Source organism: Eschrichtius robustus, chromosome 4, assembly GCF_028021215.1.
Source record: "Eschrichtius robustus isolate mEscRob2 chromosome 4, mEscRob2.pri, whole genome shotgun sequence".
In the NCBI taxonomy this organism is placed as follows: domain Eukaryota; kingdom Metazoa; phylum Chordata; class Mammalia; order Artiodactyla; family Eschrichtiidae; genus Eschrichtius; species Eschrichtius robustus.
The window spans coordinates 17,886,888-19,040,320 of NC_090827.1; the positions used below are offsets into that span (position 1 = coordinate 17,886,888).

Here is a 1,153,433-nt window from a genome sequence, read left to right on the forward strand (position 1 = left end):
TCTGCTGTTTTTGGATGGAATGTCCTGTAAATATCAATTAACTCTATCTGGTCTATTGTGTCATTTAAAGCTTCTGTTTCCTTATTTATTTTCATTGTGGATGATCTGTCCATTGGTGTAAGTGAGGTGTTAAAGTCCCCCACTATTTTTGTGTTACTGTCAATTTCCTCTTTTATAGCTGTTAGCAGTTGCCTTATGTATTGAGGTGCTCCTATGTTGGGTGCATAGATATTTATAATTGTTATCTCTTCTTCTTGGATTGATCCCTTGATCATTATGTAGTGTCCTTCCTTGTCTCTTGTAACATTCTTTATTTTAAAGTCTATTTTATCTGATATGAGTATAGCTACTCCAGCTTTCTTTTGATTTCCATTTGCATGCAATATCTTTTTCCATCCCCTCACTTTCAGTCTGTATGTGTCCCTAGGTCTGAAGTGGGTCTCTTGTAGACAGCATACATATGGATCTTGTTTTTGTATCCATTCAGCAAGCCTGTGTCTTTTGGTTGGAGCATTTAATCCACTCACATTTAAGGTAATTATCGATATGTATGTTCCTATGACCATTTTCTTAATTGTTTTGGATTTGTTTTTGTAGGTCCTTTTTTTTCGCTTGTGTTTCCCACTTAGAGAAGTTCCTTTAGCATTTGTTGTAGAGCTGGTTTGGTGGTGCTGAATTCTCTTAGCTTTTGCTTGTCTGTAAAGCTTTTGATATCTCCAGCGAATCTGAATGGGATCCTTGCCGGGTAGAGTAATCTTGGTTGTAGGTTCTTCCCTTTCATCACTTTAAGTATATCATGCCACTCCCTTCTGGCTTGTAGAGTTTCTTCTGAGAAATCAGCTGTTAACCTTATGGGAGTTCCCTTGTATGTTATTTTTCGTTTTTCCCTTGTTGCTTTCAATAATTTTTCTTTGTCTTTGATTTTTGCCAGTTTGATTACTATGTGTCTCGGTGTGTTTCCCCTTGGGTTTATCCTGTATGGGACTCGCTGTGCTTCCTGGACTTGGGTGGCTATTTCCTTTCCCATGTTAAGGAAGTTTTCGACTATAATCTCTTCAAATATTTTCTCTGGTCCTTTCTATCTCTCTTCTCCTTCTGGGACCCCTATAAGGCGAATGTTGTTGTGTTTAATGTTGTCCCAGAGGTCTCTTAGGCCGTCTTCATTTCTTTTCATTCTTTTTTCTTTATTCTTTTCTGCAGCAGTGAATTCCACCATTCTGTCTTCCTGGTCACTTATCCATTCTTCTGCCTCAGTTATTCTGCAATTGATTCCTTGTAGTGAAGTTTTCATTTCAGTTATTGTATTGTTCATCTCTCTTTGTTTGTTCTTTAATTCTTCTAGATCTTTGTTAAACATTTCTTGAATCTTCTCAATCTTTGCCTCCATTTGTTTTCCGAGGTCCTGGATCATCTTCACTATCATTATTCTGAATTCTTTTTCTGGAAGGTTGCCTATCTCCAGTTCATTTAGTTGTTTTTCTGGGGTTTTATCTTGTTCCTTCATCTGGTACATAGCCCTCTGCCTTTTCATCTTGTCTATCTTTCTGTGAATGTGGTTTTTGTTCCACAGGCTGCAGGATTGTAGTTCTTCTTGCTTCTGCTGTCTGCCCTCTGGTGGATGGGGCTATCTAAGAGGCTTGATGGGAGGGACTGGTGGTGGTTAGAGCTGACTGTTGCTCTGGTGGGCAGAGCCCAGTAAAACTTTAATCTGCTTGACTGTTGATGGGTGAGGCTGGGTTCCCTCCCTGTTGGTTGTTTGGCCTGAGGCAAGCCAACACTGGAGCCTGCCTGGGCTCTTTGGTGGGGCTACTGACAGACTCTGGGAGGGCTCACGCCAAGGAGTACTTCCCAGAACTCCTGCTGCCAGTGTCCTTGTCCCCACGGTGAGCCACAGCACCCCCCCCCCACCTCTGCAGGAGATCCTCCAACAGTAGCAGGTAGGTCTGGTTCAGTCTCCCCTGGCATCACTGCTCCTTCCCCTTGGGTCCCGATGCTCACACTACTTTGTGTGTGCCCTCCAAGAGTGGAGTCTCTGTTTCCCCCAGTCCTGTCAAAGTCCTGCAATCAATTCCCACTAGGCTTCAAAGTCTGATTCTCTAGGAATTCCTACTCCTGTTGCCAGACCCCCAGGTTGGGAAGCCTGACGTGGGGCTCAGAACCTTCACTCCAGTGGGTGGACTTCTGTGGTATAAGTGTTCTCCAGTCTGTGTGTCACCCACCCACCAGTTATGGGATTTGATTTTACTGTGATTGCACCCCTCCTACCGTCTCACTGTGGCTTCTCCTTTGTCTTTGGATGTGGGGTATCTTTTTCGGTGAGTTCCAGTGTCTTCCTGTCGATGATTGTCCAGCAGCTAGTTGTGATTCTGGTGTTCTCGCAAGAGGGAGTGAGAGCACATCCTTCTACTCCGCCATCTTGGTTCCTCTCCGAGACTTTTCTCCATTGTATGTTCTTGCTTCCTTTGTTGAAGATTAATTGACCGTAGGTGTGTGGGTTTATTTCTGGGCTCTTTATTATGTTCCATTGATCCATATGTCTGTTTTTGTGCCAGTACCACGCTGTTTTGATTACTGAGGTTTGTAGTATTGTCTGAAGTCTGGGAAGATTATACCTCCAGGTTTGTTCTTTTCTTCAGGATTGCTTTGGCAATTCTGGGTCCTTTGTGGTTCCATATAACTGTTATGATTACTTGTTCTAGTTTTGGGGAAAATGTCGTGGTAATTTGATAGGGGTCACATTAAATCTGTAGATTGCTTTGGGTAGTATGGCCATTTTAACAATATTAATTCTTCCAATCCAACAGCATGTGATATCTTTCCATTTCTTGACTCATCTTCTGTTTCCTTTTTCAATGTCTTATAGTTCTTAGCATATAAGTCTTACACCTCCTTGGTTAGGTTTATTCCTAAGTATTTTATTGTTTTTTTGATTTGATTTTAAAAGTGATTTTACTTTCTCTTTCTGATATTTCATTGTTAGTGTAAACAAATCCAACAGATTTCTGTATGTGAATCTTGTATCCTGCTACTTCGCTAAATTCATTTATCAGTTCTAGTAGATTTTCTGTGGAGTCTTTCAGGTTTAGTGAATGTTCTTGAGAGAAAAGATGCAACACTCTTCTAATCTGGCCCACATACTCAGAAGTTCAGAGGTTAGAATAATCTCAAATAAGTCATGAATATACTGCCTGAGGAATCAGCATCCTTCAAGGGATCAATCTGGGTAACCAAGTGCAGTAAGTGTCACTTTGTATTAGCTAAACAGTGGCTTTAGGCAGACAGAAATCAGTGATCAGTAAACCATATTAGTTAAACTAAACAGCCTGCACTGTTTATATATGAATAAAAGAAAGAAGGGGAAGAGCCATGAACAGAAGCCAGCAGAAGATTGGGAGTCAAAGACCCTGACTAGAGATCAGGGGGAAAACAAAACAAAACAAACAAACAAAAAAAAACGCCATTATTTTTTTTCAGGGTGGTGATTTTTATTTTTTTAGAAAATGCTTTTTTTAATTTTTAATTTTTCAATTTTTTTAACTTTTTATTTTATATTGGAGTATAGCCAATTAACAATGTTGTAATAGTTTCAGGTGCACAAGCAAAGAAACTCAGCCATACATATACATGTAACCATTCTCCCCCAAACTCTCTTCCCGTCCAGGCTGCCACATAACATTGAGCAGAGTTCCCTGTGCTATACAGTAGGTCCTTGTTGGTTATCCATTTAAAATATAGCAGTGTGTACATGTCAATCCCAAACTCCCTAACTATTCCTTCCCCCCCATTCTTCCCGCTTGGTAACCATAAGTTCGTTCTCCAAGTCTGTGCATCTGTTTCTGTTTTGTAAATAAGTTCATTTGTATCATTTCTTTTTAGATTCTGCATATGAGGGATATCATACAATATTTCTATTTCTCTGACTTACTTCATTCAGTATGACAATCTCTAGGTCCATGCATCTTGCTGCAAATGGCATTATTTCATTCTTTTTAATGGCTAATATTCCACTGTATATATGTACCACATCTCCTTCATCCATTCCCTGTCAGTGGACTTTTAGGTTGCCTCTATGTCTTGGCTATTGTAAACAGTGCTACAATGAACATTGGGGTGCCTGTATCCTTTCAGACTATGTTTTTCTACAGATACATGCCCAGGAGTGGGATTGCTGGATCATATGGTAGCTCTATTTATAGTTTTAACTTCCATACTGTTCTACATAGTGCTTATAGCAATTTACATTCCCAACAGTGTAGGAGGTTTCCCTTTTCTCCACACCTTCTCCAGCATGTATTATTTATAGACATTTTGATGATGGTCATTCTGACTGGTGTGAGGTGATACATCATTGTAGTTTTGATTTGCATTTCTCTAATAATTAGCAGTGTTGAACATCTTTTCATGATCTTTTTGGCCATCTGTTTGTCTCCTTGGAGGAATGTCTATTTAGGTCTTCTGCCCATTTTTTGATTGGGTTGTTTGTTTTGATGATATTAAGCCTCATGAGCTGGTTGTAAATTTTGGAGACTAATCCCTTTTTGGTCACATCATTTGCAAATATTTTCTCCTAATCTGTGGGTTGTGTTTTTGTTTTGTTTATGGTTTACTTTGCTGTGCAAAAGCTTTTCAGTTTAATTAGGTCCCATTTGTTTATTTTTGTTTTTATTTCCATTATTCTGGGAGACAGATTGAAAAAGATATTGCTGAGATTTTTGTCAGAGAGTGTTCGGCCTATATTTTCCTCTAGGACTTTTACAGTGCCCGGTCTCACCTTTAGGTCTTTAATCCATTTTGAACTTATTTTGTGTATGGTATTAAATAATGCTCTATTTTTTTTTAACATGTAGCTGTCCAGTTTTCCCAGCACCACTTATTGAAGAGACTGTCTTTCCACCATTGTGTAGTCTTGCCTCTTTTGTCACAGATTAATTGACCATAGGTGCATGGGTTTATTTCTGCACTTTCTATCCTGTTCCATTGATCTATATTTCTATTTTTGTGCCAGTACCATACTGATTTGATGACTACAGCTTTGTAGTATAGTCTGAAGCCTGGGAGCCTGATTCCCCCAGCTCCATTTTCCTTTCTCAAGATTGCTGCGGTTATTCGGGGTCTTTTGTGTCTCCATACAAATTTTAAGATTTTTTGTTCTAGTTCTGTGAAAAATGTCGTTGGTTATTTGATAGGGATTGCATTGAATCTGTAGGTTGCCTTGGGTAGTATAGTCATTTTGACAATATTGATTCTTCCAATTCAAGAACATGGTATATCTTTCCATCTCTTTGTGTCATCTTCGATTTCTTTCATCAGTGTCTTACAGTTTTCTGAGTACAGGTCTTTTGCCTCCTTAGGTAGGTTTATTCCTAGGTATTTTATTATTTTTGGTGCTAGTGGTAAATGGGATCGTTTCTTGAATTTCTCTTTCTGATCGTTCGTTGTTAGTGTATAGAAATGAAACAGATTTCTGTGTATTAATTTTGTATCCTGCAACTTTACCAAATTCATTGAGCTCTAGTAGCTTTCTGATAGCGTCTTTAAGATTTTCTATGTATAGTATCATGCCATCTGCAGACAGTGACAGTTTAACTTCTCCTTTTCCAATTTGGATTCCTTTTATTTCTTCTCAGATGCCATAGCTAGGACTTCCAAAACTATGTTGAATCCAAGTGGCAAGAGTGGACATCCTTGTCTTGTTCCTGATCTTAGAGGAAATGCTTTCAGCTTTTCACCATTGAGTATGATGTTAGCTGTAGGTTTGCCATATATGGCCTTTATTATGTTGAGGTATATTCCCTCTATGCCCACTTTCTGGACATTTTTTATCATAAATGGATGTTAAATTTTGTCAGAAGATTTTTCTGCATCTATTGAGATGAGCATATGGTTTTTATTCTTCAATTTGTTGATGTGATGTATCACACTGCTTTGCAGATATTGAAAAATCCTTGCATCCCTGGGATAAATCCCACTCGATCATGGTGTATGATCCTTTTAATGTATTGTTGGATTCAGATTGCTAGTGTTTTGTTGATGTTTGCATCTATGTTCATCAGTGATATTGGCCTGTAATTTTCTTTTTTTTTTTTTTTTTTTTTTGTGGTATCTTTGTCTGGTTTTGGTATCAGGGTGATGGTGGCCTCATAGAATGTATTTGGGAGTTTTCCTCCCTCTGCAATTTTTTGGAACAGTTTCAGAAGGACAGGTGTTAGCTCTTCTCTAAATGTTTGATAGAATTTTCCTGAGAAGCCATCAGTTCCTGGACTTCTATTTGTTGGGAGTTTTTTTAAATCACAGTTTCAATTTCAGTACTTGTGATTGGTCTGTTCGTATTTTCTACTTCTTCCTGGTTCATTCTTGGGAGACTGTACCTTTCTAAGAATTTGTCCATTTCTTCCAGGTTGTCCATTTTATTGGCATGTAGTTGCTTGTAGTAGTCTCTTATGGTCCTTTGTATTTCTTGGGTGTCAGTTGTAACTTCTTTTTCATTTCTAATTTTATTGACTTGAGTCCTCTCCTTTTTTTTCTTGATGAGTCTGGCTTAAGGTTTGTCAATTTTGTTTTTCTTTTCAAAGAACCAGCTTTTAGTTTCATTGGTATCTGCTGTTGTTTTCTTTGTCCCTATTTCATTTATTTCTGCTCTGATATTAATTATTTCTTTCCTTCTACTAACTTCAGGTTTTGTTTGTTCCTCTTTCTGTAGTTGCTTTAGGAGTAATGTTAAGTTGTTTATTTGAGATTTTTCTTGTTTCCTGAGGTAAAATTGTATTGCTATAAACTTCCCTCTTAGAACTGTTTTTGTTGCATCCCATAGGTTTTGGATCATTCTGCTTTCATTTTCATTTGTCTCTAGGTATCTTTTTGATTTCCTCTTTGATTTCTTCAGTGATCCATTGGTTGTTTAGTAGCATACTGTTCAACCTCCACGTGTTTTTGTTTTTTATATATATATTTTTTCTTGTAGTTGATTTCGAATCTCATAGCACTGTGATTGGAAAAGATGCTTGATATGATTTCAATTTTCTTAAGTTTACTGAGCCTATCCTTGTGGCCCAGCATGTGGTCAGTTCTGGAGAATGTTCTGTGTGCACTTGAGAAGAATGTGTATTCTGGTTTTGGATGGAATACTCTATAAATAGCAATTAAGTCCATCTGGTCTAATGTGTCATTAAAGGCCTGTTTTTCCTTATTCATTTTCTGTCTGGATGATCTACCCATTGATGAAAGTGGGGTGTTAAAATCTCCCACTATTATTGTGTTACTGTTGATTTCTCCCTTTATGGCTGTTAGTATTTGCCTTATGTATTGAGGTGCTCCTATGTTGGGTGCATATGTATTTACAATTGTTATATCTTCTTCTTGGATTGATCCCTTGATCATTATATATTGTCCTTCTTTGTCTCTTATAAATGTTTAAAGTCTGTTGTGTCTGATATGAATACTGCTACTCCAGCTTTCTTTTGATTTCCATTTGCATGGAATACCTTCTTCCATCCCCAACCCAGCCATTATTGATGTACTAAGTACATGAACAAGGTGCTGAGTCAATGATAATTGTTTCCCCCTTCTAAAACAACTGTGAAAAAACACTGAGAACTCTATTACTGACTTCCTGGAAGAGCGTATAACTAGTTAAGCTGGATGTCCTACTGAGTATTTGGAATCAACACATTCTTTGGTCTTTCTAGTAGTCATTTTTCAGAGAAATAAATGTCTTGCAGAAAATGGCCTGTTTCTCTCCATTAATGACTTCTACCTTTAAATGAAGATATTTTGACTTGTGAAATAAAAATAAATTTTTTAGTTCTGGCTCCAGGTAAATACCTGTTTAGTTTCTGAGACATTGCATAAGAGCCATCCAGAACATATTTATTGAAATTTACTCTTTCAGGGAGAATACTGAGTTGCCACAAACTCTTCAGATGTCTACACTCACAATGTTTGCATCTGAAAACACAAGAAGGCCAAGCAACCAATTCTCCTATCTGAAATTTATTTGATTCCCTTTCTAATATGCATGTTGAAATTTTAAAAAGTAGCTTTATACTGATAATCCCTAGCAATCTGAGCAATAAACTTAGAAACTAGCTGTTGCATTCTATCATCAAATCCTGTCCATAATGTCTCTGAAATAGCACATATATCCATTCTATTTGTCATATTTACAATTTTCTGTGCCATTATTTATTCTATTCTAAACTAAAGCAATTATCTCATAAATGACTCTCTTGCTTCTGTTTTTATTCAAATATTTGATCCTAAAATCTTTTGTAAGCTACCATTTGCTGAGCACTTACTACATGTAAGCCATCATGGTGAAGGCTTCACAAACAAGCTCATCTAATCCTCATAGTCACCCTGAGAGTTAAGAGGTGATAATGTGGACTGGCTCCTTCAACATTTAATCTTAACTTTTTCCCAGTGTACCTTCCTGGGCTGGAAAGTGGGAAAGCTAAATGCCACATTCCCCAGACTCATTTCCAACCAAGTGCATCATTCATATGCATTCATGCAAAACTTGAATCAGAACTGAGTGAAGTCTAGAGAGATGCAGAACTGGAGGTGTATGTTTTCTATTACAAACTGTAGCAAAGATGTCGTGACTCTGGACTTGAGAGATGCCATGGTGACTTCTTGATACAGCAGTGGCTTCCTGATTATGGCAGGAGCAGCTGTATATCCATGTTGGTCCAGTTCTTCATTGGCTTTGGGCATCATTTTTTAAAACTCAGCAAATGCTTCCAAAGGCCATTTGCCATTCTGTAGTAACTTTCTCCATGCTTAAACCAGGCAGAGTAGATTATAGTAACACAAATAAGCACTAAACTCTGTAGGTAAATTATATTCCCACTGTCTATTTGAGATATAGTAGTTAAAAGTATTTTAAATTTATACAGATAGTAATGATTTAGGATTTAAATCCAGGCAACACTGAGACATTGTTTTAAACCACTATGGCATGATGTGTGTGCACTGTTTTAATTCTCTCTTTATAAATTCGTCACTGCTGAAAAGATGAAGTCCAAATACATTTGATTATCACCAAAAGCCATTTTTAGCTTATCCCAAGTTCCTTTCTTGTTTCTCCTTTTTTTTCCCCCCAAAGCATTCTATGCTCTAGTCATGCTGAAATTACTCCTGGCCTTGCCCTTCCATCTTGTTTTTCACCCTAATTCTTTTATCTGGAATTCTTTCCACTCACTTAACTTAGCCCAATTCTACCCATACTTTGGAGAATATATTTCAATCTATTCCTCTGAGAAAACTGTAGTGCTTAATTATCCTTTCTTTTAAATTTCATATCACTTATTATATTTCATTGCTTTGATAATTAAACATAATGCCTTATATCTCACCATTATCTTATATAGTGACTCTTTAAATTCCTTATGGCTAAATCAGGAAGATTTTGGTAAATGTGCTTCCTCTGATAGTTCACTGAATCCTCCTCAGCAGTATAGATATCCTGGTGACTTGCTTCTTTTATTTGTATAATAATTTTAAGGTGATGATTTTCAAGCTATAGCTCTCACAAGGATTTCCTAGAGAGTTTCTTAAAACATGAATTCCTGAGTCCCATCCTCAAAAATTCTTATTCAGTAGAGCTGGGATCTGAAAATTTGAATTTTTAACAAGCTCCCAGGTGATGCAAATGCTGCTAGTATTGGAACTGTATGTCAGCCTTGTGGTAAGAATTATGATCATTTCTATAAAATTTCTAAAAATTATTTTTAAATTAGTTTTATTGGAGTATAGTTGCTTTACAATGTTCTGTTAGTTTCTACTGTACAGCAAAGTGAATCAGCTATATGTACACATATATCCCCTCTTTAAAAAATTCTTTTCACAAGTACCATTTTATTTGATCCCCATAATAGCTCTCTTAGAATTCTAGTATTATACCATTTTAAAAATTAAGAAAGGATATTGTGAAGTTAAATGATTCTCCCTGGTCACAACGGTAGTAAGTAGCAGAACAAGATTTCTAATTCAGATCCATTAATTTCAAATACTTTTCTTTCCCTTGCCATCATAATGCCACTCCCTTCTCTTGAAACTTGAAAATAATTTATAGTAAATTATTTGTTACCGTAGTTTTCATTCCTTGCAATCTTGGAGCTCAGAAGTAAAATTTCCTTGTCATAGGGTATATTTATTTTATAATCCTTCGTCATACTAATTTGATGTCAAGTGAGCAAATAAAACAGTTTTATACAACTCTGATCAAATGAAAACCTTTACTGAAGAAAAAGGAAAATGTAAGGGAAACAGAAAGAAAGCATATATTCATTCACATTTCAGAAGATTCTAGAAAGTTGCATATGAGTCAAGACTATTTTAGTTGCAAATGACAGAAACCCAACTCAAACCACTTTAAGCAAAAAAAGGAAATGTATTGATTCACAAATCCAGGGAGTAAAGCTTCAGTTAAGGTTGTATCTAGGTGTTTAAACAATACTACTAATATTTTCTTTTTCTCTTCAATTGTCAAATTCTTTTCTCTGGTCTGGATAATTCAGAGAAGCTATACTCTCATGGTGGCCAGAGAGTTACCAGTAGTTCCAGGTATGGGTTCCAGGTAGTACCTCATAAACCCCATACAAAAAATAGAAGGTGTTTCCCCATAGTCTGGCTCACACCTATTGGCTCTGTTTAGTTCAGCCTGATTCATATATCTACTCAAGTGACCCTTGTTAACAACCAAAATTCAACTGAGTAAATTTGAAGACCTAAGTTTGCAGAAGCTTTAAATGATTCATGAATCAGACAGTATCTCATCTGGCAAGCAGAGAGATATTCTGAGGGGTTATACAAAATAGAAGGCTTTTAAAGAAAGTGGGATAAGGAAGTCATCAGCAAGAGAAAAATGAAAGTTCATTGAAGGAAAATAAGAGCTCAGGTGATGATAGCTTCTCATTGACTGAGCTGTGGCAAATCCATTGACTGGGCTTGTTGCTGGGCAGGAAGATCTTCCTTCCCCCTGCTGGCTAGGAAAGTAGTTACACTTCCTGTTTGGGAGTGCAATGTAGTCTCTTTCAGTTGGGGTCTGCAGTTGACCAAGATTGGTACTGTGTTTGAGTTCCCTGTACAGTCCTTCCTGACTCCAATTTTAGTTGAGGTTTTCTTTTATTAATTTTCACACACTTTAAAGCACAGAATATCCAACTGAGACAGGGGTTTGAAAATGGTTAAAGGGTGATTTTTTTTTAAAATTGGAGTATTATTACCAGAAAAGGCTGGAATGTTATCTAAAGCAGGCAGAAACAAAAGATGTCTAACAGGCCACTAAATATTTGGGTATAAATTTTGGGAAAAGTAATATGAACCTGCATATAAAGAAACCTTGTGTTGATTTGGGGGGTTTGAAGAGATTAATCATGCATGTGGATAAAAGTAATCTGATTAAGTGTTTTTCAAAAGGCCTTCTATGAGGGCGATCAATATTAGTCATTTCAAGATTAGAATTATGTTTTTCCAGATGAGAAACAATAACAACAACAGAAAGAACAGAGGTGACTGTAAAGGGGTACATCCATGAAGAGAAAAATACCAATATTGGGGTTTTTTAGGTATCAGAACTATGATTGGTCTTTGTAATAGATTGTATTCTGTTCCAAATTATTTTCTTCCTCCTTCCTTGTTAGAAGATTACATTTCTACATTTTATTATGTGACTTGCAGTGCCTTTCTATTGAAGAAGTATACTTCCCAACGTCGTGGCACCATGCTGGCCCAAATGATCTGCATTTGAGTAGAAGTGAGAATATGCCAGCTGTGAGCAGAGCTTTAAGAGCCATTGAGTACTTTGGTTTGGACTCCTTTCCTCTGTTACAAGAATAGCATGTTCTAGATAGGGTCTTCAGGCTCTATTTTTAGCCTGCATTCTGGAATGAGGGAGAAATGTGGGGCAGGAGCAGAACTAGTGTGACAAGTAGATAAAACAAAACAGAAACAAGAAAAAAAGCAAAAACAAAACTACAAAAAAAGTTTGTTCTTATAAACTACTTGAGATTTGAGGGGGGGTCATTTGTTACAGCAAACTAACCTAGAAGAAAATTAACACAGCCTTGTGTAAATTTTGTTGAGTGACCTGGAGAAAGGCCTGCATTGTTTGCTCTTCAATTTGTAGATAACACTAAGCCATTTTGAATAATAAAATGAAAACAAGTAAATTACCTGAACATTTATTAAATCTCAAGCTTTATGCTAACAGCTTTACCAACTTTATTTTCAGTATCCTGTTCAGTCTTCTCTGAATCCCTATTACAAATATCATGAATCCCTTTACCAGTAAGGAAACTCACTCATAGGTCATAGACTATGACTCGCCTAAGGTCATAGATCTACTACCAGGCAGACTCAAATTAAAATTCCAGCTTAGGTGCCAGGCTTTGAAGCATTTATGAATTTTGGAGTGAACAAGTGATACGTAACACATGTATGCAGTGATAATCCAAACAATGGTAATGGAATTGCAGACCCTAAGAATGTAGAAATTACCCTAGAAAGAGTAAGAAAGAACACTGTAAGACACCTGCATGAAAGCAATTGGAACACCATAGACACTGAAAATAAAAGCTGGAAAAGTAGGTGACAAATCTAATAGCCATGAAGAGTGTTAAAAAAAAAAAAAATGAATATGGCTTCAAATATCAATTTTAGACTATAATGAGTTATTATTTCATGTTGCTTGAATAAACTTAACTTAGATTAAATAAAATTGTGTTATGGGTTGAATTATGTGCACCCGACTGCCAAATTCGTATATTAAATTTCTAACCCCTAGTATCTCAGAATGTGACCTTATTTGGAAATAGTTGTTGCAGATGTAATTAGTTAAATTAAGATGAGGTCATATTGGAGTAAGATGGGCCCCTAATTCACTATGACAGGCATCTTTATGAAAAGGGGAAATTTGGACATAGACATGCACACAGAGACTGCCACATGAAGATGAAGGCAGAGATCAAGGTGATGCAGCAGAAGCTAATGAAGGATAAAGATTGCTACCAAACCACTAGAGGCTAGGAGAGAGGAATGAACAGATTTCTCTCTCCCAGCCCTCAGAAGGAACTGATCTGGCTGACAACTTGATCTCCATTTTCTAGCCTCCAGACCAAGAGACAAAGCCACCCACTTTGAGGCACTTTATTGTTGCTTAAGCCACCCAGTTTGTGGTACTTTGTTACAGCAGCCCTAGAAAACTATTAGAAATTGATTATTATTAACTTAGAAAATAAGTTGTAAACTTAATACACACCACTACGAAGTGATAATCAGCTTATCAATAGGATAAAACAAAGTCTGTATAAATTCATAAAGCTAAAAGGAGCTGTGAAGGACAATTGTGATATGTTCGTGCTTCTAGTCTGAGGCTGACTTAGAGGAAGAACCTAACAGCTTGAAAAATTTTCAGTTTATTATATCAAAGGGATAAACATTCGAGGTTACTTCAATAATTGTGTATAAGACTGGGATGATTTTCCAGATTTAATTTTTGGTATTTCCCAAGAGTGTCTAATATCTCCTTGTAAATTTTTAGTTGCTTTAAAAATGTAGGCATAGTGGGAAGGGCAGAAGTACTTTGGCTTCTCATGGAAATAGTGTATTCTTTAATGCCCTATAGCACTCAGCTGAAAATGGTGCCTTGATGGATGTGAGAGAGTTAATTCACATCCCAGATACCTAACTTACTCCCTGGGAGTAAATTACTCATTGGCGGGACAAGGTCATTCTTCATTTTAACCATCACCATAACATTTTATATCGTCAAGTGCTACGTGGTTTCTCAATCCTTAAAATCCCCTGGTGAAGTAAAGGGGATGACAAACAAATTATGTCTGATTTACAGACTAGGGAACTGGGACTCAGGCAAGAGACAAGGCCGTCATTGGTAAGGACCATCCCAGAAGGCAGGAACTGTGGCTTGGGTCTCTGTTTATCATGTAGAGTGCAGGAATAAACCTAGGGGATATTAGCTATGTATGCAATTCTTATATTTCTTGGAACTTTAGCTCCCCACCCAAGCTGATTCCTGGCAGCAGCCATCTGTCAAAGAAACAAAAGGTACAAAGAAAATTAAGTACAAATTATGTACAGTGTGTTAGAATCTAAGCTGCAAAATCAAAATGAAACACACTGTAACTTAAAGTCAACTCCCCAAAACAGCATCCACAAAACTAAGGACACTCTACTATGTGCCACTAGTTTGACAGGTGAATCCGATTAAAACTATCAGTGGAGGCATGGAGAGGGGGCCAGGAGAGACAAAGCTTAGAAAAAAGTACAAAGAACAAACATTCCATTACTTAGTATAATTTCATCTAAAAGTTTACATTAATTTGAACAAAATCACTGTTTCTACTTTGTCATTTTATTATGAGGTCAAGCCACGACTTGGCATTTATTCAAACAAGCATGTTTTACTGACTCTTGCAGCTATACACTTAGCGTTTGTCAAATTATCGCCTGTAAAACAATGCTGGGCTTTGTGTTGTGAGTCTTCTGAGAATGCTCAGATTCTACCAGCCTACCAACCTAGGATCCCAGTTCTTGAAAAGTGATAAAAATTTCAAAATGAGATATCATAAAGAGCCCTTAAGGGTAAGTCCACATTTGAGTCTCAACTGGAATGTTGGGCAATGGGACACAAAGTTGGGGTGGCTGGCTGATTTTCAAGTTTCTGAAGTTGAATGTTGGACATTTCATGTCTGCTTCAAGCTAAATCCTAAAATGCAAGCAGCCAGAGCATATGTGATTTCGTGAAGTTTAATGTTTATTTTGCCTTTATTTTAAAAAGTTTGAAATGTTCTAACCCATTTTCCTGCTGCCAATCAGAGATCCAGTGTTGCCCTGATGTCGCATTGATTCTAAAATCAATGGCTGTGCTACCAGTGCTTAGAGAGCATGATTGCTCTTTGAAAGCAAGCTGCTGGGTAAAGATGACCCTTCTGAGTTTGATCAATTTTTACCACAATGAGGCAGAAGAGTTAAGAATCAGTGTGATGATCTATTTATATTGATGTCACTCAGTTCTAGAGCTCTTCTGGCACAAAGACTTACAGATGGAAATTACAAATTGGGGGTGACATGTGTGGAAACAGCTGCCACAAATCTATGACACAGAGTATACTAAAACTTATTTCAGTGTTTTTACAATTCAATAAAATGAACACATAATTATTAGACTTAATTTTATGATCCAAATCGCACTCTTTAATACAATTATAGAATTTCTTCTTTGGTGGTAAGGTCATAGTATCTACTGAGCTAAATTACTTTCTAACAGACCAAGCAAATTAATTACCATTATATGCTCTCACACTTAATAAATAAGGGAAAGTTCTCAGATACTCTTTCACCTGGATCTCAAGATAAAATTCCACCCATTACAAGTATTTGGAAAAAAGTTTATCCTTTAATGAGAAATTAAACTTCAAAAGAATGTACACGATCCATTGGTGGAGCATTTTTTTTTATAAATTGTTTTTTATTGTATTAAAATTCACATAGCATAAAATTCACCATTTTAACTACTTTAAATTATACAGTTCAATGGCATTTATACTAATGAACATGTGCAACAAATAAATAAGTATACTATTCACAATATTGTGAAACCATCACCATTGTCTTGTTCCAGAGCACTTTCATTACCCCAAACGGAAACTCCATACTCATTAATGAGTCACTACCCATTCCTCCCTGCCCACAATCCCTGGCAGACCACTAATCTGTTTTTTGTCTCTACCAATTTGTCTATTCTGAATATTTCATATAAACAGAATTATACTGTATATGGTCTTTTGTGTCTGGCTTAAACTTTCACTTAGCATAATGCTTCTAAGGATATTCATGTTATTGCATACATCAGTGCTTCATTCCTTTTTATGGCTGGGTAATATTCTATTGTCTAGATATACCACACTTTGTTTATCCATTCATCAGTTGATCAACTTCTGGGTTGTTTATTTCTTTTTGACTATTCTGAATAGTACTCTTATGAATATTCATGTATAAGTTTTTGTTTGAACATCTGTTTTTAATTCTTTGGAGTGTTTACCTAGGAATGGAATAGTTAAGTCACGTGGTAATTCTATGTTTAACTTACTGGAGGACTGCCAAACTGTTTTCCACAGTCACAGCACTATTTTACATACCCACCAGCAATATATGGGTGTTCCAATTTCTCCATGTCCGTGCAATATTTGTTATTGACTACCTTTATTGTTATTATAGTCATCTTACTGGATATTAAGTGGTATCTTATTGTGTTTCGATTTGCATCTCTCAAATGAAAAATGATGTTGAGTATCTTTCATGTGCTTGTTGACCATTTGTGTATCTTCTTTGGACAAATCTCTATTTAAGTACTTCACCCAATTTTTAATTGGGTTGGCTTTTGTTGTTGACTAGTAAGGTTTCTTTATATACTCTGGATACTACACTCTCTCTATATATATATGATTTACAAATATTTTCTCCCATTATGTGGGCTGCCTTTTCACTTTCTTGATAGTGCCCTTTGCACAAATGTTTTTAATTTTGATGAAGTCTAATTCATCTGTTTTGCTTTAATTTGTTTCTTGTGTTTTGGATATCATATCTAAGAAACCATTGCCAAATCCAAGGTCATGAAGATTTACTTATGTTTTCTTCTACGAGTTTTTAGTTTTAGCTCTGGCACTTAGTTCTTTGCTCCATTTTGACTTAATTTTTATATACTGTATGAGGTAAGGATCTAATTTTATTCTTTTGCATGTAGATATTCAATTGTCCTAGCATCATTTATTAAAGACACTATTCTTTCCCACTGAATGGTTTTGGTACCTTCGTCAAAATAAATTGGTCATAGATGTATTGGTTTATTTCTAGATTCTCAATTCTATTCCATTAATCTATTTGTCTACCCTTATGTTAGCATCACACTTTTTTGATTATTGTAGCTTTGTAGTAAGTTTTGGAATTAAGAAGTTTGAGTGTTCCAACTTTGTTCTTCTTTTCTAAGATTGGTTTGGGTATTTGTGCTCTCTTGCAATTCCGTATGAATTTTAGGATCAGCTCTTCCACTTCTTAAAAATAATGGCCATTTAGATTTTGATAGAGATTGCATTAATCTAATGGGGAATAATTCCATTTTAACAATATTATGTCTTCTAACCCGTGAACATGCAATGTCTTTCTATTTATTTAAGTCTTCTTTAATATTTTTTAGCAATGTTTTATAGTTTTCAATGTACTAGTCTTGTACCTCCTTGGTGAAATTTACTCCTAAATATTTCATTCTTTACTATGCTATTATAAATGGAATTGTTTTCTTAATTTCCTTTTTGGATTGTTCATTGCTAGTATATATAAATACAACTGATTTTTGCATATTGGTCATGTATCCTCCAACTTTGATGAATTCATTTCATAAAACTATGTTCTGTTATAGTTACTAGTCAAAAACAGACTAGAGAATGCCTGAATAACTTGGTACAATGAGTTACTTCAGAAAAACCATTACATTAAAAAAAAAAAAAGGAATGTTTTCTTATCACATTTCTATTTTAATTGATATTATGGCTATTATTATATACCTCTTCCACAAAATAATGGTGAATTTAAAATAAACCTTTCTGCATATGACCAGAACAATTGCAATGTACTCTTGCTTTCAGAAAGACTATTATTTTTGTTAACAAAACATTGTTTGTCTGGTAGGTAAATAATAAACCTGTCAGGCCAAGACCTATGAACCACTGAAGAAAGCAAAGAAGAATTAGGAGCTAAGCAAAATCGATTTTTAAAGAAATAGTCAGGAGATATAAAAATGTATTTTAACACTTTAGACTCAGATATATTTCTTGTGCAAGTTTATCTTAAATAGCACATAGGACCTGTCTATCTATTGGTAAAAACTTCACAGTATTTGCAGACAAGTTTAAACCAGAGCACCAGAAAGTCTGCCACTACAAAGAAAATAAACACACAAAATTTATGTCATAAAGCGTTGAGCGAATTTAAAGCAGAAAGGATTCATAAAAAATTTAAAAGCTTAACAATGATTAGGGAGAAGAGACTAAGTGCCACCGAAAAAATCTAGCTCAGAGATAATTACGTGATTAAAAGGGTGGGAATAAGAACTTAATTCTCTAGCAATAAAGAAAAAGAGCTGAAGCAGAAATAGGTTGGCTCAGGAATGAGATTGATCACAAAGGAAAATTGAAGGAACTAGATGATTCATGGCCAGGGGACAAAAACCTGGGGAAGGATCAGATTCCACATTAAGAGCTTAATGAACAAAGTAAGCAACGTGCAGAGAGCTTAAGCAGCAGAATTATCAACCCATAACATCCCTATCTGCAGTACTCGTAGAACCCGAGCTCGCTAGGCAGAGGTGTGAAGTAACTGGCTGAAAATATTTTAAAGCAAGTACAAAGGATAAATTTTATGGCATCAAGGACATGACATTTTAAATAATTTTGTTTTAAAGTCCCAGCTTAAATTCCCTTGAGTGGTAGCAGGAAGAGGTGATCAGTGACAAAAAAGGGAGTTGCTCTTTAGAGTTTGCTCTAAGTCTGCTTTATCATGCTGATCTAATAGTGTTTGAAAGTTCAGGTCAGCATCCGTCAGTGTTGGAAATCATTTAGCATTCAAAATTTCACAGGGTGTTCATAGAGGTGAACCCTGCCTCCAGCAAGGTCAACATGTGAATATATTAGTTATCTTAAAGCTAAAAATCTAAACTAGTGGGTGATTTTTTCCTTTATGAATTAAAGCATCCTTCATTTACAAAAGTTTTAAATATGACATCTCTTGTCTCATAATTAAAATGGTTCCAGTTTAAAAAAAAATCAAGCCCTGTATAGTATTGGGAGAGCATCTTTTACAAGGTAAACTTGTGGGGATATTCATTCTTCCCTGTAATGGGCACTGTAATGCACCACCCACGTTCCTTTCAGTGAAGGACTTGCTGCCTCAGCTATGGGAAGTGCTGGTGACAGACAGCTTTGAACTGTCAGCACCTTCAAGGGATTCACTCAGCTGCAGAGAGCCACCTTGCACAAGGTCACACTCTTTGTGGGGTGGCCCACTCCAATGACTGATCTATGCAGGAGTACAAAGGCCAGCTGTTTTAGCCCAAGTTAGAACAATTCTGAAAGCCCATTCTCTCTCCAGAGCACCCTGCTGGGTTGACTAGGGCTGCTGTTGAGCTATGATTGCAGCTCAACTTCTCCCTCTGCTAGGTCCTGCTTCCACACCCTCCCTCCCATAAGTGTTGATCCCAAGGATCCTTAAAAGACATTCTGCACATTAAACTGCATACCAGAGACTGTTTTCCAAGGAGCCCCACTTCTAAATATGTAAAGAAAATGTATCCAGATGGTAAAAATGTACAGATTACAGAAAATATGTAAAGAAAAATTTATCCAGATTATTGAATTATATACATATTTTCAGAGATAATAGAGGATTGAAAGAAAATGATAAAAAATGGAAGGACTTAGATAATATCAAGTGGAGAATTAAGGTTCGAGCTAATACAGACATAGTGGTCAAAGGGAGTGTGTGTAAGTATACTGTCAAGGATATGCCTTTCCTTTTTTTTTCAAATGAATATTACCAGAATTAAAAAACAGGTGGTGTTGTTCTTCTCCTCCCGTCCATAAGAAAATAGAATTCACCTACACTTTACTGTTGGTGGACAAAATGAGGATTATTAATAAAATTGAAAAAGGGCAAAAAGAATAGAAAGTTGGAACAGGGAAAGGAAAATTTCTATAATAATTTTACAGTATTAGTTCATCTATGGTTCTCTTTTCTATTTTCACTTCCAACACTGGTTTGTACACAGACTTTTTTTTAATTTCCTTAAATCAAAATCTGATATTGTATATAGATTTCTGTTGACTTTGCATCACAAACATTTGTTTTTGCCTGCAAAAGCACATTTTAACTAGTAACAGAAAGGTTAAACACAAAGTTCATTCTTATATAACCTAAGTATTTAAATCTAAATTTTAAGTTGTTTGTGATTCATGCATATTCTGTTAGTTTGCTAGGGCTGTCAGAACAAAGCACCACAAACTAGGTGGCCTAAACAATAGAAATTTATTGTCTCACAGTTCTGGCCGCTGAAACTTTGAGATCAAGGTGTTGGCAGGGTTGGCTGTTTCTGTGGGCTATGAGGGAGATTCTGTTCCATGCCTCTCCCCTAGCTTCTGGTAGTTTTCTGGTGATTTCAGCATTCCTTAGCTTCTGCTGCATCACCCTGATTTCTGTTTCATCTTCACATGGAGTTCTCTCTATGTGCATTCACACAGAGAGAAAATTCTCCCTGTTATAAGGGCAGAGTCATATTGGATTAGGGTCTACCCTGATCTGTCTTAACATAAAGTTCTGCAAACATCCTATTTCCAAATAAGATCACATTTACAGGTACTGGGAATCAGGACATCAACATCTTTTTTGAGGACACAATTCAACCATATACATATGAAATTTTTTTCACACACAAGTAAGTTACAACAAGTTCTAGTAAGATACGTACGTTGAAGGTGGCCTAATACTTTCGATAACATTTAACCCGAGCAAAAGAAAAAGAAAAACCTTACTTTGTTTTGCTGTATCTCTTATTTTATCATAAATTCTGCTCATGCCAGATTGATCTCAGTAAATTTACATGTATTAACTGACTATTACATGCAAAACATTTTGCTGTGCGCTTTGGGTGATACGAAGATATACAAGTTGAGGACTTTGCTTTTTAAGAGTTTGTAATATTGTATTTATAAAAATATCAAGGGTACAAAGACATTTAGATCTACTCCCTGCAATTTAAGAAAAATATTATGGAGTTCCTCAGTTTTGTATACATTTCTTCATTGCAGAATTTGGTTTATACTCTGAGAGCTGGAAGTTGTGAAAAGTCCTTGAATGTTGTAATTCTATGAATTTATACCACCAGTTACATTGAGAATGACTATAATATAGCAAGACCTTTTCAATTGATAAAGGAAATTTAAAGCATTTTTATTGCTGAATAAAACAATGACCTATTGCACAAAAGATCAACTGGTAGTTAACTTCTTGTTATAGGATCAGCAGTTTACATTTATTTGACATTCATGAAAAATTATCCTTGGGTATTAATTGCATGACTTTAATTGAGAGTGAACAGCTTTAGGCACAGGATCTGGGACAGTAACCCTTCCTTTGCTTAAAAATTTGCTCTGTGACCCCTTAGCAAACAGCATACAATATATTATTATTTTTACATAAAATTCTGATTAATGCTATATTCAATTTCCCTGTTTCACTATTGTTTAAAAAAGAACAAAAATTTAGGCAAGTAAGAACCACTCTCTAAGAAGATGGGTTTAAGTGTCATGTTCCATATAATCCTATAGATTACGTAGATCTCTATTCACCCTCAAAGCAGTTTACAAGATTAAATTCAAAATGAGATAATTTGTATTTTTGGAATAATGTCTCTTTTTACAAATCATTTTACAAGATTTAAGGCATATTTAGCCATGGGAAGAGAAGATAATCTTCAGTAAAGAATTTATGCCTACCCTATGATATCATCTGCTAAGAATAATGTTAAATCCAACTTCAGATCTTTGATTGTAAAGAAAACTATATGCATAGGCACCAAGGTAAACTGAAGACAATTCATCAATAAGATCTACCTCACATAAAGATAAAATCATAATGCACAGGTATATATCATTCTGGATATCTGAATTATCTTGATAGCTGAGCTATAACATTTTAAATACTATCAATTTAAAAATTTAATTATTTTTAATAGCCACATTTCTTCAACCTACTCTGTACTTCACTGTCATGTTAAGTAGATGTGTAATGAAACTTTCTTGACAACTTAGCCATTATTTTTAATATTTGTTACTTAATATAGCAAAATATGATTTTAGACACAGATGTATTACAAAGAGATTTAGTCCTGAGGGGGCCCTGACCAAGACATGGGCCCTGAATTTTCTTTCTTGATGTCAGTTTGCTTTTTAATTATCTGTTGCATCTTTATGAGAAACTGCCTTGTGAAAAATTAATTGGTACCTCATGATTTGATGTTACCTTCTTTTATGTGGATTTCTTATTGTTCAGAAAATTATATTCTTCATTATGTTAATCCCCATAACTCAAAGGTTTTTTTTGTTTGTTTTTTTTAAATTAATTAATTAATTTATTTATTTTCGGCTGTGTTGGGTCTTCGTTTCTGTGCGAGGGCTTTCTCTAGTTGTGGCAAGCGGGGGCCACTCCTCATCACGGTGCGCGGGCCTCTCACCATCGCGGCCTCTCTTGTTGCAGAGCACAGGCTCCAGACGCGCAGGCTCAGTAGTTGTGGCTCACGGACCTAGTTGCTCCACGGCATGTGGGATCTTCCCAGACCAGGGCTCAAACCCGTGTCCCCTGCATTGGCAGGCAGATTCTCAACCACTGCACCACCAGGGAAGCCCCGCTCAAAAGTTTTATCTCCAACTGAACATCATTGGCTCAAAAACCATCCCCAAAATCTTTGTATCCTTTCTTCTATAGTATCTTACTTTCAAAAGAGCATAAAGAAAACATACGCCATATCTTTTTAAGAATTAGGTAAAAAAATTGAGAGATAGCTTACTATAAATTCAATAAATACATATAAGAGATAGTTCTGTAGACAAGACTAAGATTTTCTTAGTGCTTGACATTTATTAGAATTCTAGGTATAAGTAATATTAAGAATACCACTTAACCTACATAAATAAATATTCAGTATTTATGAGCACAAGATTACAAATCAAAGAACCTTTTTTATCTTGCATTTTATAGGTAAAACTCAGCTTTTAAAATATATGTATATAGTGCTTTGAACGATGCAGGGGTTAGGGCCCTCAATGCGTGCGCACTGGAAAATCTGCATATAACTTTTCCATAGGCTTTCCAAACCTGTGGTTCTGCATCTGTGGATTTAACCAACTGCAGATCTCCTTTAGTACCATAGTAATTATTGGGAATAATCATTGGGGAGGTCTGATTTAAAATAATGGAAAACTTAAAATAAGGCACATAAAATACATTTTCAGCAACCTTGGAGGTAAAGAGTTAGATAATAATTTTCCAGAACTGCTAAAACTGAGGTACAAAACTAGTTTTTAAATAGCTACTGATTGGGAGAAATAAGCTATATTAATTAAAATGCCAGAGAGCAAGAAAACAAATGTCTTTAAAATTGGACGTAGAATTAGAAGTCACAAGGGAAGATTATTCAAGTCATAGCATAATTTAGCTGCTTCCCACATGGGGAACTTTAGGCAACATACCCTGGTGTGAGTAAGAGCAGGAATTTGTTTATGTTACCACGGCTAATGACAACCCTGGGCAACACAGGAAAAAAGTGACAGTGTAAGAGTAACGGTATAAATTTTGAGAGCGCCCACATGATGGATTGTCCTGCTTGTGAAATCCCTTTTGTAATAGCATTTAATATCTTGAACATTAACATATTAAGCAAAGATTAAATTGGTGAGTAACATTAAAGGACTAAAACATTAAAGGACTAAAACATTAAAGAAGATGATTAAAAAATATTCCTAAACAAAAAAACTGCCTCCCTGAAATGAGCTCTATAATCATCAAATAAGAATAAGTTTCCTCAAGAAAACCTAATGTTTTAAGTGATAGTGATAGTTCAGTTGAAAGCGATGAAAACTAACTAAAAGCAAATAAGAGACTTACTGGATGAAATTGCTGGAGAGGATTAGTTGGTGGGTAGGGAGGAAGTTCTTCCAACTTATGTTTTTCCAATTCTGGTCTAGAAAATTTTTAAACAATTCAAGATTACAGATGTAAGAACTGTATTGTCTTAAGAGCTGTGACTGGCAACTGTCTCCCGCATTCTAAATTTTCATTTTTCTTTCATGAACAGATTTTCATATCATGTAATATAGAAGAATAGAATTAAGTCAAAGACAATAAAAATTATTCTATAAAGTTTTATCATAAAAGAATACATGCAAGCGTGTTGCAATATATGTAATACAATTCAAATGTTCCTGGTCATCTGAATTTTCTGTGACCAGAATTCTATTTTACATGGTCACATGACATAAAAAAGTAACTGCTGAAAAAAATACTATATGGATAATAGAAACCTTGGGGGCTATGTAGCTACAGTTTAACTTCATCACATTAACACCTAGAGGACAATACAGGTTCCAGGGCTCCAACCAAGGATACAGACCACAGTAGTTGGGGAGTTGTTAGATGGGGAAGTCGTATTGTTTTATCAACTCATTTGGTAATTATGAAGCAGTGTCTGTGTTTGAAAACTACTAACCTAGCACACCAACTGTTTATTCTACAGCCATAGAACAAAGAACGAGGTGATTAAGTAATTCACTTAGCGTTTCCTAGCCAAGACACGAGCTCAAGGTTTCCATCAACCCTCAGTTCTGTGCTGTTTTTCCAATTCAATTCAATTTAATTCACGAATCCAATGGAAGAGCAAGTATTCATTGACCATTTATTCTGGGTTTTATTGTTCCAGTCTTACATGAGTAATTCTAGGTGCGCTAGTGGAAATATTTTAGATAAAGTTTTCTTAAACCAGAATATATTGAAAGATTTCAGGACTTGAATCCTTTGAAATTATGCTAAATTTTAGGTTCTAAAGTTTAGATAAAATTTAGGTTCTAAAATTTATGCCATTCTAAAAATAGCATAAGTCCATTTTTATTAATTAAATTTCCATAAGTTTTATCAAAATTTCAAAGGGGAAATAATTATGTTCCCCCCCAAAATTAAGATCTATTGATCCAAATCCTTATCTCTAACTGATTTGCTTTTCAAGACCATGTTAGAAGTAGAACATTAACCCCAAGTCTTGGAATTTCATATTTATCTATCTTCCCCAAATATATTGGCTACTGGAATTAAATTGTGTTACCACAATTCAATCACTTTTTCCTTGCTCTCTTATTTGCACATAAAACTCACAAAAAGTAAAACATACTGACCATTCCTTTTATGATTTTTATTCTCCACTTTTATAATTTCAGAGAAAGAGTAAGAAAATAAGTCAAGTGGATAACACATATACATAATAACATCATTTGCTTTGTTTCAGCATGCCTGGTATTTGGAAAGTAATTGCATTCTCTGGACACAGAATGAGAGTCTAAAGTGAAAAAGACTTTTCATCAGATGTCTTTATTCAGCATTATATTTTGTATGAAAGCACTAGTAATATATATTGAGAAAGAATGCAACAAATACACATACTGTTTTTGTAATAGGAAAATTTTTGAGGAAAAAATAATTAAATGTCTTGCAAGAACAGATTTTTCTATCTCTTGAGGTTAGAAGAGCAATTATGTTTCTTTGAGCAACTGATGGAGGACATCATCAAAATGGAATTACTTCTTTGTGAGAGAACTGTCAGCTTACCTTTATATTAATAGATAATAACTTTGGAATATATCTGTGGGGAAAGAAAGCCTCTTTCAGTAAGTGGTATCTTTATTGTACTACTCAACCTAAGGCAAAATATTCTCTCAGATTGCTCCTCTAGTTACATCACCTCAAATTTAAAAATATACAAAAATTTCACAAAATACCTTTTTTCCCCTAACCAAATTGACTAAGTATCGCTGATATCAAGTATTTCATATTATGCCAAAATCCTAGCTTTTGGATTGTCCTAATGACTCTTCTAGAGATTCAGGGTACTTGAAAGTATATATTAAAATACATATTATACCTGCAATTGTTTGGATGTTACATCGTAATAATAGTGAATTTAGTAAGATGAAGTATCAACTGACAGAAGTCACAACTAAATAAACTGATAAAACTTTCAAAATATAATTTGATATACTGATTTATTCATTGATGAATATTTGAGGAATGAAGATCCTTTATAATATAATTGGTTTTAAAATGTACTTGTAGCACATAAAAGGCTGTACTAGATTTCATCTTAGGAGAAATCAATTTTTTCACGAAGTTTCATGTATGTGACACTATACATGCCAAAAATATTTTATGTTTATTTCCATTATGACCAGGAACAGTTGAGCAAAATGTGGTTATTTGATCCAGGCTAAACCTGTGAAGTCCAGAGAATTTGTTTTGGTGACATCATCCTTGCTATTTGACATTCAATTGGTGATTCTTTCCCAATTTTCAATCATCCAACACTCCTCTGTTATCTAGCTTGCTCCCCCTTCACCCAAACATGAGTGGAGCTGATAGCAGCCACTTGAACATGTTAACTCACTCATTTTTCTTTAGAGTTAATGTAGTAGCTCAGCCAAGCATTAGACTCCTCTCTAATTGTGAAATAAAATTGTTTTTCCTGAAAGTTAATTAAAGGAGGGAGCCTCTAAATGACACTATATTTACTGAAATGCAGAATAATTCTGAATCCAAATCTGATGTCCTTTTTTTAAGGTTCTCTAGTGGTAATGATAGGAGAGTATATAAAGAGAAAAGATGGAATCAGTCTTTTTGTTCATCTGTAATGGAAATGTTAAACAAGGAGCTAGTCTGCTTTGTCTTCTGAAGGTTTATTGCACAGAGGGTTTGGGATGCGGGTGGGCACATCTGGGACATGAAAACATTTTTGAAGGACTTATTTTGTGGCACCATGTAAAAATAAATAATTAAACATATAATCTTAACATGTTCTTTTAGTTTATAATGTGACAATAATAATCCTCAGAGAAATAAATATGCAAGTAAGTTAATAAATATAGTTTCTTAAAAATACTGTATACTTTTAGTTGGGTGATGAGCATATAGTTACATGTCTAGGAAAGATTAGTTATAAATGTTCATCAAAGACATATGATTTCAAGAATTGAGTGGTAAAAGGCAAAGAGCTTGGCAAACTATAGTAAAGGAAGAATTTCAGATATGGCAGAGTAACTTGTTGCAGACCAAGTCTCTGAGAAAAATTAGGGAATTTATTGTTGTTTATATCTAGTCAGGAGAATGGAGAGCTACACAGACAACCATGTCTTGTAAGGGCCAGGAACCTGGTGAGAAGGATGGGGAGGGCACAACTTTGAGCGTAACATTGCCTTGGAGGACTGTTGTAGTTCCTAAGGCTAAGAAGACAGCCATGAAGTAGATAGGAATCCAAGCTGAGATTCTGGCCTTCTTAGGGTCTATAGAAACAAACCTTATAGTTCAGGTCCAAGATAGCAGGACTTGAGGGGACAAAAGTTCCAAAGAAAAGAGAACACTGATGAAAGTCTAGCAATGTGTCATTTTTTTTTGGCCCCTCAAGCCATTGCTAAATTTTATTTGATGTTGGGTCAAGAGTCTAAGAAGTCGAGTCAGAAGTGGAAGGTAAAGATCTGGGCATCTGCACAGAGTGTTTGGCAGTGTCACAGGATGGAGGAAAAAATGTTAGGGGAGGAACTCTAGTGATTACCACTGACTTCCTGTTAGGATCATAGAAATGTTATACCCTAGGAACATGGATGATGAGAATTAGATCAATTCTCACAAAAATGGGAAGGTCAGTCCTAAACAAGCAAAATCCCACACTGGAAAAAATTGGTTTTCTCCATATTTAAGATGCCTGAGAGAAAGCAGAAGAATATTCTGTCTGGAGGAAGATAGTATGAGACAAAACATCAAATTATCTCTATAATTTTTCATAAGCTAAAACCAACATTTAATCAAATTTATTAGGCATGCCAGGAGATAGAATTAAAAGACAGAAACTAAGAAAATAAACAATATGAGCAGATCCAAAGGTGAATCAAAGTTGGAGTTATGTATTAAGGCCTTTAAAATACTGAAGAGTAAGAAGCTTAACAAAATTGTTGATGAGATGGAGAATCTCACCATATAACTGGAATTTATAAACAATAATCAAATGGAAATTATAGAATTAAAAATATAATAATTGACATTAAGAATGCAACAGTGTGTTTAACTGCAGATTAGACTATTGAAGAGAGGATTAGTGATCTAGAAGAGGGATTGTTTGCAAATATACAGACCGAAGTACAGAGAGAAAAGAGAGTCTGTAATATAGAAAAAGAAATCCAGGGTATATGACATACAATAAAAAGATTTAATATCTGTAATTATATTTTCAAAATAAGAAGAGAGAGAATGTTATAAAATGTTATAAAAGCAATATTTTAACAGATAATGTGAAAATTTTCCACAATTGATAAAAGGACATCAATCCACACAATCCAGAACTTTAGCAAATACCAAGGAGAATTGTGGCAGAGAGAAAGAAAACCTAGGCATATTAGAGTAAAATTAACTTTTTTAAATGCATAAAGAAAATTTGAAAAAGCAGCCAGATAAGACACATTATATTCAAAGAAAAAACATTTCATAAAAGAAACATGCAGAAGATAATGAAGTGACGTCTTTAAAATGCTGAACAAAAATATGTGTGAACCAGGAATTCTTTATCCAGGAAAAATATTCCTCAAAAATGAAAAAGAAATAAAAATGTTTCCAAACAAAAACTGAGAGGACTCCTCAACAGCAAATCTACATGAACCTACACATTAAAAGGAGTTCATTAGATAGAAGAATAATGATCCCAAATAGAAGCATAGAAATGAAAGACAGAATGAAGAGCAATGGAACAGATAAACACGTGGGTAAGTCTAAATGAATATAACTCAAGAAATGATAATAACCCCTTTGGGGCCAAAAATAGATATAGAATTGAAAATTATGACAATTATACCATAAATGGTAAGGCAGTGGTTTTAAATGAAATGAAATTGCTTTTAAATCTTTGCATTTTAAAGGAAATACTGCATATTAATAACTAATAATGATTATGAGTAAAGTTAATGGGCTATTGCTCCCTGTCATAACAAAACATATAACAGAAGCAAAAGTATAATGTGTGAAATGGAATTGAAAATGAGACATTATTGTAGACATTCTTTCTCAGCATAATTTACTGATGAATTCACTATTCCTAAACATGGATGTTCTAGATCCTCACTGTTCAATAGAAATATAATATGACCTATGACCATATTAAACAAGTAAAAATAAGCAGATGAAAATAAGCATAATGGTATATTTTAACACAATATATCTTAAATACCACCATTTCAACAAATAATATAAAATATTATTAATCAGATATTTTATACTCTTTTTGTCAAATTAAGTTTTCAAAATCTGGTGTGCATTTCAGACTTACAGCTCATTTCAAACTGAAATAGCCACATTTCAGGTGCTCAATAGTCACATGTGGTTAGTGGCTACCATAATGGACAGCAGAGGTCTAGACTGTAAGCAGGAATAAACTCAGATGACATCTATATGAATTTGATCTACTGACCAGTAAGTAGTCTAATGATATATCAGATATTAAAGTTTATATTTTATTGTAATACTTTAATAAATAATTTTCTGTTTAGAGTCTAGTTCCCTAGCAATTAATATAATCTCAGTTAGTTCCTGAAATATAATGCCACTTGGTGGTATGGATACCAAAATGAAAAGGAATTTTTGTCTGGAATACAATAACATCAAATTATTTAAATCCAGCCCCCTCCCCACCCCCCAAATCAAAGTCGAAACCACTGTCACAGTCATTATTATATAGTCAGTGTTTAACCCATAATTCAATAACAGCTATTTATCTATCTTAGTGCAATCTTGCTTGATTGTACAATTTGGTCAAAAAAGCCTAAATATCAATGAAATGTAATCTCACGATAACTGACTTAAGGATTGCCTTAATTTTCAATTACTTTGTATTGAAAAACATGTTAATTAAAAGAAAGTCTGTCACCTTTACCTCATTAAGGTAACTATTCTATCTTGGCAACAAAGGTAAATGAAAAGCAGGCTTTATAAAAATGAAAATGTAATAGCTCTTCTTGACCAGATTGGTACTCATTTCTAGAAGCATGCAGATTGTCCTCTACTATAATCCCTTAATTACTCCTTGGGGCCATAAATATAACCAATCTTTAGAATAGGGATGCAAATATATTGCTTTGAAAACAGAAAAACTTTATGTCACCCAGAGATTCTGTATGACAGTTAAATTATGGATTGTAAAAATGTAGCAGCCATGTGATTCAATGAGGACAAGCAAGCACACTTACCATTTAGAAGATTCTACTTTGCTTCCCGGTGTTTTTGTTTGTTCTTTTGTTCTATAATTGAAACATTTTCTCTTTTAATTGGGAAAAGATTTGATAGAGTGACATTAAATGTTCTTTTCAGAACAGAATGTCTTAAAAACGGACTGAGCTATGGATATTGAAACAAAAGAATAACATCTTAATTACATCATTCATAAACTTTAAAAAATTATTTTACATAAATCAATAATGGATTCATTAATGTAAATAACTTCTGTAACATACTAACACTATTCATTAATATCTTACACATTTAGATTCTTAGGGTTAATATATATAAATGTACTTTAAACTGTAAAAAAGTTACTAGTCATGAGGTTAACTAAAGTATGTTTAATAGTTTTCCCAAAAAGCATACATATTTGAGAGAGACCAAAATCTTTGGTGAAACCTTAACCATTTTTTGAAAAAAATACATAGTGTTTTGCATATATTAATATCAAATAATTTTATTCTCAAAACAAATTTTACTTCTAATGAAAGTAGATATTCGTTTCCCAGATGTGTCTTCTCTCAACATTTATCCTTTCAACAAATATTGATTAAATGCTTACCATCTGTCCAAAACTATCTTTAGTATAGTGAACATGCAGTAACAAAAGTTCATTTGCATTCAGCATTCACATACCAATGAAAATATTGAGAAAGACAAAATTTGAAACTACTCTAAAAACTAGAAAACAAACAAAAACAAACAAAACCCCAGTGCCTAATTTACAACTGCTGTGAGGAATGCCCATTGAGTCTCTTGCTAGAAGGAGATGACTGATGGACAAAATTATGGAATTTCATTCAACCAATATGGATTGAGTGTCTCCTATATGACTGGTATCAGTCCAAACATAGCCCTATCAACACATACCCTTTTTTTCATGCCCCCACCAAGAACACTGTGTAACAGGATATACAAAGAAGTTGGGTATTGAGATGCACAGCCGATAAGTACATATTTTTGAGAATACTGCATTCATAGATGTATATTGTTTCATTGTCTACATGTGATAGGATGAGAATTACAGATTTAGAACCAGTTTCATGAAAAAGGATACTTAATAGATCTCAGTGAAATTTTAGACTTGTACACTTATAATATCTGTGATGTTTGGAAGGTTATCTCCCCTTTATGAACCTCAGTTGCCTAATTTTTCAAATAGAGACAATGTTATCCACCCTATACAAACTTTCTTGGTATATTAATTGAATTAAATATAGAAAGTAGTCTTTGTTCTTGAGAAGCAATATAGCTTAGTGATTAAAAGCATGGACTTTCTATGACCACACCCTTGCTATGTGCTTTCTTTGTGTCCTTAAGCAACTTACTTACTTACTCTCTGTGCTTTGTTTTTCACATTTGGAAAATGAGGATGATAAAATAATACCTATTTTGTAGTATTGTATTGAGGACTAAATGAATTAATATATTTAAAGCATATCAAGCCTGGCATATCAACACCATTATTTAAGTATCAAGTATTGTCATTATTATTATTATTACTTGTATAGTGTCCTCCCAGAAAGTAAATATTTGCATCAAGTTACTTAAAAATAAATTTCTGATGCAAAGAGACAGAAAGATATCCTGTTAAGTGGATTGGAAGAATTACTATTGTTAAAATGTCCATATGACCTAAAGCAATCTACATATTTAATGCAATCTCTGTCAAAATACCCATGACATTTTTCACAGAACTAGAAAAAATAATCCAAAAATTGATATAGAACCACAAAAGACCCTGAATAGCCAAAGCAATTTTGAGAAAAAAGAACAAAGCTGGAGTTATCACACTCCCTGACTTCAGGCTATACTACAAAGCTACAGTAATCAAAACAGTATGGTACTGGCACAAAAAGAGACACATAGATCAATGGAACAGAATAGAGACCCCCAAAAATAAACCCACGCACTATGGTCAATCTATGACAAAGGAGGAAGGAATAGACAATGGGGAAAAGTCAGTCTCTTCAATAAGTGGTGCTGGGAAAACAGGACAGCTACATGTAAAAGAATGAAATTAGAACACTCTCTAACACTATATATAAAAATAAACTCAAAATGGATTAAAGGCCTAAATGTAAAATGGGATAGTATAAAACTACTAGAAGAAAACGTAGGCAGAACACTGTGACATAAATCATAGCAATATTTTTTTTGGATCTGTCTCTTAAGGCAAAGGAAACAAAAGTAAAAAGGAACAAATGGGATCTTAATGAACCTTAAAAGAAATGGGAAAATATGAAACTTAAAAGCTTTTGCACAACAAAGGAAACCATCAACAAAATGAACAGACAACCTATGGAATGGGAGAAAATATTTGCAAGTGATGTGACCAACAAGGGGTTAATATCCCAAATATAAAAACAGCTCACACAACTCAATATCAAAAAAAAAAACAAAACTCAATCAAAAAATGGACAGAAGACCTGAGCAAACATTTCTCCAAAGAAGATAAACATATGGCTAACAGAAACATGAAAATGTGCTCAATATTGCTAATTATTAGAGAAATGCAAATCAAAACAACGAGATATTACCTCATGCCTGTCAGAATGGCTATCATCAAAAAGTCTACAAATAACAAATGTTGGCCAGGATGTGGAGAAAGGGGAACCCCAGAAAACCATAGGTGGGAATGTAAATTGGAGCAGCCACTAAGGAAAACAGTATGAAGGTTCCTCAAAAAACTAAAATTAGAACTACTGTATGATCCAGCAATTCCACTCCTGGGTATATATCCAAATAAAATGAAAACACTAATTTGAAAAGATGCATGCACCCCAGTGTTCATAGCAACATTATTTACAATATCCAAGATATGGAAGCAGCCTAAGTGTCCATCAACAGATGAATGGATAAAGAAGATGTGGTATATATATACAATGTAATACTACTCAGCCATAAAAAAAGAATGAAATAATGCCATTTGCAGCAACATGGATGGACCTAGAGATTATAATACTAAGTGGAATAAGTCAGACAAAGACAAATATCATATGATATCACTTATATGTGGAATCTAAAAAAAAGACACAAATGAACTTATTTACAAAACAGAACAATGAACCAATGTTCACAGAATTACTCCCAAAAATATAGTCGTAATCCAAAATTTTCATGGTGTAAAAAAGGAAAACTGGGTAAATTCCATTTATTCCGCCTTTCTCTCATTTATCCCACAAGTGGATATCAAGTGCTTACAACATACCAGGCACTGTACTCGGGTCTAATGTTAAAATTGTCAAGAAATAAGATAAAATTTCAGGCCTTGTGAAATCCACTACCAATAATCAGATAATCATAAAATAAACATAAAATCAAACAGTGATAAGAACTCTTAAGAAGAGGTACATAAGACAAATTGGAAGATTTGACCAAGGAAGGGCAATAATTGGCTTCATTAAGGAAGTGATGTTTGAACTGAAGTCTGAAGGAAGGATAGAGCTTAGCTAGGCAATGGTGATGGGGGGATGGAGGGAGGTACTCCAGCCTCAGAGATCAATATAAGCAAAGACTCTGTAGAGTGTTCTAGTAACTGAAAGAAGACCAGTGGGCCTGGAGTGGAATAAAGAAACAGAGGCATCACGAGGTATGATGCTTTGGAGGTAAATAAGCCAAGTTAAGGAGTCTTTATGATGAACGTGATTAGAGACCACTGAGGTTTATTAAAAACAGGGTGAGAGATGATTTTCTGATATACTTTTCAGAAAGATCATTCATTACTATATTTTGCATTAATGCTTTTATTATAAAAACATTGAATAGCATGTGTGTATTATCTAATTACTGAAATAATTGTGTATCACCAATTTCAATGGGAATTATTTATTTTTATTTATTTTCTTAAATGAGAATTACTCAGCAAGAGGTTTTTCAGGTTACAATTATCTTCTGGAAGCAGGGAAGACTATAGTCTGAAGCTCAGAGGAGAAGAATGGGTTAAAGATGAAAATTTGCAGGTTGTCTGCAAATAGACTATAGAGAGATTATAGTACAAGATAAGGACCCAGGGTCAAATTTACGAAACCAAATTCATGGCCATATATGGGAAAGGAGGCTATAAAAGACAAAAATGGAGCAGGCAGAGAGGCAGGAGGAAAAGCAGAGTAGTATGTCAGCAAAGCCAAGAGAAGAGAGTGTACCAACATTTCAACACTGCTGAGAAGTTTAATAATAAGTGGACTGAAAAACATTCTTCATTTTGAAACAAAAGGAGTACACTAATTAACTTAGTTGAGGTAAGCTAAAGTGAATATAAGCCAGACTGGAGGAAATTGAGAAGAGGAGAAGAAAGTACAGCATTAATGAGAAACTTTTTCAAGAACTTAGCTTCAAGGATAGAAAAGAGAAAGACAAAACCAGAGGTAAATGAAGCATCTGGAAATACTGGTTTATAATTTTAGTTTTATTTTTTTAACAGAGGAGATTTAAAACTATTTAAAGATGAGAAATTACCCTGTTGATGAGAATAAGAGGGCATAACCGATAGTAAAATGTCCCAGAAAGTATAGAAAGAGGATAAAATCCATAGCATAAGATATTTGGAGTTACTAGTATTAGAAAAAATGAATGAGTTTCTATTGTAGCAGTTGGAAGGATTATGAGATAAAGCCAGATGTATATAAATTTATGAATTAAATAAAATGTAAATGAGAGACTTTCCATCTGATGTCTTTTTGTTGGTTTGTCTTTATAGCTGGCATCAAGTGTTCCTCCTACTCAAATTCCCACAGATATGGCCAAGGAAACATATGATTAGGGAAAACTCTATTAATGAAAAACAGGGATGGAACATCTATCTGCTGAAATTTTCAAACAATTACAGGTAGATATAATAGTGATGGGAATGGACTGAAGGAGATTTAGAGAGCTGATTCAGGCTTCCTATCCCCCATCCTCAACCTACTTCCAAGTAGAAATATTCACTTCAGGAAGCTGAAATTTTGTCATTCTCAATCTAGAGATAATTAAGTAGTGTAATATTGAGATTAAAATACTGGAGTCAGTAGAGGGTTTTTTTGAATTTTTTAATTTTTATTGAAATATAGTTGATTTACAATGTGTTTCAGATGTACAGCAAAGTGATTCATATGTATATATTCTTTTTTTATATTCTCTTCCATTATATGTTATTACAAGATATTAAATATAGTTCCCTGTGCTATACAGTAGGTCCTTGTTGGTTATCTATATTATATAGAGTAGTGTGTATATTTTAATTCCAAACTCCTAATTTATCCCTCCCCCCTCCCCTTTGGTAACCATAAGTTTGTTTTTCACGTCTGTGAGTCTATTTCTGTTTTGTAAATAAGTTCATTTGTATCACTTTTTTTAGATTCCACATGTAAATGATATCATATGATATTTGTCTTTCTCTGTCTGGCTTACTTAGCTTAGTATGATAATCTCTAGGTCTATCCATGTTGCTGTAAATGGCATTATTTCATTCTTTTTTAAGGCTAATATTCCATTATATATTTAATAATATTATATATAATAGTCATATATATGTGTGTGTGTGTGTATATATATACACACACATACCACATCTTCTTTATCCATTCATATGTTGATGGACATTTAGGTTGCTTCCATGTCTTGGCTATTGTAAATAGTGCTGCAATGAACATTGGGTGCATGTATCTTTTCGAATTACGTTTTTTTCTAGATATATGCCCAGGAGTCGGATTGCAGGATCATATGGAAGCTCTATATTTAGTTTTTTAAGGAAACTTCATATTGTTCTTTATAGTGGCTGTACAAATGTACATTCCCACCCACAGTTCCTTTTTCTCCACACCCTCTCCAGCATTTATTATTTGTAGACTTTTTGATGTTGGTCCTTCTGATCCCTGTGAGGTGATAACTCATTGTAATTTTGATTTGCATTTCTCTAATAAATAAGTGTTGAGCATCTTTTCATGTGCCTGTTGCCCATCTATATGTCTTCTTTGGAGGAATGACTTTTTAGATCATCTTCCAGTTTTTGATTAGGTTGTTTGCTTTTTTAATATTGAGCTATATGAGCTATTTGTATATTTTGGAGATTAATTCCTGGTCAGTTGCATCATTTGCAAATATTTTTTTCCATGATATAGGTTGTCTTTTTTTCTGTTTATGGTTTCCTCTGCTATGCAAAAGCTTTTAAGTTTAATTAGATCCCATTTGTTTATTTTTGTTTTTATTTTCATTACTCTAGGAGGTAGATCCAAAAAGATATTGCTGCAATTAATGTCAAGGAGTGTTCAGCCTGTGTTTTCCTCTAGGAGTTTTATAGTATCTGGTCTTATATTTAGGTCTTTAATCCATTTTCAGTTTATTTTTGTGTATGGTATTAGAGAATGTTCTAATTCCATTCTTTTACATGTATCTGCCCAGTTGGCCCAGCAACATTTATGGAAGAGACTGTCTTTTCTCCATTGTATATTCTTGCTTCCTTTGTTGCAGATTAATTGACCATATGTGCATAGGTTTAATTATGGGCTTTCTATCCTGTTCCATGGATCAATATTTTTGTTTTTGTGCCAGCACCAAACTGTTTTGATTACTGTAACTTTGTAGTATAGTCTGCAGTCAGGCAGCCTGATTCCTCCATCTTTATTTTTCTTAAGTTTGCTATTGCCTATTCAGGGTCTTTAGTGTTTCCATACAAATTTAAAAATTTTTTGTTCTAGATCTGTGAACAATGCCATTGGTAATTTGATAGGAATTGCACTGAATCTGTAGATTATCGTGGGTCGTATGGTCATTTTTAACAGTATTGAGTCTTCCAATCCAAGAACATGGTATATCTTTCCATTTGTTTGTGTCATCTTCAATTTCTTTCATCAGCATCTTACAATTTTTGAAGTACAGGTCTTTTGCCTCCTTAAGTAGGTATTTTCCTAGGTATTTTATTATTTTCATGCAATGGTAAATGTGATTGTTTCCTTAGTTTCTCTTTCTGATCTTCCATTGTTACTGTATAGAAATGCAACAGATTCTGTGTATTAATTTTGTATCCTGCAACTTTACTGAATTCACTGATGAGCTCTAGTAGTTTTCTGGTAGCATCTTTAGTATTTTCTGTGTATAATATCATGCCATCTACAAACAGTGACAGTTTTACTTCTTCTTTTCCAATTTGGATTCTTTACTTTCTTTTTCTTCTCTGATTGCTGTGGCTAGGACTTGCAAAACTATGTTGAATAAAACTGGCGAGAGCATATATCCTTGTCTTCTTCTTGATCTCAGAGGAAATGCCTTCAGCTTTTCACTGTTAAGTATGATGTTAGCTGCTTGTCTGTCAAAAATGGCCTTTATTATGTTGAGGTAAGTTCCCTCTGTGCCCACTTTCTGGAGAGTTTTTATCATAAATGGATGTTGAATTTTATCCAAAGCTTTTTATGCATGAATTGAGATGATCATATGGTTTTTATTCTTCAATTTGTTAATGTGGTGTATCATAATGATTGATTTGCAGATATTGAAAAATATTTGCATCCCTAGGATTAATCTCACTTGATCATGGTGTATGAACCTTTGAATGTATTGTTGGATTTGGTTTGCTACTATTTTGTTGAAGATTTTTTCATCTATGTTCGTCAGTGATATTGGCCTGTAATTTCCTTTTTTGTGATATTTTTGTTTGGTTTTTGTATCACAGTGATGGTGGCCTCATAGAATGAGTTTGGAAGTGTTCCTTCCCTTGCAATGTTTTGGAATAGTTTCAGAAGTATAGATGTTAGCTCTTCTCTAAATGTTTGATAGAATGATAGAATTCACCTGTGAAGCCATCTGGTCCTGGACTTTTGTTTGTTGGAAGCTTTTTAATCACAGTTTCAATTTCATTACTTGTGATTGGCCTGTTCATATTTTCTGTTTCTTCTTGGTTACATCTTGGAGATTGTATCTTTCTAAGAAATGGACAAATTCTTCTAGGATGTCCATTTTATTTGTCATATAGTTGTTTGTAGTAGTCTTTTATGATTGTTTGTATTTTTGTGGTATCCCTTGTAACTTCTCCTTTTTCATTTCTAATTGTATTGATTTGGACCCTCTCCCCTTTTTTCTTGATTAGTCTAGCTGAAGGTTTATCAATTTTGTTTATCTTTTCAAAGAACCAGGTTTTAGTTTCATTGATTTTTTTCTATTGTTTTTTTAGTCTCTATTTCATTTATTTCTGCTCTGATCTTTATGATTCCTTTCCTTCTAATTTTGGGTTTTGTTTGTTCTTCTTTCTCTAGTTGCTTTAGGTGTAATGTTAGGTTGTTTATATGAGATGTTCCTTGTTTCTGGAGGTAAGTTTATATTGCTATAAACTTCCCTCTTAGAACTGCTTTTGTTCCATCCCATAGGTTTTGGATCATTGTGTCTTCATTTTCATTGGTCTCTGGGTATTTTTTGATTTCCTCTTTGATTTCTTCAGTGATCCATTGGTTGTTTAGCAGCATATTATTTAGTCTCCACGTGTTTGTGCTTTTTGCACTTTTTTCTTGTAGTTGATTTCTAATCTCATTGTGATCAGAAAAGATGCTCTATATGATTTCAATTTTCTTAGATTTACCGAGGCTTGCTTTGTGGCCCAGCATGTGATCTATCTTGGAGAATGTTCCATGGGCACCTGAAAAGAATGTGTATTCTGCTGCTTTCAGATGGAATGCTCTATAAACATCAATTAAATAGCAATTAAGTCAATCTGGTCTAATGTGTCATTTAAGGCCTGTGTTTCCTTCTTGATTTTCTGTCTGGATGATCTTTCCATTGATGAAAGTGTGGTGTTAATGTCCCCCACTATTATTGTGTTACTGTCAACTTCTCCTTTTATGTCTCTTAACATTTACCTTGTATATCAAGGTGCTCCTATGTTGGGTGCATATATATTTATGATTGTTATATATTCTTGGGTTGATCCCTTGGTTATTATGTAGTATCCTTCTTTATCTCTTGTAACAGTCTTTATTTTAAAGTCTATTTTGTCTGATTTTTCCATCCCCTCAATTTATGTCTGTATGTGTCTCTAGATCTGAAGTGGGTCTCTTGTAGAGAGCACATATACGAGTCTTGTTTTTGTATCCATTAAGCCAGTCTATGTCTTTTGGTTGGAGCATTTAATCCCTTTACATTTAAGGTAATTATCGGTATGTATGTTCTTATTTCCACTTTGTTAATTGTTTTGGATTTGTTTTTGTAGGTCTTTTTCCCTACTTTCTCTTTTCTTCTCTTCTCTCATGATTTAATGACTTTCTTTAGTGTTGTGTTTGGATTTCATTTTTTATTTGTGTGTATATCTATTGTAGATTTCTGGTTTGTGGTTACCATGAGGTTTTGTTATAGCAGTCTATATGTATATATATACATGATTGTTTTAAGTTGCTGATTGCTTTATTTCAAATGCATTTCAAATACCCTGCATTTGTACTCTTCTCCTCTCACAATTATTGGTTTAGATATCATATTTGTGTGTGGATGATTTCCTGCCTTTACTGTATGTTTGCCTTTACTGACTGGTGAGCTTTCCCATTCATAATTTTCTTGTTTCTAATTGTGCCCTTTCCTTTTCTGCATAGAGAAGTTCCTTTAGCATTTGTTGTAAAGCTGATTTGGTGGTGCTAAATTCTCTGAGCTTTTGCTTATCTGTAAAGCTTTTGATTTCTCCATCAAATCAGAATGAGAGCTTGCTGGGTAGAGTATTCTTGGTTGTACATTTTTCCCTTTCATCACTTTAAATATATCCTGTGACTGCCTTCTTACTGGCAGATCTTCTGCTGAAAAATCAGCTGATAACCTTATGGGGGTTCCTTTGTGTATTATTTGTTGCTTTTCCCTCATTGCTTTTAATATTTTCTCTTTATCTATAATTTTTGTCAGTCTGATTACTGTGTCTTGGTGTGTTCCTTCTTGGGTTTATCCTGTATGGTAATCTCTCTGCTTCCTGGACTTGGGTGACTGCTTCCTTTCCCATGTTAGGGAGGTTTTCAGCTATTATGTCTTCAAACATTACCTCAGGCTCTTTCTCTCTCTCTTGTCCTTCTGAGACCCCTATAATGTGAATGTTGGTGCATTTGACATTGTCTGAGAGGTCTTTTAAACTGTCCTTGTTTCTTTTCATTCTTTTTTCTTTACTCTGTTCCATAGTGATTTCCGCCACTCTGTCTTGCAGCTCACTTATCTGTTCTTCTGCCTCACTTACTCTGCTACTTATTCCTTCTAGTGCATTTTTCATTTCAATTATTGTGTTCTTCAACTGTTCAGTTGTTCTTTGTTTTTTTCTAATTCTTTGTTAAAAACTTCTTGTAACTTCTCACTCTGTGCATCCATTCTTTTCCTGAGTTCTTGGATCATCTTTACAATCATTACTCTGAACTCTTTCTTGGGTAGATAGCCTATCTCCATGCCTCTTCATTATTCTTCTGGGGTTTTATCCTGTCTCTTCATCTGGAACATGTTCCTCTGCCGTCTCATTTTGTCTAAACTTCTATTTGTATTTTTATGTATGTGGAAGGTTAGTTATGTTTCTTTACCTTGGAGAAGTTGCCCTCTGTAGGGGATGTCCTATGTGTCCCAGCAGTACACTCCCCTCTTGTCATCCAATGGCCAGGGACCAGCTGGTCCAAGGGTAGGTTCTGACCTATGTTTGTGGACTCAGTTCCACAGGATGTGGGACTTTATATTTTTTGCTTCTGGTCCCTGCCACTGATGGGTGGAGTTGAGACTTGGCCCTAAGGTGGGCAGGGCCATGTGAAGGGGCATGTCTAGAGGTTGCTGTGGGCTCCAGAAGTTTTTAGGCAGCCTCTCTGTCTGGGTGGGACTGTTTTCCTGCCCTGCTGGTTGTTTGGCCTGGGGCAACCCAGCACTGGAACCTAAGGCTGTTGGTTGGACCACGCCTTGGTGCTAATGTCCCAAGCAAGATGTCAGCCTTCAGATGAGTACTCCCCGATATATTTACTACCAGCTTTTATATCCCAAGAGAGGGTCACAGCTGCCCCCCACCTCCCCATGAGACCCTCCAAGACCAGCAGGTAGGTCTGGCCCAGCCTCCTATAAAGTCACTGCTTTTGCCCTGGGTCCCAGTGCACATGGAGATCTTGTGTGTGTCCTCCAAGAGTGGTGTCTCTTTTTCCCCCAGTCCTGTGGAGCTGCTGTGATCAGGACCCACTGGCCTTCAAAGCCAAATGCTCTTGGGGCTATCCTCCTGACGCCAGACCCCCAGGCTGGAGAGCCTGACGTGGAGCTCAGAATCCTCACTCCTATGGGCGAACTTCTGCAATATAATTATTCTCCAGTTTGTGGGTTGCCCACCCAGTGATTATGGGATTTGATTATATCATGAGTGTGCCCCTCCTACCATCTTGTTGTGATTTCTTCTTTGTCTTTGGATGTAGAATATCTTTTTTGGTAAGTTCCAGTCTTTATTGTTATTCAGCAGTTAGTTATGATTTTGGTGTTCTCATGGGAGGAGGTGAGCACAAGGCTTCTACTCTGCCATCTGGTCTTCTCTCCTCTGGAGTCAGTATAGTTTTGTGAGGACCCTAGTTTCAATCATGGCACAGCACACGAAATGAACTTAGACATTATCATGGTCAACTTTGTTTCTGACAATAGGAGCCAGACAAAGCTGAGACACTAGCATGTCTGAATTTGGGCAGTGGAGACATAGAAGTGGAGTGGAGGTATGTCAGGCTTTATCTAGAGCAGAGGAAAGAAATGAAACTCTTCTAGTGGCTATTCATTGCACCAGTTCTCTCTCTATACCTTTCCCCAAAGGCTTCTGGAACTGAAAGGGTCTGAAATTGAAGGTCCATCTGAGAAAGATTTGGAGAGGTGTGGGAGATAGTACCAGACATTATAAAATAATATAAATCTATAATACTTAAAACAGTATGGCTCAAGCCCCAAGACAGGTGGTAAATTCAGTGGAAAAGTAACCTGCTAGGCTTAAAATAAACATATTCATTTAGCATATGGTAAAATTGGCATTTCAAGTCAACAGGAAAAGGATGTACTCAAAGGTCATAGGTACTGGAATAATGAGATTTGTAAATGAGTATAAATAGTATCTTCACATTGTGGGCTCATGCAAATATAAATGTTTAAATTTTTAAAAAATGGAACAGTAGAATAAATAGAAGAAAACACAAATGTATATCAGGTCTAGGATTTTATTTTAGGAAATCATCCTGATTATTCACAAACTGGTAATATGAGACGATATTTATTGTATTGTTTTATATAATAAGTATGCTGATAGTCTTTTAAATTTTCTAGAAAGAACTTCTGATAATGTTTTATAAATTAGTCCCAATATAGCAAAAATAGAATTGTCATTTTATAAAATTAGTTATATGATTCTAAAATGGCTTCTGTTCTTTATTTTTAAAATATCCAACTTCAAGACTTACTATACATTACATTTGACAAAGTAATCAAGATATTGTGGTACTGGTGAAAGAACAGACAAAAATAAATGGAACAGAATAAAAAGCCCAGAAAAAGATCCACACAAGTATAGTCAACTGATCTTTGACAGAGGAACAAAGACAATACAACAGAGCAAAGACTGTCTTTTCAACAAACAGTGCTGGAACAACTTGACATCCATATGCACACAAAAAGGAACTAAACACAGACCTTACACCCTTCACAAAAATTATCCAAATTGACCTAAATGTAAAATGCAAAACTATAAAGCTCCTAGAGGATAACATAGTAGAAAAACGAGATGAACTTGTGTTTGGCGATGACTTTTTAGGTACAACATCAAAGGCATAACCCATAAAAGAAATGATTAATTGGCCTTCATTAAAATTGAAAACTTCTGTTCTGCCAACAATACTGTCAAGAAAATGAAAAGGCAAACCTCAGACTAGGAGAAAATATTTGCAAAAGACATATCTGATAAAGAACCATTATCTAAAACATACAAAGAACTCTTAAAACTGAGCAATCTGATTTTAAAATGGGCAAAAGATCTAAACAGACATCTCAGTAAAGAAGATATACACATAACAAATAAGCATATGAAAAGATGCTCAGCACCATATGTCACTAGAGAATTACAAATTAAACCAACAAGATACCACTACACATCTATCAGAATGGCCAAAAGCCCAAACACCGACAACACCAAATACTGATGAGGATGTAGAACAAGAACTCATTCATTGCTGATCAGAATGTAATATGGTACGTCTACTTTGGAATAGTTTGGTGGCTTCTTACGAAACTAAACTTATTCTTACTATACAGTCCACATGAATTGTACTTACCCAAATGAGTTAAAAACTTTTGTCTACAAAACACCTCCACACAGATGTTTATAGCAGTTTTATTCATAATTGCCAAAACATGGAAGCAACAAAGATAAGCTTCAGTACATGAGTGGATAAATACACTGTGGTACACCCAGACAATGAGATTTGATTCAGGTCTAAAAAGAAATGGGTTATCAAGCCATAAAACCTATCGAGGAAACTTAAATGCATATTACTAAGTGAAAGAAGACAAAAGACTTCATACTGTATGGTTCCAACTATGACATTCTGAAAAGGCAAAACTATGGAAACAGTAAAAAGATGAGAGGTTACCCAGGGTTAGCGGTGTGGGAAGGATGAATAGTTGGAACACAAAGGATTTTTAGAATAGGAAAACTATTCTGTATGATACTAGAATGCTGGATACATTTTTTTTAAATTGAAGTAGAGTTGATATACAATGTGTTAATTTCTGCTGTATAGCAGAGTGATTCACATATGTATATACATATATATACTTTTCCATTATGGTTTATCACAGGATGCTGAATATACTTTGCTGTGCTATGCAGTAGGACCTTGTTGTTTATCCATTCTATATATAATAATTTGCATCTGCTAACCCCAAACTCTGACTCCATCCCTCCCCTACCCCCACCTTGCAAACCACAAGTCTGTTCTCTATGTCTGTGAGTCTGTTTCTGTTTCATTTGTATCATATTTTAGATTCCACATATAAGTGATATCATATGGTATTTGTCTTTCTCTCTCTGGCTTACTTCACTTAATATGATGAGTTCCATCCATGTTGCTGCAAATGGCATTGTTTCATTCTTTTTTACAGCTGAATAGTGTTCCATGTATATATGTACCATAGCTTCTTTATCCATTCCTCTGTCGATGGACATTTATGTTGCTTCCACGTCTTGGCTATTGTGAATAGTGCTGCTATGAACATAGGGGTGCGTGTATCTTTTTGAATTATAGTTTTGTTGGGATATAGGCTCAGGAGTGGGATTGCTGGACCATATGGCAACTCTGTATTTAGTTTTGTGTGGAACCTCCATACTGTTTTCCAGAGTGGCTGCACCAACTTACATCCTCACCAACAGTGTAAGAGGGTTCCCTTTTCTCCACACCCTGTCTAGCATTTGTTATTTTTAGACTTTTTAATAATGGCCATTCTGACCAGTTTGAGATGGTAGCTCATTGTAGTTTGGATTTGCATTTCTCTGATAATTAGTGATGCTGAGCATCTTTTCATGTGCCTGTTTGCCATCTGTATGTCTTCTTTGGAGAAATGTCTATTTAGGTCTTCTGCCCATTTTTTGAATGGGCTTTTTATTTTTTTGATGTTGAGTTGTATGAGCTGTTTATATATTTTGGAAATTAAGCCCTTGTCAGTCGCATCATTTGCAAATATTTTCTCCCATTCCATAGGCTGTCTTTTCACTTTGTTTATGGTTTCTTTTGCTGTACAAAAGCTTGTAAGTTTGATTAGGTTCCATTTGTTTATTTTTGCTTTTATTTCTATTGCCTTGGGAGACTAAGAAAACACTGGTATGATTTATGTCAGAGAATGTTCTGCCTATGTTCTCTTCTAGGAGTTTTATGGTATCATGTCTAATGTTTAAGTCTTTAAGCCATTTTGAGTTTATTTTTGTGTACGGTGTGAGGCTGTTTTCTAACTTCACTGATTTACATGTGGCTATCCAACTTCCCAACACCCCTTGCTGAAGAGACTGTCTTTTTCCCATTGTGTATTCTTGCCTCCTTTGCCAAAGAGTAATTGACTGTAGGGGTGTGGGTTTATTTCTGGGCCCTCTATTCTGTTCCATTGATCCATATGTCTGTTTTTGTGCCAATACCATGCCATTTTGATGACTGTAGCTTTGTTGTATTGTCTGAAGTCTGGGAGGGTTATGTCTCCTGCTTTGTTCTTTTTCTTCAGGAGTGCTTTGACACTTCCGGGTCTTTTACAGTTCCATATAAATTTTAAGATTATTTGTTCTAGTTCTGTGAAAATTGCCCTTGGTGATTTGACAGGGATTGCATTAAATCTGTAGATTGTTTTGGGTAGTATAGCCACTATAACAATATTAATTCTTCCCATCCAAGAGCATGGGATATCTGTCCATTTCTTTGAATCATCATTATTTTCCTTTTTTAATGTTTTATAGTTTATAGTTCTCTCCATATAAATGTTTCATTTCCTTGGTCAGGTTTATTCCTAAGTATTTTATTTTTTTGGCACAATTTTAAAAGGTATTTTTTTTTTTTTTACATTCTCTTTCTGATATTTCATTCTTAGTGTAAAGAAATGCAACCAATTTCTGTATGTTAATCTTGTATCCTGCTATCCTGCTGAATTCAGTTATCAGTCCTAGCAGTTTTTATGTGGAGTCTTTAGGGTTTTCTAAATATAGTATCATGTCATCTGCATATAGTGACAATTTTACCTCTCCCCTTCCAAACTGGATAACTTTTATTTCTTTTTCTTGCTGTGGCTAGGACTTCCAATACTATGTTGAATTGAAGTGGTGAGAGTGGGCATCCTTATCTTGTTCCATATTTTAGTGGGAAGGCTTTCAGCTTTACACCATTATTATATAGGCTGTGGGTTTGTCATAAATAGCTTTTATTATGTTGAGATATGTTCTGTCTATACCCACTTTTTTAAGATTTTTTTATCATGAATGAATGTTGAAATTTGTCATATACTTTCTCTGCATCTATTGAGATGATCATGTGGTTTTTCTCCTTTTTTTGGTTGATGTGTTGTTCCACATTGATTTATGTATGTTGGACCATCCTTGTGAATTTGGGATGAATTCAACTTGGTTGTGGTGTTTGACCTTTTTTATGTGCTGTTGGATTCAGTTTACTAATATTTTACTGAGAATTTTTGCATCTATAACCATCAAAGATATTGGCCTGTAATTTTCTTTTTGGTGGTATCTTTGTCTGGTTTTGGTATCATACAATGTCTTTGTGAGTGTTCCCTCCTCTTCAATCTTTTGGAAGAGTTTGAGAAGGATCAGTATGAGTTATTCTTTGTATGTTTAGTAGAATTCACCTGTGAAGCCCTCTGGTCCTAGACTTTTGTTTGTAGGGTTTTAGGCAGGTTTTTGTTTGTTTGTTTTTTTATATATATAGTACAGATTCTATTTCACTTCTAGTGATTGGCGTTTTCAAGTTATCTATTTCTTCTTGATTCAGTTTTGGTAGGCTGTATGTTTCTAGAAACTTGTCCATTTCTTCTAGATTGTTGAATTTGTTGGCATATAATTGTTCATAATATTCTCTCTTTTTTAAATATATTTCTGCATTATTGGTTATTATTTCTCCTTTTTCCTATCTTATTCTGTTTGAGTTCTCTCTCTTTTCTTCTCGGTGAGCCTGGCCAGAGGCTTGTCAATTTTGTTTACCCTTTCAAAAAACCAGCTCTTGGTTTTATTGATTTTTTCTATTGTTTTTTAAATCCCTATTTTATTTATTTCCTCTCTTTATTATTTCCTTCTGCTGACTTAGATTTTGTTTGTTCTTCTTTTTCTAATTCTTTTAGGTTGTAGGGTAGGTTGTTTATTTGAGACTTTTCTTGTTTTTTTTGAGGAAGGCCTGTATTGCCATGAACTTCCCTCTAAGAACTACTTTTTTGCTATATATAACTCATAGATATTGCATGGTTGTGTTTTCATTGTCATTTGTCTCAAGGCATTTTAAAATTTCCTCTTGGATTTCATCATTGACCCATTGGTTTTTTAGTAGCATGTTGTTTAGTCTCCATGTAATCATTTTTTTCACTTCTTTTTCTGTGGTCAATTTCTAGTTTCATGCCACTGTGGTCAGAAAAGATGCTTGAAATATTTTCTATACTCATAAATTTGTTGAGGCTTGTTTTGTGCCCTAGTGTGTGGTCAGTCCTAGAGAATGTTCCATGTGCACTTTAAAGAATGTGTATTCAGTTTTTGGGGATGTAATGTCCTGAAAATATTAAGTCTAACTGTTCTATTGTATTATTTGGGATGTCTGTTTCCTTACTGATTTTCTGTCTAGAAGATCTGTCCATTGATGTGAGTGGGGTGTTAAAGTCTCCTACTATTATTGTATTCCTGTCAATTTCTCCCTTTATGTTTGTTAGTATTTTTTTAATGTATTTGGGTGCTCCTATATTAGGTGCATGTATGTTGATGAGAGTAATATCCTCTTCTTGTATTGATACTTTTATCATTATATTGTGTCTTTCTTTATCTTTCTTTATGGACTTTGTTTTAAAGTCTATTTTGTCCAGTATGAGTACTGCAACCCTCCTCTTTCTTGTCATTTCCATTTGCATGAAATATCTTTTTCCATCCCCTTACTTTCTATCTATGTGTGTCCTTTGCTGTAAGTGGTCTCTTAAAGGCAGCATATTGTAGGCTCTTGTTTTGTCTTTATCCAACTTGCCACTCCATATCTTTTGATTGGAGCATTTAGTCCATTGATATTTAATGTAATTATTGATAAATAAGTATTTATTGCCATTTTAAACCTTGTTTTGTAATTGATTCTTTGTTTCTTCTTTGTACCTTTCTTTTTCTTTTTGTTATTCCTTTTGTGGTTTGATGATTTCCTTTTATTTTATGCTTGTGTTCTCTTCTTTTTGGTTTCTGTGAATCTATTGTATGTTTTTCACTTGTGGTTACTCTGTTTTTCAAGTATGTAACCCCCTCCTATATCTACTTGTTTTAGACTGATAGTCATATAGGCTTACACACATTCTAAAAAAAAGAATCTTCTCATTTTCTTACTCTCCTCCCCCTACATTTTATGATTTTGATGTCTTTTTTCACATCTTCATGGTTATCCTTTTGCTGTTCATTCTGGTTATCATCACTTTCACAAAATTTTTTTAATTAAAAAATATTTAATCTGTATACTGGTTTATTTAAGTGATTTATTTTCCAATTGTGATTTTCTCTTTCCTATAAGATTCTCACTTCTTTTCTATTTAGAGAAGACTTTTCAGTGTTTCTTTTAGGATAAGTTTAGTATTGCTGTATTCTTTTAGTTTTTGCTTGTCTGAGAAATTCTTTCTCTCTCCTATTCTAAATGATAATTTTGCTGGGTAGACTATTCTAGGTTACAGATTTTTCTCTTTCATGACTTTGAATATATTTTGCCACTCCCTTCTGGTCTGCAGCGTTTCTTTAGAGAAATCAGCTGATAGCCTTAGGGGGGTTCCCTTGTAATTAACTCTTTCTTTTTCTCTTGCTGCCTTTAAGATCCTCTCTTTATCTTTAACATTTTCCATTTTAATTATGATATGTCTTGGTGTAGGTATGTTTGGGTTCATTTTGTTTGGAACCCTCTGTGCTTCCTGTACCTGGACATCTGTTTCCTTCTTTAGGCTTGGGGAGTTTTTATCCATAATTTCTTCAAATACATTTTCGATCTTCTTTTCTCTTTATTCTCCTTCTGGAACCCCTATTATGCATAGATTGGCATGCTTTGTATTATCCCATAGGTCTCTTATAGTGCTTTTTTTTTTTAAATTGGGCTTTCTGTCTGCTATTCTAATGGGGTAATTTCCATTATTCTATCTTCCAAATCACTTGTTCATTCTTCTACATTATTCATTCTGCTATTCATTGCCTTTAGCTCAGCTTTCATCTCAGCAAATGAATTTTCTAATTTTTCTTGGCTCCTCCTTATAGTTTCTAGTTCCTTTTTACAGTAATATGCATTTCTGTTGATAGCCTATTTTAATTCCTTCAGTATTTTCCTTTTCTCCTTTTTGAACTTAATATCTGTTAGACTGAAGAGGTCTGTTTCATTCTTTCAGGGGAATTCTCTTGGTCTTTTAACTAGGAGTGTTCCCTCTGCTTCTTCATTTTACTTATATTTCTCTTACTCTGTGAGTTTAAGAGAAACAATTATCTATTGTTGTCTTGGAGGGCTATTTTTATGTGAGAGTGTCCCTGTATAGCTTGTGTGGGTTTAATATTTTTGGTGTGAGAGTTGTTTTTAGTGTGGATGCATGCCACCTCTTTCCTCAGCATGTGCTGGCTGTTATCCCCTAAATAGGGGGTGTGCACATGCAGCAGCTGGTGCCCACATCTATGGCAGTCCCAGGCTCCCTCCACATATACCCTCGGTTGCACCTGCAACACACTCCAGCCCCTTCAAACTGTCTCTGCGTAGCCAACCCCAGACCTTTCCCTAGGCCTGACCTCCGAAGCCTGAGCTTTAGCACCCAGCCCCTGCCTGTACCAGTGGACATGTGTCTCAGTCTGGGGAATGCAGGATGGTGGCAGGGATTGTCTGTGCATGTCTCTCTCCATTCTGCAAACTGGCTGCTGCACTACCCTCCGAGGCTCCGAAGCTCCCCCTCCATCCTGGCTGATCTCCCCACTGGCTGCGGGGCTCCGCAGGGCGCAAAGCTCCTCTCCTCTTTCACATTCCCCTCCAAGGGGCACAGGTCCCATCCTGATTCTCTCTCTCTCTTTTTTTCTTTTATCCTACCCGTTTACGTGGGGATTCTTCTTGCCCTTTCATAAGTCCAAGGTCTTCTGCCAGTGTTCAGTAGGTATTCTTTGAGAATTGTTCCACAGATGTATTTTTAGGTATAGATGTATTTTTGATGTATTTGTGGGAGGAGGTGAGCGCTGCATCCTTCTACTCCACTATCTTGATCATTCCCCTCTGGATACATGTTATTACACATCTGTCCAAACCCACAGAATGTATAACACCAAGAGTGAACACTAATGTAAACCATGGACTTCAAGTGATAATGATGTGTTGCTGTTGTTTCACCAGTTGTAATAAATGTACCATTGTGGTGTGGGATGTTGATAGTGAGGGAGGCTGGGTGGGGAAAGGAGTATGTGGGAACGTTCTGTATTTGTCACTCAATTTTACCATGAACATAAAACTGCCCTAAAAATAGTCTGTTAAAAACGTGGAGTAATTCTGACATTCATCTGAAAGAATAGACAAGAAAGAATAGATTGGTAATTTTTTATAAAGAATACTAAGGAGAAAAAACTTGCCCTGTTATAAATTTTAGTATATGTGCTGCCAAAGTGAGCATGCCTTGTTATAAATTAAATGATTTAAATAGCCATGATGATTAAAATAGAAATGTACTGGTTTGCTATTGACACATTTTTGTGTGGAAACAACTTTTATCAAACTCAAATGTTACCATGTCCTACATTTTCCATCCTAACTTCTTACTTGCCAGACAACATTAATTCATCCTCTTGCACTATTTTTAATGTAATTTCATATCATATTCTTTAATATAAGTTAAATAAGACATTCATGTAAATTTTTCAAGAATACATCTATTTATTATCATTGAAAATACAAACTCAGAAGCTGAGGATGGTATGCAACATAAAATAAAGGGTTAAAAGTCATTAATACTGCAAATAAATTGCAGAACAACAGTAAACAAGTATATGAAGAGACAGCTTAGGTTTGGAAAAGACTAAATTACATGATGAGAGGCGACAATATCCAAAGAACGAAACTTTAACACTTATTATACTGTTAGGCAAAAAAATGAAGTTATATGTATGAAAGCACATAATTATGAGTTCTTAACTATGCAAAAACATCATCTAATTAACAATTTGCTTTTTCTTCAAGCCTATGCAAGTAGGAGAAGTAAAAAGACTGCTATCCTTGCTATATGGAGATAAAAATATTTATTTTGTATTCCAAGCGTTTTCCATCTGGAGTTAGAATGAATACGAGATGGCTTTTAAGTATATTTGATCTGCATTGAAACCATGTTCAGATTGTAGCTTTCAGAATACAAAAATATCTGCAACTATTTGTCTGCAGCAAGTCGCCTAATGTCCACTTAGACTTTTTATATTCTGTGCTCTATGGTTTGCAAAACTGATTTAAGATTAATCTGAACTAAAGAACAATTTATATATGCCATTCCATTGAAATTATGATAAGTGCTTTGAAATTTGAATTACAATTGAAGTAAAATCAATTCAGTGTTCAGAGCTATATGTTTTCTTTCTCAAACTCATAATGAAATAAAAGCTAAAATGACTATATTCTAATTCGCCATGTTTATAGTTTTCACTGAAATTATAAATGATATGGTATCTATTTGTTATGTGAAATAAATCACACTGCCTAAGATATTTTAGTCACAATGAATCATTGGGGTATTTTTGTTTGGTAGGATAACAACTATTATATTTTTCCTGGCATGATGAATGTCTTTTCATGTCACTGTGGGATATTAAAATAAAAAAATGCATTACATTGTTCCCTGTCAGAGAAGGATGAAAGGAATTACCTGATAACTTTTGTACTACTGATTAGAAGTATGCATTTAGAAGAGACAATAAACAAATATTGAAACTAATTTTACTAAACAGCTTCAAAAAGGTCCATGTCCTGAAAGATAAGAAAGACTGAGGAACAGTTATAGATTAAAAGAAAGTAAAGGAGCATGATGATTAAAGGCATTAGATGATCCTGGATATAGAATATTGTTAGGTCAATTAGAAAAATTAGAATAAGGACTGTAACAATGTAAAATTTCCAGGATTTCATCATTGTTTTGTTGTCATGTAAGAGAACATCTTCATTGTCAGAAGACACAGGCTGAAATATTTAAAGGTGAAAGACTGTGACATTTGGTATATTCAAATGGTTATACAATATATAGTTTCACAATAATAATAATAAAGTGAAATATATGTGTATACATGTGTGAGAGTGTGTAAGAGATACAGACGGAAAGATAAAAAGACAGATCAGAGAAAGTGCAAATGATACAAAATGCTAACAATTGGTGTATTGAAGTTTGAATTTTTTCAAAATAAATGTTGAAACAAAATTTAAACTCAAAACATGCTCTCTTCAGGACTTAAACTATTCAGTTGCTCTTTAGCTAATATTCTGGTTGCAATTCCTCTTTCCCTGGAATCAGAAATCCTCTGCCCGCTACTCAGTCTCATACCATGCGGTTCAAAGGATGCCTCTTTTAAACAATATCAGTTTTGATGTTAGACAGTCCCAGATTTTTCTGCTAGAAATTTGTAAAATCTGTATTATTGAGCTGGTTGGGTCCTCCTAATCATCAAGTCTATTTGCATGAACACCATCCAACACCCTTACAAGTACTAAAGAGAAGTGTGTTTTTCCTGTTGTCTTTTTGTCATTCTTAAATAGTATGATCCTTTGACCTCTTCCTCTTTCAGACAGTTAGAGAATGATAGTGAAAGCAACATTATGCTTCATTTACTAAGTGTATGGGGTAGAAGGGGCACAGAGAGGGAGAGGGAGATGCAAATGATACAGTACGTTAACGATTGACATATAAAATCATTCCACAGGGTCCTTAGATAACACCGTGGAATATCCCTCACAATCAGGTAATAGGTAACTGAATTATGATTTCACTACAGAGAATTAACTACAGTATTTGTAGAAGGATATCTTACTTCACCCTCTTCTATCAACCCCCACAACCACATCTACCCGCCTGCCTATATTTGTATACTTTATATCTCTCTACATTCAGTAAGGCTCTCCCTAGAAGCTCGACTTAAGATTTCCACATTGCCTCCCAAACCCAATATTTCATAGACTCTTTCTCTGCTTTATGTTTTCTACTTACTACTCAGTTACATATTATAGATTTTATTTTGCATCTTGCTTTATTTCTTATCTAGCTTACTAGAAGTAGTTTTTGTCTTTTGTTCTGTAACAGAGACCTGAGAGGTTTTATGTGTGTTTGTTTGTTTTAGAATTCTGAGGACTTCAGGTCTTCATTCATTTCTGGAAAATTCTCAACTAAGAGTATGTGTGTATCTCTTCTCCATTTTCTTTATTTCCTCTTTCTGGAACTGCTATTAGACACTGTTTAATCTTCTTAAACATTCTCCATGTATTTATTTAAGTAAGTGTTTACTAAGGCATAACATACATAGAAGAAAATGTAGAAATAAGTATAATATAATGAATCTTCAAAAAGTGAACATGCTGTGTAAAAAGACCCAGGTCAAGAAATAAAACATTACCAGTCCTCCAGAAGGTTCCTATGTGCCCCCAGGCAGTCACAACTCCCCAGATCCACTTCAGAGCCTGCAAAAGTCACAAGTATTCTGACTTCTAAGAACATTATTAGATCAGTTTTGCCTGAATTTGAATTTTACATAAATGGAATCACACAGAGAATCTACTTTTGTATCTGGCTTCATTCATTCAACAATATGCTTGTGATATGGATTCAAGTAGTTGTGTATAACATTCTCCATTCTTTTGCATTCTATTATATAAACAATGTATTTAATCCATTCTACTTCTAAAGACCATTTATAGGTTGTTTCCAGATTTTAGCTACTATAAATAGTGCTGCTATCCATCATTATGCATGTCTTTTGGTGCACATATGTACACATTTCTGTTGGTTATATACCTAAAAGAGTAACTGTTGGGTCATAAAGTATCTGTACTTTCAGTTTTAGTAGTCATGTCTTTGTGTGACTTCATGGCTCATTCCTTTTTTCACTAAATTTTATTTCACTGTGTAGATGTATCACAGTTTGTTTTTCCATTCACCTATTGAATGACATCTTGGTTTCTCTTAGTCTTTGGAATTATGTATAAAGCTTCTATAAACATTTATGTCCAGGTTTTTGTGTGGCATTAGTTTCAAATCAGTTGGGTAAACACCTAGAAACATGATTGCTGGATCGTATGGTAAGACTGTATAGCTTTGTAAGAAACTGTCAAATTATCTTCCAAAGTAGCAGTACTATTTTGCATTCCCACCAAGAATGAACTTTGTTCCTGTCCCTATAGTTCCACATCCTCACCAGCAATTTGTATTCTCCGTTGTTTGGATTTTAGTAATTTTAATAGGTTTATGGTAGGATCTTATGGCTCTTTCAGTTTGCATTTCCTAATGATAAATAATGTTGAGCATATTTTTTTATATGCTTATTTGCCCTGTCACTATGCCTGGTATGTGTCACTATATAATAGTAATGATAAATAGTGGGTGAACTGAATTATTTCACAGAATATTTGCAAGGAATGTAAGTGCATTATCATGTAGGCATATATCAATAGCCAAAAAGCTCACATTTATGTCCACTCCAATAATTATAGCCCTCTTAAAATATGCACTCTTTAAAAAAAAAAAAGTCACCTATTTTTTCTGTGCCTCAGTTTTCTTCAGCTGGTATAAACTTTCAGAATTACCTCAGGAAAAGTCCTTCCCCCTGGAGAGTAGACCTTTTATTATGGAGAAGGCTCTGGGCTTGTTTCACAGTGGTAGTTATGCTGCTTGATGGGTTTCTAAGGGGATCTTTCTAGTCCTCACCAGAAGAACCTAGTGGTGAAGCAATTGGAGAGGGGATCCCCTTAAGCCTGCAGCCCCCATGAGTTTCTCATTCTTAGACTCGTCCACACTCAGCCTCTAGCCATCTGTCGAATTTTTCTTGTAAGTATCCCTACCAGTTTATGGCTCAAGCAGCTTCTGCTCCAGGTCAGTAGACCTCAGTCTCTGTATCTCTCAGGATGTGCCTCTCTCTTCAGATTTCAGAGCAGTAGTTGTCCCAGCAACTTCAGTTTTCAGGCGGGTCTAAGAAAAGTCATTGATTTTCACTTTTGTCCAGATTTTTCTTGTTGTGAAGACAAGAGTGATGATTTCCATGCTCTACATATGTTAGAGCTGAAATCAGAAGTCTGTATTTTAGAAATCTTTAAAATCTTTGTGTTTCTGTTTCCCAGATTTTTCATTATGGTTTCTATTAAATCTTTTGTTTAGTCTTATGTATTTTATAGTCTCATCATATGTATTTTTAAAGTCTCATCACATTGTTTTATTATAAATTGTTTTTGAGTGTGCTAATTCTCCTTTTATTTACATATGCTTATTCTTCCTGATAGTGGTTTGTAATGTTTCATCGTTAGCTCATTTTTAGAAGTTAGGAAAGAAAAATCTGTTCAGTACTGAAAATGATCCTACAAAGAAGTGTTGTATTTGCTTTTACAAGATTCTGGAGTTTTTAAATAATTCTTTATATCTATTTATTATCATACCAAAAGGTAATAAAAAGTAGACCCACACCTATGATTAATGGGAGGCCTATGGCTTAGATTTCTCCTACTCAATACCCAGCCACACCCAACATCCAGCACCAAGGTCGGAGAGCCTGTAAACTTTCAGGAGTTTATACAACCATTCTGAAACGTAATTGACAGAAGTTGGGATTCATCTTCTACATCAGTTTAGTTTTAAAATATCTAGATGTTTTCTAATCATTGTTCTACGTATTCCTTTATGGGATTCATTATTGTTGCCTCTTGCTGCTTGCTTGTTTTTGTGTTAAGTAGCAGTGGTTACACTATTTATACAATATCAGGATTTCCCCTAGGCTATTCAAACTTTTCAAAAACATATTTTAGGGCTGCATATGCATAATATGCCACTGTGTTGTTGTGTCATATTTTACTTCTACACTTACTTAATATATACAATTTGTACTGTTTTCAGTTTTTCACTTTTAAGATAAATGATTAGACATAGAATTACTTAGCCAGAGGGAATCATATTTTGAATTTTTTAAGAGGCCTGATTCATACTGTCGTCTTTTTCATCAGATTTTTATTGTCATTGTGTATCTTTTTGAAGAAAAAGTTTTTGATAACTTGATTGGCATGTATTGTCATCTAGTTCTTTTAATGATTTTTCTTTGGTTACTAGTACAGGGGAGTCTAAATTCTACCTTTACCCAACTACAGTTCTTTTAAACTGGGCCTTAGAATTAAATTGGCTTAAGACAGATCAACAGGAAAGAATCATGCAAATTTATTTAATACAATTTTACATGACATGGGAGCCTTCATAAGAAGTGAAAAAAGAAAATGGCAAAATCTACAGGCTTTTATATTAGGTTGAAAAAAGAGAGGCAATTGTGGAAAAGTAACTAACCTATGTGGAAAGGCTAAAGGGAGATAAGAATTATTTTAACAAGGTCTACTTGTACAGAATTCTCTTAGTCCCAGCTTCTCATCCTTAATGATAAGAACGTTACTTTTCTTCTGATATAGGGAGGACATATTTCACATGGAAATTTCACCTCCTGCTTCGAAAGTTGGAGTGTTATTTTATTTTCTTTTTTGTATTTGCCATTTTTCAAGTGCCTTTAACTCAGAATAGTCAGTACACCAGAGTGGCTTATTTTAGGGTGCCATGTTCTGAATTCCTTCACTCATGATGGAAATAATTTTATATTTTTTTTAACTCTTAGTGGAGAGGTTAAGGGCATGTTCTCTCAAGCTATACTTTTCTAGATTTAGAACCAACCACTGCCTCTTAATAGTTTTGTGAGTTGGGAATAGGTGATTGGTTTCATTTTCCACTGAGAGGAATGAGTCATTCTTAGAAGAGAAGTGGGCACATAGTAAATGATCCACATCTGTTAGCTATCTGTAGTATTTGATAATAATAATATTTTTTATTTCTTTCTGAAGATTTTAAATATGTTTATTTTTCATACAAAAGTTTTTACTTTTTGATGGATAAGTCTATCACATTTGTCTTTTGTGGGGTTCTTCCATTTTATGGTTACATTATTCACACCCTCCTAGAGTTTAACAAAATCATCCAAAAAGTATATGAACAACATAGTAAAAATGTTAAGAGTAAAAAATGAGTTACTTTAAACAAATAAAAATGAATAAAAAAGGAAACCGGAGATGTTTTTCCATGTCCTTTCAGAAGACTAGATCATAGATTATTCAATGCCATAAATCATGCATTGAAGTGTGAAACAGGATTATCTATAAGTTGAGAAATACAGAGTTTGTTAAAGATATTTGCAATAGACTTTTTCACACCCATGTTAGTATAGTCAAAATCCACAAATGTGTGAAGAAAAAAAAATAGTTAACATTTTAGTGACATTTTTTAAAAGTTCACAATATTCAAAAGAAATATTATAGCTGAGAAATGGAAAATGACTAAGTTATCTCCAGTATCTGAAAAAGGTCATGAGAATTGCATAGCCACTGAATTTAACCCCATCTTATGGGGGAGTTTTAACCAGACAGTGCTTTGACATTATTACAGACGGAAGTTAGAAGCCAGATTCCCTGAATATATTTAAAATCTTCCAAAATACCCATTTTTGGTTTTCATGGCACCTCTAAAAAGAATTTTTTTAACTAAAATGTTAAAAAAGTATAGGATTAAAAGAACACTAAATATTTTAAATTGGATAAAAGCAAATTCTTAATTATATATTATTATAATTAATCTACTTCTTCTATTTATACAGAAAAAGATTCCAAAAGTATCACTGTTAATTTACTATTGACAAAAGTAGAACAGAATCACCAGATGATGATTCACCAAAAGAAATTTTCAACTTTAAAATAAATTACATGTATAACATGTTCAAGAATTCATTTTACAGTCATACAGTATTTAGGTAATATGAATCACAAAGCATATTAATAATAATTTTTAAAACCTACTGAAAGGAGACTAGTCTGTTAACAAATTACATTAAAAATGGAGAGAAAAAAAGTGAAAGCTGGTAAATAGGTTAAAAAATTTAGACCGTTTTGGTGACTGGGTTCAGGAGATAAATGCAAACTCACAGAAGACAAATGCAAAATAGTTAGATTGTGGTCAAGGAACACTGCCAGGAACTGGACACTAAATAAAAGTCATCCTATGATTTAAATAAGAATGTGGCTGATGGAGTTATTAAAACTGCTTTGCCTTTTTTTTTTAAAGATAGAACTCTGTATACTACAGTAAGAATGGATTGTTTACTTGGTAAGGCATCTATATGGAAAACTGTAGACTGTAGAGTATAAGCATTATATTACCTCTAAAAGAAGAAAGTAAGGTGATAGGAAAAAGACACACTAGCATATTTAAATGATTTTACTATATATCCTCTTAAAGCTAAATCCTGTGATTAAGTTATACTTTAACAGCCTATCATCAATGTCTTGTATAAACAATGAAAGCTAAAAGAAATAAATGTTTATGATTCTAATGAATTAGTGCATAAAATATTGCTGTTGAACTTTTTTCCTCATTTAATGATTTCTTTAAAAATCTGTGATAGTGAAAAACTTGTGTATTCAGTCTGATTAATATTTGAAAGCAATAGTAAAAAGTGATTGCTTTGGATTTTAAAATTCATATTCATGTCCAACTAAGTTTGTTTTGTTTTGTTTTAATTAATGAAGGGTGAGCACTATCTTTTCTTTTCCGATGGACCATCAGGAAAAAAGAAAACCTCCAGTGACCTCTGTGCTCTCTGGAAATGAGAACTTAATTGGATAGGTTGCTATCATTGATGTCATGTAGAATCGGAGTCCCTCGTCAGTCTCCTCTCCTTCCATGCTTTACACCATTTTCTTTCTCAAATTCCTAAATATATAATGTGCACTTCTACGTAAAGTTCTGTCTGGAGGCTTTGAGCTTTTTAGAAGAACAGATACTTAAAAGTGGTAACAAAAAAAAAAAAAAATAGTTCAAAGTTTCTCTGGAGGTGGTCATTATAAACCTGATCTCTAAACTACTAAATTTCTTCCTCTGCCCTATAAACACTGTAGAGTAGCAAATCAACTCCCTCCTGGTTCACTTGAATCCCATTTCCTTCCCCTTAGGCAGAGAAAGTTCTTTCATGTGTCAAATAGCCTTGTGGTAGTCTGGCCTATGCAGTGGAATTGGAAAATGAGGAAAAAGATATTTGAGAAATGTATTTTATTTAGTCAAGCTCCTTTCAGATTTCTCACATAACTAAAAAATTGTAAACTCCCTTCTCTCTACCATCTAACTTCTCTTTCCACTCAAAAACAAAATCTACAGCAGAACTCAAACAAAAAACACATACAACCAGTTTAGTACATTCAAAACTTTGTGGTATTTTGGTCAGACCATTAAACGAGCTGCCACTTTTCTAGAAAACATGGGTCAGAAAAACAAAGATTGGAAATACTCCCACATGGCAAGAAGCATCTTTTAAAAATCAGGCAAAAATACATAATCATGATATTCAGGTAGTACTATTAAAAATCCACCTTTTTTTTTGGCTTCACAGAGTGCTCAGTTTTCTATAATAATGCAATAATGTTTATAATTTTTTAAATGCATGTTAATACGTTATAGTCAAAACTGAGTTCATTCTGAATTTTGATTTGGAATTACTATGGTCATTTTTGTCTTCTTTTTGAATAAAGATGAAATAAAACCTGAAATGACATAGTATTGAATCAAGCTACTCTATAATAACATCTAGAAGAGAAAGTTGGGGATTCATTGGAAACAGTGGATGGGTTGTCCAATTAGATACAGCAGTGATATAGAGGAAAGACTCAAAAATAACTGGTAGGATGTTGCTATAACTCACCATTAGAGAGGGTACAGTGGGAGAGCAGAATCAGGCAGAAAGATATTAGGTTTAGTTCTGGACATCTGGAGTCTGATATGTCTGAGGGAGAGCTGAGACAATGAAGGTAGTAGGCAGCTGCACATTTGAGTCTAGCACTCACAGTATGGGAGGGATAAAATTAGTTGTTTCTGATCCATGACTATAAAGACAAAAAAAAAAAAAGAGAGAGAGACACAGGCCAAACCAAATAGAAAGACCAAGCTTAAAGAGTCAAAAAGGAAGACTGAAGAAATGCCACATAAAGACACAGATACAGAAGTACACAAGCTAAAATACTGAGACAGAAATCTCTTTGTGAGGAAGTCAGGAAGGCAAGAAGGAGTGCCAGTGCCCAGAAAAGGTTTTGTTATTCCTTGCTTACTTTTTATGTGCTGGTCGGGGCATTGTGAGGGAATGATCAGACAGAATTTAAAGGACCAGTAACCAAACCAACAGACAATTAATGAGGCATGCTCAAAATAGTCTCCTTTCTAGGAGCTATGAGTACATAAAGAAACAGAAATTAACATGTAGTAAAACCTACCCTACTAGAATACTGGATTCTATTAGAACCACTATATTTAATAAGCTATGATTATGGGAGCTTTCAGCTTATAAAATACATGTTTTCATTTTATAAAATAAAATGAAAGTAATTGAGACAACTATTTTGTGATTTGGATTCAAGTCTTCTCCCTCAGAAATAGATAATTAACAATAAAATAAAATATGGAGGCAATGAGATTAGGGAAACATTGTGGATGAACTCTCTTAATGGGAGCTATGTGATTCTAAAACAGCTGATTGAGATCTGAGGCACATTTGCTTTGCTGACATGTGCTGTTAGTTTTTCACTAAATATTCTGTGATTTATAATGTGGAAAAATTTCATTATTTTGCAAAGGAGAATTTGATATGTTTTATATATGTATATGATAGTATTTTTCAGTGTACATTATGAAATGTAATTCTTAAAATACATGCTTTATGATACAAAATGCATCTTTATAGAATTTTATACACTATTGTATCATGTAGAATATATTGATTATCACATAGTTTAAACTTTAGTCTCCTTTGTCTGAGTGTTTCCTGACCACAGGTGTCTCCTGACCACAGTCTCCAGTTGGAACAATAAAAGAAAACAGTAATATTCATATTATTAAAATAATATGCTATTCCTATTATTTCAATGTTTCTCAAATATTCTTCAGAATTATAGAAGTCGTTGAAGTGATTCCTTCATATGGCATACATTTCATCCATAGTAAAATACTAAAATACTGCCCAGGAGACCCATAGAGATTTTGAGAAAGTGCCTCTCTTGGACTCTCTTGGATGTGGGCTTTAGGGAGAAAAGGAGTAGCAGGTCAGGGTAGCCACCCAACCATTCCCCATGACAACTGCAACTGTATCTGTTTATCCTATTTGGCTTCTTATTTAAAAAGCCATTTTAAGGCAGTGTTTCACTGCTGGGGAAAAAATGAAAACTAGTATTCCAAGAAGAGGTTCATAACAGTTAAGGTTTAATATTGTAAAGAGAATACCACTCGAATTTGAAGAAAACATTTTCTGAGTGTTTATTGATTTATCTAAGCACTATTAGTTCTTCAGTTTCACATATAATGCAAAGCCAACGTTTATAAGGCAAGCAGATCTAAATGGTAAATAAAAGGATTTCTTTCTTCCTTTGAACTCTCAAATTAGATATGCATAAAATATACATCATACAAAATTTCAAAATGGTGTATTTGAGAATATTTATGTTTATATTGAGTGCATATAGTACTTTATAAAACTCAAGCTATTTGGAATACATATGAAGTCAAGTTACATAACTTGATAAATAGCACAACACAGGATAATGCATATTTAAGAACATTTAGAAAACCCTGTAACTGAATTTTGAAATGGTTGAATTTGTTTATGTTTAGTCTAAAAAGATCAGAAGGAACAAATATTTGCTTATGGAATGATACACCCCAAGAGGTTGACATTGGTCGTCCTTTGGAGATAGAATTGGAGATTCTATTAACCCTCTTGAGGATATTTCCTTTTTTGTGAATATATATTTCTATTGTGATGAAAGTAGATTTAACTAAAGAAAAATGTTGTTCATAATAGTTACTAAATGCCACCCCCAAAATATGTATATACACACAAATATACATACATATATATATACATATATATATATATATATATATGTATATATATATATACACACACATACACAAAAACCATTCAATATGTACATTCAAAAACACACAAACACACACAGGTGCACACACACACACACACACACACACATTCTTTGTTAATAGCAAAGGATTAAGTAGAGAAAAGTTTTCTAAAATTGAGATATGATAGATGCTACATATTAGTAAATTAGTTACCCAGACAAACATTTCTTTTTCTATTGAGATATAACTGCCATGTAACATTATATTAGTTTAGTTTCTTAACTAAAGGTGGAACATGGAAAAATGGTTGTTGGCGGTGGGGGTGATAGTGGACCCTCTGGCAGGGAGAGGCAATATCACTGATATTGTTTAGAATTGCCAGCTCATAATGATAATAAAAATCTAACTGACTTTTAGTGGGTTTGCTTACTGTTTTAAAATTTTCTTCAATATACTTTCATATTGATTGCATGTAGGACAAACTTTTCCTACTACCCCACCCTTTGGTACACCAGAAACATGGAAGATGTTTAAAGAAGAGGAGAAAGCCTCACCAGTGGACCAGAAGACTTTTTGACTTTCAAAGAAAAGCCTCAATTAATATCATTATGTTCCTTTTTATTTTACTGAATTCTTTGAATAAGTTGTATTTTTTAAAGGTAATAAACAACTAACCCTCAACCAACAGGTAACAACCTTTTCATATGGATCCATCCATACTCTTCTCTTTGCTGAAAGAAATGATGCATATATAGATTTATCTCATATAAATATATGGCATTATATAACAATTCTTTAATTGCTTATTTACTTAATAATGTATTATGGATATCTCTACAAGTCAATTAATACAGCATTAATTCACTATTCATTTTCTCTTTTAGCATATTCTTAGTATAGATATACTACTATCATTTATTCAAATATTGCTGTAGATAGGCATGAGGATTGTTTTGAGTGTGCTGCCTACAAAAATATTGAATAACCATCTTTAGAAATAAATCCTTATATAGAATTTTTTTTTTAGGATATTTTCTAAAACTAGATTTTGGTGGGGCAAATAAATACTGTTTTTCCAAAAATGTTGTAACACTAGATGTTTTTATTGTTTCTTACTTATGCCAAATATTTTGTGAAAATACTAGCCCATTGTTTTGATTCATATTTCTCTGTTAAAGAATTTGAATATCTTATTATGTTTATTGGTCATTTGCCCTTCCTCCACAGTGAATCTCATATATTTTTTCCTTTTATATTATGGTTTTTTATTGAAGTATTGTTGATTTATAATGTTGTGTTAGTTTCAGGTATACAGCAAAGTGATTCAGATATTTAAATATATTCTTTTTCAGATTCTTTTCCATTATAGGTTATAACAAGATATTGAATATAGTTCCCTGTGCCATACAGGAGGCCCTTGTTTACCTATTTTATATATAGCAGTGTGTATCTGTTAATCCCAAACTCCTAATTTACCCCTCTTCTCCCTTCCCCCATTGGCAACCATAAGTTGATTTTCTATATTAGTGAGTCTATTTCTCTTTTTAAAATAAGTTATTTTGTATCATTTTTTCTTTTTTAGATTTCACATAGAAGTGATCTCATATGGTTTTGTCTTTCTCTGTCTGACTTACTTCACTTAGTATAATAATCTCTAGTTCCATCATGTAGGTGCAAATGGCATTATTTCATTCTTTTTTTATGGCTGAGTAATATTCCATTGTATGTGTACCACTTATTCTTTATCCATTCATCTGTCAGTGGACACTTAGGTTGCTTCCATGTCTTGGCTATTGTAAATAGTGCTGCTATGAATACTGGGGTGCATGTATCTTTTCGAATTAGAGTTTTCATCTTTTCTGGATACATGCCCAGGAGTGGGATTGCTGGATCATATGGTAACTCTATTTTTAGTTTTTAAAGTAACTTCCATACTGTTCTCCATAATGGCTTCACCAATTTCTATTCCCACCAACACTGTAGAAGATTTCCCTTTTCTCTACATCCTCTGCAGAATTTACTATCTGTAGACTTTTTGATGATGGACATTGAACCGGTGTGAGGTACTACCTCATTGTAGTTTTTTTTTTTTTTTAAAGGAATTCCTTTATTTTTTTTTTTTTTATGATTTATTTATTTTTAGCTGTGTTGGGTCTTCGTTTCTATGCAAGGGCTTTCTCTAGTTGCGGCAAGCAGGGGCCGCTCTTCATCGCGGTGCGCGGGCCTCTCTCTATCGCGGCCTCTGTTGTTGCGGAGCACAGGCTCCAGACGCGCAGAGCTCAGTAGTTGTGGCTCACGGATCTAGTTGCTCCGCGGCATGTGGGATCTTCCCAGAGCAGGGCTCGAACCCGCATGCCCTGCATTGGCAAGCTGATGCTCAACCACTGCGCCACCAGGGAAGCCCTCTCATTGTAGTTTTTATTTACCGTTCTCTAATAATTAGCAATGTGGAGCATCTTTTCATATGCTTTTTGGTCATCTGTATGTCTTCTTTGGAGAAATGTCTATTTAGGTTATCTGCCCATTTTTTGATTGGGTTGTTTGTTTTTTGGTATTGAGCTATATGAGATGTTTGTATATTTTGGAAATTAAGCCCTTGTCAGTTTCATTGTTTGCAAATGTTTTCTACCGTTCTGTACGTTGTCATTTCATTTTGTTGATCGTTTCCTTTGCTGTGCAAAAGCTTTTCACTTTAATTAGGTCCCATTTGTTTATTTTTGCTTTTATTTCCATTACTTTAGGAGGTGGATTCCCACAAAATATTGCTGTGATTTATGTCAGACTGCAGAGTGTTCTTCCTACGTTTTCATTTAGGAGTTTTATAGTATCTGGTCTTACATTTAGGTCTTTAATACATTTTGAATTTATTTTTGTATATGCTCTTAGAGAATGTTCTAATTTCATTCTTTTACATATGGCTGTCCAGTTTTCCGAGCACCACATATTAAAGAAACTGTATTTTCCCCATTGTATATTCTTGCCTCTTTTGACATAGATTAATTGACCATAAGTGTGTGGGTTTATTTCTGGGCTTTCTATCCTGTTCCATTGATCTATGTGTCTGTTTTTATGCCAGTACCATACCATTTTTATTAGTGTAGCTTTCTAGTGTAGTATAGAGTCAGGGAGCCTGATTCCTTCAGCTCTGTTCTTCTTTCACAAAATTGTTTTGGCTGTTCAGAGTCTTTTGTGTTTTCACACAAATTAAATTTTTTTTTGTTCTAGTTCTGTGAACAATGCCATTGGTAATTTCATAGGAATTGTATTGAATCTATAGATTGCCTTGGGTAGTATGGTAATTTTGACAATATTGATTCTTCCAATCCAAGAACACAGTATATCTTTCCATCTGTTTGTGTCATCTTTACTATCTTTCATCAGCGTCTTACAGTTTTCAGAGTGAAGGACTTTTGCTTCCTTAGGTAGGTTTATTCCTAGGTATTTTATTCTTTTTGATTCAATGGTAAATGGGATTGTTTCCTTAATTTCTCTTTCTCATCTTTTGTAGTTAGTGTATAGAAATGCAAGAGATTTCTGTATATTAATTTAGTATCCTGCAACTTTACTAAATTCATTGATGAGCTTTAGTAGTTTTCTGGTAGCATCTTTAGGATTTTCTATGTATAATACCATGTCATCTGAAAAACTGACAGTTTTACTACTTCTTTTCCAATTTGGATTCCTTTTATTTCTCTTTCCTCTCTTATTGCTGTGACTTGGACATCCAAAAATATGTTGAATAAAAGTGGCAAGAGTAGGCAACCTTGTCTTGGTTCTTGATCTTAGAGGGAATGCTTTCAGCTTTTCACTGTTGAGTGTGATGTTAGCTGTGGGTTTGTCATATATGGCCTTTATTTTATGTTGAGGTATGGTCCTTCTATGCCCACTGTCTGGAGAGTTTTTATCTGGAATGGATGTTGAATTTTATCAAAAGGTTTTTCTGAATCTATTGAGATGAACGTATATTTTTTATTCTTCAATTTGTTAATGTGGTGTATCACACTGATTTATTTGCAGATATTGAAAAATCCTAGCATCCCTGGGATACATCCCACTTGATCATGATGTATGATACTTTTAATGTATTGTTGGATTCAGTTTGCTAGTATTTTGTTGAGGATTTTTATATCTATGTTCATCAGTGATACTGACCTGTAATATTCTTTGTTTTTGGTATCTTTGTCTGCTTTTGGTATCAGGGTGATGGTGGCCTCATATAATGAGTTAGGAAGTGCTCCTTCCTGTGCAAATTTTTGGAATATTTTCAGGAGTATAGGTGTTAACTCTTCACTAAATGTTTGATAGTATTCACCTGTGAAGCCATCTGGTCCTGGACTTTTGTTTGTTGGGAGTTTTTTTAAATCACAGATTCAATTTCAGTACTTGTAATTGTTTTTTTCATATTTTCTATATTTTCTTGGTTCAGTCTTGAGAGATTTTACCTTTCTAAGAATTTGTCCATTTCTTCCAGGTTGTCCATTTTATTGGCATATAGTAGCTTTTAGTAGTCTCTTATGATCCTTTGTATTTCTGTGGTGTCAGTTGTAAGTTCTTTTTCATTTCTGATTCTATTTGGACCCTCTCCTTTTTTTCTTGATCAGTCTGGCTAATGGTTTATCAATTTTATGGTTTCAAAGAACCAGCTTTTAGTTTCATCGATCATCTCTATTTTTTCAGTTTCTATTTCATTTATTTCTGCTCTGATCTTTCTAATTTCTTTTCTTCTACTAACTGTGGGTTTTGTTTGTTCTTTTTATCGATGTGTTAGGTGAAAAGTTAGGTTGTTAATTTGAGATTTTTCTTGTTTTCCTGAGGTAAGCTTGTATTGCTATAAACTTCCCTCTTAGAACTGTTTTTTTTCTGTGTCCCATAGGTTTTGGATCATCATGTTTTCATTTTCATTTGTCTCTAGATATTTTTTGAGTTCCTGTTTGATTTCTTCAGTGATCCATTGGTCGTTTAATAGCATATTACTTAGCCTACATGTGTTTATGTTTTTGCAGTTTTTTTCCTTGTAGTTAACTTCTAGTCTCATAGCATCATGGTCAGAAAAGGTGCTTGATATGATTTCAGTTTTCTTAAGCATGCTGAGGCTTGTATTGTGGCCTAGCATGTAATCTGTCCTGGAGAATGCTCCATGTGCACTTGTAAAGTATGTGTATTCTGTGTCTTTCACATGGAATGCTTTATATATATATCAATTAAGTCCATTTGATCTAATGTGTTATTGAAGGCCTGTGTTTCCTTATTGATTTTCTGTCTGGATGATCTGTCCATTGATGTAAGTGGGGTGTTAAAGTCCCCTACTATTACTGTGTTACTGTTGATTTCTCCTCTTATGTCTGCTAACATTTGCCTTATATATTGAGGTACTCCTTTGTTGGTTGCATATATATTTACAATTGTTAAATCTTCTTCTTGGATGATCCCTTGACTATTATGTAGTGTCCTTCTTTGTTCCTTGCAACAGTTTTCATGTTACAGTCTATTTTATCTGATACGAGTTTTGCTACCCTGGCTTTCTTTTGATTCAATTTGGATGGAATACCTTGTTTTCTGTTCCCTCACTTTATGTCTATATATGTCTCTAGATCTGAAGTGAGTTGCTTGTAGGCAGCATATATATGGGTCTTGTTTTTGCATCCATTCAGCCTCTGTTTCTTTTGTTTGGAGCATTTAGTCCATATACACTTAAGGTAATTATTGATATGTAGGTTCTTACTGCCATTTTGTTTATTGTTTTGGATAGTTTTGTAGGTCTTTTTTTCCCCTTTGTTCTTTTGTTCTACTCTCTTGTGATTTGATGGCTGTTTTTAGTGTTGTTTGGATTTCTTTTTCTTTTTTGTGTGTATATCTATTATAGATTTTTGGTTTGTGGATACCATGACATTTTTGTATAGCATTCTCTATGTATATGTGATTGTTCTAAGTTGCTGATCGCTTAATTTCAAATGTGTTTTAACTACCCTGCATTTGTGCTCTCCTCCCCTCAGGATTAGTGTTTTTGATGTCATATTTTACATCTAACTGTTTTGTATATCCCTTAACTCCTTGTGGATACAGATGATTTTTAATAATTTTGTCTTTTAACCTCCCTACTAGCTTTCTGTGTAGATGATTTCCTACCTTTACTATATGTTTGCCTTGATGGGTGAGCTTTTTCATTTCATAATTTTCTTATTTCTTATTGTGACCTTTTCTTTTTCACCTAGAGAAGTTCCTTTAACATTTGTTGTAAAGCTGGTTTGGTGGTGCTGAATTCTTTTAGCTTTTGCTTGTCTGTAAATCTTTTGATTTCTCCATCTAATCTGAATGAGAGCCTTGTTGGGTAGAGTATTCTTGGTTGTAGGTTTTTCCCTTTCATCAGTATAAATATATTGTGCCACTCTATTCTTGCCTGCAGAGTTTCTGCTGACAAATACCAGTGGATAGCCTTATGGAAGTTCCCTTGTATGTTATTTGTTGCTTTTCCCTTGCTGCTTTTATTATTCTCTCTTAATCTTTAATTTTTGTCATTTTGATTATGATGTATCTTGGTGTATTCCTATTTGGGTTAATCCTATTGGGATTCTCTGCACTTCCTGGACTTGAGTGACTGTTTCCTTTACCAAGTTAGGGAGTTTTTCAGCTATTATCTCTTCAAATATTTTCTGAGGTCCTTTCTTTCTCTCTTCTCTTTCTGGGACCTCTATATGCAAATATTAGTGTGCTTGTGGTTGTCCCAGAAGTCTCTTAAACTGTCCTCATTTCTTTACATTTTTTTTTTCTTTTTTCTTTTCAGGAACAGTGGTTTCCACTACTCTGTCTTCCAGCTCACTGATAGGTTCTAATGTATCACTTAGTCTAATATTGATTCCTTCAATATTGATTTTTCACTTTAGTTATTGTATTCTTCATCTGTTAACTTGTTCCTTTATGTTTTCTAATTCTTTGTTTAAAAAAAATTCTAACTTCTTCCTCTGTGCATCCATTCTCCTCCCAAGTTCTTTGATCATCTTTATGATCACTACTCTGAATTCTTTATCAGATAGATGGCCTATCTCCACTTAATTTAGTTCTTAAGGGGTTTTATGTTGTTCCTTCATCTGGAACATATTCCTCTGCCACCTCATTTTGTCTAAGTTGCTATTGGTATTTTTATGTATGTGGTAGGTTATTTACATTTCTCAACCTTGGAGAAGTGGCCTTCTGTAGGAGATGTCCTATGCAACCCAGCAGTACACTCCCCTCTCATCACCCAAGCTATATGCTCTAGGGGTTCCCTCTAAGAAGGCTGCATGGGTCCTTCTGTTGTGGTGGGCTGACTACATAGGGTGGTCTGGTAGGCTTATTTGGCCCCTAGTCTTGTTGGTTGCCAGGACCTGCCTTGTGTGTATGTTGCTCACTACTGTTTAGCCTGGTCACCAGGTGGCTGGTTGCAGAACCCTAGGGGGCCCCATGGCTAGAGCTGGCTCACTGATGGGTGCAGTCAGGGTTCCAGAGGCTCTGGAGCTGTTGCCCACCCACTGGCAGGTGAAACCAGATCCTGGGGTTAGTGCCGGACCACTGGCAGGCAGAGCTGTTTCCTGAAGTCTGGCTGAAGGGCCCAGGGATCCCAGAGCTAGTTTCAGATCCTTGGGAGGGGGCGTTTCCTGACAGTTGGTATGGGGTCAGGGGTGTCCCAAAGGTTCTGTTGACCTGCTAGTGGGCATGGCCGGGGCCCAGCTGTTCCCTGAATAGGGTCTGGCCAGCTGTTGGCAGACTCTGTCTGCAGGCCATGGGATTGTAGTTTTCTTACTTCTGGTGTCTACCCCATCATAGGTGAGGCTGGCCTAGAGGCTAGTGCAGGCTTCCTGGCAGAAAGGGCCGGTGCCTGCCCACTGATTGGTAAAGCTGGATCTTCATCCTCTGGTGGGCAGGGCTGTGTCTAAAGACATGTCTAGAGGTCACTGTGGGCTCAGGAAGTCTTTAGGCAGCCTGTCTGCTGATGGGTTGGGCTGTGTCCCTGCCTAGTTAGTTGTTTGGCCTGAGGCATTCCAGCACTGCGGTCTAGAGTCTGTAGGGTGGGGCCAGGTCTTGGCACTAATGGGCCAAGATGGCAGCCTTCAGCAGCAGAGTTCACATGGTTGAATGTTTGCAAATATGTCTGACACTATTGTCTGTGTCCCCAGGGTGAGCCACAGCCACCCCCCCCCCCACCTCCCTAGGAGACACTCCAAGACCTGCAGGTAGGTCTGGCCCAGGCTGCTATTACATTACTGCTTTTGCCCTGGGTCCCAGTGTGCATGAGATTCTGTGTGCTCCCTTTAAGAGTGAAGTCTCTATTTCCTACAGTCCTGTGGGTCCCCTGCAATCAAGCCCTGCTGGCCTTCAAAGCCAAATGCTCTGGATGTTTGTCTTCCTGGTGCCTGACTGCTGGGCTGGGGAGCCTGATGTGGGGCTCAGAACTTTCACTCATGTAGTTATATTACATGCAATATAACTATTCTCCAGTTTGTGGGTCACCCACCTGGGGTATATGGGATTTGATTATATTGGGAGTCCATCCCTCCTACCCATGTTGTTGTGGTTCATTCTTTATGTGTTTAGTTTTAGAAAATCTTTTCTGGTAGGTTCCAGTCTTTTTCACCAATGGTTGTTCTGCAGATAGTTGTGATTTTGGTCTGCTCATGAGAGGAGATGAGCACAGGGTTTTTGTATTCCAACATCTTTGCTGCTCTGGTACATTATGTATTTTAAGAACTTTGTTTTTGCCTACTAAGTATTCACCTTTTAAATACAATGTATTAAAAAATATATTGAAATGCTTAAATATAATACAATGCAGATATAATATACATGGGTATGTGTGTATGGGTCCTACAGTAGTCTCTTCTTTTTTTAACTACTCATCCAAATTCATCTTCTACCACATTCCCCTTCTGCTCCAGACACTGTTAATTGTTTTGCTCTTCCCAAACGTACCAAAATCACTCTGGCCTCAGGGCTTTTGCACTTGTTGATGCCTCTGAGTAGAAGATGTTTCTCTCATATTGTTCCTGTAATGACCCCTCACTGTTCAGATGTCTCTCCTGAAATGTCCCCTTCACAGAGACTGTCCCTGACCACCTATCTTTTAAAGACCAATGCCACCACCACCATCAGGCTCATGCCTATGCCCTTACTTTATTTTTGTTTGTACCATTTATAATTACCTTAAAAAATATTTATTTGTTTATACATCTATTTGTCTCTACCATTTGAATGTAAGCTGTAGGAGGCTGAATCATAGCCATCTTGCTCATCCCTGTATTCCTAGTGTCAGGGACATAGTGGGTATTAAATTCAATAAACACTTGTTGAATCAATGAATGTATAAATAAATATATTGCATTAACTATATAATCTTTTAAATATTTTCATTATGTTCAGTTTTCCTATACAGGTCTGTAGCATGTTTTCTCGTATATGTGCAGGTTTTGGTTTGTATCATGCAGCAAAATTTTACAGTTTTATTCCCTGATATACTTCTTTTTATTTCAGATACTATAGTGTCTTTGTGTGTGTGTGTGTGTGTAATAAAAATTTCCTAATTTGTTATTTTAACTTGAAAGAATTTTTTTCAATATATACTTGTTCTAGTCACTTTGCAATAGTCTCCAAATAATTTTAATACTGTTTCTTGTTTTCATTTTGCTGTACATTCATGTCATCTGCATCTCTTTTTAATATTTGATTTTATTTCTTTTTTTTTTATATTGCATTATTTAGAGCATCTGGAACAAAGTTGAATGATGGTTGGTATCACTGTCTTCATCCCAGTTTTAATGGGAATAAGACTAATATTTTAATATATAATATTATGCTTACTATCAGGATTTTCTACATAGTTTTAAAATTATTTTAATGTAGTATCAAATCCTATTTTAATTCAGTTTTTTTATTGGAAAAGCTTCCTGAATTTTGAAAAAAAATTTGCAGCATATTTTAAAATAGTTATATTGCTTTTATTCTTTAATTTGTTGATGCATTTAATTACATTAAAATATTTTCTAATGTTGAGCCATTCTTTCATTCCAGGAGTAAACTCTACTTGGTTGTAAGTATCATTCTTTTAATTTCTTGATTTGGTAAATATTTATTGGTCACCTAGTAGACACCTGGCACTATTTCAAGTGACATCTCCAAATGAAGATATCAAATAGGCAGTTGGGTAAATATTGTGGAGTTTTGGGAAGAGAACTAGAGCCAGGTTAGAGATATAATTTGGGAAATATCAGCAGATAGGTGGTATAGATTTGTAGTGTAGTTTAGTGAGAAAAGGGAAAAGGTCCAGCAAATGTATCACTGGCACTCCAATATATGAAATCAGGTTGATGAGAGGAATTAGTATAGGAGATCTAAAAGAAGCAGCCAGTAAGATAGGAGTAAACCAAAGAAAGTATGATATCCCAGTAGTCATGATCTAGTCTGTTAAATTTGACTAGAAAGTTAGGTAAAATGAAGGCTCAATACCACTATGACAGTTAACCAGTTTATTTTGTTTTATTTTCAGTATATGTCATAGTGATGTCCATGATTTATTGCTTTCTTAAATCAAAGCAGCACATAAGCCTATATCATCAGGAAACAATTTATAACAATTAAGATCCCTGTTCCTGGGCTATGAACAGTAACTAGAGTCTTCCATAGTTCATTGGCTGTATCTCTGAATGTGACTGTGAGTCTACATGTGTGTGTTAGCCCTCAATAATTATTAACCATTGTTGTTTTATCTGTTATTATTTAATTTTTATATAAATTATCTATTTTCCATTTACTTATATGAGTCATATTTGTTCTCTGACACATGGGTCATTTATACTGACAACTTATTTTGTACAACAGTTTACCACGTACAGCTCTGAATTACTAATTGCTTGGGTAGATACCATCAGTTCTAGGGATTTACCTACCATTATCTTCCTAGAAAAATCTATAACAAAATTTTTGTAGTATTTTAATCTATCCTCAAACATCAAATGCTCTTTATGATTCTGTTTGTTTGTCTTCTCTTTTTTAGTGTTCACAACCTCCTCCTTAACTTATTGTCATTATTTATTATTCTTTCTCTATATCCTTTTAACAAATCTGTAGTTTACATTAATCCAACAGAATGTAAATCATGTACTATATGATAAGAACAGACACTTTGAGTAAATAAAGGTGAACCAGAGACAGGTATGGCTTATAAGAATAGACAGTCTATTAAAAGAGATGGAGCTATCACATAACTAATAATAATATGAGATAGAAATTAATTTGTTTATGTTATAGAGGGTAAAGATAAACACATATTCAAAGGAAGAGGTCACTGTGCTTTGGAGTGACAGGTAAGTCAACATTCATTCTGGGCATTGAAACAAATTGATTCTATAAATGTAGAAATGAATAAGTTATACTCAAAGAAGAGTAAACATAATAAGTAAATAAACGCAGTGGGATATTGGATCAAGTAGTGTGGTGAATGTAGGAAGAGGTTTCCTTAAGCTAAAATTTATGAATATGAAATGAGCTAATAGGAAATAATGTTTGAAAAAAAAGTATATTAGGATTATGAAATGGAACTTTGGAGTAGGTGAAAATTTTACTTTTTACAGTGATCTAGTTGAGTTTTGCTACAGGTAGATTAAAATGACATGAAGATGAAACATGAATTGGAAAATTTATAGTAGAAGATTACTATAATTTTCTCATGATAATCTCACTGACTGTCAATTAGCAACAGAGGATTTGTTTTTATCTTGCATCCCACTTTGGCCTGAGTCCTACTAAAGTCTTTTAACATAGTCTCCAAATTAACAAACTAATGTTTGTAAAAAATGTCACTTTTCATTATTTTTGTACTTATTTTGTATAGTTTAATTTTAGTATAATTTAATAACTTTAAGATTAGGTTTACTCTTCTACTAAGATATTCAATATAAGTATGCTATTGTTATTATTACCTAATAACTCACAGATATGATAACAACCAAGATAACTGCAACAAAATATGTAAGGTATAATTTGCCATACTAGATCTCTATACTAATTAAATTCACTAATTTATTGGATTGACTGACAAGGATACTAATGGTAAGCACAAAATGGAGCCCAGAAACCAAGTCAGAAATGTATGGAACTTGGTATATGAAAGACAAGGCACTATAAAAAATTGGAGGATGAATAATAAAAAATTATTTATCTACATTAAAAGTATTTAAATTCCTACAACAACATAAAAATATACTCACACAAATATTAGATTGCTTAAATAACTAAATATAAAAGCAAGTACTTTGAAACTATTAATAGGATATATATCGAAGGATGTGTTGTGTGTGGGTTAGAAAATGATTATTTAAACAAGAATCAAACAGGAGGGGGAGCTTCAAGATGGCAGAAGAGTAAGACACGGAGAGCACCTTCCTCCCCACAAATACATCAGAAATACATCTACATGTGGAACAACTCCTACAGATCACCTACTGAATGCTGGCAGAAGACCTCAGACTTCCCAAAAGGCAAGAAACTCCCCTCGTACCTGGGTAGGGCAAAAAAAAAAAAAAAAAAAGAAACAACAGAGACAAAAGAATAGGGACGGGCCCTGCGCCAGTGGGACGGAGCTGTGAAGGAAGAAAGGTTTCCACACACTAGAAGCCCCTTTGCGGGCGGAAACTGCAGGTGGTGGAGGGGGCAGCTTCGGAGCCATGGAGGAGAGCGCAGCAACAGGGGTGCGGAGAGCAAAGCAGAGAGATGCCCGCACGGAGGAGCGGTGCCGACCAGCACTCACCAGCGCGAGAGGCTTGTCTGCTCACCCGCTGGGGCAGGTGGGGGCAGGGAGCTGAGGCTCTGGCTTCGGAGGTCGGATCCCAGGGAGAGGACTGGGGTTGGCAGCGTGAACACAGCCTGAAGGGCGCTAGTGCACCACAGCTAGCCGGGAGGGAGTCCTGGAAAATGTCTGGAGCTGCCAAAGAGACAAGAGACTTTTTCTTGCTTGTCTGTTTCCTGGTGCGTGAGGAGAGGGGATTAAGAGCATCGCTTAAAGGAGCTCCAGAGACGGGCGCGAGCTGCAGCTATCAGCGCAGACCCCAGAGACGGGCATGAGATGCTAAGGCTGCTGCTGCAGCCACCAAGAAGCCTGTGTACAAGCACAGGCCACTATCCACACCTCCCCTCCTGGGAGCCTGTGCAGCCCGCCACTGCCAGGCTCCCGTGATCCAGGGACAACTTCCCAGGGAGAACGCATGACACACCTCAGGCTGGGGCAACATCATGTGAGCCTCTGCCACTGCAGGCTTGCCCCGCATCCATACCCCTCCCTCCCCCTGGCCTGAGTGAACCATGGCCCCCAAATCAGCTACTCCTTTAACCCCGTCCTGTCTGAGCAAAGAATAGATGCCCTCAGGCGACCTACAGGCAGAGGAGGCTCCAAATCCAAAGCTGAACCCTGGGAGCTGTGCGAGAAAAAATAGAAAGGGAAATTTCTCCCAGCAGCCTCAGGAGCAGCAGATTACATCTCCACAGTCACCTTGATGTAGCCTGAATCTGTGGAATACCTGAATAGACAACGAATCATCCCAAATTGAGGAGGGGGACTTTGAGAGCAAAGATATATGTTTTATTCCCTTTTTCTCTTTTTGTGAGTATGTATGTGTATGCTTCTGTGTGTGGTTTTGTCTGTATAGCTTTGCTTTTACCATTTGTCCTAGGGTTCTGTGTGACCGGTTTTTTGTTTGTTTTTTTGTTTTTAATTATTACTTAAAATTTTTTTTTCTTAATTATTTTTTATTTTAATAACTTTATTTTATTTTATCTTTTTCTTTCTTCCTTTCTTTTTTCTCTCCCTTTTATTCTGAGCCGTGTAGAGGACAGGCTCTTCGTACTCCAGCCAGGCATCAGGGCTGTGCCACTGAGGTGGGAGAGCCAAGTTCAGGACACTGGTCCACAAGAGACCTCCCAGCTCCACGTAATACCAAATGGTAAAAATCTCTCAGAGATCTCCATCTCAACATCAAGACCCAGCATCACTCAATGACCAGCAAGCTACAGTGCTGAACACCCTATGCCAAACAACTAGCAAGACAGGAACACAGCCCCATCCATTAGCAGAGAGGCTGCCTAAAATCATAATAAGGCCACAGACACCCCAAAATACACCACCAGACGTGGACGTGCACACCAGAAAGACAAGATCCAGCCTCATCCACCAGAACTCAGGCACTAGTTCCCTCCACCAGGAAGCCTACACAACCCACTGAACCAACCTTAGCCACTGGGGACAGATACCAAAAACAACGGGAACTACGAACCTGCAGCCTATGAAAAGGAGACCCCAAACACAGTAAGATAAGCAAAATGAGAAGACAGAGAAACACACAACAGATGAAGGAGCAAGGCAAAAACCCACCAGACCTAACAAATGTAGAGGAAATAGGCAGTCTACCTGAAGAAGAATTCAGAATAATGATAGTAAAGATGATCCAAAATCTTGGAAATAGAATGGAGAAAATACAAGAAACGTTTAACAAGGACCTAGAAGAACTAAAGAGCAAACAAACAGAGATGAACAACACAATAAATGAAACTAAAAATTCTCTAGAAGGGATCATTAGCAGAATAACTGAGGCAGAAAAACGGATAAGTGACCTGAAAGATAAAATAGTGGAAATAAGCACTGCAGAGCAGAATAAATAAAAAAGAATGAAAAGAATTAAGGACAGTCTCAGAGACCTCTGGGACAACATTAAACGCACCAACATTCGAATTATAGGGGTCCCAGAAGAAGAAGAGAAAAAGAAACGGACTGAGAAAATATTTGAAGAGATTATAGTTGAAAACTTCCCTAAAATGGGAAAGGAAATAGTTAATCAAGTCCTGGAAGCACAGAGGAGAGTCCCATACAGGATAAACCCAAGGAGAAACACGCCAAGACACATATTAATCAAACTGTCAAAAATTAAATACAAAGAAAAAATATTAAGAGCAGCAATGGAAAAACAACAGATAACATACAAGGGAATCCGCATAAGGTTAACAGCTGATGTTTCAGCAGAAACTCTGCAAGCCAGAGGGAATGGCAGGACACATTTAAAGTGATAAAAGAGGAACACCTACAACCAAGATTACTCTACCCAGCAAGGATCTCATTCAGATTTGACGGAGAAATTAAAAACTTTACAGACAAGCAAAAGCTAAGAGAATTCAGCGCCACCAAACCAGCTTTACAACAGATGCTAAAGGAACTTCTCTAGGCAGGAAACACAAGAGAAGGAAAAGACCTACAATAACAAACCCAAAATAATTAAGAAAATGGTAATAGGAACATACATATTGATAATTACCTTAAATGTAAATGGATTAAATGCTCCCACCAAAAGACACAGACTGGCTGAATGGATAAGAAAACAAGACCCGTATCTATGCTGTCTACAAGAGACCCACTTCAGAACTAGGGACACATACAGACTGAAAGTGAGGGGATGGAAAAAGATATTCCATGCAAATGGAAATCAAGAGAAAGCTGGAGTAGCAATTCTCATATCAGAGAAAACACACTTTAAAATAAAGACTATTACAGGAGACAAAGAAGGACCCTACATAATGATCAATGGATCAATCCAAGAAGAAGATATAACAATTGTAAATATTTATGCACCCAACATAGGAGCACCACAATACATAAGGCAAATACTAACAGCCATAAAAGGGGAAATCGACAGTAACACAGTCATAGTAGGGGACTTTAACACCCCACTTTCACCAATGGACAGATCATCCAAAATGAAAATAAATAAGGAAACACAAGCTTTAAATGATACATTAAACAATATGGACTTAATTGATATTTATAGGACATTCCATCCAAAAACAACAAAGTACACATTCTTCTCAAGTGCTCATGGAACATTCTCCAGGATACATCATATCTTGGGTCACAAATCAAGCCTTGGTAAATTTAAGAAAATGGAAATCATATCAAGTATCTTTTCCCACCACAACGCTATGAGACTAGATATCAATTACAGGAAAAAAAATCTGTAAGCAATACAAACGCATGGAGGCTAAACAACACACTACTTAATAACCAAGAGATCACTGAAGAAATCAAAGAGGAAATCAAGAAATACCTAGAAACAAATGACATTGAAAACACAATGACCCAAAACCTATGGGATGCAGCAAAACCAGTTCAAAGAGGGAAGTTTATAGCTATACAGGCCTACCTTAAGAAACAAGAAACTTCTCAAATAAACAACCTAACCTTGCACCTAAAGCAATTAGAGAAAGAAGAACAAAAAAACCCCAAAGCCAGCAGAAGGAAAGAAATCATAAAGATTAGGTCAGAAATAAATGAAAAAGAAATGAAGGAAACAATAGCAAAAATCAATGAAACTAAAAGCTGGTTCTTTGAGAAGATAAACAAAATTGATAAACCATTAGCCAGACTCATCAAGAGAAAAAGGGAGAAGACTCAAATCAATAGAATTAGAAATGAAAAAGGAGAAGTAACCAATGACACTGCAGAAATACAAAAGATCATGAGAGATTACTCCAAGCAACTCTATGCCAATAAAATGGACAACCTGGAAGAAATGGACAGATTCTTAGAAATGCACAAACTGCCGAGATGGAACCAGGAATAAATAGAAAATATGAACAGACCAATCACAAGCACTGAAATTGAAACTGTGATTAAAAACCTTCCAACAAACAAAAGCCCAGGACCAGATGGCTTCACAGGCGAATTCTATCAAACATTTAGAGAAGAGCTAACACCTATCCTTCTCAAACTCTTCCAAAATATAGCAGAGGAACATTCCCAAACTCATTCTACGAGGCCACCATCACTCTCATGCCAAAAGCAGACAAAGATGTCACAAAGAAAGAAAACTACAGGCCAATATCACTGATGAACATAGATGCAAAAATCCTCAACAAAATACTAGCAAACAGAATCCAACAGCACATTAAGAGGATCATATACCATTATCAAGTGGGGTTTATCCCAGGAATGCAAGGATTCTTCAATATATGCAAACCAATCAATGTGATACACCCTATTAACAAATTGAAGGAGAAAAACCATATGATCATCTCAATAGATGCAGAGAAAGCTTTTGACAAAATTAAACACCGTTTATGATAAAAAAAAAAAAAAACCCCAGAAAGTAGGTATAGAGGGAACTTTCCTCAACATAAAGGCCATACATGGCAAACCCAGAGCCAACATCATCCTCAATGGTGAAAAACTGAAACCATTTCCACTAAGATCAGGAACAAGACAAGGTTGCCCACTCTCACCACTATTATTTAACATAGTTTTGGAAGTTTTAGCCACAGCAATCAGAGAAGAAAAAGAAGTAAAAGGAACCCAAATTGGAAAAGAAGAGGTAAAGCTGTCAGTGTTTGCAGATGACATGATACTATAGAAAGAGAATCATAAAGATACTACCAGAAAACTACTAGAGCTAGTCAATGAATTTGGTAAAGTAGCAGGATACAAAATTAATGCACAGAAATCTCTTGCATTCCTATACACTAATGATGAAAAATCTGAAAGTGAAATTAAGAAAACACTCCCATTTACCATTGCAACAAAAAGAATAAAAAACCTAGGAATAAACCTACGTAAGGCGACAAAACAGCTGTATGCAGAAAATTATAAGTCATTGATGAAAGAAATTAAAGATGATACAAATAGATGGAGAGATATACCATGTTCTTGGATTGGAAGAATCAACATTGTGAAAATGACTCTACTACCCAAAGCAATCTACAGATTCAATGCAACCCCTATCAAACTACCACAGGCATTTTTCACAGAACTAGAACAAAAAATTTCACAATTTGTATAGAAACACAAAAGACCCTGAATAGTCAAAGCAATCTTGAGAAAGAAAAATTGAGCTGGAGGAATCAGGCTCCCTGACTTCAGACTATACTACAAAGCTACAGGCATCAAGAAGTATGGTACTGGCACAAAAACAGGAACATAGATCAATGGAACAGGATAGAAAGCCCAGAGATAAACCCATGCACATATGGTCACCTTATCTTTGACAAAGGAGGCAAGAATATACAGTGGAGAAAAGACAGCCACTTCAATAAGTGGTGCTGAGAAAACTGGACAGGTACATGTAAAACAATGAAATTAGAACACTCCCTTACACCATACAGAAAAATAAACTCAAAATGGATTAAAGACCTAAATGTAAGGCCTGACACCATCAAACTCTTAGAGGAAAACATAGGCAGAACACTCTAGGACATACATCACAGCAAGATTCTTTTTGACCCAGCTCCCAGAGAAATGGAAATAAGAACACAAATAAACAAATGGGACCTAATGAAACTTAAAAGCTTTTGCACAGCAAAGGAAACCATAAACAAGACCAAAAGACAACCCTCAGAATGGGAGAAAATATTTGCAAATGAAGCAACTGACAAAGGATTAATCTCCAAGATTTACAAGCAGCTCATGCAGCTCAATAACAAAAAAACAAACAACCCAATCCAAAAATGGGCAGAAGACCTAAATAGACATTTCTCCAAAGAAGATATACAGATGGCCTACAGACACATGAAAGAATGCTCAACATCATTAATCATTAGAGAAATGCAAATCAAAACTGCAATGAGATATCATCTCACACCGGTCAGAATGGCCATCATCAAAAAATCTACAAACAGTAAGTGCTGGAGAGGGTGTGGAGAAAAGGGAACCCTCTTGCACTGTTGGTGGGAATGTACATTGGATACAGCCACTATGGAGAACAGTATGGAGGTTCCTTAAAAAACTAAAAATAGAACCACCATATGACCCAGCAATCCCATTACTGGGCATATAGCCTGAGAAAACCATACTTCAAAAAGAGTCATGTACCAAAATGTTCATTGCAGCTCTATTTACAATAACCAGGACATGGAAGCAACCTAAGTGTCCATCAACAGATGAATGGTTAAATAAGATGTGGCACATATATACAATGGAATATTACTCAGCCATAAAAAGGAATGAAACTGATTTATTTGTAGTGAGGTGGATGGACCTAGAGACTGGTATACAGAGTGAAGTAAGTCAGAAAGAGAAAAACAAATATTGTATGCTAACACATATATATGGAATCTAAAAAAAAAAAAAAAAGGTCAGAAGAACCTAGGGGCAGGACGGGAATAAAGATGCAGACCTACTTGAGAATGGACTTGAGGATACAGGGAGGGGGAAGGGTAAGCTGGGACAAAGTGAGAGTGGAATGGACATATATACACTACCAAACGTAAAATAGCTAGTGGGAAGCAGCCGCATAGCACAGAGAGATCAGCTCAGTGCTTTGTGACCACCTAGAGGGGTGGGATAGGGAGGATGTGAGGGAAGGAGATGTAAGAGGGAAGAGATATGGGGACATATGTATATGTATAAATGATTCACTTTGTTATAAGCAGAAACTGAAACACCACTGTAAAGCAATTATACTCTAATAAAGGTGTTTTAAAAAAAAATCAAAAAGGAAAATGAATAAAAATAATGCTATTTTGCTAAAGTCCTGATGGTATGCATTGTAGGTTCAGAGATTTTATCAACCATATAATTAAGAGACAAAGCTATTATTCTGAATGTACATCAGAGTACACTTAGCATGACCACCTTACCATCATCAAAATACAGCAGACTATAAATGGTACAAATTGCAAAATGTTATGTACTATAGAAATGCCATAAGAAGTTCTCAAAAATCTACCCCACAGTCCATGATTAAATTGAAACTATATAAGGAACCGGCACAAGGTGGAAGCCATATTGCATCTTGTGGATTATTAACAGGGATGATATGAGTGTTACAGGGAATGCTACAAGCTCAGGAGGTGGAGAAAAGATGGTGGAGTAGAAGGCCCTGCCCCTCAGTGGGTCAAGATACAGCTCCACCTGCAAGGAAGCCTGCACAAGCCTCTTAGAATGGCCTCATCCAACAGGGGGGGAGACAGCAGAAGCAAAAAGAACTAAACCCTGTGGCCTGCAGAACAGAAACTGCAATGACAGAAAGTTAGACAAAATGAAATGGCAGAGGAATATGTCCCAGACTAAAGAACAAGATAAAACCCCAGAAGAATAACTATGTGAAGTTAAGTTCAGAGAGATAGGCAATCTACCAGAAAAAGAATTCACAGCAATGATAGTAAAGACAATCCAAGATCATGGAAAAAGAAGGAGGCACAGACCGAGAGATACAAGAAATGTTTAATAAATAGTTAGAAGATCTAAAGAACAAACAGAGATGAACAATATAATAAATGAAAAATATACTAGAAGGAATAAATAGCAGAATAAATGAAGCAGAAGAACGAATAAGTGAGCTAGAAGACAGAATGGTGGAAATCACTACCACAGAACAGAATAAAGAAAAAATAATGAAAAGAAATGAGTAGAGTCTAAGAGACTTCTAGGACAACATTAAATGCACCAGCATGAACATTATAGGGGTCCCAGAAGGAGAAGAAGAGAGAAAGCACCTGAGAAAAGATTTGAAGAGATAATAGCTGAAAACTAACCTAACACAGGAAAGGAAACAGTCACCCAAGTCCAGGAAGTGCAGAGTCCCAGGTAGAATAAACCCAAGGAGGAACACACCGAGTCACATAGTAATGACTTTGACAAAAATTAAAGACAAACAGAAATTATTAAAAGTAACAGATGACATACATAGGTACTGCCATAAAGTTATCAACTGATTTCTCAGCAGAAATGCTGCAGACAAGAAAGGAATGGAATGATATATTTGCAGTGATGAAAGGGATAAACCTACAACCAAGAATACTCTACCCAGCAAGGATCTCATTCAGAGATCCTTGACAGAGGATCCTTTGACAGAGAAACCAAAAGCTTTACAGACAAACAAAAGTTAAAAGAATTCAGCACCACCACAGCAGCTTTACAACAAATGCTAAAGTAACTTCTCTAGGCAGAAAAAAAGGCCACAATTAGAAACTAGAAAATTACAAATGGAAAAGCTCACCTGTAATGGCAAACATAAAGTAAAGGTAGGAAATCATCTGCACACAAATATGATATCAAAACCAGAAATCATGAGAAACACTTCTGAAAAAATTCAACAGACATTTATGATAAAAACTCTCCAGAAAGTCAGCATGGAGGGAACGTACCTCAACATAATTAAGGCATATATGAAAAACCCACAGCTAACATCATCCTCAACAGTAAGAAGCTGAAAACATTTCCTCTAAGATCTGGAACAAGGCAAGGGTGTCCACTTTCACCACTTTTTTCAACATAGTTTTGGAAGTCCTAGCCACCAGCAATAAGAAAAGAAGAAGGAATAAAAGGAATCCAAATTGGAAAAGAAGAAGTAAAACTGTCACTGTTTGCAGATGACATGATATATCCTATACATAGAAAATCCTAAAGAAGCTACCGGAAAACAACAGCTCATCAATGAATTTGGTAAAGGTGCAGGATACAAAATTAACACACAGAAATCAGTTGCATTTCTATACACTAACAAGGAATGATCAGAAACAAAAATTAAGGAAACGACCCAATTTGCCATCACATCAAAAAGAATAAAATACCTAGGTATAAACCTACCTATGGAGGCAAAAGACCTGTACTCCAAAAACTATAAGATGCTGATGAAAGAAATCAAAGAGGGCAGAAACTGATGGAAAGATATACCATGTCCTTGGATTGGAAGAATCAATATTGTCAAAATGACTATACTACCCAAGGCAATCAACAGATTCAGTGCAACCCCTATCAAATTACCAATGGTGTTTTCCTTCCAACTAAAACTAAAACATTTTAAATTTGTATGGAGACACAAAAGACCTCAAACAGCTAAAGCAATCTTGAGAAAGTAAAGTGGAGATGGAGGAATCAGGCTCCCTGACTTCAGACTATACTACAAAGCTACAGTGATCAAAACAGTATGGTACTGGCACAAAAATAGAGATATAGATCAATGGTAGAGGATAGAAAGCCCAGAGATAAACCCATGCACATATGGTCACCTTATTTTTGATAAAGGAGGCAAGAATATACAATGGAGAAAAGACAGCCTCTTCAATAAGTGGTGCTGAGAAAACTGGACAGGTACATGTAAAACAATGAAATTAGAACACCATACACAAAAATAAACTCAAAATGGATTAAAGACCTAAATGTAAGGCCAGACACTATGAAACTCTTAGAGGAAAACATAGGCAGAACACTCTATGACATAAGTCACAGCAAGATCCTTTTTGACCCACCTCCTAGAGAAATGGAAATAAAAACAAAAATAAACAAATGGGACCTAATGAAACTTAAAAGCTTTTGCACAGCAAAGGAAACCATACACAAGACGAAAAGACAACTCTCAGAATGGGAGAAAATATTTGTAAATGAAGCAACTGACAAAGGATTAATCTCCAGAATTTACAAGTAGCTCATGCAGCTCGATATCAAAAAAACAAACAACCCAATCCAAAAGTGGGCAGAAGACCTAGATAGACATTTCTCCAAAGAAGATATACAGGTTGCCAACGAACACATGAAAGGATGCACAACAGCACTAATCATTAGAGAAATGCAAATCCAAACTAGTGATATATCACCTCACACCAGTCAGAATGGCCATCATCAAAATGTCTATGAACAATAAATGCTGCAGAGGGTGTGGAGAAAAGGGAACCCTCCTACACTATTCGTGGGAATGTAAATTGGTACAGCTGCTGTGGGGAACAGTATGGAAGTTTCTTTAAAAACTGAAAAAATGAGCTATCATATGATCCAACAATCTCACTCCTGGGCATATACCCATAGAAAACCATAATTCTAAAATGTATGTTCACCCCAATGTTCATTGCCCCACTATTTACAAGAGCCAAGACATGGAAGCAACCTAAATGTTCTACAGAGGAATGGATAAAGAAGATGTGGTACATATATACAATGGAATATTACTCAGCCATAGAGAAGAATGAAATAATGCCATTTGCAGCAACATGTTTGGACATGGAGATTATCATAGTTAGTCAGACAAAGACTAATATCATATGATATTGGTTATAGGCAGAATCTAAAAAAGAAAGATACAAATGAAATTGTTTACAAAATAGAAACAGACTCACAGACTTCGAGAATGAACTTATGGTTAACAAAGGGGGAAGGTGGTGGGGAGGGATAAATTGGGAGTATAGGATTGACATATACACATTACAATATTTAAAATAGATAATCAACAAGGACCTAGTGTACAGCACAGGGAACAATACTTATTATTGTGTAATAACCTAAATGGGAAAAGAATTTTAAAAAGAATATATGTATAACTGAATCACTTTACCGTACACCTAAAACTAATACAACGGTGTAAATCAACTATACTCCAATATAAAATAAAAATTAAAAAAATAAATAAAACAGCCCTTGACAAAAAAAATAACCTATATAAGGTACTATATAAAGACAAATAATTTAGTGGACTATGAATGTTCTTTAAAATCTGGCATTCTGGTACTTTGATATTAAGTGCTAGATCTACATTGCAATTAAATAATAGAAATAGCTACAGAACTGAGTAGCATCAATATTTCTCAGTTGAAGTCCTAAAAATATCCCATCAATTTATCATATCATTTATCATATCAATTTATCTAATATCATATAAATTAGAATTGGATATCCATGGTTAATATAAACAGATAAAGATATCCATTATGGGTGTGGTCAAGATGGTGGAGTAGGAAGTCTCTGAGCTGACCTCCACCCATGGGCACACCAAAATTACAAGTATTTACAGAGCAAGTATCTATGAGAAAGACCTGAAGAGTAGCAGAAAAGATCTACGTTAACTAAAGATATAAAGAATCATAAAGTAGGAGAGGTAGAGAATGGGGTATAGTCAAAACCACTACCCCTAGACAGGTGACCCACAAATGAGAGAATAATCACAATTGCAGAGGTTCTTTCCAAGGAGCAAGGAGTCCAAGTCACACATTGGGCTCCTACACTTAAAGTGTTTATAGTCCCAGAAGACATAAATAAATAAACACCAAAAAAATAAAAAAGGTTAGGGAATATTGCAAGTAAAATGAATATAAGATCTCCTGGGCCTTGCAGACATCTATTGGGTGGGCCAAAAAGTGCCTTCGGTTTTTTAAGAAAAAATAAAAGACACATTTTTCATTTTCACCAAGAACTTTACTGAACAACGTATTCACCCTTTTGTTCCACTACCTTCTGCCATTTTTCAGGCAATTTCATAATTCCATCTTCCCAAAACTTTTGATCTTTTTGAGCAAAGAACTGTTCCAGGTGCCTTTTACAGTTTTCCAGGGAATTGAAATTTTTTCCATTAAGAGAATTTTGTAAAGACCAAAATAAATGGAAATCCAAAGGTGCAGTGTCTGGTGAATATGGTGGATGAATCAGAACTTCCCAGCCAAGCTGTAACAGTTTTTGCCTAGTCATCAAAGAAACATGCAGTCTTGCGTTATCCTGATGGAAGGTTATAGGTTTTCTGTTGACTAATTCTGGATGCTTTTCCTTGAGTGCCACTTTCAGTTGGTCTAATTGGGAGCAGTACTTGTTGGAATTAATCATTTGGTTTTCCGGAAGGAACTCATAATAGAGGGTTCCCTTCCAATTCTACCATATATACAACATAACCTTCTTTGGATGAAGACTGGCCTTTGGTGTGGTTGGTGGTGGTTCATTTCGCTTGCCCCACGATCTCTTCCAGTCCACATTGTCGTACAGCATCCAGTTTTCATCGCCCATCACAATTTGTTTTAAAAACAGAACTTTTTTATTACATTTCAGAACAGAATCACTTGTGGAAATATGGTCAAGATTTTTTTTTTTTTGCTTAACTTATGTGGAACCCAAACATCCAAGTAATGAACATAACCAAGCTGGTACAAATGATTTTCAATGCTTGATTTGGACATTTTGAATATGTCAGCTATCTCCTGTGTGGTATAACGTTGATTGTTCTGTTATAGTTTTGATTTGATCACTATCAACTTCAACTGGTCTTCCCGACCGTGGAGCATCGTCCAGCGAGAAATCTCCAGCACGAAACTTCGCAAACCACTTTTGACACGTTCAGTCAGTCACAGCACCTTCTCCATACACTGCACAAATCTTTTCGTGTTTCAGTTATGTTTTTACCCTTCTTGAAGTAATAAAGCATAATATGCTGAAAATGTTGTTTTCTTCCATCTTCAGTAGTAAAATGGCTATACAAAAATTCACCAATTTTGATAAGTCTTTTTTTAAATGCATGCTGATATGACAGCTGTCACATACAATCTAACAAAACAGTTTCAAATGAAGTTAGAGACAACTAAGTGCTACTAGAGCCATTTTACGGAAAAAACCAAATGAACATTTTGGCCCACCCAATAAATAGGAACACAGCCCTTTCCTCCAACAGGCTGGTACTACATGCTTCCCCAGGTACACACAGACAGGCACATGGGTGCCCAGCCCCAACCAAGAGTGGGCCACCAGCAACCTCATGCACCCTCCAGGCTCTGCAGCCAAACACACAGGAAGCCTGCCCTGCCCTCCAGCAGGCACACAGCTACTGCACACAACACAGCATCACAGCCAACTGGGACAGGGGCCAGGCCCATCTGCCAGTGTACCTACAGTAGTGGGCCTTGCAGCAACAGAGGGGCAAATGCAGCCCACATAGGGGATACCCCCACAGTGTATAGCTCTGGTGAACAGAGAGAGGAGTGTGCTGCTAGCCCCCCATAGGGCATCTCCTACATAATGCCATTTCTCCAAGATCAGGAAACATACCTAAAACATAGAAATAAACACAGAGAATTGGGCAAAATGAAGAGTCACAGGAATATGCTCAAACAAAGGACCAAGACATAACCTCAGAAAAAGGACTAAGCGACATAGACAGAAACAATCTACCCAATAAAGTGTTTGAGGTAATGACCATAAAGATGCTCACCAAACTCAGGGGAAGAATGGATGAGCACAGTGAGAATTTCAAAAAGAGTTAGAAAATGCAAAGAAGAACCAAACAGCTGAAGCATATAATAAATGAACTTTAAAAATACATTAAAAGGAACAACAGCATATTAGATAATGCAAAGGAATGGATCCACAATGTGGAAGACAGAGCAGTGGAAAACACCCAAGTTGAAAAGAAAAAAGAATAAAGAATTTTAAAAAATGAGAATAGTTTAAGAGACCTATGAGACAACATCAAGCATACTAATATTTGCATTATAGGGGTCTGAGAAGGAGAAGAGAGAAAGGGGCAGAGGACATCTTTGAAGTCATAATAGCTAAAAACTGCTATAACCTAGGAAAGGAAACAGACATCTAGGTCCAGTAAGTAAAGAAAATTCCAAACAGGATCATCCCAAAGAGGATCACACCAAGACACATTATAATTAAAATGGCAAAAGTTAAAAATAAAGAATCTTAAAAGCAGGAAGAAAAAAGCAACTAGTTATGTGCAAGGGAACTCTTGTAAGACTATTAGCTGACTTCTTCAGCAGAAACGTTGCAGGCCAGAATGGAGTGCCACAATATATTTAAAATGATGAAAGGAAAAAGCCTACCGGGTTTTATACCAGGAAAATAATCTAACAGGTAAGGCTATCATTCCGATATGAAGGAGAGATAAAGAGTTTTACAGACAAGCAAAAGCTAAAAGTGTTCAGCACCACTAAACGGGCTTTAAAAGAAAGGTTAAAGGGACTATGAACGTTACAAAAGGAAAAATCTCATTGGTAAAGGGAAACATACACTAGGGGTAGTAGATCAATGAATTATAAAAGAAGTAGAAAGGTTAAAAGACAAAAGTAGTAAAATCAATATCCACGATAAGTAGTTAAGGGATATGCAAAACAAAAAGATGTAAAATATGATGTAAAAAACATTAAACGTGGTGGGGGAAGTAAAAGTGCAGGGCTCTTAAAATGTAGTTGTATATGAACTTCATGGTAATAAGAAACCAAAAATCTATAATACCTACACAGAGAAAAAAAGAGGAAACCAAACCTAACAATAAAGAAAATCAACAAATCACAAGAAAGGAGAGCAAAAGAAGATGAAAGAGCCAAAAAACCTACAAAAACCACCCTAAAACATTTAACAAATTGGCAATAAATACATTCCTATCAATAATTACTTTAAATGTAAATGGATTAAATGCCCAAATCAAAGACACAGAATAACTGAATGGAGAGAAAAACAAGACCCATATATATGCTGCCTACAAGAGACTAACTTCAGATCTAAGGACATGCACAATGAAAGTGAGAGAATAAAAAAAGGTAAATAAAAAGAAAGCTAGGATAGCAATACTTTTTGTCAGATAAAGTAGGCTTTAAAACAAAGACTGTAACAACAGAAAAAGAAGGACATTACATAATGAAAAAGGGATCAATCCAAGAATCTGTTAACAATTGTAAATATATATGCACCCAACATAGGAGCACCTAAATACATAAAGCAAATATTAACATACACAAAGGGAAAAATAGTAACCTATATTAGTTGTGGTTTTTAACATCACACTTACATCAGTGGGACAGATCATCCAGATAGAAAATCAATACAAAAACACTGGCCTTAAATGACATATTAGACCAGGTGTACTTAATATACACACCGACAGATGAATGGATAAAGAAGATGTGGCACATATAAACAATGGAATATTACTCAGCCATAAAAAGAAACAAAACTGAATTATTTGTAGTGAGGTGGATGGACCTAGAGTCTGTCATAGAGAGTGAAGTAAGTCAGAAAGAGAAAAACAAATACTGTATGCTAACACATATATATGGAATCTAAAGAAAAAAAAGTTCTGATGAACCTAGGGGCAGGACAGGAATAAAGTTGTAGACACAGAGAATGCACTTGAGGACATGGGGTGGGAGGGGGAAGCTGGGGCGAAGTGAGAGTAGCATCAACATATATACACTACCAAACGTAAAATAGTTGGCTGGTGGGAAGCAGCAGCACAACACAGGGAGATCAGCTCAGTGCTTTGCAATGACTTAGAGGGGTGGGATAGGGAGGATGGGAGGGAGGCTCAAGAGGGAAGGGATATGGGGACATGTGTATGCATATGGCTGATTCGCTTTGTTGTGCAACAGAAACTAACACAGAATTGTGAAGCAATTATACTCCAATAAAGATCTATTTTTTAAAAAAAAGATATACAGAGAACATTGTTCCAACAGCAGCAGACAACACATTCTTTTCAAGTGCACGTGGAACATTCTCCAGAATAGGTTACAGATTAGGCCACAAACAACTCAATAAATTTAAAAAATGGACCCAGAAATAAAGCAATGCACTTATGGTCAATCGATATACAAAAAATGAGGCCATAATATACAATGGAGAAAAGACAGTCTCTTCAACAAGTGGTGCTGGGAAAACTGGACAGCTACATGTAAAAGAATGAAATTAGAACATTCTCTAATACCATATATAAAAATAAACTCAAAATGGATTAAAGACCTAAATGTAAGACTGGATACTATAGAGATCCTAGAGGAAAACTTGGGCAGAGCACTCTTTGACATAAATTGCAGCAATATTTTTTTTTTGATCTGTCTGCTAAAGTAAAGGAAATAAAAGCAAAAATAAACAAATAGGACCTAATTAAACTTAAAAACTTTTGCACAGCAAAAGAAAACATCAACAAAACACATATTCAGAAAACTGTATAGACATTTTTCCAAAGAGGAAATGCAGATGGCCAACAGGCACATGAAAAGATGCTCAATGTCACTAATCATCAGATAAATGCAAATCAAAACCACAGTGAGATACCACCTCACACCAATCAGATGATTATCATCAAAAAGAACACAAATAACAAATGCTGGACAGGGTGTGGAGAAAAAAGGAACACTTGTACACTGTTGGTGGGAATGTAAATTGGTGAAGCCATTGTTGAAAACAGTAGGGAAGTTTCCAAAAAACTAAAAATAGAACTACTATATGAGCCGGCAATTCCATTCCTGGTTTATATGTATATAAACCACTAATGAGAAAAGATGTGAAAATTTGCCTTTTGCAGCAACATGTTTGGACTTGGAGGGCATTATGCTAAGTTAGTGAAATCAGTCAGAGAAATAAAAATACTGTATGATATCACTTTTATGTGGAATCTAAAAAAATACAACAAACTAGTGAATAAAACAAAAAGGAAGCAGACTCACGTATATGCAGACTCACGTATATAGAGAACAAACTCTATAATGGTTAAGAGTGGTTGGGGGGTAGGGGCAATATAGGAGTGGGAGATATAAACTATTGGGTGTAAGAGAGGCTACAAGGATATATTATACAATACAGGGAATATAACCAGTATTTTTAATAACTGTATATGGATTGTAACCTTTAAAAATTGTATAAAAAAACAAGAAATTAAAAAGAAATAATATTGAGCATCTGTTCCAACCACAAAGGCATGAGACTAGAAATCAATTACAAGTAAAAAAAAAACTGCAAAAAACACAAACACATGGAGGCTATACAATATGCTAATAATAACCAATGGGTCACTGAAGAAATCAAAGAAGAAACTAAAAAATATACCTGGAGACAAATGAAAATGGACACACAATGATCCAAATTTCATGGGTTGCAACAAACTCAGTACTAAGAGGGAAGTTTATAGCAATACAGGCATACCTCAGGAAACAAGGAAAATCTCAAACAGTCTAACCTTGCACCTGAAGGAACTAGAAAACGAAGAACAAACAAAACCGAGTTAGTAGAAGGAAAGAAAGCATAAAGATCACAGCAGAATTAAATGAAATAGAGACTAAGCAATCAATAGAAAATATCAGTGAAACTAAGAGCTGCTTCTTTGAAAAGATAAAAGTGATAAACTTCAATCCAAGCTGATCAAAAATAAAGAAAAAATAATGTGAAAAATAAAAGAACAGCAATAGAAATCCTATAGCTAGTAAGTGAGTAATAAGGGAATGTTACAAGTAGCTAATATATTTGACAATTTATATAATACAGATGAATTCCATGGAAGATAAACAAGTAAAACCCACACAAGATGACACAGACAATGCTAAGGACCTTATATCTATGAAAGAAATTAAATATCTGTTTATTCTTTCCCATAAAGAAAACTGTAGGTATAGATTGTGTGGCTTCAGTGATGAATTCTATCAGTCATGATATGAGAAAATAATGTAAATTCTACTCAATTTCTTCCAGAAAAATAAAAGAGATGGAACTCTTCTCAACTCATTTTTTGAAGCCAGCAGTACCTCAATACAAAAATCAGATAAAAACATTACAATAAATGGAAACTACAGACCAATATCTTTTATTAACATAGATGCAAAACCCCATTCAAAAATTGTTTAATCAAGGGCCGTCTGAGCTGATTATCTGTGGGCTCAGTGGATGCAGCTCACGTGGGTTTATGCACCAGCAGTTTTGTGAATATGCACGCATGCCTAAGGGACCTCCAAGCTGATTACTAGAGCCCACAAGCAGAGGCAACCACCAAGTGCAGTGCCAGCAACAGTGATCTTTGTGGGCACACACACCAGGTGGCAAGTGGAGTCACAGAATCGCATGTTCTAGAGGACAGCTCCTGGGAAGAACATGCAGCAGCTCCTTTCCCAGAGGGAGTGTTCCCATCCTGCCTACTTCCCACTGCAGATTAGAACCTCTGGGGGCTTCAACTCCAGCAACTGGGGAACAGACCCTGCTTGCAACAGGGCAACCACAGAGCAAACAGGAGGCCTTGTTCAACATCCAGTGTAGGCTCTGGTCACCACAACACCAAACACAACCCCCTATCAAGGGGTCAAGTGCCAGAACACCCTAAGGAAAGATGTGGTAAGCATTCAGAGCAAAAACAGCCCTTGCACCAAAAATACTGTACTCAAGCAGGCTATACAGGTATACTCCCACATAAAAACAACCCTTCAAAATCACAGTACATAACTGTTTCTCCTAAATTCATAGTCAGAAATATAAGAAGAATGAAGAAGCAGAGGAATTACTCCCAATGAAAGAACAAGAGAAATCTCCTGACAGAACAAACAAGGAAATAGACCTCTTCACTCTACTAGACCCTGAGTTAAAAAAGGAGGTAATAAAAATACTGAAAGAATTAAGAAAGGCTATCAATAGAAATACAGATCACTGTAACAAAGAACTAGACATTATAAAGAGTAGCCAATCAAAATTAGACAACTCAATTGCTGAGATGAAAACCAAGCTAAAGGCAATAAATAGCAAACTAAATAATGTAGAAGAATGAATAAGTGATATGGAAGATAGAATAATGGAAACCACCCAATCAGAACAGCAGACAGAAATACGAGTGAAAAAAAAAAAAAAAAAACGAAAGCAACATACTAGATCTATGGGATAATATAAAGTGTGCCAATCTACTCATAATAGAAACCCCAGAAAGAGAAAAGGGAATCAAAAATGTTGAAGAAATTATAGCTAAAAAATTCCCAAACCTAAGGAAGGAAAAAGATATGCAGGTATAGGAATCACAAGGATCCCAAAAGAGATGAACCCAAACAGACCTACTCCAAGACATATCATAATTAAAATGGCAAAAAAAAAAATAAATAAATAAAATAAAGAGAGGATTCTAAAGGCAGCAAGAGAAAAACAAAAAGTCAGTTCCAAGGGAGTCCCCATGAAGCTATCAGCTGATTTCTCTACAGAAAATTGCAGGCCAGAAGGGAGTGGCAAGGTATATTCAAAGTCCTGAAAGGGAAAAACCTGTAACCTAGGATACTCTACCAAGCAATATTATCATTTAGAATAGAAGGTGAGAGAATTTCTCAGACAAGAAGAAATTAAAGAATACAGCAATACTAAACTAAACCTAAAAGAAATATTCAAAGGTCTTCTCTAAACAGAAAAGAAACAAAAATCTATAGGAAAGGGGAAATCGATAGGAAAAAATAAATACATAAAAGGGCTGAAGTTCATGTAAATAAGCCAGTACCTATATTAAAAAATAATCAAAAAATTTCTGTGAAAGCAATTATGAACAGCAAAAGGATAAACACGAAGAAGTAAAGTAGGCCATAAAAATCACAAAATGTGGGCGAGGAGAGTAAGGAAATGTAGATCTTTTAGAATGTGTTTGAGCTTATACGACTACCAGTCTAAAGCAAGTAGATATAGTTACAGGTTAAAATACTTGAAAACCAGGGTAACCACAAATCAAAAACATATAATAGATTCACAAAAATCAAAAAGAAAGGAACTCAAGCATAATGTACAAGAAAACCATCAAACTACAAAAGGAAAAACAAAAAGAAGCAGAAAGGAACAAAGAATAAATACAAAATCAACTGGAAAATAAGGTTTAAAATGGCAATAAATACATACTTAACAATAATTACTCTAAATGGCAATGGATTAAATGCTCCAATTGAAAGACATTGAGTGGCAGATTGGATAATAAAACAAGAACCTACAGTATGCTGCCTATAGGAGACATACTGTAGGGTGACATAATTATAGATTGAAAGTGAGGGTATGAAGAAGAGATTTCTTGAAACAGGAAATGATAAGAAAGCAGGGATAGCAATACTCATATCAGACAAAATAGACTTTAAAACAAAGGCCATAAAGAAAGACAAAGAAGGACATTATAATCATGATGAAAGGGGGGATCAGTACAAGAAGAGGATATCACACTTGTTAACATATCTGCACCTAAAATAAGAGCACCTAAATATATAAAGCAAATATTAATAGACATAAAGAGAAAAATTGATGGGAATACAATAACAGTAGGAGACTTTAACACCCACTGACATCAATGGACGGATATTGCAGACAGAAAATCAATAAGGCAAAAGAGATCATGAATCACACAATAGAATAGAATAATTAGAATAGTAAGTCATATCTACAGGACACAACATCCAAAAACACCAGAATACATATTCTTTTCAAGTGCACATGGAACATTCTCCAGGCTAGGCCACATACTAGGACACAAAGCAAGCCTTAACAAATTTAATAGGATAGAAAATTATTTCAAGCATCTTTTCTGATCACCATGGCATGAAACTAGAAATCAATCACAGAAAGAGAAATGAGAAAAAATGATTACGTGGAGACTAAACAACATGCTATTAAAAAAACCAGTGGGTCAATGATGAATTCAAAGAGGAAATAAAAACATACCTCGAGACAAATGACAATGAAAACAACCATACAAAATCTATGGGATGCAGCAAGGGCAGTTCTAAGAAGGAAGTTCATAGCGATAGAGGCCTTCCTCAAAAAAAACAAGAAAAATCCCCAAAAAACAACCAAACCTACCACCCAAAAGAATTAGAAAAAGAACAAACAAAACTTAAATCAGCAGAAGGAAGGAAATAATAAAGATCAGAGAGGATATAAATAAAATTGAGATTAAAAAACAACAGAAAAAATCATTAAGACTAAGAGCTGGTTTTTTGAAAGGATAAACAAAATCCACAAACCTCTGGCCAGGCACACAAAGAAGAAAAGAGAGGACCCAAATAAACAAAAAAAAAGAAATGAAAGAGGAAAAATAACAACCGATACCACAGAAATTTAAAAGAAAACCCATAAGACAATTCTATGAACAGTTATATGCCAACAAATTAGACAACCTAGAAGAAATGGGCAGCTCTCTAGAAACATACAGTGCACCAAACCTGGATCAAGAAGAAATAGATAATTTGAACAGACTGATTACTAGAAGTGAAATAGAATCTGTAATTCAAAACAAAAATCCAGGACCAGATGCCTTCACTAGGGAATTCTACCAAACATACAAAGAACTTATACCTCTCCTTCTCAAACTCCTCCAAAAGACTGAAGAGGAGGGAACACTCCCAAAGTCATTCTATGAAGCCACCATCACCCTGATACCAAAACCAGCCAAAGACACTACCTAAAACGAAAATTACAGACCAATATCTTTGAGATATCTTTGAGAATATAGATGCAAAAATCCCCAACAAAATTTTACCAAATCCAAAACATATGAAAAGGATCATACACCATGATCAAGTTATATTCATTCCAGGATCACAGGCTGGTTCAACATACGCAAATCAATCAATGTGATATACATCAGCAAAAGAAAAGACAAAAACCACATGGTCATCTCAATAGATATAGAAGAAGCTTTTGATAAAATTCAACATAGATTCATGATAAAAACTCTTGACAAAGTGGGTATAGAGGGAACATATCTCAAAATAATAAAAGCCATTTATGGCAAACCCACAGCCAACATAATACTAAATGGTGAAAAGCTGAAGCCTTCCCGTGAAAATTTGGAACAAGACAAGGATGCCCATTCTCAGCACTTGTATTCAAAGTACTATTGGAAGTCCTCACCACAGCAATCAGACAAGAAAAAGAAATAAAAGGTATCCAAATCAGAAGGGAAGAAGTAAAATTGTCACTATATGCAGAGGACATGCTACTATATATAGAAAATCCAAAAGACTCCACACAAAAACTACTAGAACTGATAAATTCAGCAAGGTACCAGAATACAAGATTAACATACAGAAATCTGTTGTATTTCTTTACACTAATGAAATTTCAGAAAGGGGCAGTAAAAAAACAATTCCATTTAAAATTGCATCAAAAAAATAAAATACTTAGGAATAAACCTAACCAAGGAGGTGAAAGAATTATATGCTGAGAACTAAAAAACATTGATAAATGAAATTGATGATGATTCAAGGAAATGGAAAAATATCCCATGGTCTTGGAGACCAATAATTAATATAGTTAAAATGGCCATACTACCCGAAGCAATCTACAGATTTAATGCAATTTCTATCAAATTACCAATGACAATTTTCACAGAACTAGAACAAATAATCCTAAAATTTGCATGGAATCACAAAAGACCCAGAATTGCTAAAGCAATCCTGAGGACAAGAAGCTAGAAGCATAACCCTTCCATATTTCAGACAATACTACAAAACTACAGTAATAAAAACAGCATGGTATTGGCACAAAAACAGACATATAGATCAATAGAACAGAATAGAGTGCTCAGAAATAAGCCCACACACCTATGGTCAATTAATCCTTGACAAAGGAAGAAGAACATACAATGGAGAAACAACAGTCTCTTCAGCAGGTGGTATGGGAAACCTGGAAAGCCACATGTAAATCAATGATGTTAGAACACACCATTACACCATACACAAAAATAAACTCAAAATGGCTTAAAGACTTAAACATTAGACATGGCACCATAAAGCTTCTAGAAGAGAGCATAGGCAAAACATTCTATGACATAAATTGTACCAATGTTTTCTTAGGTCAGTGTCCCAATGCAATAGAAATAAAAATAAAGAAATGAGACCTAATCAAAGTTACAAGCTTTTACACAGCAAAGGAAATCATAAAAAAAAAAAAACATGAAAAGAAAACCTACAGAATGGGAGAAAATATTTGCAAATGGTGCTACCGACAAGGGCTTAATCTCCAAAATATACAAATAGCTCATACAACTCTACAACAAAAAACAAACAACCCAACTGAAAAATGGGCAGAAGACCTTAAAAGACATTTCTCCAAAGAAGGCATACAGATGGCCAGTAGGCATGTGAAAAGATGCTCAACATCACTAATTATTAGAGAAATGCAAATCAAAACTATAATGAGTTACCACCACACACCTGTCAGAATGGCCATCATTAAAAAGTCTACAAATAACAAATGCTGGCAAGAGTGTGGAGAAAAGGGAACCCTCCTTCACTGTTGGTCAGAATGTAAGTTGGTGAAGCCATTATGGAAAACAGTATGGAACGTCTTCAGAAAACTAAAAATAGAATTACCAGCAATAGGATCCAGCAATCCCACTCCTGGGTATATACCTGGACAAAACTACAACTCAAAAAGATACATGCGTCCCTATGTTCATAGCAGCACTATTCACAATAGCCAAAACATGGAAACAACCTAAATGCCCATCAACAGATGAATGGATAAAGAAGATGTGGTACATATATATAATGGAATACTACTCAGCCATAAAACAGAATAAAATAATGTCATTGGCAGCAACATGGATGCAACTAGAGATTATCATACTAAGTAGAGTAAGTCAGAAACAGAAAGACAAATGCCATATGATATCACTCATATGTGGAATCTAAAATATGGCATAAATGAACCTATCTACAAAACAGAAACAGACTCAGAGACATAGAGATCAGACTTGTGGTTGCCAATGGGGATGGGAGGAGGGAGAGGGATGGACTGGGACTTGGGGGTTGGTAGGTGAAAACGATTACATTTAGAATGGATAAACAACAAGGACCTATTGTATAGCACAGGGAACTATACCCAATCTCCTGGGATACACCATAATGGAAAAGAATATTAAAAAAAGAATGTTTCTATGTGTATACCTGAGTCACTTTACTGTACAGCAGAGATTGGCACAACATTGTAAATCAACTAAACTTCAATGAAAAAAATAAAATAAAAATAAAGAATTACAATTATAAATAATGAAAGATTAAAAAAAATGGGACCTAATCAAACTTATAAGTTTTTGCATAGCAAAGGAAACCATAAACAAAACGAAAAGACAACTTACGGGATGAGAGAAGATATTTGCAAATGATGCAACCGACAAGGGCTTAATCTCCAAAATATACAAACAGCTCATACCACTCACTAACAAAAAAACATAGAACCCAATCAAAAAACGGGCAGAACACCTAACTAGACATTTCTCCAAAGAAGACATCCAGATGGCCAAGAGGTACATGAAAAGATGCTCAACATCACTAATTATTAGAGAAATGCAAATCAAAACTACAATGAGGTATCAGCTCACAACAGTCAAATGGCCATCATCAAAATGTCTACAAGTAATAAATGCTGGAGAGGGTATGGAGAAAAAGGACCCTCCTACCCTGTTGGTGGGAATGTAAATTTGTGCAGCCCCTATGGAGAACAGTATGGAGGTTCCTTAAAAAAAACAAAAATAGAGTTACCACAGGATCCAGCAATCCTACTCCTGGGCATATATCCAGAAAAGACGAAAGTTCTAATTCGAAAAGATACATGCACCCCAATGTTCATTGTGGCACTATTTACAATGACCAAGTCATGGAAGCAACCTAAGTGGCCATCAACAGATAAATGGATAAAGAAAATGTGGTGTATATCTACAATGGAATATTACTCAGCCATAAAAAAGAATGAAGTAATGCCATTTGCAGCAATATGGATGGACCTAGAGATTATCATACTAAGTGAAGTAAGTCAGACAGAGAAAGACAAATATTATATGATACTACTTATATGTGGAGTCTAAAAAATAGTATAAATTAACTTATTTACAAAACAGAAACAGACTTACAGACATAGAAAACAAACTTATGGTCACCAAAGGGGCATGTGGGGGGAAGGATAAATTGGGAGTATGAAACTGACAGATGCATGCTACCATATATAAAATAGATAAACAACAAGATTTTACTGTGTAGCACAGTGAACTATATTCAATATCTTGTAATAAACTATAGTGGAAAAGAATTGAAGAAAAAGGTATGTGTGTGCATGTATATATATATATATATACATATACATGTGTATTACTGAATCACTTTGCTGTACACCTGAAACTAACACAATATTGTAAATCAACTGTTGATTTACCACAACAATCAATTGCCACAACTATTTTACATTCAATGCCAAAAAAAATTTTTTTCTCTTTGTCATGACATATCCAAAAATTAAACTCAAAATGGCTCTTACATATAAATATAATTAATAAAGCTACAAAAATTCTTGGAATAAAAAACCTAGTAGAAAATAGTTGTGTCCTTAAGTGAAGGAAAAATTTCTTAGCATGCAAAATTATGTACCATACAATAAAAAGCTGATAATTTGGAATCCATCAATTTTTTTAAAATATGCTTTTCAAAATAAGTTACAAAGAATATTAAGTCAAGTCACAGCCTGGGAAAAAATATTTGAAAAACATATATCTCATTAAGAGTTGTAAGAAGAATATGAAAAAATACCTACAGCTAAATAATGAGAAGACAAAAACCAATTAAAGTAGTGACAAAGTTTCTCTCCTTGACCAAACTCTATCCAGGCTGTTTGAACCCTTTCTCTACTAGGCCTCAACCTTGGCCTATAAAGAATTGAACAGGGACTTCCCTGGCAGTCAAGCAGTTAAGACTCCAGGCTTCTGCTGCATGGGGTGTGGTTTGATCCCGGGTCGGGGAACTGAGATCCTACATGCCATGTGGAGTGGCCAAAAAAAAAAAAAAAAAAGACTTGAACAAAACACTAACATGGTTTCTAACAGCTCAAGGTCACATCCTTAACATGACCATAGACCCCCTTAAAGTGCCTGTTGAGAAAACTAATAAAAGTTTGCTGGTTTGAGGGCTAGGCTGCCAAAAGAATTTTCTGTTTGTTCCAGTCAGCACCTGCAGGTAGAGTCCCTGTCTCCCAGCCTCTGGGGGAGGATAGAAGTCTAACTTCCATAAGTACCAGTTAACAAACCAATATGGGTTTCACATGGATCAACCCCCTTCTGATTTTTGTAATTTTCACTTCCCTGGCTCTACTGATCCCCTGCTCACCTCCTTCCCTATTCCCTCATTGTCCCTTCAGAACACCTAATTACCCCTGTAAAAATAGAAGTTGAGTTCAGTTCAGACTGGACTCTTTCCTCTATTGTAATAGTATATTACTGATTAAAATCTGTCCTTACCACTTGGACTAGTGTCTGGCTTTGTTTATCTTTGACAGTGGGCAAAATATTTGAATAAGCATTTCACAGAAGATTATAAACAACAAATAAGCATATGGAAAGTTGCTCAACATTGTTAGTCACAAGGGAAATGCAATTTAAATTATAAACCAAATACAATGGCTGAAATTAAAAAGACAATATCAAATGCTGATGATAACAAGTAGCAGTTGAGGTTGGAGACAAGACAGCAGAGTAGAAGGACTTGAGCTCACTTCCTCTCATGACAACATGAAAAACACAACTAACTGCTGAACAACCATGGACAAAAAAGACTGGAACCTACCAAAAGAGATATTCTTCTTCCAAAGACAAAGAAGAAGCCACAACGAGACAGTGGGAGGGGAGCATTTGTGATACTATCAAATTCCATACCCACTGGGTGAGTGACTCAGAAACTGGAAAATAATTATATCATAGAGGTTCTCCCATAGGAGAGAGAGTTCTGAGCCCCATGTCAGCCTTCCCAGGTTGGGAGACTGTCATGAGGAGGAGGATTCCCCCAGAGCATTTGACTTTGGAGGCCAGCAGGCTTGATTGCAGGAACTCCACTCTTGGAGGGTGCACACAAAGTCTCATGTGCACCAGGACCCAGGGAAAAAGCAGTGACTTCATAGAGGCCTGTGCCAGACCTACCTACTGGTCTTGGAGGGTCTCCTGGGGAGGCAGGGTTGGGTATGGTTCACTGTGGGGATAGGGGCACTGGTGGTGGAGGTACCAGGGAATAGTCATTGGTGTGAGCTCTCCCAGAGGCTGCCATTTTGACACAAAGACCTGCCCCCACCAAACAGCCTGTAGGCTCCAGTACTGGGATGCCTCAGGCCAAACAACTAACAGGGAAGGAACACAGCTCCACGCATCAGCAGACAGGCTGCCAAAAGTCTTCCTGAGCCCATAACAGCCTCTAGATGCACCCATTGATATGGTCCTTCTCACTAGAGGGCCAAGACCTGGCTCCACCCACAAGTAGGCAGAAACCAGCCCTTCCCACCAGGAAGCCTGAACAAGCCTCTTAGACCAGCCTCACCCACCAGGGGGCAGAAACCAGAAGCAAGAGGAAGTACAATCCTGTAGCCTGCAGAAAAGAGATCACAAACACAGAGTTAGACAAAATGAGACAGCTCCAACCAAAAGACAGACTGGCTGAATGGATACAAAAACAAGACCCATATATATGCTGTCTATAAGAGACCCACTTCAGATATAGGGACACATACAGACTGAAAGTGAGGGGATGGAAAAAGATATTCCATGCAAATGGAAATCAAAAGAAAGCTGGAGTAGCAATACTCACATCAGACAAAATAGATTTTAAAATAAAGACTGTTAAAAGAGACAAAGAAGGACACTACATAATGATCAAGGGATCTACCCAAGAAGAAGATATAACAATTGAAATATATACGCACCCAACATAGGAACACCTCAGTGTATAATGCAAATGTTAACAGACACAGAAGGCAAAATTGACAGTAACACAATAATAGTTGGGGACTTTATTTAACACCCCACTTACATCAGTGGAAAGATCACCCAGATAGAAAATCAAGAAGGAAACACAGGCCTTAAATGACGCATAGACCAGATAGACTTAATTGATATTTGTAGAGCATTCCATCCCAAAGCAGCAGAATACACATTCTTTTCAAGTGCACATGGAACATTCTCCAGGGTAGATCACATGCTAGGCCATAAACCAAGCTTTGGTAAGTTTAAGAAAACTGAAATAATATCGAGCATCTTTTCTGACCAAAAGGCTATGAGATTAGAAATCAACTACAAGAAAAAAAAAAAACACAAACATGTGGAGGCTAAACAATATGCTACTAAACAACAAATGGATCACTGAAGCAATCAAAGAGGAAATCAAAAAATACCTAGAGACAAATGAAAATGAAAACACGATGATCCAAAACCTATGGGATGCAGCAAAAGCAGTTCTAAGATGGATGTTTATAGAAATACAATCTTACCACAGGAAACAAGAAAAATCTCAAACAACCTAAGCTTACACCTAAAGCAATGAGAAAAAGAACAAACAAAACCCATAATTAGTAGAAGAAAAGAAATCATAAAGTTCAGAGCAGAAATAAATGAAATAGAGATGAAGAAAACAGTAGAAAAGATCAATGAAACTAAAAACTTGTTCTTTGAAAACATAAACAAAATTGATAAGCCTTTAGCCAGACTCATCAAGAAAAAAGAGGAGAGGGTGCAAATCAATAAATTTAGAAATAAAAAAGGAGAAGTTACAACAGACACCACAGAAATACAAGGGATCATGAGACTACTACAGACAACTATATGCCAATAAAATGGGTTACCTAGAAGAATTTGTCCATTTTGTAGAAAGGTACAATCTCCAAGATGGAACCAGGAAGAAATAGAAAATATGAACAGACCAGTCACGAGTACTGAAATTGAAACTGTGATTTAAAAACTTCCAACAAACAAAAGTCCAGGACCAGATAGCTTCACAGGCAAATTCTATCAAATATTTAGAGAAGAGTTAACACCTATCCTTCTGCAACTATTTCAAAAAATTGCAGAGGAAGGAACATTCCCCAACTCATTCTATGAGGCCACCATCACCCTGATACCAAAATCATACAAAGATACCATAAACAAAGAAAATTATAGGCCAATATCATTGATGAACACAGATGCAAAAATCCTCAACAAAATACTAGCAAACCAAATCCAACAACAATACATTAAAAGGTCATACACCATGATCACGTGGGATTTAACCCAGGAATGCAAGTATTGTTCAATATACACAAATCAATCAGTGTGATACACCACATTAACAAACTTAAGAATAAAAACCATATGATCATTTCAATAGATGCAGAAAAAGATTTTGACAAAATTCAACACCCATTTATGATAAAATCTCTCCAGAAAGTGGGCGTGGAGGGAACATACCTCAACATAATTAAGGCCAAATAAGAAAAACCCACAGCTAACATCATACTCAACAGTGAAAAGCTGAAAACATTTCCTTTAAGATCAGGAACAAGGCAAGGATGTCCACTCTCACCACTTCTATTCAACATAGTTTTGGAAGCCTTAGCCACAAGCAATAAGAGAAGAAGAAGAAATAAAAAGAATCCAAATTGGAAAAGAAGTAGTAAAACTGTCACTGTTTGCAGATGACATGATGCTGTACATAGAAAATCCTAAAGACACTACCAGAGAACTACTGGAGCTCATCAGTGAATTCAGTAAAGCTGCAGGATACAAAATTAATACATAGAAATCTATTGCTTTTCTATACACTAAAAAGGAATGATCAGAAAGAGAAATTAAGGAAACAATCCAATTTACCATCACATCAAGAAGAATAAAATACCTAGGAATAAATCTACCTAAGGAGGCAAAAAGCCTGTACTCAGAAAATTGTAAGACCCTGATGAAAGAAATTGAGGATGACACAAACTAATGGAAAGATATACCATGTTCTTGGAATGGAAGAATCAATATTGTCAAAATAACTATACTACCCAAGGCAATCTACAGATTCAGTGTAATCTCTACCAATGGCATTTTTTTTGCAGATCTAGAACAAAAATCTTAAAATTTATATGGAAACAGAGAAGAGAGCAAATAGCCAAGCAATCTTGAGAAAGAAAAACAGAGCTCGAGGAATCAGGCTGCCTGACTTCAGACTATACTATATAGCTACAGTAATCAAAATAGTATGGTACTGGCACAAAGACAGACATATAGATCAATGGAACAGGAGAGAAAACCCAGAACTAAATCCACTCACCTATGGTCAACTAATCTATGACAAAGGAGGCAAGAATATACAATGGAGAAAAGACAGTCTCTTCAATAAGTGGTGCTTGGAAAACTGGACAGCCACATGTAAAAGAATGAAAGTAGAACATTCTCTAACACCGTACACAAAAATACACTCAAAATGGAATAAAGACCTAAATGTAAGACTGGATACTATAAAACTCTTAGAGGAAAACATATGCAGAACACTCTTTGACATAAATCACAGTGAGATCTTTTTCGATCCACCTCCTAGAGTAATGAAAATAAATACAAAAATAAACAAATGGGACCTAATTAAACTTAAAGCTTTTGCACAGCAAAGGAAGCCATAAACAAAATGAAAAGACAGCCCACAGAATGGGAGAAAATATTTGTAAACGAAGCAACCAACAAGGGATTCATCTCCAAAATATACAAACAGCTCATGTGGCTCAATATCATAAAAATAAAACAACCCAGTCAAAAAATGGGCAGAAGACCTAAATAGACATTTCTCTAAAGTAGACATACAGATGGCCAAAAAGCACATGAAAAGATGTTCAATACCACTAATTATTAGAGAAATGCAAATCAAAATTACAATGAGGTATTACCTCACACCAGTTAGAATGGCCATCATCAAAAAGTCTACAAACAAAAAATGCTGCAGTGGGTGTGGAGAAAAGGGAACCCTCCTATACTATCGGTGGGAATGTAAATAGGTACAACTACTATGGAGAACAGTATAGAGGTTCTTTAAAACACTATACATAGAGCTCCCATATGATCCAGCAATCACACTACTGGGCATATAACCAGAGAAAAACATGTTTGAAAAGGATACATGCACCCCAATGTTCATTGCCCCACTATTTACAATAGCCAAGACAGGAAAGCAAGCTAAATGTCCATCCTCAGATGAACAGATAAAGAAGATGTGGTGTGTGTGTGTGTATATATATATATATATATATATATATACACATACATATATATATATATACACACACACATACATATACAGCTAGAATATTACTCAGCCATAAAAGAATGAAATAATGCCATTTGCAGCAACATGGATGGACATAGTGACTACCATATAAGTGAAGTAAGTCAGACAGAGAAAGACAAATATCTTACAATATCTCTCATTTGTGGAATCTAAAAAAAAGTGATACCAATGAACTTATTTAAAAAACAGAAACAGACTCACAGACTTAGTAAACAAACTTATGGTTACCAAAGGGGAAAGGTGGTGGGAGGGATAAATTAGGAGTTTTGGATTAACATATACACACTACTATATATAAAATAGATAATCAACATGGACCTACTGCATAGCACAGGGAAATCTACTCAATTCTGTAATAACCTATATTGGAAAAGAATCTGAAATAGATATACATGTATGTATAACTGAATCACTTTGTTGTACACCTGAAACTAACATAATTTTAAACCAACCATACTCCCATATAAAATTAAAAAAAATAGTGATGGAAACTCCTTAGCATTTTTTTACTATAGCACTTTTAAGAAGAATAATGCAAGTTATTTGAATAAGCTTTCAATACTGGGAATTTGGTACTACCAAATACTGGGTTGGCCAAAAATTTCGTTTGGGTTTTCCGTAACATTGTATGGAAAAAGATGAATGAACTTTTTGGCCAGTCCAATAAATTATTAAAAAAAACCAAGTAGCAGTTGATACCCTCATAAGTCTTAGTGGGATGTATGATTTTTTCAACTACTGTGGAAAATTCTTGGGCAGTCTTTTGTGAAATTAAATATACACTAACCAATCTTACTCCTACTTATTTACTCAAGAGAAATGAAAACATATGTTCATGTAATGAATTCTACTCAAATTTTCATAACTTCTTCAGTCATAATAGTCAAAAACTGAAAGCAACTATAATTTCTCATCAACTGTTGAATAGATAAACAAAATATTATATAGGTTTATAATGAAACAACTGAACATATAGAGAACAAACTGTTAACTCATTGAACAACATGGATGGGTCCAAAAACTATTATAATAAGTGGAAGAAACCAGATACAAAAGACTACATATGGTATGATTCCAGTTATATGAATTTCTAAAAAAGAAAAAAAAAATCATAGAAAGCAGAAGAGTGAACAGGGTTACTACATGTTTCAGGGCAATTGCATACCCTGAGGTATATTCGAAACTGCACTATTCCATTAATGGTACATAAAAACACCAGTCTTATAAATGTTTTTAACTCTTTAGACAAAAAGCTATATATAAGCAAAGTGCACTGATTAATAGGAAAGTTGATTATTTATCAGTGTATGTAACTATATATAGATATAAAATATCAGAAAACCTAATTTGTATTTTAATTATATATTTCAAAATTAGAGAAAACACAGAGTACAGTATGTAATATAATAGAAACCTATATTTACCATCCATAATGGTCAAAATTGCATTTTAAAGAAAAAGCATATAATTCCATCCCTACTTTCTTTCCTTCTGTTTCTAGAGAAATAACTATAATCCTGAAGTTGTTACATGTTCTTCACACCTATATTCTTACACTTTGTATTCATAGTAAGAAATAACCAAGTTATAGGTCTTAACACAAGAGACTACTATTAAACAGTCAAAATAAATTAACTAAATCTACATTTTTCAACAGAGATCATCTTTAGAACTTAAATTAGAAGAAAAATCAAGTAATGAATGTATAATAATAACAATTCCAATGTATTTTAGGCTTTTTCCTATGTACTAGGCACTGTTCTAAGCACTTTACATATATTAACTCATTTAATCCCAAGAACAGCCTGGTTTACATATGAGGAAACTGAGGCATAGAGAGATGAAATGTTTTACTGAAGATCAAAGAGCTAGTGATTTAGTTATACACACTCTGTCTGTCCCCAAATTCTGAGCTCTTACCCACTCTATTATGTGTAAATATAGTTTTGACCTAAACTGCTGTAACAAATAGACAAATGGACACAATAGAAATTGTATCTTATTTGGATAAGCGTGAAGAACTAATGTTGCAGGTTAGCCTGGTGAATGAGGTGAGGGGAGTAGGTAGGTATTCAGTGTTTCAGGAACTTAGACTTACGGCAAATCAGCCATCTTCAAAAACTGGCTTCCAAGATGACTCTGGCAATCACAGTTGAACAGAAAGAGAAAGAACACAGAGGACAACACAGTGAATAAGAGCCAGGCCTAGGAGTGGCAGGCATCATTTCCACCCACATCCCAATGACTAGAGTTCAGTCATTTGGCCAAAGTACCTATATGAAAACTCCTTTGAAGAGCTCTGATTTTTAACCTCTCAGTTTTCTCTTTTCTGATGTTAACTATCCCATTTCCTGAACACTAGTCACTGGCAAAAAGCACACAAATAAATGCACTAAAAGGCAAGTAATATATTTAACTAAATCCCACTTAGAGAATAGAGAAATTAGTTAATATAACCTCAGTCGGCTTGGCAAATGCATTTTGGATTCTCTTTCTGATTCACTAACTTAAATTTTTTGTATTTTCTTTTTCCTAATTTTGACAGTTGAAATTGTTGTCTTTGTTAACTCATTCTAAATCTATAGTGGGATGTTAACCTCATCTTGGCTGAGCCCTAAATCCACTATCTCAAGTTTTGGCAGAAAATTATCTTTCACAAATCACTCTAAACTTACTTCCTTCATATATTCTTCCTACAGAAAATCCTTCATATAAGCAATCTTGGGTTTTTGTCCCCACTCCACCCCTGCCCATGAGAAAAAAAATATTGTTCTCAGTCTTTTCATTTCTCTCTGTAAAAACTGAATACTCTTAAATAAGTTCTTAAATAAATTTCCAGCTTCTTCTTACCTCAGTCTCTAACAGCATCAGAGATTTATTTGGTAAAATCTGTGCACCAAAGGCTTTGTGCTTGGTGCCAGAGTTACGGAGGTGTAGAAGACATAGTAAAGAGCATAGAAGACGGTCTCTGAACAGCAACTACAGATGTAAAAGAGAATTCACTCTCTCTGTTTAACTGTCTTTGAGCTGGAACATCAGTCTTCTCCTGCCTTCGTATTCAGACTGGAACCTACAGCAGGCCTTTTTGGTTCTCAGGCCTTTGGACTTGGATTGGAACTATACCATTCACTCTCCTGGGGCTCCAGCTTGCCAACTGCCGATCTTGGGACTTGCCAGCCTCTGTATAACATGAGCCAACTCCTTATAATAACTCTCTTCATTATTGTGTGTATGTGTGTGTGTACATATGTATATAATCCTATTGGTTCTCTGGAGAACCTTGACCAGTACAATACAGTATCCAATAATGGTACAATTTACAATGCCATAGCAATCTTTTCTTTATTTGTATTCATTGCATGCCTAGATGGTCATCTGGTAAGAATAGTGTAGAATGTAGAGGTAAATAAAAAGTTTTTTAAATAACATTAAAAAATTTCCCTGTTGCCAAAAGGAAAATTTTGAATGCTTTCTTTGTCTCCTTGTATCTGCCTAGCTCTATAAAAAAGTTACATTCTTTTTTCTTTGTAATTTCTTTAGGGATTGCCTGTGATGTGTGTCATACATTAAAGTTTATTCAACGGTAAAACTGTTTTCTTTGTTTCCTATATTTTGTGGCGAGGAATCTTTGGTTTGGTAGATTTTATTGTTTATTATATTTCCCCAAAAAGAAGGGAATCCTTCTTGTATAGAACAATATATTGGAGAGCTTATGAGACACCATTCAGTTATAATATCTGATACCACAAAGTTCAAAAGATCTATGCTAATGTATAATATTACACAACATATTTTTAAAGGTGTATTTCCAAGACGGCCATAATAAAATTTCCTGTTCCTAATTTTTTCCTGCTAAGAAGATTTTCATACAAAATGTTCAGAGTGTCAATTGTCTTATTTTAGCTGCCCATAACAAACTGCATGAAAAGCAAGATGAACTAAAGGAGGAACTGTTCCATTTTCAAGTAGAATTTAGTGAAAAACATAAAAGAGCCAGTGTTTTTTGGAAATAAACATGAAATTGTTCTCATCTGCAGTCTCCTCCAACAAGCAACTATCAAAGTGAAAAAAGTTTCCAGTGCAAAGATTAAATCCATAGTGCTCCAAGGGTAATGATCAAACCAAAGGTCTGCAAGATCCTTTGTTAAGATGCCAGAAAGATTTAAGGAGGTGCCTTCTAGAACCCTTTTGCTAGGCAAATGGGCTTCTAAGAGTCTTGGTGGAATATCTCAATTGCTCACCTAGGCAAAAACCTTTTAAGAAAATTGTCCCACAACACCCTGAATCAAAGCAGAGAGATTATCTCCAAGAGATTTGTAGGTATGGGTTTGCCAAATGGAGTGAGTTTGTAATTTGATACATACGAAATCCACAAAGTTTTAAAAGAACTTATATACTTATGGGCTGAAAGATATAGGCATTTTGAAACACGTGAAAGCCTTTCTTACATAAACGGAAGTGGGCAGAGTCAAAAGTAATAAAGGATTCCCAGGGAATAGCACCCCCCTAATCAAGAAACCCACAAAATTTGCCAAGCTGGATTTTAGAATTGCCATGGACCAATGATTTCTATGTGACTCTGTCTTTCTCTCTTCCCCTTATGTGCGTTTTTTGAGGTCATCCTGTCTTGTTCTCCCCCATTATATGTTGGATGAAGGAAGGGCAAATTGTTTTTTCAGTCTGTAAGTCTTTGGATTAAGAGAAGCTACATCCAGGGAGCTACACCTTAGGTACCAGCCCTGAGAAGCATCATCCACAAATTTACGTGATTAGCTGATGAGATGATAGAATTCAAGCCAGTGCTGTGATGGGATGAGACTTTTGGGGGAGAAGTGAGAATTTTTCGCATGGGAAGGATTTAAATATTATGGCCAAGAGAGCAGAGAGTGCTAAACTACGATTTCAAAGATAGCTACAACAATATCTCTCATTCCACAAGATTTTCTGCAATGTGATATTACCATTTTTCCATCATAATAATTAAATGTATAGATTGATACAAAATTAAGAAAATATATATGCCACATACTTACACTGGTATCCTAAATCCTAAATTAAACTATATCCATTGTTGATAATATAAATGAGAAAAAAAAGATATCAAAGAAATATCAAAACAGATGTTTCTGATATAGTTAATGATTGATAGTGTTTCACTTAATCTCTACAACATATATCTTTAGCACTCGTATTTTTAGTGTTTCTTTCTGAGAATAGCTGGATACCCATAGATATATAATAATGGATATATGATAAACATTTTAAAAGGCAAAGAAATTGTGACAAACTACATACTGTTTCTAGTTGAGTACTTTTTATTTTGTACATAAGAATATTTCTTATTCTGTTTTAATTTCTCCCTTTTATTTCTTCTTATTTCTAGTTGTTTATTCCTATTTCCTTTTTAAAATCACCAAATTTTATTTATGCATTTCTATTTTTCCTAGCTTTTTATCTCCATGTTTTCCACTATGCTTACTATGCTAAAATATGGCATAAAATCTGATACACAAACACAAAACATGAGTTTCTAATGCTAACATTTCAAATTACATTAAAAAATCAGGAATGAAATATTATCCTTAGAACAATCCATAAAATTTTTTTTTGTTAATTATTCTCTGATATTAGACAAGCTACGCTTTCTGGAGCTTCTTTCTAGTGTGGTAGTTCATGTTTAAATTCCATGAGGCAAAATCCTATCTCATTCTTTGGGAGTGACAGAAATGCAGTCAGTTTCAAGAAAATAATTTAGATTTCAAAAACTATGTAAATGCAGGTAAAACTATATTAATTTTTTATATTTACAATATTCAAAAGGAACTCAGCCTTTCAGTAGTAAAGCAACTTATTTTGCCAAATATTATACATTAAATGTTTGAGAAAAGGGTGTTTCGGACAAAAAAATAACCAAGGGAACCATATGGTAAGCAAAATTTCAAATTTCCATTGAATTCTATCTAAGAAGTTTGGTTGAAAAAACAGATGAAGTAATTTACTTTCTTTAGCTTATTAACATCTGTATATATCAACAAGTAGCTATTGTCCACATGAACCTAAATACTTGCAGGCTTTTTTACTTAAGTTTCACCCTTATAAGAGGAGAGAACTATTTTGTATGCTCTCTGTAGATTGCATGGACACATTAAATAAATACTCGAAAATGATTTACATATACACATACACACATATATATGTTGAAAAATCAGAGATAGACCAAATGTGTTTTATAAATTATACATGACTAATATTAGTAAAGGAAAATTTCTTCAGTACTGTCATTTTCTACTTTTATTACCCTAAACATGAAAACATCTTCAAAGAACCAATTTATATGCCCAAAAAGGAAGAAAGTGTTTCAACCAGAATATATTGTAAAGGGAAAGCAAAAAATAATTTGCAATTTTTCACTTGATTTTAACAATTGTAAGTTCTTGCCTACACAAATATAGAGTTTTAACAGTTGAACAGAATGTCTTTTGTACCTCCAGGCAGACAAAATAGAACAGTCTCAGGAAAAAAAAAAAAATTAAACATGCCCCCCAAGACACATGCTGAACTCAGAATTACACAGCATGCATCTAGTCTCAAAAGACTGTGATTTGCTTTTCAGTCAACTGTTTCCTGCTGCTAGAAAAAAAAATGTAAGCTTTGTTTCATAAAAAAGCTTTAACTGGAGAATTACTGCACTGCCATGGTTACCCAGTGAAATATATTGCATAATCTAGAAGGGACCAAGAAAACATTAGGTTTGGAAAATAAAATGATCTTTCTGTTGAAGAGTCGTACACACGCCCTCTATGCTTGTATAGATATCTATACAGTTTAACGCATTCCCTTAGAAACATCCTAACTCTGAAGGAAGTTCCCACAGAGCAGTATGTGTATCCCAGCAGTATGCAAATCATTTCTTTTATCTAATAATCTTTTACAAATATACCTTGGTTGTTCTTTGACTTTCCTCAAAGGTGAGACTCACCATGGGCATTCATTTTGTCTGCCAAATATTTTCTTAGAAGTAGTTTATTTTTCTGCTGCTATACTTTAGCTAGAAGTTCATGACTCCATGAGAGCAAAGAAAGCAACATTTATATTAAAATACTAAGAAAAATAAATTTCTCATGTTTAAGTCCATCTTTTTAAAAAAAGCTTGTGACTGTTTTACATAGGATAAAGGAAGCATTATTTAGGATGAGTTATACAGGAAAAATAAGTATTATTTAAAATAAAAATGATTAACTAGTTTTGAAGTATTACTTATTTCAGGGGTCCCCAACCCCCAGGCCGCGGACTAGTACCAGCCTGCAGCCTGTTAGGAACGGGAACGCACAGCAGGAGGTGAGCGGGGGCGAGCGAGCGAAGCTTCATTTGCGGCTCCCCATTGCTCCCCACCGCTCGCATTACCGCCTGAACCATCCCCATAGCTCGCATTACCGCCTGAACCATTGCTCACATCACCACCTGAACCGTGGCTTGTATTACTGCCTGAACCATCCCCCACCTCCATCCGTGGAAAAACTGTCTTCCACGAAACTGGTCCCTAGTGCCAAAGAGGTGCAGGACCGCTGACTTATTTCCATTACTTCCCAAGAATTATGGATAATCCAAACAGAAAACAGCATATGCAGGCAGCGTACACAATTCTGACTACTTGCCAATTTGACCTAAATAAAGATAGAAACTAATGATACAGAATTGTTGATAAACACAGCCTTTAACTACACGTCCAATTACAATCATTTCACTACAGTACCTAACTAGTAATTTAATAAATGTGAATTATTTAGCGTTATTGATCAGGTAACATAAACAAAATATGTAACATTGATATAAATGCTCCAGTTAAGTACTAATATAACAGGAAAAAGCAATACTTTCCTACCCTATGTTTTCCAAATCATTTTTCAAATTTTGAGTAATCATTTACCACAAAAATCATCTAATTAATAAAGGTATACTTCTTCTATCTAAAGTCTTCAATTTAAACAAACATACATTTCTGCTAATCTCTTTGTTAGTTAATTAATTTGAATTATGTTACACTCATTACTTAGAAACTATAATTAAAAGATTGTCATGCTGAGTTAAAACTTTAAAAAATGTTAGCAGTATAAACAGTAATACTCCAAGAATCCATGGCACATTACTTTGTCTTCTTTTTGCAACCTCTTAGAGAGCTAAGGTATGGTATGTCTGTCAGGGAAGTGCATATGATTGCAAAATATTGATAAGGAAAACACAAATTAGCAAGCTATCACTATGAATTTTTCCATTCTTATCATATTCATGTACATATTTTTCTGATTCCTGTATTTTTCATTATCCCTATGTTTTCTGTTATTTATTCCATTTCTCTTGTTGCCTCAGTGTAATTTATCAATGCTGAGATTTAATAAATTTTAATGGTGAACAGCCTGGGAACCAGTTCTCCGGACCATGTGCAGGAAGGGGAACAGGAAGAAGCAATTACAGACAGCGCTTACTAAATGCACCCTGGAGAAAAATCAGAATCCCACAGAACTTTTTTCTTTCCTGAAAATGTGGGTATAGAATTAGGGCATGTGTTTATTAAATAAAGGAATTTTAACAAAGAAATACTCAGTTTAGTCTTTGTGGGTCCTTCGTGGGTTAGGCACTCTCCAACAATGACTTCATTTTCATTTCTGAAGCAAACCATGCTGTCCACCTTTAACTGGTGGACTTTTTAATTTGCAGAGAATGTGTTCATGAGGAGTAATGTTGCTTAAGTGGGTGAAGTATTTTTGAAGGTATGTGTAATTTCCATGTAAGGTATTAAAAGGTTTTTAACAAAAAGTCCATTTGCAGAACTTCCCTCGCGGTCCAGTGGTTAAGACTCTGTGCTTCCACTGCAGGGGGCATGGATTCAATCCCTGGTTGGGGAACTAAGATCCCGCATGCCATGTGGTGTGGCCAAAAAAAAAAAAAAAAGTCCATTTGCTTCAATTTTTACGTTATGCAGTTTAAGATTAAGAAAAATCTCATAAAGATCTGATTTAGCATTTGAGAAGACTTTTTTGTTCCTGATTATAAGTACTACTGCTGAATGCTGCCGTTATTTAATTATAAAGACTTCTTATAAATCACAAACCAAGTGCGTTCATGTATAAAGAAAAATGCATAACCATATAGTTTAGGAAAATATTACTTAGAAACTCTCACAGTAAAATCTACAGCTGGAAAAATAAAAAAGCAGGCTGAACAAAAATATAATGGTCTTGGAACTTACAACAAATAACTGCACATTTTAACTAAAATAAGAAACAATGAAACAAAAACATGCCAATAGCACAGATTGCTGATTTGTCTTTAAATATTGCTTCATTTTTAAAAATAATACAAAATACACAGACTTCCTGTAAAGATAGAGGATTGAAACAGTACTGAAAATAATCTCACTCCTTCGGTATTTAACAAAATCAAGAAAAGTAGTAAAAAAATTACAACGAAATTCATCAGCAAGACCTAAACTGTGAAAGGGAAGAATGAGATGCCCAACCTAAAAAAGTAGTAGCCAACAAAAGAATACAGATGGTCTCAGTTAAGAAAAAAAAACAACATCATTCCTTGCCCCATCTCTGTCCAAGAAAGTAATACTTAGGAAATGAGGAATCAAGAAAATCCTGTGAATTTTCATTTATACTTTCTAATTTTGAGCAAAGCTGATTGGAGTGATTCATCAGTCCTGGGAAAATGAGGATAAACCCAAGAAAGTACAAATAACTGCTATGATGCAGGAAAACAGTAGCAGAGTGAGAAAGTATCAACAGGAATTTCCATATTCCAGGATATTATACTCAGTTAAGTAAAAGATCTAAAAACTATGGGAGTTCCACACCTTTAGCTGGGATGAGTGGGCCCTGACATGGCAATTAATAAACAATAAGAAAAAGAACCCAGGTTACACAGCATGAATTACTGTGAGCTGCAGCTAAGACCTAGCCCTTCCACAGTTCATTTGTTCATTCTTTTATTCATTCATTTAACCACTCTTTATTGAGAATCTATTATGCATATGGCACTGTTCCAGGTACTGAAGAAATGGCAGTAAACGAATCAGGCAAAAATATCTAGTTTTATGAAGTTTACATTATAATATTTAGAAAGTTATTAAAAACAAAACAAATACGTCGACAACTTATTAAAATGTGATTAAACATTAAAGAAGAGAAGAGAGATAGAGAAGTCCTTGGGGGAGAACGGTGCCAATTGTTAATAGAGTGGTCAGGGAAGTCCTCTGTGAGAAGGTGACAAGTGAGCAAAGACCGGAAGGAAGTGAGAGAGTGAACCACGTGGACAGGTGAAGGTGAGATCCTAGGCATCAGAAACAGCAGGTACAAAGGTAGGTGTGAGGGACAGCCAGCTAAACAGTGCCACTTACATGGAGTGAGCTGGGTGGAGGTTAGTAGGGGATGAGATAAAAGAGTAACTGTGTTGGAGCTTGCGGCAGGTGTATTGCATAGGGCCTTATACCATTGTAAGCATTTTTGCTTTTACGTAGAATGAGAAGTAAAGCCATGGAGTGTTTTGAACAGAGCGGAGATTTAATCTAATTTATATTTTAATTAGCACATTCTGACTATGGTCTTGGTCTTGAGAATAGAGGCTAAGAGGAGCAAGCATAAAAGGAAGGAGACCCATTAGGAAGTTACATCTATAATTCAGAGAAAAGTTGATGACAGTGGTAGCAGCAGAGGTTATAGAAACAGGTGGAAATTTGTATATATTTTGAAAGTAGGGCCAGTAGGATTTTCTGACCAATTGGATGAGGGTGTGAAAGAGATGAATCAGGCCAGAAGTTTGGCTTTGGATATGTAAATTTTGAAATGCCCACTAGACATCCAAGTGGAGGTTTGACATTTGAAGTTTAGAGAAGAGACCCTGACTGGAGGTAAAACATGGGACCTCCATGGACAATGGACCTTTACCTCCATGAACCATGAAGATAGCATTTAAAGCTGTCAAACCAAGGTTGTGAGATAAAAAAGAAATTGAAAAGCAGAGCCTAAGAGCAATCCAACTTTAAAAAAATTAGGGAGATCAAAAGGAACTGGAAAAGAAAATTGAAAATGGGTAGTCAGTGAGATAGGATGTTGTCCTGGATGTCGAGCATACAAGTTTCAAGGAGGAAGGAGTATCAAGTGCCATGTCATATGCTGCTAATAGGTAAGATGAAGACTGAGAATCCACACTGGATTTAACCACATGGCAGTTACTGCTGGACATAAGAGTGGTTTCTGTGCAGTGTAGCGGGTAAAAACCTACTAGGTGCAAAGAAGAATAAAAGGAGAAGAGTTGGGGAAAGTGAGCCCAGAAAATATTTTAAGGAAGTTTACAGTAAATGGAAACAGAAACATGCAGCAATGACTGGAGGGGAAGAGGGATCAACCAAGCACTTAAAAAATGTGATATACAAGAATCTGTTTATCTGATGTTGAGATGATCTAGAAGAGAAAAAAACCTGATGATGAAAAGGGAGAGGAGAATTGCTGAAGAGATGTCTTTGAGTGAAGGAGGACCTGACCTAGTACCTGGTGGAGAGAGGAGGATTTAGGTGCAGGAAAGGTTCATAAATACCACCAAATATGCGAATAGAGACGGTGTGTAGATGAGAGTATTTAGCCTTTAGATATAGTAAAATAGAGAAAATACTCTTTAAAATGTAGAAAAGTGTCAAGGATAATTCAATCACATAAAGCCAAAGCAAATACAAGATCTGAACAATGCTGCCCATTTTAAGATTTCTAAAAAATGAAAGGAAGAGCATATGTAAACTGTACAAACATACTATAATAGGAAAAAAAGAAAAGAAAGAAAAGGTTAGAGGGGGGAGAGAAACAAAATTTTAAAAAAAGAATGAAACATCACATGAAAAATAAAACCAAATAATTTGAAACATAATCCAAGGACTAAAAGCATATTCTTAAGAACCATTTGAGATATAGAAGAATTTAATAGAAGAAATTAGGAGTCAATGAGGTGGATCACAGAGATAAGATGAAAGACAACAAAATGAGTTGAAACATAAGATTTTACAGCTAAGGAAATTAATTGAGAGCCAAAATATTCAACTTGAATGTACAGATTAGAAACAGTAAGAATCAGAATAAATACAATAAAAGTCAAATCAATGACATAAGAGAATATTTGAGGCAGTTATAGAAAATCAAGAGAAAATAGAAACATATTAAAGATTCTCATTGAGAGATGTTGATAAGCAGACACACTAAGATGATCAAATATATGGGTAATTACTTATTAGAAATCTTGTAACTGGAATAAAAAAATTGAAGACATGTAATGCAATCACATTTCTCTGAAGAAATGAAGGAAGAACTGAATCTAAAGATGTTACAATATATACCAGAAAGAACTTTAACAGAACATTCAGAAATGACACAAACTCTGGTTAAACTACTTTGTGCCCATGATAAAGAGTTCCTTAGGCAAACAGGCAGAAAACCCAAGTCAACTTCAAGGAGAAATAAATTCAAGTGGCCTCAAATTTCATCACCACAACATTTAATTCCAGAATTCAGTCAAACATTGTCTTCAAATTTCTGATGAGGAAAAAAATGTATGAGTGAATATTATTATTCCCCAACGAGTTGCTTTTTGGACATAAAGGCAAATGACAAACATTCACATATGTGAGACAACACGTAAGAGTATCCATGAATTCATGGATATTTAAAAATTAACTATTCAGTACTGAAGTCCAGACAACCAAAAGATGATTCAAAAATCAAGAATTAAAAAAAAATTTAAATGATATAGCTATGGTTATTTACGGATGATAGTAAATGTTGAATTCACTTAGGGTACTTGGACATACCTTCTAGAAAAATTAGGCTTGTAGGGGAGTCTATAATATAAACCCTGATGAAGAAAAATAGTATCAGCAACATAATTAGCAAGTGGGAGGAATGGTAAAAAGTAGAACTTTAATTTGTAGGGCAGGGAGTCGGTACATGCAGATTAAGTTGAAACATGTAGTTAAAAACATTTCCTTAACTGCTGTTTTTCTCCTCCATTATACAGTCAGTAGCAGGGACCATGCCTATTTCACTTTCCGTGTAGATTGTCTCTCTCCCTCACTCTCTCTCTCTCTCTCTCTCTCTCTCTCTCTCTCTCCCATTGATGCTGAAATTCTACCATGAGTTCATTGAAAACAGAAAAATTGTGATAGTTAATTCTACTATTTTGTATTCATTTATAACTGAAATAATTATTTATGAAGAGATCCTACTTTATATTATTTGGTTACCAAGGGGATAATTCAATCGTAAAGAATTGTAAATATTTGATTCTTTCCTTTTATGTACTTAGTTTTCAGGATGATTAACTAGATCCCTGAAATGCTAGGATGACTCATACCAGATCACAGAACAATTTCTAAATTTTTAGAATTTTTACACACTAGTTTAAAATAGGTCATGGTGGAAATAGTCAAATACTATCAGCAGGACTTACAAGTAATATATTTATTGATAATTTAGATTTGTTTCCAATGATAAGACACCATATTTTTCAATACCTTAAAAAATACTCATTTGAAAACAATTAGAACAGCAAGGAAAAAAATATATTTCAAAATGTATCATTTATTCATAACTGCCACCAATGTACTTGTGTATTTCCTTAAGTTTTTAGTATGTATGTTTTTAAAATTAAAATGCAGCTTATAATTTTGTTTTCATACTTTTAAGTATCCAATAAGCAACATCTGAATAAACTAATACGCTAAATGGAAATAACATTGTGTGCAATTGTTCTGAATTTGTTGGGTATTTAAATATTTTAAAAATATTTACAATTATACAATATTATCTGAAGAATATTTTTGTGTACTTTTTTCCTCCTATTTTCTGGTTATTTCCATAAAATGTATCCTAGAATTGAATTATATAGGAAAAGGATATTAACTTCTTTAAGATTATTACATATAGCTAAAACTGGTCTATAGCTTATATTCAACAGATTCGGGTTTTGATATCAAAATTACAACTCTGCATTTAAATAAGATTTATAGATCTTGTGGCGGGGGGAGTGGGGAAACAAAGAACATCATTGAAAAATGAGAAAAATTGAAAAAGTACCCATGTGAAATAATGTGAGAAAATAATTATCTCTGAAAGTTTTAAAATTTTAAGCTATGTTCCATATAACCAATTATTATATTCAATAGAAAAAAATTAATTTTTTTATTAAACTTTCTATTCTCTAGGATCTTAAAGTCTGAATGTTCTCTTTTATCAATCTATATTGTCGTTTGAAAAATAGGAAAACAACAGTCAAAATCAGATATAATGCAGCAGATTAGTAATGAAAGTGCTTATATGGAATTTCCTATGGGATTGTTAAAATGTATACAAAATAAAACAAACAAACAAAAATGTGCTTGAGGTTTTAGTTAAAGAGAAATCATTTTGCTTTCAACTAATAGTTGAATGCCAAAAGAAAAACCTGTTATGTCCCAGGAACTATTCAATAGCAATTGTAATGTAATATGTTTTTGCTTTTTACAATCCTGTAAGGAAGTTATTGTTGTCACCATGTTAAAGATAAAGCAAGGCCAACATTCATAGGAACTAGGCTTGCTCAAAGTAGCAAAGCCAAAAAATGGAAGTCTGAAGCCCGTACACAAAAGGACAGTCACAAATGGTGATATATTCCAGAGGTGTTTCTTCATTTAGATAATCTGAGTTGGATCTTTAGCCTACAAGCTGCTAATAAAACAAGTCTGCCCTCAAGTACTCATCCAACCAGAGGTCAAAGCATTTTCTCAGGATGAACCCAAAAGTATGCAAATGGCCCCCTCTCCCCAAGCAACATTCCTCCCATTTTCACAATGATTACCTTCCAGTGCTCTTTGCTCACTATCACTCCTACAATGAACAGCATCAGCAAATATGTAATGTTGAAGACACTTAACTTATCTAACCCAGAAGATGAAAATAGAAGTTGACAGTCCTTGACATAAGATTTCTGGGCATAATGGTTACTGAAAGGATAATAGTCGAAAAGAAAGGAAAACTACAACAAAAAAGCAAAGAGTGACTCAGGTACAGAGGGCTTAGGGTGAGAAAGGCAGATTTAATTGGTTACATGCTGGCAAATGCAAAAGTCCTGAGTTCTTGATGGCATTGTTTCAACCAGTGTGCACTGAAACTGTGCACTGATTTTGTTCTAATGATGAATTATCTATTGTGAATATGTAATTTCAGCACCTTGTCTATAATAATTGCACATATTTTGAATAATCCACTTTGCATTTCTTGTTCCTCATCTCAAAATGCAAAAATCAGCTAACCATAGGTCAGTACTACTGTATTGTGTACCTCCAGGTAGCACATTGCATTCTAACTAAAGGCGACCCTGGAGTTGTGCAATAAGCAAATCCTACCTTAGATATTCACGTTCATTTTGAGGAGGTTTTTATATAAAATTGACTAGCTACTATTTTTACAGATATTTTCTCCTCGTTATCATTGTTAGCAATTATGTATTTTTTAAAGGCAATGTGTTCAGTGCAGCAAATAAAATATTTCCTAGCATCTGGAATATATATGTTCTTCTGTATAGAGTGTTCATTCATTCAGCAGACTTTTAAAAAAATCTCTAACATGTTCCACACAATCAGGATACAAAAAATGAATAAGACACTCTCATGGTCCTCGAGAAGCATCTTAACTTGAGCATCAAACTTCAAGTCACATAACTAATTTGCCTTTTTCTGATTAGATACTCACCAAACTACCTTTCAATTATAATAGTTGCTCACATGGCACCTAGGGAGAAAATGTGCTTGCTAGAAGACTGAAGTGTCTGGTTCCCTGGATAGTTGTATTTCTTGCCGTGAATTTATAGACTGGCACCTTGATTATAATTAGGCTTTGCAGGTAGCTTTCCTTATTTGGTACCTTTAGAAATTACAGTTCTTATTGTAAGTTGATATTTGGGTTTTATATGTCATTCTCCTAAGCTTGGTTAACATAAGTTTGCCTATGAATTTAACGTGTTTTTGGTGTACTGGAAAATAAAATTTCTTAAAGAGAATAGCTGAGACTCAGGCCCTGGGTGATGGTAAATTTACTAGGGTAGTGCCACATTTAAAAACTTCTTGGAAATTACCCACCTAAGCTTCCCTAATTAACCCACCTCTTCCTTTAGATTAGTTGAACCAATTACATATTTGATAGTAAACAAGTTAAAATATTAGCTTAAATATTAAGGTTTCCGAACCAATTAACAATTTATGCATATAAAATTATAGTTCTAAACAACTTGACTTTTTTCTCTTAAATATTTATATATTTCCTTTGAATAAGTATCTACTAAGAGCATATTTAGCTGACTGCTTCTCCTTACCTTACTACCTGTAATCCAGAGAAGTAGAAACTATAAAAATAAGCAACATATTTTCAAATAATTCATGGGTCAAAAAAAATCAGAATGCAAATTAGATAACATTTTGAATTGGATGATAATGAAAATGCAACATATCAACAAAAAATCAACTCAGTATTATTGTGCTACTCAAAATAGTTTGCTGTTTTCCATTTCATTAACTAGTTTTTTCATTTGACGAGCATTTATATTTTATATATTTAGAAATTTAAAACCATATTTTATAGGCTATTAACAAATCATTTACTTCAAAGGAAGATAATATTGGAATAAAAAGAAAGTAGGAAGCTTTATAGAAAGTCCTTCAAACCTGACTTCTGATATATTTGTATTATCACATTATCACTCACTCACTAATCCCTTATGATTTGTTTTCTTTCCTAAATAACTAGTGAGAAATGTTGTTATTTAAATTAACACAAGGGTTTTAGTAGAAAAAAGTTTAGTAAGTATAATTTGACTACATGAGGGATATGAAGCTAAAAAAGTATTCACCAAATAACTCAATTCATGAGAAAATTTTAAGAAGCCTCAGATGCAGAGTTACATAATACAGAAAAAGTTTCCATTTAAGTTTTTAAGATGAAACTTTATTCCTCCTTATAAGCTTAGACATCCAATCTATGAAATTAGAATTGATGCACTAAATTTTAATTAGGTTCAGAAAAATCTGACAAGAAATTGTAATAGTGTTTTGTCTTAAAATAAACCATAAAGAACAGTGCAGTTTCATTAGCACATTGTTCAGGGAACCATAGAGAATTTCCAAATGAGAAAGAAAGTGTGAAAAAGAAAACTTAGTTAGGATTCGTGTCATTACAATATGAAAAAAAACTGAAAACAAAGCCTTATTTACGTGTTAACATTAGAAAGTTACTCAGAGTATTTGATTTTAAATCAAGAAAAATCTGCACTTTTAGCATTATGTAATATAAGGGCAAAAATATATATAAAACACTGTTGTCATTTTCTCCACTTTTGCCACATGGTAAAGAGATGAAAAAAGGCATCACTCTGAAGAGGGGAAACAGGAGTTTGTGCTACAGAATTACAAATGACATCATAATAGTGTACTCCAGGTAATAATGTTATACAATTGGTCATTAGAATTAAGTCCTGAGAATTTAAGAACATTGAAACCTTAGCAATAGCTTTATATGTAAACATTAAGTGTCTACTAAGAGCAGAGCACTCTGCTGAACCCTGTGAAAGATACAAAGAAGAGGAAGTGCTATAGTTAACCAGGGTAAACTGATAAACTCTTGTCAGGGCCAAAATTACATCTTTGGCACTAGATTATACATCAGTATGGAGATACTGTGGACACTGGAAACATTTACAACAAGCTATTTTAAATATTTCAGGCAACAGTAGAGTCCAAACTTCTAATAATCTGTGTCCTAGGATGAGGATAACTGCCTATCACTGATTTGTTCCATGTGTAATCTTCACCTTCCATCCATCACAGACACAATGCTGGGGACAATGACTCTAGAAGCCCTACAGTCTAGAGGCAGAGACAGATAAACACAACCAGCAAACACAAGCAATATTCCCTAGCCCCTGCATACACACATACATACAGACACAGAAAGGATCATTATTATCAAATGAGAAAAGTATTACGACAAAGATAAACACAGAGCATTACAGTGTTATAAGACCCCTAGGAAAGAACAAACAGCTTCAGATAAGGGTAGGGAACCTCCATTTCTGCACAGGATCTAATAAGTTGCAGTTACCAATGCTCACACTGCAACAACTAGCAAAATGAGTAAAACAGATAATTTGAAAAAGTCACTTTTTTTTACAATATTAGAGTGCTGAGGAAACAATAAATAGTAGATAAACTAAAATACCTAAGTGATGAGTCTTTTCTCGACAGATAATCACCATCTGTTTTCCTCTCTAGGGGCATCTGATTCTGGGGGTGGTCTGAGGATCCAAGTAGGATCACACAAAGTGACTTTACTGGAGTCAGGAGAAACCAGTAGACGATTCGATGGTCATGTGGAGTCAGTGTGATTGTTTAGAAACCAGAGAAGTCACAGGTTAAGTGTCCAGTTTTCCACATCAGGGGTAAATGGACAAGGATGGGGCTGGGCCTGAAGGGAAGAGTGAAATCTTTACCATCTGGCTGTGTTTGGGAGGCAAATACTAAGAAGTGACAGTCCCATCACATATGCACATCTGAAATATTTTGAAGCTTTCTGGGGCAAAACATGAAAGCTAACTCTCCCACAATCTTTCACAGCTAAGGAAACAAAAATCTACCAGGCTTTCAGTAAAAAGCTCATCAGGGCCGTGTTCAAGGAGCAGGGATGAACCAATGGTGAACTGAGTGATAACTCAGATTACAACCCAAGCCTGATCCTGCTCTGTCCTGGATGGGATTGAAGTGATTAATCTCATGGGTAAACCCTCCCTGTTGGCAAATAAATTATACAGCTAAAGATTTTACAGTTGTTTTATATACAAGGCCTGACATACAATAAAAAATAACTTGTTGTGCAAAGAGGCAGGAGATCGTGACCATCAGTCAGGACAAAAAGTAAACAATAGAAGTATATGAATACTTGATTCAGATACTGGAGTGATCAAAGAAGAATATTAAAATATCAGTATGTTATTAATCATTAAGGAAAAGATTGAAAAATTTCATAGAAAGATGAAAATTTTCTCTAGGGAATTGGAATCTATAAAATAAGCATCAAGTAGGCATTTAAAAATTGTACAACCACAGTATCTGAAATTTCAAGTTCACTGAATGAGGTTAACAGTAGATTGGAAGGAGAAGAAGACAGAATTAGTGAACTAAAAACAGGTCAATAAAAAAAATTGTAAACTGTAACATAGAAGGAGAAAAGCATGGAAAGAACAAAATAGAGTGCAAGAGACATAAGGGACAACATACAAAGGTCTAACATACTTGTAATTAGGCTACCCACAGGAAATGACAGGGAAGTTGTGGCAAAAGCAATCTTTGAACAGATAATGACCAAGAATTTTCTAAAACTGATCAACGGTATCAACCCACATATTTAAGAAGATCATGGAACCATAAGCAGGGTAAATAGCATGAAGACCATAAGTAGCCACATCAAGGTCAAGCTGATGAAATCCAAGGATTAAAATAAATTCTAAAAGGAGTAACAATAAGACCGATAGCCAACTTATCAATCGAAATATGGAAGTCAGTAGACAATGTGCTGAAATCTGAAAGATTGAAAAAAATTTCCAACCCAGATTTTAACCCAGTGAAAATACCCTTTAAAGATAAGGGTACAATCAAAATATTTTCAGACAAAGAAAAGATAAGAGAATTAGTCACCAGCTGAGATAATTGGTTGCAATATAAAAAATACACAGGAAGTTTCTCAGGCTGAAAGAAAAATGACCCCACATGGAAAGATGAAACCGAAGGAAGGAATGAAGAGCCCTAGAAAAGGTGATTTTGTTGATGTATAGAAAAAATACTGACTTCTAAGAAGAACAATATTATTTGTGTCTTGTGGATGTACATCATAGAAAGAAAAATGTCTGACAACAATAGTACAAAAGGTAAGAAGAGACTAAATGAAGCTAAAATAAGGTGTGGTTTCAGCATTTTTAGGAAGTGCTAAATAGCACTAGCTTAGGGAGACTAATAAATCATGGATATATATTAAAATCTAGAGCATAAGCACTAAAAATGAACACAAAAAGAACCAGAAGAAACAATCAAATAAATTAATTAGATAATATAATTAAATACAATGGCTATAAATATAATTAAAGTTTTTTATAAGAAAGAGGGAAGAGAGAAATAACAGCAAAACTACATGAAAGAAATAGAAAATATATAGCAAGATGGTAGGTTTAAATGCAAATATATTAGTAACTGCATAAAATCTAAAAGTACTGAAACTACAATTAAAAGACAGAGATGCTCAGAATAGGTTTAAAAACTAAGATAAAACACATGTGGTTTACAATAAATATGTTTAAAATATGAGAACACAGAAAAATGCACCATAAAAGAATGGAAAAAATATGCCACAAAATATTTATTAAAAGAAATAGGTGTGGCTATATTAATATCTGACTAAGAAGACTTGAAGGTAAAAATAATCACTAGAGATAAAAAAGGGATAATTCATAATGATAAAATAACTTCAAGAAGAAAATAAAACAGTCCTTAGTTTCTGTTTAATGATAACGAGATACAAAGTATATAAAGACAATTTTAACAGAGTAATAAGGAGAAATACATATATCTACAATCATAGTAGGAGATTTTAACGCACCTCTCTCAATAACTAGTACAATAAACAGACAAAAAAAACCAAATAAACCCAGTAACACAACTGAAAATTTGAACTACATGATTAATCAGTTTGACCTAATTGGCATATATAGAACATTATGCACAGTATCTGCAGAAGAGAAATTATTTTCAACTGCACATAGAACATTGACAAAAATGTGCCATTAAAGGATCATTTGCCATAAATAGAGAGTAATCGTCAAAATAGAAATACAAAGAAAACAAAGCAGTTATGCCATTAATGTGCATACCTTGTTAAGAAGTTTTTTTTAACCTGAGATTGTATAAGGAACAACTTAAAAATTAACAAGTCATATAAGAAAATCAGATTTGCACTTTGCAAGTTGTAAACTGGCAATGGTTTGAATATTGGATGAGAAATATGCAAGACCAAAGATAGTGAGCCCATATAGCAGACCATTGTAGTAATCTAGATGGATAATAATAAGATTATGAACTGGGAAAGGAAGAGCAGGCATGGAAAAGACGATACAGATTTAGGGGATAGTGAAATTAAAGAACTTCCAGGACTAAGTGACTGACATCAATCACTAAGATAGGAATGAAGCAGATGTAAGGTTAGTGGTGAGACAGGTTCACTTGAGCTTGGAACATGCCGTCTTTGAGGTGCCAAGGAAATCCCCAGCTGGAAATGTTTAGTGTGAAATTCAATATGAAGCTGAAGCACTTGAGAAAAATGTGAAATGGATAAGCAGATTGGGATTTATCGGTAGCAATAGCCATGGCAGTGATTGGAGCATCTGAGAGGACTAAAGAAAGAGACTCAGAGGAAGGGAGGAGGAAGGGAGGAGGATGGGAGGACAGAGGAAGTAAAAAGAGGAAAAGGAAGAGAGGGAAAGAAAAAGAGGAAGGATAGAGGAGCGGATATAGAGGGGGAAGAGTAAGGAAGGGAGAGGGAAGAGTGTCCTCATGGTTTAAAAATATTGATAATAGCTATCACTTATTGAGGACTCAGCATGCACCAGACATCATAATAGGCTCTTTAATGATTTTAAAAATAATTGATCCTTACAACCCTATGAGGTAGATATGATTACTATCTTTACTTCAAAGAAAACAAAACTGAGTTTAGAGAGATTAGGTAATGTGCCCAAAGTAATCCAGACATTAAATAGCAAAATAGGGACAATAAATCCAGATATTTCTGACAAGTTTCATGAAATCAAACACTACGCTACAGTGCCTACCCAGTCTATGTCACAAAGCTAAGTCAAAATAGCAAAAGTACCAACACAGAAGAAGTGGTCACAGTGGCCAATACTGCAAAAACAAAATCAATCAACCAAACAAATCTAAAGTTAAGAAACTATACTTCAAAACCTGTTCTTTGGATTCTGCATTCAAGAGTTCACTGCTGCTCTTGACAAAAACATTTGCCACTGGGTGGTAGAAGATAGACTACAATAGGTGTAGCATCATAAAAGGTAAGAAGATGAAGGCAATACATTTGGACCCTTCTTTAGGGCCTGGCCATGAAGAAAAGGAGACTGAGAGTAGTTAATGTGTCATGGAAGGAGGTCTTGTTTTTGGTCCAAATATCCTAGAGTCACGAATACACTGGATGCTGAAGGGAGTGTAAGCAGCTGGAAAGGTTAAAGAAATAGGAGGAAGAAGACGACTGTATGAGGGAGTGTTCTGAAGAAACAGGACAGAGGAGATTGATGTAAGTGCGAGAGCCGTGGGAGACATGAAAGCTGTCCTCAAATCCAAGGAAAGATTTTCTTTTCACTGTGAAAGTGGAGTCCTAAAGTGTCTATAAAAACAGGCATTGAAGAAATTCTTCCTGAGACTTCTATTTTCTTATGGAAGAGAAAAAAGTGAGTTGCATTTTATTGGCAATAAAAATATTTTTCATACAGTATGTGACTTAGTATTACTTAAACTAATAGTAAACAAAACTGAATCACTTATATTTATCCTTATAATTTCTTAGCTTCAAGAATACAGGCTTTTATATACTTGAAGATACCTGTAGATATCTGTAGATACATGTAGATATTTAAATAAAGGTTAAAGTTCCAGTTCTTCATGCCAGTTGGCTCAAATTTTTTTCCCAGCCCTCAATTACCTTGTACTTTTTATCGTCTTTATTACTACCAAAAATTATATACACAGTCAAGTCTACATTTCTTTGCAGAGAAGTTGTAGCTTCTCTATCCCAAACATATTACCCTGTAAAGTCTTGTTTAAGAGATATTATGTATGTGTATACATATGTGTGTGTATGTGTGTATGTATATTACACATATTCATCTTAATCAATGTATTCTCTTTCATTAGGATGACTGAGGATGGAGCAAGGCTGGGGAAAATAGTCACTAACTGGAACGTCTTATCTGAAAGTTTATAAAATGTTATGAATAGGAACACTGAAACATTGTTTTTTTAAAACATTCATGGATCTTTAAGTCCAAGGTCTCAGTGAAATCAACCTAAGTGCCAAATAATCAGACCTTTGGACAAAACCAAAAATGTATGTGGAACGTGATCTGCTTAAGGCGAGTGTGAGGCATGACTAATAAGTGCTATGAAGATATACAGTCATAATTAAGTGAACTACAAATCTGTTTTGTTGTGCTATGGAACGCTTTCGGAGATGAAAACCTTACTTATGGGAATTTACACGACTGTAAATCATGACCTTAGTAAATCTATAAGGTTGCATTGTTATAAGTAGTTATGGATATTACAAGCAAGCCATTTTCCCTTCTGGCTTTTCAGATTTAGGGTCTTGTATTCAGAAATGTATACCCATTTGGGACACAGCATACTGGAATTTTTAACAAGATATAAAATTTCATTTTCACAGAAAGATGGCCTCATTGTAAAGGCCACATATCAAGTAAATGAGAAAAGACATGTACATGTGTTTGTGGGTGCTTAGAGGGGAAAAGCAGAAAAGGGAATTGAAAGAAGAAACAACTGGAAAATAATCACCCCATAAAAAGTCAACCACTGTCTCCAGAGTAGTAAATTATAAGTTGAGGGAGCAATTTGAAACAGGAAGTTAGGAAAGAATGCACAGTTTGTAAAGTTAAAACATTGTAAAGTTGGAGTAAGGAATTTTAAAGTAATTTTAATGTATGGAAAAGTTTTGGAACTATGCCATATTGTTTTTCGTCACTTCAAAAAAAAAGTACTGTAATACTGAGTATAAAATTCCCTATGAATTCAGCCTGTAATTATATGTTAGAAAAATATTCTTATTTCCTTTATAAATGAAAACTTTATATATATATATACACACATAATTTTTATTGAAATCTAACTTTAAAATTTTATATTGATTATTTCTTATATTTTGTTCTGATACTGCGATACTGTATTTCCAGTCTGATTAAAGAAATTGTATCAAAAATCACTATATTTTCAACTATTTAATGAAAACCAGGAAAAAGCATGAAAATGGAATGAAGAGTGGAGGAAAGAAATAAAAAATAAATGAATCTAGTCATCTCTTTTTCCCAAAACTGTTCTCAAACGCACCCTGGGAAATTTCAAAGCTCTTTAGAGTCTTCCTGAAATTCCTCCTTCCTTGTCACTTGCAATGGAATAAAACCCATGAGCTATGAGGCTGCCTGTTACTTAGCTCAGCTCATTCTCCACTGAAAAAGTACTTCTAGATTCATTCAAAATAGCAATTTATTTGCAGTCACTTTTATATGGTTTAGCCATGAATCTCAACCAGACTTACAAATTTTAGGGTTAAACAGAAACTTTCAAATATTCTAAAGGAACTCATTTGTTTTATGTGCAAATCTGAATGTCAGTTCCAGTGAAATGTACTATAGTACACTGTTTTTCCTTTCAACAACTATCCATATGGAGCAAGTTTTAGGATCTGAGACATATGTTCTTCTTACTCGAATTATCCTTTGTGCCATTCTTGTGACACTTATAAAAAAAGCTGCCTTATATTAAAATGATATGGTTTGGCCCTTGAGGGAGCACACATTCTTTTATATAAAAGTACTAAGTGGGCTCCCAGTTTGTGCTATACATTGGGCTTAGTCCTGGAAGCCAGAATGATAAGCATGATGGGGATGGCCCCTGTTCTAAGGGAGCCCCCTAAAAGAGACAGACTCAGCCCAAACAACAATAGAGTGTTATAAGGATCTCTGACTGATGTATAGAAAAACAATACAAGTACATTTTAATCTAAAATGCAACATAAAGTGTATTAAGTCATACAGTACATTAGGTTTGGAACTTTGTATACCCTTAGTTTTAAAATATACTTTTTCAGTTTTAAAAACCAACACATAACTACATTTATATTGATTACATTATTCCTCATAAATTTATATTTATGAAGTTTGTTTCACATTTCAAATATTTTTCTCTTCAATCTCTTCTAGGTGTCAAAAAGCTATTAGTTTGACAAACTACTTTACCACATCCATTTCTATTAACCACAAAACAGTAACTTATGAGATTTGACCTGTGATTAAATTGCAGTTTAAATGTTAACAACTGGATTAATTTTAACACGCTGCTACCTTGTTAGTTTTGCTCTTTGAAATTTTCTATCGCTACTTTAACATAAAGCACATCAACTATATTGTCTTTATAGATTGTTCTGTTATTCAAAGAGCTATTACTCATTTACTAAAAATAAGGTGAATAATAGAACAAGGCTTTCTGAACTATATATCAAGGAGAAAGTTTTATAGCCCTAGTATTGCTTACAAATCAATTCCTTAGAGTTGGCCTGCCATTAGCAGCTTTTAAGACTGCCTAGAGCTGTGTCATTCACTGCTATTTTGACACATTAATGCACTAATGGTATGTGCAGGCTGACATAACTTCTCTCAAGTTCTATTACAATAATTATCAAGACCCTTCTATGAGACATGCAAAGTTAAGCAAGGTGACAAAGAGTATGTAAATACTCAAGTATTCCTGGAGCATTCATTTTAAAATGACAGTGAATAATTAAGAAACTATAAAAACACAGAGATAAGAACTGTCTGCTGAGAACCTTGTCAGAGGAAACAAACCATGAATAAAAGAGACAGTCACTTAGAAATGACGGCAGGTACACTTACGTATTCATTTTCCTTTTACAAAATAAGGTTAAAAGTTATGACATGATAACACAAATCACATATTAAAACCCTATGAGTTATTGGTAGTTTAATTAAATGAATATACACTTAAGGAGCACATAATATAGTAAAAATGGAATTGTCAAAAATTATTTCACATTTCACGGGAAGGTGGACACCATTCTTCCATGAAAAAACAAAAGCATTAATATAAACTAGTAAATATAACACACTCAGGAGGAAAAACATTGACTATAAAGTACTTAATAATCTGCCTTCTGTTGTCTTGCTCTTTCACTTTATCATATCACAGGCTAAAAGAACAAAATTCCTCCATATAACCTCCCTGTTAGTTACTTCTGTCAAAAATATTAAATGCTTTCCTATTCCTTATCTTATCACGTTAAGACAAAATTTTCATCATCCTGGCTCCCTACAAGCTCATTCTCATCAACATTATTTTTTACCTCCAATCTGATGCCAATGTGAGGGAATGACATCAAAATCTTTTAATAGAATTGCTTTTCATCCTCCCCTTTGTCTTGTCCTGAATGGCCCAGCTATTTGTAGAAACTTGGTGCCCTAAGGGACAGTGGAACCAAAAATAGAGACATCAAATCCCTGATTTTCAAAACATTAAAACCAGCAAACAAATAAAAATGGTGGTTTAGCCTTAAGACAGCAGAATTAAAAATAATAAGAACTGCAGAGTTATTGGTACAGAGATAAGAAATTAAAAGGTAGAAGAGATGGAGAAGTGAGAGGCTTAGAACCAGGACTAGAATAAAGGATGTAGTCGCTCTCTTCCCTTGCTTGCCCTGGGAGGTATCAAGGTCCGGAAAGTTCCCCAGAATTCCATGCCAAAAGAAAACAGAATTGAGGTAACTATGAAAGGAGATTGGTATAGAAAAGCCCACTGAGACTCTCATAATGCCACCGAGGTATAGAAGGGCAGCCAAATGTCCCGTATTGTGAAAGGATTTTAAAAAAAAAGAAAGAAAGAAACATAGAGCCAGCAGACACTGAGGAGCATTTGTTGTCATAATGCAGGATGTTGCAGAGAAAAGTGGGATCAAAAGTAGATGCAGACACCTTTGCAAATGCCAGCACAGAGGGAAGATCCCAGGCAGGAATGTACTAACTCAGGAAGGAGATCATCACTCAGAAAAGAAGATGACATTAAAGCAAATATCACCTTGTATCTCTAGCGAGGACACTACACAACTAGGAATTTATATTATTCCTGAAAGAATGAGAGAAGAAAAAAAGGGAGAAGGGGAGAGAAGGAAAGAGAATAAGAAGTGGAGAAAGGATGAAAGAGAAGAAAGGAGAAGGGATGTGTAGATCTCAAAATAAACTAGTTGAGAGATCAGATTTTTGAGTCAGAATGTCAGAGTTTAATTCCCACTTCTATCTTATTAGCTGTGTAACCTTGAGCAAGTTACCTCATCTTTCTGTGCCTCAGTGTCCTTACCTTCAAAACTCAGATATCAGTAGTACCTAACTCACAGAGATGCTATAAAATGAAATGAATCAATACATATGCAGAGCTTAAAAAGAATAAAAGTAAAGCTTTTAAACAAGTGGAGAGGATATTCTGATAAAAAGCAATAGAAGAATTATGGCAAGTCCAGGGAAAAAGTAAAAGACAGTTGGCTAAAGTGGAATAACTGTACAGAGAAAAAAGGAGCTGAGTATGGAGCACTAGATGTGAACTAAGTATAAAAAGGCAGGACAAGGACCTGGGCCTAGCTCTTGTGTTCTACATGCACAGGGTCTAGTATAAGTAGGTATGTGATCGATGCATGAAAAAATAGACAGTGGGGAGTCAATGAAGGCCTTTAAATTGGAGGATATATGTATAAAGCACTAGATTTTAGAAGAGCAATCTTGCAAATTTAGATTGAGAATAAGAGATGAACTAGAAAGAGGTAAATATGACAGAAGATAAACATATTTTCATAATAATGCACTAAGAACATTGACATGGATAGTGACAGTGAAAATCAAATGGAACTTATTATTAGAAATCTAAATCAGAAAAAAATATATAACAAAATGATAATGCTATGAAAATCATAATCCCCAAATACTGTGGCTTCCATAGATTAAAAATGCCAGCTGTCTTTTACTTGTTTCCTGGACATGCCATAATGCCAATGCTCCTCTGTTACACCACTCAGGATCGTTATCCAGAACTGACAAATCTGTAAGTCAGCATTCAGAAGTGCATTTTGGATACCATGAAATAAACATGACAGTGAAACTGGAATTAACAACAAAATCAAAGACCCATTATTTTACATTACTTAATTATCTTTGGAAGAGTTTTTGAAAAATTAAACTAGAATTTCATCTTCAACACACATATGCTCTAATTTGTTCAGAAAGAATTTACAACAAAGATTATATTTAAAATTTGAACAAATATTAGCATGCATGCATAAGTGGGCTAGAATAGAATCCTGAAGTTAAACAGGATGAATTGAAATCAACTTTAAAGAAAAGTATTTTACATAGTCAAATTTAATTTGTCATTAAAAATGTCAAAAACAATCTAGTCCAAGTATATTTTATTAAAAATATTTGTTGTAATGGAATATCTACCAGTACTAGTAAACACCAGAGTTAGTTACCTTTTCAATCTAAAACCTGAACTTTGCTGTCTCCTATAATCAGAGGATACAATTTTTTTTAAACCTACATCTATGAGAGGAAAAATAGTAAAACCTAATAACCACAGATATCTAATTAATTGAATAATGTTCACACAAATGTTTAGCTTGATTCATTGGACTGTTTTTTAATAATCTGATGCTACAACTAAAATAGGAAAAGAGTATTAGTATTAAAACACATACTTATAGAATTGCTAGTACTAAATATTTTTCAAGCTTTTTCTTCTATTGAGGAATAAAAATAAAAGCTGCTACTTTTGCATAAACTTTACTAGGCTTCTTGTAGTATATAATTTAGGAGATTTTTAATAGGTTTTCAAGCTTTTATAATTTCAAGTAGTTAAAAATTTCTCAACTTCCAGTTTTACAATGGAATCTGGTGGAAAATCAAACAATTGTATAGTAAAATTTGTTGGACTTAATTTTTCCACTCTGCAATTAATATTCATTTAGCTATTTAAATTCAATATGTTACCATAAAAGCTATTAATATATACTTAATTTAGGGGTCACTAGTGAGACTTAAATCATTTATAATGACAAAATTTTACTAGAGAAACTTGACAAACATCCTGTAGGTGATGTTCAGTCTTTGTATAATCTTAAGTAATATTCTTAGAGAAAAGAGATGATTTAAACACACACACAAACACACACACACACAGATTCTAGTGAGTTGTCCTACAGATGGACAATGGAAAGCTTTAAATTAGACTGCCAGAAGTTTTGGTTGGACAGTTGAAGAATAAATAAAATATTGGTATGGCCTGGAGGAGTTTTAATTTTAAAAACAATTGTTGACCATCTATACTGAATAATTTAAACAATCTTATGACTGAAGACAGATGTGTGGAATAATCATTTATAAGTCCTTTCAGCTATGATATTACAATTTTAATTTCTTGAAATACCATATACTGTTGTACCACCTAGATGTTTGTCACATGTGAATGGAAGAGTTTCCTCCACTACAGTGAAGTAGCTCCTTAAAGAAGCCAGCTAGTCAAACAATTTAAAATGTCACACTGCGTTAAAGTTACAAGTTTAATGTAATGCAAAGCATTTTTATCCACTGTATAAATAGCGCATGGTATTTGACATTTTCCTACTATTTTATGGCTTTAGATATGTAACATGAAATTTTCAGAAAAAAATTTGGTTCAATATTCTTAGAAAAGTGGAAAGAGTACACAGAAGTTTTGGTAAAAAGTAGATTTGGGTTGTAATATAACCTCTGTTACCTACTGGCTGGCTACGGGTTTTAAACACTTAGTCTCATTTTCAACACCTATGAAAAGAGAGGCCATAACTACACTTCCTAGGGTAGTTATAAAGATTAAGTAAAATAATATATAAAGGCCTAGAAAGCACATGATAGATGGTCAATAAATACGAGTTATGAGTTCTCTTATTTTAATACATACCTCCCAAATCACTTCAAGATGGGGATATATAAGTTGTAATTTCTGTTTATAAGTAAATTCATAATAGTAAAGGGTGAATGGACAGTCAAAAATTGTTTATTAGGATAGTTTCAAGATGGAGAGGAGTAAGACGTGGAGATCACCTTCCTCCCCCCAAATACATCAAAAATACATCTACATGTGGAACAGCTCCTACAGAACACCTACTGAATGCTGCCAGAAGACCCCAGACTTCCTAAAAGGCAAGAAACTCTCCACGTACCTGGGTAGGGCAAAAGAAAAAAGAAAAAGCAGAGACAAAAGAATAGGGACAGACCTGCACCAGTGGGAGGGAGCTGTGAAGGAGGAAAGGTTTCCACACACTAGGAAGCCCCTTCACTAGGGAGACGGGGGGTGGTGGGGGGGAGCTTCGGAGCCACAGAGGAAAGCACAGCAACAGGGGTGCAGAGGGCAAAGCAGAGAGATTCCCGCACAGAAGATCAGTGCCGACCAGCACTCACCAGCCCGAGAGGCTTGTCTGCTCACCCGCCAGGGCGGGTGGAGGCTGGGAGCTGAGGCTCGGGCTTTGGAGGTCATATCCCAGGGAGAGGACTGAGGTTGGCTGTGTGAACACAGCCTGAAGGGGGCTAGTGCACCACAGCTAGCAGGGAGGGAATCTGGGAAAAAGTCTGGAACTGCCTAAGAGGCAAGAGACCATTGTTTCAGGGTGCACGAAGAGAGGGGATTCAGAGCACCGCCTAAAGGAGCTTCAGAGATGGGTGCGAGCCGCGGCTATCAGCACGGACCCCAGAGACAGGCATGAGACGATAAGGCTGCTACTGCAGCCACCAAGAAGCCTATGTGCAAGTACAGGTCACTATCCACACCTCCCCTCCCAGGAGCCTGTGCAGGCTGCCACTGCCAGGGTCCCGTGCTCCAGGGACAACTTTCCCGGGAGAACACACATCATGCCTCAGGCTGTTGCAACGTTACGCCAGCCTCTGCCACCGCAGGCTCACCCTGCATTCTGTACCTCTCCCTCCCCCTGGCCTGAGTGAGAGAGAGCCCCCTAATCAGCTGCTACTTTACCCCATCCTGTCTGGGCAGAGAACAGACGCTCTCAGGCGACCTACATGCAGAGGCGGGGCCAAATCCAAAGCTGAACCCCAGGAGCTGAGCGAACAAAGAAGAGAAAGGGAAACTTCTCCCAGCAGCCTCAGGAGCAGCACATTAAAACTCCACAATCAACTTGATGTACCCTGCATCTCTGGAATATTTGAATAGACAACGAATCATCCCAAATTGAGGTGGTGGACTTTGGGAGCAACTGTAGACTTAGGGTTTGCTGTATGCAGCTGACTGGCTTCTGGTTCTAAGTTTATCTTAGTTTAGTATTTAGAGTTTATTATCATTGGTAGATTTGTTTATTGATTTCGTTGCTCTCTTCCTTCCTTATATATATATATATTTTTTTTCCTTTTTCTCTTTCTGTGAGTGTGTATGTGTATGTTTCTTTGTGTGATTTTGTCTGTATAGCTTTGCTTTTACCATTTGTCTGAGGTTTCTGTCTGTCCGTATTTTTGTTTTATTTTGTTTTGTTTTGTGTTTTTTGGTATAGTTTTTAGTGCCTTTTTTCATTGGTGGATTTGTTTTTTGGTCTGGTTACTCTCTTCTTTATTTTTAATTTTTTATTACTTTGAAATTTTTTTATTTTTAATAATTTTTAAATTTTTTATTTCAAAAACATTATTTCTTTTTATTTTATTTTTTCCTTCCTTTCTTTCTTATTTCTCCCTTTTCTTCTGAGCTGTGTGGCTGACAGGGTCTTGGAGTTCTGGAAGGGTGTCAGGCCTCTGCCTCTGAGGTGGGAGAGCCAAGTTCAGGACACTGGTCCACCAGATACCTCCCAGATACACGTGATATAAAATGGTGAAAGCTCTCCCAGAGATCTGCATCTCAATGCTAAGACCCAGCTCCACTCAACAACCAGCAAGCTACAGTGCTAGACACCCTATGCCAAACAACTAGCAAGACAGGAACACAACCCCACCCATTAGCATAGAGGCTGCCTAAAATCATAATAAGTTCACAGACACCCCAAAACACACCACCGAACGTGGTCCTGCCCACCAGAAAGACAAGACCCAGCCTCATTCACCAGGACACAGGCAAAAGTCCCCTCCACCAGGAAGCCTACACAACCCACTGAACCAACCTTAGCCACTGGGGGCAGACAGCAAAACAACGGGAACTACAAACCTGCAGTCTGCCAAAAGGAGACCACAAACACAGTAAGTTAAGGAAAATGAGAAGACAGAGAAACACACAGATGAAGGAGCAAGGCAAAAAACCACCAGACCAAACAAATGAAGAGGAAATAGGCAATCTCCCTGAAAAAGAATTCAGGGTAATTATAGTAAAGATGATCCAAAATCTTGGAAATAGAATGGAGAAAATACAAAAAACGTTTAACAAGGACCCAGAAGAACTAACGAGCAAACAAACCATGATGAACAACACAATAAATGAAATAAAAAATTCTCTAGAAAAAATCAATAGCAGAATAACTGAGGCAGAAGAACGGATAAGTGACCTGGAAGATAAAATAGTGGAAATAACTGTGGCAGAGCAGAATAAAGAAAAAAGAAAGAAAAGTATGGAGGACAGTCACAGAGAACTCTGTGACAACATTAAATGCACCAACATTCGAATTATAGGGGTCCCAGAAGAAAAAGAGAAAAAGAAAGGGACTGAGAAAATATTTGAAGAGATTATAGTTGAAAACTTCCCTAATATGGGAAAGGAAATAGTCAATCAAGTCCAGGAATCATACAGAATCCCATACAGGATAAATCCACGGAGAAACATGCCAAGACACGTATTAAACAAACTATCAAAAATTAAATACCAAGAAAAAATATTAAAAGCAGCAAGGGAAAAACAACAAATAACATGCAAGGGAATCCCCATAAGGTTAACAGCTGATCTGTCAGCAGAAACTCTGCAAGCCAGAAGGGAGTGGCAGGACATATTTAAAGTTATGAAAGGGAAAAACTTACAACCAATATTACTCTACCCAGCAAGGAGCTCATTCAGATTTGATGGAGAAATTAAAACGTTTACATACAAGCAAAAGTTAAGGAATTCAGCACCACAAACCCAGCTTTACAACAAATGCTAAGGAACTTCTCTAGGCAGGAAACACAAGAGAAGAAAAAGACCTACAATAACAAACCCAAAACAATTAAGAAAATGGTAATAGGAACATACATATCAATAATTACCTTAAATGTAAATGGATTAAATCCTCCCACCAAAAGACATAGACTGGCTGAATGGATACAAAAACAAGACCAGTATATATGCTGTCTACAAGAGACCCACTTCAGAACTAGGGATACATACAGACTGAAAGTGAGGGGATTGAAAAAAATATTCCACGGAAATGGAAATCAAAAGAAAGCTGGAGTAGCAATTCTCATAACAGACAAAATAGACTTTAAAATAAAGACTAGATTAACCAAGATGGCGGAGTAGAAGGACGTGCTCTCACTCCCTCTTGCGAGAGCACCAGAATCACAACTGGCTGCTGGACAATCATTGACAGGAAGACCCTGGACTTCACCAAGGAGGATACCCCACGTCCAAGGACAGAGGAGAAGCCACAGTGAGACGGTAGGAGGGGCGCAATCAGAGTAAAATCAAATCCCATAACTGCTGGGTGGGTGGCTCACAGACTGGCGAACACTTATACCACAGAAGTCCACCCACTGGAGTGAAGGTTCTGAGCCCCACGTCAGGCTTCCCAACCAGGGGGTCCGGCTACGGGAGGAGGAATTCCTAGAGAATCAGACTTTGAAGCCTAGTGGGAATTGATTGCAGGACTTTGACAGGACTGGGGGAAACAGAGACCCCACTCTTGCCGGGCACACACAAAGTAATGTGTGCATCGGGACCCAGGGGAAGGAGCAGTGACCCTGGGGGAGACTGAACCAGACCTACCTGCTGGTGTTGGGGGGTCTCCTGCAGAGGCGAGTGGTGGCTCTGTTTCACCGTGGGGATAAGGACACTGGCAGCAGAGGTTCTGGGAAGTTCTCCTTGGCGTGAGCCCTCCCAGAGTCTGCCATTAACCCCACCAAAGAGCACGGGTAGGCTCCAGTGTTGGGTTGCCTCAGGCAAAACAACCAACAGGGAGGGAACCCAGCCCCACCCATCAACAGTCAAGTGGATTAAGGTTTTACTGAGCTCTGACCGCCACAGCAACAAGGAGGGAACCCAGCCCCACCCATCAACAGTCAAGTGGATTAAGGTTTTACTGAGCTCTGACCGCCACAGCAACAGTCAGCTCTACCCACCACCAGAGCCTCCCATCAAGCCTCTTAGATAGCCTCAACCACCAGAGGGCAGACAACAGAAGCAAGAAAAACTACAATCCTGCAGCCTGTGGACCAAAAACCACAGTTACAGAAAGATAGAGAAGATGAAAAGGCAGAGGGCTATGTACCAGATGAAGGAACAAGAAAAAACCCCAGAAAAACAACTAAATGAAGTGGAGGTAGGCAACCTTCCAGAAAAAGAATTCAGAATAATGATAGTGAAGATGATCCAGGACCTCGGAATAAGAATGGAGGCAAAGATTGAGAAGATGCAAGAAATGATTAACAAAGACCTAGAAGAATTAAAGAACAAACAAACAGAGATGGCCAATACAATAACTGAAATGAAAACTACACTAGAAGGAATCAATAGCAGAATAACTGAGGCAGAAGAACGGATAAGTGACCTGGAAGACAGAATGGTGGAATTCACTGCTGCGGAACAGACTAAAGAAAAAAGAATGAAAAGAAATGAAGACAGCCTAAGAGACATCTGGGACAACATTAAACGCAACAACATTCGCATTATAGGGGTCCCAGAAGGAGAAGAGAGAGAGAAAGGACCAGAGAAAATATTTGAAGAGATTATAGTCGAAAACTTCCCTAACATGGGAAAGGAAATGGCCACCCAAGTCCAGGAAGCGCAGAGAGTCCCATACAGAATAAACCCAAGGAGAAACACGCCGAGACACATAGTAATCAAAGTGGCAAAAATTAAAGACAAAGAAAAATTATTGAAAGCAGCAAGGGAAAAACGACAAATAACATACAAGGGAACTCCCATAAGGTTAACAGCTGATTTCTCAGCAGAAACTCTGCAAGCCAGAAGGGAGTGGCATGATATACTTAAAGTGATGAAAGGGAAGAACCTACAACCAAGATTACTCTACCCGGCAAGGATCTCATTTAGATTTGATGGAGAAATCAAAAGCTTTACAGACAAGCAAAAGCTACGAGAATTCAGCACCACCAAACCAGCTCTACAACAAATGCTAAAGGAACTTCTCTAAGTGGGAAACACAAGAGAAGAAAAGGACCTACAAAAACAAACCCAAAACAACTAAGAAAATGGTCATAGGAACATACATATCGATAATTACCTTAAACGTGAATGGATTAAATGCCCCAACCAAAAGACATAGACTGGCTGAATGGATACAAAAACAAGACCCATATATATGCTGTCTACAAGAGACCCACTTTAGACCTAGGGACACATACAGACTGAAAGTGAGGGGATGGAAAAAGATATTGCATGCAAATGGAAATCAAAAGAAAGCTGGAGTAGCTATACTCATATCCGATAAAATAGACTTTAAAATAAAGAATGTTACAAGAGACAAGGAAGGACACTACATAATGATCCAGGGATCAATCCAAGAAGAAGATATAACAATTATAAATATATATGCACCCAACATAGGAGCACCTCAATACATAAGGCAACTGCTAACAGCTATAAAAGAGGAAATCGACAGTAACACAATAATAGTGGGGGACTTTAACACTTCACTTACACCAATGGACAGATCATCCAAAATGAAAATAAATAAGGAAACAGAAGCTTTAAATGACACAATAGACCAGATAGATTTAATTGATATATATAGGACATTCCATCCAAAAACAGCAGATTACACGTTCTTCTCAAGTGCGCACGGAACATTCTCCAGGATAGATCACATCTTGGGTCACAAATCAAACCTCAGTAAATTTAAGAAAATTGAAATCATATCAAGCATCTTTTCTGACCACAACGCTATGAGATTAGAAATGAATTACAGGGAAAAAAACGTAAAAAAGACAAACACATGGAGGCTAAACAATACGTTACTAAATAACCAAGAGATCACTGAAGAAATCAAAGAGGAAATAAAAAAATACCTAGAGACAAATGACAATGAAAACACGACGACCCAAAACCTATGGGATGCAGCAAAAGCGGTTCTAAGAGGGAAGTTTATAGCTATACAAGCCTACCTAAAGAAACAAGAAAAATCTCAAGTAAACAATCTAACCTTACACCTAAAGAAACTAGAGAAAGAAGAACAAACAAAACCCAAAGTTAGCAGAAGGAAAGAAATCATAAAGATCAGAGCAGAAATAAATGAAATAGAAACAAAGAAAACAATAGCAAAGATCAATAAAACTAAAAGTTGGTTCTTTGAGAAGATAAACAAAATTGATAAGCCATTAGCCAGACTCATCAAGAAAAAGAGGGAGAGGACTCAAATCAATAAAATCAGAAATGAAAAAGGAGAAATTACAACAGACACCGCAGAAATACAAAGCATCCTAAGAGACTACTACAAGCAACTTTATGCCAATAAAATGGACAACCTGGAAGAAATGGACAAATTCTTAGAAAGGTATAACCTTCCAAGACTGAATCAGGAAGAAATAGAAAATATGAACAGACCAATCACAAGTAATGAAATTGAAACTGTGATTAAAAATCTTCCAACAAACAAAAGTCCAGGACCAGATGGCTTCACAGGTGAATTCTATCAAACATTTAGAGAAGAGCTAACACCCATCCTTCTCAAACTCTTCCAAAAAATTGCAGAGGAAGGAACACTCCCAAACTCATTCTATGAGGCCACCATCACCCTGATACCAAAACCAGACAAAGACACTACAAAAAAAGAAAATTACAGACCAATATCACTGATGAATATAGATGCAAAAATCCTCAACAAAATACTAGCAAACAGAATCCAACAACACATTAAAAGGATCATACACCACGATCAAGTGGGATTTATCCCAGGGATGCAAGGATTCTTCAATATACGCAAATCAATCAATGTGATACACCATATTAACAAATTGAAGAATAAAAACCATATGATCATCTCAATAGATGCAGAAAAAGCTTTTGACAAAATTCAACACCCATTTATGATAAAAACTCTCCAGAAAGTGGGCATAGAGGGAACCTACCTCAACATAATAAAGGCCATATATGACAAACCCACAGCAAACATCATTCTCAATGGTGAAAAACTGAAAGCATTTCCTCTAAGATCAGGAACGAGACAAGGATGTCCACTCTCACCACTATTATTCAACATAGTTCTGGAAGTCCTAGCCACGGCAATCAGAGAAGAAAAAGAAATAAAAGGAATACAAATTGGAAAAGAAGAAGTAAAACTGTCACTGTTTGCGGATGACATGATACTATACATAGAGAATCCTAAAACTGCCACCAGAAAACTGCTAGAGCTAATTAATGAATATGGTAAAGTTGCAGGATACAAAATTAATGCACAGAAATCTCTTGCATTCCTATACACTAATGATGAAAAATCTGAAAGAGAAATTATGGAAACACTCCCATTTACCATTGCAACAAAAAGAATAAAATACTTAGGAATAAACCTACCTAGGGGGACAAAAGACCTGTATGCAGAAAACTATAAGACACTGATGAAAGAAATTAAAGATGATACCAACAGATGGAGAGATATACCATGTTCTTGGATTGGAAGAATCAACATTGTGAAAATGAGTATACTACCCAAAGCAATCTACAGATTCAATGCAATCCCTATCAAATTACCAATGGCATTTTTTACGGAGCTAGAACAAATCATCTTAAAATTTGTATGGAGACACAAAAGACCCCGAATAGCCAAAGCAGTCTTGAGGCAAAAAAATGGAGCTGGAGGAATCAGACTCCCTGACTTCAGACTCTACTACAAAGCTACAGTAATCAAGACAATATGGTACTGGCACAAAAACAGAAACATAGATCAATGGAACAAGATAGAAAGCCCAGAGATTAACCCACGCACCTATGGTCAACTAATCTATGACAAAGGAGGCAAAGATATACAATGGAGAAAAGACAGTCTCTTCAATAAGTGGTGCTGGGAAAACTGGACAGCTACATGTAAAAGAATGAAATTAGAATACTCCCTAACACCATACACAAAAATAAACTCAAAATGGATTAGAGACCTAAATATAAGACTGGACACTATAAAACTCTTAGAGGAAAACATAGGAAGAACACTCTTTGACATAAATCACAGCAAGATCTTTTTTGATCCACCTCCTAGAGTAATGGAAATAAAAACAAAAATAAACAAGTGGGACCTAATGAAACTTCAAAGCTTTTGCACAGCAAAGGAAACCATAAACAAGACGAAAAGACAACCCTCAGAATGGGAGAAAATATTTGCAAATGAATCAACGGACAAAGGATTAATCTCCAAAATATATAAACAGCTCATTCAGCTCAATATCAAAGAAACAAACACCCCAATCCAAAAATGGGCAGAAGACCTAAATAGACATTTCTCCAAAGAAGACATACAGACGGCCACGAAGCACATGAAAAGATGCTCAACATCACTAATTATTAGAGAAATGCAAATCAAAACTACAATGAGGTATCACCTCACTCCTGTTAGAATGGGCATCATCAGAAAATCTACAAACAACAAATGCTGGAGAGGGTGTGGAGAAAAGGGAACCCTCCTGCACTGTTGGTGGGAATGTAAATTGATACAGCCACTATGGAGAACAATATGGAGGTTCCTTAAAAAACTAAAAATAGAATTACCATATGACCCAGCAATCCCACTACTGGGCATATACCCAGAGAAAACCATAATTCAAAAAGACACATGCACCCGAATGTTCATTGCAGCACTATTTACAATAGCCAGGTCATGGAAGCAACCTAAATGCCCATCAGCAGACGAATGGATAAAGAAGATGTGGTACATATATACAATGGAATATTACTCAGCCATAAAAAGGAACGAAATTGAGTCATTTGTTGAGACGTGGATGGATTTAGAGACTGTCATACAGAGTGAAGTAAGTCAGAAAGAGAAAAACAAATATCGTATATTAATGCATGTATGTGGAACCTAGAAAAATGGTACAGATGAGCCAGTTTGCAGGGCAGAAGTTGAGACACAGATGTAGAGAATGGACATATGGACACCAAGGGGGAAAACTGCGGTGAGGTGGGGATGGTGGTGTGCTGAATTGGGCGATTGGGATTGACATGTATATACACTGATGTGTATAAAATTGATGCCTAATAAGAACCTGCAGTATAAAAAAAAAAACAAACAAAACAACTAATACTAAACTTTCATTGGGTTATTTGTATGGAAATATGTTAATATAAATGTTTCAGACATTACATGAAATTTCTAAAAATCTTATATTTGTATTTGTATGGAAATATGTATGGAAATATGTTAATATAAATGTTTCAGACATTACATGAAATTTCTAAAAATCTTATATGTTCTGGTATAATGTTATAAGTCATAATCCTAGTTATTACTTTAAAATGTATATCTCAGAAATAACTAATTTTCTTGTCAACTGCATTATTATGAACTTTCATCAAATCTTTAACCGTGGTCATTTTTAAGTCTTTTGTCATTTACAGACAGTTCTGGGTGTACTCTGATGATTTTGCAAATATGTTCCTATAAAAGGGTTTCATCTTCAAGAAATTCATGGAAAAGACTCTGACAAGTACAGGTTTCTGGTAACTGACTGTACTGCTGAACTGAATGAATAAGCATTTTCAGAACTCTAATGAAAAACTGATGAACTCATAAAAGTGCTAACAAAAGATCAAGATGAAAAAGAAAATTAATTACATGGGACTGAGTGAACTGAGGAGGATGAGTATAATTTTTGTGACTTTCTGACTGAATTTAAAAAAAAAAAAAAATCCCACAAGGACTCAGAGGCAAAGAATATACAAATCAATTTTCACTGCAAAGTAAAGGAGCTGTTACAGTGGAGGATTACTGGACTGAATGTCAATATTATGACATAGTATGAGTGTGTTTCATGTTTGGTAATTGCAATCATTGTTGCTTTTGTTGTGGTCATCCATGTACAATGCTTGGTGTCAGTCTATTTATCTCTTGTAAAAATAAAATACAGTGTGTGTGTGTGAAAAATAAAATAAATAAATAAATAAATAAATAAATAAAAAAAAAAAAAAAAAAAAAAAATAAAATAAAATAAAGACTATTACAAGAGACAAAGAAGGGCACTATTTAATGATCAAGGGATCAATCCAAGAAGAAGATATAACAATTGTAAATATTTATGTACCCAATATAGGAGCACCTCAATACATAAGGCAAATGTTAACTGCCATAAAAGGGGAAATAGACAGTAACACAATAATAGTGGGGGACTTTAACACTCCACTTTCAACAATGGACAGATCATCCAAAATGAAAATAAATAAAGAAACAGAAGCTTTAAATGACACACTAGACCAGATAGATTTAATTTATATTTATAGGACATTCCATCCAGAAACAGCAGATTACACTTCTTCTCAAGTGCTCATGGAACATGCTCCAGGAGAGATCCTATCTTGGGTCACAAAATAAGCCTTGGTAAATTAAAAAAAACTGAAATCGTATCAAGTATCTTCTCCAACCACAACGCTATGAGACTAGATATCAATTACAGGAAAAATATCTGTAAAAAATACAAACACATGGAGGCTAAACAATACACTAATAAATAACCAAGATATCACTGAGGAAAACAAAGAGGAAATCAAAAAATACCCAGAAACAAATGACAATGAAAACACATGGCCCAAAACTTATGGGTGCAGCAAAAACATTTCTAAGAGGGAAATTTATAGCAATAAAATCCTACTTCAAGAAACAAGAAAAATCTCAAATAAACAACGTAACCTTACACCTAAAGCAATTACAGAAAGAAGAATAAAAAATCCCCAAAGTTAGCAGAGGGAAAGAAATCATAAATATCAGAACAGAAATAAATGAAAAAGAAATGAAGGAAACAATAGCAAAAATCAATAAACCTAAAACCTGGTTCTTTGAGAAGATAAACAAAATTGATAAACCACTAGCCAGACTCATCAAGAAGAAAAGGGAGAAGGCTCAAATCAATAGAATTAGAAATGAAAAAGAGGAAGTAACAACTCACACTGCAGAAATACAAAAGAATCATGAGAGATTACTACAAGAAACTATATGCCAATAAAATGGACAACCTGGAAGAAATTGACAAACACTTAGAAAAGCACAATCTTCTGACACTGAACCTGGAATAAATAGAAAATATGAACAGACTAATCACAAGCACTGAAATTGACACTGTTATTAAAAATCTTCCAACAAACAAAAACCCAGGACCAGATGGCTTCACATGTGAATTCTATCAAACATTTAGAGAAGAGCTAACACCTATCTTTCTCAAATTCTTCCAAAACATAGCAGAGGGAGGAACACTCCCAAACTCATTCTATGAGGCCAACACCATCCTGATACAAAAACCAGATAAAGATGTCACAAAAAAAGAAAACTACAGGCCAATATCACTGATGAACACAGATGCAAATATCCTCAACAAAACAGTAGCAAACAGAATCCAACAGCACATTAAAAGGATCATACACCATGATCAAGTGGGGTTTATCCCAGGAATGCAAGCATTCTTCAATATATGCAAATCAATCAATGTGATACACACCATACTAACAAACTGGAGGATAAAAACGATATGATCATCACAATAAAGGCAAAAAAAGCTTTTGACAAAATTCAACACCCATTTATGATAAAAAGTCTCCAGAAACTAGGCATAGAGGGAACTTACCTCAGCATAATAAAAGCCATATATGACAAACACACAGCCAACATTGTTCTCAATGGTGAAAAACTGAAACCCTTTCCACTAAGATCAAGAGCAAGACAAGATTGCCCACTTTCACCACTATTATTCAACATAGTTTTTGAAGTTTTAGCCACAGCAATCAGAGAAGAAAAAGAAATAAAAGGAAATCCAATCGGAAAAGAAGAAATAAAACTGTCACTGTTTGCAGTTGACATGATAGTATACATACAGAATCCCAAAGATGCTACCAGGAAACTACTAGAGCTAATCAATAAATATGGTAAAGTAGCAAGATATAAAAGTAATGCACAATACTTAAAGTGATGAAAGGGAATAACCTACAACCAAGATTACTCTACCCGGCAAGGATCTCATTGAGATTCGATGGAGAAATCAAAAGCTTTACAGACAAGCAAAAGCTAAGAGAATTCAGCACCACCAAACCAGCACTAGAGCTAATGCTAAAGGAACTTCTCTAAGTGGGAAACACAAGAGAAGAAAAGGACCTACAAAAAAAAAAAACCCAAAACAATTAAGAAAACGGTCACAGGAACATACATATCGATAATTACCTTAAATGTGAATGGATTAAATGCTCCAACCAAAAGACACAGGCTTACTGAATGGATACAAAAACAAGACCCATATATATGCTGTCTACAAGAGATGCACTTCAGACCTAGGGACACATACAGACTGAAAGTGAGGGGATGGAAAAAGATACTCCATGCAAATGGAAATCAAAAGAAAGCTGGAGTAGCTGTACTCATATCAGAAAAAATAGACTTTAAAATAAAGAATGTTATAAGAGACAAGGAAGGACACTACATAATGATCCAGGGATCAATCCAAGAAGAAGAGATAAAAATTATAAATATATATGCACCCAACATAGGAGCACCGCAATACATAAGAGAACTGCTAACAGCTATAAAAGAGGAAATCGACAGTAACACAAAAATAGTGGGGGACTTTAACACCTCACTTACACCAATGGACAGATCATCCAAAATGAAAATAAATAAGGAAACAGAAGCTTTAAATGACACACTAGACCAGATAGATTTAATTGATATTTATAGGACATTCCATCCAAAAACAGCAGATTACACTTTCTTCTCAAGTGCACACGGAACATTCTCCAGGATAGATCACATCTTGGGTCACAAATCAAGCCTCAGTAAATTTAAGAAAATTGAAATCATATCAAGCATCTTTTCTGGGCACAACACTAAGAGATTAGAAATGAATTACAGGGGAAAAACCGTAAAAAACACAAACACATGGAGGCCAAAAAGTACGTTACTAAATAACCAAGAGATCACTGAAGAAATCAAAGAGGAAATCAAAAAATACCTAGAGACAAATGGCAATGAAAACACGACAATTGAAAACCTGTGGGATGCAGCAAAAGCAGTTCTAAGAGGGAAGTTTATAGCTATACAAGCCTACCTCAAGAAACAAGAAAAATCTCAAGTAAACAATCTAACCTCACACCTAAAGGAACTAGAGAAAGAAGAACAAACAGAACCCAAAGTTAGCAGAAGGAAAGAAATCATAAAGATCAGAGCAGAAATAAATGAAATAGAAACAAAGAAAACAATAGCAAAGATCAATAAAACTAAAAGCTGGTTCTTTGAGAAGATAAACAAAATTGATAAACCATTAGCCAGACTCATCAAGAAAAAGAGGGAGAGGACTCAAATCAATAAAATTAGAAATGAAAAAGGAGAAGTTACAACAGGCACCACAGAAATACAAAGCATCTTAAGAGACTACTACAAGCAACTCTGTGGCAATAAAATGGACAACCTGGAAGAAATAGACAAATTCTTACAAAGGTATAACCTTCCAAGACTGAACCAGAAAGAAACAAAAAATATGAACAATCACGAGAAATGAAATTGAAACTGTGATTAAAAATCCTCCAACAAACAAAAGTCCAGGACCAGAGAGCTTCACAGGTGAATTCTATCAAACATTTAGAGAAGAGCTAACACCCGTCCTTCTCAAACTCTTCCGAAAATTGCAGAGGAAGCAACATTCCCAAACTCATTCTATGAGCCACCATCAGCCTGATACCAAAACCAGACAAAGATACTACAAAAAAAGAAAATTACAGACCAATATCACTGATGAATATAGATGCAAAAAACCTCAACAAAATACTAGCAAACAGAATCCAACAACACAGTAAAAGGATCATACACCATGATCAAGTGGTATTTATCCCAGGGATGCAAGGATTCTTCAATATATGCAAGTCAATCAATGTGATACACCATATTAACAAATTGAAAAAGAACAACCATATGATAACCTCGATAGATGCAGAAAAAGCTTCTGACAAATTTCAACACTCATTTATGATAAAAAATCTCCAGAAAGTGGGCACAGAGGGAATGTAACTCAACATGATAAAGGCCATATATGACAAACCCACAGCAAACATCATTCTCAATGGTGAAAAACTGAAAGCATTTCCTCTAAGATCAGGAATGAGACAAGGATGTCCACTCTCACCACTATTATTCAACATAGTTTTGGAAGTCCTAGCCATGGCAATCAGAGAAGAAAAGGAAATAAAAGGAATACAAATTGGAAAAGAAGTAAAACTATCACTGTTTGCAAATGACATGATACTATACATAGAGAATCCTAAAGATGCCACCAGAAAACTACTAGAGCTAATCAATGAATTTGGTAAAGTTGTAAGATACAAAATTAATGCACAGAAAGCTCTTGCATTCCTATACACTAATGATGAAAAATCTGAAAGAGAAATTATGGAAACACTCCCACTTACCATTGCAAGAAGAAGAATAAAATACCTAGGAATAAACCTACCTAGGGAGACAAAAGACCTGTATGCAGAAAACTATAAGACACTGATGAAAGGAATTAAACATGATACCAATAGAGGGAGAGATATACCATGTTCTTGGATTGGAAGAATCAATAATGTGAAAATGACTATACTACCCAAAGCAATCTACAGATTCAATGCAGTCCTTACCAATTACCAATGGCAGGTTTTACGGAACTAGAACAAATCATCCTAAAATTTGTATGGAGACACAAAAGACCCCGAAAGCCAAAGCAGTCTTGAGGGAAAAAAACCGAGCTGAAGGAATCATACTCCCTGACTTCAGACTATTCTACAAAGCTACAGTAATCCGGACAATATGGTGCTGGCACAAAAACAGAAACATAGATCAATGGAACAAGATAGAAAGTCCAGAGATAAACCTACACACCTATGTTCAACTAATCTATGACAAAGGAGGCAAAGATATACAATGGAGAAAAGACAGTCTCTTCAATAAGTGGTGCTGGGAAAACTGGACAGCTACATGTAAAAGAATGAAATTAGAACACTCCCTAACACCATACACAAAAATAAACTCAAAATGGATTAGAGACCTAAAGGTAAGACCGGACACTATAAAACCCTTAGATGAAAACATAGGAAGAACACTCTTTGATATAAACCACAGCAAGATCTTTTTTGATCCACCTCCTACAGTAATGGAAAAAAAAACAAAAAGAAACAAATGGGACCTAATGAAACTTCAAAGCTTTTGCACAGCAAAGGAAACCATAAACAAGACGAAAAGACAACCCTCAGAATGGGAGAAAATATTTGCAAACGAATCAACGGACAAAGGATTAATCTCCAAAATATATGAACAGCTCATTCAGCTCAATATTAAAGAAACAAAGAACCCAATCCAAAAATGGGCAGAAGACCTAAATAGACATTTCTCCAAAGAAGACATACACCTGGACAAGAAGCACATGAAAAGCTGCTCAACATCACTAATCAGTAGAGAAATGCAAATCAAAACTACAATGAGGTATCACCTCACACCAGTTAGAATGGGCATCATCAGAAAATCTACAAACAACAAATGCTGGAGAGGGTGTGGAGAAAAGGGAACCCTCTTGCACTGTTGGTGGGAATGTAAATTGATACAGCCACTATGGAGAACAGTATGGAGGGTCCTTAAAAAACTAAAAATAGAATTACCATATGATCCAGCATTCCCACTACTGGGCATATAGCCAGAGAAAACCATAATTCAAAAAGACACATGCACCCCAATGTTCACTGCAGCACTATTTATAATAGCCAGGTCATGGAAGCAACCTAAATGCCCATCGACAGAGGAATGGATAAAGAAGAAGTGGTACATATATACAATGGAATATTACCCAGCCATAAAAAGGAACGAAATTGAGTCATTTGTTGAGACATGGAGGGATCTAGAGACTGTCATACAGAGTGATGTAAGTCAGAAAGAGAACGTCATATATTAATGCATGTATGTGGAACTTAGGAAAATGGTACAGATGAACCGGTTTGCAGGGCACAAGTTGAGACACAGATGTAGAGAACAGACGTATGGACACCAAGGAGGGAAAACAGTGGTGGGGTGGGGGTGGGGGGTGTGCTGAACTGGGCGATTGGGATTGACATGTATACACTGATGTGTATAAAAGTGATGACTAATAAGAACCTGCAGTATAAAAAAACAAACAAAAAAATAACTAACACTAAACTTTCTTTGGGTTATTTGTATGGAATTATGTTAATATAAATGTTTCAGACATTATATGAAATTTCTAAAAATCTTATATGTTCTGGTATAATGTTATAAGTCATAATTCTAGTTATTACTTTAAAATGTATTTCTCTGAAATAACTAAATTTCCTTGTCAATTGCATTATTATGAACTTTCATCAGATCTTTAACCATGGTCATTTTTAAGTCTTTTGTCATTTATAGACAGTTCTGGGTGTACTCTGATGCTTTTGCAAAAATGTTCCTATAAAAGGGTTTCATCTTCAAGGAATTCATGGAAAAGACTCTGACAAGTACAGGTTTCTGGTAACAGACTATACTGCTGAACTGAATGAATAAGCATTTTCAGAACTCTAATGGAAAACTGATGAATTCATAAAAATGCTAACAAAAGATCAAGATGAAAAAAAAATTAATTACATGGGACTGAGTGAACTGATGAGAATGATTATAATTTTTGTGACTTTCTGTTTGAATAAAAAAAAAAATTCTCACAAGGACTCAGAGGCAAAAAATATCCAAATCAATTTTCACTGCAAAGTAAAGGAGCTGTTACAATGGAGGATTACTGGACTGAGTGTCAATATTATGACATAGTACGAGTGTGTTTCGTGTTTGGTAATTGCAATCATTGTTGCTTTTGTTGTGGTCATCCACTTACAATGCTTGGTGTCAGTTTATTTATCTCTTGTAAAAATAAAATACAGTGTGTGTGTGTGAAAAAAAAAAAGATTGAGTGAGAATGTACAGATTAAAGACATATAAGAGACATACAATAAACTGTAAAAATCATTTTAAAAACCCCACAACATTACAGATATAAATCCTCTCCAAAAAAAAAAAAAAAAGGTGTCTGATTACAGATCTCTGAGTTTTAAATATAACAGTGATGGATATTAAGTAATTAAGTGGTACTCATATTTCAAATCTCCTTTTTGTTAATCTACATATTTAGGTAAACAAATTTTCTCAGCTCTTAAATCTATTAAAAGAATAAGGACAGAAAAAAAAAAATAAAATTATATTAATGCACAGAAATCTCTTGCGTTCCTATACACCAATGATAAAAAATCTGAAAGAGAAATTAAGGAAACACTCCCATTTACCACTGCAACAAAAAGAATAAAATACCTAGGAGTAAACCTACCTAAGGAGACAAAAGACCTGTATGCAGAAAACTATAAGACACTGATGAAAGAAATTAAAGGTGATACCAACAGATGGAGAGATATACCATGTTCTTGGATTGGAAGAATCAACATTGTGAAAATGACTATACTACACAAAGCAATCTACAGAGTCAATGTAATCCCTATCAAACTACCAATGGCATTTTTCACAGAATTAGAACAAAAATTTTCAGTTTGTATGGAAACACAAAAGACCTGGAATAGCCAAAGCAAAGTTGAGAAGGAAAAACGGAGCTGGAGGAATCAGGCTCCCGGACTTCAGACTATACTACAAAGCTACAGTAATCAAGACAGTATGGTGCTGTCACAAAAACAGAAATATAGATCAATGCAACAGGATAGAAAGCCCAGAGATAAACCCACACACATATGGTCACCTTATCTTTGATAAAGGAGCAAGAATATACAATGGAGAAAAGACAGCCTCTTCAGTAAGTGGTGCTGGGGAAACTGGACAGCTACATGTAAAAGAATGAAATTAGAACACTCCCTAACACCATACACAAAAATAAACTCAAAATGGATTAAACACCTAAATGTAAGGCCAGACACTATGAAACTCTTAGAGGAAAACATAGGCGGAACACCCCATGACATAAATCACAGCAAGATCCTTTTCGACCCACCTCCTAGAGAAATGGAAATAAAATGAAAAATATACAATTGGGACCTAATGAAACTTAAAAGCTTTTGCACAATAAAGGAAACTATAAACAAGACGAAAAGACAACAAAATGAAAAATATACAATTGGGACCTAATGAAACTTAAAAGCTTTTGCACAATAAAGGAAACTATAAACAAGACGAAAAGACAACCCTCAGAATGGGAGAAAATATTTGCAAAAGAAGCAACTGACAAAGGATTCATCTCCAAAATATACAAGCAGCTTATGCAGCTCAATATCAAAAAAAACAAACAACCCAATCCAAAAGTGGGAGAAGAATTAAATAGACATTTCTCCAAAGAAGATATACAGATTACCAACAAACATATGAAAGGATGCTCAACATCACTAATCATTAGAGAAATGCAAATCAAAACTACGAGGTAGCACCTCACACTGGTCAGAATGGCCATCATCAGAAAATCTACAAACAATAAATGCTGGAGAGGGTGTGGAGAAAAGGGAACCCTCTTGCACTGTTTGTGGGAATGTAAATTGATACAGCCACTACACAGAACAGTATGGAGGTTCCTTAAAAAACCAAAAATAGAACTACCATACTACCCAGCAATCCCACTACTGGGCATATACCCTGAGAAAATCATAATTCAAAAAGAGTCATGTAGCACAATGTTCATTGCAGCTCTATTTACAATAGCCAGGACATTGAAGCACCCTAAGTGTCCATCAACAGATGAATGGATAAAGAAGATGTGGCACATGTAACAATGGAATATTACTCAGTCATAAAAAGAAACGAAATTCCATTATTTGTAGTGAGGTGGATGGACCTAGAGTCTCTCATACAGAGTGAAGTAAGTCAGAAAGAGAAAAACAAATACCGTATGCTAACACATATATATGGAATCTAAAAAAAAAAAAAAAAAAAAAGGTTCTGAAGAACCTAGGGGCAGGGCAGGACAGGAATAAAGACACAGACATTTAGAATGGACTTGAGGACACGGGGAGGGGCAAGGGTAAGTTCGGATGAAGTGAGAGAGTGGTATGCACATATATACACTACGAAATGTAAAATAGCTAGTGGGAAGCAGCCACATAGAACAGGGAGATCAGCTCGGTGCTTTGTGTCCACCTAGAAGGGTGGGATAGAGAGGGTGGGAGGGAGATGCAAGAGGGAGGAGATGTGGGGATATATGTTTATGTATAGCTGATTCACTTTGTTATACAGCAGAAACTAACACACCATTGTAAAGCAATTGTACTCCAATAAAGATGTTAAAAATACTGTTTATGAATCTTGACAATCTTCAAAGGTATGATTATTTATCAGAAAAAAATGTGTATTATTACGTAACAATACAGTTACTATGTAATTATTTGACTTTCTACCAGATTCCATTGTAGAACTGGAGAGGTTGGGAAAATATTGTCTAACATCACGGAAAAAAAATTCATGGTTCATAAGTATATCTTCTCTAGCCTGAGGTAATTCTCCTATATCACCCAACAGCAAGTTATGGTCATTCATTCAGCATCTAGCCACTGAACTAGATATTGGCAATTCAATTATAAACAGAGATGCAGATCCAGAGAGCATAAGACTTACAGTAAAGTGAGGGAGACACATAAGATTAAAATAATCACAGTACTGAGTATATAATTAAAACTTACATAAGACATCTTGGCCTCTAAAGGAGGAATCATACTTGGGTTCAGGGGACTGGGAAGACCTCCCGAATGAAGAGGCCTTTGCTGATTAGGTACAGCAGTAATAATACAATAATACAGTAATACAGTTTTGGTGACAGGAGTAGACCATGCAGACTCCAGGTAAACAGCACAGCATGGTTCAACTATGATTTAATATGCCGATTATACCATTATCTTTTCTCTAGTCAAATTACTTCAACAAATCCCTAAACTTACCACTACAATTGTGCCAGACAGCTGTTTCTTTTTGGTTGGTGCTCTCAACTGTACAGCACACAGAGTAAACACATCTACAGATATTTGTAGTGCTATTCTGATTTTCTTGAGTCGAAATTTCAAAATTTCTTTGATGAGCAAGACCCGTTTGGTGTTATATTGGTATGATTCTTCTTCTCAACTTACAGGAAGCTCCCTGTTTTATCTTCTTTAACTGATTATTGCCTTCTGTTCATATTAATGATGCCTTGAGTCTCACTGTTTCGTTGAAACTCAGAAGATCAGCAATGCTCTTTTCCTAAGCATCTTATTCTAATGGGATTCAAAGAAGCTAGTCCATTATTATTTTTTTTAATGGAAGGACTAACATGACTTTCATCCTATAGCAACTCTGTCTTTTGGAGCATTATCTTCTGAGATCTTTCTAGTAAGGATCATCTTGTTTCCATCTCTGAGTTTCAATCTGGACAAATGTTGTACAACTAATCACTGGATTCCTGAGCTGAAGCAAGCTAACATTCCAGAATCACAGACTGATTCTTCACACTGGTAATTTTGTTTTGGTCTTCTTCAGTAAAGGCCTGTATTCACGTTTTTCCTTTGCAAGAGTTCAACTTCAGGAGGTCAAAAACTGAGTGAAGCAGCAAGTTGACTTTCAAATTGAAGACTTGTCTTTATATAGGACGTATACTTTATATAAAAATTATTTAACAATTAAGAACAAGCTATAATTCATCAGAGATCTTTCTGTATTTAAACATGTAGAATATTTTATATGTAAAATCCAAGCTGATGGACGGAGAGAGTGAGCTCATTGAACTATATATTATAAATTATAATAATACATAATACCTATACATGTATGATATATAATACATATATATTATATACACCTGTTCTCATAAATTTTAAGTACTAGTGGAGGGAAAAAGAAAAAGTTTAAAAAAAATAAACATTAATTATTACAGAGAGTAATCAATGCCATGAATAAAATATTATAGGGTGACACAATAGAAGCTATCTTAAGTTGAATTCAAAGGAAAAGTTTCTCTGAGGAATTCATAGTTGAGCAGAGACACTAAAGACGTGAAAGAAGGCCGTCTTTAAAAATGGTGCGACAGGAGGCTCCTGAACTTCCCTCCTCCCATGGACACACCAAATGAATAGCTACACATGGAGCAATTCCCTCTTAAAGAAATCCAGAAATTAGCTGAGCAACTCCTACAAACTGGGAGAATGAGAAAATATCCACAATGAAACGGGTCGGAAAGGCTGAGATGCTCTCTCATTATAAACCTTATCCCCAGCACGGCATCGTAAAATAAGGAGAAAAACTCCCAAGTCCCAGCTTCTTCCTGAAAAGTGAAGTGTTTGTACCCTACATATAGCACCCCAACTTTAAAGACTCCCAACTGAGGGACAAGCCCCCAGAACATTTACCTGGGAAAGCCAATGGGGCTTGATCCCATGAGACCCACAAGACCACAGCAAATAAAGAAGTAATTAACAGGAGCAAGCATTCTCTGCAGCTACCACCCCAAGACTCAGTGCAGAGAGAGTAGCAAAAATTGCCCATCTCCCAGTCTTTACCTGAATGGAGTCTATTTGTATACATTCAGGCTTCTAATTCAGCACATATTACTAGGCTGGCTGTGATCCTCACCTGAGAACAGGGAAGCCAGTGGACACCTTCCTCACCCTCTCTTTCCTGCCTGCTCCAATTCACCAGCACCTCCCTTGGAAAGAGCTTGTACACAGTTCTGCACCCCAGCTTTAGCACCTGCTACCCAAGGGACAGGTTGCCAGATCATCTGACTCTAAATGGATTCCCACAGGACTGTAGCAAACAAAGAAGTCCTTAATGGGCTCAGGAGTAACCCCCCACCCCACATCCCCGCCACACAGTTATACACCTGGTCCCAGTACAGTGTGAGATGGCAAAAATACTCATCTTTTAGTTTACCCCAGGAGTGCCTTAACTATATACTTTCCTAGCTGTTGCCAGGGATCCAGCTTCTAATCAACCTGCATATAGGTGCTGACTGTGATCCACCCTTTTAGGACACTGATGGAGCTTGGCACACCCTCAAACTACTGGAAGCCACTAAGAACAAAGAAGGAGGTCTGGACAGTCATAAAGGTTTGAGAGACAATCAGGAGCATGGGCTGGGCTAGTTGATGTAGTTCATCTCCTACATGAGACCACTCTGTCAGGACCAGGAGAGGTGGCTGTTTTACGTAACGCACATAAACCAACACAAAGAGTCAAGGAAAATGAAGAAACAGAGGAATATGTTCCAAACAAAAGAACAAGATAAAACTACAGAAATAGAGCAAAATGAAATGGAGACTCATAGAAGAGTCAAAATAATGGTCATAAAGATGCTCACTGAGGTCAGAAGAACATGCATGAACGAAGGGAGAATTTTAACAAAGAGAAAATATTAAAAAGTACTAAACAGAAATCACAGAGCTGAAGAGTATAAAAACTGAACTTACAAATTCCATAGAGAGACTGAACAGCCAACTAGATGAAGTAGAAGAAAAGATCAGCAAATTCAAGGACAGAGAAGTGGAATTAATTCAATCAAAGGAATGAAAAAAAAGAATGAAAAAATTGATGATAGCCTAACAGGATTTATGGAACACCAACATTATATTCACTATAGGGGTCCAAGAAAAGAAAAGAGAGAAAAGGGGGCAGAAGACTAAAAGAAATAATGACAGAAAACTTCCTCAACCTGAAGAAAGAAACAAATATCCAGATCCTTTTGTATGGAACAACGAAAGACCCCGAATAGCCAAAACAATCTTGAAAAAGAACAACAAAGCTGGAGGCATCACCCTTTTTTGATTTCAAACCATATTACAAAGCTATTGTAATCAGAACAGTATGGTATTGGCATAAAAGGCATATAGACCCATGAAACACAATGGAGAGCCCAGAAATAAAGGGATGTTTCCTAGAGCTTAAAGTATACACAATGCCCCATCTCTAGGAACCCTGCCTCCCATACCTGAGCATTAAGCTAAAATACCTTTCTTTAGCTCATAGGAAACACCTTGACCAGGCCCACCTTGTCAGCTCCAGGAAAGAAGAAATTAACACATCCCCTCCAGAGTCTGGCCAGAACCAGAAAATATTTGCAACAACTTATTGCCTTTTTTAGTTTACCCCCTCACTTCCCCCTCTTTGTTCTATAAAAGAAACTCGCATCCAAACCGGGGCAAGATGGTTCTTTGGGACACTTGATCACCATCGTCTTGGTCTGCTGGCTTTCTGAATAAAGTCACTATTCCTTGCCCCAACAACTTGTCTCTTGATTTATTGGCCTGTTGTGTGGCAAGCAGTATGAGCTTGGACTTGGTAACAATAACAATTATATGTGGAATCTAAAGAAGCTGGACTCATAGAAACAGAGACTAGAATGGGACTGGGGTGGGGTGGGGTGGGAACAACGGGGAGATGTTGGAAGAGTACACTCTTCCAGTTATAAGCTGAATGGGTTCTAGTGATCTAATATACCAGGGGTCCCCAACCCGGGCCTGCAGACCAGTACCAGTCCGCAGCCTGTTAGGAACCAGGCCACACAGCAGGAGATGAGCAGCAGGAGAGCAAGCGAAGCTTCATCTGCCGCTCCCCATCGCTCGCGTTACCGCCTGAACCCCCACCCCCGTGGAAAAATTGTCTTCCACGAAACCGGTCCCTGGTGCCAAAGAGGTTGGGGACTGCTGTAATATACAGTAGGGTGATTACAGTTAATAATTATGTATTATATACTTGAAAGTTGCTAAGAAAGTAGATCTTAAATATTCTCACCACAAAAAGAAATGGTAATTATGTGGTGTGATGGAGGTGTTAGCTTATGTTCTGGTGGTAATAATTTTGCAATATATAAAGGTATCAAATCAACACGTTGTACACCTTATACTTACACAGTATTTTATGTCAATTATAGCTCTGTAACTGGGGGAGGGGGAGAAAAGGGTGGAAGTTAAAAAAAAAAGACATGAAGGAACCAGCCTGCAAAGCTTCTGGGATGAGCCTATGGTGAGCAATAACAGCTAAAGGAAAATCATCCAAAATTCACTGTGGCTGAAACACAGTAAGTGAGGAAGAGAATAGTTCAAAACTAGGTAGGAGCCAGATTTTGTGGAGTCTGGAAAGACATGTTGAGAAGACTGAATATTATTCTAATTTATAGCTTCCCATTTTAGGAGGAACACAGAGAACATGGGATGGCATAGCCCTGTGGCTAAATCAAAAGACACACCCAACAGCCTCTCTCCCTGCTGATAATCCAAGACTCTTCCCATCATGGCACCCAAATATCTTAAATGTCTCCAAGCTTAATATAAATTGTGTGTTCACTCATAACACCCCTGAAAAGAATAGAGGGTGTCCTTTTTCACCTTCTCTTTTGAGGGCATGAGTTCTAGTGTTTCATACATAGTCATAAGTTCCTTTCCTTGCTTTTCCTAGGAAGCCCATTGAATTCTCATGTAAGTATATTTCCTCGAAGTTCACTCTGGAAAACAAGTTATCAGGTTAAGACTCTTCATTAATAGATAATAATAAACCCCACATCAATGGTCTAGGGCTTTCTTATACTGTACTGCTTGGGGCATGGTTGTCTGGAAAAGAAATTTAGTGTGTAAAGAAGAAACTCCTTTTGGGAGAAATATGTGGAAATAAATCAATTTTTCTGACTTTATAAAGAGAAGGACTAATTAATTGCTTATAGCTTAGAAATGCACTTGTGTAAAGAAAAAGGCATGTAAGTCTATGTAGTCAATTTTCTTACCTAAGGTACCTTCTGTGCCAACTCTGAAAATACAGTTTTAATGTAGTAAAAAATGTAAAGCTTAAAGGATTTTTAGAAATCATATAATCTTAATTATTAATAAATGTATAATTTATTAATGCCAGATAATTATACAGGCCTTCATTTTGCCTTATAGTCTTGCCTTTTTTATTTAGGTTACTATATTAGGTGGCAAAATTCCAATGAAAGAAAATGTCCTGCTTAGATTTAGGTGATAATCAAAATTATACATTATTTACTAAAGCCACCATTTATTTTATGGTTCCAAATACACAAAATTTATATAATTTTATTTTGTAACAATAAATTGAGTATATGACTCATATTCTTGATTCAATCTTCTTGAGATCATAAGTAAAACCTTTTAAATGTTATCAAATTTTAGTAAATATCACTTGGGGAATTTATTAAACACACAGATGGCTGATATCAATAGGTCCTGGTAGGACGCAAATATTCGCATAATTAGCAGTGCCCTTGATACATGAGATCTACTGTCCACACATTAGTATACTACAATGAAAAGCACATCCAAAAGAGAAAAACTGAAAAGGCTTTTTTTCCCAATCATAACATAACTTGATTTATCTAAAAGGAAACTCTGCAAAGAGGTCATGGAAAGTTTAACTTAAAATTAAATGTATTTATTAAATAGCTTCCTAACAAATTTAACTAAGAAAATATACTTCATCGAAAAATAAGTTAAAAAACAGAGCTCTATGCATACAAAATTATAAAGATACAATTCCAGTTAATTACATTATAAGTCAGTATTTTCAGAATGTGTGATCTCAAAGTTCATGGAATCTACAGAGATATCCATAAAAGCATACAGTTCAGCTTTGGATAACAGTACCACTCAGTAGTAGAGCTTTTCAGATGATATCTATAAACTACTGTGCTTTACTGTAAGGATTCACATGTTGAAAGTCAGCATAAATGGATTAACTATTTTTAGAAAGAACAATGGGAATAGTAGAGCTGTCTTCAAATATTCAAATGACATTCATAAAGGAAACCCAGCAGCCACATAGCTGTTGTAGAGAACTAGAAAAAGTGAAGAAAGTTGTGAGAAGGGAATTGTGCAATATAAACAGCCTGCAGCGGTTAGAGCTGTCCAATGAAATATCAGAAATTAAATGAAGGGTGGAGTACAAGCTGTCTGGAGAGGGGTTCCTGACCTTGGCAAGATGTTATACTTGATGACCCTCATTTTCCCTTTCAAATCTCTGATTTCATGATGATTTTCAGTGAACAAAATGAAAGAATAGATATAGCAAAAATAGAGTAGTATACTTTGCAAAGTAGCAATACAAAAATAATAGGCACACCCTTTAGATTAAAGGAGAATTGAATTTTATAGCCATATTTTTAAAACCTGATATGAGCACAAACTCACATAAGCTTATGGAAGGAAGAATATCTAAGGAAGGCCTATATCCACACAAATACATATCTTGAAACGGAACTCAACACTTCCTCATATCTCCAGAATACAAATCTTCTCTACAAAGCATCAAGAGGCAGCAATATAGTTTTCAATGACTATTTTGGTAAAGTTACAAGAGAAGGTATATCACCTAGTACAGAGCAAACAATTTAATGATAACTAATGATACTTCTCTTTTATCCAAAAAAAAATTCCTTCTTTACTCCCAGCTTCCATGCCTCCTTCTTTCCACCCTTCCCAATAGCTTCTAAAAATTTCTCAGGCTTGAGTCTCTCCCTCTACGTACTTATACCTCTCTATATTTTGGGCTTTCAGTGCTAAACTATTTAGGTAAATTCCAATTCCCTCGATGTTGCATCCTCCACGTTATTGCTTAGAACCATTCTGATGTGTATGAAAGGCCATTGAATGACTCTGTACTCTCAGAAATCCTCAGGGTGACTTGTAAATAACAAATACCTTCTCCTGCTTCACTTTATCCTTTTTATTTTATTTACAAGCATAATTATGGTATGTATTAAATGTAAGTTCACTTTTTAAAAATATTTAAGTGTTTTATAAATAACTCAATTTTCTTATCAGTACAACTCTATTAAATGTATAGGCTTCCACTTAAGCTTTTGGTTTTAAGTCAAGATCCACATATTCATTTGGACTGGTACTTTTGAGGTAGACAATAAACTTTAAAATATAAGTGGGAACAGTTTATGAATTTACTACCTAAAATGCTTAGTATATGATTAAAAACACATGCTTGCTTATATTTACACAGGGGCAAAGTGTTATATATTGTGGAATCACAATCTCAACTTAAGAATTGTTAATTATAAAGGTAACACTTTTTTATCTGAGTTGTTTTTTCTTTTACAATACAGGTTAAAACTCAGCTGTTCTAAAAAATATTTGTAAAAAAATAAAGTTCAGGCAATTTCCAAGAAGCCAGAATATTACGAAAGTGGAAAATTAACATAGCTTTTTAAATTCCCCAACATATGGAAGACAATAAAACATATCTGTAACACCTGAAAAGACTCTTTCCCTGACCAAACTTGAGTTGGCTCATCTGAATCCTCTTTTTGACAAGGTCCCAAACTTGGGCTCTGTCTTTGGCCCACTTAGTTCAGTTTTAGCAAGAAGCCTACTGAATCAGTTTTTGTTAGATCTCTCACTCTAGATATATTATCACATTGGATACCTCATCAAATTCCTCATCCACCACCCTCAATATCTCATCCCCCTAGCCTGCCTTCTGCAGGAATCCTGTTGAGGTGGTTTAGGAAAAATCCCCCTAGCCTTGATGTTTCATTCTAGTAATTTTCCATCCACTGACCCCTATCCAGTTCCTTGGCTATAAATCTCCACATATCCTTGTTGTATTTGGAATTGAGCCCAATCTCTCTCCCCTACTGTAAAAACCCCACTGTATTCATCCGTCTTGAATAAAGTCTTCTTTCATCTCTAACAAGAGTAATGATCATTTTTTTCTTTAACACACCAGGATAAAGGAGACATAATGCCTAATCTATACTTAAATCTTTCTAAAAATTATAATGGGAAGTTAAACATAATGTTCTAGACAGCAAGTTCTATCAGGCAAGAGTCATTTTCGTACAGCATATAGTTTAGTACCCCGTAAAAAAAACCCAGACAAACCATAGATACGGCGAGGCCTAGATCTAGATAAACGGGTAAAAGCTAGAGGAGAGAAGGGGGTTAAGGAGGAAATGAAATCTAGAGCTGGTACTAAAAATGACATGTGATTGTTTTCTTACACTGCAGTGTTTCTCAAAGTATGGTCTACAGAGTGCTTCTCAAATTTTAATGGGCAAACAACATCTAAGAATACTGTTAAGAATTTAAATTCTGATTCAGTGCCTGGGAAGAGGTCTGAGATTCTGCATTTCTAATCATCTGATGATGCTGATTCTTCTAATTCTTGGACAAGACTTTGAGAAGAAAAGCATAGGCACCTAGTATTCATCTAGGTTGTTTCTTAAAAGGGTAAAATGAATCAACCAATCCATGCCAGATTCTGATTCAATAGATCCAAGGGGAGACAAAGGAATCCACAATTTTAACATCCTCTCCCAGGTTATCCTCTATGAAATCTAAACTTTGAGAAGCACTGACTCATAAAGAAAGCTGGAAGAGGATCTGGGAATGGGTTTGCTACCTAAAAGCAATAGTCTTCTTTATACACAGCTCCCAGGGGCTTCACACTTTTAAGAATGTCCTTGATGTTAACTTTCACAGTATTTCATATGAATAAAAATGTTAAGCAATAAGAATGCAAAATGATCTGCTCAGGGCCCTCTACCTCACCCTGGGGATGGCCTTAAGCCATTAAAAACAAGTTAAGTGGTAGAAATTGAGTGGAAATAAGTTCCAAATCCTCAGGAAGCAAAGAGGTTAATTAGCAGGGTTAGTCTAGGATCCATAATTGTGTCTCCTATTCAATACTTTTGTTAATGATCTGGAAAAGAAGGTGAAGTTTTAAAATTTGCAGAAAAAACTAATTTTAATTTTCTTGAGATTAGGGAAATTGGTTGAATTCCAAAAGACCTAACAATATAAGGTAATTAAGAAGCACAAAGGTTGATAAAATCCACTTAAAATATGTAAAGGCAAAGCACAGTTGAAAAATAAATTCAAATTACTCATACACATCGATGAGCTCTGAACTAAATGCAATTTTCTCAGGAATAAGATTTATGTATCTCTTTGTGCAATTCAACGAAGACATTTGTTCACTACCCAGAGGCAATAAAAATGGAATGAGGTATTAAACCATATTAAAAGAGGCCAGAAATAGGACACACATATTATAATACCTCAATTTACAAATCAATAATATCTCTTTATCTTAACTATAGTACCCTAGTAGTCATCTTAGTCATATCATCTTTAGGTGGTTATGTGAAAAAAACAGAGAACCAGAAAGCAATGAGGACTATTGCACTTACAAGGAAAATGAGGTGCTCTTTACGATAAAAGATTAAAGGATACATTTAGTTGAGAGAGGGAAAATTAAAAGGATATGTAATAGTATATAAAATAATGAATACTAATGGCAAAACCAATTGGGCACTCTAGTTTACCTATATATCTAAAGACCATTTGCTAGTAATAGAAAAAATATAATCCAATTATATTAGGAGGTAGATGAATATTACAAGTAAAGGGTATATTCGTTCTTAACAATGTCTTTCTATGAAAAATTCATTGTAAAGTGTATTGTATTATCTAGGTAAATAAAACGACAACAATATTAGCAAGTGTGGTTTAAAAATAATGGCTTGTAGTTTATCTGAAGATGATATGCAGTATTTTAAATAATATGATCAGTTAGAATTAGGTAATTTTTTCTTTGTTCCTATACTGTGCAGTATAGAGAAAGAAAAGAAAATGGAAAGAAAAAAGGTTGCTATTTCACCCTGGCAAGCAAGGTAGGTCTAATAATTTCCATCTACTGTTTCTGAAAAACACAACTTTAAAAATTCATGTATCAATTCCTATAAAGAAATAGAAATAAAATTAAGTGTATGCCATTAAAAAGTCTATATCAAGAGATTATAATCACTCATTCATTAAATAATACCTAGTACGTGCCAGTCATTGTGCTAGATGCTGGAAAAAGACTGATGAACAGGAAAGACACTGTCCCTGACTTCATCAAGTCAACCCCACAGGCAATGATACTCTAGTGTGAGAAATGCCAAGACAGAGGAAGTACATGCGTATATGATAATATAGGAACATATAAAAGAGACATATAATCCAAATTTAGGATATCGGGTAAAGTTTTCTGGAATACCTGATTCCTAATATGGGGAACTAAAAAATATTCAAGTGAAAAGCAGCGGGGTCAGCTTGTTCAACAGAATCGATTACATGGTATATTCTTGCAAATGAAAGTTCAGTATATTCAAACTAAAAATGAGAATCGAAAAGAGGCTAGGGAGATAAACTAAGATTTGGTCATGCATGCCACGATAAGGGTTTGAATTTATCCTGAAAGATATGAGAAACTCTTGAGGGGTAGAAATACATAATTAAATTTTCACTTTAGAAAGTGATCTGTCTGCACGTGAAGCGCAGACTGGGAGTGGAGGATGAGGAAGAGACTGGGAGTTTATGCAGTTCCTATGGAATAGACGATTATGGGGAAGGTACTGATATCGAGAAGGAGTAGAAGCAGACAAATGAGAGAAATGTTTAACATGTAAAAACGACAAGTTTCTAATGGACTAAATGGGGGGTCCACAGTGGGGAAAACCAACAAACAATTCCCAGGTTCAAGTCTGCTACTATTTGCTCAAATAGGAAAGCCAACGCAGAGGACAAATTTGGGGTAGGAGAAGGTACAGATATATATTAAGTTGGAGTCACCTATGAGTACTTCAAGTGGGATGTCAGTAGGCAGTTCAATACGTTGTATTAGGAGTCAAGGCAGAGAGCTCCTTGAATATGAATATTCAGCTGTCTAATGAAGGGTGGCAGCATATGCCACCTCAAAATGTACCACTTTGGTATAAGGATTATTTTGAGCTGAAGGCAACTGAGAAGAAGCAGATACAAAAAAAGCTCCCTGCCTTTTCCCTATTTACCTAAAAGCAGGACATAAATTTCCAAAGGTGTCTCTCCTCCCCTCTGTACCAGGAAGGACAAAATCACTCACCAGAGACAACTTTAGATCCCACCAACCTGAAGATAGCACCCGAGGAATTTACATGACAAATTTACTAACTAGCCTTTATCTACTACAGTAGATATTCGTTTCCTCCCATATATTTATTTTCCCACATCTTGCGGCCCTTGGAAGCTTAAAACTGCTTTCCTTTGTCCTGCTATTTCTCCACAAATTTATCATTATTTGTTGATGAAGCTATACCTCAGTTATTAAGCCACTGCTTTGAGTTACTCATTCTTCCCTGGTTATCTCCCATGTATACATGAGGTACACATGTTAATAAACTTCTATTTGTTTTTCTCTTGTTAACTGGTCTTCTGTTATAGAAATTCCAGCTGAAAACTTAGAAGGGTAGAGAGAAAAATGTTTTTTCCTCCCCTATTAGTGAGTCTGAATAGACTATCCATGGGAAAATGTGTGGAAGGAGAAAAGAATGTAAAAAAGAGCTCTGAGAAATATGTGGAGAAAAAGAAGACTGATAAAAAAAATAGGCAGATAGATAGAAGGAAAATTAGCAAAGCATGATGTTGATGTCATTCAGGCAGGGACGAAAAAAGAGGGAGGAGGGACCATCAACACTGCCAAAGTTACAGAGAGAGAATTTAAGTCTTTCCACTAGAATGCCAGCTCCATTGGGCAGCTATCTATTCTGTTTTGTCCATCACTATATCCCCAATGCCTAGAACTGAGACAAAGAGAATAAGCATTTACTTATGATTAAAGAATAAACTCTTCATCATTGTTTAATGGTCTTTAACTCATTTGGAGTCCATAATTTATTTTACATTATTGATTTATGCCTTGAATCCTTACTATGATAGGAGTGAAAATTTTACAAAGAAAAATGGTGTATACATTTGTATAGAATTTGAAGACACTTTTTGTTTCTAAAGAGAAAAAAATCTTCAAAAATCTGATGATATTAAAAGAAAGATATGTTGGATATAATTTCATAAATGCTTAAAATTTATAATATTTAAGATTGTGTTGTACTCAGTGTTGACAATTTTTATTGAGAAATAATCATATATGAAAAGTTCCCTACTATTCCAGATTATAAAAAGTATTTCAATTTAAAACTTGTTTCTTTGATTTTGAGATTTTATTATAGTTGTACTGTAACCACCGCTGCAATGTTGAATGAGGTACAAGTATGATACCCCACTTCTCTTACCAGTTTCTGAGAAAACTCTGCTTTTGTTAGAAATAGCATACAAAAGAGAGTCAGTTTGATAAATAAGGATGTGAAAAGGGCCTGTGGGAAGAGGGAACATGATATGTTTAAAGAAACTGAAAGGGAGCTTGTGTGGATGGAGGGAAGGTAAGTTAGGAACCATTAGAAGACATTGAGTTGCTTTAAAGAGAATTGTTACTCTGGACAAATTGACTCTGAGAGCTAATGAGACATCTGACATATGACTATACTCAAGATATGAAGTGCAATAAATGAGTTCAGCTATGGTATTATGAATGATTTATGTAGTGAACAGATCAGGGTACCAATTTCATCACTCTGTTTACCAACTTGTGGCCTTGGCATATTAGTTGGCCTAGCTAAGTAATGTCTCTATCTATAAAGGTAGGATAAGGTACATATTGGGTTGGCCATAAAGTTAGTTTGGGTTTTTCTGTTGTGAGAATTAAATAAAATACTATATTTATTATATAAATTCAGTTCACTAGCACATGCTTAGATGTAGTAAAAACTAAATGAGAATGAGAATGGCAATGTAATTTTTCTCTGAGCTGCCCAAATATAATTTCACTATAATTAAAGTGAATGAAAGTCATTTTAAAATATTCTGATTTATCTTGCCATGAATAGATTTTGAAGCCTGGAAATAAAGACATAGCATTGGATCTGGAGTGTGAATACATAGGTTCAAGTCCTAGCATGTTTCTTATTAATATATGAGGATGTCATTGGTTGAATTGTGCCCTTATCCCCAAAAATGTCATTACACATTTATCCAGACCTGTAGAACATATAACACCAAGAGCAAATTCTAATGTAAACTATAGACTTTGGGAGATAATGATGCATCAATGGAGGTTCATCCTTGGTATGAAATGTACCACCCTAGTGTGGGATGTTGGTAATTCGAAAGGCTGTGCATCTGTGGGAGCAGGAGAGCACATGAGAAATCTGTTATCTTCTGCTCAATATTGCTGTGAACCTGAAACTGCTTTAAAAAATAAAATGTATGAAAAACACAACAAAAAAGCTAATGAAATAATTACAAAAAAAAATTAAAAGGGGGAAATGGTTATAGAGGAGAGAAGGGAGTGGCTTATACTATGCAGCAGCCTAGTTTAGGAGAATTTAGGCTAGTTCTATATTTATTTACCACCATGTATGGAATGTTATAACACTAATAGTTATAATTACCTATGTTGCTAATGCTATCCACTACAACAAATATATAGAAGAATAATGTATCCCTTATGATTTCTTAAAGGTAAGTCAGTTCACTTTAGATTAATAAAACTCCAAATGTTCTATGATTACAGAATCAAAGTGATAAATGAAGCTATTTTTAAACAGAGTCACTTGTGCTAAGTTCTATCTTCGTGTAATAGAGCTTTTAATTTGCTTAGAATGTCCACACAACTAAATACAACATTACCATTTCTGAGAGTTTTTCACTTATAATTTTGTCTTAGAATGTGACTTTAAATCACTTTTCATCAACATCTGTTGTTGATTTTTTTCAGTTTGCATTAGAACAAAACAAATTTTAATCTCTACTGAACAACTCCACGGGACACCTGAGTTCTAGTCTCTGCTCTCTCATTAATAGCTGTGTGACTATAGTTATTGTTATGTAAATTATCATTTTAAAATGAGGAGCTCCTACTCGTGTTCCTGGACAAAATAACACTTATTATTACGACAAAAATTCTTTTTCGAGCTGTCTTTGACAGTTGCCAAGTATGCAGATAATAGATTCAGGGAAGTATTCAAGCTGGTACCTAGGCTTGGTGGGTTCCTTATATCATAGTTACTTGCTTATGGGCACTTTCACTACCAGTTAGAGCTGAGGTACCTCTTATTATGACTATTAAAGAATAACTAAAATCTTAAAATCTAATCAATTTGCATGATATTATCTAGATTCTCAATACCTAAGTAAACTAGAATACAAACAATGTGAAATTCAATGCAGATAACTAACTAAAAAGATGTATTTTTAAAGAATACAAATAGAACATAATAAATATCTAGATTAGTTTGTGTCAAAAAGATTTGGGGATTGTCTACGAGCCCTACTAGTGCCAAGAAGGTAATGGGGCTGGCAAGAAAGGGAATCTAACCTTAGTCCACATAAATAGGAGAAATGTATTATATAGCCAGTATTCAAATCAAGACTGATATGTATTCCATTCTATTTGTATCACTCAGAACATATCAGGGTGAATTTGGGCAACTACTTCACCTCTTTTGGTCTTAGTTAAATATGTAAAATATGTATAATAAAAGCAGTTACCAATATAGTTGTTATGATAAGTGGACAAATATATGAGAGACACATAGAATAGTTCTTGTATAGAATGAGCACTAAAAAATTATTTATAAGATAAAGAAATATAATAGCAATTAAAGTCATGATGGGTCTAGAAATTGATGGGATAGTGAGTAATTTTCCTAGCCAATCGGTGCTCACTTCTGTCTCTGCCTTGTTACATTTTGGACAGCTCTGATTCTGATTTCCAAGTAATCCTGCCTTTCTGTGACTGGATACTATATTAAAGGAAAGACCAGTTTTAAAGTTTCAAAATATGATTTTTCTGCTACTGAGGTTTTTTAGAAGGAATCCTATACAATGAACTTAAGATATAGACTAGAGGAAACAAAATATGTCTGTAATATTTGGAATATTTTTAGAATTTAGATTTTTAAAATCCATGAAAAGAATATAGAGAAACACTATACTTTTGGAAACAAACTCTAATGTAAAGAAGAAAAATGAAATTATATTGAGTTTTCAGATATTAATACTAATATTGGAGCAAATATGAGAACATACTTTTTCAAGTTCTCAAAAGTATGCTAGCAGTTGCTTTTCATGATATTCACTATGATTTTATTCACTGCTACTAATAGCTAGACCCTGAGTCTTGAGAAAGGTCAAGCTATCTATGAGTTATGTTTTAAAGCAAATCAAACCAGACTGATACTCTTAACTCTTAATCACTTCCATTAGAGTAATAACTTGCAATCATAAGGCTCTTTTCCATGGATCCTTTTTCTGAATAATCTACCTCCATTATAGAAGTAGATGGCAATGCTCCTTTTCACAGTTCTCAAGTACATCTCTAATTTTCTCCATTGTGGAAGCAGTTAATGGCTTATCTTCTCTTTCTTTATGACATGAATGTTAATAGCAAGGGTCTGAGAGATAAGTGACTAAATCCTAGATGAAAGGCTTTGCTGGAAACATTTCAAATCATGGCAGAAAATAAAATTGTTTTTGTTTTTTTCTAATTTCTATCATATTGGTGTGTCATGGCCATTTCATTTTTGTTACAGAATAACATTTTGCCACACATGCTTAGGAAAACATCCACCTGACTAAGGCAGATGCAGTGAGGATAAGCCATCTCTTTTTCATCATTTTCAAATACTGCTAAATTTCTTCATGTGACATTGAGATATAGGCCATATGGCTTTATGAATATAGGCTCTAAACTATTCAAACTGTCAATATTCTAGGACCTCTTTTATTTAAGAATCATTACTATGTTTCCTTTTCCATTAAAAATCCTCAATATTTACTTACGTTTTTGGAATAAAGGATTCTGAGTATATTTAAAAGAATGTTGGACTGGGTGTCAGATAATTGGTTTCAAATTTACTCTGCTACACAAGATCTATGATAAGTTTGGAAAGTCCCTCCATCTCTCTTAAATCTCTCAATTCTATAGGACCATTTTGTCTCAGCCCCAAGTCTTCCTGCTCAGTAGCAGGCAGCTCTGATCAACTATGGGCATAGCCTCCTTCTCTTGGGTCTGGCCTATTTTATCTTTGGGATAGTCAATTCAACAGCATTTGTAAACCATACCTCATGAGAATGACAATAATATGCCGTTTTTATCAGTGCTGGCTCAATCTCATTCTCCCAACTTTAAGGCTTAGGTTATTGAAAACCTTGTAATAGAAGAAAGTTCACACATACAAGTTCAGCCTCAACGCCCCACTTCCTAAAATTTCTAAGGTCTGTACTTAATTTCTTATCATTATTTTTTATCTCTCCTAAAATGTCATTATAAATAACTTCTATGTTTCCAACTGCTTTAGTTTCATTTTTCTATTCCCTAAATCTAAACTTTTTCTCTGTCTTAATTTCTAATTATATCTCGACAAAATGGAATGAGTACAGAAATTTTTGAGCTGAGGACAATATTCAGATGTAAATCTCTGTGTCCTAGAATTTCAGGAATGGAAAACAGGAAGAGTTTTAGACTCTTGTGAAAATACTATCATAAGATATGCTTATATGATTATGCTAGATATGCTATCTCAACTTGAGCACTCAAAGAGCATCTATTTTTAAAGATGTATCAGTTTTCTTTAAATTGGCTTGGTTGCAAACTGTTTTTCATCTCATTTTGTCTCAATAGAAGACATTGGCTAGGTAATATGATGCAATAGATAGAATCTCCCTGAACCTCAGTCTGCCTTAAGGGACTGAAATTCCTATAAGATTGATTATGCTGTTAGGTTTTCTTCCCTGTAAAAGTACTGTGGAAAGAATGATGGTGAAAGGGAAATAGATAACATAGTATCCGCCATTAATACATTAGTGCTATTTGTTTAAACCTAAAAAGTAACTCAGAACAATTATTTATGGTTATGCATGCTATCATAAGAATAAGGAGAAATGATAGCTCCAGAGATCAATTAATCTGTAAAGTCAACATTTATTAATCTAATGTTCACTATATGCCAAGCACTCGATACATACCAGATTCTGAACAAGTAGAAGCCCCAAAGCAGGTGGTACAGGATAGATTGGGAGCAGCATGAAAAAACAGTCTGCTAGAAATAGGGGGTTATGATAAAAACCTAACATTAAAGATGGGAGACAACAAACTCTCGCTCTGGGTAAATCATTTTTACCTGCCTGTATCACTTCATCAGTTACATCTATTTATCATTCCACAAACGTCATTATCATTCTGTATATATTTCTTAACATAATACACATCTTTTTCCTGAGCATTATGAGGCATGAGAGAGTCTTATGTTGCTTCAGATTCCAGCATGATTTGTTAAACCTCTAAAATGAGAAGTCATTATTAGGTGTCTCAAAAATAGCTACTTTGAGTGATAAAAATATCTTTATGGAAACCGGTAACATCTCCTACATGCATTTGCAGAAATAAAGAGATTTTATTGCAGAACTCTGGGACAAAGCACTCTTCATCTACTAAAGAAAGTGGTCATTAGAGTAAATGGTGAAGCTACTTAGGTTTATATCAGTAATGCATGGAATTAACCATATTTAATGTTATTAGAGAGGAATAAGCCATCTTCCTAATCATAATCATCTTGATCCAACTCTACCCTTCAGAAATTTTAATTTATCTAACTTATAAGAAAATATGTTAAACAAAGGCACTTCACAATATTAGTGCAATTTGCATCAAATGCACTAGAGAAAATTACCTAATACAATTTTCTAAGCCATTTAGTATCATGAAATTGGCACTAAAAGGAGAAAATTGCATTTTATGATTTGTAGGCTGTTGAAAACATCACACACCTGAATTCACACAATCTACATATTTTTATGCAGTTTCCTCAACAAAAAAGCCCAATCTTTAATAAGCCAGAACACTAACTTGAAGATTTTACTGTATTAAACTAAAACAGAAAGATAAGACATCTAGCTCTATTTGAGAAATCAACAGTAACTATAAAAGCACTATAATCATTTCTCTCCCTCTTTTGGAATAAAATTATGAGTCTCTTCTTATCTCTATAGCTATTTTTTTGTAGGACAGAAGGAATAAAAAAATTAAAAGGGGTACTAAAAAATATGCGTATATACTTCATTAATGTTTATACTCTATTGAATAAAAGGTTACCAAATAAAAGGACCAAAGAGATAAGACATATATATTAATAGAGTACATTAATTTCCCTTTAAAAAATACTTATATTTTATTAGAAGGTTTGTGTCTATATAAAATTAATTATATAAACTAGATTGAGTTATTCATTTAGAATAACTTGTAAGGAAGGCCTTCTGATTTGAAATTCCCTAGTCAGCTATCAGAGAGAGAGGGAGTCAAAATAAATGTAGCACTTTATATTTGGAATTATGATAACAATACAAGTTTTTCAGAATTTGTCAAATGAATTCAACAGAGTAGCTATCATTTCTATCTTATCATCATAGTCATGTGGCACATAAAATAGTGGCAATAAAATGCTGTAAAGAGAATTATTCCTGAGATTCTTCTGTAGTCTCAGTACTGCAAACATGGCAGGGTTACATTTCAACTTAGACATCCAAAAACTGACTCATCTTGCCAAAAGCAATAGAATATAAAACATCACCTTAACCTCAGCATCAGAAAGAGAAATGAGATGGCAGAAAAGACACAAGGGCAGACACAGATTTCTCAGGCAAGAGAAGGAGCCGCAGGGCCAAGCAAATGGACAAAAGTCATTCCTGAGGTTAACAACTAATACAGGCAGCAAGCATTTTGCAGGACATATTCAAGCAAAGGAAGCAAAGACTGTAGAAATCAATTTATAAAGACTGTACTTAAAGTGACCTTTGAGCAATTGCATTAGCAGGAACTGAGAATTTCTTGCAAATAGAATAAGGATCCTAAAATAAGAGATATCAACACCTGGGAAGAAAGGCACAGAAACAAGAGCTAAGTGACATACACAAAAGAGGAATCTAGATTAAAGGGGAATAGAGACTACTTCCTAAGCTAAACTAAGCCTCTCTTACATTTCCTTAGCAATAAGTAATTGTCACTGTACATTAGAACCCTATAGCGTACTTTTGGAGTGGCTGCATATATCTGTGCCAGAGGTAGCTGTATGATAAAAGCCACACAGTGTCATATACACTGTCATTCCCTGGTATGAGTTCTATTATATACACATATTATATATATACATATATATATATATATGTATATATATATATATATATCTGGTTTATTAATTAATGAAGTTGAGAACTAACATGCCAATCTGGAAAATGTAACTTACAGATTTGTGGGTCATGTAAAGCCTACCTAATAATTAGTCAAAATCCCAGAATGTGGTGACAAAACAGTAGGTGGCCTTCTAAAATGGCCCTAATGATCCCCACGTACCTGTATTCACAATCTTCTGTGGCTCCCTTTACCTGAGGGTTGGCTGGACGTGGAAAAGGAGTATCACTATTGAAGATACGTTACAAGATTCCGTGACTCCCATCTTGCTCAATACTGTACTTCCGGCTCTGCATGCTCACTCCCCTGAGGGAAGCCAGCTGCCTTTGTGTGTGCTGCTCTATAGAGAGACCCACTTGGCGAGGACCTGAGGCCAGCCTCCAGCCAACAGCCAAGGAGAAACTGAGGCCTCAGTCCAACAGCCTCTGAGAAAGTGAATTGCACCAGCAGGATCTTTTCCCAATCAAGATACCTGGATGAAGCCTTGCCAAAGACCCTGAGCCAGGGGACCCAGTCAAGCCTCACTCAGATGCCTGAACCAAAGAAACTGTGAGATGATAAATATTGCTCTAAGCCATTAAATGTTGGAGTAATCTGTTAAGAAACAATAGATAACTAATACAATATCACTCTTTAAAGAAATTTTTCTTAACAAGATTTATATCTTTGTGATTTTGTCACATAGTTACTAAAGTTTACACAAATGCCTGAAGAAATAAAAAAAATCTTCATTACATCTAAATTTGAAATAAACTATATTCAAGTTACTGAGCAATGAGCAACTGACCTCCATTAAAGGCTATCTTTTTTTTTGCTATAAATTTGTGTCACATTATCTGTAGTCATTTTACCAAATCTTTATTTTTTTCTCTCAAGATATCTACTTAATAAGAATGAGAAAAGAGAGAAAATTATCTACTTTAAAGAAAAAGTAATCTAGAAATGGAAATTAATACCTCACTATTATTTAAGCATTACCAAAGAATAACAATTCTTATAAAATTAGGAGTTAAATATATTAAATGAAATAATATGTTTAAAACAATAAAGCCTGTTTCTTCAAAATTTAATTAAATGTTTGAGAATATAATAAATAATCAAAAATATATTTTACATCTAAATCCAGTACTTTAATTTTTACTTCAGGAGGAGTCTTGTAGTACACTTATTTACTTGCAATAACTTATTGCATAGGCCCACACATGTAGCAGAGAGCATAAAATGCATGGAGGTCAGGCATTCCTACCCTAGTAGAATAAGGTTTATTTGGTGTTTCTATTCAGTGATGAAACTGTTTCAAGACCCCCTGCCCTTCTATCCTTGTTTTTTATTTGGCCTCTGAAATCTGCAAGAGCTATTCAGCTTCAAGGGACTTCTCTACTGGCTTTAGAGTTTGCCTACTCTCAAATGTGACCTCAATGACCTCTGTCCTAACTTTTGACTTCCAGAACTTTAGTCTTCCTGTGCTGATTACTGTAGAGTATTTAACCTGCAATGCTCTGTTTCTAGTCTGGAGTTTTGACTGATTCAATTTCAGCTCCAGTCTGAGTTACCTTACTTGTTCGTATCCTATGCCACCTGCAGTACCTGTTGATCTTTTGATAAAAAGAGCAAATATTTTAATTAGCATTTCATTGCTCAACAACCAACACTTAATAAGTATATAGTAAGGGCCTACCTTATGCAAAGGATTTTCAATTCCTATTCTAATTTCCTTGCCTCTTCCTTCTGCAATAACCTTTGATTGATCCAAGTGATCTGGATTTCTCAGTCCTTCCTACTCACCAGACAAATCTGAATGATAGGAAGATAATATTTAAACAGTGTCAGCTTCCATCGACTAGGCCTTAACATCTGACATCCTCCCAGACTATAGAGTCCAGTGCTGACCCTTAGGTAACATATTCTGCAAAGCAGTATGATACAGTGGAAATTGTTTGGTCTTTGAGGCAAATGAGCCCAAGTTAAAATTCTAACTCCAACACTTGGAAATGTAAGATCTTGGAAAAGTTACTCAGTTTCCTAAATTATGACAGAAAACCTCTCTCTGCTGAGATATTACTAAGAAAAATGGGTCTAAATACAAAGTCTAATGTGCTGACTTATCAACCACACTGTAAAACTTTGTGTATAGTCAGAAAGACATCTCTCCTTTCCTTCTTGGAGTACAAAAGTGTTTAGACAAGAAAAGTAAATCTTTTGTGACAAAGGATATGATTTGTTGAGGAGTGAGACTCCATGCCCTTTGAGAGAGAGGGAAAGAATTAAGTACACTTTAGAGATGTAAGGGAATATTTAAGAGAAGATGGTCTGAAAGACACTAGAGTCATGGAAAGTATGTCCCCCTTTAATGTAGCACTGGATGAGTGTATATTGCTGGAGCCACAGCTCTAAACTCCCCTTTTGTCCATCTATAAGAGAAGAGGCCAACTGCCATAGGCCAAAAACAAAGCAAAACTAAACAAAATGAGAAATCATGAATCCAAAAAATAACATCTGGTAGTCTGGAACACCCGTTTTAAACCAGCCCCCATCAGATAGGAAAGAAGATCAGAGACGCTTATCCAAGACTGGGACTCATAGAAGGTGACAATCTGAGTGAGTAAAATCAATGAAATTATTTGCCTACAAAGGGTGGATGTTGCTAAATGGTGTGAAGAAGATTAGAGAGCAGTGATAATTCTCTGCATATATATTGTTGCATAGTTTTGACTTTTAGAAGCATATTAATGTTCTACATATCAAAAACTATTGTTTGCAAACAGAAACAAATGAACCTAACTCTAAAATGAATAACATAACCACACTAAAAGAGGAAAACAGCTAATTCACAGTGTTTAAACACAGTACAAAGAAAATTTAGTACAAAGAAGAAGAAAACTACAAACAAATCTTGAGCCCTTTTTAGTCCGTTTGTTTAGTAGGTATGAGTATAGCAATTCTGAAACTCTTTATATGCATGGTACAATTGAACAAATGAGTAAACGTGCAGATGTTGCCTCTCAGAATGGAAGAAGTAAGTGATGAATGTGGAATGAAGAAAAGCAAGGAAAAACTCTGTGGCAGGTGATTGAAATTAGAGGCAAGTATGAACTTATACAACTAATTACCTGTCTGTCTCCATGTCTCTCTCTCTCTCTCTGTCTCTCTCCTGAAACAGCAAGAAACAACCACACCTTAGTAGCAATGAGAACACCTAGTACCCAGATCTTGTTTTCTAAATACCACTCATTACCTAGTAAAGGAAACTGGCTCCTTGGAAAAATCGTTGAGTCCAGGACTTGATCTGGGAAGGTACTAGATGGTTCTGTAATATTTTCTTATTCCTGAAATGAAGTGCCCCCAAAGTGCTAAAATAATTGATGGGGAGAGGCATGTCAAAATGTCCTAGGAAGAGTGTGAAGGGGCTAGCACTGGCCAGATCTGTATAAGCATCAGAAATATTTTTTGCAGTAATGTGTTAGAATCAACTGAATATAATAGAGATCTATTATTAATACTGACCATAAATATATAGGTAGATATATTAACAAATAAAGGTGAATGGGGGGCTCTTCTTTACAATAAATAGCTAACTGATAAATCTGGACTGAGAGGCAGAGTTAGAAAAATCCCTGTATGGTCACCATTATATTTAGTAAAAATTGGTTTGGGCAAGAATCATCAAATGATGCTAAATAGAGGTAGAGAAAGGATGATGAGAAACAGTATTTACATTATCTCAAAGTATCTCCCTATAAATTACCTATTACTTACAAAAAAGAAATATAGTATTTATACAGTAGGTAAAATAGACAAAATCTTAACCAAATGACCTTACTAATAAGGGACAAATAGTCACTCTGTGCCTCTAAATGTGATACCCTGAAAAATACACATATGACATATGTAGCATTTCAGCCATAAATACATATTCTGATCCTAGTCATGAGGAAACACCAGAAAAGCCAAAATTGAGGAAAGTTCCTCAATTTCTTTAAAAAATCACCATCATGAAAGACAAAGCCTATGCCAGTTTAAAGAAGACTAAAGACACATGACAGCTAAATGCCAAACATGATCCTGGATTGGATTCTGTATCTCCCAGAAATGATATAAAGGACATTATTGAGATAACTGACAAATATAAGATGTGCATTATTAAAGTTATTATATCAACGTTAAATTTGCTAAACTTGATAGCTGTCCTGGGTTCTATAAATAATATCCTTATTCTTTGGAAATGCACATTAAAATTTTAAGGCCTAAATGGTGGCACAGTGTATGCACCTATTCTCAAATGGTTCAGAAAACTTTGTACTATTGTTGCAATTTTAGTCTAAGAATAAACATATTTCAAAACAAGAGGTTAAAAAAATTCAATATAACATTGAAGTTGAAGTTAAAGCTGAGGCCAGAATCACATATAAACAACATAAAATGAAGTTCTGGGATGACAGAATATGTTTGAAATGTAATTAAAATACTTTAAATTATTTCTATAATTTTGTTACCAAAAATATTAGTATAATATATTGAAAGTTTGACATAATAGTGCAGGGGCCATAATTTCTTACTAATACTAGCTGTGAGTTAGTTTTGTTTCTGTACATATGTGAAATTTAATAAATGGTAGCTCTGAACTGAAGCTGGTGGAAGAGAAAGTATATTTTGGCTCCTTGTGCAAGTGTATGTATGATGTTGTCCCCAAGTTACTACTTGATTTTAACTGACCAACGTATACACCTATGTTCTTTTCCATTCCTGGACTTGACCATTTGCTCCACAATAGTGAGACAAATTAAGAGAAATAATGCCTCAAACTGAAGTCTGTGCATTGCTTGAATAAAATGCTTCCTGAACAATTTCAAGGCTATCGTCAGACTGTTACCCTTAATTATATATTTTATTTCTAATCCTTTTTCATGTGCTTTATTTTTTACACAATCACTTGTCATCATTTTACTTTTCATTGAATGCACATTTTCAGTATGGCCCTGGAGTCTAATGGCGGGAGGGTTTCTAGAGGGTTTATCATGTAACAAATACCTGCATTTCCAGGGCACAGCCATTTTGTTACTTCTTCCGTGGTTTCCATCAAACTATTTTCTCTGCTAGTAACCATTGCTTGTTAGTCATTACTATTATCCTGGATTTTATAAGTTTTTTTTTCAAGCACTAGCTTGAAAATGTTATTTTTTTTCTTACATGAAATAGCTGTTACTATATCTTGGTTGAACACCTCATATAAAAACAGTTTCCAAATTTTTTAAGTCATAACAGAATTTCAAAATATGAAGCATATTATAAATTAAATTTTATATGTTACCTCTATTTTGAAATGAATCTTTGTATATCAACATAAAGGCAAATGCCATGCCTCGTTTGTGCTAGTAATAGTATGCCTTACAAAACTGCATGATCCTATGACTACTAGTCACTGGTAGGTTCAAGGATGTCAGAAATGATTCTGAAGTGAGCATTTATTAGCCCATTCTGTCTTCCAAAGTTTGAGACCTGAAGTTAAAGCTGAATTGCATATTTTGGCTAAATAATAAAACAGAATCCAAGCTTCCATTCATTTCTAGTTTATATGAATGTTTATATGAAAGCTTTGAGAAACACACTTTGAATAAATGTGGGAAATAAGAATACATGGTTAGTGTTAAAGATAGTAATTGTTTATAAATTTTAACTACTATTAATCAAATTCATATGTAAATAAATTTTAAATAAATTCAATGAGATTTTAACAAGTTTTACCCTTATTAGAGTTAGGTATTTGATCCTTAACATTATAAAAATCCTCAGGGTAATTTGTAGCTGTTAAGACAGAAGTCTAGTTTGTTATCTCCCCTCTGCAGTGATTTAATAAAAATGCCTCAGACACTTGCTAAGCCTAAATACAATGTGAAATCAATACAATGTGAAATCTCAGGCATGAATGTGGATAATTTTAAAAATTTTCTTTACTTTGAGTTTCTGAATTTTTTATATTTCTATAATTCTTCCTAATTTCTATAGCAAATTGCTTTTATAATTGGAACAAATCTACACATATTATATAAAATATTTTGATAAAATACAAAGTATTCTAAATATTTTGAAATAAAAACAGTAGCTAATATAATTTTTTAAAGATGCTCTAGAACTCAATAGCATATTCACTCACCCAAATACACCCAAGTAATCATCAGACCAGTATCGGTAATTGCATCAGATACCTGAAGTCAAATAAAACATGAGGTAGCTTTAAATAAGGATATGGGGAATCTGAAGAGGAAAGGAGGAAAAGGTCAGAGTGCTGGTTGTGAAAACTACATGGCAGAAACCAGGCTTTACCATGTATTTATTAATACAATCATAATTATTTTTATATTATAATTTAAAGAAAAAGATTTAAAGATAAAACTAAATGTTCTGAACTTTCAATTAATTGAAGATTTTCTATATTCTAATACGAGGAGAAAAAGGCAATTGAAAACATTAATTCTCAAAACTTAGATAAATATATAAATAATTTTTTAAAGTGTCCTCAATATCTCCTGTGTCCATTCATATTCATTGTTTTCTTCATCTACCAGAAGCACGGCTTAAGTAGAAATTGTATGGCATTATAAGCCAAGTCAACTATGTTTTAGTTTTAACACTAACAAGTGAAGGATTGCAGAATATGCCACCCCAAAATATGCCACTTTGGCATAAGGATTAGTTTGGGCAAAAGTGACTTGGAAAACAACAGACTCAAGAAGGACACCCTGATCGCCTCTATTCTTCCTAAAAGCAGAGCTAAAACTCCCATGGTAAAGATGCCCTCCCTAAACCAGGAAGAAAAGAACATTCTTACCACTTTAGATGGGGAGTTAAGACCAAGAGAAAGATGTACAAACAAGTTTTGTTAAAATAACCCTTCTTTAGTCTTCCCTATATATTATAGTTACTTTTCCACAATTACTACTCTTTGTTCAACATAGTATATAAGCACTTAGGCCTAACTGTTTTGGAGTCTTCATTTTCATGTGAGGATTACCATGTACATGTAAAAATATTAAGTAAAATTTGTATGCTTTCCACCTGTTAATCTGTCATATGTCAACTTAATTCTCAGGCCTAGCCAGAGAAGTTAAGAGAATAAATGAAAAGTTTTGCCTCCCTTACAAAAGTAAATTTTTTGAGCTTGTCAAACATCTTTAACATCACTAGGCCTCATTTTTCTTATCAATAAAAGAAGTTAGAATTAAACCAGCATTTCCCAAATTACTACAAAATTAGAGGCTGACAACACAATTTATCTCACAGTTCTATAGGTCCAAAGTCCAACATAGATCTCACTGGGCAAAATTCAAGGTGTCAGCAGACACATGTCAGCATTCCTTGTGTCTTCCAGCTTCTGGAAGCTGCCTGTATCCCTTGGCTCATGGCCCGCTTCCTTCACCTTCAAAGCCATCAGTGGGAAAGGCTTTCTGCTTTCTTCAGTCATATGATTATTCTGGGTCCACCCAGATAATACAGAATAATCACCCCACCTCAAGGCCTTTAACCTTAATTATGTTGCCATATAAGGTAAAATACTTACAATTTCTGGGGATTAGGAAATGGACATTTATGAGGGGGCCACTGTTCGGCCCACCACATAGTATTTCATGTGACTGCAGTTTAGGACCATGATTATTGATCTCTGAGAACAAAAAATTATGTGGTCAAATAAGATTGTGAAATTCTCTATTAAAGATATTACTTTTGGAGAGTCAAAGTATATATTACTATTTTAGGGACTCTAAAAGTCTACAAAGTATTTACAAAATTTTGTTTAATAATTATTTTATATATTTTCACACCTATTACCTGAAAGATTTTCTCTTAACACTAATTGTAAAGTGCATAAATAAAATATCTTAATTGTTTATTTCAGCAAAAATAGTCTATATACATTAACTTAATAATAATCATGAATATTCAAAAATCACGATCTGAAGGATGTTAAAAGTCCTCAAAAACAAAATAAAGGTCATAACATGTACAATGACAGGTATGTGTCCATTATGCAAGAATTCATTAGAATTACAGATTGGCAAGAAGACCATGGATTAACTAGATTAACCCCTCAAGTAGTTTGTCAAAAAAAAGGGAATTTAAAGCAATGTAATCTGACTATATAGGGGAAGTAGATCCCATGTACCTTGGTAAAGCATTTCCTTAGTTTCTATTCTCTCAATAAGCTCAAATTTGCTTAGTAAGTTTGTCTACCAAGATAGGAACCTGAAAGGCAAGAGACTAGCCTAAATCCCACTCCCTCAAAAACCTTTTCTACAAGCAAAACCTCAAACTCGTCTGGGATGTGAATCGAACGCATCATCAGAAAAGCCATATCTTCATCTGTGCACCCATATCTCAATCTTCAGTTTTCCTATAATCAAAGAAAGCCAATTTCTCTGCAATTTTCAACAAAGTTTAAAGCAAAAAAGAGTTTCTGGTAAATATTTACTTAATCAGAAACTCTAATAATGAAAATAGCCCTTCTTCCTATAGCAATACAAAATTGAACATATCTATATTAAGCAGTAACTACTTAGGTACTTCTGTTCCTAACTATGGCATAGCCATAGACTTCACTGGCTAGAAACTAAAAACTAAACACCTGGGGAGACAGAAATTGTTAAAATTTAGAATTTAGAAGTTTTCCTATTCACTTATCATCAAATAAACAGTATCTGTGTAATCAAAGAAATAAAACACCCATCTGTTTTAGCCAAGAGCTCAGGACTAAGTGAGAAAGAGAATATCTACAATAAATAATCACTATGTAATCTTTAAACCACATCTGTTTTCTAGGCAAAAAAAAAAAATTATCTACTTCGGCAAAGAACTTTCATGCATTTTTAATAAGTTGATAGTAAAGATCATTAGTTATGGCTATTAAATGATATTTGAATGTGTCCAACATTGATTTCTTATTAATAGAGAAGTACATATCATATATACTCAAGAGTGTCATATTAACATAAACATACACACTCGGAAAATACAAAACATTGCCTATGGGAGTTAAAATATTAATTATTTTTGCTAACTATCCTAATCAGGAAAACAGAATTTAAAAAATCAACTAATACGTTTTTCCTTTTAGGTACTAATATATGGCTCTTGAAATTTCAAAGTAAAATGTTATAATTGGGGTAAAAAAAAGTTTAAGTCCTCACCCCTTAGAAAAGACTTTTTTCATTTTTAACACCTTTATTGGTATAATTGCTTTACAATGGTTTCTGAGTTTCTGCTGTGAAACTAAATTAAAAACAGAATCAGCTATATGTATACATATATCCGCATATCCCCTCCCTCTCGCGTCTCCCTTCCACCCTCCTTATCCAACCCCTCTAGGTGGTCACAAAGCACCAAACTGATCTCCCTGTGCAATGCAGTTGCTTCCCACTAGCTATCTATTTTACATTTGGTAGTGTATATATGTTAGTGCTATGCTCTCACTTCGCCCAAGCTTATCCTTCCCCCTCCCCGTGTCGTCAAGTCCATTCTCTATGACTGCATTTTTATTCCTGTCCTGCCGCAAAGTTGGTCAGAATCATTTTTCTTTTTTTTTTAGATTCCATATATATATGTGTGTGTTAGCATACGGTATTTGTTTTTCTCCTTCTGACTTACTTCGCTCTGTATGACCGACTCTAGGTCCATCACCTCACTACAAATAACGCAATTTCGTTTCTTTTTATGGCTGAGTAATATTCCATTGTATATATGTGCTACATCTTCTTTACCCATTCATCTGTTGATGAACACTTAGGTTGCTTCCATGTCCTGGCTATGGTAAATAGTGCTGCAATGAACATTGTGGTACATGACTCTTTTTGAATTATGGTTTTCTCAGGGTATATACCCAGGAGTGGGATTTCTGGGTCATATAGTAGTTCTATTTTTAGTTTTTAAAGGAACCTCCATACTGTTCTCCACAGTGGCTGTATCAATTTACATTCCCACCAACAGTGCAAGAGGGTTCCCTTTTCTCCACACTCTCTCCAGCATTTATTGTTTGTAGATTTTTTGATGATGGCCATTCTGACTGGTGTGAGGTGATACCTCATTGTAGTTTTGACTTGCATTTCTCTAATAATTAGTAATGTTGAGCATCCTTTCATGTGTTTGTTGGCAATCTGTATATCTTCTTTGGAGAAATGTCTATTTAGGTCTTCTGCCCATTTTTGGATTGGGTTCTTTGTTTTTTTAATACTGAGCTGCATGAGATGTTTATAAATTTTGAAGATTAATCCTTTGTCTGTTGATTCATTTGCAAATATTTTCTCCCATTCTGAGGGTTGTCTTTTCGTCTTGTTTATGGTTTCCTTTGCTGTGAAAAGCGTTTAAGTTTCATTAGGTCCCATTTGTTTATTTTTGTTTTTATTTCCATTTCTCTGGGAGGTGAGTCAAAAAGGATCTTGCTGTGATTGATGTCACAGAGCGTTCTGCCTATGTTTTCCTCTAAGAGTTTTATAGTGCCTGGCCTTACATTTAGGACTTTAATCCATTTTGAGTTTATTTTTGTATACAGTGTTAGGAAGTGTTCTAATTTCATTCTTTGACATGTAGCTGTCCAGTTTTCCCAGCACCACTTATTGAAGAGGCTGTCTTTTCTCCATTTTACATTCTTCCCTCCTTTATCAAAGATAAGGTGACCATATGTGTGTGGGTTTATCTCTGGGCTTTCTATCCTGTTCCATTGATCTCTATTTCTGTTTTTGTGCCAGTACACTACTGTTTTGATTACTGTAGCTTTGTAGTATAGTCTGAAGTCCAGGAGCCTGATTCCTCCAGCTCTGTTTTTCTTTCTCAAGTTTGCTTTGGCTATTCGGGGACTTTAGTGTTTCTATACAAATTGTGAAATTTTTTGTTCTAGTTCTGTGAAAAACGCCATTAGTAGTTTGATAGGGATTGCACTGAATCTGTAGATTGCTTTGGGTAGTAGAGTCATTTTCACAATGTTGATTCTTCCAATCCAAGAACATGGTATATCATTCCATCTGTTGGTATCATCTTTAATTTCTTTCATCAGTGTCCTATAGTTTTCTGCATACAGGTCTTTTGTCTCCTTAGGTAGGTTTATTCTGAGGTATTTTATTCTTTTTGTTGCAATGGTAAATGGGAGTGTTTCCTTAAGTTCTCTTTCGGATTTTTCATCATTAGTGTATAGGAATGCAAGAGATTTCTGTGCATTAATTTTGTATCCTGCTCCTTTACCAAATTCATTGATTAGCTCTAGTTATTTTCTGGTGGTATCTTTGGGATTCTCTATGTATAGTATCATGTCATCTGCAAACAGTGACAGTTTTACTTCTTCTTTATGGATTTGGATATCTTTTATTTCTTTTTCTTCTCGGATTACTGTGGCTACAACTTCCAAAACTATGTTGAATAACAGCAGTGAGAGTGGGCAACCTTGTCTTGTTCCTGATCTTAGAGGAAATGGTTTCAGTTTTTCACCATTGAGAATGATGTTGCCTGTGGCTTTGTCATATATGGCCTTTATTATGTTGAGTTAGGTTCCTTCTATGTCTACTTTCTGGAGAGCTTTTAACATAAATGGTGTTGAATATTGTCAAAAGCTTTTTCTGCATCTATTGAGATGATCATATGGTTTTTATCCTTCAATTGGTTAATATGGTATATCACATTGATTGATTTGTGTATATTGAAGAATCCTTGCATGCCTGGAATAAACCCCACTTGATCATGGTGTATGATCCTTTCAATGTGGTGTTGGATTCTGTTTGCTAGTATTTTGTTGAGGATTTTGGCATCTATGTTCATAAGTGATATTGGCCTATAGTTTTCCTTTTTTGTGCCATCTTTGTCTGGTTTTGCTTTTAGACTGATGGTGGCCTCATAGAATGAGTTTGGGAGTTTTCCTCCCTCCGCTATATTTTGGAAGATTTGAGAAGGATAGGTGTTAGCTCTTCTCTAAATGTTTGATAGAATTCGCCTGTGAAGCCATCTTGTCTTGGGCTTTTGTTTGTTGGCAGATTTTTAATCACAGTCTCAATTTCAGTGCTTGTCATTGGTCTGTTTATATTTTCTATTTCTTCCTGGTTCATTCTTGGAAGCTTGGGCTTTACTAAGAATTTGCCTATTTCTTCCAGGTTGTCCCTTTTATTGGCATAGAGTTGCCTGTTTTAATCTCTCATGATCCTTTGTATTTCTGCAGTATCAGGTGTTACTTCTCCTTTTTCATTTCTAATTCTGTTGATTTGAGTCTTCTCCCTTTTTTTCTTGATGAGTCTGGCTAATGGTTTATCAATTTTGTTTATCTTCTCAAAGAACCAGCTTTTACTTTTATTGATCTTTGCTATTGTATCCTTCATTTCTTTTTCATTTATTTCTGATCTGATCTTTATGATTTCTTTCCTTGTGCTAAATTTGGGTCTTTTTTTTTTTTGGTCTTCTTTCTCTGCTTTAGGTGTAACGTTAGGTTGTTTATTTGAGATTTTTCTTATTTCTTGAGGTAGGATTTTATTGCTATAAATTTCCCTCTTAGAACTGCTTTGGCTTCATCTCATAGGTTTTGGGCCATCGTGTTTTCATTGTCATTTGTTTCTAGGTATTTTTTGATGTCCTTTTTGATTTCTTCAGTGATCTCTTGGTTATTTAGTAGTGTACTGTGTAGCCTCCATGTGTTTGTATTTTTTCCTGTCGATATCTAGTCTCATAGCGTTGTGATCAGAAAGGATACTTGATACGATTTCAATTTTCTTAAATTTACCAAGGCTTGATTTGTGACCCAAGATATGATCTATCCTGAAGAACGTTCCAGGAGCACTTGATAAGAAAGTGTATTCTGTTGTTTTTGGATGGAATGTCCTATAAATATCAATTAAGTCCATCTTGTTTAATGTGTCATTTAAAGCCTGTGTTTCCTTATTTATTTTCATTTTGGATGATCTGTCCACTGGTGATGGTGGGGTGTTAAAGTCCCCTACTATGATTGTGTTACTATCGATTTCCTCTTTTATGGCTGTTAGCATTTGCCTTATGTATTGAGGTGCTCCTATGGTGGGTGCATAAATATTTACAGTTGTTATCTCTTCTTCTTGGATTGATCCCTTGATCATTATGTAGTGTCCTTCTTTATCTCTTGTAATACTCTTTATTTTAAAGTCTATTTTATCTGATATGAGTATTACTACTCCAGGTTTCTTTTGTTTTCCATTTGCATGGAATATCCTTTTCCATCCCCTCACTTTCAGTCTGTATGTGTCCCTAGGTCTGAAGTAGGTCTGTTGTAGACAGCATTCATATGGGTGTTGTTTTTGTATCCAGTCAGCCAGTCTATGTCTTTTGGTTGAAGCATTTAATCCATTTACATTTAATGTAGTTATCAATATGTGTGTTCCTATTACCACATGTAGACTTATTTTTGATGTATTTGTGCAGAGAAGGTGATTTCCATGTCTTACTCCTCTGCCATCTTGAAGGTCACTCCCTTAGAAAAGATTTAATCCTAGGATTTGAAATATGTCTAAATGGGAGTTTGGGAGTAAATACAATGTATACTTTCTCTTTTCTTTGAAAGTTTTTGTGCTGCTAAATTTATTACTTTATTTTATAAGCTCCAGTTTTATTTTAATTCTATTTTAAAGCAATTACAAGTTTAAGAAGGGATTAAAATTGAATATTTTGGGGAAAACTTCGAAATTATGTCTTTTCATTTCCTAAGAAGGAAGCTGAGACTTAACTGTTGCCACCGTTATAAGAGAAAGAAACTTTTAATTTACTTTAACTCATCTATTTACTTGTGCAGATCACTTTTTGACTGTGCTTTCAAGAGTACTACAATAAGGAAATCTATAGCCATTAAGCTCATGCTTTGGTCTTCAATAATGGATCTTGATTTTTCTCTCATTTAATCAGATTTACACAATTTTGCAGACTAATTGGGGTAAACTGCTTAAATAAAAAAACAATTATATTTTATAATTAACCAAATCTTTTACTGAAACCACTATTCCCCATAAGTCATTGTAGATTTATACATACTCAATCATCTAAATTGAGTATTATATATGAATACCTAACTTTATCCATCATCAATTATAAATGTACAGTCACTTGTATTGGGCAAGAAGATACTGTGAAAGAAAGTTTGTATTGACTGTATGTTTACAATCTTTAACACTATAGTGTTAACACTATAACCCTATAACACTATAACAACACTATAACACTGTAACACTAACACTACAGTGTTAACACTATAGTGTTTTTCAATGGGTATTCAGTATACTAATAAACTACATGAATAACTAAAATCAAAATAATACTGTTCCACATAGCAAATCATTATCTCATAAAATGATAGATGAATTATGTAACTGTTCTCCAGCAGGCAAGTAAAGATACTCATTACCTGTATCTAGTCTGCAGTAAAGTCACAAGACAGTATTCACTCAATCATTTCAGAGGCCATCCTATTAGAATCCTCAGGTGACACACACATCTAATTTATAAATTTATATAGTACAAGCTATGATTATCTAATATAATATGGCTGGATCTGGAGAATATCATACTAAGTGAAGTAAGTCAGACAGAGAAAGACAAATATCATATGATGTCACTTATATGCAGAATCTAAAAAAAATGATACAAATAAACTTATTTACAAAATAGGAACAGACTCACAGACTTAAAAGAATGAATTTATGATTACCTGGGGAGAGGGTATGGGGGAAGTATAGACTGGGAGTTTGGGATTGACATGTACACACTGCTATTTTTAAAATAGATAACTAACAAGGACCTACTGTAAAATTAATTACATTTTAATAAGTTATGATTATATAATATAATCACTGAGATATCATTAATGTAATAAGCAGTACAGAACAAGCTATAAAGATTATCTGATAGACCAGTACTTAGAATAGATATTATGTGCCTATATCTAAATGAAATTTGCAAAATTCTTCTACTTATTTACTTGACAGTTTAAGAAGGACCAACCACCGATGGTTATTTCAAATAAGCATCAAAAATCTTTTCCATGCCTACATTGTAAAGATTCACTTTTCTTAGCATTGTTCTATGAGTAAATATCATTTCTATTTTTATTTTTTGTGTGTGTTTGCTGTTTTTTTGCATTTTTTGCTTTATTGCGATATAATTGACATATAAATTGGGTAACAACTGTACAGTGTGTCAATTTGATAACATTTATATATTTCAAAATGATTACCACCAGAGTGTTTGCTAACACCTCCATCAAGTCATAATTACCATTTCTTCTTTGTAGTGAGAACATTTAAGATCTACTCTCTTAGCAACTTTCAAATTTATAATAGAGTATTATTAACTATAATCACCATGCTATACATTAGATCTCTATGACATATTTGTTTTATTACTAGCAGTTGTACCCTTTGATGGATAATTCACCCATTTCCACCACCCCCAGGTCCTAGCAAAGAGTAAAACCTGTCAACTTTCACCATTGAGTATGATGTTAACTGTCAGCTTGTCATATATGGCCTTTATTATGTGGAGGTATGTTCCTTCCATACTGAATTTGTTGGGTCTTTTTGTCATGACTGGATGTTGTATTTTGTCAAATGCTATTTTTTCAAATCAGAAGAAATAAAATTATAAACTGTTTTGATTAAAAGCTGCTAATGATTAAAAGTTAAGAATTTATCATTCTTCTTTTTATTTAATTATTTTGGATATGATTGTAATGGTGGTTAATATTTTATTTTACACTCTAGAACTGTGATATCCAGCAGAATAGACACTAGCCATGGGTAGATATTTAAATATAAATTAATTAAAATTAAATAAAATTAAAATTCATTTCCACAGTGTTCACACTAGCTACACTTTAATTGCTCAATTGACAGATATTATGGAACATCTGCATTACCTCAGAGAGTTCTTTTGAGCAGAGCTACTCTGGAAGTACCACAAAGACTGAAAAGATCATGTGGTTAGGGAATCAGCACTCTTAAGTGTTTTAGCCAACATTTAAACCCAGGCCTACCTCCAGAGTCTCTGCATTTCCCATTGCACCAGGTATTTGGCAACCAATATTACCAATTAGCCAAAGATACACTAGTCAACAATACAGTTTCAGCAAAACTTATAAATGTATAACAGTGACAAACAGTTATATAAAAATTGTATTTGGCCCAATTCACTAGTTACAGAGAACATTGCAGAAATATTTTTAAAGACAACCAGGAAATAGAAACATAGATTAATTTATACTTAACTAATAAAGATAATAGTTTCATGTAAGTCTGGTCTCAGCCTACTTTCAAAAATAATTTGGAATTAATTATACTGTAAAATCTAAATATCTAGCACCTTATCAGAACATTGGAACTTAACTCATCAATTGTTTTTTTAATTTAATTTTGTTTTAGTTCACCACGTGAAAAATGATTATTGTAATATTATGGTCAAAGAAATGGGGAATACCTTAGTCAGTTTCAGCTGCTATAACAAAAATACCACTGATTGGGTGGCTTAAACAACAAATGTTTATTTCTCCTGGTTTTGGAGGCTAGGAAGTCTAAGATCACAGTGCTGGCCTCTTGGTTCCAGGTGAGAGTCCTTTTCCTGGTTTACAGAGGGACAACTTCTTGCTATATCGTCACATTGTCTTCTTAAAAGGGCATTAATCCCACTCATAAAGGTTCTACCCTCATGACCTAATTACCTCCCAAAGGCCCCATCTCCAAATACCATCAATTAGGGATTAGGGCTTCAACATATGAATTTTATAAGGATACAAACATTTTTCATATCAGGAAAGGACAATCGTATGCCCTGAAACCAGATCCTTATAATTCTTTTAAAAATAGCCCTGATGTGCTTTTAAAAAAATATTAAGAAAAGGGGATTGTTTTCTTAAAAATGGGAATATTTTGAAGGAGCCAGAGTTTTAAAAAATTGTAATTGTATTGTAGTAGAGCTGATCTGAAATTCTTCACATTATCTTTCCAGCCCAGCCATGAGTCCCTGTTCCCTAGATCTAGTTGCTCTAGGAATCTTTTGTTGACCTAAAACAAATAGACTTCCAGATATTTCTTGAGCAAAGACGGGTTTATTTGGGATTATCAGAGAATTAAAATTCATGATCTGCCATGATGGTGAGATACACACAGGTTCCCACACAGCAAGAGAAAGAGAACACTTTTATAGAAAGGAAAAGGAAGTTGAGAAGGCTACAGTAAACAAAGAATCCATGGCTTTCCATTGGCTGAGTCCTTGCCAGGAAAGAAGAGTCTTCCTTCTTCCTGTTAGGCTCTGCTATGTTGCTATGTTGTGAGAGCTACCCCTTCTAGTCTCCCAACTCTGTTTAACTGAGGTTTCTGTTTATTATTTTTTTTTACATTTCCCCATTTGGATCAAGATCTTTCTCTGAGAGCACCACTGATGAAGAGTCAGGTTTTCTAGTTTCAGTGGCTTTTGTCCCTCAATGTCAGGAAAGATCTTTCCTGGGTGTAGCATCTCACATCAGAGGGAAAGTGCACAGATTGAAAACCTATTAAGGTCACATTTGAGAAACAAGGAGAGGTAGGGGGGAGAATTCTCAGGCACTTTTTTTTTTTTAACATCTTTATTGGAGTATAATTGCTTTACATTGTTGTGTTACTTTCTGCTGTATAACAAAGTGAATCAGCTATATGCATACGTATATCCCCATATCCCCTCCCTCTTGCATCTCCCTCCCACCCTCCTTATCCAACCCCTCTAGGTGGTCACAAAGCACCGAGCTGATCTCCCTGTGCCATACAGCTGCTTCCCACTAGCTATCTATTTTACATTTGGTAGTGTATATATGTCAATACTACTCTCTTACTTCATCCCAGCTTACCCTTCCCCCTCCCCGTGTCCTCCAGTCCATTCTCTACGTCTGTGTATTTATTCCTGTCCTGCCCCTAGGTTCATCAGAACCTTTTTTTTTAGATTCCATATATATGTGTTAGCATACAGTATTTGTTTTTCTCTTTCTGACTTACTTCACTCTGTATGACAGACTCTAGGTCCATCCACCTCACTACAAATAACTCAATTTCGTTTCTTTTTACAGCTGAGTAATGTTCCATTGCATATATGTGCCACATCTTCCTTATCCATTTATCTGTCAATGGACACTTAGGTTGCTTCCGTGTCCTGGCTATTGTAAATAGAGCTGCGATGAACATTTTGGTACATGGCTGTTTTTGAATTATGGTTTTCTCAGGGTATATGTCCAGTAGTGGGATTGCGGGGTCGTATGGTAATTCTATTTTTAGTTTTTTAAGGAACCTCCATACTGTTCTCCATAGTGGCTGTATCAATTTACATTCCCACCAACAGTGCAAGAGGGTTCCCTTTTCTCTACACCCTCTCTAGCATTTGTTGTTTGTAGATATTTGATTATGGCCATTCTGACTGGTGTGAGGTGATAACCTCATTGTAGATTTGATTTGCATTTCTCTAATGATTAGTGATGTTGAGCATCCTTTCATGTGTTTGTTGGCAATCTGTATATCTTCTTTGGAGAAATGTCTATTTAGGTCTTCTGCCCAGTTTTGGATTGGGTTGTTTGTTTTTTCGATATTGAGCTTCATGAGCTGCTTGTACATTTTGGAGATTAATCCTTTGTCAGTTGCTTCATTTGCAATCAGGCACTTTTTATATAAAGTCCATATATTATCAAGATCATAGTCATTAGAGATCATCTGAAGCATTATGTCATCATCTAAGGATTGGTGACAAACTGCCAACAGGACAGGTCCAGATATCTTGGGAAATCTGTCTCATTAGATGTCATCTGCTTCAGTTCTGGGAAATCTTTACTTTCATATCACCAGATGATGTGCAGTTCCAGTCAGGGTTTGGTGCTTTCTATAGGTGGGTCATATAAATCCAACAGTCTACTTCTTGAAATTTGGCAGCCAAAGGGATGGTTAGTGGTACCAGATAAGGACCTTTCCAATGAGGTTGAAAACAATTCTGGAGGTGTCTTTTCCAATAGACAAAAATCTCCAGATTTTAATGTGTGATGCTTTTTCTCCCAAGGGTGCACTATGAAAAGATTGCTTTACCAAAGCATGGTTATTTTTAATAGAAGTCATTAGGCCTTTGCAATATTGGAATATCTCTCCTTTTTTTTCACTTGTAGGTCAGAAGAAACAGAAGCTAAGTACATTGAACGTCCTGTGACTATTTCAAAGAGTGAGAGTTTATGAGTTCCAAAAAGGATTGGTCTGAGAGTTCCTTTTCTGAGGTCAACTGTTGGGCTTCTCTAGTCAGCTTTTCTAAATTATCATCTGGGAGAAATATCCCTTTGTATCATGACAGAGGTTTGGCTGCTGTTGGTCCCTTTACAGCATTCTTTATTGAAGTATCAGCAAGATGATTTCCCCTAGCTTCCAGAGAGTCAAATTTAGAATGCCCCAGAATCTTAATAATAGCAAAAGATCAGGCAAAAAAGTACTGCATCCAATAATTCTTGCACATAGGGACCATTTAAAATTTTTATTTCCACTGGATGTGAGGAAGCCATGTTGCTTCCACAACATTCCAAAATCATGAACCACTCTGACAGAATATCTACTCTCAGTATAAATAACGGCAGTTTTGTCCTTGGCTAAAGTACAGACCCATGTTAAAGAGTAAAATTCAGCCTGTTGGGCCGAAGTAGCCATAAGTAAAGATGCTGCCTCAATGACATCAAAAGGAGTTATAATAGCATACCCAGCACAATATTTGCCATTGTCACCTTTTAAATAAGACCCATCAGTGAACTATGAAAAGTTAATGTTAACCAGTGGAATTTCCTGTAGATCATCATGAGGAGTCAGGAGGTGGTCTGTCAGTGTTAAGCAGTAATGAGGGACTTCATTGATGATGGATGGGAGAAGAGTAGCTGGGTTAAGGCTATTATAATATAAGAGTTATGTGAGGAGCAGTTAACAAAAGGACTTATAAGAGGTAAGGCAGCTGTCTGAGAAATGTTGATGTGATGAGAATTCAGGAGAGCTTCTACTCTATGAGGTACAAAAATTGTTAAAGGGCATCCCACAGTGATTTTTTTGGTGGCTTTAACTATAAGGGCAGTGGCCATAATGGCTCTAAGGAAAGAGGTGTAGCCACCAACTGGACCCATGCCACAGGGTCCAGTTGCTGGTTACAATACTCTATGGGTGGATGGTGGTCTCTTGTTTTTGAGTTAGTAGCCCAAGGGCTACTTTTCATATACAAAAAAGGAAAAGGGAATCTGATAATTGGGATGCCCAAGGGCAGGTGGGTTCATCAAACATTCCTTTAAGGTTTCAAAGGCTATGTTGTCTGGTTTTCCCCATAAAATTAGGTTGGAGTTCTTATTTTTGAGTAAAACATATAGAGGTATGGTATCAGAGAGAAATTTGGAATCCAATTTTGGCAATAATCAACTAGCCTGAGAAAACCTTGCGAGTTGGTACTTAGCTTTGGGAAACTTGGGACACCATGAAGTCTATCTGAATCTAGGTGTAGCCTTTGTTCTGATATCAGATGCCGTAAATATCAAACCTGGGTTTGGGAAAACTGCAATTTTTCTTTGGCAACCTTATTCCCTTTGAAGCTAAAATCTTTAGCAAGTGGATGCTATCTTCCTGTGAGACTTGAGAAGGAGAGTAAAGAAGCAACTCATCTACATATTGCAACAAAGTAGAACCTCTAGGGAACTTTATATCATCCAGATCAGCCTTCAGGATTTGTGAGAAATTAGAAAGACTCTCAGTAAAACCCTGAGGCATTACTGTCCAGGCGAATTGTTTTTCTTCCCAAGTGAAGGCAAAAAGGTATTGGCTGGTTTCATCAATTAGAATAATGAATTCACTGCATAAATCAATTACAGTAAAGAATTTACTTCCAGTGGTGAAACCAAGCAGGACCCTGTGGACCTCCTGGGCACAAAAGCCTTTCTGTCTCCTGTTTCTTGACTCCATGACCTTCCCTGAGTTCCAAAGGGCAGATTCCAACTGTTGCTATCAAGGAAGGGAAGGGATGCAAAGACAAGGGAGGGGCAGCCAGGAAACAATAGTGTAGCCTTGGGGCAGGGTCCTGGTTCCACCTGAAGGGACACCTTTAAGCTCTTTAAGATATAGGCATTCTTCATACCAGAGAAAGACCACCTGAGGCTACATTAAAGGAACCAGAGAACCTCATCAAGACGATTACCTGAGACCAGATTAGAGGAATGAAGGCCCTGCATACACCTTAATCTCATCAGCAACCCCACCCTTGAACCACTGTTATAAAACTCCTCATCTGATCCTTCTTGGCTGGGACACATAGTCTTCAAGGGTAGGATTCCTCTGTGTCCCCCTTTGCCTGGCAAAGCAATGAAGCTATTCTTTTCTACTTCACCCAAAACCCTGTCTCCGAGATTCGATTCGGCACCGGTGTACAGAGGCTGAGCTTTCGGCATCGGTGGGAGTGGATGTTAGTAACGTATGAGGGTTAGGAACAACACAGTGTTGAGGGATAACAATGTTGTTTATTGCTCAGAGGTCCTGCACAAATCTCTATCCTTGGCCCTTGGGTTTTGTCGCTGATAAAAAAGGAGTGTTACAGAGGCTAGTACATGGGATGATGAGAGCTTGAGCCTTGTAATCTTCTATGATGGGCCTTATGCCTTGAAATACTTCATTACTTATAGAGTATTGATTAATTGGGGGAAGAGGTTCTGAAGGATCTATTTGAATGCTGATGGGAGGTGTGCTGTGAATTTTGCTAACATCATTTGGAGATTTTGCCCATAAGGAAATGGTAGCTGATTCAATAGGAACAAATGATCAGTGTTTCCAGAATCTGCTCTAGTACCATCAGAGACCAAACAAATAAAGGGTCATTTAATTCACCTAGTGTGTTACTTTGATGACTACTGTCAGATTCTAGAATTATTTCCCCCTTTTGGGAGAAAGAAATTCTAGCATACTTGTCTAAGAAGTCTCAGCATAATAAATGGGTAGGGGTGGATGAACTAAAGAGAACAGAGTAAGTATCTCCCAAAGGGCCTAAACAAAAGCGAACAGGTTCAGAGACAGGAACCTCTTGAGGTTCATTAGAGATCCCCCCTATTCTAGCTGTTTTAGTACTAAAAGGCAGTGGCTGTTTTATAGTAGTAAGGTTGAGCACTGAAAGTTTGGCTCAAGTGTCAACTAGAACTGGAAGAGATTCATCCCTAATCCGGAGAAAAGTTTTACCAAGCTGATTAACAGGGAGGATCGGGAAGAGTCCCTGTAGTTCCTCACAGTCCCATCACTGAGAATTGGGAGGAAGGTGGAAAGGCTGGTTAGAGGTCTGAAGGCACCCAAAGTGCTTAAATTTGTAACAATCTCTTTTCCAATGTCCTGGCTCTTTTCAATAATAGCAGAAACTGGAAAGGTTTTGTTTTTGTTTTGGGGCCTTCATTCATTGGAGGTGAAGATTAAGAATTTTGGCGCTCTTGCTTTTACAGTGCAAGAGAGCTGGTTTGCCAGATTAACAAAATCTGGAGTGGACATAGTTTCCCATTCCACTCTGGATCTTTTCACTAGAAGGGAAAGGTCCTGATTCAGCCCATTAATAAACATAGGGTTAAAAGCTACCTGAGTGAAACGAATATCTGAAGGAGGACTAAAATTTTCTTTAAAAATAATCTGAGTTGATTATAATAATCAGGAACAGGTCCATCAGATTTTTGTGTGCAAGCCTGAATTTTGTTCTAATCAACGGCGTTGAAAAGCCTTAGGAATTGCTCAGTGAAGTTTGCCTAATGATTGATCTAGCCCAATCATATAAGTTAGTGGGCTAGTCTCCTGGTTGTAATTCTAGAGACCTTTCAGGATTTTCCCGATTAGCAGTTTTCATCCACTGCTTGGTCTGGTCTTTGCCTAAAGGCATATGAATTAGCTGATATAAGTCTGAGAGATGAGGTTGATAAGTTTAAATGACTATACTAAATTCCTTAGCAAATCTGTGAGGATCTTCAATTACTTTGGGAAAATCTTTGACTATCACTTGCAATTCAGCTTTAGTTCAGAGAGTATGAGAAATTAAGGGTTTAGCTCCTGAATCCTCAGAAAGCTTAATTTTAAAGGGATGGGTTCTGACTGACAAGTTGAGAGGAAAAGGAAGTGGGGAGAGTTTCAGAGAAAAGGGAAAGATTGGTGAGAGATTACTGTGGGGAAATTGAGGCTATAGAGGAGGCATAAAGTGGCTTAGAAGAAAAGGAGGAAGATGGTGCTGGAGGTGGGGTCTGACCAAGGAAGAGAAGAAGCAGCCTGAGGCCTCAGGATCCATGTTATCTTTCTTTAATCCTTTGTTTGTCTCAGTTAATCTTAAAATCTTACTTTGCAGAGAGTCAATTTTAGACTCCTGATAACACTGGGTAACCTCAAAATACCTATCAAAATAAGCACTCCACTCAGTTCTGAAATTTTTGAGCTATTGTAGTCCAATTCAGTTTTAAGGAAATTAAGTTTGGGGAATTCAAAAGTTCCCCATAATGGCCACTGATGTTCCAAATTGCCTTTGGTCAGATTAGTCCATTTAGTTAGAAATGCACATGAGGAAGGACCATGTTTTTTAAACATAAAATCAGCTGAAACACCTGTAAGGGGGAGGGGGGTAGCTTCAAAATACTTCAAAAACCAGGATCCCATTGGTCAGAGGTTTTCCCTCTAATGTAAACAATTTACAAATAGCTCAAACATTTTACAGCACAAAAGGCTCAATTCAAGCAACTTGCAAACTAACCCCAACAGTACTAAGGAGACAGCTTGGTCCCAGAGGAGCCAGGCTGAAGGCTTTTTTAGCCAGTCTCCAGAGGATGGGCCCTTCCAAAACAACAGGCCAAAATTAAATTGACCTCTAACAAAATTTAAATTTCTTATGATTTCTCAGAAAAGAATGTATTTGATATATTACAGGGAAAAAAAGCCCAAATCAAAACATAGTATTTGTAACTAAGTAAAAGATACAGTCTAGAATGATAAATTGATTGGTGGTACAATTATTCCTTTAACTGTTGTATTTACTGAATGTATACAAATGCCAGTAATAATCCTAAAAGTTATATGAATATAAATGTTAGGTTACCTGGATCACTAGCAAGCTCTGTATTATTTATACTGCAGCATGGAGATAAATGAGGTCGGTGCTATGTGAACTGCTGTCATAAACTTAGAGAAAAGAAGGTCCACAAAGTGACAAATATTATCAAGAATGTGACAATCTCCTGATGTTTCTGAGACATTATAGTATGCTTAACAATGAAACAGCCCTGGGCATATATTTTTGGCATAAATATACAATTCTTGAGAGTACTGATGAAAATTCCCTTACATTATTACTGTAATGTTACTTTTTAAGTCTTCACCATTTGCCAACTTATAAACAAATACAGATTTGATGATCTAGGCTGTCATGGTTTCTTGCCAAGGCTACAAACAGACTTACATGGAATTTCTCCCACTAGAAGAACAGATTCAGTGTCCTGAATGCCAGTTTCACAGTGGCCAGCTACCAGCCCTATTACCCTATTACTAGCTACAAAAACTTTTAAAACAGCAATAGAAAGAGGCCTATCTAGGGTCACTCAGAGCAAGCTGAAGGAATAGTAACTGTGTACTACTGGTCACTTGGCAGGTCCTTTACAATGCTGAGTAAAGTGCAGAACTACTCTAGTCATAAAGCAGGTATTAACAGAGATTAAGTTGCCAGAACCTCTTTTTAAAAACAACAACATTGAGGGACTTACCTGGTGGTCCAGTGGCTAAGACTCCATGCTCCCAATGCAGGGTACTTGGGTTTGATCCCTGGTCAGGGAACTAGATCCCACATGCATGCTGCAACTAAGAGTTCCCATGCCACAACTAAGAGTTTGCATGCTGCAACTAAAGATCCCGCATGTTGCCATGAAGATCTCACATGCCCCAACTAAGACCGGGTGCACCCAAAATAAATAAATAAATTAATTAAAAAAAAAAAAACAACATTGAGCCTTCATTTTACAAATTTGCAGAACGTTTTACTTAAGTGAAACAAACAAGCCAATTCAAAAAAATGGGCAAAATTTTTGCTTCAGAAATATTTTTGCTTAACTAAGAGTTCCTGCTGTTTTCATGTGAACTGATAGGGAACCATTCTAGGAGAATCACTGGCCCTTATAACCAACTTTAGAGTGTGGGAAGAATTATCCCCAGCTTAAAAAAAAAACTGTTATAAAGCATAAACTAACAACAACAACAAAAAAGAATTATCCCCAGTGCCATAAGCCATTTAGGACTATTTGGTTGGGGGAGAAGAAACAAAATGATGTATTCTAGACAGAGGGATTAGAGAAAACCCAAAACACAGTCTCTTAATATCACACAAAAAAATCTGCTCTTGGGACTTCCCTGGTGGTCCAGTGGTTAAGAATCCACCTTCCAATGCAGGGGACATGGGTTTGATCCCTGGTCAGGGAACTAAGATCCCACATGCCATGGGACAACTAAGCCAGTGCGTTGCAACTAGAGAGAAGCCCGCACACCACAATGAAAGACCCCACATGCCGCAACGAAGATCCCACATGCTGCAACTAAGACCTAATGCAGCCAAATAAATAAATAAATATTTAAAAAGAAAAAAACAGAAGGAGATCATGCTGAAAACCCTCCACTGGCTCCCCCCAACCCTCAGAATCAAACCCAGACTCCTTACCCTAGGTTTAAAAAAAAAAATCTGCTCTCACCTCTTCTATTTAACATTTTACTGGAAGTTCTACTCAGTGCAATAAGGTCGGAGAAACGAATAAGCAGTCTCCATAATGGAAAGGAAGAAGTAAAACTTTCTTAATGCACAGAAGGCATTATCATGTATATAGAAAATCTGGTGATATTTATAAGAAAAGCTACTGGAACTAATAAGTGAGTTTTGTAGAATTGCAGGATACAAGATCAATATACAAAAAATCAATTGCCTTTCTAATTATGAGCAATAAACAATCAGAAATTAAAGTTTTAAAAATACCATTTACAATAGCATCAAAAATATGAAATATAGGGAGACCTATGACAGAAGATGTGAAATACCTGTAGACATAAGTGTGCTGTAAAACATTATTGAGAGAAATGAACAAAAACCTAAATAGTACGGAGGCATATCATGTTCACTGATTGAAAGAGTCAATATTGTTAAGGTGGAAATTCTTCTCAAATAGAACTACAGATTCAACACAATCACAATTTTTTTAAAAAGCAGGTTTTTAAAAATCAATTGAGAAACTGATTTTAAAATTTACATGGGATGCAAAGGATTTGATATAGCTAAAACAACTTTGTGAAAGAAAAAATTTGGAGGATGACTAATTTCACAACTTACTATAAAGCTACGTTATTTAGAACAGTGTAGCATTGGTTACACGTAGTCAAATAGATCAAAAGAATGGAATGGAAAGAATAGCTACAGTGAGTGCAGAAATAGATTCACAACTGATTTTATCAAAGGTGAAAAGGCAGTTCAGCAGAGAAAGGACAGTCTTTCAACACATGATGCTGGAACAATTGGATATTCATATGCAATAAAATAAACTTCAGTTCAAAGTGTCCAACAATAATAGCAAAGACAAAAACAAGAGCTAACACTTTCTACCCACTCTTCTTAGCACTTAATATGTATAATTTTACCTAAATCACACAAAATATTGGGATATTATGCCTATTTTAAAGATGGAAGACACAAGCACGAGGAGTTCTTGCCCAAGGTTCCATAGAAAGCAGCAGAAGTGGGATATAAATCCGTGCTGATTACAGACTGGCTGATCTTAAGGAATATCATACAGTTAAGAATAGAAGGTAGTTATAAATGTGTTAATATGAAAAAATCTCCAAGAGAAAAAAGGTGTAAAATAGATGAAAGTGTGCTCTCATGTGTGTTAGTGTACGTGTGTGTAATCACTATGGATTTTATTTTCTGGAAAGAATCACAAAATAATTTAATAATTACCTAGTTAACTTTGGATATGTATGTGTATTGTTTTTATTTAGAAACATCAATAGCCATTATATAGGCAAGAAAATTATGACCTATTTTTATTAACCTCTTTGTAGTTTTTTATATTAAAAACACACAATGTCATATTTTAAAGTAATAAAAGCAATGTTAGTAATAATAATCCATGAATCAGTAATTTTAACCTAACAATCATTAAATTCATCCATTCATATATTAATTTAATAATTCATTCATTCATTAAACAAATATTTATTAAGCACTTAACAACCATATAAACAATTTTCTAGGTCAGGCGTTGGCAAACATTTTCTGGAAAGGCTAGATAGAAAATGTGTTAGGCTTTGTGGATCATAAAGTCTTGGTCACAACTACTCAACTCTACCTTTGTATTGCAAATGTACAATAGACAATATATATACAAAATGACTATGGTTGTGTTTCAATAAAACTTTATTTACAAAAACAGGAATCAGACCAGTTTGGTCCATAGACTATAGTGTGCCAATTTCTGTTCTAGGTGATTATTTTTAATCCGTCTAGGTGTTTTTAGCTTACAAATACATAAACATGTATAGTTATAAAAAATACACATCCATATAATTTATATATGCCTATTGATATTGCATGTGCACACAGACACACAGAGTAAAAGAAACAACTAAGAGGTTACACCTGACTTAAGTATAAGATGCAGATGTAATACTATGGAATTATGTAAAAATAATATTAGTGATTATATACTTAACTGATAACAAATAAGTTACTCAAAGTAAAGAATTTAGAGGAGAAAACATGATGCAGCATTATTCTCAGATTTTACATAAAGAAAGCAGGGGATGAACTGAAGAGAAAATTAATTGTGAACTGGATGTGGATGTACATTAAAATGTGTCAAGAAAATAGGCCATTCCTATTTTGGGATAAGTAAAAGACATCACATATTTAAACTAGGAGGTGAAATCCTTCACTACACAATTATATTGAGTCTGCATCTGGAATACTCATTTTAGGTGCATATCTCAGTACCAGAAACACACAGAATAACCTGCAAGCTGTTCAAGAAACAGCATTAAAAATAGTTCAAAGACAGAAGAAAGTGATTTTAGTTGATGAAATGATAAATACACAACTAAGGAATAATTATATGACAATAAAGAAACTTATAAGTAGAGAGACAGGAGGTCCATTTATCAAAATATTTTAAAAGAATTTAAATGAAATTGTAACATTTATATTTTATAAATCAACTTCCACTAACAAACCCTGGAATTTGGAATTAGACCAGAAAAAATCAGTTGAATACATAAGAGAAGGGGTATAACTGTGGGCGCAAAAGATGAATTTTTGCTGCTCCATGTTCTCTCTATATATATAATAATGAAGACCCAAGTTATATAACATCATCCCTATGGGAGTCAGCCCATAACTTGACTTGCTCAATTTTTGAAACATAAGGTTAGAAAGTTTTAGCAGCTGGGAAAATATTGTAGTTCTAAATAAATGGTACACTTTTGGATAACCCGATTCTTCCACAGATCATCACACTTGAAGATGAAAAATGATGTGAAACAGAGATAAGGGAGATAAAATTCTGAACAATGTACCTTTTATTTCTTTCAAGCACATGTTGTACCCTAGTCTGCCATGGTTCACTGCAACCAAATTGATTTTCTCTTCTTGTATCAATATCCAAATCATGGTTCTCTCAGAAGGCATAAACTAACTTTCCCATTACTCTTGTGAATGTCATCAGTCAGGATGTTGGTAGCTAATCCATGTTGCTTTCTTGTAGGATGTACCTTGAGATTTCCAGAATATTATTTGTTGCAAGTAATAAGAAAAGCTTTAAAACATGCTTTTAGCTAGGTGATATATACCTGTACTTTTTAATAATTCCCTAAGCATACTATTCTTTCGATGAAAAATACAGAGAAATACCTGAGTGTCTTTAAAACATTTTTTGTGATTAAATAAAATGTTTAAATTCAAATGTGAATTGTATAAAAAAGAAATATATTAAAATATATTCCTCTAATGAGTAAATTGCATTGAATAAAACTTCAGAAGAAATAGTAATTAGAAAGAGCAGTAGAAAAGCAATAATCATTCTGATAAGTATAATTAACCTTTAAATGAAAACATAAAAAATAATAAAATTTTTAAGTTACCATATTGAGACTTGAGAACCCAAATTAGTGTCAGCAGTTCTTTTTGATATTTATTAACTTAGCGAATATATTTATCCACTTTAAAAATCTAAGAAATAAAAACCAAAACGTTAGAATATTTATTTAGAGGGTTTGCTTCATTAGAGCTAATTACTTACCAGGATTAAGAAATTATTATACACATATCTTTTTTATACATAGGTCCATGCCAATATATTTTATGAGGTTTCAATTCATCAAGCTCAAATAATTAATTCACACATAAAAAGTTTACTTTTACTGTGGACATAATTTGGAATTTTTAATCAAACCTTTCTCTCCTTTTAATATTAAAAGTATATGCTAACTGAAGAAAGTTAAGAATTGAATTTAATACAGCAAATATTTATCAAATGCACCCTATGTGCAAGGAACAGGCTAGGTGCGAGAATATAAACATGTGTAAAATAAAGCCCTTTCTTCAAAGGGCTTAAAATCAAATACTGTAAGACCAGCATACAAATAGTTATAAAGTAAAAAAAGGGCAAATATTTTGAAAGTGTTCAAGTAAATATGGGTCTCCAACGAGATAAATGCCTATTTCACATTTGTGGAGAGCTCAAAAAAGGACTCATAAAGGAGGAAACTTTGATTGGGTTATGAAGGCTAGATGGGACTTCTACAGAAGAAGGTGCACAGAGAGACACTCTATATGGATGGCACAGCATCCATAGAAAACTAGAAGTGATAATGAGGCAGTGACTAGAAGATATAGTCACATGTACACCTCCCCCATAAAACAGCTTTCTTATATACATAAGTTTATTTTGAGGTAATCTGTTCTGCTCTACTGTTGTTGATCCCTATACCAATATCACACTGATTTAATTACTATTGCACCATGCAATCTTATATGGTATAGGAATTTCCCTGCAATGTTCTTCCTTAAGAGTGTTTTATATACTCTTTACTATTTCAAATAAACTTTAAATAATCTTGTGAAGTTCCTTGAGAAATCTTTTTTATAAAGCCACTAAATTTTCAGATCAAGTAGGGAAAATTCAAACTTTAGAAACTTTCTATGCATGAATATGGTACATTTCTCCATTTATTTAGGTAATTGTAATGTCTTTCCATACAGTTTTATTTATACTTCTTTTGTTGGATTTATTTCTCTGTACCTCACATTTTATTGCTATTTACATATGAACTTTTATATAATTTTACATTTTCTAATCACTGCTGGTATATAGAAATGCAATCACTTTTTGTACAATCAGAGATTCTCAAAATCTCGTATGAATCTTATTATTTGTCTATAGATTCTTTTATTATTTCTGTTAATATAATCTTCAAGTAACGCCAGTTTTTGACACTTTCTCATTTTATTATCTATGTATCTATCACTAATGTTTCCCACATGCTCCATCAAATCCAATGCCTATTGATTTAATTTTTCAAATTCTAAAATGCATCTGACAGCCTTATCTGTCAAGGTTTTTGCTCTTTAAAACTCCATCCATTCTCCTCCTCCAATCTTTATGAATCCATCCCATGCCAATCTTTATCCACATTTTTTCCCTTTTCCTATTATTCAAGATACTTCCTCCAACTTAAAGAAAAAAAAAAAGATAGTGCCTCCATTATTCTCTCAAATAGGAGTGGAAATCATAAGACATCCTTGTCCTTTTCTTGAATGTGAAAAAAATGTTTTTAGGGTAAGCTGGGACGAAGTGAGAGAGTGGCATGGACATATATATACTACCAAATGTAAAACAGATAGCTAGTGGGAAGCAGCCAAATAGCACAGGGAGATCAGCTCGGTGTTTTGTGTCCACCTAGAGGGGTGGGATAGGAAGGGTGGGAGGGAGATGCAAGAGGGAGGAGATATGGGGCTATATGTATATGTGTACTGATTCACTTTTTTATAAAGCAGAAACTAACTGCTTTAGTATAATTGTAAAGCAATTATACTCCAATAAAGATGTTAAAAAAAGAAAAAGATTATAACATTGAATACAATCTTTGTCCTATGTTTTGGGTAAATATTCAATTAGAATAAAGAAGTTTCCATCTATTATTAGTTTCCTAAGAGGATTTTTTTTTGAACAGGGGTAAGACTCTGCATCCAATTCTAACGTGTGGGTATTTTCTCCACATATTCAAGCAGTTTTCTGGCACCAGCTATGTATCCTACAATTCTACTCAATTCTGACACTATCTACCTAGAAATAGCATCAGACCGCACAGGTTAAGTGTTCAGTCCTACAAGACTGCCTCCCCCACATACTTCAGATGCCAATTACAAGTCTAGGTTGTCACCTATGCTTCTGACTGACTGGCTACAGATTAGAAGTTCCAATGAACCCCACCTTGGGTTGAATAAGAATAGTGACTCATTTCATCCTAACCAACAATTAATGATGACTGATACGTTATTATATCACCACTAGATAGAATGGAATTACAATTTTACACTGGGTTATCTATAACCTATCAAACTTACCATCTTTTCAAAAGGAGTCAACTCTTAACTCTGAAACGGCAAATATTTCTTCTGTTACATATAGTAACTAGAAGGAACTGGCTTCCGGGAATGCTTAACAAACTGCAAATATCTTAGCAATGACTTTGAAATTCCATAAGTTATATGAACATAAGAATGAAAATAGTGTAAAATAACAGAAAATGATATTTTGGTACATTTTCAATTATATTTTGGTCAATTACATTTTGGTCAGTGTCAAAAAAAACTAGAAAAAAAATTACAGATCACTTTCCTAAAAGTATTATGGCCAAAGAAAATCTGAAAAGAAAGACAAAGTCAATGGTAGCACAGGCAATGGTTCCTGAGAGAAAAGCTTATGTTTGGGGTTGATAAAATAATCATGTTCAGTCAATTCTTAAGAAAGGAGGTTTATTATGTTTCATTGATCAAAGCAAGACCAAAGTTCTTCTACACGTGAAAAATATGAAACCAGCTATTAAGTTTGCTCTAATCTTTAAAAAGACCTAAAGAGAAGGGATACCTCTTGACTATTTAAGACCAGATAAGTTCTAACTTAAGGACATTAGAGTGACTTGAATATCAAAACTTGAATACCAAAACAATCTTCTGTCTTCGATATATGAAATATTAGAGCAGCTTCCCTATTATTAAAATGTGACCACAGTATTCATAAATCTCTTTATAGGAGTCCTAGTTATATGTACTACATAAAAAGTTCTTGTGTAGAAGATAAATTGGATATCAAGACTTGATATTTTTGCTTTATAACAGACAATACTACGCATGAGGGACAAAGGAAAAAAATTGACACATAAATTGACAAGCAAAGGACAAATGGGGAAAAAAGCAAGAGGGCTTCAATATAGTCATATCATTGTTTGTTTGTTTGTTTTTTGAATTTCCAAAAAGACTCTTGCTTCATGTTCACTGAGGTATATCAAAATAGAATGACATGTATTTATGTTTTTTACAGTTGTTTTCCTGTAATTGATTTCCAAACTCATAGCATTGTGGTCAGAAAAGATGCTTGATACAATTTCAATTTTCTTAAATTTTCCGAGGCTTGATTTGTGACCCAAGATGTGATCTATCCTGGAGAATGTTCCATCTGCACTTGAGAAAAAAGTATATTCTGCCACTTTTGGTGGAATGTTCTATAAATACCAATTAAATCTATCTGGTCTATTGTGTCAATTAAAGCTTTTGTTTCCTTATTTATTTTCTGTTTGGATGATCTGTCCATTGCTATAAGTGGGGTGTTAAAGTCCCCTACTATTATGGTGTTACTGTCGATTTCCCCTGTCACGGTTGTTAGCATTTGCCTTATGTATCGAGGTGCTCCTATGTTGGGTGCACAAACATTTATAATTGTTACATCTTCTTCTTGGATTGATCCCTTGATCATTACGTAGTGTCCTTCCTTATCTCTTGTGACAGTCTTTATTTTAAAGACTGTTTTATCTGACACGAGTATTGCTACTCCAGCTTTCTTTTAATTTCCATTTGCATGGAATATCTTTTTCCATCCCTTCACTTTCAGTCTGTATGTGTCCCTAGGTCTGAAGTGGGTCTCTTGTAGACAGCATATATATGGGTCTTGTTTTTGTATCCATTCAGCCAGTCTGTGTCTTTTGGTTGGGGCATTTAATCCATTTACATTCAAGGTTATTATCACTACGTATATTCCTATTATCATTTTCTTAATTGTTTTCAGTTTGTTTTTGCGGGTCTTTTTCTCCCTTGTGTTTCCCACTTAGAGAAGTTTCTTTAGCATTTGTTTTAAAGCTGGTTTGGTGGTGCTGAATTCTCTTGGCTTTTGCTTATCTGAAAAGCTTTTGATTTTTCTGTCGAATCTGAATGAGACCCTTGCTGGGTAGAGTAATCCTGGTTGTAGGTTTTTCCCTTTCATCACTTTAAGTATATCCTGCCACTCTCTTCTGGCCTGCAGAGTTTCTACTGAAAAGTCAGCTGATAACCTTATGGGGTTTCACTTGTATGTCATGGAGGTTAAACAGTGTGCTACTAAATAACCAAGAGATCACTGAAGAAATCAAAGAAGAAATAAAAAAATACATAGAAAACAATGACAATGAGAACACGATGACCCAAAACCTATGGGACGCAGCAAAAGCATTTCGAACAGGGAAGTTTATAGCAATTCAATATCACCTCAAGTAACAAGAAATATCTCAAATAAACAACCTAACATTACACCTAAAGCAACTAGAGAAAGAAAAACAAAGAAAACCTAAAGTCAGTAGAAGGAAAGAAATCATAAAGATCAGAGCAGAAATAAATGAAATAGAAATGAAGAAAACAATAGCAAAGATCAGTAAAACTAAAAGCTGGTTCTTTGAGAAGATAAACAAAATTGATAAACCCTTAGCCAGACTCATCAAGAAGAAAAGGGAAAGGATGCAAATCAGTAAAATTGGAAATGAAAAAGGAGAAATCACAACTGACACTGCAGAAATACAAACGATTATAAGAGACTACCACAAACAACTATATGCCAATAAAATGGACAACCACGAAGAAATGGACAAATTCTAGGAAAGGTACAATATTCCAAGACTGAACCAGGAAGAATTAGAAAATATAAACAGACCTATCACAAGTAAGGAAATTGAAACCACAATTAAAAATCTTCCAACAAACAAAAGTCCAGGACCAGATTGCTTCACAGGTAAATTCTATCAAACATTTAGAGAAGAGCTAACACCGATCCTTCTCAAACTCTTCCAAAAAATTGCAGAGGGAGAAACATTCCCAAATTCATTCTACAAAACCACCATCTCTCTGATACCAAAACCAGAAAAAGATATCACACAAAAAAGAAAACTACAGGCTAATATCACTGATGAACAAAGATGCAAAAATCCTGAACAAAATACTAGCAAACAGAATCCAACAAAGGATCATACAACATGATCAAGTGGGATTTATACCAGGGATGCAAGGATTCTTCAATATACTGAAATCAATCAATGTGATACACCATATTAACAAACTGAAGGAGAAAAACCATATGATCATCGCAATAGGTGTAGAAAAAGCTTTCAACAAAATTCAACACCCATTTATGATAAAAACTCTCCAGAAAATGGGCATAGAGGGAACCTACCTCAACAGAATAAAGGCTACATGTGAAAAGCCCACAGCAAACATCATACTCAATGGTGAAAAACTGAAAGCATTTCCACTAAGATCAGGAAAAAGACCAGGATGTCCACTCTTGCCACTCTTATTCAGCATAGTTTTGGAAATCCTAGCCATGGCAATCAGAGAAGAAAAAGAAATAAAAGGAATACAAATTGGAAAAGAAGGAGTAAAACTGTCACCGTTTGCAGATGACATGATACTATACACACAAAATCCTAAAGATGCCACCAGAAAACTACTAGAACTAATCAATGAATTTGGTAAGGTAGCAGTATACAACATTAATGCACAGAAACCTCTGGCATTCCTATACACTAACAATGAAAAATCAGAAAGAGAAACTAAGGAAACAATCCCATTTAACATCACAACAAAAAGAATAAAATACCTAGGAACAAAGCTACCTAAGGAGGTGAAAGACTTATACTCAGAAAACTATAAAACACTGATGAAAGAAATCAAAGATGACATAAACAGATGGAGAAATATACCATGTTCTGGGACTGGAAGAATCAATATTGTGAAAATGACTATACTACACAAAGCAATCTACAGATTCAATGCAATCCCTAACAAATTACCACCAATGGCATTCCTCACAGAATTAGAAAAAAAATTTTACAATTCATATGGAAACACCAAACACCCTGAATAGCCAAAGCGATCTTGATAAAGAAAAACAGAGTTGGAGGAATCAGGCTCCCTGACTTCAAACAATACTACAAAGCTACAGTAATCAAGACAGTATGGTACTGGCACAGAAACAGAAATATAGATCAATGGTACAGGATAGAAAGCCCAGAGAAAAACCCATGCACATATGGCCACCTAATTTATGACAAAGCAGGCAAGGACATACAATGGAGAAAAGACAGTCTCTTCAATAAGTGGTGCTGGGAAAACTGGACATCTACATGTGAAAGAATGAAATTAGAATACTACCTAACATCATACACAAAAATAAACTCCAAATGGATTAAAGACCTAAATGTAAGACCAGATACTATGAAACTCTTAGAGGAAAACATAGGAAAAACACTCTTTGACATAAACCACAGCAAGATCTTTTTTGACCCACCTCCTAGAGAAATGGAAATGAAAACAAAAATAAACAAGTGGGACCTAATGAAACTTAAAAGCTTTTGCATATGAAAGGAAACCATAAACAAGATGAAAAGACAACCCTCAGAATGAGAGAAAATATTTGCAAATGAAACAACAAAGGATTAATCTCCAAAATATACAAACAGCTCATGGAGTTCAATATCAAAAAAAAAAAAAATCCAATTAAAAAATGGGGGGAAGACCTAAATACACATTTCACCAAAGAAGACATACAGATAGCCAAGAGGCACATGAAAAGATGCTCAACATCACTAATTATTAGAGAAATGCAAATCAAAACTACAATGAGGTATCACCTCACACCAGTTAGAATGGCCATTATCAAAAAATCTAGAAACAATAAATGCTGGAAACGGTGTGGTGAAAAGGGAACCCTCCTGCACTGTTGGTGGGAATATAAATTGATACAACTACTATGGAGAACAGTATGGAGGTTCCTTAAAAAACTAAAAACTGAACTATCGTATGACCCAGGGCATATACCCTGAGGAAACCATAAATCAAAAGAGACATGTACCACAGTGTTCATTACAGCACTACTTACAATAGTCAGGACATGGAACCAACTTAAATGTCCACTGACAGATGAATGGATAAAGAAGATGTGGCATACAATGGAATATTACTCAGCCATAAAAAGAAACAAAATTGAGTTATTTGTAGTGAGGTGGATGGACCTAGAGTCTGTCATACAGAGTGAAGTAAGACAGAAAGAGAAATACAAATACTGTATGCTAATGCATACCTATGGAATCAAAAAAAAAAAAAAAAGGTACTGATGAACCTAGTGGCAGAGCAGGAATAAAGACATAGACATAGAGAATGGACTTGATGACATGGTGGGGGAGGGGGTAGCTGGGGCCAAGTGAGAGTATCATGGACATATATACACCACCAAATGTAAAATAGATAGCCAGTGGGAAGCAGCTGCATAGCACAATGAGATTAGCTCGGTGCTTTGCAACGACCTAGAGGGGTGGGATAGGGAGGATGGAAGGGAGGCTCAAGAGGGAGCGGATATGGGGATGTATGTGTGCATGTGGCTGATTCACTTTTTTGTGCAACAGAGGTTAGCGCAGTATTGTGAAGCAGTTATACTCCAATAAAGATGTATTAAAAAATAATAGAATGACATATGTCCACTCCTCTTATTACTTGAATACACTACAAAATCTGAAAAACCAAGGGATAAGGTAGGGAAGATAAGCTGAAATATTCCTCTTTTCTCTCTCTCTCTCTTTCTCCCCTCATTCCTCCTTCCATCCCTCTTTTAACAATTTGGATAAGAGAAGTCTTTAATTATATTCTGTTTCTCCATAGCACATTCTTAGGAAAAAAAAAAAAATACTTGAGTAAGTAGAGGAGTAGACTGAGTATACTTTGACATAGAAATAGAAAATAACTCAGTGACAAAAGATAGGTTCCAGAAATGGATTAAAATATAATAATCATATAATATGAAAAAAATGTGGGGAAAATGACTGTTTAATAATGTTCTTGGCATAATTGCCTATATATACCAAAGAAAAACTATTTTTACCTCAAGCTAGACACAAAAAAATTATCTTCTTATAAAGCAAAGGAATAACAACTATCAATTAACTATTTAAGAATTAGGAAAATATGTTTATACCTTTGGAATGAAAGAAGCCCTCTTAAAGAAAGAAGACCCAGAAACTATGAAGTAACAGATATCTACATTTAAATATATCTAATTTAAATATTTCTGAATCCAAAGATACCACACACAAACAAAAAAGAGTCAGTCAAAATGCAGTCATAAGAATAAGTATTATATCTCTACTATATGATGACCTCTATAATTTTTCTAGTCAAAAGCAATTAAAGAAATTAAAAAATGGGCAAACATATTCCTACTCATGTAGAAGAAGACATACATATAGGTGACATATTAAAAAAGATATAAAACTTCAGAAAAAATGTAAATTAAAAACAAGTTTGCTCTTTTTACTTGACTGGACAAAATTTTTAAATTGATATCTAATGCTGCTCTTATTGTGGGGAAATGGGTACTTTCATACATTTTTGGTGGATATGTAATTCATACCACTTATTTGAAAAGTAATGTAGCCATTTCTATTGAAATCTAAAATGTGCATTAACTTTGACTCAATAGCCCCACTTTAAGAAGCTAATCCATTAAGATTAAACTCCAGCATGTAAGTTGGATGCTCTTTGAACATCCAAAGTTTTTGTTATCTTTATTAATATCAAACATATGGAGACAATCTGAAAGATCCAAAATAAGGAAATGACTGAATGAATCTGTAATGTCTATTCTATGAATACATATATGTTACTAGTATACAATTATTTAAAAATAAGTTATTAATGTTATGGGAAAATGTTTATGATATATTGTTAAGTGAAAAAATGCAAGTGGTTTTGATATTTTAGGAAATGTAAACCATAGAAAAAGGAAAAAAAGAAAATAGAAATACATAGCCTCATCCAGACATAACCAATATTATATTTTGTTATATTTCTAATTAGTGTTTCTGTCAAGTCCAAAAGTTTGCCTAAATCAATCTTAAAGGATGCATCAAAGTACACAATCAACAGAGTGAAAAAGCAACCTATGTGGAATAGAATAGACAGCCCAGAATTAGACCTCTGTATATATAGTCAATGGAACTTTGGCAAGCAAAGACAATATTATGGAGTAAAGACAGTCTCTTCAACAAATGGTGCTGTAACAACTGGATATCCACATGCAAAAAAAAATTAATTTAGATACAGACATTATATCCTTCACAAAAATTAACTTAAAATGGATCACAGATCTAAAGTAAAACTCAAAACTATAAAACTCCTAGAAGATAACATAGGAGAAAACCTTGATGACTTTTGATATGGTGAAGGCTTTTTAGATACACCACCAAAGACACATCCATGAAAGAAAGAATTGATTAGCTGGACTTCATTAAGATTAAAAACAACTGCTCTGTGAAAGACAACATCAAGAGAATTAGAAGACAAGCCACAGACTGGGAGGAAATAAAAGACTCCTATGATAAAGGACTTTTTTCAAAATACACAAGGAACTTATAATACTCGACAATAAGAAAATACACAACTCAGTTAAAAAATGGGCCCAATATTTAACAAACACCTCACTGAAGAAGATATACAGACGGCAAATAATGATATGGAAAAGATGTTCCACATAACATATCATCAGGGAAGTTCAAATTAAAACAACAATGAGTTGCCACTACACAACCATTAGAATGGCCCAAAACTGACAACACCAAATACTGGCAAGGATGTAGAGCCACAAAAACTTTTATTCATTTCTGGTGGGAATGTAAAATGGTACAGTTACATTGAAAGACAGTTTGGAAGTGTCCAATAATACACGTTCTTACCATATGATCTAGCAATCACACTCCTTGATATTTACCCAAAGGAGTTGAAAACTTGTCCACACAAAAACCTGTTTTTTTTTAAACCACAAAGATGTCTATAGCAGTTTTCTTCATAATTGCCCAAACTTGGAAGCAACCAAGATATCTGTGAGTAGATGAATGGATAAAAAAACAGTGGTAGGGAACTCCCTGGTGGCGCAGTGGATAAGAATCCGCCTGCCAATGCAGGGGACATGGGTTCGATCCCTGGTCCAGGAAGATCTCACATGCCGTGGAGCAACTAAGCCTGCGCACCACAACTACTAAAGCCTGCGCGCCTACAGCCCATGCTCCGCAACAAGAGAAGCCACCCCAATGAGAAGCCCGTGCACTGCAACAAAGAGTAGTCCCAGCTACCCGCAACTAGAGAAAGCCCGCGTGCAGCAATGAAGACCCACCGCAGCCAAAACACACACACACACACACACACACACACACACACACAACAGTGGTATACAGACAATGGAATATTACTCAGTATTAAAAAGAAATGAGCTATAAAGTCATGAAAAGGCATGAGGAATCAGAAATTCATATTGCCAAGTGAAAGAAGCCAATCTGAAAAGGCTATATACTGTGGGAAATTTTGGAAAATGCAAAACTATCAGACAATCAGTAATCACAAAGGGTGATGGGAGAGGGAAGGATGAATAGGCAGAGCAGAGAGGATTCTTAGGGCACTGAAAATACTCTCTGTATGATATTAAAATGACAGATATATGCCATTATTCATTTGTCCAAACCCATAGAATGTACAACACCAAGGGGGAGCCCTAAGGTTAAGTATGGGCTTTGAGTGACTATGATCTTGATATGTCAACAGAGGCTCATCCTTGGTCACAAACGTACTGTTCTGGTCGGGGATGCTGATAATGGGAGAGGCTATGCAAGGTTGGGGGCAGGGGATGTATGGGAAATCTTTATATCTTCTACTCAATATTGCTGTGAACCTAAAAGTGATCTAAAAAATAAATTTTTCAAAATATAAGCAACCTGTGGAATGGGAGAAAATATTTGCAAATCATATATCTGATAAGAGATTAGCATTCAGAATATATAAAGAACTCCTATAACTCAACAACAAACAATCCTATTAAAACATAGGCAAAGAACGTGAATAGACATTTCTCCAAAGAAGATATTCAAATGACCATCAAGCACATGAAATGATGTTCAACATCACTAATCACTGGAGAAATGCACATCAAAACCACAGTGAGATACTGTCTCACACCCAAGAGGATGGTTATTATTAAAAATCAAAAAATAACAAGTGTTGACAAAGATGTGGAGAAATTGGAATACCACTGTTGGTAGGAATATAGAATGGTATAATCACTATGGAAAACAGTATGGAGATTCCTGAAAAAATTAACAATAGAATTACTACATGATCCAGCAATTCTACTACTGGGTATACACCCCAAAGCAGAGTCTTGAAGAAACTCATATTCATAGCATTATTCACAATAGCCAAAAGGTGGAAGCAACCCAAGAGTCACTGATAGATGAATGGATAAACAAAATGTGTTATACGTATACAATGGAATATTATTCAGCCTTAAAAAGGAAGGAAATTGTGACACATGCTACAATATGGATGAACCTTGAGAATACTATGTTAAGTGAATATGCCAGTCACAAAAAGACAGGTACTGTGCGATTCCACTTATATGAGGTACCTTGAGTGGTCAAATTCATTGAGACAGAAAGTACATTGGTGACTGACAGGCATTGCAGAGAGGTGAAATAGTGAGTTGTTGTTTAATGGGTATAGAATTTCAGTTTTGAAAGATGAAAAGAGTTTTGAATATTGCACAATGTGAGTGTACTTAACACTATAAAATTGTACACAAAAATAGTTAAGATGATAAATTTTATGTTATGTATATATCCACAATTAAAAATTTTTTTAAATTAATCTTAAAAGATACTAGCCATTTCTGAATACTTTACTTGGGAAAATCTTTGTCATAGTAGAGAAAATTCAGTCCTAAAGCCGAGAATCCGAGTATGTTCTTATATTGATCTTTGGTCTCAATTTTACTTGAGGGTAGTTCCATTCTAAATGGTAATGTAATAATCCATATTCTGAAAGGATAGCCCCATATCTTGCAAGTCCTCTGAGTCTGTGGGAGAAATTTGGCCAGAAGAAAATGACATAAAAATCTTTTATAACATAGCCACAGTGGACTGAATTGAGGACTTAACAATTTAAAACAGAACATATGTCTAAATAGACATTTAAATATGATATGAAAGGCAAAGAAGAAAAAAAGATATGGCGGCACTGAAATTTTAGTTTCCTAGTTTCCAACCCCTAGATCTAAGGCATAGTCTGAGCATCCTTTCTGAGGATGAATGTATTGAATGATGTCCCTCTTGAAGCATGACTCAACTGAGAGCCAAAATATCACCTGAATGAGACTCCTCCTTCCCTTCTGCTATCCCAAGAAAAAAGCCCAATCTTCACCGGTTCTTTCCAAAGGTAGATGCTCATGCGTAGTTGGCCTAAGACCCATTCAAAAGAATAAGCCTTTAGCATTCTAAAGGAGACAAATTTATTAATACTTGAGAACTAAAATATTTTAACAGCCAGTTCTGGCTGCCAAGTAAAGATTACTTCTGATTTATATTATATTCTATACCCAAACATACTAAATATCTGAGCATAACCATATTTAATATGCCTTTCCCTTTCCCATTTCAAAGCCAAGATAATCAGTATAATATTCTTTAAGAACTGCCCCAGGCAGCAAACATCCTGTCCTTTTCCCTTCTCTTCTTAAAGGAAGATAAACAAAATAGAACTTTAGAATATGTTGCCGCTTTTCAAAACATAAACCAAAGCTGCTCCAGTTGACCTAAGATCCTATATTAATATTTTAACTGCCTAGAGTTTTAACTGAAAATAACCTACTCTAGAGCTATATCTTCAGTGTTCTCAACTCTATGATGTATTCATTTGCAGTTTACTTAGTTCAACAATTACACCCATTTGCTTCCTCTCTTTCTTGATACACAAAGATATAAATCATCCAGCTCTGAACGTAGTATTTCATTACCTTTTTAGGTTTTACTACTAATAGAGGCACAGGGATATGAACTTCTATATCAGATGAATTTTTTTCAAAATAAAGAATTTCCAAAAGCATAAAAAATTTCTAACACAGTGAAAAATCTACATACAATACTTCGATACGCAAATATCTGGTAGTGCTGAAAGTGTTTAGATTGGAACTTAGAATATGCTTGCATGCATTTAATATATACACTATCTCATTCAATTTAAATACCTCCATGAAATATTTTAAGAAGTATATATCTTAAAGAAGTATATATCAGAGACCTAAAGAGCTTATGTTATGCTAGTTTGTTCAAAGTTGCAAAAATATTAATAGGTAGACCTGGACTAAGACCCAGTTCATGATTCCAAGACCTGCACCTTTTTGTTTGAATGAAATATGTTGCCACTTATTGTTAACACTTAAATTAATATTTTGGAAATGAGCAAAGATTCAGACATGTTGTGTAGAAATATTTTTTCACAGTAAATTACTGATAATATGAAAATTAAATAAACACAATATGTGTAAATTTAATAGAATCATCATGATCCCTACACTGTAATCAGGTATTGTATTTATAAACTTAGAGAGCTTCAGTACCTATCAGCTAATTCAGACATTTATCAGAGGCAAATCAGGGATTTCAATTTTATTTGTATTATTACCAAAAAAGAAAAAAAAATGAATTCTACGTGAAAGAAAGAAAGAAAGAAAGAAAAACCAGCACAAGTTCCTCAATCTCATCTTAAAACATTCCACAAAGAATCATGTGAAAAACGAATTCAAAGCCATGGAAATTTCATTGTGGAAGTTTTATACGTGTCATAAAGTCTCCTGCTATGGAATTTTTAGATCTAATTTTCATTCCTAGATAAGAACTGAAAGGCAAATTACTTTCAAGCAGCAGCTCAGCTCTATTCACCTTGTTCAGAATTATTTGAAATGGTCTGGGACCTTCCAGAATACAGGATGTTGATGATGTCTATTTTTAAATGTTGGTTCTTATCATATGAGGCCTTATAGTATCCTGAGTTTGTGATTTTAGTGCATGACTTGTGACTGCACCATGGTATGTGTTCTTAAGAGTAGCAATGCTTTCAAGATGGACACTAGTCTCTAAAATGACTGTTAAATCTCCTTCTTTTTGAGCAAGTTTTGTTTATTTTATTTTACTTCTTAACTGATATGCTTACTGAATACGAATATAACCACTGAGCACTTAGAAGCCTGGCTCTCTAGGGCTGCACATTTTCTATAAATCTCATAAGTGGAACTCTCTGTCAAGGAGCTTCACTGTGCCCAAAATAGAGACAGTATAAAAATATTTTATTGGGAGAAGGCAGCAAAACATAACATATAGGTCAAGTTCAGAGATACATACAAACTCTGTGGTTATTTTCTTTTATAGATGCACTTCAACAAGAAGACTGATTAAATATACTACATGTTTGATTCATCCACTGACTAATTTTATTTCTAGCATTGCAATTTTTGAAAAATTATTTTTTTTAATTACAACTTACTATTGTATTATTTATAATACAATACTGCATCCAAATGAATGATTAAATAAATACTGTGACAATTTATCTTTAAAAGTCTTTATATTTTATCTTTCACCTTTGAAAATGTTTCAAGTACTTGCATTCTATTAGATGTTTCATCCTTTCTGTTATGCCTATAATTCCAGAAGCATAGTTTACAAAGATAGTCCTAAGAAAATTAAGAAACTGCTGTGCAACTTCTAAAATTAAATTTCAAGAATACTGTCATTTATGGGCTAAAATTAATATCACAAATAATGATACAGAACGACATTATCTCCCTTCTACAAGACAATAATAATAATAACAAAATAAAGCAGTTTTTAATAGCAAAAAAAAAAAGGTTATGGATATTTCTGGCTTTGTTTCCAACAGAAAGGAATCTTCACTGAGTAACTTCATGGAGAATTTCAAGGTACTGATTTTGCCCACAATTTGATACACATATTGTTAAAATGTATATCAGTTACTGCAATAGTAGCAGCAGCAGTAACAGCAGCAAAGGTAAGATCTGCTGCTGCTACAGAATCCAGTACCTCGAAACATTTTATCATAGCATGTTCTTTCTCTCTCTCTCTCTCTATATATATATATATATAGAGAGAGAGCAGCCCACTTTATACAGGGGAAGGGGGCTCTTCCTGGCACTATATTGTAGATACGAAGAATTTGCAAAAGCAATGATGAAGAACTTTTCCCATGACTCTTGGATTCAGCAGAAGAATCTAAATCTTGTGCTGAATCTAAATCAAGGATACTAGAAGGCATCACAGAGGGGAGAAAGAAAATTAGTGGAAAGAGCTGTCACTATGCTGTGAATCCCCACCCCACTCATCTGTGGAGGATGAGGAGGGTGCATCCTTTTAACAGGTCTAGAAAGGGGGCATTAAAAAAAACCACTCAGAGATTTTTGAAATGCATTCACTGCATTAATTAGACTCCTGCCTAGGATAATGGGATTGGCTTATACTGCCAGACTTTGAAGGGCCTAGAAATGCTAGAGCTTTTATCAAAATTGAGTGTGTGTTAGAAGAGAGAGAGAACTAGATTGCAGTTGTGTTGAGTCCTGTGTAACAGAGCCACCTAGAATGGCAAGAGGACATCGGGCAGAAAGTTTAGAGGTTACCCAGTGACTACAGAAGGAGAATCAGTGGGCCACCCAAAATAGATAAGTGTCTGCCTGGATGAAGAAAATAAAGAGAGAGATCCAAGAGAGAACTCCTGGATCCCATAAAAGTATACATGAGGCTCAGCTTTATACATCTGTCATCCCAGAGGGCTTGAAGTCAGCTTACTATCCAGTTCAGATAAGAACTGTTCAATTCAATGTCTTCTCCTTCTCCATATTCCCCATCCCTGTGAAGTCCAAAACCACAGCTAAAATGTGGGGGCAGGAGAAGGAAAAAGAAGACTTAAATCAAAGGAAAAAAGATATTGACCAAGCTATACCCTCATTTACACTGCAGGTTCAAGCTGGAGAAAGGAGGGAAAAACAATTGCAGCTGACTGAATTTCACAGCTTGGGGAAAATAAATGAGACTGGGATATTTTAATTTCTTATTTGAGACTTCTTTCAGGATAAAGTGTCTATATTAGAGCATTGTGTCTATATTTTAAAGGTAGGCAGAAAAATCATGAGCCTGCTTGAGTTTTTAAACCAGAGGTAAGGAAATATTACCCCTGCTTAAAGTTTAAAGGAAAATCCTAATAGACAAAAATCCATACAATGTGCTCAGTAAGCATATTAGTTACATGTATATTTTATAAACTTTACCTACTAGCCAGTGAAAATAGGCAGTATTCCTTGATATCTTAGGAAATTCCCAGGGTAGTGTCTGATAGGCCCTTCTGAGTCATTTGGTCATCCTCGAATCAACAGCTCTGTGCAAGGGACAGTAGTTCTCTGACTAGGCATGCATCAGTTTCCCATTTATTCAGGAAAAGGGGGCTCTGTTACCATGAGAAAGGTCGAAGAAGACAGACAAAAACAGCAAATGTCCACTAGGATAAGTATCAATATCCTAAGTGTATCGGTTAAGTAACTAAGTTAGCATGTGAAAGAAAGAACATTATTATACCCTGTTCCTATGGTCTTTCTTCTACATGGCAGCTATCTAGTGAAATGTTTGTGATGACTTAGACAAAGTGAATTTGATAGAATTACTTATAATTTCATTATTTTCCTAAATTAAAATTAAATTTTCTCTTCTATCAAGGGACCTCTACAAATTTAGGAGATCAGAAGTATAATTCCGATTATATCATGTTCGAATTTACATTTGAATTAACTTTATGTATATCTTGAATTCATTTCATAATCAATGTTTGTCCTGTGTGCCTAAGTGGATTTATACTAAAGATCACAAATAATTTTTGCCACTTGATTTATTATCACTAAAAATGTACATGCAAAACATATATATTTATTATTGATGTCATATAAGTATATACATATATAATAGGACTACTTACAGATCACCAAGAAAATCTCCTTCAGTTGAAACGAAATAATTTCCTGATGAGAGTTAGTTAAAATATTGGCAAACTAGGAAGTCCTAATTTTTCTTCTTCAATTTTTCCACAGAAAGATATTAAAAACTAAGAAAGAAAACAAAGCCACCAAAGCAATGAAAATCAGGATAAATGGTCAGGCATCTGCTTGACTCCAGAGGGGATTTCTAATAACTAAAGGTTAGATGAAGCCATTAAGCAGAATCATTTAGGAGAAGGTAATAAATTATGTCCATTAAAACTTAATGCATATTCTTACCTTAGAGACATGGTATCATCACTGGATGAAGCAAAATAAGTCATCGTTTTAAGGAGTAGGAACAGTTTTCTAAGTAACTCAAAGCCATTCTCTGTTGCCCTCCATTACTACCGCTGGGACTACAAATCCAATAATCAACAAATTCCATGACAGAATTGGACTGGAATTAACAAATTACTCCCCAGAAAGAAGTTAGTAGCAAAGGGAGATGAAGGCAAGAATAACCATGAGAAGAGTGTATACTCTCTGGGCTACAGTTTTCACAACTGTTTCAAATTATCCTAAAATTAATTCTTATCTACACACTGACATAGCTGAGTAGGCAGTGAAAGCAAAAGTGCCAGTCCATTAGATTAATGACTAAATAGCAAAGAACCTTTTAATTTCAGAGCTGGCAGAAAGATTCTAATAGCAACCAGGTATTACTGAAGTAGAACAAGAAGAATCAATGTATCTGATGACTGGCAAGTATGACCTTTTCATTAAATTATGAACACAAAAACAATAACATGTCAATTATGGTACAAAAGAAGAGGACAATGAATCTGGGTGGTACAAATAAATATATTCTTCTTGAATAATATGAACGATAGTAAAAAAAAAAAAAAAAAGGTAAATTTTAGAAATCAAATAGGTGAAATATTTCTACATTTATAAGATAATACTATTTACAAATCTATACTAATACATTTAAAAACCTGAATTAAATAGAATATTTTCTGGGGAAAATAATCAAATTGTTAGATAAAAATTAGAAACCCAGGAAGGAATTTTTAAAAATTGTCATAGTATTTCCACCTTTAAAGGACTCCGAGCTGAAGAATTTTAACCATGAATTTTTAAGTCTTTTAAGTAACAGATAAACTACAAGCTCAGTAAATGTAAGCATCCAGTGATACCTATCATGTGTTGATAGGCTGCTACGCACGAGGAATAAAATGGTGGGCAAAAAAAATCATGGTCCCTGTCCCCATGGAGCTTACAATCTAGTGTTCAGAGAGACCACAGATCCAGAGCACAGGAAAAAAAAGATAGGGTATTTCAAATTTCTTCATTTGTATAACCATGATATACAAACCTGATGATACTAACACACACACACACACATTAAAATAGATAAAATGCATCCATAAACAAAGGGCTAAATTAAGAAAGCAAATGTTAATAAATAAATAGGCTTTCAAAATAAAAAGACTATACTGTGAGCAAGTTTGGTTTATCTCAATATAAAGTTTTGACATAATATTAGAAAATATATTAAATAATTAGGTAAAAATGGAAAACCATGTTCTCAGTTAAATAAATTGCAAAATGTAACACTTCAAAAAATTAAATACACAAAGACAATGACTAGAATGAAGTAGGATTTTCAGAAAATAAGAGGTCAAAAAGTAATAATGTAAAAACTGAGATTTCAAAAAATAGAATAAATAGATTAACATAATATACAGTAAAGTTGACATTTTAAATCAGAGGAAAGAATTAGTCAATAATTGGTTATGAGACTGTTATTTATTATCAAAAAGAAAGTTAAATCTTTACAATAGAAAAGAGAGCAAATTTCAGATGGATTAAATGTAAAAAATGAATAATATTAAAAACAAAAGAAAACATAAAAGAATATGTATTGAATTTCAGGTTATATTCTTTGTAAGAAAGAAAGCAGAGGAAGCACTTACAAAACGAGAGTGAATCTCTGAAATTACGTACATCACATACTACAAATCAATGTAATATGCAAATAACAAGTTATGATCAAATATTTTCAAAATATACGACAGGAAATGGTATAGCATGCTTAATATATCTGAAGGTCTTTAAAATCAAGAAAAGAATAACCATAAGATACCAATTGAAAAATGGCATTAATGCATGACTAGACACTTCACACACAAAAAAGTAAACTGGTTAAGAACAGCATCATTATTTATCAAATCAGATAGACTAAAACAAGACACATTTTCTTTGCCCCTCAAAATGACAAAGAAAAAACAAAAAGGAAAACAGAATTTTCAGCAACAATGAAGATTTTGTGAAACAGAACAATTCATTTACTGCTGACCAGAGTTTAACTGATATAACCATTCTAGAAAATAATTTGGCAACAGGCACAAATTCCTTCATAAATACTCAGGCCATTGGCACTATAATTCTCAAATTAAGCTGTACTAAGGAAGCAAAACAGTTCTGAACCTTTGGCGCCCTCTCTCTTCAGACAGTTTACGGGGAGTGATGAGCATGTGGGGAAGTTTTTATGGTGTTGGTCCGAAAGTAGTGTTCCATCACCTCCTACCACACTGCACTGGCCAGAAATCAGGAACGTGGCCACCACTAACTACAAGGGAGGCTGGGGAATATGACCCGGCTGTGCGCAGAACAAAAATATTACAAATTTTAATTAACGCAAATGAAAATCTGCCACACCATCTTTCCCAAATAGGACTACTCAAGAAGAGAGGCACATAGGTTTAAGGGAGTAGGAGGGCAAAACAGGTGAAAGGGATTAAGAGGTACAACACACCCAGTTATATAAAACAGTCATGGGGGACTCAATACACAGCATAAGGAATATGGCCAATAATACTGTAATAACTTTGTATGGGGACAGAGGGTTACTAGACTTATTGTGGTGATCATTTCATAATGTATGCAAATGTCAAATCATTATGTAGTACACCTGAAACTAACAATATTGTACGTCAACATATTTAAATTTAAAAAAGAATAGCTGCAAATAGATCCAAATAGACATGGAAACAAAAAATAATGGGGGGAGGGAATAAAAACTCTGAATGCCCTTCTTATCACACCATATCAGAAAGCACATGATATTAATAAGATTTACCACTAGGGACACTAACTTGATCACTTGGTTAAGGTAGTATTTGTCAGATTTCTGCACTATAAAGTTACTATTTCTTCCCTTTCTATACTTTATTCTATGGAAGTGAGTCACTAAGTCCAGCCAACACAAATAAGCATTGGGGGTGGGGGAGAAAAGGATTAGATTACACTTCACCTCTTGGAGTGGGAAGTACCCACATAAATTATTTAAAATTTTTCTCTAAGGAAGATTTGTCCCTTCTTCCTCATTTATTTAATCACTAATTTGTGTCAGTCTGGACTCATGCTTATTAATTTTATACTTTGGGTTATAATCCAATACTTATTTTATTTTATTGATCAAACTGCTCCAGCTTTGGCATTTAGGATACCTCTACCCTTTTGATTTTATTTAGCGCTTTCTTACTTTTTTACTTTCTGGCATTATAAGATGTTCTAGACTCATGTTGTATTTTCTTTGCCCCAGTACTAGAATCAATCATTTTTCCAAGGAGCTCTGGTTATTTTATTGAAAAATGGTATTTAGAAAACAAGATCTGGGTCCTGGCCTGGCTGCATTTACAGCTGCAATTAATAAATGCTTGTTGCCAATGATTATGGTGACATAAAATGAAACATCAAGGATTGTGAATTAGTGTGAAATGAATGTGGGTTGTGTGTGTGTGTTGTGTATATTTATATATAAATAACTGATCCTTATTTGACAGTATATTAGTAAATTATTTGGGTATAAAAAATTGTCTCATTTACTACTCTTTCTTGTTCACTATTCTAATCATAATATCTTTAAAATCCCTAACCTTACCATGTACACCATGTGGTAAATAAAATATATATTTTTATAGATACCTCAATTGTTTATGGCTAGGTATTAAGGAAATGGAATAGCCAGTGAGTTATACAATAACATTCTTTGTATTATTAAGCTGGCAAAAAATAAGATATTTAACACCCTTCAATAGTAAGATAAAATCAACCCGTCTTACGCTCAGGTTTAACAGAGGATAAAATAAAGATGAGAGCTTTTGGAAAATCATAGAGAAATATGAAGGTGCCTTAAAAAGTCATGATGATTAAAATACCCATTCAATGTTTTGTTTCTGGTAGAACTGAATACTATTTCCTATATCCTTTTAGTGAGGTCAGAAAGAAAAAGAAATATTAAGTAATGTAACTTACTTAGCAAGGAAAGGAATGAGGTTAATACTATCCTAACTTTTTATTTTCTCTTTTACTAAGGTTCTGATTTTTGTAGCCCTATTTTCACAGGTAAAGTAGCACTAGAATACTAACTATCCATAACAAATTTTGAGAAACAACATGATTTTCCACCTATCTAGCAAAAAAAAAAAAAAAAAAAAAAAGGCTTTACAGCCATACTTTGAGGTTTCCTCTCCATTACTTGTAACATTCTATTGGAGACTAGGAAATCATTTTTATTTTATTATTGCTATTGTCTTTTTCTATCTGGCATTATTGATTTGTTTCTACTCCATTTATTCATTCCTGAGCACAGACTGCATGAGGACTGATTTATTTAATTTGTTTTTTGTCAAAAACATCACTAGTGGTGATACAAGTACAGCTTGGGGAATAGAATTTGCTAACCTAGGCTTAACTATGTGTTACAACTAAATTCTCTCTCTCTCTCTCTCAAAAAAAAAAAACGACTTTAAGTTTGTATAATAACAGAAGTTACTTTTTAGAGAATTATTTCTTAGCAAAAGTTTGACCAGCTTACGCCAATTCAAATGTGTATCCTCTGAAGACTTATTAAATTATAAAAAGAGCAAAAGGTAAGAGTGATCTTGTTTTCAGGAAAAGAAGGGGCATACTACTTTAAATGTCTGAAGCTTGAAAACATTATAAATACAATTAATAAATTCTATCAAATTTCCTCAGATTAAAAAAATTTTTAATACTATATTGTTTTAACATATTGGTTTATAGACCTTACTAGACAAATTAACTCATGTTCACATTGTAACAGAAAGCGAAGGGCAGGACTATTTAGATAAAATGTACACACTATCTTAATTATTTATATTTAACTTAAATATGTATATAAACTTAAATATATATATTAACTTGTTTAATCCTTCTTTTAGAATGTAAGGCTCACGAAGGCAAGAATTTTTGTCTATTTTGTTCAAAGCTGTATCGCCAATACCTGGCATTAATTAGGTGCACAAATGAATAAGTAAAATGCAGGAAAAAGTATCATTATCACCATTTCAGGGATAAGAAAAACAAAGTATATATTTATTAATTGATTTATAATTCTGATTTAATTTTCTGACTTCTGATCTCATATGAAAAACCCTAGATCTCTGTCTGGCAATGATTTGTTCTTGTGGCCAATTTAAGTTTAGGAATTAGAATCAGTGATATTTCTATAATACATAAAAGGGACTAGTATTTCTCAGGAATTGCAAGGGTACTTTTCTGGAAGATTCATTTGCATTGCAGACTTTTTGTTTTACTTAAATTATATGGCTTTAGTAGGCTTGACGGAGATTATTTAGGGGTAAAGGAGAGATAATCCCCCCCACCAAAATCTCTTTTTCACTCATTCTCTTTTTCTGTCACTAACTGGAGAACCAGAGTAAGGATATGCCATATCAGTATTAATAACAAGATACACAGACTATTCCCTTCCATTGTCTCAGCCATGTAAGTCCATTTAAGTGTTATAGAAAGTGATATACTAGCAAGTCAGCCTAGGAAAGGAGAAATGTGAGTTTGATACCAGCAGTGGCTATAGTCAAGGTAGTATTAAGAAGGAGTACCAGGGTAATAGAGGGAGACATGCAAGCTAGAAATTGTGGAAATCTATATTAAATTATGCTGATACAACATCATAGTTTATAAGAATGATGGTTAGATAAGTCTCTATTATCATTCAATTTTGTCTAATTAGTATTGCTAGCAAGTAATCTTTAGTATAAAAATCCAGACTTGCTTACTAAGGTAAGTAAGCAGCCCAAAGGAACTGTAGCAGAAAATATATTTTCCAAAGAACATCGAACTTGCTCTTCTGCGATGTGACCTTGCTGTTCCTCCATCAAGAGTTGCTCTTCTGCGATGTGACCTTGCTGTTCCTCCATCAAGAGTTGGAGTCTATTTCCCCTGCTCTTGAACCTCAGCTGCCTTTTGTGACTTGCCTCATAGATAGGATGTGGCAGAGGGATAATTTGGGACTTCCAAGGCTAGGTCATGAGAAGCCTGCAGCCCTCTGCCTGGGTCTCTTATAATGCTTCTTTTCGGGAAACCCCGTCTGGGAATTCAATTGCTATGCTGTGAGAAGCCAGCATCAGCCTCCAGTCATGAGAGTGATCCTTCCTGGACATCCAGCTCAGTCAAGCCTTTAGACGATGCCAGCTCCAGCTCACATCTTATTGCAGCAAATGGGAGACTCCAATGGAGAACTGCCCAGCTGAACCCAGTCAACCCACAGAACCATGAGAGATAAAAGAATTTTCTTTTAAGCCATTAAACATTTGGGTATTTTGATACATAGTAAAGGGTAATACAAATAGGAACAAAGCTTTTTTAACTCATTAGGAATGTAAAATATTTCAGGGTAGGAGAAACCTTGGGTAAATGAGTTCTTTCAGGGTACCAGTTCATTCAGAGAACAACTCAGGCATAAAATCTTAATATCATCCAAATGGGTGACCTGACTACAAGCACATGATTACAGGATGCACTGTTTTTCAACAAAATGCTGTTTTCTTGTTAATCAAGTGGTTTGCATTCACAATAAGGAAATTTCTTGCTAGAATCAATTTGAGGACTCATGCTGTAGTGGCTGTTTTACTTGTATTTTATTTTCTCGTTGTTAGGTAAGTGGAATAGCAGCAATGGCACTCATTACTAGTAAGCCTTTTATCATTATGAGTTGTTACTTCACATCCATCAGCAGAGTGGTGTTAGATGTAAGTGGTGTCTAAATTTCTATCTTCATGCATACAAGAGATATAGAACATAGCTTAACGATCCATTCCTAAGTTATTTACAATAATCAGTTCAAAAGTGACATTAACTTGACACAGGACCTAACTAAGGAGCCATCTGTTTTCATTTTCTTATTTCTTCTCCTGGTCACAGACGCTCCTTCTCACCTGCCCTAAAAGTGCACATATCTCTTCTATTGGGGATGACAAAGTAAGGACTGAAGACTGGCTAAAAATCCATTTTTGCATAAAGAACAGCAAAACCTCACTGCTGTATCTATTCAAATAGTGGTCAATGGATGGGAGAAGGAAAAAACTGAAAGTGTGTGTGTGTGTGTTTGTTTACAGGTGTATTTGATATTTATAGCATCTGGTTATCTCAGAACTCAGATACAAAACCCTCTCATTTTGTTCATGAGGAAATACAGAGAAGCAGACCCTGGACACCATGTTAAAATTCTATCTAGAGGCTTTAACATTATGATAACCTGCCAAACTTCATAAAGCTATCCAACCTTAAACACAAGAAGGCTTACTCATTTGCACATGCCAGTATATATAAAAGGATAACACAAGAAGATATTAGGTAATTAGGAACAGAAAAGTGTGAAAGGGAATTTTGTTAGTTATTGTAGAGCATAGATCAAGACATTTTTGCTCCAGGCTTAAAAAAAGCTTCTTCTAAATAGCTTCAGATAAATATTTTCCCAAAGAATTTATTCTTTGTTTACCATTATCCCTAAAAATGTAATAGCTAAAAGCTATTAATCCCAAAGGCACTAATTATCTGAAAAGTTTTTGTTAAGTAGCATCTATGTATGACATTATAAAAGATACTGTGAAATATTAAAAAAAAAAAGAAAGAAAGAGAAAGTAGGACATGTTCTCTGGCCTCACTAAGATTACAGAGCAAATCAAAAAGACAAAATTAGGTTGAACTAAACAATACTAAAGATACAAAAGTTATAGTGTCATATCCAAGTACAGTCTTTCAGATGGGAATTAAGGCTGGTTTAAGTTGTAGGATTCAGAATGCTGGAGACAGTCTGCCATGGGCCCTGAGGATCCCTGCACATTCCGTGTGGCAAAGAATGCAAGGTTCTGATGACTCTTTACCTGATCCATTCCATTTTCCAGGCTTGTTTTGTTGTTGTTGTTGTTGTTTTCCAGTGAGCAACATGGAGGGATGAAGTAACACCTCTTCCCAAAGAACAGCTTTATTTCCACTCACTACAAAAGCAGTGAATCTCCCAAGTGGTGGTTCTCTCTCCTCTAACCTGAAACATAGCCCACAGTATGTGCAGGCACCCATCATGGGTCCTCTATAGCCCCCATGTATAGCTGTCAGGCAAAATACAGGATGTCTAGTTAAATCTGTATTTTGGATAAACAATGGACTTTTTTGATTTGTGTCTCAAATATTGATGGTACATATGTAAAATGATAAAATACTTAATTAAAATTCAAATTTAACTAAGTATTTTTTTGTTTGCTAAATTCAACAAGCCTATCTCCATGGTACATGGTAAGCATGGGAACCAACAAAAGCAAACATGAAGCTCTGGCTACTGCTTTTGCTTTTGCTGTGAGTAATGAAGTCCTTTGTCGCTGACCCATGAGTCTCATGTCTTCCAAGCAGTCATGATACAGTAACAGGCTAACATGTTACCCTGCAAGTATGGAAAAATCTCAGATTCTGCATAGCTCCTGATACAGAGAAGGGGAGTTTGTTTGGACCTGTCCCATTTTAGTAGTTTACAGCTAAGCAGAGGAAAGGCTGGGGGTTTTCTAGACGGGGAAACTGAGCCAAAATGGAACACTCTTTGGAGAATAAAAAGAAAGTAAAACTGCATATTCAGAAAAAACAAAGTTATAGAGGGCCTTAAAATTGTTGAGAAACAATTCTCTATGGGTCCCTTGCGTTTCTTGTAAGCAGAAGTACTGATTGTTTTTGTTTTAACTAACTTTTAAAATATGTTTATACAGTGAACAGCCTTGAAAGACAGTACATCCTTCCAGAGCTAAGGGTAAGTTTGTCTACTGTTCAGTGTAATAAAGATAATGTCTCCTTGTGCAAAGTTCAGGCAGGCTTACAACGCCTTCTAAGATATTCTAATGTCCTAAATTTGATATTCCTCTCATGTAACGCAGCACGCTGTATGTTTAGGCATCGCCTGGCCTTCATACTGCCCTAAACAAACTGGGTCTCAGGGAAATGGTGCAAATGCTGATACTCTTGCTGCTGCTATTGCGTCAAGTAAGAAAAGGTCTATGTCCCTGTTCCAGGTGTCTCATACCTTCTGCCAGCATCTATGAACGGTGGCAAGCTAACTTGTTAGCTTGCAGATAGAATAAAATACCAAACTCTACACAGTTCTTAAGACTATAGAGGGTTTTGTAATTTTGAAGAATTTACACATGTGATCGTCACTAGAGGGCTACTATATATTTTGACTTGAAGGTTGACAGGAAGAAGACGAGATTTTGACATGATTCTCATGCTCTTTCTCACCTCCAGGACCTTCCTATATACTGATTCACTGGCTGGAAGAATGTTACCCTGTCCCCTTCCTCTTAGTATACAAAATGCAACCCCCCTACACATGCATACATAATTTCCAGGCTAAGTCCTTCTGTATGAGCTGTCAACCATTCCAAGAAGACTTCCCTGGCCCCTCCCAGTTCTGCTCTTTTGTTTTTTCTAAGTACTCCCTAAAATGTCTTGTACTTTTAAGAGTCTGCATCACATTATTGTAATTTCCTGTTCATACACCATTTCACCCACTAGACTTTGAGATCTCTAAAGACAAGTTTAAAGTCGTATTCTCAATGCTTAGGATGATAGTTGGCATATTTAAAAAGTCTTGATAAATATTTGTTGAAAGAAGAGTTGTAGAAGTTGCAGGAAATTCCCTTCTTTGTGATATGTTTGGCTGAATTTTCAAAGAAATTATTTTTGAGCACTAATCTATGATTATGGAGTGCCATGAAAACTTAATGAGTGAGAAAAGACAAGGGCCCAATATTTTAGTTTCTCATTCTATTTCCAGAAAGCTTTTCCCTATTTAGTTGGCTCACTGCAAGACTTGAAAGATGTCCTTTCTAGTCTCAAGAATTTCTTATACTGGCTATTTTTTTTTTATAGTGGCTAGTTTAAGGGTAGATTTTTTTTCCCACTAAAGATGGAATTTAGGGACTTCCCTGGTGGTCCAGTGGTTAAGACTCTGCTCTTCCACAGCAGGGAGTGTGGGTTCCATCCCTGATCAGGGAACTAGGATCCTGCATGCCAGCGTGGTGTGGCCAAGAAAAAAAAAAAAGATATAATTTAAAATATCATTATTAGAGTAATTACGGGGAAAGAAGGGAAGAAGCCCATTCCAGACGGATAAAGACAATAAAATATAGATTCTATGGACTGAATTGTGTCCTCCTCAAATTCATATTTTAAAGCCCTAATCCCAAATATGATTATATTTGGAGATAGAGTCATTAGGAGTTAGTTAAGATTAAATGAAGTCATAAGGGCGGGGCCATAGATACCATAGGACTGGTATCTTTATAAGAAAAGGAAGAGAGAGAGAGAGAGATCACTCCCTTTATCTCCACATGCACACAATATGTCAATATTGTAGGGGTTAAAGTTTTATCCCCTAGAGATTCATTGCACAGGCCTGTTCAATATGGAATTCTAAAAACATGGAAAATATTCATTTTACTAAGGCATCTAGTGTACCAAAATTGTTATAAAAAATGAAATTAGAAGGTAATTTTTCTATGCTAACACATTTATTTAAAATAGGGCATTAACCTACTTTAGCTAAATTAGAAAGAAAAGTATTGATCTGAGGAGAGTTGTGCATTTTTGAAACTCTTATGTAGGATAGAGAATAGAACATAATATAAAGTATCTTGAAGGTTTTTCTTGCACATATATACTGACAGACATTCTGTAATTAGCCAAATATTTTAAAATATGGGTTTCCTCTCTTTTTTATGTTTCATAGTAAAATGTTTAAAGGACAGAATTATTTACACATACATCAATTTTGTTTTCTACACCGTCTATAGTATACCCACAGAAACACTATTCTTTCACTACTTGGTATTAAGAGATATTGCCCTTGACTTTGGCAGGATTATCAGTAAGATACTGAACCTGGTGAGGTTTAATAAGACATTTTAAAATCTACTTTTTAAGCTGGATGACAAATCGCATGCATGGGTTTATTTTCCACCAACCATTTTAGCTACTCAAAAATAAAGCTGTGCCAGAGTGAATAACTTAAACTACATAGTTCTTGTTGACAAGCCTAGATTTTCACACACATTCTTAGCAAATATTACCCAACTAAATTTAAAGTTTACAGTGAGGGAAATCAAATATACATCCAACTCATGTTTTTTATTTTTCAATAATAATACTCTAGTATTTTATTAAATGTTTGGGTCAGGCACTGTGCTTAGTACTTCACATGCATTACTATATTTTATCACTTCTAAGAAACTTATTTTTCACATTTTAATATCTCTGCAATATGGATTTATCTTAAAATAACTGTTAGACAGATATCAGAATTCAGTTGTTACTGTGTGCACATATATGAACTTGGCTGTTATCCCTAGGATCATGACTAGATAACTGAAGTCCCTCAGTCAACAAATCATTTAAGGACCATAGTTAAGCTGGTAGTATATTTTTTTGTTAAATAATGGTGTATTTTACAACATTTTTACTCATGCTCAAATTGCCTCTAGAATAATTTTTTTTTTTTTTGCTGAAAAATAGAAATTGTATTGCATTTTGATGGGCAACAACCCCAATTGTTCATCATTTCTTAAGGGAAAAGTCTCATACCAAGCTTTCCAAAGCAAAGACTAGAAATATTTTGTCTCTGACTAGACATGTATATCTTTAAATGTCCAATGTTATCTGACTTTGATCTCCCACATTTACATGTAAACTTTAATTGAGTACACTAACCATCTTAATATGTATAGGATAGGATGCAAAAGGATTAGAAAAGTAAATTTAGAGTCAGAAGGTCATAATGGTAATAATAATAATAATAATAAAAAACTTGAAAAGCCATCAATAACAGTGCTATTGAAAGAGCAAAATAATTATTTTAAACTGTAAATTTTGTATAAGAAAGCAAACTACTTTATAAAGGTAGTGTTAGTAATAAATCTGAGCAAATGGCCCATACAATCCATGACTCTCATTAATAATGCAAAAAAGAAATTTTTTGTTGTTTTTACCACTTTTGCTACTTGAACATATCATTGGTAACTGTTGAGATAAAAAACTAGATTAAAAAAATGCTATAGAAAATTCAACAGAGAGGCGTGGAGTCCTCGGGAAGCAAAATAAGATAAAGATAACAGGAGCCAATAGGCTTGGTTCCAATACTTATTTAGTTGTGCATATTGAACATACATTTCAAGAATGTCAATGAAAAAATTGAAAATTCAAAAGTGATTTAAGCCAATACAGTGAATTCATAAGCACATTAATTTGCATGAAGTAGGTGTTCGGTGAATATAGGTTGAATGAGTATCTGAAACAGTGGAAGGGTTACAAGGAACAGTAGTCTTGAAAAGAATACAAACACATTTGGCTACAAAATAATTTCACCTGTAAGATCTGAGAGTAGCAACAACATTTGAAATATGACAGGAGTAATGGAATTAAAGAAATTACGATAGCCAAATAAACAAGATGGGAATAATCATTAACATGACCAAAACAAAAGGATATTTTGTAAGTGAAATATAATTTGTGAAAGCACACAAACTTTGGAAAGCTCTATGTGAAGTTGATGTGCCCATTAATCCGTAGACAATATCAAACGGTTAATCAGACAATGAATCAATCTTCCCTGACATTAATTGAGTTGGTGAAATAAATTAATAATTATCTACATATTAAGCACCAGCTGTTGGTCTATAATCCATATAAATATGTGAACAGTTTCCAGACAAAACTAATTCAACTTATCAATGCAAAGTAATAACAGAAATCATTGGCTAATTCCAAAAGCACAACATGATGATGCAGTAGATATGCAAATTTTGCTGCAAAACTACAAAATAATGCCTAGATTCACCAAAAGTAGAAAAAGCCAAGGAGTCTATTTGAATTGACTTACTTATCTCTTAGTGTTACTATAAATCTTGAAATAAAATAATTGTGGTTGTTTTACTATAAAACAATCAAACTCGAGACTATTTGAAGCAAATTTAGCTACTGTCATACAACGTCCATTATGTTCAAGTACTATTAGCTACAATTCAGTTAAGACAACAGCAGTTCAATTTTTTTTAACAACATAAATTACTATAAAATATGTTGAAAACTGACTCTATCTCTTGGCCCGATGTTATATTCTTCTGATTCTTCCTTGTTAGTTACAGGAAATAACTTAACTAGTATCTCTTATTATTTATGTATACAATTAAATTACAATTACATCTTGCTCATGCATTTCATCAGAAATTAATCTGAAATTCAGATTAGATATAAATAAAACATATTTGTTCTTCAGCAAAAATAAACATTAACTTTCTGTATAAAACTATTGGATTGAAAGCATAAATATCAAAATAATTAAGTATATTGTAAAATATTAGTTATGAAAGAGTGCTCTATTAGAGGATGTCTTATTCAAACTCGAAGGTGGCTAATCATTTTTGTTTTATTAATCCTAAAAAATCTTACAAAATACAAGAAAAAGTAACATTATAAAATTGATTTTAAAAATTCAGTGTCTCCAGAGTTAATAGACTACATGGCCAGTATGAAAAATTAAATATGAAATGTTCATAAAATTGACTATATAAAAATAAAGAATGCATAATATAGAATGTTTATGGTTATATTATTACCAGGCAAGAGGCAAAGACTTTTTGGACTACATTCTTAATTTATTTTAAAAAATATAAGAACTACTCTGAAAAATGACAGCAATATACACACACACATATTCATGTATATATTGTTCCTAAAACCAAAACATTGCTTGCCTTTTTTTAATTGATTTTCTATTACAGTGAGAAAATATATCTTATTAAATTTGAGCAATCAAAAATAGAGAAGGAAAGTATTACAGAGTCACTCTTTTAATATGATTATTTTCTAGACAGAGAAGGCAAGATATTATTCAATATCAAAAGCAGAACAAAGAAATGACTTTAGAAATATTCAGGTGTCATAACTTGTTTAAATTTCCATCAACACAGTGAGAAATATTCCTCAAAGATACTCAGACTCATTTACCAAGTGACCTGGGCAATGCTTCCGAGACCTCATATCAATCTTGATGTTAAATTTAGTTTTTCAGCACTAAAAAATAACTAAGTTTATGCAATCAAAAAGTTAGGAAATTAAAAATATATTCTATAAATTTTTACAGCTTTTGAATGATAAAAATGTTAAAGATCTCTATGGTTTTTAGATAACCTTCAGGTTAGTTGAAAGTAAAAGAGTACTCTGTATATTTATATTTGATAAATAATTTTTTAATTCTAAAAAACTCTTGTCCTTGATTAAATACTGAAGAAACCTAAAGCACAAAGTTTCTGTACAAAGTTATTGCACGCTAAATGCTCTCACAGCCACCATATTAAAGGAACAAAGGCCGAAAATGTCACCTGGTCTAGGAAGAATGTTTTTGCTAGATTGTGCTAGGTTGGTTGAGTTGTCAGAATAAGATAAATGGAGCTGAGTTGTACCATTAACCTGTGACATTTCTGACAGTGCAAGGCTATGGCAATGAGAAAAGTAGACTTTTTTTCTTTGCTATTCCTCAATTTATAATAGAAAAGATAGATGAAATGTTTTAATGAAAGACAGAAACAGATCAGAAGTCTATCTTGAATAATAGATGCTTTCCATTATATGTAAAAGCATATTCCCAAATCAGAATGTATTGATAAATATATCACATAATTTTTGTCTACATTTAAAGGAGATAAACGTTAAAATAGTCCTTACTTTTATCTAGCCATTTAAGAACAACAAAAGTTGCTTTTCCTTATTGACACCTTGACTTGTACTTCCATCAAAAAAGGTTAATTAAAACTAAGTCATTTTTATGACAATAAATCTCATACCATTCTTAAAATCACTATTAAGTTTAAAATGCAGAAGCAGTAGTAGCACTTTCTGTTTTTAGGTTTACTAAAATTACATAGAAACTTTAATATGCTTATAGTATTTTTATTACTGAGTTTCCCACTGACATGGAAAAAGTAAAATAGATAGATGATGGTGGTATTTTTGGAAAGATGAACTAACAAGATACCACGAAGACTAAATACCAGTTCATGTTCATAATAAGAGTAAAATATCTAATAAAATCATGAATTAGTACTGATATTACGATTTGATGATAAAATCTAATTGCCTAATATGACTCTATGCCTTACTTATATTTGTCAACAAAATGACTTTTTATGATCCTGCGTCCTTCATATGCATATACCAAAACTTCAGTTTTAAAGGACAAGAATGTTACACATTTACTGACTCGTAGGAACCAATATCTTTTATAAAATCATATAACTAATACAGGCCAACAAAAAATTCTGTACTGGTCACTGTGCTGAAGAAGAACAATATGAAGATGCAGAGAGATATAGAGCTTGTATTCAATGTGCCCAACACTAGAAAGGAATGCAGAAATAGGATCAATGCCTATATCGATAATACAGTGCTAAAATGCAACACTGCTCAGAACAAGTTATCAATTATTCATTCTACAACACTTTATTGGATTATTACTATATGCCAGATACTGTTCTAATTATATTTAAAAGGGAACGGAGAGATAGATAATTAAACAGGTAGGTAGGTAGATAGGCACACAGGTACATAGATATGGCTATTTCTCCCAAATATTTAAGAAAATATTATTAATAATGCTGTATTATATATATAGTATATATACATATATATCACAACCTTCAAATCATGTTGTACACATATGGATTTGTCAGGTGAATTGATGATTTTTTTAAAATAAGTACAGATTTAATAGTACTCCTATCCAGCATTAAGTAATATCTGTGATCTCTCAATTCTTGATCAAATGTTACATTTTTTAATTGCAACTTTGAAATTTCATTGAGAATCTGAAGTGGCAAATTCACCTCCTTAGTCTTCCTATTTTATGAACTATTCAGTTACCTCAACCTTTTATACTTCAAGGTTGGTGCTAATATCACTTTTCAAGATTTACCTGGTCATCACATTGAGAATTTTAATTATGGAAAATCAATGCATAATTTTAAGAACAATCATCAGTATTAAAATATAGAGACTGCTTACACTCCAACACAGCTATTTATCTTTCTGTTTTATATCTCAGGAAAACAATGCTGCTTATTCCCTATAGGTCCCTAACAACACATAATGATGTTTATCTCTTAAAACTTTCTTTTTCATCCCCCAGCCCCATCCCCACACAGCTTTACTAAGGTATAACTGACAAATAAAAATTGTACATATTTAAAGTGTGCAGGGAGTTCCCTGGTGGCCTAGTGGTTAGAATTCCAGGCTTTCACTGCTGTGGCCCGGGTTCAGCCCCTAGTCAGAGAACTGACATCCCACAAGCCGAATGGTGCAGCCAAAAAAAAAAGGGTGCAATGTGATGATTCGATACACCTGTACACTGTGAAATGATGACCACAATGTGTTAATTAACACATCCATTCCCTCACATAGTTCAACTCTGTGTGTGTGGTGAGAACACAAAATCAACTCTCAGAAAATCTCAAGTATTCAAAACAGTATTATTAACTGTAGTCACCATGCTGTATATTAGATCCCCAGAACTTACTCATCTTACAAATGAAAGTTAGTGCCCTGTGACCAACCTCTCCCTTTTTTCCCCACTTCCCACCCCTGGCAACCACCATTCTGCTCTTTTTCTGTGAACTTGACTTTTTTATATTCCACACATAAGTGAGATCATACAGTGTGTGTCATTTTGTGTCTGACTTATTTTGCATAATGTCTTCCAGGCTCACTCATGTTGTTGCAAATAGGATTTATTTTAAAGGCTGAAAATATTCTATTTTGTGTGTTTTTACATTTTCATATTTTCTTTTTCCATTCTTTTGTTGACAGTCATTTAGATTGTTGTCATATATTGGATACTGTAAATGATGCTGCAATGAACATGGGTGTGCAGATATCTTTTCAAGATCCTGATTTCATTTCCTTTCAATATACCCCCAAAGGTGGGATTGCTGGATCATATGGTAGTTCTATTTTATTATTACACAATGGCTATACCAATCTACATTCCCACCAACAGTGTATAAGTGCTTCCTTTTTTCCACATTCTCACCAGCACTTGTTATCTCTTGCCTTTCGATAAATGCTATTCTAAGGGGGTGTGAGGTGATATCTCATTATGGTTTTGATTTGCATTTCCCTGATGATTAGTGATGCTGAACATCTTTTCATATATCTGCTGGCTATTTGTATGTCTTCTTTGGAAAAATGTCTAATCAGATCTTTTGCCCATTTTTAAATTGGGTGTTTGGTTTTTCACTGTTGAATTGTAGGAGTTTCTTATATATTTTGCATACTAACCCCTTATTAGATATATGGTTTGCAAATATTTCTTCCATTCCATAAGTTGCCTTTTCTTTTTGTTGATTATTTCCTTTGCTGTGCAGATACTTTTTAGTTTGATGTAGTCCCACTCATTTATTTTTTTACTATTGTTGCCTGTGCTTTGGGTGTCACATCCAAAAATTCATTGCTAAGACCAATGTCAAGGAGATTTTCCCCTATGTTTTCTTCTAGGAGTTTTACAGTTTCAGGTGTTACATTTAAATCTTTAATCCATTCGGAGTTAATTATTATTTGTAGTGTAACGAGTCCAATTTCATTTTTTTGCATGTGAATTTTGAATTTTCCCAACATCATTTATTCAAGAGACTATCCTTTCCCTATTATGTATTCTTGGCCACCTAGTCAAAGATTAGTTGACCTATGCAGGGGTTTATTTCTGGGCTATAAATTCTGTTCCATTGGTTTATGTATCTGTTTTTATGCAAGTACCACATTGTTTTGATTACTATAGATTTGTAGTATATTTTGAATTCAGGTAACGTGATATCTGCAGATATTTTCCTCTTTCTCAAGATGGCTTTGGCTATTTGGGGTCTTTTGTGGCTCCAGAAGAATTTTAGGATTGTTTTCTCTATTAACATAAAAAAATGCCATTGGAATTTTGATAGTAGTTGCATTGAAACTGTAGATCACTTTGGGTACATTCTAACAAATATTAATTTTTCTGATACATGAACACAGGATATCTGTCCATTATTTGTGTCTTCTTCAGTTTCTTTCATCAATGTCTTATATTTTTCTCCATACAGATCTTTCACCTCCTTGGTTAAATTTATTCCAAAGTGTTTTATTTATTTATTTATTTTTGCTGCTATTGTAAATGGCATCAGAGAGTTCATTGGTAGTGTATAGAAACACAACTGATTTTTGTATGTTGATTTTGTACCCTGAAACTTTACTGAATTCATTTATTAGTTTTTTGTGTAGTCTTTCAGGTTATCTATCTATCTATCTATCTAAAAGCACGTTCTCTTCAAACAGAGACATAAAGAAAAAATATTTAATTTTTCACCATTGAGCATGATGTTAGCTGTGGGCTTGTCAGATATGGCCTTTATTATGTCAAGGTATATTCCTTTTATATCTAATTTGTTGAGTTTTTATGATGAAAATTTGTTGAATTTTGTCAAATGCTTTTTCTGCATCCTTTGAGATAATCATATGTAAATCAAATAACAGGGAGACTAAATAGTAGCAGTTGGGCAAAAATATAGTCAAAAAATAGTTTAAGAACAAAGTTAAGGGTAAATATCAGACTAAGTAGCATGTAATCCAACAAGCATTATGAGGGATGAAGGAGCCCAATTTTGTAAAAGAGGGAATCTTATAATGAATATGTAACATATATGTGGAACCTATATCTATGAAAACCAACATCATAAATAAAGTGAAATCCTGGCATCTTTCCCTCTAAAATTAGGGAAAAGTCAAGGATGTTAGCTCTCACCATTTCTGTTTAATATTGTACTGGAGGTGATAGCTAGTGCAATGAAGGAAGAAAAAAGAAATTAAATAATATATTCAAAGCAAGAAGTAATCCTTCTTTCTAGCAAACAACATTACTACCAATGTATAAAAATCGAAGGATTATACAAGGCAATTGCTAGAACTAGTAAGTTAACTTAGTAAGATTGTAAGATTCAAAATAAACATATATTATCAGAACAGAATGAAAAATAAAATTATTCCACTTATGATTGATATTAATTATATGCATCAATCTTTCAGAAATCATGATGCATCATAGTACACGAGTGTTTGTATGCACACACACATACTCACACAGATATATATGCATATTCATGTGTGTTGATTATCTGTCAGTTCTATTTTAGTATTTCTGTTTTATATCTAGAACAGGACATTTTGGAACTAATGTAAAGGAAAGACATGGGGAAATAATTTTAGCTAATTTTCTAGTTCATTATAACTTTTACTATTATTCATTTCACCTTATCATAGACCATGACAGCAGAGCAGTTATATGAAGAGACTTTGTTTTAAAGCTAAAATTCACTGCTTTTTACCTTTATATCCAAATGAGCAAAATGAAAAAATCTTTGAACACCCATACAAATATTATATAGTACTACAATAACAAAGAAAATTCATTCAAGTCTTCTATAATGCTTTATTTCTTATTTTTCTCCTAACTAAGCAATGTTTGTTAAAAGATGAAATGATTCCTGCTAAACATCTTTCCCTAAATTATAATTATAAATCTTTATTTATAATTCACTTTCATCAGTATGTAGGAGTTAATAGAACATAGGAAAGTTATAGGCATAGTCATTTTGAACAAAGTGTGATTATGTTCATAAAATAACACCTATTCTTCTTTCTCCTTGATTTTATTTGGTGTTTAACTTACTTGTGCTCTAAACAATAAACCAAAACCCTGTTTTCTCTCCAAATTATTTTATTGTCAATAATGACAAATTAAAGTGACTTGCCTATGACTTTTACTGCTCAACATAAATAGATCCACAGATATTTAATTGGTACCTACTTGTAGAGTATTTTTAGGGCAATATAAACTGCACTTCAGTATAAAAATAAGAATAGGATGCTGTAATGTAATAATAATTAATTCCTGAAATTCATATACTTAATATCTGGGATATACCATCAAAAATGCTTATAAAAATGGAGTATATTAATATCTTTAATATCACATGTGATAAGTATGTTTAATATTTAGGAAAATCATTAATAGCATTTATAAAAATAGCATTTGGCAAAAATATAAAAATATAAAATATACTTTTGATATTATTTTGATATTTTGATATAATTATGATAATTTTTATCTATAGATAGTACATATAACAAAATGAATAGAAAGATTAAATTATTGTATCAATTTCTCAGAATCAAAGAAGTGAAAATATTTGATGCCCATTTTAATGCTAAGATATGTTTTTACAAAAATCAAAGCAATATATAACTGATTTTCATGGAAATCATTGTAAAAGTTAAAGTGGTCTACTCAATGTAACAAAATCATTTTACTTGGGGTCAGTTATTAACAAGGAATTAGACATAATCTTAATTCTCTATTTCTCTACTGTCAAACTTGAAAATATCACACAATAATTAAAGTGTAAGAAAATTCATGTTATGTATGTATCTTTCTTCTTATGGTATATATTTATATCTTAGGTCACACTGGAATATATCAATAGATATTTTAGAAAATAACAAAATAATCAAAACAAGTAAGAGAAAATTAAACCTCAGAGAATAATTGCCAAATAAATTCAAAAGGGCTGAACAAAAGCAGAGCTTTCCAGAATAAGGGCAATATTTATAATCACTTTGAAAAGTGCTTGGACCAGTTTAGTAATGATTATTTGATGAATGAATCAATCAAATCATGCAATCGCATCTTTTTCATTAGAACTGATAAAAATCACTCTTCATTCATTGTTCAACAGACACTTACTGAATGCCTGTTATGTACTAGAGATACTAGAATGCAATCTCATGGAACTTAGAGTCTAGTAAAAATTTTAATGACACAATTTTAAAAGAGGAAGTTGTTTGGTTTGAATACATAAGCTTTTAAAGACATTGCCAAAATTATTTCAATTCTCTACTCAGGCTATTTAAATTATTAATGGAGAATTTCTTTGGTTCTGCTCTCATGTTTCATGAAACAGTTTTGTTAAAACTCTTTACATGTATTTTAGACATTAAGAGCCTTCTCACTGTATAGTCACATATTTAGTCACCTAAGTTTCCTGGTGCATATTATTCTCACTTCCATCTACATAATTTAAAATACAACAATTTTTGAAGCAAATTTTGATACTATCAAGCAAATTACATTCTAGGCCACATGTGCTTTATCTGTATATCACAGTACCACAGTACTGCTTTTTTGTTAATTCTGCACTTATATGTAAGTATGTAATCTCAACATTTAACCATTTAACTGTTTAGTCCTTTAAGTTACTTTAAATGGCTTCTTTGCAACAACATTAAACATACAGTTGTGAGACCATACACCCAGATAGATATATTTATTAAGTTAATGTGAAATTTCTTTGCCTCTTTCTTTATGGACTCATTTAGTTGACTTCTATAAGCATATCTATCTAGCAGTGATTAAAGTTGTATTAGATTAATGTGTCTTTTCCAAACGGGACATTGTTTCAAGAGGGTCTGATATAAGAGAATTTGAGATGACTCCCTCTATTCCAAAGATAATTTTGGTAAAATTCACATTATTTTCACCCGTATTAACTATTCTAACAAAACTTGTAGGCTGAAAACTGGGCTGCACAAAACGGCATCACCAGAAAGTGAGATATACTGAAATTACCTCAAATGTTGTAGATGAATATCTTTAAAAAGTCTTTCAGTATTTCCAATCTCAAGGATTTTAAAATCTGAAAACCTAGACTTGAACTGGTATACCAAAATTCACGTCCTTCTATCTTATGATTTAAGAGAATGAAATTTAAAGAGAATGTGATGTTTATTTGATATGACCTTTGATCTGATTTTTCAGAAACCTTTGAAATACAACTTTAGTAAAATCTTTCATTTTAATATGGCATGCGTAGACATTATTTGAGAGAAGTACCTGCCTCACATATTTGTTTTGACAATAAAATTAGAAAAAAAATTTAAAGCATCTAGAACAAATAAGGCATCAGAATACATTAGTTCCTTTCCCTTTCAAAGAAAATAAAACACAGATTGTCACAAGAACTCATGAAGAAAAAAAGCATTCTATCTGTCTTGTGTCACTGTTCTAGACAAAAGAATTATTTTTCACTAGTCCCCAGCCAATCAAATAAGCACCTTAAAAGAAACAAATAAACATTCCACAAATGGATTATCTTCTCTGACAAAATGGATGTTGTGCCGGAGAAATGTGTGTTATTTGACCCACAAATTGTTGCTATGTCCTACCTTTTAATACCAAATTGAAAGATTCAGAGGGAAGCAAACATCACATGGCTCTAATCACTTGTGAGACTGTCTGGGTTAAATTTGACACTTAAGAGGCTGGAAACCCTGCACATAATATAACCTATTTTCAATTAAGCAGATCTCACTCGGGAGGAGTGCAATGTTCAATACTCTCACTTGAAAGGCACAATGAACAAATCAGTAATATATTTTTTTGTATTCTAGTCTTCTGAAGACTCTTTATTTTGAAACTTTGGTCAAGATAGGTAAATTTACTTTGCTTCCCTCCCTTCAAGAGCAGGTTTAGATGTATTAAAGCTTTTTGTCAGTGACAACACTAGATTTGGGGTGAAATGCTGTCATCTTTTGTTCCCCACAATGTCATGTTCAAAACTGGGTAAAGTGTACAAGCAAATTGCATGGCAATTGCAATAGCAGGGTAGCATAGCAGGGTCAAGAAAGTTACAGGCAACTGCAGTGTACTTTCCTCATATCCTAAAAGTACAATTATGTAATTTCTCTGATAACCTTAAAAACTAGCCTTCATCAAATATTATTTAGAGTATAATGTGAAGGTTATAAATAAACTGTTGCCTCTTTAAGCAATCCAGAGGGACATAAAAGACAGATAGAGAACTGAATGTGGCCTATTGTTTTATATAGCTATCGTTTCTTTAAAAATCCCCAATCACAAGAAAAAGCTTTTGCTACATGGCAGCTGTTGAATAGAGTGGGATGAAAGCATCTTGCTAGAAAAACAGTGAAACCAGCAGCACAACAATGTGAGCTCAGTACTACAGTCTTCTTTTTTTTTTTTTTTAATAGATCTTTATTGGAGTAAAATTGCTTCACAATACTGTGTTAGTTTCTGTTGCACAACAAAGTGAATCAGCCATATGCATACACGTCCCCATATCCCTTCCCTCTTGAGCCTCCCTCCCAACCTCCTTAACCCACCTCTCTAGGTCATCGCAAAGCACCAAGCCGATCTCCCTGCGCTATGCTGCTGCTTCCCACCAGCCAACTATTTTACATTTGGTGGTGTATACATGTCGATGCTACTCTCACTTCGCCTCAGCTTCGCCCTCCCACCCCATGTCCTCAAGTCCATTCTCTAACTCTTTATTCCTGCCCTGCAACTAGGTTCATCAGTACCATTTTTTTTTTTTTTTTTTTTAGATTCCATGTATATATGTTAGCATACGGTATTAGTGTTTCTCTTTCTGACTTACTCCACTCTGTATGACAGACTCTAGGTTCATCCACCTCATTACAAATAACTCAAATTTGTTTCTTTTATGGCTGAATAATATTCCATTGTATATATGTGCCACATCTTCTTTATTCTTCTTTATTGTAAATAGTGCTGCAATGAACATTGCAGTACATGTCTCTTTTGATTTATGGTTTTCTCAGGGTATATGCCCAGTAGTGGGATTTCTGGGTCATATGATAGTTCTATTTTTAATTGTTTAGGGAACCTCCACACTGTTTTCCATAGTGGTTGTATCAATTTACATTCCCACCGACAGTGTAGGAGGGTTCCCTTTTCACCACACCCTTTCCAGCATTTATTGTTTCTAGATTTTTGATAATGGCCATTCTGACCGGTGTGAGGTGACACCTCATTGATACTTTTGATTTGCATTTCTCTAATAATTAGTGATGTTGAGCATCTTTTCATGTGCCTCTTGGCCATCTGTATGTCTTCCTTGGTGAAATGTCTATTTAGGTCTTCCATCCAATTTTTAACTGGATTGTTTGTTTTTTTGATATTGAGCTCCATGAGCTGTTTGTATATTTTGGAGATTAATCCTTTGCTGTTGTTACATTTGCAAATATTTTCTCCTATTCTGAGGGTTGCCTTTTTGTCTTGTTTATGGTTTCACTTGCTGTGCAAAAGCTTTTAAGTTTAATTAACTCCCATTTGTTTATTTTTGTTTTACTTTCTGTTACTCTAGGAGGTGGGTCAAAAAAGATCTTGCAGTGGTTTATGTCAAAGAGTGTTTTTCCTATGTTTTCCTCTAAGAGTTTTAGTGTCTGGTCTTACATTTAAGTCTTTAATCCATTTGTTGTTTATTTTTGTGTATGGTGTTAGGAAGTGTTCTAATTTCATTCTTTTACATGTAGCTGTCCAGTTTTCCCAGCACCACTTATTGAAGAGACTGTCTTTTCTCCATTGTATGTTCTTGCCTCCTTTGTCATAAATTAGGTGGCCATATGTTCGTGGGTTTATCTCTGGGCATTCTATCCTGTACCATTGATATATACTTCTGTTTTTGTGCCAGTACCACACTGTCTTGATTACTGTAGCTTTGTGGTATAGTTAGAAGTCAAGGAGCCTGATTCCTCCAACTCTGTTTTTCTTTCTCAAGATTGATTTGGCTATTCGTGGTCTTTTGTGTTTCCATATGAATTGTAAAATTTTTTATTCTAATTCTGTGAAGAATGCCACTGGGAGTTTGACAGGGATTGCATTGAATCTGTAGATTGCTTTGGGTAGTCATTGTCACAATATTGATTCTTCCAATCCAAGAACATGGTATTTTTCTCCATCTGTTTATGTCATCTTTGCTTTCTTTCATCAGTGTTTTATAGTTTTCTGAGTACAAGTCTTTCACCTCCTTAGGCAGGTTTATTCATAGGTATTTTATTTTTTTGGTTGCAATGGTAAATGAGAGTGTTTCCTTAATTTCTCTTTCTGATTTTTCATTGGCGGTGTATAGGAATGCCAGAGATGTCTGTGCATTAATTTTGTATCCTGAAACCTTACCAAATTCATTGATGAGTTCTAGTAGTTTTCTCTGGCATCTTTAGGATTGCCTGTGTATAGTATCATGTTATCGGCAGTGACAGTTTTACTTCTTCTTTTCCAATTTATTTTCCTTTCATTTCTTTTTCTTCTCTTATTGCTGTGACTAGGACTCTCAAAACTATGTTGGATAAGAGTGGCAAGAGTGGACATCCTTATTTTGTTCCTGATCCTCATGGAATGTTTTTAGTTTTTCACCATTGAGAGTGATGCTTGCTGTGGGTTTCTCATATATGGCCTTTATTATGTTGAGGTAGGTTCCCTCTGTGCCCATTTGCTGGAGAGTTTTTAACATAAGTGGGTGGTGAATTTTGTCAAAAGCTTTTTCTGCATCTATTGAGATGATCATATGGTCTTTACTCCTTAATTTGCTAATGTGGTGTACACATTGATTGATTTTCATATATTGAAGAATCTTTGCATCCCTGGGATAAATCCCACTTGATCATGGTGTATGATCCTTTTAATGTGCTGTATCACATTAATTGATTTGCATATATTGAAGAATCTTTGCATCCTGGGATAAATCCCACTTGATCATGATGTATGATCCTTTTAATGTGCTGTGGGATTCTGTTTGCTAGTATTTTGTTCAGGATTTTTGCATCTATGCTCATCAGTGATACTGGTCTATAATTTTCTTTTTTTGTGATAGCTTTTTCTGGTTTTGGTATCAGGGTGATGGTGCCTTCATAGAATGAATTTGGGAGTGTTTCTCCCTCTGCAATTTTTTGGAGGAGTTTGAGAAGGATCAGTGTTAGCTCTTCTCTAAATGTCTGATAGAATTCACCTGTGAAGCCATCTGGTCCTGGATTTTTGTTTGTTGGAAGATTTTTAATTATGGTTTCAATTTCATTACTTGTGATAAGTCTGTTTATATTTTCTGTCTCTTCCTGGTTCAGTCTTGGGAAATTGCACCTTTCTAAGAATTTGTCCATTTCTTTGTGCTTGTCCATTTTATTGGCATATAGTTGTTTGTAGTAGTCTCTTATAATCGTTTGTATTTCTGCAGTGTCAGTTGTGATTTCTCCTTTTTTCATTTCTAATTTTACTGATTTGCATCCTCTCTCTTTTTCTCTTGATGAGTCTGGCTAAGGGTTTATTAATTTTGTTTATCTTCTCAGAGAAGCAGCTTTTAGTTTTATTGATCTTTGCTATTGTTTTCTTCATTTCTATTTCATTTATTTCTGCTCTGATCTTTATGATTTCTTTCCTTCTACTGACTTTGGGTTTTATTTGTTCTTCTTTCTCTAGCTGTTTTAATAGTAGGGTTAGATTGTGTATTTGAGATTTTTCTTGTTTCTTGAGGTGAGACTGAATTGCTATAACTTCCCTCTTAGAACTGCTTTTGCTGCATCCCATAGGTTTTGGGTAGTTGTGTTTTCATTGTCATTTGTTTCTATTTATTTTTTTATTTCTTCTTTGATTTCTTCAGTGATCTCTTGGTTATTTAGTAGTGCACTGTTTAGCCTCCATGTATTTGTGTTTTTTACACTTTTTTTCCTGTAATTGATTTCCAATCTCATAGCGTTGTGGTCATAAAAGATGTTTGATATGATTTCAATTTTCTTAAATTTTCCAAGGCTTGACTTGTGACCCAAGATGTGATCTATCCTGGAGAATGTTCCATGTACACTTAAGTAGAAAGCGTATTCTGCCACTTTTGGGTGGAATATTTTATAAATATCAATTAAATCTATCTGGTCTATTGTGTCATTTAAAGCTTGTGTTTCCTTATTTATTTTCTGTTTGGATGATCTGTCCATTGGTGTAAGTGGGGTGTTAAAGTCCCCTACTATTATTGTGTTACTGTCAATTTCCCCTTTCATGGTTGTTAGCATTTGCCTTATGTATTGAGGTGCTCCTATGGTGGATGCATAGACATTTATAACTTTTATATCTTCTTCTTGGATTGATCCTTTGATCATTATGTAGTGTCCCTCCTTATCTCTTGTAACAGTCTTTATTTTAAAGTCTATTTTATCTAATATGAGTTTTGCTACTCCAGCTTTATTTTGATTTCCATTTGCATGGAATATCTTTTTCCGTCCCTTCACTTTCCGTCTGTATGTGTCCCTAGGTCTGAAGTGGATCTCTTGTAGACAGCATATATATGGGTCTTTTTTTTGTTTCCATTCAGCCAGTCTGTGTCTTTTGGTTGGGGCATTTAATCCATTTACATTCAAGGTTATTATTGATATGTGTGTTCCTATTACCATTTTATTAATTGTTTTGGGTTTGTTTTCGTAGGTCTTCTTCTTCTCTTGAGTTTCCAGCTTAGAGAAGTTTCTTTAGCATTTGTTGTAAAGCTGGTTTGGTGGTGCTGAATTCTCTTAGCTTTTGCTTGTCTGAAAAGCTTTTGACTTTTCCATCGAATCTGAATGAGATCCTTGCTGGGTAGAGTAATCTTGGTTGTAGCTTTTTCTCTTTCATCACTTTAAGTATATCCTGCCACTCCCTTCTGGGTTGCAGAGTTTCTGCTGAAAAATCTGCTGATAACCTTCCGGGGATTCCTTTTTATTTTATTTTTTGTTTTTCCCTTGCTGCTTTTAATATTTTTTCTTTGAATTTAATTTTTGTTAGTTTGATTAATATGTGCCTTGGTGTGTTTTTCCTAGGGTTTGTCCTGTATGGCACTCTCTGTGCTTCCTGGACTTGGGTGACTATTTCCTTTCCCATGTTAGGGAAGTTTTTGACTATAATCTCTTCAAATATTTCTCAGACCCTTTCTCTTTTTCTTCTTCTGGGACCCCTATAATTTGAATGTTGGTGCTTTACTGTTTCCCAGAGGTCTCTGAGATTGTCCTCAATTCTTTTCATTCTTTTTCCTTTATTCTGCTGCTCAGCAGTTATTTCCACCACTTTGTCTTCCAGCTCACTTATTCGTTCTTCTGCCTCAGTTATTCTGTTATTGATTCCTTCCAGTGTATGTTTCATTTCAGTTATTGTGTTGTTCATCTCTGTTTGTTTGTTCTTTACTTTTTCTAGATCTTTGTTAAACATTTCTTGTATTTTCTCAATCTGTGCCTCCATTCTATTTCTGAGATTCTGGATCATCTTTACTATCAAGACTCTGAATTCTTTTTCAAGTAGATTGCCTATTTCCTCTTCATTTATTTGGTCTTGTAGGTTTTTATCTTGCTCCTTCATCTGTGACATATTTTTTTTCCATCTCTTTTTTTTTTTATGAGTGGGTTTGTGTTCCTGTCTTACTGGTTGTTTGGCCTGAGGTTTCCAACACTGGAGTGTGTATGCTGTTGGGTAGAGCTGAGTGTTGGTGCTGAGATGAGGAACTCCGTTTGACCTCACTCTGATGAATATTCCCTGGAGTCTAAGGTTCTCTTTTCATCCAGTGGTTCGGACTTGGAGCTCCCACCTCAGGAGTTTCAGTCCAACCCAGGCTTGTGAACCAAGATCCCACAAGCCGTGTGGAGCAGCAAAAAAAAACCAAAAGAGAACAATAACAAAGTAAAAAATAAAATTAGACTAGGAAACTAATAGATATGTTAGAAAGAATATAAAAATAAAAATGTAGATGAATCAACAACCGGAAGGTACATAAGTACCACAATAGTAAAAAAGAGGAGGAGGGAAAAGAAAAAAAAGAGGGGGGGAAGGCCTTGGCTGTGGAGGGCAGGCCCTAAGCAAGGGCGAGATTTGGGTGGTGGGTGGGGCCTATGCTTAGGACCCACAGGGCTGGAAAAGGCCCTGGGGGCTGTGGTGGGGTGGGGCTTAGGCTCAAGGAACAGAAGGGGCCCAGGTGTGCCCCCCACCCCTGGTCTCAGAGGACAGGGGACCTCACCTGGGAGCCCAGCAGGCTTCCTGGGCTCGAGTGGGTGGGGCAAACCCTCTGGTTTCTCTTCAGATGTATAGTCTTCTTAAGATGATAGACTTGAAATTTCGGTTTTAAAAATATAGTTCATAAAATAATATCAAGAAGCCTTTTTATTTTCCTATTCATTTCCAAGTAGGCTGCAGCTATCAGAGTTTCAAATACTCTAGCATCCTTAGGCTTCACTAGCTGCATTTTAACCTCTGCCATGTGGCATGTGAATGTGGCTTGTTTAGGTAGTTTTATGACATAATTAATAGGCATTGTCAGAGACTCATTTTTGATCAAGGGGGAGTTGGCAGCCCTTTGTTGCTTTCATTCTAGGCTTTGAGAAAGGTGCCAGATGGTATGTCCTACTACAAACTGCAATGTGGAAGACATCGTTTTCAGGACACTTTCAAATCCTTTTGGGCCAACTTCATTGACTCCTGCAGAAGGTCAGTTAGTTACAGTTTTACTAAACTTGGTATAGGTACATAGATTGCTTCTGGACTCCCTCTAAAACTTTATTGATGTAAAATTAATTTGATTTTTTTCTCATCTATTTGGCTTAGACAGGAGGTAACGTGAGATACTGGAAAAAAAGTGTTTCCACTATACATAAATTCCAGTCCAAGCCCTGCCAGAAACAGACTCTTTCCAGGTTTCAGTTGCTTCATCTTTGTAGTGAGGCACTGGGCTGAATGATCTGATCTCTTCTCACTGGAAAAAACCATGGTCCTGTGGGTCTTCCTAAGTGTAATCAATCACAAACTTTATGCTGCTTGAAGTAGACACTTGCTTGGCTTTCACAAATTAAAATGTGTGGTTTTGAAGATTTGTGAGAATCCTTGAAGTTCCATGACAGGTAGCAATTTCTAATTTTGCTGAGGAACAAATTTTATTTGCACACAGTGCAAGGCTATATGCAGGAGTCATATTTATTATAACAAAATCCAGCCCTCCACCCACCATTTGTATCTCAATGTTGAAGTCTTATGTTATCTTCTTGTTATCAGTAGATTCCAAAGGGATTGCTTCTTTTTTTTCTTTTTCTTTTCTTTCTTTTTTTTTGGTATATCTTCTTTCATTTTATGGTGGAAGCTTATAATGTAATATATTCTATTACTTTAAAAATTAGTCTTTTATATAAAACTTGAATTATACATCAAAATTAACTAAACATAGCTGTAGAATGGAAACCAGAAGCATAAGGACCCATGGAAAAGTCTCATATGCCTCCATACTTTCATATCAGAATCATCTAACTTCTCCATCTTAAGTATTCACAGATTCCAAAAGCTTTGATTCTTTATGTAAATCAATATATGTATATACTGTTTAAAATACATTCATGTTTATTCTCTAAATTAGCAGAATTATATATGTATATATGATAAAACCTTAATAAGTGATATAAATTATGGTGCAAATTACCCTAATAATTTCAAAATCAATTCTTGACTTTTAGAAATGCTTGGTATAATCTTTTGTTTGGTATGCATATCACTAAGTATTGCCTCAGTACAATCCATGATTTGACACAGAGAACGACATTAAAGTTTTCTAAAAATTTCTCCCATTTAATTGATAGTAATTAAATGTCTCAATAAGCAGAGAATTTCTCTTCAGATCTTATTGTTTATAGTCCTAACTTCTCCTTCAGCTTCTGTTAAATTAATAGCAAATGCATTTAAGTATTTTCTAGCCCATGTCTGAGATCCTTATAGATTCAATTTTCTTTTATAACTAAAACATGACAACAATAAATCTGAATCTCATATTTAATAGAATTAAAGTAATCCTTCAGGTCATGTGAGAGGTGGCACAAAGTCATGGTTAAAAACATGGGCATGTTGCCAGGCTATCTGAGTTAGAATCCTGGTTCTGCTGTTTAAGTTTGAAATAATCTATAAGTGCCTCAGTTTCCTTGCCTACTGAATGAGGAAGACTCAGATGTGTTGGAATGGTGTCTGGACCTTAATTTATTTTTAATATTGATGGCAGTAATGCCTGTGACTAGCTGTCATGCAGTGAATTAAATAGAGGTAGTATTTAACTGAGAAGTTTGAAAACAGAGATTTGCACTCCAGGCATCTCCTAGCCCCATGTTATTCCCACAGGCTCCTTCCATCTTCTTCCCCTTTTGCAAAAATTCCCACCCTGCTAGAAGAATCAGCAATCCCTGGTCTTTGCCTGAGGTGTCCCATTTACCCTCTATCTACTAGCTGTCGCCATCTCTGTCTGCTTTCGCAAAGTCCTATGGAGGCTACAGTCTACCCATGAACTATTTGACAGTAGCCGAGGTAGGACCATTGGTGGGGCTACAACCTTATGGGGGGAGATGAATACTAAGCATTTGTCTTCCAAGATGCTAACACTGCCTCTAGAGATGCCACCTTCCCATCTTTCCTTCTGGCACGTGGGCCTGGCTTTGGGCAGAGGGAAACAGGAGTGGATGGAGCAGTTCAAGAGCTGCAGTGAGTGCAGTGAGCCATCTGGCAGTTGAGCAGACTGGCTAGGGCCAGTGTGGCTCTAAATCATGACTACTCTGATGTCTCTGTAACATGAGACATAGGATGGACATGAGATAAGGGGAAGACCCCTGGGCGTTACTAGGTGAGGAGCCCATGTTGTTGCTTAAGGGCTGATCTGTTAGTTTGGTCAGCGATGGCACTACACAAGATAATAGCTGCCAACTTCAGAGAAGAAGCAGAATTCTAAAAGCCCTCATTAAAACAGACATTAGTCCTTTAGGTGCTAGGGAGGTATAAAGTGGTCCCAGGAGAGGGTTGGGGCTATTTATCAACAGATATAGACATCGTTCAACAACAGGTAAAGCCATCCCAATGTGTGTTGACTAAATATCAGTTCTATCCATACTAACACTGGAATCTCCATATTCTCCCATCCCTCAGGCAGGGACTAGTATTCTGCTGCAATATGGGAACCTCAAAGGTATCTACCTGTCTTCAGGTAGGTGCACAGAAGGTACTCAATAGGTATTTACTGAATGACTGACTGGATGAATGAATGTACCAATAGAAAGAATTTTTTTCTGTCTTATCTTGTCAAAAAGTTTGGACCACTTACTAGCACTGATTATTTGAATAGATCTTACGTTTGAGGTGTGCTGAAAACTCTCTTAACAACAGTGAAATAGAGGACTACTGAAATGAGCAGAGGCTTTGAAGTCAGATACATCATAATTCAAATCCCAGTTTTGTTCCTACCATCTTTAGTGATCACAAACAAATAATTTCTGCTCTCTGAGACTATGATACAATAATACCCATTATTAAAGATAAAAATGTTTTCTTTACAAACGTGTTAGGAAAGTAAGGAAACATACATAAAGTGTATGTAACCTAGTGCCTGGAAAAAATTAATAATAAGTAGTACCTGTTATTGTTGTATATTGGTATTGTTATCAACACACTGCATTAGACTATCAGGCTTCCCTTGACTGGGAAGGAAAGTCTTAATATTCAGGTCAATCTCCCATGACTTCAATTAGCTAAATTCCTGTTTCTTTTCCATCCTACATACCCAGGTTATAAGTTCGCTGCATACTTAAAACCCAGGCCTCTTTGTCTAACAATAATTCAGAACACAGTCCTTGACATCTTTTTTCACTAAAATCTATATGTAATTAACGAATTCTCCACTAATCGTCAGAAAACGCTTTGAGGAGAGAATAGAAACACAGGAAAAACACACTTTCTGATGTATACCCTAACAATCTGCCAAGCATCCTGATTCTTACTACTACTGAGTATTAACACTTATTATCTTAATTACGTGTAACACTTCTCTAGAAGTCAGATAATTATTTCACTCTGTGGACTTGCGAACCCAGAACCCAAGTTAAAAGCTTCAGGTAAAGGTTATTTTGTTCTCATAATCGTATTAACACTTACTGGGAAAAACAGGTATTCTAACCCTCTGCTTTGTAGCGCATTTCTCTATCTCTAGATCTTGAACTGGTTTTAATTTGAAATGGTCTTAATTATCACAGGCTACTTAATGTAAAATGTATGTAAAAAGGACAAATTATCAAAGTTGGAAGATTAGTCTCTAGCCAGTAGGAGCTGGAAGTAGCAGAGGGGGTCACAGCACTTTGCCTGCAGATGGATGGGTCACCAATGTAGGGTGAAAAATCTTAATGTGACTTTTCAGTACATAATTTGGAGCAGACATTCAGATCTTTATTATGAGATAGTAACTTAACCAAGATAACCATCTGAAATAAAAATGGTTTTAACATCCCAGGTCAGTTGTATTTCAGTGTCATTTGTTCCTACTAGAGAACCATGGTTTATAAAATAAACCATGTGTGGTGTGTGTATGTAGAAGACACAAGAAAAGCACAAGATGCTCCCTCCCATCATTTCTTCCTAAAAATAAAAGTAATGTCACAGAACCCTTAAAACCATCCCAATTTTTAAATCCTGCATATGTCAATAACTTTCTTGTATACATGTGATTCCTGTTGGGTAAATATAGTTTCCCAATACAGAGCAGAACTTACTGTTTATATCTCCTTATTTATAAAAGATTCCTAAATCTAAAAATATGAAGAGAACTCATCAATGAAAGAGAATGCATTTTCATAAATGCTCAGCATCAGAGTATTAACAGGTTAAATCACTAGTATGAAAATCAATCTAAGGTACAAAATAGCTCCAAACAGTATCACGAGGAAAATCTTTCATAAATTATGTTGCTATAATTTATGCCTTTAGGCTAACTGGGACATTTAAAATTAAAATCATCAAGGTAGAATCTGAACTGAATATACATTCCTAAATGATGTAGATAAACATTTGAAAAAGAAAATTTAAATATCAGAATGATAATACACTTTGGTCAGATAAACTTATATTTTAGACTTTGTTGTAAGTTCTTTATTTTCTAACTAGCAAAATAAGCACCTTATTCTTTTATTATTTTATAGGTAATGCTTGAAAGCAAAGAAGATAGGTGATAGAACACTGAAAGATGATTGATAATTAGAGGAAAACTGATGAAGTCTGTATGAACTAGAAAAAAGTAGTTTGAATCTGAAAAGTAAATAAAGAAGAAATGAAAAACGGGTTCACATTATTTAAAAGTATTTCCACATTTTTAAAAAAACATTGACTATTACATAATGTGAAATACATTTGAAGTTTCTTTACTAACTCTTAGTAAATTCATAGGAAATTACTTTTGCCATATGAAAGGACTCACATTTTATGATTATAGTTATGCTAAAAATATCTCAAGTGAATGTTTTGGAAATGCTTATTAATATGAATTGCATTGCCTGACATATAATAAAAACAAGTATACAATCTTGAACAGATAAATGGATACTCTGATGGTAATATTACTATCACAACTTTGCACAAGCTCAAATGAGTTTTTATCTAAAGGCCTTGAGATATCATTTATAATAAAAGTTTTATGGGGTTTATGACAAATATTTCCATTTACACATTGTAATGAAGAAAGTGAAGCATATAAAGGACTGTTAAATTGCTAGCATGTCTACTGTGTCCTACAAACACACTGATTTATCAGTCTTTTACTTATAGAATTACAATTCAATGGAAAAAAAAAAAAAAACACCAAGAAGTAGAGTTTTCTTATCATTCCATTTTATAACTATTCTCTAACTTGTAAGGAGAAAAATCAAAACTTGATGAAACTATAAACAAAACCAAGCACATCTTTTTCTGTATAGAGTGAACCTTTGGCATCAACCTTTTTTGTCTCTGACCCAGGATTAAAAAAATAAAGAGAAAGGTACTGTAAATTAATAGTCCATGTTCTTATAGGAAAAAAAATGCTACCGTTTCACAGTTATCTATAAGTTAAATATATGAGAATGTATGATATATTGTTAGATGAAACATATGCTTTTAAATCTTTTAAATTTATGTATTTTATCCAAAAATTATAATTTCCCTACCTAATTCTCAGCTCTGTACATTGGGGAGATAATCAGAAATAAAGTTAAGTCTATGCCATAAAGGATATGCATGAAGAGATAATGCATATATGTACAAAACAATAAAATATAACAGTAGAAATTATCCTATCATTAAAATTTTAATGAATGATCTAGACAATAAATGAAGTTTCATAAGAGCATGCAAACATTAAAAGCCAAGAAAATTATTAAAGATGAGATAAACTAAGTAGACTATTCAACAATTCATTTTACCAATGTTACTAAGGTTCTCCTTAAACCAAGATGTACTAAAATGATCATCATTTGCTATGATTTACTGGTGCTAAGAGAGGACTTTTTGTCCAAATGTAATGCTTTGTCCCTGGACTTTTTGTCCAATGATGCCTCACATACCTTTAGTAGATGACCAAAACTTTTTCACAGTAGAGTTAAATTTAAATATGTAAAACAAAGGTGGTGACCTTGGTAATATGGTAACTTAAATTCACAATGTGGTATATATATGTTTAGTACCAGATTCACTCCTCAGTGCCCATTTTGACTCAGGTATTAGGGAACCACATAGCAGCACAGAATGGGGAAAGAAAGGAAAGTGATTTGATGGTCTAATTTTGTTACTTAACAACATGGCCAAAGGTAAGTTTTGATTTCAGATAATATAACAATGTCTCAATGAACAGTATTGGGAAAAATATTTACACAATGTCTCAATGAACAGTATTGGGAAAATATTTACCGATATGAAAACAAAAAAGTAATGTTGAATCTGCACCTTTCTCATCTTCCACCAAAATTTCAAATGAAAAGTAAAAAAGAAAAAAAAACAAAAAACCTGAGTACTAACAAAGCATTGAGAGTTTTTTCATTTTGTTTGTTTGTTTTTTAACATTTTACAGTGGGGTTAAAAAAAAAAAAAGTAAATATGACTCTAAAGCCAGAAATTATAAAGGAAACAATTGGATACATTTCACCTAACAGAAATGCAAAATTTCTCTCTGAGAAAATACTATAAAAAACCACAAACTAGAAAAATATCTGTGAACTATGTAACTGACAAATGTTTCTGTTATTGATAATTTAAAAGCTTGTAGCAGTTAAGAAGTAGAACAACTCTTGTTGTGTGAAGTGTCCCCAAGCTGATCCTAAGAATTCACATGTGAATAATTTATGTGGGAGGTGCTAGAAGCAATGGCAGGAGAGGGGGAAAGCAAGACAAGAGAAGCAAAGACACCTAATAAAGGGAGCATTATTACAGCAGCTACCACTGTGGGTGACAATAGCTTAATCCTACAGGGAAACTTGAGGAAATGGTGTAGAACACAGGCCTCAAGACACATAAATACAGGGGTGAGGGAGGGGGTATTTACCACCAACTCCTGCTGGCCTTTGGTGCAAAGCTGCCCTAAAGAGTGTTACTTCTCTAGCATTGTGGTCTGCTCTGTTAGAGAACTCTCTTAAAGAAAACAGATACAGATACTGGCAGCTGGAAGTTGGCTGGCACTCAATGGAATGGTTAATCTCAAGAGAAATGGCAGAGTTTCTATAGTCTCTGCTATTAGGAGCAAATGATAGTAATTCTACTGGTAAAATGAACTGGTAGTTTACCTTAAAAATACACAAATGTTCCACAGTCATGAAAAATAAACTTCATTAATAACCATGTGATGCAAAATTCAAATATTCAAATTTTGCATATTAAAATTATGTTTATGTAAGTCAATTCATTATGCCATACATCTAAAACTTATACAGTGCTCTATGTCAATTATATCTTAATAAAACTAGAAAAGTATAATAAAATAATATTTTTAAAATTTGATTTTTTTATAATGTGAGAAATTCTCTCATACATTGGTAGGAATATACTGATAAAAGGTTTATGGAAAAAAGCCCAAATGTTTACAGTGTTTGATATACATTGACCCAACAGTTTTATTTTCAGACCATCCTATTTACAGTTGCAACTCCATTTTTGACACTTCGATCACCCTCCCACACTTTCTTTTTCTCCATAGTATATATCACCATATATTTATTAAATATCATTATTTATTTCTATAGTTTGTTACCTTCACTAAACTATATGCCACATGAGGTTAAGGATTTTTGTCTGCCTTATTCCTTGGCACCTAGACTTGAGAAGACTAGCTCACACATAATAGATAGTCAATAAAGTTTGTTGAATGGATGATTTTTCTATGAATACATCATTAGACAACAATAGAAAAACTGATCACAAATATATTTAAATAAATTTTATCTTAATTTTGTTTATAATAGTAAAAATCAGAAAAAACATAATGACCAAAAAAATGTGCTGTTTGCATAATATACACATATATTACACAGATTAAAAATGATAATCTTCATATATGCTTTTGACATGGAAAACTGGGCATGATATATCATTAAGTCAACAATGCAGTTTACCAAACGGCACATCCAGTATGACTCAGTTTTGAATAAATATATATTTTTAGTATAAATCTAAATCTAGGACAGTATAAAGAGAAATATTAACTCTGGTTAATTCACTATTCACAGGTAATTTTTAATTTTTTCTACTCTAAATTTTATATAGTATGTGCCTTATAACCATAATGAATTATAAGTCTGTTTTTATTGTGAAAACATGTTGAATCTAATATAGAAAGCCTATAGTGGCTAAAAGGCTACATCTTTAATTTTTACAATGCAGGAAATTGACCAAACATCAAACAGATAAACACTTGAAAACGACCAAAATATTTGTATTTATTATGATACTAACTTGTAAATTGTTTATGTAACCTAGACTTTACAATAGAGTTGCGTTACTGATGGCATGAGGACTAAACTAGTTTTACTAAACAAAGCTCATTAATGGTATATATTTATGTGTATTTTGTAGGAAAAATACCACTAAAATTAAAGTTGTTCTTTTACCATTTCCGGGATCTGATAGTATTATTAAACCAAACCATAACTTTTCACTTCGGTTAGTTCTTATTCAGACCAATATCAATTTCTTAGATTAATGCTGGAGGCAATAAAAATCCCAAGAGAAGAAGACATTTCCATTTTTTTGTTTATCAAGATCAAAAATGTATAAAACTCACTATAATTATACTTTAATAATGCCTAGAGCACCAAATAAGAGACTTTAGGTGTTCACTTGAAACAACTGGCAGAATTATTTGTTTTATTTCTTACTTCAGTTTTAACAGCATATCCATCACTGATGTTGCTACAATATCGCATACTAGTTTTTATAAGAGCAGAAATTATGCTATTCTTCATGTCAATACAGTCTCATAATCCCTTGTCATATTTTAATAGAATAAGTCAAAAGAAATACACTTTAAGATCAAGTAGTTGATGCAAAGCTAGAATAATTTAGGGTACACATTTTTCTCTAGTTATTAAGTAACATTTGTCATTATTTCATATTTTTAAGATGACTCATTTAGAGGCAATCGCAAGAGCTATGTAGATGTATATCTTAAAATATAAGATCAGTTGTGGTTACTGTCGGTGGTAGTTGCAGTAACCACATACTACAACCCTCAGGACTGCTCACAGAACCAGCAAGATGGGCCTCTGCCTGATGCCCTGTGCTTAGAGACCCTGCACTTAACAAACTCACAAAGATAAATGTGTTAAAGGATGCATGACGACCCTGGTCATTGGGATGCAGTGCTCAGTACTGGCACAGCATAACCCATAACATTATAAATCCACTTCTATGACTCACACTGTTTACACCGTGGGAAAATTTCACATTTTTTCCCTATGTCCTCAAAAATAAAAGGTGACTCCATCCAAATGCCATGAAGGTTTCTGGTATGTGTTCCTGTCAACACTGGACACAGACATATTTCAAAGAAAGGAGATGATTTGAGTAGTGGAAGTACTTAAGTAAGAGAGGAGACAAAGTAACTGTCAGATCCTTCCTCTCAGGACAAATGCAATAGCCTTTTTTTTTTTTTTTTCAGTTTTATTGAGGTATAATTGACAAATGCAATTTTTACATTTAGGATATAAAAGTGATGTTCTGATATATATATACATTGTGAAGTGAACACGACAAGCTAATTAACATATCCATTATCTCACATGGTTAACACTTTCTGTGTGTGTGTGTGTGTGTGTGTGTGTGTGTGTTCAGAATGCTTAGGATTTACCCTCCTAGCAAATTTCAAGTATAAAATACAGTATTGTTACCAACAGCCACCAAGCTGCACATTAGATCTATAGAACATATTCATCTTGCGTAACTGAAACTGTGTACACTTTACCAAGATTTCCCCATTTCCCCTACCTCCCAACCCATGACAGCTACTATTCTATTCTCTTCTTCTCTGAGTTTGACTATTTTAGATTCTACCCGTAAGTGAGATCATGCAGTATATGTTTCTTTGTGCCAGGCTTATTTCGCTTAGTATAATGTCCTTCAGGTTGACCCACGTTGTCAAAAATGGCAGAATTTTTTTCTTCTTTAAGCCTGAATAATATTCCATTGTGTGTGTGCATCACAGTTTCTTTATCCATTCATCTTTTTATGACCATTTAGGTTGTTTCCATATCTTAGCTATTGTGAATATTGCTGCAGTGAACATGGGAGTCCAGTATCTTTGAGATACTGACTTCATTTTTTTTGGATATATATACCCAGAAGTTGGATTGCTGGATCATATTGTATTTCTATTTTTAATTTTTTGAGGAATTTCCATACTGCTTTCCACAATGGCTGTACCAATTTATATTCCCATAAACAGTGTACAAGGGCTCCCTTTTCTCCGCATCATTGCCAGCATCTGTTATCTCCTGTCTTTTAAATAAGAGCCATTCTAACAGTTGTGAGGTGATAGCTCATTGCGGTTTTGATTTGCGTTCCCTGATGATTAGTGACATTGAGCACCTTTTCATGTACCTGTTGCCCATTTGTATGTCTTCTTTTGAGAATTGTCTATTCAGGTCTTTTGCTCATTTTTTATTTAGGTTTTTTTCATTTTTTGCTATTGAGTTGTAGGAATTGTTTACATATTTTGGATATTAACCTCTTATCATATACATGGTTTGCAAATATTTTTTTCCCATTCTGTAGGTTGTCTGTTCACTCTGTTAATTGTCCCTTTGTTGTGCAGAAGCTTTGGTTTGATGTAGCCCCACTTGTTTATTTTTATTTTTGTTGCCTATGCTTTTGGTGTCATTTCCAAAAACTTATTGCCAAGACCAATATCAAGAAGCATTTCCTCTATATTTTCTTCTATTAGTTTTATGTTTACATCTTTAATCCATTTTTAGTTGATTTTTGTATATGGTGAGAGATAAGAGTCCAATTTCATTCTTCAGCATGTGGCTGTCCAGTTTTCCCAACACTGTTTACTAAAGAGACTATCATTTCCTCATTGTCAAAGACACAGTAAAAAACTAAAACTACTGGCCAATATTCCTGATGAACATAGATGCAAAAATAGTCAACAAAATACAAGTAAATTGAATTCAACAGCACATTAAAAGGATTATAGACCATGACCAGGTGGGATTATTTACCCCTGGGATGCAAGGATGATTCAATATACTACATTAACAGAATGAAAGATAAAAACCACATGATCATCTCAATAATGTAAAAAAAGACTTTGATAATTCAACATCCATTTATGATAAAAACTCTCAACAATATAGGTATACAAGAAACTTCCTCAAAACAATAAAGGCCATATAAGGAAATTCCACAGTTAATATCACACTCAGTGAGGAAAAACTGAAAGCTTTTCCTGAAGATTTGCTACAAGGCAAGGACACTCATTCTCAGCACTCTTTTCAACATAGTACTGGAAGTCCTAACTAGAGCATTTAGCCAAGAAAGAGAAATAAAAGCATCCAAATCAGAAAGAAAGAGGAAAAATTATCTCTGTTTGCAGATGACATGATCATATATATAGAAAAGCCTAAAGAAATAACAAAAAGCTGTTAGAACTAATAAAAACTCAGTAAAGTTGCAGGATACAAATCAACATACAAAAATCAGTGGTATTTCTATATGCTAACAACAAACTATCTGGAAAGGAAACTGAGAAAACAATCCCATTCACAATAATGAATACAAATACTTAGGAATAAACTTAACCAAAGAGGTGAAATACTTATACGCTGAAAAGTACAAAACATGGATGAAGGAAATTAAGAAAAACAGATAAATGGAAAGACATCCCATGTTCATGGGTTAGAAGAATTAATTGTTAAAATGTCCATACTACCCAGAGTGATCTACAGATGCAATACAATCTCTATCAAAATCCCAAAGAAATTCCTCACAGAAATATTAAAAAAATCCTAAAATTCATATGAAACCACAACAGACTCTGAATAGCCAAAGCAATCTTGAGCAAGAGAAACGAAGCTGGAGGCATCACACGTCCTGGTTTCAAAAATATATTACAAAGCTACAGTAATCAAAACAGTATGGTATTAGCATAAAAATACACACATAGACCCTTTATGTACCATAACTTGGCATTGTTTTTACAACAGTTTAAGGTTGCATGGTGGCACAGAACATTTTAGAGTATTAATAACTCATATTACTCTTAAGTATGTACATATGTGTCACAACATGTATGCAGCATGAAACTATTTTTTTATACTGGCAACAAGATAAACACTGAATCCTAGAATTGTGTACAGTTTCCTTTTTATAAAAATATTTAATAAGATTTAATTGGATTTTTATAATATTAAATAAAAATTACAGTTCTATATGTTAAATTTAAATTTTGATATTCACTAGTCATGATGTATTTGTCCTTTAATTTTAATAATTTAAAATTTTAGAAGAAATACAACTAATTACTTATTAATTTTAATAATTTTATATTTTTAGAAAACATTTGAAAATACACAAGAAAAACAATTTTAATCATTTTATACTTATTTTAAAATTCTGAATATATAGCCATATTTCATATGCTTTTTAATGCAATTACTATGTACTTTATAATCCTAATTTAAATCATTATTGTCAAGAGAACAAAATTATTTGAAAGATCTTGATTATGACAACACAATTAGTGATTTTACTGAAATGAAAACAAGAAAAATAAATTTAATGGAATAAAGGTGTGATGATTTTGAATTATGTATGTCTTTATTACTCATGAAAACTCTGCTGGCCAATCATCAGTTCACTCAGGTAGGCACAGTAATTAAATTCAATCATCTTTGATATTGCCAATTCCAAAATATGAAAGCTATAGCTTTATACATACTTTTCTTAATTTTGAGTTATAAAGGTATATCTTTTAAGACAGGATGATAGAACATATTGAATTTAAAAGTTTATTAGCTTGATGTATAACTTTAAGATATTTGGACATAAGGAGTCTAGGCTTCCATTTGTAGTGTTACCCTAGACCAACCTTGAGGTGGGCCGGCAGATTCTGGTCCCAGGTGGTAAACTCCTTTCTGCTTCATCTTATTTTGTGGTTGCTCAAGAGTCAACCTACACCTAATCCCTGACTAATAGATCACTACAGTGGTTTACCTGCAGATTTCAGCTTCACCACATTTTTGATGTGAACTTCAGCTAATCCAGTTTACTGTCACTTATTTTCATGGTATTCCATGAAAGCTGAATTGTACCTAAAATTTGTCAACTAGGTCACTTGTAAGGGTATTGTTATTTAAAGGAACAAATTCAAAAGCAAACTAACTAGAATAAAAACCCAACTATGAACATGCTATGAACATCTATTACTTTTTGGTTTGTGTTTGCATAGCAAAGCAAGGAGGCACCATGTAAACTGCTCCATATTGTGGGTGAAAAGTGGTCAAAACTGCTTCTTCAAAAGATGTGACTTGCACAAAATGAGATTCTACAGGAAGAACATACATGATCTGTTTTTTTTTTTTCTTTCCAAGATGGATAATTTCATGATGATGGATTATTCTAAAAACGTCCAGATTTTATCACATTTTATAGATAAGGTTTCCAATAATTAGAATGCCAATATTTTAAAATAATAACAGAATATATCTGCTATAATGTGCTTTGATGGTTGGGTCAACACTAAATATGTTATATGCCTGCAATATTTAAATTTGGAATTTTGTTTTTAAGGTACAATAAATTTCACCCATTGTCTTCAAGTATATGACTCATTAATAACTTTACAACACTATCTCCAAATATATTAAGTTGAATTGAAAACTACTGAGAGAAGCAAGATCAAGCAGAATCATCCATGCTTGTGCCAATATACAGAAAATATTATGTCATATGCTAGTGAAAAACAGCATGGCCTGGTAAACTGCAGGGAAATGGGGCATAGGTGGAAGGACAAGTACCAGGGAATAGACCCCTGAACCTCTTTCATGGCAGAGTAAGTCGTAAAGTAATTGTACCAGCTGTTTTACTGGAAGAAAGTCTAGCCTTTTCATAGAATATGAAATAGTAAAGGGCATCTCAGCAGTACTTGTATGTTCTGGATGAGGAGAAAGATGCTTCTGGGGACAGAGTACCAGGCTTAACTAAGAAAATACGGACATTAATGGGACACTTTGTATTGCAAGGAGTACTTGACCAGTAGACTGTGTAGAGAGTTGCTTTTTCTAAGAAATTAAATTTTCTTTAAAAAATCACTAGACCAGTTATTATTGCATACACATACATATGTATGTAAATATGTACTTACTAGATTTAAACTTTAAAATAGCAGAGACTGTTGTAGCCAGTGGGTGTATTAAGGAAATATACACAAACATTCTCAAATAAATACATATGCTTCAGAAATAACATTTAAAAAATATAAATCCTAGAGTTTTCTGTCCCTATTATCCACATACCCTTCCCCTACTCATTTGACTAGGCATTCTATGTACCTTGGGGGAGGAATAACCCAGCAGAAAAACAATGAATTGATAAATACTGAAAGAAATTATCTGTTTTAATTTCTGCATTAAATATTGATATAACCCATATAAAGAAAAGCTCTCTGAAGTCCTCAATAGCTTTTAAGACTGTAAAGTGTTTGATGACCAAAACGTTTGGGAATCACAGCTAGGAACCAAGGTGGTTCCACATCCCTACTTATATGGAACTGAAGGGGACCCGTTAGAGAACTCTCATCAAAAAATATATTCATTAACCATTTATATACGTATAACAAACAACAAAATAACTTCAGTATTTGAGTGACATTTTAATTGTTATTTAGTTTGGATAGAACATATGCAGGCTCTGGACTAACTACTACAAACCATTTAAAGACAGAATTATAGTTTAATCCAAGGGTCTTCTTACTTCATTTATAAAAGTTGACTTTAGATCTCTACAGAACTGGAGAGGGATCTACTTCATAAAAAGAAGTAAACTTATCTTTTTAGGATGTCTCTCACATGGCACTGCGTTCTTATATACTCTCAGATTTCATGTCAGCTCATGAAGCTTGTTGGGAAGCCACGGAATGCATTACCTTTCTACTTTTGAGGTAGCTAGTTCAGCTAAAGCTTTATTTACACAACAAGGAGAGAAAAAGAAAAGTGTTTTGGCCCACTGCAAATATCCTATAAGTATCAAAGCCAGTTCAGTGATATAATAATGATTATTTTTGGCTTCAGAGCAGTTTACCTGCAGTACTGGACATGACCCCCTTCGTATTACATGAAAAATAGTAAACAGGGGGGAAATGTTGCCCAGGCTTAACTGACCTAGTGGACACACATTTAAAAGAATTGGAAGAGTAAAGCTATGGCACACTAGTGCATGTTCTCTTAACTTGAGATAGAACACATCTATCATATCCCAACAACAATTCATCGTAATATGGTTTCTTTCAGCCTTTGACCAGTAATTTGGACATGATCCTCCTAAGGGAGCAGAGCATTTATAGATGAGGCTTCATATTATATTGATGGATCTGTTAAATTAGATTTTTCCTAGTAGCTATTGAGCAATTAACCTACTAAAATTCCACCTCCTCACCCACCTTGGCAAGAGCTTTTATGTACTTCATCACATACAATCACCAGAACTAGAATACTGCCTGCAACAACCCTATTGGAACTAAAGAGGAACGTGACACACGGTATTAGGGACTTCTTAAATACCTCCCAGCATGGATGAAAAAGGGTGTCCTTTATTCATATTCTTTCATGAAATACATCTACTAAAAAATGGCAACATTCCCAGATCAGGGCATATCACTATAATTGTTCAACCCACAGACAGGACAAGTAAGATCTGCTTAAAAGATTTATTGAGCACTTTCTGGGTCAGGCATGGTGCCAAGTATTTTATATCCATTTTCTCACGTGATCCCCAGAAAAACCTTATAAGGGGTTTACTGCCATCATCCCAATTTTATAGGTGAGGAAATGGAGGTTCAAAAAGGTTAAATAAATTGCCCTAAATCACGAAGTTAGTAAATGGAAGAGGCTAGGATGATAATTTTTTGAATTACAACTATTTCATAGATTAACCAATGTAGTTATTAATTCATTAGCTATATTCTGACAAGTGAGATTTGTTTGGATTAGGGATTCACATTCCAGGTAAAAACCACAAAGCACACTTGGCCAAACTACTTAAAATAACAAAATACACATTTGAATGGAAAGGTTATTTTCTGAAAATGATTTCATGAATTATTTCTATGAAGCCAAAAATGACTTAAATCCCAATCTATTGTTAAAATGATGAACAAAATCCTAGATATAATCTATTCATAACTAGCATAAATACAGCAATGATTCCTTGGTTAAACTGTCATTCTTGACAGTTTGGGAAAACAATTAATAATAATATAGGGAGCTTAGTGTAGTGAAAGCAAAACAAAACAAACACAAATGTAGGCTTTAGACTAGATATACCTGGCTTTGCTGCTTATGAGCAGCAAATTTGGGCAAGTTATTTAACCCTTCTGAGCCAGTTTCCTCATCAATAAAATGAGGATCCCAGTTCCTGAATGGCATGACTGTTGTTAGGATTAGTGGATTAGTGGTACCAAGGCCATTGTGGCACGGTGTGTCTTCCACAGTCCTTACCCATCATATCGTTCTCTAGAGTGAATTATATCGAAATAATACCTTCTACTGTCTGAGGCTGAGATTTTGTATGCCAGGATAAGAAAATGCCAGAATTTCAATAAATTTGGGAACACTGAATTAGAAGACACAGGGTATCTCCTATCAAATGTTCTTTAAAATAAAGATGAAAGGGGTAAAGTCTAAGTTCTCTGTACTTCTTGCAATTTTAATACCTAAAAGAGGAATGCTATTCACAATATGTACTTTTAGTGAAAAGAAGTTATATTAACGGGGAAAAAAAGACCGTGAATAAGAAAGGAAAAAAAAACGAAGCTCTCAATTCTAGGCTACGCTGCAGACATTACTTTTCCCAATCCGCCACTACTTTTTCTAGGTCTGATATACCAAGAAAGAGTTGTGGAAGCAGTGGCCCAGAGTACTGAACTAAGAAAGCTTGAATTCAAGGAGGTTTCGGCTCTGAGTAGCTCTGTAACCCTAGACAAGTCATGGATTCTGAGATGATTCCTCTGTAAAATGAATGTTTGGACTATTTGCACTCATCTCTACCAGCTATGAAATCCAATAACTATATACTTCTAATTTTAGTAACTGCCAGCAAACAGATTTCAGCAGGAGATAGTGAAAGGTGGCTATTAAAACATTTGGAGGAGATTCCAAAATATGCCCCATAAACAAGTACATTATTTGACACAGAAAAATCAAATCTTGTACATAACAATTTTTGGGTAGTTTCAAAATAAAATACAATAAACTATACTAGATTAAAAATATAAGACAAAATGATGTATTGTTGGAGCACCTATGCAAGTATAAGGTGTGGTAAACCAATGAAATCGGAATTTGAATTTATGTTATAGCTTGTGGAATCAGCTTTGTCAGTTTATGTTCATATACTTAATGTACTTTGGTATAGGAAAACTAGGTTTCATTAATTTATTTCAAAAATTCTACAAATATTTGCTGAGTACCTAAATATGCTGGGCCCTATGCTAGCTACAAGAATGATACCAGTGATGAAATATTTCACATTTTAATGGGGATAGATGCTAATCACATAAACTATGATAAGTACTGCAAAGGAAGAATTAAAACTGCAATGTGAAAAATTAACATAGAGTATGATATAGATTGTGGATTTAGGAAGACTTTTTTGAGGAAAGGACTTCATATTTAGATTGAGAACTATGAATGAGAAGTTGCAAAAAATAAAAGTAGAGGGAATCTGAAAAGGCTACATACTGTAGGATTCCAACTATTTGACATTCTGGAAAAGGCAAAATTCTAGAGACAGTAAAAAGATCAGTGTTTGACAGGAGTTAGGAGAGGGAAGGATGAATAGGCAGAGCACAGAGGATTTTTAGGACAGTGAAACTACTCTGTATAATACTATAATGATGGGTATATGTGATTATAAATTTGTCCAAACCCATATAGGTGTACAACACCAAGAGTAAACTCTGTTATAGATTATGGACTCTGGGTGGTAGTGATGTCAATGTAAGCACATCATTTACAAAAAATGTACCACTCTGCTGGGCGGATATTGATAATAGGGGAGGCTGTGCATGTGTTGGGGCAAGAACTCTATGGAAAATACCTAAACTTTCTGCTCAAATTTTGCTGTGACCCTAAAAGTGCTGCAAAAAATAAAGTCTATTAAAAAGTACAGAGAAGAAGATTCAAGATGTGCAGGACTTGAAGCAAGAAAATTTTAAGGATTTGAAATAGAAGGTATGGGTTTCTTGTCATTCTAAGACAGTCTTATCCATCTAAGATATTTCTCAAGATAAATATGAGCTGTGAATGAATCTTAAACTAAAAATACATAAATAAAACCAAACTCTAAGGCCTTAAGTGCTCACGTAAAAGAATTCTAAAATGCTCTCTAAACAACCATACAAATTTATTCCATAGTACCCATTACCTGATAGTTTTAAATTATATATATATGTTTTATATACACACACGTGCACGCATATATATATATAAAACAAGTAGTGTCTCTAAAACTTCTTATAACTTTAGCTCAAAAATTAGACACAATGTAAATTAACATCTGTTCCAGTTTCTAATACTACATAACAAATTAACCCAAAACTTAGTGACTTAAAAACATTTATTAAAGCCCTGGGTTCTATGGATCCAAAGCACAGGCAGGAGGTGATTTGTCCCTATTATACCTCAAGTAGGAAAATTTGAAACTGGGGCTCATTTGTCAGCTGGGGGCTGGAATCAGCCAAAGCCTCCTTCACTCACATATCTGGTGCCTGGGAGGAAATAACTCACAGACTAGGACTGCTGACTGGAGCTCCTATATGTGACCCCTCCATGTGGCTTTGCTTCCTCCCAGAATGTTGACTTCAAGGTAGTCAGACTTCTTATATGGAATTTTGGACTCCAAACACAAATATTCCAGAAAATAAAGTAAAAGCTGCATCACCATTGAGGACTTGACCTCTGAACTCATGCACTGTTGTTTCTGCTATATTCTGTTGGCCGTAAACAATTTGGAAGCCCACTTAAATTTGAAAGAGTATATAGATCCCACCTACAAACTGAAGGAAGTGTGAAAGAATGTGTAGCAATTCTTCTTCATTTCTATAACATCTAAAGCACTACTATAATCATGAAAATAGTAGCCTCTACGTCCAGATGTGCTGGTTAAGTCTACTCCTTCTCAGGAAATTATTATTCCTCCTGAAGGATTCTCAACCCCATTTTTCTGTGATCTTTGTATATTCTCTATCTTGATTGGCCATAGTGCCTCTTGTAATTTCTACTACATTCTAACCCAGGGACCTAAATTGATTACTTTGATCACTATCCCATCATGTTAGAAATTACTTCTCAGCATTCCATTAATACATATTAATGTAATGATATTTAATTAATACCTTAGTTATAACTAATAAATATTATTTAAATAATGCTTTAATAATTCTACTAAATTCCTAAGTTTCCCAGCTGACCTTCTAATTTCCCCCATCTATATTCTAATGGACTTGATAAGACTTGCAAGCTAAGACTGAACTCTCAGCTCTCCTTTCCTTCTCTCATGTTCCCATTCATTCTCAGAGCACCAACTACCTCTTCCATGTTACAAGTCTCTCTACTTCTCATAAAATGCTTCATAGTGGTTAATGCTTATATACATATATGTAATAAGAAAAGAGAATAAATCTTTTCCCCATCAAAATACTTGTATTTTAGCAGTATCCTAAATTTGCCCAGCAAAGCGCTGCACTAATTCAAAATACCTCTTATATGTGGGAAAATATAAAACATCATTCCCAGTTTCATAAAGTTGAAAACTTAAAATTCTGGAAGAAAAGTATGATTTTTCTTCTAGTATTCTGTTAATTACTGTAACAGGACAAATGAAGCTGTGAGCTTGAGCCAAGAAGTCTATACCACTGTTTCTCAAATTTTCTGTGGTTGAAGAGCCATGTTTTAAAATTTACAGTTCATGCTGCAGACCAGAATTCTTACAAAATAACAGTAAAGTGAGTTAACAGAAAAATAATCATGCCCTTGGATTTCAAAGTAATGTCAAATTGCTATTAAAGTTTCTAAATAATTGCTCGCAATTTCGTCCCCATCTAGTCATGGACTTGTAGCAAAGAGTTCACCTACCAGTGTGGATCCTCACATCACGCTTTGAAGAGCAGTGTTCTCCACAGTCCTGCTCTAAGGACTTCTCTAACTGTTGAGCATTCCTTAGCAAGTAGGTCTTAACACTTGGTTTCCAGACTTCCACAGTCTAGTTTTATTAGAAAGTAACCATTTTAAAAATGATGTATTTGCAGCCAATTAAGCCGACTGTGCTCTTTTCCCCGTGGGGGCCCGGTGCGCAATGGCTGCAAACAGCAGCCTCCTCGGTAGTGTATGCAGCCTGTTGCCTGTATAGGTTGCCCTAAGGGACCTTGGAGACAGCCCTTTCCAGTGAACATTAACGGCTGGCATGCTGTCCCTAAGCTAGGCTCCAGACAAGCATGTGCGGTGCCTTTAGAAAGCCCCAGAGCAAAGTGGCCAGGGTCCACATTGGCCAAGTCATAAAGTCCATCCGCACCAAGCTGCAGAACAAGGAGCATGTGATTGAGGCCCTCTGCAGGGCCAAGTTCAAGTTCCCTGGTCACCAGAAGATCCACATCTCCAAGAAGTGGGGATTTACTAAGTTTAATGCCTATGAATTTGAAAACATGGTGGCAGGAAAGCGACTCATCCCAGATGGCTGTGGGGGCAAACACATCCCTAGTCGTGGCCCCTGGAAACACGGCGGGCCCTGCACTGGCGAGAGCCTTGGCGCTGTCCCCTCCTTACTCATGCCCACCGATAAATCCTACTTTCTTGTCAAAAAAAAAAAAAAAATGAAGGAAATAATTTGCCAAGAATAAAGAAATAGCTATCCCACATTCCAAGTTCTAAATATAAACTGAGAAGTCAATATATCATAGGAGAAAGTAAATTAAATAATGAAGAATAATAGAAAAAACAGATTTTAAATTATCACAACATTGAAAGTGAATGAAAATCGACTTATAGGACAAGCAATAATAAGAACAAACTGACAAAATAATAATATTGAACATGATGGATTTTCTTCATTTTAATTTTACAAAATATCTACTCTGGGGAACATACGTTTACTGATTAATGTCATTTAACAATTTTGAGCTCAGAGGTTTGTGTTTTAAAGCCTGATGAAAGCTAAATACAAATTCAAACATATAATATTTCACATTTAATTTCATGGACTTTTAAAAATTCACAGATCACCGATTAAGAATCCCTGATGAAGTTACAAGTAAAATATTTTTATAAGTTCAAAAATGTAGTAACTTTCAAAATTGTGAATTGCTACTTTGTTTTTAGTGGAATGGAATTTAGATTTTAAAATACGAGAAGAACTAATGTGCAAATCTTTGGGAAAGTGAACTTATAATAGTTTACTAACTCTTCACATGGTCATTTTTTATATAAAGCTATTACATAATATATTCCCTGTGTTGTACAAGGATAAGATCCTTGTATCTTATCTATTTTATACATAGTGGCTGTACCACTTAATCCCCCTCACGCATTTTGCCCCTTTTCCTCTTCCCTCTGACAACCAACAGTCTGTTCTCTGAATCTGTGAGTCTGTTTATGTTTTATTATATTTTTTCATTTGTTTTATCTTTTAGACTCCACATAGAAGTGAAAACATACAGTATTCCCCCTGTGAGGTACTCCGGAGTTCTCAAGAGTATGCATGCGTGTGTTTCTGATGAGAAGCTTCCTAGTTTTTTACTTCAGTATCTCCTTTGAGAGAATGAGATATTCATAGATTGGCACACACACACAAAAAAGTGAAATTTAGACTCCAGAACATGCACTATTAACATGAAACCCTTTTACTGATTCGCATTCAGGACAAAGAATAGATACTTAGATAATACTTCCTTCAGAAGTGCCTTTTAAGTTTTCTGATGTTAAAGTATCACTAAGTAATATTTACAGAAATGAGGAAAATGGGATACCTGAATACTCTCTGGCTTTGATTTATGAAACTCAAGGATCTAGAGTTTTAAATATATTTCTATTCTTCCATAGAAAATCCACCCACAAAATGTTGTTTACAAAATCAGAAAAGAAACAAAGCCACTTCAGGCATATATAATACTTGGCATTTATTATGTATTTACTACAGGCCAGGTATTGTGCTAAACCTTATGAATTAGGGAAATCATTATCATCGTTTTATACATGAGGAACCTGAGGATTAGAGAGGTTAACTAATCTGACCAAGATATTAAAGATAGTAAGTATTAGAGCTGGGATTCAAATTCAAGACAACGTGATTCCAAAGGCCTGAATTATGCCAGCTCCATCCCATCACCACCACCACAACCACCACCTCCGACATCACTGCCACCATCACCACAGTCATCCCCATGATCACCAGCACCCCATCTTTTGCCTCAACTGATGTTTCTGAAGAAGTCAGGTTCCAGAGCAAAATGAGGTGGTGGTAGTTGTGTGTGGTAAGGACATGAAGTTAATATTCAAAATATACACCTGAGACAGAATCTTCCATAGTAGAAACCAAAAGTACATACTTTACCACACTCCCCAGGCAATTCTTACACAAAGTAATATGAAAGGACCACTGCAATATGCAATAGTGCTTCAATTTATATGGAAGTATTTCAATTATTAAAATACTTCAAGAAACATTTTTAAGGCTACAAAAATATAAATAGAAGGGTAAATGGGATAATATTTTAAGTATAGATGCAGTTGCTTACTCTTTTGTGTTTTGTGGCATTTGAAACAGTATGACCTAATGCAATTAGCAAGCAAGTATACAGTAAGAATTCAGTATAAAACACAATAGGTTTATTAGGAATAAATGACTCCTCAAGCACTAATCTGTTTCCAAAATTTAAGACAAAGAAAGTAATGCAATATAGATTAACTTTTAGATTAAAATTTTGTATTTGCACTTGCATTTTAGGCATGTTAATGAGAGAGCCTTATTAGGTAAAATGGTATCACACTTTGCAATGGCACAGAAAAACTTAGATTAATAGATTCTTTTCAAACTTTCCATTCCTCACATTTATTTGCATCATATAACTACATGCCAAACCAAGCATAACATGGGAATTGTGACGCTATCATACTTTATACAAGGACATTTCAAGTAAAGAAAATTTGGAAAGTGATGACAGGTGTCTACGTTTCACCATCCTCTCATTACTCTCCACAGGTCCCCAGATTAGCCATTCGAAACTAATTCATTAATTACTTAATGAATTGTGCACATATGTTCAAAGATACCATGGCAAGATTATTCTCTGTAGCATTTTTATGCAAAGCGGAAAAAAATAAACACAACCTATTTGTCCTCACTAAAAGAATGAAAAACAGTGAATTATTCATATAACAGAATATTATCAACAACTAAAAGTAATAAACAAAATCTACTTTGACACGGATATATCTTAAAATATTAAGTCAAAAGATCCAGCTTCAAAAGTTTACATGTAGTATGAGTCAATTTATGTAAAAAATTAAGAATAAGGAAAAGGGTGTCAGGAGGAAAAACTGGGTAAGGCATTCAAGGCAGCAGTCCAAATCAAAGTAAAGGAAGAAATACACAGAGGTATATGCCATATTCTGGGAATAGGCAGCAGTCCTCCATATGAAATTGTCAGGAAAAGATGCTAGAAAGATAGACAGTGGCCAGACTGTGAAACATTCTGATGGCTGTGCTAAGGAATTTGGACTTTACTATATTGGAAATGGAGAGCCAGAAAAGTGATTTAATAGGAGGGTGAAATGAGCAGATCTATGCCTTAGGAAGATACCTGGAACTATCAGATGGAGAGGTCAGTAACAGAATTAGAAGCCTGTTAAAATAATCCAGGTAAAAGACAATAACTGACTCCCTCTGAGAACAGTTTGCATTATCAGCAGGTATTTCAGGAGCAGATCTCAGTAGAAGACTAGGAACATATACCCAATCCTCATAAGAAAAGGGGGATTATAAAAAGTTAGATTAAGTGGTATAAAAATGAGAATAAACTTATGATACCTGAGAAGAAAATAGGATAAGACAGAACTCTGGCAAACATCTGTAGACTGACATTAAAGCAGCAGGCAAAGAAGGAAACATCATGGAAGACAGAAAGCATGATCAAAGAGGTGAAAGAAAACAAGGAGGAAGTATTGTTTCAGAAACAAAAGGAAGAAAATGTGTATTTAGCAAATAAAGAAGAGAGCAGATAAATGTATTTTAAGGATCTGTCCAGGCATTTTGATAGCTATCTAATGGATTTTTAGTTAAGAAAATACTTCACAAACTCTGACCTAACTAGTCAACAAAAATATATATATTCTCATGTACACTGGTTCATGAACACTTAAAGGTCACCAGGATGCATACGTTATTGTCTCATGTAGAGTGTATTCAAAGTTAGGTATAGGTCTGAAGGAGGTGACTAATAATGCTTCAGTTAAAGACATAATCTTATAAAATCAGATATGGGAGTATAGTTTGAAGAACAGCAAGGAAATCAGAAATATACTGACAGAATGTAGTTTTGACTTGTATCATCACGGATGCTCTATTTAATTGTCATTGTAATTTTTCCTTTGGAAGCTTGTCAGTATAATGCTAATGAGGTTATACATACTAAAATAGCTACAGTAAAGCTACTCTACATGTGAGTAGCCAAATTTAATATACAAAAATTCAATTTATTCCCAACTTGTGGAAGGCTTCTCATTATAGATAACTGCTATAAAAAGTATACTTTTTATTACCTCTATATTACTAAAAACTTAAAGGGAAAAAGATATCCTTTATAACATTAAAAAAAACAAACCCTATCCAAGAAAACAAACTTCACTGAATTGTTGATAACTTTTTTGATGAGTAATAAAGTTCTGATCTTAAGAATTCATTTTAAAAAATTTAACATGTTTTTATTATAATGTTACATATGTTTCACCCCTGTGGTTTCTTCCAGTAATTTTCTCAAAAAATTCCCATATGGACAATATTAATTAATGGATAAGTAATTATAAAATAAGCCTAAATATAGAATTAAAGTAAAACAAATTTTCCAGCAGTTCCTGAAAGATTCAATAATTTTCAAACAATTATTAAAAAGGAATCAAAGTGTTTAGTCATGATTTGCTCATTCAGTTATTTTGCTCAAGTATTTAAATAATTGTTCAGATGATTGTCGTGGTCCAAAGGCAGGTTGGAAAAGAACTTCCAGACACAAGGCAGAATGCAAAGAAGATAGAATTTATTAGAGGGAAGGGTCGCTGCCAGAACAGTGGGCCAACTTCCTAGTAGTCTGGGAGAGTCGAGCCCAAACATGTGCTATTGATCAGTTTTTATAGCCAGAAAACAAAGGAATGGTCCGAGGTGAAAATTTCGTTTACTGATTGGTTGAGGCACATGTACCTTCCTTCTATAGGGTGGGAATGGGACAGGGCAGATGCCTTTCCTTATTTGGGACAGGTCTCATCGCCCAGGTGGGCTCAGCAATTTCGTAACCATGGGAACATCGTGGTGAGGGTGATTAAGAGTCTGGTAGGGGGTGTAATGCTGAAAGCTTTTCAGGCAGGGTTGTCTTTTGTCCTTGAAGCACCATTGTCCTTTGAGCACCACAATGATCTATATAATGTCGTAGTTCTTGAAACAGAACTTTGAAACTCAATCTAAATAGTGCAACTAGAGAAAGCATATAAGTAAAACAATGAGCTGTAGACTACAAAGCATACTTCTGCAGCAGATTGAGAGCTCACATTATGCTCTTTTCTCTTACTCTGATAAATTTATTCTTGACCTTGCCTATTATTACGTAAGAAACCACTGCTGAGAACTGCAGTCAATACAGCAATGAAACTTTAATATCATCTTCCCTTGTTACAAGTGGTGTGATTTTCTGTCATTACCAAGATAGCTTAGACTGAGATATGAAGGCAGATGCACTGACACATTAAATAACCATATACTATTTAAGGGACACAGGAGTAGTTTCAAAGGGGGGCACAGAAGCCTCACAACAGGTCCCATGTCATGTCATCAATTACGGACCTGTCACACTAATGACTAACGAAATGCAGGCTGCAGTGACAATGAGAACATTCATCTTGCTCTTCTCTGGAAAAGGTGCACCTCTATCCCACTGCACTCTGTCTTCTGCTACCTCCCACCTCCCTGATTTTTGTTCGCGGTGACAGGGAATGTGATCCTGAGAATGCGATCTATCTATCATCCTTTCTTCCTGAAAGGCACCTTGACTGTGGTTAATGGCTGTAATGAGACCAAACAATAGATAACATACCCCGAGTTCTTCTATTCAGCCTCTCTGAAAAGGGCTCAATTGAGACAAAAAAAGGATCGAAGGATTGCACTAGAAAGGCAAGTATTTTATAACATCTCACTTAATTTGCTCCTCTAGTTCACATCATATTCAGATAGGAAGCGTAACCAAAAAGTAATGGGACTGAATTTCTTGTGTGGATCATACAAACAACAGCAATAGATGGTAAGTATACATTCTACATACTTATAAACTGAGATACACAAGCCTTGTACATAGTTATCAATAACAATTTTATTTTGAGCTGCATGTTACCAGCACACCCCAACATGAAAGCAAGAATGTTTTTAAACAAAAAAAAAAATGTGAGAGATATTTTTATAACATTAAAAAAGATAAACTCTATCCAGCAGCTATTGCCGCTGCTGGTACTACTACTGTAAAGCAGCTCTTTGCAAAAAACCACCCTCAGCAGGAGACCCCTTTTGTCTTGTCACTTTCGTAAAGCTATATTGTAACTAACTTTTAAACCAGCCGCCCACATGCTCTACTCACCTCTGGCCCAAGCACATCTTTCAAATCTTTTGATCACACAGTACCTTGCCTAACCTGTTGATTCTTTGCATAGATCAAAGAAGTAGAAATGAAGGATAAGTATTTAACGGATGACTAGATCTTTTCCTCAGTTTCCCTTTCAGTAATCTCGTGAACAGACTGTGTGAACAAGATAGCATCTAAAGAAGGATCACAAGGAGCTGACAAATCTGCACGCAATGGGAGATCACGAGGAATCGGATTCCCTACCTCAATGATTAATTGAGATTATTTCCCCTTTATCCCTTTAAAAACTTTCATGGCCGAGAAAAATCTTTGGAGCTGGTTTTGGGACAAGAAGCCACCTTCTCCCCAGATTGCCGGCCTTCTGATTAAAGCAACTTTTCCATTCCTACTAGCACTTGCCTCTCAAGTATTGATTTTTGAGCAGTGAGCACCCAGACCTGAGTTTGGTAATGCCACTACTACTATCATCATCGTTACTACTTCTGTTTCTGCTGTTGCTGCTATAGCTACATACCAGGCACTGTAAGGCATTTTCAAGATACACAGAGTCAAAGGGAAGGAATTTTAGGGGTGGATCTCAGGAGAACATAACTGGGTTTATCTGAAAGAGGTCAGTATGCATTTGAACTGACTGGAGCAAGAAGAGTTACCTTTTCTAGTTACAGGAAGGTATGTCATAATGGTGTGTGTCAGACACTAAAAGACTGTAAAATTCATGTTAAAATCCATTGCTGGGGGTGAGGGAGGCATCTTGTTACTGGGTTCTCTATAACAGTGTTTAAATCCAGGAAATCAGTGTCTTTTTTAACTTTCCCAGTTACCTCTATATTTGCAGCAGTTTCTGAACCTGAACCTAAGCAAAAATCTGTACTGTGTACAACACATCTTAATGTCTGAAAAAAACTTGTACATGTGATGCTTTTCAGAAATGAGTGAATTAGAGTCACTAGGTTTATTGTAAGCAAGCCTGTAGGGGAAAAAAACCCTGATGCATTCTATCTAACAAGCAAACTGAAGCCACTTATATAGGAAAGTTATAGGAAAAGATATCAGCTCTTTCATAGCTGATATTACAAGTATGGTAGGTAAAATCAGCTTCCAGTGAACAATTGAATTTACAATTTTAAATGAAAAGGCAGGTATTTCACACAAACATTTTAACATGTAGTCTTCTATAATGAATATTTAATAATTTCACAGTCACAATTCAACAGCCCTTGGGACTTTAAAAATAAATGATTCAATATTACAGGAAAGATCTTTGGCTTTTGTAGCCAATAGATTTAAAGAAAAATTCAAATTTATGATAATTAGATAAAAATAAACATATATTTAACTTAAATATTTTGGTAACTGATACATAAATATTCACTAATCTTTTTTTTTTTTTTTTTTTTTTCTATCTAAACAGATGTAATGACTTGCTCAGGGCTTGTCTTAAAGCACCTAGACTCTCCTATTCTTTCAAGAGTCTTCATTAAACTGTCAGCTGATGCTTGTAGCCTCTGGCTTCAGCTATATTTTCTACCAAGATTAAGTTAAAGAATATGAAGCTTTATATTGTTTTTCTTTCCACATTGGCAGGGTCCCATAACTAAGTATGAAAAGAATTAAAGTGCAGAAACAGACGTGATTTTTCTATCACATTCTATCTCTTTACTATAGTGTATAAAACACTTCTGGTATTTTGTAATATATATACACACATATTTTAAGTGTATATTTTTGTAATCAGTTTATATCATCTGAATGAACTTTCTCATTTTGTGTTTTAAATTTAAATTTGCTTGAAAGGGTGATTTAGTTCATCATAAATTAAGAATGTCAAGTAGTTGATCACAAATGTACTCAAAATGTCCTTCAGGATATCTAACACTGACCCAAAGGGTTTACCACAATTTATGCATATTATAATATACTCTGATTAAATCCTTCAAGTCTAGTCTCTAATAGATATTTCTCTCTGAAGTTTCTATCAATAGACTTAATCACTCACTAGTGATCTCGCCCTTCTCTGATCTTCTCTAATGCTTATTATTCATACCAGTTTTTAAATGTTAACCAGTCTTTGCTAGGACAGGTTCTGTCCCTCTACCCAGACTGGAAGTTCTCTGAGGGCAAGAGTGCCTTACTTTTTCATAACCCCATTTGTAGATAGTAATAGGTCATTCATGTAACAAAGGTTCATCAATTTTTTTTACAAATTGATGATAATGAAAAAAGAGAAGAGGAGAAAGAGAAGAAGGGAAGGGGAAGAAGTAGAAATTTAGGAACTGTATTATTATAAGGAGATTGAAAAGTTAAAGTACAATTCGTAAAATTCAGAACATAGGAAAGTAAGACTCTCGTTGATTATTTGGGGAAGCTGATAAAATATAGCAGCAAATCGGTCACAATAGCTCAAATTGCTAAAGCAATAGTCATAGTTTACTTGGCTGTGTTTATTTCACATGTAATTTTCTGGACCCCAGACTGAGTTTTTCACAATCAAAACAGAATAGCATAATGAAAGGGATGGTACTGAATACTCTGCAATCAATCCTTTAAACAGGTCTTGAGCTGTGGAATGAGTGAACACTCAACTTTCCCTAACTTCAAATGGTCAGTTCTGTCCTTTTAACACAGTCTGCCTTAAACAGCAAAGCACTGTATTACTATTGATGTCATTATTGCCAGTTTTAAAGAGATTAACCAAAGCAGGTATTTATTCATTCTCACATGTGAAACATTTATTAACAATACATTTCCAATAATTTTGATCTAAACCCTGAAATTCAAATGTTACATAAAACAAAATTCTCGATATAATAGTGATGATAATACATTCAGTGGAAACAGGGTACATTAGATTAGAGCAAAGAAATCTTTAGTTTTACCCTCAGTACTGCCACTAACTAACCACTATGACCTGATTTCCTTTTCACATATGAACCTGGTATGATACACAAATATTTTAATTCTATTATAATATAGGAAGCAGAGGAAGGAAGGAGGGTAAAGGGAGGGAACGGGAGATAGAATGCACTAGATTAAAAGGCAGTAAAACCTTAGTCCTGGTTTCAGCATTGCCACTAACTCATTAATGTGACCTTGCCAAGTCACTTAAACTTTCCAGACCATAATGCCTCAACATAAAATGATGGCATTGGAGGATGTATTCTCAAAGGTTACCACAAATTTTAAAATTCTATGCCTTGCTAAATTAATCAAAGTTAAATCATTAGCTGTACTGCCACAAGATTCTTACATCCTAGGGCAAATGACTTGTTTCCCTTATAACCAGAACAGACAAAAACCTGAATTTTAAAATTTTCTCATATCTAAGTAGTTTCATCAGAAGACAAGAATAAGCAGTGCTACTCTGAATAAAGAGAATTACTCATATGACGAACTTTCTGAATTAGATAGCTATTTTGATTTCAATCTTTAACAAATTTATATTGGTAGTTTTCCATGATTTTTTTTTCAAAATTAAAAGTATGAGGTAAAAATTTTTTCTTGAAAGTCAATTACTGAAGCATTTTAATAAATATGAATATTGTCCTAAAGCAATACTCCTAATGGATAGTTAGTTACTAACAGTTCATAAACCATCAAAGGCTCTTTGCAGCTGAAGATTGTTACCTACCTAGTAAAAATGCTTTAAAGGAACTCTAAAATGGTTTAATGTATTGAAAAGTTGAGTAGTGTGACATGGCATTTACTGTTTTTTAATAACTCTACCATTTTCTTTTCTTTTTTTTTTTAAAGTTGTAAGATATTTACATGTATTTTTACTTTTCCACATCACCAATCATGGATATGAGTGGCTTGTATCTCCATCCGGAAAACATAGCACTATCAAGTTACTATTACATCCAGTGGAGAACTCAATCTTTGGTCACAGCGTAAAGAGCTCCTGGATTTGGTCCCATCAGCCCTCTTTGAAATGACCTACTCTACCATTTTCTTAGCAGATGATGCAGAACCAATCATAGCTATTATAACAACTTAATCATGAAAAAAAAAATGATGACTAAGTTGTAATATAGCCTGACCAATTGTCTACAGTTTACAAAACCAGATTTAATAGTAGTTTTTTGTTGTTGTTGTTTTTAAACACTTTTGAGGGCATACCTATATTCTTCAAAAGATAGTGTGGTGGAGACTGCTAATTGGTTTTAAGATCCTAATTTTTAGCTGGGCCCCTTATAGTTGAATATAGCCATGTATCTATAAGCACTGGCATAATAAAGAGAATTGTTACCTGATTACAAAAGCAACTTTCTATAGCAAATTTGGGGGGTATTTCCTTCAGAAGAAGAGGGGATACCCTTTCCTCTCCACCCTCACCCCTGCGATCTGGTACATGGAAATGAATGTGATGTCTGGAATAGCCCTCTTGAACTAGGGGGGTAAGGACGACGTGACCAGGATTGCTAGATGCTAAGCTGGTTGAAGCCCATGTTCCTGGTGACTTCATGGGTCCTCTGTAAGAGCCCTAGACTGCCTATCTCTTTTATGTGAGAGAGGAAGAAATTTCTGTAATCTATTTTGAGTTTTCTTTTATAGGCAGCTGAGCCTACTCGTAATCAACAGAGGCATTTCCAAGATTAGGAGGTTGTTTTAGTTCTCATTAAAATTCTACATAAAAAATAATATCTTAAAGAATCATGAAAAATCAATATATACACCATTAGATAATGCCCTTTGGGAAAAAACTATATAACTTAAAAAAATTTTTTTGTAGATGTTATGATTTATGTGTGAATATACTGGGAGAAAAAAAATCGTAAGTGGAAATGCTAGATATTGTAGGAAGTGTATGCCTCAATAAAAATATCCAAAGTTCATTTTAATCCTACATATTTAGCACATAATTTAGAAATAATACTTAGAGTGAATTTTTTTTCAGTTTTCTAATTGGAACCACTATGAAAATACACCAGCAATGAACATATAGAACTAATTAATAACTGTACACTAAATTAAAGATTATGTAATAGGACCCCGAAAACTAAAACTGTTTGATGAATGATTTTGTTTTTCCGTCTTCTCCCTCCGTTGCTGGGGACTGAAACTTAAATTCTTTGTTACTACGCATTCTTTGTTACTGATTAATGTGTGCAGGCATTCTCACTGTTTCTGCTTGTTCCTCTTGTCTTAACCACAGAAACCCAAGGCCATGAAGTCAACAAAGAAAGAATTATCAAAAGAAGGAACATTCTGACTGGGACCCGAGGGCCGAGAAAACCAGAGGACCGAAACAGTCAGAGATAATGTCATGGAAAGAACTAGCCTCAACAAAACAATCAACTATATGTGACAATGGTCACACTGAAACCCCAAAACTTTTCTTTAAATACACCTGCTTTCTCTTAGAAGGCAGGACCGGTAGTTCTTAAGACGTTAGTCTGCTACCCTCCTCATTTTCTGGCAAATCAATAAAATTTCTCTTTCCTTTATTCCCAAACCCTTGCCCTTGTTATTCTTATTCAGCATCGAGGACATGGACCAAATTTTCAGTAACAATTTCTCTGCTACCATATAGAAAAGAAACTAAAGAAAGATCCACTTAAGAGGAATAAAATCAACACACAAACATTTTGAAATAATTTATATGCAAATACAATAGAATTCAAATTAAGTATTTACTAATAGATTAGATTATACATATAAAAATTTCTTATTTTTAAAATGGTGCCTACTAATGATAAAAAATTAAAACCCAAGTACAATATAAATAATGTAATCAGCACTTACTATGAACCAGCCAGCATACCTACCTTTTTTATAACACTTAAAATGTCCTATCAAATAGATCCTATTAACAGCCCCATTTTAAAATATGAGGAATCTGGGGTTCATTTCTCAAATTCTCTGGATATGAGTGAAGTGGGAGAGAGTGGAAAAGCTAGTGGAGTGCCTATGTCTGTCTTATCAAAAAAGGTTAACTCTTAATGATTAGATTGTGCTACCTATAAGGGCCTCAATAATAACAAAACTCAATATATATAGTTTTCCCCACCTCCAAGATCATCTTGCACTTGGCTAATACATAGAGAGTAACTATAATCACAACTATATAGAAATGTGCCTTTAATGAATTTAAATTGAATTGAAACCACAAAATGTTTCAGTTACTTTAAGAATTTCTAAAAATCTATGATTTGTGATTTTCCTCAAGCATATATTGCATTACCCATTGTTAAGATGTTGGTATCTGCATTTCAATTCAAACTGGCTATTTTCTATTTGCCTCTCATATGCAGTAACACAGTAACTATTACAACTGTATTTCCTGAACAAATATAAACCCAAAGAGAAACCCATTAGTGTAGATGGAAGTAAAAAGTGAAAGGTCTAAGAAAATGATCATTTTTAACTAGAAAATATAAGTTTTAGATAATGTGTAGAATGTTGAATTGAGCAGGGGTTCTGACCTCTGATGTGAATAGGCTCATTTTATGTTCTACACAGAAACAAGAAAAGGAAATTTATTAAAATGTTTCAGGACATGTTCTAGCCAGTGCAAAAAAATAACATTTATGGGAGAAATTAGATGTTATGGTAGGGATCAGTGAAGCTTGATTTTATACCATTTTAGGTGCCCAGAATATAGTAAATTTTGTTTTCTTAAACTTTAAGTGTGACTGATATCACTAGGTTCTTAAGATATTCATTAACTGGTATTCTAAGTTTAGGATTTAATTTTTAAAGTCACTATTTTTATGGACTATGATAGCACACATCTCTTAACTAAGTTTCTAGTGAATTAGAACTGACTGAGCAATTCAGCACTTTACAAAAGGCATGACTTTAAAAAAAATCAAATCAGAAGCCAGATCTTTACTAGTTATCATCTTCATTTTAAAAAATCAACCTATGTGTTGAAATAGCCTTATATGAAAATTATTTAAAAGAGATTTCTAGGTGTGACAGAGTTACTCTAATATTGTTTAATGTATTTGTTCTTTTTACACCCCTGTTTAATATCTTCTGTGATATAACAATAGAATCCCATAGTGACCTGCAGCACCATTACCAATTTAGCATTTGTAGGCAGTGTTGGTTGTACTGATAATATCAATGTTCTCACTTAAATTTAGCAACAACTGAATTAAGAACCATTTGAGTAAAATGCTATTTTTCTAAATGACCACTAATAATAAAACACTTGTTCATAACAATATTACAGAAAACATTCAGGATCAAATTCCCAATATCTTTATAATGTAGATATTTGTATACTTTACTGATTTTCTCCTACTGGTTATTGTTAAATGCAGAAAGTTCATTTTACCACATTTCACAAATTATATAGGTCATAGTACGCTCTCTACCAGGCATTCAAAAGAGCTGTAACTTCAAAAAATACGTCATTTTATAAAAGAATGTGGCCAAGAGAGTCAAGATTACAACCTCAAAAACTGAATGATTAATCTACATTTATCATCATCATAAACTGACAGATGGAAAATATCTTGAGCATCTTTTATTCATGAAGAAACATCAAATCATATTTAGCTTTTCTGTTTTTAAAATCTGAATTGAATAAATTGAGCACTGGTACTATTCCTACTATCATTTAACTATTGATGTTCTGATAATATTTGTAGGTACTCTTTTATACTGTGAAAGCTTAGAATGTTCTATAAGATGCTCCTCTATCATTGTTGAGATTATACCTAACTTTCTGTTACTTTAAGTTTCTGCCGAAATTTAAATTTCTAATGCAAACCTCCATAAAACCTAAAAATAATTACAAAAATTATATCATAAAGATAACCATGAATGTTATATTTCCAGCTTGCTATAACTACCTGGAATACTACTAAATTAATACTTCAATACAAATACACTTTGCATAAACACACAGAAAACTTCACAAATAATATTCTTAATTTTTAAACTAAATCTTCCTCCTTTACTTTCTCACTTTTAATAGGGACATGGTTTTTAATAGTAATAACTAACATTTACTAGCTGGTCAGCACAATTCTAAGTACTTTAAGCATATTAACTCAGTGAACTAAGTTAGCAGAATTTAGTTAGTAACTAAGTCAGTGAATCTTCACAATAAACACAAAGAAAGTATTATTATTTTCTACCTCATCATTATCAGATGGGGAAACAGAGACACAGAAAACTTAAATAGCTTGCCTAAAGGCATACAGGTTTACTTAGTGAAATTTAAATTTGAATACGGGGATCATAGTTTGAGTCTTCAGTGCTAATCACTATTCTACAATGCCTCTTAATTTTACAATAAGAAAATAAAAACTCATTTATAAAAAGAGGCAACTGACAGTGAGCCACAGTAGTGGGGACCATGAAAACTGGAGAAAATATGATTCACTGAAAGCGGCAGCTGCTAAGTAGCTCCAGCCAACTGTAGCCAGTAGAAATGTATTGGGTTGGGATTTTATTTTACTCACTTACAAACTAATTAGTTAGCCAGTTACTATTTCATGATGCTGGCAAGAACAATGAGATTCCTGCGTCAGAGACAAAGAACTTTGTAACTCAAGGCATGGCAAACAGCCCTATCATCAGCATATTTCTGTCAGTTCCCTTTCCTTGTCATGTGATGGGTCCTGGCCGAGACAAACACGTGCAGTTTCAAAATGATGCATGCATACAAAAGGAAGCTATTGTATCATTAAAGAGCCCTATTTTATACTCCCATAATTACACAGATTAAGTGACATTTTTCAGAGTTGTGCCTTATAAATCAATAAATTTCAGACTTATTTAGAATTAGCAGCCTTGACAGACCAGGTACATACTGCTATAAAAGCATTTCATGGGTAAGGGCCCTGTCTGGTAAATACCACTAATGTGATTGCAAGGATGTCTGCTTTTAACATGTTTACAAGGAGATCTGACCAGAAGAAAAATCATATGATCACATTAACAGATGCAGAAAAAGCATTTGACAAAATCCAACACCTAATCATGATAAAAACTCGCAGCAGACTAGGAATAAACAAGAAATCGCCAAACTTCATAAACATTTACAAAATCCCCTATAGCTAACATTGTACTTAATGGTGGGAAACTATATGCTTCTTCTTGTGATCAGGAACAAGAGATGGATGTTCCTGCTCACTATTCTTATTCAATAGTGTATTGGAAGTGCTAGTTAATGCAATAAAAGAAAAGAAAACTAAGTAAAGGTATACTGATTGAAAAAGAAGAAACAAAATGGTCTTTTTTGGAACATAACTGTCTATGTAGAAAATCCCAAAGAATCAACTAATAGCAAGGCTACAAGATACAAAATTTATATACAAAAGTTGGTTGCTTACCTATATCCAAGGAATGAACTATTGGAATTAGAAATTAAAAACACAATGCTATTTGCATTAGCACTCAAAAATATGAAATACTTAGGTATAATTCTAACAAATATATACAAGAGCTATACAAGGAAAACTACAAAATTCTGATGAAAGAAATTAAAGCTGATATAAATAAATGGAGAAACATTCCAAGTTAACTGATAGTAAGACAATATTATTAAGATGTCAATTCTTCCAAAAAGGGCTATAGATTCAATGCATTCCCAATCAAAATCCTGGAAATCTATTTTGTGGATATAGAAAAACTGATCCTAAGGTTTATATGGAAAAGCAAAAAGACCTATAATAACCTAGACAATACTGAAGAAGAACAAAGTTGGAGTACTAACACTACCAGACTTTAAGACTAACTATAATGCTAGTTATCAAGACAATGTGATATTGGCAAAAGAATAAATAGATCAATGGAACACAATAAATAGCCCAAAAATGCTCCCACGCAAATATAACCTAATGATCTTTGGCAAAGGAGCAAAGGTAATTCAGTGGAGAGAGGATACTCCTTTCAACAAATGATTCTGGAACAAATAGACATCCATATTCAAAACAATGTAATCTAGACAGAGACTTTATACCTTTTACAAAAACTAATTAAAAATGGAACATAGACATCAATGTAAAACACGAAACTATACAATCTCTAGAAGATAACATAGGAGAAAAATCTAGGCAAACTTGCATTTGGCAATGATTTTAGGTATAATACCAACAGCACAATCCATGAGAAAAAAATTGATAAGTTGGACTTCATTAGAAACTAAAAATGTCTACTCTGTGAAAGATACTGGGAGGATGAAAAGACATGACAGACTCAGAGAAAATATTTGCAAAACACATATCTAATAGAGAAAGGACTTGTATCCAAAACATACAAAGAAACTCAACAATTTTAAAAAACTACAAAATGGGCAAAAGATCTGAATAGACACCTCACCAGAGAAGAGATACAGATGGAAAATAAGCATATGAAAAGATGCCCAAAATTATGTCATTAGGGAACTGCAAATTAAAACAACAATGGGATACCACTGCATACCTACTAGTATGGCTAAAATACAGAACACTGGCAACACCAAATGCTGGTAAGAATGTGGAGCAACAGACATTTATTCATTGCTGGTGGGAATGAAAAATGGTAAAGTCACTTTAGAAGTCATCTTGACTTCTAAATATATTTACTACAAAGTAAATATATTCTTGTCTTATGATCCAGCAATCTCACATCTATTTATCCAAATAAGCTGAAGACTTTCATCCACACAAAGACCTATACACAAATGTTTATAGCAACTTGATTCATATTTGCCAAAAGAAGTCAAAACATGTAACCAAGATGTGATTCAGTGAGTGAATGGATAAACTATGGAAAATCCATACAATGGAGATGGAATATTATTCAGCAATAAAAAGAAATGTGCTATCAAGCTATGAAAAGAAATGGAGGAATCTCACATGCATCTTACACGGTGAAAGAAGTCAGTCTGAAAAGCTACACACTGTGTGACTCAAACTATATGTCATTCTTGAAAAGACAAAACTATAAAGACAGTAAAAAGATCAATGAGTGCCAGGGGCTCAAAGAGGGAAGGATAAATATGTGGAGCAGAGGGCTTTTTTAAGGCAGTGAAAGTATTCTGTATGATACTGAATTTGTAAAAACCCACAGAATTGTACAACACAGAAAAATGAATATTGATGTAAACTGTGGACTTTAGTTAAAGTATTAATATTGGTTCATCAGTTATAACAAATTTACACATATGTAAGATGTTAAGAATGGCTGAAACTGTGTATGGGCAGGGGGAGAGTACATGGGAACTCTACTTTCAGCACAATTTTTCTGTAAACCTAAACCTGTTCTAAAAAATATAATCTGTTTTTTTTTTAAAAAAAGGCAAGGAAAATGGTCTGGCTGATAGAGTGTATAACATACACAAGGAAGAATAGTAAGTACTAGGTCAAGCCATATGAAATTGCCAATATTTAACCTTTGTTGACCTAAAAAATTTGTAATTTTATATGGTTCAGCCTGAATTGGAGATGAGGTCAGAGAGTGATGATTGTCCGGAAGAAAGAACAGAAGAAAAAGCATGTTATTTATTTTAGATAACAGCACTCAGTCCTTATAAGCACTCCTTACAAAATAAAAGTCCACTGAGTGCTCTCATGTTTCAGATAGAGTGTGTTGTCTGAAAACCATTAATACTGGGTTACTTAAAGTTTTCTTCTCCTTGGAAGATCTGTGTGTCCTCAAAGATTCTCTCTTCCTTTTTTTTTCCCCCCCTTTATCTTATCAAAGACTTTGGACTCAAATGTCGTTGATTTTTGTTGTCCATTCATTTTTTTGCCCCACTCCTTAGGGCATTAAAGGTTGTTTAGAAGTTCTCTGGGCGTAGTTGGGGCTTGCCAACCTAATCTTGTGTCCAGGATGATGTGGCTCAGCCACTTCATTAGCAAAACTTTGAAGTCAGTACCTTTAAGTTCCTTTTGTTTTTGCTTTTTTGTTAGGATTGTTCTATTCCTCAGAGAAGACTCTTCTATTTTCCTGCCTGGAAGTTAGAATCCTGGATGCCAACCTTCTAGAAATAAGCTGGGAGAAGAAGGCTGGTAGTCTCAAGGTTCAGTGAATATTTATTCACTTACTCCCCTCACCCTCTTTTCATGGTACATGACTCCTCCCCTTTTAATTTTGATGTTAAATTCACTGGTTGGCAAATAATAGTCTTATTTCCTTGATGATTTTTAAATCATAATTTTAAATTATGTTTTAGTTAGCTGAGGATCTTTTTTACCCCATTAGATGAAATAAACCAGAGTGGTAAATGCATTGCACTTAGGTTTATAAATTGATATTTACTTTTTCTCTAAAATTATTTTATATGTCTAATTTCCCAAGTGGAAATTTTCATTTTCTCTCAAATTACATATTTAACATTTTAATATGGTTTCTAATTTAAGTCCAGAATAAAGGGAACAAATGAAAGTATATGCATGAAATCTTAAGATTCCCGGTCTTTCCTTCCATCAGCCTATGCAGAATGGGAGAGGGGTTTGGGGATGAGTCTACTTCTTAAAAAATTAGCAGTGACAAGGTGAGAATTAAAAAGGGATCTTCTGACTATATTATAACATGTATACCACATGCAAAGAAAAAATTGATGTATTTTCTGAAATTACTTTGTACTAAGCCACTATCTTTTTAATAATACACTTGTCTTTTTTATCTCTCAATTCAATTGTGAACACCTTAGAGGCTAATCTACTCATGTATCCTCACAATATGTAGCTTAATTCTTTGCATGCTATAGATGCTCATTAAAGAATAAAATTAGAGAGCATATTAAAGAGTTAAATTAGGTAATTTTCTACTATCCTTCAAGTCCGAAATTTATAATCTAAAAGCAATCTTCATATGACATATACGTAAACATTAAGTTGTTCAAGTTAGCAATCTAATACTTTTGGGTTTAATTTGTACCCATTATGCAAATATTAGAGAATAATATGAGCAAATATTCATTTACAATTCAAATGAAGAAAATATTTAATAAATTTCTAAAACTTAGTTTAGCCAAATTATGATAATTAAAAATTTTGAAAATCTGCTACTTGTACCAAGTTAAGTAGATTATACAAAATATAATTGGAATTATAAATATGCATCAAAAATCTTAAATATAATTAAGTTCAATTAGGGCAAGTGGACTAATTGAGAAAATAAATGTATAAATAGAAAAATGCTAGATTTCTAATAAAATAGACCAATTCGGAGTTTTTGAAATGACAATGGTGCTCACGTTTTTAATACGATAATATAAGAACTTATTTATGTCTAATAGGTATCAGATTATTTTAAAATACAGGAGATATATATATGTGTATAGACACAGACACACACACACACACACACACACACACAATGGAATACTACTAACCATAAAAAAAGAATGAAATTTTGCCATTTGCAACAACATGGATGGACGTGGAGGATATTATGCTAAGTGAAATAAGTCATACAGAGAAAGACAAATACTGTATGATACCACTTATATGTGAAATCAAAAAAACCCACAAAAACTATAGACTATAACAAAAAAGAAACAGACTCACAGATAAAAGAAACAAACTAGTAGTTGCCAGTGGGGAGAGGGAAGGGGGGAGGGGCAAAATAGGGGTCAGGGATAAGAGGTACAAACTATTATGTATAAAATAAGCTAGAAGGAGAGGAACCAAGATGGTGGAGTAGAAGGACGTGCTCTCACTCCCTCTTGCGAGAACACCAGAATCACAACTAGCTGCTGGACAATCAACGACAGGAAGACACTGGAACTCACCAAAAAAGATACCCCATATCCAAAGACAAAGGAGAAGCCAAAATGAGATGGTAGGAGGGGCGCAATCACAGTAAAATCAAATCCCATAACTGCTGGGTGAGTGACTCACAGACTGGAGAACACTTAGACCACAGAAGTCCACCCACTGGAGTGAAGGTTCTGAGCCCCACGTCAGGCTTCCCAACCTGGGGGTTTGGCAATGGGAGGAGGAATTCCTAGAGAATCAGACTTTGAAGCCTAGTGGGAATTGACTGCAGGACTTTGACAGGACTGGTGGAAACAGAGACTCCACTCATGGAGGGCACACACAATGTACTGTGCGCATCGGGACCCAGGGGAAGGAGCGGTGACCTCAGGGGAGACTGAACCAGACCTACATGCTAGTGTTGCAGGGTCTCGTGCAGAGGTGGGGGGGTGGGGGCGGGGGCTGTGGCTCACCATGGGGACAAGTACACTGGCAGCAGAAGTTCTGGGAAGTATTCCTTGGCTTGAGCCCTCCCAGAGTCTGTCATTAGCCCCACCAAAGAGCCCAGGTAGGCTCCAGTGTTCGGTTGCCTCAGGCCAAACAACCAACAGGGAGGGAACACAGCCCCACCTATCAACAGTCAAGTGGATTAAAGTTTTACTGAGCTCTGCCCACCAGAGAAACAGTCAGCTCTACCCACCACCAGTCCCGCCCATCAAGCCTCTTAGATAGCCTCATCCACCAGAGGGCAGAGAGAAGAAGCAAGAAGAACTACAACCCTGCAGTCTGTGGAATGAAAACCACATCCAAAGAAAGATAGACAAGGTGAAAAGGCAGAGGGCTATGTACCAGATGAAGGAACAAGATAAAACCCCAGAAAAACAACTAAATGAAGTGGATATAGGCAACCTTCCAGAAAAAGAATTCAGAATAATGATAGTGAAAATGATCCAGGACCTCGGAAAAACAATGGAGGCAAAGATTGAGAGGATGCAAGAAATGTTTAACAAAGACCTAGAAGAATTAAAGAACAAACAAAGAGATGAACAATACAATAACTGAAATGAAAACTACACTAGAAGGAATCAATAGCAGAATAACTGAGGCAGAAGAATGGATAAGTGACCTGGAAGACAATATGGTGGAATTCACTGCTGTGGAACAGAATAAAGAAAAAAGAATGAAAAGAAATGAAGACAGCCTAAGAGACTTCTGGGACAACATTAAATGGAACAACATTCGCATTATAGGTCCCAGAAGGAGAAGAGAGATAGAAAGGACCCGAGGAAATATTTGAAGAGATTATAGTCGAAAACTTCCCTAACATGGGAAAGGAAATAGCCACCCAAGTCCAGGAAGCGCAGCGAGTCCCATACAGGATAAACCCAAGGAGAAACACGCCGAGACACATAGTAATCAAAATGGCAAAAATTAAAGACAAAGAAAAATTATTGAAAGCAGCAAGGGAAAAATGAAAAATAACATACAAGGGAACTCCCATAAGGTTAACAGCTGATTTCTCAGCAGAAACTCTACAAGCCAGAAGGGAGTGGCATGATATACTTAAAGTGATGAAAGGGAAGAACCTACAAGCAAGATTCCTCTACCTGGCAAGGATCTCATTCAGGTTCAATGGAGAAATCAAAAGCTTTACAGACAAGCAAAGGATAAGAGAATTCAGCACCACCAAACCAGCTCTATAACAAATGCTAAAGGAATTTCTCTAAGTGGGAAACACAAGAGAAGAAAAGGATCTACAAAAACAAACCAAAAACAATTAAGGAAATGGTAATAGGAACATACATATCAATAATTATCTTAAACGTTAAAACGTTAATGGATTAAATGCTCCAACCAAAAGACACAGGCTTGCTGAATGGATACAAAAACAAGACCCATATATATGCTGTCTACAAAAGACCCACTTCAGACCTAGGGACACATACAGACTGAAAGTGGGGGGATAGAAAAAGACATTCCATGCAAATGGAAATCAAAAGAAAGCTGGAGTGGCTATACTCATATCAGATAAAACAGACTTTAAAATAAAGAATGTTACAAGAGACAAGGAAGGAGACAAGGAAGGACACTACATAATGATCAAGGGATCAATCCAAGAAGAAGATATAACAATTATAAATATATATGCACCCAACATAGGAGCACCTCAATACATAAGGCAACTGCTAACAGCTATAAAAGAGGAAACCGACAGTAAGACGATAATAGTGGGGGACTTTAACACCTCACTTACACCAATGGACGGATCATCCACAATGAAAATAAATAAGGAAACAGAAGATTTAAATGACACAATAGACCAGATAGAATTAATTGATATTTACAGGACATTCCATCCAAAAACAGCAGATTACACTTTCTTCTCAAGTGCACACGGAATATTCTCCAGGATAGATCACATCTTGGGTCACAAATCAAGCCTCAGTAAATTTAAGAAAATTGAAATCATATCAAGCATCTTTTCTGACCACAACGCTGTAAGATTAGAAATGAATTGCAGGGGAAAAAACGTAAAAAACACAAACATATGGAGGCTAAACAATACGTTACTAAATAACTGAGAGATCACTGAAGAACTCAAAGAGGAAATCAAAAAATACCTAGAGACAAATGACAATAAAAACACGACGATCCAAAACCTATGGGATGCAGCAAAAGCAGTTCTAAGAGGGAAGTTTAGAGCTATACAAGGGTACCTCAGGAAACAAGAAAAATCTCAAGTAAACAATCTAACTTTACACCTAAAGGAACTACAGAAAGTAGAACAAACAAAACCCAAAGTTAGCAGAAGGACAGAAATCATAAAGATCAGAGCAGAAATAAATGAAATAGAAACAAAGAAAACAATAGCAAAGATCAATAAAACTAAAAGCTGGTTCTATGAGAAGATAAACAAAATTGATAAACCATTAGCCAGACTCATCAAGAAAAAGAGGGAGAGAAGTCAAATCAATAAAATTAGAAATGAAAAAGGAGAACTTACAACAGACAACACAGAAATACAAAGCATCCTAAGAGAATACTACAAGCAACTCTATGCCAATAAAATGGACAACCTGGAAGAAAGGAAAAATTCTTAGAAAGGTATAACCTACCAAGACTGAACCAGGAAGAAACAGAAAATATGAACACACTGATCACAAGTAATGATTGAAACTGTGATTAAAAATCTTCCAACAAACAGAAGTCCAGGACCAGATGGCTTCACAGGTGAATTCTATCAAACATTTAGAGAAGAGCTAACACCCATCCTTCTCAAACTCTTCCAAAAAATTGCAGAGGAAGGAACACATCCAAACTCATTCTATGAGGCCACCATCACCCTGATACCAAAACCAGACAGAGATACTACAAAAAAAGAAAATTACAGACCAATATCACTGATGAATATAGATGCAAAAATCCTCAACAAAATACTCGCAAACAGAATCCAAAAACACATTAAAAGGATCATACACCACGATCAAATGGGATTTATCCCAGGGATGCAAGGATTCTTCAATATATGCAAATCAATCAATGTGATACACCATATTAACAAATTGAAGAATGAAAACCATATAATCATCTCGATAGATGCAGAAAAAGCGTTTGACAAAATTCAACACCGATTTATGATAAGAACTCTCCAGAAAGTGGGCATAGAGTGAACTACCTCAACATAATAAAGGCCATATATGACAAACCGACAACAAACATCATTCTCAATGGTTAAAAACTGAAAGCATTTCCTCTAAGATCAGGAACGAAACAAGGATGTCCACTCTCACCACTATTATTCAACATACTTTTGGAAGTCCTGGCCATGGCAATCAGAGAAGAAAAAGAAATAAAAGGAATACAAATTGGAAAAGAAGAAATAAACTGTCACTGTTTGCAGATGACATGATACTATACATAGAGAATCCTAAAAATGCCACCAGAAAACTACTAGAGCTAATCAATGAATCTGGTAAAGTTGCAGGACACAAAATTAATGCACAGCAATCTCTTGCATTCCTATACACTAATGATGAAAAATCTGAAAGAGAAATTAAGGAAACACTCCCATTTACCACTGCAACAAAAAGAATAAAATACCTAGGAATAAACCTACCTAGGGAAACAAAAGACCTGTATGCAGAAAACTATAAGACACTGATGAAAGAAATTAAAGATGATACCAACAGATGGAGAGATATACCATGTTCTTGAATTGGTAGAATCAATATTGTAAAAATGACTATACTACCCAAAGCAATCTACAGATTCACTGCAATCCTTATCAAATTACCAATGGCATTTTTTACAGAACTAGAACAAAAAATCTTAAAATTTGTATGGAGGCACAAAAGACCCCAAATAGCCAAAGCCGTCTTGAGGGAAAAAAACGGAGCTGGAGGAATCAGACTCCCTGACTTCAGACTATACTACAAAGCTACAGTAATCATGACAATATGGTACTGGCACAAAAACAGAAACATAGATCAATGGAACAAGATAGAAAGCCCAGAGATAAACCCACGCACCTATGGTCAACTAATCTATGACAAAGGAGGCAAGGATATACAATGGAGAAAAGACAGCCTCTTCAATAAGTGGTGCTGGGAAAACTGGACAGCTACATGTAAAAGAATGAAATTAGAACACTCCCTAACACCATACACAAAAATAAACTCAAAATGGATTCAAGACCTAAATGTAAGACCGGACACTGTAAAACTCTTAGAGGAAAACATAGGAAGAACACTTTTTGACATAAATCACAGCAAGATCTTCTTTGATCCATCTCCTACAGTAATGGAAGTAAAAAGAAAAATTAAGAAATGGGACCTAATGAAACTTCAAAGCTTTTGCACAGCAAAGGAAACCATAAAGAAGACGAAAAGACAACCCTCAGAATGGGAGAAAATATTTGCAAACGAATCAACAGACAAAGGATTAATCTTCAAAATTTATAAACATCTCATGCAGCTCAATATGAAAGAAACAAACAACCCAATCCAAAAATGGGCAGAAGACCTAAATAGACATTTCTCCAAAGATGACATACAGATGGCCAAGAAGCACATGAAAAGCTGCTCAACATCACTAATTATTAGAGAAATGCAAATCAAAACTGCAATGAGGTATCACCTCATACCAGTTAGAATGGGCATCATCAGAAAATCTACAAACAAATGCTGGAGAGGGTGTGGAGAAAAGGGAACCCTCTTGCACTCTTGGTGGGAATGTAAATTGATACAGCCACTATGGAGAACAGTATGGAGGTTCCTTAAAAAACTACAAATAGAACTACCATACGACCCAGCAATCCCACTACTGGGCATATACCCAGAGTAAACCATAATTCAAAAATGGTTTATGCACCCCAATGTTCACTGCAGCACTATTTACAATAGCCAGGTCATGGAAGCAACCTAAATGCCCATCGACAGACGAATGGATAAAGAAGTTGTGGTACATATATACAATGGAATATTACTCAGCCATAAAAAGGAACGAAATTGAGTCATTTGTTGAGAAGTGGATGGATCTAGAGATTGTCATACAGAGTGAAGAAAGCGAGAAAGAGAAAAACAAATAATGTATATTAACACATGTATGTGGAACCTAGAAAAATGGTACAGATGAACCGGTTTGCAGGGCAGAAGTTGAGACACAGATGTAGAGAACAAACGTATGGACACCAAGGGGGGAAAACCGTGGTGGGGTGGGGATGGTGGCGTGCTGAATTGGGCGATTGGGATTGACATGTATACACTGATGTGTATAAAATTGATGACTAATAAGAACCTGCAGTATAAAAAAACAAACAACAACAACAAAAAAAAACAACTAATACTAAACTTTCTTTGGATTATTTGTGTGGAAATATGTTAATATAAATGTTTCAGACATTACATGAAATTTCTAAAAATCTTATATGTTCTGGTATAATGTTATAAGTCATAATTCTAGTTATTACTTTAAAATGTATATCTCAGAAATAACTAAATTTCCTTGTCAATTGCATTATTATGAATTTTCATCTAATCTTTAACCGTGGTCATTTTTAAGTCTTTTGTCATTTACAGACAGTTCTGGGTATTCTCTGATGCTTTCGCAATAAATGTTCCTATAAAAGGGTTTCATCTTCAAGGAATTCATGGAAAAGACTCTGACAAGTACAGGTTTCTGGTAACTGACTATACTGCGAATTCATAAAAGCGCTAACCAAAATCAAGATAAAAAAAATTAATTACATGGGACTGAGTGAACTGAAGAGGATGATTATAATTTTTGTGACTTTCTGTTTGAATAAAAGAGATAATAATAAATAAATAAATAAATAAAATAAGCTACAAGGATATATTGTACAACACATGGAATACAGCCAATATTTTACAATAACTAAAAATGGGGAGCGAGGGAGACACAAGAGGGAAGAGATATGGGGACATATGTATATGTATAACTGATTCACTTTGTTATAAAGCAGAAACTAATACACCATTGTAAAGCAATTATACTCCAATAAAGATGTTAAAAGAAAAATGGAGTATAACCTTTAAAAATTGTGAATCACTACATTGTATACCTGTAACTTATATAATATTGTATATCAACTATATTTCAATAAAATAAATACAGGCCACATATGCCTCTTATCTCTCAGCGGTCAACTAAAATTACTGAATATACAGAAATGAAGGTAATAATAGTCTTACAGAATATTGAAGAAAATAAGAATTTTATACTACAGGATAAATTGGCAGCACATTTACTAATTCAACAAATAATCATTAACTATTTATTACACCAGGAAATCTAATCGAACATCTTTCACTCAGAACAGAGATCAGGAAGATATATATATAAATATATCTTTATCAATGTGTCTATTTTCTGCTATAGAAATAAAACAAAATTTTAAAGCTTGACTACTTATTTATCTAGCACTGAGCACTACACTTTACTCACCAAAAAAGCTAAATAAACAAATTTTACATGCATCTGAATATGGTGTCTGGTGTTAGTTTTACTGTCTTAGTTAACCTTATGTCCACCAAAAGGAAATAATACAAGATTGAGAGAAAAGCATTTGATGATTTAAAATAAATGACATGAAACTCTTTGCATTTGTAAGAAACTATATATCCCCATCTTCCTTCTTATCATCAAAAAACTGATAAGTATTTTGATCAAATATAAAGCGATATGTGCCATACATAGAAAAAGGTAGTGTTTAAAACTGTCATTTAGATGTGAAAAGTACATTTAGGAGATTTACTTTTCTGTCTTCTTCTCTCTTTCAAGTGTAAATGCTTATTTACTCTTGCCAGGGGAAAATATTGCAGTAATTGATGGTGGTTGTGATACTTGCTATTTTATATACAAAAACAAGTAACTTTCAAATAGGGAAGTAGATAGATAGTTTATATGAATATTAAACGGTTTATTTGCTAGAAAAGTTTAGGAAGACTTCTCTCCTTTTTGTAATAAAAAAATGAAAACATAATAATAATAATACAAAACAGTAATAGACATTACATGATAGTATAATTTAATTGTAGAGATGTTTGGAAGTGATAATATTAAAGAAAATAACCCTTAAGAACTCTATTTAGTTTTTAACCATTTAATTCCATTTAAGACACAAGTCTCTCAAGGGGAGTCTTACTTGGGAATTCTTCAGTTTTCATGAAAATAAGTTAAAAAGAGAATTCCAATCGTCAACTTTGACACCTTAAAATTTCATAAGGAGAAAAAATGCCAAAACCATATATATCTTCTCTCTCTATAATTTTATTTATTTTGCACAAAATAATACCCATTAAAATTCTTCAGTTTTTCTTTTGTCTTAAAATTGGAAATATTTTCTCTAAAATTCTAATATTTCAGGGTTTGAGAGTGCTTAAAACTAATTTTACACTTCAAGGATATTTCAATTAATAAAGCAGTTACTGAAGCAATAGTACTTTTTCTAGGCCAGCACTTTTTAAATATAGCTTCCAATAATTAGGAATATAAAAGTAATACTTTACTTTTACAGGGTGAATACTACCATCGCCTTTTTTCCCAGTAAATTATAGTAATTTTTTTTTTTACATTTTACTGACAACAGCTACTCAGAATGACTTATATATTTCAGATTAATGCTAATTAAATTCAAGCTACCATATGAGAGTCAATTCTGAAGAAATTAATGTTTTCCAGGGGACAAAATAGACTATATTACAAGATTTTAAGACCACTGCTACAGGAGGTAGCCAGAAGGTGGCCTATTCTAGTTCTTAGGGGAAAAATATGAATCTGGACAAGTCAGGACTAATCTAAGACCATCAACAGTAGTCAGTAGGTGGTCCTCTTTATATAAAAATCAAGGACTATTCCTGATGTATAATGATTACAAAAACTGATATGGATATACAAGGTCTAACATTCTTAACCAATATTGAAGAAACTAATAATTTAATAGATCCCTCTGTAAAATATCTGGTGAGCAGAGAGCTCACTCTGAAGGAAGAGAGAGGTTAGGGTACCCTAGCTTTTTTAAGCGTTTTTAATCCTGGCTGAACATAGTTGGCATTAGTTTATACACGTGGCTATTAATTTACAGGATCCATTAATATTTCTATCTTCCAAACTCTAGAGCTAAGAAAGAAAGGTGCTAAGGCAGAAAAAGAAAGATCAAAGCAAATAACATAACTTGGGACTCTGAAAAACTTTGAGTGAAAGGATATATTATTTTGTAGACATACCCCCTTTTCTTTAAGAGAAGAACTATTGAACATGAACATAAACAGGTCAATATCAATTGCTCCAGGAATGACTAGGTCAACATCAATGACAAAATCAGTGAAGATGAAACATTACTGCACTAGGTGCCAATATCCAGTCAGAATATAATAAGTGTAGTAAAGGCTAAGGGGAGAAGCACACTGAACCTTGAGGGGTATCATCCTTGGAACAAGGTAATATCAGGAGAAAGAAAGGGACAGAGGGCATACGTTTTAGCACTTGTCAGTAAATAATTGTTTTAACTGTCAAAGAGGACACGAAACTAATCTCTGACTTTCTTGGAGAAGAAAATACTTGGTATTTCTAATGATTTTACTGTTTAGAATTCAAAGCAAAGCCTATTTTCCTTACTACCTTTATTATTACTGATTCTCCTCTAACAACGATTCTAATCCACAAACCTCGACTTAAAAACAAGATGCTATGGCCTGGTAAAATAAAGTTTACATTTTAGGAAATTATGAAAATGAAAATATGAGTTATTATGATAACCAGGGATAAGAATTTGGTAACTGCTTACAAATATCTTTTCCTTGGCTACAATCATGGTTACTTATCAAGAAGTTAAAGTTGAAATACCACTTTGAACAAATAATGAAACTTCTACATTTCAATCAGAACAAGAGCGTAGAAAAGCACATAATTTTCATTCGCGTAAGATTTTTTCTGCCTTCATAGATCCTTAAATTATACCTTAGGCAAAAGCACTTTTTGGTAATAAAATTAGTGATGGCTTACATGTCTGTAGCATGCTGAAACACACAAAAAAGAATATATTTAAATGTAATCCATTAAAATAACACTGACTGAAATAAAAATAGGTTAAATAGATAGGGACCTGGTTCCTTTACACTTTCCGTATTTTTGATATTGTTACATTTAAACTATCATTCAGTGCCATTGCAAAAATCATATGTTTCACCCACATTTTTGACCACAGTATTCCACTGTCTATGCAAAATATAACGTGTAACTTTCCCAGTTTTAATAATATTTTAGATAGATAATTCCATTAATGAGTTCTGTGGTAAATCAAGAATACATATATAGGAAAGAGGTTTGCAGTTATGGCAATTAGTATGGCCAGAGCTTCATTCTTTTCGTGACAGCATTGCCTCGTGTAGGGTAGAAATTGTGATTCTCTGCTCTTTCTCTGAACTATGAGGAGATAAAGGTATTTTTTGGTAAAAAGCAATGATTCTTAAACTTTGTATTTTTAGTTTAGGGGTGGGAGTTACAGTTCCCTTTGAGGATATTATGAAAACTATCCCCAGAAGAATATCCAAATGTATGAGCATGCAATATTTTGCTTTTTTTTTAAAGGGCTTATGGATTTCATGAGAATGATCCATAATATATTATCACCCAGACAATCTTTCTAGGTTGAAACTAGTCCTTAAGGATCTTTGGAGATCCACTTCTATTTCAATATGATAACTAGTAACATGATTAACCTGGGATCCTTTCAGGACATAATTCAGCAGATTATACCTCTGATAGGCATGTCAAGACCTAATACAATAGGTTGAAAATAGATTTTCTGGGACAGATCTTAACAAGTCTCCCATAACTTAGTAACTTAGGAAGTTCAGAGGAATATCAAGAGTTCTGTGAGCAGAAATGAAGGGGGAGAATTAAACTGAAATTGTAGTCCATGGAGAGTCAAAGACCTTTTTGGGGGAATGGCAAATGACAGTTACCTTTTAACCATTCACTTTGGGGTTTTAAGTAATGTTCTATGACCTTTACAATTGAAGTACAAAACTGATTTCTAAAACCAAAGTTTAAATCACATTTCCAAAGGATATGAAATACTATCCCACAAACTTTAAAATTATGGTATAAATCTGGGTTTTTAAAAACAGAAGTTTAAATCACATTTTAAAATAAAGACATTTTACAGCTACAACAAAATATTTTCTACAAAGATAATATGGGTATTTGGAAATAAACAAGAACGAACCTTCACCCAAAAACTGTAAAATTTAAATCAACTTTATCATTCTTTATTAGCAATTTATCAAGGGAAAATAAGGCAAAATAATATTTTAAAATATTAAGAAGTTAAAACTGGGTTTTGCTTATTTATATTAATATATAACAGTATACCTCTACTCAGAAATCATGAGTGTCTACCTATAGTTAAGGGGGAAAAAGTCAAACATGCATATTGTTTAATATACTTTATCTAATATTGTTTACATGTTTAATGTCATGCCATCCATCTTATATTTTAGCAATACTGACAATAAAAGCTTGCCAAAGGTATTTTATTCTCTAGTGTCTCTTTGGGTTTGCATATATCATTTATTTTGCCTAGAACATGCTCCCTTAGCTTGTATGAATAGAAAACTCCCATTAATCTCATATTTCATATAAAATGCTTTCTGAAGATTTCCTGACTCCATCTGATTAACTTACATCTTGGTACCTTTCACCTATTCCAATATAATAATTATTTTATTATAATTAAAATATTTATATAATTTTTTATCCACACCAGATTGCTACATATTTGAGAGTAAAGATTTTTCATTTTTAGATTGTCAGAGCCTGGGCCAGACTGGGTTCATATTTATAAACTAGAAATAAATGAATATGGCCATGAAATACTAGTAATAGTAACAATAACTACAATTTATAGATCAACTATTTGTCAAGTACTGCAATAAATGCTTTTTTGTACATATTTTGTACTACATTTTTAGTAGTTTTTGATCCTTATATCTCAGTTATTAAATAACTGAAGTGAGATTGAGACTAAGTTTTCTCTTAATCCAGTGAACCTACCTTTTCTCTATAACTGTGGCTTTAAATTTTTCTTTTTAAATTTAAGCAGTGGAACTATTTCTCAAACGTAATTTTATAAAAATGTATAATATACTAAGGATGGAAAATGTAGCCACACATGGTAATGAAATTATCAGTGGTTGCCAATGGATAACCACTGATAATGGATAGGGAGATGAATAAGCAGAGTACAGAAGATTTTTAAGGCAGTGAAAATACTCTGTATGATATTATAATGATGGTATATATAATTACGCATTTGTCCAAACCCACAGAACATACAACACTTAGAGTGAACCCTAAGGTAAACTATGGGCTTTGGGTGGTTATAATGTGTCAATGTAGGTTCATCCTTGGTTAAACAAAAACAAACAAACAAACAAAAATACTATTCTGGTGAGTAATGTACATAATGGGGGAGCTATGCATGTACAGGACAGGGAGTACATAAGAAATAGCTATATTTCGCTCACAAGTTTGCTGTAAAACTAAAACTGCTCTTTAAAAAATAAAGTCTTAAAAAAATGCAAGAGTAGAATTAAAAATGTTGTAGATGGTACTAAAGATCAGAATTAAGTTTATAAAATATCTAACTAGTAACATGGCATGGAAAAAAATTTAAAATCATTCAAAAATTGAACAAATATTTATTGAGTCCCTATCATATGCAAGCACTGTTCTTAAGCAAAAGAGGAAACAAGAAAAAAGGAAACTACAAAACAGCCAGGAAACAATAAGTTGGAATTAGTAAGTCCTTACCATATACAGTTAAGTTAAATGTAAATGAATTAAATTATCCAATCTAAAGTCATAGAGCAGCTGGATGGATAAAAATAATAAGACCCAACTATATGTTTCCTACAAAAGACTCACTTCACTTTTAAGGACACATATAGGCTCAAAGTGAAGGGATGGAAAAAAGATATTCCATGCAAATGGAAACAAAAAGACAGCAGGAATAGCTATATTCATATCAGATACAATTGACTCTAAGTCAAAAACTGTAAAAAGAGACAAAGGTCATTACATAATGATAAAGGGGTCAATTCATCCAGAGGATATAATAAGTGTAAATATATACGCACCTACCATCAGAGCACCTGAATGTATTAAGAAAAATTTAACACATCTGAAGGGAGAAATAGACAACAATACAAATATAGTAGGGGACTTCAATACTGTACTTTAAAAAAATGGATAGAAAATCAATGAAGAAACAATGGACTTAAAATACAACTTAGACAAGTGAACTTAACAGACGTACAAAGAACATTCCATCTATCAGCAGTAGAACATGTTCTTCTCAAGGGAACACTGAACAGTCTACAGGAGAAATCATGTCAGGTCACAAAACAAACCTTCGCAAATATAAGAAGACTGAAATCATACAAAATATCCTTTCTGACCACAATGGTATGAAACTAGAAATCAATAATGGGGTAAAACTGGAAAATTCACAAATATGTGGAAACTGAACAACATATTCCTAAATAACCAATGGGTCAAAAAAGAAATCAAAAGGGAAGTCAAAAAATATCTTGAGGGAATTCCCTGGCAGTCCAGTGGTTAGGACTCCATGCTTCCACTGCACGGGGCATGGGTTCAATCCCTGGTCACGGAACTAAGATCCTGCAAGTAGTGCAGTATGGAAAAAAAAATCTTGAAACAAAACAAAACAAAACAAAAAAATGGAAACACAACATACCAAAACTTATGGGATGTACTGAAAGTAGTTTATAGGGACAAATGCCAACATTAAGAGATAAAGAAAAGTCATAAATAAACTAAATTTACATCTTATAGAACTAGAAAAAGAAGAACAAACTAAGTCCAAAGTTAGTAAAAGGAAGGAGGTAACAAATTTCGGAGCAGAAATGAAATAGAGACCAAGAAAACAATAGAAATGATTAATAAAACAAAGAGCTGGTGTTCTGAGAAGATAAAGAAAATTGACCACCTTTAGTTAGACAAAGGAAAAAAGAGAGAAGACTCAAATAAATGAGATCATAAATGAAAGAGGAGATAATACAACTCACACTATAGGAATTCAAAGGACCATAAGAGACTACTATGAACAACTGTACACCTCCAAACTGGATAATCTAGAAAAAATAAATAATTTCTAGAAACATACAACCTACCAAGACTGAATCATAAGAAAATAAAAAATCTGCATAAAACTTAATGACTGAGATTGAAGCAGTAATTAAAAGCCTTCCAATACACAAAAGAATAGGACCAGATGGTTTCAGTGGTGAATTCTACCAAACACTTAAAGAATTAACACCAATCCTTCTCAAACTCTTCCAAATAATTGAAGAAGACAGAATACTCCCAAACTCATTTTATGAGGCCAGCCTTACCCTGGCAACAAAGCTAGAGAAGAAGGCTACAAAAAGAAAAAGCTACAGGCTAATATCCCTGATGAACATACAAGCAAAATGTCTCAACATAATACTAGCAAACCAAATTCAGCAGCACCTTAAAAGGGTCATATACCATGAGCAAATGGGATTTATCCCTTAGACGCAAGTATGGTTCAACATAAACAAATCAATAAATGTGATGTACCACATTAACACAATAAAAAATAAAAATCATATGATATCTCAATGCAGAAAAAGTATCTGACAAAATTCCACATTCTTTCATTGAAAAAACTCTCAACAAATTGGGTATAGAATGAATGTACCTTGACATAATAAAGATGACAAACTGACATCTAAAATCATATTCAAAAGTGAAAAGTTGAAAGCTTTTCTGCTAAGATCAGGAAAAAGACAATGATGACCACTCTAACCTCTCCTATTTAACATAGCACTGGAAGTCCTAGCCAGAACAATTGGACAAAAAAAGAAATAACAGTCATCCAAATTGTAAAGGAAAAAGTAAAACTATTTCTGTTTGCAAAAACTTACAGAAAATTCCAAAGATGCCACAAAAAACTGTTAGAAATAATAAATGAATTCAGTAAAGTTGCAGAATAAAAACATGAACATATAAAAGTCAATTATCTTTCTATAAACTGACAAAAAACTATCTAAAAAACAAATAAAGGAAACAATCCCATTTATAAGAGCATAAGAACTAATAAAATACTTAGGAATAAATGTAACAAGGAGATAAAATAACTGTACACTGAAAATTATGACATCAATGAAAGAAATTGAAGAAGACACAAATAAATGTTAAGATATCCCATGTTCGTGGATTGAAAGAATCAGTAATATTAAAATAACCACTCTACTTAAGTCATCTGTTGAATCAATACAATCTCTACCAAAATTTCAATGGCATTTTCACAGAAACAGAAAAAAAGATCCAAAAATCTGTATGGATCCATATAAGACCCTGAGTGGCCAAGGTACTCTTGAGGAAGAACAACAGAGCTAGAGACATCACACTTCTTGTGATTTCAAACTACATCACACAGCTATAGTAATAAAAAACTAGCATAAAAACAGGCACATAACAAATGGAAAAAACTGAGAACCCAGAAATGACCTGTTTCATATATGGTCAAATAATCTTTGACAAGGATACCAGGAATACACAAGGGGGAAAGGATATTATCTTCAATAAATGATGGTTGGAAAACTGCATACACACTTGAAAAACAATGAAACTAGAACTCCTATCTTACACCATTCACAAAAATTAACTCAACAATGGATTAAAGACTTAAATAGAACACCGGAAACCATAAAACTCCTAGAAGGAACATAGGGAAAAGCTTCCCAGCATTGGTCTTGACAAAGATTTTTTGGATATGACATCAAAAGTATAAGCAAAAATAAACAAGTGGGACTATATCAAACTAAAAAGCTTCTGCATAGATGCAAAAATCCTCAACAAAATACCAGCAAACCAAGTCCAACAATCCATTAAAAGGATCATACATCATGGTCAAGTGGGATTTTCCCAGGGATGCAAGGATTCTTCAATATCCACAAATCAATCAGTATGATATACCACATTAACAAATTAGAGAATAAAAACTATATGATCATCTCAATATTTGCAGAAAAATATTTTGACAAAATTCAACACCCATTTTTGAAAAAAACTCTCCAGAAAGTGGACATAGAGGGAAGATACCTCAGCATAATAAAAGCCATATATGACAAACCCACAGTTAATATCATACTCAACAGTGAAAAGTTGAAAACATTTCCTCTAAGATCAGGAACAGGACAAGAATGTCCACTCTCGCCAATTTTATTCAATACCGTTTTGGAAGTCCTAGTCATGGCAGAGAAGGAAAAGAAATAAAAGGAATCAAAATTGGAAAGGAAGTAAAACTGTCACTGTTTGCAGATGACATGATACTATACATAGAAAATCCTAAAGATGCTGTTAGAAAACTACTGGAGCTCATTAATGAATTTGTTAAAGTTGCGGGATACAAAATTAATACACAGAAATATTGTGCATTTCTATACACCAATAATGAAAGATCAGAAAGAGAAATTAAGGAAACAATCCCATTTACCATCACATCAGAAAGAATAAAATACCTAGCAATAAACCTACGCAAGGAGGCAAAAGACCTGTATTCCAAAAACTAAGACACTTATATAAGAAATAAAAGATGAGAGAAACATCCCCTACGATTATTTTGTTACTATCGATTTCCCCTTTTATGGCTGTTAGCATTTGCCTTATGTATTGAGGTGCTCCTGTATTCGGTGCATAAATATTTACAATTGTTATACCTTCTTCTTGGATTGATCTCTTGATCATTATGTAGTGTTCTTCTTTGTCTCTGGTAATATTTATTTGAAAGTCTATTTTGTGTGATATGAGAATTGCTACTCCAGCTTTCTTTTGACTTCCACTTGCATGGAATATCTTTTTCCACCCCCTCACTTTCAGTCTGTATGTGTCCCTAGGTCTGAAGTGGGTCTCTTGTAGACAGCATATATACAGGTCTTGTTTTTGTATCCATTCAGCCAGTCTATGTCTTTTGCTTGGAGCATTTAATCCATTTACATTTAAGGTAGTTATCGATATGTTATGTTCCTATTACCATTTTCTTAATTGTTTTGGATTTGTTATTGTAGGTCTTTTCCTTCTCTTGTGTTTCCTGCCTAGAGAAGTTCCTTTAGCATTTGTTGTAAAGCGGTTTGGTGGTGCTGAATTCTCTTAAATTTGCTTGTCTGTAAAGGTTTTAATTTCTCCATCAAATCTGAATGAGATCCTTGCTGCGTAGAGTAATCTTGGTAGTAGGTTTTTCCCTTTCATCACTTTAAATATGTCCTGCCACTCCCTTCTGGCTTGCAGAGTTTCTACTGAAAGATCAGCTGTTAACCTTGTCAGGATTCCCTTGTATGTTATTTGCTCCTTTCCCTTGCTGCTTTTAATATTTTTTCTTTGTATTTAATTTTTGATAGTTTGATTAATATGTGTTTGGCGTGTTTCTCCTTGGATTTATGGCATATGGGACTCTGCACTTCCTGGACTTGATTGACTATTTCCTTTCCCATATCAGGGAAGTTTTCAACTATAATCTCTTCAAATATTTTTTCAGTCCCTTTCTTTTTCTCTTTTTCTTATGTGACCCATATAATTTGAATGTTGGTGCTTTAAATGTTGTCCCAGAGGTCTCTGACACTGTCCTCTATTCTTTTCATTCTTTTTTCTTTATTCTGTTCTGTGCCAGTTATTTCCACTATTTTATCTTTCAGGACACTTACCCGTTCTTCTGCCTCAGTTACTCTGCTACTGATTCCTTCTAGAGAATTTTCAATTAACAAAATAATAGTAGGGGACTTTAACACCCCACTTTCACCTATGGACAGATCAAAGAAAATGAAAATAAATAAGGAAACACAAGCTTTAAATGATACATTAAACAAGATGGACTTAATAGACATTTATAGGACTTTCCATCCAAAAACAACAGAATACACTTTCTTCTCAAGTGCTTATGGAAAGTTCTCCAGGATAGATCACATCTTGGGTCACAAATCAGTCCTTGGTAAATTTAAGAAAACTGAAATCATATCAAGTATCTTTTCTGACCAAAACGCTATGAGAATAGATAATAATTACAGGAAAGAAATCTGTAAAAAAAACAAACACATGGAGGCTAAACAATGCATTACTAAATAGCCAAGAGATCACTGAAGAAATCAAAGAGGAAATAAAAAAATACCTAGAAACAAATGCCGATGAAATCACGACAGCTCAAAACCTATGGGACGCAGCAAAAGCAGTTCTAAGAGGGAAGATTATAGCAATACAATCCGACCTCAAGAAACAAGAAAAATCTCAAATAAACCACCTAACCTTACACTTAAAGCAATTAGAGAAAGAAGAACAAAAAAACCCCAAAGTTATCAGAAGGAAAGAAATCATAAAGATCAGATTAGAAATCAATGAAAAAGAAATGAAGGAAAAAATAGCAAAGATCAATAAAACTAAAATCTGGTTCTTTGAGAAGATAAACAAAATGATAAACCATTATCCAGATTCATCAAGGAAAAAAAAGAAAGAAAACTCAAATCAACAGAATTAGAAATGAAAAAGGACAAGTAACAACTGACACTGCAGAAATACAAAGGATCATTAGAGATTACTACAAGCAACTCTATGCCAATAAAATGGACAACCTGGAAGAAATGGACAAATTCTTAGAAAAGCACAACCTTCCAAGACTGAACCAGGAAGAAATAGAAAATATAAACAGACCAATCACAAGCACTGAAATTGAGACTGTGATTAAAAATCTTCCAACAAACAAAAGCCCAGGACCAGCTGGCTTCACAGGCGAATTCTATCAAACATTTAGAGAAGAGCTAACACCTATCCTTCTCAAACTCTTCCAAAATATAGCAGAGGGAGGAACACTCCCAAACTCATTCTATAAGGCCAAAATCACCCTGATACCAAAACCAGACAAAGATGTTACAAAAAGAAACTATAGGCCAAAATCACTGATGAAAATGGATGCAAAAATCCTCAACAAAATACTAGCAAACATAATCCAACAGCACATTAAAAGGATTATACACCATGATCAAGTGGGGTTTATCCCAGGAATGCAAGGATTCTTCAATATACGCAAATCAATCAATGTGATACACCATATTAACAAATTGAAGGAGAAAAACCATATGATCACCTCAATAGATGCAGAGAAAGCTTTCGACAAAATTCAACACCCATTTATGATAAAAGCCCTGCAGAAAGTAGGCCTAGAGGGAACTTTCCTCAACATAATAAAGGCCATATATGACAAACCCACAGCCAACATTGTCCTCAATGGTGAAAAACTGAAACCATTTCCACTAAGATCAGGAACAAGACAAGGTTGCCCACTCTCACCACTATTATTCAACATAGTTTTGGAAGTGTTAGCCACAGCAATCAGAGAAGAAAAAGAAATAAAAGGAATCCAAATTGGAAAGAAGAAGTAAAGCTGTCACTGTTTGCACATGACATGATACTATACATATAGAATCCTAAAGATGCTACCAGAGAACTCCTAGAGCTAATCAATGAATTTAGTAAAGTAGCAGGATACAAAATTAATGCACAGAAATCTCTTGCATTTCTATACACTAATAACGAAAAATCTGAAAGTGAAATTAAGGAAACACTCCCATTTACCATTGCAAGAAAAAGAATAAAATAACTAGGATTAAACTACTTAAGAAGACGAAAGACCTGTATGCAGAAAAATATAAGACACTGGTGAAAGAAATTAAAGATGATACAAACAAATGGAGAGATATACTGTATTCTTGGATTGGAAGAATGAACATCGTGAAAATGACTATACAACCCAAAGCAATCTACAGATTCAATGCAATCCCTATCAAACTACCAATGGCATTTTTAACAGAACTAGAACAAAAATTTTCACAATCTGTATGGAAACACAGAAGACCCCGAATAGCCAAAGCAATCTTGAGAAAGAAAAACAGAGCTGGAGGAATCAGGTTCCCTGACTTCAGACTATACTACAAAGCTACAGTAATCAAGACTGTATGGTACTGGCAGAAAAACAGAAATATAGATCAATTGAACAGGATAGAAATCCCAGAGATAAATCCACACACATATGGTCACCTTATCTTTGACAAAGAAGGCAAGAATATACAATGGAGAAAAGACAGCCTCTTCAGTAAGTGGTGCTGGGAATACTGGACAACTAGAACACTCCCTAACACCATACACAAAAATAAACTCCAAATGGATTAGAGACCTAAATGTAAGGCCAGGCACTATAAAACTCTTAGTGGAAAACATAGTCTGAACACTCTATGACATAAATCACAGCAAGACCCTTTTAGACCCACCAACTGGAGAAATGGAAATAAAAACAAAAATGAATAAATTGGACCTAATGAAACTTAAACACTTGTGCACAGCAAAGGAACCCATAAATAAGACGGAAAGACAACCCTCAGAATGGGAGAAAATATTTGCAAATAAATCAACTGACAAAGGATTAATCTCCAAAATATACAAGCAGCTCATGCAGCTCAATATCAAAAAAACAAACAACCCAAATCAAAAATGGGCAGAAGACCTAAATAGACATTTCTCCAAAGAAGATATACAGATTGATAACAAACACATGAAAGGATGCTCAACATCACTAATCATTACAGAAATGCAAATCAAAACTAACGAGGTATCACCTCACACTGGTCAGAATGGCCATCATCAAAAAATCTACAAACAATAAATGCTGGAGAGGGTGTAGAGAAAATTGAACCCTCTTGCACTGTCAGTGGGAATGTCAATTGATACAGCCACTATGGAGAACAGTATGGAGGTTCCTTAAAAAACTAAAAATAGAACTACCATACAACCCAGCAATCCCACTACTGGGCATATATCCTGAGAAAACCGTAATTTAAAAGAGTCATGTACCACACTCTTCATTGCAGCTGTATGTACAATAGCCAGGACATGGAAGCAACCTAAGTGTCCATTGATAGATGAATGGATAAAGAAGATGTGGCACATATATACAATGGAATATTACTCAGCCATAAAAATAAACGGAATTGAATTATTTGTAGTGAAGTGGATGGATCTAGAGACTGTCAGAGAGAGTGAAGTAAGTCAGAAAGAGAAAAATAAATACCGTATGCTAACACATATATATGGAATCTAAAAAAAAAAAAAAAAACGGTTCTTAAGAACCTAGGGGCAGGACAGGAATAAAGACACAGACGTAGAGAATGGACTTGAGGTGGGAGGGGGAAGTGTAAGCTGGGATGAAGTGAGAGAATGGTATGGACTGATATATACTACCAAATGTAAAATAGATAGCTAGTGGGAAGCAGCCACATAGCACAGGGAGATCAGCTCGGTGCTTTGTGTCCACCTAGAGGCGTGGGATCGGGAGGGTGGTAGGGTGAAAGAAGAGGGAGGAGATATGGGGATATATGTATATGTATAGCTGATTCACTTTGTTATAAAGCGGAAACAAACACACCACTGTAAAGCAATTATCCTCCATTAAAGATGTTAAAAAAAGAAAGACACAACTTTTCCTTTCAAGAAGAAAAATTATGAAAGAAAATTATTTGTTCAAAAAATGTTTTTAATTATTAACAGAAACAAGTGGTGTTGGAAAGACAAAAAATTACAGATAGTCCTCAACAGAAAATTAACCTTCTACTGCAGTATTATATCTAATATATAATATATGAATATATTAGTTTGACATTTTAGGCATTACCTTAATTAAACCTCATTATTAAATCCATAAATGTTTTTTTCTGACATGGAAAATAATATTCCACAATAAATGACTAAGGAAATATAAATATAAATCATAAAATCGTAGTGAAAGAAAAAGCAGTAACATCTTTAAATACTAGGAATACTAGTGGGTACATCTTCTATGACAAATGTAGCACAAAATGAATAAGTATAACATCATATTTACTGGCATTTATCATTTGCGGACACCATTAAAACCAGTTTTAAAAAGGAGTGGGGAAGCAATCAGTTAAAGATTTTCTATGATTTAATATGATCAAATGAACATCTATAATATCTAACTTATTAAGACTAATAGTTTACTGATCAATACTTGCTTAAAGACCTTTCCTCATTGTACCCAACAATCAAGAGTAAATATGTCATAAACTTTGCCAAATCTCTATCAGTTCCCAATTTGCAAGACTTGCCTTACATTACACAGCCAAGGCCCTAAAACACTGTATATATATATATATATATATATATATATATATATATATATATATATATATATATATATATATAATGTATCCTCCCTTGACTTTCACCTTCTGAACTACTACTAAGACTCTGTCTAGCAGATTTTCCTTTTGTGAGGTAAGTCTTATAAAATTAGATTTGCTTATCAGTAGAAAGTAATAGTGATATTTTGGGGGAATCAACAGCCAACAAGTAAAATAACAAGTCTTTCATTATTCATTTGATTTTCTTTCTCTTCCTTTTCTGATATTATATTATAAATGTACTTTTGACAGGATGCTGAAAAATTCTTTGGATTACGACACTTTGAATAAGTAGAAAAACATACATTCAATAAAAATAAATTTGTCATTAACTAACCCAAATAAGAACATTCATTATGGTTTGCACTCTTAAATTAATTGCTATAAGCCAACAGGAAAACCTTTTCACACCAAATGGGGAATAAAAGCCTAGAGTGAACACAATTTCTAAAACGCTGCAGTTTATTTAAACCTCCTCCTTACAATCAGAAGACCCACAGCATAATGAGACATTTATTTATTACGAATCTAAACCACCTGCATTTATTAAAAGAAAATAAAAGATCAATACCTGGTTTTACTGGATCCACAGGGCTTTCTTCTTCTGAGCACTCTAATAAATTCTTGATTTCAATAAACATTTGGAAATTTCTTTTTCAATTTGTGTATGTAAACAAGTAAATATTTAGAGTTGCAGGGATATAGAAATTATATATATTTGTGCTGTAGAGGCTATTTATAGATAAATTGTTAAATAATTCTTTCAGAAATGTCAGAATTTATCTTTAAAAAAGCCTTTCTTAGCCAAAAGATTTTGGTTAGTAATAAGAATAGAACATATGGAAAGGACTTTAATGAAGACATTTCCAGTACCTTCTGGAAATTTTTCCATTCTTGTGTTATTATTAAAAGAGAAATATCATTGACAAACCTCATATGTCGCTGGACCAGGAGTAATCTCTTCGGAATCTTTAAAACGATTTGATGCTTTAACAAATAAGGGTATGGAGCAAGATTTCTTTAAAACAGGATTGTATGTTGCAGGCCCTAAGAGGAAACAAATGTAAAAATAATAAAGCATGTTTTAAATTATTGATTTTGGTCACATGGATATTATTCTTAGATTTGTTATCTTAACATTTAAATTTAGCATCACTCTTGAACCCATCCTTTTGAATGCTTAAAGTCATTCAGTTCAGGGATTTGAAATATGATAAGCATAAAATACAAGCATACTTCATTTTATTGCACTTCACTTTATTACACTTTTCAGATACTGTGTTTTTTACAAATTCAAGGTTTGTAGCAACCCTGCTTCTAGCAAGCCTATCAGCACCATTTTTCTAATAGCATTTGTTCACGTAACTCTCACAATATTTCTAACTTTTTCATTATTAAAATTATATGTGTTATGGTAATACATAATCAGGGATCTTTGATATTACTATTGTAATTGTTTTGGGGTAGCACAAACCGTGCCCATGTAAGATAGCAAACTTAATTCATAAGTGTTGTGTGTGTTCTGCTTGCTTCCCCATCTCTCTCTCTCTCCTTGGGTCTCTCTATTCCCTGAGACACAACAATATTGAAATTAGGCCATGGGGCACTAGAAATCAAATGCTAGAAATGACTAAACTTAGTGAGGAAGACATGCCAAAACCTGAGACAGGTCAAAAGCTAGGCCTCTTGCACTAAATATTAGTCAGCTAAGTTGTAAATGCAAAGGAAAAGTCCTTGAAGGAAATTAAAAGTGCTCTTCCAGTGAACACATGAATAATAAGAAAGCAAAAGAGCCTTAATTCTGATATGGAGAAAGTTTTAGTGGTCTGGGTAGAGATCAAACCCGGCACAACATTCCCTTAAGCCAAAGGCTAATCCAGAGCAAGGCCTTAACTCTCTTCAATTTTGTGAAGGCTGAGAGAGGTAAGGAAGCTACAGATGAAAAGTCTGAAGCTAGCAGATGTTGGTTTAAGTAAAGATGCCATCTCCATAACATAAAAGTGCAAGGTGAAGCAGCAAGTGCTGATATAGAAGCTGCAGCAAGTTATCCAGAAGATCTAGCTATGATAATTAATGAAGGTGGCTACACTAAACAACAGAGTTTCACTGTAGACAAAACAGCCCTCTTTTGGAAGAGGATGCCATCGAGGACTTTCATATTGGGATGGCCAAAAGTTTCATTCGGTTTTTTTTTCCGTAAGATGGCTCTAGTAGCACTTAGTTGTCTTTAACTTCATTCAAAACAATTTTGTTAGATTGTATGTGACAGCTGTCATTATCAGCGTGCATTTAAAAAAGGCTTATCAAAATTGGTGAATTTTTCTGTAGCAATTTTAGTATTGAAGATGGAAGGAAAAAAGCAACATTTTTGGCATATTATGCTTTATTATTTCAAGAAAGGTAAAAAAGCAACTGAAACGCAAAAAAAAGATTTGTGCAGTGTATGGAAAAGGTGCTGTGACTGACTGAACGTGTCAAAAGTGGTTTCTGGGGCTTCCCTGGTGGCGCAGTGGTTGAGAGTCCGCCTGCCAATGCGGGGGACACGGGTTCGAGCCCCGGTCTGGGAGGACCCCACGTGCCGCGGAGCGACTGGGCCCGTGAGCCACAATTGCTGAGCCTGCGCACCTGGAGCCCGTGCTCCGCGGCGGGAGAGGCCGCGATGGTGGGAGGCCCGCGCACCGCGATGAAGAGTGGCCCCCGCTTGCCGCGGCTGGAGAGAGCCCTCGCACAGAAACGAAGACCCAACACAGCCATAAATAAATAAATAAATAAATAAATAAATAAATAAATAAGTATTAAAAAAAAAAAAAAGTGGTTTGTGAAGCTTTGTGCTGGAGATTTCTCACTGGATGATGCTCCACAGTCGGGTAGACCAGTTGAAGTTGACAGCGATCAAATCGAGACCTTAATTGAGAACAATCAATGTTATACCACATGGAAGACAGCCAACAAACTCAAAATATCCAAATCAAGCGTTGAAAACCATTTGCACCAGCTTGGTTACATTAATCACTTATGATGTTTGGGTTCCACGTAAGTTAAGTGACAAAAACCTTCTTGACCATATTTCCGCATGCGATTCTCTACTTCAACGTAATGAAAATGTTCCGTTCTTAAAACAAATTGTGACGGGCGATGAAAAGTGGATACTGTACAATAATGTGGAACAGAAGAGATCGTGGGGCAAACAAAATGAACCACCACCAACGACACCAAAGGCCGGTCTTCATCTAAAGAAGGTGATATTGTGTATATGGTGGGATTGGAAGGGAGTCCTCTATTATGAGCTCCTTCGGGAAAACTAAATGATTCATTCCAACAAGTGCTGCTCCCAGTTAGACCAACGGAAAGCAGCACTCGACAAAAAGCGTCCAGAATTAGTCAACAGAAAACGCATAATCTTCCATCAGGATAACACAAGATCACATGTTTCTTTGATGACCAGGCAAAAACTGTTACAGCTTGGCTGGGAAGTCCTGATTCATCCGCCGTATTCACCAGACATTTCACCTTTGGATTTCCACTTATTTCGGTCTTTACAAACTTCTCTTAATGGAAAAAATTTCAATTCCCTGGAAGACTGTAAAAGGCACCTGGAACAGTTCTTTGCTCAAAAAGATAAAATTTTGGGGAAGATGGAATTATGAAGTTGCCTGAAAAATGGCAGAAGGTAGGAAGGTAGTGGAACAAAAGGGCAGATATGTTGGTCAGTAAAGTTCTTGGTGAAAATGAAAAATGTGTCTTTTATTTTTACTTAAAAACTGAAGGCACTTTTTGCCCAACTCAATAGCTAGAGAGGAGAAGTCAATGCCTGGCTTCAAAGCTTCAAGGACAGGCTGACTCTCTTTGTAGGGGCTAATTAGCTGGTGACTTTAAGTTGACCCCAATACTCATTTACCATTCCAAAAATCCTAGGGCCTTTAAGAATTATGCTATATCTATTCTGCCTGTGTTCTATAAACAGAATAACAAAGCCTGGATGATGGCTCATCTGTCAACAACATGGTTTGCTGAATATTTTAAGCCCACTGCTGAGAACTTACTGTTCAGAAAAAAAGATTCCTTTCAAAATATTACTGCACATTGACAATGTACCTAGTCACCCAAGAGCTCTGATGGAGATGTGTGATGAGATTAATGATGTTTTTATGGCTGCTAACACAACATCCATTCTTCAGCCCATGGATCACGGAGTCAGTCTGACTTTCAAGTCTTATTATTTAATAAATATATTTTGGGAGTTTTCTGGCAGTCCAGTTGTTAGGACTTTATGCTTCCACTGCAGAGGGGCCCAAGTTTGACCCCTGGTCTCCTGGTTAGGGAACTAAGATCCTGCAAGACACGTGGTGCAGTCAAAATACAAATATATACTTCAAAAGGATCTAGCTGCCATAGAGAGTGATTCCTCTGACAGATGTGGGGAAGCTCAATTAAAAACCTTCTGGAAAGTGTTCATCATTCTAGATGCCATTAAGAATATTTGTAATTCATGGGAAGAGGTGAAAATATCAACCTTAACAGGAGTTTGGAAGAAGTTGAATGACTGAGGGATTCAAGACTCAGTGAAGGAAGAAACCGCAGATGTGGAAATATTAAGAGGACTAAAATTAGAAATGGAGTCTGAAGATGACTGAATTGTTGCAGTCTCATGGTAAACCTTTAATGGATGAGGAGTCGCTTCTTATGGTTGAGCAAAGAAAGTGGTTTCTTGAGATGGAATCTACTCCTGGTGAAGATGTTATGAAGACTGTTGAAATTTTGATAACAAAGGATTTAGAATATTACATAAAGTTAGTTGATAAAGCAGCAGCAGGGTTTGAAAGGAATGACTCCAATTTTGAAAGAAGTTCTACGGTGGGTAAAATGCTACCAAACAGCATGCATGCTATAGAAGAACCATTCATGAAAGGAAGAGTCAATTGATGCAACAAATTTCATTGTCGTCTTATTTGAAGAAATTGCCATGGCCACGTAGCTCTTCAGCAACCACCACCCTGATCAGTCAGCAGGCAACATCAAGGTAAGACACTATACCAACTACCAACAAAAAGAGTCTGACTTGCTGAAGGCTCAAAAGATGTTTAGCATCTTTTAACAATAAAGTATTTTTAAATTAAGGTATGTGCATTTTTTAGACATAACGTTATTGCACATTTAATAGACTACAGTACAGTGTAAACATAACTTTTACATGCACTGGGAAACCAAAAAATTTCTGTGACTCCTGTTATTGGGATATTTGCTTTATTGCAGTGGTCTGGAATCAAACCTGCAATATCTCCAAGATACGCCTGCACGGACCTCTGTGTATGTAATAATTAAATGCAAATCAGAAGTAATTTCCAAAAAAAGAAAACAGTACTCCCTCAAAATTATCTACATAGTGAAAAAAGATACCTAACTCTTTTATTCCTACATATTCATTCACATGTACAGTGAAGAGGTGATGACTGAACTGCACTGGGGATACGAATAAGGTTTAAAGAAGCAGAAAGGTGGTTTAACGGCATTCTGGGCACTAAACATGACAGAAGACAAGGCACAAATTTACATGGAAAAAGTTTTATGTAGCAAACAGATTGGTTAAATGGAACAGGGCCTAAATCCTAAATAAAGATTTTGTACTAGAGACCATAGGTTTCAAATTGTATCCTAAAATGTACCAGAAATGCTAAAGAACTGCCCAGGGGACAATGTGTAGGTAAAGCCCAAATACAAGAGGCCTTAAATATTTTCAGCCAAAACAACTACAGATTTACTGTTTTATTTGTTTGGGTCCCATACAAGATTTTATTTAACTGAAGTTGTTTAGTCATTTTTTTAAAAAAGGGCTTTTGAAAACCACTTCCATAGTCTAGCTCTTGAAGGTTTTTGACTAAAGGAGATTCGTGAAGAAAGATAGTTTAAGAAATAAATTCTGGCAGTAGTGTACAGGATGAAATGACTGGAAGATGGTCTGTTTCAGGGTCACTAACAAGGAGTACACTAACATTGATAATGGAAAGGAAGAACAACTCAGAATATTTTCTAAGAAATGCAATAAACATTTAGTATGTACAGTGACTAGAAGAAGATAAAAATGAAAAGTGGCTATGAAAAAGGTAATACTATGATGGAAATAAAGAAATACAGAAAGAAGGAGGAGAGGAATATCTTGTGCTTGATTTTGAATCAATTATGTTTGAAAAGATGCAGGATGTCCAAATAGAAGTGTCTAGAGGAAAATCATAGATATATAACTGAAGCTCATGAGGAAGCTTGCCTGGAGAAAAAGAATGGAGTTATTCATGTAGAGGCAATAGTTGAGGTTTCTCTAAGTGAAAGATCACAGGGAGAGAAAACCTAAATAACTAAGGACTGGACCTTGGGGGACTGCACATAGAGAGGGAGGAGAAGAGTCAAAGAAGGAAACAGTCTAGTTAATAAATTTAGCTACTACAACATTATAGACAGTAAATAGGGAGAGGTTATTTTTTTCTCCATTTGCATGTTAACCAATACTTATTTTGAGTGTCTATCACATGCCATGCCTTGCATATGAACAGTGTTAGAGGTCTACTATATCAAGTATTTCAAGAGGAGACTTATAGGGAGGTGACTGTACAGTATATAGGATGTAACTTTAGAAGAGTGGTGATGAATGAAACTAAATTAGAGGGCATTTAAAAGACACTGTGGGAGAGGAAATAAAAACTTGGAGCATAGAATATTGACAATGAACATAAACAGTGAAATAGCAGAGTAGATATAAAGATATTAATAGGGAGGAGACCTTCAAGATGGCAGAAGAGTAAGACATGGAGATGACCTTCCTCCCCACAAATACATCAGAAATATATCTATATGTGGAGCAACGCCTACAGAACACCTACTGAATGCTTGCAGAAGACCTCAGACACCCCAAAAGGCAAGAAACTCCCCACGTAACTGGGTAGGGGAAAAGTAAGAGAACAGAGACAAAAGAATAGGGATAGGGCCTGCACCTATGGGAGGGAGCTGTAAAGATGGAAAGGTTTCCACACACTAGGAAGCCCCTTCACTGATGGAGACAGGGGGTGGGCAGGGGGCAAGGTTCGGAGCCATGGAGGAGAGCACAGCAATGGGTGCAGAGGGAAAAGCAGAGAGATTCCCGCACAGAGGATTGGTGCCAACCAGCACTCACCAGCCCAAGAGGCTTGTCTGCTCATCCGCTGGGGAGGGTGCAGGCTGGGAGCTGAGGCTCAGGCTTCAGAGGTCAGATCCCAGGGAGAGGACAGGGGTTGGATGCGTGAACATAGCCTGAAGGGGTCTAGTGCACCACTGCTAGCCAGGAGAGAGTCCGGGAAAAAGTCTGGACCCACCTAAGAGGCAAGAGACCATTGTTTCGGGGTGCACGAAGAGAGGGAATTCAGAGCACCACCTAAACAAGCTCCACAGATGGGCGCAAGCCGTGGCTATCAGCGCGGACCCCAGAGATGGGCGTGAAATGCTAAGGCTGCTGCTACAGCCACCAAGAAGCCTGTGTGCAAGCACAGGTCACTATCTACAACTCCCCTCCCGGGAGCCTGTGCAGCCCGCCACTGCCAGGGTCCCATGACCCAGGGAAACTTCCCCAGGAGAACACACGGCGCACCTCAGGCTGGTGCAACGTCACCCTGACCTCTGCCGCCGCAGGCTCGCCCCGCAGCTGTACCCCTCCCTCCCCCTGGCCTGAGTGAGCCAGAGCGCCCGAATCAGCTGCTCCTTTAACCCCGTCCTGTCTGAGCAAAGAAGAGACGCCCTCAGGCGACCTACACACAGAGGTGGGGCCAATCCAAAGCTGAACCCCAGGAGCTGTGCGAACAAAGAAAGGGAAATTTCTCTGAGCAGCCTCAGGAGCAGCAGATTAAATCTCCACAATCAATTTGATGTACCCTGCATCTCTGGAATACCTGAATAGACAACAACTCATCTCAAATTGAGAGGGTGGACTTTGGGAGCAACGATATATATATATGTTTTTTCCCTTTTCCCTTTTGGTGAGTGTGTATATGTATGCTTCTGTTTGTGATTTTGTCTGCAGAGCTTTGCTTTTACCATTTCTCTTCCAGTTCTGTCTGTCCGATTTTTTGTTTCTTTTTTTCTTTTTTTTTACTATAGTTTTTAGGACTTATTGTCATTGGTGGATTTGTTTTTTGGTTTGGTTGCTCTTTCTTTATTTCTTACTTCCTTTGTTTTTATTACTTTTTAATTTTTTATCACTTTTAATAATTATTCTTAATTTTTTATTTTCATAACTTTATTTTATTTTTTTCTTTCTTTCTTTCTTTTTATCTCCCTTTTATTCTGAGCCATGTAGATAACAGGGTCTTGGTGCTCCAGCCAGGTGTCAGGCTTGTTCCTCTAAGGTGGAAAAGCCGAGTTCAGGACATTGGTCCACCAGAGACCTCCCAGCCTCACGTATTACCAAAAGGCAAAAATCTCCCAGAGATCTCCATGTCAACGCCAAGAAACAGCTCCACTCAATGACCAGCAAGCTACAGTGCTGGAGAGCCTCTGCCAAACAACTAGCAAGACAGGAACACAACCCACCCAACTAGCAGAAAGGCTGCCTAAAATCATAATAAGGTCACAGACACCGTAAAACACACCACCAGACATGGTCCTGCCCACCAGAAAGACAAGATCCAGCCTCATTCACCAGAACACAGGCACCACTCCCCTCCACCAGAAAGCCTACACAACCCACTGAACCAGCCATAGCCACTGGGGGCAGACACCAAAAACAATGGGAACTACGAACATGCAGTCTGCAAAAAGGAGACCACAAACACAGTTAAGTTAAGCAAAATGAGAGGACAGACAAACACACAGCAGACGAAGGAGCAAGGTAAAAACCTACCAGACCAAACAAATGAAGAGAAAATAGGCAGTCTACCTGAAAAAGGATTCAGAGTAATGATAGTAAAGATGATACAAAATCTTGGAAATAGAATGGAGAAAATACAAGAAATGTTTAACAAGGACCTAGAAGAACTAAAGAGCAAACAAACAATGATGAACAACACAATAAATGAAATTAAAAATTCTCTAGAAGGAATCAATAGCAGAATAACTGAGGTAGAAGAACGGATAACTGACCTGGAAAATAAAATAGTGGAAATAAATACTGCACAGCAGAATAGAGAAAAAAGAATGAAAAGAATTGAGGACAGTCTCAGAGACCTCTGGGACAACATTAAACGCACCAACATTCGAATTATAGGGGTCCCAGAAGAAGAAGAGAAAAAGAAAGGGACTGAAAAAATATTTGAAGAGATTATATTGAAAACTTCCCTAATATGGGAAAGGAAATAGCCAATCAAGTCCAGGAAGCGCAGAGAGTCCCATACAGCATAAATTCAAGGAGAAACACAACAAGACACATATTAATCAAACTATCAGAAATTAAATACAAAGAAAAAGTATTAAAAGCAGCAAGGGAAAAACAACAAATAACATAAAAGAGAATCCCCATAAGGTTAACAGCTGATCTTTCAGCAGAAACTCAGCAAGCCAGAAGGGAGTGGCAGACATATTTAAAGTGATAAAAGGGAACAACTTACAGCCAAGATTACTCTACTCAGCAAGGATCTCATTCAGATTTGACGGAGAAATTAAAACCTTTACAGACAATCAAAAGCTAAGACATTTCAGCACCACCAAACCACCTATACAACAAATGCTAAAGGAACTTCTCTAGGCAGGAAACACAAGAGAAAGAAAAGACCTAAAATAACAAACCCAAAACAATTAAGAAAATGGTAATAGGAACATACATCTCGATAATTACCTTAAATGTGAATGGATTAAATGCTCCAACCAAAAGACACTGACTGGCTGAATGGATACAAAAACAAGACCCGTATATATGCTGTCTACGAGAGACCCACTTCAGACCTAGAGACACATAGAGACTGAAAGTGAGGGGATGGAAAAAGATATACCATGCAAATGGAAATCAAAAGAAAGCTAGAGTAGCAATTCTCATATCAGACAAAATAGACTTTAAAACAAAGACTATTACAAGAGAGAAAGAAGAACACTGCATAATGATCAAGAGATCAATCCAAGAAAAAGATATAACAATTGTAAATATTTACGCACCCAACATAGGAACACCTCAATACATAAGGCAAACGCTAACAGCCATAAAAAGGGAAATCGACAGTAACACAATCATAGTAAGGGACTTTAACACCCCGATTTCACCAATGGACAGATCATCCAAAATGAAAATAATTAAGGAAACACAAGCTTTAAATGATACATTAAACAAGATGGACTTAATTGACATTTATAGGACATTCCATCCAAAAACATGTGAATACACTTTCTTCTCAAGTGCTCATGGAAGATTCTCCAGGATAGATCATATCTTGGGTCACAAATCGAGCCTTGGTAAATTTACAAAAATTGAAATCATATCAAGTATCATTTCTGATCACAACACTATGAGACTAGATACCAATTACAGGAAAAAACATGTAAAAAATAGAAAGACATGGAGGCTGAACAATACATTACTTAATAACCATGAGATCACTGAAGAAATCAAAGAGGAAATCAAAAAATACCTAGAAACAAATGACAATCAAAACACAATGAACCAAAATCTATGTGATGCAGCAAAAGCAGTTCTAAGAGGGAAGTTTATAGCAATACAATCTTACCTCAAGAAACAAGAAAAATCTCAAATAAACAACCTAACCTTACACCTAAAGCAATTAGAGAAAGAAACACAAAAAAATCCTGAAGTTAGCAGAAGGAAAGAAATCATAAAGATCATATCAGAAATAAATGAAAAAGAAATGAAGGAAAAGATAGCAAAGATAAATAAAACTAAAAGCTGGTTCTTTGAAAAGACAAGCAAAATGGAAAAACCATTAGCCAGACTCATTAAGAAAAAAAGGGAGAAGACTCAAATAAATAGAATGAGAAATGAAAAAGGAGAAGTAACAACTGACACCGCAGAAATACAAAGGATCATGAGAGACTACTACAAGCAACTATATGCCAATAAAATGGACAACCTGGAAGAAATGGACAAATTCTTAGAAAAGCACAACCTTCCAAGACTGAACCAGGAAGAAATAGAAAATATAAACAGACCAATCACAAGCACTGAAATTGAAACTGTGATTAAAAATCTTCCAACAAACAAAAGCCCAGCACCAGATGGCTTCACAGGTGAATTCTGTCAAACATTTAGAGAAGAGCTAACACCTATCCTTCTCAAACTCTTCCAAAATATTGCAGAGGGAGGAACACTCCCAAACTCATTCTACAAGGCCAAAATCACCCTAATACCAAAACCAGACAAAGATGTTACAAAAAAAGAAAACTACAGGCCAATATCACTGAGGAAAATGGATGCAAAAATCCTCAACAAAATACTAGCAAAAAGAAACCAACAGCACATTAGAAGGATCATACACAATGACCAAGTGGTGTTTATCCCAGGAATTGCAAGGATTCTTCAATATACACAAATCAATCAATGTGATACACCATATTAACAAAATGAAGGAGAAAAACCATACGATCATCTTAATGCATGCAGAAAAAGCTTTTGACAAAATTCAACACCCATTTACGATAAAAAACCCTCCAGAAAGTAGGCATAGAGGGAACTTACCTCAACATAATAAAGGCCGTATATGACAAACCCACAGCCAACATCATTCTCAATGGAGAACAACTGAAACCATTTCCACTAAGATCAGGAACAAGACAAGGTTGCCCATTCCTTCCACTATTATTCAACATTGTTTTGAAAGTTTTAGTGACAGCAATCAGAGAAGAAAAAGAAATAAAAAGAATCCAAATCGGAAAAGAAGAAGTAAAGCTGTCACTCTTTGCAGATGACATGATACTATACATAGAGAATCCTTAAGATGCTAGCAGAAAACTACTAGAGCTAATCAATGAATTTGGTAAAGTAGCAGGACACAAAATTAAGGCACAGAAATCTCTTGCATTCCTATACACTAATGATGAAAAATCTGAAAGAGAAATTAAGGAAACACTCCCATTTACCACTGCAACAAAAAGAATAAAATACCTAGGAATAAACCTACCTAAGGAGAAAAAGACCTGTATGCAGAAAACTATAAGACACTGTTGAAAGAAATTAAAGATGATACAAACAGATGGAGAGATATACCATGTTCTTGGATTGGAAGAATCAATATTGTGAAAATGACTATACTACCCAAAGCAATCTACAGATTCGATGCAATCCCTATCAAACTACCAATGGCATTTTTCACAGAACTAGAATAAAAAATTTCACAATTTGTATGGAAACACAAAAGACCCTGAATAGCCAAAGCAATGTTGAGAAAGAAAAATGGAGCTGGAGGAATCAGGCTCCCTGACTTCAGACTATACTACAAAGCTACAGTAATCAAGACAGTATGGTACTGCCAGAAAAACAGAAATAGAGATCAATGGAACAGGATAGAAAGCCCAGAGATAAACCCACACACATATGATCACCTTATTTTTGATAAAGGAGCCAAGAATATACAATGGAGAAAAGATAGCCACTTCAATAAGTGGTGCTGAGAAAACTGGACAGCTACATGTAAAAGAATGAAATTAGAACACTCTCTAACACCATACACAAAAATATACTCAAAATAGGTTTAAGACCTAAATGTAAGGCCAGACACTATAAAACTCTTAGAGGAAAAACACAGGCAGAACACTCCATGACATAAATCACAGCAAGATCCTTTTGGACTCACCTCCTAGAGAAATGGAAATAAAAACAAAAATAAACAAATGGGACCTAATGAAACTTCAAAGCTTTTGCACAGCAAAGGAAACCATAAACAGGATGAAAAGACAACCCTCAGAATGGGAGAAAATATTTGCAAATGAAGCAACTGATAAAGGATTAATCTCCAAAATTTACAAGCAGCTCATGAAGCTCAATATCAAAAAAACAAAAAACTCAATCCAAAAATGGGCAGAAGATCTAAATAGACATTTCTCCAAAGAAGATATACAGATTGTCCACAAACACATGAAAGGATGCTCAACATCACTAATCATTAGAGAAATGCAAATCAAAACTACAATGTGGTATCACCTCAAACCAGTCAGAATGGCCATCATCAAAAAATCTACAAACAATAAATGCTGGGGAGGGTTTGGAGAAAAGGGAACCCTCTTGCACTGTTGGTGGGAATGTAAATTGATACAGCCACTATGGAGATCAGTATGGAGGTTCCTTAAAAAACTAAAAATAGAACTACCATATGACCCAGCAATCCCACTACTGGGCATATACCCTGAGAAAACCATAATTCAAAAAGAGTCATGGATCACAATGTTCATTTCAGTTCTATTTACAATAGCCAGGACATGGAATTAACCTAAGTGTCCATTGACAGATGAATGGATAAAGAAGATGTGGCACATATATACAATGGAATATTACTCAGCCATAAAAAGACATGAAATTGCATTATTTGTAGTGAGGTGGATGGACCTAGAGTCTGTCATACAGAGTGAAGTAAGTCAGAAAGAGAAAAACAAATTCCGTATGCTAACACATATATATGGAATCTAAAAAAAAAAAAAAAATGGTCATGAGGAACCTAGGGGCAGGACGGGAATAAAGATGCAGACCTACTAGAGAATGGAGTTGAGGACACGGGGAGAGGGAAGGGTAAGATGGGACAAAGTGAGAGAGTGGCATGGACATATATACACTACCCAATGTAAAATGGATGGCTAGTGGGAAACAGCTGCATAGCACAGGGAGATCATCTCAGTGCTTTGTGTCCACCTAGAGGGGTGGGATAGGGAGGTCCCTGGGAAGGAGACACAAGAGGGAGGAGATATGGGGATATATGTATATGTGTAGCTGATTCACTTTGTTATAAAGCAGAAACTAACACACCGTTGTAAAGCAATTATACTCCAATAAAGATGTTTTTAAAAAAAGATATTAATAGGATACAAAATTAAAAGCCTCTGTCTCAGTAGACAGGCAATTCAAAACCAGTTACTTTGAAGAATAGATTCTTGTTGATATTTTAAAATCTAAAATATTTTAGAATTGATGGGTTCATATGAAACATTGTTAATGCTTTAGCTTCTTAACATTTGGCTCTAGATCAATAATTCTAATATCAAGTCAATTAATAGGATAGATGTCCAAATTTATAAAGCCTTTTTGGAACGCTGCTATGGACTGAATGTTTGTGTCCCTCCACAATTCATATGCTGAAACCCTAATCCCCAGTGTGATGGTATTTGGAGATGGGGCCTTTGAGAGGCAGTTGGGTCATAAGGGTGGAGCCCTCACGAGGGGTTTAGTGTCCTTATGAGGAGCATATTCTCTCTCTCCCTCTCTCCCTCCTGTGTGAAAACACAGCAAGATGTCTATCTGCAAACCAGGAACAGGGCCTTCACTAGGAATAGAATTGGCCAGCACCTTGGGCACCTTGATCTTGAACTTCTCAGATTCCAGAACCGTGAGAAATAAATTTCTATTGTTTAACCACACAGTCTATTGTACTTTTGTTATAGTAGCCCACATTTACTAAGACAGAAGCTAATGTGTTTTGATCTACCAAGTGACAAGTGAAGTGTTGTAGCGAATGCCATCTTACTATAAAAACAGCATGCATGACTTTGAAATAATATAATTTATATTTATAGTACAGAGAAATAATGCACATACATAAACATAGTATCTTAACGGAGAGTCTTATATACACAAACTGTACCATGCATGGGAGAATGTACCAGTTGCTGTAGCATCCAGAAAAAACCCCACAAAATACCATCAGGAAATGGGTATATAATTCCACAGTCAATTAATTGAAAATTGCAACTTTAGCCATAAAGATTTATAAAGGCTAATGCAATAGGTAAGGTTATTATCCAAACACTATTGTAACTAAGTTTCATTTTCAGTTATAAAGTATAGCCTATCCCCTACTTTTACCAAAATGCTAAAGCAACTGATAAATATTTGCATTCATGGTTATAACTCATTAAAAGAAAAGAAAATATTCAAAAGTAGTTGTAGTAGATTTCCTTTTACTGGAATTCCTTTGAGGAGTATTAAGTGAAGCGAAACTTTTCTTAATACACATCTTGCTGCATTTTAGCACTTAGTCTGCTTTAAGCTACAGAGCATTAAAAAAATAAGTTTACTGCACTCAATCTTAAAATATATTTACAATTACGTACGCTATTGCTTATATGATACAGGTCAAAGATTTACATTGCTTCACCAGCTCTGATTCACAACTGGATTATGCAGAAACTATCTTCTATTTATTTACCAAAATACCATATTTTAATCACAGGTCAAGGAAGAAGAAAACTTCTCATTCCAAATCAAACACCTATGAAAAGTCTACCTGAATCATGACTACTATATAATGGGAAATTCAAGAGCAAGTGATTCTTATAATTACATATTTTCCAGCCCTATGCCAACTCACTCTGTCTGAAATGTCAACCAGTGCTACAGGGCAAAAATGGGGCAGAAGAGGAACAATGAGTAATTTAAAATAAAAATCATTTTGGTGTATTAGAGCCAACTCAGAAATAACTATCACTTCTATGAATAAAGCTGCAAAACCTCATATTAAAAAAATGGCTGTCTTCATAATGAGCCAAAATTTATAAATCATGTAGTCAATTTTGTTTATGAATACTGAGTCCTTTTTTCATCTGAAGGTGACAGAAAATTACTGGAAAGTAAATATCCCATATGTGAGCATATCTTTAGAAATTAAAAAAGCATCTAGAAAATCGTTCATTAAAATGGACTGCATGGCTTTAAAATGTCATTGAGTTTAGATTTTTATGGAACACATTGTCTCACAGATTTTATTCTTCAGCTCTACAAATGAAATAATAGGAAAGACAAAAGATTAGTACACAAGGAAGTATTATTGTCAATGTCAAAACCACATTTAGGTTTAATGCTCCTCTCCTGCTTCTAACACTCGATTTGATTAAATGGCACTTCAGATTATGACCACAGAACTGTACAGTCTATTAAATTCAGCCTATAGATGATGAGAAAAAATGATAGAGTCCCGATAATGTGTAAACTTTTAACCAAAATTTCCATGTATGTTTTACCATATTGTTGACTTCCTTACTAAAAACAAAATAGGTATTACATATTTTAAGAAATAAAATCTTAAATACTTAAGGATGATACCTTAAAATTACTATAGAGTATCTAGGAATTATTGCCAACACAGGCCCTACGGAATGGACTATTACAATGCACTTCAATCTAAGTAGACTGAGAACTGCCTCTACTGGAGTCTACCTAAATTAATCACCTGTTAAAATGTGTGTTCCTAGCATTGATTAAGCAGTAGGGCTGCACTCTTATGACATATAAACACAAAATCACATAGATTTGACTTGACCGAAATATATCTTCAAACGGCAGTGTTCTGTTTATCTGTGTACCTCCAAGTACCTGCTTATCAAAATGTGTATCCAAAACCCTATCAGCTGAAGTCTTTGAACTGCTGACAATTTTGCTCTCTGATAAGTACATTGTACAAATCTGAATGACTTTCACCAGTCTTGCAAATGTAGGTATAACATACTTTCTGTATGAATTATAGGAACCAAATGGAAGGAAGGATGATCACTTTCACCTAACACCATTTTGAGTAGGTAGTATATATATATATATGTAACACATGACATTTAGTGATGAATGAACAAACGTATCAAGTAATCAATAAAATATGATATTATCTTTAAGGTAAATAAAATACCTCACGACTAGCCTGACGTATTAGTAGCAAAGTTTCCTTTCATAACTGAATTTGGGCTTTATATTCTACTGTTCATTTTTAAGGGTTTGGATTCAGAATGTCAAGAACATTATCTAAGCAAAAAGTTGAAAAGTCTCAGCATATATTCTAAGTCCTCTTACTAAGTCCTCTTAGATCATCGTCATTATGTTAACACTCAGGGCTAAAATAGTAAGGTATTCCTTCTTAAAACTGGAACTTATCTCTGTGAATACTGTATGTAAAGATCAGGGTAATGCTATGTGTCTTTGTAAAACATGTCATGTCATAGATCAAGTTAAAAAGTGTTCTTTAAATATAAATACCAACCTTATTTTAAAATAATTAAAACATTTGATTAGTACTAATCAAACTGAATTATTTAAGAAAGCTATAGTAAATGAACTATGATTTAAAGCAAAACTTTTTAAGTGGCTAATTTTTACCATTTTAATTGTGACTATTGCCACTTTTTTAACTTGCTAAAAATTGTTAAGCCCCTAGGTGCATTTGGATTTGAGTTTTTCTTTGAATATGTCTGCTACAATTTATTCAATACTACAATAAAGCTACACTGAGTTTAGAATTTTCTGAAAGAAGAGCCTACATCATTTATTTAATGACAGGTCAATTAAAAATGATTAACATTTTTATTTGCAACTTAATTGAACACATTCTGCATCTTAAAAATATATATTTTATAGATTAAATGAATTAAAGAATGGGGTTTTCATGCTTTCATGCACAAATGTTTTGTTTATATTCATTAGAGATCAAACAAAAACTATTAGGTTAACCATTGAATATCTCAGAAAGCTTCTTGCTCATTTTCAGTAAATTTAAATCTACACATAGATATAAATCTAAATAAGATTTTTTTTCTTCACCTTAACAGTGTTGTCTGTTCATTCTGTTCTTGTGGTCATATAATGTAAATATTTTCCAACCCTGTTGCCATACCTTCATGAAATAATAGCAGGATTCTTCCCTTGGAAGCCTTCTCATTAACTACCACTAATTAATTTAACCATGACAAATAACAGTGGGATTTGTTTATATTAATAATGTTTATTTCCAAATAGTTGATGTTTCCTCATCTGTCTTCAATACCCATGACCCACAGGGCCTATTCACAAGCCCTTCCATAGCTTTGGACATGTTTCTCCACTGGCCTCTGGCTGAATTTGTGCTATGGCTTGAAATATCAAGACTAAAAAACAAAGAGGATCATATTTAGCACCACACATTTTAAACTAATTTTTCTCAAAGTGTAGTTCATGGACCATAGGCATCAGAATCACCCATATTAGTGTTAGAATGCAGATTCCTTGGATTCATGACAAAATAATAAACCATATTATCTGAAAGTGGAATGAAGAAAACATAAATTTAACAAAAGTCATTGTTTAGACCTCTAAACTACAACAACTTAATATGTAGCTGTTCTCAAATATATTTAAACACTGAATCGCTTTTCCCAAAATCTCAAGAACTATTGATCAAAGAATAAATCTTAAGAAATTATGGATGAGACTATCATTGCCTCTAGAATATATCTGAATCTCTTACGTCCCTTTGCCTGCCTATGGTAGAGCCACAATCAGTACTTGTTGAGCTGAACTGAGCCAAACCAAGGAAGAGTCGATTTATGAGTCCACTAGAGTCTACTCCCATGACTTTTAAGCATCTTAACCATTCTTTTTCATTTTACTTTCTCAGTAATTGTCTATGGAAAAATGGATACCCTGAATTCATATTTCTACTTATAATGTGAAAATGTTATTTAGATGATATATCACATAAATGTTTGCAAACAAGTTTAACAATTGCTGCCTGAGAGGATATTTATAGGAGACTGGCATCATTAAGAAGGTAAAGAGACGTACTTTTCAGTGTATATCCTTCAGCACGTTATGAATTCTGTTGTAGGCATGTCACGTTATTTCAATATGGAGCCAAATGTGTAAAACTTATTTCATGATCATGGAAGATACAATTCTTTGAAATGTAAGTATATTTTCATCTCGATTTTATTTTAGTCTATTATTTTCCACAATAAATCTTAAAGCTAAAAAATTCAACCTTTCTATGTACTAGCCATATACACTTCATAAATTCTGTAGATCTTATAAAGTTTTAGTTTCTTTCTTTATAAAAGGGGAATAAAATGGTGCAGAAAAGTTAAGCAACTTCTACAAAGTCACAAAAGGAGTAAGAACCAAATCATTCAACGACTTTTAATCCTTAGAACATCCCTGAGAGGAAAGAAAGGAAAATAAAATTATTTAAATTTTACAGGAAATTGAGTTAATAGCTGAGTTGTGACTTGCTCTGTTTTTAACAACTCTTTTCAATATTTCACACTACTTTCTTAATCTTCTTTTGCTGTCTCTAGCACCTTACAAAAACATCAAATTTTCCAAAAAAGATAATGTTAATTAAATGAGAATATTATGCTTTTATCTCAACATTACATTTCCCTAACAGGTGAATTGGGTCTAAGAGATGGAATAAATTAAGGTCTATATGATAAATTCAGGAAACTTGTTCCTGGATTATTAATCCATACCATACCAAAGTAGATATAATTTTGGTTTTATGTCTATACTTTTCAATTTATAATAAATGCATACACATTTAAGGAAAACAAAAATGTCACAATTCTGAAAACCAAGTTGTCTTCCAGTCTCCATATTGTCACACTCCCAGTTGTCCAGGCTGCCACACACTGCTACTTTCTAAACCTGTTATAAACATTTTTTTTAAATCTAGAGTTAAATGTTATTTTCCAAAAACCAAATAACCCTAAGTCCCATCTTCTGGTGAAGGCTGCCTCTCTGTGGCAGAATGCAATGTGTCATGTTTTCGGAGGGACAATTTTCTTTCTCACTTTTTTTTAACTGGTAGAAAAGATCCATATGATGTTTTAAAATACATAGATTTAAACACAGTGTTTTCATCACTCTTTCAGGATATTTTTGGCCCCATGTTTGGAAAGGGCTTTGGACCCCCAGGAATCACCTCACTCACCTGGGAAAGAGTATGTAACAAGAGATGAAAATAGTATTTATGCAAGTAACAAAAATCAAGTAAAATAGAATTGCTCAAATAGAATGGTCAGGTTTCCTGTCTTTTTTGAAAGCTGAAGTCATTTTTCACTCTCCTCTGAGTGACTCTGCTGGTCAGAAGGACACTTATTAATAGACACTGTACCTACCAGAAAGCAGCTGTTGTCTTAATTTCCTGAAGAAATTACTTTAAAATAAATACTAAGTGTGCCACAAGATAATGCCTCCTATTCACTTAAAGAGAGATGACAGAGGAACATATCTTATTCAAATACTGAAAGCAAACATCAAATGGATATCTTTAAAAAAATATATTGAGTTAATCTTTCTTTCTCTACTAGTGACCTTTGTTAGTTGAAATGAAGTAGGCTCAGAAGACCTTATTATAAAACATATTTAGGAAGGCAGACATATTTAGGAAGGACATATGTTCTAATAATAACATTTTTTAAGATTTGATACTTTTGACCACATGATAACTGAAAGATTAACATTTGCACATTTTAACTAAAAGGAACAAAATCTCTATCATAAGCAGGTGACTCGTTATATCTCAAAAGTAAATGATTTATTTAATTAAGCAATATAGTCACAAAAATGACATTTACCGTCTCTAAAACAGAACATGCTAACTAATCAGTGAAAACGGTAAAAACTAATTAGGAGAAGATACCCAGAGGGTCATAGTAAACGTTTCAGTAACCAATATCAAGCTGCTTTGTTGTTTTTGTTTGAAGCATAAGTATATCAAAAAACATCACTCAGAAAACTGTGCAGATTCTTTTTTAAAAAATGATTTTAATAGAGGTCAAAACCTTTGACATGAAACAAATGAATAAAAACACCAAAGAAAGTTACCTGCAAAAATTTCTGATCAAGAAAATTATTACAAATACTGATTGCTAATGCTAATTATTGCAATATTGCCTTCCCCTCTTTTTTTTTTTTTTGTTTAACAATGCCTGGGGGCCAGGGGAGAAACATGTTTTGTGTCTGCTTCAGCAAATACTGAAATCTATTTATATGCAAATAAGCTATCCATTATTAGTATGAGAAGAGACTTGTGCATAAAGGGAGAAATAAATTATCACTAGAAGCCATTAATGAAATCTATTTCAAAACATAACATTTTACAAGAGCTCTCACTCATGTAATATTTGTTTAAGGCTTGAGGGGAAATGGTGAGTTCTACACTTAGATGAAACCCAATACTACATTATTTCTCATGCCAATTTGTTTTGTAAAATGCATTTATCCTCTCCTTAGAAATGACTTGATAATTGCAACTCCAATGAGTCTCTTTAGAGAACCTTATCATTGAAGTCAGGGTCCTATGTGTTTGTCACATAACTGTCAGACTTTTTAGGGTAGTCTATTTTTGTTGTTACAATAAATGTTATTCCCTGAGGTTTAAAAACATTAACATTCATTTTTATACTCTAATAGTTGTAACGCAAAAATAAATGAGCTTTAAGAAGAAGGAATATGAGTCTTTCTGGAATCAGTTGAACTTCTATGGAGAAGACTAAAATAAGCAATAACCAATAGAGACTATAAAATAATTTCATATGCCTTGCCGATTTTCTCTTTGGGTTTCTTGTTTTGTTCTTCTTGAGCTCATAAATTCCTTGTTTAGTCCATATTTGAATCTCTGTCAGTTTTAAACATTGCAGATACATTCTTCTCTCTGTCATCTACTTAACTTTGCCTAGGGTGCCCAATGTTGAACTGAAATACTTAGTTTTTGATATATTCAAGCTTATACCATTCTTCGCCTTATGGTTCTACTTTTGAAGTTTTTAAGAAGTCTTTCTCCACTTTTTAGGTTGCAATGGTATTCCCAGTATTTGCTTCTACTAACTTTGTAGATTTACCTTTTTATTTGTCTTTAATTCATCTGGATTCCATCATTGTATGTGATATTTTGTAAGGATCTAATCTTATTTTTCTTTAGTTATTGTGTCCGTTTCCCCAGTGGGCCCTACTAAATTTTTCCTTTATCCATTGATTTGTGGTGCCAACTTTATAAGAAATTTTCTTCGTATATGCATAGATCTATGGCTGAGATTTTTTCTTTGCTTCCTTATTCATTTATCTTATTTTTTGCCAGAACCACATTTTTATTAATATAGTTCTGCAATGCATCTTAATAAATGATATGGAAATTCCTCCCCTTTCTTTACTCTTCTTTTTTAAAATTATTCATGTACCTTTATTTTTTATATACATTTTAGTGTGTTTATCAATTTCTTCAAAAAGTCCAACTGGACTTTACATTTATAAATTAAAGTGGGGTTACATTTATAAATTAAAACAGGGGAAATTAATATCTTCATTATATAAAGTCATCCCATTCAAGAGCCTAGAATTAGCTCTTCATTTATTCAGACCATTATCTCTGTCCATTATTAGAATTTTCAAATTCTATTTATGGAAAACTTTGGCCTTAGTTAATTCCTAGGAAATTTATTCCATTTAGGAGTTATATTTACTCTTTCATACATGATCACTGCTGGTATAGAGAAATGTTATTCATTGTTGGGTCATTCTTATATCTAGCAAGTGTGCTTAATTTTATTAGTTCTAGCAGTTTTTAGATTTTTAGAAATTGTTTTGCAATGATGCTATAATCTGAAACTAAAGATAGTTTTATCTCTTTTCTTTCAATCCTTCCATTTCTTCTGTGTTCTTAGGTATTCTCTCCTTAGGTAATAGTGTGAACTACCTACTTTGTTAAGAAGGTATGGTAATAGTGGATCTCCCTGTCTTCCTGCCTTTATGAATAATATTTAGTGTAAGTTTTAGATTTATAAGCTTTATCATGTTAAGGAACTTACTTGTATTGACAGTTTTCTGAGTTTTTGTTTTTTTAAACACAAATAGGTAAATTTAATTAAGATCTTGTTTCTGCAGCTCTTTATTAAGTACTTTTTAAACAGTATGGTAAAGAAAACTGAAAACACCTTGGAATGCACTGCTACAAAAACTCCTCTTATCTCTGTTCTTGTTGATTTATCTTTGCTCTTAGATACTAAGAAGTTTAACACTCAATGTTCTTCTGCCCATCACCCTCTACAATCCTTCATGCTGGCATTTCAGAGAAAAGAGCATATGAAAGTGGGATGAGGTAGTAGAGTAGGAAGGAAGTTGGCTGGTCTACTTGTTTATTCTAAAGCAAAGCTCACTACTCAACATATCCCCTGCCTCTGCCAAAGAAGACAGAGTTGTGAATCAGAACGTAAAAAGAGAGAAAAAGAGAATAATACCTCTTGTACTGGTGTACTCAAAGAGCACCGAAATAGACAGATAATCTGTATTTAAGTATATGAACAGACACCAAAGATCACTTGGCATGTGTGAAGAGCTAGCAGCATGAAAGACAAAGACCAAAATAAATAAAAATCTGATCCTAGAGGAAAACTAGATTGTTTAGGGAAAAATAGAACTTTAAAAAGTTAAATAAATAATATGCTAAAATACATTTACAATAATATTGCATCTATAAAACAAAGAGCAATCAGTAAGAATGTATTCTAAGAGCACAGAACTGTTGGTATAGAAAATTCAATGAGACAAAAATAGCTAAAGAAAAAAATCCTTGCTTAATAAAGAGCAAAAGGACAAAAAAAGAGAAAGAGAATATGATAGAAAGGTAAAGACATATTTTTTGAAAAACCATCCTGTAGGTCCAAAATCCAGAGTTTCCAGAAGGAGAAAATTTTTAAAATGCTGAGAGGAAGTTATGGAATAAATTCTTTTTAACTTTATTTTTTTTAATTGGAGTACAGTTGATTTACAATGTTGTGTTAGTTTCAGGTGTACAGCAAAGTGAATCAGTTATACATATACATATATCCACTCTTTTTTTTTTTGGTTATTTTCCCATGTAGGCCATTAGAGAGTGTTGAGTAGAGTTCCCTGTGCTATACAACAGGTTCTTATTAGTTATCTATTTTATATATAGTAGTGTGTATATGTCAATCCCAATCTCCCAATTTATCCCTCCCTTCCCCCTTTATCCCCTGGTAACCATAAGTTTGTTTTCTACATCCATGACTCTACCTCTGTTTTGTAAATAAGTTCATTTTGTACCCCCTTTTTTTTAGATTCCACATATAAGTGATATCATATATTTGTCTTTCTGCGTCTGACTTACTTCACTCAGTATGACGATCTCTAGATCCATCCATGTTGCTGCAAATGACATTATTTTGTTCTTTTTTATGGCTGAGTAATATTCCACTGTATACATGTAACACATCTTCTTTATCCATTCCTTTGTTGATGGACATTTAGGTTGCTTCCATGTCCTGGCTATTGTAAATAGTGCTGCAATGAACATTGGGGTGCACGTATATTTTCAAATTATAGTTTTCTTTGGATATATGCCCCAGAGTAGGATTGCTGGATCATATGGTAGCTCTATTTTTATTTTTTTAAGGAACCTCCATACTGTTCTCCATAGTGGCCGTACCAATTTACATTCCCACCAACAGTGTAGGAGGGTTCCCTTTTTTCCACACCCTCTCAAGCATTTATTGTTTGTAGATTTTTGATGTATTGAATAAATTCTAAATTTCTGGAAAAGGACAGAATTCTTCAAATGTAAAAGGACTCTAGAAAACATAAAGGGCCTGAGTAAAAATTGATAAAGATACTCAACCATAGATACATCATTGTGAAATTGTAGAATATTGAGGATAAAAAGAAAATCCTAAATGTTTCCACAGAAAGGAATACAAGTCACCTACAAAGGAAAAAACACTCAAAATGCCACGTGACTGTATTTGCATCAGTAAAACTGGATATTAGAAGACGATGGAGCAAAAAAAGACAATGTAAGAGAAAAATAAAGACACTTTGAAATATAAAGTCCTGCCACCACTTCCATAAAATGATAGCCCAGGGCTAATATACATCAGTCCTAGAGGAAAACCAATGTAAAAAAAAAAAAAAAAAAAAAAAAGGTGATCAACAGAGCTCCCAGAAAGAGGTCTCCAGGTTAAAAAAAGAAAAAAAGTGTGATGGACACTTTAGATAAAATAGCCAACTCAAGAAAAAAGAAAGATAATTTGTATGATTTCACTTATATAAGGTACCTAGAGTAGACAAATTAATAGAGACAGAAAGTAGAATTGTGGTTGCCAGGGGAGATAGTATTTAATGGGTAGAGTTTCAAGTTTTGCAAGATGAAAGGAATTCTATGGATGGATGGTGGTGATGATAGCACAATAATGTAAATGTACTTAATACCACTGAACTGTACACTTAAAATGCTTAAAATGGTAAATTTTTGGTTATATGTATTTTACCACATTTTTTTTTAAAAAGATAACTTAAAGTTCCAGATAACTATAAAGACAGTTATGTTCTAAATATGAAACTAATCAAAATGTGGCAAAATTTAAGCAACTAATGGAATGTAGAAGAGAAAATCTTATGTGATTTTTATAACAAGAATATTCTACTTTGAGAAGCCTAAAGATCATGGCATTGGAGCCACAGAAAGAAGCCATCTTTACATTCTACTTGCTTCAACACTGAGTAATTTTAAAAAGTTTGCCCCCGGTAACATGAAAGAATGAGGAGGCAAAATTCTATTGCTTTTCTCTAGGCTCTTCTATACAATTTGGTTTGTTATCATGTACATGTATTACACACACACACACACACATATACACACATCTCTGTGGCTTCTGTTTCTAAAATTATATGTTCTGCAGAGATAGAAACAGAATTTTGAAAAGAAAGGAATTGTGCTTCAGGTTGAAATATCTGAGTCTTTAAATGTATGTGAAATTGACAAAGTCATCAGAAGAAATAGGTAAAAATTATCTACAGCTTGGTTTCTACAGTAAAATATCATTAAAAATGTAAAATTGTGTAAATAAATCTATTAGGCATGTACTGTGTATGTATATATATATTTATATATTAATGATATATCCATCTCATGGTTCCAAATTAGTTTTACATTTACCTTTATAAATATTCATGTTCTTTAACAAATCATTTTGAAATTTAAATAAAATGTCTTTTATGTGAGTTGTGATTGTCTATAACAAATTTTCCAGCATGGGTTTTGTTGTGTTTTGGTGAAAAGGTGGTATGTTTCTAAATGAATAGTCTAAAGTTGGGCAAAGATGACAATGTCTACTTTGTCTTTTATCAGACATTCCAAAAACTGAAACTTTGAAACTTGCTGTTCTAAAGCATTGAAGCAATATTCCCTCAGTTTTTTTTTTTCTGCAGAATTCAAATTTTCACAGAATGTTAGTTGATGTGACACATATAAAGTGTTCTCTGGTCAAATAAATTTGAGGAAAGTTGGATTAAACAAGGTTCAAACAGGTTTCTTTACTGCAGGTCATGGCAGGGTCTGTGATATTCTAATCCACATGTAACAAAGGATCAATACAATGTGTGCATTTCCCATCACATGTTTCATCACAGACTCCCCTTTTGTCCCACAGTCTTCTCATAGAGTTAATGTTTATGGAACATATTTTGGCAAATTTTAATTTCCAGGATAGCCAACTTAGTTCCCCAATTTCCAGTGTCATTTTCCAGTGTCGTACTAATTCTGAAATTATAATTTAAATCTTAGCTATGGTGCTGGTTAAAAAGCATAAACGATAGCAGAGACAAAATTACAATAAATACATTTTTCCACTGACTTTAAAAAATTCAAAGTAAATTATAGTCGAATAGTTCACTTTAAAAAGCCATTTACATCATCTTTGGTTTGGGATGTTATGGAACTGTCCTCCTCATTTTGCATAATCAGTCATCTTTAGCAATGCATGTTATTATCTAATAGACAATAGCTTTGTCAGCTTCAGCATGTAGTATCTTGAGATAACCATAAAGCATGAACCAAAGAATTACATCAACAGTGAATGGTATTCTCTATAATTGGCCACAGCTGCAAGAAACTTATTCATTTGTATTCTCTTCAACCTCTCTATCCTTCAATTAAAAAGAAAATCTTAGAAGCATAGTGGTTATAGTCTGTCTGAAACTTGTACAACAGAATTATTACACAGCACAGTAAAAGCAAACATGGGTAATCAGAGAAATGAGATACTTTAAGGCCAAGAAGTTTATTTATTTATATAAAAATATTGGTTTAAAAAGAGCCTTCCATTCTACTGATGACATTTTTACTTTTATTAGTATTTTTAAAAGTTCATAGGAGGCAAAAAAAAGTCACCTAACTAGGTGGAAATTGTTTGGTTTTAGGTTAAAGAAATTTATATGTAGAAGTATTTTCCAAGTTGTTATTATCCTGCCAAAGTATTTACTTCCTCTCTTATATGGCCAGTAATTTATTCATGATACAGAGCAAATTTCTGGATCTAATCTTAGTGAATGGCTTAACTCACCCAGGAAACAGAATCACTTTAAAATCTGAGCACACCTGTTAAAGCAGCTGCCCAGAGCTGAGAAAAAAAGTTGATGAAGTAAAATCTCAGTTGAAATCATGGAAGCTGTTTGACCAAACTGAACAAACCACTCAGCAGACCCTCTGGAAAGGCTCAGCAGTGTTAGACTTCAGAAAATATCATTCAAAATACAAACAAGCAAAGAAAAAATACTTTATCCCTAGAAATATCTTCTGGAGAACTTTTCATCAAGAAATCTGTGTGTGTGTGTGTGTGTGTGTGTGTGTGTGTGCGTGCGTGCGTGCGTGTGTGTATGTGTGTGTGTGTGTGTGAGACATTGAAAGAGAGACAGAGACAGAGAAAGAATTTGGGGAATAATGAAAAAAAGAGAAAATAGTGCATAACTTTAGATCCTAAAATCCTCATCTCATTTCTGGGACTTGTGACCTTAGCTAATTTCTGGAAAGAAAGCACCTGTTATCAAGACTCAGAGGAAACTTTGGTGGACACTGGTAGACTATGGGGAAGAATATATGACTTTTGCTATCTTTCAGAACTGGAGAATGGAATATAACTTGTTGTCACCATAGTTCCTTTTATTTTTAAGAAGCCACCCTGAATGGGTGATCTAGTTGGAACTTCAGAATTAGATTAATTTTGTCAGTCATTATTGAAAGAGAAATGTGAATTATTTAAATTATAAATCAACTATTGATTGAATTCATTACTGAATTAGAAACATATTAGATATTTTCTGTGTGAGAATGCTGTGCCTCTGCAGACTGGCTTTTTGGGGAGGAGTTCTTTCTTCTCCTACACCATCAGGGGTTTGCAACACTGACCAAGGTGGATGAGGTGTACTAGAACTAGCCCACAGATGGAAGACTCAAAACCAGGACGCCTCCAACGTCTTAAACCCTTCTAAGAGGCATCGCAGAGAAGGAATGTAGGTAAAAGATCACAAGAAAAATAACTAAAGAAACCAGACAACACTGATAAAATTTATCACAAGCATCTAGAAACACAATCTTCATAAAGCCAAGTCATTTTGAAGTAGCTTTTGTTTCAGGCATGGATTGAAAGAGAGGTAGTAAGGAAAGCTACCCTATTTAAAAAAAAAAAAAATTGTTTGTTGTGCTGTGTTTCCTTTTAAGGTATGCATTCCAGAGTAGCAAGAGCTAAGAACTACATTTTGGCTGCACTATGAACAACAGTCATTTTTTAGATTGATGTTGCCCAAAAGGTTGGTTTATTATCCTCCACAACAAGTACCATGCATTTGTACAGAGTGGTTGCTTTTAAATACTATCAGAGCAAACAAAGGGATGAGATCAGATTAAGTACACTCAGTTCCAAGCTTTGGAAAAATGTTTACATCTTGACCATTGTCTCATTTGCATTGACTTCCTCTTATTTACACAACCAAAGAAATCTAAATTTTAAATCAATATTCTGGAAGACTACGATAAACCAAAGGTGATCATTCATTTCCAAATTACTCAGAGCTTGAAGAACCTATTAATAGTTGATCTCTCATTTTAAATTCCGGAGGGCTAATCTGTAGAAACTCAAGTTAAGGAAGATTCTCATATCTTATATCTTCTGCTCAATAAGGTGTTAATTCATTTAGTATTTTGGTGCACAGGGGATACAGAGAAGAAAAATAATCAAGTTCTACCTCGAGGAAATTCCAGTATAGTGCAAAGGGAAATAGGACAAATGCACAAATGTCTATATTGCAAGGAAGAATTAAGATTCATATCATTAATTCTATGGGGCTCTAAAAGAGTGAGAGATTTCATCTGGTTGGCAGGATCAGAAAGGGCTTCACAAAAGGAGACATTTGAGATAGGTCTAGAAAATGAGCAGGATTTTGTTAAACAGGTATGAACTATTCCTAGGTGAAAGAAACAGCATAAACAAAATGTTTACACAGCAAAGCATAAGGCATGATTTGGGAATTGAATAGTGTAATTTTATTAGATGATACAGTAGAGAACAGAATAAAGGGAGGGATGAAGAATAGAGAAGATATGATTAGAATTGAAAGTTTGGGTCATAATACATAAGTTGAAACCTTTGCACTTATATAATAGTCAATAGTAAGGCATGAAATGTTGGTGAGCTTGGGAATGATATGACCAGAACCGTGTTCTAGGAGACCCTTGAATTACTCATCTTTCCACATGTATTGAAAAAATAAAAATGGCTTCTGAGATGATGGTATATTTTTCACTCGTTCTGTCACATTATTTCCTACAGAGTAAATCTGACAATTTACCCATATTACTAAGAATATGTAATACGTACTATTCTGAGAAATGTAGAATACTTGGTGACAAGAGTAAGTCCCTAGATAAATTATTGTATGACCTTATCTTAATATCAAATGACTCTTTAATTGTTGGAGGTGAGGGATAGAAAATAGAAGAGGAATAATAGTATCCCCTTATTTGTGTATATTAAATTTCAAAAATATTGCTCTAATTTTATTTAAGTTTACCAAAGTCATTCATTTTTTGTATTAACAGTGGTTTTGTGGGTTTGAGCTGATTATTAATATATTCAGAAAATTAAATTAAATTGAATAAGGCTCAAATAGAAGACTCCAGTAAATTCCTTTTTCTTTTTTTACCATCTGTTCTTCACATAAAACAGCAATTCAATGCTTTTAAAAGTGTTACTCCAATTACCAGTGAGATTTCTATTCTTCTTAGTTATGCTGAGTTGGTACTTCCAGAAATAGTTCCTTATAAAATTGCCTATTCAGTCAACCTAAAAACAAGCTACCAATGGTTTAAGAAGACATTAAAGAAACGTGCCTGCAATATGGTATAATTTATGAACTAGTATTGACACTTCGAAACTGGGGACTAAGCCAGAACTGCTTTCAGTCAAATTTAAGTCATCCATACCTTCTCTTTGAGAGCTCACTGCACAAAAAAAATAAAATTGTACAGAAAAGTGTCCTTAATTGGTCCAATAAATCAAATTCACATCAGTAAAAAGCAATTATGGCATATTTAATTTTATTCCTTTTTAAATCAAGGGATAAAATTATGTGTTAATCTCTGTACAAAAGATATTTCTTTTAAAGTAAAGGTATTTTTTTCTTCTTCATTTTTCCCCTTAGTCTATTGATTTCATGAAATCATCTCAAATATTCACAAGGTCATTAAAGTATGTTACAATTATAAAATATCATAGCTTGATAGATCTCATTAAACATTTTTACCATGAAAGATCTTCAGTAAAATTAATACTGTCATAAATAAAATGTCAAAATGCTGTTATCTTAATATCTACGGGAAAACACAATGTGTTCTATTAGAATTCAGGAAAACCTTGAATGAGTAAAAGAGCCTTATACTGATTTATATGGGACTACAAATTGTTCAATGAACCTAGATAAAAATCAGTTAAGAAAATTCGAGGAAAGCTCATATCATATGTGTATATGATTTCATCTTTACAAAATCCTTCTTGGAGTCAAACAGCAGTTAAGGGTAACAAAATGAAGCTTCTCAAAATTATGCTGCAATTCAATACTTGTTTGAAAAATAAAGAGTTAATCTTAACATCTGGATTTCTAATCTTCTATATAAGACGTAGTATGAGAAGATGAGAGTCATTTGAACTAATTTATCTTTTGGGCTTAAGTACCTCATCTTTTTTCTCTAAAAGTTCTTGGATATTCCAATTGCCCATTTCTATGTAATGTTATAACCTTTACATCAGGTTTACTTTTCTTTATACAGATGGTCATTTGATACTGATGGATAAAATGTGGCTGAATGAAAGTTATGAAACAGACATACGCATGAGAATTATGGACAGTACCATTACTTTATAGTTAAACCTTCAATATATTTTGGTACATTGTACACACATAAAACCATAACAATTTGTATCTCTAGCTTACTAAATTAAAGGAATCCATTTTAAAAAGTTTAAAAACAAAGCAATATATAATAACTTGGCTGAAATGATATTCATACTTAAGTCCATAGATTTCAAAGCTAAAAGTACACTAAAAAATTATTTGTTCAGGCTTTACCCAATGGGATTCCCTCTCAATATACTTGCAATGATTATCTAATTTAACAGTTGAACTTCTCCAGTAAGTTCTATTATTGGCAGAAACGGAAGGAACAAAACTTCATCCACAAAGAAAAATACTGAGAAGTAGCTGTATTTCAGCCATATCACACATACAAAAGACCAAAGTCCTGGGTCATGGTTATGCCAGGATTTAATAGACAGTGGATGATATTTAATAGACAGTGAGATAAGATCATATCCAAAATCTAGTCAGCTAAATCATAAAGCCATCAATTACTAGTAGTAGGATTTTTTAAAAGGGGTTGTAAAGGGCTTAAACAAATTATACTGACATCATTGTTGCCATCTTTTTAAACTTTTGTTTACCTAGTATGGCAAAGGGCATAGCAGGTTCAACTCTCTGTGTACCTCTTAACATATCACAAATTATCACAGTAATGGAAAACTCATAAGCTCCTAAAATACCCTATTTCTATTTCTACACTATTTCCTAAATCTTCTGATTACTGATTACTGTCTATTGTAACTCTTACTGTTGTTATGTTTAAAGGCCTGTTAGCCTCTAACTATACTGGACTGCCTGATCTTGAAACGCACATATAACTATTTGCCAACATGCTTTGAGCAATTGCATATACCAGCCACCAAACTAAGCACGTTAGTCAGGTATAATTTTGTCAACAATAACAGAAAACAGAAAACCCACCTACTGGCTTAAACAAATGGGTAATTATTTCTCTCACATAGCAAGAAGTCTTGAGTTAGGTGGCTTCTAGTGATGGGTCAACTGCCCAACAATGTCAGAGTAGGTGTGTATGTGATTCCATCCATTGTTCCCTTATGTTGGCAAGATAGCTGCCACAGCTTAGTCCTCACATCTGTCTCTGATTTCATCCCTCCCTTCTCTTCCCCTCACTCATTTCAGTTCTACTGACCTCTGTTCCACTGCCAAAACAGAACTACATAATCAACCCTAGATGGAAGAAAGGATGTAAAAGAGAGCATTTAGCTTTTCCAGCCTCTATTAGTGGACAGAGAAAGGGATAAGGGGATGGGGCGGGGAATAGGTGGGATGTTAGCTAACTAGGAGAAATCTCCCATGCATTGTAATATACCATTTTGGCTAAAACCTCATAGTAGGTACTTTTATTATATTCTTTGATTGAATGAGTAAATCAAAAGTTAAGATTATCAAGCAACTTGCCCAAGGCCCCACAACTGTTAAGAGTGGCAATGCTAGAGTTTTAATCTGTGCTGTCATATTATTTCCTGACCATATAGATCAAGGTCAAAAGGGCTAGATAATAAATATGTGGTCTCTGCTGCAACTACTCAACTCAGCCATTGTAGCACGAAAGCAGCGTAGACAATCTGTAAACAAATGAGCATGACTGTGTTCCAATAAGACTTTTATTTACAGACACAGAGACTGAGTTTCATATACTTTGGCACAAAACAGTGTTCTTATTTTGATTTTTTTCTTTTTCAAACATCTAAAAATGCAAAATGATTTTAAGCTCATGGCCCATACAAGACTAGATAGATTTAAGTTTGTAGGCCATAGTTTGCCAAACCCTGGAGTAAGAAAAAGAATTCTAGCAGTCCAATTTGTTTCTAACTACTTCCTTACTACCATAGAAAGAAGTTTAATTCCATATAACCCCAAGGCTTTAGGAAAGTCTGTTTTGGGTATCTATTCTCTTCTCAGGGAAGGCTCTTATATAAAGAAGCAGTTCCCAATCAGCTGCCAAAGGATTCATTACAAGGGATTTCAAATCAATGTGTGCATCAAACAATGTCTATGAACAGAATAAATAAAATGATTCACAAAATCATTGAATGATAAATGAAACAAAAAGTCAAGGGTCTTCCATACTTCTTACTACTAATAATTTTATCGTGCTTTATTTAAACCTAAAAATTTGGAAGCTTTGGGCCATAAGAAAGCTGAAGAGGATGCACCTTTACCCTTTATATCTATTTGATTATACTAGTTATATAGTACACACTCCCACTGCTTTTTCTTAATGAATATCACTACATGAGTGACTTCTACTCATTCATTATTCACCATTTTATTCTCTTTTTGCTAACTAATCATATTAGGAAAATATCTATGCTGAAGTAGTAACAGCAATAGTATAAGAACTTACCAACTTAAGAAATAGCTCAGTCTGAATTAATGAAAATTATAAAGGAACTAGAATAATTTAAATAAACTTTATTTTATTGTTTTATTGACATATAGATAAATCCAAGTAAAAGACTTTGGGAAGATTTATTTTAGATAGGGTGTCCATACACCTCAGTTAGCGTAGGACAGTGCCTAGTTAGTACCTTTGTACTGTAATTATTTAAAGTGGCCCATTTCATTCTGAAAAGCATATCCATGTGAGAAAATAGATTATATGGTTGCCATAACTCTAGGAAACATATGAGACTATTTTGTAGTCTATATCTACTAATTCTACTTTCTAAAGTTCTTGAAAAAGATTTAATTCTGATGTTTGTTCTTTCTGCAGATATGATATATTACTTGTGCAACTTTTAATTGTGGATTGTGAACTTATGTTCAGCAGAGTTTATTTCTGAGAATCTTGTGAGGACTGGGTAGAGGTAGTTCCCTGGGTAGAGGTAGTTTCGCTTGTGTCAAGCACCCTAGAGATGGTACCACCATAAACTACTTTATATGTCGTCTTCCCAGGTTGAAGTCTTCCAAAATCATGAAAATCATAATGCAAACATGAAACTTGAGTGAATACAGATTTCTGACTATGAATTCTCAGAGAATTTCTTTTATTCAGGCCAAACCAAAATGCTTTCTTATAGCTTTTCTTTGATGGCATATTAGATATTTTTTCCCAGCCCATCCTTTAACTGACAATGTAGTCCTTAGAAAATCCTAGTTTTGTGTATAAGTATCAGTTTCTGCTTACTTTATGTGGTTATCAAAATGTCAACCCCCCTACCTTCCACAAGGCAGTCAAAGCATTAAGAAGCACTTATTACTCAAGAGATGGTACCGCTTGAAAGCTAAGCTCTGAATTTCAAAGGATGTTTGTCTTATTTTATCCAGCGTTTCTTCATAGTGTAAGGATTTTCAAAATAGCTAATCTTCCATATTTCCAAAAGACCAAATGGAATGGAGAGTGGAGAAAGAAAGAGTAAAACTAACAAAGGATAGGTTGAAGAGGTAGGAAGAAAACCTAAAGAGTGGACAAAATTGATGTTAAGTGGAGAAAGATTTTCAAGAAAGACCTGATCAAAAAATTGATATAGCAACAACCAGAAAGATGAAATATGAGAAGAAGAACTTTAGCTTTATATAAAAGACTGCTAGGAACTTAAGAAAGTCACTTCAGAACTATATTTCAGGTGGTAACACCTAAAAAATATTAACTTCATTTATTTGAAGAAATTAGCTGAAAATAGAGACACAGAGTAGTCTCTTAAGGTAGAGGACACTTTATTAATAAGATTATTGCACAGACTAAATAAAACAATTCATGTAAATCTTAAGCACAGTGCTCTGTAGACACAATATTCGTAGTTACTTTGTCTAGACCCTTCCTTTCTTCCGTGAAATAATAATACAAATATTGTACGATGCTGTAAGGCAAGAACTTCAGAAAATAGAGTTCTCAGATATAAACTATTATTATGCAGGCAAGGGTCAGCAGGCCTGGGTTGCTTAAACCCTACACATTTCAAAGAAGGCCTGTCTTATGTGACTGACCCCAAATAAAAACTCTGGACACCAGGCTCAAGTAAGCCTCCTTTTTGACAACATTTTTCACATGTTGTCACACATGATTGCTGGAAAATTAGGTGCATCCTTATGTGACTCCACTGGGTTAGGACACCTGGGAGCTTGTGCCTAGTTTCTCCTGGACTCCATCTCATGTACCTTTTCCCTTTGTTGATTTTAATGTGTATCACTTCATTGTAATAAACAGTAATTGTGAGTATAACAGTTTTTCTGATTCCTGGGAGTTGTTCTAGTGAGTCATCAACTCTGGGAGTGGTCTTGGGGACCCCCAACACAACTACAAAATAGTTTCATATGTTTCCTAAAGTTATGATGACCATGCAACTTATTTTCCAAATGGATATGCTTTTTAGAGGAAAATGAGACACTATTAATAGTTACCCACAACACGAGATGAAGGATAAGGGTCAAATTGAGGGCATTTCTATTAAGAAATTTCTATCACAAGTGAAAAAAAAAAAAAAAAGAATTCGATAGGGAATTTTAAGGGAAGAGCCAAAAATTTGGAACAGCTAATGTGAAAAGTATTCACTGAGTCAAATAGATAAATATAACTGAATTGCCAAATAGCAGTTAAGGCCTAATTGTATTTATGAGCATTGATTTGGCATGGGTCAGGGTATGCCTAATAAATGAAATTTATTTGTGGTCCTCTCCAGTAAAGGAACTGAAAGAAAATAAAGTAGATCATGAGAATGACTTCAAATTCTCACCCAATTACTAAACCCTGCCAATTGTCTTCAGATTTTCCCTCAGATCTCTTTCTATGCATACATATTGGCTATCTTTCCATTTTAGGTCCCTAACACCTTACCAATAACACTACAGTATTCTAGAATCCCAAGTTCTAATCTAGAACCAAAAACTCTTATTTGTTTTTAATTGAAGTAGTACATGCTCATTATATTTACAAAGTATAAAAATATTAAAATTATGAATAAATCACTTCTAATACAAAACCCCTTATGATTTTGCTAGATTTACTTCCATTTCTTTTAACGTGAATAATATTCATTATTAAAACACATAATTTTGTTTTAATTTTTTAATGGAATCATATTCTATAGAAATTTTTATATACTTTTTCTTCAATTAATATTTTACTAAAGCATCTTATCAGCAGACCATATGTATGTTTTAGAACTATGTCCTTTACATGACTTTATTATATTCCATCATAATGAAAAATTCAATCCCTTCATTTTACAGATGAGAAATCTGAAGCTTAGAGAAGCTAAGTGAGTCCCCCAAAGTCACAGAGCTGGTCACATTAGATTTAGGAAGAGAAAACTAATTTTTCTAGATTTCTTGTTTAATATTTTGTAACTTCACTTTAATCCACCCAACATAGTGTTGTTCATTTAATATTCCTAAAATATTGATTATATCATATCACCTCTATGCTGTACAACACTGGCTCCCAGTTCCATAGAAAAAAAAAATCCAAATTCTTCATCCTAGGTTTAAAGACCATTTAAAGTTTAGTTTTACACTACCTTCCATGTCTTTATCCCATACATCCCAAGTGTCTATTCCACATCTTTACGTTAATCATCTGCTCAAACTTAGCCTGTATCATTACCCTAGAATATACTATGCTAATTACAGAATCCAAGACTAATGTACCTTGTTTTCCTTACCAAGATTTAATTTCCCCTTCTTTCATAAATCCAAATACTAAAGTCCTTCAGGGCTCTATTCAAATCCTGTATCCTTCACAAAGCCTTTTCAACCAGTCTAACTTATTCTAATTTCTTAGTTCTCTGAATTCCTAACGCTTCTTTTGATATGAATAGTAGAATGTTTTCCTATAAGATGTAAATTTTCTCAATTATTCATTGGCATGTCAATCATTCCTGCAATGCTAAAGAAAAATACTCAGCCATACTAACTGGACTCTCTCGAAATTCATGAATGCAAACTTCAGATGGGTTCCTTCTTAAAAAAATTTTATTATGGTAAAATATAGACAGCACAATATTAATAACCTTAGCAATTTAAAAGAGCACAATTTGTTATCATTAAATACATTCACAATGTTGTGTAACCATCACCACTATCTATCCCCAAAATGTTTTCATCATCCTCAACAAAATTCTGTACCCATTAAATAATAATTGCCCCTTCTGCCCTCTCCTCAACACCTGGTAATCTCTATTCTACTTTCTATGTATTTGCCTATTCTAGGTACCTCATATAAGTGGAATTACACAATATTTGTCCTTCTATGTCTGGCTTATTTCACAAAGCATGATCATCTCAAAGTCCATATATCAAAATTTCATTCCCTTTTATGGCTGAATAATATTCCATTGTATGTGTATAACACATTTTGTTTATCTATTCATTGTTATAGACACTTGGGTTGTTGCCACCTTTTTGGCTATGAACATGGCGGTACAAATATCTGTCAAGTCTCTGCATTCAATTCTTTTCGATATATATCTAAGCAGTGGAATTGCTGGGTCATATGGTAGTCCTGTGTTTAACCACTGCAAAACCACTGAACTGTTTTTCACAGCAGATGTGCCATTTTATATTCCCATCATCAACGCACATGGTTCCAATTTCTCCACGTCCTTGCCAACACTTGTTATTTGCTGGGTTTTTGTGATCCTAGCCATCCTAGTAGTTATGAAGTGGTATTTTATTTTGCTTTTGCTTTTCATTTTCCTAATGACTACTGATATTGAACACTTTTCATGTGCTTTTTGGCTATTTGTATATCTATACTGGACAAATGTCATTTTAAGAACTTTGTCCATTTTTTAAATTGGCTTGTTTGGTTTTTTGTTATTGAGTTGTAGGATATATAGATATAGATATAGACATAGATATAGATATACATATAACTTCATTCTTTTGCATGTGGATATCCAGTTTTCCCAGCACTATGTGTTGAAAAGACTATCTTTGCCCCATTGGATGGTCTTGGCACTCCTGTGGAAAATTAATTGATCATATATGTAAGGGTTTATTTCTAGGCTCTCTATTTCACTGGTCTAAATGTCCACATGCAAGTATCATACTATTTAAATTACTATAGGTTGAAGTTTTGAAGTCAAGAAATGTGAGTCCTCCAACTTTATTCTTCTTTTTCAAGGTTGTTTTGGCTGTCCAAGGCCCCTTGAAATTCCTTATAAATTTGAGGATTGGCTTTTTTCTTTTCAGAGAAAATGTATGTTAGAATTTTGATACAGATTGTGTTGAGTCTGTAGATCACTTTGAATGGTACTGACATCTTAACGAGGTTAAGCCTTCCTATTCCTGAACAAGGCCTCAGGTCTTTTCTAAGCCTCAGTCTTTCCCTGGCATGCCCAGTTGCCTTACAAATCCCCTGTGTGCATGGCTGTTTCTGAATGCCAAAAAAAATACCCAGGTTCTGTCTTTTTAAGTCTCCTGGAAGCTGCTTTAGCCAGTAGGGATTAAAACAATGGTGACTTGCCTTTATGCACTAAATCAGAACACATAGCCTCAATAATTGAAATACAAGTTCCTTATTGCCCATCCTGGCTCCAGCAACCCAATCTAGAAACACGGGTTGCCATCTCCACAGCTGCCTGCCATGGGGCAGAGTGAGGGCTGGCTAGTCTCTACTGCACTGAAAGCTGAAATGGACAGATAGTAACAGCAATTTACCAGCCAAGCTTTCCTCTGGATGTTGCAGTGTTCAAAGAGACTCCAGAGTTCCAAAACAGACACTTCAGTTTCTGCCAGTACAATTGTTTTCTAGTGAAGAGACAGATTCCTGGCGCTTCCTACTCCATCACCTTCCCTGACTTCACTTCTCATCAGATGGGTTCTTAATTCCCAAATATATACATCTAGCCCAGACTTCTCTTCCAGTCCCCAAACTCAGATATCTAACTCCCACCTCTAAGGACTCTTAACACTGCCATTCAATCATACTATTTCTGTCTGGTCTATGTAGTCTCCCACTCCTACATGACTATTTCACACCTTCTTCTCAATCACCCAATAAATCTTCGCTCTCAACCAATTACAGTACTTTCTACCTCACTGAGAAAATTAATCGGAGGAGACTTCCACAGATGCCCGTTACCATCTGCCTGACTACCAGCATCTGCACATGCATCCTTTTCTCCCTTGTCTGTTGTCATAGATCCAAACTCAAGGCCACAAATGCCAGGAAGTGAGAATCACTGAGGCCACCCTAGAAATCCACTCACCACATTCATGACACAGGAATATCCTGTGGCTGGTTTTGCTTACCATATTTTTGGAAACACCACTCTGGGTGAATGGGTGACTGAGGTTAGTGAGGTCAAATTAAACAAACGACCAAAAGGGTTAACTCAAGGTTTCTGCTTACCTTCAAACTTCAAAAAAATCTTTTTGTGTTTTTTTGTGGCAAGTTTTTGGAGAAATGGGTATACTTTTTCACTCATTATTTTCATTTATCTAATAAATACCTAATAAAAATGAGTCTTTACCTATAGCTTCTCAAGCATAAAATATTTTTTAAATCTTGCAGAGAATGGTACACCATGTCTATTAGTGACTAAAGCATGTCCTCTAACAATATACTTATAACTGCAATCAGAGTGTAATGTATAAAACCCTGAAAACATTCTACTTAATTACTGGTTCATGGAAAGCAACATAATAGTTCAAAGGGGGAAAATGTGTCATACTGCATGCTCTAGTATTTTTTTCTATTGTAAGGATTTATCAGTATCTGCTCTACAACTGAGTTATCTTTATTTACTCTGACATAAGCCTATTTTCCACAGACATACTGCATTTTCTTTTCCCTAGTAGTATGAATTGTCCATTTCCTTAAGAAAAAAATAAACTTTATATTCCCTTTATTTCTCTTCATCTTTGTATGATATGTTTATAAAGCATTTGGCTCTCAAGAATAGACTGGCACTGTATATATATCTAAATTTGCCCAATACTTTCTTAAACAAAGAAATAGTCTAAACCTTTATATTAATTTATATTTACTGGGCTCCCTGAATATGCTGCAGACTAGTCAAAAGCTCTCTCTAAGCTTGAATTCTTACAAAATGATCCTCTGTGAAAGACGTATTAAATCCATCCTATTTTTATGTATTCCTATCTTTATTCCATGCTATGTTCTTTGGTTTTAAATGTAAAAAGTCCTTGGATGACAGTCTTAGGAAGCAGAGTCTGGTGAGAGATGCTTTAAAGACGTAAAGTAAATACTCATGACGCCTGGCAGAAGATTCGCATCAACAGTGAAAAACTTTGACCATGACATGGATTAGCCCTTCAAATGCATGACTTCTATTGGGCCAACCAACATTGCCTGAGTACGTTTCTGACTTGTTTCTTATCAGAATTTTTTCTCTCTCTTCTGCATTCTCTTTTCTCTGTCTCCATTTATAAATTTTTTTCTTTCTCTCCTTCCTCTCTCCCCACAAGAGTTATTACAAATCCTCCCACCTTTTGAAAAATCATAGACATTTTCTCTATTTACACTGACTACGTATCACATGCAGCATCCACGAAGATGAAAACTTGGTACAGGACTGTTAATTGATAATTCATGTCCATCTCTTCATTATCTCGTCCTTTCATCTTTTCTTCATGACAAAAACCCTTTGAAAACTTCTCCCTGACCACCCCCCCCAATAAAGTTAATTATGTCACAAGCAGCTCTTCTCCTAATTAAGCTCGCTCCAACCACAGATGCCTTTTCTTATTTTATTATCTCTCACACTAGGCGGCAATTAGGTGCATGCTCTGCTCTGTGAGACTGACCCTCAAGCGCCATATGGGATTAACTCAGGTTTGTGGTTACAAGAAAGTAGACACTTTGCAAAGTAAGTCCTTCTTGAGATATTCTTTATGACATTCAACACCTTCCAGAATTCAACGAGTTTTAACGTTTTCTATTTTTACTTCTAAACAAACACATATATATACGCATATATGCATATATATATCCCTAACACAAAACAATAGATCTCTTTCTGATTAATATATACAACACTTTATGTACAATGGGACTAAAACCTCTGCTCATTCAAACACATCAAGCTTCCAAACACATGTATTCATGCATGATTAGTGGTCAGGGACTTCAGCCTGTTTCTGTGTAATGTGTGTTTTCCTTGTCATTTTCTTATACATATTTAATAGAGGTGTAGATAGGTTGACTAGGTTGTGAGTTTAGCATCTGTGACTATATCATTGGTCTTATATTAGCCCCAATTTACTCTATAAAATTAAGAGCAAGACACTGAATTTCTCTGACACTCAGTCACCTTCAATGAAGAAAAGAAAATCTACATTACAAAGTTGTTAGTAAACACTGCTAAATGAAATATATTGTAAAAAATTAATTTTAATTACAACTATTATAGTTATTATTTTCATACATTATTTGAAGTTGTCAGTCTAGGCTTTAGGGGTTCTGAATTATTGGCCTTTAGTCTTTTAAATGAGATATAAAATGGTATATTAAGAAGTGGTTTTCAGGAAAGAATGACCTTAGTTTTTCAAAGCATTTTAGAAGGCTATTTGTGTGAGAATAGAGAGGTCCTACAGGGTGATCTGCAAAGAAAGTGTAAAAAATAAAATAAAATTAAAAAAATAATAAAAGACTCTGTTAGAAAATAAAAGATATTTGATTTTAGTTTGCTCTGGCATTCTAGACAGGAAAGGGATGAAGAACCCAATAAATTCAAGAGATAAGAAATTTTAGATGGAAAAACAGAAAAAGGCTTTAGCAGGATGGTAGAAAGCTGGGGATAACATACCTGCTAGGGAGGGGCAGTGCAAAAGACTTAGGAAAAACGTATACATGATACTTACATTTAAATTGTTAGCTGATGAGAAAGACAAAATACATTGAGCAATTAAGGACACAGTTATTCAGGCTATTGCAAAGAAGATGTCATTAATGAGAAACTTCTCAAAGAAAGCGAAAGGGTCTTCAAGTTTTAGAGAGAAAGGTAAATGAGAGCCACCTATGAGTCTTTTGGGTGTCATGAGAAAGAATGGCTGTTGGTCATATATCAGAGGATGTCAGGGTAGGATGGTCCTTTGCCATTAGCCTTTACACAGAACACAAAATGTAGGGGAATTCTTAATCTTCACTGCTTTCCGGGCACTGTACAGGGCTCAGAAAAAAGGTCAGCATTGTCACTATTCTCTGAAATAATCCCTCTTTCTTACTACCTACCTTTAGCAAAGTCTGCTGTGTATTGTACTTTGGGGGAAGGAACAAAGAGTTCAATTCTGTGTTTCAGATTAATGGAGTGGAGGGAGGAAAAAAGAATACAGGTAGTGAGACATAAAGCAGCGATCAAGGACTGAGTGGAAAGAGGAAATTAAAAGGTAGTCAGAAGAAACGTAGGTCATCAAGAATCTTCAGCAATATTACATGGTCAGGGAGTAAAGAGCTGAATTTTTCAATGTATGTGGAAAGGAAGGTTGGAGGATTTAGTGATTCCCAGGTAGTTAACATTTGTGCAATTCAGACAAAACAAGAAGAATCAGGTGTCCATAAGGAAATATAAAAATATTTAAGGGACCAGCAAAATACTTGCTTGCTGAAGTTTCAGGAACTTGTTTCCTGGAGTTTCAGATGGAGTCTAAAGATGAACCACAAGAAAGGATACTATATATCTTTATCTAGGTAATAAATCAGAGAGTTTTAGAGATGCCAGAGATTCTAAGAAATATAGACACCTGAACTATTGCAAGAGCCTCCTAACTAGTCAATCTGCTCCTCTTTCCAGTCCATTCTCAACATTAGCACAAGTTTTCTTTTTTTTTTTTTTTTTTAAACTTTGAGTTTATTTATTTATTTATTTATTTATTTATGTCTGTGTTGGGCCTTCGTTTCTGTGCGAGGGCTTTCTCTAGTTGCGGCAAGTGGGGGCCACTCTTCATCGCGGTGCGCGGGCCTCGCATTATTGCGGCCTCTCTAGCACAAGTTTTCTTACGTAGGAATCTGATGTGTCACTCCTTTACTTAATAGCTTCTGATGGCACACCAAGATTGTTTATGATTTATCTTATCATGCTTATCTTCTGCCACTCTCACCACCACATTCACGTTATATAACTTGCTGTCCCTCAAACATGCCAATTATTTCATACTTCCGTGTTCATCTATTGGTCTTCAAACATCTAAACAGAATTGATTATTCCTATGTCTTTGTTCCCAGTGTATGCTATTAGAGAACTCATTGCAATAAGGTCCTTGCTACTGAAGTTCGAATTCCCCCACCAAGTTAAGAGATCAAGGACAGGAACTAAGGTTTGGGTTTTATGTACCCATCTCATACAATATACCCTGCCAAGAACCTAGCTCTAGATGTGTGGTCAATATACGGATTTAAATGAATGAACACAGGTGCTAAAAGTATCTCTTCCCTGGTAAGTAATTGAGCCAAAGCAAGACCCTATCTGGATACGTGTATTCCTCAGGAGGTGGTAAATCTCATTTTACATGGTACACATGTCAAAATATGATAACCACTCAAGAATGATGTAGAGAGGCCATAAGCTTGAAACAGTGGGTTGAACCATAGGGTCCTCAAAGTTTCTTCCAAATTTATGAGTCAACAATTCTATGGTTAATATGTTAGGAATGGAAACAAAAGAGGATCTGAAAGAAAATATAATGCTAAGCATCTAAAGATAGTCATATTGAAAGAGAAGTTACTCAAACCCAAGTCTTTACCGTCTCTGTATATACCTCATTAGCTAGGGTCAGTGTGTTTGTTTCCTATTGCTGCTATAACAAACTACTACAAACATAGTGGCTTAAAATAATGCAAATTTACCATCTTATAGCTCTGGAGGTAAGAAATTTTAAAATTGGTCTCACTGCAGGGCTGCATTCCTTTCTGAAAGCTCTAGGAGAAAGTCCATTTTCTTACTTTTTTCTAGCTTCTAAAGGTTACCCACATTCCTTGGCTCATGATTCCTTCAAACTTCAAAGCCAGAAATGGCAGGTTCAGTCTCTCTCTCAGTGTTTCCTGTTTCCCTCTTTCACTTATAAGGACCCTTGTGATTACACTGGACCCCCTTGAAAAATCCAGGATAATCTCCCCATCTCAAAGTCAGCTGATTAGCAACCTGTAACCTTAATTATTCCTGCCATGTATTATGGGTTGAATTGTGTCACCCAAAAAATATGTTGAAGTTCTAACTCTCAGTACCTCAGAATGTGACCTTATTTGGAAATAGGGTTGTTGTAGATTGGTTAAAATGAGTTCATATTGGAGTAGTGTGGGCTCTTAATCCAATATGACTTGTGCTCTTATAATAAGAGGAGACAGACACAACACACAGAGAAAGATGGCCATGTGACCATGTAGGCAGAGACTGGAGAGATGCACCTACCAGCCAAGGAACATCAAGGACTTCCAGCAAACACCAAAGCGGGAAGAGGCAATAATGGATTCCCCTCTACAGGTTTCAAAGGGAGCATGCACCCTGCTGACACCTTTATGGGAATTTCTTGCCTCCAGAGCAATGAGACAATAAATTTCTGTTGTTTTAACAGTTTGTGGTATTTTGTTATGGCAGCTTTAGCAAATGAATACACCATGTAACAAAACATATTCACAGGTTCTGAAGATTAGAATACAGACATCTTTGGAGAGGCCGTTATTCTGCTACCCCATTCAGTGGAGAAATGACAAAAATAGAAGACATTTGCCCTCTAATTAAGAAGAACAAGATAAATCTTTTTGAAGAAATGGAAATGATGGTCTTTTCTTCCTTCTAATTTACATAGCATCCTGAGGCTTTTATCTTCCTGGAACTTCTAGTAAGAATTCCGGATCACTTAGCAACAATTTTTAACCACCGCTTTTTTGCTGATTTTACCATTAAGTGAATTAAATGCTTAACTAACATATGTGGCTACAATTTAGGAAAACATAAGTGAAATTTTAAAAATGCATAGCTGAAGAATAGATTAGTAGACTGGGAAAAAACATCTGCTCCAGCAGATTTAAACTCAGTGTCCTTGAGTTTTAAAAAATGGGAAAAAAAAGTTTCCACTTTCAATTTTTCAAGGTTATTTTAAAAATTTCATCTACTGTGGTAAGAACACAACATAAGATCTACTCTATTATTTTTTGAGTGTACATTATTGTTTACTATAGGTACAATGTTGTATAGCAGATCTCTAGAGTTTATTCATCTTGCTTAACTGAAACTTTATGCCAGTGATTAGTAACTCCCCATTTCCCCTCCTCCTAGTCCCTGGGAACCACGCTGCACTCTGATTTTATGAATTTGACTATTTTAGATACCTCATATAAGTGAGAACATACAGTATTTGTCATTCTGTGACTGACTTATTTCACTTTGTATAATGCGCTCAGGGTTCATCCACATTGTCCCGCATTGCAGAATTTCCTTCTTCTTTAAGGCTAAATAGTATTCCAGTGTATGTATACACCACATTTTTTTTATCCATCCATCCGTCAATAGACATTTAGGTTGTTTCCACACCTTGGCTATTGTTAATAGTTCTGTGTGCCCGTGGGAGTACTAAAATCCCTTCAGGATTCTTATTTTAATTTTGGCAGATTAGAGAAAGTGAAGTAGGATTGCTGGGTCATATAGTAGTTCTATTTTTAATTTTTTGAGGAACCTCCATATTGTTTTCCAGGGCAGCTGCACCACTTTGCATTCCTACCAACAGTTTGCAAGTGTTCTCCACATCCATGCCAACGTTTGTTGTCTTTTGCTTTTTTTGAGAAAAGCCATCCTGATGGATGTGAGATGATATCTCATTGTGGTTTTGATTTGCATTTCCTTGATGATTAGTAAGCCCAAGTCCACAGCCCATTTTTAATAGGTTATTATTTTTTTGTGCTATTGAGTTGTAGGAGTTCCTTACATATTTTGGAGATTAATCGCTTATCAGATACATGGTTTGAAAATATTTTCTCCCATTCCTTAGGTTATCTTTTCACTTTGCTTCCTTTGCTATAAAGAAGTTGTAGGGTTTTTAAGGACATATTTAAATCTGTATTCAGTGCACCTAGTGTCTAACAACACTTTTAGATGTGGCAGGATTTTTTTCCTTTTTCTTATTTTGAAAGAAAAATATAATTCTGAAGATCTTTTAACCCTACATAAACAAAATGGCTCATTTAGCATTTTTTCATTCTGTCAGATTTATCTTTCTCCTTCTTAGTAGAGTAGGATTAACACATTTGTCTTCTGAGATAAAGCACATTCTGTGCTGTCCCCTGGTGACCAATCTTTATAGGAACATTAGGTTCAGACCTGTTTTGCCCATACAACTAGTAGCTGATAACAGAAGGGACATGAGAATGTGAACAGGGACAGCTAAAAAAAAATGAGAGCTTTTGGCCTAATAGGAAGCTTTCTCCCTATGAAAAGGATCTCATTTGCCATATAGATGTGCAAACCATTAACAAATGTGCACACTTCAGTTATGAAGGGCATGTAGCTAAAATGCCCCAGGAAAATAAAAGTATAGAAAGAAAATCTTATTTTACAACAGCAATGGAAAAGAAAATCAAAGCTATTGCCTTGCTCCTATTTGAAACATATTTTACATTAAATCCAAACTAAATACAGACTTAAAGTATCCCAAACTGAAAACAAAAAACTGTCTCAAGACAAAAAGAAAACAGAATAAGCCATTCAAAAACCCTCAATTTCTTGTGAAATATTTTCATTTCCTTAGCTATCATGATCAGATTATGAAAAGATATTATTCTTAAAATCATATGGCTAAAAAAGAACAATGAATTATAGTTTTGCATAAATGTTAATATATCTCCTTTCTCTCACATTCAAAACTTCTTGATGAAATCTTGCTAATATTTTCTCGATCTTGACTCTCAGAGCACCTAACTGTAAATATAATAATCTATGCTATATTTTCAAAAAGAAAAATTGGACACAAATATTAATACTAGAAAATAATCAGAGCCTTCTACCTCAAGAATGAAATAAAGACCAACATACAGTTTCCTATGTAGTGTTAGTTACTTGTATAGCATATAGGTGATAAGTGGTAAATTTAAACATGCTACCCTAACTCCTGGTCCTTGGATTTTAAAAAACAAGAGACTCGTCATTTCACAAACAAAGACAGGCTAAAATTCTAGAAAAGCAAGAGAAGATTTAAATCCGATGGCAAGGATTTTAAAATAAAGCTTTTGTATATATTTAAATGTCAATTAATGCTACACATTTCTATTACATAGTTTACTGAATTTCAGGCCAAAGCTTCATGAGATGCATGTAACTAAGGACAAATATAGGACCTAAAAGTAGGGTACCCAAATGTCCCAGTTTGACTAGGACAGTCTTATTTTATGCCTTTTGTCTGAATATTATTATAGAGCCCCTTTCACTCTCAAAGGCCTCTTAGACGACAAACATTATATGGTCACCCTATACAAAAGAACAAAATCAGGAAGGCTAACCCTCCCAAATGAATTGTACCTTCTAAAAATGTTTCAAGTTATGTTTGTAATTTAAGAAATAAAAAATATATAGGCATAAGACAGACATTATTTACATCTAGTGATTTATTCATAGTACAGTACCACTTACTGGTAGCAGAGGTCTCTGCTCTAAGTTGGTTCCAACTCTAAGTTGATTTTCTTATCTCAACTCAGTATATTTTAGGTAATTAAAAAGGGCAGGGAAAGGTTGATAATGAGGGGAATAGAAATCCAAATGGTGAATGAACCTATCTGCTCAGAAATCCAAATTTAAGAAATTCAAGTCTACCACTTTGGTTATATTATAGCCCAGGAAAGTGAAGCAAAATGAAATTTAGATTATGGGAGCATTACAGTTATCTAGGAGGAAGTCTAAAGAATGCAAGAGGTGTGAGGAAGCAGAAATGGATTAAAGTAATTCCAACTGTTTTTTCTAATTGGAACAGAGTAGATTCTACAAACAATAGATCAATGCTCCTCAGTTTGCTAGTCTGTGGAATACAGTCTATCCAGACTTTATTAAGGCGTTTAATAATATCTTTCACTATATCAATACACAAAAGGTATACAATTTTTTATCTGGATATGTACTTCACATTTGGCTACTCTATATAACACATTGTAATTCTTATAAGATCAACCCAGACAAAAGCGCATCTACTTTAGACAATTACTTAGACAAAGCCAGGTTACACTCAACCTTCAGCTTTCACTCTTTGACCTCAGTTGTTATTTTTTTAATACCTATAAGAATTAATATTTCTTTAGACTCATTTGATCTTTGCTTTTACAGTTTATTAAACTCAGCTTCAAAATTCATTTCACAGTCATTTGCAGCATTCTAGAGAGAGGCACTAACCTCTTCTACCTCCAGTCCTATGGAGTGAACCTGGTAGGGCCAGGAAAGGGAATTCACTCTGTATGGTATTATGGAAATTGCTGATTAATTATCAGCATTAGTCAGTATGGATATTTCTTTTGATTTTCTTGACATCATTGTGTTCAACGTTTTTTATCTTTATCTTAAATGATGATTCTGAAGTCACATTTTTCAATGCATAAAGATTAAGGTTAAACATGCCTTTGCACAACAAAGGAAACCATAGACAAAACCAAAAGACAACCCTCAGAATGGGAGAAAATATTTGCAAACTAAGCAACTGACAAGGGATTAATCTCCAAAATACACAAATGGCTCATGCAGCTCAATATCAAAAAAACAAATAATGCAATCAAAAAATGGGCGGAAGACCTAAATAGACAGTTCACCAAAGACATACAGATGGCCAACAAACACATGAAAAGATGCTCAACATCACTAATTATTAGAGGAACACAAATCAAAACTACAGTGAGGTATCGCTTCACACCAGTCAGAATGGCCATCAACAAAAAATCTACAAACAATAAATGCTGGAGAGGGTGTGGAGGAAAGGGAACCCTCCTACATTATTTGTGAGAATGTAAATTGGTACAGCCACTATGGAGAACAGTATGGAGCTTCCTTAAAAACTAAAAATAGAACTACCATATGACCCAGCAATCCCACTCCTGAGCATATACCCGGAGAAAACCAGAATTTGAAAGGATGTATGCACCCGCTGTTCATTGCAGCACTATTTACAATAGCCAGGACATGGAAGCAACCTAAATGTCCATTGACAGAGGAATGGATAAAAAAGATGTGGTATATATATAAACAATGGAATATTACTCAGGCATAAAGAGGAATGAAATAGTGCCATTTGCAGAGATGTGGATAGACCCAGAGACTGTCATATGGAGTGAAGTAAGTCAGAAAGAGAAAAAAAAAATCATATAATATTACTTATATATGGAATCTAGAAAACTGGTACAGATGAACTTAATGGCAAAGCAGAAATAGAGTCACAGATGTAGAGAACAAACTTATGGTTACCAAGTGGGGAAGGAAGTGGTGGGACGAACTGGGAGATTGGGACTGACATATACACACCACTATGTATAAAATAGATAACTAATGAGAACCTACTGTTTAGCACAGGGAACTCTACTCAGTGATCTGTGATGACCTAAATGGGAAGGAAATCTAAAGAAGAGTGGGTATATGTATACATATAACTGATTCACTTTACTATACAGCAGAAACTAACACAACATTGTAAAGCAACTCTACTCCAATAAAAAATGTTTTTAAAAATCCAAAAAGAAACCCCCCAAATCAAAACAAAACAAAAAAAAGATTAAGGTTAAACATTTTAAACATGGTCTGCAAGGCCTACATGATTTGGCCCGAGCCCACTTCTTCACCCTTGTCTTGTACCACCCTTCCTTACTCTCCATTTTAGCCATACTTCCCTTTTTTCACTACTTTGAATGTACTGTGTTCGGAGTTATAAGACATAGTGGTGCCTCTGCCGGGATCACTCTTCAGACCCAACCTCCACAGCACACATACACACAGAGTGAACTTTTACAGACCTCAGATCAGCTGAATATTAGAGACAATCTTCTAACTTGCAGAGGTGGTAAAAAATGAAATTGGCAGTTTTAGCGTGCATGGAAAGTTTCTAGATATTGGGAGGGTCACATAGCTCAATATATTTAGTTGGGGATATTTTAAAAGGATTTAAATATTGGTTGGGTTGATGGATTATATGGCCTCTTTTTAAAAACAAAATGCAAAATGCAAAAAAATTTTGGTTAACTCCCAGCCAAAATCCAGATGACTCAAACCCACCTTTCTCAAAGACTCACTGTCCATTGTATGTTGGTTTTCTTCTCATTCTGTTATTATTCACTCATTATGAGCAGTTATTGGTAAAGAGAGGAAAGATTTATTTTAAATCAATCATATGCTTCCAAAATTAACAATCTAAGACTGGGTGTAGAAGTCAAATACAAGAAAATAACACCATTCACAAAGATTTAGATTAAAATATTTAAAACAAAGTAATTGAATTTTAAATTAAAATAGGGAATTACAAATACAAAATTGCTTCTGTTCCTAAATATTCAAAAAATAAAACACTCTTACTAATGAGTACACAGATTTATAAAATGAACCTTCATTGTATGCAGAATATGATTTCTACTTCATTTATGTGTACAGTGTATGTATAGGCGTTAACATGACAACTAATAGGATATTCAATGATTTTAATTTTTCTATCCAATATAGAATTTGTTAAGGAATTTTAATATCAAAATGAACCAACTTTTCAATTTAAAATTAATGAGTTACGTCTTCAGAAGAACGTTAATTCTTGCTTTTATAAGAAAAATAACTATCAAATAAGTTTTCTTTTGGTACTTGTTTTTGTCAAACAGATAAATTCAATGTATATATAAAATGTTAAATAATTAACATGTTAATTGTGGCTGCCAATATCTGTTTCTTCTATCTCTTCTAATTAATTTTTTAATATTTAATTTTAACCATAATATGTTCAATTTTATCATACACTGTATTTTTTTTCAAGTCATTTATCCTCAATGACTCCCATTTCGTTTGGAAATGGAAAAAAATTTAGAAGATCCTGAGTATCTCTGACAATTAAACATGGCAGCATGGTTTAATAATAAACTATAGCTGCTACTAGAATTTAAATTTTATACTATTTGCTATGCTTAATTACAAAAGGAAGTAAGGAAATAAATCCTCCATAATTTATGTTTCCATGTAGTTTGTTATTCACGTTTAACATTTATAAAATTGCAATTTTGTAAGCAATGTTCCCTAAAATAAGTTATCTTTTTGTCTTCAAAATTAGGAGATAGCTTTACATAATGAGCATCTAGATAATGTGTTAATCAGTTTTTCCATGTTATAACAGGTCCACAAAAGAGTTAACTTATTTGGTCTTCACCTAGAAATTTGGCATTTTAGAGGAAAAAAAAAAAGTGATTGAAACTCAAAGGTTAAGAAAGTATCAAGTGATGGGAAGAGAAAATCAGAAATACTGTAACGAAGGTAAAACATAGAGGAAACCCCTTGATTCCAGGCTCATACAAGTGACCTGCTATGCCAATGAAAATTTTAAAGACACAATGCAAACAGAAGCTTGAAATGGGTGGGTGTGCACAGTGAGGCTTGCTCTTTTTCAACTTTGCCAATAACAGAATATGCCTGGATTAACCTGCTGGAGAATGAGAGCCACATGGAGCACATCTAAACTGCTCCAGTTGCCCCAACAATGGCTAGTTTAGATCAGCCAATAGTCAGCTAACTCCCAGTCAAGATCAGTTGAGCCTCCTTCACAACCTCTAGCTGTTGCTAGAGTGATAAACAGTTGCTATCCAATTTTAGGATAGTTTGTTACATAGTAAAAGTAAAAAAAAAAATACCAGATGGTTTGTAATTATTAGGTGCAAATTTTGGATATTCTAAGTACAACTGGTACTCTAACTAGAATAAAATACACCTAATATAACACTTAAACACGAAAGGAACCTACCCTTACAAAATAAGTGGCAAAGAAAATATTCTTAGTTTCAAATATACTTTAAAATATATATATTCTTATATTGTCATACATTTGATTACATCTATTTATATATGTGTTAGAAATTCTGAGACTTCTCAGAATTTATCATATTCATTATATGATAAATACAAATTTAAATATAAGAGAATACAACAAGTTATTTGAACCTGAATGCAGAGAATAAATACTTTATTAACTGATTACAGTTGAAAGTCACAAGCAAAAAAGGGGTATATTAAGGCAGAGCCATACATACACACACACACACACACACACACACACACACATATGTATGTAGATATATATATATAGAGAGAGAGAGAAAAATCCAAAGACTGTTACCTCTTTACATTTTAACAACCTCTGATTATTCTTTCACACATTTAGGCAGTGTGCTTTCTTTTCTTCTCAGTTAAAGAAACAAATCTTGACCAATATCTCTAAATCATATTTTGATGACAACTTACAGGATCATGGATTGAGACAATGACTAGTGTATGAAATGCTATCTGATAGTTTTCTCAGCATATTCCATGTGTGGTGGTGTATTTACGTTGGTGTGGAAAATCTGACAACTGATCATCTTTTCCAGCAAAACACGTAATTTTTTAAATGATTTTTTAATAGTCTGAACTAAAATAAGCTTGGACTTCCTTCCAAGCCAGTCGAATGCCCAAAGCATATTATTTTCTGCCCTTCTCAAACCCTCCTATATGTTTTAAGTAGCCTTTAGAATATGATTGCATGGCTGTATTTCAGATCTATAAATTTTAGTTTTTCAAAATCCAAAATTACTTCCTTATGCAAAGTGGCAATGCAAATAGCAATCCTACATAGTGTAGAATAATTTTTCTTCTGTATGGTACCCTTTTATAAAAATGGGCAACCACATACACAAAAAAGACATGAATTTAGTCCATCTGAAAAAGCACTCCAGCTCCCTAATTCCATTTTTGAAGGAGAAGGCAGAGGCAAGTTTACATTATCCCAGAAAATTGATATTCAGTTGAAGGTCATGCACGGGCTTGGGTTACAGATAGGCTTGAATTCAAATCCTGTCTCTGCCATTTATTACTATTATTTATTATTAATAGCTGTTTATTTATTATTGCCATGGAAAAATAATGAAAACTTTCTGTGCTCCAGTTTTCTCTCTCTGTAAATTGGCATTTGATATTATTCCATAAGATCAATACTTGAATAAAATATTATAGGCAACCAATTTATTCATTAATTCATTCATTCAACAAATATTTATTGAGCATTTACCACACGCCAGGCACCATTTTAGATGCTGAGGATATGGCAGTGAACTAACTAGACAAGGTGTTGCCCTTATGAGGTTGACATTCCAGGAACAGCAGACAGATCGTAAAAAAATGAACACATAAATACTAAATAAGCAACATGAAAAAATACCACATATAAAATAAAATGCGGTAAAGGGGACTATGAATTTGAAGCAGGTGAAGAAGTGAGCCATGGGGATGTTTGGAGGAAGAACATTACAGGAAGGAGCTCACTTGGCAAGTTCAAGGAACTGTCTGCCTAGAGCACAGTGAGCAAGGGAGAGAGAAGGAGGTAAGTTCAGAGAGGCAGAGGAGGGCCAGATCTACCAGGTCCTTGTAGGTCATGAAAATGTCTTTGCTTTTTACTCTAAAACCAGAAACTATTAGAGGTTTTAAACAGAGGAGTAATGTGAGAGTCGACTATAGGCAAGAGAAGAAGCAAGAAGATTGGTTAGGAAATGCTTGCAAAGATGCAGCTAAGACGGTAGCTTGGACCAAAGTGTTAGCATTAGAGATGAAAAGTTGTTGAAAACTGGATATATTTTGAAGATAGAGCCTACAGGATTAGCTCACGGACTGGATCTGGGATTGAGAGTACCAGAAGAATCAAGGATGAAGGTTCTAGTCTAAGAAACACGCAAAATGAAACTGCTATTATTGAGATGGAGAGGACAGTTAAAGACCAAGATGTAGGATAGAATAGGGTAGGATAGATTAGGCATTTGGTTTGGGACAAGTTTTTTTTTTTTTTTCTTTTCACTTGTTTTGTTTTTGAGGGGGTCTGTCAACCATCCAAGCACTTGGATATACAAGTTGGAGTTCAGGAGAGAAATGTAGGCTGATGTGTACATTTGAAAGTTGCACACCAATAGTAGGAGTAGCCTAAAGTTCAGCTTTAGGTTTGGTTTTGAGGTAAATACTGTTATTCAGTTTTGGAAAAGTAAACATAATGAATGTTGTCATTATTTCTGGTACGTGTGATCATGGATGTTACCATCAGATCCTGTCAGCATCACAACTATTGTAAAAAATAAAGCATGCTGTATGAATGTCAGGCCAATCAGGAGTGATTGAAAGCACACAGTAGTTTAAACAGGGAAAGTTTAATATAAATAATTATTAACTATGATAAAAGAGTGATTCTAGGATATAAGAAAACTCTGTATCTTGCCTAGGGCTAAGAGAGAGTACCCAAGGAAGGACAAACATGGAAAGGCGGCCCTCCTTCCAAAGGTTGGGTTTCAAACCTTTTGGGGGAAGGTGTAATCCAGCTTACTGGATGACAAGGCAGTTTGGTGATTTTCCCAGTCCAGAGCTGGTCTGGAGTTGGTGGGCAAGAAGGAAGCATCCCGCTGGAGTGCAGTAAGGGGCCAGGGGAGGTACAGGTGGAACACAGGTGAGCACAGTCAGGTGTGTGAGCATGTAGAGGGAATGGGGGTTCCGATGCAGCAGAGGGCTTGGAGCACAGTGTCTGTGAGGTGAGCCACTGCCAACAGCCAGCATGCACGCTTGTGGAGGGAGTGGAGGCAGGGGTGCAGACACCGCAGCCGGGGGACTGGGCACACAGATATGCAGAGGGAACAGGAGCCCTGGTGTGGTCAGGAGGGCCATGGCATAAGGACCATAGGAGACAAACCTGGGGTAGCTTACATGCAAACAGGAACAGGGGTGCCAATATGGACAGCAGGGCTTGGGAGTGTGGTATCCATGTTGAGAGGGCCATGGAAAGGGATCACCAGGACAGACAAGGGCTGCAAGGTTGCATTCTGGGTGGATGGCCACTGCAGCGTACCACCAGATGTCTTTCCACCCACACTGCTGACCCACCACCCAGCAGCCAGAAACAGCAGGAAGCCCCTTCCTCCTGCAATGTCCCTTGAGTGCCCTCTACTGAGAAAGTTCAACATCACACTCATTGTAAAGGAGAGAGGCTTAGAGGAATGCCATTCCATCCATTTGCCCAGAACGTGTTAAAGGGTAAATCTGGAGCTGAGAGGTAATAAACTGATAACTGGCATACATGTCATTAAGATTTATTATTAATATCTGAATAGTCATTCTCAAATATAGGTAAGCATTCTAGAAATAACTTTAAGTAAAACTCCCTGTGTGCATTATATGCTGAAATACTATCTTTCAAAGTGTAATTGCATGTTTATTGTTGCAAGAGGAAATAAGGATGATTGTGGAATTTGTAATGTTATACACAGAACAATTATTAATAACTCTCAATTATTTAAATGAATAGTGAAGAGATTGACAGTGAGTATCCCTCTTACCAGAGAGTTTGCCAGCTAGATAACTTTAGGAAATATATGTCCCCTTTTAAGAGTAAATGCCTATAGAAATTTAAATAACAAATCAAAAAGAAGTATTTGAATATTAGCTTACACCATAATTATAGTTTTTGTAAAAAACTTTAGGAAATATATATCCCCTTTTAAGAGTAAATGCCTATAGAAATTTAAATAACAAATCAAAAAGAAGTATTTGAATATTAGCTTACACCATAATTATAGTTTTTGTAAAAAACTTTAGGAAATATATGTCCCCTTTTAAGAGTAAATGCCTATAGAAATTTAAATAACAAATCAAAAAGAAGTATTTGAATATTAGCTTACACCATAATTATAGTTTTTGTAAAATGTTTGGTATATTAGCTCCAAACATTAAATAAAATTACCCTTTCAGCATATATTTATTTTGTAGTCATTTAATTTTTTTAGGCCATAAGTCTATTTTAAGAATTCTTCTCAAAATTGTAAGCATGAAATAAAAACAGAATATCAACTTTGCTATTTCACAATTTAACCAAAAAGAAAACCTCCAAAAATAAATACAGCATCCATTTTGAATTGTCTTCTACTATACATAAAAAGGAACATAAAAATATAACGACAATTTTAAAATGTTAGAGATACAAGTGAAAATTCAGAGATAATTTGTTTTGAAAATCTATTACTCTGCTCCACTGCTGCATTTTTAGGTCCAAGAGTTAATAGATTAAAGACAATTTTTCCCTAAGTTATTATGTGAAGTATCAGATGTTTGCACTAAGAGGAACAATTTTAAGTTGGCTTTAAGAAATGTTCAGAAAAGATCTATGTTTTGTACGTTAATGAAGCTGTATCATCATCACTGCTTTGATAAAGTCAACAAACATATTTCTTTCATATGCCTTTTTTTATGATGTCTTAGTTTCAGTCTCACTTTTAATTTCTTTTCAGAAGCAACCCTTTTCACTTTCCTTTTTACAAAACAGTACAAAAATCCATGACTGAAGGAAGTAAGACTATACTTTCGATCATACATTTATATGATTCAACAGTAAGGTTGTAGTTGATGTTATTTCTAACACTGACATTGAAATAACTGTATCATTTTTTAAGCATACATTGCAGCACTTAAAGTCAATTTCATAAAGAAAAATGTTCACATACTTTAGGAATGTAGAACTTGAAAGATATATCATTCAGTGATAAGCACAGTTTTTAGTATTCATGCCATTCCATTCACATTGATCAAAAAGCAGCAAAGCGAATTTCATTATTTTACCACTTAACGTTGTTTAATTCAGAAAGTAAAATATCATTTATAGGTATGTCATTCCAATTGCAACACTCAAAAAAGTTTTTAAGGTATATACTTTATTAGCAGAATTGTTAAATTTATGACTTTTGTAACATCTATAAATGTTAAATGTGAAAAATTCATATTTCATGGGATAATTACTTTTAAAGTATTATCTTCTTTTAAGGAAATTAGAAGTATGTTAGCAAAAACAGTCACATTGTACTATAAAATTAATATATTCATACTGTTCTTTGAAAAGTTCAAAGAAAGAACCAAAAAAAAAAAATACTTTACTTTTATAAACATGTGTTAAATACTAACCACTGAAAGTTGATGCAGGAAATGCAAGAAAGAATAATATAGCACAATAACCCACCCTCAAATTTCTCACAACCAGTTGGGGAAAGAAAGGCACAAACAATACTAAAAATAATGCCAGAAAGACTACAATAAATGCCACAATGGAACTTCAGTGATCATATCCCTCCTCTTTTAAGCAATTTAGTCTTTTATTTATACAATTTTCTATCAAAATGTGCTTTTACTTTTGCAGCACTTTTCGGCAGTCCTCAAAGATTTTTGCTTCATTACAAATGAAACAGTATTTGTAACCTACTCTTGTAGTAATTTCTGTTATCTTTATACCATCTTGTGGTCTTCTTACCCTTTTGAGTTTTAAAGTAAATTTAGGATAAAACCATACTTTACAACCTTTGGGGTATAGGACCTTCTACCATCTCTGTAAATTCTAAGACTTATTTCCTTATGACTCTCTCTTTCTGTTTTTATGGCCCAGTGAACCATTTAATTTTCCTCACACTCACTACTCCTCATCTTCAAACCAAACCAACAAATACACATTTTCAATACAACTCAATTCTACCATTTGCTGTCTTCCAAAAGAAACTCACTTACACCAATCACATCATGGTTGTATTTTTGCTGAAAATGATTAGGTTCACAGTGAGGGTAGGATCTAAATCAGGATTTCTACTGTTGTCCATTATCTTACTGGTCCCCTCAACTCTCTCTTGGGGTTACTTTGCTCACTCTAACAGTTAGGATGAAATTCAAGTGCACATAACCGAAAACCCAAAAGAGAAGTGATTTTTACCTCTTTTTCACATACAAAAAATAGAAATCAGCAGTCTCTAATGAGAGTGTTGGCTTAGCGCTAGTGAGGAAACAAGTTCCCTTCCAAATTCCTCTCCCAGCATACATGGAACATATCTTTTAACCGCAAAGTCACATGGAGCCCCAAGGAGAAAAATGGCTGCTAGATCTCCAGAGAGCTGGAGGGTAGGGCTGGGGGTGGGAGGAAGAAGATGAAGTGGAAGGGCAAAGAGCATCTTTTGCCTGTCTCCACTTTAAGCAGTCTTCTCACATGTCCCACACACTGATGTCCAAACTTAGACAATGGTTACATGTCAGCTAGGAAGGACTACTAGGCTTGCAGTCTTTTATCTGGATATATTACTGCTCTGAATAAAATTAGATTCTAAGGAATATTGAAATGTAACTAGTCCATCCTATCTATCATCTTCTTATAATAGAAAGGGTTAGTAAATAGAAAAGGACAGAAAGCATATGACAGAGATAGAATGGAAGAATTTTTGTGACCAACAGAAAAAGATTAAGTAAAGTAAATATGATCCTTGGAGAATAGCACTTCAGTGTAAAAAGAATTGACCAAGGGATAAAGATGAAGAGAGCAGGATAAAAACAAAAGGCAATCGTTTATTTATTTGCCTAGTACACATCAAGAACTACACTAGGTTACAGAGTATATAATGGCCAACAAGAGAGATACAATTCCTGCCTTCATGGAATTCATATTCTAGTGGATACTCTGAAAACACTACAATCACAATGACTCTAAATAGTTGACTGGAAGACCAGACAGAGAATAAAATGGCCCTTGACACATGTATTATCTAAAACAAAGCAAAATGAATTCTCAAAGTCTCACTAAAACTTCAGGGAAGGAAAAGTCTTTTTTTTTTTTTGAATTATTGAATTTTTTTTTTATTTATTTTTTTATACAGCAGGTTCTTATTAGTCATCCATTTTATACACATCAGTGTATACATGTCAATCCCAATCGCCCAATTCATCACACCATCATCCCCACCGCCCAGCGGCTTTCCCCCCTTGGTGTCCATACGTTTGTTCTCTACATCTGTGTCTCAACATCTGCCCTGCAAACCAGTTCATCTGTACCATTTTTCTAGGTTCCATATACATGCATCAGTATACAATATTTGTTTTTCTCTTTCTGACTTACTTCACTCTGTATGACAGTCTTTAGATCCATCCACGTCTCAACAAATGACCCAATTTCGTTTCTTTTTATGGCTGAGTAATGTTCCATTGTATATATGTACCACATCTTCTTTATCCATTCATCTGTCAATGGGCATTTAGGTTGCTTCCATGACCTGGCTATTGTAAACAGTGTTGCAATGAACATTGGGGTGCATTTGTCTTTTTGAATTATGGTTTTCTCTGGGTATATGCCCAGTAGTGGGATTGCTGGATCATATGGTAATTCTATTTTTAGTTTTTAAAGGAACCTCCATACTGTTCTCCATAGTGGCTGTATCAATTTACATTCCCATAAACAATGCAAGAGGGTTCCCTTTTCTCCACACCCTCTCCAGCACTTGCTGTTTATGGATTTTCTGATGATGCCCATTCTAACTGGTGTGAGGTGATACCTCATTGTAGTTTTGATTTGTATTTCTCTAATAATTAGTGATGTTGAGCACCTTTTCATGTGCTTCTTGGCCACCTGTATGTCTTCTTTGGAGATATGTCTATTTAGGTCTTCTGCCCATTTTTGGATTGGGTTGTTTATTTCTTTAATATTGAGCTGAATGAGCTGTTTATATATTTTGGAGATTAATCCTTTGTCTGTTGATTCATTTGCAAATATTTTCTCCCATTCTGAGGGTTGTCTTTTCGTCTTGTTTATGGTTTCCTTTGCTGTGCAAAAGCTTTGAAGTTTCATTAGGTCCCATTTGTTTATTTTTGTTTTTATTTCCATTACTCTAGGAGGTGGATCAAAAAAGATCTTGCTGTGATTTATGTCAAAGAGTGTTCTTCCTATGTTTTCCTCGAAGAGTTTTATAGTGTCCGGGCTTACACTTAGGTCTCGAATCCATTTTGAGTTTATTTTTGTGTATGGTGTTAGGGAGTGTTGTAATTTCATTCTTTTACAGGTAGCTGTCCAGTTTTCCCAGGACCACTTAATGAAGAGACTGTCTTTTCTCCATTGTATATCCCTCCCTCCTTTGTCATAAATTAGTTGACCATAGGTGTGTGGGTTTACCTCTGGGCTTTCTATCTTGTTCCATTGATCTATGTTTCTGTTTTTGTGCCAGTACCATATTGCCTTGATTACTGTAGCTTTGTAGTATAGTCTGAAGTCAGGGAGTCTGATTCCTCCAGCTCCGTTTTTCTCCCTCAAGAATGCTTTGGCTATTTGGGGTCTTTTGTGTCTCCATACAAATTTTAAGATTTTTTGTTCTAGTTCCATAAAAAATGCCATTGGTAATTTGATAGGGATTGCATTGAATCTGTAGATTGCTTTGGGTAGTATAGTCATTTTCACAATATTGATTCTTCCAATCCGAGAACATGGTATATCTCTCCATCTGTTTGTATCATCTTTCATTTCTTTCATCAGTGTCTTATAGTTTTCTGCATACAGGTCTTTTGTTTCCCTAGGTAGGTTTATTCCTAGGTATTTTATTCTTTTTGTTGCAATGGTAAATGGGATTCTTTCCTTAATTTCTCTTTCAGAGTTTTCATCATTAGTGTATAGGAATGCAAGAGATTTCTGTGCATAATTTTGTATCCTGCAACTTTACCAAATTCATTGATTAGCTCTAGTAGTTTTCTGGTGACATTTTTAGGATTCTCTAATGTATAGTATCATGTCATCTGCAAACAGTGACAGTTTTACTTCTTCTTTTCCAATTTGTATTCCTTTTATTTCTTTTTCTTCTCTTATTGCTGTGGCCAGGACTTCCAAAACTATGTTGAATAATAGTGGTGAGAGTGGACATCCTTGTCTCGTTCCTGATCTTAGAGGAAATGCTTTCAGTTTTTCACCATTGAGAATGATGTTTGCTGTGGGTTTGTCATATAAGGCCTTTATTATGTTGAGGTAGGTTCCCTCTATGCCCACTTTCTGGAGAGTTTTTATCATAAATCGGTGTTGAATTTAGTCAATAGCTTTTTCTGCATCTACTGAGATGATCATATGGTTTTTATTCTTCAATTTGTTAATATGGTGTATCACATTGATTAATTTGTGTATATTGAAGAATCCTTGCATCCCTAGGATAAATCCCACTTGATCATGGTGTATGATCCTTTTAATGTGTTGTTGGATTCTGTTGGCTAGTATTTTGTTGAGGATTTTTGCATCTATATTCATCAGTGATATTGGTCTGTAATTTCCTTTTTTTGTAGTATCTTTGTCTGGTTTTGGTATCAGAGTGATGGTGGCCTCATAGAATGAGTTTGGGAGTGTTCCTTCCTCTGCAATTTTTTGGAAGAGTTTGAGAAGGATGGGTGTTAGCCCTTCTCTAAATGTTTGATAGAATTCACCTGTGAAGCCATCTGGTCCTGGACTTTTGTTTGTTGGAAGATTTTTAATCACACTTTCAGTTTCATTTCTTGTGATTGGTCTGTTCATATTTTCTGTTTCTTCCTGGTTCAGTCTTGGAAGGTTAAACCTTTCTAAGAATTTGCCCATTTCTTCCAGGTTGTCCATTTTATTGGCATAGAGTTGCTTGTAGTAGATCTTAGGATGCTTTGTATTTCTGTGGTGTCTGTTGTAACTTTTCCTTTTTCATTTCTAGTTTTATTGATTTGAGTCCTCTCCCTCTTTTCCTTGATGAGTCTGGCTAATGGTTTATCAATTTTGTTTATCTTCTCAAAGAACCAGCTTTTAGTTTTATTGATATTTGCTATTATTTTCTTTGTTTCTATTTCATTTATTTCTGCTCTGATCTTTATGATTTCTTTCCTTCTGCTAACTTCGGGTTTTCTTTGTTTTTCTTTCTCTAGTTTCTTTAGGTGTAAGGTTAGATTGTTTATTTGAGATGTTTCTTGTTTCTTGAAGTAGGCTTGTATAGCTATAAACTTCCTTCTTAGAAATGCTTTTGCTGCATCCCATAGGTTTTGGATCATCGTGTTTTCATTGCCATTTGTCTCTAGGTATTTTTTGATTTCCTCTTTGATTTCTTCAGTGATCTCTTGGTTATTTAGTAACGTATTGTTTAGCCTCCATGTGTTTGTGTTTTTTACATTTTTCCCCCTGTAATTCATTTCTAATCTCATAGTGTTGTGGTCAGAAAAGATGCTTGATATGATTTCAATTTTCTTAAATTTACTGAGGCGTGATTTGTGACCCAAGATGTGATGTATCCTGGAGAATGTTCCGTGCGCACTTGAGAAGAACGTGTAATCTGCTGTTTTTGGATGGAATGTCCTATAAATATCAATTAAATCTATCTGGTCTATTGTGTCATTTAAAGGTTCTGTTTCCTTATTAATTTTCTATTTGGATGATCTGTCCATTGGTGTAAGTGAGGTGTTAAAGTCCCCCACTATGATTGTGTTACTCTCGATTTCCTCTTTTATAGCTGTTAGCAGTTGCCTTATGTATTGAGGTCCTCCTATGTTGGGTGCATATATATTTATAATTGTTATATCTTTTTCTTGGATTGATCTCTTGATCATTATGTAGTGTCCTTCTTTGTCTCTTGTAACATTCTTTATTTTAAAGTCTATTTTATCTGATATGAGTATTGCTACTCCAGCTTTCTTTTGATTTCCATTTGCATGGAATATCTTTTTCCATCCCCTCACTTTCAGTCTGTATGTGTCCCTAGGTCTGAAGTGGGTCTCTTGTAGACAGCATATATATGGGTCTTGTTTTTGTATCCATTCAGCAAGCTTGTGTCTTTTGGTTGGAGCATTTAATCCATTCACGTTTAAGGTAATTATCAATATGTATTATACTATGACCATTTTCTTAATTGTTTTGGGTTTGTTTTTGTAGGTCCTTTTCTTCTCTTGTGTTTCCCACTTAGAGAAGTTCCTTTAGCATTTGTTGTAGAGCCGCTTGGGTGGTACTGAATTCTCTTAGCTTTTGCTTGTCTGTAAAGCTTTTGATTTCTCCATCGAATCTGAATGAGATCCTTGCTGGGTAGAGTAATCTTGGTTGTAGGTTCTTCCCTTTCATCACTTTAAGTATATCTTGTCACTTCCTTCTGGCTTGTAGAGTTTCTGCTGAGAAATCAGCTGTTAACCTTATGGGAGTTCCCTTGTATGTTACTTGTCGTTTTTCCCTTGCTGCTTTCAATAATTTTTCTTTGTCTTTAATTTTTGCCAATTTGATTACTATGTGTCTCGGCGTGTTTCTCTTTGGGTTTATCCTGTATGGGAGTCAATGTGCTTCCTGGACTTGGGTGGCTATTTCCTTTCCCATGTTAGGGAAGTTTTCGACTATAATCTCTTCAATTATTTTCTCGGGTCCTTTCTCTCTCTCTTCTCCTTCTGGGACCCCTATAATGCGAATGTTGTTGCGTTAAATGTTGTCCCAGAGATCTCTTAGGCTGTCTTCATTTCTTTTCATTCTTTTTTCTTTATTCTGTTCCGCAGCAGTGAATTCCACCATATTGTCTTCCAGGTCACTTATCCGTTCTTCTGCCTCAGTTATTCTGCTACTGATTCTTTCTAGTGTAGTTTTCATTTAAGTTACTGTATTGTTCATCTCTGTTTGTTTGTTCTTTAATTCTTCTAGGTCTTCATTAAACATTTCTTGTATCTTCTCGATCTTTGCCTCAATTCTTTTTCCGAGGTCCTGGATTATTTTCACTTCCGTTATTATGAATTCTTTTTCTGGAAGTTTGCCTATCTCCACTTCACTTAGTTTGTTTTTCTGGGGTTTTTATCTTGTTCCTTCATCTGGTACATAGCCCTCTGCCTTTTCGTCTTGTCTATCTTTCTGTGAATGTGGTTTTTGTTCCATAGGCTGCAGGACTGTCAAGCAAAAGTCTTTAAAACTGCTAGTTAGCACAGTTTAGTAATCAGTATTAATCATTAGTATTTTAAGATATGCAAAATTTCACTTCTTTTCTACTCCTACTTAATTTTGTTACTATTAAGTTTTCTTTAACCCCAGAAATTGTAAAGGGGCTGATGGCTAAACAATATATTATAGGGAGATGAATGTATTAGAGAGAGGAGTAAGGAGAAAAAAGTTGATATCCGCAAAGGGTGTGGAGGAAGTGGTACTTAATACATTACTGGAATGATGGGTGGAATTTCAATAGAAATGTGGACAGAAGAACATTCCTTATAGGGAAAAAGAGCATTTTTAAAAGCATTAAAGCCATTAATATCTACTGTATTAATAAAATTTAAGTAGATCCAGCAAACATAGAAAGATTGTCTCTGAAATATCTCCAAAAGCAAAAAAAAAGTTCTTTATTATTGTTGTAATTTTCAGTGTAGATGGTTTGGAGAGGCAACACTGTGAGACTAAAAAAGCGCTCAAGTACATGCAAAAATGCCTAGAATTTTGTGCTGGTTCTTCCACTGATTCAGTTTAGGAATAGTAGAATAATAATGACAATCTATATTGCCTACAACACTAGTTTATTCTACGAATTAAAACGGTTTTCAGAGCTTTGAAACCTATTAAATACTATACAAAAATAAGGTTAAGTCATTATGCTTAGTCACCATCACTATACATGAGCTCAGGAAATGAAGGATAGAGGATGATCATAGTGCACTTTACACTGGAAAACTGATCCAGGAATAACTCCACAAAAATGCAGAAATAGATATTCCCATTTAGTCATAGAGGAAATGCTGTTGACCCTGTTGATTTTACAGTTTATAGTTAAGTTGTAACAACAGCTACCTTTATAGGTTTGTCAGTTTTTGTCAATTTTTAGCCAAAATTATACCACAACATAGTCCCTTCTTTCAGATCAAACTGAAAGGTCCTATTCAGATCTTACTTAAAAACAGGGCCAAGGGGCAATTTAATCATGTCTCCCAAGCAGCAAAAACTGAGTCAAAAATTCCTATCAGGGATCTCCGTTATGGACTCTGTTCTGTGAATAAAAGTAGTTTCCTGGTCCCGCACAAGATTTTTCCAGCCACGCTGCTAAACCAGGTGCTATTAGCTCTAGGGAACCAGAAAAAGTTGCAAAATCAATGATAAGTTTTCAGTTTCTTACTTTCTTTCTGCCGTAGAGCTACTCATTGGTTGGTTTTAGAGTCAAATGTAAAAAGTATTGTAAACCCCTATCTTTCTGTTGATTAAAAAAATGTAATCAGTTAACTTCTCTACCTTTCATTGTTTTAGATTAAATACTATTTGCCGTAATACCTGCTTTAACTAGGATAGAAATTATCTTTCTTCAGTCATTATTCACAGTGAATTAACCATTCTCCTTTATTTCTCATATTATACCTCTGATAAATTATCATCCTAAGATATCAAATTACTATATACCAATTTTCTGCTTTTAGAATCTATCAAAGATGAGGATTATATGCTCTACCTATGGCTTATTCCTTATTTGTAAAATTAAAATTTAACTGTATCAAATTACAAGTAACATGATAGAATAGCCCCATAATTTGGGTAATTTTCTATGTGTCAGAAATTCTCTTTTTTCCTAAAGGACTGTCTGCTACTTTTTTTGAACCAAATTTTCTTGATTCACTTTTAAATTGCCTCAGTCAATTATATATGATAATAACATTTCATTATTAATGATTTAAGTATGATGTTCATTTTGCTATAGTGATATTGTGATACTGAATATGGGGGGAAATCACTAGAGAAATTAAGACACTGAGCTACATTGCCAATAAAATTTTCGTTTATCATCTCTGAGTATGAATCATCCCTGAAACAATTAAAACAACTATAGATGGTTTAAGTGTTGTTCTATATTGAATCAGTAGAAACATAGCAGAATCTTGACTCTGGAATTTCTTCTTGCCTTATTATTCAATGATTCATGTTGTTTAATATTATTATATTATAAAGAAAAACACTGAAAAATAACATATGAAATAATATTTTTTCTAGTTCAAATAATTTGGACTTATATAATCAATTGGCAATGATTAAAGAGAACTATACAATGAGTTAACAAAAAATCTATGAATGAATCCTTGTTATTTGCTTTATGGATATACTTAACTATATTTCCTTAAAGTAAAAAATCAAATGATTATATATCTTGTTATACTGTTTATATCTATATTTATATCTATATCTATAATGTAGCTGCTGAGAAAGAGGAGGGAATCTATCTACCCATCTATCTATCTATCTAGATAAAAAATTTTCCCCTGTAAAGTCTATAGCCAGGGATAAAGGCCATGAGACTAAACATAGGAAAATGGAGATTCTAGTCTTGGCTCTTTTTCTCACATACTATGTATGGTTTGAACATCCCTTAACACTTGGACTCTCACATTCCTGATTTGTAAGCAGAGATTGGATCAAATGATATATACAATCCTGCCTACCTTTGGGATTCTACAATTTCATGACATATAATTTAAAGATGTGCTCAAAGCCTTTATCCTGCACAGATAAAATTCACAAGAGTCATCTCTCTTTTTCTTTCACTTTGATCAAAGATGACTAAAACTGATAAAAGCAACTTGTTAAATTCTTCATGATGACAAGGCATTGCATCAGTTCTGACCTAGGTGTCTATCAAATACAACTTTTGATTTAACAGTTTGCCAGTTACATTCTTAACTACCATAAAGTGCTCATGAATGAATGAAAATTTTCTAATAGTTCACTCCACCCCGTCCCTGTTTGTAACTTTAATCCCAATAATATATATGGGCCTTAGCAAGATTGTCCCATAACATGAACTAATTTTATAAATATTTTGAATAATGCATTTAAAGGAATGCACACAGTCAACTTTTCATCAGTAGTTCATTAGAAGACTATTTTCCAAATATGAATGAATAATTTTCTTCCCCTAGATGCTTACAGTTGAACTTTACTCTGTATCACAGAAAACAATTGAGAGCTCAATGATGATATTTACTATATTAATCTTAATAGATAGCAGAGAGAGAAAACAATTGAGAGCTCAATGATGATATTTACTATATTAATCTTAATAGATAGCAGAGAGAGATACACAAGATAGGGAAATTGTACTGTTTATAATGTCATTTCATGCAATCAGAAAAACTACTAAAATGTAAGATAACATTATGAGAGAGAATATGTTATTTTTCAAAACCATAAATAGCATTGCTAAACAACAAAGGGGAAATGGATGAAGTCTTATGTTAATTACATCTATAAATCCTGACAAAACTTATTCTAATTTAATCTTTCTGTATTGCTTCAAAAGGACAATCATCTATAAAAATGGTTTTTAATGAACTCTGCCTGAGATGCTTTTGAACTTTCTGACTAAAGATAAAAGTATTTTGCATGTGAAAAACCAGAGACACAACAAAGTTCTTGTTTGCTAAAACTTGCCAAGAGAACAAAAATATATATCTTTTAAAGTACAGGCGGCATAATTTTACTAATATTTAAAGTAGATTATAATTATTGTGCTAAATCATGTAATATTTTTCTGATGTTTTTTAATTAATGGAAATTAGTTGAAAACAAAGCTTGGAATACATTTAAAATTATTCATCTAGAAATACATAGTACCCTAAACATAAAGTACTGTGAAAGGAAATTCCAAGCCACTTGGTTGTTATAATATAAAAATACATCAGAGCATCATGTGATAAACAGTCTATTTCTACAAGAGAGTTTCTCCTTAAAGTGTACTACCACAGATTGCTCTTACTACTATGAAAAGAATGATTCTAAGTCACTGTTTAAGTTTTTCCAAGAATTTTCCATTTCAAGTTATACTGTAATTGGTAATAAATATAAATTTATATAGATTTGTGTTCATACAAATGAAGAAGTTGATGACTAGAGAGAATGGATCTCTTTTTTAAAAGTTTGTGTTCAGATATTATGGTGGTTATTACAGAAAGATAAATGTGAAGGAGAAAATGGCAGGAAAGTTAAAGCAAAATAAGTGTATCAGGGTTAAAAACACACACATGCACACACAAACAAAACAAAAACAACAACAACAAAAAATCTTTTCCCCATCTGGCACCAGAATTCTCTTAGGAAGAGAACTGCTATTGATTAGAAAAATACCTTATTAGTGGCTTAGAGCTGGGAAGAGAAAATTCAACAGGCATAATCATTATAAACACAGTAAAACAAACACACAGCAAAGTTCAATCTGATAATATTTTGTTAAGGAATTTTGTGTCTGTGTTCTTGAGGGAACCAATTTGTAGTTTTCTTATAATGGGATATAACTGCATGGCTTTGTTATCCAGGATATGCTGGATATCATTAAAAAATAAATAATATTCCCATCTTTTCCATTTTCTAGAAAAGTTTCTATAGGATCACTATTTTTTATTCCTTAAATGTTTATGCCTGATATTTTTTTCTCAGAAGATTTTTTTCTTTTTCAATTTCTTTAGTAAATATACAACTGAACTAATCATATTATCTGTTTCTTCTCAAGACAGTTTTGTTAATGTATATCTTTCAAAAAATTTGTCCATTTTATCTAAGCTGTCAAATTCTTTTGCATAAAGTTTTTCCCAATAATTAAATTACTATCCTTTTAATGTGTGGAGAATATGGAAGGTGTGAACTTTTAAATTTCTGATGTTACATAGTATTTTTTTGTTAATTCAGATTAAAAAATTTTTATTGCTACTATATAAATATATGGTTAGGTTTTGTTATGCACATCCTTTGTATCTTTTCAATGTGTGTTGTCTCTTTATCTTGATGAGTCTACCTAAAGGTTTATCAGTCTGAGTAACTTTTTAAAATAACTAGTTTTTTGTTTCATTGTTCATTGTCTGTGTTTTGTTCCATTGAGTTTAAATTTTTTCCTTTCTAGTGTAAACATTCAAAACGGCTGATTAAGGCTCCTGGACTTCAGACTATACTACAAAGCTACAGTAATAAGGACAGTACAGTACTGGCACAAAAACAGAAATATAGATCAATGGAACAGGATAGAAAGCCCAGAGATGAACCCACGCACATATGGTCACCTTATTTTTGATAAAGGAGGCAAGAATATACAGTGGGGAAAAGACAGCCTCTTCAATAAGTGGTGCTGGGAAAACTGGACAGCTACATGTAAAAGAATGAAATTAGAACACTCCCTAACACCATACACAAAAATAAACTCCAAATGGATTAAAGACCTAAATGTAAGGCCAGACACTATAAAACTCTTAGAGGAAAACATAGGCAGAACACTCTGTGACATAAATCACAGCAAGATCCTTTTTGACCCACCTCCTAGAGAAATGGAAATAAAAATAAACAAATGGGACCTAATGAAACTTCAAAGCTTTTGCACAGCAAAGGAAACCATAAACAAGACGAAAAGAAAACCCTCAGAATGGGAGGAAATATTTTCAAATGAAGCAACTGACAAGGGATTAATCTCCAACATTTACAAGCAGCTCATGCAGCTCAATATCAAAACAACAAACAACCCAATCCAAAAATGGGCAGAAGACCTAAATAGACATTTCTCCAAAGAAGATATACAGATTGCCAACAAACACATGAAAGGATGCTCAACATCACTAATCATTAGAGAAATGCAAATAAAAACTACAATGAGATATCACCTCACACCAGTCAGAATGGCCATCATCAAAAAATCTACAAACAATAAATGCTGGAGAGGGTGTGGAGAAAAGGGAACCCTCTTGCACTGTCGGTGGGAATGTAAATTGATACAGCCACTATGGAGAACAGTATGGAGGTTCCTTAAAAAACTAAAAATACAACTACCATATGACCCAGCAATCCAACTACTGGTCATGTGCCCTGAGAAAACCATAATTCAAAAAGTCATGTACCACAATGTTCATTGCAGCTCTATTTACAATAGCCAGGACATGGAAGCAACCTAAGTGTCCATCGACAGATGAATGGATAAAGAAGATGTGGCACATATATACAATGGAATATTAGCCAAAAAAGAAATGAAATTGAGTTATTTGTAGTGAGGTGGATGGACCTAGAGTCTGTCATACAGAGTGAAGTAAGTCAGAAAGAGAAAAGTAAATACCATATGCTAACACATATATATGGAATCTAAAAAAAAAAAAAAAAAAAAAATTGGTTCTGAAGAACCTAGGGGCAGGACAGGAATAAAGTCGCAGATGTTGAGAATGGACTTGAGGACACGAGGAGGGGGAAGGGTAAGCTGGGACGAGTGAGAGAGTGGCATGGACTTATATACACTACCAAACGTAAAATAGATAGCTAGTGGGAAGCAGCCGCATAGCACAGGGAGATCAGCTCGGTGCTTTGTGACCACCTAGAGGCGTGGGAGGGAGAGGCAAGAGGAAGAAGATATGGGGATATATGTATATGTATAGCTGATTCACTTTGTTATAAAGCAGAAACTAACACACCACTGTAAAGCAATTATACTCCAATAAAGATGTTAAAAAAACCCAGCTGATTAAAGTATGGTATACAGGGGAAAAAATCACTGATTTTGTAATCAAGATACTTCTTGGGAAACCATAAACAAAACAAAAAAATCACCCACAGAATGTGAGAAAATATTTGCAAACGATGAGACTGACAAGGGCTTAATTTCCAAAATATACAAACAGCTCATACAACTCAATATTAAAAAAACAAACAACCCAATCAAAAAATGGGCAGAAGACTTAAATAGACATTTCTCCAAAGAAGACATACAGATGGCCAACAGGTACATGAAAAAATGCTCAACATTGCTAATTATTAGAGAAATGCAAATCAAAAGTACAATGAGGTGCCATATCACACCAGTCAGAATGGCCATCATCAAAAAGTCTACAAATAATAAATGCTGGAGAGGGTATAGAGAAAAAGGAGCCCTCCCACAGTGTTGATGGGGATGTAATCTGGTGCAGCCACTATGGAGAACACTATGGAGCTTCCTTCAAAAACTAAAAATAGAGCTACCATATGAGACAGCAATCCCACTCCTGGGCATATATCTGGAGAAAACCATAATTCGAAAAGATACATGTACCTCAATGTTCATAGTAGCAATATTTACAATAGCCAGGACATGGAAGCAACCTAACTGTCCAATGACAGAGGAATGGATAAAGAAGATGTGGTACATACAAACAATGGAATATTACTCAGCCATAAAAAAGAATGAAATAATGCCATTTACAGCAACATGGGTGGACCTAGAGATTATAAGTTAAGTAAGTCAGACAGAGAAAGACAAAAATCATATGATATTGCTTATATGTGGAATCTAAAAAAATTCTACAAATGAAATATTATAAAACAGAAATACACTCACAGACAAAGGAAACAATCTTTTGGTTACCAAAGGGAAAAGGGGTGGGAGGCATAAGTTAGGAGCTTTGAATTAACATATACACACTATAATATATAGAATAGATAGCCAACAAGAACCTACTGTATAGCACAGGGAAGTATAATCAGTATCTTATAATAACCTATAATGAAAAATAATCTGAAAAAGAATAGATATATATACGTGTATGACTGAATCACTTTGCTGTATACCTGAAACTAACACAACATGGTAAATCAACTATACTTCAGTAAAAAAATAAATAAATAAAATAAAAACCTGAAAAAATAAAATGTGTCACATCTAAAAGTAAAACATTCATATATCAATTATCTTAATTCCTATGCTAATTAAAATATAATGAAAAAGATATAACTCACTCATCATTCACAATATACAGTTGTTTCATCAACTAATACATACAAATTTCCAAAGCCGAACAACAAAAAATTATCTCAAGACCACTTGGTTTCCATTAACTAGGGAAAATCAGTTAATAATTGTTATACTCTTTTATTTAATCCACATTCTGCACCATCACTACATCTGTCAGTGATCAACTGTTAGCATCATATATTCACAATATTCAAATTTTATTAATTTTCAAATTCTCAAAATATGGATGATTATATAAGAACTATTATATAAAACCAAAATGAAGTCTCACAATTTTCTGGTAAATGGATGGCAATTTTTACAGTTTTTTAAACGAGTTTTAACTGTCATAATTCTTTAATGGGCTTTTCTTTTAAACCCCTATGAATAAAGATTAATGTGCAAAATGTTAGCCAATCCATGACTCCCTGTACAAAACAGGCTAGGTCTCTGCCCATTACACTAAGATAGTGGACTGCAAGGACAGCAGCTTATTTTTTTTCTAACTCCTTCCTTCCAAATTTCCCTTCTTGTTAGTCTTCTCTTACCTCTAAATATGTAAAAACTTAACATCACTAGAGAAATGATTGCCCATTTGGCTTCTATAACTCCCACTACAGTGTCAACCCCATGTACACAGGGGTCTTGTCTACTTTTGCTCATCATTATTGTCCAGCATCTAACAGGGCACATCAGGAATAAACTGTTCAATGAATTTGTGGGATAAATAAATGAATTAATTGATTAACTAACTAAAAATAATGAGTCAGTCTCTCTCTCTCTCTCTCCCCCCATCTCTTTCTCTCTCTCTGTTTTTCTCCCAAATAAAAGCAGTTACCGGGGGAAAAAATAAAATTTCCCTTTAAATTCCCTTTTCTCTTGGAAAACTGAAAATTCTCTCCAAAAACATACCAAAAATAAAACAAAACAAAATAAAAATTTATCATCCAGGTAGTTTGGTTAAAGAAGCTATTCTGCAGACTTTGAGAAAATGTCTAGTTTATACAAGATTCTTAAGATGCAAGCCAAAGAATGAAGAGATCCATTTTTGTTTTCTCATCTCTAACTCCTACAGTTTTCTGACTAAGTGTGTAAAATGTTCCACAGAAGTGGGTTTGGGACAGATAATTACAGAAATACACAAAAAGGATTCATTACTGGAGGCCCTCAGAGATGCAGCTCTCATTTGGATGCAGGCTGATTGTAAATAGCTTTCAGATTAAATAAACTTCTCCCTCTGAAACTCCTGACAGATAGTAGGAAGTGACTGGGATTACAGAGGACGTTTTCAACCTAAACTTTGGAGAATATGACTGCAATTTTTATCTCTACAGCATGGAAATTAAAGTGACAATGTAAACCAAGACATTAGGGAATTGAGATTCTTAATGAATGAAAGCTTCTAAGTTTGCTTTTTGTTTTAACATATACTTCTAAATACATTCTATACTGCTATGTGTTGCTCTACATTGCTTGACCCTATTATGTTTCACTTGGATACAAATATCACTAACTCATCCACGGTATGATATATTTTTTGCTGGATTTCAAAAAGTGATGACTTATATTGCATTTCCCAGACTCCAGCCCGGTCTCCCTTGTGACTCAATTGTTTGTACCTGGAGAAAGCTTAGTGAAAGCAAAAAAGTAAGATCTATTGTGTTCAAGGAACTGAATTTTCATCTATGTAAAGGAGCTGAACTTCAAAGGAATTTAGCTGGTGATGTGGGGCTTATTAACACCAGACTTTTAAAATGTGCTAGATTTCCTAAGCAGTTAGATTTCCCTAGGCCCACTGCTGCAGAAATTGTATTATCTAATTTTTTTTTGCTTCATTGAAGTATAATTAACAAATTAAAATTATATATATATTTAAGGTATACAACATGATAGTTTGATATATGTATACATTGTGAAATGATTACCACAATCAAGCTAATTAATACATTCATAGTTACTTTTTTGTGAGAACATTTAAGATTTACTCTCAGCAAATTTCAAGTATATAATACAGATTATTAAATATAGGCACCATGTTGTCAACACATTAGATCCTCTGAACTTATTCACCTTATAACTGAAAGTTTGTATCCTTTGACCATCCTCTCCCCTTTTTGCTCAACCCCATCCTCTGACAACCAACATTCTACAGTTTGGTTCTATGAGTTCAACTTTTTTAGATTCCACATATAAGTGACATCATACAGTACTTGCCTTTCACTGTCTGGCTTATTTGACTTAGCATAACGTCCTCAAGTTCCATCCATGTTGTGAAAATGTCAGAATTTCCTTCTTTTCTATGGCTGAATAATATTCTATTGTGTATATGTATACAACATTTTCTTTATCCATTCATCTGTCAATGGACACTTAGGTTGTTTCAACATCTGGCTATTGCAAATAATGCTGCAATGAACATGGAAGTATAGATATCTCTTTGAGACACTGATTTCATTTCCTTTGGATATGTACCCTGTAGTGGGATTACTGGATAGTATTATAGTTCTATTTTTAGGTTTTTGAGAAACCTCCATAATGCCTATACCAATCTACATTCCCACCAACAGTGCACAAAGGTTCCCATTTTTCCACACCATACCCAACATTTGTTATCACTTGTCCTTTTGATAATGGCCATTCTAATAGGCATGAGGTGATATCTCACTGTGGTTTTGATTTGCATTTCCCTGATGATGACTGATGTTCAGCATCTTTTCATGTACCCATTGGCCATTTCTAGATCTTCTTTTGAGAAATGTCTATCCAGGTCCTTTTCCCATTTTTAAATTGGGTTGTTAGGTTTTTTTTTTTTTTACTATTGAGCTATGGGAACTCCTTACACATTTTGAATACTAACCCCTTAACAGATATATGGTTTGAAAATATTTTCTCCCATTCCATAGGTTGTCTTTTCATTTTGTTGACTGTTTCTTTTGCTGTGCAGGGCATTTTAGTTTTATATAATTCCACTTATTTATTTTTCCTTTTATTGTCTGTGCTTTTGGTGTCATATTCAAAAAGTCATTGCCAAGACCAATGTAATAAAACTTTTTCTCCATGTTTTCCTCTAGGATTTTAGGGTTTCAGGTATTTTTTTGAAGTCTTTAATCCATTTTTAATTTTGTGTATGGTGTGAGATATTGGTCCAGTTTCATTCTTTTGCATGCGAATATCCAGTTTGCTAATTCCATTTATTGAAAAGATGATCCTTTCCCCATTGTGTATTGTTGGCACCCTTATCACAGATTATTTATCAAGATATGTGTGGGTTTATTTCTGGGCTCTCTATTCTGTTCCATTGGTCTATGCATCTGTTTTTATGCCAGTACCATACTATTTTTTTTATTACTATAGCTTTGTAATGTAGTTTAAAACCAGGAAGTATGATACCTACAGTTTTGTTCTTCTTTCTCAAGATTGCTTTGGCTGTTCAGGGTTGCCAGGGGCTGCATAAAAACCTTAGAATTGTTTTCTCTATTTCCCTAAAAATGACATTGAAATGTTGATAGGGATTGCAATGATAGAATGTTTTGGGTAGTATGGACATTTTCATAATAGCAACTCTTCTGATCCAAGAACACATGATATCTTTGCACATATTTGTGTCTTTTTCAACTTCTGTCATCAATGTCTTACAGTCTTCGGCATACAGTTTCTTCACCTCAATGGTTAAATTAATTCTTAAGTATTCTATTTTTTTTTTAACTCTTTCATCAGTATTTTTTTTTAATTTTTATTTATTTATTTATTTCTGGCTGTGTTTGGTCTTCGTTTCTGTGCAAGGGCTTTCTCTAGTTGTGGCAAGTGGGGGCCACTCTTCATCGCGGTGCGCAGGCCTCTCATTATCGCGGCCTCTCTTGTTGCGGAGCACAGGCTCCAGACACGCAGGCTCAGTAATTGTGGCTCACGGGCCTAGTTGCTCTGCAGCATGTGGGATCTTCCCAGACCAGGGCTCGAACCCATGTCCACTGCATTGGCAGGCAGATTCTCAACCACTGCGCCACCAGGGAAGCCCTCTATTATTTTTAATGTTATTATAAGTGAGATTTTTCTCTCAATTTCTTTTTTAAATAGTTAGTTTAATTTTTTAAGTAGTTTTTCAGGGCTTACAGGTTCACCACACATCCTAGACTGTGTACTTTCTTCCACCATACTCATTGTTTTAAGAAAGAAAGGAAAAGTTACAAATATAATGAATGTAAAGAGATAGAAATGGATGCAGGGATAAAATTCAGAAAGAACAAGTAAGGTATTTCTCCATATCTTTTTGGTTTATTTTATATGATGAGATTTCAGCCCTTTTCAGAGGTCTCATTTCAGAATAAAAAAATACTGCCGGGCTTCCCTGGTGGCGCAGTGGTTGAAAGTCTGCCTGCCGATGCAGGGGACATGGGTTCAAGCCCTGGTCTGGGAGGATCTCACATGCCGTGGAGCAACTGGGCCTGTGCGCCACAACTACTGAGCCTGCGCGTCTGGAGTTGTGCTCCGCAATGAGAGGCCATGACAGTGAGAGGCCTGCGCACCGTGATTAAGAGTGGCCCCCACTCACCGCAACTGAGGAAAGCCCTCGCACAGAAACAAAGACCCAACACAGCCAAAAATAAATAAATAAATAAATAAATAAATAAATAAATATGTTAAAAAAAAAAATACTGCCAATTGTATTAGTTTTCTGTTGCTGAAGTAACAAATTACCACAAATTTGGTGGCTTAAAATAACACAAACTTATTATCCCAAAGTTCTTTAGGTCAGAAGTCTGGTGAGGTTGGCTTCTTTCTCTGCCTCTGTCTCACAAGGCCAAAATAAAAGTGTCCGCAGGGCTGTGGCCCTTTCTGAAGGCTCTAGGGGAGAATATGTTTTAAGAAACATTCAGATTTCTGCCAAAATTCAGTTGTATACAGATGTAGGAGTCTCCATTTCCTTGCTGGCTCATGCCTAGGGGTCATTCTCAACTCCTTGAGGCTGCTTGATTTGATCAAGGCCCCTCTCCTCCATCTTCAATGTCAGCAAGGGACAGTGGGATTCATCTCAGATTTTAACTCTCTCCTCTTCCTACTAAACCTCTCACTGATTCTTCTGCCTTCCTCTTCTAATTTTAAGGGCCCCTGTGATTAGACTGAACTCACTTGAATAATATAAGATAATCTCACTAATTTAAAGTCACCTGATTAGCAACCTTTAATTACCTCTGTAAAATTTCTTTCCCATGTAAAATTAACATATAGTTGCAGGCACTAACCAAATAATACATTGAGACAAAAGAAAACAAAAATACAACAATCCAGAATCTATGGGATGCAGCAAAAGCAGTTCTAACAGGGAAGGTTATAATGATACAAACTTACCTCAGGAAACCAAAAACAGTCTCGAATAAACAACCTAACCCTACACCTAAAGGAGCAGGAAAAAGAACAACGAACAAAACCCAAAGTTAGTAGAAGGAAAAAAATCATAATGATCAGAGCAGAAATAAATGAAATAGAAGCTAAAAATCAATACAAGAGATCAATAAAACTAAGACCTGGTTCTTTGAAAAGATAAACAATATCAATAAAACTTTCATCAGACTCATCAAGAAAAAAAAGATAGGCCCAAATCAATAAAATCAGAAATGAAAAAGGAGAATTTACAACAGACACCATGGGAATACAAGGGATCATAAGAGACTACTAAAATCAACGATGTGCCAATAAAATGGACAACCTAGAAGAAATGGACAAACTCCCAGAAATGAACAATCTTCCAAGACTAAACCAGGGAGAAATAGAAAATACGAACAGACCAATTACCAGCAGTGAAATTGAATCAGTAACAAAAAAAATTCCCCAAAAAACAAAAGTCCAGGACCGGATGGCTTCACAGGTAAATTCTACCATTTAGAGAAGAGTTCTTCTCCAACTATTCCAAAAAAAATTGCAGAGGAAGGAAGACTTCCAAATTCATTCTATGAGGCCAGCATCACCCTGACACCAACACCAAAGAAATCACAAAAGATAATTATAGGACAATATCACTGATGAACATAGATGTAAAAATCCTCAACAAAATACTAGCAAACTGAATCCAACAATACATTAAAAAGGTCAAACACCATGATCAAGTGAGATTTAACACAGGGATGCAAGGATTTCTCAATATCCACAAATCAATGTGATACACCACATTAACAAATTGAAGAATAAAAACCATATGATCATCTCAATAGATGCAAAAAAGGCTTTTGATAAAAGTCAACATGCATTTATGATAAAAACTCTCCAGAAAGTGGGCACAGGGGTAACGTACCTCAACATAATAAAGGCAATATATGACAAACCACAGCTAACATCATACTCAACAGTGAAAAGCTGAAAGCATTTCCTCTAAGATCAGGAACAAGATAAGCATGCCCACTCTTGACACTTATTCAACATGGTATTAGAAGTCCTAGTGACAGTAATCAGACAAGAAAAAGAAATAAAAGGAATCCAAATTGAAAAGGAAGAAATAAAGCTGTCACTGTTTGTAGATGACATGATATTCTACAAAGAAAATCCTAAAGACACCACCAAAAAACTACTAAAGCTCATCAATAAATTCAGTAAAGTTACAGGATGCAAGATTAATATACAGAAATCTGTTGCATTTCTATACACAAAAACCAAACTGTCAGAAAGAGAAATTAAGGAAACGATCCCATTTACAATCGCATGAAAAAGAATAAAATAACTAGAAATAACCTTACCTAAGGAGGTAAAAGACCTCTACACGGAAAACAATTAGACACTCATGAAAGAAACTGAAGATGACACAAACAGATGGGAAGATAGATCATGTTCATGGATTGAAAGAATTAATACTATTAAAATGACCATACTACCCAAGGCAATCTACAGATTCAGTGCAATCCCTATCAAAATACCAATGGCATTTTTCACAGAACTAGAAAAAATAATTTTAAAATTTGTATGGAGGGGACTTCCCTGGTGTTTCAGTGATGAAGACTCTGCCTCCACTTCAGGAGGCAGAGGTTCCATCCCTGCTTGGGGAACTAGGATCCCGCATGCCACACGGTGCAGCCAAAAAAAAAAAAAATTTGTATAGACACACAAAAGATCCTGAATGCTCAAAACATTCTTGAGAAAGAAGAACAAAGCTGGAGGAATCATGCTCCCTGATGTCAGACTACACTACAAAGCTATAGTAATCAAAGCAGTATGGTACTGGCATCAAAAAAGACACATAGGTCAATGGAAGAGAATAGAGAGCCCAGAAATAAACCCATGCACTTATGGTCAATTAATCTACAACAAAGGAGGCAAGAATATACAATGGAGAAAAGACAGTCTCTTCAATAAGTGGTGCTGGGAAACCTGGACAGCTACGTGTAAAAGAATGAAACTAGAACACTTTCTAACACCATACACAAAATAAACTCAAAATGGATTAAAGACCTAAATGTAAGACCTGAAATCATAAAACTCCTAGAAGAAAACATAGGCAGAACACTCTTTGACATAAATCACAGCAATATTTCTTTGGATCTGTCTCCTAAAACAAAGGGAACAAAAACAAAAATAAACAAATGGGACCTAATTAAACTTAAAAGCTTTTGCACAGCAAAGGAAACCATCAACAAAACAAAAAGACAACCTGCTGAATAGGGGAAAATATTTGTAAATGATATGATTGATAAGGGGTTAATATCCAAAATATATAAACAGCACATACAACTCAACATCAAAAAATAAAACAACCTGATTAAAAAATGTGCAGAAGAACTGAATAGACATTTCTCCAAAGAAGACATACAGATGGCCAATAGGCACATTAAAAGATACTAAACATCATTAATCATCAGAAAAATGCAAATCAAAATAACGAGATATTACCTCACACCTGTCAGAACAACTATCCTCAAAAGTCCACAAATAAATGCTGGTGAGGATGTGGCAAAAAGGAAACCCTTGTGCACTGTTGGTGGGGATGTAAGTTGGTGCAGCCACTATGGAGAACAGTATGGAGGGTCCTCACAAAACTAAAAATAGAACTTCTATATGATCCAGCAATCCCATTCCTGGGTATACACACAAAGGAAACAAAAACATTAGAAAAGATACATGCACCTCAATGTTCATAGCAGCATTACTTATAATAGCCAAAATATAGAAGCGACCTAAATGTCCATTAACAGAGGAATGGATTAGATGTGGTATACACACACACGTGCACAATGGAATACTACTCAGTCATAAGAAAGAAAGAAATTTTGCCATTTGCAACAACATAGATGGATTTGGAGGGTATTATGCTAAGTGAAATAAGTCATGGAATCTAAAAAATAAAACAAACTAGTGAATATAACAAAGAAACAGACTCACAGATACAGAGAACAAACTAGTCGTTACCAGTGGGGAGAAAAAAAGGGGGAGGGGTGAGATGAGGAAGGGGATTAAGACATACAAACTGCTATATATTAAATAAATAACCTACATGGATATATTGTACAGCACAGGAAATAGAGCCAATATTTTGTAATAACTATAAATGGAGAACAACCTTTAAAAATTGTGAATCACTGTGTTGTACACCTGAAACATATAATATAGTAAATCGAATATACCACAATAAAAAAAAAAAAAGAAAAGTAAAAGACGATCTGATAAAAAAAATATTCACAGGCTCTTAGGTTAAGGGATAGGTATCTTGGAGGGGTGAGGCTGAGGGATAGGAAGGCATTATTCCATCTACAAAACCTAAGATTTATATTATTAGTTATTCTTCAGCATTCATAATATTCAAAACATAGCAGCTACTCAAATTCTACCAAACTTTGCATACTCTCTAAGTAATTTTGAATTACAGTTTATGCTCCTAATCTAAAAAAAAAAACAAAGCAGTTCTCTGAAGGTTTGTTTTCATTATTTCTTACTGACATAAGTTCACTTCAATTTGTATTTAATAAAACCTTGTGGTTGAGGTATGAGAACTGTTCTGAAAAGGTGCACTGAGATGGAAAACCGTCTTTCTGAACTTTTTCCCACACTAAAAACAATTCACAGGATAGTTCCAACAGATAGGAATTGTTACAATCTCTGAAAGCATGTACGCTGCAACGAATTTAATGTAATCTTTACAAAATAACTTGACTGGAAAACACAGTTCAGTAGGCCATGCTGAACAATGAATTTCATTTACAGAGAAATAAAATGGTTAACAGTAAAACTATGATCTCTACTTCATACACTACACTGATGTTATGATTTTACGTGACACCATTTTTCTGCCTAGTACTGAATGCAATTTTAAAGTTGTCAAAGTCAAAAATACTTTAGAATACAAATAATTTCTATGAAATATAGTTTATATCACACTGAAGCCTCAAGCAGATAGTTTTCCTTTCAAATTTTTACTAATATAGTTATCTTTTTTAGCTTATTATATTCAATTAAGAAAGATTAGGCACGCAATACCTTTACTATTATCACATAAATAGAATAATTGTGAAATTATCAAGATAGTAATCATATAAAAAACTATTCCTGCAAGGTGACCTCAATATACATGAGCCTGTTTTTTCCTGCAAATATACATATTATGATGTACTCTATAAATAATTGTGTGAATTTTGAAAATAAATAGACCTGTATATCAAATCTACAACTCTGTTTACCAATACTAACCTTTAAAAATAAAACTATATTCATATTGCACATCACATTTCTAGAAAGATTACTTCGCTAACTGTGTGAAATGTATATATCATAAAATTTGACTAGTCTAGATACATTATAGTAGTAATGAATAGCTTGCAATACTACTATAATGATATCAACTCTAAAACTGACAGTTACTAAACAGTTGGAAATATCTCCTAAACAATGTACCAATGAATTTAGTAACTGTCAGGTTTAAGATGCAAACTCTAGAAATGAAAAGCATATATATATTACATTTTTTAAAATGGGCATGAAAAATTCCTGAGAGACTGAAAGTAGATAAGGTTGAAGAAAACCTCAGTCTAGAGTATACACTGGAGGAGCAAGAAACATGCAGGACAGAACTCATGGAGAACTGGCAAGGTTGTTATCTGAGCAAGAACAATTAGGTGCTACCACTTCTCTCTCCCAAGAAGCCACATAAGTCTCTGCCCTGTGTTGGGGCAGAAGTGGGGGTAGGGAGGTGACAAGAACAGAGAGAACGAGGGGAAAACCTTGGACAAAGACACAGGGGAGTGTTTCAGATGGCTAGTGAAACACAGTATGTGAAGACCAAATGTCAAAGTATCCCATTTATTGGCACATATTAACTATCTTTCCTTCTTAGTGGAAACAGTTCAGAGAGCAAGGCCTAACAGCAGCAGCTCCTTCCCCTGGCCCAGGTGGGCTATACCGGCACATACACTCCAGAATGTAACAACTGTGTGACCATGTATCCTGGTTTTGCCAGCATTTCAGTCTGTATCTGTAGTTCTGGTGTCCCATCCAATTTAGCATTTATTTTGAAAATAGCAGCCAAGTTTGAAAGATATATCATATAAATGCTCTATCTAGCAAGAAATCCCAATTACAAAAATGAGCACAAAATCAAGTACTGACAAACATTTGAAGACAATTCAATTAAAAGGATACTTTAAAAAAATGCATAACCAAAGAAATAAAATAAAAACATCATTCAGAATCATAGTTTAAAATGAGGATATTTAATGTCCTAAGAGAGATAAGCTAACACCTATGAAATACTAGAAAATGTAGGATAAATAAAAACAGACATTTATGAAAAATACTAATAGAGGTAGAAATAACTTCTCAGACTGTAGAACAAAAATATAAATACATGGTTTGAATAGTAGAATGAAAGTTTTTGCATGACTAGGCTGGAAAAGGGCCAAATTATGGTCAGAGAATTACAACAAAGACATAAAGAGTTAGAAGATACTAAAAGAAAAAGTGATCTAGAGGCTTGACATTCCAACATTAGCTAGCAAAAAATAAAATAAAATAAAATAATAAAATAAAATAAAATAATAAAATAAAATAAGAAGGCTGGGGAGGCAATATGAGAAGAAATAATTGCTGGGAATTTCTGAGACTGAGAGACAAGCATATAATCAAATTGAGAGGGCTCAGCTAGATCCAAACAGAATAAAACAAAACCTTCATATCTATTCAAATTAATGAAAACTGAGGACAAAGAAAAATTCCTGAATGATTACAACAAAAGGAAAAAATTACATTAACAGAGAAATTCTGAATACTGGCATGAGAAGACCACCAAGCAATGTGAAAGATAAAGAGATCTCAAAAACAGGTAGAGAAGACAGATTACGTATAAAATGATGACAATTAATTTGAAGACTGAATTGTCAGCAGTGGCAATGGAAGTTTGAAGTTAGTAGAAGGACACCTTAAAGTGCTAAGAGAAATTAAATATCAAATAAAATGATACAACCAGCAAAACTATATTGCCACTATAAGGATGGAATTAAGATTTTTTTTATATGTTTTTTAAAGTTAATTTGTTCAAAATTAAGCTCCTAATAATCTTTCCGAAATCATCATCTCTTACATTTGTTTTCTTCTCAGTTAATGGTAAATCTCCCCTGACAGTTGTTTGGACCTAAAATCTCTGTCATCCTTAGCTTCTCCCTTGTCTCCCATCCTACATCGGAACCAATGGCATATCCTATCAGCTAGCTTTACCTTCAAAAAATGCCTAGACTGTGACACTTCTCACCACCCTCTCTGCCAATACTCTGCTCCAAGCTACCATCATCTTTCACTGATATGTCAATAACCTATTTTTTTCTACTTTTGCTCCTCTCCAGTCTATAATGTACAAAGTGAACCTGCTAAAACAGATCATATCAACTGTCATTTCAAAACCCTCTAACAGCCTTCCATCTCACTGTGAAGCATGACCTTCTGAGCCATGTGTCACCAAGATGTACATTAATCTCTGGGCACATGCACTAATCTCCAAATCATTCTTTCTGCTATAGCCTTACTGGTTTCCTTGCTGTATCTTGAACTTGCCAGGCCCTCTTATAGAATCTGTTCCCTTTGTCTGCAATGTTTTTTCATTACATACCTTCATATTCCCTCAGTTCTTTTGGTCTTGATTCAAAAGTCACCTTCCCAGTAAGGCGTTCCTTGACCCCCCCCCTAAATAAAATTCCATATTCATTTTTCTGCTTTATTTTTTCTACTACACAATGTAAAATACTACATACAGTTGTATTTTATGTTTTATCTTGCTTATTGCCTGTCTCCCTTCCTAGAGTTTTAGCTCCATGAGCGCAGAGATTTTGCATATATTATTTTATGCCCAGCACATAATATGTACCAGTCTGAATGAACAAATGAGTGTTTATCGCTAAAAGTCTATCACTAAAGGGACTGCTAAAAGATATACTTCAAGAAAAAGGAAAAGGACCCTAGAAGTAATGTCTGAGATGGAAAAAAAACTAAAGAAAATAATAAATATTGGTGAATCTAAACAGCAACTTATTGCATAAGACGATGTGTAAGGTTAAAGCAAAGTAAACAAAGCTGAAGCACTGTTTGGGAGAGCAAAGATCTTGATGAAATATAAACTTTATTAAGTAAATGTGCATGTAGCAACACCGAGGGTATTTTCTAAAAACTCAAGAATAGAGTATATAAGATCCAAATCAGTAAAGCAAACAGATGAACTAGGGGTGGAGGTAGAAGAGAATATGAAGACCCTGAATCATTTCAAAAACAAACAAAAAAAAAAGCAAGCAAGAAAGAAAACAAAAAAAATACAGAAAAGTGGAAAACAACATAAAATAGCAATTTTACAACCTGGTTATCAAAATAAAATCCACCTAGTTCCTGAATATGTTAGTAACAAAAGGGAACCACTAAAAACATATGGTCAGAGAATAGTTGAAAGTAAAAGAATTAAGAATGATATACCAGACAAATCCTAATAACAACAAAAAAACCCAGTTTGGTATAGCTAAAATGCATGAGTAGAGATCAAGAGGTTCACTATAACATGATAAAAGGTTCAGTTTAACAGAAAGCTATAATTTGTAGTCACCTAATAGTACTGATTCAAAAATTATTATGTAAAATTTAAACAGACCATGAGGAGTAATTGTAAAATATATCCCTACAGTGGGAATTTTTGGCACACCACTCAAAGTAATTAATACATTAATCAAGATATGAAAATTTTCATTAATAAGCTTGATCTAGCTGATATCAGTAGTGCATTATATCCAACTACTGGCAAATGCATATTATTTTTAAATGTATATGGAATATTTACAAAAATAGTAAGTATTCAGCTATAAATCAAGCCTTAGGAGACTTCAAAAAATAATCAGCAGATAGATCAAGTTTCCTTTTTTTTTAACATCTTTATTGGAGTATAATTGCTTTACAATGGTGTGTTACTTTCTGCTATATAGCAAAGTGAATCAGCTATACATATACATATATCCCCATATCTCCTCGCTCTTGCATCTACCAGATCAAATTTCTTGACTACAAAATTTAAAATTCAGTTAATAATCAATTACAAAAAAACTGTATGATTATTCAATAAGGCTACAAACATTTGGAAAATTTAGACACAATCTTAAAAAACTTATAGGTCAAAGAAGATATCATAATGTAAATTAGGATATATTTAGAACTGAATGATATTGAAAACACTATAAACAAAGAAGCATAAATAAGTAAATAAATAAATACTATGTTTAAGCCACTGAGATTTTGAAACTGTTTGTTTATACATAGAGCAATAACTGGTTAAAAACTTCCCAAATCTTTTTTCTTGAAGCCAGAAAGGAACAAACAAATGTTAACAAAGACTGATAAGAAAAATTCAAGAAAATTACAGGGTAACCTCTCTCATAAATATATGTGTAACATCCACTGAGATAAGATCATAGATCTAATTGTGAAAAGCCAAACAATAAAACTTCTATAAAAATTATTTAAGAACTATGATAAGGAAAGAATTCTTAAACAGGATGCTAAAAGCAATAACTGTAAGGAAAGGATGAATAAATTTGTGTTAAAATTAAGAAGTTACGTTCATAAATAGAAATCATTAAGAAAGTGGAAGTCCAATCACAGAGGAGACATATTTACAGTACATATAACTATAAAATATATCCATAATATATCAAGAACTACTAAAAATCAATAATAAAATAATCTAAAACATAAATAGGCAAGAGACATTAAAAGGCAGTTTACAACAGGCTATCCAGATAGCAAAAAAATATATGCAAAAGTATTAAACTTCATTAGCCATCAGGAAAATGCATATTAAAGACTCAGTGAAATACTCCTAAAGCAGAATGTCTAAAATGAAAAAAAAAAATGACCACACCATGTGTTGATGAGATTGTAGAGCAATTGCAACCCTAGGTATATAATTTAGAGAAATGTGTATTTATGTGCACTAAAAAGTATCTACAAGAATGTCTACTGTAACAGTATTCATAAAAGCACTAAGCTGGAAACAACCCAAATTTCCATCAGTAGTAAAATGGATAAAGAAATTGTGATATGTTTTATACTGCGAATGAACTAATTATTGCTACCTGCAGCAACATGGATTACACCCTACAAATTACAAGGTTGAGTGAAAGAAGCCAGACACAAAACAGTACCCACCATATTCAGTTTATACATAAGTTGAAACACAGTGAAAATAAACCAATGGTGTCAAAAGCCAGAATAGCGGTTACTTTGGGGCGGTGGTAGTGATTAAGAGAGAGCAAGTGGAGGAGTTAAGGATGCCTGTAATGTTCTATTTCTTCATTTGGTAATGGTTACATGGGTATTTCACTTTATAAAAACACAGTGAGATGGGAACTAATAATTTTGTACTTTTATATAATATTTTTAATGTAATAAATGTTTTTATTATAAACACTGCATGGTATGGAGGTTATTGATTATAATTAGTAGGTAAAGGCTTCATTGTCTCCTGAAATTATATATTTAGTATTTCTGTTATTGCTTTTAATATATTTATAATAAAAATTACATCCACGATTCCCAAAATGCTAAGAGATAGATACATTGGAACTATGCTAGCATAATTTAGCTTTACATGTAAAAAGAAGGTTTTTAAAATATGTTTTCAATATCCTAACATTTCTTAGAATTCCACATTACATTTCCTCAAAATGCAAATAACTCTGTAGTGAAGAATAACGTGCACATATAATCTCAAGTTCAGACAATGAAACCTTCTAACAACATCAAATAATGTTTTAAGAGAACTGTAATGTATTCAGGTAACCAATGCTGACTCTACAAAGTACACTACAAAAAATCAATTTTCATCACTTGAAATCTATTGCAATTAGAGAGCAATGCCAAGTCACTGACACACTAATGGGTTTCAAAATATTTCAAAAAGAACAAGGAAATTGCTAAGTGTTTTAATTGAAATGCAGTTCCAATAATTATAACAAATTGGATAATATGAGCTTTCTGTAAAGCTACTGTATAAAACTATCATACCATACAGTATTGAGTTTTAATAAATTTGCAGAATCGTCTAGATGCACTTTATATAACAATTATCCTACATTGAACTATTTAAAATCTTTTATTATATCTTCTAATATAAAATGAGTTTATTTCTGTGTTTCAAGTGTTTGAATTTTAATTTAACTTTAGAACAATAGTGCGGCATTTCCAAAGAGGATCTGCTCCACAAAATTCAACATGGCTTGCTTGAAAAGAATATTATATCTGACTAAAACGTATTTTTCATGTATCCAACTGCAACACTATCCTACATGGACATGTTTAAACTTAAATTAGAAACAGAGTTTTCTAATTCCTGGAGTGTTAAATTAACATTTGTAAAATCATAATTTCTGACCAAAAAGTTGTAATAATTAGACATAAAAAGTAGAACCACTTCAAGAATATCGTAATCTTCAGTTTTCATGTCTCCCCTTATTCCCTTAACTTTGTTTTCTTGTTAGTCAATGGCCGTTCATCCTTTGATCCTTCTAATTTCTATGATTATATCTCCTGGTCTTAGAAGGAAAATTCCATCCCACTCCCCCACAAACACATACATTTCTACACTTTGCTATCACTCAATCAGGTCAAGAAAATCTATCTTCCTCCTTCCCTTCCCACCTTTCCTTCCTTCCTTCCTACACCTCTCCCCCAACCCTAATGTTTATAACACATTATTCTCAACAAATCCGTTTCATTTTGGAATAGTCCTTCAAGGACTAGTACAACTTGTGCCTGGTGCATTCAGATTACTTGCAACCAGCGAGACAGAAGCTATGGTGAATATGTAAGCCAGACAGGAATCTAGGATAGTAGTTTGGGCAGTGATACAGCTGGGTACTATTCAGAATTAAAATTACAACAGATGGAGCTCATATTAATCTCCCCCCAAGTTTATTTTTTTCTTTCTCCTTTAAGATTCACTTCATAGTATATGCTGGGGAAGGCATCCACTTCCCCTCCATCCACTCTCAGGTTTGTAGATGCTAAGAGATGGGGCAATGGGAGTAATTTAATGAGTACAGAGTTTCAGTTTTACAAGATGAACAGAGTTCTGAAGATGGATGGTGGTAATGGTTGAAGAACATTATGAATGTACTTAATACCACTAAACTATACACTTAAAAATGGTTGGGGCTTCCCTGGTGGTGCAGTGATTGAGAATCTGCCTGTTAATGCAGGGGACACGGGTTTGAGCCCTGGTCTGGGAAGATCCCACATGCCGCGGAGCAACTAGGCCCGTGAGCCACAACTACTGGGCCTGCGCGTCTGGAGCCTGTGCTGCGCAACAAGAGAGGCCACGATAATGAGAGGCCCGCCCACCGTGATGAAGAGTGGTCCCTGCTTGCCGCAACTGGAGTAAGCCCTCGCACAGAAACGAAGACTCAACACAGCCAAAAATAAATAAATAAATAAATAAATAAATAAATAAACTTGAAAAAAGGCCACAAGCAAAATTATTTTAAAAAAAAATTAAGATGATCAATTTTATATCATATGTATATTACCACAATAAACAAAAAAAAGAAAGCCAAACCAAAGAACTTAGTAACCAGTGCACTAATGGGCACTGTTCCAACCCATTAAAAACAGTACAGTTGGGGCTTCCCTGGTGGCGCAGTGGTTGAGAATCTGCCTGCCAATGCAGGGGACATGGGTTCGAGCCCTGGTCTGGGAAGATCCCACATGCCGCGGAGCAGCTGGGCCCATGAGCCACAACTACTGAGCCTGCGCGTCTGCAGCCTGTGCTCTGCAACAAGAGAGGCTGCAACAGTGAGAGGCCCGCGCAGCGATGAAGAGTGGCCCCCACTTGCCACAACTAGAGAAAGCCCTCGCACAGAAACGAAGACCCAACACAGCCATAAATAAATAAATAAATTAATTAATTAATTAAAAAACAAACAAACAAAAAAACAGTACAGTTAAATTTCCGCTTGGCATCAGTATCATCCCATCCTTTGTAGCCTTTAACTCTAGAGATTATGCTTCTCTCTTTCTCAAAGACCAAGTCCTTGAGGACATTTACTCCTAATAAAAACTAGTTCCATCAGTAATTTAAAAAGTGGTAAAGACGTCATGAATCAAGGTTTGCTTGTTTAGGGGGGTGGTTTGGCTTTTTAGTACAAAGAGAAATGTCTTTGCAACATCTTTATCTGTTCCCTTAGCTTCCTTAAAATCTTACCATGGTGAAAAGTGTAACAGGGCAATGACCACAAGCACCAAGAAGGCACAACTGTGCAATCTTCATATTGCTAAGTCTTTATCATTAGTCATAAGAAAGCTTGCTAATGGTTGCCTCAAAACATATGCATATGAACCAAGGCAACTTCTGAGTTTTACTGACTTCTTGGCCCTATTCTTTAATAGCATATGAGTTAATTCACTTTAAAGAAACATGCACTGCAAAAGAATTAACTGTATGATTTTTCATCCTCAAATAATGCTCCATTGACTCGATTCTCTGTATTACGTCAAATATTCTATTATCTTCGAATAGTTTCCAATGTCTTTCTATGATATAGATAATACTGTACTTAACTTTTATTTTCTTCTATTGATTTAATTTAAGAAAAATAATGTAATTTGGATTTTCATCTGATACTGGATTTCATTCTCAAATAACATTGATTTGTTTAATACATCAATATTTATCAGCTCATTTAAAAATAATATGTAAATTTGTTTATACATTTTTAATATTTCTTTCTGCCTATTTTCCATTTCTGCCTTTAAACTCCTGGGAACAAAAAATATGTACGTTTGTTTTACTTCCTTTATATACCACAACCCTATCTGAAAAACAATTCTTAAATCCTTCGGTCATGATAATCATTATGAGTAGTCAATAGACTCCCAATTAAATGGACTGCCCCAAAATGTTATCATTTAGAGATATACTGCAAATTGCAGAAATAAAAATATAATAACGAAAATTAAGAATTTATTAAATTGTCCAAACAGCAAATTATACACAAAAGAAAGAATTAGTGAACTGGAAGAGAAGGCTAAATAAAATACCTGCATGATACATGGGGAAACAAAAGGATAAAAAATGAAGAGATTGTAAAAGAAAACAAAAAAGGATACATTTAATTGGAGTTGGAAAAGAAGGAGTAGGAGAAGGAGGAGTACAAGTAAAAGGAGAGGAAGGAAAGAAAGAAGAGTAAAAAAGATGCAGTATTTGAAGATATAATGACAGAACTTTCCGAAACTGGGAGAAAAAAAGACATCGAGGCATAAACTCAAGAAGTAGTATATAAATATGTCAGGATAAATATACAGAAAAGCATACCTAGGTGCATCATACTAAAATTGTTGAAAATCAAAGACAAAGAAAACATATTAAAAGCATCTTTTTTTGCATACAAATACTGTTTGATTCCACTTATACGAGGTACCTAGAATAATCAAATTCATAGAGTCAGGAAGTACATTGGTAGATGCCAGGGGCTGGGGGATTTCAGGGGGTGGGAAGGGGGAATGGGGAGTTAGTGTTTAATGGGGACAGAGTTTCAGTTTAGGAAGGTGAAAAATTCTGGAGACAGATGATGGTGAGGGTTGCACAACAATGTGAATGTACTTAGTGCCACTAAACTGTACAGTTAAATATGGTTAAAATAGTATGTTTTATATTATGTGACTTTTGCCACAATAAAAAACATTTTTAAAAAAGCATCCTTTTTTAACTTTTTATTTTATATTGGAGTATAGCTGATTAACAATGCTGTGATAGTTTCAGGTGCACAGTAAAGCGACTCAGCCATACATATACGTATATGTATCCATTCTCCCCCAAACTCCCCTCCCATCCAGGCTGCCACATAGCATTGAGCAGAGTTCCCTGTGCTGTACAGTAGGTCCTTGTTGGTTATCCATTTTAAATATGGCAGTGTGTACACGTCAATCTCAAACTCCCTAACTATCCCTTCCCCCAACCTTTCCCCCCTGGTAACCATAAGTTCTTTCTCTAAGTCTGTGAATCTGTTTCTGTTTTGTAGATAAGTTCATTTGTATCATTCCTTTTTAGATTTTGCATATAAGCGATTTCATACGATATTTCTCTTTCTTCTGTCTCACTTTCTTCACTCAGTATGACAATCTCTAGGTCCATCCATGTTGCTGCAAATGGCATTATTTCATCCTTTTTAATGGATGAGTAATATTCCATTGTATATATGTACCACATCTTCTTTATCTATTTGTCTGTTGATGGACATTTAGGTTGCTTTCATGTCTTGGCTATTGTAAACAGTGCTGCAATGAACACTGGGGTGCATGTATCCTTTCAGACCATATTCTTCTCCAGATATATGCCCATGAGTGGGTTTGCTGGGTCATATGGTAGCTCTATGCTTAGTTTTTTAAGGAACCTCAATACTGTTCTCCATGGTTGCTGCACCAATTTACATTCCCACCAACAGTGCAGGAGGGTTCCCTTCTGTCCACACCCTCTCCAGCATTTATTGTCTGTGGATTTTTTGATGATAGCCATTTTGACTGGTGTCAGGTGATATCTCATTGTAGTTTTGATTTGCATTTCTCTAATAATTAGCAATGTGGAAGATCTTTTCATGTGCTTGTTGGCCATCTGTATGTCTTCTTTGGAGAAATGTCTATTTAGGTCTTCTGCCCATTTTTTGATTGGGTTGTTTGTTTTGATGATATTAAGTCACATGAGCTGCTTGTAAATTTTGGAGACTAATCCCTGTCAGACACATCATTTGCAAATACTACCTCCCAGAACTGTGGGTTGTCTTTTCATTTTTTTTATGGTTTCCTTTGTTGTGCAAAAGCTTTTGAGTTTAATTAGGTCCCATTTGTTTATTTTTATTTCCATTACTCTGGGAGACAGATTGAAAAAGATATTGCTGCAATTTATGTCAGAGAGTGTTCTACCTATGTTTTCCTCTAGTTTTATAGTGTCCGGTCTCACAGTTAGGTCTTTAATCCATTTTGAGCTTATTTTTGTGTATGATGTTAAGGAATGATCTAATTTCATTTTGTTACATGTAGCTGTCCAGTTTTCCCAGCACCATGTGTTGAAGAGACTGTCTTTCCACTACTGAATAGTCTTGCCTCCTTTGTCATAGATTAATTGACCATAGGTGCGTGGGTTTATTTCTGGGCTTTCTATCCTGTTCCATTGATCTATATTTCTATTTTTCTGCCAGTACCATACTGCTTTGATGACTGTAGCTTTGTTTTATAGTCTGAAGCCAGGAAGCCTGATTCCTCCAGCTCCATTTTTCTTTCTCAAGATTGCTTTGGCTATTTGGAGTATTTTTTGTCTCCATACAAATTTTAAGATTTTTTGTTCTAGTTCTATGAAAAATGTCATTGGTAATTTGATAGGGATTAAATTGAATCTGTAGATTGCCTTGGGTAGTATAGTCATTTTGACAATATTCATTCTTCCAATTCAAGAACATGGTATATTTTTCCATCTGTTTGTGTCAGCGTCTATTTCTTTTAATCAGGGTCTAATAGTTTTCAGAGTACAGGTATGTTGCCTCCTTAGATATGTTTATTCCTAGGTATTTTATTCTTTTTGATGTGATGGTAAATGGGATTGTTTCTTGAATTCCTCTTTCTGATCTTTTGTTGTTACTGTATAGAAATGCAACAGATTTCTTTGTATTAATTTTGTATCCTGCAACTTTACCAGGTTCATTGATGAATCTAGTAGTTTTCTGGTAGCATCTTTAGGATTTTCGATGTATAGTATCATGTAATCTGCAAAGAGTGACAGTTTAACTTCTTCTTTTCCAATTTGGATTCCTTTATTTCTTTGTCTTCTCTGATTGCCACAGCTAGGACTTCCAAAACTATGTTGAATAAAAGTGGTGAGAGTGGACATCCTTGTCTTGTTCCTGATCTTAGAGAAAATGCGTTCAGCTTTTCACTGTTCAGTATGATGTTAGCTGTAGGTGTGTCATATATGGCCTTTATTAGGTTGATGTATGGTCCCTCTATGCCCACTTTCTGGAGAGTTTTATCATAAATAGGTGTTGAATTTTGTTGAAATCTTTTTCTGCATCTATTGAGAAGATCATATGGTTTTTATTTTTCAATTTGTTGATGTGGTGTATCATGCTGATTGATTTGAAGATACTGAAAAATCCTTGCATCCCTGGGATAAATCCCACTTGATCATGGTGTATAATCTTGAGAACAAATACATATTATCTTCAAAGAAGCAATATTTAGATGGACAATATTTAGATGTTTCTGAATTCTACACTGAAATAATGGAAGCTAAAATATAATTAAATGATAATTTTAAAGTGTTGAACAGTGACTGTCAGCATAAAAAAAATTTTTTTAAACATCTTTGTTGGAGTATAATTGCTTTACAATGGTATGTTAGTTTCTGCTTTATAACAAAGTGGATCAGCTATACATATACATATATCCCCATATCTCCTCCCTCCTCAACATAAAATTTTAATCCAAAAATATATTTTAAAATATTTTCAACATATAAAAAAAGAACAAAGATAATTATCCACTAGTGGATCCACTCTAAAAGAATTACTTCAGACAGAAGGGTACATTTCAGGCAGAAGGTAACTGATCATAGATGGCATCGTGAATGAAAAGAAAATAGAGCAGTGAAATCACAGATGTGTAAATGGATAAATCTGTAAGACAATTGATCACCTGTATAAAACAATAATGACCTCTTTGGAGTTTAAGACATTAATGAATCAAAATACATGAAAATAATAGCAGAAAATGAGGAAAAGGGTAACTGGAATTGAAATGGTCTAGTGTTCTTGCATTGTCTAGGAATAAGGTAAAAATATCAATTGTACTTGACTTTGATAAATCAAGGATGATTTATCAAGAATTTTACTCAATTATATCAGTAAAATTCTTAAGTGTAAATTTACTAAAAAGTTCTAATAATAGATAAAATTTGTAAACTGGATTTAAAAAGACAAAAATTATTTACACAGAAAAAACAAAAACATAAGGCTGCATAAAGGTTGAAAGTAAAAGGTAAAAAGATGATATATCTTAAAAGCACTAAACCAAAGAAAGTTTATATAGTTTCATTAATATCAGAATGTGCACATGCATATACACATACTGTCAAGCAAAAAAAGAAAAGAAAAAAAGCAAACACTACATATAGAGATACTTAAAACTTCCTTTCCCAGGAAGTTAAAACATTTAAAAACATAGCCTCAAAATACATAAAGCAAAAAATGACTGAACTACTAGAAAATCCAATATCTTAATGGCAGATTTTAAAATACTTTCTCAGTAACAGGGAAAACAACAAAACAAATGCTTTTCAATGGTATATTAGACAGCATAATTGGAAAATAAAAAGTATCTAAAACTGACCATTTAAAATTTAAAACCAAAGTGAAATATGGAAGAAAACAAACACAAAATTTAATGTCTTAACCAGCACTGAGATGGAGATATCTCAAGTCCTATATACATAGAAACTAAAGATATAATGAGATTGAAAGAAGGAAAAATTATAGGAATGTGTTCACTGTAATTGAGTAAACTAATTGTGATAAGCAGAATTTTAAAGACACCATTCCAAGATTCCCATCCCCTGGTTACCCAAACAACCACTAATCTATCTACTACTATGAAGGGATTTTTGTCGATGTTATTGAAGTACCAGTCAACTGATCTTAAAATATGGAGATTATCTGGATGAACCTGACCCAATCAGGTGACTCCTTTAAAAGTAGAGAGTTTTCTCTGGCTAGTGGCAGATGAGGAAGTCAGAGATTTGAAGCATAAGATTTTGATGTGCCTCTACTAGCTTGAGGATAGAGAAAGCCATGATCCAAGGAATGCAGGCAGCCTTTCGGAGCTCCGTGTCCTACTGGCTGACTGCCAGCAAAGAAACAGGGACCCCAATCCTAAAACCACAAATAACTTAATTCCGCCAATGACCTGAATGAACGTGGGAACAGATTTTTCCCTGGAACTCCCAGATAAGAGTTCAGTTTCACCAACACTTTGATTTCAACCTTTTGAGAAGCTAAGCATATAACCTCACAGAGCTGTCCAGACTTCTGACCTACAGAACTGTGAGCTAATAAATGAGTGTTGGTTTAAGCCACTGAGTTTGTGGCTTAAAAAACCTATGAATCACCAGCAAATTTTTAAAATTTTATTAAAGGCTGGTATAAAACCCTTATTTTTTCCTAAGAACAAGAATTATGATGGCAAATATGTTTATATATTCATTTGTTCTCTTCTTAAAATAACATAACTTTTTTAGGGACAAGAAGTATAAATATAAGTTAATAAACTGGAAAATTAATCAAAGGTTGAAAAATTACAATGCCAAGAAATATCACATTCCTAAATAGTTAAATGCAGGGTCAAATATAAAAATAAATACTAATAATACTAACCATAAGAAGTGGCAATTATTAAGAATGCAAAGATGAATCAAATTTTATATATATATATGTATATTTATATCTTACTTCCTCATGTATTACCAGCTCTTTACTTGTAATGGCCTAAAATTCAAAGAAGTACTTGTAGCCTGTTATATTCTGAGATCTGATTTTCAAGTCTTTTATTCCTACTTGAATATTTTATACTAGTTTATAGATAGACTTCAAACTATTCTCTAAATATTTCCTTCAAATTTATAGAAATGTTGATAAGTTAAATCATATTTATAGTCTGTTCTACATTTATTTCTAAAATTGGAAATTATAAAAGTAATTTTAATCCAGTGTATCTAAGTGGTTGCTCATAATTATTTTGTACAATGGATTGGAATAAATAATTTGAACATTGGATTAGGTTATATGGGTTTTCCAGTTCACTAAAATATTCATTGATTTGATTCTAATAGTTTTAAAAACTATTTTAAAGCTTTTAAAAAACTGTACAACAAAATATACATCTAGTCTTTATTTGTTCTTCCTCCTCATATCAACCTCTGAAATTTGTAATGCTCAGAAGCTCAGATCTATGCCCTCTTTTCCTCCTGATTTCCCTAGAAGATCTCCTGCAGTCTCATGGACTTAATGTCATCTATGATTAATCATCTATGATGATTCCCTATTTTTCATTGTCAGTCCCGATCTTATCCCTGAAGTTTCTAATTCATATACCCAAATTGCAATTTAAAGTTCAAATAGACTCTTAAATGTAACATGTCCAAAACAGAGCATATTTCCCACTCCACATTACCCCTAAAAAATCCTCCCCGCCAGTTATCCCGGCAAAACCAGTTGATCAAGTCAAAAACTGTGTAGTCATCTTTCCTTCATCTCCATATATAATGTTAACAAATTCTGTTTTACATATCTATCTATCTATCTATCTATCTATCTATCTATCTATCTATCTATCTATATCTTAACCCTGTCACCACTACCACCTTTTTCCAAGCTACTGTACTATCTTTGTTGCACTACCTTGCTCTTTGTCTTCCTGCTTCTACTTAAGCCCCCTGAATCTTATTACCAGCATCTTTTCTTAAATAACATTCTATAATGATGCAGGATCAAACTAAAAACAGTACAGAAGAATTGAAGAGAAATAAATTGACATTACTGAGCACTTACTATGTTATAAGTACTATGCTAGGAGCTTTAAATCCATTTTTTTTTTTTTTTTACTGAAGTATATTTGATTTACAGTGTTATTTAAGTTTCAGGTGTACAACATAGTGATCCACAATTTTTAAAGGTTATACTCCATTTACAGTTATTATAAAATATTGGGTATATTACCTATGCTGTACATTACACCCTTGTATCTTATTTATTTTATACCAAGTAGTTCTTACCTTTTAATCTTCTACCCCTATCTTGCCCATCCCCCTTTCCCTCTTCACATTATTTGTTCTCTATATCCATGAGTCTGTTTCTTTTTTGTTATATTCACTAGTTTGTTTTACTTTTTAGATTCCACATATAAGCGAATTTAAGCTTTACAACAACTTTATGAAATAGATATCAATTGTTTCCTTTTATGGGTTGAGAAACTATGGCTCTGAAAAGTGAGTTACTTGCTTAGGGTCATTCACCTCATAAATAAGCCCCAATTAGAAGGCATTCTGTTAGAATCTAGAGTCCATTTTTATCCCAGTACATCAAGTTGTTTCCAATAGAATGTGCTCAAGAAAGAACAATATATACTCACACCATTAAACTATTACAACATACAAATACTAGTTCACAAAGAATAAAAATAGTAACAGGATACAGTAGCCTCTCTGGACACACAAAACATTATTGATATTTAGAACCAATATATTTTGTTTTTTATGGTGAGTACAACTGTGTGTTTATATTAAACATTAAAATACTGTCAGAAAATATTTTTACTTGTGTTCTAATGAATAGAAAAAAAATGTATCCCAAGTATTTAAAAACTGATGATAAACAGAATTTAAAATTATAGGGGCTTCCCTGGTGGCGCAGCAGTTGGGAGTCCGCCTGCCAATGCAGGGCACACGGGTTCGAGCCCTGGTCTGGGAGGATCCCACATGCCGCGGAGCAACTTAAGCCCGTGAGCCACAGCTACTGAGCCTGCGCTCCGCAACGGGAGAGGCCGCGACAGTGATAGGCCCGCGCACCGCGATGAAGAGTGGCCCCCGCTCGCCGCAACTGGAGAAAGCCCTCACACAGAAACGAAGACCCAACACAGCCAAAAATAAATAAATAAATAAATTTATAAAATTATAAAACTATAAAATATAGACAAATTATAATTGCATGTTACCCTTAAAAGGCTTGTATTTTAAACTCCATTAATGCAAGAAATATCTTTTTTTCTAATTACTTTCAGAAATTTAGGTACTGCCTGGTACAAATTAGCTGCTCATTACATTTATTGAAAGAATGAATACATTAATGAAAGAATGAAAGAATCACATCAAATAACTGACACCATAAAAGGCAAGTCTGTCCAGTTATAATTCCTCACTTTTGTTGAGATATAATTTATTTGTTTTACTTTATTAACTTACATTATTATGATAAAATGAAATAACAAAAAATACTTTGAGTATGTTTATCTTAAATGTCAAACAATGGATTATTCTAGCAGTCATCATGCTTAGATTATTAATTTTGGACTTTCCAAGGTATATTTTGTTAAATTCCTTTCAAGGTCCAGTCCTTGGGGAAAAAAAACCCAAAAAACCCTTAAAAAGAGAAATTGTTGATTAACTCATCTTACAAACATTTGATTAAACTGAATTTCCTTTTGCATTTCCAAAAACATTGTATCCAACACAGTGAATGGCCAGAGTACGACCTTATAATATTTGTTGACTATTAAATTTCAGGTAAGTTGATAATGTCAGTGCTCCATCCAGATTTCTCAGATTCCTTTCAGTACATTTTACACACCTCCAGCTATTGTGTGCTTTTCCTTCCAGCAGCCAGCACCTATGGCTCTTTTTCAGAAGAATGCTGTCAGGAGCCCAGTTTGTCCATAAGCATAGAGATCCAGACCTGCATGGGAATTTACGTGGCCCCAGGGCAGCCCTTTATCAATGATTGATAGATATAAGAGTATGAAAGCTTCAGCGCTTTTGCTTCTGGGTAGGACAACTTTCAGGTATAGCTTACACTGCAAGTATCCCCTTTGAGATCAAGCTAAAGCTAAGTTACCCTCTGCAGGACTTTGACTCAGACTGTACGCTTGCTGGGCTTCCAACCCTTCCAATTCCTGTTTCTCCCAATCCTTTACCAGTTGCCAAGGGAGGCGGGGGTTGGGGGAGGAAAGGACTGGGAGTTTGGGATTAGCAGATGCAAACTATTACATACAGGATGGATAAAGAACAAGGTACTTTATATACTTAAAGTACCTTGTATATCACAGGGAACTATATTCAATATCCTGTGATAAACCATAATGGAAAAGAATATGAGAAAGAATATATAACTGAATCACTTTGCTGTACAGTAGAAATTAACACAACATTGTAAATCAACTGTACTTCAAGAAAAATTTTTTAAAAAGAACTTATACTGCAGTCTTGTTTTGCCCGCCAGTCCAATTATTCCATATTTTTACTTTCAACTAACTACGTCTGCTTTCACTTGCCTTTTTTCTCTGTTTAGAATTTGTTCTGGTTATCTATTGCTGCATAAAGAACTAGTCTCCAAAACTAATGGCTTAAAATGACAACAGTCATTTATTTTGTTCATAAATTTGCACTTTGGACATGGCTCAGGGAGAAAGTCTCATCTTGGCCATACAGGTTGTCAGCTGGGGCACTTGACTGAAGGCTGGAGGCTCCACTCCCACTGCTGCTCACTTCCATGGTTGGCAAGTCTGTGCTGGCTGCTGGCTGCTGGCCGGAGCTCTCCCAGCAAGAGGACTGGGGCTCTCTCTTCCTCTTCATGGGCGTCTCCCTGGCTGATTGGCTTTTGCACAGCATGGTGGCTACATTCAAGAGGGGGCATTCCAAGAGGACCATCCAGAAGTGCAAGAAATTTTTATGATTTAGCCTCAGAAGTCACAGAGCAACTGTTCTGCCATACTCTATTGGTTAAGGTAGTACCAAAAGTCCACTAGGAAACCGGAAATAAACTCCAATACCCAATGAGAGCAGTGTCAACACTGCGCTGTGTGAAGAACACAGAGGATGAAATATTCAGTGGCAAATATCTTTGGAAAACACATTCTGCTACAGTCCACTCTGCAGCCACAATATTTCACATCTCCCACATGCAAAACTCAAGCAACCCTGCTCTGAAGACTCCCAGATTTCATCCCATTATGGCATTAACTCAAGGTCCAGGGTCTTGTCATCTAATTCTGGTTCAGATGTGAATGAGACTCCCCTGTTGTAGTTCTTCTGGTGCAGCCTTTTGAATACTGTTCCTTTCAATCTAAGGACCTTCAACTAAAGAGACAAATTATCAGGCTAATGGTATAACAGTCAAAAAATAAATGCTAAAACACACCTGTTCAAAGGGGAAGAAACAGGAGAGGCATAGCACTTACAGTTGCATAGCATTTCAAATCCAGCTGGGCACAAGTTGCCAGTTCATAGATGAGGGTTCAGTCCTACTTTCAAGGAGTTGTTCAGTATAGTATGTTCAACAACTCCATTCTGTGGGTTCTTGGTTCTGTCCTCTAAGTTATCCTTCCTTTTCCATAAAAAGTAGCCCATGTTTGCAACTAGGTTTTTCAGCCAACTTCCTACCTATAGAAATTCAAGAGTCCAAGTCTTTTTATTTTATATATTGTGTCCATTCCTCTTAGTTCAAGTTGACATAATAATGTTTAAAACCATGTGGACTTTTTGTTTTATCAATTTATAATTCATTCCATTATATAATGCCAAATTTACAAGATGTTTGCGATGAGCTCTCCTCTACATACAAGCATACCTCAGAGATATTGTGGGTTTAGCTCCAGACCACTGCAATAAAGAGAATATCTTGATAAAGTGAGTCACACAAATTGTTTGGTTTCCCAGTGCATATAAAGTTATGCTTACGTTACACTGTAGTCTGTTAAGAGTGCAGTAGCATTATGTCTAAAAAAATGCACATATTTTAACTAAAAAATTCTTTATCACTAAAAACTGCTAAACCATCACCTGAGCCTTCAGCAAGTTGTAATCTTTCTGCTGGTAGAGGGTCTTGCCTCAATGTTGATGCTGCTGACTGATCGGGGTGGTGGGTGCTAAAGACTGGGGTGGCTGCAGCAACTTCTTAACATAAGACAACAATGAGGTTTGGCACATAGATTGATTCTACCTTTCATGAATGATTTCTCTACACCATGCAAGGCTGTTTGACAGCATTTTACCCACAGCAGAACCTCTTTCAAAACTGGAGTCAGTCCTCTCAAACCTTGCTGCTACTTTATCAAATAAATGTATGTAATGTTCAAAATCCTTTCAATAATTTTCACAGCATCTTCGCCAGGAGTAGATTCCATCTTTTAAGAAAAACACTTTCTGTGTTCATCCATATGAAGCAACTCCTCATCTGTTAAAGATTTATCCTGAGATTGCAGCAATTCAGTCACATCTTCAGGCTCCATTTCTAATTCTAGTTCTTTTACTATTGCTACCATGACTGCGGTTCCTTCCTCCACTGAAGTCTTGAACCCCTCAAAGTCATCCTGAGGGTTGAAATCAAGGTCTTACAAACTCCTGTTAAGGTTGATGTTTTCACCTCTTCCCATGAATCACAAATGTTCTTACTGGTATTTAGGATGATGAATCCTTTCCAGAAGGTTTTTTAATTGACTTTGTTCAGATCCATCAGAAGAATCACTAGCTAGGTCCTTATGAAATGTATTTCTTAAATAATAAGACTTGAAACTCAAAATTACTCCTTGATCCATGGGCTGTAGAATTAATGTTGTATTAGCAGGCTTAAAAACATCATTAATCTCTTTGAACATCTCCATCAGAGCTCTTGGGTGACCAGGTACATTGTCAATGAGCAGTAATATTTTGAAAGGAATCTTTTTTTTCTGAGCAGTAGGTCTCAGCAGTGGGCTTCAAATATTTAGCAAGCCACCTTGTTAACAGATGTGTGGTCATCCAGGCTTTGTTATTCCATTTATAGAGCACAGGCAGAATAGATATAGCATAATTCCTAAGGGCCCTAGGGTTTTTGGAAAGGTAAATGAGTATTGGGTACAACTTAGTCACCAGCTGCATTAGCCCCTACCAAGAGAGTCAGCCTGCTCTTTAAGTTTTGGGGCCAGGCAATGACTTCTCCTCTCTACCTATGAAAGTCCTAGATGGCATCTTCTTTCAATAGAGCACTGTTTTGTCTACATTGAAAACCTGTTGTTCTGTGTAGGCACCTTCACTAATTATCTTAGCTAGATTTTCTGGATAACTTGCTGAAACTTCTACTTGCTGTTTCACCTTGAACTTTTATGTTATAGAGATGCCTTCTTTCCTTAAACCACATCGACAAACCTCTGCTAGCTTCAAACTTTTCTTCTGCAGCTTCCTTACCTCTCTCAGCCTTCAGAGGATTAAAGAGAGTAAGGGCCTTGTTCTGGATTAGGTTTAGGCTTAATGCAATGTTGTAGCTGGTTTGATTTTTCTATCCAGACCACCAAAACTTTCTCCATATCAGCAGTAAGGATGTTTAGCCTTCTTAACATTGGTGTGCTCACTGGAGTAGCACTTTTAATCTCCTTCAAGAACCTTTCCTTTGCATTCACGACTTGGCTAACTTGTGGAAGAGGCCTAGCTTTCAGCCTGTCTCAGCTTTCAAACATGCCTCTCTCAGTAAACTTGATCATTTCTAGCTTTTGATTTAAAGTGAGAGATGCAATACTTCCTTTTACTTGAACACTTACAGGCCATCGTAGGGTTATTAATTGGCCTCGTTTCAATATTGTTGTGTATCTGGGAATAGGGAGGCCTGAAAGAGGGAGAGAGACAGGGAACTGCAAGTCGGAGGATCAGTCAGAACACGTAATTTACCAGTTAAGTTTGCCATCTTGTATGGGTGCAGTTGATGGTGCCTCCAAACAACTACAATAATAACATCAAAGATCACTGACTACAAATCACCATAACAAACATAATAATAATGCAAAATCTTGAAATATTGCAAGAATTACCAAAATGTGACACAGAGACAGGAAGTGAGCAAATGCTGTTGGGAAAATGGTATGGATAGTCTTGCTCGACGCAGGGTTGCCACAAACCTTCAATTTGTGAAAAATGCAGTTTCTGCCAAGTGCAATAATGCAAAGTACAGAAAAAAGAAGTGTATACCTGTATTCTCTCTCTCTATAAGATCTATATATTTTCAGTTATTCTTTACAACTTACCTCCCCCCTCAATAAACAAAGTCCATTTTCTGTTTTAAGGCTACCACTCTACTTCAGACTTTGATTCTGTTATCCTTTATATTCTAAAATATTTTGCATCAGTTCTTTCCTGCCCCCCACCCCACCCAACATAGTTGATCTCTCCTCAGATTAAGCTTTTCCCATAGTCTTCAAAGATTCTTTACTACACAAAAAGTGAATAACTCAGAAAACTAGTATTCTGTATACTACATATAGGGTAATTTTACCTACTAGACATACTTATTAATAAATTGATCTTTCTCAAATTATGCATAAATAAGAAGAATTTACTTTAAATATATATGAAGTGCCCAAAGAAACAAAAATAACTTGAGATTGAAAACTAATAAAGTTAGCTCATTTTCAATGATAAAATTTCCACCATTTTTAATAATGATATAAAATCAACCAGTCTCCAAAATTGATCTGATCAATTTTTGCCTATACTCAGAATTATCTTGCATTTTAACAGCCCAAAAGCATTTCTAGAAGCTAAAGGAAAACAACCAAAAAATTACATATTTATTGCAATAGGTTAACAGCACTCGGCAAGTGGGATGAACTGCATTTTCATAAACTCCATAGTATTTCTGAACCTATAATATTACAAGCCACTGAGAAAACAGAATAAATAATTAGTTTTCACACTACACTGATTTTTATATCAAAGGTATTGCTTATGTTTATTGAAAAAGTGAACAAAAATATCTTCATGGGATATGTTCAATTAACTTCTAAGATGAATTATATTTGTTTCCTAAAATAATTTCCTGTGGGAATGTGATGCAGCAATCACAATGTTATTTTCATTAGAAATGACCTATACTTTCTACATAAAATAAGTCTCAGTACCTGTTATGTTCAGCCTACAAATGTTGCATTATATGCTATGTATTGCTTAATCATTCACTTAAATATTTGATTTTAATTAAAATTATGCTTTAAACTTCAACTGTTTTTTATTTAAAAATCTTAAAATCATTTTTACTTACTATAAAGCAGTGTATGTTCATATAGAGAAAACAATTAAAAATTGAAAAGCAAAACACAATCTTTTACAAGCCTAAGGCTGTTTAATCACAGATCATTTTCTAAGTGAGGTCTTCACCGATAACATTTTTGAAATTGATGCAGAACCCACAATGAACTCCCAATCCTCGTTTTCTCTTATTTTTCTCCATAGCATTTATAGCCACCTAGTATTCATTCTTTTTCTTTCTCTTCCTTCCCTCATCTATCAATCTATTGATCTACTTCTTCATTCATTTATTAAATGTCTCCATCCTAAAACTTTGCTCTATGAAACAACGTTTATATTTTGTTCACTGCTCTATCACAAGTCCCTGGAACACTGCTAATACATAAGAGGCTCTAAGTGCATATTTGTTAAATGATTGGTCAAATGAATCCTATCTTGTTATCAGGTTTAAGCAATATATACCATTTTAAAATTTTTCATAGGACTCTATTCAGTTTTTACATCAGAGTTAACTAAACCCCATTTTTCTTTCATTTAGGACATTAAAAACTTCATTATTAGTATTCTTGGATGAATATATTTGATGCTTAAAACTTTGGACATAGTATTAATTATTTTTTAGGGTAATCCCAGAAGGAGAATTTTAGGGTTAAATGGCATGTATATTTGAAACATTCTGCCAGCCTGCCCTTGACAATCACTGATATCAACTTATACTTCCACCACGATGTAGGAGAGTGCCCAATTTTCCACACTCTCAAAGTTTTCATTCATTTTCCTTTTAAATTTGCTGAGTATTTTTCTCCTCTAAATGTCCAAAAACAGATCACTATGAGAGATAAAGTAATGTTTAATTCTTTTCCACTTAACAATTTTACTTTACCTGAGCTAGATGAATCACAAAGTCATTTACATGTCCATGAATTAAAACTTGGTGCATACAGTGTTCACTGCAGCTCTATTTACAATAGCCAGGACATGGAAGCAACCTAAGTGTCCATTGACAGATGAATGGATAAAGAAAATGTGGCACATATATACAATGGGATATTACTCTGCCATAAAAAGAAACAAAATTGAGTTATTTGTAGTGAGGTGGATGGACCTAGAGTCTGTCAAACAGAGTAAAGTAAGTCAGAAAGAGAAAAACAAATACTGTATGTTAACACATATATATGGAATCTAAAAAAAAAAAAAAAAATGGTTATGAAGAACCTAGGGGTAAGATGGGAATAAAGATGCAGACCTACTAGAGAATGGACTTGAGGACACGGGGAGGGGGAAGGGTAAGCTGGGACAAAGTGAGAGAGTGGCATGTACATATATACACTACCAAATGTAAAACAGATAGCTAGTGTGAAGCAGCCGCATAGCACAGGGAGATCAGCTCGGTGCTTTGTGACCACCTAGAGGGGTGGGATAGGGAGGGTGGGAGGGAGGGAGACGCAAGTGGGAAGAGATATGGGGATATATGTATATGTATAACTGATTCACTTTGTTATAAAGCAGAAACTAACACACCATTGTAAAGCAATTATACTCCAATAAAGATGTTTAAAAAAAAAAACTTGGTGCATAAGAGTAGATTGCTTAAAATGTGACAGACCTCATTTAATAATGTCTTCATTAAATGATTCAAATGTGTTTTTATTGGTTACACAACATTTAACGGTATATGGTATACTGATTGCAAATATACTACTTCCCTCTTTAATTTAGACTAATGAAAATGAGTTTTACACTTCTTAAATATCTGCAGACTTCATTTGAATAAAATAAAATCACCTCAATACTGTTAATAAAAGTTCTAAGACAATTTGAAATAAATACAGAGCTATAAAATGTTGAGTGATTGAATGTCCTATTAAGTATATGAGTCCCATGAGAAGAATACTATTCGTATATCAACCAAACTCATAACTTGGGTCATTTATCAACCTCCGTTCTTGACACTGTTACCTACAAATATACGACAGTCAGTAACCAATTTTAACTTGCTTATTATTCTATTCTAGGTAGAAAGATAACAATATACATGCTCTTTAAGTTCTGCAAGGCAAAGCACTCAATTCTTCTTAGTTATGTCATGACTCAAGGAACAAATAAGCATATCAGGCTCTACAAATTAATTCAAACAATCTTATAGCTTCGTACATATACATGCACGCACACATAATAACAGAAAATAATTTTATCTGGCTTGTAAATAATTTGACATAAAACCCAAAAAGGCTCTTCTCACTGGTATTAAGGTTTAACAAAATTACCAATATTTAAATGACAAAATAGGGTTAAAAAAACACTTTTTTCTTATTTTATTTCTAAGAAGATATGATAATAAAGGAGATCATTCATAGGATAAACATTGACACAAAGCATATAACCAATAGAACTATTATCACTGTACCTTTTGATTATATAACAATGATTTTTTTAAAAAAATCAAAAGACTTAACATACTAGTTGTACCCAGCAAAAGTTAAATGGTATTAAGAACTGTAAATATAAATGGGCTGTTCTCATTTTTTATTTATTTATTTATTTATTTATTTATTTATTTATTTATTTATTTATTTATTTATTTATGGCTGCGTTGGGTCTTCATTGCTGCGCACGGGCTTCCTCTAGCTGTGGTGAGTGGGGGCTACTCTTCTTTGCGGTGCACGGGCTTCTCATTGCAGTGGCTTGTCTCGTTGTGGAGTACGGGCTCTAGGTGCACAGGCTTCAGTAGTTGTGACACATGGGCTCAGTGGTTGTGGCTCGTGGGCTCTAGAGCACAGGCTCAGTAGTTGTAGCACACCAGCTTAGTTGCTTGCCAGCATGTGGGATCTTCCCAGACCAGGGCTCAAGCCCATGTTCCCTGGATTGGCAGGTGGATTTTTAACCACTGTGCCACCAGGGAAGCCCTATTCTCATTTTAGAATCAAGAATTGTTTGTCATATTGATCAATAAAAAACCTAACCTAAATGAAAATTAACAAAAAAAGAGGAATCTATTTAGAGAGTTGATAATATCACACCTGACTTCTTTGCCTTGATTGGATCAATGTAACAGGACAAATAGAAGTTAATCTTCAATTACCAAAACAAAGCATGGATATTAATTAAATTGGCCCTGGTCACCTATTAAATCTATGTTAGAGACATATTTTGGACTGTATACCTTAAGATAGCAGATTAAGTTCAAAAGAATGAATTCTATAATTATCACAGTATCTACATATGTCAGAGGAAATCAGATTTCATAATCATCGCATCAGGTAATAGCTTCAGAAGTCCATACGTTTTTCTCTAATGCGTTGATTATAGAGGCATGTGGGATTTCTGCTATCATTTATCTGAATTATAGGCTACTTTAAGATGCAGGATGGCAAACTTAATGAAGTATTGGCTTATTGTGATAAACTCTTTTCATTTAGCAAGCTGGCTAATTTACAGTTGTATAGTGACTTTGACAGTGCATATGTCTTTGACTTCCAAATAATATCTGTCTTCATAATGGAGATATTTCCCTGTCCCAAATTCTTTCAGAAGCTAGCGTTGGCTTGGCATTAAGAAGAAACATGTTTCATATTATAATAAGATTTTATACTTCTAAGGAGCTTCAGTGGTTCTGAAAATGACTTTGAAATATAGTCTTATTAATCTTTAGTATTCTCATGAGAGCCAAGTAGGTGGCAAATATCTCAATTTTGTAAAATAGAAACTAATGAAACAATTAGTGAATTTACTTGCCCTAGGCTAAATACTGAAGCAATGAAAAGTCAGAGTGCCAATTCTGGAACTTAACTGAAGCTCTTACTATGCATTGCATCTATAATAATTTTTATGGAGACGAGAGTAAAGGCAAAGAGAAAAAAAATCTTCAGAAAATATGAAGACCAATCTAATCTACTTTAAGAGACTCTGGAATAGATATTGTTACTTGATTGATTGTGCTTGGTCACGGTGACAGTGATAGTACCTGAACTTCAAAGAACTAATTTCCCTGCACCACTTCTGAGTGACCACATAATGAGTGTGGTCAGAGACACAGTAAAGGAATTTGAATTCTACTTCAAAACAAAGCTAAAACCTGACAAAATCAACAATGGTACAATAACTCAAGAGAAGAAAAAGAAAATAAGAAAAGCTAAATTTGGACTTAAAATGGACCTTTAAGTTGGTAATATACTTGATTCCTGATAGACAGTGAAAAATAAAGCAAGTCTCTATGGATCTCAGGGTCTCCCAAGTATTCTTATTTGCTTGACCCATCGTATTCTTCCGCTTTGATTTTTCATTTAAAAACTCCATTGTTTCATTTTTTCTCTTCATAGTCTCATAAAGATTCATTACAGCGCTTCCCTGGTGGCGCAGTGGTTGAAAATCCGCCTGCCGGTGCAGGGCACACGGGTTCGAGCCCTGGTCTGGGAAGGTCCCACATGCCGCGGAGCAACTAGGCCCGTGCGCCACAACTACTGAGCCTGCGTGTCTCGAGCCTGTGCTCCGCAACAAGAGAGGCCGCGATAGTGAGAGGCCCGCGCACCGCGATGAGGAGTGGCCCCCGCTCGCTGCAACTAGAGAAAGCCCTCGCACAGAAACGAAGACCCAACACAGCCATAAATAAATAAATAAATAAATAAATAAATAAATAAATAAATAAATAAACCCAAAGTTAAAAAAAAAGGATACGAGGTAACTTTAAAAAAAAAAAAAAAGATTCATTACAACAGTTTGGTTATTTAGTGGCAATACATTTGGAAACTGCTGTTGGAAACTCTTGTTCCTATTCTTTATCTAATTCTCTTGTGTGAAATAATCTACTTACCGGTTCATTTTCATTATCAGGGAAAGTTATTTCATTCTATTTTAGTACAAAAATGCCATTACTAGTAGCTGAACTAATCCCAATTTTAAAAATCAAAATTATTTTTGGAATTTCAACCCCTCAAATAAATGTTTACCTTTTATATAGCTGCTTTCTTAATACTTGAGGAAAATTAAAATAATTCCATGAGACTGGCATGATATATATCTTGTATACAACTGATCTTCCACATCAGTAGTTATTTCTCCTCTAACAACTATAGCATATTAAGAGTTTGGTTTTTTTCTCTAATAGGATATGACATTAGCTCTAGTAAAATTAGTAAAATTGTCTTTGGTAACATTGAAAGACATAAAACTCCAAACAAATCTTCTTACAGTTGAAAAAACATCTAAAACCTTTCACTAAATAAGCGGTTATTTTTTTGTCCTGCACACTTAAAAGAGACATGATAAATGTAAATGTATGTTTACAATTGTCTATTTTAATAAGGAAACCTTAGATTTTGTTCCCATTTCTTTAAAAAGACAGTCTACACTTACCTGGCCCATCATTCATTTTGTCCAGGCACCGAGGAGTTGTGCTAAGAAACGAGGCATGTTTTATTCTAGCCACCAAACTACGAGGTGGCATGTACTTATGCTGAACTTGAGACATCTCATATGATTTTTGAACATCATAGGTGCCTGGTGCTGGAACATCCTGAAACAAATTTCAATGGACTAGCATAAACATATAAAAAATTTCCAAAAACATATAGCATATGTCACACTAAGCAATGGTAATAGAAAATATGAAAATTTTCTTTAATTAGCCATTAAAAATAGAAATTTAAAAGAGTATCTCTAAATCTATGCCCTCCTTAAATTCACTTGTCAAAAATTTAAGATAAAATAAACAGAATTATGAAGTATAGGTTCACATTCTTAAAAAAAATGGCCTTCATAATATAGATCAAACTCTAATTTTCAAATTTCATAATGAAAATCAAATTTTATACAGAAATGAGAGCAGTGGTTATTTGTTTTCTTAAGCAGCAAAACTATTCCTGCTTAACTGTCCTATGTGAGCACACCTTACTTATTCTACAAATGAGACTGCTTATTTCATTTTAATAGATTTCAATTAAGTTAAAAGGCTTCCCCTTTCATCACTTATGGCTCTTTATGTGCTCTACAGTTATATTAACATTTTTAATCAACATAAACCACACGGATATTAATAACCACAATAATAATTCTAAACTAAATTAAATCAAAAATATCATATATTTGTTGCACAATTAATGCCTGGAAACCATTAGCTAATTACCTCAATGGAAACTTATAAAACTCATTTTCTTCAAATTATTTTAAAACATAACATATTATATATATAACAAATCTGTTCATCTGTATTATGTATAAAGACCAAACTTTTTAAGTTTTAATGATTTTCTGGCAGGCAGGAGACCTGTATTGTGGCTAAGGGTAGAGACTCTAGCACTAGACTGCTTTGGGTCCACATATCTGCTCCTTACTTGCTGTGGGACCCTAAGAGAGCTACTTAACCTCTGTGATCCTCTGTGTCCTCATCTGTAAGTGGGGAAACTATAAAATTTATATCGTATGTCATTGGGTTGCTGTGAGGATTAAATGAGTTAAAACAAGTAAAATACTTAGATTAGTTCCTGATTCTACAAAAGGGTTAGCTAATCTTACTATTCTACAAAAGCTAATTTCAACGTAAAAAACAAGACTGAACAATCAGGGTCTAGACCAACAGAGAAGAATTTTAATGTTTCAAATAATTCAAACAAATTTGGATACTGAGAAAGCAAACTTTTGAAGTCCATCTAGGAGCCATACTTTATAAAACATACGTTCTCTTGTTCCTTATATCCCTATTATCACCCTCAAGCACAAGCCAACAACATTATCTCCCACTTCCAAAGAATCACTAAATACGGTAAAAGTACTGATCATGACTAGCGGAGGAGATTCTTACATGAAACCCCACGTTTCTGGTTTAAGTACTGTGTCAAACACAAATGCCACAATCTATAAGTCAACTAAGAAATGTCAACAGCTGTTTGCTTCTTGTCTGCATTAGGAGTACATTTAGTAAAGGTAGGCGGAGGATAAGCCACAGAAGCAATAGCTCCAAAGATGACTTTTGGACCTTTCGGGGCTGCTTCTGAGGTATGTGAAGGGAAAGTAGAAGAGAGCACAAAAGCACAAAGAAATCATGAGTACACAATGTACTCCGAGTATTTAGGAAAGCTTTACAAAGATCTTGATTATCCCTACTACGCATTTTCATTTTCTTATCAGAAGCTGTTATTGTTCTTGCTTCCCTTAGCACCCTGCCTGGAGTCAACACCTAGTCCCTCTTCCAGTGCCTAGCCTAGATATGACTGACGGGTTTCGCTGCTGCCACACAGGAACCTTTTCTTTTTTTTTTTTCTTTTTTAATGGCTTGAAGAAAAAGTAAGTAACTGCACAAGCGATCAGTTTTCTTCAACAATAGTGTGTTCCACTCTAGAAAACTTCGTCAAACTAGCTACCCTATATTTCATTAGATTCACTGGCTCCTCTACCAAGTGAAAATATACTACCCTCATCATGACCACATCTTTTTATAGCATTTTCATGCTTCTCTGAAAACTTATTCCCTACCTGTGTCCTTTACTGATGTTTCTAGGCTCTTCTTACTCATCTTCAACTCTCATTTTATCTGACCAAGAGGTTAATATGTCAAATAAATTTTCTAGGCATTAATTAATTCCTAGGATTAGTAAGACAAATCTGAAACCCTGTTTAAAAGCAATAACTTAAACAATACCTATATATAGTACTTTACATACCATTTCAGGGAAAAATAGTATGTATAGATAAGATCATCAAATTTCTGTTGGTGATCCTTTGTACATCACAGAAAACAGAGAATGCACATGATGAGTGGATATAATAGACATTTCTCACACCTTTTTTTTTTAACACAGTACTTGAATCCTGTTCCTGTGTTTGGGAAATTCCACATGCTTTGCAGCAGAATCTGAGTCCCAGCATAAAAGCCAAAATCACCTGACTCTCATCTTCCTGGTCTAATTTTAAAAAGCTAGGACGTGACTCTAGGTCACAGGCTCAAATGCCAGCCTTTCAACTGGCAGCCAGTTATTCAAAAAGACACAGAACATTAAAAATTCCATTTTAGATTTATTTTATTTTATTTATTTTTTAGTTTAAAGAAGCTGAATTTTTAAAAAAATTCTATTCTAGTGGTGGCACTGATAGAGCTAGCAGTTATGTTCCCAGAGGCAACAGTGGGAGGACAAACTGAAAGAGCAATTAGAGACTGAGGGAAAATGCCATAAAATGATGAAATAAAAGCTATGTCTCAATGTAAATTAAAGTTAAGTCTAAGGTGTCTTGACCTCTTCATCTGGAAAACCAGGACCCTACCTAAAAATGACATGAATAATCATAGAATTAAAATAATTGATGTATGCAAAATTCTTAGAATGGTATCTGTAAAAAAATTAATAAACAAAAATCTCAATTAAATATAGTCAGAAGATCAGGAGGGAGAGCTCTCAAACCATGGGACAACAGCAGAGCCCAAGAGGAAGAAGAAAGACCCTCTTCTTTCCTGGCAAGTACTCAGCCAATGAAATGCCATGGACTCTGTTTTCTATAGCCCTCCTAACCTCCCTTTTCCTTTCTGTAAAAGTGTTCTCCTTCCCTTGCCCTGCAGGGACTTGCACGTGGTTCACCATGGTTGCAGACACCAAACTGCAATTCTCTGCTGATCTCAGATAAACTCATCTTAGCTGGAGAAATATCTGGCAGTCTATTTGTTCAGATCAACATACCTGATACATGCACTAGTATTTGCTTTCAATGCCATCATCATCATTATTAGCATTATTATTTCTATTAGTTGTGGGACTACATGAAACCCTCAGTGATAACTCCCTTTCCTGCAGAAAGATACCAACAGGATATTTGAAAGGAAAGCTCTGAGTATTTTAAGCCCCAAACAAACAAACAACAACAACAAAATCCAAAGTAGTTAAGTTGCTGGGAATCACATGAAGACAGTGAATCAGGCAGTAAAAAAAAAAAAAAAATCACTGGTGGCAACCAACTTCAAAGGAAGGCAGGTCATCCTGTTTGTATTATGGAAAAACCTTTTCCCATACTCTGTGGTTTTATTCAACCATGTTGAGTTGAAGCCCATGCACAATTCCCCATGCCCAGAACCCTTATATTAACCACTTAAAATGGAAGCCTAACTGACCTGGAGCCCCAAAGACCAGCTCCTCATTTCAAAAAATTCAGTATTTTTCCCATCCCTGTTCCCTGCCATTTTGACATGTGAAATTTCATATACTCTCTAACCTTGGACATATTAAACTGCATGTATGCTCTTATCTTCCAAAACTCTAATTACCAAACACCAACAATTAAACCCCCCAGGCCCAGCAAGAAATGGAGCATTTGATCACTGAGTTGTCTCCCAAGATGTATGCACAATGCAAATAAAGACTGAACTCAAGTTTTAGCCTCAAAATAAATTTTCCTTTTACCATGCTACAGTAAAGGACTTAGGGATGTCTTTACTTCACATTTCATTTTTTAATGATACTTTCACTGGATACAGAATTCTTGGTTGACTTGCTTTTCTCTCAGCATTATGAATATGTCATTTCACTGATTTTTGGCCTCCATTACATTCTTTTTTTTTTTAAGAGTTTTTTTTTTTTTGGTTGCGTCAGGTCTTAGCTGCTGCATGCGGGATCTTCGTTGAGGCAAGCGGGCTCTTTGTTGCAGTGTGTGGGCTTCTCTCTAGTTGTGGCGTGCAGGTTTTCTCTTCTCTAGTTGTGGCATGCGGGCTGCAGGGCGCCTGGGCTCAATAGTTGTGGCGTGCGGGTTCCAGAGTGCGTGGGCTCTGTAGTTTGCAGCACACAGGCTCTCAAGTTGAGGCACGTGAGCTCAGTAGTTGTGGCATGCAGGCTTAGTTGCCCTGTGGCATGTGGGATCTTAGTTCCCCAGCTGGGGATCGAACCCATGTCCCCCACACTGTAAGGCAGATTCTTTATTACTGGACCACCAGGGAAGTCCCAGCCTCCATTATTTCTGATGAGAAGTTCATGATCATATTATTTCCACTGTATGTAATAAATTGTTTTTCACTTTCAAGATGTTCTCTTTGTTTTGGTTTTCAGCAGTTTGACTATGATATGTCTAAGAGTGTGTTCTCTTTATAGTTATCTTACTTAGCAGTTCACTGAACTTCCTGGATTTATATATTCATGTTTTTCATTAATTTTGGAAAGTTTTCAGCTATCTTTTCTTCAAATGTTTTTTCTGCCCCTTTCTTTCTCACCTTCCCTTCTGAGACTATCATTACATATATGTTGGAATATGTGACATTGACCCAAAGGTCTCTGAAACTGTTCATTTTGTTCAATCTTTTTTTCTTTTTTCTTCAGATTTAATGGTTTCTATCGAGCTATTATTTAGTTCACTGATTCTGTCTTCTGTCATCTCAAATCTGCTATTGAGTCCAGCTGGTGAATTTTTCATGTGCATTATTGTACTTTATAATTTTGGAATTCTTTTTTGTTTCTTTTGCTTGCTTGCCTGCTTGTTTCTATTTCTTTTTTGAGATTTCCTATCATCTAACTCAGTATATTTTACTTCAGTTATTTAAACATAAGTTCCCTTGATTCTTTGAATGTATTTACGGTGGCTGCTTTGAAATCTTCATCCATTTGATACAATGTCTAATCTTACCAGAGTAGGTTTCTTATACTCCCCCTGAGTATGAAATGTACTTACTGATATTTGCATATCTAATAAGTTTTGGTTGAAAAATAGACATTTTAGATAATATATTAACTCTGGATTATATTTTTCTTTAGTAAGGACTGTTGTCCATGTTGTCTTGAGTTTTCAAATTTATTAAGAAAAAAAAATTATCTGTTCATTGCTTCAAGAATCTGCAGAAATGTCCTTCTTTACATTTTTGATATTTGTTATTTTTGCCATTTCTCATTTTTTTCTTGATCAGTAACATCACAAGGTGGTCAACTCTATTCTGTCTTTTAAAGATAGATCTATACAGATAAATAAAATAGAATAGGTTTATTTTTATTTTTGAATTTGTCTGTTTCTCACTGTAGTTTTGTCAATATTTGCTGTATATATTTGTGGAGCTGTGCATAAAAATTTTTAATTATCGTATTATTATGGTAAATTAAATTTTTAAAAATGTTAAGTGAGAGTGACTGTTTATTTCTAAATTGCATTTTGTCTTAACATGTTTTATTTGTAATTAAAGTAGCTATTCCAGCATTTCCACCAATGAGTAGGTTTTGATAAATCATTGTTACTTTTCAAAAATGGTAAAATGTTAAAATCATAATTTTAAAGATATAAGAGATCTGTGAAAGCAAAGAGGATTTTATGTATTAAATTCAAAAATGGGGAAAGCCCTTCTAATGTGAGTTTACCCTGCAAACTGCTCTCTTCTAAATGGGCACTTAGCAAGTCAGGGCAAGAGCTAAAGATTAGGTTTTTCATAGGCAGACAGATTATTCTAAGGAAAAGAAGAACTATCAAAGGTCACACAGTCTATCATAGGTCACACAGTCTATCATAAGGGATTGAAGACTAGGGGAGACCAAATTCAAAGGTCACACAGTCTATCATAAGGGACTGAAGACTAGGGGAGACCAAATTCATTACTGGTTCTTTATGATGGACTATTTGCTGTGTGCTAGAACAGGCAAAAGAACAGAAGTCTGGGTTGAAGAGACAGAATAAAATTTGCAGTCTTCTGATGCTTAGGAGCCAAAGTCACACTAGAACAAGGGCTGGCAACAGAGTACAAGCCTCTTTCTCAAGATATTTGCCAAGTCTTGAACCCGAATGCCATAGGAAGCTAAAGAGTAAGCTGAAAATTTGTAAAGGGTGGGACTTCCTGGGAGAAAAAAAGAGACCCTCAGGCACTCAACCAAAAACTCAGAAGGCCAACATGAAGAGGATGCAGAGCCACAAAGGCAGAGTGGAATCTCAGTCTTCCTGTGCTTAGTAGACAAACTCTCACCAGCAGGACGAGTCCACAGCGATATAGCAGGTCTAATAATAATAGCTATGTGAGAGAAATTCATATACTTTACGAGAGTTAACATCCTAGGCAACTAAACCAGAACTACTTCTTACAAGAAATAACTGTTCTTCCATTTCTGCTTCCAGTAAGGTATATATGTATACACACATAACACACACACACACAATGCTAGGTAGCATGATTTAGTAAATCATTAACTATGATTTGGGCTAAAATTTATTTATTTGGGGGGTAACTCGTTCTAGCTGTTATTTCATAGCTAAGTATATTCTGGTCTAAAATTTTAGTTTAAAATCCCAAATATATAATTATTAAAAAGTCACTTAGAGCTTCTTTTATGATGAAACTTGTCAACTTAATGAAGTAACTTAAGAAGACTTGAAGGATACTTTCAATCAAAGCTTCAAATCAAAATCTTTAATCAAATATATATGGTGAAAAAAATTATAGGCCATAAATGTAGTGAAGTTTGCCTGAATATGCAGAAAACTTTGATTAAAGCAATTTACCAATATGTTTATCCAAGTTGTTTAATTTTGGATTTACAGAGAAGAAAGGCATCTCAGATGATAATCAAATTATCTTTGTTCTGCATATTGCAAATTATAATTACAAACATGTTACCCTTGCCATTTTTCAGCATTCCTAATATTCATCATTCTAAACATATCTCTTTAAATATATGACTTAGAAAAGAATGTTATTTTAGAAATAAAAATATTTTAATATAGATGTGACATAATGTTAATTGTAAGTGATAGTCAAAAATAGGACGTATGGATTTCATTTTCTGTATTCTCCCAGCACAGTGAAAAAGACCCTTTATCCTAATGCTGATTTACGAAAGAAACTACAATTGTCAGCTATACCATGATACTTCAAGGCCCAGTAAAGAATAACAAAAACTGCTGATGGACAAAATCATGTAGGCAATAAAACCATTAATTTCACCTGATTTCTCCAACATAACATTATACAATTCACATTTAAATCACAAATTTCTAGTTGTTTGCTGTACATTTCCACATCATTATTCTCACGTAGTCTTAAGATAAAACTCATTATCTTCCCTTCCCCAACTACCTAACCATCTATCCTTTCTCACCTGCCTACAATAATTCCTCATCTAGCAAGGACTGAAAATAGAAAGCTGGCTCTCACGTTTCTTCACCCTTCTCCCCCATATCTAAAAATCAATGCTCTCTTTCCTTTACTACTAAAAAGATCCTGGTAAGTGCTCTAAAATACTACTTGACAACTGTATTAACTGCCTCTTTAACCTTTACGTCTTTCAGTCTCAAATCACTGGCATCCCAGTAGCAAATAAGTTATTGTACTGAAACATGACAGACATCTGCTGGAAGCATTCATTGGCTCCTGAGTGTCTATGGGAAAAAATTCAGGAGATTCTCCTTGGTATGCAAAGCCTTTTTAAATTGTGAAGGCAGTTTTACAATTTTAAAGCTCAGTTAAAATGGAACATGGTCCATGAAGCATTCTTGATCACTCTAGCTAGAATTGATATCCTCTATTTTTTAATTCTTCTATTACTTATAGTTTATATAGACACATGAACATATAAAAAACATTATACATTATACATTAAACAAATACACCATATCTACTTGAATATTTCTTTCTTTGTCAATATAAGAGCAGAATGAGAATAAAGCCACCTGATGAGAAGGAAGGCAAGGTTTCCGCAGATAGGATTCTATGTACCCTACGTATTTGCAGATTAATTTTTCTTTTATTCTCTCAAATTAAAGAAAACTGACAGTAGGAATACAGGAGCCTAGGGGATCCCCAATAACACTGGGAATCTAGGCCATTTCATGCTTTCTGTTTTACCATACTTAGATTGTGACCCTCATCCTAACGTTCTCAAGATTTTAGCCATAGCATTCTCATTTCGGAAATGAAGAGAAAGGACAAAAGGCAAAAATTGTGTATAACAGCTGAAACACTTTCCAAGAGGAACTTTCCTAGAAGCCAAACCAGTAACTTTTGCTTTCTTCCCATTGTTTAAAACTGTGTCAAATAACCATTCTATAGCTATAAGGGAACTTTAAGTAGTTGTTTTACCTGGGAATGTTGTTCTTCTAAATAAAATTGGGTTCTGTTAGAAAGAAAGAAAAAGAATAAAGACGGGGTAGGCAGCTAGTAATCTCAGTCATAATAGCTGCCTTTGAGGGCACTAGAACCATAAAAAATTAACTCATTTCTAGAATACTATCGGGATATTAGACTATATAAAAAGCTATTTTGACCCATGGCTTATTAACTTTGTTGTCTAATTCTTGCTCATCCTTTGGGTCTCAAATCTTCCCTGAATCCATTTGCTCTTGCAATAGGCTTTCAGAACACACAGCTCTTAACTTTGTAGCCATTGTTACATTTGCAATTAAACAAGTCTTTAATTATTTTTTTAATATCATTCATTCCCATAGAAAGGTAAGCTTCTTGAAGGTTCAGGAAGCATCTGTTTTGTTCATCATTGTATCCTCAATGATGGCAAGTGCCTGGCACACAGTAAGTGATCAATGAACATTTTTTTAATCAATGAGTAGATATATGGGCTAATGAATGAGTGAATGAATCTATGAGTATCTGTCTACCTCGAAGCTTTCCCTCTCATGTGTGGCCTTATCACTGAGTTTCCCCATAAAAGTAGGGCTGACACTATGCCACGAAAGTATTTTCAACCCCTACAGTGCTTAAATTTGCCTCACATATAAGCAGTTCTTTATAAAATGTCTGTTGTGTAAAACTGTTCAAGTATACTGCTTTCCCTAAAGATGCTCCAGTTTCTGGCAAAGACAAATGTAATTTATAATCTCAGCAATGATGCAGAAGTATGGATATTTCCATTCAAACTGATCAAGGACTAACTTTCACAAAATCATTACAGTGTGTCTCCAGGTAGTTAAATTTGATTAATATTTTATGTGAGATATATTTCTTTCTCTTTGCTATCAAAAAAGTAGACTTTTACTTTTGATGCTTGAGCTTTTCATGATTACCTTTGACACTGGTTTTACAGAAAAAAATGTATATCTCATCAGATTAAAGTAAAACATGTGAGTAGAAATGGCCTTTCTCTTCCTGTAAATGCTAATGCTACTGAGTTATGGAAAAAGCATAGATTATTACTAGTTATACTAGCTCTGATTGACAAGATACCATTTCTTCAGTTTTATCAATTCAACAAAAATCCAAAAGTAAATTATTTTATAACTTGAATGTGAAAGGGAAGAAAGTTAATGTAAATGATTCTTTAAAAAGAACATAATTGCTCCCAGAGCCAGTTGAACAGATTTGGATAAGACACTAAAAATCATCTTGATAAACTTAGAAAACTTACAAGAGGTAAAATCTGAATGTGATTTGTGAGGGAAGTGTAATTTGAATAACAGAGTTGTGAAAATTGTTCATTAACCCTAGAGAAATATCTAAAAGAAAGAGTCCTGGGACTTCCCTGGCAGTCCAGTGGTTAAGACTCCAAGCTCCCAATGCAGGGGGCATGGGTTTGATCCCTGGTCGGGGAACTAAGATCCCACATGCCGCAGGGAACGGCCAAAAAAAGAAAGAAAGAATCCAATCAATTTGTTATGTTTAAACTTTGTGAAATCATATAACCCTTATTATCATCTACTTATGCTCAGTATGGCAAGAATTACCCAATGCATAAAAAGAGGAATCATTTCAAGGTAGTGCTACTGAAATACCTTAGAACTTGAAGTCAGAATTGCTGGGTTGTATTCATAACCTTATTATTAGCTTCAAGAAGGCCCTCAAAGATCTCACCCACTCATCCAAACCCCTCCCACCATAATGCATGCTGAAGGTCATGTTCAGAAATATTTAGCGGGTCACTGTGCAGGAAACATGTCTTTTTCTCTTCTCTTCTTATGAGATTGGCAGTAGACGAGTCATAGAACTATTCATGTTTGGAAGTTGCCTCCACCATCCATAGCAAGCTAAGAGTGGGCAGAATGATCCAGGCTGACTTCCGGTAAGCTATAAATATCTTAGCATCCCATTACCTACTCCAAAAATAATTACGGTTATATCTAGACAGAGAAGAGTAAAGATGATGAGAGAGGGGAATAAACTAAGAAAAAGATGAAAAGAGAGAAGAGAAAGCAAGGTGACTAAGAAAAAGAAGGTACAGAATAGGAAATAAAGATTGCCTAGACAGAGAGAGAGAGGGTGAGATAAGGAGCTCTGGTAATGTTAACCATACACAAAAATAACATTTTATGACACATCAGTTGTCGATCTCAATGTCAAAAGACAAATTATACATGTGAAATTCTGGAAGCCCAATTATTCTCCCCTAACGTTCCTATAAATATCTTTCCTGATTAATGAAATATATTTTAAATATCCTGTCTTCTTCCAGATCTATGGTGCTATGTGACACTAAACAATTGTTCAGGTTATCTTATATTTGGTGACACATTTAGTAGCACATTTCTTAGCAACACTAAATGTTTGTTGATTGAGTAGATAAAGAAACAAAACAAGCAAAATTAAAATTAGATGAAAGGGCCTCAAGGGTGCTATTGCTATTTTCCAGAGTCGTGCATATAAAGATTACAGTCATATAAATACATCCAAAATATTATTTAATTTCATGAGGAGTCAAGAAAATGATCATCTAAAATAAAAATGTTAATATCCTTATTTCTTCCTTTCCCTTCTTTTAAAGAATTTGATACACTGTTTCCTCTATAAAGAAAATGCTACTTAAGTGATACTATTTTTAAATTCTACCCTAACACACAATTGTAAAGTAATTATACTCCAATAAAGATGTTAAATCAATCAATCAATCAATCAATAAATGCTACCCTATCTTATAGGCTACAAACAAAAATTTACTGAGTCTTTACTAAGCACTGGCCTTAGTATACACCAGTAGTAAAGATTATGGACTCTGAAGCTGTGTTGTCTGAGGTCAAGCCCTGGCTTGGTATTTTTGCTAACCATATGACTATGGGTAAATCATGTGTCAAAATTTCCTCATCCATAAAATAGGTATAAGAATGATAGTTCCCACCTGTTAGTGCTCTTATAAGGATAAATGAGTTAATATATGTGCAATACAGAGTGCCAGGCACATAGGTGAGCACTACTTGAACAACATTTAGTAATTATTATATTTCATTATAAATTTTAAGTTCCTAATATCTCATGTATTTAGGTAGCACTTGATTTTTTCCCAAATAACTACTACAAATACTATTTGAAAGTAATATATTCTTCAATGTCATAAATAAATTTAATTTTAGAACATGCAGTTGAAAAAAATCAGTATATCTATTTCACGTGACAAAATGTACAAACACTGACATGGTATTGTAATTTGCTTATGGGTCAAATTTAACAAGTATCTATATTAGACACAAAAAAATAAAACAGCAAAAAAGCCTCTATCATTTATTAACATTACTGAGGAAGTGTCATGCTAAAATAATATTATTTTAAGCTTTCCCATGCATTTTAGGGTGTCACTTATTGAACAATTTTAAGTGTCTTTGTTATAGTTATTGGGAACCTACATTTTAATATATTAAAGAAAATGTAAATTTTCTAGTCCCAGGTTCTAGTTTTGTGAAACACAAATATTTTCAATACCTTAAAGATATGACTACCTTGAGAAGCCTAAATTTCTGATTTATAAAATCCATAGTCCATATTAATACCTGTACAATAAAAGAGGAGGTCAACTAAGCACATACAAAAGCATGTGAAAAAGAAGACAAGTGTAAGAGAAATAAAAGTTTGTGATTTCAGTTTGGAAAAGCATCTGATTATCATCTCTCATGAAGTCACTCCAAATTTTCCAGGGAACTTATGGCATACATAGAAAAGAAAGAAAAATATAATAAAATAAAAGCAAAATGAATTTAAAAAGTCAATAAACCAGAAGAGAAGAGGAATATCTAATAACTTAAATCATATGGTCCTGAATAGCAAACAAAAATTGGTAGACAATACTTACTTTGTTTACTTGAAATAAATAATACCAATTCTCATAAACAGAGAAGAGATACTGTATCCTGCCTCCACTGTCTGTTCCTGGCTCAGAGACCTGAAACCTATATCACACAAACTGTTTGATAATGTATGGCTCATCCTTGATGCAATCTTTGATACAATCAGGTATTGTTTTATTTTCCCTTCCCAATCACTACATTCCTGAATTTTAAATAACGTTCTCACTGTAAAAGTTTGAAATATAAAGTAAAAAAGAAAGTCCCGCTCCCACTAACCTGCACAGTCCCACTTGCCAAAGATCACTCCCATATTATTCTACTGTAGTACTTTAGCCAGTCTTTATTGATGATCACTTAACTCATGTCCACTTTTGCATTGTTACAGACAGTGACATAATAAATGAAAACATGTATATTTTATGTACTTCTATGCAAATGTCTGTAAAATAAATTCCAGAAAAACTGAATTGTTAAGGCAAGGGATATGCATAATTTAACCTTTGGTTGAAATTATCAAGTAGCTTCAGAAAGGTTTTATCAATTTAAGCTCTCCGAATAGTGTATGTTTCCCCTACCCTTGACAACACTATTATCTTTTTTAAAATCTCCCAAATGAGAAAATATATTTCCTTTTTAAAAAACTGTATTTCTTAATTTCAAGTGAATTTGAGCAGCTTTTCAAGGATCTATTAGATATTTATACCTCATTTTGTAATTGAGTTCTTCATCCTTTTGCTTTGTTTTATAAACTCTTGCATATAAAAAAAAAAGACGCTTTGTCTTCCATAAGTGTTTAAAATATTATTCCTAGCTTATAATTTGCCCTTTGTATTTATAGCATCTGTTATATGGTTTGGAAATTTTCAGAGCTTTCTTTATTTCCAATAAGGTGTTTTGGAGTACTTTTTATTTAGTTTTGCTATAGTAAAGTGTTCAACTTCTTGAAGTTGCATTTACCTGATGTTTCTCTTTTATAGTTCCTATTTCATGCTTTGTTCAAAAAGCCCTTTGGAATCAAGGATTATTTTTTAATCCAAATTTTTCTTCAATTTAACACTTAAATCTTTAATAAAAATTTTGCTTTATAAGAAAAGTAACCAACTTATGTTCCTATAACTATTTGAAACTTGTCCCTCTCAAGTTATACAAGTAACCAATAGACAATAGGGAAACCAGCCACTGGACATGGCATTTGTAGGAACAACCATCATAAAAGCAAAACATTATAGTCAGGGATAGAGAGAAAATATTCTGTTAGTAGTGCTTAGCACTGTAGTTTTCCAGGAACTCCACAGGTTCAAAGTACTTAAAAAAATAGGCTGGGGAGGTGAAGGGATGGTAGGAATTTAATCTGGCAGAGTTGCTCTAGAAAAATGCCTACTAGTCATTGAAAGTTGATCAATATAAATATAAATCAACTTGAATGACAGCGGTAGCTTAGATGATCAACCATAACTCAATTCCATAGTAAGCAGGGTTAAAAGAAAGCCACAAACCCTAAATGCTGATGTATAGTGGGTTTAGATTGTTTTTTCCTTATTTGAGATGTTTAAAATGTATGGCAGCATGTGAGATTGATAGGACAGGATGGTAAGTGTGAAAGTCTTATTCTGTTATTCTCTGTTTCCAGAGGTTTGAAATATTTCCTAAACCAAAGATTTAAAATGGTGTGTGGAGAGACCTTCAAGATGGCGGAGGAGTAAGACGTGGAGATTACCTTCTTCCTCACAGATACATCAGAAATACATCTACATGTGGAACAACTCCTACAGAACGCCTCCTGAACTCTGGCAGAAGACCTCAGACTTCCCAAAAGGCAAGAAACTCCCCACGTACCTGGGTAGGGCAAAAGAAAAAAGGAAAAACAGAGACAAAAGAATAGGGATGGGACCTGCACCTCTGGGAGGGAGCTGTGAATGAGGAAAAGTTTCCACACACTAGGAGGCTCCTTCACTGGCAGAGACGGGGGTGGAGGGGGGGGGGGAAGCTTCAGAGACACAGAGGAGAGCTCAGCAACAGGGGTGCAGAGGGCAAAGTAGAGAGATTCCCACACAGAGGATCGGTGCCGACCAGCACTCAGCAGCCTGAGAGGCTTGTCTGCTCACCCACTGGGGCGTGCGGGGGCTGGGAGATGAGGCTCGGGATTCGGAGTTCAGATCCCAGGGAGAGGACTGGGGTTGGCTGTGTGAACACAGCCTGAAGGGGGCTAGTGCACCACAGCTAGCCGAGAGGGAGTCCGGGAAAAAGTCTGGACTTGCCTAAAAGGCAAGAGGCCATTGTTTCAGGGTGTGCAAGGAGAGGGGATTCAGAGAACTGCCTAAATGAGCTCCAGAAATGGGTGCGAGTCGCAGCTATCAGCATGGACCCCAGAGACAGGCATGAAATGCTAACGTTGCTGCTGCCGTCATCAAGAAGCCTGTGTGCAAGCACAGGTCACTATCCACACCTCCCCTCCCAGAAGCCTGTGCAGCCCACCACTGCCAGGGTCCCGTGATCCAGGGACAACTTCCCTGGGAGAACACACAGCACACCTCACGCTGGTACAACGTCATGCAGGCCTCTGCCACCACAGGCTCGCCCTGCATTCCATACCCCTCCCTCGCCCCGGCCTGAGTGAGCCAGAGCCCCTAATCAGCTGCTACTTTAACCCCGTCCTGTCTGAGTGGGGAACAGAGGCCCTCAGGCGACCTACATGCAGAGGCGGGGCCAAATCCAAAGCTGAACCCCAGGAGCTGTGCGAACAAAGAAGAGAAAGGGAAATCTCTCCCAGCAGCCTCAGGGGCAGCGGATTAAATCTCCACAATCAACATGATGTAGCCTGCATCTCTGGAATAACTGAATAGACAACGAATCACCCCAAAATTGAGGCAGTGGACATTGGGAGCAGCTGTAGACTTGGGGGTTGCTTTCTGCATCTAATTTGTTTCTGGTTTTATGTTTATCTTAGTTTTTAGAGTTTAGAGTTTACTAGTATTTAGTATTCAGTATTTATCTTAGTATTTAGAGTTTATTATTATTGGTAGATTTGTTTAGTGATTTGATTACTCTCTTTTTTTTTTATACATAGATTTTTTTTTTCCTTTTTCTCTTTTTGTGAGTGTATATGTGTATGCTTCTTTGTGTGATTTTGTCTGTATAGCTTTGTTTTTACCATTGGTCCTAGGGTGCTGTCTGTATTTTTTTTTTTTTTAGTAGAGTTTTTAGCACTTGTTATCATTGGTGGATGTGTTTTTTGGTTTGGTTGCTCACTTCTTTCTTTCTTTTTAATTTTTTATATTTTTATAATTTCTTTAAATTTTTTATTTTAATAATTTTTTTTTATTTATTTTTCTTTCTTTCTTTCCTTTTTTCCCCCTTTCCTTCTGAGCCATGTGGCTGACAGGGTCTTGGTGCTCTGGCCGGGTGTCAGGCCTGTGCCTCTGAGGTGGGAGAGCCAAGTTCAGGACACTGGTCCACCAGAGACCTCTTGCTCCACGTAATATCAAACGGCGAAGCTCTCCCAGAGACCTCCATCTCAACACTAAGACCCAGCTCCACTCAATGACCAGCAAGCTACAGTGCTGGACACCCTATGCCAAACAACTAGCAAGATAGGAATACAACCCCACCCATTATCACAGAGGGTGCCTAAAATCATACTAAGTTCACAGACACCCCAAAACACATCACCGGATGTGGTCCTGCCCACGAGAAAGACAAGATCCAGCATCATCCACCAGAACACAGGCACCAGTCCCCTCCACGAGGAAGCCTACACAACCCATCGAACCAACCTTACCCACTGGTCACAGACACTAAAAACAACAGGAACTGCGAACCTGCAGCCTGCAAAAAGGAGACCCCAAACACAGTAAGAGAAGCAAAATGAGAAGACAGAGAAGCACACAGCAGATGAAGGAGCAAGGTAAAAACCCACCAGACCAAACAAATGAAGAGGAAATAGGCAGCCTATCTGAAAAAGAACTCAGAGTAATGATAGTAAAAATGATCCAAAATCCTGGAAATAGAGTGGAGAAAATACAAGAAACGTTTAACAAGGACCTAGAAGAACTAAAGAGCAAACAAACAATGACGAACAACACAATAAATGAAATTAGAAGGAATCAATAGCAGAATGACTGTGGCAGAAGAACAGATAAATGACCTGGAAGATAAAATGGTTCAAATAACTACCACAGAGCAGAATAAAGAAAAAAGAATGAAAAGAATTGAAGACAGTCTCAGAGAACACTAGGACAATATTAAACGCACCAACATTTGAATTACAGGGATACCAGAAAAAGAAGAGAAAAAGAAAGGGACTGAGAAAAAATTTCAAGAGATTATATTTGAAAACTTCCCTAATATGGGAAAGGAAATAGTCAATCAACTCCAGGAAGTGCAGAGAGTCCCATACAGGATAAATCCAAGGAGAAACACGGCAAGACACATATTAATCAAAGTACCAAAAATTAAATACAAACAAAAAATATTAAAAGCAGCAAGGGAAAAGCAACAAATAACATACAAGGGAATCCCCATAAGGTTAACAGCTGATCTTTCAGCAGAAACTCTGCAAGCCAGAAGGGAGTGGCAGGACATATTTAAAATGATGAAAGGGAAAAACCTACAACCAAGATTACTCTAACCAGCAAGGATCTCATTCAGATTCAACAGAGAAATTAAAACCTTTACAGACAAGCAAACGCAAAGAGAATTCAGCACCAGCAAACCAGCTTTACAACAAATGCTAAAGGAACTTCTCTAGGCAGGAAACATAAGAGAAGGAAGAGACCTACAACAACAAACCCAAAACAATTAAGAAAATGGTCATAGGAACATACATATCCATAACTACCTTAAATGTAAATGGATTAAATGCTCCAACCAAAAGACACAGACTGGCTGAATGGATACAAAAACAAGACCCGTTTATATGCTGCCTACAAGAGAGCAGGGGATGGAAAAAGATATTCCTAACAAATGGAAATCAAAAGAAATCTGGAGTAGCAATTCTCATATCCAACAAAATAGACTTAAAAATAAAGACTATTACAAGAGACAAAGAAGAACACTACATAGTGATCAAGGGATCAATCCAAGAAGAAGATATCATTAATTCTACTTTTGGATGAAGTTCTTCCAGAGGAAAGATAATAGTTATCTTTATATCCCAAATACTATCACAGTGATTGGAACACATCAAGGTCATAATAGTGTTAATCATGAACTTAGATGAGCTAATAAAGGAGACAAATGGACAGAAATTATAATATGTATAAAATATTAAGAACTTACAAGATAAAATGTTTTATACCACAATTGGGCTCTAATATATCATTTGTCTTACTTCTATCTCCTAGCATTAAGTCTTCAGACCAAAACTGTTTTGTCTTTCTTTAACTTCAGTCTTGTAAGTATACAACAAAATTTTATTAAAATATTTGATATGACACATTAGAAAGAGAATGACAACTGAAAAAAAATAAATAAAAGACACTTTGAGAAACAACCTTATATAGAAGATAAAGAAAGAAATTACATAAGAATGAAAGTAAAAAGTTAACTTCATTAAAAATTTAGCTGATACACAGTTCATCTATTTCACTGTGGTAAGCCATCAAAATAATTATGATTCCATGAATGCAATCTAATCTCAGGCGAATGCGAAAAAGTCTGTCTTCCAATTAGCATGTTAGTGGGACTTGCCTAATTAAATCAGTTGAATACAAGTAGAAGAAAAGCCCCCTAAGTGTGCACTATGAGACTCATATGAAGAAACAGATGTAATCATGAATTTACAATGCACATTAGGAAATTGTTGGCAAGTGTTTAATATGTGATCTTTTGTTCTTTGTATAGAGCAAATCAAAGGTATAGGAAACGTCTTAAACCCTAGGGAAATGCTGAAATGTGCAAATTCAGATTTTAAAAATCTACTCTGTTAAAGCTTCTTTTATAATTAAGCAATGATGTCTTAAAAGCATACTTCTAGAATTGGCTGTGGGACCATAAAAATGGGTAAATTAATTTTCTAAATATAAACACCATATTAGAAGGTAATTAGAAAGTCCTCAGAGATATTTATCATTAAGTTACATGCTGCTTCCTTTGTCTTCCACTGTGTAGGGAACTGCTTTACTTGTCTTTAACTATCTTTTCCACACTAATCCTTACATACATGTAAAAGTTAAGGATATCTTACTGTATGGAAGTTTTAAAGTATTTCTTTTAAAAAAGTCTTGTAAGTTTTTAAAGAGAAGATAAAATAATTAGTAGAATGCATAAAATCTCATTTTTCCTTTCAATTATTATATTTAATATTTCAAAAAAGTTTGCATTTTATATAGATGAGAATTAGGGATGTACTTACTTTCTTCAAAGAGACTCCTGTATTCTCTTAATATGGTAAAAAGTAAGAAAACAAAAATTTTGGACTAGGACACAGCGGCATTTGAATAAAACGATTTCATAAAAGATCTTTTGCATTTTGTATCAATGGCATCAGATTCACTGAGAGCTTCTGTTTCTATAGGTACACTTAAAAAGAGAAGAGAAGAGAAAAAAAAAAAAAGCAGAGATGGCAAAAGAACTGGTAAAGATACTGAAAGTATGTCCAAACAAATAGGAAATAGCACAGATGTAAGAAGATTATCATCGTACATCAGCAAAAATAACAAGATATATTTCACTAGGAAGCAGCAATAAAAACCTGAGAAGAGAATCAGGATTCCTGATTTCTAGTTCAGGGTCTGTTACAATGTAACTGGAACACTAGGGGAGCCCCAGAGTCAAATACTCCTACAGCAAAAATGACCTTGGTGGCTAAGAAGGTATGTCTCTTAAGAACTGATCATATATGAGGTAGGTAAGAAGTTGACATTACTAGCTATAGAGTTAATAAGAAATGCAAATTAGCCACTTGAGCTAAAGTACAATACTGTTCTTTTCTCGATGTTCCGGCATTTTTTGCACACTGGGAAGAGAAGTCTTCAGGGAGAAGGGAATATGCTCAAGTTAAGAAGCAGGGATGAATCTACAACACATTTAAGAACAAATGTGGAATAAGTTCACAAACACTTCTGTTACCGGTTCAGAAGGATGCCAGTGATTTTTGTTAACATAATTTTAATATTTAACAGCTTAAAATGTCCTTTTTTATTGTTATCTTCAATCTGTTATCCTATAAGGGTTATATACTTAAAAGGAAATGGTCTATTTAGTAATTTGGAAGAAAAAAAGAAAAGCAAAACTGAAGAGTACACCTGGACTCAGCCACAAAGAAGACCCAGGAAATAAGGAAAGCATATAAATAAGTTAAAAAAAAAATCTGAGGTCCAGTGCTCTGGGTCTGCTTAAAACCAGAAAAGAGAGCAAAACAGGTAGAGCAAGTTTGAGAAGAGGGCTTTAGTCTTAAAAATTAAAAGACAAACACAAAGCTTTTCCTCTGACAGATGTCATCTAAGACAACTCTCTACTTTTTTCAAGAAACCTCTTTGCAATATTTTCTATGTCACTTAACATTTTGCTTCTTAATTTTCTCATCTCTTAAAGGTAAAAATGTTACTTTAAAAGTTTCCTGAAATCCCTTCCATCTCTAAAATGCTATTATTTAAGTAGTGATTCTTCCCTCAAATTCTCATTAAAAGGACTTTGTGAATGCATTTTCTATACTTTTGTATAATATTCTTGAAATAGGTAACCATACTCATAAATGAGCAAGCAAGAAAATACCCTAGAGCTTTAAATATTCCTATAGTTATAAATCAAGTGACTTAAGAGAGTCTTTGAAAAATGACATAAAGGGAAAAATATTCTGGCTCATTTAGTATGAAAAATGACATTCAAAAATAAATGGTATGGTTTAAAAGAGTGACTTTATCAGAGAGGCTTCAGACAAAAATATTTCCTCAAGTACACCTCATAATTCTATATCCTGAAAACCTTTGACTTTTATACTTCTCCCATTACTGGCTTCAGCTATCACTATCTAACACACAGATTACCGAAATAGTGTCCTAATAGTACTCCATCATAATCTCCAAATCTGTTCTCCTTTAGTTAGTCAGACAATGTTTTTAATGTCAAAACTGACTTTCAGCATCTATTTAGGATGTAGAAAGCTGGAATGAGTGTCATTTCCACCCTAACAATAACAAAAAGCCAATTTATATGACTATAACATTTCTTAACCCATTAAAGAGACACAGTTACATGGTATAAAAAAGTTAACCAAAAATTTAAAGAAAGACAGCTGTCCCCAAGAAAAAACATGTTACAGCACTGATTTATCCGGGGTGGAGCATGGAGGGAAGATGGGAAATAAAAGCTGATATGAAAAAATTTTAATGAATTGCTTAAGGCTAAGTGTGGGCTGGCATGAGAGTATCGAATACAGGGACTTACAGACACAAGGGGAGTTAGCACCCACTTGCGGGCTCTACACTATGGACCATGTGCTCACAAGAAATACTGGGGACAGGGAGGGAAACTAAAGAAAGCATCTCTCATGGTACAGACCTGGGGGAAGAAAGTATCAATAGTAGTAGTTGTCATTGTAGAACAGGCCAAAGCTCTACCCAAAACGTTCTTTCATATGAGACAAAAGCCTTAAGCTGCTAGAAGAAGGGCAGGTAAACCCTGCTCTTCTAGGGCACAGGTGAAGAACTATTATGGCTGGAGGAATGGAACAGGAAAAAATAAATCCTCTCCTCTGGGATAGGCAGGGGCAGAAAATCACAGGATTGCTGCAGAAACTCAAAATGACTGTGAGAGATCCACCCTGATACTGGTACCTGAGTCTGTCTAAGGCTGAGGCTGATTCAGGACACTATAGAACATCCATCCCATGCCCCGCAACACCACTAGCAAGACCTCAGTAACAAGCAACATGAGGCATAGCCTAAAAGGAGGGTAGAACAGAAATAATGAGGAAAAATCTTCTGGAAGCCAATATTCACCCAAAACAAAACGTAACAATGGAGTAACATGAAGCTAGCAATGCACTAAGGTAAATCCTAGCAACACAAAACCTCAAACCAACACAATTCCTGACAAGACTAGCACAACCCTCTGCACTAAGGCCTATAAGAAGAAAAGGTATGGCAATCTAGGGAAAGTTTACTTTATTCTCTCCTCTTCTACATCATGTCCAGCCTTGAACCAAAATTTATGCAACACAAATGGAAAAAAAAAAAAACACAACACAGTCAAAACACATACACACACACCCACACACACACAACTGTCAAGAGAGAAAGCGAGAAAGCAATCAACAGAACCAGACACAGATATGATTCAGATGTTAGAACTTCCAGAAAGGGAATATAAAATAACTATGATTAATGATAAAGGCTTTAGTGGAAAAGGGGATAACAGAATAACATGCACAGACTCATGGGCAGTATCAGCAGAGAGATGAAAGTTATAAGAAAAAAATCAAATAGAAGTGTTAGAAATGAAAAACACAGAAAGAGAGATGAAGAATGCTTTCTATTAATTCATCAGTAGATTTGACACAGGCAAGGAAAGAATTAATGCATTGAAAATAGGCCAATGGAAATTATTCCAAGTGAATTACAAGAAGAAAACAAAAGGTTGAAAAAGAAAACAGAATCCAAGAGCTGTACAATATCAAATGATCTAATATATATGTAACTGAAATCTTAGAAGGAGGAGAGAGAGAAGAAGAAGGGGCAGAAGAAATATTGAGGAGACAATGACAAAGAATCTTTAAAAAGATAATGATCAAAGAACCTAGAGAACACCAGTCAGGATAAATAAGAGAGAAAGATGGAGAGGGGGGAGGGGTGGAGAAAGGGGAGAGGGAGGTTCTTTTCATACTCACAGGTATTTCAAGGAGTCCACAGTAAGTGCTTGAAGAGACTGAACCAGTTTGGGACCAATAAACTCTTTCAAAACTAACCAGCCTATCATGGTCAGAATTGTGTTCCTTCAAAATTCATATGTTGAAGGCCTAATTGTAGTACCATAGAATGTGGCTTTATTTAGAAATAGGGCCTTTAAGGAGGTAATTAAGTTATAAATGGGATCAACAGGGTAGGCCCTAATCTAATATGACTGATGTCCTTGTAAGAAAAAATTAGGACACAGACTACAACATAACAGGTATCATGCGAAGAAACCAGAAGGTCATTTACAAGTCAAAGAGAGAGGTCTAAGAAGAAACCAACCATGTCAACACCTTGATCTCAGACTTCTAGCCTCCAGAATTGTGAGAAAATTAATTTCTGTTGTTAAGCCACCCAGTGTGTAGTATTTGTTACAATAGCCCTAGCAAACTAATACACATTCAAAGCTTCCTTTTGGGACTCAGTTCTACACTGAGTAGGGAAAGAACAATAGAAGGAAAGAAAAGAGAAGGTACCAAAAAAAAAAAGGAGGGGGTTCAGAAAAAGAAAAAGGAGGGTTATGAGAGCCAAGAGATCATAGAAAAGACAAGGCCATAGTTCTGAACATTTCACAAAAACAACTAAAGAGGAAGCTTTAGTTATAAATTAGCTCTCCTGACCCACCTCTCCCTTTTATAAGTTCAAGAAAATAACTTGATTGTGATAGAAACCAACACAAAGATATTATAAAAGAAAACAAGATGCAGCAAATCTTCCCTACAGACAAAGGCAGCACACTCAGAAAGACATGTGTACAAAACAATTTAAAAACCTAACCAAGTATATCTTTCTGGGTTTGGTCAAGAAAATAAGAACTACAAAAATTACTACAGAAATGCAAAGTTTAATAAGGGAATTAGGGCTTACATCAACGTGGGGGAGTCTAGAGACTCCCCCACAAGACTTCAACTCTCTAGTCAGAGAATTGAAAAAACAGTCACCAACAATTTTAGCCTGGAACACTAGAGTTGGTGAAGAAGCCAGAACTCACAGAAAAATCTGAGAAATTTTGAACTTTGTGATCCTGCTTAACTTAATTAGCCTTCTGCCTTATGATCTTGTTATGTTCTAATCATGATCAGCAAAATAAGTGTGTTTTTGCTAGTTGAGTTTTGTCACTAAAGCAAAATTATAAGCATGCCACAAGAAGAGGAACACACTATATACAATCTGAACTTTTTGAAATGAGAAATTTGGAGACTGAATTTATTTTTCACTTTTATCTGATGTTCTGTCATGTTATTTAAATAGGATACTATACCAATAATAGTAATCGTGATAATAATAATAAATATTGTGAAATTCAGAACATTCATGCTAAGATATGTGAAAAGTAATGAAGCATTAAAAAAAGTGCTGTGCTGTTACTGTTGTTATTTCTGTTATTACTATTATTACCAGCAACTTGTATTGAACCTTCTTGAGTTAACGTATTGCTTTCAACAGCACATGATCACGGTTGCTACCACTCCTTTCACTGGCTGCCTCCAGTGGCCTTAGGTCTTTTGAAGTGTGTTGATTACATCAGTTAGATGTATGCAGTATTAAATAGGTGGAAAACTGTTGGTTTTAAATATTGTCTCCAAAAGGGACCACCACTATCCTCACCTGGCATTACAGCTTTATTTGCCTTTTTTTAAACTAAGCTTCCAAGTCTGCTTCATGTACTACAGGGTTCTGAGTAGATGCCAACCTCTCTCAAGGTAATGTCACAAAGGTTGCAAGGAATCCTCAGTGTCTGTAGTTCTGATTCCCAAGAGGAACACTTGACCTCCTCCTGGCTGTAGTTCTAGAAGTAGGATATCTTTAGAGATCAAAAAAACTGACTTTGTATGGGAAAGGATATCTTTCCTCATAATGCTAGGTTGGTTTGACAATATAGGGTAAGTCTATGTTGAAACCAAAATCAATTGAGATAACTTTGAATGTCATTGATGTACCTGGGAAACCACTCATATATAAACCATAAACATCTATTATCTCCTGTTCAGAGAAAATACAGCCCAAGAATTCCAAACAGAATCTCAAAATACCTTTACCATCTTTGACTTGGACCCAGAGCCAGTGCTGCAGCTGGAGATTAAGGACTAGCTTGAGTCAGAGATAGTGTAAAGTCAAACTGGGACAGCATATTATGAATTTACCCATGAAACCTCTTAGGCTAGAAGTCCAGGAAAGATGCTGTCATATGTACTTGATGTGAATTAAAATGCTTTCCAGGCCAAGTGGCTTCATCATATACTTAAATTGGCCAAGACTTTATTTAGATGACTGTCTTCTATTTATTACCTTCCTGGTAGAGGCTAACATTGCAAGTACTACAGGTATAATTTTTTAAAGTGTCAACTAAATAATTTAGATTATAAAATACAGTTTTCTCCTTTTGAGCTTGTGTTGTCCATATTATGTGTCAATTTTTTCTTTTATCAGACCCACTGTGGATATCAGGTGACTTATCTCCACATTCATTTAGAAAATCTGTTAGGGCTATTCATAAAAAACTGAAGTATCTCACAGTTTGAAAGATGGATAATATTTTTAACAGATGTCAACTTGTATCTGCATTAAGTTTAACAGCACTAATATAGTATTTGTTCAAGTAGTTTTTAAGTTTAACTGTCTTACTTTAGTCTCCTGAGTCCCCTCAACCAATTCAACATCTGTAAACTTAACACAGTGCTCTTTATAAATTAGAAAGTGTTGGGAATTTGGAAAGATTTGGGGATCTATTGTATAATACAGATTAAGAAATTTGACTTCTATAGACTATTATTATTTTTGAGTTGTCAAATAATATACTCTTTTGTTTATGTGATTAATGTACTTTAAAATTGTTTATATTTATATTTGTAAGACTATAATTTTCTATTTTATATAATGCATTAATCTAAAGTTCAAGGTTTTTTATTAAAGAACGTTTTTCTCAAGGCATGAACATTTGAAAAGAAGTATTTTGTAGCTGACTTTAATTATCTAGACTTCAGTGAGTGCCAGTATTAAAAAATTAAAATCAAACATAATGGCTATAAATAGAAGAAGCTTTTTAATCATATGGTCTGAAAGTAGTTTAATATTTCCATGCTGGGCACCCTTTTGCCAAATTTAATGAAAATCAGCATGATGTTGTAGCAGTTAGTGTTTGAATTCTGCTGTTATCTTCATGAGTATCGAAATAAGAGAGATTCACTTAGCAACTAATAAGCTAGTATTATTTTTATCACATTCCCCTCTGAATCAGAAACTGGCATGGGCCTTCAGTAAGTTCTTTCTCTTTTGATGGTACCCTTGTTTTCTCTGAGAGTGTACTGGATCAGAATTGCTAACTAACAGTTTAGAAGCTTTATTCCCAATTCAGTGAATATTCAATTCAATGAATATTAGTGTCTAGTTGCTCTGAGAGACGAAAAGCAGAACTCAGTGATTTGACCTGCATTCTGTGATGAATCCATGAAAAAGATATCCTTATGTCAATGTTTTTATTCCTTTGTCTCCATTACTGCAATGAAGACAGAGTGATATTATTTTTTTAAAGATAGATTCTTTAATGTTGGACAACAGTAGTTTTCATTGAGAATAACTGAACTCACAAAAGATCCAAAATTCCTGGATGAGGTTTCTAATTGACCTACCTTTCAGCACTTTCACCCTTGGGGCTGTCAACTGTGACCAGAGGTGGAGTGACATTGTATTAACAAAATAGCTTCCACTGGATGAACAGGGGAATATGGATAACTCTTGGAGCCAGGATGCTGATAGACAGTTCCTTAAGCATCCACTATAGATGCTCCTGCCATCCTTGGTTGGCACCAAATTCAGAGATTGCTCCTGTTGACCTTGGAACCTCCAGCTCCCATGGTCTTTATGGAGTCATGATTCTGCATCGACCACACATTGGTTAAACACAGAAGTGGGTGTCTTCTGAATGTTTATGAGACACCACTCCTACCAGGGAAGGCTGGATGCAGGGTCATACACAGCCAGGAGTCCACACATCACCTCCTAACTGACCCAACCCTGGCATACCCACACTCCTCCAGGAGTCCATGGAATACCATACAGGAACACTTGGACACATTGCCCTCTATGTAGGTATAGAATTCCTTTAGCTGAGGAGAAATGTTCCCCCCCACTCCTCAAAACACACACACAAACACAGTACCATTACCACACATGTGAAGGGTCTGCCTTCCTGAGACTGTAGCTTATGGTTGGCTAATGGCTCAACTGCTCAGCCCTCAGCCAGCAGGCCCTGTCAGCCTACCGAACCTGGAGCTGCCTAGCTAGCTCCAACTAACATTGCATATTCTACCATCCAGGCAGTTAGGTAATATATCATCTCCATATAAAAGGCCCATGTCAACAGGGTATTATTAAATTTTCTTAGCTTTATGTAAAATATTATTTTCCTCTTAAGCTAATTTTATCATTCCTATTTTGGATATCTTTTTTAAGATTAATTTTATTTTTTTATTGAAGTATAATTGATTTTCAATGTTTTGTTAGTCTCAGGCATACAATAAAGTATATCAGTTATACATACATATACATACATAACACTTTTTAAAAATTTTTTTCCCATTATAGGCCATTACAGAGTATTGAGTAGAGTTCCCTGTGCTATACAGCAGGTTCTTATTAGTTATCTATCTTATATATAGTAGTGTGTATATGTCAATCCCAATCTCCCAATTTATCCCTCTCTCCCTTATCCCCTGGTAACCATAAGTTTGCTTTCTACATCCATGATTCTACTTCTGTTTTGTAAGTAAGTTCATTCGTACACTTTTTTTTAGATTCCACATATAAGTGATATCATATGATATTTGTCTTTCTATGTCTGACTGACTTCACTCAGTATGACAACTTCTAGGTCCATCCATGTTGCTGCAAATGGCATTACTTCATTCTATTTTATGGCTGAGTAATATTCCATTGTATATATGTACCACATCTTCTTTATCCATTCCTCTGTTGATAGACATTTAGGTTGCTTCTGTGTCTTGGCTATTGTAAATAGTGCTGCAGTGAACACTGGGGTGCATGTATCTTTTTGAATTATGGTTTTCTCCAGGCATATGCCCAGGAGTGGGATTGCTGGGTCATATGGTAGTTCTATTTTTAGTTTTTTAAGGAACCTCCATAGTGGTTGTACCAATTTACATTCCCACCAACAGTTTAGGAGGGTTTCCTTTTCTCCACATCCTCTCCAAATCTACAAACAATTAAGGTCCCTAACTTTAATTAAGTCTACAAAGTCTGTTGTGCTATGTAATGTAGCATATTCATAAATTCCAGGGATTAGGGCATGGATATCTTTGGGGAACCATTCTGCTTACCATAGGAGGTCATTGCTCTAATCTAAGAAAAAGACGATTGTGACCTAAACTAAATTAGGGCAGTGGAGGAGGAGAAAAGTAATTAGACCCAAGAATCAGATCAATAAGGCTTATTAAGTCGCTGGATGTGAAGAATAAAGGAGGATGTGTAGTCTTTCCCCTAAAATTATCCTTTACTCTTAGTTCTTTCAGGAATATATATTTACAAATCCCTATCTGTCCATATGCCAATGTTTCCCCATTCGTTTTGGCTTTTTGAGGCTTTGTCATTGAGCTATACTTACTATTTTCTTGCCTGTTCCTGTGGATTAACAAAATATAAGAGTCTCCAAGGATCCTTTGGATCCTTATACTAAGTAACTAAAGCTGTTACAAATGTAATTGTCTTACATTACGACTATCTGAAAAGACAATTCTTTGGAAGCACTACTTCTATGCTAATCTGTTAATGTAAAAGATCTCTGCTTCTTTTTATATTGCCAGCCGAAAGAAAAGAAATTACTAATCAGGATAACAAGAGCTCAGTTTGGACTACTTTCAAACTTCAAATGAAAACAGCATCAGTAACAGTAAAAAAAAAAAAAAAAAAAGAATCTAAGTTAACATTCAATCTTATGAGCACCTGCAGCATAGAATAGCAGTATCATATTGTTATATGTATATAAAACAATAGAAGAATCTAAAAATGTAGTTTTATACTGTACAGAGAATTATGCAGTATAACTAAATTTGAGTAGAGAATTTTTCCAAAATATCTTTTATTTCAGTTGTATTATATATCACACAACTATTTATTGCAACTTCTTTCAGCTGTAAAATTACCACTTTTGCATATTTTTTTCTTTCCAACATGAAAAGAACAACAATTATGAATTATTACAAATTAAAACTTCACATTCACTATTAGACAAAGAGTTTGTGTTTGGGAAATTTATTTAATGTAATAGAACTGCCATCACAAGTTTTGCTTAATTAGACAGACAGACAGACAGATGGATGGACAGACTGGTAAGCAGGCATGCTATTAACACTGTATTTTAAGGAAACTGGGTCAGATCTTTATAAAAATTCTGATCAAGAGCTTTAGCTGCTTAAAATTAATTTAATAATAATTCAGCAAGCACTTTTAAGCTCAGGATATCCTTTAACCAAATATATTATAGAAAAAGCACAGAAGCATAAAATAAAATATGTACTCTGGTAGAGGAACTTAGAAAAAGATTACTCAACAGAAGTGAGTAAGCAGGAATCTTGGGTCCAGGAATTGAATAAATTCACTGGGAATGTATTACATCATAGAATAAAAAGAAATGGAGTCTCAAAAATAGAACAGGGGTTGTCAAGGTACTGAGACATCCTAGTAACTAGTCCTTGACCAAATACATAGACTGCTTTCCTCAAAAACAACAATGTAGGCACAAATGAAGAGTCATCATTAAAATGGAGAAACATCAGCTTGACTTTGGTAGCTGCAACATGAGCAACTTGACAGCAAACAGGCTGTTTCAGCTCCTTGCTGGGATGTAGGGAATATGCGATCAGAGTAACAATATCCTACAAATAGGTGGAGTAGCACTAATAGCAACAATTCATGAATTTTAAGAAAGGCCAGTGCATGCGATCTTTAGGATATTCTAAGGAGCACTGAGAGAGTCACAGCAGCAATTTGGAAAAAGGATGACAGCCCAGGAGTGGGATTGCTGGATCATATGGCAACTCTATTTTTAGTTTTTTAAGGAACCTCCATACTGTTTTCCACAGTGGCTGCACCAATTTACATTCCCACTTATGGGGTACTATGGTTCCCTTTTCTCCACACCCTCTCCAGCATTTATTATTCGTAGACTTTTTGATGATGGCCATTCTAATTAGTGTAAGGTGATACCTCACTGTAGTTTTGATTTGCATTTCTCTAATAATTAGCAATGTTGAACATCTTTTCATGTTCCTGTTGGCCATCTGAATGTCTTTGTGGAGAAATGTCTATTTAGGTCTTCTGCCCATTCTTGGACTGGGTTTTTTTTGTGTGTGTATTTTTTTTTGTTTGGTTGGTTTTTGTTTTGTTTGTTTGTTTTGTTTATGTTATTGAGCTGTATGAGCTGTTTTCATATTTTGGAAATTAAGTCCTTGTTGGTTGCATCATTTGCAAATATTTTCTCCCAATCTGTAGGTTGCCTGTTCGTTTTGGTTATGGTTTCCTTTGCTGTGCAAAACCACTCAAGTTTGATTAGGTCCCATTTGTTTATTTTTGTTTTTATTTCTTTTACCTTGGGAGACTGACCTAAGAAAACATTGCTATGATTTATGTCAGAGAATGTTTTGCCTATGTTCTCTTCTAGAAGTTTTATGGTGTCACGTCTTATATTTAGGTCTTTAATCCATTTTGAGCTTATTTTTGTGTATGGTGTGAGGGTGTGTTCTAACTTCATTGACTTACATGAGGCTGTCCAACTTTCCCAATACCACTTGCCAAGAGATTGTCTTTTCCCCACTGTATATTCTTGCCTCCTCTGTTGAAGATTAATTGACTGTAGGTGTGTGGGTTTATTTCTGGGCTCTCTATTCTGTTCCATCGATCTATATATCTGTTTTTGTGCCAATACACCATGCTGTTTTGACACTTATAGCTTTGTAGTATTGTCTGAGGTCTGGAAGAGCTATGCCTCCAACTTTGTTCTCTTTCCTCAGGATTGTTTTGGCAATTCTGGGTCTTTAGTTGTTCCATATAAATTTTACGATTATTTGTTCTAGTTCTGTGAAAAATGGCATGGGTAATTTGATAAGGGTCGCATTAAATCTGTAGATTGCTTTGGGTAGTATGGCCACTTTAACTATATTAATTCTTCCAATCCAAGAGCATGGGATATCTTTCCAGTTCCCTGAACCATCTTCAATTTCCTTTATCAATGTCTTACAGTTCTTAGCCTATAAGTCTTTCACTTCCTTGGTTAGGTTTATTCCTAGGCAGATATTTTTGACATGATTTTAAATGGGATTGTTTTTTTTTTGTTTGTTTGTTTTTTTACTTTCTCTTTATGATAGTTCATTGTTAAAGAAATGCAGCAGATTTCTATATATTAATCTTGTATCCTGCTATCTTGCTGAATTCATTTATTAGTTCTAATAGTTTTTATGTGGAGTCCTTAGGGTTTTCTAGAGTATCATGTCATAATATTTTTAACTTTAGTCAACCTAATAGGTGTGTAGTGGTATCTCACTGTGATTTCTCTAGTCCCCCGGTGATTTTTTGACACTTAATATACCTGATAATAAATCCCTTTTTGCTTAAAGTAACTAACATAGTTTCTATTGTCAGCAACTGAACTCTACCCAGTACATCTTGGATATCAAAAGCACTGCTGGTTTGAAGGATAACAATAAGAAGCTAAAGATAGTGGTAACAGTAACTTGGAGAGAGTAATGGTTTCTTTTCTAATGCTAAAAAAAAAAAAAAAAGAGCAAAGATATGAAAGTAAGAGTAATCCCAAAGTCTCAGGAGTATCATGACTGTGAAAGGGAAGATTAGGAAAAGTGAGATAGCCAATGAAAATTTTATTGGAAAATATGCCATCTCTGTAGAACCAAAGAAGGAAGAATATGAGTTTATCTCCAACAGAACAGAAATATCTGAAGATATAACTGAACAAGATCCCAGTGTAAGGCCAAAACAGCAGGATGGCGGTGAGAATGGGAAAATATAAAATAGAAATGACTGACAAAATTGGACAAAATATGGGCAATCTAACACACATAAGAGTAAAATATATCAGGGAAGACAACTCTGAGCATTAAAAACTCCAGGGGAAGCCAGTCATATAGGGGCACCCACACGTTGTGAGATTTAACTCCAGGAGCTCTAGCAAGTCCTACAGTAAATAGAAGAGAAAAAAAATCCCCTTGGTCTTCTTGCAAGCGCAGGGGAATAGGAACCATTTTGAAATACCTCAGAGCACTCTATTCTTCTTAAAAAGACCTGGCCTCAGGGAAAACTAGTTAACCACAGCGTAGCCTTCTGGGGGTATTTTCTGAGCCTAACTAACCTAGGGAAGGAAAATACCCAACTCTAGCCCACTCAAGCCATCCTGTCACACCTAAAGGAAGAGAAAAAATGAGAAACACCTGTGAAGTTCACAGCCCAGAGGCTTAGGCTTACTAACAGAATGGGACCTAATCACAGGACTATAGAATGCCTCCCCACACACACTCATCTCACAACCACATTACTAAAAGCCTATTCACAGCAGTTCCTTCACCCTGCACATAATGTCCACTATAAAGAAAAAATTATAAGGCATACCAAAAGGCAAAAAAAACCAATTTGAAAAGACAGAGCAAGAATCAGAACCAGACATGGCAGGAATGTGATCAACTATCAGATCAGGAATTCTGAACAATGATCAATATGCTAAGGGCTCTAATGGATAAAATAAACATCACAGAACAGATAGGCAACATAAGAAGAAATGGAAATCCTAAGAAAGAACCAAAAAGAAATGACAGAGATAAAAACAGAAATAAAGAATGCATTGGATAGGCTTATTAGTAGACTGGACATGGCAGAGGAAAGAATCTCTGAGCTAGAAAGTATATAATAGAATCTTCAAAAACTGAAAGTAAGGAAAATAGACTGACATTAAAGAAGCCAAAGAAGAGATCAAAAACTAAGATACAAATGAGAAAAACAGTACTACATACCGAAATCTCTGGGATGCGGCAAAAGAAGAGAGTTCATAGCAGTACAGGCCTACCTCAAGAAACAAGACAAATGCCAAATAATCCAACTTTACACCTAAAGAAACTAGGAGAAGAAGAACAAATGAAGCCCAAAGTTAGCAGAAGGAAGAATATAATAAAGATCAGAGGGGAAATAAATGAAATAGAGATTTAAAAAAATAAATAGAAAAGGTCAATGAAATTAAGGGCTGGTTCTTTAAAAAGATAAACAAAATCAACAAGCCATCAGCTAGACTAACCAAGAAAAAAACAGAAAAGGCTCAACTAAATAAAATCAGAAATGAAAGAGAAGTTACAACTGAAATCACAGAAATACAAAGGATCATAAGAAATTACTACAAACAATTCCATGCCAAAAAATTGAACAATCTAGAAGAAATGGATAAATTTCTAAAACCACACAATCTTCTAACACTGAATCCTGAAGAAATAGAAAATCTGAATAGAACAATTTATAAGGAGATTGAAATAGTAATCAAAAAGCTCCTAACAAACAAAAGCCCAGGACCAGATGGCTTCACTGGCAAATTCTACAGAGCATTCAAAGAATTCATACCTATCCTTCTCAAGCTCTTTCAAAAAATAAAGAGGAGGGAAAACCCTTTCAAACACATTTTACAAAGTCAGCCTTACCCTGATACAAAAAACGAGATAAGGACATAACAAAAAAAATAAAATTACAGGCCAATATTCTTAACGAACATAGACACAAAAATCCTCAACAAAATAATTGCAAACCAAATCTAGCAAACCATTAATAGAACCATATGCCACAATCAAGTAGTATTTATTCCATGGATGAAAAAGGATGGTTAAACATCCACAAATCAATCAAAGTGATACATCACATTAACAAAATGAAGGATAAAAATCACATGATAAACATATATAAAGAAAACATATAACTCAATAACAACAACAACAAAAACCCTACTAAAAAACAGGCAGAGGCTCTGAATAGAGATTTTCCCAAAGAAGATATACAGGCGGCCAACAGTCACATGAAAAGAAGTTCAACATCACTATCAGGGAAGTGCAAATCAAAATCACAATGAGATATCACCTCATACCTGTTAGAATGGCTATTACTGAAAAGATAAGAAATAAATGTTGGAGAGGATGTAGAGAAAAGGGAATCCTCATACACTGTTTGTGGGACTGTAAACTAGTACAGCCACTATGGAAAACAATATGGAAATTCCCTAAAAAAATTCAGAACAACCATAGGACCCAGCTCTTCCACCTGTGGGTATTTACCTGAAAAACATAAAAATATGAATTCAAAAAGATATATGCTCCCCTCTGTTCACTGCAGCACTTTTACAATAGCCAAGATATGGAAACAATCTAAGTGTCCATCAATGAATGAATGGATAAAGATTTTATATATATACATAGCAATAAAGTGAGTCATGTGAATTCTTTTGGTTTTCCAGTGCATATAAACGATATATTTATACCACACTATAGTCAATTAAGTGTGCAATAGCATTATGTTTAAAATAACAAAGTACATACCTTAATTTGAAAATACTTTATTGCTAAAATCTGCTAATAATCACTGGGCCTTCAGCAAGTCATAAATTTTTGGTGATGGAAGGTTTGGAGTACTGCGAGAATTACCAAAATGTGACACAGACATAAAGTGAGCAAATGCTGTTGGAAAAATGGCACTGATAGATGCTCGACACAGGGTTGCCACAAACCTTTGATCTGTACAAAGGTCAGAGTCAGCGAAGGGCAATAAACCAAGGTATGGCTGTATGATTATGTATATCATATATACATATATATGTCATATATATATATACGTCACATATGTATATGCTTATGTATGCTTAAATATAACTGAAATAAATGACAGCAATGACATAATACACAGGAGGAATAAATTACACAATGGACAGTAAGAGTAATTTGGAATTTGCTTTTGACATTAAAAATAAATCCTTGATCTGAAAAAATTTAAGTCTTCCCTCTCTAGACGCTAAAAAATTTCAAATGTCAAATGTTTGGCAAACTATTTAGAAATAAAGGAGAAAAAATGAATTGGATTAATAACAATCTGACACAACTCAAGAAAACCTCTTTTAACAACTCACTCACACAATAAATTTAACTAGTCCAGGAGATGGTGGAGGAGCAAGACGTGGAGATCACCTTCCTCCCCACAAATACATCAAAAATACATCTACATGTGGAACAACTCCTACAGAACACCTACTGAATGATGGCAGAAGACCTCAGACTTCCCAAAAGGCAAGAAGCTCCCCATGTACCAGGGTAGGGCAAAAGAAAAAACAGAGACAAAAGAATAGGGATGGGACCTGCACCTCTGGGAGGCAGCTGTGAAGGAGGAAAAGTTTCCACACACTAGAAAGCCCCATCACTGGTGAAGATGGTGGGTGGGTGTGGGGGAAGCTTCAGAGACACAGAGGAGAGCGCAGCAACAGGGGTGCAGAGGGCAAAGCGGAGAGATTTCCGCACAGAGGATTGGTGCCGACCACCATTCACCTGCCTGAGAGGCTTGTCTGCTCACCTGCCGGGGCAGGTGGGGGCTGGGAGCTGAGGCTCAGGCTTCGGAGGTCAGATCCCAGGGAGAGGACTGGGGTTGGCTGCGTGAACACAGCCTGAAGGGGGCTAGTGTGCCACAGCTAGCCGGGAGAGAGTCCGGGAAAAAGTTTGGACCTGCCTAAGAGGCAAAAGACCATTGTTTCAGGATGCACGAGGAGAGGGGATTCCTTCTGTCTGGCCACAGAAGGCAGAGCCACCACCTAAACAAGCTCCAGAGACAGGCACGAGCCACGGCGATCAGCTCAGACCACAGAGACAGGCATGAAATGCTAACACTGCTGCTGCAGCCACCAAGAATCCTCTGTGCAAGCACAGGTCACTATCCACACTCTCCCCTTCCCCGGGAGCCTGAGCAGCATGCCACTGCCAGGGTCCCGTGATCCAGGGACAAATTCCCTGGGAGAACACAGGGCACGCCTCAGGCTGTGGCAATGTCAGGCCAGCCTTTGCCACCGCAGGCTCGCCCCACATTCCAGTTATAACTACCGTACCCCTCCCTCCCCTCCCCCAACAGCAAGAGTGAGAGGGAGCCACCTAATCACCCACAGCTTTAACTCCGTCCTGTCTGGGGGGGGAACTGATGCCCTCGGGTGACCTACAAGCAGAGGCTGGGCCAAAACCAAAGCTGAATCCCAGGAGCTGTGCAAACAAAAAAGACAAAGGGAAATTTCTCGGTGCAGCCTCAGGACCAGCATATTAAATGCCAAAATCAACTTGATGTACCCTGCATCTGTGGAATACCTGAATACACAACAAATCAACTCAAAATTGAGTGGCGGATGTAGGGAGCAACTGTAGACTTGGGGTTTGCTTTCTGCAACTGACTTCTTTCTGATTTTTATGTTTATCTTAGTACAGTTTTTAGCACTTGTTATCAGTGGTGGATTTGTTTATTGGTTTGCTCGCTCTATTCTTTTTGTTAATAACTTTTTTATTTTAATAATTTTTTTAATTTTTTTAATTTAATTACTTTATTTAATTTATTTTTTTATTTTTTTCTCCCTTTTCTTCTAAGCCATGAGGCCCACAGGGTCTTGTTGATCTGACTGTTGTCAGGCCTGAGCCTCTGAGGTGGGAGAGCCAAGTTCAGGACATTGGACAACCAGAGACCTCCCAGCCCCACATAATATCAATTGGCGAGAGGTCTCCCAGAGATCTCCATCTCAACGCTAAGACCCAGATACACCAAACAGGCAGCAAGCTCCAGTGCAGCACGACCCATACCAAATGACTAGCAAGACAGAAACAACCCCACCCGGTAGCAGAGAGGCTGCCTAAAATCATATTAAGGTCACAGACACCCCAAAACACACCACCAGACGTGGTCCTGCCCACCAGAAAGACAAGATCCAGCTCCACCCACCAGAACACAGGCACCAGTCCCCTCCACGAGGAAGCCTACACAACCCACCGAACCAACCTTACCCACAGGGCGCAGACACCAAAAACAACGGGAAGTATGAACTTGCAGCCTGCGAAAAGAAGACCCCAAACACAGTAAGTGAAGCAAAATGAGAAGACAGAGAAGCACACAGCAGATGAAGGAGCAAGGTAAAAACCCACCAGACTTAACAAATGAAGAGGAAATAGGCAGTCTACCTGAAAAAGAATTCAGAGTAATGATAGTAAAGATGATCCAAAATCTTGGAAATAGAATGGAGAAATACAAGAAACATTTAACAAGGACCTAGAAGAACTAAAGAGCAAAGCAAAACATGATGAACAACACAATAAATGAAATTAAAAACTCTCTAGATGGAATCAATACCAGAATAACGAGGCAGAAGAACGGATAAGTGACCTGAAAGATAAAATAGTTCAAATAACTACCATAGAGCAGAATAAAGAAAAAAGAATGAAAAGAATTGAGAACAGTCTTAGAGACCTCTTGGACAACATTAAACCCACCAACATTCGAATTACAGGGGTCCCAGAAGAAACAGAGAAAAATAAAGGGACTGAGAAAATATTTGAAGAGTTGAAAACTTCCCTAACATGGGAAAGGAAAGAGTCATTCAAGTCCAGGAAGCTCAGACAGTCCCATACAGAAGAAATCCAAGGAGAAACATGCCAAGACACATATTAGTCAAACTATCAAAATTAAACACAAAGTTGTTTGGCCTCAGGTGACCCACCACTGGCGCCTACAGCCTTTTTGCTGAGGATAAGAGTGGACTCTGGGAGGGCTTACGCTGAGGAGTACTTCCCAGAACTTCTGCTGCCAGTGTCCTTGTTCCCGCGGTGAGCCACAGCCACACCCTTCTTCTGCAGGAGACCCTCCAACACTAGCAGATAAAAACAAACTGAGAAGTCTGAGAGCCTCTTTCTCAGAGGAGACAGATTATAAACCTATGAAACTGAGAAGCAAGAAGAACTACAATCCTGCAGCCTGTGGAACAAAAACCACGTTCACAGAAAGACAGACAAGATGAAAAGGCAGAGGGCTATGTACCAGATGAAGGAACAAGATGAAAACCCAGAAAAACAACTAAACGAAATGGAGATAGGCAATATTCCAGAAAAACAATTCAGAATAATGATAGTGAAGATGATCCAGGACCTCGGAAAAAGAATGGAGGCAAAGATTCAGAAGATGCAAGAAATGTTTAACAAAGATCTAGAAGAATTAAAGAACAAACAAACAGAGATGAACAATACAATAACTGAAATGAAAACTACACTAGAAGGAATCAATAGCAGAATAACTGAGGCAGAAGAACGGATAAGTGACCTGGAAGACAGAATGATGGAATTCACTGCTGAGGAACAGTATAAAGAAAAAAGAATGAAAAGAAATGAGAACAGCTTAAGAGACCTCTGGGACAACATCAAACGCAAAAACATTCGCATTATAGGGGTGCCAGAAGGAGAAGAGAGAGAGAAAGGACTCGAGAAAATATTTGAAGAGATTATAGTCGAAAACTTCCCTAACATGGGAAAGGAAATAACCACCCAAGTCCAGGAAGCACACTGAGTCCCATACAGGATAAACCAAAGGAAAAACATGCCGAGACACATAGTAATCAAATTGGCAAAAATTAAAGACAAAGAAAAATTATTGAAAGCAGCAAGGGAAAAATGACAAATAATATACAAGGGAACTCCAATAAGGTTAACAGCTGATTTCTCAGCAGAAACTCTACAAGCCAGAAGGGAGTGGCATGATATATTTAAAGTGATGAAAGGGAAGAACCTACAACCAAGATTACTCTACCTATCAAGAATTTCATTCAGATTCGATGGAGAAATCAAAAGCTTTACACACAAGCAAAAGCTAAGAGAATTCAACAACACCAAACCAGCTCTACAACAAATGCTAAAGGAACTTCTCTAGGTGGGAAACACAGGAGAAGAAAAGGACCTACAAAAACGAACCCCCCCAAAATAAGAAAATGGTAATAGGAACATACATATCGATAATCACCTTATATGTGAATGGATTAAATGCTCCAATCAAAAGACACAGGCTTGCTGAATGGATACAAAACGAAGATCCATATATATACAGTCTAAAAGAGACCCACTTCGGACCTCGGGACACATACAGACTGAAAGTGAGGGGATGGAAAAAGATAGTCCATGCAGATGGAAATCAAAAGAAAGCTGGAGTAGCAATACTCATATCAGATAAAATAGACTTTAAAATAAAGAATGCTACAAGAGACTAGGAAGGACACTACATAATGATCAAGGGATCAATCCAAGAAGATATAAGAATTATAAATATATATGCACCCAACATAGGAGCACCTCACTACATAAGGCAACTGCTAACAACTATAAAAGAGGAAAACGACAGTAATGCAATAATAGTAGAGGACTTTAATACCTCACTTACACCAATGGACAGAACATCCAGACAGAAAATTAATAAGGAAACACAAGCTTTAAATGATACAATAGACCAGATAGATTTAATTGATATTTATAGGATATTCCATCCAAAAACAGCAGATTACACTTTCTTCTCAAGTGTGCACAGAACATTCTCCATGATAGATCACATCTTGGGTCATAAATCAAGCCTCAGTAAATTTAAAAATATTGAAATCATATCAAACATCTTTTCTGACCACAACGCTATGAGATTAGAAATCATTTACATGGAAAAACACGGAAAATATCACAAACACATGGAGACTAAACAATACGTTACTAAATAACCAAGAGATCACTGAAGAAATCAAAGAGGAAATCAAAAAATACCCACAGACAAATGACAATGAAATCACGATGATCCAAAACCTGTGGGATGCAACAAAAGCAGTTCTAAGAGGGAAGTTTCTAGCTATACAAGCCTACCTCAGGAAACAACAAACATCTCAAATAAACAACATAACCTTATACCTAAAGCAATTAGAGAAAGAACAAAAAAACCCCAACGTTAGCAGAAGGAAAGAGATCATAAAGATCAGAGCAGAAATAAATGAAATAGAAACAAAGAAAACAATAGCAAAGATCAATAAAACTAAAAGCTGGTTCTTTGAGCAGATAAACAAAACTGATACACCATTAGCCAGACTCATCAAGAAAAAGAGGGAGAGGACTCAAATCAATAAAATTCAAAATGGAAAAGGAGAAGTTACAACAGACACCACAGAAATACAAAGCATCCTAAAGACTACTACAAGCAACACTTTGCCAATAAAATGGACAACCTGGAAGAAATGGACAAATTCTTAGGAAAGCACAACCTTCTGAGACTGAACCAGGAAGAAATAGAAAATATAAGCAGAGCAATCACAAGCACTGAAATTGAGACTGTGATTAAAAATCTTCCAACAAACAAAAGCCCAGGACCAGATGGATTCACAGGCAAATTCTATCCAACATTTACAGAAGAGATAACACCTATCCTTCTCAAACTCTTCTAAAATATAGCAGAGGGAGAACACTCCCAAACTTATTCTATGAGGCCACCATCACTCTAAAACGAAAACCAGACAAAGATGTCACAAAAGAAGAAAACTACCGACCAGTATCACTGATGAACATAGGTGGAAAAATCCTCAACAAAATACTAGCAAATAGGATCCAACAGCACATTAAAAGGATCATACACCATGATCACGTGGGGTTTATCCCACTTGATAATGTGCAAGGATTCTTCAATATATGCAAATCAATCAATGTGATAAACCATATTAACATATTGAAGGACAAAAACCATATGATCATTTCAATAGATGCAGAAAAAGCTTTCAACAAAATTCAACACCCATTTATGATAAAAACTCTCCAGAAAGTAGGCATAGAGGGAACTTACCTCAACAATAATAAAGGCCACATACGACAAACCCACAGAAAACATCGTTCTCAATGATTAAAAACTGAAACCATTTCCACTGAAATCAGGAACAAGACAAGGTTGCCCACTCTCACCACTATTATTCAACATTGTTTTGGAACTTTTAGCCACAGCAACCAGAGAAGAAAAAGAAATAAAAGGAATCCAAATTGGAAAAGAAGTAGTAAAACTGTCACTGTTTGCAGATGACATGATACTATACATAGAGAATCCTAAAGATGCTGCCAGAAAGCTACTAGAGCTAATCAAAGAATCTGGTAAAGTAGTAGGATACAAAATTAATGAACAGAAACCTCTTGCATTCCTATGCACTAATGATGAAAAATTTGAAAGAGAAATTAAAGAAACACTCCCATTACCATTGCAACAAAAAAATAAAATACCTAGGAATAAACTTTCCTAAGGAAACAAAAGACCTGTATGCAGAAAACCAAAAGGCACTGATGAAAGAAATTAAAGAAAATACAAACAGATGGAGAGATATACCATGTTCTTGGATTGGAAGAATCAACATTGTAAAACTGACTCTACTACCCAAAGCAATCTACAGATTCAATGCAATCCCTATCAAGCTACCAATGGCATTTTTCACGGAACTAGAATACAAAATTTCACAATTTGTATGGAAACACAAAAGACCCCAAATATCCAAAGCAATCTTGAGAAAGAAAAACGGAGCTGGAGGAATCAGGCTCCCAGACTTCAGACTATACTACAAAGCTACAGTAATCACGACAGTATGATACTGGCAGAAAAAAATAAATATAGATCAATGGAACAGGATAGAAAGCTCAGAGATAAACCCACGCACGTATGGTGACCTTATCTTTGATAAAGGAGGCAAGAATATATAAAGAAGGAAAGACACCCTCTTCAATAAGTGGTTCTGGGAAAACTGGACAGCTACATGTAAAAGAATGAAATTAGAACACTCCCTAACACCATACACAAAAATAAACTCAAAATGGATTATAGAGCTAAATGTAAGGCCAGACACTATAAAACTCTTAGAGGAAAACATAGGCAGAACACTCCATGACATAAATCACAGCAAGATCCTTTTTGACCCACGTCCTAGAGCAATGGAAATAAAAACAAAAATATACAAATGGGACCTAACGAAACTTAAAGTTTTTGCACAGCAAAGGAAACCATAAACAAGATGAAAAGACAACCCTCAGAATGGGAGAACATATTTGCAAAAGAAGCAACTGACAAAGGCTTAATCTCGAATAGTCGAGAAGATGGCGGAAGAGTAAGACGCGGAGATCACCTTCCTTCCCACAGATACAGTAGAAATACATCTACACGTGGAACTGCTCCTACAGAACACCCACTGAACGCTGCCAGAAAACGTCCGACCTCCAAAAAGGCAAGAAGCTCCCCCCGTACTTGGGTAGGGCAAAAGAAAAAAGAAATAACAGAGACAAAAGAATAGGGATGGCACCTGCACCAGTGGGAGGGAGCTGTGAAGGAGGAAAGATTTCCACGCACTAGGAAGCCCCTTCGCGGGCAGAGACTGCGGGTGGCAGAGGGGGGAAGCTTCGGAGCCACGGAGTAGAGCGCAGCCACAGGGGTGCGGAGGGCAAAGCGGAGAGGTTCCCGCACGGAGGAGCGGTGCCGACCAGCACTCACCAGCCCGAGAGGCTTGTCTGCTCACCCGCCGGGGCGGGCGGGACTGGGAGCTGAGGCTCGGGCTTCGGTCAGATCGCAGGGAGAGGACTGGGGTTGGCAGCGTGAACACAGCCTGAAGGGGTTAGTGCACCACAGCTAGCCGGGAGGGAGTCCGGGAAAAAGTCTGCAGCTGCCGAAGAGGCAAGAGACTTTTTCTTGCTGCTTTGTTTCGCGGCGAGCAAGGAGAGGGGATTCAGAGCGCCGCCTAAACGAACTCCAGAGACTGGCGCGAGCCGCGGCTATCAGCGCGGACCCCAGAGACGGGCGTGAGACGCTGGGGCTGCTGCTGCCGCCTCCAAAAATCCTGTGTGCGAGCACAGGTCACTCTCCACACCGCCCCTCCCGGGAGCCTGTGCAGCCCGCCACTGCCAGGGTCCCGTGATCCAGGGACAACTTCCCCGGAAGAACACACTGCGCGCCTCAGGCTGGTGCAACGTCACGCCAGCCTCTGACGACGCAGGCTCGCCCCGCCTCCTCCGTACCCCTCCCTCCCCACGGCCTGGGTGAGCCAGAGCCCCCGAAGCAGCTGCTCCTTTAACCCCGTCCTGTCTGGGCGGGGAACAGACGCCCTCAGGCGACCTACACACAGAGGTGGGGCCAAATCCAAAGCTGATCTCAAGGAGCTGTGCGAACAGAGAAGAGAAGGGGAAATCTCTCCCAGCAGCCTCAGAGGCAGCGGATTAAAACTCCACAAACAACCTGATGTGCCTGCATCTGTTGAATACCTGAATAGACAACGAATCATCCCAAATTCAGGAGGTGGACTTTGGGAGCAGGATATATTAATTTTTCCCCTTTTCCTTTTTTTGTGAGTGTATATGTATATGCTTCTGGGTGAGATTTTGTCTGTATAGCTTTGCTTTACAATAGCTTTATTTTACTTCACTATATTATAGCCTCTTTCTTTCTTTCTTTCTATTTTTTCTCCCTTTTACTCTGAGCCGTGTGGACGAAAGGCTCTTGGTGCTCCAGCCAGGCATCAGGGCCGTACCTCTGAGGTGGGAGAGCCAACTTCAGGACACTGGTCCACAAGAGACCTCCCAGCTCCACGTAATACCAAACGGCAAAAATCTCTCAGAGATCTCCATCTCAACATCAAGACCCAGCATCACTCACTGACCAGCAAGCTACAGTGCTGAACACCCTATTTGCCAAACAACTAGCAAGACAGGAACACAGCCCCATCCATTAGCAGAGAGGCTGCCTAAAATCATAATAAGGCCACAGACACCCCAAAATACACCACCAGACGTGGACGTGCCCACCAGAAAGACAAGATCCAGCCTCATCCACCAGAACTCAGGCACTAGTTCCCTCCACCAGGAAGCCTACACAACCCACTGAACCAACCTTAGCCACTGGGGACAGATACCAAAAACAACGGGAACTACGAACCTGCAGCCTGTGAAAAGGAGACCCCAAACACAGTAAGATAAGCAAAATGAGATGACAGAAAAACACACAGCAGATGAAGGAGCAGGGTCAAAACACACCAGACTTAACAAATGAAGAGGAAATAGGTAGTCTACCTGAAAAAGAATTCAGAATAATGATAGTAAGGATGATCCAAAATCTTGGAAATAAAATAGACAAAATGCAAGAAACATTTCACAAGGACGTAGAAGAACTAAAGAGGAACCAAGCAATGATGAAAAACACAATAAATGAAATTAAAAATACTCTAGATGGGATCAATAGCAGAATAACTGAGGCAGAAGAAAGGATAAGTGACCTGGAAGATAACATGGTGGAAATAACTACTGCAGAGCAGGATAAAGAAAAAAGAATGAAAAGAACTGAGGACAGTCTCAGAGACCTCTGGGACAACATTAAACGCACCAACATTCGAATTATAGGGGTCCCAGAAGAAGAAGAGAAAAAGAAAGGGACTGAGAAAATATTTGAAGAGATTATAGTTGAAAACTTCCCTAATATGGGAAAGGAAATAGTTAATCAAGTCCTGGAAGCACAGAGAGTCCCATACAGGATAAACCCAAGGAGAAACACGCCAAGACACATATTAATCAAACTGTCAAAAATTAAATATAAGGAAAACATATTAAAGGCAGCAAGGGAAAAACAACAAATAACACACAAGGGAATCCCCATAAGGTTAACATCTGATCTTTCAGCAGAAACTCTGCAAGCCAGAAGGCAGTGGCAGGATATACTTAAAGTGATGAAGGAGAAAAACCTACAACCAAGATGACTCTACCCAGCAAGGATCTCATTCAGATTCGATGGAGAAATTAAAACCTTTACAGACAAGCAAAAGCTGAGAGAGTTCAGCACCACCAAACCAGCTTTACAACAAATGCTAAAGGAACTTCTCTAGGCAAGAAACACAAGAGAAGGAAAACACCTACAATAACAAACCCAAAACATTTAAGAAAATGGGAATAGGAACATACATATCGATAATTACCTTAAATGTAAATGGATTAAATGCTCCCACCAAAAGACACAGGCTGGCTGAATGGATACAAAAACAAGACCCATATATATGCTGTCTACAAGAGACCCACTTCAGACCTAGAGACACATACAGACTGAAAGTGAGGGGATGGAAAAAGATATTCCATGCAAATGGAAATCAAAAGAAAGCTGGAGTAGCAATTCTCATATCAGACAAAAAAGACTTTAAAATAAAGACTATTACAAGAGACAAAGAAGGACACTATATAATGACCAAGGGATCGATCCAAGAGGAAGATATAACAATTGTAAATATTTATGCACCCAACATAGGAGCACCTCAATACATAAGGCAAATACTAACAGCCATAAAAGGGGAAATCGACAGTAACACAGTCATAGTAGGGGACTTTAACACCCCACTTTCACCAATGGACAGATCATCCAAAATGAAAATAAATAAGGAAACACAAGGTTTAAATGATACATTACACAAGATGGACTTAATTGATATTTATAGGACATTCCACCCAAAAACAACAGAATACACATTTTTCTCAAGAGCTCATGGAACATTCTCCAGGATAGATCATATCTTGGGTCACAAATCAAGCCTTGGTAAATTTAAGAAAATTGAAATCGTATCAAGTATCTTTTCCGACCACAACGCTATGAGACTAGATATCAATTACAGGAAAAGATCTGTAAAAAATACAAACACATGGAGGCTACACAATACACTACTTAATAACGAAGGGATCATTGAAGAAATCAAAGAGGAAATCAAAAAATACCTAGAAACAAATGACAATGGAGACATGACGACCCAAAACCTATGGGATGCAGCAAAAGCAGTTCTAAGAGGGAAGTTTACAGCAATACAAGCCTACATCAAGAAACAGGAAACATCTCGAATAAACAACCTAACCTTGCACCTAAAGCAATTAGAGAAAGAAGAACAAAAAAACCCCAAAGCTAGCAGAAGGAAAGAAATCATAAAGATCAGATCAGAAATAAATGAAAAAGAAATGAAGGAAACAATAGCAAAAATCAATGAAACTAAAAGCTGGTTCTTCGAGAAGATAAACAAAATTGACAAACCATTAGCCAGACTCATCAAGAGAAAAAGGGAAAAGACTCAAATCAATAGAATTAGAAATGAAAAAGGAGAAGTAACCACTGACACTGCAGAAATACAAACGATCATGAGAGACTACTACAAGCAACTCTATGCCAATAAAATGGACAACCTGGAAGAAATGGACAGATTCTTAGAAATGCACAACCTGCCGTGACTGAACCAGGAAGAAATAGAAAATATCAACAGACCAATCACAAGCACTGAAATTGAAACTGTGATTAAAAATCTTCCAACAGACAAAAGCCCAGGACCAGATGGCTTCACAGGCGAATTCTATCAAATATTTAGAGAAGAGCTAACACCTATCCTTCTCAAACTCTTCCAAAATATTGCAGAGGGAGGAACACTCCCCAACTCATTCTACGAGGCCAAAATCACCCTGATACCAAAACCAGACAAAGATGTCACAAAGAAAGAAAACTACAGGCCAATATCACTGATGAACATAGATGCAAAAATCCTCAACAAAATACTAGCAAACAGAATCCAACAGCACATTAAAAGGATCATACACCATGATCAAGTGGGGTTTATCCCAGGAATACAAGGATTCTTCAATATATGCAAATCAATCAATGGGATACACCATATTAACAAATTGAAGGAGAAAAACCCTATGATCATCTCAATAGATGCAGAGAAAGCTTTCGACAAAATTCAACACCCATTTATGATAAAAGCCCTGCAGAAAGTAGGCATAGAGGGAACTTTCCTCAACATAATAAAGGCCATATATGACAAACCCACAGCCAACATTGTCCTCAATGGTGAAAAACTGAAACCATTTCCACTAAGATCAGGAACAAGACAAGGTTGCCCACTCTCACCACTATTATTCAACATAGTTTTGGAAGTGTTAGCCACAGCAATCAGAGAAGACAAAGAAATAAAAGGAATCCAAATCGGAAAAGAAGAAGTAAAGCTGTCACTGTTTGCAGATGACATGATACTATACACAGAGAATCCTAAAACTGCTACCAGAAAACTCCTAGAGCTAATCAATGAATTTGGTAAAGTAGCAGGATACAAAATTAATGCACAGAAATCTCTTGCATTTCTATACACTAATGACGAAAAATCTGAAAGTGAAGTTAAGAAAACACTCCCATTTACCATTGCAACAAAAAGAATAAAATACCTAGGAATAAACCTACCTAAGGAGACAAAAGACCTGTATGCAGAAAATTATAAGACACTGATGAAAGAAATTAAAGATGATACAAATAGATGGAGAGATATACCATGTTCCTGGATTGGAAGAATCAACATTGTGAAAATGACTCTACTACCCAAAGCAATCTACAGATTCAATGCAATCCCTATCAAACTACCACTGGCATTTTTCACAGAACTAGAACAAAAAATTTCACAATTTGTATGGAAACACAAAAGACCCCGAATAGCCAAAGCAATCTTGAGAACGAACAATGGAGCTGGGGGAATCAGGCTCCCTGACTTCAGACTACATTACAAAGCTTCAGTAGTCAAGACAGTTTGGTACTGGCACAAAAACAGAAATATAGATCAATGGAACAGGATAGAAAGCCCAGAGATAAACCCACACACATATGGTCACCTTATCTTTGATAAAGGAGGCAAGCATATACAGTGGAGAAAAGACAGCCTCTTCAATAAGTGGTGCTGGGAAAATTGGACAGGTACATGTAAAAGTATGAAATTAGAACACTCCCTGACACCATGCACAAAAATAAACTCAAAATGGATTAAAGACCTAAGTGTAAGGGCAGACACTATCAAACTCTTAGAGGAAAACATAGGCAGAACACTCTATGACATACATCACAGCAAGATTCTTTTTGACCCAGCTCCCAGAGAAATGGAAATAAGAACACAAATAAACAAATGGGACCTAATGAAACTTAAAAGCTTTTGCACAGCAAAGGAAACCATAAACAAGACCAAAAGACAACCATCAGAATGGGAGAAAATATTTGCAAATGAAGCAACTGACAAAGGATTAATCTCCAAGATTTACAAGCAGCTCATGCAGCTCAATAACAAAAAAACCAACAACCCAATCCAAAAATGGGCAGAAGACCTAAATAGACATTTCTCCAAAGAAGATATACAGATGGCCTACAGACACATGAAAGAATGCTCAACATCATTAATCATTAGAGAAATGCAAATCAAAACTACAATGAGATATCATCTCACACCGGTCAGAATGGCCATCATCAAAAAATCTAGAAACAATAAATGCTGGAGAGGGTGTGGAGGAAAGGGAACACTCTTGCACTGTTGGTGGGAATGTAAATTGATACAGCCACTATGGGGAACAGTATGGAGGTTCCTTAAAAAACTACAAATAGAACTACCATACGACCCAGCAATCCCACTACTGGGCATATACCCTGAGAAAACCATAGTTCAAAAAGAGTCACGTACCAAAATGTTCATTGCAGCTCTATTTACAATAGCCAGGACATGGAAGCAACCTAAATGTCCATCGACAGATGAATGGATAAAGAAGATGTGGCACATATATACAATGGAATATTACTCAGCCATAAAAAGAAATGAAATGGAGGTATTTGTAATGAGGTGGATGGAGTTAGAGTCTGTCATACAGAGTGAAGTAAGTCAGAAAGAGAAAAACAAATACAGTATGCTAACACATATATACGGAATCTAAGGGGAAAAAAAGGCCATGAAGAACCTAGTGGCAAGACGGGAATAAAGACACAGACCTACTAGAGAATGGACTTGAGGATATGGGGAGGGGGTGGGGTGAGATGTGACAGGGTAAGAGAGTGTCATGGACATATATACACTACCAAATGTAAAATAGATAACTAGTGGGAAGCAGCCACATGGCACAGGGAGATCAGCTCGGTGCTTTGTGACCACCTAGAGGGGTGGGATGGGGAGGGTGGGAGGGAGGGAGATGCAAGAGGGAAGAGAAATGGGAACATATTGTATATGTATAACTGATTCACTTTGTTATAAAGCAGAAGCTAACACACCATTGTAAGGCAATTATACTTCAATAAAGATGTTTAAAAAAAAAAAAAAAAAGGCTTAATCTCTAAAATTTACAAGTAGTTCATGCAGCTCAATATCAAAAAAACAAACAACCCAATCCAAAAATGGGCAGAAGATCTAAATAGACATTTCTCGAAAGAAGATACACAGACTGTCATCAAACACATGAAAGGATGCTCAGCATCACTAATCATTAGAGAAATGCAAATCAAAATTACAATGAGGTATCGCCTCAAACCAGTCAGAATGTCCGTCATCAAAAATTCTACAAACAATAAATCCTGGAGAGGGTGTGGAGAAAAGAAACGCTCTTGCACTGTCGGTGGGAATGTAAAGTGATTCAGCCATTATGGAGAACAGTATGGAGGTTCCTTAAAAAACTAAAAATAGGGCTTCCCTGGTGGCGCAGTGGTTGGGAGTCTGCCTGCCAACGCAGGGGACACGGGTTCAAGCCCTGGTCTGGGAAGATCCCACATGCCGCGGAGCAACTGGGCCCGTGAGCCACAATTACTGAGCCTGCGTGTCTGGAGCCTGTGATCGGCAACAAGAGAGGCCGTGATAGTGAGAGGCCCGCGCACCGCGATGAGGAGTGGCCCCCACCTGCCACAACTAGAGAAAGCCCTTGCACAGAAACGAAGACCTAACAAAGCCATAAATAAATAAATGAATAAATAAATAAATAAATAAAATTTAAAAAAAAACAAACCTAAAAATAGAACTACATGCGACCCAGCAATCCCACTACTGGGCATATACCCTGAGCAAACCATAATTCAAAAAGGGTCATGTACCACAATGTTAATTGCAGCTCTCTTTACAATCGCCAGGATATGGAAGCAACCTAAGTGTCCATCAGCAGACGAATGGATAAAGAAGATGTTGCACATATATACAATGGGATATTACTCAGCCATAAAAGGAAACGAAATTGAGTTATTTGTAGTGAGGTGGATGGACCTAGAGTCTGTCAAACAGAGTGAAGTAAGTCAGAAAGAGAAAAACAAATACTGTATGCTAACACATATATATGGAATCTAAAAAAAAAAAGGTTCTGAAGAACCTAGGGGCAGGACAGGAATAAAGACGCTGACGCAGCAAATGGACTTGAGGTCACGGGGAGGGGGAAGGGTAAGCTGGGACAAAGTGAGAGAGTGGCACGGACATATACACACTACCAAATGTAAAATCGATAGCTAGTGGGAAGCAGCCGCATAGCACAGGGAGATCAGCTCGGTACTTTTTGACCACCTAGAGGGGTAGGATAGGGAGGGTGGGAGGGAAACCCAAGAGGAAGGGGATATGGGGATATATGTATACATATAGCTGATTCACTTTGTTATACAGCAGAAACTAACACACCACTGTAAAGCAAGTATACTCCAAAAATGGTGTTTAAAAAAAAAGAAACATTTAAGGAAAGACACCAATCTTACCCAATTTTTCCAGAAAATAGGAAAAGAGGCAACACTTAGACCAACATATTTTACGAGGTAACCATAACCATGATATCAAAGGCTGACACTGAAATTACTAAAAAGAAAATTAAAGACCTATCTATCCCATGAACAGAGAAACAGATGTCCTAAATAAAATATTAGCAAGTAAATTGCTGTAACATATAAGAAGGATACTACATCATGAACAGATGTGGTTATTCAATATATGCAAAAATGAAATCATATTCAAAAAGTAATCAATGTAATATACTACATGAAGAGAATAAAGAAGAAAAATCATGAATATCCCAATAGAAGTTAAAAAAAAGAAAAAATTAGTACTGTCTAATATATATTCCCAACATAATTTCTTATTAGCAAGCCAGACACAGAAGAGAACTTCCTTAAATGAAAAAGTTTATCTTCTAATTACTGTTAATATTATACAATATAGTAAAATGTTGAAATGTTTTCCCAGAAACAAAATAAAGGTTTTCATTCTCACCAGTTTTACTCAACATTCTACTGGTGTCAGAATCCTTATACTGAAACATGATAATCATCATCATCAACATCATTATAAAATGCATAGGGATTGTGAAGTTATTTTCCTCAGATTATATGGTTTTGTATACAGACAATCTGAAGTAAACTACATATAAACTATTAGAATGAATAAGTGAATTTGATATAAGTATATTAGATATAAGACCAATATGCATAATCCATTGTTAAATTGTAGAACAAACAATTCAAAAACAAATTTAAGAAAGATACTTATAGCTTAGCACTAAAAAAATAATCAAATATAGGAGTCTTAGCTCCAGTTAAGATGTAGTAAATACTATCCCCCTTGCTCTCCCACTGAATTCATCTAAGAACCCTAGGCAGAATACATGAAACAGCTATCTAAAAACTGTGAACACTAAGTAGGAGACATTCGGTTCCAGACAAAAATGGAATAAGCACTTTCTACCCTAATCCTGCAAATTAAAACTAAAACCCTAGATCAAATACAGCTCTTAGAAAACCTTGAAAAGTGGAGAAAATAAAGTGGACTCTCTAAGAACCTCAGGACTCAAAGGAAGACCTGGCAGTTAATTCCCTGTTTTTGGTTTTTTTTTTCCTCCTCTACATCCTAGCCTAGACACAGTGCAGCTCATACCCTGGAAATGCGAACTGACACAGGGGGGATTAAAAAAAAAAAAAAAAAAAAACAGCCTCAAGAAAATCCTGTTTTATCTAGCCAAAGAATGAGAAAGAAGAAATCCCTGTAGGACTTTTGGCTATACTCACTCTACTTCACAGAAACACCACAAAAGAATCTGCACCCCACCTCTTCCTCATCAGATGTTGTGCAGACTGTCAGGCAGAGCCCTGTGGAGCATCTATGCACTGCCCTGAAGAATGATACCTCTCCCGGTCCCCACCTGGTGCTGTAGAAACTACAGGGCAGAGCCTTGACACCCAACTCCACTCTATACAAAGCAAAAGACAAAAAGGAAGCACCTCACCTCCTCCAAGGCAGAGAGTGGCAGGAGGTGGGTAGATTACAGAAAAGAGGTAGCTGAAGAAAGGAATTGTTTAAACCTGTGCATGGAGTCCTGGGTACACCCCCAATTGGCTCATGGATGAAACTATCATGTGAACAATTGTCCAGGCTTCAAATTGGCCACTGGGTAGCATACAAACAGGATGGAACAGAATACCCTACAAAGATTTTAAATACTAAATTGACATTTGAACGACGACCTAAAAACGTGGCCCAGGATGTGTGCCCTAAACCCAAATAAATTGACTGTGCTAAAATAGAAGATTTAAGTAGGAACCAGAATTTATAACATAATACTGAAAATATCCAAACACAATCCAAAATTACTCATCATATCAAGAGACAGGAATATCTCAACTCAACCGAGAAATGATAATCACTGGATGACAACACCAAAATGGAACAGATGCTGGAATTATCTGACAAGCAGATACCATACAAAAGTACAAACAAGCAATAACATCATTCTTGAAACAAATGGAAAATTAGAAACTCTTGGCAAGACTCTAGAATATACAAAAGAACTAAATGACAATTTTAGAATGGAAATACAACAAATCTTAAAAAACTCAGTGGATGAGGTAAATGAAAGAACGGAGATGACAAAAGAAAGAATCAATGAACTTAGATCAATAGAAATTATCCAAACAGAACAACAGAGAGAAAATGATTTTAAAAGAATTAACAGAGCCTTAGGGATCTGCAGGTACCAAAAGGTCTAAACTTTTTGTCAGAGCCTCTAAAGGAGAAAAGAAAGAGTGTAAGGATAATATATATATTTGAAGGAACAATGGCTAAAGTTTCCAAAATTTGACAAAAGATAAAAACCAACAGATTCAAGAACCTCAAACAAGACAAACCCATGTAAATCTAAACCCAGATAATCATAATCAAATTGCTAAAAACTAAAGACAAAAAAATCTTCAAATAGATCAGAGAGAAATGATACATTACTACTGAAGGAACACCAGTTCAAATAAGAACTGATTTTTCTCATCTGAAAGCCATTCATCTGGTTTCCTTTCTGTTCCTCAAATGTATCAAGTCTTTTGCTCCTCAGTAGTCTGATACTATATGCTCCTTCTGTCTAGTTCAATCTTCCTCAGCCTCTTCTCACCATTGGATTCTTCTCATTCTTTAGATCTTAATTCAAATGTCATTTCATGTTTCTCCCAGAGAAATATTCTGGGAGTATCAACCCACCCCATATTTCTGACACTCCTCTCTTTCACAGCATTCTATTTGTTCTCTTCCTGACTCATAACACCAACAAAAATATCACGTCATGTAACTTTTTTACTTATGGCCGTTATCCCCTCTGCACTAAATATTAGTTCCATGAGGGCAAAAATCTTCTATGCCTTGTCTAAGCACCTAGAATTACTCATGATAGACCCTTAATAAGTAAATGTTGAATGTTTGAATTAATGAATGAACAAATGAACTAGTGAATAAGTGCTTGGAATTAAACTAATTAGAAAGTAAGGGAGGGCGAACATTGAGTAAAATTTAGTGTAAATCATAGGATATTCCAACTAAGTTTTCAACTTGCACTTGTCTTAACATTGTATGAGAGCTTTAAAAAACATGGATACTTGGGCTCCACCCCACAACAATTAATTCATAATATCTAGGGGATGGGGACTTGGCATTGGCATTTTTAAAGCTCTCTAGCTTATTCTAAAAAGCTTTTTAAGCCAGGGCCAAGAAACACTGGCCTAACCAGTTATATAATTTGGATCTACTAGCAAATAGAGAAATCTAGCTGTAATAATGATCCAATAATACAATTGTAAAGAGGAAAGGGGCAAACTTTATGATAAAGCTTGAAGCAATAATAGCTTCTAATAAATAACTCTTACCAAAACAAATTCACACTGGTATGTACCGTCTAAGAATACTGACAACACAACAGATATTTTACAATGATGTTAAAAATAAGCTTCACCCTGAAGGAAATTTGTGCAATTTAGGCTTCAAGGAAAATCCAGATAGTCATGACACAAACAGGAATCGGAAATGAAAGAGAATAAACAGCTGTCCTGGGAAGTTAACAAATGCATCTTTTTCTTCATCTCTCTCAATCCACTAAACTAACTTTAAGACTCAGCTCAAAGCTTAATTCCTTCAAAAACTTTCTCTGCCTAATTTCCTTGCTTGAGTTATATTTTAGGATACTTTTATGCTCTTTGTCTGGAATTAGAGCAAATGAAGACATTACAATAATTAATTGGATTTGGATCATTAAAATGAAAAATACTAATTAGAAATCCAAGTGCAGCTATCAGATAGGCAACTGGACATATGTCTGAGGTCAAGTGAGAGGATGGACTGTACACATAAAAGATCTACTGTGTCCTTGAACTACAGAACAACTTCTACTCCTTGATGGCGTAATGACAGCAGTATAGTTTTAAACTCTCAATTAAGATTTTAGTGCATGATAATAAGTAATTCTAAGTATTTAATATTCCCAAAGGTCATTAATAGTGGGCCATACACCTACACATTATGGATGAAATAATAAAAATCCTCATTCAATATGGGGGCATCATCTTGTTTTTAAATGAAACAAATATCAGACAGAATCAATGGGTTACAAATTTTAAAGCTTCTTGTACATATTTACATAAAATCCAAATTTTTCTATACAATCTTACGCTAAATTTGAAATTTAAGTGTGAATATTTTAAATGTAATAAGCAAATTTAAATGAGCAAGTTGAAGACAAATTTTAACATTTACAATACTTTTTTAGGTTGCTTCCTGATTTTGAGTTTTTATTTTAATCAAAAATAACATGAAATTATAATTGCAAATCTAGAGAATGTTCTAGCTCAAACCAAAACTGTACTTTTAGGCGGCTCACCAGCACTATAAAAAAAAAAAAGAATTAGCACATCGAACTAACCTAAAGAAAGTATAGAGAGGATAAGTCACCACGAAAATAAAGCACTAGATCAGGAAGGGATTTTGGAAATAGAAGAACAAATTGAGAAAATCTGAACACATATTCAACACTGGCAAACAATTAATGACTTTCACATTTTGCTCCATTTTTATCTTACCTGGCTAAGAAAAATTCAAAACATAATGTTGGAAAATTAAAACAGTATAAACGGTATTTTATATAAATACAATAAATTTAAGATTTAAAAAGTATATTCATAGGGGGTTAGGGGAGGAATGGATTGGGAATTTTGGATTAGCAGATGCAAACTCTTATAAAGAGGAAGGATAAACAACAAGGTCCTACTTTGTAGCACAGGAAACTATACCCAATATCCTGTGATAAACCATAATGGAAAGGAATACGAAAAATAATATACATATATGTATAAATGAATCACTTTGCTGTACAGAAGAAATTAACACATTATAAATCAACTATATTTCAGTAGGGGTACCTTCAGGATGGCAGAGGAATAAGACGTGGAGATCACCTTCCTCCCCAAAAATAAATCAAAACTACATCTACATGTGGAACAGCTCCTACAGAACACCTACTGAACACTGGCAGAAGGCCTCAGACTTCCCAAAAGATGCCCTCAGGGGACCAGCACGCAGAGGCAGGGCCAAATCCAAAGCTGAACCCCAGAAGCTGTGCGAACAAAGAAGAGAAAGGGAAATCTCTCCCAGCAGCCTCAGGAGCAAGACAACGAATCATCTCAAGATTGAGGCGGTGGACTTCAGGAGCAACTGTAGACTTGGGGTTTGCCTTCTGCATCTAATTTGTTTCTGGTTTTATGTTTACCACAGTTTAGTATTTAGAGCTTATTATCAATGGTAGATTTCTTTAATGATATGGTTGCTCTCTTCCTTTATTTATTTTATACATATATAATTTTTCTTCCTTTTTCACCTCTTGTGTGTATGTGTATGCTTCTTGTGATTTTGTCTGTATAGCTTTGCTTTTGCCATTTCTCCTACGGTTCTGCCTGGTTTTTGTTTGTTTGTAGCATATTTTTAGCACTTCATAACACTGGTGGATTTGTTTTTTGGTTTGGTTGCTCTCTTCTCTCTTTCTCTTTTTTTATTACTTTAAAAAATTTTTTTTATTTTTAATAATTTTTTTCTATTTTAAAAACTTTATTTTATTTTATTCTTTCTTTCTTTCTTTCTGTCTTTCTTTCCTTCCTTCTTTCTTGCTTTCTTTCTTTCTTCCTTTCTTTCCCTTCCTTCCTTCCTTCCTTCAGTCCTTTCCTTTTCTCCTGAGCCGTGTGGCTGACAGGGTCTTGGTGCTCTGGCCAGGTGTCAGGCCTGAGCATCTGAGGTGGGAGAGCTGTGTTCAGGACATTGGTCCATGAAGACATCCCAGCCCCGCATAATATCAAATGGCGAAAGCTCTCCCAGAGATCTCCATCTCAACGCTAAGATCCAGCTCCACTCAATGACCAGCAAGCTACAGTGCTGGACACCCTATGCCAAAAAAACTAGCAAGACAGGAACACAGACCCGCCCATTAGCAGACAGCCTGCCTATAATCATAATAAGCTCACAGACACGCCAAAACACACCACCAGACATGGTCCTGCTGACCAGAAAGACAAGAGCCAGCCTCATCCACCAGAACACAGGCACCAGTCGCCTCCACCAGGAAGCCTAAACAACACACTGCACCAACCTTACCACTGGGAGAAGACACCAAAAACAACAGGAACTACGAACCTACAGCCTGCAAAATGGAGACCCCAAACAGAGCAAGTTAAGCAAAATGAGAAGACAGAGAAATACACAGCAGACGTAGGAGCAAGGTAAAAACTCACCAGCCCAACCCAATGAAGAGGAAATAGGCAGTTTACCTGAAAAAGAATTCAGAGAACTGATACTAAAGATGGGCCAAAATCTTGGAAATACAATGGAGAAAATAGAAGAAACGTTTAACAAGGACCTAGGAGAACTAAAGAGCAAACAAACAATGATGAACAACACAATAAATGAAATGAAAAATTCTCTAGAAGGAAGCAATAGCAGAATAACTGAGGCAGAAGAACGGATAAGTGACCTGGAAGATAAAATATTGGAAATAACTACTGCAGAGAAGAAAAAAGAAAAAAGAATGAAAACAATTGAGGACAGTCTCAGAGACCTCTTGGACAACATTAAATGCACCAACATTCAAATTATAGGGGTCCCGGAAGACGAAGCGAAAAAGAAAGGGACTGAGAAAATATTTGAAGAGATTATAGTTGAAACTTCCCTAATATGGGAAAGGTAATATTCAATCAAGTCAAGGAAACGAAGACAGTCCCATACAGGAGAAATCCAAGGAGAAACATGCCAAGACACATATTAATCAAACTATCAAAAATTAAATACAAAGAAAAAATATTAAAAGCAGCAAGGGAAAAGCCACAATTAACATACAAGGGAATCCCCATAAGGTTAACAGCTGATCTTTCAGCAGAAACTCCAAGCCAGAAGGGTGTGGCAGGACATATTTAAAGTGATGAAAGGGAAAAACCTACAACCAACATTACTCTACCAAGCAAGGATCGCATTCCGATTCAATGGAGAAATTAAAACCTTTACAGACAATCAAAAGCTAAGAGAATTCAGCACCACCAAACCAGCTTTACAACAAATGCTAAAGGAACCTCTCTAGGCAGGAAACATAAGAGAAGGAAAAGACTTACAATAACAAATCGAAAACATTAAGAAAATGGTAATAGGAACATACATATTGATAACTACCTTAAATGTAAGTGGATTATATGCTCCAACTAAAAGACACAGACTGGCTGAATGGATACAAAAACAAGACCCGTATATGTGCTGTCTACACGAGACCCAGTTCAAACCTAGGGACACATACAAACTGAAAGTGAGGGGATGGAAAAAGATATACCATGCAAATGGAAATCAAAAGAAAGCTGGAGTAGCAATTCTCATATCAGACAAAATAGACTTTAAAATAAAGACTATTACAAGAGACAAAGAAGGACACTACATAATGATCAAGGGATCAATCCAAGAAGAAGATATAACAATTATAAATATTTATGCACCTAACATAGGAGCACCTCAATACATAAGGCAAATGTTTACAGACATAAAAGGGGAAAATGACAGTAACCACTAATAGGGGACTTTAACACCCCACTTTCACCTATGGACAGGTCATCCAAAATGAAAACAAATAAGGAAACACAAGCTTTAAATGACACACGAAATAAGATGGACTTAATTGATATTTATAGGGCATTCCATCCAAAAACAGGAGAATACACTTTCATCTCAAGTGCTCATGGAAGATTCTCCAGGATAGATCACATCTTGGGTCACAAATCAAGCCTTGGTAAATGTAAGAAAACAAAAATCATATCAAGTATCTTTTCTGACCACATCACTATGAGACTAGATATCAATTACAGGAAAAAAATCTATAAAAAATACAAACACATGGAGGCTAAACAATACACTAATAAATAACCAAGAGGTCACTGAAGAAATAAAAGAGGAAATCAAAAAATACCTGGAGACAAATGACAATGAAAACACAACAACTGAAAGCCTATGAGATGCCTCAAAAACAGTTCTAAGAGGGAAGTTTATAGCAATACAATCTTACCTCAAGAAACAAGAAAAATCTCAAATAAACAACCTAACCTTACACCTAAAGCAATTAGAGGAAGAAGAACAAAAACACCCCGAAGATAGCAGAAGGAAAGAAATCATAAAGATCAGATAAGAACTAAATGAAAAAGAAATGAAGGAGACGATAGCAAAGATCAATGAAACTAAAAGCTGGTTCTTTGAGAAGATAAACAAAATTGATAAACCATTAGCCAGACTCCTCAAGAAAAAAAGGCAGAAGACTCAAATCAATAGAATTAGAAATGAAAAAGGAGAAGCAACAACTAACACTGCAGAAATACAAAGGATCATGAGCGATAACTACAAGCAACTCTATGCCAATAAAATGGACAACCTGGAAGAAATGGACAAATTCTTAGAAAAGCACAACCTTCTGAGACTGAACCAGGAAGAAATCGAAAATATAAACAGAACAATCACAAGCACTGAAATTGAAACTGTGATTAAAAATCTTCCAACAAACAAAAGCCCAGGACCAGATGGCTTCACAGGCAAATTCTATCAAACATTTAGAGAACAGCTAACACTTATCCTTCTCAAACTTTTCCAAAATATAGCAGAGGGAGGAACACTCCCAAACTCATTCTACGAGGCCACCATCACCCTGATACCAAAACCAGAAAAAATGAGGCAAAAAAAACCACTACAGGCCAATATCACTGATAAACAAGGATGCCAAAATCCTCAACAAAATACTAGCAAACAGAATCCTAGCACATTAAAAGGATCATACACTATGATCAAGTGGGGTTTATCCCAGGAATGCAAGGATTCTTCAATATATTCAAATCAATGTGATACACCATATTAACAAATTGAAGGATCAAAACCATATGATCATCTCAATAGATGCAGAAAAAGCTTTCGACAAAATTCAACACCCATTTATGATAAAAACCCTCCAGAAAGTAGGCATAGAGGGAACTTACCTCAACATAATAAAGGCCATATATGACAAACCCACAGCCAACATCGTCCTCAATGGTGAAAAACTGAAACCATTTCCACTAAGATCAGGAACAAGACAAGGTTGCCCACTCTCACCACTATTATTCAACATAGTTTTGGAAGTGTTAGCCACAGCAATCAGAGAAGACAAAGAAATAAAAGGAATCCAAATCGGAAAAGAAGAAGTAAAGCTGTCACTCTTTGCAGATGACATGATACTATACACAGAGAATCCTAAAACTGCTACCAGAAAACTCCTAGAGCTAATCAATGAGTTTGCTAAAGTAGCAGGATACAAAATTAATGTATAGAAATCTCGACAGTTACAGAAAGATAGAGAAGATGAAAAGGCAGAGGGCTATGTACCAGATGAAGGAACAAGAAAAAACCCCAGAAAAACAACTAAATGAAGTGGAGATAGGCAACCTTCCAGAAAAAGAATTCAGAATAATGATAGTGAAGATGATCCAGGACCTCGGAATAAGAATGGAGGCAAAGATTGAGAGGATGCAAGAAATGATTAACAAAGACCTAGAAGAATTAAAGAACAAACAAACAGAGATGACCAATAACTGAAATGAAAACTACACTAGAAGGAATCAATAGCAGAAAAACTGAGGCAGAAGAACGGATAAGTGACCTGGAAGACAGAATGGTGGAATTCACTGCTGCGGAACAGACTAAAGAAAAAAGAATGAAAAGAAATGAAGACAGCCTAAGAGACCTCTGGGACAACATTAAACGCAACAACATTCGCATTATAGGGGTCCCAGAAGGAGAAGAGAGAGAGAAAGGACCAGAGAAAATATTTGAAGAGATTATAGTCGAAAACTTCCCCAACATGGGAAAGGAAATAGCCACCCAAGTCCAGGAAGCGCAGAGAGTCCCATACAGGATAAACCCAAGGAGAAACACGCCGAGACACATAGTAATCAAAGTGGCAAAAATCAAAGACAAAGAAAAATTATTGAAAGCAGCAAGGGAAAAACGACAAATAACATACAAGGGAACTCCCATAAGGTTAACAGCTGATTTCTCAGCAGAAACTCTGCAAGCCAGAAGGGAGTGGCATGATATACTTAAAGTGATGAAAGGGAAGAACCTACAACCAAGATTACTCTACCCGGCAAGGATCTCATTTAGATTTGATGGAGAAATCAAAAGCTTTACAGACAAGCAAAAGCTAAGAGAATTCAGCACCACCAAACCAGCTCTACAACAAATGCTAAAGGAACTTCTCTAAGTGGGAAACACAAGAGAAGAAAAGGACCTACAAAAACAAACCCAAAACAATTAAGAAAATGGTCATAGGAACATACATATGGATAATTACCTTAAACGTGAATGGATTAAATGCCCCAACCAAAAGACATAGACTGGCTGAATGGATACAAAAACAAGACCCATATATATGCTGTCTACAAGAGACCCACTTTAGACCTAGGGACACATACAGACTGAAAGTGAGGGGTTGGAAAAAGATATTCCATGCAAATGGAAATCAAAAGAAAGCTGGAGTAGCTATACTCATATCAGATAAAATAGACTTTAAAATAAAGAATGTTACAAGAGACAAGGAAGGACACTACATAATGATCCAGGGATCAATCCAAGAAGAAGATATAACAATTATAAATATATATGCACCCAACATAGGAGCACCTCAATACAGAAGGCAACTGTTAACAGCTATAAAAGAGGAAATCGACAGTAACACAATAATAGTGGGGGACTTTAACACTTCACTTACACCAATGGACAGATCATCCAAAATGAAAATAAATAAGGAAACAGGAGCTTTAAATGACACAATAGACCAGATAGAGTTAATTGATATATATAGGACATTCCATCCAAAAACAGCAGATTCCACGTTCTTCTCAAGTGCGCACGGAACATTCTCCAGGATAGATCACATCTTGGGTCACAAATCAAGCCTCAGTAAATTTAAGAAAATTGAAATCATATCAAGCATCTTTTCTGACCACAACGCTATGAGATTAGAAATGAATTACAGGGGAAAAAAACGTAAAAAAGACAAACACATGGAGGCTAAACAATACGTTACTAAATAACCAAGAGATCACTGAAGAAATCAAAGAGGAAATAAAAAAATACCTAGAGACAAATGACAATGAAAACACGACGACCCAAAACCTATGGGATGCAGCAAAAGCGGTTCTAAGAGGGAAGTTTATAGCTATACAAGCCTACCTCAAGAAACAAGAAAAATCTCAAGTAAACAATCTAACCTTACACCTAAAGAAACTAGAAAAAGAAGAACAAACAAAACCCAAAGTTAGCAGAAGGAAAGAAATCATAAAGATCAGAGCAGAAATAAATGAAATAGAAACAAAGAAAACAATAGCAAAGATCAATAAAACTAAAAGTTGGTTCTTTGAGAAGATAAACAAAATTGAGAAGCCATTAGCCAGACTCATCAAGAAAAAGAGGGAGAGGACTCAAATCAATAAAATCAGAAATGAAAAAGGAGAAGTTTCAACAGACACCGCAGAAATACAAAGCATCCTAAGAGACTACTACAAGCAACTTTATGCCAACAAAATGGACAACCTGGAAGAAATGGAGAAATTCTTAGAAAGGTATAACCTTCCAAGACTGAATCAGGAAGAAATAGAAAATATGAACAGACCAATCACAAGTAATGAAATTGAAACTGTGATTAAAAATCTTCCAACAAACAGAAGTCCAGGACCAGATGGCTTCACAGGTGAATTCTATCAAACATTTAGAGAAGAGCTAACACCCATCCTTCTCAAACTCTTCCAAAAAATTGCAGAGGAAGGAACACTCCCAAACTCATTCTATGAGGCCACCATCACCCTGATACCAAAACCAGACAAAGACACTACAAAAAAAGAAAATTACAGACCAATATCACTGATGAATATAGATGCAAACATCCTCAACAAAATACTAGCAAACAGAATCCAACAACACATTAAAAGGATCATACACCACGATCAAGTGGGATTTATCCCAGGGATGCAAGGATTCTTCAATATACGCAAATCAATCAATGTGATACACCATATTAACAAATTGAAGAATAAAAACCATATGATCATCTCAATAGATGCAGAAAAAGCTTTTGACAAAATTCAACACCCATTTCTGATAAAAACTCTCCAGAAAGTGGGCATAGAGGGAACCTACCTCAACATAATAAAGGCCACATATGACAAACCCACAGCAAACATCATTCTCAATGGTGAAAGACTGAAAGCATTTCCTCTAAGATCAGGAACGAGACAAGGATGCCCACTCTCACCACTATTATTCAACATAGTTCTGGAAGTCCTAGCCACGGCAATCAGAGAAGAAAAAGAAATAAAAGGAATACAAATTGGAAAAGAAGAAGTAAAACTGTCACTGTTTGCGGATGACATGATACTATACATAGAGAATCCTAAAACTGCCACCAGAAAACTGCTAGAGCTAATTAATGAATATGGTAAAGTTGCAGGATACAAAATGAATGCACAGAAATCTCTTGCATTCCTATACACTAATGATGAAAAATCTGAAAGAGAAATTATGGGAACACTCCCATTTGCCACTGCAACTAAAAGAATAAAATACCTAGGAATACACCTACCTAGGGAGACAAAAGACCTGTATGCAGAAAACTATAAGACACTGATGAAAGAAATTAAAGATGATACCAACAGATGGAGAGATATACCATGTTCTTGGATTGGAAGAATCAACATTGTGAAAATGAGTATACTACCCAAAGCAATCTACAGATTCAATGCAATCCCTATCAAATTACCAATGGCATTTTTTACGGAGCTAGAACAAATCATCTTAAAATTTGTATGGAGACACAAAAGACCCCGAATAGCCAAAGCAGTCTTGAGGCAAAAAAATGGAGCTGGAGGAATCAGACTCCCTGACTTCAGACTATACTACAAAGCTACAGTAATCAAGACAATATGGTACTGGCACAAAAACAGAAACATAGATCAATGGAACAAGATAGGAAGCCCAGAGATTAACCCACGCACCTATGGTCAACTAATCTATGACAAAGGAGGCAAAGATATACAATGGAGAAAAGACAGTCTCTTCAGTAAGTGGTGCTGGGAAAACTGGACAGCTACACGTAAAAGAATGAAATTAGAATACTCCCTAACACCATACACAAAAATAAACTCAAAATGGATTCGAGACCTAAATATAAGACTGGACACTATAAAACTCTTAGAGGAAAACATAGGAAGAACACTCTTTGACATAAATCACAGCAAGATCTTTTTTGATCCACCTCCTAGAGTAATGGCAATAAAAACAAAAATAAAAAAAAATAAAAAAAAAAAAGAAATCTCTTGCATTCCTATACACTACTGATGAAAAATCTGAAAGAGAAATTAAAGAAACACTCCCATTTCCCACTGCAACAAAAAGAATAAAATACCTAGGAATAAACTTACCTAAGGAAACAAAAGACCTGTATGCATAAAACTATAAGACACTGATGAAAGAAATTAAAGATGATACAAACAGATGGAGAGATATACCATGTTCTTGGATTGGAAGAATCAACATTGTGAAAATGACTCTACTACCCAAAGCAATCTACAGATTCAATGTAATCCCTATCAAACTACCAATGGCATTTTTCACAGAACTAAAACAAAATTTTCACAATTAGTTTGGAAACACAAAAGACCCTGAATAACCAAAGCAATCTGGAGAAACAAAAACGGAGCTGGAGGAATCAGGCTCCTGGACTTCAGACTATACTACAAAGCTACAGTAATCAAGACAGTATGGTACTGGCACAAAAACAGAAATATAGATCAATGGAACAGGATAGAAAGCCCAGAGATACACCCACACACATACGGTCACCTTATCTTTGATAAAGGAGGCAAGAATATACAATGGAGAAAAGACAGCCTCTTCAATAAGTGGTGCTGGGAAAACTGGACAGCTACATGTAAAAGAATGAAATTAGAACACTCCCTAACACCATACACAAAAATAAACTCAATATGGATTAAAGACCTAAATGTAAGGCCAGACACTATAAAACTCTTAGAGGAAAACATAGGAAGAACACTCTTTGACATAAATCACAGCAAGATCCTTTTTGACCCACCTCCTAGAGAAAGGGAAACAAAGACAAAAATAAATAAATGGGAGCTAATGCCACTTGGAAGCTTTTGCACAGCAAAGGAAACCATAAAGAAGATGAAAAGACAACCCTCAGAAGGGGCAAAAATACTTGCAAATGAAGCAACTGACAAAGGATTACCTCCAAAATATACAAGCAGCTCATGAAGTTCAATATCAAAAAAACAAACTCAATCAAAAAATGGACAGAAGACTTCAAGAGACAGTTCTCCAAAGAAGATATACAGATTGCCAACAAATACATGAATGAATGCTCAACGTCATTAATAATTAGAGAAATGCAAATCAAAACTACAGTGAGGTATCACACCTCACACCAGTCAGAATGGCCATCATCAAAAAATCTACAAACAATAAATGCTGGAGAGGGTGTGGAGAAAAGGGAACCCTCTTGCACTGTTGGTGGGAATGTAAATTGATACAGCCCCACTATGGAGAACGGTATGTAGGTTCCTATTAAAACTAAAAACAGAACTACCATACGACCCAGCAATCCCACTACTGGGCATGTACCCTGAAAAAACCATAATTCAAAAAGAGTCACGTACCACAATGTTCATTTCAGCTCTATTTACAATAGCCAGGACATGGAAGCAACCTAAGTGTCCATCAACAGATGAATGGATAAAGAAGATATGACAGATATATACAATGGAATATTACTCAGCCATAAAAAGGAACGAAATTGAGTTATTTGTAGTGAGGTGGATTGACCTATTGGCTGTCTACAGAGTGAAGTAAGTCAGAAAGAGAAAAACAAATACCATATGCTAACACATATATACAGAATCTAAAAAAAAAAAAAAAAAAAAATGGTTTTGAGGGACCTAGTGGCAGGGCAGGAATAAAGATGCAGACGTAGAGGATGGACCTGAGGACACAGGGAGGGGGAAGGGTAAGCTGGGACGAAGTGAGAGAGCGGCATGGACATATATACACTACCAAATGTAAAATAGATAGCTAGTGGGAAGCAGCCGCATAGCACAGTGAGATTAGCTCGGTGCTTTGTGTCCACCTAGAGGGGTGGGACAGGGAGGGTGGGAGGGAGAAGCAAGAAGGAGGCGATATGGGGATGTATATGTATGTATAACTGATTCACTTTGTTATACGGCAGAAACTAACACACCATTGTAAAGCAATTATACTCCAATAAGGATGTTAAAAAAATAAAAAATAAATTTAAAAAATTAAATAAATAAAAATCATACATTAAAGTTGAAAATAAAACCCTGTACTTCAGTAAAATAATTTTTTTTTAAAGTATATTCCTATTCATGTAAAGATATATCTTACAAGCTATATTGATACAGAGGTTAGAAATACTCTGACCTCAAACAGCCTCGGACCTCAGAAATCCTAGGCACAAAAACACTACAACTAAACTAGGTGAACGTTATAACGTAAAAGACACACCCATTCTCTAAACTTTTATGAAGACAATATCAAGAGTTTCTTTTAGACTATATATCAGTTTGACAAGGATTTCATCTCTTTTTTCGGCTAATTAAATATTTCAAAATTATATACATCTATTCTTCTTTTGAGATAGGTACTGCTCACATGAAAAAAGAGCAGTCCCTGATTTATATTCTTTCTTTTTGCTGTCGTTTTGTTTTTAATTTTTTTAAATTAATTTTTAAAGCAATTTTAAAATTGATTTATATTCTTTCTTAAATGTAAAAGTATATGCTGAGAACCTACTGTGTACCTAGCATGATACCAAACCCTGAAGGGCAACAATGAAAATATAATCTCCACCTTTAAGAAATAAATAATCTGTATAAATCAAGACATGCATATATAAAGACGATAAAAAGGAACCTCATAGCAATGTTCTTAAATAAATGTGCAACAGAGTGATCCAAAGTGAAATTTAGATTTTTAAAAGGTATTCTTGAGTAATGTTGTCCATAAGAGGCTTATTAGAAGACTGAGGAAAAAATACTAAACTCCTATTTTATGTCCATATTTTCTGTCAAAAAGTAACTTTCCTAATGAAAATTAAAGTTCATATATTGGTTCATAAATAGATTTCAAAAACTTAAAAATAATTGTCAGAGATAATCAGGATGTTCCAAATAAAGTTAAATCTGCCCCTCCTGATGAGTTGTCCCTCATGGTATTAAGAGAGCCAGCAGATGAAATAGTGTGCATTGTTAAGAATATTTTAATGCATTAGGGAAAGCTCTACAGATATCACAAAGTGGTGATGGGTCATTCTTTTCACATATACAAGCAAAAAATTGCTGATTCGTAAAGAAAACATTCAAATTGTTAATAGACTGAAACAACTGAGTATATTCTATTTCATAAAGAAAACATTTAAATTGTTAATAGACTGAGACAATTGAGTATATTCTATTTCCATGATGGAAGCAAGCTTGAAATCAATAACAAATAGTTAGGAAAAAAAAGCTAACTTCATGGAAGTTAAACAATAATCTTCTAAATAGGTCAAAAAAGAAAAAATGTGAATTAAAGAATGTTTTAAACTAAATGAAAATAAAAAACAACATAAAATGTTGGAAATAAAATGTGGAATACAGCTAAAGTAGTGTATGAAGGAAATTTATTGCCTTAAAAATACATATAATGAAAAAGAAGAGAAGCTGAAAATCACTGATTTAGCTTCCATTTCAAGATACTAAAAAAAAAAATCAAACTTAAGGGAAGCACAAAGAAACTATAAAGATAATCAATGAAATAGAAAATAAACACATAATAGAGAAAATCAACAAAGTCAAAGGTTTTCTTTAAAATTATAAATATTGATAAACTCCTGGTAAGACTGATTACAGAGCGAAGGAAGAAGGGAAGGAAGGAAGGAAAGGAAAATACAAATTACCAATATCAGGGGATAAGGAAAGGGCATCACTATAAATCTTATAAACAGAAAAAAAGGAAATATTACAATCAACTTTAAGGAAATATATTTGACATTATGGAAGAAATGGATATATTTTTTCAAGTTGAATTAATAAAAGGAGAAAAAAGAAGAAATATAAAATGTAAATGGTCCAATATGTATTGTGTTTAAAAATGAAGGTTTAATTATTATTTAAGTATGCCAAAGCCAACAGATCAGTAGATGACTGCCACTGAAAACAGAGTTTGTTATACTCACACGTCCCAGGAGGAAGCATGCCATGCCATATGGGGCCACACAGGGAAACATCAGGTTGGTCAGGAGGCATGTTCGAAGAAGTGAGGGGAAAAGATGGGTGAGAGCCTTTACTGTGGTTTCCACAGGAAGGAACAGGTGAAGCAGAGTAAGCAGGCTTAGGATTGGCTAGTTTGAATAATTTCAGCAGGCTCTGGGGCATAAGGAGGTGTTTTAGTTGTCTGGTACCTGGCCCTGGGGTGCTTAGAGCAGAAGAGTATTGGCTCCAAGTATGAGAGTCCCAGAGAAGAGGTTGTTGGTAGTGTGAGCTCTGGATTGGCTAGTCTGCACAGAAAAGGCACGTTTGCAAAACAGTCATTTGCTATTTCTATTAATTGCCTAACGCTGGAAGGGGCAGTCTTCCCAGGGTCAACGAGGCCCAGATGCCAAAGCATCAGAAACACGTGATTAGTAGATAAGGGAATTGAATCTTTTCTTAAAAACCTTCCCACAAATAAAGTATCGGGTCCAGAAGGTTTTAACTGTGAATTCTTACAAAAAACATTTAAGAATGAATAACTTGACCTTGTAAAAAATAAACTCTTTGAGAGAAATGGGGGGAAAAGAACACTTACTCTTCTTTTAAGAATCCAGCATAACCTTGACTCCAAAACCTTAAAAAACTCACTGCAAGAAAGGACCTCATTTGTCCTCCTGCCAATATTTCTTTTGCCAACACTGCCCTCCTTGGACTTACAGAATGGCTTATTTACTCTTAGCGTATTCTAAACAACATTATTTCTGTCAAGGAACTCATTTCAGCAAAAGAAATGTAGTAACGGGCTTTTGCTCATAGAATTCACCATGTGTAACATACCCTCCCCACTTAAAAGCAGCTGACCTAAAAGAACAAATAGAAGGGGTTGCTGAAAACTCAATTATGATGCCAACTGAGAGACAAGACCTTGAAAGGACAGCATATATGATGCAGAATATGCATTATACATCAATTACCTCTTCTCATTGTTTCACCTGATAACACACTCACAAAATTTTTGCCTCTTATCTCCATAACTTTGAGCTCGACTCATTTACAAGCCTTGATTCCCAAGGGGAGGAATGCTTCCACTTAAGAGACACGACTCTGGCTCTACAGAGTTGAAAGTTAAGATTGTCAACTAGCATGTGGGGCTACCTGTGCCACTGAAACAAGGTAGAGGTTACTCCACTGACTGGGGTGATTTGTCACAATTAACAAGTAAAATCTGAGTTGCTGCTACACAGGGAGGGCAGGAAGAACTCACAGTGTTCTCTGGGATTCCTCTTAATACTTCTATCTCCAATATTAAGAACTGATGGAAAGTTACATCAATTAAAAAAAAGAAAAGGAAGGATCAAGGAGGATTCGCAGCCTTCAAAAATGAAGGTTTGGTCATCTACCAGACAACAAACCCTGAACAGTTGCCGGCCAAAAGAACATGGAGAGGGTGATAGAAGGAAGAAGTCAGAAATATCACCTACAGCATTGGACCAGTTAAGAATGAGGATTGTGACAGCCATTCATATAAATTTCCGTGTGTGTGTGTATACGTATGCATTAACAATTATACTTGCATTTTCCCTCTTTGCCTTCACCTTTTTATTTTCTAAAAGTTTTACTGAAATTAACAGTGTATGATTTAGCATTTAGGTAACAGTTAACAACTCTAACTTAACAATATATAACAGTATTTAGGTAACAAAGTATTAGAGGGACTATGATTAAACTTGCCCAGAGATGAAGACAATCACTGTTGGAAACTTGTATCTCCTCATTTTGCACACAGAGAAAATTTTGTCATATGAAAGACAGTTTACTGTTTTAGGCAGAAACATAGAGTGGTTTGGAATATTACATGTAAGTCCAAATATGAGTAGAAAGATGAATCTGGATGCTAAGTAGTCAAAGTGGTGAAATGTACCAGATTTTAATCTGCTGTCCCAGGTACGAATCTGGAAATCTGCAAACCCTGTTTGTGCTTTGTCAGAAGGCTCCCTGTTGGGCTTGGCCGACAGAAGGTGCTAGAGGGTCTTTACAAAGGCTGGCAGAGGAAGGGATTTCTTCCACTGGATCTGCTTCTTCATTCCCGAAGCAGCAGTTCCTTCCCATAGTAGCAAATGACTCTAGTTTCAAGTTTTCCAACATGTTTCTTCTGCTTTACTTTTTTCTTCTGTTACTCTGTACCCTTTCAAACTTTACAACATGAGTACTTCTTCCCATTATCTCTCTTCTTTATACTCCTCCACATATCTCTGTCCTTTTTCCTTTCCCCTCTTTTACTATGTTTCTCTCAATGTCATTTTAACTTACATGAAAATGTTAGAGTTTTCCATATTTGTTCCCTGAATACTGGTGATGATGATACTAATATAATGATACTTAGTAGTTACATTTTAAATTTATGTGGTAGAAAATGCCTTTTCTCTTAGACATTTGTAATAATAGAATGGAACTATTGTTTGCCCCTAGAAATGCCAATAGAAAGACTATTCGTACATATTTTTGTATATAACGATGATCAGTTAACTGAAAAGTTTAATATTCTGAATTGGTCAAAAGATGACTATGAAAGCCATGTCAGTGAGATCAGATTTCTGTAAATAAATACAGCACTGCAGGCTATAGCTTTCTTCATCAGTGGAGATAATTTTGAAAGAAAGATGAATTCTTAAACATTTAAATATACTGAAACAAGGTTTATAACTCATGAATATGTGCACCCTAAGTAAGATAGACACTTGAAGTCAATTTCTAAATGTCATGTTTCATTAGTCATGGATTTATTATATAGAGGTTTCAATGGTATTAATGCCATCACTACACCATGTGTAGGATTGCATATATAGTCATACTGGCATCAAGGACTTAAATGATGGAGTTAAGGTCTTGACTAGTCATCTCCATATCACTTTTAACATGTTTTCTGTCTTTCAATTCTCACATAAGCTATAAAACAATGACTGGCTGATATAAAATGTAGGAATCAGATTGTGATGAATGCCACAAATAGTTTGTCTCAGAGGTTATGTAGAATATGAGTCATTTTGCTGTTGATCACTTTAAATGAACATAGTATCTTCAAAGTTAGGACAGATTTCATCCTCAAAACACAGTAAAGTGCAAAATTTTTTATCAAAGAGTAAAGATAAAATCATTTCTTCATCCACCTGCCATGCAGGGGACACGGGTTTGAGCCCTGGTCCAGGAAGATCCCACATGACACGGAGCAAATAAGCCCCTGCGCCACAACTACTGAGCCTGCGCTCTAGAGCCCACGAGCCAGAACTACTGAGCCCATGAGCCACAACTACTGAAGCCCGTGCACCTAGAGCCCATGCTCCGCAACAAGAGAAGCCACCGTAATGAGAGGCCTGTGCACCGCAACGAAGAGTAGCCTCTGCTCGCCGCAACTAAAAAAGAAAGCCCGCGTGCAGCAACGAAGACCCAACGCAGCCAAAAATAAATAAATTAAAAAAAAATAATTTCTTCATGAAGTTATTATTTACTTCTGATATTTATGTAGGACAATTAAAAATAACTAATATAAAACTGCAGAACTGCATCCTTCTCACAATCTGTGTAAGTACTGACAGGCAATTGTACATAATCAAAAAGCAGGCTACTAGAATCTGGTTTCTCATAGTGTATTTTGCTTAGCAGTTGCCTTCACTATTCTTTCTGTGCTTTGATGAAGATGGCATCCAGCAGCACTTGTTCTTGCTGTTTGCATATCAAAGCCATTTTCTGAACTAATGAAGTTAGACAATTAAGTGAAAAATTTATAGACTTTAAAATGTAATGGAAGAACAGGAAGTATGTAAGTGCACTGTGACCGACTCGCTCTTCAGTGTGTCAGAAATCATTTGCCTAAAATCCCTTACTTGCAGTAAGAAAATTCACTTTAATGTTCTCTCCTCCACCAGTGGTTAGGTGAATGATAAGATACCAACAAGCAAACTAACAGCCAATAAAAAACATTTAAAACTATGTTAAAAATCTAAGAAATTTTCATAGCTGTTCCAGTGAGATACTGTAAGGAAAGAAAGACTGAGGGTAACAGAATATAGGTTTTAGTCAGAATAATTTTGACTCTTATGGATTTCAGCTGAAATCCATTTCTAATATACATTTTTTTTTTTTTTTTTTTTTTTTTTTTTTTTTACTATCTCCAGGATCCCAAAGATCTGTGCCCCAGGCCCAGGGGACCTTTCTTTTGAGCTCCTGAGACCTAGCAGCAGCTGAGCTGTGCTCCTCTTCAGAAACTTGAATCACATTAACAAAAGGTCTCTCCAAGCTTTCAAGTTTTAATAATTCCAATCTATTCCCTTTGTTTCCCAGGCCTGAGGACGGTGGCATTGCTTGTTACTACTTCCATGATACCTTAGTGTTCCCTCTTTGCCTTTCTGAGTTCTGCGATATCCACAGTTCCTTGTGTTACTTTATTTCAAAATAACTAGTGTGGTTCTGTCTCCTGACTAAACCCTGAGTAATACAGGCCCTCTTTGCCTAAATATACCATGATAACTTTTCTGTCTGCAGCAGCTACCCAGTATGGGGAAAGGAGGCGCCCTCCCAGGCTTTCAGATACGAAGTGGAATTCATACTTCAGTAACTCTGCGATTTCTTAACCTGAGTCTGCACGTGTTCCACCACTACTACCCAACCCCCAATCTGACCAGAGCTCACCCACAATGTGGGAGAGCATGAAGCTGGCCTCATGCTCACATCTCAAACCCCTTGCTTTGCGACCTTTCTCTATCCTTTTCTAGCCTTCCCATCTAGGAAGGGCCTTCTCATTCACTGTAGCAGGAAAATCCCCTTATCCTGCAATTTCCCTGTTCTCTTTCTTGCAGTAATATTCTTATAGTTCTGCCATCACCATGAAAAGAACATACTCCAGCCACCCCACCGGCCCCGAGGGCCACCCCAGTCAGATGGCATCGTGAATCAGCGCTTCCCCAGCAAAGCTGCAGCCTGAAGTAAGCTTCTCTAGCAGACCTGCAAACTGGTCAGTAGTAAATGCTTTTTATTATATGCTACTAAGATTTTGAGCTTGTTTATTATCCTTAAATAGCTACTTTACGTAAAAGTTGGACCTCCTAGCCAAACTCTAGCTCTGGAATATTTAAAGGAAAGTGAAAATTAGAGAACGCTTCCCATTATTTTCAAAGCTCCATTATAAAGCCATGGCCCCCACAACTACTGCCTCTGAAAAGAACTTCAAGAAATGTTTCCAAAGTAAAAAACTGAACATTTATTCTTTCTGCCTCTTTGCATTCCTGACATAGCAATACCATGCAAAACAGAGGGTGCCTCTGGTTGAGGAAGGTGAATGTCACTTACAAACAAGTGTAAAAAGCAAAAGACATTACCATATTTTAATAGAGGCTCCTTATTCATATTATGAAATAATGAAAAGAGAGCATAGGCTTTGAAGTGGGATTTACTTAGCTCTGAGCCGTAACCCTGCCATTCACAATTTTTATAGCTAACTTGCGTACAGCTTACTGTGGGTAACACAATGAAATAAGTGTTGCAAGCAATAATATACTTTGTTCTTACTGTGACCCTATCAGGTTATGCCTACTTAATTTATTATCACTATTTAATATTTGAGGAAACAGATTTATAGACTAGAAAAGCATTTCTCTGATGCCAAAGCTTTTGCTCTTAAACTTTATTCAGGGATGATATTCAAAATATTTAACAAGTCAAATGAATATAAACTAATAGATAAATAAATATAGATATCAAAATTTATTTTTAAAATTCCCTTCATTCTCAACTCTAAGTATTATAAAACTATATATCAAGTGATAAAAGTTGTAGTGCAACTGTTCAGCAAATAATTCTAATATATTTCAAGTCATTTGTTAATTTTTATAAAATGTTAGTATAATTTTTTGTTATATTTTTTGAGACCAATTGTCACTAATCAAATGAGGCCCCTTTCTGAGCCATGCCTCAATATAAGAAAGTACATCAAATTCTTCCAGTGATTTTTCCACTAAATAGTCATTAGTTAATTTTTGGTCTCAATAACTAGAGGAAAGTTATCAACTTCACTACTGTTTCACGATGCTGAATCCTCATCAGTTTCTGCTAAACAGAAATTCCATTTCAAAAAAAAAAGTTCTATCCCTTATAATAATGTCTGAGATCTTTACAGTCATATCTCTTTTGCTTTAAATCACAAAAATCATTTACTATATTGTCATATTTATTTTAGTTAAGCCTAATTCTTCAACCCAGAGGGCAGTAACACAGAAAGACCCTTAAAAGAGTGGATTCTATTGATGGACTGCCTCGGTGTGAATTCTGACTGCCATTTAAAGACTTTAAACTCAGTTTCCACATTTTTAAAGATGGCCATTATTATAGTATTCAGATGAGTTAATATACATTTGAAATGGCCCCTGGCATAGAACAGGCACATTATAAGCATTAGCTCTTATTTTTATTAATAAAATTAATTTCATTAATATCTGTAACAGACAGGTATTTTGTGTTAACAATTCACCCCATTAAATGAAGGTGAAATGTAACAGGATCTCAGGGGTGATTCCCCTAACACACATGCAACACCAAAAAGTTCAACACTAACAATCTTCCTTAAAGTCCTTTGGTGTGTATGAAGGGGAGATTTATTTGCATTTCACTCCTAACCTGCCTAGGTTGCCCTCTGGAGTCTTAACTGTATTAAGAATCTTTTTGAGACTAATCACTGTGAGAGAGTCTTAGAAGGCTCTCTTTCTCTGGAGGTCTCTGAGGCTATACAAATTAAAACTCAAGGTCACCTAGTTTGGCAAATGTCCTCAGGGTAAGAGTTGGCTTCAGTGCTCTACTTGCCACTCTGGGCCCCTCCTTAACTTAGCCTGTGTACTCCTCTCTTTCTAAATCATGGAAGCGGTCGTGAATATGTTTTGCTTCTATTTTATCTAGAATTTTGGTTGTTTGCAGAGAATGAGTCAGTACAGGCACCGGTATGTCATAACGACATTCCAAATGCATGCTCCTCATAAACTCAGGAGTATTATTTTTACTTTTATTTTAAAATAATATCTTCACATCATGAATAAAAATCAAATCATATACAAGTATCTAAAATAAATGGTAAAATTGTCCTCCTTGACCTCTCCCTGGTTCCATTCCCAGAAATAATTCATTTTAATAGTAACTGGGTTTTTTCAGTTTGAGGTGTGTGGGGTTTTTTTGTATTTACCATTACAAATTTAATATAAGGACTTATACTGTAATTTGTCAATTTTTGACAATACCTGTTAACTGGGCACTATGAAATAAGAGATCTGCCATATTTCACTGCCTCCTACCTTTCACCTCTTGATTTTATTATTTTATTAATGATATTAAGATTTCTAATATTTATATTGTTGTACTATAATTAAATCTTCTGCAATGTGTATAGATTGATTTCAAATCAACAATATGAAAACAACATTTAGAATATCATGATGATTCCCCAGTGAACCAACTAGTGCAGCCAAACACATAGAGAAGTAAATAAAATGCTGTGGTCACAAAACCCCAGACTCTTGAAGAACGTCCCAAGCATGAACTAAAAATGTCTTCTTTATTAATTTGTTTCCACTTTTCTCTACTTCATCCAGAAATGCTGAGTTTCTATTCTTCTCTATGTTTATATGTTTATGTCACCTTTCTCTTATTTCCTTTTTTTTTTTTTTTTTTTTTTTTGCTAGAGCATCTTCACATATGGGGTTGTGAAGGTACTAAATTTTCCAAGCTCTTGCATGTCAGAAAATTATTTTCTTGGTTCATTTAATTGAAATTTTGGGTAGAGGCAGAATTCTTTATCCAAAATTATTTCCTCTTAGAAATTTTAGAAAATATTATCCCACCATTTCCTAGTTCTGAAATGTCTCTAATGCTGCTGAGAAAGTGTTGATATCAGTATGTTTCTCATCCCATTGTAGGTGACCCAGTTACTTTTCTCTGTGGAAGCTTCAAGGGTATTTTATTTCTAGTCTTCTGAAAACACAAAACAATGTGAGAAGAATACATGTCTTTGAAAATTTGTCCTCTATGGTATTTTGTTGAGCTCTTCTAACTGAAGACATGTGTTTTTTCCGTTCAAGATAACTTACTGTTTTTTACATCAAATACTCCCAACTACCATCCTAGCATTCTGCTCCTGGAATGCCTAATAATCAGATGTTTGGCTTGTGTCTAGCCTCCATTAATATTTTCAATCTCTTTGTCTTTTTATATTCAACTAATGCTTATATCATAGTTTTAAAAAAAGTTATTTCATTGGGACCTTGTAAAAAGAAAGGAGATGTATATATATGCTCTGTCTTTCACATGAAACCAGAAGTCTGGATTTTTAAATATTTTTATGTAAAACTTTTATGTAACATGTTGAAAATTAAACTATATGCCCATCTTCAAGATTGCAGCATATCCATATATATAAAATGTAAATATATAGGAGGTAAATTTTCTAATATTTTTATTTGATGTGAAAATTATAAAATTAATTCCATTATTTTAAAAGTTTGAGATCAATAATTTGAATTTTTCACTAGATACATATCATACACCCACATGTTTGAAGGGTATTCTCATTTATAGAAGGGATTCAAAAACCAAAGAATTCTATGTGACTAAACTATTTCGCTTCTTGGGTTAGCTGAGTCCCAACCAATCCTTTTAAATGCAAGTGTTTCTTGAGGGGAAAAAAAGACAATGCTATCAAACAATCTACAAACAATAAATGCTGGAGAGGGTGTGGAGAAAAGGGAACCCTCCTACACTTTTGGTGGGAATGTAAACTGGTACAGCCACTATGGAGAACAGTATGGAGGTTCCTTAAACAACTAAACATAGAGCTACCATATGATCCAGGAATCCCACTACTGGGCATACATCCAGAGAAAACCATAATCCAAAAAGATACATGCACCCCAATGTTTACTGCACCTCTATTCACAATAGCCAAGACATGGAAGCAACCTAAATGTCCATCGACAGAGGAATGGATAAAGAAGATGTGGTACATACATACAATGGAATATTACTCAGCCAATAAAAGAGTGAAATAAGGCCATTTGCAGCAACATGGATGGACCTAGAGATTATCATACTAAGTGAAGTCAGACAGAGAAAGACAAATATCATATGATATTGTTTATATGTGGAATCTAAAAAAAGGCTATAAATGAACTTATCTACAAAGCAGAAATAGAGTTACAGATGTAAAAAATAAACTTATGGTTACCAGAGGGTATGCGGGGGGGGGGGGGGAGGGACAAATTGGAAGATTGGGATTGACACATACACACTACTATATATAAAATAGATAACTAATAAGAACCTACCGTGTAGCACAGGGAACTCTACTCAATACTCTGTAATGGCCTATACGGGAAAAGAATCTAAAAAAGAGTGGATATACCTATATGTATAACAGACTCACTTTGCTGTACACCTGAAACTAACACCACATTGTAAATCAACTATACCCCAATAAAAATTATAATAAATAAATAAATAAATAAATAAATAATAAAAAGGAATTTCCAGATGCAGTGAGAGACAAAGATAAAAGAGGAAAATGTAAGTTAGGTAAAAACAATTGATAGGCAACTCATCTTCTTTTAGAACAGATCTCTATCATCTTTTTTCACTACAAACATAAAGTGTAACTTATACATGTGCATTCCTATGGGTACCTTCAGAAATTTGCATTGTTTTTTCCTAGTAGCTACTATATTACAAGAGAAATAACTACAAATCCATTCTAAATATTCCTAAGCTAAAAAGCGTTATATTAGTAATAAATTACTTATGACATACTTCACAATGGATCCAAAGGTGTGTATGACAATGATTCACTTGAGAAACACAACACAACCCTAAAATTCCTCAAGATGAATAAATAATCTACTAAAACAACACATTTATTTAACAATTATGAGAATCTCTTAAATGTCAAGACACTGCTAGATGATTCTAAACTGTCTTTTGAACTTATAGCTACAAAGTCTCATAGAACCTGATGCTAATTTTGACTCCATCTCTCAGATTCAGTCAATTAATGTCTCAGAAAAAAAATAAGTCCATTCCTTAATGACTCTCATCAAATTAATCTAATTCCTATGATTTCCTAGACATTCACAGCTGTATTAACTTAACTAGCACTGCATTTGTACTTTATTTACATGAGTTCTTCCTAATCTTGTACCATTTACTTCACCATTGAAAACACTGTAAATGAACTCTTGGCATTGTGTACCTAGTAGAATTTTAGTTCAGCAATTCTGCTTCTCGGTTGACTGGCTACATTTTAAGACCTGGTTAATGATCCTGTTTTGGTCATTTGTTACTAATAATATCTTATAATAACAGTCCAATTTCTATAAACAATTATTTTAACAATACCTGTACACATAAGTCTAACCTTTTATCTTTAAATTTTACTTTGATCTTTTAATAAGTTTAATCTGAATAAAATAGTTAAGTATACAGTTTTAAATTTCACATGCTTTACTTATTTCAATTTATTCAATATTAGTTATTTATAAAAAATGGAAATTGAGGTAGCAAAATTCTTATCAACACAATTTAAAATACAGATTAACAGGGATAAAAAAATGTCACTGAAAAGTCTTAAGTCTCAAGATAGATTCAAACTGAAAAGGGAAAATATTTGCACTTATGAGGAAACTGAGTTGAACCTAAAGTAAACAAACCTTCCACTTCATATACAACACAAGTTGAGTTTGTCTATATGGCCTAATGAACGCTCTCTGACCCTTAAGGAGGTGTTCCATATAATATTTTTCTCACAGAGAAATGCTAGACTTCTGCTTAGCTTCAAGAATTTCATTGAACTTTAAAAATATGGAAGTATCATACTAGCTGAAGATATTACGGCAGGCTACCAGGTACCTCTCTCAGGTCCTAATATAATGTTTATGTTATTCAGTCGCCTCCATGATTCCTAGATTACAAATACATTTGGTCATAGAAAAGCCTTCTTACCATATCTGATACTTTAGTAGTTCTTTCTGTTCTTGACGAGAAAGCAGCATATCGGTTAGCCAAGTTAGGTAGTTCATCAGAAATTCCACAGACCTGTGAATTCCAAAAAAATATTTTGAAAGAAGAAGTATATCATTTATTTTATTTTTATCAATACAAAGGTCATGATTAATACATTTGCAATAAGCTTATTAATATGGCTCTGTCACTAAATAGAGATATACATATATTTACTTTAAAAAACTTTTAAATGGAATATAGTAAAAGACATTAAATCAATGAGATATTAAGATGGGAAAAGGGTTGATTACATGAACCTCTATGAACGTAAGATGGATCTGCATACATTATTTAAACATATTAGGGGCAAGTTATCAGCTATACTTTAATATCAAATTCAGAACCAATTCTTGTCCTGATTCATAACTAGCAGGTTGTAATATCAAAAATATATAAGATATTTGGTCAATTATACAGTATTATTTGTTAATAACTAATTATTAATACATGAAATAGAAATATATTAACAGTAACTATTTAAATTGATTATATGGCAATCGTGGATTAATAAATTTTCTAAGCAAAATGATCCACACTCTCTTAAACATCGTAATTCCTTATATGCAGTGAAGATGCAAATTAATAGGCTAGAGGAAGCTGATAATCTAAAATTTTAATTAGCAATTATTAATCCTTGTGATATTATATTCCTTCTGATTTATTATACAATTTAGCCATTTGTATTCATTTAATAATTTAAACCATATAACCAGTAGTAACATTCTTTGTATATACAAGAAGCATGAGGATTTATTTTCCCATTTTTATACACTTCACTGTTTTTATTTCAGAATTTGATATTCATATTTAATACTTCAGGATTTAACACCTAGAAGAATAGCTAGGTATTTCTTTGTTCTTTTTTTTCAGGAACACTGATCTACTAAAAAAATCATCTCTCACATACTGTATCTTTGAAACTATATGCTTCACTACCCTAAACGCTGAAGTTGGTGCCTCTCTTTTCCTCATGTTTTATTCCGACAAAGCCACTCAAAAGAAAACAGGTAGATTCTATCACTTTCACAAACAGAAAAATCACGGTTTCACATCATGTAGAAATGTGAAATCCTTCAAATATAGAGCATCTGAGCCATCATTATTACTTCATGTGATTTTTAAATTTATTGAAGCTGAAAAATAATTTACTTTCATAATAATTTTATTATTATCATGTATGTGGTATTAGAAATTATGAAATAAGTTCAAAAGCGTTTTGCAATTTTTCCTGTTTAGGAGTAGAAATTAACAAGCTCAAGAAATGACTTTGGCTTTAGAGGGAATGAGTAGTTTGCAGAAGATCACATCTTTTCCAAATAAATCCATATAAAATATAACGAAATAAAATCCAGATTTTTTATTTGTTATAAATATGATTTATTTGTTATAAATCCAGACAAAATACAACAAAATTCTATTTTTAAAGTCTTCATAGGGCTATGAATGCTTCCAACTCTATGAACTGCCAGTACAGACAAGGGGGCTAAGATTCTGAAGAGGACAGAACCTCTGAAAATTTAGTGATCAATCTGCAGATGCTTTTTTCCTGGGACATTTGCTGACATTTGCTGATAAACAGGCAACAGAGAAAGAATCTGGGTTTAGACCTGGCAGAGGGTTGCCATTAAGGAGCTGGAAAATAAGCTTGTTGTGGTCTTGTTGGGCCACATAACAAAATTGCAGATTTGAGGAGCCTCAGAGTACATGGTCTGTTTCCCTATCAAGATGTTTGCAAAGGGGTGAGGAGCAAGGTGACACTAAAACTCTAAGTTAAAACTCTGAAACACAGAGTCATTAAAGATTACAGTTCAGAACACAGGGGTGGGGATGGTTAAACATGTCAGGCTCACAGTTGAAATCCCCAGAGAACAATACTTTATAAAAATGAACAAAAAAGAGGTAAACTAAGCCCTAGAAAAACTGTAATAGCCACAGCCATGATTAAATTAAGGTGATCTCCTTTGATTTCTATCTGCTTTGCAGAAAGAAGTATGAAATCTCTCTAGCAGAAGATAACACCATTAAAGTCTCTGTATTATATACAATATCTAGCACTCTATTAAAAATTATGGGACATGCCAAAAGACAGACATGCATGATCAAATATCAAGAGAAAAAAATCACAGAAAATAACAACAGACCCATAGGTGATCCAGATATTGGAGTTAGCAGACAGAACTTTAAAATAACTATGATTACTTTGTTCAAGAAAACATAGGGGGAAAATTTTTGAAAAAAAATGCTTGAAATCATGAAGACTTCCTCCTGAGAAGTGAAATCATAAGAAATAATTAAATGGCCACTCTAGAACTGAAAAACAGAATATCTGAAATTAAGAACTCAATAGAATGATTTAATAGCATTTGAAACAGTTGAAAAAAAATTTTGTGAATTGAAAGATAGCTCTGTAGAAAATACCTAACTGAAGCACAAAGAGAAAAAGGAGGGATAATACAGAGGGCTTATAAGACATGCTGGGGGTATGGGGCATAGGTGTAACATATATATTTATTAGCATCCCAGAAAGACAAGCAGGAAAGAATGTAACAGAAGAAATATATGAACATATAATAGTCAAGAATTGTTTAAAATTGATGAAAGACATCAATCCAGAGATTCAAAGGCTCTGCAAACCTCAAGCAAGTAAACATACCATATCACCCAGCAATCCTACTCCTGGGCATATACCCAGAGAAAACCATAATTTGAAAATATACATGCACCCCAATGTTCATTGCAGCACTATTTTCAATAGCCAGGACATGCAAGCAACCTAAATGTCCATCAACAGAGGAATGGATAAAGAAGGTGTGCTACATATATACAATGGAATATTACTCAGCCATATAAAGGAACAAAATTGTGCCATTTGCAGGGGCATGGATGCACCTAGAGACTGTCATACGTAGTGAAGTAAGTCAGAAAGAGAAAAATAAATATTGTATAATATCACTTATATGTGGAATCTAGAAAAATGGTAAACATGAACTTATTCGCAAAGCAGAAATAGAGACACAGACGTAGAGAACAAACATATGGACACCAAGTGGGGAAAGGGGGGGTGGGGTGAATTAGGAGATTGGGATTGACATATATACACTACTATGTATAAATGAATATAAATTCACTTTGCTGTAAAGCAGAAACTAACACAACATTGTAAAGCTATGTTGAATGAACAAAACTTAATAAAAAAAAAGAAAACCACACTCTTGACACATAAAATACAAAGACCAAATAATAATAATAATAATTGCTTTCAAAAGAGAAACAATAAGTATGACAACTTACTTCTCAATAGAAATCACATAAGGCCTAAAGCAATAGAATAACATATTTAAAGTGCTGAAAGAAAATAACTACCAAGATAGAAATCTTTGTCCCCAAAATAAAAAATGACATAGGGAGTTTTTCAGGCAGAGGAAAAATGATTCCATATGGAAATGCAGAAAGAAATGAAGCACAACAGAAAGGTTAAATGTGTGAAGAAATATTGACTATACGAAACAATAATATTCAAACAGTTTAAATATAAGGAAACTTAAAATATATGACAATAATTAAACAAAAATAGGAGATAGCAAAACAGAGCTAAAATGTTCTAAGTTAGCATTATTGGGAAAGTGGTAAAAGTAATCCTTTTAATTGGACTGCAAAAAGTAAAGGATGTATATTGTAATTTTTATGGTAACTACTAAAAGAATAGTAAAACAATGCATAAGAAAAATGTAATAGAGGTAGATGAAATGGAAAAATATAAAATATTTGATTAATTCAAAAAAGAAGGTGAGGTAAGAAAAAATGCTAAAACAAGCGGGCTGATAGAATATATGAAATAATATGGTTCATATACGCACAAATATATCAGTAATCACATTAACTATAAATGGATTAATACTACTGTTAAACACAAAGCTTATCAGACTGGATTTTTAAAACTCATATGTTTTAAGGGTGTATCTTTCACTCTTGATTATAGTTTCTCAAATTTTATATAAACTACTAGTGTCTGAGTTATACCTATGGGTAGTTTTTAATTGTCAATAATAATAACAAGACTTACTGAGTCTTTATCATGTGCCAAAAGCTATTTAAATTTTTTTACATGTACTGATTCATTTAGTATTCATAATAATGTTTTGAGGTATGTTCTATTATGATCTCCATATTACTAAGGCATAAAGAGTTTAAATAAATTTCACAAGGTCAGTGACAAAGCAAGAAAATATTCTCACAAACTCTGCCACCAGAGATCATGCTCATAATCACTGTGCTATACTGTCTCAATATCTGCAATAGAGAATAAAGACTATTTATAATGAGGGCTTTTTAAAATTTTTTCTTGAAACATAATTTTAATAATTTGTTTTATCTAAATATAATGTTACTCAGAATAATGAACTTCTAGTACATTTTAAAAATATACAAGTATTCTAAAAACTACTAACATTCATTATGCATTTAAAATATACTTATATCAACACTTAAAAATGGTTAAGATGGTAAATTTAACATTGTGTTTTCTACCACATGATAGATAGACAGACAGATAGATAGATATCACACTATGAAAGTTAAAGAAAAAACATATGTCAAAGGTTAATGACAGAAAAAAAATACTCAAAATTAAAATCTAGCAATTTAGAAAATCTAGCAATCTAGAAAAACGAAGATGTTTTAGAGTGTGTATGGACATGTTAAACTTGTTCTTATGTTTGCATCTCAATAATAAACTGGTGAATTTAACAGAAAACAAATTAAATTGACAGAAACCAGAGTGCTATTTTGGGGAGGCTATCATATGTAATTCTGGGGCCTCTGGGAGCAAAAAATATTTTTAAAAAAATGTCACAAGTTAAGGATATATAGATGTAAGAACTATGAAGAGTCTGAGATTTTTATCTACCTCAAGCTAACAAGTTAACCTGCCACAGTTTCTCTGATGCTGGCAAAAGACATGAGATTCCTGATACAGAAACAAAGGACCTTATTCCTCATAAAATAATACAGAGCATGAGCATCAGCATGCTTGCTTCTGTCCTCCTTGCCCTCAAATCCTAATGAAGGCAAGGCAGATGGAGCAAAATGGATACTTGTACAAAGCAATGGGCTTTGTTTCAGAAGAAAACCTGTGAGCTTAGGGAACCCGAATCTTTCATAATCAGCAGTAAGCATGCCTGCCCTCTGCTTGAGAGGCAGACACTATCTCTAGCTTCCAAAGCTATTTGCTATACAATCATCCTTGAAAAGACAGTCATAAACAAAGATGGGCAGAAACACAAAACAACCCCAGAGAATTCTCTCTTAATAAGGAAGAAGAATAAAAAATAGATTTTAACATAGAAAACAAACTTCTTTAGGAATGTTTACCTAGGAAACAAATCTCTGGAAAAAATAAGTTTCAATAAAAATTAGAAACCTGAAAAAAATTAATGTCCAAAAATATAAAAATTAATCCCATAAATACAAAGTCGACATATAATGAAACATAAAAGAGTTAATGTGTCAGTAATTCAGGAAATCAAATGTCAAATTAGTTACATAACAATTCCTACCTTAAAATTGTTAATCACACTTTTTTCTAGTTTCTTTTGTTTTCATTGTTGTTGCCATCTGTTCTCATCTTAAAATTGTACTGTGTATCTTAAAACAATACTAAACCAAAATATAGTAATTAATTCCATTAAACAGAAATCTGAGGATATGCAAAATACAGTGACATCAAAGAGTCAGGGACAGTGGGGTGGAAGCAGGGAGAAAATGTGATCAATGAAAGATTTCCAAGGAGGGTGACATATGAACAATATATGGAGAATGAATAGGGCCTGGAACCTACCAAAAAAGATACCCTGCATCCAAAGACAAAGAAGAAGCCACAACGAGATGGTAGGAGGGATGCAATCACAATAAAATCAATCCCATACTCGCTGGGTTGACAATTCACAAAACGGAAAACAATTATACCATAGAAGTTCTCCCATGGGAGTGAAAGGCCTGAGCCCCATGTCAGGCTTCCCAGCCTGGGGGTCCAGCAATGGGAAGAGGAGGCCCCAGAGAATCTGGCTTGGACGAAAAATGGGATTTGACTGTGGGGCTTCCACACGACTGGGGGAAACAGAAACTCCACTCTTGGAGAGCACACAAAAAGTCCTGTGTTCACCAGTACCCAGGGGAAAAAAGCAGTGACCCCATGAGACTAGGCCAGACCTACCTGCTAGTATTGGAGGGTCTCCTGCAGAGGTGGGCGGGGTGGGGGGGGGGCTGTGGCTCACTGTGGGGACAAAGACACTGGCAGCAGCAGTTCTGGGAAGTACTCTTTGGTGTGAGCACTCCCGGAGGGCAAAATCAGCCCCACCAAACAGTCTGTAGGCTCAAGTGCTGAGTTGCCTCAGGCTAAACAACCAAAAGAGAGGGAACACAGCACCACCCATCAGACAAGCAGATTAAATTTTTACTGAGCATGGCCCTGCCCACCAGAGGGACAAGATCCAGATCTACCCAAAACCAGTCCCTCCCATCAGGAAGTCTGCACAAGCCCCTTAGATAGCCTCATCCACCAGAGGGCAGACAGCAAGAAGACTACAATCATGTAGCCTACGGAATGGAAACCACAATGACAGAAAGTTAGACAAAATGAAATGGCAGAGGTATATGTCCCAGATGAAATAACAAGATAAAACCCAAGAAAAACAAGTAAGTGAATTAGAGATAGGCAATCTTCCAGAAAAAAGAATTAAAAATAATGATAGTGAAGATGATCCAGGATCTTGGAAAAAGAATGGAGGCAAGGATCAAGAAGATGCAAGAAATGTTTAACAACGGCCTAGAAGAACTAAAGAACAAACAAATAGAGATGAACAATACAATAACTGAAATGAAAAATACACTACAAGGAATAAATACCAGAATAACTGAGGCAGAAGAACAGACAAGTGACCTGGAAGATAAAGTGGTGGAAATCACTGTCACAGAACAGAATAAAGAAAAAAGTATGAAAAAAAATGAAAACAGCCTAAGAGACCTCTGGGACAAGATTAAATGCACCAACATTAGCATTATAAGGGTCCCAGAAGGAGAAGAGAGAAAGGACCTGAGAAAATATTTGAAGAGATAATAGCTGAAAAACTTCCCTAACGTGGGAAAGGAAACAGTCACCCAAGTACAGGAAGTGCAGAGAGTCCCAGGCAGGATAAACCCAAGGAGGAACATGCTGAGACACATAGTAATCAAATTAACAAAAGTTAAAGACAAAGAGAAAATATTAAAAGCAGCAAGGGAAAAATGACAACATACAAGGGAACTCCCATAAGGTTTCAGCTAATTTCTCAGCATAAACTCTGCAGGTCAGAAGAGAGTGGCGTGATATATTTAAGGTGATGAAAGGGAAGAACCTACAACCAAGAATACTCTACCAAGCAAAGCTCTCATTCAGCTTTGATGGTGAAATCAAGAGCTTTACAGACAAGCAAAAGTTAAGAGAATTCAGAAGCACCAGACCAGCTTTGCAACAAATACTAAAGGAACTCCTCTAGGTGGGGAAGAGACCAGCAACTTAAAACAAACTTGTACATATATAGACTGCTATACCCAAACCACAAGGGAACAGCAAACCCAAAAACTATAATAGACACAGACACACACGAAAAGAAAAAGGAACCCAAACACAGCACTAAAGATGGCCATCAGGGGAGGAGAGAAGATGGCGGAAGAGTAAGACGCGGAGATCACCTTCCTTCCCACAGATACAGTAGAAATACATCTACACGTGGAACTGCTCCTACAGAACACCCACTGAGCGCTGACAGAAAACGTCAGACCTCCAAAAAGGCAAGAAACTCCCCCCGTACTTGGGTAGGGCAAAAGAAAAAAGAAATAACAGACACAAAAGAATAGGGACGGCACCTGCACCAGTGGGAGGGAGCTGTGAAGGAGGAAAGATTTCCACGCACTAGGAAGCCCCTTCGCGGGCAGAGACTGCGGGTGGCAGAGGGGGGAAGCTTCGGAGCCACGGAGGAGAGCGCAGCCACAGGGGTGCGGAGGGCAAAGCGGAGAGGCTCCCGCACGGAGGAGCGGTGCCGACCAGCACTCACCAGCCCGAGAGGCTTCTCTGCTCCCCCGCTGGGGCGGGCGGGGCTGGGAGCTGAGGCTCGGGCTTCGGTCGGATCGCAGGGAGAGGACTGGGGTTGGCGGCGTGAACACAGCCTGAAGGGGTTAGCGCACCACAGCTAGCCGGGAGGGAGTCCGGGAAAAAGTCTGCAGCTGCCGAAGAGACAAGAGACTTTTTCTTCCCTCTTTGTTTCGCTGCGCGCAAGGAGAGGGGATTCAGAGCGCCGCCTAAACGAACTCCAGAGAAGGGCGCGAGCCGCAGCGATCAGCGCAGACCCCAGAAACGGGCGTGAGACGCTGGGGATGCTGCTGCCGCCTCCAAAAAGCCTGTGTGTGAGCACAGGTCACTCTCCACACCGCCCCTCCCGGGAGCCTGTGCAGCCCGCCACGGCCAGGCTCCCGTGATCCGGGGACAAGTTCCCCGGGAGAACACACGGCGCACCTCAGGCTGCTGCAACATCACGCCGGCCTCTGACGCCGCAGGCTCGCCCCGCCTCCTCCGTACCCCACCCTCCCCGCGGCCTGAGTGAGCCAGAGCCCCCGAAGCAGCGGCTCCTTTAACCCCGTTCTGTCTGGGCGGGGAATAGACGCCCTCAGGCGACCTACACGCAGAGGCGGGTCCAAATCCAAAGCTGAACCCCAGGAGCTGTGCGAACAGGGAAGAGAAGGGGAAATCTCTCCCAGCAGCCTCAGAAGCAGCGGATTAAAACTCCACAAACAACTTGATGTGCCTGCATCTGTTGAATACCTGAATAGACAACGAATCATCCCAAATTCAGGAGGTGGACTTTGGGAGCAGGATATATTAATTTTTCCCCTGTTCCTTTTTTTTGTGAGTGTACATGTATATGCTTCTGGGTGAGATTTTGTCTGTATAGCTTTGCTTTACAATAGCTTTATTTTACTTCACTATATTATAGCCTCTTTCTTTCTTTCTTTCTATTTTTTCTCCCTTTTACTCTGAGCCGTGTGGACGAAAGGCTCTTGGTGCTCCAGCCAGGCATCAGGGCCGTGCCTCTGAGGTGGGAGAGCCAACTTCAGGACACTGGTCCACAAGAGACCTCCCAGCTCCACGTAATACCAAACGGCAAAAATCTCTCAGAGATCTCCATCTCAACATCAAGACCCAGCATCACTCACTGACCAGCAAGCTACAGTGCTGAACACCCTATGCCAAACAACTAGCAAGACAGGAACACAGCCCCATCCATTAGCAGAGAGGCTGCCTAAAATCATAATAAGGCCACAGACACCCTAAAATACACCACCAGACGTGGATGTGCCCACCAGAAAGACAAGATCCAGCCTCATCCACCAGAGCTCAGGCACTAGTTCCCTCCACCAGGAAGCCTACACAACCCACTGAACCAACCTTAGCCACTGGGGACAGATACCAAAAACAACGGGAACTACAAACCTGCAGTCTGTGAAAAGGAGACCCCAAACACAGTAAGATAAGCAAAATGAGAAAACAGAAGAACACACAGCAGATGAAGGAGCAGGGTCAAAGCACACCAGACTTAACAAATGAAGAGGAAATAGGTAGTCTACCTGAAAAAGAATTCAGAATAATGATAGTAAGGATGATCCAAAATCTTGGAAATAGAATAGACAAAATGCAAGAAACATTTCACAAGGACGTAGAAGAACTAAAGAGGAACCAAGCAATGATGAAAAACACAATAAATGAAATTAAAAATACTCTAGATGGGATCAATAGCAGAATAACTGAGGCAGAAGACAGGATAAGTGACCTGGAAGATAAAATGGTGGAAATAACTACTACAGAGCAGGATAAAGAAAAAAGAATGAAAAGAACTGAGGACAGTCTCAGAGACCTCTGGGACAACATTAAACGCACCAACATTCGAATTATAGGGGTCCCGGAAGAAGAAGAGAAAAAGAAAGGGACTGAGAAAATATTTGAAGAGATTATAGTTGAAAACTTCCCTAATATGGGAAAGGAAATAGTTAATCAAGTCCTGGAAGCACAGAGAGTCCCATACAAGATAAACCCAAGGAGAAACACGCCAAGACACATATTAATCAAACTGTCAAAAATTAAATATAAGGAAAACATATCAAAGGCAGCAAGGGAAAAACAACAAATAACACACAAGGGAAGCCCCATAAGGTTAACATCTGATCTTTCAGCAGAAACTCTGCAAGCCAGAAGGGAGTGGCAGGATATACTTAAGGTGATGAAGGAGAAAAACCTACAACCAAGATTACTCTACCCAGCAAGGATCTCATTCAGATTCGATGGAGAAATTAAAACCTTTACAGACAAGCAAAAGCTGAGAGAGTTCAGCACCACCAAACCAGCTTTACAACAAATGCTAAAGGAACTTCTCTAGGCAAGAAACACAAGAGAAGGAAAACACCTACAATAACAAACCCAAAACATTTAAGAAAATGGGAATAGGAACATACATATCGATAATTACCGTGAATGTAAATGGATTAAATGCTCCCACCAAAAGACACAGGCTGGCTGAATGGATACAAACACAAGACCCATATATATGCTGTCTACAAGAGACCCACTTCAGACCTAGAGACACATACAGACTGAAAGTGAGGGGATGGAAAAAGATATTCCATGCAAATGGAAATCAAAAGAAAGCTGGAGTAGCAATTCTCATATCAGACAAAATAGACTTTAAAATAAAGACTATTACAAGAGACAAAGAAGGACACTATATAATGACCAAGGGATCGATCCAAGAGGAAGCTATAACAATTGTAAATATTTATGCACCCAACATAGGAGCACCTCAATACATAAGGCAAATACTAACAGCCATAAAAGGGGAAATCGACAGCAACACAATCATAGTAGGGGACTTTAACACCCCACTTTCACCAATGGACAGATCATCCAAAATGAAAATAAATAAGGAAACACAAGCTTTAAATGATACATTAAACAAGATGGACTTAATTGATATTTATAGGACATTCCACCCAAAAACAACAGAATACACATTTTTCTCAAGTGCTCATGGAACATTCTCCAGGATAGATCATATCTTGGGTCACAAATCAAGCCTCGGTAAATTTAAGAAAATTGAAATCGTATCAAGTATCTTTTCCGACCACAACGCTATGACACTAGATATCAATTACAGGAAAATATCTGTAAAAAATACAAACACATGGAGGCTACACAATACATTACTTAATAACGAAGTGATTACTGAAGAAATCAAAGGGGAAATCAAAAAATACCTAGAAACAAATGACAATGGAGATACGACGACCCAAAACCTATGGGACGCAGCAAAAGCAGTGCTAAGAGGGAAGTTTATAGCAATACAAGCCTACCTCAAGAAACAGGAAACATCTCGAATAAACAACCTAACCTTGCACCTGAAGCAATTAGAGAAAGAAGAACAAAAAAACCCCAAAGCCAGCAGAAGGAAAGAAATTATAAAGATCAGGTAAGAAATAAATGAAAAAGAAATGAAGGAAACAATAGCAAAAATCAATGAAACTAAAAGCTGGTTCTTTGAGAAGATAAACAAAATTGATAAACCATTAGCCAGACTCATCAAGAGAAAAAGGGAGAAGACTCAGATCAATAGAATTAGAAATGAAAAAGGAGAAGTAACCACTGACACTGCAGAAATACAAAAGATCATGAGCGATAACTACAAGCAACTCTATGCCAATAAAATGGACAACCTGGAAGAAATGGACAGATTCTTAGAAATGCACAAACTGCCGAGACTGAACCAGGAAGAAATAGAAAATATGAACAGACCAATCACAAGCACTGAAATTGAAACTGTGATTAAAAACCTTCCAACAAACAAAAGCCCAGGACCAGATGGCTTCACAGGTGAATTCTATCAAACATTTAGAGACGAGCTAACACCTATCCTTCTCAAACTCTTCCAAAATATTGCAGAGGGAGGAACACTCCCAAACTCATTCTACGAGGCCACCATCACCCTGATACCAAAACCAGACAAAGATGTCACAAAGAAAGAAAACTACAGGCCAATATCACTGATGAACATAGATGCAAAAATCCTCAACAAAATACTAGCAAACAGAATCCAACAGCACATTAAAAGGATCATACACCATGATCAAGCGGGGTTTATCCCAGGAATGCAAGGATTCTTCAATATACGCAAATCAATCAATGTGATACACCATATTAACAAATTGAAGGAGAAAAACCATATGATCATCTCAATCGATGCAGAGAAAGCTTTTGACAAAATTCAACACCCTTTTATGATAAAAGCCCTGCAGAAAGTAGGCATAGAGGGAACTTTCCTCAACATAATAAAGGCCATATATGACAAACCCACAGCCAACATTGTCCTCAATGGTGAAAAACTGAAACCATTTCCACTAAGATCAGGAACAAGACAAGGTTGCCCACTCTCACCACTATTATTCAACATAGTTTTGGAAGTGTTAGCCACAGCAATCAGAGAAGAAAAAGAAATAAAAGGAATCCAAATCGGAAAAGAAGAAGTAAAGCTGTCACTGTTTGCAGATGACATGATACTATACATAGAGAATCCTAAAACTGCTACCAGAAAACTCCTAGAGCTAATCAATGAATTTGGTAAAGTAGCAGGATACAAAATTAATGCACAGAAATCTCTTGCATTTCTATACACTAATGACGAAAAATCTGAAAGTGAAATTAAGAAAACACTCCCGTTTACCATTGCAACAAAAAGAATAAAATATCTAGGAATAAACCTACCTAAGGAGACAAAAGACCTGTATGCAGAAAATTATAAGACACTGATGAAAGAAATTAAAGATGATACAAATAGATGGAGAGATATACCATGTTCCTGGATTGGAAGAATCAACATTGTGAAAATGACTCTACTACCCAAAGCAATCTACAGATTCAATGCAATCCCTATCAAACTACCACTGGCATTTTTCACAGAACTAGAACAAAAAATTTCACAATTTGTATGGAAACACAAATGACCCCGAATAGCCAAAGCAATCTTGAGAACGAACAATGGAGCTGGGGGAATCAGGCTCCCTGACTTCAGACTATATTACAAAGCTTCAGTAGTCAAGACAGTTTGGTACTGGCACAAAAACAGAAATATAGATCAATGGAACAGGATAGAAAGCCCAGAGATAAACCCACACACATATGGTCACCTTATCTTTGATAAAGGAGGCAAGCATATACAGTGGAGTAAAGACAGCCTCTTCAATAAGTGGTCCTGGGAAAATTGGACAGGTACATGTAAAAGTATGAAATTAGAACACTCCCTGACACCATGCACAAAAATAAACTCAAAATGGATTAAAGACCTAAGTGTAAGGGCAGACACTATCAAACTCTTAGAGGAAAACATAGGCAGAACACTCTATGACATACATCACAGCAAGATTCTTTTTGACCCAGCTCCCAGAGAAATGGAAATAAGAACACAAATAAACAAATGGGACCTAATGAAACTTAAAAGCTTTTGCACAGCAAAGGAAACCATAAACAAGACCAAAAGACAACCATCAGAATGGGAGAAAATATTTGCAAATGAAGCAACTGACAAAGGATTAATCTCCAAGATTTACAAGCAGCTCATGCAGCTCAATAACAAAAAAACCAACAACCCAATCCAAAAATGGGCAGAAGACCTAAATAGACATTTCTCCAAAGAAGATATACAGATGGCCTACAGACACATGAAAGAATGCTCAACATCATTAATCATTAGAGAAATGCAAATCAAAACTACAATGAGATATCATCTCACACCGGTCAGAATGGCCATCATCAAAAAATCTAGAAACAATAAATGCTGGAGAGGGTGTGGAGGAAAGGGAACACTCTTGCACTGTTGGTGGGAATGTAAATTGATACAGCCACTATGGAGAACAGTATGGAGGTTCCTTAAAAAACTACAAAAAGAACTACCATACGACCCAGCAATCCCACTATTGGGCATATACCCTGAGAAAACCATAGGTCAAAAAGAGTCACGTACCAAAATGTTCATTGCAGCTCTATTTACAATAGCCAGGACATGGAAGCAACCTAAATGTCCATCGACAGATGAATGGATAAAGAAGATGTGGCACATATATACAGTGGAATATTACTCAGCCATAAAAAGAAATGAAATGGAGGTATTTGTAATGAGGTGGATGGAGTTAGAGTCTGTCATACAGAGTGAAGTAAGTCAGAAAGAGAAAAACAAATACAGGATGCTAACACATATATACGGAATCTAAGGGAAAAAAAAAAAAAGGCCATGAAGAACCTAGTGGCAAGACGGGAATAAAGACACAGACCTACTAGAGAATGGACTTGAGGATACAGGGAGGGGGTGGGGTGAGATGTGACAGGGTAAGAGAGTGTCATGGACATATATACACTACCAAATGTAAAATAGATAACTAGTGGGAAGCAGCCGCATGGCACAGGGAGATCAGCTCGGTGCTTTGTGACCACCTAGAGGGGTGGGATGGGGAGGGTGGGAGGGAGGGAGATGCAAGAGGGAAGAGAAATGGGAACATATTGTATATGTATAACTGATTCACTTTGTTATAAAGCAGAAGCTAACACACCATTGTAAGGCAATTATACTTCAATAAAGATGTTTAAAAAAAAAAAAAAAAAAAGATGGCCATCAAAGCACAAGAAAAGAGAACAGAAGAAGAAGGGAAGAAAATAGACCTACAAAAACAAACCCAAAATAATTAAGAAAATTGCAATAGGAACATACATATCAATAATTACCTTAAATGTAAATGGATTAAATGCTTCAACTAAAAGACAAAGACGGGCTGAATGGATACAAAAAAAAAAAGACCCATATATATGCTGTCTACAAGAGACCCACTACAAACCTAGGGACACATACATACTGAAAGTGAGGGGATGGAAGAAGATATTCTCGTATTCCATACAAATGGAAATCAAAAGAAAGCTAAAGTAGCAATACTCATATCAGACAAAAAAGACTTTAAAATAAAGACTGTTATAAGAGACAAAGAAGGACATTACATAATGATCAAGGGATCAATCCAAGAAGAAGATATAAAAATTGTAAATATATATGCACCCAACATAGAAGCGTCTCAATATACAAGGCAAATACTAGCAGCCATAAAGGGAGAAATCAACAGTAACACAATAACAGTGGGGGATTTTAACACCCTACTTTCATCAATGGACAGATCATACAGACAGAAAATCAATAAGGAAACACATGCCTTAAATAACACATTAGACCAGATGGACTTAATTGATATTTATAGAGCACTGCTTCCAAAAACAGCAGAATACACATGCTTCTCATGTGCACATGGAACATTCTCCAGGACTGACCACATGCTGAGCCACAAAGGCAGCCTCAGTAAATTTAAGAAAATTGAAATCATATCAAGCATCTTTTCTGACCACAACACTATGAGATTAGAATTAACTACGAGAAAAAAACCATAAGTAACATGAACATGTGGAGGCTAAACAATATGATACCAAATAACAAATGGATCACTGAAGAAATTAAAGAGAAAATTAAAACTACCTAGAGACAAATGAAAATGAAATGAAAACACAATGAAATGAAAATGAAAATGAAAACACAATGATCCAAAACCTACGGGATGCAGCAAAAGCAGTTTTAAGAGGGAAGTTTATAGCAATACAATCTTACCTCAGGAAACAAGAAAAATCTCAAATAACCTAACCTTACACCTAATGCAGCTAGAGAAATAAGAAGAAACAAAACCTAAAGTTAGTAGAGCAAAAGAAATCATAAAGATGAGAGAAGAAATGAATGAAATAGAGACAAAGAAAGCAATAACAAATATCAATGAAACTAAAACGTGGTTCTTTGAAAAGATAAACAAAGTTGATAAACCTTTAGCCAGACTCAACAAGAAAAAAGGGAGAAGACTCAAATCAACAAAATTAGAAAAGAAAAGGGAGAAGTAACAACTGACACCAGAGAAATACAAGGGCTCATAAGAGACTACGACAAGCAACCATATGCCAATAAAATGGACAACCTCGAAGAAATGGACAAATTATTAGGAAGGTACAATCTCCCAAGGCTGAACCAGGAAGAAATAGAAAATATGAACAGACCAACCACAAGCACTGGAATTGAAACTGTGATTTAAAAACTCCAAACTGACAAAAGTCCAGGAACTGATGGCTTCACAGGCGAATTCTATCAAACATTTAGAGAAGAGCTAACAACTATCCTTCTCAAACTCTTCCAAAATATAGCAGAGGGAGGAACACTCCCAAACTCATTCTATGAGGCCACCATCACTGTGATACGAAAACCAAAGATACCACAGAAAAAGAAAATTATAGGCCAATATCACTGATGAACATAGATGCAAAAATTCTCAACAAAATACTAGCAATCCAAATCCAACAATACATTAAAAGGGTCATACACCATGATCAAGTGGCATTTATTCCATGGGTGCAAGGATTTTTCAATATCCTCAAATAAATCAGTGTGATACAGCACATCAACAAATTGAAGAATAAAAGCCATATGATCATCTCAATAGACGCAGAAAAAGCTTTTGACAAAATTCAGCACCCATTTATGATAAAAAAAAAAAAACTCTCCATAAAGTGGGCATAGAGGGAACATACCTCAACATCATAAAGGCCATATATGACAAACCTACAGCTAACATCATACTCAACAGTGAAAAGCTGAAAGTATTTCCTCTAAGATCAGGAACAAGATAAGGATGTTCACTCTTGTCACTTTTATTCAACATAGTTGTGGAAGTCCTAGCTATGGCAATCAGAGAAGAAAAAGAAATAAAAGGAATCCAAATTGGACAAGAAGAAGTTAAACCGTCACTGTTTGCAGATGACATGATACTATACACAGAAAATCCTAAAGACGCTACCAGAAAACTACTAGAGCTCATCAGTGAATTTGGTGAAGTTGCAGGTTACAAAAGTAATACACAGAAATCTGTTGTAGTTCTATATACTAACAACAAAAGATCAGAAAGGGAAATTCAAAAAACAATCCCATTTGCCATCACATCAAAAGGAATAAAATACCTAGGAAAAAACCTACCTAAGGAGGCAAAAGACCTGTCCTCCAAAAACTATAAGATGCTGACGACAGAAATCGAAAATGACACAAACTGATACAATGATATACCATGTTCTTGGACTGGAAGAATCAATATTGTCAAAATGACTATACAACCCAAGGCAATCTACAGATTCAATGCAACCCCTATCAAATTACCAATGTCATTCTTCACAGAACTAGAACAAAAAAAATCTTAAAATTTGTATGGAGACACAAAAGACCCCAAATAGTCAAAGCAATCTTGAGAAAGAAAAATGGAGCTGGAAGAATCAGGCTCCCTGATTTTAGACTATACTACAAAGATATAGTCACCAAAACAGTATGGTACTGACACAAAAATAGAAATATAGTTCAATGGAACAGGATAGAAAGCCCAGAAATAAACCCATGCACCTATGGTCAATTAATCTATGACAAAGGAGGTAAGACTATACAATGGTGGAAAGAAAGTCTCTTCAATAAATGGTGCTGGGAAAACTGGACAGCTACATTTAAAAAAATGAAATTAGAACACTCTTTAACACCATACACAAAAATAAGCTCAAAATGGAGTAAAGACCTAAATGTGAGACCAGACACTATAAAACTCGTAGAGGAAAACACAGGCAAAACACTCTCTGACATAAATTGCAGCATTATCTTTTTCAATCCATCTCCCAGAGTAATGGAAATAAAAACAAAAATTAAATAATGGGACCTAATAAAACTCAAAAGCTTTTGCACAGCAAAGGAAACCATAAACAAAATGAAAAGACAACCCACAGAATGGGAGAAAATATTTGCCAGAGATGTGACTGACAAGGTATTAGTCTCCAAAATTTACAAACAGCTCATGAGGCTTAACATCATGAGAACAAATGACCCAATCAAAAAATGGGCAGAAGACCTAAATAGACATTTCTCCAAAGAAGACATACAGATGGCCAAGAGGCACATGAAATGATGTTCAACATCGCTAATTATTAGAGAAATGCAAATCAAAACTACAATGAGATATCACCTCACACCAGTCAGAATGGCTATCATCAAAAAATCCACAAACAATAAATGCTGGAGAGGGTGTGGAAAGAAGGGAACCCTCCTACACTGTTGGTGGGAATGTAAATTGGTACAGCCACTATGGAGAACAGTATGGAGGTTCCCTAAACAACTAAACATAGAACTACCATATGATCCTGCAATCCCACTCCTGGGGAAGCAATGTACACACTGCTTTATTTAAAATGGATAACCAGCAAGGTCCTACTGTATAGCACAGGGAACTCTACTCAATACTGTGTAACAACCTAAGTGGAAAAAGAATTTGAAAAAGAACAGATACATGTATATGTATAACTGAATCACTTTGCTGTACATCTGAAACTAACACAATATTGTTAAGCAACTATATTCCAATATAAAATAAAAAATTTTTAAAAAGAATGAATAGGAAATTTCTAGGAGAACTACACATATATTCTGCCCCATATCATGAGAGAGATTTTAGCAAATCTTTGAGGATGATAAATTGTTAATGGAGGCTGAAAGGGCAGTGAAGAAATTTTTGGAGACTGAAAAAGGGGGCTCCATATTAATTAATAATGTAATGTTTTAAAAAATGTTACACACACTGCTTAATTTGACTCAGCACAGGAGACCTGATTTGGCCCTGGCATGGACAAGATTGACAGACTGATAGATGTTCCTCAGTTCTATGGGGGGTGGTCATAGCCATTCTTAGTTGGTAAAGCAATTTGTCTGGTTAATTCTAATAACACACAAGACTCTGGCATGCTACTTAGTTATTCAGCCCCCAAGAAGTGGGCATCTTCCAACTTCTTAGAGGGACAAGTGGTGTTCAGCCACCCAAGATTTAAGCAAATAACAGGTCTCTGATGCCCTTAAATATCCTGGTTTGCATGCATACTACACTAACTGCCTCAGCATGGGCCTACCCTGAAACTGCATGTACAGGTAACCCTTTGAATCTCATTCATGACAGAAATCTGAGGGATTGAAATTATTCCTGAAGAACAAGGAATTCCCAGTAAGGGCCAAAAGCTTGCATTGATTGGTTTAATGAGGCCCTCAAATCAGACCCTGGGTTGGTCTATACCTTGGTGAGAGCTGAGAAGGGAGTCCAACTAGGCTCTTTAGAGGAAGTAAAAGCTGTAACAAGGTTTCTATAGATGAACCTGCAGAAGCATCATTAATGAACCTTATCGCCTAAAGGGACAAAGGAATGCTGAGTAGTCTGTCCTCCCAATGCATGAGAATAATTGCACAATGACATGATGTATCATGCTGTATTTAAGGAACTTTAAGTGAAGGTAAAGGTAAGGGAGTGAGAAGCAAAAATTAAGGGAAATTATGGCAGCAGTGAGAAATGAGGCTAGAGAGCTAGACAGACATAAAGGGTATTGTATTTATTTTAAAAATAATTGTTGTCAGTCAAGTTTTTATTAACAAAGCAGTTAGCATGTGTTCATTAATTTTGTGTTATCTTAAAGGCATTTTTGAGCTTGGAGTGAAGGGAAATTATGGCAATGGTAAGATAGGAGTTTAGAAAACTAGGTAGACAACAGATTATGAAAAGGACATTGTTCTTGGACTTAAATTTCTTCCTATACCTGATAGAAGGCACAGAATTTTAGGCAAAGGGAACTTATTAAAAGGCAGTACCATGACATGACGTGTTTTAGAGAGATATTACTTCCGATCATATAGCTAAATTTGCATTATTTTTTCTCAGTTTGATGATAGTTTTAACTCAAGTGTGTAGTGAAAACATTTAAGATATACTCTCTTAGCAAATTTCAAGTATACAATGCGGTATTATTAACTATAGTCACCACGCTATATATTAGATCACCAGAACTTATTCATCCTGCATTGAAACTTTGTATCCTTTGACCAACATGTCCCCATTTCCTTCACCCCTCAGCCCTTGACAACCATCATTCTACTCTGCTTCTATGAGTTCTATTTTTTTAGATTCCATATATAAATGAGAGCATGCAGTATTTGTCTTTCTGCATTTTGCTTATTTCATTATTTGATTTAGCAAAATGTTCTTCATCCCTGTTGTTGCAAATGGCAGGATTTCCTTCTTTTTTAAGGCTGAATAGTATTCCCGTGTATGTGGCGTGTGTGTGTGTGTGTACACACACACACACCTTCTTTATCCATTCATCTTTCTATAGACACATGCACTGATTCACATGTCAGCCATTGTGAATAATGCTGCAATGAACATGGAACAGCAGATATCTCTTCAATATACTGACTTCATTTCCTTTAGATATATAATCACAAGTCAGATTGCTGGATCATATGGTAGTTCTATTTTTAGTTTTTTGAGGAATCTCCATACTGTTTTCCACAATGGCTGTACCAATTTACATTCCCACCAACAGTGCACAAGGGTTTCCTTTTCTCCATATCCTCACCAACACTTATCTCTTGTCTGAGAATGCCCATTCTAACAGATGTGAGATGATATGGCACTGCGATTTTTATTTGCATTTCCCTGGTGATTAGTGATGTCAAGCATTTTCTCATATACCTGTTGGCCATTTGTATGTCTTCTTTTAAGAAATGTCCATTCACATCCTTTGTCCATTTTTAAATCAAACTATTAGTTTTCTTGCTATTGAGCTGTTTGAGTTTCTTATATATTTTGGATAGTAATGCCTTATCAGATGCATGGTTTGTAAATATTCTTTTCCCATTCACTCTGTTGACTGTTTCCTTTACTGTACAGAAGCTTTTTATTATATTTTGATGCAATCCAATTTGTTTATTTCTGCTTTTGTTGGTTGTGCTTTTGGGGTCATATGTAAAGAAATTATTGTCTAGATAAGCGTCAAAAAGCTTTTTCCCCGTGTTTTCTTCTAATCGTTTTACAGTTTCAGGTCTTACATTTAAGTCTCTAATTAATCTTGGCTTGATTTTTTTATATGGTGTGTGATAAAAGTCCAGTTTCATTCTTCTGCATGTGGATATCCAGTTTTCCCAGCACAGTTTATTGAAGAGACTGTCTTTTCCTCATCGAGTGTTCTTGGAAGAAAATATATAGATGTATTTCTGAGGCTCTCTATTCTGTTCCAATGGTCTGTATGTCTGTTTTTATGCCAGTACAAAACTGTTTTTATTATTATAGCTTTGTAGTGTATTTTAAAATCAGGTAGTGTGAGGCCTCCTGTTCTTTTTGCTCAAGATTGCTTTGGCTATTTGAGATCTTTTATGGTTCCATATAAATTTTAGAATTTTTTTCTATTTCTGTGAAAAATGCCATTGGAATTTGGATAGAGATTGCACTGAATCTGTATATCATTTGGGTAGTATGGACATTTTCACAATATTAATTTTTCCAATCCATGAACATGGGCTATCTTGCCATTTATTTGTGTCTTCTTCAATTTTTTTTTTAATCAATGTTTTATAGCTGTCAAGTGTACAGACCTTTCTCTTCCTTGGTTAAATTTATTACTAAGTATTTTTCATTCTATTGTAAATGGGATTGTTTCCTTAATTTCTTTTTTGGACAGTTGTTGTTAGTGTGTAAAAATGCCACTGATTTTTGAATGTTAATTATATCCTGCAACTTTACTAACAACAATTTAAAATTTTGCAAGAATTTATGAAAATCTCACTTCGTGAAATTTTAATAATTTTTGTTTAAATAAGAAAAACTTTTATTCGTTTCCATTTTTCTGATATGCGTATAAATCTGCAGCATTACTAAAAGATTACTGATAATGATTTCACAGCTGTTCTTTCATTACAATGAGATGTATTTCAGCTACAGCTAAAGTTTTTAACTAATTTAAAGCACTAGGGTGCTTACTTTAATAGCAAATATACTAAAGTTGGAACAATACAGATATTATCATCCTGTGCAAGGATGACATGCAAATTTGTGAAGCATTTCATTAAAAAAATTTTTTTAAGTACTAGGGTACTCTTACATTACCACCATAGGTATATTAGTGTTCAATTTCCTATAAAGCATGTGTGTTCCACACTTTCTGGGTTGAAAATCATTTTCTGTGATAGAAGAGTCCAATCCAGTTTAGTAATTCAGTGGCTCTGCTATCCCTATATCATCTACCCCACCCCTACAGGATTCTTGTATCTTCTTAGCAATTCTTTTGCCAAACCAAACTTATACAAAGTCATTTTAATTTTCTTTAGCATTTTTTATAATAAATTGTTCTTTTCTTTAAACTTCCTAGATTATACTTCTATGCCTCTCTCTTGTATTCATTTATTCAGTCATTACTTCCCAAGTGTGTACTATAGTATGGACACATTTCCAATGTTTTGTACATGCCCTTTTATGATCTGACAGCTATGTTCAAACTTCCCCAGTGTTTAACATCTGTTTCTATTCTCTCTATAGATTATCTACCTATCTATTCTTTCTATATTTTCCACCCGAATTGTTAGCTACTTTAACTTTTCTATATATGCATTCTCTTAAGCTTCCTCAAATTCTTCAGGAATGAGAAAGAATGAACAATTATATACACAAACATTAAGATGTCCTTCTAAAATCTGAACTCTAAAAGGTTTAATGTGTAGCCAACTGCATTGTCAGAATTTTACTCATGAGAGTGGCTTCCTGTCAACCTGTTAGGCTATAATAACTATATGAGTAACCTGCTTACTCATATAATCTCTGATCTCAGGAATATTTCTTGTTTTCTGCTGATCATTTTGAAATAGGGATTTTCTACATTCTTGTATGTGTCTAACAATGTCCAGAATCTCTTCTTTGACAATTCTAAGCTTTAAGATAACAGAATAGGAGTTCCTCTCTTGGCTTCCACTACTTTCTGTAAAGGTAAATTGTCAGCAAATCAAATACATGTAAAATGTTTGGCTCTCAATGAAATGAGAAATCAAACAAACCCTTTTATATTTACCCACATGGTTATCTCTGATACTCTGCATTACTTTATACAGATCCAGATTCCATCTGGTAACATTTTTCTCTGCCTGGAGGACTTCCCTTAACATTTCTTACACTGTAGGTCTTTTGCAGATAAATATTTCAGCTTTTATATATACGAAAAGGTCTTCTTTTTTACGGAGGTAGAATTGACATACAACATTATATTAGTTTCAGGTATGCAACATAATGATTCGATACTTATACATATCACAAAATGATTACCACAATGTCAGGTTAACACCCATCACCACAAAGATTTTTTTCTTGCGATGAGAACTTTTTAGATTTACTCTCTTAGCATCTTTCAAATATTCAATACAGTATTATTAACTATAGTCACCATGCTGTACATTACATCCCCAAGACTTACTCATTTTATAAATGGAAGTTTTTAGAAAAGCTTTTCATTCTGTTTTCATTTTTGAAAGATACTTGAGCCTGCAGTAGAATTATAGGTTGGCAATTGTTTTCTTTCAATACTTTAAAGATGTTGCACTGCTATCTTCTGACTTGCATCACTTCCAACATGAAAGGTACTGTCATTTTTAACTTCATCCCTCTTAATGTCATGTATATATTTCCTCTGGCTGCTTTTAAGAATTATTTTTCTTTTTTACCATTTTATTCAATTTGATTATAATTTGCCTTGGCATAGTTTCCTTGATGTCTTTTGTGCTATGGATCTGTTGAGCTTCATGGATATGTGGTTCTAGTTCTCATCGAAGTTTGGAAATTTTCAGCCTTATTTCTTAAAATTATTTTTTGTGTACCCTCACTCTTTCTTTCCCTTCAAGGATTCCAGTTACACATTTAAGCCACCTCAAACTGTCCCATAGTTCACTGATATTTTATTCTTTTTTTGTCTTTTTTTCTCACTGTACTTCATTTGAGATATTAACATTTTCTACTACTGTCTTGAGGTTAACTAATTTTTTAGTCTGAATTAACTAATCTGCTGCTAACTAGTGTACATTTTTTCATATATTATATCAATACTTGCCATCTCTAGAACTTTAATTTGTGCCTTTCTATTTGTGCTATTGCTCTACTTAATATGCTCAATGTTTCTTCCACCTTCTTGAACATATAGAATATAGTTATAATAACTGTTTAATGTACTTTCCACTAATTTTGTCATCTGTATAACTTCTGGGCCTCTTTCTATTGATACTTTCCTGCTCCTTTGCATACCTAGTAATTTTTTTTTTATTGAATGCTACACTCTGTGAATTTTACCTTGTTGGGTTCTGGATATTTTTTAATTCCTATGAACATTCTTGAGCCTTGTTCTGGGAGGCACAAATTCAGTAAGCCAAAAAATATATATATAAAAGATGAAACTAATGGAGAAAAAAAGAAACTGCCATTCACGGATGGCATAAAAGCACTTGAGGAAATTTTTTTTAAAACTAATAATAAATTAGTAGGATTAATCATTTAATTTAGCAAGAAGTATGAATCATTGGTAAAGTAAATCTTTAATAAAGACTATTATATTTCTTTACACCAATAACAGAAAGCTAAACAATGAAAATATTTAAAAGATAACATTTTGATAGCATTAAAAAACATCAAATACTGAGGAATAAATCTAATAAAGATGTGTAAGACATCAACATAAAAATTATAAAACTACAGAGAGCATTTAAAGAAGCCCTAATTTAAAGGAAGCCTAAATTTACTTTCAGAATATAGTGGTCCAATCATAAAATGAAGATAAATATTTAAAGAACTACATATGAGATCTCCAAAGAGATAAAGAATAAGATCTACTTTTAAAAAAGAAATTACAAACATAGTTGTGAACCAAATTAACTTTTGTTCTTATGCCATAAATGACCATATGTAAATAATTTCAATAATAATAGTATGGCTTATATAATGAGGTATATGTATCACATGTAATCCTGTAAACCCTAAATTCTTGGTAATAGATATCAATAATTTTGGTATCCACATATTACCTTATAGCCAGCAGGCCCAGGAGTAGGAAAAACTTCTTTCTGAACCAGGAAGAGAGTCCGAGGAACACAAGAACCAAATGCACTTTTCTTTTGTTTCTTCAAGCAGGTATTGCTAAAGTTGTCAATTAAAGTATTGTTTTGGATATTATAAAACCCAGGACCTAGAATTATGAAGAATATCATATGTAAGAATAAGCACACTTTTAATTCTTTTAAACTGAGTAACTTTATTATTTATTTTACTTTATTTATTGAATGAAAGATTCTTTAACTTCTATAGTGCTTTACAATTTTCAAAAGTTTCACACACAATGATTTCATATAATCCCATAATAACCCTTTTACTTTTCCCCGCCCTTGTATTGCTCCTCCCGCCTTCCCTCTCCTCACTGGTAACCACTAGTTTGTTCTCTATATCTGTGAGTCTGCTTCTTTTTTGTTTATTCACTAGTTTGTTGTATTTTGTAGATTCCATATATAAGTGATATCATACAATTTGTCTTTCTCTGTTTGACTTATTTCACTTAGCAAAATACCCTCAAAGTCCATCCATATTGCTGCAAATGGCAAAACTTCATGGTTTTTTATGGCTGAGTAGTATTCCATTGTATATATACACCATATCTTATTTATAAACTGAGTAACTATAAATTAAGTAATTTTTTAGAAAGAATTCTCATATATTGCTGGCAGGAATGCAAAGTCCTTTGCCATTCTGAAAAACAATTTGTCAAATTCTTATAAAGTTAAACATATACTTACCATATGACCCAGAAATCCTACTCCTAGTTATTTCCCCAAGAGAAATAAAAACAACCCAAATGTCCATTAGCTGGTGAACAGATAAACAAAATGTGCTACACCCAAACAATGGAATAATACTCAATAATAAAAAGAAAAAATAAATGCAACAATATGAATGAACCTCAAAAACATCATGCTAAGTGAAAGACGACAAACACAAAATCCTAAATAATGTGTAATTCCATTTATGTAAAATTCCAGAAAATGCAAAATCATAGAAACACTAACAGTTACTTAGGGCCAAGAGTGGGGGTACAGATTAACTGCAAAAGGACGTGAGGAACTTTTTTTTTTTTTGAAACCTAGATGACCTTGGGTATGGCAATGACATTTTATTTTATTCTATTTATTTTTTAAATATATTTATTTATTTATTTATTTTTATTTTTGGCTGTGTTGGGTCTTCGCTGCCGCTTGCAGGCTTTCTCTAGTTGTGGTGAGCGGGAGCTACTCTTCGTTGCAGTGCATGGGCTTCTCATCGCGGTGGCTTCTCTTGGCACAGAGCACAGGCTCTAGGCACGGGGGCTTCAGTAGTTGTGGCACGCAAGCTCAGTAGTTGTGGCTCATGGGCTCTAGAGCGCAGGCTCAGTAGTTGTGGCGCAAGGGCTTAGTTGCTCCGCGGCATGTGGGATCTTCCTGGACCAGGGCTCAAACCCGTGTCCCCTGCATTGGCAGGTGGATTCTTTACCACTGCACCACCAGGGAAGTCCTAAGAGAACGTTTTAAGAGTGATGGAAGTGTTCTAAAACTTGATTATATAGTGGTGATTACCTGACTATGTACATTTACCAACACTCATCAAAATGTACACTTAAAATGAATTATTTTTATTGTGTAAATTATACTCAGTAAAGAAGGAAGGAAGGAAGGAAGGAAGGGAGGGAGGGAGGAGGGCAGGAGGGAAATTCTTGATGCCAAAAAGTATTGAAATCTTGATGTAACAACATTAAAAATCAATTTGGAACAGAAAAAAATCACCTATCACCCAATCTTCCTATCATAGTATTTAGTTATTTTAATTTTTGCCTTTTACCCTTTAGTGTACATTTATAACCAGGAATATTTTCTACAGTGACAATCTGAGTGAATAACATTTCTTTTTTTTCATTCAAAATAATACAAACAACTTTCTTTGCCATTGATAAAAGTTTTTATCAAGACATTCAAATATTTGAAACAAATATTTGTATATGTTTTATAATTCAGTATTTTCAAGAAATCAGTTCCAGTGAGCAGCAATATTCATAAAATGCAATACCAAATACTTGAAAGAACACCTGATTTGGTTGTACTCATGTTATCTGGAATCTACTAAATTAGATCTGCAACTAAATAGGTATGAACCATCACTTAAATCTCATTTGTTTTTCTGGGCTTCAAGTTCCTGCCTGAAGATAATAGGAATTGACTAGATCAGTGCTACTCAAAATGTGATCTGTGAACTGCTGCCCGTCCAAGAACAATCTACAATAAAAGGAGCTTACAACTAAATGTAAATTGACTCCCTAAACGTTTTATAACTAGTCTTTCTCCATGAAGGAAGCATTGTGTGGATTTACATTCTGGTGCAATCTCCTTTCTCATTGTAGGCAGGAAACAAACAAATGGGCATGAGGCTAGATGATACTTTAGGTTCCTTCTGGTTTAAAAGTGATCAAGTCATTCTACGCAGTCAAATCCTCTGTACTCCTGATACGTGTAAGATTTTTTCTCAAAGAAGCTGCCCACAAACTCTTCCCAGTTTTTCAAATATTCTAGTTCTAAAGTCTATTCCCCAAAAGTCTGTCATGACAACCCTCAGAAAACCTAAATGCCAATACATCTTACTTCTGACGTCTTCCAACATTCCTCCACTGATAATGCTTGGGAAAAATATAAATAGAGAGCATAATGAAAACTATTTGGGCCACCATTTAAGGGACTTAAAATACAAATATCTTAGATTTGCCTCTCTTCTGGAGTGAGAGGACAACATAACATGTGACAAGTGAGCTTAAGTACTTAAATATAGGGACCTCCAGGTGTTTGCATTTCAGGTACTACCTTGTTACGTTCTGATTTGAAAAGCCACCCTGATCATTATAATTCACTTACATTAGAGGATTTTTATGTTCATTTTCCAGTTATTAAGTGTAGAAATGCCCAGGAACCCCAGAGTTAGACAGTTTAGGATGCCTTCGAACAGTAACCTGCCACAGCTCTGAGCCATATATTAGGTGGTTGAATCTGTTCTATGACTGATTTGTGAGTCTAAGTCATTACTGTACACTAATATCTACATGGGAAAAAGAAAACACACGAAGGCCATTCTCACTGATTCTTAAAATATGTAAGATCAGGATTAGATTTTAGAGGTCATCATAATTAAACTTTATCCTTTAAAAATAAAATAACCTTTGGGGAATTTATAAAACTTTATTTGTGATACATTAGACCATCAAATTGAAAACAAGGCCCAAACTTAAGGCAGTTGGGTCACTCAATAAATCGATATTTTGAAATAATTTGTATTTCAGATTCATGATAAACACTACTGAGTTAGGCTCATCTAGGGTAGTGCCTAGCACCTATATAAGACCTCTCCAGAATGGCAGTCTTAGACTAGTCAGATTTCTATCTAGAAGCTCAGGTCTCCAAAATCAATTGTTTCTATAGGCCCAGGTATATGCTGTTAAGCTTATGACTTTGCCTGAGAAGTGCTAGAATATCACTTCCACTGCATGCTATTGGAGAAGAAAGCCACCAGACTAGCCAAGATTGAAGATGTAGAAGAATAATACTCAACCTCTCAATGGCATAAATAGTAAATAATTTTATACCATGAGTACAGCATTACTATAAGGAAAAATTACTGCGTCAAAACTTGGAGCAATGGTTTGGGATCAGGCAATGGGCCAGAAGCTGAAACAACTCAAGACTTAGAGAAATGGCCTTGAGGATACAGTTGGTAATGGCTTAAAGAGAGTGATAAAAATGTTATGGAGGTTGGAGAAAAGATAATTTGTATTCTGTAATGGCAGAAATTTTGGCAAAACTAATACTTGGGATAGTGAAGAAAACACCTAATAAAATAGTGGATTCTAGCTAAGGAAATTTCAAGGCTAAATATCAAAAGTGCCAACTAGTTGCTTTTAGCTGTGTGTGAGAAGGTATAGTTAGAAAGAGATAAGCTAAAACTGCTCAGTTTTCAAGCAGAATTTATAGGAAATAAAACAAAACCAATATTTTCTGAGTTTGAAAGTAAAATTGTTTTTCATCCCCAGTCTCTCCACACAGCAAAAAGCTCTCAAAGCAAGAAACGCCCTGAGACCAAATCTAGGGTTTAGCTGTAAGACCTTTGTTAAGACCTCAAAAAGATTTAAGATGGTATCTCATAGAATCTCTCAGTTAAAGAAAAGAACATCTAGGAATTTTAAGGCCATATGTCATAGACCCTCTAAGCTAAAACAATAGTGCTCCTAAGAATCTAAGAGTACGGAAACACAGCAACACTAAAGGTGACCCAAAGGAGACAAAGGTTTTTCTAAGAAGTACATGTGAGCTTGGCTTTTGTCCAGTGTATTTGATTATAAATTAATACAATAATAAACCTACAAAGTTTTAATAAGGAATGAACCAACTTGGAATGAAACAAACAACAACAGTACAAAATGAAAAGTGGCTCATAGACCCCGGATCTCCCTGGGCAGGAAGCAGGCTGAGAAAGTTGAAAGCACAGCCTATTTCTTATAGACAAGGAAGGATGTTTCAAAGGATGAAACCAAGAGCCTAAAAGGTAAAACAAAGCACCCCAGGAAATCTTACTCCCAGGAAGCCCAACTGAGCCCTAACTAAGAAAATGGCAACATGTGCCTGCTTGAACTTCAGAATTGCTATAGGCCTGTGACTTCTATTGTCACTGAGCAGGACCCCATGGGGCCTTCTCAGGACAGATACCCTCACCCAATGCCCTCTGCCTGTCTCTTATCTGTAGAAAACTAGCCTCCTAGGCCTTTCCCAAGTTCCAAAGAATAAATTTAATCAGAGAAGGGAGAAAATGCAGAAAGAAAGGAAAACAGTCAAGCAAGACAAAATAATAATACTTTAGCCATTAAACAAAGTCAAGCACTTTTAGTTCCTCCTCAAAGGCTATAGATAACATTCTGAGCCATGTCCTTTGAGCTGTTTTGCAGATACTGAAACCTCCACCAGGCGGAAGAAGTTAACTGTATGCTGCCCACAAACAGGTAGACCCCAGATCGGTTGGAAACAGAAGGTTGATGATGTTGACTCCCGATTACCTCACAACTAACCCATCAGAAGAATGTCCATGAGCTGATCACGCACCCCACAATTCCCCTCCCTCACCCTGTCTTTAAAAACCTTTCCCTGAAAGCCACTGGGGAGTTTGGGCCTTTTGAGCACTAGGTACCCGGACTCCTTGCTTGGTGCCCTGCAGTAAATGTTTCACTTTCCTTCACCACAACCCCGTGTCAGTAGATTGGCTTTTACTGCACACGGGCAAGTGGACCCAAGTTTGATTTGGTAATACTGTGGGCCTCCAGTTTTCTCTCTTTTTTGAATAGGAGTTTCTAGTATTATTATCCTATCTCTCTCCCACCACTATGTGTTGAATATATGGAGGAGATAACTTGTATCTGTAGTTCACAGCTCTTCTGATAGCGAAGAGAGATATACAAGATGATCTGAAGTACCACACCCAAGAATCCCCACCTGCACCTACACCTGACTTAGATAACAAGATCCTGGTCTTTAAGATTAGACCATACTTGCCTGAGACTTTGGAGGCCTTGAGAAGGCATGTAGGAAAAACGAAAATATTTTGTAGCCAGAGGGTAATCTATAGCAGATTAAAGATGGCCACAAGTTCCTTGCTACCCCTGTCATTGAAAGATGAAGTTTCATGTCCTTCTTTTCAATATAGGCTACCCTGTGCCACTTGATTGACTAACAGAAAGTGAAGTCCTGGAATTTCTGAGGGTAGGTCATAAGAAGCCTTGCAGCTTCCTGCCAGGTCTCATGGAGCCCTGAGCTACCATGTGAAAAGACCAACTACCCTGGGGCAGCAATGCTTGAGCTATGCATGCACTCTGAATAACAGTCCCATCTGAACTCTGCCTTGTAGCAGTCCCACAGATTAATGGGATATGATAGAAAAAGTCTGTTTTTTTAAGCCACTGAGTTTGTTATACATCAGCAAACAACCTATCTGTTAGTCATTATATGTTATTTTTGTGTTATAGTTTTAGATTACCCACTGTATACTAGAATACCCACTGAGAATACTAGAACATGTGATTGGACATCCCCAAAATAAAATTTTAACAAAACTGAATATCATAAGTTATATTACTGGCAGTGACCACAAAATTAACATATATGTTCACCCACCAAGGGAAAATTAGGAAATTTATTGAAAAAAGGAAAACAATAGAAAATTACAACTAAGAGATGTGACAAGTTAAATTAAAATCTTACTAAAACTGTACATTATTTTATCTATCTGTGTTTAGTGTAGAGCCAATGCTTAAAAAAATGTTGACTTAAAATGACAACACCACCCATAGAACAGAAAATTGTACTTTCTGGTGCATCCATTTTAAGAATATTAAGTTGCATAAAGCTAAAGAGTAGATACATATGAATTCATGGCTAACCTGGCATTTTCTCTGTCCTAGAGTCTTGTGTGAATCGAGCAGCACTTTGACCAAATGAGGTATTTTTCAGTCCTGGTGTTTTCTTCAAGGGCTTGAAAGCAGTTCGAGATTCATTATATGCACCAGGAGCTGGGGTGATTGATTTCATAGGGACAAACCTCTAGTGAAGAATAAGAAAATATGCCAGTGAGAAACTATGGTACGTTTTGATATTTTGTGAGTTAAAAGCTGCTTTCTTAGTAATATAACATCTGGAGTTTATTTCTTAATGGAGTGAAGAAAATGTAGATGAGTTAAGATCTTATATCTATCAAAACATAAAATATATACTTTTAGAAAAATCATCTATATATTAATACAGTAATGCATTATGTACTTCACTAAGCCAGAAAGACTTTTCAAAGGAAATCATCTCAATATGAGATTCAGATGATAGTGTGTGGACAATCTTCACATGTAAAATATTCTGCAAGTTAAAATAATAAAGAAAAACTACATGATGTAACATGGTTTCTTCTATGTAATAAAATTACACAAATTGACAAAGTTCCTCAACATATATATTCAATTAACTCAACAATACCATTAGCTACCTTAAGAAAAAAATCTTAGATTCAAGTGGTATATAAATCCACTTTAACTTATAATATTAAAGTTATTATTTTATAAACTTATAATAAGCTTACTTATAAATTTATAATATTTAACTGATTGATATTAAATATGCATGTATCTATATGTAAATTATGAAATCTTATGAAATATAGCGTTGAATAATCTATTTTTTTAACTTTTTTATTTAGAATTAATTTAAAAATTGGAACATTCAAATTTATGAATAAAAATAATGCAGAAAATACCTGTGCAATGATTACCCAGATGCACCTGTTAACATGTTATGCCATTCACTTTTTTCATTTGCCCACTCTATTTCTGTCTTTCTGTCTGTTTGTATGTCCATTCCTGCCTCTCTCTGTCTCTCTCTACACACACACACACACACACACACACACACACACAGCACGCATATATATAGAACCATTTAATGGAAAGTTACGTGTGTTGTGGCCCTTTATCCCTAAATACTCTAGTGTGTATTTATTAAAAATAGGGATATTTTCTTACATGTATTTTCTTAAATGTATCAATGATATAAGACTTTTATCTAATGTACCATTCATATTCCAAATCTGTCAGTTGATCTAATTATATATACCTCTAATGCATTTTTCCCCTCTAATACATAACCTAGTCTAGGCTCAGATATTGCTTTTAGCCTCCTTTCATGTAGGAACATTTCCAAAGCCTTCTTAAATACTATCTCATTATTTAAATGCTGAGTCAATGTTTTTAAATGGTATGCAACCCTGGCTGCATACAGAATTACTTGAGGAGTTAAAAAAAGTACTGGTTGCTGGGTCCTATTCTGGACCAGCTGAATCAATCTCTGGGAGACAGGAAAGAAAGCAACTGGGTATCAGAATGTATTAAAATTTCCCAAAATATTCTAATATGCAGCAAGAGTTGAGAACCATTATTATATAGGAGATCTTATGTTTTAAAAATTAATAGTTGAAGACATAAGAAAATTCAATGCATTTAAATAAAATACCAGACAACTCCTTAAGTCAAGACTAAAATAAGTATCCCAATAACATAACATGTCTTTAATCTTATAAACCAAAAATTGTGTTCTAAGTCCACCTTGTTAATTTCATCATTGCTTTTTCAATCATAATCATTAATAAATCTATTCATATTCAGCTAAACACTAACACTACCCCTAGCAGGCAGTCCTATTGGTTTTAACTCCTCCATATCTTTCACCCCAGAACCATGATTCTTTTCCTCATGGTTCTCTTAAGCAAAATTGATATCATATTCTTTTTCATTTCTGAAAATATATTTAAAATATTATAATTGGTGCCAAGTAATGTCACATTAGGACTATATATCAGATGAACAGGAATAGCATAAAAACTGAGAGTTCTAGTTGTAAAAATGGTATTTTTAAAAATCAAGGGCACACACACAATATCCCATTCCCTCACATCCATTCTGTGTAGTACCTTAAGTACTATCAAGTTGCTCAAGGCAGAAACCTGCTGTTCATTCTTGATTCTTCCTAGTCTCTCACCACAACATCTAACCCATTAAAAAGTCATGTTAACTGTGTCTCCAAAATATACCTGCAATCTATCTGTCTCCAAGGAGTTGCCTCTTAAGTACAATGAAACTAAAGTAGCCCGCTGTAGTCATCTGAAGGTTAATAACCTTCCCAAGTTAAATAAGATAATCAGAGTTTTACATAGTACAATTGGTTAAAATATCACAACGACTTGATCTGGCCACTGCGACATTATAAAGGTTTGCTAGTATTATAATGTTCTTGCCTTAGGAATATCTTAGATACCTTCAAGTCCCCTCAATATAGACCCTGGAGAACAGGATTACTGTGAAATAGACTCTCACATCACTAATAAAGGCCCCAGTGTCAGTTTTAGATATAATTTACGGCTAGGCTCCAGAGAGCCTTCAGAACCTTCTCCAAAAGATATGCATGTCCTCATAGATTACACGTCAACACTTCATATATTCATTAGTAAAGTATATTTTAAAACCCAGACTAAAATCTCTTATAAGCTAAACTGAACTTCCACATAAGCAAATTTGCTTAGTAGACAATGTTTAATAAATAATTTCAATTTGAATATTCATCTCTGCATATTATTGTTAATATTGTAATCTTAAGTCATTTCCTTTTACCCACATTTCTGACAATATGATTTGCCCAGGCTGCATCTGTTCCTAATTTGCTTAAATACCACTTCTCTTTTTATAACCTCCCTAACACCACTGGATTTGTTGCTGGCATCGCATTATACTTATTATACACTAAATATGAAATAACTGTAGAACATTACCCGGGATTGAGAAAGAAAAGCAGGTGATGCATCATTTACGTTTGATGACATACTTTCATTCTTCTGAAATTGACTTTTAATGTCATATTTTCCTGGCCCTGGTACTCCCTAAATTACAGAAAGAAAGAAATACATACGCTCATTAAGAAAGCATCTACAGCGCCTAAGGGAACAGTTGGCTAAATATCTGAACAAAAGCTACAGGGCTTTTAAGTGACATTACCACAGCACTTCATTAAAAAGCAAGCCAGAACAAACTTCTTAAGAGCAACAGCAACAACAAGAACAACAAAAAAAAGGAAATTTTCCTTAGCAAAGCCTCCCAGGAACCTGAAAACACACTACTTGAAACTTTGCTGCCCCCTACTGATAGAGCTCATAAAAAAATTATCTAGTTCTTCACGTGATTTAGACACTACAATGAATAAAAGTAGTTTCTATATTTCTTCCATTTAACTTTATCCAACCAGCTCGTTTCTAAAAAATATTTTACTGTCTTTTCAAATTTCTGTTAATCAGTAGACTGCTTTGTTTCCAACAAATAAGCTTTAGGATGTATTTTATTTTAACTACAAATGTTAGATGTAAGACATTAAGCTTTTAACTAGATATTTTACAAAAGATAAAAATTAATTCAGTAAACATTGGGATTGAGTTTTAATTATCTTGCTAATAAAATGTAAATATATATATAGAAGTACTATTTAGTCATCATCAAATATTTTAACTACCTTGATAAAGTACCTTTCATAGTATAAAAAAGATAGATTTAAATCTTCTGCTTCATATAATATCTCCCCTACTTTTCTATAGTTGAAAGAATTATTCCTTAATTTATGAATTAAATACTTGGCTTATAACTTGGATGTATAATGAAATTCTATCAGCAAATCCTATCACCTATATCGTAACAATATAGGCAAATCCAACCATGTCGCTCCACCTCCACAAATACTCGGATCCAAGCCACGATCTCTTACCCAGATTACTGTGAAATCTTGCTAACTGCCTCCCTTGCTTCCACCATTGCCCATCTTCAGTCTGTTTCCAACACAGAAACTAGTGATGGATCCAGTTAAAACCCTTGGTCAGATTGCACCACTCCCCTTCTCGAACCCAACCAATGGCTTCCAATCTCACTTCTGGCAAAAAACCAAGGTCCTTAATATGAAATGAATATCACCCCCAGACACACTATTACCACTCTAACCACCTATCCTACTACTCTCTCCACTCATCCACTCTGTTTCCCAAAAAGATCAGTCATATATCCACCTCAAAACCTTTGCACTTAACATTCTCTTTGCTTGGAATGTTCTCCTAGATAACTCCAGGACTCACTCTTTCAATTCAGTCAGTTCACTACTCGACGTTACCTTCTCAATGAGTCATTTCCAGGCAACCCAACATAAAGTTTCGTTGCCTCCTCCAAACAATTCCTGTCCCCTCTCCTACCTATTTTTCAACCTTATTGTTTTTTTACTATCCAAAATATGATTTCCTGCTATGTTATAAGCTCCAAGAGGGCAGTTGTTGTTTTGTTTTGTTTTGTTTTGTTGGCTGCCGTATCTTTAGAGTATAGAAGAGTAGCTGGGGCATAGTAGGCGCTCAGTAAATACTTGTTAGAAAAATGGATGAATGCATGCATTGCATTTTCACTGACCATATAACGATTTTAGAGATACGTTCCTCTGGGAACTAATGTGCCCCCAAATAAGAGCATTACCCATTTCTAATTATAGTAAAATACCTATCATTATAATAAAAAATAATAATAATTTGAACAATTCTTTAGGAGAAATTCTTATAGAGAAATACCTCTTCTTATAAATAAATTATATTCTAAAAATTTATGCAAAGTCCATGTTATGTTGTCTCAAATGAACAAATTTACGCAATTATTTGATAGCTGATAGAAAAGATTCACTTTGGTCATGCATGTAAGATTGTTTTTTACCTATGAACTTGTAGATAGTTACACTTAGAAGAAAAGAAACTTCTGCATAATTCTGTGTTTATATAAACCTATGAAATATGTATCAAATACAGAAATATGGATAAATATTCAAATATATGACGGTAATCTGTTTTCTTGAACTTTTCAGATATGCTATATCTATCTTCTCTCTGTATAGGAAGGCATGATAAAAAATTATTAGCTACTGACAAACAGGGACTACTTTCCTACTGTTTTCAACAGCTGTCTAAGTGGTCATTACTATGGAGCATAGGGAAAAGACTAAGTGTGAATAATGAGATAAGTGAATATACTTAGTCTTGAGAACTATTTTGCATAAAAGACGAAATGAAATCTTGACCCCTTCAGTGAACACTTCCTATTCCTTTTCTTCTGTTTTTCCATAAAGTTCCTAATATTACTGAACTTTGTTTCACTAAAATAAAATAGAGCAGTAAAATCAGGTCCTTACTTCTAAAAAGTTAGACTTAGGATTTAATAAGCCAATTAAAAATAAGCTCCAAAATAGGATTGTGAGACAGTGACCACTGAAAGGCAGGTCTCTGTTTATGACAATATAAAGAAGATTTTAAAAGACTTTACAAAGACCAAACCCTAGGCACAGGCTGAAAATGCTGTAATATTTATCCTGCTTTTCCACACTGTGATCAACAAAACACCTGCATTGATACCAACCTATTAAGTACATGGCCTCCCAGTGTCTCATCTGAGATCTGGTGAATTAGAACCTTGTTGGGCCCAGGAATCTGCACTTTGACCAAGCCTCACAGAAGATTCTCACACACAATAAAGAAACACAGCTCAGCCAAAAAGGGGTCACTACTACAGCTTTTTTTGCTAAGCACGTCCATCTTAAGGTAGAAGGCCCAGATCTTGAAAGTATCCTAGCTTGGGAACAGAAGTTAAAGATTATTGAGGCATGTTGTTTATGGCATTTTTTCATGTGCAAGCTAATAAAAATGGGCCTGTCTTTAAAAAGTAGGGTATAATCATTCATTTGATCAGATGGTGTGCAGGAATTAAAAGCTTCCTGGTTAATGCTAATGCGCAGTCAGGACTGAGGCCCTAAAACAGTTTAAAACTCACACTGCTGGGCCTCATCCAGGTACAGTCACTTTCCACTGGTTCCATAACTGCCATTTTTCCCTAGAGTTTCAGAGTCCCCTTCACGTCAATAAGGACAATAGTGACACCAGGCTGCCAAGTATTTCTTTCAGCTCACATTCTATCATTTAAATTCTGTAATCACATTTTTAATTTTCAAGTTATCTTCCTTATTCTCTAAATCTTCTTTATTCACACATGCATTATCCTCCACATTTCTGTGGATATTAATTATAATTTTAATTATTTATAATTTTGTTCTATTATCTGTTTCCTTTGAGTTTCACTGATGTTGGCTTTTTGTTTGTTTGTTTTTGTGTTTCACATTGGAGGGTTTCCTCAAATGTCTGTCTGGTGATCCCTTGCTCTTCATTCAGACGTAAGGGTGAGTCCCTAAAAAAATCTGATTGAAAATTTCACACAAGAATAGATGTGACCTGAGGGACTTCCCTGGTGGTCCAGTGGTTAAGACTTTGCCTTCCAACGCAGGGGGTCCATGTTCGATCCCTGATCAGGGAGCTAAGGTCCCATATGCCTTGCAGCCAAAAAACCAAAACATAAAAACAGAAGCAATATTGTAAGAAATTCAGTAAAGACTTTTAAAATGGTCCACATCAAAAAAAAAAAAATCTTAAAAAAAAGAAAAGAACAGATGTGACTTGAAATCTATTGTACTTAATTATGTTGTGATGGAATCACAACTCAGCCTTTGTATTATCAGGCCCCCAAAGGTCAGTCTTTCCTCAAGTCTGGCTGACAATTTAGGTGAGTGGGAAAGCTGCCTGGAAAGCTCTCCCCATTCTGTATATAAGCTTTTACTTAAGCTCTCCATTTCGTTCCTGCCTTTACTTTTAATTATGAAAAATTAAAAACAAAAAAATAATGGAGAGAATAGTACAAGAAATTTCCACATACACATCACCCAAGGTCAATAATCCTCAACTCACATCCATATGTGTTTTCTAATCCTCATAGAAGATTCTCATGCACAATAAAGAAACACAGCCTCCCCAATTCTCCCAACCTCCCCAATTCTCACTCTAATGATGCAGAGGCAAGTCTAAACTATCATATAATTTCATCAATGAATACTTCGGGATGTATCTCTAAAACATAAGGGACTCTTAACATAACCACAAAACCATTTTTCTATCTTAAAAAAAATCAGCAGTTATTTAATTCATCTGAATTTTTATTCAGAGTTCAAATTTTTGTGACTGCCTCAAATTTATGTGTATATTAAATGTGTGTATTAAATATAGAAATATATAAATAAATATTATACGCTTGTACATTTTAATCAGAACCCATTTAAAGTCCATACTTATAAATGGTCAATACCCCAGTATCTCAGAATGTAACTGAATTTGGAGATAAGGCCTTTAAAGAGGTCATTAATTTAAAATGAGGTCTTTAGAATGGGTCTTAATTTAGTGTGACTGGTGTCTTTATGAAAAGAGGAAATTTGGGCACAGATGTGTGCATGCACAGAGGAAAGACCATGGGATGAAGACAGCCATTTACAAACCAAGGAGAGAGACCTCAGAAAAAAGTCACTGCCAACATCTTAATCTCAGACCTCTAGCCTCCAGAACTCTGAGAAAATAAATTTATTTTCTTTATGCCACTCAGTCTGTGGTACTTAGTTATGACAGTCCTAGCAAACTAATAGAGGGAGGAAGCTATGACATAAGCATGGATTCAATACATCTTGTACAACTAGAAGCCCTTCTATCTCTTTCTACAAAAACTATAAAATATAAAGAAAATATACCGGCAAAGGCTAAGAGTCGTGGTGGTAGAAAATTTGAGAAGAAGGAAAAAATCAGCTTTACCACACTTTTAACACATATTATCATAATTTGATAATATTAATTGAATGGATAGGACTATAAAGATGACTGATGAATACCATCCATAACTTTTGTCCTTTCTGTATCTCTTTCAAATACAGAAGATACTTTTCAAGAACTGATATTTGCACATAATGGAATAGCATGCATATAGCACCTAACACTATGCCATGGACTTAAACTGATTATTTTAATACAGAACTCAAAATAAAAAATATTAAAACTGAGGATATTATAATGATTACCAAATGAGTTTCATGTGGTAGGATACAGAAAGAAGTCTAATTTTAAGATTTTCATTTGTTTCTACATGCTTTAGCTTCACATCTAATTTAACTGTTGCTAGTTATTCTAGTACAATTTTAACTAAGTAGCCTAATTCTAAGGCTACCTCCTCCTATATCCAAGCTATAATGCAATAACATTGCAGAAAAGGTGTAAAGAGGGGGGAAAATTAAGATTTTTTTATTACCATCCATTCAGATATCACAAAAAGTTTTTATTTTTGCTTAGAGGCTTCTCTTAGTCTACAAAACTCACTTCTGCAATTAACATTTCTTAGATAATGTTTTTAGTTCTCCCTATCTGTAATCCTTCTTACAAATAAAATGAAGAAACCTTAATTCCCTATATTTACTGAGCACCACTGTGTGGAAGGCACTATACTTTGATAATACTCCATTGTTATCTTTAATCTTTAAAAAATCCTGCAAGATACTATACACTAATGATGAAAAATCTGAAAGTGAAATTAAGGAAACACTCCCATTTACCATTGAGACAAAAAGAATAAAATACCCAGGAATAAACCTACCTAAGGAGACAAAAGACCTGTATGCAGAAAACTATAAGACATGGGAGGAGCTTCAAGATGGCAGAAGAGTAAGACGTGGAGATCGCCTTCCTCCCCACAAATACATCAGAAATATATCTACATGTGGAACAACTCCTACACAACACCTACTGAACGCTGGCAGAAGACCTCAGACGTCCCAAAAGGCAAGAAACTCCCCACGTACCTGGGTAGGGCAAAAGAAAAAAGAAAAAACAGAGACAAAAGAATAGGGATGGGCCTTCGCCAGTGGGAGGGAGCCGTGAAGGAGGAAAGGTTTCCACACACTAGGAGCCCCTTCGCGGGCGGAGACTGCGGGTGGCAGAGCGGGGAAGCTTCGGAGCCACAGAAGAGAGCGCAGCAACAGGGGTGCAGAGGGCAAAGCGGAGAGATTCCCGCACAGAGGATCGGTGCCAACCAGCACTCACCAGGCCGAGAGGCTTGTCTGCTCCCCCGCCGGGGCAGGCAGGGCTGGGAGCTGAGGCTGGGGCTTCGGTCGGATCCCAGGGAGAGGACTGGGGTTGGCGGCGTGAACACAGCCTGAAGGGGGCTAGTGCGCCACGGCTAGCTGGGAGGTAGTCCGGGAAAAAGTCTGGAGCTGCCGAAGAGGCAAGAGACTTTTTCTTGACTCTTTGTTTCCTGGTGCGTGAGGAGAGGGGATTCAGAGCGCTGCTTAAAGGAGCTCCAGAGACGGGCGCGAGCCGCGGCGATCAGCGCGGACCCCAGAGACGGGCATGAGACGCTAAGGCTGCTGCTGCCACCACCAAGAAGCCTGTGTGCAAGCACAGGTCACTCTCCACAACTCCCCTCCCGGGAGCCTGTGCAGCCCGCCACTGCCAGGGTCCCGTGATCCAGGGACAACTTCCCCGGGAGAACGCACGGCGCGCCTCGGGCTGGTGCAACATCACCCTGGCCTCTGCCGCCGCAGGCTTGCCCCGCATCCGTACCCCTCCCTCCCACCGGCCTCAGTGAGCCAGAGCCCCTGAATCAGCTGCTCCTTTAGCCCCATCCTGTCTGAGTGAAGAAGAGACACCCTCAGGTGAGCTACACTCAGAGGCAGGGCCAATCCAAAGCTGAATACCAGGAGCTGTGTGAACGAAGAAGAGAAAGGGAAATATCTCCCTCCAGCCTCAGGAGCAGCGGATTAAATCCCCACAATCAACTTGATGTACCTGCATCTGTGGAATCCCTGAACAGAAAATGAATCATCACAAATTGAGGAGGTGGACTTTGGGAGAAACGATATGTATTTTTTTTTCCCTTTTTCTCTTTTTGTGAGTGTGTATGCATATGCTTCTGTGTGCGATTTTGTCTGTATAGCTTTGCCTTTACCATTTATCCTCGGGTTCTGTCTGTCCGTATTTTTTTTTTTTTTTTAGTATAGTTTTCAGCACTTGATATCACTGGGGAATTTGTTTTTTGGTTTGGTTGTTCTCTTCTTTCTTTCTTTCTTTTTTTTTAATTACTAAAAAAAAATTTTTTAATACTTCTTTTTTGTTTTTTATTTTAATAACTTTTTAAATTTTATTTTATCTTTTTCTTTCTTTTTTTCTCCCTCTTATTCTGAGCCATGTGGATGACAGGCTCTTGGTGCTCCAGCCAGGCATCAGGGCTGTGCCTCTGAGGTGGGAGAGCCGAGTTCAGGACACTGCTCCACCAGAGACCTCCCAGCTCCACATAATATCAAACGGGGAAAATCTCTCAGAGATCTCCATCTCAACGCCAAGCCCCCCTCCACTCAACGACCAGCAAGCTACAGTGCTGTAGACCCTAGGCCAAACAATGAGCAAGACAGGAACACAACCCCACCCATTAGCAGAGAGGCTGCTTAAAATCATAATAAGGTCACAGACACCCCCAAAACACACCACCAGAGGTGGTCCTGCTGACCAGAAAGAAAAGATCCAGCCTCATCCACCAGAACACAGGCACCAGTCCCCTCCACCAGGAAGCCTACACAACCCACTGAACCAAATTTAGCCAGTGGGGACATACACAAAAAACAATGGGAACTACGAACCTGCAGCCTGCGAAAAGGAGACCCAAGACACAGTAAGTTAAGCAAAATGAGAAGACAAAGAAGCACACGGCAGATGAAGGAGCAAGGTAAAAACCCACCAGGCGTAACAAATGAAGAGGAAACAGGCAGTCTACCTGAAAAAGAAATCAGAAAAATGATAGTAAAGATGATCCAAAATCTCGGAAATAGAATGGAGAAAATAGAGGAAACGTTTAACAAGGACCTAGAAGAACTAAAGAGCAAAAAAGCAATCATGAACAATACAATAAATGAAATTAAAAATTATCTAGAAGGGATCAATAGAATAACGGAGGCAGAAGAACGGATAAGTGACCTGGAAGATAAAATAGTGGAAATAACTACTGCAGAGCAGAATAAAGAAAAAAGAATGAAAAGAATTGAGGACAGTCTCAGAGACCTTTGGGGCAATATTAAATGCACCAACATTCAAATTATAGGGGTCCCAGAGAAGAAGAGAGAAAGAAAGGGACTGAGAAAATATTTGAAGAGATTATAGTTGAAAACTTCCCTAATATGGGAAAGGAAAGATTTAATCAAGTCCAGGAAGCACAGAGATTCCCATATAGGATGAATCCAAGGAGAAACATGCCAAGACACATATTAATCAAACTATAAAAAATTAAATACAAAGAAAAAGTATTAAAATCAGCAAGGGAGAAACAACAAATAACATGCAAGAGTATCCCCATAAGGTTAACAGCTGATCTGTCAGCAGAAACTCTGTAAGTCAGAAGGGAGTGGCAGGACATATTTAAAGAGATGAAAGTGAAAAACCTACAAGCAAGATTACTCTACCCAGCAAGGATCTCATTCAGATTTGAAGGAGTTATTAAAACCTTTACAGACAAGCAAAAGTTAAGAGAATTCAGCACCACCAAACCAGCTTTACAACAAATGCTAAAGGAACTTCTCTAGGTAGGGAACACAAGAGAAGGAAAAGACCTTCAATAACAAACCCAAAACAATTAGGAAAATGGTAATAGGAACATACATATCGATAATTAACTTAAATGTAAATGGATTAAATGCTCCAACCAAAAGACATAGACTGGCTGAATGAATACAAAAACAAGACCTGTATATATGCTGTCTACAAGAGACCCACTTCAGACCTAGGGACACATACAGACTGAAAGTGAGGGGATGGAAAAAGATATTCCTTGCAAATGGAAATCAAAAGAAAGCTGGAGTAGCAATTCTCATATCAGACAAAATAGACTTTAAAACAAAGACTATTACAAGAGACAAAGAAGGACACTACATAATGATCAAGGGATCGATCCAAGAGGAAGCTATAACAATTGTAAATATTTATGCACCCAACACAGGAGCACCTCAATACATAAGGCAAATACTAACAGCCATAAAAGGGTAAATCAACAGTAACACAATCATAGTAGGGGACCTTAACACCCACTTTCACCAATGGACAGATCATCCTAAATGAAAATAAATAAGGAAACACAAGCTTTAAATGATACATTAAACAAGATGGACATAATTGATATTTATAGGCTATTCCATCCCAAACAACAGAATACACTTTCTTCTCAAGTGCCCATGGAACATTCTCCAGGATAGATCATATCTTGGGTCACAAATCAAGCCTTGGTAAATTTAAGAAAATTGAAATTGTATCAAGTATCTTTTCTGACCACAACTCTATGAGATTAGAAATGAATTACAGGAAAAAATCTGTAAAAAATACAAACACATGGAGGCTAAACAATACACTACTTAATAACCAAGAGATCACTGAAGAAATCAAAGAGGAAATCAAAAAATACCTAGGAACAAATGACAATGAAAACACGATGACCCAAAAGCTATGGGATGCAGCAAAAGCAGTCCTAAGAGGGAAGTTTATAGCAATACAATCCTACCTTAAGAAACAGGAAACATCTCAAATAAGCAACCTAACCTTACACCTAAAAATTAGAGAAAGAACAACAAAAACACCCCAAAGTCAGCAGAAGGAAAGAAATCATAAAGATCAGATCACAAATAAATGAAAAAGAAATGAAGGAAATGATAGCAAAGATCAATAAAACTAAAAGCTGGTTCTTTAAGAAGATAAAAAAAATTGATAAACCATTAGCCAGACTCATCAAGAAAAAAAGGGAGAAGACTCAAATCAACAGAATTACAAATGAAAAAGGAGAAGTAACAACTGACAATGCAGAAATACAAAGGATCATAAGAGATTACTACAAGCAACTATATGCCAATAAAATGGACAACCTGGAAGAAATGGACAAATTCTTAGAAATGCACAACCTTCCAAGACTGAACCAGGAAGAAACAGAAAATATGAACAGACCAATCACAAGCACTGAAGTTGAAACTGTGATTAAAAATCTTCCAACAGACAAAAGCCCAGGACCAGATGGCTTCACAGGTGAATTCTATCAAACATTTAGAGAAGAGCTAACACCTATCCTTCTCAAACCCTTCCAAAATACAGCAGAGGCGGGAACACTCCCAAACTCATTCTACGAGGCCACCATCACTCTGATACCAAAACCAGACAAAGATGTCACAAAAAAAGAAAACTACAGACCAATATCACTGATGAACATAGATGCAAAAATCCTCAACAAAATACTAGCAAACAGAATCCAACAGCACATTAAAAGGATCATACACCATGATCAAGTGGGGTTTATCCCAGGAATGCAAGGATTCTTCAATATACGCAAATCAATCAATGTGATACACCATATTAACAAACTGAAGGAGAAAAATCATATGATCATCTCAATAGATGCAGAGAAAGCATTCGACAAAATTCAACACCCATTTATGATAAAAACCCTCCAGAAAGTAGGCATAGAGGGAACTTTCCTCAATATAATAAAGGCCATATAGGACAAACCCACAGCCAACATCATCCTCAATGGTGAAAAACGGAAACCATTTCCACTAAGATCAGGAACAAGACAAGGTTGCCCACTATTATTCAACATAGTTTTGGAAGTTTTAGCCACAGCAATCAGAGAAGAAACAGAAATAAAAGGAATCCAAATCGGAAAAGAAGAAGTAAAGCTGTCACTGCAGATGACATGATACTATACATAGAAAATCCTAAAGATGCTACCAGAAAACTACTAGAGCTAATCAATGAATTTGGTAAAGTAGCAGGATACAAAAGTAATGCACAGAAATCTCTTGCATTCCTATACACTAATGATGAAAAATCTGAAAGTGAAATGAAGAAAACACTCCCATTTACCATTGCAACAAAAAGAATAAAATACCTAGGAATAAACCTACCTAAGGAGACAAAAGACCTGTATGCAGAAAATTATAAGACACTGATGAAAGAAATTAAAGATGATACAAATAGATGGAGATGCATACCATGTTCTTGGATTGGAAGAATCAACATTGTGAAAATGACTCTACTACCCAAGGCAATCTACAGATTCAATGCAATCCCTATCAGACTACCACTGGCATTTTTCACAGAACTAGAACAAAAAATTTCACAATTTGTATGGAAACACAAAAGACCCTGAAGAGCCAAAGCAATCTTGAGAAAGAAAAACGGACCTGGAGGAATCAGGCTACCGGACTGAAGACTATACTACAAATCTACAGTAATCAAGACAGTATGGTACTGGCACAGAAAAAGAAATAGAGATCAATGGAACAGGATAGAAAGCCCAGAGATAAACCCATGCACATATGGTCACCTTATCTTTGATAAAGGAGGCAAGGATATACAATGGAGAAAAGACTCTCTTCAATAAGTGGTGCTGGGAAAACTGGACAGCTACATGCAAAAGAATGAAATTAGAGCATTCCCTAACACCATACACAAAAGTAAACTCAAAATGGATTAAAGACCTAATTGTAAGGCCAGGCACTATAAAACTCTTAGAGGAAAACATAGGCAGAACACTCCATGACATAAATCACAGCAATATCCTTTTTGACCCAGCTCCTAGAGCAATGGAAATAAAAACAAAAATAAATAAATGGGACCTAATGAAACTTAAAAGCTTTTGCACAGCAAAGGAAACCATAAACAAGATGAAAAGACAACCCTCAGAATGGGAGAAAATATTTGCAAATGAAGCAACTGACAAAGGATTAATCTCCAAAATTTACAAGCAGCTCATGCAGCTCAATATCAAAAAAACAAACAACCTAATCCAAAACTGGGCAGAAGACCTAAATAGACATTTCTCCAAAGAAGATATACAGATTGCCAACAAACACATGAACGAATACTCAACGTCATTAACCTTTAGAGAAATGCAAATTAAAACTACACTGCGATATCATCTCACACCGGTCAGTATTGCCATCATCAAAAAATCTACAAACAATAAATGCTGGAGAGGGTGTGGAGAAAAGGGAACCCTCATACACTGTTGGTGGTAATGTAAAGTGATACAGCCACTATGGAGAACAGTATGGAGGTTCCTTAAAAAACTACAAATAGAACTACCATAGGACCCAGCAATCCCACTACTGGGCTTATACCCTAAGAAAACCATAATTCAAAAAGAGTCATGTACCACAATGTTCATTGCAGCTCTATTTACAATAGCCAGGACATGGAAGCAACCTATCTGTCCATCGACAGATGAATGGATAGATGAATGGATAAAGAAGATGTGGCACATGTATACAATGGAATATTACTCAGCCATAAAAAGAAAAGAAATTGAGTTATTTGTAGTGAGGTGGATGGACCTAGAGTCTGTCGTACAGAGTGAAGTAAGTCAGAAAGAGAAAAACAAATACCGTATGCTAACACATATATATGAAATCTTAAAAAAAAAAAAAAAAAAAAAGGTCATGAAGAACCTAGGGGCAAGATGAGAATAAAGACGCAGACCTACTAGAGAATGCATTTGAGGACACGGGGAGGGGGAAGGGTAAGCTGGGACAAAGTGAGAGAGTGGTAGTGTATATATGGACATATATACATTACCAAATGTAAAATAGATAGCTAGTGGGGAGCAGTCGCATAGCACAGGGAGATCAGCTCGGTGCTTTGTGGCCAGCTAGAGGGGTGGGATAGGGAGGGTGGGAGGGAGGCAGATGCAAGAGGGAAGAGATATGTGGATATATGTATATGTATAGCTGATTCACTTTGTTATAAAGCAGAAACTAACACACCATTGTAAAGCAATTATACTCCAATAAAGATGTTAAAAAAAAAAATCCTGCAAGATAGACAACATTACTCAAGTTTGCCCAACTGGGAAAATAAGATCCTAGAGATTAGGACATTTACCTCTAACACAACTAGTATGAATGTAAATAAAACTAAGGCCTCTTTATTCTTCAAGGAGTATTACTACAAAGTGTAATATTACAGAGATCATGAGAATACTGGTTGAAAAACTATTAAATTTTCATTAACCTATTATATAGTAACATGTCCTGTTCTACATTTTACAACATAATTCCTTTGGTTGTCCATTCATTCTTTTCACAGATAACTGAATTGCCTGATATGTGTTAGGTATGTGCTAGGTTCCTGGATGTATAACAAGACAGAGCTCTGCCCTCATGAAGTGAAAATTCCAGTGAGAAAGACAGACAAATAACAGTTAACAGATAAATAATTATAAATTGCAAATAGTGCAATTTGTATGAAGAATACAAAATGCTAAGTTAGAAAGTAACAATGGTAGGTAGACAGGAAAGACTGCTTATACTGAAACCTAAACACAAGAAGGAGCTTATACTGGAAAGAATGGATGGAATAGCATTCCTATTACAGAAAAGCATTTGCAGAGGGAAAATTGGTCAGAACAGCATTCCTGGAAGAGTGAAAAGCATGTGAAAAGGCTCTGAAGAGGAGTTTACATCTAGAAGTAAAATTTCTGGGTCCTATGGTAATACTATATTTAGCTTCTCAAGGAATCATCAAACTGTTTTCCATAGAGGCCACACCATTTGACATTCCCACTAACAATGTACAAGGGTTCCAATTTCTCCCCATCCCCACAAACACTTTTTATTTTCCATTTTTTATTACAGAAATCCCAGGAGATATGAAGTGGTATCTTGCAGTGATTTTGATTTGCATTTCCCTACTGACTAATGGTGTTGGATATCTTTTTGTGTGTTTATTGGGCATTTGTATATCTTCTTTGGAGAAATGTCTATTCAAGTCTTTTGTCCATTATTCAATGGGTTATTGCTCCTTTTGTTGTCACATAACATTTTAAGATGATAAATCTGACTGCCTGTGAAGACAAAAGAAGGGAGTAAGATTGGAAGTGGAGGTACCTGTTAGGTGGCTATTTCAGAAGTCCAGGCAAGATAATGCTTTCTTGCTTTCTTTGACTAAAAGGTAGTTCTAGTAATGATAATGCAATAATTATAACAACAAGAATAATAACAGTCATGACAGATTGTCTACAAAGATGGCCACCAAAAATTCCTTCTATCCCTATATATTCATGCCTTACCTCCCACCAGAAGATGGAGTCCATTTCCCTCTATGAACCTGGGCTGGCCCTGTGACTTGTTTTGACAAAGACAATATAGGGGAAGTTAGATAGCACCATTTCCGAGCCTAGGCTTTAACAGGCATGACATGTTCTATATTTGCAGTCTCAGAGCTCTAAAGCCTCAACACAAGTCCAGCTACCTGGAAGGAAAGTGAGGTCCAGCCAGCTTCCAGTCATTACAGCCAATCCAGCTAAGATGTCTCACATATGAATGAAAGCATCCATCTTGGATATTCTGAAATGCAGCCAGATGAGTGATCCCAGCTGATACCATACGGCTCAGAAAAACTTGTCAACTGAGTCCAGAAAACCCAGAGAATCATTGTACTATGAAAGTTAATTCCAGCAGGCCTGGAACTGGTGTGAGCTCTTCTGCTGAAGTATCTACAAGGCACTGATCCCCAGTCAAGATTAACAGTCTTGCTTTGCAATTATAAAACTCCCACGAGTTTCAGGGTGGTTTATATCAGCTAGCATTGTTAGCATTGTTCATTGATAACAGTGAGATTGCTGGTTTGCACCTAGCCTCAGTGAGACTCCTAGAGGGTTCTACAGTTGATGCTGCTTGTATAACAGAATATGCCTATATGACCAGCAGAGTATAAGAAATCCTGACAAGACTCCACTTTGAGCTCCCACGTTCTGAGATGTCCACACATGTGTCAGTGGTTTCTGATCCAAGACAGAAAGCGTGTCCTGGTATGGCCTTAGGGAGGGAAGACAATTAGAGCTCACTCCTGGCCTCTACGGAACCCTCGCAGCCTTTGATTACAAAGAGTACCTTAATGCCGTTGCTATTTGTATTCTTCTATTGCAATAAACTGTAAATTTAAGCATCGTCATTTGGGGCCCTGAGTCTTTAGCAATTGAACCCTATTTGTAAGTATTAGTGCAATCATGGAAATCACAAATAGTTGTTGTTTTAAGGCACTACATTTTAGGGTGATTGGCTAAGCAGCAATAGGTGACCAAAACAACAGCTAACATTTACTGAGTACATACTCTTTGTCAGCATTATTTCAATTCACAGACAAGGAAACTGTGACACAAAGAAATTATTTCCAAAAGCAACATGGCTTGTAAGTAGGTGAGTCAGATATTATTGGTTGCTAGCGCAATCCCAATTTCCAGCCTCCCTTCCCATAACTATCTGCCAGATGGGGTGGCCTTGTGACACTGTCCTGGCCAATGAATGTAAGCACTTGTCAGATGGAGAAAACAGAAGCCAGAGCAGGGTTAGAAGAAAGACAAGTTCAATTTTGAAATGTTAGTTTTGTAGTTCTTGTAAAACATCAAGATGGAGGTGTCATATAGACAGTAATTCGTGGAAGACTGGAGCTCAGTGGAGAGTTCAGGGTATAAATACATACTGGAAGTGATCTGTGTATTTGGAAGTGATCAGTATATACGGGTGGTACCTGAAGTCACGAGGCTAAAAGCTGTTTCTGGCGAAACTGTGTAGAGAAAGGAGACAAAGAGCTAAGAATATTATGTAATATTTATGTGATCTCAGTATTATATTAATTTTAATATTATATTCTTAATATCACTAATCTTTTAATGGCCCATATGAATTTATGAATCATTCTAATCTTTCAACTTAATCTAGTAAGTTTTAGAGCATTTGCTATATTCTTCAGCTAACATCTAGATTGAATGTTTCAGTAAGACTGATGACTGTACCATTTTCTAAAGCTAATTAAAATATATTTATTCTAATTTCTATAAACAAGATGATATCCAGCATCCTTTTTCTATTATATCATCTTATAGTAAGGAGAAGCAAATTTACAAGCAACTTAAAATGAAGGTTTGCAACTTAAAATATTTTCAGTACGCTTACATCAACAAAACATTTCCTATATGATTACAATTGGTACTATCTTCTTAGTAAAACAAAATTGAATTTTAATTTAAAATTGAATATATTTAATAAGTATGCCCCAGATATAGTTAACTCTTTAAGTCACTCAGTCATAATGACTGATTGGACAGAGCAATATGTAACTTTGACTTGGGAGTATAGAAAAGAATATGTGTCTATTGTGTTCATTTTCATAATTGTAACATAAATTGTGGTTCATTTAGAAAGCATAATGCCCTCTTTGTTTCTGATCTCAGGAAGCAAACACTCTATGTGATTCTTTTAAGAACCAGTTCAATTTAAACAGAATTAAATCAGAGAAGCATGGTAAGGAAAACTCAAAGTGAACAAAAAAGATTTGAAAAACTTTACGTTAATCAATAATAGTATTACAAGTATCACTGGGTCTCAGATACAGCACTTAGGTTATACACCATTGAAGTGAGAAAATTAAATAAGTGACCAGAAGTGCTCTGTAGAACAAACCATATACTAGTTAGTTTACCATATTTTCAGCAACAGAAGTAGAAAACAAAAGTAGCTTTACCATGTAAATCTAGACAAGTATATCAGGAGAAGCAGAATTCAAATATGAGCTACTAGGTTTGACTGTGCATTGGAGTAGAAGGTTATTTTACACAGTTTCAACCATTCCAACATGAAATTGAATAAAGCCGATAAAAGCTACATAGATTCCTTAATACAGCTGCTGAAATAACAGTTCATGTCAACACTGATATTAGTAATTCAGTTGCGTCAAAAATTTAAAATAGTAAATCTGAAGCTACACTACCAAGTTCTAAGCTAGAGTAAATATGAGTAAATATGGCTATCCTGAAAAATGTCACCACAATCATCAAGAATTACAAGAGTTCTGTGTTCAAAAATTGTCACTAAGAGAAACATATACAAATAGTTTATACAGTTTTCCTGTAATTACTGTATCCTATATAGTGGAGTATCTAGTAGCAGTCAAGATTTATAATGCTTATTTTGGTAAATTAGTGCTATGTAAATGTTCAGAGTTCATTAACATTTATTACTGTGCAATGCAACACGAACTTCTGCATAGAGTTACTTAATAGGAGTGTATTTTTCCTCCTCCTTAAAAACCCAAATTCCTCTTTTTAAAGAAACAATACTTAATGAATAATACACAATTGAACACATCCAAATGAAATAATGTGAGGGATTATAAATCTTAAATCAAGCTAAAGGACCCATATAAGATTAATCGGTATTACACTCACAAGGATGGAGAACTCAAATGCCTGCTGGGGCCAGGCAGGCAAATGAGTATTGAATGGAAGATGGTGCACTGAAGATCACTCACCCTCACCACCAGGGGCAGAATTTAATCAGCCCCAACTGACTGTTGTTAGGTTGGGATTTTTGTCTTTTTCATTTTTAAAGAAAGCTGAAAATCTGGATTTGTATATGAAATTCTACAGGTTACAAATGTTGGTAACTAATTCAATTTTTTATAGCTATGAATTAGCCGTAATCCACTTGTAGATTAAATTCAGCCCACCTAGCCACTAGATTCCATTCTCTGCTCTTAGTCTATATATAGCTTAGTCTAAGCATAAATGCATTAGAATATATCTCACTATATAAATTTTTGCATATACCTCCAGATCCTGCAAAATCAAAGCCCAAAAGAAGTTTGATAAATGAGTTGGAGTTTTCTATGCCTCTTTGTAGTATCATCATGATGAAATCATAATTACAAGTGGTTAGCAAAGACGTGATCTTTACACAGACTGATAGTTCTGAAACTAGGATTACCTAGGTCTGACGGAATCTCTGAAATGCTGTGTAGGAAAGAAGAGCAATCACTCATATTTACTTTCACTAGATTATTGTGCAGTGACCAGACCATGGAGTCACATCAAAGGCATTGCCTATACCATGAAAGACTGATTTTATCTTCCCAATTCTCATTGTTATGAGATAGATGATCTAACTTCCTGTTATATTCACAAGTTAGTGAACACAATACATTAGTATTGTCCATACTTCTCTAAGAAGTGTATGGAGGATATGTTGGTGGCAATCAGAAAATGAAGTGTGAAAGTAGGTTCAGCAGGACAGATTTATAGACCCCCTGAGAAGATATGGTCATAGATCAAGTCAACAAGCAGTGAAAGAACTAGAATAAGAACTTTCTCTTACTCTGTGTGGTGGAATATCAATATGAATTTCATATGGATGGAGGGTCAAGAAGATAGTGGGGAAATTCTGATTCCCTAAATTAAGATACTTGTAATTTCCTAAGAGCATTGGGCTTCCCTGGTGGTGCAGTGGTTTAAGAATCCACCTGCCAGTGCAGGGGACACGGGTTCGAGCCCTGGTCTGGGAAGATCCCACATGCTGTGGAGCAACTAAGGCCGTGCACCACAACTACCAAGCCTGCGCTCTAAAGCCCGCGAGCCACAGCTACTGAGCCCGTGTGCCACAACTACTGAAGCCCACGTGCCTAGAGCCCGTGCTCCGCAACAAGAGAAGCCACCGCAATGAGAAGCCTGCGCACCGCAACAAAGACTAGCCCCCGCTCGCCGCAACTAGAGAAAGCCCATGTGCAGCAACGAAGACCCGCAGCCAAAAGTAATACATTAATAAAATAAATAAATTTTAAAAAAATTACCTAAGAGCATTGAAACAAACAAGACATTTAATACTCCAGGTGAAGGAGATTCCCTATCTATAGCTTCAATAGTAGTATTTCTTAAAGTTTGGCACCTACACACTCCTTAATAGGTAATCAGTGTGCATGAATATCATCAATTTTAGGTAATTTTTTAAATGTGTTTCTTACTTTTCTTGACAACAAAAACATTATTTTTTAAATTAGCAATAAAATAAGTTTTATTTCAATGAGCAGGATAATATTATTTGCAGTCTTTCACAAAGGTAGCTTTATGCAGCTCAATGGTGGATAGCTTAATTTATAATTTAGGTTATATTTGCCATTGATCTCTCATGCTGGCTTCTGCTAAACTGGAAATTTTAAATTCACAATCATAGATCACTGTAAATGGCACCAAGTGTTTAGTGGCTGCCAGATAAGTCTAGATTTTCATATTAACACAAATGGCCCAGAAATTATGGAGAGATGGCTCACTGAAGACTACTTTCAGGACTCAAATAGATGATAAGTTCTAACGTTTTATAGCCAAAAGCTGGAAGGTTGGATGTTTCAACTTTGAAGACAACAGTAAGTGTATTTCTAATCCACTTTTGTTTTCAGTTCTCAAAATTATTTCTTCATGCTCTGCTGCAACATTTGGGTGTGGTTTATATATTAGCTAAATAATACAACATCACTTTCTTTCTCCAGACTAAAAAACACATTAAGCTAGGAAAAGATCCACATGTCAGTCTCAAGCTATTTGTATTTCTGTTTGATTGTCTTTAAAAATTCTGAGAAAATACCCTCAACACTAAAAAGCACAGTATTTTGGCTGGGAAATGATGAGTTCAGACTGCTCAAGTTACTAACATATGCCACTTGAAAAGACCACATGAAATCATAATGGTCTTTACTGGCAGTAAATTTATATTTTATTTCAGTAGCTCATATGATCATCTGTCCCTTGTCAACATTCTTACTTCAGTGTGATCAGTTATATCCATTTCTCATTTCTTCATGATCCACACGTAAAGTATACATGTACACTGACTGCAACTTGAATACACTCATACTTTTCACTTTTTATTTCAAATCCAATTTAAAATCAAAAAGCTAACTGTTGATTACCAACTGTTTTCTATGAACAAAGCATAGTACGGATTGCCACTCAGGTGGAATCTCTTTTATTTACATAACACTCTCCCATGTTACGAATATGGTTGCTGCTACGCATTGCTGATCCCAATGCAAGTTTTCAAGTCCACATGTCCCATACAATTAAATCAAAGAAGCACCACTTCTCCCTTTGGTAGAGTTTTCAAAGATAAATAAACTAAATGTTGCCAAATTCTTCCCCACATATATATGTAGCACACATAAGCAAGAGTTGATTCACATTCTGCAAATCAGTAGTTTAAAATAAGCATAAACCAAAATATCTATACATGTTTGTACAGATATTAGTACATGTTTATAGGTGCTCTTCTACACATGTGCTACTGATATTATATGACATTTGACTGTTATCATTTAATGAAGGAAATTTCACTTTTACTGTGTTTTCTCTCAGCATAATTATTGTCTTTGACTTTTCAGTTTGTTTTATAAGAATATCAGGTACAAGTGTATCCATCCAGCCACAAATAGCAACAAATCCAACACTGCCTTTAAAAATAAACTTTTATTTGTCTCATAAAGCAGTAAGTCCAGAAATAAACTATGTAAGTACTGATTCAGTGGCTCAACTATGTCAGTACCCAAGTCTTTGGGATTCTCTTGAACATTTTCTCATTTGGTACTTCATGGTTATAAAACAACTACTGTAAATTCATTACTCCATCTACATTCCAGAAAGTATAAGAACAAAAAGAAAAGGGCAAAGAATAAAGAGGCTGTCCTTTATTATTCAGTTGGATTCAACGGAATTTGAGGATTAATTAATATAGCTGGCAAGCAATTGATACAAGGACTCCTGGAATTGTATGTTAGCAGGGCTGTGCTTCCTTGCCTTAACCAGCTTCTAAAGGCTGTCCCTGTCCTTGGCTTGTGGCCTTGCGTCACTCCAACCTCTGCTTCCATCATCACACTGCTTTCTCTCCCTCTGCTTCTGTTGTCACTCCCTCTGCTTCTGTTGTCACTCCCTCTGCTTCTGTTGTCACATTGCTTTCTCTGACTCTGACACCCCTCTGTCCCTCTTAAGAATCCTTGTGATTATACTGGGCCCATCTGAATAATCCAAGATAATATCTCTACACCAAGATCCTTAATCTCATCTGTAAAGTCTCTTTTACCATGTTAACATATTCACAGGTACCAGGGATTAGGACTTGAGCATCTTTGAGGACACATTATTGTTTCTACCACAGTCAGCCCTGTGGTCCCCAAAGATTCACACCCATCCCACATTTAAAATGCATTCACCCCATTCCAACATCTTCAAAAGTCTCAGTCAATTATGGTAGCAACTCAAAGTGTGAAATCTCATCTAAATCTCATCAACTCAAAAGTCCCAAACTGCATCATTTAAATCATATAAATCAGGTATGAATGAGACTCTGGATATGCTCCATCTGGGGCAAAGTTCCTCTCTGCCTGTGGACCTGTAAAACTTGAAAACAATTTATCAGCTCCCCAAATACAATGGTGGGACAATCAGAGGACACCAAACATAGACATCCCCATTCAAAAAGGGGGACAATAGAAGGAAAAAAGGAGTCAGCCATCCCAAGGAATTTCAAAATCCTGTCAGGCAACTTCAATAAGATCTCAAGCTCTGAGAATAATCCTATGTGGCTCATAATCCAGCTTCACCTTCGGGGGGGTGGGGGGGGGGGCGTGCACAAGGCTCCACCTTGGGAGTCAACCTTCCTTTTTCATAAAGGGTAGTATGTGCTTCCAGCCCAGTAGTTTCATCAGCCTGTTTCCTACTTATAGGATCTGGCATCCACAGCCTTCTTTCAATTCTTTCTCTCTGTCCCTTTTAGTCCAGGCTGGCATTGTTCTTGTGGATGTAAACTTCTTAAGAACCATTGTGGTGGGGCTCCCACGTCTGATACAGGGATTCACTTCACACAAGAGGCTCCTCCACAGGTCTTTCCTAAATTATCCCATCTCTATTTTTCGCTTCTGCTGAGATGGCTGAAGGGACCCATGAGTCACATACCTACTCTCTTAGAAGAGTCCTCTGTGTCCTCTAAATACTCAGATCCTTCTAAGCAGAAGATCTAAGCAGCCACAACCGTGGCTTTCTCTACAGAGCATGCTTTCCAAACAGTGAATCTCCTACTTTTAGTGTCTTTTTCAATCTGGATATTCAAGGCTGGATATTTCTTAAATCATAAGTCCTGGTTCCTTTAGCTTAATAGTTCTTCCCTCAATTTATCTTTTTCCTCTCACATTTTACTATAAGCAGCAAGAAGAAACCGGAGTGTACCTTCAACACTTTGCTTGTAAATCTCTTCATCCAAATATCCAAGAACATCTCTTACAAATTCTACTTTCCACATAACTGAGTAGGACACAATTCAGCTAAGCTTTCTGCCAGTCTATTACAAGGACTTGCTTTCCTATAGTTCCCAATACCACGTTCCACTTCTCTTCTGATCCCTCACTAGCAGTGCTTTACTGCCCATAGTTCTACCAACAGTCAGTTTATCATGATTTAGGTATTCTCTAAGATGATACAGGTTTTTTCTACCATGCTTCTCACTTCCTTCTGAGCCCTTGTCAGAAGATTCTTTAATACTTATATTTCTACTAACATCTGTTCAAAGCAATCTAAGCTCTTTCTACCATGTTTCTCAAAATTCTGCCAGCCTCAACTCTTCCATCACACAATTCCAAAGCCACTTCTACAGTGTTAGGTATTTGTTACAGCAGCACCCCTCTTCCAGGTACCAAAATCTGTATTAATTTCCCATTGCAGCCCTAAAAAATTATGATCAACTTAGTATCTAAAATATACACATTTATTACTTTAAAATTATGGACATCAAAAGTCCTAAAATCAAGGTGTTGGCAGAGCTGCATCCCTCCTGGAGAATCTAGGGGAGGATTTGCTTCCTTATCTTTCCAGTTTTTAGAGGTTACCTACATTTCTTGGTCCATGACCCTGTAATGCCCCAGCCTCTGCTTCCATCACTAAATTGCTTTCTGTGACTCTGACCCTCCTGCATCCCTTTTATAAGAACCCTTGTGATTACAATAGGACTGACCAAATAAGTCAGGATAATTTCTTCATCTCAAAACACTTAAATTAGTTCATTCTGCAAAGGGCTTCCACCATATAAAGTAACATATTCATAGGTTCTAGGGATTAGGACATGGGCATTTTTGGAGGGTTATTATTGTGCTTACTACACAAGGCTTACCTCCTTGGGCCCTTTTTCTCCCTCAACCATATCCTGCTTAGTAAATTTTTAGCGTTTCAATATATTAAAGCAGATTTTTAAATTCACATTTTAAATTGTCCTTAACTAGAGAATTCATCCAAAATACACTAACCTTAGCGTATTTTCTTAGTAAATTATTTTTTCAAAACCCTGTGCAAAACAACAAGGTCCTACTGTATAGCACAGGGAACTATATTCAATATCTTATAATAAACTATAATGAAAAAGAATATATACATATATAAAACTGAATCACTTTGCTGTACACCAGAAACTAACACAACATTGTAAATTAACTATACTTCAATCAAAAAAAAAAAAAAACTGTGTAAATAATTCAGTACCTCAAGATTCTGTCATTAAAAACATTTTACTCTAGCGTTTTAATTTTATTGAGGCTGGATTTTAAAAGTATGTGCTCCTAAGTTTTAATTCTAGAGTGCTATGATCTTTGCATGTATTCATTTCATTTACTTCTCAATCATTATGACCTTAAAATTTATTATCTCATCCTACAAATGAGAAACCTAAGCATTAAATAAGTTGAACAAGTTGCCTTAGGTCACACAGCTAGTAAGGACCAAAAACCGCCCCCCCCAAAAAAAACAGGAATTAAACTTTTCAGCGATATTAATAAATTTACCTTATTTTTAAAAATAGATATTTTGAATCTTAGAAGTTTATTATTTCCTGTGGAGATATAGATGTTACAGAACTTTATTTCACCTATGTCCAGTTGTTATTGCCTCTCCTTGTTCTGGGTTTGATTTTCTCTTCTTTTTCTATTTCCTAAAGGTGGAAATTGATTTCATTGATTTTACTCATTTCTCCTTTTCTAATGTAAAGATTAATTCTACATATTACCCACTAAGCACTGTGTTAGCTCCATCCCACAAATATTGATAGGTTGTGTTTTCACTTTCATTTAGCTCAAAATATTTTCTGATTTCCCTCATGATTTCTTTTTTCTTCCCAAGATTTATTTAGAAGTGTGTTGCTTAAAACAGACATATGGATCAATGGAACAGAATAGAGAGCCCAGAAACAAACCCACACACCTACAGTCAATTAACCTTTGACAAAGGACGCAAGAATATACAACGGGAAAAAGACAGTCTCTTCAGCAAGTGGTGTTGGGAAAGTTGGACAGCTGCATGTAAATCAATGAAATTAGAACACACCCTCTCACCATACACAAAAATAAACTCAAAATGACTTAAAGACTTAAATATAAGACATGACACCATAAAACTCCTAGAAGCGATCACAGGCAAAACATTCTCTGACATAAATCATACAAATGTTTTCTTAGGTCAGTCTCCCAAGGCAATAGAAATAAAAACAAAAATAAACAAATGGGACCTAATCAAACTTACAAGCTTTTACACAGCAAAGGAAACCATAAGCAAAACGAAAAGACAACCTACAGAATGGAAGAAAATATTTGCAAACGATGCGACTGACAAGGGTTTAATTTGCGAAATATATAAGCAGCTCATACAACTCAACAACAAAAAAACAACCCAATCAAAAAATGGGCAGAAGGCCTAAACAGACATTTTTCCAAAGAAGAAATACAGATGGCCAATATACACATGAAAATATGCTCAACATCGCTAATTATTAGAGAAAAGCAAATCAAAACTACAATGAGGTACCACCTCACACTGGTCAGAATGGCCATCATTAAAAAGTCTACAGATACACTTTGCTGTACACCTGAAACTAACACAACATTGTAAATCAACTGTACTCCAATAAAATTTTAAGAAATAAAAAAAATAATAATAATAAAGTCTACAACTAACAAATGCTAGAGAGAGTTTGGAGAAAAGGGAACCCTCCTACACTGTTGGTGAGAATGTAAGTTGGTGCAGTCACTGTGGAAAACAGTATGGAGGTTCCTCAGAAAACTAAAAATAGAATTACCATATGATCCAGCAATCCCACTCTGCAGCATATATCCAGACAAAACTATAATTCAAAAAGGTACATGCACCCCTATGTTCATAGCAGCTCTACTGACAATAGCCAAGACATGGAAACAACCTAAATGTCCATCAGCAGATGAATGGATAAAGAAGATGTGGTACATATATACAATGGAATACTACTCAGCCATAAAAAGAATGAAATAATGCCATTTGCAGCAACATGGATGTAACTAGAGATTATCATACTAAGTGAATAATGCCATTTGCAGCAACATGGATGCAACTAGAGATTATCATACTAAGTGAATTAAGTCAGAAAGAGAAAGACAAATACCATATAGCACTTATATTTGGAATCTAAAATATGACACAAATGAACCTATCTGTGAAACAGAAACAGAATAAGGGACATAGAGAACAGACTAGTGGTTGCCAAGGGGTAAGGGGTAAGGGGTTGGGGGAGGGATGGAGTGGGAAGTTGGGGTTAGCAGATGTAAGCTTTTATATATAGAATGGATAAACAACAAAGTCCTACTGTATAGAAAAAAAGTATTTGCTTTATTTCAACTTAAAAGGTAGCACCTTTAAACAGAGGTTTTATTAAAAGAGGTGAAATCAAAACGAAACAAAACAAAAACCATTGTAATTGCTGTATCTGTCTAGGCGGATGCTTTGCTCATAGTACGTGTGCATATAAGTTCAACACCAAGCCCTGTGCCAAGGAGGTGGGGCAGAGAAGAGACTGAGGGAAACCAGGGCACTTGCTTGTTAAAAAGTTTACTCAAGAGATGAGTTTAATAAACAAATCAGGGAAAGGGGAGGCAGAAAAGAATTCCTTCTGGTTTTGCTCACTTTTTAGGTCCAGGAGTCTCTACTCATTTCTGTTACAGAAATGACTACTGATAATACTGGAAATTATCTTAATTATGTTCATTGTACTTTAAAAATATTAAAATGTGTATTTTTTCCATTTGAGATGCTTTATTTGAGCCCTGAAGTTTTATTCATACTAGCTGGCTTGTTCAGTTGTTCACAAATGTCTCTCCACCTGTTAGACTGGAAGCTCCTTGGGGGTAAATTTCCATCTTCTCAACTCTCAAGATGCTTTGTTTTTTCTCTTCCCTGTAAATCAACCACGGATATCTTTGGACAGTGCTCTGATGCTGCCAGTTCTGGAGGTATTGTGTGGTATTAAAAATTGCTGGAAGGCAGCCAGTTTCCCAGAGAGCAAAAATAAGCCAGCATCTGAAATTGTCAGTTAGACATTATTCTTGTCATACTAGAACTCTTGAACCCTTTGCAAGGAATTATAAGGAAAATGCAAGGTAACCAAGTCTTCAGGGGTGCATGCCAAGGTACAGATGCAAAGCAGGCCCTCTTTGTTTGCTGCCCCACTACCATTGCTTATGACATCTGCTAACAGACCTGGAAATCGGCACTCCCATGGGCTGTGTGTTTCGGAAAACATCCTAGTAACACCACTGTCTCTAGAACGTCGAGGAAATAAATGCATTTCAAAAACAGCCCATGAATAAATACAATCATGCACTCTTTAAATAAAAGGTGTGTTGCTTAATTTCCAAATATATGAGGATATCTTTATGTGATTGGTTTTGGTTAAATCTGTTATGATCAAAGAGGATACTTTCTATGATTTCAATACTTTTAAATATATTGAAACTTGTTCTTTTTCCCATAATATGGTCCCTCCTGATGAATGTCCTATGTGCACTTGCAAATTTGTGTATTCTATGTTTTCAGGTGGTGTGTTCTACAAATGTCTAACAGGTCAAAATGGCCGACAGTACTATTTAGGTCTTCTATAAACTCACTGATGTTTTGTCCCCTTGTTCCATCAATTATTGAGATCAGAATGGTGAAATTTCTAGCTATAATTGTGAATTTCTCTATTTCTCCATTCTATTCTGTTAGTTTTTGCTTCATGTACTCTGAATCTCTGTTTCTACTTGCATATATATTTAGGATTACTGCACCTTCTTGATGACCTCCTGCTTTTTTATTAAGAAATGTCCCTCTTTTTCTTTGGTAATATTCCTTGTTCTCATATCTACTTTGTCTGATATAGCCACTACAGCATTTTCTGTTGGTGTTTGCATGGTATATCATTTTCCATTCTTTTATGTTTAACCTATATGTATCTATATAATCAAAGTATGGTTCTTAGAGATAGCATAGTTCTTTCTTGCTTTTATATCCATATGACAATCTCTTAATTTTTAATTTAAATGTTTAGACCATTTGCACTTAAAATAATTATTGATATGTTGATATGTTAATATATTATTGATAAATGCATATTTTTTCTATATTCTCTATTTGTACCATCTGTCCCCTGGTGTTATTTTTTCTCCTTTCCTGCATTCTTTTGGATTAGTTGAATATTTTTAGTGATTCTATTTTATCTCTACTACTGCCTTATTAGCTATTCCCCTTTGATTTCTTTTTAGTGGCTGCTCTAGACATCTTTAACATCATAGTCTACCTTCAAATAATAGTATGGCACTACATGTATAGTGCAAGAATCTTATATCAGTACACTTCAATTTCTTTATTCCTTTGAGTTATTATTGTCATACATTTTGCTTCTATGTATGTCATAAACCCCCTAAGCATTATTATTAGTTTTGCTTTAGACAGCCAATTATCTTTTAAAGAGATTAAAAGTTTGAAATATTATTCATATTGATTTATGTATTTACCATTGCTGGTACAATAGTAGTCAGTGTCAAAGGAATCTGAGCATATACAAATTATTTTTATCTTCTGGACTTACCTGAGTCTTGTCTCTTACATGCCATTTACACGTCATAATAATTACAGCTAGACACACCAACCTAATGGCTATTTGGTTAGAAAACACTCAGTTCATGATGGCAAACTTAGGTTACATGGTCATCTGCTGTCCCATGATTAGGCATTCAGTTTCTATCAAGGCCCAGTAACAAGCCAGAGCTATTTCTCATTAAGAAAATAGTTATCTGCAGAAGAGAAAATAGAACTGCTGGAAAGACCTAGAGGTATATACTCTTATTCTCATATTGTTACTTGCCAGAAGTTTTCTACAGCATCCCAGTTTGCAACACATGCTTCAAGTATGATCAAATCTGCTGAATCATAAGGTCCAAGTGAAAGAGTAACTTGCAATGCAGACTGGACTTACTATAGAACCTTCTCTTGCTCTGGTTCCCACTCAAAACTAGCAGACCTATCAGTATCTTAGTAGCTGGGCCAAAGTAACACACTCAAATGTGATACATATTGCTCCCCAAAACCATAAAGGCTGGCCAAGAGTTGTGCCTCTTTTTCATGGTAGGGAGTGAAAGAAACAGCAACTTGTCTTTCACTTGGGAGGGGATATCCTGACATGACCCAAACCACTAGACCCCCAGAAACTTCACTGAGGTAGGAGGCCTCTGAAATTTTATGGGGTTTGTCTTCCACTTTCTGGTTTATATATGTCTTCCTAAGGCATATAAAATTCTTGCTACTTCCTGCTCATCAAATCTAATGAGCATGATGCCATCAGTAGAGTGAACCATGTTGTTTTGCTCCAGTAAAGATACTGTATCTGGGACAGCAGCTTCAACCTGCATCATAACCTAAAGAAGTTTATGATGATCCACAGTCATTCTCCAAAATTCATCTGACTTCTCCACAGATCAAATAGGATAATTACGTGGAAATGTAATAGATGTCACTACTACTGAATCTTTCAAGTCTTTTGATGTTGGCACTAATCTCTTCAATTCCCTAGGAATTCACTATTGCATCTGGCTTAATACCTTGGAAGAGAAGGGAATTTCCAAGGGCTTCCACTTAGCTCTTTCTTTCTACCATAATGGTCCATAATCCATATGTCAGAGAGCCACTGTGTGGATATTGCCAGTTCCTAAGTATATCTATTCCAATCACACTTTCAGGAACTGGAGTTATAACCACAAGGTAAATCTGTGGACAAATTGTACCTTCTAGGAGTCTAATTTCAGCTAAAACTCCACCTATCAACTAATATAACCCCCACTTTGACTGTTGAACCACAGTGGCATTTTAATCCCTAGAAATTAGCATCAATTCAAAGCCAGCAACTAGTATTCCTCACATTTTCCTTTTCCCTAGGGTACTCAAGTAATTGGACCCAGACTTCACTGTAAAAGGCTTGAAGGAGGATTCAGAGTATATACTTGGGGCAATGTTCTGGTCCTTCTTCAGGGGGAGCTCTGAAGGTACCTGCTTCAGTTGGTGCTGCATCATAACTTCCACAAGTGACAGCTCAATTAATTGTGATGCCACCGCATGCCGTAAGTTACTAGTACAGAATTTCCCATTGCAAGGAAATTGACACTGCTCAGGAATAAGGATATGACCAAATCAATCCCCAAATCTCATCTTTGTTGGTAGATCTTTTGGGACTCCTTGCTAGTATTGATTCTGGATTGGACAGGGTCCAGTCGAGAGACAGAAGTCATGTTAGTAATTTGAACAGGGAATATTTAGTATAAAGAATTATCAACTAGTAAAAGTTAGTCCACTGAAACTGAACTTTCAGTTATGCACTGAAAGTAGTAAAAGAGGCCTCTAAGGAATATAGTAGTTGCTCATGGAAGAAGCATTTATTACCTCTAGGACTGAGGGAGAGTAAACAAGGAAGGAACTAAGAATTTGGAAGAAGGCAACCCCAACAAACTAAAGCTGGGGTTCTGACCTAATTGGAGACGGTGTGGCTGCAGCAAACTAGAGGGGTGGAAAAGTATGCTAGGGTGCCAGAGGACTGGAGCTGCTTCATAAGAAGCTGCCCACTGGGGCAACTGGTGAGCCAGCACTGGTCCTCCAGAAACCACTCCCTGGTGCATGGGTAGGCTAAAGCTGATCTCTAGGAAGCTGTCTACTGAGGCAGTAAGAGGCTGAGGCTGGTTCTCAGCCTGCTGGGTGCCTGAGAAGACAGTGGAGACTGAGCACCACTCGTCCTGCACGCTGCTGGCATCCACGTTATAGAAGGAAGAAAATGCGCGCCAGAATCAGGAAGAGAAGACCCTTCTTCTGCTATTTCTAGCTCTGTCCCTCCTATACATCTATTGGCAAAGTCTAACATTATGCCAGTTGGCAAAGAAGAAACGTTCACCTATCCAATTCTAGTACCACAAAGCAGGGCAAAAAAAAAGTAGATTTGGAGCTGTGAGACAAAAACTGTAAAACTGGCATATGGAGCCAAGAGGGGGAGCCTGATGAATATCCCTTGTTTTGAAGCTAAACTACTGGAGGTACAAGGACAAATTGTAAAACATTACCAGTAAGATATTTTGATTCGCCTCTCTCCCTCCAAGAAATGAAACACCTTTTGCCAGAACTTATGGCACAGAGCTAAGCCAAACTAGAAGAAAATCCTGTCTTAAAAACTCTAGTATTAAAAAATAGGACACTAGAATTACAGATGTAAAGTTAAGACTGCAAAACAGGACATGCAATCATCCTAGAAACAGACCAAAAACCTACAATAATTTAACATGTGATGAAAGTAGCATCTAAAAATGGTGGGCAAAAATAGATTAAAGGTCTGTTGTTGGTACAATTTAGTGGCCTTCTGGGGAAAAAGACTGATCTTTCCTGAAAATGAATCAAAATATATTTTTAATAAAGTCATAAAAGTACTAGAGGAAACCATGTGAAAAGTATTTTAGAACAGGAGAGTAAGAAAGGCATTTTAAATTATTATGTAAAACTCAAAAACCATAAGCGAGAACAGTGAAATCTGACCAGGAAAATATCAAAAAACATCTGTACTACAAAAATTAACATAAGCCAATTCAAATGACAAACTGGCAGGTAATATTTGCAACTCAATCACTAAAAGGTAAACTCTAGTATGAACAAACTTCTTATAAAACTATAAAAAAAAGAAAACCTAATTTTAAATAGACGAAAACCAAAAGATGTATACAAATGGTAGTTAGCCACATGAAAAGCTACATAATTTCTCATAATAAGAGAAATGAACGGAGACCCCATTTCCACCTATAAAATTAACAAAGATCCAAAATTTGGATACATACCATTTTGCTGACCATGGGGGAAATAGGAGTACTCATATATTTCTGGTGAGAGGGTAAGTTAATACAATCTTTGTGAAAGGCAATTTGGAAATATCTATCATAATTACAAAGGCATATATCCTTTCAAAAAGCAATTCTAAATTTCAGAATTATCCTACAGATAGAATTATACATCTATGAAGAAGCAAATACAGGGTTATTAATTTCAGCATTGTTTGAAGTAGCAAAAGACTGAAAACAACATGATTTTGCATCAGTATGGAACCAACAAAGTTAATCATGATATATAAGTATGATGCAACGCTACATAACTCTTTTTTTAAAAGGATACTCTTTGTGAACTGATATGAAAATATCTACATTTATTGTTAAATTTTCAAGAAAAGTTTCATAAGAGCATCTAGAATCTGTTACCATTTTCGGTAAAAACAAACACAAAAAAGTAAAAAGTGTGTATTTTTATTACGTATGTGCATAACATTTTTCACGAAGTGAATGCTGGAAACTAATGTAAGTGGTTTACTTATTGGGGTGGGTTTTGAGATATGGACAGATAGGGAAAAGTGGTAGGAAGTAGACCTTTCACTACGTGCATTTTTAAATATGTATTGATTTTGAACCATATGAAATGTATTGTCTATTCAACATCCTTTTAATTTAAACTATTTTTACAAAGAAGTTAGAAGGAAAATTAACAACATAATGAACCCCAATTTTTTTTTAAAAAAGGAAATTGATGTAAGAGAAAATACTTGAGATAATCAAAGATCCAAAAGCTGCTGCTTTGGAAAGATTAATGAAACATATTTTTAATAACTTAAGAAATTCTGAGATTTAAAATGTTAATGAAGCACAGATTAACCCTGAGCTTAAAGGTGAATGGATATGTGATACATAAATATGGCTGAAAAAGTTTTCCCTGATGAGGAGGAAACTCTCACAGAGACTAGAGTCCCTGTAACACTGCTACTCAATTAAATGTAATATCAGAATCATTAGAATGACTCTCCAAAAATATACAAGTGAGGCCCCTACCAACCCTACTGACTCAGAAGCTAGGTATAAAGGTTTCTTTTTTTTTTTTTTTAATGCATGATTCTACTGAACTTCCTAGGTTAAGACCCACTTCCCTGGGGAATGTACAGAGCAAGGGGGCGGAAGGAGTAATCCTCAAGGTTGGAAAGGATGAAGCAATATATTATAGTCTGGTCTGGTTTCTCATGGCTTTCTCTTTTAACTCACAAGATAAAAGAAGATAAAATAAGTACAAGAATGTACAGAGGAACTCTAGATTCTTGAGAATAATGAGACTCTGTCCTGGATAAAAGTTCATATAATTTGAGATAGCAGTAAAGCAATTAATCCTAGCTGAAGAACAAAGTTTCTCTTAAACTTGAAATGGAAAGACCAAGTAAAGTTATATGTAGGCTTTTTGACATATAATAAAGCAAGAGAAAGCACACATAAGTCTTGAGTTCTTTTTTCCCTTAAAGCAGAATTTGTGGAAACTTAAACAAATGTTAAATAAGAATTGAGTTCATGGAGTACTCTCCATGTCTCCTATGGCTACTGGACTTGGAAGTTTTAGAATAAAATGGATCTGGGTCAGAATATCAGGCCCCTCACTTTCCTCCGCTTTAAAATAAGGATAATACTAAAAGGAACCAAGACTCCGTCAAGAAATGGCAGATTACATGTCTTATAGGGATGAGCTTGGAATATTTTATTATACCAGAAAGAAAGAAAGGGATCAAAGCTAGCTTTAAATAAAAAGTCAAATTAGGCTCCCAACTGCCATGGATGGAAGATGTTGGCAGCAATAAGAATATTGATTAAACACACGTAATATGTTTAACTCCATGAATTCATAATGATATTTTTTTTAAAAATCATTGGTCACCATTGGAGGATGCTAAGCAACAACACATTATTTGGAAAATGGTAAATAAAAGGAATAAATCAAGCATTTATCTTGACTTTTCTATATGAACTGTAACACAGCATAACCAAACAGTTGTGTGTATTTCAACTAATAAACAAGGTGGAAAATATAGACTATCACAATTTTGCAACCCCTAATAACTAGATCTAGATTATGATCATCAATGGCTACCAATATCACAAAAGAGAGAGAGGAGATACTATGTACCCCCTGATGGAAGTATACAATACCACCTATGAAGTAGTCTTGCTGAAAGGATTGAACATTAATCTGATCAAGCCTCTAGTTCTACTTTGTAGAAAGTAAAAGACAAAGGAACATTAAAGGACACCATCAGGAAATACTCAGCAAAGCCAGACTATGAGAATTTAAGAGAAAAATAACCCTTTTCTCCAATAAATATATATAAAGAGATGGAGAGAAAGATTATATATTAAAAGAAAGCTAAGAGCTACATCAACCAATTACAATGTATGAATCTTATTCAGATTCTCACTGAAACAATTTTTTTTAATGTGAGAGAGTTGAGAAAATTTGAACACCAAATGGCCAGTTGAGGCTATTAAATTATTTTCATTTTGTAGGTATAATAATGTGTTTGTAATTATTTTTAAGTATACATATTGAAATTTACATATTAGAATATATAATATTTGGGTTTTGCATCAAAATATTTCGAGAGAGAATAAAGAGATAAACGTGATTGACCATGAGCTGAAAATTATTGAAGCTGGTGATGGTAACTCATTATAACAGTCTCTCCACTTCTGTATATGTTTTAAACTGTTCATATTAACCTTTTTTAATAAAAACAATTTATACCCCCTCTCCCTCCCTGGCAAGCCTTGCTCAACCTGGCCAGGCTGCTTGCCAGTCTGGAACACCCCTCACCAGAGCTCCCTGCAGCCTCTGGCAACCACAGAGAAGTCAAATGAGACCTGGGTTCCTGCAGAAGCTCATCTGTAAGGTTTCAATCATGGGGCAGATTGCTAAAAAAAACAATCATCAAAAAAAGTGATGCTAAAAAAAAAAAAAAAAAAAAAGTGATGCTAATGAGACAGAAAAATCCATACCAACATTTGAAAAAAGGGGGTGGGTAGATACTTTAAGCCTTGAGGACTAGTATTGTACTATGCAAAAACTACAAGGCAACCATTTTTGATGAGGTAGATCTGACAGATGCTAACGTGGTTGAGTCCAACACCAAGTTTTGTGGTCAACACTCCACGTACACAGCTCATCTTACGTACCGATAACAAAAAAGACATGGAAGATTGGATTGAAAGACTGAAAAATGTTCAGAATGGGGAACATTTTGAGTCTACTCAGTACCACATGTACCATTTCTCAGGGACGTATAACTGGTATTCCCATTCACATGCCAGGCCAATGTATTATAATTTGTAATTAAGAGGTTTAATCCAGGATCATATCACATAGACCAGGAGTTGGCAAAATTTTTCAGTAAAGGGCCAAAGAGTTATTATTTTAGGCTTTGTAGATCAAATACGGTCTCTGTTGCATATTCTTTTTTATTTTATTTTACAATGCTATAAAAAATGTAAAATCCATTTTTAGTTCAGGGGCCTTTACAAAAGAAGCACAGGTCTATAGGCTATGGTTTGGTCCATGAACCACAGTTTGCCAAACCCTAAGGATTGTCTTGTGAAGTGTGCAAGTTTAAAGTCCACAAACGTGCTATGCAGGCAACCAATAACTGTAAATGGACCACACAGTCATTGATTGGGAAGCACTGCATCAAGGATGAAGATGGGATAGCCATGCTGGAAGGAAACTTCCCTATGAGTGCCAGGGGTACAATGAGCTACACTGTAACATCATGTAAACAATCATTACTGACCAAGTGTCTCCTTGACCTGTATAAAGTGTTGGCCTCACATCCTTCTTGCATCCTTCACCCCATCACACGTCTTTGTTAATTCAAAGAGAGGGACAATAAAGGTATGAAGTTCTTAGAAGATTCAAATAACTGATGAATCCTGTTTGGGTCTTTGCCCTAATTAACAGAAGATACCTTAGACAGCTCAGGCATGGCTAGACATGTGGAAGAAGTTCCCTCTAGCCTGCCAAAGTTAAAGTTGATCCTATCAAAACTGGAGCACCTAACTGATTTATGTTGATGCTGCTTTATCATTCTTTGGAAAAACATTTTTCTGGCATGGAAGAAAAAGAACCCCTAGATAAAGGTTTTGGAGGTTATGCAGATTCTCAAGGAGAAGAAGAAAGACGGGACAAGAGGCTTGATATCAGCATAGAGGTACAGAAGCTCAGGCTGTTACGTATAAATGGGAAACAAATTCACATTTAACAAGTAAAATGATCTATAAAATGCATTCTCTTCCAAAAATTCCTGAAGTGAAAGAGGAGGATCTGATAGAGATCAAGATCCTTCATCCCCCAGCACCTCTTCTTTTTGGACAGGCGTGTAATTTATTGTTTGATGCATTTTTTGGAGAGAACTTCCGTATTGCCCCGATTTCTTTATCTCTCGATGAGAAACAAATTTAAATGTCCTTGAACTTCTCAAGTCAAAGATAGGGTTCACTGGCCTTAGTCTTTTGTACTAAAATTAAAATAGCTTGTTTTTTTTTATTTTAAAAATATTCGGTATTCATGAATTCTCACACCTCCTTCCTCTTAGCCCCAAGAGATTACTAACCACTGTTAACATTTTGATAAACATCCTTTAAGACCTCTAAGCATATACATATGTATAATATAGTTTTAAATCGGTTTTACTGTTTTGTTAATGGCTTTTTAAAATTCAGTAATATGCTCTTGACATCTAGAATTCCACTTTAATAAATACAGATCTATATAAATAGTGAAAAAAATAAGAAAGGCCAACAATATAGACCTAATACAGGAGAATTAATAGAGACAAATATGTGGTAACTAGAAAGGATTAAATAAGATCATATATTTAAAATACCTAACACAGTGGTTATCACTTAGCAGACACTGAACTGATGGATCAATTCTGGAGAAGAATCTTTACACATTGATACATACATAAATAGGTATCACCTATTAAGAGACAGCTAGTAAATTCAGTGACCAAGTCCATTCTTTCCTCCCTAACCTCACTGAGGGAGGGTAACATTGTCTTATTCTCAGAAAGAGTACTCTAAGTATATTTTACTTTTCAAGGTTTAGGCAGTACAGAAGGACTGATGAAACATCAGCAAATAGTAGATCTCAAAGGCTGGTTGGTTGGTGAGTTTCTCTGACAGTCTCTTAAGCTAAACAAAAGACCTGAGGCCCACTTACACCAAACATTACCCATTTCTTATAACAAAATGATAACAAAGAATTGGGAAAAAATAAAGTGGTATAAAAATTCAGGTACATCAGTAAAATTCTAAAAACTTACTCTCTTTTAACCTGCAAAATATCATCAGAATAGCTGCCAAAAACGTCATTGATTTTGGCAAATGAGAACATGCTATTGGAGATCAGCTGTAAACACTTTATGAGAACCCACCTGCTGGTAATCACACTTTGAGAATCCTTTGCTTAGAATATAGGTACACAGCATCCCATATCCCTTAATATTCTGGTTTCTATATATATATATCTAGCAGGGACTTGACTCTACAAAAGCTATTAACCATACCTACATAACAACTTTAAGAATCAATCCCTAAGATACTTACAAAAGCAAATAATACAGAATCTAAATTAGAGTAAAATTAACACAGGTTCTTTTACTTTGGGCTTTTATTAGGTACCTGTGTCATAATGTATTTCCTCATCCCATTTCCTTCTATACAGAAGGAAAGTTTAGACAACCAATAATTTTATCTTTGTCCATCACACGAATTTTATGAATTGTCTTGAGACATAATCATGGAAGCATTGATTGATTTCCTTTGGCAACATTTTGTGATGAATACACTGTTCATTCCCCTGAAAGCTAAGGATATATAAATCTTTTGCATATATCTTATTTTTAAAAGTAAGCAAAGATAGTTATATATCTGATTTTTCAGGTTCTTTCATCTGAAACTTCATTTTTTAATGATATGGATGTACTACGGAAGACTTTAATCAGACTTGAATTTTGTAGCAGTTCCGTTTTTAAGCTCTGATCATGATTGTGCACATTCCTTTTTGTGAGTTATAATTTCTCTAAATTATTTAGATAGCTAATTTCAGATAAAATGTATTATACACTTCTTTATCCTGAAGCCTCTAACTTGTAGCTAAATCCTTTCTCTGATCTCTCTGAGATATATTCCTTATAAAAAACTAAATTTTTATGATAAAGAGGGACAATATCGCAGTTCCAGAATATGAATTTTTAAGATAAAAATAGCTTAGGTTATGCTCCTATTTTTATTTTTCACCATTTCTCATGATCATCATGTTCGCGTAAATTTCACGTATAACAGCAGATATTTAGCAGGAAATCAAATCAAAATGCATAACCTCATTCAACAGGATACCAAAAGCACAGGTGTTACTCACATAGTTTAATTTAGCACTTTACATTTTTATACAATTTACTCCAAAGAACCAAAATACAAATAAGGAAAGTTGTTCTTCAAAAGGAACAACACCCCTAAGCAGTTATGAATATAAAGAAAAATTACCTTTGCATTACTGTAAATTTGAACTATAACTGTAAGCAAAATTAATCTGCATAAGGGTTTATTTTATTAAATATTAGTAAATGTGATTTCTCTAGATACTTAGAGCTCAGAATTCTTTGGTAAGTTATCTTTACTCTATCCGCTAATAGAAAAGTTTTGAGTCAACAGTTTTAGTAAAAATTTTCACTAATCTTAATAAATTTTACATTTACCATAGAATGAAATTCTTGTAACTGAGATCCATTTTGGAGCCTATCCAGAAGCTGTTAATTATTGAAAATATTACCAAATCATTAACTCCAAAAATAATGAAGAGAGTGATATTTTGGTGCATGCTATTCTGTGATTTTATTGCAATTTTCTTTCGGTGGAGTTCTTTTCACAATGTTTTAGTGAGTTATAAACTTATTCATAAAATAAGGAACTAACAATTCTAGTAACTAGCACATAGTGTTTAATAAATGTTTTCTTTAATAATTATGCACAAAATGTCTTGTAGTAAAAATTTCTTGAGCCTAGGGCTAGGACAAGGCTAACTGCAGTGCTGTTCCTGGGACCTATGTTGGGTAGAGAAAGCTGGGACTAAGCTGGATCATAAAAGGCCTGGGAGAAGACTGGATCATGGAAACCTGAAACAGCCAATGCGAGAATCTTGAAGCCAAGATGGCAGCCTGAAAACAGTGCCAAATAAGGGGCACAAATGAGACTACTTATATAATTTTGAGGCACAGTGCAAAAGGAAAACGTCATATTGCTTGTTCAAATATTATTAAGAATTTCAAGATAACAATAGTCAAGCATTAAATCATGCATGGGGTCCTTCTGAATGTGATGCCCTGTGCAACTGTATTGGTTGCATACCCATGAAACTTGCCTTAAGTTTAAGGCAAGTACATGCCTTAAACTTAAACACATATGGTAAGTGTATAAACAGGAGAACAAATAGGGAGGTCAGAAATTAGAAAGACCAAGATCAGCTCAGAGTTCATCACGTACAACAGGTCAGATTAAGTAGTTCAGCACTAAGTCTGTGAAGGACAAGAGAGTACTGGGGAGGACAAGTGACAGCTTAAGGCCTGCTTTTATACGATACTAGTTATGCAGCAAAGGATCATCTGCGGTGGCTTTACTTCACAGAATATCTGATATAATCAAAGCATGTTTGCTCTGGGGTGTAAATTTACATAAATGCCCTTACTAACCATATTCCTCTCACCAGATTACCCAGTAAAATTGGTTTATGTGGCATAAGGAGTCCAGGGCATCTTGTGGTATATCTCAACTCTCTATCCTTGATTATTCTTTGATTCTTTTAACAAATATTTACTTAACAAGTATTTACTAGCACATTTTCCTAAGTGCTGCAGATAAAGTTAATAAAATAAAATATCTGCCCTCATGGAGCTTAAATTTTAAACAAATATATAAATATACAATACATAATATTATACATAATGTTGACAAATGAAAAATGCTACATGGGGGTAGGTGATTAGATTGGGTAGTCAGAGAAGGCCTCTCTGAAGAGGTAATATTAGAGCAGAAATTTGAATTTCAACAGTAAATGTATTCCAAGCAGAAGTAATAATAAATGCAAAATAGTTGAAAACAGCTTGGCTTTTTCAAAGAAACCAAAAAAGGACAGCAGAATACTTAAGAGTAAGTCGGGAAAAAAGTGACAGAAAATAAAATTAAAGAGGTAGTCTGGGTCTGTATCATTAAAGACCTTGTAGACTATGATTAAATGTATGAATTTCATTCTTAAGATGATGGAAATCAGTAGAGGGTTTTGAGCAAGAGAAGTATATATATGATCTGGTTTTATTTTAGAAAGACATCTCTGAATGATATGTATAGGATAGATTATATAGAGATCAATAAAAACTCCTAAGTTTTTTAGAAAAAGAAACTGGTACTATTTAATGACTGGCTTGTTGGATTGAACGGGAAAGACAGGTAGGAGAAATCAAAAGTTCTGTTTTGGACACGGGTGATTTGAGAAGCCTATCAGATATCTGAGTAGAGGCGTTAAATACGCAGTTTTTAAAAATATCTAAACCGTGAAGTCTGGTTGGGGAGCTAAGGTGGGCACACAAGCCTCAGAACCCATATTTGTGACTACTCTTATGAAGAAGGGGTGGGGTCACACTTACTCAAGAAATGCCTCTGTATGTATGTCAGCTAGCAAAGCCAGGCAGGAGAACAGGGTGGCCTTACTTGATCTATATCTTCTGCTGCCTTGTTAAGATTACCAACAAAAGTAAAGAAACTTCATAAAGTAACTTCTACAATGACTGCGTGTTTTTAAAAGCTCAAGCCAAAAGGATAAAGTAAAATCTTGACTATAATTTCAGACTGCCTAGATCCCCTGGTTTACTGATGGTATATTTTTGAAATATACCACCAAAAATGAAAGAGACATGTTTGATAAAAAGAATATAGAAAATCACTGTACCATGTTTGGCTTACTAAACACTGTCATGTATTTTTCCCTGTTATAAATTTACCTGAGACCTACAGAATTAAAAGATATGGTGGGCCCTAGAAAACTAATTGGCCAAAAGACTATTCCAGTTAATTAGGGTAGAAAGTGAACATTAATGACCCATTGAATAATGCAAATACTGGTGGTCAAAAATGTGCTGATTGTCCTTGTCTATGTGAATGTGTTAGCCAAAGCACAGGAAGCAGACCATAGGCAAAGGATTAATAAAACCCTTTCTGCTTTGCTAGCTCTGTTCGCCTCATAACCTGAAAAGAGAGTATGTCCACTGGGTTGCTAGACAACATTATTTAAAGTAAAATGCTCCCTGATTGGTAAAATGTAACTGTACTCGGAGAACTATAAATACCTAATGGGGCACCATGGCTTTATCATTTGTACCTGGCATGTCCCTTGTGGGGATCCTGGTAGCTATTCCTATGAAGTAGTTAAAAGAGATAGTAGTTCCTGTGGGGCGTGAGACTTTTTAACCAGGAAGAATATCACACCCTCCTGATACGTATCAAATCTCCTTGCACCTGAGCTATAATTCTGTGTGGTTGCTAGAAGGACTCCCAGAGAAGAATTCCTGACACTTTCAGCAGGCAAGCTGTAGTTCCTATCCTTTATCCTTCTGAACGGATCGTGCCAAATATGGCCTAGGATAGTTTTGCAAGTCTCAATGTTTAGGTGAACCTAAGAAGAGGGTATTCAAAGCCCAAGATACTACCCTGACTGGCCATCAATCTTTTTTTTTTTTTTAAATATCTTTATTGGAGTATAATTGCTTTACAATGTTGTGTTAGTTTCTGCTTTATAACAAAGTGAATCAGTTATGCATATACATATGTTTCCATATCTCTTCCCTCTTGCATCTCCCTCCCTCCCACCCTCCCTATCCCACCCCTCTAGGTGGTCACAAAGCACCGAGCTGATCTCCATGTGCTATGCGGCTGCTTCCCACTAACTATCTATTTTACATGCACGGTTAGATTTCTACAGGCGAGAATGCTCCAAGACTAGGATACAACATAAGGCCCTTGATCTGATACAATATGTTTGGAGAGGCTGCAGAAGGAAATAATAGGGTAGTAACAGCTAAGGCTAGAGTTGGTTGAGATAGAGAAGCAAATAAATAATCTTTATTAGGCCATAGACTAAAGAACAAGAATAAGATCATAACCCTGATGGGGAAGTCCAAGAAAATCCTAAGGTTAGAACTTCTAAGTCTGCTTTATTCCTAACACATCCCATATATTTCTGTATGTTTCGAGGCATGGCCTAGATAAGAGTTACCAAATGTCTCAGTTGTCACAATAAGTATTTGAAGGGGAACAGATGGTCCACTATGGCAGTGCCATGGTATCGGTGAACAAACACTGGCTCTGATTTCACCTGCTGAGGATTACAAGTGGCTATGTTAAACAGTAAATACCACCATCACCAGTCTCACCTTACCGGCACCCCTTTGCTTGCTAAAGAAATATGGTGAACTGTGGGGTCACAAAGTCCTCCATAAACAAAACCCAAATGGAAATGGCTTTGGAGGACATACAATAAAGATCCTTAGCCTACTAGATGTGGATAACTGATGTGTATACAAAATTCAAATGATGGAGAAACCAAGTCATTTCATATAATACAGGCTTGCTTTCTGTCACAACTGCTCCAAAGTATATTCTTCACAGCTGCCTCCAGACTTCAAGCAATGCTTATTCACAACACATAACCTGAATCTCATATGGGATATTTCATTTAGTAGGGAACAGTACATGTGAAAAATGTATATATGAGAAGCTATCATTCAGGAATCTTCCTATGAAGAACTCTCCCAATAAAAAAAGGTTAAATGTACTTGTTTCTCTTCTGAATGAATTTTTTAAAAAAACTAAAGAGCAGAGGTGTCAGTATCTGTTTCCATACTGAGTAACCAGAATTAAAGTACAACTTTGCTCCTTCCATTAAATACTGAGTTAGTCATTATAAAAGTATACACAACCATTTAATTTTGACAATCTAAGCAGACAATTCATAGGGAAAGAAATCGCACATACCTACTAGTCCTAATAAAGTTACCAACAATTTCCCAATAATAGACTACTCAAGGCAGATTTTTTTAAAGGAAAAATAAGATCATCATTGAGAAGTGGGATTCAGAGAAAATATATAATCAGAATCTAACAGGAATTTCCATGTTTCATGGCACAGACATAGAGTAAACCTGAAATAAATAAAAGGGTGACCTCAATACTTCCCTATTATGCTCCCCTGCTAAAACTCATGAACTAAAAATGTGGGTAACAATCCTTCTACTGGGTCTATGCTATTTTTTGAGGCACCCAGAGCACTACTCCACCCCACCTCTCTCCACTCAACTACACATCTCCTTCCCTGTCCACTGAGTGACACATTTCAAAAAACGTAAGTAACAGGGCTTCCCTGGTGGCGCAGTGGTTGAGAATCTGCCTGCTAATGCAGGGCACACGGGTTCGAGCCCTGGTCTGGGAAGATCCCACATGCCGCGGAGCAACTAGGCCCGTGAGCCACAACTACTGAGCCTGCGCGTCTGGAGCCTGTGCTCCGCAACAAGAGAGGCCGCGACAGTGAGAGGCCCGCACACCGCGATGAAGAGTGGCCCCCACTTGCCGCAACTAGAGAAAGCCCTCGCACAGAAACGAAGACCCAACACAGCCAAAAGATAAATAAATAATTTTTTAAAAAAATGCAAGTAACAGAGATAGGGAATGTTATATCCTAAGATGTAATGGTCCCTAAATTAAAGATGTTTTAAAAGCCTTATTAAACATAGGGGCTGGAAATTGCCATTTTACATGTACTCCAACCATTTAAACTGTCAATAAAATTATCTTACATTTTCTGCACTCATGGGTAGAATAAAAAGATATCATTTTGTACATAAAGTTGATAATAAGAGAAATAATGACAAAAAATTTTCAAAACCCTGAAAGCAATTATGAATAGGATTAAAACCAACAAATGTATATATTTGTCTAAAGAAAATGCTGATTCTTTCTCTTCACCTATAGTATGTGCCTAACTGAATCCTTTAAACTTTCCAGCAAATTAACTGATTATGAGCCAAATACTAAAGGGAGATGTGCTTCAATGTGGAAAGAAAAAATCCTGCTATTCATAAAGAGGTAGTTCTACTTCCCCTGCAAATATAATCTCAAATCTTTGTTGCAGGTGACACTTCCTACTGCTGATTCAGCCACAGAGAGAAAGCTGTCTTTGCTTCAAGATCACCTTGTATGTTTTTGTCTTGAATTTTATTTTTTAGGAAATGAATTTGGTCACTCACATTTTATTTTCTGTTTCTATTTGCTTGATATATCCTTGTCCATCCTTTCATTTATAACCATTATACACCTTTGTGTGTGTGTGCCTCTTATAAGCAGGATTTTAATTTTTTTAAAGACTTTTAAAAAGTCTTTGCCTTTCATATAAGAGTTTAAACCATTTACATTTATTGCCATAATAGAATGAATTAATTCTGATTTCCATTTCCCATTTGCAATCAATTCACGTTTGTACCACAGCAAATAATGGCCATATCTTCACCTTGAATGTAGTTGAAGTTTCCAACCAATCATGGGCTTCGAATTTTCATTCTCCACAGAAATTTTAAAAATTATATTCCCCATATGTTGGAATCATTCTATCAGGAACAAAGATCGATAATCCATCTAGCATGTAGAAATGTAGCTACTCTCAATTCCTTCTCTCGCTATGCTCCACATCAGTCACATCATAAAGAGCCACAATGTGACTATGGCTTCTGTAGGGGAACCAACCAAAATCAATTGCTTCACTCCTCAATTGTAAAACTGTTACAAACTAATATTCTATCATTTATTATTACATTCCTTCATGTAAACTCTACTAAGAATTTGACTCTATTTTTTGATGTTTGACTGCTGACAGCTTTTAAAGCCTCACCTCTTCTTCTTCCCCTTCTGCCTACATCTGGGCAAGCTGATAAGAAAGCCTGGATGATCCCTCCTTCAGTCTTAGCATGAGTTTCAAACCCTACCAGCATGTCAGAAGCCCCAGCCTGGCCCCACCTGCTAACCAGAACAAAAACCCCAAGCCAACTTATTCAAAATTTAGTAGAAAAATCTGAATAAACAAAAAAAAAATGATAAAGTTGAATTATAAAATTTAACTAATAACTCAGAAATGATCCAGGCAAGGAAAATTTGCCACCAAGTTCGATTAAATTATGAAATGCCAAGATTAAATTTATTTTATGAAAGAAATAATTCTGATATCATAATCTGACATATTTGTTATCACTACTATAGACTGATCTCACAGGTACAAAAATCCAAATTAAACACAGGCATCAACTGCATAACATCATTCCTTCCTAAAAATTAGATGTTCTGTGCTAAAACAACAATTATAATGCATTATACATCAACCTAAAACCTCTAACATTTTTTACGTAGTAACTAAAACCCTATAAAATGCCTATATATTTATCAAACTATGTTTAAGATATAAAATGTTAAAACATAGCTTCCTGACAAACAATTCACATAGTTATTAACAAGCAGTGGCTTTGCATGTTTTAATATTCTCTTATCCTCTTATCCTGGCAACACTGAAACCTTTGCTAATAACTTCTGTAGATTCACAAAACATCTACAGGTAAATTTTATATTCTACCAAAGTTGTATTTAGAATATGCCTAGAGACTTTCCCCGCACATCACTTGTTAAAATTTTTGTATTGGGTATAGAGGATGCACATTCTATGACATTGCTGTATTCATAAATAAGAGACAGTCCCTACTGGGAAAACATTAACCCAGGAGATGTTCTGTGAGACAGCTGCATACTTGTAAAATTGATTCAACAGTATTTTATGAGAATCACCTAACATCACTCAAAAATTAAAGATGGCTTAATGTAAGAAAATCTCTCAGTAGGTTTAGTGAGATCCTCCACATGGTGACCTCATTAGATAATCAAAAATAGGCACTAAACACACTTTCCAAATTGAACAATATTGGAAAAGCAGGAATAAAGGATGTTTTAAATGATAGAGAATATTCATTTTGACCTAGAAGCCAATGCCATGCTGAAAGGGGAAAACTAAATTCATTCCCATTAAAAACAGAATAGTCACATAAATATGGAATCTTAAAAAAAAAAAAAAAATGGTTCTGATGAACCTAGGGGCAGGACAGGAATAAAGACCCAGAGGTAGAGAATGGACTTGAGGACACAGGGAGGGGGAAGGGTAAGCTGGGACGAAGTGAGAGAGTGGCATGGACATATATACACTACCAAACGTAAAATAGATAGCTAGTGGGAAGCAGCTGCATAGCACAGGGAGATCAACTCGGTGCTTTGTGACCACCTAGAGGGGTGGGATAGGGAGGGTGGGAGGGAAACACAAGAGGGAGGGGACATGGGGATATATGTATACATGTAGCTGATTCACTTTATTGTACAGCGGAAACTAGCACAACACTGTAAAGCAATTATACTCCAATAAAGATGTTAAAAAAATAAAAAAATAAAAACAGAATACTACAGGGAGATCAACTCGATGCTTTGTGACAACTTAGAGGGGTGGGATAGGGAGAGTGGGAGGGAGACACAAGAGGGAGGGGATATGGGGATATATGTATACATATAGCTGATTCACTTTGTGGTACAGCAGAAACTAACACATTGTAAAGCAATTATACTCCAATAAAGATGTTAAAAAAAAAAAAAAAACAGAATAGGATGCCAGATACCACCATTATCATTTAATACTGCCCTGTAATTTCTGTTCAAGGCAGCAAAATAGCAAACCAAAGATAATGCTACAAAAGCCAGGAGCCAAATTACCATTTTGATGATAAGATTATACATATAGAAGAGCTAAGAAAATTATTTGAAAATCTCTTAGAATTAAGAAAAAGAGTTTTGTAAGGAAACCAGTTATTAGATAACTCTTTTAAATAAAATCTTTTTGCTATGCCATTTATAGTTAGTTAGAAGTGTAGTATTTTTTCACTTAAAAAAGTTTCATTTGTGCCAAGAAGGTACAACTCTTGTAAACAGCATTGTTACAAGTGTTTATAAACAATTCTCTGATAATATTACAAAAGAGCTATCACATCCATTCTCTAAAATGACACTCATCTCAAAGTTACAAGCTCTAATAAGATAATAAAAAAAAGATTTCTTCCACAATATCCCTGTCCTATATTAGCTGTGTGAACAATCTAAGCAGCCCAGAAACTGATCTTACTGAATATAAGAATTTAATACATGATAAATAAACATCACAAACCAAAAGATTATTCCAAATGGACTTTTGTTTGATTTATCCAGGAGCAGAGAGACTCTTTTTTCACTATACTTGAACAAGGGCCTGTGAGGCTCTTCAGTGCAATAGCCTCCTTGCCACTATTAGGAAAAATCCCATCTATGAAAAAACAAGTACAGAAGAAGAGGTTCTCAGAAGCAAATGAGACAAATCAGGTCCTGGTGACATCACTGGAGCCTTAAACAGTGCCTGAGTCAGACCTACTCTAAAATGTACTGATAAATTCCTTTTCTATTTAAAACAGATTGAGTTCTCTTTATTGCCACCTGATACACCTACCAAGAAAAGTATATACCTTTAAGGAGTATGCAAAGTAAACAAACACATACTTGAATAACTCCAACAATACAGATAAGTCAGAGACTTGCTCACCACCAATCTTTCATTTAAACAACACAGAGCTACTTTGCCTAAATAACTGCCCCAATATCTAGGCTATTTCTTTTTTTTTCTTTTCAACATCTTTATTGGAGTATAATTGCTTTACAATGGTGTGTTAGTTTCTGCTTTATAACAAGGTGAATCAGTTATACATATACATATGTTCCCATATGTCTTCCCTCTTTTGTCTCCCTCTCTCCCACCCTCCCTATCCCACCCCTCTAGGTGGTCACAAACCACCTAGCTGATCTCCCTGTGCTATGCGGCTGCTTCCCACTAGCTATCTATTTTACGTTTGGTAGTGTATATATGTCCATGCCACTCTCGCTATTTCAGCTACTTAATCACAAGGCAATAGAGTTTAAATACAGATGCACTAAGAAGACCACTATTAGTTATGACACTGACGTATACTATTACACTGTATATTTAAGCTTTACGTTTTTATAACTGCAACTTTATCAGAATGAGTAAATTTGCAAATATATGTATCCATGTTTTAATTTGGATATCTATCTGCAGTTCAGTAAAGTACTGTATTATAGTGTGTTTCATAAGTAAAGAGAGGTTGGTATATCTTTCATTTTATTTAATGTTTTCTACTGGATTATGCTATGACTTAAATATAACTCAATGATTTGATGCCTCAGAGTCTTTAGCTACTGGGAAGCAAAACCATATGTATTGGAGTATATATATATTGTATTTCATACATATTTCAAAGCTGAATGAAGTTTGTTTCATATACCAAAAATATATCATTAATAATATAATCAAATATATTACCTATCTTAATATTTAAATGAATTTAGTGACTAACAATATTTTTAATTACACATTTAGTGAAAAATGTGATCCAACCTGATTCTCACAAAAGGCAAATTGTGTATGGATATACAGTATGTTTTAATACAGAAGTTATTTGTCAAAATTTAAAGAGAAAGCCACACTTTAATATTTGTTCCATTTGGAAAAGTGCTTTTGTCACATTCATTTACCCAAATCTAACAAGAAAATATATCTTCATCTGTAGGAATACTGATAAAAGACATCAGAAATGGCAGCAAATATATCCCCTTTCTACTAGACCAATTATTAATGTTACCATTCATGGGTCAGGAAGATGTTATCCATAAATCACCTTCGCTATTAAGTAACACGTACTCAAATTGCCTAATTCAGTCTCTCCACCTGTAACTGTGTAAGTGACTGCTTTATTCATTCACAAGCTTATTTTTTCTGACAATATCAGTTATGGTCCTTTTCATTAAATGTATAATATGTATTCAGAAACATGAAGAAATTTCATTCTTTTTTTGAGTTTAGCATTTATGGATGTCAAAAGGCTCAAAATTCAAACACGGACCCATAAATTACACCAAAACATTGAGGAAATGTTTCCTTCTCTCCTCCCTCTTTTTTAGGAATCTCATCAATCTAGTTCACTGAGCCAAACATTCTCCTCATATAAAAACACTTATAAAATAGAAAATTAAAATTGCTTATTTGGTTATCACACAGGGAAAGGTGAGCTTTTTTCAGAAGGCAATCTCGAACTGTGTCTCAGACAAGTGCTTTCTGAATTCCATAATAAAAACACTAAAAAAAAAAGAAATCACTGTGACCTGAAATAAACTTTCTGATTTATATTACTGACATAACTCTCATAATATTCAGTTACAAAGAAAATTTCAATCCAATGAGCCAACATAGTAATTTAGCTATTAAAAAATAAATAATTAAATGATTTAACCTTTTGAATCATACTGCTTATTATACACCTGGAAACCAGAGAGCCTGTAAGTCAATATTTTCATTGTCTTTCAGCCAAAAATATCAAAAAGATTCTGCTGCTTCAGGAAGTTTTTAGAGCAGGAAAGGAGAGCTACAGCAAGTTATAAAATACATTCAACATATTATTTTATCACTTCAAAGTACCCATTCTATATTATCTCTATCTGTACTATATTACTTAAGTATAAAGTTAAAAGAAATGAGGGATAGGGCTTATATATTTTTGAAAGTTTTTCAACAACAAGCTCTGAAACAAAAGGGGTTTCCTGATAAACCTGTACCTTTCAACTTAGTTTTTGGGGTTGAAGCCTTGCTAATATTATGCTTTATTGGGTATTATGAAAAAGAATCCTTCTGTTCCTAAGCCTATATTTTTTCTATCAACATCCAAAATTCTATGTGCCATTTATTATTGAAGTTAGAAGAAAATAAAAATAGTTTTTAAATTTTTCACTTCTCTAATAAAGATTTTCCTGATGGTATGCTGTACAAAAACCTAGGTCATCTCAACTTAATCTTAATTCCACAATAAGATGCTCATTTTACAAAGTATCAATAATTCGTAATCTTTTGTATATTTCCTCATGCGTATGTATGTCAAGAAACATCCAGGCTGTGCTCCTTTAACATCCTCTGCCCCTTGCCACCACAAGGCCTTTGATATTCTCTCTGCCTAGAATGTATGTCCCTTACCTCTTCCTTTAACTTATGTTCTCCTTCAGATCTCACCTCAAACCTCACTTCTAAAGGTGAGCCTTCCTTTCCTGATCTCCATGACTAGGTCACATTCCTCTATTTAAACTCTCCAAATCCTGATTATCTCTCCTCCCTATGATGCTTTTTTTTTTTTTTTTTTTTGCTAGGCTGACTATAAAATCCCTGAGGAGAGACATTATACATACTTTTTGTTCACCACGGTATCTCCAGAGGTTAGTAGAGTACCTAGCATATACCTAGCATACAGCAGAAGCTTATTAAATATATATTGAATAAAGTATTAAATGAAGCACAAGTATTTGAAAATGGTCATTAATCTGAATGGCTCTTGATTTCATGGTAATATTAAAGTGATCTAAAGTCAAGAGAAGAATGGTATACATTTCTTCCCTCAAACATGTGTAAGGGTTTTTCTGGATCCAGACTCAAACAATGAGTTCCAAAAGTTGTGTGTGGGAGTATAAGAACAGTGACAACCTCTACATGCTATTGCATTTCTGAATGAGTAGAAACCAATCATTTTTAAAATATTAAAAATATATGTGCAAAGATATGAATGTTTGTTCATTCTACTGCAATTGGTCATCTATGTAAGTATATCAATCACCATTTTTTTTGAAACACTTGCACTGAAATACTTTATTTTTCATCCGAGGAGAATTTAGTGTTCTACGTAGATAAATTTCCAGATAATTGAAAAGTATGTTTAAATAATTGAACTTTTAAAATTTGAGTATTTTTAGCTATTGAGTAGTAAGTGTCTCAGAAGTAACTGATGTGTAACTCCTCTGACACAGTAAATAGTTCTAGGGAGGTATTACAATTTTTGTGTATGTTGGTTATAAAGTTTTGCCTTCTTCCTATAGGTCATGATGACTTACTGTAGTCATGTGCTCCTAATCAGTTCTTTTGATTTGCTGTGGGATAGGATATCAAAGCAAAAAGTTCATAGACAAACGCCAAAAGTAAGAGCAATAAGTTCTAAGGGTCTCTCATAATTAAAAAAAAAAATGCATAAAAGTTAGTAGCTAAAAAAATATTTGCTGCTTATCAGAAAAGAGATGAAGTTCTAGCTGTTGGGAGACAATTCTCCATGAATCTATCACATTTCCACACAACTAGACAATTAACAGTCAATTTGCTCCTGGACTATCTTTTCAAGAAGACTGGTGTAAGCAGATGGCCCTGGAAAGATGAAAACAGTGACTTCTTGAGCAAATTTATTTATTTTCCCAGACAGCAAACATAGAGATCTCTCCCTCCCCTACAAGCATTCAAGAGTAATAAAGAAAAAAAATTCCCATTTCCTCTTTTCTGCAGTAAAATTGCTACATTCCAGGTTAATGAAGATAATCCTTCTTCTCTGAAGGTAAAGATGGGAAGGTTTGCCAACAGGCCGCATATAAGATCAGAGTCTACACGTCAGGGTTTCTGTCCTGACATTTGGGGGATAATGCACCCCCACTGCGTGCACAGGCAAGACCTGGCCTCATTCAAGTTGGTCTCTGAGGATAGGTGATCAGGGATGAGAGCCAAGATGTTAATATTGCTGTAAGTATTAACTGCCTAAATCCATTTATTTACTGTCTCCTTTAGAGGCTGAATCTATGGAAGAGTAGCAAGTCAACCTAGCAACTGTTACCACACTACTACTTAGAAACTTCTTGATCAACTTGACACTAGTTCTACCACTTACTAGTCCTATGATGTTGGACAAGCTATTTAATCTCTTTGTCTCAAGTGATCTCATTTGCAAAATTTCTATAACAATAATTCCCTCAAAAGACTGTTGCAGGAACTTAGCTAATGGCAGAGTAGAAAGACCCTGAGAACACGTACTCTCAGGGGCACACCAAAATTACAACCATTTATAGAACAATTATCAATGAAAAAGACCAGACCAGTAGGAGGGGCAGAGTCTTGATATAGTCAAGTCTCATGCCCCTGGTCATAGACCCATAAACTGGAGAATAATTACAATTAAAGAGGTTCTTCCCAAGAAGTTAAGGATCTGAGCCCCACATTAGGCTCCACAGCCTGGAATTCCTGCACTGGGAAGATAAGCCCCCAGAACATTTGGCTTTGAAGGCCAGTGGATGGCTGGGTGAAACAGAGACTCCACTCTTAAAGGCCACATACAAAATCTCACATGCTCCAGGACCCACGGAAAAAGCACTAATTTGAAAGGAGCCTGGATTAGACCTACCAGCTAATCTTGGAGAGTCTCATAGAGAGGCTGGAGGCAACTGCAGCTCACCGTGGGGACACAGACACTGGTGGCAGCCACTGTGGGTAGCTCATTCTACCATGTGGACACTGGTACTGGCAAACGCCATTGTATAATCCTCCCTCTAGCTTATTAGCCTCAGGACCCAAACCCATTTCCCACCCAACAGTCTGTAAGCACCAGTACTGGGATGCCTCAGGCCAAGCAACTAACTGGGCAGGGACAGCCCCACCAACCAGCTGACAGGCAGCCAGCCTTCAGACTCACTGAGCCCACAGCCACCCCTGGTCACAGCCCTGCCCATGAGAGGGCCCAGGACCTGGCACCACTCATCAGTGTACAAGCACTAGACCAAGGACCCCCAGGACCCCACAGGTAGAGACCCCAGGAACAAGTTACACCAATCAGTGGGCAAGCCCCAGCCCCAGAATCCCTGGAACCACCCACCACTGAGCCTGCTCTGGCCTCAGGACCAGCCTTACCCACTAGTTGGAGGACACCAGCCCCAGGACAACCACAGCCCTGCTGCCTGCAGACCCAGCCCCCCCACCAGCAGGCCAGATCCTGACCTGGGACTAGTTGGACCCAGCCCCACCCACCAGTGAGCCTGCTCTAGCTCTGAGGCCACCTGGGGCTCCACAGCCAGCTGCCTCATGACCCAGCCCTGCCAACCAGCAGTTGGTAGGCTCTGCACAAGCACAGCCTGGCAACCAACTGGACCAGGGGCCAGCCATGCATATCAAATCACCCACAGTAGTCAGCTCACCACAACAGAAGGACCCACACAGGCCACATAGGGGGTACCCGTAGAGCATATGACCAGCTCTGGTGACCAGAGGGGAGTATGCTGCTGGGACGCATAGGACATCCCCTACAAAAGGTCACTTTTCCAAAGTCGGGAAATATAACCAACCTACCAGATACATAGAAGTAAAAAACAGCATGTTAGGCAAAACAAGGCACAGAGGAACATGTCCCAAACAAAGAAAGGAGATAAAACCCCAGAAGAAGAACTAAGTGAAGTGAAAATAGCAAATCTGACCAAGAAAGAGCTCAGGGTAGCCATCATAAAGATGGTCAAAGAACTCGGAAGAAGAATGGACGCACAGTGCAAGAAGTTAGAAGTTTTTAACAAAAAGTTAGAAAATATAAAGAACAACCAAACAGAGATGAAGAATACAGTAACTGAAATTAAAAATACAAGAAGGCATCAACAGTAGACTAAATGATACAGAGGGACATATCAGCGAGCTAGAAGACAGAGTAGTGGAAATCACTGATGTTAAGCAGAAAAAAGAAAAAAGAATGAAAAGAAATGAGGGCAGTTTAAGAGACCTCTGGGATAACATCAAGTACACTAATATTCTCATATAGGGGTCCCAGAAGGAGAAGAGGGAGAAAAGGGGGCAGAGAACATATTGGAAGACATAATAGCTGAAACCTTCCCTAATGTGGGAAAGGAAATAGGTATCTAAGTCCAGGAAGCACAGAGTCCCAAACAGGATCAACCTGAAGAAGATCACACCAAGACACACTGTAATTAAAATGGCAAAAGTTAAAGAGAGAATATTAAAAGTAGCCATGGAAAAGCAACAAGTTACATACAAGGGAACTCCCATAAGGCTATAAGCTGACTTTTCAGCAGAAATTCTGCAGGCCAGAAGGGAGTGGCATCATATATTTAAAGTGATAAAAGGGAAAATTCTACAAACAAAAATACTCTACCCAGTAAGGCTCTCATTCACATTTATTGGAGAGATCAAAAGTTTCACAGACAAGCAAAAGCTAAAAGAGTTCAGCACCACCAAACCAGCTTTACAAGAAATGCTTAAAAAGGGCACAACTAGAAACATGAAAAATACAAAATGAAAAAGCTCATCAGTAAAGGCAAATATACAGTAATGGTAGTAAATCAACCATGTTCAGAGCAAGTAGGAAGGTTAAAAGACAAAAGTAGTAAAACCATCTATATCCACAATAAGCAGATACAGGATACACGAAAAAATATATATGTAAAATATGATTCAGAAACAGTAATCATGAGGGGAGGAGAGTACAAATGATGGAGTGTTACAATGTGTTTGAAGTTAATAGATCAGCAACTTAAAACAATCAGATAGATAGATAGGTAGATAGATAGATTCCTATATATAAACCTCTTGGTAGCCACAAACCAAAAATCTATAATAGATACACACACAAAAAAGAGAAAAGAATCCAAATATAACACTACAGATGGTCATCATATCACAAGAAAAGAGAGCAAAAGAAAGGAACAAAAAAGAACTATAAAAACAACTCAAAAACAATGAAAATGATAATAACATATACATCAATAATTTTTAAATGTAAATGGACTAAATGCTCCAACCAAAAGACATAGAGTTGCTGGATGAATACAAAAACAAGACCCATATATATCTTGCTTACAAGAGACACACTTCAGATCTAAAGATACATGCAGACTGAAAGGCAGCGAATAGAAAAAGGTATTCCATGCAAATGGAATCAAAAGAAAGCCAGGAGAGCAATACTTTTATTACACAAAATAGACTTTAAAACAAAGACTGTTACAAGAGACAAAGAACAACACTACATAATGATCAAGGGATCAATCCAATAAGAAAATATAACAATTATAAATATATATGCACCAAATATAGGAGTACCTAAATACATAAAGCAAATATTAACAGACATAAAGGGAGAAATTGACAGTAACACAATAATAGCAGTGGACTTTAACACCCCACTTACATCAACGGACAGATCATTCAGACAGAAAATCAATAAGGAAACATTGGCCTTAAATGACACATTAGACCAAATGGATTTAATTGACATTTATAGAGCATTCCATTCGAAAGCTGCAGAATACACATTTTTTCAAGTGCACATGTAACATTTTCCAGGATAGATCACATGCTAGGCTGGTAAAACAAGTCTCCGTAAATTTAAGAAAACTGAAATCATATCAAGCATCTTTTCCAACCACAACCTTATAAGACTAGAAATCAACTACAAGAAAAAACTACAAAAAGCACAAACACGTGGAGGCTAAATAATATGCTACTAAACAATCACTGGATCATTGAAGAAATCAAAGAGGAAATAAAAAATACCTGGAGACAAATGAAAACAAAAACCCAATAATCCAAAATCCATGGGCTGCAGCAAAAGCAGTTCTAAGAAGGAAGTTTATAGTGACACAAGTTTACCTAGGAAACAAGAAAAATCACAAATAAATAACTTAAACTTACACCTAAAGTAACTAGAAAAAGAACAGAAAACAAAACCCAAAGTTAGTAGAAAGAAAAAAATCATAAAGATCAGAGCAGAAATAAACCACCAGCTGCCTCATGACCTGGCCCTGCCAACCAGTGGCTGGCAGCCTCTGCACAAGGCATGGCCTGACAACCCAACTGTACTGGGGGTCAGCCATGCATACCAGATCACCCACAGTAGTCAGTCTGCCACAACAGAAGGATCCACACAGTCCGCATAAGGTCCCATACAGAATTAACCCAAAGAAGACCAAACCAAGACACACTGTAATTAAAATGGCAAAAATTAAAGATAAATTGTTGTCCATTTTATTGGCATATAGTTGCTCTTAGTAACCTCTTATGATCCTTTGTATTTCTGTGATGTCAGTTGTAACTTCTCCTTTTTCATTTCTGATTTTATTGATTTGGGTTCTCTCTCTTTTCTTCTTGATGAGTGTGGCCAAAGTTTTGTCAATTTTAACTTTTCAAAGAGCCGGCTCTTAGTTTCATTTATCTTTTCTATTGTATGGTGCCTACAGGCTGTTAGGTGGGAGTGGGGCTGGGTCCTGAGGCTAATAAGCTAGAGGGAGGATTATACAATGGTGATTGCCAGCACCAGTGTCGACGCAGTAGAATGAGCTCCCCAAAATGGCTGCTGCCAGTGTCTATGTCTCGAAGGTGAGCTGCAGTTGCCTCCGGCCAAATGCCATCACATTAGGGATTAGGTTTCAACACACGAATTTTGGGGAGACACGTTCAGTCTCTAGAAAATACTAAGATTTTATTTGCCTATTTGCCTACTTGACTCTTGCTTTCTCATAAGCACATATATTCTTGTATTTTAAATGTTTCTCAGTTTCAATTTCTAATACAAGTGTCAGTAGATACAATCCACATAAATAAAAGTTCTTTAGGGTCCTCAATCATTTTAAGAGTGTAAAGAGGTCCTGAAGCCAAAAAGTTTGAGAACCAGTGACCTACAACCTAAATGATAAATTAAGAGAGAAAATGATCAAACAAAAAGTGTTGCTACATCTATAGAACTACTTTTTAAAATATCACATAAATGAAAATACAGTTGACCCTTGAACACCACAGGTTTGAACTGCAAGGGTCCACTTATACACAGATTTTTTTCAATAGTAAATACTACAGTATTACACGAGCCGAGGTTGGCTGAATCCACAAATGCCAACTGTGGATACAGAGGAACTATGTATACAGAGACCCAAGTAGAAGTTATACACAGATTTTCAACTGTAGGGAGGGTCAGTACCGCAACCCCTGGGTTGTTGAAGGGTCAAGTGTAGTAAAAAATTAATTTTACAAGTTGTATTGATAAATCCTAAATGTCTAAATGTACCAATAAAATATAATAAAAATAAAACACAAAGCAAAATTCACTAATATTAAATATTCCCACTCTCCCAGGATGATATGGACTGAATTGTGCACCCCCCAAATTCATATGTTGAAGCCCTAACCCCCTCCCCTAGTGTGACTGTATTTACACAGGGCCTTTAAAGCGGCAACTAAGGTTAAATGAGGTCATTAAGGGTAAGGGTGGGGCCCTGATCCAATAGGACTTGTGTCCTTATAAGAAGAAGAGATACCAGGGATGCAGGTGCATAAAGAAAGGCCATATAAAGAAAGAGCAAGAAGGTAAACAATTGTAAGCCAAGAATAGAGTTCTCAGAAGAAACTAAACATGCCAACACCTTAATCTTGGACTTCAGCCTCCAGAATTGTGAGAAAATAAATTTCTGCTGTTTAAGCCACCAAGCCTATAGTATTTTGTTATAGCAGCCCTATCAAACTAATACACAGGACTAAACTTTTTCATCTTATTCTAGTGACCTTCTGTAACTTTTAACTATTTTAGTGAGAATCACAATGGCAGAAAAAAGACATTGTGCAAGTCCCCACAACATAGTCCTAATTCTTTTATTCTCTTTGCTCCTTTGAAAACTTAAAACTTAATATAAGGGCAGTTTTCCTGAAATAAAATAAATTTTATCTCAGACACAGAGCTTGAATGTCATCTCAAATGTGATCCTGAAAAATCTATGTTTTTCCTCTCCGTAATTGTAAAGCAGGTTGATCACTGCAAAAATGAACAAACTATCAAACATGAAGAAAACATTTACTTTTTAACAAAAAGTGGGGCACTGTGTTTGTAGTATACCCTTATTTGGCTTCTTAGGCAAAGAATATCTTCCAAGAATATTATAAAGGGAAAGCTAGCCCACAATTACTACTATTATTATCATCATAATTATCATCATTTAGGAGCCCTCATAATATTTTTCTCTTAAAAACTTACATGAAAGAAAATAAATTCATCACTAGCCAGCCTATCAGATTTAAGGAAAAAATAATTCCTAGAATTGCTAAGTCTTCCAATTCCCCAGGACCCCAGCCTCCAGATTCCTAAAATCAGAGCACTAGATTTAAAATATTACTTTACAGTGTTATGGGAAGAGTAACCATTTCATAAAATAGTTTTCCTAATTCAGTGTTTTAAGTTTATACTCATAGCCTGCATTTGTGGTGACCCTGAACATTAATGAACAAAGGCATCTCAGTAAATTAAAAAAAGAAGCAGAAGTGCAAAGATAAATGTGCACAGTCAATATCTTCCCATCGTTTACACCCAGGATATTACAACTAATGTAATTAATCTACCCTTACAAAAGTTTTTGCTGCCACTGAAAAAAATAGACAGTCTCAGATATAATTCAATACTAAATTTGCATACTTCAAGACTATAGACATGATTTTCCTTTTATTTAAACCAGTTAGATGGATCAAATATATATCTCTAAGATTTTACTATCTTAAATTTGGAATTTAGTATCATATGTTATAAGGTATAATCTTATTTGAACTCTACTATATAAATGGCAGGAAATCTTGAAATACATTGTATTTATGATGTAAAAGCATCATCAATAATAACCATGTCTATTACATGCTATGTTTCTACTAAAGTCTTTCAATATACTATTAAATTCAAATAATCTGAATAAAAATTTATCATCAACTTATGTCTAAGTTACAATTCAACTGTATCCTAGCTTTCACAGAGGTTCAGAATAGTTATACTTTAAATATACATTTAAGGAATTTCCCTCTCCTCTAAAATAATATTTTTGCATAAACTTCACAAATATGAATCCACATGGGCAGGCTTTTGGTTAAAAGTATCTTAATATATCATCATTACTCAAAATATTTTGCTCACACCCTAGTAGGTAAATATAGATGTGTCCTATATAGGATGACTTTGCATGTCCTCCCGGTAGGCCCAGAGGGCAGTGTTGGCAGTAATGACCCATCTGTTCACTACTGGCAACCAGAAAACTTCTAATGAAGACAGATGTGGGTCACCCTGTACAAGCAGGCTGAAGGGTGTTAATGAATCCACCTAATGGTCACTACCTGCCACTCTTAACTGATTGATGACCTAAAATGTTTATTTTGAAAAGCAGAGATGAGTATTTCACGTAGTCATCAGTCTTACCGGGACACTGCTTTCACTTTCTCTTACAAACTCATTCTTTTTACTTGTCTTTATCAGTTCTTAGAAAATATTACAATTATTTATTAGACTCAGTCTTTTAAAATAACCTTGCTGCTAGCACTTTTGAGAAATTAATTCCTCCTAAATTTCTCTACTGACTGACTCACAGATATCAGCGCTATATGGTGATACAGCAACACAATATATATGAAACACAAAAGGTGATATTTTCTTTTATCATAAAATTCTTTAGGTACATTTATATATGTTATCATTGATATCAATCTGTCTAAAACGTTACTTTTTAAGATATATTTTCAATACCTGCTTTGAAATAAAATTATGATTTCACTCCAGATTCCAAAAAGAATGTTCACTTATAGAGACAAATTCATGAAATATTTATATGCCCGTAAAAAAATGTATACAGATGGTCATTTTACTTTCCGAAAGATGCTATGGGTAAGACTCAAGAATCACAATTTATGTAGTTGCTTTTCAGAATAAATCTGTATTACATTGTACCTAAAATCTTAAAGAAAATCTAATGCAGCCATAAATTAGTTCTTAGAAAAATTGGTACATATAAAAGGTGAATATATACAATCAAAAAGTGAAAACATACAACTTTTAAAAATACACATTTATGTATAAATAAAACTATAAGAAATATTATTTAATGTAAAGTAATTGTTTAGATTAAGTTTGAAGGAGTATCTATAGTTTACAAACTATATTGCTATAAATTTCATTTTCTGTATAGAGATTTAAAACAACCTGCTGTTGCTTCAGTCACAAATGGACAACTTAGTCTTACAGCAAATCTGTTTACTTGATTGGGAACTATGACTGGCCTTCACTGAGATTACCTGTCAATCCTTAACAGTTAAAATTCATATGTGAACACATGCACACAATATATATAAACACACACACCACCCCAGTAAGTTAGAGAGAAAAGGTGTTCCTTTTAGACTAATAAATCTAAAATATCCAATAAAAAATCAATGTAAATTTTTAAAAAACAGGATAGGACCACTGAAACAATTTAAAATGAGGCAAATTCAAAGTACAATTCTAAACACAGCAACAGCATAATCACATTATGAAATACAGCAAAGATTAGTTTTATGAAGTTTTATTAGTTTCATATGAAGGCAGTGATGTAGTATCACAATTTCTTTCTTCAAAAACAGTACACAAAGATGAGTTACACATGGCTGCTTCTGTCCCTCAATTTTAGGGTATTACATTAGAAATTAGGGACTTTTTTTCAAACAGTAGCAATCAATATATGTAATAGCTTAAATGCAATAAGTGCTTTCACACACATGGTCTCATTTCTTATACAATCCTGGGAAGTAGGAATTATCATAACTCTCATTTTATAAATAAAAAAACTCTGAGAAATTAAGTTACTTTTCAACATCCACACTTGATAATAAGAGATGGATCAAAATTTCACATCCATATTTTCTAACTCCTAATCTCCACAGTCTTTTATTTTTTCTACACTTCAAAGTTGAAAACGCGATCTACTTGATTTACACCATAACCACACCTTGTTTTATAGCAACACTTCACTTACCTAGGGGCCATTTATTCAGCTAGCATGGATATATGAAACAGAGTCTAAACACCAGAAAAAAGCAAAAGATATCTATGAGTAAGTATAAAAAAATTCCCATAGCAGAAAGGTAAGATTATTGGGTATTTTTCATAGTCGAGTAGCTGGAATCTTCATTCAACTCCTGTTTGCTTATACTGTATTTCCTAACCTAACAATGTTTTAGTGGCCTAAGCTGCATAAAATCCTTAAAAAAAAAACCAAAAAAACAAAAACCAAGGAGACTACAGGGTCTCTACTAAAACCCACAAATTTAATGGCAGGATTAGGTGTGTGATTTAATTGACAGGGTTGAGAGTGGGGTAGGTACAGAAAGTGTAGAGAGGGTATGGTATCCAGAAACAGACAGTCAAGGCAATGGAAGATCAGAACAAATGAAGAGATCTGAGAGCAATCTAATCCTGCCAAAAGTCTCTTCAAAGCTGCTCTGAATGGCCCACTTAAGCTTGCCACGGCACTTGCTCTGCAATATCTTCAAGATGTCTCCTGATATCTGATACCACAGCCCCCTGTCCCATGCTCATGAAGACATGAGCTTCAGGGGCTGTAGTGACAGAATATTCCCACAACATCAAGAGTTCACCAGGAATGAAGATCCATTCTGATGTATGTGGAATCCCAGTTTAATTATAATCAGATATTCTGGTTTATTTATGCTATAATTGACTTAGGGTAATAGATTACTTGATGGACTTACAGACCAGAAAAGTATACTCTCTTGGAGCTGACAGTAGAAAGCCATTAATGACAGAAAAGAGTTGCAGAAATTTGCATGTAGCTTCTATAGTATGAGGACAGAATTGAAACCTTTTGCTTTCCTAGGACAATGCTCTAATGATGCACAGAAATCCTAAGTCATTACAAACTACATTTTTTCCAAGACAAATTCCTGAATCTGTAAATTTAGAACTATCCCAAGAGACCCAGGAAATCTTAAATATCTTTTAATTTCTCACTGAAGGGGGTGGGATGTATCAAGGCTCAGAGATTTTGCACACAGAGGTGTGTACAGATATAACTGCATGTGTAGCAGTCTATCAACAAAGGAGGCCCACTACAAATGAAGTGATAAACAGAGTTGGAAACACTGGAAAAACAGATTGATGAGTTTGTGTTTTTGAAAAAAGAAGGTGAAGTGCAAGTCCAGTGGAGTGATATGTAATCTAGCCTTTAAGACATTATGTTCATCTTTCAAACATGCAGCCAACAGTGCATAAAAATGGGCCTCAATATGTTCACACTATTTATGTTCTCTGTTCTCTTTGCCTAAACCACTTCATTTTTACCTACCTAATATTGATCTTCCCAGATTCTGAACTGTTTCCTCACTTTCCTACCTATAATCTAACCCCATTCTTCAGACCTTATAATCAGCTACCTTTGAATTTTCCCTGCCTTCCTTATCTACATTTTAGATGCTGTCATGGCCACTTTTATGTCTTTGCCCTGGCTCTCAGTGCTGTTGCCCTCTACCAATCCCCTCAGCAGGACTAAATACATGGTTGCAAAGTTCTCCTATCAGAGAATGTAAATCTTCTGTGGATTTTAATCCTAGTGAAAAGAATTTACTTCTAGATGATTATTTAGGAATACCATAATTATTGTTTTCCAAACCATTGATATAAATATCATACTGCTATAAATTTCTCTTTACTGTGAACAGGTCAAGCAGATCTTTAGTGGAGTTTAATCCCTTTATTCATAGAAATTCTTGGAAAATATGAACTAATACACTGTTATAATATGAAAAATATCCAAGACTAACAAGTGGAAACAGATTGTACGAAAAAATACTGAAAAGGAAATGTTCATAGCTTATTGAATTCAAATGTCTATTAGATTTATCAATTCGTTCATCAAATACACAAAGTGGTAAGTACCGAAGGACTGTTCTAGGAAGTGGGAATACCTCTGTGAACAAAAAAAAAAAAAAAAAAATCTATGCCTTCTTACAGCTTACAATCTAGGAAGTTATATAAATCATACAATTTACATAGACTGTAATTTACAAATATAATACACCCATTTTAAAGGTACACTCCAGTGAGTTCCAAAACTTCTATAACCATCACCATAATCAAGATACAGAATATTTCTATCACCCCAAAAAGTTTCCTTATACCACTTCCCAGACAATCCTTCTACTCCAGGCCACAGGCAACAGCTAATGCATTTTCTATTATAGATTGAATCTGCCTTTTCTAGAGTTTTATATAAATGGAATCATATAGAACTTTTTATGTCAGCTTTCTTTTGCTCAGGAGAATATTTCTGAGATTCATCATGAAGTTGTGTGAATGAGTCATTCTATGGGTAGTTCTTTCTATTGCTGAATAGTATTACATTGTATAAATATTCACTATTTATTTCTCCATTCACCTACTGATGAACATTGGTTTGTTTCCAGTTTGGAGAATATTCATAATAATGAATAAAGCTGCTATGAAAATATGTATATAAATATTTGGCAAACATATGTTTTCATTTCTCTTATGTAAATAACCTAGGAGTTGAGTTGTATCATAAGAGTATGTATATTTTAACTTCATAAGAAATTGTCAATAATTTTCTAAAGTGGGTTATTATTTTACATTCCCACAATGTATGAAGAGTTCCAGTTGCTGCACACTGTCACCAGCACTTGATATTATCAGTCTTTTCAATTCTAGCCATTCAGATGAGGTTACATTGTGGTTTTAATTTGCATTTCCCTCATGTCCAATGATTTTAAGCAAATTTCTTGTGCTTATTTGCCATTCTTATACCCTCTTTTGCGAAGTGCCAATTCAAATCTTTTGCTCATTTTTTGTGAGTATTTAGTCATATTATTATTCAGTTATAAGAGTTCCTTATATATTCTAGATACAATTATTTTGTCAGACAGGTGTATTGCAAATATTTTCTCCCAGTCTGGGCTTCCCCTTTCATTTTCTTGACAGTGGCTCAATGAACAGAAGTATTTAATTTTGATGAAATACAACTTATCATTTTTTTTCTTTTGTGGTTTATTCTTTTGGTGTCCTGTCTAAAAAATATTTTCTTATCCCAAAGCTGTAAAGATTTTCTCCCATATTTCTTCTTCCAGCAGTTTTATAGTTTAGCTTTTACATTTAAGTCTATCATCCATTTTGAGTTAATTTTTATGTATGGCATAGGTATGACTCAAAGTTCATTTTTTTTAATATGGACATCTTGTTGTTCTGGCACCATTCATTGAAAAGACTTTCTAATCCCCTTGAATTATTTTGGCACCTATGTCAAAAATCACTTGATCATATATGTATGGATCTGTTTCTGGCTCTCTATTCTTTACTATTGATCTGTATGTCTATCCTAATGCTAATACCGTACTATCTTTAAAAAAATTTTTTTTTGTTTTTATTTTTTGGCTGCACTGCACAGCATGTGGGATCTTAGTTCCCCAACCAGGGATCAAACCCAAGCTCCTTGCATTGGAAGCGCAGACTCTTAACCACTGGAACGCCAGGGAAGTCCCCAATACTATCCTGATCACTACAACTTCATTGTAAGTCTTGAAATCAGGTAGTGTAAATCTACCAACTTTGCCTTTTTTAATACTGCTTTGGCTATTCTAGGTCCTTTCCATTTCCATAGAAATTTTAGAATCAGCTTATTACTTTTTCCAAAAATATCTGCTAGGATTTTGATTGGGTTGATTGATACTAATACATTCAATGTGTAGATCAATCTGAGGATAACTGACATTATGAATAATATTTAAACTTTCAATCTATAAACATAGTACACTTAACATTTTTTAGGTCTTTTTAAAATCCTCTCAGCAATGTTTTATAGTTTTAATGTATAGGTCTTGCTCATATTTTGATAAATTTATTTCTAAGTACTTTATATTCGGTGTTACTACTTTAAATAATGTTTTTATTTCAATTTTTAATTTTTCATTGCTAGAATATTGAAATGCAATTAATTTTTGTATACTGAACTTCTATTATGTGACACTTACACTCACTTATTAGTTCTATTAACTTTTTCTAGTTACTCATAATACTTTATTTCATTAGGTTAAAGAAAAAAGAAATATAAGGAAATGATTCTGTACTTAGGTTTTTCAAGAGTATTAAAATTATCAAATCAACACAAATTGATCAATCATAATCAATGGTTATCACAGTTCTCATGTTCCTTTTATAAATACTTTGTTCTAGTACAAAAACAAAATAATTTGGGGGCAGGGATAGGCAATGGCTCAGATGAACACAGGAAAAATCGTAAAACTGTAAAAATCCAATATATCACTTTGACTCAGTTAAGATAAATGAAGGTATATCAGTAGGGTACAATCCAAAAGAAAATTTTACATACTTTGACTTTAAATGTGCCATATTTTTAGTATTATAAAAAATAATAAATAAATATTTGAGTATTAGGTATTTAGCACCATAATAAGTACTCCAGTAAGCACATCTCCTTCACTGTTTAAATTAATTCTGACAACAAACTATGAGATACCCCTCACTTTATAGGAGAGCCTGATAACAGGTGAATAATTTGCCCAATGGCCCATTGCTAGCAAACATTAAAGTAGAACTCAAACCCAAGTCTAACTTCCATAAAGTCCATGCTATAGTTTTTTAGTGTTTGTGGCTTCAACCCAAGAAGCATCAGAAAAGGCGTTTTTTTAAAAAATATACGGTGCAAGAAAAAACTCTCTGCCTTTTTGTATATTAAGAATAACAAGATTTAGCAAATAAAAAAACCTGTAAGTTCACAACAAAAATAATGTATTTCACTTCATTTTTTAAAGAACCTAATTAAATATAGGTCTATATCACTATCCAAACTCTCACTACCTGAATGCAAATATTTAAACAATGACTTGCCAAGCATCTTACCCACAATTCAATACTTAAATAGAAACTTGTTATAATGAATCTGAAGATGCATGCCAGCAAAAAATGTGCCCTGCACAAATCTGGGCAGAAGTGACAGAGTGGTCTGTAGTCTTCTCTCAGCTGTTACCCTGATGAGATCACTACTGTTTTGTTTTGTTTTTAGAGTGCTGTGTATTACTGCACTCATCATCTTCCCACTCCCCTCCACCCCTCCCCTGCTCCCCAGGATTAGCACTTCATTGGTCCCAGATTTTGCGTCTGCCAGGTGGCTGAGCATACAATCAAACCAGACAATTTAGAGACTTTTAGTATCTATAACAACTATTTCACTGTTTATTTACATTACAGAATATGGTTTTTGCAAATTAAAAAGTAATATCTGACATAGAACAGTATTATTGTCTATTACATAAGAACATACTAATGAGCTCAATAAATGTTGTTTTTTTCTTAATTAGATAACTGATGTTTTAAATACCCTGCTGAAATCCTTGTGTTGTTGTTATACAGCTCTTTAAGAGTGTTTTGGGAAATTGATGTAGGATTTTGCATGCGCTGGTTGTATTTTTTTTGTCACTTAAAATAACAGAACACAGCTTCCTGCTACCCAAATATTTGCTATTCAACATGTTTTCAGGAATGGATTAGATTTGAACAAGGGAGTTCTGTAAAATAAACAACTATTAGAATAAACAACCTGAAAAACTTTTCCACATCATCCTGTTTAAGAATGACTATTACAATTTATGTGGAATCTGGGTATTTCCAGCTTGCATTAAAAGGCCTCCATTATTTCCATCTTCAACGTTCTCTCAGTACTCACTAAAACAACCTCACTTAAAGTAGTCACAGTAGTCTGCCAGCTACACACACATTATGTCTTCTACTCAAAATGTCCTCATTCACTACTCTCCATCAATCTGTTCTCCAATATTTCCTTTAAAAGCTAGCTTAATATAATTTTATTCCTTCATTCAATAATTCTTTTAATCTACCATGTGTTAGGGATTTAAATTCAGTAACACATAATCCCTCAAGAATGGCATGGTTTGGCAGACAATTATAGTATGATAAATGCCATGATTGAGGTATGCATAAATCACTAAGAGTCGAATCTCACAGAAGGAATGGGAGTCAGCCATATGAAGAGAAAGGGAGCAACCCAGGAGAAAGAACACTTTATGTAGAGGGAGAGGGGTAGGGGATGAGGATGAAGAATGGTAAATTCAAGAATCTAAAGGTAGTTCAATACAACTAAAGTCTAGGATACATATAGAAAAATTGTGATGTGTGCAGTTGGAGAAGTAGTTATGGGTCAGATTATAACAACATTGTATGTCATGATAAGAAATATTAAGACCCATATCACTCAGTATATCCCTGTATTTCACATACACTCTATTTTTAACCTTCATAGATTTCTATCATTCATTCATTCATTCAGCAAATGTTAGAGGGAATACCATGTATTTTCTCTAATTGTTTCCTCTACGTGATTTGTGTCTACAGTTAGGAAACAAATAAAAACCAGGTTTTTGGGTTTTTTTTCAACTTCTGAAGTCCTAAGGCAACTAGTGTAATGCTAAGCACACAATACTCACTTCAATAAATGCTTCTTGAATTAAAATATTAATAACCTGAGGAACCAAGATGGAGGAGTAGAAGGACGTGCTCTCACTCCCTCTTGCGAGAACACCAGAATCACAACTAACTGCTGAACAATCATTGACAGGAAGACACTGGAACTCACCAAAAAAGATACCCCACATACAAAGACAAAGGAGAAGCCACAATGAGAAGGTAGGAGGGGTGCAATCACAGTAAAATCAAATCCCATAACTGCTGGGTGGGTGACTCACAGACTGGCGAACACTTATACCACAAAACTCCACCCACTGGAGTGAAGGTTCTGAGCCCCACATCACGCTTCCCAACCTGGGGATCTGGTAATGGGAGGAGGAATTCCTAGAGAATCAGACTTTGAAGCCTAGTGGGAATTGATTGCAGGACTTCAACAGGACTGGGGGGAAAAGAGACCCCACTCTTGGAGGGCGCACACAAAACAGTGTGCCCATCGGGACCCAGGGGAAGGAGCAGTGACCCCGGGGGAGGCTGAACCAGACCTACCTGCTAGTGTTGGAAGGTCTCCTGCAGAGGCGGGGGGTGGCTCTGTTTCACCGTGGGGACAAGGACACTGGCAGCAGAAGTTCTGGGAAGTACTCCTTGGCGTGAGCACTCCCAGAGTCTGTCAGTAGCCCCACCAAAGAGCCCAGGTAGGCTCCAGTGTTGGGTTGCCTCAGGCAAAACAACCAACAGGGAGGGAACCCAGCCCCACCCATCAACAGTCAAGTGGATTAAAGTTTTACTGAGCTCTGCCCACCAGAGCAACAGTCAGCTCTACCCACCACCAGTCCCTCCCATCAGGAAACTTGCACAAGCCTCTTAGATAGCCTCATCCACAGCAGAAGCAAGAAAAACTACAAGCCTGCAGCCTGTGGAACAAAAACCACATTCACAGAAAGGTAGACAAGATGAAAAGGCAGAGGGCTATATAACAGATGAAGGAACAAGATAAAACCCCAGAAAAACAACTAAATGAAGTGGAGATAGGCAACCCTCCAGAAAAAGAATTCAGAATGATAGTGAAGATGATCTAGGACCTCGGAAAAAGAATGGAGGCAAAGATGAAGAAGATGCGAGAAATGTTTAACAAAGACCTAGAAGAATTAAAGAACAAACAAACAGAGATGAACAATACAATAACTGAAATGAAAAATACACTAGAAGGAATCAATAGCAGAATAACTGAGGCAGAAGAACGGATAAGTGACCTGGAAGACAGAATGGTGGAATTCACTGCTGCAGAACAGAATAAAGAAAAAAGAATGAAAAGAAATGAAGATGGCCTAAGAGACCTCTGGGACAACATTAAACGCAACAACATTTGCATTATAGGGGTCCCAGAAGGGGAAGAGAGAGAGAAAGGACCAGAGAAAATATTTGAAGAGACTATAGACAAAAACTTCCCTAACATGGGAAAGGAAATAGCCACCCAAGTCCAGGAAGCGCAGAGAGTCCCATACAGGATAAACCCAAGGAGAAACACGCTGAGACACATAGTAATCAACTTGGCAAAAATTAAAGACAAACAAAAATTACTGAAAGCAGCAAGGGAAAAGCGACAAATAACATACAAGGGAACTCCCATAAGGTTAACAGCTGATTTCTCAGCAGAAACTCTACAAGCCAGAAGGAAGTGACACGATATACTTAAAGTGATGAAAGGGAAGAACCTACAACCAAGATTACTCTACCCAGCAAGGATCTCATTCAGATTCGATGGAGAAATCAAAAGCTTTACAGACAAGCAAAAGCTAAGAGAATTCAGCATCACCAAATCAGCTCTACAACAAATGCTAAAGGAACTTCTCTAAGTGGGAAACACAGAGAAGAAAAGGACCTACAAAAACAAACCCAAAAAAATTAAGAAAATGGTCATAGGAACATACATATTGATAATTACCCTAAACGTGAATGGATTAAATGCTGCAACCAAAAGACACAGGCTTGCTGAATGGATACAAAAACAAGACCCATATATATGCTGTCTACAAGAGACCCACTTCAGACCTAGGGACACATACAGACTGAAAGTGAGGGGATGGAAAAAGATATTCCATGCAAATGGAAATCAAAAGAAAGCTGGAGTAGCAATACTCATATCAGATAAAATAGACTTTAAAATAAAGAATGTTACAAGAGACAAGGAAGGACACTACATAATGATCAAGGGATCAATCCAAGAAGAAGATATAACAATTATAAATATTTACGCACCCAACATAGGAGCACCTCAATACATAAGGCAACTGCTAACAGCTATAAAAGAGGGAATCGACAGTAACACAATAATAGTGGGGGACTTTAACACCTCACTTACACCAATGGACAGATCATCCAAAATGAAAATAAATAAGGAAACAGAAGCTTTAAATGACACAATAGACCAGATAGATTTAATTGATATTTATAGGACATTCCATCCAAAAACAGCAGATTCCACTTTCTTCTCAAGCGCGCATGGAACTTTCTCCAGGATAGATCACATCTTGGGTCACAAATCAAGCCTCAGTAAATTTAAGAAAATTGAAATCATATCAAGCATCTTTTCTGACCACAATGCTATGAGATTAGAAATGAATTACAGGGAAAAAAAACGTGAAAAGCACAAACACATGGAGACAAAACAGTACGCTACTAAATAACCAAGAGATCACTGAGGAAATCAAAGAGGAAATCAAAAAATACCTGGAGACAAATGACAAAGAAAACACTATGACCCAAAACCTATGGGATGCAGCAAAAGCAGTTCTAAGAGGGAAGTTTATAGCTATACAAGCCTACCTAAAGAAACAAGAAAAATCTCAAGTAAACAATCTAACCTTACACCTAAAGGAACTAGAGAAAGAAGAACAAACAAAACCCAAAGTTAGCAGAAGGAAAGAAATCATAAAGATCAGTGTGGAAATAAATGAAATAGAAACAAAGAAAACAATAGCAAAGATCAATAAAACTAAAAGCTGGTTCTTTGAGAAGAGAAACAAAATTGATAAACCATTAGCCAGAGTCATCAAGAAAAAGAGGGAGAGGACTCAAATCAATAAAATTAGAAATGAAAAAGGACAAGTTACAACAGACAACGCAGAAATACAAAGCATCCTAAGACACTACTACAAGCAACTCTATGCCAATAAAATGGACAACCCGGAAGAAATAGACAATTCTTAGAAGCTATAACCTTCCAAGACTGAACCAGGAAGAAACAGAAAATATGAGCAGACCAATCACAAGTAATGAAATTGAAACTGTGATTAAAAATCTTCCAACAAACAAAAGTCCAGGACCAGATGGCTTCACAGGTGAATTCTACCAAACATTTAGAGAAGAGCTAACACCCATCCTATTTAGAGAAGAGCTAACACCCATCCTTCTCAAACTCTTCCAAAAAATTGCAGAGGAAGGAACACTCCCAAACTCATTCTATGAGGCCACCATCACCCTGATACCAAAACCAGACAAAGATACTACAAAAAAAGAAAATTACAGACCAATATCACTGATGAATATAGATGCAAACATCCTCAACAAAATATTAGCAAACAGAATCCAACACCACATTAAAAGGATCATACACTATGATCAAGTGGGATTTATCCCAGGGATGCAAGGATTCTTCAATATACACAAATCAATCAATGTGATACACCATATTAACAAACTGAAGAATAAAAACCATATGATCATCTCAATAGATGCAGAAAAAGCTTTTGACAAAATTCAACACCCATTTATGATAAAAACTCTCCAGAAAGTGGGCATAGAGGGAACCTACCTCAACATAATAAAGGCCATATACGACAAACCCACAGCAAACATCATTCTCAACAGTGAAAAACTGAAAGCATTTCTTCTAAGATCAGGAACGAGACAAGGATGTCCACTTTCACCACTATTATTCAACATAGTTTTGGAAGTCCTAGCCATGGCAATCAGAGAAGAAAAAGAAATTCAAGGAATACAAATTGGAAAAGAAGAAGTAAAACTGTCACTGTTTGCAGATGACATGATACTATACATAGAGAATCCTAAAAATGCCACCAGAAAACTACTAGAGCTAATCAATGAATTTGGTAAAGTTGCAGGATACAAAATTAATGCACAGAAATCTCTTGCATTCCTATACATTAATGATGAAAAATTTGAAAGAGAAATTATGGAAACACTCCCATTTACCATTGCAACAAAAAGAATAAAATACCTAGGAATAAACCTACCAAGGGAGACGAAAGACCTGTATGCAGAAAACTATAAGACACTGATGAAAGAAATTAAAGATGATACCAACAGATGGAGAGACATACCATGTTCCTGGATTGGAACAATCAATATTGTGAAAATGACTATACTACCCAAAGCAATCTACAGATTCAATGCAATCCCTATCAAATTACCAATGGCATTTTTTATAGAACTAGAACAAAAAATCTTAAAATTTGTATGGAGACACAAAAGACCCCGAATAGCCAAAGCAGTCTTGAGGGAAAAAATGGAGCTGGAGGAATCAGACTCCCTGATTTCAGACTATACTACAAAGCTACAGTAATCAAGACAATATGGTACTGGCACAAAAACAGAAACATAGATCAATGAACAAGATAGAAAGCCCAGAGATAAACCCACGCACCTATGGTCAACTAATCTATGACAAAGGAGGCAAAGATATACAATGGAGAAAAGACAGTCTCTTCAATAAGTGGTGCTGGGAAAACGGGACAGCTACATGTAAAAGAATGAAATTAGAACACTCCCTAACACCATACACAAAAATAAACTCAAAATGGATTCGAGACCTAAATGTAAGACCGGACACTATAAAACTCTTAGAGGAAAACATAGGAAGAACACTCTTTGACATAAATCACAGCAAGATCTTTTTTGATCCACCTCCTAGAGTAATGGAAATAAAAACAAAAATAAAAAAATGGGACCTAATGAAACTTCAAAGCTTTTGCACAGCAAAGGAAACCATAAACAAGACGAAAAGACAACCCTCAGAATGGGAGAAAATATTTGCAAACGAATCAACGGACAAAGGATTAATCTCCAAAATATATGAACAGCTCATTCAGCTCAATATTAAAGAAACAAAGAACCCAATCCAAAAATGGGCAGAAGACCTAAATAGACATTTCTCCAAAGAAGACATACAGATGGACAAGAAGCACATGAAAAGATGCTCAACATCACTAATTATTAGAGAAATGCAAATCAAAACTACAATGAGGTATCATCTCACACCAGTTAGAATGGGCATCATCAGAAAATGTACAAACAACAAATGCTGAAGAGGGTGTGGAGGAAAGGGAACCCTCTTGCACTGTTGGTGGGAATGTAAATTGATACAGCCACTAGGGAGAACAATATGGAGGTTCCTTAAAAAAATAAACATAGAATTACCATATGATCCAGCAATCCCACTACTGGGCATATACCCAGAGAAAACCGTAATTCAAAAAGACACATGCACCCCAGTGTTCACTGCAGCACTATTTACAATAGCCTGGTCATGGAAGCAACCTAAATGCCCATCGACAGACGAATGGATAAAGAAGTTGTGGTACATATATACCATGGAATATTACTCAGCCATAAAAAGGAACGAAATTGAGTCATTTGTTGAGACGTGGATGGATCTAGAGACTGTCATACAGAGTGAAGTAAGTCAGAAAGAGAAAAACAAATACCGTATATTAACGCATGTATGTGGAACCTAGAAAAATGGTACAGATGAACTGGTTTGCAGGGCAGAAGTTGAGACACAGATGTAGAGAACAAACGTATGGACACCAAGGGGGGAAAACCACGGTGGGGTGGAGATGGTGGTGTGCTGAATTGGGTGATTGGGATTGACATGTATACACTGATGTGTATTAAACTAATGACTGATTAAAAATATATATATATTAATAACCTAATTTATCATCAGGTTATTTAAAATCGTTAACCTAGCTTTTATCTTGGTAATAATCCTAAATTAGCAAAAGGTAAATAACACATGCAGATAATTATAATGTGTCTCCTTTAAGAAAAAAAAAAAATTCAGTAAAAGCTTAGTTTTCTGCCTTTCACTTTAGGCACACTCCTGAAAGAGCAAACAGTCTATATTCACAGGATCCTGTTCTTTACCATCCATCCATTCTTCAATCCACCACCACCTTGCTATCTTCAATCAGTGCAGTCCACCAGAAGCGCTTTGCTAAAGTAACCACTGATCTCAAAATTCTGCAAAGTTCAGTGGACCATTTTCAGTTCTTACCATTATTAACCTACCCAAAGTATATAACACAGGTGGCAACTACTTTCTTAAAATACATTCAACCTCTGGCTTCTGTGAGATCACTCTTCCCTATTCTGTTCCTACCATTTTTAATCCTCCTTGTTCCTTTCTTAGATTCCCCCTTCCTCCATTTATCTATTAAATGCTGTCAATCTCCCTGGTTCAATCCTCACCCTTTGTGGGTTATATAGCTAACACAATGACTAATTACTAAATCTCCAGTCCAGATTTTTCTCAACTTTCTAACTGCCTTCAAAACATTTCTACCTATATAACAAATAGATGTGTAAAATAATGTGATTCCCGCACTTGTGCGTGCACGCGTGCGCGCACGCACACACACACACACATATACACACACACACAGAGTGTGGTATGCTTTCTGTATTTTCTCTAACTCTCTACAACACCATTCACACAGTATTCTAAGTGAGAAATCTAGAAGTCATCCGCAACTTCCTTGCTACTCATCCTCCCATATCAAATTAATCACTAGATAAAATCAATGCTAACATCCAGGTATATATTACCCCCTCATTTCACTACCTTAATACAGCCATTCACTATGTGAATCACTATGCATCACCTCATGACTTCTCCCTCCCTCCCCTTCCCCATATCCCATCCATTTGACTCACACCTTACTGTCCTATTTTTCTGAAATTACAAAACTGTTCATGAATCATCTGTTTAAAACATTTACTAGGTCATCATCACCTATAGATAAAAATTAAAACTGCTTTTCTCGAAACCTCAAGGCTTTGCACGTCCTCTTTGCCTATAATTTCAACTCCATTTGACAAATACCTACTCATCCCTCAAAACACAACTCAAACATATTTTGGGATTCTTTTCTGACTTGTGTCATCCCCCAAGCAGAATCAATGGCTTTCTCTTCTGAAGTTTCACTGTACCTTATTTGGATATCACTGTATAATTCTTTATATATTTGTATCTTCCATCAATGTGTGAATTCCTTGATTCAGAAAACTTTGTACTATTCCTCATCTTTCTATCCACAGCATGGAGTAGGTGCTCAATCAATACTCATTAAATAAGTAATAGGGGACTTCCCTGGTGGCACAGTGGTTAAGAATCCACCTGCCAATGCAGGGGACACGGGTTCGATCCCTGGTCCAGGAAGATCCCACATGCCACGGAGCAACTAAGCCTGTGTGCCACAATTACTAAAGCCTGCCTGCCCTAGAGCCCGCACACCACAACTACAGAAGCCTGCACACTCTAGGGCCCACGTGCTGCAACTACTGAAGCCTGCGCACCTAGAGCCCATGCTCCACAACAAGAGAAGCCACCGCAAATGAGAAGCCCATGCACTGCAACGAAGAGTAGCCCCCGCTTGCCACAACTAGAGAAACCCCGTGCATAGCAACAAAGACCCAACGCAGCCAAAAAAATAAAAATTTTTTAAAAAAGTAATGGTAATAACTATAACTTACTGAGTGTTAACAAATGTCAAACACTGTGTTACGCAGTGTCTGTGTGTGTGTGTATAATCACATTTCATTGAATTCTCACAATGACATTTTGTTATATTTTTATATATATTATTATTCATATTTTAGAGATTTAGAAGGAAAAATACATAGGCTTAGAATGGCAAAGTAACTTGCCCAAGGTCACACAACTAGTATGTAATGGAGCAAAAAACTGCAGCGTGGTTCCAAAGCATGAACTCTTTATCACTAAACTATGAATAAATCTAAGAATGCTTTCTTTATTTTATAAAGTTCTTAAAATTTTACCATGAATGAGTGTGACTTCAGTATATATAAAACTCACTAATAGGGCTTCCCTGGTGGCGCAGTGGTTGAGAATCTGCCTGCTAATGCAGGGGACATGGGTTCGAGCCCTGGTCTGGGAAGATTCCCACATGCCACGGAGCAACTAGGCCTGTGAGCTACAGCCACTGAGCCTGCGCATCTGGAGCCTGTGCTCCGCAACAAGAGAGGCCACGATAGTGAGAGGCCCGCACACTGTGATGAAGAGTGGCCCCCCGCTTGCCACAACTAGAGAAAGCCCTCGCACCGAAACGAAGACCCAACATAGCCAAAAATAAATAAATAAAATAAATTAATTAATTTAAAAAAAAAACTCACTAATAATAGTACAAACTATTATACAATTAAACCTGAACATATCAGATGCTCTTCCAAAGGATACTGAATCACTGTTTAAGCAATAAATAAATGTTTCCAACTTCAACCTCACAGCTTTTTTCATACAGTTTTGTCCATTTATATATTAATGATTCAACCTTTTCCTCCAATCTTTCTTGACATCTATTTTTTTCTTTTTGAAACCCATAATTTGAAAATTGGAAAAGTTTTTTTAGAAAATAAGAAAAGTGATCACTCAGATTTCTGGATACAGTAACCATAATTCAAACAATTAATTTGTGTTTGGGGGAGAAAAACACATTTAATTGTGCTCAAGTCTTCCTAAATCTTTCTTTATCCTCAAGTTTCAGCTCTTTCAAGGTCACCACTACATATTTCTAGCTGCAATAAATTACCAAGTGTCTGTTATAATGCCCACAAATCAGGTAGTTTAATAAATGTTAAAGACTAGCAATGAAAAGTGAAGAGGTGAAATTTTTGCACCAGAAATATTGGAACAATCCACCCATAAGAGAAAATCATTAATAATAACGTAATGGCAGGCTTCAAAAAATAATCACAAAAGGCTATATATTATTTCTGCCTCTTACGTCCTTATTATTAATCTTTGTAGCATATTTTTGAAACTACAACTTTCTACTAGAGATCTACTTAATATCTACTCAAGAAGAGTACATTATTTTTTGGTATATTCTAATCTAGAGAAAAACCAAGTTTATAAATTACAACTTTAAAATATAACTTCTAAAATTCTCACAATTTTCATAAATTTATATAGACAAATGAAGAGAAATGACAGCTCTGTAACTTAGTTTGCAACCAGAATTTAAATAACATTTTGAAATATATAGTTGCAAGTTATATCAATGTGGCAGACCTTCCAGAGAACTAAAACTTCCCATTTAGGTTTTCTCAGGATAACTACAAGGCAAATTTTCATACCACATAATTTTTAACCATTTGTTTTAATGAATATGGGAAATGAATGAATATTTTCTGTCAATAAAGACCCAAAGTACTGGCGCCACCTAGTGAAATTTTACTCAGTTTTTTTAGCTGATCAGAAGCTGTTACAGCAACTTCATAACTTTTTTATTACCAAATCAAAGAACTTCAATAGAAATAAGTTAAATGTTTTGTATATTAATGACATCATTAATGTTAAGGAGAATACTAACAAGAATTTTCATTGCCAAAGGCAAGACATATTCCTGTGGAAAGCATTCACTTTGAATAAAAGTTAATAGTTGTGTTTCTTAACAGAAGTTATCAGTAGAGTAAAATGCCAGAATGCATTCAAGATATATTGAAACAATACTGTGTATAAAACAGAATTAAACACATTTCAAGGATATGATAAATAAAAAACACAATCATTCACATTATGTTCCTATTATTATATATCATATTTTGTTGCACCATCAGAAAATGCTTACATCCAAAGACAGAGCACTTACTTACCTAATTATTTTATTGCTTTAAAACTTATCCTTCGAAGGCAATATTATGAAAGGGAAAACCTAAGCATTCTTTCTCTAAATTAAAATTTTAAAATAAAACTGCTCATTTTTCAGATCTGTAATCATTCATTCAAAAAAGATTATTAAACATTATGTATCTCACTCCACTAACTACAGAAATACAAAAGAAAAAAAAAAGTAGAATTAAAGATTCTTGTCCTCTAAGAATAATGGTTTAATTGGGGACATAAGATAAAAACATTTTTAAAAAAAAAAAACTCCATATACAAGAAATAGTTATTCAGCCCTGAACGAAGATGGCAGAGTAGAAGGATGTGCTCTCACTCCCGCTTGCAAGAACACTAGAATCACAACTAGCTGCTGGACAGTCATCAACAGGAAGACACTGGAACTCACCAAAAAACATACCCCACATCCAAAGACAAAGGAGAAGCCACAATGAGATGGTAGGAGGGGTGCAATCACAGTAAAATCAAATCCCATAACTGCTGGGTGGGTGACTCACAGACTGGAGAACACTTAGACCACAGAAGTCCACCCACTGGAGTGAAGGTTCTGAGCCCCACGTCAGGCTTCCCAACCTGGGGGTCCGGCAACAGGAGGAGGAATTCCTAGAGAATCAGACTTTGAAGGCTAGTGGGATTTAATTGCAGGACTTCAACAGGACTGGGGGAAACAGAGATTCCACTCTTGGAGGGCACACACAAAGTAGTGTGCGCATCGGGACCCAGGGGAAAGAGCAGTGACCCCAGAGGAGACTGAACCAGAACTACCTGCTAGTGTTGGAGGGTCTCCCGCAGAGGCGGGGTGCTGCTGTGGCTCACCAAGGGACAAGGACACTGCCAGCAGAAGTTCTGGGAAGTACTCCCTGGCGAGAGCCCTCCCAGAGTCTGCCATTAGCCCCACCAAAGAGCCCAGGTACGCTCCAGTGTTGGGTTGCCTCAGGCCAAACAACCAATAGGGAGGGTACCCAGCCCCACCCATCAGCAGTCAAACGGATTAGAGTTTTACTGAGCTCTGCCCACCAGAGCAACAGCCAGCTCTACCCACCACCAGTCCCTCCCATCAGCAAACTTGCACAAGCCTCTTAGATAGCCTCATCCACAGCAGAAGCAAGAAGAACTACAATCCTGCAGCCTATGGAACAAAAACCACATACACAGAAAGATAGACAAGATGAAAAGGCAGAGGGCTATGTACCAGATGAAGGAACAAGATAAAACCCCAGAAAAACAACTAAAGGAAGTGAAGATTCACAACCTTCCAGAAAAAGAATTCAGAATAATGATAGTGAAGATGATCCAGGACCTCGGAAAAAGAATGGAGGCAAAGATCGAGAAGATGCAAGAAGTGTTTAACAAAGACCTAGAAGAATTAAAGAACAAACAAACAGAGATGAACAATATAATAACTGAAATGAAAAATACACTAGAAGGAATCAATAGCAGAATAACTAAGGCAGAAGAACGGATAAGTGACCTGGAAGACAGAATGGTGAAATTCACTGCTACGGAACAGAATAAAGAAAAAAGAATGAAAAGAAATGAAGACAGCCTAAGAGACCTCTGGGACAACATTAAACACAACAACATTTGCATTATGGGGTCCAAGAAGGAAAAGAGAGAGAGAAAGGACCAGAGAAAATATTTGAAGAGATTATAGTCAAAAACTTCCCTAACATGGGAAAGGAAATAGCCACCCAAGTCCAGGAAGCACAGAGAGTCCCATACAGGATAAACCCAAGGAGAAACACGCCGAGACACATAGTAATCAAATTGACAAAAATTAAACACAAACAAAAATTATTGAAAGCAGCAAGGGAAAAATGACAAATAACATACAAGGGAACTCCCATAAGGTTAACAGCTGATTTCTCAGCAGAAACTCTACAAGCCAGAAGGGAGTGGCGTGGCATGACATATTTAAAGTGATGAAAGGGAAGAACCTACAACCAAGATTACTCTACCCGACAAGGATCTCATTCAGATTTGATGGAGAAATCAAAAGCTTTACAGACAAGCAAAAGCTAAGAGAATTCAGCACCACCAAACCAGCTTTACAACAAATGCTAAAGGAACTTCTCTAAGTGGGAAACACAGAGAAGAAAAGGACCTACAAAAACAAATTCAAAACAATTAAGAAAATGGTAATAGGAATATACATATCGATAATTACCTTAAACATGAATGGATTAAATGCTCCAACCAAAAGACACAGGCTTGCTGAATGGATACGAAAACAAGACCCATATCTATGCTGTCTACAAGAGACCCACTTCAGACCTAGGGACACATACAGACTGAAAGTGAGGGGATGGAGAAAGATATTCCATGCAAATGGAAATCAAAAGAAAGCTGGAGTAGCAATACTCATATCAGATAAAATAGACTTTAAAATAAAGAATGTTACAAGACACAAGGAGCAACACTATATAATGACCAAGGGATCAATCCAAGAAGAACATATAACAATTATAAATATATATGCACCCAACATAGGAGCACCTCAATACATAAGGCAAATGCTAACAGCTATAAAACAGGAAATCAACAGTAACACAATAATAGTGGGGGACTTTAACACCTCACTTACACCAATGGACAGATCATCCAAAATGAAAATAAATAAGGAAACAGAAGCTTTAAATGACACAATAGACCAGATAGATTTAATTGATATTTATAGGACATTCCATCCAAAAACAGCAGATTCCACTTTCTTCTCAAGTGCGCATGGAACATTCTCCAGGATAGATCACATCTTGGGTCACAAATCAAGCCTCAGTAAATTTAAGAAAATTGAAATCATATCAAGCATCTTTTCTGACCACAACGCTATGAGATTAGAAATCAATTACAGGGAAAAAAACGTAAAAAACACAAACACATGGAGGCTAAACAATACATTACTAAATAACCAAGAGATCACTGAAGAAATCAAAGAGGAAATCAAAAAATACCTAGAGACAAATGACAATGAAAACATGATGATCCAAAACCTATGGGATGCAGCAAAAGCAGTTCTAAGGGGGAAGTTTATAGCAATGCAAGCCTACTTCAAGAAACAAGAAAAATCTCAAATAAACAATCTAACCTTACACCTAAAGGAACTAGAGAACGAAGAACAAACAAAACCCAAAGTTAGTAGAAGGAAAGAAATCATAAAGATCAGAGCAGAAATAAATGAAATAGAAACAAAGAAAACAATAGCAAAGATCAATAAAACTAAAAGCTGGTTCTTTGAGAAGATAAAAAGAAAATCATAAACCATTAGCCAGACTCATTAAGGAAAAGAGAGGACTCAAATCAATAAAGTTAGAAATGAAAAAGGAGAAGTCATAACAGACACTGCAGAAATACAAAGCATCCTAAGAGACTACTTCAAGCAACTCTATGCCAATAAAATGGACAAATTCTTAGAAAGGTATAACCTTCCAAGACTGAACCAGGAAGACATAGAAAATATGAACAGACCAATCACAAGTAATAAAATTAAAACTGTGATTAAAAATCTTCCAAGAAACAAAAGTCCAGGACCAGATGGCTTCACAGGTGAATTCTAGCAAACATTTAGAGAAGAGCTAACACCCATCCTTCTCAAATTCTTCCAAAAAACTGCAGAGGAAGGAACACTCTCAAACTCATTCTATGAGGCCACCATCACTCTGATACCAAAGCCAGACAAAGATACTACAAAAAAAGAAAATTACAGACCAACATCACTGATGACTATAGATGCAAAAATCCTCAACAAAATACTAGCAAACAGAATCCAACAATACATTAAAAGGATCATACCCCATGATCAAGTGGGATTATCCCAGGGATGCAAGGATTCTTCAGTATATGCAAATCAATCAATGTGATACACCATATTAACAAATTGAAGAAGAAAAACCATATGATCATCTCAATAGATGCAGAAAAAGCTTTTGACAAAATTCAACACCCATTTATGATAAAATCTCTCCAGAAAGTGGGCATAGAGGGAACCTACCCCAACATAATAAAGGCCATATATGACAAACCCACAGCAAACATCATTCAAAATGGTGAAAAACTGAAAGCATTTCCTCTAAGATCTGAAACAGGACAATGATGTCCACTTTCACCACTATTATTCAACATAGTTTTGGAAGTCCTAGCCATGGCAATCAGAGAAGAAAAAGAAATTCAAGGAATACAAATTGGAAAAGAAGAAGTAAAACTGTCACTATTTGCAGATGACATGATACTATACATAGAGAATCCTAAAGATGCCACCAGAAAACTACTAGAACTAATCAAAGAATTTGGTAAAGTTGCAGGATACAAAATTAATGCACAGAAATCTCTTGCATTCCTATACACTAATGATGAAAAATCTGAAAGAGAAATTAAGGAAGCACTCCCATTTGCCATTGCAACAAAAAGAATAAAATACCTAGGAATAAACCTACCTAGAGAGACAAAAGACCTGTATGCAGAAAACTATAAGACACTGATGAAAGAAATTAAAGATGATACCAACAGATGGAGAGATATACCATGTTTCTGGATTGGAATAATCAATATTGTGAAAATGACTATACTACCCAAAGCAATCTACAGATTCAATGCAATCCCTATCAAATTACCAATGGCATTTTTTATGGAACTAGAACAAAACATCTTAAAATTTGTATGGAGACACAAAAGACCCCAAATAGCCAAAGCAGTCTTGAGGGAAAAAAACGGAGCTGGAGGAATCAGACTCCCTGACTTCAGACTATACTACAAAGCTACAGTAATCAAGACAATATGGTACTGGCACAAAAACAGAAATATAGATCAATGGAACAGGATAGAAAGCTCGGAGATAAACCCACGCACCTATGGTCAACTAATCTATGACAAAGGAGGCTAGGATATACAATGGAGAAAAGACTCTCTTCAATAAGTGGTGCTGGGAAAACTGGACAGCTACATGTAAAAGAATGAAATTAGAACACTCCCTAACACCATAAACAAAAATAAACTCAAAATGGATTAGAGACCTAAATGTAAGACCAGGCACTATAAAACTCTTAGAGGAAAACATAGGCAGAACACTCTTTGACATAAATCTCAGCAAGATCTTTTTTGATCCACCTCCTAGAATAATGGAAATACAAACAAAAATAAACAAATGGGACCTAATGAAACTCAAAAGCATTTGCAAAGCAACGGAAACTACAAACAAGATGAAAAGACAACCCGCAGAATGGGAGAAAATTTTTGCAAGCAAATCAACAGACAAAGGATTAATCTGCAAAATATATATGCAGCTCAATGTTAAAAACACAAACAACCCAGTCCAAAAATGGGCAGAAATCCTAAATAGACATTTCTCCACAGAAGACATACAGATGGCCAAGAAGCACATGAAAAGCTGCTCAATATCATTAATTATTAGAGAAATGCAAATCAAAACTACAATGAGGTATCACCTCACACCAGTTAGAATGGGCATCATCAGAAAGTCTACAAACAGCAAATGCTGGAGAGAGTGTGGAGAAAAGGGAACCCTCTTGCACTGTTGGTGGGAATGTAAATTGATACAGCCACTATGGAGAACAGTATGGAAGTTACTTAAAAAACTAAAAATAGAATTACCATATGACCCGGCAATCCCACTACTGGGCATATACCCAGAGAAAACCATAATTCAAAAAGACACATGCACCCCAATGTTCATTGCAGCACTATTTACAATAGCCAGATCATGGATGCAACCTAAATGCCCATCAACAGACGAATGGATAAAGAAGATGTGCTACCTATATACGATGGAATATTACTCAGCCATAAAAAGGAGCAAAATTGGTTCATTTGTAGAGATGTGGGTGAATCTAGAGACTGTCATACAGAGTGAAGTAAGGCAGAAAGAGAAAAACAAATATCGTATATTAACTCATATATGTGGAACCTAGAAAAATGGTACAGATGAACAGGTTTGCCGGGCAGAAATTGAGACACAGATGTAGACAACAAACATATGGACACCAAAGGGGGAAAGCAGCGGGGGGGTGGGGGGGGTGATTAATTGGGAGATTGGGATTGGCATGTATACACTAATATGTATAAAATGTATAACTAATAAGAACATGCTATATAAAAAAATAAATACAATTCAAAAATAAAAAAAAAAAATTTATAAACCTCTAGCCAGGCAAACTAAGAAACAAGAGAGAGGATACAAATTACTGATATCAGAAATGAAGGAGGGGACATCACTACAGTTCCCATATACATTAAAAGAATAAAGGAATACTATGAACAATTCTATGCCCATAAATTTGATAACCTTGATGAAAAGGACCAATTTCTTAAAAGACTCAATCTCCCAAATTCTCATGAGAAGAAATAGATGATCTGAATAAGCCTATGCCTATTAAAGATATCAAGTCAATAATTCATAACCTTCCAAAACAAAAAGCACCAGACCCAGATGGATTCACTGGTGAATTCTACCACACATTTAAGGGAAAAAATTATACCAATCTCTACAATGTCTTTCAGAAGATATAAGCAGAGGGAATACTTCCTAACTCATTTTATGAGGCCAGCATTACCTTAATACTAAAACCAGACAAACACATTACAAGAAAACCATAAACCAGTATATCTCATGATTCTAAATGAACACTTTTTATCTTCTTTGAGATTTATAATTGTTATTCTATGAAAACAATTGCATTATATTACTCTGTTATTGTATCTTTTTCTAATAGTTCTATAAGCAATATTTTTCCTTGCTAATTAATATTCAGGGGAAGACCGAGAAAATTCTTATTGAAATACTCACTGATTTCTCAACTGAGAGTCATTTATCCTTACTCTAAATGATCCATTTTGAAATGTTTACCCTATAATCTTCAAGTTTTTAAGTTTAAATATACTAGAGGAAAAAAATCCAAGGTTTTTGTGCCTACAAGTTCCAAATAATTAAACTGAAACATAGGTACAAAAAATATTTAATGGCATTTAGATTTTTATATTAATAAATATACACTACCTAGAACAATGAAGATAAAAATCTTACTATGTACTAACCAGACTTCACCAAGAATATTATTCTTAGTTCTCAAAATCATATTTTAAGGAGAGAAAGATTTAAAAACTAACGAAGGTCCCTAGATAACGTCAAAGGAAAATAAGTTATCCTGAAGCTAAATACTGAGAATAGTCGAAGATATTTAGAACATTTATCCTCACTAGAAAAGATTTAAAGGGAGATTTAAAAGAAGTCATAGGAAAAGGGAGAATAAATAGACAACAAGCAGGTAAATTTAGGTCAGTTTAAGAAGGAAATTGCAAGAAACAGAGTATTCAACTACTGAAACAAGAAACCTTGGAGGTATTGAGTTCTTTATCACAAGAGGTGTTCAAGCAGAGAATAGCGATCAACTTGCAGGAAATTTTAAACACAGTTCCTCAGTTCCTTCCACAAAATTCACTGAGTGACAACTACCTACGAGTAACAGTAGAAGAGTACTCTGTGTGATAATAAGATTCAATGACCTTAAAATCTAGGAAGTAGATGAAATAGTTACTTTTCAACTTACCTTTTTTTCCTCCTGCAATATTATTACTTCATAAAGTCGTGGGAGATTTGAGCAATGATTTTGCTGTTGATCTTTCTTGATGTTAATATTTTCATAATGTAGTGCCTTTTTCCTTTAGAAAATTCAGAAAAAAATTATTCTCAATTTCAAATATATAAATGTCTATATAAGTTAAGAGAATATTTTTACACCAACATTTCCTGCTTAAAAAGTATTCAGTAAGATATCTGGGTGTGTTAGGCCAATATATCCTAAACTCTGTCAGATCTATTCATTTATATTGGTTAGATCTGCGTTTTCCAATTTAGAGCATTAAAATATACCTATTCTAATAATGATTCCAAAAAGAAAACAAAATGTGGGATTTATGTCATGAGTTTAAATAAAGAGCTACCAAAAAAAGTTTCCCGTGTAGTTTATTCACCATAAAAGGTCTTTACAATTTCAAGTCACTTGGTATTTCAACTATTAACTAAAATAAGGGGAAAATAGTCAATGCTATTTATATCATAAAACAATCAGGAAAAGGGCATAAAGAAAGATCTTTGAAAATTAAAGGGAAGCTTATTTTCATTGAAATTTACACAAGTAAGAATAATAAACCAAGTAAGCAGTAAGTAACATCCCAAGCTCTGGAGTCAGACAGCCTGATATGAATCCTAACATTGCTACCTACTAGCTATGTGACCTTACACAAATCACCCACCCTCTCTAAACTTCAGATTTGATTCTTCATCTGTGATTGGAAATAGTATTAACCAATTCTCAAGGTTGTAATGATTAAAGTGGATAATATATGTGAAGTGTTTACTGCCATACAAAACCCATAGTAAGTATACAATAACTGTTAACTATTATTAAGAATTATATTTAAATAGGTTATTTTTTTCTAATTCTTAAAAAGAATTAGAAAAAAAGTCATATTAAACACTTCCAGTGAACTATACTGAACATAAGATTAAAAAAAGATAATATAAAAACATAAAAACAAATGTTTAAGTTACATAATTGCCATTTTTTTGTTTGTTTAGACATTACTATGATTTAAACATGCATATAACATCTCAGTTCACTGTCAAATGCTGACTTCATTGATTTTTTTGCACAAAATTCAACAAATGAACTTATTTTCAAAACCTCAAATAGTTTTATGGATAAAAAATTTATACTTGGCATATCAAAAGGGTCACATATCATTTAGGTCTGTGTTTTCCCAAAAAGAAACCTATGAGCTCATCTTTCCATTCAAAATACCCAAGTATTTCCATTTTTATACCATATCAAATCCACAATAATTATGACTCAATCAATAAACAAAAAGTAGAAAAAAAAAAAAAAAGGTAGAAAATATCAACTACCAGAAGGAACCAAGACAAGTCCAAATAAAAGATACAGTGAAGTCAGCAAAACCAAAGAGCAAATTACGGAAATGATGAAATATCTGATGCAGTTAGGAATGCAATCTATATGCACACATTCCTACTAGCAAAAGTGAAAATACAAACAGAAGAAAAGAAGAAACAAGGGAAATAACAAAGATCAAAGAGAAAGTGACATTTAAAAAAAAGGAGGAGAGGGAATTCCCTGGCAGATCCAGTGGTTAGAACTCCATGCTTTCACTGGCGTGGGTCCGGGTTCAACCCCTGGTGGGGGAACTAAGATCCCGCAAGCCATGCAGTGTGACCAAAAAAATAAAAAATAAAAAATAAAGTCAGGCAGACACTTATTTAAAAAAAAAATAGGAGGAGAATGGGAGTGGGACAGGGCTGGAGAAGTAAAAAGGACTGTCAGGAAAAAACTATCAAGCAAAATCAGAGCAATAGAATTAGACAGAGTGCTGGTCATGCCTGAGGTACTTAGTTAGATGTGTAGTGGACTGGATGGAAAACAATCATCACAGAACCACATACCCTAAAAAGGGTTAATTTTGCTTAATGTTAATTTAACCTCTATAAAACTGACAGGCAGGCAGACAGATAGGAAAGCAAACCAGCCAAACTGGAAGAAGAAAAAGATAAGAGTAAAGTACTAACAAAAGCATTATCTCAAGGGGATGAGTAGAGTTAGAGCATTTGACAGACTTTGTTTTATTTGGAATGACAAAGATTAAATTTAGATCCCATTAAGCTGTATATACATGTTAAACTTCTAGTGTAACTACTAAAAAAATTAAAATACATGGCATATCTCCCATATTAGGAGAGTGAAAAAATGAAAAGGACAATAGAATAGGGTATAAATTCCCAAAAACAAGGGCCATGTTTTATTCTTTTTATTCTTAGTTACTAAGTTTAGTACTAAGACATAACAAGAATTCAAACAATGTTTGTTCAATGAATGAATAGTAGTAGGGGAGTTTAAGTAAGAGCCTAAGCTACGTCCACTGCTGGTATACAGATGTGTCTGAATCTGTCCAGCAAATTAACTGGATAGGTAATCACTGTGGGACTTCCTGCTAGAAAACTCATCCTATGAGAGAGAAAGGCTCAGGCAGATAAACTGGAACCTGTTAAAAATTAAATCATGAAAAGCAGCGATAGATTCTGAGAACAACATGATATCTGTTACTCAGTTTTGCCTTCCATGGACTCATGTCTAAGACCTTACTGTAAGAGTAGGAGAAAATAAAGACAGAAAGAATTATTTTACAAGAAATGTATTTCCTAGTTAGACTTCATAAATATTACCTTCAACCTAATGTTATGGCTCTGACTTATACTGAGAATGCCTTCTAAATCCATTATGTAGTCAAAAGAATGGACACCAGAGCCAGGAACAAGATGCAGAATCCTGGGTCACCTTCTTTTATATTTTCTCTGATCTTTTCTCTATCTTGTAATTAAAGACAGTATATTTTAGTACTTAGATACATGGGCTGTATAACCGAAAAAGCCTCAGTCAATGTCAAGCTCTGCCACTTAATAGCTACATAATATTAAATACATTATTTATTCTCTCTGACCCTTTCATTTTTCACTGATAAAATAGGCATAACAATAGTTAACTACACAGACACTTGTGAAGATAAATGAATTAATACATGTAAAACAGGTAGCACAGGATCTGGCAGACAGAAAAGCAATAGTTTTCATATAGGTTACTCTAAAATATCATATTTCTTGAAGTTTTTCATACTGATTTTTCCTTTCATAACAGCATAACCTAGTTTAAATTATTAGAATATTTACAGTCAAAAACTACAGTAAAGATATACTATTTTTTTACTTACTGGGTTATATCATACTGTCCAGGACCAGGCCCTGACTTTATAGGTAACTCTAGTCTTCCCAAAGAGTTGCCAAAATGTATCCCCTTGTATTTCAAAGTTACATTGGAAAAATCCTCACAAAAAAAAAAAAAAAAAGTGAAGATGAGAGACAATTTAAATAAATCATGAAACAATGTTTAACTTTACTTAAGTCTAAAGCAAGGGTAGCCTTAGTCAAGGAGTTCCCACTGGTAAATGCTAGACTCTTCCTTGATACATCTCAAGAGTATCACTCTGTGCCCCATCCCACTCCTGAGTCAACCAGGATTCCCAGAGAAGAGCCTCTAGTTTAGCATATCCTCAACCAATATGAACAACTTTGCTCTTGGCAGTACACTCAACAATCTAAAATCTTAAGGGCAATGAAAATTAGCTCCTCATCATTTAAAAAGGGGAGGAAGGGCAGAATTGCATGATGTAGGGAATGGGAAAGCCTAACAAAAATGACTTAATTAAATAGAAATTAATTTTAAGAAATTAAAATTCAAACATCACCAACAGATACTAGATAACTTCTAATTACCTGGTAAGTGCAGAAGATATTCATGTAAAGTTTTCATAGAGTAACAAATATATAACAAAAATTAAACATTACCCCCAAATCATTTCATAGTTAATGTTTGAGGTCAGGATCAGTAGTTTAATGCCAAAGAAGTCATTTGTGACAAGAGAAATCAACAATCATCTTCCTTCACAGTCATACAGTAAGCATGACTCACTAAAGAGTTCACTTTAGAGAAGTTAAAACATCTGCTTTCATTAGAAACTAATAAAAGAATAAAGTATGAAACACAAACAGTAGCCTCTCATAGGAATTCTTGTGTTGACCTAATACATTCTAAATTGAGCAATCATTTAAGAAATTTATAAAATCTTACTTTTTTAACTGATAGTAAAAGGTACTCTAGTCTATTTCACTTACTTTTAATTCATATTTGTAAAAATATAGCTTTAAAATAGGCATGGATTATTAAACCAATTAATATATACATTGAATAAAATCCCAGTAACATAAACTGATAGTTTAACTGCATAAAACATTATGTCAGTTGTTCCAGGTGACCATTACTATTCTTGAATAGTGGAACCAATCTCTCTCAATTACCATTATAAACAATATTAATGAAATAAATAGCAATTAAATGATTAGAAAGCATAATTCCAGTTCAGATTGGTGAATCAAACCCACATCTGCCCCCCTCTCCCACCAGAATCTCAGAAGAAGCGTATAAAATAGATGTAAATTATTAGTACTAGAAACTAAGAGAAGGTATCATTCACATTCCACTTCAAGGAATTTCTGGAAAATATAGCACAGCAGAGACTAGAACCAGAAAAAGACCTCACTGCACGTGAAAAGAACCTCAGCTGAACCCTATTAACATCCCCAGAAGGACAGAAACTAGAGGTAAGGATGGACTCGTGGGTAGTGAGTAGGGAGCAATTCTCAAAGCTACTAATAACCTTACAGATTTATTTGCACCAGTGCCATTACACGAAGTGATGAAAGAATACTAAAACCCATTCCATTCTTGCCATGGATGGTTGGAAATAAATTGGAAGCACTGCCACTGTCTCCTAACAAGGACAGACTTCCTAGTTAGAGAGGCACCACTCCAGAAAGCTTTAGGATGGCACAACAAAATCCAAACATAAGCTGGTACAGCACTAAAATTCCCTACTATGTGAAAACATCTTTTACTTCCTAGAACTTAACACTAACAGCTAGCCCTCAAATATTATAAAATACAAACACAATAAAACTAAACTTTCCCTTTTATACCACCTGACCTTAAAGAATTAAACAGGGGCCAACACAATCTCTGACAGAACTTTGATGTTTGCATGAAGTGAAATGGGACCTTTGTTGATTCTTTTATCATAGATGGCAAGCTCAAAGAGAAATTGAATTACAGTTTTTCTAAAGGTTTCTCCTGCTTCAATTTTAGTAAATCTCCTTGTTTGTTCCTTGCTTGGGTGATGGAGGATGTTGGAGCTGAGGGTACAGAAATAGGGAGTTACTAGCTATGTCCAAATAAGATTCAGACATATTTTGGAACGTCTAGTGAATAGAGCAAATCAACCAGAAGGTGAACGCAAAAACTATTCCTATGGGAAGCAGCTAATCATGGTAACCCACACCCAGTTAGAAAAATCTTACTGTCAAAAGAGTGGCAATGCTGGGGCTTCCCTGGTGGCGCAGTGGTTGAGAATCTGCCTGCTAATGCAGGGGACACGGGTTCGAGCCCTGGTCTGGGAAGATCTCACATGCCGCGAAGCAACTAGGCCCGTGAGCCACAACTACTGAGCCTGCGCGTCTGGAGCCTGTGCTCTGCAACAAGAGAGGCCATGATAGTGAGAGGCCCGTGCACTGCGATGAAGAGGGGCCCCCGCTTGCCGCAAGTAGAGAAAGCCCTCGCCCAGAAACGAAGACCCAACACAGCCATAAATAAATAAATAAATAAATGAGTGGCAGTGCTAACTACTGAGTATTTTCTATTGACTGAATTTGCCTTCTAACAGACAATCCCCCACTGGATTTACGCCTGTATTCTGTAGAGTGCAAAAGGGCTATGATAAAAATCTAAAAGACATTTCATTAAAACACTGGTAAAAATCAAGGCTACTTTTAGACCATTCTATCTAATAGAGTATAAAACAAAGAGAGAAGAGCATTATCCCCCCAGCTTCACCTCAGCTCATCGTGCAGCTTTCGCTCTGATGGAGTATATGGGTGGAAATGCCCAGCAGAGAGCACCATCTGGCAAGAGACTGAACTGCCTGGGGGAACAGAGCTGTCTCAGTGGAAACAGACTTATTCAGAAGCATGCTTGAGACAGCCCTTCTAGAAGCCCCTGCGAAGGGGAACTTTGCAGAAGGCTGGAGGTCTACCACATCAACAGGAGGAGACTACATACAAATATTTGAGTTACTAACGTAATTGTGACTCTCTGTAGTATCCACAATCCAATAAAGCCTGGGAAAACTTGTTACATAAATAAAAAGCATTAATCCTTATTCCCACCAGGAATATTTCCAGCACTGTTAAGTGGTCTTAATGTGCTTAGCTTATTGATATGCAGATTCCTTCTAATGAACTACAACACAAAGAGCAGAGAGGTATTTCCCCTCTTCACTAATCAGCTTTAACACACTATGAAGCTATAACACTATAAAGGACCAAATCAAAGTAAGACACTGATATTATTATTATTGTTGTTACTGTTATAAATAGGTTGTCTAGTTGACACATGATCCCCAAGCCCAGACTCTTGTCAGTCCTAGGAGGAACAGAGCTATGAATAAAAACTGAAAGGGCTATCCTACCAATCTCTCTAATGCATAGGGCATACACTGCTTTAGCACTTCTGAGTGTAACACAAAAGGAAATAAGGCAGTCAGATCATCCAAAGGCTTTGGGTCTGTGGGTGCAGAGACAAACACCATAACAACTAGCAGAACAGCACAGAAAAACAGCACAGACTGACATGTCCAGCTGAGCAGCAGATGGTAGTAGAGGAGTCCTGGAAGAAACCATGGCATCCGCTAGAGTAGATGAAAAGCAGCCCATTCCTTTGGGTCAATGGCAACTCTGAAGACTGCTGCACCCCACAGAGCTTCAGGAAAGGAAAGAATGATCAGCCATGCAACATTGTTTTGCTAAGATAAGTGTCCTAGACCATCTTTCAAATGAAATTACTTAATAGAGGCATGGATTTTAAAAGTGCATACACAGTTTTGATGGCAGAAAATTTTTTCACTCGTACTTTATTTTTACTTAGAAATGAAACAAAGTTTCATAATTGTGAAGATTTTAGGCACAGTAAGTAGTGAAATAAATGTAGAACTCTCTTCTTATATAATAAATATAGCCATGTTAGATATGCCAGATATTTTCTATATTTCAGGCAGGAGCATATCTAATATATTGATTTACTATAGCCTATAGATTTGTAAAAATAAAATCAGTATTTGAAAACAGAGCATTTTGACAAATCATCTTTAACATTATATTTTTATACCCTAAAAAGTATAAGTTACAGTTTTATAGTAATTCTTCTACACAGCATTTCAGGAGAAATTATGTCCAAGTAGAATTATGTCTAAGAAGCTTTCCTGAGGTTAATTATTGTGATTTTGCAGGTCAACTGTTTAACAATTCTTAAGGTAATGCAGCAGAAGGAAAGACTATGCACACACACCATTCAAGACACCAGCAAAATCCTTTTCCTGTGTATACGCTGAAATTCATTTCATTTAAACCATGTGAACTACTTAACTCACTAACCTCTACAGTTCTCAGGTAAATGTTCAATTGGAAATTTAATTTAAAAGACTTTTAAAAATACAGATAGAAAATAAAGAACAAATTGATGTACTCTAAATCACACTCTCCTTATGTCAAGAAATGTTGACAACAGATGTAGAGAACAAATGTATGGACACCAAGGGGGGAAAGCGGGGTCAGCTGGGGTGGTGGTGGTGGGATGAACTGGGAGACTGGGATTGACATACATACACCAATATGTATAAAATAGATAACTAATAAGAACCTGCTGTGTAAAATTCAAAAAATGAAAATAAATTAAAAGGATGTGATATTAGAAACAAACAAACAAGAAGTGTTGACAATACCATCTTCAAGGTCATCGTCAGCTTGGAAAATCATTAGCAAATAAAATATGACTTAATTGAAGCAAACTCAGCACGGAGGTACATTATTTTAAGTGAATGATGTAATATAACTTGAAGAATTGCTAACTGCCACTTTCACTGACAGTGAAATCAATGAAGAAGGGGCTATGCAACTTTCTTCTCATGTCTTTTCCATAATTAAGTGTGGAAATAGAATTTGTGAAGAATTAAAAGTCCCAAAGTGCGGCAGTTCAAAACACTAATGGACTGCATTCCAGTGCGGCAGCACACAGGTAGTTCCCAGCATGTTATCATTAGCAAATATGGCAGTGTCATAATTCCAACTGCAAACTCTGCTTGTGAAATGCACCTCTGAAAAGCAGACTTCTAATGGTTACCTGGGCTCTTCTTTTGAAAAAGAGAGAGAGAGAAGCTACATTTTCTAATTCAAAAGGTTATACAAAATAATTTATATAGAGAATTTCTCTTTACACATTAAATATAGCTAAAAATTACCATTTGTTGGCTAGTCTTATACAACTTGTAATTTCAGAGTTGCTTCTATATTTAAGCTATATAACATACCTTCAGCAGATGTTATTTCAACAGTTCAGGGAATAATCACAATAATTACCTATCTGTTGGATTATTTTCTCAATTTTCTATTAATGTTCACATCTGGAAACTGAGCCCACATATAGTATTATCTCAAAAAGCAGCTAAAGAGATACATAGAATTATCAGAAATTTGAATACTTGAATTAACATTACCACAGTATCAATTTTGTAATAGTCCATGAGGCACCTGTGTTTTTTTTTCCCCTGCAGGAAAAAACAACAAAATTAAGCCTTCAGCTACTGACCTTTGCAACCCCACTTCTAGTTTTGCTCTCAAATTCAAGATGGAGATTTCAGAAAATATCACAATTCAATTCAAATTAAGCTTTGTTGAATCTTCTTGAATATTAACGACTGTCTTTAATTTATATGTAAATCTATGTTTTTACAAACATGTTTTCTTAAATTTGATCTAGATTTTTATTCTAATGAATACAAGTTGGATCGAATCAGTAATTACTAAAATAGGTCATCAAATTGGACCTATTAAAATTGTAGAATAAATTTTCTTATTGTTATTTCTCTCTTCTATGAATAGTAATGTAGCCAAAAAGAAATCAAATTTTATATGTTAAAGTAATGTTTATTCATATATGAAAAATGTTTTGCACATCTAGGGAAGCTTGGAGGCATTATTCTAGCCTTTTAATGGATGATACATTATTCTGAAACAAAGAAATAGCATATACAAAAAATATAATTTTAAAGCAAGAATAACATTTTGAGATTTAAGTTAAGAGTAACAGAGAACTGTTTAAGCTGAGACCAAGGATCAATGACTACTGTGAAAAAGAAATACTACTTCCAGTATATTAAACCAAAGTTTTTCCAGGATATTTTAGATAAGAAAACTTAGCACAAAGAGCTTAAGTGACTTGGCCAAAGACAAATAACTAGTAAGTAGCAAAGCCAAGAAATAAACACAAGCAGTCCCGTTCCATTACGCTACCTTTCATAATTGTCCTTTACCTTGGACAGAATATACTGATATTAGACCATAGGACTTCCATTAATTTCAATGTAATTTTTACAGAGTTATCTCCATTGTTCTTCTGAGCATATCTTACTCAAATATCTAAGATACTGGCACTGTCTGTGGATGAAAATAATTATTTTTATATTATTAACAGGATGATAGGATAGTCAAGGCCTGGAAAACCAGGCACGGCATAGAGAGGGAGAGCAAAATACTCCTGGGATAAAATACCCTATAGCCAGAAAGAAATGGAAATTCTAAGTGTGTGAACAGGAGACATATCTATAACTTACAATATCTTTACTCTCCATTTTATCAGAGGTAAGTTGGTTATTCATAAGTTTTATAGTATGGAGCATTCTATCAGGTCTTAAAATACCTGTATTTGAAGATAAAATGTATCATCTCTAGTGTGTTCTATAATCAATAGAAATTTAAAAAGAGGAGTTACAAACTAAAAGTAAAATACCAGCTTGTCTATTTACCTTTACCTTTGTACTTTAATTCTTTAAACAGAATGTGAGTTATTGTCTAATGAACTTTCATTTCATCCTGAGGAACTCTAGAATTTATTTTAGAGGGTGTACTACAGACAAAATCTATCAGTTTCTGTTTATCTGGGAATGTCTTAATTTTGTCTTCATTTTCAAAGAATAGTTTTGCTGATTATAGAATTCTCAATTAGCAATCTTTTTTATGTCAGTACTTTGAATATATCACCTCACTGCCTTCCAGCCTCCATGGTTTCTGATAAGTCATCTGTTAATCTTCTTGGGGATTTCTTGTCACTTTTCTTGCTGCTTTCAAGATTTCTCAATGTCTTTGGCGTTCAACAGTTTGACTGTGATATATCTAGGTGTGCATCTCTCTGAATTTATCCTACCTGCAATTCAATGAGGTTCTGGTATGTGTAGATTGTTTTTCATCAAATTTGGGATGTTTTCAAGTTATTATTTCTTCAACTATTCTCTCTGCCCCCTTTTTCTTCTCTCCTTCTTTGACCCCCATTATGCATACATTGGTATGCTTGATGGTGTCCCCCAAGTCTCGGATGTTATGTTTATTTTTCTTCATACTTTTTTCTTTCTGTTCATCAGGTTGCATATCAATTGACTCGTTCTCAAGTTTGCTAATTCTTTCTTTTGCCAGTTCAAATCCACTAGTGAATCCCTCTAGCGAATTTTTCATTTCCATGATTGTACTTCTCAACTCCAGAATTTCTACATGGCTGTTTTTTATAATTTCTATCTTTATTGATACTGTCTGTTTGGTGAGACATTGTTTTTATATTTCCCTTTAATTATTTAGACATACCTTCCTTTCTTTACTTGAATATATTTAAAATAGTTGATCTAAAGACTTTGTCTAATAAGTCCAACATTCTGGCTTCCTCAAGAACAGTTTCTAATGATTGCTTCTTTTCCTAGGTATGGGCCATATTTTTGTTGTTGTTGTTGTTTTTGCATGTCTCATAATTTTTTGTTGAAAACCAGATATCTTAGATAATATAATGTGGCAACTCTGAAAATCAGAATCTCCCTCCTGCCCCAAAGGTTTATTGTGGGTTTTTTTGTTTAGTGATTTCTGGACTAATTCTCTAAATTCTGTATTCTCTGTCATGTGTGTCCACTAAAGTCTCGGTCTGGCTAGCTGGCTGGTCAGGTAATCGTTGGACAGATGTTTTCTTAATGCTTTGAACGAGTAGGTCTCCAACCTTTGCAGAGGTGCACTGTGCATGTGTTGAGACACACCTTCAACACTCAAGTAGGCAGTTTACAAGTCTGTCTTAGCTTTCACTTCCCAAAGGTCACATAGAGGTAAGAGCTTTGTACCTTCTCAAGTCTGGTTTTTGAAGTGATGGGTTAGCAATTCTGAAACTACGTTCAGTGTTTTACAAGATTAAGCAAATAAGTAAATATACTGAGGAAAGTGGGAACCAGGTTTCTCACTGTGGGAGAAGGGAGATCAAACACAGAAAAGGAAATACAAGAATAAACATGTGCACTGAACTGGAATTAGAGATATCAATATAAGCTCAAAGTTTTTAATAGACAGATAAGAAAAAGTATAGATTTCTAACTTTGTCCATTGAGATGGCCTAGAAGGAATGATACCCCAAATGTACCTAGTGTACTGATCTTGTTTTGAAATATCATTCTCCACTAAATGAAAGTAGAGCTCCTTGAGGAAATGACTGATTCCAACAGCTGTGGCAGCAGAAAAAATAAGATGAACCTGCAACATTTTATTGTGCCATAAAATAAAGAAATGCTCAAAGAATGATGGAGATATGTAAAAAAGATACAACACGCAGATTGAAAGGGCTCCCAAGGGGCAAACATTAAATAATTTTAACCTCAAAATAAATAGTGAGAGTAGTAAATTACAACCTAGTCAGTAAAACAGGAATTCATGAACCCATACTGATATAAATACATAAATGGAAAAGAATATAAAGCTGTTCTTTATAGTAAGTAAAGTGCCAACAAAAAAAATGTTAAAGAAAATATGACATTAGAAAACCACCACTTGATAAACATCACAGTAAAATTGATTCAGGCATCATCAATGGATGTTAAACTAATAGGTGAGAGTTTGATAAGGAATAGGATATCTACTGATTCTTAAAGTAACCTCTCCAAAATATTTATAAATTTTTAAAAATAGTAACTTTACAGTAGATAAAACCGAAAGACACCCCCTCAAGTTAATACCACCAACTACGGGATAAGTAAACATCCTGCGCCTTTTTATGTAATACATTGAGAAGGATGCTTCACTTCTGTAGCATTCCTGCTAAAATATATAAACTTATCCTAATCATGATAAAATATACACGAATCCAAAACTGAGACATATTCTACGAAATAAACAGCCTGTACTCTTCAAAAAGTCAAGGTTACAAAAGACAAAGAAAGACTGAAGAACTGTTCCCAATGAAAGGACTCTAAAGAGACACGACAACTAAATGCAACTTGTAATACCAGATGGGACTCTTGACCAAAACTCATTTTTAAAAGAATATCATTGAGATAATTAGCAATATTTTTAAAATATCTACAGATTAGATAATAGGATTATATGAATGAAATTTTTCTGATTTTGATAATTACATTGTGGTTATAAAACAGAATTCTTGTTCTTAGAAATTTTACATTAAAAGTATTTAGGAGTAAAGGGGCATCATGTCTTAAATATACTCTGAAATTGCTTAATTAAAATAAGAATATAAATATAGAGGGGAAATGATAAAGCAAATGTGATAAAGTGTTAACTGCAGGATCTAAGTGAAAGGTATATGGGAATTATTTGTATTATTCTTGTAACTTTTCTATCAATCTGAAATTATTTCAAAATTTAAAATTACTTTTTTAAAAAAGAAACTCACTAATTGGAAACAATGAATGGATTAGATCTAATATATTGATATAGGTAAATCTAGAAAATATAACATTAAGTGAAAGAGCAAGCAACCTGCATGCCAGATGATAACATTTACTTAAATGTTTTAAATCATACAACAATACATATTGTTATTTATATGTAGTAAAGATTTACTGTTTACTTTGGCAAAGGGAAAAGAATGGAGGGAGGGAAATTGGGTAGGGTAATAATTGTAATAATATATTTATTTTAAAATATAGCTAATTTGAGTATAATAAAATTTTAATATGTGTTATATGAGATGGTGGGTACATGGTTATCTGTTTTTATGTTTGTTCAAGTATATGTGCAATTATATAAATTATAATAAAAATATTTTAGGAATAAAAACTTAACAATTCAAAGTATCTAAGACTCCAAAATACCCCAGTATACCTATTGCCAAAAACCAAATGGTTTCATAAGGTGCTTAAGCCTAAGCCCAAAGACGGAGACATGTTCAAACAATAGAGAGTATTGGGAGTAAAAGTCAAGCCAAATCCTGAAAATACCTTTTCTTTGACCAAGATGTCTCTTCAGCCTCTCCTTAAGTCTACCCTAAATTTTTGCCATTTTCCTCACTAGGATTACTTCTTCCAGATCTCATAAAAGTATAAAAATATAACAGGTTCAAAGCACTATGTACTTCAGTCTTGTAACTAAGTAAAACCAGACATATCTATATTCATGGATAAATCATACATTTCAACTGGCTGAATGAAATTTTTGCTCAACTCTGGCCAGGTTTGAAATTTAAAACCTGGATGAGATGGATCTGCCATATTATGTTTGATATTTTAATCAGAAAGAAGCTCCTTATCTTTTTTTAACAATCATTTATGAAACAAATAATGCTTATACTATCAGATTCAAATTCTTTTATAAATGAAAGGCTTTTTTTCCCCTTTCAAATTAAAGAAAAGAATATCTATGTATTACATATGCTTATACACTGTAGCAGAGACTTTTAGTAAGTTAAACTATTTCCTCTTTTTCCTGGATACAGTTAGACTGTATTTCCCAGGCTCCTTGGCAGTTAAGTGTGTCCATGTGCCTGAAATTTAACTCCCAGGCCTAGCCTACAAAAAACCCCCACTACCAGTTCTCTGTCCTCTTTCCCCTTCTGCCAGCTAGATACAGATGACACCAAGGCCTTTGGAGATGACAGTAACATGACTGGAATAAGCCTGTGTCCCTGAATCTCTACATGGAGGAACATCTCTTGTCAACAAGAAATGTCCATATGAATGAGGAAAAAAAGAATTTCTGTTGCATTAAGCCACTGAGATTTGGGGGTCTATTTGTTACTGCAGTTAGTATTACATTAACTAGAACATGCATAATCATAAACAGTCTTCCAACTGTCAATGTGAAATGTATCGTACTTACAAACTGAGGTTTATAGTATGCTGGACCTAGTGTACTGTCAATAGCAGGTGGAAAATGTTTTGTGATGCTGCCATCCTCATTAATATGATAACCATATGACCGTCCACAAGAAGGAATTGAAGGAACATCAACACTTCTGGAAACTGTAAGTGCCCTTGACATTTTCTGTAAAAAAAAAAAAAAAAAAAAAAAAAAATTATATTATTTACTCAAAGGCAAGAAAAGGAATGAATAAACAAATATTAAAATTTACTAAAAGACAAGTATTAAATATTGACTTTATGAGTTTTATAATATAAACCAAAAATGTTTGTCTGTAAAAGTAATTTATAAGAGTGAATTCAAGTCTTACCTCATAATATAAACCAAGATTTAACCAAACTACTATTAAATAGTAACATAAACCATAATATAAACTAAACTACTGTTAAAGCCACTTGTAGAGATAAGGAATCTCTCATCTGGCTCAGTTATTTATCTTGCTTAGTAAAGCAAGCATTAGTGATTCCAAAAACAGGCATTCCTACAGTCACATCAACAATCAGCAGTTACTTGTGGTTACTTGTGCTATGCTATCATAGTATCTGCCAGGTAAAAACAAACTTTATATTTTCTGTAACATTTTCTGGCTTCATTCCTTTCCAGCTCCTGACTTATCTTCATCTTACCGGTGCCCTGTATAAATATCCTAATTTTGCAGACCATGTAGCAAGGAAAATGTCTGATATGATGCTAAATGGAAATTTAAAATATGAAATATAAAATTGAATTTATTACTATAGCTATGTAAGTTATGTAAAATTATATGTAAGTGTATAAAGTCATATACATATACGATTTGATACTGAAGAGCTACGCAAAAATTAACAGAATTATCAACGTTAGAGTCAGAAGTTTTAAGGTGCTTATCCTTTTTTTAAAATTTCCTTTAATGGAAAACATTTTATAATTTAAGTAAAAACAGAAAGGAGTAACATATATTAGAAATACCAGTATAAAATATATCAAATAAAATACTGGCATTTAAATGATTCAGTAATCTGAAAATTTACTTATTAAGAATTTATTTATAATAGATATATTTAAAATAGATAACCAACAAGGAAAAAATGAAGGGAAGTTCATATATTCATTAAAAAATAAAAATAAATAGAGTCTGCAACTTCTATCAAAAAAAAAGAATACACTGATCCTCTGTAGGTTTTAAATAAATAAATAAATGCTAGAGTTGACTGCACACATGCCCAATATATAATTGTGTCATAAACATACTATCACTGGCAGAATTTTACTTTTTTTTATCATTAGAGACAACTATTAAGTAGTTTCAGTGATACTTATGAGAGTGGTTACCAAATTTAAACAGGAAAGTATTGAATGGCCTCCCCTCCATTCACTACTTTCAAAAATTATTTGTATGATGTCAAGACTTTCCAAAATGTAGCCCCAACCTTAGTGAATGCTTCTTCAAGATCCAGTTTGTGATATCCCTAATTCCCTCCAAAAACTATCTACTTTGGGCTACTAGTAAAAATTTTTATTAAACGTTTATTAAAATAGCATTTCATCAACTGTTTTGTGCTGAATTCCATTCATTACTTCCCTGTTAAAGTTATAGATCCCAGGGAGCAGTGATTTGTCTTCTAAGTATTATCAGCGCCTAGCATTATGTCTGGTTCACATTGTTACTCAAAAAATGTCTGATAAACACTTTCATGAGTAAATGAACATTTACTTTGTCCACACACATGAAAGAGCTGATATTTAAGTATACTTATAAACCTTAACCTTACTGTCATTACACTGACATTATTCAACTGAGTACTTAGCCCTAAAATATATCCTCCTAAACAAACAAAGAACTGATTAAAATTTAATTAATATGAGCTATGTGAAGGTGTTATGGAAAGAGGAGAGGGAACTACGCTAAATAAACTATGACCAAAATCTGCTAGATTATATTAATTATTTCAAAGGGGTAGGCTTTTGGTGTAAAGATTATTCTTTATATAACATCAATGTACCTTTCCAAACATATCACCTGCTAATCTCCTACACAAATTCTTCACTCCAGTCAAAATAATCTTCTCACTGTCCTCCATAAGATCCCACTTCTTTGTCTGCACTCATGTAGTCCTCCATGCCTAGAATGCATATTCCAACGCTATTCTTCAAGGCCAACCTCCTCTACAAATCATCTACAAATTAGATTCTCTCATAACATTGGGTTGGCCGAAAAGTTCGTTCAGGTTTTTCCATAAGCTGTTACGAAATACATCTTCTTCCTTTAAATTCCTATGGCATTTAATCACATGATCATTCACTTAGCACCTGTCACATTTAATCTTGCATTAGTAATGATCTGTATATCTCTCTCATCTAAATTTTGAGCTTATTTATTTCAGGAGTCACGTTTCAAATTTCACTGTATTATTAACTGTACTTAACACAGGAGTTTCCTCTATATAGAGAGGTAAACCACTCAGGCAGTTTTTTAAATCTCCCTTACTTTCTGTTCACCACAGACATTAGAAGAGATTATATTATAGATTTATCAAAAGCAGAAGTGAAGTCAAATATTAACATGGTTAAAAACTAAAGTTTATAAACATCAAATATTCATTTAATTATAAACTACAATATGGATACTAATAAACCTACTAATTTTTATGGTAAGTTTTTTAAATGTACTAATCACATAAAACAGTAAACCATTTCTACTTTATTTTAAATTTTTAAAAAAAAAGGCCTTAGAAGCATAATTCAAAATAGCACGTACTGACTGAAGACACTCTTTAGCCTCTAGTATTTTTCTGTTCATAGCTAATGCTCCAGGATAACACCGATCATAGCTTGCTGGCCCTGGACCATCTGAAATAAACTTCTTAAAACGTTTCTCCCGGTTTTGTAGACTTTGGCCTCCTTTTATATTATACTAAATTGGAGAGGAAAAATGAAATAATTAAAAGAAACACTTTAAAATTAATACCTATTTGATAAATATTACATATTAATATGAATATTAATAGTTTTAAAACTCAGCCTGAGAAAGTTAAGGCTCTTGACTCAAGACAACTGTCTAATGAGAGAGGGTAATAAGAAAGGATGACAATTAGAGCTCTCAGTTTTAATGCTGAACTCAGACTAAAATTTACTGTAGTTTGAACACTCTAAGAGAATGCAACACTCAGTTTTAAAACAGGAATCAAAGGCAAAGGAATCTCCAAAGCTGTGGAGTAAGAATAAAGAGTGCTTATGTTTACAGGCCCACATTGTTTATTGCAGAGAAGAGTCCTGGGAGGAATTGTCCATGGCTCTCCATGTCACATATCTTGATGCTCTAGAATCAGAAATTTATCACCTGGCTAATAGCCAGTTAATTCAAATAAAATTCCATCTTACTAGTCTCACTAAACAGTCACAGTTCAGTCATTTCAAAGATGATTCATATTAACATTGGGTTGGCCAAAAAGTTCATTCGGGTTTTTGTACGCTGTTATGGAAAAACCCAAACTTTTTGGCCAACCCAACAGTTGTTGGCATTTGACTGATCAGATACGGTTTTTTTGTTATTTATTTACCAACAGACCTTTTCACATGACGTGTACATGTCAGTTGTTCACAATCACTATTAACTGAGCCTATCTTTAGTTTGCATCTTATTCAGCTTTATTCAGCTTTTAAGAAATACACAAAAGAGGTCTTCTTTTTTTAAAAATGAGTCAAATTAGATAGTCAATTCACTACTTGATTACTGTTTTAATAAGATCACAATTCCTATGTTTAAAGAGTTTGGATCTATAATAGTAGACTTTAATGATTTTGTAAAAAAATTAACAAGTTAGATTAAATAATAAAATCGTGAAAAGAGATCTCCTCAAATTTTCATTCTTTGCAAGCCATTACTATAGTCTCTACGATCTGACATTTCAAACTGCAATTTGAATTTATATTGAATACTTCAACAGAGGACAGTAAAAATCAATCTGATTTTTTTTAACTGTGTACAAATTAACCAGGATTTTTTTCAGATTATTCATAATTACAAATTCTACTAATATTACAAATGGTTACAAAAGAAACTTTCATATGTCAGATAAATGACCCAAAATTATATTACTAAGTAATTATACATTTTATATAAAAACCTGTGAGACAATGGTCTTAGTACTTCTTGAGAACTGTGCTTTGTCTATATGCAATGGCTATTTGATGAATTTTTATATTGTCAGCAATCTCTCAGCTCTACAAGAAGCAGTCTCATCTGAAGGGTGAGGCCATGCACTGTATCACATATGACAGACTATCATTCAGCTCTAATGAGGTATATCTCTCCAATCAAAAATCAAACCTAATCTGGACATCTATTCCTAGGCCTAGCTAATGAGAAATAAGAAATAAACTATTTATCTGGACCCAGGGAAGACATCCCCACATCTAGAACCATTCTCATGTAACAAGGAACAAAACGGTATCTGCCATGCAGAAACAGGTCTGAAACTAGAAGACAACCAGAAAACATGTGACATTTATACTGAACTTCTGGAGTGGGGATCATCCTAGGAAACAGGATATGAACAAAACAAATTACGTGACTTAATAAGTTAATTATCAAAGGATCAGAAGCTTGCACTTTGTAAATCTGATTCTTCTGCTTCTTTTATTATCTTAATTTCCTTTACGTTCTTTTCTACTAAGCAAATTTCCTTTATGTTCCTTTCTATTTTTCTTTTCCTTTTGAAAAAAATTAACATGCTTCAGATATGCTAAAGGAAACAAAGGAAATTTTTTTGCCTATAACTGGGCAAGAGCTATAAAGGCAAAACTTATACTCCCAACCCCAACTTTAGAATAATGGCCACAACCATAGCCAAAGTGAAACAACCATAAGAGGAAGAGAGAAATAGGGGAAAAGAATTTCAACTCCCAAATATTCTGCTTTTATAAAAGCTTCAAGTATTCTGTATTTAGCAGTGGAGGTGGGCCCTCACAAATACAACCCACATTTTTGGTTTTTTAAAATTTCATTTGAAGTCTCCAAATAATATTTACTAACTAACCTCTGATAGAAAGCAACATGTCAACCTATGCTTCCAAAAGAAAAGTATAAAGATAAGTTGTTAAATACATGCATTAATTTCCAGTAAGATTATCCCTTTAATTATTATCTAATATATTCATTATTTACAGAATATGTAACCTATGTCACATTACAAACATGTTTCCTAATTCAGCTATTTAAAATGAAATGCCCTTTATTTTTCAAATAGTATGATAAATTCACACTTCTTGAACTTCTAAAAGTTCTGCAAGAATTTAGCCTAAAACTACAAAAAACTCAACAGCAACTATGTAAATAAGTAATAAGTCATTTTTTTAAACAAAGGAAATCAATCTTCTCCTGGCATTTGTTTATAATTTTAAGAAGAAAAGTAGAGAATACCAGAACTCTTTTTCTTAGATCATCTATTACACAAAAAAGCACACTTCCTAATTTCTTATTCTTGAAATCCAAGAAATGTACCCAATTTGGAATAAAATAAAATTTGATCTAAATTGCACTTTATATTATTTTACAGGTAGAACTGACTAAAATCAGTATTAACATAAAATAACACTCCAACATCCTGATACCTGCCACATTTAACAAGTTTGACATCTACCTATTATGCATTTTATTACATTTCCCTCTTGGAATACCAGAGTTACAGATCAGGCTTAATGAGGGAAATACTGGTAGAACTAGCAAGCCCATATACCCATAATATGCTGGTCTGGTCTGTGAGCCATGGAGTGTAGGCAGGAGTGACACTTCTGATGATTAAGTCTAATGTCCCACTATTTCCTGTTTTGCTTTTTGTGCTTTAGGCTCTAGTTTTCTGGAAGTTTTAAGATGTCAGGGAGAAGCAAGACATGTTCCCCTGAATTGGAAGTTGAAACCACCAACTGGCCATTCCAGGTTCTTTATGCTACCAAGCAGAAAACGAAATAAGGTTTGTGTTCTGGCTGGGGTGATTAACCCTGACCCGGACAGAAAAACAGGACTAATGAGAGCCAAGAGGAGTGTGGTGGTATGGAACATAGGGACACCCTGCAGAGCCTCCTAACTAAGCCAGTGAAAATGCTAAGAGCAAGTTTATTTAAAGGTTAAAAAGCAAGCCTAAGAACCAAGAGCTCAGACGCCTTAGATCTGAAGAGTCTGGTGATCCCACTAAGCTTAGAACTCTACTGGATACAGTTCTTGTTGAAGACATGGGGAACATGGAATGAGTAATGGAAAAATCTTAAGCTACCCGTAGCCTCGTGATCAGTTACAGAAACAGAACACGTCCCCACCTGTATTTCCTTGCTTCGTAAATCACTTTCTTTCATTTTCCCTCTTTTTTTTTCCCTATTATAAAATGGCAACACTAATAATGGTTAAAATTTATTGAGTGCCAACTATAATAAGGCACTATTCTAAATGCTTATTAATATATTTAATCCTTAGAAAAAGCCTACCAAGTTATTACCCCTACTTAATAGATAAGGAAACTAAGACCCAAAGAGATTAAGTGGTTAAGATTAAAACTCACAGCTAGTAAGTAGCAGAGATGGATTTTGAATCTAGGTAGTCTAGCTCCAGAGCCCACAATCCTAACCAGTTCTTTATAATAGCTCATGTTGTATTTACCATCGAATCTATAAGTTGCAGAATAATGAAACAGGAATGTTCAAGAACAAGAAATAGCCTAAATCTAGAGATCCAGGATTCATTTAGCAGTGGCACTGTAATACCATCTTTGAATGCAGTAGCTAGATACTAATTTGGCTCCTTCTGGGAAGGAAAATTATACATAAAATAATTGCACTTTTAAAATTATATATATGGGAAGAAGTGTGTGTATGTTGTGTGCATGAGAGAGAACTAGGCAGTCAAGGGGTGAAAAATAATGGAAATCTATTGTTTTTATCTGTCCAGCATCCCTTCTATTATCTGCTCATAACAGCATATTTGCCACCCTTGGGACAATCAAACCTCCCCTATATTTTGTGATTTTAAAGGAGCTTCTAAACACAGGAACCCCTGGCCCAGGAATCATAGGTGTGGGTCCATAATAAAACTGGACCAATCAGATTTTCCCTACTGGGGATTTTAATCTTGAGTGTTGTCACACATAAAAAGTGGAAGAAGTTATAGAATTAAGTTATCTAATGGCAGTTTCCCATTGAATGATGCAGAAGTTCTTACTACCGAAATACCTGGAATTATCTTAGTCCTATCCTTCTTTAAGACCTGACTGCTCAATTCTTCCTTCAAGTCTGTGAGCACCCAAGTACCTTGCCTATAAATCTATGATAAACCTAGTATCTGTTTTAAAAATCCCCTTTATTGCTTGCAACCAAAAACCCCTAACTGGTAGAATCATTGCCATTAATAATTGAGAAAATCTAATGCAAAAATTAAGGCATCAATGACTTGATCTGGGCCTCCAACAGGGGAGATAAAGGTCTGCTAGGGTCAAGTAGGAGTCATTATGAATGAGTACAAAATTTATGTGAAAAGGGAAAACTTGATATTAATGATTATAAAGACTGGAGTTACAACCACTGTTTCTGAACATAAATGGACCAGTGAAGATATTCTGGTCACAGACTCCTGAGAAATAGAAGACAATGGCAATAGCTATAACTTTAGAGTATGGCACACAAACCAATTCCTTCACTCTGTTGCCATCCTTATTCTACATATTTTGACCATCTGCACAACTTTCATGGGCCTTAATTAATTCAGTAGTCCTAGTCTCCTATTCAGGAATCTCAAGGTCTATGAGGCATGTAACAATGTTTTATGTCTTATAGAATATGTGGATTAATGACGAACACCCAACCAGACAACCGACAGTGAACACATTTGTTTTTCTCTTATTCTAATTGCAAAATATAGATTGAAAGGTGAAAGAAGATCATATGAAGGGAAAATAAAATATGACAAATGACATGTTAGTCTATTAGAGGAAGAAAGCATGATTTTTATTAACTCAATTATAATAACTATTATAAATTTACCTGCACCTCTGAAACATTATAGTGTCCTGGACCTGGAACAGCTTTCTCAGTGTTACAGGCAACAGTAAAAGTACTTTCTCTGGCAGCCAAAGAAAGGAATGGTGCATAGCCACCTATGAAAGTAAAATCATATCACCGGCAGATAAGATAGGATTCTAATAATTTCAGAGAAAAAGCACTCAAAATGTATAAAATCATTTGGTAACATCAATTGCTGAGACTGTATTATTAGAACTAATGTCTAGCTACAGAAGTTTTTGCATTTCAAAAATTCTATGTAAGAGCAGAATTTGTATTAATATACATTAAATATAAGAACCTACAGAACTGGACTTACTAAACACCAGAAAAAATATCTAAAGAAAATAAGTCTTTTTTCTTCTAAGCATATTTGGTTGAGATGAAAATGGAAGTTCTATTTAACTGATAAAATATTTTCATCCTCAGACGATCACAGTTTTATATATTGGAAAAACATATTAATTATAGAGAATAGCATATATGAATTTGTAGGCAGAGCCTAGATAGAAATAATTTAAAGTGAGCTTACGGCAAGTAATTAATATGTTTCCTCGCTTTGGTACATAGTTGGCACTCGGTAAATATTTCTTGATTGCCTGACCCAAAACAAAGGTTTATAAATCCAAGATACAAGCAGAGACACACTCAGTAAGTAAACTTAGTAGACAGATTTCGTCTGCTGAAAGATTGATAAAAATTTTCAAGAAATATATCAAGAAAATGAGCACAGTTTAATCAACATAGATACTAAAGAAAAAATGAGAGAAAATAGAGCAGCTATATTCAACAGGTAATAAAAGAATGAAAGTGAGGACTCAAAACTTGTGAGAATCTTGTACAACTAAGGACAATGTACACTATGAAGATTAATGGTGATAATTAGTACAGTTTAAAAGCTTGCTAATCTGGACTAATAATATATTTTTAAAACCAGAAATAAAGTTTCTTTTGAGGCCTTCATGTATTAAAATGCAACTGAAATCAAAAGTTATTTATTTGTGTTGGGTATTAAAGCACAAAAGAGGTGAGTCAAATGCAGACCTTACCCTTAAAAAGCAACAACCTACTGAAGCATTAAGAAAAGTACTAAAATAATTTTAAACATGGAAAAATATCTGAAGTGCTAAAAAATGCCCAGAGGGTCAAAAAGAGGGGAAGTTCTCAACCACACTGAGGTGATTAGAAAAAGCTTCATGGATGATGTTAAAACTCTGGGTGTTAATTTAGTGACTGATGGTTTGAATTTTGCTATCCCAAAGCAAAAACAAACAAACAAACAAAACAACACAAGGACCATAACAGAAATCCTTAAAAGGAAGCCAAGTTTCGAGAAACCCAGGACAGCAGTTGAAATGTTCCAAATCGGGGTAAGCAACCAAAGAACAAGATACAGATTTCAATCAAAACACACATATAAGCACACAGAAATCAAGCTACAGACTATATAAGGTGAATAGTGAAAATAACCAGAGAGTGTTCTACCAAGCAGCAGGAAAACATGTCCTATAAACTGGAGAAAAGTCAATGAAAAGAAACACATTTAGGAATGAGAAGATGGAATTAGCACAAAAAACATTAAAGTATCTATTATAAATATTCTTCATATGTTCAATAAGGTAGAAGAAAGATGAACATGATGAGGAGATAAAGATATAAAAAAGACCCAAATCAAACTTCTGAAATGAAAAGTATACTGAATGGGATTAACAACTAATTTTATGTGGGTTAATAAAAGACATTTTTTCTCAATTCTTAATCACTTTAAAAAAAATTGACTGTTTTAAGCAAAAATAATTTCAATTTATTGTGGCATTACAGCATATGTAGAAATAAAATATATGGCCACAATAGCACAAAGAATGAGATGGGGAAGACAGAAGCACACTGTTGTATGGCTCATTTTCTATACATGAAGTGGTACAATATTATTTGAAGGTAGATTGTGATAAATTAGAGATGTATATTGTAAACCCTAGAGCAACCACTAAGTAATAAAAGAAAGACATACAGCTAGTAAACCAATAGTGGAGATAAAAACAGAACCATTTTTTTAAAAACTCAAATCATTCAACTGTGTTAGCGAAAGAAGAAGAGAAACAAAGAACAGATGAGATAAATACATAACAAATAGCAAGAGAGTAAATTTAAACACAACAATATTGATAGTGAAATTAAATGGAAAAGTTCTAAATGCCCCAACTAAAAGAGCTTGTCAGATTAGATAAAAAAGCAAGACCCAACTTTATGGTGTCTATAGGAAACCCTCTTAAAACATAAAGACACAGAGGTTAAAAATAAAAGGATGAAAGAAGATATACCACGCATCCATGTATCAAAGAAAGCTGGAGTGACTAAATTAAAATCAGACAAAGCAGATTTTAGAACAAAGAATACCAGGAATAAGAGAGACATTTCATTATGTTAAAGGGGTCATTTCATCAATATGATTTAATAATCCATAAAGAAAAGCAAGGAATTAATTGCCATAAAAATTAGAATAGTGCTTACCTGTAGGGGAGAGGGAAAGGGTTATGATTGGAAAAGAAAATTTTGCAATGTTATATTTCTTTACTTGAGTATTCACTTTTTAAGTTATTTAAATTTTATGCAATTTTCTGCATCAGTATTTCATCTCACAATTAAAGGTATATTTTTTAAAATTTATGTTCATTTAGGTAATGTGAGATAGATATGAAAACTAAGAAAGCTAAGCTCAGGCTAGTTCTGAGGCAGCTGTCATCAGAACATGGCAGAGATTCTAACTGAATCTATTTAAAGAAACATAAAATGAATTGCAAAATACGAAAATTCATATAAAAATGGGAGAAAAAAAACCCTAAACAATAGCCCCATGTGTTCAAGAAAGCCAGTACTCATAAAATCTTCACTGAAGTTTCCCAACATTAATCACAAAAGAATCTTTCATCAATAGGTTAAAAGTTTGTATGAAATATTGAGCTCAAGTAAAACCACAAGAAAATTTAAATGTTTATACTAATAAGCTCCGTAAGAGAAGGGACTTTTCTGTTCTATTCATAACTATATGCCTACTGTGTAGTTAGGGTGACAAACTGTCTTAGTTTGCCCAGGACACAGGACTTGTAGTGCTAAAATCAGGACATTCCCAGATAAACCAGGATGGTTGGTCTCCCTATCATACTGTCGTGCATATTAAACAATAAATATAGAATTAATAGGTGATATTCTAAACTACACCTTTAGTCATTCATTCAGCAATACTGAATGCTTTATTACGTGTCAGAGAGAGGCAGTTAGGGTACAATAATGAATAAGCTAAAACCCTTGCCTCAAATAGTGGGGAAGCCAAACAAACAAACAATTACATTACAAACAGTGCTGCTAATAATTAAGATACAAAATATAGGAGAATACGATTCTGGCACATTAGGGTTGGTGGAGTGAAAAATTAAAAGTTTGATTTGGGACATATGACTATACTAACATGTTAACTTCCAACAATAAATGATAAGTCAAGCTGTCAGGTAGAAAGAAGAAATGAAGAATATAGGAGAAGATAAGATTCGAGAAGAACGAAGTAAGTTCAATTTGAGATATATTAAGTTTGTGGCACCAACAGCAGAAGATAAATCAGACTGGCATGAAGCAATAAAAGTCAGTCTATTTTTTGAGAAAGAAGGGGGGCGGCGTGGGATAAAGGACAAGTTCTGCAGCCACAACTACAGTACAAAGCAAGGAGGGCATTCTTCACATAAAAGCAATAACTAGATCTTTGAAACATATACTCATCTTCAGGGACACCAACATTTATATAGCAATCACATACATATTTTTATTTAAACTTAAATAAAGATAGAATTCCCTGAAATGGTCTCCCTAAATTCTGAACAGCTAATAAGATAAAACCATTATTGCCAGCATAAGCACATAGGCAGGAGTACAAGACCATGGACAGCTCATGCTTCTGTGGCAGATAAAACTGCTTTCCCATCAAAGAAGAAATTTAGCAAAGAATATATTAAGAACCACTGTCACCCAGCCTAGATAACTAATATAGAACCAGTACAGATAACTAATATATGCTAATATGGGGTACCATTTGTTATGTAAATCAAGCTCAAAAAGCAATGAAATACTCCTTAGCACAGTAATGCCAGGAGCAGTCACATTATTAAAAGGACTATGTTTTTATCATATTTTACTAGGCTGGTCGTTTATGGGAAAGATTTGCTTTAATGAGATAAGATTTGTTTGCTTCTCAGATAATTTGCAAGAAAATCAGGAGCAGCTCTCACTAATCTGGAATCGGAATATCCATTATGTCTCCCACTAATGAAATCAGAGCAGCTCAGTCCTATTCCTTTCCGGCTGCAAATCCTGGGTAGAAATCCCTGATCAACTGGACAAAAGTCAAGGCAATGAAGTTTGAAAATTAATGTGGAAAGAATTTTCTGAGGAAAATATGAAGACAATACACTGGAGGACTGACCAAGCAGCCTACAGTAAGAGGGAAATGATAATTAGAAGAGAAAGGTTGAGAATAAAGAGTATCTGCACCTTTCTTTTGAAGTTCTAAGACTAAGATCTTCTCCTCTTGTGTAATTCAAGGTAACAAGTAAATTACATAAAGTCCCAACATCGCTTTTCCTACATCATACTCTACAAAATTTCCCTGACCCTTAAATAAGTGTGTATACTTCTGTATAGTCCAGTGTGTTACTGATCTCAAAGAGGTGTAAAGCAGAAGGTACCTAGGAAAGAGGTAACAGCTACTTTTAAATTATCTTGCCAGGGAATCCTGTAGAGAAATGACTAAAGAAACACCTATAACCTCTATTGATTATTATTATTAGCATGTCAGTGCTGAGTATTACTAAAACAGGGTTCTATAGGATGCAGCTGCTCAAAGTTCCCAAGTTCCCAAGAAAACAGGGTTCTATAGGATGCAGCTGCTCAAAGTTCCAAAGTTCCCAAATTTCCTAGTTTCCTTCATCGGTCAACAAGGCACAATTCTATAAAACAGTAAAAGAAGGGCCTTGCAAACCCCAGTTACTGATCTCTAAGCAAAGTTCACACAAGTCAGATTATGAGTTTTTAATTCTGCTATGTGTAACTCATTAGATTTTTTTAAACTTTATTTCAAGAATTACTGTTTTATTTCTTTTACATACGTGTTAAGGTATTGAGCTAAAAACTGAGACTAACACAGTCGAGATCTTGGTTATTGCCCTCAATAATCTCACATTTTAATGTGGCAGCCAGATAAGTTAACAGATAATTACAATATAGTATCAAAGTGCTTTGAGTCATTAGGAGTCAAAGGAGAAAAACCTGAGACAGAGTGGCGTCAAAGAACAACTTCACTTTACCTGAGGCTCAAAGAATAAGTAGGAATTAGCCAAGTAAGGAAAGAAAAGAGAGCTTACTCAGCAAAGGTAGCAACAGGTACAAAGGCATGGAGATGAATGAACATGAATTTATAGACAATGCAAAGTTGGAACTGCTGATATGTAGGTTAAGTGCTGGTGGAGGTGTGGTGCCTGGAAAGATCAGGTTAAGTGAGAGACCAGGTTAGGGATCATGAAGAATCTTATGCACCTCCTTATGTTAAGGAGTTCAGATTTTAAGCTTAGTGTTAAAAGGAATTTTTTAAACAAATAATATAATTATATCTTAGGAAGATTACATTAGCCATAAGACAGAAGTTGTTAGAGACTGAAACAGAGAAACCAGAAATATTTTATTGGTTTATTTCAGAATAAAAATAACAAATCCCAAACTAAGTCAAGGGCAGTTAAATGAAGAAAGGGAACCAGTTTGAGAATGAGAAGAGAAAATCAACAGGTTCTAATGATCAATGGGAGTGATCAGTCAGAGGAAAAAAAGGAGTCTAAAATAATTCCAAAGCTAAAAGTTTATAAGCAACTGACAGGCCATTTTTTTTCAAAGGAGTCTGTGATGGTAGGGAAATGATAAGTTCAGACACCTGGAATTTCAGATGCCAGAGACCACCCAGGTAGAGATGTCCAAAAAAAGTAATTGGCAATGCAAAGGCCTGATGATCAGGAGAAAGCTCATCTTAGAGATATGAATCACCTGTATCTCTAAAGACTGTTACGGGAGTCATCCGAATCAGAATATAGATAGCAGCTGAAGCTATGGATTTGAACGAAAAAGTAAACATGAGAAAAGCAACAAGCAAAGGATGGGAAGTACAGTATATAAACATTTAAAAGGTATTTAGAAAAATAAAAACCTTTAAAGAAGACTATGGAGGGTTGGTTGAAGAGGGGAAAAATGATACCTGATTCAGCATTTAACAAATGTTTACTAGGTCCCAACCATGTATCAGGCACTGTTCCAAGACAATAGTTGGAAAAAGAACCAGGAAAAAATGATGTTACAGACACCAAGGGAAGAAAGACAATGGTCAGTTGTATCAAAATAAAATAAGGATTGAAAAGTATCGTAAGTGTAAGCATTTTCGGTGGTCGTCAGTGGCTAATAAATAGGTAGGGAGTTAATGCTTATAAGGATTCAGGTGCATTAAATAAAGACACATAATAAGCTCCAAGAACACTGATATCAATAGCAGAAGCTGAAAAGCAGTAAAATTCAAGATTAAAACAATGACAAATGACAAATTTGTACTCCAAAGAAACTTAAATCAACCTAATACCCTAATCTCATCAAACACGTTAACAGAGTAGTGGATCCTGGCATTTGTTTAAAAATACAGGAAGAGTGTGACCATAGGGAAAAAGTGTAATTTGGATGGTATTAAGCCCCACAAAAATCATGAGATTAGAAAAAGCAGAAAGCAAATTAGAAGTATTTATTAAAAGTCACCCCCTAGCCACCAATTGCTAACAAATGAGAGCAAATAATTATTTAAATTATCCATTCCCACCCCACCTCTCAAAGAGTACAGCTTTTCTTTACAGAATGTGGGATAAACAGGCTCTCGTTAAGTATATTGAAAAAGATGGGGATGGTAAGATAGGAAGCATCTACCTGAAAAAATACATGGGACTATCTTTAAAAGGTATTCCAAAACAGAAATATAAAAGTTATATCTCAGTAAATTAATGTTTCTCTGGTTACTTAGGAAAGGTGTGTGAGGCAGGCAGAATTACAAAGAAAAGAGACAGAAAGCGGTAAGAAGTACACAGGAGATTTGGAGACTCACATAGTCAACGGGGCCAGGAAATAAAAATCCTAGATCTAATCTGTACCATTTAAAGTATGATGTGGACAACCACTGTAAAATCAAAAGTCTTCGCCATACGCTTACTGGCCTTGTGAAATACGACAAATTATTTTACCAGTTACCATTTGTAAAATAAGGATAGTATTTTCCCTGCCTGCTTCATGTGTTATACTTATGAAGTGGTACTATAGTGTTTAACTCAGGCACACAGAGGCGGAGCAGGCTGAAAGTGAGGCGCCTGTCACAGAAGGCTTGCCTTTCTCTACACCTTACCTGTTGCCTGCTGCTTCAGGAACGGTACCTGGTAGGATCCAGGACCCACATGATCCTCAGTGCTGCCACCTTCAGCCAATTTAAGCACACGGGGAGCCCGAGCATACATAATGGCGTGGGGGGAAGGGTGGGCGGCTGCAAAGGAATTAAAAACAGGGAGGCTAGAAGAGATGTGGAGCAAAAACAAGCCGTCAACAATTTCAGGAGGCCCGGGAAGAACTTCTGTAAATGGAGGTGCTAGCGCAGGGGCTACCGCCCCACCTGCTCACTGGTGTCAGAATACTCCCAGGTCGATTTCTAGCCGCGTGGAAAATTGAAAACGAGTATGAGCACAGGTAAGACATTCCACAGGTTCATCCGTTCACCAACCGAGAGCACAAGCGCGCCTCCAAAGAAGGAGGTTAAATAGTAGGCGCCCGCCCCTCTGCTTCCGGAACTGGCTCCGCCCATTTCTCTCCACCCGGAAGTCTCTGGGAGAGAGGTTCAAGCACTTGTCCCTGGCCGAGACCTGGGAGCATGCGCACCGAGCCGCAAGCCTTCCCCACTCGCTCCGCCCCGCGCTCTCGGCGTCCTCCAGCAGGGGGAGGGGCCGAGGCTCGCTGCCCTTCTTACTGCGTTGCATCCCGATTCAGAAAAGCTCTAGAAAACGCATTGGAAGGCGTTAGGGGTAATTTGACCGTGGTCCATTTCCCCTTTAATCCCCCTTAAGTCAGTTAGGGCGCCTGGGAAGAGACTAGCAAGTATTGTGAAAGAAAATCCTTAGTGCAAAGGGAAACGCTTCCGCAACCTCATCCCCAACTCCTACCACAACTATACTCGCACCCCAGGGGGAAAGCGCTCTGACTTTATCCCATAGATAGTCCAAAGGGTGCTAAGAGAAACCCAGAAGGTGGTGGTGACAAGAAACAGAGAACCGGGGGAAGGAGACGAAAAACTCACCAACCGAAGCAATGCAGATTCAGGTAACTGAAAGCTGCTCCTGTTGTCAGATACCAGGCAACGGCAGCATTGATTCATTACATTGTGTATAAGTAGAGCAAAGACCTTGAGAAAGCCCAGCCCACCCCACCCCACTAAACCAAGGAGGCTCCTAACCTTAGGCGAAAGAAAACAGGCTTCTGCAAAGACCTTAAGGAGTCTCTGTCAGAATCCACCTAAAAGTGGTCTCAGGATTTTTTTTTTTTCCCAGCAAGGATTCCATCCAGATTCTAACCATTCTAAAGGCTTAAATCCTATCCTATCTTGACCATGCCTTACCCCCAAATGAGCTACAGTACTTTAATGTGTTTCTACTACAAATTTGTATATTTATACTCCGGAGGACACGGTTCAGTACTCAATTCTGTGGGTCATTTATTGTGGCTTAATTGTTCCATATATGTTAGAATGCTCTCCATACAAGCCTTATCTGCCTCTCAAGAATGTATCTGTAGTACCTTTTTTCCTACTCAGTAGCTTCCTGAATAATCATTTAGTCACTTAAAAAAAGCTTACTGGCATATGCCGTGGGTTCAGTATCCTGCTAGGTTATGGGGATGCAAAGATATAAGAAAGTCTTCATCCTCAGCGGTTCTATATCTAATGGAAAAAGAGACATGTGTAATCCATAACAAGAGATGACAATAGAGATGAATAAAAAGATAAGAAAAATATTACAGTACTTTGGATACCTCCTCTTCCTACTAAGAAACTAGATACTCAACTATATGGTCACCCCAAAAAGCAAATTCAGATGCCAGCCATTTTGTTGTAGGCACTGGTGAAGGCTCTCACATCCTCCTTCTGGCTTTTCACATCTGCAACAGTCTAGATTACTCTTTCCTGGGGTAGAGTTGGCTTTGAGATTGGAAATGGAAGTGGTAAAGCAGGCTTTATATGCTTCCTGTCTGATTTGATTTTTGTCCACTGGACCTAACCTAACTTAGACAGAAGGAGCTCTTCATAGGTGTATCCTAGTTTATTTGCAGATCTCTAAAGGGGAGTTTGTAGCCTTAAGACCTATGTACCACCTAGGAATGTAGAATTTCTTTATGTTGCCTGCCTCCTCAGTCCATGTTCTTTCCTTAAGGACCTCACAGAGAGGGATAGCTGATCAACTCTAGCATTTCTGGGCCTTGTGGCCAGATCCCATCTAAATATCACACCACTGAGGTACAACCTCTACATTCTTTGATTTTGTAACACCTCGTCTCTAAGAATTCTGTGTTCCTAGCAAAAGACTTTTCTTTGAAAAGTTTTTAATGTGAAAATCCTTCCTCTATTTCCTTGATTACTGTGGCTGTTCTTCTGTCTACCTTTCCCAGCTATTATTTCCCTCTTACGGTTCAGTAACCAGAATGGTACGCAGTATTTAAGAATTGGAAAATATTTTTAAATGAGAACAGCAACCTTTTTAATTATCTCTTAGTGTGGTAAATATTTCTTAAATAGTTTAGAATGAGTGTACTGCTAAAAAAATTAAAATGTTAACACAGTATTATAATTATTTATGAATAGAAAATAAAGAATTTGGTATGAGAATTTGCATTTCTCAGTTCCTGCAAAATAGTTTTAATGCTAACCAACCACACTATACAACCATTTCCATAGTATTAGTAAGAGATGGAAACTGTGTTTGAACTCAGGTTTATTTGACTGCAAAATTTGGGTTCTTTCCATTTCTCTATGCTGGCTCCCACAAGAATAAACTTTAAAAATAAAGCTTGGGGGGTGGGAATTTGCTTTAAGTAGCATTAAATACCTTATAAATATTATAAAACTGAATTGTTTTTGAAACTAATTTCTTCAACCCATTATGACTTATTGGTTTTCCATTGTTTTGCTTTTAGTAAAAAAAAAAAAAAAAAATCAAGCAATGGTAATAAATCATTTGGCATGTATCAAAATCAAATGAATATACTTTGTCAGTGTTATTAGAGGTCACGTTGTAAAGTGATATGCACTCAAGTTTAAATGGTGAAAATTTTCATTTATATAATGATTTGAAGCTTACAAAGTATATTTTATGTTTAATATAAATTTATGTTTAATAAAATTTAGTAAAATTTGTTTAATATAAATTTATGTTTCTTTAAACTGCAGATTTGATATTCTGAAATCATGAAATTTCATGAAATGTGTTTTTTTAATTTATTTTTTATTGAAGTATACTTGATTTACAATGTGTTAATTTCTGCTCTACAGTAAAGTGACTCAGTTATACACACATATACATTCTTTTTTATATTTTTTTCCATTATGGTTCATCTCAGGATATGCAATAGGACCTTGTTGTTTATCCATTCTATATGTAATAGTTTGCATCTACTAGCCCCAAACTCCCAGTCCATCCCTCCCCTAATCCCCTCCTCTTGGCAGCCACAGGTCTGTTCTCTATGTCTGTGAGTCTGCTCCTGTTTCGTAGATAGGTTCCTTTGTGCCGTATTTTAGATTCCACATATAAGTGACATCCTATGTCTTTCTCTTTCTGACTTACTTCACTTAGTATGGTAAGCTCTAGTTGCATCCATGTTGCTGCAAATGGCATTATTTTGTTATTTTTTATGGCTGAGTAGTAGTCCATTGTATATATGTACCACATCTTCTTTATCCATTCATCTCAAGGGACATTTAGGTTGTTTCCATGTCTTGGCTACTGTGACTAGTGCTGCTGTGAACATTGGGGTGCATGCATCTTTTTGAATTATAGTTTTGTCCATATATATGCCCAGGAGTGAGATTGCTGGATCATATGGTAATTCTATTTTTAGTTTTCTGAGGAAGCTCCATACTGTTTTCCATAGTGGCTGCACCAACTTACATTCGCACCAACAGTGTAGGAAAGTTCCCTTTTCTCCATAGCTTCTCCAGCATTTGTTATTTGTAGACATTTTAATGATAGCCATTCTGACTGGTGTGAGGTGGTACCTCATTGTAGTTTTGATTTTCATTTCATGAAATGTATTTTAAAAATTATACCATATTACCCAATGACCACCTGAGGTTTTTTTCACTGACATTCATTGAGCACCTACTATGTGCTAGCACTGTGTGAAGCACTTCACATCAATAGTCTAAATCATTTCTCACGTAACCCATGAGGTAGGCTCGATTAATATGTCTACTCTATTAATATGATGAGGCTTAGAGCCGTTAAGTTTCTTATTCAATGTCACATAGTTAATGAATGATGGAGCTGAATTTAATGCTAGTCAGTTTGGCTCTAGAACCTGTTTTCACAGCCATTATTTGGAAAATGCCCCCAACTGGGCTCTACTCCCACACCAAATAAGCAATAATTTTTTTTATCAATTCTTGTTTGAGTGTGGCTGCATGTTTATTTATCTCTAAAACAGACAACCTAGAGGTAATCTTTCAGCGGTGACGTGGTGGCTCCTTGATGGCAGGAAACTAGGATGCTGTATTGTGCTGCTCCATATCTTGATGTGCAGCTCCCATTCTTGAGATCTCTTCATGATCCAAAAGTTACCTGCTGGAGCTCCAGCCATTATTAGGAGCAGGAAGGGAAAATAGAAGTATGCCCCCCTCCTTTTCAAGGAGTCTTCCTGGATGTAACACAGAAAATGTATGATTGCATTTCATGGGCCCAAACTATGTAAATAGGCACTTCTAGCTATAAAGGAGACTGGGCAATATAGCCCCTTTCTAGGTACCAGTTTCTATTACTGAAGAGAAGGGAAGCATTGTAAAGAAGAACACCTCTCAGTTTCATCCACTATCATCCTGTTGAAAAACTTTCCCCTCCCTTGGTGTCCAAGGTACCCTACCCTCCAGATTCTCATTATACTTTCTTTTGACAGCACCTACTGTCTTCTCTGTTTATGTCTCACATTTTTCTTTTTTCTCCCATCCTCTTCTCTCTTTCTCCCTTGGTAATTTTATTCATTCTCATAAATCCTATATCCTCTTTGAGCTTCATGCATTTCCAAGTGTCTGCTTCACACTTAAATATAAGTGACCCACCAACATTTCAAATTAAATATTCCCAAACCTTAATTCATTTTTCTCTGGAAAGCCTGATCTTCCTCCTAATGTCCTGTTTCTCTTCAGAAGAGCAGCATCCTCTCGTACATTAGGCTGGAAGCATCTTAGACTACTTCTGCTTCTTGTGCTCCCGCATCCAAGTTCTGTTGTTTCCACCTCTGTGATCTTTCTGCAATCCACCCTCTCACCCCATCTCACCCCTGTAATTTTGTTGATTTGGTCTATTGTGATATCTCGACTGGAATTCCTTTTCCAGTCTCTCTATTACAATTTATCCCACATAGTGCAGTTGGGTTAATCTTCTAAGTATGATTTTGAGAATGCCACTCTCCTGCTCAGGAGTCTCCTATTGCTTACTGAATAAGTTTGGCATTGGGTGTTTCAAACAACCCAATATACCTTTCAATTCTTATATCTTCCACTACTGCCCATTCACATAAGTTACATATTGGTCACCTTGCCCTTTGCATCTCTGTGCTTGTGTTCAAGAATTTATCTCTGCCTGGAAATGCCCTCTCTTCAGTTGTTATCTATGAATGCTAAGCTCTTCAGAGCTTAATTCCTCACAGCGTTTAGCATAGCACACTTTAAAGAGTACATTTTAAATGTTTGCTGAATTAATGTTTAAAAGGATAGTAAGATATAAAATGAAACACCAGTCAAGCACTATTGCTTTTGATATCAGCTGAGTACTTTAAATTTGATGAAAAGTAACCAATTCTTGAAAATGTTATAGAACAACAAAGAGTAGTAGCTACTCTTTCAGAAAAAGAATGAACCATGCTTACAGTAATTAATTCATCTTCCAAATGTTTTCATAATTGTCCACATTTGCTGATAGTTTTCTGTTAGCTTTTTTGAAAAAGTATTGTTCTGTCAGATAGACGAAGACAGAGAGATCAAAAGGAAAAGTTTCAGGATTAAGGGAGCCAGCTTTTTAGCGGTAGTAACAAGAATCACAGAATTTTCTACTTGTTGGAGGCTATTAAGTATGTCTATGCTAATAAGCACATCTATACTAGTTAAGTACCAATTATTAATGTGAAGATATATATGAAGTCATATGTCTAAGTAAAAACATATTGGATCAAGAGGATTAGAAGATAGGCCACAAACTAGGAGAAAATATTTGCAAATGACATATCTGATAAAGAACTGTTATACAAAATATACAAAGAACCCTTAAAATGCAACAATAAAAAAACAAACAACTCAATTTAAAAATGGGCATAAGACCTGAACACCTCACCAAGGAAGATATACAGATGTTAAATAAGCATATGAAAAGGTGTTCTACATCATATGTCATCAGGGAAATACAAATTAAAATAACAATAAGATACCACTTGTATTAAGGTTCTTCACAAAAATTGAACCAGTAGGACAAATAGAGATATATATGAGGAGATTTATTATGGGAATTGGCTTGCATGGTTATCGAGGCTGAGAAGTTCCGCAATCTACTGTCTGCAAGCTGGAGAACCAGGAAATCTGGTGATATAGTTCAGTCTCAGTCCAAAAGCCTGAGAACCAGGGGTGTCAGTGGTATAACTCCCAGTCCAAGGTCAAAAGCCTGAGAATCTGAGGGCACTGGTAAAAGTCCTAGAGTTCGAAGGCCCAAGAACCAGGAGCCCTGATGTCCAAAGGCAGGAAAAGATGAACATCCCAGCTCAAGAAGAGAGAGATAATTTACCCTCCCTTTGCTTTTGTGTTCCATTCCGGCCCCCAGGGGATTGGATTGGTGAGGGCAGATCTTGTTTACTCAGTCAAATGCTAATCTCTTCTAGAAACACATCCACAGACACACGCAGAAATACTGTTTTACCAGCTCTCTGGGCATCCCTTAGGCCAGTCAAGTTGACACATAAAATTAATCATCACACACTACACACCGATTAGAATGGATGTGGGAAAAACAAACATGCAAAAAATATTGGATAAAGAATCAGTTAATCATATCCATTTACCCTATCATACTATCATGATTCTTGCAAGTTTAAGAGGATAAAATAAATGTTTATTAAATTAAATATCCAGGAAGTCCAGTGAAATAATGTTGTTTTAAAAAATTAAGTGAAAGAATGAGTCCAACACCGGGAATCTGGGAATATAGTAATATAAATTAAATATCCAGAAGTCCAGTGAAATAATGTTGTTTTAAGAAATTAATTGAAAGGATGAGTCCAACACTGGGAATCTGGGAATATAGTCATATAAATGTGGCTTCTCTCCCCTCCACTAACAACTTTAATATATTTATGCCCTCCTAGTAAAACAATTTCTGAGGCTTCTGGACAGCCAGGTACATGTGAAGGTTTTGGCTCTATGAATACTGCAGTAGGGAAAATGGGAGGAGAGATTTTTTTTCTTTCTTTACTTTTTAAAAAAATTTATTGAGATATATATAGTTATATATGTACAATATTATAACAGTTACAGGTTTACAATTTAGTGATTCACAATTTTTAAAAGTTATACTCCATTTATAGTTATTATAAAATATTGACTATATTCCCTATGTTATATAGTATATCTTTGAAGCATATTTATTTTATACATAATAGTTTGTACCTCTTAATCCCCTACCCCTATCTTGTCCCTTCCCGCTTCCCTCTCTCCACTGGTAACCACTAATTTGTTCTCTATGTTGGTAAGTCTGTTTGTTTTTTCTTAGATACACTAGTTGTATTTTTTAGATTCCACATATAAGTGATATCACACAATATTTGTCTTTCTCTTCTCTGTCTGACTTATTTCACTTAGCAAAATAACCTCCTGGTCCATCCATGTTGCTGCAAATGGCAAATTTTCATTATATATACATACAAAATAAATAAATATATATATATGTATATGCCACCTCTTCTTTATCTATTCATCTGTTGAAGGACACTTAGGTTGCTTCCATATCTTGACAGTTATAAATAATGCTGCTATGAACATTGGGGTGCATATATCTTTTCAAATTAGCATTTTCCTTTCTTTCAGATGTACACCCAGGAGTGGGATTTCTGGGTCATATGGTAATTCTATTTTTAGTTTTTTGAGAAACTTCCATACTGTTCTCCATAGTGGCTGTATCAATTCACATTCCCACCAACAGTGTACGAGGGTTCCCTTTTCTCCACATCCTCACCAGCATTTGTTATTTGTAGACTTTTTGTTGATGGCCATTCAGACAGGTGTGAGGTGATATCTTACTGTGGTTTTCATTTGCATTTTCCTGATGATTAATGATGTTGAGCATCTTTTATGTGCCTGTTGGCCATCTGCATGTTCTCTTTGGAAAAATGTCTGTTCAGATCTTCTGCTCATTTTTTAATCAGGTTGTTTGTTTTTTTTGACATTGAGTTGTATGAGCTATTTATATATTTTGGATGTTAACCACTTATCGGTCATATAATTTGCAAGTATTTTCTCCCATTTAGTACATTGTTTTTTCGTTTTGTTGATGGTTTCCTTTGCTGTACAAAAGCTTTTAAGCCTAATTAGGACCCATTTGTTTATTTTTGCATTTATTTCCTTTGCTTTAGGAGACAGATCTAAAAAAATATTGCTATGATTTATGTCAAAAAGTGTTCTGCCTATGTTTTCCTCTAGGAGTTTTATGGTTTCCAGTCTAACATTTAGGTCTTTCATCCATTTTGAGTTTATTTTTGTATATGGTATTAGAAAATGTTCTAATTTCACTCTTTAACATGTAGCTGTCCAGCTTTCCCAGCACCACTGAAGAGAATATCTTTTCTCCATTATATATTCTTGCTTCCTTTGTTGTAGATTAATTGACCATAAGTGTGTGGATTTATTTCTGAGCTCTCTATTCTGTTCCACTGATACATGTGTCTGTTTTTGTGCCAGTACCATGTTGTTTTGATGACTGTAGCTTTGTAGTACAGCCTGAAATCAGGGAACGTGGATTCCTCAAGCTCTGTTCTTCTTTCTCAAGATTGCTTTGGCTATTCAAGGTCTTTTGTGTTTCCGTGCAAATTTTAAAATTATTTGTTCTAGTTGTGTGAAAAATGCCATTGGTATTTTGATAGGGATTACATTGAATCTGTAGATTGCTTTAGGTAGTATGGTCATTTTAACAATATTAATACTTCCAGTTCATGAAGACAGAATATTTTTCCACCTGTTTGTGTCATCTGCAATTTCTTTCATCAGTGTGTTATATTTTTCAGAGTACAGATCTTTTGCCTCCTTAGGTAGGTTTATTCCTAGGTATTTTATTCTTTTTGCTACGATGGTAAATGGGATTGTTTCCATAATTTCTCTTTCTGATAGTTTGTTGTTAGTGTATAGAAACGCAACAGATTTCTGTGTATTAGTTTTGTTATCCATGAATTTTACCAACTTCACTGATGAGCTCTAGTAGTTTCCTGGTGTCATCTTTAGGATATTCTATGTATAGTATCATGTCATCTGCAAACAGTGACAGTTTTACTTCTTCTTTTGCAATTTGAATTCCTTTCATTTCTCTTTCTTCTCTGATTGCTGTGGCTAAGACCTCCAGTACTGTGTTGAACAAAAGTGGCAAGATTGGGCATCCTTGTCTCTTTTTTTTTTTCTTTTGGTTTTCAGCACAATTTTATATCTTGTCAGAACAAAGAACATACATCAAACATGACAGGGGTACATTCCTTTAAGGTTTCAACAGAGATGTAGTTACAGTTTAGCAGGTACACAGTGAGCCAGCATGACCCTGTCATCTGGGAAGGGAACTTTATCTTCAAAAAAATACTAGCATTGGCATGTTAGAAAAGGAGGAATTACTCCTCTTCAACGTGGACATTCCTTAATGGTGAAAGCTGACAAATATTGTCTGTTTGGCAGCCCATAAAGTTCAGGACAAGGCATGTATAAGCCAGAATGGCTTCCCCATACCTGAATATGAAAAAATGTTTTTTCCATTAATGTTAAAAAAGTTCCTTTTCAATTCCTATTTTATTGAGTCATCATCAAAACATACTGGATTTTGTCAAGAGGTTATTCTGCATTAATTGAGATGATCATGTGGTTGTTCACCTTCACTCTGTTTATGTGTATATTATATTGATAATTTCCTTATGTTGACCCACCGTTGCATTTCTGGAATTAATCTGACTTGTTCCTGCTAATATGCTGTCAGATTAGGTTTCCCAGTATTTTATTGAGAAGTTTTATGGGTATAGTCAAACAAGATTTTTTTTTTTTAATTTATTTTGTCTGCCCCGGGTCTTAGTTGCGGCACCCGGGATCCTCATTGCAACATGCAGGATCTTTAGTTGTGGCATGTGGGATCTTTTAGTTGTGGCATGCAGGCTCATAGTTGGAGCATGCAGGATTCTTAGTTGCGTCATGTGGACTTCTTAGTTGCAGCATGCAGACTCTTAGTTGCAGCATGCAAACTCTTATTTGCAGCATGCATGTGGGATCTAGTTCCCTGACCAGGGATCACCCCTGGGCCCCCTGCATTGGGAGCATGGAGTCTTCTCCACTGGGCCACCAGGGAGGTCCGTCAGATTTCTAGTTTCCGTGTGGTATTTTTACCTGGCTTTGGTATCAGGATAATGCAGGTCACAAAGAATGACCAAGGATGCTGTGTTAGTTAATTTTATATGTCAACATGGCTAAGCCATAGCACCTAGACATTTGGGCAAACACTAATCTAAATGTGAAGTGAAGGTATATTTTAGATTAGCATTTAATTAATTAAAGTACAGATTACTATCCATAATGTAAGTGGGTTTCATCCAGTCAGTTGACACCTTAACAAAAAACAGACAGAGGACTCCCCAAGGAAGAGAAGCTCTACCTCCACACTGCCTTACAACTCTAGCTGCAACATGAACTTTTTCATGGATTTCCATCATGGGCATCCTTGTCTTCTTACTGATCTTAGAGGAAATACTTTCAGCTTTTCACCATCGAGTATGTTGTTAGCTGTGGGTTTGTCATATAATACCTTTACCATGTTGGGGTATGTTCCCCCTATGCCCACTTTCTGGAAAGTTTTTATTATAAACGGATGTTGAATTTTGTTGAAAGCTTTTCTGCATCCATTGAGATGATCATATATTTTATTCTTCAATTTCTTAATGTGGTATATCACATTGATTGATTGACTTGTGAATTTTGAGAAATCCAAGCATCCCTGGGATAAATCCCACTTGATCATGGTGTGTGATCCTTATAATGTATTGTTGGATTCAGTTGGCTAATATTTTGTTGAGGATTTTTACATCTATGTTCATCAGTGATATTGGCCTGTAATTTTCTTTTTTTGTGATTGTCTGGTTTTGGTACCTAGGTGTTGCTGGCCTCATAGAATGAGTTTGGAAGTGTTCCTTCCTCTGCAATTTTTTGGAATAGTTTCAGAAGGATAGGTGTTAACTCTTCTATAAATGTTTGATAAAATTCACTTGTGAGGTCATCTGGTTCGGGAGTTTTGTTTGTTGTGAGTTTTTACATCACATTCAATTTCAGTACTTGTAATTGGTCTATTCATATTTTCTATTTCTTCCTAGTTCAGCCTTGGGAGATGGCACTTTTCTAAGAATTTTTCCATTTCTTCTAGTTTGTCCATTTAATTGGCATATAGTTGTTCATGGTAGTCTCTTGTGATCCTTTGTATTTCTGTAATTTTTTTCATTTCTGATTTTATTGATTTGGGCCCTGTCTCTTTTGTTCTTGATAAGTCTGGCTAAAGGTTTATCAATTTTGTTTATGTTTTCAAAGAACCAACTCTTAGTTTCATTGATCTTTTCTATTGCTTTTCTGTTTCTATTTTGTTTCTTTCTGCTCTGATCTTTATTTTTTCTTTCCTTATACTAACTTTGGGTTTTGTTTGTTCTTCTTTCTCTAGTTGCTTTAAGATTAAGGTTAGGTTATTTTTTTGTGATTTTTCTTGTTTCCTAGGGAAGCTTGTGTCACTATAAACTTCCTTCTTATAAATGCTTTTGCTGCATCCCATAGATTTTGGGTTGTTGTGTTTTCATTTTCATTTGTCTCTAGGTTTTTTTTAATTTCCTCTTTAATTTCTTCAGTGATCCATTGGTTGTTTTTTTAGTAGCATATCATTTAGCCTGCACGTGTTTGTGGTTTTTTGCAGTTTTTTCTTGTAGTTGATTTCTAGTCTCATAGTGTTGTGGTCAGAAAAGATGCTTGATATGATTTCAGTTTTCTTAAAATCAGAGACTTATTTTATGGCCTAATGTGATCTATCCTGGAAAATGTTACATGTGCACTTGAAAAAAGGTGTATTCTGCTGCTTTCAGATGGAATGCTCTGTAAATATCAATTAAGTCCATTTGGTCTAATGTGTCATTTAAGACCAGTGTTTCCTTATTGGTTTTCTGTCTGGATGATCTGTCTGTTGATGTAAATGGGGTGTTAAAGTCCTCTGCTGTTATTGTGTTACTGTCAATTTCTCCCTTTATGTCTGTTAATATTTGCTTTATGTATTAGGTGCTCCTATATTGGGTACATATATATTTACAATTGTGATATTTTCTTCCTGAATTGATCCCTTGATCCTTATGTAATGTTCTTCTTTATCTCTTGTAACAGTCTTTGTTTCAAAGTCTATTTTGTCTGATAAAAGTATTGCTACCCTGGCTTTCTTTTCATTTCCATTGGTGTGGAATACCTTTTTCTATGCCCTGCCTTTCAGTCTGTGTGTGTCTTTAGACCTGAAGTGAGTCTCTTGAAGGCAGCATATATAAGGGTCTTGTTTTTGCATCCATTCACCCACTCTCTATCTTTTGACTGAAGCATTTAGTCAATTTACATTTATGATTATTATTGATATGTATGTTCTTATTGGTATTTTGTTGTTTTGGGGTTGTTTTGTTAGTTTTTCCTTGTTGTTGTTCCTTTCTTCTTTTGTTATCTTGTGATTTGGTGACTGTCATTAGTGTTATGTTTGGATTCCTTTTTCTTTTTTGTGTGTGTATCTATTTTAGATTTTTCGTTTGTAGTTACCATCAGATTTTTATATAGCAATCTGTATGTATATAGCAATCTGTATGTATATGTATTTTTATATAGCAATCTGTATGTATAATGATTGTTTTAAATTGCTGATCTCTTACTTTCAAACGCATTTTAACAACACTGCATTTGTACTTTCCTCCCCTCATGATTACTGTTTTTGATATCATATTTTACATCTAATTGTTTTGTGTATCCCTTAACTGATAACTCTGAATATAGATGATTTTACTGCTTTTGTCTGTTAACCTTCCTACTAGCTTTGTGTATTGATAATTTCCTACCTTCACTGTATGTTTGTCTTTATTGAGGAGCTTTTTTCATTTCATAATTTTCATGTTTCTAGTTGTGGCCTTTTCTTTTTCACCTAGAGAATTTCCTTTAACATTTCTTGTAAAGCTGATTTGATGGTGCTGAACTCTTTTAGCTTTTGCTTGTCTGTAAAGCTTTTGGTCTCTCCATCAAATCTGAATGAGAATCTTACTGGGTAGAGTATTCTTGGTTGTAGGTTTTTCCCTTTCATCACTTGAAATATGTCATGCCACTCCCTTCTGGTCTGCAGAGTTTCTGCAGAAAAGTCAGCTGATAACCTTATGGGAGTTCCCTTTTATGTTATTTGTTGCTTTTCCCTTGCTGCTTTTAATATTTTCTCTTTATCTTTAATTTTTCCATTTTAATTACAGTGTGTCTTGCTGTGTTCCTCTTTGGGTTAATACCATATGGGACTCTCTATGCTTCCTGGACTTGGATGTCTGTTTCCTTTCCCAGGTTAGGGAAGTTTTCAGCTGTTGTGTCTTCAAATATGTTCTCAGGCCCTTTCTCTCTCTCTTCTCCTTCTGAGATCCCTATGTTGTGAACATTAGTACACTTGATATTATCCCAGAAGTCTCTTAAACTGTCCTCATTTCTTTTCATTCATTTTTTTTTTGTTTTTTCTGTTCAGTGGAAGTGATTTCCACTACCCTCTCTTCCAACTCGCTGATTTGTTCCTCTGTATCATTTAGCCTACTGTGATTCCTTCTAGTGTAGTCTTCATTTCAGTTATTGTATTCTTCATCTCTGTTTGGCTGTTTATATTTTCTAACTCTTTGTTTAAAACCTATAACTTCTCGCTCTGTGTATCCATTCTTCTCCCGAGTTCTTTGATCATCTTTATGATCAGTACCCTGAACTCCTACTTGGGTAGATTGCCTATCTGTACTTCACTTAGTTCTTCTTCTGGGGTTTTATCTTGTCCCTTTGTCTGGAACATATTCCTCTGTCACCTTATTTTGCCTAAGTTACTATTTTTATTTGTATATATCTCGTAGGCTGCTTATATTTCCCAACCTTGGAGAAGTGGCCTTTTGTAGGAGGTGAGCTATGTATCCAGCAGCACACTGCCTTCCCATCACCCAAATTATATGTTCTAGGGGTTCCACTTATGAGGGCTGTATGGGTCCTTATTTTTTGGCAAGTTGACTATGTAGATGATCTGGTAGGCTTGGTTGGCCCCCAGGTCTGGTTGGTCAGGCCATGCCTTGTGTAGAGGCTGCCAGCTGCTGGTTGGTAGAACCAGGTCATGAAGCAGCTGACTGTGCAACCCCAGGGGTCCTGGGATTTATGCTGGTTCACTGATGGGTGGAGTTAGAGTCCAGAAGACTCCAGGGCCATTTCCTGCCCACTGGTGGATAGAGCCAGTTCCTGTGGTTAGTGCCAGCCTACTGGTAGGCAGAGCTGTGTACTAGAGTCTAGTTGCAGGAACCAGGGGTCCCGGAGCTGGTGTTGGATTGCTGGTGAGGTGGCGGGCCTGGTTCCTGACACAGTTAGGTACAGGGTCCAGGGTATCCCGAGGCTTTTGTTGGCCTGCTAAAAGGCAGGGCCACGGCCCAGCTGGTCCCAGGACAGGGTCTGGGCTGCTTTGGGCAGACTGGATTCACAGGCTGTGGTATTGTGATTTTCTTGCATTTGGTGTCTGCCTACTATCTGGTGAGGTTGGTCCAGAGACTAGTGGTGGCTTCCTGGAGTTCAAGGATTCAGGGACTGGTGCCTGCCCACTGGTGAGTGGCACTGGGTCCTAGGCTCTCTGGTGGGCAGGGCTATGGCCAGAGGTAGCTGTGGGCTCAGGGGTCTTAAGGCACCCCGTCTCCTTTTTTTTTTTCCAAACATCTTTATTGGAGTATAATTGCTTTACAATGTTGTGTTAGTCTCTGCTATATAACAAAGTGAATCAGCTATATGCATACATATATCCCCATATCCCCTCCCTCTTGTGTCTCCCTCCCACCCTCCCTATCCCACCCCTCTAGGTGGTCACAAAGCACTGAGCTGATCTCCCCATGCAGTGCAGCTGCTTCCCACTAGCTATCTGTTTTACATTTAGTAATGTATATATGTCAATGCTACTCTCTCACTTCTTCCCAGCTCACCCTTCCCCCTCCCCGTGTCCTCAAGTTGATTCTCTACATCTACGTCTTTATTCCTGTCCTGCCCCTAGGTTCATCAGAACCATTTTTTCTTTTTTTTTTTAGTTTCCATATATATGTGTTAGCATATGATATTTGTTTTTCTCTGTCTGAGTTACTTCACTCTGTATGACAGACTCTAGGTCCATCCACCTCACTACAAATAACTCAGTTTCATTTCTTTTTATGGCTGAGTAATACTCCATTGTATATATGTGCCACATCTTCTTTTTCCATTCATCTGTCAGTGGACACTTAGGTTGCTTTCATGTCCTGGCTATTGTAAATAGTGCTGCAATGAACATTGTGGTACATGACTCTTTTTGAATTATGGCTTTCTCAGGGTATATGCCCAGTAGTGGGATTGCTGGGTCATATGGTAGTTCTATTTTTAGTTTTTTAAGGAACTTCCATACTGTTCTCCATAGTGGCTGTATCAATTTACATTCCCACCAACAGTGCAAGAGGGTTCCCTTTTCTCCATTCACTCTCCAGCATTTATTGTTTGTAGATTTTTTGATGATGACCATTCTGACTGGTGTGAGGTGATACTTCATTGTGGTTTTCATTTGCATTTCTCTAATGATTAGTGATGTTGAGCATCCTTTCATGTGTTTGTTGGCAGTCTGTATATCTTCTTTGGAGAATGTCATTTAGGTCTTCCACCCATTTTTGGATTGGGTTGTTTTTTTTTTTTTTTGTTATTGAGCTGCATGAGCTGCTTGTAAATCTTGGAGATTAATCCTTTGTCAGTTGCTTCATTTGCAAATATTTTCTCCCACTCTGAGGGTTGTCTTTCTGTCTTGTTTACGGTTTCTTTTGCTGTGCAAAAGCTTTTAAGTTTCATTAGGTCCCATTTGTTTATTTTTGTTTTTATTTCCATTTCTCTAGGAGATGGGTCAAAAAAGGATCTTGCTATGATTTATGTCATAGAGTGTTCTTCCTATGTTTTCTCTAAGAGTTTTATAGTGTCTGGCCTTACATTTAGGTCTTTAATCCATTTAGAGTTTATTTTTGTGTATGGTGTTAGGAAGTGTTCTAATTTCATTCTTTTACATGGAACTGTCCAGTTTTCCCCACACCACTTACTGAAGAGGCTGTCTTTTCGCCATTGTATATTCTTGCCTCCTTTATCAAAGATAAGGTGACCGTATGTGTGTGGGTTTATCTCTGGGCTTTCTATCCTGTTCCATTGATCGATACTTCTGTTTTTGTTAAGGCACCCTGTCTTCTGATGGGTGGGGCTTTATCCCTGCCCAGTTAGTTGCTTGGCCTGAGGTGTCCCAGTGCTGTTGCCTACAGGCTGTTGGTTGGGGCCAGGTCTTGGCACTAGTGAGCTAGAGGGAGGATTCCACAATGGCGCTGGCAAACACCAGTGTCCAAGTAGAGACCAAAAAGTTACATATACAGAGAAAGGATCAAAATTAAATCAGAGTGTTCATCTTTAACACTGTAAGGTAGCAGGCAAAGGAAAAACACATGCAGATTACCTTTTTAAAAAAAGTGCAAGGACACCAAAGAAGCCTATATCCAGTAATAATTTTCTCATCTGTCAGAGGACATAAGGAAGACATGTGTGGCTATATGAGAATTTAGAAAGTACTATTTTATTATTCACATATACCAATTGAAGAGACTCATGAAATAGCTCTAACCAAAAAAGAAATGATATATGTGCATAGCCTCAAGGTAGAACACAATAAAAAAGAGAGGAAATAGGGTTGGTCAATGAATGTTTCTTGTAAATATACCACTGAGTGTGTTTGAATGTTAATATATAGTAACAGACTGACCACATATATATAAAATATGTTCTAAGGAAGGACTCTAACAACTAAGAAGACATAGTAGATAAGAAACTAGTAATACTCTGGCAAATTATATAGAAAAAACTAGGAATTGGGGGAGGTAAAGTGTCTCAAAAATCATGGCTGATGGGCAAGAGAAGAAAAGATGAGAATACAGAAAATGAAAATATTCTAAAGACTTCATCTTACCTTGGAGAGTGACTAAGAGGGAAATAGGATGTCTTAATAAGAAAAAATTATCTTATATTCAAGAAATAGTAAAGAAATATGTGTCTGATTTGGAGCACAGGAAAGGAAAGATAGCCAATAGTAAAATGAAACTCTTATAGTAAGTCTTCCACATTAACACAGGCAAACAAAATGGAATCATTAATCACTAGATCAAACATAAATGAGGAAAAGAAAAATAAAGAACAGTGTAATATAAATAATAAAAATTAAGTTAAATTTAAAAGATAAAATCAAGCATATGAATCACTGCACTAAGTGTAAAGCATTAAATTCTCCCATTAAAGACGGAGATTGTCAGATGAGTTCTTTTTAAATCTCAAAAAGATGGTGTTTACGAAAATCACTAAAACATGTTGAGAATAAAGGAATAGGACAAATATACCAGGCAAATTCAAACAATATTGAAGAAAAGTAACAGAGTATGGAGAATTTAAGGTTAAAATCCCACACAAGACTAAGGGATATCAGGTAGTGATAAAAACCAAGTTTATTTATGCTGTACACCTTAAACTTATACAGTGCTGTATGTCAATTATTTCTCAAAGTGATAAAAACCAAGTTTATGAAGATTATACAATAATAAAAGTGTATGTATCAGACATAACAGCTGTTGCACAAAGCAAAAGTTATTAGAAATGCAAGGAGAACTTGATCAAAATGCAATTATAGTGGATAATTTAATGCAGCTCTTTCAGAATTGGATAGATCATACAGATGAAAAATAAGCCATAAATTATAAAGTCATTAGACTTGATATACAGAATCTTCCATTTGACTACAAAGAAACCTTAACAAATTTTAAAATATAAAATTATCACAAAATACCAAGTATTTTATGTAGACACTCCCTCCCTAAAGGAGGAGCATAATTCCTTAAATACTGAGCTGCACGAAGTGGCTTCCTCTCAAAGAGGAAGAAGTGTTGAAACAAGGAAAACTGAGTAATGGTCCAGTAGAAAAACCTGACAAGTACTACCATAGCCAGGTGATCAAAATTAACACCAAAAGTCATAAGCTGTGTTGATAGTGTATACCTTTGATGTGATGTGATGAAAATAGTGCTTTATCCCTATTGTCTTCCTCTGGAAAACTCATAACCACAGTCTAATCATGAGAAAAACATTAGATAAATGCCAGTTGAAGGGAATTCTACAAGATACCTAACCATTACTCCTCAAAACTGTCATTGTTATGAAGAACAAGGAGTCTGAGAAACTGTCACAGCCAAAAGGAGCCTAAGGAGACTTAACAACTAAATGCAATGTATTCAGTAGTATCTTAGATGGGATCCTGGAATAGAAAAGGGATACTAAGTAAAAACTAAAGAAAATCAGGTAAAGTATGGATTAACACATGGTAATGGATCAATATTGACTCTTTAATTATATCAAATATGTCATGCTAATGTAAGATGTTAATAAGGGAAACTGGTTGCAGGGTATAGATGGGGTATTTCTGTACTTTGCAATTTTTCTGGAAATCTAAAACTGTTCTAAGATAAAGAGGTTATTTAAAAAACTGGAATGAATACTGGATAAAAATCACAGATGTCTTATGTAACCTAAAAAAAGTTAATTCCAATATTATTTAAAATATTCTAAATCATAAAGATAGAATCCTCTCATTTTACTTTATGAAACCAGTATGACTTTAATACCAAAAGATGATCAAGATTCTCCCAAAAAAGAATAATACAGTTGATCTCTATAATAAATATATATGTAAAAATTCTAAAATTCTAATGAAGTAATAGCAAATTTTTTTTTTTTGGCCACGCCAGGCAGCATGCAGCATCTTAGTTCCCCAACCAGGGGTTGAACCCATGCCCACTGCATTGGGAGAGGAGTCTTAACCACTGGACCATTAAGGAAGTCCCTAACAATGCTTTTAAAGGATAATATATTAAGACAAAAAAATGTAAATTCTATGACTGCAAGGGTGATTTCATTTCAAAAACATAATGCTCTACATTGACAAATTATCATAGAAAGCAATATATATTCATATCAACAGATGCAGAACAAACATTTGATAAAATTAAAGAGCAATTTCTAACAAAAATTCTATATTTAATGGAAATTGAAGGATACTATTTGAATATAATCAAAAATACTTACAAAATTTAGGGACAGAAGAAATACTCCCCTAAACAGCAAAAGACTAGAACTACTTCAATTGAAATAAAAAATGGATGCTTCTATAATAATTATTAATAATTATCATTTAATAATAAATATATTTTATTGTATACAGTATATATTGGATACAGTAAAACAAATAGTATCAAATTGAAAAACAAGTCATAAAAATATCTCTTTTTGCCTATAATGTAATGGGATATCAAAATATCACAGGAAAATGTGTTAAATTACCCTATAATTAATAAGAGAAATAAGCGAAGTGACCAGGTTCAAGTTAAATACATAAAAACTAATAGTTTTTATCTATCCTAACAAGTTTCTATCTACCCTAAAAAGTAAATTGGTGAAAAATTCCATTAACAAAAATGGAATATATACATAGAATATGTAAAAATTCTATTTGTCATAGAATATGACAAAAATCATGGAACATATACATAGAATTATGCAATAGGAAAGACTTAAAACCTAAATAAAGAAGATATGAGCAAATGGAAAGACACCAAAGTTACATGGGAAGCCAATATCATAAAATATAAATTCTCTTAAAATTAGTATATCTTATACAATTCCAGTTAGAATCTCAGTTGATATTTTTATATAATAAATGTGGGTGAATAGACAATTAGGAAAAAGAAGAATGGTGAGGAATAACTCCCATTATCAAATATCTGAAGATATAGGGGCTATAAGCAACTACAATCAAATCGATGTGGTATTGGCCTAGAAGTAGACAGATCAGGAGAACTAAATAAAGAATCCAGAAATGTTTCCAGTGTATGTAAACATTTAATCTAAGACAAATATAATACTTTAAGTGAGAAAAGGTTTAACTGTTTAATAAATTCTACTGGCACAACTGACTACCCAATTTATAAGAAAATAGAATTTCCTCCTATATCTCACATTTAGAAATATAATTTCCAGACGTTTCAAGATATAAACATAAAAAAATGAAACAATAAAGTTCATGTGTAAAATGTAGACAATTATATATATGGGCAAGGAGAGTTTTAACTCCTTTCTTAACTCTGGAGACAGAATCTTTAACAGAAAAGATAGTCACTACATTACAATATCAAAATTTTAAACTTTTATGTAACATAAGATGTCATAAATAAATTCAGTAGATAAGCAACAACTCTTGGAAAATTGTTTGCAGTAAAGAACATAGAAAGAGTCTTAACATCTCTGCTATTCAGTATATCATAAAGTCTTAAAAAATGATCAGGAAGGGAAAGAAAACCCAGTAGAAAAATGGGAAAAAAACGTAAAAAGCAAATTCACAGAGGAACCAATTCAAATAACCAAAACAAATATTCAAGCCCACTCGTAGGGAGGAAATGGATATCACAGTCCCACTGAAATATCACTTTTTTACCCATCAGGATGGCAAAGATTTAAAGGACCATTTTCTGGGAGGATATGAGAAAATGTAATTTCATAATGGATGGTGGAAATGTAAATTATCAATTACCCATTGTGAAGCAATTATACTTCAATAAAGATGTTTAAAAAAAAAATTATCAATTACCTGTGAATACCCCATAGATATCTTGTAAAAATAAATACCCCATCATAAAATGATATACAGTCATCCATTGGTATCACAGGAGATTGGTTCCAGGACCCCCACTGATATCAAAATCCAAGATGCCCAAGTCCCTTATGTAAAATGGCATAGTATTTACATATAACCTATGCACATCCTCCTGTATACTTTAAATCATCTCTAGATTACTTATAATACCTAATACAACGTAAGTGCTATTTAAATAGTTGTAAGTGCAGTGTAAAAGCTGTGTAAATATAAATAGTTGCCAGGGAGCAGCAAATTCAAGCTTTTTTGGAACGTTCTGGAATTTTTTCCAACTATTTTTGGTCTGAAGTTAGTTGAGTTCAAGTTTGTGAAACCCACAGATATGGAGGACGGCAGTACATGGATATTTACTTACATCCATATATTTAAACACGAATTTGTTTCTTCATTGTGCAAAATGTCAAAAAAATAGAAAAAAATGAAGTACCTAATAATACGGGGAATGACTGAGTAAATCATGTCACCATGGAATACTATGAAGACATTTTAAAGACTGAAGTAAAGTCATTTCATTTACTTGGCATGATTTCCATGAGGTTACTGAGAAGAGCAAGATTCAGAAAATATATATCATACATTTTTCTAAAACCAAGGAATTACCCCCCAAATTCTATTAATGTTAAATGTACATGTGAGTATATACTATGTATATGATTACATAAGCATGGAGAATATACAGAAGGTGTGCTAGATCACCTAAATCTAGGTGTGCTAGATTACCTGAAATGAGAAAATATGGTGGGAGAGGGGAAGAGTGAGGAAGGAATAAATAATGATCACATTTATTAATTGTTTATAAAATGGGGAAGCTGTTTCAGGATTATTTAATAAAATTTAATATGTAAAACATTGGTTAAAAGAGACGAAACAAGGAAAGGAAGCAAGCAGAGCTGTGAAATGTTTGTATTGTTTTAATGCCATGAATAAGGTAAAGCAAAAACATGGTGAGATGTAAATCAGAGTTTGCAGTAAAGGTTGCAACATGCACCCATGCACCGCTTGGGCTCCTTTGGAAAATATGCCTCACCCCACTTGCTTCAAACAATACCGTGATGAGAGAAATCCAATGCCAAAAGAGGTAAACAGTAATTAGAGGCAGAGGCACATGTGGTCTAGTGAGGTCAATTATGGGGGAAGATAGGGAGATGTGGTTGAGAGAGGTTTTCCCACAAAATGTAGAGTCATGAAGGGAATAAGTTACACTAAAATGGATTAAATGAAGTTTGCACTTACGAGTTTTTCAGGAAGGGACAGATAAAATGTTTCTATTCTTAACTTTGACCAAAATCAGTGCACATAATAAATCATCTGCCTAGAAGCAGTAGCAACTGCTCATTCTTCTGATGCCCTGTGGAAATTGGGTTTGAGATGGAGGCACACGCAGCAACCCGACCCTTAGATTGCTCTCCCGGTCCCTATCCTGGGCTCCTCTGGGTAGGGTCCTCCTAGAGTGGATAGTTCCAGGTAACAGTTTACTGTTAATATGCTGTTAATGGTGTGAAAATAAGGAAAACAATACCAAATGCAGTACTTTTGTTTTACAAAGTATGAATGAAATGCTAAGGCATTTTACTTTTTCTTTTTAGAGGGTAAAATGAAGACCAAATAAAAAGTCTTTTTTAATACGGTGTGTGCTTTTAAGAGATTGGAAATCAGTAAATTTGACACTTCTCATCATTTAAATTCAGTATTTTAAAAAAGGAAAGTATAGTACTGAGATAAAAATCTCATGTGGCTCAACTTATAAATTGTTGATAAAAAATTTAAGAACATATTTACATGGCATTTTAAAAAACCTATTGTCTTGCATAATGGTCTCAAAGGAGCTTATTAAAGTTTTAGAAGATTCTCAATCATTAGAATTCTGTCTCAGCATTGTACAGTGTTTTACTAAATATATGTAGCTATATTCTGTTATATATGCAGACCATGTTAAATTGATTAGCAATTCTCATTAAGTTTTCTGACTACAGTCTAAGTACTTTAAAAACAATTACCTTGAATTAATAATTCAATAATAATATTCAGCCTTAAAAAGGAAGGAAATACTGTCACATGCTACAACATGGATGAACCTTGAGGGCATTATGCTAAGTGAAATAAGTCAGTCACAAAAAAGACAAATACTGTATGATAACTACTTAAATGAGGTATCCAAAGTAGTCAGATTCATAGAAACAGAAAGAAGAGTGGTGGTTGCCAGGGGCTGGGGGAGGGGGGAATGGGGAGTTGTTTAATGGCTATAGAGTTTCAGCTCAGCAAGATAAAAAGTTCTGGAAATCCATAGCACAACAGCATGAATATACTTAACACTACTGAACTGCACACTTAAAAGCAGTTAAGATGGTATATTTTGTGTTATATGTTTTTTACCACAATTAAAATTAAACATAAAATAACTACCTTAAGTTACATAAGTGCTTATGAAATTTCAAATGTGTTTAATGAAATATACTTTCTTTTCATGGTTGCCAAATAAAGGCTTTGTTGACAACGTGTCTTCACCTGGGTAAAGGAAAATTCTACTGAAGCCCAGTGTATAATGTAACAAGGATTTATTAATTGCCCACTATGAACAAAACATTGGCAAGTATGTAAACATTTTTGTAGATATATAGATATCTATAGATATAGTTGTTTCAGACACAAGTCTGAAAAACATGATAGCAATTCAAGATAGAAAAAAATGTCAAGAAAATAACCGAAGTCACGAGATGGTACATGATTAATAGATAAGAGAAGGTCACTAGATAAAAAAACAAATCCTTAGCTTAATTGAACAGGCATAATAACTAACACAAGTGATGTGCATGTGTCTCACATATATAGGTAAGTAAAGAAGTTTTTGCTAGCACATTTGTGGTTGAAAGGAATTGATATTCATTACATGACTATTTCTGTGCAACCATTGTATAAGGTACCTGAATTTACTTTTCTTTCCATCTACCCCCACCTTTTTTTTCTAGCCATATGAAAATTAAGTCTCCAAAAGTAATCAGATAATTCCAAATTCACACAAACCCAAACCTGCATAACTGTGACTCCGAAGCTTTCTGTCAATTAATTTCAGCTCCCAGTACCCTAAAATAGAATTTTAAAAATTTTGTCTTCCTTCTCCGTCGCATTTCCGCATTTATTCTAATACGACTCATGACTCTTCTTTTTCCCCTCTTGTCAAAACACATACACACACACAACTCTGCTTCCTCCAGTTCTGAGTACAGGGCAATGTAGCAATGTAGCAGGGGAAAGGCAAGGAAGGAGAGAAGAATCTTCAAGCCCCAGTCTTCAAGATCTTTCACCACCAACCACCAAGAATGTTATTATCTAGTGGTCTTCAGTCTCCCCACTAATACACGTACTGCACAGAGAATGTTATACTAGATGTAGTAAACAAGTCTTACGAAATGCTTGGAATGACCACACCAATTCCTAAGGACTGGCTAGAATATTTTCCTGTGTGTGGAACACTCTCTTCCAGAAACATGTCCTAACTGTATTTTCTTTTGTACTCATATTTCTTATCTGTAATATTTAAGGTTGAAAAAATAGATTTCTAGACTCATTTTTAATCTGTAATGTGTAAGATTCTGGGGGCTGAAAAATAAATTTTTAAAAATACTTTTTTCAGTAAAGGGCACTAGATGGCACAATTTCACCAATTTATGCTAATAAATTCATTTGTCTTATTAATTCACAAATAAAATAATTTAGCTTTATGAAGAGTTATACCTAAATAATTTAACAGGAAATCTATATAATTATAAAGAGGAAAGTTCTTGAGAATATAATGTTTCCAATATACCGTGTTTTATGTCCTTGTTTATAAGCACGGTAACCAGAATTCCAGCACTGGATGAATAATTTAAGTAACCCAAAGAAAATAGCAGTCTGTCTATAGTGAAATACATCAAGACCGTATAGATGTTAAAACTGTGCAATACAATAAAGTGGACTGGTGATTCCATTGACCATGAATGCTTAAAATCAGGTACTATACAGACTGAGTTTAAAAGTCTGAATTTTTCTTACTTCAATGTTTGCCTTAAGCTAATTATACCCAATTAGGACCTTCATTTCTTCATGCTTAAAAATGAAAAAATTGATCTAGAAACAATAGAAAATGATTAAGGTCTACCAGATTTAGTATCCAGTTGACCTTTTATTTGCTAAAAGTACCATATTTATAGCAAAACCCCCAAATCTATCCAGTGTTTTCCCAATCACTTTATTTCCTGGAACTATTTATCGTTCAGAAAGTTTATCAGCTCTTGAGCTACATCCTGACATACAAGACAGCACATCAGCCAAACAAGCAGAATGTACAGCTCACCTGGAACATCTCTGAACCCTGGCTCAGGCTCTTGGAGAAGTCTTGCCTAATTGTATAGTGAATACTCCTGCCAAATGGTGCAGTTAACTGTGGTATATCTTCACTTAAGAGATTCTAATATGGAAATAACCCTACTTAGATACTCCTGCCTAATCAAAAGTTCTCCTCTTTAGAGGAAAATCATAGTCTTGAGCAAAGGGAACAGCTTCTGGAGGGTCACATGTGAAGAGGAGAGTAGAAAAACTGACATCTATCTTGTTAGCTAGACTGTCCCAAGGTACACTAGATATTAACAGTGTGACATGCTGTACAGCCAGCTTGCCCTTACATTCCAACAGACTAGGCAGAGCAGGATGGCAGATGGGCTGAGTGAGGGAACAAGAAATTAGACAGTTCCTAGAAAGGTACTCAAAGTAATACTGGAGGTCCTGGAAAGTTGATGCTGAGTAGACAGTGGCTTCTTATAGAAAGTTGTTCCCAGCCACCTAAAGTGTCTCACCTATAACAGCTGAACCAGTATCAGTCTACATCTGCCAAATTCTACATATTTTACATAAAGACCTGTAAGAAACTCCAAAGCTGTAAGCATAATGCTGCTGCCATCCGTGAGTTTAACAAGTAATCAGCTGTCTCTTTTTACAGATAGTTTACCGTGATAGAATAGGAAAAACAGACTCTCTTCTATTGCACTCAAACACTAGGCTTCACTTCAAAAAGTCTCTTTTTTCCCCTCGCCTAAAATGTTTAACTGATATGCTAACCAACATGTATCATACCATTATGATCAATAAGGAAGAAAATAGAGTACTAACAAGATAATAGTATTCTTTGTAAGAAAAAATATATATATATATATATTATAGACAGAATATATGAACCCATTTGGCACCTCTCAAGGGAAGCATTATTATGTGAGTACATAATGTACGTTGTGGTTTATCCCCCAACACATCCGCTCCATCCCAGAAAACTATTTGAGCACATTATGGTAATTCATTCCCTGGGCAATGATTAGTTCGGGAAAGGGCATGCGACTCAACTGTGACTGTTGTAGGCATGATTCTAAAATGGCCCCTCAAAGATGTCCCACCCTAATCCCTAAAACCTGTGAATATGATGAGTTATCAGTCTCCTGATTATGTTCTGTGATTTGGCACAGTTGGTCTCAAGAAAGGGAAATTATCTGTGTGGCCTAATCTAATCACACCAGCCCTAAAAAAAAGCAGAGAGGTTTCTTCAGCTGATGGTGGAAAGAGATTCAAAGCAGAAGGATTCAAGGGAACCACTTGATGAGGAATGCAGGCAGCCCCAAGGAGCTGAGATCAACCCCCAGCTGATGGCCAACAAGGAAACAGGGACCTCAGACTTACAGCCACAGAGAATTGGATTTTGTGAATAATCTGAGTGAACTTGGAAGTGGATTCTTCCTCAGACCCTTCGGCGAGAAGCCCAGTCCAGCCTACACCTTGACGTTAGCCTGTGAAGCCCTAATCAGAGAGCCCAGTAGAGCCTGCCCAGACTTCTGTCCTACAGAACTGTGAGATAATACATGAGTGTTGTAGTAAGCTACTGAGTTTGTAATGGTTTGTTATGACAGCAATAGAAAACTAATACAGTGGACAAAGAGTTGTAAAATATAGTCTGCTAATGTCTCTGAGGAAATTTTACTTCTCCAAAAGAGCCACTGGACAAAATGGTGTCTCCTCTTTCTTTTAATGTTGCTGTGTCTGGACCTAATGCCTAGAGCTGACATGTGGGTGTAAAGGATTATGTTGATGGACTTCTAAAAACTAAATCACCCTTACCATTAGAGAGTAAGTTTACTTGATAATGTGTAGGACATAAGCGTATTGAAAAATGGAGCAAAACTAGGTCCTCTTGCTACTGAAGAAACTAGCCCTGGAGCCCACTCTACCTCCAGAATGACTGATATGTGAGATAACAAATGTATTTATTGTTTAAACCAGTTTGAATCAAGGATTCTTTTATAAACAAAGTACTTTGATTTATTGATATAAAACTAGTAGAGTTACAGCTAGAAACATAGCGTTAGATAAAGAACACTAGACACTGCAATGAGAGATACCATATATCCAGCTGCAGTTATATAATTTTTTCTTTCACATTTGAGAATTTTCTCCCCTTTTTCATCCAAAAATCTAGTGAAATGTAAAAATTTCAGAAAATTATATGGAATATACCTCTGTGATGACATGAAAGATTTCTACCTAATACCAGTATCTATGGTTGAGGAATTTAAAGTTTGGTCAACAAAAGTGTTGCTTTATTTTCATAGTACGAAATACCAAAGCATGACCAATACTCAGTAATTTGTAACTAGTTAGTTATATAAGTTTAAATAACGAGAGATCAGGGTTGAGGAGAGATTCAAAAGTCAGCATATAAGAGGTAATTAAAACCATGTTAATTGTCACCCAATATGAGAGGGCAAAGAGAAGAGCAGTGCCTGAAGACGGAAAGAACCCTCAGAAACAACCAAGATTAAAGATCTGTGGGCAAAAGAGGAGGAGCCTGTGAAGGAAAGTAATAAAATTGGTTAGGTGTATTTGATTAGAGTCAGAATAAATAATGTCAGGGAAGCCAAGAGCATAGAGGATGGTTTTGAGAAGTGCTTGCCCAGCAATCAGAAGTAGAGAAGAGATTCAATAAGATAAATATTGAAAAGGATCCACTGAATTTGGCAATTTTAACGCATTATTTTCTTTCAGTAAAGATAATTTCCGTTGTCAGGGGAAGGAGGTGGGGGATAAGCAGAAGCCAGATTGTTGTGGGTTGAGCAGTGGGAGGGACACTTCATCTTCTGAGACAGGAAGGAAGGAAATAAGCATGAATGCAGATGTTTACCACAATGGAAATATGCAAATGTGGGCACATGGAAATAATACAACAGCAGGGTACCTAGGCTCAAGTGAAATAATTGCAAGGAGGAACAATACTTAAGAGATTTCTTAAAACACCATCTCACACCATCAGAATAGCTATTGATGTCCAGGATATAGCACCAACCTCAAATGCAGCTCTAAGTAAAGCATTAATTTACTTTCTACAGTTGTCAGTACAGAGTGCTACAGTTGGGTGGTCACACAAGAATGTGGATATTGAATAAAAAAGATTGCCCTCAAAGAGTTAAACTATATACTTAACATATAATCGATTTATAGGCAAAGTCACCTAAAAGGCAGAATTCCTGCCAAGTCAAGTCTGCAAGATTTGAAGTACTTTATTGAATATATTAACATAGCTAGTGAAAGAATGTATTAACAAAAAAGGGAAGTGGGTGTGGCTTGGCTGCGGAAGTAGAGTAACTGGGCAAACCCAGGCAAACCCACCCAAATCCAGCGATGAGTGTGTTTGTCCTGCTGGGAAAACCAACAGAGAAAATGTATGCACAGAAATTATTATAATTCGACTTGTAGATAGAGTACCATGGGAATTAAGAGGAAAAGGAGATGATTTCTAATTGATCAATGACATATGAGCCTTGATGCAGGGAGAAAAAAAAAAGTTGTCAGGTTTATGGAAGAATTTGCTGCTATTCTATAAATGTTTCATTTCTGTCTAGGTTTTGTTTTCCCAACCAGGTTACCAAACTCTTGTCAAGACTCACAGTAAGATTGTGATGAAAAAGAAACTCTCAACATAACTTGCTCCAGGGCAGGATTACAACTAAACTCCAACAAATTCACCAGCTTATAAGCAGAATATGCTCTTTCCCAGGACCTCATAGGAATTTCTGTCAACTTGGTCCTTCACATGGAATAGTATCAAATCTCTTACTTCTGATTTTCACAGCAGGCTTACAAGTAGGAATAACTGATGTCATTGTTACTATTGAAGGGTAAGATCTGGAGGCAATGGAAAGAAGTAGCAAGTGATTTGGCCAAGGTTATACTACCTATGAGAATCAAAGAACCAGGACCAAAGTAGAGAAGGGGCACATCCATGGTTTGTGCTCAGAGAGAAAAGGAAGATGTTGTAGGTGAAGGAAAATCTCTTCCTCTACCCATCTTAGTGTTACTAGTAGGGGTCCTGCAAATTAGACTGGCCAAAGACAGATTAACGAGAGAAAAACAAGCAGGTTATTAACATGTGCATTGCACATAGCCACACGGGAGCACTCAGTGATAAGTAACACAAATGGATGGTTAGAACTTGAGTTTAAAGACCAACAAAGGAAAAGGGGTTTGGGGGCTTTTGGGCAGGGGAGGCAAGTTATATAAAAGTGACCAGGATTGCCATCGACAGAGGAATGGATAAAGAAGATGTGGCACATATATACAATGGAATATTACTCAGCCATAAAAAGAAATGAAACTGAGTTCTTTGTAGTGAGGTGGATGGACCTAGAGTCTTTCATACAGAGTGAAGTCAGAAAGAGAAAAACAAATACCGTATGCTAACACATATATATGGAATCTAAAAAAGAATGGTTCTGATAAACCTAGGGGCTGGACAGGAATAAAGACGCAGACGTAGAGAATGGACTTAAGGACACAGGGAGGGGTAAGGGTAAGCTGGGACGAAGTGAGAGAGTAGCATTGACATATATACACTACCAAATGTAAAATAAATAGCTAGTGGGAAGCAGCTGCATAGCACAGGGAGATCAGCTCGGTGCTTTGTGACCACCTAGAGGGGTGGGATAGGGAGGGTGGGAGGGAGGGAGATGCAAGAGGGAGGGGATATGTGGATATATGTATATGTATAACTGATTCACTTTGTTATACAGCAGCAACTAACACAACAATGTAAAGCAATTATACTCCAATAAAGATGTTAAAAAAAAAAAGTGACCAGGGAAAAGTATGGTAACAGGGTTGTTTGGTAAGGTTTGTTATGCAAATTTGAGTTGGTGCTTTCTTCATTGTTAAGAGTGTTAAGAGTCCTCCTCTTCTGGTAGGAGAGGGGGAGACATTTCTACAAAGGAAAATTTCCTTTATAAATGTAATTTCCTTTACAAAAAGAAAACTTGTGTCTTGTTTATAGGGCTTTTCCTGCATCTTTTGGTTCTCAGTGGCCTTTAGCTCAAAATAATCCATATGCCAAAGAGGCATATTTTGGGGTGGTATATTCTGATACCCCTCAGTATCTACAAGGGGCTAGAAATTCTACTGTTTTTTGCAGTAGTGGGAACCAGAATCCATCTCAAGTTGCCAGAATCTAGTTTTGCAAATAGTGTTGGATGGTCTTTACTCCTTCCCTCCATGAGATGAGCAGCAAGGAGCATATGCCTACATGGCTTCTTCAAGTCATACCCAGCGTGTTAGGCAAGGCATGGTGCTAGAAAACAACAAAGAATTGACACAAACAAGAAGACTTCAAGGAATTTAGGGATAATTATTACTCATATTTTTTTCATTATTATGGTAAAATACATAAAATATTTACCATTGTAACCATTTTTAAGTGTATAGTTAAGTGGTATCAAGTATATTGATAACGTTGTGCAACTATCACCACCATCTCCATACTCTTATCATCTTGTAAATGAAACTGTGTATCCGTTAAACAATAACGCCTCATTCACCTCTTCCCCCCAGCCCCCGGTAACCACCATGCTACTTTCTGTCTCTGTGATTTTGACTACTCTAAGTACCTCATATAAATGGAATCATAGGTATTGTCTTTTTGTGACTGGCTTATTTTACTTAGAATAATGTCTTGAATGTTCATCCATGTTGTAGCATATATCAGAATTTTCTTTTTAAGTCTGAATAATACTTTATTGTATGTGTATACCACATTTTGCTTATCCCTTTATCAGTTTGTGAACACTTGGGCTGCTGCCATGTTTTAGCTATTGTGAGTACTGCTGCTCTGAACATGGGAATACAAATATCTCTTCAAAATTCTGCTTTCAATTCTTTTGGGTATATACCTAGAAGTGGAATTGCTAGATCACATGGTAATTCTATTTTTAATTATTTGAGGAACCATCATACTGTTTCCATAGTGGCTACAGGATTTTACCTTCCCACCAATAGTGCGGAAGGATTCTAGTATCTCCACATATTAATAGCTATCATAATATGAGATGGCCTCTCATTGTACTTTTTATTTGCATTTCCCTAATGATTGGTGATACTGAGCATCTTTTCATATGCTTGTTGGACATTTGTATATCTTCCTTGGAGAAATGTCTATTCAAATCCTTTGCTCATATTTTAATTGCATTTCTTATTTTTCTATTATTGAGTTTTAGGAGTCCTCTGTATGTTCTAGATATTAGTCCCTTATCAGATATATGATTTCCAAACATTTTCTCTCATCCTCTGGGTTGCCTTTTTTACTCTGTTGATATTGTCTTTTCATGCGCACAGTTTTTTAATTTTCATGAAGTTCAGTTTGTCTATTTTTGTTTTGTTTTGTTTTCTGTGCCTTTGGTGTCATAGCCAAGAAATCATTGCCAAATCCAATGTTATGAAGGTTTTGCCCTATGTTTTCTTCCAAGAGTTTTTTAGTTTTAGGTCTTACATTTAGATCTTTGATCCATTTTTGGTTAACTTTTGTGTATGATGTTAGGTAGGGGTTCAACTTCATTCTTTTGTATTTGAATATCCAGTTTTATGAGCATGGTTTTTTGGAAAGACTGTCCTTCCCCACTGAATGGTCTCGGCACCCTGGTCAAAAATCAGTTGGCCATATATGAGAGAATTTATTCCTGGGCTCTCTATTATGTTCTGCTGATCATAGGTCTGTCTTTATGCCAGTACCACACTGTTTTGATTACTGTTTCTTTATAGTAAGTTTTGAAATTAGGAAATGTAGGTCCTCCAGCTTTGCTCTCCTTTTTCAAAAGTCTTTTGGTTATTTAGGATCCTTTGAGATTCTATTTGAATTTTAGCATAGATTTTTCTATTTCTGCAAAAAACATTGCTGGGATTTTGATAGGGATGCATTGAATCTGTAGATTGCTTTTGGTAGTATTGACATCTTAGTGGTATAAGTCTTCCAATCCATGAACATGGAATATGTTTCCATTTATTTTTGTCTTCTTTAATTTCTTTCAATATTTTATAGTTTTCATTATACAAATCTTTCACCTTCTTGGTTAAGTTAATTCCTAAGTATTTTATTCTTTTTAATGCTGTTGTAAATGGAATTGTTTTCATAGTTTTCAGATTGCTCACTGTTAGTGTATAGAAATGCAACTTATTTTTGCGTGTTAACATTGTACCCTGCTACTTTGCTGAATTCATTTATTAGTTCTAACAGGGTTTTTTTGGTGGAATCTTTAGAGTTTCTGTATATAAGATTATATCATCTGAGAACAGAAATAGTTTTACTTCTTCCTTTCCAATTTGGATGCCTTTTGTTTCTTTTTCTTACCTAAGTGCTCTGGCTAGAATTTTAAGTACAGTTATTCATAGCTTTAAAGAAATTTTGTAACTTCATAAATTCTCCATTGCTTGTTGTTGATGAAAAATTAATCAGTAGATCTGAGAAAGAAATGGAAATGTTTATTCGAGCCAAGTTTGAGGATTATAACCCTGGAAGAGCATCTCAGAAAGCTCTGAGAACTGTTCTACCCGTTAGAAGTCAAGGCACAGTTATATAAGTTTTTTGAGACAGAGGGCTGTGCATTATATGACGTATTATTGACAGTTTATGCAATCCAGGTGTAAGCGTCATCTTGGCCCCTTACAGGATCAAGAAGGAATATTATCTTTTAAGGAGTTGTCTTGTTGATGCTAGGAGAATGTTGCTCTTTTCGGTTGAGCAGGTATTTCTGCCGATGGGGGAGGTTTGGTTGATGCATAATATAGATACACAATGCACAGTAATGGGGAGAGGAGGCCAAAGAGCAGAGAAAATTTTTACGTTTAAATTTTTCTTGTCTTGTCATAAAATATGAATTTTATTTTACATTGTTATTGCTTACACTGTTGTTTTGTTTTTCAGTCTTTGAAGTTAATCAAGCAGTCTTAAGAGTTGGAGGCAGTGCTGGATGAAAAAAAGGCACATGTATTTCAGGTATTGATTATAGCCATCCATCAAAAAACCCTCACATGTTCTCAGGAAAGCTCAAGTAAGCATAGATTTTTCTGCGTTGATATTTTGACCACACCCATTAGGTCACTTCATAATTCAGTATAAAGGAGCATCATTTTTTTTTTAATTTTTATTTTATATTGGAGTATAGTTGATTAGCAATGTTGTGTTAGTTTCAGGTGTGCAGCAAAGTGATTCAGTTATGCATATACATGTATCTATACTTTCTCAAATTCTTTTCCCATTTAGGTTATTGCAGAATATTGAGCAGAGTTCCCTGTGCTACGCATTAGGTCTTTATTGGTTATCTATTTTAAATATAGTAGTGTGTATATGTCAATCCCGAACTCCCGATTTATTCCTCCCCCCCCCCCACCTTCCCCCTTTGATAACCATAACCTTGTTCACTGAGTGCACAGTCTATGATTTGGCACTATCTAATCCTTAGAAGAATCATGTACAGTTTTTATTTACATAAGAGAAAACTAAAGTTCAAAAAGATTTGTGATAAATGTGTGACTTATAAGTTACAGGGCTAAGATAAAAGCCCAGTTCTGATCCCAGGATCCTTTTCACAATACTACAGTGCTTTCATATTACTTTCATACTAGCAAGTGTTTGTTTGAGAACAACGGAAAAAAAGGAAATGACTAAGTCAAAATGATTTGTAAAGTGATTTTAAAATGCTATTTGCACATCTTGCAAATTTGAGTTTGAGTTGTAAGAATTTTTGGCCCATGGAAAGAAATTGTTCAGCAATCACTGCAATGGTATCTAATACTATTAGATACTGCTAATAGTTATGTCTAGCTATTATTGCTGTAGAAAACCCAGTAGCTTTGCCATTTAAAAGGGAAGATATTCTTTTGAGTGAATTCCCAAACAAGATAGAGGTATCAAACTCACACTACTACATAGATACAAAACCTAAAGAATAAAAAAAATTAAAATAAGACGTGTTTTGGTGATGGCATTGTAGATGATTTCACTTTCTTTTAACAACAAAAAGTCCTTTGTTGCTATCATCTTTGCTTATTTTGCAATAAATAAACATCAGGAAGAAAAATATTATAAGGGAGTTTGCTTATGAATTGCTCTTCTAACGTTACTTAAAAATTATTTTCCTGAGCCTTGGGACTGCTTGAATTCTGGATAAACTTACTCAGTTTCTTAGAATTAATTTTTTGGACTCCTTTTCCAGCACAAATCCTTTGGTCTATGCTAAGACAGTAAATTCCATCTCCCAGGCAACTTTGTGTAAATCAAAGCTGAAGATCAGACCAAAGTTAATGCATTACATTAAAGTAAAATAGGATTGCTTTGCATTTCAATTGGTGTTACTCGATTTTGTGTGATTAAATGTCCCTATTACCATCGTTGGTTAATTCTAGGTAATTTGAATCTCTTGTACATTTAAGGTCTGAAGCATTTTATAAAAGAAAAATGAAATTTTAAAAATTAAACAGTAGTTAAACAAAAGAATTAATCAAGTGATAAATTTCTATCTTCATTATTAATAAAGGACATTGAAATCCAAACATCAATGAGGTAACATTACTCACCTATAAAATAAGCAGATTTAGAAACTAATAACCAGCAACAGTAAGGGTGCAGAGAACTGTTTCCTGTATTGGCTCCATATTCAGGTCCTCCTTATCTCCTACCTGGACAATCTCAGAAACTCCCTTCTAACTAGTCAGCCTGATCCCAGTCTTATAGTTCTTAAATCTAGTCTTCACACTGCAGCCTGAAAAGTCTATCTAAAATATAATTCGAACCATAATACTGCTTGTGTTTCTCAGCCTCATAGTTTCCAGGGAAGAATAGTCCGTTAATGATGTATCTGTAAAGAAATAGCTAAGTGTATGGTTACAGTTCAATTCTGCCACGGTTAGTACTAAATCCAAGAGTTGTTCCTCTGACAGCCACAGGAAGCCAAATTGAATTACAGTGTTGTTTAGGAAACATGAGATTAGAATAGGGACATCAATTATATTGGTTAAGGGAATCAGGTTAAAGAAGCTTGGAGCTGTCACCTCAGCCATTTTCATCAGTCTGAACATTCTCTGCCTTGACAGTGCTTGGATGGATGTTAGCAACTTTGTATTTGGGGGTTTCATATTCTCTACCCCAAACAGAATTTACCTTTTTGTTTATGTAAGGGAGGCAAAACTTTTCCTCTCTCCTCTTAGGGTCTCTGACTGAACCTGAGAATTAAATTGATATAGACAGATTAACAGGAGAAAAGCATACAAATTTTATTTCCACATGTACACGGATGTCTTCGCAGGAAAATGAAGACCCAAAAAGTGATTAGACCTGTGTGCTTATATACTAGATTGAACAAACTGTAGTAATTATGGAAAAGTACCTAAAATACATGGGGAGGCTAAAGGAAGATAAGGGTTATTTTAACAAGGTTTGTTTGTGCAGTTTCTTCACAACCTTGACTCCCTGTCTCTGGTGATAAGAATGTTCTTTTCCTCCAGGTGCAGGAGGACATCTTTTGCAAGGGAGTTTTCTCTCCTGTTTTCAGGAAGAAAAGGGGAGGTCAGCGTGCCTTTCCTTCATCTGTTGTTTTTCTAGTGTCTGTAGCTCAAAACAGTTAATATGCCAAATTAGTATTTTGGGGGGTGGTGTGTTTTGAACCCCTACATTTACATCATTTTTCTAAATGAGATATACCACTACTTAGGGTTTTACTTATTTAACTTTAATCACATTCCAGACTTGCCTCTCAAGATTGCACCTAGGTTGTTTTGATTAGAGTTTGAGGCATTCCCAAAGTCTTTAATCCTGTGGTTCTACACAAGTCTCCAAGTTTGCTCCTACAAAGTCACTAATTTAAGCAAATATTTGAGACCCACTCAATGCAAAGCACTATTTGATGTTCTGGAGGTAACCTATGACCTAGACAGACCTGTTCCTATTTTTTATAAAAGCCATAAGAGTAGCTTTCCCAGAGGGCAATCTTATTTTTTGTATTATTATGTTCTTGGGTGGCCTTTCACTGTTGATACTCTTTCCAAAAATAAATCATTGGGAAGTTTGTTAAAAACTTTTAAGCCATCATTTTGTATCATAAGTAACCACCTTCCAGTTGTCTATCACATGTTGGCTTTTCTTAAGATGTAGCACTGAGGATAATCCTGTTTTCCATTCTCCTTAAATTTAACAGTAGATATTTTTAGATAACATGTAGAATAACAGGCTTTGCATTTAATTAATGTTAAAGGGTTTGAATTAGGGGTGTAGAGTTTGAAAATTATCATTAAATTGTTTGGTACATTCAGATGCTTCTCTCATTCTTCATTCACCTGACAGTGTTGAACTTTTATTTGAACCCTGTGTTTTGAGCAGCAGTGGTTGAGAAATCTGTGTACCCTTTCATGTTCTGGGAAATGGCTAACTACAAAGCACAACTCTGGCCTCACATGTTCCGAGATGTCTCTGTCATTCCCCATAACCCCCACATGGCAGATGGCACCCTTGTTTATCTGCCACTATAAAACCCCAGGCCTCTCCCTTTTCTTTGAGACATTCCTCATTAAATAGTCTCTTTACTGCAGTCAGGCAAATAAAATAATTTCCTTAATTGTCTAGTGCATTTTGTCTTTCACACACCAAATCAGGATGCTCAATGCTGCCTTAACACAAAGTTGGTTGGGTTTTTATGAGAATTAAATGAGTTAATATTTGTATAGCACTTTGAATGGTATCAGACATCTAGTATGTGTTCAACAGTATATTGTCTGTAATACCTATATTATCTACAATAATAACCATTATTATTTCATTGTTGTTAACTCCTAATCAACATTAGAGAAAAAATATTATTCAAATTGTTAAAGAAAATATTATTCATGACCCTTGTTGAAGGTGGTAAGTAAGGCAGATGTTATTCAAGGGGGACCATCGCAATGGATGTAGGGACAAACTGCAGTGAGATCTTGCAGTGGGAGAGAGAGATTGGACTCAACTCCCAGTACAGCAGAGGCAAGTGGGAAGTTTTAGCCACAGAGCAGAGCTGGGAGTGGGGGGTGGTCATTACTAAAAGGAAATATCAGGGGTAAGGGGGGGGAGTCTGGCGAAACTGACCTAACAGGATTCTTGCTGAAGGCAGGCCAGGGTGATCAGACACCACCTGGGGGATGGTGGCAGATAAGGAATCAAATTACATATTGAGGGTTAAAGTGGCTTATCAGGATTCTTGATAAAATTGGAAAATGCTGAAAGGAACACCTAGTCAGGCCTAGTTGAGAAAGAGTTCTACGGAAACTGAGTAGAGTTCGGTCAAGGAGAGAATCTTTGTCATCAGGCAAGGAAGTTTGGAAAAATACACTCATCTATATATTTTATTTTCAGTGCTGCAATCTGACCAAAGTTGGCCAGAAGAGGAGGAGCAGGAAAAGGTCAAAGGGGAGGTGTGGGAATGGCAAGGTTGAGAGAAGGAGAAATATATGGTCCATTCCTCAGAATTGATATTCTCCTAGATTCCCAATGCTACTTCTAGACAATAGAGTGAACACCTTCCCTTCCAATCTCATCATGTGAAATGTAAATCCTCAGACAAACTCCCCTTCCCCAGTTCACAGCATCACAGCTCTCCTCTAGCAGAGACCTCTTCCTTCCCCTTGGATACCTTCAGGCTACAACAGTACCTTCTTCCAGTATCCTCTATACCCTAAGGTAATTTAACAGCTCCAGTTCCCTTAGTCTTTTCTTTCCCCCCTTGATTCTGTAGACCTCCATCTCCATTCCATCAGCCAGGCAGAGCCTTTACTTTGATCTCATCATAATGAGCAGCACTCTGATTCTTTAAATCAGAAATCCCTCCTTTTCAACAGAATTTCTTTTTTACACGCCACATTTTCCCTTTTACCTTACAGAGGCTAACTTGCTTTTTACCTTCATTATGAATTTCAGTTAGCTAAGTCATTCGCTTTTTCTCAGGTTAAAAGTCACTTTCTCACCTCCCAAGATTCTCTTCAGAATCTAGTGCATCGAAGATGTGTCCAGCTTCAGAGAAAAGAAACCCTAACTAAAAGTGGCTTAAATCAGAATTCTCTGAGAGCTGCAAATGGTTAAAAGTAAGCTGAGATAGTGATCCTTTAGTCTTTAGGGTGGGCATTTAAGGTATGAGAGATTGTCTCCAGTCCTAAGCAGCTTTGTCTATCTACCTACACGTGGAATATGAATATTATCATTTCCCTGTGTGCTAAGATACGGAAAAGGATGCAAAGCACAAGCTTGAAGGAGTAGAAGTTTACTGTCTCACTGACACAAGTCCTGGGATAGGCAGTTCCAGGCTAATGTTATGGCTCAACAATGCCACGGGACCCCCAGACTCTTTCTACCTTTTTAGTCTGTCATCCTTGTCATGCTCTCATTTGTCCTCTTACTTGTTGCCTCGTGGTACCAAATGGCATTAGTGCCTCCAGTCCTCCAAAACCAAAAACCAAGCAGAAAGAAGAGAGGGAAAATACTGGTGCTAAGTCACATCTGCTTATACCTCATGGGCCAGAACCATGTCGCATAGCACTTCAGTTTCCAAGAAAGGCTGGGAAATTGGGTTTTTAGGTTACAGCTGCTGTAATAGAGTCAGTTAAGAAAAAGTCAGGGAAGTGGGTGGCATGCGTATTACGTAAGCCAATCTATCATATCTGAAACACCAGGATTCCAAGATGATAATATTTAATACAACCATTTCTAGCAGAAGTTCAATACCCTAGACTTTCCTAACCTGCAGTGGACCTGTGTTATCTCACCAAACCCTGAATCTTCCTCAGTGTCTGCTTCTCGTCTCTTACTAAGCAGCAGGATGGTGATGGAGGAAAATGAGGCCAGCCCAGTTACTAGTTCTCATTCTCCAGTTGAAATCTCATCCTTGTAGCAGCTCAGCTTTTCTAACATAGTCCTCCTTGTGGTAATTATGGGTCTTTCTTTAAAATACACATCCCTTTTCTTCATAGGGACAAAAATAATACCCAAACTGTCTTGTGTCATATCTCATGTCACATAGAAGGTCAAAATCCCCTTTATGTTGTTAATACGAATAACAAAAGCAGAAAGGGGAGTGGGACCAGGTCAGGAACCCAGTCAAGCAGCAGAACCATCAAGACTGAAGAGAGAGCTATTGTGAAAACTTAGGATGAAAGAGACTGATGAGGATTGCAGCTGTTACCACATTGGCAACAATGTCTTCCGAAGAGGCAGGGCAAGAAATTAGGAGGGCTTGCACTACACCCAGACAGAGCTATGAGGACTGCATTGTGTTCTAACCTGCTTTTTTTTTTTTTTTTTGCACCTCTCGGCGTGTGGGAACTGGCGTGTGGTGTTTTAGTTCCCCGACCAGGGATCGAACTCGTGCCCCCTGCAATAGAAGCTCAGAGTCTTAAACACTGGACTGCCAGGGAAGTCCATAACCTGGTCTCTTTTGAAGGCTTCTAGTCCTGCCCCGAAGAATGTGCCACAGGTGTCCTTAAGGTCACAGTGCTCTGAACCCATCACATGACAGATTACTCCAACTAATTACTTCCACAGTAGTTTCTCCTAAGTTTCTTTTTCTTTCCTTGGCATTTCACTTTGTTTTAGTCCTACGTTTCTAACTACTCACAGAACAACCCCACTCATATGCTTATGATCTTCACTGGAATTTTAGAGTGACATCTGGAACAAAATGGAAATTACTGGTAAGGAGATTGACTCAGTAATCAAAAATTTCCAAGGAAAGAAGAGTCCAGGATCAGATGGCTGCACTGGTGAATTCTCAGATCTCCTTTTCTTCATGTAATGAGGTTGTCTATGGCAGGGGATACGGGTAAGAGGAATGGTCTTGTCTGCCCTACCATCCAAAGGATTAAATTCCAATTTGTAGGGCATAAGCTGTGAAAAGCTTCTTGCACAGACTACTAGGAGGAAGAAAGTTGCAGGGTACCTTGAGCTAAAACTGGGACTGAATCTTGACACCTTGGTGCAGAAGAGTAAGGGAGCTGAAAAAAATTTCCATTTCAAAGCTGCCAATAGCTTTGTTTGTTTGTTTCACAAAAACATGGAACCACATTTGGGATGAACAGCCCCTTTGTTCTGATTAAACCTCTTGAATTTTTTGTTATGTAAATATACAGCAAAGACTACAATTTTTAAAAGAAGGGTTTGTTTAATTATATAAAAGATTGTTCACTGGGTAGACAAGAGTTGAATTTCAACAGATTTGGTTCCCTTGAGTGAATGTCTCCCTTGAGATTAAGACTCCTTTATACGTGAAAAAAGTTGCTTCTCTTGGGACATGTCAGTTGAGGACATTGCTGGTAGAAGATAAGGACCTGGAGGTCAGAGGTTGAAGGAACTGTTTATATAAGACATATTCTAGGCCGTGGGCATGAACAGTGCTGCTTTCAGCTCCAGATGGTGAAGTGTGATACAGAGCTGAGGACACAGCCTACTCTGCCCAGAAATTTTCCTTGACTAACAAACACCCTGAGGAGCGTCAGCTTTCAGAGCCTCAGACCTGGAAACACCACTCAGTGTCTCCTAGTCTCTCTCTGTCTGCCTCTCTCTCATCTCTCACTACATCTGTAACTCTCCTGTCTCTTTGTGGTTTCATTATCTCCACAGGACGAGCAATAAGACCACTGGCATCTATTTTCACAAACTTCTAACTCTAGTATTCAAAAGTAAGGCCTTCCTTGCTATCTCCATCTAGAACAATCCTGGTGAAATACTGTGGCTTGGATCAGATGACTTACCTCACCAGAGGAAGAAGTATTCTGACTGACCTGGTCTGAGCCACATGCCCAGGAAAATGAGCTTTGCCACTAGAAGGTATGATGGGAGTTGGCCTGTAATCTGACTAGTGTACTTGGCAGCTGAAAACAATAGCTAGCACTTGCATTATCTGGAAAGATGAGTAAGATTTATTTCCCAACTCTGAGCATCTATCCACTGCTTCAGAGCCCCATCTGTGCTGCCTTATACTCTCAGGCAAGCCCTTAAGGAAAGAGAGAACAGACATGTTGTTCAGATGCTTTAAGAAGGGCATCCAGATATTTGTGAAAGAAGGAATGAATGAAAAACCTGAATCCATTATTTCCTGGGCCTTGCCCATCATTCACTTTATTCAACCTGCTCCTTTTCTTCATGTAATGAGGTTGTCTGTGGCAGGGGGTACAGGTAAGAGGAATGGTCTTGTCTGCCCTGAGCCTTGACTGGATAATAGGGGGAGAGGTTTGAGGAATACAATTCATCTTCAACAACATAAACTTGAACAACATTTAATCCCCATAAGTCTGTGAAGTAGGAATTCAAGATCTAGGATTTTTAAATGTTTAAATCAATCAGCATGAGTGTGATCAAGTTAAACTGCCTATAGAATCAGAATAGACTTTTAATATTTACCATTTTTGTTGAAAAAAATCAAGAAATTTAATTTCTTAAAAGAGGGAAAAACAGTGTGACTCTACTGTAACAGTAATATAACTGCAACCATTAAAAGAATTGTTCACCACAGATTCCTAATTATCATTCAGAACAATAACAAGTATGCATTATTGTTAAGTAAATATCACATTTACTTTGCAAATTCTTTTTCTTTCCATTTTTAGTGAGGTGTAACTGCCATATAACATTGTATTAATTTAAGGTGCACAACATAATGATTTGATACATGTATATATAGTGAAATGATCACCACAGTAGTTTAGTTAACATCCATCACCTCACATAGTTACAATTTTTTTTTCTTGTGATAAGAACTTTTAAGATCCACTCTCTTAGCAACTTTCAAATAAACAACACAGTAGTGTTAACTGCAGTCACCATGCTGCACATTACTTCCCCAGAATTTATTTATCTTAAAACTGGAAGTCTGTATGTTTTGGCTACCTTCACCCACTTGCCCCAACCATCATGGGTGTCCTCATCTGGTTTTGGTATCAGGGTAATGTTGGCCTTGGAAAATGAGTTTGGAATTGTTCTCTCCTCTTTTATTTGTTGGAAGAGTTTGACAAGGATTGGTACTAATTCTTTAAATGTTTGGTAGAATTCACCAGTGCAGCCATCTGGTCCTGGACTCTTCTTTGCTTGGAAATTTTTGATTACTGAGTCAATCTCCTTACCAGTAATTGGTCCATTCTGACTTTCTGTTTCTTCATTATTCAGTCTTTTTTTTTTTTCTTTTTTAAACATCTTTATTGGAGTATAATTGCTTTACAATGGTGTGTTAGTTTCTGCTTTATAACAAAGTGAATCAGCTATATGTATACATATATCCCTATATCCCCTCCCTATTGAGTCTCCCTCCCACCCTCCCTATCCCACACCTCTAGGTGGTCACAAAGCACCAAGCTGATCTCCCTGTACTATGTGGCTGGTTCCCACTATCTGTTTTACATTTCGTAGCATATATAAGTCCATGCCACTCTCTCACTTCATCCCAGCTTACCATTCCCCCTCCCCATGTCCTCAGGTCCCTTCTCTACATCTGCATCTTTATTCCTGTCCTGCCCCTAGGTTCTTCAGAAATTTTTTTTTTTTTTTTTTTTTTTTTAGATTCCATATATATGTGTTAGCATATGGTATTTGTTTTTCTCTTTCCGACTTACTTCACTCTGTATGACAGACTCTAGGTCCATCCACCTCACTACAAATAACTCAATTTCGTTTCTTTTTATGGCTGAGTAATATTCCATTGTATATATGTGCCACATCTTCTTTATCCATTCATCTGTTGATGCACACTTAGGTTGCTTCCATGTCCTGGCTATTGTAAATAGAGCTGCAATGAACATTGTGGTATATGACTCTTTTTGAATTATGGTTTTCTCAGGGTATATGCCCAGTAGTGGGACTGCTGGGTCATATGCTAATTCTATTTTTAGTTTTTTAAGGAACCTCCATATTGTTCTCCATAGTGGCTGTATCAATTTACATTCCCACCAACAGTGCAAGAGGGTTCCCTTTTCTCCACACCCTCTCCAGCATTTATTGTTTGTAGATTTTTTGATGATGGCCATTCCGACTGGTGTGAGGTGATACCTCATTGTAGTTTTGATTTGCATTTCTCTAATGATTAACGATGTTGAGCATTCTTTCATGTGTTTGTTGGCTATCTGTATATCTTCTTTGGAGAAATGTCTATTTAGGTCTTCTGCCCATTTTTGGATTGGGTTGTTTGTTTTCTTGATATTGAGCTGCATGAGCTGCTGGTAAATTTTGGAAATTAATCTTTTCTCAGTGGCTTCATTTGCAAATATTTTCTCCCATTCTGAGGCTTGTCTTTTCATCTTGTTTATGGTTTCCTTTCCTGTGCAAAAGATTTTAAGTTTCGTTAGGTCCCATTTGTTTATTTTTGTTTTTATTTCCATTTCTCTAGGAGGTGGGTCAAAAAAGGATGTCACTGTGATTTGTGTCATAGAGTGTTCTGCCTATGTTTTCCTCTAAGAGCTTTATAGTGTCTGCCCTTACATTTAGGTCTTTAATCCATTTTGAGTTTATTTTTGTGTATAGTGTTAGGGAGTGCTCTAATTTCATTCTTTTACATGTAGCTATCCAGTTTTCCCAGCACCACTCATTGAAGAGAATGTCTTTTCTCCATTGTATATTCTTGCCTCCTTTATCAAAAATAAGTTGACCATATGTGCTTGGGTTTACCTCTGGGCTTTCTATCCTGTTCCATTGATCTATATTTCTGTTTCTGTGCCAGTACCATACTGTCTTGATTACTGTGGATCTGTAGTATAGTCTGATGTCAGGGAGCATGATTCCTCCAACTCTGTTTTTCTTTCTCAATATTGCTTATGCTATTCAGGGTCTTTTGTGTTTCCATACAAATTGTGAAATTTTTTGTTCTAGTTCTGTGAAAAATGCCATTGGTAATTTGATAGGGATTGCATTGAATCTGTAGATTGCTTGGGGTAGTATAGTCATTTTCACAATATTGATTCTTCCAATCCAAGAACATGGTATATCTCTCCATCTGTTTGTATCATCTTTAATTTCTTTCATCAGTGTCTTATAATTTTCTGCATACAGGTCTTTTGTCTCCTTAGGTAGGTTTATTCCAAGGTATTTTATTCTTTTCGTTGCAGTGGTAAATCGGAGTGTTTCCTTGATTTCTCTTTCAGATTTGTCATCATTAGTGTATAGGAATGCAAGAGATTTCTGTGCATTGATTTTGTATCCTGCTACTTTACCAAATTCATTGATTAGCTCTAGTAGTTTTCTGGTAGCGTCTTTAGGATTCTCTATAATGTCACGTCATCTGCAAACAGTGACAGCTTTACTTCTTCTTTTTAGATTTGGATTCCTTTTATTTCTTTTTCTTCTCTGATTGCTGTCGCTAAAACTTCCAAACCAATGTTGAATAATAGTGGTGAGAGTGGGCAACCTTGTCTTGTTCCTGATCTTAGTGGAATTGGTTTCACTTTTTCACCATTGAGAACGATGTTGGCTGTGGGTTTGTCATATATGGCCTTTATTATGTTTAGGTAAGTTCCCGCTATGCCTACTTTCTGGAGGGTTTTTATCATAAATGGATGTTGAATTTTGTTGAAAGCTTTTTCTGCATCTATTGAGATGATCATATGGTTTTTCTCCTTCAGTTTGTTAATATGGTATATCGCACCAATTGATTTGCATATATTGAAGAATCGTTGCATTCCTGGGATAAACCCCACTTGATCATGGTGTATGATCCTTTTAATGTGCTGTTGGATTCTGTTTGCTAGTATTTTGTCGAGGATTTTTGCATCTATGTTCATCAATGATATTGGCCTGTAGTTTTCTTTCATTGTGACATCTTCGTCTGGTTTTGGTATCAGGGTGATGGTGGCCTTGTAGAATGAGTTTGGGAGTGTTCCTCCCTCTGCTATATTTTGCAAGAGTTTGGGAAGGATAGGTGTTAGGTCTTCTCTAAACGTCTGATAGAATTCACCTGTGAAGCCATCTGGTCCTGGACTTTTGTTTTGTTGGAAGATTTTTAATCACAGTTTCAATTTCAGTGCTTGTCTTTGGTCTGTTTATATTTTCTATTTCTTCCTGGTTCCGTCTTGGAACATTGTGCTTTTCTAAGAGTTTGTCCATTTCTACTAGGTTATCCATTTTATTGGCATATAGTTGCTTGTAGTGCTCTCTCATGATCCTTTGTATTTCTGCAGTGTCAGTTGTTACTTCTCCTTATTCATTTCTAATTCTACTAATTTGAGTCTTCTCCCTTTTTTTCTGGATGAGTCTGGCTAATGGTTTATCAATTTTGTTTATCTTCTCAAAGAACCAGCTTTTAGTTTTAGTGATCTTTGCTATTGTTTCCTTCATTTCTTTTTCATTTATTTCTGATCTGATCTTTATGATTTCTTTCCTTCTGCTAATTTTGGGGGTTTTTTGTTCTTCTTTCTCTAATTGCTTTAGGTGTAAGGTTAGGTTGTTTATTTGAAATGTTTCTTGTTTCTTGAGGTAGGATTGTATTTATAAACTTCCCTCTTAGAACTGCTTTTGCTGCATCCCATAGGTTTTGGGTCATCATGTTTTCATTGTCATTTGTTTCTAGGTATTTTTTGATTTCCTCTTTGATTTCTTCAGTGATCTCTTTGTTATTAAGCAATGTATTGCTTAGCCTCCATGTGTTTTATTTCATGCAGATTTTTTTCCTGTAATTGATATCTAGTCTCATAGCATTGTGGTCAGAAAAGATACATGATACGATTTCAATTTTCTTAAATTTACCAAGGCTTGGTTTGTGACCCAAGATATGATCTATCCTGGAGAATGTTCCATGAGCACTTGAGAAGAAAGTGTATTCTGTTGTTTTTGGATGGAATGTCCAATAAATATCAATTAAGTCCATCTCGTTTAATATATAATTTAAAACTGCGTTTCCTTATTTATTTTCATTTAGGATGATCTGTCCATTGGTGAAAGTGGGGTGTTAAAGTCCCCTACTATGATTGTGTTACTGTCGATTTCCCCTTTTATGTCTGTTAGCATTTGCCTTATGTATTGAGGTGCTCCTGTGTTGGGTGCATAAATATTTACAATTGTTATAACTTCTTCTTGGATTGATCCCTTGATCATTATGTAGTGTCCTTCTTTGTCTCTTGTAATAGTCTTTATTTTAAAGTCCATTTTGTCTGATATGAGAATTGCTACTCCACCTTTCTTTTGATTTCCATTTGCATGGAATATCTTTTTCCAAACCCTCACTTTCAGTCTGTATGTGTCCCTAGGTCTGAAGTGGGTCTCTTGTAGACAGCATATATACTGGTCTCATTTTCGTATCCATTCAGCCAGTCTATGTCTTTTGCTGTGAGCATTTAATCCATTTACATTTAAGGTAATTTTCAATATGTATGCTCCTATTACCATTTTCTTAATTGTTTGGGGTTTGTTTTTGTAGGTCCTTCCTTCTGTTGTGTTTCCTGCCTAGAGAAGTTCCTTTAGCATTTGTTGTAAAGGTGGTTTGGTGGTGCTGAATTCTCTTAGCTTTTGCTTGTCTGTAAAGGTTTTAATTTCTCTGTGGAATCTGATTGAGATCCTTGCTGAGTAGAGTAATCTTGGTTGTAGGTTTTTCCCTTTCGTCACTTTAATTATGTCCTGCCACTCCCTTCTGGCTTGGAGTTTCTGCTGAAAGATCAACTGTTAACTTTATGGGGATTCCCTTGTGTGTTATTTGTTGTTTTTCCCTCGCTGCTTTTAATATTTTTTCTTTGTACTTAATTTTTGATAGTTTGATTAATATGTGTCTTGGCATGTTTCTCCTTGGATTTATTCTGTAATGGACTCTCTGTGCTTCCTGGGCTTGATGAACTATTTCCTTTTCCATATTAGGGAAGTTTTCAACTCTGATCTCTTCAAATATTTTCTCAGTCCCTTTCTTTTTCTCTTCTTCTTCTGGGACCCCTATAATTCAAATGTTGGTGCGTTTAATGTTGTCCCAGAGGTCTCTGAGACTGTCTTCAATTCTCTTCATTCTTTTTTCTTTATTCTGCTCTGCAGTAGTTATTTCCACTATTTTATCTTCCAAGTCACTTATCCATTCTTCTGCCTCAGTTATTCTGCTATTGATTCCTTCTAGAGAATTTTTAATTTCATTTACCATTTTGTTCATCATTGTTTGTTTGCCCTTTAGTTCTTCTAGTTCCTTGTTAAATGTTTCTTGTATTTTCTGCATTCTATTTCCAAGATTTTGGATCATCTTTACTATCATTACTCTGAATTCTTTTTCAGATAGACTGCCTAGTTCCTCTTCATTTGTTTGGTCTGGTGGGTTTTTGCGTTACTCCTTCATCTCCTGTGTTCCTCTGTCTTCTCATTTTGCTTAACTTACTGTGTTTGGGGTCTTCTTTTCACAGGCTGCAGGTTCGTAGTTTCTGTAGTTTTTGGTGTCTGCTCCCAGTGGCTAAGGTTGGTTCAGTGGGTTCTGTAGGCTTCCTGGTGGAGGGGACTAGTGCCTGTGTTCTGGTGGATGAGGCTGGATCTTGTCTTTCTGGTGGGCAGGATCACGTCTGGTGGTGTGTTTTGGGGTGTCTGTGACCTTATTATGATTTTAGGCAGCCTCTCTGCTAATGGGTGGGGTTGCGTTCCTGTCTTGCTGATTGTTGAGTGGAGCTGGGTCTTAGCGTTGAGATGGAGATCTCTGGGAGAGTTTTCGCCATTTGATATTACGTGGAGCCAGGAGGTCTCTGGTGGACCAATGTCCTGAACTTGGCTCTCTCACCTCAGAGGCACAGGTTTGACACCCGGCCAGAGCACCAAGACCCTGTTAGGCACACGGAAAAAAGAGAAAAAGGAAAAATATATATATATCGTTGCTCCCAAAGTCCACTGCCTCAATTTTGGGATGATTTGTTGTCTATTCAGGTATTCCACAGATATAGCGTACCTCAAGTTGATTGTGGAGATTTAACCTGCTGCTCCTGAGGTTGCTGTGAGAGATTTCCCTTTCCCTTCTTTGTTGGCACAGCTCCTGGGGTACAGCTTTGGCTTTGGCCCCGCCTCTGTGTGTAGGTCGCCTGAGGGCGTCTGTTCTTCACTCAGACAGGATGGGGTTAAAGTAGCAGCTGATTAGGGGGCTCTGGCTCACTCAGACCAGGGCGAGGGAGGGGTATGGAATGCGGGGCGAGCCTGCGGCGGCAGAGGCCAGGGTGACATTGCAGCAGCCTGAGGCGTGCAGTGTGTTCTCCTGGGGAAGTTGTCCCTGGATCACGGGACCCTGACAGTGGTGGGCTGCACAGGCTTCCGGGAGGGAAGGTGTGGATAGTGACATGTGACACCCAGTGACACCCAGGCTTCTTGGTGGCGGCAGCAGCAGCCTTACAGTCTCATGCCCATCTCTGGTGTCCGCGCTGATAGCCGGGCTCGCGCCCGTCTCTGGAGCTCGTTTAGTCGGTGCTCTGAATCCCCTCTCCTCGCGGACCCCGAAACAATGGTCTCTTGCCTCTTAGGCAGGTCCAGACTTTTTCCCAGACTCCCTCCCGGCTAGCTGGGGCGCACTAGCCCCCTTTCAGGCTGTGTTCACGCAGCCAACCCCAGTCCTCTCCCTGCGACCCGACCGAAGCCCGAGCCTCAGCTCCCAGCCCCGCCCGCCCCGGCGGGGGAGCAGACAAGCCTCTCGGGCTGGTGAGTGCTGCTCGGCGCCGAGCCTCTGTGCGGGAGTCTCTCCGCTTTGCCCTCTGCACCCCTGTGGCTGCGCTCTCCTCTGTGGCTCCGAAGCTGCCCCCCTCCGCCACCCGCAGTCTCCGCCCGCGAAGGGGCTCCTAGTGTGTGGAAACCTTTCCTCCTTCACAGCTCCCTCCCACTGGTGCAGGTCCCGTCCCTATTCTTTTGTCTCTGTTATTTCTTTTTTCTTTTGCCCTACCCAGGTACGTGGGGAGTTTCTTGCCTTTTGGGAGGTCTGAGGTCTTCTGCCAGCGTTCAGTAGGTGTTGTGTAGGAGTTGTTCCACATGTAGATGTATTTCTGATGTATTTGTGGGGAGGAAGGTGATCTCCGTGTCTTACTCTTCTGCCATCTTGAATCAGGACCCTCCATGATTCAGTCTTGATAGGTTTTGTGTTTCTAGAAATTCATCCCGTTTGGGGGCATGTATTTGTTTATAGTAGTCTCTCATGCCCGTTTTATTAAGGTTACTTCCAGAGTTTCATCTTTTTTAAAATTTGGAACATACTCCTCTGTTTCTTTATCTTCCTTGATTCTCTGTGTTGGTTTCTGTACATCACGTAAAATAGCCACCTCTCCCCGTCTTGACAAAGTGCTCTCATGTAGGAGATGGACTTATTCATTCAGCCTGGCCTGAGCTCTTGGTTGTCTCTCAAGTGGAAGTTTTAAAAGTTGGGGCACCACATGTTGTATCCAAACCCTTTACTCCTTAGGGGGAAGCTGGAAGCTGTGAGTCCCCTCCCAATTTTATGTTGCTATGCCAGGGTAGGGTTTATGGCAAGAGTGTGTTTCAGCATCTCCTATCCATTTTGATATGGGTGCTTTCTTGTTCGCACAATGTGTAGGAGTCACTCAGCCAGTTTCTGGATTTCTTTCTGAGAGAATTGCTCTGTGTGTAGCTGTATATTTGGTGTGTCCATGGGAGGAGGTGAGTTCAGAAGCCTTCTTTGAAGTTTTCTTCTGGCACCAGAAAACTTTTATAAATTCTATGTGCTTGTGATGCTTAGTTCTGAAATCTTGGTTGTCAACATTTGTTGTTCATGTTATGTGGTCATCTGCTCACAATACTGTATTCCATATTTGAAAGTTGCTAAGAGAATAGATCTTAAAAGTTCTCATCATAAGAAAAAAAATTTTGTAACTATGTATTGCAATGGATGTTAACTATTGTGGTGATCATTTCACAATATATACAAATATCAAATCACTATGTTGTACACCTGATACTAATATAATGTCATATGTCAATTATACCTCAATAAAAATAAATAAATAAAAAGTTTTCTTAAAAAAATAACAAACAAAAAACAGAGAGCACATTGGTCAGTATCTTATCATGAGCACTTGGGTGTTCTCTAATGTTCCATATATTTGTTTTGCAATCGTCCCAAATAGATTACAGATTTCTTAAGATGTCTTACACTTATGTAAGGCAATCCTAGGTTGAGAATAGATACTAAGACCTTTTAGAACTCTCAGAGACAAGAAAAACAGTCCTTGAAACCAGTGGTTCTTGCCTATCAGATTCAATACCCTCTCTAGAACAAATACTTTGAAATGACCACTTTACCATCTAAAATGTAATTCATTGGTGGCATAACCAACCAACAAAGAATTTTTCCCCAAGAAAGGCAAGACGGTGCCCTAAGTATAATAAAGAGGAGAAAAAAATTAATTTTAAATAAATAAAATAAAACACTTATTTTATTGTTATAAATGTATAAGCACAGTGAAACAAAAAGACATATGAAGTTTTCCATAACCTTTATCACTTTCTAATATAAAACATAACTTACTTTCCCTATAATTTATTTACTTAATATGACTCTCCCTTTAAAAGTAAACTCAATGAAGGCAAAAGAATTTGTTTTGTTCACTGACATATTCCCAACGTAAAAATAGTGCCTGATACATGGAAGGTGCACAATAAATGTGTGTTGAATAAATGTGACATTAAAAATGCTTTTGCCTGCAAATTAAAAACAATTAACTGTAGCTTAAAGCATAAATACATTTTTTTATGTTATAAGAAAACCTGGTTAGTGTCACAGATTCTCTGCACTCTGTCATCATGAGTGTCAATGGCATCTCCCCTTATTTTTACAAGATGGCTGCTGTAGCTGCAGACATTATTTCTTCATACAGTAGAATCTCAAGGAGAAGAAACTGACAGAAGAAAACCATTTCTTCTCGTATGTCTCTTTTCAGGATGGTAAATCTTTCCCGAATCTACAGTAGATTTCCTCTGAGGTCTCATTGGCCAGAATGGCTTCACACTGTCATTTTTACACAAATTACTGACAAAAGGAAATGAATAGCTATAATGAACATATATACCAAGTGAAGTTCATGCCAGAGTCTGAACTTAACGCCATCTAAACAAAATTGGAATTGTTTTAACAAAGAATTAGGAAAAATGGTTATTGCGTAAGGAGCCAATGGTGTCTCCGTGAATGACATACAGTTAAATAAATATTAGATATTAAATAAATACAGTTAAATAAATATTGTTTATGACAAATTTATAATTAATATTGTTACCTTTTATAATTATAATAAAAGTACCTTTCTATAATAAGCACTATAGTAAAGTTATAATAAGTATAATGAGGTTACCTTTTAAAATTTAATATAATTGAATAGGAAAAAAATTTCAGACTGGCAGTGTATTAGTGAAGGTTGCATTTAGCTGCATATAACAGAAACAAGATTCAATGGATTAATCAAAAAGTGGTTTCTTTTTTTTTTACCTATAACAAGAATTCCCAAAGTAGGCAGTCCAAGACTGGTAAAATGGCTCCATGATGCCATCAGGGATTCAAGCTTTATTATGCCTGACTGCATGAGATTTTCTTCCTTTAGGCCACAAAATGGTGGCTGCGCTTCTAGCATGTTTGAACTCTATGCAGGAAAAGGAAAAGAAAGGGGAAAAGGAAAGGTGATTGTCTTTTCCAAACCAAAAACCTTTCCAACAGTGCCTACCCAGTGATTTCTGCCTGCATCTCCTTGGCTGGAACTGGTTCACAGGTCCACTGCTTATCTGGGAGGTGAATATTTTAGCTTGACCAAACAAAAATTTGAATTTGTTATTAAGAAATAAGGGGAGGATGGATATTTGATGAGCAACTAGTAGTGTCTGCTGTTTTTGTTCACCAAATATATTGAGTGGCCACCTTTGAATGAAGGAGTAATAGGTGAGTCTTATACCTTTTTGTATTGCCCGAATTGTTTTCAATAGGTGGTGTTATTTTAATTGGAAAAGAGCACAGTAAAGCTATTTTCATTTTCTAGGGGAAAATAGAAAGTTTAAAGATTCGTTTTTATAGGCTGCACCAAAATATCCCTGATATTAGAATGTCTGCTTCAAATGATCAGTCAAAATATTCTTACTGAATATATAACTTTGAGCTTATACTCTCTGAGCCTCAGTTAACTTATCAATAAAATAAGGACATTACAGTCAACTCTCAAAGTTATTGTAAAATTTAAATGAGATAATGCGTATACAATATGTGGCACAGTGATTGCTAAATGATAGCTTTTGTTAGTAGTACTTAGATACATGGTAGATGATGTGAAATAGCTCTTTTGATTAACTATATGATTTGTTGATTTTACTTAGCTATATCTTTTGTGTTAGCTCATTTCTTTCTATTAGATATTTACTGTATAAGAGGAACCATACTAAATGTCTTATCTATATTAAGTCATTTAAACCTCAAAATAATCTGTGAAGTAGTAGTATTTTTATCTTTATTTTACAGACGAAAAACTGCAGCTTAGGGAAATTAAGGCATTGACCAAGATTATATAGCTAGGATGTGGCAAAGCTTGAACTTAGATCCTGGCAGTTTGACCCAAAGTTTTCATCCTTAATTAGTCTACTACAACACAAATCTGAAATTCCTCCATTTTAAAATTATGAAAACATTATTACCCTGGTTATAAATCAATTCATCTAAGAAATTACTTTGGCTATTTTAATTTCTGAGTCTAACAAAAAGCACTGTAGAATCAGCTGAAAACATTTTGAATAACATGCAAAAGTTAAAACCCTTGTTGTTGCAATTTTTCCTAATGATATAACCCTGTTTGATAATGCTGCATTGAATAATTGGTGAAAATTCTACTCTAAATTCTCAGCAAAGTATGGATTCATACTTTTTATAAATACATAAAATGCAAGTTTTTCAAGTTAATTCATGTACTGATTACAGTTTGACTAGGTCAGTCTAGAAAACTGTTGAAAAAGAATCAAGCAATCTGTAACAAAAGAGCGGCATAAATAGATGCTCTTTCTCAGATACTGTACTGGCACAATTAATTGTATTAACTTCTCACATGACTCCATTCATAAGTATAAAATTAATAAAATGAGAAGAGAATAATGAGATTTTAGTTTAAAAGATACTAATTGAAATCATTATATAAACAGTTTACAAGTTGTTCATATTTGAGCTGAATCTAAAACGACTATAATTGGAAAAATACCTTGGTAAAAATTTTAGACAGTTTTATAGTAAGTATCTCTCCAAGGCTATTGCACTTACCAACACAAATAAGTTCAGTAAAAATTAATGAGTGCCTGACATGGAATTAGACTCCAAAAGCCTGAGTTATTACAAAGGTTGTATCTCAGGTTTAAACATCAGAATTTAAAAGTCAAATAGGTACCTTAAAAAGGCATCTTGACTCACATAGTCGCTAAATTTTTGCTTTAGTAAATAAACTTCTGTAACTTCTAAACAAAAAATATTACTGAGTGCCTAATATCTTCCTGCTGGCTACCAGAAACAGCAGAATTGTACAAGAAATTATTTTTTAAGTGTCCATGAGGTACAGAGGTACACAGAAGAGGGAAGAATTATATGTGGAGGCCAGTCAGAAAAGATTTAGCTGGGATGTAACAGCATACAGCTTTGAAAGATAAATAGAATTTTTTCAGATGATTGCCATGAAGAAAAGCATTACAGGGAGTGGGACTAATACGAGCAAAAACACAGCATAAAATGATAGGATAATTTTGAGTAACTGCATGCTCTTCAACACTGCTGAACATGAACTTTGTGGGAAGAAATGTCATGAGATGTTAGTGGTAAAGCAGGTGATTAATGGAGGACCTTATCTACTATAATTGTAGTTTGAGCTTTATTCAAGGTCAGTGGGGAGACATTGAAAGATTTATATCAGTGAAGTAATGTGGTCATCTGGAATTTTAAATCAGTCACTTCCATCACTTTGATGGAAGACCTTTGTATCATTATGAAATATCTTTCTTTGCTTCTAGTAATACATCTTGCATTAAAGCCTATTTTGATCTTAGCATAGCTATACCAGTTTTATTTTGGTTGGAGTTTACAAGGTATAGCCTTTGTAACCATTTTACCTTTAACTTTTATGCACCCTAATATGTAAAAAAAAATCTTGCAACATATCGGTAGGGATTTTTCTCCCCATCCGACAATCTTAATCTTTAATTAGAATATTAATCCATGAATTTATTTAGCATAAATTAACTGATATAACTACTTGTTTTCTATTTGTCGCATCTGTTCTATATTCCTTTTTTCTCTCCATGCTTTTACTCTTTTGAATTAGTCAAGTAATTTTTACTGTTCATTCTCCTCCTTCCCACCATTAGCTTATTAGTTATATAATTTTTAGCTTTTATTTTACGGGTTACTCTAGAGCAGGGTTTCTCAACCATGTTATGATTGATATCTTGGACTGAAGAATTCCTTATGGGCTGCGAGGAGGCTCTTCTGTGATAATTATAGGATGTTTAGCAGCATCCATGGTTTCCACCCACTAGATACCAATAGTACCACCCATGCTGCTACAGTCATGACAATCAAAAATGTCTTCGGACATTGTCACATATCCCCTGTGGGTCACAATCCCTCTTCTTGAGAATCACTGCTCTAGAGCTGGGCTGTCCAATATGTTAGCTAGTAGCCACATGGGAGAACTTGAAATGTGGGTAGTCCACATTGAGATGTGCTATAAAAGTAAGACAACAGATTTTGAAGACTTATTATTTTAAAGACCCTCATTAATAATTTCATATTGATTTATATCTTAGATATATTAGGTTAAAAAATATTATTAAAATTAATTTCACCTGGTTTTTTTTCTACTAGTTTTAAATATAACTGCTAGAAATTGAAGATCTACTTCTGTGATTCTCATTTGTGGCTTGCATTACTTCTCTAGAGATTATGACATACATCCTTCACTTACTCAAGTCTATTATAAACTAGTACTTCTACAAAGTACCAGACAATGCAAGGATTTTGGAACACTTCCACTCTGTTAACTGCTCCTTGCCTCTTTTTGTGCTATTGCTGTCAGGTATTTTAGTTCTAGATATTACAGATGTCATTTGGCATTACTATTATTGTTTTATGCAGTTAATGTTAACCCACATTTGACCCTTTCTGTTGCTATTTACTGCTGCCTGCATTTCCATGCTTTCATCAAGGATCATTTCTTTCTAATTGAAGCACTGCCTTTTTTATTTCTTTTAATGCACACCTACTATTGATTAAGTCTCTCAATTTTTTTCTTTTTCTGAAAATGTCTTTCATTACAGGTAAATGAATTTTTACATATGTAAACACTTATGTTACCATGACCTAGCTCAAGCACTCTAGAAGAACTTCCAGCAGGCTAGAAGGCTCTGTTATATCCTCCTAATCAATATTTTCCCAGAGCTAACACTATCCCAACCTTTATAACCACAAATTAGTTTTGCCTGCTTTTAACCTTCATATAAATGGACTTATACAGTATATACTGTTTTGTGCCTGCTTTCTTTTGCACAACATTGTGTCTTTGAGATTCATTCATTCTGTGGCATGTAGCGGTTTTCTGAATAATATTCCATTGTATGAATTACCACAGTTGATTTATCCCATATCATATTGATATATATTCAGGTTGTTTTTAGATGACTGAAATTATGAATAAAGCTCTATGATCATTCTTGTACATTTACATGGTGAACATAAGCACTCGTTATACTAGGAATAAAATTGCTGATCATTTAAGAGTAGACCATTTAATAGATACCACCAAACAAATTTCCAAAGTGGCTGTACCAATTAACACTCCCATTAGCAAACTATGAGAGTTCATTTCTCCACATCCTCACTAACCTTGTGGTATAGTCAGCCTTTCTGTTGGATAACAGTCTTTGGGTGGATATGCCTTATGATTGTAGTCTTCTGATCTTTGGCTTCCCTTTTCACTTCTTAACGTTGTCTTTTCATGTATGTAAGTTCTTGATTTCAGTGAAGTCCAATTTTCCAGTGTTCTTTATTGTGGTTAGTATGTTTTGTTTAGGAAATAATTGCTTACCCCAAGGCCAGGAAGATAGTTTCTTATTATTTAGTCCAGAAGTTTTATCATTTACCTTTTACACTTAGTTCTATGATCCATCTTAAATTATTTTAATTTTTTAAGGATATTTTTGCCTGTTTGGCATTCTAAGGTATTTGTTTTCACTTGATTACAGAAACTTCTATTTTTTGTTGTTATTTTCATCATTTCTGTTGAGGCGTCTTACTGTTTTTCTTCTGGCTACTTCCAAGATTTTCTCTTTATATTTCACTTTCAGCAATTTGACTAATAATGTGTTCATTATTAGTCTAGATGGTGTTTTCTTTTAATTATCCTGCTTGAAGTTCATAACGCTTCTAGATTCTATTACTTTGTCTTTCATAAGTTTTTAAAAATTTATGTCATCATGTTTTCAAATATTGCTTCTGCTCATTCTCTGTTCTTTCCTTTCTAGGACTCAGATTACGTGTACATCAGAAAATGTCATCATGCCCCAGAATTCTTAAGCTCTTTTCTGCATTTCCTATCTCTTTTTCTCACCATAACTCAATCTGGATAATGTTTTCTGGTCTTTCTTATATTTCATCAACCCTCTCTTCAGCCATGTCTAATATCTATTGCGCTCATTAGCTAAGTTCTTGAGTTACTATAATTTTTAGTTCTAGAATTTTCAGATAATTTGATAATTCCAGTTTTGTGTTGAAATCCCTTATCTTTTCATCTTTTACTTAAATGTATTAATTAATGGTTATTTTAAAGTTCATACGTAATAAATACAATATATGGATCTCTTTGTGTTTGTTTCTTTTATCTGGTTTTTTTTTTTTTTTTTTTCTCTCTCTTGGGTTGTGGTCATGTCCTGGCATACCTATAATTTTCCACAAAATACTGGGTGTTGTGTGTGAAAATTTGTAGTGATAACTTGAAGCTCTGGATCATGCTTTCTTTCTCCAAAAAAGGATTTAGTTTTGGGGGGGTTTTTTTCCCCTGTAGGTAGTTAGAATAGGGGTGTATCACCTTGAATATACTCTTGTGTTGTACCAATTCACAGTTGAATTTCAGTTTTGTGATAGCTCCATATTTTCAGTTTGTACTCTTTCTAGGATGTTTCCCTTCATGGGTCTCAACTGAAAGTCTGGAGGGTTTACCATAGCCTCTTTTCTTTAGGTCTTTAAACTCCAAATTTTGTCTCCCCACCATTGTAAGACTGATGAAGTTCCTGCTCAACCTCTTGGCCAATGATTTCTGTATGACTTCTAATCCCCTCGTTCTACACCATGCACAATAAGCACATGCCTGGAGAGGATAAGCAGCACAGCGTGTTGGGATCATCAGGTACCAATTTATGTACCTTCTCTCCAAGATCTAGGTTCATGGGTTACTAGTTCCTAGATACCTAGCTCTTTGATGCTTCAAAACCAAGAAAGGAATCAATGATGCTCAGATGATGGATAGTGGTGCCACTAACTGAACAGGGCATACAAGATAAAAAATGATTGATGGGGTCATAACGGAAAGGGATGTGGTCAAGAGGAAGAGACAATAAATTCTGCTTTGATAATGTTTAAGGTGTTTGTGGCTCTTCTAAACAAAGATAAACACTAAGCAACTGGATTTAGGGAAAGAGGTTTGGGCTATAGATACAAATGTGTAAGTTATTTGAATATAAGTGATGCTTAAAATTATGAGATCAGATGCAATCATGAAGGTAGAGTTCTATATGTAGAGTAAGTGAACCAGGCTTAAGATATAACTCTGGAAAACTCAGATATTTAAGATGAGATAATAAATCTGTTTAGAATCAGTCTCAATTAATTAACTACAAAAATAGTTCAGTAGTCCAAGAAAAGAACTGTCAATCCTTTCTTTTTAATTATTCCATGAAAAATTATTTCTTCCAAATGTTAGTTTATAATCTTTCCTCGTATAGTTCTAAATTAACAAAACTAGCATGTTAGTAGATCCATAGGGAAGCTGTTAGTCATGTATTTCCATAAAGATTTATGTTTCTAGAACATAGCATAAACACCAGAAGAATCTAATGAAACAAAGGTAGCATATATAAATTCAAGCTGGAATTGATCTGTTATTATTGGTTTAGAAAGTAGGCTCTGAAGTATCTGAATCTAACTGTCAAATGTGTATCCTGTCTTTTCCACTTATTAGTTTTATAATATCGGGAAAGATGGTTAATCTCTCCAACCCTCAGTTTTCTTATTGGTAAAATGAAAATAATAGCAGTACCTATTCCATTGGGTTGCTATGACAATGAAATGAAATGATGTGAGTAAAGTGTTTAGCACAGTGTCAGGCATATAATAAACTATACATAAATGTGAAAAGGTATATAACTTCAGACCAATTACATGAAGGTAAAATTGGTAGGTCATTCAAACCACTGTTGGATTCAAGCTTAGAACACCTTTTACCTATGTCTAAACGCCAGCAGAAATCCAGTTGTAATATTTTTCGCCCCTTTAATAACCAAAATTGATTCAACCTTGAATGTTTCCTTTTTCCATTTGTCTCTCCCAAAAAAGAAATAAAGATGCATTTCCCACATAGATTGACCATCTTTTTGTCAAAGTATATGAGTGACTATGATCCTTGTTGGAACTGCCTTTGCATATGTAACCGATGTGTGCCTCCCAAACTAGAGGAAAGTTATATTATCTAAAATGACTAATGTAAAAGTGTACACTAGATTTATCAGGTGTTGAGCTACAGTTAATCATACTGCCAAAAGATCTAGGTACTGCTTCGTTTTAAATTCTGCATGACCAGACTGTTTCAGGGGAATTAACTCTCCTAAACCGAGAACAAAATTTGTATTTGGCCAAGATGACAACTTCACTCTTGAAACCAGTGAACTTTAATGATTCAAAAGCTAAATGCTTGCTATTTTATCCCAAGATAATAAGTAAGGGTTTTTTTAAATTTAATTTTATTTATTTTTTTATACAGCAGGTTCTTTTTAGTCATCCATTTTATACACATCAGTGTATACATGTCAATCCCAATCTCCCAATTCATCACACCAGCACCCAATAAATAAGTTTATATTCAACAGTGAGTAACGGAAGCATTGACTTTCTTTTGTCTTCAGAGATTTTTTGAACATTTTTTACCTGTAATACTGCCTCCATTTGAGTGTGCTTGGTTAATGTGCACAGAATTCAGAAAGCATTTTTCTTTCTTTAAGAAATACACTTTACCTGTGTGCATGGCAAAGGAGAAACTTGCTTGTTCTATACTCTTATTTTCCTTACACTTTACAAGCTGGAAATTTTGAAAATGAGATTGCTACCTTGTATTTTTAAGACTTTCAATTGTAGGTGGTAGAAATACATACAAATTATTTGGTGTTCAAAACAAATGTGTCTGCCCAGTAACTGCAGTTTGCAGGGATAGTACTGGCTTGGACACAAATAAAATCAAGGGTTTCAAACTGCATCATTGCAATCATCATCATCATCTTCACTGATCTCTCTGTGTCTCTCCCTATTTCTCTCATCTCTTTTATCTCTCTGGTAAAAAGGGTGTATTGGGTTTTCTGTCGCTGCTTTAATAAATTACCACAACCTTAATAGCTTAAAACAACACAAATTTATTCTCATAAAGCTCTGGAAGTCAGAAGTCCAAAATAAGTCTTGCAGGGCTAAAATCAAGGTGTGGGCACTATGCTGCTTCTTTCGATGGTAGCAGCACCAGTGTATGCAGTTTCTCTGTGGTTTCAGGGTCCAGTTCCCGGCACAGAAGTGGCCTAGAGGGGAGTTGGGAGGTGACAGCACCTTCCCTAATGCTCTGTAGGACAACAACAGAAGCAGCAGTTTCCTATTTGGGCCAACTGAGTTCAGAATGGTTCCCAGGCAGTTAACTTCAAGTTTAGTTCTCTGGGCCTCCCAGCAGTTCCATGAGCCAGCCAGTATCCTTTTAATAAACTCCTTTTTCTGCTTAATCAGCTAAAGAGAGTTAGCTTCAGGTGCTTGAAATTAAGGGTGATGATTGATTTATCTACCCAGAGAGTTGATGTTGTAATTAAACAGAATAAAATCGATAGATTGTCACACGAGTTGCCTTCTTCAGTTTGCCTGCAGATTATCCCCCAAACACACCCTCTGCACCCAAGCTCTTGTTTCAGGGTTGGCTTTTGAGGGAACACAATGAAGATAGATTCATACCAATGGAAGGAAAATATTATGTTTGACTTTGAACATATCAGATAAAAAGAGGCATTCAAAACTAAAATTCCACAGTGATGCCTTCACTTTCATTTTCTTCAAGTCAAACTGTGAAAATACTGAATTTCATTTTTTAAAATTTGGGATCATTCCCATGGCTTTCTATGCTGTTAATGATTCTGGCATACATTATTTATTTTGCAAAAAATGTTGGCAAAATTCCCTAAAGGGAGTAGTCTTTTTAATGCATCATCTTTTTGTTTATCCCAGAGGTAAAAGTGTAACATGTGTTTGCACTGAAAATAGTGCTGAAATTTGAGAATTCATTTAAAAGAAGATTAATATTTTATAATATTCTACTGGTTGAAATGTAGTTTACAAGAAAAACTAATTACTTTTACAGAGTAGTTGAAAACCTTAGACCTAGAATATGTGAATGATCTTCATTTGAACAAATTAAAGGAATTGATTCATCTTTGTTGATGAGCAATCAACAAAGCAATCCAGTTACATTTAGTCAGGGAACATTCACAGTGTTTGGGTTCAATGTTTCTGGAAACCTAAGAAAAAAAACAAAACAAAACTAGAGCACATTCTCCCTGCAGGCTCTAACTTGAAAATTCAATTAAGATTTATTGATAAAAGACTGCACCAGCTAAACTATATTATCCTAATTTAGGAATCAATAAGCATTTCTGTTATTTTTATGCACTATAAGTTATATACTTTATGCCTATCTGATGTCCAAATGTGTTGGTAAATGAGATGCCTAAAGCAACATGTAGGGATAGAATATAATTCTGTTAATGTTGAAAAGAGGTGGCATTTGTATGCTAATCATAACAGATCTTATGTGGACTGTTTTAACAACTTCCATACTAGACTCATTATATTTATATAGCGTCCCTTCTGTCTCCAGTCTTTTACACCTGGCGAATTCACCTACACACCCTAAAGACAAACTGAAAGCACCAAGAAAAGTTTTAGGCAATTGCCTCCCCCATTTCTCTTTCCCAAAACTCATACCTCCTCCAAACCTGCTTTGGTTTTATTGATAGCCTGCATGTGTAACAGAGTTTCAGGTGAGCTGAATTTAGAACCTTTTATGACAAGCTGGCAGCATTTCTTGGTTTAGGTACCTGTAGCCAATCCCTTTGGAGATCTTTGTTTTGCTTTTAGTTATGTAAGATGTTCAGGCACCTGTTCTCTTGGGGGTAAGTCTCATAACCTGACGTTTTTCCTCAAGACTTCATGGTGTACAGAGCCTGCCTCCAGGGTAAGGCATGGGAAATTTTACATACTGGTGAAAGAGCCACTTGGAGAAAAAAATATGAACTAGAATTTGAACAACTTCCTTTTTGAGGTTTAACATTGTTAGAAGTTTTCCGACAGATTGAGGTGGTTCAGTCCAAGATTTTTCATTGGAAAAAAGCACCAAGGGCTTTGAAGTAGAACTCTCCTTCAGTGATTTGTGCTTAAGACCCAGCCAACCCAAGAACCTCAATATCCAAAGTAAGCAGTTTTGGTCGAGGCACATATGAGAAATAGGTAATTACTTCAGGAGCTTCCAGTGACGCCCTAGCATGTTATCACCTTTGGGGATCAATGGCTGGATATGTGTAAGTATAAACCTGAAGTCTAACTATGGTATAACTGTACAGGGCTGAAGAGGTCTGGGCAAGAAAAGATATCACTGTGGCAATAGATAGGTACTCCTCAGATTGTGCAGAACAGATACTCAGTAGAGACAGCATGTGCAATAGCAAAACACTTCTGGTGCTAAAGGCCTCAATAGACTTTTTGGTTCTCTCTCCTCACATCTTTTTGGAAGCTGAACTGACCATTGTGGGCAGTTTCTTGTGGGGAGGCCACAGGAGGTAGACATCAGTGTTTCTGCAAATATGAGAATGAGGTATGCCAAACTGATGAATTAAGTTGTGGTTTCCAGCTCTGTTGACTCCTAGAGTTTTGGCAGCCTCCCTCTACTCCTGTGTCTCTGAGTATAAGCTACTTCTATTGCGAAACTTACTCTTTTTTTTTTTCCCCTATGGAAAAAAAACAATTGAGCAAAAAAATATATAATTGATAAATTTATTTTTTAAATATCCACGTAACTCAAAATGTTAGGAATAATTTTAAAACAAAGAAAACAATATACAGATGTATAATAGCATGTTTTACAACTCTCAATGTGCTTGGATGAACAATAGGGAGTTGGCTAACTGAGAAAGATGATGAGATACAAGACATTGAATAATAAAAGGGCCTTTCTCAGTTTTAGAATGGGTAGGGGGCAAGTAGGAGAAGACCTAGATAAAAACAAGACCAAATATAGCCCAGAACTTGAAGTTGTTTGTCTTAACTCTGCTCAAACCAGATTCACACTTCCACTCCTGATGTGGCTGGCACCCAATGAGAAAACAAACCTTTGGACAAAAATAGGTTAGAAAACAAAATGAAAGAAAGCATCCCATTTTACAAAATCAGATTTTTAAAACAAAATACTTAGTGGTAAAATTTAAAAGAAAAACATAAGATCTACTTGGGAAAAAATTATGGAATATAAAAAATATATATAGATATATAGTTGACTCTCGAACAACGGGGGTTCAAACTGCACAAGTCCACTTATACGCTGATTTTTTTTCAGTAATAAATCCTGCAGTACTACATACTCTGCAGTTGTTTGAATCCAAGTATGTGGAACCGCAGATGCAGAGGACAGACGATAAGTTATAGCTGGATTTTCCAGTGCTCAGAGAGTCAGCACCCCAACCCCTACATTGTTCAAAGGTCAACTGTACTTTGATCCAGTATAGAAAGACTCAATAATACAAACATCAAGGGCCTACTATATAGCACAGGGAACTCTACTCAGTATTCTGTAATAACCTATATGGAAAGAGAATCTTAAAAAGAAGGGATATATGTGTATGTTAACTGCACCACTTTGCTGTACACCTGAAATTAACACAACATTGTAAATCAACTATACCCCAATATAACATAAAAATTAAATTAAAAAAAATAATTATACAAACATGAAAATCTCCCAAAGTTTAATAGGTTAATTCATTATCACCCCAAACAGAATTCCAGAGGTTTCTTCTTTTCTTTTTAACTTGAAAAATAATAGTAGAGTTCACCTATAAAAATAAATGTCTGAGTAGAGGCAGAAAATCTCTGAAAAAGAAAATTAATACAGAGGTAATATACCTACCAGTAAAACTTCAATATTAAGGAATGTTATTATTAGCCAAAGAATAGACAGCTTTGTGAAACAAGAGAGAATTCAGAAATAAACCTCCAAACAAATAGGAATTTAGTACATAATAAATAAATCTTTTCAAATTATTGAGGGAAAAATGGATTATTCAATAAATGATGTTGGAACAGCTGGGCTAATAATTTAGAAAGATCTCAAAATAAATTCCAAACGTGTAAATATTGCATTGTAAAAGTGAAATCATGAAAACCAAAAAAATTGAATTAAAAAATAATTTTAGGGACTTCCCTGGTGTCACAGTGGTTAAGAATCTGCTGCCAATGCAAGGGACAGGGGTTCAAGGCCTGGTCCGGGAAGATCCCACATGCCGCAGAGCAACTAAGCCCATTCGCCACAACTACTGAGCCTACGCTCTAGAGCCCATGAGCCACAAATTACTGAGCGCACGTGCCACAACGACTGAAGCCCACGCGCCTAGAGTCCATGCTCTGCAACAAGAGAAGCCACCAAAATGAGAAGCCTGTGCACTGCAACGAAGAGTAGCCCCTGTTTGCTGCAACTAGAGAAAGCCCGCATGCAACAATGAAGACCCAACGCAGCCAAAAATAAATAAATTAATTAATTAATTTTTAAAAAATACTTGAAAAATAATAATAATAATTTTAGGGGGACCTTCAGGATGGTGGAGGAGTAAGATATGGAGATCACCTTCCTCCCCACAAATACATCAAAAATATTTCTACAAGTGGAACAACTCCTACAGAACACCTACTGAACGCTGACAGAAGACCTCAGACTTCCCAAAAGGCAAGAAAATCCCCACATACCTGGCTGTGTGGCTGACAGGGTCTTGGTGCTTGAACCAGGTGTCAGATCTGAGTCTTTGAGGTGGGAGAGCCGAGTTCAGGACATTGGACTACCAGAGACCTCCCAGCCCCACGTAATATCAATTGGTGAGAGATCTCCCAGAGATCTCCGTCTCAATGCTAAGACCCAGCTCCACCCAATGGCCAGCAAGCTACAGTGCTAGACACCCCATGCCAAACAACTAGCAAGACAGGAACACAACCCCACCCATTAGCAGAGAGCTGCCTAAAATCATAATAAGGTCACAGACACTCCAAAACACACCACCAGACGCAGCCATGCCCACCAGAAATACAAGATCCAGCCCCACCAGAACACAGACACCAGTCCCCTCCACCAGGAAGCCTACACAACCCACTGAACCAACCTCACCCACTGGGGGCAGACGCCAAATACAATGGGAACTACAAACCTGCAACCTGCGAAAAGTAGACCCCAAACAGTAAGTTAAACAAAATGAGAAGACAGAGAAATACGCAACAGATGAAGGAGCAAGGTAAAAACCCACCAGACCAAACAAATGAAGAGGAAATAAGCAGTCTAGCTAAAGAATTCAGAGTAACGTTAGTAAAGATGATCCAAAATCTTGGAAATAGAATGGAAAATTACAAGAAACATTTAACAAGGACCTAGAAGAACTAAAGAGCAAAAAACCATGATGAACAACACAATAAAAGAAATTAAAAATTCTCTAGAAGGAATCAATAGCAGAATAACAGGCAGAAGAACAAATAAGTGACAACGAAAATAAAATAGTGGAAATAACTACTGCAGAGCAGAATAAAGAAAAAAGAATGAAAAGAATTGAGGACAGTCTCAGAGACCTCTGTGACAACATTAAACGCACCAGTATTCAAATTATGGGGTCCCAGAAGAAGAAGAGAAAAAGACAGGGACTGAGAAAATATTTGAATAGATTATAGTTGAAAACTTCCCTAACAAACATGGGAAAGGAAATAGTCAATCAAGTCCAGGAAGCACAGAGAGTCCCTATAGGAGAAATCCAAGGAGAAACACACCAAGAAACATACTAATAAGACTATCAAAAGTTAAATACAAAGAAAAAATATTAAAAGTAGCAAGGAAAAAGCAACAAATAACATACAAAGGAATCCCCATAAGGTTAACAGCTGATCTTTCAGCAGAAACTCTGCAAGCCAGAAGGGAGTGGCAGGACATATTTAAAGTAATGAAAGGGGAAAACCTACAACCAAGATTACTCTACCCAGCAAGGATTTCATTCAGATTCCACGGAGAAATTAAAACCTTTACAGACAAGCAGAAGCTAAGAGAATTCAGCACCACAAAACCACCTTTACAACAAATGCTAAAGGAACTTCTCTAGGCAGGAAACACAACAGAAGGAAGGACCTACAAAAACAAACCCAAAACAATTAAGAAAATGGTCATAGGAACATACATAACAATAATTACCTTAAATGTAAATGGATTAAATGCTCCCACCAAAAGACACAGGCTGGCTGAATGGATACAAAAACAAGACCCATATATATGCTGTCTACAAGAGACCCACTTCAGACCTAGGGACACATACAAACTGAAAGTGAGGGGATGGAAAAAGATATTCCATGCAAATGGAAATCAAAAGAAAGCTGGAGTAGCAGTACTCATATCAGACAAAATAGACTTTAAAATAAAAACTATTACAAGAGACAAAGAACACTACATAATGATCAAGGGATCAGCTCAAGAAGAAGATATAACAATTGTAAATATTTATGCACCCAACACAGAAGCACCTCAATACATAAGGCAAATGCTAACAGCCATAAAAGGGGAAATTGACAGTAACACAATCATAGTAGGGGACTTTAACACTCCACTTTCACCAATGGACAGATCATCCTAAATGAAAATAAATAAGGAAACACAGGCTTTAAATGACACATTAAACAAGATGGACTTAATTGATATTTATAGGACATTCCATCCGAAAACAACAGAATACATTTTCTTCTCAAGTGCTCATGGAACATTCTCCAGGATAGATCATATCCTGGGTCACAAATCAAGCCTTGGTAAATTTAAGAAAATTGAAATCATGTAAGGTATCTTTTCCGACCACAACGCTATGAGACTAGATATCAATTACAGGAAAAAAAAAAACTGTAAAAAAGACAAACACATGGAGGCTAAACAATACGCTACTAAATAACCAAGAGATCACTGAAGACATCAAAGAGGAAATCAGAAAATACCTAGAAACAAATGACAATGAAAACATGATGACCCAAAACCTATGGGATGCAGCAAAAGCAGTTCTAAGAGGGAAGTTTATAACAATACAATCCTACCTCAAGAAACAATAAACATCTCAAATAAACAACCTAACCTTACACCTAAAGCAATTAGAGAAAGAAGAACAAAAGAAACCCAAAGTTAGCAGAAGAAAACAAATCATAAAGATCAGATCAGAAATAAATGAAAAAGAAATGAAGGAAACAATAGCAAATATCAATGAAACTAAAAGCTGGTTCTTTGAGAAGATAAACAAAATTGATAAAGCATTAACAAGACTCATCAAGAAAAAAAGGGAGAAGACTCAAACCAACAGAATTAGAAATGAAAGAGGAGAAGTAAAAACTGACATGGCAAAAATACAAAGGATCATGAGAGATTACTACAAGCACCTCTATGCCAATAAAATGACAACCTGGAAGAAACGGACAAATTCTTTGAAAAGCACAACCTTCCAAGATTGAACCAGGAAGAGATAGAAAATATAAACAGACCAAAGACAAGCACTGAAATTGAAACTGTGATTAAAAATCCTCCAGCAAACAAAAGTCCAGGACCAGGTGGCTTCACAGGCAAATTCTATCAAACATTTAGAGAAGAGCTAACACCTATCCTTCTCAAACTCTTCCAAAATATAGCAGAGGGAGGAACACTCCCAAACTCATTCTACAAGGCCACCATCACCCTGATACCACAACCAGACAAAGATGTCGCAAAGAAAGAAAACTACAGGACAATGTCATTGATGAACATAGATGCAAAAATCCTCAACAAAGTACTAAAAAACAGAATCCAACAGCACATTAAAAGGATCATACACCACGATCAAGTGGGGTTTATCCCAGGAATACAAGGATTCTTCAATATATGCAAATCAATCAGTGTGATACACCATATTAACAAATTGAAGGAGAAAAACTATATGATCATCTCAATAGATGCAGAAAAAGCTTTTGACAAAATTCAACACTGATTTATGATAAAAACTCTCCAGAAAGTAGGCATACAGGGAACTTACCTCAACATAATAAGGGCCATATATGAGAAGCCCACAGCTAACATCGTTCTCAATGGTGAAAAACTGAAACCATTTCCTCTAAGATCCAGAACAAGACAAGGTTGCCCACTCTCACCACTACTATTCAACATTGGTTTGGAAGTTTTAGCTACAGCAATCAGAGAAGAAAAAGAAAGAAACGGAATCCAAATCGGAAAAGAAGAAGTAAAACTGTCACTGTTTGCAGACGATATGGTACTATATATAGAGAATCCTAAAGATGCTACCAGAAAACTACTAGAGCTAATCAATGAATTTGGTAAAGTAGCAAGATACAAAATTAATGCACAGAAATCTCTTGCATTCCTATACACTAATGACAAAAAATCTGAAAGAGAAATCAAGGAAACACTCCCATTTACCACTGCAACGGAAAGAATAAAATACCTAGGCATAAACCTACCTCAGGAGACAGAAGACCTGTATGCAGAAAACTATAAGACACTAATGAAAGAAATTAAAGATGATGCAAACAGATGGAGAGGTATACCATGTTCTTGGATTGGAAGAATCAACATTGTGAAAATGACTATACTACCCAAAGCAATCTACAGATTCAATGCAATCCCTACCAAACTACCAATGGCATTTTTCACAGAACTAGAACAAAAAATTTCACAATTTGTATGGAAACACAAAAGACCCTGAATAGCGTAAGCAATATTGAGAAAGAAAAACAGAGCTGGAGGAATCAGGCTCCCTGACATCAGACTATACTACAGATCCACAGTAATCAAGACAGTATGGTACTGGCACAAAAACAGAAATATAGATCAATGGAACAGGATAGAAAGCCCAGAGATAAACCCACGCACATATGGTCAACTTATTTTTGATAAAGGAGGCAAGAATATACAATGGAGAAAAGACATTCTCTTCAATGAGTGGTGCTGGGAAAACTGGATAGCTACATGTAAAAGAATGAAATTAGAGCACTCCCTAACACCATACACAAAAATAAACTCAAAATGGATTAAAGACCTAAATGTAAGGGCAGACACTATAAAGCTCTTAGAGGAAAACATAGGCAGAACACTCTATGACATAAATCACAGTGAGATCCTTTTTGACCCACCTCCTAGAGAAATGGAAATAAAAACACAAATAAACAAATGGGACCTAACGAAACTTAAAATCTTTTGCACAGGAAAGGAAACCATAAACAAGATGAAAAGACAAGCCTCAGAATGGGAGAAAATATTTGCGAATGAAGCCACTGACAAATGATTAATTTCCAAAATTTACCAGCAGCTCATGCAGCTCAATATCAAGAAAACAAACAACCCAATCCAAAAATGGGCAGAAGACCTAAACAGACATTTCTCCAAAGAAGATATACAGATAGGCAACAAACACATGAAATCATTAGAGAAATGCAAATCAAAACTACAATGAGGTATCACCTCACACCAGTCAGAATTGTCATCATCAAAAAATCTACAAACAATAAATGCTGGAGAGGGTGTGGAGAAAAGGGAACCCTCTTGCACTGTTGGTGGGAATGTAAATTGATACAGCCACTATGGAGAACAATATGGAGGTTCCTTAAAAAAATAAACATAGAATTACCATATGATCCAGCAATCCCACTACTGGGCATATACCCTGAGAAAACCATAATTCAAAAAGAGTCATGTACCACAATGTTCATTGCAGCTCTGTTTACAATAGCCAGGACATGGAAGCAACCTAAGTGTGCATCGACAGATGAATGGATAAAGAAGATGTGGCACATATATACAATGGAATATTACTCAGCCATAAAAGGAAATGAAATTGAGTTATTTGTAGTGAGGTGGATGGAGTTAGAGTCTGTCATACAGAGTGAAGTAAGTCAGAAAGAGAAAAACAAATACCATATGCTAACACATAAATATGGAATCTGAAAAAAAAAAAAAAAAACCTTCTGAAGAACCTAGGGGCAGGAGAGGAATAAAGACGCAGATGTAGAGAAGGGACTTGAGGACATGGGGGGGGGAAGGGAGGGGGAAGGGTAAGCTGGGATGAAGTGAGAGAGTGGCATGGACTTATATATGCTACGAAATGTAAAACAGATAGTGGGAACCAGCCACATAGCACAGGGAGATCAGCTTGGTGCTTGGTGACCACCTAGAGAGGTGGGTTAGGGAGGGTGGGAGGGAGATGCAAGAGGGAGGGGATATGGGGATATATTTATACATATAGCTGATTCACTTTGTTGTACAGAAGAAACTAGCACAACATTGTAAAGCAATTATACTCCAATAAAGATGCTAAAAAATAATAATTTTAGAGTAGGAGGCTTTTTATGGGAAGATTGAAAATCTAGAAGTCATTAAGGAATAGATTAATATGTTTGACTACATAAAAACTAAGGGCTCATGCAAGAGAAAACAAATACTACAAATAAAGACAAAATACAGCCAACTAACTGGAGAAAAAATTATTTGTAATACATATCAGTAAAATTCTAATTTCTTTAATATACAAAAACACTTGCGATTCAATAAGAAGAAAAGCAACCACAAAGACAAAAATTGACGTATAGACTTACAAATCTATTTAAAATATTTTATTTTACAAAGAAATGATACAGGCACAAAACAGTCTCCTTAATGAGTCTTAATTCTAGTAGGCAGGCCTGATTCTCAGCTGGTAAACCCTTGTAGGACTATGCTAGTTGCTTACAACTTGTGCCCAATCTGATTGGTGAGAACTCATTCCCTTTCCAGTTAAAGTTAAAAACAAAAGGACCTAATAGTATAATTCCTTGTTATTTAAAAGAATTAAAAGGCATATGTGTATTTGCTTTTAAGGATATTCATTTTCTATGTATCTGGTTCCAATTAACTGATATGTTCCCCGTATTTTTCACTGAACATAATACAAGATGATTACTAATGAATGATTCCTTTTACTTGCATGCTTGATTTTTAGAACTTTATTTTGTAGATATACATTGCGGGGGGGGCCTCTGCTTTTTTAAGGTATTACATTCCTTGCATTCATATTTTAATATAATTTCATAATAATATACTAGTAACTGGATAGAAAATTCTGGAGGGATACATAAGAAACTGTTAACAATGGTTATCTCTGGAGAGTGGAAGTGGAAGTGAGTGGGGTAGGAGATTTTATATTTCATTTCATACCTCTGTGTATTCATTTAAGTTTTTTTATCCTGTGCCTATTTTCTATAATGTTCATAATAATTTAAATTAAAACAAAAGAATATAATCTTCTAGAATACCAGCTTTGAATGCCTATCTTCCAGGCCTGTCTCCCTACATTCCTAGTGTAGGAAATAACAAATTTGGTTTTCCTGGTTTTTTTTTTTTTTTTTAATTAATAGACTTTTACCTTTTTTTTTTTTTAAGTATTTGTTTATGTATTTATTTATGGCTGTGTTGGGTCTTCGCTTCTGTGCGAGGGCTTTCTCTAGTTGCGGCAAGCGGGGGCCACTCTTCATCGCGGTGCACGGGCCTCTCATTATCGCGGCCTCTCTTGTTGCGGAGCACAGGCTCCAGACGCGCAGGCTCAGTAATTGTGGCTCACGGGCCGAGCTGCTCCGCGGCACGTGGGATCTTCCCAGACCAGGGCTCGAGCCTGTGTCCCCTGCATTGGCAGGCAGACTCTCAAACACTGTGCCACCAGGGAAGCCCCGGTTTTCCTCGTTTTTATTCTCAGTTCTCTGACTCCATTCGCATTTGGTCTGGCTCCTGTTTCTCCTAGCTCTCCAGGTAACCACCTCATGTGGTTTAACATGTGGTTCATCTGCTTGCTTAACTGGCACCCAAACCTGAAAGAAGGTCACACCGAAGTTTCATAAAGTTCAATAACAAGTAACATTATCACTTAGGAAAAGCTATTGTAAAAACAAAAAGGAACATTTAATAAAATTGACTTCATTAAGATGCTCAATATCTAATTTAGGGTTGAAGATAAAAACTGGTTGCTGTTGTTTTCATGCTTTTATTATGAAATTGTAAGATTACTGTGGATCTTATGTGGTTTAGGGCTGCGTGAACAGATACATACCTTGCTCAGATTCACTTACACTGCGGAACAACCATACCAGTTACAAAATAGCAGGTGAAATTGGTAATTGTTTCCATTCTGGCCTTCAGTGGGCCCACTTTTGTTGCCACACAGTCTAGAGAATATTTGGGAATATTGTTTCAGATTGACTCGGGCCATGGGTATTGATAGTTGGCGAGGGAGAATTTTTTATCCATCTATTCCCGACCCCTCAACCCCATGGTTGGTTTCCTCTCGCCATTTTTAAACAGCACTTTCTTGACCATTTACTCCCACCTCTCAGGTCTGGGCTGAATACTTTTCATCTCTGTTACTGTGATCGTTTACCCTGAGTTGTTAACACATAGCCAATAATAAATGATGGCACTCCTGACATTTTCACAAGGAATAAAACAGTGTATGTAGGTGTACATGTCAATTTTTTGATGTCCAAACTCATTTCTTGCTTTTTCTAACCTTTATTTTTTGCCTTTATAGCTCACATCTATTTCTGAGCAGAGTTTGCTAGGTAAAAACTTCCTGATTTGTTGACATATTCTGGCTGAATATCTGTCAGATTCCCATTTGGCCTTTATACTTTCTTCAGCTCCAAGTGGATAAGCACTAAAGGGGAAAAAAACCCGATATTCAGAACTAGCCTAAATAGCAATTTTTTCCTGCTCTGCCAATGTCAGTAGTGGTATTGCAGTTACAATTAATAAATGTGGTTTGCTGCAGCCAAAACACACTTATTATTTTTTTCAGTAATTATATTAAGACAGTATTAAAATGATTATTCAGGTACCCTACTCCTTAAGGACAAATGAGATTCTATAAAACTGTCTGGAAAGCTAATTTGATGAAATCCTACTTGATATTTTAATTACAGAATTGGAGATATTACCATGGAAAGCAAATTCTTCAGTGACCTGAGTCAAAAGCTTTCTGGAAAGAAGAGATTGCTATGGTGATCATTACTGTGGTTTGCTGGGCCCTGTCAGATAATGACATTCCAGATCATCACTGTACCTAGTGATCGACTCTTTGCCTTCAGGTTTTGACGATTTGGATGGATTTTAGCAGTGCCTTCTCTACTTCATGATCTACCCTTTCATTATTTCCTTCCATTACACAATCTTAAGAATTTTTCTTTTGCCAGAGTGTGTCCAGGTTCTACGTAGAACTCTCCTATGTCCTATGCTTTTAAAATGTGTTTATGGACCTGCCCAGATACGTGACTAACACATGGTGTATTCCTCAGGATTTTTATTTGTATTCCTTCAAATAATGTGTTAGTTCCCTATTTTACCAATTTTTTTAAGTTTGAAGTTTAATATATTGAATAATAATGATGTCTACTATCTACTATGAATAATAGTATTTCATACATAATAAACCTCACTATTAATGTATAAAGTATGAGATATTAGCAACAGAACTTTAATTAATATTCAAGCAGCCTTAGAAGGACTGCTCCCATTTTTATGTGAAGATCTACATTATCTACGATGTAAAAGGAAAAGACTGAAATTTTACTTGCTAGCATAATAAGTGTTGGGAAGTGATAATAATGCTATGTAAGTCTTGCAAAAATATTATTACATAAGAAATTTTAATGTTTTTAACATTTAAAAAATAGGTTCTTAAATTTAAGATACATGCATTTGCAATATGGATGGAAAGTTTCTTGAGATCTAATTTTAACTACCTGCCTTGTAACCTGTATATTTTGCGATGAAATATAATTATTGATGATTAGTAGTAAATAGGTGACTCATCAATTTTTTTGCTTATTTATTAGTTATATCATTAGCTCCATCAAAGAATAATTATTTATAATTATTACATTACATTTAGTTTTTTACTTCCAAATACCTTTATAAAACAGGGTCTCTAAAGCTAAAAATAAAAGCAAAAACATAATTGTGAGCACATCTTTTTCCTTTATATGCCTCATGTATGTTCTCCTTCTGGAACTTCCTTTGAATCTGTGACAGTCCAAAAGATGGAAGAGGAAAGCAATAGAAAGAAATCAAAATTTCACTGCAGCTGTTTAATATTATTGTAAAGTCAATTCACCAACTTTAAAAAAACAATGATAGGAAGTAGTGAGAAAAGAGAAAAAGAGATCAGATACAATAAGTTAACAGCGGTTTGAATGAAAGGCTAAGAAACTTGGATTTAATTCTACAAGTAAAAGGAAGTCAGTGAAATTTCCTGATCAGGGAATTGACATAGTAAAAAATTATCTTTTCAAAGATTAATGTGCAATTCTGTCACAAATTAATAGGAGTGAAAAGAGATGGGAAACAAAAGGATATGGGAATCTGGTTACAGTCGTCCTAGCCAGGGGACCTGACTGCCCGAAGTAAAGTAGTTATTATGTAGAGGCAGATAGCATTTAACAAATATTATAAAGAAGAAATGGGCAGAGCTTTAGGAATGATTGGTATGGGTGACAAATAAGTAGGAAAGATAAAAGAGACTCTCAGGCAATGGGCTTACTTATTAGGGCAGCAAAGCTAACAAATATATATGTATATTTTTATGTAAGGACATCTTTTTAAGAAAGTCATAGCCACCTACAGGACAGTAGTTATAAATTAAAAATCCAATGATGGGGAGAAATACATAGTAACAAACAACTGCCATTAACTCAATAATGCTTTTAGGTGAAATTGTATTTTATGAATCACAACAGCCATTATGTCTGTTTACATTGTACACAATTTGACCCTTCTGCATATTGACATTGATACGAATGCAACCCTCGGAGTTGTGCAGTGCACAGTCTACCCTACGGTATACAGTGTCCGTGATGACAGCATCTACACATCTTTGGAAACAGTTGAGCAAAACTGGAGGAAACCCATTTATTCAGTGTTCAGTTACTATCTAATTCAAAATGGCTTCAGGGATGCTTTGCAAGGACTCCTTAATTCCCCAGGGGACAGTCATCCATAGATTGGCTACCAATAGGAGGAAGAGAAAGAGGAGGATTATATTGTTGCAAACAGTGATGGGAAAGTTCACAGAAGGAAGGACTCTTCTCCCCACCAAATCCCTAGACTCTCTGCTTTCTAAGATAAAGTATGAGCTAAGAATTACCTCCTATATATTAGTTTCCTAGGGCTGCTGTGAAATAATTATCACAAACTTGGTGTCTTAAGACAACAGACATTTTTTCTCCCACAGTTTTAGAGGCCAGAAGCCCCAAAATCAAGGTGTCTATAGGGTCCTGCTCCCTCTGAAGGCTCTAGGGAAAAATCCTTTCTTGCCTCTTCCAGCTTCTGGTAATTCCCAGCAATTCTTGGCATTCCTTGGCTTTTATCCACATAGTTCTAATCTATGCCTCTGTCTTCACACAGCCTTCTCTGTGTATCTCTGTGCCTGTTCACTTCTTCTTCTAAGGACACCTAACATTGGATTTAGGGCCCACTCTAACCCAATATGACCTTATCTCAAGATCCTTAACTAATTACATCTGCAAAGACTCTATTTCCAAATAAAGTTACATGCTGAGGCTCTGGGTGGACTTGAATTTGAGGAGTACACTACTGAACCCATCACACATCTATAACTAAAAACCTAAATATTTCACAGGCATGCTCTCAAGTCTTTTAAAGAAAATGTTACATTTTTACAGTTGCTGAGTTTTGCAAAGGTAAGGAAGCAATATGTTCCGATTCTGAAACTCAAATAGGAAAATAATAGCCGCAAGGCTACATTGGGAGTGGGTTAAAGCAAACATGTTTTGATGGAACAAAACCATACAGGGCACTAAAGAAAAGGCAAGGTCTCCAGACTCCTGCTTTAGCCTCTTGAGAACAAAACCTTCCCCTGCGTGGTGACTTTTACTTGCATACCTTTCCCTACTCGTGATAGATAAGTCCTGCTTTTAATTCACCATGAAAGAAGGAAATAAAGGAAAGAAGATAGGACATAATTCCACAAGCTTGTTATCTGACTTTCTTTTCATAAAACAAAAACCTTTTATTTTGTTGTTAATTGATGTTTAAATTGTACAGTTAGTTGCTATCTTGATCTTTCTTTCTCTCATTCAGCATATTCATTCACTGAAGCCTGATTGGAATATTTTATCTAAAACACTCTGGGGCTTCCCTGGTGGCGCAGCGGTTGAGAGTCTGCCTGCCAGTGCAGGGGACACGGGTTCAGGCCCTGGTCTGGGAAGATCCCACATGCCGCGGAGCAGCTGGGCCCGTGAGCCACAGTTGCTGAGCCTGCGCGTCTGGAGCCTGTGCCCCGCAACGGGAGGGGCCGCGATGGTGAGAGTCCCGCGCACCGCGATGAAGAGTGGCCCCCGCTTGCCACAACTAGAGAAAGCCCTCGCACAGAAACGAAGACCCAACACAGCCAAAAATAAAATAAATAAACAAAGTAAACAATGCCTTAAAAAAAAAAAAAAACACTCTGATTCTTTATTAATGTAGAATAGAATGTGTGGGATTTTTAAAATATTAGTTTATAATTCTTTTTGAAGTTTGTATAAAGTTTTGGACTTCAAAAAATCCACCACAGTTTTTTTCCTAATATGAATTATTTATCCTGTGCATAAAAAAGTAGAAAAGGGTTTAAGTAAGAAAGAGTTTTAGATTTATAAAACTATCTTTGTTCTTACTCTTTGTTGCTTTCACATTTTCATGTAGCAAATTAAAGGAAAAACTACATTAGTGTAGGAATTCAATATCCTTTTCCTATGTAATACTAAATTTGTTCTCCTGTCTAAATTAAATAAGAATGGAAGAAATATGTTTATCCAGAATAATAGGGTCTGTTGGTAAAGAGATGTGTAAAACTCTGCCCCTGCCATTGAAGTGCTGAAAAAACTGGTGACAAAAATAATAATTATAATGTAATGTGATGCATGCTACAGTAGTGATGTTTACATATTGCTACGATATTATGAAGGACAAGTTGGTTGAAGACTTGAGCTAAATCTGGAAGGATAAAAAAGACTTTGCCAGGCAGAGTACATTGGAGAAGAATGTTCTAGCAAAATAAACAGCTGTGCTAATTCATGGAGTATGTTGTGTTCAGAAAATGTTAAGAAGTTTATGGTGTCTAAAGAATCGGGTTTGTGTAGCAGATGGAAAATAGCAGGAAATGAGGGTAAGATGATAAAGCAGATTGGGATCATGTTATGTGTAGTAGGGATAATATTTTAGAAATACTAAATCAGTGCATTGTAATATCCCCATTAATCATGTTCCTTTGCATTCTTGCATTTCCAGTTTCAAGCCATGAAGTTTATCATGCCATGGTAGGGGAAATACTGTAAAATAAAAGAGTCTTTGATTTATTTTAGGTATCAAAGCAGACTTTCTTGACTCTTTTAGGAAGATAGTAATTGAGAGAGCCAGGTTTTATAAGAGAGGGAAAAGGACTTACTAAATTCCTCAATCTCTCCCTTAATATTTCAAAAGCCAGCCTATACAGTTTGTGTAAGGAGAGCCAATACAGGCAGGAAGGTTAAATTGGAAGCATCTGCCCCTTTCAGTCTTGTACATTGTACAGAAAGACAAGAAATAGGAAGAGTGACACCTGAAGGATGTCTCTCTCCTCTTTCCTCCTGGTTTCTGCTTTGAGACAGCAGAGGGACTGCAGGTAAAAGGTGGGGCATGAGAGAGAAGGGCATTTATTTGTTTGTTTGTTTATAATTATTTTCTTTTTCAATTTTTATTTTATAGTGAAGTATAGTTGATTGACAATGTTGTATTAGTTTCAGGTGTACAGCAAAGTGATTCAGTTATACATATACATATATCCATTCTTTTTCAGATTCTTTTCCCATATAGATTATTACAGAATATTGAGTAGAGTTCCCTGTGCTATACAGTAGGTCCTTGTTGATTATCTATTTTATATATAGTCGTGTGTATATGTTAATCCCAAACTCCTAATTTACACCACCTTTCCCCTTTGGGAACCATAAATTTGTCGAAGTCTGTGAGGCTGTTTCTGTTTTGTAAATAAGTTCATTTGTATCGTTTATTTAGATTCCACATATAAGTAATAGCATATGATATTTGTCTTTCTCTGTCTGACTTACTTCACTTGGTATGATAATCTCCAGATCCATCCATGTTGCTGCAGATGGCATTATTTCATGCTTTTTAATGGCTGAGTAATATTCCATTGTATATATGTACCACATCTACTTTATTCATTCATCTTTGAATGGACATTTAGATTGCTTCCATGTCTTGGCTATTGTAAATAGTGCTGCAATGAACATTGGGATGCATGTATCATTTCAAACCATGTTTTCCTCCAGATATATGCCCAAGAGTAGGATTGCTGGATCATATGGTAGCTCTATTTTTAGTTTTTTAAGGAATCTCCATACTGTTCTCCAATTTACATTCCCACCAACAGTGTAGGAGGGTTCCCTTTTCTCCACATCCTCTCCAGCATTTATTTTTATTTTATTTTTTTAAATTTATTTATTTATTTATTTATTTTTGGCTGTGTTGGGTCTTCGTTTCTGTGCAAGGGCTTTCTCCAGTTGCAGCAAGTGGGGGCCACTCTTCATCGCGGTGCGCAGGCCGCGACGCTCCAGATGCTCAGGCTCAGTAGTTGTGGCTCACGGGCTTAGTTGCTCCGTGGCATGTGGGATCTTCCCAGACCAGGGCTCGAACCCGTGTCCCCTGCGTTGGCAGGCAGATTCTTAACAACCGAGCCACCAGGGAAGCCCCAGCATTTATTATTTATAGGCATTTTGTTGATAGCCATTCTGACTGGTGTGAGGCGATACCTCATTGTGGTTTTGATTTGCATTTCTCTAATAATTAGCGATGTTGAGCATCTTTTCATGGCCTTCTGTATGTGAGGGAAGGGCATTTAGAAACATCGAAACAGAAATTATAAAGACCAAGGACATTGGACCTAGGGACTCTTTAGGAGCAGCGTTGGGAGGCTACTGGCCTGGGAGAACCCCACCCTACACAATGTCCAATATGGCATGGGAACCGTGGTGTGGAGGTGGGGATATATCATGACCACATAAATAAATCCGAGGCACATCTCCTGGCTGCTCATGGCCTATACGTGTCCTCCAGTGACCCCAGAAATTCCTGAATGCTTTAGAGAGGGAACCTGAAAGTGCTGAGAGAGCCAGTAGACCAGCATAGCCTGGAATCATATAAGTAACACTGTGAGAAAACTTAAAGGCCCAGGGCAAATGACCAGGCTTCAGTAGTTCATGCCACCACATCACCCCCCAAAGTTGCACCTCAATGCTCACTAGTCCAAGGAGAATACTCATCCAGATTTTCACAGCAGAAATTCACCAATCATCCAACTAACATGTATTTTTTAAGTAGCTAGACGTTTTAATGTGAGGATACAGAGATGAACAAGACAGGCAGAACTTTCTGATGAAGTGATTTTTGACTTGAGCCTTGAATGGTGAGAAGGAGGCAGTACATGCAGATCTTGGGGAAGGTCTGAAGTGGGCTAGAGCACTGTGAATGAGAAGGACAGTGGCAAGAGATGAAGTCAGAGAGGGAGGCAGAAAGGGAAGACATAGATAGGGCCTTGTAGGCCTTGGTAGAGAGCTTGGATTTTATTATGAAGGCAGTCATGAAGGGGAGTGACATGATCTGATTTACCCATTAGAAAGACAATTCTGGATGCTGTGTGAAGGGTTGACCGTAAGAGACAAAAGTGAAAACAGGGAGGCTAGTCAGGAAGCAACTTCAGTGGTTCAAATGAGAGACGACAGAAGCTTAGTTATAACAGCAGAAATAGTGAATTTCTGCTGTCTGATTTGTCACATATTTGGAAGTACAGCCAATAGGGCTTGCTCATGGATCGGATTGAGATGTGAGGCAAAGAGAGGAATGGGGACTGTTGGTTTGAGCAGCTGGGGTACAGTGGCCATTACTGACATGGGGAAGGTTTGGTAGGAGATGAGTGGATTTGGGGAGAGGTAGAATCAAGAGTCTTGTCTTGGCAATGTTAAGTTTGAGATGCCAATTAGACATCCAAATGGAGATATCAAGTTGGGAGATGGATATATGAGTCCACAGCAGGACAATTCAGGATTGGAGATGAAAGATCAGTCTACAGTTTATCTGCAGCATATAGATGGTATTTAAGCCAAGGGGCAGGATGAGGTCATCTAGATAGAGAGAAAGGACTCCTCTCCTCACCACCACAAGATCCTGTACCACCCTCTCTTCCCAGCCCAGAGACTCTTAGAGAGTAATAGTGGAGGGAGAAGAAATCTGAGACACTGAGCATCCTGTAAAAGAACTACACATTTAAACAAGTGGATGTTTAAAGTTATTTTACTGGATTACATTTACAGGTTTAGATTAAAATTTCTATTTTCTTTTACCTACGACACAGTAAATGAGGGCTTAACAGATCAGCCGTAGAGAAAAATAAATTTCATTTTCTTTGATCACCTGAGTATAGTGTGAATAAACCTGAGATATATAATCTTCGTATATAATTTTAAGCCCAGCAGTTCTTATGATAAACAAATACTTTTTCTTGTTACTCTTCTAAAATGAAATTCATGGATGATAAAACTGACCTACACATGGTTTCAAACAATCAAGATAATATTTAATGTCATATATAAGAGAAATGAAAGTAACTTATAATAACATGTACTTCAATATATCAATGCTTGGGCACAACTACACTAGAAAACATGAAGTAGTCAGATGCTTACATCTATATATAGACTCACCATAAATGTGATAGCCACAAATGAAGATGTGTTTTTGGCAACTCTGTTACCCCAAGCAGCATCCACCATCAGTGTTAGGATTCTTGAAAATGGCAAACAACTTTTGTAAAGTTCTGAACAAAACTAAGTACATACTTCCCTGAATTTACACAACACTTCCATTCCTGTAAAACGTCTGCTTAAATGCTTATACAAGTTTCCCACTTACATGAATTTCTTGGGGGACATTTAAAAGATGTGCCAAACATGAAATAAACTTTTATTAAGCAAGACTGTCCATGCATTGTAGAACATCTAGCCTCCCTGGCCCTGCCCAATGAGAGCCAGTAGTACTCCTAATCCTTGTGACAATCAAAAATATACTCACAAATTTGCAAATATCCCTAGGGGGCAATATTACTCCCCTTGAGGACCACTTTTTAAGTGATATAAGACTATTTTTTAGTTAATAGAGAGCCAATGAAAAATTGTAAATAGCAAGGTGTTCACACACCAGTGTTTTGGAAGACAAACCCCGATGGCATTGTACAAATTGAAATAGGTAGAAATTAGTGGTTAAGAGTTCCTTTAGGTAGCTGTTGCAATAATTTGGATAATAGATGATAAAAGCCTAGATTAAGATCATAGCATTATGAAGGTAGAAGAAGAATCATAATCTGGAGACAGTCCAAAGCAAAATGAAAAAATTTGAAGGTCAATTATACCTAGATTGGGGAAGAGAGAGAAATACAGAATGGCTCTGAGCTTTCTAATTTGGGAGATCAGATAAGTGATAATGCCATTAGCCATGTTAATGAATACAGGAAGAGAAGCAGATTGGAAGCACAAAGGGTAGAAGCTAAATTAAATTTCATTTCATGAATATACAGCTTGAAGAAGCTGCAAGACATTTTTTGCTTTCACCCAATTTACTAGCATTAGTTCATTCAACAAATATGTATTGACTACCAACTATGTGCCTGTCACTGGATTTGTAGCCGTAAGACAGTCGTGCTCTCTGCCCTCAAGAAATTTACTATCTAATGAGAGAAAAAGACATTTCAACTAATAATTACACACATAATCATCTAATTATAATTATGGTTAGTGCAGTCGTGATAAATACACCAAAGAGTTTGGCGTCCAGTGAAAATTTGACCTAATTAGTCTGGGCAGTAAGGAGATGTTCACTATCCCTGCCGGAGAGTCTATAGCAATCTTTACGCCCTCCAGCTTCTTAACATGCTTCTTTACATCACTCTGCATTGCCAGAGTGTGACACTGGTTGAGAATTATTGAGATGACCTTAGCTTAGTACAATTTCCTTAGCTACTGTCTTCTTGTGGTCTCTGAGCCAGCCTTGCAATCTTTATTACCCATCATGGCTTTCATGTGAGAATACCCACAACTAAACTCATTGGGGAAAAATAAAATAAATCATTTTTCCTGATCCAAATCTGACTTTTTCTTACCAAACACCTCTTAACTTTGGGTTGGAGCTGTGAGAGCAACTGTTTGAAGTCTCATAGTCATATATGAAGCTGGCTCCTCACACCTTTGTCCCTGTGGCAGATAATTGTCAGGTACACATGGGGATGTCTACCTGCCTCTCAAAATCACCTCTCCCACCATCCCCAGAAAACTCCACCTCCACTTTCCCGATTCATATGGGCAGCCCACAAGGAAGCTGGTTCGGAAAAATCAAACAGGGCCTCAGCCAGTATCCTTGTGAGTGTTTGTGGCAGCACACAGAAACAGTGAGATCACCTGACACTCCCTAGACCCCCAAAGGGAATCAGTCCCAAGGGAATCCTCACACCTGTGAAGAAAGGCTGTTGCAGCAGTCGCTCAAGTGAGACAAAGTTTCTGTTATAATCGGAATAAAAAGGGGAGGTGTAACGTAAACTTTGATGAGTTATAAGACTCTGTGGATGAAATAAGTTTCTACTTAAAATCTGGCCATCTGATGTTCATAACATTTCTCTTCAGTCAGTATTGACTTGGCCAGAAGCCATGGCATCAACACAGGGAAAATGTGAAAGATTTTCCACGTTTTACAATTTTCGCTGCAAAACTACGTTTTAAATGTAATTTTAATATGTCACTACTACTTTCTAACTCACAATTTGAAAAATCAGTGTTTATGTGAACTTCTGAAAGTTGCCCCAGACCCAAACCACACACACACACACACACACACATACATACATACATACACACACACATCCTACTTTCTTTTAATAGAACAAATCTAAAATATTATAATACAGTGCAAATAAAAATTTTAACATCTATCTTTTAAAGACATCTTCTCAGTTCTAAAAGATCATGAATTCATAAAGCCCCAATCATTCTCCAAACACATGGTAGCTCTGTTAAGAAAACCTAGGTAATTAGAAAGTATATGAAATCTTAATTAATTAAATAGAGGTGCTTCCAGAGATGAAGAGGGCAGTTTTGCCTCTGTAATATACTATTGTTACTGTCATCATTGACAATTTGAACACTGTAGACACAGGCATCTCTATGTAGGAGATAGTGTCTATGGGGGCTTCCCTGGCAGTCCAGTGGTTAAGACTCCATGCTTCCACTGCAGGGGGCATGGGTTTGATCCCTGGTCAGGGAACTAAGATCCCACATGCTGCATGGCGCAAACTAAGACAGAAATAAAAGGAAGATAGTGTCTACGGAATATCTATAGGAGAGTAATTCATTTGTGCTGATGTCTAACTAGAACATTGTAAAAAATTAAGTACCAAAATACACCAACTATTTTAAACAAATAGAAATAATATAATATATATGCACACATTATTATTATGTTTTAATTACAGTTCCAATGAAGATTAAATCAGTTGCATTTCTGATGTTAGGTGTGCCTTTTAAAAAATATTATTTCTCTTTCAGTTACAATGATGACTGGAAATATTGAACTATCTTAATAATTGGGGTCAGAAAAGAGCTGATGATAGATTCAAATCCTTGGGTATATATTCAAACAAAATATATATAAATAATGAGGTCTCACTTAGCTATAATCTCTTTGGGAGCCTCTTTTCAAATTCAGAAATGAGAACCTGGAAAACACAAGCTGATGCAATATTCTGAAAAATCCTCCAGGGAAAAGAACATCTACAAAACAAGCATAGCAAATGAATTGTGTTCAAGACTTTAAACCAAAATGTTAATGCTAGAAGAGCAATATAGGATTATGAAAGTAAAATTATTTCACATTATCACTTTAAACCATTCTCTCTGGGGACTTCAGTAATTACTTTCAAGAATATATTCATTACAGGAAAATTGAAAGCTATAGTTATTTTGTCTTGATTTTTAATAAAAGTATTGCTTTTATAATAGCATTGGACTTAATAAAAGAAATGAAACTAACCCCCCCCAAACCAAAAGCATGGTATTATTTAAAAAGCTCCCTCTTTGGTTACACTGACCTGAAAAATAATAAGGCAAGCTTAATGTTCATGATAAATCCCATGGGATTGAGAATATTTTTATGAATATGAATATGAAAGTTTCTATGAGAAACATTTGCATTTTGCCACTGCATAAAAAAAAAAGCAAGTTGCAAATGAGGTAGAGAGAACTTAATTAAAATAATTTTACCAAATTTTAATTCTTGAGTACCTACCAAACCATTGTGATAATATTCTTATTGACTAGTTAACATGGAAAAAAACTTTTTAATTTTTAATTTTAAGTAGATTTTTGAAAGTATAAATGATCCTCACCCTAATCTCAGTTTATAGTTAAATGATAATATATGATAATTAGAATATCTTCTGAATTACTTGTAGAAAGTAATCACTGTGATTTTTTTTTTATATTTTAATGTATCCATTGGAAAAAATAGTTCTGTGAATTTAGCAAGACATAAAAACTTGTTCCATAGTTAAAATTCTTATGCATGGACTTCCCTGGTGGTGCAGTGGTTAAGAATCCGCCTGCCAATGCAGGACACGGGTTTGATCCCTACTCTGGGAAGATCCCACATGCCGCGGAGCAACTTAGCCCTTATGCCACAACTACTGAGCCTGCGCTCTAGAGCCCATGAGCCACAACTGCTGAGCCCACATGTCACAACCACTGAAGCCTGTGCACCTAGGGTCTGTGCTTTGCAACAAGAGAAGCCACCGCAATGAGAAGCCTGCGCACAGCAACGAAGAGTAGCCCCCGCTCGCCGCAACTAGAGAAAGCCTGCGTGCAGCAACAAAGACCCAACGCAGCCAAAAAAAAAAAAAAGAAGAATAAAAAAAAATTCTTATGCATTATTCAGTACTTACATACTATTTTTTGCACTAATATGTCTCACAGAGTACTTACAAAATTTAGAATCCTCGATAGAACAGGAAGAACTCTTATATGTTACCTAATATTAAGGTAGACAAAATAACGATCCCCCAAAGCCGTCCATGTCCTAATTCCCAAAACCTGTGAATAAATTAGATTACATGGCCAAAGGGAATTAAGGAATAAGGTTGCAGATAGAATTAAGGTTGCTAATCAGATGGATTTGCAGTGTGGAGGTTATCCTGCATTATCTAGGTGGGCCCAGTGTAATCACAGGGGTGCTTAGGAGTAGAAGAGGGAAGCAGAAGACTTAGAATCAGAGAGAGATTTGAAGATGCTATGCTGCTGGCTTTGAAGATGGAGGAAGGGGCCACAAACAATGCAGGCAGCTTCCAGAAGAAGGAAAAGGCAAGGAAATGGATTCTCGCCTAGAGCCTCCAGAAGGAATGCAGTCCTGCTAGCAGCTTGACTTTAGCCCAGTGAGACCCATTTTGGACTTCAGACCTCCAGTACTGTAAGAAAATAACTTTGTGTTGTTGTAAACCAATATGTTTGTGGTAATTTGTTATAGCAGCAATAAAAAATTAATATGCCTGATTTTACAAACAAGGAAATAAAGAGTTAAAGTGACACTAATTTTCTAATTAATGGAAAATCTTGGTTAATATAAAGAGCTTCTTATTTTTAGGCCTAAGGGCTAAGCCACTTATATTTACAAATAATGAAAATTAATACAGGAATAAGGAAAAATTAAAACAAAAATATAGCACAAACAATTGAAGGGTTGTACTACTATAAATAAAATGAATAAAAGATAGTAGGTAACTATCATGCAGTCCAACAGTACTGTGGAGAGTTATGGCAGATTACCCTAAGAACTGGATAATCAGTTCTTTTAACTTTAGAGTATAATTTTTTATGGATGTACCTGACATTTTTGGAGTTTCTAGAGCCACACAAATGAGTGACCACAATAATGATACCATAAAATAAAGCTTTTACTTATGAGAAGCTATGAAACTTATGAGAAGATTATGCAACCCAGTGTATAATTTCCTTTCCACACAAAGGTTGGACAGAACAACTTCTCATATCAGTGAAAAGCAGAGTTTAAGCAGAGAGAATCTAATGTGTTTTGTTTTTCTCATCATATCTTTTTCTGGTGTAGAGCGGATATGAAGTATTAGGCTTTAAAAGAGTGTTGAGAGATTTACAGTCAAGATGACACTGTAAGTTCAGGTTTTCATGTGCCCACCCAGCACACAAAAAAAATCAGTAACATATATTGTATAACATTAAGAGAGAAAGCCAAAAAAGACCTGTCAGACTCGAACGTAAGATAAATCACCATGGATAAGAAAGAAGCAGAAGAGAAACGTCACAAGCTCTGCTGGACTCTAAATCCAAAAATAAGAATTGGTGGCTGGAATTTGCTTTCTGAAGGCTAACAGGGACAAAAAATATGCCCTGCCAGGTGGAGGACTGCAACCGCAGCCACTGATCCAAGCTAGGCTTGGGGTGGAGCTCACCTCCAAAAAGGCAAATGGAAAACCAGTGTTGTATCCACTGCTTTGTATAGTGGATACGGAGCTTCAGGCCTAGGCAAAGAAAACAGTAGGCACAGCTCCTCAAATGTGAAGAAAAGCAAGTCATTAGCTGGCTTGATGAACAAATCCGCAATATTGCCAAATCAACAGGTAGCAAGGACTCCAAACTATTATAAAACCTGATTTTGGCCTGAGGATCTGGGCAGAGGCAACAATACAACCACCAGAGAAGCAGGGGTGAGCACAGAAGTAGAGAAAGTAAGAGAGAAATGCAAAGTAAAAGTTCAAAATATATATATTTCCAAGAACAACAGCAATAAAATCAACAGAGGAATCCATCCCAGAAGAAATTAATTTAGAGAATAGTCTAACGAAGATATTAAATATTTAGCAAGTTCATTGATATAAATGAAGACATAATTTGCTTTTAAAAAATAAAAAGAAATTTGAAACAAGAGAAAAATGAAGAAAAAAGATAAATATGAGAATTTAATAGAAATTAAAAATAAAGCTATTGAGATTTTAAAAACTCAATAAATGGAATAAAACTCTAGATAGTATTAATGGATACAAAGAGAGAATTAGCAAACTTAAAGATGATATTGAGATTATTCACCCCAAAAATAGAACTTTGGGACAAAGAAATTTATTTAAAAGAAAGAGATATAAATTAAAATAAATTTAGGGCTTCCCTGGTGGCGCAGTGGTTGAGAATCTGCCTGCCAATGCACGGGACACGGGTTCGAGCCCTGGTCTGGGAAGATCCCACATGCTACGGAGCAACTGGGCCCGTGAGCCACAACTACTGAGCCTGCGCGTCTGGAGCCTGTGCTCCGCAACAAGAGAGGCCACGATGGTGAGAGGCCCGCACACCGCAATGAAGAGTGGTCCCCACTTGCCGCAACTAGAGAAAGCCCTCGCACAGAAACGAAGACTCAACACAGTCATAAATAAATAAATAAATAAATAAATAAATAAATAAATAAATAAATAAATAAATAAATAAAAGAACGTGAATTTCTTTAAAATAAATAAATAAATAAATTTAAAAAAATAAAAAGGGACTTCCCTGGTGGTCCAGTGGTTAAGACTCCATGCTTCCACTGTAGGGGGCATGGGTTTGATCCCTGGTCTGGGAACTAAGATCCCACATGCTGTAAGGTGTGGCCAATAAACAAATAAAGATAAATAAATAATAAAAATAAAAATATAATTAGGTACAAGAAGCAACTGAAAAAAAAGAAGCAAATAGACCTCTCCTACATTGTTAGTAGGAATGTAAAATTGGACAACCACTTTGGAAAATACCTTGGCAATTTTTTGTAAAGTAAAACAAACACTTCTTGTATGAACCAGCAATCACATTCCTAAATATTGACCTAAGAGAAATAAAAGCATATGTTGATACAAATTTTTTATTGGAGAATGTTTATAGATCTATTTATAATAGCCCCCAAACTGGAAACAACTCAAATATTCATCAACTGGTGAATGGTGAATGAATAAACAAATTGTGAAACATCCATACAGTGGAATACAACTCAGCAATAAAAAGACACAAAAAGTACTAGTGCATGAAATAATATAAATGAACCTGCAAAACCCATCATACTAAGTGATAGAAATCAAATAAAAATTCTGTAGAATTCCATTTATGTAACATTCTGAAAGGCAAATTCATAGAGACAGTAATCAGATCATTGTCAGAGATTGGAGATGGGAGAGGGGTTGCATAACAAGGGGCATGAAAGAACTTTTGGGTTTAATGAAAATGTTCTATATTACTGAGCTGTACACATAAAAAGACTGAATTTCATTGTGTGTAAAATATACCTCAATGAACCTGAATTTTAGAAAAGAATAAAGAAAAAATATTAAAAGCTACCAGAGAGAGAAGAGGAACACATTTTAACCTATAGCAGGCCTCTCATCAATAATAATAGGCAACAGAGGCAATGAAATGATAGCTTTAAAGCACTGAGGAAAAGAATAATTGTTAACCTAAAATTTTATGTACAGTCAAACTATCATTCAAGAGTAAAACAAAATAATTACATTTTCAGATACACAAAGACTGAGAGCGAATACTACTTATGGACTGTCAATGAAAGAAATAGTGAAGGATGTCTTTCAGCAATAAGTAAAATAAACCAGAAGATGCATAAGACTTTTTTAAATGGTGTATTAGAAATTAACAAACTGATGGTTGCCAAAGGGGAAAGGGGGAGAGGAAGGGATAAGTTAGGAATATGGGATGAACAGATACACACTACTATAAATAAAATAGATAAGCAACAAGGATTTACTATATAACACAGGGAACAATATTCAATATCTTGTAATAGCCCATAATGGAAAATAATCTGAAATAGATATATATATAAAAGTGAATCACTTTTCTGTACACCTGAAACTAATATTGTAAATCAACTACAATTTAAAAAATTAATGAAGTGCTCACTTCAGCAACACATATACTAAAATTGGAACAATACAGAGAAGATTAGCATGGCTCCCGCACAAGGATGACACACAAATTCATGAAACATTCCATATTTTTTTTAATTAATGAAACTAAATTTAGTACTGACTATAAAAAAAAAAACTACTTTTGTATTAAAAAAAGTCAAACAATCATGAGATTGGAGAGTACAATAATGGATAACTGAAGCATACTAAGATCATTTTATGTTTGAAAAATAAAAACACCAGATAACTTAAAATCTGTAAGAAATATTTATAGTTAAATATTATGCTGAAAAAGTAAGGATTATAACTAATAGACAAAATATATAATCAGTAATAAATGACTCAGCAGACAAAAAGTGGAGAATAGAAAACTTTTGGACCAAGAGAAGGCAGAAAAAAAAAATTAAGCAATAGAAAAAGAATGGTAGGCATAAAATATAAAATAAGACTGTTAAAGTCCTTGCAGATATACCAGAAATAGTAATCAATGAGATTATTAGGTTGGATAAAGCAACAAACCTTGCTCTATGTTGCTAGCAATGCACTAAACTAAAAGACCACACACAAAAACTGAAAATAAAAGATATCTCATGTAAATACTAGCCAAAGAAAGTTATTTTAGTGATAGAAGATTTGGAAAAAGTCAAATTTCAAAAAACAAAAAAAAAGAACAATTCAAGAGAATGAGAAGAAAAAAACCACAGACTTGGAGAAAATATTTGCAAAAGACACATCTGATAACAGACTATTATCCAAAATACACAAAGGACTCTTAAAACTTAGTAATAACCTGATTAAAACATGGGCCAAAGATCTGAACAGACAATAATCAAAGAAGATATATAGATGACAAATTCCTGTGAAAGGATGCTCCACATCATATGCCACTAGAGAATTGCAAGTTAAAACAATAATGAGATACCATTACATACCTATTAGAATGACCAAAACCCGAAACACTGATGATACCAAATGCTGGAAACGATGTGGAGCAACAGGAACTCTCATATATCACTGCTGGGAATACAAAATGTTACAGCCATTTTGGAAGACTTTTGGAATTTTGGCAATTTCTTACAAAGCTACACATATTCTTACCAATAATCCAGTCATTGTGATCCTTGGTATTCATCCAAAGCAGTTGAAAACTTATATTCACACGAAAACCTACACATAGGTGTTTGTAGCAGCTTTATTCATAGTTGCCAAATCTTGGAAGCAACAAAGATGTATTTCATTAGGCAAATGAACAAACTATGGTACGTCCAGACAACGGAATATTATTCAGCACTAAAAAGAAATGAGCTATTAAGCTATGAAAAGACACATAGGAACATTAAATGCGTATTACTAAGTGAAAGAAAACAATCTGAAAAAGATACATACTGTATAGTTCCAATTATATGACTTTTTTGAAAAGGCAGAAATATAGAGACAATAAAAAGTTAAGGGATTGCCAGAAGTCAGAGAGGGCAGAGATGAATACACAAAGCACAGAGGATTTTTAGAGTAATGAAAATACTCTGTATTATTTTATAATGATGACTATTTGTCATTATACATTATACGTACATTATACATTTGTCCAAACCCATAGAATGTACAACACCAAACATGAATCCTAAGTTACACTGTGGACTTTGGGTGATTATGATGTGACAATGTGGGTTCATCCTTGGTTAAAAAAAAAAGATCCATTCTGGTGAGTGATGTTGATAATGGAGGCTATGCATGTATGGGGAAAAAGGTATGTGAGAAATCTCTGTATCTTCCTCTCAATTTTGTTGTAAACCTAAAACTCCTCTAAAAAATAGTCTTAAAAAATGCAGTGTCTAGGCAATGTGTCTTTACAAGGCTCCCGACTTAGTTCCTATTTGTGTAGCTTCCATGATTGATTCTCCTTTCTTTCCAGAAATTTTGAGAGGTATCCAATATCCTTTACTAAAATCCTTTTCTGCTGATGCCTAGCAGAGCTGGTATTATTGCTTACAACTAAGAATCCTAACTAATATAGCTCTCAGGTACAAGCCACCTGGAAATTAGAGTTTATCATATAGCCTCTGTGGAGGAACAAAGAAACACTGTGCCCTTGGGCTGTATTGTTAGGAATCTGAGCATTGTAGCATAGGAAGAGTTTGAAGGATCCAAGAGTATGTGCACTTTAACTGACACGCTATAGAAATGGCTCTCTGTGTGTTTTTTTACCGCTAAATACAGTGGCCTCTGTTCTCTTCTCATGATTGACCTTTGTGCCATATTTGGTACTGTTGACCACTCCCTCCCTCTGGAAGCTCTATTATGCCTTGACAGAGAGCATTTCAAGGGCAAAGATTAAGCAGGATTATCTTTGTATTTACAGCACATTGCATTGTGCTTCACACATGGCACTCAATGAGATTCCAATGAATGAATGAATGAACACATATTGTATTTTTAACTATGACTAAAGGAGAGAGCCTAATTGAATAAAGCACACAGGAAAATGTTGATTAAATAGCGAAAAAGTAATAGTAACTCATCCTGAGTGTTTTCAGCCCATTTTAATTGTAGTGATTAATAATGGCATGTAAGCAAATTGTGGATTAATACAAACAAATAAGACAGGTAATTTTCTTCTAACTAAAACATATCATGGGACTGGTCTATTTGTTAACATATATTGATCAATTAAATTGGAGAGTAAAAAGATAATGAAGGAGGTGCAAAAACTGCATGCAGTTGTCAAGATTCCAAGGAACATCAAAGGTCCTGTGGGTATTCAGTTAATCATGCAGGTCTCTACCTCAACAAAACCAAAAGTGCCCTTGCTGGTTTCACAATACTCCCTCATTTTTTGGATCTTCAAAGATCACTAGATTGATATTTACCACACCTAGATCAAGATATGAAGATAAAAGTGATTTTCACCTGGACGAAACTGGACTAGCTCTGTGGGAGATTTATAGTTCATACTTACACCAAGATCAAACATGCCCACCCTAACCAGATATCAATCTCACTTGCATGACTGATCAGAAACTGGGGTAAAAAAACTTTAGCCTATGGACCAAATCCAGCCCCTCATCAGTTTTGTAAATAAAATTTTATTGGATCACACTCATGCCCATTTTTTTCATGTATTGTCTATGGCTGCTTTTATTCTACAATGGCGAAGTTGAGTAGTTGGGACTGAAATAGTATGGCTCACAAAGAGCTTAAAATATTTACAATCTGGTCCTTTACAGAAAAAGTTTGCTAAACCCTGATCAAGAATATAAGCTTTTTAACCAAATTACTATTGTCAACTTCCCCCTCGATAATTAAATAAATAAAATTTAATTTTCAGTTCAAAAAAAAAAGGGAACATACCTCATCATAATAAAGGCCATATGTGACAAACCCACAGCTAACATCATACTCAATGGTGAAAAACTGAAAGCATTTCCGCTAAGATCAGGAACAAGAAAGGATGTCCACTCCCACCAGTTTTATTCAACATAGTCTTGGAAGTCCTAGCCATGGCAATCAGAGAAGAAAAAGAAAGAAAAGGGATCCAAATTGGAAAAGAAGTAAAACTGTCATGGTTTGCAGATGACATGATGCTATACATAGAAAATCCTAAAGATGCTATCAGAAAAAACTACTAGAAAACTACCAGAGCTCATCAGTGAATTTGGTAAAGTTGCAGGATACAAAAGTAATACACAGAAATCTGTGCATTTCTATACACTAACAATGAAAGGTCAGAAAGGGAAATTAAGAAAACAATCCCATTTACCACTGAATCAAAGAATAAAATACCTAGGAATAAACCTACCTAAGGAGGCAAAAGATTCTGTACTACAAAAACTATAAGATGCTGATGAAAGAAATCGAAGAAGACACAAACAGATGGAAAGATAGATCATGTCCTTGGATTGGAAGAATCAATATTGTCAAAATGATGATACTACCCAAGGCAGTCTACAAATTCAATGCAATCCCTATCAAATTACCAATAGCATTTTTCACAGAACTAGGAAAAAAAAAAATTTAATTTGCATGGAAACACAAAAGACCCTGAATAGCCAAAGCAATCTTGAAAAAGAAAAATGGAGCTGGAGGAATCAGACTCCCTGACTTCAGATTATACTACAAAGCTACAGTAATCAAGACAATCTGGTACTGGCACAAAAACAGAAATATAGATCAATGGAACAGGATAGAAAGCCCAGAGATAAACCCAGGCACCTATGGTCAACTAATCTATGACAAAGGAGGCAAGGATATACAATGGAGAAAAGACAGTCTCTTTAATAAGTGGTGCTGAGAAAACTGGACAGCTACATGTAAAACAATGAAATTAGAACACTCCCTGACACCATACACAAAAATAAACTCAAAATGGATTAAAGACCTAGATGTAAGACTGGAAACCATAAAACTCCTAAAGGAAAACATAGGCAGAAGCCTTTTTGAAATAAATCATAGCAATATTTCTTTGGGTCTGTCTCCTAAAGCAAAAGAAATAAATGCAAAAATAAACAAATGGACCCAATTAGGCTTAAAAGCTTTTGAACAGCAAAGGAAACCATCAACAAAATGAAAAGACAGCATACAGAATGGGAGAAAACATTTACAAATGATGCTACCAGCAAGGGATTAATTTCTAAAATATACAAACAGCTCATATAGCTCGAAATATCAAAAAACCAAAAACAACCCAATCAAAAAATGGGCAAAAACCTAAATAGACATTTCTTTAAAGAAGACATACAGATGGCCAACAGGCACATGAAAAGATGCTCTACATCACTCATTATTAGAGAAATGCAAATCAAAACTACGATGAGGTATCACCTTACACCAGTCAGAATGGCCATCATCAAAAAGCTTACAAATAATAAATGCTGCAGAGGGTGTAGAGAAAAGGGAACCCTCCTACACTGTTGATGGGAATGTAAATTGGTGCAGCCACTATGGAGAACAGTATGGATGTTCCTTAAAAAACTAAAAATAGAGCTACCATATGATCCTGCAATCTCACTTCTAGGCATATATCTGAAGAAAACCATACTTCAAAAATACACATACAGGAACTTCCCTGGTGGCACAGTGGTTAAGAATCTGCTTGCCAATGTAGGGGACATGGGTTCGAGCCCTGGTCTGGGAAGATCCCATGTGCCGCGTAGCAATTAAGCCCGTGCGCCACAACTACTGAGACTGTGCTCTAGAGCCCGCGAGCCACATCTACTGAGCCCGCGTGCCACAACTACTGAAGCCTGTGCCCCTAGAGCCCGTGCTTCGCAACAAGAGAAGCTACCACAATGAGAAGCCTGTGTGCTGCAAAGAAGAGTAGCCCCCACTCGCCACAACTAGAGAAAGCCTGTGCACAGCAACGAAGACCCAACACAGCTGTAAATAAATAAATAAATAAATAAATTTATTTATTTTAAAAAATGCACCCCAGTGTTCATTGTAGCACTATTTACAATAACCAAAATATAGAACCAACCTAAATATTGTCCATTGACAGATGAATGGATAAAGAAGATGTAATACATATATATATATACACACACACACACACACACACACACACACACATATATATGTATAAATAACCAATAGAGGAAAGGAATCTGAAAAAGAATATGTATGTGTGCTGTATACCTGAAACTTACACAATATTGTAAATCAACTATAATACAAATTTTTGCCAAAAAAAAGAATATATGGAGAAAGCAGAGAGGTCTAATTTAGATTCCTAGACTTGTAGAAAAAGGCCCTGAAAAATGGGAATTCTTTATCTTTCAACATCATGGCTGAAGCTTCTCCCTCATCCCCCTTTATCACCCCCGCCCCTACTTCTTTATAATCAGGCTTATAACTGTGAACAGTTTATCATAATTAAACCTTGCGATTAAAACCTATGGTAGGACTTCCCTGGTGGCGCAGTGGTTAAGAATCCGCCTGCCAATGCAGGGAACATGGGTTCGAGCCCTGGTCCGGGAAGATCCCACATGGCGCAGAGCAACTAAGCCTGTGCACCACAACTACTGAGCCTGCACTCTAGAGCCCGTGAACCACAACTACTGAGCCCGCGTGCCACAACTATTGAAGCCTGCGTGCCTAGAGCTCGTGCTCCACAACAAGAGAAGCCACCGCAATGAGAAACCCGCGCACCACAACAAAGAGTAGCCCCCGCTCACCACAACTAGAGAAAGCCTGCGTGCAGCAACGAAGGCCCAACGCAGCCAAAAATAAATAAATTTATTTTTTTAAAAGAAAGGTATAAAAAAATGTTTTAAAAAAACCTATGCTATATCAGATTTCCACAACTACTTGTACATCATATATCCTAATTCTTTATCCTAAGTTCTCACTTTTTCAAAAATAATGGTCTTCTTTTTATCAACAGTCCTTCTCCTTCTGACAACTCTAGTCAATCTGTTTATCTGTTCCTATTTTCCCACAAATATCTTAAATGTAATACTTCCTTATGTACATGTTCTTAGCACTATTTTCTCCCAGCTTCACACTTGCTCATGCATCATTTATCTGCTTCCATAGCTTTCATCATCATTCTGTACAGCTAATTTCCTCTCACTTTGACCTTTCCTTTAAACCTCACACATGCATTTCTAAATGCTGTACATCTTCATGTGGGTGTGTTGCTTTCCTACTCACACTTGTCTGGTTTGACATCTAAATCATTATCTCTGCCCACAAAAACAAATCATAAAATACACACAAAGATAGAGCAGCTGTTCATTGTCTATACTCCCTAACTCAGTTAATTGCATCATTCGCCTACTGGTTGCCAAAGCTAGAAACAAGAGAACCCTCTCCACCTTCTACATCTAACCAAAGTTAAAATTCTGAAGATTCTTGAATTTTAAATGTATTTAGAAATCATCTTCTCCATGTCATTTCCATTACTCTATTTTATAACTTCGTCACTGAATAACTTTAAAATAGTTGCAAATTATTCCTGTCTTTGGTGAACTATTTTTCTAATTCATCCCTCATATTGTTCCCAGGCTTATCTTATTATAATTCAAATCTGATCATGAAACATCTCTGTTCAAAAATCTTCAGAATTCCCTATTGACCTCCAAAATAAAAATATTTGGGGTGACATTCAAGGCTAATCATGCCCTGAGCTACCTTTTCAAATTTATTTCCAACTAAACCCCATTGTGAAACTTAAACTCTAATAATATTGAATTATTTTCCATTTTCCAGACATATCTGTGGCATAAGAGTTGAGTCATTTTCCCCACCCACACCCCTATGCCGACCATCCTAAATTCGTTTGAGAAACAATAGGTGGTCATAGTTTGGCTGACAATTAGATTTTGGTTTGCTGAGGATATGATGCAAGCTGGCTAGAGAAAGGGGAAGGGGAAAAAGAGGACTAAGTGATTAGAAAGGCTGCTGAGGAGATTCTGAGGAAGGAATAAGGCAGTTATAAGAAAGAGAAAGAGCAGAGTTTTAGGCTATTTTGCTATATGACTCCTTCTGTTTTCTCATTAAATCTTTAGTAAGGCTATTTCTAAGCAATTCTCTCACAGTTGGATTTATTTAAAGGCTAAAACTGAGTGGCCTGGCTTGAAGGTGTGCCTGAGGCTAGTCCAAGATGAATTTTGGATTCCATTTAACTATGTATATATTCACTTCCACTTTTATATTGTGAATTTCCTTGAAGGCCTGAATCATGTTTTATAGTAACTGATCTCTGTTTGTGCAATTGATTTGGATTCTATCCATCTGTAACTTGTAGTTCTCCTGTGATTTCTATTTTAATATTATCTCTTGTGTTCTATTCTCCCAACCGCTCATAGTACAATCAGCTGGACAAATGAGTTGGCTCTCTTCCACAGTCTTATCTCCTGTATAATCCTATCACTGTCACCAGCGTAGCACATGCTCAGAAGAGCTCCTTGCGTCTATTCATTCATCTCCCTGAATCAGAAGTCTAAAGCTATTAAGATTCTTTTGAAAACAGCTGTTCCATTAGACATCCTTCCCGCTACCAAACAACTGTTGCTGGATATGGCCCATCTCCCATTAAACAGCATTAGATGTGAGACACTTTTAATGAGGCTTGTGATATTCTATCTTTAAAGCTGTCTCTTCCAGGGCACTAAATTAGAGCATGCAATTGATGTTTAAAAGAAAATCATTCTAGACATTGTTCTAACAGTGCCAGTTTACAAGAAAGATAAAAATCCTTATTCTTACTATTGTTACATTCTAATACAGGGAGAAAACAAACAAATAAAACAAGAAAATATCAGATAACAATAAGGCTATAAAGAAAATAAAACAGAGTGATGTGATGGAGTAACTGATTACTTTAGATTTGTCGGTCTGCGTACATTATTTAGGTGAGGCAACTGAGTTCCTCTACAGTAATTGAGCTGTGACCTGAATGACAAGAAGGAAGCAGTTATGGAGAGAGCATTCCTGGCTGGGGGAATATCTGGTTCAATGGCTCTCAGGCAGGAATGAACTTGGCATTTTTAGGAAACAGAAAGAAAGGCAGTGTAAGGGGGAAAAGGGTTTAAAATGATGACAAAGATGCAAGCAGGATAGATTACATGAGGCCTTGTAAGCCAGGGTAAGGAGTTTGGGCTTTCTTCTAAGTGAGGTAGGAAGTTTGGGGGGGGGTTTTAGCAGGGGAGTGATGGATCTGATTTACATTTTATATAATGATGACTCCAGCTGCTGTGTAGAAATTAGATTGTAAGGGGCAAGAGAAAAAGTCAGAGACCCTTAGAGAAATCTAGGCATGAGAAGATGGTGGTTTGGACCAGGGTTGTGTAACAGAGAAGTGGACAGATGTGAAATATATGTTTTGAAAGAAGGAGAATCAGATGGATTGGGGTGGGGAGGTGGAGGCAGGTCGTAAGGAACACAGAGTGAAAGGGAAGAGTAAATGATGAGTTCTAGGTTTTTGGTTTAAACAAAATGAGATGGTAAAGATTAGGAAAGAATCAGATTGGAGATGAAAGGATGATTGAAATTTCTTTTTTGGCTATATCAAATTTGAAATGTTTATAAAACAAGCAAGAAGAAGTATGGTAGGTAGCTGGATATACAAATCTGGAACTCAGTGTCAAGTGGGGATAGTGTGTAAAGGAGAGAAAGGAAGAGAAAGAAGGGAAGAGAAGAGGGCCCACCTCACGCTGAGGTGAGCAGAGGAGAAGGAGCTCTGAGCTAAGAGGAAAAGCAGAGCATGACCTCTTCTTCTCCACTGTGTTCCAGACTCCTACATCCAATGTCTACTTTATAATCATTCCCAAACAACCAATAAGATATCCTTTTCCTATGTTGCTATTTGAAGAAATTCTAGGATTTGCCTGTGAGCAGCTAGCCCAGTATGCTTATTTGTTCTAAGAAGACAAGTGTTTCCAATGACTTCCTTCCTTTGACTGATTCCTCTGCTGCTGCAAACCACCTGCCCCCCGACCCCAAGTCATTTCTGAACTCAGCATACTCTGCTACCCAACTCTGGCATCTGAATGTTCGTGCTTTTCCCTGATAGTACAAGTCCTGTTGTGCTTTTTGTTTTGGGGGGACTTTTGTATTTTGTTTTTGTTTTTAGCATTTTATGCCTGATTAAATTCCATCTTAGTAACTGAAGAGCTTCTTAAAGGAAGTATTTTAGATAGAAAATACCTTAAGCATATAGCTTAATATTCGCCACCCACAGTAAGTGTAATCTTTGGTAAATCCTTGAAACTCATATCAATATTACCTCACTTCTAAAATATGTGCCAAAAGTTATGGAAAATATATTAAGTGAATGAGTGAATTTATAAATGTATATAATACGTACCTGAAGACCAAAAGTTGGATCACCTGTCTTCCAATGTAAAAGTCATTGTTATAACCATTGTCTGCATATAGTTGGTGCTTAATAATTGCACTGCAATGGGATGTTTTAACATGAAGTCTCTACTATACCGAGTGTTGTCAGAAGGAGAAGTCACCCCAAAGTCACTGTTTTACTGTTTTGCTTAGGACCATGCTGCCAAACCAAATGTCCCTCCTCTTCATCCTGCTCAGAGAATATGGTTTCCAAAATGGAAGGTGCAAAACAAAGCAATGGGGAGCACGAGTAAAATATTAGACGTGACACATTTATTTTGTACCTAAAAAATATGAAGGGACTTATGCTTTTCTAATACTCAATGTACTGACTGACACTCCTGTCCTCACTTGCTCCACAAGTCAAATACATAGCATCAGGATGCTATGCATTGATTTCCTTTCTATGTATGATACTGTACCATGGTTTGTGTGCTACACAGAATGTTGTCAATGTGATTAATTTTTTAATAAAGTAAGATCTTTAAAATAATAGTGGAGCCTTGTAATAAGCAAGGGCTGACCATGAAAATCTTTTTACCACACAGTAACCAGTATACTGGTTTTCTTAGAGAAAGGACTGTCCAACTGAAAGCTGAATAACACTTATCTTGTCAAGTAAGCTTGACAAGTGTGCCCAATTTGCTAACTTTTTCTATGAACGCAAGTGACGGTCAGATATTTTTGAAAAAATAATACTCTTAATCAGTTTCTTCAAGGTAAAGGTGACATTTTTCATAATGAAGGAGAAAGTAACTGCTGCTCAAAAGACATTTGGGCTAAGGAGAGAGCATTTTTAAAATAGATACTTGGAAATGTTCCATTGTTATGTAATTTTGTTGTTGAAAACAATTTAAATGTAAAACTCTTAATATCTGCACACAAAAACTTGGAAATTGAGTTTTTAAGACTGTTTTTAACAAATCTTCCTTAAAGATCCTCCTTTAATCTCACTTTAAAAAATGAGTAGTTTCAGTGGGTTTTGAACCCATTTCTTAAAAATATAAAAATGCAATAACTTCTGATTAGTTTGTAAGAATGACTGACTGATATTGGGGATGATATATGTTGGCTAGCTGAATTTCAACAAAACCCTTTGCATAATTGGGGATGGGTTTGAAAAATGAGTATCATGATTTAGCAGGCACAGCTAATGGTGTACTTCTTCCATCTCGCTGGACTTATTTTTGTGAGAAAGCTCTTTCAGCTAAAATAGCCATTAAAACCAACATGGGAATAAACTGAACTTAGAACCAGACTACTGAGCCACTATATCACAAGGTATTAAAACAAAATTTTTTTAATTGATGAGGAATTGTCAACCAAATTGCTCTCACCAGAAAGGGCAAGGAGGCTGTTGAACCATTGATAAATAGAATAAAGTAATATGAAAAATATTATTTAATCTTTTTTATCTAATCATTCTTAATTTCTATTTTAAGTTCTACAAAGTACACATTACAGAACATTATTAAATATATATAATTAATAATTATGTAATTATAATGTATTAAATTGTTCAAAACTTTTTACTTAGGGGTGCATAATCAAAAAGAAATTTGGAGATCACTGCTTTAGTAGAACGAGTCGCATCATGCCTCAAATTCCTCTTTATTTCAGTCATCTTTGGAAGTACAAGTCCCTTCATCATCCATTATAACCTGCTCTTCCATTCCCGTACTGCTCTGTCATCTCCTAATCTGACTGAATCCCATCTCAACCTTTCCTCTCTGCCCTCTAAAAAGTTTGAGTCTGAATCAACAAATTTCTTATGGTAAGCTAATCACCACAGATGGCTACCAATGAATCACAATTCCTGGTATTGACATTATTGTGAGACCCCTCCCTTGAATCTGGACTGGTCCCATGACTCACTTTAATCAATAGAATGTGATGATGATGTGCCAGCTCTGGGTATTAAGCCTCAAGGTCTGGCAGATTCCACTTTTGTGCTTTTGGGAAGCCTAAGCTGCCATGTTAGAAGTCGTGTGGAGAAGGAAAAACCCTGAGATAAGAGAGAGAGAGATGCACTGGTATCCCAAGTGAGCCCAGCTTTCCAGTCATCTCCACTAAGACACCAGATATGTGAATGAGCTAATTGGATTTTCCAGCCCAATCAAAGCTCCCAATAGCTTCAGCCCCATATGACATCATGTGAATCAGAAGAATCACCCAGGGGCTTCCCTGGTGGCGCAGTGGTTAAGAATCTGCCTGCCAATGCAGGGCACACGGGTTCGAGCCCTGGTCTGGGAAGATCCCACATGCCGTGGAGCAACTAAGCCCGGGAGCCACAACTACTGAGCCTGCGCGTCTGGAGCCTGTGCTCCGCAACGGGAGAGGCCGCGACAGTGAGAGGCCAGCGCACCGCGATGAAGAGTGGCCCCCGCTCGCCGCAACTGGAGAAAGCCCGCACACAGAAACGAAGACCCAACACAGCCAAAAATAAATAAATTAATTAATTAATTAATTAAAAAAAAATTTTTTTAAATGCATGCACTCTAAAAAAAAAAAAAAAGAAGAAGAATCACCCGGCTGAGCACAGTCAATCTGAAGTATCCTGAGAGATAATAAAATTGCTATTTTAAGCCAGTGAGTTTGGTGTGGTTTAGTAAGCAGCAACTGATAACAAAACCATCTGTTACATTCTCAATCTTCAGGAAATCTTCCCTTCCATCTTTTGACTTTCCAGTTGAGGACACTTTACCCTACAGGCCTCTCGAGTGAAATCTGCTTTTCCCCCTCACACTCCACCTACTACGGAGCCAATAGATAGAGTAGGTGTTCTCCTCTCTCCCCACTGTCCTCCTTCAGAGACCTCTGCTCTCCTGAAGCTCATGCCATCTGTCTGTATTCCTCTCTAAATCATGTTGCTGCCATCTGCTGATCTCTCGGCCATTCCTCTTCACTCATAGATCACCTAGCCCCGGCTCACACTCCGCTCCTATTTTTGTCAGCATGCTCTGTGATTTCACTGTGCATGTGGATGACCTAGCCTATACCTTTCCTCTTCGTTCCTTGACTTCTTAACTTTTCCTCTTCTCCTCTTCAGCCACCTGTTCCCATGGTCATGCCTAGAGTAAACGGAACTACCTCTGAAATACAAATTTCAAATATCTTATCTTTTTAGCTCACATGCACTATTAACTGCACTACAACCATTCTTTGACCATATCAGAATCTAATAAACAAGGAAACGTTGAGGAAAATAACCAAACTGATATATTATACTTTTCATTGATAATTACACACCTCACATGGGCATTAAACACTGCCCAGTAATAGTACTTAATTTCTGCATTAGCTTAGAATTCATAATTTTGGACACAACTACTTCATGTTTTCTCTTCTCTCCTCAAATCGCTTATCTCCCCTTACCCTCCATTAATGATGTGCCCTCACGCTTCATAAATAAAACAGAAGTTACTCAGTGGGGGCCCTCCATCTTCCTGCCATCAAATCTACCAGGCCACCTGTATCTGTATCTTTACTCCTGTTACAGAGATTCACTTCAGGTGTCCGTCTCTCAGGCCCATTACCCAGTTAGAACTCTGGGTCCCATTCCCCCTTGCCTTTCCAAAGGTTTTGTACCTCCAGTTATTCTACTCTGCATCACTTCATCACTCCATTCACTTCAGTGTAAAAACAAAAAAACTTCAAACATCACTTATCTCCCTTATTATGCCATTTCTCTGCTCACCTCCGTGGTAAAATTTCTTTTAAAAATGTACACAGGCAATCACCTATCTATCAGTCCTTCAAATTCTAAATCTGGTTTCACTTCCTGGTGTTCACAAAAATTACTCTTGCAGAATCACCAACAATCTTTTCTTTGCCAAATCCAAGGACTGTAATTCTGTTGCCGTCTTATTTCTTTCCCAGTTTTCCCAATTGAATACATGGCTCCACCATCCACGCAGTCATTTAAACCAGAAATCTCAGCCTTAATTAGCCTTAATTACTTAGCCTTAATTCCTCCTTGACTGGCTGCCCTAAATCTAATTCATCAGCAAGTACAGCCTTTCTACCTCTAGACCTCTAATCCTCTTACTTTCCTCCTCCACTGCCCTGATATAAGCCATACCATCTCTCAAATCATCTAGGAGGCAGTAACTCTTCCTGCTAGATGCTCTTCTTATTTTGACTTGTCTCCACAGCAGCCAAGGTGATCTTTCCAAATTGTATATCAGTCTATGTAACTACACTACTGAAAACCCTTCACTGCTTGTTGTTTGTATTTAGAGTGAAATTCAAACTCTATATCGTGGCCTGTAAGACCCATCTGATGGAACTGTAAGGGTAATATTTATTTTTCCCCTCCCCTCCACACAGTCCATAGAAAGGAGAGAACTTTCTCTCAGCAGGGAGAAAATCATGGAAATAGTCCCATTCTCTCTCAGCAACTGCCCCCTCCACTCTCATCCCTTAGTACTCCTTCCCCGGAGTAGGAAGAGGGAATTATCTCACTGGTGAGATGGCAACGGGAATTGAGAATGCGTGGCTCAGAGACTTCTTGGGTTCTTTCTTTCAGAATGGCTTAATTCTCCTCTGCCCTTTAGTAACTAGCTTGCCCTTAGAGGGAAAGCCTGCACTTCAGCTCTGCTGGGGAAAACAGGGGAGGTGATAGCAATGGGAGGAGTATTAGGAAGCCCATTTGGCTGAATTCTCCAATCATCAGAATCAGTAATACAGATGCTATTTTGACCTCTATCTAATCTGACTCCTGAGTCCTATATCCCACTTGTTTTAAAATTCTGGAATACCACAGAGGGCTTTTTTTTTTTTTTTTGCACCCATTAAAGCCCCAAATTCAGCATTAATGGACTTTTCACTACCTCTGCAACATCATTTTTTGCCACTCTCCTCTACCTACTAGGCTTCAGTTACTCTGGCCTTCTTTTATTTCCTAAAACGTAGCCACAATTTTCCTGCCTCTGGATCTTTGCACTTGCAGCTCCCTCTGCCTGAAGAGTTCTTCCTGTGGCTTTTTGTGTGATGAGCTTCTTATCTTCAGGTCTCAGATTAGTTATCATGTTCTAAGAGTGGCCTGCCCACAAAATGTAATGTTATAAATTACTTCCCCACTGTCATTTTTGTCTGTCCCAGCTCCTTATCTGCTTCCCTTATAGTACTTATCCCATCTTTATGTTTTGTTTATTTGCTTGTTTGTCCTCCTCATTCAAATCTGCTCAATAAAGGAACAAGTCTTTATTGTTCACTGTTGTATCCTCAAGTCTTAGCTGACAGTAGGCTAGTATTAAATATTTGTTGAATAAATGAATGATTACATGGAAATAGCAATGCAGAATTAACAGCCTGACTTGCTGACTTGATAATTACAAAGTGTAAATTCTAATTAATTTCCATATGAATTTTTCATATTGCTTTAATTGTTTTGCTCCCAGAAAACCATGAATTGGTTTATTTACCATAAAAACCTGGTTCAAGTCTGATTACTTCAGGAATACGAGTCAACTTAATCAATGATGTTTGTTGAAAATGTACATTTTGTGTTAGCCAAAAAGTTCGTTCAGTTTTTTTTCCATAAGATGGCTCTAGTAGTTGTCTTTAACTTCATTAGAAACAATTTTGTTAGATTGTATGCGACAGCTGTCATATCAGAGTGCATTTAAAAAAAAAAACTTATCAAAATTGGTGAAATTTTGTGTAGCCATTTTAAGATTGAAGATGGAAGGAAAAAAGCAACATTTTTGGCATATTATGCTTTATTATTTCAAGAAAGGTAAAAACGCAACTGAAACGCAAAAAAAGATTTGTGCAGTGTATGGAGAAGGTGCTGTGACTGATCGAACATGTCAAAAGTGGTTTGCGAAGTTTCGTGCTGGAGATTTCTTGCTGGACGGTGCTCCACGGTCGGGTAGACCAGTTGAAGTTGATAGCGACCAAATCAAGATATTAATTGAGAACAAGCAATGTTATACCACGCGGGAGATAGCCGACATACTCAAAATATCCAAATCAAGCGTTAAAAATCATTTACGCCAGCTTGGTTATGTACATCTCTTAGATGTTTGGGTTCCACATAAGTTAAGTGACAAAAACCTTCTTGACCATATTTCCACATGCGATTCTCTACTTAAACGTAATGAAGATGTTCCGTTCTTAAAACAAATTGTGACGGGCGATGAAAAGTGGATACTGTACAATAATGTGGAGTGGAAGAGATCACGGGGGAAGTGAAATGAACCACCACCAACCACACCAAAGGCCAGTCTTCAGCCAAAGAAGGTTCTGTTGTGTATATGGTGGGATTGGAAGGGAGTCCTCTGTTACGAGCTCCTTCCGGAAAACCAAATGATTCGTTCCAACAAGTGCTGCTCCCAGTTAGACCAAATGAAAGCAGTACTCGACGAAAAGCGTCCGGAGTTAGTCAACAGAAAACGCATGACCTTCCATCAGGATAACGCAAGACCGCATGTTTCTTTGATGACCAGGCAAAAACTGTTACAGCTTGGCTGGGAAGTTCTGATTCATCCGCCGTATTCACCAGACATTGCACCTTTGGATTTCCATTTATTTCCGTCTTTACAAAATTCTCCTAATGGAAAAAATTTCAATTACCTGGAAGACTGTAAAAGGCACCTGGAACAGTTCTTTGCTCAAAAAGATAAAAAAAGTTTTGGGAAGATGGAATTATGAAGTTGCCTGAAAAATGGCAGAAGGTAGTGAGTGGATCAAAACGGTGAATACGTTGTTCAATAAAGTTCTTGGTGAACATGAAAAATGTGTCTTTTATTTTTAGCTAAAAACTGAAGAAATTTTTTGGCCAAGCCAATAGAACTATTACTAGATTCTAGGAAGGAAAAAAGGACATAAAAGAGTGGATCTGGATAGTGGATCTAGAAAGACAAATATGTATATCCATGAAATGATTAAAACACATATATAAAATAAAAATTAAAGTCTATTTTCCAGCATGATTAAATAACTAACAAATTTATCATGTACACTCACACATACATATCATGTATCATCTATGCATATAGGTTTTTGCTAATTGTCATACATTTAATGGAACAAAATAAATTTAATATTAACTACCAAGGTAGGCAGAATAATGCCCCTCCACCCCCAAGATGTCTACGTTCAAGTCCCTGGAACCTGTCAGTATGTTACCTTTGGACCTAGAGATTATATACTAAGTGACGTAAGTCAGACAGAGAAAGACAAATAACATGATATCACTTCTATGTGGAATATTAAAAAAATGATACAAGTGAACTTATTTACAACACAGAAACAGGTTCAAAGACATAGAAAATAAACTTATTGTTACCAAAGGGGAAAGGAGATGAGGGATAAATTAGGAGTTTGGGATGAACAGATATACACTACTATATGTAAAACAGATAAACAAGGACCTGCTGTATAGCACAGGGACCTATATTCAATATCTTGTAATAACTTACAATGGAAAAGAACCTGAAAAAGAATAGATATACATATAGAGAGAGAATTGAATCACTTTGCTATACACCTGAAACTAACAACATTGTAAATCAACTGTACTTCAATAAAAAGAAAAAGAAAAAAATAAAAAATATATTACCTTACATGGCAGAAGGGACTTTGCAGATGTGATGAAATTAAGGATCATGAGATGGGAAGGTGATCCTGGATTATTTTACTGGGCCCAATATAATCATGAGGGCCCTTAAAAGGGAAAGAAATGGGCAGGAGAGTGAGAGGAAGGGATGTGATTGCAGGCTGGAAGGAGCACGCAAGCTAAGGAATGTGGGCAGCCTCTAGAAGCTAGAAAAGTCAAGAAAACAGATGCTTCTCTAGAGCCTCCAAAAAGGGATAAAGCCCTTCTTTCTAACACCCTGATTTTAGCCCAGTGAACTCCAATTTGGACTTCTGACCTCCAGAACTGTAAGCTAATAAATCTATGATGTTTTAAGCCAATAATTTTGTGGTAATTTGTTACAGCAGCCATGGGAAACAAATACATTAAGCAAACTTTATTCAGTCTTTACTACTTTAGAATCTTCAGGATCATCATTATGAGAATCAATTATCAGTGAACTGTAGGTAAAGAGACATGCTGGTTAATGAGGTTTTCTGTTCAGAAGTCTGAATAAGCAGTTTTTGTTATAGGAGCTTTATAAGCACTAAGAACTTCTTAATCAGGGTTGCATGAGATTAAGTTAGAATATGTCTCCTTAAGGAAGTCTTTAGGTGAATTTTAAAGTAGATAAAAGAGGACCCCTGAAAAGGAAATGGTGGAGACTTCAAAAGGATCTGGAAAAATCCTAAGTAGGGAAAACGGGCAATTACTGGTGATTTGGGCTACACAAAAGTATATGAAGAAAAAAAAAAAGTGTACGAAGGAAGCAAGATAATCTAATCAGAACTCCTCTTTTGAATTACTTTATTTTTATCTAAAACACCACTCTTAAAATGCTTACATATGTTTCACAAGAGGAATGGATGATTATAAGCCTATTGGCATAGATCACTAGATTAGCTTCCGTTAATTCTGAAAGGAAAATCATTCATGAACCAGATAGTTAACCTTGCCAGTGTGGAGAAGTAGGTACGATAAAATACAGGTGTTTCTTTTTCATGAAGTGTTACAGTGGAGGTGAGGCTAGGGGTGAGGAAACAAGTTTACATGAGGCAATGCGATGAAATGGAAGGAGCGTGGACTTTGAAATCAAACAGACTTGGTTCAAATTCCAGCTCTACCTTTTATTGGTCATGTGACACTAGGCAAATTAATTAAAATATCTTGTTTCTCCATTTCCTTATCTGTAAAATATCTAACTCACGTGGTTAGTATTAGATGTTAGTGTTATTGATACATGAGAGTTTTTGACACATAAATAATCCCAAGAGCATCAGACTAATTTCAGTTAATTCCCAGTTTTGCCTTAGGCCAGTCCAGGGTAGGAGGAATGAAATGTTTTAAGACTTGGAGGATTTCTCTAGCAAGTTTGTGAGGATATGTACATATGGGTGGGTGGGCTGGAGCGTGGAGATAATTTTAGGTAGTAGAACTGAATGCCTCTATCAGAACCGTGCACCGTGAGGAAAATATTCCTTAAATGTGCAAGACAGTTCATGTTTTCTCCCCTTGACAGACCTATTATAATTTACAATATTTACAAAGACAAACTGTAGGACCCAGAGACACAGCGAACTATCCCAAAAGACAAAATTAACTGCCACAGAGGTGGTTAGAGGTAGAATAGGACTCAGCATTCTTGTGTCTTGAACTCCCTTTCCCTCCATGGTAATGTACTCAGCCATCAGGTCTCAATGTTCTCACGCCACCTATTCATTTTACTTTGGCACGACTTTCTCATTATTATGAAACATGAAAGAAAAAATGAGGTGACAAAACTCAGTAAGCAGTCTGTAGACTGAGATGTCACTTTCTGAGCTGGTATCTCACTAACAACCTTTTAAGGACTGAGTTAAATTTGAAGTTTAGGGCTTCCCTGGTGGCGCAGTGGTTGGGAGTCTGCCTGCCAATGAGGGGGACACGGGTTCGAGCCCTGGTCTGGAGGATCCCACATGCCGCGGAGCAAGTGGGCCCGTGAGCCACAATTGCTGAGCCTGCGCGTCTGGAGCCTGTGCTCCGCAGCAAGAGAGGCCGCGATGGTGAGAGGCCCGCGCACCGTGATGAGGAGTGGCCCCCACTTGCCACAACTGGAGAAAGCCCTCGCACAGAAACGAAGACCCAACACAGCCATAAATAAATAAATTAAAAAAAAAAAAAAAAAAGTTCACCTTTAAAAAAAAAAAAAATTTGAAGTTTACAGGAAGAAAAGGAAACAAAGTTTATCCGTACTTACCAAACCATCTAAAAACATACAAATGTAACGAACGAATCCCTGCATGTCATGATTTAGAATCCTAGATGCATAGCAAACTTCTAACCCCCCTTTTAATGCAACAGAATGGCAAAGCCAACTGAAATTAAAATAGGCCAAATATTATTTCAAGAATAACTGAGCCTATCTTAATCAAAAGTAGCTTTATTCAATACTCATAAATAGTATAGTAACACAGAGATTCTGTCTTTTAAACTTGTAAAGTTCAGAGAAGAAGGAGCACACAAAAAATATTTTAAAGACAATGAAACTCACTTCAAATAAAAATATTTTACAACATAGTATTTTTAATCTGTTGAGGTCACACAAAATATAAGGTATTTTCCCTCAACACATTTATCTACACATTATTGCAGTGAGGATTTGAGTCAGAGAGGCTTTGATTTGACTTCTGCTTCCTTTATGTATTAGTTGTAGATCCTAAGTTAAATTATTTAACCTCTCTTAACATGTTTCATCATTTGGAAAGCTGAGATAATAATACCTCACCCTTAGTGCTGCTATATATTTAAAATAAACAATCCTAAACAACATCTGATCAATCACCAAGCCAATACTACTTCCTTAGTATTTCTCAGGACTGTCCATTACTCTCTATCCCTACTGCTTCTATTTCAGTTCAGCTCACATTTGGAATATTGCAACAGTCTCCCAGCTTCTAGTCTAGACCTCATTCTTAGGCACTTTCCACTTTGCAACTACTCAAATATAAATTTAACTATGTCATTTTCAAACTTTAAACCCTCCAGTAGCTTCCTGCTGCCCTCAGGATACTGTCCAATATCTTACCTCAGCCATCAAGGCCCTACAAGATTTGATCCCTCTTACTTGTCCATTTTGTTCCATGACCTTCTCCCTTTCCCCACATCTGTGCACATCTCACTGTAGCCACCAACTGCTTGCAGGTTCCTCAAAGAAGCAAACTCTTGTCTCCAGGCCCATGTACATAAAGCCTTTTGATTGGTTGACTTCTGTTCCTCCTTCAGGTCTCTGCTGGATGGCATCTTCTCCAGGAGGCTCTCCATGACAGGGTTAAATGTCCTACCTATATTCTTCCACACTACTCTGTCCTATTACTTACAGCATGTAATCTGTTCACTTGTCTGTCTCTACCACTGTACTTCTCGAGGGCCAAAACCCTCTTATTCACCCTTGTGTACCTAACTCCTAGACAGAATGTCACATGCTCTCAGTAAGTATTGCTTTTTTAAATCTACTACTTCTTCTCCTGCCCCCTATATTGTTTTCACCACATTCCATTTCTCAGAAACTTTCAATGGTTCCCTATTTCCTACCTTATCAAGTTCAAATTCCTTTGGCTATTTTAGGCCCTCATAATCTGTCCCTCTTACTACATTTTTCAGTCTTATTTCCCAATATGCCTCAACATGTACCTTTCTATGGTCTTATGAATATGACATCTCTGTGCCTTAGCTCATACTCTTTCTCTCTCGGAATAGATTCCTTTCTTCTCATAATATCTTCAAAAAAATTCTATCCATCCACATCTTATGAAGCCATCTTTGACTTCTTTGACTAGTGTTCTTTATATGTTAGTACTCACAGATTTAGGCGATTTTCTAATAGGAAGAAACTTTAGAAATAGACTGTTCCTACTCTCGTTTTGCATGATGCGTACCTACACCTATCTCTTAGAGCACCAGCACAGTGCTGAGCTCAGAAGAGATGCTCAGCAACTACCTGACAGATTGCAAAGTGCTTCGTCCCATCTGAAAAACGTATATAGGACTTCCCTGGTGGTCCAGTGGTTAAGACTCCGTGCTTCCAATGCAGGGGGCACAGGATCCATCCCTGGTCGGGGAACTGAGATCCCACATGCCGTGTGTTGTGGACAAAACAAAACAAATAAAAAATGTATATAATCTAGGCCTATAATTGTTTGCAATATGTAGACATTGGTAATTTGAGGTGACAAACTATGAAAAAAGAAAATTTAGATTTTATAAGATGTAGAAAATGGTTAATATAGGAAGTAAACGAGAGGAGGGGGTGGGATAGGATTACAGTGAGCTAGGGGTTAAGACATTTCAGTTGTTCAACCTGGACTAGCCTAACCCCACTGAGGCCTTTCAAAACTATAGAGTTTAGGCAGAAGACTGTTCACTGACAAACCATTTTTTATCACTGCAAAGTCCAGTTAACTACTCCAGTGAGATTCCCTTAAATGCTATTCAGAACATCATGGGGAAGAAGTGGCAATCAGTTCCCTATTTATCTTTTAAAGAAACATTCTTTCTCTTCTCTTTCTACTTCCTCTTGCTCTGCCCCTCCCAGTGCATTTCCTGTACAGAATTTAAAGCACCTTCTAACCTTTTGAAGTTTACATGCATAAATGAGGTAAGTTTTGCTATAAACCTTGTCAAAATGGAGTGCTTATGACCCTTTCTAATAAACATTTTCCTTGATACTTCTCTTCACCTGCCCCTACCCCGATAATTTGTTACACAAATAAATCTGTGATACTTCATGAATATATAGGTATTTCTGGATAGAATTTCCTCCTTCACTTTGTAGCAGGCCTAATCAAATCCTGAGCATTGCTTAACCTGGAGCATGAGAACTAGTAGATTTATTCTGGAAAACTCTTTTGACATCAGGAGTATATTTTCTAGCTATTTATGTGATCGATGACTGGAAGTTTCATCAAAGGAATTTTTCTAATATATAAGTTTTTTGAGAGCAGGGACCATAGTTTATTCTTTATCCCTAATGCCTACTATAGTGCCTGATACACAGTAGGCACTCAATAAATCTCTATTAACCGAATGAGTGAATAAGTTAGTACAAAAACTAGTCCCTACCCTTTAGAAGATTCATAGTTTAAGACAGAAACAACACAGATAGCAGCTGTCATCATCATCAATATTTATTGCATAACTGATTTTACTTGGTAAGGTGCTAGAGTTTATAAAAAGAATATTGACACCATTCTTGCTTTTTAAAGACAAAAACTCTGAAAGAAAGAATGAAAAGACTTTCATTCATACAACAGATTTTTACTGAGCATTTGCTCTGTGAGCATTTGTTCTGGCACTGAGGACATAATGGCAAATAAGGCAGACAAAAATTCCTGCCCTTGGAGAGCTTAAATTTAAATGGGGTGATAGCTAATAAGCGAAATATATATTATTTTAGTGATAAGTGGTTAGGAAAAAATAAAGTATGGAAGTGGGGCTAGTGTTGAAATTTTAGATAAAATGGCTAGGGAAGGCCTCACATAGATAAGATTTGAATAAAAAGATATTCCTATGACATTCCTATGACAAGAGAAGACAAGGAAGGGGAGGGGAACTGGTGTGAAAGGGGTAGGCATTATACCGGCCCACATCTGCATGTTGCAGTCAGTATTGGGTCTCAGGATGGTCACACAGCAGTGCATTGGGATTCGCTATGCAGTTTGCCTGGACAGCCCTGTGGTTTTAACTGGTAGGGGTGCTGAGGGGATGGCTTGTGGGTTTGAGCAGAACAAAGAAGGCACCTAAACTAGTGTCAGGTGGGAGGTCACAGAACCTCTTCAGCTGCTTTTGCTAGTTTCAATTTATGCATCCAAACAAAAGATAAAAGATGCTCTTAGAAATTATTGTAATATATAACTACAAAAGGAAGGTAGCAGGAAAGACGAAGCAAGTGAACTTGAGAATCTGGAAGAGATTAATGTAAGGTTAAAGAAAGAGAGAGGGACAAAAAATGAGCAGCAATACAAAGGCCCAAGTCTGGTCTAGTCTTCTGGAGAGCTCCAAAATGAAAGTGGAACATGGTAGGGGTGTGTGTGGGGGTGTGTGTATGTGTGTAGCTTGCATCGGTATGTGTTATGGATTGACTCACGTTCCCTATAAAATTTATATGTTGAAGTCCTAACCTCCAATACCTCAGAATGTGACTTTATTTGGAAATAGGGTCACTGAGGATATAATTAAAGATGAGGTCATACTAGAGTAGTTGGGCCCCTAATCGAAAATGACTGGTGTGCTCATAAAAAAGAAAAATTTCAACAGACATGCCATGTGAAGTCTGCTGTTATGCTACCATAGGCCAAGGACCTACCAGAATCTAGGGGAGGCCGGGAGGAAATCTTTCCTTAGTGCCTTCGGGGTGAGCATGGGCCTGCCCACACTTCGATTTCAGACTTCTGGCCTCTAGAACTGTAAGAAAATACATTTCTGCTGTCCTAAGCCACCCAGTTTGTGGTACTTAGCAGCCCTAGGAAACTAATTCTGTTCTGTAAGACTATTTTGAGGCAAAAAGCAAGAGCATTCTTATATCACAGAAAGGAAAGCAGCGTAGTAGGAGTGAAGAGCCTGATTGTCTTGGGCATCACAGAAGTCTAATAGTTTTCACTTCTGTAGTTCTATTGTATTTTCTTGTTTTATCAAAACTTTTTATTATCATGTTTCCTTTTTGTTTTAGAAAATCGGCTGTCTGCTCAACGAATTACAAGGCCTATTCTGACTTGTGTGCTTGTGATATGACTGTTTAGAGGGGCCACGGATGAAGGGCGGGGGGCACCTTTTTCTCAACACTTGAGTCGAAAGAGCAAAAGTTGAAAAGGGAGAGGAATTTCCGTTGAACTATTCAGCATCTCCCTCTCACAGGTTGTGCTGCTGACGGCGCCCTTTCCCTTGCAGGACTGCAGTTGCTGCTGCCTCGGGAGAGCGACCTGATCCCTCACCCCAGCCACCAGAGAGCGTTCAGGCCACGACCAGGCTGCGGAGAAATGGCAGGTTTCCCCCAGCCTCCTCCACCAGGGTAGAGGACCCACGACCAGCCTTCGCCCCGCGCGCATGCCCAGTTGGGAGGGCGCCCTCAAAAGGGAGCGCGCGGCTCAGGTTTTCCCCGCAGTTAGGGGGGTGTCGGGAGCGGGCGGCGGCCCCGCGGACCGAGGAAACTCCGGCCGGCGGACCCTGCGGGGCCGCAGCCGACTCAGCGGACTTTTATTTTCCCGCCGTGGCAACCTTGTTCCGGCCGCGTTCCACGGGAACCGGGCACAGCTGGGCACATCCCGGGAGGGTGGAGCCCGACGGCCAGGGCACCCTCGTTACGTGGCTTTCCAGGTGTCCTCCGGGGAAAGGAAGGCCGCACTCCTCTAGGAAGGAGGACGACACACTCTCCGAGGACATCCCGGGGCGATCACTCCTCTCGCTGCCCGGACTTCTCTCTTTAAACTGGTCTTAACTGTCCCGCTAATACTGAGCGCCTTCTCAGCGGCCGCCCAACGAGCCCACAGGCTGCTCTGAAAACGGGAGTCCCCAGGTATCTTATCTCCAGAGGCGCTGGCCTCATCGCCAGTAGGTCTATTCCAGGTTCGTTTCAGGACGTCCGCTTTGCTTTCCGACCACCCTCCCAGGTCTGAGGAGGCCCAGCGTTTCCTCCTTCGGGAAATTCCCGCCTGTGCACCCGGGCTGCCCCGTAATAAACACCGGCCCGTTTTCTGGGTGTGGGTTGGTGGGGTCGGGGTAGCGAGCCGGAGGGTAATAGTTCGGGCTCAGCGTCCCCGCGCCCTGCCTTCTTGAGGCTCACCCTCCGCCCCTCAAGCTGCCGCCATCAAGCTCCTCCGCGGCGGCGGCAGCCGACCCGCAAATACACACCCACCAGCACTTTCAGATTCTCTTGCCCCGGGGGGGAAAAAAAAAAAAAAGGGAAGTACTGAGCATGCTCGGTGGGGAGGGCGGGGCGCTCCCAGACCGCGCGTCGAGGCGGACGCCGCTCCAGCAGGCTCGGCGCCTCCGCCTCCCGCCCGCGGAGCCGCGCCCGCCGCAGGCTGCGCCCGCCCGCCCCGCCCTACCCCGCCCCGCCCCTCGCCGTTCGTCCCCGCCGCGGCCGCGCCGCCTGCAGCAGCTGCAGCGGCAGCAGTAGCTGCTCCTCCCCGGCGGCCACCCCCCGCGGGTCCCTCCCTGGCTGCAGGAGAGGCGGAGGTAGAGGGAGGACACAGCGCCGCGCCGCCCGCACCGGAGACCTTCGCCTCGCCCTGCCGGCTCCTCACCCTCTGGGAGGACCATGGGTAAGTCATCCTTCCTCCCCCGTCATCGCCTGACATATTTCTCTTTCTCGGCGTGTTGCAGGGTGGGAAGCATTTCTCGCGCAAAGTTGCCGGATTTCTCGAATCCACTGGTGTGAGGCAGTGGCTCTTCCTCCGGGGAGAGTCGGCGCACGCGGAACGCACGCCGAGTCCGCGGGCTGGGAAGGTCCCGAGTGTGGGGTGGGGTCGGGCCGCGGGGCCGGACCGCCCGCCCGGCTCTCGGGCACCTCGCTGCCTCGCCTCCCCTCCTCCATTCTTCCTGCCCGAGCCGGTGCTCGGGCACCACAGAGCCTGCCTCGCGGGCTCGCATCCGCTGCCCCATCCCGGTTTCTTCGGAGGCCGCCCGCTTCCTTTCTCCCGCGGCTGCTGGGCTGGAGGGTCGGGGCGGACCGCGGGAAAGACCACTTAACGTAACTTCTCTGCCAGGGCGACCTTTCCCCATCTTGGGGACTGCCCATCCCAAGGCGAGGAGGTGTGAGCAAGTAGTTTGTGCGGGAGATTTTACAACCTGCACGGAAATTATTTTCGGTGGGGGGAGAGCAGACAGTCTCATAGGTTGAAGGGATGACTTGTCAGAGGCCACGAGGAACGTTGAGGAAGGATGGATAGAGCCCGCTATCTGTTGAATTAGTGTTGGGTGACTACAGTGTGCAATATTCCTGTGCTCAACCCATTTTCTTGGTTCCTTCGCCTGCCTACTGTAGCAGGGAAACTGCAAGCTGCCTGTAACATGTTACCGAACTTAATGTTATTCTTTCCCAGCTTCCCTTGTCGAAATCTCCATAATCCGATTTTAGTTCTTTCGCTTTAATATCAAGAGTTTTGGATGAGATATTTAAAAGCAAATATGTTTTATAAAACTGCATGTAATTTAAACCTAAAAATTTTTTTTCATAATATGTTGCTTAATTGTTAAGTTCAGTAATTGCAGAAACGTCTCATGGATGCTGTAATGTAATTAAAAGACGAAAGTTTTTAAAAAATAGTAGCAATTTGGAATGCCATACTTCTGCACGTTCCCCAGTTTGCTTCCATTCCTGTCTATCATAGTTTCCTCTTTTTAAAATTTGCTACATTGGCATCTGTCAACTCGGACTTTTCCCACCCCTTCCCTGCAAGTTATTTTAAGCTTGAGATGAGTGTGGTCCTTTCATCTGTCAATACATTGCCCAACACGTACAGAGTTAGGTCATGGCAACTCTGAATCTTCAAAGAAGTATCTGGTGTCGATGGAGCCTACTCGAAAAGCAAATGCTCCAAGCTCTGATTCAGACCTTTGGCCGTATATGAGGAAGAGATCATTGTTACAAGAGGAGGTGGTATGAATGAAAAATGAATCTAGGTCCCAGAATTTTATTTTCAGTTGTTCAGTTTTTTCCTTTTTAATGTACTATTGGTATGCTGACAGATTTCTGTCAAAATTGGGCGGCCCATTTATATGTATCTAGTCTTTCTCTGGGAGTAGAATTTTAAATAAATATTAGTTCGGATTATTGGACACATTGTGTCTTTCCCTTGAACATAACAAAAATTTTCTTCTTAATTATAGGCACAAGTTTGGCCTATAAGATATATTTCCCCATGTTTCAAGGTGAGCTAAAAAAAAGTCTGTTTAACTAAAATTTTAACTTACATGTTAAATCAGTACCTTTTCAGTAGAAAAAATTCCATTCTGTTGCAATACCAGTGAAAAAATACTTAAATAATTTACTTAAAAATAATTAATCTTGAAAATCTTGAATTCTTTACTTGATTTCAAAGAAAGTCCAAATAGAAATGCATCTCTCATTTGAAGCTTGTCAGGTATACTTTGATGAAGCACTCTCTCTCCTTTTACCATGCTGTTTGTACCTTGCTGGAGGCTTTCTAGCCCTTACGTAATCTGCTTTATAATGGAGTTGTTAAGGTGTGTGTGTTGTGCATTTAATCGTGTGTTCCAGAAGGTGAAATTTGTGTCTTATGAATTTTTGGGTCCTCTACAGTGCTTACCACATAGTATGTATTCAGTAAATCTTTGGTGAATTAATTGTTGAACTGGAAACCTGTCTTATTATTTTCAACTTGTGAACCTGAAAGTATGGGCTCTGAACAAACATTCGGGTTGGTAGGTATTATGGAGGTGATGGAGATGTGAAGGGAGTGGGAACAGAGAAGTATAATTACACTATGACTGCTCTTCTCTCTCTCAAAAAAAATAAGTTGGGTTGTCTGAGGGGTACGGGTTCTGGAGCAGCCACCAGGCAAGCTATTTCCTTCTACACTGCTGTTTTCAGTGGTTTAGTTTGTGATCAGTAGGCACATGCAATAATGTAAAATTGAAACCTTGGGAAGCAATGCTATATTCGAAGCCAAGGAAGTTATTATAACAATTCATATATACGTAAGGGGTATACTGATTAATGGTAGGCGGAGAAATCACTTTTTAATGTCTTTTCAAGAAATAAATAAGGTGATTTTTTAAAAGGATATTCTCGTGGCAGTGATTTTTCTCCATAAGAGAGTGAAGGAAACTTCCTGTGTAGTCTTATGGACCATGGCTATTATTTTATGTATATATTTTATTATAAATTCAGCGTAATTTGTTGAATATCAACCACGTGTAATGTACTGTGGGAGGATAAAAATTAATAAAACATTTTTCAAGTTTCTTATAATCTTAACAGGAATAATGTTCTACATACACAGGTAACGAAATAAAGTATGAGTGATACAAAAGACCTTAACGTATTTTATAGTTTCAGAGGATGGAGAGGAGTTTTCAGAAAAATGATGTTATTTGATCTAATGGTTGGTTAAGCTTCTGAAAGGTAGAAATGAACGGAGACTTAATCAGGATGGGAGTAGAGGGAGAGGAATGACATAAAGGAAGATACAGAGATAGGAACATTCAAACAGTTTCAGGATATGATTAAATAACCATGTTTGGCTGGAGCAAAAGGTAAGGAAATACTGGGTGACAGAGATGAAAAAGTTGTAATAGGTAAAGAACAGATAATGGAGGACCTTGAATGCCAAGCCGAAGAAGTTTTTAGACTTGACTTGTCTATTGAGGGACTGTTAAACATTTTTATATAGGTAAGTGATGGAGCACATCTGTGGTTTAGGAAAATTAATCTGTCAGTTGAGTGCAGGATGGATTGGATGAGAAACTGGACAATAATTCAGAAGGTGGTGGTTGCAGTTTGGGTGAAAATATATACTGTCCTGAACCAGCCTGTGGCAATGGGAATAGAAAATTGCAATAAAGAATATGGAATTAAGAAAGGAGTCATACATTGTTGCCTGGGCAATAATGAGAATGTGGGATCTTTTAAATATCTATTTAATCCACTGGAAGAGGAAACGTGAATGAATAGTCAGTTTTGGACCTGATGTGTTGGACTGTTTAGTTTGCCTTTGAGCTTCTCTGCTTCTTGATGACAGGGACTCTCATATTAGGTTTTGAATACATTTCCTAACAGTAGTGTCTTGCATGTAGGAGCTATGCAGTAAACATCAGTTGACCAACCAAAACTCGGTAAAAAATATTTAACGGTTATTTTAACTCTCAAGAGAGGATTTGAGCTAGAGATCTGGATGTTATCCACAATTTTCCTGAGATAATATTTAAAGTTAGGTAGGAGGATGAGAGTCAACAAAGAAAAAGAAGAAAATTTGTCCAAGGTAAGAATCTTGAAGAATGCCCCATTGTTAAGGAAAAAGAATGAAACGATTTGACACCAAAAAAGACAGTAGTAGGTAGGAGTGAAAGACTAGAATAGGCATATGGTTGATTTCAAGAGTGAATGGTCAATAATGGCTGTTGCTTCAGAACGGTAAGAGTAATGGGACTGAGAAAAGGCTCCAAGCTGATGTAGTTTGGTTAGGATATTACCTAGGGTATTTTCTAAAAAGCAGCTTTAGGAGGTATGATAGCTATGGAGGTCAGTTGTAAAGGCTAAGTGGCTAATGAGTAAGTGGAGACAGAGTTCACTATGTATAGCAGTACAATATTCCTTGCCCCGTTTAAAGATCTGTACGTAAGCATAGTTTTCTTTAAACATTTTTTAAATGTCTCACTTTATGTGGAATGACACGTGCTATTTTTTTGCCTAACAATTTGTAATCTCACCATAGCGCCTCACATTTCTTTGACATTCCATTTTTTATGTCTTTGTGACTCAGTATAGTATACTTTCTGTTTTTGCAGTATCTGTCATGTAGAGTGAGTTTAGAAATGGTTTTATAATTTTCCATGACAGTTTGCATAAAGGATACTCTACTAATGAATGGTTTTATCACTTTTTATTTATTATTCATCTTTATGAATTTGGGATTTCTCTAGTTATATGTTCACCTCTAATTACACTCTTAATTCATGGAGTTTTCTTTTTCTCTGTAAGTATGTATAAGCCTTACGCATAAGTCTTTTTTTTGTTTTTTTGTTTTTTTGTTTTGGCTTGCGTTTCTAAGTCCTGGAATAGTTTCGTAGATAAATAGTTAAAATTGGTACTTTTACTTATTCTTTAAAAGTCAAGGTAGAGCAATAAAATATTTTTGTAAGCTGGTAGTCACTAAAATTTATTATTTTAAAAGAGCATAGATTATATATTGACTAGTTCAATAATTTTTCTTATTGGCTTTATATCTATTTTGTATATGCCCACTTTTTTTTTTTCATACGGGAGAGAGCTAGATTCACTATCCTCGGCAGAGTCATATTTTCTGAAGTCTCTAGTACTACTATTTGGAAAGTTATAATAGCCTTAATTCATTTTGAGAACCATAGAGTTTTAATTTTCACAGTGGAATGTTGGAGCTTCTAGGTGCCTTTAGGGAAATAGTGTGATTGCTCTCTCCAGAGATTCCAGATCAGCTGAACTGAACTTGGTGATTCTGGAGTTATCAGAGGCACCAGCAACAGCCATAAAGAATTATGTAAATTTTTAATATCCCCTCATGAACATCAGGAGGGATGGAGAAGGAAGATCATCTCCTTTGGGAAGTCCATGTTAATTTTAGATAATGAGATGTTCAGATAACTGATAAGGAAAAAATTTAATTTAAAATGCTTTCCTAGACATATAACTTGACAAACAGCTCTTTCTTATGGAGAGAAGAGCCAAAAAAAATTAAGGTATCAGAATAGGTTATAAAGTCTATTTTGGTTCTAAAATTCTGTAATTCTTTGAAACTAAACTTTGAAATATACTCAATATCATTGATGTCTTAAGTGTGTTATAATCATCCCTATATAACTTGTTTTTCTTTATTGTTCGAAGGGCAATGTCTCCTTGAGGTAGAAACTTCTGAGTATGAACCAATTTGTTAGACTTGTCTAAATAGATGGCCTAAAATACCATTACCCATGCTGGCTAAGATATGGATGCTGAATTCAAATTGCAGAGTAATGTAATTCTCTCAGTACATCTATTTATACAACTTTTGTTGGTAGAAGCATTCCAGGAGTTAAAACTAAGAATTAGGATAGTGATAAATGGGAGTAGTTAAATTGAGCTGCTAGCCATAATTGGCTATACTTATAAACTCTAAAGTCCTTCTGACTTTTTGTTCACAAAATTAACTTTTTCCGTATGGTTTCTATATCTGACCCCTTCTCTAAAGGCTGTTCTGCTCAATTTTGTCCATGTTTATGGCTTCAACTACTGTCTATATGCTACTGATGCCTAAAAATATATATCTGAGCTCTATCTTTTTATCTAGTAGATGGTTAGACATCCCTACGTGCATAGTCAGTTCAAACTCATTGAGTTCAAAACTGAATTCATTGTGTAATTTTTAATAATGAGAACCAGAGGTATGTTGATTAATGTTTTGCCAGAAGCCTTTCTCCAAAAAAGCTCTGATTTGTGGTGGTTGATTTCCTGTGAATGCATAGTCGGGAAGAAATGAGATGCAGCACACCATTATATAATATATCCACCATACAGACATAATAGCCTCATGAGCACAGATAATAATAAAATGTAGTAAAGTAATTAAGTAGTGATGCGTTTTGACTATTAATAACTTTGTTTTAATATAACTTATTTAATTTTAAGTTTATAAAATTTAATTTTTGATAATGGCTATTTTAATAACTGCTTCACAAAATTCCTAAAAATTTAATTATCTCATGGGCTGGTGCAAGGAGGCCCCACTACACCTTCGAAGTCGTAATTATCATTTATTACCATTTATTAAGAATTATTGATGTCAGTAATCATGTTAAACTTTACATTTTTTAATATTTTTTTAAATAGTTTTAATCTCTTCAACAGTTCTGTGAAGTGCGGGACACTATCCCCATTTTATTTACTCAAAGAAATAATTTATCCAAGGGGACAGAGCTAAATCTCTAAAATCCTGTTTGAGAGCATTGATTCTCACACTTTAGCTTGCATAAGAATCACCTATAAGCTTGTTAAAAAAAAAAAATTACTGGGCTCACCTTCAGAAATTCTGATTCAGTAGGTGTGAGATGGGCCAAGAATTTGCCTTGTCAAGACATTTCCCAGACGATGCTGCACTTTGAATAGCATCACCATAAAGCAGAGGTCTGCAAACTTTTTACATAAAGGGCCAGATGGTAAGTATTTTAGGCTTTGTAGGCCAAGAGGCAAAATCAAGGATATTACATAGATAAGAGTGAACCTATATATGAGAAAAAGCAAATATCCACAAAATTTTTATTGACTAAATTCAAAATATAACATGAATTGAACATGATTTATTGTAAAATACAGGTCTCCGAATGAAAGGATTGTAATTCCTTTTTTGAGATAGCAGTTTCATTTAATTGGGATTTCCAGTTACCCTATCATCAGAATTGATTGCAGTTGTTCATTTGTTAATGCAGATCTGTAAAGGCATTTAATTGATTTTGTCTTTGAAACATGTTTTCACACAGACAGGTACTACCAAATGCTGCTGTCAATCATGGGCATATGATCTTAATAATCCCATTAATTGTATGGAAGGTATTTATAGAATTCTTTTAGATTTTCTTGATAGTTTCCATTTAGTATGCTGTTTACATTGCAGATTAACCAATTGAAAGTCCTCAATTGCATAGTTAAATGGATTTTGATATATGGAAGTTTCTTTTGCACTTGCAGTGAGGTCTGAAAAACACTGCTGGAACTGTAGTTTGAGCTTGCATAATATATTTGTTGCACATTTGTATATGCACAGAGATCTTATTGTTTTTAGCTTTTGACAGCACAAGAAGTGTATAAAGCAGATTGATGGTTACTTGTGATTTGAAAATGTTGTCAAAATGACTTAACACAGTATGTTTCACGTATAAGCACTGTTTTGCCTTGACTTTCAGGTCAGATTCAAGGAGACATTATCAAATCTGCAGCAAAATATAATTTCCAAAGGTATTCATTGTTTGATAATAATGGTTGAAGGCACTTCTTTTTGTTCAGAAATTTCAGTCTCACCATTGAGCTAAAAAAAAAAAAAAAATCACTGTAAAACCGTACAACTGCTAAGCCCTTAAGCTGTTGTGTGGTAAGGCAAGTTAGGATATGCAGCTTCTATTTCTTATCAAAGTACAAACAACCGACAGTGGTTAAATCTGTGAGTGTGAATGAAGTTGATACTATTGGTTCAATCATACATGTTAGTTTAAAATATTTTTCCCATAAAATACCTGCTGATTAATAACATAATGAAGAAACATAGACTTTAAACACCTTATTTTCACAGACTTTGTAAATTTATTCAACTAAGCCTTTTTCTGTTCCTCACATGTTTTTACCACCATCAGATGTAACACATCTTAATAGATTCCACTTCAGGTTGTACTGAATTAATGTTTTCTCAACTTTAAAAATATTTTTGCCTCTTCTATGCAGTCTTTATAGAGGCTCTTCTTCAGTCACTTCACGTTCAGCCTTGACTTCTCGAAAATAAGAACACTATGCAGTATCGCAAATATCTATCTGTTAATTTATCAAGAACCAAGGAAAACCTTTTTAAAATTATTTGCCTTGTCTTTTAATTGAATATTGATATAGCTCCCAGTGCCCTTACCTCTTCAGGTAGCTATTCTCACTGAAAGGCTTTTCTTAAACAAGTTTTTTCCTCCTCTGGAAACTGCTATAGTCAAAATACAGTTTAATTAACTCACCATGAGTAAACAGCTTTCCTTGCTTGACTAATAAGTGAGGCCCTCAGAAACTTAGTTTGTTTGCAACTTCATTTTCACTTTTTCTTTTTGTGAAGAAATTCTGCTGTGATGAGGTACTTTGTTTCATTTATTTTTTAAAATTTTTATTGGAGTATAGTTGCTTTACAATGTTGTGTTAGTGTATACTGTACAGCAAAGTGAATCAGCTGTATGTATACATATATCCCCTCTTTTTTTGGATTTCCTTCCCATTTAGGTCACCACAGAGCTTTGAGTAGAGTTCCCTGTGCTATACAGTAGGTTCTTATTATCTATTTTATACATAGTATCAGTAGTGTATATATGTCAATCCCAACCTCCCAGAGGTACTTTGTTTTGTATTTTCTAATTCCTCTGACGATTACTTTCCTATGAATTGTGAATATGATGAATACTTAGTCTGGTAATATAGATATATGTTGAATTTTTCTAGCGTAGCTATGGTGTCATTGTGTGATACAGTGGTTTGCCATTTCATTCAGTAACAAAATAATCCATATGCCACTTTAAACATTAAAAGCATGATATTTGAAGTATACTTTTCTCTTTTCGTTTTGATGTGATGGTCAAAGTGAAATGTTGTGGTATGGCAATACACATGGTACTCGAAACAGTGAACAATCATAACTGTGTCACTGCAATTTGTAGTACATCAAGCAACAGTGTAAAGTGATGAGAGTACCACATATGGTTGCTGTCTCAACGACTCACCTCTGTCATAGTGAAGTGAACACAGGTGTAGACAATAAATAAAGGAATGAATTATGTCCCAATAAAACTCTATTTGTGGACACTGAAATTTGAATTTCATATGATTTACACATTATGACATATATTCTTCTTTTGACTTTTTTCAACCATTTACAAATGTGAAGCCATTTGACTCGTGGGTTGTATAAAAACAGGCGGTGGGCTGTAGTTGGCCAACTCCTGCTGTAGAGTAATGCTATACTACCTCACCTTTTCCCAAGACTTTTTCTTCCTTATGCATTCCGTAACTCCCTGGGTGATATCACCATTTATCCAGTCAACCATTCCTAAAATCTAGAATCATTCTACTTCCAACACCCTTTGGGTTCCCTAAATTCTAATAGTTCTACCTGCTTGAATCAATCCTCTCCTCCTTTCTCCACTGTAAACATGTCAGTTCACCTCTTGAAACCACTTTACTAGTCTAACAGATGTTCTTTCAGCATTCCCCCTCTTAAGTTCTTGCATGCTTCTAGAGTACTCTTTCTAAAATGTGAATCTAATCATTTCACTCCTTAGATATTTTTTTCAATAGGTTTCCAACATGTATTACAGGGTTTCCAAACTCAAATGAAACTATATGATTAAAGAGGGTTAAATGGTGATCTTTTCACACGTATGCACTCTTTTTCTTTTGCATATTAAATCTAAAGGAATATTTTATTTCCATAAAAATGTATGCTTTCTTTCGTTTTTCTTGACAAAATGTCTTTCTTTTTGTCTTTCATTTTCTCACCTTTGATAAAAGACAAAGTTTAGAAAAATGTTTCTCTACCATAATAAAAAAACAGCAATGAAAGCATGATGAATTGTAACTAATGCTGGGTCTCACTGAAGGGCTACAACGGGAAATGGTGGGACTATGGCCAACTAAGAGAGTATGTGCCCAGCCTAAAAGAGGAATGCCCTACTCAGCTCCAGCCGGTTTTGCCATGTACAGATGAGGGCCCAAGGAAGCCAGATTTTCGGACTTTTCAAAAGAAACCAGAGATTACATTTTTATCTGAATACTTCAGATTGTTGGTTTTCGGAATTGTAAGACCCAGGGCCTCAAACAATGACATCTATCTGGCTCTGTCTCTTTCTGTCCAGATTATGGAGCTGAGGCTCAGTGAGATTAAGAGACATGCCCAATTTCACACATTTAGTTAGGGTCAGTGTCAGATCTAGAATCTTTATTTCCTAACTCCTTAACTAGTGTTCTGTTCATTATACTAGGCCAGCTCCAATCTGTTAATGAAAAAAAAGTGCACACACACACATAGGTGCGCACACACACACACACACATACAAACAAGCTAATAACAAGGATTCATTCAGGTAAATAGGAGAGCGGGAAACTCTACCCATTTCTATTGCTAGAGTCCAGGCCCTTACCTCAGCTACTACTGAGACCATTTCTTAGTTGGCCTCTCGATACTAGACTGTGCTCTCCAGTCTTTTCTATGTTCTATGACCATCTTTTTTTAAGACACCACATTGATCATGTCACTTCCCTACTCAAGATCTAATATTGCTTCAACTGTCGATCACATCAAGTCTAAACTCTGCTTAGCTTTCAAGGTCCATAGAAGTCTGCTACCTCTCTTGTATTTCTCACTGCTCTCTGAAATACACCTTCTTTTATCCTAAATATTCTTCGTCAGTGATACCACCAAGACACCACTGTTCATGTTACCCCTTCTCCTAGAATAACTTTTCATATTCATTCTCCTTAGTCTAGCTCATGAAAACTACTTCTGACCTCTCATACTGACCTCTTATTGTTCTCTGGACACCTCTCACTTCTTGGACTTCTGTAACACATTCAATAATTCAATAATTTTAGTTGCTCAGTGTTTCATATTTCTTATTGGCATTCAGTAAATACTTGTTTGTTCAGTTATAGAGTCACTATAGATTCAGGTCAGTCTTCTGCTTCTAATTTAACAGCATTACCCTATAGTGATGATAGACATGTCTGTAACAGAGCTTGCAAACCAGCAGTCCATGGGCCACATATAATCTGCAGAAGGATTTTTTTAATGAAGTTTTAGAAATTGGAATTAGTTGTCAACATTTAAATAATCAGGAAATTTCTGATAAAAATCTGCTTCACCAACTTTTCTTGAAAAATTAAACATTTAGGATCTCTGAACCTGTATTTCTATTGGTGACAATCAATGATAGTTGTCCTTTAGGCAGGGTATAAGGTCCCCAGTTCATTACTTCTTATTATTATCTTTTTTTTTTTAAAGACACTTCTTTTACCACTTTATTTTTATTGTTTTGTTTGTTTGTTTGTTTTGGCCTCACCTCCCGGCATGTTGGATCTTAGTTCCCCTACCAGGGATCAAACCCGTGCTCCCTGCATTGCAAGCTCGGATTCTTAACCACTGGACCACCAGGGAAGTCCCTCTTACTATTATCTTAAATCCTACAAATCTCACTCGGTACTCTCTCACTCTTGAAAGTATTTAAATTTGCAATGTCTGAAATTTCTGTTACAGCTTTTGAACTACTAAAGAGTTAATTGTATTCAAACTTGTGATAAAATTTTGAACTTATATTACTTTTGAAAATTAATACATTTATTTTAAAATTAAGAAATTGTGAAAATTAAATTGTACAACTAGTCAAGAGCAAAGTTAACTATCTATGATATATATGGTCATCAGTGATGATTAAACTGAATTTTCAATTGACCAAATGATACAAGAAATCAAAGAGATAGAGGATGGAATCTCTGCTTTTCCGTAAATTAATTAATTGTTTAGTATAGCCTTTTGGCAAGTTAGTTAAGGTCTTTAAATCCCCATTTCATATATATCCTTAAAATATTACATCATTATTGAATAGGAACCAAATAATAGATTTCAATTAAAAATGGAAGGGGGATGCCCATTTCATACTAATATAAATTATCATATGGAAAACTTCAAGCTCAGTTACCTAATAAAGACCGACTAGCCCCCAAACCAAGATCTGTTGTATTTTTCCTTTCTTTTTTGACTCTCAAGCATAAAATACATTTTCTAGGGCAAATGATGGCATGGCATTTATAAAAGCAATCAAAGTGCAATAAGACTGCTAAACTGTTTCTAGAGAATATTATTTTCTTATGTATTAGAAAGTATTTTCTAACATATAAGAATTATATAAACTTAAAATAATTATATAAAAAGAATTACATAAAATCATAATTCAAAATTTTTTTAATTTTAAATTATTTTTTAAAACTATATAAAAATAGTTGTATAAAATAATTTCAAATAACTAGTAAGTTCCCTGAACTTATGGGTGGAGTTTTGTTTTTTATAGTCAGGAAAAAAAAATATAAGCAGCGATCATCGTACTTTAACAAAAAATTGTTTTCAAAACTGTGAGAATCTCACATCATCTAAGATTCTTTTTAACAACAAATTTGTCAGGTTGTAAAAAATATTTCTGTTAGCTCTTCTGAAAAATATTCCCCTTCTAAGATTCCTCAAGTAACTTCATTATGAAAGATGAAACTGATCATTATAAGAACGTAAAACTTACATTGATGTATTTATGCTTCACAGAAATATAAATGTTGGTTTATCTTTAAAATTATAAGATATAGTTGGCCTCAGAAATAAAATCAGTTAGAACAAAGACAAAATTTATATGAGCTGATTAACTTAATTTCCTTTTAGTTGCAAGAGCACATTTTTGGGGAGGGTGGTGGTAAGCTCCCAGAAAAAATAACTGTCAACTGTGTCACATTTCTGGCTTTTATATAGTTTGTATAAAGCACCATAGTCAGATCAGAAACACAAGATTACCACATTAGGCATTACAGAAAGTCACAAAATAAGTAGTGCAAGTAGTCACATTTTTTTGCTTTTGAAAAGCTTAACCTCTAACTGGTAGATAAAGAATAATATAAAAGAATGAGTAATAGAAACAGATACGGCCATAATTTGGATTCTTTTTTTTTAACTGATTAATTAATTTTTTTTTCTCCCTTAAAATTTTATTTATTTATTTATTTGTTTATCTATGGCTGTGCTAGGCCTTCGTTTCTGTGCGAGGACTTCCTCCAGTTGCGGCAAGTGGGGGCCACTGTTCATCGCGGTGCACGGGCCTCTCACTATCACGACCTCTCTTGTTGGGAGCACAGGCTCCAGACACGCAGGCTCAGTAGTTGTGGCTCACGGGCCTAGTTGCTCCGTGGCATGTGGGATCTTCCTGGACCAGGGCTCGAACCCGTGTCCCCTGCATTGGCAGGCAGATTCTCAGCCACTGCGCCACCAGGGAAGCCCCAATCATATAAATTTTAATTTCTACTTCCAAAGCTGAAAATACAGTCATTTTTGGGAAACTTTATCTTATATTCAGAGTTAAAACCAGTCAAAGGGTGTAATGCTCTTTGTTGTATTATTTTAACCAAATTATGTAGTGAATATTAAGTTACTGTAGCGGATCATATTTTCCAAAGGTGGCCACAACAATATCTCTTGGCCCCAGGTATTCTTCTAAATCTTGCCACTCTCCATTGAGAGTTGGGGAGTTCTCTTCCTGTTGAATCTGAGCATGCTTGTGACTCACTTGTAACCAATAGAAGACAGCAGAAGTGATGCTGTGATTTCCTAGTCTCAGTAGTAAAAGGCATTGTTGCTTCTACCTTATTTGTGGAGACACTGGCCTGCTTGGAGCCCTGAGAAGTCTGAGACCCTGCAGATGCCATGCTGTAAGGAAGCCAGGTCACGTAAGGAGGCCTCAGGTGTCAGATCTCAGGTCAGCAATCCTAACATTCAGGTCCTTCCAGGCCAATCACCAGACATGTGTGTGAATGAACTATCAGATGATTCAGATGATACCAGCCTCAGCCTTTGAGTCACTCCCAGAGACGTTCCTGGCCTTTGAGACAACACTGAGGCCCCAGACCTTGTGGAGAAAACACAAGCCATTCTCAGTGTGTCCTTTGTGAATTCCTGGTTCATGGAATCTGTGAGCACAATAAATTGGCCTTTGTTTTATGCCAGTAAGTTTGGGGTGGTTTGTTATGTAACAATAATAATTGGAACAGTTATAAAATGTGAAAGATACATTGTTTCAGTAAGAAACAGATTGCTGTTAAAACTCATTAAAGTGGGAACTACCTGCTGAATAAATGTTTACTGATTTTTTTCTTTCATTTCAAATGAAGATAGCCTAACAGAGAATTTTTTCTACTACGTAGCATTTCCTTATGGTTTATTTAATTGTTCTTTATGTGACATTAATTCCCTTGAAAAAATGTTTGTTGACTGTCTTGGCTACCAGAAAAGAGATATGCATGTTTAAACAGTATTATAGGTTTCACTATAACTTTTTCGTAAATGTTACCTGTTTGGCTAATGAAAAATGTCAATCAGTACTCTTAAGTTAATAAGGATAGTTACCACTAAAAATTACATATTTTTTTCAAAACCTAATAGCCTAATAAAATCTCATAGGAACAAAGGAATATCTGTACTCCTCTCTCCAAATGAAAATTTAATTATTATCCCTGATATTAATTTTAATGTTAATCTTACATTCGTATATTTGTTAAGCTCATATATATTTGACAAAATTATTTTGAATCTGTTTCTTTCCTGTCACTTTTGGAAGACAGTGGGTTTTCTAAGTTCATTACCACTAAATGAAATAATACTTTCTCATATAATTACCAAAGAATTTCAGATACATAGTAGTTATTAGATTTTCTAAAATAATACTGTAATGATTCTAATAATAATGGGTACTTTATTAAGATCATTACCATGAGAAAGGTAGTTAGTACTATGGTAACATTTGGATTGATTATGCTTTAAAGTTTGTGTGTGTGTATATGTGTTTTTAAATATAAATAATTGCATAAATAGAGTGCTTCTGGAAGGATGCACAAGAAAATGTTAACATTGATTGCTTCTGGGAGTAAATTGAGACATGTGAAGGTAATTCCCACCAAAATAAAATTAAAACTAAAAAAAAAAAGTTTTCTATACTGTGCGAACTATGTTGTATTCATCTTTGTATCTTTAGCACTTAGGGCAGTGTTTGATGCTTGGTAGATGCTTAGTTCATATTGCTGGATGAATAGAAGTTTGAGGTTATCTTCTTAACCTTTATTCACCTGATACATAGCATTCATGATCTGATAGACTATGATATTGTTCACTGAAAGAGCTAATATTCTTACTTGTTTGCCACATAGCTCCTCATTTTTCTAAGCCGACTATGTATATATCTGTATCAGTCTAGGTCCAATCAGAAGGCAAACCACATAATGTTACATTTATATGTATGTATAGATATTCTTACAGGAAACACGAGGTCTGTAGATCTTAGAACAGGGTTTATTACTCATAGAACATTTTAGTACTGGTTATTGGTGCACATGTAGCAGACAGGAATTTTAAGAGAGGAATCCTAAAATTACGACACTGAGAGCTTATATTGGGTTGCTGGCACATCTGCCATTCAAGGAACACATGCACACATACCCCTTATCTTTGCTCTTGAATTAAACAAAGCCTCTCTTGGGAGGGGGATGGCATCTCTAGGTTTGTTACCCTAAAAGTAAGCTAAAAGCAAATATCTGGGAAGAAGAGGACAATTTTTTACAATCCTAGAATGTGTCCATTCTAAGGGTGGGAGACTTATCTTTATTATAGGTTATCAACTTCCTTTGCTCAGAATGCCCCAACAGTGCAGGAACACCATGAAATCCAGGGAGACCTGTCTTTCAACACACAGTAATTTAAACAGGGGACATTTGATGTAGAAACTATTAAACAGTAATTGGAGAGTAACTTTAAAGGTAGATAGCAAACTCTAAAGTGTTTGGTGCAGGAGTGTTTCCAAGGAAGGACACACTTCTTTGGGAGGGTGAATTCTCATTAAAAGATATAATTTCAGGCCTCCTGATGGCATAGAAGTTCACTGGGTTGCCCAGGCCAGAGCTGGTCCATACGCATCAGACCTGCAGGAGACTCCTGGGAGAACAAGGAAGCTGGGGTTGATGGGTGGCACACAGATAGTTGGGCATGCAGAGGAAGTTGAAGCACCACTGCAGGTACTTCTGGAACCTGGAGCTGGAGAAGCCCTCTTCTGCAGGAACCCGGCACACTTCTGTGTACAATTTGGGCTGGAGTGGCTCTGGATAGCCAGCTCCACAGGGCTTCTGGCACACACACTTCCGGGGCTGAGGAGACGGTGTGGGAAGCAGTAACCGGGGCTGGGATGCAGCCTTGAGTTGTGTGGGGCTGTTGTACACAGCGCTGCTGCCTGAGCTGAGAGCTGGAGAAAACGTATGGTGAACGCTATGACTCGCAGACACTTGACAATGGAGAGAATTATGCGGGCTGAGCAGGAAGGAGAGCACCTTCCTCTTCAGTGCTATCCATTGTCATCTACAGACAAAGCTTGTATCATGCCATTTGACAAAGGAAAAATATGTAAAGGGCCCAGACTCATTTTTATAGATCAGGCAATAAGGGTGAATTTGGAGCTGAGAGACAAATAGGTTGATAACTGACTTAAATGTCTCTTCATCCTATTGCTTGAATTTTATTCCTTTTAAATTCATGGTACATCATAGCTTTAAGTACAGATATTATTATCATGCTTTCTGTTTTATATATTTAATTTTTATCTAAATTCTCTTTTGTTTTACCTCGACCCTCACATTTCTTTTCGCTTTCTGTAGCAGTATCCTGGGAAAATATTCCTTTGTGGGTTCATCAGTTACAGTTCAGACATTATCATTTTTATTAGATTTTTAAAATTCTTAATATATTCCTTAATATATGCCTATGTTAAATTCATCTGTCACATTTATGACTACTTGTTTATATCCCCTTTTTCTCTGGTTGGCACTTTATTACCCAGAAAAGCTGGTGTTGCCTAAAAGTTTATAAATTTCAGTGTATATTATCTCTTTCTTGTATTTATTCGGTTACGAAGTGAGACTATTTGCTTTGCACCAATCTTAATGAAGTACTTCTTTATATATTTCTCTAGCTCAAGAAAGTTCCGTTTACGTAGGTCTTTTATGTCAATCTTTAATCTAGTTCTCTATTACAAAGCATTATAAAGCAGGGTCTTTACTTCTTTGTCCATCTTTGTAATTGATTAGTCACAGTTCTAAGAATACTCTAGTGAAAAATTTGCTCAGGACTGTTTGGAAGTGTAAGTAGATAGCCCCCAAACACTTCTGTTTATCTACCTTATATAGCTTTTAAAAATTCCAATATATTTAGGCAGGATTTTCTCTTATTGAAATTATATTATCTGTCTCTTGTCTGGTCTTCCTCACCTTCCCCTGTCAAGCATATCCTAGAGTCCAGGGCAGAGCTTGGAGGCAGGATATCTTTTACTCTTGAATCTAAATGCCAGGAGCTGAAGCATTATAGGCAGACACTTTAGTGTCCTGGAGGAGTAAAAGGTCACAGCTAAGATATTAAGTCTAAGATCAAGGTACTATTCTGAGGGACTAAATAGAGTATGAAAGCCTGAAGATAAATGGGGCCTGAGAAACTGGGAAATGCAGGATAATAAAGTAAACTGATAAAACATTGTTCCAAAGAATCTGGTGATAGAATGCTGATACTGTGAAGACTCAGTTGATCTGCAAGCACATACCAGGTATAGGGAGCTGGAACAGGGTAAATACGTTTCAAGTAGCTGTTTTTATGTTTGGAGAGTTTCTCTTTTGTTACGGACTCAATTAGCTTACCTGTACAGAAATGAAGTTTGAAAGTATATAGTTTCCACTTTCCAGCATTTTCTGGAACTCTTGTGTATAGAGATCATTCCTATAGTTCTACACAGAAGCTGTTTGTAATATGACAGATCACACGGTTTCAACAACATTGTTCTAGTATAATTCTTGGGTGTCTTTAAAATTTTTTGACAAATGCCATCGTGCTTTGTAGATTTATCTACATTGATTTTCTAAGTTGGCTTACAATATCCAGGGTGTTGACAACTATTTGGTATGGTTGTATTTTAAATCTTTCTGTTAGGGGATTGTTGAGGAGAAGAAATCACCCTGGTATTTTTCTTGGTCAGTTCTAGGTCAAAGAATTAATTAAGCTTGAATCTCAACATAAATCATTCTCTAAAAAAAAAAAAAAGCTGATGTATTAACTTATTAGCAGTTTGTGTCATACTATCTGCTAAAGCTATATTTGACAGCTATAAAACAGTGAGATCATTCTTGAACTCTAAGTGAAAAGGTCTTTTGGCATTGTGTGAAATAAAATTTTACAAACTGTATCTTATCCAAATGCTGTTATCCATTATGGTTTAATATTGTAGTTGTTAAGGTCATCAGTCATACTCTTGACCCTCTAATCAAACATGACATCTTACTAAGACTGCAGTGTTATTGGTTCAAACTAAAATAGACTTTAACTCCATTTAAGAATGCATGAAAAGTGATTGCTCAAAAAGTTTTTATCCAATTTCTGAAATAATTAGAGAAGAAAACTTAAAGTGAAGTGTAGTCATTGTTTTTAGTGTAACATCTTTTAGTATAACATAAAAATATTTCTTAATCATGGCAATTTATGCCATAATCTGTAATAAGAAATGCAAGTACAAATAACTCAGTAAAGTAGGTGTTCAGGATTTATTAAGTTTCTACTATAGGAGAGCAATGTGAATATCCTAGAAGAATCTCCTGTTGTACGATAATGTCCCATCAAATAGTAGAAATAGTAGAAATAAACTAAAAGAGTTCTATGAACCTAGGACTATAAAACTAGCAAAATGAAAAATACAGAAGAAATAGAACTGTACAATAGTATACAAAAATGATTTCTTAGTTAAATAGATTCGTGAACTTGATTATGAAGTTAAATTTTGGAATTCATCTACTTATCATATAGTTCAAACTGTTGACATATAGAAGAGATTGATTAAATTCATCTAAGACCTTATATTTTTATGAACTCTTAAGTTAGTAATCTTGTCGGAAGTAATGTGAGATGTGCAATTATAATCATCTTGTGGAGTGAAAGAAGCATATCCAGTAGATAGATGTGTGGATAACTGGCAAATGGGCACAGAGTTATTATGTCATTGCAACCTGGAGAAGTGTATTGGGAGAGAACCCACATGTATGAAGAGGTATGACTACATGTTAAAGTAATGAATGAATTAAGGTAGAAATTAGGAGTTTAATATTTATGAAATTTATTTTGGAGTTCTTTCATTAAGTAAAACAGTTTCTATGTCTTCATTTGTTTCTCTCTAAATATCACAAATATTTCTAATTCTCCAAGTATTGCCTGAATTGCTGTTGAAAATAAATATTGCACACGTGCACTTTGAACTGTTACATTGTTGCTCGGGTATCTCTTTTCCAAGTCAAGTTTAATGTTCACTAAACATTTAGTATTTAGGTAGATTCCTCTTAGAATGCTTCTGTGGAACTTAAATCTTGGAAACGAATTTAAAGAAAATGGCCTATTTACATTAGCTTTATATTCACTTTAAGTTTCAAATTCTTTATTCTGTGACTAGACAATAATTATGAAGATAATAGTAAATGATTAAATTTTAAATCTTCTCCTAAGTTCTCAGGTGTTCCCCCTGCCCGCTGCCGCCCCAGTTGATATTTTGTCCCCAGAAATCTATAGTAACAGCAGTAGTGACTGAATCATGAAGTTTTCTACTTCACCTTTTTTTGCTTGCCAAGAAATAAGTCCCTGTTTTGTTAGGTGTGTATGTGTGTTTATATGAGTATATCTACCCACCTTCAGAGAGTCATGGAGGATGCAACGGTATTAAGAGCAGAAGAGAAGGTTTTCTATGTTGAATTTTAACCTAAAATGATTAATTTACTTGGCCATGAATTAATCGAGTTTAGAACTATTTTCTCGTTTGATCCTGTCTTTCTTGGAAATGGGTATAAACATTAGAAGAGAAGGGATAACACGATCTGTTTTTTACTAATCATATAATTTTATATACAGAAAACTCAGGAAACTAAAAAGCTCCACTTTTTGATAACCTCATATTAATAAGAGAATTTGGCTGATTATGAAATAATTATACAAAGTAGCTCTTTCCTACTCTAGGCATAAACACCTACACATGATAATGGGAAAAATTATTCAGTTCTCACTAATGACAGAATTTTTAAATATGTTGAAACAAATTTAATAATAAATTACAGGACCTATATAAAAATAGAACATTTTACTGAGAGACCCAAAACAAGATCAGAATAAAATGAAATACATACATTTAGTGGAAGGGAAGACTTCATAGTGTAAGAATGCAAATTATCCCACAATTAAAATATAAATTTAATATAGTTCCAGTTATAATCTCAGAAGGATTTTTATTCGTTCATTCATTCATTTGCTGTGGAATGATTAGATGAAATGATGTTAAAGCTCTTAGGGAAGAAGAAAATCTGAGTAGTCAAGATAGCTGAAAAAGAACATAGTGGCAGGACTAGCCTTAACCAGGTATCAGAATATTAGATACAGCCAGTGTAATTACTTAGATATAGTGTTAGTATTAAGAATAGACAAAAGGTCACTGGAAAGAAGAGAAACTTCAGAAAATACATTTCTGTATAAAGAGACAAAGGTGGTAGTTTAATTCTGTGAGAAAAGGATGGAGTATTAAAACTACTCCTGACACAAGAAAATAAAAGTAAACCCTAATCTTAGGCCATATGTAAAAATGAATTCCTGTGAATCGAAGACTTAAATAAAAACTAAAAGAATCATAATAGTGTAAGAAAATTGAGGCATTTGCTGGGAGCCCAAGAGACTTTCTTAACCACAGGTGGAAATCCAGATGCTATAAAAGAAAATTAGGAAAAAAATACATAAACAACTTTAGTGGATTAGTAATAGATTTAGAGAAACAAAGTTAAATGGATGACAGACAAAAGGTTAATGTCTATACTGTACAATAACAACAAGACTGACAAACCTATTTGAACATTAGGCAAAGGATGTGAATAAACACTTTACAGGAAAGCAAATCCAGTGGCCAACAAACATGAAAAGATGCTGACGTTTATAGTGGTTAAAGAAATGCAAATTAAAATAACAATTACATATTAACTCTAAACCCATCAGACCATCAAGAAATAGATATCAATGTTTATTGTTAGCCAGCTTTTGGAAAGAGAATACTTTCAACACATAGCTGGAAGAAAAGTGAAATCTTTCGTCCTTTTCGGGCAGCTGTTGGCAGCATCTATTAAAATTAAAATATCAGCAATTCCATCCTGGGAGCCTATCCCATAAAACTAAAAGTACTTTGTACATGTATAATGATGCTTGTTGCACTAGGGGTACCAATGACCAAAATGAAACACTTTTAGCAAAAGAAAGTGAAAATGTATGTGTACAGGAATGATTGAATAAACTGTGGTGTATCTGTACTATGAACTATGGCAGTTATTTAAATACATGAGTTAGAACTATACAGATTGACTTGGAGTAATTTATAAGAGTTACTGTGTGAGAAAATCAAGATGCAAAAAAGTGTGTATAATATAATCCTATTTTAGTTAACAAAGTTTCCCAAACTTACTGTATATTTTTATACATGATTATGTGAGGATGTAAAAAAACATGAAAGCTTAAAAAACTTAGGTTATTGACATGTAAATGGAGAGGTTGATATAGGGGCAGGGAAGACCAAGCAAAAAAGGAGAAGATGTTATCACATTTATGCATTTTAATTAAGCTTTGTATGTGTGTATAAAATGTTAAATAACATTGAAAAAGCAAATTAAAAACAGACACAACTGGGGCTTCCCTGGTGGCACAGTGGTTAAGAATCCGCCTGCCAATGCAGGGGACACAGGTTCGAGCTCTGGTCCGGGAAGATCCCACATGCCGTGGAGCAGCTAAGCCGGTGCGCCACAGTTACCGAGCCTGCGCTCTAGAGCCCGTGAGCCACAACTACTGAGCCCGTGTGCCTAGAGCCCCTGCTCTGCAACAAGAGAAGCCACCGCAGTGAGAAGCCCGCGCACCACAACTAAGAGTAGCCCCCGCTCGCCGCAACTAGAGAAAGCCCGCCCGCAGCAACGAAGACCCAACACAGCCAAAAATAAATACAATAAATTTATAAAAAAAAAAAAAAAGTAGACACAGCTGGTGAGTGCCATTAAATTCTATTCAGCAGTTGTTCACTGAACGCTTACTGCATTCAAGACAGCATGGTGGGTGTAATGAGTAGTACAGCTATGACAGTTATTAATAATTATTATACCAACAATCATCAACAGTGCTTGATTGCTTAGTGCATGCTATAGCCTGTTCTAAGAGCATTACGTATAACCTCATTTGAGCCTCACAACAACCTGGTGAGGTACTTATTATTGTTATCTACATTTTATATATGAGAAGACAAAGAAAATAAGAAGCTTGTGTAGTTTATGCAGTTTAAGTGGTGGAACCAAGATTTGAACCCAGATGGACTGACTCCAGAGGCTATTAATCATTAAAATAATGGTACCTTTTTTGTCCATGAGTTGCTTATTATGGTGAAACAGTGGCAATATAGAAAACAGTGAAATCCGTGCCATCATTGAGGTTAAGAACAAGATATGGGAGCCTAGAAAAGAAAGGAGTTGGTCTGACTGCAAGAATACAGAAGATTTCACATCAAAATCGAATATTAGTTGACTTTGCAGAGTAAGCAGTTATTCTGTAGATAGAGAATGCACAGAAAGGCATTTTAGACAGGAAGAATTTAATAAGCACAGTTGTAAAAATGGGCATATGCCTGGAAAAAAGCCAGTAATCTAGTGGGACTGACACATATGTTGTGTGAGAAAGTAATGAGATGAGGACGTAATATTAGTTGAGGCTCTTGGTTTTGACGTAAGGTATTCTGGACTTTAGGCAATTATTAATCACTGAATTTTTTTTTTTTTTTAAAACCAAATGTACCAAATACCAGATTTATTTATTTATTTATTTTTAATTAATTAATTAATTAATTTTTGGCTGTGTTGGGTCTTCGTTTCTGTACGAGGGCTTTCTCTAGTTGTGGCAAGCGGGGGCCACTCTTCATCGCGGTGCACGGGCCTCTCACTATCGCGGCCTCTCTTGTTGGGAGCACAGGCTCCAGACGCACAGGCTCAGTAGTTGTGGCTCACAGGCCTAGTTGCTCCGCGGCATGTGGGATCTTCCCGGATCAGGGCTCGAACCCGTGTCCCCTGCATTAGCAGGCAGATTATCAACCACTGCGCCACCAGGGAAGCCCCACTGAATACTTTTGAAAGAACAGTGATATGCTCTGGAAAGAACATGTTTCTGAGGTTTCTAGCCTGGGTGAATAGAAATTGGGAAGTTGGACCCAGGTTCCGTAAGACTCAGAAACAATCTTCATGTACTCATTTTCGCGTTAATAGGAAAATTGGAGAATCTAAGATTTATTTGTAAAGGGGGAGGGATAATAATCAGAGGGGACTTAAATCCTGTGTTGGTCTTTGAGTTCTCAACTAGCAGAAATGGATTAAAAGAAAGAATGAAACAAATATACTTTTAAAGTTTTTTTTTCCTCACATGTAGCATAATTTAATGGAAGACTCAATAGACTATGTTTTTAAATAAATCTATTTTATTTTATTTTTATTTTCGGCTGCTTTGGGTCTTCGTTGCTGCGTGCGGGCTTTCTCTAGCTGCGGCGAGCGGGGGCTATTTTTGTTGCAGTGTGCGGGCTTCTCACTGCGGTGCCTTCTCTTGCTGCGGAGCACGGGCTCTAGGCGTGCGGGCTTCAGTAGTTGTGGCACGTGGGCTCAGTAGTCGTGGCTCGTGGGCTCTAGAGTGCAGGCTAAGTAGTTGTGGCATGCAGGCTTCAGTAGTTGTGGCACGTGGGCTTCAGTAGTTGTGGCTCGCGGGCTCTAGAGCACAGGCTCAGTAGTTGTGGCACACGGGCTTAGTTGCTCCGTGGCATGTGGGATCTTCCCGGACCAGGGCTTAAACCCGTATCCCCTGCATTGGCAGGTGGATTCTTAACCACTGCGCCACCAGGGAAGTCTGCAATAGACTAATTTTTTAAAGTGTTCTGGGTTTTAGGCCTGGCTCGGGACTAACTCTGTAAAGATATATTACGCAAAAAAATAAGATGGAAACTGGGTTACAATATACGAAAGCTGAAAATACTATAATTTTTAAATACAGTACTTTCCATCGTCATACTAGTAAAAAACAATCATTTCTTCCTTCTTTAGCAGGCAAACTTTTAAAGCAGTTTCATTTTGTCAAATACTAAACCCTTTTGATAAGTGAAATATAATATTCAGGAGAGACTGTTATTATTCCCAGCTCCCTAAGCCAGGTGCCCCAAACTGACTTAATGCCATTCATTTGGAGATGAATTTGAAATTCTTCCAGTCATGCATTGACTACATTTTAGGTGCTTGAAAAGCATGTTAGTGTAAAAATAATTTTTGTTTTCATTTGGTGTGTGTAATAATGATGATAGTAAAGCTTTGCTACTATATATGTAGATGAAGATTATATTCTCTTCAGTTGCAAGAAATACTTAATTTCTTTTTTAAGAGTGTTGCTATTACTAAGATGCTGTATATTTAGAAAATATTGAGTGGCATTTGAAGGGGGATAAATTTGTCTCCTAATGGGTATTATCAATAGTGATATCGTTGTCCAGAGAGATAAACACCTCTCTATCTGCCAGTCAGTCTGTCCATCCATCCATCCACTTACTATATAGTAAGATGATAGAATGAACATTTGAAAATATGCACTATATTTTTAGACCCAGTAACCTTGAAACTAAAGGTACTATTTCTAGATAACATCTGTGAAGAAGATAAACTCTTAAAATTATGCTACCATGAATAGCATAAAGAACTTCAGATTTATATGTGGAATCTAAAAAATGATACAAAGGAACTTATTTACAAAACAGAAATAGACTCACAGACGTAGAAAAACTTATGGTTACTAAGGGGAAAAAGGGGGGAGGGATAAATTAGGGATTTGGGATTAACAGATACATACTACTATATATAAAATAAATAATTAGACCTTATAGCACAGGGAACTATATTCAATATCTTGTAATAACCTATAATGGAAAAGAATCTGAGAAACAATATATATGTGTATCTATCTATATATATCTGAATCACTTTACTGTACACCTGAAACATTGTAAATCAACTATACTTCAATTAAAAAAAAACCTCAAGTTTCGGCTAATGAGATTCAGAAGGAAAAAAAAAATGAATGAAAATAAGACTAAAAACTGAATAATTCTGGGACCTAAAATAATTTCCTTTTTGATCTACTTTGTGACTGAATATCGATATCCTTACATATAAAATAATGCTATCGGCATTCAGGTGTTTAATTAGGGACTACTATTTGGAAAATACGAATTTGTTAAAAATGAATGGTATATCTTCCCTACCATTAACCATTCTGACCGTCAAGCCCACCCCTTAGGCGAACTATAAAGCAAAAGTTGCACAGTGCACACTGTTTGACTTTATATTATTATATTAGAAATAAACTGGTTGTTTTTCTCTTTTAAAAAAAGAAAAGAATTTCAGGACTTACTAGCTTAATATGATACCGTCTCATTTTGAGACTGGCTCTTTGGGACAGTATATTCTTTGATGATGGTGATTATCTTAGGCACTTCTGTAGTCAAGTTATTTAAATATAAAAATAGCCCCACCTTTCTCGTCAGTTTTTCTTAGATTGATATTAAGAAAAGAGAGGAACTGATAGCTGTAAAATTTTAGGTCTTATTGAAACTCTTCCATTGCAGTACACACTTAAAGACCAGCAAATTGAGTTTCTGGCTAATAGAATAGAGAAATTGGAGCATAGAGAGCCTCTGGTGCCTAATGGTATACAGGACTGGGAGAGAAAAGTCTGGACAAGGTTGTTTCAAAGTTCTAGCAGGAAAGTATAGCTGTCTTCATATCTTTATGTCTTAATGTCTTTTACAGGGGCTTCTAAGAGGAGACACTTGGAATGAGAGCTAGCTTGCTGATCAGGGTTATCAGAAGTTGCAGTCATATTTTATCCAAATGTAACAAGGCCTAAAAAGTGGCAGTTCTTTACATTGATAGGTAGATAGCTGGATAGATAAAGGAAGTTATCTGTCCAGCTGGATAAAGGAAGGAAGGACAGAAGGAGAGGCAGCATAACATTCTATGTATTTGTTTTATTTTTTAAATTAATTAATATTTTTTATTGAAGTATAGTTGACTTACAATACTGTGTTAGTTTCAGGTGTACAACAAAGTGATTAAGCTATACATATATGTATATATCTATATTCTCTTTATTCCTTCCCATTATATTTTATTACAAGATTTTGAATATAGTTTCCTGTGCTGTACAATAAATCCTTACTGTTTATCTATTTTATATATGGTAGTGTGCATCTGTTAATTCATTCCATACTCCCAATGTATCCCTCCCCCCGCTTGCCCTTTGGTAACCATGTTTGTTTTCTCTGTCTGTGAGTTTGTTACTGTGTTGTAAATAAGTTCATTTGTACTATTTTTTTAGATTCCACATATAAGGGATATCATATAATATTTGTCTTTCTCTGTCTGACTTTATTTAGTATGATAATCTCTAGGTTCATCCATGTTGCTGCAAATGGCATTAGTTAATTCTTTTTTATGGCTGAGTAATATTGAATTGTATATATATATGCCTCATCTTCTTTATCCATTCATCTGTTGATGAATATTGAGGTTGCTTCCGTGTCTTGGCTATTGTAAATAGTGCTGCTATGAACATTGGGGTGCATGTATCTTTTTTTTAAATTAATTTTTATTGGAGTATAGTTGATATACAATGTTGTGTTAGTTTCTGCTGTACAGCAAAGTGAATCAGTTATGCATATAAATATATCCACTCTTTTTTAGATTCTATTCCCATATAGGTCATTACCACATGATCGATCCAGTAATCCCACTCCTGGGCATATATCTGGAAAAGATGAAAGCTCTAATTCAAAAAGATACATGCGCTGGATCATGTGGTAACTCTTAGTTTTTTAAGGAACCTCCATACTGTTCTCCATAGTGCCTGCACCAATTTACGTTCCCACCAACAGTGTAAGAGGGTTCCCTTTTCTCCACACCCTTTCCAGCATTTATTATTTGTAGACTTTTTTTTTTCACATTTTCATTTTAATTACCTCTTTAAAATGCTAGGGTTTTGTGGCCACGTGGGACTTACGTACATTTTCAATCACATAGGACTCAATATTTTAAATCATTAAATTCTCATTACACATTCTGCAGTTCATAAGCTACCCTATCTATACGTACTATCATGTGTTTAAGTATTAACTTGCCTACGATCATTTAAGTAGTAAAAGAGTGAAAATGAGACCTGCGACAGCAATTCGGCATACTTGCTGAGTGACCTTGGAATATAAATCTCTGTAGGTCCCTATAAAAGGAGAAAGTTGATCCAGAAGATCACAGATCTCTTCTATTCCTAATAGTCAATGAATACCCTATTCTTTTTTTTTAAATCGAAATATAGTTGATTTACAATGTTGTGTTCATGTCTGCTGTACAGCAGTGATTCAGTTATACATATATATACATTCTCTTTTATATTCTTTTCCATTATGGTTTATCACAGGATATTGAATATAGTTCCCTGTGCTATACAGTAGGACCTTGTTGTTTATTTGTAGGCTTTTTGATGATGGCCATTCTGACCAGTGTGAGGTGATACCTCATTGTATTTTGACTTGCATTTCTCTAATAATTAGCATCGTTAAGCATCTTTTCATGTGCCTGTTGGCTATCTGTATGTCTTCTTTGGAGAAATGTCCATTTAGGTCTTCTGCCCATTTTTGGATTGGGTTATTTGGTTTTTTTGTTGATGATCAGCATACTATTCTAATTCTCTGGTGAACATGTATATATTATCCAGAGAGAGAAGAGGACTCTGGGCAAAACCACGGTCATGCTAACATTAAAGGGGCAGATAGAGAAGAAGACCAAGAACAAATGTTTAGAGACACTGGCGTTTTGAAGTAAGATGTCAAATAATAGAATTGAGGAAAGTCCATTGTGTTTGTCGAGATATCATTTAAGACTTTTGCCAGACTAATTTCTTTTTTCTCTCTCTATTTTTATTTATTTATTCTTTATTTTTTATTTTTTATTTTTTAACATCTTTATTGAAGTATAATTGCTTTACAATGGTGTGTTAGTTTCTGCTTTATAACAAAGTGAATCAGTTACACATATACATATGTTCCCATATCTCTTCCCTCTTGCGTCTCCCTCCCACCCTCCCTATCCCACCCCTCTAGGTGGTCACAAAGCACCAAGCTGATCTCCCTGTGCTATGCGGCTGCTTCCCACTAGCTATCTATTTTACATTTGGTAGTGTATATATGTCCATGACACTCTCTCACCCTGTCACATCTCACCCCTCCCCCTCCCCATATCCTCAAGTCCATTCTCTAGTAGGTCTGTGTCTTTATTCCCATCTTGCCACTAGGTTCTTCATGACCTTTTTTTTTTTTTTTTTTCCTTAGATTCCATATATATGTGTTAGCATACTGTATTTGTTTTTCTCTTTCTGACTTACTTCACTCTGTATGACAGACTCTAACTCCATCCACCTCATTACAAATACCTCCATTTCATTTCTTTTTATGGCTGAGTAATATTCCATTGTATATATGTGCCACATCTTCTTTATCCATTCATCCGATGATGGACACTTTGGTTGCTTCCATGTCCTGGCTATTGTAAATAGAGCTGCAATGAACATTTTGGTACATGACTCTTTTTGACTTATGGTTTTCTCAGGGTATATGCCCAGTAGTGGGATTGCTGGGTCGTATGGTAGTTCTATTTGTAGTTTTTTAAGGAACCTCCATACTGTTCTCCATAGTGGCTGTATCAATTTACATTCCCACCAACAGTGCAAGAGTGTTCCCTTTCCTCCACACCCTCTCCAGCATTTATTGTTTCTAGATTTTTTGATGATGGCCATTCTGATCGGTGTGAGATGATATCTCATTGTAGTTTTGATTTGCACTTCTCTAATGATTAAGGATGTTGAGCATTCTTTCATGTGTCTGTTGGCCGGCCATCTGTATAACTTCTTTGGAGAAATGTCTATTTAGGTCTTCTGCCCATTTTTGGATTGGGTTGTTTGTTTTTTTGTTATTGAGCTGCATGAGCTGCTTGTAAATCTTGGAGATTAATCCTTTGTCAGTTGCTTCATTTGCAAATATTTTCTCCCATTCTGAGGGTTGTCTTTTGGTCTTGTTTATGGTTTCCTTTGCTGTGCAAAAGCTTTTCAGTTTCATTAGGTCCCATTTGTTTATTTGTGTTTTTATTTCCATTTCTCTAGGAGCTGGGTCAAAAAGGATCTTGCTGCGATTTATGTCATAGAGTGTTCTGCCTATGTTTTCCTCTAAGAGTTTGATAGTGTCTGCCCTTACACTTAGGTCTTTAATCCATTTTGAGTTTATTTTTGTGTATGGTGTCAGGGAGTGTTCTAATTTCATACTTTTACATGTACCTGTCCAATTTTCCCAGCACCACTTATTGAAGAGACTGTCTTTTCTCCACTGTATATGCTTGCCTCCTTTATCAAAGATAAGGTGACCATATGTGTGTGGGTTTATCTCTGGGCTTTCTATCCTGTTCCATTGATCTATATTTCTGTTTTTGTGCCAGCACCAAACTGTCTTGATTACTGTAGCTTTGTAATATAGTCTGAAGTCAGGGAGCCTGATTCCCCCCAGCTCCATTTTTTGTTCTCAAGATTGCTTTGGCTATTCGGGGTCTTTTGTGTCTCCATACAAATTGTGAAATTTTTTGTTCTAGTTCTGTGAAAAATGCCTGTGGTAGTTTGATAGGGATTGCATTGAATCTGTAGATTGCTTTGGGTAGTAGAGTCATTTTCACAATGTTGATTCTTCCAATCCAAGAACATGGTATATCTCTCCATCTATTTGTATCATCTTTAATTTCTTTCATCAGTGTCCTATAATTTTCTGCATACAGGTCTTTTGTCTCCTTAGGTAGGTTTATTCCTAGATATTTTATTCTTTTTGTTGCAATGGTAAACGGGAGTGTTTTCTTAATTTCACTTTCAGATTTTTCATCATTAATATATAGGAATGCAAGAGATTTCTGTGCATTAATTTTGTATCTTGCTACTTTACCAAATTCATTGATTAGCTCTAGGAGTTTTCTGGTGGCAGTTTTAGGATTCTCTATGTATAGTATCATGTCATCTGCAAACAGTGACAGCTTTACTTCTTCTTTTCTGATTTGGATTCCTTTTATTTCTATTTCTTCTCTGATTGCTGTGGCTAACACTTCCAAAACTATGTTGAATAATAGTGGTGAGAGTGGGCAACCTTGTCTTGTTCCTGATCTTAGTGGAAATGGTTTCAGTTTTTCACCATTGAGGACAATGTTGGCTGTGGGTTTGTCATATATGGCCTTTATTATGTTGAGGAAAGTTCCCTCTAGGCCTACTTTCTGCAGGGCTTTTATCATAAATGGGTGTTGAATTTTGTCGAAAACTTTCTCTGCATCTATTGAGATGATCATATGGTTTTTCTCCTTCAATTTGTTAATATGGTGTATCACGTTGATTGATTTGCGTATATTGAAGAATCCTTGCATTCCTGGAATAAACCCCACTTGATCATGGTGTATGATCCTTTTAATGTGCTGTTGGATTCTGTTTGCTAGTATTTTGTTGAGGATTTTTGCATCTATGTTCATCAGTGATATTGGCCTGTAGTTTTCTTTCTTTGTGACATCTTTGTCTGGTTTTGGTATCAGGGTGATGGTGGCCTCGTAGAATGAGTTGGGGAGTGTTCCTCCCTCTGCAATATTTTGGAAGAGTTTGAGAAGGATAGGTGTTAGCTCTTCTCTAAATGTTTGATAGAATTCGCCAGTGAAGCCATCTGGTCCTGGGCTTTTGTTTGTTGGAAGATTTTTAATCACAGTTTCAATTTCAGTGCTTGTGATTGGTCTGTTCATATTTTCTATTTCTTCCTGGTTCAGTCTCGGTAGGTTGTGCATTTCTAAGAATCTGTCCATTTCTTCCAAGTTGTCCATTTTATTGGCATAGAGTTGCTTGTAGTAATCTCTCATGATCTTTTGTATTTCTGCAGTGTCAGTGGTTACTTCTCCTTTTTCATTTCTAATTCTATTGATTTGAGTCTTCTCCCTTTTTCTCTTGATGAGTCTGGCTAATGGTTTATCAATTTTGTTTATCTTCTCGAAGAACCAGCTTTTAGTTTCATTGATTTTTGCTATTGTTTCCTTCATTTCTTTTTCATTTATTTCTGATCTGATCTTTATGATTTCTTTCCTTCTGCTAGCTTTGGGGTTTTTTTGCTCTTCTTTCTCTAATTGCTTTAGGTGCAAGGTTAGGTTGTTTATTTGAGATGTTTCCTGTTTCTTGAGGTAGGCTTGTATTGCTGTAAACTTCCCTCTTAGAACTGCTTTTGCTGCATCCCATAGGTTTTGGGTCGTCATGTCTCCATTGTCATTCGTTTCTAGGTACTTTTTAATTTCCCCTTTGATTTCTTCAGTGATCACTTTGTTATTAAGTAGTGTATTGTGTAGCCTCCATGTGTTTGCATTTTTTACAGATCTTTTCCTGTAATTGATATCTAGTCTCATAGCGTTGTGGTCGGAAAAGATACTTGATACGATTTCAATTTTCTTAAATTTACCAAGGCTTGATTTGTGACCCAAGATATGATCTATCCTGGAGAATGTTCCATGAGCACTTGAGAAAAATGTGTATTCTGTTGTTTTTGGGTGGAATGTCCTATAAATATCAATTAAGTCCATCTTGTTTAATGTATCATTTAAAGCTTGTGTTTCCTTATTTATTTTCATTTTGGATGATCTGTCCATTGGTGAAAGTGGAGTGTTAAAGTCCCCTAGTATGATTGTGTTATTGTCGATTTCCCCTTTTATGGCTGTTAGTATTTGCCTTATGTATTGAGGTGCTCCTGTGTTGGGTGCATAAATATTTACAATTGTTATACCTTCCTCTTGGATCGATCCCTTGGTCATTATATAGTGTCCTTCTTTGTCTCTTGTAATAGTCTTTATTTTAAAGTCTATTTTGTCTGATATGAGAATTGCTACTCCAGCTTTCTTTTGATTTCCATTTGCATGGAATATCTTTTTCCATCCCCTCACGTTCAGTCTGTATGTGTCTCTAGGTCTGAAGTGGGTCTCTTGTAGACAGCATATATATGGGTCTTGTTTTTGTATCCATTCAGCCTGTCTGTGTCTTTTGGTGGGAGCATTTAATCCATTTACATTTAAGGTAATTATCGATATGTATGTTCCTATTCCCATTTTCTTAAATGTTTTGGGTTTGTTATTGTAGGTGTTTTCCTTCTCTTGTGTTTCTTGCCTAGAGAAGTTCCTTTAGCATTTGTTGTAAAGCTGGTTTGGTGGTGCTGAACTCTCTCAGCTTTTGCTTGTCTGTAAAGGTTTTAATTTCTCTATCAAATCTGAATGAGATCCTTGCTGGGTAGAGTAACCTTGGTTGTAGGTTTTTCTCCTTCATGACTTTAAGTATATCCTACCACTCCCTTCTGGCTTGCAGAGTTTCTGCTGAAAGATCAGATGTTAACCTTATGGGGATTCCCTTGTGTGTTATTTGTTGTTTTTCCCTTGCTGCTTTTTTTTTTTTTTTTAAAGAATTTTTTTTTTAACGCATTGTTTACTTTGTTTATTTATTTATTTTTGGCTGTGTTGGGTCTTCATTTCTGTGCGAGGGCTTTCTCTAGTTGTGGCAAGCGGGGGCCACTCTTCATCGCGGTGCGCGGGCCTCTCACTATCGCGGCCTCTCTTGTTGCGGAGCACAGGCTCCAGACGCGCAGGCTCAGTAATTGTGGCTCACGGGCCTAGTTGCTCCGTGGCATGTGGGATTTTCCCAGACCAGGGCTCGAACCCGTGTACCCTGCATTGGCAGGCAGATTCTCAACCACTGCGCCACCAGGGAAGCCCTCCTTTGCTGCTTTTAATATGTTTTCTTTATATTTAATTTTTGATAGTTTGATTAATATGTGTCTTGGCGTGTTTCTCCTTGGGTTTATCCTGTATGGGACTCTCTGTGCTTCCAGGACTTGATTAGCTATTTCCTTTCCCATATTAGGGAAGTTTTCAACTATAATCTCTTCAAATATTTTCTCAGTCCCTTTCTTTTTCTCTTCTTCTTCTGGGACCCCTATAATTCGAATGTTGGTGCATTTAATGTTGTCCCAGAGGTCTCTGAGACTGTCCTCAGTTCTTTTCATTCTTTTTTCTTTATTCTGCTCTGCAGTAGTTATTTCCACTATTTTATCTTCCAGGTCACTTATCCGTTCTTCTGTCTCAGTTATTCTGCTATTGATCCCGTCTAGAGTACTTTTAATTTCATTTATTGTGTTTTTCATCATTGCTTGGTTCCTCTTTAGTTCTTCTACATCCTTGTTAAATGTTTCTTGCATTTTGTCTATTCTATTTCCAAGATTTTGGATCATCTTTACTATCATTATTCTGAATTCTTTTTCAGGTAGACTGCCTATTTCCTCTTCATTTGTTAGGTCTGGTGTGTTTTGACCCTGCTCCTTCACCTGCTGAGTGTTTTTTTGTCTTCTCATTTTGCTTATCTTACTGTGTTTGGGGTCTCCTTTTCACAGGCTGCAGGTTCATAGTTCCCGTTGTGTTTGGTATCTGTCCCCAGTGGCTAAGGTTGGTTCAGTGGGTTGTGTAGGCTTCCTGGTTGAGGGGACTAGTGCCTGTGTTCTGGTGGATGAGGTTGGATCTTGTCTTTCTGGTGGGCACGTCCACGTGTGGTGGTGTGTTTTGGGGTGTCTGTGGCCTTATTATGATTTTAGGCAGCCTCTCTGTTAATGGATGGGGCTGTGTTCCTGCGTTGCTAGTTGTTTGGCATAGGGTGTCCAGCACCCTTGCTGGTCGTTGAGTGAAGCTGGGTCTTGATGTTGAGATGGAGATCTCTGAGAGATTTTTGCCGTTTGGTATTACGTGGAGCTGGGAGGTCTGTTGTGGACCAGTGTCCTGAAGTTGGCTTTCCCACCTCAGAGGCACAGCCCTGAAGCCTGGCTGGAGCACCAAGAGCCTTTCATCCACACAGCTCAGACTTTTGGGAGGTCTGACGTCTTCTGCCAGCGTTCAGTGAGTGTTCTGTAGGAGCAGTTCCATGTGTAGATATATTTCTACTGTATCTTTTCCGTGGAGCAGAGGGGCCGGTGCCCAGAGGCTCGCTGCCCTGCCGAGCCGTGGAGGGCTGAATTCTGGAGGCTAGAAGTCCAATATCAAGGTGTTAGAAGGCTTGATTTCTTCTAAGGCCTCTCTCTATGGCTTGCAGATTGCCGCCTTCTTGCTGTGCCCTCATATGGTCCTTTCTCTGTGTGCACACATCTCTAGTGTCTCCGCCAGACTAATTTTGATAGAGTTTTAGACACTTTGGTTAGATTGTGGTTTTAAGAGTGATTAAGTGGTTAAGAAGTAGCAGACAGAGAATTAAGGACCAAAGTCAAATTTGCTTTAACGCCTTCTTTTAAATTAATTAATTAATTAATTTTAATTTATTTATTTTATTTTTGGCTGTGTTGGGTCTTTGTTGCTGCACGCGGGCTTTCTCTAGTTGCAGCGAGCGGGGGCTACTCTTCATTGTGGTGCGCAGGCTGCTCATTGCAGTGGCTTCTCGTTGCGGAGCACAGGCTCTAGGCACGCGGGCTTCAGTAGTTGTGGCATGCGGGCTCAGTAGTTGTGGCTTGTGGGCTCTAGAGGCACAAGCTCAGTAGTTGTGGCGCCACGGGCTTAGTTGCTCCGCGGCATGTGGGATCTTCTTGGACCAGGGATCGAACCTGTGTCCCCTGCATTTCCAGGCGGGTTCTCAACCACTGCACCACCAGGGAAGTCCCTGCTTTAACTCTTTGAAGATGTCATATTTTCTTTCACAAGACAAGCTAGACCATGTGTTGTAATATAAGGAAAAGATTACTATTTTAAGGAAAAAATTTTTATTTTAGTTGTTAATACTTCTTAGTACTAGAACTTGCCATGAAAATTATCATTCTCTACTTACTGCCTCTACCCTCCCCACCAGCCAGAAGCTGAGAAATTTTCTATTAGAATAATTACAGTGTCTTAAATCATAAGTGATTATAAAATACGGAAATCTGGATTTACACACACAAAAAATTTGGATGGTAAGGATTCACTACTGAGATGTACTGTTATGCTTTGAAGGAGTCCAAAAATAATACCCCCATTCCCTACCCAAGTTCAGAATCACTGGCGATATAAGCAGATGAGTTCTCTGTTCGAATTCAGAATAACTGCTTTAAAATCTAGAATGAAGTCTAGAATGAAGGACAGAGCTTATTTGTATAGTCATAAAGGAATGGCTAATACTTCAGGGCTGAATTAAATATATTTACTAATAATCTTGCCACTGGTGCAGCTGGACAGCCAAAGATGGGGAGGAACAGAGAATTCTTGCCCCTTCTACTAAAAAATCAGGAGCCCAGAAGGGGCTGAGCCATGCATATCCAGTTCTTCTCTCTCAACTTGTTAATCAGATAAATCATTCCTCTCCTGGAGAATGAAGGTGGCAGCTGCCAAGTGAGGAGCCAGAAGAAGTGTCACTGTAGTAAAAATTCCCTGTAAGGAAGCTTGAGACCAGTGGGAAAGGGGTTACTGCCCCAGTCATTTTACTTTTCAGTATGATCTTTTAAGGAGGTATAATTCACACAGACTAAAATGGACAGATTTTAAATGTACAGTTTGATGAGCTTTGACAAATGTACATACTTATGTAATCACTATTCCAGTCCAGATATCAACATTCTGACACTAAACAGATTCACAGCAAGAGTTTTTTAAGTACCAACCTGTTCGTTCATTTTAAGTGCTTAAAAAATACATTAAATTTGTAATAATTCTGTTGACAGCGTTGGTTGTCTCTGGATGAAGAATTTAATGAACTTTTCCTAAAAAGATCCCACATCATTAGTAGGCATATAATTATTTCTGTGGAGAGACTGAATGATTTTTTTACTGAGTAGAAGTTTCTTAAAAATGGAATGTTCTATGTATTTTTTTAGTTATATATTTTGTATTCTTAAGTACTTAAATTGTCTTCACTGATATCTTCCTATATTAAAATATAAGATCCTGTATTTCTATTTCTGATAATATGGAGTGCATAGTGTAGTTGCATAGCAGGTAACATTTACCTTCCCTTCCCTATTGGTATACTTTGGCTCATAAGTGTGTGATACAAAGGATGGTAACTAGACAGCTTTCTGCAAGTAAGGAATTCATTCCCTTATTCACTTAGTTAATTTAACAAATATTTACTGGCTACCTTTTTGTGCCAAGTAATAGGTATAGTGCAATGACTCTAGTTAACAATGTGTCCCGTACAATATAGAGGAGGAGTATATATTACCAATTAAACAAAAGAATATATAACTGCACACTGTGAATAGTGCTATGAAGGATGGATGCAGTGATACAGAATAACCCTGGAGGGTTGGGGAAGAGAAGACTTAGAAGAACAACAATGGTCTCTGGGGTTGTGACAGTTAGGCTGAAACTTGATAAGAAAGGGATGTCAAACAAGGAGCACTGGGGATGGAATGAAGGAAAGGAAACAAGTAGAACAGATCCAGATGCAATATAGGTAGTACTAAGTACGTCTTAACTACTTTTATTACTTGTTGACTCATAGTTTTGATGTATTATTATCATTTGACTAACATATCTTTTTTCCTCAGTGTTGTGGTAATTACTTTTTATTACTTTTAGTAGTATGAACTTAGATATGATATATTATTCATACTTTATTTCAGAAAAATCAACCTAATATCCATGTAATAAGATTGAACAAGTATATCTGAGATATGATGCCCTACAACTTCTTTTTAGTTACTAGAAGACATACATCTGAATATAGTTTTCTTTTCCTTTAGGGAAATAAAATCAATTTCTCAAAACTATTTAAGCCCTCTTAAGAAAATAAATATTAACATTCGTTGTGAATGATAACCTGGGATTTTTTATAAAGTAAGTTTAGGATTACTAGGTTAATCACAGTTGTATGAGGCATCACTAGAGCATATTAGTATTATTTAATGTAAATTTTTAAGTCTACTTTTTCCTGGGTTGACCTGGAAAATAAATTACCACTCATTTTATAATAGGGAATTCCACTTTATTTTTAGAATTGTCATGAGCTGGCAATGTACAAAAGTCTATTAAAATTTATACCTTACTTTGAAGTAACAAAATGCCTAAAATTCTAATACTAAAGCAGCAATCCCAGGAGTCCTTGGTATATCCTATTAGGGTGCCCGTGAGGTCAAAACTATTTGTGTGGTATCATCAAAAGATATTTTTTGTCTTTTTTCACTGTATTGACATTTGCATTGACAGTGGTGCAAAAGCAATTGTGGGTAAAAAATTGCTGGTGCTTCAGTATGTGTGAATCAGGCTAGTAGTAGCACCAAACTACAATAACTAGTAATTATTGTATTCTTTACCATCGTATACTTGAGGTTAAAAAAAAAAAAAATACCAGTTTCACTTAAGAATGTCCATGATGAAGCAGGAAAAACAATGTTTTTAAAACTCTTAACTTTTTTGTACACATTTTAAAAATATACTATGTGATAAAATGGGAAGTACACAGAAAACACTTGCATTGCATTGTTAACGTCTGATGGTTGTTTTTAAGAAAAGCAACTGTGCAATCTTTTGAGTTGTGAGCTGAGATACTTTTTTTCATGGAATAACATTTTTTTTTAATTTGAAAGAACAGAGAGACGAACTGGCTTTTCATATTTGGCAGATATTTGCTCACGAATGAGGTTAATTTGTCATTTAAGGAAAACAACTGACAGTATCTGTTGCTGGTGATAAAATTAGAGGTTTTAAGAGAAAATTAGAATTTTGGAAAACTTGTATCACCTTAAGCTTGACAGCTTCCCAGTACTTAGTCTTTAAAAAAGATTAGTGAAGATATTAACAAATGTGATATTTTGAAATAGTACAATGAAATGTGTCAGTGTTTGGAAGATATGCATAACTCCATGACCTAATTTTTTAAATGACCAATGCATTGATGATAAACATGTTGCATGCATGAAAGATTCAAAATGCAAAAGAGCAATGGATTTTCATGTAACAGCTGGCAGAGCTCAGTGATATTGTTTCAGATTTCACATGGTAACTAACCTTTAAAAAACTACCACTAATCAAGTTTTAGTGTAGTATCAAAGAATATCCACTGTTATCTGAAAAGGCTGTTAAAATACTCTCTTGTTTTCCAACTATGTATATGTGTGAGGCTGAATTTTTTTCATCTACTTAACCAAAACAACAAATTATAAAGATTGAGTACAGAAGCAGTTATGAGAATCCAGTTTTCTTCTATTAAGGCAGACATTACAGAGATTTGTGAAAATGTAGAAAAATGCCACTCTTCTCAGTAAGTTGGTTTTGAAATATAATTGTTTTTCATTAAAAATATAATTATTTTAACAGATAATAGTTTTATATTTGTTAGGCTTAAGTTAATTACTAAAATAAGTCTTTAAAATTCTCATTTTTAATTTTTAGTATGTTAAATATCAATATAAATACTTGAAAAAAGAGCTCTTTTGTACATGTTACTATACGTAGAAAATCCTAAACACATCATCAGAAAACTACTAGAGCTCATCAATGAATTTGGTAAAGTTGAAGGATACGAAATTAGCATACAGAAATTTGTTTGCATTTCTATACACTAACAATCAGAAAGAGAAATTATGGAAACAATCCCATTTACCATCACATTAAAAAGAATAAAATACCTAGGAATAAACCTACCTAAGGTGGTAAAAAAACCTGTACTCGGAAAACTATGAGAGGCTGATGAAAGAAATTGAGGATTACACAAACAGGTGGAAGATATGCTGTGTTCTTGGATTGAAAGAATTATTATTGTTAAAATGACCATACTACTCAAGGCAATCTGCTGATTCAGTGCAATCCCTGTCAAAATACCAGTGACATTTTTCATAGAACTAGACCAAATAATTTAAAAATTTGGATGGAAACACAGAAGACCCTGAATAGCCAAAACAATCTTGAGAAAGAAGAACAGAGCTGAAGGAATCATGCTCCCTGACTTCAGACTATATTATAAAGCTACAGTCATCAAAACAGTATGGTACTGGCACAAAAGCAGACACATAGACTAATGGAACAGAATAAAAAGCCCAGAAATAAACCCACACACTTATGGTCAGTTAATCTACAACAAAGGAGGCAAGACCATGCAATGGAGAAAAGACAGTCTCTTCAGTAAGTGGTGCTGGGAAAACTGGACAGCTACATGGAAAAGAATGAAATTAGAACATTCTCTAACACCATATAAAAAACTGTACTCAAAATGGATTAGAGACCTAAATGTAAGACCAGAAATTATAAATTTCCTAGAGGAAAACATAGGCAGAACACTCTTTGACATAAATCGCAGCATTATTTTTTTGGATCCATCTCCTAAAGTAAAGAAAATAAAAGTAAAATAAACAAATGGGACCTAATTAAACTTAAAAGCTTTTACGCAGAAAAAGAAACCATCAGCAAAATGAAAACACACCCTACTAAATGGGAAAAAATATTTGCAAATTATATGACCAATAAGGGACTAATATCCATAATATATAAACAGCTTATACAACTCAACATCAAAAAACAAACAACCTGATTAAAAAATAGGCAGAAGACCTGAACAGACACTTTTCCAAAGAGGACATGCAGATGGCCAATAGGCACATGAAAAGATACTCAACGTCACTAATCATTAGGGAAATGCAAATTAGAACCACAGTGAGATATTATCTCACACGTGACAGAATGGCTGTCATCAAAAAGAACACAAATAACAAATGTTGGTGAGGATGTGGAGAAAAGGGAACCCTTGTATACTTTTGGTGGGAATGTAAATTGTTGCTACACTGTGGAAAACAGTATGGAGGTTTCTCAAAAAAATAAAACTAGAACTACCACTCCTGGGTATATATACCAAAACACTTATTCGAAAAGATACATGCACCCCAATGTTCATAGCAGCATTATTTACAGTAGCTAAGATATGGAAGCAACCTAAGTGTCCATCAACAGATGAATGGATAAAGAAGATGTTGGGGGGCGGTGTCTGTGCGTATATATACACACACACAATGGAATACTACTCAGCTATAAAATAAGAATGAAATTCTGCCATTTGCAACAATGTGGACAGACCTAAAAAGTATTATGCTAAGTGAAATGAGTCAGAGAAAGACAAATACTGTATGATATCATTTATATGTGAAATCTAAAAAATACAACAAACTAATAAATATAGCAAAAAAGAAACAGACTCACAGATACAGAGAACAAACTAGTGGTTATCAGTGGGGAGAGGGAAGGGGGGAGGGGAAGTAAAGGGGTAGGGGATTAAGAAGTACAAACTATTATGTATAAAATAAGCTACAAGGATACATTGTACAACATAGAGAATATAGCCAATATTTTATAACTATAAATGGAGCATAACCTTTAAAAATTGTGAATCACTATATTGTATGCCTGTAATTTATATAACATTATACATCAACTATACTTGAATAAAAAATTTTAAAAAGACCTTTTGGGGTCCTAAATAATTTTTAATAGTGTAAAAAGATTTTTAACAATCTATGGTCTAGAGGAATCCATGTATAATTTAGGAGGAGAGCATTGCTTTAAAATCCAAAATGTACATGTTTTGGCTTAAAGCAGTACTTTGAAGCGTTTTTTAAATGGCAGTGTTAAAACAGGTTTTATAGTCATCAGACTTTATTATTTTAAGTCATATCATTTTGAAACTTTTCTAAACCTTCATTTTCATTTTATGTATTTAAAATACAACAGAGGAAGCCAAAAATGTAATAAAGTATTATTTGCAAAGCTATGTAATTTTTTGTAGACCTTTTGTTTTTTTCAGTTAACCATGGCTTGTTCCTGAACAAGCTAAATAAGGTACAAGAATGCTGAAAAGGTGTTCTGTGACTATCTATGGAATATTCTTGGTATCTTACAGATACAGAATGAATATTTTATACAGGTTAAATGGATAAAATTTTATTTAAAAAATATGTAATCGTATAGTCCATTGCCATTTTGGAATGTATGTGGAAATTAATTCACCATAATGGGAGCCTTATGCCTGTTAGTGGTACTGTTTATCATGTAACATGATGGTTAGAGAGGTTTCTGATTGCTCTTTTTTCTCTAAGCAGATAATCTCAGTGATACCTTGAAGAAGCTGAAGATAACAGCTGTTGACAGAACTGATGATAGTTTAGAAGGATGCTTGGATTGTCTACTTCAAGCCTTGGCTCAAAATAGTAAGTTTTATTATGTTTACTCAAATGCCAAACAAAAAAATCAAATCAACAGTCATTCAGAAATTGGTATATAGTTTAGCACATAACTTACATTCACATAACTTGAATTCTTTTGAAGCCTATCCCTGAATACTGAGATTGTTTTACATGTTCACCCTCCTACTTACCTCACCTCCCCCAGGATACTGAAAGCCAAGTTGATAGGCAGAAGAAAGGAGGAATTGATAGGTGGTGATGACATTAATACCAGTCCCAGAGAGAGGCAGTTCTCAACAGATAAGCGCCAAAGTTGTTTTTCTTCTTAACACCTACATTTATGCTTTAAAAAAAGACTGTGTTTACATGTGGGGAGGAGAAACACAGAGGAAGCTTTGAAAAAAAAAAAGAAAGAAAGAAACAGAGAGGGAGCTTAAAACACTTGAAATTTTTTTTCTGAGATCTTTTTAATCATTTTACTTTAAAATAATGTGTATGCTTAGGTTTAATTGGAAAGAGCTATCAGTAGTCATCCAAAAATCCCGTAAAACTGAGGTAACACTTGATCTTTGGTGGCGTGGTAAATAATACTAGAGATAAAAATTATACAACTCTTCATTGACTAATACATTGTATTGTTACATTTGATCCATCATATTTCTATTCACTAATTTCTGTATTATCACAATGAATAGACAGATACAGAATAATTTTCATTTGTTTCCTTAATTCTCCTTGGTTGTACTGTGGTTTATGCTGTACTTGTTTTTAATTATGCCATTATTTTATCCTGGGACTAATTATGTAGCTGACAAATAATTCAGGAGGAAGTATAGACTGTATTGTTAGAGTTCAGTTTCAAGCACTCTGATATGTATGCATTTTTTTTTCTTTTTTCTTTTTTAGTAAACTGTGATTAGAAAATTTAAAATAATTGATTGCAGTACTCTTCATCAAAAAGCACATTTAAGGCTAGCTTTTAAAATTCTGTTTTAGTAATTGCTTTTGAGATTATAATTCTGTCAAGCTGTTTAATCTTAGAGATATCAGAGAAGGGATTTAAAATAAGGAGTTCAGTAAAAACATCTGGATAAGGGTCACAGTGGTAAAGAAAAAGAATAAGAGAGAATCTGTAAGGATGTACTCTCCATTATAGTAGATACAGGTGGCTATTTAAATTTTAACAATTAAATTTAATTAAAAATTAAGTTCTTTAGTCTAACTTTTCAATAGCCATGTTTGATTGGTGACTACCTTATTGGGGATCACAGGTATAAAATACTTCCATGATCACAGAATATTCTTTTGGATAGAACCCCATAATGACCTGATTTTTACACATGCCTGTATAGGCAGATTTACGTAATCTTGTAATTAGTCTGTATAAATTGAGTATCCCAAGTTCATTTTTTTCAAGCATTGTTTTATTATAACTTATTTTGTTTTAAATGGCCCAGTTTTTTCTCTGTGTTAAAAACAAGTAGTATTTTCTAAATGGACCATTTGTTCAGGACCTGAAGGACAAGGAGGTGATGTCCTTGGTTATACGTGGTGGCTTGCTCAGCCCTCTCCTGGAAAGACTGGTACACAGATAGATGAAATTGTCGAAGAGAAATTAAAAAAGGAAGCAAAATTTTATAGCTTTTTAAAGAACAGATTCAGGAAATATCGACAAGTGTATATAGTTGCTGAACTAAATTTCAGACCCATTGCAGTTATTCGTTGGACCCATTTATTGAAAATGGTCTTGAAATTATGTATCATAAAATGTTAAGGCCAAATAGTTACAAAGTGGTAATGAAGACAACAGACTCTACCAATTTAATTATTGACTCTTTAGGAAGGGAACAAAAGGAATATGGCTTCTTAAGAATCTGTAAAAATATTCATAATTGTCCTCACATCTGAGACTATGGACACAAAAGAATTTGATGTAGGAAGAGGTGGTTCATGCAGATGTTCCGTCTTTGACTTACAAATGATATCTATCATTGATTGAGCGTCCACTGTGTACTCAGCAGTAGACTTAAGACTTATATCTGTTGTCTAATCTAATCTTTCCTATAGACCCATGAGGAGGTATTATATACATCACCATTTAAAAGATAAGGAAACGGTCCCTGTAAAGGTACTTGCCTTGCTCTGGCAGAATACAGAGTTTGAATTTGAACTCTTGGTTTACAAAATAAAAAACTACATTCTGAGTAAAGTGCAGCTTTTTTCCTGAGTTTATAGAATGTGAAAGTGTCTTCAGAAACTAGATTTTAATTATTGTCATAAATTTTTGCTTTTTCTTTAAAATAGTTTCAAATTATTATTACAGAGGAAGAAAATTTATAAACCATTTTCTCCTTTGAGCTATATATTTATTTTATAGATATTAATTGGTATGTTTTATAAAATTAACATCTAGCTTTTAAGCAAGAAAAATTTTTTAAATACCAGGGAAATGTTTATTTTATAAAGTTCTTACTTCCCTGAATAAACTGTTTGATCCGTCACTACTTCTATGCTCTTAAAGGTAAAATTATAAAGCATATATAACTTAGAATCTATACTGGCTTTTTTTACACAGAGAAGTTCTAATTTCATAATTCTTCCTAGTATCAGGTGTTTTAACTAAAAATATCAATGTTTGCACTAGAATTGCACCTGATCAAGAAAGAATGATTTCTCCATTCTTTACAAGATGGTAATGTGTGTAATGGAAATCTAATCTTAAAGTTCTATTTTACAGTTTACTAACCTGTCATTGGAAAGGACATTTCTGAAAGGAAAGAAATTATGCTTTTAAGTTTTTACACTGTGGGAATTTAGTATATTTGAATTGTACATTACAGATTATCATAATCTGAATTAGAATTTTTGCTTTGATGTATGACTTCAGAGTGTTTTCTTAAATTTGGGGTGGCATTAAATCTAGTATATGTAAGGATCTTAAAAGACAGAAGTTGAAAATTTGAATACGTACTAGACTTTATGGAAAACATTTTGTTTGAGCAAGCATTTTGTGTAAATCTCTGATCTAAATTAATATAAAAGCATTCATTCACTCATATAAATACTTCAGATCTCAGCTTTAAAATGTTTTTAGTAAATATATGAAGGCTACCAGCCAAGAAATCAGCCCGTTTATTCTGGTCTCTTTTGATTCAGAGAATAGTTAGAAGATTCTCAGTAAATGCTTGTTGAATTGTAGTGTCGGTTATTCTATTTCATACCTATTTGAAAATGTAAAACAGCCCACATTTTCGTCCCTAAACATTAAGGCAGGAATTGTCCTTAGAGAGTATGACGTCTGAACCACCTTATAAGACAAACTACTAGCATGAATTAAAGGCCCCAAAATAAGCAAAATTAACAGTCCATTCATAATAAAAATTCTATTCTGTTGTAAGAGCATGGGGACCATGTTCTTGTTGGTTGGGGGAACCACAAAACAGTGCCAGCATGATCACCAGCACCACTTTAAATTTTTTTCCTAACGGATTAGGCTGTTTTCCTCTTTCTCATTGCCTCATATACCTTTGTATTTTAACTTTAACCAATTGCCTGATGGCAATTCCTGTTTCATACAAGTGTCACGTAATTGTTTATTATCTATAGAAAACCCTATGAAAGAACATCAGTTTACTTGTCTTTAAAGAAGAAAGTATTTAGTATCTAGTTCCATATTCCTAACTTCGTAATACTCATCTACCTGTTGAATTCTTAGGTTATTTCTTAACGCTTGTTCTTTATTTTATTCAGTATGTTGATTTTTGGCTCCCTACTAGGCTATAATCCTAAACATATCAAATTATGTACAGAAGCTACTAATGTAGATTATAAATCTTCTCTAACAGTAAGAATTGTCTGTTGTCATTTGCTTTTAGTCTGCTTTATGTCTTTAATATTTCTGAACAGACTTACTGTCATGTATCAAAATTATTTCCTAAGTAAGGGACTTCGAAATTTATTATCAACTGTTTTTCAATAACCTTGTTAAATCTTCATTTACTGAGCATGAAAGATTGCTGCTGTTTTAGTAGAAATGAAAATTTATTTCACTTAATTCTTTCACAGTAATATCTAGATTTCAGTTTTTTACCCTAAGTCATCAAATGTATCACAGAGTGATACATTTGCAGTTTTCTTTGCAAGCTAAATTCATTATGGTGTTCACCTCCTTTATATACTTTTGTACTATGTGACTCTTTTAGTTATTGTGTCCATCATTAATGAGGGCTTTATGACTGGTGCTAATCATAAATTACCAAAGGTTCAGTTTTTACTAAATAAAGGTAGTATTTTAAGAATAGAGGAGACTAGACTAAACTAGAGAACATGGTCAACTAAAAAGACACTGACAATTCTTGATGGATTAAGACCCCTGGATTGCCATAGAGTAGTGGTGGCCACCTAAGTTTGAATTTTTCTACACAGTCTAAAAAGCCATACAAATCAACAAAAAATCAGATAAAATCAAATATCTATAACCTATGCCCTGGAGATACACTAAGAACTTCAGATTGTTAGGAGAGAGAAATTAATATCCAAATCTAGCCTGCTCAGCTTCAGAGCCCATTTTTAGAGAGAGTTCATGAAGACTGCAGAGGCTACATGGAAAAGACGAGAGGGGTTGAATCAGGAGCCTAGGCGTGATAGTTTACAGTTAAAAATGCCTTCAGAAAGAAAAAGTCTTAACTTGGTGGGAAAATTCCAAGATCTGGCCTTAGATTCAATTGGAGCATTGGCTATTGGGAATCAAAAGGAGGAGACTTAAGAGTACACAGGACCCTAGGCAACAGATCAGGAGAGTGCCACTTTGGGGGATGAAATTGTTCTCCCTTGTAGACTTGGTGTTGAAGGGAAAGAAGGATGCAAGATGGAGAAAGTAAGTGTTCTGTAGAAATAAGAAAATCATACTGTTAGAAGACACACTAATAACCCCCTTTGGTTTAAGTTCGGAAGAGGGAGCTTTTGAACTAAAAAACCTGAGAATTCATCCTTACCCTTACTGCATACAACTTTTACTGCTAGTTAAAGAAAAGAAAAACTATACACTGAATAGGAAATTGCAGGCTATATACATACATAGGTGCTACAAGGAACAAAGCAGAAAATAAGAATCAAAACATTTTAGTTATTGAATTTTTTTCTCCTAAACCACCCACAAAGTGGTTATCAGTAACAGAACACCATGACCTATATTAAACATCCTTAAGCCTTTGCAGATATGAAAAGGAAAAAGAATATCTGGGTAAGAAATTCAGAAACTTGGAACCAAAGTGGATAATTACTAGGAAGATGTAAGAGTTGACTAGAAGATAATGAAGAAAAAGAATCATTTTAAAAATTAAGACTAAATTACAAGGGGCCAAAGAAGAATAGAGGTGACTGAAAATTTAATAAGGAGCATTGAGGAAAGTGGGCAAAATGAAGACAGAATAAAGGATCAAAGAGAAAATGATTAATATAGAAGATAGGCAAAAAGATCCAACGTACGTGCAACTGGAATCCTCAAGGAGAAAAACAAAACATTGAAACAGAGCTAATATTTAAAAGTATGAACTTTTCTGAAGTATAAAAAGACCAGAATCTGTATGTTGAAAGGGCCTAGCATGTACTTGTGAAAATTGACCTCGAAGAAGGCTAGCAAAACTTTTAGACTTTAAAGGTAAAAATAAATACAAAGGAGAAATCCTCCAGGCTTCCATGCTGAAAGATCAAGTTATTTAAAAAGAAAAGAAAATTAGATTGGCATCAGACTCTTCAACAACAATATGCAAAACAATATTAGAGCAGTATTTTCAGAAAACTCAAGGAATAAGAATTTTATATTGAGCCAAGATGCTCAGTAAGTATCAAGGCTATAGAAAAATTCTGTTAAACATGCAAAAACACAGGGAATACTATGCTCATTAGCCTTCCAGAGGAATCTTCTAAACTTGTGCTGTCCAATACAGTATCCATTCTCTGAAATGGCTATTGAGCATTTGAAATGAGGCTAGTCTGATTTTAGGTGTGCCATAAGTGTAAAACACATACTATACTTTAAAGACTTAGTACTTCCCCAAAAGTAAAATATCTCATTAAACGTTTTTAAATTACTGACTACATATTGAATCTCATTTTTAAAATTTTATAAAATATTTATAAATATTTCTATTGAGTTTTATAGGCTATCATTTCTTGAATTATGGGTGGTTTAAGAATTGGACCAGCCAGTATGATATGATGGAAATGCAGCTTAGAAACAAAATCATCATCATTGTCATCAATAAAATATAGTTGGGTTATTCAGTGGAGGAGAGGACATTTTTAAAAGAGGCCATTTAAAATAATGAACCTTAAGTTCATTATCCTAGGGTTAGATTCTAAGGAAGTAGTAGCATATAGGTCCAAGATATATGTCAGTCAGAAGCAGAAAGAAGAGACAGTATATATTCAAATATATTTATATCCAGGAATTCGTAGAAGAGGGGTCACAGAAAGGCTTGAATCTGAAATAATGAGAAAGACCATCTTGAAATCTTTCACAAGTCACAAGATTAGTAACAAGATAATAACATGGTACTGGGTGCTGTTTGCCTTCTAAAATGCTTTTAAGCACTGTACTTCATAAGGGGCAAAGAAAGCTCTCATTATGTACAATCTCCAGAAGGAGATAAGCCTCCATTGGTATTTGTAGTTTGTGATTGAAGCATTGACAGAGAATCTGGATTTTCTTACACTAGCTAATTAATAAATGATACCATTTTTGCTTCTTAAGTTTGCTAAATTTGAAAAACTTCTTATGTTCCTGACAGTAAAATATGTAAGAGAAATGTGATTTGAAATGATACTATATGCCAAATATATACTGAAAAAGATCTACCATCCTCAGTAAAACACTAATACTGACTTACTGTCACTGAGTTGTTGAGGGAGAAGCTGATGAGTTTGTGCTGCTGTGTCTTCCTAACATTTGTTTCTGACAGGGTCCCATTTAACTGTGTAACTGCAGCTACCTGTAGGTCTTCTGTGGCCATATGCTTGATAGACGTTAACTGGCTTCTCAAATTAAACACTAACCCAGTATGTCCTGAACGTGTCAAAAAATATGAGGCATGCAGATTGGACTTTTAATTAGTATAATGAATTGGAAATGAATTAATAAGAATTATATATTCTCTCATGGAGCTGATTTCCAGATAGCTGGGGGCTTTGAATGACACTCCGGGAGGCATGCCATCCACCACCACACAACCAGGGTTAATTGTGATTTTCCTGTAGGGAACTTTCACAGGGAAACCCATACCAGTGGCTTCACCAGATTTTCGACTAAAGAGGTCATTAACTTGTTCTCTTAGCTGTCTAGCTTTTTCAACTTTTGACAGTCTTTCATTATCATCATCTGGAATTGTCACCTGAATGATGTTAAGATCTTCAACATCTGATGCAGTAGTATTAAAATTGAGCGATGAATTTATTTTTCTTGGAGGGCTCTTAGAGGAAGAGGTGCTCTCCTTAATTGCTGTCTCAAACATTTCAGGCTTTTTAATGATGAACTTAATTTTGGCTTTGTTTCTGAGTATCTTCTCCAGCCTTGGAATGCCAAAAGTAGATGGTCATCAGAATGGCACACCCTCGGGTAAGCCTTCACGTGCTGAGTTCATTAAATTCACAGTCATTAGACCATTTCCAGGACTTGCGATTAATAACCAGTTGGTTGATCAGAGTGAGTCAGCAGGCCCAGTGATCCAAGAATCAGCCGAGCCAAGCCAGTTGGAGGTTCCTGCAACAGAAGAAATAAAGGAGACTGATGGAAGCTCTCAAATCAAGCAAGAACCAGACCCTACGTGGTAGACCTCTTCCCTCCTAGGCTTAAAGTATCAGTGGGTGAGAAGAGCTTTTCGGACCTTTTACTGCCCCAAGCTGCGTAATATACTTGTATAACAGAAATACCTTCTATACAAACCTTCTTTTCTACTTTTAAATAGAAATGTCTACTTTTTCAGCAGTTCTGTGAATTGAATTAAAGAGCAGAGTGACTGTAAAAAAAAAAAAAAGAATTATATATTCTCAACAGAAAAATGTAGTTTGATGTTTAAAGGAAAATGCTTTAAAGTAAGAAATAGATTGATTAAATTAACCTATTTTCAGTGTCTTTGCTGTGATGATGGATGTTTGAACCTGATATTAAAGGTATGGGCAGTAGTATACTGCTTTTTAGCTCCTGTAGTACTTGGTAGTCATGATGGTTGTTTCCTATAGAAAGCTTTCTTACATAGTCTAAATGCTTTCACTTTTACAAATCTGAATCTTGTAATTCAGATTTCCTGAGTACCCACTTGGCCTTGTAAAACAAAGGTTAAAGTTTCACCATAATGGTAGACTTCGGGATTTATAAATGTGACATTTTGAGAAATTAATGAATCATTATTTTTGCTAAAGGAAGCCTCTATATAAAATACATGTATTCTTGCTATTATAATTATTTGATTTTATTATGTTCAATTATTTATTTTTATATATGGTATAGGTGAGGATTTAATTTTATTATTTTCTAGACAATCAATTTTCCCAACACCATGTGTCATTTAATCTATTCCTTATTGGTTGAGGATGTTCCTTTTATCATATAATAACTACTTAATTTAATATAATTGGGCCAGTCTTGGGGTTTTATTTTATTCCATTAATTTGTTTGTCTATTATTGTGTTGTAACCGTGCTATTTTAATTATAGTAGATTTATTGAGAAAGTTCCTCTTTATAAATCTGTTTCAAAGTTTTTTATTTTCATGGGTTTGTTATATCAGAGAAGTTGTGTAAATACTTTGTTGCATTCCTGGAAAATGCTGTTGAAATTGGGATAAGCTATAAATTAATTTGGAAAGAATTGAAAACTTCTTAATAGTTTCTTATTCTAAAAACATAAATTATATCTTTTTTTTATTCAAGTTTTCTTTCTTTATGTCTCATTAAGATTATGTAATTTGGTTCACATGCTTTCCATATATATCTTATTTAAAGCATTTTTCCTATGTATTCTACATTATTTTGGTTGTTTTTGCAAATGGACTTTTTCCTATTATAACTTCCAGACCGTTTTGTTAGAGATCAGTTTGAAAGCTGTATTGATATTTATATCTTTTATTTGTATTCAGCTACCTTTGGAGCTCACTTATTAGTTAAAATAATGTTTTAGCTAGTTCTCTTGGGTTTTGCAGTCAGAACATACAGAAAGTGTTATTTTTGTTTCCTCTTTCCCTTGTAACTATAGCTGACTTATTGAGTTGGCTTGAACTGCCAGCAAAATAGTAAATAACAATGGTATGAGTAGTATTTTAGTTTCTGATATTAATGGCAGCCCTTCTAATGCTTCACCATTCAATATAATACCCCTGGACTTAATATAAAAGTCCTTTTTCATGTTAAGAAGATAGTCTTAATTAAAGAATGATTTTCTTAAAAAAATCAAGAGCGGGTACCTCTAAACCATAAGTCTTTAGCCTACTCAATATAAGAATAGTAAACATTTTTCTTTTTTATTATTTTAAAGTTTATTTATAATGAAATTATTTGCTGAGAGCATTAATTCTAGAGGAAGTTTTTCTTAAGAATGGAAAGTACAGTGTAGTTTTACAATCTCAGATTCAATGTCGTTTAGTAGAATAGTGAGGTTCAGTATAATTTATATCTTCCTTTGTGTATTCCAGGACAAATGTTTACCTAGTGAGAATTAGTACCTAAAGAATAATTAAAATTAATAATGTTAATTATTTATTTTAGAAGGAATGATTATTAAATTGCCTGATAAACATTTTAGGAAATTTCTCAATTTAGTAATTTACAGCCCCCAAAGTTTCAAAACTACAGTCAGTAGAGCATTAATTTTGCTACCAGATAATTGTTTGGTTACAATTACAAGGTCATATTATATCAGCCTCTGAATTATGTTTATAGCTAAAAATTGAGATATTCATTTTTTTGTTAGTTTGTATTACTCAACCCTGACAGTGTGAACTTGATTGCTTATTATTTTTCTTACTTCATTTTAATATGGTTTTACATAGATATAAATTTAGTTCTACATGTAGTTTTATACAGTGTAGTTTTACATAGATTCCTCTTAGACATTTGTAATGTTATATGAATTTTGGTATGTCAAGATTTAATGAAATATGAATATAAATTATTTTATAAATTTAAAAAATATTTTTATTACTTGGCATTAGTAATCACTTTTTAAATTTCTAACATTTGGCTTAGAGGAAGAAAAAGAAACACTAGCCAGAAAAATAGGTAATTGAAATAAATTCTTCTCCTTTTGGAGGTTTGATTTTATATGAATCTTAATGAATGTAAACCTATAGTTTATTATGTTAAACCTGGAAGAGATGCCATACCATGGGAATATGTTTTATACCAAGTAAATAAACAAAAGCAAAGTTGTTTCACTTTTCACTGTTACTCATTTATTATCTACTGCAATTTTCAGTTTTTGAGTTATAAATGTATGTGAATATTAATGACCAACTGCAAATATTGTTGAAATAGGAAAAATAGTAGTAACATTAAAGGCAAACTAGAGAGTAAAAGGTTAACTCTTTGCTTGAAATATTCAGAGTAAGGGAAGAATAGACAGAAAGTGGAAAAGATCCCAAATTAAGAAACATTTTTTAGAAGCACATTAAAAAAGAGTTGAAGAAATGTATGCTAAGTCAGCTATACATCTCTTTAACTGGATGTAAGATATTATTTTCTGTTTGCTGTACAATAAGATCTTGATGAAGAATACTGAGGCCAAAAGTATTATATACCATATTCTTTAATTTTATTTATTTATTTATTTTTGGCTGTGTTGGGTCTTCGTTTCTGTGCAAGGGCTTTCTCTAGTTGCGGCGAGCGGGGGCCACTCTTCATCGTGGTGCGCGGGCCTCTCACTATCGCGGTCTCTCTTGTTGCGGAGCACAGGCTCCAGACGCGCAGGCTCAGTAGTTGTGGCTCACGGGCCCAGTTGCTCTGCGGCATGTGGGATCTTCCCAGACCAGGGCTCGAACCTGTGTCCCCTGCATTGGCAGGCAGATTCTCAACCACTGCACCACCAGGGAAGCCCTATATACCATATTCTTAACTGTGTGTGGTTCATGGTCATTTTACTGTCTTATGACAAATCACAACATAAATCTTAGCAGTATTTTTTTGGATCTGTATCCTAAGGCAAAAGAAATAAAAACAAAAATAAACAAATGAGACCTAATTTACCTTAAAAGCTTTTACACAGCAAAGGAAGCCATCAACAAAACTAAAAGACAACCTACTGAATGGGAGAAAATATTTGCAAAGATATGACTGATAAGGGGTTAATATCCAAAATATATAAACAACCCATACAACTCAATATCAAAAAAACCAAGAACTCAATTTAAAAAAGAGCAGAAGACCTGAATAGACATTTTTCCAAAGAAGATATACAGATAGCCAAAACGTACGTGAACAAATGCTTAGCAACACTAATCAGAGAACTAAAATCAAAACCACAATGAGATATCACCTCACACCTGTCAAAATGGCTATCATCAAAAAGTCTACAAATAGCAAATGTTAGCTAGGATTTGGAGAAAAGGGAACCCTAGTACACTTGGTGGAATTGTAAATTCGTGTAGCTACTATGAAAAACAGTATGGAGGTTCCTCAAAGAACTAAAAAAAGAACTACCATATTATCCAGCAATTCCACTGCTGGGTATATATCTGAAGAAGACACTGGATCATTGGGATACATGTACCCCAGTGTTCATAGCAGCATTATCTACAGTAGCCAAGATATGGAAGCAGTCTAAGTGCCCATCATCAGATGAATGGATAAAGAAGATGTGGTGTGTGTATACACACACTAGAGTATTCTCAGCTATAAAAAAGAATGAAATCCTGCCATTGCAACAATGTGGATGGACCTACAGAGCGTTATGCTTAGTGAAATAAGTCAGACATAGAAAGACAAATACTCTGTTATCACTTATATGTGGAATCTAAGAAATAAAACAAATGAATGAATATAACAAAACAGAAACAGACTCACAGATATGGAGAACAAACTAGTGATTACCTGTGGGGAGAGGGAAGCGGGGGATGACAAGATAGGAGTATGGGATTAAGAGACACAAATTACTATTTATAAAATAAGCAACAAGAATATATTGTATAGCACAGGGAAATATAGCCGTTGTTTTGTACTAACTTTAAATGGAGTATAATCTATAAAAATATTGAATCATTATGTTGTCACCTGAAACTAATATAATAGTGTAAATCAACTATTTCAAAAATAAAGAAAAAAATTAACAAATAAGTAAAAATAAACACAACCTCTTTCCTCAAAAATCATCAATAACTGAGAAAATGTGAACGTTTCATGTGCTTAGTAATATAAAGTTTAGGTATAATATTCTAGGTAGTATTCATATAATGGACTGTATAATGTAGAGAATCTTTATACTCTAATTTTTTTTACTAGAAGTTAGTAGCATTCAGTGCCTTCTGTTGTCAGATACCTTCACTTGGAAATTTTGGCTGTTTTATCACCAGTTAAAAAACAAACAATGCATTGTGTAATTTCTTGAGATTTCAGAAAGCTAACACATTTAGATAGAGTCAAAGTCATTTTTTTTTTTCTGACTCTAGTTATACAAAGTTGGAGCAGTAGTACAGAATACTATGTGAAATTTCATGACCCAGCACGTGAATTACTCTGCTGGCAGAATTCCTCTTGCTCCAGGGCACGTGGGGGAAAGAGGTCAGGGTGGTCAGTCTTTTGTTCTATTCAAACGTTCAACTGATAGAATGAGGTCTACCCACATTATAGAAGGCAATCTGCTTTGCTTAAGGTGTACAGATTTAAATATTAATCTTATCCAAAAACTCCCTTACAAAAACATCCAGAATAATGTTTGGCCAAATTCCTGGGTACCATGGCTCAATCAAGTTGTCATGTAAAAGTAACCATCACAAGTGGACTCTATATTCTACTGACATAGCAAAATGAATTGTGTGACGTAATAGTTATGTGTTGGGATAACTGCTAGTGAGGAATGATGCCCTTAACATTAGAACTTTCCACAAACAAATCTATAGTTGATTTTACTAAGGTTGATTTTATGACCTACTTTTTAGTATTTGTTGTGATAAACCCCAAAATGAGACTCCAAAAGGCGGAGTAGTGGGGTTTTTTTTAAGAGACATCTGGATTTAAATTCTGGGTTTTAGCACACAGTGTTCTCTGAGGTGAGTTCACTTAGATGCTGGTAATTTTCTCTGCCCATATTTAAGTGTTACACATCTTTTCTCCTCCTTGTACTAAAGGAGCAAACAGAATGTTTTCATTTCGCTCATAATAACTTACTTATGGATTGATCACCTTTTCTTTCTGATGTGTGCATGTGGGAGGGATAAGATAAAAGCAAAGTAGTTTCTAAAATGATGTCTGAAGGTTTAAAGAACATTTTTGCATATGTTTGCTTTTGAAAAAATGTAATCTGAGACCTGATTAGCTTAATGCAAAGTGAAAAGTTTAGTCTCTGCATGAGCTAGTGATTGGTAATGCTACCAAAAAAACTTCCATTCTTTTTTTTTTTTTAACTGTTTTATTTATTTATTTATTTATTTTTTACTGACCAAAGTCTACCTATTTATATTAGGATGCACTCTTTATTTATTTATTTATTTATTTATTATTTATGGCTGTGTTGCAGAGCACAGGTTCCAAACGCGCAGGCTCAGTAGTTGTGGCTCACGGGCCTAGTTGCTCCACGGCATGTGGGATCTTCCCGGACCAGGGCTCAAACCCGTGTGCCCTGCATTAGCAGGCAGACTCTCAACCACTGCGCCACCAGGGAAGCCCCAAAACTTCCATTCTTGATGAGAAAATTCTTAAAATGTAAGACAGTCTCCTTATAAGCTCAATCCTCTTTTCTGTTAAAAGTAATTACAACTTCTACAACATTAATACATATAACTCAGTTGCTCCATCTTTAATATTCTGTGGACAGCTTATGCATCCTTCTAATCGAAGTTATTTCGGTGTATCTTAATTATGTGTGTATGCCTTTTTTTATTCAGTTATAAACTCCTTAAGAACAGGGCAGTTCTATTCAACTAGCATTAATTGGGTACCACCATGCCCGTTAGTTGGTACCTTGCCCTGGAGCGATTGGATAGACAAGTAACAGATAAGTTTTAATACAGTGTAACACATTATATAATAGAGCTGATTACAAAGCGTTCAGAGAACTGGGTTCAATTCATAGTTGTAAGAGTCTTTCAAAGTGTCGCAGAGGGACTGACATTTCACCTAGATTCTGATGGATAAATGGGTGTTTCATAGGTGTATTCTCTTATCCTTCTCCTTTTACCTACCTTTTCTTCAAACCTTAGATAGTATCAGCCATCTACGTTTTCCACTTCTCAATTCTGGCAGCCTCCAGCTGCTGGCAAAAAATTCACCCAGCGGTACAGAATGTTGCTATTACAAATTTAGGGTCTCAAGCATCAGATGGTAGTGCTTTTTATGTGTTCCTTCTTTGTGGAATAAATTTTTCTCCTTTTTTCTGCTTAGAACATGCTTTATTGGCCTTCAAAACTCAGTTTAAATGTTACCTTATTTATGGAAATTTCCATGATCTTCATGGAACTGTGATTGCTTCCCATTATACATTGTATGTAACCTCCATGGTGTTATCAGTCAAACTGAATTGTGGTAATTTATTTACCTCTCTCTTTCTCTTACTAGACAGCTCACTGAGGATATGATTTGTATCCTTTAGCTTATATTCCCAACATAGTAGGGACTCAGTAAAAAGACATGTTCTGTGGATAATCTCATCTACTCCAAGTCTTCAGCTACCAAATAGGTTCTCACAGCTTGGAAACAATTACAACATTGTGTGTGAATATTGGGGAAGAGGGGTGAATTTGATAAGCAGGATCAGGGAATGCTGGATTTTGAAAATACAGTGTACTTTACCCAGGTTATGTGAGGGCACAAGGATTATGGGAAGAACATCCCAAGCAGTGGAAGCAACATATACAATGTCACAGTGGTGGGGAAGAAACCTAGTTCCATCAGAAACTGAAACTGGAAAGGGAGTAGGGGTCAAATTATGAAAGGACTTTGATGTCATACGTCTTACTTAGTCCACTTGGGCTGCTGTAACAGAATAACCTGGAGTAGGTGGTATCCCTCACACTTCTGGTGGCTGGGAAGTCCAAGACCAAGGCACCAGCAGATTCTGGTGAGGGCCTGCTCCCTGATTCATAGAGCGCTGTCTTTTCACTGGAACCTCACATGGTGGAAGAAGAAAGGCATCTCTCTGGGGTCTATTTTTCTAAGGTCATTAATCCCAGCATGAAGACTCTGCCCTGTGACCTACAGATGCCAATCTCTTTAGCTTTGTTTACTTCATATTTTTCCCCAAGGTGTTTCACAGGAGGATGGAGATGGGTCTTTTACTAAAGATACTCCTTCACTGTGTTTTACTATGTCCTCATTCTCTTAGTATGAAGTGAGGAAATCCACGTTTACCGTTAGGGACCATGTTTTCAGTAATTACTGTGAGCTTATAGTTGAACGATTCTAGTTATATACTCTGCTTTTACCACAGTCATTAGCACAGTTCCTCCGGGTATTTCTCAGCAAATATCTTTCTTTTATTTTTTAACCAACTCAATTTTTAGCAACTGCTTTTGACCTAGTTAGTGGTAAGTTTAAGGAAAAGAGTCAGACTAGCAGATCTCCCCGCTTATTCTAGTGATGATTTCCAAACACATAACTTCTCCAACTCCCACAGCTTACATTATCCCTGGAATTGAAATGACTGCAAAACTGTCAAAATCATTTATTATAATTTTATAAATGACTCTCACAACTTAATCTTTTAGTAAGACCTCTTTCTGATGGTGAGTCATTGTGCAAATGGGTCTCTGTTCTGCCCTGTTTCTTTTCATGACTATATCCATCCTTTTCTTTCCTGCACTTCATGTTCCTTTTATTTGCTTAAAATCTTTATTGCGGGAAAAAGATTCTCATCAGTGAAAGAAAAAGCATTTTATAACAACCCCCCATATACTTCCATTTTCTTTTAGAAATATTAATTTCTCATTTATCAGGCCCTTTAATCTTATACCCAGTATAGTCCTCTTATGTGTTTTAAATATACTTTAAACCTGTTTCACTTTCCCTATACACAGTTCCCTTTCTCTCCTTCAATCACTGAGTCAATTTATCGATCTCAAAATCCTGTGCATCCCTTTCTCACCCAGTTGTCTTAGTTTAGTTCTTTCTTCTGAAAAATACGTTAAATAAAAATATTTGTCACGTAATAACTTGGTGAATCTGGTCAAGGTATTGTTAGCACTATGTATCTTCTAAATTAACAGTTGTGTTAGAAAGAACACTGGACTAGGAATCAGAAAAACTGGTTTCTTATTGCTTTTCCAATATAATCATATAGCTTTATTTGTAGTATGAAGAAAACATAACCTATCATGCCTATGTCACATGTCTGTTTTAAAAAATGAGTTTTTATGGTAGTCAGGTATCTTTAAAAGCTTGAATGGCTCTCAATCAGGTGCCTTTAAATGAGGACACTATGCCTCTGTGTAGGAATTAGCTATAGTGGTGGGGTGGGTGTGGCATTTCAGAGAGGGAGCAAGTGCAGTAAGAAGGTATGAAATAAAATGATTAATTTAGATTTCTATAAGCAATTTAGTGAGGCTAGAATGTAGGATATCAATGGAGGAGTATCAGGAGATATGGTTGGGAAATATAAATATCATGGATGTGCTTGAATGTTTAATTAAAACTTATAGACGATCACTTAAAGATTTAAAGTAGGGGAGTGACATAACATTTGTATTTCCGGAAGCTTATTCTGCCGTCAATGTAGATGACAGTTGCAGGGGAGGCTGGAGTTAGGGAGACTCTTGCGGAGGCTGTTGCATTTAATAAAGGTCAGAATTGAGAGCTGGAAGCAGCATGAATGTAACAAGGAAAGGATAGATGCACAAAATGCTAGTCAGATGGAGTCTACAGAACTTACAGTACATTCTGCTTAGCATGGGTGGTAGCGAGGCATTTACTAAAAGAGAAAAATTTATAATCATTCTAGGGCTTCTGGCTTAGATGGGTTCCCTGCCATTAACTGCAATAGAGACTAAAATGAAAGGAAAGGAAGAGGGTAAATTTGATCTTGGAAATGATAAATTTGAGGTATTTATTGTATATCCAAGCGCACATGCTTTGTTTTCCTTTGGATAAAGGGAGAGAGGATTTGGGGCTCGTCTGTGTGGTAGTAAATGAAGCCTTGGATTTGGATCAGATCTCCCAGGCACAGGGCCAGATCTCTTGTTACACCCTATTCTAAAAATCTGCCCCTTGAGAAATAAATAATTGCCCAGAGACAACGATACACATGGCCCTTGAGTCATATTCCGTGTCCTTGCAGTCAATCCCAAATCTGAGTCTTCTCTTCACAGTCACGAGGATCCTTGGACATATAATATAAATAAAAATAGCAATTGTTTATTGTTCTCATAACTAGAAGTAAATAATCTAATCCAAGTACATTTTTAATCTAATAGAGTCATAGTAATAACAGTCATTATTTTTGTTTTTCTAATTTGGAGTTAACTGGAAATTGGCTATCAAATGCTTTACATTAATTTCTCCTCATAAAACCTATATGCTAACATAACATCATAAATTCAGCTTATAGTAGCATACCTGAAAACCCCCTCTTGATATTTAACTGTAAAGCCAATTATTTTAATGTATTTACTTGGCAACTTTGTTGGGAACTTTAGCCTTTTTCAAGGCATATCTTAAATTCCCATTCCCATTCCACCCGTTCTCTGCCTTCTACTGGGTTATTGGTCTTGAGAAATTCTATGAGTTGTGCTTGAACTTCTCCTCTCCCTATAGCATTGTAGCACAGCTTCTTGATTTACTCTTCTTTCAAGTTTCTCTGACCCGATTGCCCAGTTTTCTTTTTCTTTCTATCACTGGCAGTTTCATAACAAAGCTGCTCCTTGCCACCAGGAGGTCAGGTGGGGTGTGGACATAGGACTGCAGAGACAGAATGAGTGCTTGCAGAACTGCAAGGGCTACTATAATGGATATGACTCCTGCCATAGCTCCCACAGATACTATTTTAGAGTAGCAACTGCCCTTCATGTACGGGTCCTTCAAAATTCAAGGACTGCCAGCTGCCTATAATTTGTAGGCATACTCAAACGCTTTTATGACTGCACCTAAATATGAAGGGGGAGAAAGAGGTTGAATTGATTCCTGCAAATATTTAAAATGGGTATAGTTCCAATGTCAGTAGTAGTGTGGCTAAAGATAATGAAAAGTCTGCCTTTTTTTTTTTTTTTTTAGGACTCCTGATCACAACACATGATTTCTTTTTACAAGCAGTCATTCATTTAGACCTGCAAACACGACCACTGACGCCTTCTTAATGCTCTCTTAAAATCATTTCAAGGGTGCTCACAGATATCTGAGAACATGTTTAGTTCACAGATACACATTGTGAGATGCAGTAGAGTGCCAGTGTAGAAAGCATATGTGAAATGAGGCTGAAGCTTTGTAATTGTTTATTGGATAGTGGCATTTTAATGATAAGCAGTATTTGGCTCTTTATGTTTTCATGACAAACGAAAGAAGATAATTCCCAGCTGTTTAATTTAAATTCTAAACCTATATATAAATCCACATGCTAGCAAGTAAATAGAGTTCCTTTTTGATTTTTCTAAATTGTAAATCAGATTTATATGAAAAACCAGATTATATTTTCCCTTTTATTTCTCTGACAATAGTATTAAAAAAATACTATTCCCAAATCTTGATTCATCTTATTATAACTGTTTTCCCAATTCCTTGGATTGTAATCCATGGAAACTCATCAGAGTGCAAGAGCTTTGTATGGCTTTGTTTTCTTTTTTTCCCCTTGCCCCTGACATTCAGCTCTGATGTTAAGCCACTTTTTTAGTTATAGTTAAAATGAGACGTGCATGGGTGATTTGCAGTTAACTGCTCGCCTCCACACACACAAATGCCTCAGCTTCACATCTAATCATGATTCATGCCTTATGCCAGATTCTTGCTGTCATCCTAGCACCAGCAGATGGTGGGACAAGACCCCTGGAGCAGTCAGCCCCAGTGTTCTACCGTTGTAGCAGTGGTCAGAAAAGGAAGAATTTTAACATGGCAAACTGAGTTCAGTTCTTTTGGCTTCTTGCTAAAAAGAATAATAATAATAATAATAATTAATAGAAACTTGGTGTCAGATTTTCAGGTGGTACCTTAAAAACTTATTTTTTAATCCAAGAAACAAAATAAAAGTGAAAAGCCACATTGTATTTTATAAATGCGCTTGCTGAAAGGACAGCTCCTGTGTTTATGTTCTATCATGTGTACTTTACATTTGTAATAATCTGAATTGTGAGAAACCAGTGAGTAGCAGCGTACAAAAAGACAAATTTCATTTATTTATGCTTAAGTAAGTTTTCTGTTCTAAAAAATAACACCAGTGGTTGCCAGGTGATACACATGTTGAATTGTTAGTATAGTAGAATCCGAATTTGCTGTTCATGCTCTATGATTATTGGTGACTTTAGACAAGTTTACTTTATCTTTCTGAGCTTCTGTTTCTTCACCTAATAAAAAGCGCTGTTTTAAAGTATCTCCAAAATATCCTTTTTTATTACAGTACATAAAATGTAAGAAACCAAAATTGTATTAGCTGTATTAAAGTGTACTAGGCTTATGGAAAAGGAAATGCATGGATGGAGTTTCAACATTGACTAATCTTGATTACTTGATCTTTTGTACTAATGTCATATATAAACATGCACATATACCCAAGTAACTACAGTAATTGCAAAGAAATGTTTTTTTTTTTTTAAATATCAGTTCTATTCGTTTAAACTGTTTTTTTTTTTTTTAATTTATTTATTTATTTTTGGCTGTGTTTGGTCTTCGTGTCTGTGCAAGGGCTCTCTCCAGTTGCGGCAAGTGGGGGCCACTCTTCATCGCGGTGCGCGGACCTCTCACTATCGCGGCCTCTCTTGTTGTGGAGCACAGGCTCCAGACGCGCAGGCTCAGCAATTGTGACTCACGGGCCTTGTCGCTCTGTGGCATGTGGGATCTTCCCAGACCAGGGCTCGAACCTGTGTCCCCTGCATTGGCAGGCAGATTCTCAACCACTGCGCCACCAGGGAAGCCCAAGAAATGTTTTTAAGATAACAAATCCATAGAACTTTTACAATTTTCAATTTTTACAAATTTATAAATAATTTTCCATATAATTTTCTATTGCTTCAACCATTCAACAATTCTAGCTTCTCCTGATGATGTTAAGAGTGTTATACCTCTTTAACACAGAATCCTGGCTAGTCTTGGGTTACACGGAACATTGCTTTTTAACTTTTTGACCAGAATCTATGATTAGTGATACATTTTACATTCAGTAAGCATACACATACAGTTACATGTGCATGTGTTTCACTCAGTGTTTTACCTTACTGTCTGCCAAAAAATTTTTTTCTATTCTTTTGTTGTTGTTGTGGATATTGTTGATTCTATTTCTCTTTTTAAGAAATTGCTGGTCCTTGTTCACCAGATTGATTTCAGGGTTCTTAATGGATTGGGACCCACAGTTTGAAAAGCACTGAGCTAAACAATCAGCACTTACTGTAAAGAAATAGATAATTTTTTGTAGACTTTCTCAAATTATTAAAAATGATTTCCTACTCTCTGTTGATCAGAGCAGCTGCCATTTACTTAACAAGAAATCTTTAGAGTTCTCTTGTTTGTTTGTATATCCAAAGGATGTAAAGGACATAGAGGAGCTACACATAGAAATAAATTTAAATAGAATGCTTTAATGAGCCTTATAGCTCTCTGTTTTTAAACAATGCCATTCCTCTTCATTGTTAAGAGCCAAATAGTAATTTAAAATTTTGTTTCCTTGAGCTTTTCTTTATTTCCATCATCATTCCAGGTGTTCCTGTTTTTTATTTTAATAGGTCATGCTTTTTACATGAAGCGGCTTGATTTCATACAAAGGCTCTTTATTTGTATTTTAACAAAGGTGGAAAGAAAAGGAAAGAAGTAGGTCTTCTTGAATTTCTATATCACCATATAGAGTTCTGAATACCATGGCCTTATTGCTGTTTACTATTTCCCATTTTCATTAGTGGTGGTTTGAATAAGTTGTGCGAGAAACATAGTAATCATATGGAACTGAATAGTCTCTTCTATCACTCCATATAAAATGATATGAGGTGAGTTTTTTGCACATTTAGTTGCCACTTATTTTTTTTTAATTGCTGTAGCATTATAGGTAATCATAGAATTCACATGTATTAATAACACACTGTTAGAGAATTCAGAAGGGAAGTAGAAAGTAAAGCATTCCTACTCTGAATAGACAGTGTTGGAAATAACATTGAGAAGTAAGTTTGGTATGCAAATGGTATATTCAGAAAGGATTCCTTTATAATCTGTAGATTTAGAAAAGATTGTATTAGAAAGTGTTTTGCATAGATAAAAACTGAACATAAAAGCAGCTTGTGGAACTGAAGGTAATTTTATATAAATATACACATTTTAATATATAATGAACTGTTTCTATTATGGATGGTGAAAATTCTTAAAGAATTTATTGTAGATGTAGTTGTCAGTGTTAGTGTTGAAGGTGTTCACTGAAGCTCTTTGTATGTATCTCTTTCAGATATGGAAACAAGTGAAAAAATCCAAGGAAGTGGAATACTTCAACTGTTTGCAAGTCTGTTGGTTCCACAGTCTTCCTGCACAGCCAAAGTAGCTAACATCATAGCAGAAATAGCCAAAAATGGTGAGGTTTTCCTCAAGAACTTTTCTGCTGGGAACATCTTCAGTTTTACACCCTACCTGTCAGTATGTTTTATTAATTTATGTTTTAATTTTGTAGATTAGACCTTTTTTATTTCTTTCTATTTTTCTTTTCTTTGACTTTTTTCATGTAATGAAATGTTGTTTAAAATGACTATCATTATAGTCATTCTATTCGTACATTTCCCATTTGCTATTCCGTTCCTTCAGAGTAGAATTAAAGAATAGCACTGCAAGTCCCTCCTGTACCTGTATCATTTATTGCTTTGGTTGCAGGATTCTTGAGCTGCCACTGAGTCATTCATCTTCATTGTCACAGGAGAGCTTACCCTTTTTCAATGTATACGTTGGTTTGTGTTATATCCAAATAAACTCACTGTTTTTTTTTTTTTTTAGTCTGACCTACTGACGTTGGCACTTGACTGCAACAGTGTAGTCGGAATACATACTCTGTTTTCTGAATTCACCTTCATGAGAAACATTTATTTCTTAGGTGTCCATGTAATGACAGCAAAGCATAGATTATAAAATAGCCATCCCGTTATATATGGTTTATATCCAGTGAGAGGGGATTCTTTGGAAGAATTATTTTGTAGCAGAAATATTTGTGTATGATTTTAGTTTAGTCAATTTGAGAAAAACACTGACTTCTTAAAGCAGTTTTTAAGCAAAAGGGGAGGCCATGCTAAATGTAATACCATTAGTATGCCTCAGTTTGTCAAAGTTTGATATTATTTTTAGTTCTTTTATTTTAGTAAGTTGCATATATTATACTTTAAAAAAAGAAACTTTAAAATTCTGGCTTCAGTTTTACACAATTAATTTTATACATTGTGTAATCACTCTGGCAGGTGGCATTGTAAAGTATGTTTTTAGCCCAGTAAAACAACTTGTTCATATGTGTGTTACCAAAAAGAATTGCCATGAAACTTTTTCATTTGTTTAGAGGTGCTCAAAATATCTTTCGAGTTCCAATGAGGTTCTATATTGGTAAATCATTTTTTGGTTGTTAATGAAAACTGACCATCTATTGTTTGTATGTACATCTAAGCTATTGAAATTATAATCATCATGCTGTGCTTTGGAGTTGAGCTGGTCATAAATGTTCAGAGATTCCTAGTGGTCTGGAGTATTTAGTGTACTTCAAGCAGATTTGAACTGCTCTGAATAGATAGGGACCACCTTGGGACAACAAAGAACTCCTGAAGCAGATCTAGTTTGAAAATGAAACCCCTCCAGGTATTGTTTGTTAACTTAGAGCAACCACTATCTAAATCTTCTTAGATGCAAAGCAGCTTGATTTTTAAGATCAAGTAATTTATTTTTAACCTCATTAGAAACACAGTATAGTTTCCAGAAATCAATTTTTATCTTAAAACTTTTTTTCTTAAGAATGAGCACACACACACATAACATAGATAGAGAAATTTTGAATAGATTTTTTTTTTTGAAATGGATTGCCATTCCTATATGATCTTATTACTTAATAGTATCAGTCCTCGTAATACTTGGTCACAGTTGCATGATGACTCTGCTGCTAGAGGTTGCTTCTAGTTACACTCTAGTAGATGACAACTGTGTTTTAAAGACATAATTTATAGCATTTATACTTTTAATCAGAGGCTTATTAAGGGCATGCCACTAATCCCTACTGGTTAAAATAAATGGGATCCATTTAAATGGTTGTTTACTGCTTAATCGCCACATTGGTCTTTTTTTAAGTGACTGGCTGAGAAAGTGGATTAGAGTCTTTTTTTTAAAATAAATATCTTCAGAAATGCAGCATGACCCAACGGAGATATTAACTGGCCTTATATTTCTTCTGGTTAGAAACTTGACAATGAAAGAAGATTGTGTGAACCAGAGAAAAAAAGAAATTGGAAGTGGATCTGTTCATCATCACTCTGCTGTGCACGTTATATAATAATAGAAGAAAACTATTAGCATATACTTGTTAGATTTGGATTAATTATAAAATATAATATTTGTACATACAAAAAGAACTCTCTAAAAATTAGCGTACCTGACTATGTGCTGATGTTCAAAATCCAGAGTATTAGTAAGAAATTCCAGGGGCAAGTTTAACGTGGGAGCATAGCTATGACCATAAATTGCAGTAAAAGATTTTGATATCTTTTAAATAAAGTATTCCCCTATATAACAGATTTAAGGTGGATTTGAGGCAAAGGAAAAATAAGTAAAAGAGGAAGTATCTGTGAATATTTCTTCCTTTTTAGAATTGTACTCTCAGAGTGTCTAATAATAATAATAATAACAACAACAACAAATTACTGAAACTAGGTACTATTATGTGTCTACAGTACTGATAACTGAAGTTGAAAATGTGTAAAAGCAAACAAAACCTTTACATCTTATTCCCCTCCTCCTCCCCCCTCCCTCCCCCCTCCCTCCTCCTCTTATAACATCCAGGTATAAGAAGATAGTGATAAATTAGGTATAATGAAAGTTAATGAAAAATTCTTTTGGTTTATGGTAGAGACTATCAGAAAAGAAAAATATGACCCCACTCATTTTTGTGTACTCATTTCATGAAGTATTTAGTAGGGTTGTAATGATACTTTTAGACAGAAATGTACTCTTCGGATAGTAAGCCATCTTAAACATTTTAATATTAGATATTTATTTTATTAAGGGAGGTTTTTTTATGTAATTGAGAATCTTTATATTTTTAATTAAATATGTTCTTCTTTTCAGAATTTATGCGAATTCCATGTGTGGATGCAGGATTGATTTCACCACTGGTGCAGCTGCTAAATAGCAAAGACCAGGAAGTGCTGCTTCAAACTGGCAGGGCTCTAGGAAACATATGTTACGATAGCCGTAAGTGTTGAAATAGCAATGGTACACTTATAAACTTTTGTTTAAGAATTATGATTTTCATAATAATTCTGCTTTTAGTGTTAGCACTGTCTTTTCTAGGCTAAGACATTAATGTGAGCCAGTATGACTTAGCTCTGCTTAAGCTGAATCGATGGAAATTCGGGCCATAGTATTCTTTTAACTAAGACTTATCTGAAATGAATTCTTTTTCTCTGATATCACAAATGATATTTTCAGAGGAAAATAAGACATTTTCTAAGAATTGGAGCTTTTAATTTTAGGAAAAAATATATCTTTTCAATTAGGTTTTATGGAAGTACCATCTCTGCATGAGAATACTTCTGAACACAGTTTTTAGTTTCTAAGTCTGTCCAAATACATTTTTAATTACTTGCAATTCAGTAAAGCCATTCATAAAAACCATTATCTTCTCAAGAGCTAGATTGGCCTATTGCATCTTGCATTGACTCCATTCCTATTTGTCATAATGTCATTGTCATCCTCACCACTTTATATAATATACTGTTCCTACTAGGCAAAGAGAAAGGAAGAACTTGGGTATGGGTATAGATATTGCAAAATTTTTACATTTTCTACTTTTCCTTCCCACGTATATGCAAACAAAATACAGAAAAAAATCTTGAGTATATTCAATTTAATTAGGCTTATCCTGATTTTCCTTAGATTTCTGAGAAAAAACACATTTTCTAACATTCACCTTTAAAGTGTCCTAGGAATTTACTTCTATTTGTACAACTAGGATAACTTTTATTGTTTATTTTCCCCATTGAGTTTATGTACAAAAATCATAGATAGCTCCTTTATAATACACAGTGTTTCAAAAAGTGATTTGTGCATATAAGCCAGAAAGAAAATAAAGTCATAAACATATTTATTTATGATAAAAGAAAGAAGCAGAAAAAAAGATTGAAACTACAGCTTTCAGTTATAACTTCTCTGTAGCAGTAGTGGTTAGACTAGCCTCATTTATTCTTTCCTTTTTCTGGAATATTATATATTATATCTGAGGGCACGGGATGTCTTTTAATGTGAATTTTAATTGGAGAATTTCAGTCCCTAATGCTGCTTATAAATTTACCTATCTGTGCCTTCATTCCAATTCTTACTATCCTAGGGTATTAGCTTTGTTTATAAAATCCTAGTGCTTTATGTTTATAACTTGCATTTTCATATTTAGGATTTTTATTAAACACTATAGTTTCTAACGTTAGCTTTCAAGAATGAATGTGTATTTTTTATGATTAATTTTAACAATATATATTTAATAGACCTCTGCAGAGTAATAGGCAAAGATTGATGGCAAGTATTTGGAGAGTATAATCATTACTCTTTTTATTTTTATCTTCTGTGTTTATTACTAGAATTTAAGGCTATCAAAAGTATTCTTTAATCTTTGTTCAGTTTAGATATTCTTGACTTATGCATTGTTTGAACATCATAGGAATTATCTGTTTTGAGTACTTTTGTCCTAGAGTTTCACTTAATATTGGCACAATGGAAGAAATACCCATAGTGATCTATTGTCTCATCTTGCTATGATTTTTATGGGCACAGAGTAATTTTATTTCCTGTATACACTAAAGAACCTTGAAGTTAGGGTAATAAATGTCTAGTTAATAAGATTATCATTTTGATGAAACTGAAGTCCATTATTATGCTGTTTATCATATCCGTTTACTCTGTTCTTATGAGGTATACAGTATAAAGTCTGGATATGCTTTAGGCTATGAAGTTAATTTTTTGTTTCATTTATTTGTGAATATTTATAACCACTTTATTCTCATTCAATTCAATGAAAATTATAGTTAAATAGAAAATTAAGCATAGTGAATACAGACTTTTTATACTTTTAAACCTTGTTTAAGGAAAATGAAGTTAGTAATCTTAAAAATGAATAAATATAAGAAGTGATTTATTACTATAAATCATGTGGTAAAAATGTGTTCATTGTGCCATGCTGTCTTAAGCATATAATTTCCATAATACTGTATGCTTTCTTATCCTTTTATTTGAAATTAAATCTATGTCAATTTATCAGTGATTTCTCCAGAATGGTTGTAGGAAGAGTACAGCACCTTTATTTTAATTACAAGAATGATATCAAAGTCTATAAATGTGATGCTGTGTGGTTGATTTTTTAATTTACTTGAAATGCAGTGACATTTTATGACAAGCAAGAGTTTGAAAGAACCCAGAAATTAGATTTCTCTCTTTAAAAAATATTGAATAACTTCTATTTTAATTAATTAATTAACCTTCTTCCCTCTTAAGAATGTAATGCTTCATTCCTAAAGGGAGAATAGAAAACTATAAATGACAGCCTTGTAAATACAAGGAATCTTCTTCTTACAGATAACATGTGTTTTAAAATTCATGTTTGTATTTTATCACACTTACCCATAGGACTAATCAGTTTATTCTTGTTTTATAAATGTATTCCAAATGAATAATTTTTTAGTGTGGGTTTATTCAGAATTTTATTGGGCTTACAACAGATAGTAAACTTAATGTATACATAAAGTAGCATGGGAATTCAGTATTAGAGATAAAAATGTGAGAAATTTGTGCATATTTTATAGATTTTTATTTTGATACTTGAAACGTAAGGCAATTTGCCAGCATATTTCAGTTAACAGTTCTTTTTGAAAGGAGAGCTCTAACTGTAAAAAGAATTACACTTACCACAAAATTCATGGAAATCTTTTGAAAAAAGTAGGTCAGATTTCAGATTTCCCAGCTTTGACAGTGCCTATTTTAGGGAACTCTTCCTAATGGAAGGAAACTGTCTTATATATCCTAACATCAGGTAATAGACTGATATAACTGCTAAATGGGACAGGATGAGGCTTTGTTGCTGATGAACTTTTTGAATCCCACCCAGTCTCTCTCTTGCATATAGAGATGAAAGCATCAGCGAGTGGGAACAGTTTTCATTTAAAATGCCTGGTCTTTTTTCTGTGCTTCCAGAGAGCTGCCAAGGCATTTATGGATTTCTCTTTCGAAGTATCCAGACTTCTGATATAAGCGACGTTTTAACTCTTTGCCCTTTAACTTCGCCAAAATACTTCTTTTTATGAGAAGTTTGACATCTTTTAGATCAAAGAAGAGAGAAAAATTATATTTCAATTTGGAAAGAAGTCAGCAAAGCTGTGGTGGGATATGCTAGGGGATATAAGTTTAGATAAAGTAGTATTACATCTCAGCAGTGCATACATTTGGCCTGTTTAATTACACATTTCTCTCAAAGGTGATATGGAAAAAAATGAGCCCCTTTTTCTCCTTATCTGGCCATCTTTGTGGTATTCTCTTCTTTTAATGATTAGCTTTGTTTATGTAACTGTGCACATTTAAAATTGCTTATATAATTAAATGGTCTTATAGTATTGAAGAGCTTCATGTTAAATTCCCACCCCATGTTTATAATTCATAGGGATAAATTGGTGACTGGAGACTGAGCTTTCTCTGTTTGTAGATGGTACTGCTTGAGGTCAGGAAATAATTGATATCGGAAATACTGGTTAAAAGTCTTTTAGTAGAGGCTAAAAGAAAATGATTGCATGAAATTAAATATTTGTGCCTTTTTGTATACCAGAGAAAGAATAATATAGAATTCAAATTAATACATATTAAAATTAAACAAATATACCTCTACAGAAATGAAATTAGTGCTTTTGATTATATAATTAATCCTATTATTAGAAAGATGCACACTTAAGAAGCTTGTATGACATGCTGTCTTACATGATATAAAGAAAATTGAATTCTTGCTCATTGATGAAGAAATAAATCTACCAAAATGAGGTGGTAATCAGGCTTGCCAAAGCCATTGTTTCTGAGTTAAACTAAATATTGTTTATTTCAATGACTTCAAGAAGTGTAAAAATGAAAGGATGCCCAAGTACATGCATGGACCTATTTATATATTAGTGATTCTAACTGTGCTACACTATTTTTAATGTAAGGGATGAAGAAAAAATTTACTATTCTGACTGCAAACGCTGAAAAAGAATTAGCAATAATTCTATAATATTTCATAATGTAAGTTGGTTAGATAAGAATAATACAGACATGCTTTGAAATTGCCTAAGTAGTCAGAATATGTTTGCAGCAGTTATATTAAACACAGAACTATTTATATCTTACATTTAAAATGTTTGTTTCAGTGATATAAATTAGGTTAAGTGTTTGATTATGTTATTAAAGAGTTTGCAGGTCTATAGATTTGTCCTACTTTTTTTAGTATTCAATTTTAGAGTAGAATAGAATTATCAACCAATAAGTATAAAAATAAGATTCTTCAGCTTTTACTAATCAATCTGTTGTATTTTTTAATAAATTTATTATCAGAGTACATCACGTATATAAGAATAAACAACTGTATGCAACTGCTTTTAGAGACAGTAAATATGGCTATTAGCACATGAAAATCCTCTGTTGTAAAGATTTCCTACATATATAGTAGTTGGAAATAGATGTTGTTTTGTAACACTATCATAAGCTCTATAAAAGGTTCATACCATTAAAGAGCTTTTAATATGGTGGAGAAAATAAAATGCACAAAGGAACACAACTTATGGACAATTACAGAGTGCACACTAAATATGTGGTTTTTGATCAGAATGAAAATAAATGGGTGATGGGAGTAGTATTTGGAGCCATTTTTTAGAAATTAAGCAAATAGTGCATTGCTTATAAAATACAGTTTATTTTTAAATTAATAAAATTATAAGTAAGTGAAATTTTAGTATGCTCTCTGGAAGGCAAATATTACAGATTGATAAGATTTCCAGATCTACCATTTACTAAGTTATCATTTAATCTTTCTGAATTTTAGTTTCCTCATTGGAAAAGTGGACTGTTGTATGGATTAAATAAAGGTTTATATATAGAACTACAATATAAATTATGAACTGCTAGGCAAAGGAAATACGTAGCATTTATGTATGATCATTTGTCTTACTCAGTTTGGGCTGCTATATTAAAATACCATAGACTGAGTGGCTTAAACAACCAACATTTATTTCTCACAGTTTTGGAGGCTGGGAAATCCACCCCAGATCAAAGCAGTAGTAGATTCAGTATCTGGTGAGGACACTCCTTGTTTGCCCACGGCCTTCTTACTGTATCTTCACAGAGAGAGGAGAGCTAGAGGAAGCAAGCTCCCCTGTCTCTTCATTGAGGGTTCTACCTGCATGACCTAATTACCTTCTAATGTCATAACATCAGGGGTTAGAATATCAACATATGAATTTTAGGGAGACACAAACATTCATTCCGTAACATTATTGTTTCTAAAAAGTATGCTGTGACATAATGCAATGCATACACTAATGTACTCAGGATATTTTTTTTTAAAGTATAAAGGACAGAAGCCATATAAGGAGAGGCAAAGATAAATCTAGTAAGAGTCAGGGATAATATACTTACCATAATGAGCACTAATTTAATTTGAGCATCTCAGTTGCCAAGGTGAAAAACTTGATATGCTATGTAGTTTTTATTTTATGCTAAGGAGAAATTTTCTAGCTCTTCAGTTAAACAAAAAACTGTTGAGACAAATTCTAGAAGAGATTCATCATCAGGATATCATTAGCTTCTTAGATGATTCTGTATACATTCCTCTTAAAATATGCAGAAGATATTGGTTTGCATTAGACAGTATCTTCAATAACGGTTCTAAAAAATTGCTCGAATAGTCTCCATATGATTGTTTCTTATACCACGTCTTTAACAGAATCCAAGAAATAATATGGAGTACTTTAGCAAACGTAGTTCTATTTGGACAACATAACCCAAATGTGTTGTTTTTTGGTAGCTGAACTTGATTCAAGCATACAACTTAAAATTTTCAAGAAGTGTTGACTTGAATGTATTTCCTAGTTTATTTTAAACCAAAATACAGTTCTACTTTGCATTCGTTATACCTGCTCAATTTCTGTGTTGTGTAATGTATCCAAGTTCTGTTTTCTGAGACCAAAAAATACAATTATCTTTGATTTTTAAGCCTGTTATCAATTTGATAAAATTTGATTTACACGATAGTGAATATTTAAAACTACCACAATTACATGAATCTATACACATGATAGAATTGCTTTGAACTATACATGCCCACACACATACACAAATGCATATAAAAACTGATGAAATCTAAACGAGGTCCGTAGATTGTCACTTTCCTGGTTGGTATATTGTATTAGAGTTATGTAAATGTTACCCTTGGCGCAAGCTGTTTGGAGGGTACCTAGGACCTGTCTGTACTAATTGTTTTTTTTTTTTGCAACTTTCTGTGAGTCTCTAATTATTTCAAAATTAAAACTTTAAAAAACTCCATATTTCTAAGAGGCATACATATAATCTCTGGGAAATGACCTTGTTTCTATCAGCCCTACTTGAGGGAGTGGGAAGAATAAATGTATATAACATAATTACAAACTTATATACATATACACGTACATATAAACATTTAAAGTATGACCTACAACAATAATTTTCTTTTTATTGGATTTGTATAATTAAAGTGGAGAACAAAATTGCCTCTAATTTTTTCTCCCTCCAAATTTGACTTTAAGGGAAAAAAATCAACAAAAAAATTGACAGCCCTAAAATAAAATTTAGGGAGAGACAGTTCATACTTTTGGGACCTTGATCAGAACAGGTAATCAGTAGGTTCTGCCTTCTATGCATCCTGTAGGGATAGGTTAGGCATTAGCACTCCTAGTCTCGGGAGGATTTCTGTGTTGGGCCACAAGCCTCTACTTCAGGTGAGATTTCTGGTGAGTCAGGATCAGACTGTAAGTAGTTTATAATTTACCTTTGTTCTGGAAAAACCAATGCAAATAATGTGAGGGGGGAAATGGTTTTGCTGGTAATCACTTCTGTTTAATTGTCCAAGTGTGTCTCCTGTGTTTAAAGAGTTTATAGTGCATTCAAGGTAATGAAGCATGTATATCAATGTGTAAAATAGGACACAGTGATGGTGCTGTAAGAGGATACACAATAGAGATCTAAGAGGGAGCTCATTTGTGTTTGAGCCCTTCCAGTGGTGTTAATAGAGGAGGAAGCAGTCAATCTGCATAGTATCTGGACATGTGGAGAAAGGATTAGGAGATTGTTCAGGAGCACAGAAAAGCATTTTAAAAGGTAGATAATATAGTAGAGAGATATGTCTGGAACCCATATTGGAGAAGGGCTAGTACAACGGGGAGCCATTGGAGGTATTTGAGCAAGAGTTAAATGTGCAAATCGATCCCATAGAAAAAGTTAATTTGAAAGAGATGTACATTATAAGATAGGCAGTTGCCCTTAACAAGAAGTATGTATCTGAAACACTTAGCGGACTTTTTCAAAATACATTTTCTTGGCCACACCCTAGAACCAGTAAATCAGAATTTCTGAGACTAGAATCTAACGTATCATCTATATTCTGCAAACACTCCCTAGATGATTCTAATGCACATTCCTACTTAAAAACCACTGGACAGTGGACTAGATGAAAAATAACCAGTTAGAAGGTTATTGTTTCTTTTCAAGCTTGAAGAATAAAAGAGAGAATAGAAAGGAAGAGAGGGTGTGTGTTTGTGTGTGTGTGTGTGTGTGTGTAAGAATCCAAGAAAGTATCAGGTAAGAGAAAGGAGTCCATGAGTCCAAAATTCAGATCTGGATAATATCAACAACAGAAATAGATCTCAACCAGGTGGATATGTTTGGACGCATGTTGAATTTGAGGTGCTGTTGTCACATTCAGGTGACAGAGCTTTGAGATTCATGCACTTAAAAGTGATGGTTGACCCCATGGGAACAGAAGAAATGTTTAAAGGAAAGCGTGAGAAAAACAGCCACATTTTGAGTGTAGAAGAAAGGAAGGAGCTTATGAAGAAGCACTGAAAGATTCGAGGAAAACAATTTTCTTGTCATGGATTCCAAAGAGTTGGGTGATAAACACTGTCAAGTACTGCCAAGAAAAATACTGAATTTTGATCATTTGATTAACAGACATTCATGTTTTAAAAAAATCTCTAAGTCGAGTCTTGTGGAGAAAGAAATAGAATTTCAAGGGCTATGGTGAGTAATGAGGAAAAGAAAAGAGGGTATTAACTTTCTAGAAATTGAATGAGAAAAGAAGAGACAGAAGCGGTTTGTGGGAAGGGCAGCATCGTGAGAGTAATTAGAGTAGTGGAAACAGGAACTTATTTGTTGGGCTAGGACCCTATGGACAAGGACTGAGTAAATTTCCTGGAGTAAATGATTGATGCACAAAGATCATAGATGATAAAAGAAGAAATGAAATCTTTGGTGTTAGAATGGGAAGGGACATTCTTCCTTAGAGAAAAATAACAAGATAGGTGAAACTATAAAAAAACAATTTACAGTAGTACAGAGAGCAGTCAAAAGAGTGCTTCTGGCGTGGCCTCCATCTTCCCAGTAAAGTAGAAGTCAAGCTCATTATACAATAAAAGTCAGTTGCAAAGTGACGGTAAGAAGCTTTGGTGTGGGGAAGGGATCAGAGTTGGGGCTGTGAGGCATATTATAAGCAGTCATAAGGATATGATTTTTAGGTAACCAAATGGTAGTGAAGGTTTACTGTAGGTAGAGATCTTGATTTTGCATTCATTTATCGATTTGTGTTGTGCACTTACACTGTATGTAGGCTAAGGAGTTGTTTTTGTGCTGGAATGTGTGGACAGGAAAGAGCCACTGGAAGGAAACTTGAAATTGGTATTTTCAGTTCCATAGAAGGATTCAATTTGTATTGGAAAGGGAGGAGAAGTGAGGCAGAGATATCAAAAAGCCATTATAGTAGGCCCAGGTATGATACGGTAAATACTGACTGGGGCAGAGAGAATGAAATTGAATTTTGAAGTGAGATTGGATTGATTGTCATTAATTTGGTTGGTTCTTGCAAAGTACTGTACCAGGTTTAAGCAATGTTAAATATTTAGTAACACTTCAGATAGTTTATACTTTGAGGAACTATGATTTTTCCATTTTTGTGCTTCCTATTACATTCAAATACCTTTTGTTCATTAAAATGGTATTTAAAAATCTAACAGTCTATAAATTTTTCCCTTCATAAAACTTGTACGGCAAAGAACACATTATATATTTAGCTGCTTTTTTCCAGTGCTTGATTAGTTCCCACGTACCATGTTAGAAAAAAGCTAATGCCTTGTTAAAGAGATGGACTAATAGTTTACAGGTAGTTGTAGTTGTGATCAGTTTTAATAGATAGGAAAGTAGAGGCAACATGTGAGGGAGCATTGCACATGGCAAAAGTATTAGATGATTTTTTTTTTTTTGAACTCAATAAGAAGTCATATATGGTTGCCAAATTAAATTTTTTGTGTGTGTCCCTTGGATACCAGATTCTCTCCTCTTCTCTGAGTCAAAGCCTAAATGGCGTTTGGAATTTCCCTTTCCTGATTAACAAGTCTTAAAAGGAGTAGGGAAAGTCTAATTATGAAGCTCTGCAAAAGTAAGATTTTTTGTTTGTTTTTGCTGTTGAAATCTGTTTTTTTCCCCAGACCTTTACTATCCTAATTTCACCTGTTAAAGATAAAGTCTATGTGTAGACACATTAAACATAAAATGTCTAATCTGCTTATTGAAACCCTGTCAATACATAGTATCCTCTGCTCTTAACTGTGTTCTGTTTTAATTTTTCTATTTTTCTTCTTTGTAACCAAGCTAAAGTACTGAAAACTTTCTCTATTTTTAAAGTTATCCCTACTGCGTGTCGGGAGTCTTTCCCTTGGTTGGGAAGGAATATAAAAGATAAATACTATTTAAAGGTGAATAATTCACATTGTTCTTGCTGAGTGGAATAATGTACCTTTTGAGAAACAGTGCTGTTATCAGTTTAAGTTAAATTCTAAATCATTACTACATATACATGTGAGCACACATGCAAATACGTATACATCGTCTAAAGTATGAAATAGTTTGATACAAAAGCGTCTCATTTAAAATAATTGGAATAAAATTTAATTTTGATCTTGAGCAATTAGACTAATAAATTGGAGCAGTAAATTATTTACATTGTTACCTGAATGCTGTTCAGAAGTCATTTAAGGTAATTTTATGAAATAACTGAGTTTAATTAATAATTTGTTTATAAAATACAGATATTCAGTCTTTTGCTGATACAGTAAGTCCCCTACATATGAACCTTCCAGCTGCAAACTTTCAAAGACGCGAACTTGCATTTCATCAACATCAGGTGTGAAACTGCAGCTTGCTTTCTGTCTCCTATTGCTGACGATCCTTCAGCTCTACCATCTCCCACCTCCCTCCCTCCTCCAGTCAGTAACTCTTCTTGCCTGTTCACTTGATGCCAACCCCTGTATGCCAGCTGTTGTACTGTACTACTGTACTTTTCAAGGTACTATACTGTAAGATTAAAAGTGTTTTCTTTATCTTTTGTGTGTGTTTGTTTTCTATGTATTATTTGTGTGAAAAGTATTATAAACCTATTACAGTACAGTACTATATATTCGATTGTGTTAGTTGGGTACCTAGACTAACTTTCTTGGACTTACGAACAAATTGGACCTATGAACGCACTCTCAGAACAGAACTTGTTCATATATAGGGGACTTACTGTAATGTAGAAATATAAAAACCTGGTAAATAGAGTAACTTCAGTGATTTCTTTAGCAAATGCAGTGTGACTTACGGATGCTCTATTATTATATAAAGGCTTTTTTAAAAAATTAGAGTTGTCAACAATTTTGACTGATGTGAGAAATCTATTGGTCTATATAAATTAATACTGATATCAGTAGGCACGCCAAAGCTGTCCATCAGATGCCGTGCTGTGACCTAATTTTAAACTGCATCTGTGGAACTAGTGCTTTCCTCTCCTGATCCTGCATTATAAATGTAAATATATAAGTATATTTGAAATTATCCCCCATTAAATAAAGGCAGATTTTAAACCTGAATATAATACTGTGCCACCAAATTGCAAGCTTTATGTTTCCTTTTGATATACAGGTATTTAACGGTCATGATGTTTTTTTTCTTCATGACTCATTTTTGTAATTTCACTGGTGTAATATTTATAGCTTTTGCTTTTATATCTAGTCTTTCATGCATTTTACCTGCACCTGGATCATGAATAAGTTGTTTTTCTGAATTTCAGAAAAGATGTTGATGGGTTTAAATTTTTCATTTGAATGCTTAAAACATATTTGAATATGTCTAAGGTACATAGTAGAAATTACCTATTTTGACAGAATTATAGGGGAAAATGTAAGCATCAGGAGTTAATTTTCTTCCCTAGTAGATTTCATAAGTATGTTTTGACTTTATCTTGAAAAACAAGGCAGGTATGTCTATTTACCAGTACCCTGCTCCTAAAAAATAAAATAGCGCTAGGCAAAATTAAGAGACAATATATTTAAGAAGAGTACAAAAATCCTTTATAATCTTGTATATCAGAATAGACAATATGTCTGACTTAACAAAAATATGATACTACTCCTAATGATTTACATCATGACTACCAACTTATTTTTCTTTTTCATGCACCCATAACAAATAAAATTATAGTTTTTGTAGGCTACCAACTTTTTTGGGTATGAAGACCTTCTTTTCAGCACCAAAAATAATTGTCCTCCCCCAACCTTTGAGGATATTGCTCACATACAGTAATGATTGTACTTACAAAATTTATTTATTATGAAAGTACATTTATACCATGTAGATTCAAAGGCTAGAATTTTTACATTGGGGGATAATTCTTTGTCATTTACAAAATGTTTATTTTGAATCTAGTCGTATGATGCTGAAGATTGCAAATCAAAAGAGACATGCCATCATAGTAAAATAGCTAACAGAGATTTAACCTGTAAACTCTTCTTTTTAAATCAGCCTTCTATATGACATAGGGGAAAAAACTATCTCTACTAAGTGAGATTAGAACTAGAAACATAACTTTATGTCATTGAAGGTATGTATTTATGTTCCTCCTTATAGAAAGTCTCAGTACATACACCATGGGTCATATGATTGGAGTGTTTTTTTCCAGTAATGATGATGAGTAAATCCCAGGAAATTCTCATTCTGTGCCTTTTTATTATTTCATGTATATATATGCACCAAATACTTTAATCAACAAATATTGATTGAGCCCACTGTGTTCAGGGCACGCTGCCAGGTGTTGGGAATCATAGAAAATACGAGCAAGAAGCCCCTATCTTTGTGGGTATGGCACAGGAGGAGATAGATAATAAACAAGTAAACACTAGAAAAAGAAGATATTTACAGATTGTGATCATTGGTATCAAGGAAATAAACAAGATGATATAATGGAGAGTATCTGAAGGTGAAGAAAGTTCTGTTTTTATCTGAGCTGAAATCTGAAAAAATGAGAATAAAGTAGCTATTTAAAGAGAAGGGGAAGAATATTCCTTAGAGAAGTATAGCAGTTGCAAAGCGCCAGTTGAGGACAGAACTTAGTTTGGTCAAAGCACAGGAAAGAGACCAAGGTATGTGAGATGCAGTGAACAGGGAGAGTGTTGTATAATAAAGTGGAAGAAATAAATAAGACCTAGATCATAGAGAGCCTTGTGGGCCATCCCAGAGTAATGAGAAGCTGTCAAAAGGGATCTGCCATAGATTTTTAAAACATCACTCTTGGAGCTGCATGAAAAGTGGGTTGAGAAGAATGGAAGAGTATGGAATGGAAGTGTGGAGGCCAATTATAAGACTTGTAGTAGTCCCGGCAAGAGATAATGGTTACTTGGATTAGGTTTGTGGTAGTGAAGATGAGGGGCATCAGAAGAATTTGAGAAATACTTAGAGTGGTGGATGAATCAGGAATAAGGGTAAAGGAGAAGTCAAGAGTGATTCTTAGATTTGGGGCTCGAGCAACTGACCAGAGGATGGGGTAGTTTACCGATAAAGGAAAGAACAGAGGTTATTTTGTTATGTTTTTCTGACTTTTGTTGTTATTGTTGCTTGTTTTTGTTTTGTTTTATTTGGTGGCAGTAATAAATCTGAGATTCTTAATAGAGATACAAGAGGAAATGGCAAGTGGGCAATTTCTATATCTTTATATTCGTATACACTTTGGGGATAAACATTCAAAAAGTTTAAATAATCTCTCAAGTTTAACAAAATATTCAGATGTTACTTGGATAGAATATGTGGATTCAAGGAACAAGCTTAAGGGAATAAAGCCACATAGAATTCATGAAATTTTTTAAAAGAAGGGACTTTCAGAAGTCATCTAATCCAACCCTGCCATATTTTACAGATAAGGAAACTGAGGCCTGAGAGTTCACATGACTTTTCAGGATCAACAGCTAAACTGGTCATAGTGTTGAACTAAAATTCATGTCTCTTGTTCATTTTCTCAAAGTACTATAATTGAAGAAATTATCACTTTCATAAATACATAAATATGTCATCAAATACCTTTATGTTCCAGTATTAATAGTTCAGCTCTTAGAATTGCAGATATAGGAATATGTTGTAAGAATTTTGCTGAAAGCTAATCTTAAACCAATATTTTGTTTAATCTGTTTTAAGTCAGAAACGTAAACTTTACCTAATTTGAAAGAAGATAGAGAAGAACCAAGTGATGAAGGAGAAGCTTTCCACATTTTTCCAAATTTTAAAACTTTTTGTAAAAAAGTATATGTGTATACAAGCATGCACATGTTTGATCCTTTATTCTTCTCATTTTCTCTAAATGTAGAAGAATGTATGAAATATTGACTTTCCTTTTTATTCATTGGGAAATGATGAACATTTAGATTTGATCAGGATTCTTAGTAAAAACTAAGGAAATCCAGTTAATAATCTGAGGGTTTTACTAGTCTCAATAAACCAGCTAGACAAACATTGGTAAACCCTTCAAGTTTTCAGACAAATACCTATTATAATGCTTTGTACTATTTCCTCTGCACACAAGGTATATAGATAATAAAAATTAAAATTATACTGTCCTTACTAAATATCCTGAATAATTCTTCCTTTCCTGGGATGAAAAATAATAGAAAGGAATTTATACACATCTTACGTATTTTTAATAAATATTTTAAATTCAGTTTTATTCTGTTTTACTGATTGATACACCCTTTTAAATTTCTTTAATTTATTGGCTTAGCAAAGTGAGCTTTTCTATTTAGTAGTTCTCTAACCTAAAATTTTTCCTCATACTGTGCTCTAAATGAAATAAATTGGGATTTAAAGTAGCAAAACCACAATAATGTAACAAATAAGCAGCAAAAAAATTTCCTGAGTGACCTGAAAAACCTTAAAATAAGCAGTGATAAGACACAAGAACAGAAATAGGGGACTTCCCTGGTGGCGCAGTGGTTAAGAATCCACCTGCCTATGCAGGGGACACGGGTTCGAGCCGTGGTCCGGATAGATCCCACATGCCACAGAGCAGCTAAGCCCGTGCACCACAACTACTGAGACTGTGAGCCACAACTACTGAGCCCGCGCACCTAGAGCCCGTGCTTCACAACAAGAGAGGCCACCACAATGAGAAGCCCGCGCACCGCAACGAAGAGTAGTCCCCTCTCACTGCAACTAGAGAAAGCCGGCGCGCAGCAACGAAGACCTAACACAGCCAAAAATAAATAAATAAATAAATAAATAAATAAATAAATAAATAAATTTATTTTAAAAAGAAAAAAAGAACAGAAACAGGTTCTTTCCTTTGGACAGCTTGTCATTTGAGTGAACACCAGGTGATGCTTGTTTTTTTCCTCTCTCTTCCACATAATGTAGTATGGGTCAGTTAAGTATTTAATATATGTTGTTTTTATCAGCTAATCTTTATTAGACCAGATCAATATTATGTAGCGTTACATGATAAAGAAAAGAACGAAAAGAAGATATACCAAATTATTTTTCAGATTGGTATATATTTCATGATGCTCTAAGTGAATGAAAATCAGGCAAAATTTTAAAAAAATAATTTGATGTTAAAATTGACTAACAACAAAGCCACCAGGTGAAATATTTAATGATTTCTGAGCATGGAATCAATTGCATCATTCTTACGTGAAGGTCTAGTTGCCTTTTTCCTCTTCACAATTCTGAATCGTTATGACAATTTCTTAGCACTCATTTCTAGAATTTAATTTTTTAATCAACCTTTCTTTTAGCCCTGAATTTTGTTCTCATTTTGTAACTTAGATGATCACTTATTGTAAAATTAATTAGAAAAGTTACACATTAAAGTTAAAATCAGTTTCATAGAATGAGGCTGATGCTTTTCTCTAGTGACCAAATTAATTTTGGAGCAGAAGCCCTATGCTTGCCTAGATATGAAGCTAAGGTTTCACTTCAATTTGATATGCATTTATTTAAGTACCTCTTATGCTCAAGAATACATGCATTGTCCTTTATTTTAAGAATTTTCCATTTTTACTGTATTTGAGAACTTTTTAAATAGTTTTTCAGTGGCACACCACATTCTTTTAACTGTAATAGTGCTCAATAACCATATACTCATAAACGTGCTCCTACCATAAGATCCAGCTATTTCATTTCTAGATATTTAACCAAAAACTTGTACATCAGCATTCACTGTAGCTGTATTCACAATAGCCCCAAACTAGAAACATCCTAAATGTCTTATACATTTAGGTGAACAGATTAAAAAAAAAATTTGTGACATACAATGGAATACTACTCAGCAATAAAGAAGAATAAACCACTTACATACCTGACACTATGTATAAATCTCAAAGTCATTAGGCTGAGTTAAAGAAGCTAGACATAAAAGAATACATACTATATGAATGTATTTATTCAAACTAATGTAGAATGACAGAAAACAGTGGTTGTCTGGGGACAGAAGTGGAGGGAAGCATGGCCTGCAAGGGGACATGAGGAATCTTTTGATTGTGATAAAATGTTTTGTATTTTGATTGTGTTGGTAGTTTCTAGGATGTGCAAAACTATCAAACTCATCAATCATATGTTTTAAATCTATGTGTTCAATAGTTTATTTTACATAAATTTTTCCTTGATAGAGTTAATAAGGAAGGGAATCCAATCAGAATCTAACCAAAAAAGTACAGAGTTGGGTTTTTATTTTCTTTTTATACACCTAATAAATGCCAGTAAGGACTTGAAAAACATTCTGAGAAACATGACAATGAATCTTTTTCTAACGCTTCTAGGTAAAACTTCTTTATTTGTGCTTGCACTGTACTCTGAAAACTTAACTGTTTACTGCATAAATATTTTCCTTCATACTTTTCTCTCCTTAACTATGAATTAGTTATTTTTGTATTCCCCAAACCTAGCTCAGTATGTGAAACACCATAGGTACCCCCAAAACATTTTGATAAATAAACGCAGGGAATTAATGCTAATTTGGCCCAGGTCTTAATATACCTTGATTAAACTGAGTATGTAATTTATGCCATTAATCAGTAGTTTAAGGAACTATTACTCCTTTTAAATAGTGATTAACTTAGATTACAGGTGAGCTAGAGAAAACTAATTTTACTGTATAAATATACCTATTATTCTGGATTCATAATTTATAGGTCTTAGGTGACTACACTTATGTTTATCATGAACATTTAATTTCCGTTAAGTTTTATATAAACCTCCTTTCTCCTTTTTCCTCCATCTGTTTCTCCCGAAGATGTATATTTTCTCTTATCTGTGCTTCCATAACATGCTGTAAAAAACTGTATTGAAGCTTTTATTGTTTACTATTCTCTTTCTCACTGAAATAGAAACTCTATAAAAGAAGAGGCTTCTTATATTCCTGTTTATATCTACACTGTCTGACATAAAGGCTAAGTTAATATTAATAAGTACCTATTCTATAACGATGTGTCAGTTTCCTTGGATAAATTGGGCAATTTTAATTTCTGTCATTTGTCTTCATGATTGACTTCTTATATTGAGGTGCTCCTGTGTTGGGTGCATGTAGATTTATAATTGTTATCTCTTCTTGGATTGATTCGTTGATCATCATGTAGTGTCCTTACTTGTCTCTTGTAACATTCTGTATTTTAAAGTCTATTTTATCTGATATTAGTATTGCTACTCCAGCTTTCTTTTGATTTCCATTTGCATGTAATATCTTTTTCCCTCCTGTTACTTTCAGTCTCTGTGTGTCCCTAGGTCCAAAGTGGGTCTCTTTTAGGCAGGATATATGTGGGTCTTGTTTTTGTATCCATTCAGCGAGCCTGTGTCTTTTGGTTGGAACATTTAATCTATTCACATTTAAGGTAATTATCGATATATATGTTGCTCTTACCATTTTCTTAATTGTTTTGAGTTTGTTTTTGTAGGTCCATTTCTTCTCTTGTGTTTCCTGCTTAGAGAAGTTCCTTTAGTGTTTGTTGTAGAGCTGGTTAGGTGGTTCTGAATTCTCTTAGCTTTTGCTTGTCTGTAAAGCTTTTGATTTCTCAGTCAAATGTGAATGAGATCCTTGCCGGGTAGCGTAATCTTAGTTGCAGGTTCTTCCCTTTCATCACTTTAAATATATCGTGCCAGAAGGGTAAGATGTGCAGATCACCTTCCTCCCCATAAATAACATCAGAAATACATCTACACGTAGAACAACCCCTACAGAACACCTACTGAAAGCTGGCAGAACTCAGACCTCCCAAAATGCAAGAATCTGCCCACATACCTGGGTAGGGCAAAAGAAAAAAGAAAAAACAGACACAAAAGCATAGGGACAGGACCTGCACCTCTGGGAGGGAGCTCTGAAGGAGGCAAGGTTTCCACACACTAGGAAGCCCCTTTGCGGGCGGAGACTGTGGGTGGCGAAGGGGGTAAGTTTCAGAGCCACGGAGGAGAGCACAGCAACAGGGGTGCAGAGGGCAAAGCAGAGAGATTCCCACATGGAGGATCAGTGCCGGCCAGCACTCACCAGCCCGGGAGGCTTGTCTGCTCACCCGCCAGGGCCGGTGGGGGCTAGGAGCTGAGGCTCGGGCTTCGGAGGTCAGATCCCAGGGAAAGGACTGTGGTTGGCTGCGTGATCACAGCCTGAAGGGGGCTAGTGCTCCACAGCTAGCCAGTAGGGAGGCCGGGAAAGAGTCTGGACCTGCCTAGGAGGCACGAGACGACTTCTTGCCTCTTCGTTTGGTGGTGTGCGAGGAGAGGGGATTAAGAGCGCCACCTAAACGAGCTCCAGAGATGGGCACGAGACGCGGCTATCAGCGCAGACCCGAAAGACAGGCATGAAATGCTAAGGCTGCTGCTGCAGCCACCAAGAAGCCTGTGTGCAAGCACAGGTCACTCTCCACACCTCCCCTCCCGGGAATCTGTGCAGCCCGCCACTGCCAGGGTCCCGTGATCCAGGGACAACTTCCCTGGGAGAACACACGGCACGCTTCAGGTTGGTGCAACGTCACACTGGCCTATGCAGCCACAGGCTCGCCCCGCATTCCATACCCCTCCCTGCCCCCAGCCTGAGTGAGCCAGAGCCACTTAATCAGTTGCTACTTTAACCCCGTCCTGTCTGAGCGAAGAACAGACGCCCTCAGGTGACCTACACGCAGAGGCGGGGCCAAATCCAAAGCTGAACCCTGGGAGCTGTGCAAACAAAGAAGAGAAAGGGAAATCTCTCCCAGCAGCCTCAGAAGCAGTGGATTAAATCTCCACAATCAACTGAATGTACCCTACATCTGTGGAATACCTGAATAGACAATGAATCATCCCAAATTGAGGCAGTGGACTTTGGGAGCAACGATATATATATATATTTTTTCCTTTTTCTCTTTTTCTGAGGGTGTATGTATATGATTCTGTGTGTGATTTTGTCTGTATAGCTTTGCTTTTACCATTTGGCCTAGGGTTCTGTCTGTCTTTTTTTTTTAGTATAGTTTTCAGCACTTGTTATCATTGGTGGATTGTTTTTTGGTTTAGTTGCTTTCTTCTTTCTTTTTTTTATTACTTTAAAAATTATTTTTAATTTTTAGTAATTATTTTTTATTTTAATAACTTTATTTTATTTTATTTTTTCTTTCTTTCTTTCTCTTTTTCTCCCTTTCATTCTGAGCCGTGTGTATGACAGGGTCTTGGTGCTCCGGCCGGGCATCAGACCTGTGCCTCTGAGGTGGGAGAGCTGACACTGCTCCACCACAGGACATTGGTCCACATCACGACATTGGTCCACCAGAGACCTCCGAGCTCCACGTAATATCAAACGGTGAAAATCTCGCAGAGATCTCCATCTCAACGCCAAGACCCAGCTCCACTCAACAATCAGCAAGCTACAGTGCTGGACGCCCTATGCCAAACAACTAGCAAGGCAGGAATGCAACCCCACCCATTAGAAGAGAGGCTGCCTAAAGTCATGGTAAGGTCACAGACACCCCAAAACACACCACCAGATGTGGACCTCCCCACCAGAAAGTCAAGATCCAGCCTCATCCACCAGAACACAGGCACTAGTCCCCTCCACCGGGAAGCCTACACAACCCACTGAACCAACCTTAGCCACTGGGGGCAGATAGCAAAAACAACAGGAACTACAAACCTACAGCCTGCCAAAAGGAGACCCCAAACACAGTAAGTTAAGCAAAATGAAAAGACAAAGAAACACACAGCAGATGAGGCAGCAAGGTAAAAACCCGCCCAACCAAACAAATGAAGAGGAAATAGGTAGTCCACCTGAAAAAGAATTCGGAATAATGATAGTAAACATGATCCAAAATCTTGGAAATAGAATGGAGAAAATACAAGAAACGTTTAACAAGGACCTAGAAGAACTAAAGAGCAAAAAGTGATGAATAACACAATAAATGAAATTAAAAAATTCTCTAGAGGGAATCAATGGCAGAAGAACAGATAAGTGATGAGGAAGATAAAATAGTGGAAATAACTACTGCAGAGCAGAATAATGAAAAAAGAATGCAAAGAATTGAGGACAGTCTCAGAGACTTGTGGGATGACATTAAACACACCAACAGTCGAATTATAGGGGTCCCAGAAGAAGAAGAGATAAAGAAAGGGATTGAGAAAATATTTGAAGAGATTGCAGTTGAAAACTTCCCTAATATGGGAAAGGAAATAGTTCAACAAGTCCAGGAAACTCAAAGAGTCCCATACAGGAGAAACACGCCAAGACACATATTAATCAAACTATCAAAACTTAAATACAAAGAAAAAATATTAAAAGCAGCAAGGGAAAAAGAACAAATAACATACAAGGGAATCCCCATAAGGCTGACACCTGATCTTTCAGCAGAAACTCTGCAAGCCAGAAACTCTGCAAGTGATGAAAGGGAAAAACCTAGAACCAAGATTACTCTACTCAGCAAGGATCTCATTCAGATCTGACAGAGAAATTAAAATCTTTACAGACAAGCAAAAGCTAAGAGAATTCAGCACCACCAAACCAGCTTTACAACAAATGCTAAAGGAACTGCTTCAGGCAGGAAACAAAACAGAAGGAAAAGACCTACAATAACAAACCCAGAACAATTAATAGAATGGTAATAGGAACATACATAGCGAAAATTACCTTGAATGTAAATGGATTACATGCTCCAAGCAAAAGAAATAGACTGGCTGAATGGATACAAAATCAAGACCCGTGTATATGCTGTGTATAAGAGACCCACTTCAGACCTAGGGACACATACAGACTGAAAGTGAGGGGGTGGAAAAAGATATTCCATGCAAATGAAAATCAAAAGAAAGGTGAAGTAGCAATTCACATATCAGACAAAACAGACTTTAAAATAAAGACTATTACAAGAGACAAAGAAGGACACTACATAATGATCAAGGAATCAATGCAAGAAGAAGATATAAAAGTTGTAAGTATCTATGCATCCAACATAGGAGCACCTCAATACATAAGGCAAATACTAACAGCCATAAAAGGGGAAATCGACAGTAACACAATCATAGTAGGGGACTTTAACACCCCACTTTCACCAACGGACAGATACCCAAAATGAAAATAAATAAGGAAACACAAACTATAAATGATACATTAAACAAGATGCACTTAATTGATATTTATAGGACATTCCATCCAAAAACAACAGAATGCACTTCTCAAGTGCTCATGGAACATTCTCCAGGAGAGATCATATCTTGGGTCACAAATCAAGCCTTGGTAAATTTATGAAAATTGAAATCGTATCAAGAATCTTTTCCAACCACAACGCTATGAGACTAGATATCAATTAGAGGAAAAAAATCTGTAAAAAATACAAACACATGGAGGCTAAACAATACACTACTTAATAACCAAGAGATCACTGAAGAAATAAAAGAGGAAACCAAAAAATACCTAGAAACAAATGATGATGAAAACACGATGACCCAAAACCTATGGGATGCAGGAAAAGCAGTTCTAGGAGGGAGGTTTATAGCAATACAATCCTATCTCAAGAAGAAACATCTCAAATAAACAATGTAATATTACACCTAAAGCAATTAGAGAAAGAACAAAAAAACCTCAAAGTTAGCAGAAGGATAGAAATTACAAAGATCAGATCACAGCTAAATGAAAAAAAGTGAAGGAAACATTAGCAAAGATCAATAAAACTAAAAGCTGTTTCTTTGAGAAGATAAACAAAATTGATAGACCATTAGCCAGACTTCTCAGGAAAAAAATGGAGAAGACTCAAATCAACAGAATTAGGAAAGAAAAGGAGAAGTAACAACGGACACTGCAGAAATACAAAAGATCATGAGAGATTACCACAAGCAACTATATGCCAATAAAATGGACAACCTGGAAGAAAGGGACAAATTCTTAGAAAAGCACAACCTTCCGAGCCTGAACCAGGAAGAAATAGAAAATATAAACAGACCAATCACACGCACTGAAATTGAAACTGTGATTAAAAATCCTCCAACAAGCAAAAGCCCAGGACCAGATGGCTTCACAGGCAAATTCTATCAAACATTTAGAGAAGAGCTAACACCTATCCTTCTCAAACTCTTCCAAAATATAGCAGAGGGAGGAACACTCCCCAACTCATTCTACGAGGGCACCATCACCCTGATACCAAAAGTAGACAAGATGTCACAAAGAAAGAAAACTACAGGCCAATATCACTGATGAATATAGATGCAGAAATGCTCCACAAAATACTAGCAAACAGAATCCAACAGCACATTAAAAGGATCATACACCATGAGCAAGTGGGGTTTATCCCGGGAATGCAAGGATTCTTCCATCTGCACAAATCAATGTGATACACCATATTAACAAACTGAAGAATAAAAACCATATGATCATCTCAATAGATGCAGAAAAAGCTTTCTACAAAATTCAACACCCATTTATGATAAAAATCCTCCAGAAAGTAGGCATAGTGGGAACTTACCTCAACATAATAAAGGCCATATATGACAAATGCACAGCCAACGTTATCCTCAATACTGAAAAACTGAAACCATTTCCACTAAGATCAGGAACAAGACAAGGTTGCCCACTCTCACCACTATTATTGAACATAGTTTTGGAAATTTTAGCCACAGCAGTCAGAGAAGAAAAAGAAATAAATGGAATCCAAATTGGAAAAGTAGTAAAGCTGTCACTGTTTGCAGGTGACATGAAACTATATGTAGAGAATCCTAAAGATGCTACCAGAAAACTACTAGAGCTAATCAATGAATTTGGTAAAGTAGCAGGATACAAAATTAATGCACAGAAATCTTTTGCATTCCTATACACTAGTGATAAAAATCTGAAAGTGAAATTAAGGAAACACTCCCATTTACCACTGCCACAAAAAGAATAAAATACCTAGGAATAAACCTACCTAAGGAGACAAAAGACGTATATGCAGAAAACTATAAGACACTAATGAAAGAAATTAAAGATGATACAAATAGATGGAGAGATATACCATGTTCCTGGATTGGAAGAATCAACATTGTGAAAATGATGCTTTGCTACCCAAAGCAATCTACAGATTCATTGCAATCCCTGTCAAACTACCACTGGCATTTTTCACAGAACTAGAACAAAAAAATTTTACAATTTGTATGGAAATACAAAAGACCCCGAGTAGCCAATGCAATCTTGAGAAAGAAAAACAGAGCTGGAGGAATCAGGCTCCCAGACTTCAGACTATACTACAAAGCTGAAGTAATCAAGACAGTATGGTACTGGCACAAAAACAGAAATGTAGATCAATGGAACAGGATAGAAAGCCCAGAGATAAACCTATGCACATATGGTCAACTTATTTTTGATAAAGGAGGCAAGACTATACAATGGAGAAAAGACAATCTCTTCAATAAGTGGTGCTGGGAAAACTGGACAGCTACATGTAAAAGAATGAAATTAGCACACTCCCTAATGCCGTACATAAAAGTAAACTCAAAATGGATTAAAGGCTTAAATGTAAGGCCAGACACTCTAAAACTCTTAGAGGAAAACATAGGCAGAACACTCTATGACATAAATCACAGCAAGACCCTTTTTGACCCACCTCCTAGAGAAGTGGAAATAAATACAAAAATAAATGGGACCTAATGAAACTTCAACGCTTTTGCACAACAAAGGAAACTGTAAACAAGAGGAAAAGACAACCCTCAGAATGGGAGAAAATATTTGCAAATGAAGCAACTGACAAAGGATTAATCTCTAAAATTCACAAGCAGTTTATGCAGCTCAATATCAAAAAAAACAAACAACCGAATCCAAAAATGGGCAGAAGACCTAAATAGATATTTCTCCAAAGAAGACTTACAGATTGCCAACAAAACACATGAAAAAATGCTCAACGTCATTAATCATTAGGGAAATGCAAATCAAAACTACAATGAGATATCATCTCACACCAGTCAAAATGGGCATCATCAAAAAAATCTACAAACAATAAATGCTGGAGAAGGTGTGGAGAAAAGGGAAACCTCTTGCACTGTTGGTGGGAATGTAAATTGATACAGCCAGTATGGAGAACAGTATGGGGGTTCCTTAATAAACTAAAAATAGAATTACCATATGACCCATCAATCCCGCTCCTGGGCATACACCCAGAGAAAACCATAATTCAAAAAGAGTCATGTACCACAATGTTCTTTGCAGCTCTATTTACAATAGCCAGGACATGGAAGCAACTGAAGTGTCCATCGACAGATGAATGGATAAACAAGGTGTGGCACATATATGCAATGGAATATTACTTAGCCATAAAAAGAAACAAAACTGAGTTATTTGTAGTGAGGTGGATGGACCTATGTTCTGTCATACAGAGTGAATTAAGTCAGAAGGAGAAAAACAATGCCGTATGCAATCACATATATATGGAATCTGAAAAAAAATTTATGGTCATGAAGAACCTTGGGGCAGGACGGGAATAAAGATGCAGACGTAGAGTATGGCCTTGAGGAGACGAGGAGGGGGAAGTGTAAGCTGGGACAAAGTGAGAGATTGGCAAGGACATATATACACTAGCAAATGTAAAACAGGTAGCTGGTGGGAAGCAGCCGCATAGCACAGGGAGATCAGCTCGGTGCTTTGTGACCACCTAGAGCAGTGGTATAGGGAGGGTGGGAGGGAGGGAGATGTAAGGGGGAACAGACATGGGGATATATGTATATGTATAGCTGATTCACTTTGTTATAAAGCAGAAACTAACACACTATTGTATAGCAATTATATTCCCAAAAAGATGTTACAAATAAATAAATATATCGTGCCACTCCCTTCTGGCCTGTAGAGTTTCTGCTGAGAAATCAGCTGTTAAGCCTATTGTAGTTCCCTTGTATGTAATGTGTCCTTTTTCTCTTGTTGCTTTTAATAATTTTTCTTTGACTTTAATTTTTGTCAGTTTGATTACTGTGTGTCTTCGCGTGTTTCTCCTAGGGTTTATCCTGCCTGGGACTCTCTGTGCTTCCTGGACCTGGGTGGCTGTTTCCTTTCCCATGTTAGGGAAGTTTTCAACTATAATCTCTTCAAATATTTTCTCGGGTCCTCTCTCTCTTCTTCTGGGAACCCTATTATGCGACTGTTGTTGCGTTTAATGTTGTCCCAGAGGTCTCTTAGGCTGTCTTCATTTCTTTTCATTCTTTTTTCTTTATTCTGTTCTGCTGCAGTGAATTCCACCATTCTGTCTTCCAGGTCACTTATCCGTTGTTCTGCCTCAGTTATTCTGCTATTGATTCCTTCTAGTGTATTTTTCATTTCAGTTACTGTATTTTTCATCTCTGTTTGTTTTTTCTTTAATTCTTCTAGGTCTTTATTAAACATTTCTTGCATCTTCTCGATCTTTGCCTCCTTTCTTTTTCCAAGGTCCTGGATCATCTTCACTATCATTATTCTGAATTCTTTTTCTGGAAGGTTGCCTATCTCCACATTATTTACTTGTTTTTCTGGGGTTTTATCTTGTTCCCTTATCTGGTACATAGTCCTCTGCGTTTTCATTTTGTCTGTCTCTCTGTGAGTGTGGTTTTTGTTCCACAGACTGCAGGATTGTAGTTCTTTGTGCATCTGCTGTCTGCCCTCTGGTGGATCAGGCTCTCTAAGAGTCTTTTGAAAGCTTCCTGTTGGGAGGGACTGGTGGTGGGTAGAGCTGGGTGTTGTTCTGGTGTGCAGAGCTCAGTAAAACATTAATCCGCTTGTCTCCTAATGGGTGGCGTTGAGTTTCCTTCCTGTTGGTTGTTTGGCCTGAGGCAACCCAGCACTGGAGCCTACAGGCTCTTTGGTGGGGTAATGGCAGACTTCTGGAGGGTTGACGCCAAGGGGTACTTCCCAGAACTTCTGCTGCCAGTGTCCTTGTCCCTGCAGTGAGCCACAGCCACCCCTCACTCTGCAGGAGAGCCTCCAACACTAGCAGGTACGTCTGGTTCAGTCTTCTATGGGGTCACTGCTCCTTCCCCCTGGGTCCTGATGCACACACTACTTTGTGTGTGCCCCCCAAGAGTAGAGTCTCTGTTTCCCCTAGTCCTGTTGAAGTCCTGCAATCAAATCCTGCTAGCCTTCGAAGTCTGATTCTCTGGGAATTTCTCCTCCCATTCCCGGACCCCCTGGTTGGTAAGCCTGGCGTGGGGCTCAGAACCTTCCCTCCAGTAGGTGGACTTCTGTTGTATAATTGTTCTCCAGTTTGTGAGTCACTCACCCAGTGGTTATGGGATTTGATTTTATTGTGATTGAGCCCCTCCTACTGTGTTGTTGCAGCTTCTCCTTTGTCTTTGGGTGTGGGGTATCTTTTTTGGTGAGTTCCAGTGTCTTCCTTTTGATGATTGTTCAGCAGTTAGTTGTGATTCCAGTGCTCTCGCAAGAGGGAGTGCACGCAGATCTTTCTAATCCGCCATCTTGAACCAATCTCTCTTGACAGGTATTTTTAAAAACAGGGGAAAATTTTTTATATTTACTTTGATTTTTATCATTTTTAGTGTTCCTTGTTTCTTTGGATATATTCAAATTTTTGTCTAGTATTGTACACCTTCTGCCTGAAAATCTGTTTTGTTAACAGGTTTTTTTTTCTTTCAGTACTTCACAGACGTTATTCCATTGTTTTTTAGCTTGCATACTTTTGGATAAGAAGTCTGCTGTATTATTTTTGCTATTCCAAATATAAATATTTCTATTTGTTCCCTCTGGCTGCCTTCAAAGATTCTCTTTTTCTTTGATTTTTCAGCAGCTTGGCTATTTGGTGTGTATTTTTGTTTTGTTTTCTTTGCTGGGGAGGAAGAGGGTCCCTAAAGTTCACAGATTTGTGGCGTAATGTCTTTCATTATTTTTGGAAATTTTTCAGCTGTTAACTGTTTAAATGTTTCTTCTACCATGTTCTCAATCTTTTCTCCTTCTGGGATTCCAGTTATACTTATGCTAGACCCTTTGCTATTTTCTTTCAGCTTGTACGTGCTTTGGGGTTTCCCCCACTCCTTTTTGTCTCTTTGTGTTTTAATTTTTATTTCTATTGATCTACAAGTTCACTGAGTCTTTCCTTTATTTCGTTGAGTCTACTGCTCAACCTTTTGAAATAATTCTTTATCTTTGATAATGTTTTTCATTTCTAACATCTTCATTTAACTCTTATAATTTCTGTTTCTCTACAAAATTCCACATCTGTTCATGGATATTCACCTTTTCTACTAAATCCTTTAATATATTAGTCATGATTATTTTAAAGTCCCTATCTGATAGTTCTAACATCTTGGTCACCTATGAGTCTCATTCTGATGATAGATTTATCTCTTGACAGTGAATTATTTTTTCCTTCCTTTTTAAAATATATCTCTTAATTTTGTAATGAATGATGGACATTATGTGTAGAAAAACACTAGAGACTGAAATTAACAATATTTAATCTCTGGAAGTAGCACACTTCCTTTTATTTCAGGCAGTTAGTATGGGGTGGAGGACCAGCCAGTCTAGTCAGAAGTTGAGCTGGGTTCACGTTTTGCTGTTGCTAACTTTACTTCAGTGCAGTAGTTTTCAGAACTTTAGTAGTTGGCTGTTCCTACCTTGTGCTTAGACTAGGGGTACTAGAGGAATTTTTTTAATGTTCCTGCTCTCTCTTCAGACTTCAGCCATTCATGCCTGCCTGTTCCACAGAGAGTCTCTCCATACTCTTGTTCTTCTCCCAACAGTAGGCTATTATTGATAAGCACCATGCTGAACAGCCATCACTGTTACTATATATCTATGAAGCAAAACCCATTTCTAAACATTTTGGTTCTAAGTAGAAAGAAATTCAAAGTAGATTAAGTAGTGAGGAAAAAAGCTGTGATTTTCCATTGATTGTACCCATATCACAGTTGCTACATGTGATTAAGTAATTAAATAGGTAAGTAAATAATTCAAGCCCTATATTAATTGATTAAATAATGTCCTGTATTATTGATTAAATAAAGTCTTGGATTAATTATACTTGAGAAATATTATTGTTAGTAATCTGAAAACTGTAGTTTCTGTGAGATGTATAAAATCTGAATATATAGTAAAGGCTTACTTAATGTCAAATATTCTTTTTTTAATATGAAGCTTGAATACTTCACATTGTTTATATAGAGAAGTGTATTAGTTTCCTGGGGATCCTGTAATGAAGTTCCACAAACTGGTGGCTTAAAACAACAGAAATTTATTATTTTACAGTTGTGGAGGCTGTAACTTCAACATCAAGGTGTCATGCAGGACCATGCTCCCTTTAAACCTGTAGGCAAGGAGGGCTTTTTTTTTTTTTTTTTTTGCTTCTTCCTAGCTTCTGGTGGCATCTGGAGTTCCTTGGCTTGTGGCAGCAAACTCCAGTCTCTTCTGTTGTCTTCACATGGCTGTCTTCTCCATTTGTGTTTTCATGTCTTCATATGGCATTCTCCTCTCTGCATCTCTCTCTTCTTCTTATAAGAATACCAGTCATATTGGATTGGAGACCCACCCTACTACAGTATGACCTCATCTTAACTAACCTCTCTTCATTGACCCTGTTTCCAAATAAAGTCTGAGGTACTGGGAGTTAGGACTTGCACATATATTTTTGGGAGACACAGTTCAACCCATAATAAGCAGGAATAATGTCAGTGTCTCAAAAGCAGACTCCTTTATCAGTAGCCTTATCTCAGATAAAGATATTAAACTACTGAACCTAAATGGCATGCTAAGCATATGCTCATGAGTAAATCTGTGTGTCATAAATTTGTGTTTTAAGTTTATAAGAAGAAATTTGATATTTGATTCCTTTTCAGTTCAGGTAAATTTAAAGATAGCAACTAACATTTTTTAAATCACATTTCAATGAAAATATTTACAAACTTTATCCTATTTAACTCCTTATTTGGAGCATTATGCATACAGAATTCTGGCAAACTTTAGAAATTCAGTCATTTTCTTAACTGAGTAATGTGATAGTTTGGGGATTTTCAGTAATATTTTTCATTTAGTTATCTAAGACATCTGAGTTTTGTAACACGTGGCTGGCATTCACTGAAAATGAAAGGGCTCTTAATGGGCTCTTTGAAGTTTAAAATCTAGGATTCTAATCTCAGTTATAGTTTAGTATTGACTAAAAAGTCTCAGAATAGTATTTGTGTCCCTGCATTTAATATGAGTCTAATTTATGTTGCCTATTGTATTAAAATCCTTGTTTAGTATATATTATACCTTTTCAAATTTTGTTATAACAAAGTATTTGTTCTTAGAGGTTTAAAAGTGGCATAGTAGTAGAGTCTGAAGGAAAGACGTGAGGAATGTGATTAAAATAAATGTTATGTTATTAAAATAAATGGCATCTTTATAATGTTATCACTTTTTCCAAACCAATACTAATAAGGTCTTAAGTTATAATTGTTTTGACTTTAAGCACCTATTCTGAATCACTTTTTTGTTCACTAAGAAAAAGCACATCAAAAATTATTGTTATTTCTAGACAGTATAATTTTTCAGAGCTCAGCTTTCTAGCTTAGCTTGGAAAACGAAATTTCTGATTTATTTGCCATGGTCTTTATAGTGTCTAGTAGTATTTACTTGGGAAAAATTTAAATAAGTACATTAATTATAATGATTGGAAAGCTAAAATAGCAGAATTTAACACATTAAAAAACCTTACACAGCATACGTTAAGTATTTCCTGTGTGCACACATGGACACAGTAGAAATAGAAGTAGAAATTGAAATGAATATGAGAATGTCAAAGCTAAAAAGAAGTCTGACCATCTTCTACTCTTGCTTTCCCCCCTTTTCCGGATTAGGAAACTGACATCAACAGAGGTTAAGAGGCTTTCTTATGGTCAAACTTAACAAAACCCCAAATTTAAAGACCTTATTATAGTTATTTTATAAGTCATTACCTCAGTGATAATCACTAAGTGAGTGATTACCTCAGTTTTTGAAAATATTAAACACTTCTACTTTGCCTTATTGAAATTCTTAATTTTAACATTTCAAATTTTAGGTAACAAAAAAATTCTAATTTCTACTCCAACAACCAGGACTAGTCCAAGGACTTCATCATTAAATGTTCTTTCCATTCAGGTCCTCAGTTTATGACATGTCTACAACTTTATTTAAAGAGGGAAGTCTTACTTCCTGTTGGAAATAAATCTTCTTTACCCTTAAATAGCTATAACTGAACTTTAATTACAGTATGAGATACTGAAAGTGATTGGAAAAAGTTGCATATCATCCTAGGTCTAATAGTGGAGAGGGTGAAAAAGTGGGAAAGATTGTATCTGATGTCTTCTCTTTTCTGTCTGTGAAAGTAGGAAACATGGTTTCTGTTAAGAATGCAGAAGTTGGGAAAGGGAGGGACTTGTAAAAGTTGTGACTGTTTGGATGGCTCATCATGGGTAATGTGACAGGGATGTGTGAAAAGATGTGCAGCATAGTTTAAGGGTTTGTCCTTCTTTGTGAGGCATATAAGTTTTACAGAGTTAAAGAAAAGATTGTGTAATTTGTTCAGTCTTTACTGTGGTTCTAATATTGTTAGTTAAAGCACATTTTCTCAGAGATTTGGAAATTTCTCACTCTCAACGTGGATCTCAATGAATGGATGTGTGACTCTCCATGAGTTTTGATATGGATATGAAAATTGCGTTATTGTACTATGCCTCTTTAATCTCTTAACCAATTATATGTGAAATAGATTTTGCCTATCATCTTCTCTCTGTTTAGCCTGCATTTTGGACAGCTGTTGTTTAATGTAGATTGGTCTTAATATTTGTTAAGTTCATGGATACCCTAAAAAGATTTTGGGGGGAAAGATACCCAAGAACTAGTCAGAAATGAATCTTTAAAAAAGATTCACAATTGACACCAAGACAGTGCTACTGTCTTGCTGAACTAAATGGTAAAGGGATTTCAATATACCTTTTTTAGTGTTTAATGAGGGAACGTTGAATTGGAATTCAGATTTCCCAAGTTTTAGTTCAGAAGGCTGATATTTAATCATCACAATTTCTTTAAGCAAAGTCTGAGTTGAGATATAAGAAAAACGAAATATGGTTTATAATTTATCTTCTTAATTCACTTACAGTAGTATTATCTCTAAAATACATGTACAAGAACAGTCATTTTTATCTCTGTGTTCAGAGCCTTAGTTTTCATTTTGGCCGTCAGTAACCCGAAAGAGCCTTTGTTAGCCTTATGCGCCATATCATCTTTAATTATGCCAGATCTCTAGCACTTACTATAATGTGTGTGTGCAGCCGGTGCACAGCCAGCATTGTTAATTAACACAGAGCATTTGTGCAGGATGCTTTTATAGAAAACAGAGTGAGTGAGGCAGTGCACAAATCCATGACAGTGTAACATGTTAAAAGTGAACTCTTTTAATTGCTAAAACTTCTTTGAAAACACAAAAGATAATTTATTCAGTAGTATCTCCACAACACATACTTTTCTCGTGTTTTTCAATATTAATTTTTGACAAAGTTTAGATGAAGGCTTATTAGTATGATCAGCTCCTGTAGTTTATTTCTCTCGTGTAGTCATAATTTTCTGCGGTGCTGCATCATAATCATCACCACAGCAACCACTCCTGATGTCACAGAGGATTATTACTTCTGGTGGGAAATAAGTAGTTTGAGCAGATGAATGCATAAGGAATGAAGATCTTGTTATTATACAAATAAGTAGAGGGTGGGAGGAAAACATCAGATATGTATGTAGGCATAATTCGTTTAAAATAGAATTATGGTACTGAGAATTTCTGAGAATATGAAAAAAAGTGATGTTTAAACCATAAAAGTGGAAGGTAGCATGGAAAACATAGACTTTTAGATTATAAAAATAAATTATTTTTAAAAATTAATTATAGATAAAATTTGCTATTGCAAATTATCGGCCACTTTGACATCCAACACCGTGCTGCTTCCCCAGTCTTCCTCCTTAGTCTTTTCAAAGATTTAAGCCTTCTAAATTCTCCTTTCAGAAAGCTGGTGATTATTGAAATGATAAAAAAAAAAACAAACAAACAGTGTATTTGCTGATATTATTGTAAAGCTTTTCTATAAGCAAGAGTATAAAAAAGTTCCAGAATTGTGCTTATCCAGTCATATTATTACACAGGCTTGATAGTCAGCTTCTAGTAGCTACTTGGCTCTCTTTCCATTTTTTTCTTTCAAATTCTAACATGTATGCATCCATTTATCTCTCTCTTTTTCTCCCTCCCTCAATGTGAACTGTTTTTTTCCCCATGTACATGCTACATACTCTTGAACTAAATTTAACTGTCTTATTGAATGTACAGAAAAGGAAACTGTCAGCAAAGACCTGCTCCTGTATATTCTGCAATAGGTTCAACCTCACCCATCAGATTTAAAAATCAAATAGAATGCCAGTGGTAGTGAAGGAGTGAAGCAGCAGGAACTCACACACTGCTGGAGGGAATGTACACTGGCTTTGGAAGCCTGTTTGTCATTATCTAAAAAAGTGGAAGATGTGCAGATTCTATGAACCAACAATACCACCTGGGTATTATAAGTAATAGCCCAAACCTAAAAACAACCCAGGTAATAATCAGCAAAAGAATAGACAAATAATTACTATGTGTTCATACAATGAATATTGTACAGCAAAGAAGCATATAACAGAGTGGATGAATTTCATAAACATACTGTTGAGTGTAAGAAGGCACAAAAAGAATGAATACAACATGATTTCATTCAAAGAAAGTTCAAAAAAAGCAAAGCCAAACCATATTGTGGTGGTTTAAACATTAAAAAAGAAGTAGATGATTTTCATTCTCACCTCTCCCTCTCTCTCTCTCTCTCTCTCTCTCATCCCCAAGGTGAATCATACTTTACCAAAATCTACCCTAAGGCCCCATCCATTCCATAAATATTGAGTGCCTGCTGTGTACTAGGCATTTGGGGAAAGATACAAGCAAATCTGAACGTAGGATATACTATAACCCATCAGATAGTTGTATTCAGAGGTTGTTTTTAGGTCCTTTCCTCAGCCTTAGCGTATAACTTGTACTTGCTAATGGAATACCAGCTTGTTCACATTTTTTTCTCATTTGTGAGGCATAATAAACATGACATACAAATTTTATTGCTTCCTGCTTTTGGCTACTGAATATCTTTTTGACTACTGAAGAGTAATACCACCTGTTAGATTTAAAGTGCAGTATCTCATTAGATTTAAAGCCCTGCTCTTACCTAGTGTGAAGAAAGATCATATTTGTGCTGGAAGCTACTTTGTGTGACAGGTCATCATTAAAGAATGTAGCAGGGCTTAAAGAATTGGTGGGCTGCACTTTCTCCAGTGGTTGGATACCTCATAATTTTGGAAAATAAAAATGTAAATTATGTTTCTAGAAGTGACAGCTCAGGATGCTTCACAAATTAGAAGTCACTTATTATCAGAAGAGTTAAAAGTGAGCCTACATTCGGGGATATGAAAGTTTAGGATAAGGAACCTTTTGGAAATTATTTTTAAGTGAACAATAATAATACTCATTTTAATATCATAACATAAAGCTATAGGACTACCTTTACTGCGGAAACAGTTTATATGGACTTGTGTAATGACAGATGTTCTAATATGTATTTTAAATAATTTGTAAGATGCCTTTAAAAACTTACTGGTTTTGGTAGAGTAAAAGAACACAGCATTATAGCACAGGGAACTCTACTCAATGCTCTGTGACCTAAATGAGAAGGAAATCCAAAAAAAGGGATATATGTATACGTATAGCTGATTCACTTTGCTGTACAGTATAAATTAACACAACACTGTAAAGCAACTATACGCCAATAAAAAAAAGCATTATTATTTATTTCTTTGCATCTTCAGATTCTTTAAAATATTTTAATAAAATTCTCTTTGACTCAGATATCTTCTATTATATGTGCTTTGCTTTTCTTCTCAAATTTGGTAATAATGTATCAATAATTTCTAATGTAGAAATTGAGCTTATGCTCTTCAGCCAGCTCTTGATAACACATAGCTATCTTGTAGTCCAAACAGGGCAGGGAGGGAGGAAGGGAACGAAGAAGGAAGCAAAGGAAGGGAAGTGAAATACTGTGGTTCTGAAACACAAGTAGGTAATTTGCCTTTTAATTGTAGTTACGTTCTTATTTATTGCATTATTAAATTTGATGAACAAATTTGTTGAATAAATTTTATTAAAATTTATTGAATTATTTAATGTTTTGAATATTGAATACCTCAGTGCTGATAGGAAGCCAGCTTAGCTTTCTAAGCATATACGATTTATATTTTGAAAGCCCATATTTACTCAACAGTTAGAATTAAAAACTATTTGAGCTTTGTAATTTAGGGATGGGATATATATTGTATATGCATAGTGTTGAAGGTCTGAACCTTTAGATTTGTCATCCTAATATTTAGTTTTTTCTGACATGATCCACATACAAATTGCCTAACAATTTAGATAATTTACATTTATGTTATTGGAAAAGAAAACTTTAGAAATTAGATTTCTAAATGAGATATGACCAATGTACTTGGCTGGCTCATGTGACTAGCTACCTTGGCACTTAAGAATTTTCTGTGATCTTATTAGCTAATTAGCATAGGGTCCTCTTCTGCATCTGTATAATCATAGAATAAAGCCAAGTGGACGTGGCACAAAACTTAAGTGAACAAAACTGTTTTGTTTCATTTTAGTATGGATTTCCTTAAAATTTTGCAAAATTATGAAGCTAGTATTTATGAAGCCCTGCTATATAAGTTGTGTGTGTGTATTTCTACCACAGGAAATGATATGTATTGTCTCATTTTCTAATATGGTTCAGCAGCAGTTATAAAGATATGACCTTAGTTTCAGTTCTTTTATTAGGAAAATGAAAATCTTTCATTTACTAACTAATTTCATAGCTGTAAGTCCTTTGTGAGCCATTTCTTTTACTGATCCTTTTGTTGTGCTTCTATAGCTGCAAGATCCAGTATAGCAGCCACTAGGCATTTTGACTCTTGAGCAATTGAAATGTGGCTAGTCTGAATTGACATGCAACTGTAAGTGTAAAATATAAAATACACTTGGATTTCAAAGATTTATCACAAAGCAGAGATGTAAAATATTTCATTAATAATTTGTATATTGATTGTGTATTGGAGTGATCAGTATTTTAGATATATTGGATTGAGTAAAATATATTACTAAAACTAATTTTTCACTTTTTATGTTTTTAATGTGGCTACTAGTAAATTTAAATTATGTAGGTAGCTCACATTTGCGGCTCTCATATTTTTATTGGATAGCACTGTTCTAGAGTCTATCATATTTTATATAAGGAAGTCAGATTTAGAAAGACATAGTCTTTCTTTCATCTCTTTCCAATTCTATGTTCAAGGGTTAGAAAGTATTTTAAAGCAGTTTATATGTTCCAACAATTAAATGACATCTGTTCTATGTAATGTAGGTGTACATATAATAGAAGGTATGTCTGACCATTTGACCACTGGTTGTAATGTTGAAGTGTATTGGTGTGCTCGTGAATGGAGAGAATAAGGAAAAATGAAACACAAACTACTAAGAATTGAAAAAGGGAACATGCTTATGTACTATTGAAAATGTCAGTAAAAGACCCTAGTACTAATCTTTAGGAATTACATATTGTAATCTAAAATTATACTATGTTGCAGGTGGTTATCTTTGGTAATAACTGACTTTGAAACCACTGATAGAAAGATACATTTAGTGGTTTCCAAGCTGAGAAAAAAAATATTCCAATGGAATATTAGTTCTTATTTTTTTCTCTTACACAGAGTTGTCATCTGTGAAAGAGGAGGCAAAATATTTCACATGTCATAGTCATAAAATCTTAGGACCCACAGAAGTTCTTTAAGTTCCTATATGATACCAATGAGAATAATCATTTTTCTCCTAAAAAGTGATTGTCTCTTTTCCCCATCCCACCCCCATTTCCATGTTTATTTGTTTTGTTTTCCAAAAAGTCATATTTAATGCCCTACTTAGGTTTATTTAATACTTACTAAATAAGGAATAACTGTTATGTTTTGTATTTGAAATTGTAAGGTACCTTTCTTTTTTCTTTTCTTTTTAATTTGACTCTTTGTTTTACAGATGAGGGCAGAAGTGCAGTTGACCAAGCAGGTGGTGCACAGATTGTAATTGACCATTTAAGGTCACTGTGCAGTAAAACAGATCCCGCCAATGAGAAGCTCTTGACTGTCTTTTGTGGCATGCTGATGAACTATAGCAATGAGAATGGTAAACAAAATTGAAAACTTGCTTTATCTGTGGGGGAAAAATTAAAAATCATTACTGTAGTATAAACCAAAACTATTTAGAAAAATTATGAACAAAGCATTCATAAGTAGCATATAAAATTAGTAATTAGTCAACATTAAATAACAATGTTTAAAAATACAAAATGGTCAAATTTACTAAATGGGACTAATTGTTGAAGGGTTGTCCATGTTAATCAATACCAAAAACAAGAAACAACATAATGGTATGGTTTAAGATTTTTTGCTATGAACATTTAAAAAATATACAATGTTAAAATACCTTCATGTTTATTACTTTATATTAATACCAGGAGCAGCTTTAAAACATAAACACTGTCTATATAAACAGAATTATTTTCTCTAGATACTGGATTTACTTATAACAATAAAAAAACTTTTAATGAAATCTGGCCTTAGAAAAATAAAGTTCAGATATTTGCTTTTAGAAATTTAATAAATACTTGTAAACAGAAGTTTCTTTTCACTGTAAAACATTCTTAGAACCCAGCAACAAATAACGTCAATTTTCAGATAGCCTATGTGGTTGTTAATTGAATGAACATAAGAACAGTGAAACGAAGGCTTCATTGTACTTTTAAATGTCACAAAAAATTCATCTATCTATTCTATGAATTACTGCATGGTAAAACGCTCAAATTCTGGTAGGTTCCTAGAATTAATACAAATAAGGTCTTTCTGTGGCTTATTTCATCATGGCATTTTAAGTTGTAGTCTCTGGCAGAGACCAATTTTACTTGTATATTGAACATGTAATAGTATTCTTTCATGTGTCCTAGAAACACATGGCCCTTTAGGTATATTTTTTATTTCTTCATGAGTCCAAAGAAATATTCTCAGTAATTAAAAAAAAAATAAAAGGTAAACATTGATGACAAATGGCTACTGACATTTGACCTTGGTGTTAGTGACAACAGCAAATGGTGGGGACTGAGCCCTGTCCCATTGAAAGGGGAGAGCTACTACTCTCCTCTAGCCAGTTGCTTCTGTGTGGGCAGTTTGGAAACATACTGCCAAATCTTTTCATCTGGTGGGAAGAGGAAGCTAGAAATTTAACTTTTCATGTGACATCTGTTTTTTAAATGGTGGATTACATTTGCTTCTTTAGCACTGTACAAGCTAAACAGAATGTGTCCTCAGGTCACATCCTTTCCAAGAAACACCAGTTTTAAACTTATGAATTAGAGTTATCCATTATAATAATACAAAATAGCTCTTATTCATCAAATGGCTTGCCTGTTAAACTTGAGCTAATAACAAATGTAGTCTTTATAGGGTCAGTAACCTCTATTTTTCTTACCCTCTGGTGGAATAATTTTTGAAGAGAAAATGTCCTAAATATGAACAGGAGAATTCATCTATCTGGGTAATCTACAAAATGAACAGTCAGTTCCTAACTAATTGAAATTTGACCATAATACACAGGTATCTGAACTGCATTAAGAAATCATTGGCCAGTTGTTCTTGTCACTTCCTTTTTCTTCAGCTTCATTTAGGCTTGGACACCTGAGAAGGTGGGACAAAGCTAAGTGGGAGAATGGTTTAGAAAGACAAGTGAAAGAAACTAGTTGTGAAGTTATTATGGCAGCTTTGGATATAAAAGAATTAGGCTTGTTATGCATCTAAACTAGTTGTTTATCCTTTGAGGAAGTTCTTCAAAAATCTGTACAAAAGCTTATCAGATGGCAAAATGGTCTTCAAAAACATCACAGTCTAATCCAAAGGAGATTGTGATTGAATCTCTATAATAGGATGTCACACTGTGTAGGGAGGTGTACTGAGAAGGTAATGTTAGCAACACGCAGAGTGCACGGTCTAAATGCGTGATATATTTCTTTTGTAAGGGTAGGTTTTTTTTTTCCCCTGGTGTGCAAGTATTCCCAAGAAATAGCTTAGATACTTTAGAAAGCTATTTTAACTTTTCTCAGAACATCATTCGAGCAGTGGTGTTTTTGTTCCAGTATTCTAAAAGCTGCAATTTGAATGCAGCTTTCAAAACTTATTAGATAAAATAGAAGTAAACTTATCTTTAGTATTTTAAAGGAACAAATGCCAGACTTGTAACGATCTTTCCTCTGCTTCCTTTTACTTTTGTCTGTCATGGGGATCATAGTTTGTGAAGTGGTTCTTTTTCTCCATAATGCTCTTTAACTTAAATTATATCCTTTTTTGTTTTGCATAAATATTAAGCATCTTTGTTGTTGTATCAATTATTTACTTACTCTTTTCTTTAAAATATGTGTTGAAAGACTTTCCAACTTAATGTTAGGTCTTCTTGGTTAACTTAAGATCATTTGGTATTGATCCTGTCCATCTGTATGAGTCACTGAGCCAAAAAGCAGTAGAGCTTTTTGAAACTCAGGAGGTGCTTTTTATTCGCACTGATAAATGAAATTCCTTTTTATGTGTATTTACTATTGAATTCCAGTACACAAGCCTGTGCTAGTTTCTGAGTAGAATAGTTGAGTGATAAATACCTCCTTATTACTCTAACCGAAAAATTAACTCTACCCTTGGGCCCAATAACTTAAGCCTCATTTGTCGTTAGGGAGTTATTCTTTAGCTTCATAGATAAAATTTTTTTAAACAGAGAGAGGTAAGAAAGTACTGAAATGGTAACAAAGACCCACCAACATAGTTTCTCTAATAAGAACATTTTCAAATTGTTTATTAGTCCTAAAGGTGACTTGGCACCAGGCTGAGACTTAGGATATCTTGATTCCTGTCCATATAGTGGACGACTCTGAGCATATCAAATCTTTGAACACATTAAATAGGAAATCAAGTTTCTTAAACACATGCCAGAAAGATAGCTATAATGAAAACACTCAGTAAAGGCATTTTTATACCCTTTGATAAAACTATATAAAGCTCAAGGTTCATGAGTTTTAAAACTTTTGAACCAGCTCAAGACTTTAAGCTATGAGCTAGATATATTCTTTTGTTTCCCCACTGGTGAAGCAATTAAAACTTTCTATATTCAGACAAGTAAGTTTGGAATATCTGAATAGAAAAAGTTATAATTGCTTAGCTAGAAAAGTTGTATCAATAATATTGCTAAATAAAATCATGTTTAAATAGAATAACAAACAAAACTTTGTTTAGTAAAAATCATTTCAAATTTTTCCTTTGGGGAAAAATCATACCTGTTTTTCACATGGCGAAAAAGCACTCTTCAGTCCTGTGGCCCTCCAAAATATTCTGAGTATTTGACAGCTGTGGTTAGAGACAAGCGTATTGACAGTTCGATGTTCAGTTTGAGGAAATGTGAACTTCCTGTATTTTCTTTATGTAGTTACAGCAGGGGTCCCCAACCCCGGTACCGGTCTGCGACGGCCTGTTAGGAACCGGGCCTCACAGCAGGAGGTGAACAGTGGGCAAGCGAGCCCTTCTAAAGCGACTAACATAATATACACAGTCTATGATGGGCTTCTTCATGTGACCAGTGTCATATATATGATATACGTATGTGTATGTGTATATATAGATATATGTATATACATATGATTTTTACAAATAGAGCTGATTTTTCTGTGGTATCTTAATAACTCCTTATTATCGAAAGAGTAATTTCTCTTTTTTTATGGTTCCTGAAATCTCTCTGCGATACTATCATGATAATTCTCACATTTATTTGCCACACGGACTTGTGATAACTGAACTATGGTTGAAGGGAGGCCATCTGTGTGATTTAAGGAATGCAGCTCATGGAGTATCAGAGCATTTTAACAATTGAATTTAAGTATTAAGCCCAGTACTTAACTTCAGTTGTTTAAAATAGGCCTGTAAAGTATCTTCTCTCCTCTAATTTAAAGATCACTTAATATGTAATTACTTTTAGCTCCTTTCATTTCAACCAGCAGTTTCCCAATTCTAATAATACTCTTCCTAGTGAACTCAGCCAGTAACTTGGCTTACTTGATTTTTCTTCATGTTTAAAATAGGAAGAATAGAAATTAATAAGGAATAATCCTGATTAAAAACTAAAAACGCACTTTGGCCTGAGCTACTTGTTTATGTTTTGGTATTACTTCATTATAGGTAAGAAAGAATACTTCCTAGATGTTAGATGTTTAGAGAATGATTTGCTTTGCATGAGTGAGGAACTAGTTCCAAAGTTTACTTACTGTGGGTATAAGCTAGTTAATAATTCCATAAATTTCCTAAACACTGAAGACTTTTTGCCTAACTTTAAGGGGAAAAGACAAAACAAAGTGTGTTTTTACAATTTATTGTCTTTTTTTCTTAATTATATTAATTTTCCTATATACTATTTTCATGTATTTTTCTGTTCATAAAGGCATGGGAGATGTACTTTAAGTTATATCTTTTGAAGCCTGGTTTGTCAAATTAAAGTACTCTAGTATGTTAAGGTGTGTTAAAGACTTACTGTACCCCTGAAAAGTTTTTAGGTTTTAAAAAATAATAATACTAGAATTCTTTATTTACTAACTGCTGTTCTCTCTAAAAAATTTCTGAATTTTTACTATTTGTCCAACAGAGCTTTCTAATCAATCTGAAGTAGGTTGCATTCATGAAGTTCTGCTACAAATGTCATTTTAAACAAATTGTTTTATTGACGTACAGAGCAGTTAGTTGTTCTTGTGCCTCCTGCTAATTCTGCCTATTAAATTTGACCAATTAGACTAGGTTAGCTCTTCATCATAATCCTCCTAAACAATTACTATAATAATGCTGTTATTTAATGGACGGGCTAAGAACTTGGTTTTTAGTAGAGGTGTACCAAATGCATATTTTGGTTTAATTCCACATAGACAAGTATTAGCGTTAATATTCAGCTTTGGCCATTATAGAATGAACTTCTGCATGCAAGAATTGGAAATTTTATCACACAAAAAAAATGAAATGATTGTTATAGTTTTTTTTGTTAATGATTTAAAGTTTGGCATTATATTATAGAAATAATACTCTTTGCAGCATTTTCAGCTTCTGGATTATTTTTATAATCATGACAGTGCATTTAGCATTGTGATACTAAATAATCAATTTTAACTGAGGACAGTGGAGTAACAAAATATGTTTGGGGTTCTTTATTCTCTAACATGTTTTTCTTCATTTGCTTTATGTCTTGATTGAAGATGACTAATCATGGATGTTATTGAATATTACTTTCAAGAATTTTCTCATAGTGAAAATTTAAAGAGACAGAGTTGGCTTTCTGATTTTAACTCATCCTCATAAGATGTAAAGAATTCTCAAATTGGACTTTTTCCTGAAAGATTCATGGCCTGAATGGAATTAAGTAACTAAAAATCAAAAACAACTCCTAACATTTATCTTATTTTTTGTTGTAAATTATAAAGAGAGTAGATAATATAATCTCTATTATTCTGCCTTGATTTAATTTTTACATTTGTGTAGCTTTCACCCTCATTAGTTATTGCCACATTTTAATATTGCAGTATAAATACACATTTACATTTCAGCTAATAGAATTTCAACACGTGAAACACATTGGGAGATTTTTCTCTGAACATGAAATGCTTACCTATATTTAAAAATGAATATTTAGATAGTAAAGATAAAACTGAAAGACCAGGCCTTTTTTTTATTTTTGATGTTACACTGGTTGAAATATGATGGTATCAAGCACATGATCATTGACTATGGACAGATTTGTCAGTGATAGAAATGACATTGAAGTAAGCGTTCAGGTGTTTGACCTTCAAGAGCTGAGGCAAAAGCCAGAGATGAATAATGGATTTTGGCCAAATATCAGTGCATCTTTAATTCAGACCATTTAAAATATTCATTCAGTGAGAAGCTCAGGGCAGAAAAGTATCATATGTAAACTAACTTGTGTAAAAATTAATAACCCTGTTTTCTAACTACAAATAAGTCCAGTTAACAGCAAACTGCCTATATTTTATTTACTGAAAAAAATTTTTAATTAAATATTTGAAAAATGTTTCTTGAAAAGAAATTAGAAATCTTTGGGTTATATAGATATTTCTTGTTAACACAGTTTGTGTGTTGCAAATAACTTCTATGAATTTTTAAAGTGTAAAAAATTTAATCATAATAATGCTCCAGGGTAACTAGTATTATTTGGGTTTTTGTTAAAACCAGTAAATCCTTTTGTAAAACAGAATTTTCATGTTTTTAAACGCATATGATTATAAGATATACATGTCGTCTGTAAATTAACCTGGCAATTAGCTCAATTTGCTATACAAAAACTTAGGCTTAAATTTATACTTACAGTAGATGTGGCCTTTCAGCAATGCCCTATGAGAGCCGAGACTGGATTTATTTCTCCCAATAAGAGCTATGTAAGCAACAGCTGGAAGTAGTCCTCGTCTAAAAAAACAAAAAACAATTTTAACTTTTAAAAGACCAGTTTGCTTCTGAGATGAAAGCACAGCGTTTTCTTAATCAGAGTAGATGTATATGTAGAAATTTTTGTAGCAGTATTCATTATAACAAGAGTTGATCTGTAGTAAATAATTTAACCTGAAGTGAGTCTACGGAAAAAGTTATCTGCTGGACTAAGACATAATCATTCTAGATGTCATTGGATTGAGAACAGCAAATGGGTAGGCCTCTTAATAATAAAACATTTTTCCTTTCTCTTGTGATTTGCTTTGAGGTTTTCCGTTGTTGCTGTGTTTTACATCATACTCACTCACGTACTTTCGTCAGTTATCTCTAGAACTTTTACGAAAGGGAAATTTTGCTCTGTAGAGACTTTTATTTTCAGAACCCAGAAAAAAACTTTTTCATTTTTTATTGTTAACTTTTAGAAAGCAAGAAATGTGTAAATGTATTGTTTTTAAACCTCTCATATTCTCAATACTAATGAATCTTGATTCTCTTTTTTTTTTCTTTGAAATGGCTGTTTGTCATGGAAATGTACAACCTGGGTCTTAAATTATAGAGGTAATCTGGGTGCAAAACATATAATGCAGGTTTTGTGTAAAGAGGCCTTTCAAAATCATTGATTTGAAGTTAATTTTAAACAGCTTAAATATTTTTGGTTTTATATCTCAGCACTAGGTTTAGAATAAAAATTCTTCACTTTCCTGATCAATCAACAAAAAGATAGTAAGTCATAAGTAACTGAAAAGGAAGTCTTTACTTGTACCTGCACATGTGTATGTATAAAGTTTTTAACCACAAACCATCCTCTTGGTTGCTGTATTTAAGTCAGTTTACTTTTCAACATTATAATAGATAGAGCTGCAACTTGCTTCAACTTGCAAGTTCTACTTCACTGTTACCTCATTTCTAATTTTTACTTTTTATATATATTTTTGGAAATATAGATGTGCCGTTAGTAAAGGGCAATTTTCTTCCATCTTTACGATGCCCAAATGATTTTTATCCAAATTGTATTAGAACTTCTCATCAGGATTTACATTTGCTTGTTTTTATTGTTTCAACTGTATATAATTAATTCGACTGTAGATGAGGTTTTTATGCAAGCCTGTAAATAGGAAATGTTGTACTCTTTATACTATAAATAATATACATACCAAATAGACATACTAATGTAAAGACTGTATATTTTGAATTGTGTGTGTGTTATTTTGACACAGTTTCATCATTAAGTCCTGTTTATCAATAAGCTTATTGTCTATAAGGGCCATTTCTTAGGAATAAGATAAACGTGTTACAATCTTCTTAAGAAAGCTATTCTTTTTAGTAATTGATCAACATAACTTCAGTTGAGTTACTGCAATTCTTGGCATACATTTCTGGACCTATAATCTATACCAACGTTTTAAACATTAAACTTAAAACTCAGGGGGAAAAAGGTTCTTCAACTTGAGATCTTCTCTCCAGATCTCCATTCTTTGGAGTTTCCATGTGTGTGACCTGAAGAACTTGGAACCATTGAAATTCAAATGTAGGTAGGTAAGTGTTCACACCAGCGCATGCGTTGATTGCCTTATATTTCTTTGTATATGCATCTGTATTGCACCCCCTCAGTGCCTTTCTTCCTCTTCCTCCCCATAGATCATGCAGGGCCTGTGTCATCTTGATATTATGTAATTTTGTAATTCTGTATTTTGGTCAGTATTTGTCTGTGTTGTGTGTCAGGAGCAATTTTTTAAAGTCTTCAGACATTTATGACATTGTGCTGTCTAAAGACTGTCTTTCACACGTAAGTGTTTGCTGTGTATGGGCCTTGGTTGCATTTTTGTGAATTGTGTTTGTTGAGCTCTGACAACATTCCCTTGGAGTTGCTGGTATTCTTTGAAGGATGCAAAAAGTCTCAGTCTTGAATTATGTTGCTTATTTTCTCAGATCTAGAGAATGTGAACTATTTCTGGTTCTAAGGATTTCTTCCAGTTAGTCTTTAATTTAAAAGTCATATTCCCGATACAATTCACAATAGCATGAGTGTCAGCTACTATCCTTTGAAGTCTATTCAAAGCTTTCTTTGGGCGATAAGAAAAAGTGATTCAACTTAATCATTTGCTTCCAGCAATAAGTACTAACACTAATTTATTCCACACAAACAGGACCTCTACTTAACCCTCAAAAAAACTATTTATTGATGACATAGTAAGTTGTAACTGAAATAGGCAAACAGATCTAATTATGAAATATTTTCCTAGGCTTAAGTAGAATTTCTACTCACATAAGCCAAATGAGATGTTCAGGTGCTTAATTAATGTTATTTCGCTCAAAGTATCTGAGTATCGCAATCTAGGATTCCTACCGTGCTTTTAATTTTAATTTTTTTCTATTGTCACATCTGCCAAGCATATCATTGAATTTCAGAATCTCTTTTTCCATATTGTTTTTTCCAATTCCTATAAAAATCAGGTAATCTGTTGGCAGTGGTTCTTAAACTTTTGATCTCAGGACTCTTTCAGACACTTAAAAATTACTGAAGATTTCAAAGAATTTTTGTTTATATATATGGGTTATATCTATCAATATTTACTATATTGGAAATTAAAGTGAAGACAGTTTTTAAAATTATTTAGTATTGCATTTTACTATCTTAACCTACCATTATAGGTTAAGATAAATAGCATGTTTTTATGAAAAAATAACTTGAAAAATTTTTTTAAAAATTGCTGAGAACAGCATTTATTTTACTGTGAATGTGTGATGGTAAAGAATACGACTACTAATACAATTTGGTGCCACTGACTGCGTTCATTCTAATGCCCCAGCAGTTTTGCCCACTAATTTTTTTGTACCATCAGTGCAAATGTCAAAAATCTTGGTATTTTTATGGAAGTAGTTTTGACCTGGTGATCTTCTGAAAGGGTTTTGGGGACTCCACTTTGAGAACCATGTTCTAGGATGCTTGCTTATCTTGAAATGAAAATTTTTACCAACCTGTTTGAGTAAAGTTTTATTCCCTCTTCTGGGCCTCCATTATCAAAGGAGAATGACTTGCCTGTAATTGGTATGAACAGATTTTAGAGTTACTTGAGTATAATTTTTGTTTTAGTTACCATCATAGAAATGGATATAAAAGAAAGCACCCGAGTGGTCCAAAATGAGGTCTGTCCATTGGATGACTATATATTTTTCTCTTTACTTGTGTGTGGTATGTGTGTTGTATGTGAGTATACAATCAGTTTGGCTCCTGGGTAGCTTGAAAACACATTTTCATGAAGCAGTGTGATTTTCATGAATTACGGCAATTCACACCATATGCCATTGGGCTATGCTACTTTTTCTGCTGATCTACCACAATTTCAAATATTACTGTTTCAATTTGTATGCCACAGATTGTATGAAACTCTGTAATATTTCTTAACCTTTTGTCCCTCTTATCCCTGGAACCAAAATTCATAATATTGTAAAATTAGAGAGCATTAGAGATGCTAAGTTAAGAGAACATGAAGAACATCTAAGTGGCATTCTCCTGTTGAGTTATCTCCTTCACAAATTTTGTTATTCCTCTAATGTCCCTGGACTGTTGGATTTTTATAGTTTGGACCAGTAGTACTGAGGGGGTGTGTGATGCTTACATATATGCAAACATATAGTGGAGTCTGACTCACTCAATGCATGCGCTAGTGCTCACGCTTACGTACCTGAAAATTAATGATTCAGTAGCTCTGCAGTATTTGAAGAGGTAGTCAAAATGAATAAATAAATAAATAAAGTTTAAAATACTGCTAAAGAACAAGAATCTGCAGAGGTGGTCCAATAGTAAGGAACTCTATCTACTGGTAAGTAACCAAAGTAATTTCTAATTTGGAAAGCTTCTTGGTACATGATCTTTAAAAATACTATAACCACGTTACAATATTCTACAAATATAACACACAGGTAGAATACTATAATAGATATAATACTATAGGTATAACAAGTAATTTGCCTGTAAGATAATATAAGTATTGTGAGTCATTCATTAATTACTAAGTTGTAGAGTTAGAAAAAAATATTTAGCATCAAAAGCATAAAAACAAATCATTTAGTTGAATATGTTCTTTTATATCTACTTTTAGAACAGACTTCATAATTCCATTGCAAATTTTGAAATTGTTTTAGACTATTTGAACTCTAAATGTAAACTTAACTTTGTCTCAGGCCTTGTTTCCTATTCTTGTTTTGGTAATAGACCCCTTTCTAGTATAGATGGTCCCCACAACCGAGCCAGATAATATCCATAATTACCGTCAGTTTTCAGGGCTGATAAGCCTCTGTTGGCTGTCTCTTCATACTTCACTCTAAAAGCAGGAAAAATTAAGTACAGAGACCTCCGGGCAAGTAATCAATTGGCATGTGAGACAGCTCAACCTTGCCTTTATGTTCTTTCCTGATGGTTAAGAACTATGAATAGTGACAAAGAGATTAGTACGCAAACTCCGTCAAGGGATGCATGCTATGAGGAAAATGTGTTCTGTAAGAAACAGATTTTTAATCTTTAGATTCCAAGTAGGTAACTTAAAAGAATTTGGAGAAAATTATTAACTTGAAAATGGCATATAACTTTTAAAAGGAAAAGAAAAAAATTTTGAAGACATTCCTTTATCTTTAGATGAACCAGTTATTAACAGTAATAGTGTTTTGCATAGGCATGTGAGTATTTATGTCTTTCTTCTTAGCTTATTCTAAGAGGCAGTACTTCTGGTTTTCATTTTGGTTTATTTACCTTCAACTCTACTGCTACAGGTATTCTATTATCATTGTTCATGAAGAGCCATTGTGGAAATCCAAGGTATATTAAGTACTTTAAAACCAATTAGCTTCTTAGAAAATGAAGGCAAGCAGTGATGACAAAGCCATATTGACCTCATTCTCTTTACCTCTCAAGCCAAATTTTCTTTTCTTTACTAAGATGATTGTCACTGTTATTAAATAAAACTTTGAAAAGAAAAATATTTTAAGTAACCAGATTTTTTTTCCTTGTTAAAACTACTTTCCTTCCTAACAGTCATCAAAGAACACTCTGCTGCAAATAAACAATAATCTGTGTGTGTTATATACTTTTCATTCTTTATTATGAAGCAACTATTTTTAAGGGATTCTAAGATTTTTATCGTCTTAGTCTTTATTAAAATTGCTTTTTTTCTTACGCTTTTCATATACTCTGTGACATCCTGTAATGCAAATGTTACTTTGTCTAACCTTTTAACTTAAAAACCAGTGGTGGTGTTTAATTATTTATACATTTTAAAACCTGCTCTGTAAAGATACAAGACCATGTTTTAAAAAAAATTAGTGATTTGACATCTTATTTGAATTATTTTCATTTCTAAATTTCTTTTAATCATTGAAAAGTTTTAAAATTCAACTCTTCTGAACTAATGTCTTAAACATTTTCAAGACAGTTTTATGAGTGGACTTAATCTTGCTTTACTCTAATTGAAGTAGTGTTGAGTTTGCAATAGGGAGAATAAGAGATGTTTTCTTCTTTCTAATGTCCATTTAATACATAAACACTTTTTTTGTGTTTTGTTGTTTTTTTTTTTTTTTTTACAGATTCCCTTCAAGCTCAGCTTATCAACATGGGTGTTATTCCTACCTTAGTTAAATTACTGGGCATCCACTGCCAAAATGCAGCTCTTACAGAAATGTGTCTTGTTGCATTTGGCAATTTAGCAGAACTTGGTAAGTCCTAGTCATGAGTCAAAAATGTAATTAACTTATTAATGTACTTATAATAAATGTTCCTTTAGAGGTTAACCTGGGAATCTGTTTAGATTATATTAGTTTATTTTTTTGAAGCATTGTAGATACATTGTTTCAATGTTAAAAAGTGTAGATCCAATTACATCTTAGGATTGTATTGTTTATAATTGGAGCTAGTTTGCTTTCCTAATTGTTTTATGTATTAAGGTTTAAAGTTTATACTTGTATACTATTTAACGGAATTGAAAATTTAAAATGATCTCCACTTGACTTTAGTATTCTTAACGTGAGGGATGGTCTTAAAATCAAGTATTGTATTTCCAGGGCAAAAATAAGGACCTCATAATTTATTACATTTTGTATAAACTCTTTGCTTATCAGGTGAAAAGGAATCTAGCAGACTAAGGTTCTTCCCTCTCTTTTTACAAAATCCAAAAAAATAATAGAGAACTTTTTCATAAGAATATGTTTGTTAACAGGATTTGAAAAAAATATGAGAAATCCTTGAAAATCAGATGGCGGGCAGAAACAGACCAGGGCTGGCAACACAGCCCAGCCCTAACAGAGGGAGGACTGATGACCCCAGCATGCCCATCTCTTTTCCCTGTTTGATTTTTCTCTATATCATGTATGTTACCCTTCCTTCTTTTCTCTCCTCCCTCCCCATAATTCTTGATAGAAAGTTACAACTCCTGGTCTAAATCTACCCCACAACCATGTTCATAATAAATTGTTCATCATGGGGACAGTGAAACCAAATGATGTTTCATCATAGCTAAAATAATAGCTACATCAAACGAGTAAATCAATTCTATTAATATCCCCATTTTATAAATAAATAAGCAGAAGCACCAGGGCTCTAACCTTGGTTTTTCTAACTGAAAGCTCATCTCCTTGCACACTCATATTAAAATCTTGATTTCAGTACTTTACTTTTGCTTTGACTTCAAGTTAAGGGAATAGGGATTATCTATCAGAGTTAATTTTTAGAAGTCATTTTTATTCAGTGGGTAATCTCCTGGCATTTGTGAATGTTTCTTGTCTTCTCTTCTGCTTTTTTCTTTTTCATACTGTCTCATTATTTCCATCATTCAAGTAAGGCCAAGAATGAAAGAACATTCATTTACTGTTTTACAAGTTAGTTTCCGTTATTAAAATGGAATGTAGGAGTTTGTGTTTAGTATAGTTTGTAGAAATAAAACAGAAATTATGTTATAATCCCTGATAATGTCATAACCTTTGTAACAGAGACAGACACCACTTAATATGAGTTACCTGTGTTAAGGTGTCAGGATTTGTTTGGGAAATTGTATAGACCACCTCGATTCTGCATACAGGGAGACCTGGGTCTGTATTAAAAGATGGATATGCACCCAATTTAGTTTGGCCCAATTCCATACTCTGGTCCCAGCTGTTACTGCCCTTACCCCATATGGAGAAAGAAAGTATAAACGAGAAATACTTCTTTATTTACTAAGACGTCTATAGTATATATCATGAGTCTGTTATGCCCGTGTAATAGCTAGTTTATACATCAACACTGAAATAAAACATGTATGCCCCAGGATACATGTTTTCTCTTTTCAGTGTGGGCTTTATTGCCCATGAGTTAGCAAATCACCTAGTATTATTTTATTGACACAGGTAAAGATCAAGATCATATCACATTCATATCACACACTTCTGAATATGGCATATCATTAAATGCTAGAGTTACTTTTTGTCAAAATTTCTTAATAAAAATGTTAAATAGCAGAAATTTGTGTGGTTTTGCTCACTAAAGATATAATATAAAGACAAAATATAAAATAATTAAACAACTGCAAACTATTTCATAATTGGGGGCTGAAAAGGAATGTGCAGCTCTATCTTTTTATTCTCTTTCAGTCCTAGTTTATGTGCACACATAATTTTTCTATATTCACAATTATAGCATGAATCCAATTTTAAAGTTTGCAAATTTATTTAACATTATAGATTAAGCAGAATGGGATTTTTTCCCCTTTTTATTTGGCTCCACAATCTTTTATAAATAAAATTGTCTGCTTAAAATATTAGTATTTTGGGGGTTAGAGATGTTAGAATGAAAATCTGCACTTACTTTCACTCCCTTCTGGAAACCAACTAAAACTACAACAAAGAGATTCTTTTTTAAATGCAAAACCATCAAGGAAAAGGAAGCGGGGACCAAGTAAAGGGGATAACACAGAAACTTTTTAGAGCCCGGAAAGAAAAGCAAGCAGTAACTCACTTAGCAAAACTTTGAAATCTAAATCCTGAATTGGAAAACCAAGAACTAACCAGTTTGCTCCTTGGAATCTTCAAAAAGTTTAGGATTTGGTGGCATCAAGATTTCTAAACCTTCTTTCCCTTCCCACACTGTGGTAACTAGCCCTTCCCATCTAAGCAGAAGACTGTGTTTAGTCTCTGGAGAGACTAAAAATATAGAGGGTTTGTACACTGGGGACATCAGACTAAATGAAGTAAGAGGTACCAGAGTACCATTCTGAACACAGATTAAGTGAAGGTAGGTATGCTGAATTATCCCATTTGTCCTCTAGAACATGGACTTAAAGATACTTATGTTGGAGTTTCTCTACAAAAGAGCCATCTGACCTACAGGGAATCTTCAGTCAACAAGGCCACTCATAGATTGGCATTGACATATATACACTAATATGTATAAAATAGGTAACTAATAAGAACCTGCTGTATAAAAAATAAAATAAATAAATAAAACAAGGCCACTCCTACTCACAGATCCTAATCAGTTTTTAGAGCCCAGTTAATCAGTGGCAGACAGCTAGAGAGGTGAGGACAGCCTCTAAATGGAAGATAAATAAACAAAAAAAGGTAACTTGGAGGAAATAGAAACTCTGCAGGATGGGGGTAGGGGAAACTCGAACATGCTCAGATAAATGAGAAAAATGCTGTCATCACGAAACTAACAGGATGCTATTTTTAAAGAAAAGGAACAAATGTAAAAGCTAGAACATTAAAAACAATAGCTAAAATGAAAGGCAATAAAATGTATGGAGAAATATTTATAGATATAAAGCAAAAAACAAGGATATGGAAAGTAGAAGCGAAAATACAGATAGAGGATCAGACGAAGAGTTCTAGAAAGAGTTAAATAGGAGGAAATGGCCAAATAACTCAAGTACCACAAAACTAAAGTATATATTTCTCCAGATTAGAAGAATCTGTCAAATGCCTAGCCTAGCAGATGAAAATTAGGCCCCCAGACCATGGCACATCAATATGAAGTTTTAGAATAATGGAGACAAAGAGAATACTTTACAGACTTCCAGAGAGAGGGGAAAAAGTTACATTAAAAAGATTGTGAATCAGTAGACATCAGATGTATCAAAACAACACTGGTAACCAGAAGAAAATGGAATATTGCCTTCAAAAATTTGAGGAAAAATTATTTCCAATATAGAATTCTATATGCAAACCATCAGTCAAGTCTGAGGTTACAATAAGGACATTGTCAAACATGAATGTCTCAAAATTGGTATCCTACATCTTTCCTGGAAGCCACTGGAAGATGGATCCCACCAAAACAAGGGATATAAATAATAAGACTACATAGGAATCAGGAAACAAGAGATCCAACAGGAAAATAGGAGTTCCTAGTAGTATGGTGACATGAGAGCCCCAGATGGCCTATTTTCAAAGAGCAACCAGTCCAGATTGGGGAAATTCTTTACGAGATGAAATTGATTGAACACCTAAAGTGAACGAGCTTATTAAGAGAAAACTAGACAACTGATGGAGAGTTTGGAGTTGAACTAATGTAAGTACATTGAAAACTAAGTAAATGAGAAAAAAAAAATTCCTGGGAAATAAAAGTAATTCCAGGGCAAATGAAATAGTGTATCATTGAAACACCGATTATTGAAATAACCAAAATTACAGTATAATTACATTGAGAAGATGGAGGGTATTGTGGAGACAAGAAGAAAAGAAAGCTAGTGCTTCATCTTTCATAGTGGGAAGTCAATCAAAACTTAATATAAATACGTTATTTAAAGATTTGGAGGTAAATACCAGTGAATTAGCTAAAAGAGCTTTATGTGCTTATTTCTGAAGAAGAAATGGACAAGGGAGACTCGATTCTGCCGGAAGTGTAAGTATTAGGACTAACTCTTTAAACTCATATATAATTTTGATAAAAAAAAATAAACCCTTAGGAAATAAGCCTTCTTGCTAAAGGTCTGTTAAGGATCCATGGCATTTAATTCAAATATAATGTCCAAATCATAATTCACACTATCTTTTCTCTGTATCCACCTGCAGGATAAGTACAGGTTTTTTTCGTTAATTCCTATGTTAATCATAGTGCATTGTTTCCTTGTGCTGGCAAATGACCTGAATTACTTAGCAGCAGTGATTTGGTTTCAGTTTAATAAGTGGAAGAATAAAATATGGATTGGAAAAAAGAGTGCTAGAACTGTTATTTTTTGAAAAGAGTAATAGCACATAACTAGATAAATGATGCCTATCTACTTCACCTGTGATTTTATGTTTCATTTTATTTGAAGAATTGTCTGAAACAGAGGAGTAACCAGCAGCGTTAAGGAGTTAAATCAAACTAACCTCCTTTTAGGGTAAGGTGGGCTGACGTTTGTAAACTATGATTTCTGAGGGTTTAGGTAGCTTATTAGAAAAGACGCTTCACCCATACTCCTTTTTTTGTGGCACTAAAGAATCCTCCTCACAAGTCTTGGAGTGGATTCTCATCATTTTGGCATAGATCTGGTACATGTGCCAAAAGCAGTGCAACAGTGCAGTGACTCAAAACTGTATTAAGCCATATAAAAATTTATGTTTCTCCATTTTCTTTTAAAGTTGAATTTGTAATATTTTTTATTTGATATTGGCAGAGATTTACCAGACACTAGAGAGCAGAATATCGTTCTTACATTCATTTACTTGTTCTTTCAGTCACACATTCATGCAATCAATAAATTTCTTTTGAACACCTGCTCTCTACTGGGCACTATACTGTACACTGTATTTATGGTAGTTAAAATACTATACACCGTCCGTGCCCTCAAGGAGCTAATAGTTTAGTGGGTGAGATGGAAATTTATTTTTTAAATGAGTTTACAAATAAATAAGCATATTATTTTAAATTATGATAATTGCTAGTATGAGAAAGTAATTGAATGGGGTAAGGAACTAATTTAAATGACAGGCATAGACTCTAGGTGGGAAGGAGCATTTTCAGACAGTCAAAATTTCAAAATATTTATCTCCTATACACAGTACATAGTAGCTTTCTCAGGAAGCTGCTGGAGGATGCCTCCACCAAAACTAAAAATGTGAAGGTGAAAGGACATAGATAATAGAGTATCTGATACAGGAGGGAGAAGAAAGCATCCATCAAGGTAATGAAAAAGAAATTCCAGGATGTCAGCTGTGCCCCACAAACATGGAGAGCAACCAATCTAGGTTGGATTTGGTCAGAATTCTCTGAAAGAAACTTCTAGATAAATTGATAGGATATCTGATGCAGTGAAAGAAACTGAGAAGAGACTTGGAGAGAAATGGAATGGATTCTGGTTGTATTTTGGAGGTAGACTGATAGACCTTGGTTATTCTTTGGATGTTCAGTTGAGTGAGAACAAGTGAGCAGTGACCCCCAGGTTTCTGCCTGCATGGCAGATGGGTAGGTGGCATGTTCCTTCACTAAATTATGGAAGTCTGGAGGAAGAACAGATTTCAGGGGAGTATCAAAAGTCCGCTTTAGACATGGAGTTTGGATGCTAGAGAGATATTCAAATGGAGACGTCAAATGGCCAGGTAAATAAATAGCCTGGAGTCCAAAAGAGGGCTAGAGATATGATTATATAAGCATCAACATATAGGTGCTATTTTATGCTGTGGAAGAGGTTAGATTGCCTAGGGTGAGAGTAAGCCTCAAAAAGGTGAGAAGGCAAAGGATCAAGTCGCAAGGAACCATAATAGAATTTATAGAGGTCTGGTGGAGAAGGAGGCACAAGCAAAGGAGACTGCAGAATGTAGAGGTGGGCCAAAACTAGTTTGAGGTGGGTTTAGGAATGCATGTGAGTTGAGAAAGTAAAGACAGTGTATGTAGACAATGCTGTCAAGAAACTTGTTTGTGGAAGTGAACAGATTGGATGGTAGTGAATAAAAGTGGTGTAAAGGGAAGGTGTTTGTTTTTAATATTGCTATTTTTCTGTGAGAAATATTAAAGCACATTTAAATGGTGATGATGAGGCTCTAGAGTGAGAGGCTGGAGACGGTGAAGAGGCAAGAGGGAATGAGGAATTGGCCTTTAATAGAAAGACATGTCAGGGGCTTCCCTGGTGGCGCAGTGGTTAAGAACCCAACTGCCAACGCAGGGGACACAGGTTCAAGCCCTGGTCCGGGAAGATCCCACATGCCGCGGAGCAACTAAGCCTGTGCACCACAACTACTGAGCCTGCACTCTAGAGCCTGTGCGCCGCAACTACCGAGCCCATGTGCCACAGCTACTGAAGCCTGCGTGCCTAGAGCCCGTGCTGCGCAACAAGAGAAGACACCGCAATGAGAAGCCCACGCACCGTGACGAAGAGTAGCCCCCGCTCGCCGCAACTAGAGAAAGCCGCACGCGGCAACGAAGACCCAACGCAGCCAAAAATAAAATAAATTAAAAAAAATAAATAAATTAGAAAGGCATGTCAGGAAGAATGCAAAAGTATACCACTGTATTGGTGTAAAGACAAGTCACCTTTAATTCAGCCATGTAAAATGCAGTCTGTTATGAGTAATTTTTCTTCTTTGACTAAAACCCTTGAAACTATGAATTTATAATAGTAATTTTACTGTTGCTATGATTACCTATATGTAACGCTAGTGAACATTTATTTTATAGCCTTGAATAAAATTGGGCCAGAACATTTTCTTTAAAGACTTAGATGTTTTTCCTCTTCAGGGGCATTTTAAAAAGTGGTTTTGATTGTTCCTGTATTTGAAGCGTGTTTGTACTTATCAGTAATGGTAAAAAATGACCAAATATTGAAGGTAATAGAAAACAATTTCTGGGCTTAATTTTGTTTGCTTACTCTAAATTTTCCTCTTGTTTTTTGCAGAGTCAAGTAAAGAACAGTTTGCCAGTACAAACATTGCTGAAGAGCTGGTAAAACTCTTCAAGAAACAAATAGACCATGATAAGAGGGAAATGGTGTTTGAGGTTCTTGCTCCATTGGCAGAAAACGGTGAGAAAATAAATGCATCTCTTGATTTTTGATCATGTAGGCTTTTTCCATTTTTTTCTAATATTATTTAATTGCCAGCTATTTAACTCAAAATTCTTTTTTTTTTATTAATGATGTGATAAGTTTTATTTGGGGTATCTCTAACTTCAGCTACATTATCTACTGCATAACTATATCTACATTGGCCAAAGCTACTTTCCAAGTTTCTTTGATTTTATAATCTTGGCAAAGATGGTTCTGTATCTTACACATTCTTATGCCAATCTGGAAAAGGCAGCCGATAGGCTGAGCTCCACTTATGTACCCTTGCAGGGCAAAAAGGTCATAAAAGTTGGAGTACCAGGCCTACCAACAGTGTGAACACTGGTAAACTATTCCTGTCTTAGAGCAAAAAATCTTAAGGGATACACTCTAGGAATAAGAGGGAACCAGAGTAAGCAAACCATCCCATATAAATAATTTTTCAAATACAGTGTCTAGCACACAATCAAAGAGGACCAGACACATGAGGAGACAAGACATTTTAAGCAAGAATCAGCACAAAGAACAGGCAACAACAGCAAATCTCCAGATACTGGAATTATTAGACATTGACTCAAAACAGGTATGCTTATTATGTTCAGAGAGTTAAAAGCAAGCTTAAAAATTTTGGAAGGAAACTAGAAACTATAAAAAGTGGAATGAATAGCAGATTTGAAAAAGAAGCAATTGGAAATTCCTGAATTGAAAAATACAACCAAAATTAAGAACCTAATAGATGAGTTTAACAGCAGATTAAATATAGTTGAATTAGAGAACCAGTGAACTGGAAGATAGATTGGAAGAAAACCCAGAATGAAATACAGAGAAATAAAAGAACCAATATACATAAGAGAGAATAAGAGGTACAGAGTATAAAGTGAGAGGGTCTCATATACATTTTTTGGAGTCCCAGAAGGAGGGCAGATGGGAGGGCAGAAGTTTGAAGAAATTTTGTCAGAACCCTTACCAGAAATCAAAGTTCAAACCCTTACCAGAACCCTTACCAGAAATCAAATCAAACCCTTACCAGAAATTATGAAAGATGATTCAAAGATTCAAGAAGCCCAATGAATTTAAAACATGATAAAAAGAAATACACATTTCGATACATCATATTGAAATTGCAAAAAAAATAAAATGACAAAAATTTTAAAAGTAGCCAGGAAGAAAATAGATTACTTTAAAAGAGGCAAAAGTTTGACAGCTAACTTCTCGACAGTAGCAGTGAAAGCCAGATGACAAACATCTTCTGTGTGCCGAAAGAAAATAAATTCAATCTAAAATTCTAAACCCAATGAAAATACCCATCAAAACTGAAAGCAAAATGAAGATATTTTCAGGTTAGAAACTGTGAAAGTTCACCACCAATATACCCTTACTAAAGGAAATTATAAAGGATGTTTGTTAGAAAAAAGGAAAATGATTCCAAAAAAAAAAAGGAAACTGACTCCAGAAGGAAGGTTATAGGTGCAAGGGAGGAGAAGGAAGCAAAAAAACCCAGTAAATATGTATGTAAACTCATGAACGTTGACTATATAAAATAATAAAAATAATTCACTGTGAAGTTTAAAATGTATATGTGTATAATCTAAAATACACCACAGAATGAGTGTATAAATCTGGAGGGGGGTAAAAGTAGTTAAAGAGTCTCAAGACCCTTGTACTACATGGAAGAAAGTACTATTAGATTCTGGTGAATAAATGATTTCAAATTTTAAGGTGAACTAAAATAATTCTTAAAACCAGTGTGTAACTACCAAACAAATGGAAGGATTTATGGAAAGATTTTTTTTTGTTTTAATACCCCATCAATCCTAATTAACAGAAGAGCAGAGAGAAAAGGGAAAATGGAACGGGATAAAAACAGGGCAGAAAAAATATGCTAGATTTATGACACAGTATTTCATTAATTACATTAAATGTATGTGGCCTGAATGCTTTAGTTAAAAGACCAATCATTAACTGAATTTTAAAAAACCAGCTTTTTTTTAAACAAGCAATGCTTCTTAAGTATGAGGAGATTTAAAAGATTGAGATTAAAAAGATTGAAAAAAATATACTATTCAAACCTAAAAACGGCTGAGGTAGTCATATTAATATCAGATAAAATAGACTTTAATACTAAAAGACTTGGTAGAGATAAAGAAGGTGACTTTATCATGATAAAAGGTCCAATTCTTGGAAGCTATAAAAATGTACATTATCTCAAAAGATATGAAACAAAAATATTCAGAACTATGAGGCGCCCTAAATACCCACAAAAGCATTATAGAACAAACAGATCAAAAAATAGGAATATAGAAAATGTGGGCAACATGATTAAGAAAATTGATTTAATGGACATATTTTGGAACACTGCACCCTGCTTCAGAGCCCTTTCTTTTCAAGTACATATGAAACATTTAAAACATGTATACTTATGGAAAAAGTATCAAAGGATTGCAATCTTAGAGTATGTTCTCTGATCTAAGTGAATTACAATAGTAACTAATAATAAAAAGATAACTAGGAAATCCCCATTTGTTTAGATATTAAGAAATACACTTCAGATACCTCGGAGGTCAAAGAAGAATCATGAAGAAAATTAGAACTTTTTTCTAATAATGAAAATGAGAGCACTATCTCAAATCTTGTGTGTTGCAGGTAAAGCCATCCTTAGAGGGATTTTTTTTTTTCACTTTAAATGAATATAATAGAAAAGGTAAAAAGCTAACATTAGTGAGCTCAGTATTAATCTCAGGAATTGAGAGAGGGAAAACATAAATGAAACCCAAAGAAATTGCAATAGAAGGCAAGAAATACAGGAACCGAAATTAATAAAATAGAATATATGTAATACAATATAAGCATATACTTGTCAATGTTGAGTCTGAAAAGACATCATAAAACTGGTAAATCCCTAGTAGGATTAATCAGGAAAAAAAGAGAGAGAAAGCACAAATAACCAAAATCAAGAAAACAGAGATCTCACTACAGATCTTACAGATATTCAGAGAATGTTATGAAAATTTGATGCCAATACATTTTCAAGTATGGGTGATCTAGAATAGAAAAGCTGAGTAATCTTATCTTAAATTTTTTCCAGAATAGGAAAAGCAGATATACTCACCAATATATTTTGTGAAGCTAATAAAATACCAACAAAGACAATACAAGAATAAAAATTAAAGGCCAGTCTCACCATGAACATAGATCCAAAATTCCCATAAACTTTTAGCAAACAAAATCCAATAATATATTTAAAAATTAATCATCATACCAAATTGGATTTATTCTGGAAATATAGTTTAGTATTCCAAATGCAATCAATATAATTCATCACATTAAAACTTAATAAAGGGGAAAAACATATGATCTTGTCATTCAGAAAAAACATTTTATAAGATTAACCATCCTTCCATGATTTTTAAAAACTCTTTGCAAACCATCACTAGAAGAGAGTGAAAAGAATATATAACCAGAAGCCTATAGATAGCATCATACTGAGTGGTATAACAAAAAACATTTCCTTTTAAGATTGGGAATAAGAAAGGTCATCCCCATTTTTATTTCTTATTGTATTGTAGGAACTATCCAGTGCTGTAGAGTAAAAAAGAAAGAAAGAAAAGATATAGGAAAGAAATAAATAAAACTATCATTATTCATAGATATGATTATGTATATCAAAAATACAAAAGAATGTAGATTAATTTTTTAAATTAGAATTTGGTTGGGTGGCCAGGCAAAACAAAGAAAAACATCTAAAAACCCAAAGCATTGTATTTTTACATACCAGCAAAAACAGAAAATACATTTTTAAAAATACACTGTTTACTATAGTATAAAAAATGAAATATTTAAGGGAATTCCCTGGCAGTCCAGTGTTTAGAACTCCGAGCTTCCACTGCCAGGGACCTGGGTTTGACCCTTAGGGAACTAAGATCCTGCAAGCAGTGCGGCGGGGCCAAAAAAAAAAGGAATATTTAAAAATGGATTAATAAAAGATGTGTAATCTAAACAAGGTCTCTCTCCTTTTAGCCTTCTTCCTTAGCCCTTCCCCACCACTGTCTTCCTCAGGCACACCATTTACCAGACGATTCGACTTGAATGCATGCAATAGATGTGTTTGTGTATGCTTATGTGAAATTGTATGATATCGTTTCATGAATGTATCTGTTTATAATTTACACAAGTGACATTTTTCTGTAAGTTTCCTTGTATTCTTAACTTTTGTTGCTCAACAGTATGTTTTAAGAGTTAACGCAGGTATGCATAACATTATGTTATATAAGCCTACTTCACTTTAATTATTTATTTTATTTATTCTTAGTTGTCAACAACCCTCGTATCCAGCAAATACTGGATTTCATTGTTCATTTCTTCTTTGCTAGTTGTTCGAAAAGCAAGTGTTTCATTTGATTGAACTTACAGATGGAGAGATGACCCAGAGTCATTATCCCAGACAGCATTCCAATTCTGCAGAAACCAATACTGACCCAGACAAAGAAATTATTGAAGCCATAGATCTGTGTGCCATTTCTTTATGGAGATACCACATTTTGGATTTCTCTTTTTGTGAAATCTAGAGGTTGTGTTGCAATTTCAAGAAGAGGGTGGGACTGTATGAGACAATGACAGTCTTTTAACAGATACAATTTTGGTGTTATTCTTTTTAAAAAACTTTTACTGTTTAAGCAATAAATGGTTAGAATTGTTACTTTTTAATGTCATCTTGGAAATACCATCAAATGAAATTTGAAAATAAATAAATAAATAAAAGATGTGTAAGATCTCTGGCAGAAAACTGTAGAAAGTCATCAAGAGAAATTAAAATCTAAATAAGTGCAAAGCTATATCACTTTCATAGATTGGAACCCTCAATTTTGTGATGATCTTATATCTCACCATACTGATCTGAAGACTTATGGTGTTCTCATCAAAATCCCAAAGACCAAGAATAGCCAAGATACTGTGAAAGAGACTAAGGTAGCCGAACTGATTTTATTGCATAACGATAATAAAACTTCATTCTGATGAAACCGTAGTATTTAAAAGACAATGTGGTATTGGTTCAAAGATGGACAAGAAGACCAGTGGAACAGGATAGCCCGCAAACAAATGGATGCATTAGTAGGTATTTATTTAACTAAGAAAAAAAGGTGTCACTGCAAAACTATATGGAAAGGACAATCTTTTTAATAAACAGCGCCGGGAATGGAAAAAAATACAGTTGGAGACACGCATACAATCCCACTTCATACTATTTTTACTTTTTAAATCTTTTAAAATTTTTATTTATTTTTGGCTGTGTTGGGTCTTCGTTGCTGCGCGTGGGTTTTCTCTAGTTGTAACGAGTGGGGGTTACTCTTCATTGCAGTGTGCAGGCTTCTCATTGTGGTGGCTTCTCCTGTTGTGGAGCATGGACTCTAGGTGTGCAGGCTCAGTAGTTGTGGCTCGTGGGCTCTAGAGCTCAGGCTCAGTAGTTGTGGCACATGGGCTTAGTTGCTCAGCGGCATGTGGGATCCTCCCGGACCAGGGATTGAACCCGTGTCCCCTGCATTGGCATGCAGATTCTTAACCACTGCACCACCAGGGAAGTCCCAGTACTATTTTTTAAGTTTCATTTCAGATAGATTATTGACCTGAATGGAAAAGTTGAAACAAGAAAGTTTATCTTAAAATATGAGATAGGAGAATATCATCACAGCCTTGGAGCACAGAAAGTTTTCTTAAGTCACAAAAAGCTGTAACTATAAAGGAAAAACTGATAAATTTTGTTATTTTAAAAGTAAAAACTTTTATTCCTCAAAGGACACCATTAAGAGTGAAAAGCATGACAGTAGATGAGAATTTATTTACAACACATGTAACCAGCAGAGGGCTGATGTGTACAATATATAGAAAAACTCCCTCAAATCATTAAGAAAAATGTAGAAAACCCAGTGGGAAAGTGTGCAAACGATTTAAGAAGGCAAAAGATAAAATCCAAGTGGCTAATAAACACATGAAAATATGCTCAACTCATTAAAAATCAGGGACTGCAAAATAAAACCACAATAAAATACCACTGTATACTCACCGGAAAGTGATAATACCAAGTGTCGATGAAGGTGTGGAACAGTGGAAACTCATTAAGTGCTGATGGGAGTGTAAATTGGTACAATTTGGAAGACAGTATCTACTGAATTGGAGATATGCCTTGCCTGTGAGCCAACAATTCCGCTGTTAGGTGTATACCCAGAAATGGGTACATGTGCACCAGGAGCCATTACAAGAATGTTCATAACAGCATTATTTATAATAATGAATAATTGGAAACAACTCATATCCATTAACAGTAGAATAAATAAATTATGGTATATCCATATTATGGAAAAATACACAGTTATGAAAGAATGAAGACAGCTGTAACCAACAGTGTAGATGAATCTTATAAACATATTAAAAGGAAAAAGCCAACACTGAAAAATACATATTTTAAGATTCCATTTATATGAAGTTACAAAAAAGCTAAAATTAACTATAGTTTTTAGGAATGATTATTTGGTGAAACTATAAAAGTATGGATGTGATTACCTTAAAAAGGGGTGGTGATTTGAAAGGGAGGGATATGTGATAGGAAAAAGTAAAGCACAGAGGGGCTTCCAGGGTTGTTGGCAATGAATTTCTTGATCTAGGTGATAGTTACACAGTTATTTACTTAGTGATAATAATTGATTAAGAGTAACGTATATTTTAAGCACTCTGCTGCATTTGTGGAAGTTTTTTCACCACTTAGAAAAGATTTTCAAATACACGTTTATACAAATTCATGTACAGATATACATGTACATATATATGATACATGTATGTACATATATGTACGTATATATGCAAACGGTGGTGATAAAGATAGATGTCCTTGGGCAGAATGGTATTGATCAATGTGTGCTGGGCTGTCTGCTTTGGTAGAATGCCTCATTAATCCTTTTTAATAAGGCAATTTAAGCCTCCCACATATATATGTGATTACAGTTAAACTGTGAGAGGAAAGATCTGTAAACTTTAATCCTGACACATTTTAAATCTTCTGAATGCCTTAGATCTTGTTCTTTAGGAAGAAATTTATTTTTCCTCTCATTTGGTGGTTTGGCCAAATAGGAAATTTTCATTGTGACCTTCAGTCAACTTTATGCCAGAGAATGACCTGTACCCTTCCTTGCAATATTTCAAAATAACAGTGTTTTTATCTCTTATTTGTTTTGTCCTCCACTATCTTCACTTGTGTTTTATAACTGTGCGGTGGATTGAATGATACTTTTGAAAACTTGTTTCTGGACTAGCCTTAGCATATCATCCTTGGTTTTCCTTGTATGCAAAGGAGAATGATTCCAACATTTAAACTGGGATTTGTATAATTCAAGTTTTTTTGTATTTTTAAGGCTTTTTCATTGTGGCTTTCAATTCTAGTCACCACACATTTCTACTTCTGTCATTCTGTAACCAAGGAAACGCCCTACTTTCAGCATGGCACAGTGCAAGTATACCTTTTAAAAGAATATTACAGGTTGAATATTCTGTGTATTCTGAAATAATATGCTAAAGAATATCAGCGATCCTAGTGATAGTAAAAAGCCAAATTTTTGCACATTAAAATTGTCTGAAAGAAAAATTCTTAAGTATGAAAACAGTCTTTGTTTCTTCCAAATAAAAAGCTTGAACTGCCATTGCTGTAGATATGTGCATATACAGCTTAGGGAAACTGAAGACTAAAATAAAATCCAACTAGAAAATAAAATTTAAATTAAAAAATGTATGTGTAGCAAATGTATTTCTGAGGTCAGTTGATCAGCATTTATCTTAAGCAGTATCAAATATACCCAAAATATTTAAGTAGGCCAATTTAGGTTAAAACACAAAGATGAATGAGGTATATTGGGGGAGACAGATATGGATGCAAATATAAAATCTTCAATGAAGTAAGTTCTATAATGAAAGAATATTTAAGATATTAGTGGTGCAAACAGTATCGATTTGATAGGTGCACAGAGTTTGCTGTGAAGATAATTTTTTAAAATATAATTGGTATGTAAATTCTGTCTCTAAAATTCCTTAGTTTGTTAGTTATCCATCATAAAACTTGAAAGTTATTTGTTTCTTTCAACTTTTATTGTGAAAATTTAAAAACCTATTGAGGGGCTTCCCTGGTGGTGCAGTGGTTAAGAATCCGCCTGCCAATGCAGGGGACACGGGTTCGAGCCCTGGTCCGGGAGGATCCCACATGCCGTGGAGCATCTAAGCCCGTGCGCCACAACTACTGAGCCTGTGCTCTAGAGCCCACGAGCCACAACTACTGAGCCCACGTGCCACAACTACTGAAGCCCACGTGCCTAGAACCCATGCTCCACAGCAAGAGAAGCCACCGCAATGAGAAGCCCACACACCACAACGAAGAGTGGCCCCCGCTCACCACAACTAGAGAAAGCCTGCACGCAGCAAGGAAGACCCAATGCAGCCAAAGATAAATTAATTAATTAATTTAAAAAAAAAAACCTATTCAGATGTAGAGAGATTGTAGTATAATGAACCACCATGTACCCATCACCCAAGAAAGCTTCAAATTAATGAAAACCTGAAGCCCTTTTTAAAAACATTACTTTTCAAGTTCAGAAAGTTACAAATTAATTAACTGCCCTAGAAAAATAACATCTGTACAAATATGAATCCAAATGTACATACTTGTGATATACTTTGAAATTTACTAATACCTCTTTTTAATATCTTTGTATTCAAACTCCATTAGTGAATGTGTTTTAACTTTATCTAATAGTTATGTGTGTTTTATTTTAAACAGTGTGCAATATTTTATAGTACTGCCTTTTAAATGTGAGCATAATATCTAGAATAACAGTAGAATGATATTACTTCAGAGCTGAGAATCAATTTGTTTAGTTGCTGCCAGACATTGTGAAAAGTGACATCATATCAAATAGAAAATGAAATAAAGCTTTTGTGTATTTAAGCTGCACTGTCAGATACTCCCTTTTGAAACTCAGATCTTCAGAGGTGTGTTATCTAAATCATGCACTTTTTTGGTTTCTTATAATTCTTTACATTAAATTGCTTATACCAGAATTCCTGTTTCATCTCAAGTTTTGGTTATTTTGTTCACATTATTCTTTAGATGCTATTAAGCTGCAGCTGGTTGAAGCAGGCCTGGTAGAATGTCTACTAGAGATTGTTCAGCAGAAAGTGGATAGTGACAAAGAGGAGGATATTGCTGAGCTCAAAACCGCTTCAGATCTAATGGTTTTATTACTTCTTGGAGGTGAGTTGTAATTTATGCCAACGAAAGAACATGACTGTCAGATATTTAAAAATTTATCGTCTCTTTTATAAATACTATATTAGGCATTTTCTCATTTTTCTGTCACATTTAATCCTGTTGATGTGATGATTTTGAAACCTTAAATACATCATGAAGAGAACTAGAGATAATGAACCTGGAAAAGAGGAGCCTTTACTATCTTCCAGTATTTAAAGAGCTGTCATATAGAAGAGACAGCTGTGGCACCAAAGGACTAAAAGCGAGATGGCTCCTTGGGACTTAGACTAGAAAAATTCTAAGCCCTTTTGTCCAGTCTCTGCTAAAAGGTTATTAGAAAAAGAGTCATTACTGGGACTTCCCTGGTGGTGTACTGGTTAAGTATCCGCCTGCCAGTGCAGGGGACACGGGTTCGATCCCTGGTCCGGGAAGATCCCACATGCCACGGAGCAACTAAGCCCATGAGCCACAACTACTGAGCCTGCGCTCTGGAGCCTGCAAGCCACAACTACTGAGCCCACGTGCCACAACTACTGAAGCCCACGCACCTAGAGCCCGTGCTCCACAGCAAGAGAAGCCACAGCAATGAGAAGCCCGCACACCGCAACAAAGAGTAGCCCCCACTCGCCACAACTAGAGAAAGCCCGCGTGCAGCAACAAAGACCCAACGCAGCCAAAAATAAATAAATAAATAAATTTATAAATTTATTTTAAAAAGAGTCATTACTTTTCCCTTTGTGAATTATAGATTGTAAAGTATCAATATGTGATTTCCCAATTGGGTATTCAGTTTAAGAATATGGATATGTTACTTCTAAGTATTTACCTCTTATCTGTTGCATTTACCTCTAGATGAATCCATGCAGAAATTATTTGAAGGAGGAAAAGGTAATGTGTTTCAAAGGGTACTGTCTTGGATTCCATCAAATAACCACCAGCTACAGCTTGCTGGAGCATTGGCAATTGCAAATTTTGCCAGAAATGGTAAGCATATGAGTTCATCCTTATTAAATCAAACCTTCTGTATTTTTAAATTTTGCTTTGCCATAACGTATACTAAACCTAAAGCAGTTCAGAAGCGTGTGCAGTATCTGTGTGTAATACTACCTTAATTTTTCAGAAATATGAAATACTAATATTGACTTTCCCAACAAATTACATATTTTATGCAACTCAACTAAGTTCTAATAGTTTAAAGGTCATGAACAGTGATTATGAAGTCTTTCTTTTGAGTACTCTGTACTTCAGAGATGAATAAACTTGAGTCCCATTCTAATAAACATCTGATCTGGGAGGATATACTCTTTTGCCTGGTGATTTTATTTTGGATTTAATAATCTGAGTATTCATTATTGTGCCTCATTTATACTCTTAACGCCTATAAAACTTAAGCATGGGTAGTCCTCTGGTTTAGGATAGAATATTTACTTAAATAGTATTTCAGAGGCACCAGACCTCCATGTATATTTCTGAAGTCTGACACTTTTGCTATTCCCTCTAGAAACTTATACTGTGTCTAGGAAATATGAGTTATTTTTGTTTTTAATTTGATTTTATTTGAGTATTAACTGTTGTTATAGCATGTTATAATAGATGACTTATTCCATTTTTCCTTCCTTCTTTTGGGGACCATCATTAACTCCTTAATGATGAAATTAAGACTGGCAAAATATTGATAATTATTGAAGCTAAATGGGGGGTAAATAGTAGTTCATTATAATATTCTCTCTGCTTTATAAATGTTTCAGAAATTCTGTCTTTAAAAAATAATTTAAATATCAGCCATGATGACAAAACGTAGAGTACTGTCACTGTAACATTCGCAGAACGCTGGCATACTTCACTATAAATGGAAACTATTGGAGGACATTTTAAGCATGTGGTTTCTACTTACTCATCTTCTGATATATTATCAGGAACTCAGAGATTTTTTGGCCAGTTTTTAAAATTTTATCTATTTTAAGAATCTTATAATCAGACTTCTCACTCAGTAAACAAACCAAAAAATCTGTAAATCTGATGTGAGAAGGAGATGGAATTCATTTTATTTTCCTATAGCTCCATTTTCCCTAATGTAGATAATGGGCAGGCATCAGTTTTACAAAATACTTATAGATATTTGTAAAGAGGGAAAAAAATGTTTTTTGTTGTTATTTAGATGGAAATTGTATCCATATGGTAGACAATGGAATTGTAGAAAAACTTATGGATTTACTGGACAGACATGTAGAAGATGGAAACGTAACTGTGCAGCACGCGGCACTAAGTGCCCTCCGAAACCTAGCCATTCCAGGTAAGACTTAAGAACGGGAGCCAATGAGATTTATTCTAAAAGTCATCTATGAGATGGGGTGCTTTGAGACAGTTGTATCAGTAGCCTTTTTATTAGCTCAAATGCTTTTATCTCGTTCTCAGTGCAGTCCAATATTTTAACCTATTATTTAAATGAAATTCGTGGTTTCAATCATAGAAACTGCTCTGAAACAACATCAAAGTCAAGGTCAATAGCTCAAAAAGCAATAGTGCCTACTGTACAGCACAGGGAACTCTACTCAATATTCTGTACTGACCTCTACGGGAAAAGAATCTAAAAGAGAGTGGATATACGTATATGTACAACTGATTCACTTTTCTGTAAGCAGAAACTAACACAACATTGTAAATCAGCCATACTCCAATAAAAATTAATTTAAAAAAAAAAAAAAGAATGGGAGCCAACTGTGTAAGAGATAAAATCTGTCATTTGGGGAAGATATTTATGTGATTTGTGGACCTGCCCTGACCAAGAAAAGAAAAATAGTCTTCAGATTGCTTACATTTTTCTTACTAATAAATGGAGATAATATGTTAAAGAAGTTTTCCGAGACTATACAAGCATAATCTTCCTTTTTCAGATTATTCAAATATCCTATTACTTTTTGTGAACTCCTAGATGTTCATCATATTGTATAGTTAAGATTTTTTAAGCATCTTCAGCTGAGGTAAGATAATGGTATCAATTAACAGAATCCCTTAAAGAATGACTTTTAAGAATTTTTTTCCCTATGAGCAGACGTACAATTTTTTAAAATAGCCTTAATGTGCCTTTTTGGATTACAAGGCTTTTGAAATCACATTATCATGGGAACTAATACAGGATATAGTTGAAACTATCCTTTTATTTTACTTTCTAAAGGTAAATTTCTGATTAGGTAAAATAGTATAACTATATGAGAATGCAATCTATATAAAATCAATTTGGCTCATGTAGCAGATTAGTATTGTTTATTAATGTCTATAATATCTATATTAACACAGTTGGGTCAAGGACAGAGGTAAAAAGAAACATTAAAGTTGAGGAATTGTGCTTTTCATAAATAAGAAGGCAACATTGTCAGATTTCCTTTACAAATTATTAGTTTGTGATTAGATTTTAAAAGGAAGTAAGTGTGATTTTGTATGTTGTGCTCCTGTAGACAAATAGGATACTTATCCCCTAGCCCTCCCATTCCCAATCCCATTCTTAAAATTAACAGAAAAGTAACAATGTTGTTTTTAAGTAGAAAAATATAACATGGGGCCTTAAGATAATAAGACACTCAAAAAATGTATATTGAATTGAATGATTATCATCAAAAATGCTAACATCATTTTAACAAGTCTTTTTTTTCTCTCTCTCTCTAGTTGTAAATAAAGCAAAGATGTTATCAGCTGGCGTCACAGAGGCAGTTTTGAAATTTCTTAAATCTGAAATGCCCCCGGTTCAGTTCAAACTTCTGGGAACATTAAGAATGTTAATAGATGCACAAGGTAAGAGAAATGCTTTCTCAAGGTGCATTTTTGGTATAATAGTCTTAATGTGCCTCTAGTGGAAAAAGGACCTGTTTTTAGCTTTCAGAATTATGTAATCATAAAGATAAGTAGCAAATAAAAGGCAAAAAGAGATTGGTTTTGGAACCCCATTCATTAATTTCCATGCTTGTTATAATTGACTTTAAATGGAAATTATATTGCATTTCTCTTTATTAGTACATATAATCTGATTTTAGGTTGATTTATTAGTGGTTCTTGAGGGGTTTTTATGTTTTGGCATTTTCTATACCCTTTTTTACCTTGTAAAATTATCAAGTTTCAATACAGTGACAGTCAAAAATTTTTTAAATTTGTTTTGCAAACAGGGAGATCATTTTTCTGTTTATAGAAACAATAATGAAAACCAATCCTTGGAATGAGTTATATTTATTTACTTATTTCTAAATTCTAAACCTTCTCTATATTGATTCCTTAGAGTACTGCTAAAAATTCTTCGGTACAGTTTTCCAGAGTACTAACAGACTTCCAGGCTGAACCAAAAGAGTATAAAGTTGTTTATTTTGTTTTTGTATAAAAGTCCACAACTGAATAGAAAACCTCAGTAGTCCACCAGATACGGAATATTTGCAGTTCTTGCTTTAATGGAATTGTTGTGTTCTGTTTTTAGACCTGTAATTTTCCTTCACACTCTTACATCTTTACCAATTATTTCAGTTGATTGCCTATCAGTGATTCATTCCTTTGTGGTTTGCCTTCTTTCCTATAGCAGAAGCTGCTGAACAACTGGGAAAGAACGTTAAATTAGTGGAGCGTTTGGTGGAATGGTGTGAAGCCAAAGATCACGCTGGTGTGATGGGGGAGTCAAACAGACTGCTCTCTGCCCTCATACGACACAGTAAATCAAAAGTAAGTCCCGGAGGAAACCGTTCATTTATTTATGAAACAGATTAAAAGAAGATGGCAAGAGAAAAAGCTTAAAAGTAAAGGTATTCCTTGACTTGTGTAAATCTCCTTCATATAAATAATTGACTTCACCATAGTAACTATTCCAGCTGGTTGGCCACAGGAATGTTCCTCCCCATCAGATGCTACCTCTTGGCATCTTTGCCTGGAGCAAAAGCAGCTGTTAACTTGGACCTTCCCATTACCTGTCTCACCTATAGCAGCCTAAAATCCCATCCATTTTCACTGACACCAGTACAGGACTAAGTATATTGTTGACAAGATGGAAAGTATCAAGAAAGTATAGCAAAATGAACTCCTGTGGTACTCCTTTTACCTCTTCCGTCATAACTGCTCTGTCAGGCCCATTTGTTCATTTAACAGTCAACATTTTGGTACTTACAGTGTAACTATTATAAAATATAGTATGACTTTCAAGAATTAACTGTCCAGTGGGAGGGCAGATATAAAAACAGCATTAAAGCCACATACTCCAATTCAGATATAACTTAGAAGACAGAGAGACCAACTGTCTGGGCATCGCAGAAGGGGTCATGTTTTAGATGTTAACTAGGAATCTCTCAGGAGGAGAGTGGGAAGAGAGAGCATAGAAAGGCCTCCAAGCAAAGACAACAATGTGTCAACAGCACAGAGATCTAAAACAACATAGTCTGAGAGGAAAACTGCAAGTAAAACAGTATTGCTGGAGCACAGTGTGTAAAGACAGTGACCAGAGAGGAAGAGAAGAGGGGATCAAGATGAATTACGTGCCAGGTTAAGGCATATGAATTTATTCTATAGAGAATTAGGAAGCTCCCAAAGGATTTTAAGCAGCAGGGTGCCATTATTTGGTTTTCATTAGAAAGATGACTCTAGGGCTTACTAAGGGCAAGGAAAACAAAGTTTTTCAAAAATATACATGTGAGATGATAAAGGCCTGAATTAAGGTTTTGGGTTAAGCAATTTGAAATTGCTGGTATTCAACCATTTTGACACAAAGAAACAAATATCATATGGTTCAACCTAATAGAAGCAGTGAGTATGGAAAAGAAGGATTTGAGAAAGATATGAGTGGCAGAATTGACAGAATTCAAAAGTGGGGTCCAAGGAGAAGGAGGTTTTAGAGAGAATTCCAAGTTTGGGGCTTAGCACCAGGTGGGGTAATCATGCCATTCATCAAAATAAGAGACTATGGGAAGAACTGACATTCCCTAACTTGCTTACTGCCAAATCACTCTTCTGTCCTTTTCAGAGTCTTTACCTAATTCTTTGCTCCGTTCCATGAAAATTCTTACCCGTGGTTTCATTTAGGCAAACTATAATTCTGTTAACTAGATTACAACAAACAGAGACATGTTTTGGCATCTGAATTTGGAACTCTCAGATAAATTCCCGTTACGTGTGGTGGTTAGGCCAACGAAGACTTGATTAATCCATAATATACCTTAAGTTCACTAACAACTAACAGAAGTGTATAACCATTAGTGGACACAAAAATGTGTCCACAGGAAGATACGTTCCATCATCTTAAATAACCAAATCTTGGAACCAAAGCTATTCAAATGCTGTAATATTGAGATCTGAGGATTTTGAGGCTTTTCTGTGGGTTTCATTATCACAGATTCCCCTTCCCTTCTCTAATACCATACTCCCTCCCCCCAAAAGTTTTCAAATAAAATACCCATCAAGCATCCATCACCGTGTAGGTTCTTTGAAAAGACTTACGAGAAATATGGGATGGTACCTTTCTAGATGTGTGTGTGTGTAATAAACAATTTGAAATGATATGGGATTGCAACTTTATAGTTACATTATAACTTTTTTACAATTCAGTACCAGATAGGCTACTTTTTCCTTTACATATGTTTCCTACAATTGAGATTATACTGCTACTAAGAGGCAATAGGAACCTTGATTCATAGATGTTAATGATTAGAATACAAGGTGTGTTATTTGAGCTCTGGATTAGAATTATTAATTTAAATTATTTTAAAATTTAACAAACATTAAAGGAATAGATGATTCTGTTTGAACAGCATTTCTCAAAATATGTTCTATCGAATAATAATAAACCCAAGAAATGTTCCAAGAAAAAGGGTTTCATGGTCAGAGTAGTTAGGATAATAGTGCATTCCCTTTACTTGCCTTTAGAATTCTGTAGAAGCTCTAAAGAAACTTCCTTAACTTTAGCTATTTAAGTAACTGTGGGTCTTTTTTGCAAGAGGCATCTATTAACATTCCACTGGACATACTTCGGAAAATGCTGCTCTGGAGTAAGCTTTTAAAATAATTAAACACTAGGTACAAATTTGTTACATTCCTGTATATCCTTAACCAACTGTTGTGAATCACAGCTCTGTCCTTATGTTATTCTTTTTTTTTTTTTTTAATTGAAGGCAAGCTTTTTTTTTTTTTTCTTAATTTATTTTATTTATTTATTTTTGGCTGTGTTGGGTCTTTGTTTCTGTGCGAGGGCTTTCTCTAGTTGTGGCAAGCGGGGGCCACTCTTCATCGCAGTGTGCGGGCCTCTCACCACCGCGGCTTCACTTGTTGCGGACCGCAGGCTCCAGACGCGCAGGCTCCGTAACTGTGGCTCACGGGCCCAGCTGCTCTGCAGCATGTGGGATCTTCCCAGACCAGGGCTCGAACCCGTGTCCCCTGCATTGGCAGGCAGACTCTCAACCACTGCGCCACCAGGGAAGCCCATGTCCTTATGTTATTCTTAAACTTTGAATATTCTACTCCTTTTAAAGTCACCCTGAATTCTACCTTAGAGTCCAGTCCTCCAAAAGTTTGCACTGATTCATGGTGTTTCATGCTGGCTTAGGCCTTTCAGCCATATATGGTGTATCCTTGTGCTTATGCCAATAGGTAAAATTACATCTTCCCTCTAAAGAGTGCCCTAGGCTAGGACTCCTAACCAGCTAGCTGGACCTTCTGGCTGCAGAGATCAAAAACAGAGAAAGAAATATAGTTTGCCTCTACAATAGGAATATAAAAATTCCCTCTTATCAAAGTAGGCACTTTTCTTTAACCTGTAAGAGTAAAGCATTCTTCATCAGTATCAAGCTAAAAACTTGTTTAAACAAATGTACTTAGTCATTTGCTTATTCATCCAACATTTACTTAAACCTATACTGAGAGCTTTGATGATACAATATTAAAAAAAGAAATTTGTTGGTAGGTGATTCAGTAGCTACACCAGCCTACAGTCTTATAAATCGATTATCTCAAATTCAAGCCTATCTCAAACCATTCCATTGTAACAACATTGTTATACAATTTTCAACAGAGTCTTTAGCTGGATTTATCTCAACAGTTAAGAGCAAACTGACCATAAATGCTAAATATGTGAGACTGTTAACATAGATAATTTGCCTTAGTTATATATGTACCAAAATTTAGCTTTCCATAAGAAAACTCCTTGAAAAATAGTATTAAGAAATAAAATATTGTTTCAAACTTTGTAAAGCATTATAAAATATTTCCAAAATTCTTAAGGACTCTCCAGAAACATCTAAGGTTTAGAAGGATTACCCAGAGAAAACGTCTCATTATGTATATCTACAGTTTACTTATGATAAATGAAATGGTTTCAGAGAGGTTAAAATAATCTCTGGATTAATTTTAGAAGTGTATTGGTTAAAATTATTTTTAATTCTCCAGATGAACCTTCTTGCTCTCTGGAGTGGTGCTAATATTCTTTTTTTTTTTTAATCTTGAAGTTAAAAATATAACTTTAAAATACATTGATAGAGCCCCTTCAAATCACATTAAATGACTGCCTCTGCTTGGCATTATGATGAATTCAGTGTGTATGCTTTTCCATAGACCACAAATGGTTAAAAACAAGACCTAGTAGTCAAACTGCCTGGATTGAATCTTGGCTTTTTACCATTTAATCACTGTCTGATTTGGGGCAAATTCCATAACTTAATCTAAGCTTCAGTTTCTTCATCTATAAACTGGAGATAATATCTAGCTCGTGGGATTTTCTGTGAGGATAAAAATAAGCCACTATCTGTAAGTTACCCAGTGTATGAGTGTTGTCCAGTGTATAGGCGTTTCTCCATACAGGGTAGCTGTCAGTAGTAATAATCCTCTTTTGCCATATGACACAAGTACAATGCTTCATTTATCTTTTATCCCCCATTCTGTAGAGTAGCAACTCAGTGAGCATTTACTGAAGTAGGAGGAGAGAGGGCAGGCACTTTAAAGGACAGTACTCTCAGATATTTGTTCCAGAAAAGTGAGATGGAAAAGAAGCTACGCTTTGATTTAAGGGGTCGGGGTGGGGGGGTGGTGATTTTTGGTATTTCTGATGTGCAAATTTTCTTCATTCACATTCATTCCTTTCCCTTCTTTCTACTACAGTGGGCTTTTGAGGGTGAATCACAAAAGAGAGGATGAAATGACAGTCCAGGAACCTTCCTAGGTGACTGCATATGTATCTTGTGAATCTCTTTTGATCTTTTTTACTCAACAAGCTCCTTTGTGATTTTTATAAAATTCTTTACTAATTTTAAGAATTCTGTATCAGTTTCAAATAAACTGCCTCTGAGTAAGCAGTATAAAGCAGTATATAGTCGTCCTCGTCCCTTGGTATCTGAGGGGGAGTGGGCACCCTCTCAGATACCAAAATCTGTGAATGCTCAAGTCCCTTATATAAAAATGGCATAGTATTTCCATCTAACCTACGCACATCCCCCTTATACTTTAAATCATCTCTAAATTACTTATAATACCTAATACGATGTAAATGCTAGTAGATAGTTGTAAATACAGTGTAAATACTAAATAGTTGCCAGCGCACAGCAAATTCAAGTTCTGCTTTTTGAAACTTTATGACATTTTTTTCCCCAAATATTTTCAATACATGGTTGGTTAAATCCATGGATGCAGAACCTGAAGATACGGAGGGCTGACTATATTGGGAGGCTTTCTTTTCATTAGAAAAGGCTTTAAAAGATAGTTTCTCACTTTCTAAAAAAGTTGATGTGAAAAGACATTAAATGCTAGAACACAACTGCTGTAAAAACTCAGAACTTAGACTCTGTTGATTTAGAATGTTTGTTTGCTCACTAAACAATTTTGGATTCAAAGCAAAGATACTGTCTATAAATAGTTTTCTTAAAAATTTACGTAAGGTAGAAGCATAAAGGAAACCCTTTTTCCAATATTTTAGCAAATTAATTTGAAAATATTTCTAATTACAGTTTTGTACCATTGAAGCTAACTTGGACAGGCTACTTAAAATATTCAGTGCTTACTTCAAATTACTAAAAATAGTGAAAAGTAGTAAAATTACTTTTTAAATATTTTATAATTGAGGCTTTCTACTAAGTCATATTGAATCCAACAAAACCCTGAGGTGAAGACAAAAATGAGTACTAGAAATAAACGTAGCCATTTCTTTCCATCTAGCCTTTGCTGTATACTTTTATGTGTGCTCTTCATGTAATAACTTTGTAATTATAACAAAAACCTATGAGATATACACTTACACTGTCTCAGTGTTACAGGTGAAGTCTCTGAGATGCAGAGAGAGTCAGCAGTTTGCTCAAAGTCAGTGGGATTTACTGAGTCTGGAGCCTACAGCCCCTCTGCCGCTGGAGAGGACCGAGCTGTGGGCACCGTGAGAAATGAGGGAGACAGAATTTTGATTTAAGTTCTGCTCAAGTCCTTTTGTATGTAGTCTAGTGTTGTTAGATCCAACAAAGGTTTTAAAAGGCTGCATACATACATGTATACATGCACACATACATACGTAAAAAGCTTCACCTGATGCATCTGAAAAAACTACCTGGTGTTATAATAAAAATTTGAAAGGAAGAATTTTTTACATTATTATTATTCCAAGATTTATTCTCTTTTGTTGATCTCGTGGTAAGTCTTCATTTGGGGCAATGGCACTTTTATTTCTTTGACTTTGTTAGCTTCTGGGACTCTCTATTCCTTGATATGAACTGCAGTGGTCTTTTTCGCTTAGGTAATTTAAGTTGTCATCTTTTGATGAATTTTTTTTAAAGCTAAAAGCTTTTTCTCTTCTGTGAAGAAAACGAAATTATGGTTAAATGTAATGATTCACAGGGACACTGTCAGAAAACCACTCAACAGTGAATTGACTGATGGTAACGCGGTTTTTTTATGTTTAAAGTTAAAGTTTATAATTCTGTGATATTAATTTATTGTAGGATGTAATTAAAACCATTGTACAAAGTGGTGGCATCAAGCATCTAGTTACCATGGCAACTAGTGAACATGTAATAATGCAGAATGAAGCCCTTGTTGCTTTGGCACTAATAGCAGCTTTAGAATTGGGTAAGTACCCCAGTGACAAACTTATTTTCTCCTATTTTTATCTTGGATGAAAGGAAGCACAGGAGTGGAATAGAAGTCAGACAGAACCTTGACTAGAAGCATTTTGCCAGTGTGTTTCTGTACCCGTCCGGATCTGAGTATATGTAAAATCATATTCTATAGATTGTCACCATAGCTGTCCCCTTTGGTTGTTCTTTTGGTAACATTTTTAGGGTAATGCTTTAAGGTTAGTTTGACTCTTAAATGATACCTCAAAGTTTAGGCACTTAGGGAATGCAGAAAACATTTTCAGCAGACCTCATGGAGAAGTGAAACAATACTTAGAATACAACAACAAGTTTAGGGTTTGCTACTCTTCCAGACACCCAGACCTTCTCTTCCATCTCTACTACTGATTCTCTCTTACCAACCTCCTCCTCTCTATCACCATGGTTTCTGTTGCTTTACAGCATTGCCTTCATTCTAAATTCTCACCTTTTATGTCACTCTTCTGTGTATTTACATTCAGAATTCCCCCAAAGCAGAGTCTAAATGATTCAGGTAGTTTCTCTCTAGCAGTAGCGTTCCTGTTACTCAGAATTCTTCAGGAGAGGCTAGCTCATAGGCATCTAGTTTATGGGTAGCAACTTTGTCTCCAGAACCAAGCTCTGATACGCAGTCAGCTGGGGACAGTCACAGTCACATGGCCTGTGGTAAGGCCTGAGGTTGCCTTACATAAAGGAGGACTATAGACTTAGTAGGCATGTCCTGTTCGGTTCAAAGCCGTTCGGGTAAATACTGTTAATTGATCGCCTCAGTTCCCAATGATGATTTTTGTCCGTAATTCTCACACTGGGGCAAGTGGACCCCACCAACCCTTATCCCAGGAAGGAGAAGCCAAAAGATAAACGTGGTATATCTCCTTCAGTGTCAGATTGACTCAGATTTCAGGTAGGAGAGATTTGAATTTTTGTCCTTTTAAGGGGTTATAAACTTTAAAACAATTTATAATTTTTTAAAAATCAGGTATAAGTAGGATGTAAAATTTTCTTGAATTTTAAAGATAGAAAACGTCAAGAAAATTATGTGGCTTTGGTCACTAACTTAGGTTAAAGATGCTGTGATTTCCTCCATGGTTTGGGTAGATGATGTGAGTCTGTCCAGAGGTCCAGACATCGTTAAGAGGGGAAGCTATGATGAAGAGGTGAGAGTTGGTGAGGACATTGAATACCAAATGGGGTTCATGGCTTGATTTTTAAAAATGGCTTAAAGTGATAGAGCAATTTCAGAATATCCTTGACTTCCTGTCCTGGGGTGAATCTGGTCTTGTGCCCTTCATAACTAGTATCTTCTAAATAGGCTTTAGTTTTGTCTGCTTCCTGATAGCTGAGCATTTGCCTGAGTCTGTTTACCTTACCACAGAACTATATAAAGTGACAAAACATAATCATATTTGTTGTTGGCTGTTGTCACCTAGTGTTTCCTAGGCTCCTTGAGCCTAAGATTTAAAAATAAGGTGATACTACCTTTTTAATATACAATACACTTTGAAAACCATATTTTTCCAAACTTGTATCCTTACAGGCTTTTAGATATTATTAAGGAATCATTATTAAATTTTTGTATGATAATAGTATTAAAGCAACATTTTAAGAGTCCTTATCCTTTTTTTTTTTTTTTTTTTTTTTTTGATAATTGTAGATTCACAAGCAGTCATAGGAAATAATACAGAAAGATCCCTTGTACACTTTGCCCAGTTTTGCCCAGTGGTAACATTTTGCAAAACTAGTGTAACATCCCAACCACTGATACAATGTACCTATCTTATTCAGACTTCCCCAGTTTTACTTGTACTCACTTGTGTGTATGTTATATTCAGTTTATCACCTGTGTAGGTGTCTCTGAGCAGTTCTAATACCACAAGGATTCTCCATTTATAACCACATTCACCTACCTCCTACGCTGCTCCTAATCCCTGGAAACCACTAATCTTCCCTTCATTTCTAAAATTTTTTTCATTTCAAAAATATATAAATGGAATCATATAGTATGTGACCTTATGGAATCGGCTTCTTTTGCTCAGCATAAATCCCTAAAGAGTCATTGATTTGTGTGTCAATAGTTCATTCCTTCTCATTCCTGAATAGTATTTTGTGACATGTATGTACCACAGTTTGTTTAACCATTCACGTATTGAAGGACATCTGGGCTGATTCCACTTTGGGATTTTTAAAAATAAGGCTACAGTGAACATTCCATGTATAGGATTTTATGTAAACATATATTTTCATTTTTCTAGATAAATGCCTAGGAGTTACTAGATAACTCCTGGGTTGTATGGTAACTTCATGATTGATATTTAGAGACACTGACAGACTGTTTTTCAGAGTGGCTATACCATTTTACATTCCCGCCAGCACTGCATAAGTGATCTAATTTGCTCTGTACTGTCACCAGCGTTTAGTATTGTCCCTGTTTTTTTCTTTTATTTTAGTCAATCTGATAGATATATAGTGATATCTCATGTAGTTTTAATTTCCGTTTTTCTAATAACTACTGATGATGAACATCTTTATGTGCTTATTTGCCATCTGTATTTATTCCTTGGTGAAATGCCTATTTAGATCTTTGCCCATTTTCTAACTACTGAGTTTTGAGGATTATTTATATTCTGAAAGTCCTGTAGTTTTACATTTAACTCTGTGATCCTTTTTGTATTAATATCTGTATAAGATGTGAGGTTTAGGTCAGGGTTTCTTTTTTTTTTTTTTTTTTTTTTTTTGCCTATGGATGTAATTGCTCCAGCACCATTTATTGAAAAGGCTGTCTTTCCTCAACTGAATTGATTTTGTACCTTTGTCAAAAATCAGTTGTGCTTATGTGTGTGGGTCTACTTCTAGGGTCTTCTTTCAGTTCCTCTGACCTATGTGTCTGTCTCTCCACCAACACCACACTGTCTTGATAACTGTAGCTATACAGTGACCTTCGTATCAGGTAGAGGAATTCCTCCCACTTTATTCTTCTTTATCAAGATTGTTTACCTCTTCTAGGGCCTGTCGCCTTCCATATAAATTTTAGTATAAGTTTATCTGTTTCCTGTGGAGAATCATCTTGGGATTTTGATAGGAATTGCAGAGTCCGATTCTCTTAAAGATACATGCTGAAATAACCTGTGGAGGAAATTATGTGATTATAGGATTTGCTCCAAAATTATTTGGGATGGGTTAGAATAAGTGGATAAGACTAGAGACAGAAGATACACAGTTGGCCATGATCATTTTTGAAGATGGTGGTAGTACGTAGTGTATCATACTATCTTTTCTGCTTTTGTATGTTTAACAGTTTTCATAATAAAGGTTTTTAATTGCCTCATATTTAAAGGAATGTTTTAATATTGAATTTTAAGCCTAAACTCCTGAAATATCTACTGAAGTTTAGATCTAAATACCCTTTTAACAAGGTCTAAATTTAATATTGTATATCTATGTCATTATTCTTTATCAGTCCCTTTTGAAAGGTTTCACATTATCAGTTTCTAGAAAGGGAAGTAGTATTTAGCCAGATTGTACCAGGTTCATACCCAGTGAATATAACTGATACTTCGTTTCATGTTCCAGGCACTGCTGAGAAAGATCTAGAAAGTGCTAAACTTGTACAGATTTTACACACACTGCTAGCAGATGAGAGAAGTGCTCCTGAAATCAAATATAATTCCATGGTCCTGATCTGTGCTCTCATGGGATCTGGTACGTATTTCTTCTGTCATTTGATATTCATCAACATATGGTTGACATTAAATATAATAGTAAATGGTGGCTTTGGGTTTTAAAACATTAGAAATTATTTTATGGAGGATACAGGATTACTTTTACACTGCAAATACTCCCAAAAGATTCTTAGTAACGAAAAGTATTATATAGCAAATATAGGCAAAAGTCAATGTTAAAAAATGAATACCTTTAAGTTTCATTAACCCTAAAATATTTTATATAAAGAACAAATTCTGATTTTGTATACCATGATATTAGCTAAGGAGTTTGTTCAAGAAATCATTGGCATATCTTGTTATACATTTCATGGACCACTTGAAAAGAACATGTATCCTGCTGTTATCAAGTGGTGAGTTCTATAAATGTCAATTAGATGTTTTTGTTTGGTAATGGTGTTTCTGTATTCTTGCTGATTTTCTACTCGGTCTGTCAATTTTTGAGAGAGGGGTGTTGAAGTCTCCAGCTCTTATTGTTGATTTGTCTGTATCTCCCTTCAGTTCTATCAGGTTTTGCTTCATCTATTTTGCAGCTCAGTTGGTAGGTGCATACACCCTTCCTAGTGGATTTACCTTTCTATCGTTATGTAATGTTCGTCTCTGTCTCTGGTAGTTTTCTTTGCTCTGAAGTCTACTTTATCTGATATTAATATAGCTACTCCTACTTTCTTTTGAATAACATTCACATGATCTTTTTCTACCCTTTCAGATTCAATCTGTGGTATCTTGTATTTGAAGTGTAGGCAGCATATTGTTGGGTCATGTTTTTTAATCCACCCTGTCATCCCCCCACCTTTTTTTTATTAATGCTTGAAGATTACATAATTCCATCCACAAAGTTGGTTATCATTATTATTACTACCATTTGTTAGACAAGGAAACCAAGACTGTGAAGGAAGTAAGCAGGGACATTGCAGTGGTGCTGGGTGAGGAGTGGTGAACATAAATTGTCCTGTCTGGTTAGTGACAGGCACTTTCAAGGTGATGGTAACAACCAAAATGATGGGCAGTAGAGGGGGTGGGTGTCGGGAAAGCACCTCTGGCCGTGAGCCTTGATGGGCAGAGTCGGGTTTCTAGGTGGACTTTTTTGTGCACACACCAAGGGTGGATATGTCTCCTGGGGCAGGCTCACCTTATCCAAGTACAAAACCAGACTGGTAGTTTACTTATATATAATGAGAAGTATGCCTGCCACTGATCTCCGAACACCCCAAGTGCACACGTCTGGCTCATTGACTCCTTCAGGGCAGACAGGCATCAAGGGTTGCTTGATGAGCTTTGATCTGAACAAGGAGAATTAAATGAATGGGCTGTGTAATAGCATCAGGTCAAAGCGGTTTGATGCATCTGTCTCTGCAGCTGCATCAGCTTTGCTAAAGGAACTGGAAGCTTGGAATCCCTTGGCTTGAGGCTCCATCTTTTTGGATGTTGCTGGTATGGCTCTGTCTGCATTGCCCACAGTGGTGTTTTCTGTTCTATGCTGCTGTACTGACGAATGCCCCAGTAACCTCTGCTTTGCTTGCATTCTTTGAGGTAATTGTTGATACTTTCCACAAATCCTGCTTGGGCAAACCCTCAAATGTTCTCCTTTACAAAGAGTGAGTGCATCCATTCTCAATTTGACCAATAAATAAATGGTCAAGACACTCTTGTGTTAAGTCTTTAGTTAAGGAAGTATTTCCTTTGGTTATTTTCTGAATTTTTCCAGGGCCAGTATTTTTAGTGATGCACTGTTAGAGAAAAATAGAAATATTATTTGGGTAACTGGTAAGATTTTTTTTTTTTTTTTTTTTTTTTACTGTAATAATGATACCCAAGTTGGAGAGCAGTGGGAAACAAAAAGTTTGTGTGTTGTTTAATCAGTAAGCAAAAATCATTTACTATTTCTTTGGGTTTTTTATTATTATTGCAGTTTTTAATATTTATTCCATGTATTTAAATTAATTTTAAAAAGTTCACCCATTTCTCCCAACCCCAATCCCTGCCACCTGCAACCACCAATCTATTCTCTGTGTCTATGAACTTGGTTTTTAGATTTCACATAGAAGAGAGATCATATGGTATTTGTCTTTCTCTGTCTTATTTCACTTAGAATAATGCCCTCAAGGTCCAGCCGTATTGTCACAAATGGCAAGATTTCATTCTTTTTATGGCTGAATAATATTCCATTATATACACACCCCGTAATTTCTTTACTCATTCACGTATCCATAGACATGTAAGTTGCTGCCGTATCTTGGCTTTTCTAAGTAATGCTGCAATGAACATGGGGTGCATATGTCTTTTCAAATTAGTGATATTTCCTCTGTATACATTTAGAACCACATTAGTGTTATAATTTTTGTTTTCAACCATCAAACATAATCCAGAAAACTCTTGAGAAAAGGAAAGCCTATTGTATTTATCTATATGTATTTGCTATATCTGTTCTTTCTGATGTTCCAAAATTCCTTTTTTTCCCTTTCTGTTTAGAGAACTTCCTTTAGCCATTCTTTTAGGTTAGGTCTGTTTGTGACAAATTCTCATTTCCTTTATTATTCCTTATTTATTCATTTTCGTTGAGAATATCTTGATTTCTTCTTCATTTCTGAAAATATTTCTCTGTGTATAGAATTCTGGGTCGACAGTTCTTTTCCTTCATATGAAAAATGTTGTGCCACTTTCTTCTGGCCTCCATAGTTCCTTATGAGAAATCCACTATCTCACTGTTTGTTTTTTCCCTTGTAGGTAAGGTGTCATTTCTGTCTCAAGACTTTTTTCTCTTAGTTTTCAAAAGTTTGAATATGATTTGTCTTGGCATAGATTTCTTTAGGATTATCCTGTTTGGGCCTTGCTCAGCTTCTTGAATCTGTAGGCTTATGTCTTTTGCTAAATTGGGGAAGTTTTTAACCATGTTCCTTCAGGTACTTTTTCAGTCCCACCTTATTTCTCTTCTCCTTCAAGGCCTCTAATGACATAAACGTGAGCTCTTTAGTTATATGCCACAGGCCCCTGAGGTTTCGTTCATTTTTTTTCCAGTTTATTATCTCTCCGTTGTTCAGATGGGGTAATTTGTATTGCTTTAAAGTTCACTGATTATTTCTTCTGTCTTCTCCATTCTGTTGTTGAGCCTATCAAGCTTTTTGTTGCAGGTACTATAGTTTTGAGTTCTAAAATTTCTCTTCTCTTCTTTATATCTTCTGTTTCCCTGCTGTGATCTCATTTGTTTCAAGCATGTTCATAATTGTTCACGCATTTTCTTAATGTAAAATATACATATAATTTGCCATTTGAACCTCTAAGTGTACAGTTCAGTGGATTAAGTACATTTATATCACTGTGCAACCATCCCCACCATTCATCTCCAGACCTTTTTCTTTTTTCCAAACTGAAACTCCATACTCTTTAAACAATAACTCCCTAATCACCCATCTCCCCAGCTTTTGGCAACCACCATTTTATTTTCTCTCTTTATGAATTTGACTACTCTTGGTACCCCATGTAAGTGGAATCATACAATATTTTTCCTTTTGTGTCTTGCTTATTTCCCTTAGCATAATGTCTTCAAGGCTCATCTATGTTGTAGCATGTGTCAGAATTCCATTCCTTCTTAAGGCTGAATAATGTTCCAGTGTTTGTATATATTACATTTGGTTTATCCATTCATCCGTCAGTGGACATTTGGGTTATTTTCACCTTTTGGCTATTGTGAGTAATGCCACTGTGACCATGAATGCACAAATACCTGTTTGAGTTCCTGCTTTCAGTTATTTTGCTTATATACACAGAAGTGGAATTGCTGGATAATACAGTAATCCTTTGTTTAATTTTTTGAGGAACCACTGTACTGTTTTCCACAGTGGCTGCACCATTTTACATTTCCACCAGAGGTGCACATGGGTTGCAGTTTCTACATCCTCGCTAATATTTGTGATTTTGTTTTGATAATAGCCATCCTAATGGTTGTCAGGTGGTATCTTATTGTAGTTTTGATTTGAATTCCCCTGATGATCAGTGATGTTGGGGATCTTTTCATTTGCTTATTGGCCGTTTGTATATCTTATCTTCTTTGATGATATGTTTATTCAAGTCCTTTGCCCATTTTTTATTTGGGTTGTTTTTTGTTGTTGACTTGGAAAAGTTCTCTATATGTTCTGTGTATTAAATGCTTATTGGATATATGATTTGCACATATTTTCCCCTATTCCAAGAGTTGCCTTTTCACTGTTGTGTCCTTTGATACACAGAAGTTTTTAATTTTGATGAAGTCCAGTTTATCTATTTCTCCTTTTGTTGCCTGTGCTTTTCATGCATATCCAAAAGATCATTACTAAACTCAATGTCATGAAGTCTTCCCCCTATGTTTTCTTTTAGAATCTTACAGTTTTAGCTCTTATGTTCAGGTCTTTGATCTATTTTGAGTTATCTTTTGTATGGGATGTAAGGTAAGGGCCCAACCTCATTTTTCTCCTGTGCATATTACCAGCACCATTTGTTGAAAAGACCGTCCTTTTGTCATTGAATGGTCTTGACACCCTTGTCGAAAATTATTTGACCATATATGTAAGGGCTTATTTCTGGGCTTTCTATTGTATTCTGTTAATCTCTCTGTCTTTATATCAGCACCACACTGTTTTGATTATTGTAGCTTTGTAGTAAGTTTTGAAATTAGGAAGTGTAAGACCTCCACATTTCTTCTTTTTCAAGATTGTTTTAGATCTCTAGAGTCCCTTGAGATTCCATCTGAATTTTAAAGTGAATTTTTCTATTTCTGCCAAAAACGTTGGTTCTGGTTTCATTTTTTGTATTTTTTTAGCCTTTCCACTATGTTTATTTTTATGTTATTACATTGTAATGAAACTGATTATTTTTATTATTAGTTTTACCATTATACTCTATTAGTGATTGTTTAATTTTATTTTTTTTTAATTCTTATTTTATATTGGAGTATAGTTGATTAACAATGTTGTGTTAGTTTCAGGGGTACAGCAGAGTGATTCAGTTATACATATACATGTATCCATTCTTTTTCAAATTTTTTTCCCATTTAGGTTTTTACAGAGTATTGAGCAGAGTTCCCTGTGCTGTACACTAGGTCCTTGTTGGTTAGCTATTTTATACATAGTTGTGTGTATATGTCAATCCCAAACTCCCAATCTATCCCACCCCCCCCTCCCCCCCCCCCCCCGGTAACCATAAGTTCATTCTCGAAGTCTGTGAGTCTGTTTCTGTTTTGTAAATAAGTTCATTTGTATCTTTTTTTTTTTTAGATTCTGCATATAAGCAATATCATATGATATTTGTCTTTCTCTGTCTGACTTATTTCACTTAGTATGATAATCTCCAGTCCATCCATATTGCTGCAAATGGCATTATTTCATTCTTTTTAATGGCTGAGTAATATTCCACTATATATATGTACCACATCTTCTTTATCCATTCATCTGTCAGTGGGCATTTAGGTTGTGCTACGTCTTGGCTATTGTAAACAGCGCTGCGGTGAACATCGGGGTGTGTGTATCCTTTCGGACCATGTTTTTCTCCAGATATATGCCCAGGACTGGGATTACTGGATCATATGGTAGCTCTATGTTTAGTTTCTTAAGGAACCGCAATACTGTTCTCCATACTGGCTATACAAATTTATATTCCTGCCAACAGTGTAGGAGGGTTCCCTTCTCTCCACACCCTCTCCACCATTTATTGTTTGTAGACTTTTTGTTGATGGCTATTCTGACTGGTGTGAGGTGGAATCTCATTGCAGTTTTGATTTGCATTTCTCTAATAATTAGCGATGTTGAGCATCTTTTCATGTGCCACTTGGTCATCTGTATATCTTTGGAGAAGTGTCTATTTAGGACTTCGGCCCATTTTTTGATTGGGTTATTTTTTTTTTGATATTGAGCCACATGAGCTATTCGTAAATTTTGGAGACTGATCCTTTGTCAGTCGCATCGTTCGCAAATATTTTCTCCCATTCTGTGGGTTGTCTTTTCGCTTTGTTTATGGTTTCCTTTGCTGTGCAAAAGCTTTTGAGTTTAATTAGGTCCAATTTGTTTATTTTTGTTTTTATTTCCATTGCTCTAGGATATGGGTTGAAAAAGATATTGCTGTGATTTATGTCAAAGAGTGTTCTGCCTATGTTTTCCTCTACCAGTATTACATTTAGGTCTTTAATCCATTTTGAGTTTATTTTTGTGTATGGTGTTAAAGGATGTTCTAATTTCATTTTTTTACATGTAGCTGTCCAGTTTTCTCAGCACCATTTATTGAAGAGACTGTCTTTTCTCCAACGTATAGTGTTGCCTCCTTTGTCGTAGATTAATTGACCATACATGTGTGGGTTTATTTCTGGGCTTTCTATCCTGTTCCATTGATCTATATTTCTGGTTTTGTGCCAGTACCATACTGCTTTGATGACTGTAGCTTTGTGGTATAGTCTGAAGCCAGGGAGCCTGATTCCTCCAACTTCGTTTTTACTTCTCAAGATTGCTTTGGCTATTTGGGGTTTTTTTTGGCTCCATACAGATTTTTAGATTTTTTTGTTCTAGTTCTGTGAAAAATGCCATTGGTAATTTGATAGGGATTGCATTCAATTTGTAGACCGCCTTGCGTAGTATCATCATTTTGACAATATTGATTCTTCCAATCCAAGAACATTGTACAGTATATCTGTCCATCTGTTTGTGTCATCTTCGATTTATCTCATCAGCTTCTTATAGTTTTCAGAGTACAGGTCTTTTGCCTTCTTAGGTAAGTTTATTCCTATGTATTTTATTCTTTTTGATGAGATGGTAGATGGGACTGTTTCTTTCATTTCTCTTTCTGATCTTTTGTTGTTAATGTATAGAAATGCAACAGATTTCTGTGTATTAATTTTGTATCCTGCAGCTTTACCGAATTCACTGATGAGCTCCTTGTCTTGTTCCTGATCTTAGAGGAAATGCTTTCAGCTTTTCACCATTAAGTATGATGTTAGCTGTAGGTTTGTCATATATGGGCTTTATTATGCCCACTTTGTAGAGAGTTTTTATCATAAAAAAGGGTGTTGAATTTTGTCAAAAGCTTTTTTCTGCATCTATTGAGATGATCATATGGTTTTTATTCTTCTATTTTTTGATGTGGTGTATCACAGTGATTGATTTGCATATATTGAAGAATCCTTGCATCCCTGGGATAAATCCCACTTGATCATGGTGTGTGATCCTTTTAATGTATTGTTGGATTTGGTTTGCTAGTGTTTGTTGACGATTTTTGCATCTGCGTTCATCAATGATATTGGCCTATAACTTTCTTTTTTTGTGGTATCTTTGTTTGGTTTTGGTATCAGGGTGATATTGTCCTCCTAGAATGAGTTTGGGATTGTTCCTTCCTCTGTGATTTTATTGGAATAGTTTCAGAAGGATAAGTGTTAAATCTTCTCTAAACATTTGATAGAATTTGCCTGTGAAGCCATCTGGTCCGGGACTTTTGTTTGTTGGGAGTTTTTTAATCATAGCTTCCATTTCAGTACTTGTAATTGGTCTGTTCATATTTTCTGTTTCTTCCTGGTTCAGTCTTGGGAGATTTCTAAGAATTTGTCCATTTCTTTTGGGTTGTCCATTTTATTGGCATATAGCTGCTTGTAGTAGTCTCTTGTGATCCTTTGATTTTCTGTGGTGTCCATTGTAACTTCTCCTTTTTCATTTCTAATTTTATTGATTTCAGCCCACTCCCCTGTTTTTTCTTGATGAGTCTGGCTAAAGGTTTATTAATTTTGTTTATCTTTTCAAAGAACCAGCTTTTAGTTTCCTTGATCTTTTTTTATCATTTTCTTTTTGTCTCTATTACATTTATTTCTGCTCTGATCTTTATGATTTCTTTCCTTCTACTAACTTTGGGTTTTGCTACTTCTTCTTTCTCTAGTTGCTTTAAGTGTAAAGTTTTAGGTTGTTTATTTGAGATTTTTCTTATTTCCTGAGGTAAGATTATATTGCTGTAAACTTCCTTCTTAGGACTGCTTTTGCTGTGTCCCATAGGTTTTGGACTGTTGTGTTTTCGTTGTCATTTGCCTCTAGGTATTTTATGATTTCCTCTTTGATTTCTTCAGTGATTCATTGGTTGTTTGGTGGCATATTGTTTAGCCTCCACGTGTTGTGTTTTTTACAGTTTTTTTTCTTGTAGTTAATTTCGAATCTCATAGCGTTTTGGTTAGAAAATTTGCTTAATAAGATTTCAATTTTCTTAAATTTACCGAGGCTCGCTTTGTGGCCCAACATGTGATCAGTCCTGGAGAATGTTCCATGTGCACTTGAGAAGACTGTGTATTCTGCTGCTTTTGGATGGAATGCTCTATAAATATCAATTAAGTCCATCTGGTCTGATATGTGTCATTTAAGGCCTGTGTTTCCTTATTGATTTTTCTGTCTGGATGCTGTGTCCATTGATGAAAGTGGGGTGTTAAGGTCCCCCACTATTACTGTGTTACTGTCAATTTCTCCTTTTATGGCTGTTAGTATTTGCCTTTAAGGTGCTCCTGTGTTGGGTGCATATATAGTTACAATTGTTATATCTCCTTCTTGGATTGATCCCTTGATCATTAATTACATAGTGTTCTTCTTTGTCTCTTGTAACAGTCTTTATTTTAAACTCTGTTTTGTCTGATGTAAGTATTGCTACTCCAGCTGGTTCTGGTTTTATACCTCAGTTTTATCAAAATAAACAACATCAGTTTGAGGGATGCTAATTACATTTAACTGAAGTTAAATAGAGCAAGAAAACCAGAAAGAGGAAGCTAGACAGTAGGCTCCTTTTTAGATTTCCTATCACAGAAATTTGTTGAAAGGATGTGAGGTAACAACCTTTTTATTTGCCACAAAATTAATTTGAAGCAGATCTAAGATTTTTCTGGGAATATTGGACTTCATATTTGAACCAATGATAGGGTTAAGTAAGGAGTGTATAATTGAACCTTGAGAGCATACAATGAGCTGTGTTTTAATTATAACTCATTACTTTAATCAACCTTTGACTGTAGAACTTGACATCTGATTTATTTTTATACAGCGTCTCTGATTTTTTTATCCTAACAAACATCCCTAAAAAAGACATTTCTAGGCTACTGCTGTGTCTTTTTCCAGAATTGTTCCTCGGTATCATTTAAATAAGCATTTTGGGTGTGTGTTTGTTTTAGGTTGAGTGTATAGTAAGAAAGATTAGAACAACCTAATAGAAGCATATCTGTTGCCTTGTTTTTGTCTTCCAGAATCTCTACACAAGGAAGTACAGGATTTGGCCTTTCTAGATGTTGTATCCAAACTTCGCAGTCATGAGAACAAAAGTGTTGCTCAACAGGCCTCTCTCACAGAGCAGAGACTTGCTGTGGAAAGCTGAGAACTACCCCTCCCTGATACACCTCTCATTTCCCCTTTGTCCTCCATCCAGCTGCCTCTTCTGCTTCATTCTCTTCCATATCACTTGTGCATGCGTGTAATGTTCCAATGCCAATTGAAGAACTGCTGTAGGTACCTGCCCAATAAGATTTCTAAACCCATAGTTAGTGTGAACATGAATTTGTCAAAAACAAGTCTCCACCCCATAACTGTTTCCTTGTATTCCTGTTGCTTGAGCTACATTAAGTAGAATGTGCATGTTGTAGTCCTATGATGATGACGTAAACTTGGTACTACACAATGACTTGCTCCTCATCCTTGGTAGACTACATAATAATGTACTGGTAAATTAGAAACAAATGAGAATGCAGCAGGATCTGACTAGCTTATGAAAGATGGAATTGAATAGTAAAACTAGCTCCATTTATTGGTGCTTGGAAAGCACAGTGACCAAAAAACCTGTATGGCTGCTTATTCATTAGTCTTACCTACTAATGTCAAACCCATGGTACCTAGAGTTAAATAAAGTCCAATGCTCTTGCTCTTTACCCTCTGGTTTCTTCTTCTTCTTCCTTTGTAGACTCTTGAAACTGCCACAAACTTGGCAAGACTTCCTAAGGTTTTTTTATGTCATATTTAATTGGCCGTCATCAGTAGCCTGATGTTGAAAACGTTTGTAGTTTTCGGCATGAAACTAAGGTGTTGAAGAATATTACACTAGTACATCTTGTTTTTTGCCTGTATTTTAGATTCTGATATATGTACAGTTTCACCTCAGAATTTCTTCCATCAGTTAATCAACATTGTTCAACACATGTCTTTAAAAGTCACTTGGCATTTGTTTTCAACTGAGAAAGTTGAGTACAGCTCTTTGGAAAATGGATTTTTTTTTTTTTTTTTTTCTGTTTTTCACCATTCAGCTTGAAAGCAAGAAGTTTCCTTGGTCTTTTAGCCCTTTTAAATTTTGTATGAGAACTAGCAGGGCATATGAAAAAAGATTAAGAAATGTTTGTCTAGACTAAAGAAAGGAAGCAGGTCATAAAAGCCATAGTAGCCAGTCCAGTTCATTCTGCACATGGCCTCATCCCGGTAGCTGTTAGAGTTTCCCACCTCCACTTTCCACACAGAACTGCAGTGGATCTTAAAGCCTATCGGAAAGTGACAGTGCCAAGTGCCAAGACTCAAGAGGTAAGAAGCCCCCTTGGCAGAATGTAGTACACTCGTCACTGCTACCACCACACCAAACGGGTCTTAGAGCTTTGAAACTACACGAACATCCCTGTGACATACCTGCCTTCTCCGAATGCCCAAGTGTGACAGATACTGGCTGAAAGGTAAGGTGGGCTCCTCGCTCTCCAAAATTGATGCTGTGCGTCTCTATGGGGTGACCGAAGTTGGACTTTTGACTCTGAAATAGCTGTAATTCGAGAAAGTTAAAACCCCAGTGGAGGTAAAGAACTTTTTGACTGTTCCCTTTGATGTCCAAGAAAAGGACGATTATTGTGAGTGCTTATGCTACATTTACTGTTAGAATGATCTTGTTCATTGTCTTCTCCTGGGCTGGGTAGTGGACTGTATTTTATTTTAGATTTTGAAAGACATCTGTAATGTTGCGTCATAGGCTGTCCATATTAATAACTAAATAAACAGTATATAAGCTGTAATGACATCATGTGGTTTATTTGTATATTTTACTTCTATTTCCAGCTCCTAGAACAGTGCCTGCTCATTGTTGGTGCTCAGTAAGTATTTGTTGAATGAATCCCTACTTCCATGAAACGTCCAGAGTGCCTGAACTACTTCTAGACAGACTGATAGAGAAATTGAGATGTAGGTATTTGTCTGACTTCAAAGAATTTTTCTTTTTTGATAGTAGGATCTGTCTGTATTGAAAAGCATTATATAGAAAACCTCGGAACAGAAGCACGGACTTGAGAAAAGCACGGACTCGAGAAAAAATACTGTCTGGGCCAGCTGCCAGCAATCAATTTGCTGATATGCTAGGAACTCGCATCTTCAGCAAAACAAAATGCAATTCAAATCACCAGTTGTTCTGCGGCGTGACCAGACCAGAGGCTGTGCCCTTACAATGACAGGGCTCCAGCAAACTCGGTGATGCGCTGCTGTGCCGTGGCAGTGGGTGGGAGTCCACAGACAGTACCGTCCCTCTCCTACTACTTGGTCCTAGTTTTAGAGACCACCTTTACGTTAGTTTGCTACTCACTAAGAGTGCATTCTAAGGGAAGGATGGGAGGAGCCGCACAACAGAGCTTTCATTACCACTTTGTGCCAGGACTAGAGCATAGATGAAAAGCAGAAAGGCCAAAACTTAGAGGGAAGAAGATGTCTCAGTGAAATGCACTGGAATGTCCTCCTTTCCTCCCTCCCAGTCCCATTAGCTCCTTGGAATCTTGCTAACCACCCACCCAGAGTGTAACTTCACTGTGCTCAAAGCAAAATTGATTAAATGCTGGCCCATAATCCTGTGTCTTCCTTGATAAAACATGCTTTGAGCATTCTATCTGATAACAGTGGAGATGTGGAACAAAATTTTTCAGTTCTAATACAATTTCCTCTTGGGTGGAACAGAATGCTCTCAGATATAAGCATTAGTGTGAAGTGTTCTGAGAAACCCCTGCATGTGAAGATTTCAAAAAGAAATACTCTTTGGTATCATTAGAAGGCTTATTATCTAATTCTGTTGAACATAAGGAGTGAAGATGTCTATTACTCAGGTGAGCATTATCCTTTGTATCCAGCTGTTAGTAGAATCAGTAAGCTTAAAAGACACTTCTTAACTCTAGGAAGCCATACATTTGAATCATACAAGTCTCTATTAAAAAGCACTTAATGGTATCCGGGGTGAATCTTCATGGCTGTAACCAGGAAAATTGAGGGGTTTTTTTTCACAGATGTGATCTCTTAGTTTACATACAAAGATACATCATTATATGCCATGTGGCATCACAGGTATGTTTTAAAGGTCTGTCTTACTAAAATGTTGTGGCAACTATTTGAAAAGTGTGGTAAGTGGAAAGAGTAAGGTCTCTGGGTACTGCCTCTTCCGTAGTCACATCCTGGTTCTATTACTTGCTACCTATGTGACCATTGCCAATTACTTAAACTCTCTGGGCCTGTTTTCTCACTGAATTTAATAATTCCTCCTTCCCGGGGTTTATTGTGACAATTCAAACTTTCAGAGGTTGACGGTAAAGCTGGAGGGAACTGCAACATCTTATGGCCTAAACTATATTCCCCACCTTCCCCCTACAGGATTCCTGGCTAAAGGAATTCAGAGAACAAAAGGCAAATAGGAGGATTAGTTCTAGAGAGATTGATAGAGAAATTGAGATTTAGATATTTGTCTGACTTCAGAGAATTTCTTTTGATAGTAGACCCTGTCTCTATTAATAGTGTATTAATAATGTATTAATAGTGTCTATTACTAGTTTGAGGAGCACGCAGTTGTCCTCCATACAGAGTGCATAACCTCTTACCTCCTTCCCCCTGAAACTGAGATGGCCAGGTGGGCAGAGAAGGCCTTTCAGTGTAGCTCCCACTGTAGTACTTCCTCTTCCTGTCTCAGACCTCTTCATCTGTAAAGTGGGAATAACAGTACTAGCTCAGTGATATTAGCTTTTATTAGTATTATTACTAAGTCAATATAGATAAAGCTGTAGTAGTGAGTTTTTCCTCAGTATAGAAACAAAACAATCCCCCCTTCCCATTTTCAGTGCTGCCACCTGTTTATCAGTATATATAAAATATACCTTTTTAATATACATACTTCTCATTATATGTCTTTCGTCTTTTTCTTATATATAAATGCTGTGTGTTTTGCATAAAGGTTTATGGTAACTGTGCTCTGAATCCTGTAATAGAATCCACTCATTTATCATTATGCTTCTTGACTAGACAGGCAGAGCCCCTTGTTGGAGGTTTCCAGGGGTAAGCTGTTATTAGCTCCTTGTATGCCGTGAATGGTAAGCTACAGTATTTGACGGAAGAAGTGAGCTTTGCATGGAATTTATGCTCCTAAGTTCAATTTATTTATTCTTTCCTTCTCAGTTGACTTTTTGAAGTTCATTATTTCCTTATCCTTACTTTGTTTCTTCCCAGAAAAACAAACAAACCCTTTTACCAAATTGAGCTTTTTAGCCATGGCCACAGAGATTGTAATCTGTCGTCATTTCAGAAATGGACAATATGCATCTGTCTGCTATTTATAACACTAGATAGACATTTAATATGGCAACAATTCATTTATATACTGGAACCAATTATAATTAGACCAAACTTAAGCCAGGTAGGAACTGGTGCCTGGGTTCTCCTGACATTCGTTTCCTCAGTCCCTGGCTTTTCTACTGCCTGATGTCACATTTGTCCAAAGAGAAATGTAGAGCCTCCCACTTCCTAAGCAAACTGGAGGATCAGGGTGATGTCTTCTCCCAAGTGGTTTTAGTGGGTTCTCTGATCCCCAGCATTATGAATGCAGCTTTTAAGGAGTAAAAGTGGAGCAAGTAGGATGGTTAAGCCATGGACACAGGGGCTCAGGGGAGAAGTGACTTGATTCAAATACCATCTACAATCTAAAAAAAAACTTCGTTTTCACATTCACCCCCAACCTCAGAGCACATTCTTAGAACTTATCCATGACTCAGAGATCTGTGGTTTTGCTGGTAGGCATGTGTGCAATCTTATATTAATCTGCTTAACCATACAAAGGTAAAACCACATTCAGTGGTGTGTGGAACTTTATAGTGTTTAGTTGGTGTTGGTCACATATACAGAGAATTTTCTGTTTCAGGATTAGGTTTTAAGAAAATTAACCGGCTAGCTTTTTTTTAATCTTCATCAAGGAAGTTTAAAGCCTAATCCTGTCATACTTTGAAGCCTCTTAGTCTCAAGTTTGGGATTTTTTTAAATTCAATAATTCAAAAGATCTTTATTAGATTTCTGTTATCTCAAGATAAAAATTTTTAAAGCTTTAACCCAGATTTCCAGTATATAAACTTTATATATATTTTTAGAAGATCTATGGTTGGATTTAGTGTTCCTTGAAAAATTAAAAATAGAACTACAATACGATCCAGCAATTCCCCTTCTGTGTATTTACCCAAAGAAAACAAAAGCACTAGTTTGAAAAGATATATGCACCCCTGTGTTCTAGATATGGAAGCAACCTAAGTGTCCATCAATAGATGAACGTATGAAGAAGATACAGTGGTGTATACAGTCGTACCTTGATATCCACTGGGGATTGGTTCCAGGACCTGCCTCAGATACCAAAAATCCATGGATGCTCAAGTACCATAGCTGGCCCTCTGTATCCATGGTCCTGCATCTGTGCAATCAACCAACCACAGATTGTGCAGTACTGTAGTTTTTATTGAAAAAAAAATCCACGTATAAGTGGACCCGTGCAGTTGAAACCTGTGTTGTTTCAGGGTTAACTGTATTTACAATGAAATATTACTCAGTCATAAAAAAAGAGTGAACCCTCAGCATGTGCAACACCGTGGCTGGATCTAGAGGATATTATGCCAAGTGAAGTAAGACAGAAAGACAAACACCATATGATTCACTTATACTTGGAATCTAAAAACAACAAAAACAAAACAGAAGCAGACTCACAGATACAGAGAACAAACTGGTGGTTGCCAGAGGGGAGAGGGGTGTATAGCTGGGTGAAACAGATGAAGGGGATTAAGAGGTACAAATTTCTAGTTATAAAGTCACGGGAATGTGATACACAGCATAGGGAATATAGTCAATAATACTGTAGTAACTTGTATGGTTACTAGACATGGTGATTATTTCATAATGTGTTTAAATGTCAAATCACTATGTTGTACACTTGAAACATTATATTGTACATCAACTGTACTTAAGTTTTTTAAAAACCTGATTTTCAAGTATACTTGACAGATATTACTATTGCAGTAGTTATTTTGTCATTTATTGATTCCTAGGAATCCTGAAGGAAAGAAACTCAAACTATACCCTCAGATTACTGTCAAAAATAAATTCCTATATGAATTCTCACTTTGAATTTTATAACCATATCTACTTTAAAATAGGCCTCCCTTCTAGCCAAATGGTGTTTTTGTGGTTTTTTTGGTTCATTTTTAATGAACTGTCATACAAAGAACAGAGCGAAGCCTGCTGGGAAGCTGGCTACACCCCTGCCCTTAGGGTGTCCGTGCCCTCAGATGAAAGACCCCTGCTCCTTTGCGGACATCTCACAGTGCTCTCCTGCGGCCACCATCACCCCACCACCAGGACCAGAGAAGGTCAGCTGCCTTTGATCTTGACCGCTCTTCAGGGATATCTGCTCTGCTTCTTGGTGCTCCCTTCTTCCCCATGTCTAACATAAGCACATCAGATGAACACCTGTGATTACCTAGAACTTATGAAGGAGGTAAAGGTTGAATCATACTCTTAAGATTGCAACCCAACAGTAGAAGATAAAGTGCTGCCCTAATCAGAGTGAACCACGGGGAGGAAATATTAACCAGAGCGGCTTTGATTTTAGACCCATCTCTGCAGGAACCCAAAACAGTCCCTAACTTCAATTGGTGCCAACAATCCGTACACAGTTCCTTCACCCTCACCCTCCGTTTTTTTATGGTTCTAGAACGTATCCCACTCTCCACCATGCCTCTCCTATAATGACTTCCTTTTTCGTGCAGGTAAGTATGGAAGGAGTTAGTAATGACTCATATTCCACTCTTTTCACCCACACCCCTCACCCCCTGGTGCCCAGTAGAAGTTAGGGGAAGTGACACTTTGAGCTAAGTGACCATTGGTCACCATTGGTCACCAATGGTCTAGCAAAGTGACCATTGAGCTTCATAATAGGACAATCTACACAATCTGTTAAATCCTCTGCTTCCCCCTCTCCTACCCCTTGCCCTCTTGTTCCCCTTATCAGGATCACTGTGAGATGCAGGGCCTTCCCCTGCACTGACCAAAGAAAAGCAAGAGATGGAAAGCAGAGATTACCTGTACATCTGGATGTTTATAACCTGATTTGGTAGTCCCTTACTCTGTAAAATGCAGGCTTCGTCTGATGCAGTTTCGGAAGGATGTTCTGGCGTGCTCTCCACAGCAGTTGCCCTGCGTGTGTGCATATTTTACATAGTTGAAGTGTTATGCCACGTGTAGCTACATCCTTTTTTTTCCACTTACACAATAAGAATTTTTCCGCATTACTAAGAACTCTGTTTCATAACCTCATTTTTAATGGCTGCATATTCTCCAATTACATGGCTGTACCATAATTTACTTAGCCATTTCCCCACATCTGGACATTAAAGACATATTTCAAGTTTTGAAAAACAAACCTCAAATGCTAAGTCATGAGCATTTGCAGATGCTCAACTAAAAACATCTGACCTGTAAGTCCCCTCTGCTTTCTGCCCCTAATCCTAAATTAAAAACTCCATTCCTTTCTTCTTCAAGAGTCCTTATCAATTTCTCAATTCAGCCTCTTTGTACCCTTCCTGATCCACTCGTACGTTTGTCACCTCCCGGACACTCTGCTCCTGCAAAGTTCTTGCTGGTCTCCTAAGGGGACCCACCACAAGGGGTAGTGGCGTCGCAAGGGTGGGGCGGCTGCACCTCCCTCCTGGCACCCGGGCCTTAAGTCAGCTATACCCACTCACCCTTCACCAGCGCCGCTTACCAGGCGTCTCAGAGAGGGCCTCTAAAAAGAGGTGGCGCAGAGCGCACCTCCAAGTGCCCACTGGAGCTGGTGTTGAGCTAATTGGAGTCTCATTGCCTCTTAGCCCTGCCATCCACCACTCCCAACACTTCTGCACCCGTTGCCAAGCCTGTGAACTGCCGTTCTGATGGGTTCCAGGTGATGAGCACGATCCAGGCACCGCTCACATGGAGAGAGGAGAGAGGGGAGGAGGGCCTCTTCTTCCACAGGAGTCCTCGTTTAACACTCCTGAGGCGTCTGTGACCTGGCTAACCCATTTCTTCCTCTAGAGACCAGGGCAAGCTGGGGGCCCTCATACATCTTTGTTTGCTCCACATGGTATTTTGAAAAAAAAAAAGAAAACGAACAGCTGTAAACACTGAAATTTTGGATGATTTTGCATAAAAATCTAGTCATTTGCCTTTTACAAGGGGGAGAGCTGGCGACCAGGCATTCTGCATCCCAGGAGGGCGGAGTGCGGCTGTGACCCTGTGCCCTTGGACAGGGCATGCGTCTCCAGCCTGTCAGTCCCCACCTGGCCCACCTCCCCTGTGCCCCTCAACTCCACAGCCCCCGGAGGCCTGCGTGGCTTCACCCTGTGGAGACCTCGTGTGTAGTCTGTCTGCTTCCAGAGCAGAAGGGGTGGGGATTTTTAGGGGAAGAGAAGCAGCGCCACGGGAAGGGCCTTGTCAAACAGAGGTCCAAATACTTGACCCCAGGGCATTCTTATGACCTGTGCAAACTTGGATTGTTTTCATCCCCTCAGAGAAAAGACTCGACACTCTGAAGGCCAGTGACAGCTGCAGTCTGACTGTCAAGTGTCAGAAATATCGGAAACCCAAACAGCTGTAAGCCGTGCCCACGCCCGTACCCACGCCATCCTGCTGATAGGAGTGGGCTGGTGCTGACCTTCCCGTCCCCTCACACGGCTGGCAGCACCCTGAGGGGACTGTAGGAATTTAGGACATCCTCCCTTGGCTGGATCAGGAATGCAGCCCTTCTCCTGAGGCCAAAAGTATCCTCCCCATCCCCTTTATCCCATGATTCAGGAGCTCTTATGGAACACGGGCCCCTGCTAACCCAAGCGATTGCACTCTGCTCTTGGAGAAGCAGAGAATTCTAACACCTGCCAAACTCCCGGGATAACCTGATCAACCACAATTTCCTCTTTGTAGCCAACCCTTCAGATATGAGTCTCCTCATTTAAAAAGGCTCATACAATTAAAAGTTTCAATCCACTCTCGGCCGAAACACCCGTGAAGAGAAACAGCCTGCTGCTAAATGTTTCAACTGATGTAACGCACCGAAGGAGAGTATGTCCCTCATGTCCCCCAGAGTGAGGAACCGGGCAAGTCCCCACGCCCCAGACCGCCAGCGATGCACAGACCAGGAGCTGAAGTGCGGCTATCGCACGGGAATGGTTGTCAAACCTTGTTTTCTCTAGAGGCGACTAACCCAGGACCAAAAAATGCCGGAACTCCCCACCTCCCTGCCATGGTTGAAGAGGAATATAATATCAATAAGAGACCCAAACATACAAACAAAAATGCCTTCAGTTTCTGAGAAGACAAGGCAGAGCATGAAAGAGAAAGAGGAAGGAAAAATCATTCAGGACTCAGGACATGAATGTCCACAAAGTCATCGGACGCAGGAACAGTGGGCCTGGACAAAAGCTCACGTTGGTAGGACCAATAAATAAAGAAACTACAGATTAGCAGGTGCAAACTATTATGTATATGTATAACTGAATCACTTTGCTGTATACCTGAAACTAACACAACATTGTAAATCAATCTGTACTTCAATGAAATAAAATTTTTTAAAAAGAACAATACAAAGACAAAAAAGAAAAGGGACATCTGTCTTTGGGGCAAATATTGCAAGTTATTTACCCAATATCCAGCTACCCCTTCTACCCTATTTACAGAACCCCAATTTTGTTCAGGAGGACAATGTACCAAGCTTAAAATACTCCAATTCCCCGGCTTTCCAAGTTGGTGTTACCACTCTATAGAAGTTCATGGGAAGGGCGTCCCTTAGTAAACAAAAAGGCAAAGACCTTCTAGAAGGCCTTTGGCCCTTCCCCCTTTCACTTTCTTCCTTTTCCCTACCTCCAATGTTGATATGGGCCCCACAGGTGCAGGAGCCCTCTTGCAGCCAGGAAGTACGAACATGAGAATGAAAGCCTCCACGTTAAGCACAGTGGAGCAGAAAGGTGGAAAGAACCTGGATCCCACAATGAACCAAAAGATCAGCCCTGTACTGAGGAACCTTAGATAATGCAGGAGACTCACACCTACCTGTTTAAACCCCTAGAGCAAGGTATTCTGTTATTTGGATCGGAATGAAACCTTGATTCACATGGCTAGTCACTAAAGCATCAAGACCTCCCTAGAACAACTTTTTGTGCTTACAGGTTATGGCCACAGAACTCAGGAAAACAAAGCCCAGAGGACTGAAACAACTGGGGCTACAAGCTTTAACCCTCAAAGTTCAGAAAAACGCCAAACAGCCTGACTTGCTGACCTAGCAGCCTTCCTCACTACACAAAGATCTACTGAGCACGTACTGTGTACATCAGGCACCATGTTGGACGATGGATAGAACAAGGAGATAGATACGTTCCATTGGGGGAGAAGATGAGAAACATATTTATCTGACTACCATAGTAAAGCAAACAAGTAAGGATATTAACTGACGTATAAACAGAGTCACAGGGGTTCTGTAGAGACGACTCAGCTCCGAGCATCCTGGAGCAGCAGCTACTTGTGAAAGCAGAGTAGAAGTAAGAGATAAGGAAGGAAAAACAGAGCAGAGCAGACCAGATGGGATGGGGCCTTAGACATTTTAACTTGTTATCATGCAGTGGAAAACCAAAGTTTAGACAGACGATTGGCATATTTGCTTTATGTTTTGATCTAGAACCAGAACTATTGCTAGCGGAAGAGAGACTAATAGCAGAGATTCATAGGTAATTGTGATGAGTTCCTAGTGTTGGGAGACAATTCTCCATGGGTGTCTCATGTTTCTATACTTCTGTGAAGAGCTTTCATCTCAAACTATCTCTTCGAGGATGTTTATGTAACAGCCTTGTAAGATAGAGATAGTGTCTCCTTCTGAGGGCAGGGGCAGATTTTTGTACTGTGGGAGATAATAAAGATAACACCTCCCTCGGGGCCAAGTTTGGTCAGGATTGCTTGCAGACTCCTTAGAAAGTTGGGAGATACCTGGGAATTCCCTGGCGGTCCAGTGGTTAGGATTCCAGGCTTTCACTGCTGGGGCCTGGGTTCGATCGTTGGTCAGGGAACTAAGATCCCGCAAGCCAGGAGGCGCAGCAAAAAAAAAAAAAAAAAAGTTGGGGGATTGCTGAGCTCAGTGCACCTTGCAGCACAAGACACTGTGCAGTAGCCACCTGGGTCACTGTCCTCTGAGGGACTAGGGGCTCAGGAACTATCACAAACATGAAACTCACACCATCTGCAAGGCCGTCCTTTGTCTCTGACCCAGAAGTCTCACGCCTCCTGTGGGCATTGGTGAAACTGAGGCAAGCTAAGCAGTTAGCCTGCGAGAAGGGTAGAGCCTCTGAGCCTTCACGGTTCTTGGTACTTGAACTAGGACTAGAGAGACAGAGAAGGTCTAAGATACGTGTGTGTGGTGGAGACTGGAATCAAAGATGATTCCCAAATGTCTGCGCTGGGAGACAGGGCGGAAAACAGTGGTGACGTGAACTGAGAGGAGGAATGAAGGAGGAGCAGCGGCCTCCTGTAAAGGACACGAGCTGGGCTGAGGTGCTTGGGATCTTGAGGAGGAGACGTCCAGGGGGCACTTCCTCATTGCAGCTGAGCCTTCACTACAGGGGCTGCTCCACACACCAACGGAGCCCCTCAGCCCACAGCGCTCCCTTCAGCGCTTCCTAACTCACATGGCATTGTGTCACATCGGAGTCCCCAAGAGACACCAACAACAGACCCCTTTAAGAAAAGAAAAAGGGGGCTTCCCTGGTGGCGCAGTGGTTGAGAGTCTGCCTGCCAATGCAGGGACACGGGTTCGAGCCCTGGTCTGGGAAGATCCCACATGCCGCGGAGCAACTGGGCCGGTGAGCCACAACTACTGAGCCTGCGCGTCTGGAGCCTGTGCTCCGCAACAAAAGAGAGGCCGCGATAATGAGAGGCCCGCGCACCGCGATGAAGAGTGGCCCCCGCTTGCCGCAACTGGAGAAAGCCCTCGCAGAGGAACGAGGACCCAGCACAGCCAAGAATAAATAAATAAATTTTTTAAAAAAATGACTTGAGAAAAAGAAGTCTTTGAAATATTCAAAAATAACTTAAAAAAAAAAGAAAAGAAAAAGGGGTGATTTACCCAAAACTTACAGAATCAAATCTTTGGAGCTGGAGCCTGGGCATCTGAATTTCTTAAAGCTCCAAAGGTGATTTCCGATCTGCAGCCAGAATGGAAAAGCATTGTTCTATTAGAATGAAGGGCAAGCAAACTTTCCTTAAAGTCCTCAGAGAGAGGCTGACCTAGCCAACAAAAGGGTCATCATCCTATTTGGGCAAGCAGGAGGCCATTTACTGCATCAGTAACCCAGGATTACTATTCAACTTCCATCCTTTTTGAGAACCCTCAGTTCTGACCCAGGGACCCATTATCACTTGCCAAGTAAACTGCTGCACTTAGAGCAAGCCAACTTCCTGAGCTGTTCAACTCCAGGTGTGGTCTATGGTAGACATCTCCCAGAATGGTACCCTGAACTGCCTGGAATCTATGCTGCCTGACACATCCTCTGGAGAAATCATCTGGATACCCTCACGCTTGCTTAGCCTTAGTGGGCACAGCCCAGAAACAACCATCCACCACGGCAGCCTGTCCTCCATCACCCTGATGGAAGGCCCAGGCATCAGGAGCCTCTTGCTGATAGTCTGGGGCCCTGAGCATCTCGAGAAGGCAAAGGGAGTTGCTGCATTCCTGAGGGGCACAGAGCCTTCCTCGTAAGCTTTCCATGTGTCCAAGTGAGCCTGACAGCCTTACAGTCATGGCTGACTCATGACTTCCGCTTGTCTTGGAAAGCTTGGTCTCCCTTTCCCCTGCAGGACATGAAGGGTAGCTATCTACTCCAGCACATACACCCTTTTTAAAAAATATTTATTTATTTATTTAATTTATTTTTGGCTGTGTTGGGTCTTCGTTGCTGTGCGTGGGCTCTCTCTAGTTGCAGCGAGTGGGGGCTACTCTTCATTGTGGTGCACGGGCTTCTCATTGCGGTGGCTTCTCGTAGCGGAGCAGGGGCTCTAGGCGCGCGGGCTTCAGTAGTTGTGGCTCACAAGCTCCGTAGTTGTGGCTCACAGGCTCTAGAGCACAGGCTCAGTAGTTGTGGCTCATGGGCTTAGTTGCTCCATGGCATGTGGGATCTTCCCGGACCAGGGACCGAACCTGTGTCCCATGCACTGGCAGACGGATTCTTAACCCTTGCACCACCAGGGAAGTCCCCCAGCACATACACTGTTACTACTGTTTGAACCTAAAAGCATGAGATTCATGAGGGTCTCAATTCAATCTGGCAATCCTGCACGAATTTTTCTCAGCTTAACTGTGATCCCACCTCCTGGCAACATAGCTCTTTCAAAAAATGTTGAGTTCAGAAATCCTGCAAGTCTGGAAAAAACTCAGAATTCATTAGCAAAATAATTTCTTCCAAGGCTTAATCCTCACCCACCTTTGCCTTTCCTGTTTGATGCTTAAACAGGATTGGTGGGCGGGGGAGATGGAGGTGCCCTGGGAGGATTAGGCACTTGCTGTACTCAGTGCACAGGCCTGAGCCCATCCAGGGTTGGCTGACAGATGCCAGGGTCAGTTCCTCTTTGAAAAAGGCATATTACAGGAAAATAGAAATAGTTTTCTTTTTCAGAATAAAAGTCCATCCGTTAGGTGAGCACATACTCTCTACGCAGAAACAAAGGTATGCTCATCCTCTTTGACTTGCTCAAAGCAGTAGCCTGGTCTGGGTGCTAGCGACATAGAGGTTCCTGATTCCACGGAAAAAGATGCCAATCAAGTAAGTTCTTCCAGAGAGGATGCTGCAGGAGCGCATCTTGGTGTGGAGAGGACGGGGCTAACGGAGCTCCCTGAGAAAGCTGATTTAAGAGAGATCTGAAGCATGACTGGGGTTTGGGGAAGAAGAGCAGTTCGACACTTTTCATCCTTGCAACATCCCTGTGGTATAGGCATGACTATCTCCACTCATGAGGGAGGCTCTGAGGATAGGAGAGAGAAAGCCACGTGTCTAAGGCCACACCCATGCTATAACCAGTGGCTAAGCTCTGAGTCCAACCAGCACACACACTGTCTGTGACTTTCTTACTTTGCCACGCATGGGTTTGCTTTACTAAAGCAACCTGAGGAGCTTTTTCACTGAGTACAGATTGTATGATATTCTTCAGGCTTAGCGACTGACCAGCCTCCTAGGGTCTCCCCAGAGACCGAGTCATTAAGGCATTTGTTCCAATGTCCAGCTTGACTCCAGGTCTTTCCATGACAGAGTCAATAAAGGAATCAAATCTCCTCCAGCCTTTGCTCTGCACTGCAGTGAAAGGGGTGGCCCTGCCTTACTCTTCGTTCTGGTTTTAGTACCTCCCGCTCTTCCCTCTCTCGCTCTAGAACTTAGTAGAATGTTTGACATACGTGAGGCTCAAAAAATGTGCACTAAGCTTGAGAAACAGCAGACACAGGAAGGGCTCTGTGACTCCCCCTTTCTACCTAAAAGCAGGACATGAAATTTCCCCTGAGAAAGGTGCCCTCCCTGTACCAGGAAGAACATTCATATCACCAGAGACTGGGAGTCAATGCCGAAATGGACCTGTACAAACACACCTACTAAAATGACCTTCCATTAGTTTCCCACATTTAGCTGCTAGTCACCGTGCCACAATATACTGCTCCTACCACCAGCCCCTCTGTCTTGTCATGTCCCCACAATTTATTGTTCTCTGTGTAACAAGGTGTTTAAACTTTTGGTCCTAATGACTTCTGGTCTTCATTTTCCTTTTGAAGACTCCCATGTACATGCAAAAAAGTTAAATTTGTATGCTTTTCTTCTTGTTAAAAAAAAAAAATGTGTGCTAAGAGTCCTCATTACCAATTAGCATCAGTAGAAATTAAATTAGAATATGAAGCCAGAGTCCTGAGATGATCTTTCCTAAAATGGCCTGACAGAATCTTGAGAGCCGTTTTCTCATTTAAGTTCTCACACTCTAAGCAAAAGACGGGGGTAGGGCATGCAGCTCTGCACTCCAGACGCCACAATGGTAATTAAATACCTCTACTGCAACAGGTCTGGGTTTGTGGTGTAACTGGAATTCTATTTTTGTTAGGTAAACAAAAATGCTAATCTGGAGACATTAATCTTTCCTCTTTTAATTTGGGTGCAAATCTTGACTTAAACAATTTTCACTTTAAAATTTAAATGTCTATGGTAAGGTATTCATTTGGTGCCACAAATGAGATGTTTTTAATCCTTTGATCCAGTCATTCCACTATTAGGGCTCTATCAATGTGCAAAGTATAAGAAATATATAAGAAAGTTCACTGCAGAGACTGGTTCAAGATGGTGGAGTAGAAGGACGTGTGCTCACTCCCTCTTGCGAGAGCAACGGAATCACAACTAACTGCTGAACAATCATCGACAGGAAGACACTGGAACTCACCAAAAAAATACCCCACATCCAAAGACAAAGGAGAAGCCACAATGAGATGGTAGGAGGAGCACAATCACAATAAAATCAAATCCCATAACTGCTGGGTGGGTGTCTCACAAACTGGAGAACAATTATACCACAGAAGTCCACCCACTGGAGTGAAGGTTCTGAGCCCCACATCAGGCTTACCGACCTGGGAGTCCAGCAGTGGGAGGGAGAATTCCCAGAGAATTAGACTTTGAAGGCTAGCAGGATTTGATTGCAGGACTTTGACAGGTCTTGGGGAAACAGAGGCTCCACTCTTGGAGGGCACACACAAAGCAGTGGGCACATCAGGACCCAGGGGGAAGGAGCAGTGACCCCATAGGAGACTGAACCAGACCTACCTGTTAGTGTTGGAGGGACTCCTGCAGAAGCAGGGGATGGCTGTGGCTCACCACGGGGACAAGGACACTGGCAGCAGAAGTTCTGAGAAGTACTCCTTGGTGTGACCCCATTAGCCCCACCAAAGGGTCTGTGGGCTCCAGTGCTGGGTCACCTCAGGCCAAACAACCAACAGGGAAGGAACTCAGCCCCACCCATCAGCAGACAAGCAGATTAGAGTTTTACTGAGCTCTGCCTACCAGAACAACACCCAGCTCTACCCACCACCAGTCCCTCCTATCAGTAAGCTTGCATAAGCCTCTTAGATAGCCTCATCCACCAGAGGGTAGACAGCAGAAGCAAGAAGAACTACAATCCTGCAGACTGTGGAACAAAAACCACATTCACAGAAAGACAGACAAAATGAAAAGGCAGAGGACTATGTACCAGATGAAGGAACAAGATAAAAGCCCAGTAAAAACAACTAAATGAAGTGGAGATAGGCAACCTTCCAGAAAAAGAATTCAGAATAATGACAGTGAAGATGATCCAGGACCTCGGAAAAAGAATGCAGGCAAAGATCGAGAAGATGCAAGAAATGTTTAACAAAGACCTAGAAGAATTAAAGAAAAAACAAACAGAGATGAACAATACAGTAACTGAAATGAAAAATACACTAGAAGGAATCAATAGCAGAAGAACTGAGGCAGAAGAACAGATAAGTGACCTGTAAAACAGAATGGTGGAATTCACTGCCACAGAAGAGAATAAAGAAAAAAGAATGAAAAGAAATGAAGACAGCATAACAGACCTCTGGGACTACTTTAAACGCACCAACATTTGCATTATAGGGGTCCCAGAAGGAGAAGAGAGAGAGGAAGGACCTGAGAAAATATTTGAAGAGATTATAGTTGAAAACTTCCCTAACATGGGAAAGGAAACAGCCACCCAGGTCCAGGAAGCGCAGAGAGTCCCAGGCAGGACACCCAAGGAGAAACACACTGAGACACATAGGGATCAAATTGAAAAAAATTAAAGACAAAGAAAAATTATTAAAAGCAACAAGGGAAAAATGACAAATAACATACAAGGGAACTCCCATAAGGTTAACAGCTGAATTCTCAGCAGAAACTCTACAACCCAGAAGGGAGTAGCATGATATATTTAAAGTGATGAAAGGGAAGAACCTACAACCAAGATTACTCTACCCAGCAAGGATCTCATTCAGATTCGACAGAGAAATCAGAAGCTTTTCAGACAAGCAAAAGCTAAGAGAATTCAGCACCACCAAACCAGCTCTACAACAAATGCTAAAGGAACTTCTCTACGTTGGAAACACAAGAGAAGAAAAGGACCTACAAAAACAAACCCAAAACAATTAAGAAAATGGTAATAGGAATATACATATCGATAATTCAATAATTACCTTAAATTTGAATGGATTAAATCCTCTAACCAAAAGACACAGGCTCGCTGAATGGATACAAAAGCAAAACCCATATATATGCTGTCTACAAGAGATCCACTTCAGACCTAAGGACACATACAGACTGAAAGTGAGGGGATGGAAAAAGATATTCCACGCAAATGGAAATCAAAAGAAAGCTAGAGTAGCAATACTCATATCGGACAAAATGGACTTTAAAGAATGTTACAAGAAACAAGGAAGGACACTACATAATGATCAAGGGATCAATCCAAGAAGAAGATATAACAATCATAAATATATATGCACCCAACATAGGAGCACCTCAATACATAAGGCAAATGCTAACAGCTATAAGAGAGGAAATCAACAGTAACACAACAATAGTGGGGGACATTAACGCCTCCTTACACCAATGGACAGATCATCCAGACAGAAAATTAATAAGGAAACACAAGCTTTAAATGACACAATAGACCAGATAGATTTAATTGATATTTATAGGACATTCCATCCAAAAACAGCAGATTACACTTTCTTCTCACGTGCACATGGAACATTCTCCAGGATAGATCACATCTTGGGTCACAAATCAAGCACTGGTAAATTTGAGAAAATTGAAATTATATCAAGCATTTTGTCTGACCACAACGCTATGAGATTAGAAATAAATTACAGGGGAAAAAACGTAAAATAACACAAACACATGTAGGCTAAACAATACGTTACTAAGTAACCAAGAGATCACTGAAACATCAAAGAGGAAATCAAAAAATACGTAGAGACAAATGACAATGAAAACACGATGATCCAAAACCTATGCGATGCAGCAAAAGCAGTTCAAAGAGGGAATTTTATAGCAATACAATCCTACCTCAAGAAACAAGAAAAATCTCAAATAAAAAAATCTAAGCTTACACCTAAAGGAACTAGAGAAAGAAGAACAAACGAAACCCAAAGTTAGTAGAAGGAAAGAAATCATGAAGATCAGAGCAGAAATAAATGAAATAGAAACAAAGAAAACAATAGCAAAGATCAATAAAACTAAAAGCTGGTTCTCTGAGAAGATAAACAAAATTGATAAACCTTTAGCCAGACTCATCAAGAAAGAGAGGGAGAGGACTCAAATCAATAAAATTAGAAATGAAAAATGAGAAGTTATAATGGACACTGCAGAAGTACAAAGCATCATAAAAGACTACTACAAGCAACTCTGTGCCAATAAAATGGACAACGTGGAAGAAATGGACAAATTCTTAGAAAGGTATAACCTTCCAAGACTGAACCAGGAAGAAATAGAAAGTATGAACAGACCAATCACAAGTAATGAAATTGAAACTGTGATTGAAAGTCTTCCAACAGGGCTTCCCTAGTGGTGCAATGGTTAAGAATCCGCCTGCCAATGCAGGGGACACGGGTTCGAGCCCTGGGCTGGGAAGATCCCACATGCCGCAGAGCAACTAAGCCCATGCGTGACAACTACTGAGCCTGCGCTCTAGAGCCCACGAGCCACAACTACTGAAACCCTCGTGCCTAGAGCCCGTGCTCTACAACAAGAGAAGTCACGACAATGAGAAACCTGGACACCACAACGAAGAGTAGCCCCCACTCACCACAACTAGAGAAAGCCCACGCAGAGCAACGAAAAACCAATACAGACAAAAATAAAAAAACAAATAAATTTATCTTTAAAAAAATCTTCCAACAAACAAAAGTCCAGGACCACATGGCTTCACAGGTGAATTCTATCAAACATTTAGAGACGAGCTAACACTCATCCTTCTCAAACTCTTCCAAAAAATTGCAGAGGAAAGAACACACCCAAACTCATTCTACAAAGCCACCATCACCCTTGATACCACAACCAGACAAAGAAACTACAAAAAAAGAAAATTACTGACCAATATCACTGATGAACATAGATGCAAAAATCCTCAACAACATACTAGCAAACAGAATCCAACAACACATTAAAAGGATCATACACCATGATGAAGTGGGATTTATCCCAGGGATGCAAGGATCCCTCAATATATGCAAATCAGTCAATGTGATACACCATATTAACAAACTGAATAAAAACCATATGATCATCTCAATAGATGCAGAAAAAGCTTTTGACAAAATTCAACACCCACTTATGATAAAAACTCTCCAGAAAGTGGGCATAGAGGGAACCTACCTCAACATAATAAAGGCCATATACGACAAACCCACAGCAAACATCATTCTCAATGGTGAAAAACTGAAAGCATTTCCTCTAAGATCAGGAACAAGACAAGGATGCCCACCCTTGCCACTATTATTCAACATAGTTTTGGAAGTCCTAGCCATGGCAATCAGAGAAGAAAAAGAAATAAAAGGAATACAAATTGGAAAAGAAGAAGTAAAACTGTCACTGTTCACGGATGACATGACACTATACGTAGAGAATTCTAAAGATGCTACCAGAAAACTACTAGAGCTAATCAATGAATTTGGTAGAGTAGCAGGATACAAAATTAATGCACAGAAATCTCTTGCATTCCTATACACTAAAAACCAATGATCAGAAAGAGAAATTAAGGAAACAACCCCATTCACCGTTGCAACAAAAAGAATAAAATACGTAGGAATAACCCTATCTGAGGAGACAAAAGACCTGTATGCAGAAAACTATAAGACACTGATGAAAGAAATCAAAGATGACACAAACAGATGGAGAGATACACCATGTTCTTGAATTGGAAGAATCAATATTGTGAAAATGACTATATTGCCCAAAGCAATCTACAGATTCAATGCAATCCCTATCAAATTACCAATGACATTTTTTACAGAACTAGAACAAAAAATCTTAAAATTTGTATGGAGACACAAAAGACCCCGAATAGCCAAAGCAATCTTGAGGGAAAAAACTGAGCTGGAGGAATGAGACTCCCTGACTTCAGACAATACTACAAAGCTACAGTAATCAAGACAGTATAGTACTGGCACAAAAACAGAAATATAGATCAATGGAACAGGATAGAAAGCCCAGAGATAAACCCACACACCTATGGTCAACTAAATCTATGACAAAGGAGGCAAGAATATACAATGGAGAAAAGACAGTCTCTTCAATAAGTAGTTGTGGGAAAACTGGACAGCTACATGTAAAAATATGAAATTAGAACACTTCCTAACACGATACACAAAAATAAACTCAAAATGGATTAAAGACCTAAATGTAAGACCAGACACTATAAAACTCTTAGAGGAAAACATAGGCAGAACACCCTTTGACATAAATCACGGCAAGATCTTTTTTGACCCACTTCCTAGAGTAATAGAAATAAAAACAAAAATAAACAAATGGGACCTAATGAAACTTAAAAGCTTTTGCACAGAAAAGGAAACTATAAACAAGATGAAAAGACAACCCTCAGAATGGGAGAAAATATTTGCAAGCAAATCAACGGACAAAGGATTAATCTCCAAAATATATATGCAGCTCAATGTTAAAAAAACAAACAACCCAGTCCAAAAATGGGCAGAAGACCTACATAGACATTTCTCCAAAGAAGACATAGAGATGGCCAAGAGGCACATGAAAAGCTGCTCAACATCACTAATTATTAGAGAAATGCAAATCAAAACTACAATGAGGTATCACCTCCCACTGGTTAGAATGGGCATCATCAGAAAATCTACAAACAACAAATGCTAGAGAGGGTGTGGAGAAAAGGGAACCCTCTTGCACTGTTGATGGGAATGTAAATTGATACAGCCACTATGGAGAACAGTATGGAGGTTCCTTAAAAAACTAAAAATAGAATTACCATATGACCCATCAATCCCACTACTGGGCATATACCCAGAGTAAACCATAATTCAAAAAGACACATGCACCCCAATATTCACTGCAGCACTATTTACAATAGCCAGGTCACCAAAGCAACCTAAATGCCCGTCGACAGACGAATGGATAAGGAAGATGTGGTATGTAAATACAATGGAATATTACTCAGCCATAAAAAGGAACAAAATTGGATCATTTGTAGAGACGTGGATGGACCTAGAGACTGTCATACAGAGTGAAGTAAGTCAGAAAGAGAAAAACAGATACTGTATGTTAACGCATATATGTGGAATCTAGAAAAATGGTACAGATGAACTGGTTTGCAAGGCGGAAATAGAGACACAGGTGTAGAGAACAAACGTATGGACACCAAGGGGGGAAAGCGGGTGGGTGGCTGGTGGTGGGTTGAATCGGGAGATTGGGATTGACATATATACACTAATATTTATAAAATAGATAACGAATAAGAACCTGCTGTATAAAAAAATAAAATAAAATTTAAAGAAAAGTTATTTAATGGGGAAGAGTCTAAATTTCTAATAGTGATGGGTTGGTTAATTAAATTATAGTTTATCTACACCAGGAGTTCCCAAAGTTTTTGTTCTCAGGACCCCTTTACACTTTGAACAATGACTGAAGCCCCTAAACAACTTTTGTGTATGTGGGTTATTTGTATGAGTATTTCCTATATCAGAAATTAAAAGGGAGAAATATTTAAACACAGAAACATTCAATACATACACATTCCATTAGCTGTCAGAGTGATGATATAACATCATCATGTAGTCTCTGAAAAACTCCACTGTACACTCAGAAAGAATGGTATCAAAAAAGGGAAATAACGTCTTATAACATTATGAAATAATTTGAGCTTGTGGACTCTCTGAGAGGGTCTTGGGAAGCCCCAAGATTCCCTTGTCCACATTTCCACATTTTGAGGACCCCTGATCTATACCAGAGAATACTATGTGACCACAAATTTTTATTGTATAAAATATTCACTGACGTTGAACACGTTCTGTTTTGAAAAAGAAAAAAAAAAAAAAAGAGCAGACTACAGAACAGTATAAACAGTATTATACAATTTAAAACAAACAAAAAAGTAATGGAAAGACACACACTAACATACCTCTAGATGGTGTATACCAGCATAGGCCTCTAGATGGTGAAAATACACGTGATTTCTTTTTCTGTTTTCCTGTGTTTTCTGCATTAAGCACATTTTTCTTTTGTAATCAAAATAAAATGTATTTAACAAACATATACGTATTGCCTATTTATAATCACCCTGTATTTTCTTACCCAGACCTGAAAATTTCAGCTTAGTAGTTTTAGGAAAGATATCACCCAGAAATGTCAATAAGGTATTAATTTTGCACGGTTCTAAACAAGGCCTACTTGTAGATTGTCCTTGCCTCTCAAACTGTGTTCTGCAGATGACATCAGTGTCACCTGGGAGCCTGCTGGAGCCTCAGACTCTAGCTCCGCTTAAGACTGGCTAAATCAGACCCAGATAATTTAAAGTGAATTATGACCCAGGTGAATTAAGACCCAGGTGATTTATGTATATTGAAGTTTGAGAAACCCTGGTGGCACATTAGAATTACCCGGAGGCTTTAAAAGGGGGTGGGGGGTGGGGAAGGGCTGCACAGTGGTTTGTTTGTGTAATGCTCCCGGGTGATTCTAATGGGCATCTAGAGCTGAGAACCACTGTCAAACACAAGGACCTGGTCGCCTCCAACCTCCACCTGCTTCAGGGCAATGTCCCCTGCTGCAGCATGGTGAGCTCCGTGCCAGCCCCCAGATCATAGAAATTTCAGAGGGACACTGGACCTGGATGGAGGAAAAAAGTGGATTCCAGAACAAGGATAAAACACGACATTTCCTGCGGCCTGTAAAGTTATGGTGACTTCTTTAGAAGGCACGGGTGTTGCAACTGGCACTTTGCCTTCCACAAAATGCTTTGATAGACAATTGTGGCAGACTTCTTGGAATGATTTTTTAACTATTCCCAGATGGCAGGGGGTTTGCACCTGCAGACACTGACCAGCTTTACCCTAAATTCTACTTTGCATCAGTCACCTCTTCATTCATACCCAACACCTCAATTATCTCACCTGGTCATTCAGCAACTTATTGAGTGCTTGGCATGAGCCAGAGACTGGCCACAACTCCAGCACTCTCTGTACCTGAACTTCTCATGGCTTACCCACACTTCTCCCCACTCCTGCAGTGTGGAAGCTCTAGGGCCTCCCCATCTCCCCAGCGGCACTCACCTCCTCATTCCTGCCCCGGAGTGTCTTCCTCTGCTCTCCCTGAGGGCCCAGGTCAGGCCTCTCTTCTTCCTCCAGGCCTTCTTCCATTACCCATGTCCTCCCATCTCAGCCAGCACCACCTTGGAGGACATATGCTCTTGGTGAAATTTATATTTTCCACGAGTGTGGTTTTTTTCCTCCCCTGCAGTTTACATTTCCTCAAAAATGTATGCAGAGTGCTTATAGCACAGTGCCTGGAACATAGTAAACTTTCAGTGAATGTTACCTGTTATTTCAAGGGATGGAAGATGCATTCACCTCTGGTAGCTGGCTTGCAGCAGGGGTTGGTGAAGTAGTGGGCTGATTCAGTCACAAAGTAACAAGACTAAAGAAAGCAGAGTCATGGAAATTAGCTGTTTTATTTATAAGACTTTAATCACTCACACAAGTTGCATGTAAGATGGTTTACTTCAAAGAAATACATACTGCAGTGTGACCATTTTTTTAAGTTTTATACATTTTATTTGTTCAGTGCCAAGTTGTTTTTTTTAACATCTTTATTGGAGTATAATTGCTTTACAGTGTTGTGTTAGTTTCTGCTGTATAACAAAGTGAATCAGCTATACGCACACGTATATCCCCATAACCCCTTCCTCTTGTGTCTCCCTCCCATCCTCCCTATCCCACCCCTCTAGGTAGTCGCAAAGCACCGAGCTGATCTCCCTGTGCTATGCAGCTGCTTCTCACTAGTTATCTATTTTACATTTGGTAGTGTATATATGTCAGTGCTACTCTCTCACTTCGTCTCAGCTTACCCTTCCCCCTTCCCGTGTCCTCAAGTCCATTCCCTACATCTGTGTCTTTATTCCTGTCCTGCCCCTAGGTTCATCAGAACCTTTTATTTTTTAGATTCCATATATATGTGTTAGCATACACTATTTGTTTTTCTCTTTCTGACTTCCTTCACTCTGTATGACAGACTCTAGGTCCATCCACCTCACTACAAATAACTCAGTTTCGTTTCTTTTTATCACTGAGTAATATTCCATTGTATATACGTGCCATATCTTCTTTATCCATTCATCTGTCGATGGACATTTAGGTTGCTTCCATGTCCTGGCTACTGTAAATAGTGCTGCAGTGAACACTGTGGAACATTACTCTTTTTGCTTTATGGTTTTCTCAGGGTATATGCCCAGTAGTGGGATTGCTGGGTCATATTGTAGTTCTATTTTTAGTTTTCTAAGGAACCTCCATACTGTTCTCCATAGTGGATGTATCAATTTACAATCACACCGACGGTGCAAGAGGGTTCCCTTTTCTCCACACCCTCTCCAGCACTTATTGTTGATAGATTTTTTGATGATGGCCATTCTGACTGGTGTGAGGTGGTACCTCATTGTAGTTTTGATTTGAATTTCTCTAATGATTAGTGATGTTGAGCATCTTTTCATGTGTTTGTTGGCAATCTGTATATCTTCTTTGGAGAAATGTCTATTTAGGTCTTCTGCCCATTTTTAGGTTGGGTTGTTTTTTTGATATTGAGCTACATGAGCTGCTTGTATATTTTGGAGATTAATCCTTTGTCAGTTGCTTCATTTGCAAATATTTTTTCCAATTCGGAGGGTTGTCTTTTCGTCTTGTTTATGGTTTCCTTTGCTGTGCAAAAGCTTTGAAGTTTCATTAGGTACCATTGGTTTATTTTTGTTTTTATTTCCATGACTCCAGGAGGAGGGTCAAAAAGTATCTTGCTGTGATTTATGTCATAGAGTGTTCTGCCTATGTTTTCCCCTAAGAGTTTTATAGTGTCTGGCCTTACATTTAGGTCTTTAATCCATTTTGAGTTTATTTTTGCGTGTGGTATTAGGAAGTGTTCTAATTTCATTCTTTTACATGTAGCTGTCCAGTTTTCCCAGCACCACTTATTGAAGAGACTGTCTTTTCCCCATTGTATACTCTTACCTCCTTTATCAAAGATAAGGTGACCATATGTGTGTGGGTTTATCTCTGGGCTTTCTATCCTGTTCCAGTGATCTATATTTCTGTTTTTGTGCCAGTACCATACTGTCTTGATTACTGTAGCTTTGTCGTATAATCTGAAGTCCAGGGGCCTGATTCCTCCATCTCTGTTTTCCTTTCCCAAGATTGCTTTGGCTCTTTGGGGTCTTTTGTGTTTCCATACAAATTGTGAAATTTTTTGCTCTAGTCCTGTGAAAAATGCCATTGGTAGTTTGATAGGGATTGCACTGAATCTGTAGATTGCTTTCCATAGTATAGTCATTTTCACAATGTTGATCCTTCCAATGCAAGCACATAATGTATCTCTCCATCTGTTTGTATCATCTTTAATTTCTTTCATCAGGGTCTTATAGTTTTCTGCATACAGGTCTTTTGTCTCCTTAGGTAGGTTTATTCCTAGGTATTTTATTCTTTTTGTTGCAATCGTAAATGGGAGTGTTTCCTTAATTTCTCTTTCAGATTTTTCATCATTAGTGTATAGGAATGCAAGAGATTTCTGTGCATTAATTTTGTATCCTGCTACTCTACCAAATTCATTGATTAGCTCTAGTAGTTTTCTGGTAGCATGTTTAGGATTCTCTATGTATAGTATCATGTCATCTGCAAACAGTGACAGTTTTATTTCTTCTTTTCTGATCTGGATTCCTTTAATTCTTTTTCTTCTCTGATTGGCATGGCTAAAAGTTCCAAAACTATATTGAATAACAGTGGTGAGAGTGGGCAACCTTGTCTTGTTCCTGATCTTAGAGGAAATGCTTTCAGTTTTTCACCATTGAGAATGAAGTTGGCTGTGGGTTTGTCCTATATGGCCTTTATTATGTTCAGGTAGGTTCCCTCTATGCCTACTTTCTGGAGAGTTTTTATCATAAATGGGTGTTGAATTTTGTCAAAAGCTTTTCCTGCATCTATTGAGATGATCATATGGTTTTTATTCTTCAATTTGTTAATATGGTGTATCACACTGATTGATTTGCATATATTGAAGAATGCTTGCATTCCTGGGATAAACCCCACTTCATCATGGTGTATGATCCTTTTAATGTGCTGTTGGATTCTGTTTGCTAGTATTTTGTCGAGGAGTTTTGCATCTATGTTCATCAGTGATATTGGCCTGTAGTTTTCTTTTTTTGTGACATCTTTGTCTGGTTTTGGTATCAGGGTGATGGGAGCCTTGTAGAATGAGTTTGGGAGTGGTCCTCCCTCTGCTATATTTTGGAAGAGTTTGAGAAGGACAGGTGTTAGCTCTTGTCTAAATGTTTGATAGAATTCACCTGTGACGCCATCTGGTCCTGGGCTTTTGTTTGTTGGAAGATTTTTAATCACAGTTTCAATTTCAGTGCTTGTGATTGGTCTGCTCATATTTTCTATTTCTTCCTGGTTCAGTCCCAGAAGGTTGTGCTTTTCAAAGAATTTGTCCATTTCTTCCAGGTTGTCCATTTTATTGGCATAGAGTTGCTTGTAGTAATCTCTCATGATCCTTTGTATTTCTGCAGTGTCAGTTGTTACTTCTCCTTTTTCATTTCTAATTCTGTTGATTTGAGTCTTCTCTCTTTTTTTGCTTGATGAGTCTGGCTAATGGTTTATCAATATTGTTCATCTTCTCAAAGAACCAGCTTTTAGTATTATTGATCTTTGCTACTGTTTCCCTCGTTTCTTTTTCATTTATTTCTGATCTGATCTTTATGATTTCTTTCCTTCTGCTAACTTTGGGTTTCTTTTGTTGTTCTTCTTCTTTCTCTAATTGCTTTAGGTGTAAGGTTAGGTTGCTTATTTGAGATGTTTCTTGTTTCTTGAGGTAGGATTGTATTGCTATAAACTTCCCTCTTAGAACTCCTTTTGCTGCATCCCATAGGTTTTGGGTCATCGTGTTTTCATTGTCCTTTGTTTCTAGGTATTTTTTGATTTCCTCTTTGATGTCTTCAGTGATCTCTTGGTTATTTAATAGCGTATTGTTTAGCCTCCATCTGTTTGTACTTTACAGATTTTTTCCTGTAATTGATATCCAGTCTCATAGCGCTGTGGTCAGAAAAGATACTTGATACAATTTCAATTTTCTTAAATCTACGAAGGCTTGATTTGTGACCCAAGATATGATCTATCCTGGAGAGTGTTCCATGAGCACTTGAGAAGAATGTGTATTCTGTTGTTTTTGGATGGAATGTCCTAGAAATATCAATTAAGTCCATCTTGTTTAATGTATCATTTAAAGCTTCTGTTTCCTTATTTATTTTCATTTTGGATGATCTGTCCATTGGTGAAAGTGGGGTGTTAAAGTCCCCTACTATGATTGTGTTACTGTCGATTTCCCCTTTTATGGCTGTTAGCGTTTGCCTTATGTATTGAGGTCCTCCTATGTTGGGTGCATAAATATTTACAATTGTTATATCTTCTTCTTGGATCGATCCCTTGGTCATTATGTAGTGTCCTTCTTTGTCTCTTGTAGTAGTCTTTATTTTAAAGTCTATTTTGTCTGATATGAGAATTGCTACTCCAGGTTTCTTTTGATTTCCATTTGCATGGAATATCTTTTTCCATCCCCTCACTTTCAGTCTGTATGTGTCCTTAGGTCTGAAGTGGGTCTCTTGTAGACAGCATATATACGGGTCTTAATTTTTTATCCATTCAGCCAGTCCATGCCTTTTGGTTGGAGCATTTAATCCATTTACATTTAAGGTAATTATCGATAGGTATGTTCCTTTTACCATTTTCTTAATTGTTTTGGGTTTGTTTTTGTAGGTCTTTTCCTTTTCTTGTGTTTCCTGCCTAGAGAAGTTCCTTTAGCACTTGTTGTAAAGCTGGTTGGGTGGTGCTGAATTCTCTTAACTTTTGCTTATCTGTAAAGGTTTTAATTTCTCTATCAAATCTGAATGAGATCCTTGCTGGGTAGAGTAATCTTGGTTGTAGTTTTTTCCCTTTCATCAGTTTAAATATGTCCTGCCATTCCCTTCTGGCTTGCAGAGTTTCTGCTGAAATGTCAGCTGTTAATCTTATGGGGATTCCCTTGTATATTGTTTTTCCTTTGCAGCTTTTAGTATTTTTTCTTTGTATTTAATTTTTGATAGTTTGATTACTATGTGTCTTGGCATGTTTCTCTTTGGGTTTATCCTGTATGGGACTCTCTGTGCTTCCTGGACTTGATTGACTATTTCCTTTCCCATGTTAGGGAAGTTTTCGACTATAAACTTTTCAAATATTTTCTCAGACCCTTTCTTTTTCTCTTCTTCTGGGACCCCTATAATTCGAATGTTGGTGTGTTTAATGTTGTGCCAGAGTTCTCTGAGACTGTCCTCTATTTTTTTCCTTCTTTTTTCTTTATTCTGCTCCCTGGCAGTTATTTCCAGCATTTTATCTTCCAGCTCACTTATCCGTTCTTCTGCCTCAGTTATTGTTATTGATTCCTTCTAGAGTATTTTTATTTTCAGTAATTGTGTTGTTCATCACTGTTTGTTTGCCCTTTTGCTCTTCTAGATCTTTGTTAAATGTTTCTTGTATTTTCTCCATTCTGTTTCTGAGATTTTGATCATCTTTACTAACATTACTCTGAATTCTTTTTCAGGTAGGTTGCCTATTTCCTCTTCTTTTATTTGGTCTTGTAGGTTTTTACCTTGCTCCTTCGTCTGTAACATATTTTTTTGTTGTTTCAATTTTTTTTTTTGATGGGTGGGGCTGTGTTCCCGTCTTACTGGTTGTTTGGCCTGAGACATCCAGCACTGGAGTTTGCAGGCAGTTGGATAGAGCCAGGTGTTGGTTCTGAGATGAGGACGTCCGGGAGGCCTCACTCGACTGATATTCCCTGGGGTCTGAGGTTGTCTGTTAGTCCAGCAGTTTGGACTCGGACCTCTCCCCACAGCAGTTCGGGCCTGACATCCGGCCTGGGAACCAAGATACCGCAAGCTTTGTGGCACGCTAAATTTAAAAAAAAAAAAGGAAGAAAGAAAGAAAAAAAGGAGCAGTACAATATCAAAGAATAAAAAACAAAATACAATTAGAAAAAGTTAAAATATATTAGGAACAATAAAACTATAATTGAAACAACTGCAACAAGGTAAAATAAAACCACAACAGAAAAAAGAAACTAAAAAGGGTGGGGGGACAAGCCAAAAGGAGAGAACAATAACAAATTATAAAGAATAAAATAAAATTAGAAAAATAAAAGATTTGTTACAAAAAATAAAAATATACAAGAATCAAAACAATGAATCAACAAGGTAAAACAGAACCCCAATCTAAAAGAGGAAAAAAGAAAAAAAAAAAAGCTTTGGCTATGGGGGCGGAGTTTAGGCTGGGGGGTGGAACTTAGGCAGGGGTGGGGTTTGGGTGGGGCGGGGTCTAGGCGGGGTGACGTTCAAGCGTGGGGCAGGGCCTCTGCTTAGGACCTGTGGCAGGGGAGAGGCAGCACATGGAAAGGAGGGCCTCTGGAGCGTGGCGCTCCGGAGTTTGGAGGTGGGGCCCTGAGTGAGGGTGTGTGGGTGGGGCTTAGGCCCAGCACCTTGGAGGGGGTCTCAGGGGGGGTCTCCGAGTGTAGAGGTGGGGCCCTGGGTGGGGGTGTAGGGGCGGGGCTTGGGGTCTGCGTGCAGGAGGGAGGCTCCGCGGGCAGAGGATTAGGCCCAGGAGCCAAACAGGCTCCCCGGTGCCTAAGTGGACAGGGAAAGCCCTGGCCACGGTTCCCTTCTGTTCCTTCGTGTCCCTCCCCCACTGTCTCCCACAGGGTCTCCCCTGTCCCCGGTGCACCCCTAACCGTGGGTGGGTCTCCCTGGGTGTAGGAACCCCTCCCCTCCCCCAGCCACCCCTCAGAGGTGCCAGTCCCATCCCACCTCCACTTCTCCTCCCCCTTCACTCCCCCGATGCCCCACATCCTACCCGGTAGCTGGGGGTTCCTCCTGTCCCCTTAGGTGTCCGTGGTCCCCCACTGGTGCCTGGTAGGTGCCCTCGTTGTGAGGACACGCAAATTCTGCATCCTCCTAGTACGCCGTCTTGACTCCACCCCAGTGTGACCGTTTTTAATCAACATGTAATAAAGCATCCCTTGTTTTAAATGCCCCACAAAACGTTATCAAGGCTGTTTTCAAAGAGCTGAAAGCAGATACAGAGAGCAAGTCCTTAGCCATGTTCGGGGGCATCCATTCAAATAATAAGAGCCACATACACATTCTACCAGCTAAAAGCAGCACATGGTCCTACCATTTCCAGCCTGAAAACCAGCAATAGGTGCTCAAGCTCTATTAGGTTCCTAGTGCTATTAAAACAAAATACCACAATGTAGATGGCTTAAGGCACAGAAATTTATTGTTTCATAATTCTGGAGGCTAAAAGTCCAAAATCAAGGTGTTGATAGGGTTGGCTCCTTCTGGAGGCTCTGGGGGAGGGTCGATTCCATGCCTCTCTCCTGGCTTCTGGTGACTCGTTCAGTCTTTGGCATTCCTTGCCTTACAGATGCATCACCTGATCTCTGCCTTCACGTTCACATGGCTTTCTCCCTGTGTGCATGTCTGTGTCCAAGTTTCCCCTTTTTATAAGGACAATAATCTACTGGAGTAGGAACCCACCCAGTATGACCTCATCTTAATTACATCTGCAACAACACTATTTCCAAATAAGGTCACATTCTGAGGTCCTGGAGGTTAGGAGTTCACATGAATTTTTGGAAGATGCAATTCAACCTATAACAAACTCCTAAAACACAAGTTGCAGTCAGGAACACTCTACCAGTCTTCACAGCCTTTAAAATCAAGGTTGCAAATTCTCAGTTCAAAGCAAACTCCACAGGGGTGCTTTTAGAGGGAATACAAGGAATGTCTAATCTTTGTTTCAGGAGACTTGCTTGTCTGGAAGAGGAATACAGACGCAGATCAGGACACTGGGGCCTTGGGTCACAGAAGCCTCCAGAGTGCCAGTGGAGAGTAGGGGTGAGCTGGGAGGGAAAGTGTAAACGCTCAGTGCACCGCCCCTCCTCGTTGGGCATTTTGACGGAGGCAGTGCCTCTTGCCTGGCAGATTAGCAGTTTCAGACTGTCGCCACCCCTTCTAGAAACTTCGTCTGAGCCTAGGCAGGAGGGCAGGGCCCAGCTTCAACCTGTACACATTGCTACAGTGCCCTGGAAAGTCTTAGCCATAAGACTGGGACTTTGATGGTGAAGGGAGCTTAACACCTGCTCCCTAACTTTCCAAAACAAACTCTGTCATTTTTCAGGAGTGTCAAAGGAATAAAACATCTACCTACCCTAAGCAAGCAACATACAGCTGTACACCCTCAAGTTTCTCCAAAGAGCAAGGGCCTCTGAATAGACTGTAGTGACTCTTCCAACTCAAGTCAGGGGTGGTTCTACAAGGTCGCCACTAGAGGGCAGGCTGTTAAAACGTTCCTTTCAAACCAGTCGTTCTGCAAAAAAGCAAAAGCTGATGCAAGCTGACAAGCTCCAGGTTTAAAAGGCGGCATTCTAGCTGGCCCTCTGCTACGTGTACTGCAACTACACATCCAATGAAGAGCAACAGCATGCGAAGCACTACCTTGTTTGCATGCTACCATTTTCTTTTCAGAGTAAATTTACAGTGTAAAGCCCAGGCACTAACCTGCTCTTCCTTCAGCTTTTCTTCTGTTGGGGGTTCCTGGAAGTGAAGGAATTACTGGCCAGGGCAGGTCCTGAGGAGTTTGGTTTAGGTAAAAGGATACCAGGATGAACTCACTCAGGCACCCATCCTCTCCTTGGTGCCAAGCTTACAAGAGAACTACTCAGCATGAACACCCCCCAAAGGAAACTGTATTTAATTCCTCAAATAAGTCTTAAAAACCGTAATTTTATAAACTCTTCTGTCGCAAACTCTTCCAAAAAATCAAACGCTCGAGTCTACAGATGGCTTCGGTCCCGTGCAGAATTTGGCTTCCCTTCTCTGTCCCCTACCCGCACCTAGATACGTCTGCCTCGTCTGTTGTCACGTATAGACTTTATCATGTCACCATGATAAGGCCAAAACTAAAGTATTTCCAAACACTGCATTTTCCTTCTCATTCAAAGACTAGGCCTCCTACTCCTGAAAGGGCATCACTTAGAAACAGCCCCCCGGCCTCCCTGGAGAGAGCTGGCCACCAACCTCATTGGCCAGTGTTTATGGAGAGCTTCCCAGTTCTTCCTTGGAGGTCTCAACAGGATTTCCCTAGAGGAGGAGGGCTTCGTGGAATAAATGACAAAGAGCTGGGGAAGGCCTGCCAGGTCGCTGGGCTCAGGCTCCTCATTGTTCAGCCCACCGGCTTCCCAGGGCTCTGGTCCAAGCCCGCAGAACCAGGAAACTGCAGAATTAGTGCGTCCACCCGCCCCCTACACACACACACACACACACACACACACACACACACACGGGGCAGGGAGGAGGAAACAGTCTGCATAATAAGAACAAGCCAAGACACACTTTTCAGCATCCCCTTGAGAGAAGGATGACTGGGACCTGGGGCAGGAAGAAAGCTGCAAGAGAAGTAGAGGTTTATTCTTTGGGAGAAGAAAAAGGAGGAAGAACAAGGAAAGGCACTTCTTTTTCAAGTGCTTCATGACACGAAATTCTGCTTTTGAATTCCTGCATTCATTAAAAAAAAAGAAACTATCAGCTATTTTTAAATCATAGAAACAAATGATGTTTGTAGGAACTGGTCAAACAATAGAGATAGAGAAATGTAATAATCATCCTCCAAAGTCTACCTTCTAAATATGGAAGAAACTTCCTGTAAGTTCTGAGTTTTGTAGACAAAGCACCTTTTGACTTCTGAGCTGTAACATTTCTCCTTTGTTGGCCCAGAGTTTGCTCTGAACAAGGAGGGCCAATTACCTCACGTGCACAGATAATCTCTATAGCACAGCTAAGAAAACTCAAGAAATCGGGATTAGTTATCTCCAGTTACCCCTGATAAATTTCCTTATAGTCAAAATAACATTTTTGTCTTAAATATCCAGGGAAGTGAGGCACATTGTTTCTCAAACAAGTATCGAGACATAGTGTCAGGGTCTGAGAATACTATGTGAACCATAAAATTTTGTTTTCTTTTGATCTTTGAAAATAGTCTTTAATAGTTTGAAAGCGCCTCTGCAGTGATAATTCACAATGAAAGGACATTTACATTGGCATTTTAATCTTAAAAACGTAGATTTTTAATATTCCTGCTCTGAGACTGCTAGAAATTATTTTCTCATAAAAGGCTTGTGAATATTATTAAGATTTACCTAGGTCCATGGGTCCTAAATCTCACTGTGCATTAAATTTTCATGGGAGCTTCTTAAACATACAGGCTCTGGCTCTCCCACTCCAGAATTGCTCGGGGCAAGACCTGATCTGTATTCTAGGTGGTGCCCAGGTGATTGTGACCAGCAGACAATGATTTCAGAGACAGAGATTTTCCTCCATCCCCAGCTCTGCCCCTGTCTCTCATCAGTCCGTGTCCAGCAGCACCAAAGGGACCTTCCCCTCCCCAGCCACAAAATGTCCCCTCTCCTTTTCCCCTCTGAGAGAACCTGATCAGAACGGTGCCTTTCCAAGTGTCCTTCCCGGACAAGGAACAACAGTTATCACCTGGAAACGTGTCAGAAATGCACATTCTTGGGCTTCCCTGGTGACGCAGTGGTTGAGAATCTGCCTGCTAATGCAGGGGACACAGGTTCGAGCCCTGGTCTGGGAAGATCCCACATGCCGCGGAGCGACTAGGCCTGTGAGCCACAACTACTGAGCCTGCGCGTCTAGAGCCTGTGCTCCGCAACAAGAGAGGCCGCGATAGTGAGAGGCCCCCGCTCGCCGCAACTAGAGAAAGCCCTCGCACAGAAACGAGGACCCAACACAGCCAAAAATAAATAAATAAATAAATTAATTAATTAAAAAAAAAAAAGAAATGCACATTCTCAAGCTCCACCCAAGACCTACTAAATTAGAAATTCTGGGGATGGGCAAACCCAGTAACCTGTGTTTTAACAAGCTTTCCAGGTGATTCCAATGCACACTTAAGTTTGATCACCATTGGATTGGAGAATTTCACAACTGCAAGAGAGAATGAAGACAGGCATAACTCCACATAAGGTAGAACCAAGTTTATTAATGACAACCTTTATTACAACCACTCTCAAGTGTAAAAAATAAAGGGTGATTAATTAAAATTTAGAACTCACTTGGACTTGCTGTTTGGCCTTTCACTGGATGTGCCAAAGGGTGGGAGGCTCGCCTGATTCTGAATCAACTGGTCAGGTGGAGTTCACTGGAGACTGAGGTAACAAACAAGACAAGAGTGCCAGCTGGAGAGCTCAAGTCTTCTCCATGTTGGAATGACAATATGGAATGACAACAGTGGTGGGGGCAGAGATGAAACAAAATAATCTTACAGCCAGAATATGGAACGAACATCTCTAACTACACAGAGACACAGAAACACACACATGCAGAGTCATACACACCTTAACTCTGGAGACTAGATTTGCAAAGAATTTTTGTCCTTTCTCTGGGCAGACGGACACATTCATCAGCCACAGCGATGCAACATGGGGCTGAAATGGAAAACCTTGCTAAGTTTCCACCAACTGTGCTAGCTGGCTGCCCAGTTCTGTGTTGGTAAGTGTGTCATCACCAGAAAATACACCTGTGGTCTTCCCAGTGTTCCACAGACTAACATCTACTCCCCAGGGGGGCGACATCCTGGTGGACCTGGATGATTAAAATCTGGGGGCAAAACTCGTCCCTCCCACCTGGAATGGGGGCAGGTGGCAGGATCTGGAAGTGTTTCCCACCTTGTGTCACAGAACACTTGCCCCATCAACGCTCTCCCCTCCAAAGTGTTTGTGCTTTGTCACCATCCTGATGGTGAGTCTGTACAAGAAAACAAGGAGCTCTGGCCATGCACTCTGGGTTTTTTTGTTTTTGTTTTTGTTTTTAATAAAAACGAACTAAAACCAGAAGAAAGAAACCATCAGAAGCTTTGATTGTGTCCACATCATTTCAGAATTGGGTTGGATTCCCTTCAAAGAGAAAGACGGGGAGGCTGCAGAAGAGGCCACGATGATCAACCGACACGGTTCAGAGAGTGTTGAGTCCACAGAAGCATTTGCGATGGCCCAGACGGTCCCTTCGCAGACACGGAGGACACATCTCTTAAGGCTGTGAACCCACGAAATAAATGCTGACCGAATAACGTTTTTAAAGGTTTGTAGAAAAGATGGCAGGAAAAGGAGTTGGTGGATTGATTCACAGGTCATGCAGGGAGATCGTATAAAAAATTAATATTCGAGCTGAGTAAAAAAAAATCTTTAAAATTTAAGAGACTGTATCATAGCTTTCACTTTTGGAAGAAGAAAAAAACAAAAACAAAAAAACACCCACAACAAAACGAAACCCATAGTATTCCAGAGTTTCCAAAGAATCCGATGACTAATTTGGTAGGTTGCAGTATTTACTACCTCTTCATTAACCTCATTTTCTCCTTGGATTTCATTGATAAATAAAGCTCAGGCCTACTTAGAAAAGAGATCTGTCCGGCTAAAATTCAGCATCATGAAGTATTCCAAAGCCCCTGCTCAGCACACAAGGAATATACAACTTCTCTTATGAGGAGAAACTCTAGGAGACACCAGACGTGCCCACCCAAGTTCCTTGTTGAACGCGGTCACAAAATCTGAACCCAAAGGCAAGCTGTTTTCTTCTTGGGACCATGGTTGTAGCAGTTCCTTGAAATGTACAGTGAAGGGATGCCGAGAAACCACAGCCCTCCCAGGTAAGGGGCTGGGTTTTAGAAAAGACGCACTTCCTCAGGCCATGGCACAGAAGGCAGCCCCCCAATTACCGAAGCAGAGAACAAGGCTTTTCCACAAATTCAGTACATCTGGGTCCCCCACCCTCCCTTCTTTTCTCATTTGGTAAGTATCCAACCACCCAGAAATTCATGGCTACAATAGAGATTCACGGCGCAACGACTTTCATACTGGTTAATTTTTTTTTTTTTTTAATTCTGTCAGTGAGCAGCATTTCCCAGTTCTACCCCCCAGAAACTAAGTTCTGATGGCAGCTCCATCAGGTGGGATCGCAGGATGCCTCTGTGATTAGGGTCCGTGCAGCATGGATATCAGTTGGGCGCATGGAGGGTCAGGAAGGCGGGGTCTGTCCAGTGTCTGGAGGCAGCTGTTGCAGGCGCTCTACCAGCTAGCCCTGACAGCTTCAATATCACTCACCAGGTTCTGGGCCAGGCAGATCCCAAAAATCTGAGCAAGGAAGGAAAAGACAGTCAAACAGTAGAACTTCTCACTTTAGATTAGGCTTTTCTTTGGCTACTGAATTCCATTTTTTAAAAATCTTCGATTTTCTAAAATTGAGATAGAATTCACATCCCACAAATTTCATCCTTTTAAAGTGTACAATTTATAGTGATTTTCGGTATATTCGTGAGGATGTGCAACTATCACCGCTATCTAAATCCAGAACATTTTTGTTACCGCAAAAAGAAACTCTGTACCCATGAGCAGTCTTCCCCACCCCACCCCCATCCTGACAGGCCTGGCAACCACTATGCCACATTCTATCACTATGGATTGGCCTATTCTGGACATTTAATATAAATAGAATCATATAATATATGGCCTTTTGTGTTGGTCTGCTTTCATGTAGCAAAATGTTTTCAAGGTTCGTCCATGTTGCAACAGTAGTTCAATCTTTTTGATGGCTGAATAATATTCCATTATATGGATACACCACATTTTGTTTATCCATTCATCAGATGATGGACATTAGATGGTTTTCACTTTTTGGCTATTGCAAATAATGCTGCTTTGAACATCTGTGTACAACTTTTTGGGTAAACATGTTTTCAGTACTTTTGGGCACATACCTAGGAGTAGAATTGCTGGGTCATATGGTAACTGTTTAATTTTCTCATGAACTGACAAATTGTTTTCCAAAGAGACTGCATCATTTTCATTCCCTTCAGCAATGTATGAGGGTTCCAATTTCTCCACATCCTAACCAGCTCTTGTTATTGGTTTGTCTTTTTTATCATAGCCATCTTGATATGTTTGAAGTGGTATGTCATTGTGGTTTTGATTTGAATTTCCTTCACAATGAACGATGTCATTACAAATAGCTAATGTGTATTTTCTTTGGAGAAATGTCTATTCAAATCCTTTGCCCACCTTTAAATTGGGTTTGTCTTCTTTTATTGTTGAGTTGTTCTTCATATGTTCTATTTACAGGATCCTTAACAGATGCACGGATATGCAAATATTTCCTCCCATTTTGTGGGTTGTCTTTTCACTTTCTTGATAGTATCATTTTCAGCACAGAAGTTTTTAATTTTGAAGAAGCCCAATTTACCCACTCTTCCTTTGGTTGCTTGTGCTTTTGGTATCATATCTAAGAAAACACTGCCTAATTCAAGGTCACAAAGATTTACACCTATACTTTCTTCTAAAACTTTTATAGCTTTACCTTTTACATTTAGGTCTTTGATCTGTTTTGAGTTAATTTTTATTTTTATTTTTTGGCCAAACCATGTGGCTAGCAGGATCTTAGCCGCCCCCGACCAGGGACCGAACCCAAGCCCCCTGCAGTGGAAGTGCAGAGTCCTAATCACTGGACCGCCAGGGAATTTTGAGTTAGTTTTTATATGTGATGTGAGTTACGGGTCCAAATACGATCTTTTGCATATAGATATCCAGTTGGTCCAGCACTGTTTGTTGAAAAGACTATTCTTTCTCCATTGAATGGTCTTGGTTTCCTGGTCAAAATATCAGCTGACTATAGATATAGAGGCTCTTTTGAACTTTCAATTCCATTCCACTAATCTGTAGGTCCAACCTTACGCCAGTACACTCTATCTTGATTACGGTAGCTTTGTAGTAAGTTTTGAACTGGGAAGTGTGGATTCTCCAACTTTGTGCTTTTTAAAGTTTGTTTTGCTATTCTGGGTCCCCTGAATTTCCATATGAATTGTAGGATCAGCTTGTCCATTTTTGCAAAAAAGGCAGTTGTAATTTTGGTAGGGGTTGCACTGAATCTGTAGATCAATTTCGGGAGTACTGTCACCTTAACAATATTAAGTCTTCCAATCCGTGAATGCGAAATGGCTTTCCATTTATTTAGGTCTTCTTTAATTTCTTTCAACCATGGCGCCTCATTTGTGACCCTCTAAGTTAAAGGTATCACATCACCATAAGACGCAAAGCCTAGCTCTTGGGACTTCCCAGGAGGAAAAGTAGGTGCTCCCTTCCCTCACTAGCACTTTGGCAAGGTGGCCCAGAGAGAGAAAGGAGCAGAGCGTAGCTGTGAAACTCCAAAAAGCCTTAGCCTTGCCACTGGGCAAGGCTCTACATCTGACCATTCCTGTCTGACCAGCTGTCACAATGCCGCATTACTGAGCCCATGGCAATGTTGGAATGCCAGCAGGCAAATACTGACCCAGTCAATTTCTCTTTCTTGAAAAGGAAAAAAAAAAAAAAAAAAGGTTTCCTAAAGTCTTTCAGGACAGTAGCATCTAAAATCAGAGCTTTAATAAAATACAAACCAAATATAGTTGAGGTCTGTTCCCCAGCCCTCCAACGTGTCTTAAAAACTGTGAAATGATGGTGAATAAGCAAAGCTCCTGTCCTGGTGAGGGCTCTCCCAGGGCATCATTTCCCTGCGACATCCATCTTACCTGTAGCAATGCAATGCCTATGAAAATACCAGCCACAATGGTTAAGTTGTCCTGCAACCACTTCTCAAACTGGGGCACACAGCCTTTCGTGTAGATTACAATCTGCTGATCGACTTCCTTCAGAGGGAAGAGGAGAGCACAGCATCACTAGGCAAGTTCAAAAGCTCCTCCAACACCCTTCGTGCTAAGCGACAAGATGAGTTTCCACTTACTGGTTTTTGCCTGGCATCATAGCCACACTGAGTGTTGATGACATCTTCCTGGGGGAGAAAAGAAACAGAAGAGTGAAATTCACTCTTGTCAGAGAGAAAGCCCACCTAGGGGTCAGCAGAAGACCCCTGTTAAGTGCTGGTCAGAAAATGTTTATTTGGGCACACAGACGTCCCAGGCACCATGTTAAACACCTTTACACGTAATTCCATGGAATTATTATAACAATCCTTAGAAGTAGGTATTAAATATCCCTTCCTTTCCAAATGAGGAAAACTGAGACTCAGGAAATATCAGAAAGACTAGTAATTCCATTATGTGGAAGGCTCTAGATTCAAAGTTGATAATCTCAAGAAGCTTATGGGTTTAGGAAACTGGAGACAGGTAAAAACCACAGTTAAAGGTTTCTTATAATTACTTTCATAATGACTATCCTCATTTATGATCTTTTGGGGGGAATTCTACTTTTGAATCTATATACTTGTATGGGATTTAAATGATTTTTCAATGAGAATGAATTATTTTGATAATTAAAAACGATACCCTGACCACACAGCACATGGACAGATGCCCTGAAATCTTATAGGCCTGATCAGAAACGTGGGTTCCGCTGCTTTAGGTTTGTTTATGTTACCCTCTGGAGGGTATGGGGTGGATTTTATTAGCTTAGCGTTTATGGAATGAGATACCTCTACCCAGAGGATCTGTCGTTGAGAGGGGGGCACAGCACCTGAGAATCTTCAGAATTCTTCTGATGGAACGGTTACTCAGGGCAGGGACTGGAGACGAGAGAGCAGGGCTTGCATCTACTGCCTGGGTGGGCGCCCTGGGCTCTGTGCTGGGCGCTCTCTTGCCTCCCAGCCTCCTCAGAGGAAAGGAGAAGTGAGCTAGTGGGAAAGGCTGGCGCTGCCGCTGAGGGCTCAGAGCGGGGCAGGACAGTCCTCGCCGACTCTGTCTCCTTCAGACCACCTCTGGTGGGCAGCCTACGAGAAGCTGTGCTTTGCTACCTCAGACCACTGTCCCCTCTTCTCTCTCTCTCTTTCTTTTTTTTCATTTTTAAAATCGAAGTGTAGTAGATTTGCAATATTATATTAGCTTCAGGGGTACAGCATAATGATTCAGCATCTTTACAGACGAACCACGCCTACCTTGCAGGGGAAAATCGGCCATGAACTCATCAGCGCCCACTCGGCTCTGCTCCTTGTGGGGAAGGGCGGGTCTGGGAGAGGACACCTGGGGACTGACCAGCCAGAGAGAGGCTGAAGAGGGCGGAAGGGCCAGGGGCACCTTCTCCCTCACATTTATTGTTCTAACCCTCAATTCTGGCTTTTAACTTACAGCAGGGGTGCTGCATTTTAAGCTGTTCTATATACCAGGCACATGATTTGACTCAAAATACAATCAAACCTGTGGTGAAGAGGGTGGCTTGTGAACAGGTTTTATGTTTTTGTTTTTGTTTTTTTAAAAAAAAGAATGACTGTGGTCATTCTGGCCGAGAGTCTGGGCAGCTGCAGTCTTCCTGCAAGTGGTCTCGTCCTATCTTGTCTCAAACTCTTCTGCTATTCCTAGTATTCCTTCGGAGCTAAGTCAGCAAGAAAAGGGTTACTAACCCCAAGCAATGCAGAGAGCTTCCACACAAGCCCATCCTTCTCGCAAGGAAGGAATCACAGGCAATACAGGCAGCTTGCCTGAGTCTAAGCTCAGCTCCATCACTTGCCAGCAATGTGAGCTTGGGAAAGTTACTTAAACTCCACGGGCCTTGATTTCACCTGAAAAGGGAAGATAATGGTGGTATCTGCCAGTAGGGATGTTCCAAACTTAAGCCAACACACAAAAAGGCTCAGAATAGGAACCAGCATGTACCGCTAAATTATAGTCAGGGACGATTACGCCTACTGGGAAGATCTGAGCACTAACCCCCCTACAGGGGCTACAGTTAGGAATAAGCGGGTAAGAAGCGGTTTCCAGAAAACACCACTCTGCTCGTCCCACACACGCTCTCGGTGTGATGCGCGGAGCGGGCCCATGGCTTGCTGGCAGTCACTTACCGCGGGGTCTTTAGTGCAGCAGGAGAAGGGCACGCCGCATCGCTCTCGACTTGCATTGGAATCTGTGCAATTGAAGTAAATATTTAGGTTCCAATCATCAGCTCCAAAAGCCCCACAGCACTGCCACTAGAGCAAACAGGAGAGAATTAGAACATCTCGACTTGGAGGCGACCAGGTGCCTGCACTCGCACCCGCCAGGACGACCCACACCCAGCTTCCGCCAGCTCTAACCTTCTCTCTATCTCAGAATTTATTTTTAAACCAACTGAACCTAAAGGGCCCCTGTAAAAGCTTCCAAGGTAAGGCTGAAGGTTTGTAAGGATGTGTTGGCGTGAGACTTAAAAAACAATTGATGAGACCCGTGGTGTTAGGTGGAAGACGGGCAGAGCAGGAGTTGTACAGCAGGGCCCAGTCAGAGCAAGATCTGTTTGGCTCGAGTACGTGTAGGAGCATTCTAGAAGGATAAGCAAGACAGAAAACAGTGGTAGTGTCTGAAGGAGGCAACTGGGGTTGTGGGTAGGAGATCTAGAGGCTTACTTTTTTTAAAATTTCCATCTCTCCACCTGAACGGTTTTTAAAAAAATCCATTTTATTGAGGTGTAATTGACATACAATAAACTGCACATATTTAAAGTATACACTTTTATAAGTTTTGACACACTTACACATCGTAAAACCATCACCACAAGCAAGATAGTGAAAATACTCATTACCTTCCCCCAAGTTTTAGAGGCTTACTTTTCATTCTATATCTGTTTCTACTCTGAATTTTTATAAACAAGAGCATGCATTTACATTTTCAACCTAAAAAAAATTCAATCATCTAATTAAAATACAATCAAACAAGCTGTTAAATTCAGTGGGTCTTAAAGGAGGCCTGATTCAAGGGCGGCTCCATCATAAGCCCCTTCGACACTCCCCACGCTGGACTAGCCCTGCTCCTCCAAGTTAAGTAAACATCAAGCCTTGACCATTTTAAGAGTTTCAAAACCAATAGCTACTTCAAAGTATTAAAGGCCATGAGAGAAAAGTGAAATCACATGAAATAACAGAATCTCCATATAAAGCAGACACAGCCTCTCAAGAGAACGTGTATCCGCCTGTTCTTCCAACTCATCGGGTCCTCCGAGGGCTTGGGTTGTGCATCTCCAGTTTGCCTACAGTGTTCCATCAGATTTGTCACGCAAACTAGTCAGCAATAATACTTGGCAAGGTGTGAGCTTGCATCCATTATGACCCAACAAAACAGTGAAGCCTTCTGAGGAGATGAAACAGGGCTTAATTTCACACCTGAGGGACAGCGGGCTCCGGGACAGTCGTTGCTGCCACCGAACAAAAGCGACACAATTCAGCTCACTTCCGAGCACCTAAGGAGGGCGGGGGGCCTCCCTCACGGCGAGCGCCGACGCAGCCCTCTCCTCCCTTTATCAAAGGGACCCCAGCTCACTCTGGAAAACTGTCCAACCAAGAGACAGCCACTGGTCCGCTGAGTTTCTGTCTGCCCTCCAGTTCTGCCATATACGTGAACGTCACGGACACGGCTCTCCAGGTCTGCTCACCTTATCCAGTTTCTCCGTGCGTGCAACTAAAGGCCTGTCAGATCGTAGGACAATAACACCTGAAGCCTGATGTAAAACCATGTACATCTTATGAGAGTGTCACGTTATCCCCGTGAGTTAGGTAGTTGCTACTATTATTCCCATTTTACTCTTGAGGAAATAGCTCAAGGTCCTACTAGCCCAAGGTCACTTAGCTAATCAGATTCTGGCACTAGCTGTGTCTTCCGAACCCTTGTTTATACCATTCTGCGCTGTGAGTGGAACAGGGCATCCGCTCCTTCGTCTGCATCGCAGAGGCTGTCACGTAGTAATGCTGAGAAACCTGAGTCGGGTGGCTCTCCTCCACAGGTTCTTCACTTGTGAGGAGCTACCAAGGCTTGACTTTCAGTTTTAGCTGCAGGTGCTATAATAGTATTTGGATAGGCACAATTCTAGGAACCTTGTGGAAAACATTCTATTGACTGAGTATATTATTATGAGCTATGAAGTGTGGAGAGTGATCAAAAAGGGGGCCAAGAATAGGAAAGAACCCACATCTAACACCAAAGAACAGGGTTAAACCTATAGCAAAACAATAGTCTTCAAATGTCGATAGGAATGGGCACCTTTGACTCTAACCTCTTTGCCTAAGAGTTTTCTTCCTTGTTCTTAGCAGAAATTGAGGTAAGTGAAAATAAGACATTTCCCATTAGGGTACATATCGTGTATGCCCTAGAACAAGTCAGAAAATTATAAATACACAAGCAAACAGACAAAAACCCATGCAGAAAAGTCAGAGGTAGGTTCCAGCTGGCAGATGCAGAAGCCAGGAGGAGTTTTCATTGGGGTCATCCTTCCGAGAAGGCTTTCAACTTGAAAATAAACCAAATTTAAACTTACATATTCCTGGGTGAAGTCTATGAGGTTTTGCAAATCAATGTCATCCCTGTACGCTCTGATGTTGTTGTTTATAAAGAAATACAGCTGGTCTTTGATCCAGTCTTTGAAAACAAATGCCAGAACCCCGGCAGTGAGCTCCAGGAAGAAAATAATTCCCAGGAATACAGAAAACTAAAACAAAAGACACATATACAGAGAACAGTTATAAGGGCTATTTTGATCCTATATAGTCAAATGCTTCCTTCTAAAAAGGTTTATAATACCATTGGGTTGTTACCCATGTCCAAAGCAGATAACCTTCAGTTTCTTAAGATTCATTAATAGAATATTACACTCCAAGAAAGGATTTTTAAAAATCACTTCATAATCACATTTTAGGGGCTCTGGTGTTCCATTTGGTAATTAACCAACAAAGCCCATAAGCAGACATGGATAATAGGAATTCCTCATTAGACCCACATTAAGGCCTAATGAATTTCTCCTGATTAATGCATTTGTCAGACGCTTGAACAACGACCTGCTCCTACCTCTAGTAAGCTTTTGTAACGCTGAAAGATAAATTAGCCCAGTATTTTAAGATCGCCTGTCATTTGTTACTGTGGCCTTGATTCTGTATGCAATATATTCCTTTTCCGGATTCAGATACTGTGTTACTTCCCCTTTGCACCTGCTACATGGGGTAAACCAGCAGATGGGTTCATTTTAGGTGAAGAGGTCAAAAAGGAACTGGGTGGGGAGGAGGGGGCAGCTGTGACATGAAAGTAATTTCCCATGATGAAAACAAAATGAAACCACTGGGTTGAGGGCTTTCTTGGGACAGCAAGCTGTGCCAGCTTTCCTTTGTGAAGCACCAGGCTCAGAATATTTTAAATAGCATCAACACGCAGCCAGAGGAAGACTTCCGGTTGACTCAGACAACAAGAATTCAAAAGGAATGCTGGAGACCATGGGTTACAAGGTAATTGCCCATAAATCTGGAGAAATTTCCCTTTCATCTACAAGACCCAGAAGTGTCTCATCTTAGTCATATCAACGTCCCGCTCACGCCCATGGTTCTTTCCACTTCCTCCCACCCCCATGTTCTCACCCTTTTCAAACTATTTTGCTCAAGCCATTTACGAGAAATGAGGGTGTGAAGGACCAGAGGGTAAACTGCGGGCAAACTCCTGTGGACAAGGGCAGAAAGGGTGGCACTGGGGCCACCTGCTCAGCTGAGCTCCTGAGGGCTCCTGCGACACAGGGAGAGGCTGAGGAGGTACAGGGGCTACTGTCTGCTGTGCCTACATTCAGCGAGCAGACAGCAAGCAGCCAACCAAGAGGAAAATACATTGGCGACGGGTGCAAAGGAAGTTACAGCTACTTATGAAAATAAAAGACAAAAAAGGTTTATTCACTCAGCAAACACCTACTGAATGGCCCACAAGAGATCAGGCTCGGGCCTAGGTGGCCTTTGCAGAAGCAAGGATAAGTAGGACCACAGCTCTGCCTCCAAAGAGCCCACAGTCTTATGTGAGGGTAGGAAAGGACCGTGGGGTCAGCTCTTTCCACATTAGATGTCAGTATATCTGGCAGTGTTTATCCAGGGTGCCAAGTGCCATTCTGGGAGGATGGGCATGAGGGGAGGGGTGGAAGGAAGAAAGAAGTGCCTGCCAAAGTCTAGGACCCCAAGGTCTAGGTCCCAGTTCTAGATGCTCCAGCTCAGCCCCTCAGGTTCCATAGAGCTCCTGGTCATCTGTCCTTGATGAGTTCACTTTAGAAATAGAATCTGAACAGTTCTTAACAATCATCAGCAGTACCCATAATTTCAAAGTGAGCTTTCCTCAATCTAGAAAAAAGGAAAGAAAAACAATCCTATCACTTTCACACAATGCCTACCCCACCACATAAAACGACTCCCTCCTTTATCAGGTACCACTCCACACACGTAAATACGACAGTTATCACACTATAGAAATGAGAGAGTCAGAGCTAGTTCAAAGGCGCACACACGCAAAATAGCAAAACAGAGGTCATGCAAAGGTTTTAATTAGATTTTTGTTCTCACCTCTATCAAGGTGAGGCCCAGTCACCCTGGTAAGTTTTCTCATAAGGTTACAGAATATATGTATCAGAAATTGAGTCTAAATTAAATTCTTATCAAATATTTGGCAGAAATCAGCATCCTTCGGGTCCTATGAGCTAATTTCCCCCATTTCTAAAGGTGCAGAGACTGACTCACAGGCTTCATCCAAGGGCCTCAGTCAGTCAGGAAGCTCCATTTTCTCAGCTCCTGTATTTTCCCCTCAGCAGTTCTCTTAGCCTTATGACATCAGATGTTTGAAGCTGTTTGGAGCCGTGTTGACATTTACTTCCTACTTCTTTCATAGCTCCTGCTCAAAGCATATTCTAGGCCAGTTTTGATTGTTTGTACTAAATGGAGAGAGAGGGCATTTAAAATATTCTCCAACACTTAAAAAAGCCAAGAAACAACACAGTTCTCTTCATTTCCAATGCGGGACTTTATAAATTAAGATGCCAATCTAGAGAAATGTATGTATTTCTGCCTGTTCAGTTAACTCTGGTATCTTCAACTACAAAAATCATCAACTATATTAAACAGGCTACCCTTATAAACTAAACTATATGCAAGTAAGTCACATTAAAGGGGAGCAAGGAGACTAACACTGATAAAATAGTGGCCAGTAGTAAGTATGATCTGTGGCCCAATGAGGCTGCAGAAAAGCTGAGTGAGGTGAGCTCAAGCATTTAGAAGTATCTCACACCAAGAAGACTGGCAGGTTGGTAGGTCACAATCAGGGACAAAGCTCTCCTGAGGGCTCCAGAGGTCAAGACTAGGTGAGGAATGAAGTAATTGGTGTGTCTGTGTGTGTGTGTGTGTGTGTGTGTGTGTGTGTGTGTGTGTGTGTGTGTGTGTGTGTGTAAGACAAATGGAGTCTTGGAAAACTATTCCCAACACAGACCTATGTATAAAGAACAGAGAACCAACTGCTCATTAAATTGTACACAGGACCAAGCATCCCTTGGTTTTCCCTGTTAGCATGAGTCATATGAACTTTCAGAACAGCCTCCAGAACCTTGTCTGAGGCAGAGCCGCCCAAATGCAAAATGAGCTAGCCCAGGGGGACAGCGAGGGGACAGCAAGTCTGCCCTTCTTAGGGCAATTCAAGAAATGATGCCGGAGGAGATGTGGCAGAAGTGCGGGGGAAGGGAATCACATAGGGCATGGCTGTTGGGACTAGCTCTGGTCAATGCTCTTGTTTTAAATGAAAATGTCGTTAGATGATGATGTGTCAGCCGAGGTAGAGAATGACCCTAGGAACAGGGGGTATAACGCTAAGGCTGCTCTTCCAAAGTCCCACCATCTTCCCTCACCACAGGATGGTGGGGTTTTGAAAAATCATTTTTCTGTTCTTGGAGAGGGGAGCGGAGGCTGTCGTACACTGGCTGTGAGACAGACGCTCACCAGAATGCCAGGCTCGAGACAGACAGGCACACTCAGCTGAAGCTGACCACTGGCTACACCTACCAAACTGATTTCAAACACGCACAGGTAAACACATGCCATTTTGATCTCCTGAGGAAGGAATCTCCAAAGGAAAAGCCTTTTACTTTCCATTCTCGACTTTTAATACTTATCTACCCCCTGGTTAAACTCCTCCTCCAAAAATATTCATGCTAACAATGATCACACTAAATACCCCGCAAGGGATCTAAAAATTATGCTGGTCACACAAAGGAGGCCTCTGCGCTGGCAGAGAACACAGGAGATATGCATTTACTGTTTCTCTTTATTCACCAGAACCTACTGCTTAACAGACTTAATCTGGACGTGTCAGAGACACTGTGCTTAGGTCTGGTTTCTCCAAACCAACTACCTAAACAGCTTTCTATTGACTATGTGCTTAAAAGAGGGGGCAAAAAATCATTCAAAAGAAGAAAACTAGGTACCTAGATAGACCTACCTTAGTCCTAAAGCGATTTTAGGGATTGGAAAGCAAACTCATGATATCCATGTACAAAACCTCCATGGATGGCATGGGGAGGGGCCGCTGCTGATATTATTAAGGAGGTAGGGGCAGAGGAGGATGGAGGGTGGGTATCTAGAGAGCTCTCCTAAAAGAAAAGCATTACCCAGGCCACATTCTTGCCAGTGCCTTCGGTACGGCTCACTCTTGCTGGTAGGCAGGGTGTCCTTTCGATGTGAGATGAGAGTTTGGCTCTCAACCTGAGAGCAGAGTGCGGTACTTACAAACTTGAGAAGGAAAGTGTTTTCCCGCAGAGCTCCAATGCACCCAGCAAATCCCAGAATGAACATCACTCCTCCTACCACGAGGAAGAGCCAAACTGGGTCAAAGCCGCCAAGATCGGTGATGGAAGAGATGTTGGACAGAACTCCCTGGAAGCGGAAAAGAACACACAACAGGGTGCCAGGAGGCGGGGTCAGTTTTCCATCATGAACAGATGATTGCCACTGTCTTTCCCCACCCCACCCCAAGAAAAACTTGAGAGGTATCTGACTGTCACGTCACATCAAGAAACACCACAAGACAGAAAGATAGATAGATAGATAGGTAGATAGATAAAACAATAGAAAAGAAAAACTACTTTCCAAGGTCTAGATGGGTTCATATTTTTGGTAAAAACTACATAAAGCAAAGACATGACCCCTAGAAACCATCAGCAGACCCTGTATGGAGAAGACGTGGGTGTTACTTTGCTTTCTGTGTCTCCAAATATAAGTGGTCTGAGTGAAAATCAGATGTGTAAGAAAGACACCTCTCAACACCCAAGAGGTGCCATCCTTACATCCCCAGGGCATGCAGATGCCAGACAAGGGCCAGCTTCAAACCACTGGCACTTCTCAGGAAATAGGGTAAAGCTGGAATCTTAAAGCTAACAGGGCAGCCAGTCCCAGCCACAAGCCCCTAAACGTTTTCCAGGGAAAAACTCACCTCAGGTCCACCCTTGAGCTCCCTGGGAGACCCTACCAGGCTCAGACCCCCAAAGCCCGCTTGGGTGGTTTGTGCTGATGGCTGTCCCACATTGAGTTATTAGGGTATTTCCTTAGCCTCATTTAAATGACTTATAAATCAAAGGTTACTCCCTGGCTTGCAACCCGTTTGTTCTCCTGCCAAAAGAACCCAGAGTAATTTCATTTCTCCACAAACAATGCCATTTCTTTACTGAAATTTTTTCTCCCTTAAGTGTGATACCACATCAAATACCACCCAGAACCTAAGTTAGAAATTTTATGAGATTTTTTTCCTCTACGATGGAAGGTATATATTTACTATTCATTCTTACAAAGGCCAGCTACTGCTATTTTGAAACTGTGGAGGTATGTGAGTCTTTTTTTTTTTTTTTAATGTCTGAAACATTTATATTAACATATTTCCATACATATTTCCATACACATACAAATATAAGATTTTTAGAAATTTCATGTAATGTCTGAAACATGTATATTAACATATTTCCATACAAATAACCCAATGAAAGTTTAGTATTAGTTGTTTTGTTTGTTTTTTTATACTGCAGGTTCTTATTAGGCATCAATTTTATACACATCAGTGTATACATGTCAATCCCAATCGCCCAATTCAGCACACCACCATCCCCACCCCACCGCAGTTTTCCCCCCTTGGTGTCCATATGTCCATTCTCTACATCTGTGTCTCAACTTCTGCCCTGCAAACTGGCTCATCTGTACCATTTTTCTAGGTTCCACATACATGCATTAATATACGATATTTGTTTTTCTCTTTCTGACTTACTTCACTCTGTATGACAGTCTCTAGATCCATCCACGTCTCAACAAATGACTCAATTTCGTTCCTTTTTATGGCTGAGTAATATTCCATGGTATATATGTACCACAACTTCTTTATCCATTCGTCTGTTGATGGGCATTTAGGTTGCTTCCATGACCTGGCTATTGTAAATAGTGCCGCAATGAACATTCGGGTGCATGTGTCTTTTTGAATTACGGTTTTCTCTGGGTATATGCCCAGTAGTGGGATTGCTGGGTCATATGGTAATTCTATTTTTAGTTTTTTAAGGAACCTCCATATTGTTCTCCATAGTGGCTGTATCAATTTGCATTCCCACCAACAGTGCAAGAGGGTTCCCTTTTCTCCACACCCTCTCCAGCATTTGTTGTTTGTAGATTTTCTGATGATGTCCATTCTAACAGGGGTGAGGTGATACCTCATTGTAGTTTTGATTTGCATTTCTCTAATAATTAGTGATGTTGAGCATCTTTTCATGTGCTTCGTGGCCGTCTGGATGTCTTCTTTGGAGAGATGTCTATTTAGGTCTTCTGCCCATTTTTGGATTGGGGTGTTTGTTTCTTTAATATTGAGCTGAATGAGCTGTTTATATATTTTGGAGATTAATCCTTTGTCCGTTGATTCATTTGCAAATATTTTCTCCCATTCTGAGGGTTGTCTTTTGGTCTTGTTTATGGTTTCCTTTGCTGTGCAAAAGCTTTGAAGTTTCATTAGGTCCCACTTGTTTATTTTTGTTTTTATTTCCATTATTCTAGGAGGTGGATCAAAAAAGATCTTGCTGTGATTTATGTCAAAGAGTGTTCTTCCTATGTTTTCCTCTAAGAGTTTTATAGTGTCCAGTCTTATATTTAGGTCTCGAATCCATTTTGAGTTTATTTTTGTGTATGGTGTTAGGGAGTATTCTAATTTCATTCTCTTACATGTAGCTGTCCAGTTTTCCCAGCACCACTTATTGAAGAGACTGTCTTTTCTCCATTGTATATCTTTGCCTCCTTTGTCATAGATGAGTTGACCATAGGAGCGTGGGGTAATCTCTGGGCTTTCTATCTTGTTCCACTGATCTATGTTTCTGTTTTTGTGCCAGTACCATATTGTCTTGATTACTGTAGCTTTGTAGTATAGTCTGAAGTCAGGGAGTCTGATTCCTCCAGCTCCATTTTTTTGCCTCAAGACGGCTTTGGCTATTCGGGGTCTTTTGTGTCTCCATACAAATTTTAAGAGGATTTGTTCCAGCTCCGTAAAAAATGCCATTGGTAATTTGATAGGGATTGCATTGAATCTGTAGATTGCTTTGGGTAGTATACTCATTTTCACAATGTTGATTCTTCCAATCCAAGAACATGGTATATCTCTCCATCTGTTGGTATCATCTTTAATTTCTTTCATCAGTGTCTTATAGTTTTCTGCATACAGGTCTTTTGTCTCCCTAGGTAGGTTTATCCCTAGGTATTTTATTCTTTTTGTTGCAGTGGTAAATGGGAGTGTTTCCTTAATTTCTCTTTCAGATTTTTCATCATTAGTGTAGAGGAATGCAAGAGATTTCTGTGCATTAACTTTGTATCCTGCAACTTTACCATATTCATTGATTAGCTCTAGCGGTTTTCTGGTGGCAGTTTTAGGATTCTCTATGTATAGTATCATGTCATCCGCAAACAGTGACAGTTTTACTTCTTCTTTTCCGATTTGTATTCCTTTTATTTCTTTTTCTTCTCTGATTGCCGTGGCTAGGACTTCCAGAACTATGTTGAATAATAGTGGTGAGAGTGGACATCCTTGTCTCGTTCCTGATCTTAGAGGAAATGCTTTCAGTTTTTCACCATTGAGAATGATGTTTGCTGTGGGTTTGTCATATATGGCCTTTATTATGTTGAGGTAGGTTCCCTCTATGCCCACTTTCTGGAGAGTTTTTATCAGAAATGGGTGTTGAATTTTGTCAAAAGCTTTTTCTGCATCTATTGAGATGATCATATGGTTTTTCTTCTTCAATTTGTTAATATGGTGTATCACATTGATTGATTTGCGTATATTGAAGAATCCTTGCATCCCTGGGATAAATCCCACTTGATCGTGGTGTATGATCCTTTTAGTGTGTTGTTGGATTCTGCTGGCTAGTATTTTGTTGAGGATTTTTGCATCTATATTCATCAGTGATATTGGTCTGTAATTTTCTTTTTTTGTAGTGTCTTTGTCTGGTTTTGGTATCAGGGTGATGGTGGCCTCATAGAATGAGTTTGGGAGTGTTCCTTCCTCTGCAATTTTTTGGAAGAGTTTGAGAAGGATGGGTGTTAGCTCTTCTCTAAATGTTTGATAGAATTCACCTGTGAAGCCATCTGGTCCTGGACTTTTGTTTGTTGGAAGATTTTTAATCACAGTTTCAATTTCATTACTTGTGATTGGTCTGTTCATATTTTCTGTTTCTTCCTGGTTCAGCCTTGGAAGGTTATACCTTTCTAAGAATTTGTCCATTTCTTCCAGGTTGTCCATTTTATTGGCATAAAGTTGCTTGTAGTAGTCTCTTAGGATGCTTTGTATTTCTGCGGTGTCTGTTGTAACTTCTCCTTTTTCATTTCTGATTTTATTGATTTGAGTCCTCTCCCTCTTTTTCTTGATGAGTCTGGCTAATGGCTTCTCAATTTTGTTTATCTTCTCAAAGAACCAACTTTTAGTTTTATTGATCTTTGCTATTGTTTTCTTTGTTTCTATTTCATTTATTTCTGCTCTGATCTTTATGATTTCTTTCCTTCTGCTAACTTTGGGTTTTGTTTGTTCTTCTTTCTCTAGTTTCTTTAGGTGTAAGGTTAGATTGTTTACTTGAGATTTTTCTTGTTTCTTTAGGTAGGCTTGTATAGCTATAAACTTCCCTCTTAGAACTGCTTTTGCTGCCTCCCATAGGTTTTGGGTCGTCGTGTTTTCATTGTCATTTGTCTCTAGGTATATTTTTATTTCCTCTTTGATTTCTTCAGTGATCTCTTGGTTATTTAGTAACGTATTGTTTAGCCTCCATGTGTTTGTCTTTTTTACGTTTTTTTCCCTGTAATTCATTTCTAATCTCATAGCGTTGTGGTCAGAAAAGATGCTTGATATGATTTCAATTTTCTTAAATTTACTGAGGCTTGATTTGTGACCCAAGATGTGATCTATCCTGGAGAATGTTCCGTGCGCACTTGAGAAGAACGTGGAATCTGCTGTTTTTGGATGGAATGTCCTATATATATCAATTAAATCTATCTGGTCTATTGTGTCATTTAAAGCTTCTGTTTCCTTACTTATTTTCATTTTGGATGATCTGTCCATTGGTGTAAGAGAGGTGTTAAAGTCCCCCACTATTACTGTGTTACTGTCGATTTCCTCTTTTATAGCTGTTAGCAGTTGCCTTCTGTATTGAGGTGCTCCTATGTTGGGTGCATATATATTTATAATTGTTATATCTTCTTCTTGGATTGATCCCTGGATCATTATGTAGTGTCCTTCCTTGTCTCTTGTAACATTCTTTATTTTAAAGTCTATTTTATCTGATATGAGTATAGCTACTCCAGCTTTCTTTTGATTTCCATTTGCATGGAATATCTTTTTCCATCCCCTCACTTTCAGTCTGTATGTGTCCCTAGGTCTAAAGTGGGTCTCTTGTAGACAGCATATATATGGGTCTTGTTTTTGTATCCATTCAGCCAGTCTATCTATGTCTTTTGGTTGGGGCATTTAATCCATTCACGTTTAAGGTAATTATCGATATGTATGTTCCTATGACCATTTTCTTAATTGTTATGGGTTTGTTTTTGTAGGTCCTTTTCTTCTCTTGTGTTTCCCACTTAGAGAAGTTCCTTTAGCATTTGTTGTAGAGCTGGTTTGGTGGTGCTGAATTCTCTTAGCTTTTGCTTGTCTGTAAAGCTTTTGATTTCTCCATCAAATCTAAATGAGATCCTTGCCGGGTAGAGTAATCTTGGTTGTAGGTTCTTCCCTTTCATCATTTTAAGTATATCATGCCACTCCCTTCTGGCTTGCAGAGTTTCTGCTGAGAAATCAGCTGTTAACCTTATGGGAGTTCCCTTGTATGTTATTTGTCGTTTTTCCCTTGCTGCTTTCAATAATTTTTCTTTGTCTTTAATTTTTGCCAATTTGATTACTATGTGTCTCGGCGTGTTTCTCCTTGGGTTTATTCTGTATGGGACTCTCTGCGCTTCCTGGACTTGGGTGGCTATTTCCTTTCCCATGTTAGGGAGGTTTTCGACTATAATCTCTTCAAATATTTTCTCTGGTCCTTTCTCTCTCTCTTCTCCTTCTGGGACCCCTCTAATGCGAATGTTGTTGCGTTTAATGTTGTCCCAGAGGTCTCTTAGGCTGTCTTCATTTCTTTTCATTCTTTTTTCTTTAGTCTGTTCCGCAGCAGTGAATTCCACCATTCTGTCTTCCAGGTCACTTATCCGTTCTTCTGCCTCAGTTATTCTGCTATTGATTCCTTCTAGTGTAGTTTTCATTTCAGTTATTGTATTGGTCATCTCTGTTTGTTTGTTCTTTAATTCTTCTAGGTCTTTGTTAATCATTTCTTGCATCTTCTCAATCTTTGCCTCCATTCTTATGCCGAGGTCCTGGGTCATCTTCACTATCATTATTCTGAATTCTTTTTCTGGAAGGTTGTCTATCTCCACTTCATTTAGTTGTTTTTCTGGGGTTTTTTCTTGTTCCTTCATCTGGTACATAGCCCTCTGCCTTTTCATCTTCTCTATCTTTCTGTAACTGTCTGTGAGTCTTAAATACCCGATATCATCAGTATTTTATTTTCTTATCTTATTAAATTTGTTCTGAGCTCTCAAAATGCCCCCAGAGTACCACGGTATAGTTTGCTGTAAAGTCTTAATATTAAACAATTTGTTTTCAAAGCATTCCCAACAACCTGGAAAAACAGGAATACTCATCTCATTTTATCCTTGAGGAAAATGGAACCCAGAGAAGTTTGGTGATTTGCTGAAGGTCACACAGCTATTGATTTTTTAGAATCAGAACAGAATGTCTACTTCAATAATCTTTCTGTACCAAGTGGAAGCTATGTACTTGCTTCCCAGCACTTTTCAGTCCGCACTAATCAACACCTGAGTTTAGGGTTTCTATGTTTTAGCCCATTTTAAGGTTTTAGGGGGCGTTTCTTGCGGGGGCGGGCGCAGGGTGGGCAGGAATCACTTTAAAGACAATAATAGGATACTAATAATAGAACACGTGTGAGGCGCAAAGGACTGCTAAAATGCACAACTTTAACCTTATGGAAAAGGCCGGAGTTAAATAAAGTCAGAGATGAAGGGCTGAGAGATTATTAAACACTTAGGAATGTAGGGTGTATTCACTAATGTCTGGGGTGACATCATACGAGGCAAACACACCCTTCGTGAAACTGCACAGATCAATGGTTTGAGCCAACCTTGTGTTTCTTAGATTTCCGAGCTCTGAAGTATGAATACTCCAGGGGGAAAAAGGAAAACCCAGAAATACTGTAACCAATTCTCCACCTACCCAAATGATGCTGAGACAAAGAAAAATTGCCAGAAGTCAAACAAAATCTACGCGACAGTGGTGAGGGTCCAGAATTGGAAGGAAATCAACTTCTCCCCTCAGAATGCCTTTAAACATAGGTGGTAACATTTAAGGTCTTAATGTTTTGGACCTGCTCGGCCAGCGGAGGAGAGGACTTTGAGGGTATGTGATAACATTCTTAAACTTAAAAAAGTCAACATAATTATGGAAGAAGAAGTAGACTCAATTTACTTGGCGCCAAAAAGAGGCAGCAGAGCTGGAAGGGACAGAAGGAGATGTCAGTTCCAGCATAAAGAGGCCTTTCTAATACCAGCAGGTCTCCAGCAATGGGGCAGAGAAGGCGGCCTGAGAAACATGGGCTTCCCCTGGCGGGAGCCGAAGCACTGAACCTCCCTCAGCAGTGCTCCAGGAGGGATTCTCAAAGTGGAGGGGAATTTGGCACTTACTGTCCTTTAGGTTCCTTCCAGTTTTAAGACCATTCTATGATTGCATCCATTTTTTTGTTTTTTTTTTGTTGTTGTTGTTTTGTTTGTTTTTTTATACTGCAGGTTCTTATTAGGCATCAATTTTATACACATCAGTGTGTACATGTCAATCCCAATCGCCCAATTCAGCAGGTGGTGTGCTGAGTTGCATCCATTTTTAATGGCCCTTTTATTTGTGATTCACACCGAAGTCTGAGCAAACATCAGATTGTTCCCAAACACTCTTCCATGATCCATGGCTGTACACAAAGAGCTCCATGGATAACAGGACAGTTATCTGAGGAATTCAGCAAAGCAAGCCAACCAACACACACCCGTGCCTGAAATACCGAGACCCTCCCTCCCCAAAAGGCAAAAGAAGGATGGTCCCAACTGTCAGTGGACTCCTGGAGCACTGTCCTCTCTGGGTTTAATTTGGAGGATGAGAATTCGGCTTCTCAAACTCAGTTTCATACTTTTAGCCTCCCCAGCCTGCAGCAGGGGCAGGTTTAATTGAGAGACCGTCAACGGCTTCCATGGAAACGACAGTCATCTGGGGGCTGAGCTGGCCTGCAGATTCTACTCATTTAATCCCACATTCTGGCAAAAGACAGGGCTGGAGACAGATACTGAGAGCTTGTAGGAAATAATATTCTGCAGAGGACAGAAAAGACAACCAGAAACTTTACTTTTAATGGATTCCAGGTAGTTATCAGTCGGAAGCTAACTGGAACCTTAAAACACAAAGGACGGCAGTCAAGGCCCAGTTTCCTTTTCCTGAGGATTAGGATGGCTAACCTGGATGGGGATGGAAAAAAGACCTACTCTTTCACCTGTGCAACGTCTCCAAATACTCACTGAAGAGTAGTCTTACTGTTTCCAACTACACAGAGAAACCAGAGAGGAGCTGAACATAATCCTGGCAACAGCGACTGGGGACAAAAATGACAGGCAGTTGACAGTTCAGCCTTCTGTTGTCTCAAAGATGCAGTCCTTCACTGGACGTTTTAACTGTGTCAAGCTCAATTTGACAAATGAGTAAGAAGCACTAGGACATGCCAACTGAAGAATAATTATAATTAAAGCTTGTAGTTGACAAGAAGCCGGAAGAAAAAATAAAATCCAAGATTACAGTTAAGTCTGCCAAGTGATTTAAAATAGACATTCAGATTCGTGGTAAATCCTCAGGAATGTGCAAGCACACCAGCAGCAGACACCTCGTCTGCCGGGCACCTGTGGGCACCACCCTCTCCTTCGGGGAAGAGCACGTCCCTCTTCTCGTAAGGATTCCTTCTCCCCCAACCCACTCCATGAGCTCCCCAGCGCTGTCAGTTCTCACATGACCCCACCGCCCCGGTAGGAGTCGGAAAGCCAGAAATTCCCTGACTCAGACACCAGGATTTGGAATAAGCATCTGTCTCTAGTGGCTGAAGCTGTAAAAGGCCCAACTCTGGAGCCACGTGCAGTGTGTTTTTCACCTTGTGGAGAAAGTCAGTCTGTAGCGAGAAACAAAGAACAAGGGTAGGGAAAGAAAATCCTGACAGTATTATAATCTCTGGCCTGACCATGAGTTCTGCGAGTCACTCAGGATCCTTAGACCCCTTGATCGCATAAAGTGGTTGTATCTGGATCTGAATTTGCACCTGAGGAGTCCCACACAACACGACAGCTTCGAATAAACTGTGCTTTAGTGTTGCATGTATGTGCGTGCGAGCACACACATGACCAAAACTAAAGCTCACAGTCTACACTGGAAAAAAGTATTGGGTCGGGGGTGGGAAGCAGACGGGGCGGAGTGGGGAGTATAGAGGGAAGTGTTGGATTTAATGATACCTTTACTCAGATGGCTGATATTTCCAGTCAACACAGCAACTGAGCCAGTGTAAATAATCTCCTTCACGTTGACTCACTATCAATTCAGCATCATTAATGAAACAATCAGTTCTGGAAGGAACTTTTAGGTTTTGTCTATGTCACCAACAATATGTACATGATTTCAGCTCCAGTTCTCCACGTTGACTTGAATGGTCAGTCCTTGGGTTTAAATAACAACTTTTTAGAACTCAAACTTATTGAAAAAATAAACCAATACAAAACGTTATCTGGCTACTCTCCTTTGTACCCAGAGCTGCTGCTGATGTGAGAAGAGCACACACAGAGCCTGAATTTGCACCCCAGTAATAAGTCCTCCTGCCTCGATCCTGCAGCAACGCTCTGGGAGTTAAAGACGTCAAGGGTACTGGCCTTTGTGTGTAAGGTCAGAAAATAGCATCCTATGAAGCTGAATCTAACCGGAACAAGGATAAATGGATGAGGAACGGAACAGCTGTCCACATGGACTTATTCCTTTAGCCATTTGTTATGGTTGACGCGAAGGTGGAATTCTGAACAGGAGCAGCAAAGACAGAAAAGGAATGAGTCAGAATAAGAGAGAGAGAGCCAGAGACCAAGATTGCAGGGCACAAGAAGAATATATTCGAATACTATAGAGTCAAGAATATAAGGAGGATTTCTCATACACATATCCTTTGTTAATACATTAAGATTACATTAAGAAAAACTGGTATAAATGAACACCCATAAGAATTCTTCATGTTCATACTGTATACACCTGTACCTGTACTCTTGTGACCCTCACTCATCTCCTCCAAGTCTACAGCTGTTGCTGCAGCAGAGGCAAAACCAAATTGACCGTAACCAAGTGCTGCTATAAAGACAAAATGAAGAGCAGTCAATTGAAAAAGTTAAAACAAATATTTTCAGCAAATTAGCCATTCCACAAATTGGCTGTTAGACAACTAGCTTTTGGCGTATCAGTCTGGAGCCTTTAAGAGATGACTGCCAAGGAAAATAGGAGATTTCCATTAACCCCTAGGTACTAGACAGTATCTCTCAGAACTTAGCAAGCAGACCAAGATGTGTCTAAGAAGAACTAAGACACGTTAATGGAACACGGCTGAGGCAATATCATTATAACAGAAGTTTAGAAAGCCAACAAACAAAAAATGTACTGATGTGTATCTGTCACCATACAAGGGAGACTCTGAAATTCCAGCTACTTAGACAAGTCTGCGCTAGGGTGTGGCAGAGAGCAGTCCAGGGTCGGCCTCCTCCTGGCACAAGCCATCCTGTACTCAAGCCACCTGGCTCAGCTGCAATTTCCCCTGGAATCCAGAAAAAGGGCAGCCTGGACAAGGGCTAGATGTAGGGCAGACAGACAGACGGGACATCGCAAGACAGACTACCTTGTCTTGAGTCTCAGTTTCACTACCTATTACCTGTGTGATCTTGGTTAAGCTACCAAACCTGCCTAAGCCTCAATTTCCACATCTATGAAATGGTAGCCTACATCATAAGGTTATCATGAGGATGTAGGAAATAATGTAAGTTAAATCCAAACACTATGCTAAGTCTTCGGCACATAACGAGAATTCAGTCAAAGTTTATCAGCATTGCCATTATCATCGCTACTACACTGGGCCAAGAGGAAGACATCAGATGCTACAGACGCACACTGGAGGGGCTTCTAACCCAACGGCTTTGGAGGGGAATCTATTTTGCTTTGGCACTTGCCCTGCCTCACCCCCTTCTAAGAAACCCCGTGGCCACACTGGATGATCATGTCTAAAGGAGGTGGCAGGAACCGACGTGCAAATCAATCTTCTTTCTTGAGAACTTGGAAGTCACCTAAAAGGCATTCAGAGTAAAGGCAGAAGGGAGAGGCCACGAGTAAGCAAACGCCAGGAGGAGGCAGAGGCCATGAGGGGGTGGAAGCGGAGAGTACGCGGAAGCGGTGCAGCGGAGAAGAGAGCAGTGAGAAGCCAGCCAGCAGCGGGCAGCACATCCAGCAGTCGACAGCCACGTGGCCGGGGTGCTGCACACTGAACCCGGCCAGGGGTCCCACTGCTGCCAAGAAGCCGACTGGGTGCTCTGGTCGCTGAAGATTCATGGCTCCTGAATGACGTTCCAGTTACTAAACCATGTCCCATTCCCTTCGAGATCTCGTCCTTCCATGGTCTGATGAACATGGTCAGTCTCAGTAAGGATATGACTCCACCCTCCATCCTCCATCTCCTCATCAGCACCCCTCGTTCATTCAACAATCTCTGGAATTTAAGCAGCCCCTCCCCAGGGCTCGGCGATAAAGGACTATATTCTGAGTGTCACTATTTCTTCTTGGAAGAGGTTTTTACACACATGCAGAAATGAAAACGCAAGCAAAACTCCAGAAGGGTTTCAAACCAATAAACCTCAGGAGTGTCTGTGGTTTTCCCCACCAGCACAGAGCAGCCTCTGTGTGCCACCTGGCAAGCTTCAGTCTCTTCTCTCTCAACTCAGCAAAGAAATGCAAAAATAGCATTAATAAGCCCCTAAGGTCTGGGACTCTTCTGCTTTGGCATATACAGGCGCATTCCTTCCAACTGCTGGATAAGAAACAGAGAGACAGGCAAATGGAATGTGCACCCAAAGCCAGGCCAGATGGACCCTTTGGAGATTTATGAGCCTGGGCCCTGATTCACCCACCCTCCCTAAACTACCACTGGGTGAAACTGGCAACACTCCTAGAGTAAGAGGGGGAGAAGCATTTCTCTACCTGAGAAAGGATGACAAGATAGGACATTTTCAAGAAAATGAGCTACTCAGAGAGGGTGGCCCTGGAGAGCTGGCGATGGGTTTTGAAACAATGTCCACAGGAAGTCCAAGCTGGGACACAGGGGCACAGGGAAACGTGCCCCTTAACAATTCATCGGAGATCCTCAAGGAATGTTACAGGGCAAAGCCACACTGCAAACTCCAAAACACCCATGTATCTAAGGAATTCCTGCAGGATCCAGAGAGAGGACGCGGAGGAACGGGAGCTCGCTGGGACCTGAGCAGTTCAGGGAGATGTGAGGGCGTAGGGGCAGCATAACTCGTGGCCTGGAGAAGAGATGTAAGGTTAAAGGAAGACCGGACGCTTTCAAGATGTGTGGTTTTCCAGTTTTTCCTTGTCAGAAAAGGTCATCGGTGAGATTCAAGTAATCCCTTCTTGCAGATAAAAAACAGCCATGACCTGCTTTTGTGGTGAGGAAGAAGAGGAGGGGTAGTCGTATCTCAGGGCTCCATAAACTCCTGCGATCAAGCAGCCACTGGGGAGGACAGCTGCACCAAGCCCCCTTGCTGGTACCACTCTCAGGCCGGGAAACCACCATCACCACCGTGGTGGGAGCGACTGACTCTCTGAACAAGGAAACAGCCACTTGCAAAAGTGTCGCTTTTCAGAAATCCAGCATGTTATTAGCCACTCTCCAGATATTTCATTTGCACGTTCAGAAGATGAGAGACATACCCAGGAATATTCCTGAGTAAAAAGTTTAAACGGAAATATGTAATAGAGGCTCTGATCACGGTGGCCCTGCAACTAAAGCAAAAAAACAAAAAAAAATCAAGTCTAGCCTAGTGGCAGGTGATCACTGTATTCTAGGGCTTCAGAGATACACAACTCATTCAGTTGCTGAGCAAACAGGAATCACCTGAGAGGTGCCAGGTGCTGTGCTGGTCATGGTTATTCAGAGTAAACGTACGGTGACACCATCAGGAGTTAGTCTAGAGGGAAGACAAGTTAGCAGGAGCGCGCTGGGCAGAGGTATTAGCAGTGTGTGTTATGGGGGTGTAGACAGGAGGGGCAGAAGGTCATGTCAGCAAGTACAGGGACAAAGCTGCAGGACCAGGCCCACCGAGAGGTCTACCTGTGAGTATGACAAGTGGTGAGAGGAGACAGAGGTTGGTGGAGCGGCGCAGGGTTTGAATCTGAAGACCTTTTGAGCAGAGGAGGGTCATTTGTGCATTTAGAAAGCTTACTCCTTGGGCAGCAGGTAGGTGCTAAGGAAACTTACACCTGCTACAGCTGCTAGCAGCTAAGGAGCCGCTAGGTTCCATGGTGATGCAGGCGAGAGATGCTGAACGCTGGGACGAAAGCCACGTTAAGAGCTCCCCTACTGAGCACGGACTCTGCCAGGCACGGGGCTACCTGGATCATTCCCCCCTCACAGTAAACCGTCCAGGCACGGCTACTATCCGCGGCAGGACACAGACCCAGAGATGGAGTAACTTGCCAGGTGACCCAGGTGAGAAAGTGGCAGAGCAGGGGCTTTGAGCCCTGCCACCCGACCCCAGAGCGGTGTTTTAACCACGATGCTCTACTGTCTGAAGAGAGCGACCAGCAGTGGGCAGGCCGATTCCTGTTTCCAATGTAACATCATATACTTGTTTCTAAAATGTTAGGAAAAATATGAAATGTGATGTCAGAATGTAGTCATACCTCAGACTTTACTGATAACAATCTGAAAACCAACGTGAGTAGGAGACGACCTCCCCCTACACACACACACACACACACACACACACACAGAGGCAAAGACTTCCTTCTCTTGCACATCTCAGTGAAACCAAGTGGATAAAAAGTGGGTGAGGGAATTGAGATTTCTCTGGAGAAAGCAGTTGCTGTGCTGTGCGACTCTCCTTCCTGGGTAGGGGAGCAGGTTTCTTTTTATCCAAAACCTAGTAAGGAAGTTTCAAGGGGACCCCTGAGGAAGCTCTGAGACGCCACAATCAGGGCCTGAGTCTGCCCAGGAAGGAGGCTGTGGCTTGAGGTCTGACCCCTGCCCCGGAAATCTGGGGGTGAGGAGGGCTCCAGGGCAGACAAGGGCTGTCCCGCTGGGACTGGCCTCACCCCCAGACGAGCGTGCCCAGGAGAAAACATGAGGGCAGCACAGGACAGGCAGCTTGGGGTGAGAAGAGACCTGAGAAGGCAGAGTCGAGAGGCGCAGGTGGACGGCGCGTCTGGGCAGGGGTACAAGACGGCCACGGAGAACAGGGATGTCCAGCAAGCCGAAGGGGACCGCCAGGCAGGGGGACTCGCAGGGAAGCTTCCAAAGGACCAAGGCGGCATCCCCTTCCCCATCTGTCTGGCCCAGAGGGCAAAGTCCCCCCCGCTACTTGTGCCCTGACAGGAAGTGGGTAGAGGAACCTCAGGGGGACCGGGGGAGGGGTGGCAGGAGGAAGCAGGGGGCGGGTGAAGGCCTCGGCCCTTCCCCTCTTCAGGGGCGCAGGGCTAACGGCGCTGGGCAAGGGAGGACATTTTAACACAATGTTAGGTTTGGGGTTCCGATTTATTATCCAGCCCTGTCTAATAACTGAGCCTGGGCTTGTGCCTAAAATGAGCGCAGGACTCTGGTATCTGAGAGTAAACAACAAAGACACTCAATTTTTGACCCACCTGAATTTTCATTCCTGAGAAATCCCTCTGCAAAGTTTACAGGGACATACGAAAAGTGAAAAATTAAGGTTTTTTCCAACGTATTTCATGTGTCTGCTGACCATACTGGTTACAGCACCTCAGATCATAGGCTGACTTTCCAGGTACTGAACGATAGCTGTGATTTTCAGATTTTTAGCTGCAACAGAGAACTTGAGGGGATTACATGGACAATTGAGAAAGAGATGCAAACTTCCTACATTGCAGGTAATAAACTGAAATCGTCAAAAGTATTTTCAGCATCTCAGAAATGTCTCCTTGAAGTAGTTTCTCAGGCGAGGCATGCCTTTTTCTGTTTAAGTGACCTGGTAGCCACTTCCACCTACCACCTCCCTCTGGCTACCTTGACCGCTACTGCTAAGAACTGCCTGAATCACGGAATCTCCTTGTCTAACTCCTCCTTCCTGGGAAAACAGGGAAAGTATTTCCAAGGCGAGTCTACTGTACGATCATGACAGCAAGCAACTGGAGGGTTCTGAAGCGAGACTGACAATTACAGGCAGTGGTCAGGGCGAAAAGCCTCCAGGAAAAAGACTCATCCTTGTCCCCAGGACAGCCAGGGAGAAAAGCGATAGAAGCTAGAGCTCTTCTCATCGCCGTTCTGCCTGCTGGGCAGGACTGTGCACCGACTCTCTCCTTCCAGCTGCTGCCGACAGAGCCCGGCCAGGCGAGGGGGATGGAGGAACAGAGAGGGGACTCAGGGAGGGAGACCCCGTGGGGGGCTTCCACAGTGTATACGGCGCTCCGGCATATTCTCATTCACTTAGTCACTAGCATCAGGGCATCCGCAATACAGGAGGCACGGTGCTAGACCTGAGCATAAAGCGGTGAAGGGGACGGGCTCCTGCCCTCAAGGAGTCTTCAGGTCAGACAAGCCAGGCGGGGCACCCCCTCTGCCCAGGGGGCTGGTGCTGTGGAAGCGGTGGCAGGACGCCCAACGGGAACCAGGAGCTCACACCGAGGACCAGGGAAGCGCGCTCTTCCCACTCGGAAAAGCCGAGTCTCCCCCTAGCCCTCAACAGCTCTGCTGGCCTCGCTGGCGACCGTCAGTGATCTGTCACTCGGCCTCTGGCCCCGACCTAAGAATTAAGTAAAAAGCGTAAACATGGGAATTCCCTGGTGGTCCAGTGGTTAGGGCTCCAAGCTCTCCTTGCCGAGGGTCCGGGTTCCATCTATGGTCAGGGAACTAAGATCCCACAAGCCACGCGCAGGTGGGTGGGGGAAGGCATAAACATTGGGCAAAACGGAAGATGAAAGGTACCCCTAATTTTTCCACGAATCAAGATAATCATATATAGAGTTCCACTTTTATGCCAGAAATAAAATTTTTCCCTGATATCCAGAATTAATGGATGTAAGAAATTTGCTATTTCTAACACTGAACCCCTATCATATCAGACATCAGAAACCACATGTAATTTTACTTCCTTTTAGGCTTTAAGAACTGATAATATGCTTACTAGAGATCTGAGGTGACTACTGACTTCTATACTGCGTGATAGAGCCAGGGTTTAAAAGAATGCTTTCATCTTCCCTTTTTTGCTCATTCATTCACATAATGTCTATTATGTGCCAGTTAATGTTCCAAGTACTAGAGTGTAGCAGTAAACAAAAGTCCCTCTTTAGGGAAAAAAAAAAAAATCCTTGTTAGCATAGAAGTGACAAGTCCTATGAAAACACAGAGGGGGGAAAACACAGGGAAGAGGGGAAAAGGGCTGGGATTGGGGTGAGAGTAGCTGCTTCAAACAGGCCAGGGAGGCCTACAGACAAAGGTGACATTTGAGCAGAGACCAGGAAGTAAAGGAAAGCACCCATGTGGACCTCTGGGGGAGAGCATACCAGGCAGGGGAAGAGCAGTGCAAAGGCCCTGGGGTGGTGGGTCCATTTGAGATGTCAGAGGAACAGCAAGATGATGAATGGGGGCTAGAGTGCATCAGGGGAGGGCACAGTGTGGGAAATAAGGTGTCAGAAGTAATGGGGCACCACACATAGCTTTGAGTGAGACAGTAAGTGCATTGGAGGGTTTGGAGTAGAGAAATGACAGCATCTGTCTTATATTTAAAAGAATCACTCTGGCCTGGGGTGGGAGTAGGGGCACAAGAGCAGAGGCAGGGGAACAACAGAGGCTTCTGTACTAACACGGGCAAAAAGTGGCAGCTTAGACCAAGGTATAGCAGTGCAGGTGGTGCAAAGACATCAGATTCTCAATGTAGTTTCAAGGTACAGTGGATGGTGTTTGCTGACAGACTGAACACAGTATGAGAAGAAAAGATAGAAGGGTGTCACGAACACCCAAGTGGGTGAAAGGACAGAGCTGTCATTTCCTACAATTGGGAAGAGGCAGGTTTGAGGGGAGAAATCAGGAGCATTGCTTTGGATTATTAGGCTTCAGAAGCCCGGTGGGCATTTAAACAGAGATGCTGGGTAGGCTTGTGGATATGACGAGTCTGGGATTCAGATGAGGCCGGGACCAAATATCTAAATTTGGAAGTCATCAGTGACAGATGGTACCTAATGCTCCAAGCCTGGATGAGAGCTGCCAGAGCATGAGTGAAGAGAGAGAGGGCTTTCTCCAAAATTCAGAGGTCCGGGAGGCGAGCTGGACCTTGCAAAGGAGTGTGAGAAGGCAGTGCTTACGAGGTAGGAGACCTAGAAGTGCGTGATCTCTTGGAAGTCAAGTGAGGAAAGTGTTCCTAGAAGGGAGGAATGATAAAACATGCCTTAGTCCTTGCTTTACTGGTAAGACTTTTGGGGTACCTGGGTGAGAAAATGATGTGCTTCAGGACCCATATGGTTTCAATAAGAAAGTGCCAGGTTCAAATAAGTCCTAGGCTGGTTATTCAGAGAAAAAGACAAGATGCGGAAAGACAGTCTGATGTAATGACAAGTAGATGGATTAGAAATTCCTTGACTAATGACACCCAGGGGCACACATAAGTGAATGAGTGTCAACCCCAAAGGAAAGTTCTAGTGACATGTCACTGGGTTCTGCCCTTGGCCTGCTCAACATATCAGTGACTTCTATCAGTGATAACTACACTTGACCGCAATCAGAACAATATAAGAGGCTTGCTAAAATTGAGCCTCCCGGTGTCCACCCCAGACCTACTGAACCTGAATTTGCCAGGTGGCACTGGGACAGAGAGCTAAAGGAAGGCCTGAGTTAAAAGAAGGAATTGAGGGAGGAGGTTGATTAAAAGTAGAGCTAAAACCAAGCCAAATGGAATGGGGAATGTGCTGGATGACAGCTTTGGGCTCCAAAGCAATCTTAGCAGGTAGACATGCAGGTAGACTATAGCTGGGTCAATTTGGAATCTTGCATTTGCCTCTGGAAATCAGCCAGATGTGAGATGGATGGAGGAAACCTAGCTGGATCTGAGACCAATTTGGGACTCTCGGTGATGAACTGTGTGATCTCAAGCTGCACTGACAGCAGACAGGAGAGAAGGGTCATGATCCAGCCATGCCCTCTTTGGCCCCTAAAGCACCCTCTCCCTGGTGCAGAGGACACCCCAGAGGGAGGTCAGAGGTGCAAGACCAAGATCACGAAAGGGCTCCACCCAGAGAGAAGCAAATGTTCAGCCTGGAAACTCAGAAGGAACCAAGGACTAATATGGAGAAGGACTTACTGTGGGATCCAACAGGGTAGACCCACATTCAATGAAGAAAAACTAGTAGGCTAGTAGGACATGATCCTAATGGGGTGGGAGGAAGGTCTTTCTAACAGTAAGAGAAACCCAGAGAGAGAGAAGTCGTGAGCACTTTGCCAAAGGAATTGTTAAACTTCTATACACTCCAAATTAGCATTGTTGCAATGTACTGTTTTATTTCTACATGTATATGTTTTATGGATATATGCATGCCTTTCCTAGACCATAAATTCCCTGAGGAATTACTTGCCCAGAGTCCAGCGCAAGCCCTGCCCCATGCCGTGTGCTCGGCACATGTTCTTTGAATGAATGAGTTGATTATGGCTGGACGTTGCCAAGCCTGCTGTAGAGGTGATTCATGCTACGTGACTGTTAATGTTCCTTCCAAAAGAGCAGATCCTGTGATTTCTGAAAAACTGCACCCAAACCAGTTCCCGCTGGAGACACATTCATTCTTTGCATCTTGACAGTCTATTTGGAATTTAGATAATATAAATTATTTAATTACTATATCTAATATTCAACTGTAATATTAGTCCTAGGTTTAAAGCTCAGCCTGGTATTAAGTAAGTATGAGGGGTAATAACTTTTGCCTCCAATGTTTCTGTACTCCACACAGAAAAGTGCGAAACCCCATCTGTTAAGGAAATCTGATCCTTCCAGCTGTGACCCAGTTTGGGGATTTACCCTCTAGGCCTCTTTTCAAGTAGATGTCACCGCATCTCCCCTGGGGGGATTTACTGGCTCATGGGCTGGTGTGATCTGCCCTGCAGGTGCCTGCGGCCGCCACCCTTGGCCAGCTGTGGCTCACCTCAGAACGTCATGCCATCAGAGGCCTGGTCTAGCTGAGAAGTTAACCCAAAGGGCTTCGGTAGAGTAGCCTCTGCAGTTACCAAGTCAATCAATGCACATCACATCCTCCTTAAGACACCCCAAAACAAAGCCAATTCTCGGGTCCATGGATCAGAGCCTGGAGCTCTCCTAAAATCTGAGGCAGCTTTCAAAGCCACCGTTCTGCTCTCTTCCCCAGGTAGGAGTGGACATACTGTAGTAATGCATCCAGGGGAGGGAACCACGTCTCCAGAGAGCATTTACCTCATACCGGGCACTGTGCTAGGAGCCATCTCATTTCACCCTCACAGCAATCCTATGAGGTGACATTAGTGGCCCTTGCATAAACAGGGCAAGGGTATCTCAGATAAGTTAGCGCAGTTGCCCAAAGTCACACCGACGGAAATGGAGGGTCAGTATCTGAACTCTGGTCTGCTCAGCCTAGAGCTGTGCGTCTTTTTTCCTCACGGCAACCAGAGCGATCTTAAAACAAAGGCCAGATTAGGACTCTCCCTTACCAAAATGCCCCAGTGACTGCCTCTCACCCAACTTCTGCAGGACGCTGCCTGCTCCGGGCTCTGCCTGCCTCTCTTTCCACATCCTCTACTTCTTCTCGCTCTGGCTCTCTCCCTTCCAGTCCTACCGGCCTTCTTCCTGTTCCTTGGAATCGCTAAGTCCCTGAGACTCAGGGCCATCATACATGCTATTCCCTCTGCCTGGAAAGCTGTTCCCCTAGTGCTATGCAGATCCCTCTGACTTCATCCAGGTCTCTGCTCCAGTGCCCCCTCCTCAGGGAGGCTCTTCCCAACTACTCTACCTGAAAGAGACCCCTTTCCCCACCACTCTCTAACTAGCCCTTATGCTACACCTGACGTTTCTCAGCAGCACTCACCATACCTGCGCGCAGATTCCTGGTGAGTAGACTGCCTACTGCCGGTGCCCCCACTAGAATGCAAGCCCCACGGGGCAGGGACTCTGCATCATTCACTGCTGCATCCTCACTCCCAGGCTCAGGGCCCAGACGCGTAGCCAGCGCACACCAAGTTGGGCTGTTGCGCACCTTTTACCCTCTGCTACCTCCGCTTGGTCCCAGCTCACAGAGCCCTGCTACACAGTAGCTGGGTAACCTTGGCCAAGTAACCTCAGCCCTCCAGAGAAACCTTCCATTTGCTGATACCACTGGCCCTGACAAAAGAGGGAACTGCTATTTCACCCCTCCCTGGAGACCGCATCGTTCCCTTGCTCTGATATTTGTATGACACTGCCAGTTTTAGAATTTTGTGATTTTATCAGAGAAGAGACATCTGGGACAACTGATGAAACAAAAGGATAATTATATTTCACAAAGAGAGAAAAAAAACCTTCAAAACAATGAATTTTCTATGTATTGCTAGAATAGACAATTAGCTCATATAATGCCTTCCAGCATCATTTCAAAGCTGATAGAAATGGAATGATTAAAGGAGAGTTATAAAGAGCTGTATGATCTGTCACTGAACCAAACAGAGGGCTTCTAAAAGTGGAATTTCTGAGATTCCGCCCATACAAATCTCCAAGCTTACAAGGGGATTGAGGCAGAAGCTGATCATAATCCAGAAGAAGGCCAGTATTCAACAGAACAGTTTCTAGAGATAAAATTATCTCTGTTTTCGGAACGTAATTCGTCTCCCTTGATGCATAATCCCCGCCCTTCCTCATAAGGTGGCCGGAAGGTGGCTCATTTTCCATAAAACATTTCACACTCTGTAGAAATATTACGTAAATAAACAGCGGGTGGTTCAATTTCAAAACTCTGGATTTATTTTGAATTTATTGGATGCAGTCTATCTAAACATTGTTTTACTTGTGGAAATTCCTTCCTACGTCTGAAGGGCTTTTGTTTGCTGGACTTTCGTAGTTTTTCTCTTCTTTCTTAGTACATGTAGTACTTCAAAGGAACTCCTGACTTTGGGCCTTGGTCAAGCTCAGAGGGTGAAATACCAAAGTGATAAGAGAATGGTCTTCTGGGAAAATTTCAGCCAATGTCTTAGTTTACAACTTTTAAACAATCCATCCACTCACTCACTCTCACAGGTGGGAGATAATAAAGCTTCACTGTGTAGCCAAATACCAGAACAGATAAAATGCTGCCAGTGATCGCACATCCAAAGAAGGAAGAAAAAAGGAGTTTGTGTTTATTTTTGAATTCCACTGCTTGGCTTCAGTAGAAGTTGCAGAGAAAAAATTAAAAGGTATGGATGGGAAGTGAAGTGGAGGAATGGACACAGGGCAGTGGTGTCCTGAGTGTGTTGTTTACAGAATAAACCACCCAGAACATTGTATCTTCATGCAGCCTTCTCCTGCCAGATTTAACCCTTTCTGTGCTGTATTTGATAACAAAGTTTGAATATTCCTTAACACTTTCAATCAGCAGACAAGTGTTCACATTCTTTAGCAACAGTGATAAGTTTATCTGATATTCAAACATGAATTATATCTAGCTTCCTTCATACATACCGCATGCTAACACTCAGCACCTAATGCTCACACTAAAATACCATTTTTATGGCTTGAATAATCTTCCAAAGGGTTTTTTAAAAAGTAAAAGAGAAAAAAGGCTACAGGTGCTTTAAGTATTATTTATAAGCATTACTGAAATTCTTGTAGAGTGACCAGTTTAGGCTCCATTCTTAAAGAGTCTTTGAACTGTGACATTATCTTCCAAGAGTACTTTTTCATTAAAGAGCCATGTTTCCATATACTTGGCAGTTGTCAAAGAGGAAAAAGAGACAGCATATAATGTGCAGCTTCTTACAACCAAAATGTGTGCATTTTAATGTTTAACTTACTTTTTCATTCCATGCCCACAGTCCAATTCCAAGAAATGCTATTCCCAAAAACTGAAAAAAAGGGAGAAAGTGGTGTAAGTATGAAGGTAAATGCCATGTTTTCACGAGTACAAACGAAGTTTTCAATCAATTTTTTGGTTACTTTACCTGCTGAGAAATAGTTTTCTCTAAAACCTGACTAACGGTCTTTAACAGGAAAAGAAATACCATCATCCCCTTGATTAAAGTTATTACAGTATTAAGAAGGGCACCTGCTTACTGTTAATGTTAAGCTTAATGCTTAACAGATCATGAAGAATAATAATTAGGTAGAATCTTGAGTAAAATTAAAGTCATCAATAATGTTTAACGCTGCCTTTTGGATAGGAGAGGAAACAGTGAGTAAATCTGAGCATGATGTTCACTAGAAAATGGATAACTAGGGGCATGAATTTAGAAGAGCTGGAGATTCTCTCCTCGCCATCATGCCACCATGAATGGGCCGGGGCAGGGAGGGCATGCCGAAGCCCCCAATGTCCCTCAGCAAGCTCTTTATCACTCCTTCAAAAGGGAACATGAGGGACCTCTCTTGTGGCACAGTGGATAAGACTCTGCGCTCCCAATGCAGGGGGGCCCCGGTTTGATCCCTGGTCAGGGAACTAGATCCCACACGCATGCCACAACTAAAGAGTCCACCTGCCACAACTAAGACCCGGTGCAACTAAATAAATAAATAAATAAAAGGGACCGTGAACCTCATCAAGTCCAGGGTGACCCAAAGAAAACACCTGGATTCTTCTGTTTGTCGGAAACTTAAAATACTTATATTGCAGTTGAGAGAGCTTCCATGACTCGGCCTGCTCTCAACTCAGTGCTATAACTTCATGCATAACAAAGAGTACACAAATGACACCTGAGATTGAGTTGAAAAACACACAGACTCCCTCAGCCTTCCATCAGCTGCACGGAGTATGGGGCTGGGGAGGGGAGCAGTCAGCACCCAGGGGGACGGTCCATTTTAATTAGTTCTCACTGTATTCCACCTCCTTTAAGATACACATTTTCCCACCACATTTTAACGTCTCTGAAATTGGGATGTGTCTTAAAATCGATGATGGCTCATAGTTTGCTTTTTTTCCCCTTGATTGTACCTAAAATAATGGTGTGTCATATAATCAGAGTTTCACAGGTTTGGTGACACGTTGCACAGGGCTGTCCACCCACTAAGAGCTCAGTCATCAGGACTGGGTGTAACTGGCCACGAAGAAAGACACATCTTAGTTCTCATCTTTATTATCCATAGCAGCTCTGAGTTTCCTGTCCAAACAGTGAAGTGAAAAGAGGGTGGGCAGGTTGACAAGCAGTTTCAGTCTCACGGCAGCTGTTTATTTTACTAACATCTTGATCAAGTTAAATGTCAGGGAAGCTGTCCACTGAGAGGGGGGCGTGGAGAAAACAAGAGTGAGGGTAGTTACTCTCTCCAGTTTCAGGGAAATCTGAGAAGGGTCCACCTGGCGAGGTCTTAGCCATTCGCAGCGGGGAGTTACTGACACTTTGTAGGCAACGGCTAATAAATCCGAAAGGGCTGGGAAAACAGCAGGAGCAGAGGGAAAAGAGGGGACTGAAAAAAACACAAAGGAACGACTGCTCTGAAAAGGTGGTGGTGTTTTTAAAAGCAGAACCTTCCAAATCCCCGGACAATTATCTGACACTGTAGTGAGATAGCATTCAATGCCTTCTGAGTCCCTACACAGAAAAGCTCAGCAATGTGTCCTTGATTTAGCAAAAACCGAGGACCCCTTTTTTCCTACCCTTGCTCATAGAGGTTTGAAAAGTGTTCAGAAAAATTTGTCTTCAACATCCCAACAAAAAAAACCCACTACACTCGGCCTCTCTACTGCCCAGGCCAGAATGCTATTTTGCTTTACAGTTCTGATATGAAGCCACAAATTGCACCAGTCCCCCAAATGACTCAAAAGGTTTTGGGGACTCTGTAGTACACAAATAAAGCAATTCAGCACGTCACTCTCATATTCACAGGTCCTAGGCACAGTAGAGTAACAAGGGGCAAGTGCACACACAGGAGCCCTTCAGACCTTAGAAGAAACGGAGCGCTTGACTTCATCCATATTGACATCAAACAGCCCAGTGAAATGCAAGACTTTCTCATGCTAAAGCTCTTTGTGGACAAAGGTTCGGTCACTTCCCTGATGCAGTATTTAATCACAGTGTCACCTCAAGCAATGGGTGAGATGTTGTGGCAGAGGACATAGTGGTCCATTGTCCCTCTTGCTGTCGAAGAGGGTGGACGTATCATTGCTGAGGGCCCCTGCCTCATCACTAACATTAAACTTCTCTTTATTACTTTCCAGGCACTCTGCTTAGTGCTTTGTATGCCGTGTCTCTCTTAAGCGTCACAATAATTTTGTTCTGAAATAGGCACTATTATTAACCCCATTTTAAGAATGAGAAACATGAGGCTGAGACAGTTTAACCCTCTCAAAGGCACACAGCTTCCGAGTGGAAAAGCAGAGATTTGAACCAAGATGAGTCTAAACATCAACATGCGTGTTCTTACCAGTTTTGACACATCCCCCTTTTCTCCTATGGGACAGAAAGTGGAGGCATTCAGGTTAGAATTATATGGGATGTGACATGGGCATCATATATTCCCTCCCCAGGAAGCAAAGGGAAGTTGAGGAGGTAAAAAGAGATGAAAACCTTGCCTTCACATTAAGAACTGGTTGTAGAACAGACGTTCCCCGTGCTGGTGTCATCAATGGAGTAAAGCAGAAAACAGAAAACGTCAGTGGTGGGTCAACTTTCTCCTCTTTGTATGGAGTTCTCCTCTCTCTTCCTGGCACTTTGGAAAACCGTTTTCTTTCCCAAATCATATATAAACAGATTGGAAACCAAGTTTTCATGAAAGAAGAGAAAAAAATCAGGACCTAAAGAAGACCCACAATTTCCTTTGTAATCTTGCTCCAATATTTCCTGCCTTAACTGTGACTTTCCAAACAAGGTTTGAGAATTTGGAGAAAGAACACTGAATTTGAAGTCCAGGAAAGCCGTCAATAGCTAAGTGAGTGCCGCAGGGCCAGGGCCTAAACCCGTACATACCTTTGCTGCTCCATCACCAGTAAACGTCCTCCCAGTTACTCCCAGCCCATATGTTTTGCTTTAAAATCAAGTTGATCCAGCTCCAAATAATTAAACAGAGAAGAGCCAAAAAAACAGAGACAGGCACGCAGCCCCTGAAGCACACTGAGTTTCCCCTTTCCCACCTCCCAAAGAAAAGGCAACCATAAACCCCCAGACTGACCTCATTCTGAAACCCAGAGGCCACCTTACAGGGAACAACCAAGAACATTAAAGTCAGCTCTTTATTCCTTTGAGACAGAAATAACCAGATCTGAGGCATCTTCCCATGCGGCAGGATATGCAAACACACAGTCAAATGTTAGTCTACCCAATTTTTGATGATTTAAAATGAATATTAATTTTGCCAACATTTGTTGAACGCTAAGTATGAACTAAGCACCGTGCTAAGTATTGTGTTTTATAAGAGCACTGCCTAATACAGTAGGCCCCAGCTACTGGGCATCTGAAAGGTGGTTAATTAAAACCGAGATGTGCTAGTAGGTGTAAAATATACACTGGATTTAAAACACTTAATAGGAATAAAAAGAATGTAGAAGATCTCATTAACAACTGTTCATTTATTGATTTTTAATTGAAGTGTAGTTGATTTACAATCTTGTGTTAGTTTCAAGTGGACGGCAAAGTGAATCAGTTATACATATACATATATCCACTCTTTTTCAGATTCTTTTCCCATATAGGTCATTACAGAGTATTGAGTAGAATTCCCTGGGCTATACAGTAGGTCCTTGTTGTTTATTTTATATACAGTAGTGTATATCTGTTAATCCCAAACTCCTAATTTATCCCTCCCCCCGCTTTCCATTTTGGTAACTATAAGTTTGTTTTCTACTTCTGTGAGTCTATTTCTGTTTTGCAAATAAGTTCATTTGTATCACTTGTTTAGATTCCACATATAAAGTATATGAGTGATATCATATGACATTTGTCTTTCTCTGACTTATTTCACTTAGGATGAAAATCTCTAGGTCCGTCCATGTTGCTGCAAATGGCATTATTTCATTCTTTTTTATGGCTGAGTAATATTACAGTTGTTTTATTTTTGAGTACATGTTGAAATGATAATACTTTGGATATATTGGGTTAAATATATTAAAATTAATTTCACTTATTTCATTTTACTTTTTTATTGAAGTATAGTTGACTTAAAATATTATATTAGTTTCAGGTGTACAACATAGTGATTCAATATTTTTATAGATTATACTCCATTTAAAGTTACAAAATAGTGGCTACATTTCCCTGTGCTGTGTAATATACCCTTGAAGCATATTTATTTTATACATAATTTTTAAACTACAGCCACTGGAACATTTAAATTATATATGTGGCCTGCACTATATTATTATTGGAAAACACTATTCTAAAGTGTCCCACAATAATCCCATGCAGTAGTAGTAGTATTATCCCCATTCTATAGAAAAGAAAACTCAGACTTAGAAACACTGAGTAAGTCTCCCAAGATGACATAGGCACCTGAGCTGGTTGCTCAGGAAACCTGACTTCTCAGTCCAAGCTAAAAACCATTACAGTACTTTGCTAATGTGCATAAAATCTTTGTCCAGCCAAATAAGGGATGGAGAATTACACTGCAACTCATGTCCTAAGACTCAAAATCGCTTCTTTAATTTCTAGGTGTTCAAGGCAAAGGTATGTTTTCCTGACTGGGAGCAAGGACGGCACTAGGTAGAAACAGAGAGTGGCGTGCTGATGGAAGCCTGCCAGGCTGGGCAGGACAAGAGCCAGCAGAGCTGATCCTTAGGCAAAGCTGGAGAGGAAAATGGCCCTAGGATGTGACCAGGGTGCCGGGGCTTCTCTGCCAGGAGGGTCACGTCTGCCCCCTTTTCTCTGAGGCCTACAAATAGAAAATCTCTTCCTCAATCTGTTGTTTTCACCCTTGCTGAGCCTCCAACAGATTAGAAATGGACCAGTGCTCCATTCTAACTGGTACAAAAATGGGTACTTCAAGAAGCCATTTATCCATCTATCTACAACCTTCAACAAATATTCTCGAGTTCCTACTTTGTGCTAGGCACTGCTTTTGTCTTGGGATAAATGGAGGTAAGAAAACAGATTTCTGGGGGGAAGGAAGGGGGGTGTTACTAGTTGCCTCCAGCAAAGAGAACTGGGGCAGGGGGCGGGGGGTGGGAGAAGAGGAAGGCTCTTCCTAAGAACCCTTTTGGGTCTTCTGAATTTTGAACCATTTTAATGTATCGCCTATTCAAAATACAATACGTTTTTGAATGTTTACCAAAAAAAAAGATTTTTATCAAATAAAGTGTAAAAGGCAAAACCACCCTTGATGGTGCTCTAAAGGAGAAGAAAATAAGGCCAATACAAACTATAAGAGGGAGATCTGACCTAGAGAGCGGTCCAGGAAGGCTTCCCTAAGTAAGGGATGTAGGAACTGGGGTCTGCAAGATGAGATGATGTTAACGGGCAAAGAAAGGAAGGAAGAAAGTTTCAGGCAGAGAGAAGAGAATGTACAAAGGCCCTGTGGTGGGAGAAGCACAGCAAGTAAAAGGGTCTAAAAGGTGACCGGTATGGCTGGTGCACAGAGCATGGGGGAAGGGGGGAAGGTATGGCAGGTTTGCAATGAGAGATGCAAGCAGGACCAGCCCATGCAGGGCTTCCTAAGCCACATTAAGAAATTCAGTCATCTCCCTAAGAGTGACGGGAAGGCATTCAGGGCCGTACATATGTCGTCGGCTGAGGTGGGGTGAGAAGGCAGGTCTTTATCAGACGTGGGCTTTGGAAAAATGGTCTGAGTTGCAGAAAAGGTTGGAAGAGAGTTCAGAGTAGATGCACAGCAGCTAGAAGGAGGGCACTTTGGTCATGCAGACAAGACCCGATTGTGTCCTGGACTGAAATATGCTGGAGAAGCACACGGAATTGAGAGTATTTAGAAGTAAAACTGACGTTTTCAGTGATGCCTGGATATGGCGAAGGGGTGGGGGTAAGGGTGAAGGAGAGGGAGGTATAAGGATAATGCCTGTGTTTCTGGCATCTTCTACATGGAGACTCTGGCTCTTCTAAATCCATCTTATGTCCTCTGACAGAAATAACTCTCGGGTGTCAATTTCATAACTAGCTTGAGATCTAGCAGCATTTCTGAAGGACAGTTTTCTTTCATGGGTATTTTGGCTGCTATCTGAATTCTCTTGGAAACAAGTTTCAGCTTGTATACTTTTAAAAAATAAATGATTTAAAATCCATATACATGTCTACGACCTCCTACGACTTTTATTCATAAAAGGAAGCAGTTATGTATAGATGTATGTTAAAGTTCACAGGCAATTCTTAAACAGACATCTTCAATCCTTTTTGCTTAAAAAATAATAATTACGTCAATGGCATCTGCCCAGCACCCTGTGAACAGACTCAAAATAACAAAGCAGCAAGGTAAACACAATAGAGGAAGATAAAAATCAGGTCAATCTTCTCACCTAATTGGAATCTCGAAAATATTATCCTAAATAACAATGGAAAGAACTGTTATTCTTTAATCATCCTGATGACATTGTTTTAAAAAGTTTTAAGCTCTGCCTGAATAAACAGGAGAGATGCATTTAAAACATTTGACACAGAAGAGAGGAAAGAGAAAGAATGCCATTAGGAAAGATGTATTTTCCTGAGCCTGCAACACATGTACGTTTCATTAAGATGTTTTTCTGACACTTGAGTATGACCAACACTCCAGGTCTGGTGGGGTAGGTGAGGTGGAATAGTCCACACAAGTGTGCTAAATACCTCTGTTAACAAAATCCATGTTCTCTCTATCAAGCAGGGGCTGACTGCAGGAACAAAATGTCTCTGGCATAATTCTTGCCATGTCCGAGGAGTAAATATGGGCTGGTGGAAAATTCAATGCACAGAAAGGCAATCCCAATTCTGCCACTGGGTCTCCACATCCCAGTTTGTACATTCAAACTGTCTGGAATCCTCATGATAAGATGGCGTGGCAGACAAAGTTCGAACTTGTAAACAGGACGTTCCCCATCCAAGCCAGGGTCAACCTCTCACTTCACTTCACCCACACGGCCTCCTCCAAGTGGCCTGAACACACACAGCTTGCAGAAGCCCAGCTCTGGAACTCTGTGGTTCTGTAATCTCAGGAAAGGTTCTTCATTCATTCAACACATATTTACTGAGCATCCACCGTGAGCCAGGCAGCCCTCTAGGGGCCCTGGATAAATTGGGAAGCAAAACAGACAAATGTGCCTCCTCTTGGGGCTGACATTCTAGTTGGGGTGAGGGGGGAGGGAAAGACAATAAAGAGAAACATATATGAGCTAGATAACAGGCAATTTTAGAAGCACGGCAGGAAAAGAGAATGGCATAAGGGGAATGAAATATGGTCCAGGGTGGAGGGAGGTGTGACACTGAAATAGAGCGGACAAAGCAAGACTCCACTAAGAAAGCTACATGAGCAAAAACATGACGGACATGAAGGAGTTGACTGATGGATGTCGGGGAACTGTGTTCCAGGCAAAACAGCAGCCCGGCTAAGGTGCCACGGCTGAGGCGTACGGGCTAAGGTGCCACGGCTGAGGCATACGGGCTAAGGTGCCACGGCTGAGGCGTACAGGCCTAAGGTGCCACGGCTGAGGCGGACGGGCTAAGGTGCCACGGCTGAGGCGGACGGGCTAAGGTGCCACGGCTGAGGCGGACCGGCTGAGGTGCTACGGCTGAGGTGTACTGTCTGAGGTGCTACGGCTGAGGTGTACAGGCTAAGGTGCTACGGCTGAGGTGGACAGGCTCGTGGGAGGCACAGCCACCCCAGGGCCGATGCAAAGGACAGAGAGTAACAGGAGCCACGCTGGTTGGGCTTTGAAGCCATGGCGGGTGGTAACTGTGATTTCTCCCAGACAGAGAAGGAACCACTGGAGGGTCTCCTGACTTCCTAGAGCCCCCTGGTCCTCATCTGTCCAATGGAGATACTAAGGGCACCTGAGGAAATGCACAAAACAACTACAGGGGTCAACGTGACAACGAGCGACCGGGTGAGATTCAAAACTCGAATCACATGCCCAGAATAGTTGGTACTTCCTATGCCTTAGCTCCCTCCCCGTCCTCAGGCCTTTCTCAGCCTCCTCCTCCCCGCCTCCCTGGACCTACCACGGGCCAGTGTGGCACCCTGCTTCCACTCCTGCCTACTCTGAGGATGAGAAAGCATCCTCGTTCACAGTGACCAGAGGGCCCTCTCTTCGCAACTTGCGCACCTCTCGCTGCATGTACCCTTAATTTGACATTTACACGCACGGGATTGTATAGGAGTGATGTGGCCTGAGGTCAGACTCCAGGAGCGCTGGGGGCTGTGTTAACCAGAGAGCATGTGCCTGTTTAAGGGACAGCAGCACCTGCCCTCCAATTAATCATCCCCTTCCCCTGACGCAGGCTGGAGGCTCCTTCCAGGAACAGTGTACACAATATCCCTGTGCATTTAGAAGAAACAGACTCTAGCCAGAATACCAAGATCAGGTTTAACCACAAATCTTTTCTCTTTCTTATCCTAGCAATCTGGTTCATGAATTCTGGGTGTAATTGGCCCCAGAACTTGAAAACCTACTAATTCTGAAATCTCACATTACAATAAGTTTCTCCCCATCAGGGCTTCTTGATGCATCGTCCCTCTCCCTAATCTTATCACTCCTCGTTTTTATTTTATATCCTCTGTGATGTGTTTTGGTTTCATTATATCCATTTTTAAAAACAGAATCTTTTTGGAAGAATGTGGGATATAAATTATCAGCAATATTGATGGGGACAACTTCTCCATCGACACGCCCCTTTTTCTGAAAACTGTCCCCTACCCTCAAGGGTGAGACCCTGCAGCCACGTCTGCCAAGGAGGGCCCACTCCCTCCCAGCCCTCTCTCTAGACTGAGGAGCAGGCTAGGGTGGGCTGTGTGTCAGGAAAAGTCACTTATTAAACATGAAGCTGAGCCAGAGTCTCTCTTCCCCAGAAATCGGGTGTTGGACACAGTGATTTTTGTCAGCTTCAGTCTCCCTTATGCTAGAACATATGCTAGACTGGGGTGCTGTGGATAGAGCATGCACACGTAGAAGCAGAAAAGAGACCAAGGAAAACCTCTGTTCCTGTCTGCTCTCTGCTCCTTATCCCCAGGACCCCTGGCCACACTTCCTGATCCTGGGGTCCACGTAATGTCCCTGGGTCCCTATTGTACGTCTCCCCCTCCCATCTTGGCTCAAGCTACTTTGGGGGCTTCCTGTTACTTGCAACCAAGAGGGTCCTAAGACGCAAATAAGGAACCAGATTAAGTTCCCTCATATTTAGTCCTGTGACAAGCTCACTGTAAACAGTTAAATGTGTGGAACAGGCATGAGCGTGATGGGGCTCGAGAGACTAATGATCTGGTGGAAAGTGCTGTTCCTTTCCAAACAGCTGAGTCGAGACTCCAGTGGTTCTGAACTACCGGGTAAGCTGTTGTGACTTGGTGAACATGAAGTTCAACAACAAGTTAGACATGATTCAGCCACACTCTACCTGACGGAAAGGGCTGCCCTCTGCTTGCTTGTTGAATTTTGGAAGCAGCCAGAACCCAGGAAATGGTTCCCAAAGCAGAGCAGTGGTTCCCAAGCATGATGGACCCATGTTTCCTCCTCCTGTTCTCCCAGAGAGGATGGAAAGGCTCTCTCCGCCTTTGAGCTTGCTCTGCACCAGCAGGTCAGAGCACCTCTTGAAGAAATGTCTACAATCCGGGACAATCTTGTTCAGAAATTCCTGTGTTAGAATTTGGAGCTTAACATTTTGGCAAGAACTAGTCATCTGAGATGGGAGGGGAAAGAAAGCGGGAGGGCTATACAGGCAATAAAACCCATATTCCTCTTGGAAATTACTCAGGCAACACAGGCACACAGAAAGGAATGTGGGGGATTATGTAATTTTGGATGGAAACATGGAGGCTGCAAATTTACAGCCCACTGATCTTTGTCTCAGTAAAAGCCAGGCTTACACCACCTGCGCTATTCCATCTGTAATTCTCTGATTCGATTAGACCAAGGCTAAGAAGAGACCAGAGAGGTGTTCTGAAGGCTGAGGAGGACTGAGGGATAACTCAAGTATTTCAAACCACAGGTACGACAAGTAAGTTGTCTGTAGACAAACATCAGCCTTTGTGGGAATAAGCTCCTGCTGTTTGCATTAAACAACCAAGCAGTGCAGCAGCTTTGAAAGTTTAATACTTTCAGATGTATACTGCTTTTGTGTTGAAACACCTTAAAGTTTTAAAGAAACATCTTAGGCAAGACTTAAAGGTTAATGCAAAGAAAACTTAAAATAGGATTACTCTTTTTTAAAGCACAAGTAGGATTATACGTTTCAACTCATTTAGTAAGTACATACCTTCAATATATACTGGGCACTATGCTAGGTGCCAGGGACAGAAAGGTGAAAAACATAACAGATGGAGAGGAGGGGCAAGATGGCGGAAGAATAAGACGCGGAGATCACCTTCCTTCCCACAGATACAGTAGAAATACATCTACACATGGAACTGCTCCTACAGAACACCCACTGAACGCTGGCAGAAGACGTCAGACCTCCCAAAAGGCAAGAAAATCCCCACGTACTTGGGTAGGGCAAAAGAAAAAAGAAATAACAGAGACAAAAGAATAGGGATGGGACCTGCACCAGTGGGAGGGAGCTGTGAAGGAGGAAAGGTTTCCACACACTAGGAGCCCCTTCGCGGGCGGAGACTGCGGGTGGCGGAGGGGGGAAGATTCGGAGCCACGGAGGAGAGCACAGCCACAGGGGTGCGGAGGGCAAAGCGGAGAGATTCCCGCACAGAGGCTCGGTGCCGAGCAGCACTCACCAGCCCGAGAGGCTTGTCTGCTCACCCGCCGGGGCGGGCGGGGCTGGGAGCTGAGGCTCGGGCTTCGGTGCTAGCCGGGAGGGAGTCCGGGAAAAAGTCTGGAGCTGCCGAAGAGGCAAGAGACTTTTTCTTGCCTCTTTGTTTCGCGGCGCGCAAGGAGAGGGGATTCAGAGCGCCGCCTAAACGAACTCCAGAGACGGGCGCGAGCCGCGGCCATCAGCGCGGACCCCAGAGACGGGCAGGAGACGCTAAGGCTGCTGCTGCCACCACCAAGAAGCCTGTGTGCGAGCACAGGTCACTCTCCACACCGCCCCTCCCGGGAGCCGGTGCAGCCCGCCACTGCCAGGGTCCCGTGATCCAGGGACAACTTCCCTGGGAGAACGCACGGCACGTCTCGGGCTGGTGCAACGTCATGCCGGCCTCTGCCGCCGCAGGCTCGCCCCGCCTCCTCTGTACCCCTCCCTCCCCCCGCCTGAGTGAGCCAGAGCCCCCGAAGCAGCTGCTCCTTTAACCCCGTCCTGTGTGGGCGGGAACAGACGCCCTCAGGCGACCTACACGCAGAGGCGGGTCCAAATCCAAAGCTGAACCCCAGGAGCTGTACGAACAAAGAAGAGAAAGGGAAATCTCTCCCAGCAGCCTCAGAAGCAGCGGATTAAAGCTCCACAAACAACTTGATGTGCCTGCATCTGTTGAATACCTGAATAGACAACGAATCATCCCAAATTCAGGAGGTGGACTTTGGGAGCAGGATATATTAATTTTTCCCATTTTCCTTTTTATGTGAGTGTATATGTGTACGCTTCTGGGTGAGATTTTGTCTGTATAGCTTTGCTTTCACCATTAGTCCTAGGGTTAGGTCCGTCCGTGTTTTTTTTGGTTTTTTTTTCTCCTTAAAAAAAATTTTTTTTTTCCTAATAAATGTTTTCTTAATAATTTTTTCCTTATTTTCTATTTTTAGAAATTAAAAAAAAATTTTAATAAGTTTTTTCATATTTTTTATTTTAAAAAATTAAAAATTTTTTTTCTTAATAATTTTTTTCTTATTTTTTACTATAAAAAATTAATAAATCTATTTTTAAAAGTTAAAAAAAATTTTTTTCTGAATACATTTATTCTTAAAATTTTTTTCTTATTTTTTATTATAATAGCTTTATTTTATTTTATTTTATCCTCTTTTTTTCTTTCTTTCTATTTTTTTCTCCCTTTTATTCTGAGCCGTGTGGATGAAAGGCTCTTGGTGCTCCAGCCAGGCATCAGGGCTGTGCCTCTGAGGTGGGAGAGCCAACTTCAGGACACTGGTCCACAAGAGACCTCCCAGCTCCACGTACTACCAAACAGCGAAAATCTCTCAGAGATCTCCATCTCAACATCAAGACCCAGCTTCACTCAACGACCAGCAAGCTACAGTGCTGGACACCCTATGCCAAACAACTAGCAACACAGGAACACAGCCCCATCCATTAGCAGAGAGGCTGCCTAAAAACATAATAAGGCCACAGACACCCCAAAACACACCACCAGACGTGTACGTGCCCACCAGAAAGACAAGATCCAGCCTCAACCACCAGAACACAGGCACTAGTTCCCTCCACCAGGAAGCCTACACAACCCACTGAACCAACCTTAGCCACTGGGGACAGATACCAAAAACAACGGGAACTACGAACCTGCAGCCTGTGAAAAGGAGACCCCAAACACAGTAAGATAAGCAAAATGAGAAGACAAAAAACCACACAGCAGGTGAAGGAGCAGGGTCAAAACACACCAGACCTAACAAATGAAGAGGAAATAGGCAGTCTACCTGAAAAAGAATTCAGAACAATGATAGTAAAGATGATCCAAAATCTTGGAAATAGAATAGACAAAATGCAAGAAACATTTAACAAGGACGTAGAAGAACTAAAGAGGAACCAAGCAACGATGAAAAACACAATAAATGAAATTAAAAATACTCTAGATGGGATCAATAGCAGAATAACTGAGGCAGAAGAACGGATAAGTGACCTGGAAGACAGAATGGTGGAATTCACTGCTGCGGAACAGAATAAAGAAAAAAGAATGAAAAGAACTGAGGACAGTCTCAGAGACCTCTGGGACAACATTAAACGCACCAACATTTGAATTATAGGGGTCCCAGAAGAAGAAGAGAAAAAGAAAGGGACTGAGAAAATATTTGAAGAGATTATAGTTGAACATTCCCTAATATGGGAAAGGAAATAGTTAATCAAGTCCTGGAAGCACAGAGAGTCCCATACAGGATAAATCCAAGGAGAAACACGCCAAGACACATATTAATCAAACTATCAAAAATTAAATATAAAGAAAACATATTAAAAGCAGCAAGGGAAAAACAACAAATAACACACAAGGGAATCCCCATAAGGTTAACAGCTGATCTTTCAGCAGAAACTCTGCAAGCCAGAAGGGAGTGGCAGGATATACTTAAAGTCATGAAGGAGAAAAACCTACAACCAAGGTTACTCTAACCAGCAAGGATCTCATTCAGATTTGATGGAGAAATTAAAACCTTTACAGACAAGCAAAAGCTGAGAGAGTTCAGCACCACCCAACCAGCTTTACAACAAATGCTAAAGGAACTTCTCTAGGCAAGAAACACAAGAGAAGGAAAACACCTGCAATAACAAACCCAAAATATTTAAGAAAATGGGAACAGGAACATACATATCGATAATTACCTTAAATGTAAATGGATTAAATGCTCCCACCAAAAGACACAGGCTGGCTGAATGGATACAAAAACAAGACCCATATATATGCTGTCTACAAGAGACCCACTTCAGACCTAGAGACACTTACAGACTGAAAGTGAGGGGATGGAAAAAGATATTCCATGCAAATGGAAATCAAAAGAAAGCTGGAGTAGCAATTCTCATATCAGACAAAATAGACTTTAAAATAAAGACTCTTACAAGAGACAAAGAAGGACACTATATAATGATCAAGGGATCGATCCAAGAGGAAGGTATAACAATTGTAAATATTTATGCACCCAACATAGGAGCACCTCAATACATAAGGCAAATACTAACAGCCATAAAAGGGGAAATCGACAGTAACACAATCATAGTAGGGGACTTTAACACCCCACTTTCACCAATGGACAGATCATCCAAAATGAAAATAAATAAAGAAACACAAGCTTTCAATGATACATTAAACAAGATGGACTTAATTGATATTTATAGGACATTCCACCCCAAAACAACAGAATACACATTTTTCTCAAGTGCTCATGGAACATTCTCCAGGATAGATCATATCTTGGGTCACAAATCAAGCCTTGGTAAATTTAAGAAAATTGAAATCGTATCAAGTATCTTTTCCGACCACAACGCTATGAGACTAGATATCAATTACAGGAAAAGATCTGTAAAAAATACAAACACATGGAGGCTACAGAATACACTACTTAATAACGAAGTGATCACTGAAGAAATCAAAGGGTAAATCAAAAAATACCTAGAAACAAATGACAATGGAGACACGACAACCCAAAACCTATGGGATGCAGCAAAAGCAGTGCTAAGAGGGAAGTTTATAGCAATACAAGCCTACATCAAGAAACAGGAAACATCTTGAATAAACAACCTAATCTTGCACCTAAAGCAATTAGAGAAAGAAGAGCAAAAAAACCCCAAAGCTAGCAGAAGGAAAGAAATCATAGAGATCAGATCAGAAATAAATGAAAAAGAAATGAAGGAAACAATAGCAAAAATCAATGAAACTAAAAGCTGGTTCTTTGAGAAGATAAACAAAATTGATAAACCATTAGCCAGACTCATCAAGAGAAAAAGGGAGAAGACTCAAATCAATAGAATTAGAAATGAAAAAGGAGAAGTAACCACTGACACTGCAGAAATACAAAAGATCATGAGAGATTACTACAAGCAACTCTATGCCAATAAAATGGACAACCTGGAAGAAATGGACAGATTCATAGAAATGCACAACCTGCCGAGACTGAACCAGGAAGAAATAGAAAATATGAACAGACCAATCACAAGCACTGAAATTGAAACTGTGATTAAAAATCTTCCAACAAACAAAAGCCCAGGACCAGATGGCTTCACAGGCGAATTCTATCAAACATTTAGAGAAGAGCTAACACCTATCCTTCTCAAACTCTTCCAAAATATTGCAGAGGGAGGAACACTCCCCAACTCATTCTACGAGGCCACCATCACCCTGATACCAAAACCAGACAAAGATGTCACAAAGAAAGAAAACTACAGGCCAATATCACTGATGAACATAGATGCAAAAATCCTCAACAAAATACTAGCAAACAGAATCCAACAGCACATTAAAAGGATCATACACCATGATCAAGTGGGGCTTATCCCAGGAATGCAAGGATTCTTCAATATACGCAAATCAATCAACGTGATACATCATATTAACAAATTGAAGGAGAAAAACCATATGATCACCTCAATAGATGCAGAGAAAGCTTTCGACAAAATTCAACACCCATTTATGATAAAAGCCCTGCAGAAAGTAGGCCTAGAGGGAACTTTCCTCAACATAATAAAGGCCATATATGACAAACCCACAGCCAACATTGTCCTCAATGGTGAAAAACTGAAACCATTTCCACTAAGATCAGGAACAAGACAAGGTTGCCCACTCTCACCACTATTATTCAACATAGCTTTGGAAGTGTTAGCCACAGCAATCAGAGAAGAAAAAGAAATAAAAGGAATCCAAATCGGAAAAGAAGAAGTAAAGCTGTCACTGTTTGCAGATGACATGATACTATACATAGAGAATCCTAAAACTGCTACCAGTAAACTACTAGAGCTAATCAATGAATTTGGTAAAGTAGCAGGATACAAAATTAATGCACAGAAATCTCTTGCATTCCTATATACTAATGACGAAAAATCTGAAAGTGAAATTAAGAAAACACTCCCATTTACCACTGCAACAAAAAGAATAAAATATCTAGGAATAAACCTACCTAAGGAGACAAAAGACCTGTATGCAGAAAATTATAGGACACTGATGAAAGAAATTAAAGATGATACAAATAGATGGAGAGATATACCATGTTCTTGGATTGGAAGAATCAACATTGTGAAAATGACTCTACTACCCAAAGCAATCTACAGATTCAATGCAATCCCTATCAAACTACCACTGGCATTTTTCACAGAACTAGAACAAAAAATTTCACAATTTGTATGGAGACACAAAAGACCCCGAATAGCCAAAGCAATCTTGAGAACGAAAAACGGAGCTGGAGGAATCAGGCTCCCTGACTTCAGACTATATTACAAAGCTACAGTAATCAAGACAGTTTGGTACTGGCACAAAAACAGAAATATAGATCAATGGAACAGGATAGAAAGCCCAGAGATAAACCCACGCACATATGGTCACCTTATCTTTGATAAAGGAGGCAAGCATATACAGTGGAGAAAAGACAGCCTCTTCAATAAGTGGTGCTGGGAAAACTGGACAGGTACATGTAAAAGTATGAAATTAGAACACTCCCTGACACCATACACAAAAATAAACTCAAAATGGATTAAAGACCTAAGTGTAAAGCCAGACACTATCAAACTCTTAGAGGAAAACATAGGCAGAACACTCTATGACATACATCACAGCAAGATCCTTTTTGACCCACCTCCTAGAGAAATGGAAATAAAAACACAAATAAACAAATGGGACCTAATGAAACTTAAAAGCTTTTACACAGCAAAGGAAACCATAAACAAGACAAAAAGACAACCCTCAGAATGGGAGAAAATATTTGCAAATGAAGCAACTGACAAAGGATTAATCTCCAAGATTTACAAGCAGCTCATGCAGCTCAGTATCAAAAAAACAAACAACCCAATCCAAAAATGGGCAGAAGACCTAAACAGACATTTCTCCAAAGAAGATATACAGATGGCCAACAGACACATGAAAGAATGCTCAACATCATTAATCATTAGAGAAATGCAAATCAAAACTACAATGAGGTATCATCTCACACCGGTCAGAATGGCCATCATCAAAAAATCTACAAACAATAAATGCTGGAGAGGGTGTGGAGAAAAGGGAACCCTCTTGCACTGTTGGTGGGAATGTAAATTGATACAGCCACTATGGAGAACAGTATGGAGGTTCCTTAAAAAACTAAAAATAGAACTACCATACGACCCAGCAATCCCACTACTGGGCATATACCCTGAGAAAACCATAATTCAAAAAGAGTCATGTACCAAAATGTTCATTACAGCTCTATTTACAATAGCCAGGACATGGAAGCAACCTAAGTGTCCATCATCGGATGAATGGATAAAGAAGATGTGGCACATATATACAATGGAATATTACTCAGCCATAAAAAGAAATGAAATGGAGGTATTTGTAATGAGGTGGATGGAGTTAGAGTCTGTCATACAGAGCGAAGTAAGTCAGAAAGAGAAAAACAAATACAGTATGCTAACACATATATATGGAATCTAAGGGAAAAAAAAAAAAAAGGCCATGAAGAACCTAGTGGCAAGATGGGAATAAAGACACAGACCTACTAGAGAATGGACTTGAGGATATGGGGAGGGGGAGGGGTGAGATGTGACAGGGTGAGAGAGTGTCATGGACATATATACACTACCAAATGTAAAATAGATAGCTAGTGGGAAGCAGCCGCATAGCACAGGGAGATCAGCTCGGTGCTTTGTGACCACCTAGAGGGGTGGGATAGGGAGGGTGGGAGGGAGACGCAAGAGGGAGGAGATATGGGGATATATGTGTATGTATAGCTGATTCACTTTGTTATAAAGCAGAAACTAACACACCATTGTGAAGCAATTATACTTCAATAAAGATGTTTAAAAAAAAAAAAAGAAGAAAAGAAAAAAAAAACCGTAACAGATGATCTCTTTTCTTAAAGAGCTAACTGTCGAGGGTCAGTGAGAGGGAACAGATAAGTAAAACCAAGGCTCAAGCACAGGGGACGGAATGACGCCTTCCCAGAGACACGTTGCCATAGAAACACAGAGGCGAGGCTCTGGGATTGCTGTGCAGAGTCAGAGGAAGCTTCCTAGGAAGTGACACTTGAACTGAGATTTAAAGGGAAGGAGAGAGGAAGACCATCTCCTGCAGAGGAAGTAGCTTGTGCAAAAGGATCAAAGCCTGAAACAGCATGTCCCTCAGGAATCCGTAAATGCTCCCAGGGCTGGAGCAGAGACATCAGGCCAGGCCCCCGCCAAGCAGTGCTTCTCACAGCGTGGGTCCTGTTGCAGGGACTTGTTAGACATGCACATTCTCAGGTGGCCCCAGATCTACCTCCTCAGCAACTCTGGGGATGGGGCCCAGCAAGCCCCTCTTAAGAAGCCCTCCAGCTAATTGTGATACACAGTGAAGTCTGAGAACCATTGGGCTAGAGGTTGCTAAGCAGGGACCTTATCACGGCAGGCTGTCTGTGTCCTGGGGACCAAGGTACCACCAAGTTACTTGAAGCCAACCAAGAATTTTTAGCAAAACAGTGACAGGACCAGACTGCATTTTAGAAAAATCATTCCAGTACAGCATAGAGAATAAATTGAAGGAAGGTGAGACTGCAGGCCATGAGACAAGTTGGGAGACTCCTGCAGTCATCCTGGTGACACTGACACCAGCCCAGAAAGGCAGAGGCAGAGGCACTGGCAGTAGATGAAGACAGAAAAGAAGATGAAGGAGGAGACGCTACAGGACTTGGTGACAGGAAGCACAGGGTATAAGGTCAAAACCATGGTCTTCTAAACCACAGTGCCTGGGTTTGAATCCTAAATATGTGACCTTGGGCAAGTCACTTAATCTCCCTATGCCTCAGTTTCCAAATCCATAAAATGGGGATATTAATTTCCATGAAAACAAGCTCCATGGGAGCAGAGATTCTTGTCTGTTTAGTTCATTCTGTACCCACCAAACTTAGAACAATGTGTGCATCACAGTAGGTCTTAAATAAATATCTGTCGAATAAATCAGTGAATTAGTTGTGGGAGATGAGGAAGAGAGAAGAATCTAAGAAAATTCCCAGGATTTTAACTTGATAGGCTACGGTGTCCTTTTCAAAGTTAGGGATACGGGTCAGTGAGAGGATTTTAGGAGAAAGATCAATTTTAGAATTCAGTTTTAGACACGTTACAAACTCAGATGAATGTCAGACATGCACGTGAAAGTGTCCTGGCACAATTGTATGAGGGCCAGGAGGCCAGACAGCAGACTCGGGGTTAGAAATCCAGCTCCATCACTTACTAACTGTGTGACTTCAGACAAACAGTTTACTCTCTCAGTTCTCTATTTCTTCCGCTATAAAACGTGGAGCTAGCAGTATCCATCTCATAGGGTCACCGGGGTAGATTGAATGAGATGACGCATATAATGTGCTTTGCAAAGGGCCTGGCACACAGGACACGCTCAATGAATAACTGTTCCTGTGGTTATCGTTAAGGCCACATAAAGAGTTTGTAGAGAACAGGACCAAGCCATCATCCCAGAGAACAGTAAAATTCATGGTGAAGTGCCCAGAGGGAACTTGAGGGGAAACTGCAAAGAAGCAGACACAGGGGCAGCAGGAAACCAAGACAGACAGGTGCCCCCAAAAGCACAGATGGAGAGAGAGTCTGACACCTGTAATTATACATTAAGTCCAGGAGAGCCAGGGGCTGCTCTACTAAGCAAAGGGGCTGAAACAGTGGAGACTGCTTGTGTTCAATTAAACTGAAATAAAGTGTAGAGCAACGAGGAAACATTCAACACAATCGCTTCCCTTATTTCAAACTCCTTCCTGACCCCGGACACCACTGGCATCACCACCAGACAATTCCCCCAGGATGTCTGGGCAACACCCAAGGTTAATTGAGAGGGATGGCAACTACCAAGAAGGAACTTGGGACTGGCCTTGGGTCACCTCTAGAATGGCTGGTAATGTCCTTTGCCTTGTGTAAGAGACAAAAGGGGAACAGAGTTAGGCAACATGTTTCAAAGACTAACAGACTGGGTATCAGGAAACCCCAGGTTTAGTGCCAACCAGGACATTAACTAGCGTGTGAATTTGGTCAAGTCACTCTGGACAACAGTCTCCTCAAGTGTAAATGCAGAATAACAACTCCTGCCCCAGCTACTCAGGACTGTGGTGACCAACACAAGGGGAGGGAAGACATTTTGAAAAGGATGTGTGACACAGATACTGAATGTAATTAAAATATCACATTTTATCTACCTGATAAAATAACAGTGAGATACATGCTGTCGCTACTGGCTACATCATCGGAACATATGCAGCCCTAAAAATCAGTGCACAGTAGCTGTTCACGGAATCTGTGCTTATCTGGGTCTGTTTCCAGAGTATTTTATGTTAGAAGATAATTTTCTCGAGTTTCTGCACTTCCTATGAAGCGCTTGGAATTACAAATGAGTCATTTGTGACAGACTATCTTTTCAAGGAGATGTGTATAGTAGACAGCCTTGGAAGACAGAGATAGTGTTTACGGAGATCCTACAAAGGATCCAGCAGGCTTGCTGCCCATTATAAAAGTTTGGGTTCCCTAAACACAGGGTTCCCCTCCTATAACACAACTCACTACGTATACAGGTGTTGACTGGCCCTCTCTGCATCACCCTACGGAAACTGGGGCTCAGGAAAAGAGTGAAAAATATTGATACACTGGCTACTAGTATTGCTGTGATTAACAAAGTCCTATATCTCTGACCCAGGAGTCTGGCATCTCTGCCAGCATCCACGACACTGTGGTTGGGTAACTTGTTAGCTGGCAGGTAGGGCAAAATCTCAGATCCCTCACAGCTCTTGACATTTAGTGTTATTGTTTTACAGAAGAAGGGTGGGTGTTTCCCTCCCACCCAACAGGTTGTTCTCTGGCACCCACAGCTTGCCCTGGTCTGCCCTGTTGGAAGTCAGCTCAGTCAGAGATGAGGGGGCAGAGGAGCGGTTAAGTCAGAGCTATTTCTAGTACTCTATTTTTTTTTTAACCTAATGCAAATACTCTCTGTGCCTATGTATCTGTGTGTTTTAAAATTTTGTTATGCCTTTTAAAAAAATGTGTTTCTTTATCCAAATATATATCTCCTTTCTTTTCAAAGAAATATAGAGACATTTACACATTTTCTGGGGGAAAAGGTGACTCTCTTACTAAACAAATGTCTTTGCTATAGTCAATGTATAATGCTTTCATTTAAAAATATTCTCATTTAACTGTAAATATTAAAAATTCTTCTAAGAAATAACTGCATGTTTCAGGTGAATTTTAGTAATCATGTGCCTTACTTAGAAATAGTTGTTAAAGAACGCCAGGGGGATGTAACTCCAATTTTTCAGGCATTATATAGAGTGAGTGGAATGGTGGTGCCTACCCTCTCCACTCCCATCGCCCACTCATCACCCACTTGCATACCCTCCTCCCACCCCACTTGGGCAAAACCACTACAGGAGACTACATTCAGAGTGCACTGACTTCTTGTTAGAATTCAGAATGTGTAAAATGAAATCTTATTGATAACATTAGTAACAAAGGCATCCAAGAAATCATCTTTGAGAACCACAAGTTCATATTAAAACAGGAACCGAATTTTCTCCCAGTGGGCCTTTTGAAATGCTAAGTTCTAAGAGAAACATGCTACACCCTAGTAATGCCATATAGCCTTCTTAATAGCTATCACAGATGATGTAATTCTAATCCAGTTAACCATGCACAAAAAGACTAGCAGTAGGTACCTTCATTTCAAGCTCATTTTTTACATTTCCACACTCATGTTTAAAATCCCCTTAATGTTTTTACTGGATTGACGTCATCTTTCTGATGCTTTATATTCAATCACAACCTAAAACATCTTGAGAGATGAATGCAGGATACATGGAGCACACCCAGGAGGTCCAAATCCGTTGGTTATCACCTGAAAGGAGGCCTAGAGGCAACTGGCCCTTTGCTGTGGACGACAACTAAAGCTCCACATAACACGTTCTATACACTGAGGCGTCTTTGATAGGTCTTACTGGCTCAATGACTCACAAAGGAAGGGGCGGGAGAACGTCTGAAAACAAAAGGGCCGACTGCCGGCACCATTTAGTTATTTATTCTGTATGTTCAGCTCAGTTTTTCCTCTTTCCAACTTTTCATGACCCTATAAAAAGAAATGGAATGGATTCTTTTCAATCAAGAACATCAGCACTGCATACTAAGGAGGAAAGTGTTGGCTTAAGACAGGACCCATATAAACCACTGAATATCAACCTGTTCTCTTTAGTTAGGTATTTTTAACAGGGGAACTGGGTTGTGACAAAACACTCTTTTGTATGTTCTTTCATAGAAGAGTTTATTACACACGCTCTTGGAAATTAATTTACATATAGGACAAGCTGTAGCCGAACCATTCACAGCTTCAGGATGGAAGGCTGCATTCTCAATAGGCACTGCCTTGGAAACTGTCCGTGTACGTGCACTCTGGAATTTCCCTTTTCTATTGGAATTGTTTGGAAGCGTCTCAAGAAGGACAGCAGCGTGAGTGATGTGTGAATAAGCTGTACCTATTTCCTCTGGTTTAAAGATGCCCACAACTTTTTGCTCTCTGAACAAAAGCTGCATGACATTAAAGTGATTTGAAGACATAAAACAATGTGCTAGCGATCAACATGCTTGTAAAATGATTTACTAATCCAGATGAATATAAAAAATGAATATGGAAACAGGAATATTTTTAAACACTAAGACCATTCATATTTTCCTGAAGTTAAAAGGAATAGTACAAAGGGACCAGATGAGCCATGAACAGTAACACAATCAAATGAGCATGGTCTTTGGTGACAAACCGTGGTTCAAATCTGGGCCCCAGCATTTACTAGATGTGACCCTGGACAAGTTGACAGACTCACAATTTTCTCACCCATAAATGGTGGCAATAATAGCATCCTCATAGGACTGATGTGAGAATATACGAGTTAAGATATGTGTTTGCGTATAGTATGCACTCAATGAACAGATTATTATTGCAGTTAAAAAATATCATGGAAAAAGTCTCTTCCTTAAGCATTATATAGGCTCACTTTTCAGATAACAAAAGGCAATCATCATGTCATCTGTGCGTTAGATTTTTTACTGGAGCCAAAATAGTATACACTGTGGGAAAAAAGATTACAAAAAGGATTTTAAATCTTCCCTTTCCCCCCCCCCCCCCTTTTGCAAGAAACCTTTCACTCTCAATATAAGATTTCATTTAAAGCTGTTTAACCAGAGAGGGTCGCCATGGGAAAGTAAACCGCTGACAGTATATATTAGGTTCACATTAATTTACAGAGGTAGCATAATGCCTATGGAAAATAAGCTGGCTGGATGCCTATGGTTTGCCCTTGAGTCTCAGCCAGGAGGGAAGTTTCATGCAATGTGATTAGTGAATGAGGAGACCCTGGATAATTAATTAGTGCTCCATGTCAGTCCTATCAGATGGGCTTTCAGCCAGTAATGAAAAATAAGCCACCTGATTTTAACTTCCTCATCTCCATACTGACTTCCGTGTGAACATGACTTTGTCAAGCGCTTTAAATATTGAAGGAAGATTTTCTCCAAATCTCTTTTAAGACAAATCTCGCTTCCTTCGACACACATTTTAACTCTGGTAAATGGCAGACTGGATGGGGAAGAATCAAAATAAGGAAGCTTGTGCGCAAATTCTCTGAGTGCCGAATTTAACTAAACTCACTTCATAAGTCCCTACAAGTGTGTGATGCTCAAAAGAGAAAAATGCGCCTATGGATGAACAGATTTACTATAAAAACCTAAGGGTCCACCAGCCTCTTAAAAAAGAAAGTCATTATAAAAACTGTGCATCAGTAACTTCTACTAGATATTATGATGCAGTTATCAGTGGGTTATTTATCTTTTTACTGTTTGCTTCATTAGCTGTTAAGTAATTTGTTTTTAATCCACAATTCCCTAGATATTTCTGCTATGTATTTTGTCCCCGTATGTCACCGTGGAGAGATGTCACTATGCCCAGATCTGCTGGTTTACATTGCTGCACAGGCAGTTCTCTGCTATCTATTACTATTTCAGTCAAGCTTCTTAAATTAGATTTAAAAGAGAAAAATAACTTTCCTAAATTAAATCAGTGCCTTTAAATGAGGTTGACCTTTGGGTAGATAATTTGCGTAAACATAAAATGAGTCCTGCACTCCCCTAAATCTCATCATTAGTCAGGCTCTCAAAACTGGGCTCCCAACATGAGGTAAGTGTGCATAGTTAAGATATAAACATTCTATTCTGGTTTATATAATATTTTTTCATTGTGGATGAAAGGCTCTACATCATTAATACTGTGTATAAATACCCTCACATATAGGATCGAGAGAACAGTATATCCACACATGGAAACATATCTAAAAACGTCTTATGTTATAAAATGCGAGTCTCACAGGCTAAAATCATTATCTGTTCCATGCTGCAAAGGCCTGAGGTTTAAAGATACCAGGCTGTGCTTAATCAGAGAGGACGCTGTTACTGATCTTTGCTCACACACTGCTGGGGCTGAAAGGAGCCTCAGGTCTAGCAAAGTCATGTCAGAAAACCGGAAATTGAGAATCTCCATTTAGAAGCTGGAACCCCAATGGCAACCCATATCATTCTTTTCCAGATACACAGGAATCCAACGCAGCCCGACAGATGAAGACCTCTGATCTAGGCAGTAGTCATGGCAAGAAGCTCCTGCGTCCACACGCGAACCTGATTTTATGGCTTTCAAACGTCAGCACAAAGGCAGAGAGGCAGTCAAGACACCACGCAATTTAACAAACACCTCGGAGTCTGGACCTCAGAGCAATGGGCAGGACTCCTGCTACACGCACAGGTTGATAAATGACCACAGGGACCAAGCCCTGACCGCACTTGCCATCTAGTCACAGAGATGGTGTAAGTCAACAATTAACATAAAAGCCAATTTGCAGCAAATTCCATAAATGAGACTGAGAAAAAATGGTAAGTTCAGAGAAGGCCACCAGCTGCCAAGATGAGGGAAGGTTTCATGATGGGGGCACGGGTCTCAAGGGAGGGTGAGAATTTCAAGAAATGGAGACGAAGAGTCTTCTAGATCAGGGGGTTTTCAACCAGCAAGTTTGAAAACCTGCTGATATCAGCTTAATGGTCAGACCAGCATTTTCTATGTAGAACAGAATGTATTTCATGTGGCAAGGTGAGGTACTGCTTCGTGGAACTTTTGTTTCACGTGTAAAATGTGTTTCTTATTGAGGGTCTTGGTCAAAAAGTTTGGAAGTTTTCTGGAAAATGAAGAGTGAAGTTGTCTATCTGGCTGGAAAATAACAACTTGGCTATGAGGTCACTGTAGGCCAGACTATGCGGGGGTCTAGAACATGGCATCAAAGAATCTGGATTTTATATTGTAAAGACAGAGAGGTCCTTATAGGTTTTTAGCTTTCCACCTTTTTTACTTTTAAGTTTTATTGACACCTACTGTGCTTAGTATCTCACACACACGATCTCACTTAACTGCCATAACCGTCCTTTGAAGTGGGTATTATTATCTCCATTTTAGAGAAAGAAAGTGAGAATCAAACAGATTATATAACCAGCCCATAAAATGAAGCCAGGTCTTTTGACTTCAAAGCTCATAATGTTTAAAAAGAAACAAAACAAAATTATGAAATGATCAGAGCTAGGCTTTAGGCATGCTAATCTTGCACCTTCAAACAGCTAAACTGAATAGATTTTAGACAACTGTATTATTAAAGGGGTTTGTTTTGATCATTTAGCTTCAGAATTTAAGATCAATTTAAATACACTCCAAATCCTAGGGGGGGAAAAAAAATCAAACCAAAATCAACAGTTAAAACTGCGCTTTCTTAATGACCCTAAAAAGATTTGAGTGAAGGTTCGTATTTCTCAATAGCTACATTAGTATCCCTTTTATTTCATTCTGCAACAATGAAGTTAATGACTGTTATCACTTGAAAAATTCTTTGTAGAAAATACGAAAATAGGTGCAAATGCAGAAGTCTGCCGAAAGCCGAAACGCTGACATAAAAGAAGTAACCCACTGCTTTCCTCAGACTCAATTCACTCCGGCCCTCTGTTCACACACCCAGATGCTCTGTCTCATCCTACCTACCTCTGAGGACAACCGTGAGGACTAATGGTGTCATCTGTGAAGAGTACAGAGCTCCCAGGGAAAGAAAGGCTGGAGAAGGCCTGGATATTATCACTGGGCGGGGCAGCGGGGGGCAGGCTCTGAGAACTTGCCAACAGTCAACTTCCTAATATAAAAATGTGAAAAAGAAATAACAGTCGATAGAACAATGGTGTGTCTCATTTCATGGTGAAAAAATAAGACTTTGGAAGTGGCTGTATCCGATGAACAGAATATGGAAGGTAGGAATACTGAGTGGTAAAAGAGAGAAAATATGCTTCCCCCTTGCTGCTAAAAGCACACAACAAGAATAGAAGAAGCTCTCCACACAGTCAGAATAACACGGTCACCCAATGCTCAGAGAAACCAGGATGGTAAAAGTGCTCCCCTGTCCAATCTGTGAGCTGGACAGAGAAATGTCTACCAAGTATCCAGCAAATCAGAAAAATCAGCTGATCACACACTCTGCACACTCTGAATGATCTAGCCAATGTTTCTTGACTGAAGTACGGACCCTCTTTAAAAGAAAAAAAAAAAATGACTTTCAATGTTGACTTCATTTACTTTTATTAAAATATTCCTTAAATGTGCAGAAACAGAAAACTGGTATAAAATCCCCAGTATATTTATTTATATTTTTATTTTTTAAAAAAATAAATGTATTTATTTATTTATTTTTGGCTGTGTTGGGTCTTTGTTGCTGTGTTGGGTCTTTGTTACTGCGTGCGGGCTTTCTCTAGTTGGCGGCGAGCGGGGGCTACTCTTCATTGCGGTGCACGGGCTTCTCATTGCAGTGGCTTCTGTTGTTGTGAAGCATGGACTCTAGGTGCACGGGCTTCAGTAGTTGTGGCACAGAGGCTTAGCTGCTCCGCGGCATGCGGGATCTTCCCGGACCAGGGCTTGAATCCGTGTCCGCTGCATTGGCAGGCAGATTCTTAACCACTGCGCCACCAGGGAAGCCCTATCCCCAGTATATTTAGAAATCAACTCCAAACTCTACCAAACCAACAGAACTCAAACTAGACACAATAATTAAATGTAACATATGATGTTTTTTTGCTGCCACTAAAACACTGATGTAGCATCCGGCCTGGTTCTAGCTTTCATCTGTTATGGCATTTTGACTTTCACAGATGTTTACCTAGAGAACACTTGTTTATGAAAGTATGTTGAATAAAACAGCAAAAAACCTCGAGGCCAGATTGGGATGATCAGACCTCATACTTAACCCAAAGTCAGCCAATTATTATAATGAGGAGTAATGAAAACTCTGCAAAGCTCTCCTATTCACTTCAGAGGTAGCACTGCAGCATTATTGAAATTTGCATTTTTCCAGCTTTACTGAGGTATAACTGTACACTTTAAATAGAATTTTTACTCGTCAACGTGATGTTTTTTTTAAATTATTTATTTACTTTTGGCTGCGTTGGGTCTTCATTGCTGTGTGCGGGCTTTCTCTAGTTGCGGCGAGCGGGGGCTACTCTTCGTTGTGGTGCGCGGTGTTCTCATTGCGGTGGTTTCTCTTGTTACGGAGCACGGGCTCTAGAGCGCAGGCTCAGTAGTTGTGGCGCACGGGCTTAGTTGCTCCGCGGCATGTGGGATCTTCCCGGACCAGGGCTTGAGCCCGTGTCCCCTGCACTGGCAGGCGGATTCTTAACCACTGAGCCACCAGGGAAGTCCCAAACGTGATGTTTTGATATACATTGTGAGACGATTACTGCAATCAAGCTCATTAACATAGCCATTGCTTCAAAGGGTTACCTTTGTGTGTGTGTGTGTTGAGAATACTTAAGATCTACTCTCTTAGCAAATTTCATCCATACTATAGAGTATCATTAACTACAATCACATTGCTGTACATTAGATCTCCAGGACTTATTCATCCTGCATAACTGAAACACTGTACCCTTTACCAACACCCCCCCCATTTCCTTCACTCCCTTAGCCCCTGCCGACCACCATTCTACTCTCTGATTTCGAGTTTGACTTTTTCAGATTCCACGTATAAGTGAGATCATGCATTAAATGGATATCTAATCCAATCACTGCTAAAGTGAGAAACAGACATTTTTTTCATTGCGTATCTACCAGCGACGCTACCAATGAACTACAGTGCAAGGTGCACATATGAGGGCTGGTCCTGCCCATTCTCCTGCAGGGAATGGGAGTATGGTCTGACTGCCCCCAGTTCAGCATGACCTTAGTGTAAACTGCTTCTCATTGATCTTATTCAGTCTTTGCACTTACCCTAGGGGAAAATGTACTTTATCCACGTTTAACAGATGAGGAAACAGTTGAATTAAGTGACTCATCTATGGTCACCATGGTCAGATTGACAGTGGTGAAGCCAGGATGTAAAACCAGGAAGGCTTACTCCAGACCCCAAGCTCTAAACCACAAATGCTTCTTGACCACTGCAATTGCCACGTGGTCCACATCCACACACTGAGGACACACACACAGAGCCGGCAATGCCCTTCCATCCAAGCATTATCTTATAATGTGGTTGAGCACATGATCCAGAAGATGCTAATATCTTTATCCGCCCACTAGATATCTCCATCTGGTTGTTCTGCATTCAACCAAGACAGATGCCCTCAAAGATCAGAGACTTTTCCTGCAAACTGCTAGGGTCTAATTCAGGATTCGAAAATCATTACTTCCAAAGAATAAAAAACTGCCAGATGCAGGCAACAAGTTTAAAAATGATATGCCCATCATAAATAAAAACAAGAGCTAACATTTATTCGAGTCCTTGAAATGGACCTGGTACAGATAAGCACTTTATCTGTATTATCCCACTGACGTTTCGCAACAACCTTCTGAGGTGAACGCCATTACCACCTTCACTCTGCAAGGGTAGAAGATATAAGTGACGTGGACCACAGCAGGCAGCCAGGCATCTGACTCCAGAACCTGAACCCCCTCTACATGACAGCTGGAGAAGAACCTGGGACCTCTGCAACCAGCTTCACCTGTAACCTGCCTGTCCTATTTGGTTGGTCAAGAGACATTACTCTGTCAGAAGAGCACAGATCTGCGATAATTCTGAACATTTTGGCTCTGAGACCAAAAACTAGTGTGACCCTAAGAAGAACTGCAATTAAAGATGAAGAGTTTGAGGGAATTCCCTGGCGGTCCAGTGGTTAGGACTCCGCACTTTCACTGCCAAGGGTCCAGGTTCGATCCCTGGTTGGGGAACTAAGATCCCGCAAACCGCATGGCGCTATCAAACCAAAACAAGAAAAAAGATGAAGAGTCTGAAAATGTTCAAGTGAAGAGATCCACAATGGCCTGGAGGCACAAACCTCAGCTTTGGTCAGAAAGCTAGACCACCGTTAGTTCTTCCACCTGGGCATCATCTCTTGCACGTATTACCTGTCAGGCAAAGGACTGCTGAAGACTCCCGTGAGCCTCGGGCATGGCCCGCTCTGCTCTGCTTCACCCAGCCATCTCCTCACTCTTTAGGCGGACATGATGGATGTGTCCTGCCAGAGGCTGACGAGGACACTGGGACCAGGGCAGAGGAAAGTTCCGAGGCAGACAGGGTTCATGAGCACACCCTGTGAAATGGCCCGAGACGTCCAGGGATGAAAGGTCCCTTGACTGAGACACGGTGATAACAGCTACCTCGTACTGGTCATCAGTGTATGCCAGGCACTACAGGTTCCTTCCATATAGTAAGAATGCTCATCTCCCCACGAAGTAGACAATGCTATTTCCCCCCGCTCCCCCCCGCCTCACACAAATGAGGAGACTGAGGCTCAGAAGTAAGACAGCTCTAGGAAGCAGCTTGAGGCCAGAGCCCCCTAAACTCACAGCCGTTTCCACTTTCCCGGCTGCATGCTCCTCCCCACCCGAGCTCCTGCTACCGCTCCGAGCAAGGCGATTCGGCGGCGGCTGGACTTGGGGAGAAAGAAACGGGAGCTAATCTGAGGAAGAGCTATTTAGACCCAACAAAGAGTCTAGTCTCTCCATTTACAGTAAACTAGAGAGGTTATTAGATTCACACAGGATTACACAGCTTTTTAAATTTTTAACTAGGATTATTAAACCCTTACTATGTACCAGAAACGATCCTTGTGCCTTTAAATACATTATCTAATTCAATCCTCACCACGACCCCATCAGGCAGGTGCCCCATTTTACAGATGAGGAAGCTAAGGTGTAAAGGAGGTTACGTAATTGATTTTAGATCTTTCTGCTGCCAAATCCTGTGCTCCCCACAAAGCCCTCATGCCCCTCCCAGTGTGCTCATCAACGAGCCAACATTCAGGCCTCCAGTGCCGCCTCTCCCTGCCAGGAGGTGGTAAGGACCCCACAGGCGGCAAGCCTAGCTGTGGCTTCCATCCGCAGACACATCCCTCTGCATCCCGTCACCGGGCTCTTGCGCCGTTTTCCCGGTGGCGCCGTTATTTTTGCCCAGCACTGCTCCCCGCGGAGAGGTGTCAGCGTTTACCTTCTCCCGTGCTCCGGGCTGGGCTGGCTGGATCTCAGCTGACTGCAGGACAAAGGGGGCTGCGCAGTCACCTGTAAGGGGCTCAGCTTGATGCCTGGCAGAGAATTTTCTAAAGTATGAGCAGTAACAGGCGAAAACCCGCTCACGCGAAGGCTCGGGTTCCTCACACTCTCACGGGGGGACCACATCTGGATCCAACATAGGACGCAGACTGTTCCAAGGCCACAGAGCTCAAGGCCTGAAACAGAGGACGTGTAAAGGGCTTCAGAGCCAACCGCTGGTTATGAAGTTGCTCCCTTTTCAAGACGACGACTCCGAGCACCTCAGCTCTCTCAGGGTCCAGCCGAAGAGCAGGAGTAGCTACTTCGTGGCTGTCCCGCCCGCTATGCACCTGCGGCCGCCAGTAGGTCTGGCCCGGGATGGAGAAACCCACAGGTCGCCTCTGGCTGAGGGAGGCCGCGCAGGGAGGCCACACCAATTTGCTGTGTTCGCGCCCTGTCTGCCAGAGGGTGCCCAGATGGGCGGAGCGGGGGCCACGGAGGCTTCCCCCCGCCCTGACATCTAGGATCCACAGCGCTATGATGACTGCAACCTGCAGCTCAAAGCAGCACACACACAGTCATAAACTCTAGACTCAAGCCACCCTGGGAAAACGGATTCAGTTTCCCCTCTGTTGCTTTGTACGCGCACACTGCCATTCAGTGAAATATTAGCTTCTGTTGAATGCATGACATAGGAATCCCTTCAAAGTTAATATTTTGTTATACCTGTATCAGTTAATGTTGAAATATTTATCAACATGTCCTGTGACTGCCTATGCAGGTATTTATTCAAATTTATTCCATTGTGTTGTTTGTTTCGTGCCAATTTTTGCGGATAAATTTCCTCTGACTATAAAAGAATTCATTCAAATTTACTTGATATTAACGTTTGCTGCTGCATTACCATTAGTCACCAAAATACTATACAGGTATGTGCTATTTTTTTTTTAAAGCTCTGCATGTATGCTTTTAAAATGTCACATATCTGTAAGTGTGTACTACCTACTGTGTACCCGTGCGTTTCCTATATTATCTGTATGACTTAATAGTTGGGAGAAGGGATTATAGAACATTATTGTTTATCCAGATGTTATGATTTCGTATTAGATCTTGGTATACTGTTTTTGCATAAACAAAATTCTTTCCGCCACAAAACACTTTTAAGTCACTATCTATACATTTATGATTTAAGTACTTGCACCTTTTTTTTCAAATAATTATTTGTAAAAGTTGGAATATTTCTTACAAACCTCTGCTTCTTATACTGCATCCAAAACAGCATAGTGAAGGGGTCCAGGAGCCAAGAGCCTCTCCATGTTTCAGCTTGGACAGAATCCTAAATTCCTTATCCCATCCCAGAGGCGGTAGGACCTCTGGTTCCCCAAAACACAAACGACCTCAGGATCAAGGCACATCCAGACCCTTCCATTCACGCTACTCCCATTACACCCCTCCAGCCCAAACCACACACATCTCAATACGGCCGACTTGGAATAAAATCAGCAAGTGTCTCCAGGATGGGAGAGCAATAAACAGTTTATTGGTGCATTCATCCCTCAACATTGTGTTCTCTTCAGATTTTTTTTTCCTGATGATCTTTTGTATTTTGTAATACTCTTGGGGGAATAAAAACAGTGAGTAAAAACGTATGTAATTTATTCTAACAAAATTTTAATTGACAAACAGTGGTAGGCAGCCTCACGATGGCCTCCAGTGATCTCCACTTCCTGGTATTCACAGCCTTGGGTAGTCCCTCTGACAATGTTATACCTGGGTTGGTTATGTGGCCAACAGAATTCAACAGAAGTGATGGAATGTCATTTCTAAGATGAGCTTAGAAAAGATTCTGGCTTCTATCTTGGTCACTCTCTAATGCAAATTGACTCTCTCTCAGATCCACATGGTGGGGAGGGAAACCGTACCGTGAGCAGCCCTATGGAGACGCCAGTATGGCAAGAACAGAAGCCTCCTGCCAGCACACACGTGACTGGGTCTGAAAGCAGACCCGCCAGCCCCAGTCAAACTTCTAGATTTCTGTAGCCTCAACTCACAGCTAGACTGCAACTCCATGAGAGAACTAAGCCACTAAGCCAGCTAAGCCACTCTCAGATTCCTGACTCTCAAATCATATGAAATAATAAAAGTTTGTCGCTTTAAGCTGCTAAGCTTTGGGGTAATTTGTTACACAGCAATAGATAACTAATACGCATAGTTTTTCATATTCTTCCTTGAGCTTTCTTCAGTTATCCAAGTTTCCATGCTAAACATGAACTACTTTTATAAACATAAGAGAAATCTAAAGTAATGTTTTAAAAAGCTTCATCCTGTAAAAGACTATATGTGAGTGTGACTTCCTGGCCAAAGATGTAATTGGCTGTCTAAGGTGGTGAGGTCCCTCTGTCTTATGTCTCTTAATTACTGGGCTGAAAACCACCCAGCACAGGCTTGTTGGAGACGCTACACAGCAGATGTGAGCATGGGTAACGGTGATGTGAAAGAGATTCCTTCAACCTTAAAATTCTACTAGTACCCAAACACCCCTAATCGGTCTTCTTTTCCCCCCTCAAGTAGGCTCAAAAATATCCAAGATGCAATTTCACTCACAAAATGTCATCAAAACTATAATGAGAGATCACCTCACACCCATCAGAACGGCTACTATCAAAAAGACAACAAATAACAAGTATTGACAAGGGTGTGGAGGAAAGGGAACCCTCATGCACTGTTGGTGGGAATGTACATTGGTGCAGTCACTGTGGAGAACAGTATAGAGCTTCCTCAAAAAACTAAAAATGGAACTACCATATGACCCAGCAATTCCACTTCTGGGTATTTTTCTGAACAAAAACACTTATTCAAAAAGATATATGCACCCCTATGTTCACTGCAGCATTATTTTCAACAGCCAAAATATAGAAGCAACCTAAGTGCCCATCAATAGATGTAGTTAAAGAATATGTGGTATATACACATATAATGTATTATTACTCAGCCATAATAAAGAATGAAATCTTGCCATTTGTGACAACATAGATGGATCTCAAGGGTATTATGCTAAGTGAAGTAAGTCAAGCAGAAAGACAAATACCATATGATTTCACTTATATGTGGAATCTAAAAACAAAACAAATGAACAAACATAACAAAACAGAAACAGAGTCATAGATACAGAGAAAAAACAGGTGGTTGCCAGAGGGAAGGGGGTGGGGGATAAGTGAAATAGGTGAGGGAGATTAAGAGGTACAAACTTCCAGTTACAAATAAATGAGTCACGGGGATGAAATGTACAGCATGGGGAATAAGTCAGCAATACTGTAATAACTTTGTACGGTGACAGACGATAGCTAGACTTATGGTGGTGATCATTGTGTAATGTACAGAGATACGAATCACTATGATGTGCACCAGGAACTGTTAAAAGTCGATTATATTTCAATTTTTAAAAGTTCAATAACAGAAAAAAAGCCTTAAAAACATTTCACAATGTATGCATATATTGAATCATCACATTGTATACCTTAAGTGTATACAATTGTTATTTGTCAATTATATCCCAATTAAAATATATATATATATATATATATATATATATATATAAAGATTATTACCCAAAACACTATGACCAATTGCTTTCATTGTTGACTGAGGGCTGCAGAAGGATACAGATTTAAATTAAAGAGATATTTAGGATTAGCTTTTGGAAGAACTTCTTGCCAAGAAAACCTGTTGTCACACAACTGTACCAGATGAACAATTGCCCTGCCCCCTGGGTGGCATCCCGAGGCAGCACAAAGACCAAGGGCCTCAGCCTCAGCAAGAGGAGATTCACATCCAGCTTCCATTTCCTTCTGGCTGTGTGATTCTGGATAATCACTTTACCTCTCTGAGTCTCAGCTTCCTCACCTGTAAAGTAGTGATAGCATCATGTGCCTTGGAGGGGCTCAGCCGGCCTCATTCCTTCCTTTTCTAGACAGGACAGATAAAACCACATTACTAGACCCTTTCCAGCCCTAAGAATCTCTGGTACAAGCTTCACACTGGCTTGAGATAGGCAGGTGTGGATTCGATTAACATTAAGGTGTTCATATCTACCAATCCACCAATCTTCCTTCTCTCTTGGCAGACTCTGACTCATTTCCTGAATGTTTCTCTCAGGAAGGCACGCATCCCTTTCTCCTGGAGGAAAATGTGGATTAAGCCAGGAAGTTTAATCTCACGAAGAACCTGCCACTAACTAGTTGGGTCCCTGTAAAGCAAATCATCTCACCCCTTTGGGCCTTGGTTATCCTGTCAGGATATGTGGGAGATAGGATAAGTGATTATGTAGGTCATTCCTACCTCTAAAAGCCTAGATTCTAATTTTAGGGCACTATAGAGAATGTTTCAGAAGGCTTTCTGTGTTATGAAGGGGGTTTTTGTTTAAGGGATAAATATCTCTACACAGTTTCGCTCTCACTCGCTCTCCCTGATCTTAATTTACCTGCTTGTAAAATGCTCTCATTCACTTTGCAAAACAGAATGACCAAGGCAGGTTGAATGCTGACAGCTAGCAGGCTACTCTTAGGCAAATCTCTCAACCTCTCCGGGCATCACTCTCCTCATCTGGGAAAAAGAAATAACAGTGCCTTACCCGGTGGGGCTACTGGGAAGATTGAATGAGTCAACGCATGCGAAGAGCTTAGAAGACACAGCAACTCCCAGTCAGTCGCCTACGAGTGTCAGTCACCAGTGGTCAAAGCGCCAACACACTTACTCGCATTTGCTCCCACCAATAGAGCCGCGTGTTCATGCCAGGTGGGCTGGGTTGCCTTTCTGTGCCAATTGTATTTGCTTTGCATTTATACTCTCCAAGCACCATGTAAAAGCAATTAACTATGAATGTCAAAAAGGAGTCATTTCTCTAAAAACTAAGTCAAATACCTTGTAAAGGCTCAGTGAAGGCAAATCATGAAAAAGTCTGCTGGTGAATTAGGTGTGCTAGAGACAACTCTAAAAGACTGGAAAAAGTCTGGAAGGATCCTGAACGTAGATGAACTTTGCAAGGATTGCTAAATTCTAGGTCCGCCTTAAAGAAATATAAATGGAAGTTGTAGGCGATAGATTATGGCTGAGTTTATGTAAGAGAAACACTGCAGTCAGAGGAGCCTTCCTCAAGGAAAAGGCTTTGGGCCGACATCAGAACATTTTTTGGTACTCCAAATTTTACAGCAACAGAGCACTAGGGGGAAAATACAAATTTTACAGTGACAGAGCACTAGGGGGAAAATATCAGGGTCTCCATGTGTACACTACTAGCCGGGAAAAATCAAAATGCTAATCAACATGCGGCTTAGAAATTATGTTTTCATTTAAAATAAAATGTTTAAAGTATGTGTCAATTTTCATGTGTCCTCATCATTTTAATGGACTCTCCAGCTTAACCAGTGACCAGTCCTACTGAGTCTGACAACGGGGCTGCAACTCTGTGTGTGAATGTGTTTTCACACAAGTGGACGTGCTTGGAGTTACAAAGCTCCCAGTAGATAACATATGCAAATCACATCTGTTTCTTGCCTGGTATTTAATATACTTATGTTTTACATACACACACGTATAAATTTACACATAAAAACTTTGTGACTTTAAAAAGAGTTTTTAAATGTCTTTGGGGAATGTCCTAATTTTGCCCCCTAAGTAATACTTTGGGAATAACTGAATTCGTATCTTTGTGTATATGTGGACTTCACAACATTTGGTATCTATTCTACACAGTCATAAAGTATTACAGCACGATATTGGGCTTTAAAAATAAAGGAGTGCAAATAATTGCAAAAGGACTTGAATACACAGTTCTCCAAAGAAGATGTACAGATGGCCAATAAGCACATGGAAAGATGCTCAACATCACTAATCATTAGGGAAATGTAAATCAAAACTACAATGAGGTACCACCTCACACCCAACGGGGTGGCTACTATCCAAAAACCAGAAAACAGCAGGTGTTGACAAGGATGTGGAGAAATTGGAACCCTTTTGCGTAGTCGGTAGGAATGCAAAATGGTCCAGCTGCTGCAGAAAACAGGATGGAGGTTCCTCAAAAAATTAAACATAGGATTACCATATGACCCAGCAATTCCATTTCCGGGTATATACCCCAAAGGACTGAAAGCAGGGTCTCGAAGAGATATTTGTACAGTCATAGTCATCGCAACATTATTCACAACAGCTAAAACATAGGAACAACCCCAGCGTCCATCAGTGGATGAACGGATAAGCAAAACGTTAGTATATGCATACAATGAGCACCATGCAGCCTGAAAAAGGAAGGAAATTCCGTAATATGCTGCGACATGGATGGACATTTTACTAAGTGAAGCAAGCCAGTCAAAAAAGACAAATACTGCATGATTCCACTTACAATGAGGTACTTAGAAAAGTCAAAATGATCAAGACACAAAGTACAATGGTGGTTGTCAGGGGCTGGAGAGAGGGGAGAATGGAAAGTTACTGTTTAACAGGCACATAGCTTCAGTTTCACAAGATGCAAAGCATGAAGGGAACGGATGGTGGTGATGGCTCCACAACAATGTGAATGTATTCAATACCACCGAACTGCACACTTAAACGGTTAAGATGGTAAATTTCATGTGTATTTTAACACAATAAAAAATAAAGGAGTGCTTATCTTATTTCTAATTTAATTAGTGGGTTACACATATCTTGCCCACAGCAGATGAAAGGCTCTGGGGGTGTGTCCTCAACTTTGCTGGCCCCAGAGGCACAATTCTGTTAAACAACCTGGCAGACACAATTCACCATCTGGAGTCCCCACTGAAACCACAGTGCCCAATGTCTCTGGCCCCATCTGTGCCTGTGTGCGTGAATGAGTGAGTGTGTGTGTGTGTGTGTGTGTGTGTGTGTTGTGTTGTGCATGCAGGCACAGGGAGAGTCAGGGGCGGTCCACCAACTCAGAGACCCAGCCTCACAGATTCTGGCAAACAGGTGATCCTCATTCACAGCCAACGGATGAAAAGGGTGCTGCAAACACAGTCTGACCCTCAGACCGGCCAGACCACAAAATGAAAGGGAGTGACCACTGAGGAGGTGAGGTGTCACATTTCTGTATTTGGTTGTTTATAAGGAGAGTAACAAGTGCTAAAAGCTTGGGAAAGCAGATTAGAGAGGGAGGCATAAAACAAGACAGGGGGAAATGATAACTTTTAAGTTGTAACAAAAAGATGGGGTGGCTGGAAAAGAAGTTTATTTTTTTTTTTTAGCAGTGATCAGAAAAGAAGGGATGGCACATCTTCCAACACGGCTGTACTATACGAGTGGAAATGAAATGTAGTTTGGAATGAGAAGTACCTAAGTGTCAACACTACTCTCAGTTGGATTATTCAAAGACAATAACTTACGCAGAAAGTCCTACATTCCAAGAAGGAATGGTGGAGGTGCAGCGTGGACACCTGCTGTGATGTCCCCATGCAGCAGCCCTGCCCTGTTATTCCTGTGTGGTTTGAGTGGGGCAGGCAGGTATAGGACCCAGGGTAGGTACCACTGCCCCCCTTGACTCAGTGACTGAGGTGGCAGAGGTCAGGAGGGGTGACCTGAGTCCATCGGAGTCAATGCCCATCAGATGTAGCACTAAATTGAAACCACTAAAAGAAGAGGCTCTCTCTTTCCGCTAGTGGGATATAAAACTAGAGCAGCTGGTGGCTGTTTCTGCCACTGCTTGGGGCAAGCTTGCCTGAAAATGAAGCCAACAGGGAAAGGCAGAGCAAGAAAGGAAGAGAAAGACATTTCTGACACTGTCAGAGCAGCTGGATATGGCCAATGCCGAGAGCAATACCCCTAGACTTTTCCGTTATGTGAATCGATAATTTCCTGTTCTCACTTAAGCCAGTTTGATTGGGGTTTCTGTTACTTGTAATTGAAATCAGCCCTGACTAATTCAAGGTGTAAATAGCTGCAATATATTGTTTCCATTTAACCACACTGCTTACAATCTACGCTTTGGAACACAGGGTTTATCCCTACACATAAGCCACATACTCTAAATGGGCTCAATATAAATTATTCCAAAGGGCAGAAGGAAAATGCAATCCAGTTGGGGACCCATGTTAAATATTAAGTTATACTGACAACATTCATAGCAAACATTTGTTAAATGTTACTATGTGCTTATGCTAAATGTTTTCTATAACTCAACTCATACAGTGTTTTAAAGGAAGTATTCTTATCATCTCTATTTTAAATATGCAGAAACTAACTCAGGTTAAGAAACTTGCCCAGCACCAGAGACAAAGGGTGATGTCACAAAGCCAGGCAGGAACGGGGCACGCTAACTAGAACATCCACGCTTAACCACTATGTGCTACAGCCTCCAGATGATCACAAGTGCCACTGACAACACACAACTCGGTTCTGCCACATAAAGAGACTCAGCCGCTCCGTGTGCCCTGAGCCCCCTTCACCACAGTCATACAGAAATCAATATGCCCTAGCATCTCCCTGGGAGAGGCGGCTTTCCAACTACAGGTAGCAAACCATTAGCGGGTCATGAAACTGATTTAATGAGTAGAGACCAGCAGTATTTCCCCCACGGAATAGAAAATATAGCATCAGAACACAGCGTATAAGAGTAAATATTGTTTTTAGTTATATCTACATATACATTTATACAGGTATATACTGGGTCATGATGTAAAATATATCTTCTTGTACTATAGTTCATTGTCAAAAGAGTTTGAAGCCATTAGTAAGCAAACGGCTCTGTGCAGGCTGGGTGTGAAATAACCTACACCAGGACCCACAGGGTCGGGGTGGGGAGAGAGGGAGACATTAAAATCACATGGCCTCAAGAGTTGAGGAAAGTTTAAGCTGACTAACACGGCACTACATTTTCATGGGGAAACCCACGAATCCATTGGACGCCCTGGGAGAACTCTTTTTCCTTCACTAAATATGAGAGACTACATGAATCCTTTCACAGAACCCTCAGTATCTGATGTTTATGTAGTAATTCAAAACTGAAAAGACTGATGCCAGTGATATTAACACAGAACGCCCTGTGCATAAACCAGGGAGGTTCACACCGCGGGCAGTGATGGGCCCGGCTCCGGGCAGCCCTGCAGGCGTTGAGGCTGAAGCTTAGACTCACTGGGCCAACTTGAGTTTGTGGGGGAAAACATCAAAACGGACAAGCATACCAGCAGCCCTGACTGGGTGAAAAGCAACATCAGGCTCACTCCCCCTCCCTCTTTCCCACAAAGAGATGCAGGGGATGGGGGTGGGGGGGAAGTTCACATCTGACACTAAACTCCCAGCCAGGCTTCCCAGCGCCCCTCCTCACTCCGGGAAAGGATACTTCTTACAATTTTATTAAACGATTGTCATAAATTGCTTATGAGAGCAGAGTAATGTGTTTTATCACTTCCCCTTTACTGCCAAATGGCGAGAGGTGGGCCTGTGCCTGCTTCAGAGCCTGAGCCAAAATCAGCTGGCAGCACAGCTACAATCATTAACCATCGAACGGGCAGCGCCGAGGAAGCCCATTTTATTACAGGCTCTTCCAGAATATATTTCGTTTGAACCTTGTACAGACTGAACTTGTTAACATAAGTTAACAGTGCATCCTAAAGCCTAAACTCCTTTGTGTCTCCCCAAAGTTGCTTTACTCCTTTAACTCCCCCCACTCACACTAAATTGTTTAACCTCATAAAGTCAGGAACTATTGGTCAGTGTAAGATAGTTTCATTCCGCGGCTCTGAACCTTTTATGGGTTAGGGGGTCCCCCTTTGAGGATCTAATGAAAGCTATGGACCCTCTCTCAAGAAAACTGCACACAGGTGTAGAGATGTGCACACACCTACAAATTTGCTAGGATTTTAGGGGGTTCACCGACACCCAGAAAGCTCTCCATGGTCTCTCAGAAAGCATATGAACCCCAGGGCTAATATTCTCAGTCCTCACCTGTCACCTTTACAGTATTAAATATATTGGTAGCAAAAAATCTTCCCACATCCTTGTAGCAAAAAAAAATCTGCCCACTTATGGAGTTAAGCGATGTCTCTCAAACACATACCAAAAAACGAAACAAACAAAACAATGATCTCAACATTTCCTACTTAACTCTATTATACTTCAGAAATTGATAATCAGTTAAGTATTTAGGGTCAGTTATTCAGGACCATTCTTAGTGCTGAAAGGGTAAAACAATAGAAGTTTCCATCCTTCATCTTAACAAAACCAGTGAGATGAAGCAATGGTGGAAAAAGAAGTCCACACACAGTTATACGCTAAATCATATGGCACCAGCAAAAGGTTTAATGGGAATTAGACTTCACTATTGATCATTCTAGCAGACAGCCAGGGGCTTTTCTGCCTGCTTAGAGTCTCCTTCTTCTCTTCTAGTTACATCATCCTGATCTTTGTTAGGGCAACACCCTGGTGCCCTAGGGTGAGATGGGAGGTATGTGACCCAACACTGGTAATCATAGCATTCCACCTACCTTACCACAATGATTGGTTTAAAAATAGCAAGTGATCAAAGCTAGTTTAATGAGACTCAGTATTGGGACTTCTACTTAAGTATTTGGCAAGAGAAACTCTCATTTGCTAGGGTTTTTAAACTGGTAGGAAAGATGCCAGGAGCTGCTGGTAGCCATCTTGAAACCATATGGGGGTACCCTGACCGAGAATGAAGTCAACCCAGGAGAAAGTAGAGCCAAGAAATGGATGGATCCCTTATGACGTGGTTTGATTATTGGATACAGCTGTGGCTGAAGCTCTTTTCAAGTGTATAAGCTAATAAACTCCAACCTCATGGAGTGCCTCGATCTCCAAAGTAAGTTCAGGTTCTGTACTTCTCCATCCTTTCCCTATAACTAGTTTACCTCTCAAGGACTACCTGGAATTTACTGTTTGTCATGTAACATGAAAGATTTAAAATAATGAATGACCCATTTATTGTTACTTTACTTGATGCCACTACAAGGCTAGTCAACAACACAATGGTCTTTAATTACAGGCATGTATTTTCAACACTTTATTTAATATGTATTGATATTTAAAACTTTTTTGTGAGCTAACATCTTAAAATGTAACAGTAAGCAAAATACATTGCTAGATAACACTATTAGTATAAAATTATCTGATTTGTCGTCCAAAAGTAATAGAGTGAATTAAATAAAAGCTGAAACAGTATGATAGTATTTTAGGACCAACCAAAATCTCCAAGAGGAAAAAAAAATTAAAGTCCAAGGTTAAAACGTTAAAATGCATCTTAAAGGAAGTGAAAACAATACACTAAGTACTAGGCAGTTTGAAAACTGTTATCCCTAGGTGGTGGTATTACAGAAAAGTAGAACAAAAAGAATCTTGTGTCTCTCCCAAATTGTCCATCCAAATCATATTGTCTTGATACGGGGTAAAAAATTGAGCTTTTAAAAATAAAAGACAAGATAATGATACAGAGTGAAAATAATAATATGCTTCTTCTTCAAAATGTCATAAGAATGGATTCACTTCAAAAAAATATTATTCATATGCTTTTACTGAAAGAACCTTTAAATGGTGAAATAGGCATTTGTGCATTTTCAAGTGTCTCCAGAAAGCTTCTCAGGATCACCAGATCGGGGGGGTCAAAATGACTAACCACCAGTTTGGACAAGACCACACCAAACCAAATTTCAGACTTCAGCTAGCTCTTCTCCAAAAGTCTCCCAAAGAAAATGCCAAAAGCATTTTCAGTGATGTGTTAAATAACAGGGTCTTGCAATCAACAAGTTTTTCTCAAAGTGTAATAACTTCAATTCCATTTTATGCTTGATCCCTTCAAAAGTAAAATTTTCTTTGCATTATAAAAAGAACCATCTTGTCCCAAATCCCCAAAAGGATATAAAATATCTGGTTATGTAACTGCCTTTTAACTTTTTAGCTGTGTTTTTAAAAATTTGAAACTCATCTCGATTTGAAACATGAGCCTACTGATTCCAAAAACCCTGCTATGATTTAGTGAAGTTCAGTGTCTCATACTTTGTGTGTTCACAGCATGAACCATTACAGAGAAAGCTTATTAAGAGTTCTCATTCCACATTACAAATCCATAATCTAACACACTAATTATATTCATTTGGTGACTGAATATCCATAAATGCCATTGTACACAGTAATCATTAAAATTCACATTGGAATCACCACTTTAAAATCTTCATCTTGAACATAAAACTATTTGAAATTACTATATTATCCTTAATTTACTTCTAGCTTAAATTTGGCCTGGTGCTCCTGTGGGCTTTTTATATAAAATTATAAATATAATGAGGCAACAAACCCTAAAATATTCCATTACCACAGAAAATATAAACTCTGTTAACATACAGAAATTCCAAATGAAAAGTTTCAGCTTGGACCTAAAGGACAAATCTACAAATACTTTGAGAACGAATCCTCTGAAAGAACAATTCTTGCTTTCTAAAGAAAAGACTTCAGGAAAGCACATGTGTATGCTAGTTACCAAATAATTCCATGTCCATGTTCATGGTGAAGGCTGGGGGGAAGATGTGGCATTATGATGAACTCCCATAGAAAAATACCCTACGTGCTGCTAGAAGCACTTAGGCATTGGGTAGTTATAAAAGAAACAGCCTGAGAAAACTACAAGTTTCCTCAAACCAAGCCCCTGACACCTGATTGGATCACACACACAAGTAACAACAGGGGGTGAGCTATAACCCCAAACAATGCTTCCCAATGGTCCCAATGGAGATGGTTAGTTTTTCCATCTGAGTGCTGGTTACACAGTTATGTTCAATTTGTGAAAACCCATCACTATGAGCACTTTTCTGTAGGCACATCGTACTTCATGACCCATGAAGGTCTCCATGTCCTCCTTCCTACCACCTCTCCAACTTTACTTCTCACCATTCAATCCAGTAATACAGGTCTACTTTCAACTCCTTGACCACACACCACAAAATTTCCCATCTCAACCCCAGGGCTAATTAAATCTCTTCCTTCTCGTTTTATAAAGATGTGTTATTCCATCCCCCAGAGGCTCATTTCGGATGACACCTCCTCAGAGAAGTCTGTTTTTGCCCACCCTTGCTAGTCTTGACTACATCACCTGTTTATTCCCCCCTTCACCTCCCTTACCACATCCTGAAATTATCTCTTTTGTTTTTGTAGCTGTTTTTCAGCTGTTTCCCCTACTAGAATGTATGCTTCATGAGGATGGAGACCATACATATCATTTCCACTTGTGTTTCCCCACACAGTGCCTGGCACATCGGTATTCAAACTCGAGTTGGCTGAATGAATAAATGGTACCTCACATCAAAATTTTTCCAGTTACTATGCTAAAAGGTAGATTTAAAAAATAAATAAGTAATTAAAAATTAAGAATTAGTTTGAAATGAGATAGAATAAAAACTATGTAAAGGCTGCTTTCACGTACCTTGCTTTACTCACCACCACCATCAGCATCATCGCAATGCTAATGACAAAACAATAAGCTAACAACTTCTCAGTAGTTTAATCCACCCTCTTAAATTAAAAAGACCTACCACACTGTTAGGATGTTATTAGGGGGAAAAAAAGCAATCCTATAAATTCATTATTTTCCTTCCTATAAAAAGACTGGAAAAACACTTCAGGCATTTGCACGCGCGCACACACACCTCTGTCGGGAATGGCTCTCCAGCACTGGACTGGTATCTCCACCTACAACCCAATCCACTGGAGACTTCATAATCCTTACACACGGCCTTGGCCTGAGATACAGAAATTTTATGCCAAATCTGTGGGTGGGAAAGCCAATTCTCTCCTTCCTGCAGAAGGATATACGGGCAATTATTACACAACTTTGGGATGACCTGTGCCTTCCTGTCTCAGGAAGCTCCCAGAGGCTCCCTAATTACCTCTTACTCATCAGTGCAGTGGGTCTCAGACTTCTCAGATGATGGAGCACCTGGCAGGAACGCTGCCCACTGAGGAAAAGCATGCAATACTGAAACACTTTGCTCCTTCTTATGAACCAGGAACAATTTTTCTGGCAGAAGAGGCAGCATATGAATGCCATGTAAAACCACAGCCTAAACCCATGGGTTCTCAACAAAATTAATAGTTATTGAACTCATTGGCTGTCTGAGTTTTTCTGTTAATATTCTTTCGCAGCTTATTTATTCACATCCACTAATATTCAATAGGTATGTGGTAGCTGATACCAAAGGCTTAAGTTGACAAGAGAAAAACTTGAAACTGAAAAAGTTATTTTTATTAACCCATTTTTTTTCTTCTGTGGAGAGGGATAGGTCATTAGTCATTTTTAGCAATAAAATTGCTGGGTTGGAGGAGTATCCATGAATCACTGCCTTAAGAGACAGCTTCTCTTAAAGTCCAATTATTATTATTTTTTGCTAAAGAAAATATATATATTCATCTTTATATATAATACATGTATATTCATATTAATATTTTAAAATCCTATCTTTTTAATCTTTAATATCTATATAAAGAGAATAAATATACATAGAAGAAAATATATATATACACTTTTCTTGGGGGCCACACCACGCGGCATGCAGGATCTTACTTCCCCGACCAGGAATCGAACCTACGCCCCCTGCAGTGGAAGTGCAGAGTCTTAAACACTGGATCACCAGGGAAGTCCCTATATACACTTCTATGTTGGGAAGAAATTTCCAATTCTCACCAAGTTTATACTTATCAAAAAGTGAAACGGCTATTCCAAAATAAATTTGTTAAAAATGATACCAATATTTTGAAAGAACCAAGAAGCAAAACGATCCCTACAACTACATTGTATTAAAATGTGCACAAATATTAAATATGAACTAATTTGAAAGTTGATTACACAGAAAATCTCAAATTATATACTCTTACTGGGGGTTACTAAAGCCAAGCAATTAATAGACATGAAAAAATGTCTTTGATGGGAATGCCTGCCCTTAAAATATATAAAGATGTTAAAATAGTAAGTTTTGTCATAATAGCTCTTTTCTAAACAAGGTCCACACTGGACAGTAACATACAGCACAAACAGGTCTGTGGGCTCCAAAAATGACACCAACACAACTGAAGCAGAAGAAAATGCACAAACAGGATTAAATCTTGACACAGAAAAAAAGAGAGGGCAGCATCTGGAACTTCTGGCATGCTACTAAGAACAAACACTGGCAGTGACACAAATTCTACAGCCTCTGATCAAGGCTGGGTGGCTTCAATTTGGGAAGCCTATGTTTCTCTCTTAGTTAGAATAAAGTGTTTATCAGAACAAGTTTGTAGGTAACTATATAATGAATTCAACAGTAACTGTTCTACCATCCAAGTAGTTTTTAAAGTCACACACTTCGAAATATATTTAACAATTCCAAGTAATATATGTAGATACTCTCTCCCCAGTGGGAGGGGAGCCATAACTCCCTATTCCTTAAGTATGGGTTTTGTATAGTGACTTCCAGTGAGAACAGTGGGGATGTTGGGGGTGAGGAGGAACTTTACAGTGGAGACACACGGCAGACCCTCCATCAGCCAGGTCCCAAGGCCGACATCAACAGTGATAAGTCACGCTGATGCTAGTAGGTACCCGTGATACGACAATAGCACTTTACCGCTGTAGTCTCCTCCCAAAACCGTTAACTCCAGTCAAATCATGAGAAAAACATCAGACAAATTCTACAAAACACCTGAACAGTTTTGAGACCTTCCTCAAGACTGTCAAGGTCATCAAAAACAAAGTCTAAGAAACTGTCACAGACAAGAGGAGCCAAAGAAATCATGACGATTACATGTAATGTGGTATCCTCGATGAGATCCTGGCATAGCAAAGGACATTAGGTAAAAACTAAGGAAATCTGAATAAAGTGTGCACTTCAGTTAATAATAACGTATCAATATTGGTTCATTAATTGTAACCAATATACCATATTTGCACATAAAATGTTAATAATGGGAAACTGGGTGTGGGGTAAAAGGGAACTCTGTACTATCTCTGCAACTTTTTTTATAAATCTAAAACTCTTCCAAAAAATAAAGTTTATTATAAAAACTATGATTGAGTTTGATGTTTCAGTTTCCTTTTACCCACAGACAAGATAGAAATATGATGATGAAAGTTCTTTAAACCTTTAAAATGTTTCTATGGTTATTCAGAAGGTGGTTGTTCTAGTGAATGAGAACAAAAGAGATTCTAATAAAATCATCCAAAAACGGAAGACTAACATGAGCTCGTTCTTACTACTCCCCTCTTAGGGAGCAGTGGTGTCTCTTACACTATTAAATTTGACAGGCATCTCCCTAGTTCCTGTCCAAAGTAGATGCAGGACTGCCAGTTCCACAGAGCCATTACGGAGAAGGGTCAAATGTGCGTGTGTGTTGCACAAGTTCTTACCACGATCTCTTGGCAAGCTCAGTAATGTCAAGGTAAAATAAGTTCCTCTGTGGGTGAACATCTTAGGGTTTCTAATTCCAACGTGCAGAGTGAAAAAGATGATATTTCGTATCATTTTCCAAACTTCTTCAACCGGAAAACTTTTACGGGCTGAAGGGGGGGGGGGGCATCCCCAGAGACTAGGTGTCATGGTACAATTTTGGAAAACATAATTCTTAATGCAGTGTTACCACAGCTCCTGTAACAACCTGGCAAGCCGCCCTGCCCCGTGGCACCCAGGACTCGAAGGAGACTTAGCTTCCTGACACTGTGAATCTACCCACACCACAGTGTTCACCACTAGGTGTTATTTTTAGTTATTGAAGCAGATGGATTTCTATCTTACTTCTCCACCTTTCTATCTAAGCTTACAATTTAAAAGTTGGGGGTGGCAGGGTATAACACGTGCTTTCATCTGGAGAAAGAGAAGTTTACAAAGTATATTTTCTCACTGCTGTGCACCCCACAGATATGATTACTGACTTTAATTTGGAAGGAAGAGCTATAGTACTCTGGGAAAACTTCTTCATAAATTGTGGATCAGTCACTGCAGATAAGAACAGAAACTTTCTCAGCCCGGAATCAGGGCCTGCAGTTCCCTTCTAAGCTGATCCTCTGAGGACTTAAGAACAGCTGAAGGGGTGTGACCTCTTCATGGTGAAAAACTAACATTTTTCTACTCAAATTTATTCATTCTTCTTTACTTAATTTCTTCACTAAACAGAATGATTTTATTTTTTAAAAAATCAAGTAAGTTTATAGATAGAAGGTTTGCATGGCACTCCAAAATATTAACTAGATTTAATTTAATGAATGTTGAAAGGAATCATCTCCCTTCCTAGCAGTTCTAGCCATAGTTATAACATAACTTACATAGTTACACTGTAATATGTCTGTCATCAAACGTGGCTGATGAAGGGTTTTATTTACCCAAACTTTTCAGCTGGCTAAGTCCCTGAGCAGGACACAGGAACCTGCCTTAGAATCGTCTTTGGGGTTGGGCTTTTGTATTGATCACTCAAATACCAGTTTTAAAACATAGCCATTTGAAAAAAAAAAAAAAGACTAACAAAAATAAAAGGTATGTTTTTCTCAGAGAGCTGAGCACAATAAACTTAAAAGGAAAAATAGTTTTCTCTGAAATTTCAGATACTAGAATACTATAATATTTTAAAAGTCCTTTCAACATTAAAAGCATTTCAAATTTTCCTGGAGCGTCAGATTAGAAAACTAAAAAGCTCAAAAAAAAAAAAAGCTTGAAAAAGTCATTTTTAATAAAACTAACAATTAAACTCTATGTTTTGCATTGCCCTGGGACCTCAATCTCCTAGCTGACAAAGTCAGTCCAGACAATGCACAACTGAGATGATTAAGCAGAAAGTTTTAAAAGTTGCAGAGAAAGGGCTTGTGCAGCGCTGCCAGCTAACGTGCACAGTCCCCACGGGGGATTTTAATGGGGGTCGACTTGAGAGATCTCTGCCAGATCAGCTTTGAGGCTCCTGATTAGCATATGTAGAGTATTTCAAAGTGCCTTTCAAGCCCCCGCAACAACCCTGCCATCATCTGAACACTCCAGAAGGCAGTGTTTGAATTCTGAAATTTAGTTTCAGCTTTTTCTAGCTTCTACCTTAGCCTTCCATGTTTATGATCACCGGTACACAGGCACTCAGCCATGCGGGCAAGCTGATCTGATTGGAATGGGCCAAAGTTTAACTGAGAGACCGCAAGATTTGTCAGACCGTCATTTAGACAACAAATGGAAAAGTTTCATTCCTTTTCTTTAGCAGCAGGACATAAGCAGGGACAAGAGTTCCTGCCTACCCTGTGCCGGGCCTCGGTATGTTTTCTTGTTCAGTCTCCCAGGACCCTATGGAGTAGGTCCTGTAAACATCCCCACCTTAGTGACAATGACACAGAATCAGCAGTGAAAAGAAACTCCCTCTAGGAATGGCAGAGCAGAATTCTAACCCACGCCTCTTTGCTCCAAACCCGTATTCTTGCTGGCTCATGCCTCTTTGCTCCAAACCCTATTCTTGCTGGCTCATGCCTCTTTGCTCCAAACCCTATTCTTGCTGGCTCATGCCTCTTTGCTCCAAACCCTATTCTTGCTGGCTCATGCCTCTTTGCTCCAAACCCGTATTCTTGCTGGCTCATGCCTCTTTGCCCCAAACCCGTATTCTTGCTGGCTCACATGTTCCCTTCTTTGAATATAATGCAGCAGCACACAGACGGAAACAGCCCTTCAAGAACTGGAACAGCATCAGTAAAGACAGGAGGACAGTGTGTCTCTTATGCTCTCTATAGCAAAAGGGCATCCCTGTTTGGTAAAATGTCTAACAGCCTAGAATCTCCCTTCCAAGTCTCTCAAGTTTGGGAATCATCAAGAATGATTTTAAATGTAATACAAACGGCTAAACATGACCAGATGTTAAAATGTGTTGCTGGCATTAACAGTCTAATGTGACGCTACAATGAAGAGGGGGAGTGGAATTTATATCTATCCTTATTTATTCCTGTCCTTATCCAGGAAGGAAGGAGAATTTATAAATATGAATTAAAATAGGATAATATAGAAATTGATGATTAGGAGTTCACAAGAGACTTTAAGGCTTCATATATGCTAAGTTATACACACACTGTTTTCTTGAACACTTTTAAAGCAGCTTTTTACTATCATTAGATACTGATTTTGCTTGAATTACTTTCATGATGACTAGTTGGAAATACTTCATAACATGATAAGTAGGCTCCAAAAGCTCTTCTACATTTGCTGAAATCTAACCACACACAAGCCATAGCTATATTCCTTAGCCCCTGTGTCTTAGTACAGAACCTGAACATTCAGCCACTCTTCAAATTAAGGCTGAATTTTCACAATTGGTAGGAAGTAAAAATTTGAGTCGACCAACTGTTACAGCTTACAGAAAACCAACAAGCACTTTCAGTTATTTTGTCTTCAAAGTAAAATGAACTGACTGACTGTATTGAACTGTTTCTGTGTTTCCCCCTCCTGAGATGTCACTTTCCTGAAGAATTTCCATCAACATACAGCCATCCTTTCAAAGACCGGCATTCCCTTAAAAATTAATTTTAATCTTTTTCTAATCCAAAACATTTGAGGTGGAGAAAAAGCAATTTTTCTAAGCAGAAACGTATTTCTGTTTGTCCCCAGGTAGATTCTAAATTCTAATCAGATTCAGTCCAAATGCCACTTAATGACTACGTGTTCCACCCAGATAACAAGACATGCTGCTAACTTACCATTTGGTGACAAATGCCTCTTTATTCAAGTGTCCCCCCACTGGTGGTATTATTAGCAATGAAGAGAGTGACTTAGAGGCAGATTTTTTCAAAGGCTAGAGCAGAGCACAGTAGATTTTCACCCAAGTTTTTTCTCATGACCTGCACAGTAGTTCACTTAGATTATCATGATTTCCTAAAACTAAATAAGATATTTACTACAGGGAGATTTTTTTTTCTAAGTATGCTGTGAATGAGTTTTTTCACTCCACAAACATATTTAAACACTTCTAAATGCTTAGCACAAGAGAAAGGTGAAAAAGATATGGAATAAACTATACACTCTAGGAGGGCAGGGGCTTAAATACCTTGTTCAGCATGTGTCTCCAAGATCTGCCCAGAACAAGGCAGTATCACCAAGTATTTGCTGAAATGTAAATGTCTTCAAGGAGTTCATAATCCTTGAAGTGCCAGGCACTGCTCTAGGCTCTGCAGATACAGCAGTGAGCCAAAGAAACCTCGTGCCCTCAAGGCCCTTATATTTTAGTGAGGGATGGGGTGAAAGGTGAGATATTAAAACTATATATAATAATAATAAATTATATAGAAATGTAAACTATAAATTATAATAGATTATGTATAATAAAAATATACATAATTTATATAATCTAGTGTGGGTGACAGAGGCTCTAAAGAGAAAAAAAGAATCAGTGTAAGAGGCTGGGGAGCTTTTCTAGACTGGTGGCCTTATACTTGGAAGATCTTTCAGATGAGATTGAGATTTAAATGAAGTGAGGGAGCAAGTCTTGCAAATTTGGGGGTTAAAGTGTTCTAGACAGAGAGAACTAACTCATATGCAGGCAACTCATGATGACACAATTTGCAACCAGCATCATGAGGGGTGTGACTGTATTTGCTAGTTGTCTACCAAAACCCCATCTCTTCTTCCAGGGCACCCAGTGAGACCACAGGTCTCAGCTGCCCTTGCTGTTTGGGGCAACCCTGTGACTTGTCTTTGCCAGCGGAATGTGAGAGAAGCGGTGTGTGTCACTTCCGAGGCAAGGCTTTCAGAGAGGCAGGCATGTCTACTCCATGCTCTCTTTTGCATTCCATGAAGTAGAGCACGGTGAGGTCAGCAGAGCCACATGGAAGGGCCATTCTCTAGGAGGCCCATTCTCAAGTCCATTCTCTAGGAGGTCTGTGTCTTTACTCTTGTCTTGCCACTAGGTTCTTCATGACCTTTTTTTTTTTTTTCCCTTAGATTCCATATATATGTTAGCATACGGTATTTGTTTTTCTCTTTCTGACTTACTTCACTCTGTATGACAGACTCTAACTCCATCCACCTCACTAAAGAAGATGTGGCACATATATACAATGGAGTATTACTCAGCCATAAAAAGAAATGAAATGGAGTTATCTGTAGTCAGTAAACAATTTTTAAGCAACTACTACGTGCCAGGCACTATAGAAGACACTAGAGGCACGAAGCCTGGTGAGGCTAGGCCCTGCTCGAGGGGAATCTTGAAGTACAGGATGCAAAGAGGACATAAAAAGGAGTGGGACACTGCAGTGAGGACTGTGATACCGTAGCTGATCCTGAAATTGCAGCGGATACCCTCTGGGCAGATGAGTTGTGGGAGGCACTCCAGAGGAAGGGGAGAAGCAGAGGCTTATGCAGCTAGAGAGAGCTCCTGGAACTGCAAATAGCCCAGCCCCTGAGAAAGGAAGCTCCAGGAGGGCAAGGACTTGGTTTTCTTCACTGCTGAATCCCCAGTGCCTGGAACAGGACCTGCACTTCGCAGATCGGGAATGCCGGAAGATTTGGGGAAAGAGGGTAAGTTCAGAAACAAGGCTGGAGAGGAGGTGGGGACTGGATAAGAGAAGGAATCAGAGAGCCCCGATGGGGACAAGATCAGATTTGCATTTTACAAAAACACTCTGGTTGAAAGGTGGGTGAAGGGGTGTGACACCAGAAGAGTTCCTCAGGAGATGACTGCAATGGCCTGGGCCCCAGGCGAGAGGAGATGAAAATTGAAATAACGGGGCTGGTGCGGGGGGTGGGGGGGGGGGCGGGCGTGGTTGTAGAATGAAAATCACAGGATTCAGGAACTATTTGGGTTGGCCAAAAAATTCGTTCGGGTGTTACCATAAGATGTTCTGCAAAAACCCGAACGAACTTTTTGGCCAACCCAATATATGGGGGGAGCAGGACTCAGAGGGCTTGTGATGGTTTTATATATAAAGGAAGAAGGGGAGTCTAAGATGACTCTTATATTTAAGGAAAAGCAAGCTGGGAGAAGAAACAGTAATCCAATTTTGCGTATGTTACATTTGGGGTGCTTGAGGGTTTTCCGAGAGGAAATGTCCAAAAGGCAGCTGGGCATGCAGGTGTGATACTCCAGGAAGAGGTCTGGTCTGGGCTCAGAAATGGAAGAACAGCATCCAGGTGACAGCTAATATCATGGGAATGAAAGAAACTGCCCAAACGTGGCCAGCATGTACTGCTGCACAAGTTGCACACTGCACAACTCCTGAGGTGCCAGTTACCCCAGGTCACTGCAGTTTTGTACCCTTATCATGGTGCTTCTCTGGTAGATAACTGTCATACATTATCTGGAGAGAAGGGCATCATTCTCTAATTCATCAGAGTTATTGTGTGGATGAGCAAAAGGTTTGCCAAAAAAGAGCTGCTCCTGAACAAGCAGAGGCAGGAGGAAGGAAAGAGAACAAAAAGAAGGCAGGTGGGGTGAGAAAAGGGATAAAGCAAATCCATTTTGTTTCGGTTCCATTTCAAAACTGATCTCTAAAAATCTTCTATATCCTCTACATTGAAGATTGCAACAATTTTATTAACCTCTAAACTTTCATGGTCTCACTGGGTTCTGTTACTATAGGGAATACCAGGAGTTTACTAAAAACAGTCATGGCCCTGCTTGCTCATGAGATCTCATTTGGGTCTTCCTTCAGCTCACGGGTTCCAGGGCTGCATTTTCTGTGTAAAATGATGATGATAATGATACAGAAAACACCCCTACACGTATACACTCGTCTACACACGATTAACAATTCTTCTCTGGCCTAGAATAAAAAATCACTTCAGGGTATTTCCAAATGGCTTTTCCAAAATTAGAAATAAACCTAAGTAATTGAAAACCTGTAATGGCATGGCATGCTGCTGAGTTTCTACAGCAAGATGCTCTGAGTCAAACCAGTGGTTCTGCAGTGGGGGTGATTTTGCTTCTCCCCCAAGGGACATTTAACCGTATTGAGACATTTTTTGGTTGTCACAACAGGGAAACGGGGTGGGGGGAGTTCTACTGGCCCCTGGTGGGTAGAGGTCAGGGATGCTGTTAAACATCCTACGATGCTCGGCTCAGCCCCCACCACAAAGAATCAGCTGGCCCAAGATGTCAGTGGTGTCCAGGTTGAGAAAAATTCTGTTAAACTATAAGGACCTAGGACCACTAAGTACTTCTGATGCCCAAAAGTGTTTGATAAGACAAAATTAAATGGAAGACAGTTATTACACTATATTGCAGAAAGGGGCAACAAATTCATTTATTTTTCTCTCCTGCTGTGACTGCCTTCCGTTTAGGCTCCCAATTCAGATTACAGAAAAAGCCAATAAGAAGTGTTAGAAAGCTAAATGATATACACAGTTTAAGTGCTTTCTGATAAAGCAAAGTCTATAATTTCTGTCAAATTCCTATAGAATATATTAAATTTCTGCCCCAAATAAAATCATTAAGAGCAAATAAATCTTCCTATGTAAAATTCCATTATTGTTTTTCAAAGAGTCGCCTAAGTAATAAGAATAATAATGGTCCACTATAAAATACAAACAAACACCTCTTCATCATTGTTCTACATATTGAGAAATGCAATTCTGGCAGTTAATTTAGATTGATTAAAAAACCAAAGAGTGAAATAAAAGTGGAAGCTAAATATAGATGATCTAAGTTAATCTATTCGGAGTCCTTTTACCCCATTACTAATTACTGCTTCCCACGCCTAACCTCAACAGCCATTCATTTGTTTTCCCAAAATTTAAATGAAAGTAAACAACATTCACACGTTTTGTAATGAGGCAGCTGATTTAACTTCCACCATTTGCTTGGGTCCTGACACTAAAACTGACTGTGTTCCTAATTTTTAAGGTTCTATTTTAATTTCCACTGTAACTAAATGAGAACGAACAAAAGCTTTTTTCTTTTAAAAACCCTAGACAATCATGCTCCTGCCCTTGTGGAAAAGGAGACAGTATATCACTACCCCAAACCAGCACCCTTTGGTAACTGAAGGCTTTTTGTCCCTCCAATGTCAAGACAATGGCTCCCTTAAGCATCAGATGCCCTGAGCGTGTTACAACTGCTGAATGGATTTTCATGGAACATAAATCACTTTCCCACTACCTGCCACTTACAAACCTGCTTCTCATGAACCTTGGACCCTGCACAATATGGCTAATCATGTCCTTTGTGACAGCTAGGAACAAGGCAACTGTTTGCATGAGTAGATAAAGGGTATCTCTTCCTTTTGACACTTAGTTTTTTTTTCCCCCTTGCGCAGTGAAATTTTTTAAATTAAAATCACAGGAACATCTAATTCCCCCATGCCAATTAAATTTTAAAATATCTAAGTACTTGCATGGTTCATATAACTGTTGAGCATTTTAATAGGATTTTAGAAACATATTTATCTGATCATTTCCTAATATATCTCCATGTGGATCAGATCTCCTGCTCTTGTGAGTTTGCGTGAGAACTTTTGATCCCCTTTTGGGGGTCTTTAAGGATTGAGGAGGATACAGACACACAGCAGACCTCACATTTACTGGCTGAGAAATTTTTCCCCATATGAATTTCCAAAATTCACTTAATCCTCTTGAAACAGAATTGTTGAGAATAACGATTAAAGATACCATCGTTGATGTGACATCATTCGTATACATCTAATTCCATTGCTCTGCATGAAATTCAGCCTGCTTTAAAGTAGGAAAGTTATGTACTTCCCAGAGGGACGGAAGTTGCCTGCTTTTTTGTAGCCCTTATCGCAAGCAGCTGAGGACCCCAGGGGCTGTTTGAAAGTCACCTAAGCAACATCTCTGCTGAGTAGGTCACAGCTGCCAGCAGTCAGCTTGGATGCCTGGGCTCTCTCCTTTTCCACTGGCCCGGAGCACACATACCTCACCTGCGTGCCCAACTCAGATATAAGCAGATGCCTCTGCAGTGAAGTGGTCCAAACGCAAAAAAACAACACTTCTCTGAGCCAGGTTACGCCAAAGGCTCTCCGGGCACGAAATCACGAAGCAATTTAATACAAGCTTGGATACAAAGCTAAGTGAGCAATTTAGAAGCCGAAAGGAAACACAGGGGGAAGTTCTTTGGCTTTAGTGAGAAGAGAAGAAAAGAGGCAGAGAGCATCTTGGATCCATCTGGATGGGAAATGAGAGGAGAGGTGGGGCAACAGCTGTCTGCTCGGTCTGTTTGGGGCAAATGGCTTAAAACAGTTTTCCTTACTCTGGCTCCTGAGATTCTGAGTGCTTAGGATCCTAAACCTGTAATTCTAAACTCTTTCTAGGGTCAGAAGCAAGTGACATTTAATGGAACTGAAGAAGAACGAGAGTTATGTATGCTGGTTGTGCCAAAACCAAAGTGAAGCCAAAGCAGTTTTCTGAAGGTGGTTGCAAATCAGTCTTCGACTTGGCGTGGAAAATCCTTGCGGCGCTAGGGCAGGGGTGGGGGACCCTCAGCCTCAACAGGTCTCGAAGGGAAAAGCGTCTGTCAATGAAAATACCTTTGCATCAGAGAAAGACGGCCGTAGGGATGTATGCCGACAGCTCTGAGAACAATACCAGCGGCTGGAGCCAGAACATGTGATTCCAAAGTCAGGCCAGAGCCCAGCTGGAGCAGCCAGGGAAAGAAAGATTGCATACAGAGGAGAAGCCGGGGGCCGGCGCCGAGTGAAGTGGGTGACAGATTGGTGCAGGGGCACCACAAGCGGCAGCCTTGTTTTCTCCGGCCCGAGGATGTAAGCTGTGAGAGGCTTTCACCCTGGAAGCCTGGATGCTGGGAGACCAGCAGGCGGCATAGACACAGCTGAGCCTTGCTGAGGCTGAGGGAGGCTGTCCCCGCCAGCCCAGCAGGGAAGACACGATGCAAGCAGAGATGCTAGCCTCGGAGATGGGTGGGTGGGGGACCCTGAGCAGAGGCAGAGCCTGCAGGGCAGGAGATCCGAAATCCAGCACAGCACATCCCCCCAGGCCAACGAACGTGCCTGGGCCGGGATAGGAGGAATCAAACACTATAGTCGGCTGTCGCAGAAACAGCTGTGCTGCGGCCTAGGCGGCCAAGTGGGGGGACGCCGGCACGATGTCTTCAAGAGGGTGCAGGCTCCCGAGTGGAGCAGAAACAAAGCTGCCCCAGCATCTTGTTGGCGGAGTCTGGCAAAGGGGCACTCAATAAATGATCGCATGATTGGCTCAGGTCTCCTCCTCCCTCCCCCTCAGATGAAAACCCATCAACCAGACCCGGCTGAGGTTCTCATAACCTGTTAGGCCTGTGAGAATACAGATTGACGAAATACTCTCTCTGCCCTCAAAGGGCTTATTGTCATCTGGGCCGGACGGTTTTTTCCAAACTGTGGGTGGCCTTCCCTAGTGGGTACTCAAAGTCAATTAAATGGGTCAAAATCAGCATTGTTTTTCACACACACACATACAAGAATTAAAGAAAAAACTCTTGTGGAACTTTTGATTCAAATGTGTGTATTCACCACCACCAAGTCCTAGTGTTAAAATATACTCCTTCCTGTAGGTCAAAATAAAAATACGTTTGAAAGTAGCTGATCTAGTGAGGAAGACGGGAACAGCTAGCCATTTACAAAGAGCTTTCACACGTAGTCCTATGAAATCATCCAGAAACACCATAAGGAAACTGCCTATTTTTTCAGTGACTCAGAGATGTTAACCAACTTGTTCAAAGTGGCACAGCAGAGCCTGGATGTAATCCCAGATGGTCTGACTCTAGTACATCCTCAAGTACCACAGGAGTTCAGGGGTAATGGTGAGCAAAGAGGGCTGGAGAGGAAAGGAAGGGAGTGAGAGAAGGTACAATCTGAAAGAGACTTGGAGAAGTGACTAGGTCTTGGCTGGGATGGAAAGGCAGAGATGCAGAAATAGGCTGGGTTGGTTCGGGGGTGAGTGGAGAGTCCGGCCTGATGTAGCAGACAATACGGGAAGTTCAGAGTGGATTAAAGGAGTTGGACAGATTTTGGCAGCCCCTATCAGTCCTGAGACTTTGAGCTTTACCTTCCTCGTCTGTAAAATGGGGATTATAATAGTACCTACTAAGTGAAACTGTGTATATAAAGTGCTTGTGCTCAACATATGATAGCTTAAAAAAAGAAGTCGCCTCACCCATGCAGAATCCTGCACCGATAAATCAATGATCAGACATTATTTTATTTGGCCATGACAGCACTTCTGTGAAACAGACAAGACAGTTTTAGAGCTCAAGAAACTTCAGCAGAGACACAGAAGGATGTGTGCTGGGGCTTCTGCTCTGGGCCCTTATTCAACAGGGAGAAGAGCAGATAATGGTGCAACAGAGGCTGAAGGACTTCGAAGGCGAAGCACAGAAATTCAGAGAGGGAGCGAGGGAGGGAGGCTCTCGAGGGAGGGGATATGGGGACATACGTATACATGTAGCTGATTCACTTTGTTGTACAGCAGAAACAATCACAACATTGTAAAGCAATTATACTCCAATAAAGATATATTTAAAAAAGAGAAATTCGGACTTCCACCAACAAGAGGCAGAGAGCTTACAAGGTTTCTGAGGAAAAGAGCTATGGGGTGGGGGGGTTAGATAACAGTAAGGCTTTGAAATTAGGGAAATAGTGCTGTTCTCAGAGCTAAACTTTGAAAGTCAAGATCCACAAAGACATCCTAGAGAAACAGCTCCAAAGCCAACAACTTGAAAGCATTAAATCCAGGGCCAAGAAGGTCAATCAGATGGGGCCTGGTCAGACCTGAAAGGGGAGATTTAAAGAGACTCACAATGGCCTTGCCACTCCAAGCAATAGACAGAGAGAGCCACAGGCAACCTCCTTAGTCCCTGGAGGGTTCAGGACCTACTGGCAAAGTCAGCCTCACTGCGGAGCAGGACGCGGGCAGCTGAAGCCAGCTCCCTCTGGGTATTCCCGCTGGCAAGCCTTCTGACCGTGAAATGGACGCCTCGGACTTAACCTGATGCCATTTGACACTTAACTTCTCTTTGTTTTTATTCCATACTGGCCAGCGAAGCATCTGATTATGATTTGGCTTCCCACACAGGCCTGGCCACAGGAAGAGAATATGTACCAGTTGTTCCCACACTGGAATCCCAGGCCATGAAATGGAAATAGCAACAGTTCTCTTCTCATTTTAAGTCAGTAAAGCTGGCAATCTGGTTTTAAATATCCACTTCCTGAACCGGGTTAACAAGATGCAGAGATGAACCCTTGTTATGCTCCTCAAATCCGTTTCGGAGCCTTCAGAGCTGAGGGTCATCAAGGGAACAAGGATGCCTATTGGGAGAGGCTGCTTTGCACAACTTCCTGGGAAAACCCACTTTGACCATCTCCAGGGGCGACCTCAGAGAGGGATATCAGAGGCAGCCAGACTGCCTGTGGTGGGGTGAGCAAGGGAGACTTGTGTCAGCAAAGCTAGCCTGCAAGCCACAGAAGTTAGGTGACCAAAAGTGTAAACTAGAGTAGAGGCAATAGGAATGGGATGGGGAGCGGGGAAGGAAAATACAAGAGAAAATTAAGGGGACGAAAGAAATGCAAAGATGACTCTAAGATTTTCAACTCAGAGGAACTCAGAATAGGGCCCCTGCTTCTAAAACACAGGGCGAAGGTTTATTGAACTGGATTTGGCTTGAGATGTTCCTTTGAGATGACACGATAGTAGCTATGTTCAATCCAATGACTGGCTGGGACCATAAAGGTATTTATTACGTTGCTGGTCACTCTGCATTCCACAAAGGTTTACTGACTGTCTACAATATGCCAGGTATTACTCCATCAGTCACCAGGGATTCCTGCCTTCAAAAAGCTTACAGTCTAGTGGTGTTGACAGGTTAATTTACTATTTTAGTAAATGTTAAGTGCTATGATGGGGGTACGCACAGATTATGATGGGAACGTCTAAAATAATGAACACCATGGGGGAGGAACACCAAACTTTTTCAGCCAAAAGAGATAAATCATTTTTCAAAGAAAAGAATCAATGTTGTTTTTTCACCTTCTTGTATTTCTGAATCCCCTGAAATGTTGAATTTTAAATCAGACATCAAATCACATCTAATTTTACTTCCTTTCATCTTACAAGTGGTGAAAAAGAAATAGCAAGAGGATTGAAAAATATGACCTTAGCTGAGAGATTGCAGCAACATGTGTAGAAAACTCCCAATAATAAAATAAAGGTAGATGCCAGATCTATGACAGTGCATGAAAAGGCAAACATCCAGTATTCAGGCCAAAAACCAAACCTGTAAGACACTGCCTACGTAAAGACCACACACCCATCCAGTTTCATCATCTGGTACAAAATTCCCAAATGCAATTCATATTAACAATTTAATCTTCCAGGATATTATTATCTTGCAACCCAATGGACTTTTCCAAAAAAGTAACGATGTCCAGTGTATAAACCAAAGAAAATATTCCAGGGTCACCAAAAACCGGAAATTTTGGAAAGACATAGGATCTTCCTCAATCACCATGATAGAGTTGACAGAGGTACATAGGAAGATACATAGCTAAGAGCACTGAATGACAGACATAAAAAAATGCGGAGACAGATGTCAAAAAACAGAAATAAAGACAGGCTTGGTTAGAGCTCATAGCTCCTGCCTACATTTTTTCCCCTATCCCCACACTCCACCAGTCTTAGTATAAAATATAAATATATACTTATATTAGTATAAAGTACTAATTACTGTGTATAACGTACTGTTTGCAGAAGGATGAAACTGGAAGATCTGGGAACAAATATTTCCATTACACAATCTATAGAACACACCTTCCAAACTACTTTGTCCCTGGTGGACTGCTCTTATTGAGATGCATTTTTTTGGTTGTCCCAATGGCCAACACTGAGGGATATTATAGGAGGCTGCTCTAAAAATTCTTATTGTGTATACTGCAGGGATTTTGCTAAAGCTGTTTTCCACTTTATCACAAAGTATCCATTCTACCAGGCCCTGTGACTTCTCTAAGCAGTATCACATTATTTTGTAACATGAGGCTGACATGTTTCCCTTTTTGCACTGGCTAATAGGAAGCTCAGAAAACATTTGCAGCACACTTGCAGCAAGTTCAGTCACCTGCCAGTGTAAAAGTATTACCTTCATCCCTGATTTTCCCTTCACACATATTCTCCTAATTAAAAACAATAAACAAAAGCAAAAAAAAGTGTAAGAGTTAATAGCAAATATTTATGGAGTGCTTATTATTAGACATTCTAATATCCACACATCCCTTATGTTATGACTCCTTAAACCATGTAAGTATTTTTAATAGATATTAAATTTCATATATTTAAATACATTAAATTTTGTTTCTGGAAAAGTCAAGGTGCGAAGAGATGGCAGGTGGATGAATGAACTGAAAGGTGGAGAAATAGATCAGTATTTCACATCTGTGGTGGCTTTTCAACCAAATCATGGAGAAAGGGCACTAACGCTGGCAAACGGCTAGATACACCAGGTAGGACTTGGTACATCCTGGGCTGCAGAGCGGAGACTCCCACATTAATGGCAGTTTTAGCTTTGGTCTGTGAGGAAGAACAAAGCAAAACAAAAACTACCACTCCCCTGTAGTAGAAAGGCTACAATGCACGGCAGCATCTTATTTGTACCCCTAACTTGCCTTGTTTATAGGGCATCTATAAATCCTGACTGCAAATTTCAGCCCTCTGCAAGGTGAGAGGAAAAAAGCGTGTATCTGAAAAGCCACAAGACAGCATCTGCACTGCTGAGAGCCAGGGTAGCTTAGGCGGAGGGAGAGGGGTTTGAGGCGGCATTGACATGAAGCCGACTTGCCCAGGGCCGTGCGCTTTCATCTCACCACGCCTTTCTCCCTCTCTTCTCTTTCTACCCATCTCCCTTAGGTGCAGAGCCCACTTCCCACAGAACCAAGCAGAACTGGCTGGTGTGCGGTGAGTGCCCGGGCGACCCCTGGCAGCAGGGACCCTGAAAGGGCGCAAGATCCGGGCCTCTCAGGGCTGAAGCCAGACTCGACATAACAAATCCCATGTCGCACGGGTCCCTGCAGCTCCCTCAGAGCCCACCTGCCTGTTTTCCTCATTCTCACAAGTTCCAGCAGGCTTGACTACCTGCCTTTCAAACCAGAGGCTTATGACAGAGCAGCAACTTAGGAGTGAGAAAAGGGGCCGGCCACGAGCTATACTGAGAAAAGGAAACCCGACAGTCGAGGAGACACCACATCCTGAAAGGCGGTGCACAGACTAAGCTGGCCCGGAAGTCTGTGGCCGCTCATGGAGGGGAGGTCGCACAGGGGGTGCAGAGGTGGCTGCGAGGTGGGCCCCGGGCTGCCAGGCAGACACAGAGTTACTGCAAGAAGCTGGCGGACTTCAGGCAGCACCAAGCATCGTCACATATGAGAAGGCTTCCCACATAGTAGGCCGTCTACTTTCCAAATTTAGGTTAGTGTAACTCATAAAACTATTAAGTAAAAGCACTACTGATCTTATAGCATTGCTATATTTCTTACTTATCTGATCGAAAAACTATATCTACTATAATGATGGACACATGTCATTATATGTTTGTTCAAACCCATAGAATGTGCAACACCAAGAGTGAACCTGAAGGTAAACCACGGACTTTGGGTGCTATGGTAGGGTAAGTTCATCCTTGGTTTAAAATGTACCACTCTGAAAAAGAAAAAGAAAAAAAAAGACCCGCAATGAAGGGACCTAACACACACACACACACACACACACACACACACACACAAATGTACCACTCTGGTGAGTGACGCTGATAACAGAGGAGGTTATCAAAAGGCATGTTGGGAAGCAGGAGGTATATGGGGAATCTCTGTCCCATCCTCTCAATTTTATTATAAACCTAAAACGGCCCTAAAAAAGAAAAGTATTTTAAAATAATAATAAATAAATTAAAATTAAAACAAAGTACATCTGCCATCATGTGTGAAGTTTCAGAAATGTGACAATGAAAAGAGAGTCCTTGTGCTTGAAAAGGCTGGGAATTACCAACATATTCAAAGATGGGCCCTGAAGTCAGACAAATCTGGATTCAAATCATGGCTGCTTCTCTCAGTTGAGCATCTGTGAAATGGGCATGAAACCACCTATCGCATAGGGTTTTGTGAAGGAAAGAGCCCAGGGTAGTGACTATTTCCCTTGGTGTATTAGTTTATTCATACAGTCAATAAACAAGTACCAGTACCACCGGGCACTGTGAACACAATGGTGAACCTCTACAATTTCCACTGTCAAGGATGAGATAGTCCAACGAGGGAGACAGACCAGAAAAGGCATTAACAATATAGTAAGCCGAACACGAGAACTGTTAAGCACAGAAGCACTGCATGAGAGGGTCATCTGACCAGCGCACAGACAAGAGAGAACAAGGCCTACTGTGCGGCACCGTGGTGAAGATTAACAGAATTTTAATCAATTGATTAATTTTTTCAGCAAATATGTAAAAGCTGCTATGCGCCAGCACCGTTCCAGGGCTCGAGGTCACAGCAGAGAGCAGTCCAAGACCCCTGTCCTCATGAAGCTTACATTTGGGGAAAGAGCTGTAAAATTCACACACGTTTAAGTAAAAAAATATATATATATAATCTATCAGATGACTGAAAAGTGCGGTGAAGGAAACTGAAGTCAGGGAGAGGGAGAGCCGGAAGTGGGTGCATCTTAGAGTGGCAATGGGCCCAAGGGAACCGTGACCCTCGGGAGCACAGCTCACTCCAGGGGGTGGGGCGCTCGTCTCAGAACTGACTTCTGCTCCCAGTGGTATGTTTTCAGAGCTCAGCAAAGCCTTCAAAAAGGGCTCCATTCAAAGCGATGAAAAGACAAATGTAGGGCTTCCCTGGTGGCGCAGTGGTTGAGAATCTGCCTGCCAATGCAGGGGACACGGGTTCGAGCCCTGGTCTGGGAAGATCCTACATGCCGCGGAGCAACTGGGCCCGTGAGCCACAATTACTGAGCCTGCGCGTCTGGAGCCTGTGCTCCGCAACAAGAGAGGCCACGATAATGAGAGGCCCGCGCACTGCGATGAAGAGTGGCCCCCGCTTGCCACAACTAGAGAAAGCCCTCGCACAGAAACGAAGACCCAACACAGCCATAAATAAAGAAAGAAAGAAAGAAAGAAAAGAAAAGACAAATGTTGATGTTTAACGAGGAAAACCCTAAGCTCTCCAGAGTCAGCTGTCCAAAATAGTGCAATGGTAGCATAAGCTGAGGTTTTGTTTTAACTGCTTCTCTTAACCTCTTCTCTGCATTTTTCCCTTTAGCCACTAAAATGAATATGAAGATGAAAAGAAGTTGCAAATATACTCCCCTCCTGTAGCACCTTTTCCCCATTCACCTGGAACATGTTTACCTAGTGTGACAATAAACAGTCCAGATTGTCTAACTCCTGAGAAAGAGCCATGTCACAATCACGGTGATTTGTTTAAAGAATCTTGCCCACTGCATAATTAGCCCATAGGTCACCATCTGTCTCTAAGTCCTCATAAAACTAACCATATGTTGTTTTCATCAACGGGCTGAAACAGGGCAACATACACCCCTCCCCAAGAAAAATGCTACAGAACCATTTTTCCTCTGGTGCACGGGGTTTTGGGGGGACACTTACTCCACCTTTACCATGTTTTTTTAATTTAAAAAATTGTTATTTTGTTCTGTTTATGCTTCGTCCATGGCTACCAACCCAAACAACCCCAACAATTTCTAGGAATTTCTGTAAAGGCTCTTCTAGGAGACACGGGGTGAACAGGCTTAGAGCCCCAGAATTTTGGTTCTCTTCTGTGGTTTGACCTGGTCATGTGAAGAGAAACACACACAGGCAGATGCATCTTACAAACAATCCTTCATATCTATTGTCTGCTGCATTGTAGAACTCCAAGTCACCAAATACCAACTTTTCCATCAGAGTAACTCCACTCTAAAGTAGGTGACGACTATAAATGATTTTAAATCATCATCTGAAGCAGTACAAAATCTGTCATCCAACAGTCTTGATATATGAGAGAATTCTCAAACTGTTGAATACTGTTCTCTTCATATCCCCCACCAATGACTAAACAATCTTAATAAGAAGCAGCCGTACAAAATGTTCTGGATTTTAGTTTGGTTTAGTTTATTTTTTAAGCAAAATATGAATAAGATTTATCCCCAAAATGTGCCTATGATTTAAAATTATATGGCAGGGAACACTAAAGCATTTAGATAACTGAAGAACGTCAGAATCTCATGGTAGAAATGGGTCATTAACGCTGCCGGTAAGATGCAGAGAAACCAGTTCTCCATCAGCCAGCTTCCCCTAGGGCATCACAAAATTCATCTGATCCATGGTCTACAGAGTCAAGCATAAATTATATTTACAAAACTGGCCACAATTTCATCATTTAAAAAAAGGCCAAGACCTTCCTACAAGGCTAATGATTCCATTTGGCCTAGGAAAGTATTTGTTGAACTGAACTGAATGGTGCAAAGATATTTTCACTTTGTAGCTCTCTTGACTCATTAATCCTTAAGTTAACCCTTGTCAACAAAACAATCAACCTATTCAACCTTTAAAGGTTAGTACATCACATTTCATGGACTTACTGAACTGGAGGTGCATTTCTTTATTTTTTTTAAATGTACCAACTGTTAACGACGGGTAGGGTTTCTCCTCAGAGAGCAGAGATTTTGTTAAAGGCTATTTTCCCTTCTGCGCCAAGATCATTTACCTTACACACAAGTAGCATAAGACTAATTCTTAGATCTTTAACAGTTATTAACCCCTCAGAGATCTTCAACATTCTCCGAGACCTCCTTAACTTAAGGTATTTAAGGACTAGATCTTTTAACACACACCATTTCCACTCCAACAGAGCCTTGTTAATGGTTAGCACAGCTGTGGTGGTTCATCAAGTCCCCTATCAAGATTTCTCCCACTCTGCTGAGGGCCATGTCCTAGTGAGTCACAATTAAAAGAAATAATAGGGTCAAACGACAAAGAGACAGAGGTGGCTTCCAGTCCTGGCTCCGCCTCATACCGTACTTTCAGCCTTAGTTTCATCTTTTCTAAAATGAGAAGGCCACCTCCCAGCCAGGGTAACTATGAACATAATGCGAAAGCATGAAGGGTGCTTAGCAAGGGGCCTGACCACCCCCCAAAGGGACACACAATAAATGATAACATTACTGAAGAGGTTAGAGACTGTTCTACCCAAAGAAGCCTACTTTTTGTCATCCAGTGAAAATGATCTTTACCCACTTTCCCAACGCATTAAAATCCATCTAAATTAAAAAAAAAAAAATACCATGAAGATTAAAAGCAAATAATGTGAGGAACCAACGTGGCGGAGTAGAAGGACGTGCTCTCATTCCCTCTTGTGAGAACACCAGAATCACAACTAGCTGCTGGACAACCACTGACAGGAAGACACTGGAACTCACCAAAAAAGATACCCCACATCCAAAGACAAAGGAGAAGCCACAATGAGATGGTAGGAGAGGCGCAATCACAGTAAAATCAAATCCCATAACTGCTGGGTGGGTGACTCACAGACTGGAGAACACTTATGCCACAGAAGTCCACCCACTGGAGTGAAGGTTCTGAGCGCCACACCAGGCTTCCCAACCTGGGGGTCCGGCAACGGGAGGAGGAATTCCTAGAGAATCAGATTTTGAAGCCTAGTGGGAACTGATTGCAGGACTTTGACAGGACTGGGGGAAACAGAGACTCCACTCTTGGAGGGCACACACAAACTAGTGTGCACATCGGGACCCACGGGAAGGAGCAGTGTCCCCAGGGGAGATGGAATCAGACCTACCTGCTAGTGTTGGAGGGTCTCCTGCAGAGGCAGGGGGTGGCTGTGGCTCACCGTGGGGACAAGGACACTGGCAGCAGAAGTTCTGGGAAGTACTCCTTGGTGTGAGCCCTCCCAGAGTCTGTCATTAGCCCCACCAAAGAGCCCAGGTAGGCTCCAGTGTTGGGTTGCCTCAGGCCAAACAACCAACAGGGAGGGAACCCAGCCCCACCCATCAACAGTCAAGTGGATTAAAGTTTTAATGAGCCCTGCCCACCAGAGCAACAGTCAGCTTTACCCACCACCAGTCCCTCCCATCAGGAAACTTGCACAAGCCTCTTAGATAGCCTCATCCACCAGAGGGCAGAGAGCAGAAGCAAAAGGAAGTACAATCCTGCAGCCTGTGGAACAAAAACCACATTCACAGAAAGACAAACAAGATGAAAAGGCAGAGGGGCTATGTACCAGATAAAGGAAGAAAATAAAAGCCCAGAAAAACAACTAAATGAAGTGGAGATAGGCAACCTTCCAGAAAAAGAATTCAGAAAAATGATATTGAAGATGATCAAGGACCTCGGAAAAAGAATAGAGGCAAAGATCGAGAAGATGCAAGAAATGTTTAACAAAGACTTAGAAGAATTAAAGAACAAACAGAGATGAACAATACAATAACTGAAATGAAAACTACACGAGAAAGAATCAATAGCAGAAAAACTGAGGCAGAAGAATGGATAAGTGACTGGAAGACAGAATGGTGGAATTCACTGCTGCAGAACAGAATAAAGCAAAAAAGAATGAAAAGAAATGAAGACACCCTAAGAGATCTCTGGGACAACATTAAACACAACAACATTCGCATTATAGGAGTCCCAGAATGAGAAGACAGAGAGAAAGGACCAGAGAAAATATTTGAAGAGATTACAGTCGAAAACTTCCCTAACATGGGAAAGGAAATAACCACCCAAGTCCAGGAAGCACAGCAAGTGCCATACAGGATAAACCCAAGGAGAAACATGCCAAGACACATAGTAATCAAATTGACAAAAATTAAAGACAAAGAAAAATTACCGAAAGCAGCAAGGGAAAAATGACAAATAACATACAAGGGAACTCCCATAAGGATAAAGCTGATTTCTCAGCAAAAACTCTACAAGCCAGAAGGGAGTGGCATGATATACTTAAAGTGATGAAAGGGAAGAACCTACAACCAAGATTACTCTACCCAGCAAGGATCTCATTCGGATTTGATGGAGAAATCAAAAGCTTTACAGACAAGCAAAAGCTAAGAGAATTCAGCACCACCAAACCAGCTCTACAACAAATGCTACAGGAACTTCTCTGAGTGGGAAACACAAGAGAAGAAAAGGACCTACAAAAACAAACCCAAAACAATTAAGAAAATGGTCATAGGAACATACATATCAATAATTACCTTAAACGTGAATGGATTAAATGTTCCAACCAAAAGACACAGGCTTGCTGAATGGATACAAAAACAAGACCCATATATATGCTGTCTACAAGAGACCCACTTCAGACCTAGGGACACATACAGACTGAAAGTGAGGGGATGAAAAATGATATTCCATGCAAATGGAAATCAAAAGAAAGCTGGAGTAGCAATACTCATACCAGAAAAAATAGACTTTAAAATAAAGAATGTTACAAGAGACAAGGAAGGACACGACATAATGATCAAGGGATCAATCCAAGAAGAAGATATAACAATTATAAATATATATGCACCCAACAAAGGAGCACCTCAATACATAAGGCAACTGCTAACAGCTATAAAAGAGGAAATCGACAGTAACACAATAATAGTGGGGGACTTTAACACCTCACTTACACCAATGGACAGATCATCCAAATAGAAAATGAATAAGGAAGGACAAGTTTTAAATGACACAATAGACCAGATAGATTTAATTGATATTTATAGGACATTCCATCCAAAAACAGCAGATAACACTTTCTTCTCAAGTGCACATGGAACGTTCTCCAGGATAGATCACATCTTGGGTCACAAATCAATCCTCGGTAAATTTAAGAAAACTGAAATCATATCAAGCATCTTTTCTGACCACAACGCTATGAGATTAGAAATGAATTACAGGGAAAAAAACGTAAAAAACACAAACACATGAAGGCTAAACAGTATGTTACTAAATTCCAAGAGATCACTGAAGAAATCAAAGAGGAAATCAAAAAATACCTAGAGACAAATGACAATGAAAACAGGATGATCCAAAACCTATGGGATGCAGCAAAAGCAGTACTAAGAGGGAAGTTTACAGCTATACAAGCCTACCTCAAGAAACAAGAAAAATCTCAAGTAAACAATCTAACCTCACACCTAAAGGAACTAGAGAAAGAAGAACAAACAAAACCCAAAGTTAGCAGAAGGAAAGAAATCATAAAGATCAGAGCAGAAATAAATGAAATAGAAACAAAGAAAACAATAGCAAAGATCAATAAAACTAAAAGCTGGTTCTTTGAGAAGATAAACAAAATTGATAAACCATTAGCCAGACTCATCAAGAAAAAGAGGGAGAGGACTCGAATCAATAAAATTAGAAATGAAAAAGGAGAAGTTATAAAAGACACTGCAGAAATACAAAGGATGCTAAGAGACTACTACAAGCAACTCTATGCCAATAAAGTCGACAACCTGGAAGAAATGGACAAATTCTTAGAAAGGTATAACCTTCCAAGACTGAACCAGGAAGAAACAGGAAATATGAACAGACCAATCACAAGGAATGAAATTGAAACTGTGATTAAAAATCTTCCAAGAAACTCAAGTCCAGGACCAGATGGCTTCACAGGTGAATTCTATCAAACATTTAGAGAAGAGCTAACACCTATCCTTCTCAAACTCTTCCAAAGAACTGCAGAGGAAGGAACACTCCCAAACTCATTCTATGAGGCCACGATCACCCTGATAACAAAACCAGACAAAGATACCTCAAAAAAAGTAAATTACAGACCAATATCACTGATGAATACAGATGCAAAAATTCTCAACAAAATACTAGCAAACAGAATCCAACGCCACATTAAAAGGATCATGCACCATGATCAAGCGGGATTTATCCCAGGGATGCAAGTATCCCTCAATATATGCAAATCAATCAATGTGATACACCATATTAACAAACTGAAGAATAAAAACCATATGATCATCTCAGTAGATGCAGAAAAAGCTTTTGACAAAATTCAACACCCATTTATGATAAAAACTCTCCAGAAAGTGGGCATAGAGGGAACCTACCTCAACATAATAAAGGCCATATATGACAAACCCACAGAAACATCATTCTCAATGGTGAAAAACTGAAAGCATTTCCTCTAAGATCAGGAACAAGACAAGGATATCCACTCTCACCACTATTATTCAACATAATTTTGGAAGTCCTAGCCATGGCAATCAGAGAAGAAAAAGAAATAGAAGGAATACAAATTGGAAAAGAAGAAGTAAAACTGTCACTGTTTGCAGATGACGTGATACTATACATAGAGAATCCTAAAAATGCCACCAGAAAACTACTAGAGCTAATCAATGAATTTGGTAAAGTTGCAGGATACAAAATTAATGCACAGAAATCTCTTGCATTCCTATACACCAATGATGAAAAATCTTAAGGAGAAATTAAGGAAACACTCCCATTTACCACTGCAACAAAAAGAATAAAATACCTAGGAATAAACCTACCTAGGGAAACAGATGACCTGTATGCAGAAAACAATAAGACACTGATGAAAGAAATTAAAGATGATTCCAACAGATGGAGAGATATACCATGTTCTTGGATTGGAAGAATCAATATTGTGAAAATGAGTATACTACCCAAAGCAATCTACAGATTCAATGCAATCCCTATCAAATTACCAGTGGCATCTTTTATGGAACTAGAACAAATCACCTTAAAATTTGTATGGAGACACAAAAGACCCTGAAGAGCCAAAGCAGTCTTGAGGGAAAAATACGGAGCTGGAGGAATCAGACTCCTTGACTTCAGACTATACTACAAAGCTACAGTAATCAAGACAATATGGTACCGGCACAAAAACAGAAACATAGATCAATGGAACAAGGTAGAAAGCCCAGAGATTAACCCACGCACCTATGGTCAACTAATCTATGACAAAGGAGGCAAAGATATACAATGGAGAAAAGACAGTCTCTTCAGTAAGTGGTGCTGGGAAAACTGGACAGCTACATGTAAAAGAATGAAATTAGAACACTTCCTAACACCATACACAAAATTAACTCAAAATGGATTAGAGACCTAAATGTAAGGCCAGACACTATAAAACTCTTAGAGGAAAACATAGGAAGAACACTCTTTGACATAAATCACAGCAAGATCTTTTTGGATCCACCTCCTAGAGTAATGGAAATAAAAACAAAAAGAAACAAATGGGACCTAATGAAACTTCAAAGTTTTTGCACAGCAAAGGAAACCATAAACAAGATGAAAAGACAACCCTCAGAATGGGAGAAAATATTTGCAAACGAATCAACAGACAAAGGATTAATCTCCAAAATATACAAACAGCTCATGCAGCTCAATATTAAAGAAACAAACAACCCAATCCAAAAATGGGCAGAAGACCTAAACAGACATTTCTCCAAAGAAGATATACAAATTGCCAACAAACACATGAATGGATGCTCAACATCAGTAATCATTAGAGAAATGCAAATCAAAACTACAATGAGGTATCACCTCACACCAGTCAGAATGGACATCATCAGAAAATCTACAAACAACAAATGCTGGAGAGGGTGTGGAGAAAAGGGAACCCTCTTGCACTGTTGGTGGGAATGTAAATTGATACAGCCACTTTGGAGAACTGTATGGAGGTTCCTTAAGAAACTAAAAATAGAATTACCATATGATCCAGCAATCTCACTACTGGGCATATACCCAGAGAAAACCGTAATTCAAAAAGACACATGCACCCCAATGTTCACTGCAACACTATTTTACAATAGCCAGGTCATGGAAGCATCCTAAATGCCCATCGACAGACGAATGGATAAAGAAATTGTGGTACATATATACAATGGAATATTACTCAGCCATAAAAAGGAACGAAATTGAGTCATTTGTTGAGACGTGGATGGATCTAGAGACTGTCATACATAGTGAAGTAAGTCAGAAAGAGAAAAACAAATATCATATATTAACGCATGTATGTGGAACCTAGAAAAATGGTACAGATGAACCGGTTTGCAGGGCAGAAGTTGAGACACAGATGTAGAGAAGAAACGTATGGACACCAAGGGGGAAAACCGTGGTGGGGTGGGGATGGTGGTGCGATGAATTGGATGATTGGTATTGACATGTATACACTGATGTGTATAAAATTGATGACTAATAAGAACCTGCAGTATAAAAAAACAAACAAACAAAAAAAGCAACTAATACTAAACTTTCTTTGGGTTATTTGTATGGAAATATGTTAATATAAATGTTTCAGACATTAAAAAAAAAAAAAGAATGCAGGAGCTGAGAGCAGAGGAGACGCTGGAACACTGAGTGCCGAGTGGAGATGGACAAATCAGGGCTCACCAAACTCACACAACTGCAAAGCTTACAAATCGCTTCTTCAGAGAATATCTAGTGACACAGGGGAAAAGCTCACTACATCCTGGTACAGTGAAAAAAATAAAGCACAAACTAAATATAAAAAGGTGTGGATACATGTATACAAATATTTGAAAAACAAACAATATGGAAAAGTGTTTAAAAATATAGATCAGCAGGGACAACCACTACACACACACACACACACACACACACACACACACACTCTCTCTCTCTCTCTCTCTCTCTCTCTCGCTCTCTCTGTCATATTTATATACAAGTTTGAAGTTTTCCGGAATGATTTGAACACAGAGTATTATCTATAATGGCGGTGGGGGGTGAGTTTGTTTTGAAAGAAGAAAGAGCCCACGCTGTCATTCCCCTTCCCAATGAGACAAGAGAAATGCTAATCTTTGAGATCTAAACTCTTCAATACACGTATGACCTGAGAGTCTGCGAGCCTTCAAAGCATGTTGTTCCCTTGCTCCTTCTACTTATTTCTTCTCTTCCTACTTACAAAGGTGTCTATCATTACTTACTGAGTGATTTGGCCAGTCAGATCCATTGGGGTTTATCCCTGGGTTTCTTCAGATTGCAAAGGAGGGTCAGGAATAATACCTAAACTCTTTTACATACCCTAACTAATGAAAAAAAATATCTCCTTAGCATTTAAATTTTTTTCTAAATAATCAGCACTTAAAACAATATTTACACAATATTCTGGGAACTTCTTCTCTTTCATCCAAAACTACAGTACCCTGAATATTGTATCCAATGCCATCCCCTTGAAAGAAAAAAAAATGTCATTTTGTTTCTGAAGGTGATCAGGTGATCTTCTCACCTTCTGGATATTCACATTATTTACAAGAGGATTGTTTTAAAAACCAAACAGTATTATTTTTTTCTTTTCCCCTGAATTTATGTGCACATATCCACTTTCCCAATGTTATTAAAACTTCAAACTGTTCAATTAACTCAAAATCAACCTGTAATGCTAGAAAAGTTATCTAAAGTTGTACTGCCAGGACTTCCCTGATAGCGCAGTGGTTAAGAATCCACCTGCCAATGTAGGGGAGACGGGTTCGAGCCCTGGTCCAGGAAGATCCCACATGCTCCGGAGCAGCTAAGCCTGTGCACCACAACTACTGAGCCTGAGCTCTAGAGGCCCTGAGCCACAACTACTGAAGCCCGAGTGGCTAGAGCCCGTGCTCCGCAACAAGAGAAGCCACCGCAATGAGAAGCCACCGCAATGAGAACCCTGCGCACCACAACGAAGAGTAGCTCCCGCTCGCTGCAACTAGAGAAAGCCCACACGCAGCAACGAAGACCCAACGCAGACAAAAATAAAAAATAAATAAATAAAAAAATAAAGTACTGCCAAGTCTATAACATGCACAAAATTTGCCTTTTATAAAAAAAGGAAAATAAGTCGTACATCAAATTAGATTATCTGAATACACTGATTATCTTTGATTATCTAGACACTTTGATGCAAAAAATGTCATGACTAATGATTTTTTTTTCTAGCATAAACTTAGTTACTGCTTTTTATTAAGTCTTTTATCCTGGTATTCAACTGTTTTATATTCTGCTTTACCAAAATCTAAAACTCAATTTTAAAAAAATTCATCTTCTGTCATTTTCATATTTCTGTTAACACAGAAGAGAGAATTGGTGTCATCCCCGCTTACCAACCACAATGCTCACACATTAAACTTAAGTGTTGTGAAGTACCTGGAACACCTCATTCAAAAGTTACTGATGTACTGAATGTAAAATGTTTACTACTCTTAAATTTTCCAAGAGACTTGCCAACCAGAATCCTTAATCTTTTCCCCCTTGAAACCCCAAGTCCCCTCATCATGTGGCTTCTCCCAGCCCAAAGGTCTCCGCAGGTGTAAATCACACACCTTTTCCTCACAGTATTGCCCCAAAACTGGCCTCCAGCGCACTACGTGATCATGACCTACCTTTATACAATTGATGTGATTTGCCAAAATCTTTCTTAAACTGTGTTATGGCCTCGGGGGTCTGTTAATGTAGGACCTGTGCCATACCCACTTAAATGCTATTTATCACATCTGACAGGAGTATCAGAATGACAGAAGCTATGAGGAAGCTCTAAGGAAAACAGAAATGCCCAGGAGAAAGAAGCTATGTCGCCTGGCCTTTAGGAGCCCGACGGTTTCAACTCAAATCCAGTTCTACTATTTACTGGCCGTGTCAACTTGGAGTGACTTTGTCACTTTGAGAGTCTGTTCTCACAGCTAGAAATGGAGATACTCATGGTGCTAATTCTTAGAGTGTCTGAGATGATTTTAAAAAAGATAATCAAAGGAGGTAATTAGGTGAAGCCCTCAGGACAATGCCTGGCCCATGGTAAACAATAAATACTAGCTTTTTCAGAGACCTGTTTACCAACTCAGGAACTAAGAATGCCCCGAGATTCAAGATCATTAATTACACCTTTTCGAGGAGCTGGGGTGTATCACATCAGATCACAAGATTCAACACACATCCTGGTTTTTGGCACTTATTAATTCCAGATAGTCCATTAGAAAATGAAATTTATTTTAGGAAAGAAATGCAAACAGCTCTGCAGTGTTAATCAATTATGCAAAGCTGTGTGGTCAGAGGAGGCAGCCCTCAGTCTCACTGAACCTCTCCCTGAGACATGAACTTGGAACATGAGCTGAAAACCCCACCCCCTTTATCCCTGCGGAGCCAACCCACCTGCAAAGGAAGTTCATCCCAGTCCCCCAAACTCTTAAAGAGAAAATAACCCTGAAATTATATTCAGTTTATCTACTCAAAACTGAATTCCTCTCTTAGCTCTTTCCCAAATTATAACCCCTAGACTTTTTTCCTTCTTTCCACCAGTATTTATTAGCACTCATTATATGTCAAACCCTGTGCTGGGCTTTGGGGATAGGATGCAAACAAAACAGCCACAGTCCCTTCCCTTTTTTGAAAGCTGAGAAGAATTTTCCCCTTTAGAAAACCCATACCCACTAGATTTAAGTTTTTAAAAATTCACTTCAGAGTAATGTGAAGTTATGTGGCATAGATAGGACTGCTGGGCTATTGGGTGAAACAAGCATTGACAAAAGGGTCCTCATGGCATACAAAACTATACATCCCAAACTATACGTCCACACATACCTGAACATTCGTCCCCAATCTTCCCTTTGAGGAAGGGAATGTTCCCTTTGTTAGGGACCCACCCGACCATGGAAGATATCTGTTTCTGCTACCATTTTCTCAGGTGGACAGTGCCACCTCTTTCCTTCCAGATCTGTTGCAAGCTCTCACCTCCTCCCCCAGTCCTCCTCAGGAATCCTTTCCTCTCATCCAAATATAGCACTTCCTTAAGGCACACCTCCCCCGACACACACCAGCTGAAAGCTTCGAAGGGGTAAGGATGTCTATTTTTTCACCTCTGTATGCCACGTAACATGGACCACATTGTCCTGTGTTCTTTCATACATAAATATATATCCCCGATATGGTATGAATGTCAAGACAATGAGGGGATGTGCTGAGGTGGGGGGCAGCTTTCCTTCTCATAAAGTGGCTGAAGCAGAACAGCTGCCTCCCCAGGTCCCCAGAAAGGGCACCATCAACTGCCACAGGACATCTACAATGGTACTGCTTTCCCAGGGAGCCAAAGCTGGCTCTGGTCCCTCCATGCTCCTGGCTTCATCTTGACATTCTCCAGCATCCTCTTCCCATGTCAGAACCTCCATAAACCCAACTGGAAGGTGGGTAGGGGAAGGGATAAATTGGGAGATTGGGATTGACATATACACACTACTATATATAAACTAGATAACTAATAAGAACCTACTGTATTAGCCCAGGGGACTCTTCTCAATACTCTGTAATGACCTATATGGGAAAAGAATCTAAAAAAGAGTGGATATATGTATACGTATAACTGATACACTTTGCTGTACAGCAGAAACTAACTCAACATTTTAAATCAACTATACTCCAATAAAAAATTTTTAAAAAAACAAAAAACAATTGGAGGAAGAAAATAAATTCTCAACCCGACAAACCTATACCAAGTGCAGCATTTCACACATGAACCAGGAGCAAGTTAAATCTCTGGAGTCCCAAACCAAAGCGCAACCTGAGAAAGAGTTAACACCAATCTATGCAACTGTGCACAAAAACGATCCATGGTTCTGTTTTTTAAAGAGAGGGAGAGAGAGAGAGAGAGAGAGAAGTAAATGAATGTTTAACCAAAGGGTAGAGCTCCATTTTCTGTTAAATTTGATTATTTTTTAACCACATCTTTGAAATAACATTGTTGGTAGTTTTCCCACTAAAATTGTAGGATAACAAGGAGGACAAGAAAAATGCATTACAAGAACATACTTCAACATTAAGGCTTTCACACACAGCTATCGCTCCCCATTACCAATCTTGCTTTTCAAGAGTTCTTCTAATCCTAGCTATTTTATGCAGCATCAGGATGGCATTTCGGCTTATCTATATAAAGCAAAAGCTCCCAAGGTTGTGTTTGTTCAAGTCAGATCTTCAGAAACAATGTGAAAGGCAAGACGTTTAAAAAAAAAAAAAAAGCAATAATTTAGTTGCAATTATTATGTGAAATTTTATGTGAGAATGTATGTAAAATTGTTCATACATTTGTATTTAGGTGCCAGGTAAAGATATTTTTTAAAACACTATGAATCCAAAGGGATGATTAAATCATCCTTTAAAAGAATTTATATGTATATATGATAACTGGCTAGGATATCTGCTTTGTGACATTTTAACAGTACACAACAGCATTTTTTTCCATTAGTGATTCCCTCCAGGTTTTTGTCTAGGAAAAAAAAAATTCATACCTATTTTCCCAGAGGAAAATAGGAAACAATTGGAAAAAAAAATTGGAAACAAATTTTCATTTTCCTTTTTAAGAAAAATAAGCTCTTGTCCATCACGATTGTAAACATACATGTCTAGATGTAGGTTTTTGTAAACATACATGTCTAGATGTAGGTTTTACATGCAGAAGTCTCTGAGAAATATTATAGGTAGTGACCACCCACTATGACCAGGCTAGTGCAGATGGGGGCTGAGGAGGCTGGCTAGACAGACAAGCCCATCTGACCCAACAAAACAGTCCACGGAAGTATCACCTGGCTGAACTGCTTGGGTCCAGTGAGGGTGAGCTGTCCAGCTGACCTCCTTGACTCTGATGCCAACTGTGGAAAGATTTTTGAGGGTAAAATTACTCTGGGCTCAGACTTCCAGGGTAGACGGGAAGCCCCACCTGTACCTGCTCCAACCTTCCTGCACGGAGCAGTGGGGGACAGTACAACAACCAACGTGGAGAAGGCTGCTTGCAGCAGTGCCAAGGAGAGGAGGAGTGCAGACACCTGAACATCAAGACGGTCGCCAAAAAGGCTGAGATGAACAACACGGCGGGGAGGAAGGGTAAAAAATTAACCGAAAGCTAAAACTAATGTCTAATTCATCTGTGAACAAGTTATTTGATTTTAAAGCCAAACCACAGAATTTTTAATAATTTAATACGAAAGCCTATTTTTCAATTCAAAAATGAGAATCCTGCCACTAAAGAATATTTACCATGCTTTGCTGTATACCTGAAACTAACACAACATGGTAAACCAATTATAGTTCAATTAAAAAAATAATAATCTATTAAAAAAACCCACTCTTTTACTCAACATTGCTAATTATTAGAGAAATGCAAATCAAAACTACAATGCAGTATCACCTCACATTAATCAGAACAGCCATCTTCAAAAAGTCTACAAATAATATGGGACGTCCCTGGCGGTCCAGTGGTTAAGACTCCAAGCTTCCACTGTAGGCGGCATGGGTTCGATCCCTGGTTGGGGAACTAAGATCCCTCATGCCGTGCAGCGTGGCCAAAAAAAAAAAAAGTCCACAAATAATAAATTCTGGAGAGGGTGTGGAGAAAAAGAAACTCTCCTACACTGTTGGTGGGAATGCAAACTGGTACAGCCATCACAGAGAACAGTATGAAGGCTCCTTAGAAAACTAAAAACAGAGTTACCACATGATCCTGCAATCCCACTCCTGGGCATAGATCTGGAGAAAACTATAATTTGAAAAAATACATACACTTCAATGTTCATTGCAGCACTATTTACAATAGCCAAGACATGGAAGCAACCCAAGTGTCCACGGACAGATGAATGGATAAAGAAGACATGAGATATATAAAGAAATAGATAGATAGATAGATACACACATACATATATACATACACATACAATGGAATATTACTCAGCCATAAAAAAATGAAATAATTCCATTTTCAGCAACATGGATGGACCTAGAGATTATCATACTAAGTGAAGTAAGTCAGACAAAGACAGATATATGATATCGCTTATCTGTGGAATCTAAAAAAAAAATGATACAAATGAACTTATGTACAAAACAGAAATAGACCCACAGACATAGAAAACAAACTTACGGTTACCAAAGGGGAAAGGAGGGGGCAGGGAGGGATAAATTAGGAGTTTGGGATTAACATATACACACTACTATATAAAACAGATAACCAACAAGGACCTACTGTATAGCACAGGGAACTATACTCAACATTTTGTAATAACATATAAGGAAAAAGAATCTGAAAAAGAATATATGCACATATATATACACACACATATATCTATGTGTGTATAACTGAATAACTTTGCTGTACACCTGAAACACAACACTGTAAATCAACTATACTTCAATTTTAAAAAATATTTAAAAAATATATTTACCATGTCAGCCAGGTGGAGACAGGTATAGAAAGAACTTCCCCTCTGCTGCCTGCACAGGGGCTGGGAGGGAAGGGCAAGGCTCACCTAAACTGGTTCCTAGAGTTTTTTCCAACTGCACTTATTTCTGTGGAAAACAAGAAATTCCAGCTAGATCTCCACCTTCTCCTCTCTACTGCTGCTGCTTCTTCTCAAATACCTTTCGTTTGGGTCCAAGTTAATGATTTCAGTGTGACGCACAGGCTGACCACGAGAAACTCCAGAGCCAATAAAAGGGGCAAGAAAAATTAACTGGAACAATTTGTTGGCCCTGAGAGGCCCACCATGCTCTGATAGAAAACCAAGGGACCGAGCACTCGTTTAGGGGAACTCCTCCTGATTTTCCAAGATTTGTGTAGATGAGATAATGACCCAAAAGATATTTTAATAACAAAATAACAAAAACATGTAAATTACAGAGATGAGAAAACCTTTGAGACAATAGCAGAGGCCCAGCTGAGGGCCGGTGGCCTGGCTGGAACATCATTCTTGCTGATGCATCCCAGGACGCCATCATTTCTAATACGTTTTACCTGTCTAGCCCAGCTGATTATCACTAGCAGACAGGAAGATGTATACGGTAATTAGAGTCAGGAAAGCCTAAAATCACCCTCAGGAAATTCCATGTCTCAGCACTTTCTAAACTCCCCTGTCTTCTAGACAGCTCAGTCCTTCTTGTCTCCTTGTTCTTTTATCTCAATCTTTACCGCTAATCCCTCTGTAGGGTATTAATTACTCTGTCACAATTACATTACTCCACAAACAAGGACAACACAAGAAAGTCCAAAATGGATTAACACTGTATTTATTGTATTAACTTAATATACTGTAATTGTATCATTCGTGCATATTTTGTTGGACATTGAAAAGAAAAATATAATTCTTTCCCTTTGCCTTCAGCTCCACTGGCTTTCTGATTTTTTTAAAGCACTAAAAATATTTCAAAGTAAACTGCACAGCCAGTAAATTTGCCTATACATGTGATTTTTGCCTAAGAGACCTGCTGTGTGAAACCAAATTATACTATTTTTCACAAGACTAGTTAGTAGTTGAGGTCACTTAGGGGCCCAGTAGGGAAAAACTCAAATGCTGACCAGGACGACTCAGATGCCTTGAATGATTACCACTAAAATCTGGTTCAAATTGTGATGCCATCTAGGACCAAACTCATGCAAACCAGCAAGGAGAATAAATGCACACTACATATGCACTAACACAGGAAATGAGACGGAAAAGGGTTCAGAAGAGACGGGTTTGCAGTTCTGATAGTAAGTGCAGGAAGGCATCCACCACACAGATCTGAAGAGAAGCCTCACTGACAAAGAAATCTCACCATGATCAACCCTAAATCACAACTGAAAATCACAAGTCTTAGGGCAAACGAGTCTGCAGAACAATTTTTTTTTAGGAGTTCCTCAAGCTCCTTGTAAAATGAAGTCCAAAATACCTTTCCACTAGCTTGTTTTCCACATCACTAAAGTTTAAATATGAATTCACACTATGTTTATCGGTGCCTCCCCAGCACTAATCCCACTACATTGTAATCACACATCCCCTACAAACTCTCTAAAGATAGGGATTATGTTGGCTTTATTGTATCAAAGCATGAGTCCCTAGAATGAAGAAAAGTGTGCATGGTAGCAGGGTACCCACTGAAGAGGTAAAAATAACTACCGTTAATTATGAACTCCCTACGTGAGAAGAAAGCAAAACACAGTCTTTGGGACCATACAAAAAGAGGGGGCGGACCTACTTCCATCTAGAACACAGAAAGTTGTATTTATCCAGAACTCACCAGCTCCCTGTTGACTGAAATAACTTCAGGCAAAGTGGGTTGGAAGTCAAAGCTATGGATGTGATTCCTTTCATGTCTACTTCATTTTACCAGTTTGGTCTTAGATTTTCACTTCTATTCTTGACACTGCAGTGTCATTTTCCTTCAGTCTGTTTCCCCTTGAGGGTCCACAGAGATCCCATTTCAATGATTAAAAGGAGGGAAAAAATTAGCCCCATGGTCCTGACAAACTTCCAACTTATTAAGAGAGTTGGGAGTGTTGTATGAAGGCAAGAGCTGGTGGGCTCGGACAGCAGAGAGCCCCGGGTTAAACACCTGCTCCGCCACGTAGCCACAGGACCCCGTCCATGTTGTTGGTCCTCACAGCACCAGCGTCCTCACCAGCAATACAGGAATGTGCAACCAGCTCACCCGCACAGGGTTGTTAAGAGAAAGAAGTGGGAGAATATATATATAAAGCGCCTAGCATGGAGCCTGGATCATGGCAGGTGTCAGAGTAAATGGCACTGGACGTTGCCTCTATGCATTGCTTCCCCGCCCCTGTTCCCACCTCTGTGGTATTTACACTCATACATCCTCGGGAACTCTGCCATACTTGGCCCTGGCTCCTCCTACCCCTACCTTCCAATCTCATATAACCCCCTCAGCCAAAGGCCATGGGACCCCGTATACCCTGTGGCACCAGATCTTGTTTTGAGGAAAATGAGCGGTGAGACCTTACAAAGAAAGACCTTCTGAATAATTCTCGGTATCATAAAGATGCTTGAACCACTCCCATCTTTTAAAAAGTTACTCAGTCCCTCCCATTAAATGTGAGCAGTCAAAACGCTCATCTCTTTTTAAAATTGTCCAGTTACTGCACAAGCATATGCCTCTGTATTATTGAAGCCAGAGACTGTGTATAATACTCAACTCTGCTTCCCAAGCACCTTCATGGTATGTAGCACTTCACATCAATACAAACTGAATACCTGTTGAATGAATAAATAACCAGCAGGTAAGAAAACATTTACAAATGAGGAACGAATATACGAAAGGTATTATACACGGTTCCTACTCTTACCTGCAGACTTCCCGGTTCACAGTCAAAGACCAGAATCCCGTGTCCTACTGAAAAAAACCATTTCCTAGCTAAAAGTCTCTTTTTAAAGATTCTGTGATTGCCTCGGGCTAACTTGTCCATATTCAAGTTTTCAAGAGAAAAAGCCTAAGGGACATCTTGTCTCCTCAAACCACGGCCATGGCAAAGCGTGGTCAACGGGACTTCAGGGAAGGCAGAGTTACCAAGAGAACCAAATGTGCCTTGAATGGCAAGGCACACTTTTGACAATTCATCCTCAGAGCACCCATGGTTCCAGACTCGATCTAATTCTGTCTATTAACAACAAATACCAACAGGAAGAGATTTAAAATTTGAGGACACAGTGCCTCCTCCTTCCCAAGTTTCTCAAGTTGACTGGTGGCCGGCATCCTTCTCACACTTCCTTCACACAACTTTAGCTCGGACAGAACTCAGAGCAAGTGATTTAATAGTGATTTAATAGGTGAGTGATTTAATAGGTCAGGACTGACGTTGAAAGAGCCCTACACGTGGAGTCAAGAAGTCTGATGTATAATCCAGACTCTGCCCCAACCAGAGGTGTGCCATGGGCGATCTCCTCACCTGGGTGCTGAGACCGCAGAAGACTGTGAAGGCTCCCTGCTGCACCATGACATGCAGCCTACATATTCAGCTGGGAAAATGGGCCAATTTTGCTCTCTGGCTGCTGACTGAATCCTATTTTTAAATCTTGCTTCTCAGTCTCCTGAAAAAGTTGGCCTGAGAAAATAAGATGCCATGAAACAATATGGAAGAACAGTGCTATTAAACAAAGCAGTGAGAGGCGAGACTCCCTCATGGTAGGTTTGGAATCCAGTGTCAACTGGTAGCTGATCTTCCTATGCCAGTGCTGCCAAAGGCACTGGAAGGTTCCTCTTTAAAAGCAGTCTCACGTGATCAGAGGCCATAATCTGACTTTCTTTTGAAATCTAGGTAAACTGCCTACAATTAATTTAAAAGTAGTATTCTGGAAATATTACCAGAAGAATAAACCTCTCTCACTTCTTCTCCTTCCTCTCTCTTCTCTATTAACCACTGAAGACACTCTGGAAAAATCCAACCTTTCCCCATTAACTGCCTTCTCAGCGCACAGAAGCCATACGGAAGGTCTGCAGCATGCCTCGCACAATTCCTGAGCCAGGGCACTGTCTCCAAGGTAACAAGTAAGGGAAAAAAACAGAGATAGGTCTAGCACATTTAATATGCAGATGAACTAGGTCCCTCAGTAGTATTTCACTAACAGGCAAGACGATAGATTAAAGCCTTCTATTCTGTCTTCTCCATTTATAGGAGGAAGAATTTATTTGAGGCATTTACCACAGACACAGTGATTCTTCTCTGGCAACGTTGTTTCCAAAACACAAAACTCCAAAGAGAGTTTGTTACAGTTAATCAAGTGAAAAGGAGCTTCTGTTGAGAAAGTCTAAATGGAAAAAGGAACGGGGGTCCCGGAGCAATGGATCTAATCCTAGACACTTGCTTCTGCAGTTTGTTTACAGATAACAAACAACGGCACAGCACATGCATCCTCGCCGACTCTCCACACAGCGGGCGGCCAGAATCCTGTTCTTCCCACCAAGCCAGCGGCATTCACAAGAGACTCACAGTTCCCGAGCCGGAGGAGTGACTCTGGCTTCCACATGGGAAAGGGGAGCCAAGGAGGTGGCGCTGTGTCCTGCGCCTGCACAAAGGCAGGGAGCTGAATGCGCTGGCAGTTGGGAGGCAGAGGGGGGCCCAAAGCCAAGGGTGAGGGGCCGAGGGGGCGCAGCTTTTCCTCTGATGGATATCCTCCGATGGCCAGCCTGCAGCGCTGCCGTCACACACGCCAACGGCTGCTTCCCAGCCCTCCTTCCAGAAGAATGAAAGGAGCCACAGAAAGTAAGGGGGGCGTTGGGCGCGATGGGTCAATTCGCAATACTGCAGTAACAAAAACAAATAGCTGCTCTGGAGAGACAGGGGCAGAGATGATGAAGAATCGTGTGTGTGTCCCAATTAGAGGGCCCTGCTTCGCACAGGCAGGGCCGGGCCCCCCCCCCACCGCGACAGGACCCCCGAAGCACTGGGACACCATGATTTCTAGTGTTCTCAGTTGAAAACAAAGACCCGTTGTGTTTTCCCGGGCAGCCATGCTGCCAATTTGTCTCACACCTTCCAAAGAGGCCTAATTATTAGTCTCTTCCTCGGCTGTCTGCCTTTTTTCTCAGCTTCGTGAAGAGTAAGCATATTTCACTACTCTAAAGGCGGTGGGCAGGGGTCGGGGAGACACGGTCAAGTCAGAAAGAGGAACGCCTTCCGTCCAGACCTCAGGGAAGCAAGGCGCTCACGCCATCTTCACAGAGACCAGGGCGCTTGGACCCTGGTCCCCGCGGCCCAGCCATTTCCAACTTTTCTAACAATAATCAGCCCCGTTGGCATTTCCCTGAAGGCATTCCCTACACTTTCCGCCCTGTCCTTTTACTTGGAGTTCTTAAGTGAAACCCATGGCGGGCCGGCCTCCGGCTGAGCGCAGGCCTGTACTGTCTATTCTGCAAACTGGATATTCTGTGTCTCACTTTTGAAAGTCCTTTCATTTTCCTGTTTTTTAAAAAGTGGTCGAACGTTGGAAAGGAATTAGCTTCACCATATCCTGCAGGACGAAAAAATAAAATAGAGAGTCACTAGGCTTCCAAGACATCACTGAGTCTTTTAAATGAGCCAACTGTGCCAGTAGTCACGTGAATGCGGTGACCGGTAACGGAGCCTGCAGAGGATCACAAAATTTGTTTCTACCATATGTCTCACTAAGTAAAGAAAGGGCAGTGCTGGGTGTTGACTTAAAAAAAAATTTTTTTTTTAAATCAACTCTGTTCCTGAGTCTGTCACTTCTGAAAAAATAAATTTTTAAATTACCATTGCCCATTTTTAAAAAATCTCTTTTCTCTTCCCAGAGGTCTTTCAACTTATTCTTCACTATTTGTAAAAATCTTCCAGTTTTCCCATTATTCCAAATGCTTGGAAATAAAGGACAGAGATAATAGGATTAAACAACAGAAAAAGAAAGCCAAAGAAAATTCAGTTACGATATTCACAGAGATGAGTTTGCCCTACAGCATATCGATCTGTCCTAAAAGAGCCTCACCAAAGGGAAATTTAAACTTCACAATTATTTGTGTGCTCTCAGAAGTCTTCAAATATTGTTTCTCCAATGTGAGCATTGAAATAAGGTCATTGAATTTACATTTAATAACATCTTACATTTGTAGAGTGCTTTGATTTTTAAGGTGTCTTCATTTATAATGTATCATTATAAATGTCACATTTATTTTTTGATAAAAAGCCTAGAAGGTTGGCAGGAAAGTAAGCTACTACTATCACCTTCTACAGATGAGAAAAGTGAGGCCCAGAACAGGTAACAGGCCTGGAAAATGATACACAGCTAGAAGGTGACTCAACTTCACACCCTTGACCCCTAATCCAGAGCTCGTTCTGCAACAACTCCTCCACCACCACCAGCAATGCTCTCTAGGTGGGGAGAAATCACCCTGGACTGGTCCATGCTGGAAACAAGACGCACCTTACCTTTAACACCGGCCAATTGTAGTCCACCACACTGTGAATTCCTGCACACTGATCGGAAAATTAGGGTGGGCATATATTTGCATTATAATATTTCTTAAGGGTCAACTAATCCCCTAGAACTAAAACCAATCCTGGCCTGGAAGCACCACTGAAGCCCCCGGCCCCATCCCCATCCAAGTGCGTGTTTCACAGCCTGATCGCTGGCCTGACTTAGAGAAGAGGCCGGAAATACTCCCAGGGCTTTCGCTTGAGGCCTCTGATGATGGCGCTAACAGACAAAGGAAGAGAGCAGGCGATTATCAAAGAATTTAATTCTCTAGAAACACGAATTTCGAGTAATTGACGAGAGGGTGAGGGGCGCCTTTCTTTCCTCCGTAGCAGGATTTCTTTATATTAGCTGGATAATTGCTTCCGTTCTCCAATTGCCTAGACCCACAACTAGGGACTGGCACGCCATCCACATGCGGACTACCAGAATTAGACTCAGAACGGAAACACCCATGATGGATTTAATAATTAACTTTTTTACAAATACTTGGCCCTGGCACAAAAATATTCATTACCTTGTGTTAAGTGTGTTTTCTCTGACCAAACTGTAAAATGTTGGAGCAAAATACACTGAATCTCTATGTGGCATTGCAGTGTCAGTAGAAGCATATCAAGAAAATGTTGCCATGGAAGGCGAGGTTTTCCTCTCTCTTTTTCTTTTAAGAATCTGAGTTATTTCATTAGCACATCAAGCTCCATTTACACAGTCGCACCTCCTCTCTCCCGCACTGAGCAGTCACAAGTAACGAGCCTCCAATGATCGGATTTATTCTCCGCATCCCAGCCTGCTGTCCGCAATTCCAGTCACATCGCTGCATATCGTGAGGGTGAAGTACACAACACAGGCCAGGAAATGAAGGTGCACCACCTCCATTTCCAAAGGTACTACGTATTAACAAACATTTAGCACGTAGTCTAAAACTCTTCTCACTTCATTCTTATCATTCAAGCATTTTATAAAATGAATATGGTGCTACTGGACATAGTTGTATAGTTGTACGTATGTTACAGGGACCAGAGTCAGAAAGAGCTACTCAACAAAGAAAGGAAACAGACTCAGGTTTACCAACTGCCTATTGTGTGCCAGGCACACCACCAAGCACTGTCTCTTCTTGCATCTCATTTTCCAGAAAACTCTGTGAAGTTGATATCCCCGTTTTACAGATGAGGAAACTGAGGCTCAAAAGATGAATTAATTTGTCCAAAGTTACAGTGCTGGCCAGTGTCATGATTTGAACATGGGTCAAACTCCAGGTCTAGTGCAATTTCTACTCATTTCCTAAACCAGGGTGAAGTGGTTTAACCTAGCGACCAGCATGAAGAAAGACTGGAGTTGATCTTGAAGAAGCTGAGAACTGCCTGTGATCTAATCTGCTTCTATGAGGGTAGGATAACTCTGGGCCATAAACAGTCTGGCAATACAGTTGGACTTGGTCTTGGACGCCAAATATTATCTAAATCAACAGACCTCATCCCCTTGAAAATTCAACAACCCGTCCCAATCCACCTCAACTCATGTTTTCCATGCCAAACATACAACATACTGATTTCTTCCGACATTTCCCTTTAATTTGGGGTTCATCAAATTTAGGTTTACCTTGACAAGATAACAGCTATGAAATTTTGAGGTCTTCAAATAACTGACTCTCCAAATAACCAGCCATCGATGCAGGAAACGGAGAAGGCAAGAAGGAACACACATTTTGGGAAATTCAGTAAACCTCAAATATCTGTGTGTGGATCAGGTAGGAAATCAACTTCCCTTGTTTTTTGCCGTCAGTGATAGCTCATTAGAAACCGGCATCTCTGCCCTGCCAAGCTTCTCCTGTATTTTGTGTTTTCTCTTAATTTCAGGGGTATGAGAGATGGCCTGTTTTTCTGAGTTCAAAGGCAGGAGCAACAGGAACTGAAGAGTTACTTAACAGAAAAGAATCAGGACAAGAGGAAGATGTGCCAGCAAATGATTCTGTCCTGTTGTTATTTATACTCCTTAAACAATAGAAGTGTAACATTTGCCAAAGGCCTACAGGAAAATCCTGTTAAAACATACACTTTAAAAAGTCTCCAAAAGCTTTCTGAAAATAGCACATAATCCAGAAGGCTATTTAAAAAGAATCAAAATGGACCAATCATATAAAGTGCAGATAATCCCCAATTTCATACAGATTATAATCTAAAAAGTCATTTTTAAATTGACTTTTTGACTTGGAAAGTAATATGTCTACAGAGCAAGGTAATAAGGAGTAGTAATATTTACAAAAAAAAAAAACAACAACCCATGAATGTCTTCACTTTTGAACAGAAACTTTAAAAAAAGCAACTCTGAGGTATATTTATTTAGAATACACTCATTCAGGATGCACAGTAAAGGGTGTTTTGACAATTATATACACCATGTAGTCATTCCACATCAAGATATAGAACATTTCCACTACCCAAAAAAATTCCTTTGTTAATTCTGCCATGCCAAGCCCCAGGCAACAATTGATCTGCTTTCTATAAATACAGGCTGCTTTTGCCTATTCCAGAACTTCATATAAATGGATTCATGTAGTATGTATTCATTTATGCCTCACTGCTTTGACTAGACACAAAACATTTCTGAGACTCAGGCATGTCACTGTCTATACCCATAGTTCAGTCCTTTTTTTTTTTTTTTTTTTTTGCTGAGCAGGATTCTGTTGTATGGATATATCACAATTTGTTTCACTGGATGATGATACTTGGGTTGTTTCCAGTTTCCAGTTTTGAGCTATTATGAATAATGCTGCTGTGAATATTCACACACAAGTCTTTTTGTGGACATATGTTTTAATTACTTTGGAAACTCTAAATGGTTTTCCAACATGACTGTACCATTTTACATTGCAATTAATGGTGAAGTTTAAAAGCTGACCCACAAATGTCTTTTCAATCTGCTCTGTGCCTGATACTATCCTAGTTTAAAAAAAAAAAAAAGGTCTGCAGTATAAGAGAGTTGTTGAGAAGAAATTCCTCCCTATTTTTCTATTGGCAAAAACTCTTTTGGCAAAACTAGAAGCACTTCGCCCATTTCCAAAAAAATTTTTTTTTGACAAAGCGCCATTTATGCACTTCTCCCTCACTCCTTCTCCACAGATGCATTAGTGCTCACAGCCCTTATACTAACCTTACTCTAAATCCCTGATGAAGCTACGGAACTGGCCCAGCTCACTTCCAAAGTGTTCCATTTTCCAAAGCTACATTCTTCCCCTTGCCTTCCTCTCCCATTACAAATCAAAACTTCTGCTCCTCTGTTTAACTGCTCGCGTTTAGGAATTAGGAAGGCAACCTCATTCAATGGACCTTTGCATGAAGGACTGGTTAAATGAAGATGTTCAAAAAAAGATTAGAGGGCTTCCCTGGTGGCGCAGTGGTTGAGAATCTGCCTGCCAATGCAGGGAACACGGGTTCGAGCCCTGGTCTGAGAAGATCCCACATGCCGCAGAGCAACTAGGCCCGTGAGCCACAACTACTGAGCCTGCGCGTCTGGAGCCTGTGCTCCGCAACAAGAGAGGCCGCGATGGTGAGAGGCCCGCGCACCGCGATGAAGAGTGGCCCCCACTTGCCGCAATTAGAGAAAGCCCTCGCACAGAAACGAAGACCCAACACAGCCATAAAAATAAATAAATAAATAAATAAATAAATAAATAGGCAAAAAAGAAAAAAAGATTAGCGATGGCTGTCTATAATTCTACAATACTGTTCTTATTCCAAATGAGTCCCTAACAGCAGTGCAATAAAGTAGAGTGAAATAATGAAAGGTGGGTGCACAAGTTAAGGCAGGAGAAGATATTTTATCATCTTAGGATAGAAAGTTCACTGTGTTTATAAACTAGACCTGCCTAGTGATATTCTGTCCCCCAAAATTATTTCTGATTTTCACCATTTCTTTCCTTCCTCTGTACCTCTGAACTCACAAATTCTCAAGAAGTCTCAGATTCTTTTTACGCTAAACCCGTAGTAACAGCAAGCATGATGGTGGCAAGGGGATGTCATTTGTACGCTGGATGCTGCCATCTATACTAGAATAAGATCTTGAACAATCATTTTACCTACTAGTTCCTTTAGCCTTCATCCTCCCAGGTACTTTGCTATATGGCATTCTTGCAACAAATACACACATACCTTGTTGAAGAATCCCCCAGCCACATCATTAACATCACATGTTTTCATGATGTTCTGAAAGGACATTTGCCATGGGCCTATTGTAAAGGATCAGATTTCAGAAACTCAAGCCTGAAAGCAGTTTTACTATCAAAACAAGTCTGTTATCAATAGATGGCAAGCCTGAAACCATTTCTAGGTAGCCAGCTCGGCACTAGGGCACGGAAGAAAAACCCAATGCCTTTCATACACCCATGCCACTGTGGTTTTTGTCTTCTCCTACCTCAACTCTCATGAACAAAGTTACCCACAGAGCTTAGATGGACAGCCAGGAAATGGATAAACCACTTCTGGCTTACGCAACCGTCTTAGAGTTCTAGTGGAGCAAACACTTTCAAGTGGATGAGAACTCTTTCAATTAAATAGTGTGAAGTGAGCGTACCACACAAGAGTCCAGTTTAATGTGGCAGGCTGATTCTGTGGCAGATTACTGACACAGCTCTCCTTCACGATGGCAAAGACAATCGGGGCCGCACTGTCTCCTCAGCATTTCTTATCTCCCTCCCCTACTACTTAGTCTGGAGTCTGAAGCCAGCTCCAGCCAGCAGAGAACAGAAAAGCCACAAAACCCCTCCAATCACTTCCAAGTTGTGCAGACTCTAAGGCAGCCCAATTCTTACAGGCACTTGAGAAACAATTACTTTCTTGAATTTGGGGAATTATTTGGCCGTTCTGAACTACCACTCAGTTCGCCTGCCATTTCCTTTTCCCTGTCTGACGCTTACTTAGCCTTTGGAGCTGTATGAAAATAGCGTGAGCCAGGATGAAAAGAGAGAGGATATTAGCACCCTCAATCATCCAGCATCGCGCAAGCTCCGGGTGGCTCCGTGATTCGGGGGTGCTGCAGCACCAGGTCAGCTCATTACCATCACTCCAGGAAACGAGGCCAGAACAGTTCACGTAATCACTCTCCCCATCGCCAACCACCCGAACTTCAAATATGTTCTCTTCTTAAGTCTAAACCAAAACAATTATTTTAGTCAATTCCTGGGCTTCATGAAGATTTCTGTCCACAAAAATGAGTGTTTTGTAATGCTACACAGATTCTCACACTGAAAAATCATTCTAACATCTCCTCATCAAAATGACAGAGTCACTGCATCCTTGACACTATGCCGTCCTGGAACTGAAGAGCTGAGATGAATCAGCAATGAATCAACTTATAAAACAGTTAACATGACATCAGACGTATTAGTAGGAAGAAGGCATGCAAGGACTAGGAAGCAATCGCCCTAGCACACCACATGCCGTCTGAGGTTCCAACTTTCAAGATACTGGGACAAGCCCAGGAGGCTTATTACATTTAGAGAAAGATGTGTTCCCAAATGTGTAAAAAAGTTTACAACGATCCTCAAAACCCAAAGAGAAGGGAAATGGAAAAGAGCGTATTTCTTGAGCACATACTATGTGCTTAGTACCCTTCACGTGACTCTGTTTAATCTCTAATACAATCCTAAAAAGCAGTCTTCATGCTTTTTGTACAAACTGTGGAAACCAGGGCTCAAAGGTATGAAGCAGCTTACTCAGAGACACCCAACTAGGACTCCTCATCCCTCTCTCCCACTCAGACTCACTCTTACAATGTCCAGCTGCTCCCAGGCAGTGCAAATTCAGCAGGTCCAAAACGGAATTCACATCCCATTTGCTCCACATTTTAATTAGGATGTATACTAAATATTTTAAATAAATATTTCCATGAAGGAAGACAGTTCACGATGGTTTAACAATCAATAATAGTAGGTTACTGCTTAATGTGTCTTCACGTCTGGGTTTTTAAAATTTTTTTTTGGTGATTTTTGTTTTGGGGGGGGTTTAAAACAAAGAACTATTTCACAAAGTCTAGTGATCTACTGACATCATCATAAACCCTAAGGCTTGAAAGAGCCAAACAAACATTTTAACAGAACCTCGAAGCAATAACTGGATTATCAGCATGTCAGGGAAAAAAATATGCCAATTATCAAGCAACAACTTGGCTAAAGTTCAACTGTGGGGACGCTAATTAATTCACCCCAAAAAAGTTGCATCACTCTTCCAAAGCTGGTGCCAGGACCGACTTGTGGACAATGCCCCTGACATACAGCTACAGCAGCTGAGAAAAGCAAAGGCCCCTTTGTCCTCCTACCTTTTCCCATGGCAGCTGCTCTCACCGTGCTCTCCTGTAGGACACTTGGAGCCTTTAACACAAAGAACACCCAGAAGACAACAAGCACACAATTTTTAAGCAAAGTATTCTACAGGACACCGCACTTCATTTATAAATGAACTAATTTAAAATGCCTCCTGTTTGGGGACTTCCCTGGCGGTCCTGTGGTTTAGACGCCGCGCTTGGTTCCAATGCAGGGGGCGTGGGTTCCATCCCTGGTTGGGGAACTAAGATCCCACATGCCGTATGGGGTGGCAAAACAAACAAACAAACAGGACAAACACAAAATACTCGCACAACAAAACCTTCCAAAGCAGTATTAGGTTCTCCTCATGAGCTACTCCAGGAAGATAAGGAAACATCTGTCTGCACCACATACTATTTCTGGATAAAATCATAATGGAGACAGATAATACTTAAAAACTATGTAAGTATTTAAATATTTTCCACTCCCCACCTCATTCTCTACCTCTCACTCCAGATCAAACACTATTATCAAGGAAATACATTTTGAAGTATTTATGTATTAGGAAATTTTTTTCTTAGTTTTCCAAAAAAACATAAAAGCTATTATTAGTAATGGCTTAAGCACCAAAGTTTACCCAGCTATTGAACACATACGGAAGGAAATGAGGAACTGAATAAAACATCTTTTGTATTCCTGAATTTTTATGACTTTTGTAAGGAGGAAAAGGAGCAGAAAAAGAAAGCCTTGAAGTTCGGTAATTTGATTCTAAAGAGGCTTTATTGTGATTCGCATTCCAAATTTTAAAATATATTTTCAACTTCATGAGGCGTTTATGAACAGTCATGAAGTGAATGTCCTTTGCAAGAAGGTGAGAGAAACAGTTCTTCGTAAGGGGCAAGGGGCAGACTGGCCATAACAAAGGGCCTTCACGCAGCTCAGCTCCCTGATATTCTGGTCAAGATCCTGAATTCCCATAGCAGAAAATCATCACTGATGCTGGTAGGTCCTGAAGGAAAGCACACTATCACGCCCTGGGCAGTTCCAGAGTATAATCTTGCACTGTCAGCTATTACAATTGCTGGCAGCTAAGACAACTAAGTTCTCAGGAAGATGAGAGAGAAAACTCAGAGAGTCACATGCTGGGATCTCATTAGCTAGGTATCCCACACAAAGACTTTGCCGATAAAACAACTGTTGAAGTGGAAAAAGAAGCATTTCCAAATGTTTGGTAAAAGTGCAGAGGATGACACGTACATGGAGACAAGCTGTAAAATCTTAGACATTAACCACAGACAGTATCTCACCTACTGAAATAATTTGCTTTCTTTAAATAAGAAAATTCTAATACCCACCATGTTTCTCTTTTTACCTTGGTTTCCAGGAAGCTCAGATTTAAATGTAATGCTCATTTGCAATAACTTCACTAGCCTAAGTTACTTGGTACAATTATTTCCCCCTTCCTCTATGTGGTTTTTATCATTTATTTGTATTTTATCAGTCCTTTTGTCTACAGTTACATTGTTATAATCTTCCTTAAATATTGTTTGCCTACAATAAGAGTACAGTTCGAAAAATTTTTGTAACGCCTGAAATAAAATTTACATACACTGTAACTATTAATAAAATGGCATTTTATTTTCTGAGAAAGCGTCAGAAAGAGTTTAACTTTGGAACCTTATCCATTATAGAGTAACATGCTAGACATAAGCTGCCAGTGTGTGACTGAGAAAAAAAAAAAAACCCTGTTTGAATTCACAGGATTCTCTACTACATTATACAGACATCCCCTTCTCCCCACACAGACAAACACACCTATGATAGGAATCCTTCTCTTAAAAGTCAGTTGAACCCCTTTAGGATTCCGATTTTTAAAAGCCATGTGACTTCTTCCCCAGAAAAACATGAGCCCTCGAATCCACACACACAATGTTTAACACATAATTTAAGGTGTTCACAGACCCCTCACCCCATCTGGGTTCCTTCTTGCCAGAGGAATGACAGGGAAGATGGTCAGTTTCTACTGCAGGAAGCCACATGGAGTCCTTCCTGCACCCAACATGCCCAGCAGTGCAGCTGCACGTGGAGCTAACCCCCCGTCCCTGTCCCAGTGAATCACCACCAAGAGGACCAGTCTTCTGTGAGAGACCAGAGTCCCAACACTGGTGGGTGACAGTGGCAGAATGAAGCCCCGGTCTCCTGACCCCACCAGGAGCTCTAATGATTTTCACCATCTTTACCATTAAGTGATATAGATTTTCTTTTCCTGAAGAGATGCATTCTAACACTTTACCGCTGTTGTGGAAGAAACAGATTAGATATATGCAGCATCTTATTTTTAACCACAAAAAAATTCACACAGTGCTTCCCTCAGTCTCTCCCCTGAGTATTTCTCCCTGATTTGAACCATTTATTTTCCAGTTTTGAGAAATAATGGACCTACATCACTGTATAAGTTTAAGACCTACAGTATAATGGTTTGATTTACATATGTCAATGATTACCACAATAGGTTCAACTAACATGCAATTTCTCATACATAGATACAATAAAAAGGAAAAAAAAAAGGAAAACAATTTCTCCTTGTGATGAGAACTCATAGCATTTACACTCTCAAAAACTTTCCTATATATATATAGCAGCGTTAGCTCTGGTCATCATGTTGTACGTTCCATCCCTAGTACCTCATTGTCTTAAAATGGGAAATTTGTGCCTTTTGACCACCCTCCTCCAGTTTCCCTCCCAGCCACTGGTAACCACAAGTCTGATCCTTTTTCTCTAAGTTTGGGTTGTTTTTTTTTTTTAAGATTCCACATATAATGAGATCACACAGTATTTGTCTTTCTCTGTATGATTTATTTCACTCTGCTTAATGCCTTCACGGTCCATCCATGCTGTTGCAAATGGAAGGGTTTCCTCATTTATTTATAGCCGAATAATATTCCATTGTATATTCATAAAAATATATTGGCCTATAGTTCTCTTTTCTGGGAGTGTCCTTTCGTGGTTTTGGTATCGGGATAACAGCGGCCTCATAAAATGAGTTTGGAATTTTTTGGAAGAGTATAAGAAGGATTGGGGTTAATTCTTCTTTAAATGTTTGATAAAATTCACCAATGATTTGAATTTTTTGAGGACTTTTTCCACTAAGTCCGAAACCTTAGTACTCGCCCTCAAAGACAGCTGTTTGTTTCTTCTTTCCCCCATCACTGCCTTAAAATCTTTCCTGTTGTTCCCTCAGATACAATTGCAGTTATCAATAAATGGTACTTATTTCTTTTTATTGAGCAAGGTATCTCTTACCATAAATCAAAGCTTATATCACTCCCTCGTGTAAGACATAAATTTAGAGGGTTTTATATAGCATGTTAGGGTAGACTAGTAAATCACAATGGTCTTGAGGGTAGTAAAACAAATGGATGCAAAAAGAAAGGGAGGGAGGGAGGGAGACAAAGAAAGGAAAAAAACCACCAACACTAAACAGTCCACCTAGACCAGAATTTTCAATCCCAATCATAATATTAAATTCAACTAAAAATAACTTTTTTTTTTTTTAAAGAAATACTGTTGCCCAAGTCTCATCTGTAACTAATTTACTCAGAATTGCCGGAGGTGGGAGCTGGACATTGGATATTTTAAAGCTCCTGTGTTACTCCACTGTGGAGGCCAGAGCAGAGAAACATCCAACCCAGCCCTTTTGCTAAGGGAAGTGGGGGGCAGGAAAGAGCATCAGGGCAAAAGCAGAGGTGGTGCCTGGAAGGCTAAAGGGAAAAATCAGACTGTCCCTGTGTGTCCCTTTTTGCTGGTCCTCCCAGTAACAATCACTAAGTTGACACAACGCCAGGTGTTTGCAGGGCATCTGTTCTCTGAGCAATCATGGGGACAGACAGCAGCCCATGTAGCACAGGGGACAAGAACATGGCCCCCAACCTAGTCTCCACCCTCTGGGGTTCTGGGTGCAGATGTCCCTTTCACTCATGGGTGTGATAAAGGACAACACTTCCAGCAGCTGTTCACCATCACTACCACCTCTCACTTCAGAGCATTCCTGATGCCCCAAACTCCCCCTCCCTGAAGGTCAAGGTGGAACTTGTCCCCTACCTTAACGAGGCAGGAAGCCCCCCCTGCCCCCCAAAACACAGGCCTGGGACAGACCAGGGGAGACAGAGCCAAGACTGAGGGAAAGTGAGCACGACAGCCGGCTCCAGCTTAAGGGTTCTGAGCAGAATAGGCACGTGCAGTAAGTCAGAGGCTAACTCCCTGATCTCCGTGGCTTTGTGAGCACCCTGCCTTCATGGAACAAGCAGGAGGGCCCCGCATTCAACACAAACAAGCTAAAAGAATGTGCAGTCATTAGCCCAGCTGCGGTACAGGAAACGCCCCAGGCCGACACAGCCCTCCCTCCTTCTCAAGCTCCACTCAGCTGCTATCAGTTGCAAAAATCTTTCTTTTAAAACTTGATGACAGGTAAGCCAACCTCCTTCCTTCCTAAGGTTCAAAATTAGCTGCCAAAGCAGGACCTTTGTCATGAGTCGTGAGCAGGGCTGTTCCAGGCTATCTTACAGGTACCGTCAATCACTGGACCTTTCAGGAAGAGTCAATACTTAACATGTATTTGTTGAGTGAATGAACTGGACCCCAAGAAACACATTCAAGTATATGTATAAAAAGCAGTCTGCTAAATTTACAGCTACAGTACAACCATCATAAAATGTTCTGTTGAAGCCTTTCATTATATATCTTTATTAGCGAACCACTCACCTAGTGTCTCTCACTCACCCTCATGTTACATCAAGAAGGGATGAGGACTTGAATAGACATTTTTCCAAAGAAGACATACAGATGACTAATGTGCACAGGAAAAGATGCTCAAAACTATAAGACACTGATGAAAGAAATTAAAGATGATACAAATAGATGGAGAGATATACCATGTTCCTGGGTTGGAAAAATCAGCATTGTGAAAATGACTATACTATCCAAAGCAATCTACAGATTCAATGCAATCCCTATCAAACTACCACTGGCATTTTTCACAGAACTAGAACAAAAAATTTCACAATTTGTACGAAACACAGAAGACCCCGAATAGCCAAAGCAATCTTGAGAAAGAAAAACGGAGCTGTAGGAATCAGGCTCCCTGACTTCAGACTATACAACAAAGCTACAGTAATCAAGACAGTATGGTACTGGCACAAAAACAGAAATATAGATCACTGGAACAGGACAGAAAGCCCAGAGATAAACCCACGCACATATGGTCAACTTATTTTTGATAAAGGAGGCAAGAATATACAATGGAGAAAAGACGGCCTCTTCAATAAGTGGTGCTGGGAAACTGAACAGCTACATGTAAAAGAATGAAATTAGAACACTCCCTAACACCATACACAAAAATAAACTCAAAATGGATTAAAGACCTAAATGTAAGGCCACACACTATAAAACTCTTAGAGGAAAACATAGGCAGAACACTCTATGACATAAATCACAGCAAGATCCTTTTTGACCCACCTCCTAGAGAAATGGAAAATAAAAACAAAAATAAACAAATGGAACCTAATGAAACTTAAAAACTTTTGCACAGCAAAGGAAACCATAAACAAGACAAAAAGACAACCCTCAGAATGGGAGAAAATATTTGTAAGTGAAGCAACTGACAAAGGATTAATCTCCAAAAGTTACAAGCAGCTCATGCAGCTCAAAATCAAAAACACAAACAACCCAATCCAAAAATGGGCAGAAGACCTAAATAGACATTTCTCCAAAGAAGATATACAGACTGCCAACAAACACATGAAAGGATGCTCAACATCACTAATCATTAGAGAAATGCAAATCAAAACTACAATGAGATATCATCTCACACCGGTCAGAATGGCCATCATCAAAAAATCTACCAACAATAAATGCTGGAGAGGCTGTGGAGAATAGGGAACCCTCTTGCACTGTTGGTGGGAATGTAAATTGATACAGCCACTATGGAGAACAGTATGGAGGTTCCTTAAAAAACTAAAAATAGAACTACCATACGACCCAGCAATCCCACTACTGGGCATACACACTGAGAAAACCATAATTCAAAAAGAGTCATGTACCACAATGTTCACTGCAGCACTATTTACAACAGCCAGGATATGGAAGCAACCTAAGTGTCCATCGACAGATGAATGGATAAAGAAGATGTGCCACATATATACAATGGAATATTACTCAGCCATAAAAAGAAACGAAATTGAGTTATTTGTAGTGACGTGGATGGACCTAGCGTCTGTCATACAGTGAAGTAAGTCAGAAAGAGAAAAACAAATACTGTATGCTAACACATATATATGGAATCTTAAAAAAAAAAAAAGGTCATGAAGAACCTAGGGGCAGGATGGGAATAAAGACGCAGATGTAGAGAATGGACTTGAGGATATGGGGAGGGGGAAGGGTAAGCTGGGACAAAGTGAGAGAGTGGCACTGACATATATACACTACCAAATGTAAAACAGATAGCTAGTGGGAAGCAGCCGCATAGCACAGGGAGATCAGCTCGGTGCTTTGTGGCCACCTAGAGGGGGGGGATAGGGAGGGTGAGAGGGAGGCTCAAGAGGGAGGGATATGGGGATATATGTATACGTATAGCTGGTTCACTTTGTTATAAAGCAGAAACTAACACACCATTGTAAAGCAATTATACTCCAATAAAGATGTTAAAAAAAAAAAAAAGATGCTCAACATCACTAATTATTAGAGAAATGCAAATCAGAACCACAATCAGGTATCACCTCACATCTGTCAGAATGGCTATCATCCGTAAGTCTACAAGTGGGGGACTTCCCTGGTGGTCCAGTGGTTAAAACTTCATCTTCCAATGCAGGGGGTGTGGGTTTGATCGCTGCTCGGGAAGCTAAGATCCATATGCCTCGCGGCCAAAAAACCAAAACATAAAAAAACAGAAGCAATATTGTAACAAATTCAATAGGACTTTAAAAATGGTCCACATCCAAAAAAAGCTTTAAAAAAAAAAAAAAAAGTCTACAAGTAACAAATGCTGGAGAGGGTGTGGAGAAAAAGGAACCCTCCTACACTGTTGGTGGGAATGTAAATAGATACAGCCACTATGAGAACAGTATGGAGGGGTTCCCTAAAAAACTAAAAATAGAGCTACCATATGACCTAGCAATTCCACTCCTGGGCATATATCCAGAAGAAAAAGAAAACACGTACATACATATATGTTTGTGTGTGTTTGTGTGTGTATACATATATGTACATATATATACATACACATATGCACACAATGGAATATTACTCAGCCATAAGAACGACTGAAATAGTGCCATTTGCAGCAATGTGGATGGACCCAGAGAGAATATTATGCTCAGCGAAATAAGTCAGACAGAGAGAGAGAAATACTATATATCATATGTGGAATCCAAAAAATAATACAAATGAATGTATATGCAAAAAAGAAACAGGCTCACAGACACAGAAAACAAACTTGTGGTTACCAAAGAGGAGAGGGGAAGGGGGAGGGACAAATTAGGGATATGGGATTAACAGATACAAACTACTGTATATAAAATACATAAGTAACAAGGATACACTGTATAGCACAGGGAACTATACCCATTATCTTGTAATAACCTCTAATGGAATATAATCTACAAAAATAGTGAATCACTATGCTGTACACCTGAAACTAACACAATATTATAAATCAACTATACTTCAATTTTAAAAAAGGGATGAGGGATTGACATATACACACTACTATATGTAAAATAGATAAGTAATAAGGACCTACTGTATAGCACAGGGAACTCTACTCAGTACTCTGTAATGACCTATATGGGAATATAATCTAAAAAAGAGTGGATATATGTATGTGTATAACCAATTCACTTTGCTATACAGAAACTAACACAAAACTGTAAATCAACTGTACTCCAACAAAAATTAATTTTAAAAAATAAAATAAAAAAAGGAGATGAGGACTAATGTGGGAGATGGTCTCCCAGCATCCTCCTCTTGCTCCTTTTGGTAATAAGCCCCCCTACTGTTAATCAGGCTCGTGGCCTCCCTGGTAAAGACTACATTTCCCCGGCTCCCTTGAAGCTGGGTAGCTCCTATGACTAAGTGATATGATATGACTTAAAGTGATATGTCATCTTCGGGGTCACTTTCTTAAAGACACAGCCACTTGCACCACTGGCTGAGACACGGTAGCAAGTGGAGCTATCTGCGCCAGGAGTGGAAGAAGGCAGAGCCACCCCTCCAGCCCTTACTACTCACCTCTGCACCTCTGCACTATGATCTGAGGACCACTGTACTTGGAGGTACCCTTGTCACAAAAAGGTATTAAACCACATCATGACTAATTCCAGAAGGAAGCAGAGAACCCATCTTCTAGCCTTAACTCCAACCTTTAATTTGTTCGGGGCAAGCCTCTTAAACCTCCCCCCTTCCACAGTTTCCTCCTTTATAAAGAAGGGGACAAAACTACCTGCTCAATCTTATTAATAAGAAGAATCAAATGCAATATTAAAGTATAAATGCTTTGGAAAGTTATATGAGGCAGCCTCTGAATGAAGATGATATAACTGGAATCCAGGCACGACACACCTGTGGAAAGTACTGCCCCAAAGGAAATGAGGTTTGAGTCATACCACACTACTACAATTTTGGACAAGCTAAAATGGGAGTTCAGCATAGTGATGAAAATATTTTAAAATATATTGAATACTTACAAATACGATTTGTATGCACTGACTGCACAATTATGTCCATTAAAACTAGTTACACACCAGGAGAGATAAGTGAGGCGGCCCTGTGTGGTGTAATGAGAACTAAACATGGTTCTAGCCCCCTCTCACCAGGTCAGGGCAGGGCATTCCTGGGAAGGAAGGCAGGGTCCTGAGGTTTCTCCCAGTCAGGGCCACTGCCAGCCCTTATGGCACCTCTGGGGCATTTTAGAAATAGGCTTGGCTTGCTTGGTTGCTTTCATGACAAATAGAAAAAGGCAACCCCTTCCTCCAGGCTGACCCATCTCCACCGCCTTGGAGGTTGGAGAGTGGGCTAGGTTTCAGTGGATTCAGCCAGGGGGCCCTTTTGCCAAGAAACACCCTACAACTGTACACAGGGCCTTGTCGCAAATTTAAAGTGCATATGGCATCATTATCAATAAATGTAGTTGTACCTAATGTTTCCTGGGGAATCCCAATTCTGGAGGGAATCCACTACCTGTCACTAAATCTGCCAGAATTCCTTCACTGGAAACTGAGGTATATTCCATTTCAAAGAAGAATAGCTTCTCTGAAATGGAATAAAGTGAACGCTTTTTCCCATCTCCCTTCCGTGTGCTAGGGGGAAAAAAAGGAAAGCTGCAAGCATTACAAAAAGACAGGTTGGAGGTGAAGGCTTACAGCCCAGTACTCCAAGCAGAGTGAACACTGAATGAAAAGGCTAGAAGACAGTGGCCAAGCATCAAAGTATTTGCAAGAACAATGATGCGTCCTTCAATTAAATTCTTTTGCTTAAACTAATCTTTCAGGTCTTGTAATGTTCTCAAGTGAAATCCATTTACAACTCCCAAAACAAAGCCAACAGACACCTAGAATTTTGCTTAATGGACCTAAATGGTGAGTGTAGAATAAGCACAGCGCAGCCATCTCTCCCAGAAAGACACTCCTCTCTCACTCCCCCCTCTCCCTCCACAAGGCCCCCATCTCAGCCCTTCTAACTCCCTGAGCCTCCTCCCACTTCAGGGCCTTCCAGAAGGGTACCCCTCCCCTCGAAGGGCTAAACCTCTGGATCCCCGGATCAGCTGCCGGTATCACTTCCTCAGAGAGGCCTTCCCTCCCGCCTAAACTGCTCTTCCTGTCATTCTCTTTCATTGCCCCCGTGCTTTGTTTCTCTCTCCACCGCAATGTATAAATTTGTTTCCTGCAGTATTTATGTATTTATTCCCTGCTCCCTTGGAGACGTAAACACCAATAAGCCAAGAATCATTTTGGTTTTATTTACCGTTTTATACCCAGCTCAGTGACAGTCACCAAGTATGTATTCACTGAAGGAACGGAGGCCGGAAGAGACCTGAGAATGAAAAGGACAATGATGGGCCCAGCCCTAGAGATTTAAGTCAAACAGCTCAGGGCTGAGCCCCTTTTTAAGTTCCACAGGTGTCTGAGATGCATAATGCCCTACTGAGAGGAGCACTAACCTGACATTTTCCTGGCAAAACAGTAAACTGAAATACCAAGTCAATTGCTCTATTTGAAAGAAGTCTGAAGAAAAATTTACAGTAATGCAACAATTTCTGATAAGCACAATGTGTCCAGAAAGCAGCAGGCTTACAAGCGGTGCCTATGCTCTACTCTCTTATACTATTTCCAGACATGTTGACTACACCACAAATGACTGTAATAAAACCTACCCAGGATATTATAGTTTCCACAAGCACACTGAAAACCTATTTTGTGAATGAACAAGAATCCACATATACTGGCTAATTTAGTTCTTAACAACCGTTTTGCCCATAATCCTGTGCTCCCTAATCATGCAAATGTGTCTCTGCAAAACACCAAGGTCCAAAATCCCTTCCTTCGTAATGCAACAAGGTCCCAGACTGCTTACCTCAACATCTGTTAACATGCCAATTTTTCCCCATAAAATTTTCTACTTCTAGTCCCTACTATAGACATCAAAGCTTTGGTGTAACAACAACAGAAATGGTGACTGATGCAATCCAGCCCTGCCTACGGCATCTCGTGGTGATCGCTACAACATAAATCATTACAGGTTGATAAAGACAAATGGGGGTGGGGAGGCAGACTTATGAATTTAAAATGCACGGTCACTACTACTATTAAATACCAGGTTGTCATTTCAGAGTTCCCTCCAACAATGACTCAAGCTGCATTTTTACATTGCTTTCCAATTTTTTTTTTAATATAAATTTATTTATTTATTTTTGGCTGCACTGGGTCTTTGTTGCTGCGTGCAGGCTTTCTCTAGTTGCGTTGAGCGGGGGCTACTCTTCACTGCGGTGCGCGGGTCTCTCTTCGTCACAAAGCACAGGCTCTAGGTGCATGGGCCTCAGCAGTTGTGGCTCACAGGCTCACTAGTTGCGGCTCGCGGGCTCTAGAGCACAGGCTCAGTAGTTGTGGCGCATGGGCTTAGTTGCTCTGCAGCATGTGGGATCTTCCCAGACCAGGGATCGAACCCGTGTCCCCTGCATTGGCAGGCAGATTCTTAACCACTGCGCCACTAGGGAAGTCCCTGCTTTCCAATTTTATCCCTCCCTAAGCACAACAAATTATCACTTCCAGCCTTCATCTAGCTGACTAAATGGCCCCTTGCATCTCTTTATCCCCTTTTTATTTCTGGAACTGTTTTTCTCATAGAGCCATTCACTCTGAAATTTTACCAAAACAACTGCCAACTGCCTGAACAATTACTTCATTTTCAAGAAAGTATTTTAGCAGTGGCTTGATATCTCAAAGCACAAATGAGTTTTACAGTCTTCAGTTTCCAGAAGTCATTTGGTGTCATTCATCTGTAGTTTACAAGAGGAGAAGCAGAGAAATGAGCTGAGCTGCCTGAAACTTTAGGAATCTCCTGCCTAAACCAGAGTTCTGCTGAGGGCCTTATTCTTCAGTCTTGTAAGTCAGACTCCCAGGTTCCTCATCTTCAGTTCAGTCATGAGCCTGCCATACCCACAGCACTTTCGGAGGGAAAAAGGTCCCAGGCTGGTTCATGTACCCAGGAGGCAAAGTTTTCTGTATCAGGTGACGGCCCTGCTCCCAGCTGACTGGACCAGAAGTGAGTGTGTGACCAGGACAGCCAATGTGAAGACAGTTCAGCAGGGCCTTTCAGAGTCAAGAGGATGGAGCGATGCTCAACTGCTAACGCTCCCAGTTACTTTAAAAATAAAGAGATGACAAGACATTTTAATGCCTACATTAAATAAATTAACATTTCTAACACCCAAACACTTCTGACTAATTATGCTCTTCATAAGACAGTTATGAGATTTATAAAACACATTAATTCATAGGGCACTACAGGCAGAATGACTATTAATGAGAAACAAATTTAAATTTGGATGATGAATGCCATCTTCTTTCAATCTTGCCAGTTTGTCTCTGTGACTGAATGTATAAGTTCCTGCAGAGGTGACACTAAAGGGATAAATTTGAGGCCCTTCACGAATGTGAAGCCCCAGCTGAATGGTCTTGCAGCCAACCACCTCCACCATCCTTCTTGACCACACACACACACACACACACACACACACACACACACACACGCTGAGGCCCCCATGGCCAGCAACGGAGGACAACGCATTTAAGTCAAAGTTCTCCTTACACGGAGATGCTGGTAATTAGCGAGACGCACCATAAGTCATCCCAGCAGGTTTCAAGGAGGAAACGTTAGTCACAAACCCCTGCTGATGACATCCCCAATGCTGCCTTGGGTCTAAAACAACCTGTCAGCCCAGTACTGTAACACTGTTTATACCCTTAGACAGTCCTGAGAGTCCCACCTCCCTTGCCACATGTAACCTGTATGATAACCCAGGTGCCTTGGGACCAAGAGAGCCTAATGCCACAGCTTTTCTGAAAACCCTTGAGAGGCTGCCCCTTTGCAAAATTTACACAAGCTGGAAAACCTCAGGGGGCAAACAGAACACGGTGCTTTTCCATTTCACTTAGCAAATCATCCCCACCTTTATGGTTTTCTTGCCCTTTCCTTCTAATCATTTTGCTCTCAATCCCCCAGCTTCTCTCTTCACTAAGAAAGTCCAGTGCGTAACTCTTGCTATTTCCGGATTCTCAGATGCAGAGATTTCCTAACAGTGTTTCTAGGGACAAGAAAAACACTACGTTAAATATACACATTGATTCTTAGACTCACCGGAATTTCAGACATGTTTTTTTTACAGTTAATGTCTTAGAATGAAGAAAATAAGGTAAGTGTGTCTACTTCAGTTAGGGAGAAGGGGTGGAATTAAAGCAGGAATGACCAAATCTGGCTGGCAGCAGAGTCCTAGGAAATGTCACGCAGGGCATTTGACGGCTGCAGCAAGGTAAGAAGTAAAATAATGAGAATCAAAAGGAAGCAAGACAAAGACCTTGGAACTCTAGACAATGCACGTGCAATCTCTAGAGAATGTTTCCAATTTCCCAGAGCCCTGCACAAGAACTTGATCCAAACACTAGGTAGATTTGCAAGGCCTTTCTGGTTGCACTTTTCCCTCACAATGGTTTCTTAGTTCCATATTAACCCAACCCACTTAGCTCTTGCTTCTCTTGCATTCCATAGAATCTGCATCACTCCTCAGAATTGTACCTCTGCTTTCCTCTTACAAATTAAAACCTCAGAGAAAAAAAGGAATTGTGGAGGAGGAGGAGGTAAGAAGTGACCTCTCATGAAGAGCACTTCCAGGGCCTGAGCCCAGCTCCCGAGAAGCAGCCCATGTTTACACAGACCATACGGAAGAGGAAACCCAAGGCTCCTGGAATTGGCTCTACCTTGAGATAGTTCTTTGGAACATGGGTGATTTGACATTTCAGAACCTAATGGGTCAGGGAAGAATTTATTGTGAAGCATCTTTACCTAAGGTCACTCTGACAAGCACTGATAAAGAAGTTAGCTGGATGTGGTGCCCAAGAGACATTGGGGATGTCAAGATGAACCAAGTACAGCCTCGGTCCTCATGGGGTCCAGATGCACAGTCTCACACTGGTGGTGAAACCTTTCTGGGCCTCAGTCCTCTCTCAACATGATAGGGTTGATCAGATGGCCCCTACGGCCATTGCCATAAGACACCTCTATAATTCTATACCATGCTTTCTGTCCTTTACCTCCCCAATGGCAATTTTGATCAGTACTGTCCCAACAACAAATGGGAAGAGATCATTTCCAGGCTGCAGAAAGAGAGAAAATCTGGGTCCCTCTTTCCACGAGATAATGATACAGACTCTAATTTCCAAACTCTTGAATACTAGATATGGGGAAGGACCACCTGAATCTTCAAGGAAGAATTAAAGAGCAAAAGAAAAGGTGTAGGTTTCACTTTGTACCAAAGTAAATTTGTGGAGCCCACTATTCAAAGAAGCAAATACCAAAATATATGAATAGATACATAAAATGATTTAATCAGAGTTGGACATTAAAGGTCATCTCATACCTATGACTTCATCTAGTCTGGCCTCTTCATTTTATAGATAAAGTTAGGCACAGAAAGATTAAGTAATTTTCCCAAGGCCACCCAGCCAGTGAAAGGCAGGCCAAATACTAGAACCCAGCCAAGAATGATCTAATCATTCCAAAAAGGTATCAGAGGATGCTAGCAGAGTCTGGGGTAAGCTCCTAGTCTCTGGAGGCTAATGTCAAAGAGGACACACAAGCCCTCCCACAAAGCACCGCTTACCGTTCCGCACAAGCCAGAACACTGGGCTGATTGGTGCAGGACACATGTATCTCTGGCTCCCATATTCACACATTTCCATCTGTGCCAAAGGTGGCCCAAGTCCCATAAGGCCCAGTAGCTGACACTCCTTCCAAAACAGGCCAACAGCTCCCAAGTGGTTATGACCTTCTCAGGTTCCAGGCTGGGTTTCCCACCTCATCGCTGTTATCACACCGCATACAATGACCTCACCAAACCTCAGGAAGCCAGTGCTGCCGTGCCAGCCCACCAGCTTAGCGGCAGCAGCTGCCCGAACACATCACCCTAGGCCCTCACTTGCTGTTCTGGCAATCGGGACTGCATCTGTGCTTGTTCGGGGTCTGGCCCATCGTTTTCAAAGCTTAGAGCTGGATAGGCCCCAGATATCCAAGAAACCATCTGTTACAAAACCCTCCCTCCTCCAACTTCACGTCAAAACACACCACAAAAAAAAAAAAAAAAACAAAAAAAAACACACACACCACAGCATCTCCCACCGTCCCTGGTTACGCAAGTGGGAATTAGCGAGAGCCTTGTGAACCGAGGATGTGGAGCTCTCACGGGCGACCTTGGAGAGGACACCACCCACGCTGACCTTGTCCAGAAACAAGGGAGCCACCAGTTTTACATCAGACATCCTGAAACAAACACCTTCATGTACTCTGTCTGGCGGCATTAACCACAGCAGATGCTAGAAGAATACATTCAATTTGCTAAGTCCTAGAATTTGAACCATGTCTCCATTTCAATTTACATTTATTTTTCTTTAATAGTCACTTTTCAAAGCAAAAGTCACAAGTATTAAAGACAAGGTAGGAACGATCACACTAATTATACACTAATATCCCAGACCTAAAACAGCAAAAACTTAACTTTCCAATTAAGAGCAAAACCAGAATGAGATTGAGCATTCTTTGAAAGCCACTCCAATCGTATTACATTTAAATTCCAAGTAAACCCCAAGCAGTTACATTTGTATAATAATAGTCGTAATAACTAACATTGAGCACTGGGCCAGACTGCACTAGCATCTTTATATGTATGATCTCACTGAATTTTTCTAACAGCTCTATTATCATCTCCCCCATTTTTTAAGTGAAGGAGGCATATGCAGGGTAACTAACTTGCCAAAGGTCACATCAATAAAAAGCAGCAGGGTCAAGGTTCAAACCTAGGTCCCCGTGACTCCAAAGCTGGTGTTCTTAACTTTACTCCACTCGGGCTTGGGGTCTTTGGTGTCTAGGAGCAAAAACTAAAACTGCATTTTAATTTATTGAACCGCATCCCTCTGCATTTTAAGAGGTTCTGTGTAAATGACTGCCCTGAACATTTTTATAGGCAAGGAAGGGAAATTGGCACTCTTCTACCAAGTCTGTAGCACAGATGCCAAGCAGCTGTGCAGGAGCTGGGGGGACGAGTGAACTGTGTGCCTGGCGAAGTTATATGCGCCTCTGTCTCAGGCTTGAAATTTTTAAAAGAAATGAGAAGCCAAGGAGATGGGAGGGAGACTCTCATTCTAAATTCTGCAGAGAATGTTAAATAAACATGATCGGCCCCATACGGCTCTGACAGGCAGTCGGTTAAAAATAAGAAACCGTATCCCTTACTAACCTTCCCTTCTTCCCCTAATGAGCACAGAAGTCCATGAACACACACACAAACCCTATTAATATTAGCCTATTTAAACCTTAAATTTTTAATTCTGTTTATTCTCTTTGGGGGGATTCATTCGACAAACATTTGGCTTCACTTTTACTTCTGTCGCTATGTTTTACTGCAGGCGTCAATATGACTTTCTCCTGGGTAGCAGCTCTCAGACAATATCGATAGTCACAAGGCAGCCACAGATTTACTGCTGAACAACTCAGATCAGAAGGACGGAACAATAAAGCTACAGGCCACTGGGCCTACTTACTGGTAAGCATGCTCAGGTCACGTGCTTGTGATGTTTACGATCTAAGCCAATGTCTTTCCTTGCTCTCTACCTTTTCTACTTCTTCACAGTTGACTTTCATTTCATAGAGTCTTACCAAGCACCTATTCTGTGCTGTCTGCAGTGTTAGAGGCTGGGAATATTATGGTGAGTGAAATAAGCTTATTGCTTAGTTGGAAAGGCAGAAATGAACCCAATAAGAACACAAAGGAGTGAGTGATTTACAAAGGAGCACTGCGAAGGAACACAGATCGGTGAGTACCGTGGCGGCCTTTACACACGGCTGCAGATTCTGATACTCCTCCCACTGAAAGGGGAGGTCTGTGTCCCCTCCTCGTGAATCTGGGTAGGCTCTGACAGCTTCAATCATTAGAGTAGAGTGCAAACGATGCTATGTAACTTCCAAAGCAAGGTCACAAAAGTCATGTTGCTTCTCACTCCTTTTTATTTAATGCTCAGTCTTGGAGCCCTGAACTGCCGTGTAAGCAGTCTGACTACCCCGAGGACACCCTGCTGTGAGGAGGTCTAAGCCACATGAAGGAACCCTGGGTAGGAGCTCTGGTTAACAGTCCCAGCCGAGCCTGGTCTTTGAGTCGTCCCAGTCCAGGCCCCAGACACACGAGTGGAGATGTGCCCAGATTATTGCAGCCCCCAGCTGTTCAGATCTTCCCAGCTGAGGCTTGTCTTCCCAGAGGAGAAACAAGCCCTCTTCAGTGTGTCCGAGTTCCTGGCCCACAGAATCCAAGAGCATAACAGAATGGTTGCTTAACACCAGGAAGCTTTGGAGTGCTTTGCTACCCCGCGGTAGACAACCCAATCAAAGGTAGTGTCTATAATAAAAGAGCCTGCCTTATCCTGGCAAGTCATACAAGCACTCTCGATGAAAGTAACACTGGAGCTGAGAGCTGAAGGGTGAAAAGGCTTCCAACAAACAGAAGGGGAGGGGATGGTCCAAAAGGAATAAAAGTAGGTTGTAGCACAGGCCCTGCGGTCAGAGGGAGCACGGCTGGCACAGGAAAGAAGCCAGCTGGCCAGAGCACAGAGGGAGAAGAGAGCAAAAGGCTGGCGAGCTAGGCAGGGGCCAGACGGGGTTCAGGGCTCTGGTCTCTTACTCGTCAGCAGTTACAAGTTCCTGAAGGGTTGGTTTTTGGTTTTTTATAATTGAGGCAAAATTCACATAACATAAGTGAATGACATAAGTGACTTGACATAAAGTCACTTTTATGGTTGAATTATGTCTCCCCAAAATGCATACGAAGTCAAAACCAGAACTTCAAAATGTGACCTTATTTGGAAATAGGGTCACGGTAGATATAAGTAGTTAAGATGAGGTACTTAAGGTAAGTCCTAATCCAAAAGGACTGTGTCCTTATAAAAAGGGAACATTTGGACCCAGACAAGCACACAGGGAGAATGTCACGTGAAGATGAAGGCAGAGATCGGCGTGATGGGTCTACGAGCCAAGGAATGCCAAGGACTGCCAGCAAACACCAGAAGACAGGGGAGAGGCATGGGACAGATTAACCCTCACAGCCCTCAGAGGAAACTGCCAACCTTGATCTCAGACGTGTGGCCTCCAGAACTGTGAGACAATAGATGCCTGCGTTTTACATCACCCAGGTTGTGGTACTTTGTTACAGCAGACCCTGGGGAACTAATATAATCACCATTTTAAACCACTTTAAAGTGTGTGATTCAGTGATTTTTTAGTATCTTCAAAATATAGTGCAACAATTACTGCTATCCAATTCCAGAACATTTTCATATTGGAAAAGGAAATCCTGTTCCCTTCTCTCCCCAGCCGTGGCAACCATTAATCTCCTTTCTGTTGCTGTGGATTTGCCTCTTCTGGACATTTCATATAAATGGCATCATACAACATGTGGTCTTTTGTGTCTTGCTTCTTTCACAAGAAAGATGTTTTCAAGGTTCATCCATGTTGTAGCATGCATCAGTACTTCATTTCTCTATATAGCGGAATAATATTCCATTGTGTGTATTTTATTTATCCATTCATTAGTTGATGGACATTTGAATTGTTTCCATTTTTTTGGCTATTATGTATAACAGTGCTATTGAACACTCCTAGACACATTTAATATGAACATCAGTTTACAGTTCTCTGGGGCATATACCTGGGAGTGGAACTGCCGAGTCAAATGGCAACTCTATGTTTAACTTTTTGAGGAACCACCAAAGTGTCTTCCACAGTGGCTACACCATTTTCATTGCCACCAGCAATGTCTTAGGGTTCCCTGGAAAGTTTTAAGCAAAAGGGGTAAACATCAGAACTGTGCTTTGAAAAAATAGGAATCAGCTTTTCCGAAAGAATGTGAGTTGATTTGGTACTGCTGGGTCTGACATGCCTTTTAAAACATGCAAGTGGAAACGTCAGGTAGGAGAGGCTTAGACAAGAGGTCAGTCAGCTCTGAGTTAAAATTCGAGACGCGGCAGCCTAGAGCATGGACAAGATTCCTCAAGAGAAAATACAGAACGTAGAAAAAGAGAAGCTTGGTCTGATCTTTTAGGAGCTCCAAATGAATGGTGGGAGAGAGGAAAATTGAGTCTGAAAAAGGAGCAGGATAAATCAATGGAACAAAACTGTAAAACTGGTAGATTAAGAAAGAGGAAGGAGACAAAAGCCAAAACAAACAAACCACCAAAAAAAAAAAAAAGAAAAAAAAAAAAGAGACAAAATTGTAATAACAAACAGAAGATCTGAAAAGAGACTAAATCCTGATACTTTAAGAATCAGATAAATACCATTTTACATTTTACTTCTTCCTACATTTTTCCTTTTTTTTGGAAAGGGGAGCATGGTGGAGAGGAAGCAGTTTAGTTCCCTCAGTCTTAATGTTGTGAGAGGTTAAACTACTTGACCTTTTATCAGAACTGGTGAATAAGTGCTTTTCAGTCTGGACATCAAACCTAATTTAAAATAGACCTCCTGTAAGGGAGCTGCGTGGAAAGAATCTGGTTAGGTACTTAACAAGTTCCTATTTCATCAAAGCATCTGCAAGCCACGGAAGACAGTCGCACACCACTTCAAAGTAAGAAATCCACAGAGATTAAAGTGGGAGAAAAATCGTTCCCCTACACACTCTCCCTGCCGACAAGTACGTATTTAATGACACAGGCAAATCAAAAGATGAGAATCCTAAGAATAAACCTATAATAACATCTTCTGTCCCATTTCAAAATTATAGTTTAGATTATTTTGTTCCTCAAAAGCCGTATCCAGAGATTATAAAGCTCTCTTGCAGCTAATCCTTTCAGGCCTACATTGCAAGGAACTGAATTTTAACTTTGTAACTAGGTGAACAAAGGACTTTCGGGGTTAAATAAACATTGCCTTTAGAGGAGCAAAGGAATGAGTCTCTGCTGAGGCCATGGCCCTCTTTGGATACATTTGAATGCAGGCCTGTGCCCTAGGTTAGCTACACCTTTGGTGACCTGCAACACTGATACAAAATAGGGGAATGTAAAATTGCATTACACTGAATTACTTTATTTGAATAAAACACACAATTCCCATGTTCACTCTATATTCACATCCTTTGAAAGATTTAATGTTATCGATTGATAGACGATGTATCCTCCCAGGATAAGTTTGGAAACTAGCTATTTAAGATAAGTCCATGTCAGGCAGAAATCCAACTGACATTAGGACCTAGAAGATATCTTCTTTTGCTTTGTATAAAAACTATGAAATTGGTTCCAGTTGCATTAGAAAAATGAATCACATTGGAAAAAGTAATAAAATCACTGCAAGTATTAACCACAATCAGCCACGTACGCTGGTATTTGTGCCTGGTACTTGACATGTGTTATTCCAAAGGTATCATTTATCCCTGTTTTACAGACAAAGGTCCGGAAGTGCAGAAACTCCAAATCTTGCCTCTGGTAACACAGAATTGAAATACAAACTTTTTTTTTTTTTTTTTTTTTAAACCAGAATACAACTGCCCCTACCACACTAGGCCTTCAAAGACCTGTTGTGGGAATTTTCAGAATGTTATTGCTAAGTACAAATAGAACTGCTGCATGACGATGAGAAAATAAAGTCAAAAATGAAAGGTGGTGATCTTCCAGAGGAAACAATAATGACTTAATACTTATTTAATCAAGTAATATTTTATTACTAAGAGTTCTACAAGAAGTTGTTACATGATTTAAGTTTTGTTGTTGCTGTTGGGAGGTATAAACATTTTAGATATGGGGAGTAATTTTCATGTTGTTTTAGATGTGGGAAGTAATGAAACAGCCAACCTGTTATAAAACACCATTTCCCACAGTACGTAAGGAGAAGGCCTCTCGATGCCCCTAGTTCAGAGAATCAGTTTGATGTTGGTACTTAGACTATAAGAGAGCAGTAACTAAGGCTAATTAGTACTGAATGGGGTAGAGCCACAAATATGAACTCATTCATTAATTCTCACCACATGTCCCTGAAGCAAGTATGAGCATCCCTCTTTCACAGAGGGAAAAAAAAACAATGTTACAAAAACGATGGCAACCTACCCCCAGAAAACTGTTGTCCCCAATACAAAGGACAAACACTCCACTGAACTTTAAATTCTTCAAATATACAGAGGCATGGGTGAGCATCTTTTTAGACACAAAAACTACACTCATCCCCAAACAACAGTGATTGAAAATCTGTGGTATTCCAGAAGGCAAAGTATGATTTGAAAGCACTGAAATATCATAATAATAGTAATAATAATAGAGGGTGGAGGAAAAAATGTTAGTAATCGTTGAATGTGTACAATCTGCCTGACACCATTTCATTCTACGTACCGCGAGGACTAACACATTAATGCCCATTATGAGCTTGTGAGGCAGGTACTATTACTTCCCTCCTGGATCTGGGAGTTGCCCAGAGTCACACTGAGAGTTCAGAGCAGGATTCAGAACTAGTCCGGCTCCAAAGTCCATGCTCTTGACCACGCCATTCTACAGTTAAACAAGGCACAACTTGTTTTCACGTTCAACCTGGGATTAACCACACAAGACTGAACTTATTTCACCAGGAGAGGAAACAAAAATCCCTTAATGCTTTGCACTCAACCCTGTTTCCAGGGCTCCTTCTGACACACGTCCCGTGGACCTCTGGTACGATAAAATGCCAAGCCAGATCTGGTCCACTCCAGCTCTAAAATACTCATTTGTATCAAAAATACTCATTCACACTTTAATGGCTTCATCCAACCTATTACTCCCTGAATGCAATTTCCTCTTGAATACATTTAATAGCTTCTTTGTGAATGAATCCTATTAGCACTATTTATTCATTCCTTCTGAAACCCTGTGTTTGGAGGCAGAAAAATAGCTTGTTGGAATATTATGTTTATTTCATACAATACACATCTTCTCTTAAAAGAAAAAAATAGCCTTGCCTAGTTAGATCTTTACATACCAGATAAGTCATAAGAGGAGACTTATACTACCACATGTAATTTTTTGGAGTAGTATGTTTATAAGAAATAAATCAGTAAGAGTGGAAACACTTCATATCTAAGTGTCTCTAAAGGATATTCCATAAACCAATTATTCACTCAATCCAAAATCACTTGTTACTCTATCAACCTGTGGTTCAAGGACCATCCACATGACAATCACCTGGAGGCTGCTGTTAACACAGGTGAGGCCTAATGAGTTCTATTCCCGGTGAAGAATTCTGTGCCGCTCACAAACAGCGCACACAAGTCTTAGGTATCCTGAAGTTCGAGAACCACGGTCCTCTAAGGCACATCGACAGGATTCAAATAACTCTGCACAGCGCTTATCTCAGCCCCTTAACTGCTCTCCCTGGTTCTACCCTCCTCCCTACCCCCACACACCTGCTATTCTCTATAAACAGACGGCTCCTTTTTAAAGGTCAGGTCGTGTCGCTTCTCTGCTCAAAACTCCCCAAGCGCTTCTCATCCCCTTCATGGCCACAGCTCTGAATGACCTCCCGCTTTGTCTTTCTGACCCCTTTCCTACCACGCTCCCCTCCCCTCGGCCAGTCACCGACCTGCTTCCTCTCACACCTGGCCACCTGAGGCGGAGCCTTTGTGCCCTGCAGGTTCCCTCTGCCCAGATTGCTCTCCTGCAGGTGCCTGCACGGCCTGTCACCTCACTTCCTGGGGAGTCTTGTTCCAGCATCACCTGGCCACCCTATCAAGGACCACTCCCCCCATGCCCACACGTACACTCTTTCCTGATTGTATCCTCTTTAGCACTTACCAGTAACTGAAATACTTACCAATTTACAATACTTCTGTATCTTTATTAGTTGTCTGTTACCCTCACTAAAATGTAAGCTTCAAAAGAAGCAGGGATTTTTTTTTCAATCTCTTTTGTTCTTAAATGTAACCCATTTGGCAGAAGTCAAAAAGCACTCATTGAAAGAATGAATGAATATCATAAATGCTCAAATAAAGGTATCAATGGAGTGTTGTAGGAATCTAGAAGAGAGACAACCAATTCCTCATGGCAACAGCCCACCTCCTCTCACAGAAGGTAACACAAGCTGGGTTTTGAAGGAAGAACGGAGAACACCCTCTAAGAAAAGGAAGGATATTCTACATGGCAACTGGCCTGCAATCTTCAAAAACGTCAACGTCGGACTTCCCTAGTGGCGCAGTGGTTAAGAATCCGCCTGCCAATGCAGGGGAGATGGGTTCGAGCCCTGGTCCGGGAAGATCCCACGTGCCATGGAGCAACTAAGCCCGTGGGCCACAACTACTGAGCCCGCGTGCCACAACTACTGAAGCCCACGTGCCTAGAGCCCATGCTCCGCAACAAGGGAAGCCACTGCAATGAGAAGCCCGCACGCCGCAACGAAGAGTAGCCCCAGCTCACTGCAACTAGAGCAAAGTCCGCGCACAGCAACAAAGACCCAACGCAGCCAAAAATAAATACAATAAGTAAATAAAAAATTTAAAAAGAAAAAAAAGTCAATGTCATGAAAGACAAGGAAAGAACGAGCAACTCTTCGAGACTGAAGGAGACTAGAAAGACGTGACAGCTGGGTGTGGTGCTCGATTCTGAACTGGATCCTTTCGCTCTAAGGACATTATTGGGAAAACTAGAGAAACCTGGAGTCCATCGTTAAAGGTATATATAGCAGTTCTTTTTTAGTATTCTTGCAACTTTCCTATAAGTTTGAAATTGTTTCAAAAGAAGAAAAATGGTGGGAGAGGGAGGCTAGGAAAACACAAAAGGAACCAGAATTATATGAGTAAGTGTAATGCACTAAATAATCTGTGAATTAAATGCCCAATGAATAAAATACGAGGAAAAAGGACTACTTCTTCCAAATGTTTCTATTCCCCTTGCTCCCCCATTCCTCCAAGAAAAACTTTGGGCCTATATCATCTTGGCTTAGAGTCAGGCCAAATATGGTCATTTTTCTTTAACGTAACACAGATAAACCCCCTGGATTACAGTGGAAACACAGCATGCAGCAGGACATCTGTCTGTATAAACTCTGTAGTAAATGACATCTCTCTTCTCCCTACAGAGCAGAGGCTTGATCCCCATGAATTGCTGTAACTCAAAACATACTTTTTACGTAAAAATAATGATGGGGTTGGAAATAGAAAAAGTAAATCTTTGGACTGGATTGCTGTTGTGAGCCAAAGAGAATGATTAAATATAAAACGGGGAAGGGGGGGCGAGCGGGAATAGCACTGGGATATAAAGAAACAGATTGACATAGATTTTTTTTTTTTTGAAACTGGAAGTTACAGGCAACATGCCTAGAATTCAGATACCAGTATTAAGGACCAAACGCTCTTCCAAGCGGCTACAGCTCCCGTGACAGGTCAAATATCATTACAGCAAACACCACAGCCACAAGAATTTCTGAGTAACCCAAAGCATACCTAACTAATGACTTCCTTAACTCAAGCAGTGTATGATAGCTAACAGCGTTCCCCATTTTAAACACATTAGTACAAACATACAAAAGAAATGCACTGAGTATACAAAGGACTCACCAGAAGTTCCCTGATCTTCCATAATAAGGTACAAGTCTATTTTAAAATACAGAAAAGAAATGAAATTAGTTTACATACAACTTCTCAGGGATGCAGCTACGCACTGTACAACCAAAACATCAACAGGCAAGTGAAAGCAGAAGTTCAGTGCCACAGCAGGGGTCTACGGAGACATGCAGAGCCCCTTCCAAGTTCCCTACTCTCCTCTGTATGTGGAGTCCACCATGCTCTCTGGGATTGGTTGGTTTTGATTTAAATTTTCTTCCAAAGCAGTAACGTTGAGAAATTGCTTATTTAAAAAACATGAAGTTTCAACTGGTCCTGGGAAATGGTTAGATCTGGCAACACCGGCTCATATTCTCTGGTCAACCAACAGCTGGAGGAAAGCAGCTCCACCCACGCTGGGCAGAAGCATGGTTGACCCTTTACCACACTCCCACCTCTGACCCTCAATGGCTTGTCTTTTGCCTGGTCCCTCAAAGCAGAGGGATCTGCAACCCCAGCTTTGAAATAATCCAGAACAACGACAGTGACGACAAAACACCCCACTTCAGAGGATACCAAAACTGAACCGTATCTTACACATTCTGCTCTAAAAAGACTTCAGAGAGAAAGCATACGTTAATAACGTTATGTATAATAAATTACACTCACATTCTTCCAAAGGCATTCTCACAAGCATCACTGGCAGAGGCAAAGTTTATCATTTGAAACCACTTTGCTGTGGAAACAGGAATGCTTTGAAAGTCTCTTAGCTTATCAAAACGTGAAGTTGTTTGTTTTAGAAGCCCTCTACATGAATTCAAAACTAACCATCATAGTTATGTATATCTTACCACAATTTAGAAAAGAAAAAATAATAACCATCATAAACACATACATACTGTAATGGAAACAATTTAACAAACATAATTGTCCTAAACTGTCAAAAGAATGATTATTTATTTACTATAAATTTATTTATTTATTTTTGGCTGCGTTGGGTCTTTGTTGCTGTGCGCGGGCTTTTCTCTAGTTGCGGCGAGCGGGGGCTACTCTTCATTGCAGTGCGTGGGCTTCTCACTACGGTGGCTTCTCTTGTTGCAGAGCAGGGGCTCTAGGCACTCGGGCTTCAGTAGTTGTGGCTCGCGGGCTCTAGAGCACAGGCTCAGTAGTTGTGGCACACGGGCTTAGTTGCTCCGCGGTATGTGGGATCTTCCCGGACCAGGGCTCGAACCCGTGTCCCCAGCATTGGCAGGCGGATTCTTAACCACTGCGCCACCAGGGACGTCCCAAGAATGACTATTTTAATTTCTTTCTGAATATTTCCCAACTTTCCAGTTGCATACTATATGAAATCAGAACGTCTTTAGTCCCAGAGGGATTGTCTGTGGGCACACAACCATGCCCACAGACAAGTCACGCACTTTCTGTGCCCCAGTGCCCTCATCAGTACAATGTGAAGAACAGCACAGACACCTCATGGGGTCACTGGGAAGATTAAATGAGTTAATACACAAGCAGCACTTCAGAACAGTGCCTACCACGTCGTAAGTGCCATGTAAGAATTAAAAAGAAACAATCACTATTGCCCGGCCTTGTATTACTTGACACAATGACCTAAATTACTGATAAGTTATGTTCTCTTGCCGGAAGCATCCTCATCTCTGCCCTGGTTTGCAGAGTGAAACACTGTCTGATACAGTTTTCTACCCAAAGCACATTCCATTTTTATCAATTTAAGTTGCTGCCAAATCTCAAAAGTCATTAATAAAAGTACTGATATCTCAAATGGTTTATGGTAAACCACTCTCAAAAGTACTTAATAGAAAAGAATTAGGTTTAAGCCAGTATCCAAGAGATAGAGATTTACTGAAACAATTATCAAGTTTGAAGAATAAAATCCCCAATGCAGTAAAAACGTAACATTCAAAAAAAAAAAAAAGCCTCAATGCAGGAAAAGACAAGTATTATTCAAAGGTAGAGCCTGTAAGTGAATGAATGAATTAAAAAGTAAATGAATGACCATGAATGAACATCAAACTGGTGATATGCTGCTGATCACAAACTTGTGCTATCCTTAACAACAACAACAACAAAAACACTGCTTATACTTAAGAGTCAATGCCGAACTGTTCTGTCATACTTACAGAGCCAGGTAATAATGATGTATGAAAAATACTCAATTAGCATTCCCTCAATGCTTCCTGTATGCACTGATGCATTTGTGCTTAATGTTGATGGCGTGGTCCCTGCTCTGAATCTAAAATCTAGTTGGGAAACAAAACTAACAGAGACCAAGTTGTAACCTCTGAGTATCCACTGTAAGCGTTCTCAGAGAGGTGCACCCAGCGGATGCTGCAAGTGCCCTCAAAGTGAATGGGAACCGGATCCACACAAAGCAGGAGGCTCCCAGAGTAACAGCACTGCAGCCGTCCCCGTCCACCAGGCTACACACAGCAAAGTGTAACGCGTTCCTCAAGCTGCATCCTAGCAAGCTGGGGCGGCTCGGTGGGGGTCTGGGGGTGTTTGCTATTTTTGGAAAAAAATACAGCAAGTGTTGTTCTGCTCCGCAATTCCCTAACCCTTCTCATAACACACAGCAACACCACCTCCTGGGAGCACTCCCTGACCACTCCTCCCTCGGGCTTACACACCGCTTCCCTTGATGTGTATTTATTTACACGTCTTTCCTCCACTGGACCGAGAGCTCCAAGAATGACGTGAAACCACCTGGTACTGCAGCCCCAGGTGTGCAGGCTCAGCGAACATCGCTGGAGTGAGAGAGTGATGGGGAGGATGCCTCAGCCAGGGAAGGGTCCTACACACACGGGGAGGCACTGGGGTGGGGCCCACGGGTTCCAGCGCCAAGCTCCCCTGCACGTTGGCGCTGCGCAGGGAAGGGAGAGCCTCCGTCCTCAAGGACCTTAGAGTCCCCTTAGCCTCCAAAAAGCTGTCTGAGAAAGCGCCTTAAGCGCTCTCTGGAGACAGCCATTCATCACCAGTAACGTGAAGAACGTGAACCCGCCCCTTAAAATGAGGGGTAGTGGTTTTCAAAGACCCTGCAGGGCTGAGGACTTCAGGACACCATACAAAGAGCGAGTGAGAGTTCACTGGGTCACACCGAGGAAGGGAATCAACTCACTCATAAATCTCCAATGCTCCACTCCCTCTTTTGCTTACTGGCTGAGCAACTGCCATCTGGAAGGCTTAGCACATGAAAGGCATTATCACGGTTCTGCTGGAATATTTCTGGTAGGCAGAGAACACAGGATGCCAGAACTTTAAAAAAAGAAAAATAAATCCTATAATTCCGATTACCTTATTTCACCTTTCTTTCCAGCCAATCCAAATTCCGCCTGTTGTAGATAGGTAACTAGTAGAGAAACCTTGCAAGTGCTTTGCTGAAATCATTCAACCGGCAAAATCTCCACAAGGCCTCACATCTCCCACATTCTGATGGTCAGGCCTAAGCTGACTGGGCAAGCAAAGAGAGACCCCTTGCACACAACCTTCCAACTGAAAGACAGCAGAAAAGCAAGGCAGGCTGTGTTCAATTTCACGGAGCCCATGGCGGACTCTGGTTAGGTCCACCTGAATATCCCAGAAGCCTGGGACCTTAACACGCTTTTCCCACCCCTGGCTCTGGCTGGCTGTGCCTACATCCCTTAATGACCCCACCTGCGCTCTCCTCTGTGGTTCCGTTGTCTGTCTTGTTCTCTGGCACCTCTGCCTGCCTGGGCCTCTGAGGGTCTTCAGGGGCTGCCCGGCCCTGCGGGGCCAGCATGAAGGAAGCCACCGCTGCAAGGTTCAGCCTGTCTACTGTGCAGAAGCCAGGCCTGAGAGGGGCTCCTAGCTGTTTTGTTTTGAGACCTCGGGCTATGGAATCTGATAAAAATTTTCTTCAGTCTAGTGTCACATAAAGCCCTTTTCCCCTAAAGGGACCCAGCAATCTGAAAGTGTCTTGCAAAGCATGTTCTTGCTCTAGTCTTCAGAGCCTTCCCTGAGGCAGGCATGTGGCAGCTCCAAGTCAGACAGAAGGATACTGAGTCTCCGGGGGCCGGGCCCATAACAGACCATACAACAAACAAGGGCCTCCCTCATGTTGCCTTTTAGGTTTTTGTTTTTTTAATTTAACAAGATCGCTTGGCTCTGTCCACGTCACCTGCTGAGTCTACAGATGGGGAGGGAAACTGGAGCACAGACAATCTCTGTGCTTCCCACCAGGTCCCCCCAGACACACTGCCCACTAGAGACCAGCTCACCCTAACCTGAGGGCAGCAAGGACTTCGCTTGATGGCCAAACAAAAGGTAAAAGCATCCTCAACCCCTTCCAATCAAAAGTTTGTCAGCCTCTGACCGGAGGAAGCACCTACCTGTCGCTACCCTGTGTTTATTTTCCATTTCTTTAGCAGCCTTGATGCCTCTGCTATCATGTTCTAAAATCCCAGGTGCACAGGGAATGTTCTCACTTCTTCAAAATGTTAAAAAAAAAAAAAAAAAACCACAACAAACATGCACATCTGTATATGCTGCCCGGGTTTCAAAAACATAAATTATCTTCAGCCAGAATCAGAACTCAGCAACAGCTCCCTCCTGCCCACACCCTGCGCGAGGGTCTCCTGCTCTAGGAGCCTGACAGTGGAACCCTTTCCTGGAGTGACTTAACATCCTTGGGCTTCCAGTAGGATCACTATGTATTCTGTCATCCAAAATGAATAATTTTCAAAGTCAAAGGGGACACTATTAATCATTACCTGGGGACTACAGGTATAAACCAAAACTGTTGCAGAAAACCAGGACCCAGTGAGCACTTTAAAGATGCAACCCTGGGTGCTGAGGTTACCATCAAAGTCGCATTAAATGGGTAGCCCTCCCCTCTCAAAGCTGACTGACTAGTGCAGTATACAAACAAATAATCACCCAAATAAGTAATGATGATCTAACCTAATTATGATGGGTGCTGGGAAGGAAAAGTCCTGGATGTTATGAGAGAATATTTCAAGGCTTAACCCGATTTGGGGGGGGGGGGGGCGGGGCGCAATCCCATGTGCTCTGGGAAGAGCATATGCAAAGGCTCTGAAGTAGGAAGGAATACCAGGGAGACAAGAAAGGCCAGAGGGCTGGAGTGGGAGAGGAGAAAGGAGGGGATAAGGCCGCAAGGAGGGCACTGGAGAAGGAAAAGATGACAGGGAGGATTTCAGGTGAGACCAAGGGCAGTGGGAAGCCGGGAGATCACTCAAAGTCTGGAGTGTCATGATCAGACCTGGGACTGGACCACTCTGGCTCAGGGCAAAGTGGACCACAGGAAGGTAAGAGACAGCAGGAGGCCAGGGCAGTCGGGAGGATGAAGGCTCAGACCAGGACAATGGTTGTACAGATGGATTAATGAGGGCAGATGTGAAAAAAATTGAGATGTAACGTCCAGCGATGCTGGTGATGGAGGAGAAGGTTGCCAAGATTCTGGCTCAGCCAGAAAAAAAATGCGCCTGAACGTAAGACAGCAAAGCCAGTTCCTTACACAACCCTAAACTGCCTAGGCTTGCCTTGTAACCTTGTTCACACAGCCTCAAAAACCCTGAGCAACATAATGTTAAAATGAAATGCAAATGCTAAAGCTACCCTACCACAGTTTTCTCTCTCCCACAAATCAATGAATCTTTCAACAAATCTAAACAAGACAGATCTCAACAACTCAATATTCTCAGTTTGTCGTGACCTCTTCAGTTATGTCACCCAATAATACAATTGAAAATGAAGTTATTAAGAGTTCTGAGTGACACGGGAAGTTTGCCTTTCATCTTTAGAGATGGTGTTCAAATTGCAGATCCTTTCTAGGATTGAAAATCTGTGAAATCACATCTGGTCCCCATTTATTTCGATGTTCATCACTTCGATGAACAGAATTAAAAATGACTGGTAGTCACCCTTTGAGAGGATATGATAAATAAATGGAAAGGAATCATTTTGGTTACAGCGGTTATACCGCCCTGTACCACTACCCCTAAAGATGAGCTTTTCATGAAATATATCACAAATAGAAAATAGAACAGTGCCTAGCCTCTCCTGTATGTCAAGAATTCCCATGCACATAACTAAAAACGATCACAGTAAAAATTACTTACAACTTATATTCATGTCATACCCTCTAGTTTGCAAAGCTCTAACTTTTTTCAGTTACCTTGAAAGCACAAGCAGGCAAATATGCACTTGACTATCAAGATTTTTCACAAGGGCCCTACATGAGCCAACAAAGGAAAACTGTCTGGGACCAAAGTCTGGATTACACAGTACATAAAGTTTCCCTATCTGAGAGTGCTGTGACCCAGATTTCAAATAGTCAAATACTGTCAACTGACACATACATATGTGCACTTTTTTTTTTCCTTTTTTGAGTAACTGTATTCTTTGCAATAATACCAATTCATTAAATGCGGTTTAATCTGTATGTGATTATAACGTGTTTGTTATAAAAGCAGTCCACAGACAGGAGGGGAAAAAATCTGTGTGGATGCTTTGTCCCAATTTGAATTTTTCAAAATATATAGTCACCACTCTCTTATCTTACTAGACATACCCTAACTCACTGCGAAACAGAAAGGCCCTAGAACACAAAGGAGGGCTCTGTGGTTCTGGAAGGGACACGCAAAACGGCATCAGAGCCTCTGCAGGTGGAGGTCAGAACAGAGATGGAGAGAAGTAAGGGACTAAAGGGGTTATAAACCCAACTGGGAGGAGTGGGAGAAGAGACAAAAGATGCCCAATCTTTGGAAAGTCCTGTAGGCCTGAGCTAGAACGGATCACAGAAGTCAGGACGACAGCACTGAGGCCTTCCTCCACAGCCAGGCTTGCTGAGCTTTCAGGGAGAGGGGTAAAAGGAGTCCACAGCAGAGAGAAAGCCAAGTAAAACAGGCATTTCCCATCACCCCAAATCTCCGCTGTCAGGCCCCACTCCCGAACCAGCACATCTTTCCACATCAGAGAAGTGGGAACAAATTAGTTCACGTTGGGCTAATGGTTTACAGCTAACTAAGCACTCTCATATTTTCTTATTGAGTCATTCATGCATTCAAAACAATTTATGGAATGCCTTCTAAGAGCCAGGCCCTGTCAAGACCTGGAACGAAACCCCATTCAGGTGCTGTCCCACAAGGACCTCAAAGACCAGTGGAAACGGGCCCCCTAACTGAATTGGCACCAAAGACAACCACTGTGGCAAGCACCCCATGGAGGTGCAATTCCACCAGCCTAATCCCTACACAAGGGAGGGATTTACTGCCTGCTGTCTTCATCTTCTCACCATTGTTTAAAATGGTTCCAAAGGTGGACCTAGCTAGACAGAACACAATCCACGTGATTTGATAGCTTGTAAAACTCACAATAGCCAGCTTGTATTTTAACCATTTAAACCCACCTTTGATGTATCCTTTTAAAAACAAACAATTTGCTGTGAATCAAAGACAATGAGGTAAAAAACAGCATGTTAAAAGGGAAAAAAAGAGACTACAAAACAAAACAGATTGCCCAGAACCACTCAAACTGAGAAAGGCAGAGTGCCAGGCTGGAACTCTGTGGCTAAGAGCATCCCACAGCCCTCCTCTATGTACACCATCCAACTGGCCAGAAGCAAGATATATAAGCTCTTTCTTTTCAGTATTATAGTAGATTTTGGTGTATTTTTAATGGTTTTGAAAATGTTTCTGAAAAAGAGCTATAAGGAATTTATGCTGAAGACAAAACAGCTAAATGGAATATAGCTAAATGATGGGGTGGGGCGGGGGTAGAGGAAGTTTAGCAAAGAGATCTCAAAGGTTGTAATTCTAGAACCAGCTCTTGTAAGAACAATTACAGCAACACTAGCAGCAGCTACCCAGGCCCCGAGATAAGTGCTTTGCACTCACGGCCTCTTTGCTTTTTACAACTTTTAACGGTAGGTACCACACCTTTGGTAGAAGGTAGACAGAAATGGTGGACACATCACTGAAAGCAGAGGTAAGTGCAAAGTTACAGTCAGAAAACATAAATAAGCTCACAACCTGGGGCCAGGTCCCAAGCCCCTATTCCCACAGGGTGACGGGGAGAGAACCCAGTGACACCGGCATACACCACAGACTGCATCACAGCAGAGGACCCCTGAACTTAGGGAACCCGAATTTTATAACGGACAGCATATATGCCTATCCCTTTGCTCCATACAAGTATGGCTGGGGAACAGACTGTGGATGAGAGGTGAGAAATAGGCAAGGTCCCTATAATGGAGTTTAGCTTTAATCCTGACCAAATTAAGAGCCATTTAAGAATTTAAAGCAGGCAATGTGACACAATCAGATTTACCACTGGAGAACTCTCCCCGCAGGAGAATGGAGTGTTGGGGAAGGAAGGGAGTACTGCAGTCCTGCAAGTGAAAAATGCTGATGGCCTGAACCAAGGCAGGGAAATGTGGTGGAGAGGAGGATGAGAGAAAACACTGACTGAGTTAAGACTGAGCAGGTATTACTGCTGACAGTACTATTCAGGGTCCGAGATTTCAACCTACTAGTAAGCTAACAAGTCAGCCTACCACCGTTTCACAGATGCTGGCAGGACTCATGCAATTCCTGGGTCAAAGGCAAAGACTGGTTTATTACTCACAGCAATACAGTAGCCATAGTATCAGCATCTGCACCAGTTCCCCGAGCAACAATTCCCACAGGACCATGCAGAGGGATCACACCGTGAACTGCACTGCAAGAGAGGACCCTTGAACTTAGGGAGCCCAAATATTTTTCTTCACGTGTGTCTATCTTCCAAGGCTTTTCACTCTACAAATATCCTTGAAAAGGTGGTCCAGAACAAAGGCAGTCAGTACCTCAGCTTGCAAGATATACAGAAACATGAGAGATTTATGGAGAACTGTTTTCCAACATACTCACTTTGCCTGTGAGGATTAACTGAGACTCAAAAAGCTTAAGATGAGTCAGGGTAACATAGCTAGAAGGTAACAGAAGTGAGATTCAAACCCAGACCTTATGACGCCAAGTCCCACTACCCTTCATTATTCAAAATCCTATTACGGAAAACATACGGGCTTCTGCTAGGGGAAGGGGGTATGGGGGTGATAAATAGGTCCTCCAGGTTTTCCTGGAGGTTGTCAGCTCACATGGGAAGGGAAAAGGGACATACTAGTGGCTGGTAATTCTGCCTAGCTATAAGGATATAGGTTCTCCTTGGGTCATAGGGCTCAAAACTCGAATGACAGAACAGAACTAGGCTGCTATAGGAGACAGCAGTGGTGCATCTCTATGTGGCGGTAGAGTTCTACTCCCAAATCTTTCGTTAGCCCCTTCCTAAATCCACCCGGCAAAATTTTAAATTTTAAGCGAGAATGCATTCAGAATGGTGAAGAAACATTTATATGTGAATACTTGGCCTTTATTTCCTAAAACTACTTACAGAGGTATGCAATAAAATAACATTCCATATAAAAATGATCTCTCTTCATCTGTGCATTTAAACTAGCTAACACTTCACATACATAATTAAAAGAAAGTAAAGTAACTGTATTAAGAAACTGAAAAGAATTTGGTGGGCAGCCTCTTCGTTTTGATAACAAACATACCGGATTCAAGAATCAAAGGTAGGGGCTTCCCTGGCGGTGCAACAGTTAAGAATCCACCTGTCAATGCAGGGGACACGGGTTCGAGACCTGGTCCCGGAAGATCCCACATGCCGCGGAGCAACTAAGCCCGTGCACCACAACTACTGAGCCTGTGCTCTAGAGCCCGCGAGCCACAGCTACTGAAGTCCGTTAGCCTAGAGCCCCTGCTCCGCAACAAGAGAAGCCACCGCAATGAGAAGCCCGCGCACCGCAACGAAGAGTAGCCCCCGCTCGCCGCAACTAGAGAAAGCCCGCACACAGCAATGAAGACCCAATGCAGCCAAAAATAAATAAATAAATAAACTTTTTAAAAAAAGAATCAAAGGTAACTGCAGACAATTACTTTTTAAATGGGGTTCATTATTTCGAACATGAGTGATCGAGTTCATTTATTAACATAAAAGTGAACAAATGACTTGCTTGGCTTCAAGGGGACAATAACAGAGGTTCAGCACTGGCAGGTCTTTTGGTCTCCCTGGGCTCAATGGAGACCAGCTGGACTGCGGACACTACTCTGAGGTTTCTTAGCTCAGTCTGCAAGGTCCCAAGGCCTCTGAGCAGTCCTTGTCAGCCGGGGGGACCCTCTCGCTTGGCAGGGAGCTCCCAGCTCCACATGAGAAGCCTCCACCCTCACCACCATCACCACCAGGTTTCTCCACCAGGAGCGAAAGGCACAGGTGATACTTATCACACTAACAGAAAGTCTGAATCCACTCAGCTTAAGGAAAAAATGTATAGGCCACTTTATAGGCCACTTATTTTTTTTTTTAACATCTTTATTGGAGTATAATTGCTTTACAATGGTGTGTTAGTTTCTGCTGTATAACAAAGTGAATCAGCTATACATATACATATATCCCCATATCCCCTCCCTCTTGCGTCTCCCTCCCACCCTCCCTATCCCACCCCTCTAGGTGGTCACAAAGCACCAAGCTGATCTCCCTGTGCTATGCAGCTGCTTCCCACGAGCTATCTATTTTACATTTGGTAGTGTGTATATGTCCATGCCACTCTCTCACTTTGTCCCAGCTTACCCTTCCCCCTCCCCGTGTCCTCAAGTCCATTCTCTACGTCTGCATCTTTATTCCTGTCCTGCCCCTAAGTTCATCAGAACCATTTTTTTTTTTAGATTCCATATATGTGTGTTAGCATACAGTATGTGTTCTCTTTCTGACTTACTTCACTCTGTATGACAGACTCTAACTCCATCCACCTCATTACAAATACCTCCATTTCATTTCTTTTTATGGCTGAGTAATGTTCCATTGTATATATGTGCCACATCTTCTTTATCCATTCATCTGTTGATGGACACTTAGGTTGCTTCCATGTCCTGGCGATTGTAAACAGAGCTGCAATGAACATTGCGGTACATGACTCTTTCTGAATTATGGTTTTCTCAGGGTATATGCCCAGTAGTGGGATTGCTGGGTCATATGGTAGTTCAATTTCTAGTCTTTTAAGGAACCTCCATACTGTTCACCATAGTGGCTGTATCAATTTACATTCCCACCAACAGTGCAAGAGGGTTCCCTTTTCTCCACATCCTCTCCAGCATTTATTGTTGGTAGATTTTTTGATGACGGCCATTCTGACTGGTGTGAGGTGATACCTCACTGTAGTTCTGATTTGCATTTCTCTAATGATTAGTGATGTTGAGCATCCTTTCATGTGTTTGTTGGCAATCTGTATATCTTCTTTGGAGAAATGTGTATTTAGGTCTTCTGCCCATTTTTGGATTGGGTTGTTTGTTTTTTTGATATTGAGCTGCATGAGCTACTTGTATATTTTGGAGATTAATCCTTTGTCATTTGCTTTGTTTGCAAATATTTTCTCCCATTCTGAGGGTTGTCTTTTGGTCTTGTTTATGATTTCCTTTGCTGTGCAAAAGCTTTCAAGTTTCATTAGGTCCCATTTGTTTATTTTTGTTTTTATTTCCACTTCTCTAGGAGGTGGGTCAAAGAGGATCTTGCTGTGATTTATGTCATAGAGTGTTCTGCCTATGTTTTCCTCTAAGAGTTTGATAGTGTCTGGCCTTACATTTAGGTCTTTAATCCACTTAGAGTTTATTTTTGTGTATGGTGTTAGGGAGTGTTCTAATTTCATTCTTTTACATGTAGCTGTCCAGTTTTCCCAGCACCACTTATTGAAGAGACTGTCTTTTCTCCATTGTGTATTCTTGCCTCTTTTATCAAAAATAAGGTGGCCATATGTGCGTGGGTTTATCTCTGGGCTTTCTATCCTGTAGGCCACTTATTTAAACCTTTGGATGGCTGCCCAATGCCCACAAGCTGCCACATTGCACAATCCAGGGAGCAAGCACTATGCACGTCCCGGGGAGTTATACAGTTCACAACCTGTGTAGCTATGTGTGGCAGCAACCCTCAGGGATAGGGGAGCACTCCCACAGAAATACCCCCTCAAAATCCACTTCCTGACCCATGAATTTTTTTACCTAATCCGTGAATCCCCAGATTTCAGCAGTCATCATGGATCTCAATTGATGGCTGCAGGAAGTTAATCATTTTCACATATCATTAAGTGAATGAAAAATATTATTTAGAGTTTGGTTCTCACTGGCAGTAAGATTCACACTGGAAACACCAGGAGTGGGGCTTCAACATCTCATGTATTTGAGCCCTGAGAGCCCTCTCTCCATCAAGAATCTTAATGTCAGGCCTAATCACCACACAGACATATTAGTTTTTTGATGGGGGAAGAACTAAATACCTACTGCAGATAACCGGTAAATACACTTTTACAGATACATTTTAAAAAACACAAAAATTATTGTTCTGAACAAATGTCCTTACTTGGCTCTCATCAGCTGCATGACTGTTCATTATAAACGCTTCTCTACATTGCCTACACCAGCTTGGAGGTGATCTCAGTGTCATTCTCCAAGAGGCTGGTTAACTGACCGCTTGAAAAAAAATTCATTGCACAAGCATCAAAAAGCACCCAGAAAGTCTCTTCCCCAGTCCAGTTCAACAGGGCCAGGCTGCTCCTCCTCAGCTCCAGCCCACTGCCTTGGCCTGGACTTTCCCGCCTCTCTTCTTTCAGGGCCAGACATCTGACGATCTCTGCATCTTGCCCTGTCTGCACCCTCTGGGGCTGCCCCGGCTCCCAGTATTCTGTGCTCTCCCCCACTGCCACCAAAAATTCTGGACCCTGTTGCTCGGCACTCTCAAAATCAGCCCCTCACGTGCGTCAGCTCTGCCTCTTACCTCAATCAGGATGCAACAATTCTTGGTAAGGATGTGTTGGCCTCCTTGGTTCCCTGGAGTCGCACTGACCAGTGGCACAGCTGTGAAGTGCCTGAGAAGCCCTCATCAGGTCTTAGAAATCTGAGAAGGAAGCTCTGCGGAGCCACCCACTGTCGCCTTCCTAAACACATTCTTTGCAGGTGAGGCCCAGGTGATTATGTTCTAAACAGGACACATCTGAACACATTTAGCAGGCTATGTATTCAACTTATATACAGTACACCTGTGTCCGGTCTCGATTTGCTTTTACCCTCCTTCCAGGGTAATGCATCGGCCTCAGTACTGTTTCACGGAAGCTGGCAGAAGACACAAGACTCCTGGGTCACAGACAAAGGACAGTATTATCAGCAGCACAGCGGACAGCATGGGAGCCATGCGTGTCAGTTCTCCTCACCCCAAAGTCCAACGGCGGTGGCACTGAGGGGCCCAGATGCAAGCTGCACGCGCTGCTTTATGTTTGCAGCACAGCTGTGGAACCTGTGCTTTGGGGACCTGCTGCTTTATAACAAGTGTAGGTGAGGTTTTGCTCTTTGCCCCAGGGAGAGACATTACCTCATCCTTCAAGGCTGCTCGCCACAAACACAACCCTAAGAAATGGCCCAAGTGAAGAGCATTTTCCGCCCACCCAGCAAGACATGGCGAAGCACAAGAGACCCACTGAGGAGTGTCTCTGAGCGACCTGTGTACATTCCTCAATTTACACAACTGTCCTCATGGGGTTCCTGGTCCCAGAAACTCCTCCACATGAGCCCCCCTACACTCTTCATGTCATGGGTTACAAAAGCAGCAGTATTACGCCCCTCATTGGAAAGGTACTTTGAAACACTCCAGAGTTTAATTGTTCAACAGCACAGTCTGGGATCCCCCCAAGCATATCCTTCCCTCAATACAGTGGCCCAATACCACCTCTGCTTCTCCTCTCCCTGTTTCACCTCCCCCACTTTTTGAAACTTTTCTATATTTAGAAATGCACAAGAGGGGCTTCCCTGGTGGCGCAGTGGTTGAGAATCTGCCTGCCAGTGCAGGGGACACGGGTTCAAGCCCTGGTCTGGGAAGATCCCACATGCCGCGGAGCAACTGGGCCCGTGAGCCACAACTGCTGAGCCTGCGCGTCTGGAGCCTGTGCTCCGCAGCAGGAGAGGCCGCGATAGTGAGAGGCCCGCGCACCGCGATGAGGAGTAGCCCCCGCTTGCCGCAACTGTAGAGAGCCCTCGCGCGGAGACGAAGACCCAACACAGCCATAAATAAATAAATAAATAAATAAATAAATAAATAAATAAATTTAAGAAATGCACAAGAAATCAAAACATAAACTATATATATACATATACATAAATATACACACATTTACATATATACACACATATATACACATACACACACACACACACACACACACACACACACACACACACACACACACACACATATATAGTGAACAAGATAGAAGCTAGTCTCAATCTGGGCAAAACTTTAGTTCCAGAAATCTTCATCTATATAGCTGAAGGAAGAGAAACCACTTACGATAGTTCAGAAAATGAAAAACGAGACAAAAATCCACTTGAAAAATACACTCTGAAAAGAACTAACTTCGGGGAGGGAAGCTGCTTTCTTTTACTATAATGTCAATGATTTTTCAGACTTATATTTTTTTATTTCCCAAACAGTGAAAAGCAATTTAAAATGCCAGATTCCTTAAAGTTCAGCAGCCAATAAAACACCATTTGTAACAAAAACTTGTAAGCATCTAAATATAAATTCAGTTAGAAAATTTGTAATTACAATCAGAATAAATTATATATTAATAAATTAAACTTTATAAACATACCTACTTGTGTATAACAAATTTTTGCAGAGGGGCCCAGATGAATGCTAATCTTGTTACTAAACGGAGAAAATTAATATAGATGGCCAACAGGCACATGAAAACATGTTCAATATCGCTAATTAGAGAAATGCAAATCAAAACTACAAAGAGGTATCACCTCACACCAGTCAGAATGGCCATCATCAAAAAGTCTACAAGTAATAAATGCTGGAGAGGGCGTGGAGAAAAGGGAACCCTCCTATACTGTTGGTGGGAATGTAAATTGGTACAGCTACTATGGAGAATAGTGCGGAGGTTCCTTAGAAAACTAAAAATAGAATTACCATATGATCCTGCAATCCTACTCCTGGGCATATATCCAGAGAAAACTCTTAATTCAAAAAGATACACGCACGCCAATGTTCACTGCAGCATCATTTACAATAGCCAACACTTGGAAGAAACCTAAGTGTCCATCAACAGATGAATGGATAAAGAAAACGTGGTATTTATATACGATGGAATATTACTCAGCAACAAAAGAGAATGCCATTTGCAGCAACATGGATGGACCTCGAGATTATCACACTAAGTGAAGTAAGTCAAAGACAAATATCATATGCTATCACTTATATGTGGAATCTAAAAAAATGATGTAAATGAACTTACTTACAAAACAGAAATAGACTCACAGACATAGAAAACAAACTCATGGTTACCAAAGGGAATAGCGAGGAGGGGGGAGGATAAATTAGGATTCTGGGGTTAACAGATACTGACTACTATATATAAAACAGATAACAAGGACCTACTGTACAGCACAAGGAATTGTATTCAATATCTTGTCATAACCTATACTGGAAAAAAAATCTGAAAAAGGATAGATATATATCAAGATATGTATAACTGAATCACCTTGTTGTACACCTGAAACTAACATTGTAAATTAATTATACTTCAATTAAAAAATGGTTATTAAAAAGAGAAAATTACTTTAGATTCAACTAACTTATTTCAATTAATAATTACTGGGTACCTGCTATATTTTAGGTATTTTTCCAGGCATATTTCTATTACTAGAATTATTATTTTATTGTAACTGTAATATTCTGCATATACTACCATTAAAAAAAAAAAAACAAAACAGGTAGGTTCGTGGCCTCAAAATGACCCTCTAGGCAAGACACGAGAAATGCTGGCATTTGTGATAAAGAAACAGAGGGCTGATCAGGTCATGCCAGCAATGGACATGGTGAACAGCTGCAGCTAAATGTGAGAAGAAATCAGGGTCCAGGAGGCAGGGGAATGAAGCAGCTGTCCCAGCTAGAAAACTAAACTCTCAGATAGATCTAGTTGCCGAAGGAAAGTGTGGAGATGCAATGTCCTCCAGTTAGGTGAAGCACCAAAGGACACAAAGTTTGACGTGAGAGAAAAGTGCTATTATACAGACAGCGCTTCCCTAATAAGGAAAGTTGAGGCTCCTGGACTCCGACCACACCTTTCCCGGGTGATACTGACTCAAAAGCCTGCACCTGCCCCAAGCAGTCAGCTATTCCACACCTGATTCCAAGGTCAGCAGTCACGGAGCGCTCACCCCGCTCAGGCTTGGCACATGCGTCATCGCATTGAATCTTTACAGTTACCCTAGAGGTAGGCTTCCTGTTACCCACTTTTTGCCCAAAAGAAACAGTCCAGAATGATGACATAACTGTCCATGGTCACGCAGCTTGGAAGTGCCAAGGCCAAAATTTGAACCCACGTAGTCTCACTCTTAACCACTATCTTAAACACTGCAATATTCTCTACCTAACTTGCCTGGGGTGGAGGTGTGGGGATAAAGAGCAAATGTACCGGGTTTTTTTTCTTCTTAAATGTCACCTCATACTATCTGGAGTACATCAGTGCAAACCAAATAACAAATACCATGGGTATCTGCTTTCAGTAATAAAAAACCCAAATAGGACACGTGAATTCGTAGGTTAAGTTCATCACCACAGAATCTTCCAACACCTAATAGTTTGTTTAAATGAAATATGAACAATATTAGAGATGACAAAGAATTTCAGATAATACCTATGCCATCAAGATTAATCTATTCAATATGCAACTTCACGTGCAATATAATTGGAAGCCTTTGCATCTCTGCTAACTTAAAAGCCACATATGGAATCCATATGAAGCAGGAGTTTTCAAGTCTGCTCATTCCAAAGGCAAGAGTAATGCATAATAAATAACCTGAATACTTACTTAACATAAGCAAGTTGATGTTAATCAAAATGACTGCGCCAAAGCTGTTTAGTAGAACCAAATGCGGTCAAAGCACTGGGACTCGGAAACTTGGGCAATTCAGCCAGCACACAACCTACTAGGCCAAATGCCGACTTCATCCTCGTTCAACGCGTAAATGGTACACAGATACCTTCTCCACCGTCCTCAGCACGACATCAAATCCTCCAGGACACCCGCCGTCCCCTCTGCACGCTCTTCCCACGCAGCGAGGCTGGGAACCGCGGAGGCCACGGAGACGCGCGGAGCTCACGGAGACGCTCTGCGCCCAGAACACCAGCTGTGGCTGCTTTATAAATTGGGGGCTTTGCGGAAAAGTGGATGAAAAAAAAAAAAAAAAGGATTCCACTATTAAGAGGGGAAAAAAGGTGAGGAAGGGGGGTAAAAACTAGAAGCCTAACTGATTTTTGAGGTCCGTTTCAACATATGTTTTGAGATTATATAATCAAGAATGCAAAAGACCAATTAAAGAATAGTTCCAATACTTGAGCACGAAAAGACTTGCCAAAGAACACTCAGTTAAATATTTGCACAGCCATTCCTGTTCAAAATAATTCCAACCTTCTGTGCTTTCATCAGCAGGTTAACGTTGTTAAAGAGTAAGAAAGAGATTTAGTTACCCCCAAAGCAAAAAGCCCTATCTTCTCCGTTCTGGAATTAAATTCATGGGAAAAGGGGGGCGGGGGGAAGGATGGGATTCAATAGCAAGGATATTTGAAATTTAAAAACTGCATTCTGAAAGGTTCTTAGCAATAATTAATGATCTGTTGGTGCCTCCAGCTAGGCTGTAGTAATTTCATAATTCAAAAGAGTTTATTTTCTAGTCTTCATCTAAGAACCAAAAAAGCAAGAATAGTGTTTTTTCCTGCTTATGTCTTAGGTACTAAGACTGATCTCTGGTTTTTATTTTTAACTTACAAAAAGTTTCATTTAGTTTGCATATTTATAGGATAATGTAATAAGGAAATTTTAATCTTTTATCACAAATAAAATTGTTTGGAGGGCATATGGTCATTTAGGTAGTTTTTCTTTCTTTATCCAAAGAAAAGCATATATCTACTCATAAAAAAAAAAATCCAAGGATATAAATCAATATTTAATATGCATGAAGGATATACACTGATAATATATATTTTAAATATCCAAGGATATATGTTAATTTTAAATGGAATGTATGTATTTCACAAAATATAAAAGATATTTCAGTCCTCTTTTTAGTGAAACCAATCCTTTTATTTCTAAAATATTGACTCTTTATCTTAAAGAAAGATGAATGAGTAAAACATTATTTTCAAACTTTCATGCAATTGTTTCAGGCCCTCACTGGAGAGCAACTTTAAAACTCGCAACGCATACAGTAAGAATATTAGGGATTATTAAATCTTTGCAGACTTGCAAAAACCTCAAATGCCACATATCATCCAGCCACCTCTTCATTCAATTTATTCTTTCAAAAACCCCAACAGACAAAGCTAAAAAGAACTGGTTACCAAAAAAACACCACTTTCCATAGGATTCCAGTTATGAGATTAGAAAAAAAATACTAAGTAGAACTTCTCACATGAGTTGCCATGTGGGCAGTTGCTATCCATCCTTGAATAAGCAGGCACCAACAATGAAACAGGTGTTCAGAAAGTTCCAACTACATTTTTCTAAGTTAAGGTCATGCTGAAGAACATTTAAAGCTAAGAGCCTGGGTTTTGGGGGGTTTTGTTTTTCAGTTACTTAACACTATAACTCCTTCCTTTAAAAGTACAGGGTTTTTCAAATGCCTAAAGCAGATTTATTGATTTTTTTTTTTCGTTGTGTGAAATTGATGTTTATTCACAAGGTATTTGTTCTGTATGTTGAAACACTTATTCTAAATGTTGTCCTGAGGGGGGAAATACTGGTACAAGTCAGAAGAAATGCTTAAAAGCTAGTGATGGAAAAGCACATTTTTCCTTTACAAAGTTAAGTAACTGCGGTTTGCTAAATTTGAATCCTTGTAAGTGACTACTACTGAAACTCTAAAATGGGCTGTTTCTTTGTTTGTTTTGGGGTGTTTGTTCACTGCTCTCAGAGCACTTGACTGAGTCTCTACTTTTAATATAATTGAACTGAGTTATTGGAATGTGGTGAATTTCTTTTCCTTAAAAAAAAAGGTATATTAATGTTGCTGTATTTTTTTACAATAAAAAAGTATAAAGAAAGTACCCTATTCTTAAAAATGTATCAAATAAATGGATTCATTCCAAATTGAACATAATCAATAGTAACTTGAAGGAAGAGGAGACGGGGGAGTAGAGGAAGAAACCCACTGAGAGAGATTTCCTAAGTATTTCAGGTTGACTTTCTGTTCGCCTGAAATCCAATTTTCCAAAGCATTTTCCCTTTTATACCTAAGATGTAATTACTCACTGGGCCTGGGGGTAGCAATTTTTCAGAAATTGGGGGTACCCCTCTTTTTTCCCAATAGGAAACAGAACCTGGAGTAGGCAAGAATTTGAACACATCCCCCCAATCATTTTACCTCTAGAGATTCGCCCATCTTGCTAATAGGTTTCAGCTTATAAATGCATGTCTTCCTGCAAATTACTTAAAAGCAGTGTTCCCCAAAGTGAGATTCCCTGGTGACCTGGGGTGCCAGAGGAGACAATTTTAGAATACAGCATTAAATAACCTTAAATAAGAAAGTCATTTCCTTTTCAATTCCCTTTTAATCCTCTGGTCTAGTCAAGGAGAAAGTCTCCATTTGATCCCAGGATGTTGAATGCTTTGTACACTTGTTAACTTCCACTGTAACAAAGGAAAATAAGCCTCCGAGTCAGGCCTGCCAGCAGGCACCAAGAGCCACCTAGAAGTTAACAAGCCATATTATTGTCATTGTATGCATTTGAATAGTGATATTTTTCAAGTTTCCTTTTTAAATAAATGTATTTAAGGTTTAAAAACGGAGTCGTTTTAAAGGGAAAAAATACGTTTGAAATGGTCTAGATCCTTGAAACTGAAAATGAGATCAGTGGACCAGGAACACCAGCCTCACCTGGGAGCATGTTAAGGTACCGGATCTTCGGCCCCTCTCACACCTACCGAATCAGAATCTGCATTTTAAACGAGATTCCCACGTGACTTAAATTTTACAAAACTCTGGGGTGGCACAAAAGTTTGTCCAGAACCATGCAGGCAGTTTGAAAATGACTGAGCTTTGAGATTCGCTGCTTTGGCTTATCAGGTGGCCGGCCATCCTTCAGACACTCAGCGAAACCAGCTAGCAGAGGGCTGGGGACGAGGAGGAAACTCCCCACGGGGAGTCACAAACCATCAGTGGATCGTGAGGTCAGTGAGTGGACCTAAAGTGGCGGCGTTGGGGATGCTACAGTAAGCCAAAATGACTTTAAATACGCTCCTGTAATGTCCTATCATGCCACATAAATCATCTTTTTTACTAATGAATACTACAGTAAAAATTCTACCTAACCCTCCCCTTTATCCCTCCTCTCCCCCTTCAAGGGCTGGGGCTTTCTGCACATCTTCAGCATGGGAATGAGTGCCAAGGCTCCTTGGACCTACTGAATTAGCATGTCCTGGCCTTTTCTCCCAGAGCTGAGCCCCGTTAGAGAATTATGCTTTGGAAATAGGGCAGCCCAGGTCTTCCGCGTCAGGTGACAGTACTGGAGCACAGCTCAGGGCATCCCAGTAACGCTTCGAAGGAGAAGCCAGGCGGTCACTCATTCCCAAGATGGGTGGCCCAGTTAGTCAATGATCCGGGTAGTTCAGGCCAAAATCCTACTCCTTCATCAGTTGGAAAGACATCCAAGGGGAAAGCCTGAATTATCTGTGTTGCTGACTCAGTGTTCACCTTCACAGACTAAAGAATGTGTCGGAAATACAGAGGAAAACAATGACCAAGATATACAGGACTTATGACGCCATAAAATCTAAATATATATACTTACAGCCATCTAGGTATTTCCAAAATATCCAGATTTAAAAGATTTTAATAAACTGTTTCTATTTCTCCCAGGTGTTAGGCCTAATACCAGAGTCCAACATCAGAAACTCAACTTCCCAGTACAAAACACCAATATGAGACAGTTTCATTTTGCAAAGAAAATGAAGAAGAGTGAAGCTAACGGGTAAAGAAAAATGGGAAAATTAACAACAAACAATAGACATGAATTCATGGTCTGGTATCCATGATAAGAATTACATGCTATTCATTACAATGAAAAGAACATTGTGAACATTTGTTAGATCTTTTTTTTTTCCTTTAGTTATTTTGGGAATGTACTTATGTAGGCAGAACATTACAGAGAACAAAAAATATAAGTTACAGTGTAAGATTACTGTAATGGTTCTGAAAGAAGTCAAGAAAAAAACCACCAAATGAAATTATGGGTGTTGAGGAGAATAGAGTAATAATTGCTAATACCTATTGATTATTCCAAGCATTTTATACATATTAACTCCTCTAATCCTCATGACTCTGAGGTAGATGTTGGGTCTTAATATTACTGATAACAACATTAATACTACTGCTAAGAATGCCATTTTGCAGTTGGGGAGACATAACCTTAAGGTGAGTAAGTAGCCTGTCTGAGATCACAAGCCTGCGAATGGAGCTGGGTAAAAACCCAGACATACTCAAAATCCAAACTCCTTAACACCAGACTTCTGCCTGCCTACCACCAGAGCACCAGAATGCCCAACTCAGCATAAACCTTTTATCACTCTCTAATACTAGACCCTATAAAGAATTTTCCTTAAAGGTCAGCGGCTGTGGAATCTTCACAAGTTAAGGGACTGAGCTATATTGATAGGACTGTACCTTAAAACAGGAAAACTGAGGTTGGGCATTAAATGCTTCAGGAGTGATTAGAACTACTTACTTGGCAGAATTAAGTTTTAAGGCTGCTTTGGGGGAAATATTAACAGTTGGGGGAAATTTTTGTTGGAAGCAAAACATTATACTTTGAGAAATGCTTAAGTCAAGTATTCCTCTTTTATTAGGATGACTTAAGTACAAAGCATTAAAATAGCTGGCCTGAATATTTATTAGAGCAACAGCTGTTCCCTCCAGATTTTTAGAAATTCGGGACTAAGTGCCAACTATAATTTAGAAAGAAATTTTTCAACGAGTAAAAAGAGCCCTATGTCTTGCAATACTTATCCAAATAGTAAATAGTAGCTGGAAGAGGTATAGAACATCACTATGCCTTTTCAATGAGAAGAGCCAAAATGTTTGGCCAAACACTTCCAAATACTATTGATATTTTGTTATTGAGGTTGGTGATTACATTACTTAAAAATTATACCTTACATTTCATAATTAACAATCCTTTATGTACAGACAGATAATACCGTAGCTCTAACCACAGGGTTTGTACGCCATTCTGGGTATGTTTGTTCAGGAGTGCTTATAACTATGCCCCAGTAAAACACCTCAGAGAAATCGTTTAGATTTTTTTTTTTTTTTTAAAGAAATTCACGTTCTTTTATTTATTTATTTATTTATTTATTTATTTATTTATGACTGTGTTGAGTCTTCGTTTCTGTGCGAGGGCTTTCTCTAGTTGCGGCAAGTGGGGACCACTCTTCATCGCAGTGCGCGGGCCTCTCACCATCGCGGCCTCTCTTGTTGCGGAGCACAGGCTCCAGACGCGCAGGCTCAGTAATTGTGGCTCACGGGCCCAGTTGCTCCGTGGCATGTGGGATCTTCCCAGACCAGGGCTCGAACCCGTGTCCCCTGCATTGGCAGGCAGATTCTCAACCACTGCACCACCAGGGAAGCCCCCTCGTTTAGATTTTTATTCAAAATTTTATTTCTTTCAAAAGATTTCCACTTTAGGTGCCTAGCCATAATTGAATACCTAATTTTTTTGTTTCTAAAGGAGGTAGATGAAAAGGAAGACATCAGGGGAAAAAATGAAAAACTTTATTGTGCACACTCTGAATGTTCTACGTTGAAACTTTTCTTTGTAAGGAAAACTGACAAATATCAGGTTTGAGTCTCCTGTGTTTGCTTTACTGTCAGCTCTCTGTGACAGTGCTGCAAACTTGGATACGAGAGAAGAAATGTCCCTGCTTGGCATGACAGCAGAGGGAAGTCAACGGAACTGCCACAGAGGTGCAGAAAGCAACTCCCCTTCTCCCCACCCCCAGATCAAGATACTCAGGGCTGGGGGCACGGAAGGAAGCCTCTGGAAACAGCCTGCAAGGAAGGGCACCTTGGACAGGGAGGCTGGTTTGTGGAGGGGAGGACCGTTCACTGTCTTGCATCTGTGGTTAGACCCAGCCCACTGTGCTGAAGTGTGCAGGACAGCAAGGGCAAAGGAACAAATGTCTATTTCTTCAATGTTCCTGTCGAATAAATAACTAGCTCCTATCCCTATATGATGCTAATTTTTAGCCTACTAATTGCAGCACAAGAGGTTCTCTTTAGCAGAGATTTTCTCATTTTGTTTTTAGGGCTTTCAGGTTTAAAAATAAACTGGCATTTTTGGATTAATAAAAAAAATTCCAAGAGGGATAAAATAGGCCACATTATTTTTTTCTCATAAGCAAAGAACACTAGCTTCATGTGCTGGGGAAATCAGTCACCATTTGGTCATAGCCCTGTACCACCCACTCCCAGCTCCCCCTCCAGAGAGTAATGGCAAGAGATGCCACATCTTGCCAAGGAAAACAAGCTAGAGCTTCTCCACCTCAGCTGGGCATCAAAATCACCTGCAGGGATTAAAAACAAAAAAAGCCAAAAAAATCCCCACTAAGTCCAGGGCCCCATCCCGGACCTACAGAATCAGATTCCCTGGACCTACAGAATCAGACTCCCTGGTGGACCTACAGAATGAGTCCAGGGCCCCATCCTGGACCTACAGAATCAGAATCAGACTGAAATTTCCTAACAATTCACTGATTATGCTGCTGTGTCTATAAAGGCACCTGAAATACCAACTAATCCTACAGAAGTCACCCCTGATCAGGGAGAGGGACGTCCTATGCATGAAGAAAAACCCATAGGAGAAAAACCCATATGAGGAATAATTTTTTCTAAACATGCCTTGACCTGCAAGATTTAAAATTATCTGAAGGCTAGAATGGTGGTTTTCAATTGTTTGTTTAAGCAGTAGACCCCTTTTTGCAAGCAAAACCCTTCAGGATATCTCAAAATATCAAACCTACTGGCTGAGCTTCTCCAGGGGAAAGAGGGCAGAAACCCACTCAGGCCCCGGTACACCTCAAGGAAGCCTAGTGCAGCTGGTAGCACGGTTTGAAAACCACCGGGTCAGAATAAGACATTTAAATGGAATAAATATGTAGTACTAAACCTAAATTCAAATAATTAACTGGAGGGTTAGGGCTTCTGATTAGCACTTAGCCTAGGGAGATGGGTTTAACAGAAGTTCACTTGAAAAAGAGATGAAGGTTTCATTTCACTAGAAATGCAACTTGAGCCAACTATGTTCTCTGGCTGCCAGGAAAAGCATGTGCAGTTTAGCCTGGGTTAATAACTACTATTTGTACTGAGAGATTTACCTTGTAGAAAGCACCTTCATATGCATGATCTCATTTAGTATTGGATAACAGCTCTGCAAGCTATTGGAATTATTTTCGCCATATTTTAGATGAGCAACTGAGAAAATAATGTGTGAGAGTAACTTACTCAAAGATGAATCCAGGCTTCTGCCTTCTGGGCTAGAGACTTAAGGGGGAGTTTGAGAATAACAACCCACCACTCTCTGGATGGTAGGAATGGTGTGTGAAAAACGTGTTTCATTCTGGTCGCTACATTAATGGAGGTGTGTCCAAATGGGACCATAGGCAGAGTACCTTAATCAGGGCAAAGAACAATCTGGAAATAGTGTATGAAGAAGACATGGAAAAACCACGAGCCTTTAAAGATGGAAAGCAGAGGGTTTAGGAATGACATCATGGCTATTTTTAAATAACGAAGGTCTGTGCACAGGGAGATAAGTCTTATATTGTATCGTATAAGAGTAACCTAGGCCCTTCCCCTTCTCCTTCCTGAAAAATTCAGTCCTAAAGTGGGGACAAGGGAAGTTAAGCCTTTGTCCAGGAACAGGTATGGGGAGGGATGTGGAAGCCCAGAGCAGGGTATCAGAGAAAGGTGTTCACGGTGGGAAGTAGGTTGTGGCACGGCATGCTGGAGCAAAAGCCGTTAAGGAGGGCAACCATGGGAGGGGCAGGGGCAGCAGTGGAAGACTGCCTACGTAAGGGGAGACTTAATCAAATAAGTAAATCGTTAAGAACAATGGGAGCTAGGATTCTCACTGTCAAAGAAGGTAGTTATAAATATGGAAAAGGAAAAACCTAAAATAAACCCTGTCGTGTCAGAGAGGGATTTGAGATACCAGTGTGAACTCGTGGTTTTCAAAATATGTAGCTGGATATAGAAATGCAGATGTAAACGTGTGTATGTGTACATATGTGTATATACATACACATTATTCCATAGTCCTGTCCACTGAGAGGCCCCAGGGGTGGTGATAGCCTCAAAGCAATGAGCACACTTAGCAACCAGATCTTGACTTCTAAATATCATTCTCTGTGCAAAGGAACCAGGGCTCATTGGGGAAATGGCTGATACAAAAGATGAGCTTGGAACATGTTCTGCCAGAAAGCAAAGAAGGGCTCAAAGAGTGATGGGAGTTAAAGGGCATGAAAAGACTGCCAAACCTGGAACTGATGGGAACATCAAAGTAAGTAATGAGAGTAACAGTTTAATTAAAACATACTGGAAAAAAAGAGACCAAAAGTTCTTACTGCTATTAATTAATTAATTAATTAATTAATCAATCAAAATTCTGATGAGGAATGGGCTTTTTAATACATAAGTTCACAATAACTTGCCACAAAATATGTATAAATTACAAAAGGGAAAAGAGTCATACTTTATGGTGGAGAAATTTGGCAGACAACACTTTAATCAAGTAACCATCATCAGTAACGGAACAAACACAAACAGAAATCAGTGCCACTTGATGGATGCAATGAGAGGACTGCAGCACCATTTCTGTAATTCTCCTGCCAAAGATGCACAGCCTGAATCTAAGAATGAAAAAATGGCAGACCAACACAAATTGAGGGACATTCTACAAAATAACTAGTTTAAAATCTTCCAAAGTGTCAAGAAACTGACAGTGAAAGACTGAAAGAGACTAAAAAGATCCAACTAAATACAATGTGTCTTCTGAACTGAATTTCTTTGCTTTAGAAGACGTGATTGGAACAACCGGGAAACTTGAATGAGATCTAAGATTTAGATGGTGGTAATGTATCAGTGGTAATTTCCTGGCTTTGATGGCTATACTGTGGTTATCTAGGAGAACACCCTAGAACATATACACTGAAGTACTGGTGTTATAGCCATCATGCTGGCAACTTTTTCTCAGATGATTCAGGATAAAAACAAATTGTACTACTTGCAATTTCTCTGCAGGTATGAGACAGTTTCAAAATAAAATTAAAAATCAACAACAGTATATTAGGAAGATGGAAGTTCCAAGGGAAAACTACACCTAGTTTGCAGGAAAGATGAAACTCTCAAATGATTAAAATGGTCCCCAAACAGATCCATCCTAAGGAGGGTTGGAAGGATGTTAGAGAGAAAATGCCTCACTGAATAGTAAGTTAGAGGAGATGATGCCTATGTACTCTCCAATGATTTCATAATTCATTCATTCAACAAACATTTATTAAACACCTACTGTTTCAGACAATATGCTAGACACTGAGCTTAGGAAAATAACTGAGAGACAGTCCCTGCAGTTGGAGACCTTATATTCTAGTGAAGGATGGTGATTCAGAAGCCTGCAGTTAGAATTTTAAGACAGGCATCAGTGTTACATATAGAAAGAAGCATGTGACTCAAGAACACTTTAATACTTTAATAATACTTTAATAACAGTCTTTAATACTCCATTTTTCATTTATGAATTTTCAGTAGACTACACAATAGTTTATTATTCTATCATACTCTTTAACATTTTCATCCTAACTTTTGTGTGCTTGCGGGTGGTGTTGAGACATATGCAAAAACTTTATCACTTTTCAATTATGAACAGATGTAAATGACTTACTTGATGTTTTATTTTAGAATAACAAGCATCTTCTAAAATAAGATTCAAATGAGATGCTAGGGCTATAGTTATTGAAAGAGACTTAACACTCCAAAAGTGAACCCTGTTATGTTCTTCAAAAGTCACTCCACGTCTCTGTTCTCCAATTTCTACGTCTGTCACAAAGATGTCATAATATGCTTGTAAGATGCTTTGAGATGCTTAGAAGAAAGACGTCGTAATTATAAAGCTCTGTTAAAATACAGGTTACTGTCACCTTTTGCCAGGGACTAACGATTACTGTGGACATATTAAGAAAGACAGAGTGATCCATCTAAATGAGCTCACCTCGGCAATTTTATGGTGGGTGAAACGTTATTTGGTTTTCCAACTTTTCCCCCTGGCTTTATTTCAATCTTCCAGGCATATCATCAAGTGAGAATGCTTCAGTGCCTTCTCACTGACGCAGGAGGGAGAGGCCAGAGCAAGCAAGTCAGTATTCAATTACTTTCCCCACTTAGGTCTATACACCCTTCTTACACTTTTCCCATTTGACACTTTCATAACCATATTTAGCTTTCTTCCTACCATCTCCTTGTAATTCAAAAGGCAGTTTAGACTCCCATATGGTTGCCATCGAAGCTAACAGATGTCTAGCAAATTAAAACAAAAATTATGACTTAAAAACTGCTGATGTGTCATCATTCCAGAACATCTTACAATTTATAGTGAATCATAAGATAAGACTTCCTACTTATGCCCCCCGGCAAGGTTCCCTAAATCTCTCTCCTCTCTGAATTTAAACCCTGCGGAAACAAATGAGATGCAACATTCTGCCATCAAACCTGGGTAAACCTCCACTTAAAGATACAATGTAATATTTGCAAGCACATCAAAGAGAAATTTGGCCTCAAGGATCCAAGGCTTTCTAATCTTTGTACAGCAAAGAGAAGAGAAAAATGACTTGGTTCTCCCAAGTCATTCAAGGCTTCCACTGATACATAGTGCTTTTTTCAAATACATGACGATCCAATCTGTGGAATCCATTCGCCTCATCTCCTTGGCAGATATTAAGAGGAGCATCATTACCTGGTAGTAATGATGCCAAAGTACCAGGCTAAGGTATTCTAGAAGTTTTATAGCCAGGATGGAACTAGTATAAAATCTGGAGACAATGACACAGACCATATTCACCATTTGTTAAATACTGAGACACTGTGCTGGGTAATATCTTATCTGATTGCATCCTTGAATCTACAACTCTATTGGATAACGTTATCTTTCCTTTATAAATGAAATTAAGGCTCAGTGCAGAAGACTGTATTTTCCACAGATGGCCACAACCCACACGACCCTGACACTTGTCTGACAAAAGAGAGAATTTCCTTCTTCAGCACTTTGAAATTGAGCAGGCTCCACTCGAGCTTAAACCAGTGGAATAGATGAAACTGACACTGGGCCAGTTCCGGGAGTAGCCTTCACTGGCTGGAAGTTTCTTCTGCCAGTCTCAGAGACAGGAAGAAGCCACGTTTAGGTGCTCTAGCCAACAAATCTGGCTGAGCTCTCGGCAAGCATCAACTGCCAGTCATGTGAGGGTACCATCTTGGGTATCCCACTGCAGTGAGCCTTCAGTTAACTCCAGCCCAGCCAGCCACATCTCACTGCAACTGCATGGGCGATTCCAAGCGCAAATCACCCAGATGAGCCTGGTCAAATCACAGAACTGTCAGATATAATGAAGTTTTATTTTAAACCACTAAGCTTTGGGGTTTTTTGTTACGTAGCAAAAACAAATTTACAGAATTTGTAATAGCAATAACAAATTTACAGAAGCAGGCTGCCCATTCCTGACCCCAGTTCTTCAGTCAATAACATCTTAGTCTGAGTTACTGTGATCAAGTATCATGACTACCTTCCTGCTGATCAACACTCTAGAGACCATGGTACTAAAAACTCAAGAGATTCCAATATGGGGTAATTTTGAAGCAGACAACAGGATAGGAAAGGTATGAGGGCGTATATGAGTGGAAGGCTTTAGGCACAGAAAGGAGGGACAAGGTGTGTAGAAAGCAGAGTAAGAGAAGTGCCGTTGTAACAGAGGCATCTACATAACAATTCCGCCTGGGGCAGCTGGTTTAGTTCCACAGCCTACATCTCTTTTCAGGCTTCCCATAAAACTTCTCCCAAGAGAGTAAGACCTTCAAAATGAGACAAGACATGACTCTCTTCTGGAACTCTCTATGCAAGCACTCTGCAATTCTTTGAAGCTCTCCACAATTCCAGAGGTTTTGCTACAACCTAATCCACAGAAAATACTCAATATGCCTCTGTACACTACAAAATTACACCAAACTGTCAGGGAAACGAGCCCAAATCCCTTCATTTCTTTTCCACCTCCTGCTATGAAACTGCAGAGAAAGCCCCTGGGTACTTTTTGTTGCCTAGTAGCTGAAATGTGCAACTTTTGGAAGTGTTCAAGTAGAATCAAGAGGCTTGGACTCACTACGCCAACAAGATCCAGTCTCAATTCGGTAGTCCTTGACTCTCAAAGTCATGAAAGTTTCAAGTTCAGATAAAATCAAAACGCCTCACCCAGAAATGTGACTTTTAAACATTTCCAACAAGGGTTGAAAAAAAGGAAGCAAGGAAAGAAAATAATTTCTCCTTCCTATATTTGTAGCAGTGTTTGACTGCAGGGAGGGCGGTGACTGCTGACAGGAATCATGTCCAATCCCTGGCAAAAATGGCCTGTGAAAGACTAGATCTGATATTTATTCATGTGTCCCCCCTCATCATCAGTCCTGAGGCCAGATGACATGCTGACACAGAAAGTGGTCTCCAATCCCTTCCATTTCCTTTTGCAAAACATGCATGAGCAGTGCAAGGTACTCCTATAGAAAACAGAAAATAAAAATAAAATAGCCTAGTAAATGTGTGGCAGAAAAAAGAAGAATATAAAGAGCTATATTGACAACTATTCTCATCGATGCATATGTTTACATCGTATGGCCAAAATTAAAGGAGAATCAAAATAAATATACCCTGCGTTCAGACTGTTGTGGATTATTATTGATCCCACCACTGGATTATTGTTTATCTCACACTGAACCTACACTGAACAGCAACTTGGAGAACCACCCCCCCCCCCAGACAGCCACCATCTTTACTTTCCATGGGGGGAAGAATGGGGGGCAGGAGGAGTGCCCAGTAAGGAAAAGGATGGGATGGGACGGGATGGGACGGGATGGGACGGGATGGGATGGAAAGGAAAAATAACACGGTCTTTGAACCAACGTTTTCCTCTTGTCCTAGTGAACTCTTTGTCTGGTTGCTGAACATGTTTGTGAGATCAAGGAAAAGAATTCAAACAAAACAAAAGAGTAGGCAACCCAGCCTAATTACAATAGGTGCCCAGCACATTGTAGTGCCAGCAGAGCATGGTTTGAATCTTTCCTTCAAGCATTTGCTCTCCCGGTAGCCCCATAAAACATGTCTCGTACACCTTCTCCTCTGCATTTCTCCAAGGTTTCCCCAAAACGGCCCGCTCTATGTCACTCCTCAAAAAGGAGGACGTGAGGCACGAACACACTGAAACATATGTTGATGGTGACTTCTTATTATCCTGACAATAATACAGAGAGACAAATAAATCCCTCCACCCCACACGCCCACTGGTCAGTCCATTACGCAAAAGGAGCGCTTTCCAGATGAAGGCGAAGAGCGTGCAGGAAGCGTTATTTACGTGCACATTACAGAACGATATACCACCGCATCTGCATCCTACACAAAGCCCGAGATGGTGCAAGAAGATACACGCTGAACATGGCACAGACCAGCCGCGGCAACACGGAGCCAAGCCCTCGTCCAATCAGATCCTTGTTAGAAGGTGGACCTCAGGGTCGGGTCTGCCCGATTAGCCTTCCCTGTTATGACACCATGCTCAGCCCAACATCCATATCCCACCGGGAGCAAATCTCATTCGAGTGGTTGCTCATCTCTCAAACTGCCGAGCCCGTTCTTTCATCTGCATCCACGCTATTCCTCCCTTAAAAAGCCACCCCAAGGCCTGGGTGCCCCCTTTCCGGCTCGGTTTTTCTTTTTACCTCTTCGCGTTCCTAGAAAGGATTAAATGTTTATCTCTCCAACGCGCAGGCTGAAAAGGCGGAAGGCAGATGCCTCTCCGTGCTCCGACAAGCGCCCGAGGGGCTGCGAAAAGTAAAGGCAGAGAGCAACGTGGGGGAAATCGTCGCGAATCGATCGGCCACGATAGCCGAAATCCCAGAAGCGCTCCAACTTACCCAAAATATGACATTGAAGCCAAATATGAAATATTTGATGCAACAACTGACTTCAGGACCCTTGTAATGCTTCCCGGACATCCTCTGGGTTCATGAAGACACTTGCCCCGGCAGCCCGAGTTTGGAGCCCCGGAGCACCGTTGCTCGGAGCAGCACGTTGGGGAGCTGGGGCTCAGGGACGCCGCTCGGGGGCCGCGGCGCAGCGCAGCGGCCGGGGCTGAGCAGCGCAGGGACCGACCTGCGGAGAGCGGCTCCCGCACCTCCAGCCCCTCGCGCGCCGAGGCCGCCGGAGCCGGGGTGGCCGCGAGCGGGCGGGGAAGCGCGTGCTGCAAGCCCCCAGCTTCGCTGGAGCTGGCCCCGAGCACAAGGCGAGCTCCCAAGCCCGTCCGCCAGACGATCGGTCCGTCGGTCAGTCTCCGGGCAAACGCGGCCGCGGCAGATGCTGGAGGAGACGCTCCTCGCCCGCCTGCCGGCTCGCGAGCTCCCTCCCACCCCTCGCTCCGCCCGCCGATCGCTCCGCCCGCGCCGCCCGCAGCTCCGCCCGCCTCCCGCCGCCGGAGCCTCGGCGAGGTGCGCGCGCGCGCGCACGGGCCCGGGCTCTCCCGGATGGCGGTGGGACGAAGTGTGCGCGCCGCCCCCTCCTTCCAGCGCTCTCCGCTCCTGCTGGTCCCTCCATCCTCGCCCCGCCTCAGGCCAGCCCGGAGCGCCGCCGACCCGCGAGCCCTGCAGCGGGGTAGGTGGGGAGGATGGCAGGGCGGAGGGAGAAGTACGGGTGCCCGGGGAGCACGCCCATTGGGAGCAGCCTGGAGGAGTGACGGGGGTTGATGAGCAGCGGGTCCCCCTCTGCCACCGGCAGCAGCAGGCAGCTTCTGGAGGGACGCGGGGGAAAGGGTCGCTTTGGGGCGACAGTAGGGATCCTGAGTGAGAATCCTCCCCGCGACCCCCGGACGAGCCTCCGTCCTGGGTGTAGCCACACTCACGCCCCGCGCTCCACCACCCGGTTTTGTGGCAAGAGAAGACGCCGGGCCACTGAGCCGGAGAGGAAAGGGGTCGTAGACTTTGCTGGGAGCAAAGGGGAAGGATAAGGTGTTAGGGAAGGGGGAGAAAAGAGAGATGGGAAATGGGGGGGAGCGAATCGGGAGGGTTGCATAGGAAAGGCCCCCGAATCCCAGTGCGGCTCCAACCCAACCTCCCCACCTGCGGGAGAAATAGGCTTATCCTAGAAATGGGGACGAGGAAGGAGAGATGGCCCAAAGGAATCCTGACCCGGGATACAATCCTTGCCCTAGGGCCAGTTGCCAACAACAGAAACCCGGAATAGTGCCGAAGGAACTTGACTGGTCTTAACTCTAAGAAGGAATCCAGCAAGGCGTTCCAGGACGGTCTTCCAGGGAATCCGAATTGAGTTTATAGATAATGAACGGTTAAGCTTTTGACCTCTGAGGAAGGACGGAACGTGCCTGGAAATTATATCGGAGCCCTACCTGAGAAGGTGTGCCCGTTAGTTGTGTATCTGCCTCCCGCCTGGAGCGCTTTCACAGGTGCTGACAAGCGGGCGCCAGTATTGCATGGAAAAAGAATGAAGAACCGCTCAGAACTGTGTGTAAACATCTGTGGGAATTTTCTTAAGGCTTCAGAAAGCTACAAAGAGATGAGATCAGGAAATTTTTCCAGTACCACCCCGTGTAACCTGGTACTGGGCACAGAAATCTGCATGTTTCCTAAGCTCTCACGTGATACTTAAGTATGCTTGAGAACCTTTGTCGTAGGGCTTCCCTGGTTAACTACTTCTCACTTTTCTCAAAAACTAGCTAGCTAGGTGACAACCTGTTACGTGGAGGAGCAAGAAGTTACTTTTTCTTGCAATAAAGCACACTTAAGTAGGCTTGGCCTTGAGAGGGGTTGGGGCTATATTGAGGCCACAGGTAGGAGCCAGGGTCCCCACAAAGGTGGAAGAACCAGGAGGTTCTAGAATTATGACACTGGTTAACAGTGACTTGAGCCCTTTGGATGAAATAACCCTCTTTACCTCAAAGGTGTCGTCCACCCACCCAAAACACACAGCATAGTACTACCACCAATCTGGTGGGCTTCAAAGGTAAAGTCTGCCCTTAGCCGCAGATTCCCTACTAACAGGAAGGCACTGACAAGCTTTACCTAAGCCTACTGGTGCTATATTGTAATTCTTTCTGTACATAAATAAAACAGTTCCTGCAGACTCCTGGATAAATCAAAGGAAAGGTCTATCTTAAGCTGATATGACACAACTCAGAAAAGGACTAGAAATTAGATCCAATTGGTGACTGAGTTGATCCCTAAGCAGGATTTACCTTTGAAATAAAACTCAACAGAGAAGGGGAAGTTCAGATAACTCACTGGTAATTTGGGGCAGGGGGGCTAGTTGAATTCTCATTTCATATGTCAAAAGCAAGTTCAAGGAGGATTTATGAGTTAAATGTATTTTTTAAAGCAAACCAGAAAATACTATTTGTTAAACCTCTGGCTAGAAGTATTCCTCAACTCAGAAGCAATAGAAGGAAATGATCAATGGATATGACTGGGTAATACCTAAAACTTCTATGTGTCAAACATTCTTTTAGACAGAAACCTAAACCAAAAAAAGAAAAAAAGTGACAGCAAATATTAAAAAAAAAGTATGAATATCTATAAGTAGGGCTCATACAGCTAAAGTAAAATATAGACTCTGTTATTGAGTATAAACAGAAAACAAATAAATCACATACAAAGACATCAAATAGTAATAAAAATATGGTGAAAATTAACCTTATAGTAATTAAAGAAATACATGTTAAAACAAACCAGTGATAAAGATATAGAGATAATAAGCAATGGTTTGCTCATACATTGAGGGTGTCATTATAAAATGATACTGTCCATTTGGAAAGCATTTTGACTATATGTCGTAGGTCAGGGTGCTCCTACATTTTGATTCAGAGGTCCCACTTCTGGGAATCTAGCCAGAGACATACTCCAAAATATGGGGAAAGTTATATGCTGCAAGTTGTATATCACAGCATTATTTATATTGAAGACTAGGCCACAACTTAAAGATGCTAGAGGTAGGGGCTATACCCAACTCCCTATAGCCACCTGGACCATGATGCTACTTCATGTTTCTCTGCTTTACACGTATCGTTCCTGGTCTCTACCTGAAAGACTGTCCTTGCCCTGTGTCTGTGAGCTGAGCTCTCTTCTCTCACTTATCCTCAACACTTTTGATCAGCATTTTCCAGGCTCCCTCTTTCATCCCCACAAGGCCTCCTACACTATCCCATTTTGGCCCTTGGAGACTACCTGTAATTACTCGTTTCCCTCCCTGTCTCTTCCACTCTGCTACGTCTCCTTCAAGGGTGTGCTCCATTTCCTTTTCATCTTAGAATTACTAGCATCCTGCCAATGTTTCAGGTGCTTTATAAATATTTATTTAAAAATGGATGAATCAGGGACTTCCCTGGTGGTCCAGTGGTTAAGACTGTGGGCTCCCAATGCAGGAGGCATGGGTTCGACCCCCGGTCGGGGAACTAGGATCCAGCATGCCGCATGGCACAACCAAAAAAAAAGAAAAGGACAAATCATTTACTCAAAACTTTTACAGACATTAAGGATGATGATTCTAATCGCTTATATGTGGAATCTAGAAAAATGGTACAGATGAACTTATTTGCAAAGCAGAAATAGACACAGATGTAGAGACCAAACTTAAGGATACCAAGGCGGGAAGGGGGAGTGGGATGAATTGGGAGATTGGGATTGACATATATACACTAATATGTGTAAAATAGGTAACTAATGAGAGCTACTATATAGCACAGGAAACTCTACTCAGTGCTCTGTGGTGACCTAAATCAGAAGGAAATCCAAAAAAAGAGGGGATATATATATATATACATATAACTGATTCACTTTGCTGTGCAGTAGAAACTAACACATCGTAAAGCAACTATATGCCAATAAAAATTAATTTTAAAAAAGGATGATGATTTAAAGAGTATGTGGCAATGTGTGAATACATTATAATGTTCAATTTTAATTTTGTGGAAATATCTCAAAGTAATATAAAAGTTAGATGAAAAAAGCAAGGTGCAAAATAGTATACAGAGTAGGCTACCATTTTGTAAAAAATAATAATAATAAAGCATGTTGGCAAAGGAGAGTGGAAAATTTATATATGCATATATTTCCTTGTTAATGGGTAGGCTATGTATAGAAGAAAATAAACTGGTAGTAGTGGTTTGGGGGGCAGGGGGCAGACTAGAGACCTAAAGATATGATGGGAGGGAGGCCTGCTTTATTTTTCAATATATAAAAAATATATATGTATTTTGTTTGTTTTCAAAATTTGTACCATGTATATGATATACCTGTTTTGAAAACAAATCAATCTACAAAATTGTATGCAATTATCTGAAAAAAGTTAAGCGTGAATTCTTGACAAATAATGGTTGTTCAACTGTGGGATTGTGGGTGATTTTGTTTTCACGTTTCTGGTTTCTTTTTTATTTAATGTGGTTATACTACTTTTACAATGACAAAGATAAAATTATAAATAAAGACATAAACAAATAACTAAGTAATCATTATATTTATTTCAGCACCACCTTTCATGACTCAATAAATTCTGGCCTATTTTAAGGAGGAAAAAAAAGGAGAGTAATTTTCTCCCTGGAGACAGCTACAGCCATCTCCTTCATAATTCTGAGGTTGAAAAAATGGTTAATAAGTTTAATTACTGAAAAGTTAATCAGCCTTTCAAATGGCAGTAAGAACAGGTAAAGCACGTTCTTCTAATAGTTGCCTGAACAGCAAGATATGACAAGAGCGTTTTAACCTAAGACACCAAATTGAGTGAGCTTGACTCCCTCTCTGTATTTCACTCTCCCCACCGACTTTCTGCCTCCCTCCTCTCTCTCTTTCACTGTCTGTCTCTCTGCTCCTCTAGTCCTGTATTTTTCTTTTCCTTCTCTATGGCCAGCACTGGTGGTTGTCTACCCACCTAATGTTCCAATGTCCCCCCTCTTTTCACAGCCATAGGCCTGGGAAGGTCAGCTCCAATGGGTGAGCCAAACCTGGCCCTTGCCAGTGTTCAGTTCAGAAATGGGCATGAGATACAATTCTGACCAATAAGGAGAATCTTCTGGGTTTTTCCTCACATCTAAGAGATGTTTTCTTTTTGGCCTTGGATGTAATTGTGTTTGGATGTGACACCTGGGTCCTCTACAGCCTGACAATAATAAAGACCATACCAAGCATGGCAGAGTGAGAAAGTGAAAAGAACCTAGGCTTCATGCCATCATTGCCTGGCTGACTTCAGCCTATTCAGGACTTCCTGTCACAGGAGAGAACTTGTTAGTTAAGGCACTGTGAGAGAGGTTTTCAGTTTCATGCAGCTCAAAGTATTCCGTTTTAAACACTCTCCTTTTGGCGTTCTCTCCTGACCCTTTGATTTTCTCTTCTTGAATCATCACCACTGTTTCCACGTTTCTCTCAGTACCACCCTTCTTCTCCTTTTCCCTCCCCTCTCCTCTCTTCCCCAACTGTTCCTGTCCGTCTTCAACAATACAGGGGGAACCTTTAGCACAGTCTGACCAGCTTACACCCACCCCTTTCTCTCACTTTCTCAACCACAAAATGCTTCCCCACCTCCAACCACACTCATACTTCACGGCTGACAGGCCTGGGTGGATCCACGCCAGGCCAGCGCCAGAGTCTGTCTCTCTCCATGTTGGGATTCCTTAACAAAGGAATCCCTGCATGTGGCTGAAATGGAGGCGATGTTTTTTAGGAGAGCTGAGGGGCCTGTGTTTCCAGGAGGAAGGCTCTCACACTCTCTCTGCAGAAAGAGGAAGGAAGCACGAACACCAAGAGAAACAGGGGCAGAGCCTCTGACAACGTGGGCCACGCAAACTGTTGTGCATTTTGTGCTCTGAAAAGCTTCCGGCCCTGCTAAAGGCTTTCTATTTCTGGATTTCTTCAAGAGGACCCTATCCTTGAGGTTTAAGAAGTTTTTAGATAGAATTCTTCCATTGGACCCCATTTTGGCTTTAGCTACTTTGGAGTGGGCATCTCATATTTGCAAATCGAAGAACCTTGATTAAAACAAGTCATCCCACCTCAAATCCATTATCTAATGAGGTCAACTGAAAACATTTTTAATTGGCCATAATATAAATATTTGTTGTAGTTAATGAATCAAATATTGTGCCTACTGTTCTTTCATCAAAAAGTGAGTAAATTAAAATACTATATTTTGGGCTTCCCTGGTGGCGCAGTGGTTGAGAATCTGCCTGCCGATGCAGGGGACACGGGTTCGAGCCCTGGTCTGGGAAGATCCCACATGCCGCGGAGCAACTGGGCCCGTGAGCCACAACTACTGAGCCTGCGCGTCTGGAGCCTGTGCTCCGCAACAAGAGAGGCCGCGATAGTGAGAGGCCCGCACACCCCGATGAAGAGTGGTCCCCGCTTGCCGCAACTAGAGAAAGCCCTCGCACAGAAACGAAGACCCAACACAGCCAAAAATAAATAATTAATTAATTAAAAATATATATATATACTATATTTCTCTAAAAAACAAAGGATCCCCCAGAATCAGTATCACCCCGTGCCCCTCTCGCCCCATGCCCACACATACCCATTAAAGAAGTCTAGTTTTCAGGGCCCCAGGAAGAACATAAAAAGAAAGCATATCTGTCTCATAAATATGATTAAACAAGCATATGTAGAACACAGTTGTTTCACTTTTAAAAATCAGTTATAATTGCTTGTGTAATAAAATGAATTCTATCTTTCACAAAACATGACAGCGCAGGCATTGATTTTGTTGATGTTGCTGTTCCACCTTTTGGAAATATCACCTCAATTTCCTACTGCTTTGGAAATAGTCAGCGAGGCCTCCCTCTGAATCAAGGTGCCAGGCCCTACCCTCACCTTACCAGGGGCAGGTGCATGACACACATTTGGCCAGTCAGAAGCTCCCTCCATGCTACTGCACAGAGGGAGGAAAAGACCAAAAAATACCTGGAGTTCATGCATTGCAGCCCCTGGACAAGTCTGAGGCTGCCCTTGGGACCTTCGGGGTCCTCCTGGTTCTTCTGCCCTCCCTCTAGTTCCGGAAGCTAGCTTATTTCCTTCGAGTAAATTTCCCTCTTGATTAAATCAGCCTGTTTCAATGGCTTAGACCAAAAAATTCCTAATCAACACTTGGTGAACTTTTTTTTTATATAACTTATTTATTTTATTTTTGACTGCGTTGGGTCTTCGTTGCTGCGCGTGGGCTTTCTCTAGTTGCGGCGAGCAGGGGCTAGTCTTCGTTGTGGTGCACGGGCTTCTCATTACAGTGGCTTCTCCTGTTGCAGAGCACGGGCTCTAGGCACATGGGCTCAGTAGTTGTGGCGCACGGGCTTAGTTGCTCCGCGGTATGTGGGATCTTCCCGGACCAGGGCTCGAACCCGTGTCCCCTGCATTGGCAGGCAGATTCTCAACCACTGCGCCACCAGGGAAGTCCTAGGTGAACTTCTGAAACTGCACTTTCAGAGAAAAATGTTAACTTTTTTTCTGATTTCCAAAGTAGGATATCCTTATTATACAATATTTAGAAAATTCAGAAAAAAATTTTAAAGACTCCCGCATGACAACATTTCCAAAGAAAACTACTGTCAATATTTTGATATATTCTCTTCATTAACAAATATTTTTGTATGATTGATCTCATTCTGTAGAGAAAAAAACTTAAACCTAGTACATTTTCCATTTGCCAGTGCCCCCAAAGAGTGCGGAGAAATCTTCCATCAGAATAGAAACAAGTCCATCTCATTTCCCAGGCTGTGGTTATCCGTTAAGATTCTAACCTCGTTGCCCTGTATCTCTAACCCTTGAGTGTTTTCCTTTTCCACCACGTATCGGTCTTTGTTTCCTTTCTCATAAGGCAAACATTCTTGCATGCTCCCTTACATTCCTAACTCGCTCCTACCTCCAAACAATCTCAAAATTCCATTCCCACCTCACAAACTCCACCCTTCTTTTCATCCATCACCAAATCAGATTATATTGCAGTTAAGCATTTCAACTCCTTATAAAAATCTGCCCCCATTTAACACTAGGCATGCTAATCATATCTAGTAATTTCCTCTTTCACCATTTGGTTTCCTTTGCCGTCTAAAAACTTTGCTTCTGTGATATATCTCTTTCCAATAGAACTATAATTGGTGGAACATTGAACTTAATGTCCAGAAGCAGGGAATAGATATTAGCAGATTCATCAGATATCCATTTAGGTTTTATTAGGCAGAAATCAATCGATTCAACAACAAATATTTATTGAGCACATCTCCCATTAAGGCACCTATAGTCATAATTTCTGCCCTAAGAGTGAAATGGAAGAAATGGACAAACAGAGGTAAGGACACAGGTCAGAATGGACTAAGTGCTACAATTCCAATGAAGTACAGTGTGATACAGAGTCATAAAAAAACTTCTTCTAGTTCTATTTTTCCTTTCTTTTCTTTCTTTTCTGTAGTAGTAGCATTAAGGTGCAACTACTAGGGACAAAAACTAGTTCCATTTATGAAGACTGAACGTCTTATATCTGAATCATTTATTTGGATGAGTTCAGGACTCTGAAAGAATAAGTTTTAAAATTTATAATTAACCACAATGCTATAACCATTGTGGAAAACAGTTTGGCAGTTCCTCAAAAAGTTAAACAGAATTAACATATGATTCAGCAATTCCATTCCCAGGTATATACCCAAAAGAAATGAAGCAGGGAACCAAAGAGATACTTGTTTACCAATGCTCATAGCAGCAGGAGAGCCAAAATGTGGAAACAGCCCAGTGTCCCTCAATAGATGAATGGATAAACAAAATACAGTATATATCCAATGGAATATTACTCAGCCTTAAAAAGGAAGGACATTTTGATACATGCTACAGTATGGCTGAATCTTGAAAACATTATGCTAAGTGAAATAAGACGGACACATACGGACACATATTGTATGGTTCTACTTATATGAAGTACCTAAAAAAGGCAAATTCATAGAGACACAAAGTAGAATAGAGATTACTAGGGATTGAGGGGAAAGAGAATGAAGAGTTATTGTTTAATAGATACAGAGTTTCTGTTTGAGATGATGAAAAATTCTGGAAATGAATAGTGGTGATGGTTGCAGAACACTGTGACTACTTAATGCCACTGAACTATATGCTTAGAAATGGTTAAAATGGTAAATTTTATGTTCTATATATTTTAGCACAATAAAAAAAGTCTACACTTATAAGAAATAACAAACTGAAGAATAGTTCAAAATATAGAAATAAGTTACTCACTCAAGTCTAAATATGATCACAATTAAATGTCCAATATATGCATTCTAAGGCAATGAGTTGTGTGTGTGTCCTCACTTTAGGAAATCTAATAGAAGTGTAAAAATAAATGTAGAGATGACTGCATATAAAAGGATCTGTTTTACAGAGGGATTTATCCAAGCATTGCTTTAAACAAGGAGCTTCTCCTGTAAACTTAACTGTTTGCTAATTGATCAGGAGAAACACAACAAAGGCTGTTGAGAGCAGAAACACTCTCTGGAAAGACGTATCAGGAAGCTGGGGCCCCTCTCTAGTGCACAGTCTCACACAGGAGACCAGCCACCTGTGTTTCTCTCTTCCCAGAGGAGCTCTGGGCCCTCTCAAGCCTTCTAGGAGAATCCAACATGGCTGAGGTGAGCTGGGGATACAGTGGTGAGAGGATTAGCTACCTTCTAAGCTGATGATCTGAGGTTTTATATCAATCACTCAGCAATCTTTTCTATTAGACCACAAACTCCTTGAGGGCAGGGATCAAATTTCTGTGTAGTGTATTGCCTTGCAAGTATGCTACACGTGCTGGGTGTATCATATTATTTACTGAATAAATGAGTGAATGAATGAATAACTTTAGTACAAAATGGCAATGGAAGGTCAAACAAAAATAGTTATAAAGCAGCTCTGAAATTCTAATATACAAGAAATCCACTTGAGTCATAAAAGTTCAAACGACACATACAATCTTAGAGAAACACTCCTCAAAGCATAAAGTGAGCAAAATCTGTGTCCACGCTTATCATATCTTCTCCTACAAAAGGGACTTAATTTCTACTGTGTTTGTAACTCTGTCTTGTACCCAAATGCACCACATTCACTGGGTTCACCATAAATACTGTCAACAGAATGAGTGACAAGGCAAAAAATAGCTCGCAGTACTTTTCATTTTTTACAAGTGTGGAAAGCATATTAAACCATCTGCTGATTAAAAATATGCATGTTTTGACTTGCATATGAATCAAATTAACATACATAAATCCAGCACCTCCACATCACTAGATTCACAGCCACAGCCAATAAATTTCCATGTTTCTTCAAATTCGTCAATCCCAGAGTGACATGATTGTGATTAGAAATAAAATACACAGTAATGGTTTATAACTAAAAGCTAACTTTTGTTTTATTTCAATTCAATGGTCATTTATCCTCTAAAAATAAAACAGGCATAAGATCATTGGGAATCTAAAATTTTATGCTCAAATTTGCTCTATAAATACCTAATATCACCATGGGAAACTAAAATTTGAGGTTTAGAACAGGAACCATCCTCCTTCAGTATGATGAATTAGGGTTAACCAAAGTACAACAGGTTGAACCCTAGCACCTTGCTGCCTTATATAACCCCAGAAATGTGAAAGGTCTCAAGTTGCAGCTTCTAGAACTTCAGCTTCTACCTGCCCCTCTGCTCCCACGGGTCCGTCGCCACCACATTCTCTCCAAGACTATCTGGAACAGGGAAGATTCTCTGGGAAGTAGGGAAGAGCTCTGTATACTGTTATACTAATGGACCTGTCAACCCTCCCAGGAGGAAGAACACCTCCAAACTACAAACCTAGGTTGGGCCCAAGACAATCAAGAGGGGGTCAAGGGAATTCCCTGGTGCTCCAGTGGTTGGGACTCTGGGCTTCCACTGCCCGGGGCCGGGTTCGATTAGCTGGTCAGGGAACTAAGATCCTGCAAGCCACGTGGCACAGCCAAGAAAAAAGGGGGGGTCAATCGCTGTTACTGAGAGACACCCTGCCCCTTCCTCTTAACTCCTCAGTCCCTCAGGATTCACCGCCATCTGGAGTACTGCTCTAGGACCAAGGATGTAGCCTGGGTAGAATCTCTGGCACCCAGCCTCTCTTTGCACCCAGCTGTTGGCATACCTCTGGCAACATATAAATGCCCAGCACTTTGGTCATTGGGTCCTCCCAGGACTGCCAGCACTGAGCCACTGAGGACAATGGAAATCTTTCCAGAGCAGTGTTTTCTAGCCTTGTCTGGTGATGAGAACCATCTAGGGCTATTGTCATAAACACAGATTCCCAGGCCCTTGCCCTAGATGTTCGTTTTTAGTAGGTCTATACAGGGTGCAGGAATCTGATTATTTAACAAGGGCTCAGGTAATGCTCTTCACCCGGGAATTTGGGGAAATACTAAGTTCAGCACATTCTTCAAAGTGTTCCTTGAGTCTCCTGGTAGGAGAGAGTTGCCCTGTGTGGATTCAAGCCTTGTCATCTCTGGGGATAATGAAGGTGAGTGTACTTTGTACACTGGGAAGTCTCTGTAAATCCAAGATGTGCTATCATTATCATAATTATATACCTCTAGCCACAGCCCCCGGACAACATGTATAGCTGGGGTAAACGTCTCCTCAGTGTGCAGGGCTAAGTCACCAACCCCAGTCTCTGCGGATAAGGAGTGGCCAAAAGCAGAGGAGAAAGGGAGGAGGAGGAGCAAAGGCTGGAATCTGGAAATTAATACATATGTATTTCAATCCACAGCTGCTCTGGCTGCTGATATAAATTAAAGGAAGAAGGAGGGAGAGTCAGGGAGAAAATGTTAACAGCATGAATTTTCCAGATATTAAAGACTGAATGTGTTAGCTGAATTATTCATTTATTAAACTTTTAATTTTATTTTTTAGTACTGCTACGTGAATAAACGTTAGTTGGACTCAGAGACACAACTCAGTACTAAGATAAGCACCTGCATGATGGGTCGCCACGCCAAGTAGCCTGTGAGGTTTAGTCATCTACATGAGGTTGCCACAGCTGGGGAAAAGCCTCTAAGCTGGCAGTTTTGCTGCTGACTTACCATAAATTAAAGATGGATCTGTAGTTAGAGCACTGCCTCCCCTACGGACACAAAGACTAGGCCCTTCCTTACAATATTGATGAAGAAAATTTGCAATGATGCCAGAAATGAAAGAAGTGCATATTCTTACAGGATGCTGGGAGATGATTTAGAAATAACAACCACTCTTTTCTGAGACTTGAACAAGAAGTTGTGAGTTAAATAGCAGCCTGTAGAATCAACCTGGCACTAAGAAAAGGAACATCATGCTCCAAGCCTCCTTAAAAAGATGAATGCAGTCTTCTGTGATTGAATATTTTCCTGCATAGTAACAGAGAAATGGACTAGCTTTTCATGATCTCATCTAAAGCCATGATTATACGACTAAATATTAGCAACTCAACTCAACAAAGGCGCATAGTACAAATAAATAGCATAACAGTTAAACCTCCTCGATGCAATTGTTTGGGAAGAATCCTTCAAGTTTCTGAATAAATTTTAGAAGATACAGGACTTCAAAGTTAACGCTCCTCAAAGTCAGAAAGGTACTTCAGCCTCTTTAGAATTTTTGGTTCCTCCTGTTGTGACAAACATTCCCAAGGAGTTGAGTTACAGCCAGGAGATGGCTTTGGGATAATTAGGAATACATTAGATGCCAAAAGTATATTAAATGCCCAATACGCCTCAGAGTAGCCTCTTTTGAGAGTCACGTAAAATATGCAAGAGACACTTAACCATTCTCATCTTCAATTATAATTCCTTAGGTCTCATCACTTTTTTCCTCAGATATGTGTAAAAAAAGGTTTTTCATGCCCATCCTGCTGACAAAATTTCAACCACTGAAACTTTCCCTTTAAAATAAACAAGGCTTTTTATCTCCCTGAGTTGGCCAGATAACGAGTTTACAGGCCACTCAGAATCACCAGAGAGAGCAGAAACTGGAGCAGTACAGACAGATGAGATCCTCGCAGATAAAGGACATCATTCAGGGCAGTCAGGAGCTGCAGCCTCTTCCCTCACTTAACCTTGTACCAAAGCTGCTGTGGGTAATTTGATTCCCTGCGCACCTTTGTTGAAATGGAACATGGATTTTTAGGGTGATGTTAGAGGGGGAGACCCTGTGAAGGAAGGAAAACTGTATAAGGACTTAGGAAATCTACCCTAACTCATTTGCCACGTGAGATCAGTTACTTCACTACTCAAAAACCTGTCTCCTTACCTGAAACGGGGGAGGTTAGATCAAACTGGTGGAATAAAGATATTGATCTGGAAGAATTCTCTAAAGTCCCCACTTGGGGCGAGCGGGAAAAATAAGCGGGTTCTAGGCTGTGGTTCTCTCAGAACACTTCTACTTTTCTCTGTTTCCACGTTGGTGTTTCATATAAGATTTCATTTTCTGAAAGGTATCCCGTGCTAAAGAAACTTTGCAAACCCCTGGACTAAAACAACTGTTTCCTTCCAGCTCTCACACCCTCTGATTCTTTAACATTCAATGATAAGAGGGATGCATGCCTGCTAAAGCAACCAGAAGGTTCTCAGTTAGAGTATTACCTAGATATTGATCGAATTTGCAAATTGAAGAGATGCTTGAAGGATGTGAAAGAGGAAATTTAGAGAAACCCAGATGGCGCATCTCTTTTCCAGGTTAGGAAGGAGACCTGTATCACTCTTTCTTCCTTCCCTACTTACAGCCAATATCTACCCCTTACTCAGTGGTTCTCAATTCTAACTGTCTAACAGATTAGCCTATTAAATTATTCAGGGATCTGGGCTCCTGAGATTCTGAGTCAACAGATGTAGAGACAGAGTTTTTTCAGCTACTTCATTTTAGTTTGGTTTTGTTTTAAGATCCATAGGTCATTTTGGTGTGCAACTAGGACTGAGAATCTCTGCTTGGCTTCAGCTCTCCAACCTTCATAAGACCATTCCCTTAAAAGACATTAATGACCTCCCACAATGTCAGTTATCATTTTTAGGCAGATGACCCCAAATTGAACTCTCAAGAGACATCCATCTTCCATCTTGGTGTTTCAGAAGCTCTTCACCCACCAACTAGCCTTGTCTCCAATATCTCTCATTCTGTTAGTGGCCCAGCCCTTCTTCGAGTGTCTAAATTTTCCAGTGACCTGAAGGCATCTTTGATTCTGCCACTCCTGTGCTCCCAGCATCCTATCTGCACAAACTTAGCAAACCTACCCTGTATCTGACCCTAAATCAGATCCCAGCCTCCTATTCCTACTGCCACTCTTCAACCACATTCCCTTTATGTCTTGTCTATATTGTTTATAGCCACTTACAGTACTCTCATTTTCCCATCTTTACCCTCTTCGATCCATATTAATCTGACTTTGTTAACCCCTTGTTTAAATAATTACAATGGTTCCCTATGGCCTACCCTTAAAAAAATAAACCCCTTCATTTTTAGGTTCCACAGTAGGAACCCAATCTAAGTTTCCAGCCTCATCTTCAATTACATAGAAGCATGAACACAAAACACCAACCAAAGAGCATGGCTCTCTCTTCTGTACACATGTCCTAGGCTTTCCTGATTACGTGCCTTCACCCTTAACCACTCTCTCAGCCCAGAAGACCCTCCTCCCCATTCTATGCCACTGTCTTCCTAAAGGCTCTCCACAGTCTCCAAGTGAATCTGAAGCACAACGGAAAACACTGTGCTTGGCCCTCTTTCATGGCAGTCATTATATCCTGTCTTGTAGTGTAGTTATCTATGGCCATATTTTATCCCGTTTACTGAGCCATTGCTTCTTCAGAGAATGTCCTGTGAGCCTTGTAGCTATATAGAAAGAGAGTGGACTTTGGAGCCAGAGAGCCCTCTGTTGCAATTCCAGCTCTGCCACCCAACAGCTGTTTGAACTGGTTCGTATTATTTAACCCTTCCCTCCTTTAGTTTCCCCATCTGTAAAATGGGAATATTAATACGCAGTTCCTACGATTGGTGTGAAGTTTTAATAATATAGTACATGTAAGGTGCCCGACACAAGAAAGGCCCTCAACAAATTGTGGTTCCCATTAGCAAATGTCAAATGGAGGCTGGACAGGCCTTCATGTATAATGGAAGGCGATGTCCTGCTAACCTGGCTTGATGGGAAACTTCCTCTATAGATATTCACCACCTGGTACTTTTTACTCATTAAGATAATAACAAGGCTATTTTAAATTTTGAGACAAGGTTCTGAAGCAGAGTATTGGTTTCTTCCCTTTTACCTATTGGCCAATAATAATAAGGGTTGGTAGAAATAGTGAAATGGATGGTACACAGGAAAGGGAAGAAAGAGCAGCAAGAAAACCCTGGATTAAGGTAACCAGCAATACATATCGAGAGATATAAAATGGCCATAATTTTGCCAAGCAAATATTATCAAGTTTCATTATGCAGCAGGTAAAGGAATAAGCCACCATAGTCAGGGGGGTAGAAATCATTAAATAAAAGGAGAGTTATTAATACAATACATCAAATCATTACATCAAACACAAAAAAAATTCCTTCTATAGATGCTTAAAGTGTATTTGATAAGATTCAACACCAATCCATAGTAACATTATTTTAAGAGTAAAAATAGAAAAAATATTTCTTTACTAGAAGAAAAAGTAAGGGCAGACAGCAGAAGCAAGAAGAGCTACAATCCTGCAGCCTGTGGAACAAAAACCACATTCACAGAAAGACAGACAAGATGAAAAGCCAGAGGGCTATGTACCAGATGAAGGAACAAGATAAAACCCCAGAAAAACAACTAAATGAAGCAGAGATAGGCAACCTTCCAGAAAAAGAATTCAGAATAGTGATAGTGAAGATGATCCAGGACTGCAGAAAAAGAATGGAGGCAAAGATCGAGAAGATGCAAGAAATGTTTAACAAAGACCTAGAAGAATTAAAGAACAAACAAACAGAGATGAACAATACAATAACTGAGATGAAAACTACACTAGAAGGAATCAATAGCAGAATAACTGAGGCAGAAGAAAGGATAAGTAACCTGGAAGACAGAATAGTAGAAATCACTGCTGTGGAACAGAATGAAGAAAAAAGAATGAAAAGAAATGAAGACAGCCTAAGAGACCTCTGGGACAACATTAAACACAACAACATTCACATTATAGGGGTCCCAGAAGGAGAAGAGAGAGAGAAAGGACCAGAGAAAATATTTGGAAAGATTATAGTCAAAAACTTCCCTAACATGGGAAAGGAAATAGTCACCCAAGTCCAGGAAAGGCAGAGAGTCCCATACAGGATAAACCCAAGGAGAAACACGTCGAGACACATAGTAATCAAATTGGCAAAAATTAAAGACAAAGAAAAATTATTGAAAGCAGCAAGGAAAAAATGACAAATAACATACAAGGGAACTCCCATAAGGTTAACAGCTGATTTCTCAGCAGAAACTTTACAAGCCAGAAAGGAGTGGCA

General features: G+C 36.8%; 3 protein-coding genes and 4 non-coding genes across 16 annotated transcripts; 4 read left to right on the plus strand and 3 right to left on the minus strand.

Annotated features, from left to right (window-relative positions):
• Positions 1–25,436: 25,436 nt before the first annotated feature.
• On the minus strand, positions 25,437–650,156 carry STPG2 (sperm tail PG-rich repeat containing 2). 4 transcript variants are annotated; one of them, XM_068542060.1, is made up of 14 exons: positions 649,817–650,156; positions 642,334–642,446; positions 637,064–637,219; positions 634,285–634,449; positions 623,205–623,317; positions 619,976–620,087; positions 535,920–536,027; positions 532,996–533,155; positions 526,535–526,695; positions 501,378–501,470; positions 422,860–423,019; positions 314,426–314,541; positions 30,108–30,158; positions 25,437–25,471 (listed from the first exon to the last, which is right to left on the minus strand). In XM_068542060.1, exons 1-13 carry the CDS (start codon positions 649,923–649,925, stop codon positions 30,111–30,113), a joined length of 1,614 nt encoding a protein of 537 aa, XP_068398161.1. In that variant the 5' UTR covers positions 649,926–650,156; the 3' UTR covers positions 25,437–25,471; positions 30,108–30,110. The 4 variants fall into 4 exon arrangements, with proteins under 4 accessions (XP_068398161.1, XP_068398163.1, XP_068398162.1 ...); XM_068542062.1 differs by lacking the exon at positions 535,920–536,027; XM_068542061.1 differs by lacking the exons at positions 25,437–25,471; positions 30,108–30,158 and adding an exon at positions 107,575–107,682.
• On the plus strand, positions 271,458–271,592 carry LOC137764474 (small nucleolar RNA SNORA70). Its single transcript, XR_011073980.1, has one exon. It is a non-coding gene; the product is annotated as a small nucleolar RNA SNORA70 (small nucleolar RNA).
• On the minus strand, positions 281,854–281,980 carry LOC137764480 (small nucleolar RNA SNORA25). Its single transcript, XR_011073985.1, has one exon. It is a non-coding gene; the product is annotated as a small nucleolar RNA SNORA25 (small nucleolar RNA).
• Positions 523,457–523,559, plus strand: LOC137764468 (U6 spliceosomal RNA). Its single transcript, XR_011073976.1, has one exon. It is a non-coding gene; the product is annotated as a U6 spliceosomal RNA (small nuclear RNA).
• Positions 650,157–738,923: 88,767 nt separating the features above from the next.
• On the plus strand, positions 738,924–739,030 carry LOC137764512 (U6 spliceosomal RNA). The gene has a single exon (XR_011074014.1). It is a non-coding gene; the product is annotated as a U6 spliceosomal RNA (small nuclear RNA).
• A 25,418-nt stretch (positions 739,031–764,448) lies between these two features.
• On the plus strand, positions 764,449–920,136 carry RAP1GDS1 (Rap1 GTPase-GDP dissociation stimulator 1). Of its 4 annotated transcripts, none has more exons than XM_068542468.1 (15): positions 764,449–764,652; positions 805,892–805,999; positions 827,735–827,857; positions 830,590–830,715; positions 866,649–866,795; positions 878,756–878,884; positions 886,009–886,134; positions 895,298–895,441; positions 896,291–896,422; positions 897,597–897,731; positions 899,102–899,227; positions 899,997–900,136; positions 906,367–906,493; positions 910,090–910,218; positions 919,462–920,136. In XM_068542468.1, exons 1-15 carry the CDS (start codon positions 764,649–764,651, stop codon positions 919,587–919,589), a joined length of 1,824 nt encoding a protein of 607 aa, XP_068398569.1. In that variant the 5' UTR covers positions 764,449–764,648; the 3' UTR covers positions 919,590–920,136. The 4 variants fall into 4 exon arrangements, with proteins under 4 accessions (XP_068398569.1, XP_068398568.1, XP_068398570.1 ...); XM_068542467.1 differs by having other exon boundaries at positions 764,468–764,652; positions 805,889–805,999; XM_068542469.1 differs by having other exon boundaries at positions 764,468–764,652; positions 805,889–805,999; positions 900,000–900,136.
• Positions 920,137–953,913: 33,777 nt separating this feature from the next.
• Positions 953,914–1,137,335, minus strand: TSPAN5 (tetraspanin 5). 4 transcript variants are annotated; one of them, XM_068542473.1, is made up of 9 exons: positions 1,068,322–1,068,339; positions 1,066,690–1,066,755; positions 989,587–989,637; positions 967,454–967,600; positions 963,205–963,375; positions 960,767–960,892; positions 958,721–958,768; positions 958,509–958,625; positions 953,914–956,082 (listed from the first exon to the last, which is right to left on the minus strand). In XM_068542473.1, exons 1-9 carry the CDS (start codon positions 1,068,322–1,068,324, stop codon positions 956,017–956,019), a joined length of 795 nt encoding a protein of 264 aa, XP_068398574.1. In that variant the 5' UTR covers positions 1,068,325–1,068,339; the 3' UTR covers positions 953,914–956,016. The 4 variants fall into 4 exon arrangements, with proteins under 4 accessions (XP_068398574.1, XP_068398573.1, XP_068398575.1 ...); XM_068542472.1 differs by lacking the exons at positions 1,066,690–1,066,755; positions 1,068,322–1,068,339 and adding an exon at positions 1,136,852–1,137,335; XM_068542474.1 differs by lacking the exon at positions 1,066,690–1,066,755 and having other exon boundaries at positions 1,068,322–1,068,486.
• Positions 1,137,336–1,153,433: the final 16,098 nt, after the last annotated feature.

Coding starts and splice junctions, on each gene's coding strand:
- STPG2 (XM_068542060.1), bottom strand. CDS start 649,925: ATGTATGCTCGGGCTCCCCGTGTGCTTAAATTGGCTGAAGGTGGCAGC. Junction 637,220..642,333: donor ATAATGTTTCAGAGGTGCAG/GTAAATTTATAA, acceptor TCTCCAATTTAG/TATAATATAAAAGGAGGCCA. Junction 501,471..526,534: donor CTGGGCCTGCTGGCTATAAG/GTAATATGTGGA, acceptor TGGAATTCACAG/GTCTGTGGAATTTCTGATGA.
- RAP1GDS1 (XM_068542467.1), top strand. Junction 878,885..886,008: donor TGGCAATTTAGCAGAACTTG/GTAAGTCCTAGT, acceptor TGTTTTTTGCAG/AGTCAAGTAAAGAACAGTTT. Junction 897,732..899,101: donor CCGAAACCTAGCCATTCCAG/GTAAGACTTAAG, acceptor CTCTCTCTCTAG/TTGTAAATAAAGCAAAGATG.
- TSPAN5 (XM_068542472.1), bottom strand. CDS start 1,136,932: ATGTCCGGGAAGCATTACAAGGGTCCTGAAGTCAGTTGTTGCATCAAA. Junction 958,769..960,766: donor GCTGCACTAAAGACCCCGCG/GTAAGTGACTGC, acceptor TTTCTCCCCCAG/GAAGATGTCATCAACACTCA. Junction 956,083..958,508: donor TAGGCATTGCATTGCTACAG/GTAAGATGGATG, acceptor TTCCTTGCTCAG/ATTTTTGGGATCTGCCTGGC.